The following is an 865,735-nucleotide window of genomic DNA, read 5'->3' as shown; positions in this document are numbered from 1 at the left end:
GATGGTGAACATCTTTTTGGCAGCAAGGCTGACGAGAGTCTTGAGAGGTTGCAGACCTCAAAAGCTGCAGCAAAGTCGTTGGGCGCTGCAGTCCGCCAACCGCCGCCTTTTCGTCCTAGGGGACAGCAATGGAGGGGAGGTTCCTTTCGTTATTACTCATCCTTTAGTAAATCGAGAGGAGCTGCAAGTCAAAGGGGCAACCGTAGGAGTGCCAGAGGTGGAAAACAAGGTAATCGAGGTGCCCAGGCTGCGCGTGCAGTTGCCTCTTTGCCCTGAGGCACTGCAGCAGCCGCTTCAGCTCAGTCATGAGGCCCATGCTTCTCTGGTTGGGGGAAGGCTGGCGCAGCATCTGGTAGAATGGCGTGCCATTACTTCAGATCTGTGGGTTCTGGAGATCATAGCCCACGGCTATTGTCTTCCTTTCTGTTAGAGGCCTCATGACAATCCACCAGGGAACCTCTCTTTGAAGATTCCGGATCCGCTCCTTGCGCAGGAAATTCAATCCCTGCTGGAGAAAGGCGCCATAGAACTGGTGCCTGTAGCGGAGAGGAACAAGGGATGGTATTCCCCTTATTTTTTGATTTCGAAGAAAGACAGAGGATTGAGACCCATCATGGACTTGCACGGTTTTAACAAGCTCCTCAGGAAGGACAAGTTCAAGATGGTTACTCTTTCTCAAGTCCTCCAGGCCCTTCAACTTCAGGACTGGTTGGTGTCTCTCGACCTCAAGGATGCTTATTTTCATGTGCCGATCCATCCGAAGCACAAGAAGTACCTGAGGTTCACGGTTGGCGACTCGCACTCTCAGTTTCGGGTCCTGCCGTTTGGATTGACCTCTGCCCAGAGGGTTTTCACCAAGCTCATGGTGGTTGTGGCAGCACATCTCAGGAAAGGGGGGCTTCACGTCTACCCCTACCTGGACGATTGGTTGATCAGGGCGCGCTCTCCCGAGCAAGTCCTGGATCATCTGTCCGTCACCTGCCAATCCCTTCACAAGCTGGGCTTCTCCCTCAACTTAAAGAAGTCTCACTTGACCCCAACTCAGCGGCTCCAAGTCATCGGAACAGTGCTCGACACGTTCCTGGGGCAGTGTTTTCCTCCCCAGGTGAGGGCTCTTCACATTCAGCAGATGGTACACAAGTTTCGACATGCCCAGAGTCTCCCGGCGTTCGAGTTCTTGAGGCTGCTCGGCCTCATGGCATCCTGCATTCTTCTGGTGCCAGAGGCCCGACTGCGGATGAGATCTTTGCAGTGGGCTCTCAAGATGCAGTGGTCACAGTCCTCCGGCAGGATGTCAGACCCCGTTTAGGTGCCGCCCTCGGTCGCTCAGGACCTTCTGTGGTGGGCCGACAAAGGCAATCTGATGCGGGGGGCTCTATTTTGGCTGAGGTGACGATCGTGACGGACGCATCCCTCACAGGATGGGGAGCTCATGCCAACGAGCTGACAGTCAGCGGTCGTTGGTCTCCGTCTGAGTCCAGACTCCATATCAATCTGTTGGAGCTGAGGGCCGTCAGGCTTGCCCTGAAGGCTTTTCTGCCGACTGTGCGAGGAAAGAATGTCCTGATCCTGACGGACATTACAGTGGCCATGCACTACAACAACAAAAGGGGGGGGGGGCAGGGTCACTTGCTCTGTGCAGGGAGGCGATGCAGATCTGGTTCTGGGCCATCCAGCAAGAAATTTCGATCTCAGCAGTTTATCTGGCCGGAGACAAAAACGAGACGGCGGACGCTCTGAACAGGCAGAGCGCGATCTCTCACGAGTGGGAGTTGGCTGAGGAGATTGTCCTGGAGATCTTCGCCCTTTGGGGGACCCCTCAAGTGGATCTCTTCGCCTCCAGTGTCAACCGGAAGTGCGAAAGGTTCTGCTTGTGGGAATTTACTCCAAGAGGAGCCTTAGGAGACGCGTTTGTGGTAGAGTGGTCCTTCCCACTGCTGTATGTGTTTCCTCCAGTCCCCGTCATCCCGCAGGTGCTGCGGAGGTTACAGCGGTTCGGTTCCCGGATGATCCTCACTGCTCTGGCTTGGGCCAGGAGGGCGTGGTACCCGGTCCTTCTCGACTTGTCCATCTGCCCTCCACGTCATCTTCCCTACCGAGACGATATGCTCTCACGGGAGGGGGGGTCAGGTTCTCCATCCAGAGGTCAGATCCCTCAACCTTCACGCTTGGCTTCGGAAAGGTTGAGGTATAAGGATTGGGACCTCCCTGAAGATGTGCTGGAGGTGTTGTTTTCGGCCAGACGGCCGGCAACAAAGTCCCTGTACCGTTGCCATTGGAGAAAGTACTGCGACTGGTGCAGGGTTAAGAATGTGGATCCTTTTTCATGTGACATTCCTGTAGTTCTGTCTTTTTTGCTTTCTTTAGCCCACAGGGGCTTGCAAGTGGGTACCATTAAAGGTTACCTGGCGGCGCTGTCCATATTTAAGCGCTCGTCTGAGTAGTGTTCTTATTTTAAAATTCCTTTAATTTCTCAGTTTCTGAAAGGGTTCACTAATGTTTTCCCTCCGTCACCTTTCCAGGTGCCCGGTTGGGATTTGAACCTTGTTCTCAAGTTCCTAATGGGTGCTCCGTTTGAGCCTTTGCATTCTTGTCCTTTGAGACTGTTAACCCTTAAAACTGTATTTTTAGTTGTGGTCACTTCCGCTCGCAGAGTGAGTTATAGGCACTTTCAGTTAAGCCACCCTTCACTGTGTTTCATAAAGGCAGGGTTGTCTTTCGAGTTCGTCCTTCCTTTCTTCCGAAGGTGGTGTCGGAATTTTATTTGAGCCAGAAGGTTGTTCTTCCGGCATTTTATCCTCCTCCGCATCCTGGTAAGGACGAGGAGAGTCTCCATAGGTTAGATCCTAGGAGAGCTTTAAGTTTCTACATTTCACGCATGTCCCGTGTCAGAGTGGACGATCAGCTCTTCATTGGTTACGCTGGAAGGCGTTTGGGACATGGATTGTCTAGATGGATTATCTTGGCAATTTCTGAATGTTACCGCCTGGTGGGTAAGTATCCTCCTGTAGGCTTACGGGACCATTCCACTAGGGGTATGGCTGCCTCTACTGCCCTGCAGAGGGGTGTAACTATTGGTAACATCTGTGATGCAGCCACTTGGGCTTCGGTCCATACTTTTGTACGTCACTACTCCCTTGATTCTATAAAGGCGGTCCTTTACTCTGCAATTTGATTGGGCATTCTAAATTTGTATATTCTAAATTCTTTTCCCACCTCCTTACGTTGGTACTGCTTTGCGAGTCTGTCATAGATATGGAATACGTCGGAGGACCCAATCCCCTTGAAGAACAAGTTACTCTCTAACCTGGTAACGTTCTTTCGATGGGATGGTCCGACGACGTATTCCATATCGCTCCCTCCCTGCCTTCCCCGCTACAGAATTTCTTATGCGATTGCAGCTTATGTTTCCAGAAGGCTTTCTGTGATCATATTGGCAGTAGATTGGTGCCACACGTTCTGGGAAAAAACTACAACTGAGGCTACAGGCGTTGTGCGTCCTACTTATAACATCCGGTGACGTCGGCTCGACGGAGGCCCTCGAGGACGGCGTATCGACGTCACCGACGCAGGACGCAGAAAGATTTTCCGAAGCAGCACAGCTGTCGTGACTACTGTCATAGGTATGGAATACGTCGTCGGACCATCCCATCGAAAGAACGTTCCCAGGTAAGAGAGTAACTTGTTCTTCTACACATGCAAGCCGAAGTTAAACTGTGGGGTACCAATTAATGTTGTGCAAGAAATATGTTATGCATAGATAATTCACGTTGCAAATATGGCATTAATAGTACGTCTTAGACATGAATAGTATTGCTTAGATATGGAACTGTACAATTGTTTCCCAAACATACTAGGGTAATATTGTCTTAGTAAAATAACATCTCGTTAACCAGGACCAGGTAACTAACCACATTACTATCTCGTAAACACACGTAGCTCAAATTCCAAAAACGAAAATCTAGAGTGCTTGTTAATGTACTGATTCCAGCTCTCATTACCACTAAGTGTGTGGGGATGTGAGGGTGGACGGAGAGGGAGAGCGGGACGCACGGCCAGAGGAGCCCGCTGTGCCGCGGGCGTGTGCGGCGCCGAACGCGGGCGCCGGGAAGGCGTCCCTGTTAAAGGGAGAGCCTTGTCGGCGTCCCGCGACGGTGCCGACGTTGCAGCCGCGGCGCCGCGGGTGCTCACAGCCGCAGCGCCGCGTGTGCCCACGAGGACCGGGTTCACTGGCGCTGCGGCTGGGAGACCCGCGAGCACAACGTACCTCGGCGGCCTCCGGCAGCGAGCGGCGGCGAGGCTCGGGAACTAGAGAGCCCGACTCGTGCCGACCGCTCGGCGTCGGAGGTGCGCCAGACAGCTGGGCAAGGACCCATCGGGGGCAGCCAACCAGAACCCCCTCCTTACCTCATGCAGGGCAGACCCAGAACGGTAGCATGGGGCCTCAAGCAGGACGGGCCTCCGGGAGACATGCCTCGAGGGAGACACAATGTTGGGGGGGGGGCCAATGGAGAGGGTGTGGCTGACAGCAGGGAGGGGAAGCTAGAGCCAGGCAGCCAGAATAAAGGAGGAGGTGGGGAGGAGGCAGCACTATTCATAGAGGGTGGGTGCCTAGAGTCCCCACCAATCAGACAGGGGGGGAGGGAAGTTGTCCCCGATTGGCCCTTTTTCCCTCCAAACCCCAGGTATAAAAGGGACTGGCCTAATGGCGTTTTTGTTGCTTTTTGCAGGGAGAAGGAGAGGAGAGTGAGAGCAACTGGTGGGCCTATCCGGGTCCGTGAGAGTTGGAGACACTCAAAGAGAAGAGGAACTCCTGGTGCCTTTTACTCACAGTGAATTAACTGTGGGGTCAACCTGGAGTCCAACTACCTTGGTTAAGACATTGTGTAATAAAGGTCTACAAAACTCCACTTCGCCTACTGTCCTGATTTCTACAAGTGGCGTAGTCGGCAGGATTAAGGAGAATGCGATGGAGAAAATAATACAGACACTGTCAGAAGGGCAACAACAGTTACAACAGCTCTTCCAACTTCAGGCCCAGCAGGCGGCCGCTGATCGCCAAGCCTTTCAGCAGGCCATACAATTGCAAGGTACCCTGCAGTCCACTTCTCAAGACAAACACCAAGAGACGATAAAACACCTGACGGATGCTGTCACCGGCACCCGAAACCAGCCCATGGTCCCTTCCGCAGTGTTGCAAAAATTCAAGGAAGGTGAAGACCCGGCTTTCTTTTTCACCACATTCGAGAGAATCGCCCGAAACGCTCAGTGGCCGGTGGACCGCTGGGGCCAGTATGTTGCTCCCCTTTTGTCTGGCATCATGCAAGGTGCCTACCAGGCCGTTAACCCAAACGGAACCACGCCTTACGCTGAAATCAAAAAAGCAGTATTGGACCGGTTGGGACTTGACGAAGAGGCCTACAGAATGAGGCTGCCCAACACTAAACTCAAACCGGGGGAGAACCCCCGACAACTCTTCTACCGAGTTAAGGACCTCACCGAGAAATGGTTACAAGTACCGGGAACAGGTCTCCAAGATGTCTTAGATAAAGTCACCCTCAAGCAGTTCATTGAGGCCCTACCCCCTCCGATGCAAAGATGGGTCCGACAACATCACAGGCCCACCTTATCTGAGGCGGTGGACATAGCGTCGGCCTACCAAAAGGCAGGGGGAGCAGGTAAACCCTTCGGAGTCGGATCTCCCATTCGCAATCCAATGCCACCATTGGAACCCCTCCTAACCAAGAGCCTGCGAGGAGGGCTTCCCAAATGGAGAGCAACGGAAGGACGCCCTTCTGGATCCGAGGAGAATAGGAGCGGTCCCGACCCGCGATCCACCCAGTTGTCCACGGGATACCGACAACCGCAATGTTATGACTGTGGCGAGTGGGGCCATATCGCCCGGTTTTGTCCCTGGAAGAGAGGCACCGAGCCGATGGAGATCGGATTCATGAGGACCGAGCAAGGACCAAGATGCCAAGGTCTCTACGAGATGGACGTCCGGGTAGACGGGAACCAAGCCAGGGCCCTACTCGACAGTGGAAGTCGACAGACGGCGGTACTACCAACCGTAAGTGATTCTCCTTACCTCGCCAATGTTAGTATCCCGATTCGGTGTATACATGGGGATGTAAGGACCTACCCCATGAAATCCATAACAGTAGAGGTGGGCCCTAACATTGCAGAGATGAGAGCTGCCGTCCTCCCCTCCTTACCCGCCCCAGTGGTGATTGGGACCGATCTACCCCACTTCCACCAGACTATCAAGGCCCTAGACCAGGGATGGTGGGAAGAAGCACCCTTTGCCAGGGAGCCCATCCCCCCGAACACCCAGGGACGAGAGAGACCCACCAGGAAAAGAAGGGAAGCTCGCCTTGCTCAGTGGGCATCCATGTATGCCACCCAACGGATAGCCTGGAACCCGGAGGACCATGAGGATTCCATCCGGGGAGAAACCCTGACGGACCCTACCTTAACATTGGCCCGCGAAAGGGCCATCACTAATGGGGACCCAGACCTGACCAAGGGAGCCGGTTTTATATCTAGACAGGGCCTACTCTATCGGGTTTACCAAGAAGAGGGAGGTACACGGAGGGAACAACTACTCCTACCCAAAACACACAGGGGCATTGTCCTCCAGTTGGCACATAATCACCCTTGTGGCGGCCACATGGCCTCCCTAAAGACACAGCAAAACATTCTAAAACGCTTCTATTGGCCGGGGGTCTATGGGGAGGTGGCGAAATTCTGTAAGGAATGCAAAGTCTGCCAGTTGACGAGTGGGGAAAAGCCAGCCAAAGCACCTCTGCAGCGGATGCCATTGATCACCATACCCTTTCAAAGGATAGGTATAGATCTGGTAGGCCCGCTCGAGCCAGTCAGTCGTGGATATCGATACCTGCTGGTCGTTGTGGATTATGCCACCCGGTACCCCGAGGCCTTCCCCCTAAAGGGGACGTCGGCTAACCAAATATGTGACCAGCTCATCCCCTACTTCGCACGGGTAGGCCTACCCACCGAAATCCTCACCGATCAGGGTACCAACTTCATGTCAGCTGTCATGCGACAAGTCTGTGAAAGACTACAGATCAGACGTCTACGTACCTCAGTCTACCACCCCCAAACGGATGGTTGGTGGAAAGGTACAACCAAACAATAAAGAAAATGATGAAGAGGGTAACAGGCCCAGAGGGGAAGGACTGGGATAGAGTCATACCCCTGATCCTTATGGTATTAAGGGACACCCCCCAGTCCTCGACAGGATTCTCCCCATTCGAGCTACTGTTTGGAAGACAGCCCAGAACAATCCTAGACCTGGTTAAAGAGGATTGGGAAAACATTAAGGAAACATCCCTCACCGAGTACGCTGAGGACCTTAAGAACCATCTATCTACTTTAAGGGGACTAGCGGAATCCCATCTAAGTATAGCCCAAGACCGACAGGAGAAGACATACAACAAGGGCTGTCGCCTAAGAAAGCTAGAACCAGGGGATAAGGTACTGGTGTTACTACCCACCAGTACGAACAAAATGTTGGCTCGTTGGAGAGGTCCTTATGTGGTGAAGGACGTGGTGGGACCAGTGAATTACCGTATATACCAACCTGACCGAAGCCCATCATATAAGGTTTACCATATAAACCTACTAAAGAAATGGACCGAGCCTGCACCGGTCGATATTCTGACCACCCAGGATACAGGGTTGTTACACGCAACCGGCCAATTGGATGCGGTGCAGTGGGGTGAAACACTCACTGAACACATGAAGAACGAGATCCTGGAGACGCTCAAACCACACCGCAACACCTTCTCCCATTTACCTGGAAGGACCGACCTAATGGAGCATCGTATCGAAACCCTAAACGGACAGATAGTCCGGCTGAGACCCTACAGGATCCCAGAGGCCCGAAGGTTGATCATTAAGAAAGAGATCGAAGAAATGATTAGGTTGGATATCATTGAACCCTCAACCAGTGCATGGTGTTCTCCAGTCGTGCTCGTACCCAAGCCAGACGGGGCTGTACGATTTTGTATGGACTTTAGGCAACTCAACCTGATATCCCAATACGAAGCCTATCCCATGGCCAGGATGGATGAACTGCTGGAAAGGTTGGGTGCTGCCCGTTACCTCAGTACCCTGGACCTCACCAAGGGATACTGGCAGATCCCACTACGGGAATCTGACAAAGAAAAAACCGCATTTGCTACACCACAGGGGCTCTTTCAATATAAAGTGCTACCATTCGGGTTGCATGGGGCTCCGGCCACCTTTCAGAGGCTGATGGACGTCCTCCTACAGCCCCACGACCAATACGCTGCAGCCTACCTGGACGACATTGTGATATACAGCGCATCATGGAATGACCATCTAACCCATCTACGCAAGGTGGTCGGCACCCTGACCCAGGCCGGACTCCACATCAACCCAGTGAAATCAGTACTAGGGACCCAGGAAACCAAGTACCTCGGACATATAGTCGGTGGCGGCGTGATTCGGCCACAGGTGTCCAAAATCGAGGCTATTCAGGGGATCCCAGTACCAACTAACAGAAAACAAATTAGGGCCTTCTTGGGGTTTATAGGGTACTATAGGCGCTTTATTCCCTGTTTTCTTCCCTGGCTGCGCCACTGACCGAGGCGTTGAAAATCGGGGGTTCCCCAGACCTGTCAACCAATCACGCCGCCATACTGGCCGTTGAGGGACTGAAGCACAGTATATCATCCCACCCGGTGTTGGTATGCCCGGACTTCCGGAAGCATTTTTTTCTGCAGACGGATGCCTCTGGCATGGGGTTGGGGGCGGTCCTGACGCAAGAGGTAGACTGGTTCCTGCGACCGATCTGTTTTGTCAGTCGGAAGCTCCTTCCGCATGAGTTAGCGTATTCCACTATCGAAAAGGAATGTCTCGCCATTAAATGGGCGGTGGATTCATTGCGATACTACCTACTGGGGAGGAAGTTTACGTTATATACCGACCATGCACCCCTGCAGTGGTTGGCGAGACACAAGGACACCAACCAACGTGTTCTACGGTGGTTCCTGTCCCTCCAGCCCTTCGACTTTGTTACCTTGCATAGACCTGCCAGCTTTCAGCTGGTGGCGGATTACTTGTCCAGGAGTTCGATCCGGCCCGACCGGCCTGGATCTGTGGTGGGGGTATGTGGGGATGTGAGGGTGGACAGAGAGGGAGAGCGGGACGCACGGCCAGAGGAGCCCGCTGTGCCGCGGGCGTGTGCGGCGCCGAACGCGGGCGCCGGGAAGGCGTCCTTGTTAAAGGGAGAGCCTTGTCGGCGTCCCGTGACGGTGCCGACGTTGCAGCCGCGGCGCCGCGGGTGCTCACAGCCGCAGCGCCGCGTGTGCTGTGGGATGTATTTACCCATGCATCCGAGCCCTACCTCAAAACTGTGCAGTACTGACATGGAAAACATCATGATGGCCAGAGCTTCCCAGAAAATGCACAGGGAAATGCATGAAGAATAGGCTGCCACCCATTTTTGCCGATGTTATGGGCACAGAAGGACACTGCCTAAAATCACCATTGGACTACCCGCACAGTAGTCTGAAACCATTGGGAATGGCAATGCTGATTGCCAAATGCAACCTAGAATTGTGGGGAATTCATTTGTTAAATCCCAAAAATGGGTGCAGTACCAGTACTCGCCACTATCCAAAAGCCGGCAGTTTAAAACCACCCTGTGTTTCTCTGAAGGCAGGCTCAAACTGTCTATTTTAAACATTGCAACACATCTAAAAACTCACTGGACAACAGCAGACATTTGGTAGAATGGAGTGTTGTGTGCCTACAAAATCTGGGAAATGAAGAGCCCAAAACAATGTTTATAACAAGACTGGCTGCGCTGTGGATTTCAGCAGTTTAAGTAAATTTGGACTGAAAGACACTAGAAAAAATCTAAATGTTTAAATTGACTGAGTGACCTACTTTGGAGTGTCACATAGGTTGCAATTGTTTAAATGTCATAGTTTTAAACTTAGAATCAGCCTTCTAGCTGCATATGTGAAAATGTTTAGTTTTATTTGAATGCAGAAACTGGGGAACAGAAATGACAGCTTAAAGAGATTCCAATTTGCCTGGCAACTACCCCCATCAGGAGTGAAACTTGAGTCACAGCTGTGTTCCCAGGCCAACCTTCCTTTTGCTGCCCACACTAAGGATATGCCATCTATCTGATAATTGAATTACCTGTGCTCTGCAGGAGAGTGAACAAAGCCCTCTTCACTCAGGCAAAGGTTTTTATTACCGCAGTCGTAAAATGTAGCTTCCTCTTGGCAGGAGCTGGGAGGGGCACTGCCTGTGAGAGCAAGCTGGCTTGGCAGAACTGGAAAAAAACAGAAATTCAACCTTGTGCTGAGGGTAAACCACACCCCTTTGGAGCCAGAACATAACTTTAAAAAGATGAATAACTCATAGAGCGGACATGTGAAAATGTTATAAATGATACCATAATTCTTGTGATTTTTCTGCCCACATTTTAAGAGGTTTTTCGACCCGGTGGCGTGTTCAGGGGGGTTTTAGCGGAAAAGTGGGGATAACTCTAAATGTATGCATGTTAAAAATCTGAAACTTCATCAGTGAATGTCCGTACTCCCTGCGCACATGTATGTAAAGTTGGGTCAATGTCAGAAATTGCAAAATCAGTTAAAAAGTGAAATATGTGCCATTTCTGAATGCAAGCTCCCAGGAAGAGCAGAGTTTGAACAGGGGATACCTCCTGTAATGCATGATGGGTGCATATGATTTTAAAACAATATGTACCTCTGCAAACATGTATTTGTTTCAAATCTAGATTTGTGTGTAAGTTGACAGGAGGAGTGGACTTTCTGCAGGCTGTAAAATGACATCCCTCTGACTCACAGTTCATTCCCCAATCAAATGATAAATGGAAGTTTGACCAATTAGAAGCTGAGAGAGAGGTAGGGTCAGTGATGCTAGAACACACCCACATTCTAAACACATAAAAGCAGACAGACAGGACAGATAGGGACCATCAATTCCATTTGCTGCAACGCGCTCTGCCGGACCATACAACATCCAGAGATCCAGACTTTACCTCCATCAAACCTCCAGAGAGCCAAACTAGAGACTTCAATCTATCCAGAACTAGAGACCCAGACCAGAGAACCAGAGAGAGCTGACCCAGATCACTGTGAAGTGCAGAGACCAGAGGCGAGTTTAAAACCTGACCAGATCCATGGCAAGGCCCATTTCACTCAAGAATATAGTGTGAGTACCTAGAAAACTGTGCAGAACCAATCTCTTAGTTAAAATCATATAATTCAATCCATTTTTAATCTAAGTAGAACTGCAGCTTAGCAATTGTGTTATCCTGCCATCATTTTTAAAGCTGAAAAAGTGTGCGTTTAAAATTTGCAAAAACCAAAAACGACCTCTAGTAAATCGGTCATATCTCCGCAACCGTTTGGGCTAGAGACTTGCAATAACTTTCATTTTGAAGCTGAGATCCTAGGCTTTCCTAGGACCCCAAAACGATAGAGATAGTCCTTGTGGTTCCTCTGTAATAGCGCTCGGCGCATCCGCGAATTTTGCCGCGATTTGCAAATTTCTCCACATGTAAAATCAGCTGCTGCTTGCCTTCCATTTGCCAGAAATTCGTTTAACCTGCTAACTATCCCTGCCCCATTGCTAGTGTGAGCCTGGACTAATATTAACTAGATACCACTCACCCTGAACCTCTGAAAGGGAATTAAAAAGCATTTCCAGCATATTTCTCATCCATTGCTAGCACATATCAAAGCATTTGGGCCTGTGTTTTCAAAACTCCTATCTGTGTTTTAAACTTCTGTTGTCTAAGCTTGGGGGGGATTGAACTGATTACATTGATTGCATTTCTGAGAACTGCGTGCTTTCCTCCCATTCCCTTGCATTGCATAAAGAAGGGGGGAGTGAATAGCCAGAGAAAAGTGATTACATTGTTTTGTTGAAATCATATTGAGTATTTTCTATACTGCATTTCATTCATTCAACCTTGCATTTCCTTGAACCCTATAAAGCATTTTCTACCACATTATACTTCTGTACCTATTTACCAGTGTGCTACCTTATCCATTTCATCTCAACTCCTTAGTAATTATAAAGAAGTGTGCTAGTGCCAGATTCTCCGTTGTTGATCTTTATCATATCAGATTAAGTGTGCTATTCAATTATTAACTTATTATAAAGTGTGATATATATATATTTTAAATTATCAAATAAACCTTTTAAACTTGCAAAACAGAACTACTTCTTGGCTCAGTGGGGTCAGGGGGATTCCAAGAGAGGGGTGTTATACAGGGGTAGTCATCCAGAACGCATGAACTGGACCTAAAGATATATCAATAAGGGTTTTCATTCAGTAATCTAGACTAGGCGTTAACTTAGCTGTAGTGCTGAATTGAATCCTCTTACAGTGCCCACGAGAACCGGGTTCACTGGCGCTGCGGCTGGGAGACCCGCGAGCACAACGTACCTCGGCGGCCTCCGGTGGCGAGCGGCAGCGAGGCTCGGGAACTAGAGAGCCCGACTCGTGCCGACCGCTCGGCGTCGGAGGTGCGCCAGACAGCTGGGCAAGGACCCATCGGGGGCAGCCAACCAGAACTCCCTCCTTACCTCATGCAGGGCAGACCCAGAACGGTAGCATGGGGCCTCAAGCAGGACGGGCCTCCGGGAGACATGCCTCAAGGGAGACACAATGTTGGGGGTACGGGGCCAATGGAGAGGGTGTGGCTGACAGCAGGGAGGGGAAGCTAGAGCCAGGCAGCCAGAATAAAGGAGGAGGTGGGGAGGAGGCAGCACTATTCATAGAGGGTGGGTGCCTAGGGTCCCCACCAATCAGACAGGGGGGGAGGGAAGTTGTCCCCGATTGGCCCTTTTTCCCTCCAAACCCCAGGTATAAAAGGGACTGGCCTAATGGCGTTTTTGTTGCTTTTTGCAGGGAGAAGGAGAGGAGAGTGAGAGCAACCGGTGGGCCTATCCGGGTCCGTGAAAGTAGGAGACACTCAAAGAGAAGAGGAACTCCTGGTGCCTTTTACTCACAGTGAAGTAACTGTGGGGTCAACCTGGAGTCCAACTACCTTGGTTAAGACATTGTGTAATAAAGGTCTACAAAACTCCACTTCGCCTACTGTCCTGATTTCTACAAAGTGAAATATAGGTTCACACTAAAACATAGCCGCCAGTTTTTAGTTTACTGCAGAAATCAAGGAAGGACAAATGCGTTGCCGGGGTAACATTTCAAAACAGGAACTAGCTTGCTGGTTCCAGCGTTAGAATTGACTGAGAGACAAAAAACCAGACACTTTTCAGGTAAGCCCTAATACATGCGCGAGAGCAATGTCACTAGCTAATGTCTTTATTCTTGCACTCTAGCTGAAATGTTGCCGGTGTAAGAGTATTCCGCGCAACATGAGTAGCATGCACCAATTAGACGTTGCGAGCCGTACGAGCGAGCTTAGCCAAACACCAATATGATTTCTAACATTATCGAATGCGAATGGAAAACTCTTCCACATGAAACAATAGTATTTGTTATAGTACGCGTGATAGGGACAAGTTGGATAATAAGGAAAGCACTTTTCGGTATGAACGCTGATGTGCGGCTAAGTTAAAAATTCTTTTGGTTGCATATACCAAATTTATAAGCACGGACTGTGCAGGCAATGAGATCTAGTTTATCTACGAGCAATGATGGCAAATGAAATTCACTGTCACCATTCTCACACAGGCGTGATTTAATGCTAGGACCTCCGAGTAGCACAGACGTAATGTTAACAACTCTTGGACATCAAAAGTAAGGTAAGACAATCGTTTCGCCATGGCATCGGCCAACCCATTTACTTCTACACATTTCAAAATATTTCACAGCGCAAATCCATTACTTTGTTAGTAGAAACCAACGTCAGTTATTTGATTATTTATGTACATACATGTTGAATGGACCAAACCTATGCCCTGTCATGTTTTACTTTTAACTGCAAGGGCCAATCTTACTTTCTGCTCATAATCCTAATGGCAAGGTACGTTAAACATGATGGTAAAAGTTTGGATCAAACCCATGCTTTGCCATGTCCTATACTTACCCACAAGGTATAACTTTTAGGTCCCCTCCATAACCCGATTTGCAAGGCACAAGAAATTAAATACTAAAGGTTTTTGGCCAATATTAGTCTAATAACAGATGACAGAGGACTATGATGATTGTAAACTAAACTTCTTCCTTTCATCCACATACCCCTCCCCTCTCTCTTTCTATTTTTTGTGCCTAATTCCTAATACTGCTCCCTTACTCCCCCCTCCCAAATCTCTGTGACAACTACATACTTGCATTGAAATATGTATGACTCTTGCATAATGATACATTGCTGTCATGAATAATTTAATTTGGAATGTCATTCCTTTAATGTGTTTGCATTTAATGGGATATTGTTTGAACTCGCTTTTTATTTTTTCATTTCCATGTTATGTTGCACCAATTTGTTAACTTTTTGTTATATCAACATATAGAGATTTGCCTTGATTTGAGAAAGACACAGAGGTGTCGAAACACGTGTTATCACAAAGGGCCATTTTTCAGTATTAAAAAACGTTTGTGAACCACCATGACGGATCAGTACTTTAGCACTCACGGAATCAATATGAATATGTCGGCTCTTACAATTCAATATGGCGCAGTAATAGGTGTGCGAGAAACTCAGTACATACAAGGTTTTTCAACGCAGTGGAGGAACTCAATGTCTCTGTATATTCCCACACCAATGCGACATTGAGGTTTCATTAGAGACCGCTACAAGTGAATTTGGTTGCGGGGGCCCTATGGTTGATATCCACCAAAAAGTTCCTCAGTATAAGAATATTGAACTACAGATAAAGCGAAAATGAGTGCTAAGCAAAACCTATAATTGAGTACCGAACTGAATCAAAACTTTGCAAACCAACAGAATTAAGACAATTTTGAATTCAGAAAGGGAACGGAACCTTACATCCAAGAAAACCATTATATACTGAGTTCTTAAATGACTATAACTTTAAAGAATATGCAAAACAAAAGATACTGAATCTTGACTTACAGTAGAACTTTAAAAATAAAACCAGTATTGATAACAACTTCTGTGAAAACTAAAAACTACAGAAATAAATATTTGAAAAACAAAATAATTGAACTTTGGAAATTAAAATTAAGAAGACAAAGATATTTTTCTTTTTAACTGTTGCTCAACAAAACTAAATCTTGGGGAAGGGGGAACCCTTGATATTTGAGACATTGGCTGGAGTGAGAACAGTGTCTCAAGGTTCCCTTATATTTGAACTGTGTTGCTTAGAACTTGGGGAAGGGAACCCAAAATATTGATTAGGATTATGCCACCTTCAGTCTAAGGAAGGTAATTTTGAGGCTTTTTGTGAAACTGTCTTACACTTGGGGAAGGGAGCTGAAAGGAAGCTGTGAGCTGGAAGAAGTTCCGAACTTTGTGTTGAACACTGTTATCTTTTGGTTGCTGACATCCCTACACATTGTACAGATTTAGTTGTGAGGGCAAGTATAGGTTTTGGACACAGACAGATTCCTAAGTGGAACTCTTTGACTCAGACTTTCCTTAGTTTCATTTAGGTAGGGAAAACCCACCTTAGTATAGGGCAAGTTAGGGCGTTTTCCATCCTGACTTTTAAGTTAATAAAGTGTTTTATTTGAATTCTGAATCTGTTGTCGGTGTCCTGCTTGATGATGCCGTCACAGTAGACAGTCAGAAATCTGAATGAAATTAAGAGGTGATCAGTCTTAAGATTCAAAGCAGGATAAAGACAATAAATATGACTTCATTTGAACCAATAGGTAACTTTAGAAAACACAGCGCAAAAGTAAAATGATTTTTGTTTGTTGCAATCTCCAGAAATACAGGTATTTATTTATTTGGACATTCGTAGAGCGTACCAAGCCCGCGGGCAACTAGGCGCTGGTTGCAGCAGAGAAGGGGAGGGGAGGAAATTGGGAAAAGAAAATGCAATGTACAGTGTCAGTTGAAGAGGTGGGTTTTTAATTTCTTCCTGAAGAGATTTTAGGATGGTTCATTGTGCAAGTGAGTGAGTAGCTCGTTCCAGAGAGTGGCGGCATAGACTGGGAAGCTGGAGCCACCTGCTCTTTTGCAGTTGAATCTGGGGGTGACGAGGCAGTGTTTGCAGGCGGATGTTGGAGGTCTTGTCGAGGAGTGTTTTTGAGTTTGCTGACAAGGTAGGTGGTGCATTGTTGGCTAGGCAGCGGTGAGCAATGGAGTGGATCTTGAAGTTGACCCTCTGTTTGACTGTGTTTGTCTCGGAGCCAGTGGGCAGCTTTTCTTGCCCCAGAGATGTGTTCTCGCTTGCCGATGTCTACGGCCACTCTAAGAGAGTTGTTCTGTACCATTTGAAGCTTGCTCAAGTCTTTGCTGGATGTGCCGCTGAGCAGTGAGTTGCAGTAGCAGAGTTTTGAACAGATCGGGACACGTGCTACTTGTAGCCGGTTCTTTGTGGTCAGGAAGGGTTTGCTGACTGTGTTGAGTTTGGTATTGTATCCTGATGTGGAGGCGATGTGACAGTCTAGATGTATTCCAAGGGTATTCACTGATATGGCCACTGGAATGTTATGACCGTCAATGGTGAAGGTTTTGTATGCAGGATGCAGTTTGGATAGGCGCGCCGGGAGGCCGACAAGGAGTATCTCTGTCTTCTCGTCGTTAAGACAGAGGCTGTGTGTGGCCATCCAGGATTGTACAGTTTCATGAATGGTGTTCACCTAGATGGAGTCTTGAGTGTAGCTACTAGAGAGGGGGATGAAGATTTGCGTGTTGTCAGCATAATTGGTGTATGAGATGCCTAACTAGTCCAGGTGATCAAAAAGTGATTTGGTATATATATTGCATAGAATAGGGAGATGCAAGAGCTTTGTGGGTACACCACAGGGGGTGGGAGTGTCAGCTTCACCGGCAAAGACGTGAGAGGTTCTGACTGCTAGGAAGGATGCGATCCACTTCTCAGCATCAGGTGAGAAGTGAGCTGAGGATGTGAGGTGGTGGCATAATGTTTGATGGTCAACCAGGTCGAATGCCGCAGATAGGTTTAGGAGGAGGAGGAGGGAGAGGTTGCCTCGGTCATTGACCTCATCAAGCTGTTTTCTTAGGTCCAGGAGTGCTTTTTCTGTACTGTTCTTTGGGTGAAAAGCGATTGTCGAGTGCCCAGAATGTGGTGTGCTTCTTTGAATTCCTGAATTTGTAAGTAGGCGACTCTATGGATGGTTTTCAGGAGGAATGGCACTGTTGTGATAGGTCGGTAATTGGTAGCTGTGGATGAGTCGAGGGATGGTTTTTCTTGTAGTGGGGAGACCCATGATTCTTTGAGGATGGGTGAAGCGGAGCAGGAGTCGAAGGAGGAGTTGATTAGGGCGGTGATGAGAGGGATGCCGGCATGCTGTATATTCCTGCCAAATATGTTGTTACAAATATTGTAGATTGTACAATAGTTAGAATTGCAAAGTTACTGCACCCACTTGATGTTCGGTATTGCTAGTGGCATTTCATCTTACAAGGTAAATCTAAGCTATATAGAGCAGAGGCTCATTACATGAAAGAATTAACAAAAAGTTCCTGTGGTCAGGGGTGAGTAAGGCAATACTAGGTATCTGCCTCTGACGTCACCAGCATTTTGCCTTAAAATGACCCTATACGCAACATATTTGACTCCATTGCCAGAGAGCAGGGGGGAGCAAAATGTCACTTGGGCCAGAGGGCAAAATTCTGAGCACTGGCCCTACCTGTGGAATAATTGTGATTAGTTTTACAAAAGGATGCTTAATTTACTGAATGCAAAGTGAAGGACAGATTACACCTACTTTTAACCCCCTCTGGATACAGCTTACCAACTTGGAACATTTACGACAAAAAGAAATACATACGTTAATGCTTCCATGTTCTCATGGCAGCAATATATTCTCTGCTTAATTGTTGACTCGCCTCATCCACTTTTTGTTTTTATTGAGTAATTGCCCCCAGAGGTCTGTGCTTTAAAAAAACACAAAGCCGATTCCAAGATGGCCGCTATCTCGTGAGGACTTACATCTCTAGTGCAGGACAAATGGAACGAGAAGCACGCCAGAAAGGATTGGAGTGGGGACTAAGCAGAATGCCAGCTTTGTGGCGGTGGCTGTTTCCAACCGGGGCTGCGTGAGGTGAGTGTGCAGAGGAGCACCCACACACGGGGAAACTTGCCGGGTGGCTGTCTATTGAATCGCCCCACAGGTACAAGCATCCCCCGCTAGTCGGGGGCTCTATGGTTGACTGGAGGTGAAGTGAGGGACTGGATCTTTGCCCCATAGATGCCCAGACTACCGTGTGTGCCATCGAGCCCCCTGCGGGTTTGGCGAACAACGGCGGAGCAACACCGGAGCAGCCAGGTGAGCCCTGCGAACAGTAAGGTACGTGACACAAACCAGAGCAGCCCGAGAGGCGGAGGAGGACTTGCCTATATCCCGGTTCCACCGGCGCCCCGCCGAGCATTTACCCAGCAGCAAGCTACGACGTGGAGCGTTTGCCTTGGAGGTGGTGCGACCCTATGGTGTTGGTCCATCCGACCCAGTCAATTCGAGCTGCGAGGTCTCTGGCTCACGGAACTGCACAATGGCACTGAGGGCCGTCCGGCATCAGAGGTGGGGGGGTGACTGACTGGACCCTGCGGCACCCATCGGCCCAATCAAGTTAATTTTCCAGTTCCTCATGTGACAATGCAGCTGCGTGTCTGTCGACACAGGAAGAGAAGGGAGAAAAATGGCCGAGCCCTGTAGCGCCACGCAGCCCAAAGACATTGAGTCGGATGGTCTCGGGCCTCCCCAGGCAGTTCAACAGCGCCAGGTGTACGCTGGCACAGGAGGCAGGGGCCAATCGGACTGGAGATCAGATTGCGCTCGTAGATATATTTCACACTGTGCTCTGACACATCCACAAGGAAGGTTTGTAGTCTGCTAACCCGCGATAAAGCACAGTGCGGCCCATAGAACTGGACACAGGGCCCAACATTAACTCCTGAAAGTATTACCGGAGACAAACACCTCCCTGACCAAACTGTGGTGCTGGGGGAAAACAACATTTTCACCTTGAGGGAGAGTGGTGAAACAGTGCGTTCCGCTCTGGGGCCCCAATGAGCATCGGCAAAGCTTCCCCAGACAGGGATGTAACAAAAATAACATGACATATTCGCTCCACGAAACTAGACAATAGAAGTGAGTCGGGCACTGCTTGCCCCACAGCTACCGTTACACAGGTCTAATTGCTGGTGTCACACAACTCAACAGTGAAAGTAATAAATGGAAGGAGCATAGAAAGTACGGTCTGGCCTAGGTCACACGCCACTAACTGGTACGACCAGACCCCCAGAGCGAGCAGGGAAAACCCAGAAGCTGGTCATGAGTGGGTAAGAGGGAATAGAACTTCATACACACAGCAGTTGCGCACGCTAGCCCCAGGAACCCCCCAACCCCTCCCTCTGCTATCTACTGTCGGGTGTGAGGATCAAGAGGATTTGAAGAAGACATCTGAGTGAGGAGTACACCGGGGGGTGCACTGCTGGCTAAAATAGGAACTCCTGTGGGGCCCCGCTCATCGTAAGCAGCGACTGGAGGGAGAGGTGTGACAAACTGAGTCTATAGCCATTAAGGAACCTAAAGCTTGATAGGGCCTTCTAAGATGGACATTGGTCATGCAGAGAAGGGCATACCTCTGATGTAATCTGTGGTTGAGGCAAGGAGGGGGACAGATCATAAGGAGTGGTGAGCAGCTCAACGTAAAAAGAGGAACATCTTTTAGACCGCAGCCCATTCGACATTGCAGCTCTCCATTCTGTGGGTGCATCAACAGAGAGCGTAATCAACAGGTGGCGTTCCAAGCAGCCTGATGCCAGGTGCTAAATTGAAAGGTGGCCCAGCGAAAGTAAAGGGGGCGACAAGACACCAGGAGAATCAACTTGCTAGGTGTTGGGGGCAGAGGCAGCCAGTAGAACCCTCAATACACTCGTCCCCACTGTTAGACCAGAAACGACCCTATAGTATGTAGGCCAGAAACCAATCGCATCATGTGACAAACAGCGCAATCGCAGAATCGTCAATGTAACCAGAGGGCGTGCATTTTGTGAAATGTCAGCCATTTGCTTTTTTCCTTTCTGTCAAAACGCTTTGCAAAATGTATTCTATGCTTCGAACACACACACAGTGCAAGGCCACGGCCTAAATGCTGAAAGACTAACAAAGACAGGAATGTCGAACGATACAGAAATACATTGTTTTCCTCCCTCATGAAGTCCTTCAAGGCGAGCAGAAGCCGCATCTAATCAGCAGACCAGGTGCCAGCCTGTCTTGCAAACGCTGTAGTGAAAGGCAGTTAAAGCATGAATTATATTCTTTTAGCGGTACTCCTTCGTGAACACTGGTATTTTCTGCCTCAGAACTGTCTGACCCTTAGTTCAGGAATCGAAACACATAGATGTGCTAAAGAGTGTTTCTCTCCTACGAACATGATATCCTTGCCGAAATAAGAGCTCTATGTTCCCCATAACAGAAAGATGTCTCTGCTACTATTGCTAGAATAACTATATTTAGACTGAATAGAGATTTGTCATAACGTGTCATAATTGTCATGATTGTCAATCACCGAAACCTAGCCTGAACGATACATTTATGGGTGGATTGAATTGCCTTCAAAAGATTGCATGTTATGTATATATATTGTTGCTTGAGCGTTGCCCGCTCTCTTGCATCTCACGAGGTCTGGGTACACACGTTGCGAGACGTTGAGACCCCAGTCAGCCGACTGAGAATACTTTGAAATAAACCAGGCTTGTTTGGAAATCGAACCTCGTGTCTGTCGTGTCACTAGAGTATATGGTTATTGTCCCTTTGTTTCCATATGCAGTCTTTATGGCCTAGCAAATATGGCGCCCGAATAGGGACCCTCCCCCTTTTGCTCCATCGTATGCATTGAGTATGAAGCAGGCAAAAGCGAATCGAGGACGAAGCTGTCGAGCCGGGATCGAAAGGTGTTCAGGGCGCCCCTGTAGAGGTGATGAGAGACTCCTTTGCAGAGCTGTACACATCCGATCCCTAATCGACGAGCAGCGCCAAGAGAGCATCGAGGCGAGGGTCCTGGAACGAGGCAGATGGAGCCAAACACACAGTCACAACGATTCTTGGTTGCGTCTGTATACGGACAAATTGTGTCCTGGGTGACGAATTGATTAATCAGGTGAGTCGTGCCCCGATTCTTAAACGTCCTGATATTGGTCGAGAGTTGCTCTTGCAAGATCAAACGGCCAGGGTAAGAAAAGGGTAAAGATTAACCATGCCTCGGAAATTGTCTTCCTTCTTAGTGGGATTTTTCCAATGTGGTAGACAATCTTTGGAAACTGGCCAGGTCGCGCCACCCACTGGGTCGCCGGCATATGAAATGTATGTAAAATAGAGTATGGGGCAATAGTGTTTAATGCGATTTGGCATAGGCAGACCAGACATGTGTCAGACTTACAGTGGCCTAATGATGGACGCTTTGAATTAGCACGTATAGAACACTTAGAATCAGTATTGCTACACAAGAAAGCCAGACCAGCAGCGTCCGACGTCGTGAGAGACTGGAGGAAGGAAGCTAATCTCCGTTTGAGAAGTAGAGAGAAACACACGTGCAGGCATAAAATTAATGCAGAGAAAGCGCTAGAGCATCATCAGCATGAACAGACACTTCGGAACATGGACAGGGCTTTCCAATTAGGTGTACAGAAAATATATCTGCAGCAAGATTTGCATACATCAGATGAGCTAATAAACAAAATATTGAATGAGCGAAGAAACAACCATCAAAGTACTGACCCGGTTGCACCGCCTCCTTATGTACCTCCCATTCCCATTGTTCCATCTGCACCAGTAGTAAGTTTCTCTCCCCCTGTGCTTGTGACATCATTTCCTCCACCGCCTTCAGAGCATGAGTTAGCCACTTTAGTAGGCAGTTCTACAGAGATGTGGCCTGTGCAAGGAAGCAGTAGAGAGACTCGTAGTACTGTTAGCGAAGTAAGGAAATAAGAGCTGAGAAATTGGGCAGAAACATATGTTGAAGGTGGCGATGAAGCAGCTGTGCAAAGTTCCATACCTGATCACAGAGGCCTTGGTGAACAGCAAGTATTGTTAGAATGCCTGGGGAATTATATTGTGAAAATATGGAGTTATTTGACTGACACATTGGCACCGCAAGAGTTGCGTGATTTGGTTGTTCTTTCTCATTTGCGAGATAATGCAATGAACGTACAAGAACATGTAGGCCGAATATGTGTGTTTAAGCACAAGCTTGATCGATTGCATAGAGAAGTCATGAAGAAAGATAAACCGCATATGTCATATGTGCAGCAATTATTTTTTTCCGCCGTTGAAACCTGCTAGTGAAGAGATGAGAATGTGTACGCGAGATGCGCTTAGATTGATTAAAGATGCTGCCATTTCTCCAATCGAAGTGCATGATACGTTTAGTCGGTATACACCAGAAATGCAGTGAAAGGCATTACAGGTCATGGTAGAGTATTTGCAAGATGAATGTATGAAGAACAAAACATGTTGTCCCGCTGATTTCATGACAATTTACAAAAGAGCATTTTCACCTGAAACTGGACCAACTGCTTTTTCTCTTGATTTAGCTTTATTGCTCAATAAACAGAACAAATGTACAAACACCTAGTTTGCAATTACCCATGAAGGAAGTGCCTCTGACGTTTGTCCCGAAAGTAGAAGTTGATGCCACTGCAATGACTCCAGCGCCAGCGATAGAATCCCATTATACTGCACAGTTTGTACATGTCCCTCTTTTTAGGCAAGAGGTAAATAATATCAGGCAGACAATCCTTGATATTAGGAAAAACCCGTCAGGATTCTATAAAGAAATTGAATCTGTTTTGAATTTGTTTGTTTTTACATTGAGTGACATTGATTTATTGTTTCCCGTGATTCTTCCGGTAGATAAATGGAAACAGATTAGAAATATAAATGAAGTGCTGATATTAGGTGAAACATGGGAGAATTTGACTAGAATTGATGGTGAGAGAAAGACCGGAGAAAAACAGCTGCAAGTTATGTTGGCTTTACCATCGCGAATAGTAGAGAAATTGAAAACTTTGGTACCCGAGAAGCGAATAGTTTGGGATAAATTGACTGCTTGTTTACACGGCAAAGAAGGAGCGACTGATTATTTTAATCGATTTGAAGAAGTATTTGCAGATTTTAGTGGTCAAAACTTGAGTACTGAACCCGGGAAGAGATTGTTTGTTGATAGGTTTGTGCAAGGGTTGTTCCCGAAAATTCAAAATTTAATAATGACATCTGAAAGTGCATGGCAACCAAAAACACAAAGCGAAGTATTACACATGACCCAGTATTATGAAAATAGAGTAAATGCAGAGAAGGACAAAGAAATAAGGGACAAAGGGAATTTGAAAACAAGAGTATTGTTGCAGCAAGTAGCAAACAATAATAGAGGTGGCGGGAACGCACCATCCAGAGTCCAATATTCCAACATGCAAGGTGGTCCAATAGGGATTAATCAGTGTGCCTATTGTAGACAAGAAGGCCATTGGCAAGCACAGTGCCCGCAGATACAGAATCAAAATGGGGCTTTTCCGAGAAGACAGAATAGAGGTCGTCCGGGAACACAAGCACAGAATAGAAACCAAAGAGCGCCACAATTTCAGAATAACCAGGGGAAGCAGAATCAGAACCAACAGCGAAACAGCACAAGTGATGGAAATATTTTTGACAATCAGTCCAATGCATATTTGTGATAAACCTAAGGTAATCTATCCAAAGAGGATGCCATCTAGCTTAGGCTCTGACAATACTAGGCAAAATGACCATATGAAGGGTTAACTCTGGCTGTCAGAGAGAAAAGAGTTATTGACAAAGCAGTTAACCAATCAAGGTCTCGCTTCTATTCCAGCTGCATGCTTCTGTCAACAAATCACTGTTTTGTTTATATTGTCATTGCTAGGAGACGGAGCAGGAGGAGATGAAAAACGACGGTTATGAATGGGCGTACTGAGCACCTGAAACGAAGCAGAAATTAACATTTAATTAAAAAGGAAATCCTGTTGCGCCGTTGCGCTGTAACCCAGTTTAGCCCTTCCCTGTAAAGCGATCGTCTAAATCGCTACATATTTTTATGAATTCGGAACCCTGAGACCGTTGGGCTTGTGACGCTGATTGAAGGGGGAGAAACGAAGGTCGGCATCGGATCAGTAAGACACGCTCAAGATATGTGTAAACAAGGCTTTGTCTGAGAAGGAGCGCTTCATTACGATTTTCCAAAACGCCCAAACAGCGTTTCAGTCTGACTGAAGGTGAGAGGGAGAGCAGTGCGGAGTCCAGGACTCGTCGCCCACAAAGCTGATAAAAGAGGGGCGGAGTTAGCACAGGACCGCTGCGAAGTATCGATCTGCTGGAAGAGGGCGGAGACGAGTCGCTGCGTGTCTGTGAGCAGCTGATCAGGCAATCGCAGGGAGGAGGCCATTTACGACCGTGTTTAGAGCGAGAATTAACATAAGAAAAGAAGGTGAAGGTGCGTGGAAGAGAGAGAGGGAAGTGAAGAAGGGACCCAGAGTAGAAATAAAGCGTCATGTTTACAATCCAAGTGCTATAAAGACAGAGGGTATGTGAAGAGGAAATTCTAGAAAGACAGATTGAAGGTGCAAAGGAGAAAAGAAAAACTGCATAGTGATATGGCAGGAAAGAAGTTATCTTTAAGAAAGTCATAAGGAACCAAACACACTTATACAAGAAGGAAGCTAAGAGCAAGTAATGGTAGAGTTCAAAGAATAGTTAAGAGAGAAAGACATTACAGAAAACAAATTACAAGAACAGTGATACAGAGAATAGAGACTGAATCAAACTGTTGTGTCAGGAAGAAAAGAAGAGAGTAATCCTAAGGAACAGATGTTTAAACGTGAATTGAACAGATCCAAAGAATAAACTCTAAATAGTACTTTTAAAGAGAAGAAGAAAAGATCCAGTTCAGAGACTTACCTGAGTATAACATATTTGCGTTGCTTGAAGTTTTCCGGCATCTCAAGACTTTCCAAGAGTCAAGACACGCATCCTTTTTTCTAAGAGAAAACAAAAGAATAGAAAGTTAATTTCAATAAAAGTTTTTTCGGAAACAAAGATAACACCTACTTTCAGTCTCAGTGTACTTATTTGGGAATTTACAAAGGGCAATCCTTACAATATTACACTGGCGACTTTACATCTGATGATGCCTTGTTTTACTAGGAAAGCCCGAGACAGGGGTTGGAACCAGTATCTATTCCCGTAGACCAGAAAGGGCCCTACATAGAAATGAAGGTTGGGAATAGGGAACACATTTTTCTAGTGGACACAGGTGCACAAAAATGTTCGATTGACCATCAGCAGGTTCCAGATATACCACTGTCAGGGCATAACAATGTCTCAGTAGGGTTCTCAGGTACATCAGTAATTAGTCCAGTGTCACAACCAATAGCTATAACACTAGATCCATTCACAGAGTTTTGCCCATTCCTTTTGATGAAGAATTGCGGTGAAAATTTGTTGGGATTAAATTTGTTGAAGAAATGGAATGCCGTTATTTATTGTTCTCCTGACGGAGTGTATTTGACGATATCACCACAAAAGACTCCTGTATCACAATTTTCATCTAAGCCATTACCAACTGAATTGAGTAAAGTACCGGCTTGTCTATGGGCAGTGAACAACAATGATGTTGGTTGTTTAAAAGTGGAGCCAGTGAAAATTGTTTTGAAAGAAGGAATAATATTGCTGCATATTCCGCGATATAAAATTTCGGCCGAAGGAGAGAAAGGATTGAAATGCACTGTCAGATTTGATTAAAAGAAACGTAATTGAAGAAACTTCTGGTAGCACTTGCAATAGTCTGATTCATCCGGTCTACAAGAAAGGAGGTAATGACATACTGTATCGTTTCATAATTGATTTGCGCGGACTGAATAAAGTTGTTGATCCGCAATTTCCGTTAGTCCCGGATGTGACTACAATTTTGACTATGATTCCAGCATCTGCATCGTATTTTAGTGTTGTATATTTGAAGAATGCATTTTTCAGCATTGCAGTACATCCAGATAGCAGATATTTATTTGCTTTTACTCTAGGAGGACGTTCATTTACATTCACACGAATTCCGCAGGGTTACACTGAAAGTCTGAGTATTTACAGTAGAGCATTAAAGGAACAACTGGATATGCTTGAACTACCAGCAGGTTGTGTTTTGTTACAATATATAGACAATTTATTGATGGCAGCAGACACAGAAGAAATTTGTAAAGAAAGTACATACAGTTGCACTATTGAAACATTTAGCAGCACATGGACACAATGATTCACTAAAGAAATTCCAGCATTGTCGAAAGGAAGTAACCTACTTGGGCTACCTCCTTTCAAAGGAGGGAAGAAGATTAACACCAGAAAGAATAGAAAGCATATCTGATATGTCTATTCCAAAGACTCAGAAAGAAGTCAGGGCTTTAATTGGCATGGCTTCATATTGTAGGCAGTAGATCGCAAATTTCTCTATGATTGTGAAACCGATGGTGGCACCGATGGTGGCATTGACAAGGAAATATGTTATCTTACCTTTGCCATGGAACATGGAATGTCAAGAAGCATTTGACCTGCTCAAAGCTGCATTATTTTTCAGCTCCGGATTTAGGCACGCCAAATTATGACAAGAATTTTAAGTTATTTGTGCATGAAAATAATGGTTGTGCTTTGGCTGTTTTGACTCGGGAACAAGGAGGGAGAAATCGACCTACTTCTCTTCCATGTTGGATCCTGTTGCATCTGCTTTGCCGCGCTGCTTGCGAGCTGTTGCTGCAGCCGCCGCGTCAGTAAAATAAACCGAGGGTATGGTTTTAGGTCACGCTTTAACCGTCATGGTGCCCCATTCAGTGGATGTTCTTTTAAATAGAACGCAGACACAACACCTTACACCAGCCAGATTAACAAGGTACGAAATTGTCCTGTTTGCAAGCATATCCAAATTATGAGGTGTTGAGCTTTAAATCCGGCCAAGTTAATGCCCCCTCCCAATGACAAAGGGGGTGAAAAAGAGAATTCCCCCATGATTGTTTAATGGTAACTGAACAAGAGACAAAAGGAAGAATTGATCTGATACCCCACAGAAAGAGCCAGATGGAGAACTGTTTTGTAAATTACCTGATGGTACATCAACTGCTGCATATGCCATCACTACACTGAAAAGTATTGTAGAAAGCAAAAGAATCCCATACAACTCGGCACAAGCCGCAGAGATAATAGCGTTAACCAGAGCATGTGAAATTTCTGCAAACCTGAATGTAAACATATATACTGACAGTATGTATGCATTTGGGGTGGTACACAATTTTGGTCGGTTATGGGCTGAAAGGGGTTTCCTGACATCACACAGAACTAAAATTCAACATGGCACTTTGATAGTGAGACTGTTTGTTTGTTTTTATTATTTATAATGCGTGAGTGTCCCCGGGGTATCGGGGTGCAGCCTTTACAAGAATTTTCGAAACTTGGTTACATTGCAGAGAATATACATAAAAACAAGAATAAGATACACCAATGATATATACAAATCAGTAGGAAGCCTGCAGGCGAATTATATACAGGTAAGCAGGAAGGCACACGTGGTTACAGTTTGTGCAGGTAGCGCTGGGCACTTCATAGTCTTAGTAGGTCTCGAGTTTCAACCATGAGACTACCAGTGAGCGGAAATTCTGGTAGGGCATGTCAATTCTGAGGTTTGGAGGAAAGGAATTCCACAACAAAGCAGCTTTTACTGGGAAGCTGTTGCCCCCTATGGTGGCCCGCTTGTAGTGGGGAACAGATACAGTTTTTGTATGCGGTTCTGGTGGGTCTTAGTGAGCACTGTCGGTGGAATCTGTTGATAAGGTAAGTTGGGGCGGCATTGTTCAGAGACTTATGAGTGAGTGAGGCTGTTTTTAATAGAATTTTATCTTTAGTGGATAGCCAATTGTTCTGTTGGCTAAAATTTGATATGTGTTCCCTTCTGGAGATGCCCAGGGCTGCTCTGAGAGCATTGTTCTGAAGGGTTTGCAGTTTACTGGTGGTAGTCTTGGTGGAACCCAGGTATAGGGCATTGCAGTAGTCAAGGCGAGACAAAATAAGAGCTCTGGCGAGTGTCAGGCAGCTGGAGTCCGACAGGAAGGGTTTAGCTGCGTGGATTAATTTGCATGTGTAAGCCGTGGAGGATGCAAGGGAACTTACTTGTCTTTTGAAGGAAAAATTAGAGTCTAGATAGAATCACAGTGTTTTGACCTCCTGTCCAACTTTGATGTTGTTTCCATCAATCATGAAGGAATTGTAGGCCGGGCCGAGTTTGTTTAAGTTGAGTGTGGTGCCTAGGATAATAAGTTCTGTTTTATCATCATTCAGGCATAGTCCATGAGTGGCCATCCATGTCTGGATGATGATGATGTACACCCTATTTAACAAGGCCAAATCCTTTCCATAATCTCCAGAAAGCGGAAGGAGGATCTGAGTATCATCTGCATAATTAGTGTAGGTGATACCGAGATGATCCAAATCATCGAAAAGGGGCTTGGTAAATATGTTGTATAGTGTGGGGGAGACACAGGAGCCCTGAGGAACACCGCAGGTGATCGGTATGGGTCTGCTGCAGCCGTGGGAGAGAAGACCCTCATGGTCCTACCGTTAAGGAAGGATGTGATCCACGTGATGGCTTCCGTTGAGATGTGAGCTGCAGTGTGGAGGTGTGAGCATAGGACAGAGTGATCAACCAAATCGAAAGCTGCAGATAGGTCAAGGAGAAGGAGTAAGGCAGCTTGCCAATTGTCTCTGAAAGAATCGATCTGGGCTTTCAGGTCAATGAGAGCGGTTTCGGTCCCGTGTTGGGGCCGGAACCCAGATTGTCTAGACCCTAAGAGGTTGTGTTCTTCCAGGTGCTTTTGTATTTGCACATAAGCAACCTTGTCCAGAATTTTTAGGAGAAATGGAACGGTCGTTATGGGTCGGTAATTTGTGGGTATGGCAGGGTCGAGAGTAGGTTTTTTCAATAATGGGAGTACCCAGGATTGTTTTAAGTTAGTAGGGATGGAGCCAGTGGTGAAGGAGGCATTAATCAATTTTGTGATGAAAGGGGAGAGGTCCCGGGCAGCATCTTTGATGAGCTGCACAGGGCACAAATCTCCCTGGCAATTGGACGGTTTCAGAGATAAGATGATTTTTTCCACTTCCAAAATATTGACTTTGGCAAACTGGAAACGGGCTAGGTCAGTGGGCCTGGGTTTGTCGTGAGCATGTCTGCACTTGCGCTTCCCAAACGACTAGCAATAATGAAATGTGAAGCACATAAAAAAGTAACATGTAATGTTGGAAAGAGAAACACGTTTGCAGACTGAATTGCGAAACAAACTGCCACTGATTTACACACAAAAATGTATGTTGAAAAAATGAAAGAAGTACCCTGCATCATAGAAAATGGGACTGCCACAGTTAAGGAAATGCAAACAGAAGCTACTGTAGATGAAATGAAAACCTGGTCTGAGGGTCCAGCAGAATTAGACTCTGAAGGTTGTTGGGTGGACAAAGAGAACAAAAGATGGATGTTGCCAAATGCCTATGTAATGGCAATGGTCACTATAGCCCACAGTCCAACACACGTATGTGCTAAGAAAATGATTCAACATCTGGATTCTGTATGTGTCATGACCCCTGCCCATGGCCCCAATAGGCAAGCCATGTGGGCTACGTTACAACCCTCCATCATAGCCTTAAAGGCCTTGACATCTCACCCAAGACTCTCCTGGAGTCAGTCCTGGCGCCTTTGGCTCATATGTAAAGTAAGGAAAACTTGAGAACTGGGCTTGGCAATGGACTTTTGCACAACATGGATGCCCCTGCATAGCTCAGTTCAATGAACCGAGCCATGCGATCGAGTGTTTTAGGTGTGGTCAGGCCTAGGGATACCTGGGATACCTAGGGTCTATATAAGCCATGCCCAGGCTGAGAAACATGCTTTGCGTTACTCTGCGCGCTGCAGCGTGACGCTCACCACGTTCTACTCGGATCTTCGCCAGCATTCCGGAGCCGAATACCTGTAAGAACAAGAACACCATTATAACCCTTACCTGTGAGTGAATCCTGCTCCTGTCCACCACTCTTGGGTCCAGAGAACGCAGCATCTCAGCGACGTCCCCTCGATCTTGAAAAAGCCACAACCTGAGAAGAAAAGAACGAAACAGCATTAGTAAGTGTTTATCTCCAATTCCGAAAATTACTAATCAATCGCACGCTTACCTGGGTTTGAATCGCTCTTGGTCCACGGCCACTCCGGGCTATAATAACGACCTGCAAGAGAGAAGAAACAGAGATTAGCACACAAAAAGTCAAGAAGGCGCCGCGTGCTACGCGTTACTCACCGCCCTCCATCTTCTCAGCAGCATCCATTCTTGGACATTGCAGCGGCCTGCAAGAAAGAGAGAAAGACAGGCCAGCACAAGAAAAGGCACATGGTGCTGCACATCACGCTTTCACTTACCATATTGTGCTTAGCCCCAAGCAGCACAGCACCACTAGAGCTCTTCCTGCACCTAAGGAAGAAGGAGAGACATCAACAGGGGCAATTGCAAATAAAAGGACAAACTGCAAAAACCAGCAGAATCACCTGGAAGAACTGGAGTCACAGCAGGTCTGGACTCTGAACCAGTGAAGCAACTAGGTTGCGACGCGCCCATACCAACAACGCACCCCTGCACTGAGAAGCAGGACGGAGAGCGCACCATACAATAAAGCAAGGTGACGAGAGAACTAAGGGGGAAGTTGGGTCCACAAGGGAGGTGGGCTCCAAGCAAGAAGAGGCAATAAGATTAAACCTGAATTCCTGTGTTTCAGGCCCGATCCTCGGCCGAACAAGAGTCCAAGGGAGGGGTCGAGATCAGAAGTGGTCCAACCAGACTGAGTGGCGTCCCCATGGATATCGGGTGAGCATTACAGTATGGCAGAATCCACACATTAGAAAAACTGCTGACAGATTGGTCCAAAATTGTATGACCTATTTACAACATAACATTGGAAAAGGAACAGCGACGCCAGTAGGATGTTTTGGCCCCCCACTCTATGCCGTTTGAAGTCCTCCATTTTGATTTCATAGAAATTAAAAGGTGCCAAAACTATAAGTATGTCCTCGTGGTGGTCTGCGCATTTAGCAAATGGGTAGAGGCCTATCCCCTGAAAGATTTACAGCTATGTCCGCAGCAAAGTTATGCTAAAAGAGTACTTTTTCCGTTTTGGCCTACCCCGTGTCATATGGTCAGATAACGGTCTGCACTTTATTGCAGCTGTGATATTACAAATTTGTGCAGGTCTCCAAATTGACAAACGATTCCATTCAGCCAGACACCCGATGAGTGCCGGTTTGGTGGAACGTCAGAAACGGTATCTTGAAAAATAAATTGAGTAAGATCTGTGAGGGGAGCGATTTGAAATGGCCCGATGCATTACCTCTAGCTTTGTTGTGTATGAGAACATCTGTACAGGCAAGGACTGGACTCTCCCCCTATGAAATAGTTATGGGGAGACCAGCAAATGTTTGGAATGCTCCGCAGCCGAAACGGCTGAGAGACATAGAATACCCGTTGCTTATTAAATATTGTAAACAGTTAACTCAAAACTTGCATTTAATTCATCAGCAGGTGCAAGAGGCTCTTCCTCTCAGATATACCGGGCCAGGACATTGGGCCCCATTACGGGTCAGGCGGTCCAGAAATAACAGTGGCGGTAAACCCGCCGCCACTGTTATTTCCCGACCGCCCGATCTCGAGTCCTGCAGGCGGGAGGTGGCGTTTCCGCCAGGTGTGACCTGGCGGGTTTAACACAGCCTGCCTGCAGGCGGACGTGGAAACACCAGCACCATCACGAGATGGTGCCGGTGTTTCCACTTCCCCATTCTCATTGAGTCCTATGGGACTCAATGGGGATTTACCGAATTCCGCCTCTGGAATTCCCGGGTCACCGGGGTTGTAATGCCCCGGTAATTCCGGAAATCACGGAGGCGGAATGGTAATACTATTACCGCCGGACTCGTAATTAGGCCCATTGTCTGCCACCTGGGGACTGGACACTGATTAAAGATTTTGGGAGAAAATCTTCACTCGCACTGCGATGGAAGGGACCCTACCAGGTGCTTCTGGCTACACAGACTGCAGTCCGAGTGGATGGCCGCAAGTCCTGGATCCACGCAACACACACGAAAAGAATTCCGTTTCCTTTGAAAGAGCTGCCTGATCCTGATGTCGAAAGAAATACAGCTGCACTTGATCACAAAGATACCATCGCCAGCTCTCTGCCAGAAGTTCTTCCTAAGCCCGAGAAAGGGCATGGGGAGATTGCAACAAAGATTGAAAGGCCAAAAGTGCCTCAACCTTGTCCGACTACTGCCGCACCATCACTCATTGCATCGCAAGCTGGCACTAATCCTGCATCTGGAAATTAGTGCATTGTTCATCGATCATACTGTACCTGGAGCCATAAGGTACAATCTACGTTCACAAAATCGGAAGTGATCTGCGGTTTTGTTTTGCCTTTGTTCCCAAACATTGATGAAGTGGGAACGGAGGCCTAGGGAAAAGGAGCGTATGAGCTGTATCAAGCCGCATCAAATTGAAAGCTCTGACACGCGGTTTCCCGGTGCTACCATTGAAAAGTGAAGGACCAGTGAAACCTTGTGGGGACGAGTGGGGGGCATAGGGTACCGACACAATTGATGCTTGCTCCTGCCTTTTTGGAGCTCTGTGCAAAAACACATCAGCTTGCTGTCATTTATTAAACAGGCCAGCCTGAACTGGCCTGAACGCTTTGCTGCTACTTGAATGCTTTGCTGCTACTTGAATGCTTTGCTGCTAACGTGTGTTGCTGTGGAGAACTTTTCCGCAAGGAACTTTGAAAACTTTTCCTGAGATAAACATTACAGACAATGCCTACACTCACTCCTTCTCCCTCCTGCACCAATGCTGTTGATATTGTAGAAATAAAGACTAAGCCTACTCTTAGAAAAACTTGGTTCGGAAACAATATGCTAATGATTATGATACCTCTTTGCATTTTGATTACGCTGATCCCAATATTCTGGTATCTGGAAACTGCATCATTTGAACTTTCTTTTGCCTGCTACCAATGCTCCTACTACGAGCAGCCCAGTACATGTGCTCTCTTAAACTCTCCCCTCACAAGAAGTGAAACATAGAAAAGGTTATGACAATAATACATTGCTATTGATTATGAATATGACACATGCTATCTTGAATAGGTCCAATTGTTAGGTCTGTTCCCATTTACCCCAGCATGGTGGAAAAGGAATGGGTTGGTATGTACATCCCTTGCCACTTAATACTGCATGTTATGCATCATTGAGAGCGTTATTTTATGAAAAGTGGAACGACAGTGTTACTGGTCAGTTTGATGGAACAAACATAAATGAGGTTGAAAGAGTGATATTGGAACCTGTCGGTTGTTCCATATTTACAAGCACACGCAAAATAAACATGGTCACAACGAATCCCGTAGATAGGCTCTCTAGGCCTTACAAATCCCTAATCACTTTTAACATGGCTCCAGTAGGAAACAAAGCTGCTGTGCCTCCCTCCTATACTGTTAATCACAGTCCACGTTCTGTCCCGTTTTGCTTATGGAAAAAGGGTTCCTATCCAGTGGGAACGTTTACTAGATGCATGAATACTGCGTACTTGAGCAAGAAGAGAAACCATTATATATAGGAGGTTCTGTTTATTTTGTATGTGGAGATCAGGCCTATCCATGGTTACCTAGAACTTGGGAAGGGACCTGTTATTTAGGTATACTTTTTCCTGGTGTATTTCTTTCCAAAACCTCTGAAATATCAAAACTAGCCACGACGACATGATACCACAGGACAGATTGCAGGGGATATAGCAGTCATTCATACGATTTTGGTGACAAGCAATGAATTCATGGAATATAAGAAAATTGTCCAGAGTGTTAGAAAAGACGATAAATGGAACTACAGATATACTCTATATTATGACACTAGAACAGAAAGCAATTAGATTAGTTGCACTTCAGAATAAAATGAGACTTGATATAATTTTAGCTGATTGTGGAGGGGTATGCAAAATCGTGGGGTCAGCGTGCTGTGTATTCGTAAGTGACTCCTCCCCCACGATATTTGAAGCAATGAAGCAATTAAGAAATTGCATGTCCTGAGTTCTGATATTCATGTCCCCACAGATGGTTGGAATCTGAAAATAAGTTGTGGGAACTGCTGCGATCATGGTGATGGAAACTAATTGCAATTTTGGTCATGATATTTGGAATCCTCATGTTCTGCTGTTGTTGCATACAATGCCTGCCAATCCTCTGCTCCCAAATTACAAATGAGTGTGTACACGCAATCAAATGAAACCTCCTCGCATATTAAGTGAAGGTGCCCAACACGAGAATGAAACAATCAAAGAATTCATGGCAATTAATATTTCTGATGACGATTACAGTAGAATGGGTAGTTCGGAATCAGACATGGGGTCAGATGAAGATGCAAAGTATGGATGATGCCCTTGGCTTATGGCCAAAAGGAGGGTTTGTTAGACCAGAAACAACCCTATAGTATGTATAGTATGTTGGGCAGAAACCAATCGCATCATGTGACAAATATCGCAATCGCAGAATCGTCAATGTAACCAGAGGGCGTCCATTTTGTGAAATGTCAGCCATTTGCTTTTTTCCTTTCTGTCAAACGCTTTGCAAAATGTATTCTATGCTTCAAACACATACACGGTGCAAGGCCACGGCCTAAATGCTGAAAGACTAACAGAGACAGGAATGTCGAACGATACAGAAATACATTGTTTTCCTCCCTCATGAAGTCCTTGAAGGTGAGCAGAAGCCGCATCTAATCAGCAGACCAGGTGCAGGTCTGTCTTGCAAACGCTGTAGTGAAAGGCAGTTAAAGCATGAATTATATTCTTTTAGCGGTACTCCTTCGTGGAGACTGGTATTTTCTGCCTCAGAACTGTCTGACCCTTAGTTCAGGAATCGAAACACATAGATAACGTGCTAAGGAATGTTTCTCTCCTACGAACATGATGTCCTTGCCGAACTAAGAGCTCTATGTTCCCTATAACAGAAAGCTGTCTCTGCTACTATTGCTAGAATAACTATATTTAGACTGAATAGAGATTTGTCATAATTGTCATGATTGTCAATCACCGAACCCTAGCCTCAACGATACATTTATGGGCGGATTGAATTGCCTTTAAAAGATTGCATGTTATGTATATATGTTGTTGCTTGAGCGTTGCCCGCTCTCTTGCATCTCATGAGGTCTGGGTACACACGTTGTGGGACGTTGAGACCCTAGTCGGCCGACTAAGAATACTTTGAAATAAATCAGACTTGTTTGGAAATCGAACCTCGTGTCTGTCGTGTCACTAGAGTATATAGTTATTGTGCCTTAGTTTCCATATGCGGTCTTTATGGCCTAGCACCACAGGAAACAGCGGAATCGCACCCCAGGGTCTCTCAGCCCACAATTGCCACTGACAAGGAAGAATTATTGGATGACAGTCGTATTTCAAGACCACATGGTGCAACTGAACGAGGAACTAAAAACTTCCCTACAATAAGTCCAGAAAGAGGTGAATGATCTAGGTAAAGGTAAAGAAACTCATATCCTCCCAAAAGACGAAAAAAGGATGGCCCATAAGGCTTTCCCCTAGCAGTTCTACGCCTCTAATGGGAAAAAGACGAAGGGAGTGGCCATACTGATTAACCGAGATCTGGGGTTTAAGAAACTACAGCTTCGTAGAGACACAGAGGGGAGATACTTGGGGCTTAAAGGTACAATGGGGGAGCGAATGTACACGATAATTGCGCTATACGCCCCTAACGAGAAAGAGGACACATACATCATGGGAATATTGCAAAAGTTTGGCAGCTGGTGTGAGGGTCACCTAATCATAGCTGGGGACTTAAATTGTGTTATGGACCCTACACTTGATAAAACACTTCCACCTACAACAACAGACTTGAAAAGCAGGCAAGCCTTAGGGAAATTCTTTAGAGACCTGGGGGTGATAGAAACATGGCGGTTCTTCCAGGGGGAAAATGGGGAGTATACAGACTATTCAGCAGTCCACAAGGGCTACTCCAGGATAGACATGATCCTGGTCTCGGCATCTCTGGTTCCCCAGGTGGCGAAAGTAGAAATAGGTGTGAAATACCTCTCTGTTCATGCGCTAGTGATGGTATGCTTTGAGAGGAAGTGGGTGGAAGGTAGAAAGCGGCCCAACAAGAGGTTAAATTAGCTCTTATTTAGAGACATAGCGCTCAGAGCACACATGGAGAGCCCAATGTGTAACTATTTCAAAGAGAACGATAATGGGGAAACGGATTGGATGGTAGTCTGGGACGCGGGAAGGTGGTAGTCCGTGGGGAATTTATTTCCCAAGCGGCGACATACCACTGAGAAAGAGCCCTCACTATACAGAGGCTTGAAAAGCGGCCAAGAGTCAGCATAAAACCAGAAAAACACAGAAATCTCTAAGAGAACTTGGAAAGATTAGGGCCCTGCTTGAAAACCACACCGCAGACCGGATTGCTCAAACACTACTGAACACGAAACCATCATATTACATACACGGAGGGAAAGTGAACAAATTCTTAGCTGCTAAACTGAAGAAACAGAAAACACGAAACTAAATAGCACAACTGAAAAATAAGCAGGGGGATCCATGTACTTCAGAAAAAGGGAAATTAGAGATAATGATGCAATTCCATGAGGAACTACTGCACAGCAAAAATCATGATCCTGTAAACCAAAGGTCCTACATGCGGGGCATTTCTTTACACCAGATCACGGAACATGATAAGTGTGCCCTTGGGGGTCTGATCACTTCTCAGGAGATCAGTGATGTGATCTCGGCACTACCGGCAAACAAAACTCTGGGCCCAGACGGTTTGGGAAACAGTTATTCTAAAACCTTCCGCGTCCAAATCCTGGCCCCACTCACACACCTTTTCAACGACATCAGGGAGAGGGGTTCAGTCTCGTCTGATATGGGGAAATCCACGACCATACTAAACCTGAAACCGAGGAAAAATCCCCCAGCAGAATGCCCTAGTTATCGCCCCATCGCACTTCTAAATACAAACGATAAGATCTACGCTAAAATACTTGCAACCAGACTGATGGAGGTCCTCCCTGGTATCATACTGGAAGACCAGGCAGGATTTATCATGGGCAGGCATACTCAGGAGAACGTGAGACGGGCAATAGACATCATTGATATGGGGACGCATACGCAATAGAATTTCTCTGTGGCTGCACTGGATGCTAGGCGGGCCTTTGACAGTCTAGATTGGGAATACCTAAAGTTAGTTCTGGAGGGCTTCGGTGTTGTCGGGAATTCACTACGATGGTGATAGCAAATTTTCAAACCCCATCAACAAGCTTTGCAGTAAACGGCCTGAGCTTGGAACAGATCAAAATAAGGAGAGGCACGCGACAGGCTTTTCTGTCTCCCCTTCGATCTTTCCAATGGCGATGGAGCCCTTTGCGATCCAAATCAGGTCAAATGCAGAGCATAAGAGCGTGATATGTGGGAAGGCGACACACAAAATCGCATTGTATGCGGACATTATGCTTTTAATGAAGGACACCAAAAACACACTGCCCAGGGTAATGTCAATGTTGCAAGAGTTTGAGAAGATATTGGGGTTCTCCATTAACTTCTCCAAAGCCTTAAATATAACGGAGAGGAGGGAGGAGCTCGAGAGCTTGGAGAAGACATTTCCATTAATCTGGGAACAAGAAACCCTTGAATATTTGGGTATATAACTAACAAGCGACGTGGGTAGATTGTATAGGACAAATATTATACCCCTCTGGAAACAATTACAAGATGACATGCTTAGATGGGAAACCCAAGAATTGTCATGGTTTGCACAAATTGCAGCAGTCAAAATGACCCTTCTGCCCCGATTGCTTTACGTGGTAGGCTCACTGCCCATAGCTATCCCGCCCGGTATGATCAAGGACTTGCAAAAAGAAATATTTACCTTCATTTGGCAAGGCAAGAAAACTAGAATACGAAAACGGGTTTTGATGCACCCTCCCCTTCTTGGTGGCTTAGGAGTCCTGGATATAGGGAGATATATATTGGCGGCTCATCTGGCACCAATATTGAAATGGGCGGGCCGGACCGAACTGAAAGGGTGTTGTGGGATAGAACAGGCAGCTACATCGATCCCCTTGAAAGCGTTGCTGGCTTTATTAGAAGCAACTAGGATGTCTTTACGCAGCTGGGACAAAGCCCTGGGATGGAATCCTATCCGACAAAGGATGGGCCCACTCAACCCTATAGCACATAATCCAGACTTCACACCTGGGCTGCAGTGGAAATTCTGGGAAGGTTGGCAGGGTGCGGAAGCATTGACCCTTAAAGACATGTACCAGGAGGGAACCCCTATGCTCTTTATAGACTGTCAACAGAAATTTTGCATTGGGGAAAAAAATTGATACAAATACGTACAAATCAGCCATTGGATTACACAGCCGGCTGTGAAGAGGACAGGCATGCAGGAACTTTTGGGGCTGGAGCTAACTATGCAGGAGGGTTTGGCAGCGAGAGGGATAGCGAGACTATACAGATTACTGAGCAGTGCGCAATTAGAGGATAACCTCCCATGCATTAGAGGATAACCTCCCATGCAAGGAGAGCTGGGAAAGGAATATGGGGGAAACGCTCTTGGAAGAAGAAAGAAGTCAGATATGGGTGAGGGCAAATAGCTCATCCAAATGCACCAACATCAAGGAATCGTCCTACAAGTTGTGTTTTAGGTGGGTGCCGAACTTCCTATGTCACCGAAAACAATCCTAATGGGTGTGGTAGCAGAAGGTGCCTATGCAGAATCTGGACATAGAGCCACCTTAACCACGCACCTATTAACAGCAGCGATAATGATGCTAGCACAAAAATGGAAGAATGAATCTGGCCCAACGACAGTATTGTGGTGGGTCAAGGTCTGGGGGTTATGGCAATGGAAAAAAATATGTGCCCTAAGAACAGGAAACCACCTGAAGTTTCTGGCGGTCTGGAACCCATTCCACGACTTTGTGAAAGACAGAGATGCCCACTTCCACAAACCACGATTACTCAAAAATGTGCACGTCGCCTGACAGATCAACCACGGACAGATTGTTCCATACTCAATCAAGAAAGAGCTCAGTAAAGAAAGAAATGGGTTCCAGACCGCCAGAAACTTGGTCCCTGACAAGTTGGGGTAAAGGGAGGGAAGGCAATGGGGGTAGGGCTTATTTGTGGGGGTAACATTGAAAATACTCTGGGCCACCTGGGCAAGGTCGGCATTCTGTTGGTATTGTACTACCAAGTTGATATACTGTCACAATTTTATTTGATGTATGTGCTTACGCTCTCGATCAATAAATAAAAATTGTTTAAAAATAAACACTAAGCCTTGCAATGAGAATGTTTTTTTCCTCTTAAAGGAAAAATAATGTGCTAACTAGATTTTGGTTTCATGTAAAATAAATCTGTTGGTGTGTACCTTCTCACTAGATAGTTAATATTAAGCAGTATGATTTTTGGAATCCAAATTTAGATAGAGCTGCCTTGATTGGGTTTTATCATGATTTAGTTATTTAAAAGTTATTGCAAAAAACAGAAATCCATCCTTACCTTGGAAAATTGATGTAATGTAACTGACTTAGTCAAGAAATAGTCATCAGTGAGTGCTAGCTTCGCCCCAGTGAATTTTTACATGTGTCTTACCATTTAATGCAGATCAACAGTTGGTTGGTTTTATTGTTTTCATATTTTCTTCTGAGAGAAATTGTCAGGAACCGGTCTATTCTAGGTGTGCTAAGCGTAAGAATCGACCACATTCCAAGGAACTTTTGTAAAGGTGTCCTTTTTTTGTTTAGTTGAAAGAAAATACATACAGTGATAGCACCAAGTTACTTAAAGTGCATAAACATGGCAAGTTAAGCTTTTTGTTCTGGGGTGGTTTTAGGTATTGAGAAACACAACGGTGTCCTCACATTTACTCCCCTTGGGTCCTCTTCTCAGGTGTCCAGGGAAAGGCCATAGCTTTTGGATCCTGATCCTGGGGGTGGAGAAGCAAGGGAGGATCACCTGGGTAGAGGGTCCTTGGGAATTGGGGACGAGATGTCCTAAGGTGAGACACGATATTACGCATGTCCCTATCATGAAGAATCCTCTATCCCAGAGGCATTTATGGGATATTATTGTCCCTATACCACTGACCAAGAAAATGGCAGGAAACCTTACCAATTCAGCAGCACCTGAAATAGGGTGACGAAGTGAGGGGTTAAGGGTGAGGTAGGTGAGACATGGTATCCCCTTTTACTTATCGAAGACCAACCTAACCCTCGCCCGGCCTTTATAGGCTATTGTAAAGCCTCTCCCCTCCTTTCCCCACATTTTACCTCTGAAAGTACTGGGACGAGGAAGAGGGGACTAGGAGTGATGAACACTAAAACCTCATTTCACCACTCTAGTACTGGGATGCAGAAGATACCTGTAGAAAGCTTTAAAGGTCAGGCATATCCCTTTAATTATAGTCAGGTAAGCCCAATTGAGAGTCCACACCTGCAACCTGTCAAGTGGTTGCAGGTGTATAAAGAGAGACCAAAGAGGCAGCAAGGGCAGCAACAGGGAGGCGTGTGTGGGAGAGACCAGCAGGGGACCCTTGTCGCGAGGAGGCAGTCGTGGTGGGGCCTGAAAGGAAGCCAGGAAGCCGGCTGACGTCCAAGAGGACCTGTGGAGCCCAAGGCAAGCTGGGCCGTTAAGCAGCCACAGGTGTGGGAGCCTGTGTGTTGGATAGAGAGCACCAGAGCTGCCAGCAAGGAAGATTGAAAAAAGGATGCTGCGTCTGTGCCGAGGTAGGGGAGCCACCGACGTGTGGAGGACAGCATCCGGAGTGCGAGCGGGGCTTGCAAGGCCAGCCCGCCGACCTAAGAGGCATAAAAAAAGAAGAGAAGCCACCCAGAGAGGAACATCGAGGACCGGTGAGTGTCGGGGAAAGTCATTCAACACCAGGGTGCTCCTAGAGGGCTGCAAACAGGTAATTAAGTGCCGTATGAACTATACTGAATCCTGAAATTAATGAAAATGTGAAACAAAGCTAATTGAATACCGAACTGAATGACACTTTGAAACACAGATGAATTACGTATATTGAATACCGAACTGAATGAAAACTTGAAACCAAGCTAAAGTGAGCTTATTGAATACGAAACTGAATGAAACTTTATGGGCAAAGATAATAGCGGATGAAAGCCAAAAGGGAAAGTGCCCATTTTGTAAGCAATATACGGAAAAGACTGCATGTGTGAAAGAATTCAACAGAAAGATGGGGCATGAAAAGACCACCACAAAGTGAACTTTATGAATGAATACAGTGCGGCAAGGCCAAAGCCAATAATCTAACCCGGAGAAGCCAGGTGAGTGTGAAACTGCACATAGATCCAAGAGGCGGACAAAGAGAAGTGAAGTGAATGTGAATCTTTACACAGGAAAAAGTACAGAAGAATCTGTGGCTGTTGGCGATCCTAGGGTTCCTGGTTGCCTGACCTATGATGGGTGAACTGTGTGGTCTGATAACTGTGCTTAGACCAGTGAGCCCTACATTGTGAAATACACCAGGAAGAAGCACTATGAATTAACTGGTAAGGTGAACCAGGAGGAGGGTGAAGTGGATCTAGATTTGTGTTGAACTTTGAAATACTGAAACAAATATCAGTTGACACGTTGAAATCTTGGGGAAGAGAACCCTGAGATTTGATGAACTGCAAATGTCTTGTGGATGGAGCCTCAAGAGCCTTTTTCTTTTGAACTGTTGCCTAGGACTTGGGGAAGGGAACCCTGAGGATTGTGTGGAACTGTATTGCCTTGAACCTGGTTACGGGAACCTCAAGGATTTGTGGAACTGTTTCAAACGGGAAAGGTAATCCCAAGACTTTTGTGGAACTTTTATTTTTTTTTGGTAACTTCTGTTTATTGGAGGATTCTTTGCATACACAACACATTACATCATACACAATGAGGTAAAACATTTCCCAACTCATAATGAGGGATCCCTGGGGCCTCACCCCTCCCCTCTTGCGTATTTGAGGTGGGTGGAGGCTGCCGCCAGCGGCCTTCATTGCCCGCTGCGGGATGCACCAGCATGGCTTTGTGCAGAGCCAGTATCCCTTAAGACCATTCCCGTAATCCCACACATCCCCTCCCATAACGTATACTACTACTGCAACAGCTTGGGATATGGGTTACTGTCATTATTAAAATGATTATGGCATTGCTGGTGTGTGGGGTGTGCCAGTATCACGTATATTAAGCCGGTAGTCGGGTATGGTTTGTCATGACCATGGGCCACCAGAAAAGGGGATAGGCGTCTGGTGTTGTGTGTCTGCAGGCTGTATGGAAGTTGCCTTGATGATGTCCCCCTCCCCGGTGAGGGGCGACCGCTGTGGGGGAGGGCAAAGTAAATTCCAGTATTCGTGTGCTAGTGCCGCTTTGGTCGGGTTCATCCTTTGAAGCACGCTTTTTTCTAGGGAGCATGTCCTGTCTAGTATAGCAAACAGTTGTGTTTCAGAGGGCGCCTCTGTGGATTTCCAATTCACTATCAGGAGTTTACGACCGGCCAACATTACTGCGCTCATGACTTTGCAAGCCAGAGGGTCCGTGTGCCAGTCTTTAAAGCTGGCCCCAAATAGCATGTCCTCCGGCAGTGTTAACCCTGCCTCTGGGAAGTGGGTGGTGAGCAATGTGTGGACACTTTGCCAAAATAGTTTGATCTTTGGACATGTCCATATGATGTGACCCATAGAGCCTGTTTCTCCGCATCCAGGCCAGCAGAGAGGGGAGGGTGATATCCCCATTTTATGCATTCTGGACGGGGTGTAATATAGGTGTTGAAGAATTTTGTACTGGATTTCCCTATTTTTTATTTTCAGTGAGGTTCCAGGGATGGCCGCAAAATATTGATATGTCTCCCGTCTTGATCTGAACTGCAAGGTCACTTGACCACGATTCGACTAGGGCGGAGTTCCTCCCCACATTGTTAGGGATGGCCATGGAATATAATGTGCATAGGTGTGGGTAAGTTTGGATGTGTCGCTCTAGTTTGAGCTCACAGGGGGCAAGGGGGAACCTGTCTGGAGTTCACTGTGGTATGTCGAGATATTGCGGCCCAGACTGAGCCATACTGTAGCCACTGTCCGGCATGTAAACCTAATGCTCTGCTGCCCTCTGAGAATGTCTGTATTGTTGGGCTGTCACATATTTCTATGATTCTAACCTGCGCCCATCGGATGTCTTATTGCGGGTGAATTTTAGTTATCTGGTCGAGGGATAGGAGGGTTCTGATTGACATCCATGTGGGCGCCTTTTTTGAATTTTTTTATTCCATTTTATTAAATTTTAATACACACAGGTCGCAAGAAAAAAAAGCAAGTAGTTAGATGCAGAACCGAGTTGAGGTCTTTTTCCATTTAGTTTCAAAACATAGGCCTCACAAATTGCAACAACTTCAGTCTGTGAACCTTCAAAGTGACCATTCCCTTCCCCCTCACCCCACCCTTCCCGGGTTAAGCATTAAATGTTCAAGACGTGTGTGAGTTTGTCTTAAAATGATTGTGGTTTTAAGTTTCAAGGGACTCCCCCGGTGGGGGAATTATCTTTTACAGTCCTTCGTGTCATTTCAGGTTTCATGTTAGACAGCATCATGCATTATATAGGATATTCCAGGATAACCTCATCGGGGAAGTGATCACCTGTCCGTAGTCTTACATGTTAATATGTTGTACCTGGCATATATTTGTTTGTGAAGTCCATCCACAGGATATGGCATTGCGTGGATCTCCCATGTAGGGATGATGTCATTTTTTCCATGATGCATATATTTGAGGCTACATTGACCCATTCACACTCACTCAGGATCGTTGTGGATTTCCACTTCGTAACCAACAAAGCTCGGGCAGGTTGCAATAACTGTGTGACCAGACCTCTAATCCTTCTCCATTCATCCTCATACTTCTCGAAGCCAAACAAAACGAGGTAGGGGTCTGCAGTTCTGTGGACCCCGTCTAGCTCTCTGATCCAGCCCAGGACCTCGTCCCAGTAAACCTAATTCAGGGACATCCCCACCACATATGCCAATAATCTGCAACTCCACCACATGCACGCCAACATAGTGGGCTAACTGACTGATACATTTTAGAGAGTCTGTGTGGGTCGTACTGCCACCGGTGTAGTAGTTTGATGGCATGCAATTTATAATGACTCGATGTAGATGTTTGAGGTGTCGCTCGGCACATTTCACCCCACATGTCTGGATCAATATAGTCCCCAAGGTCTCCTTCCCATTTCCTTCTCAGGGGTTCAGTAGTTCCTTTTCCTGCTTCTACCAATTCTTGGTACATGGCAGATATTAAACCCTTCATCTCAGTCCTGGAGTTCAGTAATATTTCAAAGGGGATAAGGTCTCTCTTCAATTTGTCCTTCCACTCTACTCTTGTCAGGATGCCCTCAAAGATAGATAATTTGCCTATTCCCAAGGCCTCTTCTAACTCCGGGAGCGTGATGAAGGAATCGTTTTTCAATAGTTGGCCCACTCTTTCCAGACCTGCTTCGTACCAAGTCTGAAATCTCTCTACATTAGGGATGTGTTCATTGATACCTGGGGACCACAGGTGACTCAGTGGGGATGGCCATGTGGAAATGTTCCTCATTCCTGTGCCCTCCATCCAAATTTCCCATATGGTTTCTAATATCGGATGGTTTTTTATTCTGTTTAAGACTTTCCTCTTTGGGGCCCACAGCCACTGTGAAACTGTAGAAGGAGATAGGTAGTAATTGTCCATAGCAATCCACTGAGGCTCTTTGTGAGTACGTAAATGGGGGATTAAGACCCGTAATTGGGCTGCCTCATGGTATTTCCTGAGGTCGGGGAGACCCACCCCACCCTTGTCCTTAGGTAGTGTCACTGCATTGTATGCTATTTTGGCCTTCTTTCCCCTGCCAGAGGAATTTTACAATAGCTCTCTCGACTTCTTTTAAGAAGTTTTGTGGCATCTTAATAGGGAGCATTTGAAAGGGATACGAAAACTGTGGGAGACAGATCATTTTTATTGCATTGAGCTGTCCCAACCAGGATATTGTCAATTTGTTCCACCTTGTAAGGTCCGCATTGAACATTTGGAGAAGTAATGGCTTCATATAGTTCCTCTAGCTTTCTTGTAATATGTATGCCTAGGTATTTCAATTTGCAATGTTCCATCGCAAGACCTAGCAAGGAGAATTTAATTTCATTTGTCTCTACGGACCCCTGCAGGGGGAACAAAATCGATTTAGCCTTATTCACTTTAAAACCTGATAGTTGGCCATATTCATCAAGGCGGTGCAGAGCTCTGTGGATGGATGTTGCCGGATTAGCGAGATGAAGGAGTATGTCGTCGGCATATGGTGCCACTTTATACTTGGTCTCACCTAGTCGCAGTCCCTCCACCCAGGGGTCCTCCCTCATTCTTTGTGCTAAGGGTTCTACGGAGAGAGCAAAGAGGATAGCAGAAAGAGGGCATCCCTGCCTGGTGCCGCGTTTTAATTCAAACCATCTAGAGTATTCGCCATTTACAAATACAGATGCTTTGGGTGAAGTGTAGACCACCCGGATCCCTCTTCTAAGTTTTGACCCTATCCCCACCTTTCCTAGAACTGCCATTAAGAACTCATTGATCATGTCCTGGGACGCATTGACAAGATGCAAGGTCTTTCGCATTGTATCAGCTCCTTGTCTCCCAAGTATGAAGCCCACCTGATCAGGATGGATGAGTTGGGGCATGTGTGACTCTAATCTGGAAGCTAGTACCCAAATGTAGTTTTTCGCATCTACATTGAGCAGAGATATGGGGCGATACAACCCGCACTTTTTGGGGATTACCGTGATAAGGGCTTTAACAAAGGAATCTAGAGCCCTCCCTGATTCTAGAATTTCGTTGAACAGTGCAATCAGGAATGGTACAAGGTGGAAAATAAAAGATTTGTAGAAACCGGCCGTGTAGCCGTCTTCTCCGGGGGATTTGCCTAAAGCCAACCTTTTGATTGCATTTTGAATTTCCTCTTCGGTTATGGGAGATTCTAATAGCTACGACTCAAGGCCTGTTATCTTTGCCATACTAATAGAGGCCAGGTAATTCTCTATACCAGGCAGGTCTGGGTCTGCCTCTGGGGTGTACAGTCTCTCATAGAAGGTGGCAAAGGCATCCGGGATGGTGGATATCATTGCAACTGAGGTGGGCCCTTCCTCAACTAGCTCCAGTACTTTTCGCTCCGCCCTTTGTTCTCTGAGTCTAGCAGCTAGTAGTGCATCAGCTTTGTCTCCTTTTTCATAACATTTCTGCTTCAGCAGGTGCAGTTTGCGCACCCTCTGATCAAGTTCCTCCCGTTTCATTTTCGCCTCATGGATTTTGTCGGTGTCTGTCTTATCATCTCTCCTAACCTCCTTGTCCAACTGGTTAATCTCTTTTAAGAGTCTGTTTTCAATCAATGTCCTTTCTCTTTTCTTATGGGACCTTTCCCTTATCAGAACGCCTCTCCAAGTTGCCTTCCCCGCCTCCCACACCACTTGTTTGGAAACCTCCCCGGTGTTGTTCAATTTGAAGTATTCTGTAATCTGTTTCCATTTCGGTCCTGAAGACAGGATCTTTCCAGAGAGCCTCATTACATCTCCATTTACCTCCTCTAACTATCAGAGTTTCCCACTGGGTGTCAGCAATGACCATATCATGGTCTGACCACGTGATTGGAGTAATCTCAGATCGTGTTGTAACGTTATACAGATCTCTTGAAAAGTAAATATAATCGATCCGAGTAAAGGTGTTGTGCGGGGTTGACTAAAAGGTGTAACCTCGCTCATCTGGGTGCAACCCTCTCCACACATCGCTCATCCCATACACAACCATCATGTCTGCAAACTCCTTACGTTCCCCCGTGATCGGATCTCTCATAACCGGGTTACCAGACTTCCGATCCATGGCGGGATCTGCCCATAGATTGAAGTCGCCGCCCAGAATAATGTGCCCTGTGGCCTCAAGCATTATTTTAGGAATTGTTTTAGTCAAATATCTAACTTGCCCTACATTGGGGGAATAAATTGTGGCAATTGTTACATTCACATTCCCAATAGATCCTATTACCAATAGAGCTCTGCCTTCCGCATCTGACCATGTTTGGCAACCTTAAACTCTATCCCTTTCCTAATGAGGATTCCCACCTCCCCCCCTTTTCTCAGTGGTACAGAGCCCCAGAATTCTGTTCCTATACGTTTCCCAAAAATCTGTCTTTGCCCTTTTATATATTTGGTCTCCTACAGAAGGAGGACGTCAATCTTTGCTCTACGAAATTCTCTGGATACTAAAGATCTCTTAGTCGGTGAGTTGAGGCCCTTGACGTTATGCGTTCCCACCCTGAGAGAATCCCTTCCACTTGAGTCAGCAATTATCGCTATTGTACACTATTGGGGTGAAAAGGTTTTTCAACCGCAGCCACAAACACGTTGTCTTCTCAACATACCTCACACTGTTTCTTACTTCTTCAGCCACTAAAAATGTTGCTTTAGCCCTTTCCCATTCCCCTTCCTCTGCCGCTGATTCCCTCCCCCCACCTGCTTTCCCTCCCCCCAATTGGTGGCGTCCGATCGAGCCCAGTTGGAAATATTGGCCCTGCATTGAACCACCAGAACCAGTGGAGACTGTTACCTCATAGCCCCGTTCAAAAAGAAAATCGCAATGTCCAATGAGCCTCCATTGCCTGCCCCCCACCCCAACCCACCCGTCTCGCTCGCATCGAAACAGAATTCACGAGTGTTTGGTCAAATCGCACCTTTTACAATAAGAAAATCTCAAGGATACAGAGTCTGACCAGGCTTAATTGTCCCCTCCGGAGAAACATTTCCTCTTCAGTACTTTCTCGAGCCTTTCACCCGCTTCCTCCTAGGGCCTTGGATGCGCCATTCCCTTCCATCTTGTCTCGATCCTTCTTGGTCTTCTCCTTCCCTGTGCGTTTCAGTTAGCTCGGAGGTACATGCTTTAATTTCTTTCTCCGATCTTAACCATACCTTTGTTCCTCCGTGTTTGAAGGAGAGGGAGAAGGGTTAGCCCCATCTATACCAATGTCTCTTTCTTTCAGCCATTTAATGAGGGGGCCACTTATCCTCCTGAGGGACAGCGTCAATGATGGTACATCTTGATAAATCGTTATCTGTGCGCCTCCAAAGGTGATTGCCTCACCACTTATCGCCTTTTCAAGGACCCTGGTCTTGTCCTGATGGCGGTGAAAACGGGCAAAGACTGATCTCGGACCACCAAGCGGGCCCCCAGCTCTGTGAATCCATTCGGTTTTGGGTTCATCAATCGCGTCATCAGCGACCAGGAGTTTGATGATGTCATGGAGCGTTTTCCTGAGGTCACTCTCCGTTTCCCCATCTTGTTCCGGAATCCCAAAGAAGGTTATTTGGTCTTTCCCGGTTTTCCAAGTCATCCATTTTGAGCTTGAAGTCATCTTCCCGCTGTTCCAGATCGGCTATCCTATGTTCAAATTGTGCCTCGAGGGCGTCTATTGATGCTTGATTATTCTCCACTCCGTCAAACCTTTCTTCGATGTTGTCTAGACGTTGCGTAATCTTCTCTATCTTCCCGCCTATGCTTAATTTCACTCGAGAGCCGCAATGTCACCTTTCTTGGCGGCTGAGTCAGTTCCGGAGATGCCGAGAGGTGCTGGGATGTAGGCGCAGGTGGCTAGCTTTTGCTTTGCGCTCATATAGGCTGGAGTAAAGTTGGAGATAGGGCGGGAGGTGGCCGATGGATGTATTATGGGTGGGTTGCTCTGTGGACACCTGAATTGAATGTCCAACTTTGCTATTGGGAGGAGGTCTTCTATGATACCTGCAGCAAAGTATCTGTAATTATTATCCACTCGGTTACGGATTGCAGATTAAGAGGATTCCCTCTACCTCATCCCGTGTTGAGGTGAGTTTTATAGGCGTATAACCACGGTACCAGGATCAGTCCGCGATCACTGGATCCACTCCCCTACCCACCCGTTATGACCCACCCCTTGGCCTCTTTAATGGGGGGGGTCTCACCTTTCGGGCCGTATGGACTGGTCAGTGTGCGTGGTTTTCCAGGGATCCTCAGGTTCAAAGTCTGGTTCCCCGCAGCGCCTTTCGTCAGCGTCCCAGTCTGTCCAACCTCTCCTGGGGCTCTCGTCGTGTAATTGGGGGCTTCTTTGGGCAGCGAGTGGCGCACGAGCCTTCCCAGCGTTCCGATCACGCGGGATGGTAGCAGTGTGCACCGCGCAATTAGATCAGAGTTGGTCTCATGCAAAGCGTCCGGCTCCCCGGGTGCCCTCTCCGTGATCCATTGAGGGGTCAGGGTCTCCTCCCCCAGGATCAGTCCTATGAGCGGAGCAGGGCAGAAGCTGGGGTATACGCAGTTGCCGAGAGACTATGCCCTGGTTCGTCTCACCATCATCAGTGGTTCCTGGGGTTCAGTGTGAGGTCTTCTGTGCGGTTCCGTGACACCACCTCCTTAGTGTATTTTGCTTAATCTGGGCAACTGGATGGGCCCAATTGCTTAGGATGTCGCACGTCGGGTGCTGGCCCTGTCAGTTTTCAGTCGATCCGCTCCGTGTGAGGCCCTCCATCACCAGCCAAGTGCGCTCGTCAGGAGGGGGGCCCTCATTCATGTAATTTTTCTCGGTTGATTTCCATCCGATTTTAATCGGTTTTTCGCTCAGCTGGGACGGGGGGCACCTTTATATGCCTCCTGCTCAAATTTCCAGGGGAGAGGGTGGCCGCGAGTAGGGGCTCAGGTCACTTGTGGGGCCACAGTTGACAGAGCTCACGCAGGAGAGAAGCTCATCCATGCGCCCCCTGGTGGCCGACCTTGGGGTGCCTTTTTTATATTGACTCCTTGTTGAGAGCGGAGTCTGTGCCATTGGATTATTGTCTGGCCCATCACCGAATGCGTCTTGATACGTTGTCATAATTTCGTTGGGGGGATGGCTAGGACGTGTAGAGGTGTCCAGGGGGCCATCATTGTCAGTTCTATCCCTCTCCAGCAGGAACTATCCTCTGGGTTAAGCGACCGTTTGGCCCAGCAAATTTGAGCAGCTTGATAGTAGCTGCGCCATGATGGTAGCGCAAGGCCACCATCTGATTTGGACGCTGTGAGGGCATGCTTTTTTACTCCTCCAGACGAATCTCGAAAATGCAGTCTCTATTCTTTGGGACATCTTTAACTTGTGCGCAGGGTATCATCATAGCTAGATATATAAGTTTAGGCATCAAATTAATTTTGATGGCATTGATTCTGCCAGTCAGAGACAGTGGTAGGGTGTCCCATTTCGCGAGATCTGCTTGAATCCATTCCACTATACGTGGATAATTGAGGTCCCAGAGGTCCTCAATGCGGGCGCCAATGCTGACCCCGAGATATTTGATGTGGGCAGTTTGCAGCCGGAATGGAGCCACCCCGCCTGGGTCCCAGGGGATGGTGGGCCTCAGTGTCAATATCTCAGACTTGGTCCATTTCACCCGATATCCTGCCATAGGAACATATTGCTGTAGGAGGTGGTGCACTCTGGGGAGGCAGGTGGGGGTGTCGCCTATATATAGAAGGAGGTTGTCTGTGTATAGGGAAGCCTGATGTTCTACTCCGCCTCTTCACAGCCCCCGCCAGTTCGGGTCAGACCTCAGTATCTCTGCCACTGGTTCAATGGACAGGGCATAGAGGAAGGGCGATAATGGGCACCCTTGGCGCGTGCCCGAGTGGAGAGCAAAAGCAGACAAGGTAACACTGTTGGTTGTCACAGTCGCCTCAGGGCCCGTATACAGAAGGCGGATCAGGTAAATCAGCGAAGGGTAGAGGCCAAAGTCAGGGAGGAGCAGGAACATAAAGTCCCACTGGACTTTGTCGAATGCCTTTTCGGCATTGATTGTTAGGATGGGAATCCTCTTGGCTTGCCTCACCCGCGAAGACGTGCAGCAGCCGGCGAACATTGTCCACCGAATTCCGTTTGCGGATGAAGCCCGTTTGTTCATTCTCTATCAAATTTTTTGTGCCAGGCATTTTGCCAGGATCTTGGCGTTGGAATGTATAAGTGATATGGGCCTGTATGAGCCACATTTGTCTGCCAGCCTCCCTTTTTTATGGAACACCACTATGTTGGCAATGAGCATTGACTTCGGCAGTCGGTCAATGCCGGCTGCTTCCAAGAGTACCGCATGGAGTTTCGGGGCCTTTTCGTCAGCAGCGAGTTTGTATAAATCTATCGGGATACCGTCGGGGCCCGAGGCCTTGCCCGGGTTCATAGTGTGGATCACCCGTCTAATGTCGACCGCTGTTAGCGGGTGTCCAGTGCCTCGTATAGGGCATGAGTGATTTTGGGCAGCTGGATTGGCTCAGGAATCCCTGCATGGCCTGTGGGAGGAGTGTTTCTGGCTTTGCGTATAGGTTTGCATAAAATTCTGCGAATCTGCAGTTGATGTCCGTGTCCCCTACTTTTAGATTCCCCTCCCCATCCCGTATAGAGGTGATGGCCACGGTTGCTTAGAGTTGTTTTCGGGCGAGCGCCATCAAACTCAAGGGCCTGTCGTTTTCCAAGTAGTATTTCTGGGACCAGCTCGAGAAGGATTTCTGGACTCTAATGGTATTGGTGTCTTTAATGTCAGCTTGTATCTTACGCAGTTGTATGAGTATTTGCTGGCCTGGTGCTTTCTTGTGGCGTTTTTCCAGGGTTTCCAACTCAGTAGTTAGCTGGCATTCCTTGTCGCGCCACTGCTTAAGTTTATGTGCCCATCTAGAGATGCACTGATCTCTCAAGTAGGCATTAAAGGCGTCCCAGCATGCCCGAGTGTTATAGGAGGGATTGATGTTAGAGTCCCAGAATACAGCCATGTCTCCTCTAATGAGTTCTACAAAATCGGGGTACGCCAGGGCTCTCAGGTTCAGGGGCCAGTTTGGGTGGGTGTCGGGGCATCTCGGGTAGTGTTAGTCTGATCTTAACGGGTGCATGGTCTGAGATGGTGACGGGGAGTATAGAGCAATCTTCGAGCGTGTGGTGCACTGTGTTAGGGGCCAGCCAGTAGTCTAAGCGTGAGTAGCTTTTGTGTCTGCAAGAGTAGAAGGTGAAGTCCCTTAGTGTCCCGTGCTTGCTCCTCCACACGTCTTTCAGATCTAGGTGCATGAGGAGAGAGGTGAGCGTGGCTAGCTTTTTTGGTCTGCCTGGGCCCAGGGGGCTCTCGCTCTTGTCTAGAACCGGGTCGAGCGCAATATTAAGGTCTCCACCAACCAGTGTCAGTTGTCTCATTAATGGAGTGCAGGCGGTGAAGGTGTTAATGAAAAAAGCAGGGGTGTCGGTCATAGGGGCATATATGTTGATGAGCGTGAGTGAGTGCTGGTGTAGTAGGCCCTGTACCAGGATGTACCTCCCCTCTCTATCCGCTACAGTATGCTGGATTACAATGGGTATTCGTCTGTGGAACAGTATGGACACTCCTTGTTTAGCCCTGCAGGGGGCGTGGACGGCTGCCCCAACCCATCCTCTCTCCAGCTTTTTAGATTCCACCCCGTTTAGGTGGGTTTCTTTGAGGAAAATTACATCCCCCTGGAGGTTCCTCCGATGATTCAGGATCTGCCTGCATTTTATGGGGTGCCTATCCCTTGGACGTTAAGGGTTATTAGCTTGATCTTAGCCATCAGCTTGGCATGGAGCGCCTCTCCCATTCACTTCCCCCATATGTATCTGCTCGCGTATCGATCCCCTTAGTGGCATGCGGTGATACTGCACCCCTTGTGTTCCCAGTAGCCATTATTGTGTTTCCTTCCAGAGGTAGTAGGTGAACCATAAACCTTAACCATAACTGAGGGAAGTAACATTTCCCTTGTAACATTGGGGATGGACACTCCATCCCCAATATCAGGCAATAAAGCCCATGCATGGTGTTTTGGAGTGTGGGCCGTAGTGGCTGCACTCCTTCCCATGCATAACGAGAATCTCTCTGCCAGCGGCCTGGGGTCGTGAGGGCTGACCGGTGTGCTCATGCCAGAAGGAATCAGTGGTGGTGGCTGCATGTGGGGTGGCGAGCAGCTTTCCAGTCCAGGCACGTTCCATGCCTAGTTTGCGTTGGTATGGCGGTGTAGATTCTTCGTAGCAATGTTTGTGGGGGTTCAGATGCCGGGAGGTCCGTCCGGCCGTGTGGGCCTGGTGCCATTCGAGGGCATGAGCATCCGCATCTTCCTCTTCCGGAATTGGCTGCTAGTGGAAGTGTATCTGAGCTGTAGTACAGGGTTGATGTTGTATTCCTGGTGCCGCGTTCCTTAGATGGGGTAGGTCTCGCTGTACAGTTCGCGGTAGACCATCAGTTGGGCAGTAATTAGTGTAGTGGGTCAGGTACCACCTGTGCTAGGGCTCAGGTTGTGGGCTCCTTCCACCCTCAGTCGGGCCACCTCAGGCCTCTGCCATTTCTTTGCCTCCTACCTTTGTTGCCTCTGGTCGTCCTCCCCTGGGTAGTCTGTTGTAACTAGGTTTTGGCGTTTCAGGAATGGTCAGGCGACTTCCGGGTCATCATACGAGTGCCACTGGTGGTCTATTTGGACGCACCATACCGCCGAAAATTTCAGATAATGTCTGACTTCTTGCCCCCTTAGTGCCTAAAATAGGGGGTTGAACCCCTTCCCCTGGCGTGAGACCTCTGGTGAGTAATAGTTAAACATTCTGATGGGCACCCCTCCGATGTTGACCTGCCCCACCTCTCTGTACGCCTTCAGAATCGTTAGCTTGTCCTGGAAGTTTAGCAGCCTAAGCGTGATCGGTCGCAGGTGTTCTCCCGTTGCCTGTTTCGGGATCGGAGCCCTATGGATCCTCTCAATAGTTAGTTCCCTGGGATTCTCGATGTGGAGCACGTCTTGCAGGAATTTGTACATGAAAGTCTCCAGGTCGGGCCATTCTGCATTCTCAGGGAGGCCGATCATGCAGAGGTTGTTGCGCCTAGACCTGTTTCCTGGTCCTCCATCTCGACACCAAGGGGTTGGACCTCCCTGATGACTCCGTCGAGGTTGGTCGCCGTCGAACTCTGATTGTCTTCCACAAGCTAATGCGTTGCTCGTTGTTGGTCGTCCTCTCTGCCTAGACGTTAAGTCTCGCCTGGACATCCTGGAGGTCCCGTATAATGTCCTGGACTGTCGTGTTAGTTTCTTGAGTGCGTTGCCCTATGAGTGTCATCTCTGCCAGGATGGCCTGGACCTGTGCAGGGATATCCATTGCCGTCGTGTGGACCGCCTGGGAGTGGGATCCGCAGTGTCGCAATCTCCTGCTGGTTGTGGCTTGTTATCCGTGGTCTCCTTTAACATAGGCCCACTGGCTTCTTCTATGGTTGGTTGGTCGAGAGTTCAGGGGCCACTGACCTCAGTGGTAGGGAAGTTGCGTGTGGTGGCTGGCGAATGAGGCTGGGTCACTACCCACTGTTGGTGTCTAAGCCGTGTATGGGCTGCCTGCCTTCTCCGGGCTCTAAGGACAGTGCGCTGACACTGAAGGGTGGTGGCGGTTTGCGGGCCTGAGTGGAGTGGGCCGGAGGTGGGTCTGAAGAGCCTGCTGGGGTGGACCTCCGATGTTAGTGTCACAAGCGAGGTGGCTCTGGTGTCGGCATACCTCCACAGCAGCTGGTTGACCAGGGCTTGCTCTCGTGGTAGTTGAGGACTGGTCAGTGGGTGGTTTACCTCCTGGGCACAGGATTTGGCTCTATGGCGATGCTGTGGGGAGGTTCCAGGAGCCACGGTGGTCCATTCTGCCCAATCAGAATGGAGGCTGCCCCTGTTGTCTTCTGAAGTGCAGCGGGTGATCAGGGGCGCAGTTGTTGTGATGCTTGTTTTTCCACCTGGAGCCCTTTACTATAGACAATGGGCTCCTAAGTGGTATGTACTGTGGGCCCGCTGGCCTCCGCCGCATAGGGATTACCTCTTCCATGAGCAGTAAGTCCATTAAGGCTTCTGAGGCCAGTCTTTGCTTATGTGGGGCATGAGTGTGTGAGGGGAACACCCGTGCTGTGCTCGGGCGCATACCGGAGTGGAGTTGGGGAGGCCCTCCCTGTGATCCGTTGGTTTCTTTGCACTGATGGGGGGGAAGAGGGGTGCGACCCCTGTGACTCGTGGGCTGGCCACCACTAGGGGGGGTCTCCCGGGTGGCATGAGGGCCAGGCCCGATCTGCTCTCCCCCCGGTGTGGCTACCCCACCCCCCGGATCCTCTCTTCGCCTTTAGCCCCCACCGGGCTGTGTCTGGATGCGGGCTCCGCGTCGTGATACCACTGCAGGGTCAGGGGAGCTGCTGAGCGAAACCACTCCAGCTCGGGCCTCCCGTTTTAGGGCATGCAGTGATCTGGATGACTTTGTAGGGCCCACCAGTCGAGGGCTGGGTTCTGCACTGGATCCGTGTGTACTGCCAGAGGGCGCTCCTCCTGCTGGTCGGCGAAGATGTGTGAAGGTGTGCCTCGGCCGCCCCCGGAGCTCTGCACAGCTAGACGGCTTCAGGCGCTTATGGGTTTTCCGGAGGCAGCTTTCGACAACTGGGGCCGTGCTTTGCATTGCGTGGCCACTGGGTGCCTTGCTGTTTTCTCCCTCCCTTGCCGGGCTGGGGCTGTGCGTAATACAGAGGCCTGGCGGGAACACCGACCAGCGAGGTAGCCTTGAGCTCGACTCTCCCTGCACCTGCTGCCCAGCTAGCGCAGTGTCTCAGGACCCCGAGCCGGGACCAAGGGCAGGTCCAACAGAAGTAACTTACTCCGGTCCCACCGCGCCTGACTATGCTTGCCCGGGCAGGAGCACTGCAGTGCGGCCCTCGGGCCCCGGGATATGTCAATGGTGTTGAGTGTCCTCTCAGCAGTGGTGTAAGTGGCCAAGATTGTCAGGGCTGGTGTCGCAGGGTGTCTTCAGCTCAGGGGTGCATTCTCAGCAGCTTTTCGGGGACCGTGGAGGGTGATATGCATCGCGCGATGGCGGGTTTACACTGAGCCTTAGAGCCCTGCAGCCATCTTTGTTCGGGCTCTCGAGCTTTTTGGAACTTTCTTGAACCTGGGGAAGGGGAGTTGAAAAGGAAGCGAAGAGCTGGAAGAAGGTCAGAAGTTTGTTTATCACCATTGCATTTAGTATTGACATCCCTAAATATTATTTAGAATTAGCTGCGAGGGCAAGGATAGGTTTTAGACAAAGACAGACTTTTAAGTTGAATTCTTTGATTCAGACGTTCCTTAGTTTAGGTCAGGTAGGGAAAATACCACCTTAGTGTGGGGCAAGTTAGACCTTTTACCATCCTGACATTTGATTTAATAAACCATTTTCTTAAGAACCTTGAATCTGTTGTCAGTGTCTTGCTTCATGATGCCTTTACATTATGCTTATTTCTCTGCTGTCTCTAAACTGCAGAACATTCTTGATTTACTTTACAGGTAATGCGACTTGGCAAGCATATTTTCTTTACATCCTTATCCAATTTGAGAGCCAAATGATTCACAGAAGTGCAAAATTCTCAAGCAATTTTGCCTAAAAAGTCCAGCCCGTTTCCCTCGCTGAAATCAACACCTTCATTTTTTAATTTTGTATTAAAATATTTTATTGGTGAGGATGCCCTCCTTTAGAGCTCGTCTGCATGACCCCTCCCACTCCAACTAGTACAGTAGGTACTAGGTATGCAACCACCTTGGGGTTGGAGAGAGGAGATTGCGACCCCAAGAATGATGGCAGAAGTTTTCCACTCACTATGTAGCTCCAAGCTAAATGTACTAACTATCCTATTCTAATCCTCATCCATACCCCTGCACTCTGGTGCATCATCACTCTGGGTAACCCGGAAGGCACAGCTAGCTCTGAGATCCTGTGGCTCTGAGGTGAAGGTGCTGCTAGATGAGCTGTCAGACAGAACTACCAGGGTCCCCAGCCAAAGCTGTTGCTTGTATTGCCTGTTTTATGAAGTGGTGACACCCCTAGCCCATGGCATCTGATGCTTTTGTGTACCGGACTAAGCTGCAGCAACCTCCTGCCGGTTTTTAAGCTGCAGTGACCAGCTGATCTGGGCCTGTGTTGGTGCAACCTGATCTGAAGACTGGCTGCACTCTGGAACACCCTTAACAGCCTGTGAGGGGGCTGCCAGTTAGTCTGTTTCAACTGTGGGACAAGGGAAGAATAACAGCTTCGCTACGTTCTTGGCTTAGCAAGGAAGTGCGAAGAATCTGATAGGACTCTCCCCAGAAACCTGGTCTGTGACCCTCCTCATTTGGCCAGGGAAACGTAGATGATTCCTGATCCTGGGGATGGTGTACTGCGGCAGGATCATATGTATGGTGGGAGGAAAGATCAGGAAAATTGGGATAAACCCCTTTTTAACTTTTCCCATAATCCCACCCTTTTTATGGCTTTTTGTTAATCTAAAGAAGTGAAAAAATGTAACTTTGAAACAAACTGCATGCTCCAAAATCCTAATGGGACAGACATGGAAGCTGGCAGAAGAAGCATGTAGACCTAGTAGTTAGATAATTAAGCCTAATGGTTGTTGCAGGAGTCCAGCAATTGAAACTAATGGCTCATACCTGAAGCCAATTGCCACACCTGTGAAGCAAAAAAAGGCAGGAGCAGGCAAGGAGAAGAGGAAGGAGCTGGAGCAGGAGTTGGAAGGCTGACAGTAGTAGTAGTAGAGGAGCAGCAGAAGGCTGGCAATTCACGAGGAAGTGGGAGCACAGAAGGGACACCGGAACATGGAGACAGATTTCACCTGCAAGTTCTGAGATGGTCCTGTGTCCTCAAAACCTGTATTTCAGAGGAAGACCTGCTGAAAGTGAAATTTTCTCCATGTGAGCCGATTTGTTGTGATTGTAGTTAAGGACAGGGGCAGAATGCAAGCACAGGATTTCGAGAGCGAAGGAGACTCCCAATTAAGGAGGCCGGACCGGAGACACCCATGCTGGAGGGAGAATGAAGCAAACCGCAGTGTCCCTGAGGCCGGTGAGTGAAGCACGGCACTCAAACATTTAATAAGCCTTGCCAGTAACTGTAACCAGCTCCAAAGCAACATGCATAAAGTTGAAAGCAAGTAGAAGTTGTTTGTCACTTTCAAGTACATCGTTAATAAAGAAAATGTAACACACGTGCATGTTCTGAAAGCCGGAGTGTTAGCGTGGAAAGTAAAGACCGTTCTATTCATTGTTAAACATTTTTCATATTACCGGAGTGGTCGCGTGCCTTTTAATTGTGGAAAAGAAATGCTCTCTTAACCCATTCTGAAAACCCAGAGATAATTTCTTACAAAAGTAATCAGTGAAACAAGCCCAAAGGAAGGTCGCATGTGACCAATTGTTTTTCTAGAACAAAGTCAGACGTCGCCTCTTTGGCCTTACAAGGGAATACAATTTCATTCAAGTCTTCAAGCTGAAAATCTGTTTTAAAGAGAGGTCACGTGTGCCTAATTATGGTTTCACTCTTAAGTCTAAACCTTGTAACATCCTGAATTGACAGTCTATATTTTATGAAGTGGCTGTACGAAAGAAAATGTCAACCAATACCCAAGCCAAGAGGTGAACCCTTTTTCCAGTGAAGCAACTACTGTTTAAACCCCTTAACATAAACTGTGAAGTTGTCAACAGTCCAGTGAACTTAAGTCTAAGTGTGGCATTGTTACCTGAAGCTCTATAGCATCTGGGTAATTACTGGGACAGAAGGGGTGTGAACAAGTCTGGGGAAGGGGAACTGGGTTCTTGGAAGAAACCTTGGGGAAATAACCTGTAATGCTGAAGACTGTTGAAGCTAAGAGGAAGTCGGTCTTCTGGGCAGAGGCAGGTTGCCCGTGGTGGCAGTCAAACAGATGGAAGAGGCAGAGAGGCTGTCCCCTTTCTTGGAAGTCACAGAAGGGATGCGTGCCTTACCTACCTGCAGAGCTTGAAGTGTCTTGTCATTACATGCCTAATTATTCTGAAATATAAAACTGAAGCACCTGAACTGTGGTGGTGTATAAAACTGTCAGTGGATGTCACATTGGAGTGGTTTGGAGTAGTGGCAAACTCAAGACAAAGGTGACTGTTCTCATAGTAATAACACTAGAAGGGTGGTTTTTAAGACGAAAGCAGCAAGCCAAAAAGAAGCATCAGGACAATTATACTGAATGTGCTGCAGAGGTCATAAATAATTGTAAAGTTGTAGATGAAGAAATTATATTCTTTGAACTGTGGCAACTAATATTGAAGAGAAGATATCCAGGATTACAATTGGTTGTATTTTCTTGACCTGGAATTGTAAGGGGATCTTTTCAACCAAAACTGGAGAATTGTTACAGTGGACTTTTGGTTTGATGAACTTTTGTTTTGAGTTTTAACTGACAAGAACTGGATCAAAACCTTTCTTTTCCTTTGAACATTTTGAAGTGGACTTTGAAAACCTGGGGAGGGGATTTTACCGAGGACAGGTGAAGGTCATGCAGATACTGTTCAATTTGTGTTCATTATCATATTTTCCTTTATTATTCTTTCAATATTTTATTGTTTATAGTGGAGGCCAGTTTACCTATGGTAGGAGTTGTTCTCTGAGCCTTAAGACTAGGTAGGGAATTCCATGATAGGGTAGGGCAAGGAAGGCTTTATTTGCAAACATTTTCATTAATAAAATGTCTAATCTTGAGAAAACTACAAGCAGTTGTCCACCTCGCATTGCTGATCCCTCATATATGGCGTCGGAGTGGGATCAGACTCAATTGATACAAATTGGGAAACCCTACAATTTGAAAGCTTAATAAGAGAACTTCTAATCCAACAATAGCTTGAAATTTTTTAGTAGTAGGGGAGAATTAGCACATCCAGGGGAAAGAGTTTTGATCCCCTCAGATGTAAATGCTTATCCCCCCTAAGGGTACTTGTATTCGCCTTACCTATATGTCTGGCCTGACCATATGGCCTAGACGTATTGGCAGGGTTGATTGACCCAGACTATAGAGGAGTCATTAAAGTCTTAATACAAAATAATGGGAAAAAGGCTTACCAAATTAAAGCTGGGTAAAGAAGCACACAGTATTTTAGAATGTGCTCTGTTCCCAAAGGTTAAGGAAACTAAGAACTCTAGGACAACGGAAAGAGGAATGTAACGATTTGGGGAGGCAGATCTTGAACACAAACCTCCCACAAAAATAGTTAAAGAGGAAGAAATGATGCCAGACTTAACTTTTGCTCATCATAATAATCATTTGCTCGCAAAAGCTTTTAAGCAAATAACCAATGAGGAAGGAGGACCATTTCCTCCCTTGCCCCCGCCCCCAGAAATGGGTTACTCTATAGGGGAGATGTAGATCCATGTGACAAACCCCAAACTCAAATTGTGATACTAAGAAGTCATAAAGACATTGTACTAGAGATGGACCATGCTCATTTGACAGAGGGGACATTTGGGATTCAGTAAGACCCAATCCCAAATTGTGAATAGGTTTTATTGGCTGTGTATCTATGCTGATATTAAATGGTTTATAAACACTTGTGAACTTTTTTGAATGACCAGTACAAAAATACCTCCTCCTGCCCCTTTACAACATTGGCCTATAATTGATGTTCCTATTTCCTGAATTGACATGGATATAGTTGGACTCTTGGAAACCTATAAATTAGGTAATACAAATATCCTGGTTATTTTGGATTATGCTACCAAATATCCTGAGACTTTTCCTTTAAGGAATAATACCTATCAGTAAATCTTGAAACATTTATTAGCATTTTTTTCTCTAACTGGTTTTCCAAAAGAGATTCTAACTGTCTAACTGATCAAGGTTCCACTTTCATGAGTAAAGTGATGTCCGATTAGATTCTTCAAATTAAGACACTCAGAACCTCAATTTATCACCCCCAGACTGATAGATTAGTTGAAAGGTTCAATCAAACTCATGTAGTTAATTACACACTTTTTGCCAATCACATTACAAAGCATCTTCTTTCTACCATATCCTATATTGCCGATTATTTTTTTTAAACAATTTCCAAGTATTTACCAGTGCTTACAGCCACTTGACATTTCCTCCAATATATAGGGATTCCCACAATCTCTCAGCATCCATTTCAAATTTGGGGTACATGTGGCCATGCAAGTATACACTTCTCAGGTGTTGCAGTTCCGGGCAGAAGAGAGTGAGGTGTTTCAAAGACTCTATTTCTCCATCACATAGTCTACAGTTTGTGTTGGAACTAATTCCTTATCTACATAATGTCATTCTTTTGTGTAGGATGTTCAGTCGGAATCTTAAGAACAAGTCTCAGTGTTTAGGGTTCGGAAATTTAGTCAAGTAGGGTGGAACCACATTGAAGAAGCCCGTTATAGTTTTTGAAAGTGAGTGAATCATGAAGCCTGATCTTTCCATTTCTGTGATTCTACAGTCATCTACCCACAGGATTTGTTTCACGTATGACGGGTTACGATATAGAATCTCAACCGTGACACCCAGCTCAGACAGTAGGGCGAGACAGGATTTCTTCCACAGATTCAGTGTCCAATCTGCCGAAGTATTCAGTCTTAATGATAGGCTTTTCAAATTGAATCGGGCAATCCAATGTTTGCGTTTTACTGAAGAGTAATATAGGTTTCCATTTTACTTTTGCATAGATGGAAAGGAGCCCAATCTCATGTCGGATAATGGTTATGGGCACTGCATTCGGTAGGTGTAGAGCAGTTCACCAACATTTTCCTTCAAGCCAGTCCCAAGTCTTTCATGGTAACCTAAGGTATGCTTCTGCTGCATATGTAATTGCTGGGGTTACCGTCTGGTTGTAAAATTGCACAATTGGAGCAAGATAAAATGTTCCATACTTCCAACCGATTATCATGGCTTGAGATGTCAATTGCTTTAGTTTCCGCTCCAAGTGGTCTTTCCATGTGCTTTCATTCACACTTGCGCTAATCATCGACCCCAGGTATTTGATTGATGGTGTTTCTTGGAGACAGTGCTCATTTATGGACCTTCTCAAGGCTTTTGTTTTCTGTGCACTTCTCTTTTCCAGCACTAATATTTCGGATTTGTTGGGGTTGATTCGTAAGTCGTTTTGGTCTACGTAACTCTGAAGGATATCGAGCTTCTTCTGCAGGTCCCTTTGGGGTTCTGTCTAGTAGCACCAGGTCGTCAGCGTAAAGGAGCCATCCCAACATTTGGCCGTGTATTTTTGGTGAGCAAATTCTAAAGCATATTCTGACGAAATTAGTTGAAGCAGATGGGAAGAACTGGGATGTTATGATACCTTGGGCATTGTTTGCCATCCATAAAACTCCTCGGTCATCCACAGGAATATCTGCCTTTGAATTGTTGTATGGAAGGGAATCTGGTCATGTGCTAGTTATGTTAAGGGAGACTTGGAAAAAAAAAGGGATAGAGCCACTATTCCTTTATCCCAGACTGCTCAAAAACTGAAAGAAGAGATGTCACCTGTAAGGAAAATAGTTCACTTAAATATGGTAAAAGCACAAGAACAACAAAAAGAATGTTATGACCGGAAAGCATTGATGAGATCTTTCTACATAGGGTAAAAAATATTAGTCCTTTTTCCCTCATCTGATTATAAGATGTTACACTTGAAGTACTTGAACCGATGGGTCCTTATCGTTATAAAATATCACAGCCCGGCAGGAAAATTTAAAACACTTATATATCATATTAACCTACTTAAAGAATGGAAAGAACCTATGTATAAAGATGCTTTCATCATGCTAACCAGTCTATTCTCAGAAGAAAATCTGGAAAACCAATAAATCTCCCCTGAATTACCTCAAAATCAGGATTTATTGGATTTTAATACAGCAGTTTCCTGATGTGTTTAGACCAGAACCAAGCAGAGTGAAGGAAGTATACCATTATATACATACTCCTCCAGGAAAGGTTGTGCATCAAAAACCTTACAGAATTCCTGACAGAAGAAAACAAACCATTCAAGGGGAAGTGGAATCTATGTTAAAAGCCAATGTAATTGAACTATCACAAAGTCCAAGAGCCTCCCTGATTGTCCTAGTAGCCAAACCAAATAACTTGTGTATGTTCTGTATAGATTTCCAAAATGTAAATGAGGTGTCCCAATTCCATAGCTATCCGATGGCCAAAATTGATGATCTGATTAATTACATTAGGTGATAACAAATACCTTTCCACCGTTGATCTCACAAAAGGGTATTGGCAGGTACCTGTTAATCCAGCTGATGAACCGAGGACTGCATTTTCTACTCCTCTTGGGTTATTTCAATAATTTAAAGTAGTGCCTTTTGGCTTACATGGAGCCCCTTCTACTTTCCAGAGATTGATTGGATCACATTTTAAGATCTTTATAATGTTTCTGTGGGGTTTATATTGATGGCATCATTATGTATAGCAAAACCTGGCTGTGCACATGTTCCATTTGTATCAAGTCACTATAGCTTTGTGAAAAGCAAGATTAATCGCTAACCCAAATAAATTTCACCTGGCTAAATCAGTGGTAATATACATGAGTTTCTTTGTTGGGAATGAATTAGTACAACCCCTGCAGGATAAAGTGGAAGCCACAATGAGAACTTCCCCTCCTAAAACAAAATAAGGAGTTACATGCCTTTTTGGATCTTTTTGGCTACTATCGAAGGTTTATTCCAAAGTTGTCTGCCATTGATGGTCCTCTTACTGATAAACTTAAGAATGAAGCCTCTCAGACTACAGTGGTTAACGGAGGATAAAACGTGTTTTGGTAAATTGAAACCGATATTGCGTAGCAAACCTGTTTTGAAAGTAGCTGACTGCAATCAACCCTTTATTTTGCAAACAGACACTTCCCACATTGGCTTAGGAGCAGTGTAACCCAATTACATGAAGGGATAGAACATCCAATCCTCTATATAAGTCGAAAACAGTTTGATCTGGAAAATAATGATGCCACTTTAGAGTTGGAAGCCCTTGCCATCAAATGGGCAATAACCTATTTGAAATACTATATGACGGGAAGAAAATTCAAGTTAGTCATTGATCATGCCCCATTGAAATGGTTAAGTTTGAGAAAAGATACAAACCCTGTAGTCATGCGCTAGTTTTACCAATACGCCCGTACCCTTTCCTCCATCCTTTGAGGGCATCCCCCGACATGGGGATGGTATGCAAGCTTTGGCAGTGAAAAATATTACTTCCCCTTTAAATTTAGTACAGCCCCTAATACCCCACCCCAGGGCGCCTCACCTCAGTCCCTTTTTCCGCATGGACGGTGTTGGACCTGGCAGCTAGGCGCAGAGACGTTTTCAACTTTTGCGTGCTACCAGTTCTTTGTTTTTTTTTTTAAACATTTCTTTATTGATGGTCTCAACAGTTACAGCAGCATTCAATTAACGCAATATATGGTCCTTCATATAACAATATTTCAACCAGACGTTTAAGAATCTACAGCTTACATAGTTGTTTCATTGTCCGAGAGCATATCGCATAGGTACGCCCTGAAAGGGCCCCAAATGTCTTTAGGTCGGCTCGTGCTTGGTAAAGTTAGCACGTATTGTTCCTCACATTCATTGATATAAGTTCACGTAAATAAGTGTTCATGGTGGGGGGTTTGGGCTTTTCCATACTTGTAATACACATTTCTTGGCAATAATACATGATACATTGAACAGTCTTCTAACTTTTTCAGAGCATTTCCCAATATCCCCAAACAAGTATTTTTGTGGGGTCAGACATGGGGAAATCTGCGTGATGTCTGTCAACATGGTTGCAACCTTCTCCCAAAATCTTGCCACGATCGGGCATTCCCAATACATATGATAGGATCCCGCCTGGGGGGTCCCGCATTTGGGGCAGTTGCCTGGATCATCAGGTGTACATTTAGCGATTTTGGCAGGGGTGTAGTGCAATCTATTAAGGTTTTAAACTGTATTTTTGGCGAAATCCCGCTTTGAGGGACACCCTTTTTGTAAGTGCACAATATCTTTCCCATTTGTCTTCAGGTATCTGCATTCTCATATCCACTTCCCATTTCTCTTTCACTCGATTGGACGTGGGGGTGTGGGTTTGGATTGTTTTATATAATTTAGAGATTCCCAGTCCTCCTCGGGTTGTAACTAATTGTATGCATGGGTGGGAGGGAGGTTCATCAGGGAAGGATGGCCACCGCGCTTGATATGTGGATCTCATCCAGTAGTATTGCAATTTACGGAGCGGACCTCCTCCCACACCCCTAGTGAATACTGCAAGGGTTATGAACTTCCCATCTATGAACATGTCTCCCACTCTCATCTCCATATCGGGGTCCCAGGCCTCCTGTATACTGGTATCGAATGTAGGGGGAACATTTGAGTATTTCCATAGCAGAATTTCAGGGTGTATGGAAGTTCTATTTTCAACTTTTTATATATAGCCCCCCAGGCCCTTACGGTGCAGCTCACAGGGTCAAAATCACAGGAATCCCTGTGTCTCGTGTCAAATATATTGGATCTTATGTTTGTGGGTACAGTGGTGTATTCCTCTATCCACGTGTGGGGTGAGTTGTCCTCTTCATCGTACCAGTGTTTCGCAAACTGTGCTTGAGCCACCGTGCAGTAGAGCTCAAAATCTGGTGCTGCTATTCCCCCTGTTTCGTACGGTTCTGTCAACTTTTCCCAGCATATCCTGGCCACCTTGCCGTTCCACAGAAATGACACTACCATGGATCGCAATCTGGAGAAGAATTCCTTTCCTGAATTCCTTTCCTGATCTCTCTCCGCGGCAGGGGCCTCCCCCTCTGGAACAGCCTTCCTGCCTCCCTGAAACTTGAGGAGAACCATCTCCGGTTCCGGAAGCACCTCAAAACCTTCCTCTTTGCTTCTGCTTTCTCTCTCCCTCTCCCCTGCTGAACAGCTAATACCCTTCACTGAAACTGCACTGATTCTGCAACTGGACCACTCTTAACGGCCTCGGTCCTGGGCCCAGCCACTCTCCACTTGCACTGATGCACTGGAACCCCTCTGCACTGCGGGACTGTCTCTGTATCTCTACAGCCCCCCCCCCCCTTTCCCAGCACTTGTTCTGCACTTACCTTGCACTTGCCACCAGCTGGCCCTATCTATTTATTACTTTACGCCACTTACCTTGTACTGCACTTCCCCCCTCCCCTTCCCCTTGCACTTTTCCCCCTCCCCCACCCCTGCACTTGCGCGATCTGAATGACACCTGGCCTAGTAGGATCGTTGTCTGTCTCCCCTTGTTCCTCCCCTCCCTGCCTCGTCGCGCCTTGAAACACCTGTGTATAGGCGCGTCACAAATGCCATATCATATCATATATCATATCATATAGGAATATTTACAAATAAGTATAGTAGCTTGGGGAGTACAATCATTTTGAGAATGGCGATTCTACCGTGTAATGAGATTGGGAGATGCCCCCAGACCTGTATCTTGGTACTGAGTATTTGTAGCGCCTGGTCATGGTTATCAGAGTATAGGGTCTGCCTGCTGTTTGAAACCAGTACTCCCAGGTATCTGATGTGTCGCTCCGACCACTTAAGGCTGCATGTCTGGGCAGGGCGATTTGTAGAGCGGGTGAGCGGGAACATTTCTGACTTAGTATTGTTCACCGTATATCCAGAGTATTTTGCGAATTCACTAATGTCTGCCATGATGTGGGCTATGTTTTTGTCTGGCTCGCGTACATACAATAGTGTATTGTCCGCATACAATGATATTACCTGGGTGGCTCCTTTCAGCATTATACCTTTGTTTACATGCCGCAACCGCACCGCTGCTGCCATGGGTTCTATTGTTAAGGCAAAAAGGATAGGGGGAAAAAGGGCACCCCTGTCTGGTGCCTCTGCCCAACTCAAACAGGTCGGATATAATTCTATTCGTGCACACCCTTGCACCCGGGGCAGTGTATAGCACTCTAACAAATTTAATGAAATAGGGGCCCATCCCAAACGACTCACCAGGAAGAGGTACTCCCACGAAACTGAATCAAACGCTTTCTCGGCGTCTAGGGACACCGCTACTGCTTGTTTATTCAGATTTATTTGTGACATTATGCCTAACAGCCTGTGCAGATTCAAGGCAGTGGACCTTTGGGGAATGAACCCACTTTGGTCCGGGTGAACCAGCATGGGCATTAAGGGTAATACGCGATTTGCTAGCACCTTCGCAAAGATTTTGCATCTACATTTATCAGGAAGACGTATCCTGTGGCGGGCGTCGGGGTTTAGGCAATACTGTGATTATAGCTTCTCGCATTGTCGGGGGCAATATTTGTTTTCCCAGGGCCTCTTCCCACACCTCTAACAGCACGGGGACCAGTTCCTCCCGAAATTCTTTGTAAAATTCAGCCCCCAGACCATCCGAGCCCGGTGCCTTGCCAGATCTGAGCTCTTTAATTGCCTCTGTGAGCTCCTCTGCCGTGACAGGTTGTTCCAGCAGCAATCTGCTTTCCTTTGGGAGTTTAGGGAGATTCAACATAGCTAGGTAGTTTTTAGTCTCAGCAGGGGATTTCCTATCCTTGTTCGTATACAGATTTTTGTAGAATTTAACAAATTCGTCATTTATACCCTGTTCGCTCGTTATTATCTCATTTTGTGCCGTTTGGATCATAGCGATCGGGGTAATTTGTTTCTCATGTTTTACCAGGTTGGCCAGCATTTTCCCTGCCTTGTTACCCTCCCCGTATCTGTGAGCCTGGGTAGGGGCTGCTATATATTGCACTTCCCTAGCTGCCAGCTGGTCAAAATCTCTAAGGGACTTGTGGATTTCCGCCAGAGTGTCCCCACTATGTGTGTGGCCATAGGTTTCCTCCAATGTATTCAGGTTCCTCTCTACCCTTTCCAATTCACAGCGTACTCCCTTCAGCAGACCAGCAGTCTTGGACAGCAGTGCCCCCCTGACCCAGACTTTAAAAGCCTCCCACACTGATGATATGTGATCTACAGACCCAACGTTGTCCGTGAAAAAATTGGCAATTTCAATATGCAGAGTTTCAACTACATTTGGGTCTTTCAATATGTCTCTAGGCATTCTCCATCTCCTTGTTGGTCTAGGGGCATCTTTCAAAGTGATCTCCAGCACCACCGGGGATTGATCCGATAGTGTGCGAGGAAGGATTTCGCAGTTTTGTAGGGCGTGTGCTAAATTTGAGGATACAAACCAATAATCTATGCGCGACTCACTGTTGTGTACAGAAGAATAAAATGTAAACCGCCTATCGACCGGATGGAGCACCCTCCAGGCGTCCTGTAGGGACAGTTGCGAAATTATCTGCTTCAAAGTTAGTGCCGCCCGAGGAGGTGGTCTAGTTACCTTGACGCATCTATCCAAGGCCTGGTCTAATACAACATTGAAGTCCCCACCCCAAAGAACAGTGGTTGCATCATATTTGGCGAGCAAATCGAGCATTTGTAAATAAAAATCAGGGTCGTCTAGATTGGGTCCATAGGTGTTTAACAAGGTTATATGCTTCCCCGCTAGTTCCCCCCCCACACCATTACATACCTTCCCACCGGATCCACCCGGTGTCCCTTGGTTATAAAGCCCAACGAGCTATGTATAAGGGTGCAAACCCCCCTAGACTGTGATGAATAGTCCGTGTAATAGCGCAATTTGCCCCATTTGGCCAGTATTCTCTCATTGACCAGGCCCTGTGTATGTGTTTCTTGCAACATTAAGATTTGAGGCCCATGCCTATTAACATAATTACTGACCTTCCTAACTTTCATTGGATTATTAAGGCCTCAGACGTTCCATGACATTAATCTTATCCGTAGTCCGTCTCCCATTTGGTGTGTGCATCCATCGTACTTGTACAGAAGTCACCTTGTGTAACCCAGTAACCAGCCTTTGAATAGCGGCATTGTCTGCGAGACCATATTTCAATTAACCTACAACATCCATCAATACAAACTTTCCCACCAGGCACAAACTCGTCTAGGTGGTCGCGATACCGAAAAACATCCCCACATCCCCTATCCCCCCTCCACCCACATCATCCACCCCAACTTGACGATGAACCCCAGTAACCGTTAAGAACATTCCTGAGGGTGCTTGGTTGCAGTCACGAGGCCACCCGGCCGGGCTCACGACCCGGTGTAGATTACTTGGAGCCCCCACGGGGCCGACCACCTCCGAAACCTCAAATATTACTTGCATTTGCCGGGCTATTCAGCCAAGATTCAGTCCTCCACTGCAGGCGGGCGTCTTCCATTCTGATCCGGTCCTCGGCCCCGCGGGGGCAGCGGAATAGTGGTTTCCACATAGGCTTGGGCTGCAGCAGGATTTTCAAAGAAGTGCGCCCTTCCTCCATATTGGATTCTCAATTTAGCCGGGAATATCAGTGCATACGGGACCTGCTGCGCTCTCAGAAGTTTTTTGACTGGCTCATACGATCTTCGGCTGGCCTGAACCCCAGTGGCAAAGTCCGGGTAGATGTGTATGCGACTGTCCTCATACTGCAGCGTGCCAAGTTCTCTTGCCTTCCGAAGGACCGTATCTCTGTCCCTGTAGTTGAGCATTCTTGCGATAATTGTGCGGGGCGGTTCCCCAGGCTTCGGTACCGGAGCCAGCGTTCGATGTGCACGCTCAATCAGGAAGTGTTCTGAAAAGGAGTCCACTCCAAACAGGGTTTTGAAGAGGGCTTCCACCCGTATTTCCATTTTGTCTCTACCAAATGACTCTGGGACACCAACGATGCGCACGTTATTTCTTCTCGAGCGCGATTCCAGGTCTTCGCACTTGTTTTGTAATTTGTTCAAGCTGTCTTTTAGCTGGGCAATTTCCTGGTCATGACGAGCAACCGTGTCCTCGGTAGTACCAATTCTGTTCTCCGCCTCCGTTAGTCTCTGGTCATGTTTGTCAGCTCTAGTCTTCAATGTGCCAATGGTCGTTACGATGTCATCCAGCTTCATATTCAGCAATAGGAAACCGTTTTGGACTATGTTAGTCAAGTACTCAACCTTGTCCTCTCCCTCTACACTGGGCACAGGGCTAGCCGTCAATGGTGGTTCAAGTTCACTGCTTCCCGCCTGGCAGCTAGTGTATGAGTCCATCGGTCCTTTCTTTTTGGAGCTCGCTCCCTCCGCCATCTTGTCTTGCTTCCTCGTGTTTCCCATGGCCTTGGAGTCTCTTGGCGGTCTGTTCCGGCCAAACTGAGGGGATATTGTTCTTCGCCGTAGTTTGGGGCCGTAGGAATATGAAGTTATTACCTACTACTCTGTATCGTCGGGCCACCGCACCTCAGTCACGGCCCTCCGCCATGTCCAGTACATGCGTCTATCTTGCCTCTGCAGCCATGGGTCCCTCAAGCGCGGGGGGGCTTCACCTCTCCAGCTCTCGGCCAGGCGGCGCACCGGGAACAGTCCTCCCCCAGCAACTGCAGCGCCGACCCTGTCCCTCTGTGTCCGGATCGTTTTCGGATTTTGAAGGGCCTTGTGTCTACCTTCGTAACCGCTGGCCCTCGGGTCTTCACCTCTCCAGCGCTCGGTCACGTCACCTCGGGCAGGCGGCGTATGGGGAGTGGTTCTTTTTGAGCCTCTGTAGCGCCGATCCGGCCCCACTGTGTTCGGATCGTTCTCGAATATCCAAGCAAGGGAGTATAGGCCGACCAGCTCGGGGCGGGCCGACGCAGTCTTGGTCCGTGCTCGCTACCTCCTTGTAGGCCTTCCTCTCTATGCCCCCAGCAGATGGAGCGTCAGCGGCTCAGCGCCGCAATGTCCTGGTTCCGGGGATCGGCGCGCTCCACCGCTCCTCCCCGCTGTGAACACCAGGTCTCGTAACTCCTCAGCCCAGGCACCTATCCCTTCAGGATTTCTCATATGGGTGCTTCAACACCCACGGCACGTCTCGGTGTGGTCGGTATCCCGCAGCGTGCTCCGAATCAGGTTTTTTTTCATATAACGGATGATTCTCGGGCTGGAGCGCTCGAATCAGGCAGCCATGTTTGCCGTGCGCAACAGCGCCCCCCAGTTCTTTGTTTTTTAAAAATCTTCTTCACCTCCCTTCCGTACCTTGCCTCCCCCAGCGCATATCGGCTGCAGGGGCCTTCACGAGATGCGCATCCTGTGCTCGCTCATTCCTGACCTCGGACCTCCATGCGCTCTGTTTTGAGTGCCTGTGGCCCACCACCACTGGGGTGTGCGGCTTGCAGCATTCTCGGTCACCGGACCTTGAAGAATTGTCTTTCCTGCTGGAGGGAGATCTTACATTCTGCTCTTACAGGACATCTTAAAAATGTTGTCTCCAGGACCCCACGTCAAGACAAGGTAGGCCCTTTGTTTAGCAAGGCTCCTCAGCACAGAGACTCCTTCCTGGGGGTTTCCACTGGGAAGGAGACCTTGGAGATTCTGGTTCTGGCAGACCCAAGGCCGTTAGGGCTACCGGCTCCCAAGCTGAGGGACCCAGGGGCTCTTCTGGGCAGTTCATGGAGGGATGATCCAGTTTGTCATCCTCTCCTGCCCCAGTGGGTGAAGGATTGTCTTGTTCTACCTCCAGGAGTCTGTTCGAAGCACGATCCAAGACGACTACCGGCTCCAAAGCTGAGGGCGCCCAGCCTACTGTCATGACCACTGTGAGGGAGCAAAAGTTGTGCCACAAGCAGGCTCCCACCAGAACCCTGAGGGCCTTAAAACCACTGCAAAAGGGCTCCTGGAGCCAGTCCTGGAGCCTTTGGCCCCAGGCTCATGTGTAGGAAGGAAGGGCTGTTCAAACTAGGTCCCATTTATGTACATTATGTACATGGGCCTTTAAATCCAACATGGAAGCACCCACACAGTCTAGTTCTAAGAACCAAGCCATGCGGTCTAGTGTTTTGGGTGTGGCAGGCCTGGAACTATTTTCCCTGGTACTACTTTACCTGGGCTATATAAACCACACCCTGACTGCAGAACATGCTTTGTGTTATTCTGCAACCAGCAGCGTGACGCCCGCCGTGTCCAGCTCCTGGTCTTCAGCATCTTCCTGTGATCCTGCAAGAACAAGATTATTCCGTTTTACCTGAGAAAACACCATCCAGCACTCAACATCTCAACTGGGCTGCAATCTGTGGAAACCGAGAGCAGAAAAAACATCACTCACCTGTGATTACTAGCTTAAGGACTTCCGGCGAACCGCTACCACAGCTGCTGTTCAAACATTTCGACCTGCAATAACGAGAAAGAGAAAAACAATATTAGAACGGGCGCTTCCAAAACATCGAATTCCATCAGTCTTACCTGAATTCCATCGCGCTACGCCACACTTCCATCCGGAGCACCACAGCAACATCTGCAAAGGAAAAGAGACATATTCAGGTTCGCTTTCAATATTAAACAACCGCACAGCGCTATACTACCTTAACAGATTCCGGGGGCCTGTTTTTCATCGCGCTCTCATTCACTCGCAGCACCACAGCGGCCTGTGAGGAGAAGAAGAAGAAAACACAGGTTATTTATTATTATTTATTTATTCACATTTATAGAGCGCACAACAGCCCGTAAGCAACGTGGCACTTGTTACATGCAAGATTAGCTTAGTTACATAACATGACGACCATTTAGCAATTTGTTACATGAGCTGTTGCTAAGTTACATATCCATGGTCAGGTTTCGCGCTTGTTACAGCGGCGCTAGTTACAGTGGAAGGTGGTGAGTTAATTGAATAGAGAGGTTTTCAGATTCTTCCGAAAGGTGAGTAGCGAGGTTTCTGCTCGAAGGGAAGTGGGGAGGGCGTTCCATAGCTTGGGGGCTAAATAGGGGAAGCCTATCCCTCCAGCCTTCTCTTTGTTGATGCGTGGGATGGTGAGTTGGTTAGAATAGAGGGATCTGATGGGTCTAACTGATGTGGCTTTCGTGAGAGTTTCAGCGAGATAGGCCAGGGCTGTATTGTTTATGCATTTGTGGGCTGTGGTGAGAATTTTAAATGTAATGCGGTCCTTGACTGGGAGCCAATGTGCTGCTTGTCTTGCTTGGGTGATAAGGTCCCTTCTAGGGATACCTAGGGCTGCCCTGAGTGCATTGTTTTGTGTGGTCTGTAACTTATTCAAGTTATTTCTGAACGTGCCTGCAAGGAGTGAGTTGCAATAGTCTAGCTTCGCGCCTATAGTGGCCCTGGCGATCGATAGACAGTTTGGCTTGGTTAGGAAGGGTTTGATGGCGTTTAAGAGTTTGATGCTTAAGGCAGAGGCTGAGGCTATGGGGTTGACTTGCTTATTCATAGAAAGCGTGGTGTCGAGGTGGACACCGAGAGTCTTGACAGACTGTAGGACGGGGATGATGGTATTGTCTATGTTAAAGCTGGAGTAGGTGTCCTTTAAGTTTGTCAATGTTGTTTTTTGGCCTAAGATGAGAATCTTGGTCTTGTCTCCATTGGGGCATAGACCTGGATTGTGGTGTAGGTTAAGTTCAGAGCCGTGGCATCGGTGTCTTAAGAGCCCGAAGTACTTGGGTATCGTCTGCATAGTTGGTATATGCGATCCCATGTGCATCTAGTTTGTTAAAGAGAGGTTTTGTAAAAAGATTATAGAGAGTGGGTGCTGTACACAAACCCTGTGGTACTTCACAGTGAACTCTGGTGGGTGCTGCATTAGCTATGTCCAGGAACACTTTCATCACTCTTCCTTCAAGGAAGGATGTAATCCAGGACGTTGCTTGTTTGGAAAATTGGGCTGCTTGGCTAAGGTGAGTGGTGAGAATGTTGTGGTCGACGAGGTCGAACATGGCTGATAGGTCTAATAGGCGAAGGAGGGCTGGTTTACCTTTATCTATGATTTGGGTGATTTGATTTTTTAGGTCCAGTAATGCAGTTTCTGTACCATGCCCTTTGCGAAAACCAGACTATCTTTTTCCGAGGACTGCGTTCGTCTCAAGGTAGTGTTGGATTTGCATGTGGGCTGCTTTGTCCAGAAGTTTAACAAAGAAAGGCACAGTAGTTATAGGTCTATAGTTGTTTGGATGAGAAGGATCTAGAGACTTTTTTTTAGAAGAGGGCGCACCTATCCTTCTTTGAGGCTGTTCGGGACAATGCCAGACTTGAAGGAGGCATTGATGAATGCTGCGAGGATAGGGGCAAGTTCCTTGGCGCAGTCTTTTACAATCTTAGGAGGGCAGATGTCCCCTTTACAAAGAGAGGGTTTGAGTTGTTTGAGGAGATCTATGTTAGGCAGAAACCTGTGCAGTTCCCTTGGGGACCACTGCAAAAGATTTAGGACAACAGGTGTTGGCAGTAAACCCACTTGGTAGTAGTCTGTACCACCCAGATTTACCTGGTAGCTGTGACTGAGCAGTCAGACTTCCCTCAAGAAGAGTTAGGCAGTATGCAAAGTATACACAATAGGCACTCAGACACAATAGCACAAGCAAACACTGACCAGAGCTTTGGTATCAAGGTATATCATTATTTATTTAAAACACACTGATTGAAACACTCCAGCACTATTATTGTAAATCACTCTCAACACAGTTACTATTATTATATATACATCCCTTATTCCTTATCAGACAAGTCTTAGTTAACACCACTTATTTCCAGACAGAGGTGAGCGCTTAACTATAGATGGCACTCCAATAAGTTAACGAAAAAGGGAGGGAAAAAGGCAGAATGTAGGAAAATACACCACACTAATACTTAGGAACTCTTAAGCAAGGCAGGAAAGTCAAAAGTTACTTGTGAGCCAAAGTCCATAGGCCGGGCCCACTCTTGGAGAGGGCAGGGCACAAATGCACCCAAGATCACACAATGACAACAGGCTTAAAAAGTCTTGCAGGGAGTTCAGAAAGGTTTTAGTTAGGCTCAGAAAAGTTTAGCCAGGGTGTCCCAGGCTAACCCAGGTTCGAAAGCCGGGGGTTAAATCTACCCCATACAGTCGGTTGCAAGGGAAGCCAGACGGAACACGGTACCGTATGTGGAAAGGATCCTCTAGCGGGGGCAGTTGTTCCTGGCAGCGGGTGCAAGTCGCGGCGTCATCCAGAGGAAGAGAAGATCTCGACGTGGAGGAAAGATGAAGGTCGTTGCACTGCCAGGGAAGAAACCAGCCGTGGAGTTTTCCGGTTAAAGGTACTACCCTTTGATTCGCGGTAGTGGTAAAACGTGGTATCCCGGTGGCCAGGGTGCTTGGCACAGGCAAGGCAGCCACGAGATGCTCCAGGAAGCGAAAAAGGAAGCAGACTGGTTATCCCCACCAGTCGAAGGAAGAAGACTCTCCGGGCTGGAGATCTCCTCTGTCGTTGGGAAAAGTGGTGAGACGGTTCAGCAGGGCTCCACCGGTGGTGTCGTCGTAGCAGGTCGGCCCAGCTTCTCCCTCGTCGGATTCTTAGGTCCTGTGGCGACTTCTCAAGTTCCAGTGCCCAAAGCCCTGCTTTTATGCAGAAAACCCCCATTCACTCAGCCTAGCTGTCACTCAAACATGCTAAGTGGTGAGCCGGCCGGCTCACCACTTGGGCCAATCAGGACGGAGTGCGACTTGAGTTGCCTAGGTAACTCAGTCCAGGGTGCCTAAATCAAATCCCCCTCCACCCCTCCTAAGTACCCCAGACAGAGTGGCACCACTTTGGAGGGCTTCTGTGGAGAAGCCCGCCAAAAAGTGGAACAAAGGGCTCAACTTGGGTTGGAGTCACAGAAGCGAACACAAATGCCATTTTAGAACCGATTTCTGGCAAAAAATACCAACCGGAGAATTAATATTAAATAAATAAACCGGCGGTATGTTCGAGGCTATAGGAATTAAATAATTAAAGTTGGTAGCCTCGAACAATGGGAAATCCCATAGAGATATATTCGCGGTCGAATATAAAAAGTAGTATCCACTGCCACCAGCCAAAACTCGATCAGGGGGGATAGAGACGTGCCCCCTCGACTAACATACCGCGGGGCAATCGAATTGCCCCGGCCAGTACGTCCACAATATGATGGTTTGTACTGGTGCTGTTCAGAATTTGAGACTAGTAAAGTCAATGGTACTGGTCGGTGCTGTAGCCATGGCCTGTGTAGCCGGGTTAAGGTTGCATAAGGAATTGTAGTGGGACTGGATTTTCTTTTGGAGGAGGTTTATTTTATTTAGCATGGCAGCTTGAATGCTGTTGCACCAGGCTTCGTCTTTAATGATTTCATCTGTGTTCGGTGGCTGCGTGGTGAGTTCCTTAAATATTGTAAATAACTCTTTAGATTGTGAGTTTGCATTGGAGATGCGTTTGTTGAAAGCGTTGGATTTTGCAATGAAGATGGCTTCTTTGTAAGATTTTGCCAGTGATTTGAATTTGTTTCTGGAGGAATCACAGGGATTGGATTGCCATGTTTTAAGGGCAATACGCTTGTTGGCGCGCATGATTTGCAGTTCGTCTGTGAACCATGAATTGGCATGAATTTTTTTTTTTCCTTTTTTCTTTCTAGAGGTGCTACAGTGTTGATTGCATTCGCGAGAGTGTCATTAAGTATATCTGCCAGAATGTTAGGGTCTTGTGAGTAGGGAGGTGCTAGGCAGGGAATGTTGAGGTGTGGTGCTGTGAGTTTTTTGGAGCTTCTAGCTATAGTGGGTGGTGCAGATATGGTGCTTTTGGGGCTGGATGTGGTGGGGATGGAAAATTGGAGGCAATGGTGGTCTGTCCACGGTTAAGCGCGGTTGGACATGAGTGTTCATTTTCAATTATGGTCTGCAATCCAGTCAAGGGTGCGACCTTTGGTGTGGGTGGGGCTATGTTTTTTTTGGGTGAATCCTAGGTCTGTGAAATCCTTAAGGAGTGCGCTAGCTGCCTTATCTCTGGGATCATTAAGACCTAGATTGAAATCTCCTAGGATGAGTGTTTTGGTGTTTTTTTTAGATTACTGCTAAGAAGGTGGGTGATGTGTCCCTGGAAGTTAGTCTGTGGTCCTGGTGGTCTATAGAGGAGGTGAAGATTAATGGTATTGGTGGGTGAGAGGGCGTCAACCTCTGTTGGGAGTGTTGTGGACCTTATGGGGATTTTCTCTTTGTAGATTAGTGCAACCCCCACCCCCCTACTTTAGCGGTCCTGTCCTGTCCGAGTATGGAGTATCCAGGAGGAAGGGCTAGGGTGATGGAGGGGCCAGAGGTCTTGTGAAGCCATGTTTCCGTGGTGCAGAGGATGTCTAGGTCTTCACTGAGTAGAGGATCATTGACTTCTAGTGCATGGGCAGTAAGTGAGCGGATATTGAGTAAGGCACATTTGATGGGGGCGGATTGTTTTTTTTTTTTTACTGACTCTGACGTGGAGTTGCAAAGTGTGGGTAGGTGAGGGAAGCTTAGGGTGATTGGCGAAAGTAGAAGGCTGTCTGAGTTTGGTTCTATGAACACGTGAGCAGGATGAGTGGGGGAGTTGTCTGGCTGCTGAGCGTGAGCCTAGTGTGGAGTTTCTGAGGACAGAGTGGGCTGGGAGGGTGTGAATGCGCATAGGCAGTGTCCGCCTTCTGAGTCTAAGAAGTCTGGTGGGGGGGGGTTGGGTGAGTGCGTGTACTGTTGTGGTTCCATGGTGGCATGATGATGAGAGTGCATGGTAGTAGAGAGAATCTGATGTGAAATTTGGAGGTACAGAACAACAGACAGGCAGATCAGTGTGACGTCTTATGGTAAAGGTACGCATGCGCGAGCCTCGTTTCGGGCCGCGCATGCGCATTTGTAATAAAGACGGTCCGTGCGGCAGTTGCCGCCGGGACACTGGAAAGCACGGACGTATGTCTCCTGTCTCAGTGACTGTGTGCGTGTGTGTGCGAGTACAGGGTGGCCCGAGGCACAGGCTCGCCCATCACATTGGCGACGAGGCGGGATCCAATGGAGGGAGCGGTTTGACACGCGCAAGTGTGTCAATCACTGGCATTTCCTCATTGCGCACCCCGAACCTGACGCGAGCGATGGTGGCCATGTTATTTTCAGCATGTAATGCAGTAGCGGCCCGCGAGGGCGCTCGTGCGCTGCCCACGTACTAAGGGATAACAACCCAATTTTTGGAACTTCTGCAGTTCTCCAGCCCAGGAGGACTGCAGTGAAGCCTGTGACCAGAGGGTCATCTAGGTGCTGAAGGACAGCCAGGTGCCTGGGAGGATCATCACTGCAGCAAAGCATCACCACAGCTCATGCATGCAGGTATGTTAGCATCTGTCTAAGTCAGGTTTGCAGCCTCTAACCCTGTTCTGAGGTGCCTGTGCGACCTGTGAAGATGGCGGACAGTGACGGAGAAGCACCTGCGGTGCAGGTGGTGGTGCGCAGACAACGTGGTTCGTTACTGCCAATGCAGGAATTTGACACTTCGGGCCCACCTTCAAAATTGGGCCCAAAATGATAACTGTGGATAAGAAAATTAGACATGTACATCACAGCGACCGGAGAGACCATCCTGCATCTTTTTAGTTCCTCAGGCACGTTTGAGAATGAGATCTCTCCAGTGGGCTCTCAAGACCCTGTGGTCACAGTTCTCAGGAAAGATGTCAGATCTCCTTCAAATTCTGAACAGAGTCTCACTTTGCCTTCAGTGGTGGGCTTATCGGGAAAACATCTTGAAAAGAGAACCTTTTTGGCAACCATGGCCAGAGATAACAGTAGTGACGGACACCTCACTCATAGGGTGGGGAGCTCATACCAGCGATTTGACCATCAGCGGTCATTGGTCTCCATCGGAGTCCAAACTACATATCAACATTTTAGAGCTGAGAGCAATCAGACTAGCGCTGAAGGCTTTCCTTCCGTCTGTACGGGGAAAGAATGTCCTGATAATAACGGACAACAAGTTGGCCATGTACTACCTCAACAAGTAAGGAGGTGTAGGGTCACTACCACTGTGCAGAGAGTCAACGCAGCTCTGGTTTTGTGCAATACGAGGAGTCTCTCTATCGGCAGTGCACCTAGCCAGAGAGAAGAACACGACAGTGGATGCTCTGAGCAGGCAGGGTGCCGTCTCCCACGAGTGGGAACTAGCTCAGGAAGTCCTTCAATAGATATTCACCTTGTGGGGAACCCCTCAAGTGGATCTGTTCGCCACAATTGCCAACAGGAATTGTGAGCTGTACTGCTCCAGGGAATTTCCCCTGAGAGGAGCTCTAGGGGACGCGTTTGTGGTGGACTGGGAATTTCCACTCCTCTACGCGTTTCCTCCAGTCACCTTCATTCCTCATGTAATAAGGAGGTTCCGGAAAGCCATGATCCTTATTGCCCCGGATTGGGCCAGGAGAACGTGGTACCCGGACCTTCTAGACATGTCCATCTGGCTCTCTTTCAGGACAGCTGGAAGCATTGTTTCAAGAGTCCTTGGATCCTTTCAATAGTCTACACTGGCTTCTGTCTTCCTCTTCATCTTCCTTTTCCTATACCGTCCTCTCCTCCTCTGCTTCAGATAGAGCCCCTGTCCATTTTTACGGGAGATCATCTCTCTTTTGGAGATGCAGGCGGGGAGCCGGTTCCTCAGTCAGACAGGGGCTCTGGCTTCTAATCCAGGATTTTTGCGGTACCCAAGAACAACCATGCTGGCCTGAGGGTAGTACTGGACCTGTCATTACTCAACCTATCTTTACCACTCAAATGCTTCAAGATGATTACTCCAGCGCACATAGCTGAGACTCTATGCGCACGGGATTCGGCGTGTTCCCTATACCTCAAAGATGCATACCTTCACGTCCCTATCTACCACCCAAATCAGAAATGTCTGCGCTTCACAATTATGTCGCACCACTTCCAGTACAAGGTGCTGCCTTCAGCCTCAACTCGGCCTCTCGTGTGTTCAGACGCTGATAAACACGGTGGCTGTTCTCCAACTGGAGGGCCATTCCTTGTACCGTTATTTGGACGACTGGCTGATGAGGGCCAGCTTGTCCGAGGGCGTGGTGCACTCCTACCAACAGCTGGCAGTTCTTCACCAGCTGGGGTTCTCCCTCAACCAGCAAATGTCGCAGCTGACTACCGCCCAGGACCTGGTGTTCCTTGGAGTGCGCTGGGACACGACCTTGCAGTGGGTGTTGCCCACGCCCGAGAGGCTCCTCTCCCTCCGCAAGGCGATAGGGCACTTTCTGGCCAATTTGACCACCTCTGCATGGTAGTTCCAGCACCTTCTGGGACTGATGGCGTCTTATGTGATCACGGTATGATACCCCCACCTCAAGATGAAACACTTGCATCTCCACCTCTTAGCCAATTGGGATCAAGCGACTGGGTCGCAGTCTGACAGGATTTCAATTCCCCTTTCCCTCCTCACAGATCTTCACTGGTGGCTGATGGACTGCCATGTGGCAGTGGGATTCCCCCTTTACTGTGCCGGAGCCCACTCTGGTGGTGATGACAGATTCATCGCTTTTGGGTTGGGGGGGCTACCCTGGAGGGCTACTCGATTCATGGTGCATGGACCAGGCCGGAAGTCCTCCTGCATATCAATCTGTTTGAACTCAGAGCGGTGGGCCTGGCGCTCAAGGCTTTTCTGCTGCTCATCGGGGACAAGATGGTTCTGGTCAGGACCTACAACTTCACAACAATGTTTTACTTGAACAAGCAGGGTGGCACCTGTTCCCCATTCACCCCCAAATCCCCATCCCCCTCCTGTGTATGGAGGCACTGTCATTCTGGGAATGGGTCCTGTCAGAGGGGATATGGATTTCCTTGGTCCATCTCCCAGGGGACAGCAATGCAGAGGTGGACAAGTTCGGCTGCTTGGTGTTCAACACCTACAAGTAGGAGTTACATATCAACTCTTTGTTGCCCCTGTTCCAGAGATGGGGTTTTTGGATCTGGACTTATTTGCATCTCCTCTGAATTTAAGTGCCCTCGGTTTGCTTCGCGGCCAGGACAGAGCCAGGGATCTCAGGGGGACGTGTTCCCGCTCTGCTGGCACAGCCGCAGGTGCTATGTGTTTCCCCCTCCTCCATTGCTCCAGCAGATCCTCTGTAAATTCTTTAGCTTCATCCTGATTGCCCCCACTGCCCGTCAAGGGCTTGGTTCTCTGATCTTCTGCAGTTGTGCTCCCAGCGGCCTGTCCATCTTCTGATTCCCCAGCAGGGGCTTCCTGATGCTGCGGGGCGGTGGAGCACCTTAACCCAGCTAGGCTGGCCCTAGCGGCCTGGTCCCTGACCAGCTGATACTGCATCACGCTCAGTTCTCGGAGGACAACAGGGACATCATACAGGAGGCCAGAAGGCTGTCTACGCGATCTCAGTACAAGAGTAACTGGAATAGATTTTGACACTGGGCTCACGACAAGGGGCTGGATCCCCTGACCTGCTCCCTGGATGACGTGCTGGCTTTTTCCGCACATCTCACTCGTTCTGGCGCTCAGGTCAATACCTGCCGCATTTATCTGGCGGCCTTTGAGGCCTACAATAATTCACCAGAGCATGTTTTTTCATCAGCCAACCCAGTGGTTAAGGCCCACCTCAAATGGTTGTCCAGGCTATTTCCTCCGATGCATAGGCTGCATCCGGTCTGGGACCAGAATTTGGTTCTAGCAGTGCAGTGCAAGCCCTTAGAGATGATGGCCTCAGTGGACATCCAGCTGGTGACTCTGAAGGCAGTGTTATTGGTGGCGCTCGCTTCGGCGTGCAGGGTCAACGAGCTGCAAGCGTAGTCATCATGCGAGCCCTTCACCATATTTCGACAGTCATCTTGCACACTCATCCAAACTTCTTGACCAAGGTGCTCTCTCCATTCCATTTGAACCTGGAAATCTTTCTTTCCGAACCCGCATTCGGAGGCCGAAAGGGCCTTGCATTTCTTGGATCTCAAGAGAGTCCTCAAGTTCTATCTCTCTCAAACAAAATCCTTTAGCAAGTCTGAGGCGTTGTTAATCACCTTTGGGGGCACATTTCCTGGCAACAAGGTTTCCAAAGCTTCTATCGCCCGTTGGTTGGTCCAGGCCATTGCGGAGGCGTATACGGCCATGTGCAAACTGGTTCCTGCAGGGATTCATGCCCATGCAGTCAGTTATGCCACGGCTGTCGCGTCTCAGAGACATGCTTCTTGGGATGTCATCTGCAGGGCAGTACTTGGGCCCCTTCAGCGTTCTGTAAGCACTATTACCTGGATACCTGCTCCAGGCGAGATGCAGAGTTTGGCCAGGCGGTTCTGAAGAACCTTTTTACTTCGTCTTAAATATGAGGCAGGTTGTCACAGGTTCACCCTATGGTCTTGTTCGGTGGAATCACCCACAAGAATGGAGGAAAGGGTACGGTACGGGACGATTGAGTAATAAAAGTTACTCACTGTTATGACCAGAGTACTCATAGTCTTTAGTCCCCTTTCTTCCATACGTCCCACCCATCTTCCCCCGCTTGTTTGCCACGAGCTAAAATATTCAGCATAGCCAGGTATTAAAGCGTCTGATGTGTTAAAAGGGGACTGAGGTGAGGCGCCAGAGGGCAATGCCCTTGCGCGCTGTACTAAATTTAAAGCGGAAACTCAATTTGTCGCTCCAAAGGTTCCGGTAACGTCCCCATGTGTGGGGGATGCCCCAAAGGATGGAGGAAAGTGGAGTAAGGACTATGAGTACTCTACTCACTACAGTGAGTAACTTTAATTTAGACTTACAGCCGTATTGTCTTATAGTGGAACAGCAGAAAGGTAAAGAACAAGGGAATGTTGATTTCCCTTCTCGGTTCCACTTGGAGGCTGAGAAAACCAGTGGCATTTGGGGAAGGGTATGTGAAGAATCTGATGGGATTCTCCCCAGGAACCTGGCCTGGGACCCTCCTCATATGGACAGTGTAGGGAAGGCATGGTATCACAAGTATGACACTGACACAATGGATGACATTTGGAAACCCTTTATTGAAAATGTTGGGGTTGGAGAAACTCCTGTGTTGCCCTATAACTAAGATAGGAGTAGTCTCAACCATCAAATGATAAACAAAACAGTCCTAGTGGAGGTAGTCAAATCAAAATGGTCTATGCTAACAAAACCTAATGCCTGCCCTATTTCTTGTACAAAAAGTGTAAAAAAGAGAAATGTATGGACAGGAAAAATCAGTGTTCAAAAGAATAAAAGTTGTTGAACCAGGAATTCCAAGATGGCCGCGCTGCTCTAAGGTCCGTGACTCCTGGGCTCCTGACCTGCAAACGCTAAACTCCACTCTTTCAGCGGCACCTGCCCTCCCCGGCAGCCCTCAGTGTCGCTGCAGAGAGGTCCAGCATTTCGGCCCAGTGCGCCGCGGCCTGCTTCGGACTGCCCTTGGATCGAGATGCTGGCAGAGCAGCAAGTCCGATGCAGGTTGCTGCGACTTCTGGCGCCCCTCCAGCTTCAGCGGACCCGGTGGGCCTGGCGAGGACGGGCACTTGGGGGCCTCATATTCCCCCCATATCCCACTCAGAGGAACTGTGAAGAGCCGCTATCCCACTGGGGACCGAAGGTACGGGGAGTGTGTTGGGGGGGGTTGAGTGGGGTGCTTGTGTCGGGGCCCGGCCCCCCCCCCTCGCCCTGGTGGGGAGCCCGCTCGGTGGGGGTGTGAGAGGACCCACTAGGTCTCAGGGCCTGCGCCGCAGCGAAAAGTCCACCACCACATCAGAACTGTCCGTGAGACGGTGGGAGCGTTCGGTTCCCGTCTCATGCTGCACGCCCTGGGCGCTTCCGGGGGGGGACTGGCAAAGGCACAAGAACGTTGACCACTGGGGGTGTTTCTACAGCACGCCCCCTGGTGCACCATAGAATTATCTGAACATACCCCCGGGCGTTCTCTGGGATATGCTGTAATCTCCACACTGGATGCTGGACATTGGCCCCTGGCGGATTTGGGGAGGGGCGGAGCCCAGCGGGAGTGGGGGGGCACAGGCTATCAGTCTGGCAGCTGGCTGGTCCACCTACAAGATCTTACGTAGCTGGAGGCGGTGTGGGCCTGTCACTGAGACCACATTGATTTAGCTTGAGTGTCACTACATCGGTCCCTCCCGCCTCCCTTGGCACCCCCCAGCCACAGCAAAAGCCCTCTTGCCATCCCTACGGCCTTGCCGCTCGATAGACCATACATCCAAAGGACAGCCACCAGCATATAGAATGAGGCAGCTGGGAATGTCAAGGAACAGAGGGAAAGACGTGCCGGCCCACTTGAAGGGATCTAAAAGGGAAATGGATGGCCCCCTTTCGAAGATGTGGGCGAAAGATCTCGAGACAACTGAGGCCCAAGAGAGTGGGGAATGGTCCCATGAGCATCCCGTTTCCTCCGGCCAGGGTGAGCAGTACAGGCCTGTGTCCCAGGCAATGCTCACCCAATTCATGGGTGAGTTGGTTGACAAGATCATGGCTGCGGGGTAAATGCAGATGGACAAGCTGCGAGAAGATCTGGTGGAAGGTCTAAGAGAAATTAAACGGGATATTAACAAAGTGGAGGAGAGAGTCAACACTAATGAGAAGGCTATCCAAGAGCTCACAGAAGATGCAAGGAAAGTCGACAATCTCTTGGAAACGCTGGCTGCCGCTACGCAGAATCTCGAGTTACAGGCTCAAGACTTGGAGAATAGGTCGCGGAGAGCGAATATTAGAGTCAAATTTCTGCCCGAGGACATTCTGGACCAGGAGCTAACTCTAACCCTTAGATCAATTTTTGCGGACCTCCTCGACTCTGATGCCGAACCAAAGTTGCAATTTGACAGAATTCACAGGTTGTTCCCGCGCAGATTGGAACCAGGGGCGAGGACGAGAGATGTTCTGGTGGCCTTCCATAATAACGCTATGAAAGAAAAAGTCCTGGAAAAGGCAAGAAAGGCTGCCCACATCGCCTACAACGGCCACAACATTTTCCTGTATCGAGATTTAGCACACATAACTCTAATTAAAAGGCGGCGAATGGGTCCAGTCCTGAAATATTTACGTTCTCACCAAATCCACTACAGATGGTCCCATCCGTTTGGGCTGACCTTCACCTGGCAGGGTTCCCTTCATAAGATTATAACCTGCGATCAAGGGCTGGCCCTGTTGGGCTTGGAAGAGCAGCCATCAGTTCCCCCTGATGGGCTGGAGACTCACCCGAGTGTGCGCAAACCTTGGGAATGGTCTACGGTCAGGTCTAAGAGAGCGAGGAAGAGCGAAAAGGGTTCTACGCCCAGGAAGATTGTTAACAATACGTTTGAGGGCCCCACCGAGGTGGCTAGGGGCACCTTCAATGGTACTTGATAAAGCGAGATGTCCTGGTGGTCTAAGGCTGAGTCCGGGGAGAGCACTCGCCAAAGCAATTGTGTTATAGTTTGAGTGGTTAAGTAGGGTTTGTACTAAGTGGCGGGGGGGGGGTTGGTGTCTTGGAATGGGATTGGAAAATCCTGCGTGGAGGGGTTCTGGGTTACATATAGGGTCCGGCTCCCATTTTAGTGTTACGAGGGGAGTCTTGTACCAGTCGGGTTTGCCTGGAAGGGGGGAGAGATGTGGGGAAAGGAGGGGGTATGGGGGGCGGGAGGATCCAAGAGCCCCAAATCAGGGGGTATTCAGTAGGGTGCGCGACCAGAAGCGACGACCTCCCAGGGCTGCGGATACAGGGGGGTTGCCACGCAGTGAGGCTAAAAGCATAATTTTAATCCGTCTGAATGTCTAACGCAGATTCCCTGAAGCTGCATTCTTTAAACGTAAACGGGCTTAACTCTCAAATCAAAAGGAAAAAGGTGGCGAGGTTTCTGAGGAGGGAACAGCCCCATATAGTAACGCTACAAGAGACCCATGTTCACTCCAAAGACACGCAGAGGATAACATTCTGGGGGTACTCAAGATTGGCTCAAGCTACACAAGCAAGCAAAAAGGGGGGAGTTTTGATTGCTCTGAAGGATGGGTTAGACTTGGCGATCAAGAGGACGCAGAAAGACGACCAGGGGAGGTATTTAGCGGTGATCCTGGAGGGAAGGGGGGAGACCTTTACGGTGGCCTACGCACCAAACCAGGCCCAGGACCCCTTCATTCAAAAAGTTCTCTCCCGCTTAGGGAAATTTGCCCGGGCTAACATTCTGCTATATATGGTTATCAAAAACGCTTTTGGGGAGAGTCACTGACTTGGAGATAGGTGCCATTTCTCTGGCTGATCGCGCGCCACTTATGTTATTGCTAGCTAGGGCACGGGGTACCCAGGGTCTATGGAGATGGAGGTATCCGATCTCGCTCTTCAAGGATCCCATTTTGGTCAAAGAGATTGAGGAGGAAATAGTTGAGTTTACTAACCACAACAGCTGAGATGACCCGTCCCTGCTGACATGGTGGGACCCCTTCAAGGCAACGATCAGAGGGAGAATCATAGCCATTAAGGACAGAAGAGAGTGGGAATTGAGGCTAGAAGAGCAACAATTGGAAGTCAAACTCAAAGAAATTATGGGGCAGATGGGTTCCAAACAATCTGCAGCAATAAAAAGGGAATACAGTGTAGTCAGAGGGCAGTTTGTTAGGCAGAAACCTGTGCAGTTCCCTTAGGGATCACTGCAAAAGATTCAAGACTACAGGTGTTTGGCAGTAAACCCACTTGGTAGCAGTCTGTACCACACAGATTTACTTGGTAGCTGTGGCTGAGCAGTCAGGCTTCCCTCAAGAAGAGTTAGGCAGTATACAGAGCATACACATTAGGTACAGAGATACAGTAGCACAAGCAAACACTGACCAGAGCTTTGGTGTAAAAGTATATAATTATTTATTTAAAGACACACTTGTAAATTACACTAGCAAGAAGAGGTAAGTAAATTCAGCACACAGTCCCTATTATATATATACAACCCTAATTGCTTATTAGACAAGTCTTAATGAGAAACACCACTTATTTTCAGACAGAGGTGAGCGCTTAAGATAAGATGGCACTCTAATAAGTTATTAAAAAGGGAGGGAAAAAGGCAGAGTTATGGAAGCACACACATTTCAATACTTCTCACAGAACCACAGTAAGGCAGGATAGGCAGAGTTCTACTGGAGAGCAAGGAAGTCAATTGCATGGACCACTCTTAGAGAGAGCAAGCGAAATGTGTCCAGGATCACACAGTGGGGTTATGCCCAAAGAGTCTTGTAGATAGTTTGCACACAAAGAATGAAATTAAAGTCAGGAAAAGTTAGCTAGGTTGTCCCAGGCCAACCCAGGTTAGAAAGTCGAGGCTTTACTGTCACCCCGAACAATCTGTCGCAAGGGAAGCCAGGCGGGACACAGTACCTTAAGTGGGAAGGACGCTCCAGCGGGGGCAGTTGTTCCTGGCAGCGGGTGCAAGTTGGTGTTTCGACCAGAGGAAGAGGAGGTCTTGACGTGGAGGAAAGATGAAGGTCATTGCACAGCTAGGGAAGAAACCAGCCGCAGAGTTCTTCGGTTAAAAGGTACTACCCTTCTATTCGCGGTAGTGGTAAACCGTGGTATTCCGGTTGCCGGGGTGCTTGGCACAGGCAAGGCGGCCACGAGATGCTCCAAGAAGGTGAAAAGAAGGCAAAACTGGTTTTCCCCACCAGTCAAAGGAAGAAGACTCTCCGGACTGGAGATCTCCTCTGTCGTCGGAAAAAGTGGTGAGACGGTTCAGCAGGGCTCCACCGGTGGTGTCGTCGTTGCAGGTCGTCTCAGCTTCTCCCTCCTCGGATTATTAGGTCCTGTGGCGACTTCTGCAGTTCCAGTCCCCAAAGCCCTGCTTTTATGCAGCAAACCCCCATTCATTCAGCCTAGCTGTCAATCAAACATGCTAAGTGGTGAGCCGGCCGGCTCACCACTTGGGCCAATCACACAAGAGTGCGACTTGAGTTGCCAAGGCAACTCAGTCCAGGGTGCCAAAACCCCCTCCCACACCCCCTGTGGTACCCAGACAGAGTGGCACCACTTTTGGAGGATTCTGTGGAGAAGCCCGCCAAAAAGTGGAACAAAGGGCTCGACTTGTGTTGGAGTCACAGAAGAGAACACAAACGCCATTTTAGAATCGAGCTCTGGCTAAAAATACCAACCGGTGAATTAATATTAAATAAATTAACCGGCGGTATGTTCGAGCCTATAGGAATTAAATCATTAAAGTTGGTAGCCTCGAACAATGGGAAAATCCCATAGAGATATATTCGCGGTCGAATATAAAAAGTAGTATCCAGCCAAAACTCGATCAGGGGGGACGGAGACATGCCGCCTCGAACAACAGACCCCGGGGCAATCAAATTACCCCGACCAGTACGTCCACAATATGATGGTTTGTACTGATTTCTGTTCATAATTTGGGACTAGTAAAGCCAGTGGTGACTTTACATGCCCTGGGAGACAGTAGTCTGTCCCAGGTTATGGAGTCTATGTTTGGGGGTCGCTACGACACCCCTGGGTTACGGCACGGAGGGTGCTGTGTAACCCACATCAACAAAACACATGAAACCCTATGGAGTAAAAGACCCCATAGCCCATAAAACACATGGAAAGACAAAGGAACACCTCAAATCATGTCTAAGAGTGGGAGTAAAAGAGTCTCACTCTTAGCAGGAGAAAAAAATAAACCCCATAAATCCAGCAAAGCTGCTGGGGGACTCACTAGGTTTGGGAAATTAGTCTTTACAGAGAATTCCCCCTAACACAGTTGAATCTCATACAAACAAGAGCGGCAGAGCGCAGTCTCCTTAGGTTGCGCCAAAGATATTATATTAAAGCAAATAAATCTGATAGTCTTCTGGCCAGGCTGCTACGAAAGGAGTCAGGTGGCAAATCCATTTTGAAAATCAAGGGGCTGGGAGGCCAAGTATATACTAATAATTCGGATATAGTAAGTGAATTCTGTAGATTTTACGCTGGCCTGTATACCTCTGAAGACCCGCCTCTCCCTGAGCAGGTGACATATCTAGATACAGTAGACTTACCACAGATCTCGTCAGAAGATAGAGAGCTTCTGGAAGGCGAGATTACTTCAGACGAAGTTAGAAGAGTCATCAATAACTTGCCGCCCAACAAGGCCCCTGGCCCAGATGGGTTCATGTCAGAGTTTTATAAAGTACACAAAGAGGTCCTAATTCCCCTCCTCACTAAATTGTTTAATTTTATAGGTTCCGCCGGGGCCCTCCCCAAATCAATGGACGAAGCCAAAGTGATCCTAATTCATAAGCAGGGTAAAGAGCCGACAGATTGTGGATCCTATCGCCCCATAGCTTTAATTAATGCAGATGCTAAAATTCACGCCAAAGTCCTAGCGAATCGTCTGGTCAATATCCTTCCCAAATTAATCCACACAGACCAGTCTGGGTTCATTAGCGGCAGGCAAACATCAGATGATGTAAGACGACTGGCCCATTTTATTGAAAAGACCCATAGGAGGGAAATACCGGCTCTCCTGCTAGCAATCGATGCCGAGAAGGCATTTAATCGGGTTGAGTGGGGATTCCTTTTTGCCGCTATGGCTACGATGGGCTTTCGGCCCTGGGTATGTCGACCGCATCAGCCAGTTATCAGACTAGCAATCAATGGCCAAATCTCACCCCCTATCTCGATAAGGAGGGGCACTAAACAAGGCTGCCCAATGTCACCTCTTCTTTATGCGCTTCATCTGGAACCTTTTATAGCAGCAATTAGGGCAGCCGGGGATATAGAGGGAATACCATTTGGAGGCTCAGTCCATATGGTGGCAACCTTTGCGGACAACATGATTCTTACGCTCACTCATCCCTACAGGCCGTGTCAAGGGAGCTGGTTCGGTTTGGTCAGGTGGCCGGGTTAAAAGTCAACATCCATAAATCCGAAATTCTTCCCCTCTCACTCTCGGATACCACTGTGCAAAACCTTAGTAAGAAGTATAACTATAGATGGGTCGGTAGGTCCTTAAAGTATTTGGGTATATATCTGACTAAAACGGTAGAGGACCTTTACGAGGTAAATTATCCTCCTCTCCTTCAGAATCTCAAATCGAAATTGGTGGACTGGGGCCACCTGGAGATATCCTGGCTGGGACGAGTTAACGTATTAAAGATGGTGATCTTACCCCGTTTGCTTTATTATTTTTCGGCTCTTCCTGCGCCCGTCCCAGCATCCTTCTTTAAAGCTGTCCAGAAAATAACCAAGAGGTTTGTCCGGTCCCAGAAAAGACCGAGGGTGGCAGCTTCACTAATGAGGGCTCACCCAGCAAGGGGCGGCTTGGCCGAGCCAGACTTCAGGGTTTACTAATTGGCGGCACAGGGGGCTTTGTTGGTTTTTGTATTCTGATCATAATTGCTAATAAAAACTTACTTTAAAAAAAAAAGTTGTTGAACCAGCTCTCCTCACGTTAAACCTCACGTAGTAAGGCTGTCCGTGTAGGCAGGATGACACACTCTGGCTCAGTTTCTAAAACTCTGAGCAGCTCCAAACCATGGATTGAGGCCCGCCTGGACTTCCATGATAAAGCCTCTTACTTAACTTTCAAAAATAGTATTCCAATGTAAAGTTCACAAAGGTCCCCCTCTGCCAGGCTCAGACCTTACAGCACACAAGTCACGTAGGTTCCCCTGCTGTCGGGTTCAGACCTCTCACGTCACAGTTCAACACAAATATGCTGGGGCTCCCTTGCCCAAGCTTACTGTACTTCAGGTCTCCATCAATCGGGCTCGGACCCCTTTTGGATGTCGAAGACTTTCAAATTTGTGCGTTTCTCTTTACAGACCATGTCATGATTCCTGCCCCTCATGTCCCCAGCCCTCCAAGATGTCAGGCTGGAGCCAGGCCACGATCACCTACATGGCCCTCAAGGGCCTCTCCATCCCTCCAAAGACCCACTTGGAGTCAGACTTGGCGCTTGTGGCACCAGAATCACTCACTCCCATAGGATAACATTGGGGATTGGACTTGTAGTGCATTGATGGGGAAAAGATGGATGCCCCCACATATTTCGGTTCCCAGAACTGCATTTGCACTCTACTCTTTTGGGTGTGGTTCAGCCCGGAGACACCTGGGATAACCAGAGACTATATAAGCCACGCCCAGGCTGAGAAACATGCTTTGTGTTTTCTGCACCTGCAGCGGGACACTCACCGTGTTTAGATCGGTCTCCAGTAGGCCTGCATCTTTCTTCTGCCTCACCTCCTGCAAGAACGAGAACACCGTTAGGAACAGCCTAACCTTGCGGCACTTCTGCCCATCATTCATAGCTCCTTCTGTTCTGCGGGCATCTTCGGCGGTGTCATTCCCATCCTGGCACGCCACTTCCAAAGGAAAAGGGAAAAGAACAGAAAAAAGGCATTAGTAAGCATTCAGCAAATCTTCGCTTATTTTTAAAGAATGTACGAGCTTCAAACGCTTACCTGAATCCCAGCCGCTCTGGGGGAACTCTGTCTCTGGAACTTCTCATCCATCTGCAAGAGGGAAAAGACACTCCAGGTTAGCGTGGAAACATCTAGAGGCGCCGCATACCGCGCTTACTCACCTCATTTCTTCTTCATAACCGGCATCCACGCTGAAAACGTTGCTGCACCGAAAAGACACAGAAAAAGAACTCAGTTCAATACAAATACGAAAGGGTCGCATCGCGCATCGCGCTCTCACTCACCTTCAGCGCTACTCATCTCAGCAGCACATCGCCATCCCCGGATGCCGGCTATCATCTAAGGAAGGAAATGAACAAAGTTTGAGAACTGTTCAAAAGACTCATTATACGTACCTGTCAGACTCTTGCCAGTGAAGTAACTAGGCAGCAACGAGCCCGCATCAATCAACGCGCCCCTGTGCTGAAAGCAGGACGGAGAGCACACTTTCCAAGAAAACAAGGTGAGCTGTGGATCAAAGGGAAGGGTTGGACCCCGGGGAAGAAGGGGTTCAAACACACAGAGACAATAGGGAGTTAAACTCTACCAATCCTGTGTTTCAGGCCCAGTCTCCAGTCGAGTAGACTCCAGGGAAGGGTTTGAGGTCGTAAGAGGTCAGAACAGGCTGAGTAACGTCCCCGTGGATACCAGGTGAGCGTTACAGAACACAAAGCCTCACATCAAAATCCACCTGGGCGTCATGGAAACGTCAGAAACTGACCAGTTAGCCCACATGTTGGGGCAGCTACGTTCCGAAGTACATGCAGCCAGGCAGGAGACCAACACCCTGAGGAGAGAGCTGATAGTAGCCAAAGAACGCACTGATGATTTAAGCCAGCAACTTCTCCAGTCACAAGCAGGGCATGCACCATTGCCGGGAAGCGTGCCCTCGATGCCAGCACCATCAGCCAATCCCGTTCAGATAACCCTTCCTGGGGCAGTTCCCTTGGCCCCGCCCGAACGATTTACGTGGGGATCCCAAGAGGTTTGCAACCTCCATGAACCAGTGCCGCCTGCACTTCCTTTGTAGACCAGGGGCCTTTCCGAATGACCAATCACAGGTTGCTTTTGTGCTATCCTACCTGAGTGGTAGCGCCGCAGACTGGTCTGTACCCTTTGTGGCCCAAGACGATCCTTTGCTGCATGACTTCAGGGGCTTTCAGCAGGAAATGGAAAAGCTGTTCGCCTTTCATATTCATGGGCAGGCATTAGACAACGAACTTCTGTCCCTACGCCAAGGGAATCAAGACCTATTAACATACATAGCCACGTTCAATAGACTCGTAGTTGAAGCAGAATGGCCAGTGGAGAAGAGAACCACGCTATTTCATCGGGGTTTGCGGGGGGAGCTCCAGGATGTTCTCGGACAAGTAGTGAACCCCCCGAAAGACTGCTCAGAATTCATTGACCTTGTTGTTCAACTGGATCACAGGTTGCAGGACCGAAGAGCAGATCGAACCAGACCAGACCCTCACCCTAAGTATGTGCGTTCAAAAGACAATATTGCCCGCACAACGGAAGGTTCAGGAGAAACAATGCAAATGGGGGGGTCAGATCCCCCTTGACTAAAGCGGAAAGGGATAAAAGGAGACAGCAGCAGTTATGTCTGTACAGTGGAAGGTCAGGTCATTTCCTTAAAGAGTGCCCTGTGAAGCCACCCAGGAGGACAGTAGGGGCCACGGACAAGGAAGATACCATCAAGGAATCGGAAAACTCCCCAGCCCAGCAAGTGTTAGGGGTCCACTTGTCGAGCGAAGAAAGTGAACTACAGACCTCCCATTTTGCACTATCTGTGGTCTTGATCAATCACCAACAACCATCTCGGATGCACGCAGTAAGAGTGTACATTGACAGTGGAGCCGTTAGGAATTACATCGACCAGGATCTTGCGGCAAAGTTGGGGATTCCGTTACGCCCTAAATCAACCACTGACACCGTCAACGGCACGGAAATAGCTTCTGGTCCAGTATCCCAATGCACTGCAGCTTTAACCCTTCTGTGCCAGGATGGACACCAATAATCTATCATTTTCGACCTTATTAAGGCACCACAGTTCCGGTTGATTTTGGCAATGCCATGGTTGGTAGCTCACAATCCTCAAATCGATTGGCGAGCAAAAGAATTGGCCTTTCCTGAGACTTGCGCCCACACATGTTTTCGCCAAGAGAAACAACCAATAGACACCAGAACCTCCACCCTTGCGACTTTGGCAATCGGCACCCTACCAAGTGAATACCAGGACTTTCAAGATGTCTTTCAGAAAGAACAGGCTAATACCCTGCCACCGCATAGACCATACGATTGCCAAATCGACCTGATACCCGGCGCACAAATCCCTTGTGGGCGAATTTACGCACTCACGGAACCAGAAAACCAACACCTGAAGGCCTATCTTGACCAATACCTGGCCAACGGGTTCATCCGTCCCTCGAAGTCTCCAGCAGTCAGTCCTCTATTCTTCGTACCGAAAAAGGAGGGGGACTTGAGAACGTGCATCGACTATCGCGCACTGAACCAGATTACCGTAAAAAACGCTACCCCCTGCAACTGATCATTGAATTGCTTGATTAAGTCAAAGATGCCCAAATCTACACAAAACTAGACCTGAGGGGGCCATATCACCTTGTTCGCTAAAAACAGGGGGACGAATGGAAAACCGCTTTTCGCACCAAATACGGCTTGTACGAATATCAAGTAATGCCCTTTGCCCTTTGCAACGCGCCTGCAGCATTTCAATATTTCATGAACAATGTCCTATGGGAATTGATTGATGTCTGTGCTCTAGTGTACATCAACGATAGTCTAATATATTCTGCATCAAAGCAGGACCACGTTAAACACGTCTGATCCGTATTGGAGAAACTCTGTCAACACCAGCTCTACACCAAGCTCGAAAAGTGCTCATTCCACGTCTCGGAGGTGGAATTCCTGGGCTTTATTCTCAGCACGAATGGAATCCGAATGGACGTACACAAGGTAGATGCTATCCTGAACTGGCCATCCCCAAATTCATTCAAGGGGGTTCAAAGTATGCTGGGTTTTGCAAACTTCTACCGCCGGTTCATCCCAGGATTTTCGCAAATCGTGCATCACGTCATTGCTAAGGAAAAGCAACAAAAAGTTCTTGTGGACAATAGAAGCAGAGGAAGCTTTCCAGGAACTGAAAGCAAGATTCACATCTGCCCCAATCTTACAACACCCTCGCCCTGATCTCCCATACTTGGTGGTGGAAACGGAAGCCTAAAGCATGGTTTTGGGAGCCGTCCTCTCACAAAAGGACCCCGAAACGGGCCAGTTACACCCTGTTGCCTTCTGGTAGCGTAATTTCACACCCCCTGAACTCAATTACGCTATCACAGACAAAGAACTCCTGGCCATTAAGTCAGCTTTTAAGGCATGGTGGCACTACCTCTTTGGCGCCAGACACACAATCACCGTAATAACTGACCACCGGAACCTCCAGTACCTACTAAAAACGGCAAAGTCCCAATCCTCATGACAACTACGGTGGGCTCTTTTTTTTGCTGTATAAGACTACGTGATTACATTTCGACCAGGGGTGAAAAACGGGAAGGCCGATGCCCTTTCCCGTATGGGGGTGGAAGAGCAAGGGTATCAGACCCCTGACCCAAAAGCAATCATCCCGAGTGAAAAGCTCCTAGGAATCACAGCAACCATTACTCAGAAAGAATTACATGAAGAAATCCAACACCTGATGAGTCCGGAGCAATTACAAGCGTGGAGTGCACAAGGAGAACATTACATGATAAAAGATCAGTTGCCCTACTTCAGGAATAGTTTATTCTTACCAAACCAAGAACTACGAGAACAAGTCATGTCCGGTTATCATGATTCCTTGATCGAGGGCCACCCCGGAATCGCTAAAACCCTAGCCAAGGTAAAACAAAATTATTGGTGACCCACATGGCGTAAAGTCATTATCCAATTCATCCTATCTTGTGGAGTGTGTGCTCAAAACAAGTCATCCAAGCAGAAACCGGCTGGGCTATTACAACCATTGGAAATCCCACCAGCACCCTGGCACACGTTGTCCCTCGATTTTATTACTGACTTACCACCCAGTCAAGGGTTTGACACTATTCTTGTGGTCGTGGACCTATTTTCAAAAATGGCACATATCATTCCTCTTAAGGGGCTCCCAAATGCTTCCACTCTGGCAAAGGTATTTCTTGAAGGCATCGTACGGCTCCATGGGTTTCCTTCAGTTTTAGTCTCAGACCGAGGTACTCAATTCGTATCTAACTTCTGGAGAAAATGCTGCTCTATGGCTCAGATCGACATCCGGCTATCCACCAGTCACCATCCCCAAACGGATGGTCAAACTTAGAGGACAAATCAGACGCTCGAGCAGTATCTGCGTTGCATGTTACACCAAGCTGAAGGAAGCTGGTTTGACCTATTATGGATAGCTGAATATGCTCATAATAATTCCCTACACACCAGCACTGGGCAGACACCCTTTTATACCATGTATGGTAGGCACCCACGTACTTCTGAGTTGGATGTTCCTACAACCCTGGAAATGCCAGCAGTCAAAACCTTGCACACGACCATTTCTCAAACCTTTAAAAGGGCAGCTGAACACCTACTTCAAGCTAAGAATCGCCAAAAGAAGTGTGCTGATGAACACCGAGCAAAGCCCCCCAACTACCAAGTGGGAGACAAACTTCAGACGGCGTCTAAACACGTGTCCATTAAAGGAACCCAAACTTTCTGTCCAAGATACCTGGGTCCATTCACCATCACCTGCGTGATAAATCCTGTGGCGGTCAGACTAGCTTTGCCGTCAAACATGCAGATTCATCCTGTGTTCCACGTGTCTCTCCTTAAACCTGTTCAACCTGGCACCCGGGTAGCAATGCCACCGCAGCCAGTAGTAGTCGCCGGGGAGCCAGAATTCGAAGCCAAGGACATCCTGGATTCAAAGTACGTCAGATCCAAATTATACTACTTAGTAGACTGGAAGGGGTATGGTCCACAAGACAGGACATGGGAGTCTTGTGAGTACATCCATGCACCTCGCTTGCTTAGACGATTTCATCAAAACCATCCAAACAAACCAGGACCAGACAGAAGAGCCACCTTGAGAGTGCCTAGGGGGGGAGTGCTGTCATGATTCCTGCCCCTCATGTCCCCAGCCCTCCAAGATGTCAGGCTGGAGCCAGGCCACAATCCCCTATATGGCCCTCAAGGGCCTCTCCATCCCTCCAAAGACCCACTTGGTGTCAGACTTGGCGCTTGTGGCACCAGACTCACTCACTCCCATAGGATAACATTGGGGATCTGACTTGTAGTGCATTGATGGGGACAAGATGGATGCCCCCACATATTTCGGTTCATGTGCAGTCTAGTCTTTTGGGTGTGGTTCAGCCCAGAGACACCTGGGATACCCAGAGACTATTTAAGCCACGTCCAGGCTGAGAAACATGCTTTGTGTTTTCTGCACCTGCAGTGTGACACTCACCATGTTCGGATCGGTCTCCAGTAGGCCTGCATCTTTCTTCTGCGCTCAGCTCCTGCAACAACAAGAACACCGTTAGGAACAGCCTTACCTTGCGGTGCTTCTGCCCATCATTCTTCGCTCCTTCTGTTCTGCGGGCATCTTCGGCGATGTCATTCCCATCCCGGCACGCCACTTCCTAAGGAAAAGGGAAAAGAACAGAAAAAAGGCATTAGTAAGCATTCAGCAAATCTTTGCTTATTTTTAAAGACTGTACGAGCTTCAAACGCTTACCTGAATCCCAGCCGCTCTGGGGGAACTCTGTCTCCAGAACTTCTCATCCATCTGCAAGAGGGAAAAGACACTCCAGGTTAGCGTGGAAACATCTAGTGGCGCCGCGTACCGCGCTTACTCACCACATTTCTTCTTCATAACCGGCATCCACGGTGAAAACGTTGCGGCACCTAAAAAACACAGAAAAAAAACTCAGTTCAATACAAATACGAACGGGTCACATCGCGCATCGCGCTCTCACTCACCTTCAGCGCTACTCATCTCAGCAGCACATCGCCATCCCCGGATGCCGGCCATCATCTAAGGAAGGAAATGAACGAAGTTAGAGAACTGTTCAAAAGACTCATTATACTTACCTGTCGGACTCTTGCCAGTGAAGTAACTAGGCAGCAACGAGCCCGCATCAATCAACGCGCCCCTGCGCTGTAAGCAGGACGGAGAGCACACTTTCCAAGATAACAAGGTGAGCTGTGGATCAAAGGGAAGGGTTGGACCCCGGGGAAGAAGGGGTTCAAGCACACAGAGACAATAGGGAGTTAAACTCTACCAATCCTGTGTTTCAGGCCCAGTCTCTAGTCGAGTAGACTCCAGGGATGGAGAACAGGCTGAGTGACGTCCCTGTGAATACCAGGTGAGCGTTACAATCGCAGGACCACTTCGACTCAAAGTTCACATTTACTCTAGCTTAATTCACATTTGCTGTTTGTTCACTTTATAACTTCAAACAGTGTACCTTTCACAGAGACTTTCGAATGGGCTACTTCTTTCGCCGGACCACTCCGTTACTTAGTATCGCTGATCTCACAGCCGCCTTTTACTTTAAAGTTAATTCCCAGGTCTACTTTTCTTCGTGTCTCATCCACACTCATGCAGCCTTCACTTGTGATACAATATTGCCACTTAATTTGCTTGAACATACACCAATCTCTCAGGTCAATTGCTAGCTCACCGGCTATCTGCGCTTCTTCCTTGTTTTGCTATTTCCAATTCACGAGTCAAGGTTGATACCACAGGCTTGGCCTCACCTCCTCAACTCTGCCATTCACCCGGGAGGGTCGCTGGCATCCTTGAAACACATTGCAATCTTCACTTGTGGGATCTGGACTTCTCCACGTGTCTTTCACGTCCTGTCGGAGTCAACAACCTCCAGTAGGGAACCATTGGGTTTTCGACCCGCTGCTCTCGTCCCTTGGTCTGTTGCTCTGCTCTAGTAGGTGTGCCTTCATCCCGGAAGTTCTGCTCGTACTAGTGTTCCGCCTTGCTCAGTATGTGTCTTTAGGTGTTGCCTTTTATTTGTGTGAGTAGAGCAGTGGTCTTCAAACTTGTTGGGCCTGGGCCCCCCCGAGCAAAGTTTGGGCAGGCCGGGCCCCCTCAAAAATGCCAGATGGACATTATGTAGAAATCGCTATGAACCTTTGCGTGCCGTCACTGCACCCTACTCCCAGTACAGACCCTGGACTCTCCCCACGCTACTCCCAACACTATCCCAGTGCTGCTGCCCATCCTGCTCCGACCGCAGTCCCATAACACAAGCATACACACATCCGTACACATTTAAATAAAAAATAAATCGCCATAAACGTACCTTCTGCAGGGGCCTGCGCGTGGTTGCTAAAATGCCCCACTCCAGGTTGCTCTGCCCGTATGTGCGAGGAGGCGCAGGAGCACCCCCTCGCACATACATACATGCAGAGCCCCAGCCAGCATTTCCAATGAGCTATGCAAGGCTGGTGAAGCAAAAAAAAACATTGTTGCATGGCTCAGTGATGATGTGCGGCTGGGAAAATGAACTGTCAAAGGCAAACAATGTTTCCTTTTGACATTCAGCCAGCCCAGGAGCACTCCCTCAACTGGAAAACAGCTGAGGGAGTGCTCAGTGTTTCACTGGGCTGGCTCGTCGGCTCCTCCATAATGGGTGAGGTGGCCAGTGGGTGGACGCCCCCTCACCCATTATGGATGAGCCGGCAGGATTGGACTGGCCTATAGGGCAATAGGGCGATGACCGTACCAAAAATGCAAAATGCTAGTGTAGGCCAGTCAAAATGGGCCACTTTTTTGGCCAATTTGGGCCAGTTTGAGGAGTTACTTCACTATGCAGCTAGTAGTTTTGACCATTGTTGCTGAATACATATTCTTTAAATATCACAATTTGTTTACATTTGAACAAAAAACAACCTCTTGGGTACTATTCAAACAGTCTGTCACTAAAGCACTGAATATCCATTTGCAACTGCTGGCCATTTTTTCATTGGTGCCTAAAACCGTTTTATGGTCCAGTCTGACCATGTGAGCTGCCCCTTCCCATTTCCTCCAATCTAAAAAAATATATATATATATTTTTTTCCATTTCATGCTGGGCTCTGGCACCCCCCTGGGCGCCCCACAGTTTGAAGACCTCTGGAGTAGAGCTACCTGGTATCAGGTGAATGTACTTAGGGTAAAGTGCCTGACTTTGCCTGACCTGATTAACGGGACATGTCCAGTACGATGTGAGAGAGTTAGTCTGGTTACTCTGTCACCCTCTTCCACGGCCCATTGTTTATGTAAAAAGGGGGAGGAGGGGTTGGGACTTCAAGAAATCAAAATTCTAGCCTTTTAAAGGATTTCTGTCAAACTAAAGAGGTGCAAAAACTTAACTTTGATGAAACAAACTACATGTCCCAGAATCCTAGTTGGACTGAGACAAGGAAGAGGGCAGAAGAGGCATGTAGATGTAGTCAGGCAATCGAGCCTAATGGCTGTTGCAGGAGTCAGGCAATTGAAACGGATGGCTCACACCTGAAGCCAATTGCCATACCTGTGAAGCATAAAAAGCAGGAGCAGGAAAGGAGGACAGGAAGGAGCTGGTGCAGGAGGTGGAAGGCTGGCAGTAGTAGTAGTAGTAGAGCAGCAGCACGAGACCCTGAAACATAGAAACAGAGACATCAGATTTCACCCGCAAGTTCTGAGAAGGTCCTCTGTCTCAAAACCTGTATTGCACAGGCTGCGCAGAGGAAGACACGCTGAAAGTGATGTATTCTCCATTTTATCAGAGTTGTTGTGATTGCAGAGCTGTGATCATGTGGGAACCCAAGGCCAGGGGCGGAAGGCAAGCCGATGCTTTTGGGAGTGAAGGAGACTCTCAATTAACGAGGCCGGACCGGAGACACTTGTGCTGGAGAAGGGTGTGGGTCCGAAGGGCGCCCAAAAAAGTAGCAGAGGTTGAAGTAGGAGAGCGAAGCAACCCGCTACTGTATTGTCCCTGAGGCCGGAGAGTGAAGCTCGAGGCTCAGAAGCACTTAAGCCTTGCCTATAACAGTAACCAGCTCCAAAGCAACTTGCATAGAGTTGAAAGCAAGTAGAAGTTTGTCACTTTCAAGAAGATCGTTAACATTGAAAATGTATCGCACGCGCATGTTCTGAAAGCCGTAGTGTTAGCGTGGAAATTAAAGACCATTCTATCCATTGTTAAACACTTTTCATATTACCGGAGTGGTCGCGTGCCTTTAATTGTGGATAAGGAATGCCGTCTTAACCGATTCCGAAAACCCAGAGATACTTTCTTACAAGAGTTACTAGTGAAACAAGCACAAAGGAAGGTTGCAAGTGACCAATTGTTTCCCAAATAAAGTCAGAAGTTGCTTCTTTAACCTTACGCAGAAATTCAATTTAATTCAAGTCTTTAAGTTGGAAATCTATATTAGAGTGCCCACGTTTGCCTAGTTATGGTTTCACTGTGAAATTTAAACCTTGCAACATCCTGAATTCAAAGTCTATATTTTATGAAGTAAATAACAAGCAAAACCCAAGCCAAGAGGTGACCCTGTTTCCAGTGAAGTAAGTACTGTTTAAGAGTGGCGGAAAAGAATGCACAGTAGTGAATGTAAAAATCTGACACTAGCACTGTCACTATACCTGGAAAAGCTGAATAAGAGGTTGTTAGACGACAAGTAATTAAGTAGGGTAGAAAGAAGCGATGTGTTTTCATTTTTAAATGGTGAGGTCGATGATTATAGAGATGATCGCACAGATAAATGGAAGCTGGAGAATGTGATAAGTAATGCTAAATTACCTTTTTTTTTTTTTATTAAAAGTTTGTAATAAACTAAATCAAAATAATTTTTTTAAAAAGTACTGTTTAAACCCCTTAACATACATTGTGAAGTTCTCAAACATGGGGTCTGGCATGCATTCACATGGTCGTGAATATTCCCTGTCGTCAAGTTGGGAATCCTCAGTAAAAGAAAAAACAGTTTCACTTTCACTTTAAAACTGTATTTCTCCTCTAAACCATTCACTGTCATCTGGGTCATACTGCCCCCATCCAATGACAGTCCTCTCCCTAAGCCCCGCCTCTGGCAGCCATCTTCAGATTTTTATTGAACGCTTCAGTGTTGGGAGTCCTAGGGTTTGTTCTCCAAGCTATTTAGTATTTTGTGTCCAAGAGCTCGTTTTCTCATTAGCCAGCAACGGGATCCATTGTCGGTGAAGTTTTGTGCCCCTCAAGGGTGAGGATTCATTGAAGTTTTCAGAAGGACACCTTGGAGAAAGGAGGGAAGGACCCTCTTCAGGCCCTGCACCAAATGCGGGCTACGGAATGTCTTTATGGAAGACAAAGATCTGCAGTGTCTTTACTACTTGCACCCAGATCACAACGAGGATGGGTGCAAGATATTCCTGGGCTTCTTGAAGAAGACCAAAAAGGAGAAGCATAGCAGGCTGGTGGCGTGCTCAGTCCGACAAAGGCCTCTTCCCTGTGCTTCGAGCAGGGGCATGCCTCACCCAGGACCGTCCGGTCCAAAGAGCGCTGTTCTAAGTCCTTTGAGGTCGCCCCATCCATGGGGGTCCAAGACGAGGCAAAGAGCTGCAAGTCTGAGACCACCGGGTTCGCTGCTGCCGCACATCCCAGGTTGGGTAGGCTACGGTCACCATCACTATGTGCCTCCATAGCCAGCGGTCAATCGAGCTCCTCCTCAAAGAGGAAGTCATCCACCCCGGCCAAGTTACGGGAGAGATCAGACAGGCTTGGGCCAGAGGAGAAGAAGGCAGTGCAGCCCAAACAGGCTCCACAGGCTCAGCCAAAGTCCTCATCGGCCATTTCATCGACAGTTACGTTGACGATCACTGCGGCGGTGGGAGCTGATCCTATGAGGGTGGCTCTTGCAGTGCAGAGGGTGTCCTTGCCCACACAGCGTGACACGGCCGCAGAGGCATCAGCGAAAGCTGCAAGTACCCCTGGAGGGGTAAAGACATCGGTCCAGGTACCGGTTCAAGGCCCTCAGGGTGGAAAGGGGGGGGGGCCGAAACAACCCTCCAAGGTTGTCTTTCAAACTATGGACATTTCATCCACGGACGGCGACAACCAAGAGTTCATTCATACGGTCCACGAGGACGACGATGACGCAGGGCCTTGCGCTCCATCCTCAGTCAAGGGACATTTCGGTGGACATTCTCTCGACTCTTCACACCCTGGTGATCGAGATTCAACAGAGATTGCCACCAGCACCGGCACCCGTGATGCTGTAGGCTCCTGATCAGCCTTCATGTAAAATGAGAAAGTGTCATCCGACGACTCCGCATCAGCCTCTGCCACCACCCAACTCCTCCAATGGACCCTGATACGGACACTGGTACGGAGCTGGCCACGGGAACAGACGAAGATGAGGACTCTGTCCCGGCGGACGATGAATCGCCACATTTGGATGCTCCTCATAGTTTCTCCACCAGACGAGGTGGGATCGTTCCACTCCATTATCTCCAGGGCCTCTGAGCTGTTCCAACTGACGCCCAAGGAAACCAAGAAAGAGGGTTTCTTTTATCAGCTGTGAGAATCCAAGAGGAAGACGATCATGGCGGTACCCTTTCTGGACAACATTTGGGAGGACGCCTGGCCCTCATGAAGAACCAATGCACGGCTCCAGCCAAGCGAGGCAGGTTCGAGAAGTACAGGGTGCCAGACTCTGTGCGAAAGTGCTTGAGGTCTCAACTGTCGCCGGATTCGTTAGTGTCAGCTGCCGCAAGGAAATGTTCAGTTAACCCGGCCTCATCGCCATCAATCGCCCCGGTCAGCGAGGGAAAGAGGATGGACGCCATGGGGAAGAAAGTTATTTGCACAGCGGCATCCACAATCAAGGTGGCCAGTGCCCTGGCTATCTTGATCCGGTATGACAGGGAGCTGTGGTACAAGCTGGGCCCGATCCTGAAGCTCCTCCCCAACGACAAGAAAATGGAAGCTCTCGCCCCCTTTCAGGAAGAGGAAGTGGCGTCGGACCATGCCATCATGGTGGCAGTGGACATCGCCGACACAGGTTTCCGGCAGATGGAAAACCTAGGCAGCTTTCGTCCGCAGGGATGGTTGAAGGACACTAACTTTTGTCAGGACATTCATGCGAAGGTGCTGGACATGTCTTTCGATGGTGATGATCTGTTTGGGAAGGCAGTCGTCGAGTCCCTCCAAGCCATATAAGATGGAATTTGGGACAGAACTGGCCAATCCTAGCGTTTGCTTCCATATGAGTCCTTGCAAAACATCGAGGAAGATGCTTAAGTCTGCCAAGCACATATCGAGACCATATAATAATATGGGTTCTACTTTTAATGTATAATAGTTTATTACTGGCATAACTGAGAATTTACAATATCTCCTAAAAATTATTTTAATTTGCAAGATCAATGGTTTTGATTTTTGGTTAAAACTGTCCCTCCACATAGAAATAGATGAACTGTCACATAAATTATATCCAAGATATCTCAGTGACATTGCGAGCTCTATAGTTAGTACATCAATTGTCCATTTATAGGTCCTGATCTTTTTTTTCCCGGCAAAGATCACAATTTTACATTTTCTGGGATTGGAATGTAAATTGTAGTTTTGGGCATATAAAGAAAATAGGTATAATTTGTTCTGCAAGCCAAAAGGCGTTTTGTCAAAGAGGATTATATCATCCGCAAAAGCGATCCAGTGTTGGCGCAGTTTGCCAAGTTTCACTGGAAATATGTTTTCATTATGCCAAATATCATTGATGTCTGATAGATATAAATTAAATAATGTGGAGGCCATGTTACAGGCTTGTTTAACTCCTGTAAAGGTCTATATTGGATCTGTAAGCGAACCCTGCTGATTGAGAGGTACATTGTTGCTGGTGTTGTAATGTAGCATAGAAGTGACCAAAATGAGTCGGCGGGGATACCAAATTTGGCCATTTTGTTCCACAAGTGGTTGCATATAACACAGTTGAATGCTGATGTCATGTCCAATGACGCCATGTAAATTGGAGCACTATCAGGCCTCTTTGTTGATTCGAGAATATGAGCTAGAATAGTTGCATTGAGAGACATACCCATGTTTTTACGGAATCCTATCTGAAATTTTGACAAAGTGTCATGTTCTTGAATAAATACATCCAGATCCTTCAAAAGTAAGATTGAAAAAATGTTTGAAGCAGAGTCCATGAGTGCGAGGGCCTGTAGTGGGCAGGATTAGATGGGTCGCCCTTTTTATAAATGGGCATAATGATAACGTGATGTCAAGATTGAGGAATCATTTCGGTTTTGAAAATTAAGTTGAATTTCATTTTTAAAATAGAGGCCCAAAAGCATGAGTCAGACTTTAGCACGCAGGAAGGAATTCCGTCAGGTCCTGTGGCTTTTGAATAGTTACGTTTGTTAATTGCCCATTCTACATCCTTTAAAGACCATTCACAAGTCCCCATAATGGAGATATCAAAAATAGGAGATACAATATCAGAGTGCATCACAGGTATTTGATAGGTTTTTTCAAGATATGGTTTCCATAATCCTGCTGAGATGGAAGAATTCATTGCAACAAGAGAGGATCTATTTGCATTCCTGATAGCCCATATGGATTTAGTATTATGTTTGCATAGGTACTGTATTATTTTCTGGTTGTCAGCATTGTGCAACTTAATTTGTATTACTTTGATGCTATTCTTGTCCCTCTGGATGATTTGTTTCTTGCTGGAGATGTATTGGGATGAGCTCTAGACCATCCCTTTGAGTGCCCTCAAATGCTTATTTTTTTCCGTTTTAGGACAGCCACCCCAATGTTGTAGGTGTGAGTGTCATCTACACGAATATTGATTTGACAATTAGCTAAGATGTGAAACTTTTCTTTGATGATATGGTTGGTGATTTATTTCTACTTTCATGAGGTCTTGCCCCGTCAAAACTGAATTGGACCCCCAAGGAATTTCTTATTCAACTATGCGAGTGAGCTGTCGACACAGTTTTTGATTCCAACGTAGGGAGATGTGAGGGCTGGACAGACTTGATACAATCTGGAAAATCTAATTCCCATGGAATTAGTCAGATGTGATTCTGCAGTCACCAAAAAATGGATGTGACATTGGTGGAGTCTTTATGTTGGATTAACACGGCCCTTCTCGTGGCAACTAAACAAATACTGAAGGTATGGAAAACAACAAAAAAACGTGGGTGGAAGGCTGGTTACTGGATATGCAAATAATCTCAAACTTTGAGAAAACAAGGTTTTATAGACAACATAGAGAGGAAAGTTATATGGAATTGTGGGGGCCTTTCAATTAACTTTATGGTTAATGTCAGATAGAGTGCAGGTTGTGAATTATTTATGTGATGGAGGTGGGGGGTGGGTTAGTCATGGGGTGGGTGTTTGTCTTATGTTTTGTCTGTCGGTCTGTTCTGTAGATAGTCTTTTGTCACTGTACTCTAGGTGAGAGCTGGGATGTAGATGGAATGTTGATTTATTTTGATACATCTTTGTTTATAGTTGTAAGGTGATGATAAATTTCCTCATTGAATAGAAGATGAAATAGCCCAATACCTGTATGCTTTTAATTGTGTTGGTGATTAATTGAAAATGAAATATCGAGTTTAAAAAAAAAAAAAAGGAAAACCAATGAAGACACTAAAACCATGTGCTGAAATGGCCAGAAAAAAGGTTAAAAGAAGTTAGTATACAATCAATCGTCCGGAAGCAGTACCTGTGGATTATACTAAAGTATATGAGGCTGCAGTGATAGAGTACCACTGACCAAGCAACCAAGAGCCAGCTAGCTATAAGAAAGGATAAAGAGACTGTGTCCGCTTACTGAACTGAAGTGCACAAAAAGCCAGGGAGCGAGGCACAGGCAATTTGTTTGAGGGGCCACCTTAGTTCGTCTCCCACCACCCCTTCGCTCCCGTAGGTGGGTCAGTAAGCAGCAATTCCAATCATGTGTATTAAATTGACAAGCCTGGTAAGCTACAACAATCTCTGTACACGGGCACTCTACGTGATAAAAAGCAAGTAGCTGGTGCAAAAAAGTCACATAAAATCACATAGGTTGCTAAAAAGAGTTCCAGCTTTGACTTAATTGTACTTAACAGGATATGGGATAAATAAGGCAAAAGTGTAAGGTGCATACAGGCAGTCAGAGCTGTAGGTGAAAGTTTGGTCGTATTCCCACACTGAAGCTATCTCACTGTAGGCTTTGTTGCCTTTGTACCTTTAAATATCCTAGCTGCAACTCCCTTCATGGTTTTGTCGGTGCTGTGGTGAGGTAAGGGATACTGAGGCTAGCCACCCTTCAGATGCTAACACCGGCGCCCTTCCACCAGGCAGGCTTCGCCGCTCAGGGTGATTGTCCAGACTTAAGTAGGCTGGCTGGAGTGGTTTCAGGAACGTGGCAGCATACAACACCCTTCAGATGCTAACACCCGCGCCTTTCCACCGTGAAATATGAGAGACCTCAAAGAGGTTTCTGAGGCACCGTGGAAGTCGACACTACCGCAGCCGTTGACTGTCTCGCCCCTCTTTTACCTCTACCAGGCTGTGGGAACCTGCGTTGCACCTGTGTGGCCTGGGGTACTTGCGCCCTTCTGGGGAAGGTGGAATACCTACAGTAACTCTGTCCTCTGGACCGAAAGGCACATTTCTGCTGTAGGGGCTGTTGCTGCACCGCTAGTCTCTGACATCCAGACCTGGCTCACTGCTGTGAACCTCAAGAGATTCACACACTAGCTGGCCCCCTGTGCCAAGATCCTTGGGTTCAACATCGACAGCCACCATGTTCAAACAGCACATTGCAAGGAAGACACAAACGGTCTGGTACCAACTTTTTCTCCTGTGGAAAATCAAGCCCTTTATCTGAGAAAACAACTTCAGATACGCTGTCCAAACCTTGGTCCTCTCCCTTCTGGATGGTGGCAATGCCCTTTTGGAAGGCCTTCCAGTAACTACCCTGGCATCCCTGAAATGTGTCCTGCACGCTGCACCAAAAAAGGACTGGGCAAATTCAATCACATTACCCTGACCCTCATCAAACTGCACTTGCTCCCTCTGCAAGCCCGTATTATCTTCAAATCCTATTGCATCATCTACAAGGCTGTCATTCTGAAGTCCCCAAGCGACCTCAATGAAAAACACAGTATCTCCAGAGACCTACAAACCAACAGAAATGAGGACATGTGCAGACTTGAATTAAGACAGAGCAGGGATGAAAGAACCAGAAGACGGCCTTCTCAGTCTATGCTCCAAGACTCTGGAACATCCTCCCAGTCAACATCCGACTTGCCTCATCACTTCTACAGTTTAGGAAAGAGCTCAAGACCTTCCACTTCAAGGAATGGTTCCTCCTTAACACCTAGGCCCCGCAGCGCTTTGGCGTAAGGCACTTTATAAATAAATAAATACAAATACATACCCTGGACTCCCCACCCTACCTGAGACTCTGATCTGCTCCCCACTGTCTCCCCCCATGATGCTGATTGCCCACCCTCCCCTGTTAGCTCCCTGCTACTTTTTTCTCTGCTTCCCTCACTATGTTCTCCCTCCTATGATTGTAAAGCGCTCCATTGCCTTCTGAAGCTAGGTCTGCGTTCAATAAGTACCCTAATAGTAATAATAGTAACAGTCCCAGAGACTTCAGCTTTGAGTACTTAAACATTTCTCGGTCGAGCAATTCAGCTTGGAAATTCATGTTAAGCCCATAGTCCCTCAAATACGCCGACTTGCGTAGACTTTCGAAGTGCCCATAGCAAGACCCAAACAGTCAGCAGCACCCAACTTTGCTTGGAGTGCCTGACAGGCCATTTCCTTGCCATCAACCACTATATCTAGGAAACCAGCCGTTACCGCCCCCTATGGGAGATGATCAGCTGCCTCCAAAATTGTACTAGAGAGGATGTGGTAAAATGTGGAGAAGGCACAAGAGGCATTTGTGTGGAAATGACAGTCTCCATGTATGGACCCCTGACAGCCTTCACTTGTGTTTTACATATATGTCACTTGAGCTACCCTGGGTTTTCTGTATTTTTCCTTTTACCAATGCATTGCGTGACTTTTCATTTTCCCCAAATGTATGTTTTTCCATCATGCACTGTATGTGATTGCATATTTCCTTTTCCCTGCCTATGAATCTAAATGGACACAATCCCATACTACAGTGTCTATGCTTTATTTCGCCAGTACATCCATGTTTCCCTGTATTTTAGTTCTGTTTATGACAAGCCATGATTACGTTTCCCGTTCTTATGGTTTATTTCTGCCAAGTTCTTGCTCATTCTCCTGTGTTTTGTATTTTTCCCATGACACAAGCCTAGTCCATATAACCTGAACCGCCTTGCCTTTTTGTTACTTCATGCCGGAATCTGTATTTGGTTACTGCGTTGACGCTTTACTGTACTTAGTTACAGCTTTGTCTGGTCACTGCGTTTTGTACTTTTACTTTATGATCTCTGTAGTTGTGTGGCTCCTAGCACACAAGACATTGCCAGTCTTTCTCCCTGTTTTTCTGTACTGTATGGATAGCGGACGTTGGGCCTCATTAGGAGTTTGCTGGTAAGGAAACAAGGGAGCTGGTGAGCTTAATGGCACCCTTGTTTTCTCATCGGCAAACTTAGAGTCTGCCTGCCGTGGCCGCTGTGCCCAACAGGTCTGACCCTGCTGGGTGCTGTGGCCACGGTAGGCAAACTGTTCACGGAAGCACTGGCACCAGGGCTTCCGTGTCCCCACTCCCATAGAGTCCAATAGGACTCTATGGGAATGGAGACAAACAATTTGCCAGCACCAGACTTCCCAGGCCGCCAGACTCGTAATGATCCGGTGGCACCAGGAAGTCAGGCGCCGGTAAATTATTCCGGTCCGGTGGCAACCCACCGGTAGCAACGGAGGGGTATCGCTGGATCCGTAATGAGGCACATTGTATCTTTAGCATGTGTGTGTCTATGTGTGACCCTGCCTTGCTATGTGTACCTGTGTTAAGTTCCTGCCATTATGTTTAGTCTTATGTTCTTCCACTCTGTATCCCCTGCACTGTCTATCCATGTATGCAAGTATGGGTAGGTGGGAGGAGTGGGGGTTGTGGAACTACAGGCATGCACCTGCCAAGACAAAGGCATTTCCAGAACCCGGCCAACCCTCCTGAAAAACGAAACCTGTTCCCAGGCAACAACTGCCAGCTTTACAGCCAGAGTAATCTGCAGCCTAGGACTGGCCCTTTCATCTCTTCCTGGGAACTTCCTCCCCTCCCCAGTAACGGCAATCGAACAATCTGGCCTACTCCTTTTCATCTATTGTCTTTAGCTGTGTTTGCCCACCTGTTCTATACCCTGTGATTTTCCTCCCCCTTCCTGCCACCAAGACTCCTTGGCCCTGGGAACACCCAAGAAACCAGTTTGCCCTCTTGTTCTACACCCTGTGATTTCCCTCCCCTTTCATGTCACCAAGCCTCCTTGGGCCCTGTGAACAGCCAAGATACAAGTTCCCCCTGTTGTATTCATCATAGGGGTGGGTGTGGGCGTGCTCTGGGGGCGGGGGGAGCGACAGCCTCATAAGCGTGGGGAAAGAGGGATTGAGAGCTCCTTTTTTGGTTTCTGGCAGTGGTGTGCTGAACATGTGGGTGAGGCAGAGAAGCTGCAGGGGCCCTTTAGCAGGTACCTTTATCAATGTCTGTCCTTCTCCTTCTCCCCCTTTCCCTCCCCTTGTTCCCCTTTCTACCTAACCTGCTCTATATTTCCAACAGTCTGCCTCCTGGCTGACTCTGCACCTGCTCTTCCCTCTCTTTCTCTCTCTCGCTCTCTCCTTCTCTTTCCTTCTCACCCTTTCCCTCTTTTTACCTCTGTCTATGCTCTCTTTTCCCCATTTTGCTTTCTCTCGCCTTCCTTTTTCTTTGTCTTCTCCCTCTTTCTTTTTCTCCCTCCTTTCTTTCACTCCGTCTTTCTCTTTCTTTCTCTCTTCATCGTTCCCTTTCTCTTACTTTTGTTTCTTCTTTCCTCCTTCTGTCAGCCCTCAACCTTTCTACCAACCCCTTCTGTCCCCTCTACCATCATCTCCCCATTGTCTATTTGTCTGGGTCCCCATTCTCACTCTCTCATTGCTCTGCAGCTGCCCATTCTTTCTTCTTTCTTCCCGGGCTCTCTCTCTCATCTGCTATCCTCCTTCCCAGCAGGCTCCCCACTCAGCTTTTCCCACTCCACACCTTCCCTTCTTCCCTTTGTGTCCCTTCTTCCCCTTCGCATTCAAGGGTACTGCGCAGGCCCTCGGCTCCCATGACAGTGGGTGTGCCTAGCCTGTATGCCGGCCGTTGATGCTCGTCTTGTGCCCGCAGGCAGGGGCGTTGCTAGGGGGGGGCTAAAGGGGCTATAGCCCCTGATCTTTTGGTTGTAGCGCCGGATAGAATCTCAGGAGATACAGCCAAAAGACTAGCTAGCCCCCAGTCCCGACAGTTCCAACATCAGCTTAGCCCCGGGTCTTTTCCAGACCTAGCAACTCCCCTGCCCGGAGGCCAGTGCAGACCAATAGCTGTGTCCAGTGTGCCCAACATACTCTGCCGGGAATAAGTTTCCTTCTCTGCCAGCAATATATCTGTTCCTGACGTCTGACCTGAACAAAGACACTGCTGTGTACACTCCTCGGTGTAGCCTGTCTGTTATTATATGAAAAAGACGAATGAGCAGGGTCACTGAACCCAATACATACACTTCCTTTTGGTTAGCACACAGAAAAACAGTTGTTTTTACTTTTTAGAGAAATTTAATGTACAACATAAATTGTATCCAACTTAGAACATATTTCCAGGACTCTCGTTAATTCACAGGCGGTATCTCCATATGATACATTGGTGCTCACCCAAGACAAATACCTTGGATCGTGATACAGAACAAATACACACCCTTCACTCCTTGAAGGATAACATGGGGACAAATGTATACAAGCATTACAGTGTGTTAAATTACACAATTCTTAACAGTGTATGAGTTAGACACTGGGACCTAAAGTCAACACAACTGTGTTTCGGCCATTTTGACGCTGTGTTATGTAGCTGCTGTTTTGTCGGCCTTCATCAGGACGGAACACATTGCGGTGGGAGTATCCTGTAGGCTTGTGTTCTACAAGCTGGGATCACGGCGAAGATTCTAGAGTCTGGACAATCATCTGTCGGTGTGTGCCAATTGCATCCTTATTTAATTGAGTACTACGTCAGGGACAGATCTTCGATATCTGCGCCTCCATGGTGGGTGTAAGGTGCAGTCACACGGTGTGCATCTCACCTTCCTTCAGTCTGTGCGCGTCTCGAAGTTGCAGCGCTGCATGGCCTCAGCTGGGTAGAGGAGGGCCGTAACCAGGAGCCCTTTTTGTTCTAATAGCTTGCCTGTTATTGACATAGGGGGTACCCAGTCCGACTGCATACACAACACACACCCTCACCGGGTCTGTTAATCCCCGGGCCAAAACTGTGTCTGTGCCTGGGGTCTCCCCCCATTTTGGCTTGCATCCCAAGTCCACAGTTTTCTGGTGCTGTGACTCAGATCTAGAACTTGGTTTAAGCCCCTGATCATGTGAAGAGCATCTCAACATCTGCATCTTCTCTGACTGAACTCACCCTTGTTGTGCGGCCTGCACACCTCTCCTCTGTCCATTTTCTGTCTACAGCAACAGCCATTTCTATCCACATGGATTCTAACTTGCCCATTTTCAGAATCTACGGACCAGAAGCTACCTAAGCCTACCAGTCCCAGAAAAGAGGTGAACCTGCCCTCCAACCTGCCTGCTCAAACTGTGCCTGGCTTCCTGTCTGCCGGATCAAGTAGTAAGGTAAGAGCTGAAGCACCAGCCACACACACTGACATTGCCAGCTTGCTGGGATGGTTCCTAGCCTCTGAGGGGGATGGTAACAGTGTACCCATCCAGTCAAACAAGGTCAAACTCCCACAGTTTTGAGGTGCTAACGCATTGCACTGTCAGAAGTGGACCTGCACACCCACACAACATCACACAATTGTACTGATAAATTGTAGGGTGTACCTTTCTGGATAATCTACCCAACTAGTCGTAGCCTCCAGATCTCAACCCCTAATTATATCCGGTGTTCCGTTTTGACCCTGAGTGTTCCTCAGGAGAGGGGAGTCACCTACCCCATAACAAACTCACCTTATAGGCCCATACTGGTGGCTGAACAAGTGTAGCTGAGGCTCATTACTGAACTTGTGTATTGGTCCGCCTGGAGCCTCATTTTAGAGCACTCGCTCTGTCGCTTAATTCAGTTTACTAGTGCCAGGGCCACCTAATATGTACCAAACTCATCTGCTAGACACGCACTAGAAGTTAACAAGACTAGTATAGGGCTTAACTTTACCCACTCACCAGTTTGGTTGTGTCCACCATGTCCTGGCCATGAGAGTCGTGTATTTCTATAGGACCATGAGAGTGGGTCTCTATAGATCGTCTTTTTATTTATTTATTTACTTATACCGCGCTGTTAGCCTGCAGGCATCAGGGTGCCAACACTAAGACACAGACGGGGGACTCACAAGATAACGAGACAATTAACATGAAACATGATGAAAACATTGTCTGACTAGGCTATTCTGATCCTGACCTGATATCACCTAAAAAGGTGAGTTTTAAGTTTCTTTCTCAAAACAGAGTATGTAGACTCCAGTCTTAAATGAAGCGGTAGGTTGTTCCATTTGGTTGCAACCTTGATAGGGAAGGCTTTGCCCAGTCCGTTGGTTTGTTTGTGAGGTGCAACCATGATCATGCCCTGTGTTTCTGATCTCAAGGCTCACACTGGTACTTATCTGGTGATCTTTTCCTTAAGATATACTGGAGCTTTCCCATCTAAACATCTGTGAACCAGTGTCAAGGCCTTAAACTGTATCCTGTCTTCTACAGCAAGCCAGTGCAAGTCTCTTCTGTCATTGCTGATGTGCTCTTTCCTGGTTTTGCTTTTTCACAATTCTGACTGTGCTGTTTTGGATCACGTGGCATTTTGCTATGCACCACATAATCGCCCCAATAGTAGTGCATTGCCATAGTCCAATCGAGATAGTATGGTTGTTCTGGCGATGGATGCGCAATTTTCCTCGCTCAAGTAGGGTTGGATTGCCCTGAGGAGCCGAATGTAGTACAACACCTGACTGCATTCAGACAGACCAGCGATACGGATGAGAAGAACTCAAGAATCAGAACAAAAGCGACCAGACCCGTTTGCCAATATTTGAAGTGCTCCTATACAGTGCTGAATCAACAACTCTTTCAACACCCTACCAACAAACCTACCACCTCTGCACCAATTCATTACACTTTCCTCCCGAATAACCACCGCGACCACACAGTGGGGAAACACGTGTCGAGGATTCAATTTGTCTCTCCTGTCCACCCTAGGATTTACCCCATTCAGGGTCACTATTGCATCTATGCGCTGTCCTTTAATGGACACACCGCAAACATAAAGCCAATCACCTATGGGATCCAACTTTAGAACCTTACGCTGTTCACAAAAAGATTTCGTCTTCTAGAGGATTCAATCTGCTTCTTAAAAACTATGTTCTTCACAATCAAGGATACCTAGACTTAGTGAAAACAGCTAAGGCCTCAAGGCCTCAGAGGATTCAACTTGCTTCTCAAAAAACCTGGTTCTTCACAATCAAGGACACTTAGACCATGTGAAAACAACTAAGGCCACAACTAATCTGCATCATTTGCAACTTTGATCCAAGCACTAAGACCTAGTGGAAATCAACTAAGGTAAAAACCTATCAGCACCATTTGAAACTTCGATCCAAGCATCAAAACTTAGTAAAAGCAACTAAGGCCACAACCAATTAGCATCTTTTGAAGTATCAAGACAAAACGATAGCAACTTAGACTACAACCAATCACCATTTTTGGATCCTACTTTGACAACAGACACCAAGTGCAATAAACTTGTGTTTTGATTCATATATGTCTATACCTAAAAGCTCCAAAACCTAGTAAAAACAACTAAGGTTTATACTTTCTCTGTACTCTTTACAATCTGGATCCAAGCACCAAGACCTAGTGAAAGCAACTAAGGCCATAAAGTACCAAGACCTAGTGAAAGCAACTAAGGCCACAACAAGCCAATACTCTTCGGATCTTATTTTGGCAACAGACCTTTAGTTTGTCATTCAATTGCATGAAAGTGACAAATCCATTTTTTCTGATTTGCATATGTTTATACCTACCAAAAAGAAATTACATTTTTCATTTATTTGAACTCACTTACCTTGTGTCAATCTGTAGCATCATTGAGAAGCGCGACAAGAGGGCTTTTTTCTTTTTTAGCTCGGTTCAAGCCCAGGTCAGCCACTGCGGCATCCCTCAGCTGCTGCATCTCTACTCACATCACTTTAAATTCTAAGGAACTCTTCCATCTGGGGCGCAGACATTGTTTCTTAGGCTGATTCTTTCTCCTAACGTAGTATGAACATTTCTTGCTCACATACATAACCTGTCCCTCGGCACTTATTGAGGCTTCCAAAAACATCCCCAGTGTTCACTTTGTCTACTACCTGTATGGGGGAGTGTTTGATGTGAAATGACTCATTGTCTTTGCCTAGAACTCTTTTGCTAGAGTGCCTGACCAGCCTCCCTGCCTGAATTTTAGTAGTTTTCCAGGGACACCTGGGAATTGAATCTGACGCTCTTTTTGGAAGTGGACCGGTAGCTTGGCCTTACCATGCCCCTATCCTGCAACAGTTTATCACCCAACCCCTTCCCTAGTTGAGCGACTGTGAGCGTGCATCTTTGAATGCCTGTGAGGGAATGTGAGTGTGCTAGAGTCACCCTCGTGGACAGAGTAGAATAGTAGGCACTTAGTGGTACTGACCTATGCCCTGTAGTGATGTATCATTTGTCCTGAGAAACTTGTCAAGAAATGTCAGTTTGTGTACGACACCTCTTCATCTGTCAGAATTGGAAATTCAGCAAGCCAGGGAGTGAGCCTTTCCCCTGATTCCCCTGTGGCCCTCATGGCCACAGTGCATGGCCCAGATCTTGTCAGATGGAAGCCAATATGGCAAAAACAGACCAAGCACCAGACCCTACTGGTCTAGCCCCTAAAAGGCTCCTTTGATGAGTTTCACCTAGCTGCGGTGCATGAGGTTCTTAAAGGGGAGAAAGGGAGCTCAGCAGTTACGCAGTGAGAGTCCTACACGTTGTGGTCCCAGCAAAGCGTGTCTGTGCCAAGGAAGAAGTGGCTTAAACAAGTGACCCGAGAGAAAAGGCTAGACCAGCATAAATTTGAGAAGATGAGAAATTACCCCAGTTATAGGTGTGACACCACCTGTTCCCAGTGTTACCCCCAGTCACCCCTTCTGCCCAAGGGGATGTCATAGATGTTTCTGCGCTTGCTCCTCCACCCAGCTATTCTGCTCTCTTCCCAGTCCTGACTCCTTCTGCATAGGCACCTGCTGAGTCAGCCCCTGTACTGTCTGAAACCACTGCAGCTGCGACCCCTGTAGGATCCTCTGCTTCCGAGACCCCTGCGCTGGCCAGCCAGGCAAAGGCTACCAGATCTACTGACCAGGTCCCTGCCCCCCGGCCCCTGCGTTACCCCTAATGGCAACCTCTAAACAGGCACAAGCCTTTAAGCGGCTAGAGGTGCATATGTCAGATTCCTTTCCCCCTTGCATAGAGACTAAGAGTACCAGAGCAACCGTCAGAAAGTATGGGGAAGAATACCTGGCCCAAGCCCTGTCTTACCCCCAAAGTAAGGGAGGCTGATGTCATTAATTACCTGTTTGACAAGGCCAGGGATTCTGACACTGACTTTTCAGAAGAAGAGGAGGAAGAGGAGGAGAAGAGGGTGTGGTAATGCCCATGAGGACTGTGGCTGCCCCTCAGGTGTTCACCTTAGGCACGGTCCACCAGCCCTGCTCCTCAGCAGAGATACTCGGCTTATAGGGACAGTTCACCAACACTAGGAAGAGCCCTCAGGAATTTGTGGTGTCCTGAGGGATGTGATAGCTACCTAGGTCCCTTCTCTGGGTGACATACGTCAGTTGCTGAGGACACTCCTTTCCTCAGATCAGTTGGCCACCATTATGACCAGGGCTAACTGGACCACAGAAATGGACTTTCAAAATCTGCTTGAGAAGGCAGAGGTGACAGAGTACCTCCAGCTAATCCTGCCCTGTCTAGGAAATTAGAAGACATTTTTTATATTTTTATACGGTTTATTACAAACCTTTAAAATAAAGAAGCGGAACATACATTTACATAAGATTATACAGTTACTTAAATGTAAAAGTAAAAAGAATTAGAGGATAGATGCAGAGACTGATACTAAAAGACATATCAAGGGAGAAAATATCAAAAGGTGCCCGACAAGTCAGTGGAAGGAGCATTATGGTCCTTCAAGGTGAGGCGTTTGATTCCATGATTATTTTCCCCCAATCTTACTGTCATTTTTGCCTAGGCACAGTTCTATTGTCTCTAGAAAAGAGTTTAAAGCAAAGATAAATTTGCTGTTTGATTCATAAAAACATCTTTGCCACCATTGTTCCACAGACATAGTTGTGTAATCACAGGCTATTTTTGCCATGTGTCTGGTCCTTTCTGTTTTTAATGCGGGACAGAGTAGTATCAGTTGTTTCTGCCACCGACTTGTTACTTCCTTTGTCTTGAATTGGTTCAAGCGCATTTTCAGGAGCAGATTTCTTCGATGTTTGTCTGGAAATTTATGCAAATAGCCCGGAGTTTTATTTAATGCTCTGGGCTCTGTAGGTATATTTTGCATGCTTTTTTGTTTTATTCTTGATTCAGTTGTCTATCCAGTCCTGTTCCCGTAGTTTTCTCTTAAATAGGCCATGGTTGTTTTCAAATGTGTTTTTTATCAGTGGATAGATCACTTAAGATGCCCTTACAGCGTTCCACCCATGCAGTCAGGATGTCATCCTGTGGTCCACTGTTTGGTTTCTCAAGGATCTTAAATTGAGAAGGGCCATTCCGCATGGTCATTTTGCAGTATATTGTCAAGGAGTTCCATATAACTCTTGCATTAATGGATAATAGACCCAACTCATACCGAATGCACGATGTCGCTGTGCCTTTTATCAACCATAGAACTTTGGTCCAAAAAATATTTTCCAACGAGGACCAGATGTTAGGTGGAAAGCCCAAGGCGCACTCTCCTCAGTGAATCATAGCCGGCACTGCTTTTTGATTGGAATAGTTCAGTACTGGTTTTAATGTAAATTTACCAAATTTTTTATTCAGAGCAGCAGCTTGTGCGGCCAGCTGCTTGCATTTGCTTTTTATATTTGCCACCCACGGAGCCTCATTTAGACTGGAGTTGACTATCATGCCTAAGTATCTTACATGGGGAACACAATTGACAAGTTGTTTTTCCAAAAGCCAATGGAATTTTCTCTCCTTGCTGTTTATATTTCTTCTCAGGTCTTGTATTATTAGTATTTCCGATTTCTTCGGGTTGATATTCAGCCCATTTGCTGCTACATATTTTAAGGACTTTTAGCTTCCGCTGCATCCCTATTGGAGTTACGTCAAGCAGGACGAGATCATCCGCATACAATAGCCAAGTCACATGTGAGCCATACATTTTTGGAGGAAAAGATCTCAGATTTTCAAATATTTCCCCAGTGTCTGACAGGTTAAATATTATCGATGCCAGAGGGCATCCTTGCTTGACTCCCCAGTGTGTTCTTATGGGCTTAGATAGACTTCCAGATCTGTCTAGTCTAACTTGGATTTCTGTGTTCGAGTGTAGTTCTTTTATTGCCATTATTAGTCTTGGCGGGCAGTTCCACTCGCCCATTTTCGTCCATAAAAGTTGTCGATCGACACTATTGAATGCATGTGATAGGTCTATAAACGCCAGGTCCATTTTGGCGCCTTTCCTTATTGTTTCCATTTTCATGATGTTATTTAATAATAAGTTTAGTCCGCATCCAACACCACTGACGAAGCCGGATTGCCTAAGGTCAAATTGTTGGGTAGATATTATCCACTTCATGAGTTGTTGCTGTAATTGTGAAGCACTGAACCCTGGCTGTGCTGTCGGAAGCGGCTGACTCATTTTCACTCATTCAGTGCGGCTTGACGGCTGACGGCCTGACGTCTCTAGGTCCTTTCCTCTCCAGTGGTTCAGTGGCGTTCCGTGATGTCGGCTTCTGCGGCTTCCGCGGTGGGAACGATGGTTAGAGCTGAATAGAGCTGAGCTGAGCAGAGGCCGTGCAGAGGTGTGCTGTCTGCGTCGAGAGTTTATTGCCGAGCCCCGAGTCTCGAGTCTCGAGCGCTGGCTGCTCTTGCTGGCTTCTCTTTGACAGCCCTTGACAGCCCCCCAGCGTTTCCGGTCTTGACGATCCCGCCGATCCTGCCGATCCTGCTAACCTCAGTTGGATCCCTTGGGACCTGTGGGACTCCCCCGGGTGGAGCCTGTGGAATCTGCTTTTCCCGCGGAATCCGCAGCACCCGCTGTACCCGCTGAAACCGCGTGAGTTCATTTGTTTCTACCCTTTGTGGCTACAACAAGTGACAAGGGCGACAAGGGTGTGAGTGGGTGTAAGCAGGAGTGGGGTGTGTTAGCGGACAGGGACAGAGTCTGCTTACTTGCTTACCGTCCACTGTATTGCTGCTCCTGTATATTTTTTCGCCCGCCTGGGGCTTTTGATTTATTTTAGAAGAAATACAACTTTCTCCAAAAGCCTCCCTTAGAAACCAAAAGGGGGACATGTATGATCTTCGTAGTGCGGCTCTTCCATCAGAAGCTCAGAGACCGTTACAATCTACTCCGGTGGATATGGGAAAGAAGGTACCTCGCAAGGAGAAGGAAAGAGCGAGGGCATCCTTCTTTAAACCCTATAAATCAGATAGTGGTATATTTCTTCACCCATCTAGTGTTTATCCATCAGATGATCAGACACCAGCAAGTTCGGGTCTGCTGGATTCTCTATCAGACATGGAAGACCAGCCAACGCCTCGAAATCAACCCAGTTGTGCGCTCTTTCAAGGTGATCTTGACTTTACCCTGAGGACCTCGACCATGAAGACTGTGATTTTTAATCACCTAGCTTCCTCAAGTGAGCCTCCTTTGACTAATATTATGCCTCCTTTGTTAGTCCCTAGGCTGTGCTCAGCTCAATTAGAGAATTCTTTGACTCATCGGTGTGAGGACTTTAATGAGCCTAGAGATGATATGTTGGCTTTGGAAGCGGCAGTCTTGGCTTCCGACGTGGGAACGACTTTGAGTCCGGACGAAGTAAGGTCTCAAGAGATCCATCAAGATCTGCCAACTATATTACCTAAACAAGAGAGGCCGGTTGATCTTGCTCAGAATTCCCCTGAAGTCCTGGTTCCACCGACTATAACGGCTTTAAACTTTGTTTTATCCTCCTTGGTTAAAGTCTTTGAAAATCTGAAAACTGAGGTCTACCAGCATACGGGTATACTTTTAGAGATTAATAAGGATTTGGAATTAAATGAAATTGCTATGGTAGCCTTAAAATCAGCAATCAATGACTCATTGGGAGGGTTCTTGAATGATCTCCATAAAGAAGTAAAGGACCAATCATGCAAAATGGCCCATCTGACTGAATTATGTGGGGATTTAAAAAAGGTGTCGGTGATCGTACTAGAAAAAGCTGAGCGTTGTGACAATCAGACACAGGAAGGACTGTTGGGTCCATCCTCCCCCCCTCACTCTGAGGCCATTTCGGATGATATTCCCCTCTTGATGTCCGTGATGGAGGAGTTTTTGAGATTGGCTGCATTGGCTGATACTGTCTTTCAACCCGGGGCCCCAGTGGAGGGTTCTCCAATAGATATCTCTTCCTCAGACTCGGATTTGGCAGTTCCAGGGAATAAGAAACCAAACGGGAAGTCCAAAAAAAAGAGAAAAAATAGGAAGCTAATAGCCAATGAAGTCATCACCCCAGTAATCAAAAAAGGGGAAAGGAAAGAAAAAACACATTAATTCTGGAACCAATCAGCATCCACGAAAATCAATTGATGGCCCTAAAACTCTTGAAAAAACCAAAAAGGATTTGGCAGTGACTCCTTGCTCTAAAAAGGGGAAGAAAACTCCCAAATCAAAAACCCAAAAAGGTCATCCTATGGATGAAACGATAATGCCTGGAGGCAAATCTACTGTGGGAAGTCAAACTGACTCTGTGGACCAACCAAAAAAAATTGCTCCGATCTTTCTAATGGCTAAACAAAAAAAACTCCTGTCTAACCCTCTGGTTAAAATCGCTCCTATTTTTTTTGAAAAAACCAGTGAGGGTGAGTGTAGATCCTGGAGTCAAGGGGGCGACTTCGAGTTCAGATAATCTGCAAGCGATTACTGCTGATGCAACGAGGTGTCCATCTGATGGATCGGCTCTCCCTATGTCCGATGGTGCCCCTCTAGTTGTTGGAATTGGAGCGCCCACCGGATTAGGAACTTTGTCGGGGAATGGAAACTTCCATACAGCAGTCCAGGGACCTGATGAATTGTACAAGCAGAACTTAGACCTGAGAGTTTTTCTATCAAGATCTGGTGCATCTTCACGTTTTGACTGTCCGCTAAATCGTTCTGCAATTCTTATGGTAATGAAATCAATACCAGCCTTGAAGTACCTCTCCTCAGACGACATTGAAGCAGTGAGATTCCCATGTGAGACTGATACTAATATAGCGGCATTAGAACTGAAATCAAGACTGGGTTTGAATCTAATTATGGGTGAGGCGGTGGCTTGGGAACAGAGGCGTCTGAAGATTTCTCAGACCTGTCTGGTTTTTATTCCCACCCACTCCCAGCAGATAGTTAATCAAGAGTACTGCCGGGGGGCAGTCAGTAAGGATGTCTCCCCAACTATTTCATCGAGTATGTGGGACATGTTACCTGAAGTGATCTCACAAGATGGGGATGACCCAACCGAAGCTTTAGGGTCGACTCAGATGAATGTGTTATCATGGAATACTAAAGGCTACACATCCTTTTCTGAGGAGCCCAGGAGATCGGACATTTTTAAAACTTTCGATCTAATTCTCTTCCAAGAAACTTGGCTAAATGGTCTTGTGGGTATTGATGGATACTCTACTTTTCAACAGTTGGCTTTGGCGTCCGGGGTGGGCAGACCAATGGGGGGTTTGTTGGTGGCTTCTAGTAACAAGGTGTTTAAATCCTCAGTGATTATTGCAAATAGCAGCCAAGGGATCCTCATGATGAGAGTATCTAGGAGAAACTCCATTGAATGTTCAAGTTGGATTGTGGTAAACCTGTATTGGAACCCTGGTATTTTTCCTCTTTGTGAGTTCCTGTTTGCCCTATCAGAGGGTCTAATTGATTGTTCTATCCGATACCCAGCGGATGAAATTCGTATTGCCGGGGATATCAATTCCCAATGTATCTCCACTGTGGATCCTAAATCAGGCGATTGTAAACAGAAGTCTATAAATGGCAAAATATGGTTAAAGTTTATGCAGGAATGGAATTTCTTCATGTTGAATGGAAACATCAGGGGGGATATTCCTAATTCCCCCTCCTGGCACAGAGGGTCCTCTTTCTCCACGATAGATCATTTCTTTGTTTCTAGAAATATCTTTGAAAATTGTAATAGTTTGATAGTTGGAGATAGGAACTCTGATGACCATGCTATGTTGAAGGTGACTCTGTCTTATGATTGTGCTCCAGTAATTCCTCGCTATGATCATGCACTCCTTATTAATAACTCAGGACATGCAATTAGAACATTTCGAAAAGGAGGTCAATTATTAAATAACGAGCTGCGATTTAGGATGAGCTTTTTATCTGATCAGTATCTATCTGATTTCTGTACTCCTAGTGTTTTTTTGAATTTTTTGTCTGCACAGGCATCGGTGGAGCCTTCCGAGCAGAAAACACACAAGCTGCATAAACAATTTTTGGACTTTAGTAAGTCTGAATGAGGTCTCTCAACATCAGAAGCAAGATTCTATTATTCAAGAGGGGATGTGGATTGACCATTTCTCCAAGGTTTATGATTCTGACACCGCGATATGTTTGGCTGCTGATGTAATCCATAGCTGGTATCTTGATTTTAGCGCCCTGGACATAGAATTGTTAATTAAAAAATCCTCAGCTTCCAAAGCGTCTGGCCCAAATGGTTTAAGCAATTCAATATTGAAATCGGATCCAGAATTGTGGGCGAAGGTTCTGAAAGCGCTCTTTGATAATATCTTTGTCCAGATGAGAATCCCTGACTCTTGGACTCAGTCAATAGTTATCCCTATTTACAAGAAGGGTGATAGGTTACTGGCTTCTAATTATAGCCCTATCTCTCTCCTAGACGCCGATAGCAAAATCTTTTCTGGCATTATTTTAGGGGAATTGGAATCTTGTGCAAAAACAAAGGGAATTATTCCGAAGCAGCAATCCGGTTTTAGAACGGGTCTTTCTACTTCACTGAATGGGTTGGTTGTGAGCTGCCTTTCTGTGAAGTCTTTCACCAAGGGGGGCCCTGCTCTCTTTGGAGCCTGGATCGACTTATCCCAGGCATTCGATATGGTTGATAGGAATCTACTATGGGAAAAATTGGATGCCTGGGGTATTCCTGCTGGCTTACTATCTATCTTAAGAGAGCTACACTCTAACAACTATATGCGGGTTAGACTTGGCAGGTCCGGTTTGGTCTCTGATCCAATCAGGATAACTAGAGGGGTACGCCAAGGCTGTTTATTAGCTCCCTTGCTCTTCATCCTTTTTATGGCGGATCTAGCAGTTTGGTTACAGAATAATGGGTTAATATCTCCATCCATTGGCAATGTAAAAATCAATTGGTTGGCGTACGCTGACGATATAGTAGTCTTGGACTACTCACAAGAGGGCTGCAGCGTTTGTTATCTGCTTTAGAATCCTATGCTAGGTTCAATAAATTAAGAATAAATCCCTTAAAATCCAAGATTCTTGTATTTAGGAGGCCTAACAAAATAGTGAAGAACCTGGTCTGCAAGTTAGACTATTCCCAGGTAGAGGTTGTCTCAGAATTAACCTCCTTCCCATCCAGGAATAGTCTGTTGGCCTCGATTGAATTAAAATTGATCAAATTGGGAACACAGATGAAAAAAATCCATTCTAAATTTGGCAGATTCACCATCCTCCCCCTTATAAGATTTTTTATCGGGAAGGTCGTTCCCACAATTCTATATGGCATGGACCACAACTCTGTAGCCTTTGAACTAGATTGGGATGCTATTGAATCTAAGATTTGGAAACGTACGCTGGGTCTCCCTGATTGCGTTCCAATTGTTTGCTTACATTATGAGCTTGGCTTGTCCTCACTTAGATCATGACTAGCCTGGAAGTGGCTTACTCTTTATAGGTCAATTCTAGATCCTCCTAGGAACTCTCTCTTTGAGGAAATTGATGTAGAGCAGAAACAAGGAAATAATGTTTTTCTGCGTAAGCTAGAATTAACATGTTTGGAACTATTGTTGGGCTGTGACTCTGATGTTGAGTCCCTTTTACAGAACCCTCTAAAAGTGAAAGAAAAAATGAAATTGGTTGATTGGATTCATACGATTGAGGAGATGCAGAAAACTAAAAGATCAGCCTCCCTGACATTGTTAGACAAGCCCCTTTCTTTTCTTCCGGCTTATCTAAAGAAGTCCCCTAGTTTTTGGTTTAGATCTGCTTTTCTGAGATTTCGTTTAAACTTACTCCCTACCCTTGAATTACTAGCCATAAGGAATAAAGAAGGGGGTACTGTATCAATATGTGAAAGGTGCTCAACTATGGAAGTTCAGACTACTAAGCATTTACTTTCTAAGTGTTCTGGGACCTGGAGTATCAGGGCCAGCTCTTTTGGCAGATTTGTTCATGTTGAGTCTTGCTTGAACACTGATGATTTCTGGGCAAGACTATCCTCTGGGAATGAGAAGGCTTTATCAATTGCAGTGGGTAGAGTTCTAATCCATTTGAAGTTAGTAACAATGTGATTCTTATTTTGTTAAAATTAATTTGGTTAGATTTCTTTTATCTTCTTCCTTTTTTTGTTTTTCTTTGCACCATGATACATGTTTTTATTTAAATATTGCAAATGTTTGATTCTTATTGTTATGTTATTATATGTGTACTGGAATGTGTTAAAAGTCAAATGTTGGCTACTGCACTTAAAAAAAAAAAAGTAATTGTGAAGCATATATTTTGCCTACTACATCGAGCAGAGCAATTGGACGATAGTCCATCGGATTAGCTCCATTACCTTTATTGAAAATGGACACAATTATTGCCTTCTTCCATGAAGCTGGACTAGATTGTTGTGTGATTATATTTGCAAACAGAAGATGGCAAAACTCAGCCCATTCTTCAGGATTCTGTTTCAGGTTGTAGTTAGGCATGCGGTCTGGTCCAGGGACCATTGATGAGCTAATTTTCTTGATGTTGCTTAGTATGTTCTGTATTTCACATTCAATGGTTCATCTCTCTATATTTTGCATATATGATTCTTTTGTTTCTCCTCTTTTTTCATATAATTTGCCAAAGTGAGTTGTCCACTGATCTTCTGTTACCATGTTAGATTGCATTGCTTTTTGTATGTTGCGATCATCATTTATGATTTTCCAAAACTCAGATGTATTTTTATTTGTAAGAGACTTCAACATGTGTTCACCTCATTCTGTTCAACAGCTGACCTATGAACAATCAGCCAGTTTGTGTATTTGTTTGTTTTTTATCTTCTATCCAGTGAGAGGATCCTTTTAAGCTCTTGTTGTGTCTCATTTCTTTGCGCATCTCTCGTTTTCTTATTGCATTCTGGATGTCATATAGATGCTTTGGTTTAAATGTTTGTTTACGCAATCCTTGCGTATTCACTTGGAATTGCTCTAAGAGATGGAAATACTCTACACCTTTTATGTTCCTATTGTCTCTGAATTCATTGACCACCACAATTGCGTCTTTGTGCTCTAATCAGAGACTTATTCTATCTGAGTCAACCACTACATGATGTTTCCAAACGCCATCTTGGGTTTCTTCGATGTTTGCAACTAACATCTTTACCAGATTGTGATCACTTTCATTCATCTGCATCACCTGTAGGGACTCAACTTGTTCAGCTATTTTACCTGAGGCAAAAATGTAGTCAATGATTTAGGTTTGTGTACCCCTCTTCCATGTTGGATGGAGCAGTATATCCATGGCGATGTTCCATTTAACATGGTAATTTCTCCTAGTGCCATCTCATCATTCCACTGTTTTACTAAAGACTTTTTGTTGGAAGATAGGCATTTATCATCCTTTAGACAGTTAATATTAAGATCGCCACACAAAATGATATTTGCTCTTGTGTCATCTACCATGATTTCATCGATGACTTCCAGCACCTTGTCTAAAAATATTGTTGTGTCAGCCTCTCTATGATGCCAATATAGGTTGACAATGTGCATCCGAGTTTTGTGAATGTCTTCAATTCTATTATTTTCGATCATGGTTACTTGAATGTACGGATTGATGTTCTTAGTGGCACAAATGTGGTAACCGGAGCTTTTTCAAATAAGGGTTAGAAGTCCGGCTGATGGTCCCCCTTTAGATCTTTTTATTGCCGGATTCTTGGCAATTTGAAATTCATCTGTTATTGGACATGTTTCTATCCGTGTTTCCTGTAAACACAGTATTTGCAGAGACTTGGACCATTCTGGATCAGAATTAAATAAGTGAGAGTAGCCTCTGCTGTTCCAGGATCCCAGCCAGAACTTTGCTCCCATTTTATGATCTGAGTGTTAACTCTGTTTTTGATTTCCTAGCGTTCTAGCAAGCCAATTTTAGTTGTCATTACTCTGCTCTTCTCTTTTTTTTGTCGTGGTAGCTCATTGCATCATTAGGTGGACTCAATTCACGTTGAACTGTGATTTTTAGACTTTAGACATTCACCTGCTTGAGCTTCTTGAAGTGAGCTTTCAATTATACGAATATCTGAGATTCTTCCATCTCTGCTGTTCCAGTCGTTTGAATTCGCTACTTGATGCTCTAAGAGTTTATCTTTAACGTCAAGTTTTAATTGTTGATTCACTATTTCTTTGTTCTTAATAACATGCAAATTAATTTCTCTTTCTGATAAATCGAATCCATAAGGTCGAAGAACATAAGCTGCTTCTAGTATTAAGTTGCAGATCAATCTTCTGTCACAATGTGGTTCTTCGAGAATTTCGACTGTCTTAATGTCAGCATATTCAATAGTCCTGAGTGAAGGCATGTGATGTAGCAATCGAACTACGTTGTTCCTGTTCAGGATAAGTCCATCCTTTATTGGAAGAATACGCTAGAGTATTTGTAGGTATCTTGCACTCAGCTTTTTTATTTTATCTGATTCTTTTATTATTTACTTGTCTATTACTGTTTGTACAAGTTGTTTTTTTAAACTGAATGATTTTTGGATTCGGTGCTATTGGCATCATATTTCTATTGTTTTCCTCCATCTTGTGTAGATTAAATGTTTTTACAGTGTTCAACATCAATCCATTCACATTTTTTTCAGAGGTCATAGTGATCTTGGTGTGAAATTGAGGGGCCTGTCCCAAACTGCTTTGTGTTTTTTCTTCCATTGTAAGAAAACACGGTTCCTGATTATTTGATGTATTTGTATTTTGTATTTGTATTGAGCTTATGAGGTTATTTCGGGGGTAGTAGTACACACACACATGTCTTGGTTGACTGACTAGTTCATCATTGGTCTGCTGCATCACTTGTTCTATTGTCTCAGAACTCTCTTCAGTGCCGCCTAATATACTGTTTGCTATAGGGGTGGAATCATTTTCAGGCTCATCTTCGTCTTCATTGTTACATAGATCTATCAGTTCATCCAGTTCTTCATCCTGGTTTGTGGGATTGACATCAGGCTGACAGCCTTTGGCAATATCAGGAGCAGAGCCACTGTTAGCATGGTTCATAGCAGGAGTAGAACGCACCGTATTGACTGTTAGATTCACTGTTTTTAGGTTTCTTAGGAATTTTCCTCGTTTGAATATTTGTTTTTTTTGCTGTTATTTTGTTTGTTTTGGTCGATCTTTTTCCCATTCTGCTTATTGGTAAAGATCGGGAAGATTCCTTCTTCTTGATTGTTAGGAGTAGATTCATCGACCAAGATTATATCAGGGTTTCCAATCACTCCATCGCCATTGGCCGATGTAGTGGGCACAGGTTGTTTAACATCTTCTTTGTCAGCTTGATCGCTATTTATGTCGTCAGGTGCTGTTGACCCTAGTTCTTTGGACTTGGGTGCTTCCATCTTTTTTTCTAGATTTTCACTCCAACTAGGTCCACAGAGCTCTTGAAAATGGGTTATATCTGCCCCATTTGCTTTTTGTGTTGGAGCACTTAATGCTAACATTGCCATGTCATTCTTACATAGTGATTGGCTATCATTTACATTCAAGTTATGTGCCAGTTGCAAATTCTGTTGATGTTTAAGGAACCTCCATTGTCTCTCGAGCAACTTGTGCAAATAGTCTTTTATCTTCACAATTGTTTTGTCCAAGTTCCATTGATTGTTTTAAGGACAGGTCAAAGCGTTTAGAGTCTTCTATTATCTGCAGTTTGTTCGTATTTTTTTGTATTTTCAAGTTTGTTATTTTTGAATTCATTAGGGCTGCCAAGGTTGTTAAATCCTTAATTTTGTCGTTTAGCTGTTCATACATCTTCACGTATGGTGCTACTGCAAAGGTGACACTTGACATTACTATTGGTTGCAGTTCTTGACTAATTGCTTTAATTGATTCCAGAATGTTGTCTCTTTGGTCGCACCTATACGCTCTGCCTTTATATCCAGTACGTCTTATTTTGGGGAATGGACGTTCGATAAAAGATGAATCAGCAGTTGTTCCGTCAGATTTATTTGGGGAAGATTCACTATGTTTGTGCTGTAATGGACTTTTTGCCAAATCTTCTGAATTTGTTTGAGGCGCATTTGAGCCATCATTTGTTGGAAGTTGTGCATTGTGTAACAAAGTTGTGTTTCGTAATGGCCAATGCGGACTATTTTTTCTTTGTGAGCAGAATATTGTCCCAGAAGAGGTTGAATCTAGCCGTCTTTGTTAATACACTGTTCACTGTGCATTTGAGACGGTTAGGACGCTTTTCTCTGTAGATCCAATTAGTTTGATAGTTCTCACTGTCCGGGTTTCTATTTCTGCATCTTGCTTTCCTTTTAGGGTGACATTTAGTTTTTTTATTCAGATTTGTATTCATCTGTGATAGATCTTGAAGCAGTTTGTCGGCTACTGCCAGTGATTTCCTTCTCTCATTTTGCGGCAACATGTTGGAATCCACTTGATTTTCTGCTTCCCTTCCAAGTGTGTCACCATAGCATACATCATCACGATCAAGATGTATCACCCTAAGGTCTTCAATTCCAAAGGACATCACATTTCCGGAAATAAGGTTCTACGATGCCTTCATCTGTTGTATGTTTGACCCAGGTGCAGGGTGCGCAGCTATGTGGAATACATTTGTTATGCTGTACATTTGTCTGTTGTAAAGCACAGTTTGATATCGATTCCACAGTAGAGATGCTCTTTAAATTTTGTGCTTTTTGATTCGCTTTCCAAGCGAGAACACGCAACGCCAGTACCAAGCGTTCTGGAAGTTTATTTTTTAGGACGGGTATAATGTCGTTGACTTTGTCACTGATTTTATCCAGTTCTGAACTATTACTGGCAATTGGGTCCCCTCCCACGTTCTTTAAGACGCCACTCAGGTCACTTATGCTGCTCTCAGTTAATATGCTTTTCACTGTTTTGTTTGTGCTATTATGCTGTTTTAAATGTGTGATTTCACTGCGGTTGAGGGGGGGGCCTTGGTAATTACACACACAACTACGCACACATTTCTACGGTAGTCCACGTGTGAAGGTTTTACCAACATGTAGGGTGTTGGCGTTTGATTGTGCCCTATTTTTTCCAATCTTACTGACATAACAGTCACAATAGCAAACACCACTGAAATCATTATTAACTGAGTTAGTACAGTTGACATGACGAGATGTATTAACATTCGAGCATATGGAGCTCAAAGATTTGCTTACTTGTGTAAGCGTTCTGTTCTTTGACTTGACGATAGCGGAAGAAATTGCAAAATACACCAGAACTTTACACTGAAGTCACTGATTTTGAAAGGATCAAATCATGTAAGCATCAGAAAAATGAGGATGCGGCCGAGTATCTCAAGAGGGTAAAGCAAGCAGGTCTTCCAACAACACTCTGGGATGGATGACCCTGTTAAAACAACTAGGCTCCTGATAGTCACCCAGTTTGTAGAGGGTCTATTGCCAAAGGCCAGCGCAAACATCAAGTGGATGTGTATGGAGTGGGAAAGCATGTCCTATTCCAGCATCTTGTCTCAAGCCAGACACTTCTGCAGTCAGCATAAAAAGGAGAAGGATAACACTAAAGAGAAACTCATACAGCTGAATGTTTGCCACTCTGCACATGCAGGCTGATGTGGCCGCTGCTGCTCCTACTCCTGCATCCCCAGGCCTGGATGAGACTACCCTCCATATTGTATTGTAATGGGTATTTGTATAGCGCCTTTCACCATTGGTATGGCCTCAACGGGCTGTAGGTTGAACGCCCGTGGGGGACTGAAGTCCAGGTATGGGAAATTCGTCAGAGAGCAAATGGAGTGCATGTGTGCACTTGGCCAGAACGGAGGTAGGTAGGGTTGGCCAAGTCCCTACTAGACACCCATAATGAGCAGGCATGTGGGTGTGGAGAGGTAGCCCAGAGGGAATGTGAGGGAGACATTATGTGTGCAGCTAGACTGAATATTACTGTGGGGGATATCTGCATTCTAGTGTCAGAGGTGCTGTGCAAAGTATGTTAAGCTGGAGAGGCATTATGTGAGCAGCTAGATAGAATTATGCCAGGGGGGATAGTTGCATTCTATTACCAGAGGTGTTGTCAGCAACAGATCTTACCTTAGTAGCTTTTCATGCTGCAGGCGAGAAGAGGTAAGGCCTGTCTTCCCTAGAAGCCACTCTGCTTCCTGAAGATGTGACTGAGCAGAAGTGGCTGCCTGGAAGATCGGTCCAAAAGTAAGGAGGAAAAATACCTCGCCAACAGGGTTGAAAAAACCTCCAACAAACTGCAGGAATGAGGATGGAGCAGAAGAGCCAAAGAATAAAGCCTCAAGGGAAGGCGGAGAACAACGTGGTCCCAATTTACAGGCAGGTAATGCTGAATCCAGGTAACAAGGATGAGGAATCAAGGAGGGAGGAATAATAGAGTGCAGGCAAGGGAAAACAGGAAATTCAGGCTGACAAGGAGAGGCTTACTAGCAGGGTGGAAACTAAGAAGAAAGAGGAAATACTAGAGCCAGGGTAACGGGAAAGGAGCTTGTTGTGACGCACCATCTGTTTGTGAGCGGCGTCCCTTATCCACATAGAGTGCTCCAAGCCGGTCTGATAGACATCATCGGAATTGTCCGACGCTCTGGCGTCAGTGCGACAGCCACGTGAGTCGGCCATCTCGGTCTGGGTTTCACAAGCTTCCAGCTATGCCATAGTGATAGGGGGCTAACGCGTTTCCATAGTCCCGCAGTGTGGCTGGAAATGCTGGAAGGTGTTGTGCAAAGTATTTGAGGTAGGAGAGACATTATGTGAGCAGCTAGAACAAATGTTGTCATGGGGATGTCTGCATTCTACTGCCATAGGTATTGTGCAAAGTATATGGAGTATTGGTGACATTATGTGAGCAGCTACACCAAATTTTATCATGCGGATAGCTGCATTCTAGTGCTAGAGGTATTGTGCATAGAATTTGAAAGTATGACCGACAATATGTGAGCAGCTAGACCGAATTTCATCATGGGGGGGGGTAGCTGCAGTCTAGTGCCAAAGGTGTTGAGCGAAGTATGTGAATTAGGAGAGACATTATGTTAGCAGCTAGACCTAGATTTACAGTGGGGGATAGCTGTATGCCACAGGCGTTGTGCAAAGTATTGGAGGTGGGAGAGACATTATGTGAGGAGCTGGTGCACACATCCTATGGGGCCTCTAGTGGCCTCAGGGTTTAGCAGGGGAGGGAGAGTACAGGAGGAATCATTCACCATTCAAGATGCTCCCTCAGAACCCCCAGTACTGTGGCTTTTAGACCCCTCAATACATGCCACATCCTGTCCCAGGCCAGTATCCATCCCCAGCCTAGCCAGTATCCATCCCCAGCCCAGTGTGCATCCCAGGTAGGTCTCCTAGTGCATCAGGACCAGTGCGCCTTTTGTAAGCAATGGGGGATACTGGAAGTACAACTGTCCTCAGCGGATTCAGCATGAGCAGAACTATGGCGCGGCCCTGTCTGCTCATCGCTAATCATAGCTACCTGCAACATACCCGCATGGCCCCTTTCAGCTCCCAGATCAGCCTAGAGCCCCAGATGAGAAAGCTGGTTCTGGCCCAGCACCCTAACCTGGACAACCCCCAGTAGGAATCCAGACCAAAGCCTTTCGTCCCAGAGCCAGTAGTCAGAACAGCCGGGGGTGCCTCTTCTGGCATCGCCTTGCAACCATGGCCCCAGCAGCCAGGTCAGAGTCCCTTCCAGTTCCCTCAAGCTTGATGAGAACTAGACCAGACCAAGTACCCCCTGCTTCCCGACTCATAGCCCTAACCTTCCCATCGAAAGTCCCCTACGTGACAGCCCAGGTAGGTAACTAGCATGCCAGGATGCTGGTGGACACAGGAGCCACCTCCAGCACACTGAGGGTGGGGGAGTTCCTGGATGCCTCAGTATCTGGCCTGTGTCACAGCTGTAGGAGTAGAGGGCAACCCCTCTAAGGTGCTGGTCACCTTGCCCACTAGGACTCATCTGGGCCACCTGACTAGTGCACATGCCTTCATGTTGAGTGCATCCTCCCCTCCTTGAAAATCTGCTGCGGATGGATATTCTAGGAAACGTGGGTGCAGTGATTTTTTGCATAAAGGGCTTAGGCGCTCTCTATGTCCCAGACCAACCTGATGAGTTCTTAATGGAGGTCTTCAAATCCAGAGCCCGAACTGAGGTGTTCAGACATCTCTGCCCTAGCTTCTCTGTCATGGTTCTGACCTAGGTGGATGAGCAGAAGCTGGCAGTAGTTCAGACACCCTGTGGGCCGCCAGAGCACGGAAGCAGGGCTGATCACATCTGCTCATCCACTGCATGTTCAGGTGGTCCTGCCACTGCTGCCCTACCCTCTTGCCTACATGCTATTGCAAATTCTGTGTCCCTGGTTCAAGAGACATCGATCATCCTCCAATTTGCCAGGACAAGATCCAGTAGCAAAACTGACAAAATTGCTACACATACTGCAGGCTATGCTAGGAACGCTAGAGGAACCTAGGAGGATAGAATACACCCGGGATAAATCGGGTGTCTGGCACTGCCCGGAAGGGAAACCAGTTGCTCCAACCATTGCCCAGGAATATCTGATTTGCCTGGCATACAAGACTGCACACGTTGGTAGTGATGCCATCACTAGCTACATATGGAGGACATAAGGAGAACCTGGTTCGCCCCTGTGGTGGGAGAGCAAGCGCATAGAGCTCAGGAAAAACAAAGGAAGAATGGGCAGTTCAAGAACACGGAAACATTGTGCACACAGACATGACTAAGTTGGCCAGATGCGCTGGCCCTTGCCCTCATGTACATGAGAGGTATGCCCAGCTGCTTTGCTGAACTCTCCATTCAAGACCCTGATGGTAAGACCAATGCTCTAGCCGGCTGCAGCTCCTCCCTCTGTGAACAGGTTGCCTTTGGCACTGACTGATGATTCAGTTCTGGCATATTTCAAGCATCTTACTTCTGTCATGAGACAGATCGACCGCCAGGTCAGTGAGGCACAACCTGTGCCAGGCCAGCACAAACTATATTCAGTACAGGAGGTAGACCCAGTGATGCTCAATGACTTTGCCTGTGAAAATAATTTACAGCCCAGGTTCAAAGGACCATTTAATGGCCTTATGACCACAGAACTGCTCTGAAGCTGCAAGGTGTAAAGTCCTGGGTTCACACCACTCACACCCAGAAGTTGAGGACCCCTCCTGAAGTAGAACCCCCAGTGCGGTCTTCTATAAATCTTAGACCTTGTCCTCCACCTTACCCGGCACTGAAGGGTTGGGGGCTAGAGCCAGTGGAGCCCCGTTATAACCTTAGGCCCATGAATTAGCCTGGATCCTGTCCTGCTGGCGTGGGAACATTCTTCCCGTCTTTCGCTTTATGGAAATTACCTGTGTTCAGAGACAGCACTGTTTGAACTGTGATATTTTGAACATTGATATTTTTGTAATTTCATATGCATGGAACTGTGATTTTGTTGAACTTTGATGTTTTGACTTTGAACATTTTGTATTTTGATATTTTTAATTTTAAGTTTTGAATTTTAATTGGGAATTATAGTTTGGACCGTTTAACATTTTTGAATTGTAATATCTTTGAATTTAGATTTTTGAATTTTTACATGTGTGAATTGTGATATGTGGAATATGATATGTTTGTATTTTGATCTGTTTGCGGTGTGACAGTTCTGCTTTGTATGCCTCCCAGTCTTAGTGCGACTATCATACAGCTATAGTGTACCCAAGGTCACTTTGCTTTAAGTGTATTTTATTTTTGCATTTTCTGTTCCAGCGTCCCAGCCTTGCCTTTCGTCTTGAGTTATTGCACTATGCCATCGTCCCGTCTTTATGTACCGGCTCGATTTGTTGTGAGGTCTCTGCTTTACTCTGGACCTAGTGAACTTTTTATCTGCTCGACGAAAGACTTGGGGGACAGACGGATTCTAACTCATATGCCTACACTGTGCTCCAACTGAGTGATCCTGCTCCCCTTGTGTCCCCAAAGCCAATCCATAATCTCTGATATCAGCCAGTTCATGATAACTTTTGCTCTGCTCCCTCTGCTCCTCCCTCCTGCATTAACGGATAATAAAGGGAACTCTTTCCTCAAGATATGACATTTGGTGTCCCGCATTTTCATTCAGACCAACTGCTGGGTCTGTGCCCATATGCCTCCCCATCAGGGCTTAGATTTCCTGCTCCAGGCCATACCTGCCAGTGTCTCCGACCTATTCCTCTGCCATCCCGGGAAGCCCAGTGGACACCTGAAAAAAAATCTCTAACTGTGCGGTACAAGGCCACCTTGCCTGTGGTGCTTCGAGTGGTAATGCCAGCATGGGCAGAAGATGTGGGCACCACCACCAGGCACCAGTCTACTCTGCTCCAGTTGCACGTGCGCCCCTGATTATGGAGAAACTGGCAACACCTAAGGTGGACTGCCCTGAAAACCCAGCAAACTGGACGTCCTCTCCCTGTGAGAACGCCCCAATGAACCTTTTGACAATACAGCCCGCCTCCTACCTTACATTGCCTACCAGGTATGGAAGCTACCCTTGCCTGAGTGCCAGCCATCAGACACCTGGTTGACACCTGAAGACCTCTTCTGGATCTGCGGCAGCAAGGCCTACAAGCAGCTGCCTGGAGCTGGAGCTGCAGCTGTGTCCTGGGCCACGTGATGCCCGCCATCAGGGTCACCAAAGACCACCCACCAAGATCTGAAATGCATGTGATGGTAATCAAGCCTGTGACACAGTGAACACCTACACTCCTCTGACAGGTGCACAGCTTTATGGCACCACATTAAAACCCCAGATGGGTGTCATGAGAGTAGGTTGGGCTGTGTATTGCTTACAGGCATTTCCGGAGGTGGTGGCGAATGAGACTGCCATCTCACTGGAAACATTAGCCTCCGAGCAGAGGGAGTGGAGAAAACTGGCTCTCCAAAACTGTATGGCCCTCAACATGATATTGGCTTCCCATGGCGGAATCTGTGCACCTATTGGATCATTGTTGTGTATTTGTTCCAGACTCCTCTGATGAAATCTTTGACCATGCCACTCACATCACCTCTCTTGGGACCACCTCCAAGGATAAATCAAATGACTTTCTAGATGTTCTAAAAGACTAGTTCAGCTCCTTCTGGGGTAAACTGCTTACATATGTCCTGAATGCTGTTGAGGGGTTGTTGCACTAATTGTCATCTGAAAACGACTTGGGTGCCTCATATGAAAGTGTTGCCAAATCCATGGGCCCAACTTGACCATGGCTCATATCCACGTTACATCCTGGAATCCGTAATCCCTAAACCAAAAGTTTTACAGATTGGCCTGGATTGAGGTGTGACACTTGTCCCCATTCCAGATGATGTAGCCCCTTATGGGACCAGAGGGGGGCTGTGGAAATTGCAGTCTCCACATATGGGCCCTGACAGCTGCCACTTGTGTTTTGCATATAGGTTTCATGCGTTAGTGTGTGTTTTCTGCGTTTTTCATTTTACCAATGTTATTGCGTGACTTTTTATTTTTCCCAAATGTACCTTTTTCCAACTTGCACTGTGTGTGACTTTATATTTCCTTTTCCATGCCTATGAATCTACACAGACTCACCCCTGGCTGCAATTTCTATGCTTGTGTTGATTTTTCCAGTGCAATGATGTTTCCCTGTATTTTATTTTTGTTTGACAAGCCTGGACTGTATTTCCTGTGAATGTGGTTTATTTCTGCCAAGTGTTACACGTTCATCTGTGTTTGCATTTTGTCCATCACAGAAGCCTGGTCACTATAGCCGGAACCTCCTTGCCTTTTTGTTACTTCTTGTCAGAATCACTTCATGCCAGAATCTGTATTTAGTGACTGTGTTGCTGCTTTATTGTACTTGGTTACAACATTGCCTGCTCACTGCATTTTTTACTTTTACTTTATGATCGCTGTATTAGCGTGGCTCCTGGCACACTGCACATTGCTGCCTTTTACCCAGTGTTCATGCACTGTATAGATAGCAGATATTGTGTCTTTAGTGTGTGGGTAAGTGTAACCCTGCCTTGCATTGTGTACCTGTGTTGAGCGACAGCCTCCTAAGCATGGGAAGAGGGGCATTGTGGGCTCCTTTTTATTGGTTGCTGGTAGTGGTGTGCTGAGCATGTGGGTGGGGGCGGAGAAGCTGCAGAGGCCCTTTTGCAGGTACCCTTCTTCCTGTCTGCCCTTCCCCTTCACCCCCCTTTCCTTCCCCTTTTCACTCTCTGTTTCCCTGTCTCTCCTTATTTCATTTTCCCGCTTTCTTTCATTGTCTCTCGCTCGTCTCTTTCTTTCCCACTCTCCCCTTTCGTTCTTTTATTTCTTCTCTCCCCATCTCAGCCCTAACCGTCTTTACCAGCTACTTCTCTCCCACTATCTCCCCACCAGCTACTTGTCTCACTCCCCGCTCTCACATTGCTCATCCACAGGTTTATCCAAAGGCATGGCAATCAGTGTAGATCCAAAGACAACAAAACAAGATCATCTCCCATGCCACATTAAATTACCTGTACTACAATGTCAACCCGACAATTCTTAACTTGATTTCAAAATATATTTATTCATTTTAAAAATAAAAAACAACTATAAATTAAATACAAAGACAGTAGCAAATGTGACCACCATCCATTGATTTTTTCTTAACTTTTCATCCATCAAAAACGTTAAAATATACTCACATTCATCCATTCATTCTAGCTCATAACATCACCTACATACAAAACTGACTGTAATGCAAAAAGTCATGAATACACAAGGAAATGCAAATAAAGTACAAAAGAAATTATACTGTGAGCAAACAAACACAAATACAGTACTAATGGTGTTACAATAATTTCAATCTATTGACTGCAATTGATCAGACTACAGTACAGAAATCTGAAAATACAAAAGTGCCTAATGAATTGCATACGCCAATCTCGCAGATTAAAGCTGTGTCACTCTGGCTAAAGTAAATCACAGATCTTCTTAAATTGGTTTCTTGATAGATGTATTTAATTGCTGATTTTATTTTTGTTGAAAATGAATAAATATACAAGTTAAGAATTGTCAGGTTGACATTCTAGTACAGGTAATTAAATGAGGTATGGGAGATCTTGTTTTGTTCAATTTACTCGCCTTGGCAGATGGGCTGAGGGATGCAAGTGGCTTGGACAGTTCACCCGACTTAAAATTCAACAGTCCCACCCCTATGCACATTCAAATGCCCAGTACCGCTCCACAGTGGACAGGTTGGTTGATGCCCTGGGTACCTCAGCTAAACCCCTGCCAGGATATGCACTCACTGGCATCCTTGACCAAGCGCCCCTTACAGAGAGGACCGTACCTTTCAACATAGCCATTGCTGACCCTGTTGTCGCTTTTGCAAAAAATTTGCTCAGCCCTCCTGTGGATTCTGAATGCACAAAAAAATATAAGCCATCCTATCTTTCCTCTCCACCTATCTGACCCTGCAGGGCCTGGTTGTCCAAGCTCCCCCAGTCAATACTAGAACTGCCACATCCACATCCAATTTCCCTACTGATAGGGAGGGTAAAAAGTCTGGCACCCTTGCAAAGAAAGTTTTTGTATCGGGTATGGCCCTAAAGGATAGCTGTAAATGGTTCCTGTGCAATTGCAAAATATGCTTGGTCTTTGGAAGAGGCCGAAACATGTCTGGCGGTGCTTGTGGTCTCGTGCAGAAGGGATGTGACCTAGCAGTTCGGGCTGAACTGCCCCTTTGGAGGTGTGACCCAACCTGATTTGAATATGGTCGCTCCCCTTTCTATAATAGCTTGGCAGGTGAAGAACGATGGCCTGGAGAGTTGCCCAGAGCAATTGCCAGAGGTTTAAGATGAATTCTAAACCTTCCAACCATCACCTCATAATGTTTTTGCATATTCCCGAAGGAGACATGTGGGATGGGTTCTTGCGGATTGTGGATGATAGAAAAGAGGTGGCCGACAGTCTTTACAAATGGGCCTGGACATTGCTGACTGTGTCCGGAGAGCAATGGGATCAGCTACAGATCTGAGGAGGCAGGCGTACCTGCAAAATTCAGGCTTTTCGCCAAATGTCCAGGCAAAGCTATTGGACATTGCCTTTGATGGCGAGAACCTGTTTGGCCCTGGAACAACTTAAGGACACAAAGCTAGCTGCTAAGTCACTGGGACTAGCTGTGCAACAGCCATCTTAAACTTCCTTAAGCTTCGCATACAGAAGAGGGCAGGGATACAGAAGGTATGTCCTCTTTTGAAGGAAGGCACATCTCCCGCAGCCCAGGCAGGAGCAGAGGTGTTTCCCGCACTCTGGCAGGGGGGGCCTCTAGGCGCCGTCAGACAGTGGCTGAGGCAGCTCCATCCCCAAAGCTGCTTTGAGTTCTCTCCCTCCCACCACGTTTTCCAGGTTGCAGGCAGGATTGGCGATCACTGGCCCCAGTGGCAGGAGGTTACATCTGATGCCTGGGCTTTGCAGTTCGTAAAATAGGGGTACTGGCTGCCTTTTCCAAGGAGACCGCTAGACAGGCCACTCCCTATGCATCAACAACTGGAACCAGACTTTCAGGAAGAACTGAGAGCCCTGATTTTGAAGGGTGCCGTGGAAGTGGTACCTCCAAGCAGAGGGGATCGAGTTGGTATTCCTGGTATTTACTGGTACCCAAGAAAGGGGGGGGAAGACTTTTTTGGAACTCAGGGTCTTGAACAAGTTCCTGAGGAAAGACAAATAAAAAATGGTGACGCTGAGAAAGCATCAGGACTGGCTTCAGTTTCCAGGACTGGCTGGTGTCATAAGATCTCCAAGATGCTTACTTCCATGATCAGCCTATCCATTGGAAGCACAGGACATTCTTGTGATCCCTCATTGGAGGCAAGCACTACCAGTTCAAAGTGCTACCCTTTGGGTTGACCTCTGCACCTAGGCCTTTAAGAAGCTGATGACAGTAGTCGTGGCTCACTTCAGGAGATCCGGTGTTCGTGTGTTTCCATACCTGGATAATTAGCTGATCTGAAGGAAGTCATCAGAGCAAGTTTCATCCCATCTCTAGGACACTTGGTCGCTACTCCACAGGCTGGGCTTCTCCCTGAACCTACAGAAGTCCCACACGACACCAACACCAAGGCTACAGTTCATCAGAGCGCTGCCGGACATTCAGGTGGGGAAGGCTCTCCCCGCCTTTCTCAAGGAGAGAGTCGCCAGTGTCAAACAAATGGTTCAACTTTTCCAGAGCCACACCACCTTGCCAGCGATTTCCTTCATCCGTCTCTTAGGCCTCATGGCCTGGTGCATTTTTCTTGTGCCAGAGGCCATACTGCGAATGTGGTCTCAGCAATGGCTGCTTCAGGGTCAATATTCCCAGTACTTTGGCACCTTAAAGCACATTCTAAAGGTGTCTGGTGTTTGGCCAACAATCTCTTTTGGTGGGCCGGCAGCAAGAGCATGAAGGCAGGGGAACCTTTCTGTCCTCCGTGGCCCCAGGTGGGTGGTCACAGATGCGTATCTGTAGGGTTAGGAAGCTCATTGCAAAAATGTGCAGGTGAGCAGGCTATGGTTCACAATGGAAGCCCAGTGGCACAACAACAGTCTGGAGCTGCAAGAAAGCAGGTTGGTCCTGAAAACGTTTGTGCTGTCTTCCAAAGGGAAACACGTACTGAACATGATGGACAATACAATGGCTATGCATTACCTGAACAGGGAGGTGTGCACTCCCTCCCCCTTTGCAGAGAGGCGAGGCAGCTGTGGTTCTCGGCAGTACATCTGGTGGGGACAGAGAACGGATTGGCGGACACTTTGAGCAGGCAAAGCACAGTTTCACACAAGTGGGAAGTGTGCCAAGTCATCCTAGTGGAGATCTTCGCTCAGTGGGGTAACCTGGCGGTGGATCTGTTTGGCATGGAGTACAACAGGAATTGCACACAGTTTTGGTCGAGGGGATTCCCTGTGAGAGGCGCACTGGGGATGCCTTCCTAGTGGAGTGGGACTTCTATCTTCACTAAGCCTTCCCTCCGATCCCACTCATTCCAGGGGTTCTCAGGAGGTGCTGAGCATCTGAGGAATCTGTGGAAGAATGTAATCCATTGAAAGATATATATGGTTGAGTGTGTATACATCCATACATGCAGGAACAAGCAAACACTAACTTTAAAACACACTTACCTTGTCAAGTGACGATTGTTGGGAGTCTTAAGATGGATCTGCAGCACTATTTAGTAAGCGGCGTCTGCCTAGCAGGCAGCAGATATGAAAACATAAATACAAGTGCACAAGGCCCGGGGGCTGAACTTTGTTGGCCAGGAACCTGTTAGTTGAATAGTCTGTGTGCCGAACTGTGCTCAGCTCTGCTCAACACATTCTTTTTCATTTGTGATATTGGATCGGTCACACAGGCACTGGAGAGGGGCGCACCAGGATTAAGAAATTGTCCGGGATGGGCGGTTCCACCCACTGGCTCTGCCACTGATGAAACCATTGGAGGGCGTCCTTGGCCCCAACAGGTTCTGCCCGTCAAAAGGCACGTCTAGAAGCATTGTCTGCAAAGTCTGATGTCCTCATCCAAGATTGACATCTTACCACTGTGCTTGTGGCCATGGAATGCCCGACAGTCAGCTGTGTCAATTCGTGTCTGTAGGATCTGGTGGGAAACCTCCCTGCCATCCTGAACCATGCCCACAAACCCTCCTCTCCTGTCCCCTTCAGGGATGTGGTCTGCTGTATTGGCAAACACCTTCTTTCTCCAGGCATTCAGTCAGTTACTTATTCTGTCAGGTGGGAGAGACTGTAAGGGATAGAAGTAAGAAAAGTAGACTGTAGCAATCAACATGCCACCACTAACTTTTATTAAAAAAGAATAAGGGTTGGGAAACTGCCTCCATGTCCCTAAAATTGATGGGTTTCCCTGCCTCAAAGGAATCTAATGGGTCAGCCAGGATGTCAACCAGAAATAAGTCTACTGTCATGTCAAAAACCCTACTTCTAGCCTTCACACTAATAACTCAAACTAAGGAGCAGCTCAATGGCTCCAAATGTTCAGCTTCAGTTTACAAAATAAGGTTCCCAAAATGGTGAAAACCGATGGACAACCTTAGTCGGACGGGCTGTCCGCTTCTTACAACACTGGGAGGCTTCCTCTTTGCCTGGCTTCTGCAATGTTCAAACTTGAGTACCAGGTATTTGTCTACCTTCTTCTGGGTTTCTCCACTGTATTTTCCTCAGCCAAATGTCTCTATTACACAACTTGGGGGTTATGCTTGCCTTCCCCTTGATTCATTCTAGTCTCTCTCCTAATCCCCCTGGAATCCTTTCTTCTCCAGGGTCGGTATGGGGATATTTATTATTAACACTTGGTTCTTAAGGGCATTGTCGTCTCCTTTCTTTTTGTTGGCCTTCCCAGTCTCCCTAGTGTACTATTCTGCCAGGTACTAGGACCACGAAGAAGGGTTTTCCTCTTCACATGGGTGCAAGACCCAGACTCGCTTTCTCAAGTTTCGTCTTCTCAGCTTCAGTCTCAAGGGTACTGTTTTCATTCCCCTTGCTTGTGCTTACAATAAGCACGGTGTACCATCCTGCCAGGTACTCGGTCCAGTGGGATTAATGTTCACACAATCTGCTTTCTCTCAAATCTTCGGGCTGTTGAGTTTAGCCATTTCTCTTTGGGTGCGAGTCGCAGACATGCCTGCTAGCTTTGATTCTGCTTTTCAGTAGGCTTGGTGCACTAACCAGCTAAGCACGACCGTTCATGACCAATTGTGACCACGTTTCGTTATCAGGGTCCAGACCCTGTCTTGGGGTATTCTGTGCCCCTCTCCTTCTAGCACCCCCTATTCTGTGGCCTGGAGCCTTTCTGCCCACTTGCATACCTTGCACTTGGGTCGGTGAGGGCTTCCGCTCCAGCTCCGTTCTGTACTCATGGGACTCGCAGGGCTCTGCTGTCCGTACCTGGGTCTCTGCAAGACTGTTCTTCTGCCAGGGAGCATCCTTGCTTCCCAGGACTCAGGACCGCCTTCCAAGTTCTCCCCCAGTATGCCTTCTCTCTCTCTGGCTTTCGACCAGCTCGTAACTTCTTGGCTCTTCGTTCAGGTCCGCTCTTCCTCATGCTTGCCGACAGCACGGCAACAGCTCCGCCGGTTCCTCTGAGGAGGACTTCTCATCTTCTCACATTCCATCATCTTCCATCTTTATACTTCTCTGCAGTCTTAATTGTCCCAATAGTCTAGTCCACGCTCTTCAGACTTGCGTGGTGCTCACCACTGCTCCGCGCCTCTTCTTTGTCCCAGTAACTGAGGCCTGATCTTCACTCAGGAACTTCCTTATCTCCCTCATCTCAGTGTACAATGCTGGATCAAATTTGTCTATGCTGCAATAGTACATACAGGAGGTAGGGACTGAGTATGAAAATATGGGAGTCTCTAAAGGGGTGTGTGCATACTGTTTTCTCCCTATGATTTCGTCCCTCATCACATGAGGGATTTCCCCTGCCATGTGATCATCCTATGGTGCGCTGTCCCCAGGGGGATTATTGGAGTGTGTCTGCACTGCATTGGCTGCATGGTTGGGGCTCTTCCTCCATGGGAGAAGGGATGACATCCAAGGATTTGTCACAGACGGAATGGTAGACTTCTTCAGATTTGAAGTCTAGGCCTGTATCACCAAGCTCACGGGGGAGGGATAGGTGGACAAATAAAGCTGGGCCAGAGAGAACAGAACGATGCTTCTTTGCAAGCTTCCTGTTGACTGCAGTTGCAGAGTCAGCCTTTCTCACACCTCTAGCACAGGAGATTCCACTGCTAAGTTGAACGGTAGCAGTCTCCTTCTTGGATCCTCTGTCCAGGATGTACTTTAATTCAAACTGGACCTTTGGCGGCTGGTAGGATATCCAGTTCCAGGGTGGTGTCAAGACTATAGGCTTCCTGAAAGACTGCAGTCAGGTCTTGGATGTCTTCACCTTCCCCATAACATTCTTCTGGGAAGTCCCTCTCTTCTCCGGAGCCCAATGCTTCCAAACCAAAGGGAATTGGCTTGCCTTTCTCAGAAAAGATGTCTAATTTTCTACATAACTGGCATCATTGGAAGAGGGGCATACTCCAGAGGGTCTCCCACACCCATGACACTGATCTGTGCCAATGGTGTCAAAGACTAGGGAGGAACAGGTGCTGAGACTTCGACGCATGAAGGTGGAGCCTGCCAGTGGTTATCATTGCCCTCCAGGATCAGGCCCGAGCCTGTTGGCATGAAGCAGTGTTTCCCTCCAGGTACATTGAAACAATTATACCCCCAGGCCATTGCGCTCAGTATTTGTAACCATTAAATCAAGAACTTCTCCTTGATGTCTTAAGTATTAATTATTTCTTGTGAATGAAACTAAAAGGAATTATGTACACACATCTAAATGTTTGTGCATACTAGTATTAGCCAACAAAACCAATTGGTGCACGTGCATATGTTTTACCAACACACTTAGCTTTTTCTAGGCTGAACATCAAATTACTATTCTAAAACACATTTAAAATGATTACATGCTCATTTCAAAATGTTCTTTGACACTTATTGATCGATCTGTGAGAGAGCATAAAAGAAAGGAGAAGAAAAAATATGCTGTTTAGAAAATGTCTACATTACCAAATTAATAGTATTACAAACAATCTTTAGTCAATTTCAGTTCTCAATAAAAGGTCAATGAGACCCATATTAATTAAGTTCTGTTTCTCTTATGAGCTGGTCAAGAATTCCTTGGTCAGTGACATTTCACATTATGTCTGTGATCAAAAACACCCATATCAAACATCCATTGTTATAACAGAAACTGGCCACCCTCAACGTACATCCATTAGATCTTGTGTTATTCTTGCTCATGTAAGGTGCCCCTTGCCCAAAATATAAAATTTCCCTTCTATTAGAAGACCCTAATTTTCAGTATCAGCAAATTGTAAGATGGTCTCATCTTAATTAGGTTGAATTTTACCTTATGGGATTATCCGATCTGTATGTGGAATTCGTATTGACGCCCAATTGCGCTCAATAGTAATGAATGTGCACGCCCTACTGTGGTACAATCTGAAAGAATGAATGTGCATACATTAAGATCTTTTTTTAATTTGTATTTTTTTTAAACATATTTTATTAATTTCCATAACCACCATCAACATACATTGCACCTGAACATGGTACATAAAACATTTTCCCAACATTTCCCCCTCCAATACTCCTCCCATTAGAGCCTTGCAAACCTCCAGCTTCTGATTTTTTAACTTGTGGGTGTTATTCCCCCATATCTATCCGAGAAGCTATCCACTTCTGATACTTCATGTCCTGACCCTGTCAATGAGGCAATCAAGTGTAGCCAGGCTGTGAGTGTGTACGCTTCCTCTTCACCCCCTCTGACCACCGCTTCTCTCCATATCACCGTTTCTGCATTTGCCCATTTCAGAAGGTCCCGCCACCATACTTCTGCACTTGTTTGCCTTCCAGTTCATTGCTATCCTGCGTTTAGCTAGAATAAACGTCAGGTCTTTGAGTTTGCTTACATGCTTTCATTTACTCGGACTTGGAAATCCACCCACCATACATGCCCACAGAGAGTCTACTTCTAGTTTTATGCCTTTATCTGCCAGGAGATCCCAAAATCCTGCTATTTCTGGGCATGCCCAGAACATGTGCACCATTCCTGCGTCTACCTCTCCACATCTTGGGTATTTCTGTGTATTGGCGTTCGTAAACTTAGCAATCTTCTTAGGGGTCATATATGCTTTATGGGTGACTTATAACTGGATTTGTTGTAATCTCACATTCCTTGACACCTTCTTGTGATATCTTTGCATCCTTACCCACAGCCCGTCATCTATCGTACCCCCTCCATCTTCTTCCCAGTCTCTCCTTATCTGAGTCACTTCTTTCCCAACTTTGGACATCATTATTTCATAGATTTGGGAGACCTCATGGCCCCTCTCAGATACCGCCTGAAACGTTTCTATGGCGGCTGCCGGTTGCTGGGTTAGCTCCCCCTCAGACCACGTTTTCTTTATCATTTTCACCAGCCTAGCGTAAGTGATCTATTGCCCATTATGCAAACCTGTATCTTCTCTGTGTATCAAAATGTATCCCCTTCTTGCCACACATCTCCTACGGTTGTTACACCTACTGGTTCCCAGTGCTCCCTAATAGTCCTCGTTAGTTGCTCATCCACCCCCCTCAATGCTACCAAAGGGACCTGTGGGGAGCACAGAAGGGGGCTCCCCATCACCTGGCAGGCTCTACACCAGACCTTCCCTCCCAGGTCCAGTAATGCCACCCTCCTTCCCTTTAGGGGCTCTGCCAACCACATCCCTTCATTCAGAAAATAGGGTGTACAATCCACCCTCAGTAATCTAGACTCCGGTGTGGGGTCCTCGGATAACCATCTTGCTACATATTGAAGCTGGCCAGCTAAGTAATACACCTCGAAATTGGGCAGCTTAATCCCTCCTTGATCGTACGGGTTCTGCAATTTCCACAATGCTATCCTGTTCCTGGAGTTGTGCCAGATAAACCCCCTGCATATGCTCTGCATCTTGGTGAAGAACCGCTTGGGACATTCGCGAAGTAGTGCAGTAGCCTGGGCAACACTATCATCTTCAGTAGTACTGCCCTACCCATCATGGTAAGAGGTAACCAGGCCCAGAATATTATGTTTTGTTCGATTTTCCCCACCGCCTTTTCCGTGTTATGCTTATGTTCATCCTCCACTTTGTGGTATATATCTACTCCCAGGTAACTAAAGGTGTCAGTTGTCCACCCTATCTGTAGCACTGGTAGCTCATGCTGTGATACTTCTACATATCTTCCCAAAGGGAATATGGTGGATTTTTTAGGATTGATTGTTATGCCGGAAAGTATCGCATATCGTTCCATTATCTCTAGAATATATTGCAGGTTTTCCTCTGGGTATTGCAAATATAGCAGCATGTCATCTGCATATAGTGATATCAGGTGTTGTCCCCCTTTCGTGTTTATTCCCACTTTGCTATATTGTTGTCTTAGATATATTGCCAAAGTTTCTAGTGCCAAGATGAAAAGCATCGGGGACCAGGGGTACCCTTGCCTGGTGCCTCTACTTAGAGTCCATCCTTCCAAGATGATCGGTCCTGTCCGAACTCGTGCTACTGGCTCACTATACAGTAGTTGAGCCTATTTTAGATATACTGGCCCTATCCCACATTCCTTCAGAACCGCCATCAACCACGGCCATTTGACTGAGTCGAAGGCTTTTACTGCATCTGGTGAGATTATTACTATTTCTTGGCGGCTAGCCTCTGGTCTATAACGTGATGTAGCCTCCTGAGATTGTCGGAAATACACCCATGTGGGACATATCCTGTCTGGTCATGATGTATAAGCTTATTTATCATTGGTTTCAGTCTATTCGCCATCACTGCAGTGAGTATATTGCTATCCTGGATTAGCATTGACAGTGGTCTGTAAGATCTGCAGTCCATGCTCAGTTTATCAGGCTTGAGGAGCGGGATAATAATCGCTTCTCTGAGGGTCTCTGGCAGCCTACCCTCGTCAAACGTCTCATTCAGCATGGCTAGCATCGGCGGGAGTAAGTCAGCCTTATACATTTTATAGAACCGACTTGGGAGTCCATCCGCCCCGGGGCCGTGTATGTCGGTAGTGTCTGGATCACACGCTCCAGTTCTTCCACTGTGAGTGGGGCCTCTAACTTCTCCCTATCAGTTTCTCAGAGGTTAGGTAACTTGACCTCTGCCAGTGTGTCTAATGTGTCAATTTCCTCTTCTTCCATCTTGTTTGCGTATAATTCTTGATAATATTTACGGAAGCATTGATTCACCCCTTCTTGTGTATCCTGCACCAACCCATCCTCCCTCTGTATTTCTCCGATTGCTTGTTTGGGGGCCTCCATCTTACATAGCCAGACTAACAGTCTGCCCGGTTTATCGCCTTCAGCATGCTGCCTCTCTATGTATTTCCTATAGTTTAAGAGACTTAGTCTTTCCCAGTTGGCTCTGCATTTCTCTTGTAGTTGCGGTATGGCCTCAGCCTCTCCCGGGGAATCCGCCCCTCTATGCATTTTGACTTCTATCTCCTTTTCCGCATCTTGCAGTTCCTGTACTATACCCTCCTGTAATCCTTTAGATTTTGAGATTGCTTCCACCCCTCACTACCACCTTGAATGCCTCCCACAGTGTGCTGGCTGACCTCACACTCCCCGTATTGTGTTCAAAGTATTCTTTATAACTTTCATCAAGTCCTCTCTGAATATTGTGTCCCTCAGTGCTTCGGCTCTGAGCTTCCAAGTAGGGATTCTGGGCCTGGGAGGAGAGATCCGCCATGTCACCATCAACGGCGCATGGTCTGAGAGAACCACTGCTTTGTACTCTGCACTTTATATGTCTTAAATTACAGTGTTGGCTGCAAATATGTAATCCAACCTGGTATGCAAGTTATGTGGAACTGAGTAATGTGAGTACTCCCTGCATTGTGGGTGGAGTCTCCTCCATACGTCAACCATATGGAAATCATTCACCAGCGCTCCCAGGGCCCTCGCTACCGGGCTGGGCTTGGCCACTTTCTTATCTGATCTGTTGAATTTGGGGTCCATTGTGCAATTGAAATCTCCCCCCATTATGACCGTTTCATCTATATATGAGCTGATCTTGGCATATAGATCCCTGAAGTATGCTGTAGTCTCATTATTCGGGGCAAAGATGTTTATAATATTCACCTCCTTATTCCCCACCAGGCCCTTCAGTAATACCCTCCTGCCATCCTTATCTATCTCCTACTGTACCAATTTAAACGGTACATGTGGTGCTATCCAAGTGTTGACCTCTCTAGCATACCTAGAATACGGTGCACCTGTCATGGTCCCACTCCATTTCCTCTTCATCACTTCTAGCTTGTCCTTAGTCAGGTGGGTTTCTTGTAACAATGCAATGTCTATTCTCTGTCCCCTCAAGTACATCATGACCTTATTTTGTTTGATATAACTGTGTAACCCCCTTACATTCCAGGTTACTGTCTTCAGGCCTCCCATTTCAGCGGTACCCCACTCCTTCCAACACCGCGCCTGCTCTCTTATTGTGAACTGGCTTGTGACCGTAGGCTCTACCCCTCCCATTATTCCAAACTTCCCTTCCCTCCCTCCTTTTATCCACCCCTACCCCTCCCAACTTCCCCAACAATTGCCCAGCTCCATCCCTGGATCTCAGGCTACCCCGCATCGAGTCCTTTTCTGTGGCCTCAGCCGATACTTAACTAAACTAACTACTGTGGGGTGAGGACGCGTTTCCCTCATGCTCCCGCATTAGTGCCACATTACGCTATCCACTCATATCTTGAGTATTATATCGCACTCCCTTGCCCGCATTACTTTCAATAGTATAGTCCCAAAAGTTAGGATCTCAATCATGTGCGGTATCTGCCACCCTTGCTTAGTGCAGGTCCATATTTCAGGAGCTCGTCTAGTTTACTCCATCTACCCCCCTTATTTACTCTTATGAGAGTGAGCTCTGTACACAACGTAGTTATGGTAAGCGAAACATAAGATCCCTTATCCCCATCACCTTCTGTCTGGTAATACGCACAAACTGTACTATGCAAATATTACTTGTCGCGTCTATGTTCCTACTCAGAGGCCCTCAGCACATCTGTACATGGCGTTCCACATCCACATTCTCTATGCAGATATAATAAGCCCAGAGGATTATTCTACAGTTCAATCTCAATGTCTTGCTGTGAGCCACCACCCCACTTACTCGGCCCTCAGTGCCCCTGCAGCTCAACAATCCCACACATTCACTTATCCGATCTGCTCTCTGTCTGGTCACCAGTTTCTGTTGGGCAATTCCATATGTCAAGCCACGGTTTGCATCCTCTGGGGTCTCGGAAAAGTGCATCTTGTTGTTGTGCACGACTTGCAATTTCGCCTGATATAGTAGCATGTACTTGTATCCCGCCTTGCATAGTCTCCTTTTGACAGATACGTAGGTCAGCTGTTGTCTTTGCACCATGAATGTATAATCTGGGTATGCGGTGATGGTTGCGGATCCTATGCTGATGGTCCCACCTTTGCGGAAGTACTCTAGTATCGTCTCCCCATCTTTATAGTTCCGAATTTTGGCACTAAGTGGTCAGGGAGGTGCTCCTGCTGCGGTCTTCTGGTGTGGGCCTTGTGCGCCCTTTCCACTGCGAATCCTTGAGTGAGTGTGCCTCCACCTATCTCCTGCAGCAGCCTATTCACAATATAGTTTGTTGGGTCTGATCCTTCTGTGCCTTCTGGAAGCCCAACGATGCGTATTTTGTTCTTCCGTGCCCGTCCTTTCACCTCTTCTGCTCTTTTTCCCAAATTGTGCACTCTGATGTAGCACAGTGACTTCCTTGGCATTCTTAGTGCTGGTGCTTGTGTTAGCCCCAACGTCCTTTTCCAGCTCGCTCGTGCGCTCCACCAGTTTCCTAACAACTTGTCGTAGTAGATTAACATCTACACTGACAGCGTCAATCTTATGTGCCAGCAAAATCCTTAGTTCTGCGATAGCTGAGTACATGTTGCCGGCCCAGGAGGTCTTCAGCTCTGCAGCAGCATCTAATATCTGTTGGTCATTCCGTGTTGAGGTCGCCCACTCTCCATGTCCAGCTTCTTAGGCCTTACATCTTCTGCGCTCAGGGATCCTTTGGCATAGTCTTCCATGGTTGGCTGTTTCGCCCTAGTTTTGCCCACCTTAGAGGCCATATCTTATGCTCGTGGGGTGGTCTCTCTTCATTCGGGTCTTCCGATCATCCGGTGGGAGGTCAGGGGCATCTGGTTCTCCAGTATTTAGGCGCAGTCCATGAGCAATGTATATTGTGTTTAGGGACTCACTCTGTTATATAATATATTGCAGCAACAGCTGCAAGAGAAAGCCCTATACAACGTGGCCCGCCTCCGTCACCAGTTATGTTCTCCTGCTGGAGGTTCCCTTCTTCCCTGCTGCAGTGCCTCTGGGTCCTTTCTGCTCCACTATCTCCCTTTCACAGCGTATTGGTTGCGCACAATTCCTTTGATCATAGTCGCATCCCCAGCAACCGTTTGTGTGTCAGCAGACCCGTTTTATCTGCATGCACCTAAAGCAGGCTTGCAATGACTTCTCTTATTCGTTTCGTGCACATCGCACACAGACTTTCTGATCCGGCCCGGTGTCCTATATTGCGTGTCTCATTCTTGCAGGTTGACCCCCTCTGGCGCCTTTGTGTGCTTGGGGGTCTATCTTATCCCAAAGCATCTTGTTTGCTACGATCTCCTCTGCTCTGTGGGCAAGCAGGTTGCAAGTAGCTCCTAGGCTTTATGCCCTTTGTAGGGATCTTTGATCGTGCTCTTCTGCTCCTTTAACTGTACCGACTCGTTTGCTTATGTAAGAGGGGCCCCTGCGGTTTACAGTCAGGCCAATTGGATCTGCTCTTTTTTCCGCTCCTCCGCTTACTGTTCTTCCAGTAAACATCAAGTGCACCACCGTGCCTACATTCCCATTGTCTTTGTGATTGCTGAACTTGTTGTCTCTCTGTGCAGCGCCTCCCCTTCTTACCGTCTGATACCCTGTGGGACACAGTTCGAGTCCCTCCTCTGCAGCTTCGGCTTCCCCTTATGCCGTAGCATTTATTGGTTATCTGTTGGTCGCATACCCACATGGGCTGCAATCCCTTGTGCCGGAGATGTTCTGCTTTCTGTCCCTTTGTGTTGAGTGTTAGAGTGGTTGGGGGAGCCCCTGCCACTCCTTCAGTTGCGGTTTTGCCAGTCCATGTGTCCAGCCGCAACCTCATATTCCGCGACTAATATCATTTCGTTTTTGGGCCTCAACTTGTTCTGGTGGTTCCATGCTTCAGCCTTGGTTGTTACCAGCCTCCCTCGTGCTCTTCTCCTACGGTTCCCTCACGCAGCGGCTTTGGCTGTCTCCTCGTATACAGCCACGCAGTTATCAGCTGTGAATGTATTCCTCTGTGACTGTCTGCTTGTAAACCTGCCTTTGTCGGGTGCCTTAAAGGATAGTTCCGGGACTTTTTTTTTATTGTCCCTACGGGTCGGCCATGTGTTTGTAAGCATAAATCGGTAGATCGTAGGAAACTTTCCTATGGACCTTACCCGACTTTTCGCCCATTATCGCACTCGAAATCAGCCTCCATTTTGTGATAATCCTATCATTCCGCCGCATCGACCTGGCTCACCTGCCTTTGCGGCACTAAATCAAATCCCCCGCCCCTGAGCCTGACATCAGCAGACGCGTACTGCCCATTTCAAGCACGTCTCGTGTCAACAATCGCTGCGCCTCAGCTATTGACGTGTTGCCATGGAAATGGCAGGACGCCTCTTTCCCCAATAAGTATAAACAGACCGTTTCACAACATACAGCAGCAGATTTTCGATTCCATTCCTCTCTCTGTGTTACTTTGAGTATTCTGTGACTCGTTTCAGTGCTCTGGTCAGCTACCTTCGCCGCTTGTAGCCCGTGTGAACACCTGTACCATCTCTGTAAATTATTTTACTATCTTTACCGCACAATGGCCACAATAATGCCGTATATGTACGAGCCCGAGTACACCGAGGAGGAACTACTGGAAAGGCAAGCACGCGAAAACGATGGGGATTCGGACGGCAGTTGGGAGGACCAGTCAACGGATGAAGAGCCTGGACCATGTCGCATGGACGGCGTCTCCACCTGGTGCACGTGCAATCGGTGCGAGCTAATGCCAACTGAGGAGGAGAACTGCTGCTGCCGTGAAAATTCCGGGTGCTTGGCCTACATTTCGGAAAGCGAGCAAAGTCTGCAGGAAGGCGAGCAAAGTCCGCAATGCATCACCGAGCTGCCAGAGTTCAGGGAAGCCTGCCTCTCACGGACAGTGTTGAGGATGATGATGGTGCTTATGCACGAACTTCGTGGCACTGTTCGTCCGCGTAATCCGAGTAACGAGTAAGTATACTCTGTTTGTGATGTCAGTGATGCCACCACTATTTCATGGTCGTCTCCCACATATAAAATTACATTTACATATCATTCGAACGCATGTAAATTGGTTCCATATAGTGCATTTTCTAGATATAATTTTTTTCTAAGAAAAATGACATGTGTTACCTGAATCGACATTGATAAGAAAGTTTGGTCAGTTTAATACAGTTTGCATCTTTTTTTTTCACAGGTGGTACAGGCTGGTGGCCTATCGTTGCTTCACTTGGTGGCTTCACGGGAGGCTCGGACACCGCGTTCGGAGAGTAATACCTGCCTGTGCGGTACTTGCCATTAGACAACATTTCCCCAGTGACAGTGGACAATACCGCGGATTTTCCCTCGATGTGCTGCAACCTCAACTTTACAATGTGTAATGTTTATTATTTATGTTTAACTAAAATCTAAAATAAAGCCCAACATATATTTTAGCAATGGTTGTTTTGATTTTTTAAATGAATCTAGTGTGTCTCCGTTGAATAGCCTTCCAGTGCCTTGTCTTGTCACACCACATGTCTCCGGCCAGCATCCTCCCTCACGCTGGCCGCACACCTTCAATCCACATAACCGTTGAACCCATATATGCAGCAGTCATACATATATTATTTTGTGGGTTGGCATCAAGCGTTGGCAATAAAAAGCTGTTGGATTTTATTGATACAAAACATGGTTATAGGTAAATAATAAATATGGTTGATCATAATAAATCCTCTTTTTGGGCACCGGGTACAGAGATGACCCCCATATATTCTCCTGGGAGGGTGAGGTATTTATAAACTCACCCCCCTGCCTTCCATGTAGTAGATCCTGCAGCCATCCTCTTACATTCAGTTAGATGGCCTCTCCTTGGTGAGGCCCTGCGGCAAACGGGTCTTGTCTGCACGACCACCGCCCCGATCCACCCCCCCGCCCTATCAAAGGCAGTTCGCACCGGGGTACTTGTGCTGGCAAGTGGAGCTGTCAGGGAGCGATAAAGGCCAAGAGGTGCCAAAGACCATGTACACTTCAAAGTGGTCTATAGAGCATGGGTTGTTGTTCCCATGTCTACCTCCAGACCCCGTGTCTCCTGCCAAGCATCCCCCCTCACGCTGGACGGCCCCCTGCAATCCACATAAGTGTGTCTCCATTCACGAGTCTTCCTGTGTCTTGTCTGCACGACCACCGCCCCGATCCACACCCCCGCCCTATCAAAGGCAGTTCGCACCGGGGTACTTGTGCTGGCAAGTGGAGCTGTCAGGGAGCGATAAAGGCCAAGAGGTGCCAAAGACCATGTACACTTCAAAGTGGTCTATAGAGCATGGGTTGTTGTTCCCATGTCTACCTCCAGACCCCGTGTCTCCTGCCAAGCATCCCCCCTCACGCTGGACGGCCCCCTGCAATCCACATAAGTGTGTCTCCATTCACGAGTCTTCCTGTGTCTTGTCTGCACGACCACCGCCCCGATCCACCCCCCGCCCTATCAAAGGCAGTTTGCACCGGGGTACTTGCGCTGCTGGCAAGTGGAGCTGTCAGGGAGCGATAAAGGCCAAGAGGTGCCAAAGACCATGTACACTTCAAAGTGGTCTATAGAGCATGGGTTTGTTGTTCCCATGTCTACCTCCAGACCCTGTGTCTCCTGCCAAGCATCCCCCCTCACGCTGGACGGCCCCCTGCAGACCGCATAATGCCACGACATATACACGTCATTCATTCACAAACACACCCCTGTTTCGAATTCTTTATAACCCACTTCATATTTCTAATGAGAACTTCTTTGCGCTTTGCTAGTCAACCCGTGAAGGTGCTGGTTATCTGCTCTTCGTCTCTGTGAACTTCCGTGACCACTTTGAGCAAACTCGTCAGTTTGCAACCTGTGAACTGCTCCCTGTTCTACGACAAGAAACTACTCTGATCCCTGCATCTAACTGTTTGTTCGTCAAGGTAAGTCCATGTACCATAATCATTTTGCGTCCAATTTTTTAATTTATATCTATTTGCTAGTAGTCATCAAATTGCATCCATGTTTTCTTTTCGTTCACGACAGTACATGCAAGGAACTAGTCACATGTTCTGATTTTAGTCAAATTACTTTTTCTATTTTTTGAAAGTTATTGAAATACTTATCCGCATGTGAATAACGTGTATAGTTCCAAGAACCAAAACGGACCTTGCATTGAACCTTTTATGTGTCATTTAATGTTTTAACACATTGGTATTCATAGAGAATTGTTGATCTTTACTTTTCAGAACTTTCCATAATGCCTGCCTGTTCCATTGGCGGTTGCCCTTCGAAGACCCATAACAAATCTGAAGATACTATAATGCATGTTTTCCCTAAGACAATAGATCAGATAAGAGAATGGGTCCGATATTGCGGATATCCAGCCTCTGAGCTAGAAAGTAGAGTCCTTGAAGTCTTTGCGGACAAGAGGGGTGATCGATACCGCATCTGCAGCAGGCACTTTAGCCCAGACATGTACTCCACATCATTGCTAATAAAGAAGAAAACACCGCGAGCGAGGCGAAAATTGCTCTCAACCGCTATTCCCACTCTATTCGTCCACATCCCTCCACTGGTGAGTCAAGTTTACGTATTTGTCTCTCGGCCTTGCGGTAGTGTGTAGCATTAGCTAACAATAATTTCCCCATTTATGTATCCACTCAATATGAAGGCGGAAGATTCTCCATCCGTGTCGTTATTGCAGTCATCAGCCACTTCAAGCGCCTATCGGGTAATCTTACTTAGCTATTCTGACACTGACTTGTTTTAGGCATGTAAATCAATAGTTTTAATTGATCGTGTAATCATTTTACCTAATGGTACACCACAGTACTCGTCCTCTAGTCTTTGTTTTCAGTTATAATTATTGTTATCCAAAATAATGCAAGTACTGTCTTTCAGGGAGATGCTGAGGAGTCCAACGCATTGACGACAACCGTAGATGTCACTCAGATGCTCGAGGTACGTTTCCGGACAGTTCCATCGATGGAGATCATCAGATCTTGCATTCTTGTAGCGTGATTGTTACACACAATGTTTCTTTCGTTTTTAGCCATTGGTATGTCCTTCTGTCGTCGCCCTCCTATGTGTCTTCTTTTTTCAATATTGTGTTCATTACTAATGAAAGTCCTATGTTTCAGGGAGTCGATGGAGCATTAGTCCAAGAAGAAGGGGTAGCATGCAGTTACGGGTCGGCGCAACAGCTTGCAGAAGTGTGCACCGCAGTTACAGCGTCCCTTGATGTTCTTATGCATTTCGAGGTATGGATACTGACAGATCAATCATGCGAGATCAAATGACGTGATTACATCCGCTATACTTCCTTCTTTATTAACGCAAGTACTATGTTTCAGGGAGCTGACGGAGCTTCTTCAACAAGAACATCACCCCTAGTAGTTGATGCAGATCTCTGGGTGGTGACACTTCCAACGATGGAGCAAATCGAATCATATTTAGATATCCATTATTTATTTTAGACAACTGATCATTTGTGCAGGTCTATTTAGATGAGCCGTTGACGCCTGCAGAAAGTTTATGTTCTTTTAAACAAAATAGAAAACCATACTAATGCAATTACTGTGTTTCAGGGAGTTGCTGAAGCGTCATCTTCAATAATATCATCAATGGAAGTCTATGCGGAGCCCGAGGTATGGATCTTGACAGTTCAATCTAACTAGATCAACAATGCGTGAACTATTGTCGTTTGAATGTTCTACACAATGCGTTCATTCGTGTTTTGCTATTGAGATGTACGTATGGGTATTGGTCCCCAAGTACATTTTGTGTTTTCAATATTATTATACATACTAATGAAAGTTCTATGTTTCAGGGAGTCGATGGAGCCTCAGTGAGTGATGGATGTGCTTATCATGAAAATATAGTCGTTGCAGCGCGAGAGGAAGTGGAGACATGCACACACGAGTCGGAGCAACAGCGTCCAGATGTTGAATTTCTAGGCAAGAAAGTTTCAAAGAAAAGAAAGCAAAAGAAGGTTAGTGTCCTGTTCACTATATTATGTTGTCTTTCACTGTCAATAGTTCAATACTGTAAGTTGTGTTTAAACTGAACATCCCTTTTCTAATCTGTCCTCTAGTTGCGAGTGGGTGTAAGAACTAGATCTACACAGACAGTGAAGCGAACGAGAGATGTTGCTTGTCAAACCTTTTGGCAGGGACTTGAGACTGGAGATGCATCGTGCCAATGGGAAGAATATGAAGTGATTGACAACGGAGCTATACCACCACCAGCCATTGATAGTGAATGTCCTCCTGGTAGTTTGGATGCAGTCGGAGATCAATTCACAGAATCCACACCCGCAAAAAATAAGAGCGCGCGAAAGTTGAAGACATTGTTTTTTTCTCCCATCTCCGGACAAGGAACAGATGTTGCAATGGAAGAGAATGAAGTGGACGACAATGAAACACCATCAATATCACTCAGCATAGCGGAAGACGATATCAGAGATTGTACCTTTCATGCGAGTGACATGTCCTCAACGTTACAGGCCGAACCAGCTGGGATGCAGAGTGACAGTATAAGGAAAGAGGCCAAATTCATTGTATTCGATAGCTGTTTGATGGATATTATTATGATGATGAAATGTGGGCATTGGGTTGGTGGGGAAGTATGTGGGGAGCCATTGATTAATGTGACTCGTGCAATTCGAGGCACTAACCTTAAAATACATGCCACCTGTACACAATATCATCCGTTCGCATGGTCTGCACAACCCATGCTGGGGCAACTGCCAGCAGGCAATCTACTTTGTGCAGCGGCCGCACTTTTTAGTGGTTCAAGTTTTAAAAAGTTACAGTATTTCTTTCAGTTTGTGGGAATCCATTTCATTGCGAAAAGTCAGTTCTACAAATACCAAACCGATTATCTATTTCCAGCCATCAGCGAAGCTTGGAGAATGGAAAAAATGTCAATGGAAAGTACATTCGCGGGCAAACGCTTCAGGCTAGCCGGTGATGGACAGTGCGACAGCCCAGGATTTTCAGCCAAGTACTGCACCTACCACTTTCAGGACATGGAAAGTAAGAAAATTGGGAGTTCGGTGGTCGTGCAGGTGTCACAAAGTACATCCTCAGTGGCCATGGAGAAAGTTGGCTTTGTAGCATCATTGCAAGAACTACAATCGCGGGGAATGGTGATCGACCTGATAGCCACGGACAGACACGTTTCAATTGCCAAGACAATGAGAGAAGAGTACAAAAATATAAATCACCAATTTGACGTATGGCATCTTGCAAAAACAATCAATAAAAAATTGTCGGCTGCAGGAAAAAAAAAAGATATGCAAGGTATTTCACAGTGGTCCAAGTCAATCAGCAACCATCTTTGGTGGAGCTCAAAAACATGTGAAGGGTCGTTGGAAATTCTACTGGAAAAATGGCGGTCAGTAATGTTGCACTGTAGCAACGTACATCGATGGTCGACAAATGAGCATTTCCACAAATGTGAACATGGCCATTTGTCCACAGAGGAGGCACGGAAGAAGAAGTGGTTGATTCCTTCATCACCCACTCACAAGGCCATTGAAAAGATTGTATTTGATAAAACTATAACAAGAGATTTGAGGGGACTCACGGAATTCTGCCACACAGGAGATTTGGAGGTGTTCCACAATATGTGCCTAAAGTACAGGCCCAAAAGATTGCATTTTGGCATGGAAGGCATGATAAATCGGACTCTTCTAGCGGTCTTGGCACATAACCATAATGTTGGCCGTCAACAAAGTAGGACGACCGGAACTTTAGGGACGCTTCGCTACAATAAGGCCTTCACTAAAAGAAGTAAACAATGGGTGATCAAACCAGTGTTTGAGGATATGCAATATGAGTTTATTGAGAGACTTATCGTAGATGTCCTCGATAGGCACATACATGGAGTGGTGAACGAACCTATGCAGGGGACAACTGCATTGCCACCCAACATTGCCTCTGTTCCATGTCCACCTAAAGCAGAGCTCATTGAGAAATACACATCACAGTTTAAATGATTGTAATTTGATTGTCTGTTCTCTCGAGTCTCCTCATGTTGCAGGCCCATTGCAATTAAACCAAACAGTAATATAAATCATTTTTACAAAAATTATAGAATGTTTCCGTATTACAAACACATGGCCGACCCATAGGGACAATAAAAAAAAAGGCACGCAGACAAGATGCCCTTACACTAACTGGAGCTAACTAGAAATGTGTGCTCGCTCAAAGTGAAGGTCAGCTGCTTTGATGTTTTGCTCGGGTGGCGGAACGGCCCACGACCCAGTATAAGGTTCTATTGTGATTTGACCTTGACAGGCCGGGACCATCCTGAAAGACTAAGAAAAGATAATGAATAAAATTTCAGAAACGAAACGATGAGCCACGTTCATTAGAAGAAGTAACGTCGGCAAAGAAGGAGTGGTGTTTCGGGTCTGCCCTACACAGAGACACAATGGAAAATGCAAATATAATGTAAGTAACTTTTGATGAGTTTATACCGCAATTTCATTACTATACAGTGGCTTTAAAGACGGGTTCAGTTGTACTTGTTCGTTCTATGTGGCATATTGTTTTCTACCGCGCACTATCTTGAGGAGAAACATCTGCTTTTACTGAAGCACCTCAAAACCTTCCTCTTTGCTTCTGCTTTCTCTCTCCCTCTCCCCTGCTACAACTGGTCCACTGTCTGCAACCTCGGTCCTGGGCCCTTCCACTCTCCACCTGCACTGCCTCCCTGTCAACCCCTGCACTGGGGGACTGTCTCAGTATCCTACAGCCCCCCCTTCCCAGCACTTGTTCTGCACTTACCTTGCACTTGCCACCAGCTGGCCCTATTTATTTATTATTTTATGCTACTTACCTTGTACTCCACTCCCCCTCCCCTCCCTGCCTCGCCACGCCTTTAAACACTTGTGTACACCCAGTAGCGCTGTCCTCGCTATGATTTTAATAAGGATCTGATGGTGAGACTAATTTCATTTTTTATGTTTTTAGGTACATCATTCACTACTGTCTGTGTCACGAGTACCGGACACCGGCGGACGGCTTCTACAGCCGCCAGTTGCTTCTCCGCGTGAACAACGTTACCACCCTGACCATTTTATGGGACGATCGCCAAGTACAAGTATGCCCTTACGCGGTACTAACGGTTAGATGCAACATACCTACCGTTGTGGTGGCCTAGTGCCTCGTTGTTGGAACAGCCATGCGATTATCAGTGCGACCGAAGAGCTTATTTTTATCGTAAACCAACACCCTGTGTACTGCACACGAACATCGCTTCCCTCAAGACGAACTAATTTGGATCGAGAGCAAAGAAAAATGCAAATCGCTGAATATTCTCTAAACATTTGATGTCCAATAAACGTACTTTGCCAAATGTACAATCTTGCCGTTTGCTTTTAAACCACGGTTTCACATTCCGAATTGTGGCGCTGTATTGTGAGATGCTCTAAGACCCTGTGTACAGCAAAGGACCATCGCGTTCCTCAATACGAACTTTTTGGAACATGAGCAAATAAAAATGCAAATCGCTGAATATTCTCTAAACATTTGATGTCAAATAAATGTACTTTACCACATTTACAATCTTGCGGTTTGATTTCAAAGTACAGTTTCATATTCCGAATTGTGGTGCGCTGTATTGTGAGCTGATCTGTGTTGATTTCCGGGTTCTGTGTGGAGTCGCGTAGAAGACGCCTGGGCGCGTTTGCCTACGCAGCTCAGTCACGTCACGGATAGAGGCGGGGAATATGAATGTTTTGATAAAGTCTGTTTCAGGGGCGGGGGATTTGATTTAGTGCCGCAAAGGCAGGTGAGCCAGGTCGATGCGGCGGAATGATAGGATTATCACAAAATGGAGGCTGATTTCGAGTGCGATAATGGGCGAAAAGTCGGGTAAGGTCCATAGGAAAGTTTCCTACGATCTACCGATTTATGCTTACAAACACATGGCCGACCCGTAGGGACAATAAAAAAAAAGTCCCGGAACTATCCTTTAATGTATCTCTCGATACAGCGTGTTTCTTCGATCTCCGGCCCCTGCTCAACTGTCAGTTAGAAATGTATCCTCATGGGCCCTGTTCCGTATCTGCTTCACACAGTGTGTCTGGTCAGTTTCACACAGACAGGGGCTCCAAATCCTGCCACCGGCTCTTCTGTGATGAGCCTTTGTGTAGTTCTCGGGCAGGCGCCATTTTCTTCCCTTCATCCTCGTTGCACCACAGACTTCAACAGCTTCGGATTCTACTTATCTATATCATTTTTCCTTGCGCATTGTACTGGAGCATGCCCATACTCTTCACCCAGCAGTAGCTTAAGATTATCTTCTTACAATCACCTTTGACCTCCTATTTTCCTCCGGATCAGTGTCAGATCTGCAGGAGCTTGCAAAACACATGCCCTAACTTGCGGCCATTTAGCCATGCCCCCTTTTTTTATTTGTATTTAATATCCAAAACAGACTGCTTGTAATTATTGGTTATTTTTTGCCCTTTAATATCTGTTGCATCCAATATGGGGAATGTTAACCCATTTTTAATTTACCTCTTGACGTCAATCTCGTCCCACAAATTCAATTAGCTGTCAGTTTTAACTTCTCCCGTTTTAACCTAATTTCCCCGTCAGGTGCTAGATGCAGTTTAGTCGATTTCATTATCTCACCTGTAAGGCATATACGTGTTATTTTATATTCAAGCAAGACTTATTGTAATTATTTTCCTTATAATGACTGCTGCATCTGATGTAAGGAATGTTAGCCTTTTCTCATTTTACCTCTTCTCTCGAATCTCTTCCACCAATGTGATTCTTTGTGGATTGTTTATCGGTTTAACTTTGCCCGTTTAGATCTGATTTTCCTTTGGTGTCTTGGGCACATTTTTGCCTCTTTCATTATATCACCTGTAGGACACATACAAAGTAAAGCTATAAGTAGCCTCCTATATTGCGACAATCATTATCTACAGTCAAACTCTCTATTCTTACCAGCAATGTGCTACAGTTGCTTGTTTCAAATGGTGGCGCGGCTCTGCATGTGTCGGTAGCTGCCTCCATTTTGAAACATATTATTTGTACTGTTAACGTCACGGCCGCAGTGACACAATTAGATTTAATCCGACGTGATGAAATTATGTGCCGATGACGTTAATGTTTACTTTCAATATGTACATCTCTGTCATATGCCACGATCATTTTAAAGTGTAATTGATTTAAAAATACTTCAGTTGTTATCTTAAGTATATTAATAGAGTGTTTCCTCCCCTTTCCCAATTACAATCATACTGGATGGCTGCTGTGGTGCCCAATTCTTTAACTTAAAGTGTACATGTTAATAGTGTATCCATTAGAGATCGCCTGGTTGATTGTATGAGTTGAGTGAACTGAATCATATTACAAACTATTCTCCTTGTACATTATCATAGTTTACGTCCATAGTGACATCGGGATAGCATCATTTTACGTGGGAGTACCAATTACAATTTGTGCATTTGTTGATGTCCTATTGTCTCAAAATAGAGACATTGCTCCTCATGTCTTCTTAATCATTGACACAGTCTAAATCCTCAAAGTACCAGTTTTCTCTATACTAATATATCACTCTTGAGTGAATGCTTGGGAGTACATCCCCTTACCTCGAAAAAACACAAACACAGAACTATTTGAAGTCAAACAACGTCTGAATGGCTATTTTGGTCACCTGCACTGGGTGCGAAGAGAAGACCCGTTTCATAAATCGCAACTGTAAATTGAACATTAGATGTTGCATCAAGTGACTGTTATTTAACATATCCATACATTACATGGCTTTAGGTGCATGTATACGCAATGTTTAGATGTAAACATTATCTGACTACCTTTGTTGATCACCCTCACTAAGTCCAGAAAAGATCTCTTCCTTCAATTGCAATTATTGATACATTTAAACCACTCAAATAACATCTTGCTGTCTCCTCATTGTGACATATTTGCACTATCAACTATCATATCGAAGTTTATGAAGCAGGGTCACTCAAACCAGGACCAAAATGACCACAATTCCCATGCGTTCAGACTGCTGGATTATTCCTCATAAGGACACCTGCATTTCATCATCTTTATTGAGTCCAGGTTTTGTGCTTTGGAGTTTGCAGATGAGCTTGGCCTCTCCCTCTCTGAGAGACAACTCCTGGCCCCCATGTCTTACATCTTGTGGGATATGCTGGATTAAAGTAACAAGGTGGGTCCCATTGGGGCGGGCATTGCCATCGGCCCAGCAGCATTGGTGAAGATGTCATCTTCAAACTATAGTTCGCACATTCCAACGGAGTGGAGGATTGGGTGGAAAACAGTACTTGCAGTGCTGCTTTCTGGGAGTCTCTGGAACGATGACTCTGCTTCCTCAAGGATAAAGAATGTTATGAACCACCCGGAGATAAAGATCTCTTGCAGAGTTTTCTTCTTCTTGGCTTTCCTTGCAGACCTGCATTCAGAGAGGCACTCTGTGACACGCGCCCTCCCCAGACTCCTTGTGGAGGTATATAAAGAGTTTAGCTTCCCTCTCCTAGAGGAACTTGAGATACATGAGTGGCAAAACCCACAATTGTTGATGCCATGCTTCTCCCCAAAGCAGTATAAATATATTCATGTGCTGCAGTGTATCTCGTGTCGGTGAACAGAATGGATCACTCCTGTGTAAAGTGGAGTCTGCCTTCTGTGTTTTTCAAGAGGAGGAGGTGGCTTTACATTCATTAGCCCCCTGGCCAGCTGTGTGCTGCAGTGTGTCTCCGTGGACGAGGGGAGACGTTGCTGTTTGTGCACCTGCAAACTTCAAAAGAAGGCACAGCCTGAGGTAACTGAGGTTTGGTGGTGGACAGTATTACTGTATTTCTGAAAGGTTTTCGGGTGCAGGAGTGCCTACATGCTGGCTCTTCAATATCTTGCGGCTGTGTGAAAGAAAGTAAATACTGTATACACAAAAGAGTGACTGCAGGTTTAACATTTGAGCTCTTCATGACGAGTCTATTGGAAATTGAAACAAGCTGCATAGCTGGTGATACTGATTGATAGGAAGTGAGTCTGCTGCTCCCTTATAGTGCTGTAGTGGTCTGCTAGTGTAATCTCTTCCAGCTGTGTCCTGGCGTTGCGATTAGTGAGATCGAGCATTGTAAAGTTTACCAATCACTTGAGAAATGCCGAAAGTAAAATCTAAGGGTGCAGAAATAAGGTATAACCTGCGCAACAGGACATTAAATCACCCATACCCTGTGGCGACAATGGCTACCGAAAGTGGTGACAAACACAAAACGCTCTCTGTTATACATAAGGACAGTAATATAACAGTTTTACCAAGTGGAAGGAACAACAATGGCGGTACAAACAGCCCTCACTCTGCAGGAGAAAATAGTTGAAATAAGATTGGGGGAGACTTTGATAGGCAACAACCATAACAAGCTAAAGGAATCATACTCATTAGATCTAGAGGGTATTGATAATAATTCTCTCCTGGATCTTTGTTACTTGGTACTACAAAGTATGGCTATGGCGAATCCTGCCAGTGATAACCTGCAGCCTACAACATCGACATCAATCAGGTGCATGGAGGAGGAAATTCCTATGGATTGCTTGTCAGCATCACCAAATTTAATTATCCATAGTGACTCAGTACACTCCGTTAGCTGTAATTCGGCTGTGAATAAGAGTGAGGCTATCAGTGCAGAACTGCAATCTTTTATGATAACTTACTTTGCAGTACAAGTCCTCAAGATTAGTGGAAAGATACATGATGCAATCTTTTCGAACACTGTGCCTGTGCTGGGTGATGAAAGGAAAGGAAGAACTGTCAATAAGGAGGGCACGACGGCGGGAAACAGCCGGGATGACTTGCTATTGGACTTGAGTGGGGGGAAACTCGAGAACAGATGAATTAAACCTGAGTATTGCAAACTGTGGACCAATTAGCGGGCAGATTATGGATCAAGTTGAGTATGTGCCCCCACTTCCCAGCAAAGAAAAAAGGAAGGCGACACAACTAAAGGTATTTAATGCAGCAAAGGCGTGACAATTTCTTTAAGTGCCAGTGAAAACTAAGCTCTCTAAGAGGGTGAGCAAAAAAGTTGTACAAGCTAGAAAGAGATTATGAAGTCAGGGCGGAACAATAACTAGTTTGCTAATAAATGATGAAAGCAAGGTGTTAGCTACAAGTACTAACCAAGAAGCAGAAGCGCAAATTGCGGCGAATGGTGATACAGCTGCGCTAATTAACAATCGATTCTCTACACCAGAATTTGGTATAATAGGAGGGGAGGTGAACCTAGACATCAGGAAGAAGAACTTGGAACAAAGCAATGCAGTCTTAAGTACGAGTAAATCTAATAATTTTTTTAATTCGTTTTTTTTGTCGAAACTGACCTTTACAAAGCGATATTTCAACATTAAAATACATTTTCATAGTTTCCATTCTACATACCTATTTCAATCATGCCTGGTCTTAAGGTATATAATCTATTTGCAAATAGAAAGAAGAGGAATGACTTTCAAGCTACATAAAGAAAAAGCAAATAAAAATGAGCGAAAAAAAATATTACTCAGGATAAAAAAGAAAAATACTTAAACAACCAGGCCGGAACATTCTGTCTAAAAGTCGGCCTTTTGCTGTCTTCTAATTTGTCTGGATGTTCGTATAGAGTATTTATCCAAAAAAGAATAACCTAAGCCCATAGAGGACCATCGTCATTTCCATGTTCTGTCTATTTGTGTTTCAGGATAATGTCTGTGCTCTGCCATTCAACATGTTGAGTTAATCCAACCTTTGACAGGACCTGACCCACTGCTATTGTTAGGGCTGTGTTATGCCCTGAGATCAATAGGTTCCAGAAATGTTCTGAGAGTAACCAGTCCATTTTATCCACGAACTTGGGACATAAGAACAAACTATTTCTCCAAGTCCATTCACAGTACCGAAGTAGGTAGATCAGGTTCTGTTTAGATGGATCTGGACAAATATTGCACAATTTAGTTGTGTTTTGGCTTTGTCCTCTGATATTTAATCTTTCTCTTGTATGGATTATATTTAGGCGCGCCCTGAGGAAAGTGTTTCTCGATTCCCAATTTGGATGCTTTATTAAGTACTTTGGTAACTGCCCCAGTTTTTTGTCCACTGTTAGGAAGCTGTTCCTAGGTTTAATTTGTCGCATTTTCTCCCCATTTTTGATCCAATCCCTCGTTTTGATTTCTTTCTTTGCTTTCAGGGGGTTGGTAATCAACATTTCAATAGATGAATCAGCCTCATTCAGGATTCTTTTTTGTTTCCAGATATTTTAATATCTTCGATTTGCCAGTTTGCAGATGTAATTTAATGTCCTCATCAATTTTTTTGTGGTTGGTGGGTACACAACCCATATAAATTTCTTAACATTTTCAGGGTTACAATTTTCCTTTTGTTGTTTTGTTCTTTTAAGGAAATAGTGGCAAGATTATCATTTAGTTTCTTCCCCTCTCTTTTGTACTTTACCAATGTTGCTTTACCTTTTCTCAGGATCAAATCCTGTGCATACTTTTCAGATTGGGTGATATTAAAGTTCAGGTTCTCTATTTTTAAACGGGCATGATCACTCCCTTCCCCCCAGATAGATTCCATAAATATTTTCTTTGCCAAGATATCTTCAGAGACAAAAATGTAATCCAGGGTGGAAAAGGAGTTGCCTCGTGGCCAGGTTCGTCCCGGAGGGCTATCGCCTGGCACACATTCATATTATAATCATTAAGCATTTAAATCAAAAACAAAGAAAGAGATGGGCAATTCAATCTACCATATTAAAAACCCTCAATTCGATTTTACAATTGCAGGTTTTGGTTTCCGAGGATTTTGATTGTGGAACCTTTAGGATGCACTAACTCAAATGTAACTAAGATACCCTCAGGCATGTGGTGACAGCTATACTATTACGATCCTTTAGCTCAGAGATAAACATGAAAGGAATTGAGTGTGATGTGGACCTGTATCAGGATTATCCCATGTTGCCTAGAGGCAGGTTTGAGGAAAATAAAAGTGCAAACTGTCCTTGGGCTGGCAAAGTAAGGGGGGGGGCGGTCTGAGATTACTCTACCAGGGGTGCAGCATATACTGCAATGGTTAGTCGAATCACTGATGACACTTCCTGCAATACTACATTGAAATCTATAAATGCAGTCTTGGAAGACCCAGGGTTTTTCTCATCTGCTGGGGTCTAAAGCTGTTGCTGATATTCTAACATCTAACCATATCTTCATGCTACAAGAAACATGGTTACGTGACGATTTGATGGGAGATGGGTTTGTGGTGTATCAAACAATGGCAAAAAAAAAAGGTGATAGAGGAAGGCCTTTCGTAGGGTTGGCTATTGGTGTGAAACATCAAACGAAGGCCTGGTGTATTGAAAGTAAATTAACCCCGGACTATTTGTTAGCAGTAGAGGTGTATGAGATTAACCCCTGGATTGGTGGTAGAACTTTGTTAGCACCCCCATGAGGATTATAGATGTTATGTCAGATATGGTACAAAATGCTTTATTTGAGATGCTGTGTGAATGGAATGGTATGAGGGGGATCCAAATGATAACATCATTCTGGGCGGTGATTTTAACTGCTGATGGAACTGCAGGATTGAAGTACCCTCTAATGCTTATGTCTATGAGAAAAGTACCATGTTAAAAGCACAAGCTTCTAGTGTCATAAGGGATAAGAAATGTGCAATGAGGATAGAGCTGCGTAGGCTAAAGGCTAGTGGCAAGTCCAGGCAAGCAGTAATAGATGCAGCTAAAAGAATTAAGAATAAATATGCAAATGCCATTCGCTGGTGGAAAAGGGAGAGTAAATTAAAAGAATGGCAGTGGATGATTGCAGTCTTGAGGACAAAGAGTTGCAGCGATATCTGGCATCTGTTGGGGAAAAGCCAAGGGGGATATGAAGCAGCAAATAATTAATCCCATGGGAGCTGCACAATGGGCCACATATCGCCATAACACCTCGCAGAAGGAAGGTCTACTACCTACATATAGTTTACCTAGTACTGGTTATAAAAATTATTTGATGATTAATCTGTAAAATCAGGAATTTGAAGTCCTCACGAACACCTCGCCAAACGGGCTGGCAAATATAGTTATAAAGCAAGAGCCGGAAATGTGGGCACAGATATTAGGTAAACTGTTTGAGAAAGTAGTGGAGAGTGGTCAGATTCCAAAAGCATGGCAAAGTGCAATTTTGGTACCAGTATTTAGAGGGGAGACATAAGACATCCTGGAAATTATAGGCTTCTTTCTATGCATAATATTACTGGGAAGTTGTTTGCATCTGTTCTCTTACAAAGAATGCAAGCTTGGGTAACTAGTATACCCTGCTTGATCGATTTAACTCTGGATTTAGAGCAGGCTACTCTACGGTGGCTGACATTGGATATGTTGATTGAAAGAACTCATAAATGGTAGCCCTTGTCACTAAGCCTTATATATTTATTTTAGAGCAGCATTTTGACTCTATTAATAGAATTTACCTATGGAGAGAATTAACTGGTATGGGTTGTCCGGAGTATATATTGCATTTTGTAAAATTGCTTCATGAGGAGAATGAAGTGCAGGTGAGGCTGGGTGGAAAAGGTTATCTGACCAGCCCTGTTAGGGTTATAAGTGGGGTGAAACAGGGCTGTGTCTTGGCCCCTTTGCTATTTAACCTTTACCTTGCAGATTTACCTGGTGTTATTTGGAAGGTGGGTGGTTTTCCACCTAAAATAGATGGGGTCCTTTGCCCTGTGATGGCGTATGCAGACGATCTGGTTATTTTAGATCACACATTCATGGGATTAAAAAGATCTGTGGCAGCTCTATGGGCCTATGTACAAGATAATGGCCTGACTATTAACATGAGTAAGACTCAGGTCAGTATACATGGGAAAACTGGTATCCCAAGACCAGGTCTAAGTATTAATGGTGAACCTATTGAATATAGGGACCAACATACATATCTGGGGTTACAATGGAAACCTTGAAAGGCTATCCTGGGTGCATTAAAGAATGTCAAGAAAGAAAGTCAAGAAAGAAAACCAATTGATAGCATTGTTTTCTCAATATGTGCTAAAGAGCAGTGGCTTCACCCTTTATTTATTTGCATTTGTATAGTGCACTTGCAGCCCAGGGGCATTGAGGCGCTGAGTGGGTGTGAGAATGTTATACCTCCAATGTTTTATTCCAGCAGTGACCTATTGGATAGAAGCCATAACTCTTTTAAATTGGGAATGGTTGGCTAAAATTGAAAGCGCCTATTAGAGAAGGATCTTGGGACTGCCACAATGTATCCCTATGGAAATGAGATTAGAATTGGGGCTGTTGTCCATGAAACCTATTGTGATATTAAAGCGAGCAGAGCTATAAGCAAAAGCCAAGACTGCATCAAAAGACACTCTCCTTAATTCTACTGGTAAGGAAATGGAAAATAAAGCTCAATCTATCTATGGAATGCAAATCAAACAAGACTTTGAAAATATCAGTTGGATTCCAAATTGGAACGGATCCTATAATGAAATTAAAAAATGCATCACTACCAAGAACTATGGGATTGAGGTAATAATTATGATCATTTATGCGTGTTAGAAACATATGGATTTGTCTCAAATATGAACTATACTTTTAAGAAGCTTAAGAAATTATTTGATTTTATGTCCCTCGAAAGATCTGAGAAGATTCATCATGCTTTTACAAATGAATTGCTTGCCTGTTTTAACTGTATTGGGCCCAAGATTGAAGATTCCTGAGCATGAAAGAACTTGTAGAATATGTAAAAGCAATCATCCAGAGACGGTTAAACATCTGTTGACTGAGTGCCCGGAACTAGGCCCGATATATGGGAAATTTCTGGGTCCATATGTTCATAATCTTGACACTATTAAGGAAGCAGACTTTTGGTTATGCTGTTTGAATACTCATTTTTAGTATTTGCACTTAGCACTTTACAGAATCTTGCTGGTGCTGAAACAGAAATTACGCAAGGTTGTACAGGGTGAAGCCTAGAGGTAGAAAACCAACGAGTTAGCCTGCTGATTTGTAAATTCAGTGATGATAACTTGGGTAGTTGTGGAAAGTGGTGGAAAGAAGTGGTATTGTTAGAATGTGGAATTTGAGTTTATGTATATGCTGTGTATTTTTTTGTTGCTGCATTTTATTCTATTTCCTTGCATTCTCTATATACATTTACATTTGATTTATCAGTTCTATTCTATTTAGTTTTGTTTTAGCATATCTCAGATGTATTTTAGATATATATTATATATATACTGGATTTTAGCTTAGATTAATTGAAGTGGAGTACAAATCATAGTGTATTGTATTATAATGTAATTGAATGTAATGTATTAATGTAATGAAATGTTATGTATGCAATGCTATGTTTTGTAGGAAAGTATTAATTGTGATTGTATTGTAATTAAAATTAGTATTATTTAAATGTGAAAAATTTTAATTAACTAAATCACATTAAATAAATAAATAAACATATATTCAATGGGGATCCAAAACCGACATCTGCAGGCTGCAATCCACACAAGGTTTGAAACCTGGGGCTTTAGCAGGGTTTGGGATTTTCTCGTCGAACAAATTAGTGTGTTCCCGAAGCGTATAAAGTGCACAGAAAAAAGGAGCAGAGGTGAAGGGGTGTTGCACTTCAATATATACTGGCCCTGACGTCCTGTCCGGTGCACAGCACCCATAGACATCGGACAGAGCCACACTGCGCCAGGCTGGAACGTGGCTGAAGAAAAGCTGTACTGGAAATGGGATTGTCAAAGATGAAGAATTCATTGGAATGTTAGTTCATGCTTGTTGCCCTCAATATTTAATATTGCCAAAACAATCAATCAGTAGGACTGTATTTTTGCATTTTCAAATATCCTGACTTATGTACAGGATGAGAAAGATAGAAAATGTGAACTTGTCTAATTAATTGGCTTTATATGCATTTATCAATTATTGTCTTGACTCTTTATCTGAAGAAGTTAGATTGAATTCATTACAGTTGGTGCCATTAGGGCTTCTTTGCTATATATTCCATATTGTGTTTAAATTGAAATACTGTACTCAGTTGAGGCATTGCTTTTTGCACATAATTATTGCAGCCAACAAATGAAATATACATTAATCGTACTGAAGGCTTTAGATTGGGCACAGGCACTCTTCGTTCTAGTCTTGAGTTGGAAAAACTGCTTAATTTTGTCTGCTTCTACTTCTTGATTTGGTTCTATGTGATAATTCCGGATACTGAAGGCTGCATGCAAAAAAGACAGATTTTTCTACCAATTTGGTGCAGCCTTCAATATCCGCAATTATCACGATTGCGGGAGGGCCTTCCATTGCCTGGCAAATACAGTGCTCCCCCAACCTCTTCCAGGCCTACACAAAAACACACACTCTTACTTGCTCCCCTGCCAACTCCCATCCCCGCCACAACCACTCCTCCTCACCCCCTACACAGACACAAAGACAGTGACACCTATCTTCCACTACCCGCCCCCACGCTATAAACGTCTCCCCCAGGCCCCACAGACACAGGCACTTGCTTGTGACACCAGTGACTTCAGTTTTCCGGCCGCGCATGAGAGGTTGATTAGAAAGACTGCTCAGATTCTTATTCTATTTTATTAATCATTTTTGTCTGCTCTCATGAGTGAATACCCTATTGTATTGATTGACTACTTCCTTCTGCCACACCCCATGCTTGCTTTTCACTTTTTCATGCTCTCCTCAGATGATTTAGGATTAAAAAGCAGCTCTGATTTTACATTTGATTCCAATGGCAGGCCGTTTTGCCACATCTGTGGGATGTAAAGCATCTGCATCATGTCATTAGGCAACACAAAAGTGGAAAAAGATTATCTTTCAAGTAGCATGGAAGCAAAATAAGCTTTTAAAGCAGCATTTAACTCCCTCCCCAACTTACACAGTTGCCCTAGCTTCTACAAAATGGCTGACACTAACCGCCCCCCTTGGCCTACTGCTGCAAGAGCTCAAGCAGAGAGGTAAAGCCCTCTCTTACCAACATCAATCCATTCCATCTGCGCTTTCAACTTTGAAAGCTTCTCGGACATGAACAGCAAGTTTGAGTGTTTTACCGGACACTAAGGGTTCCAACTACATACGGGACAGCCTGGCAGTGCTGAAAGTGTTATGTTATGATGATTTATACCGCGTACCGCTGCTATTTGCATGGTCTACATGCACTCACATGGCTATGTTAGAAAAATGGGTGCAGATGGTTAGTGAGTGTAAGGAAGGCATGGTATCAAACAGTGAAGACAGACAAGGGATCACATTTCAACTTCAAATGGGTTAGTTGAACGCCTATCTAAACCTAAAACTAAGGATGGGAGCAAGCTACGACCATCAAATAAGAACAACGCAGTCCTAGTCAAGTCTCTGTCAAATAAAAGGGCCTATACTAATGAACCCATTACCAATCCTTACTTCTGAATACAAAAGGGTGTGGGACAATGGTGTTCGCAAACAGAAAAGTGTTCAAGAAATAATATGTCAGGACGATTGAGTAGTTGGCTTCCCTTCCCCATGTTTTCAGCACGAGACAAGGTGGCACGTTGAGGCTTCGCACACCCTCTGGCTTCTAGGCAACGAAAATACAGTTCAAAGCACAGACATCGGGGCCTTCTGCCAAAGTCTCTTTTCCAATAAGTCTCTTACTGCAGAGGGTCTGTCGTAACAAAAATAATCTCCAAGTTCCATTCCTATCAGGAATTTTACATGCACAAATTCTCTCTTTCAATGTTCATCATGGATCACCCTCTTTAGGCTGAGACTGCCTTTTATCACGATGTTCCCACTTAGTCTCCTTTGTTTGGGCTCGGATCCTCTTGATATCTCAATATTTACATTTGGTCTCCCTCGTTCGGGCTCGGACCTTCGACTTCCCTCGTTCGGGATCTGATCCTATGTTTACCAAAATCAAAGACTTTCGAATGTGCGATAGGTTTTGCTTAAACCGTCGCAGGACCACCTGGATTCACTTCACACAATTGTTTTCATCAATCTTCTACTTCATTTCTCTTGTCGGGATACCTTATAGAGACCTTCGATTGAGCACATTCACGGTGCCAGACCACTCAGTCAACAGTATTGTATCTTTTTTTTTAAAAAAGTTTTTATTATTTATATAACACAAAGAACAAGAAAACAAATGACAACTCTCCAACCTATTATAACACATTCACTTTGTTTTGTCTTGTCCTCCCTCCCTCCCCCCTCCCCTCAACTCGAGCCTACTCTACCACTTCCACTGCCGTGGTGTCTTCCAGAAATTTGTTGTCTTCTGTATCCCTATAGGAATTCTGTTCCTCTGGCGCATCTAGGGTGGACCCTTGCAGCGTAGCTATAAGGAGTATCCATGCCATTAGATTTTCCGCTTCCTCCTCCCCCTTCTATTGGTTGCTTCATGCCATACGGCTGTTTCCGCCTCGGCCCATTTCAATAGGTCCTGCCACCACACTTCTAGTCTGGGTCTATGGCTCGCCTTCCATCCCATGGCGGTTCTACGCTTGGCCAGTATGTAGGCCAGGTCCTTAAGTTTGCTTACATGCCTCAATCTTTGGTTGATTTCGTCCCAGAATTTCCCAATCTCCGGGCATGCCCAGAACATGTGCACTATCCCAGCATTCGCTTCCCCGCATTTAGGGCAGGCTTGTGTTCCTGAGTTTTGGAATCTTGCAACTCTTTGGGGTGGTCAACTATGCTCTGTGGGTTACATATAATTGCATCTGCTGCAACCTCGCGTTCCTGGACACTTTATTGTGATATAATTGGGCTCTCTCCCACATCCCGTCCTGCATAGGAATCCCCACTTCCTCCTCAATTGTACTACCTCCTTCCCCACTCTGGACATCATGAATTCATAGATTCGGGAGAACTCATGTCCTCCCTCCGATATATCATATATTCTTTCAACAGACACATCAGGTTGGTCTTCCAGCACCAAAGCAGGCCACTTATCTCGCACCAGCCGAACCACCCCGCCATAAGTAATGTATTGACCAGGGTGTACTCCTGTTCTCTCAGTTAGTTCATCAAATTCTATGGCCCTTCCCTCTTGCCATAGGTCTCCCACTGTATCTATGCCCACGGTTTCCCAGTGCTTCCTGATCGTCTTGTGCAATTGTTCGTCTACTTCCTTCAGCGCCACTAACGGCACCTGGGGGGAGCTTGCAGACGGGTTTTCCAGTGCCCGGCAGGCCGAGCGCCACATGCTCCATCCCAGGCCCAGCAACCACACTCTCCCTTTCAATTCTATGTTGGGCACCCAAATCATTTCTTTCAGGAAGAACGGGGCACATTCGGACGGAAGCAAGTTGGACTCAGCTGTGGGGTCTTCCCTTAGCCATCTGGCCACGTGCTGTAATTGGCTGGCCAGGTAATACATCTCAAAATTGGGTAGTTTAATCCCACCCTTGTCGTATGAGTTTTGCAACTTCCATAGGGCTATTGTCATGATCTCTGCTTCCAAAAGGTCAGGACTTACCCAACTCCCTTGGAAGCAGACCCCATAACCCAGGTTCTGAGTGCCAACCAGTCCCAATTGGGACCTTTTGGACCCTGTCCTGGCACCAGTGGCACCAGGCTCATAAATATGCCCAGTCCCAGCGCTGGAAGCGCCGGGCTCATAATGCTTGGGTGGACTTACCTGCAGTAGACCATGCTGCTTACTTACCTGCCAGTTGAGCCTCTAATCCTCTTCTGTTTGGGACTACTTTTCCTGTTGGGTGGGGCAGGAGCCACTCCCTAGGTTCAGAACACTGGAACTCTTCTGGAAAGCAGGAACTCTTTTACCTAGGAGAGGCTGTGGAAGGAGACTCTAAGCACTACAGGAGGCTATTTAAACCACACCCGATGGATGAATCTTGCTTTGCGTTATTCTGCATCCTCTGCAGCAGAACGCTCATCGTGTCTTCTGCATCTGATCCTGGGCCTAAGGGAAAAAGGCTTACCATCCTGAATCCAGTCTTCAGCAACACCTATAAAGACAAGAAAGAACAGGTTAGCATTACGGTCTTCAGTGACAGCGCTTCTCACCTAGTCCATCGGCTGTCACCAACGCCTCGCGCTGCATTCCGGCATCTGAAAGACAAAGGCTTACCTACTCTTCGCGTGCTCCGGAGGTCTTCGCACTGCATTCCGGCATCTGAAAGACAAAAGAAGGTGCGTTTAAAGACATTGGGTAACTTTATTACTCACGTGCCATTACTCCTTCCCACGCCGAACCCAGTGGGTATTCCGGCACCCTCCAGCAGCTCCGAACTTGTACCTGCAAGATAAAAGGACAGTTAGTGCGCATCGTGAAGCAGGCAACAAGCGCTTACTTACGTGCTTCCAGGCGCTTCTATTTCTCACACGGGTTCCATCCTCAACTCACTTCAGCCCTTCATCCGCCATCGCCGGAACCCTGCAAAACAAGAGACATCATTACAAAAGACTTTTAAAGACATTTGAAATACTCGGAACTTACCGTTCGTGCAGTAAACGACGGACAGCAGTCCTCTGAGGTCAAGAGGCCTGCACCCTTATCCAGTGAAGAAACTGGTTACGGCACCCTGCCCCGAGGCAGATGGAGAGCTCGGCGTTCACTTACCTAAGGTGAGAGCATTAACCTTTGGGGTTCTACAGGAGAAGAGAAGGGGAAGAAGAGAGACACCCAATAACCCCAGTTCATTAATCCCATATTTTCTATCTGCAGACATCTTACTCTTCGAGTCAGACATACAGTGCACAGAGGTCCAGCCCAAAGAGCCAACCGTGTGTTACACATCACCTTTGAAGATACGGTATTCGCCCAGTCAAGACCGGCGCCTCTGCGGGAATCAGGTGAGCGTTACAGAACGCAAAGCCTACCGCAAAACTCCCGCCCAGGCGCTATGGAAACCTCGGATACCGACCAGCTAGCCCAGTTACTTGGGGAACTAAGAGCAGAAGTGCATGCAGCCCGTCAAGAAACGAACGCTCTAAGAAGGGAACTGATTATTTCCAAGGAGCGAACAGACGATCTCGCTAGACAATTGCTACAGTCACAAGCCGGACAGACCCCATTACCCGCATCAGGGGCAAATCTTCCTTCAACATCCTCTATGAATCCAGTGCAAATCAACCTACCTGGGAATGTACCTCTGGCTCCGCCCGAACGATTTTCTGGTGACCCAAAGAGGTTTGCAGTATTTATTAATCAGTGCCGGTTGCATTTCTTATGCCGGCCAGCAGCCTTTCCAACTGATCAAGCTAAAGTAGCTTTCGTGCTTTCGTACCTTAGTGGCAATGCGGCAGACTGGTCGATCCCTCTGGTTAATCAAGATGATCGGTTCTCCATGATTTTCAAGCTTTTCAGCTCAGTATGGAAAAACTGTTCGCAAGACATTCACAGGGGCAGGCCTTGGACAATGAGCTTCTTTCGTTGCGACAGGGTAATCAAGACCTTTTGGCTTATATTGCGTCTTTCAACAGACTGATAGTGGAAACTCAATGGCCTGAGGACAAAAGGATTACGCTGTTTTATAGAGGTCTACGTGGAGAGCTCAAAGATGTGTTAGCCCAAGTAGTGAATCCCCCGCAAGACTGTTCGGACTATATAGACTTAGTCGTTCAAATAGATCACAGACTGCAGAACAGGAAGGCCGATCGTTCCAAGTTTGATGCTCGAGTATTCTCCAAACCACCAACTCCTTCCAAAGGAGTAGACTCCGGGGAACCCATGCAAATAGGGGGCCTGAAAGGACCGCTAACACAAAAGGAGCGGGAAAGGAGAAAACAGTTGCAATTATGCCTCTATTGCGGAAACTCAGGGCACTTTCTTCGAGACTGTCCGGTGAAACCAGCCAAGAAGGCAGTAGGAGCTGCAGTTACCAAGGTCACAAACTCTGAGCAGGGAAACGACCTCGCCCGACAAGAATAGAGGTCCTCTTGCCGAGCGTTAAAACCAGTTCCATGACCTCGCATTTCGTGATACCTATGGTCCTCATTAGCCCTGATCATCCGGATCGATTACATGCGATTGAAGCTTGCGTCGACAGCGGTGCCATCGGCAATTACGTGGATCATGAAATGGTTTTGAGGATGAATCTAACTCTTTGTCCCAAGGCTGTAAAGGACGTCATTACTACGGTGGATGGTACGGAGATAGCCTCCGGACCAGTAACGCATACCACTCAAGAAGTGACGCTAGTAAGTCAAGATGGACACCATGAGAAGATCGTGTTCGACGTGATCAAGGCCCCTCAGTTCCAGATTATTCTAGGAATACCTTGGTTAGAGAAACACAATCCTCAGATCGATTGGCGAGCAAGAACGGTTCAGTTTCCAGAATGTGTCTCTACTTGTCACCCTCCACCTGGTGTTGCACTGGCAGCAATTTCTTCGGAGACTCCCCAGTTACCTCCCGAATACCTAGAATTCCAAGATGTTTTCCGGAAGGATCAGGCTAACTCTCTACCTCCTCATAGGTCTTATGACTGCCAGATAGACCTGATACCTGGATCTACTCCTCCTTGTAGTAGGATTTATGCCCTCACCGAGCCTGAGAACCTTCACCTCTGACAATACCTGGATCAATACCTAGCGAATGGGTTTATTCGTCCTTCCAAGTCACCTGCTTCTTCAGCTTTGTTCTTCGTTCCAAAAAAAGAAGGGGACCTTAGAACTTGTATAGATTATCGTGCCCTGAACCAGATCACGGTTAAGAATAGATATCCGTTACCTTTGATCCCTGAACTCCTGGACCAAGTCAGAAAAGCATGCATATATACAAAGCTGGATCTTAGAGGAGCCTACCACTTGGTACGAGTAAAAGAGGGCGATGAATGGAAGACGGCCTTCCGCACCAAGTATGGGCTATTTGAATATCAGGTCATGCCCTTCGGACTTTGCAATGCCCCGGCCGCCTTTCAATATTTTATGAACGACGTCCTCAGAGAGCTCAAAGATGTGTGTGTTGTTGTTTACATTGACGACATCCTCGTTTATTCTTCATCGGAATCTGAACATCGGAAACACGTGAAAATGGTCCTCGAGAGATTGCGTCAACACAAACTTTTCGCCAAGTTGGAAAAATGTGTTTTCAACGTGACTGAAGTTGAGTTCTTGGGATTCATATTATCACCTAGCGGAGTGCGTATGGATTCAAAGAAGGCTGATGCAATTCTCAAATGGCCATCACCATCCTCCGTAAAAGGTGTTCAAAGCATGTTAGGCTTCGCTAACTTTTACTGCAGGTTTATCCCCAAATTCTCTCGAATAGTCCAGCCCAGCACCGCCTTGTTAAAGAAAAACAAACGTTTTGAATGGTCTACCGAGGCGGAGCAAGCTTTCCAGAATTTGAAGACTAAATTTATCTCTGCACCAATTTTAAAACATCCTCGCCCCGAACTCCCCTACATCGTTGAAACGGATGCTTCGAGCCTTGCCATGGGGGCAGTTCTATCACAAAAGGACCCAGTAACCAATCAGTTGCATCCCGTGGCATTTTGGTCCCGCAAATTCTCGCCTCCTGAAATCAATTACACTATTACTGATAAGGAACTTCTGGCTATCAAGTCTGCCTTTAAGGCTTGGCGGCATTATCTTCTGGGGGCCCGACACACCGTTACTGTGATTACGGATCACCGAAACCTGCAATATTTGAAAACCGCAAAAGCCCAATCCTCTAGACAACTCCGCTGGGCACTATTCTTTGCCGAGTTTGACTTCATAATTACCTATCGACCTGGTACAAAAAACGGTAAAGCTGATGCCCTATCTCGGATGGGAGTGGAAGAACACTTGATCAACCCTAAACCTGTACCTATCATTCCCGAACAAAGAATTCTGGGTGTAATCGCCACACAATCCATAGAAGAAGTTAAGGATGAAGCCAGGCAACTTGTAACTCCAGCAGACATACAGAATTGGCATCTGCAGGGAAAGGACTTTGCAGTGAAGGACGACTTATTGTATTTCCAAGAACGATTATACCTGCCCAGCACAGATTTACAGAAAAAGGTAATCTCTTGTTATCACGATTCCTTAATGGAAGGACATCCCGGTATGGCCAAAACCTCAGAAAAGATCAAGCGCTACTTCTGGTGGCCGTCTTGGAAAAAAGATATCAGAGACTTTAGAATGTCCTGTGGAGTATGCGCCCAAAACAAGAGTCAAAAGGAAAAACCAGCCGGCCTCTTACGCCCTATTGACATCCCACCTCGCCCTTGGCATACGCTTTCTATGGACTTCATCACCGATCTACCTCCATGCTCCGGATACAATACGATCCTAGTAATCGTGGACTTATTCTCCAAGATGGCGCATTTCATTCCACTCAAAGGCTTGCCAACAGCAGCAACTCTGGCCCGAGAATTTCTCGAAAACATCGTCCGACTGCACGGTTTTCCTTCAGTTCTAATTTTGGATCGAGGTAGTCAATTTATTTCTCATTTTTGGTGAAGTTGCTGTCGGTCGGCTCAAATTGATGTGAGACTATCGACCAGTCACCACCCTCAAACCGACGGACAAACCGAGAGGACCAATCAAACTCTGGAACAGTATTTACGCTGCATGCTGCAACAAACTGAAAAAACTTGGAAAGATATCCTTTGGATAGACGAATATGCCTACAATAACTCTGTCCACTCGGGAACTGGGAAAACCCCGTTTTTTCTTCTATACGGCAGTCACCCTCGAACCTCGGAGTTGGATCCACTCCAAGATCTTGGAACACCAGCAGTAGACTACCTGCATTCTACCATCACCCAAGCCTTTAAGGAAGCCGTTTCTCACCTTCAAAGGGCTAAGGAACAATACAAGAAAGGAGCAGATCAACATCGGAAGGAAGCCCCCCAATATCAAGTAGGAGATCAAGTCTGGTTATCCACCAAATATCTACCTCTAAAAGGACCACGCACATTCAACCCAAGATACCTTGGTCCCTATTCCATCACTACCATAGTAAACCCAGTAGCGGTCAAGTTGGACTTGCCCCCTCACATGAAGATACATCCGGTCTTCCACGTCTCTCTATTAAAACCCGTGCAACCTCAAACCCGACTAACTAAATCTCCAAAACCTATCCTAGTTGATGGAGAACTCGAGTTTGAAGTCAAAAGCATCCTGGACTCCAAGATCTCCAAATCTAAACTATTTTACCTAATTGACTGGAAAGGCTACGGCCCCCAAGAAAGATCCTGGGAACCTGCAGAATATGTCCACGCTCCTCGTCTAATCAAAAGATTCCATCGAACATTTCCTGACAAGCCCAAACCCCCGGAGAAGCCCGATTTGGGAGGGGCCTTGAGGGGGGGTGCTGTCATGATCTCTGCTTCCAAAAGGTCAGGACTTACCCAACTCCCTTGGAAGCAGACCCATAGCCCAGGTTCTGAGTGCCAACCAGTCCCAATTGGGACCTTTTGGACCCTGTCCTGGCGCCAGTGGCACCAGGCTCATAAATATGCCCAGTCCCAGCGCTGGAAGCGCCGGGCTCATAATGCTTGGGTGGACTTACCTGCAGCAGACCATGCTGCTTACTTACCTGCCAGTTGAGCCTCTAATCCTCTTCTGCTTGGGACTACTTTTCCTGTTGGGTGGGGCAGGAGCCACTCCCTAGGTTCAGAACACTGGAACTCTTCTGGAAAGCAGGAACTCTTTTACCTAGGCGAGGCTGTGGAAGGAGATACCTAAGCACTACAGGAGGCTATTTAAATCACACCCGATGGATGAATCTTGCTTTGCGTTATTCTGCATCCTCTGCAGCAGAACGCTCATCGTGTCTTCTGCATCTGATCCTGGGCCTAAGGGAAAAAGGCTTACCATCCTGAATCCAGTCTTCAGCAACACCTATAAAGACAAGAAAGAACAGGTTAGCATTACGGTCTTCAGTGACAGCGCTTCTCACCTGGTCCATCGGCTGTCACCAACTCCTCGCGCTGCATTCCGGCATCTGAAAGACAAAGGCTTACCTACTCTTCGCGTGCTCCGGAGGTCTTCGCACTGCATTCCGGCATCTGAAAGACAAAAGATTACCAACGCTTCGCACGCTCCGGAGGCCTTCGGCGCTGCATCCCGCATCTGAAAGGTGCGTTTAAAGACATTGGGTAACTTTATTACTCACGTGCCATTACTCCTTCCCACGCCGAACCCAGTGGGTATTCCGGCACCCTCCAGCAGCTCCGAACTTGTACCTGCAAGATAAAAGGACAGTTAGTGCGCATCGTGAAGCAGGCAACGCTTACTTACGTGCTTCCAGGCGCTTCTATTTCTCACACGGGTTCCATCCTCAACTCACTTCAGCCCTTCATCCGCCATCGCCGGAACCCTGCAAAACAAGAGACATCATTACAAAAGACTTTTAAAGACATTTGAAATACTCGGAACTTACCGTTCGTGCAGTAAACGACAGACAGCAGTCCTCTGAGGTCAAGAGGCCTGCACCCTTATCCAGTGAAGAAACTGGTTACGGCACCCTGCCCCGAGGCAGATGGAGAGCTCGGCGTTCACTTACCTAAGGTGAGAGCATTAACCTTTGGGGTTCTACAGGAGAAGAGAAGGGGAAGAAGAGAGAGACACCCAATAACCCCAGTTCATTAATCCCATATTTTCTATCTGCAGACATCTTACTCTTCGAGTCAGACATACAGTGCACAGAGGTCCAGCCCAAAGAGCCAACCGTGTGTTACACATCACCTTTGAAGATACGGTATTCGCCCAGTCAAGACCGGCGCCTCTGCGGGAATCAGGTGAGCGTTACAGCTATCCTGTTTCTGGTATTGTGCCATATGAAACCCCAACATAAGCTTTGTAATTTGCCAAACGAATGGCTTAAGTATCATGTAGGGGATATTAACAAAGAAGTGTAATAGCCTGGGGAGCGCCACCATTTTCAACAGTGCTGCCCTCCCAATCATAGCCAGAGGTAGCCTTGCCCAGAATCTCATGCTCTTCTCCAAGTTTTCTACTGCCCTTACTGTGTTATGTTTATGCTCACTAAAGGTGCTGGTCTCCCAAGGTATCTGTAAAACTGGGGTCCCCATATATCTGCCTAAGGGAAACAGTCTGGATTTCAGGGGGTTTACCACTATCCCAGAGAGCGATGCAAAGCTTTCCATCACTTCCAGGACATATTGCAGGTTTTCCTCTGGGTAGCTTAAATATAGTAAGATATCATCTGCATATAACGAGATGAGGTGCAGTCGCCCCCTTGTGTAGATTCCCACAGGTTCATATTGCTGTCTCAAATATATTGCCAAGGGTTCTAGTGTGAGGATATACAGCATCAGGGACAAGGGCAGCCCTGTCTGGTGCCCCTACTGAGCTGCCATCTGTCTGAGATGATCGCCCCCGTCTTGACTCTGGCAAGTGGGGAGCTGCACAACAGTTTCGCCCATTGTAGGTACCCTGGCCCTATGCTGTATTATTTCAGGGCTGCTAGCAGCCAGGGCCATCTGACCGAGTCAAAGGCCTTCACTCCGTCCAGCGAGGCTATTGCCATTTCCTGGGTGTCCCCTTCCACTTGTTTTATAACGTGGTGGAGCCTCCTCAGGTTATCAGCTATACATCTGTGTGGCACGTAACCAGTTTGATCTGGGTGTATGAGCTTGCCTATGACTTGTTAACAATCTAGACGCCAGTACAGCCGTAAGAATATTGCTATCTTGATTCAACATGGAGAGCAGTCGATACGACCCACAATCTTCGCTAGGTTTGTCCGGTGGTCCCTCTTCCAGCGCCTCGTTCAACATCTCTAGCATCGGGGGGGGGGGGGGGAAGTACCTCTGTGCTATACATTTTATAAAATTCACTAGGCAGTCCATCAGTCCCCGGGGCCTTACTGGTGGGAAGCTGCTTAACCACTGCTTCTAGCTCCTCTAGCGTTATCGGGGCATCCAAGCTCTCTCTTTCGTCCGTGCTAATTTTGGGTAGGTCTACATCCTGCAGTATTTCTGTGATCTTGCTCTCCTCCCCTTTTCCCCTGTCTTGGTATAGTTGTTGGTAGAATTTGTGGAACCCCTCGTTCACCCCCTCTTGGGTTACTAGCGTCTGGCCGTTCTCCCCTTTTATTGCTCCGATAGCTGCTCTGGGCGTTTCCTTCTTGTACAGCCATGCCAACAACCTTCCCGGTTTATCTCCCCCAGCGTGCTGTCTCTCTATGTACTTCTTGTAATTCAGGTTACAAAGTCTCACCCAGAGTCCCTCACATTCTTGCTGTAGTTTACTTATGGTGTTCCCGTCCCCCAAGGGGCCCTCCCCCTTTTTCATAACTGTTTCAAGTTTTTCCTCAGCCTTTCGTAGGTCCCGAATGATATCCCCTTGGGGCCCCCTTAGATTTTGCTATGGCAGAGCCCCTCACCACTACCTTAAAAGCCTCCCACAGGGTGCCCGCTGATTGTACGCTTCTGGTATTTTTCTCAAAGTATTCCCTGATGTCTTCCCTTAGATCCTCCCTAAACACTATCTTTCAATGCCTCTGTTCTGAGCTGCCATGTGGGGATCCTTGGTCTGGGGTGCAGTTATTGCCATGTTATCATCATTGGTGAGTGGTTCGAGAGGACCCTTGCTTTCTATTCTGCCTGCACTATTTCCCCAGTCACGTTCGAGGAGATGAACACATAATCCAGCAGAGTGTGTAGCTTTTGTGGGGCTGCATAGTGCGAGTACTGTCTATCCTGTGGGTGGCATATCCTCCATATGTCTTCTAGTTGTAGTTCCCTAAGCAAGGTCTTCAGAGTTCTAGCAGCAGGGGTAGGCTTGCTCTGCTTCTCATCCGATCTATCCACCTCTGGGTTCAGCGTACAATTAAAATCTCCTGCCCATATCACTACCCCTCCTAGGTACGGGCTAATTTTCCCATATAGGGTCTTAAAATATGCTACAGTGTCCTGGTTGGGTGCGTATGAGCTGATGCTCACCTCCTTGCTTTCAATCAGACCCCTTATCGCTACCAGCCTCCCATCCGTGACCACTGTGGACTGTATTAATTGGAAGGTATGTGAGGTGCAATCCAGGTCTTCACCCCCCTGGCGTATGCCGAATATGTTGCCCCAATAGTGGTTCCCTTCCATTTCCCCCGTATCATTTCCTGTTTGTCCTTTGTAAGATGGGTTTCCTGCAGCAGGGCAATGTCTATCTTCTGTCTCTTGAGGTACAACATGACTATTTCTTTTTAGATAACTGTTGAGTCCCCTGACGTTGCCGGTTACTATCTTGAGGTCCCCCATTTTCAGCCGAACTCTGTACCTCCCCCTACTTCCATCTTCATCCATGACATGCGCAGTAGCACGTGGGTGTAGGCTTGTTCCCTTTCAACGGCCACAGCACACACCCCAACTCCCCTCCCTCCCCTGCCCCAACTGTTGCCCAGCTCCATCCCTGGGTCTCAGGCGATACCGCATTTGGCCCTACTCTGGCTAGTCGGTACTAGGTGCCCATCAGGGGGTTACTGCTCTACTGGTATCCCAACTAATCTATCTACTGCGGTGTGAGTTCAGGTCTTCTGTATCTCCAGAACCGTTGCTATCTCAAGTGCTACCCGCCTTCTGCTAGTATCACAGGTCTATAATCCAGTCCCAACGTCACCAGTTATACGACACCTCAGACTCTCGGGCAGTCGTCTCGTTTCTCCATCCCACCTTTCTTCTGGGCAGCTGTCTCCGCCGGGCAATTCTGTGTGTCCAGCCACTCCATCGCATCCTCAGGGATCTCAAAAAATATTGCTCGGTTCCCATGGAACACTTTCATCTTTGCCGTGTACATGAGCATGTATTTGAGGCCCGCTTCCCGGAGCCTCTTCTTCACTATCCTGAAGTTCTTCTGTCGTCTTTATACCTGGAGTGTGTAATCCGGGTAGGCGGTGATGGTCACCGAAAATCTTTGTATTGTGCCACCTTTGTGAAAGTATTTCAGGATCCTCTCCCTGTCGCGATAGTTCAGTATCTTGGCTATTATTGATCTTGGGGGGGTCTTCTTGTCAGGGCTCTGTGTGCCCTCTCCACTGCGAAGCCTTGAGAACGCGCCCCTCCTATTTCGTGCAGTAGCATTGTCTCAATATATTCGGTGGGGTTTGATCCCACCTGTCCCTCCGGGAGGCCCACAATACGTATGTTGTTCCTCCGTGCCCGTCCTTCAGCTTCTTCAGCTCTGTCTTCCAAGTTGCCCACTCGTTGCCGAAGGGCGTGAATCTCCTCAGTGTGTGACGTGCAGGCAGCCGTGTTTGCTTTTGCTTCCTTTTCCAGGGCGTCTATGCGTTCCGCTATTGACCTCAGGTATTTCCTCAGTAGATTGACGTCCAACTTCACCGCGTCAATTTTGGCCTCTAGCGAGTCCTTTAGATTGATCATTGCTGCCTCCAGTTTTGTTTCACATGTCACTTTCAGGTCTGCGGTAGCCTCCAGTATCTGCCGATCTCCCCGTGTTGGTGATGCGTCCCCCTGGGTCTTTCTTTCCTTGTTTCTGGCGCCTTCCATTGTTTGTGGAGTTTTGGTGTAGTCCTCCATTGTGGGCTGTTTCCCCTTCGTTTTGGGCTGCTTAGTTGCCATCTTTGTGTGTCTCTCCATTACAAGGCTAGGTGGTTAAGGCCAGTGTTCTTTGTGTTGATTCCACTTTACCGTCTGGTGCTGGGGGCTGTCCAAGGGCTGTTCTCTGCGTAGGCGTGGGACGCCACTTCTGGTGTGAGGTGCCGGGGTGTCGCACCTATCCCTAGATCCCACTCTTTGCTGCCGCTCCTCGTTGGCCAATTCTCAATATTCGCCCATCAGGAGTCCCTTTCCTTTATGCACTTGTTTCCGTGGCACGGTTGTCTTGCTTGCCAATGTGGGTGTTCAGCCTCGAGTGTTCTGGGGCGCTGAGTCTTATGATTTCCTTGCACGTGGCGTTGGCACTGATGTCACCCCCAGTGCCATGGTGGCCTTTACGCCCCAGCCTAGTCTTCCTTCTGTGAAGAACGACAGCTGTGTCCTGCCTGGAGACCCTTCTATGACTGCCTCTTACCAGACAGTGCTGTCCTCAGTGTATAGTCCTTTTGGCTTACATATGATATGGTGTGGTACACCGTGTTTCACAGCTCCCCGGCGCTCCTGCCCATATATTATCTGGGGCTGAGGTGCTTTGCCAGCTTGATTGTCACTACTGGCTCTGTGCTTGTGGCAGGCCTGGGGTCCAATTCCTCAGGTTCAATACAGTGCTACTGAGATGGCAACTGCAGGCCCCTCCCCCTTGTCACGCTTGTTTCTTGTGGGCTGCAGATCGGGGGCTCCTACTTCAGCAGATGCGGCCTGTCCCGCAGGTTTTCCAGTCTGCCCCTGTGCTGCCCATTGGAGGGGCCGGGCTGTACTCCGATTCCTTGCGCGGGTCCGCCCCGCCTTCTGCTCCTGCTCCCGTGCTGTGCCGTGTCTCGGGTGCTGTCCGGGCGCCCAGGGCAAGTGTGCTTGCTTGTTGGGGCCTCGGATTGTGGGCACGCGGGGTTGGCACTTGTGGATTGCCCGTGTCTTTCGTCCAACACCAGCAATCGTGCTGTTTTCCAGGCAAAGACGGCGCTCGCTTCAATCTGTAGCTCGCAGTCTCTCAAGCCCCTTGTTCTATGAGGCGGCCATTTGGTTGCCATTTCCTCAGCATCGGCACGTCTCTTGCCTGGCGGTCAGTTTCCTTTAGGCTACATTGTATCCGCAGCTGGATATTCCATTGCATTCAGAACTCTGTCCCGCACATTCCCCTGGATTTTGCTGTGTTTTTGATGGCTCAGGAGGAGGGCATTACCAGGATTGTAGACGGATCCTCGGGAGCTCCGGTGAAGGCTTGCCTCCTACATGGCTTGCTAGCCAGGCCCCCCCAGTATCGTATCTTGCCTTCTTAATTTCTTTTAATTTTTTTTTTTGTTTTCAAAATAACACAAAACAAACTTGGCACCACATATACAAATGCCACTTCAACAACCAATCAATTTAAACAGGTGCTTAACTTAACACCATCCCTCCCGCCCAGTCCTCCCTCTCCCCACCCCTACTTCCCATCCCTCCCTCCCCTTGTGTGCTTCATTTTCACATTACAGACACTTCTCATTCCGAACAGGTAAAACTCTTAAACGTTACAAGAGTCAGTCCTCCATTGTCTCTACCGCGCCTGGCCTGACAGTGTGTGTAATGAACTCTTGTACCCCTCCCGAGGCATCCGCCTAGTCTCGCTGTATCTCCCTTATCTAGGCTGCAGTTTCTGCTGCCCCCCCCCTGAGGACAGGTCCCTTCAACATTCCTCAATCTCTGGGCCACCAAGTGATTTCCAAGCCATTGCTATCCTGCGTTTAACCAGAATGCACGCCAAGTCCTTCAGTTTACTGACATGTGTCCTGACCTTACATCGCATAAAGCAACCTAGCAGGTATGCACCGGGGGGGAGCACCTCCAATTCCACCCCTGCCTTCCTCAGCCTGCTCGCTACCCTCTGCCAGAACACCCCCACCACCGGGCACGCCCATACCATATGCATCATTCCTGCATCCCTTGCATCACTCCTGGGACAATACTTTGCTACTGCCCCAGGGAATCTGGAGATCTGCAGAGGCGTCAAATAAGCCAACAACAACTGTATGGGCTGCAGTCTTGCATTACGTAACGCTTTATGGTATCTCCGTATTCTCCCCCATTTTGCCTCAGTAAAAGTCTCCCCCAAATCCTCTTCCCATTTCCCTTTTATCACTAGAGGGGAGGCGAACCCATTAGTTAGCAAGAGGTCGTATATTCTCGATATTGTATGCCCTTCCTCAGCAATATCATATAGAATCTCTGCTATTGAGTGCTTCTCCATCAGTTCACCATATGTAGGCCATCTTCTCATAATTTCCCTTCTAAGAGTGATATGTAGCATATATTATCCCCCTTGCACTCCTGTCTGTTGTGCCAATTCCATGAAGTGTATAAGCCTCTGTATCATGCAACAGGTCCCCTACAATAGCCACCCAGTTGGTCTCCCAGTACTTACGGATATTCATTCTTGCCTGAGGCGAGGATGCAACCATCAAAACCAGAGGTGTCTTTTCTGACACCAGGTCTGTCAACCTCATCACAATCATGGCACTATCCCACACTTTCAACCCTAGGGTCACCAAATGCGACCCCCGGCTTACACAAGGTTTCTTTAACCACAGTAATTCCTTCAGATAGTAGCAACTATCAATGGTTTGTAGCATCAGTGTCTGGAGTAGGGTTTTCAGCGAGCCAATCTACCACAAATTGCAGCTTTCCCACTACATAATACAATTCAAAATTCGGTGCTCGAATGCCACCCTCAGCATACAGTCTATATACAGTGTTGATATGGCAAAATGGGATGAGTGGGATTGCACTACGAAGCTCCTGCAGATGCCTTCCAAGTTTCTGAAAAAGGGTCCTGTGATCTAGAACAGGACGTTCACAAAGAAATGTAATAGTCTGGGCAGCACCACCATCACAGAGCGGGGTAATTTAGCCGAGAACCTCATGGAACCTCTGATGCCTTCTAGGCACTGCAATGTGTTATGCCTGTGTTCAGCCTCCGGGCTATGATGGACACTAACTCCAAAATATTTAAAAGTTCACACCTTCCACTGCAGAGCCAACACTGGCAGTGCTCCCCCCTACATAAACCCCCTACAGGGAAAAATGCCGATTTATCCGTGCTAATGGTGATCCCCGACAGCTTTGCAAAAAGCGCCAAGGCATCCAGCAGCAACTCCAAATTGTCCTCTGGGTTCTGAGTATATAACATTAGGATATCAAGTATCTCACCCAGTCTATTTTGATACCCGCCTCCCCATATCCCGCCCTAAGGTATTGGGCGATTGGTTCAATGGCCAGCACATACAGTAACGGTGACAATGGGCAGCCCTGCCTCGTTCCTTTTTCTAGTTCCCATGCTCCTGAGATACACCTGTCTGTTTTAACTCGAGTCATTGGTCTGGTGTACATCATTTGTACCCACTTTATATATGCCAGCCCAAAGCCGAACCTGCGCAGTGTTGCATACAGCCAGTCCCATTTCACTGAATCAAATGCGTTCACTGCGTCCAGCGTAGCTATGGCGCACAGTGTATCCCAGGAGGACATCCTATCAATCACATGATGCAGCTTCCGCAAGTTCCCGGACATGCTCCGGCCTGGGATATACCCAGTCTGATCTGACTGCACTAGCTTGCAAACCACTCTTTTCATCCTTGCAGCTAAAATGGACATCAGAATCATCTTACTATCCTGATTCAGCATTGAAAGAGCTACATTCTATCGGATTCTTCAGAAGCTTGAGTAGGGGTATGATTATGGACTCTCCCAGGCTAAGGGGGAGACTAAGTAAATGGGGGCCCAATGCCTGTGCATACTCATTATAAAATTTGCTCGGCAGCCAGTCTGAACCGGGCGTCTTCCCCGTCGGTAACCTCACTATTCTAGTAAGTATATCTTCCACCGTAATAGGAGCCTCTAAACAATCTCTATAATCCTGGGACAATCCCGGAAGTTCAATTTCATCTAACACTTCCTCTAACGCTGCGTCAGATACTGAGGGCTCCTCATTATATAATTGTTGATAAAATTCTCAAAACACCTCGTTAATCCCTTTTTGAGTGCGACATATTTCCCTTTGCCCATTGTGAATTGCATGAATGGGACTGTGTTGTGCCTCTTTCTTGTACAACCATGTTAATAGGCGTCCAGACTTGTCCCCTTCTGCGTGCTGTCTCTCCGTATATTTGGCAAAGCTATGCTTGCCTAACCTCTCCCAGCAGTCTATGCATTTTTGTTGTAGTTCCTGAATGCTCGCCTCATTATCCTGAGATTGCTCTCGCGACTGCTGCAAAGTCTGCAAGGTCAACTCCCCAGTGATATTAACCTGGGTGCCACTGGACCCTGCTATGGCGGTTCCCCTAACCACCACCTTCAGTGCTTCCCAGAATGTCCCAACGCTTGGTACGCTGCCCAAATTGTGCGACACATATTCACTAATGCTGTTCCCTATGTCGTCACAGACCGGGGGGTCCTTAAGCGCTTCACTTCGCAGTCGCCTTGTGGGTATCGGGGCCCTAACATGCACATATTGCCACTGCAGACTCAGTGGGGCATGGTCCGACAGGACCCTTCCTTCATATTGGGTGCGTGTAACATGGTGCACCAGCTCTGTTCCTACAATAAAGTAATTATCCTTGTACTGCAAAAACTCAGCTGCACCATGATTAGGGGCATAAGTTTTTACCCAAAATATGTCTACTTGCACGAGGAGGCCCTGCACAAGCACCATTCTTCCCTCATTATCTTGTTTTGAATGCGTAACCTTAAACGGAACGGCGATCCATATCAAGACCCACCCCCCCCTCGTGCATAAGCGGAGTACGTGGAGCCAAAAAGCTGCTCCACCCATTTTCCTGCTACCACCTTCTGCCTGTCTGCCGTGAGATGTTTTGTGCAGCATGGCCACACCCACTCTATCCCTTTTAAGATATGAGAATACACGGTTACATTTTACATACGCATTCAGCAGCCTCACATTCCAGGTAAGTACATTTAAAGTTCATGCCATGTTAGTTTGTCAGCTCTCTCCTGCCCAACCACCCCTACTCATTCCTCCCGCTTTCCGTGATATCTCAATCCAGAATGCAATACCATCTATCTAATACAGTAGACTTACAAGCTATCCCCAACTAGAAACAAATGCCCAGCATTGCTACCCTTCCTCAGGCTTACTTACTTCCTGCATTTGTCCCGTGCAGTTATGCAGCAGGCGGGTGCACAGCGGGTGGGCACATAAAAATGTTCCCCTAAACAACAAAACAGAGGGGTCATAGCAAGTGCGGCTATGGGCCTAATCTGCTCCTTCAACGTATTCCTGCGATGTATACAATAAGACAAATGAGGCAGCCAGTGCATTGTTTCAACAGAACAAGTGTGTGAGGCTACATGTGTGCGTGCTGGTTCCTTTACCAATACAGCTGTACATTACATGCGTCCAAGCTCCTCACCATCATGTCTTGGCCAAATTGGACTCCCCTTCTGAATCCTTTGACCATCTTCCCCTTCTTGCTCGCCCAAACCAATCCTCTCTCTGTCCATCCATACCTGCGCATCTCCCGGAAGGTCAAAGAACCAGGTCTTGTTTTTGAATATAATCTTGAGTCATGCGGGATAAATCAGCGTATACTTCCGGCCCGCGGCTCAAAGACTGGCCTTCACTGCTGCGAATTGTGCTCTGCTCTTCTGCACCTGAAACGTATAACCCCTCTTTAGCTCTCCTCCTTGTCTTGAGTATGCCAGGATCTTTTCCCTGCGTTTATAGTTCAGGACTTTGGCAATGATTGGTCTCCGGGAGCTCCCAGCGGGGGGCTGCCTTGTTAGTGCCCTGTGGGCCCTCTCAATTGAGAATCCCTGTGTGAGATTTTCCGGTCCAATTTCTTGGAGCAGCATATTCTCTACATACGTTGTCAGATCTGATCCTTCCTCTCCTTCCGGCAGGCCAACAATGCGTATATTATTCCTCGGAGCCCTTCCTTCTGCTTCTTCAACTCTATTTTCGAGTCGTGGTTCTTTCTGCCAAGTTCCTCATGTCCTGGCGCAAGAGCCCCACATCCACTTTCACAGCTTCAATTTGTGTTCTCAATGATGCCTTCAGATACGCTATTGCCAGCATCACCTGGTTGTGTAATTCCATGGCTGCATCTCCTTTCCTCTGCTCGGACGCCATATCTCTCTCAGGCACTTGCTTCTTTGGTTTGGCAAAGCTGTCCAGCGTTGGTTGAGTTGCCCTTCCTTTGGCCGACTTGGGAGGCATTCAGCCAGCTGCCCCTCACACTCGTGATCCCGAATAACAAAGTAGTCTGCCTATCACTCCTGCCAGAGCCCTAAGCTTAGCTGTAGCTATAAGTTACACTTTGATATGCCCAATCAATGTCTAGCGGGGCCCCAGCACTCCTGCCCTACAGCGTGGGCTCTGCGCAGATGATATCCTAGAGGGTGGGTCCATCCCAGTATACTTCCTGGTCGATATTCTAACTCCGTCCTCCTGGGCTATAACTCCTGCATCCCCACGTCCGCCTTAGGTGCCTGACTTCTTCGTCCCGCACAGTTCCCAGATGCAGACTTTAACCATGCTGTTGTGTGTGTCCGAGCCACTGGCCCCCAATCAGCAATTCCATTCTGCCCTGGCTCACTTCATTCAGCAGCAGCGCATCCAAGAATCATACCCAGGTTTCCAGCCCTGAATCAGATTTGTCCCGGCCATTCCGACATGGGTTCAAGGCCCCCTGCAACCTGCTAACACTTGTCCTTGGTGCCTATTAGGCCAACCTCATCAATAGCTGGGCTCTGCTAATTCTCCTCCAGCCCAGGATTGGGTGATCCATTTCCTGCTTCTCTTAATACCACAGACTGCACCCTCCTGGCACAACGCAGGTCTTGCCCCCCCCCAATCACTCTGCAGCCCATGCAATTAGTCCACATATTAGTCCCCTGCTGTTTTTGTCTAATCTGGCCTCCCCACAGCTTTCACCCCTGGGCCCGGGTTCTATCTCAGGCTTGTCACGCTCCTGCCCCCCAAGCCAGCAATCCATGGCCCAGCACTATGGGGATGCTCTCCTCTCGGCCTGTACCCGTTTGTCCGGGCTCTTCTGTCTCCCGCTGCATCGCTGTACCACACTCTGCATCCGCTCCTGGTGCTGGTTAGCTCTGCCGCTCCATAGGGCCCAGCATGGGCGCGTCCTCCGACGCAGATCTGCTTGTCCTTTGTTCCCTGCCGCCTCACCATGGCTTGGAACTCCACGGGTTCACAGTCTGCTAGGCACTGAGCTGTGCCAGCTTTTCTCCAGTTCCGGGAGATCTCAAACGTTTTGGCTGCCGCGCTAGTCTGCCGGGCCCGCCCCACTCCTTTACCAGCGATGAGCAATTGGGCTTTCTCCCAGCAATGCTCACTGTACATAAATATTTCTGGTTCCAGTGTCTACATCTGAGGTCCGACAGTCGTCCCTCCTTGACACTGCGTAGCCTGCCGCACAGGTCGCGCATCCTCGGATTTCCTCCTCTTCATGATACCTTTGTTGCCTCTTTCCACTACCCCCTCAGCCTTCCTTGGCGACATGTCGCTCAGCAGCTGTTCTCTGCGCACTGTCTGGGAGCCGATACCAGTAAACCTCCAATGCTCATTCTGCTCCATTGTTTAACTCTGTCAGCGCCGGCTATCTTGTTTTCGATTGGAGCCTGGGGGCATTCGAATTCTGACTGTGCGGCCCCTTCACCTTTGCTATTTTTCCCTCTATGCTTCACCCACACGCTCCCAAGAGGTTCGTACAGGTGCTTCACCACTTTCAGGCTTTAGAAGCTCACATGTACTTGTCTTTTCCATGGATCAAGTAGGATCAGGCAGGAGCGGTCACAGGAGCAGACCTACTCCATCAGCTGCAAGCCACGCCCACCCTTGCCTTCTTAAGTTCAAACACTCCGCAGCAGTTTAGCTTTTAACTTTCGTCTTTCGTCACAGGCTTTCAACGATATTCGTTCCAGCGCTCATTATACAATGTTGTCGCTTGCAACTTTGACTTCAACACAGACCGGTCTTGCATCGGTCTCCCCAACTCAGAGGCTGTGTTGATCTCTCTGGCGCTTCTTTGTTCCTGCAGCCAAGGACGATACCATGGCGGCTGTAGCTGCTCCTCCCACGCCATGGTCAGTTACGCGGGATGGCTGTCAATATCTTCGACACAATTCAGGATTCTCCAGTCTGGCTTCCTGGCCTACGCTTTCTGCCTCGAAAGTTTCTTTAAAGTAATGGTGTCTTGCCGAAAAGGTCAAGGGTATTTCCCTTCTTACGAACGCTTCTGGGTTTGCTGCCGCTCGTTCGGTTGCCGATTCGAAACTGCTGTTTCTTCATCTGCTTTACCTTGCTCAGAGTGTGTTCTCATGCTCCGCCTTTTATCAGTGTGGGGAAGTTTAATGGAAGTCAGGTGTGAATGATTGTCAGTAATTGCCTGACCATAGTAGCGGGATATGTCAGGTACACTGCTCAGGTGTGAATCTGTTTTCTCCCAGAGCAGGCCGTCCATGTGAAGGTCCTGGAGAAGGGAAAGAGGTGGGGTAAGGTCCCCACATATCCTACCAGGTAGGATGGGGTAAAGGTGTTACAGGGAAGAGAGGTATACCGCGTCTCGTCATCCGGTCAGTTTCTCACTCCCACTCCCCGAAGACCCCTCACCAAGGTGATCCTCCCGCACTGGTCCACGCCCAGGGTTTGGATCCAAAGGCTATGGCCGTGCCCTGGCCACCTGAAAGATCTGCAGGGACTAGCAGGTGAGACACCTTCTGGTTTGCCACATAAGGGATAGGATAGAGGTTGGGCTCTTCTGTTGATACTTGCAGACCCAGGACAAAACCGCTGTCTTTGCATGTGAGCTTTCTTGATGTGCTTTGCTGTGTGCACTGGGCTTTCTGTGTCCGGAAGGGTGTCGTCCAGTGTCTGAGTTGTTTGCTGTTTGCAACTGGTGGTGTTATATCATGATTAATGATGGGTGTGTGGTTTTTGTGTTTTTGGTATTAAGTTCTGGCCTTTCTGGGTTTGTTTAGTACGTGAGAGGCGTGAGGCTGTGGAAAAGGGGAGTGGGTGGTTAGTTTCTGTTGGGCTCTTGGTGTGGGATGGTTTTATTGTTGGTTCTTTGTTCTGTATAGTGCCTTGCTTGCTTTTGTCCAAGAGTGTGGTTTGTGGAGGTGCGTGTCTATGCTTGTCTTGGTGAATTGAATAGCCAGGCTTTCATTTGTTTCTTGAATGTTAGACGGTCTTCTGTCGTTCTTGTTTCCTTCAGTATAGAGTTCCATAGTTTAGCCATAAAATAGGAAAATGCGGTTCTTCTGAATTCTCTTTTCTCATAGATTCTCTACTTGGACGCTGTTGCTTGATCTTAGATTTCTTTTTGGTTGGTAACTGTTGATTTTAGCTCAGAGAAATCCAGCTCCTTGTCTGCGTAATGATTTGTGGGTGATGCAAACTTCTCAGGGCTGTTGTGATGTGGTATTTTCTATTTAATCTCAGGAGTCGTCTTGCTGCAGTATTTTGGATGTGTTGTAGTTTTTGTGTGAGGCGTTCTGGTATTCCAAGGTAGAGGCTGTTTGCATAGTCTAGTCTTGATAGTACCAAGGATATGTTCGTGAGGGTTCTATGTGGGAAGTTGAGATAAGGGAATATCCCTCATATTGGTCGCAGGAGGTACATACATGTTTTTGCTATTGCATGGACTTGTGGTTCTGGATAGCGTCCGTTGACCATGAGGGTACCCTGTTTAAAAAAATAGTTTTAATCACTGGCGATGTCTTCAATTGGGTTCCCAGGAATGATGGCCGGCTCAGCTATGTCTGTGTTCTATTGTCTTCCACAGGGGAGATCATTATTTCTGTTTTGGTCGGATTAATTTGAGATTGTTATCACCCAGGTGTATATGTCGGTGAGGCATTTGTTGAAAGTGTTGTCAGGGTCTAGGACGGAAGTCATCTTGAAGATAACTTGGGTGTCATTCATCTGCATAGTTGTAGGCCGTCAGTCCATGGGTTTGAATGAGTTCCATTTGGAGGACATGTAGATGTTGAACAGAAGCGGGTAGTGGCTTGATCATTGTGGTACGCGTAGGTGATGTTAGTGTTTGCTGTAAAGGTGGGTGTGTTCTGTTTGGTACGCGAGAACAGATTTCAGCGATTGCAGTACAGAGATTTCATGCTGCATTCCTCCAGTCTCTTCATTAGCGTTGTGTGTCTGTCGAAGGCGGCTGATATATCCAGTATATATTGTAGGTGTGTAGTATGAGGCCCGATTGGGTGCCGTTGTCTGTGTTTATTGTTTAGGTCCTCCCATATGGAGAGGAGTGCTGATTCGGTTACTCATGGGTCAGAAGCCGATTGGGGATTGGTCAACTATTCCATTGCTTTCTACGTGATTGAGTAGCACTTTGTAGATTTGGTTCTTAAGGATTTTCTCTGGGTGGTAGATTTGATGCAAGTCTGCAGTTGGTAGGGTCTTCTGTATTTCCTTTTTTGTCTTTTAGGAGGGGTTTGATGTATGTTGATTTTAATGATTTAGTTACTATTCCTGTGTTTAGGCGTAGATTCATTAGTAGTTGAAATTATGTGGCTGGCGTTCTGTGGGTACCCGGTGGGCAGATCCGGCGAGGATGGAGTCTTATTAGTTTCTTGAAATGTACCTGGCTTATAGGTTTGAATCGATTTTGTGTTGTGGTGGTTGATGAGTGCTGGTTTCAGGGGGTTCTGGGAGGGTGTCCGTGGTAGTGCAGCCTGCATCTATGGTCCGTTGTATTCCTTTTATTTTTGCTCTTAGATGGGTCGTGATGTTGTCACATAGGGATTGTGGTGCTGTGATGCAATGTGTATAAGAGATTGGGTCTTTGTTTTCCTTGATGATTTTGAACAATTCCGTTTTGTGCGTTTGTTGCCGATTAGATTCTTGCAGTGTAGCATGCTTTTTTGGCTTTCAGGAGTGCTGATTTGTACATTTGAATTTGTCATATTTGTTTTTGTCCAATTGGTTGTAGTGCTTTAGCCATTGTTTTTCCAGTTCGCGGTTTCCTTTTTTGAGTTCCCTCAGTTTTTCTGTGAACCATCTTAGTGCAATTTTCTTTGGTGTGGTTTTGAAGAGTTCTATAGGTCTCATTGGTCTAGGTGTCAAACTTTGATTCCACTGTGTCCAGTGTCATTCTATTTAGCTGGGAGTTGTTTGGTTGATTCCAGTATATCTGCTAGTGTTTCCTAATTATGGCTTTTCCAGTTCCTTTTGTTTGTCACCACAAATTTTATGTTTTTGGGCATCAAGCGGCTTGGGGTTTTGACAGTGAATGGGATCATATGGTGACGGCTCCATAAGATTGGTAACTGTTGGGCGGTGGTAGAGAGTCCATCTCTGCAGAAGATTGCGTCTAAAGTGTGTCCAGCACTATGGGTGTGACAGTTTATTATTTGTTTGAAGTGGAGGGCTTGCAGTAGGGTGCTGAGGGAGTTTGCTGTGGCTTCATCTTCTCTTATGAACCAAATGTTGATGTCCCCCGGAGTGACTAGGTTGTCATGTTATGTGTAGAGGTTTGGCAATGGCGTCAGATTTGTGGCATCTTTTGCATTTCAGCAACCAGACAATAGACCTTACACAGCAATGAAGGAAACAAAAAAAAAACATAAGGATGTAGGAAGTAAACATTCATCTTATTGAATTGTCAAATCGGAGTGTTTGGCCAGTGTCTCTGTGATAATTATTGCCACAGTCTTCTCGTGCCCCTTCCTGGCGTCCACCTCCAAACCATCACAGCCCACGCGGGCCTCGTTGCTCCCAGCAATGTCTTGTTGTTAGTCCTCCACTTTGTGACAAATACAACCCAACTTGCATGCTTCCCCGCCCGCAACCCTACATCCCACACTCCCCTCGTCCCTGCCATGTCTGCTGCTCAGGGCTCTCCACCCTGCCACCCTTTTTGTTATAGGGTGGCCTATCATCTGGAGTTGCAAACATCATCTGGACTAGTGTGTTCCACGCTGTCACGTCAGCTGGCCACTCCAGCATATTGATCCCTCCCCTTGTGACTCTGCCTGCTATATTTTCACAAAAGCATCTGATCACTGGGCATGACCAAAACATTTGTAGCATTCCTGCGATTCCTTTTGCGCATCTAGGGCATCTTTGTTCACCTGGTCCCGGAAACGGCGAGATGCCATATGAGGTCATATACGGATTGTGCGTGATGTGTACTTGTATCTGCTTGAATCTAGCGTTCCTAGACACTTTCCACATATTTATCAGTACTTTGGCCCATTTCCCATCTGTGAAGGATCGCATCCCATCTTCCTCCAACTTAGTTCTCACTCGAGTTCTGGCATTGTTAGTGCATCTAATATTTCGTAGAGTCTTGAAATCACATGTTCCCCTTCTGCCAAGTCATAATATGCATCCAGCGTGGTATCCCCTCCTCGCCCTTCTTCAGTCCCAGCCATCTGTCCTCAGCTGTCAGTCTATGGTACGACAAGAACCCTCTCGGAATGTCATATCTCTGTCAATTCAGGGAAACCCACCCATGCGCCGTCTTGATACAAGTCCCCCAAGGTAATTATCCCACTTGATTCCCAGTGGAGCCAGAAGCTACAACCCCCGACCCCCGATTCCTCCCGCAGATTGCCGGCGGAGTACAGGATCCCGTTTCCCTACTCTCTTTCTCAATCTGGGCCATTGTCTCTGTCCCAGCGCTATGAGAGCTGATGTCTCCCGCAGACTTGCATCTCCCACCAGGTAGTATGGTTTGACTTTGCCATGAAATAACTAAGTATCCAGCCAACCGTCATCTGCCAGCCAACTCACGACAAACTGCAGTTGGCCTGCCAGGTAGCATGCCTCAAAATGCAGTAGTCTGATGAATCTCAGTGATCTCTCACAGTGTGCCCAACATTATCCTGAACCTCTTGCCTCCCTACATGAATCCCGTTCCCAGTGAGTCTAGTTTGCAAAAGAACTACCCATGGATGTCATAGGGTATATTTACAAAATGGTATACCAGGCGCGGTAGTACCACCATCTTCAGTAGCGCCACTCAGCCCATCATAGACAACGGCAGCTACAGCCAAAACTCTATGGGTCTTTCGACCCCCTGAAGCGCCTCAGTGTGTTCATTTCATGCTCTTATCTAGGATAATGATAAATATATACTTGCAGGTACCTAAAAAGGTATCAGCCGCCCACTGCAGCCCCAAGTTCGGTAGGCACCTTTGCTCCAGCCCTGCCAGGCTTACCAGTGGGAATAGCCTCGACTTTACCTTGTTGATGATTATGCCGGACATCCTTGCAAACCCATGCAGGACCTCTAGCATATACGTCAAATTGACCTGCAGGTTCTGCACATATAGTAACAAGTTGTCTGCATACGGCGAGACCACATGCATGTTACTGCCCACCGGCTTCCTTGAAATCCATCCTAAGGAGGGCAACCAGGGGTTCCAGCGATAGGATAAACAGCATGGGGAGAGTGGACACACCTGTTTGGACCCCTGCCTCCGAGATGTGCCTCCCCGTACCCATCAGTCTCTTGCAGCCTCTAGCAGGTGCACCCAGCGTGAAAATCGCAGGCCTACCCCAAAGCGCCTCAAAACCATGTGCACCCATTCCCACCTTACCGAGTCAAACACTTATCGCGTCTAGCGAAGCCACCGCATACTCTTCCCCCACCCCACTAGTCTTATCAATTAAATAGTTCAGTCTACACAAATTCCAGGATGTGCTCCAGCCAGGAACATAGCCAGTCTGGTCGGGGTGCACCAAGACGTTGATCACAGAAGGTTGGGGTTATAGGACCACCGTCTGTATATCAGGAGGAACACTAGGTTTGATTGGTCGTTGAACTTGATGTTGATTAGGAGTAATTTGCAATCTTCAATGTCAGTTGAGGGGAGTCGTGCACCTATAGTATGGATTGCATATCATCAATCACCTTCCCAGTACCATTTAAAGAAACGCCAGTGGGAAATAAAACAAGCTTATACCAAAGTGAAATAAAACTTTTATTTGCTTATTTACAATGAAGGCATCAAAACCAAAGACTTTAAACTTGATCAATGTACTCTTTATGCCACTTTAAACAAAATATCACGTACATTCTGAGACTAAGCCATTTAGTGCATTAGGCAAACTATTTCCAGAATGCTAGTTTTGCAAAGCACTCATACAATACGTCAAATCGGAGAATGCTGTTTAATGCTCTTTTACAATGTTGTACATTCCGATTTTATACATTTTAGAGGGGTTTATTTTTGATAAATAAAACTAGTCCCTACAGAATGAGAATAGTCATGTGTATGGATGTACCATTAAAAAAAGAAAGCATTCAAAGTACCATCAGTTCCTCAATGTTTAGTGTTGGCACATTTGGTGATCTAGTTCTGAATTCAGCAAGGTGTTTAGTTAGAAACTATTCATCGAAAAGTGGCCAAAGATTCATTACATATCACACATTAATACTACAAGTAATTTAAACACATAGCAGCATGAGGGTACAATCAGAATTAAATAACAGCAGTAACACATTTTAACAAAAAACAAAACAAGTGACCTTTATTCTTGTAGTTTACAACACCCACAACACACCAGTCTAAGCCTTTTGAAAGAAATGGCATGACAAATTCATCCATCCTACTTAACATTGAGCTGACCTTCCATGTGTTGCTTACAGTAAATGCATTATTTGCAAATTTGCCTGTGCTACTGGGAAATCACCCCAGTTGAGTTTTGGCACCCGCAAATTAAATGTTTCCTGCAATTTCAGTTTGTAAACCCTATTTACTTATTTGAATGAAAAACCCAACAGTGAACAAAAACATGACCTACAACTACAGGGAACGTGTAAATGCATGGGCACATGCTATACATGAAAAACAAGATTAACCTGCATGTGTTTGAATCATGAACATTCCCCTAAAAATATTTCCCCCATCAAGCCAAATGCTCAATTAGAAACACAGCAGAATGGCTTAGTTAAACATGTATTAACTAGATCTGAAGCATACCTTTGTCAGGCAGGGCGCAGATAGATGTGGAAAGTCTGTGATATAACATATTTGTGTACCATAGTAAAGTATTTTAGCTTTCAGAATGATATACATCTTTGAAGGGCCACATCATTTCCAGGAATTATTTTTAAATACTGCTTCAAAGCTGGGTAACCAAAAAGCTGAATGTAAACTAGGACACATGCCTTCTGAAATGACCCAATTTCTGAAATGACCCAATTTCTTCAGTATGCAGCCATTTGATTGTTAATAAAGTGTGAGGTTGAAAACAGTCTTTATAATGATAGTGGGACCATCTTTAGAAAACACATGCAGATTAGAAATCTTATTGTTGCTTTCGATGGTAGAAGAACCTCAGTAAGAGACCATACATCACTACTTAAAGCAGACAACACATGCAGGCAAGAAACCTCAGTGCACTGAATGTGGAAAAAGAGTCAGTGAGCAGCGAAGTCTTTATTGACCACTAGATTACTCATGCAGGAGAATAACGTTTTTAGGTGCATGTTTAGTCAACACCATAACACACACCCGGTCTCAACAAACGTGCAAAACCAATAATCATCGAGGGTGTTCAAACATACAACGAAAAAAACTATTTGAAGCACTAATGCAAAATTATTTGATTTACAAATACCCAAACTAAAAAAATGTTAACACTATTATGCTAAGAATAAGAAAGAAAACATTTGAAATAGGTTACCAGGCAAAGCATCACCATTAAAACGTGGACTAAAACTCAGCAAAAGCACAGAATAAAAAGAAACCTGAAAGCCTAATTGCAATTCCTTTACAGTACTAGAGCTTTGGAGGCATGTAGCTGTGAAACAAGAGCACCTTTGGCAACAAAATACTCAAACATTTTCGGGCATAAGACCAACACAAAACCTTTCAGTGACTATATTTATAGCAGCTGCAAGTAACACCAACTGCAGGTTGATGTGAAATGAACATGTGATTGGTTGCAAAAAATAATTTACATTTTAAAAAGTGTGAGTTTATTTATGGCAGCTCAGTAGAAGTGACATGCACGCACAATGGTTTATTAAGGAGAACTGGTTAAATCAGCTAATATGCATAATATGCTATACACCCCCACAGACATTCTAGCATTATATAGTTGGACATCAAGGAGGATGTATAGCAAGGTCAAATAAAGTTGCGCTCATACAATAAAGACTATTAAATCAATACACGATTATACGACTATAATAGAGATACAAAAAGTATAATATTTTCATGACTTTGCTTTTTGAACAATTGGCATTGGAGTATGCAGATTAGCAGATTCTAGAAAACGACTTCAATACCTACATACTATCCGCACGCAGTGCGCCAGACTGTTTTGAGCACCATGGCCACAAGTTATTTAGCTAATGCGCCTCTGTCAACTGCTTTCAGAACCCATTGCTGGCCTGAAAAATGTGTTTATATGACCTACTTTAGAACATAGTAAAGAATGCAATAAACAAACGATTTAGGGGGGGTAGAGGGAAAGGCGTTCTCTCTTTACTACTGATTTTCAGAAAAAGCAGAATCTCTTAGAAGGGTCTGCTTATAGCCCCGTCTAGTGCAATGTTAACTGTGCCTAGTTCACAGAACATTATTGCACTGTATCTGCAGTGTCTATAAAATTAAAGTACAGAGCCAAGATATCTAGAAGATTCATGTTTTGCCTAAAAGCAGTGGTGCAAAAACCCTTACAAATTTGCATAAATAAATGAATTGGTTAATAAACAGAATTGGTTTTGAAATGTAAATAGTGTGGCAAACCAAAAGAAACAGTTGGACTAAGTTGTGCCATTTTAAACGGTTTTCATTTAAATAAGAAAATAATAATAATAATAATATAAAGAAAATAATAATAAGAAAAACATAGCCATAACCGCTATGAGGGGAATTGCCTGCCCAACAAACTAAAAGTAAGGGTGCTTATCAAAGTCCAAAAGAAATAGTTCTTAGTCCAAATCCTATTCCCTAACTGGCCCTAAAACTTGGAAAAAAGAACAAAAAAAGGCTGGAGCAATAGTATTTGACCTTGGGCTTTGCCAGGCCCAATCACTTGTATTCCAAAAGGTTTGTTTTTAAAAGTTCATCAATCTCTCATAATACAGCCCCTCAGCCTCTCTGCAGATTCAGTATACAAGTTTTAAGTCACATACACATATTCCATACGGTTCCCTTTTCCCAGGAAGACCAGATTTTCTTAACACAATTTTCTTATTTGGTGCTTGATAGTGTCCTTGTGTTGTTTTTAAGCACTGGAACCCTCCAGGCTCACTCTCTTCCCAGTTTCGTTCATCATCATTTTTTTACATTTTTTTTTTTAAACAAGCACCTGAATATCTTCAGGAAAGGTTCTCTCCGTATGTCCCAGGCAGACCCTTGTGGTCGGGAGATGCTAAATTACTGCCCACCCCAAAGATACGTAGGGCCTGCCTCGGGGGGCGAGCGTTTTCTTATGCGGCCTGCCGGCTCTGGATGATCTGTTGACCTGAGAGCCATAATAGATCATTTCAAATTCAGGAAAGCTTTGAAAACATGGTAACATGATTGTCCTAAGGTCTCCAGTTATGGCTCATACCTTTCTGCTATTTTTGCGCCAGGATGCCTTCGGGTGATGGTGCGTGTCACAAAATCTATTAACATAACATCTCTCCTGTTTCCCGGACTCACCAAAGCCCTCTAATATACTTTAGCAGGGCCTTGTTGGGGCGTTTGCCTGTTTGGGTTTTCCTGGCTCCTGTAACCCGTGTGGCTCTCTCAGCCTTGAATATGAATGTCTCTCAGCTTTTCGGGGCTCGCGAAAGCCCTCCGATAGGCTTGCTTTATTGCAGCTTCAGTAGGGCATCTGCCCGTTCGGGTTTGCCTGCTCCTGTAACCCTTGTAGCTTTCCTATCCTCTAATATTGATTGATAGTTTATTTGTATAGTGCCTACTCACAATGTGTTTCAAAGCACTTGAAGGCAAGGGAGGGAGCAAGGGAAAATAATACAGTGACATTCCTACAAGGCCTTGAGACATTAAAAATGTGAAATTGCTATCACTGTTCCCCCCCCTCTCAATGGCGATACCTCTTTGGGAGCGTTCACTTCTCTTTCGCTGCTTGGCAGTTAATGCACTTCTCATGCAGAGATTGGGGATTTGATCACTGCGGTATGATTTTGGCATCAGTTAACAAGCCCCAGGCCCTCCACGATTTCTGTGTGGTCGTGCCACCAGGCGATACGGTCGATTTACCATCTCCATCTCTCGATTGGAGTCCTTGTCCCAAAGAGGGGGAGCCACTCCAAGTGAGGTCCCACTTGCCCAGGCCCCTAAGCAGGGTCTTGCTGAGTGGGCTCACCTCCCTAGGCTCAAAGGGGGTAGTTCCTCTATCGGGAGAATGGACAAATAGTCCAGATTCATCACAATAGTTCAAGAGAGGTGACAGATTTAAGTTACACAAACATGTAAGGGGGCTGTCTGCTAGGAGCAAATGCATGATATTCTGAGCAAGCACAATGGTGAGAAATGTAATTTCCCCAGGAATCTAATGCATTGCGAAACATTGTGCTTGCGCCAACATGATTTTGGGAGACAAGCTTTTCAGTGGTCTACCAAATTCAAAAAATGACAACCAGGCTGTTTTCTCAAGGAAAACCGTTTTAGGTAAACATTTAGTCTGAAACTTTGCCCACAGGGGATGGCTGTCTCCTATTTGATTTCTATTATTCCAGTGTCTATTCTCCCAATGCCCTTAGCACTCACTTCCTAACCTACCCTTTGCACCATATTGTCCCAAATATGGAACGCTTAACTGCGAGATAAGCACATTTCGACAGCCATGGATGGAAGATTTTGCATGAATCGAAACCACTGTCACTGCTCTGGAAAACCAGCCAAAACATCATTTTACAGCTATCTGTGTAGATCCAGAAGATAATTCATCAGTTTTGGTCCCACAACAAAGAGGGACTGGCCACAGTAAACTGCTAGTTCACATCCTTGTTACACAAGAACACAAGCAACTCCAGATAGGAGTGAGTTGTAGCATGGGACTCAAGACGCAGCAAGCGTCTGTGCCACATCTGGGCATTCCTGTTCCACATGGTGATTTTGGTAAAACAGAAGATTGATTAATGGAAGGTTTTGATTTAGTTATAACCACTGGCATGTCTTTGGAAACCCCTCCAAAACATTGCTTTTTAACCTCTCATGACTTATAGAAGGGTAAAATCAATATGCATATCAGGGGTGTGGCCGAAACAGATTTAACAAAAAAGTATTGCCTCTGCTAAAAAGAGCTTTGAAAAGAGAATTTATAGAGTAAAAGGCAAAACAAGAAGTTGCAAATCAAAGTAGTGATTCAAGCAAACTGTGCATAAGATTGAAAACTGGCAATGCGGCAAGATTCTGTAGGTTCAGCTGGATGCATGGCCTACCCGTGCAATCATTTAGATTGTCAGTGCTGCTCGCTTCACTTAGCTTCATAATTTAGTTCATGTTATAGTGTACAATGCTCTTGCGAAGTTCCATTCACAAGGGCAACAAATCACTTTAAACTACTGAAAATACAACTTAGACACCTTCTGTAATTTGCTGAACACTGAACAAAAACAAGGTCAGACCACTTTGACAAAAAGTAGCTTCAGAGGAAGACAGATGAGCATGGGGCAGACCGTTCCAGCGGATCTCAATTGAAAAGCCAAAGACATTTAGAATCTAACCAGATGAAGTAAGTTGTGAATTACAACATTTATTACATCGTAAAGTGATTTTGTACCACAAGCACGGCTATCTATTTTCTAACATTTCTATACAACCAATTGGTATTGGGGAAGGTTCTATGTCCGAATTACTAATGGCTCGTTTTCAGGACTCTCCAGAAATGAGCAAATTGTCTGAATTGTTTGTTTATGAATTTCATTAATGGGCGTAGGTGGGATAAATCCACCTAATACTCTACCCTCTCCCCGCCCATTCCTTTCCTATTTTACCTACCAACCATATACATGCATGGCCAGTAAAGACATTTGTGTAATTGGGGTGAAGAAAACAAACAAAATGCTACTAGTAGCAAACAGTGGTGTGCAAACAGTTTAAATCCAGGCAAGTCATTTGCAGCCAAAGAAGCAACTTAAAAATTAGGAAGCAATTATCAGATTGAGATCATATCAGCGTAAACATATGCTCAAAAGAATAGTACGTAGAGGTCGAAGCTCCTGTTTTGATCGTAAAACTAGGCCTACTATAGGACTAAAAATCCATGTTTATGTAACTTTATTTAGTCTCCAATTTACATAGATACCTCTCTCCTGAATATTAGACCCCAAATTTCACCACACTGAAATTAAGGGAGTAAAAGCTTCTGGGATAGGGTTTGCTACTGAGTTGGAGGTTTTCGAGTAGAACGGGGCTAGCAAGATACAGTGAAATAACTGATAGAGGGTATACGAAGCATCCACACCCATGGACAAATGAATGGCAAACAAGGGTAAATTTAGGGGGTGATAATTTACCAAGAGGCTTTTTGGGAAAATATGGGATCAATGCTAATTGGGCATATTGCTACACAATCTACAAAAGCAAAACAATGTAAACACAGATGAGAAGCTTTTGAGGGAAGGGCTTGATAATCGGGCTGCCAGTCATACCCTGTGATTGAAAATCATCATCTCTTAAGCATTCATCCACACGAGTTATGATAAAATATGGAATGCCAAACCATTGTGAATGGGTTCTGTCACCTTAAGTGGAGTATGTTTTGTTGCAGTAGAAGCACCTAAAAACTGATGAACAGGTCCAAATTATTTGCTGAATTATTGATTTCTTGAATCACAGCATACCTGCCTTAACCTATGGATATAGGAAAGAAGTTTTATTCCTATTACCCATTTCTAGTTAGTGTTATTTATAAAGTGCACCAAAAGTCACTTCTTTGCCCCAAAAGCCTGAAGGTAAGGGGTTGGAAGGGAGATTAACTGTTAAAAGCTATATGAAAAAGCTATAAATTCAGTTTTTATCCAAAAACAGAGTAAGACTAGCAGGTGTGAAAGTCAAAAGGAAGAGAGCTCCAAAGAACAGGTAAAGAGCTACCAGCTTGGTGATGAAGATGAGTTTTAGGAACTGGCTGAATTCTCTGGGAACATCTGGTAGGAACGTAAGGAACGATTCTACGAGAACGACAAATGGGAGCAGCTCCAACTAGACAGAGAAAAACAACGCATTAGATATTAAATTACAAATGTTGTAATATAGGAAGCCAGTGCATTTGGACCAACAATTGAGGCTTAGAAGCAGAGCGAGTCCATAAATGAGATGTACAGCTGAGTTCTTTAGACTCTGCGGGTCTCTAATTAAGAGGTGGGAAAACAAAAGTAAAGAGTGAGAGTAATCGAATAGAGATTGGATAAGAGAATAAGCTTATTTCCTAGCAGGGACAAAACAATTAGACATTTGTAGAAGACTTGAAAATAACCAAAAGAGGAGGAAACTTGGGCAATTTGCGGAAGAAGTGAGAGTGTGTCTTTAAACTGAAAACCAAGATTCTTCTCACAGTGGTGGACAAGCCAATAGGCAAAATTGCAACCTTCAGAAGAGCAAGATGGAAATGAGATCTTGAGAGCAACCAGAGACAAAGTTTGAAAGCCAAGAGAAGAGAGTACCTCCGAAGCACTGGGTGCGTAATCAGTCAAGGAGGATGGTGTGGTCCACATTATCAAAGTTTGCAGACAGGCCAAGCATCAGAAGACCAGCGGCCTCTACTTCCATAGCCAAACTGATATCATCCAAAGCAGCAAAAGAGGCAGTCTCTATTCTGCAACAAGGGTGAAAGCCAGCATGAGTTTCAATAAAGTTTTGAATTTGAGTAACAACCACAATTTGAAGGCACTTTGCTGAAAAGGGAAGATGGGGCAGAAATGAATAGGTTTAGAAGGATTGAGGGAGGTTTTTTTCCCAAACGGCATGAAGCAATTGCAGTTTTAATTGAGGAAGGGATGAGATCATGAAAGAGTGAGAAATTAATAACTGGGGAGAACTTAACAGGAGGATGGCAATGATGCATAAACTTTCCAGGACAAGGTTCAAGAGGAGAGCTCGTTTTGATTTTGAGAAAAAGTTTGATAAGAGACCGAAATCAAGCAAAGTACATTTAGACACATCTGGAGAGGAAGGAGAAGAGGACTACAAGGATGAGGGGAATGAAGCATCAGGAAAAGAGTTTTAAATATTAGTTAGGAAAATAGCAACATCCTCTTAAAGAAAGGTTTTTCACAGCGAGAAGCAGAGGGAGCAATAAAGATAGAGGGAGCAAGAGGGCGAAAGTTCATCCAGAACAGACCAAAATTCTGATTGTGTATTGCTAGCAGATTAGAAAAGAATAGAATACATGTTGAGCATTAAAAATCTCTTCATATCTAGCAAGATGAAAAAAGATAGTTTTAGCTGAGGTGTCGTATGTATAGTGCCAAGCACGTTTAGCCTGCTCAAATGAAGTTTTAAAGTGGCCAAATCAGGAGAGAATAATTTAGGTTGAGGAGATTTAATTACCTAAAACGCCATTTAAGAAGGAATAACGGCATCAAGAGCTCAAGTGATTCATTTTTTAAAGGAAATATAGCATAACTCAGGATTAGTGCTAGGAAAAGGAACACAGCCAGATAATATAGACTGACATGGGCTGGAGGATAGACTTTTCAAAGGATGAACAGATAAAGGATGAGAAGAAGCTGAAGAATGGTGAGCAGGACAAGGACAGCATCCAATAATAGTAATGTAGAAAGTGTAGGTCCAGGCAAGCTAAATGGCTAGGTAAATAGATATTAAAGAAAGATTAAAATTAAGGTCAAGGGTTAGCTCCAGCAGATTAAGTCGATGGGAGACACGTCAAAAGGGAGGCGAGAAGATTCTGTCCACATTTTGAAATCACCCAAAACCATCAGGTGGTAACTAGAAGATGCCATAGGAGGTCCTGGATCGGGCTAAGGAGTACACATTAATAAGAACACAAGGTCAAGGAAACAGTAAAAGAAACTAAAAGGTGTAATGGCAAGATCTTCAGCACTAAGAACAGGGGAAAGAAACATGGAAGACACTTGTGCAAGACAACTGACATACTGCCACTAAAAGAGTTAAAATGAATGATTTTAAACCCAAAAGGGATTGTGGAGGCAAACGTGGGGCTAGGAGTCGGGTAGACAGTTTTTGGTAAAAATTAAAGTTCATAGTGATCCTCAAAAAGAAGGTCATAGATTTCGTACCCTGTTCTCTGTCTGTCCCAAACCTTTTGGAATAAAGTTATTAGTTTTGTCTCCATTCCTACCACCAACGTTCATTCACTGCCCATTAAGAACAGAAATGATTAATCTTATGTCTATCAAGACAAGTATCTTTTCAAGACTCTCTGCTTTGAAACTCAAACATGCTGAAACAGGATTTCCTCATCCATAGCATTACTTCGACTAATACATTGAAAATTCCAGACCTACACTCTACCTCCTCCAACCTATTAATGGAATTTATTTCCCATGGTGCAGACCCTGCTTTATTCTAGCTGCTTTCTACTGAAGGTTTTAGATTTCAATATTCTTCAGGAGGGGAGTTCTTCTGAGCTGGACACAGCAGAAACCAGATAAATGCTTGCATTTCATCAGATTGAGGAGCATGATAGTTTATTTTGGTGTGTCCTTCCCCCAGTTATGAGACCCCAATCAGTACTGAACATCTCAAAGCTCACATCACTGAGCAGGGCAAAGTTCATCACACGACCATCAAAAAGTGTAACAGAAAATGTAAACCCACTTTGAATCAATAATAGCAATAGGCATGACACGTGAACAAGCGCTATTCTGTTTTCTGGATATTTGTCATAATCCAAACTAGTCTAGGAAGTAATACAATTGTGCATACAGAAATCTCTGGAGCACATTAGCTGTGAGGCTTTTGAATCTGTAGGATATTTTTCACTAATCACCCAGAGGAGAATTATTTGTACAGCCCACACATCCATGCCATTCCTTTATTGACTAAATAGTTAAAATCAGCTGTCTTCTATAGGTAGGTTTACAACGGTCATTACTTTTTTTCCCCTAGGAAGTGCTCTATAGTGTTGCAGTGTCTAGTAATGATTTTAACAATTTACTCACAGTTGTTACTTTCAAATTGTCTTGACTCAGAGACAAAGAAATTACAAATGATTAACACAGAATATATTTAGAAAAACAAAAAACATGGTTAAGTAATGTGTCCAAGGGATCTTGCAACAGGGTAGGTACCAATGGCAGAATGCATTCCAGGGTAAGAACGGTCAACTCTTTGACAGAAACCCCATCTCTCCATAACTAAGCTTGAACACTGAGGCGGAGGAGGGCAGCAGGTAACAGTCCATACAATTTCATACATCAACCAAATACTGACACCCCCACAAACTCCAAAGCCCCAATAGCACACACAGGGTTATGAGTGCTGCCAAAGTCTAGTCTGAGATGACCAATGACAGAAGAGCACACACTACAGACTGCTGTCGTAACCTACAGCTATTAACAGCCACCAGAAGCCCTAGTGGGAGGATGAGGTAGAAAACTTGGCCACTCAAACACCCAACTGAGGGAAGCCAACAGTCCCCATGCACCAGGTACTTGTGAGTGGTGAGGGTTTGAGAGGAATGAGCTTCAGAAACATGTCATTCGTAGGACACCTGTCATGATTAGTCATACAATCTCCAGGCGCCCAGCTTTCAATCTCTTTTGCATTGCTCAAAGCGGTCTTCTATGTGACTTCAGCTGTGTCTACACTGTTCCAATTAACTTACTTGTCATTACCAAATAATGCTTGCTAGGCCTAATTGCATTAAAGGTGAGTGAATGTTTTGCAAAATTACTTTATCCTATAGGTCCGAATGGAGTACATTTCCAAAGGTATCGAAATGTAACACATTTGGATCTGCTAATTCCTTTAGTGCTTGTAATCGTGCCTGACATTCTGAAGTTTGCTTTATCCCAAGACGTACTCTTGTGTGAGAGCCATGCCTGAAAACAGAAAGATTTGGCTAAGCAAAAACGTTCAGCAATAAAACAAAAAACACTTCAGAATTACAGATTTAAGATCTTTTACAGATTAACATGTGTTTGAATATTCACTACCATACAGAGAACCATCTGTTAATAAACAGCCTATAATAATTATATTCTTCATTTCTACAAAAATCTATAATCAGACAAATCTACACTTGCAGTAGGGCTTTCCCATACAGGCCTACACCAGGTGCCATGTCCCCAACCTCAACCACCTTTCATAAATCAGTAATAGTGTAAAAAGCTCAAGCTTCTGGCAACCATGTGACAAGTTTTTTTTATTAGTTCTTTAGCAGCTTTTCTAAAATTCATTTAACTTTGTTAGTACAAGATGCGGGCTGGGTTTGAGTAATATTGGCATGACCTATAGACAGATCAGTCTCCTAGGTACAGTACAGTGTTCTCTCCAGAAGACACCCTCAAATATAAGATGGATTGCTCACATTATGCACAAAGGGTTTATGGACTTTCCATCGATGGAAATGCATCGAAATGCATCGAAATGCAAATCCATCGATAGAAATCCATTGAATGCCATTGCATCGAAATGCTATCTTTTACATGTAAAACTGCATTTCCATCGAAACCAGTCCTTCGAATATATAAATGGACAAGTTTAGATGCATATGCACTGTAAAATGTAAAAAATAGCATTTTGATGCATTTTTTTGTAACGTTAAAACGTTACATGGAGCTATCCAGTGCTAAAATTTCGGAACTGGCCAGCTCCTTGTGACGTTTTAATGTTTTAGTATATTGGGGGTTCCCCCTAAACCCCCATGCACACCCCCCTTAACCCCAACCCTAAACCTAACCCTAGCCCGAACCCTAACCCTTAATCTAACCCTTACTGTTACCCTAAATCTAAACCTAACCTCCATCTCTGGCCCCTAATCTAACCCTACCCCGAACCCTAATTATCCATCGAAATTAACCATCAAAAATTATTCAATGGATATGCTTTTCGATGGAAAGGCAATTCAATGTATAATTTTCGATGGAAACGTATGTGATGAATAATTTTTAGATGGAAAGTACAGATACCTGCCCAAAGAAATGCTACCTACACTACTATTATGCCTATTGGTTTCATACCGACCATGCAAGCTTTCCTACACATTTTCAACAACCAGAGAGCAATAGAGCTACAGGCATTTTCTGCCTGTAACCCAAGGCTCTGGAACCTCTTCCTAGTCAATGTCAAACTCTCTTCTGCAATTCAGGAAGGAGCCCCATCATCCCCTTTTTTTTACTAGGTGTTACCTTGGCAATAATACAAAAACCAATGTGTCTTTCACAAATTTGCCTCCAAACCATGGCATTAGGTGACAATTCTTCAGCTTCAATAAGGAACAAGTTACTTACCTGTAACTGTTGTTCTCCAGCATGGGTCTGGCATGGATTCACATGCTCATGAATATTCCCCGTCGTCAGGCTGGGAATCCTCGGTAAAGAAAAAATCAGTATCAGTTTTGTTTCTGATCTGTCTTTCTTAGTAGTAACCAATCACTCATCTCTGGGTCATATTGCCCCCAGCCAATGACTGCCGTCTCCCTAAGCCCTGCCTCTGGCAGCCATCCTCAGATTTGGTAGCACGCAAAGTGGCAGTATGACCAAGTGAAGAGCCGCAGAAGGGTAGGTGGGAGGGTTTGCATGTGAATCCATGCCAGACCCATGCTGGAGAACAACAGTTACAGGTAAGTAACTTGTTCCTTCTCCAGCATGGGGTCTAGCATGGATTCACATGCTCATGAATAAAAGAATACATAGCAGTATACACATGCACAACCACGGGAGGTGGCAAAGGCTCAACATTAAGCATTACATCCAAACTCAACATTAAGCAATTCTTACCTCCTCACCAGGCTCACCTTAGTCAAACAGGTTGCGCAGCACTGCTTGGCCGACCTTGGACTCCTCCCTGGAGTCCCGATCGACGCAATAGAATCTTGCGTCGACCTCCACGTAGCAGCCCTGCAGATGTCCAGCAGGGGCACACCAGACAGGAATGCCGTGGTAGCAGCGATCGCTCTGGTCGAATGGGCTCTCGGACGTCCAGGCAGCGGTCGGTTTGCCAACTGGTGACAGTGCATGATGCAGCCGGAGAGCCATCTGGAAATGGAAGTCTACGAGAGAGCCTTCCCTTGATTCACAGACCCAATGTTCACAAACCGTTGTGACGTCTTCCGAAAACTCTTCGTGCGGTCCACGTAGAACTTCAGCGCTCTAGCTACATCCAGCGAGTGCAAAGTCCTCTCGGCCGGCGTCAAAGGCGACGGGAAAACTGGTAACACCAAGGGCTCGTTGAGGTGGAAGTCCGACGGCACCTTGGGCATGAAGGAGGGGTGTGTCCTCAGCACAACCCTCGTGTCATGAAAAGTCAAGTATGGAGGATGGCAAGATAGGGCCTGGATCTCTCCGACTCGTCGTGCGGAGGTGATGGCCACGAGGAACGCTGTCTTCCATGACAGAAACTTCAAAGGCGCCGAATGCATAGGCTCGAATGGGGCCTCCATGAGCCTGGTCAGCACCACATTAAGCTTGCACGCCGGGGCAGGAGCCTTCACCAGCGGGAATGATCGGAATAGTCCCTTCATAAATTCCTTCACCAGGCAATGAGACCACAAGGACGCCCGTCCCGTAGTCCTGGTATATCGGGAGATGGCAGCCAGATGTATTTTGATGGTTCATGAGCCAGTCCAGCTTTGGCCAGCGACAGTAGGTACGGCAGTACTTGAGGGGCCGTAATCCGCAGGAGGGTTAATCTTCTGTGCACGGCACCAGACAGAGAACCTCTTCCACTTATGACCGTAACACTTGAGAGTTGAGGACGCCCTGGCTTTTGCAAGAATGTCTCTGCAGTCAGCCGGGATATCGTACCCTCCAAACTCTAGTGCTGCAGAAGCCAGGCCTGCAAGTTCAGCGACTGTGGGTCGTGATGGAGAATGGCGCCTCCTTCTCTTGAGAGAAGATCCGCGTCCGCCGGCAGCTTGACTGGTGGGGACGTTGACAAGTCCAGAAGGTCCGGGAACCAGATCTGCCTCGACCACGCCGGTGCGACGAGGATCATTCTGCACCTGGACTTCTTGAGCTGGTTGATGAGGCGGAGCAGCAACGGCGGGAACGCGTATAGAAACAGGCCGTCCCAGGGGAACGAGCAAGCATTGCCCATGCTCCTCGGCTGCGGGAACCTGCTGGCGAACCTCTGGCACTTGGAGTTTGTCGCCGTCGCGAACAGGTCGATATGGGGTTTGCCCCATCGTTGGAAGAGCTGATCCACTTGATCCTGGCATAGTTCCCACTTGCGGCACGAGCGCAGCTCCCTGCTGAGTGAGTCGGCGATGGTGTTTTTTATTCCTGCCAAGTGGAAGGGAACCAGAAACATCCCTTGGGCGACGTCCCAGTGCCACAGATCCTGGGCCTCCTTGGATAGGGCTGGGGATCTGGTGCCCCCTTGCTTCCGTATGTAGAACATTGTGGTGGTGTAGTCGGTGAAGATCCTCACCACTTTGTCCTTGAGGGACGGAAGGAACGACTTGAGCGCTCAGAACACTGCTCGGAGCTCCAGAATGTTGATGTGGAGAGGCGTTTTGCGTGGAGATCTCCGGTGTGGGCCCCCCAACCCTCCAGAGAGGCGTCCGTCGTCACAGTCTCCTGAAACGCCGGGGTTTGAAAGTCCGTGCCTGTAGTGAGGTGAGCACGGGTACCCCACCATAGGATCGCCCGACGGAACTCCTCGTCAAGAGGGATCCCGTCCTCGAAGCAGCCCCTCGCCTGAAACCAGCGGGCGTCGAGGAACTCCTGTAGCGGACGCATCGAAGTCTGCAAAGGGGTACAAGATAGATGCATGAGGACATCATCCCGAGAAGGGACTTAATGGACCTCACCCTGGCCACGTCCGTGGCTAACAGGTGCTGCACCTTGCCCAGGATGGTCTTGGTCCTCTCCTCCGACAGGGAGGCCAATTGCCCCACTGTATCGAGCTTCGCTCCCAGAAACAGTGCTACTTGCGATGGAACCAGGTGGGATTTGGGGTAGTTGATGGCGAACCCCAGTTCTTTGAGCAACCGGACAGTCCTCGCTGTGTGGTCGATGGCGAGTTCCCTTGTCCTTGCCCGGATTAGCCAGTCGTCCAGGTAGGGGTAGACGTGGATCCCCTGCAGGTGCAGCCGTGCCGCCACTGGTGCCAGGCACTTGGTGAATACCCTGGGTGCCGACTTTAATCCGAACGGTAGGGCTCTGAATTGGTAGTGGCATCCCTGAACCACGAACCTGAGAAACTTCCTGTGCCCTTTTAGAATGGGGATGTGGAAGTAAGCATCCTCCAGGTCCAACGACGATAGGAAGTCGCCTTCCTCCAGCTGTCCCAGCATATGCTGGAGAGTGACCATCCTGAACTTCTGCGCCTTGATGTATTTGTTTAATCGACGCAGATCCAGGATGGGGCGCCAACCGCCTGTCTTCTTTCTGACGAGGAAGTACCTTGAGTACACTCCGGAGCCCCGAAGCCTCCTGGGGACGAGCTCGATGGCATCTTTCTTGAGCATCGCCCTTACCTCCAACTGCAGTTGAGGGATGTGGTTCTCCTTCCTGGCCACGGGAGGAATGCAAGGGCACTTCTTTTGGAATTCCAGCGAGTGCCCGTTGGCCAGGGTGTCCAACACCCAACGGTCGGTGGAGATGGACTCCCACACGCTGATGAACTTCGTCAGCCGGCCTCCCACCAGGGTGCTTCAGTGGGGGCCCGACAACACGGCCGGGTCAGTCTTGCTTGAGGCGGCCTTGCCGCCTTGGCCTCCTTAGCGACGACGGCGGGATCCCCCTTGCTTGCCGCGACCTCTGTAGGCCTCCTGGGAAGAGGAGCGGGCCGCCTGGCGGTAAGTGGAGGAGCCACCGCTGGATCCTTTGGAGGCACCCTGTCAGCCTCCGGATCTCCGAAAGGGCCTTCGCTGTTGAAGCACCCCTAGGGCCCAGGCCGTCTCCGAGACGGTCTTGATGGCCTCTAGAGACTCGTCCGCGCCTTACCAAAAAGGTTGTTGCCGTCGAACGGCATGTCCAACACTCTGGTCTGGACGTCCTGGCGAAAGTCTGTCACCTTGAGCCATCCTCGTCGTCAGAGGCAAACTCCGTTGCCCAGTTGGCGAAATCCGGTATCGGCAATGTCCGTTGCCAACGTTATGGCGTGATCCGACGCCACCTCGCCTTCCTGCAGAATTTCTAGGGCCTCCGCCCTCTTGTCGTCAGGTAGGAAGTCTAGCAGGGGAGCTATCTTGAACCAGAGCTCCCTGTCGTAGCGGGCCACGATCGCTAAGGCATTGTGCGCCTTAATCGTCGTCGACGCCGACGAGATGACTCGTCGTCCCATGGAGTCCAACTTCTTGCCCTCGCTGTCCGGCGGGGAAGTGGAAGTTGAAGCCGCCGCATCCGCTGCTTTCTTATTAGACGCTGCCGAGACGACAGAGGCACCAGGGGGCGGCATCGGGGACTCAGTACTTCTTCTCGTACCTGTCCCTCTTGGCGGGTGCCGTGGAAGGGTTCTTGAAGACAGCAAGCCCCTCGTCCCAGATGTCATCGAGCAAAGGCACCGCGAGGACCGTCTTCCTCTTGGCCTCTCGTCGTTGGTAAAGAAACCCTTCCTTTTTCTGTTCTTCAGGGCAGAGCTGGAAGAGCTCAGATGCCCTGGTTATCATGGCGTGGAAGGAGCCAATTTCATCGGCTGGAGAAGCCCGCAGGGGGGGGGGGTGATGACGGGATGTCCACTGTGTCATCACCGCCGTCGTCGTCCGTCCCTGTCGCTGTATCAGTCGCCATATCCTCTCTAGGGTCCGGCGAGGGGGATGAGGGGTCCACAGGCCTCGCGGGCACGAAGGGCGGAGAGGAGTGGACTCTCCTCCGCTTGTTCGCAGGGTTTCCCGACGGGCCTGGTTCTGGATCCTCCGTCGGGGTCCGTGGTAATCTCGTCCTTATCTCGGTACATAAGGATTGGATCGCCAACAAAATGGCCGCCGAGCTATCCTGGGGCTCGGGCAATGGCTGCGACGGACAGGATGGCTGCTCCACTGGGCTCTCTTCGTCGTCATTGTCGCTATCTTCGATCACGTCAGCGGGGACTGCCCCCTGGGATCGAACCTTCTTGAACCTCTCGTTGAGGCCTATGAACCTCTCGTTGAGGCCCTTCTCGGTTTCCACCAGCTCCTCCTCAGAGGCTGATTCTGAGTCTGTAATGGCCACTGCCCCCCCCCCCTCTTTTTCCACCGGGGACTTCACGGGGGTCTTAACGATGGGCTGGAAAGAGGATTCCCTCCGCGGTGGCAGGGATACTCTGGGCCCAGAGACCGTTTCCACTGGCGTAGTCTCAGCCGGCTTCGCCAGGGTTGCAGCAACCACTTCGATAGAGGCCTTTGCCAGCTGGATCAAAGCACTCACCACCTTAGGTGCGTCCTGGGCCTTCACCTTGGGGGGAGGGTCAGCGCCTCGCTCCCCCTTCGAGATCGACCGGGTCCGCTCCAGCAGTTTAGCCGGGTTCTCAGACTTTCTCTTCCCCAAACCAGAGCGATGGCTCGTGGTTGAACGTGCCGGGGAAGTCACGCCCTGCCTGGAAGCAGAAGAGCCTGACCTTTCGGCGCTCCCGGTGCCCATGGACTCGCGGTGCTTGGCCTTCTGTTGGGCCGCTGGGGCGCTCTCACAGGACTTAGAAGCCCGCTCAGACTTTTTCTTCGCCTTCTCACCTGCTGTGCCCTTCTCCAGCCAGGCGGCAAGGCGGGAACGACGATCTTGTTTGGTCCGTTCCGAAAGGTTCTTGCAGAACGCACAGTCCTTCTCCACGTGCGTCTTGTCCTCATGAAGGCAGTAGAGACATCGCAAATGCTCGTCCTCCTTGAAAACGTTTTGTAATCCGCATCCAGGGCAGCACCTGAACAGCTTGAATCCGGGCGTCGAGCTTCCCTTGTCCTGGGCCAGGTCCGTTGAGGTAGGCCGCAGATCTTCCGGAATCCTCCAAGAAGCGTAAACTCGACGAAAATTTCACCCTTGAGGGGCGTAGAAGAATTCCGAAACGGGTCCCTGTTATCAGAAGTAGAAAGGGTGGAGCTTGAGGCTCGATTAAACCGAAAAAATGAGAGAATCTCCTGAAAAAAGCGTGAAAACGCAGCAAAAACTCAAGAGCTAAAGCACGAGGACTCCCAACACTTGAGTGTGCGGTAAAAATATGAGGATGGCTGCCAGAGGCGGGGCTTAGGGAGAAGGCAGTCATTGGCTGGGGGCAGTATGACCCAGAGATCAGTGATTGGTTACTACTAAGAAAGACAGATCAGAAACAAAACTGATACTGATTTTTTTCTTTACCGAGGATTCCCAGCCTGACGACGGGGAATATTCATGAGCATGTGAATCCATGCCAGACCCCATGCTGGAGAATTATTTTTTCCCCAGGTCAGCACCTCCATGAATCAAACCACAATGGCTCTGGGAGTCCCGTCCCCTCACCTTTGGCGCAAAGTCCCAGAGATGGCCTCCTATTGCAGCTCCTGGAGATATCCCCCAAACGTGATGCAGAAGGGGTCCAGGTAACCACAGAACCTACATTTGCTGCTCTTGGGCCTTCTTGTGCTTCCATGTTGAGCTGAGAGGAAGCTCGGCTCAACATGCAGAAGCATGCGAGTACACAGAGGAGCAATCAAAGCGGAAGAATGCTCTTCCTTCAAAAGTAGCCACTCTGCTATAGCAAATGGGAAGCTATATAATACACTAAGCCGGAGTAATAACAACGTAATCATTGGCACATAATGCCACTGGAATAACAGGCAGTACCCACCAAACAGATACAGCTTTGACCAGGATGGAGTGTGCACCCACAAGGTCAGGTGTGCACAACATGCAACACACAGGAGACACTAACCAGCCTTCTGCCTGCAATGCCAACCAATCCACGTACAACATTAAACAATTGCCTGCTCGCGTATGTCAAGACTTCTGCATTGATCAAATTGCCTAGCCATAAATCATCAATTCCTCTTACCCGTGGAAGTCAACTGTAATTGCAAAAAATGTGAGAAAACCCAGTTAACCTTCCTCTGAAGCACTTGTTTTTGTTCATTGCCCACGTTATGTTCTCATTTTCTTTCTTGCTGTGTTACTTCAATGCAGAGTTATCCTAATGCCCGAGCACTGCAATGTTATGCCAATTTGAATACTACTATGAACAAAGCAGTCTTGTTTTGTGTATGAAGTGTTTGAAATTCATCTTTTAATTAAATACATTGCATGAAAGCTTGGCACATGTCTTAATGCCAAGTGCATGGTTTTCTTGTAGAGCTGCAACCTTTCACAATTTCCTCTCCTGGGACAGTGCCACCCAAAGCATCAGGGCAATCATGACGCATAGCAATGTTGTCTGAATTCAGCATGAATATATGAGATTACCAACAAAATAATGATCATATTGGAGTGCATCCCCAGACTCATGCAGGTATCTGGAACGTGATTTGAGAATGCCAAATGTTCTCGCCAAGATGTTGTGTGTTTTGTCATGTCTGATGTACTTTTCCACTTTAGCGTTGGGCTGGAGAAATGGTATTAGTAGATGAGGTTATAATCCATAGGTGCTGTCACCTTTGAGAGGAAGCTAAGGAGTTGAAAAATGAGGCACAGTGGGTAACACAACGCTGTAAAGTGCAACAGTTGTATGCCTGTTCACAGCAGGTGCCTCATGCACAGCCTGTTCATGCATGTCCAGTCACCCCGTACCTCTTTCTGCATACCTTTAGTAGCACTTAGCACTTCTGAACTCCTCTTTATGGGGGACAAATTATGCACAAAGGCAATGATTAATTGGGGCGATGGCAGGTACAATCCTGACATGAAAGTAACTTCTCGCCATCATCCTCCTCCTAGTGGAGAGAAAATAGTTGTGGTAGCCATGTGCGTGTGATGACAGTCTGATAACATTCTAGCGAGTGCGGACAAGTGTGTTTACGTGTGCTCCCGTTGGGATTGAGGGAATCAAGGCTTTGGCAGTATATCTTCCCGCGGGACGGACTGGACTGCTATTGAGGAAGCAATTTGCATTCAGCGTGACTTCAATACATGCTGGTAAGATAAATGTCGCATTACATATGGTCTCTAAGACTTGAAACGCCACCTGGTCTTTGGGTCTGCCTGTAGTCTGGTTAATTTAAACATTAATTTAAACTGCAAGTTGCATTTGGCAGTCTAATATCTGCAACAAGTTGATTAGCTTGTTGGAGGAATGCACTCGGACGCGGATGTGGAAATGGATTGTAATCAATAACATACTTAGACATACTTGAAATTATACGCAAACTGGTGCCAAAAGTCGCCATAAACTATTATAGCTATTGAAAGCAGCTGAGAGCAGCGGAGTCACTTTGTGAAAACGAACTCTGGCAGGCTGCTTGATCTTTGCTAAAGTCTCTCCAAAAAGCAGGAGTAAATGTGCTATAATTTAAGGAGTGGCACAGGAGGAGGAAGTGCCATTTGGAGAGATGACTTGAAAGCACCAGATCTGGAGAGCATGCAGGGAGCCAGGAAGTGATTTGTTTTATGAACCATCCCACTATTCATCACGCATTGAATGAGGATTCTCCTGACCTGGACACTACTAACATTATGAACATTTTATCTTCCAGTCCTTGTCCCCAAGCGTCCCAAATGGCTAAAATCCTGCAGAAAAATCTAGACTATACCTCATCAACCTCATCCATTAAAAAAACTATCTCTAAGGGTGCCATCACGAAAAGAGCACCGAGTGAAAGTGCGGGCGGTGACATCTTAATCTTGGACAACTTGGAGCGCCAGGGGACCACTCCCGTGGTGATAGAAAAAAATAACTCTTCCACTCCTTTAGGTAAGGTTACAAATAAAGGTCATGATCCCTCAGTCCCCCAGTTCGACTTCCTACCCATAACGGTGAGTGAGCTAAAAAAAAAATCATTGAGCAAATGAAACCCTCACAATGTAGAGGAGATGCCTCTATGATCATAAAGACCATAAACACGTTCCCCCGTGGTTTATCGACGCTGTGTGCACATTCATAAACACTTCCTTGAAGGAAAGCAGTGTCCCAGACGGGATTAAATCCACAATGGTCACCACTATCCTTAAGAAGCCGGGTCTGACAATGGATAACTCACTTAACTTCCGCCCCATTTCCAACACTCCCTTCCTACTTAAAATTCTGGATAGGGCTGCTTATGGTCAGTTAGCGGAACATCTGGAGCTATATCCTATTCTCCACCCTAACCAGTCAGGTTTTAGAAAATAATTTGGGACAGAAACAGCTCTTTTCGAGGTAAAAACTAAATAGATAGAAGTGGCTTGTACTTGATTATTTCATTAGATCAATCAGCAGCCTTTGATTTAATTGAACATTCTATCCTTATTCCTAGATTACAGGAGGTCGCTAACCTCTCTGCCTCGGCAGCTTTGTGGGTTGCTTCATTTCTGGAACATAGAAGCAGCACAATCTGCGCGGCCTCTGTGGAAGCCACTCCGATATCGGTGCTGTATGGGGTCCTTCAAGGGGCAAGTATGTCGCCCTGCCTCTACAATTTGTTTATAGCCCCCTTCTTCTTCATGCTAGAGGAATAGAGGGTCGTATTCTTAAATTATGCAGATGACACCCAATGTGTCATCTCACTAACTGGACACCATGAGACGTTTGAGTTGGAGGTAAATAGAATCTTTGCACTGATCGAAAGGTGGATGTTGGATAACTTCCTTGCTTTGAATCGTAGCAAGACAGTTACTGATTGTAGGCAGTTCTAAGGCACTCAATAACCTCAATCAAGCCTATAGCTCCTTCAAACTAGGGGATGATGTCATCTCTCCCCTACCCGAAACAAAAATTCTAGGGGTAACTCTGGATCCGACTCTCAGTATGAAGGCTCATGTCTCTACTGTAGTGGCGGGGGAAGTATACTATGTTAAACTACATGAGGCCCATGATCTCTCAGGAAAGCGCTGAGACAATTGCCAGGGCAATAATCGGAGCAAAGCTTGACTATTGTTGCAGTCTTCTGCTAGGCATCAGTCAACTAGAACTGCGTAGGCTGCTCAGAACTGGGCGGTCAGAGTAGTTCTCAGACTTCCTAAGCACAGCCACGTAACAGAGGCTAGGCGATCTCTTCACTGCCTTCCTATTGAATCCTGCATCTTTTTTAAGAGTGTTGGTTATTGCATTTAAATGCTGGCTACAAGTCATGCCCGTTTATTTACAAAACCATATAAAAGAGAAATGTAACCAACAAACTCTCAGATCAGAAAACGGAAAACTGATTGTGCAGCCCCGATGCAAGACCACAAAGGCTGAAAACGGAGCGTTTAATGTAAAGACTGTGGAACAAACTGCCAGCCAGACTAAGGAGTCTTAACTCTCTCCAAGTCTTCAAGAAAGAACTAAAAACCCTTCTTTTTTCATGATATTGTGATAATTCAAGCATCAACTGGATTCAGGAAATACATCCTCCGTTTCCTAGCACATTAGTTTTTAAAGTAATCTCCTGATCTGGTACCTGTGGGGGAACCAGTGTATATCTCTCAGGCTACTACCCTTCTTTCTTTATAGTCTGATCATGTGTCTTTTCATTGTTTACATTGTCTTTGTCTCTGTCTGCGCCTTTATGCCGCAGGGCCAATAGTGCGCATAACAAATGTAATGTAATGATAGCGCGCGGTACAACTATCCTTTAACATTAACTAAACAGCGGTCTGTCATGGGGCAGAGGAGGAAGCTAACCTTTCAGGCTCCTTACATGATCAGGGAACTGGAATGGAGGATCCAAGGGAGACACCAGATAAAGGGTATGATAGAGGGGTTTTGCAGGAACCTTTGACCTTACGGTCCGAACAGAGAGGTAAGAGGGATCTCACAGACCTACAAAACGGTGAACAAAGCCCGATAGATTGGAATAAGGCTCCTTCAGACTCCACTTTATCGGCCTTGAATTTTGTCTTAAATTCTCTGGTTAGCGTGAACTCCTGAAGACGGAAGTACAATCCCACTCTGGAATGTTACTGGAACTCACCAAGGAGGTGGGAACCTGGGAGTCAGCAATGGTAGGCTTAAATGGCCTAATTAATGATTCAGTTGCCAAAAACATACTGCTCTTGAAGAACGAGAGTGACAAGCATCTATCAACAGGAAAAGAAATCAAAGCATATTTGGTTAAGTTTGATCACGATCTTAGTTTACTCAAAACATAAGTAAAAAATCGGGAGAATGCCCTTAATGAGCTTAAAGGTTCCAACCCAGTTGTGCCGCTAGAATTCTGTCCACTGGATGACACCCCCCTCTCTCAATCTACATTGGATACATTTATTAGATTGGCACAACTGGGAGTTGATAATACACGGGATCCCCACAAGGATCAACCTCAGACAGAGGATAACATTATGACCGGAGAAGAGGACAACGGGATATTGGTAGGAGAGGATCACTACTCGCAAAGCGAGGCACTGGAGACATCAATGGTCAAGCTCCAGATCCAGCAACACAAAAGGACTCAAAACTAAGGATCGACATCAGTAACAAAAAGCGGAAAAAGAAGGAAAAGTCAAAGGAAGTAAGCCAAAGGAATGACACCGATCAGGCCACATTGATACCTACCTACCAGTCAGCCACAGAAAACCAAAAACAAGAAACAAGGTAAACAAAAGGCGTTGGGGGGGGGGGGGGGGGGAGGAAGTTTTTGAAAGCCCTGAATAAAATGGCAGAAAAAAGCTCAGTCGAGAACTCAAAGTTGAACTTGGCGAAAGATCAAACAAACAAACCAACACAAACATCACAGGATGCCATAAAAGAATAGTCTCTAAATCAGGAAATATCTGCCGCAGACCAAAGGACTGAGTCTGTCAGTGTGGGCCTTCAAACAGAAGATCCGAAAGGGGAGGTTAAAAAACCTCTCAAATTGGCTACAATCTTCCTGAAAAATAAAGTGCCAGTGAAACCGCCCCCTATAACGGACGACAAACAGGGGGAAAAAGATAATGCAGGCCAGGTCTTAGTCCCCTCTGGTGCTGGGGCTAGTCAGATCAATGATCAGATCTTGGGACAAAATGGATCCTTAATAGAGCCAGAATCTAACCCAATGAACCTCAGTGGCGGCACACAGGACAGGGGGGACAAGTCTATTGAGGTCAAAGTAAGCCTGGAAATAATTTTGAATCCATTTGCAATACCGAGAGTGTGGCTGAAAAGGACAAACTCGAAGAATGATCAGGGGAGCCTCAATAGCGGAACCATCTTGTCTCTTACTAAGCAAATTCTAGCGCTTTATATATTATCTACTCAGGATATTAATTGGATAGGTTTTCCACATGATCACTCAACGTCTGTGGCGGAAGTGGTAATATAGACGTAATTGGGCGTAAAGGCATTGTTGAAGACGGCTCAGGAGTTGAGGAAAGTCTGTTTGGAGGTCTGTCTGAATTTGCCTATGATGGAGGGGAAAGGGGCCCCACATAGTGTTGGAATGGTGGGGAAAGATAACAGGAGGGATGGTGACCAGGGACTGTCTTCAAAAAAGATCTGGGATCTCCTAACAGGAATCATCGGTCTAGTATTCCAAAAGCGGTCTGAGGCTGATGATTTCCTTTAGTAGAGAGGTGTATTAGGCTTGTCAGTTGGAATACGGGGGGGGGGCTCCAGTTCATTTAGGAAGCATAAGATGAGGTATATCTTTGAGAATCATGACATTATCCTGTTACAGGAGACATGGCTCCTGGTATCATTACAATTGGATGGGTTTACATCCATGCACCAAGTGGTGTCAAAAGCAAATGTGGGTAGACCATCGGGAGGACTGTTTATAATGATACGCAACTCCTGTGTAACCTCTATACAACAGTTACCATCAAAAAGGCATGGAATTCTGGCCGCAAGGGTGTTTATGTCGCTTGATTCGAACTCCGAGTTTCAGACTTCATGGATATTATGGAGTCTATACTGAAGCCCCGTGCATTCAAACTGGACAGATTTCTTGGAGGACCTGTCGGACCTATTGTCAATTATCCATATAGAGCATCCGAATGATAATAGTTTGTTTGCAGGTGACCTAAATGCGGATTGCTTAAGTAAAGGTTCGGGTGATACAGTCCGACCTACCTCAGCTAAAAATGGTAGGTTGTGGTCAATTTTATTTTAAGATTGGAGTTTCCGTAAAGCCAATGGCTCCATAGAGGAAGACATTCCGGCTGATAAAACTTGGAGGGGGGGGGGGGGGGGGCGGGGTCTGTTGTCCACAATCGATTATATAATAAGGTCTGACCATTTGTTTGCATATTGCAATGAGTGTAAAGTAGTGCACAGAGGTTCATGCGACCACATCCCCATCTCTTTTGATGTACAGAGGGTAACTCGGCTAAGTGATACTTATGACAGCCCCATTCTGTTTAAACAATGTGGTAATCGGATATGTAGATTTAGTCATAATGGTACACATTTAAACAATAAATTGGATACCCAAACAAGAAGTTTGAATACTAATACGATTCAGTCCTTGATCAATCCGAGATCATTTGTAGAATCCCTCTGGAAAATAGACACTCCTATTTGTACACACGAATAATCAGCATACATATGATCAAGCAACAGCTGATCGCAGAAAGAAATTATGCCAAGATATCCGTAGGGTACAAAGAGAAGTTAGTTCTCCGGGAAAGTTGGCTAAAGAAATTAAGGTGCTCCGTAATGTATATCGCAATTGGTCTGCAAGGCGGAGAATGGAGATTAAATGTGGATGGCCAGAAATGTTTGGAGTTTGAATGTGCCTTCCCAGCAAATCTCCTCATTCCAAGCCAATTGCATTAATGAAGCGGAATGGATAAGGCATTTTACAAACAAGTTTAAAGAGCTAAATCCATGTACATGTTCGATCAGTCAAGATCAGATTTGGGACCTGAAGTTTGATGAAAATCAGATTTATGATCTCATTTGCCATTCCTCAACATCCAGAGAAGCGGGACCTAATGGCCCGACTATTGAGACCATGTGCAAATCATTGAATTTATAGTCTTCTTTATTGTTTGCTCTATTCAATAACATTCTAAGCTCTCAGGAAATTCCATCAACCTGGAGCACAGCAATTATTATCCCGATATTTAAGAAGGGGAAAAGATCAAATCCAGGGAATTATAGACCTATAGCATTAATGGATGGGGAGAGCAAAATATTTATTAGATTAGGTCTTAAAGATATTGAGGACTCGGCGGATCAGGCAAATATAATATCAAAATTCCAAACAGGCTTCCACAAGGGTCTCTCCACATCTTTAAATGGGTTGACATTAAAGATACTTGCATCAAGCAACCTAAAACATAAATGTCTACATGGTGCCTGGACTAATCTCTCCTGTGTGTTTGACACCATCAATAAGGGCAAGCTCTGGTGTAAACTGAGTTATTTGGGTATCCCACAGGGTCTTCTGCCTATAATTATTCATCTCCATGAATCAACATTTATACAAGTGCGCTTGAACTTGGAAGGGGACTTGTCCTCTAAAATTCCTACAAAGAAGGGTGCAAGACAAGGATGCATTGTGGCTCCCTGTCTTTTCAACATGTTTACTGATCTGTGGAATTACCTAATGGGTTTCTCATTTGTAGCACCATTGATGGGAGAGCAAAAAAATCTGCAGATTGGGATACGCAGATGACGTAGTTCTGGTAGGCTGCACGCCAATCAACCTGCAGAGACTGCTCAATGCTTTCGCTCAAGGAGAATTATCTACTGATCAATCCCATTAAAACTGCTATAATGACAATAAGATATCACCGAACAAAGTATCTCTAAGAAACTTTAGGTGGTGCTTCAATTATGTCAAATTACCCCAGGTGAAAGAGTTAAAATATCTGGGCTTACAAATTAGAGCTAATCCATCACTGTATGCAATCAATATCTACCAGAGTGGGAACATTTGTCAAATGTGTAGTCAAATGAAATCGATCCCATTGTAAATTTAGCCTTGTTCCACTGATCAAGTTCTACAGTGGAAAGGTTATCCCAATGTTAATGTATGGGACTGAATTAGAGACCATGTCGGTCAAAATCAACTGGACTCGGATAGAGGGTAGATTATGGAAAAGAGTTCTTAACATGCTACCCTCTCTTCCGATGTCCAGACTGCATTATGAACTGGGTATTCAATCTTTGACCGCACAAGTTGCATGGAAAAAAATGTCGCTCTATAGATTAATCTTGGTCCCTCAGCAAAAGTCCCTATACGTAGAAGTTAAAATTCTAATGGAATAAAAAAAAAATCAATCCTTTCCTAAAATAACTAAAGCAAGAGGTTTTGAGTCAACTTGAATCTTGTGGCTCGTCGGAAAAAGAATTGATTGAGAACACATTAAAGGTTAAAAAAAAAGCTGGCCCAGTCAGACTAGATCGCAACAAGGGCCTAGTTTGTAAATAAAAAATGCTTTGCATCGATGTTACCACTTGACAGATCGCTAGGCCAACTGCCAAGGTATCCTGTTAAGATTTCCAAACCGGTATTGTTGCGCACATTTTTTAAGATTCAGAATGAATTTAGTTTTTACCAGAGACCTGCTAAGAAACAAAGGGCCAGAAACTGATGAAATCTGTAATTTCTGTGATCTAAGGTCTACACAGACTGTAAAACATCTGCTAATGGCCTGTACTTCTCTAGCTGTTTTCATAAAATGAACTGGTTGGACACAGATGAGTTCTGGTTACGATTGTGGGAGGGGAAGAAGACTTTTCTCACCTTGGAGTTGGAGGTACTCAGATTTTTTAAAGGATATTGAAATGCCTAAAGCGATTTGAATGTACTTGTGTTTTTGCTTTTTTCTGGCCATCTATTACATGTTCTGATTAAGATCTGGGGCAATTGGGTTACTAGTGTCGTTCATTTTAAGGGAGTACAGTCAAGAATGAGAAAAGTATATTGGATGCGATGGGTAGTTTTCATATTTCTCCCTTTTCTTTTTTTAAATATTTGGTGTTAAATGGACTTAAATGTATTGTATTTGTATACATTATGTATTCTGTTTATTGTTTGTGAAAAGTCACATTTTGACTAAGACACAATAAAAAAATAATATTACATTCTACCTTAGACAGCCTGACCTAATGATCCTATGCTGCTGGGGTCCTATGGTATAATAAGCTACAATATGATATAACTTACCTTGCCGTCTTCTTTATTACACACACATCCCTCTCATTTTCTGTTTCTTGTTCCCTTCTTCTTCCTTTAAAATGTGTATGTTCTCCTTCGCCACTCTGACATTCACTTTCAAGCATTTGCTTGTCAATTCCATCTCCTTTGTAATAGTCAATGCCTCTTGCAACAACAGGTTTTTCGCTTGCCACAAGCGTTCCTGGATCTTAGGGTTAGATGTATGCATCATCAACTGATCTCGTATATATTCATTACGGAGGAGTTGGATACTCTAAAGGGCAACGCTCAAACTAATCGTATTGTTTGGAATCCTAAAATTATAGCGGTTGTAAATGCACAAGCTCTGAATAGTCTCACTGCATTTGTATCGGAATGTGAATGTTTGGGTTGTGACTATTGTGACATCAAGGAAATAATGTGCATTAAGAATTATGAAAATCATATACTTGAGCTAAAATCTAGTATACTGAAAAACAAAACCACTAAGGCAATGACAGTAGTTGGGCTAAGAAAAGGCCCTCACGCCCATCATTTTGATAAAACACTCAGTGATGAGAAGCAATCCCTACGAGCTGAACTACGCAAGCTAGCTACTACAAATCTTTTCACTACGAGACAGGTTGAAGTGGTCAAGTCTCTACGAGTTAACCATAGGATGTGATTAAGAGGACATAAAAATATGGTTCAGCGGACTAAATGGGAGGCTTTCGTGGCCTGTTCTCGAACTAATAATCATGTTAAATCCTTTTGGAATATCGTTAATGATTCTAATGCAAGCACTATTTGTGGGGTAACTGAGGAGGCATGGGTAGCATGTATTAAAGACTTGTTGAGCAAAAATCTGACACACAGTACCATACACTGTAATGATGCTGATAGATGGGTGTATCTTCTGAATTATACAGATCTTGTTAAAATCATTGGAACCACCAATTCATCTAGATTACCTGGCCCCGATGGGCTGTACAACAACTCGATTAAGGCCAATTCTGCCATCTGGGCCAGGGCTCTCGATTGGTTATTTCACCGGATTAGCCTCACAAAGTACTCATCTACCACTTGGCTGGAGAGCACGACTGTACCTGTATTCAAGAAAGGTTGTCGAGCAGACCCAGGTAATTATCGCCTTTTTGCGATGCTCGACCCACCTGCTAAGATCTTTGCGCATGTTCTCCTGCAATAATTGCATGCCAGGATTAGATGTCATAACATGGTCTCCTTTAATCAAACAGGTTTTAATAAAGGCTCTGCTACCATTGATAACGTGTTGATGTTAGTCACTGCTATTCAGCAATCATGGTTTACATGCAAGCAACCGGTTTATGTAGCGTTCATGGACTATAGTGCGGCATTCAATACCGTGGTGAGGCACAGGGTGCGGATCACCCTGAGGAATTGGAACATCCCAGCTGATCTATTGAACATGATCATTGCATTACATCAAAATACTATGGTGAAGGTACGAATGGATAACCACGGTTCCACGACTGAATGAATCCAAACCAATGCCAGCCTAAAACAAGGATGCATGCTTGCTCTTACTCTGTTCAATCTTTATTTAGCCGATTTGGGAGTTGGGTTGGGCAATTCCATCTTTCTCCCCCTAAATTAGTAATGTTGGGTTGCAATGGGTTACATATGCAGATACTAGATTGTACACCTAAGGGACTGCAGATTTAGTCAGATCTTTTGTATAACTGCGCAGAGCTTAATCATTTGAAGATTAACATCAGTAAGACCAAAATTATAGCATTTAAGCCAAAGTACACAAATAGTGGAGTGATTTTTATTTGGCAATTTAACACTGTATATATTGAAGAGGTGACTCAATATCGGTATCTGGGGCTTGTGGTAGATTACTCTCTCAGATGGCCGGCCCATTTGGAACAGTTACATATCAAAGTGTCCCAGCTGACTGGACTGAGTAAATCATTCTCATACCGCTGTGGGGGATACTCTGTTCGAATCATTATAAGGTTATATTTAACTAAGATTCTCCCTGTGATATTGTACGACTCCGAAATATGGGCCATAGATCGGGTCCACAAAGTTGAGAAATTGCAGTGCAGCACTCCAAGATGGCTGCTGCGGCTCTATAGGAATGTCCCTGTTGAATATATTTACTTGGAATTCGATATGAGGAGCGACAGAGCAAAGCACTTGGTGCAATGCTTTTCCTTATATTGGACTTTAGTTAATTCTACCGGTGACAGTCTCCAGGGGTTACTCTGGAAGGTTTTAGTAACCCATAGTTCTTTCCTGAATAAAAGCACTATTGTAAAAATACAAAAAAGGCTTTAAGGCCCAGGTCGTACATCTGCCGGAGAACATCTTGGGTACCACATCAAAGGTTTATAGTAAAAGTACATGCAAATTATTGCTCAAAAACTGTAAAGAACTCGTTGACTTAGCCACTAAAAGTGTCTCTGAAGAATGTATCCATTATATTGTGGGTCGAACAAATAAACCTAATTATTTAAAGACCCATCTGGGCAACTATTCAGTGTGGGAATACTTAAATTTAACACTAACATTACCGTCAAAGTCACTTGTGCCTGGCATGGGATTCCTAAGACAGAAAGACTTTGTAGTGAACAGCAGATTGAAAGTGTTAAACATCTCTTAGGGCCTCATTACGACCCAGGCGGTAAGTTACTGCCTGGGTCGTACCCTTACCACCATGGTGTAAACTATGTTTGTAAACTATGTTTACACCATGGTGGATGGTGGATTTACCGCCCCATTCCAAGGTGAGTGGGGCGGTAAATCCCCATTTCCCATTTTACCCTTCCCCATTCCCATTTTTGCCCCATTGGGCATAATGGGAGTGGGGAAGGCGCTAATTACGCCACCGTAAATTACGGTGGCGTAATTAGCACCATGGTCCCTTAGCGCCATGGATTTTAACACCTGCAAAAAGCAGGCGTTAAAATCACCATGGCGCAAAGGGACCTCGGAATCAGGCGTTAAGGGTCGGCGCCGTTTACGGCGCCGTTAACCCCTTAACGCCTGATTCGTAATGAGGCCCTTAATGTTCTTTCCTTCCATTTACCTTTTGAGATTAAAATACTTAGCAGCTGTCAGCTTCGGCCCGGATTATTTCAAAGTCACTGATAAGATCTTGAATATCTTCATGAGTGGAAATAATGAGGTTTATATCGATCATCTGATGCAGCTTTGGATGTATATTAGAGACATTTTAAGTATTTTTTTATTTATTGAATTGTGGTTTTAGTTGCTATGCATCTTTTTATGATGTATGTTATATGTTTTTTATTAATGGAATGTTAATGAGTGAATTAAAAGCTGATTGTTGTTGGCTGAATAACACAAATAAAAAATATATTTCTTAAATTATATATATTCATTTGACAAAGCCTCAGTGACTGGCTGCAAAGGGTCCTCATGGAAATACTGGTACCAATCCCTTCAGAGGTCTCAGGGTCAGCTCGGGGAGTGCAGTGGTTAACCGTACCAAAACCAGAATGGGCCCACTCAGCTGGATCAACTTCCCTGGAAGGAATTACCAGATGCTGGTGCTGATGAACAACAGAAAACCTTTCAACAATCTTAAAAGCAATGATGTTCTGGAGGAGAAATCTTGAAAAGCTCTTCTACCCTTAAATACCTGAAAAAAAGTGTGTCACAAAGCATAAAGTAATCTATGTGGTATGCGGAGCCCAGAAAGTGTAATCAGAGCAAGGGAGGATCTGTTACTGAACTCCCAGTGACAACACCCCAGCATTAATGAGTGATCAGCGCTGAAAGCAAGGGAAAAGTAGAAGAATTCAACACAAATTATCATGCAGAATTGGCTAGAAGGTTCTGCAAGTCAGGTGTCTAATGATAAAAAGGAACAGAGGGCAAGGTGCATGAGGCAGAGTGAATGGGAAGGGCATGTGTTGTACTGCCTCTGTATGCAAATTTCAAAGAGGAAGCACGTTTTGCTCTGCTAAAGGCTTTGGCCCCATGCCTGTGGCCATAAGTATGATGGAAAAGGGACAGGAAGGAGGAGTGCATTTTCATATATGAAAACCACAACTGTGAATACCAAATTGTCACAAAGGGAAACCTCTGTCAGCTAACAGTTTAACAATCCAACCCCCATAGTGCTTATGTGCTGTACATTAGTAGTTGTGTAGACTAGGAATTCTGACTTCCCCTGAAGCTTTGGCAAATGGTTGCATGGAGGAATGACTGCATCTATTCAGAAACATTGGCCAACTGACACAAACACTATGACATTCCTGAAAGTTGGCCAAACCAACAAATGAAAGTACAGACTATTGTTCACACAGGGTGCTCCATCAGGAATTAACAGTCACAAATAAAGGCTTGATTTGGACTTGTGTCCGCAAGCATCTGGTTGCAATTATATGCAGATTAAAGATGTTAAATGTGAAACAGATGAATCAAGAACAGTAGGTTTGAACTATAAGACTGCAACCAACTTGTGTCAAAGCACAAAGAATTACATAATTTCTAGTGGACGGAAGAGAGCATCATCCAGAAAGAACACCAGGTAGAAGTCATGAACGGCCCCGCACTGGAGAACATGCATGAAGGACTTGTTATAACCTAAGGCACATTGAGTACATTTGAGAATGTAATGCTTATGAACAGCAAGGAAGCGAAATTGGCCTTCTTAATACACTCTGGTGGAAAGGGTGTCAATAACCAACAGCATCAATATGATGTTTTACATCAGAAAGCGCAGTGAGAGAACTGGGTCCGCAATGTGCAGAGAAGGCTGTTCTGTGTAGTATTACCTTTGCTGACCTAGCTTTCTTTATACAGCAAGACTCCCAGTCTCCAGATGTGTAGTGAATCAGCAATTTCCTTCATTTTGGATGGTTGTACATCTTCTAGGGAGCTAGAGCAATGTTTTTAACAAATCAGTTGCTCAATATATTTTCTCACAAGGGTGAGATACCATCCTGAGGTCAGAGTTTCCAGCATGCAAAGATTACTTGAAGAGTGACCATTGCACCGGGAACAGATGGCTATATTTTACCACCTTTGGTTAAAATAACTTTGTGACCGTTGTTATAGATCTGCTGATATGGGCTCTTTGGGATGGCAAGAAGTTATATTTGTCCATTCGCAAGTAGCTCTAAAAAGCTCACAATGCATGTTAGGTCAATTAACATTTCTAAGTGAAACAGTTTAGTTATTTGTTTTTTCTTTTTAATCAGTGTGGTTTTTGAGTTCAGATTAATATACTAATTTGGATTCTCGGAGGTAGGTTTGATACCATATTCTGCTGTGCGTGTTCTCTTTGGTTTTAGCTTCCTAAAGTCGCCTGGATCGTGCAGGCTTGGTTGAGACTTTAGTGCTTCTGTCACGACTGTGTGGGTAGACCCCTCTTCAAGGGATTTCTATGGCATTGGGTGTGGTTGGAAGTCATGCCAGTAATTTGGTGCTGCATGGTTAAGGGATTTGTTGTTGGGATGTCAAACCCAGAAGGAATGTTTATGTACCTAATGTTTGGGATGTCAACAGAAATCAGATCCAAAGCTCATATGCTCATTTTAGTGGTTTGGACCTGCTCTGTGATTGGCGTGGGTTAGTCTTAGGGAGTACATGCTTATTAGAGGCTCCTGTATTACAGATTAGTTCTAAATCAAAGCATTCAAATTGTACCCCCTAATTAGTATTACAGCGTCTCCAATTGCATCAACAAAGATGGCACCTTCCTTTGGAGGTCTCTATATTAGTGGGATAGAATTGAATTAAAAGAGCAAGATGTGGGCGAGGGGTGCTCCGCTAACCTCAAACATATTTTCTGAGGTGAATATTTTCCAATCTGAATGAATTTCTGGGGACATAAACAGTCTTTACGGGTGGCCTTAATGGGTATTGAAGAAATTAAGTATTGAACCAAAGGGTTTGAGAAATATATTCTGACCTGTGACAGGTCTTGCTGCCTGAAAAGTAAATGTATGCCATCATTCCTGAGCAATTCCTATCTCATGCCGTGCAACAACGTGTAGATAAATATGTTCAATTTAGAAAATCAGATTATATTGTGCTTATCTGATAAATCAAGCTCTGGACCCAAAGTATAGCAAAGGGTATATTCTGGTTGTCTGAAATGACTATCATATCCAGGTTCTAGCCGAACATTTCGAAAAGATGGAGATTTTAAATGCTTCTACTAGCAGGTTACTCCGTCATTGGTGCACATTTCTTGAACATCAAGTTTCCAATTTGTGCGGGTAATTATTAGTGCTTAGGCTAAATCTATAATTTGTCTTCCATAACACACATACTCGCATAGTGCTATAGCTGTGGAATGACATCAATAAAGCAAGGCAAATACAATGGCAAACATCTCGATCATACCAACAAAACAGAGGCTATGTATGTGTGCTGCTTGTGTCTGAAAGTTCTTCTGGGGCAGTCTGCTGTTCCTTGTTTGAATCATCTTCAGTAGTTTGGGATCTAAACAACCCATCGGGCACTGAAATAGTTGTAGGGGTGGTAAGAGGCGTTATAGTTTGTCCAAACCCTTGGTAGAGACCTAAAGGAGAAGGAGGCACTGAAGAAGCTGCTGATATTGGATCTTGTGTGGATGAGGAAAGCAAACTTGTGTGCTCGTTTTGATCAAGATCTTCATGAAAAAACATCTTCCTTGGCTGACCCAGGACTGTCCTTCCTGAAAGTAATTGAAAGAAGCAATCAGAAAATCTTTATATTACTAAGAGAAAGGCACATGTCCAGGAACTCCCAAACAATGTAGTGACTAGTTCGGCTTCTTCAACATGAGACAATCCTTCTCAAATGAATTAAAATAAGAGTTTGGGATAAGACATGGTTATTGATCACTTCTTACTAGATCACTATGTTACCAAAACGTAGATGGCATTTAAAGTCAGATTCCTCAGCATAGAGTGAGTACATTTAAGAGAACTAAACAAGGGAGTGAATGAAATGTAAACATTGTCAACACAGTTCATCAGAAACTTACCAACATTACGCACTTGCTCAGATATATCTGCTCGGAGATCTGAGATATCCCACATTGCCAGAAATGAGTCAAAGCATGACCCTTCCTCCGCCTCTTGGACATAAGGTTTGTAACTGAAACTGTAGTGATGAGCAATAGCAGCAAGGAACATTTCAATGCAAATAACAAAGTCCTAAAAAAGGGGAGTGAAAAGATGAAACACCAAGAGCGGCTTACAAATAAAAATCACAAAATAACTTTTTATGTGGCCTTATTTTACAGCCTTATGATTCAATATCAAAACACAGCCAATTCTCAGATTTCCACATTTTAATCCAACCACAGTTCGGTTTTCACTCAAAAGGTGGATTATACGTTCTGCTAATTGTTTATTGTTTAAAATGCTAGTATGTGCTTATTTTAGGAACCATACCTGGTGTCTGCATAAGTCAGAGTGAGATATGAAGTTCAAGAGATATACAATGAAAATCAAAAGTATCTGTTAATGCATTAAATGTTGTAAAAGTGCAGCATATGTATGTTATTACATATCTCCAAAGTAGGTACACAAAACACATATTTGGTATTGAGTTCAATACAGCACTAACACTACCAAACGTATACGATAAACACTGCGGGAGCACACACAAAAACACACAGAGACAGCAGCAAGATTGTGGATGGCTTCCCACCAAAGCACCCTGAGCAACATTATTAGAAGCAAGAGGACTTGTGAAATATCTAGTGGGGCTTTCAGAGTGGGGCTCATCCAAACAAAAGGTTGGTGTCTCTTTGGGCTTACCCTAAACGGATACGTAAGGCAGCAACAGGAGTCAGTAGGGTGGGGAGATGGCTGTAACATTAAAGTATAAAAAAATGAACAAGTCAGGGCTGGGGGAAAATCAAAAATGCACAACAACAGTAACATTCTATATGTTAAAATGCATCCTAGGGACCCGAAAAGTATAAATAGATTCTAAGAGTTATGGGATGAGCTTGGGCCATGAAACCAGATTAAAGAACAGGTGATGATGAATAATGGAAACTAGATCAACTCCAGCCACATCATGCAAGTGGGTTCAAAAATCAAGGAGTTGGGGATAAATTGAACCTCATGACCGAGTGGCTTGTTGATCAAATATTCTACCTTGGGCCACCACTGGTTTAGTGACCCTTTTGAATGGCAAACTCTTTTCCTTTAATGGGCCACGTAGATAAGCGGACTCAGACGTTAATATGAGTTACAATTGAATCAGAACAGGCTAAAGCCATGTCGATTCCACCAGAAGCCAAACCAGCCTATTACAAACATATACACACAGCAACACTTGCAAGTATTTTTTTTAATTAAGTGGAATTACATCAATAGAGTACTTAAAAAGATTGCTTAAAGCCAAGAAAGGAAACACAAGTTATAAGCAGCTGGGAGCAAATACTGACTGGTGTGAAGAGGCCTCAAATATACTTGCTGCATCCGAGAAAGTTTTAAAGATTTCAATAGTAAATTAAAAACTTGTCTTTCGCAACCAGCATCACACCACAGAGGACAGTTGAACTACTCTACACCTTTGCCTGCTTTGCTTTATCCCCAGTTAGCGAGGGAAATAAAACTGTGGAAGCCAAGACTCTTTTCCCCAAGCAAGTGCCTTAGAAAGCTGCCCCACTCCAACAGCCTGCTCTGCTCCTTCACGACCCTGCTCAGTTCTTACAAGCACAGCAATTATGCTAAATTTCTCTGGCATATTCCTCAAGAGGAGGTGAAGGTTTCGCAGCCACTGGACCACCCTCCTTTGTTCCCTCCACCATTGGAAGCGTAATACAGTAGGGTCCCGTGCTGCTACAACTCCAAGCTGTTTTGAGACAATTGCTTGGAAGCAAAGACAAATGCACAGATGTAGTGAATTTACATGCCCCATTGACGCCAGGAGAGTCCTTCAAAATTTGGCTAAAGATTTCCCAAACATAAGCGTAGCATCAGAGCAGTTATCCAAACCATCATACAATGCGCTAGTAGGGTGTCTCTTCAGCAGTTCATTTTTAAAGTAAGCCCAAATGTCCTTGGGTTTGGATGTCCCCGGCATTGTGGATACATACAGTTCCTTGGTGTCGTTCGCCCATGTAACATCAGAGAACCAACTGTCGACCGATGAGAGCAGTCTACGGATCCAGTTCTTAAGTATACAGAGCTTTGCTTAGACCACGCAGGTTGATGAATCTACGCTGAAGAAGAGGTAAATCGAGGATTAAGCCAAGCACTCATAACTGAGGTGTAGGTGCCAGCTTCGCCCCACTATTGTTGAGAGTTTCACAGATTCCCTTCCAGAAGGAGTGTAGGGTAAGACCAAAGCGTGTATGTAGTGGGCCGCTTCAGCATTGCACCTAGTGTAACGACCACTATTGCTTGCATCTATGTGTTCCATTCTCTCATGTATATTGTGTAGCCTATGCAGCACCTTCAATTGTAAAATAGGGAATCGAGAATTGAGGGAGACAGTGCCTGTCAATGCACACATAGCGCACCAGCTTTCATCTGTAATGTCGACACCTAGATCGGTTCCCCATTTCACACAGAGAGAGCACAGGGTTGCTGGTATAGCTTCTTGTAATAAAGTGTACAGTGTGGATAGTACGTGTCGGCAGCCCTGCAAATGGATGATATAGGCAAGTGTAGGGTCCTCTGCCAGCCCAGTGCGTAAATTAGGCCATTTTGCCCTGAATGTGCCTGCATTCTGTAATAGTGCAATCTGAATATCGTGCGAGCAGGGGCTAACGCTTGCAGTGTTATGAATGCCCTATCAGCGTACAAATCCCCTAACACATTAGAACATTCACCCTGCCAGTTAAGTTGTGTAGCCCTGTCCATAGTAAGAGGGACACCAGGCGAGCGCGTAGTGGTAGATGCTTAATGAATGGTGCAGCGGAACCGGTCATCTGGTATATTTTCCACTTTGCTAATAGGATGGCCTGGAGCGGGTCGAATTTACAGGAGTCAGTAAGTGTGCATGAGGAGAAGTGTGCCGATATTACAATCGCCAGCTGCCGCATGTTGTATTTTCACGTGTGGAGGTCAGTATGATGCAGTGTGCTTGAGCTGAAAACCAATATAATAAAAAAATCAGGTGCCTTAAACCCCTGCGTCAGCGTATGGTTTGGTGCAATGACGCCATGTTTTTCTCACAGCGTAGGAGTGCCAAAGGAACTGAGATAAAGTGTTATGTAAAGCACAAAGATACCCTGCACCAGGCCAAATGGGGACCTTTTGGACTAAGCAGAGCAACTTGGGCAATACAGTCATCTTTACTAAAGCTATTTGCTCAGCAACGGACAGAGGCATAAGCTTCAATTACTACAATTTGTGAGTTAGCTCTTCGACTCGTAATTATCCAGGCATAATGAATGGTGGGCACTACTCACCCAGATATCCAGATATTTGACTGGAGTCATGAACCACCTTAGTACATTCAGCTCAGGCGAGGGGGTCGCTATGTTCATGAGCGGGAATATTCCAGATTTGGATTGATCTGGAGAGCCATCATTAACAATGTTGTTGAGTACATATCGTTTAAATGGATGTATATGGTGCATGTATCTGTCTTGTACTGTATTTTATTTTTTAACAACTTTATTTATTTCGTTTACAGCATCATCAGTGCATCACATGAGTCAACAGGACTCTTCTTACGTTCAATATGTCTGCAGCTCGCCCTGCGCCCGCCTCCATCAGCCCCATCCTCCTCACCCTTTTAGTTCGGGGCGTCTTGGTGGGTAGGGGACCCAGCAGGGCTCTGAGGGCCCACAAAGTTCGTTACCAGGTGGGATTGAAACGTTAAAGCCGGGAAGCGGGAGTGGTAGTCCAGTACTGGAGCCCAGCAATCGGTGAAGCGATGGAGGGCCCCTTCCTTTGCTGCTGTGACCTTCTCCGCTACCATGATCTCCCAGACCTTTATCCACCAGAGGGCCAGCGACGGGCCCTCCTGAGTCTTCCATTTCCTTGCCACTGTGATTTTGGCTGCTAGCAGTAGCTGTGTGAGCAATTTGGCCGTTCGGCCCATTCTGGGATAGCAGTCCAGGTTCGCCACCCCAAGCAGGATGACCTCTGGATCCATCGGGAGTCTGCGGTGAGTGATGTCTTCGGTGATCTGCAGGATGTCCCTCCAGAAGGACTGTACTGTTGGGCACCCCCACCACATGTGGAAAAAGGATCCTCGTGCGCCACATCGTCTCCAGCAGCTCGGGTCAAAATCAGCGTTACAGTGGTGCAGGCGGGCTGGTGAATAGTACCATCGATGCAGGAGCTTCAGGGCGCATTCCTTATTGGTGACGCATCTGGACGTTGAGCCGATCCTGGACCATATATCCACCCATGTTTGATCTTCTATGGGGTGTCCCAAGTCTGTTTCCCATCCGGACATGTATGCCGGTCTGATCATGAGCATGTCTTCCTGGAGGAGTTGGTACAGTTTAGTGATCTGACCTCGGCCTGTGCTTTCTTCCGTAGCCAGTTCAAGAGGTTGGAGGTCCCGGGTGGCTCCCTGACAGACCGCGGGCTGTGAGATCCAGTGTCGGAGTTGGATGTATGTAAACCTCTCTCCTTCCGTTAGTTGGAAGCGGGCTTTGCATTCCTCAAAGCTAAGTGGATTGTTGGCTTCGTATAGTTGAGAGAGGGTTCGAAGGCCACCTTTGGCCCATCGGCGGAAGCGGGCTGACTCCATGCCTGGTTTGAAGTCAGGGTTCCCGGTGACCGGGGAGAGTGGACTCAGGGTTTTGGGAATCTTCCTCCTCCGGCGGGCCCAGGCCCATGCCTCAAGGGTCGCTTTGGTGGTCGCTAGCATTTGCGGTCCTTGGCTTCGGTGTGGTCCCGGGGTATGTAGCAGGGAGTGTAGCTGTGGCTGGCATCTGGATTGCTCCCAGCGGGACCATTTGGGGGGGGGTCTCTGGATTCGACCAGGCCGCTGCGCTTGCCAACTGGGCCGCCAGGAAGTAATTCATCAGGTTGGGGAGGCCGAGGCCGCCCCATTTCGGGGCTCCCGTCATGACCTTCATAGGTATCCTAGCTCTGCAGCCTCTCCACACAAACTTCGCTAGTTTCTTTTGTAGCTGTTCCAAAGCCTTCTTTGGGGGGGGTAGGGGAGGGGCCGGGAGAGCGGAGCACATGTACAACAGCCTAGGAAGCAGCTTAATTTTACATGCCGTGACCCGACCCAATAGCGAGATCTCTTGCTTGTCCCATCTTCGGAGGTCTTCTTCCAATTCCTTGACTAACAGGGGGAGGTTGACGTTATATAGCCGTATCGGGTCTGCCGTGAGGCGGACACCCAGGTAAGCTGTTGAGGAGGAGCTCCATGCTAGCGGGCAGAGAGCCTGGAGATTGGCCATGAGGGGAGCGCTTAGGATGACGCTTAATGCTTCTGATTTGATGTAGTTTACCTGGAATCCGGCTACTTCCTCGAACGCCTCTAGCTCGGTCAGGGTTGCGGGCAGGGAGGATTGACAGTTAGTGATGGAGACCAGCACATCGTCGGCGTATAGGAAGATCTTGAATTGTTTGCCGTTTATTTCTAGGCCAGAGATGTTCTCGTTGGCTCGTGTGCGCTGGGCGAATGGCTCCATGACCATGGCAAAAATTAGTGGTGAGAGCGGACAGCCTTGTCTCGTCCCGCAAGAAAGCTGGATCGGAGGAGAAGTCTTTTGATTTAGGCGGATTGACGACCTCGGGGCTTTGTAATTTGCAAGCACCATTTACTGGAATATTGGGCCGATCTAAAATGCCTCCATGGTGAGGCGCATGAAGTTCCAGTCCACCCTGTTGAATGCTTTGGTGGCGTCTAAGGTCAGGACCGCCATGCCTTGGTGTTCTTGGGTCGCAATTTCGATGAGATTAAGTGCTCGGCGGATGTTGTCTGAAGTGCTTCTTCCACTAATAAACCCAGCTTGGTCCTGGTCTATGATAGACGGGAGGATTTGCGCCAATCTGTTGGCTAGGACCTTTTGAGTATGCATTAGTGTGCACGTTGAGCAGAGCTATCGGTCTATACGATGAGCATTCCTTGGTTCCTTGCCGGGCTTCAGAAGCAGGACAGTGGTGGATTCTTGCATTGAGGGTGTGATAGAGCCCGAGTCCCGGAAGCAGTTGAATAACTGTCATTGGATGTATCAGCATGGGGCGGAAGAGTTTGTAGAATTTTGGTAGGAAGCCGTCTGGACCGGGGGCTCTAGGTTTCAGATTTTTGACTACTTCCTCCACCTCTTCGGATGTGATGGGGGCTTCCAGGGCTGCTCTATTTGCTTCTGAGATGTGTGGGAGCGGGCGTCTGCTATGTATTGCTCCTGGAGGGTCTGTGGATGGGGAGCCGTGGTAAGGATGTTGGTTAGATGGGTGGCCGCGATTCATAGTTTCGCTCCGTCTCCGTATATGGTACCACCTTTCGGATCCCTCAGTGCGGTGATGTGGTTCTGTCGGCGGGTTTTGGCGAGTTTGTTCACCAGGAATTTGTTAGCTTTATTGCCATTTGCGTAATAGCTTTGTTTTTTCTGGATCAGGGTCTGGGCTGTATCCTCAGCGTAGTGGGCCTCCAGCTTTGTGTGAGCCAGTCTGACCATCCTGGCGGCTCTGGGGGACCACTTTTTTTCTAGGGCTTTATCTGCCTCCCTCTTGTCCTTCTCCAGTTGGTTCTTGAGCATAGTTTGCCTCCTCGTGTGAGCGGCCGCCTGTTCTATTAGTTCCCCTCTGATTACGGCCTTCATGGCTTCCCATCTTGTTGCTGTAGAGGTGAGATCAGGAGGATTTTCTTTAAAGTAATTGCTGATTGCCTTGGCTATGGTGTCTCGCACCGCCATGACATGCAGCATTGGTTCATATAGGGACCATTTACGACGTTCCGGGGGTTCCGAGTCGAAGACTCTTGCGGTGAGGAGGATTGGGGCGTGATCTGACAGAGCCCTTGCGCCTATTTCTATGTTGTACGTAAACTGCAGGAGCTGGGGGCTGGCCAGAATGAGGTCGATTCGAGATGAGGAGCGGTGGACGTGGGAGAAGAAAGAGTAGTCCGTGGTGTCCGGGTGGAGAACCCTCCAGGTGTCCACCACATCCAGTGTTTTGAGCAGGTGGCAGAGGCCTAAAGCTAACTTGAAGTCCCTACTGGATGGGGGGCCCGAACTGTCCGGTAGGGGGTTGGGAACCCCATTAAAGTCCCCTCCTAGGACCACCAGGCCTTCGAGAAAGGTGGTTTCCAAGGTAGTGTAGAAGGCTTCCTGGCCGTTGTTCGGTGCGTAGATGGCGATCAGCGTGTGAAGCTGCCCGTAGAGGTCCCCCTTGACCGACTCAAACCTTCTGTCTGGGCTACGCAGGATCTCCTTTTCCTTAAAGGGGATGCCTTTCGCTAACAGAATTGCTGTGCCGCCTTTTTTGTTGGGGCCAGCGGCCAGGTATTGTATGGGGAATGCTCAGGATCGTAGCCTATGGGAATCCTCTGTTATGAGGTGGGTCTCTTGGAGGAAACCTACTGAGGTCTGAAGGTCCTGCAGACGACATAGGATGGACTTGCGCTTTGTGGGGGAGTTCAGGCCTCCGACGTTCAGTGAGATAAAGCATAGTTTGGTATGCGCTGGGTGGATGCCGGCGGGGCGTCGCTAGGATTCAGGTGGGTGGTGAGTGATCCTGCGCTCAGGTGGGTCTCTCAGGGGACTGATGACAGTGTGATTCAGCTGCAACCAAGTTTTAACTGTGTCCAACTTAAGGCCAACCGGGCCTTGTTAACCGTGGGGGCTGGGGCGATCCCCGTCCAACTAAAGGGAAGGGAGGAACAAAGGATAATCAAACTGGCCCTGATGGGCCTCGGGCCGAAGTGACTGTCCATCCACTCGGCAGGGGAATTGCGTGGGACGCCCGGGAGCCAAGAGTGCAGGGTCCGGCCCAAAGAAATGGTGATTCGTTACTGGTCGTGTGGTGTGGGAGTTTTCCCTCCCCTTGGGACTTTCCTCCAGTGGCTGTGCTGGGGCTTTGGTGTTGAACTGCGGGTTATGGCTTTCGGAGAAGTAGTTGTTTCCTCCTCAGGTGTCGAGGGCTTGCATCCCATAATATTGCCTGCTTCTTCCAGGGCATGGACTATCCTCGTTTGGCCCTCCCGAGCAAACTGCAGCGAGGCAGGGTAAAGCCAGCGGTATTTGGTTTTCCGTTCTTGCAGGAAGGTTGTTAGAGGCCGGAGGGCTCTCCGCCGCTGGACTGTGGGAGCGGATAGGTCTTGGAAGAGCTGTATGGGGGCTCGCTGATACGTCAGGCCACCTTGCGAGCGGCTTGCTGTCATGATCTCCTGTTTCGTCGAGAAGAAGAGGACTGTGGTGATCACTTTAGGATTGGCCGCTGAGGGGGAGTTTCTGCGGCCTCGCAGTCTGTGAGTGCGGTTGAGCAGCAGGAGTGTTTTATCGCAGTCCGGGAGAAGCGTCTGGAAGAGGTCCCCGATGTAGGTAGGGAGCGCTTGGTCCGGGACCGATGAAGGGACCCTTTCTGATACGGATATTGTGCCTGCGGGCCCCGTTTTCCAGGTCCTCCTGTTTGCGTTGTGTGGTTTCGGTGTTATCCTCAAGGGACTGGATCTTCTGCTGCAGCTCTGCGATCTGGGCTGAGAGCTCCAGGACCTGATCTTCTGTGTCTCCGACCCTGTGTTCCACCTCCTCAAAGTGGGTGTCTAGGCCGTCTATCTTGGTTGTGACTTCAGCCATGCAGCTGCGGAATTCCGTTTTGATGTCCACAAGGAGGGCCTGAATGTCTTCCTTTGTAGCCCATTGCCCTTGGGTCCTTGTGGGTGAGGCGGGTAGGGTCGGAGAGGGGTCCGGCGGTTTAGCTTTCTCCTTCAGTTGGAGCAAGTTAGCTATGTCAGCGGATTTTGGGCCTTTCTGTTTGGACATTCTGGTGCCTGGATCGTTGTCGCCTCTGAGTTGTGGTCGCAGGTTATGTCGAGCGGGAGAGGGGTGGTGTCAGCAGCGGGTCTCCTTCACTTCGGCTGGATGTGCGGGTTCTCTCTGGTCGTTCCCGGGAGAATGAGGCTCAGGCTGGGCAGGTCCAGATGAGTTGCTAGCTCCCCGTCCTACTGGCTTCCTTGATGGTGTGGGGGTGGGTCACCCCGGTGGTCTCCCCAGCGGTGCTTGCAGGGGACCGGGACGCTAGGTCCAGGCGGGTGGCTGGGATAGGGTTGACGCTGCGTCTTTATGGCCCTCTAATGCTGCTATACGGGTGGGAGGATGGGGCCCCGAAGGCATCGAGTGAGATGGTGTGTGAGCGGGGGCGGTCAGCTGTGGGCCTCTGTGGCCTCTGAGGGCCTCTGAGGGTCATTGCAAAATGAGAGGTCAACAGCAGGGGTTCCTGCTTTCCAAATGTCCTAATGTGGTTCTAGTGCAGGATTATAAGATATTCTAGCGAAAGGGGAGTGCCAAGAGGCAAGGAAGAACTGCTGGAGCTGGAGAATAATGCAAATGTCTGGTGCATCAAGAACTACCTGGCTGGTGGATGCAGACAGTGTCCGGGAAGAAGATGGACACCTTTGAGTACAGTCTTTACTTTCAGGTGTCTTCTGTGTTGTAGCGTGTTTTTATTGGCAGAAGCAGCTACACGTTTTGCGCTCTGTCAGTTCCTAGTGCTTGTGGTGTCCAGTTCTTCTGCGTCTTGTGTTGGGTAGCTGTAGGCCTCTCAAGGCAGCTAATCAGCCCCCGGGGGGGGGGGGGGGAGTTCCCCAGTTCAGGAGGTGCTCTACTGTGGTGAATTGGATGGGCCCAGCTGGGGTTGTGATTGCCGTTGCTGCGAGCTGCCTATCTTGTCACCTCTTCCTGGGGCAGCTTGTTCCTGGTGGGTGTTACTGGGGCTGCAGGTGGGGTCGTCCCCCCCTCGTTGCATCCGTGGGTGAGTGCCGCCACGGCCGCCCGCGGCGGCACCAGCGAGAGGACCGGGACGGAGCGGGGGTTCAGGTTGTCAACCCCTCGTGTCTCAGTGGTGTTGCCACGCCGCGCGGGCCCACAGAGTGTAGTGGGTGGGTCCAGTGTCTCCCGCACAGCACCACTGGCGAGCAGAGGGGCAGGCTCCCCCCCGACTCACCGGGCGGACGCCACGGGGATCTGCGGCACTTCAGGGGTATGCTGGTAGGGGGCCTCTTCACCTCCCCCGGCTCCAACTTGTATAGGGGGGGGGAAGACTGCCGCTGGGGTCCCCTACCTTCTCATGGTCCGCGAGGCCGCCGGCTCTGGGTCTCGGGGCAGTGCTGGATCCCGGGCCGATTGCCTGTGCCTGGCGAGCGTGCTGTCAGGGGCTCTCCACGGGCGAGTTCGAGGTCCGGGATTGTGTCCTGTTGGGGTCGGGGGGATGCACGTCCGAGGACGCGTCCCAAGGTCGTTAGCTTCCACCCTCGGGCTGTCGCTGCTAGGAGGCCGCCATCTTGGATCCCTGGATGCGGTCTCGGCGGCGACTGCTAAATCAGCTATTACTCATGCAGGACTTTCCGATTTGGCCCGGCATTCGAGCGCCTGCTGCAGGGGAGGTTCCTCTTCCCGTCGTGATGTCTCCGGGCCGGAATCAGGCTATAAAGGCGGACGTAGAAGGGTTTTATCCCGAACGTCCCACGGAGCTCTTAATGAGGCGTCCGCATTGCCGGCGCCTCAAGCCACGCCCTCTAACTTGTACTGTGTTTTATGTTAATGTTTTGGATCGCCCTGATGCCTGCGGGCTTTGGCGCGATCAACATATTAATACATACTGGGTTTAGGATGACTTGTGGATCTCTAATGTACAAGAGAAAGCCTTCAACGTACAAAGAGATGATTTCCCGGTGTTCCCGCGATACGCACGCCTCTATGAGTGTTTCACCCTGATCAAGTCCGCTAGAGACTCCACAACTAAGACAAAAAGAAACTGAGACAGGGGGCAGCCATGCCTCTAGCAAAATGTATGGGTTTGAATAGCTGTCCATTAGTACATACTCTGGCACTGGGCAAGGTATATATAGGCTTTCCTGTTTGAGGGGTTTATTTTTATTACATTTTTTTAAAAAAAACTTATGTGGGTGTTTTTCCAGCATTTCCAAAATTATAGGAATCTGAGTTTGTGTTTTCCTGTTTTGACCACTTCAAAAAATCATGGATAACCGTTTCTTCAAGTGTAAATACATAAATATAATTTTATTGTTTCATTGCTTGCATAAGTAGGGTAATATCTCTCAGCGCAAAATGTTATGAACACTTTATGGAAAATAAAGATGAATGCATTAATCCAGTAATATCTAACATTTCTACAAGTCAAAATTATTGTAATAAATCATGCAATACTTTTTCAGGGACCCTTGGCCCATTGTTGCCTTTTTTTTCCTCCCATAAAGACTTTCATTTGTGGAAACAAGCAAAAAGTCCCAGTCTATCAAACAGTCTACACAGCTGACTAAAAACGTTACCCTCCTGGCAGAGCATTAAACCCCAAATATCAATTTCATTTTCAGCAATGGGCGAGGAAGGGTAGTCATGAGCACCATACAAAAGTGTCCTTTGCCATTAAACCAGTATTATCACACACATTTCAGTTTAATGGTTGTTAAGTCAATACCTTTAAATTTGATTCTGTTAGACCAAAGAAACCATGGCTCAAAGACGTTCATCAATCACAGACTGATTTTGACCTGTTTCAACACTGGTATTGTTATGTATGAAGATGGTAGGCTTTCAGAACTGTGAGAAACCAAAGGGTGTCTCACTTGCTAGTCCCCAGGGATCTCTCGCTTAGGTGGCCCGGGCATGGCCATCACCTTTGGATCCAAACCCTGGGGGTGGACCAACGCAGGAGGATCATCTGGATGAGGGGTTTTCGGGGCGTGAGAGTGAGGCAACCGATGGGGAGATGCAGTATTCCACCCCCTTTCCCGTACCCATCCTATGTTATAGGATCCTCCAACATCCCAACTCCAGCCACCCCTTTCTACAAAACACTGGAAGAGGAAGAGGGTGACAGAGTATAAAGGCTAACACATATCTCATTGGACATGTCCCGCTAATCGGGTCAGGCAAAGACAGGCACTTGGCCTTAATCACATACATCTGATATCCATTAGCTGTCCCCACACAGATAAAAGGCGGAACATAGAGACACACTCTGAGCAAGGTGGAAGACGAGAAGGAGCAGAACGCCCGGGGCGACGGTGAAACTACTGGAGCAGGACGACCGATCGAGGGAATAGAGCAAAGGGTAGGGAAACACTGAAGATCCCTGCGGTAGGTCATTGCTTCTGGGAAACCATAAAGAGATGCAGAGGGAGCCAAATGACATCCAAGAAGAAACCTGCATTGTGTTTCAAGGATGCCAGTGACCCTCCCGGGTGAACAACAGAGTTGGGGAGGTGAGGCCAAGACTGTGGTATTAACCTTGACTTGTGATTGAAAGCCGCAGAGACAAGAAAAGAACGCATGCAACCAATGAGTTAGTGAAAGACCAGACGGGCCGGTTCGTGTCAAGGAAATATTGAAGCCACAACAGTGTACTTCGCAAGTGAAGGTTGCGCACATGCTGATGAGACGTGAAAGAAAGCTAACAAGCTCTGGTTCTCTTCAGGCTTGACTACTGTAATAGCCTTCTACTGAATTTACCTTTCTCCTCCCTACGACCCCTCCAGCTAATTCAGAATAGGGCAGCAAGACTTATTCTTGGCCTCAAACCCAGAGACTGCATTTTTCCTGCCCTAAAAACTCTTCACTGGCTTCCGGTTGCTGCACGGATTAAATTCAAATCCCTCTGCATCATCCACAAGGCTGTCTGGGGCCTGTGACCACACTATCTGCAACTCGCTATTACTAAATATTCTCCCTCTAGACCTCTACATTCCTCTGGTACTAACTGTCTGTGTGTGAAGCGTTTCGCTCAACAGAGGACCGGAGGCCAATCTCTTCCTTCAGCTGGCTCCCTCTTGTGGAACAACCACCCCCTTCCTCTTCGTCTTGAGTCGGACCTCCTCAAATTCCGGGTGCTCCTCAAGACTTTCCTTTTCACTTCCTCCTTCCCTCCTATGCTAACCTCACAGTCGCTGTGATTGATGACGTTGGCCCTTATGTGTGCTTTAGTCCCTGGCCTCCGACACCCAATCGCCTCAGCTTCTGCCTACACAGAGCACTTACCTCGGCACCCACTGACCTCCACCACTCTAGGCCTGCACTTACCCACTTATTGCAGCTCAACTCTCCCTAGCACTTGCTATACTTGGCACTTACATCTGGTGTTCACCCACGAGCACAGACTCTCCAGCACTTACCCCCCCACTCACTCTTCCACTTCTCTCTCTGCACTTGCAAGTTCTGAATACTCACAAGGCCTAGTAGGTTGGTCTTTAACTTCCAGCACATATATTGTCTTTCAATCTCATGTTCCCTCCCTGTTGCCATGTGGGTGCATTGAAATACAACTTTACTTGTTGTATAAGCGCATAATAAATGCACAATAAATAAATAAATATGTTAAAAAAAATTAATCACCAGCCAACACTGGTGGCTGATATACTTTGGGACCAGGCACAGCCCCCTTCTTTCTACACTAGGTGAAACCTTTAAGCTTTGATTAAAACAAATATTTTCTTCTTTCACTTGGAGTAGTGCATGTTCCTGCAGCGGCATAATCTTCATGGACATTGCCCACACGCGGTGGTCCGGGCCAGCCCAGGGTGTGGCGTGCCCTGTGCTTTGTTAAGGAGCTTGTGCGGGGGGGCCCTCAGTGTGGCTCGCAGGGGGCCCCCCAAAATATTGTGCTATGCTAGTGATTGGGCTCTGCTCATCTTGAATGCATTCAAGTGTGATGTGAATGGTTGAGGGGGGCAGCAAATTGACCATGTCCCTGTCCTGGTTCAAAACAGTTTGAGAAAATAAGTGAGAGCTATGGAGTGACCCACCGCTCCCCACTCAAACTCCTTGGAAAGGGCTTTGTGGAAACTTCATACACGGGCTGGTCTTGGGGGGTCACTGAATAACGCACCTCGCACACAGAGCTCTGAAAATTGTACATGCATTGAGCCCCGCTTTTGAGGGAAGTGCAGTCACCCCATCCCCACAACTCGCACCATAAAAAAAAGTTGCTGAGTCATGTATTAAAGACTTGGACATGAAGGTGTTATGCTCGGCTCTGGGCCGTGGGGGACAACATGTGGTTGCTTGTCACATAACAAAGATAGATGGCCTCAGTTTACACCAGCACAATAGGTTGCTTCTATCGTAGTGGTATCTGACTCGGATACATTTATAACCAGGGAATTTTGTGGATACTAAATCCTGGTCAATGATTATGACCTATTACTACAGTACCATTTCTGCTGAAGATACTGGACCGTGCAGCTTACCTGCAGATCCAAAACTACCTTGAATCAAACAATCTGTTAGGTCTACGACAATCCGGATTTCGGCCCAGACATGGGACCGAAACGGCTCTATTAGACCTAAAAACCCAGATCGAAGTCCTGAAGGACAAGGGCAAATTAGCAATGCTATTACTCCTCGACCTTTCCGCCGCATTTGATTTGGTTAACCACCAGATCCTTTGCAGGCACCTCCACTCTGCTGCCAACTTCTCTCCCTCCGCAGCGGCCTGGATCAAATCCTTCCTGAGCAACAGATCTATGAGGGTCTTTGCACCTTCCGCTGCCGCAGATCCCTCCCCTATTCATTGCAGTGTTCCTCAGGGTTCTTGCGTGTCACCTACTCTTTACAATATCTTTACGAAACCACTCTTTGATGTGCTTAGTTATCTGGGTGTCTCCTACACCAACTATGCGGACGACACCCAGATACTCATTCCCATCTCTGGTGATTATCTTGCTGACACCAAGGCCCTCAATGACGTCTACTTGGTCATCCAAGCCTGGATGGCCCAGCACCAGCTATGTCTGAACGACAATAAGACGGAGCTACTTATCCTGGGTACATCACAACGCCTGAGCAAACTTGAGCCATCCTATCAGTCATTCATCATAGACGGCAACTCCATACAAGTCTCGAAAGACACTAAAACATTAGGCTTTTACCTGGATTCCACCTTATCCTTGTCAAGACAAACTAATGCAGTCAGGTCCACCTCTGCCTACACGTGCAAACTCATTTCAGCCTGCAGACCATTCCTCACCACCCACAATAGCGTCACACTAGCGAGAACACTTATCATGGCAAAAGTAGATTACTGCAGTGCTCTATACTTAGGCACCAGCCAAGAAAACCTGTTCAAACTCCAAACCACCCAGAACAATGCAATTCGAGCGGCCCTGAACATCCCTCGAAACCACCACATCTCAGAAGCCAGAACTAGCCTAAAATGGTTACCCGTGAAGCAGAGAATTTCCCTAAAAATGCTTGCCCTCACGCACAAATGCCTAGCCAACAAGGCTCCGATCTATCTCTGCAGTCGGCTTTCGCGCCACTCCACTGCCCGTCCACTAAGAACTGCTCAGACTCATTGCCTTACTATCCCTAGGTTTAAGCTCCAAAAAGCGGGAGGCACTAGCTTCCCTGTCCTTGCCTCCAAACTTTGGAACACCCTCCCCGCTGCCATCAGAGCTGAAGACTCCTTCAACACCTTCAAGAATAAAACCAAATCTTGGCTCTTTGACCGCAATAGTTGTGTTAGACATCTGTCCTACTTACTCAGCCCGCCTGTTCCCCAGCACGATTTCCGGTCTGCTACCTTCCCAACTACCTCAGGGATACTTCCTCTGCGGACACTGTACCATGTGTAATATATGTAATATATGTAATTATTAAGATTGTTATTATGTTGTATTGGTATACTTTTATTGTAATCTATCTGCCTGTATGTTCTTTTCTTGCAACCCTGTCCAAATTGCGCCCTGATGCCCCCGGGCCTGATGGTCTGCGCGTTATAAATAAACAAATACAAATAATGATTTAATTTTAAGGCCTTGCTCGTGCAGCATTTTGCTCCTGGGTAAACAGGCAGTGCACGCCTCCCCGGATGAGTGCCTTTTTGCTTGTTTAACACATCAATGCCACAGATAAAGAGTACATCTGTGTCCATTGATCTATAGATGTTTCATACACCAGCTGTAGCCTGAGATGGAGGTTTCGGTTACCCTGTTACAAGTACTGCAATATGTATGTTTTACATACAAACTCCACGTTGAATCTGGAAAATAACATTCCACAAATGTGTGATTGTGGACAAATCTTGCCTCACTCTGTGGCTTGGTTCTTATATCGGGCCGAAAAGGGCAACTGGAAACACGGGTGTTAGATGCATCTGAAGGTCCTGTGCCATAACTTCCTGTGATGTCACTTGGGGGTGGGGTCAAATGACATCTCTTCCTGTAATTTCATCTGAGGTCCAGGGCCGTGTGATGTCACTTCCGCTACCCCTGGCATTGAAATTACATCCCTGATTGGGAAGCTGGAGAAAGACATTATCGTCACTCTATGCCATTCCAATCTGTCAGGGGTTTATGGGTGAGTTAGTCATTCGAAGCATAAGTCATTGAAGCCGTTCAATGAGTATCCCTGCACAGACCTACAGTAGGGAGAGTGAGAGGGGCATTTAACTTTAATATTCAGGGGCCTAGAGAAGGCCTCTATTCACTTCTCTTTCCCAGGCTGCGCTAGTCCAGAAACCTAAATGGAGAACACCCTGTTTAAATTTCGTCTTGGGTGCAACTCAAAATTCCCTTGGAAAGGCATGCACAAAGTGTGCTACAATTGTCTACCAAGTTATCATGCCGAGAATCGATGCCAGGCGTGCCAAAAATTCATACAAACACCTAGGAAGCACCATCAAAAGCACTGGGCAAATTATGCCATGCAGACAGAATTGGCCCTGGGTGAAACCAGCACTGAGATGCGGCTGCCTTGACTCAGATTCCTTGCAGTGTGGTTGGACGCGACCAGTCGCGGGTCCTTTCCTGTAACTCGCTCGAGGAGATGCAGTCTCCCCTGGCTGTGAGGGACGGCTTGCAGATTTTGAAGCGGCCTAGAAGCATTGAAGGCCTGAAAGTGTAGAGCCTTAAGATCCATGGGAGGTCTTAGCGCCCATTTGCTGTGCTGCTGCGCTAAGGTGGTGGTAGGCTGGGAAGGGGGATTATCATTATCATTGGACTGCTTGCCAATTTTAATTGAGTGCAAGCTGCACCCTTGAAAAAATGAGCATTTATCTTCTCCCCTTAATTCTCCCCCAAGCAAATGTGGAGTGTGTGCAGAGTGTTCCGTGGCTTGGTGGTCCTACAGTCCTGCGCTCTGTCCTGCTACAGTTCAACATTTAAAAAAAAAATATCTCTTTATTAACTTTATTAACTGGTTCACATCTCCATCTCAAACCATGTCATGCGCACAACAATGAAATTCATGCCTAACAGCTGAGTACCTGCAATTTACACCTTGCAACCTTCAGGATTAACTAACGCTGCCCGCTTTATTCACCTCACCACCCCCCTCCAATGGCTGGGTGCGGGAGTATATCGTCCACGTCCGCATCCCTTGCCAGCAGATACGCCGTCAGCGGGCCCCAAATGTCCTTAGGTCTGTCCCGGGAGCCACACAGGGCGGCGTAATCTTGGTCAGTGTCGCTCAGCCGGAGCAAGTCCTTCATCCACCCTTTCACCTCCGGGGGAGGGGGGGAAGGAGTGTGTCCATTTCATAAGTATGCATCTCCTAGCTATAATCATGCAAGATGCCAGAAGTTTACCACATTTCGTGGGCAGGCCCGGTGACCATCCCAGCATTCCACATAGCATCGTGCATGGGACACACTGTCCCAGAATGTCCATCACAACCTTAAACACCCCCCGCCAGAAGGGACCCAGAGCAGCACAATCCCATAACATATGAATCATATCCGCCTGATCTTTTCTGCACCTCGGGCAGGCGTCAGACCTAGTTACATCGAACCTATGCACTTGCGCTGGTGAAACATATGCCCTATGAAGTGTCTTAAACTGAATCAGTTGCAGCCTCGAGCTGAACGCCCCTGTATGCGTGATTATGCATATTCTCCCCCATTGCTTATCCCAGAGAATGACCCCACTATCACGCTCCGAGTGTCCTCTATTTGGGGGGGCTCGTGATAAGTATCTGCCAGTATCATTTTGTATATTGTCGATGTCACTCCTCGACATCCCTGAGAGTTACGTATGTAATGCAACAGGGGTGTTATCTGAGGGACCTCCAGAAATGCTGGCGACCATTCTTTAAAGGCCGCCCTCATCCTGTAATATTGTAATGTGCACCGGGGATCCTTGCCCATCACGCCTCCAAATACCTCCTGGGTCATCATAAACTTCCCCTCTGGATACATATCCCCCAGAGTTTTGAACCCCTCCCCACTCCATTCACTTACTATGGACTTGTCGCACGTAGGCGCCAGGGCTTCTATCTGCCATAGCCGGATGGCCGGGTCAAACTGGTGTTCCACTCCTACCCTCTTCAGGACCCTCATCCATGCATGCACAGTGCACGCCACGGGGTCAAATCTGCATTTATCAGCCACCCTCCCCGAAATCAAGAGTCCCTGCAGAGAATAGGGGCATACCGATCCTCTCTCAATGTGCACATGTAGCAGCCCCCGCCCCTCCCACATCCAGTACTCTCGCAAAAGACAACTGGCCCGCCAGGAAATATGCCTCAACATCTGGGGCACCCAAACCCCCACGCTCCCATGGTTGCACCAGAGTCTCCCCGCCTATCCGCGGGGCTCTGGGGTGCCAGGTCAGACAAATCAACTGAGATCTTATCTCCTTAAAAAAAACTCTTCCCCGGGCAGACGGGTATGTTTGCAAACATATACAAGAGCTTGGGGACCACTACACCATTTTAACAATGGCCACGCGACTCATTCGTGTGAGGGGAAGCTTACACCAGCTATCTATCTTCGCCCTCAGTAACCTCAAGTATTCCCTATGATTCATGTCCAGCAGTCTGAGCCTTCCTACTGACCACCACCCCCAGATACGTGACCGAATCCTGTACCCACCCAAACCCCTCCATATTAGTCGGGGGAACCGTTACCTCGTTCAGGGGGAAAAGAGAAGACTTTGCCCGATTCAACCGAAGTCTGGAGAATTCGCCAAACTCAGCTTCTGCCAGTGCAAGGGGCCTAAGATTAGCCTCAGGGTTCCTTATGTAAATAATAGCGTCATCCGCATACAGAGAGATTAAATCTCTCGGGCCGCCCATACCCAAACCCCTATGCTCGTGCAGTCTACGGAGTCTACCCGCCAAGACCTCTATGGTCATTGCAAAAAGCAATGGGGAAAGCGGGCATCCCTGCCTCATCTCTCTCCCGAGCAGAAATAACTCTGACCAAACCCCTCCCACACTTATCTGAGCGCTACACCCCGAGTACAATAACCTCACAGCCTTCACATAATAAGAGGGGAGGGGGGGAGTGGAGGGGAGGTGGAGGGGTCCCACGCCAGCACCTCGAATAAATACTCCCACTCAACGGAGTCAAACGCCTTCTCCATATATAACAGTGCCGCCACTGCTTGTGTCCCCGGGTCAATATGTGCTAGAATCGGGAAAGAGTCGCCTAAGATTCAAGGATGTTGACCTCCCTGAAATAAATCCAGATTGGTCTCCATGCAATATTTGTGAGACATGTGGCAGAAGTCGGTCTGCCAATACCTTTGCAAAGATTTTCGTATCCAAATTTATCAAAGAAATTGGCCGGTACGATGAACAATCGAGCGGGTCCTTACCAGTATTCGGAATCAACGTAATTACCGCCTCCCGAAGAGTAGGGGGGGGGGAGTAGCCCCCTATCCATCCCCTCTTCCCACACCCCCAGCATATGGCTAACCACTTTTGGGCCCCATTCTTTATAACACTCTGACGTTATTCTGTCAGTGCCCGGTGCCTTTGCGGTCGGTATGGCTTATCGCACCCAGCAGTTCCTCCACCGTTATGGGTCTAGCAAGCGACTACCACCTCTGCATCAAACCTGGGGAGCGCAACACCCTCAATGTAATCCCTCAGGGCAGAACCTGGGGGTGTACCCCTCGCAGTATACAAGGATTCATAGAACCTGCGGAATTCCCCGGCAATCTCACGCGGGTTCACCAAGATCTCACCGCTGCTTGATCTTACCACTGTTATTTCCCCAAATCCCCGCTCACCCCTAACAAGGGGCTGCCAGGTACCTGCCCGGCCTCCCCTCCTCACCATACACACAAGCTCTTGCAGGTCGCGCAAATTACTTTAGCTCCCTGTCCGCTAGCTCCCGAAACCTATCTAACCCTTTCTTCAACTTGGCCAGCGACTGTGAGGAACCCAACCTCTCCACCTCCCCCTCCCATTGCTTTATCTCCCCTTCCACTGCATCGAGTTCTCGCCGTAGCGTCCTCAAAACTCCAAGTTCTACTGATAAGCACCACCCTCTCAGCACCACTTCAAATGCTTCCCAAAGCATTCCCTTACTCTGTACTGAGCCAGCGTTTTCCTGGAGGTAATGCTTAAGAACACTATGTACATCACTCTTGAAGGCAATGTCTTGCAATGCTGCTGGTGTGAGCCTCCACCTTGGCCGAGGCAACGGCTCCCCCAGGTCCACTGACCATAAGACTGGGGAATGATCGGACAGGGTCCTAGGCAACATTTCACATCCTACGTTGCGTTGAATGACATAAGGGCATCCCAACACATAATCTATCCTGGTTGAGGTATTGCATACTGTTGAATGGTGGGAAAAAAAAACAGAATTCCTGGATGCAGCACCCTCCACACATCCCCCAGCGTAAGGACATCCATGGCCCCCAGCACTGCACCCGCCGCTTTCGTACACATCTTTCTCTCCCCAGTTGAATCTAGCCCCGGGTCCAGGATGACATTCAAATCCCCTGCCCACAAGATAAATGTATCACCATATTTCAAGCATTTTTCCAGAAGACCCTCAAAGAAGCTGGGATCGTCCACATTAGGACCATAAATATTAACCAGTGTTAGCTTTGAATGACCCAGACACCCTGAGACAATCACATACCTTACAGCCGGATCTATCTCCGCCCCACTGACCCTGAATCCCAGCGATATATGGAACAGTGTGATCACGCCCGCCGAATATGTGGTAAAAAAAACGTACATTTACCCCACCCACGGGCAACCCATTCATTCCCCTGTCCCTTGAGGTGCGTTTCTTGCAACAAAACGATTTTAGCGCCATGCCGCTCACAATACTGTATGACTTTCCTTGCTTGGCGCGGGTCATTCAGTCCCCGCACATTCCAACTCATAACCTTATACACCATGGCTCAAGCCAATACAGTTACATGCAGCGCTATACCTTGCCCAGGTGGCTCCGCCCGCTCCTTCACCATGGTCCTTCTAATGCGATGTGAACCCTTTTCATGAACCCCACTCCTGCCAACCCCCAAACCCTCCTCCCGCCACCCCCCCACACTGCCCACCCCCAACTTGCAGTGAACACCCCTCCCCCCTTCAACCTTTCCGCTGAAACATCAGCATGGGCCACTGCCCGGGGGCGCCGGACACCACTTTCCAAGCAGCCATCCATATTCCAGCTTGACCCTCCAGAGTACAAGTTCTGATTAAACCCATTTCATCTTGATCTCCTTTCCTTGATGCATATACACCTACTTGCATATCTCCTCAGGTGCAGCCTGACGGGCCTTCTCCTGGTCCCTTATCCTCTCGACGTGGCAAGTTCTCAATAAATTCATGCACAGCCGGCACATCTGTAAAGAAGTACGCCCTTCCATTGTGCTGCACCCTACGTTTGGAAGGGTACTGCATAGAGTACTGCAGACCCCTCTCCCGCAACCTCCTCTTCACTGCCGTGAACGACATGCGAGCCTTCTGGACCGCGCGGGTAAAGTCAGGATAGAAGGATACTCTACTGTTCTCGTACGCGAGATCCCCCAGCTCCCTTGCCCGCCTCAGTATGGTGTCCCTTTCACGGTAATTAAGTACAATGGCAATGATTGGCCTTGGATTTTGACGCGAACTTGGCACCACCTGCGTTACCCTGTGCGCCCTCTCTACTAAAAATTGCGAGCACAGGGTGGGTCCCTGCAGAACATCCTTGATAAAAGTCTCCATAAACACCTCTAAGTTCCGCTGCGGGACCGATTCTGGGATGCCAACAACCCATACATTGTTCCTACGCGACCTCGCTTCGAGGTCCTCATTTTTAACCCCGACGGCCTTCACCTCCCTTCTTAGTTCCTGCACCACCTGGGCCATCTCATTGCTGGTATCTTCTAGCACCCCAACCCTGGTCTCCACCTCCGAGGTTCTGCTGCTTTCCTCATCAATCCTTTCTTGCATCCTACCCACCCTGTACGTCAGACCATCCAGTTTGGAATTAATGGCAGCAAACCCGGACCGCACCTCCGCCAGGATCAGTCCCAGCTCAGAGGGGGGATGACTCTATGATACACTCCGTTTGAGCCATAGTGACTGCAGTTGTCCCCTTTGCGGGTGCCACCCGGTCTCTCTGAGGCCCCTCCCTATGCGTGAATGGCAACCGAGCTTGCTTCTTGCCGCCAATCTCCAGCAATATCCTCTCGGTTGCCAGCTGCCATACACCTTTCTGCTATAAACTTGTTTCTACCCGGAGCGCAGCCAGCCGTAAAGCCCCAAGGCTTCCCGTGTCCACCCGCTGCCCACTGGGTGTCACACCGCCAGCAACCACTGGGTGCTCCAAAAACCAATCACGCACCGAGGTACACTTCTGATGCATCCAATTACAGTCCTGCCACTATGTACTTGTCCATCAGCACACCACTGCATAGTCCACAGATCCAAATTTACTGCAAGCGCTTCAAGCCACATCTCATCCGTGGGTGCCAGTGTTATTGCAGACCAACTGAAGCTCCGGGGCATTCATCCACAGCCTCCTCTCCAGCCCGGGACCACCCGGCACCACACTCCTCCACCAATAGCATAGAGTGCCACTTCACCACCCCCCCCCCCAGGCTCAGCGCTGGCCACCCTCTGATGCAGAGGATTGGGGAGGGGGCCCACGCGCAAGTCAAACCCGGGGGGGGTCCTAGCACTCTCTCCCCCACTGGCTGCTCACACCGGCCTGCCGTCCACAACCTCCTCCTCACCTCCTTGCCCGCCAGGCACACCGTCCCTCCCTCCCAGCTGGGCTGGCCACGCACAGTCTCTCAGGCCCGAGCTGAGCCGAGCCGCTCCAAGTCTTTAGCTGGCCGTCTGCTCCTCCTCAGCCGCAGCGGACACCTCGGCCCCGGGGCGCCTCCGGGCTGGTGCTCCACGCCCCGCTCCTTCCCGAAGGCCGCGGCCGAACACCCTCCGCAACCAGGGGCACTCCTCCTCCTCGCCCACGCAGCAGGGTCCTGCCCGCCCCGGGCTCTGTGCACCTTCCCACTGATTCCTGGGCTGTCTCTGCAGCAGGGTGCCGGTCGCAGCCGCCTCCACACCACTTCTCCACGCCCCGCTACCGTGTGGCCACACCGCTGTTACCAGTCCGGCGGCGCACAAGCACTCGGGCACACACACACCCACCTCCGAGCCGCGCCGCCCGACCCAGGCCTGCCACAACTCCACCGCTCTCTGACCGCCTCCTCAGTGCCACAAGCCGCCTCCGCCTCTGCCCCACCGCATCCATGCCAGCCGCCCAAGCTGCGCCTTATGCTGCCTCGGATCTCCTGCAGTTGTTTCCTTAACTCAAACGCTGGACTAGGTCCCGCAGGGTCGGATTATGTCCTCCTCTGCTGCCAGGCTATAAAGCGCTCACACAGAACCCGCAATCTTGGTCATGGGCTCTTTAGCGCCCCCCCCCCCCCAGTTCCAAATTGGATACACTCTAGCGCCCCCCCAAAATTCCAAATTGGATACACTTTACTCAGTTGAACTTGATATGGGGAAACGTGACAGTGCATAGTGTTTTGGCGTTTGCGGTCTGGGGACGGTGGGCTTTAAAGGGCTGTCTCTGGATCCATTGAACTCAATCGTACTCTGAGCCTGTTAATATCTGATAACGGCTTCCATTTCCTCTGCAGCTGTTTGTATTGGGGAAACAACAAAGCAGCGGGGGAACTGGTTCCATTGCGGCACAAGCTGCAAAGCGTGCCGCGATGGCAGACATTCAAACTATGGGGACATGCAGTTATACTGCTGCCCTAGCTGCCGAGCCCACTGGCTGTCCCGTTAGGGGTACTATTTGATGCAATTGTAATTGCTCTGCCTGATGAGGAGGATATCCTGCAGGTTTGTGATGTTTCTGTTAATGCCCCCGAAAGTGAAACAATATTTGACACAATACCTTATGCAGAGCTTGTTACGGAGTCATTTGTACCAATCTGCAGGATAATGACAGAGAAAAAGATAAGGATAGAGAGGAAGTGGAAGCTACTGCAGTATTAACCACAAAAGATGAATGTTTGCCAAGACGGACGTCCAGGTCTTGCCCATGGAAGACACTACAAATTGGGAACTTGTGGCATAAGTGACCTACTAAGATTACTGACTTTTACCCTGTTCATAATGAGACTGCTTCGGGAGTCACGGGATCCAAGCCATCTCACTTCCATTGACTTGAGCACATAATGTATGTCAGAACCTTCGGCAGCCGCACCGTGTCTGAGTTCTAAATTGATTGAGACGGTTGCATGTGCTTGGGGGGCAGAGGGGTGGAGCCGTCAATGTTCATGTTTGACCCCTTGGGGGGGGGGTAGCCCTGGGCTGGGATCAGTAGGGCGAGTACAGGAATACTCTGGTCATGGTTTGAATTCTGTCACTGTGGTATGAATAGTGGTTCTGGCTCCAGGTCCGGTTTCGCCTTTGCCGATTGCCCTGGACAACCAGGTCGTAAAATGTGGGGGGCACCTCTTGTGGTTAACAACAATACTGATTTTTCCCCTCCAACAGCTATTGCCCCTGCTATAGACAATCCGGTGGAGGCTTATCCCGCTTTAGCCAAGTCCAATGTGTTTACCAGTATTAGAGATTTCTAGGTAGCAGACAATTTAAGCATATTATTAGGGGACACATCCCCAACTCTCTTACATTTACAAAATGATAGTGTTGCAAGCTGTGACTCAGCCTCCATGTTTGGGGTGTTGGAGTCCCTATTAGCAAAATTACTTACTAGGACTGATGTCATTACAGATTGTTTAAAGAAACAGGACTCTGGGATTGCCAGAAATGCTGGTTCTTTGCTTCTTCTTAAGAGCATTTTGCAGAACCATTCTATTTGTCTCAATGGAATCAATGCCAGTACTGTGTCAACGTTGGATACGTTTTCAACTAATCAGAATGAGATGGGGGGAGTGTTGGTGTTACACCCTCCCTCCCCCCCGAAGAGACCAAATTAGCCGATTATGCTGCACGGTATACACACAGAAAGCGTAAAGTTGTGTATCATGCTGCCATGTACTCAGATAAGCAAAGACAGAAAAAAGCAACTAGGAGGGAACCAGAAAGTGGAAACGATAGCAATAGCCAACTTGTGGGGCAGTGTCTAGCTGCGACCCATATTGCGACTCTGGGCACTGGTGTTGCAGATAGTACTGCTGCCCCTTTGTTGGATGGGGAAAAAAAGACGAAATACAGTACTATAAGTACTGGAAAACAGGAAAAGGGTAGGGCAGCACTTCAGAACAAGTGTGCTCTCTGAACATCCTTTAAGGTTGAGGAAGATAAGTGCGAGCCTCCGCTTAGAACGGAAGTGATTTTTGTACCTGTACATCATAGTGTTATTGATCAACAAAATGGAATATTGTTGATCTGACAAAAGAAAGGCTTAAGAAGGGTTGGGGAGGAGGTAACACATGAAAGGCTGGAGTTTTTAGTGCCCGGGGCTTTTGTGAGGCAGGACCAGTATACAACCTTAAACATTTGTTTTCAACTCCCACTATTCACAAACCTGTGACTGTGATTTTTTTTTTTTTTTTACATTCTTTATTGGTACACTTGGTAGCACACAGTACAACTTCACAACATAACAGATCATCAATACAAATTTCACAGAGAGGTCAGGACAATGATATCTGATTTCGACATTACAGTCTGCAGTAGGGTAAAGCATGGATATACAAAGGGATGGGATAATGTGGTTCCTGTAGCAGGTGTTCCATGTCTTGGGAGTAATTCACTTCAATTTAGTGGATGGGAGTGTATCCCGTATTGTTGTTGTGCGCCAGAGGTACGATTTAAGTGGATCTTTTGGTCGGGATTCAGGTGGTTGCATGCGTGCCCACAGCTCTTCCATATCGTTAGCGCACATGACATCTTTTAACCAGTGGTCTTTGGAGCATTCACACTCGTCCAGCGTAAAAGAATACAATGCTTGGCGAATAAGAGACACAATCGCACAAAGGTACACATAGCACCCAGTGGAGGGTCAGAAATATGAAACAAGCAGAGTAATGGCCTGGGCCAGAGTAAGAACCCTGCAAGTCCTTTCCGACAGCGTCACACACACATCCCTCCAAAAGGTTGCAAGTTTCGGCAGACTCCCAGCATATGAAAGTATTTAGCATGGGCGAATTTACAACGTGGGCATGATTCAGTCCACTCATTGGAAAACATACCCAATCTGTCTGGAGTGTAGCGGTACCAGTGTAATACTTTAAGTTGTATCAATTGAAATGGGGCATTATAGGACACGTTGCGTGTGTGTGTGTGCACATGTCGGTCCACAGTAGTCAATGACATCTAGTTAGAGATCTTCGCCTATTTAGCTTGTACGTTTTAGTGCAATACGTCTGAGTCAGTTTGTATTAAATGATACAGGGACGATACTCGGCTCCGACTGTCACTTGCTGTCAGAACAAACCCTAATAGGGCATCATTTGCAGGCTTAACCGGGAAACAACTCCTTAATTTCTTGCACGCTTTGCGCAAACCCGCATACTGCAACCACTGTGAGGATGTGTTGTACCTGACCCCTGGGACATCAGTGGTTTGGATGAAGTTATCCTCCCTTTACAGTGACCCCTGTGTGTGGAACCTGTGTCGCGTCCAAGCTCCTCCGACACATGGAAGGGGTGGAACACAGTTCCAAAGAGGAAAGTCTTCATGACATGGGTACTGTACGCCTATCTCCTATTGTTTGCCCCAAGCTAACGCTGTGACACTTGCAGAGTCAAATCTGCAGTCGTCAAAGTATCTGGCGGGAAGAACCAGTGATCGCAGGTCCCCAGCAGAGTATTTTTCAAGTTGTGTGTGGGGGTGGGTGAGTTATCACCAAACCAGAGAACTGCAAATTGTGCCTGTGCAGGTCACCAGTACAATCGAAAGTTGGGGGCTGCAAACCCGCCTCTATCACAGGACTGTGTTGGTGTGTCTCATTTCAACCGCAACGCATCGGAGTGGCAGACGAATTTGCAAATTTCACCTTCTAATTCCTGAAAGAATGCTCGCCCAGGCCGCACCGGCACATTGAGGAAAAGATACAAAAGATTAGGAAGAACTGTTCTTTTGAGGAGTGCTTTTTTGCGGGATATTGTAATGGGGAGATGAGCCCAGCCTGTAAGCTTAGCTCGTAGGTGACTCATGTACACCCTGTAGTTGCAGTCATGTCGTGTAGGGCCATGTCTTGCAACCATTACCCCTATGTAGTGTATGGACTTTGGAGCCCACTTGAATCCTTGTAAATCTTCGGGTTGAGTAGTGGCATCCATAAGGGGAAAGATTTTGGATTTGCTACAATTTACCCAGAGACCGGATAGTTTTCCAAAATGTAGGGTCTCTTCCATAACAGGCCTTAGGTGTGCTCGGGGGTTTCGAATATATACCAGCGCATCATCAGCATAAAGGGAATTGATCTGCGGTTCACCCACAATTCTAATCCCACGCTGCCCATGCTTAAGCCTCATCATATCCGCCAGTGGTTCTATAATGATGGCAAATATCAGGGGTGACAATGGGCATCCCTGGCGGGTGCCTCTGTCTATCTCAAACTGTGAGGAGAGCAACCCGTTCGTATTGACCCTGGCCATTGGTGCTGTATAGGAGGTGTAAAGCCTTGAGGAACCCTTGGCCATATCCGCACTTGGATAACACAGCATACATGAATCCACATGATATGGAGCCAAATGCCTTTTGAATGTCTTGTGTGGCAGCCACCGCTTGAACCCCGGGAGCTATCTGTGCTAGTATATTGAAGAGGCGTGGTAGGTTCAGTGTTGTGGACCTGCTCGGGATGAACCCTGACTGATCTGGATGAATAATGTACGGCATGACTGGCATCAACCGAGTGGCCAGAATGTTCGCAAACACCTTTACATCCGTGTTAATCAAGGATAGGGGCCGATAGGAGCCACATTGATCCGCAGGTTTCTCCAGTTTCAGCAAGACTGTGATAACTGCCTTGCGCATGGTGTCAGGGACTCCCGGAAGACCCGAAGGAGGTGTGGGGCAAGGGTCTCTTTAAATCGTTTATAAAATTCGGCTGTAAGGCCGTCGGCCTTCGCAGATGGCAGGTGGTCTATCACCTGAATGATGTCGGATAGGGAGATCCAATAGGGCCTTGGTGTCGTGTGATATCTGAATGAGTGGGAGTGTATCGAGAAACATATCAATCTCCTCCTGTGTACACGTGTCTTTGTTAGCATATAACTGCTTGTAGAAACCCGCAAATACCTCATTGATGGCCATAGGTGTGTGAGCTAGGTCGCCCGAGGTGTTCGCCATGAGTGGAATACACCGACTGCTGTTCTCTTGGTGCGCCATGCGAGCAAGCAGTCTACCAGGTCTGTCTTCCTCCCCGTATCTCCTAGCAGACATTGGGGCATCAAAGAATTTAACTTCATGCTCAGCATGGGTCCTAAAGGTGTCATGGCCTCTTTGATCTGTGCCAATGTGGCCATACAGGGATCATTAGCTAGTTCTCGTTCTAGTTTCCGTAGTTCGTCTTGACATTTCACTATGCTATGCCGGATGGTTTTGAGGACACTGAACTCCGCCGCCATCGCAATCCCCGGATGTAGACTTTGAAGGTTTTCCCGAGCACACGGGTCAAGAGTACAGAGCCTACATTTGTTTCAGCAACTAATTGCCCATGTTTGTCAATAGCGGAATGGAACGCTGCATCTTGCAGCGCCAATGGTTTAAAGCGCCAGTTGTTACAGAGCCTGGAGAACATTGACAATGTCAGGGAGATGCCAACTGGGGAAGGATCAGAGTAGGTGCGGGGGGTGCATACTGGCATCACTGACTCCTCTAAGTAATTTATCGGAGATGAGCCAGATATCTATGCAAGAGTGAGAGTCGTGGCCCGACGAATAAAAAGAATAGGAGCGGTCATCAGTGTGTAGTGTTCTCCAAGCATCCACCAGTCCCAGGGAGTGCATTCCCTCTATAATAGTGGAGGCATCTTGTGTAAGAGTTCTCAGAGTGTGGGTGGACCGGTCTAGTTCTAGATCTAGGATAGTGTTGAAATCGCCCACCCCCCACAATATAGGGAGTAGTGGACATCAGGCAAGTTCATTCAGAATGTCTGTAAAACTGAGGATCATCCGTATTGGGGCTGTAAACATTACGCAACATTAATTCTCTCCCCGCAAGAGCCCCATAAACCAAGACATATCTGCCCAAAGGGTCTGCCTTTGCATGTTTGCACTGGAATGGGAGAGATTTGTGTAGCAGGGTCATGACTCCCCCCAGCCCCCTAGCCTGCAAGGAGTTTGTAGTATAGAATACAGAAGCTGCCACCTTGAGCCAGAAACTTAGAACTAGGAAATATCCCAAGGGGATTATTAAGAGAGCGCTTAAAAGGTTGTCCAACAACAACCGGGAATCTCTTCTCGAATAGCGGGGGTAAGGCAACAGAAAACAAAGGTATGGTATTTGTTAGTGTTAGACAGAAACATGTGCAGTTCCCTTAGGGACCACTGCAAAAGATTTAAGACTACAGGTGTTTGGCAGTAAACCCACTTGGTAGCAGTCTGTACCACACAGATTCACTAGGTATCTGTGGCTGAGCAGTCAGACTTCCCTCAAGAAGAGTTAGGCAGTGAACAGAGCACACACAATAGGGTAGGTAAACCCAGTAGAACAAGCAAACACTGACCAGAGCTTTGGTGTAAAATATATATAATTATTTATTTAAAAACACATCTATAAAAACACACTGGCACTAATATCAAGCAATTTCAAAAACACAGTTAGTAAAGTATATACACTCCCTTAAAAGAGGATTAGACAAGTCTTAAGTAAAGCACCACTTATTTTCAGACAGCGGTGAGCGCTAACACAGATGGCACTCTAATAATTCGGTTAAAAGGGAGAGAAAGGCAGAGCATAAATTGAAACAGATCCCAACACTTTCAAAAGAACACAGCAAGAGAGGAAGGCAGAATCAAACCGTGAAGTTAGAGTTCAGAAAGCCGGATCCACTTTAAGAGGATCAGAACGAAATGTGTCCAAGGTCACACGGTTGAAAAGTGCACAAAAGTCTCTAAAAGGTTCAGAAAGAAGTTGGACCAAAAGAAAGGGACCAGTTAGATGGTCAAGAGACCAGCCCAATCTAGAAGGTTAAGGATTTAGTGTCACCTTGTAGCAATATATAGAAAGGGAGGCCAGGCGGACACAGTACCTTGAAATGGTGAGAACACTCTAGCGGGGGCAGTTGTTCCTGGCAGCGGTTCCGAGTCGGTGCTTCGTCCGGCAGAAGAGAAGATCTCGTCGGGGAGGAAAGCAGGAGGTTGTTGTACTGCCAGGGAAGAAACAAGCCGCAGAGTTTCTCAATTCAAAGGAGTGGTCCTTTTATTCGCGGTTCAGTGGTAAGTGGCTATCCGGTTGCCGGGGTGCTTGGCACGGGCAATTCGACCACTAGACGTCCTGGTAGGCGAAAAGGAAAGCGATCTGGTTGTCCCCACCAGCTCAAGGGGGAGAGACTCTCCGGCAAGAAGATCTCCGCTGTCGTCGGGAAGCGGTGAGATGCAGAAGAGCTCGTTGCAGGTCAGCTCAGCTTCTCCCTCTTTGGATTTTCAGGTCCTGTGGCGACTTCTGAAGTTCCAGTCCCAAAAGCCCTGCTTTTATGCAAGAAACGAGGAGCAAACTTAAAGGACCTGCTTACTAAGAATGACATTTCCAGAGTACACCAGCCCCAAAAGAGCATTACAGAAACATGGGGGTTTCCTAAAATTACGGAACATGCGCCATGCAGCATGTGTGTTAATTGCTCCTTCACAAAAAGGTCTAAAGAGATTGATTTGGGTCTTAATAAACCATGGTTGTAGAAACAATTTACGAATTGTAACGCCAACATGGTCGTTTATGCAATATGGTGTCCTTCTAATAAGTTGAATATTGGCATGACGGAAAGAAAGGTCAAGACACACATATCTGAACACAGGAGATGCATAAAGAATAGGATTACCACAGCCCCTTTGGTAAACCATTTCATTTCTATGGGGCACACGAGTGACAATTTGTCATGGACAGTCGTACTGCAGATATCATCAGCCCATAATACCGAAATGGATAAAAAAAGACTATATGCCAAAGAGCAATGGCTTTTTTTTATATAATACAGCTGAAGTAGGTTTAAATGAAATGATCGACTGGCATAATTGTTAAATAACTGCTTAGTTGACATTTGTGTTCATGATATTCCAACAGTACCATATCATCAAGGTCTGTTGTTTTTAGCTGTCAGCTCCCCGTGCGCTATTTGACCAATTGAATTATTTCCTTTTTCATCTGCCAACGTTTGTAGATGCTTGAGAGTGTCGATATAACTAGTTATGACCTGCACGAATAGTGTTGCTCCTGACACACCAGCATACTGATTGGAAATTAGGTTGCTAAACTGTTCTAATATTACTACATGTTGTGCATTAAACATTTCTACAGTGAGCTGTTGGCTGTTGTACTTAAATGCACATTCTATGCTCTTGCTACATACCAGAAGAACTTTTTATGCTTTGTAGGTACGATATTAAATATTGTGGCACAAAAATGGTTTGTTCCATTTAAAGATGGCTGCCAGAAAGGATACATGATTCGAGTGCAATAGAAACAATGAAGGGAGTTTTTTCCCCCTTTATAAATCCTAGCGTATCGGGTGGGTAAAGTTGTTGCCGATAGGACTAGACACATGACAGTAAGAGTCGACACGAATTTTCGAACTCCAAACGGTTGGCGAGGAAAACAGCACCAGAGTGTAATAAGGCGAGTTGAGGCTGTGGGTTGCTGTACAACAGCCGAGCATTTTCAAGCTGTATGAACTGCCCATAGTTTGGGACGGATTTAGTGATACTTACACTGAATCATTTGTCTTGTACGTAGTTCCTGCATCAAAATGGCAATAGCGGTCGATGAGACGGATGAAGACATAAGCCCTACCAATCTGATTGTCCGGCCCATTTTGGGGAGGAGCTTGCGCCTTCCTACACCCCCAAGCGCTTTACAATTAGGCAAGACTTCTCTAAGCACTATAGCACTGAGCTATGCAGCTGTTCCCTGTCCATCAAAACACCCAGGCAGGCTTGTTTTTAAAGCAAATTACTGGACCAGATCAAACATAATTATGTTGAGTGAAGTGTGGAGAGTATGGCGGGAAAGTGTGTTTATATATAAATGTTTATAATATAGAAAATGATGCTAAACAGGAGCTACAATGTATTCTTGCCTAGGCTAGACAGCAGTATACTAAGTAGTTTTAAACCTGGCCATGCAAGAAGGAAGAGGGTAGCGTCCCTTGTAAGGCAAGAAGAACAGTTCTGGATGAGCTATGCCAGTATTCAGTAACCAAGTTGTACAGTATATAAGGCGCCTGCTTGGCTTCAGTATGGAAGAGCCGACCACGGACGAACAGAATGATGGTCGGGTGGCTGCAGGGGCCAGGGTCCTTTGCCACTGCATCTTCATTTTTGCACAGATTAAATTGTTATCCTTGCAGGATAAGACTCTTGGCCTTAATTCCCTAGAGGGATGAACTATTAATCTGGTGTGAGCGTGATTAGGGGTACCCCAATATATTTATGAGGTACCCCTGTAAGTATGGGCTTCCTTTCACCCACTACAACGCGTGGCTGTTATTCATTTAATTGGAACATAGACACTGTTCGGGTAAGCCCGTGCAAACACTCTTTACTTATATTGAGTGGTTAGGATAGGGCTTACAGCAGATGGTTTGTTAACCTGTAGTAGACAGAAAACTGTTAGCGGTCTCGTTGTGCCAGCATGACACTGTATTGCTCTTGCATGTACTGGAGATATTATTGAAGATATCAGTTCTAGCAGACAACACATTTTCCTCTTATAAAATAGATGCATGCTTTACCAACTATCTGTATTGAAGCCATTTACAGTACTTTGACGTGTGGTAGGTTTGAATGACAGAGTTAGCATCAATTTACTTTTTGTATTCTTGACATAACAACACAAGGTACAGCCTTCTCCTTGACTGGCCTATTGTGTTCTCTTCTCCACAGATTGCCGTCTTTTGCAGAGACACTCTAACCGCACCGTGTGCTGCATAATATAATTTTTGTGACGGTGAGTCCCCTAAAAGTTACGGATTGCTCTTATACAGGTTGACATGTAATTACCACAGCATTAATGAGAGCTGTTTTGCATTGTCTCTTGTACCCTTGAACACAAAAGCTGAAATTCAGGATCAGCCTTTGGCGTCTTGTTGTTTACTGAAGAAAAGCAGCATTAGAAGACTGTGTATACTTGTCATATGACGTTGGAACCCTTGATGAAGTTCTAGAAGATATGATACAATAGTATTAGAACGAAACATGTCGGGCTAGTATAGTCACTGTATTTACAAGCAGTGTTAAATTAAAATGTATTGAATAGATTTAAGACCGCGGAAGCAGGACCCGTTAAAGATATACTAGTGTGTTTAATAGCGAATAGCTGTATACTAGAAGGGCATTCCATTGTAAGCCAACGCAGTATAAGTACAACACTGGCTTTTATTAGCTGGTTTGATTTGAATGTTTGTTTTACTTATCTATCTAAGATTTTATATCTTTGAATTGCACAGCACTTGACACTTTTTTAAATATTATTGTGATGTGTATGATATGTGTATGTGTTTTTATGAATTTGTAATGAATAAGAATAAACATAAAAACTTTTTTAGTATTTGTGAATTGACAGACAGTTCTTTATTTGCTGGACAAATTGTGTTTGATGTTCAAGGTCAGAAGAGACAATGCAGTGGTGGTTGAGTACTTTAGTCTTTAAATTGGTAAAATGTGATTGGGGAAGGAACTCAGCAGCCCATTAGAATTGAATGCTTCCCCCTGTCTTTTCTTGGTAATATTTTTATTAGTATAGAAGGGGTTACCACTCCAGTTTCTAGCGACCCCTTCGCAGGTCACAGAGAGCATGAGTTTCCAGCAAATACAGGATTTATAGTTGTATCTTCCAACGCTTGATTGGATTACCTAGGTCTCAGACATTACAACTAAGGCAGGTTATGTCTCCCATTTAGGTACAGAGTGGGTAATGTCGTCCCCTGAAGTATATAGATCTGACCCTCCTCATATCCTTAAGTTCCTTTCCATGCTCATTGTTTTCTTAACTGTGAGTGTAGTGTGTTACAGGTGCAGTTTTAACAAACTCAACAACCCCCAGCTGCCCCTCTCCCGCTTCCCCCCCTGGAACTAGGGCAAGGATACCCCCCCCCCCCCCCCAAGAGACATCCCAAACTGTTAACGCAACACCCGGGCTAAAACAGGACTTAAATACAGAAAAAAATAATGAGTGTTCACGTACCAGGGGTGACATGCCCACCATCAACTGTGGGTCTGTGGAGACGAGTGTCCATTTCCAGCATCAAAGTGGATAAAGTAGCTTCAGCAACCAATGTATAAAACTTTCTCATGAGAGGCGAACCACATGGGATGTGAGGCTGGAGAAAAGTGGGTCACCTTTGCAAGGACAGCCACTGAGGTTCGTGCTTATGGTTCAGGTGGTCGGTAGAGTATCATCCAAAAACTTCATGACTTTGTCAGGTAGCGTGAAAAAGAATGTCTTGTTGTTCCACTTCATGCGTAGATTGGCGGGATATAACTTTGCATATTTCAAATTATTGTCTCGTAGTCGTTTCTAAAGATTTCCCCTCCTGCTGAGCGACCACTGAGAAATCGGGATAGATGTGTATTCTGTTTGATCCCAACATCAGATCTCCTAGTTCACGTGCTGCTCTGAGGATCGTGTCTCGGTCTCGGTAGTTAAGAATACGGGCAATGATGGGTCGTGGAGGTGCCCCAGGTCTGGGTCTAGCAGATAGGGATCTATGTGCAGGCTCAATTGCAAATTGTGGTGATAACGTTGGGTTCCCCAGAAGCGGCAGCAGGGTGGTCTCTATCCAATGCTCCAGGAATGATTTAGTATTGGTTTCGGGAAACTCCTATAACGCGGATGTTATTGCGACAAGATCGTGATTCCAAGTTGTTCTTTTTTTCCACCTGGAGTACATGCCTGACGAGTGCGGCAAGTACATTTCCCATGGTGGACATATAATCTTCCACTGTGCCCACTCTCGACTCAGACCTCTACTAGGCGTTGATCAGTCTTATCCATGCGAGTTTTGATTGGGTCTACGGTGCTGGTCATGTCATCACGCCTGCTGTGAACCTTGGCGAATCCCTCCTGCATACACGCCAACATTCGTTGGGTTTCGGTGAGTTCTATTGGCACTGCTTCTGGTTCCATGCTTGCGGTCGCTCCGCTGGTGGTCGGCAGCTTAGAAGCAGATATGGTGTATTGCCTCGTGGAGCATTGGGTTTTAGCGCTCCCTTTTGTCATACTGCGCAGGGACAGTGGTTACAGTTCAAAGTTGAGTGCTCTGAGGGTATCAAGTGTCCTAATCTAGTGATCTACTGTACTGCAGTGGTGGCAGGTCAATGTCTTCTCACCTGTCGTGAGAGCGCAGACAATGAGGATAGAGACACAAGCCTTTAGGGTGTAGGGTAAGGCAGAGCAATCGCCCTGGGCCTCAATCAAGGCCTCTTGTAGTGCTAGGCGATTTGAATCTAGAGTAATGCCAAAGTTGCATGCAGATCCGTCAGGCAGTTATCACTACACTAGGCGATAGATGCACACTCACTGCTGAAGTTGTCAATGGACTGGCTATGCTGGAGGATCACCTCGCTGCCGTTAAAATGATCGATGATATTTGCCCAAGAGAGTTGCAGGGCTTAATCCATAATGGTGCTCCGGATGTTGGGTGAGGTTGTGCCTGTAGTCCCTACCCTTTGGACACGGCAGGGCACATGGTGGTGGGAAGAATGCCAACCCCATACGGGTCAGTCCTCAATGGTACTAGGCTTGTCTCTATCCAGGGTGCCCTGCAGGAGGGGGGCCCATGCCGCAGGTATGTGAAAAGGCTGCTCCGCAGTGCAGGGAGGCCCCTGCTGCGGCGTTGATATTCAGGCAGCGGGAGGAGGATGATGCAAGATATCCCTCGCCGTCAGCAGGGGTGGAGCCCCGTGCGTCGCAGCGAGAGGCTGCTATGGATGTGATGAGTGGGAGTTTACCGAGCTGTACGACACAGCCTCGGGACGCTCACGGCTCCGGCTGATGTGAAGGTGTCAGCTCCTATGCTGCGGCTGGAGATGACAGTCTCGCTGCGTCTGCTATCCCTCACCGTTGCTCCAGAGTGGATCACTCGTCCCTCACTCTCTGGTCACCGATCAGGACAGGGAAGGGACCGTGTAATGCCAGAGCTGTCCAGGGGCTCACAGCTCGTCAGCACCAGCTTCCCCATGCAATGTTGCGTTAACAGTTTGGGATGTCTCTTGGGGGGGTATCATCACCCTAGGTCCAGGGGGGGATTCGGGAGAGGGGCGGGTGGGGGTTGTTGAGTTTGTTAAAACTGAACCTGTTACACACTACACATACAGTTAAGAAAACGATGAGCATGGAAAGGAATTTAAGGATATGAGGAGGGTCAGATCTATATACTTCAGGGGACGACATTTTCCACTCTATACCTAAATGGGAGACATAACCTGCCTTAGTTGTAATGTCTGAGACCTAGGTAATCCAATCAAGCGTCGGAAGATACAACTATATATTGAAATACATAAAGTTCAAATCCTGTATTTGCTGGAAACTCATGCTCTCTGTGACCTGCAAAGGGGTCGCTAGGAACTGGGGTGGTGACCGCTTCTATATTAATAAAAATATTACCAATAAAAGACAGGGGGAAGCATTAAATTCTAATGGGCTGCTGAGCTCCTTCCCCAATCACATTTTACCAATTTAAAGACTAAAGTACTCAACCACCACTGCATTGTCTCTTCTGACCTTGAACATCAAACACAATTTGTCCAGCAAATAAAGAACTGTCTGTCAATTCAAAAACATTTAAAAAGTTTTTATTTTTATTCTTATTCGTTACAAATTCATAAAAACACATACAAATATCATACACATCACAATAATGTTAAAAAAAGTGTCAAGTGCTGGGCAATTCAAAGATAAAAAATCTTACAGATACATAAGTAAAACAAACATTCAAATCAAAGCAGCTAATAAAAAGCCAGTGTTGTAATTCTATTACAAGACCGGAGGCGAGCATTATGCTTCTGGACTCGACAGTTAAGTGATCTATTATTAGCGTTTACAGATTTGTATCAGCGCTCTATATTTACTCCAGACATGGGCTGGTAGGGGAAGTTAAGGTTATTACTAAGCGTGTAGGTGCGCATACTTTCACGCGAGCGCAGCGTTTTGATTGAGGAGGTTGCGTCGCGCGGCCGTGTAACACACGCGTCAGCGCCGCAGATCGTGGTGACAGGGAAAGGGCATCCCGCGAGTGATCTTGCTTGCGCTGGGGAGCCCGTTTCCCTCAGTAGTGCAAAGGCGCGTAGGAAAGGGAGCCGGGCAGGCTCATTGAATATAGCTGCGCATGCGCAGAAGGAATCTTGGGAGAGAGTAACGTTCTTTACTCGAACGTTACAGCGTACAGTTTTCGGAGGGCAGTTAACCTCACGATCAGAACGGATTCCGCGGAACTAGCGTTTTCAGGAGGCGAATAATAAAAAAATAAAAATAAAAATGTGTAACTCATTTTGGACTACACGCTCGTAAACTGCAGCTTGGCATAAGCAGTCTGATCCATATCTTAGCAGCTTATAACAATATCTCCAGGCACAGAGATGGCCTGTGACAGAGGTGATGAGTACTGGGAGGAGTACTCTGACCAGGATCAAGAAATTCAGGAGAAGAAATTCGACCTCTCCCAAAGTTTTAAAAAAGTTCTGGGGGATTCCCTAGTTAGAGCTGTGGCTCAAAGAGTCCAGCCTATCCAGGACAGGCTTCAAGTCCTTGAAGATATATTGGGCACTAAAGCTGGCAGAGATGAAGAGACAGGTGAGGGGACCTCCACCACCAAGCCTCCACAGAAGGATCAGATGGGGTGTAAAGTAGCCCGGAAGAGAGAGAACTCTTCTACCCTCCCGGGGGTAGAGATGGGGAAGAGAAAGAAGTCCCTAGAGGCAGCTGACTCCTTTGACAGGCTCAAGAATGCATTCCTTTCCAGATCAGCAGTGCCCAGCCTAGTACCCCCTACCCCAGGGGCGAAAAACATAGGGGTTACACCATCTTTCTCAGATGAATACGACGAACAAGAGGAAGAGGCGAGGAGTCTGTCGGGGAGCATAGTAGAGAAAGAAAGAGACAGTGAAAGATGCCAGCGTGGTGGACGGTGCCCCGGAGGATATGTCCGATATGTTTGAGCCTGAAGCTATCCACGGAATGGACGCCATCCCCGAAAGTGGCGCTATACATGTCCCAGAGAATTAGGAAACCTCGGGAGAAAGAGATCAGGTTCAGGTTATGTTCAGAGTGTCCCAGGCCAGAGCTCTCGGGGAAGGTGGCGGAAACCCCAGAGCTTCACCCCAAAATGTTGACCTTCATACAAAGGCCGGTAAGGACACACAAAGAGGGATGGATCGCGCATGGCAGTCCCGTCAGGATAAGATTTTGGACCTGACAGGCCCGATAGCAAAAATCATGGACCTCGCAGAGAGGGCTAAAGACACGGGGGAGTCGATGGACCCGTACATCCTTGCCGGATGGGCTCAGAGGGCGGTATGCCTCTTAGGAAATTCAAACACCGCAATTTCAATGGAGAGGCGTAGGTCGGCGCTGTTGAAGATTGACAACAAATTTGGAGACTTAGCCTCCTACGAGGCAGGAGAAGGAGCGCAGGGCCTGCTGTTTGGCGATACGTTAGTCAAGGAAATGAACAGATTCGTAGGGACATATACCGCTCTCGAGAAAGCTCAGGCATCAATCAGGAAGGTATTCCCTACCCGAGTTTTTGCAGAGGCCGGCCGCAACAGAAGTCGCTCGTCTGGCCGCCTCAACTATAACAGGAGACCTCAGGGACCCGGGGCTCAATACTGGGAGTCACGCCAACAAGATGCGTTCTTCCCAGGCAGAGGAAGAGGTTTCAGAGGGCGCAGAGGAAGAGGTTTCAGAGGGCGCCGTGGAAGAGGCTACTTCAGGCACCAGAATAGCCCCACAGGTGAGGAAAAGCGCAGCGCTTTATCGCCCGGTAGGAGGGAGAACGTTGCGTTTTATAGACAACTGGCGCGCATTGTCAGCAGACGCTTGGTTGATTCAGACGGCGCAAGGGTTTCAGCTAGATTTCGTAGAAGAGCCGAGGCAGCTCCAACCCCCTCAGTGCATGCATTCTTCAGTAGAGGAAATAGCCCTCTTAGATGCAGAATTAGAGGCGCTAGCGCAAAAGCAGGCAATAGAGAGGACACAGTCTCAGGCGCAGGGTTTTCTGCGCAACATGTTCTTAGTACACCGCAAAGGGAAAGCGAGGCCAGTTATCAATTTGAAGGAACTGAACGGGTGGCTGGTTTACAAACACTTCAAGATGGAGGGGATGCACTTATTGGCAGACCTCCTAAGGAAAGACGATTGGCTGGTCGATTAGATTTGAAGGACGCATACCTGACGATCCCGGTAGCCCCGAGGTTCCGGCTCTTTCTGCCTTTCAGGTGGAAGGAGGAGATATGGCAGTTCAAGACATTGCTGTTCGGGCTTGCGTCAGCACCTTGGGCCTTCACAAAGCTGATAAGGCCTATAGCCACAGCAATGCGAGAGTAGGGCATAGGATGATTATTTATTTGGACAACATCCTTCTTATGGCGGAGAGCAGGGAAAGACTGCAGAGGCAGGTACAGTGGTCGACTGCCTTTATCTCCAGTCTAGGCTTCTTGATCAGCGAGAAGTCTGTGCTCGTCCCAAGCAGGAACCTAGAGTTTCTAGGCTTTGCCATAGATACAAAAAAGGCCACACTAGCCCTCCCGCCATCCAAGATAAGGGCGATCAAGAAGGACTTGAGATCAGCTCTGGGGAGACCGATTATTTCGCTTCGGAATCTAGCCAGGATAGTGGGTCTCCTGGCAGCCTCAATTCAGGCCATCTTCCCCAGGCCTCTAAATTATCGAGCTCTTCAGAGGCTCAAGATCAAATACCTGCAGAAAGGATGGAGATACCATCAGCAGGTCCCCTTGGACGAGGACAGAACTTTGTTGGTGGCTGAGCAATATGGAGGCGTGGAATGGCAGAGCCATCTTTGGAGCCATGCCAGAACTCATAATAGAATCGGACGCCAGCAGGTCAGGCTGGGGTGCCAGGTGCGGAAGCACAGAAAGAGGCGGGAATTGGTCTCCAGAAGAGCTGGAGCTGCATATAAACTGCTTGGAGTTACTGGCGGGGTCTTTCACAGTGAAAGCTTTCTCCAGAGACAAGGCGCAGTGCTGCATTCTGCTGCGCATGGACAATATCTCAGCAGTGAGATATATCAACAAGCTACTGGAGACTACACAAATCGGTGTTCGACAAGTTGCAGCACCGATGGGGGCTGCTACATACGGACCTATTTGCCTCCAGACTAAACGCACAACTGCAGAATTACTTCAGCTGGAGACTAGACCCAGAGGCCTCGGGGACAGACGCATTCCTTCAGAGTTGGGGACAGAATGTTCATTATGCATTTCCCCCCTTTGCGATGATAGCCAGATCACTAGCGAAGGTGCGCAGGGACAAGGCAGAGTTAGTGATAGTAACTCCGGAATGGAGTTCTCAGGCCTGGTTTCTGATTCTGATGGAACTTTCCACGGATTTCCCCCAGAGGATCTTACACCGAGAGGATCTCCTACTGGATCCATCAGGAGAGCCTCACCCTTTGATCAGGGATCAAACTCTGACGCTGTTGGCCTAGAGAATTTCAGGAGAAGGTGGCGCTTGCCGGGCCTTTCAGAGGAGGCTAAGGAGCTCAGAGTATCATGGGCTCCCTCGACAGTCAGGAGCTATAATTCCGCTTGGCAAGCCTGGGAATTATGGTGCAGGGAGAGGAGCATTTCTCCCATTTCAGCACCTATAGCTCAAGTCATAAACTTCCTAGCGGTTCTAAGCACCCAGGGGAAAGCATTCAGAACAATTGGTGTGTATAGGTCAGCCATTTCGGCGGGGCATGATCTAGTGGAAGGAGTGCCTGTGGAAGAGCATCCGGCAGTGATAAGACTCCTCAAGGGCATTAAGCTAAGTAAGCCTCTGCTGCCTAGATATTCAGTTATGTGGGATGTAACGAAAGTGTTACGCATGCTTGAGCAATGGCCAAGAAATGAGCTCCTGACGGAGAAGCAATTGTCCGGGAAGCTAGCTATGTTATTATGTTTGGTTTCGTGGAGATGTATCTCGGACGTTAAAGCTCTAGAGATAGACCGTAAGATTTTCTATCCGGAGGGTGTAGCTTTCAACATAGCGCAGCATACCAAAACTAATTCCAGGATAATTACATACCCGTATTTTCCTGGTAATAGAAAGCTCTGTGTAGCGCAATGCGTGAAGAGGTATGAGACTGTGACAGCAGTGGTGAGACCTGCAGGAGTGGCTCAACTGCTTATAGCGCGTAGGAAGCCATTTAGCGCAGTAGCTGTAGCAACCATAGCGAGATGGGTGAAAGAGGTCATGCAGTTGGCTGGAGTAGAGATATCTAGATTTGGGGCTCACTCAGCTAGGGGAGCCATGGCGTCAGGAGCTTTTGCAGCCAGAGTTTCGCTGCAGGAGATCATGAAAGCCGCAGACTGGGCTAGTGATTCTGTTTTCAGGACCTTTTACTTTAAGCCAGTTACTAATATTACAGCGGCTGTGATACAGAGCTTTGAACAAGCATAATGCTCGCCTCCGGTTTTGTAATAGAATACAGATTGCCCATGCGACAAGCGCAGGAAGTCTTGATTCTATTAAAGACAAGGAGGCGAGCATTATCCCACCTATCAGGAGTTGAATTATGTTCTACTACATTGTTGTTGTTTACATAGAAAGATTTCACGACCCTAATGATGATGACCATCTCTGTGTTTTAGGAGAAGAGCAGAAAAATAACAGATCGAATGAAGAAAGGAAGGAAGGAAGGAAGGAAGGAAGGAAGGAAGGAAGGAAGGAAGGAAGGAAGGAAGGAAGGAAGGAAGGAAGTCTACACTTCAGAGCATAGCAGAGGGATTTGAGTTATCTAAACTTGGATTTGTTTAATGGTTGGAAAGCTAGTCAGCGATGGAGGAAGAAAAAAGAAGAGGAAAGGACCTAGAGACATGGAGGTTTATACTAGGCAAGGGATTGCCATTGGTGGACAGAAAGGAGGCTAGGACTTCAGAGCCTCTAGGAATCTTGGGATAGATGGTTTTATAGCTTCATGTTTGTTTTATGTTTGTTCTTTAAGCCGATTGGGCTTACGCTCTCGGTTGGCCTCGGGTGTAGGAGCACTAATTAAGAGCTGCCATCTTAAATGCTGCGCAACAGCGCTCCCAATGACTCGGATTTCTGACTCTGTACCTGATCGTAAGACTTTGACTGTAGAGGTTCAGACTGATGTTAGCCTAAAGAGAGTCAAAAAGTTATCTCATCAGATTGCTCAAAGGACATCAAAGTAAAGGCTCTGAGAATCCAGATTCGATTTCGTTCTAGTCGGCATGATTATTTGAACCGTTCAAATGTTATGGAGCTGTTCCAATCTATGATCCTGCTGCGAATTATCAGAAGTAGTGACATTCGAATAGTACATCAATGTGAGAATGAGGAGTTGGTGACCTCCATGATTTATTTTCTTTTATGGAAATTATGACGACTATGTGGCAGAGCATTGTCAACAATTTTTCAGGCTTAGTTACTAGTATGCAGTGGTGGAAACAATAGAACTACAATACACGGGTAGTACTAGTCAAACACAAAAAAGCCATGAGGCGACAACGAGTATTAATTACTCAGCTAAACAGTCTTGCGCAGCTTTACACTCTGCCCTGACAATGGGTGGAGAGTCTCGAGAAAGGTCCACTCCCCTACAGGATTTGGGAGCCACTGGGCAGGGATCAGATGTAGATGAGAGCCACTGGGAATGGTTGGCCAGGATGGTGCGTGAAAGAAGGCAACAATGTTCATAGTCTACCGTTCTTATTGATTTGTTGGAATAATAGGGGGTCACAAGCATTTGTTGGAACATGATGGTCTCCTGGATTACATTGATAACTTATTATTGTCATGCTTTAGGAGACCTGGCTAACTGTGCCCGTTGTGTTGGATGGGTGGAACATCATTGATAATTTAGCAGTCAAAGGACCTGTGGGAAGGCCCAAAGGGGGTCTGATTTGGGTGTGAAGCAACCCATATCCCTGTCTGAAATTCCTTGTGACTCTCCTAATAGTCTTGTTGGCAGAATAACATGCATTGTTGGGGGGAGTGAGATCTTACTCGCCAATGTATATGATCCGCTGTATGTTGGATTGCACGCTGCTGTTCTTAAGGAGATGAAGGGGATTCTTGGGGATTTGCTTCGCACTTCGCCAACTCTAGTGTGTTAAGAAACTCCCAAATCCCTAAAAACATGAATGTTGCTGAGTTTGACAGGGATATTTTTGTTTCTACAGTGGCACATGAGTCTATGTAGATGTTGCCTATTCGGGTGGAACTAGTTGGGTTTCTTTGCTATATTCTTTTGGATTCCTAGTGATCAATGGCGCACAACCCTCTGATTGCCCACTCCAGTTTACCAGGACCTTGAAGAATAGTGCTAGCATAATCGATTATGCCTTCATTGCAAACGTGTACTCACTGATCACTGAATGTGTGTATTTCATCGATCAGAGAGCGATCATTTTCTCCATCATCATTAGTTTTGATTTGGAGGGCTTTAATCCTGGGGTTTCTGATTCCGGTTTTCTTACAATCAATCCCCCACTCAACCGGGTTATTTGGACCTCTATTAAAATAGATGCCGCTTCTGATACATTGCGTAAGGCATTTAAAGGTTTTGCCCATATTGAGAGCCTGGTTGCACTTGCTACTAACACTGTGGTGAGTGGCTCTATTTTAATGAAACATGAATGTTGTCTTGCATTAGAGACTGCATTCTGCCCCGAATAACTGGCAATAAAAGGATGGCTATTGGCTAAAATAACAAACATTGATATACTTTTGATAAAGATATCAAGGAAAAAGAAAAGGGATAAGCATAAGGAACTATGAACACAGGCATACTATGTGGTAGATAACTTAGAGTATGCCCTTGGGAGTAAGTTAATTCAGAGCAAATATGCTAAATGGTTGAAATTACATTTGTCAAAAGGTTCAATGTAGGCAATGGCAAGACCTGGTCCATTCCGCACTGACAAATGATTCCCGTAAATTCTGGGGTATCATTAATGGTAATCACCCGTCTAAATGTGACATTAATGGAGTATTGGAGCTGGTTTGGATAGTCTATATTACCAAAACTCTAGGGGGACAAGATCTGGATGGGCATACTGTTGATTTTGACTTGGGGGTTTGGACCTACAAAAAAGAAAGAGGAGATTGGAAAGCTTATCAACTCCAGTAAATCGCCCAGAGCACCAGGTCTAGATGGCCTATGTAACTTGTTAATTAAAAAAGACACTTGTTGGGGAGCGGGAGGATGTGTTACATCAGCTATTTGTGTCTATTTCCTCCTCCCAAACTATTCCTCTCTCTGCATGACAGCATTTTGGTTCCCATGTTAAAAAAAGGTGTGCCTGATGATCCTGGAAACCATTGTCTTTTACTGGTGCTAGGCGCCACAGCCAATATTTTTGCCCGGGTATGTCATTCCGCTGAACCAGACAGGTTACCTTATGCCATACAGACCCCAGTCTATTATATGTACTACCATATAAAATATAAAAGAAATGTTTTCCTTTTTTAACCACCATTCATTAAACTTGATAAAATGCATGATAACTAACATTTAAATATTTCTGCGGGTATGTTAATTGCTTTTATTTTAGCTGATCTCCTTAACCATGCTTTGAAAAGGTAATTTGCAACTGAGTGAGCCACTAGCTCATCATCCGATGCATAACAGAGCAATCGCTTGAGTGGTCCCTCTTATTGATCGTGCAGAAAACAAGGAGAACAATGGTTTCAAATACGCAGGTCTAGATACAGCATGTTAGCATAACATTAATGGTGCCATTACAGAGATTACATTTGTTAGTGTTAGCACCATTCCATTTATTATGTAGTGCTGCTACTGGTAGTATTCCTATTTTAAACCTAACATATAGCGTTCTCAAGTACTTGGGCCTTAGGTTGTCATGTTACCTTACATAGCCAGTTTTTTGGTTAATTTCCCAATAAGATCTGAGGCCATCAGAGCCTCTGGCCTTATCAATTGCCTCGTACTTGGTTTTAGTGTCAGAGGCAGACTTCACAATGGACATTGATTATTCATTTATTCAGGCTTGCTCCAACAATCCCCACATCCAATACTGCTAAGCACTTGCTTGATAAAGGCAAACCATGGTAACGACGAGCCTCGGTCTTGTGATAGCACGTCTTCTATTGCATCTCTATATTTTGCTAGTCTAGGGGACTTCCAAACGCTAATCCAATAACACAGTGGCTTCTGCTTGATCAGCGGGTCTATTCCCTGCACGGCTGTTTCCATGTGGATCGGCATGTTAGGGGGGCTCACTGGTAAGCCTAGGATGTTTTTTTAGAACACTACTACAGAGTTCAGCCCCATATAGGGCTGCCTGCCTGGCTTGTAATTTGTAAACCTCCACTCAGACCCTCACAACCCCATTCTCATGCTGTCTTGTTGTAATAAATTCTGACGCTGAGGTAAGTGACTAAGAGCTTTATTTTACTGCGAGCAGTGGCTTGTCAGTTTCCAAATATATCTCAGCGCCATTGGCGGAAGTAAATTTAGCGACGACCTTAAGGAAGCGACCCTCCTGAACTGCATAGGAACCGAGGGTCTGAGGTTATTCAGGGCGCTCCCAGAGCCAGACAGTGCAAGTGGAAACAGCAATCGAAAGTTTGACACCGCATTGACCAAGCTCACTAAGCACTTCGGCAGCAAGACAAACGTAGTGCTAGAAAGATATAAGTTCTTTTCTCGGAAGCAAACGAAAGGCGAGTCTGTCGACGCATACATAGCTTCCCTCAGAGTACTGATGTCTACGTGCAAATTCACAGGTGTCAGTGACGAGTACTTAAGAGACCAGCTTGTCCTCAGTGTGGCAGATCCCCGCATACAGCAAAAACTATGGCAAACAAAAAACCCCTCGCTGGACCAAGCCACTGAAATAGTGAGGAGCATGGAATTTGGGGACCGTTGTATGAAGGAGAGACTGGTCCTGAAAGAGGGTGCTGGTGTGGAAGTGAAGTCTGTGGAAGGCAGTTCCGACTACGACCAAGATGGGGCATTAATAGCAGCTGTAAAAAATGCTCCTCAAAGTACCAGAAGAAGTTTTAGAAGGGGGAGAACGTCAGCTTACGATAATCAAAACCCCACGCGCTGTCAGAAGTGCGGATGGTATAAACGCCACGATGCTGGGAAAATGTGCCCGGCAAATAATGTTGAATGCTACAAGTGTGGCCAGTTGGGCCATTTTGCCAAACTCTGCCGAAACACCTGAGGGAGACCACGTGGATCTGGCAACAGCAGCAGACGACCCATCAACAGATATGGGTCCGTGAAAACAGTGGCCTATGATCAAATGTCAGACAGTATGCTAGCTGTCAATCAGACATACCCACAGGTACAGATCCTCACAGTCACTTCCTTCCAAGAGACGAATGGTCCATGGGTTAACATGTACGTCAACGACATACCCTTGAGAGTGATGGTAGACACCGGGTCCCCCTATACCATGGTGGATCTTGAAACCTTTGTAAAAGTGCTTTCTGGCAAAGTCCATGATCTACGGAGCTCTTTGGTAAGAGCCACAGGGTATGGAAAAACACCCATTGACATCATGGGATACACGTGGGTCAAGCTCAAGTTTCATGACAGACAAACATACTGCAAGTTGTTTGTAGCCAAGAACGGGTCCTCTGTAGTAGGATGGGAAGAGCAGGCGGCTCTCCAAGTGAGAATCCATCCTGGGGAAGATATCCCCATACTGAGTGTGCTCAAAAACGATGCCGACATCAAAGCTAACTTGGCTGAACAATTCCCCAAAGTGTTCTGCGATAAAATCGGATTGCTCGAGGGCTTCCAGCACAGAATAATCTTGAAAAGAGGTGCTGTTCCCGTGGTCCATCGAGTGTGTGGGGTACCTTTTGGGACCAAGGCGGCACTCAAGGACGAACTCACACGTCTATGCAATGAGAACATTATACAACCTATAGAGAGTTCTTAATGGCTTGCCCCCATCGTCCTTGTAAAGAAACCCGACAATTCCATACGCATGTGCGTTGACCTAAGGGACCTAAACAAAAACATATGGGTCGATAGACACCCACTTCCCAACATAACGGATCTTCTTTTAACCATGGAACCGGCAAGTTTTTTTAGCATCTTAGACCTCTCCTCGGCATACCACCAGATTGCCTTAGATGACAGTTCAAAGGCCCTCACTTCCTTCGTCACACCTTTGGGAGCGTACATGTTCAACAGAATGCCGTTCGGGCTTGCTTCAGCCGCGGCAGTATTCCAGAGACTCATGTCACACCTTTTTGATGGCCTTGATGGGGTACGATGCTTCCAGGACGATATTCTTATATCAGCCAAAACCGAGGAAGATCACGATGCCAAACTAATGGGCGTGTTACGGATAATCCAAAGAAGTGGACTCACCCTCAAATTAGAGAAATGCAACATAAAGTGCAGTCAAGTCTCCTATCTTGGCCATTCCATCGATGCCAGAGGCATCCGTCCCAAGAAAAAACTATTAGACACAATATTAAGCTTAGCTGAACCCACCAACAAAGACCAGTTGAAAAGTTTTTTAGGGATGATGGAGTACTACTCCAAATTCGTGAGTAACTATGCCAATAGGACGGAAAACATGAGGAAACTCATGAAGAAAAGTAACAGATTTGAATGGTCCATAGATTGCAAAAACGAATTTGAGAGCCTCAAGTCCGACATCAACCGAGCTCCAGCCTTAAGCATGTTTGATTATAAAGCTAAGAAAATAGTGTCAGTAGATGCCAGTAAGATCGGCCTTGGTGCAGTACTAGAACAACAACAGAAGGGCAACATCGTGACCATCGCATTTGCATCGTGAGTGCTAAGAGGTGCTGAATTGAACTATTCCACCATTGAGAGAGAAGCCCTGGCTGTCAAGTGGGCCCTACAACATTTCAGAAATCTAATTTGGGGCCTACCCATTCTCTTAAAGACTGATCACAAACCCCTTGTCAACATCCTACAATCTAAAATGCCACACCTCATATCTCCCAGAATAAGGCGCTGGTTCCTAGACGTGATGCAATTCAACCTTCAAGTTTTCTACAATCCTGGTCCACTAAACCAAGTAGCAGATTGTCTCTCCAGACTAACCACCATTCAAGACAAAGTAGACCCTGAAAATGAAGTAGACACTGAAAATGAAGTTCAAGACGAAGACATCATAGCCACCATATATCCTGCCATCCCCTCTGATGAATGGACACGCACCACCAAAACGGACACAGAGCAACAAGAAATCAGAAGAGCTGTGATGAACGACTGGGAAGGTGTTGGACAAGAGTTGGTGAATTTCACTCCATTCAAAGATGAGATATCCATGAACGACAATCACATCTTTAGAGGAAGTAGAATAATTCCAGCTGTGGCACTCAGAAAGAAACTACTTGAACCAGCCCATGAAGGACACCTGGGAAGGAGTCTGACAAAGAACAGGATAAGGAACAACTACTGGTGGCTCAACATGTGGAAAGAGGCGGAAGAGACAGTAAAAAACTGCAGTGCCTGTGCTTCCAGTGACAAATCGAAAATTTTAAGGAGAACACCACTTCAGCCTGTGGAAACCCCCAAACACGTATGGTCAAAGCTGGCAATAGACATTATGGGCCCTTTTGAAAATCTGGAAGCAGTAAAGATATTCATCATCGTGATCGTGGACTACACATCCAAATGGACTGAATGGGGTGTGGTAGAAACCAGCGCAACCACAAAAAAGGTCATTGACTTTTTAACGAAATATTTAACAGGGAAGGTGACCCCAGAGACATAGTCTCAGACAACGGGTCCCAGTTCACTTTGTCGGAATTCCAAGAATTCCTTGTAAAGAAATCCATCAACCACATCACCACATCACTCTACCACCCAATGTCCAACGGATTAGTGGAAAGAATGAATAGACTAATAAAAATCGTCATCCAACCAGCCACAGCCAATGCTATGCCATGGAGAGAAACCCTCAAGGAGGCCTTGCACGCATATAGAACGCCGCACTCCACCACTAACTCAGAACCCTTCACCTTGATGCGAGGCAGAACAGCAACCAACCAACTGAGACCAGCATGGATTTTCTTAGATACTGGTGAGGCAAGAATAAACACGGAACGGAAGGTGGACATGGAACAAATCCACAAAACTATAAAAGAGAAACAAATGAGTACAAAACCTACTATGAACAGAAGTACAGAACAAAACAAATGACCCTGCAGGAAGGTGACTGGGTCTGCGTCAGAACCCAAGAAGATACTCAAGGGCGAATCCAAATTTAGATCTCCACAAAAAGTCACGCGTTGCCACGGAAAATCTGTCACATTAGACGATGCAAAGAGATGGTCCCACGACGATCACGTGAAAATAACCAATGACACCTGCAGACCGAGCACTTCCAAAAACAACTACAATGATACCTGGTCAAGAGAGGATGTGAAGAGAACAACCATTGACGATTACAGACCCAGTACTTCTACAGATTCACATGTTGGCACAAGCTGGCACAACGAACACCGTCCCAACGATGAGGAAACATCTGCCAGAAGTCTGTCAGAAGGAATCGCAGGATCATCCGGAATTTCAACATGATTTTGTTTACTATTGATCAGCAACTGTCCACCCTGTCTCACCCCGCACCTTCCCTCCCACCCTGCCCCCCTTCCTTTCCTCTTTTCCCATAGATAATGTTTTATTGTTACTCCGTTCCACCCTGAACGGAGAATGCTGTGTCCCCACGTTCCATCACGGAACACAACGCCATTTCCCCACCGACTGCCCCAGCCTCCGGGGGCCGTAAAATAAAGCTCTTAGTCACTTACCTCAGCGTCAGAATTTATTACACTTGTGTACCTAGCAATTGACCTGCTATATCTTGACAGCACCACACCAGCTTTCTCTACCTACAATGTCCAAGTACAATTCTTTGTGACCTCTAGCCCCAAGTAATCATATGATCTAACTTGCTCTATGTTATCCCCATTCAGTTCAAGGTGTCCTACTACGTGGTGTTTCCTCCTGTTCTTACCAAGGACTAAGATTTTAGTTTTTTGTACATGAATAGATAATAGAGAAGACATTCTCAGAGCAAAACTCTGAGAATATTTTCAATTGGGACTTTAGGCCTACTGGTGTTATAGGAACAAGAGCTGGTCCGTCCACCAGGTGGTCCAGCTACACTTCTGAAGGCTCAGGACGGCTGGATCCTCGAGAACACGTTGAGACTGGTTAGTGCAGGAGTTGTAGCAGCGCACAGGGCCTTTGCAGATCAGGAAGTTTAGCAGGGCTTCACTGGGTCAAACGCAGGAAGGGATGCTGGGACTCTTTAGGAGCCTTCTTTGGATCTTTTGTCAGCTGTTCTTCTCCGAGGGATTCTTGGCTTCAACGTTGATCCAAAGAAATGGCTGCAGGAGTCCTCCTCTTATCCAAAATACAGCCGGGAAGGATTCCAAGATGGCGGCCGGTGAAGGAGGACGCGACTGACCGTCTCTCCTCGCAGGGCTGCAACAATAAGCACATCAACACAGCGTATCGGGCACATTGGCGGTTAGCCGCAGCATAACCGGTTAATATATTGCCAGCAGTGTGGAGAAAGAAGCCCAACGCCAGCCCGGCTCCCCACCGGAGCGCGGCACCGAAAGAGTGAATCGATCGTGCAGAGCCTCTCGGAGGGAGATCATCGGCGCGGGAGGCCGACCAGCGCAGTGGGAGCGGTGGCGTGGGGGCTCCGGAGCAGAGCGGAGACAGAGACGGGACACCCGGGCTGTGCCCAGAGGCGCTCGCTTGCCAGACCCCCTCCCCCGGTGACGGTGGTGCGCCCTTGAGGACAGTCGGGTGCAGCTCTCCCAAAGAGCGGCTTACCTGGGAGACGCTCCGGGATGCCCAACGGGAGCAGCCGAGGGGTCCCGCGGCCCTTGGAGGACACTGGTGCGGCGGGGAGGTGCACGGAGACACCAGCAGCAAAGCAGCCCTGGGGGACTGCCCCCGTCCCCCACCCCCTGCGTGAATTATCTGGAGAGTACTGCAGAGAGCTTGGTGTGCGCCGCCTGGGGAACCAGCAACCCCCAGGTGGCGTAATAGCCGTGTGGGGGCGCGGTGAGCTGAGTTGCCCGGGGGGAGAGCTGCAGAGGTGGACACGATACCGGAGGTGAAGGACTCCAAGTGCGGCCAACGTAGGCAACAGCGATGCGCCCGAAGGACCGGCACCACAGAGGCCTAATCTCCACCCGCACTGGGGACAAAGCCCCCTACACGCACCAACCAGCACTGATCTGGCGACTGCAAACTGCACTGATCTAGCGACTGCCTGTGGTCGTGGCCACGGTCGGTGGCAGAGGCCATACCAAGCACCATTCCACAGCGGCTTGGGGCTGGTCCCCACCACCCACACAGAAGCTGAGAGAGCGTGCACTTGGGGGGGCATCAGACGGGGCTCGCTAGAAAGAAGGCAGCCAGTTATCAAGCCCGTTGGCTGGCAACCTCATAGCTGGGACCCCATATCAATCGTGATGCCAGGGATCCCCCCCCCCCCATTTTCTGGAGCGGTGGTACTCAGTGGCTATCAAGTACAGACTCCATCCCCCACAGAGCAAATACACAGGGCTTGGAAGACAGAGAAGAGACAATCCAGTAACTTCCAGGGATAGAGTACTCCACGGCGGCGAGTTGCACGAGCTCCCCAGAAGACTGCCAAGATTCTCCCTCAGATTCCAGGTGCACCCCTATAAAACCTTCTATGACTTAGCCCTGCCAGTACTAGAGTGGTGCATTAATGTCTAAAACACGGGCAAAATCCACATCACAGTCCTCGCCACAGAGAAAACAAGGAAAGAGCCTAAGACAGCTCTGGGGGGCACAAGACGACTCTACAACCACAACGGAAGAGCTCCCTCCACTCAGCCACAGCTCATCACAAGGAGCTATGGAGAGAAATGCGATGACTAAGGAGGACATTCAAAATTGCTTTAAAGATCTCCAGGCACAATTACTTACTTGCTCGGTGCAAGAGCAGTTTAGAATCCTGAGGGGAGAAATGGTGCAGTCATTCAGGAAATCCGGCAGGGCGTAACCAAACTAGGAGAGAGGACCGATGCTGTAGAGAAAAAAGTAGAGCAAATGGAGGAAGACTCCTTAAAATCAGAGGAATTGCTGGACAGTGTTGCGCAGACGACAATGTACCTGGAACAACAATGAGAAGACCTGGAAAACAGGTCAAGGAGATCCAATGTGAGAATCAAGAATCTGTCAGAATCCATAGGAGAGGCGGACCTAATGACGATGGTGACACAACTGTTTGCTGAAATCCTTGCTGAGGAGGTGGAACCAAGGGTGGGGGATAGACAGGCTCCACAGAGTGGGCCCTAAGAACACCTGAACTGGGCGCGAGACCCAGAGACGTGCTGGTAGCCGTCTCCTCGTACGTGCAGAAGGAGCAGATCCTTTGGAAAGCTCGGCAGGCCCCCCAATAAGAGTGAATGGTCAAGAAGTGCAGTTGTACCAGGATCTGGCTCAGTCCACTCTCCTCAAGAGAAGAAAGATGGGACCAGTAGTGCGTCACCTGTCCTCGGCACAAGTGAAATATAAATGGACATTCCCGTTTGCCCTCCTGTTCACCTGGGAGGGAGTGCAACATAGGATAACCACCTGTGAAGAAGGCGAAGAGATACTGGGCATATCGAATGGAGGAGAGGCTACCCAAACTAAATCCCAAAGGAGATACAGGGGCCCAGGCCAGCAGGATGGGTGGACGACGGTTCACAAGAAGAGTAGGGAAAAGAGGCCCAGATAAGACAACTGGCGTATCAAGCAACCATCACGCTCAAAACAAGTATGAAGCATCGACATAATGACGACTGGAATGAAAGGAAACCGAGGATCTGCCTGATCGACCAGCAGCAGGCCAGAGAGGAGAATAGGAAAGAACTAAATGGAATCTTTAGTGGGGTTTAGGATCCCCCACAATGGGTTAATGAGGGGAATCCTGAACTGGGAGCACTGGACAATTCGTCCCAGGGCATGTAGTAACCCGGCTCCGACCTCATGGGTTCAAGGAGGGGGAAAGTTGGGAGGGTATGTTAATACAGAACAGCGGGACGGCGCACTGGTAGAGCACCAGATGCAACAACAAGGAGTGAAAAGGACACAGAGCACACAACTATCAACCTCAGGATGGACACAATAAACAAGATCCCACTAACGGTGCTCTCGGAGAACGTTAGGGGCATGAACACTCCCATGAAAAGGGCCAAACTGGACAGGCAGGACTGGAAGCAGAAAGCAGACATTCTATTATACCAAGAAACGCATATAAAGAAGAGTGAAAAAACCTGCATCAGGATAAAGGGGGCGAAGCATGTCTTCCAATCTAATGCGGAAGGTAAGAGGGCTGGGGTCTTGGTGGCAGTGAAGGACACACTAAAAGTACAGATCCACGACTACAAGGCAGATGAGGAAGGGAGATATGTTTTCCTGAACATTACAATAGAGAGGAGACGAATCACCCTAGCTTCTGTTTACACCCCGAAAGTGGGCCAGGAATCCTTTCTGCTGAACATGATAAGAGCACTCGAGGGATTTGCAATCATATTAGGGGGAGATCTGAATTTGGCCAGGAACCCCACCCGCGACAGAACGGGCAGGACCGATGACAGATCAAAGTCCCCCTCGGAAGCGTTGCAAGAAGCATTTACATCCCTCTCCCTTCACGACATATGGAGAACCAAGAATGGGGAGACACAGGGTTTTACGCATTATTCCCAGGTCCATAACTTCGCTGTCGAGAATAGATTACATATGGGCATCCACAGACCTACTAGAGAAAATCAGAGAGGTGGAGACAGGCGCTACTGCCCTTTCAGATCATGCCCCGATAATAGCATCCATAGCACTCAAGACTGGGAGGGGCGGGGTGTGGACCTGGCGATTCCCCACGGAGCTACTGCAAGATCCTGTGTTGGTTGAATAAATCCAGGGGAAAATTGATGTGTACTTTTCCGAAAATGACACTGGGGGCAACTCTGCAGGAAACCGTGTGGTACGCCTTTAAGGCAGTCCTTCGAGGAGAGTTAATCGCCATGAAAGCCAGAAGAGATAAACAATTGGCACAGTGGGAACAAGACCTGGAGGGGCAACTGCGAAACGCGCAGAAAGAGGCGGCGGCTAACCCGAGCAGAGCGAAGAAACGGGCGATGCAGCACATCCGGAGTCAACTAGAGCTTTTCCAAACTCAGAGAGTTGTTCAATCATTTCTACGGGCGAAACAAAAGTATTACATTCTTGCCAATAAGGCAGATAAACTACTTGCTCGGCAGCTCTGGGAGACGACGAGGGAGAGAACTATACTAGCGCTGCAGAACTCCCTCGGCATCCGGAAAATGACCAACGATGAAATGAGCGCGATCATGAGGACCTTCTTCCAGGCGTTGTATAGCACTGGCAATCCAAACGAGAGGGATCAGGAACGATACCTTCAGAACGTAACACTGCCCCAGCTGTCGGAAGAAGCTCGAGAGGCATTAGATCAAGATATTAACCTGGAAGAAGTGATGCAGGCCATTAAGCAATTACCCAAGTACAAAGCACCGGGCCCAGACGGGTATACAGAAACATTTTACAAGAAGTTCCGTACATCGCTGGTCCCTAGACTCACGGTGCTCTTTAACACCTTCAAATCCAGGGGAACCATCACACCGTCGATGAATGATGCTAAAATAGTGCTATTTCCGAAACCGGGTAAGGATCCTACTCTCCCAGGGTCTTATAGACCAATCGCTTTGATAAATCTGGATGCAAAGCTTTTGACCAAAATCCTAGCTAATAGACTGACGGCACATCTATCTTCGCTAGTGGATGCAGACCAGACAGGCTTCATTCCATTAAGGCATACAACAGACAATGCTAGGAGAGTATGCCATATTATTGAAAAGGTGGAGCACACAAACACCAAGGCAATACTAGTAGCGTTGGACGCTGAAAAGGCGTTCGACCGAGTTGAATGGTCACAACTTTTCCGAACGATGGAACGCATGGGCTTTGGGGAATCTTATTTGAAGATGATAAAATCGAATTATAATGGTCCCACTCTACGAATCGCCGTCAACAATTCCCTGTCTCAGACTGTTTCACAAACGAGAGGAACAAAGCAGGGGTGAACGCTCTCCACACTCCTTTACGCCATATTCTTGGAACCCCTTCTGGCGAGGATACGGCAACTACACCAAATAAAAGGAATGCAGATGGGGGGCTGGAACACAAAGCTATGGCTTTCGCCGATTACATACTACTAGCTCTAACTGCACCCACCACATCCTTACCCACGCTCATGCATGAATTGGAGATCTTTGGAGCCATCTCAGGTCTCAAAATAAACAAGAGCAAGTCGGAAATACTGAACTTAACAGCCGATCCGACGTCCATCGCAAGCCTGGCTCAGATACAAGGGATGAAGCTGGCGCAAAACAGTATAACTTACCTCGGAGTAAAAATGACCTCCATAATAACACAACTGTACACAGCAAATTTCCCGAACCTACTCTCCCAATTGCAGAAACTGCTGACAAGATGGTCGCCGCTATCCACCTCGTGGTGGGGGCGGATTTCAGCGGTGAAAATGACAATTCTCCCCAAGGTTCTGTACTATTTCCAGGCACTCCCGATAAGACTCCCCAAATCATTCTTTCGCTCATTAAACAAGATAAAATCTGCATATGTCTGGCAACGCAAAACACCAAGGGTAGCAATGTCCACAATGACAGCGTCAAAGAACGAAGGGGGTCTAGCACTCCCACATTTCAAGCGGTACTATGAAGCAGCACAACTGCGGGTGATTAGGGAGTGTGTGGCAGAGTCCCACAGCCTAAATGGACAAAACAGGATATAGTGGTGGCGGGGGCCCCACTCACGAACCTGTTATGGTCTCACAAAAAGCACAGACACGTGAACACCAAAATAAGTGAAATTATGGGTGCCACCCTCAATGCATGGGACTCGGCAATGAGGAGGGGACACCTGACGACACATCCATCCCCATTCACGCTGCTCTTTAATTACCCCGACTTCCCACCGGGGATGGACCCGAAGGCTTTCCTTTCCTGGAAACAGGCAGGCTGCACCAAGATAATTGATATGTATGAGGACCACTCGCTTCGATCTTTCGAAAACTGTGTTCAGGAGCTGGGAGTTGCACAGACGGAGAGGTATTGATATGTCCAACTAATTCATTGGCTGTCCACCCCGATTAACGCAGAGGCGGGAACGAGAGAACTCATGAAATTCGAAATCTATATGACTACGGATCCAGGCACCAGCAAACTGATATCCAATCTATACGCACATTTGAATTTGCAAGGGGAAGAAATCGGGTGGAAATACATGAAGAGGTGGGAAGAGACATTATGAGAAGCAATACCGCGCCCTCAATGGGAGGAAGTGTGGTGCAATATTACCAAGGTGACACGGTCAATTCACCGAATGGAAATGTGGCAAAAAGTACTGCTGCAGTGGCACCTGACGCCAAAGAGACTAAAAATAATGTACCCTAACATGAATGGACAATGTTGGCGTGGATGTCACCAAGAAGGAGACTGGAAGCACATCTGGAACTCATGCCCACTCATTTCAGAATTTTGGTACGAGGTCAAGGCTCAGGCGGGGAAAATGATTCAAGGGTCTGAAAATTTAGGGGACAGAATATGCCTGGCAGGACTATGGGATCCCAGACAAAAAGCACATACTAAGCACCAGCGGAAAATAATTATGGTCATGGTGATAACGGCGTGGCTAGTGATAGCGCAATGTTGGAAGCAACAGATGCCCCCAACCCAACTCCAGTGGCTCAGAAAGGTGTGGCATTTTGTTGTTATGGAGTGGACGACTTGCAAGCTGCAGGGAACCCCTGAGAACTTAAAAAAGGAGTGGGACCCGGTTCTTCAATACCTGCAGAGTGACTATATGCTCCAATGGTGTCCCCATAATATTCACATCCTAAACTTGTTTTAATGTTGTAGATTTGCTCCGAGTAACGATGAACAAAACTATACTATAGCCGTCTCGAGTTCTGAGGGAACAGGGGGGAGGGTGGGCGGGGGATGGGGGATGGGGGATGGGGGACGGGGTATGGTTTTCTTGTTTTGACCTTAAAGTATGTGATTTGTTAAAACAAAAAATTGAAACAAATAAAAAAATACAGCCAGAAGCAAGTCCAAGTGGTACCCAGTCAATGTATCGAAAAAATTACAGAGTGGTACATTTCAGTGCGGACTAGAACACTGAAAAACATTCAATATAAAAAGGGTAGTGGGGTTAAAATGGGTCATTATTAAAAATAATAATTCATTGTGTTAACTGCGATGAAATGTACCACTCTGTAATGTCCGTCGGTAAAAATCAAATATAACTGTCCAAGCCTACCAATGGTAAGGAACTACACCAAACAGCCACTAGTTGTCCAATCAGGGACAAATATTGGTTTCACTCAGGCGACACACAAATACTCATTGGCACCACAGATCCGGAATCGCACACCGCCATCCGACCCACTTCCTGAGCGATGCACACACAAAGACATCACTGGCACGCAAAAGCAGCAGCTTTTGCAGGCAAGTGCGTGACCTTACACAGGATTTCCTGACACGACAACATGACAAGGCAGGATGAAGGCCAAATAACTATATGGCTAAAGAACAAGCGAAAATCGTGTGGTGTGGCCATTTTAGGGAACTAGTCACATTTAGTAGCTATTTGCGTTAAATGCGGATGTGCACACTAGAAACACATTTAAAAGAATATAATTGCTGCCACCAGCTCATCTTTAGGCACATATAACAGTAACCAAAAAGCCCCAAGTGTAAAAAGATTAAGGTGACACTAAAGTAACCCCATTGCACTGCATTCGAAGATGCTTTGTGCAATGTTAAAAAGTGTAAAGGTCAAGAGGGAAACAGTTTCCCAGTACTGATAATCTGAAGGACTGATCAATGAGCAAAAGGCCAGGGGATTGAAACCGAAGGCTTTACTTCCTTATAAACGGTCAGGAAAAGTTCAAAAACAAACGCAACAAGTTTGGGGGTTCATAGAACTATGGAGGGAAAGTTGCCAAATCTTTCCTTACACTCTACACCCCCAGATTAGGGACATGGGGATCTAATCCACCCCTGGATGTGTTTCCTGTTCCAGTCTGTTATACATCCGGTACAGCCCATCATCATTGCTATATTGTGCACCTGACCTATGCTCCATAGTGAAGTCAAAGCCTTGAAGGCTTATGGACCACCTGAGCAACTTTGAATTCTCTCCCTTCATGTAAATTAGCCACTTTGGGGGCTCATGCCGAGTCTGCACAGTTGAGTACTAAAGAGGTAGGGGGTCGATGGCCGAAAAACAATCCTTTTCCACAGTCGCCAACCTGAGCTCTCTGTCCTAAAGCTGGAGACTAACAGAATGTATAGGATGTTCTCTGCCTCTGTCATCCAACTGTGAAAGGACTGCAACTATCTCAGTGTCAGAGGCATCTGTCTGCACCATCAAAGGTCTCTGGTAATCAGGTGCCCCGAGAACAGTGGGCCTGACAAAGGGAATCCTTAATGCCTTGGAAGGCCTTCACACAATCCTCAGTCCAAGTGACTTTCTTGGATGTTTTAGGAGTTTTGATGGCAGTCAGAGGTGCAGCTATGGATCCATAGTCTGCCATGAAGTGTCTGTAATACCCAGTGAGGCATAGAAAAGTTCTCACCTGGGTTTGGGTTGTGGGGGTGGCCCAGTCTTGTGCAGTCTGTACTTTGCTAGGAAGAGGCTGAAACGTGCCCCCACCACCCTCATGCCCAGTGTAGGCCACTGGACCCTGACATCTGGCACTTGGTAGCCTTTATCGTCAGATGGGCCTACTGAAGAGCCTGCAACACAATCCCAAGGTGTCCTACATGTCCTTCCCAAGTAGGGCTGAAAACTGCTCTAACATCCACATATGCCATGCAGAATTCATCTAACCCATTCCGGACATGATTGACTAACCTTTGAAAATTGGCAGGTGCATTCTTTAAGCCAAAAGGGCATTACCCTAAACTGGTAAAGTCGCTCAGGTATTGAAAATGATAGCTTCCCATTGGTATTTTCTTTCAGAGATATTTGCCAGTACCCTACATTAAGGTCAAAGGTGCCAAATACTTGGCAGCACCTAGCTTGTCCAGTGCATTGCAGGGGATGTGCATCAGTCTTGGTAACAACATTAAGAGCTCTGCAGTCCACACAGAATCTCAGGAGGTACCTGCTTTTGGTACCAGAACTACTTAACTGGACCATGGACTAATGGAGGGCTCCATCACCCCTTGATTCAACATTTTGTTGACCTCAGACTTTGACATCCTATAGTTCCTACTCTTGGTAGGTACACTGTCTCCAGTGTCAATGTCATACTTGCACCAAGGTGTCCAAACTGGAGTGAGTGCAAACAAGGGGGAAACAGCCTAAGCAAAGTCTTCACCTCACCATGCCGCTGTAGAGTCAACTGGGGGAACAATTGAGCCACAAGAAGAGGTACCCTGGAACAGGTCAGGGTGCGGTTCAGATGCCTCCTCCTCCTTATCTGAAGCCTGAAGCAGGGCTCCCATTTCAACTCTAGGGATGAATGCCTTCAACCTAGTCAAATGGAACACTTTGGTAGCCTGACCAGGTCTTCCAAAGTCCACCAAATAGTTTACCTCACCCAGTCTTTCAGCAATACGGTAAGGACCTGAAGTTGCTCCCTCTGTCGGACACAACTTCCTTAGGAAAGCCAACCCTAGAAAATATGCCCAGCAATGCTCTTGCAACTGATTTGGCAGTTGCAGTCTTCAGTGGAATGGCTTCAGGATACCTTGTGGCATAATCAACGACCACAAGGATAAACCTACCGCCAGAGGATGTAGGAGGATAAAGGGGTGACTTCAGCAAAACAAAAAGGTGATGGCTGGAAGGTTTTGCATTAATCATAATCATGGGCATAGCTCTGGGCAACCCTCAAGACCATCGTTCTTCAGCCTGCCAAGCCATTACATAAGGGGAAAAACCATATGCAAGGCATACATTAGTTTTCAAAAATGGATCAGCAGTTTGCTAATCAAAAGGTTCTTGATTAGCAAACAAGCCCATTTGATTAGCGGTGCTGTACTGATGTGTTTGTCACCAGAAGTTATTTGTACCCAAGACATAAAAAGGAGCAACAGTACAGCATGTTTGTGTACTGCTGAAGTAAGAAATTAGCGAGATGAGGCATGGCTTGTAACTTCTTTAAAATTCCACTAGACCTGCAGTTTAAGTAACTTAGTTTACCTATTCGACCTAAGAAATACACCCGACCCATGGCAATGGTTGACAAAAAATTGAAATGCGCTTTCACTAAAATGGTGCATATCACTACAAACCCACTTTGTTTGGCATACTGCTGCCACCCAGAGGCTAGCCATGCACAGTGAAACTTGTATTTGACATTTAATCCAACAAAGTAAATGGCAACTTAAACATTCCCTGCAAATGGTACTCGGCCTTTATTAAATTTACTCGACTATGCGAGTGGGCGAGTAGACTTTGCGATCCCTGGTTGAGCATGCAAAACGTAAACGGTTCTCTGCTTGAATAGCCAGAAATAGATAATATTTTTAAAAAAGACCATGAAAATAGTGTGGCCAGCCTTCCCGAAGGTGCTAATATATATAATGCAATTATAATCATAGAGCAAAGCGAGCTGTGGAGGCTAACAGTGTGCGTTATTGCAGTAGATCTGTAGATGTACAGACTGGATCGAACTATTGATCACTACATTGCAGAAACTTCTAGTTAGCTTTGTGTATTCATTATGTAAAAGGAAAAACGTAAAAAACTAAGCAGAGTGGATCGCATAGCAGGAAGGGAACTGGACAAAATAGGTGGAAAATTATAGTTTGCAGCCATTTAACTTTCAGGGTTAGCTAGTATAAAGCGGCAGAGTCATAAGATAGAATGTCATGGAATTTAGGGGATCAGCTTATTGATGGAGCATCCATTTCAAAGATGTATGCAACCAGCAGGTCACAGAACTGGGTTTGCCATCAAAAGCATTTCACTGGATCTACATTTTCAAAAGTGTTCATGTGCCATTATGATGCATCTTCCCACATCAAAACGAAATATAGTTGACCCTATGAGATTTAGATACACTAACCTTCACTGTAAAGCCACCAAAAAACTCACATAGGAGTCAAACACTACTTTTTTTTTAATGTGTGGTGTTCATAGTTTTATAGGAAGGGTGTCCAGGACAATGGATTGTTTAGAATGTTACATCTTGTTTGTAATATTTATCTGTTGTTGCTGACTTGCTTCTATTTTAGAGGGCGGGGGTTGGGTTCACATCTATTAGTTGCTTGTTCAGATTTTCGGGGTTGGAGGAGACGCCTATATTTGGAAATTTGGGCACTGTAGGTAGGTCGGAGAAGATGGCAAATGATTTGCGTGTGGGTACATGGAATGTTAATGGACTTAATAATTCAAAGAAAAAACTGAACATCATGAATCATTTAAAAGAGTTAAAATGTGACATTTGTTTTATTAAAGAGACTCACCTGATTAAAGATGAAGTTGAAACTCTGCATAAGGGCTGGGTTGGGAGGGTCTATGGCTCCTGCTTTTCCATGCGATCGAGGGGAGTGGCAATTTTAGTTTGGCGAAATGCTCCATTGAAGATTGTACGAGAACTGTCAGATCGAGAGGGTATGATGGTGGCACTACTGCTTAATATTCAGGGATGTTTTGTGACGTTGTGTAATATTTATGCTTCATCTGTGGATGATGGATCTTTCTATAGGAAAGTGGCCCAGACTATACAAGACTTGGGTACGGATAATATCATTCTTGGTGGTGACTTTAACACTATTTTGAATAAGGACTTGGATAGAAGTGTGTCTGTGAATAATAGACATAATGATCGTCATTATCTTTCTCTGATAAACCTGCTGAAGGAACACGCGTTGCGGGATTGTTGGAGGTTGGAACATCCACTTGCCAGAGAATATAGTTTTTACTCAGGCGCACACTCGGTTTACTCTAGATTAGATATGTTGCTGACGGCCGGGCAAATGACTTGAGAATCATAAAGCTAGTGAAATAGGCACCATCCTTCTGACGGATCATGCACATCTAACAATGTGTATTAATTTGGTTGATGCTATACAAGGCAATATACGTGGAGAATGAATAGTACATTTTTGCGATTGGAAGAGGAAGTGGAGAAGTTGATGACAGAAATTAATTTTTATGTTTCGACAAATCACACAGGCGAATTGAGACCAGAGGTTGTATGGGAAGCTTTCAAATGTACTATGCGGGGTTATTTGATTAATTTGACGTGTGGATCGAATAAGAAACATGCTAGTAGACAGAGGGAACTTGAGATGAGGATTGGTGATTTATCTAAGAGGGATATGGCTGACCGACTTGACAGAGATGGTCGTTCTGAATTGATGAAACTGAAGCGAGACCTTAACAGTATAATTGAGGAAAGGAAATACAATAACCAGAAATGTCAGTACTATGAGAAAGGTGAGAAATGTGATAGGTGGCTGGCCTACAGGCTCAACATGAGGGAATCAGAACGGATGATTACATCCATTCAAGATAAGGATGGACGAGTCACCTTTCTTCCGAAAGAGATTAACAATATTTTCAGGAACTATTATGTGAATTTGATGCGCCAGTTGAGGGTGGTGACTTTCATGAGAGGGCAAAACTGGCAAAAATGTAAGATCATGAATCGCAGTTACTGGAGGATTTGACATTGGATGAGATCAAATGGGCTATCAACAGATTAAATGTTGGGAAGTCACATGGACCTGACAGCTTTCCGGTGGAATTCTATAAATTATTGCCAGATTCAGCCCTGGAATTACTCAAAGTTATGTATGTGGCCTCTTTGGCTAATGGCCTACTCCCGACTACGACTAGACACGCCATGATATCTGTCTTTCCAAAGAAGGGGAAAAATGAAACGCTCCCTGGGAGCTATAGACCGATTAGTCTTATTAACACAGACAACAAAATTTTGGCAAAGATCTTGGCCATTAGATTGGAGACTCTTCTCCCAAATTTGATCAATGAGAATCAGTCGGATTTTGTGAAAGGGAGGAAAACATCCAGCAACATCAGGAGATTATTCCATACAATTAAGAAGGCGGCGCATGATTTAGAGTGTGCAGCTGTTTTTTCATTGGATGCGGAGAAAGCTTTCGATCGTGTGGAATGGGACTTCCTCTTTTTAGTCCTTCAAAAATTGGGATTTGGAGTGAATTACAGATCATGGATTAGACTATTATATTCACAACCGACAGCTGATGTTAATACCAATAGGAGTCGTTCTGATCCTTTTATACTGGAAAGAAGGACAAGACAGGGATGTCCCCTATCGCCATTATTGTTTGTTCTCGTGATTGAACCTCTGGCAGTTGTCATTAGAAATTATCTTGATATGCACGGAGTGTCGTGTTGGGGATTGCAACAAAAATTGTGGTTGTTTGCTGATGACATTCTTTTAGTTCTACAGGACTTGGATCGTTCATTGTCGACCTTAATGTAAGTCTTAACTTCTTTTCATACTTTTTCTGGTTATAAAGTGAATTGGACCAAATCAGAAGTGATGCCGCTAGTTCCTGGTTGTAGTAAAACATATGTTACTGACTGAGGGTTTCGATGGTGCCCGGATAAGATGTTGTATCTGGGGATTTGGATCACTCCGAAGATTTGTGATTTGGTGAGAGTGAACATGAGTGTGATTACTTTGGCTTTCAAGAATGATTTGGAACGATGGGTATTATTGAATCTTTCGCTTTGGGTGAAGATTAATGCTCTAAAGATGGTGTCCATCCCTAAGATCAATTATATCTTGGGTATGATCCCGCTAAATATTGAGGCTCCTTATTGGAAGGACTTGGACAGGCTTTTACAAGGGTTTTTATGGGACAAGAAACCGCCAACGTTGAGTTTGTGGAAGCTACAATTACCATTGGAGAAAGGTGGACTAGGAGTACCAAATTTTAGGGCCTATCATCTAGCCTTTATTTGTGCTTTCATAGTTGATTTCTTGGCGCCGAATCCTAATGTTTGGACTATGGCAGAGGCAAGTTTTAATGGTCCTTTGTCACCAAGGGCGCTATTGACTATGGTATCGAGAGGTGTGAAAGATCCATTGACTACAAGTCTGAGAAATACCTGGAAGAAACTGACTGACTTGTTGGGTGTGGATGCATACAAAGATCCTGGTGCGTCATTATGGATGAATCCCTCTGTTAAATTGGATGGCAAAATGATATTCTGGCCTGAATGGCTTTTGGGTGGTGTCAGCTGGATTGATGACCTCTTTAACGAGGGGGAATGGAAGAGTGCTAGAGACTTACAAATAGAATTTCAAATAGAAAATTTCAGATTTTCAGACTACAGGGGATTGAGGATTGCTGTTGGTGAGATTGATTTCCAAGCTAGATTGAATCTAGACTCTCTCACAAGGACATTTTTGGTGAATGAAGAGGGCTTGGCTAGCCGGGTATACAGGCAAATTCTGCATGTACATAATAGCAATGATTCGCTAAGAATAGAAGTCAGAGAATTGGCTCAGACATTACAGTGGAGACTTGGACTAGGATGTGTGAGAATGTTAAACTTTGTTCCTTGGGTTTGACTGAAAGAACTAGACAAATTAAGATCCTTAACAGGGTTTATTGGTCCCTGGAGAGATTGTGGAAGAGAGGTTTGAAGGATGATCCGAAATGTTGGGCATGTGTGCATGAGAGTGGTACGATGGAGCATATGTTGTGGGATTGTGGAAAGGTACAAGGATTTTGGAGTGGTATTGGTGAAATTTGTTAAAAAGTCCTAAATAACTAAGTTTTGATTTTGAGACATTAATTTTGGGGAATGATTCAATCTTGGATGATCTCACTCAATGCCAAAAGAAATGGTTATTTAGAGGTGCTGCAGTGAGTAGGAAAATCATCCTTAGAAATAATTGGAAATCTAATGTTACATTAGAGAAGGAATTTTGGCTGACTGAAATGCATTTTTTTGCGGATATGGAAGAACGTATATACAGGAAACAAGGCAAGAATAGGTTATTTGCAAAAATATTGGGGACATTTTTGGCGATGTATTGAATCTGACTTTGTATATAATAAGATGTGAACTGTGTTTTTTTTTTAATGGGGTTTGCTTCTATGCTATGGTTGGTTTGAAGTTTGTGTGCTTTTGTAAATAGACTTTGTAAAATGTGTTGCCATTTTTTACGTTGATGTTATTCTATTGAAAATAAAGTTTCAAAACTGGTAGGTCACATCCCTTCTGCACGAGACCACAAGCATCCCCAGACATGTTTCAGCTTTGTTGGGTATCATCAGTGAGGAGTAGCTTGGGTCTCTAGGTCGGGCAGACTCGGGACCCATGTCTGGGCATACCCGTCCCACTCAAGGGGACCAACATCAATACCTACCCTCTCAAATGGTATGCCCACTACAATTAGTGGTACAAATAAATCCTGGACTTTTGCACCACTTTTGCCAAAACTCTGACAAGTAGCCCAACTCCTGAATGGCTTGCTACCTGTGCCCCCATCTTAGGGTTTCACCCTCCAACTAGGAGCAGGCTTGTCTCCTTAGGACTTGTGCTGGACACTCACATTGAACCTTACTGAACCCATCCCCTGTTGGACCCCCTTCAGCAAATACACTCTACAATTCAGGGTGATCATGATTATTGAGAATTTCAGGAAGCCCTGCCAACTTGTCAGGTTCAGAGGCTTGACCAACTACCTCCAACTCACTGGTAGGCGAGCTGGGGGAATATTTTCCTTCCCCTCTCCTTATTTTCTTATCTCTTTTAGCTTTAGGTTTTACCTTTGGCTTTGGCTGGGCTTTAGGCAGCCTTGGTATGAGATCTAGTGCGTGGACGTTCTGCAGTGTCCCCCACTAGACCCAAGTCTCTGAAGTCATTCCCTAACAGAACTTTTCTAGGGCCGGCCTTGTCTCTATATGATATGATATGGCATTTATAACCACCTATACACAAGTGTTTCAAGGCGCGACGAGGCAAGGGAGGGGAACAGAGGGAAGACAGAGACAATGATCTTACTAGGCCAGGTGACATTGAGATCGCGCAAGTGCAGGGGGGGGGGAGGAGAAAAGTGCGAGGGGAAAGGGGGAGGGGAAGTGCAGTACATAGGATAACAGTAAATAAATAAATAAAACACAATCAATAAGAACAATAAATAAGAAGTGCGCCCAGCTAGTGGCAGGTGCAAGGGTAAGCGCAGACATCAGGTGTCAAGTGCTGGTAGGGGCTGTAGGGATACAGAAACAGCCCCGCAGTGCCAGGGTTGCCAGGAGGGCAGTGCAGGTGTTTTAACTGATGCGGGGGGCCTGGGCCCAAGAACAGAAAGAAGCCAGGTGACCAGTGCACTTTCAGCCAGGAGTTCACAGCAGGGGAGAGGAGGAGAAGAAGCAGAAGCAAAGAGGAATGTCTTGAGGTTCTTCCAGAACCAGAGATGGTTCTCCTCAATTTTCAGAGAGGCAGGGAGGCTGTTCCAAACGGAGGCCCCAGCCAATGAAAGAGATCTATTACCAACGTGTTGCTTGGAGAAGCGAATGACCCTCAGAGAGTTGGAGATGGATGAACGAAGAGCTTGAGAAGGAAGATATTTAGGAAGAGAGTTGAAGGTATTGAGACTCCAGGCCCCAGAAGGCATTGTGGACAATGCAGATGGTTTTGAATGTAATCCTCGCAGCCACTGGGAGCCAGTGCAGGGATTTCAGTCCTGGGCTTGCGGCCAAGGACAAGTCTTGCAGTCCTGTTTTGGATGAGTTGCTGAGGGCGGAGAGTATTGGTATCCTGACCACCCCACCATTCACAGCAAAAGTGAAATGCATAACTGGAATCTTGGGGGGGACCATCAACCAACTTAGTGAACATCAGAGGAGCTCTGGCCAGAGCCTCTGAATTAACCAGAGTGGAATGCATTACAGTTCGACGGCTTCAGTGTCCTTAATGGCAGAGGTGTCTTCACCACCCACCAGCACACTACCCTTAAATTAATGCTTGGTATTGTTAGGTATGAAGGCATAAGCCTTAGCAACTCTAGGTCTCCACAGAAACTAAAACAACCTCAGATCCTATCCCAGAGGGTAAGAAATCGGAGGAGGATGCCCCTGCGAGTATTTCTTTCTCCCCATAAGGAAGTGCCAGATTCACAGAGTGGACTCCCCCTAAACCCCCCCTCCACCCCCTCTGCCAAGGCCTTACCCTTACAACTGGGGTCCCCCGTCTCATGGTAACTTGCTCCACAGGCTACACAAGATCCACTGGACCTTTGTATATAGGGAGTCTTAGCGTGACCACGCTCATGCTTGGGACAGTTAGTCCCACTACTCTTTCCATGCTCGTGTGGAAATATTTGTTGGCCTTATGAGACTAATATTTTTTCAGTAGACCCATCTTCTTTCTCTTTTTGCTTTTCCCGTTCCTCGTACTTACTAGAAGCATGTTTGTCCTTATGGGACATACTATGGGAAACCCAAAGATAAACAGCATTGGCCAGCTTCTTAGGCTCCAACTCCCTTGAATCTACCACATGCTGCATACGCTCAGGAGAACAGGAGGCAAACATATGTTCCAGCATAGCCAAGTTGATCATGCCTTCAAAAGTGGTTACTTTATTGCCTTTACTGTGGTGGGTCAGAAGGAGGAGATGCATATTAGACCTTCTGATGTTGTTTTATTTAGATAAGAAACAAAAGCCTCTCTTACCCTATCGCTATAGGGGGATTCCCTACCTAACTCAATTAAACTAAAGGTGCTGGTCCGTCGTTATAAAGTCCAAATTCAAAATGTTCTCAGTTCAAACCCAAATCTACCTGACCCTACCATGAACGGTAACAACTAAAAGCGGCCAAAAGAAGGCTTCTCTGCTTGCTGTGTCCCCTTGGCCATTTGACTTTGGGCTCTCAGGATTTTCTTGTTCTACACCAATCTTCAATATGCAATTGCAATTGTCTCTTTTAGAAAATCTGTTCCTTATGGAAATGACTTCCGATCCTTCCCCCCCATCCCCCCAATAGGTTTTTATTTGCATTTTTAAACACAATAACATCAATATGCAGGGCCGCAAGCCCAAAAAAGACAACTTGCCTGATCCGGTTTCACACGATTTCTGAGAAGAGAGGATAACAATACAACCCGACCACCCACACGAAATTTGGGTTTGATCGAAGCGGCGGTTCCAGAGATAAAAGCCCGGCGGTCCCACGAAGCGGCCTGGAACTTGGCGGTCGACGGGAGAGGGGAGGAGCCCCGCCCTGGGCCGGCAGGCACGACGGCAGTGGACCGCTCGCTCCGCCAGCTATCCGGCGGACGAGAATTGCGGGCACTCCGACCATCGAGGAGCGCTGCGGACCCCATCGGCCTTCATCGCGCCGGCAACATGAGCAAGTGACGGCCCGCGCCTGGGTCGGGCCGCGGCTGAAGAGGTAAGCTCACCCCGCTACCTCTGCATATCATTGCCCGTTGCGCACCCTGTGGACAATGCTGCGACCCCCCAGTGGATAAGGGGGCTCCTGCACAATCACCGCGGCGAGGGGGGGCGGTTCCGGGGCCGAATAGCTCACCTTCCCTCCGCCGAGATACCCATATCGGGAACACGGACGATAAGAGCTTGGAGGCGCAGGTCATTAATCCGGCAGCAAGACGGATCAGCCCCCAATATTGTCACGTAAAATAATACCAGGAAAGGAATCCGCAATCACAGTATAACAGGGGGATACAGGCCTAAACCACACACGTCTGAAAGAGCCCCCAGACCAGAGACGATGCCCAATAATGTTGGACCAAAGAAAAGCAGAGGGATCATCGATAAATACACGACCATGATGCAGAGAGAGACGGAAACCGACGGAGACGAGGTAACGCCTGTGCATGAGAGTCAGAACCCCCCGGCCACCATGATGGATCCACAGGCAGTTTTTCAGGCGATGCAGCAGGGATTCGCGGCCCTCACAGACAAGCTGGATGGCATCACGGCAACGGTCGCCAATATAAAAACACAACTAGACAAGACAACCACTCGCATGACCGAGGCGGAATCCAGGATATCTGGCACTGAGGACGCTCTGGAGTCCTTGAACACGGTATACACAATGGCCATCGAACTAGGCACAGTGAAAAGCAAGTGCAAAGATTTGGAGGCGAGGTCCAGGAGAAACAATATCCGCATAATCGGTGTTCCAGAGGGGGCAATAAAGGGTCCAATGGAGAAAGCGATAGAGGACCTTTTGCGCACACTATTGGGAGATCCGGGATGGTCGCCGACGTTCATAGTGGAAAGGGCGCACAGATCATTAGCTCCAAAGCCAAAATCCGGAGCATATCCCAGGCCCATTATAGCACGCATGATGAACTACAGAGACAGGGATCTTGTACTAAAAACCGCTATAGAGAAACAGGAACTAAAATGGGAAACAAATGTCATACGCATCTTTCCAGACTTCACCCTGGCGGTCCAACAGGAAAGGAAACACTTTGCAGGAGTTAAGAAAATGCTGCGTGAAAGACAGGTACAATATGCAATGCTCTACCCCGTCAAAATTCAACATCAGAATGAGCCATATTTTTTCACGTTTCCCGAAGAGGCGGCGAAATTTATTGAAACGCATATTCCCCCTAATAATGGACAGACCTAAAGTGTGGACGATGTGTACAAATCTGAAATCTGAACACAGTTACCATGATCTCGAAATGCGAAGGAACAACATTGTCAGAAGCTTCCCTCCGGGAAGTTCATGTCTGGGATGCTAGAATTGAAAGGAAACATACATGTTTCAAACAACAACGGAATTATCATCCCAAAAGCTCTGAGATGTGTGAGAGTAACAGGAGTGAACCGGACAAAATACTTATCATTAAAAGTTGGCTCGGGCACTGGAGACGCCGCAGCCCCCCCTGTAGCAGGTGCTCGAAATGTTGTGGGGAGGGGAGGGATGGAAATGGACTGACACAGTTGAAGTTAAGGGAACTGTGTGGGAGGGGGGAGGGTCTAACTTGGGAATGTTAGGGAGTGGTTCTCAGAAGTTTTGTTTTAAGAACAAGGTTGCAAAGCAAAAAAGCACACAGGTTCTAGGCACTGAATCCATTGAGCAAAAAATGCAGACATACCGAGACACACGACATAGCATATACCTCATAGACAATGGATAGGCCTAATGCTGAAACCATTAATGTACTGAGTTGGAATGTTAGGGGTTTGGGCTCCAAGATCAAGACGAGGAAGATAATGGCCTACCTCAACAGACAAAAAGCCAAGATAATTTTCTTACAGGAGACACACATAGGCCCACGACACGGGGAACTACTAATAGTAAATTGGGGCACTCATCAATACTTCACGACTTACTCCACAAGGGCAAGGGGGGCGGCGATATTGATACACAAAACACTACCGTTTGTTTGCGAGGGGACCGAATGTAACCCTGATGGAAGATATGTTCTAGTACACGGCAGGCTATATGATAGAGAAATAATTTTTTAAAATATATATGGCCCGAATACTGACCAGCCAGGGTTCTACTCCACAGTGTTTGAAAAACTAGCGAGATACCCTACAGCCCGGGTGCTATGCGGTGGAGATTTCAACACGATACTGGATGTACAGCTAGATCGTACATCGACGCAGGCCAGAACATTAACCAAAGCAGCACAGACAATACTCACACAAATGACAGATTTACAATTGAAGGATGTCTGGAGAACATTGAACCCGGGTAGCAGAGAATACACCTACTACTCCACAGTCCATGATATGCACTCTAGAATTGACTTATGGCTAATAGACAAGGATAGCATGGCCTGGGTAACGAAAGCCCACATATTTCCCAGAACCTACTCCGATCACTCCCCGATACAACTGACACTGCAAATCCCAGACAAAACTAGCCCAAGGCCACCATGGAGATTTAAACCAGCAGCCCTAAGTGACATTGTATATAAAAAATCAATGGCGCAATATGTTCAAGAATACTTCGAGATCAATGAACATTCGGTCACAACCCAGGCCACACTTTGGCAAGCATTCAAAGTCTGCATAAGAGGCCACTCGATATCCATTGAAGGGGGAATCCTTAAAGATATTAGGGCTAGACTGGAAAGACTTGAGGCGCAATTGTCATCACTACACACCCCAATATACCATTGCCCCGACCCCACAACTGGGCTCTGAAATTAAGACCAAACTAGAGGAGTACCGAGAAGCAACAGACCAAGAGATAAGATATTTCGACAGGCCCATAGCAGCACGTAGATATGGTGAAGGGGAGCGCCCTGGGAGACTACTAGCCAGAGCGGTACGGGGAGAAAGGGGCCCCACTAATATTCCCTGTATACAAAGAGACGACGGTACAGTATCAACAGACCACAATGAGGTAAAAGACACATTTTACAAGTTCTATAAAGAACTATATTCACCCCAGGGCACAGTCACAGGTAGCGAGATAGAACAATACCTATCCAAAATACCGACAACACTCATCGCAGAATCGACAAGGGAACTACTAGAGGCACCCATCACTGAGGCCGAAATAAATATGGCAATAAAAGCTCTTCCCAACGGAAAGGCACCGGGTGCAGATGGGCTGGGAGCTGAATTCTATAAAGAGTTTAGCCCAATCCTGACTCCCAGATTACATGCTGTCTGGGAGGAAGCTCTGAAAATTGGAGAGCTCCCCAAAACCACCAGGGAAGCGATAATCACACTCTTACTTAAACCCGGCAAGCCCCCGGAAGAATGTGGATCATATCGCCCATTATCACTAATAAATACAGATGCCAAGATCCTAGCCAAAGTGCTAGCGGCACGACTTACACCATACATGCCATATATGATACACGAAGACCAGGCAGGTTTTATTACAGGTAGATCTACAGCCACTAACATCAGACGGTGCCATCAGATAATTTTGTCTATACCGGCCACCACTCAGGGGGTCGCGGTATCCCTAGATATGAAGAAAGCATTCGACACAGTCTCATGGCCCTTCCTTTTGGAGTGCTGCGCAACTATGGATTTGGCCCAAACTTCATAAAGTGGATTCAGGTGCTATACACACGACCATATGCTAGGATCAGAGTGAATGGAACCCTCACAGACTTATTAGAACTGTTGGGAGGTACTAGACAAGGATGCCCGCTATCCCCCATGCTTTTTGCCCTGGTGATAGAACCACTAGCAGACATCCTTAGATCACGATACAGCTCGTTTGGGTTATACCTCGAAGGAAAACTACAAATCATAACGCTATAAGCAGACGACATACTTTTATATTTAAAAAACCCAGACAGGACGCTAGGCAAGATCCTAGCAGAGGTCAGGAGGTTCGGCGAATACTCAGGATTGCACCTCAACCCCCACAAGTCAGAAATATTTCCACTCACAGACGCCACAACACAGCCCCGGAACCTTCACGGTCTCATATGGAGCCCGATACACATAACTTATCTAGGGGCCCACATAGCCAGAACAGCCCAACTATCCCGAGCATTGAATTACACGACACTAGGCGAAACACTATGTGCAAAAATGAGACGATGGACAGTGCTCCCAATATCAATGGCAGGACGGATAGCCTTAATCAAAATGGTGATACTACCGAAACTTCTCTATCTCTTTACCACAATCCCAGCGTGGCCGGGGCGTGCTCTCCTCACCAAAATAAATAGCGCCTGCATAGCATTTGTCTGGGGCGGATACCCCAGATTAAGCTGGAGAGTCTTGACAGACACATACCCAAGGGGAGGACTGATGGCGCCAGACATGGAACTCTATTATTTAGCTGCACAGGCACAGCAGGCAGCCAAATGGGCCACATGTTTTCATAACTCTACTGGCATAATTGGGTCGCCGCAAGAGAGGGAGGCAGTAGAGGCGCTGCAGAAGATGACTAGACCCACCCCGAAGCATTACAATACGATCAACCCCTCTAGAGTCACAATCACAGCATGGTCCAGAATTGCCGACATATTTGGTGTCAACACTCTATATCACCAGAGTATGCCTATATGGGGGGGATCCACAAACACCACTCAATAATGAAAATGAGATAGCTAGACATTGGAGCCGCAAAGGTATCGCACAATACCACAAAGTCGCAACCTTCACACAGCAAATCCACCCGACATTTCCAGAAGAGCCAGAAATAAACACGCCTTTAGGCTACATATTCACAGGAGGAACCCAGAAGGTAACTGCATCTACACTATACAAAACTATGATACAAACACACCCAGCAGTAGCCCACACAGCTAAAGAGAGATGGGAAAAAGATCTGGGCCAACGGATAGACGAACAAGAATGGGCCTAGATTTGTGGACTGACTAAAGGGATATCATGCAACTCAAGGTTTAAATTGATACATTATAAAATAGTGCACAGAACACACTATACTCCATTAAAGCTTAAGCAAATATATCCTACCTCAAAAGGTGCCTGTCCAAGATGCAAATCCGAAGATGCGAATATATATCATATGCTATGGGCCTGCACCAAATTGAGACACTATTGGGAAGAGGTATGCGGAGCACTTAACAAAATGGCAGATCAACCAGTGATATGGACACCTCGTACTTGCATGTTGGGGGCAGAAGGGAAAATGAATCCGACGTGGCGGAAATTGCTGAACCTGGGTTTACTCATAGCCAAGAGGGTCATACTAATGAGGTGGAAGAGTGCACAACCCCCCACAATAGACGACTGGAACAGGGACATGGTCTGGATTAATGACACTGAAGAACTGTATATTGACTCGGTCACTCCACGAAGCAGACCCAGAAACATATGGGCACGATACAAGCAATATTTGGCTGAACTAAATGAATCAGAACAGCTAGGCACGGAAAGCAACTGAACTATATATGTAATATGTCCGTACAATCATAAATTGCTAATGTATGTGCATAACCTGTGGGCACATATAAATAAAGTTGTTAAAAAAAAACATGCAGTTTCCCCCCTCTTCCCCTACCCCCGACCCCCGATCCGGGTGCTGTCGCTGCGTTCCAACATCAGCATTAATGTCTCTTTTGCTGTCTCTTTTGGGCCTCTTGTCGTGTTGTTCAACACGTGGCCGTCTTTTATATGTCGTTTTTTTCCCGGTCAATCTGTTATTCCTAGGAGGCACATGGACCTGGGACACCATGCACGGCGTGCTCCGTCCCTTAAATATCTCAATAGGGTTGCCCAGTCAGTTCTGAAACTGTTGTGTTCTCCTTGTATTGAGTATGTGACCATTCCATGGCAACAACTGACCACATTTTTGCCACCCATTCATGGTCTTGCGGAGGGTCTCTTGACTTCCATTTACGTGCCAGCACCTGCGCAGCTGCCATGATCATTATGATCTAGAGTTTGTGGCTTGGCTTTGTTTTGATGGCTTCCAAGACCCTGTTGAGTCCCATCATTTCTAGTCCCCGGTTCCCATCGCAATGGATTCCCAGGACTTGCTCTATTGCCTCTCGTACCCCTTTCCAATAGTGGTCTATTTTTGGGCAGTCCCACCATATGTGACTCCAGGAGCCCCCCTCCCCACACTCCCTTCAGCATAGTTGTGAGGTCCTTGGTTGCATTCTGTGCAACCTGACTGGCGTCAAATGCCACTGGAGGATTAGTTTCAGCCAAGTCTCTCTAATCTGGAGCGATCTAGCCATAATTTCTTCCATTCTGTCTCCTCTATGGTGCACCTCATATCCGTTTCCCTTTTCCCCATATATGCTCTTGTTGGAATGGCCTCACCCTCCTTGATGTGTTTCTATATGGATGTGACCACCCTCCTGTCTCCTGGATCCGCATTTAGGTACCTCTCAAAGGGGCTTAGCTGACGACTCCCTGCTTGCTTCATGCTGGGATGGAGTAGCCAGTGCCTCAGCTGGATATAGCCGCACCTGTGCTTTTCCCCTAGGTAAAAATCAGCTTTGCATTGCACAAAAAGTTTAACTTCCTCTCCAGTGAACATGTCTCTAACCCTGTGGCATCCCCCTTGTTTCCAGGCCTCGAACGTTGGTCGTCTTGTGTCCTGGGGTGAATTGCGGGTTATCGAAAAGGGGTGTGTCTGGGGAGGGATAGGTGGTAATGTGTGACTTTTTTACTGCGTAATCCCACGCGTCTCCCACTGTTGAGAGGATTTGGCTGCTATACATTTGGGCCGGCCTATCCGCCCTGGGTTTCCACAGAATTCCCTGCATGTCTCCCCCCACTACTGCCTTATCCATTGGTGCCATATTTTCCCCCGATCATCGTTTTGCCAGTCTCTAACCACCCTTGCTTGGGCGGCCGTATAATACGCCCTAAAATCTGGTTCTCCCATACCACCTCGGGAAGTCAGGGTTCTCATTAGCTTTGCAGCTACTCTCAAGGGTTTCTGATCCTTTTTGGGGGTTTTATTCATGAGCTCTTATAGCTCCTCCCTACTTGCTTAAAGATCTCGTCTTCCTGACAATATAAAAATCATCATTGCTCGTTGAGTGCAAGAGACTCATAATATGTCCCCCTGACCCGCATTTGTATAGTCTGCTTTAGGTAGCAGAAAAGCAATGTGACCAGTGAGGACGAATTTGTCGTAGTCGTTGCTGTATTCTGATGTGTTTGGGTATCCATGGCTGCGGCTGGTGGCCACCGGGGTGATGCATTTATACATACCTAGAAACTCGGGTGGAGTTTTGTTCTATGGGCACCTGTTTGAACAGGTAGTGTCATCCTCTGTCTATTCTTGTGGCTTCGAGGCTAGCCTTCACAAATTCCCCACAAATCCTCCAAGAGTGAAACTTTTCCTACCACCAACAATCCATCTAAGAGTGACACATTTCCTACCCCCAACAATCCATCTGAGTGCGATATATTTCTTGCGCCAACAAGCCGTCTAAGGGAGCAGAAATCAACACAATACAGGAAGTTACGCAATACCTATCTCAGTGCGCAGCAGGGAGCATAAGGTTTAACTACACAAACAGGTTAAGTGCGAAATATGGCTAATTTACACATTTAGGCTATATGCTAGATAAGGCTAACGTATGGCAGTAGGTTTTAACGCAGGTAGGTATATGATGTAAGGTAATAAGAGTGGTGGGGTTTTACTGGAATATAGTAATGGCTGTGCTCTCCACCCACAGTAATGGAAAATGAACAATCCTAGACACCCGGAAACCTAGCAATTTCTGTTTAAGATCAGCTTTAACCAACAGGGTGGCAATCCTCTATCTAAACATAACCTTTTTTAAATGTTCTTCTTTAAGAGTAGAAAGAGTAGACATAGTAAATGTTGCAACTGTTATATCACCTACTAACTTCAAATCACAGTGTTCAGTGTAAATAGAATTATAGTATTCCACCAATGAACAACACAGGGGTACTCAAGACCATATCCCCACAGCTGAGCATCAACCTGTTAAAATGGATTTCTAGAATCAGGCCTCATGGACAGATTTTAGGAGGCTACCCTATCTATAAGTTTATTTTATTAATAGCATTACATATGACGTTTATTAAAGATCTTATATGCATATACAAATTATCCATCACATCATCATATACTATATAATAAAAGCCCAGATGTATGTTTGTTCAAAGCTGTCCTACTCACTTAACCGGTTATCACAGCTAGAGAGTGCTGTTGCCTTACGTATACAACAATAAGACTTCAAGTTAATCTTCCTGGCAAACAAAATGTGTATTTTGATATTGATATTTTATTTGTATCGCGCTCGTACACAAGTGATTCAGAGCGCAACAAGGCAAGGGAGTGGAACAACGGAGACGAAAAACAATGATCTTACTAGTCCCAGTGACATTGAGAACGCGCAAGTGCATGGGAGAGGGAAAGGGGAAAAGTGCATTGATGGGGGGAGAAGTGGAAAGTGCGGAGCAAAGCAAAAACAGACAAATAAAATAAAATAAATAATAAAAAGCAACAAACAGTGGTAGTGCAGCCAGGAAGTAGCAAGTGCTGGTTTTAAGGCAGCAGACAGAGTATACCTGATAAATGCGGGTAAGAACAAAAAAATAAAAAGGGGGTTACGGGGATCTGTATGGATACAGCTCCCCTTGCAAGGGATTGCAAGGAGGCAGTGCGGGTGGGTGGCAGGGTGAGCAGGTACCTGGGCTTGGAAGTCAGAGGGTAGGCCAGGTGCACAGTGCCGGGGGAAGATCAGCAGGGGAGAGGAGGAGCGAAGGCAGAAGCAAAGAGGAAGAGCTTGGAGGTGCTTCCTGAACCGAAGATGGTTCTCCTCAAGCTTCAGATTGGCAGGGAGGCTGTACCAGAGTGAGGCGCCAGCCGAAGACAGAGATCTACTCCCAGATCGTTTCTTTGAAAAATTACTGACCCTGAGGGGCATCAACAATGGTAACATACAATTAGCTGCAGAAAAGGCTCAAGACCTGGATACCACTTTAACAGCATACTTCAAATTGAAAACACTAAGAAAATATAGACATTAAAAAAAACATTTCAACAAATTAATTTGATTAAGCACTATTTCTCTAAGAAAATAAATCACTTTAATTTACTTATGTATTATGTAATTATTCAGTGTAATATTTCTTGGCATGTATTATTATACCAATAATTTTCTTCATATCTGTTTTTTGCACTTCAATTTTATTGAACCATTTCCGAACAAAGAAGCAAATAGAGAACATTAGAACAATAATTGCAAAACAGACACTTCCATTAGAAACCCTCCCCTCCACTCTCTCTCACCCCCCGCTCAAGGACCAACCGTATTCAACATATTAAAGGAGACTCAAAGTTCAGACAATCAAGGGACCAATACACCACACGATCTGACACATTAGGCTCAAACAAATAAGGAAATAAACTGACAGATACTGGGAGGAACCCGCCCCATGAGAATTAAACCAACCAACGAATGTTCACAGTCTCATCGATTTACAGCTCTCGTGGAGAAGAACCACCATCCAGTCTTGTAAGAAAGAGTTCATAGTATTGTGAGTCAAGGCTGAGAGCTTCTCATATGTGAATATCGTCCAAAGCTTGGCCAACCATTCTGATTTTCCCAGAGGCAAAACACTTTTCCACTTTTGAGATAAGGCCAGTCTCCCTGCTCGGATCATGGTCTGAACCACCCGGGGGAGGGGAGTTGGGAGCCTGTCCAGGGAGGAAACACCAAAGAGGAAACTAAGAGGGAGAAGGGGCAGAGAGACCCCCATTATCTCATTAATCCAGCCCTGGAGATCAGACCAATAAGACTGTACAACCGGACACTCCCACCATAGGCGTAACCATGTACCACGCTGGCCATATCCCCTTGGACAGAGTGTAACCACTCCCGGATACATTTTAGCAAGTTGCACTGGAACAAGGTGCCATGCGTGCAGAACCTTAAAATTGTGCTCCATCGCTGCCGTGTACAAACTACCTGACAAAAAGGACTTAAAGATGGCAGCCCAAGTTGCTTCCTCTACCCCCACTCCCAACCTAGTCTCCCACTGTTTCTTGAACCCCTGTCTGCTCTCCACCTCTGCTGTAATTAGAACCTTATAAAATCTAGACAAGGATCCTCTCCTTGAGGGAGATTCAACTATAATTTTCTCAAGAGGCATCAGAACATGGGCCAGCTTTTCAACCCAATGACTATCAGTTAGGATCCCCTTCATTCGTATATAGTCAAAGACGGACATCGGGGAGTCTCCCATGGCTTCTCTTAAGCTGGGATATTCGATGAACTCCCCCTGCTGGAAGAGCTGAGCTGCGCGTTAAAGGCCCACATCCGGCCAACCTTGCGTCCCACGCAGGTCCCTATTACACAGGTCGATCGGGGGATCCCACAAAGAGGACAAAGGAGAGGGCCAGGAAGAGAGCGTTGCATTTTCTCTATTGTCCTTCCACAGTTCCCACAACACAGCTAAAGTAGGGTGAGACCTTATTTTATGCGAGAGGTCCTTGACAGGGGACCACAATAGATCTCTCACCTTCCTGGGGTGAACTTGCACATTGTCACGACCCGTGATCACATGCCAGGTAGGGTTAGGACTCGGGGTTCATTTGGGGCCCCAAGGGCCTTACATTATCACCAGGGACTCTCCAGTGGCGCCAGGCTCATATTTGGATTGGGACTGGAGGGGACTACTTTTTGTGTGTAAGCCTGCAGCCAACATGGAGGCACCCACACAGTCTAGTCCCTAAGAACCAGACTGTGCGGTGCAGTGTTTTAGGGTGTTGTAGCCCGGACTACTTTACCTGGACTACTTTACAGGGGTAGGCTATATAAACCACACCCAAGCTACAGAACGTGCTTCGCGTTATTCTGCAGCCAGCAGCGTGACTCTCATCGTGTTCAGAGACCAGCAGCCGGCGTTCCTGGAATAGCGGACCTGCAGAGGAGACAAAAGAACATCATTAGCAGTCCCTGCTTACCTGCAGCTTTCCATCCTTCGATCCCAGCTGCTCGCTGTCTTCCATCCCGTTGGCAGCATCTTCAGGACATCATGCACGCACCGGAACGAAGCACCTGGAGGGAGAGAAAAAAGGACAAAGTTAAACAGGTTACTCACGGCAATCAAAGCAGTAACCATAACCTCCTCACCTGGTTGGGCATATCTTGGCCGGTTCAGCTCCGGAAATCTCTGCACGCCCATAAAGACCATCGCGACCTGAAAAGGAATAAAGAATACAGGTTAGCCCAAAAAGACATTAGCGCGCCGCACTTCGCGCTGAACCTACCATTCTTCATACGCTCCACGTCCATAATCCCAGCAGGAGCCTGATCGAAGCAGCGCACCCAGCGAACCTCCGAACACCTAAGGGGGAAACAATCAGGGAAGACATTAATAGCACGAAAGAAAAGCAAAGGCCTTCAGAGACTGCTATAATCGGACTTACCTCCTTAAAGACACTTGAATGGGTTGGCACCAGTGAAGTTAACTCGGTCGCTTCAACCCACAGAAAACTAAACGCCCCTGTGCAGAAAGCAGGACAGAGAGCACGCCAGACATCATAACAAGGTGAGAAGGGGGCCATCAGGTCGAGTCCAAGGGGCTGGTGAGAGGAAACGAAATCTGTGCCTAAGTCCAGTCCTCCTGTGTTTTTAGGCCCACCTGCCATAAAAGACATCATCCCGAATTGGACACATCCGGGGGGAATCGGGCAACCAGGGCATACGGGCGTCCCCGTGGATACCAGGTGAGCGTAACACACATCCTCTATGTAGGACCAGTAGGTCCTCAAATAGTCTCTCTAGTGCTCCAACATCACTCTTAATTGAGCGGCTTTGTGATAGAGCCTAAAGTCTGGAAGACCAAACCCTGCATATGATTTCGGGAGAGTCAAGGTTCCAAACTTGACCCTTGCTTTCTACCCCTTCCAAATAAATGCTGGACCACCAGATAGAGGGATCCAAAAAAAGACCTTGGCATGGCAATCGGGAGGGCAGAGAATAGGTACAAAAGCCTAGGCAAAATATTCATCTTGACTGAGACCATTCGCCCAAACCACGAGAGGGTCAGGGGGGCCCAGAGAAGCAAGTCAGATTTGATCTTGGCTAAGATGGGAGGATAATTCAGCTTGAAAAGTTTGGAAAAGTCTCTCGAAAGGAGAACCCCCAGGTAAGATATAGCCTCGCGCTCGACTCTCATACCTTCCCATGACTCCCTCCCCTCTATCTCTGTTTCGGCTCTGCCCATTGGCATCAGAAAAGACTTCCCTGGATTGATCTTCAGCCCCGAAAAGCAACTGAACTCCCGGATCAAGTCCAAGAGGTTCGGAAGCGAAGCCCAGAGGTTGGTCAAATATGCCAGGATATCGTCCGCAAATAGGGAAAGTTTAAACTCAAAATCTCTGCAGCGTATACCTGTAATTCCCTGGTGCTCCCTCATGGCTATCGCCAGGGGCTCCATCGCTAGTGCATAGAGGAGGGGTGAAATCGGGCATCCCTGGCGGGTCCCCCTGGACAGCGAGAGTACAGCTGAAATTGTCTCATTAACTGCCACTTTGGCCGTTGGGCCATTATAAAGTGTCGCTATCCAGCCACAAAATTTTCCCCCAACCCCAACTTCTGTAGGACCTTAAAAATCAAAAATTCGACTCGGTCGAAGGCTTTCTCTGAGTCCAAAGACAACAGATAGGCCTCCTCACCTGAAACGGCCACTTCATGCATTAAGCCCAGAGATTTCCAAATATTGTCCCCTCCCTGCCTCCCAGGAATGAAGCCCACCTGATCCCCGTGCACCACCACCACCAAGGAGCAGGGCCAACCTATTAGCCAGGAGCTTAGCCAATACTTTCACGTCTGTGTTAAGCAGTGAGATGGGTTGATAGGATTGACACTGTCTTGGGTCTTTCCCTTCCTTTTGGATGACGACAATACGGGCTGAAAGCATTGTCTGTTGGAGACTGCCAGAGTCCAAGACTGCATTGAAGAGCTTAGCCAGGAAGGGGGCAAGGGCAAAGCGAAAGGACTTTAAGAAGAAGACTGGAAACCCATCATCTCCCAGAGTCAACCCCGACCTCATGGAGTTGATTTTATTGATTACTTCTTGAGGGGTGACAGCCTCTCCAGAGGATCAGACTTCTCAGGGGAGAGATGGGGGAGAGGCAGAGAATCCAGAAACCTATCTATATCCGCCCCGCCCCCCACATATTCTGAACTATAGAAGCGTTCCTAATATAGGCGGAACTGTTCCGCGATCCCTGGGTTGTCCCTACAAGTCTCCCCACCCGGAAGGGTCAGCGCGTCCACCCTCTTCCTATTTCTACACTCCCGAAGCCTCCAGGCCAGGATTTTATCGGTCTTTTCTCCCTTTTCCATGCATCTTTGCTTAAGGAATGAGAGCTTCCTCTCCGTTTGGCCCACCAATAGAGAAGCGAGTTTTGCCTTTAATTGCTGCAGCTCAGCCCACTTGCCTGGGTACATCTGAGATTTAAGCTTACCCCCCCGGCCGCAAGGCCTCAATTTTATCCCTTAGGAGTCTCTGTTCCCTGCACCTCTCCCGCTTCCTCACCACCCCCAGCCCTATAAGAACGCCCCTAATGGTGGCCTTAAAATTTCAAAGAATTCCTTAATTGAGGCAAGGATGGACTGATATAGCTCCTTATCCTTCAACAGGAGATCATTACAGGTCCAGCTCCCTGGGCCAGAAACTTTACTTTATTCAGCATCCCCAATTGGACCTTAACTAAGTCGTGGTCTGACCACGTTGTCACTTCCACCTCCGTTTTCGTGATCTTCTCACAGAGCGTTCTGTCTACTAGAATATAATCAATTCTAGAGTATGACAAATGGGTTTTAGAAAAGAACGTAAATGAGGGGACTCGGCTCACCTGGACTGAATGGGAATCTCGAAGCCCCAGCTCGATATTGGTGTTCTGAAACGAGGCAGCTAGATGTTTTTGCAATGGAGAGTCCGTAAAAGGACGCTCAGACCTCCTATCTCGATCTGGATCTAATACCATGTTAAAATCTCCTCCTACCACTAGGACGCCCTCCGTAAAAGACACAATTTTGGACGTCATCTCCAACCAAAAGTGATCTTGGGCTTCATTGGGGGCATATATAGAGAAAAAGAGTCACCTTGGAACCCCTCAGTTCCCCCTTAATCATAATGAATCGAGCCTCAGGGTCTCTGCATTGGGCTTTCAGGGTGAACTGGGCCTTACACGCTGCCACTATTGCTACCCCTCTCTTCTTGGCTTGGCCTGGCCTGACGCATGAAACGCTCTCCGTATCGATCTAGCCTTCAGAGATGGTTCCCCGCCTCTCACCCAATGGGTTTCCTGAAGAAAAAGAAAATCCAGGTTCAATCTATTGAACTCTTTCACAACCAGGGACCTTGTACATTCAATGAGCCCAGCGTCAGTCAGAAATCGAGATCAGCCATCAGGGGAGTCAGATCGAAGCTCTACTTCACTCAGAATACAAAATCCCTCAACGCTCCTCCCATTGCCAATATGTCTTTGGGTTCCCCCCTAAATATCCCCCCCCCCCCCAAAAAAGCAGAGACTCCAAACGGCTGATAACATTTAAATTCCCCAATCAAAAGAAACCCCACCCCTCCACACCTCTACCCCCCCTTCCCGAGCGCCTGGACTATTTGTGTCATTGAACCTGACGCACTACCAGGCCACCAGGAGTCACCTCCACAAGTGGCAACATACAACAATAGAAACCTACAACATTTTGAGCCCCCCTTTACCCCATGAGTCAATCTGCATCTACATCTTCCCATCCCAGCCCCTCCCCCCCAGCAACCCACAAAGGAAAACAAAAGGGGTTTACCCCCCCTCCCCACAACCTGGGGAGAGAGAGACCCCTACATCAAACTTCACTCTCCTTTGAATCTAATCAAAGCACAATGAACATCAAGGTCGTTCAGGTAGCCGATTGCCCGGGGGAGGTGGGCGCCATCCTTCTGAACTTTCTGTGGCCTCGAATCCGATGCCTTTCCACAAATGTATTGGTTTTAGGAGGCTCCGATAAGGCCTTCCCTCCATTTGGGTTTCCATCTCTCGTTGTTTGATCACCCAGGAGCTCCTGAGACACCCATTGAATGTCGAATTCAGAAACTAGAGAGTACTTGCACCCTTCCACTTCGAATGAGAGAGAGAATGGGTGGCCCCATCTGTATCGCACACCCCTGGACTAGAGCCACTTCGTTAGGGGACTGCATAGGCGCCTACGCGACAAAGTGAGGGCTGACAGATCTTGGTAAATAGAGACTTTGGAGCTCTCCCACTCAATGGGCCCCTTCTTTCGTGCTAGTTCCAAAATCTTCGCCTTCTCAGAGTAATAGTGAAACTTCACTAGAATCGGTCGAGGCCCTCTCGCTGGGGTCCCTGCTATGTGGGCTCTGTCAATTGTTGGCTCATTAGTATTCCCCTCATCAAAAAGCTTGTTCACAATCGCCTTCCCTATTTTAACTATATCTGCCGGCGCCGGTGACGCCTAAAAATCTTAGATTACAGCGTCGTTCTCTGTTCTCCAAGTCATCCAACTTAAGGGCGATCTTCTCCTCTCCATTTCTGCCAAGTGAACATCAATTTGAGACTCAAGAATGTCAACCAAGGATTGGTTGATCATCCACCGAGTCTACCTTCTTGTCTAACGTGTCTAGTCTCTTACTGATGTCAGCCCTGAACCCTCGGATCTCTTCCAATAGGGCCGCCATCGTTTCACTCACTTTTTGGGCTTCCTTATCTTCTGGATGACCAATGTCAGACGTAGTACCGTTGACCTGGGTCATCACTGGGGAGTGGCAGAACTTCTGCAAGTCTTTCGCCCAGTCCATTGGAGGCGGGGGGCGGAAGAGCGCCACCCCGGACGCCCACGAGGCCCTCGGAAGGGCTCCACGGAAGACCACAGCAGAGATCTAATGGGACACAAGGCCTCCCGAGCAGAGTAGAAGAAACCAACAGCCACCCTAATGGGATAGCAGATGTAGGTGCATTGAGAGGCAGCCACACCAGTTAGGGAAGGCCTGGGACCACCTGGGAGTCAGTGAACGGTATGCTCAGAAAGTGGGCATGGAAGTGAGCCACCCCAAAGGACATCCAGGATATAATTAGAAATGGGAGTCCTCTGTCGTCCACCGGAGGAGCGGGTCCCACCCCGATTAGGCTCCCAACCACCTCCGGCCTACACCAATAGCAGAAGGGGCAGCACTCTCCACCAAGTCCTGGATTCTGAGGTAACTACCGCCCGTCGCCAGGAAGGTCCCAGACCACCCTCAATCAGGGTAGTTGCACGAAGCACTCACCAATAGGGCCTCAGGAGGTTAGGCCCCGTGGCGGCAGGCCCCTCAACACCGGGCCCAAAGGTCAATGTCACAGTTTAGAGAACTAGTTCAGGAGCGAGATCAAAGTGTGGCGCCGGGGGGCACAGAGACACAGATCCACTTAAAATTTCATTTCCAGATAATGCAGGTTTCAGAGACGGCATGTAGTGCTGGGTGCAGATCTCGTCTGGAATTTCGAGCCCCCCAGTGCAGTTGCCTTAAATCAGCCAAACACCACTTACACAGGCAGAGCGAGGCAGGTTCTCACCTCGATAATCATAGGCATGGAGCTCTCACTCTCACCTCCAACGCTGCTGCCAGGACGGTCATATGATGAGGGCTTTTAAGGGGCGGGGGAAGAGGAATTTGCCGCCGGCCCGCTGCTCTCTGACGGCCACCGAGAAGGGAGGGCCGATTGCTCCTCCCGCTGCATAGGCCCTCACCCCCACCAAGGCTCGTCGCCACCCCCTGCACCGCCAGGCGGACACGGAGAGCAGGGTGGAGGCAGCAGTGCCCAAGGCGCAACACCGCGCCGAGTGCTCAGGGTGAGCCGACCCAACAGATCGTCCAAGGCTGGAGTCAGCACAAGTCCCTAGGCGGACCTCGATCTTCTTGCGCCTTGTCGCTCTCCGGGACCTCAGCCGATCTCCTTGCCGAGCGCAGGTCACCTCTTATTGTGGGGCCGCCGCTTCGGGGAACCCGGCGGGGAGTCGGATAACCTCGGGCGGCGCAAGTGATGAGTCGAGGGGGGAGCCTCTCCCCCTCCTAGCGGCAGCTCACAAGCTGGTGGCGTATCGGAGGGGCCCCCACCGTCCGGCCCTCCCGCCATCCAACACTGTCAGCCGGGTCTTCTCACTGGCGGCGGACCTCAAGGTAGTGGACCCGGGGCGACGAACATCAGCTTCCCGCGCTCAGGCCGTGGGCTCCGAACAGGACTTTGGATGCACCCCAGGGATCAGGTTTTCTCTCCGCCGGCTCTCTACTGGTTCAGGTTGCTCCCAGGGGGGGCAGTCTCTCGTTTCAGAGGGTTTCTGGGGGGGGGTTCAGACCCTTAACTTAGCCCTTGTGGAGGAGATCAACTTCGAGACGCCTGCACATCTCAGCGCCCCCTGGTGGCTCCCATATTCTTCATATTTAACATCAATTTACTTTATATTATCTCATGTCTACTTCGAATCATGCTGCACATGAATTGTATTACTATGACATCCCCCAAACATTATATATTTGAGGCCAAAACCCATAAGTGGAATCCAATACAATGAGGAGCAGATGCAACAATTGGCCATATGTACTATGCTGAACTTTCAACGGATTATGTGAGATTTTTTTTGGGTTACTACTCATCCACCTAAAAGGCGCAAGATCCCATAAAAATTGTTTTTTCTATCAACATACATTAAAATACACCACATAATATATTTACACTCTGAAAAGGTCTTCCTTTACACACATTCGACAGTATACACAGGCTTTTCCACTAGTAATTACAATAAAAGAATAGAATAGTAAATATGGGATACATTACTCACCGTAATCGTATTTCTGATGCTTGTATCTGCTTAGATTCACATGCTGTGCATAGGCCGACATCTAGTGGAAGCTGCGGAGTATTACAGTTTGTTTTTCGAAACTCGAAAATGGGCGTCGACACAGGGCGTGCCAGTAATACTATCCCTAGTGGGACGTCCACTGTACCCAAGATCCCTCACGCGTCTAGGATCCTCAGATTGAATTTTTTCTGACATGAGGTAGCATGAGGAGTAGCGCGAGTACAGATAATCCAAGCAGATAGAAGAAAGGTAAGACTACAAGCAACCATGCGCCTTCTCTCAGAGGGGAGGAAGGGTGGGTCGCATGTGAATCTAAGCAGATACGAGCATCAGAAATACGATTACGGTGAGTAATGTATCCCTTCTGAGGCTTGTGGAATCTGCTTAGATCACATGCTGTGCATAGATTAGTGAGCAGTACCTGAAGAAGAAGGTGGGATGTGAGAAGGGTCATGAGCAAATAAGTGTCTTAGAACCGCTTGTCCCACTTGTGTATCTGCCTTGGAATGGGTGTCAATGCAGTAATGCTGAGTAAAAGTGTGAATAGAGCTCCAAGTAGCTGCTTTGCAAATGGTGTCAAAGGGTACATTTGCAATGAAAGCCAGAGTGGCCCCAGTGCCTCTAGTAGAGTGGGCTCTTGGCGTGAAAGGCAGAGTTCTTTCAGAGAGTGAGTAACACAGCTGGATACAGTTAATAATCCACTTCGAGATAGCACCTTTAGAGACGCAATCCCCCTCTCTGCCTGTAGCTACGGAGGCAAACAGTTGATCTGTTTTCCTTAGCGGACTGGTTTTATTTACATAGTCGAGGACCGCCCTACGCACATCTAGGGTGTGTAGTTTCACCTCAGCGGAGCTTTGAGGGTCCTGGAAGAAAGCCGGAAGCTCGATGGACTGGTTTAAGTGGAATTTAGATATAAACCTAGGTGAGAACCTAGGGTGTGTGTGTAAAACAAGTTTGTCTTTATGGACAGTAAAGAAGGGATCCTGCACTGACAGAGCCTGAATTTCACTGACCCTTCTTATAGAAGTAATAGCTACTAAGAAGGCCGTTTTTATAAGTCAGGTGTTTGAGACTGCTTTTATGCATCGGCTCGAAAGGGGGGCCCATGAGCTTAGATAGCACCACATTAAGGTCCCACCCTGGTGGTGGGTTTGAAATAGGAGGGTGAAGTCTCTTTACTCCTTCCATGAAGGCTTTAACTACTGGTACTTTCCACCACGAGACCTTGTTATGGGAAGTGGTGTATGCCGACAGGGCTGCCAGGTGTACTTTGTGAGTTCAAAACCAATCCTGCATCTAGCAGGTGGAGCATGTATGTAACAATAGTGGAAGGAGTGCAATCAACTGGGTTGATTGGTCTACTCTGGCACCAGATAACGAATCTCTTCCACTTGTCGAAGTAACAGTGCCTTGTGTTTGGTTTCCTAGATTCCTTTAGGATGTCCATACACCTCTGTGGTAAATTGAGATGTCCAAACTCTATGACCTCAGGAGCCATGCTGCCAGGTTCATTGAGTTGGGTTGCTGATGCACTGTTTGACCTTGGTGCTGGGATAGTAGGTTGTACCAGGCTGGAAGTATGATGGGCTCGCACACCGCCATCCTGTGTAGGTGTGGGAACCACGGTTGTCTTGCCCACATGGGAGCAACTAGGACAAGCGTCATCGACTCTGACCACCTTCCTGATGAGGAGTTGGTAGAAAAGCGTACGCAAACATCCCTGACCAGTTCATCCACAGGGCGTTCCCCTGGGAGCCTGGTTGGGGGAACCTGGATGCAAATCCTGGGCATTGTCTGTTTTCGCTTGTGGCGAATAAGTCTATAGTGGGGAAACCCCACTGAGAGAAGATATCTTCTACGACCTCTCTGTGTAGAACCCATTTGTGTTCCTCTGGGAGGGAGTCTCTGCTCAGAGCATCCGCTAGGGAATTGAGCTCCCCTGGAACATGTTGTGATGACAGGAAGATGTTCCGTCTGAGTGCCCATATCCAGATTTTCTGGGCAAGCTTGGACAGATTTGGCGAACGAGTCCCTCCTTGCTTGTTCAGGTAGAACATGGCTGTTGTGCTGTCCGTCCGGATTTGCACTGACAGGTTTAGTAGGTGGGGCTCGAACGCTTGAAGCGCTCTGAAAACTGCCAGAAGGTCTAGCAGGTTGATGTGGTTCTTGGCGACTGAGGGAGACCAGAGATCCTGAGCTGTGTGGTGGAGATGGTGAGCTCCCAACCCCGTCAGACATGCATCGGTAGTGACTACTGCCTGTACTTCGGGATCGTAAAAGGGTTTTCCCTGTGCAAGATTCTCTTGTCCACCAGTGAAGGCTTTGTACTAGTGTTGGCGAAACGACCACTAGATCGTCCCACTGACTACTTGCCTGAGACCACTGTTTCGCCAACCATTCCTGCATGGGACGCAGGCGCGCGTGGGGGACCAGGTAAATACATGACCCCATCATGCCTAGCAAACGCATTGCTTTGCGTACTGTTATTTGGTGACCGGACTGATATTGCGGAATTTGCAGTAGTATATTCCGAATTCTTTCCTCTGAAGGAAATGTCAACCCCTCTTGAGTATCTAGGATTGCTCCTAGGAACTGTTTGGAGGTGCTTAGCACCAGGCTTGACTTTTTCTCGTTGATTGAGAAGCCTAATTCAAGGAGGAGGTCGATAGTCCTTTGGATGTTTGTTCTGCGAATTACTGGGGTTTCCCCCGTTATGAGCCAGTCGTCCAGATAAGGGTACACCGGGATTGCCTCCCTGCGTAGGTGTGCAGCTGCCACCACCAGTACCTTGGTGAATACCCTTGGTGCCGAAGCTATCCCGAAGGGCAGTACCTTGAACTGGTAGTGCCGACTGTCCACCTTGAAGCGCAAGTACCTTCTGTGCGCTGGGAACATGGAAATATGAAAATAGGCATCTTTTATATCCAAGGTTGCCATGTAATCCCCCTTTTTTAGGAGGGGGATTACCTCTTATAGCGTAGTCATACGAAACTTTTGGGGCTTGACATACTTGTTGGCAGGCCGTAAGTCCAATACTGGGCGCATTGTCAAATCTTTTTTTGGCACAAGGAAGTAAGTTGAATAAATACCCTTGTTTACCTGATGTCCCGGGACGAGTTCTATCGCGTCCTTTGCTAGCAGATTGGCGATCTCCTCGAGGAGAATCTTCTGATGTTCTAAAGAGTGTACTCTTTGTCGTGGAGGATGGTTCCGGTGACGCTGCAGAAGTTCTATACAGTACCCTGCGGATACTGTTGACAGCACCCATCTGTCTGATGTGATCCCTTCCCAAGCCTGGGTGAAGTTGGAAATGCGTCCCCCTACTGGGGTTGCGTGAGAAGGAACCCTGAACTGAGCGTCACTGCTTTGGTGGGGGCGTGCCGCCTCCTTTACTGGGGCTGCCTCTGCCTTTACCACGTCTTCTCCTATTACCCCTGCCGTAACCCTGGGTAGACTGTTGGCTGTTGTTGTTCCACTGTGTACCCTGCCCCTGGGAATAGTTTGATCCTCTCTGGGAATTTTGGCGGCGTGGGCGACGAAAATTACTATTCCCTCTCTGGTTAGGTGGTTTATTGGTTAACTGGCCAAGGGACTTGAGTGTCTCGTATTCGTCCTTGGCATTCTTCAGCGCGTCCTCGACCGCCTTACCAAACAACAGATCGGCTTCCACCGGTTTGTCCAACAATGATGCCTGGGTTTCTGCCTTAAAACCAGACTGCCGTAACCACGCATGTCTCTTGATAACAGTACCTTCTGCTATCAATCTGCCTGCGTTGTCCGCGGCATCAAAAGTTGCTTTTAAAATGCAACCGGACACGGCTCTACCCTCTGCGGAAATTCGTGCTAACTGGCCCTTTAAGGGTTCTGGTGCAGAGGCTATGAGTGCCGCGACTTCTTCCCACTGATGGCAGTTGTAGCTGGCCAACAGGGTGGTGGAGTTAGCAATCCTTGCCTGATAGGCGGACATTGAGGCTACTTTCCTGCCGAAACCATATAGCTTTTTGCTCTCCTTGTCTGGAGGAGCTTCGGACGATGACAAGGGTGTTCCAGCCCTCTTACGAGTGTTAGTGACAACTAGGGAGTCTGGCTTCAGATGTCCTCTTATATAGAGAGGGTCAGACTGGGCTGCCCTGAAAAGTTTTTCAACTCTGGGATTGACTGCTCTGGTGAGGTTCGGGTTCACCAGGGACGGGTCTATTCATCGCTGAATGGACTTAAGGATAGGGATGGTCTGGGCAACAGGCCTCCTTTCTCCCACTAACTCCTCGGCGAAGTCCCTCTCTTCCTGGACACCGTGGGTGTCAATATGGAAATGTTCTGCTGCACGTGCGAAAACCTCGTTCAGGAGGGGTTGGTTATCGACAGGGGAGTCGGTGACCGGGGCTTCCTTCTCTCCTTGATACAGTGAGTATGGCCGTGAGTATGGTTGTGCCTCGAAGGGGTCTGTAGACCTCATCGGTGTCTCAAACCGGGGGGATAGGATCATTAGAGCCTGAGGGTGTAGCCCCTTGTGGATTATATGAAAGGAAATGGTCTGGATTTTTATCGTAAAAGTCTGCTTAAGAAGACATCCTTGGCATGACCCTATCTATGTCATCACTCGACCATTTTTTGGAACTGGGAATGACTCTCTCAGAAAGTCTAGGAGATTTATCTTGAGTAGATTTGCTGGTTTTAGAAATATCAGCAGACCTGGTCTTGTCTGTCTGTTTAGGAGGAGTGGAATGTTTCACAGGTGTGGAAGAGTGCAGAGGCTGCTTTTTCTGCTGTTTTCCCCCCTCCCCATGAGTGGAAAAGTGTTTTCCCTGTCCCTTTGTGGCTCCGGAGGTTTTCGACGCCTGGTGTCGAGGATCGGGGTAGAGTCCCTGTCCTTCGAACGTGGGGCCGCACTGATCTTGTCTGCGGGCTCCGACTCCTGGAGCATGGCCTGGGGGTGGAAGTCGTCTTCGTCCTCCGACGATCGAACGTCTGTTAGCCTAGGGAGCGAGGCACTCTTGGCAAGAGTGGATGATTGCCTGGAGTCATGCGGCGATCTCGATCGAGAACGCCCAGAGGACACCGATTCGGACCGTTCTGTTTGTGCCTTTTTCCGAGAACTCGACGTCGTCGAGTCTCGGTTGGACTTCGTGTGTTTTGTGTGAGTGGTGTGTAAAGCGCTTGTGTCGCCGGGGGTCTACCCCATAGCTGCCCTGTCGGACGACCTTCCGAGGTCAGGGACCTGCGCTCGGCTGTCTTTCGACGCCGTAATGCCCTCGCCGTCCGAAAGCACGGCGTCGCTGCCATCGCTGGAGGCGCCCTTCGTTGCCATGGCCGCCTGCCTGGCGTGGTGGGCCCAACGCTTCGTCGAACGGTCCTTAAGTGTCTTAGGTTTAAACCTACTACACGCTCTGCAGTTCACTTCGGGGTGGTCCCTCGGCAAGCAGAGATTGCACGTGGCGTGCCTGTCGACCCAAGGGTATTTGCGATTGCACTTGGGGCAGAATTGAAAAGGGGTACCCTCCATATGCACCTTGAGGCAGCGGGCTGGTAAGTGTAGGAAATGTATAAGGTGTACCTATATGCCAAGAGTGTAGAGTATGTCCAACCCCCCACTCTCCCTACTTGCAGGGCCGAAGCCAGAGGCCTTCCAAGGCCCGGGCCGAGGCCAGAGGCCTTCCGAGGCCCAAATCCGTCGTGCAACAGCCGACGGTCGATTTCTTCTCCAAGCCGGCGTCGAGTGTCGAAGTTCGACGTTGGGATGGGGAAAGGATGTAAATTAATCAATTTTTTAGCAAAAGTATGGCTAAGGCCAGGGGACTGCGCAAAATGCTTCCGACCAGTATGGCGGAAAAAAACAATCTGAGGATCCTAGACGCGTGAGGGACCTTGGGTACAGTGGACGTCACACTAGGGATAGTATTACTGGCACGCCCTGTGTCGACGCCCATTTTCGAGTTTCGATAAACAAACTGAAATACTCCGCAGCTTCCACTAAATGTCGGCCTATGCAAAGCATGTGATCTAAGCAGATTCCACAAGCCTCAGAAATATATATATATTCAGTAAAAAAACTTTGTTAAAAGGGACTTTATTGTTAAGTTGCGCTACTAAAAACCTATGAAATTCAGTGAAAAAACTGTTAAAAGGGACGTTATGGCAAGGCATAAATTAGTTTTAAAAAATTGATTAGCAGAGTTTGCTAATTAAATTATTTTTGCTTAGCAAACAGGCTGATTTGATTAGCTATTTTGTACTAATAATGGTAATGTCACCAGAAGTTATTTGTACCCAAGACATAAAATGAGCAACAATACAACAGTTTTGCGTACCGCTGAAATAAGACATTAGTGAGAGGAGTCAGGCCTTTAAACTTCAACTAGACCTGCAGGTCCGGTATCTCAGTTTACCTATTCAACCTAAGAGAAATGCACTCAACCTATAGCAACGGAGGACAACACATTTAAAATGTCATTTCTTTAAAATGGTGCAAGTGCCTATAAACCCACTTTATGTTTGGCACACTGCTGCCACCCAGAGGTCAGCCATGCACAGTGAAACTTGTATTTGACATTTTTCTGCAAAGTAAATGTTAAATAAAAGTTTCAAAGATCTCTAGCAAATGCTACTCGCCCTTTATAAAAATCTACTTGACTATGCAAGTGGGCGAAAAGACTTTGCAAGCCATAGATGAGTGTCTGTAAAATGTTAAATGTTAGCTGCATGAATGGACACAAATAAATATATATGATAAAAAAGGCTATGAAAACAGTTTGGCCAGCTGTCTCCTGCAGGTAGTAGTGTATAATACAATCATAAAGCAAAGCGTACTCTGCAGGCCAACTACAGTGTTTGGTATTGCAGTAGACCTGTAGATGTACAGACTGAACAGAACTTTTGATCACTATTTTGTGTAAGCATCTAGTTCGCTTTATGTATTCATTATGTAAGCAGTAAGATAGAGACTAAGCAGAGTGGATTGCTTATTAGGCAGAGAACTCGGCAAACTAGGTGGAATATTGTAGTTTGTGGTCATTTCACTTTCAGGGTACCTGGATTAAACCAACAGAGTGATATACACAAGGAATATGGGTTTCCCAAATGGTTTGAACACCAGTTGCAAGATGTATGCAACCTGCGTGTTACAGAACTAGGTTTGTCATCAAAAGAATTTGATCATGTACATTTTCAAAAGTGTGCACTTGTTAATATGATGCATCTTTCCCAACAAAATGAAATAAAGTGGACACTATGAAATTTAGATACACTAACCTAAACTTTACTGTAACGCATGGAGATGATGCAGTGTGTAACGGCATTAATACTATAAGTATGCATTATGTAATAACTTACATTTTAGGAATTGAATTGCATGAATTATTTTATATAAATATAAAGTTGACACATACTGGTCTTTGCCAGACAGGATATAGAAAGCTTAATAAAAGTATCATCCTGATTACTTCTGGTTTGCAATTATTTGAAAAAGAAATTCTTACCTGGCACTCCCACACATGCCTTTGGCACTTAAGAGTGGAGGAGAGGATTACTGCTGCACTTTCTCTCCATTAGCACTTGAAGTTAACAGAGAAAAGAGGGTGAAGAGAACATCATGGGCAAGAGATGAATGCAGGGCGAGCTGTGCGTTCATTGAAGAGGGCAACTTAAATAGCTAACTTTGCTACACAAGTGTCCGTTCGATTAGCAAACCTACAGAATTGCATAGCAAATTGCTATGCAACACTGCTTATTTTATGCCTTGTATGGTTCCATGTAAAACCGAAAAACCCCAGAAATTCGCCAGTTATGGTAAACTAAGCAATCATAACTCGCGCTACCACTGTGCACTGCTAAGACTAACACCCAGGACATCAAAGATGACATCACAAATGTCATTGATGACATCACTGTTTTTAGTAGCGCAACTTAACCAGAACGTTTCTATAACAAAGTTTTTTCACTGAATATAGATAATGTAAATTTGATACGTTTACTAGGATGCCCTTAGTTTATATACATATAACAGAATATACTGAACCCCCTATCTGCGCTAGTGGGTCTGATATCCGCGGACCATGCGCCTGTTCGCGGATGGACTCGGACAACATCAACACTATCCAAAAACTCAGGGGGTATCTTACATTTTTATATCATCCAAAAAAAAAACACTAAACATGTTCAAAAAGCAGCACATAAATTACATTCAGTAATAAATAAGAAGTGAAACTGTGTATGTAAGACACTAACAGTCCACTTACATAGCATATGCAACATAGTGGAATATACCAAAACACAATAAATTTGCCTCCAACAGAATTACCTCACAGAAATTGCACAGCAAAAATCAACAGGACACCTATGCAGCAGTAACACCAAAATTTAGCAAGAAACTAGTGAGTACACTACATTTATTGTATATATTTATAAACTTTCTGTATTAGGTACACTAAAAATAATATTTATTTTTTGTACACAGAAATTTCCAGTACTTTCGAATGGCTAGAAGAAAATTTTCCTCGGGATGAAATGAGTGGAGACAGTGATACTAATGGTAGGCACTACACTTCTCTATATAAATCAATTAATAACCATTACTTTGTGTACTTAACTATTTTCTTTTTAACAGACCATACAGACAGTAAAAATAATATACCAAGAGAGACGTTAGAAAATCCTCTGCAGCGAATGGAGCTAAAAATGGATATGTTAATGAAAAATTTAATTCTTATAAAAAACTTTGTGGAGGACCATATAGAAGACAAAGTTAAATATCACTGTCTCACATGTACCTGATCCCCCTCTCCATGTCCCACCCAACTATCCCCAAAACCTCACCAGCAAGAAAAACGTTTTGATGAGACTTCCATCCCTTCCTCCCCTACCATCCATCCCTACTAATTCCCCTGTATTTGTTTCAGTTTCTGCTTCCCCCTCTCTTTTGTAATTTTTATACGTTTATACAATAATAAAATAAAGTGTGGTAGTATATTCCTCTCTTATTTTTTAAAAAAAGGCAGTTAGGGTGTCCCCAATTTTGTTTTGTTCGGGGACTGGAACACTGTCCATAGAACACCCGCACGCATGCGTAGACTGACCCCGCGCATTTGGTGTCCTACGGACAGCCATCCCATTCGCCGTGTCCTCAACGTCATCATGTGACCGCACCTGCGCTAAGCTTAACAAACACTGTGCGGGCCCCCAGACACATACAAAGTGTTTTCTCAGTGATCCAATGTATTTTCCTGGGAAAGTTCCCCCTTGCACATGTCCCATACTATGTCCCTGGCGATCTGCATACTTTTTGGAATTTTTTGAGCCCTTTCTTGGTGTTCGAAATGTTCGGGGACAGTGCGGATGCCCGCGGGCACATCGAAAAAATCTGAGCGTGGGGTGATTAAAATGTAAATAGTGTGCCCCATTTCCCCCTTGAGGTTGGCTCTGAAAAGAGCCTTTTTTTTTGCAGATGCTTCAGAAACACCTTTTATTTTGTATTTGTTTTTTTTCCTTATTTAAAGCCACATTCCTAGATTTAGCATACTGCTCCAAACCATTCACAAACATATCTCCAAGCACCACCACCCTGACTTTCTCCACCTCTGCCATCTTCACTACACACAGCCTCTCTCAATACGAAGCAGACCCTCAGCACCTGATTGGCTAATCCTCAATATACACTCCCATTTCATGCTCGGAAGCCCCGGATGTGCATGTCCTGTCTACGAACAGCCGCTCTGTCCGCAGAGCGCGTAAGTAACACTGGGGCAGCCTTTCTACCCTTTCCACTTCACTCTCTGCACCATTCCCTGTTTGGCTACTGTTAAGCAGTCACACAACCATCCACCAATCATATGCAAGACCTCTACATCTAACTCCATCATCACAATTCAGCACTTTAGATGTACTATTGATCACTCAGAGTACAATTGCGATGTAACTACAAAGCACCTACAGCAACTACTAGTAAACTCTTCAACATTTCTACTTGCAGAATTATGCACATCCACATGCATGAACACAAAGTGCAGGTATGAATATTTTTTGCACAGTACATCATACATGCCAACATTCCGACCCACCTGGAAGGGACATTTCCTCAGAAAAATCGGGAGACAACTCTTGTGTCATAAGAATGCATTGGGCAAAAATGTATTTTCGGCGGGAGAACATGAAAAAAATAATATTTTTCACAGAAAAATCGTGAGTCTCTCGCCAAAATTGGGAGGATTGGCATGTATGGGACATGTATATCTCTTCTATAAATGCATGTAAACAGATTAACTGCCACCTACCCTGTGCAACCTGTAAAACAAGCTTACTGTTATTTCTCCCCTCTGCTATGATCCAGTGTCACTTGCAAAGTTGTCTGCGCTCCAAATTTTTATTTACCCATATTATTAACCGCAATAAGCAAACTATTATTTTCTTCATTCATTCTATAATTTCTGTAACCACTGCCATGTATTTAACCACATTACAACCATGATAGCATTTAATGCATTGTAGTACATAACATGTCCTTCATACATTCTAAATATTTCATATACATTCTATCATTTCAACTTCATTCACAAATGGCTATATTAGTAATCAGACACAACACACACAGCTATCTAACAAAGTGTCATTTCATGTTAAAAGATGGGGGAAATAACAGTGTAATTATGGAAAAAGGCTTTCTAGTGTGTTATAAAATTACACGCTGCCAGGATGAGTACGTGCATCTTTATTTATGCAGACAGATAGCCAATATAATTTCAAAGGTTCCCAGCTGAAACAACACCACTGCCTCTACAACTGTTCTTCCAATCTAGACAGCTCTCATTCCAGCTGATTGCCCATTCCGTTCTAGATTTCACAACAGCATTCAACTATGCACAGATGCAGTCATATCTATCACATCATCTACAACTATGTACAGTGTTGTAAAGCAAGACATACAACATCTCCACCCTTCCCTTCAGTCTGCAACACAAGCACCAAGTCCTTCCTTGCAACCCTTACTTTATTTCAGACTCTCCCATATCTAAGCACCGCAGAAATCAGAACTCACATTTTTGAAAACATATCCCCTAAGCAGCCCACATACCACAATCAAAATGTATGGTAGCTTGTAGAGTTATGCTGCGGTGGTTGTGGCCAGGGCCTAGAGTCTTGGGTGCATGGCCTACAGCCTACGGCCTTCGGCCATGCAGCCAAGACTCTAGGCCCTGGCCACAACCACCGCAGCATAACACACCCATAGAAACAAACACTTACCAAATAACCACAACCCAAAAACAGAATACATCCACCTCAAAACTATCCACTTCAATTAACATTCTAAAAAATAATTACAACTAATGTACAAACTCTTCAATACATGCCCTCCTCACCCAATGCTCTTCTAACGACCCAAAACCCACATCATACTAAAGTAAAATAGCCAGTAGTGCGCCCAGTGTTAGTATGTCTGAGTGTTAGTATGTCTGAGTGTTAGTATGTCTGCGGTGACCGCGGACATCGCGAACACATCACAGCCTTCTCCCACCTAAACAAATACAGTATTTGACCCATCTCTTACTCCCCAACCCTCTCCAAGCACTCATAGACAACAACACACTCCCCAAAATTGTATTTATGCTCATTTCCACTGCATGTCCACGCATCCAATATGGCGGGCGCATCGAAACAATTTGACGCAGCTCACGACTCATCCCAGCCAATCAGAGAACACGTCGCGGGTCCGCGGACATGGTGCAAACCGATTATCCAATTGCTGTCCTGTCTGCGGAGCGAACAGGGAAGTGTGTCCGCGGAGCGGTCATAGATAGCACTACGTTTTTTGCCTTACGTTTTGTTTGTTTAAAAATAAAAACAACTGGACGGACTTACACCAAATTAACAAAAGCACGCTTTCGGGACCAACCCGCCGCTTCTGCCGCAAATTTGGTGAAAATCCGTCCAGCGGTTTGGGCTCTAGGCAAGACAGAAATGTTTTTCCATTATGTCTATGGGGAAAAAAGAAATGTTGGGACCCCCCTTATAACTTTGCCCCCCCTTAACCAAACCTCACCAAACTTTGCAAAAAGAAATCCAGAGTGGGCCATATACAGTTTGGTGAAGATTCGTCCAGGGGGGGAGCAAAGTTATAACCCGCACAAAAAGTGCTCTTCCTATTGGTTTAGCAACTTAACCATAACTACATGGCCACTACCGTGGGCAGTGTAATATATGGGATACATTACTCACCGTAATCGTATTTCTGATGCTTGTATCTGCTTAGATTCACATGCTGTGCATAGGCCGACATCTAGTGGAAGCTGCGGAGTATTACAGTTTGTTTTTCGAAAATCGAAAAAGGGCGTCGACACAGGGCGTGCCAGTAATACTATCCCTAGTGTGACGTCCACTGTACCCATGATCCCTCACGCGTCTAGGATCCCCAGATTGTGTTTTTCCTGACATGAGGTAGCATGAGGAGTAGCGTGAGTACAGATAGTCCAAGCAGATAGACAGAAAGGTAAGACTACAAGCAACCATGCGCCTTCTCTCGGAGGGGAGGAAGGGTGGGTCGCATGTGAATCTAAGCAGATACAAGCATCAGAAATACGATTACGGTGAGTAATGTATCCCTTCTGAGGCTTGTGGAATCTGCTTAGATCACATGCTGTGCATAGATTAGCGAGCAGTACCAGAAGAAGGAGGTGGGATGTGAGAAGGGTCATGAGCAAACAGGTGTCTTAGAACCGCTTGTCCCACTTGTGTATCTGTCTTGGAATGAGTGTCAATGCAGTAATGCTGAGTAAAAGTGTGAATAGAGCTCCAAGTAGCTGCTTTGCAAATGGTGTCGAGGGGAACATTTGCAATGAAAGCCAGAGTGGCCCCAATGCCTCTAGTAGAGTGGGCCCTTGGTGTAAACGGCAGAGTCTTTTTAGAAAGAGAGTAACACAGCTGTATACAGTTGATAATCCACTTAGAGATAGCGCCCTTAGAGACGCGATCCCCCTCTCTGCCTGTAGCTACGGAGACAAACAGTTGATCTGTTTTCCTTAGCGGTCTGGTTTTATTTACATAGTATAAGACCGCCCTACGCACATCTAGGGTGTGTAGTTTCACCTCAGCCGAGCTTTGTGGGTTTTGGAAGAAAGCCGGAAGCTCGATGGACTGGTTTACATGGAACTTGGATATGAATTTTGGTGAGAACCTAGGGTGTGTGCGTAAAACCAGTTTGTCCTTGTGGATAGTAAAGAAAGGATCTTGCACTGACAGAGCCTGAATTTCACTGACCCTTCTTATGGAGGTAATGGCTACTAAGAAGGCCGTTTTATAAGTCAGGTGTTTGAGACTACTTTTATGCATGGGTTCGAAGGGGGGCCCCATGAGCTTAGCTAGCACCACGTTGAGGTCCCATCCTGGCGGTGGGTTCGAAATAGGAGGGTGAAGTCTCTTTACTCCTTCCATGAAGGCTTTAACCACTGGTACTTTCCACCACGAGACCCTGTTATGGGATGTGGTGTAAGCCGAGAGGGCTGCCAGGTGTACTTTCAGAGAGTTAAAAACCAACCCTGCATCCAGCAGGTGGAGCATGTATGTTACAACGTTGGAAGGAGTGCAATCAACCGGGTTGATTTGTTTATTCTGGCACAGATAACGAATCTTTTCCACTTGTCAAAGTAACAGTGTCTTGTATTTGGTTTCCTGGACTCTTTTAGAATGTCCATACACCTCTGTGGTAATTTGAGATGTCCAAACTCTATGACTTCAGGAGCCATGCTGCTAGGTTCATAGAGTTGGGTTCCTGATGCAGTGTTTGACCTTGTTGCTGGGACAGAAGGTTGTACCAGGCTGGGAGTCTGATGGGCTCGCACACCGCCATCCTGCGTAGGTGTGGAAACCATGGTTGTCTCGCCCACATGGGAGCAACTAGGATGAGCGTCATTGATTCCTTGTTCATCTTGTACACCACCTTCCTGATGAGAGGAGTTGGTGGAAAAGCGTACGCAAACATCCCTGACCAGTTCATCCACAGGGCATTCCCCTGGGAGTCCGTTTGGGGGAACCTGGATGCAAATGCGAATAGGTCTATAGTGGGGAAACCCCACTGAGAGAAGAGATCTTCTACTACGTCTCTGTGAAGGACCCATTCGTGTTCTTCTGGGAGGGGGTCTCTGCTTAGAGCATCCGCTAGGGAATTGAGCTCCCCTGGAACATGTTGCGATGACAGGAAGATGTTCCGTCTGAGTGCCCATATCCATATTTTCTGGGCAAGCTTGGACAGATTTGGCGAACGAGTCCCTCCTTGCTTGTTCAGATAGAACATGGCTGTCGTGCTGTCCGTCCTGATCTGCACCGACAAGTTCAGTAGATGGGGCTCGAACGCCTGCAGCGCTCGGAATACTGCCAGAAGCTCTAGCAGATTGATGTGGTTCTTGGCTACTGAGTGAGACCAGAGACCCTGAGCTGTGTGGTGGAGATGGTGAGCTCCCCACCCAGTCAGGCATGCATCTGTAGTAACCACTGCCTGTACTTCGGGATCGTAAAAGGGTTTCCCCTTTGCGATATTCTCTCTTGTCCACCAGTGTAGGCTCTGTACGAGTGTTGGCGAAACGACCACTAGATCGTCCCACTGACCACTTGCCTGAGACCACTGTTTCGCCAACCATTCCTGCATGGGACGCATGCGCAGACGCGCGTGGGGGACCAGGTAAATGCATGACGCCATCATGCCCAGTAACCGCATAGCTTTGCGTACTGTTATCTGTTGACCTGACTGATAATGCGGAATTTGCAGAAGTATATTCCGAATTCTTTCTTCCGAAGGGAAGGTCAATTCTCTCTGAGTATCTAGGATAGCTCCTAGAAACTGTTTTGAGGTGCTTGGCACCAGACTTGACTTCTTCTCGTTGATAGAGAAGCCTAATTTGTGGAGGAGGTCGATAGTCCTCTGAATGTTTGATCTGCAGATTCCTGGGGTTTCCCCCGTTATGAGCCAGTCGTCTAGATAAGGGTACACTGGGATTGCCTCCCTGCGTAGGTGTGCAGCTGCCACCGCCAGTACCTTGGTGAATACCCTTGGTGCTGAAGCTATCCCGAAGGGCAGTACCTTGAATTGGTAGTGGCGACTGTCCACCTTGAAGCGCAAGTATTTTCTGTGCGCCGGGAGCATAGAAATATGAAAATAGGCATCTTTCATATCCAAGGTTGCCATGTAATCCCCCTTTTTTAGGAGTGGGATTACCTCTTGTAGCGTGGTCATTCGGAATTTTTGGGGCTTGACATACTTGTTGGCAGGCCGTAAATCCAATACTGGGCGCATTGTTAAATCTTTCTTTGGCACAAGGAAGTAAGTTGAATAGATACCCTTGTTTACCTGGTGTCCTGGGACGAGTTCTATCGCGTCCTTTAGGAGCAGATTGTAGATTTCCTCGAGGAGGATCTTTTGATGTTCTAAAGAGTGGACTTTTTGTCTTGGAGGGTGGTTTCGGGGACGTTGCAGTAGTTCTATACAGTACCCCTTGGATACCGTCGACAGCACCCTTCTGTCGGATGTTATCCCTTCCCATGCCTGGGTGAAGCTGGATATTCGTCCCCCTACTGGGGTTGCATGGGAAGGGACCCTGAAATGAGCGTCACTGCTTTGGTGGAGGCGTGCCGCCTCCTTTAATGGGGCTGCCTCTGCCTCTACCACGTCCTTTTCTACTAGCCCTACCATACCCCTGGGTAGACTGTTGTGAGTTGGTGTTCCACTGTGTACCCTGGGTGTGGGAATAGCTATTTCCTCTATTGGAATTTTGGCCGCGGGGGCGACGAAAATTGCCGTTCCCTCTTTGGTTAGGTGGTTTTGTAGTTAACTGGCCAAGGGATTTGAGGGTGTCGAAATTCTCCTTAGCGTTTTTTAGTGCGTCCTCGACTGCCTTTCCAAACAGGAGATCACTTTCCACTGGTTTGTCTAAGAGTGCAGCTTGTGTTTCTGCTCTGAATCCCGACTGCCTCAACCAAGCATGTCTTTTGATGACAGTCCCCTCTGCTATAATTCTACCCGCATTGTCTGCGGCGTCTAAAGTTGCTTTTAAAATGCAGCCTGAGACGTTTCTTCCCTCTGCACAAATGCGAGATAGCTGGCTCTTAAGGGGTTCGGGAGCGGAATCTATTAGTGCTGCCACTTCTTCCCACTGATGGCAGTTGTAGCTGGCCAACAGTGTGGTGGAATTCGCGATTCTGGTTTGGTAGGCTGCCGTGGAAGCTACTTTTCTACCAAAACCATAGAGTTTCTTACTTTCCTTGTCGGGGGGGGAGCCTCCGAGGAAGATAATGGGGTTCCAGCTCTCTTGCGGGTGTTAGTTACGACTAGAGAGTCTGGCTTAAGTTGGCCTCTAATATATAGAGGGTCCGACTGGGCTGCTTTAAACAGCTTCTCTACTCTCGGGTTTACAGGTCTTGTCAAGTTTGGGTTGACAAGGGATGGTGCTATTCTGCGTTGAATAGATTTCAGGATGGGAATGGTCTGGGCTACTGTCTTCCTTTCCCCTATTAGTTCCTCCGCGAAGTCCCTCTCTTCTTGGACACCTTGTGTGTCTATGTGGAAGTGGTTAGCTGCCCGAGAGAGCAGTTCATTCAGGAGGGGCTGATTATCTATTGGGGAATCAGACACTGGGGCTTCCCTTTCGACTGGTGAGTCCATTCTGAAAATATCTGGGCTATTTTCTGGCTCATCCTCGTCTTCGTCCTCCCCGTAATAATCTGACACTGCGAGATCTTCTGGTGTCTCAAAATCCTGGCCCTCTATAAGGGAAGAGTCTCCTTGGCCTGTAGGGAAAAGGCAAGAATAGGGTTGGACCTCGAAGGGGTCTGAAGCCTTTACTGGTGTCTCGACCCGGGGCCTTTTATTTGAAGGGATAGGGTCCCCTGAACCTGAGGGAGAAGATTCCTGAGGGTTTAAAGCTAGTAGTTGGTCAGGGTGTCATTCGAAGAAATTTGCTAAGGAGGACATCCTTGACATTACTCTGTCAATGTCCTCGCATGACCAGAGTTTTGAGCTTGGGGTGACCTTGCTGGAACTCTCTATGGACTGTCCCTGAGAAGACTTGGACGGGGAAGTCAGTTCTATTGTTGTGGGGGATTGCAAGGGTTGTTTCCTTTGTTGCTTACCCCCTTCCCCGTGGGTGGAAGTGTGTTTACCCTTCCCCTTATCTTTCGACGCCTGGCGTCGAGGATCAGAGGTGGAATCCCTGTGTTTCGAACTAGGCTTCGAAACTGGGCCCTCCTCACTCCCAAGTGATGTACCCTTTCCCTGGGGTGCAGGCTGGGGATGGAAGCCGTGTTCGTCTCCGGACGAGTGATCTTCCGTGATGTTAATGGGCGAGGCACTATGTGCAAGTGTGGAGGCTTGCCTGACGTCGTGCGGCGACCTCGACCGGGACCGCCCAGAGGACGTCCTTTCGGACCGCTCCTTCTGTGCCTCTTTCCGAGGTTTCGACGACGTCGAATCTCGGGTGGGTTTTTTGTGTTTAGCGTGTGTATGTGTAACGCTCTTGTCGCCGGGGGACTTCCCCATAGTCGCCGGGACGGACGACCTTCCGGGGACGTGCGTTAGGCTGTCTTTCGACGCCTTGGTGCCCTCGCCGTCCGAAAGTCCGGCGTCGCTGCCGTCGCTGAAGGTACCCTCCGCCTCCATAGCTGCTAGCTTGGCGTGGTGGGCCCAACGCTTGGTGGAGCGGTCCTTAAGAGTTTTTGTCTTAAACCTGCTACAGGCCCTGCAACCCGCCTCGGGGTGGTCTCTGGGCAGGCAAAGGTTGCACGTAGCGTGCTTATCTACCCAAGGGTATTTCTTATTACACTTGGGGCAAAACTGAAAGGGCGTACCCTCCATACGCGCCTGTGGGCAGCGGGCAAGTGTGTGTAGGTAAGAAGGTGTCTATAACCGAGTGTGGAAGTGTACCACCCCCCACTCTCCCTACTTGTAGGGCCGAGGCCAGCGGCCCAGGCCCGAGCCGAGGCTGAAGCCTCAAGGCCCAATCCGTCGGGTTTCGACGTTGATCTCCTCCCCGGTTCGGCGTCGAGATGCTGGTCGACGTAAGGGTGACAAAATGGGGCAAATTAGAATTAGTTTTAAGTGTAAATATGGCAAAGCCAGGGAACTCCGATGAAGTGCTTCCGACCAGAATGGCGGAAAAAAACAATCTGGGGATCCTAGACGCGTGAGGGATCATGGGTACAGTGGACGTCACACTAGGGATAGTATTACTGGCACGCCCTGTGTCGACGCCCTTTTTCGATTTTCGAAAAACAAACTGTAATACTCCGCAGCTTCCACTAGATGTCGGCCTATGCACAGCATGTGATCTAAGCAGATTCCACAAGCCTCAGAAATATATATATATATAATACATTACTCGCCGTAATCGTATTTCTGATGCTTGTATCTGCTTAGATTCACATGCTATGCATAGGCCGACATCTAGTGGAAGCTGCAGAGTATTACAGTTGTTGTTTTCAAAATTCGAAAAGGGACATCGACAGGGCGTGGCAGTAATACTACCCCCTAGTGTGACATCCACTGTGTACCCATGATCCCCTCAAATTGTTTTGTTCTGACATGAGGTTGCATGAAGTTTCGTGTGAGTACAGTTGTATCCAAGCAGATATCTACAGAAAGCTCATATAAACATCAATGCACCTATCAGGGGAGGAAGGGTGGGAGCATGTGAATCTAAGCAGATATAAGCATCAGAAATATGATTACGGTGAGTAAAGTATCCCTTCTGAGGCTTGTGTAATCTGCTTAGATCACATGCTATGCATAGATTAGCGAGCTGTGTTGTGAGAAGGTGGTGGGTCGTGAGAAGTAGCATCGGCAAATAGATGTTTTAGAACCACTTGTCCAACCTGTGTATCTGTCTTGGAATGTGCGTCAATGCAGTAGCGCTGAGTGAAGGTATGTACTGAGCTCCATGTAGCTGCTTTACAAATGATGTCCAGGGGGACATTTGCAATAAAAGCTTAAGTAGCCCCAGTGCTCCGTGTGGAGTGGGCTCTGGGTGTAAAAGGCAGTGTCCTGTTTGACAATGAATAGCATAACTGTATACATTTGACTATCCATCCGGAGATAGCGTTCTTTGTAATGCGTTCTCCTTCTCTGCCTGTAGCTATGGAGACAAACAGTTGATCAGTCATCCTAAGTGGTTTGGTTTTATCTACATAGCAGAGAACCGCCCTCCTCGCATCTAGTGTGTGGAGTTTAACCTCAGCTGTGCTAGTTGGCTTCTGGAAGAAGGTTGGAAGCTCAATGGATTGGTTTACATGGAATTTGGAAAAGAATTTAGGTGCAAACCTAAGATGAGTTTGTAAAACCAATTTGTCTTTATGGATAATAAAGAAGGGGTCCTGCACTGACAATGCTTGGCGTTCGCTGACTCTTCTTATGGAAGTAATAGCCACTAAGAAGGCAGTCTTGTAGGTAAAGTGTTTAAAACTAGCTTGGTGCAGAGGCTCAAGGGGGGGGGGGGGGGTTACCCATGAGCTTTGCTAGTACTACGTTGTGACCCCAGCCAGGCGGGGGATTTGAAATTGCAGGGTGGAGTCTCTTTACACCCTCCATAAATGCTTTAGTGACTGGTACTTTTCACCACATTTTACTTTGAGAGGAGGTGTAAGCTGATAAAGCTGCTAGATGGACCTTTATAGAGTTAAAGACTAACCCTGAATCCAGCAAGTGGAGCATATAATTTAGAATGTGTGATGGAGTACATTCTATTGGGTTTATTTGTTTGGACTGGCACCAAATGACAAATCTTCTCCAATTGTCGAAATAGCAGTGTCTAGTGTTTGGTTTCCGTGCCTCCTTGAGGATACCAATACACCGCTGTGGAAGTTTAAGGTGCCCGAATTCTACGACCTCAGGAGCCATGCTGCCAAGTTCATGGAGTGTGGGTGTATAGTTGCTCCCCCGTGTTGGGTTAACAGGTTGACCTGGTACAGGAACTTGATGGGATCGCACATTGCCGGTTTGCGCAGATGTGGGTACCACGGTTGTCTCGCCCACATAGGAGCAACTAGGATGAGCATCATCCGCTCTCTGTGTATTTTGTTCACTATTCTGCCAATCAATGGTGTCAAGGGAAAAGCGTAAGCAAATTTCCCCGACCAGCTCATCCATAGGGCGTTCCCCTTGGAGTCTGGTTGGGGGAACCTGGACGCGAAGTCTGGGCATTGCTTGTTTTCTCTTGTAGCAAACAAGTCTAGAGTAGGGTAACCCCATTGAGAGAAGATGTGGTCTACAACGTGTGGGAATAGTTGTCACTCATGCTTTTCTGGCAGTGGATCTCTGCTGAGAGAGTCTGCTACAGTGTTGAGTACCCCTAGAACATGCTGGGAGGACAGGGACATCCCTCTTTAGAGTGCCCACCTCCATAATTTCTGAGCTAACCTGGACAGATTTGGAGAGTATGTGCCCCCCCCCCGTTTGTTGATATAAAATATGGCAGTGGTGCTGTCTGTTAGGATTTGGACTGACTGGTTCGTCAGATGTCTTTCGAAAGTTTGCAGAGCCTTGAAGACTGCTAATAGTTCCAGTAGGTTGATATGGTTCTGTGCTGTGGCTTGCGTCCACAGACCGCGTGCTGTGTGGTGAAGGTAATGGGCCCCCCACCTGGAAAGTGACGCGTCTGTTGTGATGATCGCTAGCGCTTCCGGTTCGTGGAAGGGTTTCCCCTTCATTAATGTTCTCTTGACCACCAGCGTAGGCTTTGGATTAGAGTAGGCGAAACGACCACTAGATCGTCCTACTGACCACTTGCCTGAGAACATTGTTTTGTAACCATTCCTGCATTGGTCGCATGTGCAGGCGTGCGTGTGGGACCAGATCAATGCACGATGCCATCATGCCTAGTAAACACATCGCTTTGCGTACACTTATCTGGAGATCGCCTTGATACTCGGATATTTGCCAAAGCATGTTTTGTACCCTCTCCATGCATGGGAAGGCTAAGCCTGTCCTTGTGTCTAGACAGCTCCTAGGAACTGTTTCGATCTATCTGGAACTAGACTTGACTTGACTTTTTCTTGTTTATCGAGAAGCCCAATTGGAAAAGAAGGTTTATGTTTCTTTGCGTGTTTATCTTGCAAAGCTGGTAAGTTTGACGTGATCGGCCAGTCGTCCAGGTAGGGGTACACTGGAATAGCCTCCCTGGGTAGGTGAGCTGCTACCACCGCCAGTACCTTGGTGAATACCCCTGGAGCCGAGGCTGTTCCGAAGGGTAGCACCTTGAATTGATAGTGCTGGTCTGCTACCTTGAAACACAAGAACCTTATGTGCGCTGGGAACATTGAAATATGAAAATAAGCCTCTTTCATGTCCAATGTTGCCATGTAATCCCCCCGTTTTAACAGTGGGATTACCTCTTGTAGCGTTGTCATATGGAAATTTTGTGGCTTGACATTTGTTTGCAGGGTGCAAGTCTAATACTAGGCGCATGATTAGATCTTTTTTTTGGAACAAGGAAGTACGTTGAATAGATACCCTCGTTTACCTCGGAGATCGGCACAACCTCGATTGCATTTTTGAGGAGTAGTGCTGCGATTTCTTCCATCAAGGTGAGCTGTTCTTCTCTCGATGACCTTTTCTGCTGCAGGGGAAGATTTGATGGCGTCCTCAGGAGTTGCGATGAAATAACCTCCCGCTACCTTAGATAACACCCACTGTCCGTGGTTATCCCCTCCCATGCGTGGGTGAAGTTTGTTATCCGTCCCCTGACAGGGGAGGCATGGGAGAAGACCTGTAGCAGTGAGTCATTGTATGGAGGGGGGTCCCCCCCCTGAGGGGGGGGGGGGAATTCTACCCCTACCGTGGCCTCTGCGTTGGCCTCTAGGATAACCTTGTGACACTTGTTGGTTGTTATTCCATGGGGTGCTCTGGTTTTGACTATACCCGAAGCCTTTGAGAATTCTGGCCTTCAAAATGGCAAAAATTGTTATCTCCTCTTTGTCCCGTCTGCTTATTAGTAAGATGGCCCAGGGACTTGAGCGTCTCGTAGTCTTCCTTGGCTGACTTCAGCGCATCTTCTACCGCTTTGCCAAATAAAACATTGGGCTCTATAGGCATATTGAGCAGGGTAGCCTGTGTTTCTAACTTAAAACCAGACTGATGCAGCCAGGCATGGTGCTTTAGGATGGTGCCTTCTGCGATAATGCCGTTATCTGCAGCGTCCAAGTTATTCTTAAGTAGATTGCTTACAGTAGCTCTGCCTGATTTAAGGGGTTCTGGCGCTGAATCCACCAGGGCTGTAACCTTGTCCCATTTTGTGCAATCGTAACTTGCTAATAGATTGGAATTGTTAGCGATTCTGGCTTGATAGGCTGCAGAAGAAGCAATCTTGCTCCCCATTGTGTAGAGCTTTTTGCTCTCTTTGTCCGGAGGAGCTTCGGAAGAGGCCAATGGAGTGTCCGCTCTCTTTCGGGTGGTAGTGACTACCAGTGAATCTGGCTTGAGCTGCCCCCTTATGTGTAGGTCGTCAGAGGGTGCTGGCCAGAAAAGCTTTTATATTCTCGGATTCACTGCCCTAGTTTGGTTGGGCAACTCTAGGGAAGGTTGAATCCTTCTTTGCACAGATTTTAGCATGGGTATAAACTGTGTGGCCGCCTTCTTGTCCCCCAGGATGTTCTCTACGAAATCTATGTCCTGTTGGGTTTCTTGAGTGTCAATGCCAAAATGTTCAGCAGCCTTAAGTAGGATATTGTTAAACAAGGGCTGGTTTTCCACTGGGGAGTCAGTTTGGTTAGTGTGGGTTTCAGAACTCAGCGAAGAATCTAGATGGAAGCGCAGAGTTTTGACCTTTTTGGAAACTTCAATACTACAGTCGTGAATGTCAAACGAGTGGTATCTGTGGTCAAGTCTAGATCGAATACCTGCCAAGCCATAAATCATGAGCTTGGCCTTGTTCCCATTAAGACACATCTAGTTTGCATTCATCCAAGTTTCAATGTGACTGTAAATAGTTTGCAGATTGATAGCATCAGAGACATAGTCCTCTGTGAGCTCAAGTACTAGCCGAGTGTCATCAGCATAATTCGTGAAGAACACTCCTAGCATCTAGCAGATCACATAGAGGCCTAACAAAGATTGAAGAGCAAAGGGACCATGCACTCTCCCTGTGGAGCCCCACAGTTAATAGGAACTGAGGGTGAGGTTGAATCTCCCAGCACACACTGGAGGTCTGATGGGATAACAAAGACTGTACCCAAGTGATGGCATCTGGGCTGCAAAATCCTATTTCTCTCAAAGTGAGGAGAAGTCAATCACGATCTAAAAGATTGAATGCTGTGGATAAATCCAACAGCCCAAGTGTTCCAGTTTTTCCTGTGTCTGCATGTGGGTCTGGAGGTCTAAATGGCAGTTTCAGTAATCCAACAGGGGCGGAAGCCAGATCGTCTTGGATGCAAAATATTCAATGTTTCTATAAAAGACTGGAGTTGAATGCTAGCAGTTTTATCCAGACCAGGAAATTACAGTTTGTTATAGGCCTTGGATTATTTTGATCTTTAGTGTCTAGGCCAGGTTTCTTAATCAGAGGTGTAATAGTAACCTTTTTTAATACAGTCCAGAACATGATTGTTAGAAAAAGATGAATTAACCAACCTTACAAAAAAGGTGCAAACATTTCTTTTTGCTAAAGTATAAAGTTGGGTGACATTATATTTTCTGGGTATTGCGAGGGGCGGAGTGTGGCTGAAGTATTTATCATGTCAAAGGTGGTGATGGGGGAAAAGACAAATGCAACACACTCCTCTTTAAGCGCAGTATCAGAGGTAGGGGGTAAAATACGTAGCTCCAAATTGTGTCTAATCTTGGAGTGGGCCTTATCTATCTTTGTCTCAACAGCCTGCTGTATATTAAAACAATCTTGGTTAGTTGTAGAAGGAGGCATGGATGAGCTTCCTAATTTCTCTAAGGCTTTGATGATTTCAAATAATTTATATCTACACATCAAACCTTTGATAAAAACACAATTAATTTGTGTACATGATGATTAACTCTAAAGTTATTGTAATCTTTTGGTGCTGTTTCCTTCTTCCTTACTTTAGTTTCCCTGTATGTGCCTCTAATCTGTACGCATTGTGTGTTTTTATATGTATTTTTTCTACTAACGCAAGCGTGTGGTAAATTTTCAATTATTACCTACTTCTTCCATGTTTAACATTACTCAAATCTCTCATAAGGTAGCATTTATTATTTTACTATCGGAAATTACCAGATTAAAAATATTGTACTTCTATGGTGCATGCTGCAACCATTGCCTATATGTATCTATGATTAGGTTCCTCTACTAACAACACTAGCATATAATGATTTGTTTACATAAGTACATTCTTTAATACATTAAGTAGTTAATGACTGGTCTCCCAATCACCACTAACATCTTGTTTCCAACATTATAAACAACCCCTTGTAGGGATTGTTCATTAAAAGTAACGTAATCTGTGTTGTCATCAGTGATGTCATCAATGACATTTGTAACTTCATCTTTCATGTCCTGGTAGTTAGTCTTAGCAGTGCACGGTGGCGGTGCGAGCTATGGTTGCTTAGTTTACCATAACTGGCGAATTTCTGGGGGTTTTTGGTTTTACTTGTAACCATAACGTCCCTTTAACAATGTTTTTTCAGTGAATTTCATGGCTTTTTACCAGTGAATGCTATTTTCCTACAACTCACTAATATCGTACTTAACCCAATATAGCAACATTTTGTGCAATTTACAAAGTTTCACCTTAAAACTCTGCCATTCCCCACCTTCTAGCATCATTTTTAATACTTCTATACACTTTTTTCAACTTTTTACACTGTTTTTGTGTTTGTCGACGTCCACAAACGTCTGACGTCATTGCAGACTTTCCAGACAGTGTCATGTGACCACGTGCTCGGCGTGATGATGTGTTCGCGAGCGCGTCTGCGCTTCGTGAACGGGTCCGTCCTTTGAAGCTCAAAATATACCCTTGCACAGCTCATACGCCTATTCTTACTCATTATCCATTAACAATCTAGCACACAGCACATACTTGTAAGAATATTAGCTAAACTGCTATTTATCTTTACAATGGCATCAGCTATTGCCATCCCTCCTCCCCAAGAGCTACCACCACCAGCTGGAGGACCAACACAAAAAAGCACAGTACTTCAAAAAACAATGAAGAGGACCAAGAGGATGAGGAAGTGTCTGCCTCTAGCACCCAGAGAGAATCATGGGTGTGGCAGTTCTCTACCACTGTTGGGAATGTACCAAATGCTAAAGCTACCAAGTGATATGCACTGAGTGCAAAGTTGTACTCAGTAGCGGACTACCTGCACAGTACTCCCACAGGACCACCTCCATGCAACACCATACCAAATCCAAATACTGCAATCCTCTCAGAAAGGTTGTTCCTTTCTTAGGAAGTAGTAGGCTGTCTTCCTCCACCTAATTTTCCTCAACCAATATTGTAACCACAAAGCCTACGTCGGTGGGACACAAAATCCCACCAGCTACCTTGCAAGCGATAAAGGAGGCTGTTGATCCATATCTTTCAAAGACAACAGTAATCTGTATATACTGCAACATACCACTCTGCAGGGGGGAGAAATTTCGAAGTGCTTTTGAAGAGATAATCGAGGAGCATGAGAAACACTACTCCCCTACCTTAGATGTCACACATGTGCAACATCATCCCATGTCAACCTCCCCTTCCATATTTGTGGTTGGTGCCTCTTCCCTCATTTCCCTCCTCACCTTATTTTCTGACCTCTGCTGCAAAAAATCAAAAAAAAGAAAAAACAAACCAAAAAAGGTTCCTTTAGGAACCACCTTTCACAGTTAAAAAATAGAACTAAAAAAAATAATGTAAAGTAGCTAGACTCAATAAGATTCTCCAACATTTTCATTAGCAATTTGTGTTATGCTAATGGGAATAATGGACTGTATACTAGAGAAAAATATAAAAGGACAGAAACAATGTTCTGTCCCAAATACTTTTCGCTAGCATACAATAAGGATACTAATCAATGGACCTTTATAACTATTTGCGGCCTCCACAGTCCACTTTCCAGGTCATGGATCATTAAAACAACAGGATGACACGTGCATACCTTCGCACAGGGCAGCCCTTCTACCGTTTTTAATTTTATATATGTAACACTCGCTCATTGCCTGCTTTCAAACAGTCACACACCCATCCACCAATCACTTCCAAAAACAGTACATATAACCCTATGATCATATTAAGCTTCAACACACCAACTGCCACTTAACGTTCTTCTACAAATCTTTTGCATCTGCATTTCCCTTACTTATACAAAAATATTGTACACAGTGCTCCTATAAATGCACATATGCATTGTGTCAAAGAAGTGCATAAATAGAGGGGGCAGTGGGGATGGGCAAGTGCTCATGAGAACCCTGGAGGAAAATGCCAAGGGATGCCAAATTTGGACGCCACTGGCTAACTACTGGAGCAGACTAGTCGCAAGGATGGGATGCCTGCTGGACCTAGAGACCCAAGCTACTCCTTACTGATGAGGCCCAACAAGGCCGAAACATGTTTGGGATGCTTGTGGTCTCGTGCAGAAGCGATGTGACTTAGCAGTTCGGGCTGGACTGCCCCCTTTGGGGTGGGGCCAAGCCTGATTTGCATATGGTCTTTCCCCTTCTGTAATGGCTTGGCAGGCGAAGAACGATGGTATGGAGGGTAGCCCAGAGCAATGCCAGTGGTTAAGATTCATTCTATATACAGAATGTCGGGACCTTCTAGGCCTTACGGAAAAGGACAGATTTAAATACGAACAACTACATCACTGGCTCTCGAAGTCAAGAATAATACAGGCGGCAACAAGAACCCTGACTCCTTTCATACATATATCATGACGCAAACAGGAGATAAGAAATTCATCTCAACAATGTACGGATTCATAAACACACAGACAGAAGAAACAAAGTGGCTATACATGAAGAAATGGGAAACGACATTGGGGAAAGATCACGAAAGAACAATGGACGTATCTCTGGCAAATATTACCTAAATGGACACGGGCGATACAGATAAGAGAGGTGTGGACGAAAATAATGATACAATGGCACTACACTCCGGAGAGACTTCACAGAATGTTCCACACAACCCCAAACAAATGCTGGAGAGGATGCGATGAGGTGGGCAATTGGAGACACATATGGTGGGACTGCCCGGCGATTCAAGACTTCTGGTCGGAGGTAAGATCTCAAATGCAGGAAATGTTTAAGGGAGCAGAAGACCTAGGGGAAGAGATATGGATGTGCGGCATGATGGACCCCAAAGACAGGACAATGACCAAAACACAAAAGAGAAACTTTATGGGTCTCCTAACAGCAGCATGGTTAGCAATTGCTCAAAACTGGAAACAGGCAACACCCCCATTCAACCTAGAATGGCTACAGAGGGTCTGGTCATTTGTAGCGATGGAGGAAATCACACACAATATACAAGGGGCACACCAAATATGTACAACGGACTGGGGAATAGTAATAGAATACTTGCAGAAGGACTATATGCTACAGTGGTGTCCTCATACAATATGAATATTAGATATGTTTAAGGGTTGAGGCGAAGACTCCAAGGGTGAAAAAAAAGGGAGACAAACATAGAAGCTGGTGGGAGGGTGGAGGGGAGATGGAGGGGAGGGTGAAGGACTATGTTAAAAGTCCCAATGTTAATGTTTATGAAAATGTTAATAAAAATACCTTAAAAAAAAGATTCATTCCAAACCTCCCAGCCATCACCTCTTTGTTTTTGCATGCATCTTAACTGTAACATCCCTTTAACAAGGTTTTTTTCTGTCAATTTAAAAGGTCTTTATAAGTGAACATTTTTTCATGGTGTTACATCACTGTATATACATTATTAATAATTCCTCTTTTCATATATAAGAACTATAAACCTCCTTTAAGAAACAAATCTTTTGCAACATATACTTAGGTCTGTTTTCAGCAGCACATGCTGGCGATGCAAATCCTCGTTCAGTTGCCCATGGCTCAACCATAACCCCAGCCCAACCAACAACCCCTATCATTCACTGCACCTGCCCTGCATCCTAGCTCAGTGTCCACTATTCCCTTATAATGTAACCAATGGCCAGTGCTCATGACTTGCAGCCATGGCCAGTATCCAAATCCATGGGGCATGACCCAATACCCAGACACCAAATGTATAACGCTAGTTTTTCTACTTACATTCTTACACTTTGGAATAATAAAACACAAGACATTTACAAAAACATGCTTTTAGGTCAGGGGTGCACAACTGATTTTGACAGAGGGCAGAAAGTACCTTACATGAGGGCTATAGTGGGCCGAAAAGTAAATGTGGGCGGGGCGTGGCAGGAGGCTTTTTAAACCCCCAATTTGGACTAAACACATGGAAAAAGAATGTTTTTGAGGGGTAACGATTTTTATTTGCATTTCAAACTTACATTTTGTACTACACATTTTCCATTGTTATAATTTCTATTATCTATTCAGTTATTGTATCTCGCCTGTTTAATTAACTTACATATATTTTATTGACCCCAGATTGGACATGCCGTTATTTTGGACTGCTACAGTTTGATATTAAGGTTGCCCAAGAGGAGTATGGCCTTCATTGAATCAGGTTTCCTCAAAAAAGCCAAAGATGAACATCTACTAACTGTGCCTGTTTTAGCTTTATTATTGGGTTCACTCTTGGAGTGCAACACTATGCCCCATGTCCCTCACCCCCAACCAAACACTATGCCCCATGGCCCCCTCACACCCAACCAAACATTATGCCCCATGGCACCCTCACCCCCAAGCAAACACTATGCCCCATGGCCTCCTCACCCCCAACCAAACACTATGCCCCATGTCCCTCACCCCCAACCAAACACTATGCCCCATGGCCCCCTCACCCCCAACCAAACACTATGCCCCATGGCCCCCTCACCCCCAACCAAACATTATGCCCCATGTCCCTCACCCCCAACCAAACATTATGCCCCAGGGCCCCCTAACCCCCAACCAAACACTATGCCCCATGGCCCCCTCACCCCAACCAAACACTATGCCCCATGGCCCCCTCACCCCCAACCAAACACTATGCCCCATGGCCCCCTCTCACCCCCAACCAAACATTATGCCCATGTCCCTCACCCCCAACCAAACACTATGCCCCAGGGCCCCCTCACACCCAATCAATCACTATGCCCCATGGCCCCCTCACCCCCAACCAAACACTATGCCCCATGGCACCCTCACCCCCAACCAAACACTATGCCCCATGGCCCCCTCGCCCCCAACCAAATACTATGGCAGTTGGAAAAAACACCTTTTTGGAGGTGTACCGTTTTATTTGTATTTAAAACTTACATTTTGTACTATACATTTCCCCAAATCATACAGGATGAAACAGTGCACCAGACATAGTTGATGAGTGAGAAACATTGCAGCGTTTCTCAGCTGTCAGTTTCTGGATCTCGGGCTCCAGTGAGGTTGTTCCTACTCTCAGGATAGCATGGAGATGTTGGTCAGTTAGTCTTGTCCTTAGGCTGGATTCATGTAGTTTCATTTGCGAAAACACTTGCTCACAAATGTAAGTACTGCCAAACATAGATACCATCTTTAATGCTTCCTGTGACAGATTGGGGAATTGAGCAGTGTCCAGAGACTGATAGAAGACTAATAAAGGCATCTCTCTGTACTTATTTTTGAGGGCACTACAGCACTGAAGTTCAATCAGTTCCAGTTCAGGTTGCACACTGTCAACATCAGCTGAGAAAGGGTCTGTAAAAAGTTTAAAAGAGGCTCGCTGGGATTTGAATTGTGAGAAACGATTCTCAAAAACATTTTGCAGTTCCTTCAGGATCTTCACATGCCGATACCACCCTACATACTTGTCATGGGGGAAAACCTCTTCACATGCGGGGTAGTGTGCCAGCATCCCTTTTTCCAGTTGGGCTGTCAGAAGCCTTAACTTTATTTCAAAGGCACAAACTGCCTCAAACAGATCCGATATGAGATTTTGGCTTCCTTGCAACTTTAAATTTAAATCATTGAAATGGCCTGTCAGGTCAGTCAGAAAAGCAAAGTCAGCTACCCAGTCAATATCTAGCATGACAGAAGTGTCCATTCCCATTTGTGCCGTAAAGCAAAGAATCGCTTCAGCACATTGCCACGACTAAGCCATCGAACATCGGTGTGATATAGGATATCACCATAATCCGCCTTTACCTCTTCTAGAAACGCCTGAAACAATCGGTGATTTAAAGAGCGTGCACGGACAAAATTAACCGTTTTCACAACAAAGTCCATCACTTGAGTGAATTTCAAATGTTTTGCACATAATGCCTCTTGGTGGATAATGCAGTGATAATTTTTTAAATGTACAGCCTTCTCGCCTAAGTGCCTTTTCAAGCAGCCAATAAACCCATTTTGCTCCCCAACCATGGCGCCCCATAAGTCGTCACGCCTACCAACGCATCCCATAGCAAATTTAAATCATCAATCACTTTTTGAAAGGCATTAAAAATGTCAGCACCAGTAGTCTTGCCATGCAAAGATACCAGGGAAGCCAGTTCCTGAAATACTTTGCATTGATTATCGACCCCCCGACTGAAAATTAAGAGTTGGGCTGTGTCACTTGCATCTGTGCTCTCATCAAGGGCAGCTGAAAAGAACTTGACATCCTTACACCGCATTTTCAGTTGGCTGTAACAATTGTCAGCCATATCTACAATACGCCGCTGGATACTCATAAGTGAAAGGGGAACATTTGTAAAAGCATCTTTTTTTTCTTTGCACACTGCCTCGCAAATCTCCATCAGGTAGTCTTTAACGAAATCCCCATCTGTGAAAGGACGTGCTGACCTTGCAATAAGCTGTGCAACCTTATAACTCGCAAAGGTGGCACATTCAGATTCTTTTTTTTTCTGGGCAAAAATACCCTGTTGCTTAGCCAGCTGTGTTTTTAGCTCCCCAGCTTTCTTAATTCTCGCTTCCCCCTGCAAATCCTTATATTGTGAATGTTTTGATTCACAATGGTGGCGGATATTATATTCCTTGGGGACTGCTATGCGTTCGAGACAAATGATACGAGTACACATCAGGTTTGGACTCGATGAAAAAAAACTTCTCAGTCCACTCATCCTTAAATTGACGGTGATCCTGGTCAATCTTTCTTTTTTTTACTGCACTAAACATTGGCAGGGACATCTTTGGATAAAGATACAAAATCCACTGTTATGCTCCCACTACGAAGGTCCAAGTCTAGAGTATATACAAATTATATACTTTTTTGAGAATCCTAGAAGCGACAAAAGAACAAGATCAGATAAAGAACATAGCCTTGCCATCATACCTTTTCATGCACTTATTGATGGATACTTTCAGGAATAGCGGGCTGCATAGCATATCAACCTGCTATGTTTGAGATTAAGGTGGAAATTGAGGACATACTTAAAAAAAAAAAAAAACATTTCAAAGCACAAGCTGTTGCCAAATTATGAGCTTTTGAAAGGAATTATCACAGGATGACCAGATACTTTAGTGAACATACATAGAAACTGATCTCAGTTTCTTCCTGGGCAGGGCAAAACTGACAGGAGCTCTACCATATTGCGCAGGAGAAATAGTTTCTGCTTGTGCTTCTATCCCCCTGAACAATGCTTGATGGGGTTGTAGAAAGGTAACAATTACCCACACTCAATGGGTCTCAAATGCTTGATCAAGGTTTAGTTGCATAATTACAGGAGCAGACATCATCCAGGACCATACTAGAAAAGGCTGCAGCCGATTTTGAAAGCTTTAGGAATGTACAAATAAACCACACCCACTGCTGACCCTTGACACTCTGGCCCAACATCTCTAATGATACGCTATGATAGTTTATTTCTGGTAGAGCCGGAGAATTACACAAGGTGAGGGAGAGGGGAGGGGAAAGGAGGGAGAGGAACAAAACAAGCTTTAATCGTACTAGGCCTGACGACATTTCAGATAGTGCGGGAGAGGGAGAGGGGATAGTAAGTGGGGGTGGGGGGCAAACATTTGTTACTATCATACTATGTCCAGGGACAATTCTGGACCTAGGAGTATGATCTTTAGGGGACTGCAGCGAATGCCAAAGAGCATCACTAAATGGGAACAGATCTACTTGGTGATGCCGATTTGGGATTGGCCCGGGATTTACACACTGGGTGCAGTTGCTATACATCAGGCCAGTGGCCAGGGTTCGCACTGGCAAACACATTTCACCTGCCTGGGTGATCCTACGGGGCACCAGGCAAGGCTGCCCATTGTCTCTGATGTTATTCACCCTGGCCCACCTCACCCCCCCAACTCAGCACACACACTCTCAAACAAGCACCCATACAGACCCGAACCCCCCACCTCCCCAACTCCAAACCCCCACCCCACCAAATCAGCACCCATACAGCCCCGAACCCCCCCACCCCCCAACTCAGCACACACACAAACATGCACCCATACAGACCCGAAAGCCCCACCCCCACTCCCCCAACTCCAAACCCCCACCCCCCAAATCAGCACACACACAAACCAGCACCCATACAGACCCGAACCCCCACCCCCCAACTCAGCACACACACAAACATGCACCCATACAGACCCGAACCCGAAACTCCAAACCCCCCACACCCCAAAACAGCACACACAAACAAGCACACACAAACCAGCACCCATACAGACCCAAACCCCCACCCCCCAACTCAGCACACACACAAACATGCACCCATAAAGACCCGAGCCCCCACCCCCCAACTCCAAACCCCTCACCCCCCAACTCAACACACACACACTCTCAAGCATGCACCCAGACAGACCCGAACCCCCCACTCCCCCGACTCAGCACACACACAAACATACACCCATACAGACCTGAACCCCCCTCCCCCCAAATCAGCACACTCTCAAACGAGCACCCATACAGACCCGAACACCCCACCTCCCCAACTCCAAACCCCCCACCCCCAAATCAGCACACACACAAACCAGCACCCATACAGACCCGAACCCCAACCCCCAAATCAGCACAAACCAGCACCCATACAGACCCGCACCCCCACCCCCCAACTCAGCACACACACAAACATGCACCCATAAAGACCCGAACCCCCCACCCCCCCAACTCAGCACACACAAACATGCACCCATACAGACCCGAATCCCCCACCCCCCCAACTCCAAACCCCCCAACACCCCCCAAATCAGCACACACACAAGCACCCAACCAGACCCGAACCCCCACCCCCCAACTCAGCACACTCTCAAACATGCAAACATAAAGACCCAAACCCCCACCCCCAAATCAGCACACACACAGACCCGAACCCCCCACCCCCAACTCAGCACACACACAAACATGCACCCATACAGACCCAAACCCCCACCCCCCCAAATCAGCACACACACAGACCCGAACCCCCCACCCCCCAACTCAGCACACACACAAACATGCACCCATACAGACCCGAACCCCCCACCCCCCAACTCAGCACACAAAAAACATTAAAATCCAAACATTCATACACATCCGACACCCCCCACACCCCTGCATCTCAACATACACACAAAATACATTCAAATCCAAACATTCATACACATCCGACACCCCCTCACCCCCGCATCTCAACATACACACAAAATACATTCAAATCCAAACATTCATACACATCCGAAAACCCCCCACCCCCGCATCTCAACATACACACAAAAAACATTAAAATCCAAACATTCATACACATCCGACACCCCCCCACCCCCGCATCTCAACATACACATATAATACATTCAAATCCAAACATTCATACACATCCGACACCCCCCACCCCCGCATCTCAACATACAGATATAATACATTCAAATCCAAACATTCATACACATCCGACACCCCCCACCCCCGCATCTCAACATACACACAAAAAACATTAAAATCCAAACATTCATACACATCCGACACCCCCCACCCCCGCATCTCAACATACACACAAAATACATTCAAATCCAAACATTCATACACATCCGAAACCCCCCCCACCCCCGCATCTCAACATACACACAAAAAACATTAAAATCCAAACATTCATACACATCCGACACCCCCCCACCCCCGCATCTCAACATACACACAAAAAACATTCAAAGCCAAACATTCATACACATCCGACCCCCCCCCTCATCGCAACATACACACACAAACATAAAGCAAAACAGACCCAACACACAAACACAAACAGACCACTTACCGGAGACGTGCTGGAAGGCAGGCAGGTAAGCGGCAGGTAAGCTGGAACGCTGGAATCGTACTACGGCTGGCGTGGTCCAAGGCTGAAATGCCTTCCGGCATCAAGCCTTATGGACCACGCCAGCCGTGGTGCTGGCCCTCCATTGGTGCAGCACACACGCATTACGTGGCTCGTAGGAGCGACGTGGTGCGTTGTGTGTGCTGAGCCAATGAGGGCCAGTGTTTTGTCCGGCCCGGAAGACAACAAAGACTTTCCTAATGGAGGGCGGCTGCGGGCCGCCCTCCATTAGGAAAGTCTTTGTGCCTCGCGGGCCGGACAAAAGAGCATGGCGGGCCGCAACTGGCCCGCGGGCCGTATGTTGTGCACCCATGTTTTAGGTCCTTGCTAATGTTTGTTGCGCACGTTTGTTGTAATCTAGTCCACCACTGCAGGCTGTAACCGCAAGCAGAATATTTTTTCCCATTCAAACCTACCGCTTCGCCCATGCTGCATGCCCCAATAATTACAGTACGCATATCTCCTTGTTGACGGCCAGGCCCATTGCCCAGACATCAACATTATATCACTGTTTTGTGTACTTACATTTTCACACTTTCCAAAAAATAAAATATAGGACATATTTGCAAAACCATGCTTTAAAGTTCTTGCTGACCCTCCCCGTGCATATTTTTTGCAATCCCATCCAGCATTTCAACCTGTACCCACAAGGAAAAAAAAATGTCCCCATTCAAACCCATCCCAATTTCGAAAAACGATACCACATAGACTGTCCCTGGCGGCCATGCCCACTATAATCCCATTGCTGGTCCCTCGTGGTCATGGCCAGTAGCCAGATTGTCCGGGTCATGGCCTTAGCCCATGACCCGGACAATCTGGCCACTGCCCATGGCAACAGGCTATACCTGACACCAAAAGGTACATCACTTTTTTTGTACCTTCGTTATGACATGTTTATAAAAAATAAAACACAGACACATTTGACAAACAATACTTTCAGGTCCTTGCCAAGGCTCCTTGCACGAGTTTGCTGCAAATCCACCCATGTTTTATTTTTTGAAAAGTGTCATAATGTATGTACATAAAACAGTCATATAACTTAGCCCCCAGTTGCCAAAATCCATTCAGACTTTGCACAAACATTCAAGGTTGGGTCTATAAACTTTTTGAAAACTTTACTCCACATTTGTCAAATGGCAACAGAGTAATAAGCCATCTAAAAATGTTGAGACCCCCTCTAATTGTGCTCCCTCTTGACAAAATCCCACCAAACTTTGCAAAAACGTTCATATCTAGGTCTAAAAAACATTTTGCAAACTTTTGTCCATATTCGTCAAATGGGACCACATTTCTAAGCTTCTAAAATATTTTGGGACCTCCCCTCCAATTGTGTTATAAGCCATCCACCAGCTCCTTTTTTTTTTTTTTTACCAACCCTGTAATGCTGAAATACGCATAGATGCCCCTGAAAATCCCAGGTGTTCGTGAACATCAGAGGACTGCCCCAGATATAAGGACTGTTCACAGAAGTCAGTTGAAAAGTACCTGTTTTTTTTGCTTTTGAAGGCCATATGCCATCCCATCCTCATCACCCCTCGCCTCCCCAAAGATTGTTTCAGTAGTTTGACCAGTGCAATGTTGTGTTTTTAAAAGGCTTTTACTGCGATGTTCGTGGACAACATACACTGTCCATGAATCCAAGATGGTGGGCATTTCCCAAAAATGTGATGCACCTCACGCTCTTCACCATTCAATCAGCGGGCGCATCTGATGTCCGCGAACGTCGTCCTCTGGACCAATCGGAGGCCCGTCTGCAGACCGAACCAGATATCAATAATTGTATTTACCTACATTTTGGTCGTTTTAAAAAATAAACTACTGGACGGGTTTACACCAAATTTACAAAAGCATGCTTTCGGGACCAAGCAGCGGCTCCTGCTGCAAATTTGGTGAAAATCCGTCCAGTGGTTTGGGCTGTAGGCGCGAGCACATTTTTGTTTTTCATTGCGTCTATCTAAAAAAAAAAAATCACACATTTTGGGACCCCTCCCTATAACTTTGCCCTCCCCCCCTGGGCGAAACCTCACCAAACTTCACAGAATCAATCTGATGGGGCCATATACTTTTTTTTGCAAAGTTTTGCGAGGATTCATCTGGGGACAGGAGCGGGCAAAGTTATAAGCCTTCCAAAAAGTGCTCTTCCTATGGGTTGAGCAACTTAACCATAATTACACGGCCGCTACCGCAGGCCGTTTAATATATATATTGTCAATTCACTACCACATACAAAACCTCAATTATCTTAAAAATCACATCATTCAATTTTACAATGCAATATATTAAGTTAAAATCATTTCCTTGAAGAAAATTGTACAGCAATGTTCGCATACAATAGCTTCTTGCCTACATTTTGCACTTTCTCCTGTGACCGCAGTGCCTTTTTCACAGCCGTTTTATAACTTTAGTTAGGTTTCGTTATCTCATAATCTATGCTTTTATTACTAACTTCAATACTTCTCAACCAGCTGACTGTGGGCTTGCCATAGTTGATACAATAGTGTATTGTGCGCTACTTCGCAAAGTGTTTTCCTCAACACAAGGCTCTTCTACAATAACACTGTTTTGCATCCAACAAGGTTATATTCCAGTTTTAAATATTTAAATGGTAAGGATAGGGCTGCAATAACCATTTTTCTAATCATTGCTGCCTCCAATTTCTCCAGATATTTTTCACCCCTATTTCAACTCCATGTGTCATTACTGACCTAATCATGGCCATATACACATTTAGAACTGAATGAACAGAATGCCCACCACAATTTCCCACAAATGCAGTAATTGCACCCACTGTTTGTGTAACTTGCCTATTCATCAAATCTCAGTTCTTATCCCATTTCAAGCCCTCATCTATCAACACCCAAATATGTATATTCCTTTACTGTTTCAACCTTGTCCCCATTAATCTGCCATACAGTCCTCCTCAATTTCTTCCTTCTCCCAGGTGCATTAAATACCAACGATTTTCGTTTTATTGGTGTTACTGGTAAGTTTGTTTTCCTTGCAGAAGGTTCCCAACTTATCCAATTTGATTTGCGCTACCAAATCGTCTGCATATCCTCACCAGGATAGAGACAAACTTCCATATTTATCCTATTATGAACCACTATCGTCCAATACCCTTTTCAGGTCTGACAAATACAGGTTAAACAAGCAGGGTGCCAAGACGCAACCCTGCTTGACCCCCCTCTCCCTGCTTGTTGGTATCCAAGTGGTAACTTTGCTTTTCTTGTCAAGGCGCACCCGAAAACATGTTTCTGTATGTAATGCCCTTTGCATTGTCAATAGCCCATCTGGTATTTCTAGGGCCTCCAGTTTCTTCCACAACCGGGCTCTACTCACAGTATCGAATGCTGCACTTGTATCAATGCAAGCAGCATATACTGGTAATTCCCTCGTATTCCAAGAATACTCAATTAGGCTTACCAATGTGAGTAGGTTACTAGTTATGCTTTCCCCTTTCTAAATCCTGTTTGTTTATAGGGGACCAGTTTATTTGTCTCACACCATATAGCTAGCTCGTCCAAAAGGACTCTGGCAAATATTTTAGAGAGGATGCTTAACATGGCTAGGAGCCTTTAGTTTGATAGTTCTAGTCTAGAACCCTTTTTAAAGACCAGTAATATTAGGCTTTCTTTCCAACATGATGGATGACATCCTATACTATTTATAGCTTTGAATACTTAACAAGCCCTTTTACCACAGTATTGTTTCCGCCTTTAACAAAGCATTGCTAGTACCATCTGATCCCATGGCGATGAATGCCTTCAGTTACTGTCAACCAATTGAGCAACTGTAATGTTACACTGCCATATACCGTCCACCTTTCCATCACTCTCGTAATATAACTCTAGGTCTCCCAGGGTTTTACCAATTTATGACTCCCACACAGGACAGAAAGCATTACTAATCAGAACTCCCCCCCCCCTTATTATTTGAATTCACATATTTCCAAAATGGAGTAATTTCTTTGAATAGCTGCCTTAACCACACAAATGTTTTTGATATTATCTCAACCACCGCTTAAATGTATCCTTACGTTCTTTTATATCTTGTCCACTATACATCTGTATCTCTATATTGATTGTGTAATATGAAATCAAACTGGTATTTATGTATATCCTTTCTAAGAGATCTTGTTTCCTTTTCAATGGTTTTATCATATTGTTCCCTCCTATAAATAGCCGAATTCTTGGTCTGTGGACCTGATTTTCCACCCTGTATATTAGGACATACCTTATGTCTTTCAGAGTCCAACGATTTTGATAGTTCTAATGAACAGGGCCACTCCAAGAGGTTAACCAAAACCAATTCCCATTGAATGCTCTCCATAGCAACGGATAGCATTCAAGGATATTCTCATGAGTGAGAGTGGTGTCAAGGGTCCACAATGAGTCCACACAGTGAAGCATACAATAATTCTATTTAGACAAGAATGAACAAAAATACTATTTTTAATCTAGGCCTTAAGCACACACACAAAAATTAATCGAGCATGTGATAATATCACACAACACTCAATAATAAATATATATACAGTCACTGTAGGGTTTTAAAATGCATTTAATTACTTAAATCAAGAAAAAGAGGTAAGTGATGCAGTAGGATGGAACCAAGTCACAAGAAATAGTCCCTAGCTTTGGAAGTCCAATCCCTATGAAGAGTCAGGCCTTGTGCCGAAAAGTCACAATGCTTCTCCTCAGAATGTATCTGATGCAGGTAAAGTACTTGTGGTGGTGATTGTTCAAGAGAAGAAATGCAACAAAGTTACTGGCAAAGTAAAATTGTGTTATTTTCTTTCAGGTTTCACTGCTCAGGTGCGACAACCGAAAAGCAGAGGAATTGAAGGTGTGGGGGACCACAAGAAGGAGTAACGCACCAAGGACATTTTTTAGACTTTTTAAAATTAAATAATAATGAAAAAAGGACTTACTGTCCCTATCGCTACCGGGATATTCCCTGCCTACCAGAATTACACTAAGGGTGCTCGTCCATCATCAAAGTCCAAATGTCCCCCATACAAACTCTACTTGTAACTGTCCCTACCACTATAACTAAATAACACCAACATTTTCAGCTTCTGGTAACTTCCCTTTAGCCAGACTTCTTGGGCTTCTTCTTAGGGTTATTCCATGAAAACAAAAAGTTCTTGGAGTTCCGAAAAAAAAATGGTTAAAAGTTAATAAAGAAGGTTTCTTGATGTTCTTTGATTGTCTCTTATAAGACTCTGCAACTCTTGATCTATGTTTACAGAATTGTTCGCTGTGAGGTTATGGAACCCTCCTGCATCCTTATTGCACCTCTTTTGGTGATCTTTCAATCTTCTCTGCCTCGCTTTCACTCTTTCACAATATCTCTGATTGGGTGTTCTGAATTCTTCTTAGTCGATTGACAACAACTCTGGTGGCCTCTCCAAAGGCGTGTATTTCGGGTTTCTCAGGCTCCCCTAACCTGCGTTCACACTTAATTCAATTAGTTTTTCAAAGTCCTTCATAGAGCACGGCCAGTGCTCATCCACTGTTACTTTCAACAACTCTCTTGTAGTTTCCCAAGACATATTTTCGGTTTCTCAAGTTGCCATAGCCAGCATTATAACTTGTTTCATACACTTTTTTCAGTCCCAGTTGCCTCCCCCTTTCCTGAACCACCCAGATAGCTTCTGTAGGGTTCATAGGGCTTGGCATCGGGATATGGCGGCTTCGCCTTCTCTGTTCTCTACTTTCACGAGTCTATCACCGACTCTCTCTCGGCATCTGTTCGCTTTGGTAGGCTCTGCACACGTCAGCAGATGGGAGGTTTCATTCCTCCAGATTCAACTGGTCTCTGAACTGTTTAGTGGACCGCAGGCCCATCACAGCTTCCTTGTGGTCCCGGCACCAAGCGGGATGGTCTCTATGACTCTGTACCTGCAGTGCTTGCTCCACTGCTCGCTACACCGGGCTTCTGGCGTTCTCTCGCTCTCAGGCTCCCACTAGCGCAGCAGTGCTCCACTCCTCGAGGAAGTACCTACGTCAGGTCCTCTCCTGTGTAAGGTTCTCTATTCTCCTCGATTACAACTGGGTTTTTGTATGTCAACCAAAACAAAAGGAATAGGTCTTTCCTCTTTGACTATGTTGTTCAGGTGGGATCCAGGATTACCTGAAACCAAAGAGGTTGAGGAAATGGCACTACTTGGTGGATTCATAACAGACGTTTTCAAAACACAAGTAACATGAGTTTTTCCAACTCTGATGTAGGCAGATAAGGAACTTCCGGTCCAGAGAACATTATCAGAATGGGAGTCCTTGTCCTCAAGAGTGGAGTCACTCCGAGGCAAGTCCCACTAGCCCAGACCCCTAGCCTAGAGCATATCTTGCTTAGCAGGCTCACCTCCCTAGCCTCAAAAAAAGGGTTGCTTCCTACTGGGGAGAAGGGATGAATACCCTAGTTTCGTCAGAAAGGATACAAAGACTTGTTCTCAATGTTATCCCATGGCATGCAGGATCCCTGACTGATTTCCCCAAAGAACTGGCTGGGTCGACTGAGAGGGCGGGGGAGGGAGCGAGGGGCGTGTTGGATTTCCTGCCTTTGGTTCTGGGGTGAGATGCCCAGGAGCTGCTGGTGCAAGGAGTCTTCCGTTTAGGTCCAGGAGCAGAGTGCAACCCTTGGTGATGTTGAAATGCAGATAGCAACGATCCAGACCTCCTCAGTACTCTTAACAGGACAGGAAATGTGAGTTCCAGCAACAACCACCATACAGACGATGGTAGGTGTCCTTCCAGTTGCCTTTGAGGTAGACCTTCCAGAGCAGGATCCCTTGAAGCTGGGAGGCTGAAATTCAGCAGGAAAGTGGCTTATACCACAAGCTAGCGACCACCTAATTTCCGGCTGCAACTGCGGAACAGTGACTGTTCTAGTGAGATAGACCACTGGAAAAGTGGTCAGTCCACCGGGTAGTCTAGGGACACCATTGAAGGCTCAAGACGGCTGGATCCTCGAGAGCACGCCGTGACTGGTTGGTCCCACCAGTGCAGGGGCTGAAGCATCGCACAGGGCCTTCGCAGATCAGGTAGTCCAACAGGGCTTCACTGGGCTAGACGCAGGAAGGGATGCAGGGACTCTTCAGTCGGCTGTTCTTCTACAAAAAATTCTTGGTTCCAAAGAAATGGCTGCAGGAGCCCACATCTTATCCAAAGCAAGTCCAAGCCTGCCAATAGTAAGAATCTGCACCATTGAAACAGCTACTAGATGTCCACTAGTTGTCCAGTCTGGGACAACTAATGGTTTCACTCATGCCCCTTATCTATACTCACTGGCACCAGAGATGTGGAGTGGGACCCGACAGTCCCATCCACTTCTTGAGCCATGCACACACAAAGGCATGACTGGCAAGCAAAAGCTTTGCCGGGCAAGTGTGTTAGGGAGAATTCTCAGAAATGTGATAATTCCTCTCTACCTTAGAGACCCCCAGCTCTTTTGCTGGACTTCAGGACTTTTCATTTCTAACCTGGAGACCTTTTTCCGACTCTCTTGTGTATTTTTTTCTGTGATTTATACTCTTTGGACAAACTCCATAGGCATTATCTTTACATTGTGACACACAGCACCCTCAGTGCAGTGGCACAGGGAAGTCTTAGATTTCCTAAAGGTTTGAATACCTTCTATTGGTGAAACTACCGTTTCCAAGAGCAGTGAAGTTAAATTCTTTACTTAAATTTGTAACTTTCTAAACCAAGCACACACTATCTTACAATAGGGTGCAGGAGGGGTTACTTATTATCCCCTTTATCTAGTTTCTCATGTAACATTTTTATGTTACCCTTTCTACAATTAATGGCTGGTGGCAGTGGTTTACTTTTTACTACCATTGTGTGTTTTTACCGCGGGCTGCGTTTGCAGCCGCAGTAAGACACCCATGGGTAACCATTTTGTAAAAAAGCCCGGTCTTTGTTTTTCGCCATTTCTTGTTGGAAAGGTCCTTCTGGAGATTTACTCTGCACACCAAACCAGGTTTGGTCCCTTTGTTCATTTTGTCTTTGGCGGGATTCACGAGTGAAGCCCGGCTTCGGCTCCACTATGTCTGGCAGGGGTGTGAGGGAGTGAAGGAGGTGCCTGAAACTCCCTGTGCTTAATCCCCTTGGTTACAGGAATGCACCCAAAGGTGATTGGCCGGCTGGCTGTCCTCGGAGGAAAGCCACCCTGCTGTGTGATTGACAGCTCGGCTGGAATGAACGGGAGACACTGTCATGATGCCTACCCCCGGAGCACCAGGCCAGGCCCAGCACCCCCGGGAGCAGGCATCACGCCCCCGGGTAAAAGCCCAGCGGCCCTTTATAGGGGCTCTTTCGACTCTGTCCTGGCGCCGTTGGCGCCAGGCTCATAAGGGGAAGTGTTTGGTGCACTTACCTAAAGCAGACCATGCTGCACACTCACCTGATGCAGACCATGCTGCATGAAGAACCAAGCCAAATGAGGCTTAGGAGGGACTATTTTTCTGAAGGAACTATTTTGTTACTTGGGTGGGGCTGTGGAAGAATACTCACCTGGAACTTCTTCCAAGGTTATTTAAGCCACACCCGGACAGTCACACGTGCTTCGCGTTGTTCTGCATCCCAGCAGCTGAACGCTCACCGTGTCTGCTCCTGCACCTGGACTCCAGCCACGCCCGCCTCGAACCTGGAACACCTGTAAGGGAATAAGAGAAGAGAAAGGTGAAAACCAAGAACTATTTCAACCTTCTTACCTGCATCCGGAATCTTCACGCCAGCATTCCTGAAGGAAGACTTCCATTTAAAAGCACCGCGTTGCTCGCTGCAGCGCCGCGCTTCACTCACCTGTTCCCGAGACGCTGCCCGGCTCCATCGCAGCTCTCAGTGCCGGTCGCCACATCTCTGCACCGCACCTAAGGGAGAGAAGAAGAGACAAAAGGTGAGCAAGGGAACACAAGAGGAAAGCCGGATTTTCAGCCATATTACTTACCGGCTATTCTTGGTGAGCCATTCCACATTTCGGGTCGGCACCACATCTCTGGCAGGTACCGCACCCCGGCCCCTATGGGGAAAGGACAAAAGACATTACTGGGGAATTATAAAGACATTTAGAGGGGTCGCCCTCATCACTAACTCACCTGATTTCACCCCGGCAACTTAACCCCTCAACGCATCGCCTTTGTTCTGCACTTGAAATAAAGGACAGGAAAAGACAACATAAAAGGAGGCTCACACTTGAACTTTTGCATCTTCATACTTACGGCGTATCGCTCAGTAAAGTCAAGTGGATTTGCCAGCGCCATTCTGAAAACCAGTGAAGTAACTGGACGAAAGCGCGCCCCTGCACCAGAAGCAGGATGGAGAGTTCATCCTTCCAAACCATAAGGTGAGCTTAAACCGGGGGTTTTGGAGGAAGTCAGAGGTGAACGAAGGGGGAAAGGGGGGAGCTAGCACATTATTCAGCAGACAGTTAATCCCCTTTCTCATCTGCAGAAGGATAATCCTACGGGCCAGACAAGCAAGATTTGGGGGTCCTGTTCAATCGGTGGTCCGAATTCTGCGCATCACGCTTGAAGAGGCCACAGCAACCCAGAACAGACCAGCGCCTCCGTGGGAGCCAGGTGAGCGTTACAGAACGCGAAGCCTTCCTACAAATTCCCACCCAGGCGCTATGGAAACTTCCGTACTGACCAGTTGGCCCAACTACTGGGGGAATTACGGGCCGAAGTACACGCCGCTCGTCAAGAGACTAATGCTCTCAGGAGGGAAGTGATTGTAACAAAGGAAAGAGCTGATGACCTGGCTAGACAGCTTTTGCAAGGTCAAGCTGGACAAACTCCTTTACCCGGTTCCGGAGGGAACCCCGCTCCTGTGCTTTCCAGTAACCCGGTGCAGATTAATCTACCTGGAAACATGCCGCTGGCCCCACCCGAACGCTTTGCTGGGGACCCCAAACGATTCGCCGTATTCATGAATCAGTGTCGTTTGCATTTCCTGTGCAGACCTGGGGCCTTCCCTAATGACCAGTCCAAAGTAGCCTTTGTATTGTCATATCTCAGCGGCAATGCTGCCAATTGGTCAGTTCCACTGGTAACTCAAGATGACCCGATTCTTCGTGATTTTCAAAGATTTCAAGCAAGCATGGAAAGGTTATTTGCTCGTCACTCCCAGGGGCAGGCTCTAGATGACGAACTTCTATCTCTGCGACAGGGCAATCAAGACCTCCTTTCCTACATTGCAACCTTTAATAGACTAATTGTGGAAACTGGGTGGCCAGAGGATAAAAGAATCACGTTATTTTATCGAGGTCTACACAGAGAACTTAAAGATGTCCTGGCCCAAGTTGTAAATCCGCCCCAAGAGTGCTCAGAATATATAGACTTAGTGGTCCAATTGGATCACAGACTGCAAAACAGAAAAGCAGATCGGTCCAAGTTTGAGACCCGGGTGTTAGTCAAGACCCATGCTAATCTCAAGGGGGCTGAAGCCTCAGAGCCAATGCAAATCGGAGGAGTTAAAGGACCTTTAACGCAAAAGGAACGTGAAAGAAGACGGCAGATGCACTTATGTCTTTATTGTGGATCCTCTGGACACTTTCTACGAGATTGCCCGGCAAGGCCGCCCAGGAAGGTGGTAGGAGCCGCTGAAAAAATCCATGAAACCTCTGTATCGGGAAATGACCCCGCCCGACAAGCGTAGGGGTCCGCTTGCCGAGCTTGAAAACGAACTCTCAGACCTTGCATTTCACTGTGCCAATGGTCCTCGTAGATCCGGAACAGCCTAAGCGGTTGCATGCAATAAAGGCATGCATCGATAGTCGGGCTATAGGAAACTATGTGGATCGTGAATTGGTCTCCAGGAATAACCTTCCCCTGCGTCCTAAAACCAGCAAAGATGTCATCACCACAGTCGATGGAACCGAAATTGCCTCGGGACCGGTAACACATTCCACAGCTGAGGTAACACTTGTAGGTCCGGACGGCCATCGGGAGGCAGTTGTGTTTGATGTAATCAAGGCTCCACAGTTTCAGGTTATACTCGGAATCCCTTGGTTAGAGACACATAATCCTCGAATTGATTGGCGAGCGAAGAGAATAACCTTTCCAGAGTGTGCACGAACCTGCTACCCAGAAAATCTGAAGGTCAGTCTAGCATCAGTAACCTCTGTCTCCATACAACTACCTCCGGAATACCAAGACTTTCAGGACGTCTTCCAAAAGGAACAGGCCAACACGTTACCTCCTCACAGATCGTACGATTGCCAAATCGATTTGGTGCCCGGTGCACAACCCCCTTGTAGCAGGATTTATGCCCTTATTGAGCCGGAGAATCTGCATTTGAGACAATATTTAGATCAATACCTAGCCAATGGTTTCATTCGCCCGTCAAAGTCTCCGGCATCCTCAGCTTTGTTCTTCGTGCCAAAAAAAGAAGGCGACCTTAGAACTTGTATCGATTACCGCGCATTGAACCAGATAACTGTTAAAAATCGTTACCCTCTGCCTTGGATCCCTGAACTCCTTGACCAGGTGAAGGACGCTTGCATATACTCCAAGTTAGATCTCCGGGGGGCTTATCATCTGGTACGAGTTAAAGAAGGCGACGAATGGAAAACGGCCTTCCGTACAAAATATGGACTATTCGAATACCAGGTGATGCCTTTTGGGTTGTGCAACGCGCCTACTGCCTTCCAATTCTTCATGAATGATGTCCTTCGGGAACTCATCGACGTCTGTGTTGTCGTGTATATCGATGACATTCTGGTGTACTCCTCTTCGGAATCTGATCACAGAAAACATGTCAGGGCCGTCCTTGAGAAATTGCGCCAGCACAAACTGTTTGCAAAGCTGGAAAAATGCATTTTCCATACCACCGAGGTTGAATTTCTCGGATTTATCCTGACACCTAAAGGGGTCCGAATGGACTCACGGAAAGTGGATGCCATCCTCAAATGGCCATCACCTAGTTTGGTGAAAGGTGTCCAAAGCATGCTTGGTTTTGCCAATTTTTATCGCAGGTTTATCCCAGAATTTTCACGGGTGGTGCAACCCATCACTGCACTCTTGCGGAAGAATAAATGTTTTGAATGGACCAAGGAAGCTGAACAGGCCTTTCAGGAATTAAAAGCTAAATTTACGTCCGCACCTATTTTGAAACATCCGCGTCCTGATCTCCCATATATAGTCGAAACCGATGCATCCAGCTTAGCCATGGGAGCTGTCCTGTCTCAGAGAGACCCCGAAACCAACCAACTGCACCCCGTAGCATTTTGGTCCAGAAAGTTCTCACCGCCGGAGATAAATTATGCAATCACTGATAAGGAATTATTAGCCATTAAGTCCGCCTTTAAGGCTTGGCAGCATTATCTTCTTGGCGCCAGGCATACCATCACCGTGATCACCGAAATTTACAATATTTAAAAACTGCCAAGGCTCAGTCTTCACGACAGCTCCGATGGGCTTTATTCTTTGCAGAGTTTGATTTTGTAATCACCTACCGTCCTGGCTGTAAGAATGGCAAAGCGGACGCGCTATCTCCAATTGGAATGGGAGAAATGGACACAAACTCAGAACCTGTACCGATAATTCCCGAACAAAGAATCTTGGGGATAACCACTTTACAAACCCTTGAAGACATTCAAGCATGGGTGAAACTATTCCTGGACTCTTCAGCCTTGCAGGATTGGATTAAATGGGGGTCTGCCTTTTCAATCAACGATGGCTTACCTTACTTCCAAGGACGTTTATTTTTGCCAGAAAAGGAATTGCAAGAACTGGTTATTTCCCGTCATCACGATACTCTGATGGAAGGACATCCTGGCATTGCCAAAACAGAGGAAAAAATTAAACGACAATTCTGGTGGCCGTCCTGGCGAAAGGATGTTAAATCTTTCGTGATGTCCTGTGGAGTTTGCGCCCAAAACAAAGGTCAAAAAACAAAACCCGCCGGTCTTCTTCAACCCTTAGACATTCCACCAGCACCTTGGCACACCTTGTCACTAGATTTTATCACTGACCTGCCCTCTTGTAATGGATACAATACTATTCTGGTTGTGGTGGATTTATTTTCCAAGATGGCCCATTTTATTCCGTTGAAAGGATTACCTTCAGCTTTTGTTCTTGCCAAGGAATTCCTCAAAAATGTCATCCGTCTGCATGGATTCCCGTCCATACTAATCTCCGCTCGGGGAAGCCAGTTCGTTTCTCGTTTTTGGAAAAAGTGTTGTCAACTGGCACAAATCGACGTAAGACTCTCAACCAGCCACCACCCACAGACCGATGGTCAGACGGAGAGAACGAACCAGACCCTTGAACAATATCTACGATGTATGTTGCACCAATCGTAGGGTAATTGGAAGGACATTTTATGGGTGGCTGAATATGCATACAATAACTCGATACACTCTGGAACTGGTCAGAGCCCCTTTTATACCCTATATGGACATCACCCTCGTACTTCAGACCTGGACTCACCTTTGAGCCTCGAAATGCCCGCAGTGGACCATTTGCATTCTACGATTACTCAAGCCTTCAAGGATGCTACTGCACACTTACAACATGCGAAAGGGAAATACAAAAAGAATGCGGATCTGCATCGCAAGGAGGCGCCTCCATACCAAATAGGGATCAAGTATGGTTGGCTACCAAACACTTATCGCTCAAGGGACCTCGGACTTTTAATCCAAGGTATTTAGGCCCTTACTCGATCAAAGCTATAATTAACCCAGTGGCAGTCAAGCTAGATCTACCAGCTAACATGCGGATTCATCCCGTCTTTCATGTGTCGCTTTTGAAACCAGTGCAACCAGGAACCAGATTAATAAAGCCACCAGAACCAATCCAGATAGATGGGGAGCTTGAATTCGAGGTGAAGAACATTTTGGACTCTAAGATCTCAAAATCAAAACTTTTCTATCTAATTGATTGGAAGGGGTACGGGCCTCAGGAAAGATCTTGGGAACCCAGCGACCACGTACATGCACCTCGGCTAGTAAAAAGGTTCCATCGGAATTTCCCGAACAAACCGAAACCTCCTGGGGAAAAGGCCTTGGGAGGAGCCTTGGGGGGGAGTGCTGTCATGATGCCTACCCCTGGAGCACCAGGCCAGGCCCAGCACCCCCGGGTAAAAGCTCAGCGGCCCTTTATAGGGGCTCTTTGGACTCTGTCCTGGCGCCGTTGGCGCCAGGCTCATGTTGGACATCAGTCCTGGCGCCATAGGCGCCAGGCTCATAAGGGGAAGTGTTTGGTGCACTTACCTAAAGCAGACCATGCTGCACACTCACCTGATGCAGACCATGCTGCATGAAGAACCAAGCCAAATGAGGGTTAGGAGGGACTATTTTTCTGAAGGAACTATTTTGTTACTTGGGTGGGGCTGTGGAAGAATACTCACCTGGAACTTCTTCCAAGGCTATTTAAGCCACACCCGGACAGCCACACGTGCTTCGCATTGTTCTGCATCCCAGCAGCTGAACGCTCACCGTGTCTGCTCCTGCACCTGGACTCCAGCCACGCCCGCCTCGAACCTGGAACACCTGTAAGGGAATAAGAGAAGAGAAAGGTGAAAACCAAGAGCTATTTCAACCTTCTTACCTGCATCCGGAATCTTCACGCCAGCATTCCTGAAGGAAGACTTCCATTTAAAAGCACCGCGTTTCTCGCTGCAGCGCCGCGCTTCACTCACCTGTTCCTGAGACGCCGCCCGGCTCCATCGCAGCTCTCAGTGCCGGTCGCCACATCTCTGCACCGCACCTAAGGGAGAGAAGAAGAGACAAAAGGTGAGCAAGGGAACACAAGAGGAAAGCCGGATTTTCAGCCATATTACTTACCAGCTATTCTTGGTGAGCCATTCCACATTTCGAGTAGCGCCACATCTCTGGCAGGTACCGCACCCCGGCCCCTATGGGGAAAGGACAAAAGACATTACTGGGGAATTATAAAGACATTTAGAGGGGTCGCCCTCATCACTAACTCACCTGATTTCACCCCGGCAACTTAACCCCTCAACGCATCGCCTTTGTTCTGCACCTGAAATAAAGGACAGGAAAAGACAACATAAAAGGAGGCTCACACTTGAACTTTTGCATCTTCATACTTACGGCGTATCGCTCAGTAAAGTCAAGTGGATTTGCCAGCGCCATTCTGAAAACCAGTGAAGTAACTGGACGAACGCGCGCCCCTGCACCAGAAGCAGGATAGAGAGTTCATCCTTCCAAACCATAAGGTGAGCTTAAACCGGGGGTTTTGGAGGAAGTCAGAGGAGAACGAAGGGGGAAAGGGGGGAGCTAGCACATTATTCAGCAGACAGTTAATCCCCTTTCTCATCTGCAGAAGGATAATCCTACGGGCCAGACAAGCAAGATTTGGGGGTCCTGTTCAATCGGTGGTCCGAATTCTGCGCATCACGCTTGAAGAGGCCACAGCAACCCAGACCAGACCAGCGCCTCCGTGGGAGCCAGGTGAGCGTTACAGAAACCTGCATAAAAGGCAATGCTTTTTGGCTTGGAAGGCAGAGTCGACCACTGGACGAAGGATTCCGAAGAAGAACTTGGAAGAGACGCCTGCTGCAACTCCTGGACCGTTGGTTTGCCCGGTGAAGCCCTGCTGCAGTGCTGAAGATCAGAATTCATTTCTACTAGAGAAGCCCTGCAAGGACGACTTCTCCCCTTGGGTTGGTGGGACCAATCAACCCCAAAGTGAACTCGTTTTGACATCCTCTCAGAGCTGGCTGTACTTCCACTGCTTCTGCTGTTGGAACCGAAGTGCCAGAGACGAAGAACATCAAACCGAATGGATCACTTTTAAGTCGAAACCGAGCACCAGGAAGATCCTCCGGACTTATCTGAAGAAGGTCTGACAAGCCTGAGCCACCTCAACTGAGTGCTGGACCCCAGCTGCGAGAAACTATGAAGTGGTATCCGAGAATCTCAGTGTTGCTATTTGTTTTCAGACGCGAGGAGCTGAAACCACGAAGTGCAGCTGAATTGAAATTTGCCCATTGCTGCCGCTGGCATTCCCACTACAGTGCAGGAGTCCTGAGAAGTCCCCCCCCTCTTGTCCCCACGACGGAGGCTCAGGAACAACAGGATCTGCAGAGCTGTACAGGAATAGAAGCCAGCTGGAACCATTTCTTCTAACCAAAGGTACTGTAAAGTTAAGAGGACTTACCTCTTGTTGTGTAGCCTTACTTGCTCTCAGTTCAGACTTGTCTTGGTTGCCCTTGCAGAGTCGTTTGCAGCTATGCCCCTCAGAAGCCTTATAGCTTGTGGCTCTTCAAGTGATTTTATTTCAACAAACGTTTCTAAAGCATTGTGGAAGACTTTTACTTACCTGCAAAGAAGACCTTCAGCTCCCCCTAGACTTTGCTCAACTAACATTGGCTGTCCTAGCTCCCCGAGAGACTCTTTTTACCTCTGACTCCGCGCCTTTACCTTTTCCCCAGGAAAGGGTTAAACTTACTTTGCATTGGAGGGTTTGAAAAGTACTTACCAGTTTATGAGTTATTTGTTAACCTTTGTTTTATTCCCTAATTTAACCTTTGCACCAAACTCAGTATTGGAATGTACCAGTGATAAATCAATGTCCACAGTGTCCTAGCTATTTAAGGCACCCAAGGGTATAGGAAGTGTCTGTGTGCCCAATGGGTATTATCTGATTTAGAGAAACAAGTGTGTTTTTGAAGTATATTATAATTGTTACATGTTTTGCTTGCTTCTGAAGAAGGCTTATATAACTGACTGTTAAATAAATGAATAATTGTTTAATCAAGAAACCTTGAGTGTATGTGTTTATTTGAATAACTGTCACTGTGAAACTCAGTATTACAACCCTACTGCTCACATTGATCCCTCTTGAGATAAGCCTGACTGCTCAGCCACACTACCAACCTGTGTAGTACAGACTTATACCAAAGGTTGGGTTCCTATTGCCATGAGGTCAAGGTGACTGTAGTCCTCCAAAGGATACTGCACACAATCTTGCCTAACAAAGTGTATGACCTTATATGCGATTTCCTGAGCAGCTGAAAAGGCAGGAAGAAGGCAAAACAACAAGATGGTCAAAGGGCAAGCAAACCTCTCGTGGTGTGGCCATTTTAGGGCACTAGCCACATTTAGCAGCCATACGCGGTGAACATGAATGTGGACACTTAAAAATTGTACAAATATTATTGCTTCCACCAGGCTGTCTTAAGGTACATATAAAAGTAACCAAAAATCCCAAGTGTAAAAGACTAGGATGATGCAAAAGTATTCCCATTGACTGCACTGTAAAATGCTGTATGCAATTCTAAAAAGTTATAAAAGTGTTATAGTTAAAAGGGAAACATAGTTGCCCAGTACTGATAGTCTGAATGACTGATCAGCTTTCCCATACCAAAATGATCAAAAGGCCAGGGGAGCCTAGCTGAAGGCTTCACTTCCCTGTAAAGAGTCAGGACAGGTTCAAAAACAAAAGCAACACTTTTTGGGGGTCCATATAACTATGGAGGGAAGGTTGCCAAAAGAGAAATCTTACCCAACAGGCACCTTTGCATCTTTTCAACTGTAAAGAATATGGGGATAACCGGCATACCCAGAGGACTCAAAGAATGAAGAACCCATTCCTCCAGCAATAGTTATCCCTGTTGACATGCCCATTAATCAGCGCTTCTTTTGTCTTTAGAGGCCCTCCACATCTTCAGCTCTCCTGTGGAATAAGGCCAACAACTCTACTACCAAGAGTCGGCAGGCACTTGCAATTCCACATCTGTGAAACTCACCAACACCATCAGCAAATCAGCTCTCGCTAAGTTGTCATTCACACCCACTGATTCGGTTTTGTTCAGGAATGCTCTTACGTCAACTACTGCCTTAGTTCATTAGCCATTGAAGACTACAGATCTGCTTACTTCAGCGAACACATAATTCCAAAGATTATTCTAATGTGCTTACCCTTTTGACCATTCAGACCTTGCCTGAAAACTGTGTAAATTTGTTTGATCTTGTACGGTGAGTCTGTTATGGAGGCCTTATCCATGTCCATTTGCCCTCCTCAGCCATTATTCCAAGTCAAAGATACAAAATCTGTGTTAATCTTGCTCAGAATCCATTTACACCAGAAGAGCACACCAACAGTTACTCTCAAAATTGGTCTGGATTACATCCAGCCCCTGTATTGGCCAAGTTATTACAGCACCTGCACAGGTTTCTGGCTTCACATTGGTTACAATTCACCAAGTTCTGAAAGCTCTCATTTCTGTAAGCACACACTGGTAGCCTGTGCGCACCACAGCACTGCTGTGTGGACCTTACTAATGCTGAAACTCCAAACCAGCAAGGGCTAATCAGGCCCTGCGTAGCTCCTCTGCACGACCCAAACTTAACCCTACACTTCAAAAAACCATAGTCTATGCTGCATCACAGAGCTCAGGCAGCCTGAGTCTCAACCACAGAGTCATCTCCTGACACATGTCATAGCCTATAACATGTTACGTTGCAGTTCTACCCTGCACAGTCTAATTCCAGCACACAGAGAGACCAACATTGTGCCGAGCAGCTTGTCGTCTGAGCACTAATGTACTTGCAGCACTCCTTCGGTTGTCCGATCATCACATAAGTCAGCTGCTGTCAGAGCAGGAAACCTCGGCTGGATCCAGATACCATATTGCTCTAAACACAGCTTTGGGAGCACCAGTACTTTTTATGAAATCTCCAGTTTAGGGTACACAACCATTTTGTAGCTCAGGATTAAATCATGGCAAGAAGTACATTTTCCTGCATAGACCTGCTCAATAGATTTCTCAGATGAGAGCATGTACCTGGAGTCCTGTAGCTACAGCTTCAACATTTTTCCATTCCCATGTGTTTGTGTCCGATATCACACCAACTTTGACCAGCAATGCAATGAAAACAGCTTGCCTGTAAAGGACATAAAACTAGAAATTAGCAAGATCACAAATAATCTCCACAATGATTGGCCATTTTTACAGTAAGCAATATTTTAGAATCTCTATTTTCAATTATTCAGAAGACCATTATATACCTGTGACAGTGATTTGTAAACAAGGTTATACTCAACTGCAGTTGGAGGATCACAGAAAATATGTACAGCCTTTTGCAGCTAGACCATTGATAGAGAGCCCTTTGCGATCATTAACACCCTAAACCCATATGGCCACCTTTGTGTCTATTTAGTAGCTGTTCCGGGAGGCACAGGTCCTCTATAGGAATGGCAAAAATATGTGTTCAATGCGATCAGGCACAAAGAAAATGTAATCTGTTCACGTGGCAGTGAAGGTAGAAGCTGGCAACAATTTTATGATCTGCATGGATTCTCTGTAAGGCAGAAACTTTTTGTTTGAAAACATCTTCATATTTGTAGGATCAATCACAGAGCCTAAATATAGTGGGAATCAAAACCTAAAACCATTAAAAGGAGCCACTTGAAATGGAAACCTCCCCTTTTACTACAATGACAGTAAATGAAGTACGAGAAATATCAAAAGTATCACTTTTACAAATTCCCAAAACCTACATTTCCGTTTCCTTCACAAAGAACACAGCTACCTGCAGTGCACTGTGGGTGATTACACAAATGTGGTCCCTTCTTTCGTGCCAGCAGATTAGAGGGACAGCTGTCACCTGTTACCAAAGGCTGAGTTGGGTCATGTATTAAGACGTTTCTGGGGTAAAGGAGACATTACCCATGAACACAATTTCCACTTCCATAAACCACTCTTACACTGCTTAGATTATGAGTGCTACATTTTTGGAATAGTAAAGGTCGATGCTAAAAAGATATTCTGCCGACAACTAGGATTTCCTTGACCTAGAAATTAGGACTACCAGAAGAGGTAATCTCACAGAAAAATCCTGCGGTGGCTAGCCAGCATTTGCATGGCCATTTGCTCATTACAGAGAGCTTGTGTATATGCCCAGTTGACAGAAGCTATCATGGCACACTGGAGAAGATTGTAGGCATGCAACAAGCATCTGATCTCTGCAAATGTGTACCAGATCACCTCATTTGTTCTGAAACAGCAGTTACTGACAATATACGCATGGTTCAGGCCAGGCTTCTTTAAGAGGGATAACAGTACCACACTTTAAGAATGCAAGCCTTCCTTTAAACAACCCTTTTCCTTTGCTTCAAAGAAGTTTGAACATTTCTTTGGCATATACTAGTCATATGTGTAATCTATATGGGATTACAACAGCTGCTTCGTTACCATTCTATTTAGCATGTGATGTTACATAATCAATTTGTCACGCCCCAGAGAAAATTATTAGAAATACTCATGACTTAAGGAATACGATGCGTGGCAGGCAGCTACGAGGGTAGTTTTATATTAATTTAAGAAGTCAAGTTGAAAAAACTACAGGTTAGACAGAACATAGGAGACCACTAGAAATGCAGCTATAATTTGGTGATGTGAGGGATGGGCTGAAAGTTTTAAATTTGAATGCTAGACCTTGACACAGAGCAGGACAGTTTTTGATTAGGAGCAATTAAATGGCATCAAAAGGCACACAATGGCCAGTAATGGCACTGAAAGAAAATTAGCAGTACACCACATCGATTGCGGTAACCTGGAATAGCAATGGAAGCTATTTTGTTGCCAAGCACACAAATGTGCGCGATTTCCAGAAACATGTAGGCGCTAGTGCAGGTGGCTCATCCTACTGAAGAACTTAAAGAAATTGCATTAACAAATTCCTGTGAAAGAAACACGTGCAGCGGCACGTCTATATCATGCCAAGACTATTTGTATCTTGTTATCATGCACCTTCTACGTGAATGACAAAACAAGCCAACACCTCAAACTAAAACGTACTTATTTAAAGAGACAAATATTACTGTAGCGCTTTTAAGGATTTGCTCTTGTGTTATGTTCAGTGCTTGGGTCTTATGTAAAACTGGAGGCTACTGAACCCCCAGAAGGCAGTGGATTATAAACGCCATATCATTTCTTTTTTTTTTTTTTAAGACACCCTACTTCTCAAGAGCACATGGGAATAAGTAGCACCATTCAATCACATAACAGTCTGGAAACAAATGTTCAGAGGAATCAAATAAATGACCATGGCATTTTATAGCTGCGGCCCTATCCAATATTAGGTATAAAAACACAGACATGTGAATTAGAGAGACAAAACATATCCTTTCATATGAAAAGAACACGGTACTCCTGAACACCTTTGTTTTTCAGGGTAGAAATATATATGTTATAGTAAAGAGAAAATCAATTTGCATTGACTTTCCCCAAAATGTATTTGCAAATAACATTTTAATCTGGATGGGCTTTGATCGAAAACTGGAAAGATTCGTTAAACGGTTTAAAAGTTATTAAGAAAACGAAATAAAGCTGTTTTGGGCCAACACCGAATAATTTAGAAAAAAAGGTGCTTCCATTGAAACATGCTGTGTTAAAACCACTGGACAGATTTACACCAAAAAAGAAATCATTTGGGCACAATGTGCTGTAGGTATGGCTTTTGTTGGTTTGGGGGAAAACGTGTAGTTTTTCTGAATAATTTAATGGAGTAGGGCGTGTCCCACCAGGTCCCCAAACACCTTTATATATATATCCCATTGTGTATTGCAGCAGTGAGGCTTTTCACAAATAAAAATTAGCCATTTTTGTTCGATTGATGCAGTCAATTGCGCAGTAATCTAAAAGGAAGCAGAAAAAGAAAAGTGCTCAAAATGATAGTGGACAAGGCCGAAGGTTGCTTACAAGGCAGGGGAATGTGTGCTGCAGCCAAAGTCCAAAGGCAAAGGCCAAAACCAGTGGGCATCTGTATTTCATAATAATTGGCGCCAAAAGGACAGTGGCTACTACTGGAGTATAGTTGGCTTTAGAGAAGGTATCCTGTTATAAAGTTATTCTCTTGTATAAATTGAACATAGATGTTATTATTTGCATGTCATGGATTCTGTTATAGAATCATATCCTTTGCATTCTGTTTGGAATTGTTTTGGTATGAGGAAGGGAATGAGCATGTTAGAGATAGCGATTGTGAACGGAGAAGCTGGATGGGCTGCAGCGATCTTACATCTGTATTTAATAAAGATAATGCATAAAAGATCTACCTAAAGTCTTGCTTCATTATACTTGTGACGAGGATGGGGCTGCAGTCAAGGCCAATGAACATGGGGAAAATCCTATTTAAATAATAGGGAAATGCATGCAGAGTGGACATTTTCGAGGTAAGAGTACCATGAGCAGGGTTTTTGTGAGAAACATTTGAAAGAAGTTGAAATAGAGCTCAATCGGATCGTGAGTCAAGGTGTGATTGCGCAAACAGATGCTTCGGAGTGGGTTAGCCCCATTGTTTTAGTGACCAATGGGGCGATGAGGATATAGATCCAAGGGAAGTCAATAGGAATATTATTGCTGCGAAATGTCCTCCTCTGAAAACTGACTATCTTATTTTGGATTTATCTGGGGCAAAAGTATTTTCCCTTCTCAATCTTAGATCGGCATACCACATTAGATTGCTCCCTGAACCATCTGATCTGACTACTTTCATCACGCTCATGGGTATGTTCAAATGTTTGAGGATGCCCTTCGGTTTGATATCGGCTGCAAGTGTATTCTAGAAGGTGATGCATAGTATAGTTGGGAAGGTCACTGGTATTAAATATTATCAAGATGATATATTGTGATACCATGGTTGATGTGATAACTAGAATATTGGGAGTCATTCAGAGATACAGGTAGCGGGTTGACTTACTTTGGAATCCTATAGGAGAAAGGCACCATGAATGTGTGTCAGGTTGTAAGAGTAGTGTGCAAGAAACTGCTGGCCAAACTGCATGTGAAGGGCTTGTATAGTCAGGATTTCCCGGGGGGGGGGGAATCGATGCAACTATCCAAACGGCCATGAGAGGAGTGGGACTAGCAACACTGGGTGAAAGGAATTGTAAGTTTTTGTAGGACCTGTTTAAAGATGGGAAATTAATTACCTTTGAACAGTGGAAAACAGTATATGGGATATCAAAAGGGCACTTCCTGTTATATGCGGAAAAAAATGGTTAATCGATTGGCCAATATCTGGGATACTATTCCAGAGGAACCACAGGGCAGTTCGGTGATGCAGGTTTTATTGTCATAAGGGGGAAGAGACAGGGAGAATTTCAAGAATGTATAGTGCGTAACAGGAAGCGACAATTGGGGTCAACTATTGAATGAGTTTACTTCTTCCCCGGTTCTGAAAAATGGATAAGCATAGATTAGATTGCAGGGGAAACTGAGTGGGACGGGTGTTGGAGGGTGGGGAAAGAAGTAGAATGTATGTGTGATGGATCACTGGTGTAGTTTTATTGGGTCTGGATTTGTTTTTTACAGTACACATTGATAGTTTGCTGAGTAAAGCTGGAAAGTCATGGCTTCTTTTTGCATGAAAAAATGGAATAAAACGTTTTTTAAAAAAAGATTGCGATTTTGGGATGTAATCAATTGGAACATGAGCACATGAGAATGCACAGTATTGAAGAGGTGCGGGGAGGCTGGACCCACTTTGACACTAGAGAAGTGTAAATTCTGCAAGTCAGAAGTAGATCACCTAGGGTACACATTGTCAGAGGCAGAGTCAAGTCGAAGAGGGTTATAGGTTAAAGGTGCGAATGAAAAGTTTAGAAATACAATAGGTTCGAAACAAAAGGACCGAAAACAAAAAGGTTCGAAATCTTTTGTTTTTTTTAAACTATTTTTTTTTTTTTTTGGAGGGGGTCCCCCCCCTCTCCAACCCCTGGTTTTGTGGTAAAAACCACTTTTTTACCTATACGGAAACCCAAAAATAAATATATATATATATATTTTTTTTTAAATCGAACCTTTTGTTTTCGGTCCTATGTACCCGAACCTATTGCATTCGAACCTTTTGTAATCGCACCTTTAACCGGACACCGTTGGAAGAGCAATGCTGTTAAGGCCATTAAGGAAATGAGTACTTCATAAAACAATATGAAGGTGTCATCATTCCTTGATCTTATAGAAGATTATGGCAAGTTTGTTAGCGGATTAATGAGTAAGACTAGCGAGATCAGGAAGCTCATCAGAAAGGGAGTGGCTTTTGTGGCCAGAGGAGTGCGACAGCGAGTCCAAAGGGGTCAAGGAAGATATTAAAAAGTACAAAATGGATTCAAGGATGAACTTAAGACTGTGGTGTACACGGATGCGTGTGAATTGGGTTTGGGATTTGTTACGATGCAAGAGGATGCTGGGACTGAGAATACTGTAGCATTTGAATCCAGAATGTTCAAGGATGTGGAAAAGTGATATTCAGTGATCGAGCAAGAGGCTTTGGCGGTAGTGTGGGCGATCATGAAGTTTAAGGTTTATCTCTATGGTAGAGCTTTTGTGTTAAGGACTGATCACAAGCCATAAGTTGCAATATTGAATAGGAGGGGCTTGGATGGAGTTTCCAGACAAAAATGTCAAGTGGGTGACAACACTGTAGGGTTTGGACTTTGTTGTTGAGCATGTATCAGGCAGGAGGAATGCAGTTGCAGATTGTCAAGAAATGCATTGGTGGATAATGAGATTGGAAAAGATGTAAGTTTAGGGGATGATATTAAGGACATATTTAATGTGGAAAGTTGTATCAAGGAGGAAGAATGCATCAGGGCATGCAAACAGGATGAGGTGCATCAGGTTAAGAGGCAGTCAAAGAGAAGTGGAGTGGTAATGGTGGGGAAGGAGCCAAATTTGTTCAGGATATCAAGATGTTTAAGCGTGTCAAGGATGAACTGAGTGTATAAGGAGGGCTTGTATGTAGAGGTGAACGGTTGTTACTTCCCGAGGCAATGACAGACATTGTGGTAACGCTGAGTCATAAAGGACACATGGGATATCTAGGACCACATCTGTTATAAGGACAGATTTTTGGTGGCCGGAAATGGACATGTCTATTGAACAGGTGAAGGACTGTGTAGACAGTGACAAAGTATTAAAGACTAGACCTCGTCCATGGAAGAACCTTGTATGCCAATTGATCCATAGGAAGCCATTGCTGTGGATCTGTTGGGTCCTTCGAATTTTGTAGGGGTACGTGATAACTATGTCATAGTTGTCATGGACCTGTTGTCCGGGTGGCCAAAGGTGGGGATTCTTAGGGAAGTTAGGTCTGCCAACGTAATAAAATTCTTGGAAGGTCTGTTTTGGAGGGAAGGATTTCCGTCAAAGATTGTGAGTGACAACAGTCCACAATTCACATCTAGAGATTTTCAAGACTGGCTGAACACTTTGTGCATTGAGCATAAGAGGACTGCTCTGTATCACCTTCAAAGTAATGGTTCGGTGGAAAGGTTTATCCGGACGATAATGGTTGGAATTAGAATATCGGTGAGCATGAATGAAGACTAGAAGGGTGCTTTGATGCATGCAAAGAGTGTTCAAGTACAGGGTCAATCCTCATGGAATGATTGCGGTATCTCCATTTGAGGTGTTCAGGGAATGCACGCCTAATAAGTTATTAACGCCAGGCAGGTTGAGTAAGTCGACAATGGTGGTATTGGATACGGAGCAGATTAGGGATAAGATAAACAGGTGTGGAGAATTGGGGAAGTTCTGCTATGTTTTAGCATGGGAGTGAGCTTGAAAATTGTATTCAAGAGGACAAGATAAAAGTGTTATTAGCAAGGAAAGTGAGGAAGTGTGAGTACTCATACTCAAAGAAAAAGATGGTGAAGAGGGATTATGGAAATGCATTGAGAGTACTCAGGTGAGGTGTGGAAAAAAGAGGGCTGCATGTCTGAGGTAGATCTATCCTATTCTCCATAGAGGCCTGCCAATGCGTGGAGTAGCCGTCAAGGTTTTATTTGCTATCTCTGTTAAGTTCTTCTTTCAATAAGGTTTGTAGTGGAAATAAGGTGAGTTATAATATTATTCTCTTGTATAAATTGTACATAGTTATTATTTGCATGTCAAGGATTCTGTTATATAATCATATCCTTTGTATTCTGGGGGTTGCAGCGGTCTTACACCTGTACTTAATAAAGAAAGATGATATACAAAAGACCTAATTGAATTCTTGCTTCATTATACATAACTTATCAAACGCCTTGAAATTCAGCAGGGATTAAAACAGTGAGATACATCAGCGACATCTACATGGGTGAGGTCTTAGAGTTAAGATGGTCGTCTAGTTGATATATTGTTGGTGACAAAGTAGACTAGCTCCTGCTTTAGGATATATTTTAAGTGTATATATGACATGCATTACTTATCGTAATAGCATTTCTGATGATTGGATCTGCTTAGATTCACATGCTGTGCATATAGTCCAACGTCTAGTGGTAACCGCAGAGTATTGCATCTTGTCTTTCGAGGATCAAAAGGGGACATCGACATGGGCGTGCCTGTAACACTATCCCTAACGTGACGTGTACTGTACCCAAAATACCTCATGCTTCGAGGTCCATCCGATTGTATTTTTTCAGCTGTGAGGGGAAACCTTATGACTATTGTAAGTGATTACAGAAAGAGTGAAGAAGTAGTAAGATGTCTATGTTCCTTCCTTCTGAGCGGTGAGTAAAGGTGGGCGCATGAGAATCTAAGCAGATACAGTCATCAGAAATGCTATTATGCTAAGTAATGCATGTCTTCTGATGCTTGTGAATCTGCTTAGAATCACATGCTGTGCATAGACTAGCGAGCAGTACCTGGAATTGGTGGTGAGATGTGAGAAGGAACAGTAGTGAAAAGGTGTCTTAGTACTGCTTGTCACACCTCTGAATCAGACCTAGAACGAGTGTCTAGGCAATAGTGTTTTGTAAAGGTGTATACAGAACTCCAGGTTGGCGCTTTGCAAATTAACCTGAGAGGAACATTTGCGATGAGTGCTATGGAAGCCCCAATGACCCAAGTAGAGTGTGCTTTAGGCTTGAAGGGCAGATCTCTCTTGGCAAGAGTGTAGCAGAGTGTGATGCAATTAACAATCCATCTTGAGATGGCTCATTTAGAGACAGGGTCCCATTCTCTACCAGCCGCCACTGAAACAACAAACTGGTTTGTTTTCCTTAGCGGCTTAGTTCTTTCCAGATAGTACATGACTGCCCTGCGCACATCCAGTGTGTGTAGGCTTTTTTCCGCCACGTTAGTGGGGTTCTGGAAGAAAGTGGGTAGTTCTATTGATTGGTTCACATGGAACTTAGAAATGAACTTGGGCGCAAACTGTGGGTGAGTGCACAGAACCACTTTATCTCTGTGAATCGTGAAAAAGGGGTCTAGGATTGAAAGGGCCTGTAGTTTGCCGACTCTCCTTATAGAAGTGACTGCAACTAGGAAAGCGGTCTTGTAAGTGAGTGCTTTGAGGCTTGCTTTGTGCATAGGTTCAAAGGGAGACCTCATAAGTCTGGTTAATACCACATTTAGGTCCCATCCGGGAGCCGGGTTAGAAATAGGGGGATGAATTCTCTTAACCCCTTCGATGAAAGCTTTAATTACCTGAATCTTCCACCACGACACCTTCTGCTGGGACGTGGTATAGGCTGAAAGTGCAGTTAGGTGGACCTTCAGGGGGTTAAAAACTAGACCCGAGTCTAGTAGGTGAGTCAGGTAAAGTACAATATGAGTAGGCAAGCAGTCAATTGGATTGATGCTTTCAGAATTGCACTAGATGACAAAGTGTTTCCATTTATTGGAGTAGCAATGTCTGGTGTTTGGCTTTCTTGCTCCTCTAAGTATGTCCATGCATCTCTGAGGAAGTTGGAGATGCCCAAACTCTGACCTCAGGTTCCAGGCCGCTAAGTTGAGAGTCTGCAGGCATGGATGAAGTGTTTCCCCCTTGTACTGAGATAGCATGTTGTATGGGCAAGGCAGTTTCATCGGAGGAGAGAGAGACATTTCCATCAGATGGGAGAACCAGGCTTACAGGGTCCACATCGGGGCCATCAATATCATGGTGACTGGTTCCTGGTGCATCTTGTGCACAATCTTGTTGAGTAGGGGAGTCAGGGGAAAAGTGTAAACAAATTTCTCTGACCATGTTATCCAGAGACCGTTCCCCTTGGATCGGTTCTGAGGGTACCTGGAGGCATAATCTTGGCATTGTGAGTTCTCCAGAGTTGCGAACAAGTCGATCTCTGGGAAACCCCATTCTGCAAAAATGTTGGCGACAATGTCTTTGTGCAGTTGCCATTCACACTCTAAGGGTAGTGGGAAGTCTCTGCTGAGCATGTCTGCCAGAAGATTGAGTTCCCCTGGAACATGGTGGGACAGTAGGAACATCTTGTCTTTTAGAGCCCACTTCCAAATGTTCTGAGACAGTTTGGATAGCCTGTAGAGTGAGTACCCCCCTGTTTGTTCAGGTAGTACATGGTCGTGGTGCTGTCAGTGAGGACCAGTATTGTCTTCCCCTGCAACTGTGCCTGAAAAGCCTTCAGTGCTTTGAACACTGCTAACAGCTCAAACAGGTTTATGTGATTGGATGCTACTGCTGGGGACCAAATGCTGTGCGCCATCTGTTGATGGAGGTGAGCCCCCCACCCCACCCCGTGAAAGATACATCCGTTGTGAGAGTGGCTTCTACTGTGGGGTTGGTGAAGATTTTCCCTTTCAAGAGGTTTTCCCTTGGGCAGCACTCCAGAGAGAGAACGAGGGCTGCCAAGACAACCACTAGATCATTCCATTGTCCGCTGGCCTGACATCACTGGCCATTGAGCCACTCTTGCATGGGGCACATGCGCAAAAGTGTGTGAGGGACTAAATAAATGCAGGATGCCATCATCCCTAGCAGTCGCATGGCCTTGCGTACCGTCACCTCTCAGCTGGCTATATACTGAGGGATCTGAAACAGCATGTTTTGAACCCTCTTGTTGGAGGGGAAGACAAGGTTGTCTTGTGTCCGAATTAGGGCCCCAGAAACTGTTTGACTTGGCTGGACTTCTTCTCGTTGATGGAGAATACCAGACTGAAGAATAAGTCTATAGTCTTTTGAGTGTTAGATAGACATGTTCAGTAGGACTCCCTGCTATTAGCCAGTCGTTGAGGTACGGATATACTGGAATGGATTGCCTGCGCAGGTGAGCTTCTGCAACTGCCAGCACCTTTGTAAACACTCTTGGTGCTGAGGCGATGCTGAAGGGAAGAATCTTGAAATTATAGTGTTTGTCTTCTATCATGAGCCTTAGGTATTTCCTGGGTGCTGGCAACATTGAAATATGAAAGTATGCATCTTTCATGTCCAATGTTGCCATGTAATCACCTTGCGTTAGCAGAGGGATTACTTCTTGCAGCGTTATCATTCAAAACTTTTGTGGTTTGACAAATCTGTACGCAGGGCGCAAGTCTAGCACAGGGAGCATGGTGAGATCCTTTTTGGGTACAAGGAAGAACACTGAATAAATACCCTTGTTTACCTGTAGAATTGGGACGACTTCGATTGCACCCTTTTCCTGCAGGATCTCGACCTCTTGCAGCAGGATTCTGAGGTGTTCCGGTGTTCGACGTCTTGACTTCGGTGGTCTGAATCGAGGTTGCTGGCTGAACTGCACGCAATAACCGTGGGTGACGGTCTTGAGCACCCACTGGTCTGTGGTAATCCCCTCCCATGCGTCTAAGAATTATGCTATACGTCACCCGACCGGGGAGGCATGGGAGTGGGTCCAGATCTGAGAGTCATTTCTGACTGGAGGCCGAGGAGCCTCTAGGGGTGGCATTGCGACCCCTTCCTTTCCTGCGGTGCTGTCCTCTAGGTGGATACTGATTCGAGGCAGCAGACCCTTGTCCTGAGGACCATGTGTCACACGTTCTATATTGGTTATGTGGGGAACGAGAATAGGACTGTCCGTGAAAGGAGTGGCGAGAGCTTCCACCGCTCTTTTCAAAGGGCCTTTGAGTGATCTGGTTCAAAGATTTCAAAGTCTCATGTTCCTTCTTGGCAGTTTCTAGCGCCTCATCTACAGCCTTGCCAAACAGGTTAGACTCCTCCACCGCTTTGTTGATGAGACGCTTGTGTTTCTGGTTTGAACCCAGAGTTCTTTCACCAGGCGTGTCGTTTGAAAAGGGTACCCTGGGTCAGGGTCCTCCCTGCTGTCTCTGCAGCATCTAAGGTGTTTTTAAGGATGTTATGGTTTACTTGCTTACGAGAACGTACTGGTTCGGGGACCTCCTGCAGGCCCTCCTGTACCCGGTTCCACTGAACATCACAATAGCTGGGCAACAGCGTGGTATTGTTGGCAATCCTGGTGGAATATGCTGCCACAGTAGTGACCCGCTTTCCTATGGCATACCGTTTTTTGCATTCCTTGTCCGGCGGCACCTCACCTGTAGACAAAGGCACCCCTGCCCTCTTTCTTGCTGTAGTGACCACGAGAGAATCTGGTGTGGCATGTCCCCAAATATAGAGAGGTTCATTAGGGGAGGGGCAATGTGCCGTTTAATGGAGTTAAGTAAAGGGATAGCCTGGCTGGCAGGAGGCTTCTCTCTTAAAACATCCTCCACGAAATCTGAGTCTTGCACAGCCTCTTGCGTGGCTATTTGGAAATGTTCAGCTGCTTTTTTCAGAATGGCGTTAAACGCCATCTGGTCATCTGTAAGAGATGCCTGATGTAGAGGTGGGGAGGAGGGAGGATCCATGCATATGGTTCAGGATCCAGGGTATGGGTAGGTGACAACCATGGTGGGTTGTCCACCGGTGGCTTATCCCCCCCAATCTGGGGCCTGGTCAGTGGGATCCTTAAAGGGATCATCCTCTTGTAAATAGGGGTCATGAGGAATCTCCTCTTGATCTGTCAGGTCAAAGACCTCCTCATGAAGTGGGCAAGAGGTTCTATGGAATTTGGCCAGCGTGGGGTAAAGGTCTTCTTCACTAGGCCTTTTGGGCGTGGTGAACTTTTCTGAGAAGTCCACAAACTTTGCAAGCCAATCATACACCCTTCAAACTTTTCCCTGGTCCACAAAGAGGAGCCAGAGGGTCAAGAGGGGGGAAAGGGCTCCTCCTGGGGATCTACTTGCCTAGAACGCCGAGATTTATCTGAGAGAGTTTTGGATAAATGCTTGGGACTCTCAGAGTAGTCTTTCTGCCTTTCCTGGTGTGTGGACGTGTCTTTCGACCTGTCTTTGGGCTTACTGGCCACCAAAACGATCTTTGCCAGACTCTCGCGGATGTTCAGCATCTGTGGGAGGGGTTTAGGCCGTTCAAGCGGCTTCGCCGTAGATTTCGATGTTGCTGGAACTTTATGCGTCGGCGTGCTCTTAGGAGGCGTCTCAACGGCCTTGTGACTTTTGGTGCTGGCGCCCTTGTCGGTGGAGTGCCCCAACGCATGCCGCTTACACGGTTGCGGGCATGGCTGCCGACCGCGTGGATCGGCGGGTGCCGTCGAGGAGCTTGGCATACCTGTTGGCGCCCTGTACCGTTTCGACAGATCAGTCGAGGCGGTACTGGGGGTTGTGTGCTTGCTTCTATGAGTAGCGGGTGCGTCTGTGCCGCTGGGGTGTACATTCCCAATAGCAGAACTATCGTCCTACCTGGTGGAGCCGGGGACGGACAGTTCAGAGCGCGGTTGCTCCAATGAAAGGTTGATGGCATCCGTATCAGAGCCATGGCCGTCGCTCAACTCCTCGTCACTCTCGGCGCCTATGGCGGTGGGGGAGCTACCATTGGCCTGCATCCTGGCGTAGGCCGCCCACTGTTTAACTCGACTCTCCTTGATAGTATTACGACGCAAGAGCTGAGAAGACCAACAGGACGCCTCTTGGTGATCGCGAGGGAGATACTTATTGCACCACCAGTGCAAATCCTTCCAGGGGTACTTGCCTTTACAGGAAGGGCCAAAATTAAAAATGGTGTCCTGTCCATAGCTCAGGTGTATTAAAGAGACAGCAAAAACAAAGGGCCAAGGAGAGGGGAGAAGGAAAGACATTGTTGAAAAAAAATAGAGACCCTCCCCCCCAGGCCCTAATCTCCCTACTGTATAGGCCGGCCAGAAGGTCCGGCCACGAGGTCCACAGCGTCGACCCGAGCGCCAACCGTCGAAGTCTGTTCTTCCGCTGTCTCCGGCAGTGGTTGAGAAGTAATTGTCGAAAAGGGGACGAATAATATATAAACGACCAGATGTCGTGGAAAGAATATAATTTAGCAATTTGTAAGCACTCCGCATAAGGCGACCAGCTACCTGGGCAGAAAAAAACAAATCTGAGGGACCATGATCCTCGAAAGACAAGATGCAATACTTTGCAGTTACAACTAGATGTCAGACTATATGCACAGCATGTGATTCTAAGCAGATTCACAAGCATCAGAAACATGAGAATGCATTACTTACCGTAAAAGCATTTCTGATGGTTGTATCTGCTTAGATTCACATGCTGTGCATAGGTCCGACATCCAGTGGTCACTGCGGAGTATTGCATTTTGTTTTTCGTAGTCGAAAAGGGGACGTCGACAAGGCGTGTCTGTAACACTATCCCTATAGTGACGTGCGTTGTACCCACAATCCCTCACGCGTCGAGGTCCCTCTGTTTGTATTTTTCTGCCCTGAGGGAGCCTTTTAGACGTGAGTGAGTACAGAAAAGAGAGAAATATAGAAAAGGATGTCTATGTTCCTTCCATCCGAGCGGGGAGGAAGGGTGGGCGCATGTGAATCTAAGCAGATACAACCATCAGAAATGCTTTTACGGTAAGTAATGCATTCTCTTCTGATGTTTGTTAATCTGCTTAAAATCACATGCTGTGCATAGACTAGCGAGCAGTACCCGGAGTTGGCGGTGGGTTACGAGAAGGAACAGTAGAGAAAAGATGTCTTAATACTGCTTGGCCCACCTGGGAGTCAGATCTAGAGTGTGCATCTAGACAGTAGTGTTTTGTAAAGGTGTGCACAGAACTCCAGGTAGCCGCTTTGCAGATGGACTCAAGGGGAACATTTGCAATGAACGCTATGGAAGCCCCAGTGCCTCGAGTGGAATGTGCTCTTGGCTTGAAGGGTAGTTCTCTCTTAGCAAGAGTGTAACAGAGAGTGATGCATTGAACAATCCATCTAGATATAGTGGACTTTGAAACTGCATCTCCTTCTCTTCCTGCTGCCACAGAGACAAAGAACTGATTAGTCTTTCTCAGTGGTCTGGTTCTTTCCATGTAAAACATGACAGCTCTGCGTACATCTAGTGTATGCAGACTTTTTTCTCCCAAGCTGGAAGGGTTTTGAAAGAACGTTGGTAGTTCTATTGACTGGTTTACATGAAATTTCGATATGAATTTTGGTGCAAACCTAGGGTGTGTGCGTAGAACGACCTTATCCTTGTGAACTGTTACGAAGGGGTCTAGTACAGAAAGAGCCTGTAGTTCACTTACTCTCCTAATGGAGGTGATAGCTATTAGGAAAGCAGTCTTAAGAGTGAGGTCTTTAAGAGTTGCCTTGTGCATCGGTTCGAAAGGAGGGCCCATGAGTCTAGAAAGTACCACATTTAAGTCCCATTCGGGAGCTGGGTTAGCTATCGGAGGGTGTATTCTCTTTACCCCCTCCATGAAGGCCTTGATAACTGGTATTTTCCACCACGACACTTTAAGTTGGGAAGTGGTGTATGCAGAAAGTGCCGCTAGGTGGACTTTAATGGAATTGAACACTAGACCTGAATCCAGTAAATGGTTCAAGTACAGAACAATGTTAGTGGGAGAGCAGTCAACCGGGTTAATGCTCTTACCTTTACACCAGATGACAAATCTTTTCCACTTGCTAGAATAGCAGTGGCGAGTATTAGGTTTTCTGGCTTCCCTGAGGATGTCCATACATTTCTGTGGGAGTTGTAAATGTCCAAATTCTATGATCTCAGGAGCCAGTCTGCTAAGTTCATGGTCTGAGGGCATGGATGCAGTGTCCTGCCCTTGTCCTGTGACAGCATGTTGTACGGGCAGGGAAGTTTCACTGGGGGAGATAGGGACATCTCCATCAAGTGAGCGAACCATGGCTGCCGGGCCCACATTGGGGCCACTAGTATCATGGTAACTTGCTCCTGGTGCATCTTGTGCACCACTTTGTTGAGAAGGGGAGTCGGGGGGAAAGGCGTAAACAAATTTCCCTGACCATTGAATCGACAGACCGTTCCCCTTGGACTGGTTCTGGGGGTACCCGGAGGCATAACTTTGGCATTGTGAGTTCTCCAGAGTTGCGAACAGGTCTATTTCCGGGAATCCCCATTGCGTGAAGACGTCTAAGACGATGTCTTCGTGCAATTGCCATTCGTACTCTTCGGGCAGGGGGAAGTCTCTGCTGAGTTTGTCTGCTAGCAGATTGAGTTCCCCTGGTACATGTTGTGATAGTAGGAACATGTTGTGTTTGAGAGCCCACTTCCATATATTCTGGGACAGCTTGGACAGTCCTGGAGAGTGAGTGCCCCCTTGCTTGTTGAGGTAGTACATGGCTGTGGTGCTGTCTCTGAGGACCATCACTGTCTTTCCTTGTAAGTGTTCCTGAAAGGCTTTCAGTGCTTTGAACACCGCGAGTAGTTCCAGCAGGTTTATATGCTTGGATGCTAAGCTCGGGGTCCACACTCCGTGAGCAGTTTGATGGGATAGGTGAGCCCCCCATCCTGTAAGGGATGCGTCCGTGGTAAGAGTGGCTTCCACTGCGGGTGTGGCAAAAGTTTTCCCTAATAACAGGTTTTCTTTTGTCCACCACCGTAGCGAGAGAACCAAGGCCTGCGAGACCACCACTAGATCGTCCCATTGCCCGCTGGCCTGACACCACTGGCTGTAAAGCCACTCTTGCATTGGGCGCATGCGCAAGCGCGCGTGAGGTACCAAATAAATACATGACGCCATCATCCCTAGCAAGCGCATTGCTTTGCGTACCGTCACCTCTCCACCTGCCACATAATAGGGGATCTGAAACAGCATGTTTTGGACCCTCTCGTTGGAGGGGAAGACGAGGCCGTCCTTTGTTCGAATCAGAGCCCCTAGGAATTGTTTGATTTGGCTGGGGTCTAAACTGGACTTCTTTTCGTTGATTGAGAAGCCCAGTTGGGACAAAAGGTCTACGGTCTTTTGGGTATTGGAGAAGCATGTTTCGAAAGAATCCCCTGTTATGAGCCAGTCGTCGAGGTAAGGGTATACCGGGATGGATAACCTGCGCAGGTGGGCCGCTGCCACTGCCAGTACTTTCGTAAATACCCTTGGAGCAGATGCTATCCCGAAGGGTAGTACTCTGAACTGGTAGTGTTTGTTCTCTATCTTGAACCTGAGGTATTTTCTGTGCGCTGGCAACATTAAAATATGAAAGTATGCATCTTTCATGTCTAGTGTTGTCATGTAATCCCCCTGTGATAACAGTGGGATTACTTCCTGCAAGGTCACCATATGAAACTTTTGGGGTTTGACAAACTTGTTCGCTGGGCGCAGATCTAATACAGGGCGCATGGTTAAATCCTTTTTGGGTACAAGGAAGTACACTGAATAAATACCTTCTGTTACCTGAGATAGGGGGACAGCCTCTATAGCTTCTTTTTTCAGTAGCTCTTCTACTTCTTGAAGAAGAATAGTGAGGTGTTCCGGTGTCATGCGTCGGTTCCGTGGGGGTCTGTACTTCGGGGAACCGTTGAATTCGATGCAGTATCCGTGGGCTATGGTGGATAATACCCAGCGGTCTGACGTTATTCCCTCCCATGCTGAAAGGAACGATGTTAGCCGGCCCCCGACCGGTGATGCATGGGAGGGGACCCGAATCTTCGGGTCATTTGTTGGTATTGGGCGTGGAACCTTTGGGGCTGGAGCCGCGACCTCTTCCTTTGCCACGACGTTGGCCTCTTTGACTGAACTGGGTGCTTTGGTTAGAGGGCCAGTTGGTAGCAGAGTAAAATTGCTGTTGGCTTTGCTGCTGGCGTTGGCCACGAAAGGAGCGTCTATTGCCATAGCTGCGTCTGTTAGGGGGCCTAGAAATTTGGTCAAGAGTCTTGATGGTATCAAACTCTTTCTTCGCATGTTCTAGGGCCTCATCAACTGCTTTCCCAAACAGATGTGTTTGTTCTATGGGCTTATTTATCAGGGAAGCCTGGGTTTCCGGCTTAAATCCCGAATTGCGCAGCCAGACATGGCGTTTGAGAAGTATTCCCTGAACCAGGGAACGGCCAGCCGTCTCTGCGGCATCTAAGGAGTTCTTTACGATGCCCTGGTTTACAAGAGTTCCCTCTGAGATTATAGCTAGCAGGCGTGAACGCAGGGGTTCTGGTGCGTCCTCTGCTTCGCTGCGCAGCTTGCTCCACTGTGCATCTGCGTAGCTAGCTAGTAGGGAATTGTTATTTGCAATCCTAGTTGAGAAGGCGGCGGAGGTCGTGATTCTCTTCCCAAGTGCATAGAGCTTCTTGCCCTCTTTGTCAGGTGGTGCCTCACTAGTGGATAGTGGTACCCCCGCTCTTTTTCTTGTATTAGTAACTACAAGGGAGTCCGGAATAGAATGTCCTCTGATGTACAAAGGGTTAGAGGACGAAGGGCTGAAGAGCTTTTCTATCCGAGGGTTGACCCCTCTGACTAAGGCCGGATTGGAAAGGGAAGGAGTTATTCTTCTCCTTATAGAAGCCAGGAGCGGAATAGACTGACTAACTAACCGGGGCTTTTTCTTTAATAACTTTTTCTACAAAGTCTATGGGCCTCATCACGACTTTGGCGGTAACCCTTAAATCCGGCGGTAGCGCTATTACCGCCGGATTTAAGGGTCCGCCGAAGCAGGACTTCGGCGGATTTCTCCCCAGCTCTGAGCTGGGGGGAAATCCGCCGAAAATTTGCGTTATTACCGCCGGCGGGAAATCCGCCGGCGGTATTAGCGCGGAATTTCCCCATGGAGCCCAATGGGGAATGGGGCATTCCCGAATGGGCTCAATGTGGAATGGGGATTGACATTACCGCCGAACTCGTGATCCGGCGCTATTAGCGCCGGGGGGTTCGGCGGTAGGGCTAATACCGCCCGCGCTAATAGCGTTACCGTTACCGCCCAAGTCGTGATGAGGCCCTATGTCAGGAAGAGTCTCCCCTGTGTCTATTTCAAAATGCGCTGCTGCCTTGCGCAATAGTGCATTAAGTGAAGGTTGGTCATCTATGGGGGAGGTGTTTCCAATAGGTGAATCCTTGGGAGGAGAAGGGTGAAAGACATCAGGGTCTGAGTGCACTGATGGGGATTGCCAAGGCTGCACTGATGGGGATTGCCAGGGCTGTGAGGTAGCTGTATGTTCTTCCAACGCTCCTGCACTAGTGTAAGGATCTTCTTCAAACCCCTCTTCCTCATGTTCTTCCTCTCCACCCAAACACTCCTCATCTTCCTGGAGGTAATGCTCCTCTTCAGTGAGGTCATATGCGTCTGTAGAAGGGGGAAACAGCCTAGGAATCTTGACCCTAGGGTCATCCTGGGTCCATTCTCTTGGTCTTTTGGGTGTGGGTGGGTTTTGGCTACCCAAAAACCTTTCCATTTTCTCCATACAAGAATGGAGTCTTTCAAGGGTCTCATGGGGGACCCCTGAATAGTCTAGAGGGGGGAAATCAGGGTCTTCACCTTCAAAACGCTTAGAACGCTCCCACAACGTCGACGAAAGGTTTCCGTAGCCCTCTGAAAAGCCCTCCGGTAGTTCAGAAGTGCCCTTAGATGAAGGGGGCAGTTTGTGGCTACTCTTGCGCTTTTTCGGCGTTTCCATAGGCTTTTGTGCGGTATTCAACGTTTCGTTTCGTCGTCCGCATACGTTTGTCTTCGGAAACAATTCTCGCCAGGCTCTCGACAACGAGTTTGTCAGTAGAGGGCTCTGGTGTCGACGTTGCCTGCGTTACGCGTTGTTCCTCGACGGCCGCTCTATGGAGCGTTACGTCGGATGATTTTGAGGTAGCGCCCGTGTTTGATGAAAGCCCAATCGCTGGTCGTGGCTGCGTTTGCGGGTGGGCCTTGAGACCCTTACGGTCTGAGGTAGCGTCCCCTTCGGCGCTGATGGATCCTTCGTCTTCGACGATCGACGAAGAAGAGCCGTGGGTTGTGTGTTTAGGCCTATGGGGTCTATGTGCGTCCTTGTCGCCGGGGTGTTCATCCCCATAAGCAGGGCATGAGCCGAGCCCGTCGGGGCCGGGGACGGACGTCGAGGAGCGCGAGCGCTCCTTCTGGGGGTTAATGACTTCCGTAACGGACGTCGAGTTATCACCCTCCTCGTCACTTTCTGTAACAGCGGCGGCGGGTGAGGAAACTGACTTCGACATAGTGTAGTCCGCCCACCTCTTAACCTTCCGTTCTTTAAGAGTTCTTGGTTTCAAGAGCTTACAGGCCGCGCAGCTGTCCTCCTTATGATCGAGGGGCAAGCAACGATTACAGAGCTTGTGTTTATCCTTCCAAGTGTATTTGCCCCTACGACGTGGGCAAAACTTAAAAGGTGTCCTCTCCATAGCTGAGGCAATAATAACTGGTGATAACAACCCCAAGGGAAAGATAGGGGAGAAAGAAAGACATTCTCAAAGAGAAGATAAAGTTTCGAACCCCCACTCTCCCTACTGTATGTTGGCCGGCGAGGCCAGGCCACGTGTTCGGCAGCGCCGAAGGATCTCCTCCGCCTCTTCCCCTCCGTCGAAACGTGCTCGGTGGAGAAACAGCTTCACAGCTAACGTCGAGGGGAGGGATGTTTAACAATATAATAAGTATAAATAAGGACCGAGGTCCGTAGTAAGTATTTGCAATGTCTCTCTAGGAGTTCCGCGTAAGGCGACCAGAAGCTGGGCGGAAAAAAACAATCTGAGGGACCTCGACGCGTGAGGGATTGTGGGTACAACGCACGTCACTAACGTTCTTTCAAAACCCTTCCAGCTTGGGAGAAAAAAGTCTGCATACACTTGATGTACGCAGAGCTGTCATGTTTTACATGGAAAGAACCAGACCACTGAGAAAGACTAATCAGTTCTTTGTCTCTGTGGCAGCAGGAAGAGAAGGAGATGCAGTTTCAAAGTCCACTATATCTAGATGGATTGTTCAATGCATCACTCTCTGTTACACTCTTGCTAAGAGAGAACTACCCTTCAAGCCAAGAGCACATTCCACTCGAGGCACTGGGGCTTCCATAGCGTTCATTGCAAATGTTCCCCTTGAGTCCATCTGCAAAGCGGCTACCTGGAGTTCTGTGCACACCTTTACAAAACACTACTGTCTAGATGCACACTCTAGATCTGACTCCCAGGTGGGACAGGCAGTATTAAGACATCTTTTCTCTACTGTTCCTTCTCGTAACCCACCGCCAACTCCGGGTACTGCTCGCTAGTCTATGCACAGCATGTGATTTTAAGCAGATTAACAAACATCAGAAGAGAATGCATTACTTACCGTAAAAGCATTTCTGATGGTTGTATCTGCTTAGATTCACATGCGCCCACCCTTCCTCCCCGCTCGGATGGAAGGAACATAGACATCCTTTTCTATATTTCTCTCTTTTCTGTACTCACTCACGTCTAAAAGGCTCCCTCAGGGCAGAAAAATACAAACAGAGGGACCTCGACGCGTGAGGGATTGTGGGTACAACGCACGTCACTATAGGGATAGTGTTACAGACACGCCTTGTCGACGTCCCCTTTTCGACTACGAAAAACAAAATGCAATACTCCGCAGTGACCACTGGATGTCGGACCTATGCACAGCATGTGATTCTAAGCAGATTAACAAACATCAGAAATATATTTACATCAGTGCTATCATTGTTGACATCATCATGGTCAAGTCATGTGATATTACTTCTTATGTCATCCGCTATGTGATGTCACTTCTGCTAGTCCTGGCATTTTGGTGAAAAGACACCCTTACACAGTAGCTACTCAAACCAGATGGCAGCCCCCAAAAAGCAGAAGATAGCAGTCTTCTTGTTGCCCTCAGGCTGCGATTCATAACTCCTAATCACTTGCTAAGCAATAATGGATACACTGGCCTCACATTTAGATTAGAGAGGTGAGAGCAGGAGGGAGTAGGGTGAAAGACCACAGCAACAGGGAACATGAGAACACAATTGTTCTGCTATGTCTTTCTGGCCGGGGGCCCCCACTGTGCTGTACCCCTTGTACCTTCTGTATTTTCACCTTCCCCTCCCAAGACATACTCCACATGCACTGTCTCAGGCAGGTGCTGTCCGGAGCTGGCTCTTGCCTAACCTCACACTCCTGCACAATGCTCTCACTCTGAGCAATATGGCAAGTAGCAGTGGCCCTTCAGCAGAAGCATCTCTTATTCCTGTAGCCCCACACCCATACCTGGGTCACACTCACTGCAACATGTGGCAGTGGGGCCGTCAGGAGGGCACTCAAGTTACAGAGTCATAAGTTTCCCAAAGAAGGCTACTTCTGTCTCTGACTTGGCATTGGCCTATGTAGTGAAGCCCACCCTGTTAGCTTTAACATTGAGAGTGTGAAATATTGGTTGACTTTACAGATCATATTTACATTTCTTCTTTGAGAGCAATGCACCGATATCCAGAAGTATAGGAAAGGCTGTTATTCTAAAATGGCTGTCAAATTGAAATACATTCTGAGGGGATGATAGCGAGGAACTGTTGTGTTAAGATAGTCCCATTTATCGGAAGGTTGTACTTCACATGTAGTTGCACCCTTGAAGTTAGATCTGAACCTCGGTTCTCGGATGAACTGAAAGCATTCCACCTTAAGGTAAGACAGGCGGAATGCAAATGGCGCAGCTCATATGGGACGGTTGAAAAAGCAATTATCGTCAGTGCACTAAGGAGTATCATATCGCCAATTTGGCAGCAAAACAGGCCTTTTTTTTTACAATTGAAAGTGCATTTATTCAACCCTGTGAATTGTTTTCAATAGTTAAATCACTGTCTTCTATGGATAATCCTTTTTCTGCAGTTTCTCCTGCACAACTACGTAGTGATTTACTGGTTACATTTTTGATTACTAAAATTGAAAATATTCGTGCTGTTTGCACAATGGATCAGGTTATTAACACCACAGATGCTGCTGTGACTACGTCAGTTCCTTCCCACGATTGGTCAGATTTTCCAATGTTCACCTCTGAAGTGGTGCTTAAAACTGCTACGCAGCTTAAATCTGCTGCTCCCTCTTACCCTGTACCATTGAGTGTTCTGAAGGCTATTATGCCAGGTATAATTTACCTGCATAGCCCAAGCTATTAATCCTTCTTGCCAATCTGGCTACACTTCGATTGAACTGAAGCAGGCCCCTGGATTCTTCTATTATCTCCATCGTCCTATCTCTCCGTTACCTTTTTCATAAAACTGTTGGAAGCCCTGGTGTCTCCTCTTCTCTCTTTTTTTTCTTGAAACTTCAAATTGTCTTGTCTCCTTTCAGTCTGGTTTCCAGCCGGGTCGGGGTACGGAGAGTGCTCTGGTGTCTGTTGATGACATGACCAGGCTGGTCATGACCGGCTCGGAGGAGCCTGAGAAACTCAGAAAGAAAAAACGCAGCGTTTTCAAACACAACCGCGTTGTGTTTCTGCCTGCCGTGGCTATCACTTTGGGTCTCCGGTGCTCCTCCATGGGAGCACCGGAGACCCAAAGTGAAAGCCAAGGCAGGCAGAAACACAACGCTGTTGTGTTTACATGCCGCAGTGTTTCTGCCTAAATCTGATTTCCCATTTGGGGCTCTCGGGCTCCCCATGGGGGGCCCGAAAGCCACAAATGGGAAATGCTAAATGGGAAATGCTAAATGCTGCAGTGTTTCTGCCTAAATCTGCTTTCCCATTTGGGGCTCTAGGGCTCCCTCCACAGGCTTTGCGTTATTCTGCAACCTCTGCAGCAGAACGCTCATCGTGTCTTCTGCATCCGGTCCTGGGCCTAAGGAAAAAGGCTTACCATCCTGAATCCAGTCTTCAGCAACACCTATAAAGACAAGAAAGAACAGGTTAGCATTCCGGCATCTGAAAGGCAAAGGCTTACCATCCTGAATCCAGTCTTCAGCAACACCTATAAAGACAAGAAAGAACAGGTTAGCATTCCGGCATCTGAAAGGCAAAGGCTTACCTACTCTTCGTGCGCTCCGGAGGTCTTCACACTGCATTCCGGCATCTGAAAGACAAAAGTTTACCAACTCTTCGCACGCTCCGGAGGCCTTCGGCGCTGCGTCCCGCATCTGAAAGACAAAACAAGGTGCGTTTAAAGACATTGGGGAACTTTAATACTCACGTGCCATTACTCCTTTCCACATCTAATCCAGTGGGTATTCCGGCACCCTGCAGCCGCTCCGAACTCATACCTGCAAAATAAAAAGACAGTTAGAGCGCATAGTGAAGCAGGCAACAAGCGCTTACTTACGTGCTTCCAGGCGCTTCTATTCATCACACGGGCTCCATCTTCAACTCACTTCAGCCCGTCATCCGCCATCGCCGGAACCCTGCAAAACAAGAGACATCATTACTAAAGACTTTAAAGACATTTGAATGACTCGAAACTTACCGTTCGTGCAGTAAACGACGGACAGCAGTCCCCTGAAGTCAAGAGGCCTGCGCTACCTATCCAGTGAAGAAACTGGTTACAGCACCCTGCCCCGAGGCAGATGGAGAGCTCGGCATTCACTTACCTAAGGTGAGAGCGTTAACCTTTGGGGGTCTACAGGAGAGGAGAAGAGGAAAGAGATAGGGACACCCCAATAACCCCAGTTCATTAACCCCATATTTTCTATCTGCAGACATCTTACTCTACACGTCAGGCATACAGTGCACAGAGGTCCAGCCCAAAGAGCCAACCGGGTGCTACACATCACCTTTGAAGATACGGTAGTCGCCCAGTCAAGACCGGCGCCTCTGCGAGAATCAGGTGAGCTTACAGGTGTATGCTGACAGGGCTGCCAGGTGTACCTTCAGTGAGTTAAAAACCAGCCCCGCATCCAGCAGGTGGAGCATGTAAGTAACAATAGTGGAAGGAGTGCAATCAACTGGGTTTATTTGCTTACTCTGGCACCAGATTACGAATCTCTTCCATTTGTCAAAGTAGCAGTGCCTCGTGTTGGGCTTCCTAGCCTCTTTTAGGATGTCCATACACCTCTGTGGTTATTTGAGATGTCCAAACTCTATGACCTCAGGAGCCATGCTGCCAGGTTCATTGAGTTGGGTTGAGGGTGCACTGTTTGACCTTGGTGCTGGGACAATAGGTTGTACCAGCTCGGAAGTCTGATGGGTTCGCACACCGCCAGTCTGCGTAGGTGTGGGAACCATGGTTGTCTCGCCCACATGGGAGCAACCAGGACGAGCGTCATCGATTCTCTGTTCATCTTGTTGACCACCTTCCTGATTAGAGGAGTTGGTGGAAAAGCGTACGCAAACATCCCTGACCAGTTCATCCACAGGGCGTTCCCCTGGGAGTCTGGTTGGGGGAACCTGGATGCGAATCCTGGGCATTGTCTGTTTTCGCTTGTGGCGAATAGGTCTATAGTGGGGAAACCCCACTGAGAGAAGATGTCTTCTACGACTTCTCTGTGTAGACACCACTCGTGTTCCTCTGGGAGGGGGTCTCTGCTCAGAGCATCCGCTAGGGAATTGAGATCCCCTGGAACATGTTGTGATGACAGGAAGATGTTCCGTCTGAGTGCCCATATCCAGATTTTCTGGGCAAGCTTGGACAGATTTGGCGAGCGAGTCCCTCCTTGTTTGTTCAGGTAGAACATGGCTGTAGTGCTGTCCGTCCGGATTTGCACTGACAGGTTTAAAAGGTAGGGTTCAAAAGCTTGAAGCGCTCTGAATACTGCCAGAAGCTCTAGAAGGTTGATGTGATTCTAGGCCACTGCGTGAGACCAGAGACCCTGAGATGTGTGGTGGAGATGGTGAGCTCCCCACCCAGTCAGGCATGCATTGGTTGTGACTACCGCCTGTATCTTGGGATCGTAAAAGGGTTTCCCCTTGGACAGATTCTCTCTTGTCCACCAGTGAAGGTTTTGTACCAGTGTTGGCGAAACGACCACTAGATCGTCCCACTGACCACTTGCCTGAGACCACTGTTCCACCAACCATTCCTGCATGGGACGCATGCGCAGGCGCGCATGGGGGACCAGGTAAATACACAACGCCATCATGCCCAGCAAACGCATTGCTTTGCGTACTGTTATCTGGCGACCGGACTGGTATTGCGGGATTTGCAGCAGTATATTCCGAATTCTTTCCTCTGAAGGAAAGGTCAACCCCTCTTGAGTGTCTAGGATAGCTCCTAAGAATTGTTTGGATGTGCTTGGCACTAGACTTGACTTTTTCTCGTTTATTGAGAAGCCCAATTCGAAGAGGAGGTCGATAGTCCTTTGAATGTTTGTTCTGCAAATTACTGGGGTTTCCCCCGTGATGAGCCAGTCGTCCAGGTAAGGGTACACCGGGATTGCCTCCCTGCATAGGTGTGCTGCCGCCACCGCCAGTACCTTGGTGAATACCCTTGGGGCCGAAGCTATTCCGAAGGGCAGTACCTTGAACTGGTAGTGCCGACTGTCCACCTTGAAGCGCAAGTATTTTCTGTGCGCTGGGAAAATGGAAATATGAAAATAGGCATCTTTCATGTCCAATGTTGCCATGTAATCCCCCTTTTTTAGGAGGGGGATTACCTCGGAGAGTCGTCATGCAAAACTTTTGGGGCTTGACATACTTGTTGGCAGGCCGTAAATCCAATACTGGGCGCATTGTCAAATCTTTTTTTTGGCACAAGGAAGTAAGTTGAATAAATACCCTTGTTTACCTAGTGTCCCGGGACGAGTTCTATCGCGTCCTTTGCTAGCAGATTGACAATCTCTTCTAGGAGGATCTTCTGGTGTTCCAAAGAATGTATTCTTTGTCGTGGAGGATGACTCGGGGGCGCTCTAGTAGTTCTATACAGTACCCCTCCGATACTGTTGACAGCACCCATCTGTCTGATGTGATCCCTTCCCAAGCTTGGGTGAAGTTGGAAATGCGTCCCCCTACTGGGGTTGCGTCAGAAGGGACCCTGAACGGAGCGTCACTGTTTCGGTGGAGGCGTGCCGCCTCCTTTATTGGGGCTGCCTTTACTTCTACCACGTCCTCTCTTATTCCCCCTGCCGTAACCCTGGGTAGACTGCTGGTTATTATTGTTCCACTGTGTACCCTGCCCCTGGGAATAGTTAGAACCTCTTTGGGAATTTTGGCCATGTGGGCGACGGAAATTGCCATTCCCTCTCCGATTAGGGGGTTTAGTGGTTAGCTGGCCTAGGGATTTGAGTGTTTCATACTCGTCCTTAGCATTCTTTAGTGCGTCCTCGACCGCCTTACCAAACAACAGATCCGGCTCCACCGGTTTGTCCAATAGTGACGCTTGTGTTTCAGCCTTGAAACCAGACTGGCGTAGCCAAGCGTGTCTCTTAATAACAGTTCCTTCTGCTATTAATCTGCCTGCGTTATCCGCGGCATCAAAGGTTGCCTTTAAAATGCAACCGGACACGGCTCTTCCCTCCGCTGAAACTCGTGCCAATTGGCTCTTTAAGGGTTCTGGTGCGGAGTCTATGAGTGCCGCGACCTCTTCCCACTGATGGCAGTTGTAGCTGGCCAACAGAGTGGTGGAGTTGGCAATCCTTGCCTGGTAGGCAGAAGTGGAGGCCACTTTCCTGCCTAACCCGTACAGTCTTTTGCTCTCCTTGTCGGGAGGAGCCTTGGACGATGATAAGGGTGTTCCAGCCCTCTTACGGGTGTTAGTAACAACCAGAGAGTCCGGCTTCAGATGCCCTCTTATATATAGTGGGTCTGATTGGGCTGCCTTGAAAAGTTTTTCAATCCTAGGGTTCACTGCTCTGGTGAGGTTAGGATTGAGGAGTGACGGGTCTATTCTTCTTTGAATAGATTTTAGGATAGGGATGGCCTGAGCAACAGGCCTCCTCTCCCCCACTAACTCTTCTGCGAAGTCTCTTTCCTCCTGGGCACCCTGGGTGTCGATGTGGAAATGTTTGGCTGCTCGAGACAGCACTTCATTCAGGAGTGGCTGGTTGTCGACAGGGGAGTCGGTAATGGGGTCCTCTCTTTCTACTGGGGAGTCTACCCTGTAGGGGTCTTCCTCCTCATCATCTTGATCCTCATCATCCCCATAGTAGCCTGTCCGTTTGTTCCTCCACCATGCTCAAATCTGGATCCTCAACAAAGGATGTCTCTCCCTGGTAATGAGAGTAGGGCTGGATGTAGAAGGGGTCTGAAGACCCTGTTGGTGTCTCAAAGTGGGACCTTGCGCTTGGAGGTATAGGATCCTTAGAGCCAGAGGGTGCTGACCCGTCGGGAGTATAAGCAAGAAAGTGTTCTGGGTTTTTTGCATAAAAATCTGCCAAAGGCGACATTCTTGACATTACCCTATCTATGTCAACACTGGTCCATTCTCTGGAACTGGTAATGACCCTTTCTGGAAGTTTACCAAATTTATCCTGACTAGACTTGGTAGCCTGTGCAGGGGTTTTGGTGTTATTAGAAGACGTGGACTTGTCTTTCTGTTTTTGAGGAGTGGAGTGTTCTATGGGCTTGGAAGTGGGTAGAGACTGCTTCCTTTGCTGTTTCCCTCCCTCCCCGTGACTGGAGGAGTGTTTCCCGTGTGTTTTAGGGCGCTCTGAGCTTTTCGACGCCTGTCGTCGAGGTTCGGGGGTCTTGACCCTATCCTTCGAGCGTGGGGGTAGGGTTTCGGGATCTGTAGTGATTCGGTCTGCGGGCGTCGACTCTTGGAGTGCGGCCTGAGGGTGGAAGTCGGCTTCGTCTCCCGACGATCGAGCTTCCGTGACCTTAGGAAGCGAGGCACTCTTGGCAATAGTGGATGCATGCCTGGCGTCGTGTGGCGATCTAGATTGAGAGCGCCCAGAGGACGACGATTCGGACCGTTCTCTACGTGACTCTTTCCGAGAACTCGACGTGCGCGTCGAGTCTCGGTTGGACTTTGTGTGTTTTGTGAAGGTGTCATGGGAAGCGCTCGTGTCGCCGGGGGTGTTCCCCATAGCCGGCCTGCCGGTCGACCTTCTGAGGTCGGGGACTTGCGCTCGGCTGTCTTTCGACGCCATAAAGCCCTCGCAGTCCGAAAGTACTGCGTCGCTGCCGGCGCTGAAGGTGCCCTCCTCTGCCATGGCCTCTTGACGCATGGCGTGGTGGGCCCTACGCTTGATTGAACGGTCCTTAAGTGTTTTAGGCTTAAACCTACTACAGGCTCTGCAATTTGCCTCGGGTGGTCCCTCGGCAAGCAGAGGTTGCACGTGGCGTGCCTGTCGACCCAAGGGTATTTGCGATTGCACTTGGGGCAGAATCGGAAAGGGGTACCCTCCATACGCACCTTGTGGCAGCGGGCTGGTAAGTGTAGAAATATATAAGTGTGTCTATATATTACAAGAGTGTAGAGTATGACCACCCCCCACTCTCCCTACTTGCAGGGCCTTGGCCAGCGGCCCAAAGTCGCCGTGCAGTCGACGGTCGAAATCCTCTCCGATGCGGCGTCGAGTGTAGAAATTCGGTATCTCGACGTTGGGGTGGAGAAGGGGTAAAATTATCAATATTTTGCAAAATTATGGCTTAGTGCCAGGAACTCCGCGAAATGCTTCCGACCAGTATGGCGGAAAAAAACAATCTGAGGGTCCTAGACACGTGAGGGATCATGGGTACAGGGGACGTCACACTAGGGATAGTATTACTGGCACGTCCTGTGTCGACGCCCATTTTCGAGTTTCGAAAAACAAACTGTAATACTTCGCAGCTTCCACTAGATGTCGGCCTATGCACAGCATGTGATCTAAGCAGATTCCACAAGCCTCAGAAATAATGTTACGAATAACTGAGTGACATTGTATACAGGGGTGGACAGAAAAGGACAGACGGATTCTCGCGCAATTCAAAGCATTTCAGGGAGTAGCAGGGGCTATGAGTCTGACAGGGGAGAGGAGAGCAGTTCAATATCATCTTTACTGTTCAGATAGCTGTAAAAGTCAGCCCATTTATTTTTTGGACGGGAGGTCATGGGGAGAGTGTTGATATAGTCTTCTTCACACATTTGGGTCCAGGTAAGGGCCTTCAGCCACATTTCGAAAGAGGGAGGGGAGCGGCGCTTCCAGCACTGTAGTATGCATTTTTTGGTGACCATAGTCCCAATATTCAGGAACTTGGACGCCTTATTCAACTCAGGCCTGTCCCATAACCCAAACAGAGCGGCCAGTGGGTCAGGTGCAATGTGGATCCCAGTTATTTCGGCCAGGGCCTCCGTGATGGCCCTCCAATATGGGCCCAGCGCATCACGTGAATGTGGTCTGCTTCCATGGATTTACATCTCGGGCAAGTATGGGCCTGGCTATATGCAAATCTCCCCACCCTATGCAGAGTGTAGTATAGGCGATTCAGGAGCTTGTATTGTATGAACCGAAATCTGGCATTTAGGGAGACCTTACGTGTGTGCATGCACATCCTACCCCACACGGCATCAGTGATAGCCAGGCTCAGTTCGTTATTCCATGCCTCCCGCATTGGCAGAGAAGTGTCACCCAACTTTTCAAGTAGTATCTTGTATAGGGAGGATGTTACACCTTTAACCCCGGCTGAGTTGGTTATAAAGTGAATTTCAGGAGAGTCTGGGGTTCATTGGGGAAGGAGGGCCACATGGCGCGAATCGCTGCCCTCAATCTGAAATATTGCAATAGTTCCAGCGCCGAGCCAGAGTGACCAGGACGTCATGTCTGCGGGGTGATAAACTTCCCTTTGGGAAAGAGGTCAGACAGCGCACGATAGCCGAGGCCATGCCAATGTCGCATAAGGAGTTTGACGTGAGTGGGACTGAGACCCTGGAATTGCTATATGGGCAGCCACTTGTAGTACGGGCGGGAATCAGAGTGGGATTGTAATAATCGTCTCCATGCCATGATCGTGGCGGCCACCGGGTCAGCAGGAGCATCGGCGCAGTGTGCATGGTGAAGGATAAGGGACAGAGTGTTGACCTCTTCGCTTGCTAGTTTCCCAAGTTTTCTCATGTGGGGGGGGGGGTCTGAGAATACATATCAGTGTGTAGCATGTGTGTGCCGTGAAACCCCCTTTCTCATATGGGAGGGCCATGTGCTGCCACTTTTTACGAACTGCACCGGAGTGCCACAGGAATTGGGCGCGTGAGGTATGTAGATTCTTGAAGTATTGCTTCACAGGCAAGATCGGGACATTTGTGAAGGTGTATAGAAGCTTAGGGACAATTATTATTTTGATTAGGGATAGCCTGCCCGATAGGGAAAGCGGGAGGTTGCGCCATCTCAGCATCCGGTCTTCCACCTGCCGCGCCATGGCTATGTAGTTGTCGGCTGGTAGCGAAGGGCTAGAGAGGGATATGTGAACCCCCGAGATATCTGATTCCACCTGGTGACCAGCGGAGGGGGAATTTGCATGTTGGTTGGGGGTAGCTGCGGTGAGCGTGAATATTTCAGACTTAGTATAATTTATAGCAAAGCCAGAGAATGTCCCATATTCTGGTTAATGTCGCGAATTATCGAGTCAAGTGGGTTGGTGGGTCCCTTATATAAAGGAATACGTCAGTTGGCATATAGTGAGATTATCTCCGGAGTATCTCGCAGACGTATACCTTTTTGGCTGTGCTCATGTCTAACGTGATCGGCCATAGGCTCAATAACAAGCGCAAACAATATTGGGGAGAAGGGGCAGCCCTGGCGCGTGCCCCTGTGGAGTGTGAAGAGAGGCGAGGCCTGGGAATTGACCAGGACCCTGGTCAACAGGTTCGTGTATAGTAGTTTGATGTATGAAATCATGCACGGATCAATACCCATTTTATGTAGCACCGCCCACATGTACTGCCAAGACACCATGTCGAATGACTTATGGGCATCGAGGATAAACGCTACTGCCTTGGCATCAGGATCAATTCTGGACATGCCATTAAACAGCCGGCGAATGTTGAGGGACGTCGACCGGCCAGTGACAAAGCCACTCTGGTCAGGGTGTACCAGGTGAGTCATTATGGGAATGAATCTATTTGCAATGATCTTGGTGAAGATTTTTGTGTCCGTGTTAATTAGAGATAGGGGTCTATAGGACCCGCATTCGTCCAGTGTTTAACCCGGCTTGGGAAGGACGGTTATGAGGGCTTCGCGCATGGACTGGGGCAAGGTGGCCAGCCTGAGCGACTCATTCCAGACCTCGAGGAGCCTGGGTGCTAGGATAGCAACGTGTTCCAGATAAAACTCTGAGGTAAGCCCATCTGGCCCGCCGGCTTTACCCCTCGGGAGGCCCGAGATGGCAGCTGGGATTTCATCAAGGGTGATCGGGGGGTTAAGTTGATCCCTGGTGGCAGGGGAGACGAGTGTCATGGGGATTTGATCCAAGAGGAGGCCCGTATCCTGTGTGCTGTGCTCCTGCTGGGGGGCATACAGGGTTGTGTAAAATTCAGTGAATATCTCGAGGATGCGTTGGTCAGACCAGTGCTGGGTGCCCCCAGCGTCCCTGATACAGTCTATGCGGGTTCTTCCCCTTCCGCGCGGACCATTCTGGACAGGGTTCTCCCCGGTCTCTCACCCTCACCGTATTTTTGCGCCGCCAAAGGGCAGGCATAGTATTGTACCTCCATATGGGCGTGGGCCTCGAAGGCCTCCAGTTCCGACCTTATCTGTACCAGTATGGACCGGGAGGGGGCATTGATGTAGTCCCTCAAGTTCTTTAAGCTTTATCGCAGAACGCTGCAGGCTATTTTTAATGTCTTTGAGGACCCAGGCACATCCCTCTAATGAAGACCTTGAACGCCTCCCACTGAACCCCATCAGATGTATCATGTCTTGTATTGCATTCAAAGAAGGTGTTAATGTCGGCCAGATTATCAGGTTTGAAAACAATATCCCTCAGAGCCTCAGACTTGAAGCGCCAGGCAGAGCGGGGAGGCCGGCCCTGTCCCAACAGGATCCGCAGCGTTACTGGGGAATGATCCGGAAGCGTGCGTGGTAGTAGCTGTGTGTCTGTTGTCCTACCCATCATCTCGCTCGATATGAGAAAGAGGTCAATTCTCGATTGGCTATCGTGCACCGATGAGTAGAAGGAATACTCTCTGAGGAGAGGATGAAGGGCCCTCCACACATCAATGAGGCCCAGTGTGGCAGACAGTTGGCCGCGCGTGAAGTGGCTCTGCAAGAAGTGCCTGATCTGTCCAGCTCGTTGTTCAGAATTATGTTCATGGCCCCCCTCCCCATATGATTGGGACTCCTATGTATCTCAGGAGTATGGGGATTACTTCATCGAAGAAACCTGGGGAATCGAAGTTTGGGACATATGTGTTCACGAGGAGGCAATCCATATTTTCAAGAAAGCAGTGAAGAATCACATATCTACCCTCTGGGTCTAAATTACTGGTGCGCAATGAGAATTGGACTGATTTATGGACCAGGTGAGCACACCCCTAGACTGGGTTGAATATTTTGTGTAATACCGAAGCATTTTCTTCACCCCATTGAACTGTCTGCGCTCCACCTGGACCCCCACAGAAAATTCAGGGAAAATTCTAATAATTTGCAAGTCCATCCTCAATTCGCCCTTCTCACGTGCAAGGCGCAGAATATGGTCTCTGTCTCTATAGCTAAGGATCTTCGCTATTATTGGCCTGGGGAAGTCATCCGGCTTGGGGCGGGAAGCCAGTGAGCGATGCGCCCGCTCAATTGTGAAGAATGGTGAAAGCGGACGGTCGCTGAGGAGTTCTTTGAGGATGGTCTCCACCGCCAGTTCCATAAGACCCTTGAGTGCGGACTAAGGAACCCCCACAATAAGGATGTTATTTCTGCGTGATCTCGACTCTAGATCATCACACTTGGCCTTGACACTCTACATGTCACGCACCAGCTCTGTCACAGTGTTTTGGAGGGTGAGTACACTATCCTCGTTTGCCCCGATTCTGGTTTCAGCCTCAGTAATCCTGGCGCCATTTTGATCTAACTTCGACCTAAGTGAGGCCACGTTGCCGTTTATATCATCTAGTTTCTTATGGAAGGAGGCAAAATTCTTTGCCATGGACTCCATCATTGCTGCAAGGTCGGGCTGGGGGGGGTCCAATGGCGTTTCCATGTCAATGTTGTTCGAGGAGGTGGCACCCTGCTCCGCCCTGGGTGCCGGTTTGGTAAATGTGTCTATGGCCCCAGCCTTGGCCGCCCCGCGAGATCTGTTGGACATCCCGAGGGTAGGTGATATTGCTTGCAGATGTAGGCAGGCGCTGCCTGTGCAGTCCAGGGAGCTGGTCTGGTGGGCCCCTAGGGCAGTAGTGTGAGGTGGCGTGAGATGCGGGCACAGCCTAGGCAACCAAGAACGCCGGTGCACTCTTTGGTGAAACTTGTCTTAGAGTGGCCCAGCAGGGGCCCAGTCGGGAAGCCACAAGGTCGGGGCAGGACTCTGTGCCAAGCACCCCGGCTCAGCAGGAGACCGCGGGCCCCCCCCCCCGACTCCAAGCGCAGCAGAAGGAGGGCCAAAGAGCAGGGAGGGCCAAGAGGAGGGCACAGTGGGCCTCATGTACGAGGTTCAAGCAGACAGAGGCACGCGGGGCGAGGCGACAGAGGACCGCCCAGTCAGCCCCGCAGAGCACGTGCAATACTTTTCTGTGACCAGGAGCCAGGGCGTGATGTCCGGGACAGAGCACCCCTCAGGCTGGTGATGACACAGTATGAGTGATGGTAGGTGCACACCCACTGCTCGGAGCAGCGCCGTGGGGGAACCCCCTCCTGAGGATTTGGCTGTTGCCTGCCTGGATTTCCACCCACCGCCGGCCGCCTACGATGACAAGGACAAGCAGAGGATGCGGGGAGCCGGCGCCAGGCGGGGGACCTCCCGCAACGATCAGCATCCGGAGGAGCACGAGTCCAGCCCTCCGCCACAGAGGGGATGCGGCCCGGCAGCTCGCAGGTGCCCCGAGGGCAGAGGAAGAAGGGGAGGGTCCGCCGCAGGGACCGCAGCAGGGCTTGACGTGGAGGGGCAGAGGACAGCACTCCCAGGCAGCCGCACAGCAGGCGCCAGGAGCCCAGATGAAGCTCAGTCCAGGGCGGGCCCCGCGCAGCCCAGAGGTCAGGGCGCCACAACACGGCCCCAGTTGTCCGATTTCTGCTGAGATGGGATGGGGATGTAGCTTAAGACCAGCGCTACCCTTAGCACGTATTTTCGCTGCAGTATTTTATATTTCGCCTCCGATGCAATCCAATGAGTTTGCAGGGCACGGAACGCCACGGCTAAGCAGCCATTTTGTAGGCTGCACAACAGCGCCCCCGGAAAAAGGGAAGCCTAGGCACCTACCGTAAAGGTTGGCAGGTACGCAAATGTTCTATCTATCTATCTATCTATCTATCTATCTATCTATCTATCTCTCTCTCTCTCTCTCTTGTATTGGGCCACAAGGCCTCAGGGTGCACACATGATCGACAAAAAACAGAATCAAGTGGAGCAAAAGGAAGTCAGTAAAGTAGAGCATCAGGATTATGGGATTAGATTAGTCAATCCCCCTATCAAACTGTAGTGTTTTTAGTTGTTTCTTGAACTGAGTCATTGATTCACATGCTCATAGCTCTAGAGCAAGTGAGTTCCGGATGGTGGGTACCAAGGCATTGAAGCCTGCACCGTCAAACTTTTTTAGGGTGACACGAGGTTGGAATAGCGTCATGTTGTTATTAGAGCAGAGAGTATGCCAAACAGGGGTTTTATGGACTCTTGAAAAAAGGTAAAGAGACACTTGGCCAGAAAGACATTTGAATACCAGCACAGAGCCCTTAAATTGTATCCACTGCTCGACAGGAAGCCAATGTAGCTTCCTACGAGAATCTGAAATCTTGGAATGACGACTAAACCTGCATACTGCGCGGACAGCTCCATGTTGTGACACCTGTAACTTTTTAATGTTGGATTTTGAAGTACCTACCAAAAGGCTGTTACAGTAATCCAATTTAGAATTAACAATAGCTGCGGCAACCAGGGCTCGATTATCCTCAGACAAGTATGGACGAATCTGCAATAAGAGACTAACAAAGTAAGCACAGGAAGATTTAAGAAACAAAACGTGCTTCTCAAAGGTAAGATGAGAATCAAAGTAGACTCCTTAAGTGTTAACTCTCTCAGACACTAGAATGGCAGTGCCATTTACTTCAAGACAATTGTACGGAGTATCAAGGTTTCTTAGTTTATACTAGGTGCCAATGATAAGCAACTCTGTTTTGGAGCCATTCAAGGCCAAAGAATTTAAGGCCATGCAATTCTGTATGGCCTGAAAACTTCATTCGCTCCAACTACATCTGCAGCATAGACCCCAGAAGTTTAAACACAATCTGGGTATCATCTGCATAGTTTGCAAAATAGACCCCAAGGGAGGCAAGAAGGTTGCATAGGGAGTTAGAGTAAATGTTAAACAGTAACGGTGACAGGCATGAACCCTGTGGGACTCCACAAGTTAGTAATGTTCTCGAACACTTGGCATTTCCCTTCACTACGTTAGCTGTCCTCGGCCCAAGAAAAGATCTAAATCAGCCTGCAGTCTGAATGCTGCATTTACCTATCTCGATCAGTCTTTTTTCTAGGAGAGCATGATCGACTAAATCGAAGGCCGAAGAAAGATCCAACAGAAGAAGCAAAACAGCAATGCCTTCCTCAATGATTTCCGTTAGGTTTGATTTTAAGACTAAAAGAGCAGTCTCTGTCCCATGGTTCGTGCTAAAAGCAGATTGTTCTTTCGCTAGGACATTATTCTGTTCCACAAAGTTCTGGTATTGTGTACAGACTATTTTATCAATTATTTTCACCAGAAAAGGCATATTTGTAATTCTATGGCAAGACGGAGGCAAGCATTATGCTTTAACTTCTTTAATTACTGCTCCCACAGCAATTCAACAAAATAACATTATTTTTTTTTTTAACTTGATAACACTGTTGTACACTTCCAGACTCTCTGGAAGCTTCCCATAAACATAGGGGTATCACAGTTAGAAAAAACAAACCACAACCCTTCTGAACTACCAATACCCACAATCCTGTGTGCCTAAGTAGTCCTGCAAGCCTCTCCTTTGTCCAATCAGGACTAACCCAGGGCTATAAGAGGAGACCCAGACTGTCCCCAAATCCTCTTTCTTTGTTGCTGCTCCCATGAGATAAGTACACTTCATGACGCAGCGTTCTTTGTTATTTCTATAAGTTTATAATACTTTATACCTTAAGCGCGTTTAGCCTGCTTATATCGATAGTTACATGCGCTAACAATGGTACCGAGGGCGGGAGAAATGCTGCCTGCCGTGTAAGCTTCGCGTGAGAGCGTTCGGTTCTCACATCATCACTGCCGCGGCCCGACAATTTCCTTTTTCTCGTTGTTAGATTGGAGGAGCCGGGGCCGGAGCCGCGTACGAACGCGCTCGCACAAGGCCCCCGGCCCCGCTTCCTCATAGGCGGCATATACGGGCGCTTGTCGAGCGTCCCGTCCCGCGGTCTCTAGGACCCAGCGGGAGCTTTCGAGCAGGCAGGCACGCCCCAGCAGCCCCCGCGCATTGCGCGAAGCTTCGTATTACGGGTAGAAGCTCAGGAGGAGCATGCACATTCACAGTGGACAGAGTTTCTGAAGAGTTTCTTAAGAAAACTGCAATTTAGAACGGAAAAGTTCCAGGAGAGTCGTTTGGGCATATTGGAGTGTCATTTTTGCTGGACATTGAAAAAAAAAAATAAAAAAGAAAATAAAAGAAAAAAATTTTGTTAAACGGGCTCATTCAAAAAAAGAAAAGTCTATACAGGGAGTATAGAGGCCTTGAGGTCCCATAGGCATTATTAGGGCACACTTTAAGGAGCCCAGATCCAGGTCTACATCACCAGAGTGGTCCTCAGAGGAATGGGTGGAGGAGAACATTCAAGAGGATCAGGACCTTAGTCTGAGTTTTAAAAGGGTCCTAGGGGATTCGTTATCTCAGGCGGTCTCGGAGGGGGTTCTCCCTCGCTGTCAGAGACTTGATCAATTGGAGGCTATGCTGAACAAGCAAAGAGCCGAAAAAAGACCAGTCCAGGAAGAGAAGGGCTCTGACCCCTGGCGAGGGGACCTCAAGGAGACACCCCAGTCCCGGGGTTGATCAGAAGGGCTGTAAGAAGGCTCGGCAGAGCAGAGACTCTGTGACGCCCCCGAGCAGACCAGAAGAGGTAGGCTTGATACCTCAAGAGCCAGTTGACCCAGTCAGTAGACTGAAGGAGGCTTTTCTTAAAAGGGTAACAGTGCCAGGCTCTCGACCCCCGGCCCCAGTTGTGTACAATCTAGGGGACAAGGAGGATGCCGGATACACTCCAGACGACGAGAGCGGGGATGAGGAGATCACCCCTCGTCAGCCCGGACCACAGGATCAGCTCCTAGAAGAGGAACCCTTGGGAGACATGTTCGATCCAGAAGCGATAAGGCATCCTAGGTCTACAGACTGGGTTCCATCACCCAGAGTCGCCCAGTATATGACTCTCCACATCAGAAAACCTCTTGACCGAGAGGTAAGATCAAAAATGCGGGCAGAGTATCCCAGACCAGAATTGCCAGGCAAAGTCACTGATACACCGGACCTTGACCCAAAAATGGTTACCTTTGTAACGAAAACTGCCAAGGATGTCAGAAAAGGGGTGGACAGAAAATGGCGAAGTTGCCAGGATAAGTTGCTGGACCTCTCCGGGCCCCTTGCAAAGATCATGGACTTGGCCGAAAAAGCCATGGACACAGGCACTCCGGTGGATCCCCAGATCCTAGCCAGCTGGGCTCAACGCGCGGTCTGTTTGCTAGGTAACACAAACTGTGCTCTTTCTTCAGAGAGGAGGCGCGGAGTTCTATTAAAGATCGACAGTAAGTTGAGTGACCTGGCTTCTTACGAAGCAGGAGAAGGGGCGAAGGGTATGTTGTTTGGGGACGCGTTCGCGAAAGAAATGAACCAATTTGTAGGAACATACTCAGCCCTTGAGAAGGCGCAAAGCTCCATCAAGAGGATCTTTCCCGGGCGTGTTTTTGCCAGGACCGGGCACCAGAGAGGTCGAGCATCCGGTTGTTTCCCCTCCAACAGAAGACCTCAGAACCAAAGGTCGCAGTACTGGGAATCGCGGCAGCAAGACAGTTTCTTCCCAGTGAGGAGCCGCTTCCCGAGAAGCAGGAGAGGGAGAGGAGCATACAGACAGCAGGGAGCGCCGAGTGGTGAGTTTTACATCAGTTTCCGTCAGAATAGGGAGCAGGACAGCCGAGTTTTGGCAAGCGTGGCGCGCACTATCCAGCGAGGCGTGGGATCTCCAGACAGTATTGGGCATGCACCTAGAGTTTATCGGAACTCCCTCTCAAGCGCAAGCTCCAATTCCTATGTTCAAGTCCCAGAGCGAAGAGGCTCAGCTCTTCAGCGAATTGCACATCCTAGCGGCCAAAGGGGCTATAGAAAGAGAGCTACAGGTGGGACCGGGCTTTGTCAGCAACATGTTTCTCGTGCGCAGAGGAGAAAAGATCAGGCCTGTGATAAATTTGAAAAGTCTAAACGAATGGGTTGTATACAGACATATCAAGATGGAGGGTATTCATCTCCTCCGAGATCTTCTCAGTGCGGGAGATTGGCTCATTCGGCTGGATCTCAAAGACGCATACCTGACAGTGCCGATTGCAGAGCATCATTGGTGCTATCTACGCTTTCGATGGGGAGCCGAAGTGTGGAAGTTCACCTGCCTACCATTCGGTCTTGCGTCCGCCCCGTGGGCCTTCACCAAGCTTATGCGCCCGGTTGCAGCAGCCATCCGCGAAAGGGGCATAAGAATTATTATCTACCTAGACGATATACTGATTCTGGGTCAGACCGCCGCACAGCTACAAGTCCAAGCAGAGTGGGTATGCACCCTAGTGACATCCCTCGGCTTCATCGTCAATTCCGAGAAGTCAGATCTCCGCCCCGCTCAGAGAATAGAATTCCTGGGTTTCGTGATAGATACCAAGAAAGCAGTCCTGGAATTGCCATCGCAAAAAGTGCGAGCAATCCGGAAGGAACTGAAAGGGGTTATAGCGAAGGAAATTATTTCGCTTCGCAATCTAGCTCGCATAGTGGGTCTGCTAGCAGCCTCGATCCAAGCCATATTTCCAGGTCCCTTACACTACAGGGCCCTTCAACGTCTAAAAATCAGGCACCTTCGGGGAGGGTTAGGCTATCAGCAGCTAGTGTCCCTAGACCAAGAAGCCATGACAGAACTCCAGTGGTGGTTGCAGAACATGGAAGCCTGGAACGGCAGAGCAATCTTCGGAGATACCCCAGATTTAGTAGTAGAGTCAGACGCCAGCAGAGTAGCTTGGGGAGCCTGCTGCGGAGACCGCCAGACGGGAGGGAAATGGTCTCAAGAGGAGCTGAAGCTCCACATCAACTGTCTGGAACTTTTGGCAGGTTCCTTTGCAGTGAAAGCGTTTACCAGAGACCGAGTCAACTGCTGTGTCCTTCTCAAGATGGACAACATTTCGGCGGTTCGGTATATAAACAAGCTGGGCGGAACATCTTCCAGAATGTTAGCGGAGTTAGCAAAGGATTTCTGGCATCACTGCTTACTCCAGCAGATATCGATATCAGCAGAATACTTACCAGGGGCTCAGAACATTGTAGCGGACTGGAATTCACAATATCTGGTAGACTCCAGCGATTGGAGGTTACTACCATCCATCTTCGACAGGCTTCAGCGTCTGTGGGGTCCTCTGAGCCTAGAGCTGTTTGCATCCAGGCTCAACACGCAATTACCCAAGTTCTACAGCTGGAGGATAGACCCGGAAGCAGTAGGGACGGACGCCTTCCTCCAGCAATGGACGGGAGGAGTCCTTTACGCCTTTCCCCCATTTATCATGCTGGCGAGAGTGTTAGCGAAGGTGAGGAGAGATCAGGCAGAGCTGGTTCTAGTAGTCCCAATGTGGAAATCTCAGCCGTGGTTTCCAGTAGTGATGGAACTTTCTACGGATTTTCCGAGAGTGATTCCACACAGAGCGAACCTACTGCAGAGCCCCGACGATCAGTCTCACCCGCTTGTAACGGACGGTACACTGACGCTACTGGCGTGCAGAGTTTCAGGCGACGCTGGGAGTTGCCAGGCATTTCGCAGTGCGCTGCAGATTGTATCAGGAGCTCATGGGCACCTTCCACCATTAGGAGCTATGGTTCCGCTTGGGATCGATGGTCGGCGTACTGCTCAACCATCGGTTTTGATCCCGTTTCGGCCCCTGTAGTGCACATGCTGAACTTTCTAGCTCAGAAGTTCAGCGAGTGCTCAGGTCCGCCATATCAGCGGGTCATGACAAGGTAGAAGGACACCCGATAGGGGAACACCCCGCAGTGATTAGGCTCTTGAAGGGAGTGAGGCTAAAGAAGCCACCAAAACCTAAATACTCAGTTTTATGGGATATACGTGCTGCATTTCTGTTATTTACGTCCTGGCCAGATTATAGGGATCTGTCTCGTTCTCAATTGTCAGGGAAGCTAGCCATGCTTCTATGTCTCATACCGTGTAGACAAGTTTCAGACGTGAAAGCCTTGGAGATAGATAGAAAGATCTTCTACCCGGACGGAGTGGCTTTCAGCATAGCAAATAGACCGAAGTCAGACTCTTCCGTTATTTCATATCCCTATTTTCCTAATAATGCTAAGCTTTGCGTAGCGCAGTGCATCAAAGACTATGAATCAGCTACAACGGCTCTGAGGCCTAGAGGAGTAACAATTACTGATTGCGTGTAGAAAGCCTTTCCACGCAGAAGCGACAGCCACAATTGCGAGATGGGTTAGAGAAGTTATGCAATGGGCCGGAATAGATTTGTCTCAGTTTGGCGCGCATTCAGCGAGAGGCGCTATGGTATCCAACGCATTTGCAGCGGGCGTATCCTTGCAGGACATTATGAAGTCAGCCGATTGGTCTAATGAACGCACTTTTAAAACTTTCTATTTTAAGCCCGTATCAGAAATTGCTAATAGAGTAATGAATGACTTTGAACAAGCATAATGCTCGCCTCCGTCTTGTCATAGAATGAAGATTGTCCAGGCTTAACAGCTCAGGCAGTCTTGATTCTATTAAAGACAAGGAGGCGAGCATTATATCCCACCCCGTGGGTCATGACAGGGCATGAACTGTTATATGATCTTGTGTTGAGTAAGAACCCCCCCTTTATGATCTCGTCTCCTATTGATTGCAGGGGAAGACCAGAAGCAGACATGAATACAGTTTGTGGTTCGAGAAGAATAAAGTTTGTGAGTGAAAGTTGTGCAGCATCGTCTCTGCACCAGAGGTTCACCAGTCGTTGTCTACGATAATGCGTGACTCAGCTACAGTCCCTTTACATTTTTGTAGTACTGTGAAAAGTTCTTTTGATTTAGATTTAGCTTGGTTGGTCTATTCTTTCATTCAGATTTTTCTGTTTAGCTTTGAAGGTTTCCTCCTTAAAGCTCCTAGCTGCAATTTTGTAATTAGCCATGGTGTCATGTTTTCCAGCTTGGGTTCTTCTGGCAGACACTGTATGTAGTGTGGTTTCCCCAACAGGGATACGTGCCTCGGGTCCTTGGTTCACTTCAGGCAATTAGGTCAGAGCGGCCTACAGCTTTGTGTGCAGAGGGATAGTGTGTGGCGTCGCTCCAGTTGTGTGCGCTTCCCAGGACAAGTGATTGATTCGCAGGTGGGTGGCCAGCGTCCCAATGGAAGTGTGTTTCTGACCGGGTGGTCCACCCTTCAGGCCATGCCAGACCTCCGTAGTATAGTCTGTGCTCCCCAGTCCGGCAGCACAAAGATTCAACAGCGTTAGCACTGTGAGACCGCTGGGGAGAACACGTTCCTTAATTTTATCATGATGCAGGTTCTCTCGAGCAAACCTCGGTCTGGATACCTGAGTGGGTCTAGAGAGTCTTCCCTTGTGCAATGTTTGGGCAGCCCAGCGCAGGCTACAGTCCAGGCTCCATTCCCCCCACGGTACCTTGCAGTCTTCAGCTTACTGTTACCTCTGCTTTCATATAGAAATGCTGGCAAATACTTGTGCATATCAGGGTTGTGTTTATCTCACTGGGCGGGAGAGGTGGCGCAGGTCGCTGCTCTCTCACCTTGTATGCGCTGCAACGCAGTCAATATCGCTGGTGCCTCACCCCCTTTATCTGGTGGTGCCGGGAGGCGATGTCTCTTCAGGCTCCCCAGCGAGCGCACCTGCAGTCTTAAGTGTGGCCTCACTCCACCCCACCGTCTGCTTATGCTGGTCCGTGAGACGATTCCCTGGGAGCCATCTTGGTTTTGCGCCGTCTTTCGGTCCCTGCCGTTTTGGGTCCTGAGACTGCAGCAGCGCTGGATAATGTGGTCCGCAGAGGGTACGAACTAGGTCACCAGCTATTCATGTGGCTTTGCAGCTGTTCCGGGTGACAAACACAAAGTGAAAGTGGCTTCTGCGGCAGATCAATAACAGATCAGGCAGGAGATGCAGGGGATGGTGTCTTCATTCATGGCCCTCTGTGAAACTACAAAGTTGTGCCTAGGAGTTAGTATGAGGTGACTTGTTTAATTACAACACACTGTCTTTTGTAAGATAGTTTGATGTTTTTCATATTAGTCAAAAACCACACAATCTGTACCTATACCCAAGGAGATCCAAAATAGTTCCAAGCTACTCAAGACTATTTATATAGGTTTTTTTCTGTACAGAGATACATTTGTTGTGGAGAAAGACAAAAAAGATGTTATGTCCTTTATGGAAAACAGACGACTAGTCAGCCCATGATGTCTAGTCAGGTTTTTGGTAGACACGTGTTTCGGCCCTTCTGCACTGTGATACGTTTTTTTTGTTGGGCCTTCAACAGGGCGAGAAATTGCTAGATGTATGAGTCAATCTGGTGTACCTCCAGTTTTCAAACAAAGTCAGTATAACACAGAGGCACATGAGACTACTTAAAACTCTATGCTCTGCGATTCTTGAGACACTTTATTAAATCTCTACCATATGTGCAATCTGCTGACCTGAGTCCTGGTACATGATGCGGAGGGCAGACTTTAAAGCACATTTCTTTTTTTTTTTTTTTATCAACCAGGATGTGGCACTATTCCACTCTGTTGGACAAACAGAAACAACTTATTACATTGCTAACTCAATTATCTTTCTGGCAAGTCTTGAAACTTCATCATGTGTTACTGACCTGCGAGTGGAGGATTACTTTTATCCCACTCATTAGGTCTTTGAAGGACTTGGCGCTGATTATTTACTTATTGTGGGCTTTCTTATTCTTGAAAGCTTTTTCCTTATAACACAGTGGAAAGGAAAATAAGAATATTTTCATTTTCAGAATCTTTTTTGTATGTCTTGTGCAATTGACTTTACACTCTTATTTGATTTTGGTTTTTAGCAGAAAGTCCTTTTCTATTCCGTACTTGTATATTCAAAAAATATTTTATAAAAAAAATAATAATGTATCTATTACATAGTGGGAGCTGTTAATTTCATTCGCCATTTATATTTCGAATATTGTAAAAGATACCATAATGGTTTGGGCCACCTCAGTGAACCGGCAGCCCAGTGGTGCGGCAAATCCATTGTGTTTAAAACTAGTTAGGTAACCATTAGCATTACCATACATTTTGCTAATTACACTGCCCAACTAAATTTTTAGGATTTCGTTTTTGCGGCAAAACAAAAAGTTAGGGTGAAGTCTCTTACCCGCTTCCTGCTCCCATGTCATATTATTCTGCTTACAGTGCGGCAGCATCAGCACTTGTAGAAATGCTCCATGCGAAAGCCTCTTTCCTATACAGAACGTGGTGTCTGCATGCAGTGGCCATCTTGTGGAGGGCATGTCCACACCACAAACATGCCTTTCACATACTAGGTACTTCTTACATCCCAAAGATGTTATATACTGAAAATCAATCTATTTTATGCATCTTCAAAACATATATGATGCACTCTTCATCCTCATATTCTTTGGAAAGTTTTATATGAGATCTGCTTGATACATGTAATACAAGCATCTAGGTATATTTGGCAAGCCATCAGTTAAGTATTAAAATAAATTGTAAATGGAATTTTTTGTGAAATTTGAGTGATGTACAGAAAGCATGTGTTTCAGCAAAATATTTCCCCATCACTACTGGGCAATATTAAACAATATTACAAATCTGTATATATAGTGGGGAGAGCTCGTATATTTGGCCTTTTCTAAGCTGTTAGAGCCAGTAATCCACTATGTTATCTCCTGGTTCTGTCTAATAATGAAAAATGTTGGTTATATGTGATTCAAAACACCGAAAAACACTGAATTTGTATTGAACATGGTCAGAGGACTTGTATGAACAGTCCCCATTCTATGGTGGTGTTCAGGCCATTATTTACTGAATCAAATTAAAAAAATCAATTTCTGATCGCTTTCCTAAGTAGTAAATCGCAGTCATCTCCTCTCAGTGGGGCATCAATTGTCTCAAGTACAAACCAAAACATGTCTGTTGGTTTGTGTTTAAATTAAAAAAAATGTGCCACCATCAGTCTCATCAAATTGATTCTTTAAGCAGGACAGACGCTCACATATGCGTTGTCTTATCTCGCGTTTAGTTGTGCCTATATATATTACCCTTGCACTTGCGCGATCTGAATGACACCTGGCCTAGTAAGATCGTTGTCTGTCTCCCCTTGTTCCCCCCCCTGCCTCGTCGCGTCTTGAAACCCTTGTGTATAGGCGCGTTACAAATGCCTTATCATATCATTAAGCCGCATGGGCATTCAATTCCAAATATCGTCCATTGGTTTTACAATTAGCAAATGTATTTAAATACCAGGTGAGTCCATACAAATCCACCTGTTTAATATCTTTGGACAAATTGCATACTGAGCCTGGGCCAGATCTAAAATGACCAACCACTGGGGGCAGATCCCACAGTGTGGTTTTGTGCACAGGTTTTTGTCCTGGATTTTCATACATGTGTCCTAACACGTATAAGATGTTTCTGCCTTTTAAAGCCAAATCTCGGTTTTTCAGGAGTAAAACCTGGCGTTTTCACAATGTGCCAGTTCTTCAGGATCATCCTTCTTAGGTCATTACTTATAGGGCTAAAGGTTGTGATACAGGTCATTTTGTCTAGCCTGGTCTCCTGTTCGACTAGATGCGTGTTTTTTTCAGTATGGCGCGCTCTCTTCTGTACTACTCACACTATTTTAGATGGATAGCCTCGCTGTTTGAGTTGCTTAGTTAGATCTTTACAATGCCTAACAAATTCAGACAGCAAGGTACAGTTTATCCGAACACAGTAATTTCTTAAGCTCAGAGGATGAAAGTGGTTATATTTCAACAGAGTGTTTTTGTCAGTTGGTTTTCTAAACAGGGTAGCCATGTTATTCTGATCATATGCCATTAATTTCATTATGGCATATGATCGGAATAACATGGCTTTCTTAGATCTAATGATTCAAAATCTGTCTAAGGCTCTTTAGAAACTACCCTGTTTAGAAAACCAGCAGGGAGGCCACCAGGGGGCACAGGCAAGATGGCTGCCTGAGCTACGAGCTCTGTACCCAGGCCCAGGTAATCTGCGGAGACGAGACAGAGCAAGGGTCCCATCAGGCACACGACCTCCAGTTAATGCCGTGGGAGCTTGTGCCCCCCCCCCACTGGGTCCAACTCCGGAGCCTCACCGACACTCCTGTGCCGAGTTCAGCCATCCGGATGTTTTCGCGCCCCCCCACAACTTCGAGCGACGCGCCCGAGGAAGCCGCTGAAGCCGCGCCATACTTGGGCACCAGGGAACACACCGCCGCATCAATGCGGGAACCTGCCCTAAGCGAGGAGGAGGCCGTGGCAGAGAAGCGTGGAGGGAAAGCGGACGGCTTGCGCGGGCCCCGTGAGACCGCGGCCGCGCAGGCCCCACGGGACGAGAGTCCAGTGCATCTGCCCGCCTTGCGGGCTCATCGGCTGCAACGCGGGGGCCAACACAGAGTGGTGCCCACATGATCCTTGCCATCAGGCCGAGAGGAACGCCGGGGGGGCTGATGCAGGAGTGTGCCCCCACCTCCCCTCTGCTGTGATCACTGCAAGAGGGCATCTGGAGCACCGAACGCAGACCCCCCCCCCCCCATCATCTCACCACATACCCACTCACAGGTGGGGGCCATCCCGGACCCCCCAAGGCTGCGGCGACAGCGCATTACAGGAAGCCAAGGAGGCTTCACCCCCCCCCCCCGGTCCGGGCCATCGCGGGAGCACGCCCTCGATCCAACAGACTGGGGGACACAGGAGGCTACACACAACAGGTGAGGGGCCCCCTGGGCCAATACCCCCATAATCACCCCTCAGGACTTGGACCCCGGGGGGAGCGCTACTCAGAGAGGCTTGGCTGTGAGGTGTACCATAGAGGACACGATTCATACTTGGCCCTTGGACAGCCACCCAGGGTGCGCTTCGCCCCCAAGGCCGCTGAGCCGCACCGCTGCCACCACCTCAAACCCAGAGCCCCACCTCCTTGGAACTCAGCGAGCACCACAACCGCTCCATCCGATTCACCCCCGGTGCCAATAACAAGGAATAACGCACTTCCACCCTCCCCCCGCCCTGGTGGGCCCCAACATGATCGCAGGCTAAACAGCGAGCACCAATAACTGCCCACTAGAACGGGCTCCCCATGAGCTGGAAAGAGACCCTTTCTCAATATAAATTTGTGGCCAACGAGGGCAACGTGGCAGCCGGGGGCCTATCCACCCCGCCCCCCGACCTGGGCGCCATCCAGAACAATATTCAGATGATCCTGGAAGAGATCCGTGGGATAAGGACCGATATGGGTGCCAAGCTGGCCGACCTCACAACCAAAATCACCACCTTAGAGGACCGAATGGAGGGAGTCGAAAACAACCAGCTTTCCACAGCACTCTTGGAGACTCAAATGGAAGCCAGATTCCAAGAAATGCAACAGCGTGAAGAAGAACTCAGGCTTAAGGTGGATGACATGGAAAACGGGGAGAGGAGAAACAACCTGCGTATTTTTGGACTGGCAGAAGCCGAGGGTGAAAGCACACAAGGCCTGGAGGGCAAGGTACATGATATCATAAGGATTGTTATGGGGGTGGAGGCCGACGGCGAGATCAAATTCGACAGGGTTCACCGCGCGGGTGGCGGGGGCAGAGGCCCACGCTCGGTGCTGGCTCGGCTGTACTACTACAACATTCAATATGGAGAATCCAAGGTGGCCATCTTTCAGGACCTTTCAGCCCTCACCCTGTTAATGAGAAAGAAATGTGGTAACCTTACTAGATGGCTCCAGGGAAAGGGGGTCAGATATCGCTGGGGCCACCCCTTCTACCTGGCATTTGAATGGTCAGGGGAGAGACACCAGTTGGTGACGGAGGAGGACATCCAACGGGTCACGGATGACCTAGTGGGCGATCGCGCCGGCTACTCTGGTGGCCGAGGAGAAACCCGGGACCCCCACGGGGCCCTGACAGACTGGAGAAGCACAGCGGCAAAGCTAAAGTTAAGGGGGCCCACACGTTTTTTTTAAACTGACACCCGTCAACGACCTCCGAGGGCCACCTGAAGCGACAACAACACCACACCTTCGGATGTGGAGGAAACTCTCCTATGTTCAACGACACCAGGCGGTGTCACCGGTGGAGCTGAGGGCCGTAGCCCGGAGGCATTATGGTTATGCGTCACGTTGGCGCAAGGTTTGGCCCGCAAGGTTACAGGGCTGGATGATGTTTGCTACATGTTAACAATATTGTTAAATGGATCCACACATGGGGTCCGAGTTTGAGGTCACAGGCAGAGGTGGGGGATCAAGGTTCCGAGATCCCACCTCGGACAGTGGAGCCAAGGTTGGCGTGGGTTCATCCCACATAAAATGAAGGAAATGGGATTCCCAAACATTTGAAATACCCGGGACTGGGGTTAGAGTCCTTGGTGGTTTGTTGACCAATCCTGATGTCCCGTTGGGGGAAGTGGACGAACGCCTTGAAATGCAGGGGAATGGGTAGGGGAGGGTCGGGGAGGGGGGGGGACCGACCGGGTCGGGGGGGGGGGGGCGGGGAAGGAGCAATGAGAAGGGTACGACGGAGACACTAAGAGGGGACAAAGGGGGGGGGAACTTGCCTGATCGATTCGGAGTCCTACGCTTTGCAACGGGCCCCACATCTCAATTACACCAAGGAGCAAAAAGTAGAAGACTCTAAAGACGACCATGGTTGAAGGCAAGATAGGCACACTAAATGTCAAGGGTTTGAACTCCCAAAACAAAAGATCACTGACTAGCAACATGTTCCGCAAACAACAGCTAATGGTGCTCTTCCTACAGGAAACCCATTATAAACAGGGGAAAGAATCGCCCATCAGAGGAAAGGAAATCGGGTCCAACTTCTGGGCCTCCCATAGAAGCTCAAAGAAGCAAAGGGTGGGGATTCTCCTGAATAAAAGATTCCATCTCTCAAACATAAAAACCAAGAGAGGCTTCGGGGGGGGAGGTTCCTGGGGATCAAGGGCACCTGCAAAGGCGAACGTGTCACTTTGGCCACCCTATATGCACCCAACTCAGGCCAGATACGGTTCTTGACTCAGATACTAGGGGTAATGGACGAGTGGGCAGAGGGAGCCATGATACTGGGAGGCGACTTTAATCTCATCAAGGACCCCAAACTAGACTGGTGGACAGCGAGAGGGGTGGAGCAAAAGGGGATCACTAAAGACAACCTAGCACTGCAGACCCTCCTAAAAGAACACTACTGGATAGATGTCTGGCGTTCGGCACACGCAGGCCCCGGAGGATATACCTTCTTCTCCACCCCCCACTACACTTAGACAAGAATTGACCTGCTCTTGACCTCAGAGGAGGGGGGTGGGGCGGTCACGGCCCCAAGGGTTGAAGCAATAACTTGGTCCGACCACGAGTTACTAGTGGCAAGCTGGTCCCTGCCCCTGTCCCCCAGATCGTCACGCTGGTGCTGCAACGACACACTCCTGAGGGACCCAGTGTTCAAAGATTTCTTAAGAAACGAAATGGAGGCATGCTTCGAAACAAACGATAACGGAGAAACGGATATGGTGACAGTGTGGGAGGCAGCAAAGGCCACCTTCCGTGGCCTCCTCATGACTGAGAGCGCTAGATGTAAACGGGAGAGAGGACTCATTGAAGACAAGATACGAGCAGAGTTGAAGGCCCAACCGGCTAGGCTCAACCAGGATGGGGAAATGCGAGAGAAGAGACAAGCACTGCACACGGTTCTCATAGGGGAAGTGGTTAAGAAAATGAGATCCACACGGCAGAGGTACTATGAAAGGGGAGACAGGGTGGGGACGCTACTGGCGTGCAGAGCCAGGGGATGCAGACTGGAGAGGAGGGTCGGGCCCATCAGGGGTAGGGGGGGCAACAGGCGTAACAAAAAAGTAGAAATAGTCGAATCCTTTGTTGACTTCTATAGGGAACTCTACACCAAGCAGGAGGGGGAATTACTGGAGGAGATGCGGGCATACTTGAGGGAGCACCCACTACCCCGTTTGTCCGAGGTGGAACTACAGGGGCTGGAGGGGGACATAACAGTGGAGGAGGTTGAAGCAGCCATCAAAAGATTAAAAGTGGGAAAGGCCCCGGGGAGCGATGGGTACACAGCTGACTTCTACAAACAGTTTCAGCCCACACTAACTGAGCCTCTAGCCAAGTTGTTTAACCAAATTAGAAATCAGGACACCATTCCGCCCACTTTCCCGCAGGCCCTCATCACAGTAATCCCTGAGTCGGGTAGAGACCTGGCAGAGTGCGGCTCATACAGACCCATTCCACTCCTAAACCTTGATGCCAAAATTTTCGCCAGGGTTCTGGCAACCCGCTTACAGAAATGCCTACCTTGTCTGGTCCACCCGGATAAGGCGGGATTCATACTAAACAGGCAAGCCTCTGACAGCATGCGCAAAACACTCCATGTGTTAAACTCGAGGATGACATGAGACGAGGGAGCCCTAATGCTGGCTTTGGATGCAGAAAAGGCCTTCGACAGGGTTAGCTGGGCATTCATAGGGGAGGTCCTTTCGGCGGTAGGGATGGGCCGGAGATGGATGGGATGGATGTCGGCACTGAATTCAGCCCCCACGGCCAAGGTGGTCCCCAATTGAATGGAGTCGGAGGCCTTCCCTCTGGGGAGGGGTACAAGACAGGGCTGCCCACTGTCCCCCTGATATACGCTCTGGTCATGGAGCCCTGGGTGGTTTCCGTGAGAAACGATGAAGCGATTAATTAGTGCGGATAGGCGACTCTCACTGTAAAATCAGCCTATTCGCCGATGACGCTCTCCTATACGTCACCAAACCCTCACAAACAGTCCCACACGTATTGCGGGGTCTGGCGCACTATGGGGATCTCTCGTGGTGCAAGGTCAACCTGGGCAAATCCGTGGCATTCATAGGGGGTCATCTGTTGGAAACCGAGACAAAATATGTGGCGGAGCTCCCCTTCCGGCTTCAGAGGGATAGCTTCTGACACCTGGGGATCCAGATCACAGCCGACTCGACTGACCTTTTCCCTAGTAACTTCTCCCCACTATGGAAAGATGTCAAGAGAGACAGAGAGGTGGGCGGGCTCGGGGTTTTCATGGATGGCACGCCTTAATTTGATCAAAATGGTGGTGCTCCCCAAATTCCTGTTTCTCTTCCAGATGCTCCCTATCCAGGTGCCCAAGACCTTCTTAAACTCAATAAAACACACTCTTCTCAGGTTTCCCTGGTCGGCCAAGAAACATAGGATCTCATATGATGCACTAACGAGGCCCAAGGAGGACGGTGGGGTGGGGTTCCTAGATTTTGACACATACTACAGGACGGCCCAGCTGAGAATCCTTGTAGACCATTTCAACCCCGGTACAGAAAAGCAGTGGGTGGCCCTGGACAACAGGCTACTTGCCCCGGTTATGCTTGATGAGTGGCTATGGGTCCCAAGATCACGGGTCCCCAGACGGGTTATAGACCATCCAGTATTGGGAGTCCTGTGGGCTATCTGGAAGGAGGGAGGTTACTACAGATGGCTCACAACCTGGCCCTCACCGCTGAGCTGCATTTGGGACCCTCCGTACTTAGACAAAGTGGCAGAACCAGCCGCATATCAGCAATGGTATGAGGCGGGTCTTACCAGGGCAGGCCACCTGTGGGTGGGGGCGGGGGGTCGTTTATGTCCCTACTGGACCTTGAGGATGCCTTGGGGGTTGGGAAAACTGTCACCACTCCACTACCTCCAATTTAAGGGAGTACTCACTGAGCCCTCATGGGGCGACACCCTCAGGAGGGACTTAACGGACTTTGAGAAAATGATCCACCCGGGGCTCTAAAGGGGTCATATCCCGTCTGTACAAACTCCTCCTGTTCTCGGCCCCGAGGGACCCCCCACCAGCACGGACGCAATGGGAAAAAGATCTGGAGGAGGTGATAGACGACAAAAGGTGGACAAAGATGTGCATCCGAGCTCAACAACCTCTCCTCAGTATCGGCATCAAGCCTTAAAAGTGCTACACAGGTGGCATTATCCCCCACAGAGGATCTCCAGAATGAGCCCGGGCTACGACCCCCACTGCTGGAAATGTCGTAAAACGAAAGGTGACTACTTTCACATGTGGTGGCCATGCCCCAGAATACAGTCATATTGGGGAGAAGTCCTTTCCTGGATCAGGGGTGTTGACGGAATCAGCAGACCTCTGTGCCCGTGGTTGCTTCTCTTTGGGTTCGAGGTAGGGGACGACCATGAGGACACTCAGAGCCACATGCTACAGGTCATGCTGGTGGCAGCCAGCTGTTGCCTGGCCCAAAGATGAAATAACCCACATACACCTGAGGAGAAGGAGTGGGTCTTTAAGGTTCGTGCCAAATACGACATGGAGTTCCTAACGCACGTCCTTGAGGAGTCCAGGACCAATATTGAAGAGCTTTGGCTCCCCTTCTTTGAAAAATACGAACGCCCGACTTGAAGGGAGGAATCTAAACCCAGAGACATGCTCTGTCACCAGGGTACAACGAGATTGATGCCCCATAGACATGAATCAATCCACAAGGGATCCCTCCAAGGGGGTACCAACAAACCAAACCCAGGACATGTGTGCACAAGATCATCTGACAGTCCGAGTCTCTGAACGATCTTGGTGGGCCCGATGGACAAACTAGAAATCAACAAACGAGCATCGGCTAGGGGGGTGGTTGGGGGAGGGAGGTTAAGGGTTGTTAAAATGTTTTATGGAATTCATATGGTTGAAACGGCAGACATGATGTAATAAACTAAAAATGTCAATAAAACTATTTTCAAAAAAGAAAACCAGCAGACAAGATCCAAGATGACTGCAGAAGGGACAGCTGCGTGTTGAATGCGCTCTCGCCTCCCCAACCTAACATAATAAAGAAATAACAGACGAGCCATCCCGGGCGGGGATACGAAATCGGGAGCAGTGGAGGAAGAGAGGAGCAGGCAGGACCGTGGGTGATCCGCGATGTACATGAAACGGCCCGAGTCGGGCGTTGTGGAAGAATCCCGCTGTATAGCTGACAGCTGGAGCAGCGCGGGCGTAACATCCTGCCTGCCTGGAGTGGTTCATTTTTGGGAGCACTATAGAGGCAGACCCCACGGCCGGCATACAAGGGGGTTGACAGAAATCGGTGTAACCCTGAGGTGAAGTCAATCGGCGGATTGGGCCGGGGGCGCTGTCAGCACTCCAGCGGATTCAGAGCCTCAGTGGAGGAGCCGTGAATGGAGCGTGGAACTCGAAGAGAGGAGGAGGAGGAGGGCGCTGCAGCCTCACGACGTACAGGACTGGAGGCGAGCTGTGCAGCTGTATTGCTGCATGTCTGAGGTGGCCCCAAGGCACAAAGAGCAAGGGTAGTAGAGTGCAGGGGGTGCTGGCACCCCCGTATAGAAGCAACTGTAACGCTCACCTGATTCCCGTAGAGGCGCCGGTCTTGACTGGGCGTATACCGTATCTTCAAAGGTGATGTGTAACACACGGCTGGCTCTTTGGGCTGGACCTCTGTGCACTGTATGTCTGACTCGAAGGGTAAGATGTCTTAGGTAAGTGAACGCCGTGCTCTCCATCTGCCTCGGGGCAGGGTGCTGTAACCAGTTTCTTCACTGGATAAGGGGAGCAGGCCTCTTGACTTCAGAGGACTGCTGTCCGTCGTTTACTGCACGAACGGTAAGTTTCGAGTAATTCTAATGTCTTTAAAGTCTTTAGTAATGATGTTTCTTGTTTTGCAGGGTTCCGGCGATGGCGGATGACGGGCTGAAGTGAGTTGAAGATGGAGCCCGTGTGATGAATAGAAGCGCCTGGAAGCACGTAAGTAAGCGCTTGTTGCCTGCTTCACGATGCGCTCTAACTGTCTTTTTATTTTGCAGGTACAAGTTCGGAGCGGCTGCAGGGTGCCGGAATACCCACTGGGTTAGATGTGGAAAGGAGTAATGGCACGTGAGTATTAAAGTTCCCCAATGTCTTTAAACGCACCTTGTTTTGTCTTTCAGATGCGGGATGCAGCGCCGAAGGCCTCCGGAGCGTGCGAAGAGTTGGTAAGCTTTTGTCTTTCAGATGCCGGAATGCAGTGTGAAGACCTCCGGAGCGCACGAAGAGTAGGTAAGCCTTTGTCTTTCAGATGCCGGAATGCAGCGCGAGGCGTTGGTGACAGCCGATGGACCAGGTAAGTGAAGAGCTGTCACTGAAGACCGTAATGCTAACCTGTTCTTTCTTGTCTTTATAGGTGTTGCTGAAGACTGGATTCAGGATGGTAAGCCTTTTTCCTTAGGCCCCGGATCAGATGCAGAAGACACGATGAGCGTTCTGCTGCAGAGGATGCAGAATAACGCAAAGCAAGATTCATCCATCGGGTGTGGTTTAAATAGCCTCCTGTAGTGCTTAGGTGTCTCCTTCCACAGCCACGCCTAGGTAAGAAAAGAGTTCCTGCTTTCCAGAAGAGTTCGTGTGTTCTGAATCTAGGGAGTGGCTCCTGCCCCACCCAACAGGAAAAGTAGTTCCAAACAGAAGAGGATCAAGGGCTCAACTGGCAGGCAAGTAAGCAGCATGGTCTGCTGCAGGTAAGTCCACCCAAGCATTATGAGCCCGGCGCTTCCAGCGCTGGGACTGGGCATATTTATGAGCCTGGTGCCACTGGCGCCAGGACTGGGTCCAAAAGGTCCCAATTGGGACTGGTTGGCACTCGGAACCTGGGTTATGGATCTGCTTCCAAGGGAGTTGGGAAAACCCTGACCTTTTGGAAGCAGAGATCATGACAGCAACAGCCTCCAAATAAGAGGGGCCTGGTGTCCGCCCTGAAACAGTTCCCCCCCAGAACCAGAGGAGGAGAGCAGAAAGACCATAAGAAGCATGTCGGGGCTCCCCGTCGAGGTGCGGGGTGGGGGCAAAGAGCAGGGGGTACACACCCAATCCCCCCAAGGGACGAACAGTTGGGATCATTCAGGGACAGCCCCCTCCAGAGAAGAAGCCTCGTGTGGGGGGTGGAAGAGGAGCAGATTCAGGAAGGTGCCTAGGGGGAGGTGTGAAGGGCGCCAGCCTGATGTGTCAGGTGGACACCTGGGGTGAGCGCTGCAGAGGCCCTGGAACTCCGTTTGGGAACACATGGAGGAGGCACAATTTGAGGGTGCACTTCCACCCTGCCATTACCACCAGAGAGGTCAGACAACAAGGGCAGGGGACAATGAGAAAAGGCAGCTAATCCTTCCAAGTGGAGGATAAGATAGGGGCGAGAGGAGAGCAGTCTAAGCTGTGTCACCAGCAAACAAGGGTCTAAAGGAAAGTGATTGGAAGGAGCCTCTGCGGCCTTGGGTCAGCGGGAAAGGGACCAGAAACAAGCAACAGGGGAATTGGACACCGCCACCCCCTGGTGACTCGTCAGCATGGCTCAAATGTCTAAAAACAAGGAGAAGGACCTGCTGATGGCCCCCAAGTCAGGGAAAAAGGCACAGGAGGGAAATTTGCAAAGACTATGGCGCTGGGCATTGGCCGGGGAGGGGGGTTAGGGGGGGACCAAGGGTCCTCCAGTCAGGGTGAACCCTGCGAAACCATGGGACTCATGAAAGATAAAGTGGTAACTCAAGAGGTTCTCTGCCAGTACTTTGGTAATAAGATTTCAGAAAACATTAAATCTCAGCCTTGATGCGGGGAGAGCTCTCACATGCCCTGCACGAAGTGAAAGGGGACATAACGAAGTTGGAAGAGCAGGCTGATCCAGCAGAGAATGCATTACAAGAGTTGGTGGAGGATACCTGCAAAATAGACGAGCTGGTGGAACAGCTTGCAAGAGCTACACAAAGCCTGGAGAACCAGAGTGAGGACCTAGAGAACTGATCGAGGAGGTCAAATATCAGAATTAAAGGCTTAGGCGAGGCAGTGGCAGACAAGGACCTATAAGCGATGGCACAAGAGTTTGCGGACCTTCTAGAGGAGGACGATTGGTCTACTATTGAGCTGGACCCCATACACAGAGTGCGACCTAAGAGGAGAGCCTGGGGCCAGGCCCAGGAATGTATTGGTTGCCTTACACCATTTTAGGTAGAAGGAAAAGGTCCTGGTGGCCACCAGAGAGGCTAAAGTGATCAAATACAACGGATCAGAGATTCAACAATTCCAAGATTCAGCCCAAGTCATCATGGTCAAGCAGATACTGATGGGGCCGGTGGTGCTAGTGCTTATGCGAGCGGAAGTGCGGTATAAGTGGACCTTTCGCTTTGGCCTACTATTTGAATGCGAGGGGAAACAACATTGAATCACTGCATGCGAGGAAGGCATGAGGATCCTACGGATGGAGAAAGAGGGGTCACTGAGGGGCGAGCAGAGATCGAGCGGTGACCCATTCAAAAATAAAAGCTGGAAGTGGACAACAATTTCAAGGAAGGAGCCAAAAATGGCTACGAGAGGCCCGGATAGGACACCACCCGAGGAAAGAGATGGTGGTGAGAACTCTCAGCTAGAGACTACGAATGCTACTCCACGCTGAGACAATATGGGGGAACAGGAAAGCTAATATGTACCGCCCGGGGGAGGGCGATATGGAGTGGACCGGGGGATGAGGGGGATTGTTACATCATCGCTCGGGCTTGGGTTTTAAGTGGGAAGACCTGTGGGGGTGGAGGCTGGCTGAGCATGACCAGAGTGGGCGGGAGGGGGAAGTTAAAAGGGGAGGAAGGATGGGGGTAGGGAGACGGGGGAGGGGGTTGGCAGCTGTTTGGAAAGGGGATCTTGTGCCTGGAATCTTACAGATAGAATGCCCAGCTTTAAGTTGATCACTCTCAATGTTAGGGGTCTTAATTCACCAGTAAAGAAAAAGAAAGTGGCGCAATTTTTGGGCAGCGAAAGAGCAGACTGGGTAGTGTTTCAGACCCATATTCGGAAAGCTGATAGACATAAACTTTGTTTGAGAGGATACGCCCAAATGATCGAGGCTAACAAAAAGGGTAAACGTGGTGTGGTCCTCCTGGCCCTCCACGCGCAGTCTAGTCTGCGGGTTATGGAGACAACGGGGGATCCAGAGAGCAAGTACATTATGGCAAATATCAATTGGGAAGGAGAGTGGTACACCCTGGCGACCACATATGCCCCCAACGCTGGGCAAGAGAGGTTCCTGAGGACTGTACTGGCCGACCTTGAACAGTTTGCAAAGAGTAGGATAGTACTCACAGGGGACTTTAACCTGGCATGGGATCCAGACAAAGACGGGAATGCGAGGATATACCATAGTCAGAGGGCCCCAACCAAGAAAATAAAGAAGGGGATGGGGCGGTTGGGTCTGGTGGACTCATGGAGGGAATTAAAGGGGTTTGGACAGAGGTTACATGTTCTGCTCCCATGTCCACAGGTCTTTTTTGAGGATTATGTGTGGGTGTCCCCGTACTCTCTTGAGGCAGGTGGGTGGGATAGAGCTGAGGCCAATAGTGATTTTAGACCATGCACCTATTGGCCTTTCACTGCACAGCAGGAGAGGCCCCAGGTCTATGGAAATGGATGCTCCCAGAACAACAACTTAATGACCCAGTGATTTGCGATGGGCTGAGGGAGTGGATTAAAGACTTCTTTTTGACAAATAGTTCACAGGGGACTGAAGTACATACTGTTTGGGATGCGTTTAAGGCCGCCATGAGGGGGGAGCTGATAGCTAGAAAGGCGCAGAGAAATAGACAAAGAAACCAATTGTAGAGGGATCTTGAGGACCAGCATTTTAAGGGGGTAATGTCCAGAATGGAGAATGATGCAGGTAATGCAATTGAGAAGGAATACAGGTTGATTAGGGGCCAGCTTCATGTCCTCCCAACATGGAAGGCAGAGCAATCCCCCTGTATGTCGAGCAAACATTTTACATTAAAGCCAATAAGGCAGATCGACACTACTGGCTAGACAGGTAAAGAAGGAGGAGGCATCCGGGACCATAAAAAGGATTACAGCTGTCAGAATGGTGAGCGTACCTCAAACAAAGCCATCCTGGACGTCTTCAGTGATTTATATTCGAGCCTGCATGCAACGGATTCGCCGGAGGGGACCCAAAGAGAATACCTGGTAAGATCCCCCTTACACAAGATTTCTTGGGAGGAAAGGGAAGAATTGGAGGGGGATATTACCCCTGAGGAGGTGAGGACCATGATCCTGTCGCTGGCGGCGGGGAAGTAACCGGGGCCAGACGGCTACTTGGGCAGTCCTGATCCCGGTTTTGGTGCCCTAGTTCAACTCTTTTAGAAGGACGGGACGAATCGCTCAAACTATGGAGGATGCCAAAGTGGTCCTGCTCCCGAAGCCCAATAAAGAATCAGCACTATGCGGACATACCACCCCGTAGACCTAATTAACTTGGATGCAAAGTTATACACTAAGATCTTGGCGGCCCGCCTAGAGAGGTTACCCCCAAAGCTGATTGTGGTGGATCAGTCGGGGGCCACCAAAAATAGGCATGCCTCTGATAATATGTGCAGGGTATGCCACCTCATAGAGAAAGCCACCTTACAAATACTCCTGCAGCAATCCTGGCTTTAGACGCAAAGAAGGCCTTCGACCGTGTAGAATGGACAAATCTTTTCCACACCATGGAGGCCATGGACATGCAGGAGAAGTTCATGCGCATGGTGAGGGCTAAGTATAGGGATCAGATTCTTTTCCTTGCAATTGATGGCTGGCTCTCTGAAGGTATAAGGGTGCCCCGGGTCGGCATGAAACAGGGGTGTCCGCTCTCCACGCTTCTGTATGCAATCCATTTAGAACCACTACTTTTCCACATTACGGAGGAACCGGATGTTATGGGAATTAATTTCGTAGGAGGGAACCACGGGGTGATTTTCACAGACGATACGTTACTTGCGATTACGGCCCAAGAGACTACACTGCCTGGAATCGGAAGAGAGCTGGAGGCTTTTCGCAGGGTGGCCGGCTTGAAAATTAATGGCCACAAACCATTTCTCTGCATTTCTGAGGACCAAATATAACTTTCATATGTTTTTGGGTGTTTTGTTGTAGGATTTATTTTTTAACACTCCCAATATGGTTTAAAAACTGGGCAATCCCACCAAGTCTGGACTTCTTTGCAACCCCGCCAACACACCCCAGACATAATGGAGTAAAATGTGCGTAATTTCTCAGGTGTTAAATGCCATTGCACCATTAACTTGACCCATATGTCTCGATTCTGAAGTGCTCTCGTATGTTTTGGAAACCCCTGCCACTGCTCCTCCGATATTGGGGTGTTCAAAACCCTTTCCCATAGATCCATATACCCTCAGTGCAAATGGGCTGGAAAGTCTGAAAACAATTTATATAATGCTCCGACCATATGGCAATCGCCTGATTTAGTAATCAAATACTTTTCAAATGGTGTAAAGTCCCTTATTACCGCCTGTTTGTTTCCTGGCGCCTGCAACCTATGTCTCAACTGGGAACATCTAAATTGTTCCTTTTCGGATATATATTTGCACTGTTGGAATGTTCTAATCTCCTGGCCCTCAACCATATCTGCCATCTTCTGATAGCCTGCCTCTTCCCATCGCCTAAAAGCTCCTTGCTCGGTCCCGGGTGCAAACTGGGGGTTATGAAATAGGGGCATGAACAGGGATGAGAATGTAGTTTTACTCACCCTCCGTACCACCTGATCCCATATGTCACCAATCAAAGCTGTGATTTTACTCTTATACATGTTAGCAGATTATCGACCTTCGGACACCATAATACTTCCCTTCTAGGGGCTTGCCCACTACTGCTCTATCCATCCGTAAACATATTTTCTCTCGACTCCCCCCAAACCATTCCTGTAACATCTGCAATTGGGCCGCTTGAAACGCTTGAAAGTAAAAGTTGAAATTTGGGCCCCCATCCCTCCACACGTTATGGGTGCCGTCAATTTCTTCCAAGCCACCCTGGGTTTTTTTCCCCTTTCCATATGGAAATCCCCCACCATCCTATTTAAGTCCTTAAAGAATTTATGAGGAACCACCATTGGCAGAGCTTGAAAATAATATACCACCTTTGGGAACACTATCATTTTAACAACATTGATCCTATCTATCCATGATATTAAAAGAGGATTACGCTCATCCAGCGATTTTTTTCATTGATTCGAAAATGGGGGATAATTAGCCAGATACATTGATTCCAACGAGTTCGTTATCTTAACTCCCAGGTATTTTAGCCCTTTCTCTGTCCTCAAATACTGACCCACATCTTTGGACTGTTAAGTTGAAATATTACCCCCTTGTAAGATCATTACCTCCAATTTATGAGTATTAATCTTTAATCCTACTACTTCGCCAAATTTCTCTAGTTCTATTGATATCCTCGGAGAGAATTAGCCAGCTCTGTTGCTGTGATAATCAAATCATCAGCAAACACCACCACTTTATATTCTCCTCCAAATTGAATGCCTCCGATAGTCTTCTCCTGATGGATCTTAGATAAGAACGGCTCCAAGCGTATAGCATACAACACAGGGGATAATGGACATTCCTGCTTTGTACCCAGAGATATCCGAATCCCTTGCGAAACACACCCATTGATGGCCAGCCGCAGGGATGGCGTCCAATAATTTGCCTTTATCATGCTAAAAAAATCTTGGCCCAAACCCACTTATTTCCATTGTACGAAACAGAAAGGACCACTCTACACGGTCGAGCACTTTTTCTGCATCTAACGTTAATATCCTAGCGGCCACCCCAGATTTCATAATCTTCTCAATCAGGTGACTCGTCCTCCTTATGTTATGGAAGGTTTGCCTCCCTTTAACAAAGCCAGATTGATCCGGGTGGATTAGTTTAGGTATAATTTTTTCCATTATAACTCCTAGTATTTTAGTAAATATTTTCGCATCTAGGTTGATAGAAGCTTTACGTCGGTATTACCCACATTAGGTTTAGGGAATAACACTACTTTTGCCTCTTCCATAGTCTGAGTGATACTTCCCGATGTGATAAAAGGATTGTACAATGAGGTTATTACCAGAGTCAATATGTCTATGTATGTCTTCTAAAACAGTGCCGGATAACCATCCGGTCCTGGAGCCTTATTCACTGGTAGTGATCTAATTGCTGCCTGTACCTCATCTGGATTAATATCGCCTTCCAAATCCTCTCTTTCCCCAGGGTAAATTTTGTTCAAGCAACAATACTTCAGGTATTCCTCCTGTGCTTCTGTATCTGGGGAATCAGAAGTATATAATGCAGAGTAATAATGTGAATACCCACACTATGGGCTTCATTACGAGTTTGCCGGTCCGCAAACAAGGGTTCCAGTAAGCTCACCGGCACCCTTGTTTCTGGATCGGCAAACTCCAAGTCTGCCTGCCGTGGCCAACAGGTGACCGACCGGTTTGACCCTGCTGGGCGCTGCGGCCACGGTAGGCAGACTGTTAACTGAAGCACCGGCACCGTTGCTAACAGTGCCGGTGCTTCAGTGTCCACACTTCCAATAGGACTCTATGGGAATGGGGACTTACAATTTGCCACCACCTGACTTCCCGAACAGCCAGACTCATAATGAGCCAGTGGCACCGGGAAGTCGGGCGCCAGTAAAATATTACAGGTCCGGCAACAACTCACCGGTAGCACCGGCAGGGTGACCGCTGGACCGGTAATGAGGCCCTATGTCTTCCGACTTTGAACTAAAGGTACCAGTTCCCGTTTTAATACAAAGAAAGGCCCTCGCTTCCTTCTTTTTCCTCACCTGCTGTGCTAACATACGGTCCACTTTGTTCGCATTAATATAATACTGTTTTGAAAATGGTATGGACTTCTCTGCTTGCCTAGTTTGTAATATCGATAGTTGGCCATTAATATGCCTATATTCTCTCCTCAATGTCCGCCCTCCATTAGTTTCCATTTTACTCATTACCACCTTGAATTGAAATTCCAACTGACTGTGTTGCTATGAGTTGCTTTTCTCAGAGAACCTTCCTTGCAATTAACTCACCCCTCGTAGTCGCTTTTAAGGCGTCCCACACCGTTCGTTCCTGCATTCCCAGGGTCCTATTTGTTTAACCCCTAAAGTGCCAAGGACGAGTATGCTCGTCCTTTTTGCATAGACTTCCACAATAGCCTGGAACTTAAAGGGTTAAGAAAACTACCCAATTTCACCCCTTATCTCGTTTTGTATGACCGGAACTGTCAATAAGTGGTTTGGAAATGTCCAATTCCAGAGCCCTGACCAACCTGTTCTTGCTGTATGTCTATTGATATGGGAGTGTGATCTGACAAACTAATGGGCCCTCGGTCCATGTTACTTACTTGCCCCAATAATGTAGATGACACCCATATATAATCGATACGGGAGAATGACCGATGAACAAGGGAATAGAACGTATAGACCTTCTGGGGCCTGGGACCAAAATATCTCCAGCTTTCTCTTCTCAAATATCTTCCTACTCGAGCCCTTCGCTCCTCCAGCTCCAACTCCTTTAGAGAAGGCGGTTTATCAAGCAACGAGCTGGGGGCAGATCTCTATTCTGTGGGTGCCTCCCTCTGGAACAGCCTCCCTGAAACTTGAGTAGGACCATCTCTAGTTCTGGAAGCAGCTCAAGACTTTCCTCTTTGCTTCTGCCATCTCTCTTCCTCTTCCCTGCGGATATCCTCCCTCCTACTGCACTGGTTACCCTGGCCTCCTAGCTGCACACCTACACTGCCTCCTGGCAACCCTGCACTTGGGGTTGTATCTGTAACCCTACAGTCCCTCTACATGCACTATCTATCACTTGTTGCTCTTTTGCACTTAACCTTGCACTGCCAACTGCTGGCCACACTTCTTGTTTCTTGATGTGTAGATTCTATGTCCTGCACTTGCTCCTCCTCCCCTTCCCTCTGCACTTTTCCCCTTTCCTCTCTCCTGCACTTACACAATCTCAATGTCACTGGGCCTAGTAAGATCGTTGTCTTGTCCCCCCCTTTGTTCCCCTCCCTTGCCTCATTGCGCTTTGAAACACTTGTGTATGGGCGCGCTATAAATAAAATATCATAGCCTCTAGTTCCATTTTGTGATTCCTTCCATGAATCTACCACCGCTAATCGGGTCATACATGCTTGAAGTTTTTGTGAAGGGCCCCTGTTGATGACATTTGGTGTCGTGCTTCTATCCAACAAGGGCTCCCATGCTACATTAAAATCCACTATTATAATTTGTCCTGATGCAAAGTTCTCAAGCTTATTCAACAGCTCCCGCAAAAATCCATCTTGGCCCGTATTAGGCGCATATAGAGTGGCTATTGCATACCATGTGCCCCCCATCTGAATGCGAACAAAGAAATCTGCTGTCTGCATCCACTTCTCTCGCGGTTATTTGCAGTCCCGCTAGTCCCTTAAATGCTATAAGAACCCCTCCCATCTTCCCCTTATTGTTAGATTGTAGTATATAGGGGTATCCCTTAATACTTATTTTATGACTATCTTGTTTGCATATGTGGGTCTCTTGTAGTGCCACAATATCTGGTTTTCCCCTAAGAATTTTTCTGACTTGCATCTTTTAAACCAGGGAGTTTAGGCCACTTACATTCAGCGACAGGAGTTGGAGCTTCGTTTTTATCCCCTATAAACCTTTTGACATTAATTATTTCCTTAGCAGCTGTCCCCTCACACCCTCGGCCCCCCTTTTATCCCCAACACCTAACACCCATTTCTCCCCCCAATACGCTCTGGTCTGACTCAAACCGCCCCCCCCCCCCATCCAACATACCATGGAGGCTGAGTCTCGTTACACACCCGGAGACAAAATGTGCGAATCTACCAGGACCCACACCCTCCAAAATTCCAAGTGCTGGGATCACATCACACAGCACCACCACTCCACCATTCTACCACCCTCCCTGCCCACCAGGTGATCCCTCTCCTTCTCCCCCAAACATTCCACAATATGTCCCCTCCCCTCCATGCCCCAAGTAAGTTGTACCCATTTGTCCTCCCAGAACGGTTGTGCTGCCCATTATATACCCAATCCAGATGGAACCTTTTTCTTAGAGGGTAGCTCACATACTTTACTCCATTCCCATTGTTTAGTTTTACCTTTCTCTCTTGGTGGCCTCGTATCTTGCTGTTCAACCCCATCATCCTCAATTTTCATAATCCTGAGTCCTTCACAAGAGGTGATACGATGTTGACGTCCCTCCCAAGAAAAGAATAATCCAAATGGGAATGTCCATCAGTAGCAGATTTGAGCCTGCGTCAGAGCTTTAACCACTGGCCTCATCAAACTCTGCTTCACCACCAAAGCGGACTGTGCCAAGTCCTGATATAGCTGTATTTCAACCCCATTCACACTGATGGGATTTGCCTTTCTTGACGCATTTTAAATCTCCTCCTTTTAGGCGAGAGTGGCGCCACGATCCAAACATGGCTTAAAGACTTGATGTATGTCTACAAGTGTGAAGAAAGCTATGTCTTGGGGGGGTCGGGCCCACGAGTTGGCCAAAAGATATATTGGACCCATTTGGCCGCTACTTAGCTGACAATCATGAACAGCCCTCGACAGTGACAGGCAGCGAGTCACCTGATGTAGGACAATGATAACACCCATGTTATTGTTTTCGTATGCTGTTGTAATTCACTCTGAAATATCCTGAATGAAAATTTCATTAATATGTTGTAACCGTCCGTGAACAATAAAGTAAAAAAAAAAAAAATCTCGTTTTGTCCATATCGCTGGAGTGCAGTTACTACATCTTGGGGTCTGGCACCTGCTTCTGCTCTTCTAGGACCCACACGATGAATGCGGTCTAGGGGTACCTCTTCTCCCGCCTCCAGTTCCAGTAAGCCAGCAAAAACTCTTTGCATCGTGTCTTTCAAATCTCGATCCTTTATTCCCATCCTCTATAAACCTAATGTTGACTCTCCTTGAACAATTTTCAAGGTCTTCCATCTGGTTCCTCTAGGTTTAGTGCGGCTGTTGCAAGTTGGTAGGTTAAAACATCTATTTTGTGTGTATTATCTGCCAGCTCCAGAATGGCATTTTCGGTAGTATCAAGTCGCTCCCCTATTGCAACAATATCCCCTTTCACCTTGTGCAAGGATTGAGCAAGCTCTGCTCTGATCATACTCAGCTGCGACTGTAGGGTCTGTCATCTGATCACTAAAGGCTTTGAAACATTGCTGAAACACTTCTTTAGTTGCCACTGGTCTAGTTGACCCTGCTGGTGACCCTCTTTAGAGCTATTGTCCCTACGGAATGTGTTCTTCTGCCGACCACGTCCCTCCTGCATTCCTCCAGAGCTTAGGTAATGACCGCTCTTATTGTTTGTTTGGGGTAGGGGACCCTTCCTTGGGTTCTTTGGGTCGGTTTCACATTTTTAAGGATATGTGAGGGTGACCTTCTTGTTGCCACTGCAGTTCGTTCGCCTGGGGAGGGGGGGGTGGGGGGGGTATGATCTCAGTGCTTTGTCCTGATGTTTTCCAATTGTGAAGAATATCACACAGTCCAGTCCAACTGCCCTGTCACTCTCTATCTGGACTCACCAATAGGCCTACTCATGTATTGTACCACGCCCAGTCCAGTGTTCACCAGCCCTTTTTCTGCTGCCAGGAATGTTTTCTTTTTGACCCCTTCCACCTCTATTCACATATTCCACCTCAGCCGATCCCCATTCACTGCGCACTTCAAACTGCTAGAGGTGCCACAATATGCAACGTGCCCAATTACCAAGCAACAGTCAGTTGTGCTATGCAGTCTAAACCCCTCCTCTACCAGCTGGGGAGGGGGTTAGGCCTGGCCTCTGTGGCTCCTCTTAAATAAAATTTTCAAAATGGCGCGGTTGGGCAGAGCATTGCCTATTCCTGATGATAATCCATTTCCACTCCACCAGAATCTGCTGCATTCAAGACTTCTTTGAGTTCCAAAGTGAACGTCGGGTCACTTCATAACATCATCCTCTCCCCCAGCCGGTTTCCTGATTCAAAACTTTCATAGCTATTGGTGGCACCAGGCGGGCACTCACTCCTCACGATGCAAGCGTCCTGGTGGCCATCTTGGAATTCCCAATTTCTTTTTTTTAACGACTTTCTATGGATACCGAGATGCACACTAACTTTTTCCCCATTATTATGATCCATTATATTTAAATGTGTACTGCATATGTTCTAGTTCTTCTTTATTAACATTCTAAAATACTCAAAGTTAATGTCACATATTGATGTTTATAAGGCACCAGCCTGCCTAGGACGCCAAAGTAGTTCCTAGTAGCTGTCGGTTTTAAGCTAACCAAGCTCTCCTAGGCTACAAGTATGACCTAAATAGCTCCCAGCTCCCCTCAATTTCAAACCTTGCCCAACCATGAATTGCACTGGTCAGATCATTCTATTGTGCAGGAGTTCTAGTTGTAATGGCTTGACAGGCGAAAAACAATGGTCTAGAGGGTTGCCCAGAGCAATGTCAAAGGTTAAGATTAATTCTAAACCTCCAGCCATCACTCATTAGTTTTGTAGGAGTTCTGGTTGGTCTGAGTCCCTTTGTCCAAAAATGCAGTGATGCGTTTCCCCCTTCTTCCTAATTACCTTTGTGGGTTTTGGGATCTCCACCTCCCCACACTTTGCAATTGCTTGATTTGCACTAGGGATACGACCTGAGGGAGGAAATGTCATGGTGTTACAGCAGCTTTGCATCTCCCTCCTTGCAATTAAACTAATTTAGCTGCGAGCACAAGCTCCCCACTGCTTCCACGAACTTGCAGATGTAGCAAGTGGTTGTTTTTCCACGCAAGTTGATTGTTTGGGCTACGCAATGCACTTTGCATTTTTATTGCTGCTGTCTAAGTTCACACAACCAGAGTGTTCAGAGCTCATTAACTGTTTTTTCTTTGGGGTTACAGGTTGGTTTGATAGGGAGACCGAGAGGGATCCCTTGTGCACCACCTCCAGGGGTCAAATTGCGGAACAGGCAGCACTCTCTCACCTCCCTGGCCCCATAGCCCTCGACTTCCCCTATTGGCTCTATAAATGCCACTTTGTCCCAGAAAAGAGTAAATATGTGGTATACAATCTTAAATTTGGGCCACTAGAGAAATCTGTGCTTTACCACATAAAATATTACCGTTGGCTTCCTGCTCATTAACATTCAGTAACTTAACAGCTAAACTCAAAATCTGAAACAAGAGACAAGGCAATATACTTGAAATACTGGTACATTGGGACTCCCATACATCTGGCAGCTTTTTTACCAGAGGATTTTCACTTTCTTTGTGCCCTCATTAATCAAACAAAGACAGACTTGAAAGTTATCCTTTTTTTGCGTGGACAAAATAGCATTGCCAAAAGGACAAATCAGCATTCAAAGTCTGTCGTCGCTATCAATCCCCATATGAACCAGCCCTCGGAGGCAAGGCTTTTAAGCATGCTAAACTTTGGAGAGGCAGTGTAGCACATGGCCCAAAAAGGAGCCCAGCTAGTGAGAGGTACATGTTTTTCTAAGGGACAAAACCTAGAAATAAAGACAGACACCTGCGTTAATAAGGGAGTAGTTTCTTACCTGAAACTCCATTTCTCCAGCATTGGTATCTTTCATGGATTCACATACTGTGAATATTTCCTGTTGTCAGGCTGGGAAACCTCAGTAACTTTAACCTAGCGTTTTCCTATGGAAAATTTTGACTCCTTAGTGTCCTATCAACGTCCCTTTTGGGTGCTTTAGGCTACCCAATAGGACGTTCGATATAAATACGCGGCTTCCCTTCAGATTCTAACCTCGAAAGTAGAGGAAACCCGAATCACGGTTTGCTGCAGGGGGAGGCCGGCGGGCGCATGTGAATCCATGAAAGATACCAACAATGGAGACATGGAGTTACAGGTAAGAAACTACTCCCTTCTCCAGCATTGGATCTTTCATGGATTCACATGCTGTAAATAGATTACATAGCAGTACGAATAACCCTTGGAGGTGCACAACAGGTTAACCAACCCCATGCCCCCAGGCCATAAACATGAACATAACGAATAACATCCAACAACATGCATGATAACAGAACCAGCAAGTGATAGAGTAAAACACAAACCCCGGAAGCTGCAGGGCTTACCTTATTGACAGGCGTTGAAGGACCGCCCGTTCCACCTGTACATCTTCCACATTTTGCTGACTCATACAATAGTGTTTCGTGAAGGTATGCGGCACCGCCCAAGAAGCCGCCTGGCAAATGTCAATGAGCGGGATTCCAGCCCACAGCGCCGACATCGACGCTGTGGACCTTGTAGAATGGGCCTTAGGATTGCCCCTTAAGGGCTTGCCAGCCTTTTCGTGACAAAATGAAATTGTGGACGAGACCCAACGGGAAAGTCCTTGCGTGGAAATGGATCGTCCCTTGCCGGAGGGACCAAACGCCATAAACAGCTGTTTCGACTGCCTGAAGTCCTGAGTACGGGACATGTAAAACTTCAGCACCCTCTTAACGCCCAGAGAATGCAGAGCTCTTTCCGCTGGTGTGGTTGCCTTAGCGAAGAACGAGGGTAAGGCAATTGTAGCATGTTTGTGAAACTCCAAAGGCACTTTTGGTATGAAGTGCGGATTAGTAGAGAGGAGAACCTTGTCCCTCATGAATCGCAGGTACGGTGGGTCAATGACCAGCACCTGAAGCTTCGAAATCCTCCTGGCAGATGTGATTGCCACTAGAAACGTGACTTTCTACAAGAGGAACTTCAAGGACGCCCCCGACATGGCTCAAACAGCGGTTTCATGAGAGCAGCGAGAACCACATTGAGACTCCATACCGGAGCAAACTTTTTCTCTGGGGGAAATGTCAGAAAAAGCCCTTTTAGAAAATGCTTAACCAATCTGTCACTAAACAGAGGAGCAGCATGACGCTGTCTAGTGAATCTGGAAATGGCAGCTAAATGCACCCTGACTGAAAACAACGCCAGGCCATCCTGCACCAGATGCAGCAGGTATGGGAGAACCTGGGCCGGAGTAACCTCCAATGGCCGCACTCCCGGTTGCTGTTCACACCAGGCACAGAATCTCGCCCATTTCCTACTGTAAGAGACATTAGTGGAAGGCGCCCTTGCCGCCTCCAGGATCCAACTGCACTCCTGTGAAATACCTAAATGACCAAACTCGGAGTGGTCAGGAGCCAGGTAGCCAGGCTCAGAGATGCCGGATCGTATTGCCGCACTCTCCCTTCGTCCTGTGATAGTATAATCCTCTTCCGCATCGAGACGAAGCGGCTCTTCCACCGCTAGATGAAGGAGATCCAAGAACCACGCCTGTCTGGGCCAGAATGGGGCGACTAATATTATTCTGCACTGGTATCTGCGCACCCACTGTATCGTCCGCTGAAGCAGCGGAAACGGAGGGAATGAATACCCGAAGAGGCCCGTCCATGGGAACGAGAACGTGTTCCCTTTTGACCCTGGATGAGCCACTCTGCTGGCAAACAAAGGGCACTGCTTGTCTTTGGCGTGGCAAATAAGTCGAGAGGGGGAACCCCCACTTCCCGAAGATCGTCACCTGCTCCTTCTTCAGCATCCACTCATGCACCGGTCTCTGCTGAGAGCATCTGCCTGCACATTCTGGATCCCCGGCAAATGGTAAGCCGTAATGTGAATTCCCCAAGCAATGGCCCAATGCCACACCTCCTGAGCATCTCTGGACAGGAGCCGAGAATGCGTGCCCCTCTGCTTTCTTAAATAGAACATTGTGGTGGTATTGTCCGTCAACACTCGAACCACCGTGCCTTGGATGCGAGGGAGAAAGGATTTCTGGGCCCAGTGCACCACTCGCAACTCCAGTATGTTGATGTGCAATCCTGCCTTCTCCCGGAACCACAGGCCCTGGATCTGCGACTGGTCGAGGTGTGCCCCCCCCCCAACCCACCTAGGAGGCATCCGCCACTATCGTGAACTGAAAATTCAGCTCCAGCAGGGGGCATGACCCGTACCAGATTGTGCATGCCCACCATCGCAGGACTTCCACCAGTCCCTTGGAGATGACCACCTTGTTCGACCATAACCCTTGACTCTGCGACCACCTGTCTGTGATAAATTCTTGTACTGTTCGCATGAACAAGCAACAGCTCGGGATAAGCGGGATGCAGGACGCCATGGACCCCAGCAGTGACATGTAACTGCGGACCGAGACCACCGTTCCTCGGCCCCTCTGGACTGCAGCTTCACCACTCTTTCCTCCGACGGCTTCACCAGATTGTCCTGTGTGAGAAACTGGGCACCGAGAAAAACCAACTCCCTGGATGGCGTCAAAGGATTTTGCAAAGTTTACTGCAAAGCCCAGTCCTTGTAGCAGGTTCATGGTCGCCTGGAGAGACTCCCACACCCTTTCCGGCGACAGCCCCCGTACCGACTAGTCATCCAGATATGGGTACAAATGATGCCCCTGCCTGCGGAGGAAGGCAGCCACCAGAGCCAGAAATTTTGTGAACGTTCTAGGCGCAGACTTCAGTCCAAACAGGAGGACACAGAACTGGTAATGGTCATCACCGACCAGAAAGTAGCAGGAACTTGCGATGGTTTGGCCTCATCGGGATGTGGAAGTAAGCTTCCTCCAAAGCTAACAACGCTAGGAACTCCCCCGGCTGCACTGCCCACATCACATCCTGCAGCGTCAGCATCTTGAACTTCAGGCATTGCAGGTTCTTGTTTAACGCCCAAAGATCTAGCACAGGCCTCCATTTTCCATTGGGCTTTTGGATGACAAAATGCCGGGAGTACACCCCCTGACCCGTTCCGACACCGGGACTGGTTCTATCGCCCCATGAGTTCGACCTCCTGCCGCAAGATGGGCAGGTGCGGCAGCACCACGTGCACAGGTGGAATTGGGAGTTGAGGGTGCCGAAACTCCAACGAGTGGCCAAGACATACCGTATCCAGTACCCAGCAGTCCGTAGTAATAAGATTCCACTCGTTGACGTGTCACGACACTCTGCCCCCAAGTTGACTGCCCGCATGGCAGTCATTGGTGAGACTTAGATTGCTAGATTTCTGTCCTTTAGCAGCTGAGGTGGCAGGACCCTTCTTTCGCTGCGCCTAGTAATCTTTGCTTTTCTGTGCCGCCTGGAACGAGCGCATGAAATCCTGAGAAGAGTAACCGGGGCGACTGTAACCTCGGTCGCAGGAGGAGGCAAATCTGGCATTACCAGAGGCCCCTCGAAACGCCCGAAAGGAGCAAAAAGAACGGCCCGTTTGCAGAGCCCCCAGGGACTTCGCCGTCTCAGTGTCTTCTTTCATGCCCTTGAATGCCTAATCGATTTCGCTAAAGAGCTGCTCCCCCTCACAGGGCATATCCACAACTTTATGCTGGACTTCTGGACGGAAGTCAGTGCAGCGCAACAACGCCTGCCACTGGAGAACAACACAGTTATTAATTTGTTTGAAGCCCGACTCCGCCAAGTCCACTGCAATGTTGATGCTGTGGTTGGAGGCCTCCTCCCCCTCTCGAACCAGCAGCATAGCTTCCTTGCGTTGTTGTCCCAGGAGATGTTCCAAGAGCGGGGCCAACCGGTTCCACATCTCCCGGTCATACATGGCCATAATGGCCAAGGAATTTGCTGCCTTCACAATCGTAGCGCCCACCATGGGGACTTTCTTCCCAAAAGCATCTTTCTTTCTGGCCTCACTGTCCGGTGGCGTAACACACTTGTGTGTTGGCTCCTCGCCTTCCGGCTAGCTGCCGCTGAAACCGCCGACTCCGGCGTGGGCTTAGACATGAGGCACTTGGGGAGGGTCGAATCAGGTGCCTTAAATTTCTTTTCCAGATCCAAGATGGCCGCCGGGGTGAGGAGACGCAGTTAATCAGCGCTCCGCCCGGGCCGCCAAAAGAAAGCACATTTAATGCAGTGAGGGCCCGTTTCTCGGCCCCCCCCCCCGACAGCAGAAGGTCCCCCCCCCCCGGTGTGGAAGAGGCGACGCCGCAGGAGAATCGAGCGCGGACTGTGGGGGAAAAGGACCGGCCCCTCCCCCATCGGAGCCGTTCGGGACTTCCCCGCGCACACGAGCGCAATAGAAGAAGGCGGTGCGGCGGGGGTAACCCAGCGTGGGAGCAGGATCGGGAGCTCCGCTGGACCCCCCCCCCCCCCAGCAAAGCCCCGACAGGCGGTCCCGAGGATCAGGGACCCACGATCGAGTCAGCGGCAGGGAGGAGGAGCGGCACGGAGGAGGGAACGGGGCGGACCGCGGAAGAGGGGAAGCATAACACCGGCAGCATAAAAGGTGAGCCAGCTGGGGGGGGGGGGGGCGACCGACGAGCCATCCGCCGGGGCAGCAAAAGTTGACCCAACACCCACCTCCATAATACTGAGGCCGCTGCGAAGGAGGAAGACAGAGGTCAGGAGAGATAGGGAGAATTGGGAATTGGCGCGCCAGTGGCGATTAAGGGGAGGCATCGCGGGAAGAGGGACTTCCATAGAAGAACCCCGGCAAGGAACAGCACTCAGGCATCGGATCGGCTGGGGAACCCTCCCCTCGCACGGCCCGACCAGGGAACAAGGGAGTCCACTGCTGGAATCGCTTCCCCCATAGGCTGGAGGGAACGCTGTGAAGGGGAATACAAAAAAAAGGAGAGACTTATAGCCACAGGTGTGAGGACAAGTCGAGTCGACGAGGAAAGAAGAGGAATAGGGGACACCACGTCTGGTAAAACAGGATCTCTCCCCCCCCCCCCCCCCACTCACAGGAGCACGCCGGAGGAGCCGAACGGGGGGAAACACAACTGGAAGGCTACAAGAGGGTACAGAAGCCCATAGACCCTCCAATAAAACACCCCGCCATGTCAAGAGCAAAAGGGAAGGGCAACCCCTCCCAACAGACACCCCAATCGATAAAACAAGGCGCAGATATATTACAAATGTGGACAACGGAGGGAGCATCACAATTAAAAAGGGAGAACCCAGGGAGAAACCGATGGTGAGGCAGAAACACTCTCCCAGAAACAACATCCATTGACCAGGGAAGATATGCAATCCTGGTTCATGGATTTTCAAGAGAAGTTCATGTCTACAGTTCAAGAGCAATTTGCAACCATGAAGAATGAAATGAAACAAGCGGTCCAAGACATAAGACTGGATATAAACAACCTCGAAGAGAGAACAGATATGGTGGAAAAATCAGTGCAAAGTCTTGAAGAAGATACGAGCCAAATAGGCGAAGCACAAGAACGGTTGGTGTCTCTCACTCAAAACTTGGAAATACAATGTGAGGATTTGGAGAATCGCTCCAGACGCTCGAACATTAGAATCAAGAACATGGTGGAATCAGTCCTAGATAAAGATCTGAAAGAAGCGGTAAAAGAGGTGTTTAGAGACATATTGGGGACGCAAGATGCTGAAGATATAGGAGTCGACAGAATACATAGGGTAGGACCCAAAAGGTCTGGAGCCCCAGGGGAAAGACCACGCGATGTCCTGGTGGCCCTCTCTTCTTATCCGCAGAAAGAACAGATCCTAAGAAGGGCAAGGGAAATGGAGCATATCAAAATGAATGGGCAAGACATCCAATTGTATCAAGACTTGGCTATGGTCACCCTCCAAAAAAGAAGAGCAATGGCCCCACTGGTGAAAGTATTAATAGAAAAACAGATCCGCTACAAATGGACCTTCCCATTTGGGCTACTATTTACTTGGGAAGGAAAACAGAGAAGGGTGACCACACTGGAAGAAGGTCTCAGCACTCTGGGACTCCAAGAGGAAGAGGTGGAACGAAGGGAAGCCTCATACAGGAGAGATCGTACAAGAAACCTAATGGGCTGGGAATCCAGCAAGAAGAAAAAGACAAGTACAGGGAGGGAAACCCGAAGGAAAGTATCATGAGAAAATAAGGAAGAACGTATAACTGGGGGACAACATGGAAACCTGATGCTGAGATTTGGTCGGGGGGTGGCGTGGGAGCGGAGCCCAATGGACAATTCACGGTTGGCGGTCCGGTCGAGACCCGACAGGGTGGTAATCGGAAAGAACTAATGGATCACTGGGGTTTAGGACTTCCCATAACATACCCCCCGAGGGTATGGAGGGCAGGGAGCGAAGGGCGCAACGCCTTAGCATCAATAGGAACCCTTGCCCCACTCGGGGGACAGTTTGTTAGGTTTAAAGTTACAAGTTGGGGGAGGGGGGAAGTTGGTGGGAGGGGAGAGGGTCGGAGAAATCTAAGAGGCAGGAAACGCAAAGAAGAAGACAGGATGCACCGACACACTAATACAACAGAATGGGGATGATACGCATATTGACCTACAATATTAGAGGCATGAATCACCCAACAAAAAGAGCGAAATTGGAGAAGCAATCCAAAAGAGGAAATGCTGATATACTGCTTCTCCAAGAAACCCATATAAGAACAAGGGATAAGCAGAAAACAAGGTTAAAAGGATACAAAATTTGGGTACAAGCAACAGCAGTGGAAAAAAAAGCGGTGGTACTGATAGCGGTAAAAGAAGGAAAGGACTATAAAATGCGGGACACAAAAGTAGATAAAGATGGAAGATACGCCTTCGCCAATGTAGAAGTGGAAGGCTATAGAATTACACTTGCCTCAATCTACGCCCCTAATCAAGGACAGGATGGGTTTATTAAAGATATGCTATCAAAGTTGGAAGAATTTGCAAAAGGAGAAGTGATCATGGGAGGGGACTTTAATTTGGCATGGAACCCACATTTGGATAGGAGTACGGGGAATATTCAGGGTCAAGGGGCGCCATCGAAGAACCTGAGACAAAGAATGGACCACATGGCCCTGAATGAAGTTTGGAGGGAATTGAAGGGCGAACAGAGGGGGTACACTTATTCCTCACATGTTCATAACACCATGTCTAGGATAGACTATTTATGGGTATCAGTGAGACTACTGGGAAAAATACAAGGGGTGGAAAAGGGTGCAATTGCCCTATCGGATCACGCCCCATTGTGGCTGGATGTGACATTCCCAGGGAAAAAGAACGGGCTCTGGAGGTGGAAGCTCCCGCAGGAGTTGATCCAGGATCCAGCTACAGGGGAGACAATAAGGGAAATGATAGAGGAATACTTTACACAAAATGACACCGGGGAGGTGGCAGTGAGCACAGTCTGGGATGCATTTAAAGCAGTGCTGCGGGGGAAGATGATAGCGTTGAAAATCACAAGAGATAAACAAAAGTTTCTATGGGAAAAGGAATTGGAAAAAACAATAGAAGATATTCAAGAAAAAGTACTGACACACCCCACCAGGTTTTTGAAAAAATCACTGAAACATACACAAGGGCAATTAGAGATGCTACGCACAAAGGGCGCAGAACGGAATCTACTATATCTGAAACAGAGATATTACATTAAGGCGAACAAGGCAGATAGACTTCTGGCGAGACAGCTAAGGGCTAAAAAGAAAGAAACGACGATTAAGGCCATGTGTGATGCGAAGGGGGACGTCCAAACTCGCACACACGAAATGGGGGAAGCACTGAGGCAATACTACCAAGAACTCTACTCCACTGAAAGCCCTAACAAACGCCCAAGAAGCATACCTAAAGGCCCTACAGATACCGAAAATAACAGAAGAGGATAAACAAACATTAGAAGCCCCCATTAGGGAAGAAGAAGTCAGTAAAGCAATAAATGGACTCCCAAGTAACAAAGCCCCAGGCCCAGATGGGTTTACGGCCCCATTTTATAAAAAATACTCAGATATACTGACCCCGATACTAACCAGACTCTTGAACTCATTTAAAGATAGCGGTACTGTGACCCCCACAATGAATGAAGCAAAAGTTCTGGTGTTCCACAAATCAGGTAAAGACCCAACTAACCCTGCATCATATAGACCAATATCCCTGATTAATCTAGACGCAAAAATTTATACGAAAATTCTGGCAACTAGGCTATCCCCACTACTTCCAAACCTAATTAGTAAGGATCAATCGGGATTTATCCCTGGCAGGCAAACCCACGACAACACTAGGAGGCTCGCCCATCTAGTAGAGAAAATAGGTATCTCCCACACCCCAGCGATACTATTATCGGTAGACGCCGAGAAGGCGTTCGATCGGGTGGAGTGGTCCATGTTATTTAAAGTGCTGCAGCACATGGGATTTGGGGAACAATAAATTGCGCGCATTAAAGCAAACTACAACTCCCCATCCAGCAGAATAGTCATTAATGGCGAGGTTACGGACAAGATTATAATCTCAAGAGGAACGAAACAGGGATGCCCCCTTTCACCATTGCTGTACGCCCTATTCCTGGAACCTCTTCTTATAAAAATACGAGAATCAATAAATATTAAAGGGATTGACATGGCTGGACAGGAACATAAAGTTATAGCATATGCGGATGACATGCTAATTACCTTAGAAAACCCCGAATCCACCCTTTCAGCCGCGGTGCGGGAACTAGAAACCTATGGGACCATATCCGGTCTAAAGATTAATAGGAAAAAATCAGAGATCCTAATATTGGCAGGGGACAGAGCTAATATAGAAAGGGAAGCAAAGAAACTAGACCTTACGATTGTAGAGGGGGGCATAAGGTATCTGGGAATAGTGATCCCTCAGAAAATAGAACAATTTTATGGGGAAAACTACCCGTCGCTACTCACAAACATCCGTAAGGAATTGAGCAGATGGAATCCTTTGCAGATATCATGGTGAGGTAGAATACAATCAGTAAAGATGACTATTCTCCCAAGGGTATTATACTGTTTTCAGGCTCTCCCGGTGGGTGTCCCCAATTCGTTCTTCAAAATCCTAGCAAAATTAGTATCGTCTTATGTGTGGAGAGGGAAATCGCCTAGGATAGCGAGAATGGTCCTCACGGCTCCAACCAGGGAAGGGGGGATGGCGCTCCCCCATTTCAAAAAATACTTTCAGGCGGCACAGCTTAGAGTCCTGAGGGAATGGGTTGGGGAGAATCCACAGCAGATTTGGGCCAAACAGGATAGAGCAGTGGCAAGGACCCCGCTGGTAGAACTTCTCTGGAAGCAAAAGCAGCATAGGCATAAGAATGTAGGGATCAGTGAAATAATGAGTACCACATTGAAAGCATGGGATATCCAAACACGAAAAGGAATAATGACCACTACGCTGGGACCCTTTACTCCCATATGCAGAAATCCACAGTTCCCCCCGGGGATGGAACAAGGGGCCTACGATAGCTGGGAGGAGGGGGGCATAACCAAAATAGGCGAGATGTTCATAGGAAAGGAAATTAGATCACTGGAATCCTGCATTATAGACGAAAAAATCCCCAAAAGTGATAGATATAGATATGAACAGCTAAAACACTGGCTGAACTCCCCGGAAATCACCGAAGCAGCAACCAGGGATCTCACAGGGTTCGAGACATATATCATATCCAACACGGGGGAGAAAAAGTGGGTATCTATACTATATAAATTCATAAACACACAAGGAGAAGACATTAAGTGGTCATATAGAATAAAATGGGGTAGAACGCTGGGGGTAGAAACAACGGATAAGCAGTGGGAGGACCTATGGAAGCAGATCCCCAGGATGACCCGCTCGGCACAAACAAGGGAAATGTGGGTAAAAATTATGACGCAATGGCACTATACCCCAGAGAGGCTCCATTCGATGTATCCAAACTCATCTTATCAATGCTGGAGGGGGTGTGATGAAGTGGGAACATGGAGACACATTTGGTGGGACTGCAAAGGTGTTAAACCCTTTTGGGAAGAAGTGAAAAGTGAAATGGGTAAAATATTCCCGGATGTGGGGCTGCTGGGGGAGGGAGTGTGGCTCTGTGGAATCAGAGACGATACAGCAAAGCAATACAGCAAATCACAATGGAGAAGCTGTATGGGCCTACTTATAGCGGCATGGACCACTATAGCGCAGAATTGGAAGAATACAAATACTCCACTGACCTGCACTTGGCTACGGAAAGTGTGGGCCCACATAACTATGGAGAAAATTACACACAAGATCCAAGGAACTGGCGACACATTCGGAAAGGAATGGGAAGGGATATTGCAATACCTGCAGTCAGACTTTATGGGTCAGTGGTGCCCTCATAATATTAAGGTTTCAGACATCTTCAATGCATAGGTGGAACAATGGACTTTAAGATTTCATCCGACCAGAGGGGAGGGAGGGGGGTGGGAGGAGGGAAAGGTTTAATGTTAAATGTAATTGTACCTGCTTTATTTCAGTAAAACCAATAAACACAGTTTAAAAAAAAAAAAAAATCTTTTCCAGATGTCCCTTCATGGCTGGTTCTGAAAAAGAATGGCACATTGTGCGCAGGCCCTCCTGCCACACATAGTCCAAAATGGGGACCGAGAAGACTGCCTTCCGTCGCTTCCCCATGTGATCGAAAAGAAAACAGTCTTTTCGCTCCTCCTCAGGAGCCAGGCCAAATTCTTGGCATGCTTTCGCCATCATAGCGTGAAACGCCCCAATATCGTCCGGCGGAGATGGCTGAGCTGGGCTACTTGGCGGTACTACCACCGGGTCTGTATGCCACATATCTCTCCTGGGCGACGAGGATACCATCGACAATGTGTCCCGAGGCCTGTTCTCCTGATTCGAATCGACCAGCTCTCCTTCTGGATGACTTCTTGGAAGGCCCAACCCCACCAGTGACGGCAACGTCAGCCACAACAGAGCCAAATTCCTGGGGAGACTCAGCCGAGGGGCTTCAACAGGCACACCACGCACCACTGCAGCCACCGGGCTCAGAGCCGCTGGAAGTCTTCCATCCAATTGTCCCAACAACGACTGGAGCGTACTTAACACCTGCATGGACAGCAGAGAGTGTGGGTTCACCAACGATCACAGGTGCGCCCCAGCCCCAACCCCACTAGACGTAGATAGATCTGCCTCCCGCAGACCCTACGCCGATGGATGGAAACCTGGTTCATGCTCCTCCTCCAGACCCGAGGAGAATGAATCTGAAGCCGGATCCTGTTGGAGAATGTTCACCGGGAGCAACGGCCCGAAGCTGGCCCTAGACTGCCACGGATCCCCCATTGGAAACAAACCACCATCTGCATCGTTGACAGCAATTGCGGGCCACTGACAGTCACGGCCGTAGACAGAGCCGATGACACCCCCGTCGACGAAGGAAGTGAGAATTGCCCCGCAATCATCGACAACGGAACCTCCGTCGACGACCTTGTCGTTGACACCAAGGCCTCCACAGGCCTGGCCTTCTCCAGCAATCCGTGTGGTTGAAGTGCCGGAACGGTGCTTGGACGAGTCTCGGCTGGAAGAGGAACTATGCCAGTCTTTAGAAGACGAGTGCTTCAAAGAAGACTCTCACCCTCGCCTTCTCCTCCACCGACGCGGACCTCTGCGTTGACTTCTCAGGCCCATCACTCGACCCCTTGGACTTGTCCGGTCTCGCCGACCTGGAGAGCGAAGAGCTACTCGCACCTTTGGATTGATGCGACTTGGATTCAGAGGAACCACCTTTCCCCACCTTCCACGGACATCGCCCTCCGCTGCGTAAATGCCTTCACCGCTGTAGCCGAGGACTTGCTTCCCCGGGATGGCTTTTTCTGAGAAAAACCCACGAAAAATCTCACAGGCATCCGCCGAAAGAATGGGGTAAAGGCAATACAGGCAATCTGCATTGCCGTCCCCCATGAAGACCTTCTTTAGGCCGAAGGTAGTACACGGCCTAGACAGCGATTTTTTCTGGCCAACAGATGGCATTATGGCAGATAGTACCAAAAGCAGTGTAGAACACAGAGTAGACACAAATTGATCCCAACTGTTTGGGAACAGTTGAAATCTGAAGGGGAGCCGCGAGGGCGGGGCAATTTATACCGAACGTCCTATTGGATAGCCTAAGGTGTTAAGAGGTTAAAGTTACCAAGGTTTCCCAGCCTGACGGCAGGAAATATTCACAGCATGTGAATCCATTAAAGATCCAATGCTGGAGAAGAACAAGTTACTTACCAACTGGTAACGTTCATTTGATTGGCTGTTCCTCCAACGTATTCCACATCTTGGACGTTACATGTCAAAGATGTGCAATACGTTGGAGTACACAATCCATTTGAAATATACTTTATATAATGTTTGTGTCTGTATGCGTCTGAAATCAAAATAGTCTATCCAGGCCACCATGGGGAGACACTAATCAAAAGGGGATGTTGAAGAAGAAAAAATCTTTAGAAGATAACAGTTGAGAGTTCTTACAAAGGAGAGCAAAAAGAAGAAACATGGGAAGAAAAATCAAATACTCCCCAGACAGTGTGGCGCAGGTGCAGAAGTGGCCCCACACCAACAGGGATGCCATCCGAAGCAAAGATTGGGGGCGCGGGCGGCCCGATGTAAACAGGGCTGCCCAGACAAACTTAAAGAAACTTAAAGAAAACCACACTTTAGGTGGTGACTGCGGGTGCCGGCCGCCCACTTGCTAATGGGGCAACCCTGATGACTGATAAAGGGTGAGGCCCTCTTGAAAGATGCAGGCGACATGGGAAGCTTAGTATGAGACCAGAGCGGTTGATGATGCAAAGCCAAGCGTAACTCCCAGGAGGAGAGTGGGGACTTCGAAAGCACCCGAATTAGAAAATAGACTTGGCCAGACAGAGCAAGGAGGTGTTCAAAACAAGCTATGTGTTTAGAGAAGTGTACAGAGCACCTGGGGGGAAAGTGAGCAGGAACAAGCAGACCAGAAGAAGTATGCAGAACAAAGGAGATATCAAGCTGTGCCAAGAATCAGATGAAAAGGGGCAATTAAGCCCTGCAACTAGGAAAGGAATCCAAGAGGGACGCATGTAGACAGAACGTTGCGAGGGCTACTGATGCACGTGGGATTTGCGATATACAATTTGGGAAATTGATGTTATGCAAAATTATATATATCAGCTGAAGGTTTTGCTGGAAAGTCTGTCAGACAATAAGTAAAAAAAAGCTTGAGATTGCCACTTATTTTGCTTGTCCAAAAACCTGCAAATGAAACACTGACACTCAGTCAGCCATTCCTGCATAGTTCAACAGTTTTAACAAGCAAAACGGACACTGATCCTTCCTTCCTTCTCTTGTGAAACCGACAATGCCGCCTGGAGGCAGAAGTGATTTACAACCTGCCCTTGGGGTAAAGGGATTGGAATGACCAGAAATTGTAGCCTTTGGGATGAATCTGACAATGTCATCACTCTTTCCCCAGAGGTACCTTCTACTCATGTGGCCAGGGTACGGCAGCCGGTACATGATCCTGACCCTTGGGGTGGCTATAAGAGTGAGGACCACATGGGGTAAGTGACTGTCAGGGAGAGAAGACATTGTTAGAAAAAGACACATACCGCCCCATTCCCTTTAAGGGATGTTCCTTCTCTTCCTCATGCCTTAATGGCATATTGTAACCCTGCCCTCAAACCCTTGCCAAATCTACTTCATACAGTCCCCAACATCAGACAGGGAGTGAAATGATAACTGGGAAGAGGAAGAGGCAGGGAGCAGTAGAGAACTCCCATTGAGATCCATTGTCAGCTTCCTCAAAATGTTACTAAAGACACAGTGACCGCAACTGAGACAAGAAAGAGGAACAGAACAATGATGATGACTGCGACCGATAAGCCAACTCAGTGGTCTAGTCTTTGGAAGTTGCGCCATTCTGCCAGGAACTTCAAATTCACGGAAGCTAACAGACAGCGTGAGGAACAAGTGCAGAAGCTGGGTGATGCTGCAAGCCGAGCAGAGACCGGACAACACGCTATGGCAGAGCACACCGTGGGAAGCGAGGCCGAGGCGAACCCTGACAGCATGAAAGGAAACCGAATGACACAGGACTAGCTGCCTTTGTCTGAGAGGCAGTGGGAGCCACGCAGAGCGATACTTAATGCGGCAAAGCTACAGCGGCGGACAGGATGCAAGCAGAGCCAACAAGCATGTAGAAGAAACGAAGGGGTGCTCAAAGCATTCAAAGCACCTAGTAAGCCCAGGGAAAATGGGCTGGTTACTGGGGTGCCTTAGAATGCATGGTGCTCCATGAAAGTAATGAGAAAAATGCTGAATGAAACCTGTCAAGGGTATAACTTGAAACCATACCACGAACAGGGCAATGGGACCAGACCTGAAAAGAGGAAATACAACAAATACAAGTATGAATGTTGAAAAGAACTTTGTGGAACCGGCGGCGATAAGCCAACACTGGGCAAACATCACTTTGTGGGAGAAAGGAAAGAAAACTGCATATAAGTCCTGGCAGGAGAGTATACCAGACATAGTAAAGCATTTGAGTGAGACTGCATGTCAATTGGTTCAAAGATTACATGGAAGTCCTGGCAGGAGATTATACCAGGCCAAGTAAAAAAGTTTGTGTAAAATTGCAGTGGCAGAGAATCTCAAGGAAGACCCAGGCACCTGAGATTGTGAATTGTTTTCAAGGTGGCGAGAAAACCTGGCAGGGTAGTATACCAGGTGACCTGTAAGTCTGCAACCCACACTCAAATTGCAAAAATTTGAAAGAGAAACCCAGGGAGGATTCATGCCTTTGGGATTTTGAGGGGTCTTGCATATAAGGAGGAACCTGGGGAAGGGAGCCATTCCCTGGAGCTGCAAGCACACCGAGAGGAGGGAGTTACCCTCTTGCTTTATAAGGAACTTGCTTATTCATTGCTTGAACTTTTGCATATTGGTGAAAAGGAGGCTGGGGAAGGCAGCCATTACCTGGAGCTATAAACCTTGTCCATTTGGAACTTTTTGGCTTGAATATACTTTTATGTTGGTGGAGGAAAAAGGAAATTGGATAAACGGAGACATTCCCTAGAATTGTGGATATACCTAAAGTAGAGAGTTGCGCTCTTAAATTACAAGGAACTTGGTTATTCTCGGTTTGAACTTTTAGCATATTGGTAGAAAGGAATCTGGGGAAAGGAACCATTCTCTGGAACTGTGAACAACATTATCCATTTGGAACATTTTGGTTTGAATTATACCTTTATTTTTGGATTTGAATATTTGAACACTTTTGATAATCAGAGACAATATCCTTTGCACCTCAGAGTTAGTTCACAGTGTGAGGGCCAGAATAGGATTATGGACACAGTATATATATTTTTTTGGACAACTTGACAAAGGACAGGCCCCTTCGTTAGGGATAGTGAGGCATTTTCCAACCTCTTCTTGATTTGAATACAAGTTTATAACCAAAAACCACAAATCGTCTTTGTCTGTCTCATTCCTTGCTCCTCACACCTTATACACCTTACATTAAAGTTTTTCAATGACATGGTTATTAGAAAGAAATATGGGAAGTAAAAGGTATCAATCACATTATATTCATCATTCTAAAAAAAAAAAAATGTCAAGGTTTGAAATTAAAGGGTGATGAGCAGTATTCCACTCCAGGTGAAAATGATATCCCCTGTAGGTAGGTACACAAAGTGCACAACTGTCTAAAACCAAAGAATCACTAAAGTGGCTATGAAATACACAGTTTTATATGTACAAGAAACCTTTAAAGGGTTCAAACTAAAGTTTATGGGCTGTTGTCTAAGCAAAGAAACATTGAGCGTTAATACCAGCAGTTACGAATAGCAGTTTTTTAAACTGAAGAATCATTGCAGACTATCAAGTACACAGTTGTCGAAGTCAAACAAGCGCAAAAAAAGCATCAAAGATGGTGGCACAATTAAAAACGTATCAGAGTTTGCACATCCAAGAGAATGGTACAATATCCAATTATTGTGAATACCATCCGATGATCCAAGTAGAACTAAGACTAAAAGGGGTTACATAATGGGTGAAGAGCAGAAACCGGAACAAAGACAGCACACACACACAACCTTCAACTCAAAAAGGTACCTAAAGACAGGGATTGTGAATAAGGGGTGCATGACAGAGAAACTGAGAAACACAGAGATTGAACACAAGAGGCTGGAAATTAAGTGGGGCGTGCGGAAGTAGGGAGGATTCTTGGATCAGAGAGAAATACAAATTTTCAAGCAACAAGAAAAAACAATGTTTTAATAATCCATTAATGGGGCTTCACTCTGTTTTTAAAAATGTGTTTATTTATAACACAGCGCACAGGAGAACATGTGGAGTAACATTGCTTATATCCTCACAGAGCATATACAAACCAAGAGGGTCCCCCCCATTCCCCCTGTGTTCCTGAGTGCGCCTTGTATCCGGGGCTCATTCGGCCTGACCAGGCAGCGAGTGGTCGCCCGTAAAGTGGAGGGCTCTCGCGATCAGGCGTGGCTTATAGGTCAGGGCCGGGTAGTTCTGGTCATAGTCTAGGACTGGAGTCCAAATGTCAGTGAAACGGTGGAGCAGTCCCGCTTTGGCTGCCGTGACCTTCTCGGCTATCAGGATTTCCCAAAGTTTAACCCACCACAGGGTCATCAGGGGTCCTTCCGCAGACTTCCAGGTGTGGGCCACTGTGATTTTAGCTGCCAACAGGAATTGAGATATCAGCGTTGCCCTCCTCCCTGTTCTCGGGTAAGAGTCCGGGTGCGGGATCCCCAATAGGACTTCCTCGGGTGTTAGTGGAATTTCCACTTGGGTGATGTCCTTTATGGTAGCAAGGCATTGGATCCAGAAATCCCTTATTTTGGGGCAGGTCCACCACATGTGGAAGTAGGAACCTGGGCGGCCGCAGAGACGCCAGCAGTGGGGGTCCAGAGTCTGCTGAAAGTGATGAAGGCGCAAGGGGGGGTAGTACCAGCGCAAGAGCAGTTTGTGGGCGCATTCCCGGTTGGTGATGCAACGGGAAGCTGTGCGCGTTCTGGTCCAGACGTCCACCCACGTGTGATCTTCAATAGCATGACCCAGGTCTGCCTCCCATTGGGACATATAGGAGGGCCTAGTTTGGAGGGGGGGTCTTCCTACAATAATTTATAGAGGGTCCAGATCTTTCCCCGGGGAGGCAGGTCGTTTACTGTAAGTTCCAGCAGGGCAAGGGGTTGTGTTGCCGCCGCCCGGGTCTGGGAGTGGGAGCACCAGTGTCTCAGTTGGGCATAAGTGAATCTGTCCATCTCCGCTAGCTGGAAAATCGCTTTGCAGCGTTTGAAGGTGAGGGGGGCATCCCCCTCAAATAGCTGCCCCAATGTTTTGAGGACTCCTGCCACCCAGCTCCTAAAGTTCGTTGGGTGATTTCCCAGGGAAAAGGCTGGGTTGAGGAAGACTGGGGAGGACTCAGACTCAGGCCTCCTGGGATACCTCCAAGTCTGCGGGCCCACTCCCATGCCTTTATCGACTGCTTTGTGGTGGTCAGCACTCCTGGCCAGCTCCGGCGTAGTGCAGTGGGAATAAACGGAAGAAAGCGAAGGGGAAGAGGGAGGCGAGATTGCTCGATCTCTACCCACTTTGGGCACCCAGATGCGAGACCCCACGCTTGAAAGTGGGCCAGTTGTGCTGCTGTTTGGTATTTTCCGAGGTCCGGCATTCCCCAGTCCTCCCAGTCTCGTGCTGGCCATCATCGTTCTCTGAGGGATCCTCGCTTTCTTGCCCTTGCAAATGAAGTTGATGATTTTCCTTTGGAGCCGCTGTAAGGGAGGGGAGAGGGATCGAGGTTGGGAGGGAAGCGCAGGCGTAGAGGAAGCGGGGGAGAAGGTTAATTTTGCATGCCGTTATGCGACCCAACAGAGAGATCTCCTGCGTCCGCCAACGGGCAAGGTACCTTTCCAATTCCTCGAAGAGTGGGGGGAAGTTGACCTGGTAAGCTTTCGCTGGGTGAGCGGGGATCTGAACCCCCAAGTATGGGATCGCCTGGGTGCTCCATTGAAGCGGACATTGCTTCTCTAAGGCCTCCCTCTCGCCTGGGCGCTGTTGATTTGGGAAGTTGATGGCGAATCCCGATAACCTCCCGAAGCCCTGGATTTCGGTCAGGACTGCCCTAATGGAAGCTTTGATGTTTGTGATGGTTAGCAACACATCATCCGCGTAGAGGGCAATTTTGTGCTGGGCCGAGCTGATTCTCAGGCCACTGATCAGAGGGCTCAGGCTAACTCGCTGGGCCAGCGGTTCCATGGCCAAGGCGAAGAGCAGGGGAGATAGTGGGCATCCCTGTCGCGTTCTGCAAGTGAGAGGGATTGGATCCGACAGGCGGCCATTAACTCTGAGCCGGTCTTAGGGGCTTGGTAGTTCACTAGGATCATCCTCCTGAAGGTCGAGCCAAAGCCGAAGGCCTCCAGAGTGAGGCAGCGATGGGGCCAGTCCACCTTGTCGAAGGCTTTGGTTGCATCCAGTACCAGCAGGGCCAGTTGCTGGGCATCCTGATTGGCGAACTCTATTAGATCCAGTGCCCTGCGAATGTTGTCTTTTGTCGACCTATGGAGAATAAACCCGGTCTGATCCGGGTCGATAATGCTCGGAAGAATAGGCGCGAGGCGACTGGCCAGGATCTTGGAATATATATTGGCGTCCACGTTCAGCAGAGAGATGGGTCTGTACGAACTATTCTCCTGGGGATCCTTTCCAGGTTTGAGTATGAGAACCGTGACGGACTCGTGCATTGATGGGGTAACTGTTCCATTGGCCGCGAACAAGTTGAAGAGGCGGGTCAGGGGGGCCACTAATTGGGGCCGGAAGGGTTTATAGAATCATGTGGAGAATCCGTCTGGACCTGGGGCCCAAAGTTTCAGGCTTTTAATGGCTTCCTCCACTTCCTCATTTGTAATAGGCGTTTCAAGTTATTCTCTTGCCTCTGGAGACAGGAGCGGGAGCGCCGCCTGTTGGATAAAAGAGCGCTGCTCGGCCAGGTCCCGCGGTCATTATTTCCGACTGGTGGGCAACTGCTAGACGTAGTTTCTCGTGGTCCGCATGGTGGATCTTCCCCTGTGAATCCCGGAGACCCTGGATGGTATTTCTGTTCTTTTCCTTAGCCAATTTACTGACCAGCAGCTTGTTAGCTTTGTTGTTATGAGCGTAGTACCATTGTTTGGTTCTGGTTAGCAGGTTTGCTGTGGAGTCGGCGTAGTGCGCCTCAAACCTCTTCCTTGCCATTTGTAAGATCCTGTAAGATTTCAGGGACCAGCCCTTTCGTTTATGGGTGGCCTCGGCATCGCGGACCTCGGCTTCCAGGGTAGCGCGGGCCGCTTGCTTCTGCTTGTGGAACACGGCGCCTTGGGCGATCAATTCCCCTCTAAGCACGGCTTTCATGGCGTCCCAAGTGTTAGCCGTGGAGGTGTCCTCATCGCGGTTTTCAGGGAAGAGCTTTTTTAATTGTTCTGGCGATTGTGTCTCTCACAGCAATGTCCCCCAAGATAGGGTCATACAGATTCCACCGACGGCAGGGAGGAGGATCTGGGTCATGAGACCGCAGGATGAGCGAGACCGGGGCATGGTCCGAGAGGATCCGGGGACCAATCGTAATGTCGTCCGTGAAGGTCAAGATCCGGGGACCAATCGTAACGTCGTCCGTGAAGGTCAGGATCCGGGGGAAGCCAGCAATAGATCAATTCTAGAGAAAGTGCGATGCACGTACGAGTAGAAGGAGAAATCCTTCTCTTCCGGGGATAGCACCCTCCAGGTGTCAACGATGTTCAGCGTGCAGAACAAGTGGAGCAGGGCTGTAGCCAACTTCAGGTCCCTGGATGTTGGGGGGTGAGACCTGTCTTTAAGGGTGTCCGGGACCCCGTTGAAGTCTCCGCCAATGACTACTTGCCCCTCAATGAATGAAAGGAGGGAGTCTTCAAGGTCCTGATAGAATCCTTCCTGGTGCTCGTTCGGGGCATAGGTGGAGACGAGGGTGTAAAGTTGGCCGAGGATGATGCATTTGACCGCCATAAAGCGACCCTCCTGGCATCTCAGCGAGTCCAGAATCTGGGGCTTCAAGTTCTTTGCAAAGAGGATGGCGGTACCTCCCTTCTTGGTTCCGTTGGAAGCCAGAAATTGTAGGGGGAAGAGTCTGCTTCGCAGGCAAGAAGAGTCTGCTGGGATTAGGTGCGTTTCTTGTAGGAAGGCGACTGAGGTCCCCTCGTCCTGTAACCTTTGCAGGACTGATTTCCTTTTCGGGTGGGGGCAGGGGGGATTCAAACCCCTGACATTCAGAGCAGTGAATTTTTATTTGAGATGTGGGGGCTGGCACTCCGAGTCTGTTTTCTGTGGGGGGGGAGGGATTGGGGTGAGGTGAGTTAGCCATAGCTGTGAGGGATCAGCAGCTTTGGGGTCTCCTGTGGCTGAAGGTTTTTAATAAATGGTCTCCAACGGGAGATCTGAACTTCCAATATCGGCCTCCAACGGGGGGTCCAAACTGCGACCAGGGGGACCGGTTTTGAACTATCGGCCCATCCCCCAGCTGCCCGAGCTGTCGTCCGACAGAATGACTAACATGGTTGAAAGTCTCTCCAAGGGTAAAATGATGGCATCCACCTTGGAGAAGGGTATGGAGCGCATGGGGTCCGCAGCGAGCTCAAAAGATTTAGGTGGTTCCAGTGCCAAGTATCCTGCGCTGGCGTCCTCGCCCGTCATTTGGGTTTGCGGCTTATCTGCGCTTTTGAACAGGGGGCTCGTCTCGGCTTGGGGGAATTTGTATTCGGAGCAGGGCTTGTGCGGCCCGGGACGGATGGGTCTGGGGTCCCGGGGGAGTCTGGACGGAGGATCGAAGCTGTATCGTCGAGGTGGCTGATGGTGTGGGGGGTGCCTTCGTATGAGAATTGAAGTGCTGTGGGACAGAGCCACCAATAGCGGATCTGCTGGTCTCGGAGGAAAAGCGAGAGTGGATGGAGCATTCTGCGCTTCTGGAGAGTTAGAGGGGAGAGGTCCTGGGACGCCCTGGAAAGAGAGCTCGGCCTTTGAGCGGCCTATCGCGGCAATGGCCTCCTTGGTGGTGTAAAAGTGGACTCTTGTAATTCCGTCCGGAGGCGGGTCAGTGTCCACTCCCCGGCGAGGGCGCAATCTATGGGTTCGGTCAAGTAGGAGTTGAGCCTCGTCCAGGTCCGGTAGCAGAGTCTGGAAGAAGGAGTTTACGTACCCAGGGAGCTCCTTGTCAGGAATTGAAGAAGGCATCCCTCGGATGCGCAGGTTGTTGCGGCGGGAGCAGTTTTCCATGTCTTCCTGTTTGAATTCAAGAATTTTGGTTCTCTCCATTAACGTCTGGACGGTGCGTTGTATCTCCGTTAGCGAGTTGGAATGATCCATGGCCAGGTCCTCGGCCTCTCCCACCCTCTGCTCGATGGTGCTGACCCTTTGCTCAGTTTGCTCTAATTTAGCGGTGAGTTCCGTCATACAAGTTCTGAATTCTGACTTGATATCCCACATGAAGGCCTGGAGGTCCTCTTTGGTTGCGAGCGTCCCTTTGTCGTCGGTCGCCTTCTGGGGTGTAAGTTTAGGGGGGTCTGCTTTCTTTCCTTTCTCTGAGGCCTGCAGCATGGTAGAGATGTCAGCCGATTTGGAGGACTTCATTGCTTTGGACATGGCTTCGGGGTGAGGGGGCGCCCTCCGGGGGCTTAGCCCAGAGTCCGTGTGGTGCAGAAACTGAAGATGGCGGAGGCCGGGGAGATTTGGAGATGGAATGGGCCGGAGCGCCCCAGGAGGTTGAGTAAGCGGGAAGAGTTTCCAGGCCTTCAGGGGGTGGTGTAGGTCGCCGTGGTGGAGCGGCCTCATAGTGCAAGGTGGCTATGGGCCTCTGAGTCGCCCTCTGCAGCAGGGGCCCAGGGTGCAGGTGGCAAAGACAGGCTCTCCCCGGCTGGCAATGAGAGGAGGTGGGCAGGGGCGCCCCAGGAAGCTAAAGAAGGCGTCACGCCCCGGGCTCGGGGGCAGTCAATGGAAATATCAGAGGCCCTCGCAAGGGGGCCAGCATGGTCCTGTGTGGTTTAGCGGGCTGTTGGGAGAGCGGGTGCGGCGGGCCTCAGAAGACCAGGCCACCCCCCGGCAGGGGAGACCTCCAGAGGACGACTGGTGGCGGGTGGGGCCAGAGCAGAGGGCCTGGGGCCCCAGTGCCAACGGGGGAGAAAGAGGGAGGATCCCCAAGCGCTCCAGGCAGGAGAAAGCGGGGCCTGCCACTTGTGTCGGGAGGCAGCCGGGCTCACCTGGGTGGTGCATGGTCCCCTCACGAGAGCCAGGGGCCACGCTGTAACTGGCAGATGGGGGGCCCCCTTCCAGGCGGGCGCTCAGTTATTGTGGATCCCTGCCACAGGCTCCCGTGGGTCCGGCGTGAGGGCTTCGGTGCTGGCGGGCACAACAGGGCTTTTAGTCACGGGCTGCAGGCTGGGATCCTGCGGGCTGCGAGCTGGGGGCTATCCGTGTAGCGAAGAGCCAAAGCGTCTGCTCACTGTGGCTGGCGAGGGGGCGTCGGTGGTGCGAGGCTTACTCAGTGCTTCCTGGGCTCGTGAGAGCCAGGACAGCCAGGGGCACAGGCAACCCCCATCCGAAGCGAGGTGGAGCTGGCAGGCGGGAGCAGGCGCCGTCAATGTACCTCTAGTGCGCGCCTGGGAGGATCCGGTCCCCAATGTCAGCAGCGCACCGGTGAGGAGTCGTCAGCGAGGTGCGGAGATGCGGGTTCAAGGAGGAGGCCGCCATCTTGGTTGCGGCGCAGGCCACCAGAGAAATGTTTCTTTGCCGCGTTTATAGTGATCCTGGGGGCGTTAAGCTCCCAGGTTGCGGCTGATGGTACGGGGGATGTTCCACTGCGTCATGCTAGCAAGATTCATGGCGGGCATAGCAGGAACCAGGAGAATATTACTTGTAGTTGCAGACCCATGCGGAGGCCATTAATGGAGCGGCCGCATCGCTGGCGCTCCAGGCCATGCCCCCTGGGTCCACTCTTTATGTTTGGAGAGAACTGGTATTTCACACTTCTCAAACCCCAAATTGGTCACTGAAATACGGGTGTGTGGGGGAAATGGATATAGTCATCCAATTCTAACGACCATTCGCATGCGATGTAATGCTTTTTTTATTTTCATGTTTGCACAGACTTCTGTCTTCCAAAGGGCCTTCCACCCACAGCGCTTTGAGGCCTTAACAATGGCAGTAGGTGCTACACAAATATCAAACATCAAAAGGTTTGTGAAAAGCAACGACTAAATTCAAGCATGGCTTAGGATGAGACTTGTTAACAGCGGGCAAAAAACTATTCGGCTAGAGGAAATAGAGGAAAAAAACTAAACATGGCCTCTAAAATTCAGATACCTTGAGCTGATAACTGTGCCATGCTTATATCCATCTGGACACCTTCAGCAAAAAAAGGTAGTATAAAAAAAAGATTATTATATAAAGACTTCTAAAGTGAATTAATATTATTTTCCAATAATGAGTGGTAGATGAACCTGGTCCATTTCTTTTGCACTGTGGTTCAGTAGTGTTTTGTGCCAGCACTGGTAACTTTCAAATAATTTCAATTAATATTTGAATGCATCTAAAACAACCATTCAAGAACCAAAGCACCAAGGAAAGCAACGGAAGAGAGGTTAGAGAAACTTGACCCACTTGCCAGGATAGGAGATTGGAGTCACCATGGGTCGCTTTGGGATGACTCAAAACCAAAATCTCTGCAAATTCGGAAAGATGACTAGAATTATGCTGCAATTGTGCAACTTCATTAGCCTGTGGACCAATTGTGAACTATAGAAATTGGAAGAAACTCTTAAAGGAAACTCTTGATCTGAGGAATTAACAATGTGTCTCTTTCCTATATTAATCCAGATGCATAACTGCTGCTCTTTGTCGCAAACACATCTATTTCCAGTACAAAGAACTGATGAAACTGCAAATGGTTTCCAGAGTCATGACGTTTCCATTCATAAGGCGTGTGCTAGAGTCTGCTCAGGAAAAAACTGCTTTATCAGAGAGGGGGGGTCCACCCCCAAGAAGACGTGGTGACCAATATACAATTTCCAAACCTGTATTGTTGAGGGCCAGAAAAGGTACCTCAGTGTTTAAATACAATGGCACTGTTGTCTGTAAACCCCTCTGACTGCTTTGAGCTAACACAAGAGTTTCAAAGTTATCAAATCCATAACACTAAGTCAGAATACTCCCTTCCAGAATCAGCAGGTTCTTATAGATCATTCGGATTTCTTTTATGGTGTGTTTTGGGGTCTTACATAGTACAACATCTAACATTTGCTTGCTCTCTTGGTACTTTGGGGCCTGTAAGAGAAGACTCGTTGAGGCATTGGAAGAGGAGTAACCGGAGGGGAGGAACGGAGGGTGGGTAGTGAGACTGACTGAGGCCAAGGGTACTTTTGATTAAGTGGTGATCCAAGGGAGATAGGGGAAACATGCTCTGCTGCAGGCTAGCTGCAACATTTTAAGCAATGTGTGGGGATGCATGCGTGTGTGCAGTAAGGAGACGTCCCTAGAGGGCCTGTTTGCTTTATGATAGATGGTGTATGGAGACCTCATATTGGCATCCATGGCCGTAAACAAGGGTATGCCTAGGTGTGTTGGTCAGCGAGTAATGTCGAGGAGAGGATGATGTTGCTCGATGTGCATGGGAACTTTAGAAATTACAATTGCGAGCCAGGAGGCAATTGGTGGGTGCTATCTATCTATATAGATTTTTCTATAGCGCGATTAACCCGCAGGCCTCGGGGCGCTCACAAACAGTGACATGAAGAAACAATGATATAGGCCAAGGAAAAGAAAGGAGAAAAGAAAAACGCCCCAGAAACAAGCTGAAAACTAGAAGGAGAAAGACGATTGTGAGAGAGGCTTGTTTAGGGAGTAGATGAAAGGAATAAAATCAATCAGCCGTGTCAAGCATCAAACAGAAAAGTTTTCAGGTGCTTCATAAAGAGGGCCGTGGGGTCACTGTCTGAAAGGTGTTTCGGGAGGGCGTTGCATAAGGAAGTAGCCCAAAAGTTAAAACTGGCACCACCACTTTTTTTGAGGGGAGAGCTTGGTTGTATCAGAAGAATATCATTGGAACTCAAAGTACGTCCGGTAGATTTCTTCTTAATCCTGGTAGTCGGGTAAAATGGGGTTTCATCATGAAGGCAGCACTTAAACACTGTGACTAGGTCCTTGTGCTGTAGTCTGTGTTGAATGGGCAGCCAGTGTAGGCTCCTTCTGGCTTTCGTGAGGTGTGCTTTAAGTTTAAGACCACACATGGCACGTACGGCTCCATTCTGGATTACTTGCAGTTTTTTTTTATATTAATCTGTGAGGTGCCTATTAAAAGGCCATTGCAGTAATCTAACTTGCAAATCATGATAGCAGCTGCTATCATAGGAAGATTTACATCAGACAAGAACGGACGGATGTGCCAGAGTAACTGTGTATAGTAACAGCAAGATGATTTGAGGTAACTGACCTGATGATTAAAAGATAGTTGGGGTAAAAAAAAACACCCAGAGTCTTGACAGTTTTACAGACGGAGATGACGTGTTGGGCCATGGTAAATGTGTCATAACTAGATCAAGCTTTTTTAGTTTTTGTTGCGTGCCCAGAATAAGCAGCTTGGTTTTGGCGTTTTTGAGAGCTAGTGAATGCAGATCCATTCAATTTTTGATCTCTGCAAAAATGTTTCGACGTTGCAACATGAAGGCAATAACCTACTGCGCATAGCAGGTGGGCCGGTACTCCCGCTGAGGCCCATAACCCCGCTCATTCAGCTGTGGGCCAGATCACCCTACGTAGAAACGTACCAGATGCCACCAGACATGGCCTTCTGCAGGGTGCATGTTGCAGATTAGCCAATATAGCATGGGCCACTGGCCTTTTATGCTCCATCTATTGTATAAAATGGGATAAAACGCCATTGCCGTTGGGCCACTCCTACAAACTAGGATCATATCCGCCTCACAATTATATCATCAAATCTCACTTGTTATGACGCTGTACTGTTTGTTTAAGCATATGTTTTGAAAATAGTTTTTTATACCCTCCCATAAACTGTGTAAACTACACAATAAATGTATTGAAAAATTACTGCGAAAACGGCTCTCATCGGTGGAAAAGATGGCAGGTTGCAGAGGGAATGGGAAAATGTCAGACAATTTAAAAGGTCTTCTGCATCCACATTACAACTCTCCATGTGAACCCTCCTCCTTTCTAGCCCCTCACTTGTGTAAATGTTCCCCGACCCTCTCCTATTAACCCCTTTCTCTCGCTGGTTAATGTGGCGCATTTATGTTTCGAGCGCATCCCGGGAGCCTGCAGAAATTGGGCGGGTTTCTCCAAGTATGATGAAAAACATCAGGTATAGACAGGCTTGCCCCTTACTCTTCCACTACATGTGGTCTTCTTCCACCCCCACCTTTACTCAGATATGAAACCACTCCTTTCCAGCATACAAAATATTATTTTGAGCACTTTTCATTTTCAGCTTCCCTCTGGATTACCAAGTGAATTGCTTGCATAGAGGAAAAATTAATAGTGTCTTCATTTCCGAGCAGCCTCACTGATGCAAGGCACAATGAGATCTATACTTTTTTTTGGGACCGGGCAATCCCCTTCTCTGTCTAAATATTTCAAAGCTATCACATAACTACTACTAATACAGCCTTCGCTGTGGCACACTGCAACAAACTCATCCGCGCTCACCAACCCTTAGACCCTTGCATAAGAGAGACCACGAACAATGAGACAAATAGACCAGGGAAGCCTGCAGCCCTCGCTGAGGCATACTGCAATAAACTCATCCGCGCTCACCAACCCTTAGACCCTTGCATAAGAGAGACCACGAACAATGAGACAAATAGACCAGGGAAGCCTGCAGCCCTTGCTGAGGCATACTGCAATAAACTCATCCGCGCTCACCAACCCTTAGACCCTTGCATAAGAGAGACCACGAAGAATGAGACAAATAGACCAGGGAAGCCTGCAGCCCTCGCTGAGGCATACTGCAATAAACTCAACTACACTGAGCGCAGGCTCAGACCCTTACACTAGAGACTATGAATAATGAGACCACGCCGTCCGCACTGGACAAAGATAGCTCCAGTCGAACAATTCCGAAGACTACGGTACGAATAACCTTGAAGACTACGGTACGTATACATTACACAACATTTGGGGACACAGGCCATGGGCAAGCATCCATGCACTGTAGAATGCAGCTACAGCTAGCAGCACATAAAGCCGTTCACACTGAAACACCTGACATGCCTCAACACCTCTGCCACTAGCATATGGCGACTATCTACGAAAGAGATTCAGTATAGCTGGCCACACATTGACTCTCTCAACAATCGCACTATATCGCAACCACCAATAGCGCCCACCCATGTGCCTGGGCTCTTTCTGGGCTGCTTATTCGAGCCTAGCCAGCCACCCAAGTCCTAGACCTGCAAAAAAAAATGCACCCATGCTTCTCCTAATTCCAACTGCTTAGAACGTTCCAGCACAAGAACCACGGTCACCAAGGGTGTTCCAACCGAAAAAGCCCTTTAAGGCCATGCCAATGGGGAAAGAGGGCTATATAAATAACCAAATACAATACAATACAATACATAGAGAACAGACCGCGGAGCACCGGCACAGTGAAATAACTATTGTAACTACAAAGGACACCCAGACTGAGGACCGCATTTTAAGATATCTTATAACCAACAGACTAATGAAATCTAAGACCACCACAGAAGGTTGACTATACCAAACAACCTCTCGGACCACAGGGGGAAACCCAGAGAAGGGTCCTACTGCAACAATTTGAACTTACCATAGATGTAAAGCAGAACCACCAAGCTTGTCCACTCACCAATTAACTATAATATAGGCAATTAATTGTTTCCATCATAACTGATACTCTAACATGTAATATGTGATGAAATGATTGCATCTTTGAAACTATGCTGTAGAATGAAATGTGGGCAATACCTAGGGAATGTGTAAGATGCACATTGGAATAATATTAAAGTGTAAGATACATCCAAAATGTGCCTTGAAAAAGCCCAGGTAAGGGCGAAACGCATGCACGTGCCTCCTAGTGGAGATAGTTGGCACCAATGAATACACAATACCACGGTAATGTCATTTTTAACAATAAAGTAGTATTTTGATTATAAATTTATCTGCTTTGGTTTTCATTAGGTAGACGCATTAGAAACGAGTAAGCTTATGCGCAAAGGCTTTCATGGAACCCACCCTTTCCATTTGAAACTACTACAGTTTCACCCAAAACATACAAAAACGCACAACTACAGTGCTTTGTGCCCATGTTGTTGCTTATTTGGTGCAAATCCATCCATAGATTCACCCTTTTATCTATGGGGAAAAAGAATGGGCATAGGCCGAAAACAGCTTTTTCTGGTTTTCTTAGTAACATTTGAACAGTCAAATGAATTTTCCACAATTTCATTCAAACCCATGCAGAGTCTGAATTTTGGGAAAAGTCAATGCAAATGAACTATAGGGGGGCGGTCCCTGCCCCATAATATATACACATAACATGTATTACTTAAGCAGTAATAGTCTTTCTGTGGCTTGCACCTGCACAGAATCACAAGTTTTGCATAGGCGGCCATCTAGCAGTTGGCTTTTAGTTTTACACTATGTTTTTTTATTTCAAAAATAGGTTGTCAACACAAGCATTCCCTTCACACCATCCCTATCCTATGAGTACATGGACCTATGATCCTTCACGTATCAACATCCTCAGATTGATTATTTTTCTGACATGCCGCATGTATGTATGGAGTGTTAAGATGGATTTCTGGACTCTGACCTGGAGGGGCAGAGGTTCAGAAGGCCAGCCTAGTTTCTTGGACAGGGTAACCTCTGGACAAGCCAGACCGATCAGAGTAGCTATGGCAGGCGGTCAAGACTAAATCTCAGGAGAGGTGAGGGTGACTGAAGGGCCTCAATGAGCACACAGAGCAAGGACACATACAAATTACTCCAGACCGGTGTTATATCAAAAATATAAACATATTTATTACAAGGCCTTTGTAACATAGACCATATCAAAAGAATCGCAGTAACACTAAGTAAACCAAAACAACACTATCAATACGATGGGCCTCATCATGAGTTGGGCTGTATTCCCGGCTGTAATACCGCTGACTGTAATAGCCCTAGCACGGACCGGTCCGGCGGTATTACCGCCGGATCACGAGTTGGGTGTTCACGGTAAATCCCCATTCCCAATTGGGTCCATTGGATTCAATGGGGTATTTTCAGCGCTAATTATGCGGGCTAATACAGCCGGCGGTAATACAGCCGAAAACAGGGGATTTTCACCTCCAGAGAAAGGCTGGAGGTAAAACAGTCCATTTAGCGCCCAACTCGTGATAGGGCCAGCCCTTAAATGCGGCTGTAATACCGTTACCACCGCATTTAAGGGCTACAGCCCAACTCGTGATGAGGCCCAATGTATATACAAGACCATTGGGGTCTAAAGGGTTAAATGCACAAAATATTTCGACAACCTAGATGGGAAGGAAACAGGCAGTGCAGATAGTCTTTTAGGCCCAGTTCAACATCGACAATTCACCTAAGAGGCAGTCCAAGCCCTAAGAAGAGAGGAGCCTAGTGCTCAATAGTACATGCAATGCAAACGCATGCGGTTGCTCCAATAGGCAGAACAGGATCTCTTCAGGGGTCTCTAGCAGTTCGGGAAGGTGGATGAGGCGATGCAGAACAAGTTCCCACTATTCAAGAAGGACCTCCACTTGAAGGCAGAGGCAGTTCGAGAGTTCAGGATGGAGTCGCTATTTTGCAATAGCAGTGGAAAGGAGAGGGGCCCCCAGGGGCCACTTGTACGTAAAAATGGACCCTTGTGCTAGGGGCCACCAGTTGGGGTATTGAGTACTCACCGGTCCCGGACGCGAGAGGACCCAAACTTCGGCAGGTCAGTCCACTTCGCTTGCAGGTTCAAATGCGGCAAAAAGGACGCCTTGGCAGCTTTTAGTTCCTGAGATACAGCGATGATTCCAAACAGGATAGTGGTGATTTCTCTCCTCTGGGTGGATGAATCGACCCAGTTTCACTGCAGCTCAGCGGCAAGAGGGTCACAAATGCAGTGAACTTGCAAAGGACGTTGCCGCAGCAGGGCAACACGTTAACCGCGTCTACTCCGGTCCTGGCGCACTCGTCTCACTTCAGACCTGGGAACGCCAAGTGTATGAAATTTGGTGTGAGGGTGCCGTGGACACAGAGCTAGCAGTATGCCAAGTTTCGAGGGCCTCCTCAAAATAGCGGCGGAGTCAGAGCAAAGCAACAGGTTAAAGCTGGTCAGTCCACTGGTTGGCTCAGGGACACTTCTGAGAAAGCTTACTTGCAGAGTTTGATGAAGGTGCCGAGAATAGTTGGTCCCACTATTCCAATGGGTCAAAGCGCCTTCGCAGACATTCTAGGACGACCAGATGCAGAGGGATCCCACGGGACGACAGCTGGCTCAGGGTGTCAAACCTTCCAGCAGGTCACCAGCGGGTCCTCGACTCGGCTTTGTGTTGCAGGATACTTTGATCCTATCCTTTGTTCAGTGAGAACTCAGGAGATCAACATGGTAGTGGTGTTTTCAGCCTCTTCTTATCCAAAGTTCCCTTTGCGCCAAAACAGAGAGGACCCAATGGGAGATCTGCTCACAAACACACACTCCATACGTGGACCAATCACAGACCACGGTGGTCCCAGTCATTCATGGCACTCCAGACTCTCTGGCACCCAGGATGAGTATTGGAACCAGACGTTGCAGCCCACATCCTGGAGTCACACACACAAGGCATGCAGAAGCCCGCGAAAGCTTTGGGATTCACGGGAAAGTGCATGACCAAATAAGGACTTATCCGGGTCGACTGGACCTGAGGAAGGTGAAGGGGCAAGATGGCCAAAGGACAGGACAAAGAACCTTGTGGCATGGCCATTTTGGACCTAAAAATGAGACACAGCTAGAGGTACAGGTGCTGATCACAAATAATCTGACCTGAAGGGGTCCAAACGCATCTAAATCGCAATAAATCAAGAAGGTTAAAAGACATCATTAAATTCAGCGGTCCACAATAGAAAAATTCACAGAACTTCACGGAAAAACATAGGAATACATAATAGGCAGTAAATGCTAACTAAAACAAATTCAAGAAAAAACAGTGTACACCTAGGACAACCTACCGTCTACTGAAATCCATTAGGATTAGTAAGTCCTTTTATAATGTCTCTGTTTTGAATCCAGAGAGCTGTCTCAACATGTTTCTGTTCACAAACATAGATAAGGAACATTCATCAGGAGAAAAACAGTTTCAACGAAAAACCTAGTTCTTATAGAGTCACTGACTTGATCTGGGTCAGTTTCATAGCACCTGTAGAATTAAAAGAATATAAAAACAAAGGTCAGCTAAAAAATAGCTATGTTACTTTGTAGAGTTCTATCTAAATGAACTAGAGGACCAAAAAAGGGGGGTTTACCTTAATCGGTGCTCGTGGGGGCTCGCAACTTCAATGGATCAGTTGGAGTAGGAAGGAAAATCTGTCCTACAATGTATAAAATACAAGAGAAGCATCTAAGTAAGCTTTTACCAAATAGCAAATCAGTGCTCACAACAGTGGAACTGAATAGGAGGACAAAAGCAGAGCAGGAAATCTTATTTTGATCTTTCACTGGTGCTGCACATGTGTGGCGCCGCATTGCTGACGAGTTTCGGAGAGACTTCCCATACCTGATACTCTCCACGACCTGCCATTTATTTATCCAGGTAGGTGAGTGTTTTTCTTTGGCACTCTGGGTAGTGACCAGTCTACTCTGCTGTTGTCCTCCTATTCAGTTCCAGTGTTGTGAGCACTGATTTTGCCATTTGGTAAAAGCTTACTTAGATGCTTACTTAGATGCTTTTCTTGTATTTTATACATTGTAGGACAGCTTTTCCTTCCTACTCCAACTGACCCATTGAAGTTGTGAGACCCCACGAGCACTGATTAAGGTAAACCCCCCTTTTGGGTCCTCTAGTTCATTAAGTTAGAACTCTACAAAGTAACATAGCTATTTTTTAGCTGACCTTTGTTTTTATATTCTTTTAATTCTGTAGGTGCTATGAAACTGACCCAGATCAAGTCTGTGACTCTATAAGAACTAGGTTTTTCGTTGAAACTATTTTTCTCCTGTTGAATGTTCGTTACCTATATTTGTGAACAGAAAAATGTTGAGACAGCTCTCTGGATTCAAAACAGAGACATTATAAAATGACTTACTAATCCTAATGGATTTCAGTACACAGTAGGTTGTCCGAGGTGTACACTGTTTTTTCTTGAATTTGTTTTAGCTAGCATTTACTGCCTATTACGTATTCCTATGTTTTTCCGTGAAGTTCTGTGAATTTTTCTATTGTGGACTGCTGAATTTAATTATGTCTTTTAAACTTCTTGATTTATTATTAAAATAGTTTTAAACTTTTTAGATGTGTTTGGTCCCCTTCTGGTCAGATTATTTGTGATCAGCACCTGTACCTCTAGATCTGTCTCTCATTTTTTATGTTGATATATATTCACGCGGATTTAGACAGAGTAGACCCTTCCAACTTTTAGTTGCACAGTAGTCTACCGGGTTTCCTCCCTGATACCAAGATGGCCATTTTGGAGCCAGGCCACCTATTCGTGCCAAACGCGGTTAACATGGCAGGAAATGGTTAAAAATAATGCAAAAAGATAGCTGCCACCAGTCCTGTCCATGACACATCTGCACAGTTCATAAAAAGTCCACCGAGAGTATCTAGGGCCTTTGGAAATGACTATAGACCCAAGTGTGCTGTATGGAAGATACATTGCACACTTGTTACATGTTGCACACAAGTTGCAACAGGAGGAAAGGACTAAGGGAAACAAAGTCTTCCAGTACTGACTGTCTTAAGGGCATGTCAGTTTCCCCATAAAAGGTGAGCGAAAGCCCAGTGGCATGCAGCTGAGGGCTGTGCTTCTCTGGCAAAGTCAGTCAATGATTTCTAAACAGCAGCAAAAAGTTTGGGGGTTGACACATGGAGGGAAAATTACATACAATTATGAAATCTTTCCTAACACTCGCCCCTCCCAGACTAAGGACAGGGGGAAACTAATCCACCCCTGGATGAGTTTCTTGTTCAGGTCAGTTAAACATTCTGGACAGCCCATCAGCATTGCTATGTTGGACACCTGGCCTATGCTCAATCGTGAAGTCAAAGCCTTGCAGACATATGGACCACCTAAGCAACTTTGGATTCTGTCCCTTTATGTTAATTAGCCACTTTAAGGCATTTTGGTAAGTTTGCACAGTGATGTGTGTCCCATAGAGGCAGGGCATCAGATTCCTTAGGGCCCACACAACAGAGAAACATTCTTTCTCTACAGTGGACCATCTGAGCTCTCTGTCCTTAAGCTGGCTAATAATGAAGCCAATAGGGTGTTCCTTACCCTTCTCATCTACTTGTGATAGCACAGCCCCTATCCCAGTGTCAGAGGCATCTGTCTGCACAATAAAATGTCTTTGGTAATCAGGGGCCCTGGGAACAGGGGCCTGGCACAAGGAGTCTTTTAAGCCATTGAAGGCCTTCTCACACTCTTCAGACAAAGTTACCTTCTTGGGTTTCTTTGGAGTGGTGAGAGCAGTCAGAGGGGCAGCTATGGTACCATAGTCTGCCATGAAATTTCTGCAGTACCCAGCGAGTCCCAAAAAGGCTCTCACTTGGGTCTGTGTAGTGGGGGTAGGCCAGTCTTGTACTGCTTGTACTTTACTGGGTAGAGGCTGTATCCTCCCTCCACCTACTTCATGCCCAAGGTAGACCACTGATCCTTGTCCAATTTGGCACTTATTGGCCTTTATGGTCAAGTGGGCCTTCTGAAGAGCCTGTAACACAATTCCAAGGTGTTTCACATGGTCTTCCCAGGTGGCACTGAAAACTGCTATACCATCCAGATATGCAAGACAGAATTCATCCAACCTATTCAACACATGATTCACAAGCCTCTGGACAGTAGCAGGGGCATTCTTCGAACCCAGAAGGCATTACCCTGAACTAGTAAAGACCCTCTGTTGTTGAGAAAGGAACAAGTTACTTACCTCTAACTGTTGTTCTCCAGCATGGGTCTGGCATGGATTCACATGCTCATGAATATTCCCCGTCGTCAGGCTGGGAATCCTCGGTAAAGAAAAAATCAGTATCAGTTTTGTTTCTGATCTGTCTTTCTTAGTAGTAACCAATCACTGATCTCTGGGTCATACTGCCCGCAGCCAATGACTGCCCTCTCCCTAAGCCCCGCCTCTGGTAGCCATCCTCAGATTTGGTAGCATGCCAAGTGGCAGTATGACCAAGTGAAGAGCCGCAGAGGGGTAGGTGGGAGGGTTCGCATGTGAATCCATGCCAGACCCATGCTGGAGAACAACAGTTACAGGTAAGTAACTTGTTTCTTCTCCAGCATGGGGTCTGGCATGGATTCACATGCTCATGAATAAAAGAATACATAGCAATATACACATGCACAACCACGGGAGGTGGCAACAGGCTCAACATTAAGCAATACAACAACTCAACATTAAGCATCTCTTACCTCCTCACCAGGCTCACCTTAAGCGAACAGGTAGCTCAGCACTGCTTGGCCGACCCTGGACTCCTCCCTGGAGTCCCGATTGACGCAGTAGAATCTTGTGAAGGTGTGCGTCAACCTCCATGGAGCAGCCCTACAGATGTCCAGCAGGGGCACACCAGACAGGAACGCCGTGGTAGCAGCGATCGCTCTGGTCGAATGGGCTCTCGGACGGCCGGGCAGCGGTCGGTTTGCCAACCGGTGACAATGTATGATGCAGCCGGAGAGCCATCTGGAAATGCAAGTCTTTGACAGAGCCTTCCCTTGATACACAGACCCAAAGTTCACAAACAGTTGTGACGTCTTCCGAAGACTCTTCGTGCGGTCCACGTAGAACTTCAGCGATCTAGCTACATCCAGCGAGTGCAAAGTCCTCTCGGCCGGCGTCGAAGGCGACGGGAAGAAAACTGGTAGCACCAAGGGCTCGTTGAGGTAGAAGTCCGACAGCACCTTGGGCATGAAGGAGGGGTGCGTCCTAAGCACTACCCTTGTATCATGAAAAGTCAAGTATGGAGGCTAGCAAGATAGGGCCTGAATCTCTCCCACTCGTCGTGCAGAGGTGATGGCCACAAGGAACTCTGTCTTCCACGACAGGAACTTCAAAGGCGCCGAATGCATAGGCTCGAATGGGGCTCCCATGAGCCTGGTCAGCACGACGGCGCAGGGGCCTTCACCGACGGGAATGATCGGAATAGTCCCTTCATAAATTCCTTTACCAGGCGATGAGACCACAAGGACGCCCGTCCCGCAGTCCTGGTATATCGGGAGATGGGAGCCAGATGTATTTTTATGGAGGTGTGAGCCAGTCCAGCTTTGGCCAGCGACAGTAAGTACGGCAGCACTTGAGGGGCCGTAATCTGCAGAGGGTTAATCTTCTGTGCACGGCACCAGACAGAGAACCTCTTCCATTTATGACCGTAACACTTGAGAGTTGAGGACGCCCTGGCATTTGCAAGAACCTCTCTGCAATCAGCCGGGATATCATACCCTCCAAACTCTAGTGCTGCAGGAGCCAGGCCTGCAAGTTCAGCGACTGTGGGTCGTGGTGTAGAATGGCGCCTCCTTCTCTGGAGAGAAGATCCGTGTCCGCCAGCAGCCTGACTGCCGGGGACGTTGACAAGTCCAGAAGGTCCGGGAACCAGACCTGCCTCGACCACACCGGTGCGACGAGGATCATCCTGCACCTGGACTTCTTGAGCTGGTTGATGAGGCGGAGCAGCAACGGCAATGGAGGGAACGCGTATAGAAACAGGCCGTCCCAAGGGAACGAGAAAGCATCGCCCATGCTCCTCGGCTGTAGGAACCTGCTGGCGAACCTCTGGCACTTAGAGTTTGTCGCCGTCGCGAACAGGTCGATCTGGGGTTTGCCCCATCGTTGGAAGAGTCGATCCACTTGATCCTGGCGCAGTTTCCACTCGTGGCACGAGCGCAGCTCCCTGCTGAGTGAGTCGGCGATGGTGTTTTTTTATACCTGCCAGGTGGAAGGGAACCAGAAACATCCCCTGGGCGACGGCCCAGTGCCACAGATCCTGGGCCTCCTTGGATAGGGCTGGGGATCTGGTGCCCCCCTGCTTCCGTGTGTAGAACATTGTGGTGGTGTTGTCGGTGAAGATCCTCACCACTTTGTCCTTGAGGGACGGGAGGAACGACTTGAGCGCCCAGAACACCAAGATGTTGATGTGAAGAGACCTCTCCTCCGGGAGCCAAAGGCCCCTTGCGTGGAGATCTCCGGTGTGGGCCCCCCAACCCTCCAGAGAGGCGTCCGTAGTCACTGTCTCCTGAAACGCCAGGGTTTGAAAGTCTGTGCCCGTCGTGAGGTGAGCCCGGGTGCCCCACCATAGGATCGCCCGTCGAGGGGGATCCTGTCCTCGAAGCAGCCCCCCGCCTGAAACCAGCGGGCGTCGAGGAACTCCTGTAGCGGACGCATCCGAAGTCTGCAAAGGGGTACAAGGTAGATGCATGAGGACATCATCCCGAGAAGGGCCTTGATGGACCTCACCCTGGCCACGTCTGTGGCTAACAGTCGCTGTACCTTGCCCAGGATGGTTTTGGTCCTCTCCTCTGAAGAGGAGGCCAATTGCTCCACTGTATCGAGCTTCACCCCCAAAAACAGTGCTACTTGCAACGGAACCAGGTGGGATTTGGGGTAGTTGATGGAGAACTCCAGCTCCGTGAGCAACCGGACGGTCCTCGCCGTATGATCGACGGCGAGTTCCCTTGACCTTGCCCGGATTAGCCAGTCGTCCAGGTAGGGGTAGACGTGGATCCCCTGCAGGCGCAGCCACGCCGCCACTGGTGCCAGGCACTTGGTGAAAACCCTGGGTGCCGACTTTAATCCGAACGGTAGGGCTCTGAATTGGTAGTGGCGTCCTTGAACCCCAAACCTGAGGAACTTCCTGTGCCTTTTTAGAATGGGGATGTGGAAGTAAGCATCCTCCAGGTCCAGCGACGATAGGAAGTCGCCTTCCTCCAGCTGTCCCAGTACGTGCTGGAGGGTGACCATCCTGAATTTCTGCGCCTTGATGTATTTGTTTAACCGACGCAGGTCTAGGATGGGGCGCCAACCGCCTGTCTTCTTTCTGACGAGGAAGTACCTTGAGTATACTCCAGAGCCCCGGAGCCTCCTGGGGATGAGCTCGATGGCACCTTTCTTGAGCATCGCCTTTACCTCCAACAGCAGTTGAGGGACGTGATTCTCCTTCCTGGCCACAGGAGGAATGCAAGGGCACTTCTTTAGGAATTCCAGCGAGTGCCCGTTGGCTAGGGTGTCCAACACCCAACGATCGGTGGAGATGGACTCCCACACCCTGACGAACTTCGTCAGTCGGCCTCCCACTGGGGTGCTTCGGTGGGGGCCTGACCACCCAGCCGGGTCAGTCTTGCTTGGAAGCGGCTTTGCCGCCTTGGCCTCCTTGGCAATGACGGCGGGAACCCCCTTACTTGCCGCGACCTCTGTAGGCCTCCTGGGAAGAGGAGCGGGCCGCCTGGCGGTAGGTGGAGGAGCAACCGCTGGATCCTTTGGAGGCACCCTGTCTGCCTCCAGAGCTCCGAAAGGGCCATCGCTGCTGAAGCACCCCAAGGGCCCGGGCCGTCTCCGAGTCGGTCTTGATGGCCTGTAGAGACTCATCCACCGCCTTACCAAAGAGGTTGTTGCCGTCGAACGGCATGTCCAACACTCTGGTCTGGACGTCCTGGCGAAAGTCTGTCGCCTTGAGCCATCCTCGTCGTCGGAGGCAAACTCCGTTGCCCAGTTGGCGAAATCCGGTATCGGCAATGTCCATTGCCACCGTAATGGCGTGATCCGACGCCACCTCGCCCTCATGCAGAATTTCTAGGGCCTCTGCCCTTTTGTCATCAGGCAGGAAATCTAGCAGGGGAGCTACCTTGAACCAGAGCTCCCTGTCGTAGCGGGCCACGATCGCTAAGGCAATGGCCGCCTTAATCGTCGTCGCCGCCGACAAGATGACTCGTCGTCCCATAGAGTCCAACTTCTTACCCTCGCTGTCCGGCAGGGAAGTGTAAGTTGAAGCCGCTGCGCCCGTTGCCTTCTTCTTAGCCGCTGCCGAGATGACCGAGTCCGGCGTGGGCTGGGCCCTGAGTCACAAGGGGGCGGCATCGGGGACTCGGTACTTCTTCTCGTACCTGTCCCTCTTGGCGGGTGTCGTGGTAGGGTTCTTGAGGACAGCAAGCCCCTCGTCCCAGATGTCGTCGAGTAAAGGCACCGCGAGGACAGTCTTCCTCTTAGCCTCTCGTCATTGGTACAGAAACCCCTCCTTTTTCTGTTCTTCAGGGCAGAGCTGGAAGAGCTCGGATTCCCTGGTTATCATGGCGTGGAAAGAGCCAACCTTGTCGGTTGGGGACGCCCACGGGGCGGGGGGGGTTGACGACGGGATGTCCGCTGTGTCATCGCTGCCGTCATCGTCTGTCCCCGTATCCGTCGCTGTATCCCCGGCGAGGGGGATGAGGGGTCCACCGGTCTCACAGGCACGAAGGGCGGAGCCGGGTGGACTCTCCTCCGCTTGTTCGGAGGGTTTCCCGACGGGCCTGGTTCTGGCTCCTCCGTCGGGGTGCGTGGTAATCTCGTCCTTATCTCGGTACATAAGGATTGGATTGCCAACAAAATGGCCGCCGAGCTATCCTGTGGCCCGGGCAATGGCTGCGACAGACGGGATGGCTGCTCCAGTGGGCCCTGTTGGCCGTCCTCGTCGCTATCTTCGATCACGCCAGCAGGGACCGTCCCCTGGGATCAAACCTTCTCTAACCGCAGGTTGAGGTTTATGAACATCTCGTTGAGGCCTATGGACCTTTCGTTGAGGCCTCTCTCGGTCTCCACCAGTTCCTCCTCTTCCGTGTCTGTAACGGCCACCGCCCCCCCCTCTTTTTCAGCCAGGGGCTTCACGGGGGTCTTAGCGATGGGCTGGAAAGAGGATTCCCTCCGCGGCAGCAGGGATACTCTGGGCCCAGAGGCCGTTTCCATTGGCGTAGTCTCAGCCGGCTCTGCCAGGGTCGCAGAGGCCACTTCGGTAGAGGCCTTAGCCGGGTGGATCAAGGTCCTCACCACCTTAGGTGCGTCCTGGGCCTTCGCCTTGGGGGGAGGGTCAACGCCTCGCTCCCCCTTCGAGATTGACCGGGTCCTCTCCAGCGGCCTACCCGGGTTCTCGGACTTCCTCTTCCCCGACCCAGAGCGCTGGCTCGTGGTCGAACGTGCCGGGGAAGTAGCGCCCTGCTTGGCAACAGAAGAGCCACACCTTTCGGCGCTCCCGGAGCCTGCTGACTCGCGGTGCTTGGCCTTCTGTTGGGCCCCCGTCGCCGGGGCGCCCTCAAAGGACTTAGAAGCCCGCTCATACTTCTTCTTCGCCTTCTCACTTGCTGTACCTCGATGATCTTGTTTGGTCCGTTCCGAAAGGTTCTTGCAGAACGCACAGTCCTTCTCCACGTGCGTCTTGTCCCCATGGAGGCAGTAGAGACATTGCGAATGCTAGTCCTCCTTGAAAACGTTATATAATCCGCATCCAGGGCAGTTCCTGAACAGCTTGGATCCGGGCGTCGAGCTCCCTTTGTCCTGGGCCATGTCCTTGAGGTAGGCCGCAGATCTTCCGGAATCCTCCAAGAAGTGTAAACTCGACGCAAACTTCACCCTTGAGGGGCGTAGAAGAATTCCGAAACGGGTCCCCGTTATCGGAAGTAGAAACGGTGGAGCTTGAGGCTCGATTAAACCGAAAAAATGAGAAATCTCCTGAAAAAAAAAAAAGAAAAAACGCAGTAAAAATATCGAGAGCTAAACAAGAGGACTCCCAACACTTGAGCGTGCAGTAAAAATCTGAGGATGGGTGCCAGAGGCGGGGCTTAGGGAGAGGGCAGTCATTGGCTGGGGGCAGTATGACCCAGAGATCAGTGATTGGTTACTACTAAGAAAGATAGATCAGAAACTAAACTGATACTGATTTTTTCTTTACCGAGGATTCCCAGCCTGACATGGAATATTCATGAGCATGTGAATCCATGCCAGACCCCATGCTGGAGAAGCTGTCTTCTCCTTGGCATGTTCTGCAAGGGCTATTTGCCAATAGCCTGCAGTGAGGTTAAACGTGCTCAGGTACTTGGAGGCACCCAAAGTATCCATCGGCTCATCTGTTCTAGGCATCTGCCTTGGTGACAGCATTCAGAGCCCTGTAATCCATGCATAACCTCAATTCAGAAGTACCTGCCCTTGGAAACAAAACCACTGGGCTGGACCCCAAAATCCAAAATTTTGTTGACCTTCTTAATTTAAGGCCTTACTTTGTCCGACATTCTGTATCCCCTACTTTTGGTAGGTACACTGTCTCCTTGAAAACAAGGGGGAAAATTGCCTAAGCAGACTTTTCACCTCAGCCTGTTGATCAGAAGTCAGGTGAGGGGCCACTTGGACATCCTAAATGGAGCGGTCTGAAGGACTACTTTGGAACAGGTCAGGGAGAGGTTCTGACTCCTCTTCCTCAACATCTGAAGGCAGCAGCAGTGCAGCGATTTCAACTCTTGGGGTGAAAGCCTTCAGTCTATTTACATGGAACACTTTTGGAGCCTGACCAGCCCTTCCAAGGTCCACTAAATAGTTGACCTCACCCAGTGACTCCACCACTATGTAAGGGCCTGGCCATTTGTCCTGCAAAGCTCTAGGCCTTATAGGATTAATTATCGGGACTTGCTGACCAGGTGTGAAATTGATGAGGGAAGCCTTCTGGTCATACCAATGCTTCACCAGAGCTTGCCCTGCCATCAATTTTTCACTAGCCAGACCCATCAGGAGTACCATCCTTTTTCTGAGTCCTAGCACATAGTCTACTATGTTGGTAGTAATGGGGGGAGTGGGCATCTCCCATCCCTCCTTGACTATGGCTAAGGGTCCCCTTACAGGGTGACCAAACAGAAGTTCGAAGGGGCTGAAGCCAACACCTTCTTGTGGTACTTCTTTGTAGGCAAACAGTAAGCATGGTAACAGAAGATCAAATTTTCTTCTTTGAGGTTCTTCCAGAGCCCCAATCGTGCTTTTCAAGGTCCTGCTAAACCTCTCAACCAGACCATTGGCCAATGGGTGGTAGGCGGATGAAAACTTGTAGGTGACAACACATTCCTTCCACATGGCCTGCATATACTTGGACATAAAGTTGCTGCCTCTGTCAGACACACTTCTTTAGGGAAGCCAACCCTAGTAAATATGCCAAGCAAAGCTTTTGCAACTGACAGTTTTCAATGGGATGGCCTCAGGATACCTGGTGGCATGGGCGACCAGCACCAGGATAAACCAATTGCCGGAGGATGTTTGGGGATCAAGGGGACCAACAATGTCGATCCCTACCCTCTCAAATGGTACCCCCACCACTGGGAGTGGTACCAATGGAGCTTGGATTGTTGAGCCACTGTTACTAGATAACTGGCAGGAGGCACAACTCCTGCAATGACTTTCTACTTGCACCCCCATCTTGGGCTAGTAGAAGTGCATGGATAACCTTTGCTTGGTTCTCTTGATTCCAAGGTGACCAGCAAGGGGGACTTCATGCGCCAGCTGCAGGAGGAAGGGTCTTACAGCAAGGGGAACCACCAACCTCATATGGTCTCCTTCAGTAGACTCTGTAGTCTCACTATACAGGGGCCCACCTTCTCAATAAATCATGTGCTTCCCAGGAGGTTCACCCTCAAGCTGGTAGCAGGCCTGTCTCCTTAGGCCTTCCAGAGATGGGCACTCACGTTGGCCCTTACTAAATTCTTCCCTGTCAGGACCACCTTCTACTAACAAATCATTTAGTTCAGGATGGTCATGTGGGTCAATTACTTCAGGTATCACCACCTCCTTGTCAGGTCCTGGTGATTGACCAACTACCTCCACCTCAGCGGTAGGTGAGTTAGGGGGACTGTTTTCTTTCCCTCTTGTGGATTTTCTTACTCCTTTAGCCTTGGGTTCCCCCTTTGGCTGGGGCCTTGCATTGGTCTTGGCCAGTGCTGCCCTTGTTTGAGACCTTGTGCAGGGTCTTTCAGCTGTATCTCCCACAAGTCTTAAAGCTCTGAGATCATTTCCCAGCAAGACCTTTCCTGGGACACTCCTCTGTATGCTCACTGGAATTCTGACTGCTGTACCATTGATAGTAAGAGTTACAGGTATTACGCGGAACATGAGAGGTGGGCCATCAGACAACTTGGTGGGTACCAGGGGAGCTCTGGCAACTTCCTCTGGGTCTACCAAGGTAGAATCCACTACAGTTCGACTACACCCACTATCCCTAAGAGATGGAGTATCTACTTCATTGATCGGCACACTGTCTTTAAAGTAGTGCTTGGTAGTATCTGGAATCCTAGCATAAGCCTCTGTGACTTTAGGCTCCCAGGAACCCAGGGAAACTAAAACTACCTCAGCTTCTATCCCACTGGGGAAGGAGTCAGAGGAGAATAATGCCCCTGTAATCTCTTCTTCCTCATAGGAGAAGGCCAGATTAGCAGAGTGGACCCCCAAGGTTTTGTAACGCTCACCTGACTCCCACGGAGGCACTGGTCTAGTCTGGGTTACTGTGGCCTCTTCGAGCGTGATGCGCAGAAATCGGAACACCGACTGAACAGGACCCTCAAATCTTGCTCGTCTGGCCCGTAGGAATATCCTTCTGCAGATGAGAAAGGGGATTAACAGTCTGCAGAATAGTGTGCTTGCTCCCCCCTTCCCCCCTTCGTTCTTCTCCAACTTCCTCCGAAATCCCCGGTTGAAGCTCACCTTATGGTTTGAAAGGATGAACTCTCCATCCTGCTTCTGGTGCAGGGGCGCGTGTTTGTCCAGTTACTTCATTGGTTTTCAGAATGGCGCTGGAAAAATCCACTTGACTTTTCCGAGCTGTACGCCGTAAGTATGAAGATTACAAAAGTTCAAGTGTAGAGCCTCCTTTTCTGTTGCCTTCCTAACCTGTGATCTGTCCTTTATTTCAGGTGCAGAATGAAGGCGATGCGTTGAGGGATTGAATTGACGATGGTAAACTCAGGTGAGTTAGCGATGGGGGCGATCCCTCTTAAAGTCTTTATATTCCTCCAGTAATGTCTTTTGTCCTTTCCCCATAGGGGTCGGGGTGTGGTACCTGCCAACGAAGCGGCGCTGACCCGAAATGGGGAATGGTCCACCAACAGAAGACCGGTAAGTGTTATGGGGGAAAATTAGGCTTTCCTCATATGTTCCTTCTGCTCACCTTTTGTCTCTTCTTCTCTCCCCTAGGCGCAGAGATGTGGCGACTGGTGCAGACAGTCGCGGTAGAGCCAGAAGAACTCCCGAGGACAGGTGAGTGAAGCGCGGCGCTGCAGCGAGCAACGCGGTGCTTTTAAATGAAAGTCTTTTCTCAGGAACGCTGGCGTGAAGGTTCCGGATGCAGGTAAGAAGTTTGATAAAATTCTTGGTTTTCACCTTTCTCTTCTCTTCTTTCCTTACAGGTGTTCCAGGATCGAGGCGGGCGTGGCTGGAGACCAGATGCAGGAGCAGTCACGGTGAGCGTTCAGCTGCTTGGATGCAGAACAACGCGAAGCGTGAGCTACTGTCTGGGCGTGACTTAAATAGCCCCCAAAGTAGTTCCAGGTAAGTATCCTTCCCTGGCCACGCCCGAGTGGCAAAATAGTCCCAATGAAAAAATAGTCCCTTTCAGGTCACTGGGAGGCCTGAATCTTGCAGCATGGTCTGCATCAGTTAAGTGCACAAAACACCTTCCTTTATGAGCCTGGCGCCTATGGCGCCAGGACTGATGTCCAATATAAGCCTGGCGCCAACGGCGCCAGGACAGAGTCCAAAGAGCCCCTATAAGGGGCCGCTGGGCTTTTACCCGGGGGCATGATGCCTGCTCCCGGGGGTGCTGGGCCTGGCCTGGTGCTCCGGGGGTAGGCATCATACAGGTTTTGACCTTACATCTGGGATCCACCTTCACATGGTCAGTTGCTCCACAAGCAAAACAAGATCCACTGGGTCTGTTTACATAGGGATGCTTACTATAACCAGACTTGTTTTGGAGGCTGACTTCCACTACCCTGTGAGTTCTCTTGTGTCTTACCCTTATTTTTCCTTTTGTGGCCCTTCTTGGAGGCCCCACCCTCCTTATCTTTGGGCCCTTTTCCCCCTCTTCCTGCTTACCAGGAGAGTCTTGTCCTTATGGGACACTATGTGACACCCACAAATCTGCTGCTATGGCAAGTTTCTTAGGATCTATCTCCTTTGAATCTGCCAACTGCTGCTTAAGCTCAGGGGAAGAAGATGCAAACATATGTTCAAGCATAACAAGACATATCTTACCTTCATAGGTAGAGACCTTATAACCTTCAACCCAGCCAGTCAAGTTTTTTAAGGATTCAGTTACATCAGATACCCAAGTACTACCTTATTTCTTTTTGCACTCTCTGAATCTTTTTAAGTATTGGGCAGGAGTCTTTCCAAACTTTAAAATGAGAGTTTGCTTCAGCATTGCAAAATCTGCTCTCTCAGCTTTTACATTTCCATAATGGCACTGCAGCCAGAATGGGGCAGTCTGCTAAGTAACCAGGCAATTTTATCAGCATTGCTAACTTGTTGAACTTCACATGCATACTCAAATGTATTCAGCCAGTTCATAATGTCATTTTGTTCCTCATACACACCGAGCAGATCCTTAGGAAACCTTGGACGAGAGGAGGCCCCAGACCCATGTCCAAGACCCTTGGATCCATTGGCAACCTGAAGCTTGGCCAGTTCCAAATGGTGATCCCGGTCTTTCTGTTTTTCAGCCTGCTCTATCTTCAGTTTGGCCATGTTAAATTCAAGCTCCTTCTGCCTAAACAGCAGTTCGTGTTTCTTGAATTCAAGTAGGGCCTCACCTTCAGCACTGGCAGAGGAAACATTAGACAGTACATTCTCCAAATCCTCATGGTCTCTATGAATCAGTGCAGCGGCAGAACTTCCAGTTCTGCCAGTGAGAGGAGCCCCACCTCCTTCTGCACTGTCATCAGAAGCTATGGCACAAAGCTGAGCTTCTTGCCAGTCTATGACTCTTGGGATCATTTCCATTTTTGTGCCTTGAGCAGAGATACCTCTGTCAGCACACATCTTTCGCAATGTTTCAGATTTAGAAGCATTTAAAGTTAACAACATACTTGTTTCCATATTATTAGATAGGACTATGGCCTTTTTCATTATACTACAACAATTCGCTATGTGTCCTGGTAGGAATAACTCGAAATGCTTTCACTAGTTTGCAACACTGGATACCTTTAGTCCTATCCCACCGCTGTACACCAATTTGTTAAGGTGGATTTCTGGACTCTGACCTGGAAGGGCAGAGGTTCAGAAGGCCAGCCTAGTTTCTTGGTAACCTCTGGACAAGCCAGACCAATCAGGGTAGCTATGGCAGGCGGTCAAGACAGTCTCAGGAAGGGTGGGGGTGACTGAAGGGCCTCAATGAGCACACAGAGCAAGGACACTTACAAATTACTCCAGGCAGGTGTTATATCAAAAATATAGACACATTTATTAAAAGGCCTTTGTAACATATACCATAGCAAAAGAATCACAGTAACCCGAAGCAAAACCAACAGAACACTATCAATACAATGTATATACAAGACCATTGGGGTCTATAGGGTTAAATGCACAACATTTGTCGACAACCTAGATGGGAAGGAAACAGGCAGTGCAGATAGTCTTTTAGGCCCAGTTCAATATCGACAATTCACCTAACTAAGAGGCAGTCCAAGCCTAAGAAGAGAAGAGCCTTGTGCTCAATAGTACATGCAATGCAAACGCACGCGGTTGCTCCAATGGGCACAGCAGGGTCTCTTCAGGGGTCTCTAGCAGCTTGGGAAGGTGGATGAGGCGATGCAGAACAAGTTCCCACTATTCAAGAAGGACCTCCACTTGAAGGCAGAAGCAGTTTGGGATGGAGTCGCTATTTCGCAATAGCAGTGGAAAGGAGAGGGGCCCCCAGGGGCCACTTGTGCATAAAAATGGGCCCTTGCACCAGGAGCCACAGGTTGAGGTATTGAGTACTCACCGGTCCCCGACGCAAGCGGACCCAAACTTCGGCAGCAGGTCAGTCCACTTCGATGCAGGCTCAAATGCGGCAAAAAGGACGTCTCGGCACCTTTTAGTTCCTGAGATACAGCGATGATTCCCAAACGGGACAGTGGCGATTTCTCCGCTCCGGGTGGATGAATCGACCCAGTTTCACTGCAGCAGGCTTCAGGGGCAAGAGGGTCACAAATGCAGCAGACTTGCAAAGGACGTTGCCGAAGCAGGGCAACATGGTAACCACGTCTACTCCGGTCCTGGCGCACTCGTCTCACTTCAGACCTGGGAACGCCAAGTGTACGAAATTCGGTGTGAGCTAGCAGTATACCAGTATACCAAGTTTCAAGGGCCTCTTCGGAACGGCGGCGGAGACAGAGCAAAGCAATTGGGTAAGCTGGTCAGTCCACTGGTTCGCCCAGGGACACTTCCGAGAAAGCTTACTTGCAGAGTTTGATGAAGGTGCCGAGAATAGTTGGTCCCACTATTCTAATGGGTCAAAGCGTCTTCGCAGACCTTCTAGGACGACCAGATGCAGAGGGGTTCCACGGGACAACAGCAGGCTCAGGGTGCCAAACCTTCCAGCGGGTCACCAGCGGTTCCTCGACTCGGCTTCGTGTTGCAGGATACTTGGGTCCTATCATTTGTTCAGTGAGAAATCATGACATCGACATGGTAGTGGTGTTTTCAGCCTCCTCTTATCCAAAGTTCCCTTCGCGCCAAAACGGAGAGGACCCAATGGGAGATCTGCTCACAAACATACACTCCATACATGGACCAATCACGGACCACGGTGGTCCCAGTCATTCATGGCACTCCAGATTCGGTGGCACTCAGGATGTGTATTGGAACCAGACGTTCCAGTCCACATCCTGGAGGCACATACATAAGGCATACAGAAGCCCGCAAAAGCTTTGGGATTCGTGGGAAAGTGCATGACCAAATAAGGACTGTCCCGGTTCGACTCGACCTGGGGTAGGTGAAGGGGCAAGATGGCCAAAGAACCTCGTGGCATGGCCATTTTGGAGCCAGGCCACCTATTCGTGCCAAACGCGGTTAACATGACAGGAAAGGGTTAAAAATAATGCGCGAAGATAGCTCCCACCGGTCCTGACCATGACACATCTGCACAGTTCATAAAAAGTCCAGCTCTCTACTCTAGGGCCTTTGGAAATGAATATAGACCCATGGGTGCTGTATGGTAAGATACATTGCACACTTGTTACATGTCGCACAAAAGTTGCAACAGGAGGAAGGGACTAAGGGAAACAAAGTCTCCCAGTACTGACTGTCTTAACGGCATGTCAGTTTCCCCATAAAAGATGAGCGAAAGCCCAGAGGAGTGCAGCTGAGGGCTGTGCTTCTCTGGCAATGTCAGTCAACAATGTCTAAACAGCAACAAAAAGTTTGGGGGTTGACACTGAGGGAAAATTACATACAAGTATGAAATCTTTCCTAACATTGAGTATACTGCTTTATTTTGTATTGTCCAGTTTCTTTCAAGAGGGAAGACGGGGCAGGCACACACGATTTTATGCAGATACAATCCACTCAAGGACGATTACTAGAGAAGCAATGTTTGTCTTCTGAGGCTTATGAATCTGCTTAGATTCACATGCTTTGTATAGACAAGCAAGCATTACCAGAAGGAGGCGGGTGAGCTGAGGGTCCATTAGCAAATGTTTCAAGACAGCGTGCCCAATCTGTGAATCAGCTGTTGCCTGTGCATCAACACAATAATGTTTTATGAATGTGTGGAATAAACTCTATATTGCTGCTTTACAAATGTATTACAATGGTACATTTGCGATAAACGCCTGTGTTGCACGTATGCTGCGAGTGGAACGAGACCTTGGGATGAGTGGGAGTGTCTTATGAGCCAAAGTGTGGCACATCTGTATTCAAGTAACCATTCATCTTGCAACAGTGGCTTTAGTGACTTTCTCCCTTTCTATTTGCTGCAAAGGAGACAAACAAAAGTCTTATTTCATGCATTTCTTTGGTCCTGGTGAGGTAGATCCCTTCAGGTCTTTAATAGCCAATGTCTGAAGTGCCTTTTCACTCCTACGTTGTGGGTTAGGAAAGAATGGGGGGTAATTTGATAAGGCTCATTAACATGGAATTTTGAAATGTATCTGGTGAAAAATGCGGGTGTGTACTTAAAATCACTTTATGTTTATGAATAGTATAAAAGGTTCTGTGACAGAGGGCTTGGAATTCACTTATCCTCCTAATGGATGTGACATCTATAAGGAATGAGAATTTGCAAGCGAGTTCCCTTAACTGTGCTTTTTGCATTGGTTCAAAGGGTGCCCTCATGAGAACTTTTACCACTGTATTGGACACCAGATGACCCTGCTACCACTTACTATAGTAGCAGTGTCTAGTGTTGTGTTTTCTAGCCTCTCGCAAGATAGCTATGCATCACAGAGGCAAATTGCCAAACTCTGGCCTCAGGAGCCATTCTGCCAAGTTTGTTGTGTGCGAGCTTGGGTGTGTTACCTCAGACTATTGCTGGGTCAGTAAGTTGCATTTTGTATGTAGCTTAATTGGTAGTTGGGCGCCATCTTCATGAGGTGAGAATACAACATTGGTCTTGCCCACAGTAGTGCAAATTAATATGGAATAGTTTGTGAACTATATTGAGGATTAGCGGTGGGGGATGGAGCAGGGAGTGAAGCATAAACAAATGTCCCTGACAAATGTATACATAATGCGATCCATAGTGACCCCTTCTGCAGGTACATGCATGCAAAGGTCGGGCATTTAGCATTCTGGGCAGTTTTAAATAGAACCACTAAAGGCTGACCCCAAAGTGCACAAAGGAGATTGAGTCCATTTGCGTTTATTCGCCCACTTATGATCTTGATCACGCACTCTGCTTATGTTGTTTACCAGGAGGTTGTTGTTAGGGAGAATTCTCTGTAAAGGCTGATTTCCCAAACCGAGTGAGTCCCCCAGTAGCTTTGCTGGATTTTTGGGGTTTATTTTTTCTCCTGCTAAGAGTGAGACTCCCACTCTTAGACATGATTTGAGGTGTTCCTTTGTCTTTCCATGTGTTTTATGGGCTATGGGGTCTTTTACTCCATAGGGTCTCATGTGTTTTTGATGTGGGTTACACAGCACCCTCCGTGCCGTAACCCAGGGGTGTCGTAGCGACCCCCCCCAACATAGACTTCATACCCTGGGACTGACTACTGTCTCACAGGGCATGTAAAGTCACCATTGGCTTTACTAGTCCCAAATTATGAACAGAAACCAGTACAAACCATCATATTGTGGACGTACTGGTCGGGGCAATTCGATTGCCCTGGGGTCTGTTGTTCGAGGGGGCACGTCTCCGTCCCCCCTGATCGAGTTTTGGCTGGTGGCAGTGGATACTACTTTTTATAATTCGACCGCGAATATATCTCTATGGGATTTTCCCGTTGTTCGAGGCTACCAACTTTAATTATTTAATTCTTATAGCCTCGAACATACCGCCAGTTTATTTAATATTAATTCACCGGTTGGTATTTTTTGCCAGAACTCGATTCTAAAATGGCGTTTGTGTTCTCTTCTGTAACTCCAACCCAAGTCGAGCCCTTTGTTCCACCTTTTGGCGGGCATTTCCACAGAAGCCTCCAAAAGTGGTGCCACTCTGTCTGGGTACCACAAGGGGTGTGGGAGGGGGTTTAGGCACCCTGGACTGAGTTACCTTGGTAACTCAAGTCGCACTCTTGTGTGATTGGCCCAAGTGGTGAGCCGGCCGGCTCACCACTTAGCATGTTTGATTGACAGCTAGGCTGAGTGAATGGGGGTGTGCTGCATAAAAGCAGGGCTTTGGGGACTGGAACTTCAGAAGTCGCCACAGGACCTAAGAATCCGAGGAGGGAGAAGCTGAGCCGACCTGCAACGACGACACCACCGGTGGAGCCCTGCTGAACCGCCTCACCACTTTTCCCGACGACAGAGGAGATCTCCAGTCCGGAGAGTCTTCTTCCTTTGACTGGTGGGGATAACCAGTTTTGCCTTCTTTTCACCTTCCTGGAGCACCTCGTGTCCGCCTTGCCCGTGCCAAGCACCCCGGCAACCGGAACACCACGGTTTACCACTACCGCGAAGAGAAGGGTAGCACCTTTTAACCGGAGAACTCTGCGGCAGGTTTCTTCCCTGGCAGTGCAACGACCTTCATCTTTCCTCCACGGCGAGACCTCTTCTTCCTCTGGACGAAACGCCGACTTGCACCTGCTGCCAGGAACAACTGCCCACGCTGGAGCTTCCTTCACACTTAAGGTACTGTGTTCCACCTGGCTTCCCTTGCGACAGATCGTTCGGGTTGACAGTAAAGACTCGACTTTCTAACCTGGGCTAGCCTGGGACAACCTAGCTAACTTTTCCTGACTTTGATTTCATCCTTTTTGTGCGAACTATCTACAAGACTCTTTGGGCATAACCCCACTGTGTGAACCTGGACCCCTTCTGCTTGCTCTCTCCAAGAGTGGGCCTTGCAATTGACTTCCTTGCTCTCCAGTAGAACTCTGCCTGTCCTGCCTTACTTTGGTTCTTTGTAAAAGTATTGAAACTTGTGTGCTTCCTTAACTCTGCCTTTTTCCCTCCCTTTTGTTACAACTTATTAGAGTGTCATCTTATGTTAAGCGCTCACCTCCATCTGAAAATAAGTTGTGTTTCTCACTAAGACTTGTCTAATAAGTGAATAGGGTTGTATATATATGATAGTGACTGTGTGCTGAATTTACTTACCTCGTTTTTGCTAGTGTAAATCACAAGTGTGTTTTTAAATAAATAATTATATACTTTTACATCAAAGCTCTGGTCAGTGTTTGTTTGTGCTACTTTGTCTCTGTACCTATTGTGTATACTCTGCATACTGCCTAACTCTTCTTGAGGGAAGTCTGACTGCTCAGCCACAGCTACCAAGTAAATCTGTGTGGTACAGACTGCTACCAAGTGGGTTTACTGCCAAACACCTGTAGTCTTAAATCTTTTGTAGTGCTCCCTAAGCGAACTGCACAGGTTTCTGCCTAACAGTTGTGATCTCATGGTATGGGTTGTGCTTGAACGAAGACGTGTCTCCAGGCGCACCAGTACCAAATCTATTGTACAAGGAGCGACAGGGGTCTCGAGAGCCTTCAGCCTTGTTGGTTTATGTAGTACACAGCTGTAGTTTTGTCTGTTTTCGGTAGCACACAGCTTTTTGGCAATAGTGCTTGTAAGGAGTATAGGGCCATTTTGATAGGGCCATTTTGATAGCCAGAGGTTAACAAGTACATATATTGTTCTTCCTGTTGTGTCCATGCCCCCTGTTTTAAGATCTCTTGAAAATGGGTGCCTCAACCTAGCCGAGAGGCCACTGTGGTAATTGTTATTTGAACTGTTGAACGGTCTACCCTTTAGCATGTTTGCCTCTGTCCAACAGTTGCAGTTGGTTTACCACCTTTTGTGACACTACTACCATGCGCTTGACACCTGTAACCATTGATCCGAGAGCCGCTGTTGTAGAGGGCCTATATTTAGGTGTGCGTTAGGAACAACGTAAATACATGAAGCCATCATTCTTATTAACTTCTTGACTTTTCGGAACGCTATCTGAATACTGACCTGGTAACGGAGAACCTGGGTTAAGAATGCTTGCATTCCCTCTGGTGAGGCATAAGCTAGTGTAGAGGAGGAGCCAAGTACCCCCACTCCAACTGCCACGCCTACATTACCTGAAAAGTATGAAGCAAAGTATGTGACGTATACTGAACAGTTAAACCAGCAAAGAGAAGAGCGTGGATTCTGTGCAGTACCCATAAGAATACCTATAGCTAGGAGAACTTGGGAGGTAAAGTACCCATTGAGGAAACCATACCTGCATACAAGACAATATGATGGCAATTTGAACGAGATTCCTGAAGAAGCAGAGAAACTAAATGGCAAAGATGAATGGTGACGTCATACAAAGTTGAATCGACACCCATATAGAAAGATAACCAGACCAGAGAGGCAGATGATTTATAAAACACAAAAGTACCAAGGATAAGTGACATCTTGGGATCAAGATGAAGAAACGTATGCCACAAACTTTATGAAAATACTTAGTTAGTTTAAACATGTACAAATGCAAGAAAACGCAAGCAGAAAGGCAATCATGAAACTAGCCACATGCTTTTGAATAGACAGCGGAAAGCGCCAACATATACATATATAGAAACATATGGACAAGTAAAGGATGGAGGTTTCCACTTCGCATATAAGCAGTACTGAACAAAGCAAGAAGGCCTCATTTCAGTGTTGCAGTTAAGAACAGCAATTGAATTAAACAGAATAAAAAGTTCAGCTAAGGAGTTATCGAACTGGAATTGGCTGACATTGGATACAATTAACGTGAATGAACAGAAGCTCCTGTTCAGAGAGGTCAAGCAAAAACAAAAGACGTCAGAGGACTATTGAAGAATAAAATCAAATACACGAAAAGGCATAATTGCATGGTGTCCAGTCAGGTGATAGAAGGAAGTTGGACGAACGAGATGATCACACCTGTGCACGGAGGCCGGCTGGTTCCAATACTCCTTAAAAATTCTCAGAGAACAGTACAAACTCAAGGCCAACTTCAAAGCACTAATTGACACACAAAAAGCACCCCGTAGAAGTGGATAGAATAGACAACTCCTTGCAAGGGACCCCTATTTTCAGATAGAAACCCCTCCCACATATACGAGAAGCGGATCGAAAAGTGGTTCGAAGAGGTAGTAACGAAGGCAGTGACCCCGAGGGTCCGAAGAAGAAGAAAATGCGAACAGTGAGTAAATAGACCTAAGAGTGTGGCAAAGGGATGCATGTATAGTAAATAACAGATTAACGGAGGGAGGTTGGATAAAATATAACGCAAGAGTAAAAGTGTAATATATATGTATATGGGAAACGAGGTAATGACTTGAGTGTGGCCCAGCAACATATAAAGAAGAATAGTCCTGAGTGAGGTCACGATAAGAGAATACACCCTGTTCCTAGACTTTAAAGAGTACCAGCAGAAACCCTTATCTAGAGTCCCATAAAGTGGATGATGTAGGAGACGGGATCGATTAAAGACGATCCAGAAAGAGATAGGTTTAAGTTCCAGTCGGAGCAATCTTAGAGGGCAAGACGAGTCTTAAGAAGAAGATCGTGAATAGTACATGCGGCCGGTCAAGTTTGTCTGTTTGTTCTATGTCATTGAAAGGTGTGATGACGTCAGAGTTGAAAGAAAACATTTTATGTAATAAAGAAGTGTGAAGTTGAGACATGAAAATGTGTTGTTTTAAAATTAAACTTTGATGGTTGTTTTTTAGCAAGATTAAAGTAAAAAATTGTGTTTTCACGGGATTGGAGCTTGCGACCGTTAGTGCTCGCTCATAAGTGTATTTTGATTGAGACGTAATTTGGAAACTGTAACTAAAGCATAAGCGAGTGGTAGCAAAGAGAAAAGTGAAGGTTAGAAATGGAAAAGTTACCCCATTAGTGCATCTTTGGTAAACAGCTACCGAAGCACGTGCTTAAACTTAAAACAATACAATGCAGAGTGGGTTAAAGGAACCACAGATAAAATGTTTATGCCATGGCCACAAGGCGGATCATTATCGAAGGCAGTTCTGCAGCATATGACAACATATTTGCATGCAGCATACACAGGAAAAAAGTTAGAAAAGCGCCTAGCGAGTCTAGAGCTTTGGAAAATGTATGAACAGGAAAAGGAGGAGGAGCCTCCTTTAGATTGGTTATTCAACATATGCAAAGAGGGGGCTGAAGAGCCTTCTGCTCCGCCCTCCGCATCTGAAATAAAAGACGAAACTAAGAATGACAAAGGGTTATACCCATTGAGGGAACTTAAAGCAGCGACGGGATAAAGCAATCCGTCATATGAGTTACCTACACAAAGTAGTGACGAGGGCCCAGAGAAAAATACTTAGAAAGATACACCCTCCAAAGACCCGAGAGACAAGGAGAGGCGCAATAAGGGGAGAAGTGATCGAGCAAGTACATCTCCAGACATAAGAAGAGAAATAAAGAGATGGAAAGGAGATAAGGATAAAACTGATGAGATAGCGCTCTTACAGAACGAATGGATGGGAGGCCAGATTTTACTTACTCAATGATAAATGAATGGAAGATGTAAGTCAAAGGGGAGATCAAGACGAACAAGACAGAAAAGACAAAGAAAGGGAGGACCGATTGAAAGATGAGGGAGCAAAAAGAAAAGATAGACAAAGATGAGAACAGTTATATCAAGATGAGCAAGCTTAAAAACAGGAGAGAGCAGAAGAGCAAAGAAAACGTGACAATAGCCAAAGAAAAGCCGATGAAAAGGAAAGACTAGGAAGAAAAAGAATAGCAGATGATGAACAGGAAAGGATAAGAGAAAAGAATACAGAGGCGAAGGGATGAGGAGATACGATGGGCATATGAACAAAGGGATATGAAAAAGAAAGAGGAAGAGAGCAAGAGAGGAAGCGCGAAAACGCAGAGAAGTCGATAACGACATGGAACGTAAAAGAAGACAGAGAGCACGCAATCTTGAGTATTTGGAAAGGGAAGTAAGAAATCCCAATCCACATGAAGCATGGGAAGACAGAGGAATGTTTTCCTGAATCGGAGTCATTACCAAGTACGTCTAGAAGACGAGTTTGACTCGCTGAGTATTGGGGAAACGATCGACAAAGTATACCACGAAATGCAAGCCCAGAAAAAATAACAAGGGAAGGGAAAAAATGATCGTCTCGAGAGCACTCGGTTGTATGACACAGAGGAAGCCTCCTGTAGTGCGAGACACAAGGAGCTGTCTTTAGACAGACTAACATTAAATAGAGATGATGATGAGAGAAGTCGCACAAGTTGGGCACAAGAAGTATCAAGACGAAGAAAGACAGAGATAATTTAAAGTGCAAACTCCTGAGTTTAACTTCTGGCGCTGGAAAATAGATACATGAGTTAGAAAAAATGATGAGGGAATACATTAGCTATAGGGGATATTAAAGGTCTTCTAATCGTCATACTTGGTGAGAGAGCTGATGATGTAAGGACACGGGTAGGTTACCCTGATATGACTACAGTCAACACCGCGCATGATGGAGCGCCATTTAATAACTGCAGAGCAGCCATTTGGAAAGCGCTACAAGTACTATATCCGGATACATCCGATATGGGAGCTATAATGACAAAAAAGATGAAGGGATGAGATGATCCATTAGTTTAGATTCAAAATTTCCAAGAAGCCTGGACGCTTGAGACTCGTGAGGCTTGGGGGAAATCTATACCTGTATTTTATCTTATGTTATGCCAAGGGCTGCCAGAGCAAGTACAGAAGCAGCTCAAGAAATAAGTGGGTATAGAAGCCAAACTGTGGTTGGATATCCAGTTAACCATTGCACATTACTGCAGACTCCTGCAGGAAAAGAATTGCAAAAAAGACGATACACGAAAAGGTGAGGAAGCAAAATTGGTTCAGAAAAAACTGGCCAAGTATGCCATTGAAGGGGCAATGTTAACTAGCGTAGGCGCATCAAATTCGCAGAAGGCAGTGAACATGCCACAAGTAAATAACCAAAGACAGTTTGATCAGACAAATAGTGGATATGTTCCACGAGGAAGGGGTATCGAGGAAGAGGTTGGCAAGCTAACCAAGGGAATTGGCAAAATAATCAGGGAGATTTCAGAATATGCAAAACAGTAATCAGAATATGCAATATGGGCAGATGGGGGGACCACCGCCTATATGTTGGACATGTGGAATGACAGGGCACATGGCTCGTATGTGTAGGAACCAAGGGATGGTGCAGAATGATCATTTTTTGAGACAGGGAATGCCAAATCCACCTGCATATTCACAGCAGAGCGGAAATGGATTTGTGCAAAATCAAACAGTGCAGAAGCAAGCGCCGAGAGTGCAGCAAGGCTTGCAATCACAGCAAATGGCAGGTAACCAACTGCAATGACAATCACAGCAATCTCCTATGCAACTTCAGCAGAACACAAACACAGAACCTCCAACGACTTGTAGAATAGGAGGTGTCACTGTTGATGGAGGAAATCCATTGACGAGTGATGGAGTGAGACTGTACCCGCAATAGGACAGCTCACTGGTAGACCTGATGTGTTCAGTCCCATCTATAATGCCGAATCCTCATGAGGAACCGATGATAGACGTAAATATAGGCGGCAAATCTTTTTCTTTCTTAGTGAACACGGGTGAAATGCACTCGTGTATACACAAGGGCACATTTTGAATATCTGCCACTGCGACGAATACTCAGGGCTTTACAAGAGCAACGAGTCGAGTTCCTTTTACAGAAGAATTACCAGTCTCCATAGGAGAATGCGATATGAAAGTGCCACTGATTTATTCGAGGCAAACACCTGTCAACATATTAGGACGAGATTTAATGACAAAATTGAATATGAACATTTCGTTTACAGACAAAGGCATAATATGCTCAACACCGGGAATGCATTATTTAAACGTGTACGAAATGATCATGGCATTTGCAGGGCATTTAGCTCCTAGGGTGATACTGCTTGAACCTGAGGTGTTCCAGTATGAGACACGTATTCTGTTAACATGGCTACCAGGTCTAGTAGGTAGAACCATGAGAATACCAGATGAGTTTCTATTTAGGCCTCTAATACCCATGGATGAAGAGGAAGGGGCACATTTTCCTCTTAGACATAGAAGCAGCTATAGTCCGAGGAAATATGGCTTTACTTGATGCAACTGATGTTAAGGGTAGACAATGGAGCACAATAATTGCTATCAAAGAAGGCTGCAGAGTGACAGATGTCACTGATGAGGAATTGTTTGGAGATTAACTATCTGATGATTTTGTGATATTTGAAATGTGCATTACTTATTGGGTAAAGGCGATCAAGAGAGAGGTTTCGCAGAGAATATTAGCACAGAAGCATCCTGAATATTTTGATGAAGATATGGCGAAAGTACCAGTTTCATTATGGACCACTGGCCCCTATGACGTAGGCTTACTGAAAGGGGTTGGGGAGATGAAGATTAAATTGAAACCAGGAACAATTTCACCTCAAGCACGACAATATCCTATGTCTCGAGAGGCAGATAAAGGCATTTTCAAGACTATTTCCGCCATGATGGAGTAAGGTATCTTAGTGACGTCAGACTCACCCTGTAATACGTCAGTTTATACTATCAAGAAATTTAAGGGGGGTCTTGGAGACTAATACAAGATTTGAGGCCAAGAAACCAAATTGTAGAGGCAGAGTTCCCTCTAGTCCCGACCCTGTCTACAATTGTATGTAAAATACCCATTGATGCATGATCTTTCACAGTGATTGACTTGAAAAATGCGTTTTTCTCAATCCCATTGCACAAAGACTCACATGATTTGACATTGTTTACTTTTAGACAAGTGTGATTAAAAAGCACAAGGCTGCCCCAGGGGTACTGTGAGTCTCCATCAATTTTCAACAGAATCCTCCAGATGGACTTGAGCAATATTGCTTTAGAAAGCATTGTGCTGCAATACGTTGATGACATTTTAGTTTGCAGCACAACAGAGGAAGAGTGCAGACGCGATTCTGTTGAGCTGATGATTATACTTGCTGATAAAGGATATAAGGTTGACAAAGAAAAGTTACAATATTGTCAACATGAAGTGTTGTACATAGGCCAATTAATTTCACATGAGGGAAAGAAGGTCACCCCTGAAAGAGCTGAAGCCATTTTAAAAACAGCTAAGCCACACACGATAAAAAAAGATGCAGAGTTTTCTAGGACTATGTAATTACGTCAGGGCATGGGTCTTCGACTACAGTTTGTATACACGGCCTCTCTTACAAGCCTTGAAGAAAGCACAGGCAACTCAAGAAAAAATTGTGTGGACTAAGGCAATGGAAGAGGGGTTTGATGAATTGAAAAAAGCAATCGGCACAGCCCCAGTTCTAGGGATCCCGAATCATGCAGAGGAATTCTTTTTATTCTCACCTACAGATGGTACTTTTATGACAGCAGTACTCGCACAGAGAACCACATTGGGGTACAAGCCCCTTGCATATTACAGTGGAATCTTAGACCTAGTAACAAGAGGTCACTTTCCATGCGAACAAAGCTTGGCAGCCGCTGCATTCGCCAGAGAAAAAGCTACAAGCATAGAGATAGGATGTTCTATGACGTCATTTGTTGAACATGCACTATTTGCCATTTTGGAAAAACCTAAAGGCACCTTGACTTCTCAAAGGGCTTCGGCCTATGAGGTAGTCATATCAAATTCAGCGACTAAAATAGTTTGATGTAAATTAGTGAACCCAGCTATGTTTATAGCTGAGCCAATCACAGAAGGAGAGTCCATGCACGATTGCGCAAACTATGAAGAGTTCTGTGATGAGCTCCATAGAGTAAAGGAGAATGCACTCGCAAGGAGAGAGATTGTTTTCATTGACAGGTCTTCGAGAATCGATCAAAATGATGGACAAAGGTGCCGCTGTGGTGAAACATATGGCAAATGGAGAATTTCGAGTGCTCGTTAGTACTCGATTGCTATCTCATTATTCAGCACAAGCTGCAGAATTATTGGCGTTGATACCCGCGATTGAGAATCACACAGACCAGGAAGTAACAGTGTACAGCGACTCCGCCTATGTGACGTCGACGGTTCACGCAGGATTAGCAGGCTGGAAAAGGAGGGGCTACCTCTGAGTGGACAGCATGCCAGTGCAGCATGCAGCCTTATTGGACAGGTTTATTAAGGCACTACAACTCCAAGTGGGCATAGCAGTCATTAAATGCGCAGCTCACACAAAAGGGACAGATTTTATCTCGCGCAGAAATCAAGCAGCAGACGCTGAAGTCAAGCGCATAGCAAATACAGATACAGGGATGATGAATATTGAGACCATTGATGTGAATGAAAGGATGAATGTGATGATGACTGTGGTTGAAGGATATAATCATATGCCTAAAACACAGATAATGGAGTTCCAAGGGGAGGCACCACAAGAGGAAAAGAAGTTGTGGAAGCGAAGAGGGTGTTCTTGTCATGATGCCCGCTCCCGGGGAGCCGGTTCAGGCCCTGCGTCCCCGAAAGCAGACATCCAGAGAAGGACCCAGCAACCCCATATAGGGGCCCTTTGGACATTGTCCTGGCGCCTATGGCGCCAGGCTCATAAAAGACATCAGTCCAGGCGCCATAGGCGCCAGGCTCATTATGGGAGTGCTTGGGTGCACTTACCTGATGCAGACCATTCTGCAGGATCCCGGCCTCCTTGAGGCCTGAAAGGAACTACTTTACCTGTGGGACTAATTTACCACCCGGGCGTTGTCGGGGAAGGATACATACCTGGAACTTCTTCCAAGGCTATTTAAACCCCACCCGAACAGCCACACGTGTTCTGCATCTAGCAGCTGGACGCTCACCGTGTCTGCTCCTGCATCCTGACTTCTGCCATGCCTGCCAGCATCCTGGATCACCTGCAAAGGAAGAGAAGAAGAGAACAGAAGAAGGAAAAGTCCTTAACTGCTAAATCCGCATCCCGGAGACATCTCGCCGACAATCCTGAAAAGGAAGACTTTTATTTAAAAGCACATCGCGTCGATCGCTGCAGCGCCGCATTCCACTCACCTTTACAGGGCGCCTCCATGTTCAGCAGCGATCATCCGGATTCGCAGTCACACCCCAGCGCCTAGGGAGAAAAAGACAAGAACAAAAGGTGAGAGAGAGAAGGGAATAAGGAAAGCTAAATCTCCATGTTAAGACTTACCAGTTGGTTCATTCCCTCTTCATTTCGGGTCCGCGCCGCACCCTGGCATTTCCGGACCCCGGCCCCTAAGGGGAAAAAAGAGACATCAGCGTTAATGAGCGAATGAAAGACATTACCAAAACGCTCATTAAAGCGTTAAAGACTTACCTGATTTCTACAAGGATTTCACCTCTCATCTCGGGTCGGTGCCTTTTCCCCGGCATTCCGTACCCCGGCCCCTATGGGGAAAAAGACACTAGCATTAGCGCATTCATGCATGGACACAAGGGGAATCTCTCATCAAAAAACTTACCTGGAAGCCAAGCAAGTTTGGTTCTCACCAATCCGAAAATCCAGTGAAGTAACTGGATACCAACGTGCCCCTGCATCAGAAGCAGGATGGAGAGCTCGTCCTTCCAGACCCTAAGGTGAGACGCTACGGGGAATCACAGAAGGGTTTCGAGGAGGGTGAGAGGGGAAAGTGGGAGGCCGATTGCATTACCCCACAGACAGTTAATCCCCTATTTTCGACTACAGAAGGGTACCTCTGCGAGCCAGACAGTCAAGATTTGGGTGGCCCGGTCCAGTCCGTCTTCCGAACCCTGCGCATCACCTTAGAAGAGGTCACAGCAGCGCAAACCAGGCCAGCGCCTCCGTGGGAGTCAGGTGAGCGTTACAGTTCTTTAAACCCCTCTGAAGTATTGTGGTGACAAGACAGCACTGGTAAACCAGTGATGCCTATAGCCCTATTAAGGGTGGCACTGGAACAGCTACACTACCCAGCGCATACAACTAGGGAGAATCTTGCTGTAACTATTGCTGAGGATTGGTTTGTGCCGAACCTAATGGGGCATGTTGCATTTTTTATGGTAAATTGCATTGTTTGCCAACAATTCACGGCTGAGCATACACTGCGCATAGTGAGGGGAGTCATTCCAAGACCCCATGGCCCTTTTCAGCACTTGCATATCGACTATGTTGACATGATACAAGTATGCAATGGGTAAAGATATTTGCTTGTTGTAGTGTGTCCTTTCTCTATATGGATAGAGGCCGGTCCATGCACACCCTGACTCTACCTGTGCAGCCAAATATTTTATGTTTCCTAGATTGGGAGTGTGCGAGGTAATGAGATTGGATAATGGACCTCACTTTGTTAATACAGTTTGAGCAGATCAGCTTGTTGCTTGGTATAAAGCACACGTTTTCTTCTTCTTATCATCCAGAAGGAAATGAGATCTGTGAGAAGCTCAATGGCCTGTTAAAAGAAAGAATAGCCAAGTTGAAGCTTACTCTAAAGAAAGGGTGGTTGCATTGCCAACCACTGGCATTTTGTGCATTAAGGAACCAACCAGGTTCTGACCACCATTTTACGCCTCACGAAATCGTGACAGGAAGGCAAATGAGAACACCCCTAAGGCCTCCATCCCAAGTTAGAAGTGATGCTCAGCCGATGTCAGAAGTTTTAGGATTGGAATTGCAAAACTATTTGAACTGTATGACTTCCAGTTTTTCTGTAATTTCAGGACAGTTGCCGAGACGAGGGTGTAGGGCAGTACAGAACACAGAAGGAGATGCTTCAACAAGCCAACTTCCGGAATGTCATCTTTCCAAACTTCACCCCGGAGATGCGGTCCTAGTTCATAACCACACAAGTAAAAGGTGGGACGAGCCCAGGTTCAGCGGTCCTTTTGTCGTTGAGGACGTAACGCCATCTGCTATCAAATTGCAGGGTAGGCGTGCTCGGATCTTCTTGGGAGACAAAGATCTACTCTGGAGAAACCCCTCTGCCTACACCCCTCCACGAAGAAGCTACAATTATCGGGGAAGAACCACGGCAGATGCAGACAAGATCTATGACAAAGAAGGACGGATAACTTGACAAGTGGAAAGGTTGAAGAACCCTTAAATTGGACTGTGGCTTGATTTTGCACACTCCCTTTTGAGCTATAAATAAAAGGGTAAAAAGGACACATTCGAACACTCTGTCCATCTTAGTTGCAGGGTTAAGGGAAGATCTGCATTCTTAAAGGCACAGTAGCTTATTGACTTTGGACTAAGGCATGCTTGAGCCTTGATAAAAAGAAAAGTGAGAAAGGTTTATTGACTGAGGCATACTTAAAGCCTTGATAAGAATAAGAATATTACAGATTCTGATCGTAGATACAGCAATTGGAAGAGGGTACAATACCCTGATTCTTTTCACACAGAGTCTTGTTTGGTTCTACTCACGGTGTTACCCAGTGATGACCTTTCCAGGAACATACTTACGTATTTTGAGTTGGTGTTACGTTCTCATCCGTCACTTGAGGGGAGAACTTGCCGCATTCCAGCTTTCATTCGAGATCCTGACAATGAGAAACACATAAGAAGATTGCTTATAATCATCACTGAAGAATTCTTGAAGCTGCCCGAGTACAGTGAAGAAAACACAAATGCCCTTATCAACCGACGCAGCACATAGACTGGTCAGTATGGTATTCTTTCGTCTAATTGAAATTGGAATACATACGGATGTGGCAACCTTTCTGGGAGATCCAAGAATCACTTTTGTATATGAATTAAAGTTTCATAAGCTTTATACATTTTGTGGGCAGGTTCTCCTTTTTGATGTTATTTCAGGTAATCTTGACATGGCCAGTAATCTCCCAGTTTGACACACTGTGGGGGAGGCATGGTATCACAAGTATGACACTGGCACAAAAGGTACAATTTGTAAAAATCTTTATTGAAGTTTCTGGGTTTGGAAAAAGCTCCTATATTGCCCTATAACTGGGATAGGAGTAGTCTCGACCATTAAATAATAAATAAAATAGTCCTAGTTGGGTCAGTCAATTCAAAATGGCCTATGCTAACAAAACCTAATGCCTGCCCTATCTCTTGTACAAAAAGTGTATAAAGGATATATGTATGTAAAGGAAAATCAGTGTTCAAATATGAAGAATAAATGTGGCTGAATCAGCTTTCCTCCCCACGTTAGACAGCACGGAGTAAGGCGGTCCCCGCAGGCAGGACGACACACTCTGGCTTGGGTTTTTAACACAGAAACTGTTCAAAACGTGGATCTAGGCCGGCATGGCCTTCCGCGTTAAAGTTTCTCTTTCCAGTCTTCCAAACAATGTTCCAACAAAACCTTCACGTTGGTCCCCTCTGTCGAGCTCAGACCTTTCATAACAAAAGTTTGACAATACTTGCAGGGGGCTCCGTTCCCCAAAAGTATTACACTTCGAGTAACTGCCTCTGAAAATACCTATTGAGATCCTTGTTAGAGACTAGTGTCAGCTACTAATCGTGCGACTGGAACCATGTTGGTCCGATAGCACAGCGAGTAGAGCGCTCGTTTTGACATCTGTGCAGAGTCTGCTGACACAAGGTTCAAATCCCGGCAGGGCCAAACTCAGCCTTTCATCCTTCTGATGTCGATAAATGAGCACCGCATACCGTGGGTAATAATAAGCAGTGCTCAGATACCTGAGGGTTCATAGCGCTATATAAATGCTAAATTATTAAATTATGCTTCCCCAGCCATTACGCGGAAGCTCCCATCTTGAAACTCCCAGTAAGTTCCCTCTTTCACATTCACAATAGTTTCCTAGTTTGACATTTACAGTAAGTGCTAATTTCACACAGTTCTACTATACCACATCAAGCATGTGACCATTGGAGACATCCCATTGTGTATCTCAAAATGAAAAGAAATCTCTCTATGCACCACAGAACACAATTTCAGCTCTATGACGAGGCAAGACTTTTCAATTACTCAGTACCAAAGGGTACCTGTAATCCTGTAATGTAATTTGTGTTTTGCCACTGATGACTCAATCAGTCTACATTATCACAACCTTTAGCTATGCTGTATATGGCAGTAGAAACAAAACAGGAAAGTGCATGGTAAGTCTAAACATGTAGTTTAAGAGACTGAGTGTAAAAGTCCTCATGCAGTGCTGATCACTCCAAGTAAACTCAGCGCTCAAAGGAGCAAACTTATCAAATATATATGATATCTATGTAGAGTAAGCAATTTGAAGAAAGTGACACAGCTCAGTGCCACTGAGAAGCCATCACTGAAAGTGCACCGACATTTCAGAAACAGATGGGCAATGCATGGTGGGTATGCAAATTGACTCAACTGACATGCCATTGCTCCAGAAAAATGTCTTTCTACAGGGCAGTGCTATTTTAAACATGGTATTTTCAACCCAAGACAGACAGTTCTTAAGGCTGCAAACAACTACATACCGGTTTCATCCTTATTAGGGATCATCAGTGCAATACTGTCTAACATCCTTGAAGTTGGACAATAGGAGCATGTTTAGCAAACATCAGCAAAGTTATGGTGAGTTTAAAAAAGCTTGAAACAACCCTTTCACCTGAAATGCGTAAGTAGATTAAGCCATTTGAGCAAAGTCACATACAGCACAGCGCCACCCAGTAGCCATCACTGGAAGTTCACCTCCAGTTTAGAGCAATATGGGCAGTGCATTACGGGTATGCAAATTAGCTCAAATGCCAAGCCTTTGATTCAGGAAAAGGTCTGTTTTTAAATATACAATAAACATGTTTTTCTAAAAAGCACTGTTGAGTCATGAAAAATTAATCCATACATGCATATGTAATTGCATGCAACAGAAATATAAAATCACTTTGATTACACTCCAGGAATACATCAAAATAAGTTCCAATAAAGGCCCAAAAACCAAATATTGCAAAGCAAACCTTTCAATGAAGTAATTGATTTAGCCATTTAGGTGCACATTCCTGACTAATATCACATAGAAACTGCTTTCCTTTTCATTCAATACAATTCTTCACAATTGCTAAACAATTATTGATCTGAACCACATCAAGAGTCGGTCTGCAATGATTATTGTGTACACATAACAAAACAAGCATCAGAACTATTAGTGTGTGGTAACAAAACAGCCTTCCACTTGGACTGAGAAAGTATACAGGAGAGTATATATGTTTAGATAATACTGTACAACTAATACCCAGTAGGATTAGCTTTGCATCAGGGAGTCAATTATCAATGGGCTAAGCAGGAAAGCAGTGTCTAAATGTGCAAAAATATCATGGATCATGTGATTTGGCTCATTTTCTGCTTTCTAAACACTTAAATAGAAACAAACTTACTCACCAGAAAGACACAAAGACTACCATCTTCACACAAAGAAACTTGCCAACGGGCTGGATAGGGTTCAGTTCTTCCTTTAGAACTTTATAAAACAGCACAAGGCAGTACATCGCAAACTGCAGGCCAAAATAAATACAGAAGTAACATTTTAGATCACACATTTTTGCGTATATCTATTAAATAAAGCTCTTTCAATTTACTTTTCTGGAGGCATACATTACGGAAATATGTCTATATATAAACATTTGACACTTCATTAATAAATACAGGTTAAGAAATATCCAAAGTGAAACAGTCTGTCATTATAATGAGTCAGATTTGTCGTTTTAAAGGCAACTGGGAAAATAGGAATATGCTGGTTCACTGACCTTTTCCCTAGCGAGTCCTAATACAAGGCGGTATTAGTGCTGCAACTCTGTGCTGTGCCCCTTCAGGCAGTAAGCCTCTTGTGGCTGGGTGCGCAAATGGCACACAGGGTTTAGGTTGAGTAAGTGACCTTGCTGCGCTGTATCTCATCCAAGATGGTGGTCGCAGTATTGTGTTTAACCAACACCTTGCGACATAAAAACAAACAATTAGGAAAAGTAAACCTATTCCCCAGCACAGAGCACCTAGATGGGACTTTTGTATTAGAAATGTAGGGAGTTGCACAGCTAAACCTTTACTAAAAGGAAACAGTTGTTAGCATATATGGCCTCAGCTATAGTTTGTCCAGGAAGCCTGAAGACAGGATGCCCAAAAGCAGATTTGGCCAGTGTGGGAATAAGATCAGTGGTCGAAGTAGTGGAACTATGCTCCGCGTTGTCCTGCACCAATTCCCCACAAACCCATCACCACACCGCCTCCCACACACAATACAAATCCTCAAACACATGCACCTGCTGTCTAAGGGAACGTTCAGTGTAGTGCACTGAAAGAACAAGTTTCAATTTGATCCTACATGGTTATTTTAAAACTAAACCGCTCCGGAACAGTTTCATTTTAAAATAAAAGTATAGGAGCAGGAAAACTTAATTTAAAAAAGTATAGGAGCACCGCTCCCAACCGCTCCCGCTCACTTCTGAATAAGATGCCTTTTTCCAAAGCTTAACTCGCATCCTGTGCATCTGCTAGGGAAGTAGCTGGAAACATCAAAATTGGGTGAATGCAAGACTGACTGGAAGCAGAGTGTGTAGCTGACTGCCAATATTTCTATGAGATTGAGGAAACTGCAACTGCACTTTATTAAATCACTGGGAACAGTTACGCAGATGTTAGCACTTTCAATAAATAGAGGGAACCGTGAATGGAACTCCCTGACCAGGCAGACCCAACTGGTTTACAAGATGCAAAGACAACTTCTGTTTGCAGAAAACATCCTACTGATTTCCTTGTGTGGCCAGACATGAAGAGAAGGGCCCATTGGACGACCAATGGCAGGAAACGGGTAGAACCAGAGGCCTAATGTTACTAAAATGATCTACAAAGAAGGAAACATCAACAAATCCCAGGATTACCAGACCAGCATTGCTAGGCCACCATCCAAAACTTCGGGCAAGAGGACCTGTATCAACAGCTTCTGGACAGCTGCACCATACCGCTGCATCAGATTACGCTTGTGTCTGGTGCAGCATCATCCTGTAAAAGGGCAGTTATACTGCAATTATACACTCTGGAGATCCTTATTCTCTCCAAAATAAACTTTATTTGGGAGTTTTTTAATCTAAACTAGTCAACCGTGGTGCAGAGAGGCCCCAGAGGACCCCAGAATTGCCTTAGCAGCTCAAATGGTAAGTTTACGACCTAAAGACCCTGAACGATATAAGAAGGTTTACTCATCGTGAACCTGCATTATCTTTTTTTCCTGAAAAGTGACAAAGTTTAGTTTACCAATATACTAACTTAACTACTCGATTTCACCTGGGATTTCAATTCTCAGATTTTTAAATCTCTGATCTGTAAATCTCACTTCAGTTTCTTCAGCAATTTCATTGCTTTGTTTTTTAGCAGCACACATTCTCAGATCAGTAGGTGTCGCTTGTGTTTCTTCAGCAGTTTTATTTCTTCGTTGTTCAGCAGCACTAATTCTCTTCACAGCAAGCCGTGTTTCAGTTTCTTCAGCAGTTCCGTTGCTGTGTTTTTTAGCAGCACAAATTCTCTGATTAGTAAGTCTTGCTTCAGGTTTTTCAGCACTTTCATTGTTCTGTCTGAAAGCATGTTGAATTCTATCAATTTCATGGTCTTGAGAGCTTCCTTCTTCAGAATGTTTATCATGTTTCAGCTTTGATGCGCGATGATGAGCACTTTCTACAAATAACCTGTAGATAACGATGTAACACCACAAAATGTAATGCCGAAAAACAAAGCCGAAAAACAATAAATATTAATTATCTCAGGGACGGGTTGACCTATCGAGCCAGAAATAGTTGCATTAATTTGGCAATGAAATACAGAATATTCACGCAAAACTCATGACAACTGACCTTACTGTTCATGAGGAGTTACGTCCCCAAGAACACCACATACAAACCCACAAACACAACTTTGTTTTATATAGATTGTGTGGAATTTCCAATTCTGAATTTATATTGTATTTTTAACCACGTTGCTCCCCTTTTGCATTGCTGCTCTGCCACGTTTACCACTACAAAAGTGAGATGGTCTTGCGGTTAACTCTGTTGCCTAGTTGTGGGTAGGGCTGTGTTGACGAAATCCCTCCAAAAAGCCATGGTCATTGTAATATTGTGAATATTTGATGGTTCAGAATGTTTTTTTTCTTTTTTTCATCATTTAAATTTTAAATAAAGCATAAAACAAAATGGTACCACAGTCCTCTGGGCATACAACCTCTGAACAGAAGTGTATTACAACCGTTTTTACTTGAAAACGTCACATAAATCTGAAGATTTCATAAAAATATTAAAAAAGTCAAAACAAAATCTAAATTAATCACAAAATGCAGTGTGGAGGTTGTTAGCGCACAAAGCATAAGATATAGAAGTTATAACAGTGAGAAGGACGCCATCTCATGAGGTTTATGGGGTATTCCAGGGTTATCAAGCTGACTCACAAATATAATAAGTGGTCCCCATTCTACAAGGAATTGTGCCATCTCCCCTTTAAGCGCAGCATCTATTTTACACATTGCGGCCACGAACCGTACCCTCGTCCACCACTCCTTCATGTCTGGTACAGTCGAAGACTTTGAATTTATAGCTATGACTAGCCTTGCCGCTACCAAAACGTGGGTTATCAGTTTAGAGGTTTTAGTTCCTAATTTGTATTGTCCGTATTGTCCCTGCGAGTTCTTCATCACCCAGTAACACCACCTGGAGGTCTGCTACCAAATCCACCCCACTAATCATTTACATTTGGCCCAACACCTACTTCCAAAACACTTGGATGATTGAACATGTCCACCACATGTGGAAAAAGGTACCCGGGGTGCCAGAGCATCTCCAGCAAATGCGAGAGTGCGCGGGGTTCTTCTTATTCAAACATTCCGGCTTAAGGTACCATTTAAGCATCAGTTTGAAACCCTTTTCCTTGAGCTGAACCGGCTTGAAATATTTCCCTGCCCTTGTCCAAATATTGAACCAGGCTGGGTCGTCTATGGGCTTTCCTATGCCCTCTTCCCATTTGATCATATACGTATGGGGCAGAATGATTTGAATGCGCAGACGCAACAAACCCCTCCCGAGAGCAGGAGTGCAAGAGGCAAAAGTTTGCAATCTAGTAGATAGAGTGGAGGAAGAAGCAGGGTAAGGATATTGGACTGAAGAACATGCCAAATTAAGTCAATAAGAAAGCTGAAGTTGGAAGTCGGAAGGTTTGAACAAATCAAGAGCCACTGGCATTGCTCAGGGCAACCATCTAAACCACCTTTTTTCAGCCTGCCATGCCATTGCAGGAGGTGGCAAATCATACATAAAATCAGTCTACGTCCCACAACAGTCTACGTTCAACAGAGAAGCTGCAACTAGTGAAGGTAACTCAGGGGAATGAGGATTCTGAAGTGCCAATGATTAGAAAGGGCTCAAATCCTATGAAGACGAAAGGGAATTAGCCTTTAAACCCCAACAGAGCAAACTATCAACCAAATTCAAGATGTTATTGTTGTGGTCATTTTAGACATGCCGACGGAGTGAAAGAATGCCTCGTCAGCACAGTAGAGCGTTACAAATGCGGTTTAATAGGACATTATAGGAGAGTTTGTAGGTACTCGCGTGGAAGAAGTATGGAGAAAAGCACTAAAAGAGATTGGAGGACCGAGCAGCCTTCTCACCATTGTACAAGAGAGAGAAATTCCTGCAGTTATTTTGTCAATTAACAATAGCACAAAAAGGCCCATGGGAGCACCTAGTTGTAAACGGTCATACTCCAGAAATGATGATCGTTACAGGCCCACCCTACACCATGATAGATTGCGAAATATATCCCGAAATCCTAGGTGACGATTTAAATGAACTAAGGATCAGAAATGTTAGAAATGTTGGTTATGGCAAAAGCCGCATCTATATTGTTGGTTACAAGTGGATACATCTGAAATTTTGGGATAGATGCACATATGGCAAGTTGTATGTAGCAAAAAACAGATCCTCCATTGTAGGGTGGGAGGAACAATCTGCTCTATGCATGAAGATACACCCAGGAGAGGCTCAACCAATCTTTAGTGTGAATGAGCATGCATTTCTCTTGCAAGATAGCCTATTAGGTATGTTTCCAGAAGTGTTTATTAATACAACTGAAGAGCTTAAAGGGTTTCAACATTGCATAATCCTGAAGAGAGATGCCAAACCTATTGTGCACAAGGTGTGCAATGTACCAGCTGGTACAAAAGACACTCTACAAGAGGAGCTTAGGAGATTGTGCAATGAACAAATCATTGAACCGATCGAATCCTCTGAATGGTTGGCCCCCATCGTCATTGTTCGGAAACCAGACAACAGTATCAGAATGTGTGTAGACTTGAGGGATCTTAACTCCAGCATTTGAATTGACAGACACCCACTTCCCAACATTAATGAGATGTTTCCGATGATGAAATCAGCCAAAATATTTACGACCCTCGACTTATCGTCTGCCTTTCACCATATTGTACTGGAAGAGGAGTGTAAACATCTCACCTTCTTTGTGACACCCCTAGGGCATTCAGATTTAAGCACATGCCATTCAGCTTGGCATCAGCAGCCGCCGTCTTCCAAAGACTGATGGAAGATTGTTTGGGGGCCTGGAGGCAGTTCACTACTTCCAAGATGATATATTGATTGCAGCCATGACCGAGGAAGTGCACAATGCAAAGTTGCTGGGAGTGCTGCAAACTATTTGTAACAGACGACTTACTCTCAAATTAGAAAAATGCAAAGTCAAAGTAACAGAAGTGACGTACCTAGGACATGTTATTACTCAAGATGAGATAAAACCCAATGCCAAATGAGTAAAAACAATATTGAAAATACCACCGCCAATGAATAAAGACCAACTGTGCTCGTTTTTTGGTATGGCAGAATACTATTCAAAGTTTGTACTTAATTTTGCCAATAAGGCAGAAAATTTGAGAGCACTCATGAAAAGGAATGCATTGTTTGAATGGGCTGAGCGATGCAAAGGTGAATTTGCTGATATTAAAGAAAGAGTGAAAGAAGCTCCCACACTCAAAAAATGTTCTCCATCCGGTACCAACATATTGACGGTTGATGCATGTGGCATTGGTTTGGGGTGTGTACTCAAACAGATCCAAGATGGAAACAATGTTGTCATAGCATTTGCCTCACGTGTTTTGAATTAAGCGGAAAGGAACCACTCTACAAATGAAAGAGGCTGTAGGAATTTATTGGGCACTGAGACATTTTAAGACATTATTATGGGGTTAACCAGGGACAATTGAGACTGATCACAAACCTCTCGTCCACATTATATCTTCTTCCAAGTCTCGATCTGTTTCGCCAAGAATCAACAGGTGGTTAGTAGATAATGCAATATAATATCAAAGTGACATATGTTCCAGGCCACGAGAATGTTGTAGCGGACTGTCTATCAAGATTGCCAGGGAATGATGTAGATAAAGAAAATCAAGAAAATGACACAGAGGAATGCATTATAGCGTAAATTCAACCAGCTACCTCCAAAGAGGAATGGAAAGAGGTGGTGAAAGGAGATGAAGAGATGATGTGGCTGTAACACATGGTTCAATAAGGGTGGAGAGAGAAGGAACACAAATTCCAGGGATATTCTCTAGTAAATAATGAGATGTGTTGACCGTGGATGTCTACTCAGTGGCGAATGGCTGATTTCCCCACAATGCCTCAGTGGAACATTTTTACAACTATGACATGAGGGGCATCTAGGAAAGAACCTTAGCAAGAGACGCCTTCGAGAAAAATACTGGTGGGCAAAAATGTTGAGACCAAAGAACATGTCAACCTTGTGCCAACAGTGACAAATCCAAGAAATCACACAATGCACCATTAATTCCGATAAAAAATACCAGACAACGTATGGTGCAAACTAGCAATAGTTATTACCGGCCCATTTGTGATGCTAGGAGATTACAAAACTTTCATTATTTGGTAAAATGGGGTTTGCAGAGGACTCCATTAACACTGCGAAAGTTATCAAGTTTTTGGAGGAAGTGTTTAATAGAGAAGGAGATCCAGAGGAAATAGTGACAGATAATGGTATTCAGTTTGTCTGTAACGAAATGCAACCGTTTCTGAAGAACGGGCGCATCAACCACAGACGCATGTCACTTTACCACCCTATGGAGAATGGTCAAGTTGAACTTATGAATGGCGTAATCAAAAATACTATACAATTAGCAGTGGTGATTGCTTTGCCATTGAAAGAGACATTGAAAGTGACACGAAGTGCTTACAGGATGACGCCTCATTCCTCCACCGGTGTTGAACCCTTTGTAATGAGAGGGAGACAGTGTGCAATAGATTCAATCCTTTTTGGGCAGAGAGGAACCATACCAAAAGTATAGCCATGTAATGTATACTCAAGAATGTCCAAGATAATCAATGTAAATACAAGGAATATTATGACAAAATGAAAGATACCCACAATTTGTCTTTTCAAGAAGGTGTTTGGGTGTATGTTAAGAACCCACAAAGAGTGTTGAAAGAGTTATCAATATATTGTGAACCCCAACGAGTGAAAGAGGTGGGATGGAAACGTGTTCGACTTGAGGATGGCACAAAATGTTCAAAGGGCTAACTTGTTTCTGCATCAAAGAACAGATCGGATACCGAGTCCCTGAAGAGTACTGATTCAGCTAATTAAATTTTTGCTCCAAGACCAAATGAGAACACTGCCATGGCATCCATTTGTGATGAAGCTTAATCTAGCAGAGTAAAAAGAATAGTTCTTTGTCGGAGCAAAGACTATATTTATTATTGATATGTTTTTTCCTTGGGTTACATTATCTCCATTTCTCCCTTTACTCCTTTCCTTCCCTGTTTCCCCTCATTGTTTGCATCTGTTATTTTGTGAAGGGGGTGTTATGTATGTGTGCTCCAAAGCTCCCTTGAATGGGGGTTCTGGAACCTGTGGTGAGTGAGACAGTTGGTGGTTGACGCTGCTGCGGTCCCCAAATAAATAAACCCACTGCAACTAATCCAGAGGCCTGTGATAATTCCTTAACACACAGTATTTAAAAACATGTCTTTGCAAACAGTAGTGATTGTCTGATCGTGTAATTCAGTTTGCATCATTTACTTATGCACCACCAGATGGTTACAAATGAATCACAGTTTACAATTACAAAAGTTTTCTAGAAAAGGCCTGAATTTACTTGAGGAAAGGGTATACCATTCTACTAATCGCCTCGTCATCTAGCGAATACCTAGTCTCTTCTGCACATACACTGAAATCTTGGATTCTTTTGCATTCAACTAACCCACCCAGACTATTTAAAAGGTGAGAAAATTAAGTCTACTTTCATATGTATGGCGGTCTCCATAAATGGACTCAAGACTAAAACAAAAAGAAAGAAAAAGGAAAAAAGGTTTAATCAACGCATTGTAGTTATAGGAGCATACCAAGAAAGCAGGTTTCTTTCACAAGAGTGGGTACAGTTAAGGAGAACCAGCCTTGGATTTATTGGCCTGCATTACTTTACCATCACTTTCGCCTTTGCAGGATTCACCTTTCAGCAGATGGGACCAATGCAGGGGGGAAACCATTACAACAAGGTACAAGCCACACCTTCAGAGTACATGATTAAAGATGTACATTGATAAACAAACAGATGATGGTTGGCATGATAATCCTACAGATTAGGTCATTTAATGGAAAACAATACCTTTAACATGAGAAATAGTAAAACATTAGGGAGCGAATGGCGAATATACCCTTAATTCCTGCAAGTGCTTCTAGATTATGTAGTAAGAGGTCTGATCAACAGTATCTTTTAGTTTCACGTATCTGGTGGCTGATGGACGGTGATGTCATGTGCAAGGCATCTCAGTGGAACGTTATGTTTGTACCTGTATGAGTGTTCCAAGAATGTCAGTTACATCTGAGGCTGGTAAAAGGTGTGGATAGCCGGTGGTTCATGTCTTGTTCTTCACTTACATGTACCCATGTTTTCACCCTGATGTGCACAGTGAACATTAAAGTTACTTACAGGAAACTTGATCTGGAGTCTTGTGTAACCCGTAGGAACCCACAACAAGTTTTGCAACAAGGAGGACTTGAATCCGTATAGGATACATTTTGTTAGGTGCTGCGCCAGAGGGAGCAGCCAAAAGGGACAGCTACGCCCCCCACCCCCCCAAGACCTGTCCACACTCACAAATAAGAAGAGTGGCACCAAGCAAGGTGCAAAACAAAAGAGGTGATAGCTGTAAGGTTTGGAATTAATCCTAACCTCTGGCATGGCTCTGGGCAACCCTCCAGACAATCCTTCGCCTGCCAAGGCGTTACAAAAGGGGAAAGACCATAGGCAAATCAGGTTTGGTACCGCCTCAAAAAGGGGAAGTGCAGCACGTACTGTTTGGCCACATCCCTTCTGCAGGAGAGCACAAGCATCCCCAAACATGTTTCATGTCTGCTGGGCCTAGAGACCGAAGCTACTCCTCCCTGATGAGGCCCAACGAGGCTGAAACATGTTTGGGGATGCTTGTAGTCTTGTACAGAAGGGAAGTGACCAAGCAGTTCTTGGCTGGACTGCCCCTCTTTTGGGGTAGGAACAAGCCTGATATGCATACTGTCTTTCCCCTTTTGTAATGGCTTGGCAGGCGAAGAACGATGAGAACGATGGTATGGAGGGATGCCCAGAGCAATGCCAGAGGTTCAGATTAATTTGAAACCTTCCAGCCATCCTCTCTTTTGTTTCACCAAGCAAGGTGAGCCAGCAAGGAAGGAGCTGGCATTTTTGATGTGACGGCGAAGTGGGAGCCAGCAAGCGAGTGAGCTGCTGAGGAGAAGGCCATAACAGCTGGCTGAAGAGGCACCAGCCATACTCCGGCGGAAAAACTCAGTGGTGGACGTTGGAGGCGCTGGTACCAGCGCTTGAGCGCAGCCGGAGCAGTGACTACCGGCAGGGGCCCCGAGTTGTGGAGAGCGGCTGTGGGCATGAACGGGGCCCTGATGCCGATGGTAGGAGGGCAGGACGAGATTTGGTTTTTTTGATGCTCCATTGCCAAATGGTGATGTCACAGGGGTGCAGCACACGGACGTTGACGTATGGCCAGAAACGTTGCGCAGCGCCCACATGCCACGATTTTGAGCTTAAGGGCCCGATTTGCAACGTGGTGTTAAGTACCAAAAAGGTTGCAGAAAGCGTTAGCAACCTTTCAAGTACTTGACACCTATTCTGAAGGTGGCGCATTGTTCAGAAGTCGGAATGAATACACCACTTTCGGGAATATATGTGCTGGTTGCTAGCATGAAAAACCAACCTAGCAACTGGCACTTTCAGTATCTGACATTTTCAGTATCTGACATTTTGCATGCCGATTCCTATGGCACTCCTCCACTTTAGCACATGTCAAAAAGTGGTGCACATGTAAGTCACCCCTTTGGTGTCGCTGTAATGGAGTGGTGTCACAGCATTCCTTGTTTTACAGACTTCTCTTTAGGGTTGAGAAGCCAGAGCCATGCACTGCAGGTCATCACGTTGTAGGGCGAGGCAGAAAGCGCATGGAGTGGGAAGGAATGAGGAGGACTGTCACACTCTGTTTCATTTTTACCTGAAATAAGCCTTCAATAAAAAATGAAATTTGCATCGCATTCGGGTATGAACAGATGCATGCTATGAACATTTGAACCAGGGCGGCAGCCATTACTGTAAAACTATGGGTGCCGCTGTGATGTCTGAAGCACTTTCTTAAAATTACGATTACCTCGTTATTTCACGAAAGTGCTGCCAACATTTTGCAAACGGCCCGTTCTCTACACAAACCGGCGGACTTCAGGCAGTGAACTGTCCTGCACATGCGACAACGTCCAGGCCCACTTCAGAATAGGCGTGGTGTCTGTGCGTCAGGAAAAGGCCCAGTGAAGCATGCTGTTTAGGAAGCTCACTGCGCCTCGTTACGAATCATGTCCCTAGAGTGCTCAGGACAGTCTGGAGGAGCAAGAGAGCGGGCACGCAATGACACGTGTGTGGTGGAGAAGCAGAAAGCGCTGCCATAGTGGTGGCGCTGTGGAGAGTGGCAGTGTCGAGGCCAGCAGGAAGGACAAGAGCCGTGACATGCGAGGCTCCAACTTGCATATTGATGTGGCTGCAAAAAGGCCTAGAAGGAGGACAGTGACTGGCTGTGGCGACGAGCCAACTGAGCTGGAAAGGCAAGCGGGGTCACAAGGTTGTGGGTTATATATAGATGGCAGTTTGGCAAGTGCCGTCCTCTTCTCAAGTTGCGAGAGATTTTTCAGCAATCTGCAGGAAATGGATCCCTAACTGTGGGCTCTAATTCAAGACATCAATAACCTCTGCATTCAAGAAGAGGAATCAGTCATTTTAGTTGTTTGGGGTGAGGCTGGTGTTTACCACTTTATTGTGTTTTATGTTGTGGCCTAAATAGCGGTTTAGGTTGTCTTTAGGGGGTGGTTATGGGCAAATTTGGGAGGTCTGTATTCATTGAGGTCACCGTGTGTATGTAGTGGCCTCACGTTTAGGATAACCAGGTTAATGGTCATTCCAATTAATGGGTGGTTTTTCACAGATTTGTGGGTGTGGAAGGGTTCCCATTGGGTCATTGGAGGTTAAAATGTCAATGGGGAACTTTGGAGTGCAAGGAATTGCTCAGCAATTTGGAACCTGGACTTGGAGTGCAGGGCAGTCGCGCTTGTATATTTGGTGTTTGCTGAGGCAGTCCTCAAGCATAATTTGCCAACTGCACATTTGGTTTTGTATCGGTTCTATATTCCTATTGTTTGTATTCATCATTCTGTCCTTTTTAGTGGATGAAATATGGAATGTGTGTTGCATTTGGTATGTCCCACATGAGGGTTTGAACATTTTAGGGCAGCCGTTTCCTGGTTGGGTTACGGTTTGTCCTCTTGGATGCAGGGCAGGTCTCAGAAATTGGTGGTTCGTATGTTAGGGTAGCCGTTCCACGTTTGGGTTTGCTGTTGTCCTCTGGGATGCAAGTCTAAGAAATGGTGATTTTTACGGGTCTTATAAATTTGTGGCATTGTAAATTTTGGGGCATAGTGCGTGGCGGAAGGTACAGGTGCCACATGGTTATCATTTTTATACTTGGCTGTGGTGTACGGAAGCCAAGTTGGTTTACTGTTATTAGGTCATGGTTTGGGGCTGTGTGTTTGTCAGTTATTACCCGTTTTGGCTGGTACATTAGATGCCACTTTGGTTCATGGTTGCATAGAAAATGTGTTGCATTTGAGGTGTTTTTCCTTCAGGGAAGAGTGGAAGTGCAGTTGATGAGTTGTTGGTTTGTTGATGAAGTGCATCTGGTGAGGACGTATTTTTGTCGGGAGGTTTGTTGGCGGTATAGTCAGGAAGTATGTTGGAGTGTAGGCGTTAAGTGAAGTAGTTTTACTGTTTAGCAATGTGATGCGGAGCCGTGTGTGTTATATCCGCCACAATCTTTGGATGGCACCACCAGCCCAGTGGTTAGGTCCACACCTGTGTGGTAGCATTTAGTCTGGCTTTTTGCACGGTGCAGTTTGTTGCAGTTCGGTTCCGACTGTCCGCACAGTGAGTTTACCTTTTGTTGTTCGCCTCGCATCTCCAGGTTTTCACTTATCGGTTTATGTGGTGGCCACATGTGAGCTGTTGGATAGTAATCTTGTATTTCATTCAGGGTATCACGCTGCTTGTGTTCTCCCAGTGTGTTGTGTGTAGCGTGAGGGCAGTGCTTCGTGGTGTGTAGTGGGTTCTTACCCCGTCTTTGTGCAGTTTTGTTTAAGTGTGGATGTATGTGTTGATGGTTCAACAGAGGGAGAGGTGTTGTAGTTTCATGTAGATACATGGTTGATAGGTGGCGATGTCATGTGCAAACCGTCACAGTGTTATGTGTGTACCTTCAGGAGTGTTCTAAGAAAGTCAGTTACATCTGAGGCTGGTAAGGGTGTGGATAACCAGTAGTTTTGTCTTGTTCTTCACCTACCTGTACTTACCAGGATGTGTACAACGGACATTGAAGCTACTTGCAGGAGACTGGATCTGGTGTCTTCAGTAACCTGCAACAATACACAACAGTACCAACGATTCCAAAAGCTACGTCATTGTAAAAACTGACAGTTCAGTCTGATTATGGCTCCTATCTTCTTTTCGAAAAGTACATGGTACCAAGAGCTGAGCAACGTTCAGTAACTTTGCAGAATTATTGCTGAGGCGTCATTTGTTTCCTAGTAAATTTCTATCAGATTCACATATTTTACATTAGTCTGCCATCTAGTGGCTGGATCCCGAATGGTATAGACTCTATACCATTCGGGATCCAGCCACTATAGAGCATCCTAAAATAGTCGCTCATCTAGATGGGTGCACTTGTGAGAAGTCTCCTGCGACTTCAACTGCACGCCACGAAGGCCTCAGGCATCCGGAGCCACCTTTCAATTCTTTTTACACATGGTCTGCAGTTTGAAGTTGTGACAGCACCTACCCTACAGCTTGAAATGCATGTTCTGTGCATGTGAACCAATAACTGATGAGGTCGCAAAACGAACATTTCAGGAAAGGCCCAGGTTTCTTTTGCAGTGTGGATCGGTTATCGATACGAATCCTTCGCGAAGACACCATGTATTCGTCCCCTTAACCGTTTGAGTGGTCATAGGTCATATCTGCACATATGTCCTAAAAGTGGGCCACATTTTTCCTCAAGGCGTGCACCCACACACTAATTTGGGTGAGTGGCGCGGTGTTTGGGCACATGAGAGGTTAAAAGGGATTATGCACGTAAGAGTGGAGTACTTTTAGACACATTTTTAAGCAAGACTTGACCTAACCACTCATCGTCTGACACTGAACCTAGATGGTAACTTTTAAAAACGCGGACCTAAAGGTGTGCCCAACAAATGCTTTATAGGAGAATATTCCAAAAGAAACCTATGAAAAGTGCCTAATGTGTATCGATAGCCTAGCCTTCAGCAGTTTCCTAGATAGGTAAGAGCATAGGTTCACATAAGCGACAAGTCACCAACATATGCCAGACTTCAGCATAGGCCTGGCTCTCAAATTCCATTCAAAGGATCCAAAGTGCTGATTCCATCTTTCGTTGCCCAACCCACATTACTTCGACGTTCCTTTTGTGCATCAAGCATGGAAACTTCAGAAGACGGCGGTAGAACCTTCCAAAATAATAGGGCGGAAAGATGAAATAACCAAGGAATTAAACACCGTGACTGGTTCATTTCAGGACGGATGTTGCTGCTCACTCACTGGATGCCAGAAACAGCTCGCATTCCAACGCTTTAATGTCGCATGTACACTTTGATTTAAAGGATACACAAGAGAACTCACTTGTATTAAAGTTCTCACAAATTCCTCTAAAAAAGCATGTATCCCGGAATTCTGAAAATCAATCCTCTGGGCGTTTTTCTATATGCGGGCAGGAAGCTAGGATTAGCTACATCCCGCGTCTGCCCAGGTGGTGTTGATACGACCTCTTCCACTTTCTTGTAAAACATGTTTAGTCTACCCTAGATGGGAATTAATAGTAATTTAAATGGTAAAAAATATAAGTGGCCTGCCACTGTCCGGTCAACAGCTATGGACACATGCCCAGTGGTCATCGGCCATCTCTTCATCTATCTAACCACCTGTTACAGTGTCATTCGTGGCTATGCATAACCAAATACTCACCGTGCACATCCTGTCCATGATGAAGACTGGGTCATTCATTGCCCGGAACACCCCATATCGCCTCACGGATTCCTTACCGGTAACCTTCATTGCTCCTAGTCCTACTCTTCTTTGCCCCGGTACTTACCTTTGAGCACGCTCCGTGCTCACAGGAACTATTTTTCAAGCCGACCTCTAGCCCCTTCCCTCCCAGGAGGTATAACCTCCTACTTACCCACCACACAGCAGCAAATCCAAAGTCAAGTCATGGGCTCCATCCGCTCACGCGTGGAAGGGAAGACCGCACAGGGACGAGGAAGAATATGTCTAGGAGTAATGAAGATTACCAGTAAGTAATCCGAGCATTACCTCCACGTCCCTCTTCCTCGTCACATTACTTACCTTTGAGTCATTTCAAAGCAGAAACAGGAAAGAAGCCCATGCCCACTACAAAAGACAAAGACACCAAGGGTAATGAAAAACCCACCCAACAGAAATGTATTCAATGTACAGAAAATAGGAGGCAGGCAGACCTCAGAACCCACACGCCAAAGGAAGTAGACCAGAGACCCTCCACGTTGAGTTGGATTTTAGGGGTAGCGAAAGCAGCAGCCTGGCAAATGTCCAACAAAGGCACCCCCTGCAATCTCGCCCAGGAGGTGGCCACCCCTCTTGTTGACCGTCCCTGGAGCCGCCTCGCAGGGCAGAGGCCTGAACACTCATATGCCTAGGAGTGGAAGCCCAGCGGCCACAGCTCCCCGTCCCAATGGTGACCAAGAGATGATCCGAGAGACAAAAGGAGTCGTCCAGGAAAGATACTGCAAGAACGCAGAATTGACATCCAAACAATGCCAAGCATCTTCCTCAGGAGAAGACAGAGCAGGAAAGAAAGCAGGAAGAACCACCTCCTAAGACCGATGGAACCAAGGGGGAGGCTTTAGGAACAAAGGAAGGGTCAAACTGCAGGACCAGAGCCGCCTCCCGGAACAACAGAAACGGAGGTCAATGCAAAAGGGCCCAGATTTCCCCCAAACGCTGAACTGAAGTAACAGCATTCAAAAAGGTAGTCTTCAACGTCAACCACTTCAGCTCCACTCCCTCCAGGGGCTCAAAGGGAGGCCTCTGCAACAGACAGGGAAGGTCCCAAAGGGGATCCCCAACTGGGCCCAAAGGACGAGAACCCACCACCGCTTTCAACAGCCGCGAGACCAGAGGGAACCAGAAAACACGAAACGCCCAAATCGACGTTGTAAGGAGGTCATGGTATCAAGAATAGACATACACAAGTAATGACAGTTCAAGGGTTTTATTAAACTGTATATGTAGGTTGGAAAAACGCTTAATCTAAACCTAAATCTAAGATGGGAGCAAGCTTCGACCATCAAATTGAAAATAGGTAGCAAGGGGTGAGTGACTGCTAACATAAAGCACCAATACCAGAGCTGGAGACAAGACATGCCCTCTCCTATTACACTATGTTCAATAACAGCTGAGAACGTGCCACAACATCACTCATAACAATCAGATGGACAGAAAAACAAAAAAACAAAAAATTAAAAAAGGGAAATACGCCTACCTATAGGACAACCGGATATATAGAAGATTTAGACGAGCCAGGAGAAAGATAACCCACTAACCCTATGCTCAAATCTCTGCATACCTAAACTCGCACGAAAATCCACACAACCATTTTTCACTCAGTAAACCGCACCCACTTCACCACATTGTGACAACAAACACATACACCACACCAACAACACACAAGGTCTTGAATCGGTCCGATATTCACACCCAAGCTCAGTGAAAACCTAACTGAAGCTGCACACCACTCTCCTACTCCCTCTTCACCCGAATAACCCACCCCCCCTTCTTGGTTACAGATCTGCCTGAGCGCCTGGGGACCAATTCCGTTGGCGACGGTAAGCGGTACAATTACCTTTAACTTTTAACATCAATTAATAAGGGAGTCCCAGTGGCGCTGTGTCAAATAAAAAGGCCTATACTAAGAAACACCTATTGCCAATCCTTACGCTAAATACAAAAATAAGTGTGGGATAATGTTCTTAAGAAAGAAGGAAGTGTTCATAAATGATATGTCAGGATGCGATACTCAAAGTCTCCCTTCCCCACGTTTTCCAGCACAGGACACGGTGGGACTTACACAGCACACGCTCGAGCTTCCCCATCACGAGCTAACAGTTCCACTTCCAGCAATCAGGGCACTTGGTGGTTAAGTCTGTTGCCACCGTGGGCTTGATGCATTCAAATAATAAACAGAGTTCCTTTTCACAAAAAGATCGGGTGAGGTCTTTCACCTCTGGATCGCCCTCTTCCGGGCGCAGATCCTTAGAAAGTTCTTTAGTGATACCAGAACCTCCGATAGTTATTCCCTCCTGCTTTCGAGAGTCTGTCAGCTTCACAGTATCAAAACAAAATTTCAACAAAAGCTCTTCTCTGTATTTGTAGTTCTTCACCCCCGGTTTCCGCCTCTTTTGGGCTCAGACCCCTCTCAAATATCACTTCTCTTTATCGAGTTTCCTTGTCTTTCATGCATTCAAAAGGCTTTTCCCTCTTGTATTTTGATTTGTTGTACTCACAGGTCGGTGGGTGTTGGCTTTTCACCAATGGATCTCCCTCTTCTGGACTCAGATCTGACTGGGTTTGCCTCACTCGATCGTGTTCACTGTGGCTTTCAATACAACTTATCTGGTGACTTTCATAAAATGTCTTTTTGTACAGTTCACTGTGGACATCCCTCTGCCGGGTTCACTTTTGTCAACTGACTGTATTTCGGGATTTAAAACTTTGTCCCCTCTTTGTCGGCATCCCTCGTTCGGGTTCACGTTTGCCAATCTGTCAATCGTACCGCTCTGGTAATTACAAATCTTAATGTTTTTTCAAACAATTCAATGTGGACCACTCTCTGCTGGGTTCACTCTAGTCACACACTGTTCCTTTTACTTTCTTACGATGTGGGATTCACTTCCCTTATTCACGATGATCTGCCGGTCAAAGACTTTCATCTGTACAGAGGATTTTTACTAGACCCCCATATGACCACCTTGACCCTCTTCCCAAGGCCTTTTGGAAATAGTAGTTTCAACAGTCCGGTAATCGCCCAGAGTTTCTCAAGTGAACACCCACGTGGTGCATGGCTTATCTTCAGCTGGCGTTCCACTTTTCTCATCAATCACTCTTTATGCTTTCAAAGTTCAATTAGCCGTTTACTACTTTTTGTTCCAACACAGTTAGGTTACTTATCGACTCTCTTCTCGGCTCACGGGCTGTGATGAACCGCTTGGCTTTCTTCCTCTTTGGAGTCCAAGTTGGTACCACGGAGACAAGAGTCTCTCCCCGGCCTGGTTATCAGCGGAGGAGGGTCTTGTGTACCATTGACATCTGCTGCAACACACACTGGCTATTGTTCGCATCTGTATGGGCCGTCTTTAGTTAGCTCCTTGGACGCGTGGTCTGCCTTGCCCGTAAAGCGCTCTTGTGCTCCACCTTTCATCACTGTGGGGAAGGTGTGTTTGATTCTGGTTAATTGTCTGACTCTGCCTGACTCTTGTGTCGGTACAGGAAGGGTAAACAGCTTCGTCCATTGTCCGTCACCATTTAAGTAAGGGTTTGTGGTGGAAAAAGAGAGCAGTAGAATTTCCGAGTATCCTACGGGGTAGGATGGAGAAAAGGTGTTGTATGGGATTATAGCCCTCGTCCTAGGTGGTTGGGTATATTCGGAAGAGTGAAATTGGTAGGGGTTGTGGAATGAATGAAAATGACCAGAGTTTTTATCGTGACCTGAACAGGGGGGTTGTGGGAATGGTAGTGTGTTATTAATGCAGTACACAGGGGTTTCGGGAAAGAATAATCAGAGGGACGTGAAAGGAATAACCGGGAGTATTCGGGAAGGCAACAGAAAACCAAGGATTTTGAGGGAGGTTGTTTCCTACTGTAGCATGTTTTGGGGCTCTAGGGGATTTGTCATATTGAGAGGGGTTGTTGGATTTGGGCAAGAGAGATTTAGTGGAAGTGAGACAGACGTGGTACAGCTTACAACTGTCTCTGGGATTTCGTCCTACTCTCCTTCTTACCCAGTATAGTACCGCGTCTCTCTTGGGACATTCCCTCAAACACAACCCGGGCTCCCCTACCCAGTTGATCTTCAGTCACTCGTCTACCCCCATGGTTGGGATATGCGAGCGCCAACCCTTCTCTGGATACCTGAATAAGCGATTCTCAAGGCTTGCTTGGAAGAACACCCTCAGGTTTCTTACACCGCCCACTGAGAACGGAGAGTTGAAACCGCCAACCCCTTCTCAGCCCCTTCTTGAAAAAATTGCAAAATTTCTGGGAGACCACAGACCAGCGCCTGGACATTCCGTGGGAGAAACCAAGCCATAAAATGAGCCCAATGCCGGTCATAAGACTTAAGCATAGGACAGACGCGCCCTCTGGACCGTCCCAGTCACTGCACCTGAAAGGCCTAACGCCTTCAGACCTCTCCTCTCATCCAGGCCCCCCCCCCCGAACAGATGATAAAGGAGAAGCGGGGGACTGACCCCCACCCTCCCCACAACATAGACGTCCAACTGGGCAATACCCACAGAGGAGCCAACTGCATCTCCAGAAGACTCTGCAACTCCCCCTCCTATTTGCCCACGTGCACAGATTTACATTCACTTAGCTCCTCTTTGTTGGCCTCTTGGCTTTATGTGTAGCCAGGAGATTCACACTCTCCTGGCTTCTCCGGATTAGCCTCTTGGCTTTGCCATAATGTGTCACCCATCTCATGCTAGTCTTGGGCCTTGCTGCACTGTATCCATTCATAAAGTTCACTCTGTGGTGGTCTTATTCATTTCCCACCTTTCTGTCATGCTCTTTCATGCGTGTGCTCTTATTTTGTAGGTTGCGTTCAAAAAGGGTACTCTCTCAACTTTCATCAGCTAATGGCTTTTCCCGTAGAGCTTTCATTCAGTTCAGTATTCAATATATGTAATTGAACTCTGCTTCAAGTTTGAATTCAGTTTGGTATTCAATATGCTTCATACGGCACTTTGTTACTCATGCGTAGCCCTTAGGAACGCCCCGGAATGGAGTGTCATTGCTCTGCACTCATCTGTCTTCTGCGTTTCTCTCAGATGGCCTTGCTGCTTCCCTTCTGCTTCACTGGCTGGCGGATGGTCGACACGCGCCCTGCTCGCATGCCGGGTGCTTCCCAGCACACACCGGTAGCTCTGCTCCTTCTCCACAGATGCGGACGGCATGCTTTCTTCCTTGTTCGCAGCCCTAGCTGCTCTCACCCGTCCACAGAGGCTCCCACACCTGTGGCAATCTCACAGTCAAACTTACCCTGGGCTCCACAGGTCTTCTGGGACTTCGGCCGGCGTCCTGGTTTCCTCTCAGGTCCCACCACGACTGCCTCCTCACGCCCAGGTTCCCCTGCTGGTAGCTTCCACACAGGCCTCCCTGTTGGTCGCCTCTCGGCTGCCCTCTGCCTCTCTTCTTATACACCTGCAACCACTCGACAGGTTGCGGGTGTGCCTCCTCAATTGGATTTTCCCTACAGTAGTTAGAGGGACATGTCTGACCTTCACAGTACTTTGAAAGCATCTTCCTCATCCCAGTACTAGAGTGGTCTAGTGTTCATTACTCCTATTCGCCTCTTCATTGTCCCAGTACTGTCATAAGTAAAGTGTGGGAAATTGAGGGGAGATGTTTTACAATAGCCCATAAAGGCTGGGGGAGGGTTAGATTGGCTTTCAACAGGGAAAGGGGGATACCATTTCTTGCCTGTGAATACCCCACTGATCCTCCCTCGCTTCTCCACCCCCAGGGTCAGGACCCGAAAGCAATGGCCTTTTCCATGCCACCCGAGAAGTGGATGCAGGGGGATTGGAAGTGAGGACACCCTCAGGTTTCTCACAAAGGACATCTCGCCTGAGACTAGAACCCCTCTGCTGAGCCGGTCTGCAGTCACATTGTCCACCCCCCAGATATAGACAGCCCGCAAGGAGACCAGGTGAGCTTCGGCCCTGGCCCTGAGGTACATTGCCAGATCCTTCAGGGAGGGGGAACCTGTACCCCCATGATGTTTGATATAAGCCAGCATTGCGGAATTGTCAATTCGAACCAGAACATCCTTTCCCTGGATCGAAGGCCTGAATACCACCAAAGCCCTCAGAACAACAGCCAACTCCTTCCAATTGCAGGACAACACCCTGTCCTGAAAAGACGAACTTGCCTGATGAGACAAGTCCTGCAGAGTGCCTCCCACCCCACCCCCATCCCCATCCCAGGTGCTGGCGTCGGTGATAAGAATGACCAGCAAGGGCACACCCCCTCCGGAGATGGGACCTGAACAGCCACGAGCGAAGAGACTTTCGGAGGGGAGGCATGACCACGAGCAAAGAGTCGAACTGAAGGAACGCCGGGTGCCAATGGGACAGCAGGTGACTCACCAACGGTCTCCAATGCAGCTGTGCCCAGGTTTCACAAAGATGCAGTCACGTTACCCTGAAGACACAACAGCTCCCTGGCCGTAGCTCAGTCCTTGTGCAAAAGACCCTTCAAGAGTGACTGGAGCGCGAGGCCCTGTCCAGCGGGAGCAGAACCACCCCTCCCGAGTGCATAACTGGGCACTGATGAACTGGAGATTCTGAGAGGGTGACAAGTGGGACTTCGGCAGATTGAGCAAAAAAATAAAAACACTGGTCCAGGTCCCGGCAAACAACTTGAATCATCCGATCGTCCAAGTAGGGGTACACTTGAATCCCGGCCAGGTGCAAGGACGCCACCAAGGGAGCCAACAACTTTGTGGAGCAGATTTGCTACATGGAGAGTAGTACACAGAATTGAAAATGCTCCTGCCTCACGGCGAACCGCAGGAAGCACTGATGACTCCAAAAGATTGGGACATGGTAATAAGTGCCCTGCAGGTCAAAGGAAACCAACCAATCCCCCCTGCCAGGATGATGGACTGCAGGGTGTCCATCTTGAAGTGCCATGTCCGAATGAAAGCATTCAGGCCCCGTAGATTAAGGATGAGCCGGAAGGAGAGCCCCTCTGGATTGTGGACCAAAACACCCTGGAATAGAAACCCAGCCACTGCCCCCTCTGGCCCATGGGCACCGGGACAATGAACCACTTATGAAGAACGTCCTGCAGGGCAGTGCGCAAGGCCACACAGTGACAGATGTCTCTGGGCAGAGGAGTCACCTGGTGACTGGAGTTTGGAGGCGGAGACACAAAGTGCAACTGGTAACCCAGTCTAACAGTGGAACAAGCTGAGGCGTTGGAGGCCAAGAGGTCCCAGATCCTAGAAAAGCAAGACAACATGGAGAGGATCCAGGCGTTCCAGCACGAACAAATGAACTGCAGTTTGGTGGGGAAGAAGGTTGTTATACCTCCTGGGAGGGGCCAGAGAAGGTCAACTTGAAAAAAAGTTTCCCTGTGAGCAGGGAGCATGATCTAAAAGTACTGGGATGAGGTAGAGGGACGTGAAGATAATGGTAATCAGACCCTCATCCCAAGAGCTTTAACTATGCACACCAGCTCCAGGTGTGAGTGAGATGGATCACGAGCCTTGTTTTTTTAAACTCCATGTTCCACTCCCACATGGAGTATACAGTACCACTTACTTCTCTTCTACAGAGTTTGGGATATCTTCATTAGTTGTAATACCCCTTGTGGTGCTGCATCTATAAGAATGTGTGTCATGACTGCCTGTCAATAAAAGAAGCCTCAGCCGGCATGTGCCCCAAAACTGCGGCAAACTCCATGAATGGCAATTCTACCTCGTGTCTCATTTCTTGGGTCTGTATGACCACGGTTCTGCAGCCACCACTGATCTGGGTGCCCCCAGATCAGCATGTGTAATCTGTGTGCCCCCAGGGCACTGTCATGCTGTGTGAGCACACCCCAGTTGCTAGCCCGGGAGCTCCTGTGTCAGCCGTTTGCCCATGGCAATTGTAATTATATGCTGGTGTCCTTAGCCACCCTTGGGCCCATGTCCCCTTGAGCCAGCCCGCAACAAAGGTAATTGAAGAGAATGCCGGGTGCCCCCAGCACACAGGACGGCCTGTGTGCCCACAGACAGCTCCCCACAATACGCCTTATGAACCACTAGATGGCGAACTATGTATATAGGATGTGAAGCTCAACTGATCACACAGTATGCCATGTTTTGGCGCCAAAAGCACTGGTACGGAATGTCTGGCTTCGGATTCACAAGTCCCAGAAATTACTGTTGGGATGCCGTCAGTAGTAATGGTATGCATGTTCTCACAACACCCACACCTCCCTCAGTATCTGTGAAAGTGTAGACCACACTCTTGATTTACACCCCCTTTTCACTTCTCTTTCTCTTGCTCTTGCTCCTACAGCACAAACTGTTGCAGTGATGCATTTTAAGTGGCCACAGCATTCAGAACCATGTACGGTCTCCTAGTCCAGAATTCCAACCTAGGTATATCACAACACGCACTATTGCAAGTTCGCCTACAACAATCAACAATCAAGCTCATACCAAACCCAGAAAAATAACACTTCAAGCCAATGCTGAGTTGTTACTCTACACAATTATTAGTTAGAGTGAGTCGATCCAGAACCCAGATAGTCAATCTTCCTCTACTAAGGAAAAAGGGAACGGTGTAGCCAAGAGGGGATACTTACTCATGGGTTATCCAAGACTTCATCAAACTCCCATGTAAAAAGAAAGGTATGAAAAAAAGAAAGCAAGTCAGATTATCTCATTTTAAGGAGGACGTGGACCATTTGCTCCAGGAATGGCTGCAGCATGCCTTTTTAACAGATTTTATTTCTATTGCTCTACATGCAATCAATGGATCGACAGAACTGTCAACAATCACACTAAGAGTGTCATGAAAGTAAGATGGACAACTAGCCAAATTTGACAAAGATCCGGTTTCAAGGCCTTCTGAGAAAAGGATGAGAGTAAGTTTATGACATACTTTGTTGGCATGGGAACCAATTCAGTGATGGAACAGCCAGGCTCCATCACTTCCGAAATGTTTGCCCTTCGGAAAGAGTAAGTCTGTATCTGCTGATCAAGGATCAGCTTGGCTCATAATTATTGTGAGGAGTCTGACATGGGAGACGGACACAGATGGAGTTTTCTCACATGTCGCCATTTATTGAAATAATAAAGGGAGCTAACAAACACCTATCTTTCCCTAACCTAATAAAACCACAACTAAAGGAAAATGACCTAGTGTCTAAAAAATGTCGGTCCCACTAATTGCATACAACATCATCATACTCGAACATTTTGGCAGTTTCAACTTTGTAACTCAACATATATTCAAATATAAAGAAAACAAGCTCTTATGATCAGGGTTGAATCCCCTTCCTCTGGATCAATTCAGGATAATTCAAACAAAGTTCAATTTAGGAAAGTTCTTTTCTTTTGCCTAGTTCCACTTCAGGTGGAATAAACAGTTCTTTATCTCCAATATATCAATCACTTGGCAAAGCAACTTCTGAGTTAAAAAATGTTTATCTTCCTTAGACCAATTGTTAAAGCTTCCACTTGACGGTTCAAAAAAAGTCTTTCTTCATACATCAATTAAAAAAGTTAATGACAAGATCCTTTTCTCAGGAGACCAATCACTTTTCATCACATTAGGTTTCTTCACAAATAACACCTTGATCAGAACAGATAATTCAGAAGTTCTACGTCAGTCAGGATGGTTACACAATAGTTCAAACACAGAAATGGAATTGCCAATTCATTTCCACCACAATCAGTTACAACCTTCTACCACATTTAAAGTACTTCAACTTCTCTTCTTCCTGGTCCACTCACCTGCCAGGACTAGCCCCTTTTTGTCCCTTTCCTGGTATGCTCGCCTGCCAGGATAAAATGCCTACTACTACTATTCATACTCAGTGGTAAGTTTTAGTCCTAACCTTCCACACTTGACTCCTCAAAGGAGAAAGTTAAACCAACATCAGCTTCTGGAATAAGTCTTTGCACTTGTAACACCATTGGCTTATAACTTATTTCATACACATGCTGTACAGAAGGACAGTTATTTTTACAGCCATTTGACATTCGCAATGCAGGTTACAATTCTCTCCCCCTTGATCCTTTCTACAGGGAGGGTTTTTCTCCTGCTGTCTTATTTCTTTCCACACAACCTATTGGCTGTTGACAATGTGATGTACAACTCCTGTCACTGTCACATTCAATCAGCTTTGATATCTCTTGGCTTTGGCAATGCAGGTAATAATGTCCCTTATTTGAATATCCTTCTTTGGGAAAACGGTATCCCCTTTATTGTATGTTTACCCTTCTTCGGCATAGGCAATTAAATAACATGCTCTTCTTGGGTCTCTCCTTTCAGGCAAGATGCATTCACTTTGTTTAACAATTGCAACCTTTTGGTTTGGGAAATGTGGGGTACAATAGCCGTTTGTTCACCCTCTCCCTTTTGGGTAATTACATTCAATCTGCTTTCTTTTAATTGTTCGGTATTCAAAATCTGCTTTCTTTTGAAACAGTCCATGATGAAGCGCCCCGGGGTTACCTAGTTCAGGATAACTCATTGGTTTCTTTTGGCATCTTCCCCGGACCCGCTTGTTAAACTTCGCTGCTCGTTGGGTATTCACTTTCCGTGGACAGCTATCATCAGCCTCTTGCTGCACGTGTGGTGTCTCGCCGGCGCTCACATGGCTCCACATGTGCTCCGGTGAAGTCTTCACACCAGGTTGCGCAGACGGACACAGAGAGCAAGTCTCTCTTTCAGGACAGCTGATTCCCGCTCCACCACCGCTTCCCGCTGTGCGTCCTCTGCATCTCCAGGGCACTAAGACCTCTGACAAAGTCTCTATACGGTGTCCCACCATCATCAAAGCAGCAGCTCCGACTTCCACTTCCTCCTGCTTCTTCTGAGGTTCCTGCTGCCATGGCTTTCCATTGACCTGCACCTGACAGGCCTTTAAATATTTAAAGGTCCCGCTGAGGTGCGAGTCATAAGAACAACTAGACCACACACTATAGTGACTCTGTGCCCCGCGTCCTTGTCTCAGTAGTAAGAGCATTATGAGACTGGATGCTCCTAGTTTCTTTTTTTAACCCACTTTGTTAGGGGTTGCATGTAACATATATAAAGTAAGATTTTAATGGTATTATAGGTTCTCTTTTAGGTTTAATACTTTAACATTTGGGAAGATCAGTACTATTAAAGGTAGTAACATTATCTCCATGTTTACAAAGAAGGGTTTTATACTTCGTATCTGGGGTAAATCTAGGAGGGAAGGTCATACAGTGACAATATGCCATTAAACACTCTGGATTTAATAAACCCTCATTCTTAGAAGAGGAGGAATACTGCGTCTCTCCTGATGGAGTCCTAACATTCCCTTGACAGACTTCTCTTCCCATGTGCTTCCCACCTGATACCACCCCCAGTGTTAGGATCAGGTAGCGTCTGCCTTCCACTGGCCACATGGGAGGAGGCTGTAGGATGGGATTCTGGGATGACTCCACAGGTTTCATCACATAATGAATGAGGCATTGTGAAGTAGTGGGTGCTCGGACTGTCTGATTTACACAGGATTTGTTCAACTGTAAGAAACCAGTGGAATGAAGCAATAGTCATATGTTGGTGATGCCTTGCCTGCATTAAGATTCTGGCAGAAGTCTGCCTATATAAAAAAGGTGATGTGTGAGTTGGAGGGGAAGACAGGCCCCCAAATGTTTTCATGATCCAAAGAAGAAGAGTATGGTGTATTTGGTGATATTGTAGGATCTATAATTAAGAAGAAATGGTATTATTATGGTATTTATTGAGAGCAGACCTAGCTTCAAGAAGCAAAGGAGCGCCATACAGAGGTAGACAACAATACCGATACATAACGGAGCGGTTTACGGAGGTATACAACAGTACAGATGCACAATGGCCTGCTTTTCAGGAGGTAAGAACAGATGTACAGCGGGAGGTAGGACACAGAGGGGCACAGTGGAGGAGTACAGCTGTACGGGGTGGCAGGGAGGAGAGGGGCGGGCTGCATCTAGCGAGTCATGTGGAGCGAGGGGTGAAGTGATGGCCTAGGTGTTGCCGAGGAGAGACTCCTTGAAAGGGTGGGTATCGAGTTATTTTCTGAATTGTAGGAGAGTGGGTGGGGGGGGGGGGAGGGTGAATCTGAGCCGGTAGGGAGGAGGTTCCATAGTATTGGTGCGTAGGCAGAGAAGGCGTGTTTTCTGGTCCTTTCCTTTTTTTCCTTTTTGCAAGCTGGGGATTTCAAATCTGAAAGTCTCCTGGCTTCAGGTTGTGCGCTGTCCACTGGAGATGCTGAGTTTTTCAGCGAGGTAGCTAGGTGGCTTCATGGCGACTGCCTTATAGATGATGCAGCAAGACTTGAAGGTGATTTGTGCGTGCAGTGTGAGCCAGCGAAGGTGGATGAGGGCCGGGTGATGTGGTCGCATCTGCGTACAGCCTTGATGAGGCGTGCAGCCACATTTAGGACAGTTCTTAGCGGCACAAAGGTGGACGGCTATAGGCCTTAGAGGAATACGTTGCTCACCAACCAGGTGGGATAGGACCAGTGCTTGAACGTGGATCTAAAGCTGTCCGCAGAGAGGAAGGGCTCGACTTTCTGCAGGAGGAAGAGGTGATACTCTTAGCTGTGTGTGCCTGGAAGGAGAGGCATTTGTCGATGTGGACCCGAAGGACTTGGCGCAGGAGGCACGCTCTGGTATGAATCCCGCAGAGTTCATGGTTGATAGCCAGTTCTGTATGCCTGAGTGTTCAGTGTTGTTGGTAAGGAGTAGGAATTCGGTTTGCAGGGGAAGAGGTTTAAGTATCCACTGGGCATCCAAGACTGGAACAGCGAGAGGCAGGATTTAAGCCTATGGATGTCCTTGATGGAATCGATCATGGAGGTATAGTTGTGTGTCGTCGGCGCATTGGTGGATGTTGTGTACGACTAGTAGAGGGTTCGAAATCGAGAGGAGCTGGGAGGTATTTAGCTCCTGCTTCTAGCCTAGGAGAGCTTGGTTAGCTTAAAACCAAAAACTACCAGGAGCTACTTTTGGCTCCGCAGGGAAATTGTTTCTTTACAAACATGCATATGTGACATTAACATTGAGGATTTGAGAATGATTTTAAAGAAGAATAATGGCTCATCTAGTACACATTTAAACATAATGAATGATACAAAAAGTTAAAGTGTGCATCTCATGTGGAAGTTAGATTTGAAGTGCGCTGGGTACTCGTTCTGGTTCCTCAGTGGTAGTTCCTGCCTATTGGCCGATTTCTGACACCCAGGAGCTGGGTTTAGCTCCTGCTCATTGAATCTTAATTTCGAACCCTGCTAGGGCTCCAAGTGGCTCCATGTATAGAATTGAATATCACTGGGGAGAGGATGGAACCCGTTGGGGCTCCACAAGTGATGGGTAGCATTGGCGGTCTAGAGGAGTCCATCTGAACAAAGGCAGTTGGTGAGGTAGGACTTGAAGCAGCATAGGACAAGGTTGCTGATCCCCATGCACCAATGTAGGGTGTGCCTAAGTGCCTTGTGGTCTACTGTGTCGAAAGCGGCACAGATATCGAGTAGAACCAGGAGGCAGGGGTGGCCATTGTCCAGGATGTTGAGGGTGTCATTGACCACTTGTATGGTTCCCGTTTCCCTGCTGCATCTGGGGCTGCACCCAGATTGGTAGGTTTGGGGGAGATGGTTGGTTTTGATGTGTTGTTGCAGTTGTGCGGCTACCGCTTTTAAAAAAAAAAAAAAAAAAAAAAAACTTTTTATTGATGATCTTGGCAGATACAACTCACTTTTCAGCCAAAATATCTGTCACCAAATACATAACAATTATATCGTATTACATTAACCTTTACAAGGTATCGTCGTCGTCCGAGGCCATTTCACATACATACGCTCATAGCGGAGCCCATATGTCCTTGAGGCGGTTAGTTGCAGTTACAGTCATGGTATATTGTTCCTCACACTCGTTCACATATGACAGTTCTCGTAAAAATTGTTCATTGCTTGGTGATAAAGTGTTTTTCCAACAAATCAGAATGCATCTTTTCGCAATTACACATGAAACATTAAACAGTCGTCTAATGGTCTCAGAACACTTGCCAATATCCCTGAATAAGTATTTTTGAGGAGTCCTGGAGGCCGGGATCTGTGTTATCTCTTCTATCAATTCTGCCACTTTTCCCCAGAACTCAGCCACCGCCGGACTTTCCCAATACATATGGAATGACCCCGCCTGGAGTGCTTTACATTTGGGGCAGCTTCCGGTGTCCTCAGTTGTGAATTTGGCTATTTTAGAAGGGGTATAATGAAGTCTGTTGAGGACTTTAAATTATATAAGGCGTAGGCCTGCATTCATCGATACGGTCTTTCGGTGTGGCGGAGTGTGTCTGTGTCAACGCATACAGGTTTGAGATTCTCAGTCCAGGGCCGGACATTGCCGCCTGCAAGCATGGATGTGTGGGGGGTTCGTCTGGGAAGAGTGCCCAGTGTGTGCTAAACACAGATTTCATTTTGCAATATTGGAGTGTTCTGAGCGCCCCACCTCCCACCATATCTCAGAGCTCATTTATGCTCACAAATTTCCCATTTGGGAACATGTCACACATTTTGATCTCCCTGTCCGGATCCCACATCCGTTGTATAGACTTCTCTAGTGTCGGTGGGCTGTCAGGGTAGTTCCAAAGAGGAACATCTGGGTCATATGGAGTGTCTATTTTTAATCTTTTATACAGTGCGCCCTACGCCCGGACCGTACTCTCACAGGCTCATAAAGGCCTGTGTCCTTGTAATTGGCGTTAAAAATAATAGATCGTAGGTCAATAGAGGCTGCAGCAAACCTTTCTAGCCATATGTGGGGTGAGCGGTCAGACAGGTCGTACCAGTCCTTAACAAATTGTGCCTGGGCAACATGAAAATACGCTCAAAGTCTGGTGCCGTAATTCCCCCGGAGGAGTACAATTCGACCATTTCCTCCCACTTCATACGGGCGGTTTTGCCATCCCAGAGGAACGTTACCGCCATTGAGAACAGCCGTGTAAAGAAGGCTCTTTGGGCCAGATAGGTATTTTCACAAAGAGGTAGAGTAGTTTAGGGAGGACAATCATTTTCAGAATTGCCATCTGGCCGCACATTGATATGGGAAGCTTGGCCCAGGTCTCGAGCTTGGCGCCGAGCAGCTGGAGGGTTTGTTCACGATTGTCTGTGTATAGTGTCTGTTTATCCCTGGATACTAGCACTCCTAAATATTGGATATTTTTAGTTGACCATTGGAGTCCCGAGGTTGTCGTCGGGCAATTGGTGGTGTCAGTGGAAAGATCTCGGATTTCCCTCTGTTGATCTTGTATCCCGAGTAGCTAGCGAATTTATGAATGTCGGCTATGCTAGGTGTCAGGTTGGTTTCATGGTCTCGAATATATAGGAGGGTGTCATTTGCATACAGGGAGATGGATTGTGGCGGGCCCTACATTCCTATCCCTTTGTCCGTGTTTCTGTCTTTCCCATATAGCCATTGGTTCTATAGTGAGAGCAAATAAAATGGGCGAGAACGGGAAGCCTTGTCTGGTGCCTCTGCCCAGGAGGAATAGGTCTAAGATCGTGTAATTCGTAAGGACTCTGGTGCCTGGTTCTGTGTACAGCAATTTAACATACTTTACAAAGTTGGGGCCAATTCCAAATTTCTTTAATACTGAGAGTAGGTACACCCATGACACCAAGTCTAACTCTTTTTCGGCGTCCAGGGATACAGCTACAGCGCTTGCTTGGGGGTCTATTTGCACCAAACAACCTGCGTAGATTTAGTGCAGCTGATCTTGTAGGTATGAACCCGCATTGGTCAGGATGGACCAGAGTCGGCATGCTGGGTAGTAGCCTATTTGCAAGTACTTTTGCGAAGATCTTGGCGTCTGCATTAATTAACGACATGTCCTGTGGGGGGCGACGGGGTTTCGGTAGCACCGTTATTATATTATAGTTATTATATTATTAGGTAGAATGCAACATTCCAGTGATTTCTCCCATACCTTTAACATTATGGGCGCCAATTCGGTGCGAAACTCCTTGTAAAGTTCGATCCCTAAGCCATCAGATCCCGGTGCCTTCCCAGATGCCAGTTCCTTTATTGCCCCGGTAATTTTTTCTTCCGTTATTGGTTGTTCAAGGGTCAATTTAGTCTCGGAAGGGAGCATGGGGAACTCTAGCTCATCTAGGTATTCGTGTATACCCAACTCAGATTTTAAGTCCCAGTTGGAGTATAAGTCCATATAAAATTTTGTAAATTCTTTGTTTATTTCTTGTTCTCCTGTGATCACCCCCCCTTCTGTTGAGTTGATACTCGTAATTAAGGTCCGTTGTCGGTCCGCTTTAATGAGATTAGCTAGTGATCTGCCCTCTTTGTTGTTTTGCCCATATCTCAGTGCTCGTATAGGGGCCGCAATATATTGGATTTCCCTGGTTATTAACACATCGATCTCCCTCACAAGCTTATTTATTTCTGCTAGGGTTGTTTTGTCATGGGTGGTGCTGTAGGCGATTTCCAGCTTTGGAGTCAGTTTTCGACATCCGCTAGTTCCTGTCGGACAGATTTCAACAAGCCCGTTTATGATAGAGAGTACTTATCAACTATACCTATATTGTTTGTAAAACATTCTTATATTTCCACGTGTAGGGACTCAACTACATTTGGGTCCTTTAATATGTTGGAGGGCATTCTCCAGCATCTCGTGGGTCTTGGGGTATCTTTGAATATCAGATCAAGTGTCACGGGGGAATGATCGGATAGTGTGCGGAATTGGATTTCGCAATTCCCCAATGAGTTCGTGAGAGTTTCGGATATTAGCCAATAGGCTATACGCGATTCTGAGTCGTGTACCGTGGAATAATGTGTATTCTCTCACATCGGGGTGAAGTTCCCTCCACGCATCTATTAATGACAGTTGTGGTATGATTTGGTTCAGCTTGGTTACAGTTTTAGTTGGCGCCCTGGTTATTGTGGAGGACCTATCGAGTAGTGTGTTAAGGATATGGTTAAAGCCCCCCCCACCCCAATATGATATTCGATTCGTCTAGGGAGAGAAGTATTCCCAGGACGATCGGGTAAAAGCTAGGGTCATCTATGTTAGGGCCATATGTGTTAACCAACGTAATGGGCCTACCTGCCAATTTCCCCCACACAATTATAAACCTCCCCAGGGGGTCCTCTTTATGTCCCTGGACCTGGAATCCCAGTGAAGGATGTATTATTGTTATCACACCTCTAGCCTGAGAAGAATATTCAGTCAATCTCTGCTTGCTGCATGATGTAATACATTGGTATTCCCGGGTCCCTGTGTATGGGCTTCCTGTAGCATCACTATTTGGGGAGAGACCCTGTACACATAGGCACCAATTTTCCTGGATTTTGTGGGCTTGTTGAGTCACCGGACATTCCATGTCAAAAGCCTAATTCTCAGCCCCTCGCCAATGATGACTTCATGTATGTACTGTGTTTAGTCATGTATTTACTGATGGGGAGATGCCATGTAGCTTGAGTGACTTTTCCATCTGCAGGACCGTTCAAATTAGAACTTTGAACCTTTAAACATCCATCTAGTGGAAACCGTGCTAATATGGCTTTAATGGTGCAACCTCCCTCTCCCCCTCGCCCACCCGCATCATCAACCCCAACTCGATGATGTACCCTTATTAACTTGTGGAGTTCTCCAGGGGTAGCCATGTTGCATCACACGGCCACCAGAACCGGGTTCTCCACCCTATTCAAACAATAGTGTGTGGGCCGCCCGCTGAAATCAAACAGACTTGTTAACCAGTATAAAGGATATATTCATGCATCGTGTGCAATCAGCCGGATAGCGTCTCTATTCCACAGGGTAGGGTCTGTTCAGGCCTACGTTTATTGGGAGCTAGGGGTATGGAGGACTCCACATAGGCCATGGCTTCAGCAGGGGTTTCAAAAAAGTGTGCCCTTCCTGTGTGCTGTATGCTCATTTTGGCAGGAAATATAGATGTATGTGATTTGGCATGCTCTTAGAAGTTTCTTAACTGGTTCATATGACTTTCTGCTTGCTTATACCCCTGCTGCGAAGTCTGGGTATATGTGTATGCGGCTCTCCTCGTACTGCAGTGTGCCATGTTCTCTCGCCAGCCTCAGGATTGCCTCTCTGTCCCTATAGTTGAGAATTCAGGCAATGCTCGTGGGTGGTGGCACCAGCATGCAGTGCGCTCTCTCGACCAGAAAATGTTCAGAGAAGGATTCCGATCCAAAAAGGGGCTTAAAGAGGGCCTCAACTTGTTTCTCCATTTGTCCCTTCCCGAATGTCTCGGAAACACCCACTATTCGTACATTATTTCTTCTTGATCGCGATTCGAGATCATCACACTTGTTCTGTAGTTTGGACATGTTTTCTTGCAGTTGAGTGATGTCTCGGCCATGGTGTGCTAAAGTGTCTTCATTGGAGCCGGTTCCGTTCTCCTCCTCCATAATTCTTGCACTTTCCTTGTCCACTCTTGCTTTCAATGACCCAATGGTGGCCACAATATCGTCCAGATTGACATTGACTGCGAGGAATACATTTTGTACTATTGTCGTTAGTCGGTCCTCCCGTTCATTGGTTTCATTCTCTGCCGCTGTAACGGAGTTAGTATGTCTCCTTGCAGTTGTTGTCTGCACCTGACTTTTCATGAATGTGTCCATGGGGCCTTTCTTCTTGGTGCCGGAGGATTTGGATGGTTTCCCAGATTTCTGTGGTTCTCCCATTTCAAGTGTTGGTTTGGTTTATAATGTTCGGAGCGTGACCAGTTGTATAGGTCCCCCTTTACAGTATCAGAGTCCACCAGTCTCTATAATTTCTAAGAGTTGTGTTCACTTGGGATTGCACGCAGTTTGTGTGGTAAGGGGTGTCCGTCTTCTCTGCTATGCGTAGATGATGAGAGCCACACTTGCTGCGCTGTCAGCGCTAATCGTTTGAAGGCAGTGTATATTGCCAATTCCTCAGTATAGATTTATTGGTGTGACGTTGTCTCAGTGTTTTGCCTCCCGCATGTGTTGCTGCTCTCCTGTCGCAAACCACATCCGTGGTTACCAACCATGTTAAAATTGGCCACATCTGAGTTCTGCCACTGTAGAAGTGTCACCATACGGCATCTGGGGTCCACGAGTGGACTGTGTCCTCCCACGTATTGTGGTGTTATAACAGTAGACACGTGTTTCTGCTGTCCTCCGGGCAGCGCTGGGATGTAGTGTTAGCCCCTTGTGTCCCTGTGAGTTCTCCACCAGGCCTCACTTGCCCAGCTGCGGGTCCGGGAAGCAGCGCTCCTTAGTTTTGTGGTCCGTTTGCGTTTGTATGCGCACTCCCAGGCCAGTATATTGTTTGGGAATATTGCAAGGGCACCTTACAGCCAACTGGTGCAAAACCGCAGGTGGAGTGGTTTAGTGGCCAGCAATGCGGGTGCATATTGGGTTCGGAGCTTCAGCTCTGAGCCGAGCCGCAGCAAGGTCTAGTACTCCCTACACTGGTGTTCCTCCCCGTCTATACAACGACCGCGTTGAGCGGAGGTGAGCAGCCGTTGGGCGTGCGGCGTGTGTTTGGTGTACCGGCAGCAGCTGTGTACAAACTCCTAGTGCCGGCGCGGCGCTCGTGTGCTCCCCCACCTGCCTTCAGCCTATGTGTGGGGTCTAGATCTCCACGGGACGCGCTGGTCCAACTTTCGATCTGCAATAGTCACGCACTAAATTTTTCCCCGTTGTCCCCAACTCAGGATCTTTATTGCAGCGCATTTCTGCCGTACTCACTGGGATGTGGACTTCACCGTATGTCCTTCTCTCGTCGCTTCCCTGGTCCAGCCAGCTCGCACGTAGTGCCTTCGGCTTTTGCAGGGTCTCGACACATCCAAGGCGTTATGAGGTGGCACGGCTCAGCCCCATGTGGCGGCGGGCAGTGCAGGCGATGCAGGGTCTATTAAAGTCAACTTCCCGTGTCGGGCCCAGCTGTGCGCTCTGGATTTTAACAGCCCCAACAGGGTCATCTCCTGTGACCAGTTTACCAATCGTCTTCTGGGGGTGGGCTGCAATCAACACCCTGGCACAGGATAATTCGGGGTTGCAGTCAGCTCTCCATACGAGCCAACTGTATTTCGGCGCGCTCCACCAGTCGAGGCTCCGCCCACCAGCATCTCTCCCTCTTGGAGCGCCTCGGGCTGCCCAGCGACGATTTGTGGAACTCTGACACGGCCAGGGCTGGCACCCCGCTTCGGGGAAGTTTTCACTCAGTAGTTGCCGGGTATTTCGTGGTCGTATCTGTTCGGGATTTTTGCGGTATGTGCCTGGTACTCTTAGCTTCTCTTTGGATGTAGCTCCAGCTCCGTGGGCGGCCCCTTTAAAGGATATTTTCAGTTTAGGATTTTCAGTCGGGCGGGAGCACACGTACCAGGCAGCCATTATTAACGTGTGCAACAGCGCCCCGCGCGGCTACCGCTTTTTTGATTATCTTCCTTACAAATGGAAGATTGGTGATGGGGCGATATTTACCTAGGTTGTCGGGATCCAGAGTGGGTTTCTTTAGTAGAGGGAGGATGTGTCCTGTTTTTAGGGTCGATGGGAAGGTGCCTTGAGTTAGGCAGCTGTTGATGTCGGGTGAGGGAAGGAGAGCTTCTGCAGGAAGGGTCTTGAGGGTGGATGCTGGGAGGATGTCGTCTGTAAACGATGGGACTTTGAGGCGGCCCTGGGCTCCTACCAGGTCCTTTGTCGAGAGTGTCTTGAATGTTGACCACAGTGTAGAGACTTCGCGAGGAGGGACGTGATGTAGATCTGTGGATGCAGAGCTGGTGTCTATGTGCTGTCGCATCTTGCTGATTTTTTTGTCAATTAAGGTGTTGATGGCAGTGGATTTTACGATGTGGTACGGCAGGGTTGGGTGGCGGTTTGGCGCAGTGCTTGAAAACTTTGAAGAGGGCTCTGCTTTTGTTGTCGGCTTCTGCTGTGGTATTCCGCTAGTAGGAGGCCTTGGCTGTGTTGATTAGTAGTCGACGGGTTGCTCAGAGTTCCCTGAGGAGCACCAGGTCAGATGTGGTCCTGGAATGGAGTCAGGTTTTCTATCGTTTCCTGATGACTCTTATGCTGAGGTTGAGTTCTTGCGTGTACCATGGTGCTGACTGTTTCGGTTTGCATGTGCGTTGTTTCAGTGGCCTGTGTCGGTCGATGGAGGCTGAGAGGGAGTGGGTCGAGTGCTTCCAGTAGAGAGTTGCAGATCGGTTGGGGGTGTTCAGTCCACGTAAGGTGGAGTTTGGCGAGGTCTTCCGTGAGGGCTTTCACCAGGAAGTTTTTGAAGGACCTGAAGGTTTGTCTGATGAGTTTGCGCTGGGAGTGCTTGACTGGGGTGGTATGGAGGATGTTGAAAGGCATGGCTAGGTGGTCAGACCAGTCAAGCGGGAGAGGAGAGCTGTAGTGGAGGGAAGACAGTTCAGTGATGATTAGGTCGAGGATGTTCCCTTTCTCGTGTGTTGGGTCTTTCGTGTGAGGATGAGGGTGTCAAGAAGGCTGAGGAGAGTATCCCTTCATCGGTTTGGTGGCCTTGTTGCCTGTGACGTTGAAGTCGCCTAGGGAGATGGAGTGTTAGGGAGAGCGGGAAGTGGCAAGAGAGGACTTCGAAAGAGCCAATGTTGTCGACGTCAAGTGTGGTGCAGGGCCACAAGGTCTTGTGGATGACTGCGAGGCTGCCGCCTGTTTTGTTTGGCCGGTCTCTGTGTTTGAAGCTGTAACCGTTGGGGACAATGACATCTAGGATGTGGGTGGAGGTGGGTGTCAGCCAGATCTCGTGGATGATGGCGTCAAGGTTATGTGTAGTGATGAGGTCTGTGAGGTCTGCTGCATGGGTAATAGCGGAGCGAACGTTGGCGAGCATCAACTTCCATTTTGAAGACAGTTGGGGGTGGTGGTGCTGATGGGTTTGGGGCTGTTGTGGGTGAGGTTGCTGTATTGTAGCCCATGCCTTAGAGGTGGGGTGATGTCATTGAGGTTGGTGTTGCCTGGTGATGGGGATGGCCTGTGGCGACGGAGGGAGAAAACACATGTCAGCGCGTGCTTACCTCTCGTCTGAGCAGGGGTTTGGGCCCTGGGTCCTCCTGGTCCAAACACGTTCAAACAGGAATTGCCCTTTTCTTCTTCTGCGCTAAGAGTTAAGAGCAGACAGGAAGAGGCAGGGCTATGAAGGTGGGTGGGGCTTGGGCCACGTGACCTACATTCATTTTCACCTGCTTACCAACTGCAAGGAAAAGAGGCTGCATGGCTGCTTAAGTAGGGGAAAGGGGCAGCAAAACAGGAAGGCACTAACAGTTTAAAATGATTGACAGGTGGGTGGGGCTTAGGCCACATGACTTAGATGCAGTGCATTGGTTTTGGGCATGAGAACTTGCTCATGCTACCACACACTGAAGTCGCACCAAGCCTATTCCTGATTTGCTAAGAAACTGCAGATACCCAGGTAACTTTACAGGAAAACAAGAGGCCCATCAAACATGGGTAAGTATTTGCATTCTATTGGTATGGAGAGAGAGGACAACCTTTATTTAAAAGATTAAACTCTGTATTAGTATCTCCTATTTTATCAGTTCATGGAAAGAGAGCAGTGGGTTTCAGAAAGGCAATGACCGCCATCCAGTTTAATAACAGTATGTTGGCATCATCCCCATAGGAATGGGAGTTAAATTGAACAGATCCCCACTATACCTGCCAGTGGGAAAAGATGGTGATTAGATCAGATAACTGATTTTTCATAGGTTTACTATTCTATTGGCTTCAACACTATAGGCAAGAAGTCACCTCAAGGCTGCTTAGTTACAACGTTATTTACTTTGGGAAGCAACCACGTTACTTTTCAAAATACATTTTGTGAAATGCAGCGATCTCCAGAGAGTTCTACAGACAGGCTAACAGCATAACAAGCATTGACAAAACCGCCACCAGTTTTGTTTTTTGTGTAGGCATGGAACAGACATTTGCCAGGTACTGACACAATGGTACTAGATGCCATAGGATGGTGCGAGTTCCTGGGTATATGATGATAGTGCCTGGCAAATGCCCATCTACACACACCAAAACGTTTGACGTTGCCAATGCTTGTTTTTAACAGGACTAACAGATGATAGGATACATATTGCTTAAAAATATATTATTGCCCTATACATTTATAAAAACACATTAATTATATATTGTCCTATACAACACAAAGCATGATATTACAACCACAAAGAGATTATGGGAAGGTGTGTTTTGGGCAGACAGTTGGTGGTTTATAGGTGGCTAAATGACCAAACAACGCTCACTGGCATACATCCCTCCTCACATCCCATCGCTTCTATCTGTACTCCAATACAATAGTTTCAGTTTAAAAGTGGCGCTTAGCAAAAACCAATAAAATCACTTGGCCACTACTTAGGTATTTGGCACTGGAGGATTTGTCGGAAGGGCGTCTTTCCACTTCTCCACCGGTCCACCCATGAGGAAGACATAATTTGGTGTGCTTTTAAGCTGCTTCTCTCAACATGTATGTGAGCAATATCACATTGGTATTCGTAATCAGCAAGAGCCAGAAGAATCAATGGTGGAGTGTGGTTGTGTGGAGAATTAAAGTAAACATACACCAGCCTCACTAATAATTAGCACTTAAGAACTGGTGTGCTGACATATGTTTCTAGAATAATAGCTAGGAGGTGCTTGAGTGGGGAGTGTATGCCCTTTTAGGGGTACGACGTTCATGAACCCCCAGTTTTTTTCCGCAACACTTTTTGGCAAAAATGTTTGCTGAAAAAAACATCGCAAATATATGGGTGGGGGGTGCTGGGGAGAGCATATAAGGGGTAGGGTGGGTGGTTTATAGGGATAAATAATAGGGTAGGGGGGATTGTGGGGGGACTACCCCCCCATACCTCCCAAATAAAAAAAATTAGAGGATTTATTTCGGCAAATCTTTTTCGGTAAAAAGTGTAGCAAAAAGAAAACAGGCGAAGAATGAACAGAGACCCCCTTTTAGGGTAGTTCTGGTCCTGAAAAAGGCAGTGATTTTAGGGTATATTGCTGAAACCGGTCGACCGTTTTTTGGATGATTTGTAATCTCCAGAATAATGGGAGAGATGTGCATATGCTTTTTAGGGTTGTATACCCAATACAGGGACTCGATATGTGCCGAGTTTGTTTCTATTTATGTTTTTTATGTGAACTTGGGGTCCTTTCTGGGTAGATGCATAGCATGAAAAGAATTGGTTTCTTATCGTACCAGTAAAGGATGCTTTTTAAAATGGTTTACTTGATTGTAGTAGCGAGAGAAGCATGTCTTCCACTGTTTGTCCCCTTGTAGGTAGGCAGCGCATCAGTGAGCCCTAGGGACCACAATCTAGAGGCAAGTACAATTTAGTTCTTCTGTGAGGGACGTGTAGTTTAGGGGGAAAAATAATGTGTTTAGTGATTCTCATAGTCATGTGTTTTTTTTGTCAGAAGCTCGCCTTTCCACTTATCTGATCTGTCATTTCCACAGGCTAAAGGTGTAAGGTCTAAATTAACAACTAACACCACAGGCAGGAAATGTTAAGATTTCAGAACAGATTTCCATTCTGGTAACCCTGGTTAAATGCAGATAAGGTATTTCCTTTCTAGGAGAAAAACATTCTTACTGCAAAGCCCCCAACTTTTCTAGTTATTTTATTGTCACAATGCAACATGAAGGCTCATTGGCAGAGGACAACAATCATGGGTGGCTAGCATGGTATACACCAACAAGCACTTTGCAACATTAGCATGGCATCAGGAACGTGGGATTCTTGGTGGTTTTGGTGCTTATGCAAGTTCGACCAACAGGCATGCACTCCAAATACCATTTTCAGGGCAGATTACAAAGAAATGGAGGGAAACGAAAAGCATACAAAGGAGTAAAGCGGTCCCAAGAGTTCAAGGTGTGCAGTTAAGCAGCAGGGAAACAGCATGTTTTTTCTACACCATGAAATGCTGGATATCTTGCTTTGAAGTCAACATCAAAAATATATTTATTTTTTTACAGAGAAAAGGGTTTTAATGGGATCCTGAGGAGGAAAAAGCAAATCACAATAGTGTCAAAAGAGATTGCGCTGCACTTTACAACCTAAGTTCCCGGCACAGAGGAAAAGCAGACTGATGTGTAACAGTGTCCATGCACCTGCATAAAGCAGCCAAGTCTATCTTGATTACTTAGCTGTAATCCGTGTTCCCCAAAGACAGTATTATAATTATAATTGTTCATTTATAAACACGCTTAATCCCAGGAGTGGTTTCTAAGCGCGGGATCGGCCTTCGAACCTGTGTTGGGCTGCGTGGTCTTGCTTCCAAGACAAACATGTTGCCCATGAGCTATCCTTCCTTGATTAAATAATTAACCAATGTTAATGATCTTTACTTGAACGCTTATTATAGCAGTTTAATACGCATTTGGTAGAGATGTCCTTTCCAAAAAAACATCTTAAATATTTCTGCCATTTAACAGATTATTTTTACCTATTCCGGACTGCAAAGTGGTTATATCCGTGGCCATAGTATCTTTGGTTATGTGGGTTTTGTAAAGCGCACATGTCCCATTTACACAACATCGTGAGCCTGATGACCTTATCATGCATTAGCTGAAATCCTCAAGTGTGGTGGGAATTCAGGAATGCGACCTTCCGGCTGACAAGATGTTGCCTGCACTAAGTAAGGTTCAACCACATGCCAATTCTTCCTGCAGTCCTCCCACATGATGGCTTGGTGGTTCCAGAGACTATTGGGCCTCATGGCTTCTTGCGTGTTAGCACTACCTCTTGCACGCCTGAAGATGAGACGATCTCAACTAGCCCTGCGGGGAGCTGGTCCTAGTCTACGGAATCAGATTCTAAGATGATTCCCATCCTGCATAACGGCAGATCTTCAATGGTAGTCATCTGCCAGCAACCTTTCTTTGGGGACCTCCTTCCAGGAGCACTGCCCACAAGTAACAGTTACTACAGACGCCTCCCTTCTGGGGTGGGGAGCGACACTGTGTCTCCTGGAGGTGTACGATTTGTGGGCACCTCAAGACAGGCGGCTCCGTATGAATTACCTGGAGCTTCTGCCAATTTTTCTGGTGCTCAAGGCTTTTCAACCAACTATCAACAGTGTAGTCCGTATTCGCACAGACCATTCTGTAGCGATGTTTTACATCAACAAACCGGGGGGCACCAAGCCTCCTCTGCTTGTGGATCTTGGTATACAAATTTTGATTTGGGCCATCCGGCTCAGAGTGTCTTCCTTGGGGGATGCCCTTGAGATCCTGTGCGTAAACATGAAAGCTTATGCCTTCCCTCCATTACCACTGATTCATCGGTCACTCTGCAAACTCGGGATGGCGGCTCCTTGGTGGCCAGCCAGGTTCTGGTTTTTGGAACTACTTGTCGGTTCTCTCCCCGCAGTCCCCTGATAAGTTTGCCGCAGATTTCTGACCTTCACCAGAGCAATCACCAGCTGTGGCACCCCTGACCACAATCATTCAGCTTGGCGGCCTGGTGCCCAAGTTCTGATCTTTAGAGTAGTTCAATCTGTCTGATGACAACATGCGCATAATCCAAGCAGCCAGGAAACCTTCCACAAGGGATCAATACAGGAGCAAGAGGCTCAGTTTTTGCCATTTGTGTTTGGCCAAAGAGCTCGATCCCAGGCATGCTTCTATCGACACTGTTCTGTCCTTTGTATCTGACCTGGCAGGCTCTGACATACATGTCCTGTCATGCAGGACTTATTTGTCCGCCATTGCGGCCTACCTGTCACAGCTGTTTTTCATTGGCTAATCCAGTCAACCAGAAATGTCATAACCCCTTTGAACCTATGGCTACTACTGAGCTTAAGTACCTATCCTGGAAGGTGGCTTTTTTGATTGCGGTAACATCTGCAAGACGCTTGGTGAGCTTCAGGCTCTCTGTGGAACATCCGTTCCTACTTTTCCGTAAGGATACAGTGGTGCCTCACACCCACCCTTTGTTCCTTCCGAAAGTGGTTTCGGAATTCCATTTAAACCAGTCTATATCTCTGCCGGTCTTCTTCCGGAATCCGGTCTCTGATGCTGAAAGGGCTCTGCACAACTTAGATGTCAGACAGACTCTGAAGTTCTACCTCGATAGGACTAACAAACTCAGACGTTCTTAACTTTTCGTCACATTTGGTGATCCAAATGGGAAAACCTGCCTCAAAGGCATCCATCTCCCGCTGGGTTGCTTCATGTGTTTCCGAGGCCTACAAGGTTCAAGGCCTTAAAACACCTAAAGGCATTCATGCAAATCTCATTGATGCACAAACTCGTTGACCGAACCGCCTACTCCCAACTAAATGCCTTTGTAGAAGCCAACAATCTCCTAGACCCCGCACAATCAAGTTTCAGAGCCCATCACGGAACCAAAACCACCCTAACCTCAATCTGGGATGACCTTAAAATGACGGCAGACTCCGCGGGATGCGCTGCACTAATCCTTCTTGACCTATCTGCCGCCTTTGACACAATCAATCACTCAATCAATCCTCCTAGACCGCCTCCACTCCCTAGGAATTTGTGGAACCGCTCTTAAATGGATAGCTTCATTCCTCAAAGATAGGCACCAAATAACAATACTCTCCACCTATACCTCCCAAGCCCGACCAGTCGACACGGGAGTCCCACAAGGAGCATGCCTATCTGCCCTCCTGTTCAATCTCTACCTGATCACCCTCCCTCCAATAATTTGTTCACACAACATCCTGTGTTACAACTACGCCGACGACACTCAACTAATTCTAAAAGTAACAAACTCAAATCCTAACTTCCGACCTGACCTGGCCTCCTGCCTCCTCGACATAGAACTCTGGATGACCCAAAGCCACCTCTTGTTAAACCCCTCCAAAACTGAAATCATGGTATGTGGCAACTCTGAGCTTCTTCTGCATCCACTACCCTGGGCATCCACCATGGGCAGCTCACCAACCCCCTGCAACTCAGTGAAAAATGTTGGATGCACCCATGACTATGACCTAACACTCTCGCGCCAAGTCAACAACGTCTCAAAAGCCTGCCACTACCACCTTAAAACCCTTAGGCGTATCTTTCCATATCTCTCCTTTCCTAACATACTGTCTGCGGTTCAATCAATCGTTATATCAAGACTGGACTATGCAAACCCCCTATACCTCAGAATCCATGTGTACCAACTGAATAAACTCCAAAGGGCACAAAACGCAGCAGCCAAAATGCTACTTGCGCTCGGCCCAAGAGACCACATCTCCCCAGCCCTTAAGATGCTGCACTGGCTTCCAGTAGCCCGGAGGGTGACTTTCAAAACCATATGCATCTCCCATCGAGCACTGCATAAAACAGGACCTCAATATCTTCAAGACAAACTAAAACCCTTCCACCCCCCTCGCACCATAAGATCAAGCTCAGCTGGCCTCCTAGTCATACCTAAGACAAACTCAGTCAGATTAGGCGGATCATCGTTCTCAGCCTTGGCCCCCACCCTGTGGAACTCACTCCCACCCCACATCTGCCAAACTGAGGATTTAACATCTTTCCGCAAACTGCTGAAAACCTGGCTCTTCCCCTAAAACCAACCGGTACCAAACTAACCCAAACAGACAAACAGCATCTCAACGACACCAACCCAACAAACTACCTGATGCGAGAAATTGACAGCCAATAACCCCGAATATACACTAGAAAGATAAATAGAATTAAACAAGTAAAGTAGATCAAAATATTGAAGTGGATAATAAGAATAAATCATAGGGAAACAGTAAGGAGATGTAAACTGCTGAAAGGCACATAATGCATGAGGAGGGAACGAAGTGAATGGCGTGGATGAAATAGTTAGAATGGATGAAGCGTGTTGAACAGATGAATGCACTGAGTGGAAGAATGCATGAGTGGAAGAACAGATGACTACATAGATCGAATGAGTGTGTAAATCGAATGAGTATGTAGATCGGATGAGGGTATAGAATGGATGAGCATGTTATGCGGATGAGCTTATAGAGTGGTTGAGTGTTTAGAGCGGACAAGCGTGTATGGCGGATGAGTGCATAAATACAGAGAAGTGAATAGAACGCAGGAGCGCGTAGAAATGATGAATGCACAGAAAGTATGAGCGTGTAAAGTGGATGAGCATGTAGAATGGATGAGTATGTAGAGCGGATGGGTATGTAGAGCGGATGGGTATGTAGAGCGGATGGGTAGGAAGAGCGGATGGGTAGGAAGAGCGGATGGGTAGGAAGAGCGGATGGGTAGGAAGAGCGGATGGGTAGGAAGAGCGGATGGGTATGGAAGAGCGGACGAGTGTATAGAGCGGACGAGTGTATAGAGCGGACGAGTGTATAGAGCGGACAAGTGTAGAGAGCAAATGAATTTATAGAACAGGATTACTGCATATTAGCAAATGACTCTTAAGGGCCTGATGAGTGCATATTAATGTTGAATGCGGGGAAAGCGCAAATGCATAGAGCGGATGAGTGCAGGGAGCGGATGAGTACGGGGAGCGGATGAGTGCGGGGAGCGGATGAGTGCGGGGAACTGGTGACTGCATAAGGTGGGTGAATGCGAAATACAGGGGCAGACAGGAGTGCATGCGTGGGGCAGACTGGAGCGTGCAGGGCGGACGTGAGCGCGCGGGGCGGGCTGGAGTGCATGAGTGCGTCGACCAGACTGGCGTGTGTAGCAGACGGGGACGCATGGAATAAATAAATGTCCATAGAACGGACTGGAGCGCATAGAACTGCGCGACGTAAATAGTATGGTCTGGAATGCAGGGAACGTTTGAAACTCATCATATCACACCCCACGCTTACACTCTTCATTACACCACCACTCAACTAGAACACAGAGATACTATGACACCATTCGGTATAACTGTTCTCATACCAACATCTCCTGCTCACTCCCCATCATTCTAAGTAAACACTGCTGGTTACACACCCCCAGCCAGGCGTTCTCCTCAGGCACCAACGCAGCCACAGTCGGTCTGGATAAATCCTGCCAGAACGAACACATACCCCTGATCTCAACCACCACACCTACCGCTAAGAAGCAGCTATTACACAAATACCACACCAGCTGCACACAAAACCGGTGCGCACACGCGCCGTTGAATCTCCCTACTCTCTACTGACCTGAACTTCGGTTCCCAAGGGCGTTCAACCTACCAGCGCCTTCAGACCATACCAATGGTATATAAGGCGCTATATAAGTGCAAAATAACATAACATAACAAGAAGCAGTGAAAAAGCAGTCTGCAGCGGGATACGTTGTCTGCGTCAAAGAAGTCTGTCTACTGTGTTTTGTTGGAAACAGAGGCAGAGCCCAACATTGGAGCAGTGGTGCAGAGATCCTTAATCCACAGTACGCGTGCGGCACCGTGTGTGAGAAGCTGTAAAAAAGTGGTCTGCAGCGGGATATGCTTTCTATTTGTGGCAAAGGAGTCGGTCAACTGTGTTTTGTTGGAAAGAGAGGCGGAGCCCAACACTGAAGCAGTGGTGGAGAGATCCTTAAAACTCCCCAGTACGCACATAGCACCCCGCGTGAGAAGCAGTGAAAGAGTGGTCCGCGGCCAGAGCAGGCAAGGTGAGATACAGGTAAGTCCTGAAGAGATCATAACATGTTGGGTAAAGAGCCTTGTAAAAACAAACATTTTAACGTGCATACAACAAAGCCACATGGGAAAACAAATGGTTATAGGAGGTTTTCTAGTTAAAAAGATTCAGCACAAAAATCCATCCATTGGCCATATTACTGCCCATTTTAAAGCAGGTGGAAAAATAAAAAAAGAGGGGAAGACCCAATGATCAAAAAATTGCCCGATACTGCTATATGCACAGTTAATAACAATATCAGCATTACATCAGGTGCCTCCCTTGGAAAGATTGGTGACAATTCTTTACTCGATCTGTGCTACCGACTTTGTGGCACGTCAAGAAATACTCAAGACAAAAGCGCATAGAAAGAAATTGTGACAGCATTATTCTCTGACAAAGGAAGGTGGTGAATCAAGGGTGATTCAAAGACTCTCAGCCACTCTGAATTTATTTGCACCCACTCTGAACTCTCTGCCCTGTGTCTGCCTTGCTGCTGTCATTACGTAAGGTCTTGAACAGGGCGAAACTGGTGTTGAAGAGGCTCCAAGGAGCATACCCCAGTCGAGTGAAGATAATTCATCTACAATTGGCACACAACTACCGAATGGCCTATTTCACTTCGCCATTAAGATTTGGCTAAAATGATGTGATCGCATTTATATGGAGACCCAGAAGCATAGTGAATTACGAGAGTCTCCGCAGTCAGCTAAAATGCAATTCTCACAGCGGTGAATTTCATGAAATGCAAGTCGGCGGGATACAAATGGTAAACTCATCTCCCATCGTTATTAACACTCAAGACGATGACGAACAACCTACAACAACAATCAAATTGGTTCCCCTCACATATCCTTCTCATAAGCAAAGACGTAGATATGAAAAGCTACTCAAATTACAAGGAAACAAAAAGGGAAACTAAATCATGTTGAACCAGACTTGGATGATCAACCTCAACCGTTAAACTCTACAATTGTGCCTGTCTCTGACCTTTGCTGAAAGAATAAACTAACTAGGAAGAGAACAAAAAGAAGAAACAGACAACAGAATATGGTCACACTCACTAGCTGGCTGCTACGTGAAAGTATTGCCAGCAATGCCGACCCTAAAGCATCATCCCTTAATCAAGTAAACCAGACTGAACCCACTTAAAATGGAATGGGCCGTAGCATTCAAAACTTGAAGAAAATGTGTTCGCGGACCAGCAGTATTTTAAAGATCGAACTGGAGGGTGCCTATGACAAAGAAGAGACAGCATGTGTGTTGGATGTACGTCGAGTAGTAGATTTAAGATCTAAAAAACACAAATATAACTGCACTAGTGGACCTATTTCCGAAAATACCCTCCTTTCGTATCTTGAAATCATGTGATTTTGATTTCATAGAACCTATGAAAAGAGGGTTTGGTGCAGTATCTCGGATCCATTGTGTTTTGCCTTCCACTGCTACTTTGATTAGGAGCCAACATGAATCACTGGACTTTCTGGGTTATGATCTAGACAAGGAACCAACAAATATACTTGAAACTCCCTGCTGTGAACACTGCTGTGCTACAAAGCAGAAAGAGACAATTATCCTTAAGATAACTACAGGACCGAAGACAGAAGGCCTCAACAATCAAATGGGATGGCAGTAGCTTGAGTGTTTAGTCCAACAAATGGAGGCTTCACAGAAATTAGAATTTAAAGTTATCTCAAGGCATACCCCGTATTTATGTTGCAAGAAACATGGTTGATCAATAACTTTTACTTAGTCATTTTATATACCAGGTGAACGCAAAAAAGGGCTTAAAGGGCCGCCCCTATGGCGGATTGATTATTGGAGTGTGCCATGAATTCCAATCAAAAGATACGATAACTAAAAGTGATAATGTATTAGCAATAAAAATGTTATCCAAGCATTTCTTAGATGCTCCAAACATCCTGATGATAAATATATATGATTCCCCGAACAAAAAATGCACTAGCAAGATTTTTGATTATACTGATGTAATAATTACCAAATGGGCTTGTCTACTAATAATAATATGATTTTGCTTGGAGGTGACTTTTACACGCTGGTGTATCGTGATGGAAGGACACTATCAAAATATTTCTTCTAACGTCTTGATATACCTTAAGACTAACAAGGAATGGAATGGAATGAGTTTATGACTGAATGGGACTTATGGCCATTAAAAGGTAGGACGTCTAGTGATACCCCTGGTAGACTCATATGGTCAAATGGCACAGAATATGAGAAGTTGGACTACTTATGTGGAAACCCGTCATTATTACAACATGTAATCAATTTTAAAGTCCTTCCCTCGCAATATAAGGACCATTCCATTGTCTGTATCGACCTAAATATGTCGATACGTCATGTGAAAAATAGGGGACCGATTTTTGTGACTCCCAATAATAGTGGAACCCATATTAAATGTTTTGCCAATAATATCAAAAAGATGTGCCGAGAAATACGGCGGATGGTAGAAGAACCTCATACTGTTCTGATTTCATTGAAAAGTGATGAAATAGAACAATTATTTAAGAAGCTATCCCGATATATAGTCAACACCTGGCCCATTGACCATCACAGGAAAAAAGAAAAATAGAGCTTTTGGTATAGAAATACTTCCTGCTACGAGACCGCTCCGTAAAAAACAACGAGAGGTGAAAGTTACGAGAAGTCCCCACGGAAGTGTAAAAAAGAATGTAAAAAGTAAACTAATCAGTATATAAATTGGATCAAAAGAAGACAAACTGAAATTGAATACTTAGTGGCATAATATGATGGGAGCTTTGAAAGATAATAAACACAAGTTCTATTTGGAAACTTTTGAATAAAGCTCGTGGAAATTCTTCCCATCAAATAATAAACCCAATCGCGGAGGAGACTTGGGTTAAATACATTGAATCCAAAATGTACAAAGGTGCATTGGAGCCAGAATTGAGGCCTACGCAAAAAGAATGGCCATTGAAATTTACAGTGAACAGCATAAAGAGAATCCTAATTAAATCAAAAGATTCTCGAGCTCCTGGCCCTAATGGCCTTGCAACCATTGTGATAAAAGAAGACCCAGATATCCGGCTGTTATACTCCATATATTTTTACTGAAGGTATGAAAGGAAAGTCAAATATCATCATCATGGAAGACCTCTATCCTGGTCCCGGTGTATAAATCCGGTGATAGGCTCCTCCTTGAAAACTATCGACTCCCGTACCTATAGACACAACAGGGAAAGTATTTGCTGCTATAGTAACTAGACCATCTTCAAAGTTGGGCAAAAGAAAACAATTTTCTACACACCTTTCAAACAGGATTCAGGCCAGGATCATGTACCATACATAATATTAGGATGTTGGATGCTATACTCACCGAAGCACAAACAAGAAACAACCCCTTCTGTATATGTTGTATACATAGATTTCAGCGCTGCTTTTGACAGTGTTGATCGACAAATCCTGTGAAATAAACTGAAAAAGATGGGCTGACCGCAATGGTTACTTGAGATTGTTATAGCCCTTCATATTAATAATAGTGCTCAGATCCGACTAGATAATCGGGGTCAATCAACATAAACAAAGGTATGAAACAAGGATGTTTGGTTAGTAGCAATATTATTTAATTTGTATTTAGCTGATCTTCTCACAAGATTAGAAATTAAAGCTAATTGCCCTCCCAAATTAAAGGCTACTGTCACACTCACCTGGTCTCCACGGGGGCATAGCACGTGGCTGTGCACGAATGATGTCTGCACTGGCCTGGTACTGCGCAGTTGATGATGCTTGCTGCGACTTCTCTCTTGTTATCACCCCCACGAGGCGTTTGTCTGCAAGATCGGAATAAGATATTAGCTACTGAGTGGGGTTGGATTGGACCCTCCTCAACCACCTGATGCCCTACTCCTCTTTGATCTCACCTTAGAGTTTTGTAAGGTAGGCGCTCCGTCCTGCAATCTAGCAGGGGCGCAATGAACACAGTCTTTCCCTGGATCGAGTTACTTCACTGATCCGGTGAGCGGTTGCCGAATCTTGGAGAGCTGGGTCAAACAGGTAAGTCTCTATGCCAATGGTTGCTTGGTATAGGTGTGTGAAGTCTTTATTCCCAAGTCCTCTTTTGATCTGTGTTTTGTCTTTTCTTTGAGGGGCGGTCTCGAGCGAATTTTGAATGGAGGATCAACTCTTCCATAGATGCTGTGCAGATTTTCATCAGGTGAGTAGAAGCGCAAGAGTGTGGCGCTGAATGTCTGAATAACTGTTTACCCTTCCGTGCGCGTCTAACCTGCTGTTTCTTTTCCTTCTTTGCAGAAGCGGTGCGGCTCCGGAATGAAGAATGGAAGAACCGCTCCGAGTATATTCCGGAAAAATGCTGACCCTGGGTGAGTATTAGATGCCTGAGCGGATACCTTCCATTCAGTGCGGAGGTCCGGGGAACGGCTGAGGGAGCAACCGATGGATGGAATGCTGCTTTTAAGGCCTTTGCTGTTGTACTGACTTAGTTTTCTCTTGTCTTTCTTCTTCCAGGTACCGATGGACGGATTTCTGAATGGGCGTGGGTGTAGCAGTTCGAGGACAGACACGGTGAGCGTTATGCTGCAAAAGTGCAGAATAACGCGAAGCGTGCCCTGCCTGCAGGGCGTGGCTTAAATAGCCTTGCAAGTAGTTCCAGGTAAAGTAGTCCCTTTACCACACCCTGCCTTTCAGGTAAAGTAGTCCCTCAGACACACCCTGGGTAAGCAGAAAGGCTCAGCCTCACTAGACTGAGTAAGTAGTTCCATGCTTTTTAACCCATCTTATGAGCCTGGCGCCAACGGCGCCAGGACTGAGTCCAGGAGGTTCTGGGACACTCCCTTGGGGCTTGATAAGCCCTCATGGGAGTCAGTGACTGGGGTGGTCCCATCGGATCCAGGGGGTTTTGAGCACGAACCATGACAGGTACACACGTTATATGCAGACGATTGAGTCATCGTTGATCACACATTTAGCGGGATGAAAGAGATGCTAGAGGAATTGGGTAAGTACGCAAAAGAAAATGGATTAAAGATAAACCTGAATAAGACCCAAATGATGCCAATTTCATCAAGAAAAATGTAGGAACATAGAATGGTGACAAGTTGGGGAACTGTAGACTACACAGACAATTACAAAATATTTGGAAATCGTGATGCATTGCAACACGAACTATGTAACACAAACTATAGACATATAATAGAGTCTAAGATCTGTTGCGCTAAACAGATCACGATGTTGATACGTAGATTTGTAATTGGTTACACTGAATATACACTAGGAGGCATAGTGATGCTATATAGAGAATGGTTCATCCCGGTTATATCCTATGGACTGGAGGCTCTAGCTATCAGTGATCTAAGATGGCTAGTGTTACGCTCACCTGGACCCAACAGGGGTGTCGATCGGACCCAGACAGCTGCGGTCTCCGTCAACGTGATGCGTAGTGCAGAGATGACTGTCTGAACTGGCCCACCTAGTCTTGTCTGCTGGACCCGAAGAAGTATTTTCCTGCAAGTGGAGACAGGGATTAGCCACCAGTGGGTTTTAGTGATGGCCTCCCAACTGTTCTCGCTCTCCCCCACTAATCACCTCTGATATCCCCTTAGTAACCTCACCTTACGTTTGTAAAAGATGAGCTCTCCATCCTGCGTGTCTTGCAGGGGTGCGTAGATACCAGTTACTTCACTGGTTTGAAGGCGTTGGGAGAGTTCTGGTAAGCATTGACTCTGAAGTCCCAGGCGGGATTGGTAAGTATCAAGTTCAAAGAGTTAAATGTGCCCGATGTTTCCTCTTGTCCCCTTCCTTCCTTAAGTTGCAACTGAGTTTGTGAGAAGAAGGTCTTGTAGCTGCTGCTGGCGTTCAGGTAAGAGTCTGTGTTACCCAACGCTGTCCGGTAACTATTGCATGCGTTAACGTGTTGTTTTTCTCCCTCTTTACAGATGCGGCATATGAAGATATGGAGAATAATACCGCCGGTGGTAAATCAGGTAAGTCTATGGTGGTAAGAGGTATTTGTTGATTCCCTTGGCTCACCTTGTTATTCTTGTGCCCCTAGGTGCCGGAGTATGGCGAAGAAATGATGGACAGTGCCGGATCGAAAGATGCTGTGAGAACTGGTGAGTATGGCGCCGTGCTGGAGCTGGCGAAGCGACGCATGCAGGACTGATGTACTTTCCAGGTCGGGAGATGAAATGGATCCGGAATCAGGTGACGAATTTGAAATAAGTTTGTTTTCTAACCTTGTCCTTTTCTTCCTCTTTATTCTAGGAGCTCCGGATTCAAAGCGGGCGTGGCAGAAGACTGGATGCTGGCTGAAGGCGTGGCAGAAGACTGGATGCTGGCTGCAGGCACGGTGAGAGTCACGCTGCTGGATGCAGAATAACACGAAGCATGTGTTGCTGTTCGGGCGTGGTTTAAATAGCCTCCAAAGTAGTCCCAGGAAAGAAGTTCCCCAGGACCACACCAGAGTAAAAAATAGTCCCTGTAGTAAAATAGTTCCATCCATGCCTCACGTTGGCTTGGATTTATTTGCAGCATGGTCTGCATGAGGTAAGTAATGTCAATGAGCCTGGCGCCTATGGCGCCAGGACTGATTTTTATTATGAGCCTGGTGCCTCCGGCGCCAGGACTGATCCCAGACAGCCCCTAGCTGGGGCTGCTGGGGTTTTTGTAAATGTCTGGATGCCTGCTCCCGGGGCTGATGGGCTTGATCCGGATGCCAGGGGGTAGGCATCATGACAGCACTGCCCCCCAAGACCCCTCCTAAAGTTGTTCTTCCCCTTGGCCCTGGTTTGTCTGGGAGGTTCCGATGGAATTTCTTCACCAACCGAGGTGCATGAACGTGGTCACTAGGCTCCCATGACCTTTCCTGTGGTCCGTAACCTTTCCAGTCGATTAAATAAAAAAGTCTTGATTTAACCAATTTAGAGTGCAGGATATTCTTTACCTCGAATTCAGGTTCTCCATCTATTAAGACGGGGTCAGGTGGTTTGGCAAGTCTTGTCCCGGGTTGAACTGGTTTCAGAAGTGAAACATGAAAGACAGGATGGATCCGCATATTAGAGGGTAATTCCAACTTGACGGCCACCGGGTTGATAATGGCCTTAATAGTGTAAGGTCCCAAATAGCTAGGATTAAAAGTCTGAGTTCCTTTTAGAGGTATGTGTTTTGTAGCCAGCCAAACTTGATCCCCAATCTGATATCGTGGAGGTTCGCTTCTATGTTGATCAGCATTTTTCTTATATTTCTCTTTCGCTTGTTTCAAATGTTCTGTTGCCTCCTTAAAGGCTTGTGTAATAGTAGAGTGTAAATGACTAACTGCAGGCATTTCTAAGTGCTGAGGCGAATTGAGTTCTGAGGTTCGAGGGTGATGTCCGTTTATGGTATAGAAGGGGCTTTGTCCGGTTCCAGAATGTACAGTTATTGTATGCATATTCGGAAATCCATAAAATATCCTTCCAATTGCTTTCAGTCTGGTGCAGCATGCAACGTAGGCACTGTTCAAGGGTCTGGTTGGTCCTCTCCGTCTGACCAACGGTCTGGGGATGGTGACTGGTTGATAACCTCACTTCGATTTGCGCCATTTGACAACATTTCTTCCAAAATTGTGAAATGAATTGACTGCCTCGGTCAGAGACCAATACGGAAGGAAATCCGTGTATTCGAACAATGTTTTCGAGGAACTCCTTGGCCAAAATTGAAGCGGAAGGTAATCCTTTTAAAGGAATAAAGTGGGCCATCTTGGAAAAAAGATTCACAATAACTAGGATGGTGTTAAATCCATTACATGGAGGTAGATCTGTAATAAAGTCTAAAGACAAGGTGTGCCATGGTGTAGGTGGAATATCCAAAGGTTGTAAAAGGCCAGCGGGTTTTTTCTTCTGGCTTTTGTTTTGGGCGCAAATGCCACAAGACATCACAAATGACTTTACGTCTTTTCGCCAAGTGGGCCACCAGAACTGTCTCTTAATTTTCGCTTCAGTTTTTGCGATACCTGGGTGCCCTTCCATCAGGGTGTCATGGTAATTGGAGATGACTAGTTCTTGTATTTCCTTGTGTGGTAGAAATAGTCATCCTTGATAGTAAGGTAGGTCATTGACGACTGAGTAGTCCGGGCCTTTCGTTACCCAGTCCTGCAGGGTTGCTGGATCGAAGAGTTGTTGGATTTTTGAATGAATATCTTCTAGTGTCTGTTGAGTAGTTATGCCAAGAATTCTTTGCTCGGGAATTATTGGCACCGGTTCCGGGTTTGCATATGCTTCTCCCATCCCTATTCGGGATAAGGCATCTGCTTTGCCATTTTTGCGGCATGGTCGATAAGTGATCACGAAATCGAATTCGGCAAAGAACAATGCCCATCGAAGTTGTCGCGATGATTGGGCTTTGGCTGTTTTTAAATACTGCAGGTTCCGGTGATCAGTGATTACGGTAATGGTATGCCTGGCACCAAGAAGGTAGTGCCGCTAAGCCTTAAAGGCGGATTTGATAGCTAATAGCTCTTTATCGGTAATCGCATAGTTTAACTCAGGTGCTGAGAACTTTCTGGACCAAAACGCTACTGGGTGAAGTTGACCGGTTTCAGGAACCTTCTGGGACAGGACAGCTCCCATGGCTAAACTGGATGCATCAGTTTCTACTATGTATGGAAGCTCAGGGCGTGGATACTTTAAGACAGGTGCTGATGTGAATTTCGCTTTCAGCTCTTGGAAGGCCTTTTCAGCCTCTTCGGTCCACAAGAAGCGTTTGTTTTTTCGCAAAAATACTGTGATGGGGTGTACAACATGGGAGGAGTCCCGAATGAATCTGCGGTAGAAATTAGCAAATCCGAGCATGCTTTGTACCCCTTTGACTGAACTGGGTGATGGCCACTTGAGAATTGCGTCCACCTTTTGAGAGTCCATTCGGACTCCCTTTGGAGTCAGGATAAATCCAAGAAATTCAACTTCCGTAGCATGAAAAACACATTTTTCCAATTTTGCATATAACTTGTGCTGGCGTAGTTTCTCAAGGACTGCACGCACGTGCTTAACATGGTCTGATTCTGAGGAGGAGTACACTAGAATATCATCTATGTATACCACGACACAGACGTCAATGAGTTCACGAAGGACATTGTTCATAAAATACTGGAAGGCTGCTGGTGCATTGCACAACCCGGAGGGCATCACCTGATATTCGAATAATCCGTACTTGGTGCGAAAGGCAGTCTTCCATTCGTCGCCTTTCTTGACACGTACCAGACGATATGCCCCTCGGAGATCTAACTTAGTGTAGATACAAGGATCCTTTAATTGGTCTAGTAATTTGGGGATCAGAGGCAATGGGTATCGTTTTTTTACCGTAATCTGATTTAATGCGCGGTAATCTATGCATGTTCTAAGGTCACCTTCCTTTTTTGGCACGAAGAATAAAGCTGAGGATGCAGGAGACTTGGAAGGACAAATAAAGCCATTAGCAAGGTATTGGTCCAAGTATTGCCGTAGGTGAAGATTTTCAGGTTCCGTAAGGGCGTAGATTCTACTGCATGGGGGTTGTGCACCGGGTAGGAGGTCGATTTGACAATCGTATGATCTGTGAGGAGATAATGTATTGGCCTGTTCTTTTGGAAAAACATCCTGAAATTCTTGGTATTCCTGAGGTAACTGCACGATTGGGTTAACGACTGTAGCCAGGCCTTTGTTCAAAGTTTTCTCCGGGTAACAGGTCTGTGCACAATCCGGGAAGGTTATTCTCTTCTCTCACTATTCTATACAAGGATTATGTGTTTCCGACCATGGCATCCCCAGTATTATCTGGAACTGTGGGGCTTTGATTAGATCAAACACAATAGTCTCTCGATGCCCATCTTGACTCAACAGTGTCATCTCTGTAGTGGAATGAGTTACAGGGCCCGAGGCAATCTCAGTTCCATCAACTGTGGTGATGACATCCGAAGTGGTCTTTTTGCAAAGAGGTAGATTCATCCTTGACACCAATTCGTGGTCCATATAGTTTCCTACGGCCCCGCTATCTATGTATGCCCTTACTGCGTGCATATGTGATGGCTGCCTGGGATCAAGTAGGACCATTGGGATGATCAGATGCGAGGTCCGAGTGTCCTTTAAGCTCGGCAAGCGGACCTCTACGCTTGTCGGGCATGGTCGTTTCCCGAATCAGGCTCTATGTGGCTTTTATCAGCAACTCCTACCACCTTCTTGGGTGGTTTTGTAGGGCAATCCCGTAGAAAATGTCCTGAGGTTCCACAGTACAGACACAACTGCATCTGTCATCTTCTTTCTCTTTCCTTTTGAGTTCAGGGTCCTTTAACCCCCCCGATCTGCATAGGTTCAGATGCATCTGTTCCTTTGGGGGCAACGTTGGGTTTAACCAATACCCGATTTTCGAACTTAGCTCGCTCAGTCTTTCGGTTCTGAAGTCGGTGGTCTAGCTGGACCACTAAGTCTATAAATTCTGTGCAATCCTGAGGTGGGTTCACAACTTAAGCCAAGACGTCTGAGTTCTCCCCGAAGTCCACGATGAAACAATGTAATTCGTTTTGCCCCGGCCACCCGGTTTCCACCACCAACCTATTGAAGGTTGCAATATAGGTTAGCAGATCCTGGTTACCCTGTCGTAAGGATAAAAGTTCGTTGTCCAGGGCTTGACCCTGTGAGTGTCTGGCGAATAGTTTTTCCATGCTCCTTTGAAAACCCTGGAGAAGAGGATCATCCTGGTTGACTAACGGAATGGACCAATCTGCTGCGCTGCCACTAAGATATGACAATACAAAGGCTACTTTGGCTTTGTCATTTGGAAAGGCTCCTGGTCTGCATAAAAAGTGCAAGCGGCATTGGTTCATAAACACGGCGAACCTTTTGGGGTCCCCAGCAAAGCGTTCGGGTGGAGCTAACGGAATATTTCCTGGTAAAACCACTTGCACAGAATTGCTTGATGAAACGGGGGTTGTTTTTCCCCCATATCCAGGTAGGGGCATTTGCCCAGCTTGGTTTTGCAGTAGTTGCCTAGCCAGATCATCAGTGCGCTCCTTTGAGACAATCAGTTCTCTCCTGAGGGCATTAGTCTCTTGGTGAGCGGCATGTACTTCCGCCCTAAGTTCCCCCAATAATTGGGCCAGTTGGTCGGTTTCCGAGGTTTCCATAACACCCAGGTGGGTATTTTTAGAAAGGCTTCGTGTTCTGTTACGCTCACCTGGACCCCACAGGGGTGTCGATCGGACCCGGACAGCTGCGGTCTCCGTCAACGTGATGCGTAGTGCAGAGATGCCTGTCTGGACTGGCCCGCCTAGTCTTGTCTGCTGGACCCGAAGAAGTATTTTCCTGCAAGTGGAGACAGGGATTAGCCACCTGTGGGTTTTAGTGATGGCCTCCCAACTGTTCTTGCTCTCCCCCACTAATCACCTCCGATGTCCCCTTAGTAACCTCACCTTATGTTTGTAAAAGATAAGCTCTCCATCCTCTGTGTCTTGCAGGGGCGCGTAGATACCAGTTACTTCACTGGTTTGAAGGCGTTGGGAGAGTTCCGGTAAGCATTGACTCTGAAGTCCCAGGCGGGATTGGTAAGTATCAAGTTCAAAGAGTTCAATGTGCCCCATGTTCACTCTTGTCCCCTTCCTTCCTTAAGTTGCAACTGAGTTCGTGAGAAGAAGGTCTCGTAGCTGCTGCTGGCGTTCAGGTAAGAGTCTGCCACCCAACGCTGTCCGGTAACTATTGCATGCGTTAACGTGTTGTTTTTCTCCCTCTTAACAGATGCGGCATATGAAGATATGGAGAAGAATACCGCCGGTGCTAAATCAGGTAAGTCTATGGTGGTAAGAGGTATTTGTTGATTCCCTTGGCTCACCTTGTAATTCTTGTGCCCCTAGGTGCCAGAGTACGGCGAAGAAATGATGGAGACAGTGCCGGATCGAAAGATGCTGTGAGAACTGGTGAGTATGGCGCCGTGCTGGAGCTGGCGAAGCGAAGCGTGCAGGACTGATGTACTTTCCAGGTCGGGAGATGAAATGGATCCGGAATCAGGTGAGGAATTTGAAATAAGTTCGTTTTCTAACCTTGTCCTTTTCTTCCTCTTTATTCTAGGAGCTCCGGATTTGAGGCGGGCGTGGCAGAAGACTGGATGCTGGCTGCAGGCACGCGGGCGTGGCAGAAGACTGGATGCTGGCTGCAGGCACGGTGAGAGTCACACTGCTGGATGCAGAATAACACGAAGCATGTGCTGCTGTTCGGGCGTGGTTTAAATAGCCTCCAAAGTAGTCCCAGGAAGTTCCCCAGGACCACACCCGAGTAAAAAATAGTCCCTATAGTAAAATAGTCCCATCCAGGCCTCACGTTGGCTTGGATTTATTTGCAGCATGGTCTGCATGAGGTAAGTAATGTCAATGAGCCTGGCACCTATGGCGCCAGGACTGATTTTTATTATGAGCCTGGTGCCTACGGCGCCAGGACTGAACCCAGACAGCCCCTAGCTGGGGCTGCTGGGGTTTTTGTAAATGTCTGGATGCCTGCTCCCAGGGCTGATGGGCTTGATCCGGATGCCCGGGGGTAGACATCATGACAGCTAGACAGAATTGAAGGCTTCTTTTGGCATGCTATCCTACAGTTAATTCGCACCTGCTCTATTCAATATGTGAGATTGGAACTGGGTTACCCCATCTGTCAACATAGTGGTACCTCCATAGACCAATATAAAAAACTAGTAAGGGAATTGTATTCAGAACTGACTTGGTCTGTAGGTACGGCCCGTTGTGGAAATTATAGCATCTTGAAAGGGTCATTCACAAGAAGACTTAAGGTGGGACTGGGTAAACAACTACAGTCATCTAAGTAATTAACGCAATTACATAAAAATAGAGGCAATTGTACACACTTTTTTCCACCCCCAAACCTACCCGTTAAAGTGCCCAAATCTGGCAGTTTGCAAGTTTAGATTGCTCTTGCGCATTAATCAACTTCCGGTAAGAGCACTATGGGGATCAAAATGGAAATGATCTAAAGAGCAAAGAATTTGTCGTATGTGTAAGAGCAGTACCAATTCAGAAAGAGTAAAATATGTTCCTAACAGAGTGCCCTAGTTTGGGTTCTATCCACATGGCTCTGTATGCTCGTTTTGTATATAACTATGACACAATCAAAACCACAGAACTTTGATATGATATGATAGGTTATTTATAACGCGCTTAATACCCAGAGGTTTCTAAGCGCGGACCCGGGGATCGAACCTGTGTTGCTCCGTGTCGTCTTGCTTCCAAGGCGAGCACGTTACGCCCTAAGCTATCCTCCCGAGACAAACTTTGGCAATATTGTCTGAATACTGATTCAGGAGGGATGCACATTGCACTTTTTAGGGTATGGCAAAATGATATAGTGCTTTTAGAGAATGAATTCTAAAGAGTAAAATGAAATGATGAAATTATTCTACATTTTATATTTTATACAGTTACTAAGTCAAAGACTCACATGATCAAATGTATTTGTATAAATTTAAATGTTTAAGTGAATATGTTTTAAATGAAATGTAAATATTATAATGAAAGTCGTTAAAGTTCAATTTGAACTAAATACAACTATAAATAAATAAAGGTTCGACAAGAGAACTGCTTTTGTCCAGACATGGCTAGGTTAGGTTGGTGGGGAAATGAAAAATACAGCTGGCCTTGCTCCAGAGTGCTAGAATGGAACTTTGGGATTAACATCATATAATTTAAGAGGTGTTCGTTTTATCTGGAAACATGTGCACTACAGAAAGAGGATAAGTCCGTTGTTAGTTTGAATGCCTTATATGGGATCAAATCACAAACAACATAAGCATGACATGCCAACATTCAATACCTACAACATTACTTTGGAAAGATTGGTTAAGCTGTGGCGCATTGTTTAACCAAATATGTCCAAATGTTTTATGAATTAAATGTCCCTTCTCTGTAGCCACCACTCAATGATTCTGTGGCCCGGTTAAAAACCAAATGTGAGACAGGCATGGTATCAAGAGAGACACAGGCTCAAACACAACATTTTGAAAATCTTTATTGAAAAACTTTGTTGGGTTGGTGTAATGCCTAACTGGCCCTAACTCTGAAGGGGTTGTTCCCTCAACTGGGGCTGTCGATTAGTCGAAAACCAAAGTTCGCCTGTTTCAAAACCTATGCTTTCCCTCACTCTTCGACAAAATGTGTTCTGGGGAAAGATGGTGGCTCAAAAAGAATTGTAAAGCACAACTGATTTCAGGTGGCCTTACCAGCAGGTGTAGTTCTGCCAGTTTCAGAAAAAAGATAGTTCAACACACAAAGGGTTGCCCTTCCACCTAGGGCTCCTGCAGCAAATAAAGTTCACCAATGTCTCTGGGTCACCTGGGGGTCCCTTCCCCAAGCCTTACTCCTTCCAGTTCCAAACAAAACAAACAGTTCTAGTCAGGCCTCTCAGGGTTCCATTCCCCAAGTCTAGGCCTCTCCTGCAAAAGGTTCAAAATGTCTCTGCGGGGCTCTCAGGGTTCCCTTCCCCAGGCTTAGGCCCCTCTGCTCTCAAACAAATGCTCACACAGTTCCTTCCACTTTTAAAAAACGCCAGGCTTTTCCTCCACCCCTGCGTGACCACTCCAACCCCTCTCCTCACACTTTGTATCTTTTCATCTGTCGTGTTTCACTTTCCATTTCTTTCCACTTTGCAGTGCACTCCTGCAGTTTCGTTCTCTTTGCTCTGCCTCTTGCACACTCCTCTTGTTTTGTTGTGCCCCAGGCACACTTTTCACTTTGCAGTTCACCTTTTCCTGGTCGCTTGCACCCCCTCTTCTGCTTTCGGGTCGCTCGAGCCCCTTGTTTTCCTTTTCCCATGGTGAGCAGCTTCTTTGGGTTCTGTGGGCTGAGGTCAGGGTTGCAACACCTGCCCCTCAGACACCCCTGGGACCAGCACATATCCCAGGGGAACAAGCAGTGGCCTGGATAGTTAGCAACTCGTCTCACTCCGACTCCATGGAGATACGGCTCCCTCGCCACCCTGCAACCCTCCAGCGACACAGGGTCAGTGTCTCAGCTTCCCGCTCTCCTCCTGTCTTTTCCAGGCTTCTCGTGCTGCAGCCTCCATGTTCCCACCAGCAACCCCAGCTCCCTCATCTTCTCTGGCAGAACCACGTCTTTTACACCCTAACAGAGGGTCAAGTGGAGTCAGGTGTGAATGGTTAAGGAAAAACAGACTGATCTTGCCTGACTCTTAGTGGGACAGCCTAGTGGTGTAATGTGGTAAGCTTCTATCTGCTCCTTACTGTTAGGTCTATGGGTAATCTTCACTGCTCTTGACCCCCTCTTCTTTGTCCCAGTATATGTTGGAAATGGGGAGGGGGAGATGGAATGGGAGAGGGTTTTGATGTATAATGGGAAAAGGGGGAATACCATGTCTCGCCTTTAGGCATTCTCCTCCCAATACCTCCCATGACCCTCCACTCAGGTGATCCTCCCTCGCTGGTCCACCCCCAGGGTCGGGATCCAAAAGCGATGGCCCTACCCTACCCACCTGACTGAAGGATACCAGAGGATTAGGTGGGAGAATACTGTCAGGTTTCTCACACAAACGAGTCAAGATTATTGCAATAAAATTCTAATCTAAAGGGGGTGCGGAAGGGAAGTGGAGAAAGGTCAGACAAAAATGCACACATATTGCTTAAAATCCTTGTGTAAAGGCTAGAAAAGACATTGGGCCTCATTACACGGACGGCGGTAAGGGTTAACGGTCACCGTTAATGGCAACGGTGACCGTTAACCCTTACCGCCGTACTAAGAGGTCCCTTAGCGGGTTGGTGCTCTAACGCCTGCTTTTTGCAGGCGTTAAAAACCAACCCGCTAAGGGACCTCGGAGCTAATTACGGCACCGCAAAATTGCGGTGCCGTAATTAGCGCCTTCCCCATTCCCATAGAGCCCTATGGGGCAGAAATGGGAATGGGGAAGGGCAATGGCGGAAGGGGGATTTACCGCCCCACCGACCTTGGGATGGGGCGGTAAATCCCCTTACCGCCAAGGCGGTGCCGGTAATTTACCGGCATGGTCCAGGGTGCTAATAGCACCCTGGATCACCGCCTTCCGTGTAATGAGGCCCATTGGCTGTTAAAAAAAGCTTTTCTGATTCCAAAAAAGCCAAGTAGACTCCTCTGATAATCCTACATAGACAATTGAAAATCTTACAGCAATTGGGGGGTGGGGAGGTGGAAGGCCAGCAGCGCCACCGATGTGGCAGCTCTGCTAATGGCCTCCGTGTGAAGCCTGTCGGATCCACTAAAGAATGGAGTTGTCTCCTGATGCCGGAGTTCTGAATACAGGCATCGGTTGTCGGAAGGTGTGGGGCAGGCATTCCCAGCTGTAGGGGGTTTTGAGCAGCCCGGAGCTTGAAATGCTTCCCAACAGTGCGACACCCGTGCCGTCCCTCCAAGATGGTGCCGAGATGATGTGGAGAGGTAACGAGCAGTGCCCCTGGTGTGAAGCGGACAGAGGATAACCTGATTGGCTCCTGCTCCTGCAGGTGTACCCTTCAGATGAAGGACGAACAGCCCAGATGGAGACATTACCCCCATGCACTTGGAGCTAACACACGAGCACTTGAAGAACGGGACAGGTGGCACGGAGAACGCGGGTAAGGCTGAGCACCGCTAAAGCAGTAAGTTAGCTGCGCTATCCCTCACTGCGCTGGTTGCCAGTCATTTGGTCGAAAACAATTGGTCGACTGGACAACTGGTCGAATCAATTTGGTCGAAAAACCAAATGGTCGAATTTTTTATTTTTTTTTATTTTTACCCCTTTTTTTTTTGGGCCCCCCCCCCCCCTTTTTTTCTTTCTTTTTTTTTTTACACGAAAACCCACAAAACACATATATAAATAATAAAAAAAAAATTCGACCATTTGGTTTTCGACCAAATGACGTCGACCAAATTGCAGTCGACCAGTTTGTAGTCGACCAAATGACGACACCACTGCGCTTCCATCCAGGGGCACCCAGCTCCCACTATACGTTATGCCTCATACCCTCACATCCTCTGCCCCCTGTAATGGCCGCAACGTAACTCTGCAGTCACTGCCAGAGGCCCGACAACCAACGTTGGCTGTGAGCCTTCCCACATTATCCCCGGCCCACTGGAACAGCCGCAACATGTGTCCTAGCAGTCCCCCACCCGAAGCCAGACTCCAGTAGCCGCTCCATGGGAGGGACTGACAACACTGCAACAGGACCGTAACCACCCGGGGAGCCCACAGCCATGAAACACCATTGAGCCCCCTAAGGCCTCTTTCCAGAAAGAGGGAATTATGGACACCTCTGCTCTTTACCAGGCGAGAAACGCACGAAGTGCATGGAACACTCAAAGCCTGGAAACTGACTCATAACCCATACTAGCTTGCCTACTGGAGATCCCCGGACAGCGGATCACTGCTCGGGCCCCCTGCCACCATAGCAGGCCGACATGGAACATTCCCGACCCCCCCCCCATCCCCCCCAGCAGGTGAAGGCATAATCAGTTCACGGAGTCTACTCTCTCCCCGAAAAACATACATGGGATAGGGCTCATTGAGGACTCACTGACTTGCCACGGCTCACGCTCTGACCCAGGTGCACCGGGCAATGAAATATCTGTAAGGGGTTCACAGTACGCACACTGACCCCCGACAGCACCCTTCTGGGACCACTATACACATACAGCCACCCACTCGCACAGGAGACTCGGACCAACCAAAAGTTGCCCATCGCTATGTCCAAACATCCCAAAGCCCAGAAGAGCGAGGATATTACTACCATGCTATTACCGGCAGAGAAAGGGAAGAAATCAGAAATAACAAAGTCTCTGCCTCAAGCTTCACCTGGGCTCTCGGGGCAGCTGGCCACCAAGGAGGACATCCAGTCATTTATGCTTGACATCAAGACAGAATTCTGCAGTTGCATGACTGAGCTGACTTCCAAAATTGAGCATTCGGACCAAGAGTGACAGAACTGGAACAGAGACTTGGGGATGTGGAGGAGCAAACTCGAGAGCAGGCAGCCACCCTTCTTGAAGTACACCAGAAGATTCAATCACTGGCAGACAAAAACGAGAACCTGGAGTATAAGCAGGGGGACCTGGAAAACAGGGCCTGAAGAAATAATCTCTGGATCAGGGGAGTGCCCTATCTATCTGAATACATAAGGGATCTGTTCCAATCCCTCCTGCCACATCTGGAGCAATCACAGCTGCTACTAGATCTCACCCACAGATTGCGCACCCACAGGGGTCTGGACTGAGAATATCCACCAGATGTTATCACCCGTGTCCACTTCTATACAACGAAGCAGGAGATCCTGGTAGTGGGACACACTCGAGACAAACAGTCATTCCAAGGCTGTCCCCTTCAGATATTTCAGGACCTGGCGATGGCAACGATACAGAAACAGAGGTCTCTTCGGCCCTTGACTCTCTTTCTACGGAACCAGAAGATCCGATACCGTTGGCTGTTCACTACAGCCGTGCAATTCTCCTATAAACGGGTTCCCCGGTGCAATTCTCCTATAAACGGGTTCCCCGGTCGATCTCATACCTGGAAGATGCGTAGGGAATCCTGAATAAGTCTTCACCAGACAAGGGTGGTAGCTCCCCCCAGGACAACCTTGCGGAAGCGGAAGCCCTTCCACCAAAGGCGAGGCACTCGGCATGGTCGAAAGTCCAAAGGGGTCTCAAACTGCCTTCACACACCTGAAATACAGAGGCCTAGCAGCGGTAAAGCCCCACGCGGCTGAACCCGGCACGTGAAAATCGGAGACACTGGCATCAAGGGAACATCAATACTAAAGCCAATAAGACAGTAAGATGGGCTTTACACGGCCCAAGCCTAACCTCAAGGCGGATAACACCTAAGGACCCTTGGGGTGTTTTGCCGACAGTTCTTGGCATTTGTAGTCCATGGTTGGGATTCAGTTTGACATTGCTTTTGGGTTATTTGTTTGGTTGGAGCACGAATGCAGGAATTCTTAAGCTTGCGATGGTAGATACCACCTTCTTGACTCTCCCCCTGACCCCTCCCTTCTCCAGGGAAGGAAGGAAACCTAGAGATACCTCATCAAACCTTGAATTTTGTCTCACTGAATGGCAAAGGCCTGTAAATCTATTCATAAGCGCATGGAGGATCTCGAGGGCACAGTGACTTTCCTTCAGGAAATCCATCTTCTACCAGAAGATTTCACCCGCCTCCGAAGTAGAGACTTTCGCAAACAATTCTTGGCCTCAGGAGGAACCAGAAAAGGGGGAACAGTGATCCTAATGGCAAGGGGTGTTCAGTTTGAGGCGTTGGACACTATTAGAGACCCAGGAGGCCAGTTCATTTGAGTAAAAGGGATGCTCCTGGGTCAGCTATACTCATTGGCCTCAATATATGCCCCGAATGAGGAACTCTTCTTTGGGGTTCTGGAAGCCTCTCTCCTCCCATTTCTGGAAGGCCAAATTGTCATTGAGGGGATTTTAACGGGCGTCCCAGATCCGGACAAAGACAGACGAATGCCCCTTCCCCCAAGGATTTCAGGATAGCCTTGAGCATTCTTCACTTGTTCAGATCGTTGGGCGAGGTGGATGCCGGGAGGGTCCTGCATCCAGAAGAAAGGGACATTACCTTTTTTTCACAGGTTCACTGTTCCTCATCTTGTATGGGCTTAATCTTGGCCTCACCCCAGTTTATGTCTCACAAATAAGGTGGACATCGCCCCGAAGGTTCTCTCGGACCATGCCCCAGTACTGCTACAAATTAGGGCCTGGAATCCAGCCCGGGTGATCAGACCACTATGGCGACTATACGAACCAATCCTGAATGATATGGCCCTAAGGGATGAGGTAGTGAAAGCGATCAGAGACTACTTTCGGGAGCACCCCATGGAACTTACTTCCCCAGCTATCACATGGGATGCCATGAAGGCAGTCATCAGGGGTATTATGATTGCTCATACGGCAGCATACTATAGACGGAAAAAACAAATTAGGTCCCTCCTGGAACAGGAAATCTCAGAAATCGAAGCTAAATATAAGCAGGGATGGTCCCCCAAAGCCCATTCCGCCCTCCGTATAGCTCGGAATAAACTAGAGGCCCTATACGCTGAGAAGACAGCACGTACCCTAACGTCGGTTAAACAGGGTAACTATGCAAAAACCAACAAGGCCAACCAACTCTGATCTAGAAAATTGGCACAGGCCAAAAAACAGAACTTGGGCCTCAAAGACACACATGGGGTAACCCAATAAACCCAATATGGGGAGCGGGATAAACTCCACCTAGCACAGGCACACTTACTAGAAACTATGTCTAACTCAGGGAGATCGGTCTCAGCCCAGAGAAAGTATATTGCGGAAGCAGACCTTCCTCACTTAGCCCGGGAAGAGATGGAGACACTAGAAGCCCCCATCTCACAGGAGGAAGTGGAGGCAGCAATAAAATATCTAAAACCCAGGGCCCCCCGGCCCTGATGGGTTCTCACCCAAATTTTATAAACTCTTTAGTCCATCCCATGTCCATCTATTATTATCAAAGGAGTGTGTGCAAGCCGTTGGATGCTCAGATTGTCAATGACTCTGAGGAGGGTTGCGTACTAGATGAACTTAAAATCTCTTTGGATCCCTTGATTTGTTGCATGAACCCGTTTCATGTTCCTACTATAACCCATCTCCAACACATCCTTCCTGCTTCACAATTTGGATAAGGTTGATATTCTACAGGTGCAAGCAAACAATGTTGATCATCAAAGAGATAGTGAATTTTAAATCAGACTTTAGGATCAATAGAGGTATAGAGACAGATTTAAGGGCAGACATCATCGTCTAAGTTGTTAGATGCTAATGCTGCTGGATCTATAAGCGGAAATATGCAGATGCCCCGTGGGCATGCCCGGTTTAAAGGCGGGATTGCCGAACTGGAAATAGTGGGCCCATGCTCCTGTTAATCTTTTTCCCTTTTAGCACCTCGTCCCAGGATTTAGGGTGGCCTTTGTTGACAAAACCAGGTGCGGCCATTGTTTTTGTAACGTGTGGGGGATGCAGGGCAAAAAGCGGAGGAGGAGAGAACTTGGGGATTGCTCGATCTCCATCCATTTTGGAGCTGAAGCCTCGGCTGTCCATGTAAACACGTGTGTAAGGTGGGCTGCCTCTGCATATTTCCGCTTATAGATCCAGCAGCATTAGCATCTAACAACTTAGACGATGATGTCTGCCCTTAAATCTGTCTCTATACCTCTATTGATCCTAAAGTCCGATTTAAAATTCACTATCTCTTTGATGATCAACATTGTTTGCTTGCACCTGTAGAATATCAACCTTATCCAAATTGTGAAGCAGGAAGGATGTGTTGGAGATGGGTCTATAGTAGGAACATGAAACGGGTTCATGCAACAAATCAAGGGATCCAAAGAGATTTTAAGTTCATCTAGTACGCAACCTTCCTCAGAGTCATTGACAATCTGAGCATCCAACGGCTTGCACACACTCCTATGATAATAATAGATGGACATGGGTCTTCTGGACAATTTGTAGGGTTAAGGTTATTTATAACTTTGTAGATCTCTCTAGGGAGATCAGAGGAGCTATACATGGTGACTCTCAATGGAGTTGCTGTAAAACATCTGATGTTATTGATTTTTGTCTGAAGAAAAGTACTGCACTTCTGTTGCACCAGTGCTCAGAATGCACCGGCCCTCTATTGTTGGCCAGTTTGGCAAATTGGTGTAAGATTTCTTTTTTTAAATCATATTTTTATAGTTATTATTAAATGGTTGGAGCATACAACATCATCTTCTTAACATGAGAGGGCAATCATTACATATAAGACAGTTTCTGAAATCAGCACCAGTCCCCTTACCTCCTCCTTAGCGAAAGAAACTCCCCCCCCCCCCCCCCCCCCCAGAGAACAGTTCCCAAATGCCCCCGTGGGCATGCCCGGTTTAAAGGCGGGATTGCCGAACTGGAAATAGTGGGCCCATGCTCCTGTTAATCTTTTTCCCTTTTAGCACCTCGTCCCAGGATTTAGGGTGGCCTTTGTTGACAAAAGCAGGTGCGGCCATTGTTTTTGTAACGCGTGGGGGACGCAGGGCAAAAAGCGGAGGAGGAGAGAACTTGGGGATTGCTCGATCTCCATCCATTTTGGAGCTGAAGCCTCGGCTGTCCATGTAAACACATGTGTAAGGTGGGCTGCCTCTGCATATTTCTTTAGATTAGGGACCCTCCAGCCGGGATCCCCCATGATCACTTTCTTGGGGATTCTAGATTTCTTACCCTGCCATATGAATCTAAGGTCTGCTTTCTCGCCTAACGGCACTTTAACTCTTTTGGAGAAGTGGGTAGTGTGACCCCCTCCATGCAAGGCTTTACCAAGATTTTGTTATTGAAACTGGCCAAGGATATGAAACAGGTCGATCTCTCTTCTGAATATTGATGCAAATATCTACACTAATTAATGCTGATCAGGTGGGCTTTATCCAGGGGATAAAGACGGGAGATAACATTAGGCGGGCACTAAACCGAATTGAATCCACCACTTTGAGCAAATGCGACCAAAGCGTTCAACGAAGTAGATTGTCCTTTATGCACTTAACCCTAGTGTCTTTCGATTTCGGACCCCAATTTAGGAAGATAACTTCCAACTATTTCTCCCCGAATATCCTACTCCAGGTTAACCAGGAGCGCTCATCCCCAATTCCCCAACATGTGGCACATGACAGGAATGTCCTCTTTCCCCCTTCTGTTGGCCCTCATGATGGAACCAATGGCACAACACATACATAGGAACAGTCCCACAGGGTATCTCTTCATGCCGATGACTTACTTCTCACATTCACTAACATTCGTTCTTCCTGCCAAGCGGCCTTCCAAGTACTTAAGGCCTTCGGCAGTGTGGCCGTATTTGAAATAAACTATGGGAAATTAGTAGCTCTGGTGGTGGGGCTGTCACTGCAGGACATCAGTTCTCTAAGCATTATGCTCCATGCACTGGGACACCAGATCGATTGAATACCTGGGGGTCCGGCTTACAGCTTCCCCAATGGACCTTTACATGGCCAATTTCCCCCCTCTCATTAAATCGCTTGGAAAGCACCTAGATAGATGGACAGGGCAAGATATCTCTTTAATGGGCCGAATCACTGCAGTAAAAATGAACTTGCTCCGTCGCCTACTTTACTTTTGTTCATCCCTCCCAGTGGTAATTCCGAAAACAGCTCTGGATCTCCTTCAACGTAAAGACCTTAGATTCATATGGCAGGGTAAGAAATCTAGAATCCCCAAGAAAGTGATGATGGGGGATCCCGGCTGGAGGGTCCCTAATCTACAAAAATATGCAGAGGCAGCCCACCTTACACACGTGTTTACATGGACAGCCGAGGCTTCAGCTCCAAAATGGATGGAGATCGAGCAATCCCCATGTTCTCTCCTCCTCCGCTTCTTGCCCTGCGTCCCCCACACCTTACAAAAGCAATGGCCGCACCTGCTTTTGTCAATAAAGGCCACCCTAAATCCTGGGATGAGGTGCTAAAAGGGAAAAAGATTAACAGGAGCATGGGCCCACTATTTCCAGTTTGGCAATCCCGGCCTTAAACCGGGCATGCCCACGGGGGCATTTGGGAACTGTTCTCTGGGGGGGTGGGCGGGGGGGGGGAGTTTCTTTCGCTAAGGAGGAGGTAAGGGGACTGGTGCTGATTTCAGAAACTGACTTATATGTAATGATTGCCCACTCATGTTAAGAAGATGATGTTGTATGCTCCAACCATTTAATAATAACTATAAAATATGATTTAAAAAAAGAAATCTTACACCAATTTGCCAAACTGGCCAACAATAGAGGGCCGGTGCATTCTGAGCACTGGTGCAACAGAAGTGCAGTACTTTTCTTCAGTCAAAAATCAATAACATCAGATGTTTTACAGCAACTCCATTGAGAGTCACCATGTATAGCTCCTCTGATCTCCCTAGAGAGATCTACAAAGTTATAAATAACCTTAACCCTACAAATTGTCCAGAAGACCCATGTCCATCTATTATTATCAAAGGAGTGTGTGCAAGCCGTTGGATGCTCAGATTGTCAATGACTATGAGGAGGGTTGCGTACTAGATGAACTTAAAATCTCTTTGGATCCCTTGATTTGTTGCATGAACCCGTTTCATGTTCCTACTATAGACCCATCTCCAACACATCCTTCCTGCTTCACAATTTGGATAAGGTTGATATTCTACAGGTGCAAGCAAACAATGTTGATCATCAAAGAGATAGTGAATTTTAAATCAGACTTTAGGATCAATAGAGGTATAGAGACAGATTTAAGGGCAGACATCATCGTCTAAGTTGTTAGATGCTAATGCTGCTGGATCTATAAGCGGAAATAGTTGGGTCGGAATGTCACTGCAGGGAAACGGCTCAGGCTCATCCTTAAGGGAAGGTTCACCTAATCCAAACTGGATACTTAGGGAATGCTTTTCTTCAATTGAACACAAAGCTCATCGGGGGTCCTGCCTGTTGCAAATACTTTTGAACATCTACACCAAGCACCTCCATGAAGAACTTGTCAGGGAGGGAGTGGCAGTGTCTTTCTGCAATTCTGTGGCGAAACAAAGATCGTGCTTAGGCTTAGAGGAGGCTTGGATAATCATCTGATACACATTCAAAAAACCTCTTTGAAGTCATTGAAGTGTGGATGAAATGTGTTGGGTTAGGGGAGCATACCAAAGCCAAATTCCTTTTGCATACTACACAATATCTGAAGGAAAAGACAAAATCCTTTTCCCCTCACAACACAATTTCTGACAGGTCAATTTGTAACCAGAACAAGGTAAAATCTCTTGGGGGTAATCTTTGACTCTGCCTTGTCTGTCTGTGCAGGCCAGTGCCAATGATGCTAAAGCTATGGTAGAGCAGCAGGATTCAGAGTGGAAGCGTTGAATTTGCTGCAAGAGCAAAAATGTAAATGGATATGGCTGAGCTATCGTTAGTGCAAACACAGACTATTGGAATATCCTGTTTCTCTGAACTAATACATTTTTACATCGCCTTGAGGTCTTGTAAACCCCTGCCACAAGAAAAGTTACCAACAATCAATCCACCATCAACCGGCACAAAACTCTCCAGTTAAAAAAAAAAGCTGCACTGGCTCCCTATAATCATACATATTACTTCAAAGCGCCTAACTCAGGCCTACACATCTTTGTATGGGCTTGATCCAATCCACCTACATACTGGATTAAAAAAAAATTGTACCATCGCAAAAGAGAACCTCACTATAAGAATAAGTGTTGGTTTCCAATTCCTAGTTGGAAACAAACTGAAGCACTGGTTCACACTCCTAGGTACGGATTGTAATGCTCTGGAACTCGCTTTCAGAAGAAATGTCACACTTGGCACATCATCTGACTTTCTGAAAGAGGTTAAAAATCATCCTCTTTCACTAACCTCATCTCTGCCAGTCGGTCTTCTGGGTTCCCAGGCACTGTGATACTTGATGGGTTGTATTTTGCACTACATAAATAGAAAAATAAAACTTCATTATATGGTCTCCGCAATCTAAATTATAGGCCCCAATATTAAACCTTGCTTCGTAAACACCTGGGTGCCCTTCGAATGCAATCAATTTACCATTTGCGGGGGAAGCATGACGCACCAACGAGTGCCAAAAAAGGCAGACATTTAACAGCTCAATGTGCTTCCTCAAGGCAGAAATTGGAGGTGCGCAGTAGAGTCCGGATTAGGTAAGTGTGCTGCAGGGGGGGGAGGTTACAGCAGAGGAAGGGAGGAGGAGGAAGGGAGGAGAACATGCGTGCGAAATGGTGGTGTGGAAGGCAGGCACAGTCAAGGGAAACACTGGTGGGTATAGGGGGACAACCAAAAAGAGAAGCCTTGCAGAAGGCGGCCTTCGTCAGGTGGCCTTCTGAAACTTCAGTCTTAAAAATGCAGCGAGCAAACAGAGCCCAATTTATTGATCGTCTCATCTTCTGTGTTTTCTGACTCCTGGTTCTCAACACTCTGGTCTTCACAGGTAAGCATTGCTAGTTTATGTGATTAATTCATTAATTTCTTCAGCAGCAGGTCCAGCGATGAAGACTAGCTTCAAGCGAGGACTGCGATTTATTTTGCTATGGAAAAGATAAAGGGATCTGGGGAGCAGTGCAGCAGTCAAATTTGCTGACAACACAGGTTTGTTATCCGGAGGTACCAGGGGTGCAGAAAGAATGCAGTTCAGTAAGAGATGACCCGCTGAGAGTCACAAAGTTACTTTTGAACTTCTTGGTTATTGCGGGTTTGTCTTTAGCTGTATGTCGTGCCAGAGGCCTCTGACTCAGTTAGGTAACTGTGCCTTTGGTGTCTGGTATTTCTACCTCTTCACATCATATCCAAACAGTGAGGGGACAGAAAGGCTTTACCGGGAGCACAATATCCTTACGCCTGAACTCTGAGGTTGCTACCACGTCAGATTGAAGGGATGGCTGTTTATCACATGTCCGCTGGGAGGAGATACTGGGCAGCGTTTCATTGTCATAACTGATACTGGAAGAGTACAGAGACCAGCAAAGCCTCCTCACAATCATCATCTTGTAAGTATCTTCTGTGCTTTGGCACCCCAATTTCAATAAGGAAATGATGCAAACCCTTTTCGTCAGAGGTGGATAATTATGTAACTCAGCCCCATACAACAGGGTTCCCTTCATTCAAACCTTTGGCATCCACCCAATCATTGAGGCCTGCAGCAGTCACATTTTATGGACTTCTTGTTCAGGCCTTGATACAGACTTGATACCATAAACCATTCACAAACATGCCCTACATGGTTCTGGCAATTTTAGCCCTTGCTCACCAAGGAAGGCAGTAGTCCCAATTCTATATAGCAAAACCAATAAACTTGCTCACTCATTTGTTTGGACACTGGAATCTGTACTAGATTTAAACCAGGGTTTCCAGGCGGGGCTCTCTGAGGTACCATTTGCTGGACCCAGTTAGCCTCAAACAAAGTATGCCACAAACTTGTGGAGCCCACAAAGGCAGCCGTGTGAGGAGACGCCACGAGTAATGGAAAGCCTTGGGCACTGTGACCCTGAGGGACTTTGGGTTTAGGAATTAACATTGATATTTGCAACTTTGATGACACCTTAGATAAAGACTCATTAGGAGGAGGTGCAGGGGAAGGGAGCAGTAAAGAAATGTTGGGAAAAATTGGGTCATTCTGTTGGGGAAATTCAAAAATACTCCTGGCTTTGCTCCAGAGTACTAGAATGGGATTTAGGTCTCACGTCGTGCAATGTAAAGGGTCCTCCTTTTATCTGGAAACCAGTGCTTTACAGAAGGTTCGAGCATGCAGAGTTCCTTTGTCAGTTGAGTTGCAGTGAACATGATCACTTTACAAAAATAGAAACATAGTATACCAACATTGAAACAACTACACTCATCATTATGTTGCAAATATCTGTTAGAGCGGCATGACTCACCAACTGTGACGCATTGTTTATGATAACCAAGTATGACCAAACGTTTTTGAAACTAAAGTCCCCTTCTCCGTAGACTCCGCTCAACTGACAGATCCTAAAAGAAAACAAACCATTGAAAAGGAGTTATCAGAGTACAAAACAAAACAAACCCAGCCAAATGATTAGCAACCACCATTGAATATACAAACTGAGGAGACATTTATGTGGGCCTAGTGTAAATTGTCGAACAGGAATTCACTGAATCCAGTTGCAAAACAGAGCATTCAGCAAGACTTTTTTCTAAACTATGTGTGCTAAGTCATATAAAGGATCACACTCCCATATTGACTATATATCACAAACCTCTCAATAAAATGACCAAATCAAACAAGGTGTCCACTATAAGCAGAAACAGGCATTGGCAATGCCAATAGTTTTGACATTTACTTGCATGTTACATTTATAGACACATGGGTGCAAGGAGAGTGCAAAGTTTAAGAAAAGGAGGATGCAACAAGTGGGGCAGAACGAGAAGGGGAACAGAGCAAGGGAGGAAGCCATTGCTAGTGGGTGCCACAGATGAATAAGGGGAAATATGAGCGAGAATTGGTCAGAGTGAGAGGGTAAGAAATAAAAGAGTGTGTGTGAGATAGGATGAGAGGGCATAGGGAGAGGGGGTAATGTGGATGGAGGAATAGAGGGGGTACAGTGGGGTAAGGTGTGTGGGGGAATAAAGGGTGCAGGGTGTAAGGGAGAATTCTCATTTTATGGCTAATTTCCCTTACCTATAGACCAGTACAACCCATCTTAGTATGGATGTACTGGGAAGTGTTAATAGTTTTTCCCTTTTGTTCATTTTCGAGAGGGTACCGTACAGTCCCTCTCTCAAAAGTTTCTGGCTGGTGGCAGTGGTTACTACCGTAAATATTCAACTGCAAATATTTTCCTATGGGATTTTCCCCATTGTTCGAGGCTACGACATTTTCTGACAGCCTCCAACATACCGCCGGTGTATTTTAATATTAACTTTACTCCGGTAGGTTTTATTTGCCAGAACTTTAATATAACCTTTCTCGTGTCTTTCTCTTAACTCCTAACCCAGGTCGGGTATCCTTTGTTCGTCCTTTTGGCGGGCTTCTACCGAGAAGCCCTTCTTTCGGCACCTCTGTGTCTGGGGTGGGTCCATTGTGTGGGAGGGGGAGTAGGACCCCAGGACAGGGTTGCCTCAGCAACCCATGTCGCACTCTATCCTGATAGGCTGGAGGATCTCCCACCAAGATGGCCACTCCACTGTGTGAGTGTCAGCAAGGCTGTATGAATGGGGCTTTTTGCAAAAAAGCAGGGTCCCGAGGACTGGAAGAGCAAGACGTTGCCACTGGAACTAAGAAGCCGAAGAGTAGAGAAGCCAAAGACATCTGCAACGACTGAACCACCGGTGAAGCCCTGCTGCACCGTCTCACCACTTTTCTCCACACGACGAGAGAAGATCTTAATCTGCAAGAGCCTTCATCCCTTGAGCTGGTGGGGCCAACCAGTTTGCCAATCGCCTTCCCGGACCTGCCTTAGTCGAATCGCCAGTACCCCGTACTCGGAGACCGGATAGCCAGGCACTAGTCCACCCGGACCGCGATTTAAAGGAGTGTACCTTTTATTCGTTGGGCAGCACCGTGGCGGTTTTCATCCCTGGGTAGTGCAGTAACTCGAACCTTCCTCCACGACAAGAGCCTCTCTTCCTCTGCTGAATCCCCCGAACTGCAGGAACTGCAACGACTGAACCACCGGTGAAGCCCTGCTGCACCGTCTCACCACTTTTCTCCACACGACGAGAGAAGATCTTAATCTGCAAGAGCCTTCATCCCTTGAGCTGGTGGGGCCAACCAGTTTGCCAATCGCCTTCCCGGACCTGCCTTAGTCGAATCGCCAGTACCCCGTACTCGGAGACCGGATAGCCAGGCACTAGTCCACCCGGACCGCGATTTAAAGGAGTGTACCTTTTATTCGTTGGGCAGCACAGTGGCTGTTTTCATCCCTGGGTAGTGCAGTAACTCGAACCTTCCTCCATGACAAGAGCCGCTCTTCCTCTGCTGAATCCCCCGAACTGCAGGAACTACCAGGAACAACCGCCACCACAGGAGCCACTTCTTCATTTATAAGGTACATTGTTCCGCCAGGCCGCCCTTTCTGCGTGGTAGTACTAAAGGTGTTTTAAATCCTTTACCTACCTGTTGGGTTGGCGCCCCTCTCTTTTGACATTGTCTTTCACCTTCTGCATCCAACTTTTCGAATCGTTAACCAAAGACTTGACTGCAGCTACAAGAACATTTTGCTCCTGGGCCCTTGCCCTGTACCACTGACTCTGGCACAGGCCTACTGACTCTGGTTAAATTTGTTAGAACTGATTTCTCTAGATTGCTTCTCAACTAAAAATGTGTTGGTACACCTACTTCTTATAACCACCCTTTCCTTCCCACTTTTAAACCTTGTGAAATGCCATTGTGCTCAGTTTTCATTTAAGTATTTTCTATACTGATGCACTGCCTTGCTTAAACTGGTTCACAAACTTATGGAAAGTGTTGCTAGGGTGTGTAAGAAGATAGTTCTGTATAACTTGTGCTTTCCCTCCCTTGTGAGAAATTACTAGAGTGCCATTTGTGTTTGGTTTACACTGTGCCATTTTGCACAGTTTTCACTCTTGCTCAAACCGGTCTACAATTTACCTAGGGAGTTGTGTATACTTTCTTTGACCGAATTTAACTTGCTTTAAGTACTGTGATAGATGCGTTTTACTAGAAGTGCATAAAATAAATATATATTCTTTTACAATAAAGCTTTGGTCAGTGTTTCCTTGTTCCATAGTACTGAAGGCCTATTGTGTAAACCCTAAATACTGCTCATCTCTGTCTTGAGATAAGTCTGACTGCTCAGCCACAGCTACCAACTAAATCTTTGTGGTACAAACTGATACCAAAGGGGATTTATTGCTCTCACCTGTAGTCCTAAACTTCTGTAGTGCTCCCTAAGGGAACTGCACAGGATTCTGCCTAACACAGAGTGGGTGGAGCCAGAGAGAGGGGCTATGGTGCTATATATAACAAGTTACTTACCTGTAACTGTTGTTCTCCAGCATGGGTCTGGCATGGATTCACATACTCATGAATATTCCCCGTCGTCAGGCTGGGAATCCTCGGTAAAGAAAAAATCAGTATCAGTTTAGTTTCTGATCTGTCTTTCTTAGTAGTAACCAATCACTGGTCTCTGGATCATACTACCCCCAGCCAATGACTGCCCTCTCCCTAAGCCCCACCCCTGGCAGCCATCCTCAGATTTGGTAGCACATAAAGTGGCAGTATGACCAAGTGAAGAGCTGCACAGGGGTAGGAGGGAGGGTTTGCATGTGAATCCATGCCAGACCCATGCTGGAGAACAACAGTTAAAGGTAAGTACTTGTTCCTTCTCCAGCATGGGGTCTGGCATGGATTCACATGCTCATGAATATAAGAATACATAGCAGTACACACATGCACAACCACAGGAGGTGGCAAAGGCTCAACATCAAGCAACTCTTACCTCCTCACCAGGCCCACCTTCAGGCGAACAGGTAGCGCAGTACTGCTTGGCCGACCCTGGACTCCTCCCTGGAATCCCGGTTGACGCAGTAGAATCTCGTGAAGGTGTGCGTCGACCTCCACGTAGCAGCCCTGCAGATATCCAGCAGAGGCACACCAGACAAGAATGCAGTGGTAGCAGCGATCGCTCTGGTCGAATGGGCTCTCGGACAGTCGGGCAACGGTCGGTTTGCCAACCGGTGACAGTGCATGATGCAGCCGGAGAGCCATCTGGAAATGGAAGCCTTCGAGAGGGCCTCCCCTTGGTTCACAGGTCCAAAGTTGACAAAAAGCTGTGATGTCTTCCGAAAACTCTTCGTGCGGTCCACGTAGAACTTCAGAGCTCTAGCTACATCCAGCGAGTGCAAAGTCCTCTCGGCCGGCGACAAAGGCGACGGGAAGAAAACTGGCAACACCAAGGGCTCGTTGAGGTGGAAGTCCGACGGCACCTTGGGCATGAAGGAGGGGTGCGCCCTCAGCACCACCCTAGTCTCGTGGAAAGTCAAGTATGGAGGCTTGCAGGATAGGGCCTGGATCTCTCCCACCCGTCGTGCGGAGGTGATGGCCACCAGGAAGGCTGTTTTCCACGACAGGAACTTCAACGGTGCCGAATGCAGAGGCTCAGATGGTGGCCCCATGAGCCTGGTCAGCACCACGTTGAGCTCCCACGCCGGGGCTGGGGCCTTCACCAGCGGGAACGATCGTAACAGTCCTTTCATAAATTCCTTCACCAGGCGATGAGACCAAAGAGATGACCGTCCTACAGTCCTGGTTTATCGGGAAATCGCTGCCAGATGTATCTTTATGGAAGCGTGAGCCAGTCCAGCATTGGACAGCGACAGTAAGTACGGTAGCACTTGAGGGGCCGTAATCCGTAGAGGGTTAATCTTCTGTACACGGCACCAGACAGAGAACCTCTTCCACTTGTGTCCGTAGCACTTGAGAGTTGAGGACGCCCTGGCCTTTGCAAGAACCTCTCTGTAGTCCGCCGGGATATCGCACCCTCCAAACTCTAGTGCTGCAGGAGCCAGGCCTTCAAGCTCAGCGACTCCGGGTCGTGATGAAGGATGGCACCTCCTTCTCTGGAGAGAAGATCTGAGTCCGTCGACAGTTTGACTGGTGGGGACGCTGACAAGTCCAGAAGTTCCGTGAACCAGATCAGTCTCGGCCACGCCGGTGCGACGAGGATCATTCTGCACCAGGAGCTCTTGAGTTGGTTTACGAGTCCCAGTAGAAAAGGCAACGGAGGGAACGCATACAGGAACAGGCCGTCCCAGGGGAACAAGAAAGCATCGCCCATGCTCCACGGCTGAGGAAACCTGCTGGCGAACCTCTGGCACTTGAAGTTAGTCGAAGTCGCGAACAGGTCGATCTGGGGTTTGCCCCATCGTTGGAAGAGTCGATCCACTTGGTCCTGACGTAGTTCCCACTCGTGGCACGAGGGCAGCTCCCTGCTGAGTGAGTCGGCGATGGTGTTCTTTATCCCTGCTAGATGAAAGGGTACCAGAAACATCCCAATGCCACAGATCCTGGGCTTCCTTGGATAGGGCTGGGGATCTGGTTCCTCCCTGCTTCCGGATGTAGAACATCGTGGTGGTGTTGTTGGTGAAGATCCTCACCACCTTGCCCCTGAGGGACGGGAGAAACGACCTGAGGGCCCAGAACACTGCTCAGGGTTCCAGGATGTTGATGTGGAGTGGCCTCTCCTCCGGGAGCCAAAGGCCTCTCGCATGAAGATCTCCGGTGTGTGCTCCCCACCCTTCCAGGGAGGCATCCCTCGTCACTGTCACCTGGTGTGCTGGGGTCTGAAAGTCTGTGCCTGCCGCGAGATGCGCGCGGGTGCCCCACCACCGAATTGCTTGGTGGAAAACTTCGTTGAGCGGGATCTTGTCCTCGAAACTCCCCTCCGCTTGCATCCAACGGGTGTCGAGGAACTCCTGTAGGGGACGCATCCCAAGCCTGCATAAGCGCACCAGGTAGATGCAGGAGGACATCATCCCGAGAAGGGACTTGATGGACTTCACTCTGGCCACGTCCGTGGCCAGCAGACGCTGCACCTTGCCCAGGATGGCCTTCATCCTTTCCTCCGACGGCGAGGCCAATCGCGCTATTGTATCGAACCTGACTCCCAGAAACAGTGAAACCTGCGACGGAACTAGGTGGGATTTGGGGAAGTTGATGGCGAATCCCAGGTCCGTGAGCAGCTGGACGGTCTTCGTTGTGTGCTCAACGGCGAGTTCCCTTGCTCTTGCTCGGATGAGCCAATCGTCCAGGTAGGGCTAGACGTGGATCCCCTGCAGGCGCAGCCGCGCCGCCACTGGTGCCAGGCACTTGGTGAATACCCTGGGTGCCGACTTCAATCCGAATGGCAGTGCCTTGAATTGGTAGTGCCGTCCTTGGACCACAAACCTGAGAAACTTTGTGTCCTTTTAGAATGGGGATGTGAAAGTAAGCATCCTCCAAATCCAACGACGATGGAAAGTCGCCCTCCTCCAGCTGGCCCAGCACGTGCTGGAGGGTGACCATCCGGAACTTCTGTGCCTTGATGCATTTGTTTAATCGACGCAGGTCCAGGATGGGACGCCATCCTCCTGTCTTCTTTCTGACGAGGAAGTATCTGGAGTACACTCCGGAGCCCCAGAGTGTCTTTGGGACGAGCTTGATGGCTCCTTTCCTGAGCAACACCCTTACTTCTAACAGCAGTTGAGGGACGTGGTTTTCCTTCCTGGCCACGGGAGGAATGCGGGGGCACTCTTTTAAAAATTCGAGAGTGTGCCCATAGGCCAGGCATCCAGCTCCCGATGGTCGGTGGAGATGGACTCCCACACGCTGACGAACTTCGCCAGCCGGCCTCCCAATGGGGTGCTCAGGTGGGGGCCCGATGCTACGGCCGGTTCAGTCTTGCTTGGCAGCGGCCTTGCCACTTTGGCCTCCCTGGCGACAACGGCGAGATCCACCTGCCTTGCCTCGTCCTCTGTAGGCGCCTCTTGCGATGAGGAGCGGGCCACCTGCCGGTACATCGCGGAACCACGCCAAATCCTTTGCAGGCACCTTGCTTGCCTGCGGAGTTCCGAAAGGGCGGCCGTCGTCGTTGCAAACTCTGTGTCGGTCTTGATGGCCTGAAGTGACTCATCCACTGGTTTTCCAAACAGGTTGTTCCCGTCGAAGGGCATGTCCAAAACTCTGGTTTGCACGTCCTGGTGGAAATCTGTTGCCTTGAGCCATCCCCGCCGTCGAAGGCAAATGCTGTTGCCCAACTGGTGGAAACCAACTGACCGAGATGACCGAATCCGCGGTCGGCTGTGCCCTAAGGCACAAAGGTGCGGCATCGGGGAGCCGGTACTTCTTCTCGTACCGGTCCCTCTTGGCAGGCGTCGTGGACGGGTTCTTCAGAAAAGCAAGTCCCTCGTCCCAGATGTCATCCAGCAACGGCACTGCGAGGACGATCTTCCTCTTGGCCTCGCGCCGTTGGTAGAGGAAGCCTTCCTTCTTCTGCTCTTCGGGGCAGAGCTGGAAAAGCTCGGATGCCCTGGCAATCATGGCATGGAAGGATCCAATTTTGTCAGGTGGGGAGGCCCGAGGAGGTGGTGATGGGAGGCCCATCCCGTCGTCACCACTGTCGTCATCCGTCCCCGTGGTGGCCGTATCTGTTCCTGTGTCATCCCAGGGACAGGGGAAGGAGATAAAGGCTGAGAGGGCCGTGAGGGCTGGAAGGGTGGAGGTGGATGAACTCTCCTCCTCTTGTTTGGAGGACTTCCCGATGGGCCCGGGTCTACTGGGTCATCCGTTGGGGGTAGGAGCAATCTAGTCCTCATCTCCGTGCATAAGGTTTGGATTGCCATCAAAATGGCCACCGAGTTGTCCTGTGGCTCGGGTTACGGGCGCGATGGTTGCTCCTCCTCCACGGGAACCTCATCGGCGCCACCATCGCTCTCTTCGTCCTCCTCATCGGGATTCCTCCCGTGGGACCGGACCTCCTCAAACTTCTTGTTGAGGCCCTCCATGACTTCAACCAGCTCCTCCTGGGAGGCTGTATATAACGGCCACCGCCCCCCACCCCCTCTTTTTCCACCGGGGTCTTCACAGGGGTCTTCTTGATGGGCTGAAAAGAGGATTCCCTCAGCAGTGGCAGGAAAAGTCTGGGCCCCGAGGTCGCCTCCACTGGGGGTAGCCTCCACAGGCTTTGCCAGGGTCATCGCGACTACCTCAATAGAGGCCTTAGCCAGGTGAACGAAGGCCTTCACCACCTTGTGCGTGCTTGAGGCCTTCACCTTGGGGGGAGGGTCACCGCCTCGCTCCCCCTTGGCTGGTTCCTTCGAGATCGACCGGGGCCTCTCCAGAAGCTTAGCCGGGTTCTCGGATTTTCTCTTCCCCAAGCCAGACCGTTGGCTCGTGGTTCATTTGCGCTGGTGAAGGTGCGCCCTGCCTGGCAGCTGAGGAGCCCGAACGTTCGGCGCTCCCGCTGCCCGCGGACTCGTGGTGCTTTGCCTTTTGTTGGGCCCCCGTCGACAGAGCGCCCTCACAGGACTTAGAAGACCGCTCAGACTTCTTTTTCTTCTCACCTGCTGGGCTCTTTCCTTCCAGCCAGTTGGCAAGTCGGGTCCGACGATCCCTCCTAGTCCGATCCTTCATGTTCATGCAAAACGCACAGTCCTTCTCCATGTGCGTTTTGTCTTGGTGAAGGCAGTAGAGGCATCTAGAATGCTCATTCTCCTTGAACATATTCTGTAACCCGCATCCAGGGCAGTTCCTAAACAGCTTGGATCCGGGTGTCAAGCCCTTTTCCTGGGCCATGTCCACGAGGTAGGTCTCAAACTTGTGGAATCCTCCAAGAAGCGTAACTCGACGAATACTTCACCCTTGAGGGGCGTAGAAAATTCAGAAACGGGTCCCCGTTGATCGGAAGTAGAAACGGTGGAGCTTGAGGCTCGATTGACCGAAAAAATTAGATAAAACTCTTTGAAAAAATGCAAAACGCAGTAAAAGCTCGAGAGCTATAGCACGAGGACTCCCAACACTTGAATGTGCGGTAAAAATCTGAGGATGGCTGCCAGGGGTGGGGCTTAGGGATAGGGCAGTCATTGGCTGGGGGTAGAATGACCAAGAGACCAGTGATTGGTTACTACTAAGAAAGACAGATCAGAAACGAAACAGATACTGAATATTCATGAGCATGTGAATCCATGCCAGACCCCATGCTGGAGAATAAGGGATTTCACCACAGAATTAAGGTACACACAAACTGTGGGCATGCAAAACTAACCGGGGAACACCCACTTTTCCAGAATTTTTCATAGATTCACATGCTTGAATATTCCCCATTGTCAGATTGGGAATCCTCTGTAATTGAAACATTTCTAAACTATATTAAAATATTTCCCTTAGGAAATGCTACACACCCAGCCCTATAGGGCCTGCCTCTGCAGCCTCTCACTTGTGCAGTCCCTCCACCTCCTTTGGTCATTTCAGACCTTAGCCAATGAGGTGGCAGGGCTTAAGGTCCACCCCAGTTAGCCATCTTCAGATGTTTCACTATGGCCTTACTGAACAGGGGAATCCTCTTCAGCTCTCTGGGCTGTGTTCACTTTTACCACATAAAATCTTAATTTGTTCTCTACTTTGACAACTTTTTTCCTTCATTGGGACTGGGACTTGCTGGCTTAGTGTTCCTGAGCTCAAATCTCGGAAAGACTGAAATGCAGGCTGCCAAGGAAAAGACCTCCCTCTTCAGCGACTGCAGCAAATGTGGCAAGAGGCGAATCTTAATTAGAGACCCTCACGAATTGTGCATTTATTGCTTGTACCCACACGAAATTCAGGTCTGCAAAATCTGTCAGACCTTCTCCAAGAAGACTCTGGAGGCCAGACAAACGACTCCTGCATCTAGAGAGCAGGCAGATGTCGTCTGACAAAGAATCCTCTAAAACTGCATCAACTTCCACCAGGCACCCTGAGAAGCATGCTCCAAGAAGAGAGCTTCATCAGTAGACAGGGCTGAGTCTCCACCATCTAAGGCAAAGAAGGAGTGAAAAATCCACTCTGGGATCAGAAAGGGTTGCCAAGGGTCTGCAAAAGGAAGAGTTGCTTAAAAAAGGTAAAGACTTTCAAATGTCCCGTTTATCGTGAAGCGGCTGTCCACGGGGACACCATCCACACCTTAACACGCCTCGCCATCCACGAGCGGCCTTACGCCATTCAAGACGCCGGTACCGTTGATGGACAAATCTTTGTTGACCAACCAATCGGGCACCTCGCAGACGAAAGCATCATCGTCGTCCGAGTCGTCGACGAAACATTGGTCCACCAATAATTTGTCCTCTAAGCATTTGTCGGTAAAGAAGACATCACCATCGACGGAAACCCCACCGACGAGCAACCAAAAATAGAAAAAGGCCCCATCAACTGCCAATCCATCAGCGGACATCATCGAGCCGCCTGTGCAAGCACTGCAACCAGAGGAGTCATTAGTTACAAAAACTCTGCAACTAGAGTGCTTACAAAGCACTATACAACTGTCTGCTATAACAGAGATGGAAGAATTGATTGACTTCATTTTACAGGAGGAGTTCTCAGAAGGGGAGGAGCCACAGCCGGTGCAGCCTAAAAACTCAGTCCACACTGGCAACCTGTCATGGAGCATTCTGTCACGGATGGCACTCTGTTAAGAGTGGCACAGGGCACCCAGATAGGGCATGGGTGGTTGTGCTGAAGTAAGGTGGACAGATAAGTACACACACAGCAGAAAGTAAAGAGAACAAAGAGTAGGCAAGTGTAGCAGGGGAATCCCTCTTGGGGTGTATGCAGAAATGGGAAAGAGTGTTCCACGGACCTTAGGAAAAACTCCAACCTCCTGCACAAATGTCTATAACAGAGGCCCAGGCTGTTGGCTCATGGCTGGGAACAACAGCTATGGGTGTCTGTAACGCAGAAACGAGACAAGGGAAGGGTCAGAGGTTGCCTGCCAGAAACCAACAGACAAGCTCTGTACAAAGGGGTCTACAAACAGTACAAGAGAAGACACTAACAGACAAATCCAGGAAAAAGGAAGTCAATGAGCAAACTAGCAGAAGGAAATGAAGGGAAAGCCGTATAACAGGATTGGATAGGGATAAAGAACAAAGGGTTGAAAACAAGGAAGGAAGCAAGGGAGCAGCAGTCAGGAAACAGGGGAACGGCAATAACTGAAAGTAATAAATGCAGGTAAACTGTTGTGGATTACAGAGGACTGTAGGGTAAAAGGTAGAGAGCTCAGAGGAGCAGGACAGCAAAGAGCAAGCCCAAAGGAGCAGGGCTGTAAGGAAGGGAGCCCAGAGGGAAAGGGCTTAGGGCAGCGGAGTGAAGCAGGCTGCACGGCAAGGAGCCCAGAAGGGCCGGGCAGCAAGGAGTGAGCCCAGAGGAGCAGGGCCGATGACTGTAGAAGGCTGCAGAGGACTGTAGAGGGCTGCTAGGCTGGAAGCCCAGCGGACAAAGGCTGTAGGTAGAAATCAGCGGAGCGTGATCGGCTGCAAGGCAGGAAGCCCCGAAAACAAGGACTGTTGACAGCGGAGTGAAGCAGGCTGCCCGGCAAGGAGCCAAAAGGGCCGGGCAGCAAGGAGTGAGCCCAGAGGAGCAGGGCCGATGACTGTAGAAGGCTGCAGAGGACTGAAGTAGGCTGCAAGGCTGGAAGCCCAGCGGACGAAGGCTGTAGGTAGAAGGCAGCCGAGCGTGATCGGCTGCAAGGCAGGAGCCTGGAAGACAAGGGCGGTAGGTAGCAGCGGAGCGTGATCGGCTGCAGGGCAGGAGCCCGGAAGGGCAAAGGCGGAGGGTAGAAAGCAGCAGAGCGTGATCGGCTGCAATGCAGAGAGCCCGGCAGGGCACTGGAATCAAAAGCAGGAGTAAGGAGGAACAGCATACAAAGATTCGTAGCTCGAAGCAAAAAGGTGCTGGAAGGACTCTTAATGCAAGAGACTGAGCCCTTGCAGGCAGCAGCTTTTATACCGCCCTGCCCAGCACAGAGGCAGGCTAATTGGCCGCACCTGGATCAGCTCCCCTGAATACAATCTGCCTCCTCCCTCTCTGTTCCTGAGCTGGTGGAAGCAGCGCTGATCCCTAGGGCTTCTGGGGATTGTAGTTCCGAAGATGGCAAATTGAAATGGCCAGAAATAGATAGTCTCGCAAATGGGAAATAAGGTCCAGAAAGTGAATAGGGGTTGTTCCAAGAGTTTTTTGTAGAATAATGAATAGCAATTAGTCCATAATGGTCGCCAATGTGTGCGCCCATGGTGCAGGCATGACACATACAGCAGATCCTTTCGACCCAGCTCTGATGCAATCTATGCACAGGATAATGGAGGAGTTCCAGAGGAGACGGAGCAAGGCTACTTGCTACCCAACCAGTTCAGGAGGGCAGAGCCTCACGAAGCCGGTCTACGGCACACCGCGCTAGGAGCAGGTCTCCCAGGGCCGCACTCCACACCATTCACCACCTACACAGCTGTCATCTTCTCTCAGTAGTCACCAGAGGCAGCGATCGCTCTACAGTGTGTCACTCAGACGTCAGAAGGAGACATTCTCCATCCTTACAAAGGTCCTCACCTCAAAGGCCCAGAGAACCCAGAGCACCGTCTGCCATCACGACTTCAGAATGGCCTGACGACCCCACGGAAAACCCAAGGGAACCAGATGATCCTTTCAGGGACTTTTCTGATACAGACACGCATGGCGAAGAACCAGAGAAGGGTGAATTAACACAAGATGCACATGACATAGACATAGATGATTGGGAATCGGTCATCATCGCGAAGCAGAAAAAGAGTGACTCGCCAGGGGGAGCCTCACCTCCGGACGATATGGTCTTGTTTCACTCTACCATAGATAAAGTCGGCAGATATCTTCAAGATTCAGGTAGCTACAGAAGAGAAGACAGTCATCTATGAACAAATGGGTAAGAGGTGCCGGACAATAACCACAATCCCAATATTGGAGACACTCTGGGAAGCAGGGGAAATGATTCTGGCCACCCCTCTCTCCACACCAGCACTGGTGGCAAGGCCATAGAGGAAATATAAGGCTCCTGACTCAGCGCCATCGTGCCTAAGAAGATACCATAAGCCTGGCTCCGTAGTCATGGTTGCAGCGAGAAAAAGGCTGAAAACCCCAACCTCTCCTCTCAGAGCTCTGCCCAAATAATGAGGGACGCAAGCTATAGGCAATGGGGATAAAGGTCTCAGCAGCAGCTTCATTAGCTGTACGGGCTAGTAATGTCATGGCAATGATGGCCAGGCTGGACAGAAAACTGTGGCTCTGCACGTCTCGGCTAACAAAACACCTGCCAGACGAGTTCCAGGAGGAAGCGAAGGCCATAATCATAGATGGCGAGGGAGTCTCAGACCGCATGATAGACACATCTGTAGACGCAGGCTTTAAACAAGCGGCGCAGTCTTGCAACATCAGGCCTGGATGAAGGCCACTAGCTTTAGACCAGAAGTGCAGGCTCAAATTTTAGACATGCCATTTGATGGAAAGTAACTATTTGGGAAGAAAATCGATGGCCACTTAAAAAGGCATCAAGTTAAACACAGACACTGCTAGGGCCATCAGTTACCTAAGAGACAAGGAAAAAGACAGCCGCCCCTTTCGCTCCTTTCGAGGTTCCAGTTCCAAATACAGGTCGCACTGCAGGTCCTTCCAATGACAGGCGCCATCATCAGGCCCCTACCAAGCAGGAGGCAGATACCAACAAAGTTCCACCAGGTATCAAAACCAGCGAGGAAACAGGTGTTTGGGCCAGGGCAGAAGCCAGGCTTGTTGACAAACAAGGTTTGGCACTCATCCAGAAGCATTTGCACGCTTTAGCGTAAGCGTTTGTCATTGTGGAGACTGCCCCTCCGTTGCCATGGAGGAGTGGGACGCGAGGTGTACGTGCTTTGGCTCCTGCGAGCCTTAACGCATCGCGTCTCTGTCAACATGACAACGCATAAATACTTTCCACAGCCGCGCGTTCTCGCGGCTGCTCTTCCATTACGCGTGACATGGTATTGTGAAAGTAAGACATGCAGGCAAGCGCAGCGCTTCCTGTTCGAGTGATTTCACAAACTTACTGTTGAATCAGATTTACATTTTTTAGGCACTGTTCTGATGGTAATACCATACAAGATGTAAGAAACACATGGCAATTAGACTTGCTACTTTACAGAGGTACGAATTTGGGTACTCAATGCAGCATTGTTCTTTGACTTTCTCACTGTACTTAAACACTAATTAGGGTTTCTTTTTCTTCCCTATCTTGGGCAGCGGAATCTTTTTGAATGTTTGGGCACATGGGTGCTTCATTTTTATTTATCATATTGGTCCAATCTCTTTGTAACAATACAATGTGTGATTATAGTCCTGAAGATGGTGTGCTTCATTCCGAAATGCATTGGCTTTTCTGTACATAATAGACCACTGAGTATAATAACTACCTAAAACAAAAACTACAGAGACGTGAATAAACATTTCCTGTATTTTACAGAGACATTTCTGCTTCTGATTTTTTGAAATAACGTCAAGTACAATTGAACTCATAAACACCAACAAAGGAGACACTTACCAACAATAAGATGGAAACGAAATAATGTACAATTAAATATGCATACATTTTCTACTCGCAATGAGTTAACTGAGAACGCCAGAAATAGTGAGGCGATTTTACCTCATTTTTTACTGTCTGTAGTATTTTCAGGATACATGTGTCATAGGATCCTTCTTTCTGGCAGCACCAGGCAAAAAATAAGATCACAAACTGACTAACTTAAGCCTAATTCTGAATTATTTACGGTGGTGCCCACCCCTACTTCGTCTTTTAGCTCCAGTTGCTGCCCATCTCAATGATCGTGGGTACTACAGGTTTCCCCATACCTAGACGACCGGCTCATGAAGGGAGTTTCCCTGAAAGCAGCCTCAGAGGAAGTGGAAAGGACAACAATCTTACTCCCAAACCTAAGCATTTCAATCAACGAGGACAAGTCCTCTCCCATACCAGTTCAAACAGCCATCTTTCTAGGGGCAAATGTAGATACTCAAAGTGATGACAATGCAAGGTCTCATCGCATGGTTCCAAAGGAAAACAAGCTCCACTGTAAGACAATACAAATCCCTCATGGGCATGTCGTCCTCCTGTATCTTCCTTGTGCCCGATTGCAGGCTGAAGATGAAACAGTTACAGGAGGAGCTGGACAAGCAATGGGTCCAACACAGCGGATCACGGAGGGACATTGTGTGCCTCACGTTAACTTTCCACAAAGCCCTAAAATGGAGGTCTAAGGACACCAATCTCCTACAGGGCATGCTGTTCCAACTACCCACGTCCACTCTACTCTTAAGGACGGACGTCTCACTGTCGGGTTGGGCAGCCCACCTCAGCAATCTACAGGCCAGCGGGGTGTGGTCACAAGAAGAATCCTGCCTACACATAAATGTGCTGGAGCTCAGGGCCATCCGATGGGCACAGATATTTCTAGCCAGTACTCACTGGACAGGTGGTGACAGTGCAGACAGACAACACCACATCGATGCACTACACAAACAAACAAGGGGACACAAGATCCAGAATCCTGTCACTAGAGAGTCTGTGTGAAAGTCTGTGTGAAAAGGTACATTGTTTGAAGCGATAAGCAAATGAACAGCAAAACTGAAATAAAGAAGATTAATTCCTAGAGAAGGGGAGAGTGAAAGTTAAACTGTGAACTTTGAGACAAAGTGGTCCTGCAGTGGTCTGTAATGAAAGCCATGCACATTCGAAAGTCTTCAACATCCGAAAGTGGTCCAAGCCCGACTGAGCGAGACTCGAAGTATAATAAGCTTGGGGAAGGGAGCCCCCTTGAAAGTTTGTGTTGAATTTTGACGTGAAAGGTCTGAACCCGACAGAAGGGGGCCTACGTGAACTGTATGGTAAAAGGTATGAACCCAACAGAGGGGGACCTACGCAAACTCTTTGGTTGAAACTTTAATTTTGAAGTCAGGAAAAGAGACTTTAACGTGGAAGGCCAAGCAGGCCCCGATCCACGTTTTTGGAACTATTTGTTGTGTTGAAAGCCGAGCCAGAGTGTGCCATGCTGCCTACAGGAACCGCCTCACTCCGTGAGGTCTAACGTGGGGAGGAGAGCTGGTTCAACCACATTTATTCATATGAACAATATTTCCTTTTTCATACATTTCTCCTTTTTATATTTTTTGGACAAGACATAGGGCAGGCATTAGGTTTTGTTAGCATAGGCCTTTTTGATTTGATGGACTCCACTAGGACTGTTATTTATTATTTGATGGTCAAGAATAATCAGTATCCAGTCATTTCATTGCAAACAAAGCAGTGTGGTACATAAAGCGGACACAAACACTGAAAAACACAGAAAAGATTAAATAAATATATAAAGGATAGTGGGGTAAAGGGGTAAAATGGGTCGGGATGCGGTTGGGATGGCTTTAAAAGAGGGGTGGGTACAGACAGCCAAATAGAAATCTGATGGCAGAACCACTTGTTGAAATGGACAGATTTGGAAATCTCAGATTTTAGATAGGGTGGAAGATGTTTCTGAGGCTTTGGGGACTGCAAGAGATAAAAATGGAATAGCTGCCAAGAGCAGTAGTCTGTATACTTTCTCAACCTTCAAAGGTATCCTGGAATTCTGGGTAATGTTTCTCCAAACCGGCAGAAAAAAATCCTGACCCCTGCTGCAGTCAAACGTTCCTTGGTCATGGCACTGTCCATTTTTGTGCTTAATTGCAGAAGATAGAGCAGTTGAGTAAGAACATCTTTGTGATCCACTGATGTTTTCTAGACTGGCAGCTTGATGACCAGTCACAGGGATCCAAATGTTCTTGGGTGCAAGCCTGCAAGCCAGGAACACCATAGGTCGAACCAGTTGCGATATCCAGTCTTAGAGGTAGAAGCAGGTGGTTTCTTTCCCTGCTTTGTAAAAGTAGTACGCAATTTCACCAATGTTATTTTACTTCTTTAGACAGCTCACCGTCCGATGACAAAATGAAAACGCTGTAGGCCATCAAAAAATATGTTGAACATCTTTTGCACTTCAGGGCTGAGCTTTGTGCTCTTCAGTCAGGCCTTCTGAGCGTGATGCCCAGATCTAGACGCATACCTCTGTGCCCAGAACCTCTGTGTCCAGAACCTAGTGACTCCAGTATATCAAGTTACTATTTTCCAGCAAAGAAGTTTTCTTTTCAGGAGGTAGGTCACCAGTGACGTCAGTGTGGTCCTTCTGCAGTTGGAAGTTACAAGCCGCAAGAATTGTGTCAGTGTTTTCCTGGCAGAGGTTTAAGGTGCTGCTCAAATTGACTTTTTAAAATAACCGTATCCAACACATTATTGTGAAGAAATTAGTGCTGCTCCGCAGGAATACAGGGATAAGTAGTGAATACAACTCCTACTCAGCCGCATACCACTATTAAACCAGCATTGATCCAGTCATATAGATGAAACAGGCACAGCCCAAAAGCTATACCTCCTTGGCCTGTTCTGGTAACATTGGCTGTGGGCAGGCTATACTCTTCAGGAGGGATGTGAGCCAATACAGGATCAGACCAAATAACAGTAGTACTGCCACACAAAAATCAAAGCACGTCCAATCAACCAATGTTTGATAAAAAATAAGGTGTTTTAATTAAACTAACACACATCATTGTAAGGGGAAACACAGAGAAAGCAGACTTTAAAAGTGGGGACACTCCGGGTTAAAGACAAGGTCACACAGGCACCAATTTCAGCAACAATTGTGACAGATACTAGAAATGTCTTACGGTAAAGAGTGGGGTCTTGCAAGTCACTATAGCACTTAAGGTGTGCCAGGCTGACCGGACAACTTCAAATACCATTGGATGCATGTCTTTAGGGCTCAAAAGCACTGAGCTGGGATTCTAGTCTCCATGCTGCAGTTCGAGATGGGTTGAGATGAGGGATCCGATGGGTCAAGACAAGGCTTCCACTGGAACAAGTCTGCGGTCGAGAAGTCGTGAGTCAGCAACATCCATGGGGTCGAACCGGCAGTCGAGTTGAGAGGATTGGCTTCAACGGGCAGAGTCTGAATCAATACGCTCAAAAAGCAGGTACGCGGATTAAAGCATTTTGGGGTGCCATAGGCAGCACTGCAGATCTTGCAGCAGCTTGAAATGAGTAGAGCATTGTTGAGACGGATTAAAAGGCATCACTAGGTGGCAGACATGCTTTGGGCTGATTCTGGGTTTCCAAGTTGGTGGGAGTTCCAGTCCATTGTCTCTAAGGGCAAAGCAAGTAATTTCTCCTTCCAGCACTTCCCAACCAGGAAGATCTGGAGAGAGCACTTGCAGGGTTCTGTCACTTCCAGTGAGTAGGTGCTGGGTACCAGTGGTATCAGCCTTATTTATCCTGCAGTCACCCCAGATTTTCCTTTGGGATTGTTAGTGGAAGAGCTTGCCTCTTCCTTGGAGCGCTTATATTCACACTCTATAGAAGAGGACATTGGACTAGACTGTACTCCCAACAAGGCTCCAGTGGAATCCTTCTTTCAGAGTCCCAAGATGAATAAACTAATCACTTCTATGGGCAAAAGACCATAGCAAATTAGGTCCCGTCTAGCCTTCTCTAAAGGGTCCAATTTGGCGAGGTTGTAACCATAGCGCTTAAACTGCAGTAAATAGGGAAGGGCAGGAAGTTTGGGAGCACTAGGAAACACCACGATGGATGGACCCTTCTGCAGATTGCATCTCTCCCCTGAGATACTCTGAATTAACCTCCTTCCTCGGTCTGCCTACATCAAAAGCTCTCCAGTAACAGGCACCCTGGTGTGAGATGCCCATTGTTCGGACAGGGCTGCATTTGAAGCACTGGTTCTCAGCTAACTCTGCCCATGACCCCCCCTTCCCCAATCAGGAACTGCGCCTCTTCTCTGGAGGGGCAGGGGGGGGGTCAAAGAGGGTTTCCTGGGTGGGACCCAAATGGTTTCTTTATGTGAAACCAGCCATGACAACTGAATACACCCAATGGCCTGTCATGAAGGAGTCGATGCCCACCAAGTTGACAATAAAATGACACCCATTCCTTGTGGCTTTTTAACTGTGTAATCCCAGAAGTCACCAAGTCAAAACCAGACAAGGCTTATATTTAGTTACAAACTAACTGTAATCAGACTATGGGATCCTACAATTGCACACTTTCTTCATCAGGTCTACTTAAGTTAAACGTCCGCCCTTGCCTGTGGGAAATTTAGGTTCCAACAGGCTGTGTTCAGGAATGCACATGACCTTTGAACCTGCCATGATTCCAATGTAACAAAACAAAAGTGGTGATGGTCGGAAGGTTTAGAATTAATCTTAACCTCTGGCATTGCTCTGAACAACCCTCTAGACCATTGTGTCATTAAAGAGTCAAGTCAGAGGTACATGCGTGCATTAACTTTGGCATGAGAGTTAGCTCGATTAGCAAAGCTCACTCTCAGAGTCAGAATTACCTGCGTCACTATATCACTAAAAATCAAAAAAGCTCAGGCTGTAAAACTTGCACAGAAGGGGTTCTATAAAACCTCTCTTTCCAAGATAGCACCAAAGAGGTTGTTGAAACCCAATCTTGAATTGGAGGCTAGATAGTGTCCCTTCAACATAGACAACTTCACTCTCCCTGCAACGGTAGGGTGCATGCCAAGCCTGAATCTAGATCTGGGTAGTCCTAGTGCACTCCTATTTTGTTCAGTAGTTTTCAAAATATAGGCTCATGAATGATAAGGTAATGGGGTGCCGGGGAGAAAAAACAACCCTGACACTGGGTTGTGTTTTAGACTACAATACAACAGATGTCCACAACCTTGTGGATCTCTCCCGTCCCCTGCACACCCAATAACAATTGTGAAGACAATCAAATGTAATTTGTTTTCATAAGTTCAATTCATATTTAGAAAAGTAATGTAAATCACACGTGTTATGTTTTATAAACCAATATATAGTAAAATGAATATTATACTCAAGTATACATTGTCAATCAACAATAATACATTTCCTCTTCAGTGCCAACTTCTGTACTTTTTCTTAATTTTACACAATTTGAATAGACAAATACAACTCATTAATATCAGATAGTTTTCCTCTTTCTTTCAATAATAATTCTTATGGAACATCCGATATTGGATTATGTGTCTCTACGCGTTTCGGGATGTTCTATCCCCTTCTTCAGTAGTTGTCTATTCTCTTCCTCAAGTTCAGATATCCCATCTATGATAAATAGGTAAGTAGAGTATTATCACTCTTGTCTGTAGTTTACATTACATCCATGTTATATAAATATATTTGTGTCTGTCATACTTCATCTCATAATTACCTGTGCTCCTTCCTATTATGATCTCTTCTGATGAGCTAAAAGATATTGCTTGTGAAATCAAGAAAAATAAAAGAGTAAACTACTACTTTGCTAATCTCCAGAGTTTTTCTTTATATATAACCCAATGATGGGTGTTCAAAGTCACGGCATAGTGCCAATGACAGCAGTATTACCTGCTTATTATCCTCATACAATGCACCATAGTAATGCCCAGATGTCTCTGTCTACATCATAATTCTTCAAGCAGCCCTTGGGTATTAAGACTTAAGGTGGTGGTCTCAGTCATAGATGTGACCCAATAGAATCGCCTATCGGCTTTATTAATTTCCTTGTTACCTATAGAAAAATACAAATATTTATGTATTAGTTAAAAATTCTGCTGTGTCTCCCTTTGTTAGTATTTCGAATGATATGAAAACTGGAAAGTAATCTCTTACCAGTATCTGATTGTCAATTGGTTCCCCTGGTTGGTGGTTTGCTCTTGCCACCAATGTCAGTGTCACCTTTTTGGGTAAATCTGCAAAGAGGTAAGTATTCTTAGTGGTTGTGGTGGGTGACATCACGCTCGTTTGTTGACATTTTTGTAATATCCGCGGAATGCAGAATTATTGGAATTGTCATGATGGTCTCTGTAATCTAGGGAAAAGGAGCGTCACTAGAGACTACAGTGGACTAGTTAAGGGATAAAAGATAATAACCAATACAGTATTGTGATATAGTGTTAATCCTGGGGATTATCCCAATTGTGACATTGTCAAGAAGGACCCATAGTGACAGGGTTCCAATCTGGGGACACCCGTTTTTAATTAATGTGCACCGTGGCCTAATAGCGCCCTTAATATTCTAGAGTATTTGTTCAGCCTTTCCAATGACTTATAGTAAATTAGAGTGCTGCAGATAGGTGTAATTTGGTGAAAATAGCCAATACTAATGGTCTAAAAAGTACTTTGGAGTTCATGGTGTTATATTACGAAAGAGTACAGAACACAAGATTTTCGAGGTATTCTATACTGTCGGGGGATGTTATAACCTTGGAGAAACTCCTAGGAGAAATTATTTATGGTGGAGTAGAGGTTATCCCCTGTGGTTGATGTTCACGTGTCTGGTGTATAGGTGGTTGTGGGATGAAGAGTACACTCACATTCTAGTATTCAAGTATCACATTCAAACTCATGAGGTTCAATATACATAATGTAGTTCATCTTTCTTTCCATTTTAGCAGTTTTATTACAAGATCTTTCAAAGAAATCTTTCAAAAGGAGTTTAACTTCAAGTGTTCTACAAAAAGACTCCCAAGTTCTAATCTTCATTCATCTTCCTGGGGAACTAGCTACTCAATTTATCTACCCAGTATATTTCTCTCTGGGTTTGCCTTTTAGTATGGTTTCCTCCTGTTGATACTCTTTTGACCACTTCTAGAACTATTACTTTGAGTTGTGCTACGGTGTGTTTCTTCTCATCAAAAGGACGTGCCACCTGTGATCTAATGTTCTTAGTTCTGATGTTACTTTTGTGTTCATGCCAGCTTTCTTTTACTTTTCTGTTGGTCTGTCCCACTTAAAAAATGCCACAGGGGCAACTTAGTCCATATATAACAGTTTTTGTGTCGCATGTAGCGTAATCTCTTAATTTGATTTTAGTTCCATTGTATGGGTGTCTTACATGGGAACCTTTCATTATGTTGTTGCAGTGACCACAGTTAAGGCATGCAAATGTCCCTGATTTTTTTGTCCTCAAGGTTGTTGGTTTCTCCTTTGGGGGTCTTTCCGCGTTGACCAATTTTTTCAAATGTGGGTCCATTCTAATTATTCTCCAATTTTTTCTTAAAAATTCTTTAGATGTGCTGACTTTGTCCTGAGTATCGTAGGGCGTAAACGAAAGGTGATCCTTCTGGTTTCTCTTTAGTAGTTAGTAATTCATCTCGTTAGTCTTTCCATCTTCTTTCTGGCTACTTCAATGATGTTTGTCGGATAACCTCTCCTTCTATATTTCTCCGTCATGGTCAGATTAGCTTCTTCCAATGTGGTTGGTGATGATATAATCCGCTTCAGGCGTAAAAATTGGCTGTACGGTAAGTTGTTTCATAGATGTTCCGGGTGATGACTCAAGTAATGCAGAGCGTTATTGACATCTGTCTTTTTATGGTATATGTTTGTTACTATGCCTACTGGTCCGATCTCCAATTCCACATCTAGGAAATGCAGTCTGGATGTGCCTACTTCCATAGTAAATTTATGTATTGAATTTAGATATTCGAAAAACTCCTCCTTGTCCAATTTTGACATAGGTACCCTCATCCTCTAATAGTTTCTTCATCTTGGTGTAATAGTATGTGGAATCCAATATCACGATTGCTCCTCCTTTATCTGCTGGTTTCAAAGTTAGACTCTGGTCTTCTGCTAATTCTTTAATCAACTGGCTTTGGTGTCTTCCGATGTTGTAATGTTTCGTTTTAGTGAAGTTAACCCTGCTCAGATCTTTCTGCATTTGTTCTTCGAACATTCTAATGCTGATGTTATTCACTTGTGGGTCAAACTGACTCTTCGGTTTTAGCTCCAAATATTCACGTTCTTCCGGTGGTTCATCCATTTGTGTTTGTGTGTCGAAAAACACTTTGAGTCGCATCTACCTGGTTAATCTATGCAGGTTCACTTTTTCTTCTAATAAGTTCGAGTTTTGGGTCGGTATGAATAACAATCCTAAGTTTAGAGTGTCCAGTTGCTCTTTGGTTAATGGTTTACTCGAAATGTTCACTACTAGTTGTTCGGTTTCTTTTTCGACCTGAGGTTTCTTTTTTCCTCTTCTCATTGTCTTTTTTCTAAAAAAGAAGTCGGTTCAGCATTTGAAGTTGTTGCCTCTTGTAATGTGTGTACATTTGGGACAAGTGTCCGAATGCTCTCTGTGTTGGTATTATCTTCCCCGCTATTAGGTGCTTCACTGCTTGGGTCACTTACGTGTTCTTCACAAGTTCTCGGATTTGTTGGTTGTTTCCTGTTAGATGGTGGTTTTCTCTGTGCGTAGTGTTCCTGCCAGGTATACACTGTCTTGTAGATAGTCTAGGGTGTCTCTACTGAATTTTCGTACTTTGCGTTGTTCTATTTCCTTCTCATAATTCTCTAATGACTCGTTGACTTCTTCTAAGATTTTGTTCAAGTCTTCTTTGTTTTTAAATTTGCTTAGCTGTTCTGTTAGATCCCCAATTTCCTTGTCCAAAGTGTTCACAGATTTTGCTAGTTCTTCTATGGTGAGTAGGATTAAATCTAGTAAGCACTTATCTAGGATTTTCTCCCATTTCTTTATGCATTCTGAATTTTCTCTGCATAGGGTAGGTCTTAGATAGACACTGAGGCCTCTCGGAACGTGCTGTGCCCGGTAGTATTGAGCCAACATGGTGGCATGCAATTTTTGGGATATTTCTCTCCTAATGACCCTTTAAACTGGGTTAATTTTTCTGGTTTAGTAGTCGTTGGTATATTTGTTTCTATGACTTTTAAAAGACCTAGATTTCGATCAGCTTCCTTTTCATCGAATGCTAATGTTGTAGCATGTTTCTCTGTTAGCGTATTGATTTTTGAAAATTACATTTCAAAATGTCACCAACTTTGTGGGTGCTACTAAGATCTTTGTGTCACACCCTGGAGTCAGGGAATAATACAAAATCCAGATCTGGGTAGTCCTAGTGTACTCTTATTACGTTCAGTAGTTTTCAAAATATAGGCTCATTAATAAGGTAATGGGGTGCCAGGGAGAAAAAACAACCCTGACACTGGGTTGTGTTACTAGACTACAATACAACAGATGTCCACAACCTTGTGGATCTCTCCCGTCCCCTGCACAAGTTTCCCCTGCCTTGAACCTTTCCCGCTGAGATTTCCTCCAGCAATATATCATTAGGGGTGGGGGAAGCAGGATTACTCTATAGAACCCTCCTCCATACTGGATTGCAATGCAAAACGTCCTAAGGAGGACTCTTGACTCAAATTATATGGGTTTGGTGGCTAGTCTACTGCCACTGAGGGTTTGTCTGTGGATTACCTTCCTTAAACTTGGTCCTGGTTTCACCTTGACACGCTCTGTAAAGGCATATCTGGGAATGATGCACAGACTGATCTGCCTGTTTGGGGCCCCCTGCCCATCTCTACAGGAAGTGGAGAGGGTGCTTAGCACAACGTGCCTCTGTTTTAAAGCTAATACTGCTAGATTTAGAGGGGCTAGACCCTACAGCGACCTGCTTAGGTTTATGCCCAACAAGCTGGGTAGGTCAACCTGGCAACCAGATATTTAGAGTCCTGGCTAGTGCGCCAGTGTATTATTTTAGATTATCTCTTGTATTAGACTTGGATGGATCCTGTGCATGAGGGCAAGTTTGAGGCTTGTGCAGAATCTCAGAAATATCTCAGGTGAAGCATGCAGTTAGAGAGACATACTTTTATTCAGTTTTCACCATTTACAAAAGACAAAATAAAATACTCTACAATACAGAATGCAAAGAGGCCTTAATTAGCACCAACTAAAAAACAATACAATTCATAATTCAGGACAAAAACATGATAAAATATACACATTTGTTAAAAATGTTCTAGCCATACGTTTAAAGGCTTCAGTGATGTACTCTGATAAGTCATTGATAAAATAGGCATCAACACAGGACAGAACAGAATTCGTAGCATCAGTAACAGGTCTGATATTATTGATTTGAAAATGACTCCTCAGCCAAAGGCGTCTCAAGTCTAAAAAGTTTAGACAAATAAAAAAATGAATTAGATCCTCTTCCACCCCACTTCCACAGATACAAAGTTTTGTGTTAAAATGCCAGGCCATCCAGGCACATAATTGCAATGATACGTCTTTGGGCCGGAGGTCGGATAACACCAAGCAAGAAATTCTTGCAATAGATACGACAAGTCCTCAACAAATGACAAAGTAAGCATAGATTTTCCCTGCCTTTTGTCACCAAGTCGAGTTCTCTCCTTCTGACTTTCATAGACAGATAGTATTTTGTAATACGGCCATCCCTTAGATCATCAAAAACAATACCCCATTTCCTGCACAAAGCAGAACAGTTCTTATGCCTGGGGTAGATAACATATGGTTCTGCTTTTGCAAATTCTTCCCTCACATTGACAATATTGGGGTTCAACACCAGGGCAGAATGCAGTTTACGAAAGTACTCTAAAAACCTGCGATCTGCCTGGATTCCAATGTTTGGAACCCCGGACTCCAAAGCTAAGGCAAATCCCAGCGTGCTGGGCGACCCACCCAACAGCTTTTTCAGACAAATATGTAAGATGCGATGCAAGGAGGTGCAACTCACGCTCCCCCAGATTTAGCTACTATACAATATTGCTGTGTAGGTCTTGGCCTCCAACACCTGAATGTGTTTATCAAATCGGAACCCACCGAACGTTTCATAGAACCTCCTAATCCCTTCCACGATTGTCCTAAGGTGATTTTCAACTGATGGTTGATGTGGAGACCACAAACAGTTGCTTGAGAACGTAACTCCCAAGTAGCAGTATGAATCAGCCACAGTTCGGTTCACATTATCAATTCGCCAATTATAGTTTCTCTTTTTTAGAACCAAAAACAACATTCTTAGTTTTCTTCAGATTTAGTTTTAGACCGTTGTCTTTAGAATAATCTGAGGCATAATTCAGACTGCTAGCAAGTCCCTTTAGGGTCAGATCTAATAATATAGCATCATCTGCATATAGAATAGTGGAATAACTTAGCCCATTGAAAGAGGGAGGAAATACAGTTCAATGAGCCAGTTTGGGCAGACTTTCATTTTTGGGAGTTCTGCTGTCCCATTTTCTACTTTTTGCTTTTCTCCCCTTTGATTTCTATTACCTAGTCAGGAATTTCTAAAGTCCCCTCCCACTGTAAGCCTTTTTAAAAAAATTGTTTATTGTATGGCCACTATGGTAACCATTCTACCCATTCTATAGCTCCATATGTGCTCTTTAGGCACCCATTTTCGGCCTTGTGTGATTGTATCCCCGTACATTGGTTTTAGAATCTAATTTTGTGACTGGATAACTTTCTTTTGCTCCTTGCGCCTTGCCTGCTTCCAGAACGCCATTTCTCCCGTTCCTCCCATGGGCCCCGATTGGCCCAACCAAAGCAACCCACAAAGACAAAGTCTACAACCACGGTTTCCCGCTCCCTCGGCCACTTTAACCTGCGTGCGAGCTAAGTGGGTGATTTCTGTGTGGCCCATGGGCTTTACAATCTAATTTTGTGGCTGGATTACTTACTTGCACTCTGTGCGCCTTGCCTGCTTCCCCTACCCCCATTTCCTCCCTCGCTTCACTCCTCCCAACTCCCATCCCTCTGCTGGGGCCAGACTGGCCCAAAAGAGTCCCTAAAGACCTCTAACCAAGGCAGCCCACGGCCTTTGGCAGCCGCTTCGGCGAAGGACCCCAAGGCAAAGGCCAGCTCCCGAAGAAGCAGCTCAAGACCACGTTGGCGTGTGTTAGCCTGTGGGGCCTCCAGCCGTCAACCAGCAGCTACTGAAAAGGCATGTGAGGTCTCGGCAAGGGGACGCAGCCATCATTGCTCCCTACTAAACTGAACAACCCAGACTTATACTTTCTTATTCTCTATTAGCTGGTTGCCTTATGCGTCCACCCCAAAGCTTATATAGTGAGCTTATCTCGCATATAACCTGATTGTTTTTTTTGTTGTCATATCTCACATTTAGCCCATTTGTGTCTACTTAGCCATATCTCGCATTAAAGAAAATGAGCCGTATGGGCTCTCCTGTCCCCTGCACACCCTTAAGCAGGAAAAACAGATACATGTTTTAATTAATTGTACAGCAAATGTATACAGACAACCAGTACAATCATATACTGCTGGGTTCGATTTTATTCTAAGGATCCAACTTCTTTATCTTTTTTTATTTCTTTTTTTTAATTTGATTTGCATTTGGTTTATACAATACCTTTACAAAAAATGTTTTTAAAATTTGGGTTAGATTAAAACAATTTCAAAAAAGGTAGCAGGCGCTCCTCTCCAGAAAGAACATGGCATGATAACCTGTTCTGAGATGAGAGTTTGCAGCACACGCTTTTTGCTCACTGTACCTTTCACAGATGGGAAATATCCATTGGCATATCAGTCTTTGTCCCGCCCACATGGGCAGTCCAGCACCGAAATGCTATGGCAATTCCTCTCTGAACAAGAGTACCAAAAGCAACCCCATACACGTGTTTCAGCCTTGTTGGGCCTCATCAGTGAGGTGAAGCTTTGTCTCTCTGAGCACAGTGAGCAGGGAGTCCACGTCTGGTTGTCCCCAGGTAACTGAGGGTGACCAACCCCAAGTTCCTAGATTAAAACAGGTATCAAACATCAACATACATTTCCCAAGAAAACACAGCAGCATAAAATACATATCTTGAAGCAAATGCATCCAACACAGTTGTCCATAATACAATGTGCAAAACATCACATATCCAAAAAGTTGAGCACATATAGTGCTGATCACAACACAAGAATTAGCATCCTACAATACAGGATTAGTCTCGACACTAGACCACATAGTTAGACATAATCGGTCTTACTAAATTACATTTGGCATCAGTTCCTAATTAATAACAGTCAGAAAACGGGTGAGGGCAATAACTAACGAGTTATTTTCCCCCCACATCCATCTCATTCAAAGAAAATGTCTCGAGTAACTGGTATCCCCAAAGTTCTCTCCATCAAATATTTTAATGCTATCTGGTTCAAAGTAGGGACAGGTTGTGATAAGATGTTTAAGAGTTTCAATTTGATTTGTATCAGAACAAGAGAGCTCCATCTCCCCAGTGTGTCCCAATGTTTCATACGCTCTCTAGTACTAAAGTGATTAAATTGAACCTCATGAATAACTCACATGCTTTATTGCAAGGAAAGCACTGCCAATATACGCACCGTAGTGATATTTTCCGTGTAAAGCAGGCATATTCCTGATGCAAGCTATATTTGCCTAGTGCATCTATTGTACAAGGCCAGTCATAAGTGTAGATCTTTTTTTTCCACAGACTCTGGACGTATAGTTAATTCCTGTTTCTCTGCCCCAATTTTTCCCAATAATGTCTGCTTTCTTTCAAGAAATAAAGTTAAAGTTAATTTCTCAAAGGATTAATAATTTTCGAGTAGTTAAGTAATTATCTCCATAGGTATTCAGAAGATAATGAGCAGATACCCAATTTGTGTCTAACAACTTGATTCAGCAAAGAATTAGCAAACCCCAAAGTCTTTTTTCCAAATGCGTCCCTGAATCTGATTAAGAAATTCACTCATGTCTAATAGACACATGTACAGACCATATAACAAAGATGTTTCAACTTTTAAGTTGTAAAATTCACTAGCTGCGACGAGAGAGAATTTGCAAATTGAGAAAGAAGTAGCCTGAGTTTACACTTTAATGAATTTCTCCACATCTTTACCCCGCAGCTGCATCGCACAGATTATACACAAGGTAGCGGCGTTGAAATACACGTTCAATCACATTGCCTCCCAACACCCACTTCAGTGTTTTTTTTTTTCCTTCCCGCAAAGACAACAATTTTTGATTTCTCTGCATTACGATGCAAGTCGAATTTGTGAGCATAGACCATGAAACAAGTTTATTCTGTAGCCCATATGGAGTTTTGTCCAAGAATATTAATCATCGGCAAACACCATCCAGTTAATGCGTAGTTTAACTAATCTAACAGGGAAAGTACTATGGTCTTGCCATATCTCATCCAGGTGGCTTAAGTAAAGATTAAACAAGGTTGATGCCAAGGTACAACCTTGTTTAACTCCAATAAACGTGGGAATGGCACCTGTTAAAGCACCTTCCCGATTAATATGCACACAATAACTAGTGTTTTGAAGTAACAGAGATGAGCAAAATTAAGGTGGCAGAGATACCATAAATTGTATTTTTTGCCATAAAAGGGCATGGATGACACAATCAAATGCCGAGGTCATGTCAAGCAATGCCATATAAAATTGGCCCACTTTCAGATTCTATTTTACTGTTTCAAGAAGATGAGGCAAGATGGTTGCATTTAATGCAGTGCCTATTCTTTTAGGAAGTTGTTCTGAAAAAGGGACAAAGTAGCGTCGTTGTGAATGATGTTTTCAAGATTGTTAACAATTAAGACTGAGAGACTTTAGAAGAAGGATCAGTTAAAGCAATGGGTCTATAACTGGATGACTTAAGAGGGTCACCTTTCTTATGTATTGGAACAATAAGTGATTGAAGCCACAATTCTGGGACACGGTTTGTTTTGAAAATGAGATATTACATTTTTAAGATAGAAGCCCATAACATAGGATCAGATTTAAGACACACAATGGAATACCATCAGGACCTGCTGCTTTTGAATAATTCAATTTTGAGATGGCCCATTGAATATATTTGATGTTCCATAGGCAGAGCCCCAACGTTAAATTTCAATAATCCGGGCCATTTATGTGAGCATATTTTTGCGTATAATGACAAACCCACACCTGAGCAGTGATATAGGAGTCCATGGACATAACAGTGCCTTTCGTGGCATCCCTCATAAAAGCCCAACAAGATTTTTTGTCATGTTTGCATAAGTGTTTAATCATATTCTGATTATCATCAATATGCATCTGAATTTTCAATAATTTTATTCTGTTGTTATGGGTCTGAATAATCTGCTTTTTAAACCGATTATATTGTTAATCTGGGAAACTAAAAGCTAAAAGTTCCCTTAATTTTTTATTTTTTACCCGTTTAGAATCTGCGACATCTGAATTGTACATGTGTTTATTACGAATGGAGTTGACCTGCGTATACTCAAGTGTTTTTTTTTTTAAATTTGTTTTTATTATTTTATGACAACATGCCAAACATTACAACTTTGAGGACGTTCATAATCAATGACAAACCAACACGTTATACTTTTCCCGTCCTCCCCCCTTCCCCCGGACTCGAGCCGCAACATCAGTGTCATCTTCATGAGCATTTTCGGGAATCCCAGTGCTTATTGACTCATCCGCGTCTTCTGTTTCATGACTGAACTGGTGAGGTGTAGCCATCAAGGTCACCAGTTGCCTCCAGGTCATCAGGGGGCCCACTTCCTCTTCTCCCCCTCTGGTGGCAGCTTCAAACCAAACCACAGTTTCAGCTTCTGCCCATCTCAAGAGGTCCGCCCACCATGTCTCCACTCTAGGCCTATGGGCTGCCTTCCAGCTCATTGCAATCCTGCGCTTGGCCAGGACATATGCCAGGTCCTTCATTTTGTTAATATGCTTCGAATTACGTGGCCTGGGGAAATTCCCAAGCATACATGCCCCAGCAGACCCCACGTCCAGCACCACACCCCCACTGGCCATTTTCGTCTTTATTTCTTCCCAGAATCTATGCACCTCTGGGCAAGCCCAGAACATGTGCAACAACCCTGCTTCCTCCTCTCCACACCTAGGGCATTTCTGTATAGCTGAGCCTCCAAACCTGGCTATTCTTCCAGGGGTCAAATAGGCTCTGTGGGTGACATATAGCTGGATCTGCTGGAGTCTCGCATTCCGAGCCACCTTTTTGTGGTACCTCTGTACTCTGTCCCATTGTCCATCGGTCATGGGTTCTCCAATAACCTCCTCCCAATCATGCCTCAGCTGGAATAGCTCCCTCTCTACCTTTGCTCTTAAGAGCTCATATATCCTAGATATTTCGTGTCCTCCCTCTGAGACATCGTACATCATTTCCAGGGTGGCATCAGGTTCTTCCGCCAGCACCGTCTCAGGCCACCTCCCCCTTACCCGTTTCAAGAGTCTGATGAATGTAATATATTGGCCGCTATGCACCCCTGTCTCCTCATGCAACCTCTGAAATTCCAGTACCTCCCCCTCCTGCAATATATCTCCGAGGGTGGCTAGACCCACCGGTTCCCAGTATCTGCGGACTGCTTCGAACAATTGGGGGTCATCACTGCTTCGAACAATTGGGGGTCATCACCACATAGGGCCACCAGCGGGACCTGCAGAGAGAGCAGGTCTGGGTCGCCCACTGTTTTCCATGCTCTGCGCCAAACTTCCCAGCCCAACTCCAATAGTCTCCCACTCTCCACCATCTTAGTTTTATGCATCCACACTGTCTCTCTAAGGAAATATGGGACTGAGTCGCCCCACAAAAGTCTGGCTTCCGCCGAATCCTCCGCAGACAGCCACCTGGCCACATACAACAACTGTCCCGCCAAATAATACAATTCAAAGTTTGGAAGGTTTATGCCCCCCTTATCGCAAGTGTTCTGCAGCTTCCACAGGGCCACCCTATTCCTGGAGTTGCCCCATATGGAGCCCCTGCACATGCCATGGAGTCTCACAAATAAGCGTCTGGGGATCAGGTATGGGACATTCACAAAAAAGTGCAAGAGTCTGGGCAGAACAACTATTTTGAACAGAGCTGCCCTCCCCATCATGGCCAGGGGTAACCTAGACCAGAACACCATGCTATTCTTAATACTCTCAATCGCTTTCACTGTATTATGTCTGTGTTCCATCTCTATCTCATGATAAACATTCACACCCAGATACTTGAATGTCATGGTCTGCCAGGGTATCTGCAGGACAGGTAGCCCCGCCGATGGGATGCCCCTGTACCTTCCCAAGGGGAACATGCTAGACTTCCCGGGGTTCACTGATATGTCCAAGAGAGTGGCATAACGATCCATCACCTCCAGCACATATTGCAAGTTTTCCTCAGGGTAGCGCAGGTAGAGAAGCATATCGTCTGCATACAATGATATCAGGTGCGTGCCCCCGTTGTGAGAATCCCAATCTCCCTGTATTGTTGCCGCAGGCATATTGCTAGCAGTTCTAATGCCAAGATGTATAACATAGGTGACCAGGGGCAACCTTGTCTAGTCCCCCTGCTGAGTTGCCATGTGTCTGAAATTGTGGGATCGGTTTTAACTCTTGCCATCGGGGAGCTGTATAGCAGCTGGACCCATCTGGTATGTACAGGTCCCATTCCGTACCCTTTCAGGGTCGCCTTTAACCACAGCCACCTCACTGAATCAAAGGATTTCACTGCGTCCAGCGACACGATGGCCATCTCTCCCGAGTCTTCCTTAGCCTGATCGATAATGTGGTGCAGCCTCCTGTGGTTATCTGTGATGTTTCTACCTGGGACATAACCCGTTTGGTCTGAGTGTATCAGCTTGCCGATAACCCTCTTTAGTCTATTAGCTAGCACTGCCGTGAGTATTTTGCTGTCCTGATTAAGCATGGACAAGGGCCTATACAACCCACATTCCGTGTCCGGCTTACCTGGTTTCAGGAGCGGGATGATCACCGCTTCGTGGAGGGATGCCGGCAGTTCCCCCTGCTCATAGGCTTCGTTAAACAGCCAGCAGCGGCTGGAGTAGCTCCTGCTTGTATGCTTTATAAAATTCACTGGGTAACCCATCCGACCCGGGCGCCTTACACGTGGGGAGGTGTTGGATCACCGCCTCTAGTTCGTCTGCGGTGATGAGGGCGTCCAGATCTGCACGTTGTAGGTCATCCAAGGTGGGCAGCCCCACATCCTCTATTGTTTCCAGTATTTCCTGGCTCATATCCTCTCATGTGTCCTCATATAAGCGTCTGTAGTACTTGAGGAACTCCCCATTAACCCCTTCTTGAGTGTTATAAGTTCGACGTTCCGCGTCCCTAACCTGATCACTGAACGGGGAGTCTCATTTTTGTATAGCCAGGCCAGCCGTCTACCTGGCTTATCCCCCCCAGCATGCAACCTCTCTGTATATTTCCTATAATTTAATTTACATAATCTATCCCCGAGTTCCATACACGCTAATTGTAAGTCTTTTATCTTAGCGCTGTTCCAACGGGAGGTCCGAACACTGCGAGTAAGGCCCTCCAGCTCTCTTTCTGTTTCCAGCAATTCCCGCTCAATACCCCCTTGGAGCCCTTTAGATTTTGGATATGGCTACCCCACGCACTACCACCTTAAATGCCTCCCATACTGTTCCCACAGAACGTACACTACCCGTATCAATTTCAAAGTATTCCTCGATAGCCACCCTCAGGTCCTCTCGAAATTCCACATCCTGTAGGGCCTCAGTTCTGAGCCTCCATGTCGGGATACGCGCTCTGGGGGGTTGATGCTGCCACTCCACAACTAAAGGCGAGTGGTTGGATAGTACCCTGGCCTTGTATTCGGCCCCCACCTTTTCTCCTGCTATCTCCGCTGCAGCAAACATGTAATCCAACCTTGTGTGCAGGTCGTGCGGCGCTGCATAGTGCGAATACTGCCTGTCCATTGGATGTAACCTTCTCCACACGTCCTCCAGACCAAGGCCTATCAATAGGGTCCTCATTGCTTTAGCTGCTTGTGCTGGCTTCCCTGATTTGTCATCTGACCTATCAGTCCTGGGGTTCAGGGTGCAATTGAAATCCCCTCCCCACACCATCGCGCCACCCGCCAGGGGGCTAATTTTCCTTTATAGGGACCTAAAATACGCAGCTGTATCGTGGTGAGGGGCATACAAATTTACAATGTTCACCTCCCTATTTTCCAGAATCCCTTCCACCACCACCATCCTGCCCTCTGGGTCTATTGTCAAGCTAAGCAAACGAAACAGCACATGCGGTGCCACCCAGGTGATCACCCCCCTTGCAAATGCAGAGTATGTGGCACCAATAACATTCCCTTTCCATTTCCTTCTAACCACCTCCAGCTTCTCCTTGGTGAGGTGGGTCTCCTGCAGCAAGGCTATGTCAATGCGCATACTCTTTAAATACATCATCACTTTGTTGCGTTTCAAATAGCTATTGAGGCCCCGTACATTCCAGGTCACCACTCAGATTACCCGAGGCCATCTACTCGATGTACTCCCCCTCCATCTTCCCCTCGTCTCCAGAATCTTCCCTGATGACCTGTTGTCTGACTCTTAGCCATCCCTCCCTCAACAATCCCTCCTCCCCCTTTCCCAAAACCTCCCTCTCTACCCTTTCCCAAACTCCTCCCCACCGCACACAACCCGTTCCCTCCCCCCACCCTACCCAGCCCCAACAAATGCCCAGCTCCATCCCTGGATCTCAGGCCCACCCACGTCTGGTCCTGTCTCGTAACCGGAGACTAGGACCCCGCGGGGCGTCACCGATCTAACAGTGACCTAACTAAGTGTACTACTAAGGGGTTTAAGGATTGTCTCCCGGAGCGCCCATTCAACTAATTAGGATGGTTGCATCCAATGGTACCTGCTAGCACATGTTTGCTGCAACCCATTCCCAACACTCTTTATTTAACACTATATTCAAGTCCCAATGTCTTCATCCGATTAGGATTATAGCTTCCAACGGATCTTGCCAGCTTATATTGCTGCAACACATTCCCCATCAGTTTTATATAATGCCAAATTCTAGTCCCAATGTCTTATATTATGTCGCCAGGGGTGACCCAGCTACGTGCTACTTATCTTCTGCTGCTCCCGACTGGATATCCGGTTCCTGAGGGCAACTCTGCATGTCCACCCAGTCCATGGCGTCCTCCGGCGTCTCGAAGAACAGAGTTTTATTCTTATAGAACACTTTCAGTTTGGCCGGGTAAAGCAACATATATCGGTAGCCAGCTTCTCTCAACCTCCTTTTCACCGCCCCGAAGTTCATCCTGCTGCGCTGCACGTGCAAAGTATAGTCCGGGTACGCCGTGATTTTCGTCGGCCCCCTTTCTATCGTTCCTCCCTTCCGGAAGAATTTGAGTATCCTCTCCCGATCCCGATAGTTCAAGATCTTTGCGAACATCGGCCGCGGGGTGGGCCCCGGTGGAGGCCTTCTTGTCAAGGCCCTGTGTGCCCTCTCAACTGCAAACCCCTGGATCAGTGCTCCGCCAGTTATTTCTTGCAAGAGCATGGATTCCACATATTCTGTTGGATTAGGCCCCTCCATTCCTTCTGGCAGTCCGACAATGCGAATATTATTGCGTATAGCGCGCCCTTCCGCCTCCTCCGCCCTGTTCTCCAGGTTACCCACACGCTGCACGAGGACATGGAGCTCCGATCCATGGGCGGCGCAGGCCGCCGTGTTCAGGGCCATCTCCTTTTCCAGGTTTCCAGTGCGCTCCGCCAGCGTCCGCACATCCTTTCTCAACAAACTGACTTCCTCCTGGACCGCTCCAATCTTGAGGTCCAGACCCACTTTCAGTTCATCCATTGCCAAGCCCAGTTTAGTCTCCCAGGCGACTTTCAGGTCTGCAATCGCTGCCAGCACTTCCTGGATCGTGCCCGGTGTCTCCGCTACTGCAGCAGTAGTGTCTTTGCTCTTGCCCCCTTCTGCACTCGGGGGCGATTTGGCATAAGCCTCCAACGTGGGCTGTTTGTGCTTGGGTCTGACGATGTTGTTAGACATCCTTCTATGCTGTTCGGGTGTGTGCCAGCGGCGCCTCCCCTTGTGCGAAAATCCACGTGGCGCCAGGCCACTCTTGGCATATCGGGGGCCGTTTCACCGGTGTGTCCTTAGTGCTCTCCCCACACCTGGAGTGGGCTGTGTCCTCCCATGTATTTGTGCTCCCGCAGTATCGCTCCGCCGGCCCCCACTGTATTTCTTCCAGTGGCTAGTCAGCCAGCTAGTGGCCCGCACATCTACTGTCCCGGCACTCTCCGGCTCTGGTGCTCCATCAGCCTCGGGGCCTTCTAGCCCCTGGTCTTGCCTCAGGTGTTCTCCTCGCGCCCCTCGGCTGAGGGGGCTGCCCGATGCCGTGTCTGGGGATCCGCAAGTGCCCCCAAGGGTCTCTGTCTTCACTGTCTCACTTCTATAACCCGCGGCGGGATTCCACCAGGCTCAGGCCTTGCACGCTCTACCCAGCGCGTTCTCACGCTCGGTCTGGGCTGCTTTATGTTAGCGAGGGTGTAGCCCCTCTCCTACAAGTCCGGGTGGCTATCTGAGCCCGTTGCCGGCTCCTCCGTTTATAGGCACCAACACAAGTGCGGCGAGAGTCGCCCGGCCCTTCTCAGCCTCCCCCAGGGCCTCATGTGTGCCGTCTCAGGATCCGAGCACCCTGCTCAGGGAGGCAACCAAGCACCCTCCTTGGGGCGCGTGCTATTCCTCTGCAGTTCCAAGTTTTATATTAGGAACTTCCCTTTGACTCCCAGGCCCTTGTGAATGTGTTCAAATGGCCGGGCAACCCTCTTCCATCTTCTGGCCACCTTGTCTGGACCCACACTCATGAGCGCACGTGCGTGCATCAGCTGTTATGCTCCGTTGGGGCACGAACTCGCCAGCCTCCTGTGCCAGTTCCCAGGCTATTAGTGCTCCCTGTGGCTTGGGGGCACTGCTCTGCTCTCTGTGGTCCACACAATGTATCCGTTCGCTCCCGGGCAGGGTCTGCAAACAAAGTTGGGAGCCCCCCGCGTTCTGCCGCCCGTGTTTGAGCAGGTTGCCCCTCTCCGCTCCGCGGATACCGCTGCATGCGGCTGAGGCCAGCTATTCGCCGCCTCTCGAGATCCTGCAGGGACCCCTCCGCCCGCTCCCGATCGAAACTGATCCCAGCCCTCCGGTGTTCCGGCCCACTGTGGGGGTTGGCGCGTTGTGTCACGCCCATTCCTGGGCTCTGGTTTTGCAGGGTTACCGTCCCATCAGGGGCCCTCCCCGCCGCAGTCACCAAGTTCCTACGCTGCCAGCTTCCATCAGTGCCGGCAGCGCTGCAGCTTCTCGTTACTCCAGCGCTCCTCGGTGCCTCAGTGGCCGTGTCTGAGTCCAGCCGGGTCCGTCACACAGGCCCGTTGTCTGTGCTGCAGCTGGGCTCAGTCGTCCCCTCAGTGTGTTCCCCTCCAGCCAGCCTCGTCCTGTCCTCCTCTGGTGCGCTCTACAGCAGTGCGGCGTCGTAGTAGATGTGGTCCGGCCGCCGCCGCAGTTTTTGTTAACGGCGCCCTGGTCAATTTATGACCCTTTGTTCGATATCGGCCATTTTGTCTGCACTCGCAACGCGGACCCCGAATTTCGCTTATTCCACCCCTTCTTATATTTTCTTCAGGCCCAGTGTGTGCTCCATCCATTCAGCAGTCTGTGGGTGTGCTGCCTGCAAGATAGTGATCCTGCGAACCTCCTTTCACTTCCCGGATCAATGTAGGATCACGGGAGCTCCTCCAGAGCCCGTCCTGCTACGCGGCCATCATGTCACGCCCCAGCATAGACTCAAGTGTTATAAGGATACCCCTAACAATATCATTGATACGATTTTCAGCTTGCTGAAAACCTGTCTCACAATTGTAGACTCCATCCGTAATTTGCAATTGTTTCCTAAATAGAACAAGAAAATGGTGGCAAAATTTGTTATTCATCGGAGAAACAACCCAGACCACTCAAACTCTACAAGTGAAAGAGTAGGCATTGTTTCATAAATCAGGGATCTATAGTTGAGATTAAATTTGATAATCATACAATCAGCTAGACAAGGATTAAATGTCGTAACCTTGTCACATCTATTTATTGTATGTGAAGAAACAAAAATTATCTTTGTTATTTGTGACTACCTCTTTGCCAGGTAAATGTTATGCCCTCTGAATCAAATTCCACCAAGTACAAGTCCCATTCCGAAAGAAATGTATCCCAACTTTAACCTTTAACATTGGAATACGAGTATCGTTCTGTGGTGTTTACGAATTGGTTACAGATGGTACCCCTTGCACAATTACAAATGAAGTCACCACCAATGATAACCAAATAATTGGGGTTACATTGAATGGCATCTTCAAGTATTTTAGCAAGTTTTCTGAGTATATCAGATAAATCTATCCTCATGCGATTCCAATAAAGACTAATGATAAGAAAGGCAGTGTTCTCAGGATCCTGCAGAATAAGTTCCACAACCAACAGCTCCTATAATGCGGATATCAACTTACTTTTATCTTTAAGATTGTTATCAATAGCAATAGCTAACCCCCACAAATGGTCTTCCAAAAGGACCCATCTTAGCTAAGGAGGTGTATGTTGTATAACCTGTTAAGTAGAACTGTTGAAGCTTCATAGTTTCTTGTAGTAAAATAACCGTAGGTTTACTGAGTACAACCAAATGGTTAAACCACGAGTACATGTTCTTAAAACCGCAGGAGTTCCATGAAATGAACCTCAATATTTCAATGCTATGATATAGCAACTTGTTTTGATGATAGAACTGTTTTCATCAAAGGTTCAACCCATGAGCAGTCCTGAACAGAATTAGCCAAGGATGATAATTGGTTGAGCCGATTTCATTTGGTGGTGTTAAAATAATATTGTTTGGCTGGTTCCTGTTCACATTCACAATTTCTTTATTGTGAGTTTCAGTAAACGAATGAGCTTCATCCTTGGAGTGCAACATAGTAAGTTGAAAGCCCAATAACAAAAGATCAGTGCGTTGTTCCCCAATGAGTTTAGTGATAATAAGTGAGTGAATTTGACATATCATACGATTATTATTATTTAGATATAAAGTCACGCAATCAATATCATCAGAATTCAATAGCATCAATGATGGAAAATAGATTTAAAATAAAAGATTGAATGGTTCCATTTGTTCCCACCCAAGAATGTTTGCGACAGGAGTGTTAGAAGAATTGATTTCTGGCACGTCCGTGGGGTCAATTTCTGGACGACAAGTTGTCTCTCTTTTAAATGCTACTCTTTTTTCAATACCATTACTGTCGATATTTGATAGGGGAATCGACCCATCAGCATTGTTTGATTTCATATTGTTAGAATCAGCTATTATCATAGATACAGGATCACCACGTACGATTTTCTTTCCCGTACAAGGGAAGAAGTTAGACATCTTGGTTTGTTTTATGCAACTGCCCCCACTAAGGAGACGGGCTGGTAAGGACATCAAGTCTACTCACTGCATGCAGGATTGTGCCTGAACATCAGCCACTACTACATAATTTAAAGTTCCAGGTGCAACTTTCTTTTTTGTGCGTTTAATGGTAAGGTCAGAATTAGTGCCTGTGATAGTCATATATGGAATTTCTTGTGTGCAACTTTTCATTTGTTAATTTTTCTGATTGACAAATTACATAGATTGAAACAGAGATAGTATATTAGCGCTAACAAAGCGGACAAACTCCTGGCAAGACAACTCCAGGACAAGGGCCGCACGACAACCATAATGCAACCTAGGGACAAGCGAGGCCATCTAAAAACGACCAATGAAGAAATGGGGGAAATAATGAGAGCCTACTACCAGGCCTTATATAAATCGGAACAACCAAGGGAAGACAGCCACAAGGTTTACCTAGACAATATCACTCTGCCCCAGATATCGAAATCAGACAAGCAGCTATTAGATAGAGACCTCCAAGTCGAGGAGGTCATCCAGGCAATTAGGAAACTTCAGAGAAATAAACCATCAGGCCCGGATGGATACTCAGATACCTTCTACAAAAAATGTCAAGAGATATTGGCCGGAAGACTGACAGACCTGGAAACATAACTAATTCAATTAATGAAGTGAAATCGGAAAAGGACTTAACTCTGCCAGGCTCATACCGCCCTATTGCTCTAATAAACTTGGATGCAAAGCTCTACACGAAGATCCTGGCGGAGAGACTCTCCCGGCTGCTACTGACAATTGTAGGACCAGATCAATCAGGATTCATCCCGAGGAGGCAAACTGCAGACGATACACGTAGGGTGAGCCATCTAATTGAGAAAGTGGTACATACCAATACCCCTACGATCCTGGTGTCGCTGGACGAGAAAAAAGCATTCGACAGAGCAGAATGGACACCGCTATTTCACATAATGGAGCACAAGGGATATGGGCAGTTCTACCTTTAGGTGATCAAAGCCAACTACAAAACACCCTCGATGAGGGTTTCACTGATGGCACCCTATCGAATCACATACCCCTAACCAGAGTGACTAAACAGGGGTGCCTACTTTCACCCCTGCTGTATGCGATCTTCCTGGAGCCATTACTGATCAGAATTCGGGAGGCACACCAAATGCAAAGGATAAAAATGGGAGGAGAGGAACATAAAACCATGTCCTTTGTGGATGAAATGGGAGGAGAGGAACATAAAACCATGTCCTTTGCGGATGACCTGCCTTGTCGGAACCGGAGCACTCCCTCCAGGTGCTTCTGAAGGAACTGGACCATTTCACGACAATCTCTGGCCTGAAAATCACAAACACAAATCAGTGATCCTGAACCTAACGGCCATCTCAGTTTTGGTGGACAACTTGGCCCGAACAACCTAACTGACCAAGGCCCAAAACAATGTCACATACCAAGGGATATTAACAAGGGGGGTCCTGGGAGTCCCTCTGCCAGACATTAGTCCTGGTTACGAGAGACTTACCCAGAGTCTTTAGCTCACTATCTTTCACAGAAAAGAAATATCCCAAACATATCAGTCTTTGTCCTGCCCTGGGGCAGTCCAGCACCGAAATGCTAGGCAATTCTCCTCTGAACAAGAGTACCAACAGCATCCCCAGACACGTGTTTCAGTCTGGTTGGACCTCATCAGTAGGGAGGAGCTGTGCCTCTCTAAGAGTAGTGAGCAAGGGGTCCACGTCTGGATTCCCCTAGTAACTTAGGGTGAGACCCAAAGTTACTTGAATATGCAAATTAACAAGGGGGGTCCTGGGCGCCCCTCTGCCAGACATTAGTCCTGGTTACAAGAGACTTACCCAGAGTCTTTAGCTCACTATCTTTCACAGAAAAGAAATATCCCAAACATATCAGTCTTTGTCCTGCCCTGGGGCAGTCCAGCACCGAAATGCTAAGCAATTCTCCTCTGAACAAGAGTACCAACAGCATCCCCTGACACGTGTTTCAGTCTGGTTGGACCTCATCAGTAGGGAGGAGCTGTGCCTCTCTAAGAGTAGTGAGCAAGGGGTCCACGTCTGGATTCCCCTAGTAACTTAGGGTGAGACCCAAAGTTACTTAAATATGCAAATTAACAAGGGGATCCTGGGAGCCCCTCTGCCAGACATTAGTCCTGGTTACAAGAGACTTACCCAGAGTCTTTAGCTCACTATCTTTCACAGAAAAGAAATATCCCAAACATATCAGTCTTTGTCCTGCCCTGGGGATATTTCTCTTCCACTTCTTACCAATTTTACAAATAACTCTGCCATGGACCCCATATGTCTATGTTTAACACAGCAGTAACCTCCCCATTCCTCCCCTTCCTCAATCTCCGCCATCCAACAATTGGCCTCACCCTTCAGAGTGAGACCTCCAAATATTGATGAATGTTTCATGTTTTTCCTCCCTTGTCCACCTCTTTTGACAGACCCCTGTTGCCTTTGCATAAACCCCACCCTCTCCCCTCAATAGATGATATTGTGTTGAAGGTTCCTCCTAGTGTCATCTTTTCCTAGGAGAGGAGGTATTCATCTTTCTGAATTTACGAGATCCTGGCACTTTTGACTCCCCCACAACCCTCTCCTCTTGACGGCCATTTCAGCTGAGAGTTTTATTCTTGTGGATGGGATCCCGCCTCACCCATAAGTTCTCCAGAAACTCACTTTCTGTCGTCTTCCGTGACTAAATTATATTTCAGACTTTTGTATTCAAAGGAGATCGAGAAGGGAAAACCCTCTTCTATATCTCACCCCTTTCTCTCTCCGCCAGTGGGTGAGGTGAATGCATGAACGTCGTCTGTACTAGATTTTCACAGTATTGGAGCGCTGACAGATGGTTCCTAGGGCGGAGGTTGCGGTTAGCACAAATAGCAGGGTAAACTGGCTTTGTTGTTGAAAGTTCATAATAACTATATTTTAGCTTTCATAGCAAACAAAGATGAGAAAGGACGAGCAAAATCAAGAGAAAAAAACAGAGGAAAAGAGCATTATTTATGCAAAAGATTTATGAACTGTGGTGGAGGTAAAAACCACACCATAAAGAGAGAATTGTAAGACTAACACATTCTAGTTATAAATTCCTCAGTTAAAAACATGCAAGAAATAGTTGCAGTCGAGTGGTTTGTGCAGAGGAGGTGGGGCAATACTTCTCTAATTGTTGTACAAGTAATACAAAAAAAAAAAGTTTTATCAAATTACTGTGGTCCTCCTAACCACCAGGTAGACTGAAAGGTTGGGTCTCTATACGCTCAGGAAACTAACCAGACTTTCTCCTTTCCACACTAAACAGTTCAACTATAAATTTGCTTACAAAAATGTAGACCAGTAATAGGCTTCCACCGGTCATAGACTCATTTGCTGTATTAACATAGAATATAGCACTTCTCCAAAATGTTCTTGGTCGTTTTTAAATGTTCTGCCAAGGGCCCTTTCCAGAGTTACTTGCTCCTAGTTGCGCTTATCCATTCCTAATGTAATGGATCAGGTTTACGAATAACATTTAAAAAAATTATATATTAGATTCCATCATCATACTTACAAAGCTATTATGGTGGTGACTGGTCTGACGACTGTATACTGCAAGACACCCAACTTGCACCGATGCAATAAGACACTGCAAAAGATGGATAAGAGGCTTATCAATACATCACTATGTTCATGGTTACATAGTTTAAAGGTAGAGCAAAGCAGAATCAACTCATTTGTGGGTTATGAATTGCAATAACTAAACCATTCAGTACATATTCAAGTGGGTAAGTAAAGGAATTCTGTTGAGGGAGACAGTCGTAGCCACATTTTAGAACAGTTGGATCTGCAAAGACCTCAATAAACACTACATGTATAGGAGAGTTCATTAGAGCTGTAAAGAAAGGCACAAACCGCTGAACAAGACTAGTTTGATTACAATTACTGATGTAAATAAAACAAATTTATGATACTGCTCAGCGAATGTGATTATCAGTGAGAACAAATGGAGCATATGCCAGAGCAGACTGCAAATACCATAGGAACTGTGGAAAAGTGAGTGGAATCGGATTCCTGTTGCTTTGTAAAAATGGACCAGACAGAGTATTTAGGGTTTGTGGCGGCTTGGAATGAGGAAACTGATTAAACCGGTGCCTAGTCATTTCTATAAACCTTTATTAACAACCAACAAACCTATCTATCCTCACCTAGAGGTGGTTTCTGTTGTATAGTGATTGGGGATGGATGCAGGAACCTGGTGATGGCTGACAGAATGCTGGGTGTGACAAACAGAATGTTATGGTATGAGTGAGAGAATGCTTGTTAAGGTTCTAGTGTCAGGCAGTTGGAGAGTCCCTGACTGGGTGATGGGAGCCAGTTGTTCGCACTAGTCATCGTAATGTAACCTAATAACTGCAATAAAGTAACTTGCTGGAAGCTACCTGTTAAGTAAACAGGCGTTGATTAGATAATTAAGAGGTTTATTTAAGAATACACGACAGGCAGCAGACGCAACCCTGCAGTACAGCTGCTACCTTCAAACTGCCTACATCAAACCAAAACATTCTAAGTGGAACATTGCTCTGACATCATACAGAATTGTGAGACATCATACAGAACCGTGAGTGAGTATGGCCCCATATTATAATAGAACATGCATAAACTTAACACACCTTCCCCCCCCTTACATGTTACACAAAATCAAGAACTAAGCATTTTATTCCATATAAAAATCCTTATAGCGATCCGGAAATTTTTTTGTTCTCTTAGCTTGTCCGTCAATACTGAAATTTAGATTTTCCGAGTGTCTTTCATTTGATTTAGTTACATCTCTCAAGTTGTTGTCATCTAAGTGCAATGTCACTTGCGGATTTCCTTCACCTTGCTCATCAGTCGACTCACCACCCTTGTCGACGCCCTCCTTGTTGCCTTCATCGACCACAGAACCTAAAGAGCTCTTGACCAGCCTGGAAACAGACCAACATTCTCCACCATCAAGTATAGCCACATTGCTTTGAATGGTTACTATTTTTCTTGGACCTAAAAACTTGCTTTCAGAGCATTTAACGCCAAAACGAGGATTTTTTATGATAACTATGTCCCCTTCCACCAATCCCACTTCTTTAACATGGAATGTGGAGTCAAACCTTTGTTTATATCCATTTTGGGCCTCAGATATCAAGGTCATTATCTTCTCCCTATCCACTTTCACACACCCAGCCAATCCTAACCATCCTGGGCATTATCTGGAGGCAGGTTGTCTCCCTTTTAGAGAAACAAATGGTGAAACCTTGGTGGTGGAATGTGGTGTGATACAATAACTCCACACCATTTCCCTCAACAAATTTGACCAATCAATAGCAGAATTTAGGGCTAACTGAATGCCGCCTTTAATGAACCCGTTGGCCCTTTCAACCATGCCGTTTGCCCTAGGATGATATAGAGCAGTCCTGGAATGCTTTATCCCATAGCACTGTAAAAACTCCATCTTTTGCGAACAGAACTGCACTCCGTTATCCGTAATAATTTCTGTGGGAAACCCTTCTTTGTAAAATACCTCCTCAAAAAACATGATCAACTCGTTGGTGGTAGCCTCCCTGAATGCCTTACACTCTAACCACTTGGTGTGGTAGTCCACCAACACCACCATGAATCTGAAACCATTCCCCAGACCTTAGATAGGGCCAATGATATCCACTGCAAGTTTTTTCCAGGGTTCACTGGGAACTTGAATCAATGGAACTTCTCGGACAACTTTACCCTTATCAGCATTGTCACACTCCCTACAGTCTCTTACTTTCTTCTCAACCATGCTGTCCATCCCTGGCCACCAATATGACTGTCTCCTTTTGGTACCGTTTATGCCCAAATGGCCCTGATGAGCTAGATCAACCAAGCGAGCTCTAATACTTACAGGGGGAATAACTTTGCTTCCTCTCCTCAATGTCTCACCATTCTCAGCCAAATTTAATTCCAATCTAATCTCATAGAAACAATCAAAATTCCTATCTAGAGACTCTTTTCTGGGCCATCCCCTCCTCGACCATTCCTTCACTCTGGCAAGACAAGAATCCTCCAGATCGGCTTCACTCCACTCTTCTTTCCCCACAGCATTCTCTGTCAAGTTCGAGATACACAGATTCTCCTCATCCTCCTTGCTGGGGACAAATTCCACCTGATCCAGAGGAAGTCTGGACAGACAGTCAGCAACAACATTATCTTTGCCTGGAATGTAACCGAGTGTAAAGTTGTAACCTTGCAGCCCAACCATCCATCTTGCAATCCTAGGCGAACCCTTTGCCCAATCACAACTGCCTAACAATTGCACCAGGGGCTTATGATCAGATTTAATTAGGAATTCCTGTCCCCATAGAAAATACTTAAAGTTCAAAACGGCCCAATAAACAGCCAAAGCCTCCCTTTCAATTACTGAATAATTGCACTCAGCTCCCCTTAAAGGTCTGGAGGCGAATGCAATGGTACGAACCTCCTTACCTGAGTCTATTTGACACAATGTGGCACCTAACCCAGCCAGACTCGCATCGACCAAAAGGACAGTCTTCCTACCACTCATGAAACAGACTAGAGAGGGTGCTCTCACTATACTCTCCTTTATGGTAGAAAACGCTTCCTGACATTCTATTGACCAATTAAATGCCACCCCTTTTTTCAGAGGATTCCTCAGTGGTGAAGAAATGGTTGCAAACTTCTCCACAAACTTGTGGTAGTACTCCGCCATGCCCATAAAAGATCTAAGCTGATCCTTGTCTGCCGGAGCAGGAACACCACAAATATTCTCCACCAATTTGACTTTTGGGGATATACCTTGGCTTGAAATTCTATGACCTAAATATTCAACTTCTCTAAGAGAAATACGACACTTTTCTCTCTGTACTATGAGACCAGCCAACTTCAACCTTTGCAGCACGCTTCTCAATGCACAATCATGCTCACTCTCAGACTCAGCATACACTAAAATATCATCCTGGAAGACTGCCACATTCTTGAGCCCTTTCAATACTTCTTCCATCACCCTTTGGAAAACTGATGCGGCGGATGCCAAGCCAAAAGGCATCCATAGGTACTTAAATGTGCCATGGGGCGTAACAAATGCCGTAACATGTTGGCAGCGTTCTGACAGCGGAACTTGGTGATATGCAACAGATAAGTCAATTACTGAGAACCAACTGGGTTCTCCCAATGTGGCAAGAGTCTCTGAGATAATGGGCAGTGGATGCCTCTCAATGAAGATGTTCTTATTTAAGTCCCTGAGATCGACACAAAACCTTAAGATTCCATTGCTTTTCGCCACTAGAACGACAGGGGAAAGCCATTCTGTCCCCTTGATGCGTTCTATCACACCTTTCTGCATCAGATCTTCAAGTTCTTCACTCAGCTGTTGTCGTAGCTTGAGTGGAACGGGTCTCATCTTGTGAACCACCGGTCTGGAATTTGGTTTTAATTTTATGTTATGTTCAAAATTGGATAACCTTCCTAGATTGGACATGAAGACCTCCGGGAACTCCTTTTGCCACTTGTCTTCAAGCTTAGCAATTGTCACTGGTTCACTGGCACTGGCTTGAATGCGGACACCGAGTTCCCTTTGTTCATCCCATCCCAATAGCGATGCACCTTTCTTCGCTACCAAGATCCTGGCCAGACATTCCCTTCCTTTGTAAGCCACTTTTGCTTGGAATTCGCCAACCAGGGCAATTGATGACTCCCCGTATCCACATGGCTGTACCCCTGCTTGGGACAAAATGTTGCACTCCTTCCCTAAAACGTTCTTCAACGTGTCTAGGGATATTATAGTCCAAGGGGAAGCTGAATCTACTTTCATCTCAATGTTGCACCCATCTATCACAAATTGATCAACAGGTCCTCTACCATCACCGGACACTGGATGAATGTGGAAAATGTGGCGAGCACTGTTCTCCTGAACGGGAACTTCATCCAGCGCTCTGCCCAATGATTGACCAGAATCACGATATTCGGGATCCCTTTGCTCAATAGCGTTGATAGAGGACTCCCTGCACAAGTTTGCGAAGTGACCCTTCTTCTTGCATTTGTAGCACTCCGCGAATCTCGCTGGGCATGTGGGATAATTGGCCGTGTGTCTTGAATTTTACATTTTTGAATCCACCATTCTTTCTTATTGGGTGTTTTTTTCCTCTGCAGCACAGCGCACACTCCTTGTGCAGAACTTTGAGACTGTTGCTTGTCGAGTTTCATAGCTCTCATGTATTGGGATGTTTGTTCAATGCTGCGTGTTATTTCCACAGCCTGCTCCAGCGGGACATCCTTGGCTAGCAGCTTCTCCTGCACCCTGGGGCTATTTGTGCAGCGCACTAGTTGATCCCTAATGAGGGAATCAGTAAGGTCCCCAAACTCACATGTGTGACTCAGTGTCCTGAGCGAAGCCACGTAGGATTCCACTGACTCCGCAATATCCTGGGTGCGCTGGAAAAACTTGTGCCTTTTGAAAGTAACTTTTTTTTGGCTCGAAGTGTTCTTCAATTTTTTTTATGGCCATAAGGTACTCATCATCATCACCTGCACCTTCTTCACGGGTTCGTGTAAGACCCTCAAAGACTATGCGCCCCTCTGTCCCAAGGTTGTGGAAAAGAAGTGCTTTTTTCCTTCCCGAGCTGTACCTATCACCACCTATAGCCACCAGATAGTTCTCAAAAGTTTTAATCCATCTATCCCATCTCAGAGGAGGGCGGCCAGGTTCGGAGAGAAATGGGGTAGGTGGCGGTATTGCAGCTGCCATATTGTCTGTGCCAGGTGAAGGGTGCTGGCAGAATAGTCTGCAGGTGGGTAGAGGACTGGGAGGGTCCAATATGAGACTTCACCAGCTGCCCAGAGCTTATGGAGAGTGAATTTGTGGGTAGGAATGTCCTCTATTGTTCAAAGACTTAGTGAGCAGGATATGTCACAATGGCGAGTCCTGTGACATCACAATGAACCTCTCCAGTAGTCCGAGCCTCCACCCTAGACTGAGGATAGAGTGTTCAGTAAAGCATTCATTGTTGATGGAATGGCACTTGAAGATTCTCTGGCCTACAGTGTTAATAGCTGTGCGGCGTTGAGGCCCAGTTTAAAAGTAAACAACAGTTCAGCGGCATACCATAGGGACCCTTGAATGCTAAAAAACAATGTATCAGCCAAACTGAAAATATGCATACACAGCGTATGCAGATAAGATCTCCCCTCCTTGTCCCAATCTGACCTGGAAGAGCTTATGGCCCTGCGCCTGCTGCCTGCGGTGAGGTCGTCAGCTGTGCTGAGAACAAAGTGCTGCTCAAACTCCCGTCGCGGGGAGGAGCGGCAAGGCGAAGAATAGCTTCCACTGTGACAGCTGTGTGCCACTCTTCAAGTGCGGCGCAGAGGGGCCAAAGGTGCCGAGGCGTTCAAGAGGGGCGATGCGTCCTCAAGCAAAGAACAGGCGAGGCACGAGGGGAACCGTGGGTCCATCCTCGTCGCCAATGTTAAGTAAACAGTCGTTGATTAGATGATTAAGAGGTTTATTTAAGAATACACGACAGGCAGCAGACGCGACCCTGCAGTACAGCTGCTACCTTCAAACTGCCTACATCAAACCAAAACATTCTAAGTGGAACATTGCTCTGACATCATACAGAATTGTGAGACATCATACAGAACCGTCAGTGAGTATGGCCCCATATTATAATAGAACATGCATAAACTTAACACTACCCTATGTTACTGAGGATCCTGCTTTACTTCACTGGCGACGAAGATGAGAAGTTTAAGGTGACTAGTCTGCTGCGGGGGGTGAAGAAGATAAAGAGTAGGAACCACTGTCACCACAATTAAGTCCCATCACCCAGGGCGAAGAAGAGGGGCAGGGCTAGCCCATCTGAGGTCCCTGAGCGAAGATGAGGTGGAGCTGCAGCCCATCTGATAACTTGAGCAAAGAAAAGGGGGAGCTGTTGCCTCACTAGATGATCTAGGGCGAAGAAAGGGATCAGGGAAGAATAGGGGCACAATCAGAAGACCTCCCAGGTGTCTTCTGTTTTCCCATTAGTTGTCAGAGGGCAAAGGAAGGAGTCCCAAAGCAAGGAAACGGAAGGCGAGACCCAGACCCAGGGCGAATAAAGAGTGAAAACGGTGCTGCGCCTCAGTAGAAGGGGAATGTAAAAAAAAAGTGATGATGTTAGTCCTCAGGGCACAAGCAGTACCGGATACATTAATATGGTAGCACTAGGGGTGGAAAAGCGCTGCCAAGGCCAATCAGGAAGAAGAATTGTGTGCCAGTGCTGGGTGCTTGTGTCCCAGGACTTGCGTCTCCTATACATGTGGAAAATGGCCCTGCCTGGAGTTAAATGGTGCTTAGCTGGTGCGCTCCAGACTGTAAGAAGCAGAAGTGGCCATTGGAGTCATGGAGCTCCGCTGGAATTGGTGTCCAACAATGCAGTGATGACGTCAGAGAGACAGTGCAGGGGATGGCTGTAAAGACTGGTAGGGGGTGTCTGTACTTCCGCTCTCTATATGGTAGTGGAGAGGCACAGAAGACCCCAGCCAAGATTCTCTATAAGGTAGCAATGGACGAGCAATCAAGGCCTAGCTTCTCAGGAGGTGATGCAGGCTGGTTCTTAAGTACAGTGTAGTCCCCGAACCCCCACAAAGGAATGTCCACACACTATTACTGAAAACACAGTCTTTATATAATTAATATTCAAAAGTATGTACACGATCACAACAACGCACTTTGTACTCGGAAGTCAAGAATGATAAATATATACAATTCTAAAGTGGTACCACTAATGTTATCAAATCTCATTAAAGTGCATCAACTGTACGGTTAAAATGTCACACAGATCAATAACGAGGAAACCAGCAATAGAGATAGGAAGGAACGCAAGATGGTTGAAACAGTAGGCAGAATACTGAACCCTACCACGAGGCACAGTCCTGAGTGGAGATCCCCCCCCCACCTGGGCAACCTGTAAATAAGATATCACACAAGCCCAGTCCATATGTTCAATACCCTCACTTCTTCCTATTAAGGTTTTACCCCTCCCCCCCAATGTACCTGGTGGAGTAGAGTTCTCCGACGATGCGTCGACCGATCCTTCTTGAGTGCCTCCCTTTCAGGCGGGAGCCACGGATCGTCGAGAGGTGTCGGGGAACTTGGCGTTCGGTGTCGGGGAATCGACGGCCCTTCTTGAGTGCCCTCCCTTTAAGGCAGGAGTCACGGGTCGTCGAACGTCCGACGGTGAACAGGGTGAACTACGGCCGGGAAGTGGCAACTTCGTTCCTAGCGGTGCTCGTCGACGACAGAGCTTTGGCGTCCTGCCAGGAAGAGGCGTGTGTCATGACCGCAGCCTCCAAGGAGTCAGGTTTAGCCCAACTGCCTCGGAAGCTGGGTCACAACTTCATTTTCAGGCACCCATCGGCTCCCATAGGGGCCTTATGGACCTTGTCCTGGCGCCAGTGGCGCCAGGCTCATAAGGGGACCCAGTCCCGGCACAGGACGTGCCGGGCTCATGATGTAAGGAATGGTGCTTGGGTGGACCTACCTGCTGCAGACCATGCTGCTCACTCACCTGCAGGATGAAATCCTCATCCATCCATGGCTGGAACTACTTTACCTTCTGGGTGTGGCCAGCACCACTCCCTGGGACTGGATACTGGAACTATTCTGGAAGCTGGGACTTCTTACCTGGGCGAGGCTGCTGTGGAAGGAGACACCTAAGCACTCCAGTAAGCTATTTAAACCACGCCCGATCAGAGCAACGTGCTTCGCGTTATTCTGCAATAGCAGCAGGACGCTCACCGTGTCAGCTCCAGAGAATCTTCAACTTCTGCATCTGGGGAAGAGAAATCCGCAATCTTACCTTCCGAAATACCATCTTCGTCTTCAGCAGCATCTGAAAAGGGAAAAGAACACCAGGTTAGCACGAGATAAAAACCAGCGCAGCACTTACCCAATCCATCGGTGCATCTCAAGCCACGGGCTGCAGCTTTCCATTTTTTCGGCACCCTGTGGAAGTAAAGACATTGGTTAGTAAACCTCCGTGAAACTTTCCTTACCTGCGCTGCATTCTTCTCGCCTCCGCCGACGCTGCTACTCGCATCTGCAAAACAAAGGACATCATTAAGAAATACAAAACTCCATCTATACGCACGTGTTTTGGGCAGCGCTCATCTTTCTCACTCCTCGGTGCATTCCTCAACATCCATTTTTCTACCCAGCTGCTTCTGCGACCTGAAAAAGGAAAAGAGACATTAAGAAGTGCTTTTAACTCGAATTGACATTTTCTACTTACTTGCCTGCAATACCTTCGCCATTCCATCGCTCTCCGGACCTCCATATTCAAGCAACCGCCGTTCGTGCTGCTAACAACGGCCTAGCTCCAAATCTTCATCCTCTGCAACCCAGAGGCTGGACAATTAACCAGTGAAGTAACTGGCTTCGGCGCCCCTGCACAGACGCAGGATGGAGAGCTCCGCTTTCACCTACATAAGGTGAGCACATTTAGCCTACGAACTACTTGGGAGTACCAGGAAGGGGAGGCAGCTTACCCAGTCAGGCATATATATCCATATTAACCCCTTGCTCTCATAATTGCAGACACCTTACCCTTCAGATCAAGATCTCAGTGAGGAAAGGCCCTTTCCAGGGTGGCATTCGAGGCCTGCGCGTGACCCTAGAAGACTCCGAGAACCCCCAGCCCAGACCTGCGCCTCCGAGGGATTCAGGTGAGCGTTACAGAACGCGAAGACTACCGCAATTTTCCCACCCAGGCGCAATGGAAACCTCGGACACAGATCAACTGGCTCAATTGTTTGGGGAACTAAGGGCAGAAGTACACGCATCTCGCCAAGAAACAAACGCTTTACGAAGGGAGTTGATCATTGCCAAGGAACGGACGGATGATCTGGCCAGACAGTTGCTACAGGCTCAAGCGGGACAGACGCCACTGCCTCCCTATGGAAGGGGCGGCACTCCTACAAGCTCAAGTAATCCGGTGCAAATTAATCTGCCAGGGAATGTGCCTTTGGCCCCGCCCGAACGTTTTTCCGGTGATCCAAAGCGATATGCAGTATTCATCAATCAATGCCGCTTGCACTTTCTGTGTAGACCCGCCGCATTCCCAACGGACCAAGCCAAGGTAGCGTTTGTACTTTCCTATCTTAGCGGTAGTGCTGCAGATTGGTCCATTCCTCTCGTGACACAGGATGACCCGCTCCTCTATAACTTTCAAGACTTTCAGACCAGTATGGAAAAGATGTTCGCAAGACATTCACAGGGGCAGGCCTTGGACAATGAACTCCTGTCACTCAGACAAGGTAATCAGGATCTCCTGGCTTACATAGCGTCCTTTAATAGACTGGTGGTTGACACCAGGTGGCCTGAAGATAAGAGAATCACGCTCTTCTACAGAGGTCTACGTGGGGAACTTAAAGACGTTTTAGCACAGGTGGTTAATCCGTCGCAAGACTGTTCAGATTATATCGACCTAGTAGTCCAATTAGATCATCGGCTACAGAACAGGAAGACCGATCGATCCAGATTTGAAACCTGGGTACTTTCAAGACCTCAGAGCTCCGCTAAAGGGAATGACTCCGTGGAACCAATGCAAATAGGAGTAGTAAAAGGACCATTAACTCAGAAAGAACGGGAAAGAAGAATGCAATTACAGCTGTGCCTATACTGTGGGAATTCTGGACATTTCCTTCGTGATTGCTCAGTGAAACCGGTCAAGAAGACCGTAGGAGTTTCTGATAAAAATGCTGAGAAACTGGAATCGGGAAACGACCTCGCCCGACAAGCGTAGAGGTCCGCTTGCCGAGCGTTAAAACCAGTTCCTTGACCTCGCATTTGGTAATGCCTATGGTCCTCATAAGTCCCAATAGACCAGATCGCATGCATGCTATCAAAGTATACATTGATAGCGGAGCAATCGGTAATTATGTGGACCAAGACTTGGCTATCAGGATGGATCTTCCCCTACGTCCCAAGATGGTAAAGGACGTAATCACTACAGTGGATGGTACTGAAATAGCTTCCGGAACAGTTTCTCATACCACCATGGAGGTAACGTTGTTATGTCAGGACGGACATCGGGAGAAGATCGTGTTTGATGTAATCAAGGCCCCGCAGTTTCAGGTGATTCTGGGAATGCCTTGGTTGGAAAAGCACAATCCTCAGATAGACTGGCGAGCCAAGGTAATTCGGTTTCCAGAATGCGCTTCAACCTGTTATCCTCAGCCCGAAATCAAGCTAGCAGCCATCACTTCCGAGGACCCCCGATTACCTCTGGAATACAAAGAGTTCAGCGACGTCTTTCAGAAAGATCAAGCCAACACCCTGCCTCTGCATCGGTCATACGACTGCCGGATAGACCTAATACCTGGGTCCACCCCTCCGTGCAGTAGAATATATGCCCTCAATGAACCAGAAAACCTCCATCTCAGGCAATACTTGGACCAGTACTTGGCTAACGGATTCATCCGCCCCTCGAAATCCCCGGCTTCCTCAGCTTTGTTCTTCGTCCCGAAAAAGGAAGGTGACCTAAGAACTTGTATCGATTATCGCGCCCTGAACCAGATTACAGTCAAAAACCGATACCCGTTGCCCTTGATTCCTGAATTATTGGACCAGGTAAAAGGCGCCTGCATATACACAAAGTTAGACCTCAGAGGAGCTTACCATTTGGTACGCATTAAGGAGGGCGACGAATGGAAGACGGCCTTTCGCACTAAATATGGATTGAGTATCAAGTAATGCCCTTCGGACTATGTAACGCACCGGCCGCTTTCCAGTTTTTCATGAATGATGTCCTCAGAGAACTTATTGATGTGTGCGTAGTCGTTTATATTGACGACATCCTGGTATACTCAGCCTCAGAAACTGATCATCGTAGACACGTCACAGCGGTTTTACAGAGACTTCGCCAACACCGCTTGTTTGCTAAACTGGAGAAGTGTACCTTTCGCGCAAAGGAAGTGGAATTTTTAGGGTTCATCTTGTCACCCAACGGAGTTCACATGGACTCAAGAAAAGTGTATGCTATCACCAAATGGCCTTCCCCAACTTCCGTGAAAGGTGTACAGAGCATGCTGGGCTTCGCTAATTTTTACCGAAGGTTCATTCCTGAATTCTCTCGGGTAGTCCAACCTATCACGACTCTTTTGAAAAAGAATAAAAAATTCGAGTGGACTTCAGAAGCCGAACAAGCCTTCCAAGAATTAAAAGCCAAATTTATCTCTGCTCCAGTCTTAAGGCATCCCCGTCCAGAACTTCCCTACATCGTCGAGACAGACGCTTCCAGTCTAGCAATGGGGGGTGCTGTCACAAAGAGACCCCGAAACGCACCAGTTACACCCTGTAGCCTTTTGGTCTCGCAAATTTTCGGCTCCTGAGATCAACTACACAATTACGGACAAAGAACTCTTGGCAATTAAGTCCGCCTTTAAGGCCTGGCGGCATTATCTTTTGGGAGCCCGGCACACCGTAACTGTAATCACGGATCACCGTAACCTCCAGTACCTGAAGTCAGCTAAAGCTCAATCTTCGAGGCAACTACGCTGGGCTTTATTCTTCGCAGAATTCGATTTTGTAATCACATATCGACCAGGCGTTAGGAATGGAAAAGCAGACGCCCTTTCCCGGATAGGGGTAGACGAACTTACAGCTAATCCGGAGCCGGTGCCAATAATTCCTGAACAAAAGATACTAGGAGCAATCAACACACTATCCCTCGAAGAGATTAAAGCAAGGATCAATCAACTCATAACTCCCGAAGATTCATCGAATTGGCAATTGAAAGGAAAGGATTTTACAATAGATCAGAACCTATTGTATTTCCAAGGAAGACTATTCTTACCCTGCGTTGACTTACAAAAACAGGTCATCACCTGCTACCATGATTCTCTAATGGAAGGACATCCTGGAGTTGCCAAAACCTCAGAGAAAATTAAAAGGCATTTTTGGTGGCCATCTTGGAGGAAAGATGTTAAAAGGTTTGTGGCTTCTTGTGGTATCTGCGCACAAAACAAGAGTCAGAAGGAAAAACCAGCAGGATTACTACGTCCAATAGACATTCCACCAGGCCCTTGGCACACGCTCTCGATGGATTTTATCACGGATTTACCCCCTTGCTCCGGATACAACACAATTCTAGTGATCGTGGACCTTTTTTCAAAAATGGCTCATTTTATGCCACTGAAGGGCTTACCTACAGCTTCCATTCTAGCCCGAGAATTTCTGGAAAACATTGTCCGGTTGCACGGTTTCCCTTCAGTACTAATCTCTGACCGAGGGAGCCAATTTATTTCCCATTTTTGGCGGAGTTGTTGTCGTTTAGCAGAAATTGATGTACGACTTTCCACCAGCCATCACCCTCAAACCGACGGGCAGACAGAGAACTAACCAAACTTTAGAACAATATCTGCGCTGCATGTTGCATCAATCCGAGGGTACTTGGAAGGATGTCCTTTGGATTGCTGAATACGCTTACAATAATTCAATCCATTCTGGGACGGGAAAAACCCCTTTTTTCCTGCTGTATGGAAGTCATCCTCGAACCTCAAATCTGGACCCACCTCAAGCTCTCGGAACACCTGCTGTTGACCATCTGCATTCGACGATAACTCAAGCATTTAAAGAAGCCAAAGCTCATCTTCAACGAGCTAAAGAATCATAAAAAAAGGAGCAGACCAACATCGAAAAGAGGCTCCTCAATATCAAAAAGGAGATCAAGTCTGGCTGTCCACTAAACATTTATCTTTAAAAAGGGCCACGCACCTTCAACCCAAGATATTTAGGACCCTACTCGATCACGGCCGTGATTAACCCAGTGGCTGTCAAACTAGAATTACCTACTCGAATGAAGATACATCCTGTCTTCCATGTTTCTCTCCTGAAACCTGTGCAACCCGGAACCCGTTTGACTAAACCTCCTGAGCCAATCCAAGTTGACGGAGAATCCGAATTTGAAATTCGAGACATCTTGGACTCCAAAATTTCCAAATCAAAACTATACTACTTGATTGATTGGAAAGGATATGGACCCCAGGAGAGATCTTGGGAACCCTCAGAATATGTACATGCACCTCGTCTAGTCCGAAAATTTCATCGGGCTTTTCCCAACAAGCCAAAACCTCCGGAAAAGACAAGCTTGGGAGGGGCCTTGAGGGGGGGTGCTGTCATGACCGCAGCCTCCAAGGAGTCAGGTTTAGCCCAACTGCCTCGGAAGCTGGGTCACAACTTCATTTCCAGGCACCCATCGGCTCCCATAGGGGCCTTATGGACCTTGTCCTGGCGCCAGTGGCGCCAGGCTCATAAGGGGACCCAGTCCCGGCACAGGACGTGCCGGGCTCATGATGTAAGGAATGGTGCTTGGGTGGACCTACCTGCTGCAGACCATGCTGCTCACTCACCTGCAGGATGAAATCCTCATCCATCCATGGCTGGAACTACTTTACCTTCTGGGTGTGGCCAGCACCACTCCCTGGGACTGGATACTGGAACTATTCTGGAAGCTGGGACTTCTTACCTGGGCGAGGCTGCTGTGGAAGGAGACACCTAAGCACTCCAGTAAGCTATTTAAACCACGCCCGATCAGAGCAACGTGCTTCGCGTTATTCTGCAATAGCAGCAGGACGCTCACCGTGTCAGCTCCAGAGAATCTTCAACTTCTGCATCTGGGGAAGAGAAATCCGCAATCTTACCTTCCGAAATACCATCTTCGTCTTCAGCAGCATCTGAAAAGGGAAAAGAACACCAGGTTAGCACGAGATAAAAACCAGCACAGCACTTACCCAATCCATCGGTGCATCTCAAGCCACGGGCTGCAGCTTTCCATTTTTTCGGCACCCTGTGGAAGTTAAGACATTGGTTAGTAAACCTCCGTGAAACTTTCCTTACCTGCGCTGCATTCTTCTCGCCTCCGCCGACGCTGCTACTCGCATCTGCAAAACAAAGGACATCATTAAGAAATACAAAACTATACGCACGTGTTTTGGGCAGCGCTCATCTTTCTCACTCCTCGGTGCATTCCTCGACATCCATTTTTCTACCCAGCTGCTTCTGCGACCTCCGTTCGTGCTGCTAACAACGGCCTAGCTCCAAATCTTCATCCTCTGCAACCAAGAGGCTGGACAATTAACCAGTGAAGTAACTGGCTTCGGCGCCCCTGCACAGACGCAGGATGGAGAGCTCCGCTTTCACCTACATAAGGTGAGCACATTTAGCCTACGAACTACTTGGGAGTACCAAGAAGGGGAGGCAGCTTACCCAGTCAGGCATATATATCCATATTAACCCCTTGCTCTCATAATTGCAGACACCTTACCCTTCAGATCAAGATCTCAGTGAGGAAAGGCCCTTTCCAGGGTGGCATTCGAGGCCTGCGCCTGACCCTAGAAGACTCCGAGAACCCCCAGCCCAGACCTGCGCTTCCGAGGGATTCAGGTGAACGTTACAGCGTGCGGGGCACCTCGGAGACGATAGTTCTGGACCGCAAAGATATGATGAAGAACTGTGGCCCAGCAAGGGCGTTTAGTCGTCGGCGTCTCTGTGGTCTTTAGGTTGCGGGAAACCCACCGGTGGATGCTCCTCGGCGTGTCGATGGTCAAGCCTTCTCCAGCGGGAGACAAGCGGATGACGATGCAGACGAGAGCGTCCGATGATCAATTAAAGTTTTTAGGCAAACGGGAGCACGGCGGTTCCGGTCGGCGACAATGGTCGACAGTGGCGGACAACAGTCCGAGGGCTTCTCTTTGAGATTCCGCAGCAGTCCCCGTATCGGGTTGGCAGCCTGTCGAAGGTCTGTCTACCAGGGAGCGTTGGCAAAGATCAGCTGTGCACGATGGTCCCTCATAGCTCGGGAAGAGGGCGCCTTACCAGGTCCTCCCTGGGTCAGTCCTTGGAAACACAGCAGCCTTCAGATTGCGAGGGAGAGCCACTGCACTCCTTCTCGTCCAGCAGGGGTTTCAAGGTCAAGCGTCAGTTACTCGTCGTAGTGGACTTCAGCTTCTGAACACGATTCCTAGCAGTAAGAGGTCCCCAGATATACTGTTGATCTCCCATTCATTCCACTGGGTCACACTCAAGCATCCAATCACGACTACGGGCATTCATGCAGGCAGGCAGCCAATCAGTCACACGAGGTATTCAGGCCATTCACTTCTCTCCAGACACTCACAACAAGTTATGTGTATTGGGACAAGTACCGAGCCATTCAACACTCCAAGCTGCATTCATACCGGTTTCGGGCAGGGTTGTCTCAGTCATTGTGTCAACCACCCGATACTAGACATCCACAACACAATGCATATTCGTTACACACTCTATTCACCCAGGTCCCACCCACAGGAGGTACCCACAACATACATCACCGGGAAGGCTCCAGCTGGTCTGGCCGGGTCTTCACAACACCACCATATATGGCACTTCCATCCAACAGACAGTCAGGGGGAAGAGACAGAGTCAGGGCTTCCCAGGACTTTGGGAAAATAAGGTAATGGGTAATAGAAAGCAAGAGGCCACAGGGGCCATCTTGTTTTCCGTCAGGAATCAACTGATCCCAATGGCAGGGCCGGGGTATCCCAAAATGGAGGATACTTCACGCACCTGTCGATTTCAGCATGGAGCTGCCACCAGCCCATACCCTGCTCTGTGGGCCACCCACAGGTGCTCAAAAACATGCACTAGGGGCACAGGGTTGTACACCCACACATGGGTGCCATAAAGGTATCCCACGGGTCTGTTCACCAAACCAAAAGAGAGCTGCACCGCCAGGAGTCCCACATGAACTCCTGTGCGGAAAACACGACAGAACACACGATAAAAAGCAGTAAAGGACAAGGATACGGAGGACCTGTCCCTCCGATGCATTTCCAGCATCACAATGGCAAACGGCTGGAACGCCGATCGTGATGTGTTTCTCCAATTGTGATTATGTGTGTCCCCCTCGGCCGCATTGTGAAGAGTTTCGTAGGAAGCAGGAAGATCTGAGTAAAAGACCTTGCTGCGCTGCTAGTTTGTGATGTCGTCAAACTGGGGAGAGGGGGAGAGAAAGGTTATGTCCGTCGTCGTGATGGGGAAGTAATGAAGGCATTTCCCCTCAGCCAAGCTCCGGACAAGTGTGTCTAGCGATTTCTTCCAGATTTGTAGGTTTCCAAATCTGGAAGAAATATGATCCTGGTGGAGCAGGGCATGTGAAAGGTCCTATAGAAAAAACAAGAGAAAAAACACATCCGAAGATGTTTAGAGGAGGACGCTCAAGTTGAGGTACTGTCTTCATAGTGCTGCAAGTAATGAGAAAGCAGAAATAGCAGGGGCTAAGAATTTAATTGAAGAGCCCAATCCCGACATGCGTGAGCGTTCCAGGAGGAATTTGTTCTTTTCTGTGAGGTGATGTGGCTATTGTTGTAGGCTGAAAGTGATGAAAAAAAAGAAACACTGATGAGAAAAAAAGGAAACAGCTGAGCTTTGTCTGTGAAATTCGCTCGGCAAAAGGTGTTTCATTTGGAGTTACCTCGCAGTTGACCGTGTTCTTAAAAAGTAATACGTTGTTCTTCTCATTGTTGAATTGGCATGGTGCTGCAAGTTAATGTTAAAAGGTATTTAAACCGCGCACCGCCACCAACGAAATTGGTCCCCAGGCGCTCAGACGGATCTGTAAACAAGAAGGCGGGGTGGGTAAGTCGGGTGAAGAGGGAGTAGGAAAGTGAGGAGTGGTGTGCTGTTGGCGGCTTCAGTACGGTTTTCACCATGCGCTTAGCTTTGGTGTAAATAGGGGACCGATGCGAGACCTCGCCTCGTGTACTGTTGGTGCGGTTTATGTATTGTTTTTGTTGCTGTTTGGTGAAGTATGGGTGGTTTGCTGAGTGAGATGTTTGGGTGGATTTTCGGGTGAGTTAGGTATGCAGAGATTTGAGCATAGGGTTAGTGGGCTATCTATCCTAGTCCTTACAGATCTTGTTCTATGTAGACAGTTGTCCTGTAGGTAGGCAAAATGTCCATTTTTCTTTCTTGTCCACCTTATTGCTACGATTGATGGCGCGGCCAGTTTCCGGCTGTGTTATATTTGAACTTAGTGTAATGGAACGGGTCGTGTCTAGTTCCACCTCTGGTACTGGTGCTGTAAATTAGCAGTCACCTACTCCCTTGCTATCTATTTCCGTTGGTGGTCTATTGGTGCTCGTGTGTAGTTCTGTAGGCCAAGGTGCTATTGATATATCACCCTTGTCCTTCCATCCCAATCTAGCAGTGTTTAATCCATATTATCGTCCTATCCGATCTATCTCTCAGTTGCTAAATTGGTATGCCGTAGATTGTCTTCCTTAGATTCTTTTAATGGGCAATAGCTTAGGGGGATCTGGGGATTGGTTTCTTCATTCATCATTGTTTCAGCTGTGTCTATGCCCCCCCGTAGGCGTTCTTCTAGTTATGAGGTGAAGAGTCAGGATTTGAGTTTTCTGAATAGTAGGTGATTTCTTGTGTTACGTATGTTCTTTGGTAATTTGTTCCAAGTTTTAGGTGTGAGGTGAGAGAAAGAAGATCCTACGAATTGTCTTTTGTTGTAGGGTTTTGGTTCCAAACGGATGTCGCTGCTTGATCTGAGCGTCCTTGTTGGGTGATGTAGGCTTAATTTGTCTCTCAGGAACTCTGCGCCTTGGTTGTGGATTGCTCCGAGCGTGATGCACATTGATTTGAATTTGATTCACTTTGTTATTGGTAGCCAGTGTAGTGTTTTCAGCGCTGGTGTGATGTGTTCTCTATGGGGTAATTTGAGGAGCAGTCTGGCTGCCGCATTTTGTATGCGTTGTTTTTTTAGAAGTCGTTCAGGCATACCTAGATATAGGCTATTGGCGTAGTCTACTCTGGACACGACGAGAGCTATGATGGTAAGGGTTTTGTTGGTGAATGACAGGAATGGTAGGATCCTTTTTATCACTTGCAGGAGAAAGAAGCATTTCTTTCTTAGAGCGTTTACTTGTGGCTCTAGAGTAAGTTAGTTGCCATCAGGACTCCCAGTTTTTTTTTTTACAATTGACGATGGGGTTGGGGTTCTACCGAGTTCCTTTGGCCAAGGGATGTAGTGGTTGTTTCTTTTGTTTTTTTGTGATAATTATTTCTGTTTTGCCTGGGTTGAGTTTGAGGTAGTTAGAGTTCATCCAGTTGTATATTTCATGAAGGCAATTCTCTAGTGTTGCATTTTCTTCTTGAATGTCTTGTATTTTGTAGACTATTTGTGTATCATCAGCGTAGTTGTAGCAGGTGAGGCCGTGTCTTTTGATGAGCTTGATTAGTTGAGATAGGTAGATGTTGAATAATAACGGGGAGAAGGATGATCCTTGTGGTACTCTGCATGAGGATTCTCTTGGGTTGGATTTGAAAGGTTTCATCCATATGGTCTCTGTTCTGTTTGTTAGGAAGGATTTGATCCACAGTAGGGTGCAGTCAGTTATTCCAAGTTCGTCCAATCTCGTGATGAGGATTTTGTGATTAACTGTGTCGAATTCCGCAGAGAGGTCTAGAAGTATCAAAGCAGTGCGGTTGTCTGAGACTGTGTTTGCTTTTAGGTCATCCCATATTGAGAGGAGTGCTGATTCAGTTCCTCTCATTGGTCTGAAGCCTACTTGTGACTGGTCTAGTAAGTGGTGCTCTTATGTGAATTCTCGGGTTTTTCTGTATATATACGTTTCGAGCAGTTTCGCTGGATACGGGATGTTGGAGATGGGTCTGTAATTGAGAGGTCTTTTACATCAAGTATCTTTAAGTAGCGGCCTGATGTATGCCGATTTGAAGGATTGTGGCACTTTCCATGTTGAGATTCAAAGGTTGAAGACATTCCTATGGTATTCCATCGGTGTTCCTTGTGAGAGGATTGATTTGTATATGTCCGGGAAGAGGGGGTTGGGGGGGCAGGGATCTGCAGGGGAATCGGTTTTGTTGCTTTGATTTACCAGTTTGACTAAAGTCTCCACTGATATTTCGGGAAAGCTTTGGAGTTTGTTTGGGCGTTCTTTGTAGGGTTAGCTGGGTCCTGTAGTCTGTTTGCATGATCTGTTTTGTATGGTCTGTTAGATGGTAATGATTTTCTTTTTGAAGTGGTCTGCTAGGTCACTGCATAGTTTCTTCAATGGTATTGGCATGTTGTTGCAGAGTTCTTTTTGGGTGTTTGGTGCTTTGAAGATTCGGTTGTCGTAGTATTTCCTTCTTGCTTTTTGTATTTCACTTTTTGTATCAGCGGATATGTTGTTGAAACATTTTTTTAATCGGTTGTTTTAGAGCTATTTATTGTCCAGGTCATGCTGCTGCAATCATTACGTGCTGTTTAACTTTGCAACAGTAATCTATTTAAGTTACGCATGATTCAAAATACAAACCAGCATTAATATCTAAAGGCAGAGAAACCATGTTAAAAGGAACGGTCTAGAGCGCCAGATGACATTAGTAAACGTTCCTACAATCGACAAGTACTGTTTAATCTGCTAGATCTCCCAATGAGATTTAAACATGCACAACTTTCCTAGTGCAATTAGAAGCATGAAGGGGTGAATAATGTGAAGCGAGGCATCTTTGCATACAGCAAGGAGTAAAAATAGAATGTGTGCTATGCTTACTGTTAAAGTAGCATACTAGTTTATGCTAAGGAAGATACTTTTTGCGATACAAATGCCATGATCTTTAAATTGCTTTCAGGTACAGGGAGAAATCCCAACTACATATTTCAGTGTAAGAACACCATACGTTAAAGCTAAGGCACTTATCTCTCAATTGGGGAAGTTATTTTTCTAATTCTCAGTCTAAATAACATGTACCTAATTAATGAAGGGCACACAGCTGGGTAGATTTTTTACATTAATGTCTAAAGGAGTTAGTGAATATATGATTTATTAATTTGAAAATGAATACCTAAGAAATGCCAGCATTTGAGATACAATATTAACTGCAATTGTTTGTCAATCGTATGATAATATCTCCAACATAGAGGTAATCATTCAATGAGAAATATATACACAGCAGAATCATTGCCAAACTGTATCCATTAGAATTGCAGCAGAAGCACAGGTGTTATTGAATGATTGTTTGCGATTTTGTTCATTATTTTGTTCATTAATATTTCTGACCTCTGATTTTTCTGTGCATTCTCTTATTTTCTTACCTAACATTTCCTTACCCAACCCTCTTAATGTCTATCTCTATCTTTCACGAATTCAATGATTTTTTGTAAAACCAAAAATATGAACTGAATAATTCCATGCAATGAAATTTTGGATTCTATGGTTTTTTATTTCTTAATTTCAATATTATTTGACATAATATTTGTCCAATTTTGAAGACATTTACGGACACACTTCCTGAATAAAAACTTCACAACTAGCGCAGGCTGTGTGTTCGCAATACTTAATGCATTATTACCAAGAGGGCAGTTGTAGCACTCTACGCCCGCACACAATGCTACAGAGTAACTGATCACCAGCATTCACATTCCCATTTCTTGGATCCTTGTCGCAGCAGGAACCCCTCCCCACACAAATCCACAAACACAGTATTTTTATTTCATTTACGATTTCAAAGAGTTCTTTTGGGGTGTTTACTGCTTTGAAGATTTGGTTGTCGTAGTATTTCCTTTTTGCTTTTTGTATTTCCTTTTTTCCTTTTTATATGATCGGATATGTTGTTGATACTTCATTTTTTTTTTTAAATCAATCAGTCGTTTTTGATCCTCAATTCTAGTTCCAGTTTTCATTTTTTTTCTTTTCATGGCGCCGAGTAGTGGGGTGAGCCATTTTACGCCGCTGCTCTTTTGCGTGAAGGGGTGAAAGGTTTTTCTTTGGCGATTTCGTCGATCGTTGTTGCGATCCAGTTGTGGAGTAGAGCTATTTTTTTGTCCAGGTCAGCTTCATCCATAGTTGTTGCTTGTCGTTTGCCGAGTTCCAGAAGTTGCGTTAGGTTGGCGTTTTTGATGTTTCTCCAATTTCTTTTCATGGTGATCGGTGGCTTGTCTTGTTACTTGTTTATCAGAGTGGTCAGTGTGATTATGAAGGGAATTATGAGGTTGTTGCTCCAGAGTATTTGAATTGGTGGTGCCGTGGTAATGAGTTTTTTGTTGGCGAAGATTGTGTCAAGTGTATGCCCTGCAGTTTGGTTACTCCAACTAGTTGGTGTAGATTCATTGCTGCTAGTTGGCTGGCTAGAGAGCTTTGTGTGGCCGTGGTTTTTTCATCGAACCAGATGTTGAAGTCTCGGAGGACGATTAGATGATTATGCTCGAGGGCTAGGTTGGCGATTGCTTTCGTGAAGGCGTCCACGAAGGATGAATCGTATGTTGGCAGTCTGTATATCAATATGTATTTCAGGTGTGTTCCGAGGTTTGCCGACAGGCGTAGGATTAGGGATTTGCATTTATCAATGATTAATGGCTCTTCCAGTTTGATTTTCAGGTGTTCCTTGTGGATGATTGCCAGTCCACAACCTGTTTTGGTTTTCCTGTGTATTTGGACGCATTTGAAGTATCAGGCAGGCAGTCGTTGAGGGGGATCTTGTATTTGTCATCTAGCCATGTTCCAGTTACAAATAGGATGGCGATACCTCAGTCACATAGGAGGTCGTAGATTTCGGTGGCATGTTTGGACATTGACCTTGCATTGATTAGATTGCAATGGATCATTTTGGTGTGGTTTTATTTGTTATTCCTTGTTTTGGTTTGTGGATGTTCAATCAGGGTGCTTCTGTATTGACGCCGATTGGTTGAAGATCAGCGAAGGCTGCTTCTTCATTGAATTGCTCTGTTATATTAGTGGTTGGGTTGTTGACTGCTAGTGCTGCAATTGAGAAGTGCTGGTGAGATCAAGGATGTTACCTTAGTTATCATGGTTACTAGTGTCTCACAACAATAGGGGAATGGCTCAAGGGATGACAGCGTATTCCGACTGGTGTGTAGTGAAATTACTTTTGAGGTTTACAGGTTAGAGCTGCAAGGACTTTTAGGGTATGATAGGACTTTGTATCTCTAAAGACTACCACAGACTCTTAAGCTAAACATGCAGAGCGTTAAGAGTTTAGGCCTGGAAATGTTGAGTAATGATAGTACTTCATTGCAGTGAAGGCTGTGTTAGTGTGGGCTAGCGTGTAGAGGTTTAAGTGTGTTATGGTGTGAATGGAGAGTGAGCGTTGCTAGTATTAACCGATTAGAGGAATTTCAGGTTAGGAGCTGTGCTCAGTGAAAGGAATAGTGCACTAAAAATATTATTGTCCTGAGGGTTCGGCATGTGTTTTTAAGCATACGTTGATCGATCGTACAAACATTTCCTATCCACCTTTATTTATTTATTTTTATTTATTTATTTTTACGCATGTGAAATCAGGCAGCAGGGCGCAGCCATCTTGTGATCATTTTATCTGTTGCCGCATCGCCCAAGGTGGACTGCCCTGGCGGCACTAAATTATATCCCCCGCCCCTGAGGCTGAGATCACTAGACGCGTACCACCCATTTCACAACACCAATGCAAGTCTCGTGTCAATATTCTCTGCGCTTCAGCTAATGATGTGTCTCAATGGAAATGGCAGGATGCCGCTTTCCTCAAGTATAAATAGACCGCTTCTCATCAGACATCAGATTTGTTTTTTCCAAATCGTTTCACCGTTTTTTTTTTGTATTCTGTGCCTCGTTTCTGTGCTCTGGTCAGCTACCTTTGTTGCTCGTAGCCTGTGCAAACAGATACTAGTACCATTACTATCCATTTTTATTTTGCCCCAGAATAGCAACAATACAGCCCTACCAGTACCAGCTGGAGTATTCCGAGGCGGAATTACTGGAAAGAGAAAGATGCGCAAACGTTGGTGCTTCGGAAGACAGTTGGGAGGACGATCCAACAGATCAAGAGCCTGAGCATAGACGCATGGACAACGTTTCCACCTGGTGTACCTGCAATCGGTGAGCGCTAATGACAACCGAAGAGGAGAACTGCTTCTGCCGAGAAAACTCTGGATGCTTGTCCTACATATCGGAAGAGGAGACACGGCCGCAATGCGTTACCGAGCTGCATGACTTCAGGGAAGCCTGCCTCACACGGTCCATGTTGGGGATTATGATGGTGCTTATGCACGAACTTTGCGCAACAGTTCGCCATCGCAATCCAAGTAACAAGTAAGTGTACTCTAGTTGTGATGTCACTTGGGCCATAACATTTCATGGTTGTCTCCTATATTGTCGTAACTTTGATCTATCAATGCCAAACGAATGTAGTCTTGCAATTCTATACATCACTAGTAATTTGGGGAAACCATAGTGGTCTCCTTATGTTTATTTCATGTACAACCATGAAGCAATATTTCTTTGTGTCCCAAATGTAATGGAATGCATAGTTCAATATTGTACAGTGTCTAAGTAACATTTGTACTGGCAACAATGCCATTGGATACAAGATTGCATTCTCAACTAAGGTTTAATACACTTATCTTGTTCATTTAAAAACAGTTTGCTCTTCCACAGGTGGTACAGGCTGGTGGCCTATCGTTCGTTTACATGGTGGCTTCATGGGAGGCGTGGAGACAGTGTTTGACGAGTAATACCCTCCTGTGTCGTTAGTGCCATTGGAGAAACCTTCCCCAGTGACAGTGGTCAGTACAGATTTTCCCACACTGTGCTGCAACCCAAAGTTTATAATGTGTAGTACATTTGTGCCATCAAAATCAGCAACAAAATAAAACACAACTGAATTTTTATCAATGGTTGTTTCAATTTTTCAGTGAATCAAGTGCGTCTCCATTCAGCAGTGTTCCGGGCCTTGTCTGCACGCCTCATGCCCATCCATCCCCCCCTCCATTCTCAAAGGCAGTTTGCACCAGTGGATGTACCCTCCCAATGGGGACTCGCAGGGGTGGGAACGGCTAAGGTGCCAAACACCATGTAGGCTTCAAAAGGTATCTTACGTGCAGGGGTCACTGTTCACATGCCCTCCTTAGACCCCGTGTCTCCAGGCAGGCTCCCCTGAAGCAGGCCAGTCAGCTTGTCATCGTGCTACCTGTGAACATCTCCCTGTTCTCCTGCTACTAACTACCCTGCTTGCTGAATCTAACTGTTTGTTGGTAAGGGTAGGTCACCTAATCAGATCTCCTTGATCTTTAAATTTCGATCTATTTCGAACAAACGTACCCAGTAGTGTATGTCATGAACCATCGGATGCGTCCTTTTTGGACTTCCTGGTCCCTGACCCATAGGGGCTTACACTCAGCAGTACTCCCAACATGGCCGCTGAATGCGGAATACTGTTTACCAGTTTCCACGCCGTACGCATTACGTTCTATAAAGCGGACATGCCACCGCGGCTCTGCGCGTCTCAACGCTACCGCTTGCCATGGCTAGACGTGTGCTGCCGTAGTTCGCTTGTGTTTTTCCTTTGATTCCTGGTTCCCGGTTCCCCTAAATTCCTCCTCCTTCATTCCCCCTGCTTTTTGTCCTCCTTGCATCCTGGATCTCCGTGCACTCGTCTTCCGTGTGCACTCTTTGCTGTTTTCCTGGATTTCCTCAGATTTCCCAGACATCTGAACGTTCCCAGGACTCGGAACGCTGAATGCATGCTGGAACCCGAGGACCTGCACACTGGGTTATACAAGACCCGAACTCTACGAAAGAAAACTCCATCGAAGAACACCTACAAACAACAAAGACAGGTGAGAAGGGGGGAAACCTGTGACAGTGTAATGTTCATTCATCTCAATGCCATTGACTTGAGTTTAATTTGTTATGTTATCGATATGTAGCAATTGTTATCAGTGTCAATTGGGATCGAATTGCATCTCTCGCGGACTGTGTCTATAAGCATGCTTCCTTTTGATGCACAATAGTACATTCAAGGGATGAGTAACATGTTACGATTTGTGTCAAATAAATGAATTGTGTGTGCAAGTTATCCTATAATACAGCCGGCTACGCTACAAAGGTTTTGCTTCGGTGACCAAAACATAGATTGCATAGAAAAATGTATGATAAAATTCCATCTTTCTCATGATGTTGACTTTTTTTTTACAGAATTTATAACAATGCCTGCATGTACGGTTTACGGTTGCTGCTCTGAGACCCATAACAAACCTAAAAGGCACTACAATGCATGTATTCCCGAGGAATATAGATCTAATAAGAGAAGGGGTCAGATATTGCGGATTTGCGCCAGAAGAGCTTGAAAGTAGAGCCCATGAAGTGTTGGGGGACTCAAGGGGTGCTCGATTCCGCATCTGCAGCCTGCACTTTGCCACAAATATGTATGACCAATCGCAGTACACAAAGAAGCATTGACTCAGAACATCTCGTAAATTGCTTCCAAATGCAATTCCGACTCTATTCATGCACACGCTGCCTCGGGTGAGTCACGGTTCCCGATTTAGCTGTAGGCCTTGCGGTACTGAACAGGTAACTACATGGACGGATTGGTGTTTTAGGTGTAAATGTCCCTTATAATACTTTTCATATTTACAAGATTGTATTGCTTTATAACTAAACCCCATTTTGCTAAACATCTGTCCTTAGTTTTAGGAGCATCATAGAAAACGATTTATGGTCACAGATAACTATGCTATAGTGCCCTTGGAAATAAGCATAACCTTTTCATAATCGGTTGCTTTACATGTCAATTTTTTAGGTTAGCATTTCTAAATCAAATCTAATTTTCCCGTTACAACTCCATGACAATGCACTGAATATGAAGGAGCAGGATTCTGCATCCATGTCTTTCCTGGAGTCAACAACAACTTCGAACGCACATCAGGTGGTTTTATTTAGCTATTAAGTTCCGGAAACGTTTTAGGCATGGAATTTGAGATAATATGATCAAATTTACATATCCTGTCATTTGTTTACATAATGTTTAATTTGTGGGTTTTTATTGATATGTACCATTGTCTGCATCACATTGTGTGTGTTCAATTTCACTTTTTTCATCCATACTAAAACAAGTACTGTGTTACAGGGTGATGTTGGTACTTAGACTACAATTACATCATCCTTCGGAGTTGATCCAGAGCCAGAGGTATGCGTACTGACAGTTCGCTCGAATGAAAGAAAGTAGGTCCTAGATCGGATACCATTAAACAGTGACATTATTATAAACGAGCATCTTTTGCAAATTGCTTCAGTGCAACATTTCAATCAGTGGGTTGCGCACAGTCATCTTTGATCGAGTAAACTTGCCATCAATCAGGTGAAATTCTAAATGTATATTTTGATTAAGTGACGTACACGGTGTACAAGGGTATCTGTGCAAGCCATGTGTGCGATGGAATAATTTGATTTCAAATACGAATTACTCTTTTCTAGGGATGTGTACAAGATCGGGATATAGAAGAGGAGGCACGTGGATCCGAGTTGGCCGGCCAGCTTGCTGGTGCAGTCGTTACAGTGAAGAAGGTTTCACAGAAAACCAAGAAAGCAAGGGTAACTAACAAACGATTTCATTTTCAAACAGTGTTTTCTGCTGGTGCCTTCATAACATGCTTTTTAAAAAATCTAAAGTGCCAAATACTGTATGTTGGATTTACATTGAACATGTTTTTCCAACCCGTTTTCTAGAAGACCGAAGGTGTACGAACTATGCAAACACAGACAGCTACAGAAATCAGAGATGCTGCTTGCCAAAATGATTTCACCATGGAGCAACTATTATTTGAGGCGCAGCGTGTTCAAATCGATAAGCAGACCTGACATGCTTTTGGCCAGAAAATGAATTGAATGTGACCAGCAAAGCCAGCAAAGTGTTTTTGGACCATTGCTACAATATGAGAGCTCCACCAGATGAAGATGAAACGGAAAGTAATGAATATGCTTTTGAATTAGTCGCAGACCACTTAAATCGACACCCGCCAAAAAAGAGCCACCCAAAAAACAATCGACATTGAAGTTTTCTCCGATTCGTGTTCAAGTAACAGAAGCTGAAATAACAGACTGAAGCATCAACACAATTGACCTGAGGAACTAGCCAAAGAGCTTGACTAGAATTTGTCCAGTTGGGCTGTACGTCAACCACAGTTGAGTCAGAAACAACATTCATGCAGGATGATAGTCTAATAAAGGAGACCAAAAACACTGAATTCGACAGCTGCTTGATGGAGATTATAATGATGCTGAAATGTGGGCATCCAGTGAGAAGGGAAGTATGCAGGAAGCCATTGGTGAATGCGACTCGTGTATCACAAGGCAGTAACCTCAAAATACAAGCCACCTGTGAAATGCTCCATGCAAAATGTTCATGGTCCGCTCAACCGAGGCTGGGGAAACTGCCAGCTGGAAATCTACTGGGTGCAGCTGCTTTACTTTTCAGTGGCTCTAGTTTCAATAAGTTGTCCAGTTTCTGTCAATTTGTGGGACTCCAGTTCCTTTCTAAAACGCAGCATTACAAATATCAACGTCAATATCTATTCCCTACTATTAGTGAAGCTTGGAAAATTTTACAAATGTCTATTCAAAGTACATTCTCCGAAACACGGTTCAGGCTAGCTGGCGATGGACAGTGTGACAGCCCCGTATTTTCAGCAAAGTACTGCACATACCACTTTCAGGACATGGAAACTAAAAAAAATGGCGAGTTCGGTGGTCGTGCAGGTGTCCGACTGTAAACCCCAGTGGCCATGGAGAAACTTGGTTTTATAAAATCCATGGAAGATCTCCAATCGAGGGGAATGCAAATCGACCTCATAGCCACGGACAGACACGTATCAATAGCCAAGACAATGAGAGAGCAGTTTCCAAATATTCCCCGTCAGTTTGATGTGTGGCACGTTGCCAAATCAATCAATAAAAAAATCTCAGCTGCAGAAAAAAAACATGTTCTGAAAATATTTTACAGTGGTCCTAGTCTTTCAGCAATCATCTTTGGTGGAGACCCAGAACTTGTGATGGGTCTGTGGAAATTCTACTAGAAAAATGGCGGTCACTAATGCACCACTGTTCCAATGTTCACTCTTGGACAGAAAACCAACATTTCCACCCATGTGCACATGGCCCTTTGTTGCCAGAGCAGGAACGGAAAAATAAGTGGTTCATTCCATCTTCACCTCCACACAAACTTCCTGAGAAGATTGTGTTTGATAAAACTCTTATCAAGGGATCTGAAGGGACTCACAGAATTCTGTCACACAGGAGATTTGCAGGTGTTCCACAATATGTGCCTAAAGTACAGGCCCAAGAGATTGCATTTTGGCATAGACGGGATGCAATATAGGACTTTACTAGCGGTATTAGCGCATAACGAGAATTTAGGGCGTGAACAATCGAGGACTGTGGGAAACTTTGGGATGCTTCGCTACACAAAATGAAGCAAAAAATGGGTGGTCATGCCAATATAAGGAAATGTAATTCGATTTTGTGAAAGATCGTATTATGACTGTCTTGGACATACATACTCACGGAATCGTGCGTGATTTTTTTCCGAGGACACATACATTGCCACAGAACATTGCAAACGTGCCCTGTCCACCTAAAGCAGAGCTCGTGGAACAGTTCACTTCCAGGTACAAATGATGACCATCTGTTTTTTTTTTATCAACAATGTTTATATAAAGTGCCCAAATAAAGCATCCAATTTGTCTTTTGAAATCTATCCTCCTTGTCAAATTTTATTTCAACAAGTACCATTTTTAAAAATGCCATACAATGTAACGATGTGCTTTCACACTTCCTAGTTTTGTCGAGCTACTGTGGGACCATCACTGATCGTGGGAGAGCCAGATCGATAACAGCATGAAAGCAACTTTGGGGTTCTGCAGTTGCCTTACCAAACAGTTGCCCAAATAGCTGAAAAACTACTCGTCCCACAAAAGACAGGAGACCTAGGCTAGATAAGATACTCGGCATGCAAGGACTACTGACTGTGAGCAAAACAGTTCATCAAAGTGGGTTGTTGGTGAGAAATAGCTGCACTCTGACCAATATATTCATGGGGGCATGTGTTGGGGATCGTTGCTAATGTAAGGAAAGAGTGGGTCAGATGAGCCCCCTGGCCCCATACATTATATGCGAAAGTGACACCCTGCTCTTGCACTCGTGGGGGACGCTTCCTTTGCCCTTCTGCAGCCATGGGGAAGAAGGGGAAGAAGACCCTGACATAAGCAGAGGTGGGGCTATTGCTAGACACACTTGGACTCCATTCTGTGTACCCTCTACTCCAACTTTGGACTAGGCCGCATTCTGGCATTGCAAAGTTTCCCCTCCCCCTCAGCAGCGCCGCTCACAGCGAGCAATGACAGCCCCCACCTTCTCCCTCCTGCGCCTGGGCCTCACAAATGCCTTTCTCATGGATGATCCGAGACAAGATGTTGCGAACAAAGAATGTATTCATTTAATTCTTCCTCTGAGATCACTGTTCTGTGTGTGTCAGGGCCAAACCATGACTTGTAGTTGTTCATCCATCTACCACAAATGTTCTCCTGCACCGCTCACCCCGCTGCTGGAAAATTACTGCTTGTTCAACCTTGTGCCCCTCCAAAGCTATTCTTTTCATGTACCAGAAGTGTGGCCCTTCCTTGCTGACCAACCAAGTGTGCTTCCCAATAAAACAAGACCCCAGTCACAGTATATTCTATCCTAAACTAACATGTGTCACTCCACCCCCTTTCTAGCTCTGATGTGCCAGACCTGTCAGCTACCAATCCTGACCCACGCTGGTTGCCTCAGGGGCAAGACCCCCACACCCTTCACCTCGCTATAGACCCAAAGTGGGATAGTACAAACACACGCGTGCTATTTATAGGCCTCCAATATATACTTAAACGTACAGTGATGATCATTATTTAATGCATGTCTAGGATAAGTGTGTAGATGAGTGTGGGGAGTGAGCGCCTTCACTATAGGATGTCTTATCACAGCGGATGATCTTTGATTTGAAGCCCTCGGAGTCTTACGATTTCAAAACGCAGTGGGGGTAGGAGTCAGTGTTACCAGAATATATGACCAATACAGAATAGGTATATATGGGGGATGAGGTTGAGGTGGTGTGGGGTTAGGGTCTGGAAACAAGATGCGTTCAAGGAGAACTGCGGTCATTGTTTCAGGGGACCGCGGCCTGGCAGGAGGGGGTTGCAGCAGGGCTTGCTCTGACATTCTCATAGGAGCACAATTTGCAAAGGCTCGAGACTTGCTCCTTGCGAAAAAACTTTACGCGATTTGCCGTGTGAACAGGAGATGGGCTGAGCGACAGGTGGTGAGGGCGCGACTTTGGTGGATGGCAGCCGACACCTCATATGTTTTTTAAAAATATTTCTAATGCCACTATGGTCTGAAGGACTTTTGGCTTCCATTCTGAGTGAAGCTCAGCGGCTTTGAATTTTTGCTTGCGAGCTGAGCAAACCCACGCATCGTACACAGTATAAGTTTCAATAGTTTTTTGACCTTGTAAGAAAGGGAGGATTCCGAAAGGAATGAATGAAGAGAGGGGTGTAATACCGTGAAAGTCAACGTATCATTAGCCGACCGTTATTGCTGGCTTACATTGTACTGGGTTGTTCTTTGTGGCATATTGCAATGACACGCAAATACAACCTGTGTGTGTACTTGTCTTTGTCCCGGGCACATGGGCAGTCCAGCATCGAGATGCATGTAGTCCACCACTGGGTTCCCTCAGGTTCCACAAACGCCAAATTCCACACTAGTATTTAATTAAAATGCCATCTATGTGTTCTTCAAATTGTAGTGTCGGCTTCCGCATCTCATTTCGAGCTGAACATACCCCATAGCACTAAACTCTGAAGCAAATTGTAGACTACTTTCCACGTTGTTTTCTCTGTGTTCCCATTGTTTCACGTCTGTGTTCATCATTAGTTTTAACACGGGCTGAATTAAAGGGTAAAATGATAAATTGTAATAAAGATCGGCTAATGAGACACATTTCTGTTATGTTTTTCAAACAGCTACATCATGCCTTTCTGCGATTGTCATCGATTCCAGATACCAACTGATGGGTTTTTTAACAGGCATCTGCAGATACACTTGAATGGCTGGATCACCATGACCCTTTTTTTGGGGGGACGATCGCCACGGACTGATATGCCCTTACACAGTACCAGCGATAAGGAGCAACCTGACATCCTTTACGGTGGCCTTGCGCCAAGCTAATGCCCAAGACTTGCGATTCACGGTGCGTCAAAAGCGCTTCTTATACCCAAAAGGAAAACCACGTGATTCACGATAAACATTTGTGGATCGAGAACAAAGAACAAAATTACCCATTTGCTTGAATATGGCAATCGGCAGATGTTCTCTGAGCGTTTATTGTGAAATAAAAGTACTTTACAAATTGTACAGTTTTGCTATTTCCTTTAAAAGTGTAGTTTTATATTCAAAATTGGGATGGGCTTTGTGAGATGATGTGTGTTGATATTCTGGGTTCTGCGTCAACTAACGTTAACACGTAGGTGATGACTGGGTGCGTTTGGCTACGCTGCCCAGTAACGTCATGGAGATAGGCGGAGAATATCACTGGGTTTGGTGATGTCAGCCTCAGGGGCGGGGGATATGATTTAGTGCCGCCAGGGCAGTCCACCTTGGGCGATGCGGCAACGGATAAGATTATCACAAGATGGCCGCGCCCTGCTGTTTGATTTTGCATGTGTAAAAAACAGGAAAACTACGGTAAGGTGCATAGGAAATGTTTGTACGATTGATCAACATATGCTTAAAAACACATGCCCGAACCCTTGGGACAATAATATTTTTGAGCGCACTATTCCTTTAAGGACTTTTAGCGAATATTTTTTGAAATGTTAATTGTCTTACCTGTGTGAGAATGTTCATCCTGTGGAGAGTGTTGAACACCGATATTGTTAGAAGTTGTGTCAGATGTGTTCTAGTACTGGCATGTCTAGAGGAGTGTGTGTCTGCATCAGGGATCTGAGTGTAGTTTGGTCGTAGCACCCAGATTGTGATGTGGATCCGCAATGAGAGTGTGGGTGCAGCATCTGCTGAGCGAAACCGCTCATTAAAAAGGTGTGTTTGTGTACGTGGCTAATCAGAAGTACTTGAGCTAGTCATTGAAGAGTGGGTGATGGGAAGATCAACCCGAGTAGAGAGGGGGGAGGTGCTCCCTCCGTCTTATCTAGAGTCCCAACCCTCGTTAAAAGTGAGAGGTGTTGATGTTTAGCCACACGTGATGTCCATTAAGGAGGAATGTTAGTTTGTGGAAGGTGTTTTCTCTCAGAACAGAACCAGAACAAAGTTGTTCTTTACTGTTTAGTTTAAATAGCGAGGATGGCCCTGCGTAATGCCAGTTCGATTGACAACAGCTGATCAAGCACTTTTTCTACTTGATAGCCGTGTGCTCGCAATCTTCGTCAATATCCTCATCACATCGACATTGTCTGACAGTTTACAATAACAAATGGTTTCAGACTGCACCATAGGTAGAGAAGATTTGGGTGTTACTACCCCGTGGGATCTGGAGTTAAAGGGGCCATGTCCCAGATTCATGTCCTTTTCCACAGGAAGGGAGTTCCTTCCTATGAGATCCTCCCACGTTACCACCCCTAGAAGGACTATTGGTGAGCGGCTGCAACTCCATAGCTTCATGGGAAGGCGCTCCCCTCTGGGAAGAAGCGACCCCATCTGAAGGATCATCACAGGTCCCAACATCATACCCGCCACAATTGCGTCAGCACTTTCAGAATATTTATTCTACCAGATCTCGTACCAACAGTGTGACTTTTTGAAATCTAAATCCTGACAGGATCCCTTTGTATTGTATTGTATTGTATTGTATTGTATTTAAGTAAGGAGACAGAAATGGGAGGTGGTCGCATGAAAAAAAAGTTTAGTTTTATAAGTGGCTTCTTTTTTTTTTCCCTTGTAGGTAGTAAACACTGAAACAATACTATGTAGGGTAATATTGCTTGAATTAAAAAAAAAAAGTAAAGAGGCACAAAATTAATATAGGCTATTTATGCAATATTCAAAAAAGGTTAATAAGGAACAAGTTACTTACCTGTAACTGTTGTTCTCCAGCATGAGTCTGGCATGGATTCACATGCTCATGAATATTCCCCGTCGTCAGGCTGGGAATCCTCGGTAAAGAAAAATCAGTATCAGTTTCGTTTCTGATCTGTCTTTCGTAGTAGTAACCAATCACTGATCTCTGCGTCATACTGACCACAGCCAATGACTGCCATCTCCCTAAGCCCCGCCTCTGGCAGCCATCTTCAGATTTGGTAGCACGTGAAGAGGCAGTATGACCAAGTGAAGAGCCGCAGAGGGGTAGGCGGGGGAGGGTTCGCATGTGAATCCATGCCAGACCCATGCTGGAGAACAACAGTTACAGGTAAGTAACTTGTTCCTTCTCCAGCATGGGGTCTGGCATGGATTCACATGCTCATGAATAAAAGAATACATAGCAGTACACACATGCACAACGACGGGAGGTGGCAAAGGCTCAACATTAAGCATTACATCAAAACTCAACATTAAGCAATTCTTACCTCCTCACCAGGCTCACCTTAGGCGAACAGGTTGCGCAGCACTGCTTGGCCGACCCTGGACTCCTCCCTGGAATCCCGATCGACGCAGTAGAATTTCATGAAGGTGTGCGTCGACCTCCACGTAGCAGCCCTGCAGATGTCCAGCAAGGGCACACCAGATAGGAACGCCGTGGTAGCTGCGATCGCTCTGGTGGAATGGGCTCTCGGACGGCCAGGCAGCGGTCGGTTTGCCAACCGATGGCAGTACATGATACCGCCAGAGAGCCATCTGGAAATGGAAGCCTCCGAGAGAGCCTTCCCCTGATTGACAGGTCCAAAGTTCACAAAAAGTTGTGACGTCTTCTGAAAACACTTTGTGCGTTCCACGTAGAACTTCAGCGCTCTAGCCACATCCAGCGAGTGCAAAGTCCTTTCAGCCGGCGACGAAGGCGACGGGAAGAAAACAGGCAACACCAAGGGTTCGTTGAGGTGGATGTCCGACGGCACCTTGGGCATGAAGGAGGGGTGCGTCCTGAGCACTACCCTCGTGTCGTGAAAAGTCAAGTACAGGGGCTTGCAGGAAAGGGCCTGATCTCTCCCACCCGTCGTGCGGAGGTGATGGCCACAAGAAACGCTGTTTTCCACGACAAGAACTTCAACGGAGCCGAGTGCAGAGGCTCGAACGGAGGTCCCATGAGCTTGGTCAGCACCATGTTGAGCTCCCACGCTGGGGCCGGGGCCTTCACCGGCGGGAACGATCTGAACAGTCCCTTCATGAATTCTTTCACCAGACGATGAGACCACAAAGATGACCGTCCCGTGGTTCTGGTGTATCGGGAGATCGCAGCAAGATGAATCTTGATGGAAGCGTGCGCCAGTCCAGCCTTGGCCAGCGTCAGCAGGTACGGCAGTATTTGGGGAGCCGTAATCCGTAGAGGATTAATCTTCTGTGCGTGGCACCAGAAAGAGAACCTCTTCCATTTGTGTCTGTTGCATTTAAGAGTTGAGGACGCCCTGGCCTTTGCAAGAACCTCTCTGCAGTCGGCCGGTATGTCGTAACCTCCAAACTCTAGTGCTGCAGGACCCAGGCTTGCAAGTTCAGCGACTTCGGGTCGTGATGGAGGATGGCGCCTCCTTCCCTAGAGAGAAGATCCGCGTCCACTGGCAGTTAGATTGACGGGGACGCTGACAAGTCCAGAAGGTCCGGGAACCATATCTGCCTCGGCCACGCAGGTGCGACGAGGATCATCCTGCACCCTGACCTCTTGAGCTGGTTGATGAGCCGGATCAGCAGCGGCAATGGAGGGAACGCATATAGGAACAGGCCCTCCCAGGGGAACGAGAAAGCATCGCCCATGCTCCTCGGCTGGGGAAACCTGCTGGCGAACCTCTGGCACTTGGAGTTTGTCGCCGTCGCGAACAGGTCGATCTGTGGTGTGCCCCACCGTCGGAAGAGGCGGTCCACTAGATCCTGTCGTAGTTCCCACTCGTGGCACGAGCGCAGCTCTCTGCTGAGCGAGTCGGCGATGGCGTTTTTTATTCCTGCCAGATGAAACGCCACCAGAAACATCCCTTGGGCGACAGCCCAAAGCCACAGATCCTGTGCCTCCTTGGACAAGGCTGGGGATCTGGTACCGCCCTGCTTCCTGATGTAGAGCATGGTGGTGGTGTTGTCGGTGAAGATCCTCACCACCTTGCCCTTGAGGGACGGAAGAAAGGACCTGAGGGCCCAAAACACTGCACAGAGTTTCAGGATGTTGATATGGAGGGACCTCTCCGCCGGCAGCCAAAGACCCCTCGCGTGCAGGTTTTCGGTGTGCGCTCCCCACCCCTCCAGGGAGGCATCCGTGGTCACTGTCTTCTGGTGGCCCGGGGTCTGGAAGTCCATGCCCGCCGTCAGATGCGCGCGGGTGCCCCACCACCGGATCGCTCGTCGGAAACTCTCGTCGAGTGTGATCCTCTCCCCGAAGCTGCCCGTCGTCTGGATCCAGCGCGCCTCCAGGAACTCCTGCAACAGGCGCATCCGGAGCCTGCACAGGTGGATGAGATAAATGCAAGAAGACATCATTCTGAGGAGGGACATGATGGACCTCACCCTGGCAGCGTCCGCAACCAGCATCCGCTGCACCTTGCCCAAGATGGCCCTCGTCCTGTCCTCCGACGGAGAGGCCAGAAGCGACACTGTGTCGAGCTTCGCTCCCAGAAACAGTGCGTCTTGGGCGGGCACCAGGTCGGACTTGGTGTAGTTTATGGAGAATCCCAGGTCCGTGAGTAGTTGGACGGTCCTTGCCGTGTGCTCCACGGCGAGCTCCTTTGTCTTTGCTCAGATGAGCCAGTCATCCAGGTAGGGGTAGACGTGGATCCCCTCTAGGCGCAGCCGCGCCGCCACCGGTGCGAGGCACTTGGTGAACACCCTGGGTGCCGACTTCAACCCGAAGGGAAGGGCTCTGAACTGGTAGTGACGCCCTTGGACCACGAATCTGAGAAACTTTCGGTGTCCCTTTAGGATGGGGATATGGAAGTAGGCATCCTCCAAATCCAACGACGACAGGAAATCGCCCTCCTCCAGTTGACCCAGGACGTGTTGGAGGGTGACCATCCGGAACTTCCGTGCCTTCATGAATTTGTTCAGTCGTTGTAGGTCCAGGATGGGACGCCATCCTCCCGTCTTCTTCTTCACGAGGAAGTATCTTGAGTAAACTCCGGAGCCCCGAAGCCTCTTTGGGACGAGCTCGATGGCGCCCTTCCTGAGCATCGCCCTTACCTCCAAGAGAAGTTGTGGGACGTGATGTTCCTTCCTGGCCACAGGGGGGACGTGCGGGCACCTCTTTAGAAACTCGAGCGCGTGACCCTGAGCCAGGGCGTCCAGCACCCAACAGTCGGTGGAGATGGACTCCCACACGCTGACGAAGCTCGCCAGCCGGCCTCCCACCGGGGTGCTTCGGTGGGGGCCCGACCCCACGGCCGGTTCAGTCCTGCTTCGACGAGGCTTTGCAGCCTTGTCCTCCTTGGCGACGACGGCGGGGTCCGCCCGACTTGCCTCGTCCCCTGTAGGCTTCCTGTGACGACGAACGGGCCGCTTGACGATAGGTGGAAAATCCGCCGCTGGAACCTTTGGAGGCACCCTGTTTGCCTCCGCCGCTCCGAAAGGGCGGCCGTCGTTGCTGGAGAACACCAAGAGCCCGGGCCGTCTCCGTGTCCGCCTTGATGGCTTGTAGGGAATCGTCCACTGTTTTCCCAAACAGGTTGCTCCCGTCGAACGGCATGTCCAAAACTCTGGTCTGCACGTCCTGACGGAAGTGAGTAGCCTTGAGCCATCCACGCCGCCTCAGGCACACGCCGTTGCCCAACTGGCGAAATCCAGTGTCAGCGATGTCCATCGCTATCGTAATGGCGTGGTCCGACGCCACTTCTCCTTCCTGCAAGATCTCTAGGGCCTCAGCCCTCTTGTCGTCTGGTAGGAAGTCCAGCAGGGGGGGCGAGTTTGTACCACAACTCCCTGTCGTAGCGGGCTACAATAGCCAAGGCGTTGGCAGCCTTGATCGTCGTCGCTGCCGATGAGATGATTCTGCGTCCCATCGTGTCCAATTTCTTTCCCTCGCCGTCCGGCGGGGAGGTTGACGTAGAGGCCGCACCCCCCCCCCGCTTTCTTCCTGGCCGCCGCGGAGACGACTGAGTCCGGGGTCGGCTGTGCCCGAAGGCACAAGGGGGCCGCGTCCGGTACCCGGTACTTCTTCTCGTACCGATCCCTTCTAGCCGGCGTTGTGGATGGGTTCTTGAGGAGGGAGAGACCCTCATCCCAGATATCGTCCAGTAGAGGCACAGCGAGGACCGTCTTCCTCTTGGTCTCACGCCGTTGATAAAGGAAACCTTCCTTCTTCTTCTCTTCCGGGCAGAGCTGGAAAAGCTCGGATGCCCTGGCGATCATGGCGTGAAACGATCCAATCTCGTCGGGCGGGGAAGCCCAGGTGGGAGGTGACGACGGGAGATCCTCGTCGTAAACCTCGTCGTCTGTACCCGTCGCGGCCGTGTCAGTCCCCGTATCATCCCCACGTGTCGTGGACGGGGAGGAGGGCTGAGCAGGGCGCGATGGTTGAAAAGGAGGTGGAGGATGAATCCTTCTTCTCTTAAGAGGAGGGCTCCCAGAAGGGCCTGGCTCTGGGTCCCCCGTCGGGAGCGGTTCCTCCGTCGGTGGTAACGGCAGTCTCGTCCTTATCTCCGAGCATAAGGACTGTATAGCCAACAATATGGCCGCCGAATTGTCTTGCGGCACTGGTTGAGGGGGTTCCGACGGGCGATCAGGAGCCCCGTCGGCACCCTTGACGTTCTCGTCGTCTCTCACGTCGGGGTCCCTTCCGACAGGATGGTCTTCTTCCACGCCAGCGCCGTGGCCTAAGACTTCGATCAGCTCCTCCTCAGAGGTTGAGGCCGAATCCACGATGACCTCCTGCCCCCCCCCTTTTTCTTCTCCGTTGGAGGTTTCACGGGGGTCCTGTAGATGGGCATGAAAGAGGACTTCCTCCGCGGTGGCAGGGAGATTCTGGGCCCCGAGGTCGCCACCACTGGTGTAGCCTCCACAGGCTGAGCCAGGGCCGCCGCGACTGTCTCGATAGAGGCCTTGGCCGGATGGATCAAGGCTTTCACCAACTTAGGTGCGCTCACCGCCTTCTCCTTGGGGGAGGGTCACCACCTCGCTCCCCCTCCGATGGGGCCTTCGAGCACGACCGGGGTCTCTCCAGGAGCTTCGCGGGTGCTCGGCCTTCCTCTTACCCGAGCCGGAGCGTTGGCTCGTGGTTGACGGCGCTGGGGAGGATGCGCCCTGCCTGGCGCCCATAGAGCCCGACCGTTCAGCGCTCCCGGTGCCAGCGGACTCGCGGTGCTTGGCCTTCTGTTGGACCCCCGTCGCCGGGGCGCCCTCAAAGGTCTTAGAAGACCGCTCGGACCTCTTCTTCTTCTTCTCGCCTGACCGGCTCTTCCCTTCCAGCCAGTTGGCGAGACGCTGATGGCGGTCCTTCATGGTCCGCTCCGACATATTGCCGCAAAACGCACAGTCATTCTCCACGTGCGTCTTGTCTTCATGCAGGCAGTAAAGACAAAGGGAGTGTTCGTCCTCGTTAAAGACATTCTGAAGCTGGCATCCAGGGCAGACCCTGAACAGCTTTCCGGGCGTCGAGTTTCCCTTCTCCTGGGCCATGCTCGAGAAGGGCCTGAGAAACTTCTGGAGTCCTCCAAAAGCGTGGCTCGATGAAATCTTCACCCTTGAGGGGCGTAGAAGAATCCAACACGGGTCCCCGTTGATCGGATAAAGAAACGGTGGAGCTTGAGGCTCTTTTGACAGAAAAAGAGAAAAAAGCACTAACGCTCGAGAGCAATAGCACGAGGATCCCAACACTTGAACGTGCGGTAAAAATCTGAAGATGGCTGCCAGAGGCGGGGCTTAGGGAGATGGCAGTCATTGGCTGTGGTCAGTATGACGCAGAGATCAGTGATTGGTTACTATTTCGAAAGACAGATCAGAAACGAAACGATACTGATTTTTCTTTACCGAGGATTCCCAGCCTGACGACGGGGAATATTCATGAGCATGTGAAGCCAGACCCCATGCTGGAGAAATGGAATTAAACAAGAAAAAAATCAGCAACAGGATTGCTCTTGGAGGGCTTTTTTCCTTTGTGCTGAGCATTTTATCAAAGATCACAAATGTTTATTTTGGTTCTGCCATCATAACCATGGTAACGATCAGGTCCAATTCAAGATGTATCAGCTCACTTCGATGGCTTTACTTGCCCTGTAAAAGCCCAAGGAAGTGAGAAATTTGCCAGCGGGGGGCTGGGAGCCTTTAGGCCAGGGCACACACTTGTAAAATCAGTTGCTGTGTATAAGAACAAGATGTCCTTCACGGTGAAGTGTCTTTGGTGAATACTTCCAAAATTGCCTTGACAAAATAGTGCTCTTCTACCTTAATATAATTAAAGTGAGGATAACCTCTGGGGTTATTCACGTTTAGAGTAGCACATTTTGACTTTCCTTGAGACATTTAATAATACTTTTTACAAACATAAAAACAAGTAGCGCTGGTAAAACAGAAAACCATAATTGAGGTGTTGTGACAGTTAAATGAAATAAATTATGTTCAGGAAAAAAACTAAAGAAAAAACGATATGGCCAGAGCAAAAATACAAAAAAGGCTTCATTCTTTACAATTTAGTGAAACTGAGAGCAAGATAATAAAAGTAGTGCAGTTCATCTATATGAAAGAATGAACCCAATAGCCCTTCTATTTCCCTTGGTGTAGAATGAACATCTGAGATTTGACTTTAAAGTAAAAGTCAGAGAGGTTATGAAGTGTGATAAACAAGAACTGAGGGTTGTTGCGTAGACCAAGGCAACAAGAGACCAATTTTTCTATTAGCAATGATCGTGTGCAGCAGCCAATCGAGTGGCTCAGAACGTGGACTGAATCATGGTCAAAGGCTGCGTTCTGATCAACCTCAATACCAGTCACAACCGCCTACCATATTCCTTGCCGCTCTCCATCGCTTCTCATCTGCTCCCTTCCTGGCTTCACTTACCCAAGTGTTATCCAAGCCGCGCAGGCCCTCCTCGCATGCCTCGGATCACCATGGAAATGGAAAAGTGTCTCTGCACAGAGCCCCAACTTCCATTTCCGTCGTGGCCAAGTTGGGTGAGTGTTACAAACAAAAGGCTGTGCGATAACCACAACCAGTTTCAAGGAAATACATTGCAAGGGGTGCCAATGGCAAGAATGGTTTAAGTTACTTACCTGTAACTATTGTTCTCCAGCATGGGTCTGGCATGGATTCACATGCTCATGAATATTCCCAGTCGTCAGGCTGGGAATCCTCGGTAAAAGAAAAAACAACCAGCGAGAACAAGGGCGCGGGAGTTAAGCTCCAAGGTGAATGTGCTGCTGCCCCCACCTCCCGCCTTCATAAACTCCCGCTCAAACCTTCAGGGCCGGAGCCCACAGGAACAAAAGAGCGGGGGTTTCGCTCCCACAGGGAGTTACGCTAGGGCACTAGAGGCGTTTGTTGGAGTCCAGAGGGAGCAACGCTTCACTGGGACTCAAGGGACGGAGTGTGTGGGTGACAAAGGCTGACTGGGTATGGTTGTCATATCAACCCGAATGGAGAGCAGTTCTTAAAGCTGCTGTACATATTGTACGGTCCTTGCCGCCGTAGCTGCTGTGACTTGCTTCCCAATTATCTACTTATCACCAGCATTAACAACACTCCATTTTGTTATTTTAACATCAATACGTCTGTATTCCAGGGAAGTCTTCCTCCTGATTTCAGACAACAAGACATTTGCTTTCGCTTTTAATTTATTGTCTCTGCCTTCAACTTACTGACTCTGCTTTTAGTACTTTGCTCCAGGGAGAATACTCAGGTTGTCCTGTTTGCAGTTATGTCTGCAAGGGCGGAGGATAAGTCAAACTCGGGCAGCCCTCTTAAGCTGTTGGGCATCTCTCACTCTGCACTGTCTGTTTCCTGCACAGTTTAGGAATATCCTATGCAGTGTCCTGAGACTGAACATATTATTGGCTGGCAGGCTGACTGGTCGGCTCTCTGGGACCGTGAGTGCAAAGAGGTGAAGTGGGGCCTCCCATATTGCACTTTAGTTGTAATCAAGGAAGAGGTCCTAGGAGGCTTGCCGTGAATAAGCTCGGTTAGCATTCTTTTTATTCCCTGGTATCCTACTGTTTTATTGTTTTTATTATGTTTTATTGTGTATTACTGTTATATTGACACTTGAAGCTAACCTTTTATTGAACGTATAATACAGTTACACTACTAATAAATGGCAATCGATAATTAGTTGGCCCTTAGTGGAGGAGCGCGTGACGCGTTATTGCGCACGGACTCCCACTGATCTACCATAGTCCTGTCCAAAAGGAAAGCCCCAAGCCCCTTAGCCAATGGCTCAGCCAGAAAACGCATGTTCAAGTTTGTGGGAAGGATCGATGAAGCGAACGCCATGATCGAGGAAATAGCAGGGTTCCTGAGTGAAATCGATCCCACAATAAAGGGTCAGGTGGCAGCAAAGAGAAAAACATGCAAAGTGGAAAGGGGGGGGTCACTGAGCCAACACCCTCCCTGCTCCCCTGATGAGGTTTCTAGACACGTCCAATCGATGAAAACCTCGTCAAAACAGGTTCTTCCCGGTTCGCGAAAACCATCAAGGACCACATTGACACCATCGCCCCAGCCTTGGCTGACTTCTATAACCACTCCTTTGTCTCCGGAACCTTCCCCACCGCCCTAAAGCACTCTCTTGTGCATCTTCTTCTCAAGAAATCCTCAGCCGATTCCTCCCATCCAGCTAACTATAGGCCGATGTCTATCACTCCTTTCCTGGGCAAACTCTGTCATAACCTGGGGAGTCTCTCTCTCACACTCTCACACCCCCTTCCTCTCCCCTTACCCCTCTCCCTCCCCTTCTCCCTCTCCCTCTCCCTCTCTCCCTGTGATCTTCGATTCCTCACTCTCCTTCACTCCTCATATTTCCAACATCTCTAAGAAATCAAACTATCAACTGCACCTCCTCAGGAGGTATTCTTCATTTCCTCTCTTGCCCCCAGAAACTCACTGTATCCAGAGCTCTGGTTCTCTATAGGCTAGACTACTATAATAGCCTCTTTTTAAATCTACCTGCCTCTACTCTCTGTCCTCTGCAACACATCCAGAACAGGATTGCGAGACTTGCTCTTGGCCTCAAGCCCAGGTATCGTATCTTTCCAGCAGTGAAATCTCTTCATTGGCTCCCAGTGGCTGCAGGGATCAAGTTCAAGACCCTTTGCATTGTCCACAAGGCCTTCTGGGGCCTTGGACCAAAATACCTTCAGCTTTCTCTCCTGAAGCATCTTCCTACTCTAGCACTTTGCTCCTTCACCTCCAACTCCTTGAGGGTCAGCCGCTTTTCCAATCAACAAGTTGGGGGCAGATCTCTCTCTTCAGCTGGCCCGTCCCTCTGGAACAGCCTCCCTGCCTCTCTGAAACTTGAGCCGAACCATTTCCGGAAGCAGCTCAAGACTCTTCTCTTTGGTAATGCCTTCTCTCTTCCGCTACCTTGCTGATCTCCTGTCTGACACTGCACTGATTACTTCGCTACCCTCTGAATCACGAGCCCAGGTCCCTGTCCTCCCAGTTGCACACCTGTTCTGCCTCCTGGCAACCCTGCACTTGGGGCTGTATCTGCAACCCTATAACCCCCCCACCTACTTGCACTTAGAAATCACATGTTTTCTGAATTTAACCCTACACTGCCACCTGCTGGCCGCACTTCCTGTTTTTGATGTATAGGCGCGCTATTAATAAAATATATCATATCATACCCCTGGAACAGACTCACCTCAAGTGAACAGGTTGCATAGCACTGACTAGCCGATTCTGGACTCCTCCCTGGAATCCCTGTCTATGGCAGTAGAACTTTGTGAAGGTATGCGTGGACCTCCACTTTGCAGCACTGCAGATGTCAAGCAGGGGCACACCAGAAAGGAACACCTTTGTTGCAGCGATCACTCTGGTGGAATGTGCTCATGGACGGCCCGGCAGAGGCCGGTTCGCCAGCCGATGACAGTGCATGATGCAGCCGGGGAGCCATCTTGAAAGGGAAGCCTTGAACAAGGCCTTCCTATGGTTCACAGGACCAAAGTTGACAAATAATTGAGAAGTCTTCCAAAAACTGTTGCGTAGAACTTCAAGGCACGAGCAACGTCCAACTAATGCAAGGCCCACTCTGCCGGGGACAAGGTTTTTGGGAAGAAAACGGGCAACACCAAGGGCTCGTTGAGGTGGAATCCGGATGGCACCTACGACATAAAAGAGGGGTGGGTAAGCAGTATCAATTTCAATACGTGGAAAAAGTTACATACAGTTGCTTGCAGGATAGGACCTGGATCCCACCAACAGGTCTGGCAGAGGTGATGCCTGCTGGGCCTAGAGACCCAGGCTACTCCTCACTGATGAGGCCCAACAAGGCCGCAACATGTTTGGGGATGCTTGTGGTCTCGTGCAGAAGGGATGTGACCTAGCAGTTCGGGCTGGACTGCCCCATTGGGGTGGGACAAGTCTGATTTGCATATGGTCTTTCCCCTTCTGTAAAGGCTTGGCAGGCGAAGAACGATGGTCTGGAGGGTTGCCCAGAGCAATGCCAGTGGTTAGGATTCATTCTAAACCTTCCAGCCATCACCTCTTTGTTTTTGCTCTGGCAGAGGTGATGGCCACAAGGAAAGCAGTTTTCCATGAGAGAAACCTCAGTGGGGCTTGATGCATAGGTTCGAAAGGTCCTCCCATGAGCCTCATTAGGACCATGTTGAGTTCCCATACCGGGGCAGGAGCCTTCACTGGCAGGAAAGATCAGAAAAGCCCCCTAAGGAACTCCTTGACAAATCTGTGGGACCACAGCATGGATCTTCCCAGGGATCTGGTGTAGCGCGAGATGGTCGCCAGGTGTACCTTGATGGATGTGTGAGGCAGTACAGCCTTTGCCAAGGAAAGCAAGTATGAAAGAATCTATGAAGCTGTGACCCTCGGAGGGGTAATCTTCTGTGACCAGTACCACGTACCAAAACGCTTCCGCTTATGACCGTAGCACTTTCGAGTAGACAACGCCCTGTCTTTGGCGAGGACTTCTCTGCAGTCCACTGGCAACTCATAACCTCCAAACTCGAAGGCTGCAGGAGCCATGCCCTAAGGTTCATCGATCCTGGGCTGTGATGAAGTACCGCACCTCCCTCTCTGGTGAGCAGATCCGGAAGTACCAGCAACTTGACTGGAGGCGATGCCGACAGGCTGAGTAGGTCCCGATACCAAATCTGCTTCGGCCACGCCGGGGCGATGAGTAACATCTTACATCAACACTGTCTGAGTGTGTTGACACATATCAGGAGAGGAAAGGGGGGGAAAAGCGTACAGAAACAGACCTTTCCATGAGAAGGAGTATGCATCCCCCAAACTCCTCAGTTTGTGGAATCTGCTGGCTAACTTCTGTCACAGAAGAGAACACAAACGCCATTTTAGAATCAAGTTTTGGCAAAAAATACCAACCGGAGAATTAATATTAATTAAATAAACCTGCGGTATGTTTGAGGCTACCGTAAATAATTAAATAAAGGTAGTAGCCTAAAACAATGGGAAATCCCATAGGAAAATATTCACGGTCGAATATAAAAAGTAGTATCCACTGCCACCAGCCAAAACTCGATCAGGGGGGACGGAGACGTGCCCCCTCGACTAACAGACCCTGGGGCAATCGAATTTCCCCAGCCAGTACGTCCACAATATGATGGTTTGTACTGGTTCTGTTCAGAATTTAAGACTAGTAAAGTCAATGATGACTTTACATGCCCTGGGAGACAGTAGTCAGTCCCAGGGTATGGAGTCTATACTGGGGGGTCACTATGACACCCCTGTGTTACTGCACTGAGGGTGCTGTGTAACACACCTCACAAAAACACATGAAACCCTATGGAGTAAAAGACCCCATAGCCCATTAAACACGTCTAGATTCAAAGAAACACACTCAAATCATGTTCAAGAGTGAGGGTAAAAGAGTCTCACTCTTGGCAGGAGAAAGAAATAAACCCCAAAAATCCAGCAAAGCTGCTGGGGGACTCACTAGGTTAGGAAATTCAGCCTAAACAGAGAATTCTCCCTAACACTCACCTCCCCCCTTTTTCCTCCTTGAGGGTTTTTAATAGGGATCTGGAATGGTGTCACCCCCGAACCCATAGGGGTGCTTGCAGCCTTCGCTGCGGCTGTGTCGCACCTTGGAGGCAGGGATACCCTTTGCGCTGCAGGGGCCACCCTCGATGGATCTGCACCTACCGTCGCCGTGGTCGTCACAGCAGATGTCGAGGTGGCCGACGAGGACTTTGGCTGCAAAAGTTGAGCCTGCTTGAGCTGCGCAGCCTTCTCTTTCTCCGGCCTAGGCTTTCCCCGATTTCTTCCCTAACTTGGCCAGGGTGGACGACTTCCTCTTTAAGCAGGAGCTCGATGGCAGGTTGGCTATGGAGACGGACAGCGATGGTGATGCGGCCTATCCAAACTGGGACCCGCACAGCGCGAACCCAGTGGAATCAGACTTGCGGTTCTTGCCCTTATCTTGGACCACCATGGATGGGGCGACCTCGAAGGACTTTAACCTCTTCCCAGAGGGAGACCGCATTTCGGACCGGCCGTTGCTGGGCAAGGCATGACCCTGCTCGGAGCACAGGAATGGTTGAATTGAGCCATGACACCAGCCTGCTATGCCTGTCTTTTTTTGTATTCTTCGAGAAGCCCAGGCATATCTTGCACCCATCCTCGTTGTGGTCCGAGTGCAGGCAGTAAAGACATTGTAGATGTTTGTCCTCCACGAAGACGTTCCGTAGCCCGCATTTATTGCAGGGCCTGAAGAGGGTCCTTCCCTCCTTTTTCTCCTCCGTCATGGTCGGAGGGCGCAAAGTAGGCCCAAGATGGCCTTCCAGAAACTTTGACGAATCTTCGAACGTGAGGGGCGCAAAACTTCACAGTGGGTCCCCATTGACAGCCAATGAGTAAAGAGCACACAGATTCTGGTGGAAACAAAAAACTAACTTTTCCGCAAAACAACTTGGAAAAACGTACAAAATAGCTCAGAGAGGAACTTGAGGACTCCCAACACTGAAGCGTGCAAAGTACCAATCTGAAGATGGCTGTAGAGGCGGGCCTTAGAGAGAGGACCGTCATTGGATCGGGGCAGTATGACCCAGAGGAAAGTGATTGGTTTAGAGGAAAAATACAGTTTTAAAGTGAAAGTGAAACATTTTTCTTTTACTGAGGATTCCAAGCATGACAATAGGGAATATTCATGAGCATGTGAATCCATGCCAGACCGAATGCAGGAGAACAACAGCTCCCCTCATTAACTCGGGCCCCGGACCATTACCATCTGGTTTAATCTAGAGAGGCCATGATTATTGCTGACGTAAAATAATTGAATCTTATGATAGAAAGATTACATGACACTGAAGCAAGAGAATGCATTTACAAATTCGCATGGGAAAAGAGGCCAGGCTACCTTCCTCAACCAGACGCCTGTTAAAACCTCAAATGGTGCTGCAAGATATACATTTTGTTCAAATCGTAAAAGGTTTGATATTGGTGTAGAAGAAGTAGCCCACGCACTGATAGATCAATGGTGAGGTCTTCAAGAGGAAACCAAAGGATTTCCTTGTTTGACAGCTGTCCAGGAACCACTGCAGGAAGCACATAATTCCAGAATCAGAAGATTTAGTTCTGACAGTTTATTCACAATCGTACCAAGGAATATTACTGGCTCAAACAGTATAGAAAGAAGAAAACGAGGGCCATCACACTAAGAGTGACCGCTCCACAACCACCAGTGGCACTGTCAGGTTTTTCAGTTTCTTTTCTTCTGTAGGCTATCTAGATGCTGGATCCCATACCCAAGAGACAGTCGCTAGTAAGTGAGCCAATTGCGAAAGGTACTTCACTAATTTGCAGTACAATAACAACCTTCCCCGAAGAGTGAGGGGAAGCCACAAATGGTCTTCCTCCTCAGCCTGCCAGACCTCTCCTGTTCCCCATTTACTTTGGCTTTCTACATTTGTGTCCCTTGACTGATCCTCCTCTCGCCTTCTTGTCTGGATCTTGAACCTACACCGGTTTCTTCTGCCTACCTTGGGCCAACCAGGCCTCCTTGTTTCGTCCTACTCCGTCTAACTTGGGGGTTATTCCCTCCAACTCCTGATGACCTCCTCCTCAACTAATTTCACAACGACTAACCCCACGATGGGGGAATCACAGCCTTCCTACCTTGTCGGTATCCAACATTAATTATACAAAAGGAAGGTTATAAAGTATGTGTCATGACTTCTTGTTACAGAAAGACCTATACAACAATGGATTATTACCCAGAACACATTATTAAAAAATATTGTTCCATTTTATTATACTTTTAAAATACTCAAAGGAATGCCTAAAACCACAATTGAATACAAAAATGGATACACAATGGATGCTGTGTGAAGCAAAACGAAATCTACACTTGATTATAACCACTTGAGTGCCTCGATCATGCTTATTCTCATTTCTTTCAAAGCCCAACTTGTACAATTTTCTGTCCTAACACAGCAAATAAATGCTGGGCATTTATCAGGAGGGTCATTTCCACTTGTGTGTACTGTATGTGGGACCCAACGATACAATTCGACCTCTTTGAGCCCTGGTCTTCCTGTCAATCGATAGTGGGATAAACACACAATTTTAATGCACTAGAAAGGTCTCCTAATTCGACCTGCAACAGCCCTACCCCCTAGAGTATTAGATATAACATTTGATGGAATACCTACTTGGTCGCTTGGATGTTACTTCCCAAGACTCTAAACAACCATTCTTTGTTGCTTTCACTGGCTTCCTTTTTCTGGGAATGTCAGTCCTTATTCCTCATGCTATCCTAGGAGATAAAACAACCTAAATTGTGGACACTACAGTGACCTGTCACACCCATTTTACTCATTCTTCTAACTCTTAAAGATGAGGCACCAACTTTTCTCTGGGTGCAATTCCCCTGTATGGCGGTGAGAGGTATAATATACTTTTCCTGATCTCGTGCACAACCAATTTATATCAGATAGATACACAAATCCTCCTCCTCCACGACTATCACCACCTGCTATCTCCTCTTCCTTCTCAAGGTAAAACCACCTCCTGCCCCAGTTAACTCTTCCCGATGACCGCCTTTCTTTAGTGCTTCTCCTTTTTCACCTCCTTCTCCTCTAAATCCGCTCTTATTGCTCTCCGCTACTCTCCAACCACCTTCTCCAACAACATACACAAAGCAGCTGGGGTCCCTGGATTGTATACTGTTCCCTCCCTTTCCGCTCGGTGAGACTCTTGGCAAGTATCTGCACCAGAGATTAAATTGGGGAAGGGCTGGGATTAGTTGCTGCTCCTAAATGTACCCGGGGCTGCCTTAGGCTTTGGGGCCGAACTACATCTAACTCCTGTCTGCAACTCTTTCCATCCCAACTGTTCCTGTTGCTGCTTGTACTAAGCTTAGGTCTCTGGTTCTTTCAGCATGTGGATTTAATGTGAAAAACTACTTGGTAAGGCGTTTAGATTTGTGGTTTCTTTTGATAATGCGTACCCACAGAAAAATGGCAACACTGGATCTGTGGTAAATAAACACTCTACTGGGAGGAGATGCGTTTGTAACTACATTTCCCGCATTATACAATCTGTGGCCGAAATGTTGTGAAAATGCAACACTATCTGCAGGACTCGCTGGTCCACCGTACATCCTCATTAATGCTTTACAATTACTTCTCTGTTGTGATACGACTTGAAACAGTTTGGTATTTAACATGTTAATAATGAACATCAATAAATACATACATTTAGCTTGATAAGGTAAGGCATGGACCCTACTTGCTTAGTACTTCTGCAAAAGCAATGTCATGCATCAGCTAAATACCCTCAACAGCCATCCAACCATCCAGCCCTGCCACCATGACTTTACCAAAGATTTTCACTCAGGTGAATGAGTGGAGAGATAAAAAGGTTAACTATTCAGGTTCCATACATGCTTTATACAAATTGATGTGATTTTCAAGTTCCTTTACCAAGAGACACTCCGCTGTACAGAAGAGTAGTTGTCTGGTATAAGGAAAGAGCCATAGCAGACTAATGCGCCAAACCTATGAACCTGTGAGGGCCCTGATAACATACAAACTCAGAATCCGGCTCCAAGGATTTGGGATAGTTTCTGCACAAACCGCTGGTTGGGCAACCCCGCCCTTATGTTCCTCCTCTATTCCCAGCTGCCAAGCCAATTGCAACACCGCTATAATATTTACCATGCTCTTCTTCTGCAGTGTATTGGTTTATTTAACCATTTACAGGTTACCTTCTCTTCAGTCCAAAGAGTATATAAACATGAATTTCTTTATGTGGTAAGAATTGACTGAAGAGTATATGCTAATGCTGACGGCTTGTGCTTCACCACTCAAGAGTAATTACACTTGTGTGTTGACCAATAAAAAGTCTATAGTTCAGAAGCTATTTAATGGTGCTTTCGATCACAGCCGACATGTGTTTCGACCCTCGGTCGTTCAAGGCTGTTTGTATAGGTCACAATGTACAAAAGTGATTCACATTCATAAGGTATAACATTATTGGAAAACAAAAGGGTTACAATGCAGATTGTATGACACATTGTGTACAGAGAAATAATTATTACATACCCAAATTTTGCAGGTGGATGGAGCAAAGATGAAGCAGACAAGATAACATTCCATTAGATCGATCTCACAAAATTGAGTGTGTATCACATTGTTAGACATGCTAAGAAAAATGCACACCTTAGTCCTAGTCAATTAATCTCAGGGAATTTCCTTAAAACCAAGTAATTATCATAACATTTGAATATCCATTGTACCTCAAATCAGATCCGCCAGTTCATATTAATGTGTATGTTTAATGTATGTGTGAAGTGATTGCATGCCTATAGTTAGGTTGACATTATCTATGGTGGTGTCATAATGGTATGGTGACACCACTACCTATAATGCCAACCAACGGGTAGTACCCAAAGTGAAACGTGCCATAGGGGGTGGTGTAAACTTCCCCTTCATTGCCGCTAGGCAATGGAACTCCCTGCCGCTCTCTCTTAGAACAGAACCCTCACACCTCACTTTTCATAAAGCCATCAAAACACAGCTATTTACTTAAACCTGTTCTCGACGCCAGACGCCAGGCTTTTACAGGAGATACCATTTCTATTCCATCAACAGTGTTTGAGGAGCAGAATTATCTGGGTGTGAGTGCTTTGGGTCTTCACTGCCACCTTGGCATTCCTTCCTTATATCAGTCACTCCTTTCATTTAGAGACTCTAACTAGACTGTGTATATTCTCTCCATTTTGTTGAAGTTTCACCTCTTTATCTTGTGGGTTTGAAAGCCCTTGTTCAATGTTGAGATCTTGTGATCAGCTCTTTTGTCTTTGCATATTACTCACCATATCTATCAAGGCAGATGTCATGTGGGCTTTGTCAGCTCTATAATTTCTTGCAACATCAAACAGAAGGGCCTGCCATTGCAGCGTGGCCTCAGCCTCGGTGTCCAGTCTTAGTTGGATTTTATTTACAAATGTCTCCATAACTATTTGCTTGGTATGGACAGGCACCAATAGTGTTGCCTGATCCTTCATTGAGTCACTGATGGCTTCATATAACTTCATAAATGGGTTAAAGCGTGTGGCGATGCTGCCATAAGTGTATTTTGTAGTTCTAGCATAGTAGTGGTAATTGCCAGATGTTGTTCATGTCACTGTAGATTGCATTGGCATCGGTTAGGTGTCATATCACTGATCCGTTCTTGCTCTCGCCTGTGGGTTCAGGCTAGCTGAGTTAATTATTTCACTTTTGGGTATTTGATTAGAGTGGGTCTCGGCTTATCTATTGCCAAAATCTTCCTTCGGTACCCTGAGTGTCGGTCTTGTTAGCGTGTCTATTGCGTCATGCATCGGTATTGATGTCATGTCTGTTTCTCTCAGTTTTATATTAGGTGGCGATAGATGGCTAAATACTGCATGTCTTTTTTCATGTCATCAAGGATTCGATTTCAGTTATATCAAGTGATAGACGTGCTAATCGCCGACTCTCTACCATTGGTGTTATCATTATGTTGCTTGTGATTTTGTTCTCTTGGTCAAACTTTTGTTGCCATAATTGCTTTGCTTGTGCCGCCCTTTTCCTTTGAGCCTTAACGGTTTCATCTAACTCTGTCAGCACTTTTTATTTCCTTCTCGTCCATCTTATGTTCTTCATTATCCCTTGTTGAAATGTTGCTGCAATTCATTTCCTTAATGAATGTTCCATTAGTCGAGCTTACATCTACATTTCGTCATTTGTCCGGGAACCCGATGTTTTCCGCCTGACTTTTTTCATTAGTAAAGGACATCTCATTGCTTATATCCTGTCGATCCACACCATTGTTGGGATTTCTAACCCTCATTTTGCTGTCAGACTTGTTGATGCAAGTTAGGATAGGGTCCCACAGATTTCTTTTGATGTGGTTCATTGAAGGAACCCTTGTAGTCTGTGTGTAATGGTAGCGTGAGAACAGATACACGCTGTATATCTTTTTGCATCTTTATGCCTTTGTTTACATCCTACACAACCAATTCTGTCGTTATTGGTTGTCGATGTACTTCTACTGGGAACGTAGTCATTTTTGTAAAGAATATCCCCGACCACAGGATAGCTCTTATCTAGCGGTTCCTCCCCTTGTGTTGTTTCATCATCCGTGAGCTCTTGACTTGTACTAATACGCTGCGCCTGTTCACTCACCTTCAGTGCAGCATGGTGCTCCATTTTCAATTTGATCGCCAATCTGGTCCAATTGCATGGCGATCGGGTCAGGGCCAGGATGGAGGGAGAATAAGGGAGGGTTGGAGCTTCAGTGGGCGGGACTTTCTTTGTGCAATGTCTCGTTTGCCGCCCCGTCGATGACACCATTGTCCCCAAGCCTCGTTGCTACACGAGAGTTACTCACAGGATGTTTTTTTTTTAAAACTCCCTTCCTCCCTCATTTTCTTCTTACCAGTTGCTAAATCCAAAGGGGATGCGGGCTTCGTCACTCGTTCACTTTGACTTCTTTCCGGGGGCGTGGTTCCATTGTTCCGTCAGTGCAGTTGAGTGTACTGGCGGGGATTGGTCGGGCGTTGTTGTAGCCTCTGCAAAGCCTCACAAAGACTCCTCAAGACTCTGCTGACTCTGATAGTCTTTTCAGTTCTACCGCTATGATGCCTCAAGTAATAATTATTTCTCTGTACACAATGTGTCCAACAATCTGCATTGTAACCCTTTTGTTTTCCAATAATGTCATACCTTATGAATGTGAATTCATAAGGTTTATGTTGTAACCTATACAAACAGCCTTGAGGATGACCAAGGGTCGAAACACGTGTTGGCTGTGATCGAAGGCACTATTAAATAGCTTCAGAACCACAGACCTTTGTTATCTTTATCACTCAACACACAAGTTTATTACTCTCGAGTGGTGAAGCGCAAGCCGTCAGCATTAGCATATTCTCTGTACTAATTTGACTAGGGAGGTATTGGGGATTACTTCCCAGTGTTGACGCTGCTGCAGACCACAGAACAAAAAGACTAAGGTCATAGCGCACCCATCTAAGGTAATACCCACACACTTTCTCCAAGAATTGAGTGAATATGTCCAAAAAGAACTACATTATAAAAAAAAAAAAAAAACAATTGCCATTTTATTTATAACATTTTGCATTTGATGTCTCTCTGTAGCTTCTTGGTTGTCCAACAAAGCGTGGAAGCAGAATAATATATGAGCAGCCATTTAATACATTATAAGGGTAGCCATGTTTATTGGCACTTAGTCAACAAGTATTTGCTACTAGAAGTGACAGGCCTCATAAGGGACTGAGGGGAGAGCTATTATAAAGTAATTTATAGCATATGACCAAATGAAGGATGTGTAAGGAGAGGTTTCTCTCCCAGATAGTAGAAAATGGCCAAGGTCGCAAATACAGCAACATGCCTTCTGTGATAAACCATTCCGTGTTAGTCCAGGTTAAATGAACCAGCAAGTATAAAAAAGGGACTGCCTTAATTTCGCAGGAGGGAATGCCATTTTAGACACTTGGGGATACTCTGCCAGATTATCTCGTTGCATTGTAATGAAAATAAATGGACTCTGTTCCTGTTGCAAAGAGGGTCGTTGCATTTTAATACACAGGTGAACAACACTGAATAATTATACTAAGCCAAATGGAAAATTTGGATTTTAGAAGTGCAGCAGTCCAACCATAATACCAGGGTCTATCATTATGCGGTATAAACAGTTCAGAATTAATTATATTTAAAAAGCATCCTTTATGAGAGCTGTTAGAAGTGCAGTGGTGTATTTAAAGAATACTCACTCTCCCATAGCCCATGGTGGGAAGCAACACAGTGGAGGCAGGTGTCTCTGCTGCTCCTTCGCTTCTAGGATTAACACCAGGTTCGGGCAGCGATTGGTTAGGTAGTTTGAAAGGAACACCATAAAGTTGTAGATGACGTAGGCTTCATAGCATTCTCTACAGGTGTCCACATATATAGCAATGTTGGGGTATTTCAGGGCTATCCACTAACAGACATGATAAAATAAGGAATAGAAACAAGAAATAGATTGATTGATAAAAATGATTTTTGCAAAGTTATATACAAATCAAAATGTTCTTGTGCATGAAAAACAGACAAAGAAACGAAAATTCTAAAATCGTAGTTACACAAAACCTGAAGAAAAAAACGGATATGAAAAAATGCAGGGATTAGCGTAGACAACTATCGCACAATTTAAATAGCAGGTAATGGTTACTATATACGTACATCTCAAATAAAACGTCCTGACTGTATCATACATTTACCATTATAATTTAACATATCACAAAGGCTATAAAATATTTAACAAATCCTCAACTTATAGCAAACATTCCATATTTTAGACATAAAAGGTTTCGAAAACAGATTAAACTCTGAAGAAAAGAAAAGATATATGGGATCCAGTATAGACAAACTGCTCCTAAGTAAGGGCAGAACCACAGAGCACCCTGTTTTCAGGGGTAAGCCACTAAGGTCTGCTCGTAACTCACCTGAAAATGGGGATCACAAAGGTGGCGAGTGAATCTAGGTAGAATTTATGTCAGGCAGGGAAAAACCTATGTTGCTCACAAATAAGAAAAACTATAATTTGGGTCATTTAGGAGCCATATATGTGTGTATGTTTCTTGTATGCCTCTTAAAAGTCAGGCAATACATCATCTCCCACCACATACATTGTCGTCCTGCCCCTCTAGTTAAAAGTACCAGGCTCAGTAACCCTCTCCAGTTGGGATCTTGCCATTTTTGCACAGCAGGGAATTTGGTGGTTAGGGAGTGTGGGGGTGGCAGCCGACAGGCACAGATTTAAACCGTACATGCATCATCCAATTTCCTCAGGCACACCCTCCTCCCAATGGAGCCCCTATGAGGGAGTAACCTAAGAACGGCAGGGCCAATCCTCACCGTCTGGAAACTAAGCCTGATCACCATAGGAGAGTATCACAGGGGCGCTGGCTGCCTTGAAGCCCGGATGTCACTGCTCCCCGGCCCCTGCATCATTCTAGTGTAGTCACGGAGGGTGGACCTTGTAGACGACATTCAAACTCCAAATCACTCTAAAGTATATCTCTGGGATCAGCGAGAAAGACTGATAACAAGGATGTTCAGAGGAGGGGTTGAAAACCGGGAGAAATAACAATACCTGGGACCTCTGCCGTAGTCCCTTCTCCCTGTGGTCCCTTAGTAAGAGCTAATTCTCAGATCCTGTTTCTTTTAACCATATCCTAAGTGATTTCTCTTCCAACCTCTCCACATCCACAATCCCTCATCTTCCCTCAAATCAACGTGAATTGGGCTGAAGGAAACGCTCAAATCTAGACAAGAACACTAGATAGATACCGTTTGTTGCATTATCTTGAATCTCCCCAAACTGGACTTTTGAAATAACTTGTTGGCAGGGCTAGTAAGAAGCACATCACTACCACTGTATTATACACATTTCCTGTTTTCACCTGCCCCAGACACAAGGTGGCTGATTCCATGTTCACAAAACTGCTCACCCGTTGTAAGGCACCAAGACATTGGGGATGCCTGGCTGCTGTGTATGCCCTGTGGCACGGAATTCGTTACAAGTGCTATTCTCTCCTTAAATAAATACAACCATAAACACATTTCATTGATCAGAGGACCGAGCTAATTTTCTTGCCTCAAACATTTCTGATCAGCCTGCCAGGCAGGGGCCAAATACCACCAGGGACAACTCTGTGCTTCTTCATTGTGCGGTTAAAGTGGAAGTTCACTCAAAAATTGTATTGTCTCAAAAGATGGGCAATAATTCAAAATATTTTATATTTTTAAAGAAAGTTCCTATGTAAAATTATGAACAAATGAGGCTCAAAGTCAAAAATTTCAAGCACTAGGAGGCATCCATTTTGTGAAATTAATGAGCCTCCTGTGCTTGTTTTAAGCTCTGCCCTCGCAGCAATAATGAAGCAAAAAGCCCCTACTGGGAGCTTTTGCTTTTTACAGCAGGAGAGCAGAGACTGCAGTCATGATCTTTCCTGCCGTGTGCTGCTGTGCTGGTAAGTGCTTATTTTTTTATTTGGGTTACGTAAAGTGAAAGTCCAGGCAATTATAAATACAATGTTATGTTATGAATGCAGTGGTTTTCGTTTCAAGTCTCCCGGGCTCACCCGAGCCGCGGGAGCCCGGGAGACTTAAAAAGAAAACCACAGCAATTATAAATACAATGTTGTTGTATTTATGATTGCAGATGCTTTCGTTTTAAGAAAGTCCAGGCAATTATAAATAATTTGCTGGCATCCGGCAGAGTATTCATAATTGCTGCCACTTTAGTTTTCAGTTTCCCGTGCTCGGGAAACTAGAAAAGAAAGTTGCAGCAATTATGAAAACTCCTCCGGCAGCCGGCAAAGTATTTATAATTGCTCTGCCTTTCATTTTACGTTTTCTGAATTAAAGTGAAGGCAATTACTAAGGCAGTCTCCTCTCTTCCTGTTAAGCCCTGCTCTCTGGCAGCAGTAAGCAAAAGCTCATAGTAGGGGGCTTTTGCTTGATTATTGCCGCCAGAGCAGAGCGTATGGACAGAGGAGGCTGCTTCAAATCCCAAAATGGAAGCCCCGTGTAAAAACTTTGGGCCTCATTTGCTCAAAATTTTACATAGGAACTTTCTTTAAAAATATGTTTTAGATATAGGTTTGATTATGGCCCATCTTTTGGGCCAATACATTTTTTTTAACCATACATTAGTTTTACAACAAGTAGACAGAAACAACGTTCTCATGTTAATCATACAAATACAAAAGTTGTTAGCCCACAGCTGATAGATGACCACACCCCCGACACTGTTCACATAGCTTTTCCATTAATAGCCACCAAAACCGGGCACAGTGCATACCATGAGACATCGGTTTATAGGGCGGTCATCCCCAGCTTATCTCCAGACAGGCGGTGTTTAATATGAACGATAACATGCATTTCCCCCTCCTCCCTCCCTTCCATCCTCCCTCCCTCCACGCATCAGAGAAATATACTGAGCATCACTATTCATTATTATTACATTACACCTAACAATTGTTTTCTTGCATTCAAAACATTTTATGCGTCCAAAGCAAACTGTTGATTCTTTTTCCCCACCCCCCGGTGGGAATTGCAGTCAAAAGGTATCACGGCCCACTTAAAGATTGTGGCACGGGGCCCTAATTCTCCCTAGACCCCCCCTTCATTGCTTCCTTATGTGCTGTGTAGTATTCCAGAAAAGGAAGCCATTTCATATATATATATATATATATATGTGAGAGTGGGATTCCAGGAGGGCCGCTGTAATGCTTTCCATCTGGTATATAGAGTCTGCTTTCGTCAGCCATTCCCCTTTCGTTGGCAAAGCGCTATTTTTCCATTTAACTGTCAGACACACTCTAGCTGCGAGCAACAAGTTTCTTGGCATGTGAGATAAGACCATAGTTGTGTCATCCTGGTCCAATTCAATCCCAAACAGAATGAGCAGTGGCGAGAGCCCCCTGGAAATCCAATCTATCTTATGAATCCATCCCAGAACTTCCTTCCAAAAAGCCTGTCCCTTCACACATCCCCACCACTGATGCCAGTAACCGCATATTTCTCCACACCCCCTCCAACAGAATGGGGTAGTCCCTGGAAACATTTTTAACAGTTGCTGCGGCCTGAAGTGCCATCTCACCAGTAGCCTCCCATTGTGCATTTTATATTGCATAGACATGTACCACGCAGCTCTATATATCACTGCCCATACCTCTGGTCGATCTTGCAACTCCAATTCCTCCTCCCATTTAGTCTGAGAAGAGGGTTGTGCAAGATGGCCTACAGTAAGCAGGGTGCTATATAGTTGGGCTATCAATCCCATCGTGCCCCGCACTCGCCCAGGATGCGTTCGAATGCCGTAAGGGATCTGCGCAGGGAGTCTCCCCAGCGCGGGTCCTGCAGAACACTCCTCAGCTGTAGATAGGGCAGTGGCGCTATTGTGGTACTATGTTGCGCCACTTCCAACTCCGCCTTAGAGATGTAGGTACCCGCCTTCCACATCGGCCCTGCTCTTACTAGACCATTATCATATTGGGGCTGAAAGCGCTGGACATCAATCAAGTGATCTCGAATGGGGAGCCCAGATACAGCTATGGGGAGAAGGCCAGGACGTGATTCATGTTTTGGGTGGGACGCCATAGAGACCACAACACTACCAAGATTGTGTGTTCCTAATTTACGTAGCAAGGATCGATGTGGAGCCCACAGCCATTCGTGCCAGGTTGACTGGTATAAATAGGTTGTTCTCCAGGACCACCCATTGTTTCTCTGAATTTTCCCCACAGGTGGTCAGAAAGGATGCAGAGCTGGGAGGCCCTAAAGTATTCATAAAGGTCTGGGTAGCCCATACCACCCCCCGTCTTTTGGCAGAATCAAGGTTGCACAAGAGAATCTAGGTTTCAGGTCTGCCCACAGGTAGGCAAAGAGAGACTGCTCGACTTCCTTGTGAAAGGCTGCAGGGAGAATTACAGGGAAGGAGTGAAAGAGAAACAAAAATCGGGGGAAAATGTTCATTTTGATTAATGTGAACCTTGCGGCTCAGGAAAAGCGTTAACTTAGACCACCTCTCCAGATCTGTTTTGACAGCTTTCCAGAGAGGGCCATACTTTGCGTCAAATAGGTTGGCCACATTTTTTGTGATTTCTACAGCCAAGTACCTTAGTCCAGTGGTGTGTACTTGGAAACCCCATTCCGCCACGAGGTGAGCTGGGAGGGTTGCATTAGGTTGAAACGTTAGCGCTAACGTTTTGTTTAGATTTGGGTGGAAGCCTGACAGAGCCTCATTCTCCCACAAGGGCGCAAACAGGGCAGGTACTGATTCTAGAAGCTGGGAAATGTAGGCCAAGATGTTGTCAGCGAATAGCACCAACTTATATTCCTTTACTCCTCTCTCCATCCCGTGGATGCGAGAGTTGGATCTAATTGCCAGTGCAAAGAGCTCCATTACAAGGACATACAAGAGGGGGGACAAAGGGCAACCCTGCCGCGTACCCTGCGTCAAACCAAAAAGCTCAGAAGAGACTCCATTAACAAGAACCTTTGCAGAGGCATTACGGTAGAGTGCTGATGCCAAACCCGCCCACTTCATGACCGCACGCAAGAAATGCCATTCGACTCTGTCGAACGCCTTCTCTGCGTCGAATGACATCAAGGTGGGGCAGTCCTCACTTTCTTGGATGGTCGCCATCAGATTAAGGGCTTTACGGACATTGCCCGCACCCCGTCTACCTCTCACGTAATCAACCCGATCCATGTGAACCAACTGGAGAAGGACTTGGGCTAGTCAGTTGGCTAAAACGCTTGCGTAGATCTTAGCGTCCACATTTATAAGTGAAATTGGGCGATATGATGCGCATTCTTTGGGATCTTTACCTTCCTTGGGCAGGACTACTATTCTGGATTCAGTGAATGATGGGCGGCTTGTATCGTTTCTAGAATTGAGTTGAAAAGTTTCACTAAAAAGGGGGTCAGGGAATTTGAGTTCGCTTTATAGAAGGCTAGCGTGTACCCATTCTGCCCAGGCGCCGAGCCGGCTTTCATCTTGGAGATAGCCGCTTGTTTTTCGTCAATCGTGATTGGGGCATTGAGTGTGACCTGGAGCTAATGCGACAACAGTACACGCGGGAATCTTGACAAATACCGTTTGGGTCTCCGTCCCTGCTCCTCCCCTTCAGCAGTGCACAGGGAAGCGTAGAATCATAAGAAGCACCCTGTAATTTCCACAGGATCTGACAGATCTAACCCCAATTCGTTCTTAATTTTAAGGATAGTCTTGTCTGCTCTTTGCTTCCGTAAGCGATTGGCTAGCATGGTGTGGGCCTTATCACTTTTTTCATAAAATGTCTGTTTTAAGTATCGCAATTGTGTCAGCGCTTTGCCTTGCCAAATATTCTTCAATTCCTCTCCAAGCTTGCTAATCTGTGATAGAATCTCCCCTCTCCCACCAGGGTATGCTCCGAGATCTCGCTCTTTGCGTGATCTCAGATTTCAGATATTTTTCCGTGTTCAGCCTGAGCCCAATTATTGTGCGCCCCCTCCACAGTTAGGACCCCCCGAATCGTGGCCTTTGTCACCTCACACACCATGTTCAAGGGCATCACTCCTGTGTCATTCTCAATGAAATTGTTTTTTAATCGCGTCAGTGAGGGATTCTTTAAATAGGGGATCCTTAAAGAGGGTGTCATTGCAGATCCATCTACGCTCCTTGCACAGGGGTTATCCCAGGTCTAGTTCAATGGAACAAAGGTCATGATCCGTCGAGGCCACAATCTCAACGGATGTTTTAAGATGGAGGTCTTACTCTTAGCCTCAACCAGCAAGTAGTCGATGCACAAGTAAGTTTGATCGGGCAGTGGGGGGAAGGATAAAGAGTAAAAAGTGAAAACCCTCTCGTTCGGATGTGTTGTACGCCAGGTGTCAATTAGGTGGCTAGCTCAGATTTGCCTAAGAAATAGTTCCCCCAAGGAGCTGTTAAATTGGTGTGCGCCCTGTCTCATGGAATCCCAGTCTACTCTCGGGTTTGCTATAATGTTAAAATCTCTTCCACATACCAGACTGCCATCCCTCCAACTGCCCAGGAAGTCGAGAAGTGATTCACTAAAGTAGGTTTGATTCTGATTGGGGGCATAAACTGAGTACAGTTTGATTCTGCATGATCGTATCTTCCCTTTTACGGCTAGGAACCTTCACTCCCCGTCCCAATGTATTTGTTCTATGTGAAGGCCTACAGACTTCCTATATAGGATTCTTCCCCACCCCCCTCTTGTATCGCCTGGACTCCCACAGTGTGCCCCTTATTTCCTTGCTGGCGACTTTGAATTCTTTCCCCTGTGCGAATTTAGTTTCCTGCACAAACAATACGTCCAACTTGGAGAGTTTAAATTCCCTTGGAAACATAAGAGTGCTTTTGCAGGGAGTCAAGCCCTGTGACATTGAGGGACCCAAATGTTATGCCCTCAGCTGATGCCCTGGTGGTAGGTTATGGTGCGCGGTGACCCTGCCGAGGTGGTTAGTCGTGAGATAAGCATTGGACACCTGCGTGCACTGTTGCAAAATGCAAGGTGCGTCTGACTGAACTTGTGTGCAATTAGTGACATTCAGATGAGATCCCCTTCCCTTCTGAGGTGTGTCCCTCCCTCCATCCCTCCACCCCCCCATTTGCCCTGAAAAACGCCATCTTGGGCGCTTCTCAAGTGCTGAGAAGCCCTTAAGGAGAAAGGGCCACACTACAGGAGGACACTCTCCACCCTTTTATGTAAAACTCAAATGAAAAGAAAAAAAACAATGGCGGGACCATCCTGCAACATAACTAGCTTTAACAACTTCTAAACTACTGTTTCCGTCCTCTATTACGGTCCACGTGTGGGCTGCTGTATGTCTGGTAACTTGATAAGCAGCAACTTTCAGCTCAGGGTGTCTTCCAACACCACCCCAGAAGATACCCACCAACCTGGAATTTCCCCCTAAGGATAGTGACACTCGGGGAGTATTGTAGCGTTTACACTTTCTGGATCCCGGAGTCCGGCCCCTTCTCGGTGATGAAGGTGAAGGTCTATTCAGCGGGCCCACAGGCTTCCAATATTTGTCTTTGCCAGAACCTAACGTGCCTGCCTGTAGGCCCTCCAAAAATCATCTTCCTCTGAAGTAACATGATAGCCCTCTCCTTCATGTTCCAAACTGAGTGAAAAAGGGAACCCCCCCAGCAATACCGAATTCCGTGGTCTTGTAGCCGAGTGGTCAGTGGACGGCAGCCTCTTTGTCGATTCAGCGAGGCAGCAGAGAGGTCTTGAAAATTGTTTACACTTGGTCCTTCAAACTCAAAGGGTTCCTTCTCTCTTGCCTTCTGGAGTATGTCCTGCCTTTGCCGATAATAAGGACACTTAACAAGAATGGACCTATGGCTGTTCGGGGGGCCCCCGGCCCTGTGTATTCTGTCAGATTCCATGGCTGAGGCTTCAGCGGAGTTGAGAAGGGTTGCCACTAGAGCATTTACTCTACTTTCCAAACTGCCCAGGGTCTCACCTTGCTTCTCAATGAGGCCTATTATACGTACATTTTTCCTTCGCTCCCCGTTTTCCAGGTCATCAAGCTTTAGTTCTATGTCTCTCTCCTTTTGCTCTAGGTCTTTCATATCTATTCGCAGTTCATCACTGCCAGGTCCCCTGTTAGCAGATTGCTTTTCATCGCTTCAAGCCTGCCCTCGACTTTTACCATCCTGGCCTGCAAGTCAGACAGTTTCCGTAAGGCTGGACTTTATTGAGCGGATTTCCTCGAGCAAGAGGCAGATATTTTATTTATAGATTTATAGAGCACTGCAGCCCGCAGGCATCAGGGCTCTGACAAAAAGACGCAGGACAACATAGGAGAAACAGGACACGCGGAATGGTTCAGTCAGTTAGTGGGACGGAGCCAAGTAGAGGGAGTGTTTACTTAAACAGTGAGGTTTTCAGGTTTTTTCTGAATTTCAGGTAGTTGGGTTCAAGTCGGAGATCTAGTGGGAGTCTGTTCCATTTGATGGTGGCTAGACTGGGGAAAGCTCGGCACAAGCCATTTCTTTTATTTATTTGTCTAGTTTTAACCAGCCCTTTATTTCCCGATCTTAAACGTCCGGCTGGGTGCGTAGGGGCCGATTTGTTTTTTGAGGTAGTCCAGGACAGAACCATAGAGACAATGATGGACAAGAGACATGGACTTGAAAATAATTCTGTCTTCGATAGAGAGCCAGTGGAGGGCTTTTCTTTTTTCAGTGATATGGTCTCTTTTACATTTGCCGGTGATTGCTCTTATGGCATTATTTTGAATGACTTGGCATTGCTTAAGGCACTTTTTGTTGGCACCTAGCATTAGGGAGTTTCCGTAATCTAGTCTGGATAATATGATAGCTCTAGCGATATTGGAGCCATTTTGTTGGCTCAAGTGGGGATTGATTTGTTTTAACAGTCTTTGGTGGTATTGACATGACCGTTTGAGGTATGCCACCTATGCTTCTGCTCCCAGGGAGGCGGGCAGGTATACACCAAGAGTCTTCACTTTTTCTGAGACCCTCACTGGTATGTTTTTAATGTTAAAGGTTGCATAAGATGTTTCTATTTTTGCTCTTGCTTGAGGGGAACCGAATACCATGAGTTCAGTTTTCCCTCTATCGAGGCACATTCAGTTGGATTTCATCCATGCCTCAATGAAGCTGTAGACCGAGTTGAGCCTACTATTGTCCGTGGTGTAGTAGACAGTTAGTTCTAATACCAATTGCGTATCAACTGCGAAGTTCGTGAAGAATATGCCCAAGTTGGTCAGAATATCAGCTTTGGTAGCATATTCCCGGTTGTTTCCTGGTATGTCCGTAGAGCTTTGGACTACATCCGGTTCCACTTCTCTTGGGAGGTGGCTAAATGCCGTCAGCCTTTCGAGAGTGTTCGAGTCCAGCGCTCCGGGAGCACAGAATGCAGCATTGAATAGTACCGTGGGTGTCCCTTGACCAGGCTCTATGCCAACTTCTCTTCTCTGTGTTGGGGTTGCCTATACTGTGACTAGGCTGGACTCTGGTCCTTGTATCCTCTCCTTTCTATGTGCTCTTTGATCTTCCTTCCCCCGCTAACGAGTTTATCCACGCTGTTTTCACTTCCAGTGCAAACCACTGCACACGCAGACCCCATACCCTTCTCATGGTGGTTGGAGTGCGATGATATTTGCCGGGGGAGTTTTGCACCTAAGGGATCTGTCTTCCCTGCCCAGGTGCCTTTTATCTGATATTAGCAGTCATGGCAGATTTTTTGGGAGCGGCCCGTGGTCTAAAATGGTGTGGTGAAAAAAGCGCCCTAACGTTGAAGCCCCTCCGGCTGTGTTTTGTTCAGTGAGGCCTGATGCCGGCTTATTGCACATTTCCTGTTTTGCAAGGGGCTTATAGTGCCGACATGGACCCACTTCCCTTTTTGGTGCCCCTCTTGTGGGGCGCGGTGACGTGCGCCTCCTGTTGTGCTCCTCGGCGGTCCCAGAGGAGCAGGGTTCAGCTGTGTGTTACTGGTTGCAGCGGCAGAGAGGTAACCTTGATTCTTTCCTCTTTGCTGCCTGGTGGCTCGGGCCAAGCGGCATACAGCCACGTGTGATGATGGCTGCAGGGGCTGGTCGGCGGTATTGGAACTCAGCGTTTCCCTGAGGGCAGAGAGACAGATGTACAGCAAGGGCGAATGCAGAGGGCGGCTCGGCCCAGTGGATTCCTTACAGTCGCCAGCTATCCTCAAGAACTGCTGCATTACTGTGCAAGCACTGGGTTGCTGTGGTGCGTTGGCGTTCTGGCATCAGTGTCCACTTTAGTGACCGTGGGGGGTGGAACACTCTCCTGGGCAGCCCACTTTGTCTGTATTCATTGGGGGAGGGACGCAGCAGAAAGATCGGCCCACGGCCAGGCTCTTCAGAATACTACGCGCGCTGCCTGCTTACCGGTCTGTGCTCACAATCTGCTCTTTCCCTCTGACTCACGAAGTGCGCTCCCTTCGCCTTGCAGGGGTGCCGGGGCGTCCTCACGTCTCCTTGCTCGGTGGGTGTTGTGGCCTCAAAGGATGTCAGGACGCTTGGAGAGGTTCTAACTGGCTTTATTGCCCGATACAACAATTAACTGCAACTGACCATGCAAAGGGGCAGGGCATGTACTCACAGTCTCAGGCTGGGCTTCCCCAGTTACTTCACTGGAGGCAAGGTGTGCATGGACTGCACGCTGTAACTGCCAGGGACCCCATGAGGCCTCCTGTGGCATTGGACTTATGCCCTGGAAGTTGTACTCAACAGGTTAACTGACTTCCTGTTATCAGGCTCCTCATAAGGAGCAGCGCTCGCCAGTGTGACTGGTCTGGTCACTGCCAGCCTCTCTACTGGCGCCAAATGCTTCTCGCGGAGCGTGGGCTCGCGAGATGCCGTTTGGCCGAGATCTCGCGTGACCGCGATCACGTGATGTCCCCACACACCTCCTTTGCTGGGAAAAGGGTGGACGGTCACTCCATGACAAAGTCTGCAAACTTGCTGGGTTTCCTTTTCTCTCTTTGTGGTCTGCCTTGATCTGGATGCGGGGCAGGGTGCGAGAGTACTCTTGGGGAGGTGTGGGTGATTCAAGTTCTCCTTGCTTTGTCCTGCTCTGTAACTCCCTGAGTGGGGCTGGGGAGTTGCTCCTGGAGACTTCGCTGCCGCAGGTTGACTCCGAGGGACCTCTTTCCGACTGGCGATGGCTTTCGGATTGTTCTTGTTGGTTTTGATCTTCTCCGGTCTCCCAGTGTGGCTGTTCCATGGATTCCTTCCTGCGGTACATTGCCACTCTTTCTAGATTCCATTTTCTTCCGTCACTGGTGCAGATGCGGATTGACCCTTTGGCAACGACCTCTATGGGACTGCTGTACCTGGAACCAGTCACCATGTCTTTGTGGGGAAGACGAATCTTGACCAAGTCGCCTCTGTTGACTGCTGTGTGTCGAGCAGCCCGCCGCGTGTCTCCTTGAGCCTTCATGGCTTCCTTGTTCCGCTGCATGTGAAAGACTACGTCTCCCATGTCCACGTCAGCCCTCACTTGATGGAGCCATGGGGGTACCAGTGTGGATGCTGCCCTTCTCCCCCCTCAGCAGATGGAATGGTGACACACCAGTGACTGTGTTAGGGGTGATGCGGTGGGCCGCGACGGCCTCCTTGACAGTCTTGTGGGGTTGAGGCCCGAGGCATGCGCTAGTTGCAGCGCTCCTTTGATGAAGCGGTTCGCCCGCTCGACCAGGCCTTTGGCCTGTGGGTGGTAGAGACTTGCTCTTCGCTGTTGAATATGGTGGAGTCTGAGGAATTTCTCCATTTCTCGAGAGACCAACTGGACACCATTGTCCATCACAATTTCCTCCGGGAGGCCTTCACGCTGGAATACGGCGGTGAGTGCTTCAATGACTGTGTTTGTGGTGATGTCTGAAGTGAAATCGACTTCGACCCATTTTGAGAAATAGTCGACTGTGACTATCCCGTATTTATGTTCTGGAGGCATGCTGTCCAGCGGGCCGATGAAGTCCAAGCCTAGTTTGCGCCAAACTCCCTTGGGGATCTCGGTGGGCAACATGGGGGCTTGTCTCACAGACAGGCGCTTGTCGCTGTTTGTGCATTCATGGCATCTTTCAACCATTTGTCGTATGTCCTGATCCATGCCTGGCCACGAGTAGGCGTCGCGAATCCTGCGCCTGGTCATGTTGCACCCCAGGTGGCCGGAATGCGCTCTGCACAGTATTACTTTGCGAATTCCACTGGGCGGGATCACTTGGTCGCCTCTCAGAATGAGACCGTTCATGGCAGTGATTTCGTCATTCACCTTCCAGTAGGGACGTAGGCCTTCGGGAATCGCTTTTTCATCAGGCCAACCTTTGCGGGCCCAGGCTGCCACGTGCCATAGGGCATCATCCTGCTCGAATTCCTCCTGCCAATGGCGCTCACTCAGGTCCATGTACTCGCCATTCCTCAAGTCGCCTATGGAGGCTACGACACATTCGTCTTCTAGGAATGTGGTCCCAGGGGTGTTTTGGTTCAGGAGCCTGGACATGCAGTCCGCTTGTGCATTTTTCCAGCCGGCAATGTGGGCTATCTCGTATGTATACTCTTGAAGTTTTGCGGCGATCCTGGCCAGTCTCGAGGTAGCAGTCTTGGTTCCGCCTGGGCTTAACATGTGGATGAGGGGTTTGTGGTCGGAGACAAATTTAAATTTTGTGCCCCAAACGTAAGATCTGAAGTAGTCGACGGCTCAGGCACAGGCCAGCATTTCTTTCTCTACGGTGGAGTAATTCTTCTCCGCTGATGATAGTGCTTTAGATGCAAATGCCACAATGTTTTCAGTGTCGCCCCTCTTCTGGGTTAGGGTAGCCCCCAGTCCATACGCGCTGGCGTCCGTGGTGATGCAGGTGTCCCATTCAGGGTTGAAGGGTTTCAGGCATGGTGCGTGCATAATCCTACTTTTGATTTTTGAAAAGGCTCCGTCTTGCTCTGGGCCCCAGGAGTATGTTGCACCTTTCTTCAGAAGTTCCCTCATGGGAGACGTGGTTTCGGAGAACCTTGGGACAAATTTTGCGTAGTACTCCGCCAGGCCCAGGAATGAGCAACCATGAAATAAAATTTCTGGACCCATCGATCCGCTTCGAAAATGGAAAGCTAGTATGTGATCTGTATCGAAAAGCCCGCAACACTCTCCTTCACTACACCAGTAACCACCCGGCACATACCAGAAATAATTTACCATATGGACAGTAACTAAGAATACGTCGAAATTGCTCTTCACTAGATGACTACAAGAACCATGCCCAGAGTTTGACCACACGCCTCAAAGCGAGGGGCTATCCTAAGAAACAGCTAGATCTAGCTAATAAGAGAGCCCGGAATTGTAACCGTGAAACTCTTCTCCAATTACAACGAGATAACAGATCCTCCGGATAAACAGCTAACATGTGTAGTTACCTTTGGAGCCCACACTTCAAAAATCAAACAGATCATCAACAAACATTGGCACATCGCCCGCCTGAACATGCCTGAAGACCCTGCTCCCAGATTTGCATATAAAACGAGGAAAAAACCTAAAGGAGCACCTCGTACATTCATTGTTTCAACCTGTTTCAAACACCACCCGCACCCTTCGACCTCTGCAAGGACACCACCCGTGTGGTAACTGTGTTGCCTGTAAATTTACCAAAAAGATGAGTTCCTTCCAAATTGGTACACGTAACTGGATACTCAGCGATTTGACTAACTGCAAGAGCCAAAATGTAATTGTATAGAGTGCCCATGTGGCCTTCGATACATTGGCCAAACAACATGAGCCATTTCCACCAGGATATCGGAACACAGATCTAAAATTAGATGCAAAAACATAACTGCACCCCTGGTTGGACATTTTCTGGACTTTAACCATACCCCCAACAACATTCTGTGGTGGGTGATTGAAAAAGTCAAGGGAGGACCTGATATCCACCAGAGCCTCATGAAAAAGGAAGCACGATGGATTCACAAGCTGGACACTTATCACGGCCTAAATGAAGTCTTCCAACCCATTACCTAACGACTCATAATGCTGGCACAATACTCTCTCAACCCTATACAACATGCATAATCGCAATATGCCTTAGGCAATGTGTCCACGGCCCTACGGGTCGGACATTAGTGATTTAATTCCCTAATTAATTCCCTAACCTGGGCATGCGCACCGTGGAAACACCTGCTTTGTCAATAATGACAAAGTTCGCAGTGTGCATGCGCTAGCGTCCCTAACAACGATCAGTTCGCTTTCCCTGCAGACGGACCTCTACTTCCGCATTCCTGGCACCACACGTCTCGCAGACACACCCCGCGGCAGAGACCTCGCAGACTGAAGCAGCGACGCAGCATGACTCAGCGCTGGAACAACAAGGTGAGCCTGGGGCCGCTGACTCGTACGCGTTCGCGTGCCTGTCCGACCCTCGAGCTAACGACACGTGTGCGCGCTGACCTGAGAGCGATTCCCGATACACCGCACTAACTCTTTAGCCCAACATCCAACCATGAACACACCAGCACCAAACTAACATACGGACAATAGCTGATGTATAGGACGCTTTGTTCTTTACTAATCCTTTCACAACATAATCAGATTCTCTCCATAGGGTCACACAGCCTCCAACTGCTCACAGTCTGCTAGCTGCACCTAAATATACGGGCACGCAACGTGGCACCTGCCTTGCAAATAAATAATCCAATATCCTAACATAAAAGTAAAAAAGATATGTTTTCAACTGTACCATATCCCATCTGCCGCCTAATTCTAAAGCGTGATAGCGGCTTCTTTGCATGACTCAACCAATAACCCCTGGAACAGTAACTAAACTGCGGATTCCTTGGATCTACAACGGTTTAACCGTATCTGTTCATTTCATACAGCCTCGAGACCACTTCTGAACATTCTGTCATTTTTTGGAAGCTTACAAATCTGGACCGGGCACCTGCATTCATGGTCCCGGCATAAGACGGTCTCCTCCTTTCCACGAACTGTGGCCGCACCAATGCGCTTGAGCAAGCACACACCGGCAAGTAAGTTCATAAACCGGTCACCATGAGAACAAACTTAGTTGTAACCTTAGCCCCATTGACTGGGACTTTTATGGTATTATAGCCACTCTCAACAACACTTATGTCACCCCCTACAGGGTCCCTGATTTTCAGCCCTGATGAAGGCGGACTCTACCTCAACCTACTACCGCCGAAACGTGACAATTACAGGGAACAGTGATATACCTGTACAATAGCCAAGTTGAAATCTCTGCTACAAACCAACTTCTGATCACGTTGGCTAATGATCGGATATCTTGTGTCAAAAGACCCTGCATCATTCATTGATTTTTCAATAAGGAAATAATTCTTAACTAAATAACTTTTGAACACTAAATATGGGAACTTATGATGCATTCAAATCACTAGTAAAAGTATATATGCATCTATGACTAAAGTTCCCTACTTGCGGACAAACTTTGAAGCACTACTCCTCTAGAGATATTGGACTTAATTATCTCGCATTATGTTGTTTGCACATTCTAACTGTTCTTAATTTGTTTTCACATGTTAATTGTTCTCAATTTGCCCTCACAATGTGTTGAATGTCCCTTTCTCGAATGTAAACAGTCATTCAGAACAGATTTATGTTATTGTATTTTTTGTACCTACATATTCTAGCCACTCACTTCACAAAGCAGTAAAATATATTTTATGTATTGCTTGTACATCTTATTTCTTTACAAATTGTATAAAAGGTTTGTTTTGCGATTATGGTAATATATACCTAATGGTTAATTCATTCTGTGATTGCTAAAATTAGGCAACACATGTCTCGGCTTCTTTAAACAATTCAAGAGAACAGGCCAAACACCCTGGTTGGCCTGTTTCTTTTGAAACTTTGTGGTTACTACAAAAGAGTAAAGGTACACACCCTGTTTCATAGTCGGAGTTCTTCTCTGGACATCGGGGCCGGGGCGTCTGCTATGGCTTCCATAAGGTTCTTCTTGGGGCTCACCCCTTCGCTTGAGATACAGTACCCAAGGTATTCTACCTTGCTCGCCCGGAAGACACATTTCTCGTGGCAAAGATGAACGCCTGCCTCTTGAAGCTTGCTCAGGACAGCCCTGAGTGCTCTGTCATGGGTCTCATTGTCCTTGGCATACACAAGGATGTCGCCCTGAAAGAATGACACGTTTGTGAGTCCTTTAAGTAGGGAATTCATTATTCTCTGAAATGCAGACGCTGCCGAGGACAGCCCATACGGCATGCGGGTGTATTGAAGTGCTGAAAGGAGTGATGAATGCCGTAAGGGGGCGTGAAGACTTGTGTAATGGAATTTGGTGATCGGCGTCTCGCATGTCTAATTTCGAGAAGATTGCCGCTTCTTTGATCATTAGGACTATTTCGCCGATACTGGGGAGCGGGAAGCTGTCGGTGACGACCTCTAGATTCAGACTTCTCAGGTTGATGCACATTCTGAGGTCGTTGCTGGATTTCTTCTTGACTAAAACCACCGGGCTCAGCCACTCTGAGGATTCCACTGTCTCAATGGTCCCTTCTTCGACCATCTTCCGGAGATGGGCATCCAACGCAGGTCTCGCCATGGCAGGCACCGGTCTAACTTTGTTTCACAGGTACCGCATTGGGTTTCAAACGAATCTTGTGAACAAAGTTTCTCACTTTCCCCGGTCTCTCGGAAAGCAGATCTGGGAACATCTCCTTGTAATCTTGCGCTGCTCCTGAGGAGACCATAAGTACCTGTTCCGGAGTGCTGGGATCTAGTTTGATGCTAAGTCTGTGTTGATGGTCCCATCCGAGCACAGCTGGACCTTTGGGTGAGAAGTACACCTTGGTGGTGGTGGTTCTCCCTTTGAATTCAATTTGGGCTCTGATGTACCCAGTAGGTCGACGGTTGCTCCGCCGAAAACAGCCGGTTTCTGCCTGGTCGACATGATTTCCACTTTTGCTTGTCCCATCATCTCCTTGTACATGTCGATGGGGAGGATTGTGAGGTCCGATCCTGAGTCTGCCATGACATGTGCTTCCATGCCGTCCACTTTGATGGTGCAGTGGGGCTTTTCTCTCCTGGCGTGAAGGGCATTTACCATGACAACCATGGGTCTGTCCTGTAGCTCGTTATCGTCGCTTGAGGCGTGGTCGCCATCGACGCGGGAGATAGTTCTTTCCCGCCATGTGCATGCTGGGGCCACGTGGCCGATGCGGCCGCACTTGGAGCACTCCTTATTCCTGGCGGGGCAGTCACGATCATTCGCCATGTGCTTGGTGCTGGCACATCTTTAGCATTTCGGCACCTCCCTTTGCCTGAGACCTTTTTCCCTGGGAGTGTCGCAGGGCTGCTTCTCTCTGCACCCTCTCCATTGTAGCGCTACAAGCTCGGGTACGGGTGGATGACTTCCCGCCTCTTTGCGCCTGCTGGAGGTTTCTTCTTCCGCCCTGGCAATTTGGATGGCTTTGTCGAGGGTCACTTCCTTTTCTTGTATGAACTTGTCCTGCACCTTCCTAGAGTTGGTGTGCACGACCAGCATGTTGCAGATGACCTGTTCCGCGTTGACGCCGAAAGCGCATAAGGATGCCAGCTCCCTCATCCTGGTGATGTAGTCGTCCACGGGTTCACTCCCTTCTTGTTTGCGAGTGTAGAAGCTTAGCCTGTGTAGCACCACGTTCTCCTTATTGGTGAACCGCTTTTCAATGCGACGGATTGCCTCTTTGTAGACGTTGTCGTTGTCATCCTCCACTGGTATGGCTGTCAAACTGGCAAAAATGCGCTGTCCCTCAACCCCCAATGCGTTCAGTAGCATCACCTTCTTCCTTGCAGGGGCATATCCTGTGCCGCCTACGGCCTCCAGATACGTGGAGAAAAGGGGCTCCCATAGCATCCACGAAATTGCCAGGGTCCCGGGTGAGGGGAGGAACGCAGGGGGCGGTGTGGCGCCTTGCATGGTGGGTCCGTGGGTCTTGAGATATCCTTGTCGCCAGTTATGTTGTGGCCTCAAAGGATGACAAGACGCTTGGAGAGGTTCTAACTGGCTTTATTGCCTGATACAACAATTAACTGCAACTGACCATGCAAAGGGGCAGGGCATGTACTCACAGTCTGAGGCTGGGCTTCCCCAGTTACTTCACTGGAGGCAAGGTGTAAATGGACTGCACGCTGTAACTTCCAGGGCCCCCACGAGGCCTCCTGTGGCATTTGACTTATGCCCTGGAAGTAGTACTCAACAGGTTAACTGACTTCCTGTTATCAGGCTCCTCATAAGGAGCAACGCTCGCCAGTGCGACTGGTCTTGTCACTGCCAGCCTCTCTACTGGCACCAAACGCTTCTCGCGGAGCGCGGGTTCGCGAGATCCCGTTTGGCCGAGATCTTGCGAGACCGCGCTCCCGCGATCACGTGATGTCCCCACAGTGGGCTTCAGTGGTGTGTGCCTGCAGCCACTTCAGAGCGTTTGCTGCTGCCCATCAGAGCCTGCCATCTTGGAGGTTCCTCTCCGCTTCAGCTCGCGTAGCTCACTTTTCCTTGCAGTCGACAAGATCGGATCCGGTTCCCTTTTAGCTTTCGCCGGTCAATGCCCCAACTGTTGAGGCTCGGAAACGTGCTATTATAAATGTTATGGAAGCGTTTTCAGAGGGGATATAAAGCTATATTTCATAGCCTGAAGAGGGAGAATACGGCTCAAGCACCATAACGTCTGTGCCACCTTGTGGTCCCTCGGACAATGCCATTTTTGGGTGAACTTCCCCTTTAATACAATGAACACCATTAAATTAGTTAAGAACACCTTTTATAGTGCTTAGAAGTCAGAGGAATCCAGTATACAGTGCTATACAGAAATGTGTTATTATATGGTGTTAGCATGCAGAAACAAGTCATTTACTCGGAACACACCATAAAAAACAAAACATAGGATAAGATAGAAATTCCCATTACTTGATAATATAAGAGTTATTATTCTACTAAAATGATACAGATGCGCACTGGGCATGAATCTATTTACTGTAAGCAGAAAACAGAATGTAACTAAACTACATATCCCAGCATTCCTGGTCTTTCCAGTAGTTTAATAAAATATATTGGAAAAAAATCCATTCCAGGTTAGTGTCCAATCCTAGGCCATCTCCACTATGAGCTCACTTTCTGCATAGTCCAGCTCCTTGCTTTGCTGCTTTATTAAGGTAAATAAGTACCTTCTTGTTGTGGGCCTTCTAATTGGACTCTAACAATGGTTATTTAGCCTGGACAGTGACACATTAGTATTTAAACTATTTGGTATGTTGCACAGCAGCGTAATGTACTTGACACCTTTCACTGTATGAAAAGTGAAGTCACACATCACTTCTCCTACGGTGTTTATATAGCGCGCTCAGCATTTCCACTCTGTTTGCCTAGGGCCCCGCTGCACTGATGTTGTGGACCACCAGACTGGCGATGAGGGAAGAGATCTTATACCCATAAAGACAGACATCGCAGTTGCAAACCATGCAGGGAGCACAACCCCCACCAGCGTTTCTACCCAGTTAAGGCACTCTCTCCATACCCTGTGGTAGACAGCTTAAATTATTTGACATATGTCTGTCTTTTGGTCAATATATTAATGTTTTATGCAATGTATTAAGCTCTGTACAAATGTAACTGATGCCCAAGGGTTTACGAGCTTTACAAATGGAATAAATAAATAAATGTGGAAGCCTTGGCTGGGTCAGAATATACAAATGCAAGGAAGAAAGCAATGCTACTGAATAACTAAGACGTCGAAGGACATCGAATATTCGCGAGTCTGCTTGTGCACCCACCACTGACAACCGATGCTAACCTGGATGTTTAGACAGAAGCCAGACTATTCATGAACAAAGGATTTGTGGATGCACCCAACATACATCTGCAAAGGGCCAGACTCTACACCAGGAAACAAGGTATGGCAGAATCCATTAACGACTTTGTTGTTTGTTGAGGGAACTAGAAACTCCATGCAATTTCAGCAACATAGAAGAAGACACAACTAGAGACAAATTACAAAGGCCTAAAGTTACAAAAAAAGAAAAAATCTAACATTAGAAGAAACGAATATGATGGGTCAAGCGGCAGAGAAGACAGCGGTCAGGCGCACGTATGTTGGGAAACTAGAACAAGCAGAAGTCAAACTAGTACCACAATCACACAAACAAGGGCGGTACGTTCACCAGAAAAGCGCCAAGAAATACTTCTACAAAACCACTAAGCAACGAAGTGCTACAGGTGCGGTGACAATGAACATCTAGCCAATTACACCAAATACCCAACAAGACAGGAACTATGCATGAGCTGCAAAAAAAGTAGGGCATTTCATGAAATGCTGCACCTTCACAAAAGGTGGTAAGTCAACGTGATAGCGGTGCCATTGACTAACAGAGGGAGATGAATCAGACGGTCTAACTACATTAACTATGAACAACAGAGGAGAAAACGCAACTCCAAATCATATTGCAAAGTAATGGTAGAAAGTGAAGGTTTCCATGTTGTCAGATGCAGACGCTGATCTCATCAAACGCCCTATTGACCTACTGAAAACGTGAGTTGGTACCAATGATCTGCGGCTCAAGCCATCTGATGTAGAGCAGGGAGTATATGGCAGGAATAAAATGATATTAACAGGATACACCTGCCGCTTACTGATATTCAGAGGGCGGTGCACCAGGAAGAGTGGATGCAACTGATGTTGGTTATCCCATTCTGGGATGTCATGAACAAAGATGCCACAAGATAAAACTTGACCTGTCCAGGAAAGAACAGGTGTACTTGACGAATGTGAAACCGATGCACGAGATTCTCAGTGTCCACAAAGACATCTTTGCGCAAGGTAAGGTACGGAACATGTGAGAAGATATCTGTGATGTAAAGATGCAGCCTCCAGCCCTTTTAGGATTACTTGTAAGTTTATTACCAGCTCTTCAAGGTACGTACAGACAGTTATTTATGTCACAAGCAAGTTACATATAGCACAACAACACTGCCAGCCCATCACCCAGGCAGAGAGCTCACCAACTGACCAGGTTAGAACCTTCACCCATACATTCCAACATTCAGGCATCAACGCTCCACATGACATCACAACATTCCTTCTTGCCTGGGCAAGCCATACACAACACATCTCCCCCCTTTACATTTGCACAACACACACCTCTCCTCACACCCACACAACCCATTCACACCGACTCAGATCACCAGGGCGTGCAGCACAACCCATGCACATGCACTCTTCAACCACAAGACACCCGAGGCGCTGGCCAGGCACACCGGAGCCAACAACCAATAACACTGGAACCATTCTGAACCCTGGTGAAGATGGGAAGAGTCGTAAATGCACACATAGTACAGCCAAGAACAGCTGTCTATGTGCAAATAGACGTGGTGCGAAAACCACTAAGAACAAAGTACAAGTCTGACCCTGTATGACTACTACTACTACAGCCACACCCACACCATAACCGGGGCGCTACCATCCGGCTCACTACCTTGTTTTACCACGCAAGACTTCAACCTCTGTCACGCCCGACTATGAGTGGCCCGCTACCTCCCAGAAACACACTTGACCCTGCATGACTTCTAACACAGTCACATCCACACTCCATACTTAGTCTGACCCTGCCTGAATTCAAGCACCATCACGCCCATACTCTTGACAGGGGACACTACGTCCCCGCTACCACAACACTACCTACACTGACATAGTAAATAACACACCATCAGTGGAACCAAACCACTGATTATGGCACACACCAACACATGCCATACATGCTGACCTGCCAACATACCATCAGCGCAACCAGACTCTTAGCAATGGTATACACCCACAGATGCCATGCATGCTGACCTGGCAATCACATACCAATCAGCTCAACCAAACTATTACACTTGGTGCACGTTTCAAACGAGAAACCAAGCACAATGGAGACACTACCTCCACATTGGTGGCGCTTCCTACCAGGATATCCTTATGGCATATACATCCACACCAATACTATAATAGAGAACTAAAGGTGCTACCCCCAGTCTGAACCATGTCCCACGTTAAAACAGAGATCCATACTTTATAACATAGATCACTGACCCTATACCATACAGCCCATGTTGGCATGTACTGTACCTTTACCATTAATTATACCTACTTCAAGACAATAAATGTCATATAACCCACTCCAAGTGTGTAGTCTATGAACCAAAATGTCCATGTTGCATGTTTGTAACATCCCCTGCAAAGCCTCAAGAGATTAGATCTCATGTATATCCTACATCACTCCAAATTCAGACTTTGCCACATACCCGACATTTGTTTTCCACTAAAAGTCCATGTCGCTTTGGCACGACCTAAAAACCGCATATCCTCAAATTAGTTATATCTAGGATTCACACTGACCCACATCATCCTAAAACAACCATCCAACTTAATCCATACAACATGACCTCTTACAATTACCTGCAGTACTAATGTGACATCTACTTAAAGTTCCCCAGTCCTCCAAGAAATTTAACGTCAACTGTTCCTGCAAATTCTTAAAATTGTTAATCCCTACAACCATATGCCAGACAAACTTGTACCCATGCCCACAAGGAATAAAGGATACAATATTGAATGTTTCATATTCCGTCAACACAATGAAGATTTCATTGTCCAACCCGCAACTCGTAACATCTCCACGGGCGACATCGGATTTGTCCTACGTCGCACTCTGAACTCACAACCCAAAATAAGCAGTTCTCCGACCCAAAATAAGCAGTTCCCCGACCCAAAATAAGCAGTTCTCCATTAATAGCTTCACGAACTCCATCTGCAGTCTAGAACGTACCTTGCCCCTAGCACACTGGATGCCCGCTCCACCACGTTAAATGGCTCCCATCCACACTGTATTCTGCTCGCCCACAAGGAATTAACGCAGGCAGGAATCGCTCTTTGCGCTTCCTCAGCTGACCAAACTAATCGCCCTTTATGGTGCTTACCAGCAATTCAGATTCACTGTGAGGCGCGTCGGATCTGCTACTTCCTGATCATGTTACTGACGCTTCCAGGTGCTTTACTCGCACGTCACCAGCTACTTCCTGATCAGGATAACCAACCGCTTTTTCCTCTCCATACGAGAACGCAGTGGGACTGCCAGTGCGTATTTTGACCGAGTGACAAAACATTGACATTCTTCAGAACGCCGCTCAGGTTCCACCGGATCACCAACTCCCTCCGTACTCTGTACTGTGTCATCATTTCTTTACAGCAAGCAGTTTTGATATGAGCTCTCCCAGATCAACGGTCAAGATGCCTGGCACAACGAACATGGAGGTATAGGGTACCATTTACCTTCTAAGTTCACCACTGCATCCCGCCTTCCACAATTACTTCTCTGCTAGTACTTTTTCAGCATGAACCTCAATGTCACTGCTCGACTTATCCACAAAATACTCTTTCCACAGCCGAGTACATTATAAGCCCATAGCTACTGCTTTACTAGCGTCTAGGACAGCTTCCCGTTCTTGATTTCTGGGCACAGCTTCCCTTTTTCATAATCTTCCCTCCTCCAGCTTATGGGACGCTTCCCCACTCTCAGCCCCTGGGCTCAGCTCTCCATCACAAGGACAGCCCATCCTTCCAATAGGAGACTCTGTTCCTCCCCCTTTGGCAGGCCAGGGTGATGGGTCTTGCTTGTTTTGGGGGCAGTGTTGTCCTTTTCCTCCTTCCTGCACCCCCCGCTGCAGGTTCACCAGCTTTCCTTCAGTTTCACGCTTTGGATCTTCTTGATAAAAGATCAACTCGTCGCCAATGTAAAGATGCAGCCTCCAGCCTTTTTAGGATTAGTTGTAAGTTTATTACCAGCTCTTCAAGGTACTTACAGGCAGTTACTTATATTACAAGCAAGTTACATATAGGACAATTACACTGGCAGCCCATTACCCAGGCAGAGGGCTCACCAACTGACCAGGTCAGAACCATCACCCATACATTCCAAAATTCAGTCATCAACACTCCACATGACATCACAACATTCCTTCTTGCCTGGCCAAGCCATACACAACAATCTGCATGAAATAATACTGAAGAAAGATGCAACCCCAGTGAAGCACAAGGCACAGCCAGACCCAGTCACAGCCAGAAAGGAGTTCCAGAACTTGCTAGATGACATGGAAGCAGAAGGCACCCTTGAAGCAGTATAGGAGACCATTTGCCTCAGCCATGTTGTCTTGACAAAAAAGAAAGACTGGGAAGCTTTGTCTATGCGTTGACCTCAGGGGTTTAAATAAAAACAGCTATGGGTAGCTATCCCTTACTGACCAATTTGGAACTCATGCATGTTGTAGATAAGTCAAAAGTATTGTTGAAGCTCAACTTGAGAAATGAGTTCCATCAGGAGCCATTACACGAAAATTCAAAAGAGATTACAGCATTCATTACACAGTTAACAGTATACCATTTCACGCATATGCCATTTGGTCTTCCATACACAGCATCAGTTTTCCAGCTCCTCATGGACCGTATACTTAAGCAAGTAAAAAATGTTAAATACTTCCAAGATGATAATCTGCAGTTAGGTGACAATATGGAAGATCACAATCGCACACTACATGAATTACTGACAAGCTTCAGCAGAGTGGAGTGAGGCTACGCAAGGAGAAATGCTGCTTTGGTGTTTCGATGGTGGAATACTTTGGGTACACAAACTTAGGAGAAGTAATTAAAACACATCTAAAGGTGATCAAAGATGCTCCTGTCCCAGAGGATAATGACCAACTCCAGTCGTTCTTGTGGCTATTGGAATAAAACGCAAAATTCATCAAAAACCTCTCTAGCAAGACATAACTGAAGAGAAACCCCCTGAAGAAAGGGGTACTCGTCCCATGGATAGGTGAATGACAACGATCGTTTGACTACATAAAAAACAATATTGTGTGTGCCACATACATAAAGCCGTTTGGCAATCTCTTGGAAATAAGTGCCACATAGACGCCAGCGCAATTGGCATAGGAGCAAATTTCACTCATTGGAAAGGTCAAGAAGAACACTCAATGGCATATGCATCGAAATCGCTGACCACATCGGAGTCCAACTACTCTATTATTGAAAGAGAGGTTAGCGTGTGCGGCAAAACACGTTATCACCTGCAGAGTAGAACATGTCACCTAACAGATCACAAGCCTTTAGTGAACATACTACAACCAGAGGGCCAAAAACTATCAAATTCTATATTGGCGCGACTCTCAGAGAAGATGCAAGAACACTTGTTCAAAGTTGAACACATCCATGAGTGAAGGAACAAACAAGTCGACTGCTTGTCTCGTCTCCCTGCATCATCAAAGGAAACCAAGACAGAATTTCTAGATGATGAGTGCATAGTGGCCTCTCTTCAGGACCTCAGAGAAAGTGGCGACTCCACCATTGACAATTAATGTGTATGTCCCAAAATGCAGAGGACCCCCGATATGGACAAAATCAGAACATTCTCAACCACATGCCGGTCAGACGAAAGAAGTCTACCCCATTCATTGCAACGCTACTGGAAAGTAGCAGACCAAATCTCAACACAAAAAAAACTAAACATGCACAAGGAACAAGTTACTTACCTGTAACTGTTGTTCTCCAGCATGGGTCTGGCATGGATTCACATGCTCATGAATATTCCCCGTCGTCAGGCTGGGAATCCTCGGTAAAGAAAAAACCAGTATCAGTTTCGTTTCTGATCTGTCTTTCGTAGTAATAACCAATCACTGGTCTCTGCGTCATACTGACCACAGCCAATGACTGCCCTCTACCTAAGCACCGCCTCTGGCAGCCATCTTCAGATTTGGAAGCACGTGAAGTGGCAGTATGACCAAGTGAAGAGCCGCAGAGGGGTAGGCGGGAGGGTTCGCATGTGAATCCATGCCAGACCCATGCTGGAGAACAACAGTTACAGGTAAGTAACTTGTTCCTTCTCCAGCATGGGGTCTGGCATGGATTCACATGCTCATGAATAAAGAATACATAGCAGTACACACATGCACAACCACGGGAGGTGGCAAAGGCTCAACATTAAGCATCACATCAACTCAACATTAAGCATCTTACCTCCTCACCAGGCTCACCTCAGGCGAACAGGTTGCGCAGCACTGCTTGGCCGACCCTGGACTCCTCCCTGGAATCCCGGTCGACGCAGTAGAATTTCGTGAAGGTGTGCGTCGACCTCCACGTAGCAGCCCTGCATATGTCCAGCAGGGGCACACCAGATAGGAACGCCGTGGTAGCTGCGATCGCTCTGGTGGAATGGGCTCTCGGACGGCCAGGCAGCGGTCGGTTTGCCAACCGGTGACAGTACATGATACAGCCGGAGAGCCATCTGGAGATGGAAGCCTTTGAGAGAGCCTTCCCCTGATTGACAGGTCCAAAGTTCACAAAGAGTTGTGACGTCTTCCGAAAACCTTTCGTGCGGTCCACGTAGAACTTCAGCGCTCTAGCTACATCCAGCGAGTGCAAAGTCCTCTCAGCCGGCGACGAAGGCGACGGGAAGAACACAGGTAACACCAAGGGTTCGTTGAGATGAAAGTCCGACGGTACCTTGGGCATGAAGGATGGGTGCGTCCTGAGCACTACCCTCGTGTCGTGGAAAGTCAAGTACGGGGCCTTGCAGGAAAGGGCCTGGATCTCTCCCACTCGTCGTGCGGAGGTGATGGCCACGAGAAAAGCTGTTTTCCACGATAGAAACTTCAACGGGGCCGAGTGCAGAGGCTCGAACGGAGGTCCCATGAGTTTGGTCAGCACCACGTTGAGCTCCCACGCCGGGGCCGGAGCCTTCACCGGCGGGAACGATCTGAACAGTCCCTTCATGAACTCTTTCACCAGACGATGAGACCACAAGGACGTCCGGCCCGTGGTTCTGGTGTATCGGGAGATCGCAGCAAGATGAATCTTGATGGACGCGTGTGCCAGACCAGCTTTGGCCAGCGTCAGCAGGTACGGCAGCACTTGGGGAGCCGTAATCCGTAGAGGGTTAATCTTCTGTGCGTGGCACCAGACAGAGAACCTCTTCCATTTGTGTCCGTAGCATTTAAGAGTCGAGGACGCCCTGGCCTTTGCAAGAACCTCTCTGCAATCGGCCGGTATGTCGTATCCTCCAAACTCTAGCGCTGCAGGAGCCAGGCCTGCAAGTTCAGCGACTTCGGGTCGTGGTGGAGGATGGCGCCTCCTTCCCTGGAGAGTAGATCCGCGTCCGCCGGCAGCTTGATTGGCGGGGACGCCGACAAGTCCAGAAGGTCCGGGAACCATATCTGCCTCGGCCACGCAGGTGCGACGAGGATCATCCTGCACCGTGACCTCTTGAGCTGGTTGACGAGCCGGATCAGCAGAGGCAAGGGAGGGAACGCGTAGAGGAACAGGCCCTCCCAGGGGAACGAGAAAGCATCGCCCATGCTCCTCGTCTGGGGAAACCTGCTGGCGAACCTCCGGCACTTGGTGTTCGTCGCCGTCGTGAACAGGTCGATCTGGGGTGTGCCCCACCGTCGGAAGAGGCGATCCACCAGATCCTGCCGTAGTTCCCACTCGTGGCACGAGCGCAGCTCCCTGCTGAGTGAGTCGGCGATGGTGTTTTTTATCCCTGCCAGATGAAACGGCACCAGAAGAATCCCTTGGGCGACGGCCCAATGCCACAGGTCCTGCGCCTCCTTGGACAGCGCTGGGGACCTGGTTCCGCCCTGTTTCCTGATGTAAAACATGGTGGTGGTGTTGTCGGTGAAGATCCTCACCACCTTGCCCTTGAGGGACGGAAGGAAGGACCTGAGGGCCCAAAACACTGCACGGAGCTCCAGGACGTTGATATGCAGGGACTTCTCCGTCGGGAGCCAGAGTCCCCTTGCGTGCAGATTTTCGGTGTGCGCTCCCCACCCTTCTAGGGAGGCATCCGTGGTCACAGTCACCTGGTGGGCTGGGGTCTGGAAGTCCATGCCCGCCGTCAGATGCGCGCGGGTGCCCCACCACCGTATCGCTCGTCGGAAACTCTCGTCGAGCTTGATCCTTTCCTCGAAGCTGCCCGTCGTCTGGATCGAGCGCGCATCCAGGAACTCTTGCAACGGGCGCATCCGGAGCCTGCACATGGGAATGAGGTAGATGCAGGAAGACATCATCCCGAGGAGGGACTTGATGGACCTCACCTTGGCCGCGTCGGCCACCAACATCCGTTGCACCTTGCCCAAGATGGTCCTGGTCCTCTCCTCCGACGGGGAGGCCAGAAGGGACACTGTGTCGAGCCTCGCTCCCAGAAACAGTGCGACTTGCGCGGGCACCAGGTGGGATTTGGCGTAGTTCACGGAGAATCCCAGGTCCGTGAGGAGTTGGACGGTCCTTGCCGTGTGGACCACGGCGAGCTCCCTCGTCTTGGCGCGGATGAGCCAGTCGTCCAGGTAGGGGTAGACGTGAATCCCCTCGCGGCGCAGCTGCGCCGCCACCGGTGCGAGGCACTTGGTGAAAACCCTGGGTGCCGACCGTAGTCCGAAGGGAAGGGCTTTGAACTGGTAATGACGCCCTTGGACCACGAATCTGAGGAATTTTCGGTGCCCCTTCAGGATGGGAATGTGGAAGTAGGCATCCTCCAAATCCAACGACGATAGGAAGTCTCCTTCCTCCAGCTGACCCAGGACGTGCTGGAGGGTGACCATCCGGAACTTCTGCGCCTTGATGAACTTGTTCAGGCGTCGCAGGTCCAGGATGGGGCGCCATCCTCCCGTCTTCTTCTTCACGAGGAAGTAACGCGAGTAGACTCCGGAGCCCCGAAGCCTCTTTGGGACGAGTTCGATGGCGCCCTTTCTGAGCATCGCCTTTACCTCCAGGAGAAGTTGAGGGACGTGAAGTTCTTTCCTGGCCACGGGGGGGACGCGCGGGCACCTTCTTTGAAACTCGAGCGCGTGGCCCCGGGCCAGGGCGTCCAGCACCCAACGGTCGGTGGAGATGGACTCCCACACGCTGACGAAGCCCGCCAGCCGGCCTCCCACCGGGGTGCTTCGGTGGGGGCCCGACCCCACGGCCGGTTCAATCCTGCTTGGACGCGGCCTTGCCGCCTTGGCCCCCTTGGCGACGACGGCGGGGTCCGCCAGACTTGCCTCGTCCTCTGTAGGCCTCTTGCGACGACGAGCGGGCCGCTTGACGGTAGGAAGCGAAACCGCCGCCGGAACCTTTGGAGGCGCCCTTGCCTCCGCCGCTCCGAAAGGGCGTCCGCCGTTGCTGCAGTACTCCAAGGGCCCGGGCCGTCTCAGTATCCGCCTTGATGGCCTGAAGGGAATCGTCCACTGTCTTCCCAAACAGGTTGTTCCCGTCGAAGGGCATGTCCAGGACCCTGGTCTGGACGTCCTGCCGAAAGTCCGTCGCCTTGAGCCATCCGCGACGTCGAAGGCAAACGCCGTTGCCCATCTGGCGGAACCCAGTGTCGGCGATGTCCGTCGCCACGGTGATGGCGTGGTCCGAGGCCACCTCACCTTCCTGCAGGATCTCAAGGGCCTCCGCCCTCTTGTCGTCCGGCAGAAAATCCAGCAGGGGAGCTATCTTGTACCAGAGTTCCCTGTCGTAGCGGGCCACGATAGCCAAGGCGTTGGCCGCTTTAATCGTCGTCGCCGCCGACGAGATGACTCTGCGTCCCATGGCATCCAATTTCTTTCCCTCGCCGTCCGGCGGGGAAGTCGACGTGGAGGCCGCACCCCCCCCCCGCTTTCTTCCTGGCTGCCGCGGAGACGACGGAGTCCGGGGTAGGCTGGGCCCGGAGGCATAGGGGGGCCGAGTCCGGGACCCGGTACTTTTTCTCGTACCGGTCTCTTTTCGCTGGCGTCGTGGAAGGGTTCTTGAGGAGGGAAAGGCCCTCATCCCAAATGTCGTCTAACAGAGGCACTGCGAGGACCGTCTTCCTCTTGGCCTCGCGCCGTTGGTAAAGGAAGCCTTCCTTTTTCTTCTCCTCAGGGCAGAGTTGGAAAAGCTCGGATGCCCTGGCGATCATTGAGTGGAACGATCCAATCTCGTCGGGCGGAGAAGCCCTGGTGGGAGGCGACGACGGAAAATCCTCGTCGTATGCCTCGTCGTCCGTACCCGTCGCTGCCGTGTCAGTCCCCGTATCATCCCCTCGGGTGGACGGGGAGGAGGGCTGGACGGGGCGCGACGGTTGAAAAGGAGGCGGTGGATGGATCCTTCTTTTCTTGGTAGGGGGAACACCAGAAGGTCCCGGTTCTGGATCCCCCGACGGGAGAGGTTCCTCCGTCGGTAACGGCAGTCTCGTCCTTATCTCGGAGCATAAGGACTGTATAGCCAACAAAATGGCCGCTGAGTTGTCTTGCGGCGCTGGCAGAGGGGAATCCGACGGGCGAGCAGGGGCCCCGTCGGTATCCTCGACGATGTCGTCGTCGTCACCTGCGTCGGGGCCCATTCCGACGGGCTGGTCTTGTTCCACGCCTAGGCCGTGGCTTAAGACCTCGATCAGTTCCTCTTCTGAGGTTGAGGCCGAATCGACGACGACGCCCTGCCCCCCCTTCTTCCCCACGGAGGGTTTCACGGGGGTCCTATCGATGGGCACGAAAGAAGACTCCCTCCGAGGAGGCAGGGAGATTCTGGGCCCCGAGGCCGCCACCACTGGTGCAGCCTCCACAGGCTGGGCCAGGGCCGCCGCGACCGTTTCGATAGAGGGCTTGGTCGAATGGATCAAGGCCTTCACCACCTTAGGTGCGCTCACCGCCTTATCCTTGAGGGAGGGGGCACTGCCACGCTCCTCCTCTGCCTTAGAGCTCGACTGGGGTCTCTCCAGGAGCTTCGCCGGGTGCTCGGCCTTCCTCTTACCCGACCCAGAGCGTTGGCTCGTGGTTGATGGTGCCGGGGAGGGTGCGCCCTGCCTGGCACCCGTAGAGCCCGACCGTTCGGCGCTCCCGGTGCCAGCGGACTCGCGGTGCTTGGCCTTATGTTGGGCCCCCGTCGCCGGGGCGCCCTCAAAGGTCTTAGAAGACCGCTCAGATTTCTTCTTCTTCTCGCCAGACGGGCTCTTACCCTCCAGCCAGCTGGCGAGACGTTGATGGCGGTCCTTCATGGTCCGTTCCGACATGTTGCCGCAAAACGCACAGTCCTTCTCCACGTGCGTCTTGTCCCCATGAAGGCAGTAAAGGCAGAAAGAGTGTTCGTCCTCCTTGAAGACGTTCTGCAGCTGGCATCCAGGGCAGGCCCTGAACAGCTTTCCGGGCGTCGAGCTTCCCTTCTCCTGGGCCATCTCCGAGACCGGGCCTGAGAAGCTTCTGGAGTCCTCCGAAGTGTAGCTCGACGAAATCTTCACCCTTGAGGGGCACAGATGAATCCGACACGGGTCCCCGTTGATCGGATGTAGGATCGGTGGAGCTTGAGGCTCTTTTGACCGAAAGAATCGAAGTTTTTGTGAAAAAGCGCGAAAAAATAGCACTAACGCTCGAGAGCAATAGCACGAGGATCCCAACACATGAACGTGCGGTAAAAATCTGAAGATGGCTGCCAGAGGCGGTGCTTAGGTAGAGGGCAGTCATTGGCTGTGGTCAGTATGACGCAGAGACCAGTGATTGGTTATTACTACGAAAGACAGATCAGAAACGAAACTGATACTGGTTTTTTCTTTACCGAGGATTCCCAGCCTGACGACGGGGAATATTCATGAGCATGTGAATCCATGCCAGACCCCATGCTGGAGAAAGTCACGGTCATTCCTCCCAGAGAAATGAGAAAACTTAATGATAAGGCTCATGAAGGCCGTTTATGGGTTGTTGCTTACAGAAAAAAAGAATCAGAGGGAATTACTGGTGGTCAGCCATGGACTGCGATATCGATCAAGCGCTCCTACATTACACATGTGCCAATAGAGACAAGGTTCTATACACGAGGCAGGCACTAATGATGAATGAGGACCTTCCAGACCAAGCATGGAAAAAGATAGGGCTCTACTTCATAGGTCCCCTATAGAGGATGGGCAAAGAAAGCAAATATGACACTGTAGCAGTAGACTACATGTCCAAGTGGATTGAACTAAACTTTGTTCACGATATCAACACAAAGTCCAGCATTGAATTCCTGCTGAACTGTTCAGGAAAGAGGAGGTCCTTCAGAGCTCGTCACCGACAATGGAGTACAACTTACTTCACAAGAAATGCAAAGATTCTTAAAACACAACAATGTCAGACAGCGCAAGGCAGCGTACTATCACCCTCAGGCCAATGGGAAAGTGGAAATGCAAACAGATTTATAAAAGAAAGTCTGCAACTGGCAGCTGCCTCAGGGATGAACAGAAAATAAACAGCACCCACCCCCAATTGCATCATAGGCATATCTCCATCCAAGATCATGAGAGGGAGGAAGGCTAATAAGAGACTGAGGCTTAAGTGGCTCTCAAACATCAGAGACCGGGCACATGCCTTAGTGTGAGAAATTAAATACAGAGCAACCAAGAAACAGTTCAAAAGCAAGGAAAGATACAACAGTTGCGATGCAACGGCTGCACCAATCGTACAGCCGGGAGACATGGTCATGGTCAAACTGAACCCCAAAAACAAAGAAACGCCATCTAAATACAGCTGCCCAGTAAAGGAGCAAAAGACCGGTATGGACTATGTGGTCACTGAAGTTGCTAACAGACGGAATGTGGGTATAGTAGCCTTATTTCAGCAAAAAGAATATCAAAGGCTCGACAGCAGGAAAGACTGGCAAAAGCCGGACAATAGAAGGCAAGAACCACAAGTCTGGGTAAATGATGAGGATAATGATAATGACACCTCTTCCGATCAAACAACATATGCAGCTCGAACAAACAATCAAGAGACATGAAGGAGATTGAAAATGTAATGGGAAATGAGAAATCAAGCGAAGTTGCAGAGCAGGACGAAGAACACAGACAACATAAAAGAAGCAGAAAAGCTGCAGCAAAACTATGTCACTATGAACTGCGAGGAACCAGGAATGAGGCACGGACACAGAGTTTACATTTGTGGCTATAGAATTTAATTGAAACAAAAAGGAGTTGGAAAATGCATCAGTATCCCTATTCTAGGAGGTATTTCCCTGCATAAAGAAAAACTAAGGGTCTGTCCAATGTCAAGATGTCCAAAGCAAAAATGTACTGTGCCTGAAATACTATTCTGGCCCCGACACTCTAAAAATTAACCCTAAGGTGAAAACTGAAATGTCTTTGGCCTTGAAAAGTGTATAAATGTTCAAAAACGAAAAGGCATAACTCCAACACAAAAGTTCCATATGGATAAAGTTCAAAGTTGCAGAGGATAACTCCCTTCCCCTGGATTTCTCTTCACTGCACTTTAAACTTTTAAGGATATGAGTGTTCCTTGGGTCTCTTTTGGTCGGCAAAACAAACTGTATGCAAAACAACTTGACTGTTAGTCTTGATTTTGGTAGGATGCCTGGTACACTCCCACCTTCATCCCCCCCTAACAGGTTTCTTCTCCTCCTTAGTATAATTTCAACAGTCTTTGGCTCTACCCGAGGTATCCTTATCAGGACTCCCTGTGATTTACTTTACACACAAACTCGGAGCCGTGAGCAGGGTCGAGAGCAGTTACTGGCAGTTAGCGACAGTCAGCTGCATCAGCCGCATTCAGCCGGTAAGCTTCCATTCCTCTGCCGAGCACCTGGCTTTAATTCCTGCTCCAGTTATTAATCCACTTCGTGCCTCATACTAAGCTGCTCTACTCCTGGTCGGGGAGCTGGTCTACAACTACTTTTTGTGTGCCTGGGGACTGCGGGCGTGGCCGTCTGGCCTCTCCCTTTGACCCAGGACCTAACCCAAGACCTAGGACCAGAGAGGTTATACCCCTTTAGCATCTCTGCCCAAAGCTATTTACTTTACTTTGTCGGGCTAACGGAGCTAGCCCCATTAATTAATATGCAGTCTGGGCTACGCAGCATGGCCGGACTGGACTCAGTAACACAAGAACAGGCGGCAGATAATGAGTCCACTAAGGCAAATGAGGAAGTGTCAGGGGGCACTGATCTGTGGAATCATTAATGGAGGCCCCTCTCAAACGTTGACTACCACGTGTAACTCCTCAGCGGGCACCGAACCCGTAGTGATGCTGCCACAGGGCGAGGGGGGGGGACCAATCCAGCGGTTGAATCTGGCCGGATTCCATGCACAGTTAATCATTCCAAGCATGTCCCCCTCACACAGATTTTGTCTAATTTTGCTGATGGGCATCACGCCGATACACGGATGCGGGCTAGCTCGGCTCTGCACATCCCTATGTCTCGCATAAGACACCAAAGTCCATTCCGGGATCTGGACCAATTTCCGGGCAACGTATTATGGACCATTATTTTATTGCCACGACCAGTACGAAACTTAAAACCTTTCCAGCTATGAAAGGTAAAGCAATGTTAGACCATTCGGTCATGACTTCACAGCCTAATTTTTTAGTGGACTTAAGGATCTCACGGACATTAGCATCACTGAAATTGCTGACCAGGCGGAAGAAAAACTGGAGGCAAATCTGTATAAGTGTGACACAACAAACATGCGATGCATCCAACCTGGACTCACCTACTCCGCTTGTCGATTTACTGGATAGGGTTTCCCCCGGACACAATCAGGCATGCCATTTGCAATCTCCACCCTTGGCGGGCACTGGGGGCCAGAGTGATTCATAGGCTATGTACCATACGCTGAGGGAGATTGGTGACCCCACCCTACAGTAGCTGCATTAAACATGGTTCTGAGCTCACTTGTCTCCCTCTACGACAACATCTGGGCAGAGCTAAAATCCACAAACGCAGTGCTGGCAGATGTCACGATCAAACTAGAGGAGATTGGTGCTGAGACTCGGTTTGGTCATTATGACCAAGGGACAAGGGAGGTAGAGGCTGCATTGGGGGGCGGCCTGTCCCGTCAGTGACACTGTGGACATAATTGAAATTTCTGATCATACTACTGTGAATGATCCTTTTACTAACCCGACCTCGTCTATGGAGCCCAGTGTGAGCACTATTCCAACAAGCCCCCCCTCTCTCGGCCCTGGGGGGCCTTGTCCCCCCCAGTTAATGATCTCACTAATGAGTTACCTATGGGAGGGGGAGGGATTGGGGAAATGAGATGTGATGTGGAGTTGTTAAATGCACCTGGGGGTCCCTTAACAGCCCCCAGAGCAGCTAATGCTGCTAAAGAGAAACTGTTGAGATGCAAACCGGGGGCTAGAAAGAATCACATTCTCTCCTTCAGAACTGCCCACAGAACCCTATTTCACTCTAGACTAACCCCAGTGATTGAACATGGAATTTCTTATCCAGAGCCTCTCCCTAAAACTAAGATGGCCGACTCTATGGTACAAACGGACCCCAATCTCTGGTCGGATAGGGGGACTAGATCCTGGGAGAGCCCATGAAGCCCCTGTTTCCCAGGCCAAAGCTCCCTGTAACCTGGGGAACAGAGGAGCATACCCTGAGGGCATTGGCCAAAAAGATGGAAGGCAAGCCCTGGAGTTAAGGGAACAGCTTGTATTGCCCCTGCCTTTGAGACCAATGGGAGGGGGAACCGATGGAGTGCACCCACCTGGAGTAATCCTCAATTGCATGGAGTCCATATGGGCCCATGTGAGGGGGTGTCCACCTCGGCACTGCTGCCACAAAATCATGGGGTAGGAAAGAGCCTGCCCCCGAGTGACAAGGAGGTGCTGAATTATCCTCCATTGATCCCCATTCAGGAAAGAGCAGCTGGTCTAACAGGCCGGCAAGATTTACCTAAGGATCTGGGGGGGTGGTACTACTGATCGCTTATTCCAAACTCTGGTGTTGGCTTTGCTAATGTGGGGTTGTGTGTGGAAGTGGCAAATCAAGGCACCTTGAGGACAAGGTGGATATACCACCCGAGTCCAACTACCCTCGAGTCTCTGCAGGGATGAAGGATTTGCTCCAGCGACTATACTATCCCACTAGACATGTCCCAAGGGATTGTCCCAAAGTACTGCCAGCTAATGGTGCCGGGCCTCGGAGGACCATAGTTAATACACAAGCTAGTGGGCAAAACATTGGCAAATCTAGAGGATTGTTGGGCCTTGGGCCAATGAACAGAGGCGATGGTCATGGGCTCTATCGAATTAAAATCAGTAGCATCTTGGAGCCGAACTATCGGATCTGTCTTAATCGACCCAACATCCTATCTATTTTCTCTGCGATTCCCTCCCTGGCCTTGGTGGCTTCAGCTGACATTGGGAGAGTTTCCTTCTCTGAGAAGGACTATGTTGGTATGAGTAGTATTCACCTGATCTCCCCCCTGGTAAAGGAGCTTATCCTCACACAAAGTGAAGCCCTACTCAATCTGGGATTCGACGTACAACTGATGGATGGGGAGAAGGGGTGTATTATTCCCAATGGAGATCAGCTAAATACTGTCCCACAATTAATTGGCTCAGTGAAACTGGACCAGGGCAATGCTAAAGGTGGTGGAAAGGACATGGACTGTGCCACTATTACCTCCTCCCTGTGGCAAAAACTGGTCCAGTGAAAAAGGAACGGGTGTCGGTACCGCCCGGGAGGGGGTGCCGTTAGGACTAAAATCCTGGAACACTCATGGCAACTCATCCATTCTCTAATCCGTCCTGTATGAATAACTTGAGATTTGAAAATTGTATTTGCCTACAAGAAACATGGCTGACTTCTCTACCTATTTTGGATGGCTATAGTGTCTTTGTCCAACCAGCCAAAGATCGTGTTGGGGGTAGGCCTTCAGGGGGTCTTCTGATTGCAATCAAAAACTCCCTGGGTCTAAGTGGGTTAAAAATTGAGAATCTGCCATTTGGGGCTCTGGGAGTGAATTTTTGTACTACAGGTGGCATGACCAATATTCTGATTATTAATATCTATTGGCACAGGGGCAGCGCACGGGTGGCCTTTGTGGAGAAGGTGCGTCATGTCATCGAAGAGTGGTCCGGGAGATTTCTGAATGGTAAAATCTTTGTGGTGGGAGATCCGAATGCAGATTGTGACTTACAGCATTCCCCATGCAATTTAGATGAGATCTCTACTGGTCATTCAGGGAAGCGATATCTGGCCCAAAAATGGTATGTAGGTGTGGGGGGGGGGGGTGCGGGGACGGTGGTTACAACCCCAAGTGGGAAGGAAGCTAATGGCCTCTCTGATCAGGATTGGCACACGTGGCACAGAGGCAATAGTTCCTCCCTACTTGATTACATCTATGTTGACCTGTTGCTAATGAATCTCTGTCAGTCATTTGATGTACTAAAAATTATTGGAGTGATCACTCCATCCTAACGGGTTCATTTGATTGGACATTGTGTTTCAGAGAATTTCAACTGCAGCCCTGAGTCACTGTTAATGTGGCAGGCAATGCAGTTAGATGGACGGACATTAATATACGTCATCTGAACTTGAACTTAAAAAATGCACTCAATCTATCCACCTTTGAGTGAAAATTTAATAATCTTAATATGAACGAGTTTCAGACACTCATCGGCTCACTAATCTCTGGGTTTGACGCAGGGACTGGTAACAGGGAGAAAGGACCTGCTAGACACACTCATTTCTATAATGCAGTGTTAGTGGGTGCAAAAAACACTGAGGAGGGAAGTGAGACTGATCCAACGTTCTTAGATCAGGTTATTTGCAATGAGTTGATCAGAAGATCAAGCAATCCTATAAGAACTACAGTAAATCGCTGAAACAACGTCTGCAACAACGTGACGCAGAAATGATGCTTGGGGTTCTGATGGACTCTAGTGAATGGGCAAGATCTCAATCATGTAATCTCCCAATTTAATTCAATTCTCTGAACAGAATTGGGTACTATTCTATGAGGACAGGTTTGGGTCATCTAAGATTGCTACCCTGATGGCTCCTGATTTATCTGGAGCCGACACTTGGGATCCCCAACAAGATGTCAATACCATCCATTATTTGATTTCCAAACGCAAGAGATCTCGAGCCCCAGGGTCTAATGGACTTACGAATAACACCTTTAAAGATGACCTTAACATCTGGGCAAATCTTCTGTATCGGAATTCAAGGACATCATATCCACATGTGTAACACCCACTTCCTCGAATACGGCCCATGTGGTCCACATCTGCAAGTGTGGGAGCAGGACGGATCCAGCTATCGACCCATCTCGCTTATTGATGCCGACTGTAAGATCTTCTCAGCGTTCCTGCTCTCGCATCTTGAAGAATGGGCAAGTAGCACTCATCCATTGGACCAATTTCAGACTGGCTTTAGGAGGGGCCACTCTACCAACATTAATGGCCTCATTCTCAAGTGTACAGGAGGAGGCACGTTTGCCAACTAGGGGATGCACATATATGGTCTTTATCGACTTAACTGCCGCATTTGTGTGGACCGGGGTAGATTATGAGCTAAACTGGCAAAGTGGGGTATGCCTGCAGGTCTCCTAAGACTCATCAGTGGGGTTTATGAAAACTGCGGGAGCCAGGTCCGCTTTAGCCACAAAGGGGACATTACAAGGAGAATTTGAACCTATAGGGGGGGGTCAGGCAGGGCTGTGTTCTGGCCTCCTGGCTCTTTAATCAATATCGGTCTGATGTCACGGTCTTGCTTGGGAAGGAAGGGCTAGTTGCCCCAAAGGTAGGCAATGAAATAATTATATGGCTCACCTATGCAGACAACCTTTTGATTTTTGCCCTACTAAGGTCGGGCTGCAAAGGTCATTAAACAACTCTGAGAACTATGCCAACGATAACAGGTTGGTTATCAATCCTAATAAAACTAAGACCCTTTACTTCAGAAAAGCGAGGGTAAAGACAACCAGGCCTGTTGGCTTTGTTGGAGGTATGCCCTTGAAGCTCTCAGAAACTGTTAGATATCTAGGCTTCAATTTCTCTGCCTGTAAAGGCTCCAAAATAGCTGCTGAGGCTCTGGTACATAAGGCGAACCTTCTGGAAGCCCAGATTGTTAAGATTGACCGCAAGTTCGGAAGATTCTCCCTTAGATCTGCAATGATGTTATTTGAAGGTAAAATTGCCCCGAAATTGATCTATGGGTTGGAATTAAAATCTGATAAGGGCTGTAACACCCTTAATAGAATTGAGGGCAGAATTTGGAGGGGAATTCTTGGGGTCCCCAATGCGGTACCATTACCAGCTATTTGTTTTGAATTGGGGACGGTTTGCTTTTGGGTGACGGTACAATGGGCTTGCCTGTCTCTATACTCGATGATCAAGGCTCCTATTCCTGCCACCTTGTATCACCTAATAGGAAGAAATCTGAATTACTCTCGGGTATTCATCTCCCTTAATGTGAGATCGGAGCATGTCCTTAATGAGATTGGTGTGACTTTGGAAACCCTGATTTCGAACCCCATGAAGGCTAAAGGTGCCTTGATTGATTTTGACTGGATTCAAACCACTGATGATTTCCATTCTTACTCTTCCCCAAGTCACCTTACGCATGAGCATAGATGCAGAGGCTCCCCAACAAGGATCCTGCTTCAATTCCCAAATCGATTCCACAGAGGCATTCTACTCAGGGCACGCTGGAATCTGTTATCTACCAGTGAAATTCAACTAAGGAGGTCACAGATTCTGGCAGAAGCAGCCTGTTGTAGGTTCTGTATGGGGAAATTGGAGACCTTAAGGCATTTGGTCCTCGAGTGTGTATCATCACAGGGCTTAAGAGAAAAGTACCTGGCGCCCCTGGCTGTAAACTCAACAACGTATAATGAAGATCTGGTATGGAAGCGTTGCCTTGATATGCAGAATACACATGAGGGATGGGCCCCATCAGGCTTTATTAAAAGCCTGAATTTGTAGACCCGGACATATCCAACTGCCTGGCTATTGACTAAACCTTATTTGATGTCTATGGATTATGTGATACAAATGTATTTTATTAATAAGATTATGTCAATAATTCTGGTTCCTTTATTTTAGGTTCTAGTATTTCAGTATTTTAATGTTCAAATTGCTCTACTATTAGATGATGATTATTTATTGCATTTTATTGGTTTTATTTATGTATGTTTTGATTCATATATTTGTAAATGTTTAATTTAACCAATTGCAATAAAAGAAAATACATTAAAAAAAATACACACCAACTTGACTTTGCATTGTATACTCTCCTGCCAAAGCTTTCTCATATGTTTCACTGGGCACACTTGCAATCTTGACAATATTTTGTATCCGTTCCATTATGCCTCTTTACGAAATATTGAGTCTTCCATTCTTTCTCATATGTTTACTTTATTCTTATTTGCCTCCGGTAGGGTTGCCAACATGCCCCGGTGTCCCAGCTTCCTCTGGATGAAATCACCACTCTGTGGCATGCATCAGTTCTTTCACAGTAAGCATGCAGCGGTTCTTCAGCCTCCTGTTCCTTCTTCCTGGGTGCGCCGCCTCTGCTTTGTGGTTTCCACGTCCCTCGCAGCTGCCATTTACCTGCTCCGTTTCTCTCTGTGCTCGAGCGGCGTGGAGGCTGATTTTTGGTGCCTGCGTATGCCAGGAAGTCTTCTCTTGCTCTCATGGCGTCCTCACGGCGGACCGGCTCCTGAAGTCTGCTCTACTCTGCCTCCTCTGTGAGCCAGTTGGCTCCACAGAGTTCTCCTCAGCACAGCGGTCCATTGGTCAGTACAGAGAGGACGAGATTCCCCCAGCCAGTGTCTCCCTCCAGTCAGCTTGTTGGGGGTTTAAATGTCCCTGCATCAAGTATGCGCTTGCAACCACTGGAGTGCAGCTTGTGCTTCTGGCCTCTATCAATCTTCATTACTCGGCTCAGCTTCCTCGTCACAGTACTTTTACATTCAGGGAACGGGAAGTCGATTCCGAAAGAGTTATCCACAGAGTATGGGAAGGTATTCTTAGTAGCTTTCATGGGTGGGTAAAGGGAGCTATGACATACCATGAAGGCATGGGGAATGGAGGAGGTATACCTAAATGGGATAGGGGGATACCAGGTCATGTCCGATGATTTACGTGTCACTCCCTTGAGGATTGCCTCCCACCATGTGATCCTCCCTCATATAGTCGCCCCCAGAGTCAGATCAAGTAGCAGCTCCTGTCCCCTGGCCACATAGGGAGAGGTCACCGATGGGAAAGGAGAGATGATGTCATCAGATTCATCACAGAACATTATTAATTTTCTTTTTGTACAGGACGGAGGTGTGTGGTGTGCAGCTTCTTTGTTGCTTTTCACTTCCAGGGATGCTGGAACCACATTAGCATGGGGAGCGTGAGCGTCAGAGAAAGGTGAAGAGGCATGAGTGGTGGCAGACAAAAACAGCAAACAAGAGTGAGGGGTGCTCCCGGTTTGTGTTCCGCTGCCAAGGAGTAACACCCATCTCTTTCGTGAACAGAGCTTGAAAATAATAAGGTTAGGCGAGAAAATACAATCAGCCTCAGAAATCATCATTTAAGGTGGGAGAATTTGGTTGTGGAGAACCACAACAGAATATCTGCATTTCTCACAAGGCCCTATGCATCACACTATTTCCTTCGTTCATGCAGTTATTATTTGTGTGCCAAGGTGCAGTGCTTCGCGGCAATGACAGCAGAGCAATCTTGAAGCTTACTTTCCTGCCAGCACACACTCCAACTGAGCAAAAGAGGAAGCAAGGCTGCCTAAGCAAACACCATTTACCCTATACATTAACACAGGAAGGGCTCTAGGGCTTCCACAATCTGCTGTGTCTAATGCAAATTTGAACAGCTCACATGCAGCTCTAAGCTCTCAGCCTAAGCAGCTCGAAAAGGCTTCTCTACACTAGCAGCATCCCTATTGGGTGATTGGGGGCTGATGGACATAGAGGAAGACTCAAGCCCAGAAAAGAGATGCTACTCACCTCCCTCCCCTATTTAAACTCCTCAAAATGTTTCAAGCAGCATCAATCGTAAAGTATATGTAAAAATATTGAAGTATAATGCTTGCTTGCAGGTCTGGATCTAGAATCATGCAGCAAACATAAGCCTCACTGCAGCAGCCCTGGCTTTATGAACTTTAGTTAAGCACTTCTTATTTTCACATTCTTGCTGTTCGAAGTGCACATAAAGGAACTCAGGTGGAGGGTGGTCATGTGACTGCTCCGGATTAGACAATTTGGACAACATGAGTTCACATGGGCTCTCTTTAAGAGTCCAGGTCCCCTGAAAAGTCCCAACAGCAATACAAGGTAGTAGCGCTTCATGATCAGAGATTGTTGAATGATCTTAAACCGGCTTTACAGTTGGAAGTGTGATGGGTTTGTTTTGTCATTCTATACAGTACCAACATGCTACCGTCTGGCTGCATAATAGCACTTTGAGACACTGCAATGCCAGGAAAAAAGGCAAGTTCAGAGAAGTACACAGAGCAAGCATCTATGCAAAACAGGATCTGTTATGTAGTCTCTGGACACCAAGAAGGACCCAGAGAAGGCCCAAAGCTCCCCAAAAAGGCAAGAGAGCTTGCTGGCCCTGGTGGCACTTAATTGAACATATACATAAATATGCACTAATCCTTTCGGGAGTTGGTAGTGCAGTCCAGACTTTTAATTTGCATTCTTAAACGTTTATTCCTGGATTTCCCCATTACAATATTGCATTTTGGGTTCGTACATAGCACTTCATCCATGATTCTTTACGCTTCTAAGCACCGTGGTACCAGTATCCTATTTAATAGTACTCAAGTCATCAACTTTGGAAGTATGCTCGGTTCCCAGATTCATTCTGTCAAAGGGCAAGTCAGCTGCATATCAGGTCAAGTACTTCACTCGTGAGCTATCCACCTGGACACTATTATACATCCAGGACTACAACATTCCAAAGTGCACACAAAAAAAAACCAAGCATTGGCAGCGCCAAGCCAACAGTTTCCAGAACAGGTATTTTCCAGGCACTGTCATACAGGTACTATTTGGCCGTGAGATTGTAACAATAAATTGGTGCGAGTACGTGGGCATATTATGACAGTCCCTGCCAAATGCCTATATAAAAGCAAAAACTGTTGGCTTCGTCAATGCGTGTTATTAGCAGGACTTTAGCGCAAAGAACAGATACATGCAAGGACAGATCGCTCATCAATCAAGTGGCTGAAACAACTTTGGTTAAGAAATGTTTACTACGGGAAAACAAGTGATCTGGTGGTATCGGAAGTCCCCCCGCCCCCAATAATGTGGAAGAAATCCCGGAAGAAATCGGCCTGGGAAACCTAATAAACTCATCCAAAGACTGCAACGACACCCGAAGCTACGTAGAAACGAAAGTGAAACTCTTACTGACCCCGGCTTCAAACTACGAAGCACCCGCAACTATACAGCAAGCTGCACCGCGACCCCACTACCAGCTCACCGACACTCCTAGACGAAGTGAAGCAACCTTCCCACTCGTGGCGAGAAATTAGTGTGCAACCGCTGGGTCCCAGGTGCTGTGCCTCGGCACGAATAAGGAAGCACTCGCAACCAGAACGGACCAGGCTCTGCTGCGATCGAAGGGCAACAGACTCCGTCCAACTGTTCTTGACACCATCAGGAAGGAGCCCCCCCCCTCTATAACACATCATCCCTCCCCCCTATAACCCAGCAGCCCAGGAGAACCGAAGCTACATGCTGACCGGACCAAAGCAGGACTCACCGGATGGCAGACTGATCCCAGTGCATATGAGAAGGGACATGGTCAAAGCTGTCAACGCATACGGTGAGTCCACCCCCGCACCCTCCCCGGCACTCGCACTGATAGAGAACCGCGTCACGTGACCCAGAGGTACCGCCAAGGGGAAGGGAGAACACAAACCCTGTGACACATGGACCCCTAGAATAAGCCCCAACACAATAAGGAACACTACGTGCTGACAGCCCCACGTGGACCCCTGCAACGTTAAGGTGCGCGACATCACGATTACTGTGGTGTCACGTGACCCTACGTGTGAGGTCACGTGACACAGGACGAATAAAGGAATCACAGGAACTGACGTATCCAAGTCAGTCCGGGTTTATGCACTCCAGCAACGAGTCGTGTGTTTATTGCGCGGCGGCTGTTCCCGCGCTGCGCCCCTGAACCATCCCGCCCCGCGTATCCGCGGAGGCCTGAACATTGCGCCAGAGTCCCGGCTGGCGCTAACATCACACTGGCGACGAAGGTGGGATGAGAAAGTGGTAATGTACCTCGATTCTTTGGATAGGCGCAGCTGGTGATAGCCTGATCTGAGGTCGAGTTTACTGAAGACGGTTGCTCCGGTGAGGTCTACGATGAGTTCGTCGATCGTGGGGGTTACGTGGCGTTCTCTCCCGATCGCAACATTGGGAAGCCTCATATCTATGCATATTCTTACTGCGTTCGGCTGTTTGGGTTTTTCTGCTACCACCATGGGCGAGACCCACGGGGTTGGTCCGGATGTTTTCTCAATGATCCCTTCTTCCTCAAGCTTGGCTAGCTCTTTTTCTACTGCGCCTCTCAGGTGGAATGGGATCCGTCTGTGTCAAACTGCTTTCGGTTCAATGGTGGGGTCTATGTGGAGTTTGATGGTTCTCCCCTTGAGGCACCCGATGCCCTGGAATAGTTTCTTGTGTCGTTTTAGTAGGTTGCTGAGTTCGTCTTGTTGGAGGCTGAATGCGAAGTGTATTAGCTTCAGCTTCTCTGCTGTCCTGCAGCTCAGTAGCGCCTCGCAGCCGGCGTCCACTACATATATGTGCGCACGGCAGTTGGTGTCTTCGTGGGCAAAGTTTGATTTGAACGACCCTCGTATGGGAAGGGGTTTCTTGCAGCCGTAGGCATATAGCCTGACTTTTTCTGTTGGAGGTTGGGCTTCGGGTGAAGTCTGTTGAATGCTGCCACTGGCATGACGTTCACTGTTGCCCCAGTGTCGATAACCACCCTCAGTGGCTCACCATTGGAGAGAACGGTGCACGACGGTCTTTTCCTCTGCCGTGACCGATGTGGTTCCACTGCAGATATGAGATGTATGCAGTGTATTCGTCTGCTTCCCTTTTTCCGTCTCCCTGTATCTCCCCTTTCGGGGGAAGTGCTGCTGTCGCTGTCCTCGCTGTCGCTCGAGTCTGGGGACCTTTAGGATTCGTCGACGGCTCTGGCTTTGCCTTTGCGTGCTTGGTGGTGTGAGGATTCTTTGGGCGCAAACTTTTTCCGGCGTTCTTGTGTCTGGCGCGGGGCAGGATCTTTGTCTGGCGGGTTCAAACAGACCGCGGCGAAATGGTTGAGGCGATTGCATTTTCTGCACGTGGACCCCCATGCGGGGCAGGAATCGCCTTTGTGCCACGGGCCTCCGCACCATTTGCAGCTTTTGTCCCGCCCTTGTGGTGGGTGGGGCTTTCAATCTTGCCTCGTGCGGGTGTTCTGGCGTCTGGAAATGGCTGCTACGTCCTCCGCAGGTCCAGGGCTGTCCAGTGGTAGTGTCTGGATCGCTGCTTCCATGACTGCTACCTGGTCTTCCGTTTGCTCCCGGAGACGCGCCATTTCAAGGATGCGCAAGAGGCGTATGTTGCGTTCTGATAGTATGGCCCTTCTCAGTTTTTCAGAGGATATCCAGTTGATGATTTGGAGACGGATGGCGAATTCTTCGTCCGGGAACTCACAGCCCACAGCCATTTCGCGAAGGCGAGCGTGGAATTTGTCTACCGTCTCTTTCTCCCGCTGCCTCACCATGCAAAAGTGGAAGCGTTCGTAGTCCGGGTTGAGGTCGGGTTTGAACATATTTGTGAGCGCAGATCTCGCTGCGTCATAATTGTCCGCGTTGCCGCGGTTGGGTGTTGCATTGAAGAGGCGCAGGGCCGCTGCTCCGATGTTGAGTAGAAGAAAAGTGCGCATTTTCTTTGGCACGGTGATGTCTCTGGCTTCGAGGTGCATCTCGAATTGTTGGAGCCAAATTTCCCATCTGATGGCGGCGCCTGTGGTGAATGGGTCAAACGGCGGCATAAATGATGTCTGTGTCGGGTCGGGATGTTCATGGGAGAGGCTCCTCCTGGATGATGGACTCCTGCTGGCCCTCCCAGGGCTGGTGCTTGGGCTCGACATGCTGGTTCCCTGCGCGTACTCCCTAGCGTTGGAGCGTGGGCCTAGGGTGGCGGTGTAGAGTGTGGCACCACAACGTCATGGGGTTTGTCGCGGCTAGCCTGTATGCCGCTGCGCAGTACCTGCTTGAGACTGCTAGACTTCTCCAGGAGCGTTGGATGGTCTTGTTGCACCTGCGTGTGGGAGCCCCTGTCTTGGTCAAATGGTGGGGCTTCAACCACCTTGTGTGCAGCGTTATGCGCAGCTGCTGGTTTCTGTAGCTCGTGTCTGCGTTTGGGGTGTTGCGTCGGTGCGCGGCTCCGGGCGATGAGGAGGCGCGGGGTGCCGGTCCGCGTCGGGTTCGTGGATACCTTCGCCGTGGATACTTTCTCATCTCACCTCGGCCTGATGGGGTACAAACGGCTCAATTTTGGAATATCCTCTGCCGTGGAAGTGTTCCAACATGAAATCCGCAAAGTCATCACGGGTTTAGAAGGGACCACCAACATCAGCGATGACATCCTTGTATACGCTCCAAACAAAGATGAGCACCATCAACGCCTAGCGGCGGTCCTGAAAAGGCTCGAAGATGCAGGTTCGACACAACGCAGAGAAGTGCAAATTCAACAGGAGTGAACTGTGCTTCTTTGGCTACATATTCAGCGCGGAAGGGGTATCCCCCGACCCGTCGAAAGTGCGAGACATCAAAGATTCCAAAGCACCACAATCAGCCTCCGAGGTGAGGAGCTTCATGGGGATGGCCACCTATTGCGCACGGTTTATCCCCGACCTCGCAAGCGTCGCAAGTCCGCTTAGAGAGCTAACAAAGAAAGACCAGAAGTGGGAGTGGACCGCAGCTCACCAACAAGCGTTTCAACAAATCAAGGACACTCTATCTACCTCCACCACCATGGCATTCTTCGACATAGGAAAACAGACCGAACTTCTCGTGGATGCCAGCCCAAGTGGCCTAGGAGCAGTATTGACCCAAACAGACAATGAAGGCAAAGTATTCCCCATCGCATTTGCCAGCAGAGCCCTCACAAAACCCGAACAAAATATGCGCACATAGAAAAGGAAGCTCTAACCATCTTGTGGGGATGCCGACACTTCAAAGTGTACCTGCTAGGCAAGCAAGCAAAAGTATTCACGGATCACAAACCATTGATCCCGATCTTCCGAGGCTCCGCCCCCCACCCACCTGCACGCATAGAAAAATGGATGCTGCAGCTACAACCGTACAACATTGAGGTGGAGTATCGCCCAGGATCGGACAACCCAGCGGACTACCTGTCCCGTCACCCGAGGCCAGCTACCGACAGTGAACAACACCACGCGAAGGAGACCGATGAACATGTCTGTCAAGTAGTTGCCTGCGCAAGACCGAGGGCCCTGACTCTACAAGAAGTAGTGCGTGAAACAGAAGAAGATACCGTCCTACAGCACACAACGGCAGCCATCCAGTCCGGCAACTGGAAAAACTATCTCATGTCAATCGCTCAACGCACAACATCGGCACAGACCAAGCTCAGAGCGCTGTTTGGGATCAGACATGAACTCTCAATAGCCCCAGAAGGAGTGCTGTTAAAAGGACACTATCATATTGCCAGAGTCCCTGGAGGAAAGGGCTCTCAGATTAGCCCACAGCGGACACCAAGGGATCATAAAGTCAACAGCCTACCTCAAGTCTGGGATGTGGATGCCAAACATGCAGCAAAGGGTAGTGGAACTAGTTGAATCCTGCGCGGCCTGCCAAGCATCCAGGAGGCCTGAACACCCTGAACCAATCAGCAGTATCCCAAGGAGCTGCACACGTTGGGACGCAGTCAGCATGGACCATTGCATCATTGCTGGAGAAGGATACCTGCTCGTGGTAATCGACGAGTTTAGCAGATACCCGGAAGTCGAGCACGTAACCTCGACTAACGCCGAAACCACCATCCTCACGCTGGAGAAGATATTCGCCACCCATGGAATTCCGAGGAAAGTAAAAAGCGACAACGGACCCTTCTTCACCAGTCAGGAACTACGCGACTACTTTAAAGAAGTGAACGTCAAACACCAGCGGATCACCCCGAGATGGCCCCAAGCAAATGGAGACGCTGAAAGATTCATGGGGTCACTTAAAGTCATCAGAATTGCCAAAGAACAAAGGCACCCGTGGCTGAAGGCCGTATACCGGTTCCTGAGGACACACAGACAGACCCCGCACTCGGCCACCGGAATCAGCCCCGCCGCCCTCATGTTCGGGGTACCCATACAGGCGGAACTCCCTGTGCACCCCCACTGGACAGCCCCAGAACCAGACATCCCAGCGATAGACGCCAGACGGCTAAGGAGAAACGAACAAGAGAGCATCGCCAGGCGAGCCTGCCACCGAGAACTGACCCCAGGAGACACTGTCATCGTCAAGAACCGCGCACCGCCCAAGAAAATGTCCCTAAACTTTGAAGTACGACCATGGACAGTCAGTGCGACCAACCACAGCATGGTCACCGCCACCCGAGGGGGAGAAACCGTGACACGCAATGTGTCACACTTCAGGAAGGTGCCTCCGGAAATGTGGGAGGAACCATCGACACCCCCCAAGAGAAGACGAAAGAGGAACGTTGCAGACTCCGCGAGGACCGGCACCAACGGATAGTCTAGCCACACCAGGAGATGCAAACAGACTGCACTCGCCCAATGAGAGAACCGATGCAGAAATCACCAAAAAAGACATGCCCAAGGAAAGACGCACCCGCTACCGTCTGAGAGAAAAGCCCAAACCGTCATGCCGTCTCCAGGGGTATATAGTAGACGGAATCTATAGGCGAACACCCACGCCAAGATGAACTCCAAGAAGGACACGACTGAAAGCAGGAGCATTACGATGTGCGTTACTTCGTAAGTCGTGATAGTTTACAAGATCCTGTGTTAATTGCCGTGTTGTTAATTGTGATGCATAAATATCTCCAAGTTGGGGAGGAATGTGGTGTCACGTGACCCTACGCGTGAGGTCACGTGACACAGGACGAATAAAGGAATCACGGGAACTGACGTATCCAAGTCAGTCCGGGTTTATGCACTCCAGCAACGAGTCGTGTGTTTATTGCGCAGCGGCTGTTCCCGCGCTGCGCCCCTGAACCAGCCCGCCCCCACGTATCCGCGGAGGCCTGAACATTGCGCCAGAGTCCCGGCTGGCGCTAACATCACAATTACAACCACTAGAACCATACGGATTAAGAGTGCATAGGCTCCCAGCTGCGCACACACACATACACACATTTGGACACTGGAATCGGTGGCATTGTACCAACCCAACATAAACAAAGATACAGATGTGACACACCGTGGACTTGTATCCTGATCTCCGGCCAAGGAAGAATAAAGGTGAATTCTCGCTGAACTCACCCCACCCATTCGATCAGGTACCCCACGTGGAATCCGCATACGCTACCACAATTTTCCAAACTCTGAAACCAGTTACTGCTTGTGGTTGGCACATGCCCTTGGCCCCCCATGTTCCTGGAATCAGTCTTGAGACATCGAAGCCGCTAATCCGGAATCGAGGTGGCACAGATATAGAATGCCCTCCTGAACGGGACAGCATATCTGATAGACAATACAGGGGAACACAGGCAGCTCGCTTGGCTGTCCAAAGTCATCTCCACGGTGCCATGCACGCTCCTAAAGCCTTCACAAAATATTGTGCAGAGGACTAGTGAGAGCGCTCAGAGGGGGCGAACACCTCTCCCACGACTGAACCTGCCTCACAGGTTTTGCGACCCGGTTGGCCTGGTGACGGTGGTACTCTGGATCCACGATAGTCCTTCACCACGCAACACTTTTTGGATCATGGCGCTTGCACTCCAAGGCCGCCTCGGACCCTCAACCCCAATGCTAGGAGCTACCCAAGATCCATAACAGAACTGTGTGCACTAAGGGGTAGAGCCTTCTCAGAAAACAGAGAGGCGTGTGCCTCCCTTGGACTATCACACTATCAATATAAAACAAAAGAGGGAAAGTGAACACCCTGGAACTGACGCCGTTGCGAAGGAGCCGCCTGGATACCCTTGCACAAACCAAACCCGGCGAGAGATACCATCTCTGCCCCACAGCTGCAGTGAACGGAACAAAAAGCGCACGGACACAAGCCAGAAACTCACCAAATATCGGTTCTCCCACTCCACCCCATAGCGGATCCCAAATCAACACCTATCATGGCTACATCAGGAACAGAAGCTGCCGCAACAAAGGCCAACGTGGCGGCTCTTCTTACCGAGATGAAGAGCATGAGAGCAGACATTTGGGGCAAGATCAACAGGATCACTAACAGAATTGATAAGCTGGAGGAAAGGCCCGATGGAGTCGAGACCAATCAATCACTAGACACACTAGAATCCCAAATGAACCAGAGGCTAGCAGACATGGAGACGAGGGAAGAAGAATACTGTCTAAAAATTGATGATTTGGAAAAACGCGAAAGGTGTAACAACCTAAGAATCTTTGGGCTACCAGCACGAGAAGGAGAAACAGAACAAGACCTGAAAAGATCCCTCCATGGATTCTCAAGGTATTATACGCAGACGACACGGTAGACGAGCCCAAGATCGACCATATACACAGAGCGGGTGGATCTCCGGGTGGCCCAAAGACGGTGCTCGTGAGATTCCACAATTACTCGGGCAGAGCAAGAATCCTGGAAAAGGCCAGAAACACCCCCCAAATAGTTCACGACACGGCAAATGTGAAGATCTACCAGGACCTATCCTCGCTCACCCTGGCTATGCGGAGGAAATACATACCCCTGACCAAATGGCTTAAAGAAAAAAGAAACGGATATCGGTGGGGGTACCCCTTTCCCCTCATGTTTGAGCACAAAGGGAGCGCTGTTAGAATACAAACAGAAAAGGACATACGGCACTGCATAGCAGACTTACTAGGCAACCTAACCAATGAACAAAATCCAGAAGAGGGTCCCTGCGAGGATAGACAATGCAAGCTACAGGGACCCAGACGTAGGAAAATTCCGGGATCTAGGAAGTATAGGAGGACGAACGCCTCACAGGAATGGAACACTGATGGTGGTGACTGTTAACAGGGGAGGCCCTGAAGGACACTACCCCAGAGGACACTGACGGTTTGGCAACAAAGAACCCCCGAGGAAGCTGGAGGCCGGAAAGTGAATCCAACGGCAGGACGCCTCAGATGAATAATGTAGGTGATGGCAGCAGTGACCCACAGGATAAACACTGGGGTAAGGACCGTCATGGTGAGTTAGGCCATTTAAACCCAGTCACAACACTAATAGTCAAGAGGTTCACTGAAAGGGTTGACCACAAAAGAACAGTTAGCAATGTGCTGAAAGAACTGCAGTAACGGACACAAAGGGGGGGGGGGGGCTCATGGTTATTAGTGAAGTTTAAAGTTTGGACCGTGGGTTGCACGCTCTTCAAAGGTGGTCCGATTCTGGCTTGGTGAGATGCTCCAGCTGGATCGGATGCCAAAGGTGGAAGGGGGTGTGGAGTATGGAGAGGGAAAGGGAGTGAGCAGAGTCAGGGAGCCCGACAAATGGGAACGAGGGCACAGAGCAGTCAAAGGACAACAGGTGCACGAGATGTCCGCATAGCGATAAAAATAAATGGGAGCACAATGATGGTACAACCCCCAGTTAGTGCAAATGGGCTTCTCAGGATTGGCACGCTGAAGTGAAGGGCTTAAACTCACCAAATAAAAGATCCCTAGTGTGTAGGGAATTCAGGAGAGCACACTTAGATGTGCTCTTCCTCCAAGAAACAAAATACATGAGGGGTGAAGAACGGAAAGTGTTGCCAGCTAAAATGGGCTCGGAATACTGGAGCTCCAGTCCTTTGAGAAAGGCAGGCATAAGAATACTGGTCAGGAAGGGGCTAAACCCTGAGGTCTCCAAGAAATGGCCAATCGGGAGGAGAGAGCCATCTTGCTAGTGGGCAGACTTCATAACATTACCCTCACCTTAATAACACTACACTCCCCTCATACGGGTCAGACCCGCTTTCTGAAACGCACTGTTCCAACAAAAAAAAATGCTAGAAGCAGCCGGACATACAATCCTAGGGGGGGGATGTCAATCTATTCGCAGATCCCAACATGGACAGACAGGCAGGCAGGCAACCCGGACGCCGGGCCCCTGCCAGATGGAGGCCGAGCAGAAGTGGTAGAGATGATGCGAATCTACGGGCTGAATGCTTGGAGGAAGTTGCACCCCAATGACAAAGGATTCACCTTTTACTCAGCCCCGCACCCAACATACACGACAATAGCCTACATGTACTTATCAAAGGATATTTTCGAAGTCACCAACACGGCCGACATAATCCCAATCTCATGGTCAGACCATGACTTAGTTATGGTCGGTATTAAATTAGACGCCCTACCATCCAAAAACACGAAATGGCGATGTAATGAATCGCTTTGGAAGACCTAATTTTCCACGCTGAAATGGCCCACGAAATTGAAGAATATTTCAAAACAAACAATACAGACGATATCTCAAAGAGAACGGTATGGGGGGCGGGCAAGGCAATGTGGAAGGGTGTCCTGATTAGAGAGGGGGGCGGCAAAAAAGAGGGAAAGGGCCATAATAGAGGGAAAACTGAGGAACGAAATCACACAGCTAGATGCAAAAGCATAGAATAATGAGACAGACAGGGCTGCAAATATTGCAGAGGCAATGCAGAAAAGAGAAGAATAAAAAGGACTAGAGGAAGGCCTAGTGGTGCGCAAACTCCAATTCCTCAAACAGAAACATCATGAAAAGGGAGACAAAGCTGACACCCTATTGGCAGCCAGACTACGGGGACAGCGGGCAGAAAGGTGGGTTAAGGCCATTGAGGAGGGGGACGGGACACAGATATCAGAACCGGGGGGTATCTCGGAGGCTTTCGCTAAATTCTATGAATGCCTCTATACATCAGAAATAGGACAAGCCAGGGAGGAGACTGATCAATACTTGCAGGGAATAGACATGGTCAGACTCCCCCGGAACACGGCAGAAGAGATGGAGTCACTGATTAAGGCAGAGGCAGTTGAAAGCACAATCCAGAGGTTGCCATTGGCGAAGGCACCGGGAAATGAGGGCTATACAGCGGGATTTGATGAAACCTTCATAACCCCCCCCTCCTCCTCTTCATGGTTGAACTATTTAATGACGTCTTTCAAACTGGCCCCTGAATTCTTCTCCCAGGCTTTGATCTCTGTAATTTCAAAAGAAGGAAAGGATCCCAAACACTGCGGTTCCTATCGTCCTATTTCCCTCCTTAACATAGACGCTAAGATATACACTAGAGTGCTGACGCCAGGTTGGAAACCCATATGCCGTCTGTGATCCACTCAGACCAAGTAGGATTTATACTAGGACGACAGGGAGCAGACACGATGCGGAAAACACTCCACCTCACTCATGAGTCGCAGAAAATCGCGGGCAGCCCGGCACTCTTGTCCGTTGATGCTGAAAAAGCATTTGACAGGGTAGAATGGAGCTTTCTGGAAGCAGTTCTAGCCAAGATAGGAATAGGCCCAGCCCTTCGTAGAGGAATCAAGGCAGTATATACATCCCCAAGGCCTGTGTAATGGTAAACTCGGAATACTTGAGGTGGTTTGATTTGAGCAGAGGAACAAGGCAGGGCTGCCCACTCTCTGCAATCCTGTTTGCCCTCTCAGTAGAACCCCTCATCCAAGTCCTAAGGGCAGATCCCCAAGTCGAAGGTCTCCAGACAGCCGGAAGAGAATGCAAACTAGCCCTCTATGCAGACGATATTTTACTTCAAATCCAGAACCCTCTTATGACCATACCAAGGGCCATACTATTGATTGTGGAATACGGTGCCCTTTCGGGCTTCAGAATTAACAAGTCAAAATCAATAGTATTGTCACTGAAGGAGCTCGCCACTGCAGACATCTCTGCCCTCACCACACTCGGGCTGATAATGGAGAGTAATGTCCTGCGGTTCTTTGGTATAAACTGAACCAAAAAATTGGAGAACATATACGAGGCAAACTACCCCCAACTCTTGGCAGGCTTCCATAACGACCCTAGCGAAATGGCAAAAACTCACGATCTCCTGGATTGCAGACTTAATTTTTTTTATTTTATTTTATTATTTAGCACTTTGGTTTACACAGAAAGGAAAACCTTTGGCTATCATTTCAAGAGGAGAAAAGAAAGGCACAAGAGTGTTCTTTTTAACAAAAACCACAAAAAAAAAATTTATATAAAAAAATATTATTTAGCATGTAAATCTCAACCAGTGTCCCTTATTGGCTACCAATCTTAAGGTTCATTAAAATGTTTGTTCCACAATTTAAACCAGGGTCCATATAGTTTCTTTTCTCTTCTTGTTTTATTTTGTTTGTTTTAATATTGTACATAGTGTTGAACTGGAGAGTTCTTCGAGTCTTTGTCATTGTCCTGGATTTGTCTCAACTCCCTCCAGTTTTCTGAAGATGAATAAGATTGCAGTAACAAAACTTCTGTTGGTCGAGATCTTTTCTCCTTCCAACAAACGTGACCACCAGAAATCAATTTCCTTAAATTTGGAGTTCTGCCATATGTGGCCTAGGTAAGTCTGTCATTCTTGTCTCAAATGAGGGCATTCCAACAGTAGATGTTTCAAGGTTTCTGCCTTCGTGGCATTCTTGCATAGTCTACATTCCTTTGAATCCTTTTTCGTTCTTTTCCTGTAGTTATTTGTTCGACTTGGCTAAAGGTTAAGGCGTAATTTTAAGAAGCCCTTTCTCAGGAACCAATTAGGAAATAGTGTTAAATATTTCGGTAGCTTATTCAATTTGCGCGGGACAGCCCAAATGTCTTCATATCCTTGGTATTTGTAGAGATCTTCCAATGTTGCAATCCAATCTCTGGTGTACATTTATTTTTTCACTTGATCCGGGTTGTTTAGTAAAGACTCTTGTTTCATTCAAGTTATACAGGATTGCCTGGCATGCCTTGGACCATTCATTTAAGATCGCTTCCGATTTCTCATACATTGCTTTTTTGATAGCTGCAAAGCCCCCCCTTAGTATTTGGTTCGAAGCATTTTCTGAAGAATGATATTATCTTCCATTCAACGATGACTTTTAGAGAAGATAGTGCCAGTTCTCTTCGAATGATTTCAATTGGAAAGGATTTTGGCAAACCCAAGGTTGTTCTCCAGAATTTGCCTTCTAAACCAGGCCATATATTGAAGTCCAAAAGTAGCGATGTTTGGGAACCATAGGTGAGAATTGCCACCACTTTTGCTAGATAAAAGTGTATCAGGGGTTTCATGGAGAAATCGACAGAATCGTGCCAAGAGGATCTTTGCTTGTCCCGTCAGGTTTTTGAGTTTGTTTTTCAACTTGTGACGTCTTGGTGCTTCGTTTCTGTCTGAATTAACACAAACGCCCAGGTACGTAATTTTAGACACTTCTTTTATCTTTATGCTGTTTAAGTACCATTGCGCAGTTTTTGTGTTTTTTCCTTTCTTATTTTTAGTGAATGTCAAAATCATTGATTTTTCTGGGTTTATAGTCATTTTATTTTTTGCTTCATATGCCTCCAAAGCAGATAATTGATGTTGAAGGCCTATTGGGGTCTGATCAATTAAGACTATGTCGTCCGCATATATCAGTCTTCCAATCGGAATGTTAGCAAGTTTAGCCGGAAAGATTATTGAGCCTACAAAGGCGTCCTCCATGTCTGAGGAATTAAAGTTATATAATTCAGGTGCCAAGGGGCAACCTTGCTTGAGCCGATTGCTGTGGGGATTGTTTCAGACAGGAGCCCCGCTTTGTTTAGCTTCACTTTACTTGATGTATTTGTATGTAATTCTTTTATATTGTACAATATTTCTTCCGGGCATTTCCAGTTTTCCAATTTTCTCCACATCCCCTCTCTATCTACGGTGTCGAAAGCCTTAGATAGATCTATAAAGGCCATATAGATTTTCACCTCTTTATTTGTAAGGGTTCATGCTTTCAGTAGATTTAGAATAAAGATGTTTAGCGGAGTACCTAGCCCTTTTTCAAAGCCTGATTGCCACTCCTCTTTGTGGCCAGCTTGCGTTGCCCACTTGGACAGGGATTTTAGTAATATAGTGGAAAAAAAGTTTCCTGCCACGTCTAGTACAGCGATGGCCCTGTAGTATTCTGGGTCAGTTCTTAACCCCTTTTTGAAGATTGGCACCACAACACTTGTTTTCCAGGAGTTCGGTATTTTTCCTGATTGCAGAATATATTTAAAAAGTTGATTTAGTATTTTTGCCCATTCCACTGGGTCCTTTTTCAATCCTTCATTCGTCAGACCATCTGGGCCTGGAGCTCTAGAGTTCTTTAATTTTTTTATAAGTTCTTCTAGCGTCCCTCTGTCAATGTCCAGTGAGCTTTCATCTATTCTTCCTGGGTTCCATTTGTTTGTTGTTGGTCCTTGTATCATTTGTCTTTGTTCAAAGTGTGCTTGCCATTGCTTCCCTGAGATTGGATTAGATGTTAGGGCCTCTTGTAAGGTCTCCTTGCTGTTTATCAAAGCCCACGTTTCTGCAGAGTTTCTCTTACATATTGTCTTATCATGGCCTGCAAATCATGGTTTAACATTGACTTCTTATGCATTTTTATCCAGTTATGAAACGTTTGTTTTAATTTCCTTTTTTCCTCCGTTATGTTCGTTTTGGGCGAGTCTTTTAGCTGTTTTAATTCTTTCCTCAAGTTTCTTTTTTTTGCTACCACCGCTAGGTCGTATACATGCCTATGTGTCATTGTAGGATTAGCGCTGCTGGGCTTACTATTGATGTGAACATTTTTTAGTAGCGGCGCATAATCGATAGTCTGCATCACCGGCTTTGACTGGATATCACTGATCATTGTTGATAGATTCTCATTCAATTTTGGCAGTGTCGCTGGATTCACTCATTTGGTTTCTCCCTGAATTAATTTCTAGTTGGAATGGGTATTTTTCCTGTTCCCTTTTCGGTGAAGGCCTTAAACATGTGAGCTTCACCGGGTTATGGTCACTTGACTGTGTGGTTTTACCTCAAGTTTTTGAATAACTGTTGGTAAATTGGTTGAAGTAGTGACGTAATCTAGGATCGCTTCAGTTTTCAGGCCTCTCCACGTTGATTTCCCCGGGATGTCACCTACCGTGATTCCATTTAGGATTATACAATCTCTTGATTGCATGGTAGCCCTCCAGGTTGCTCCTCTTTTTTGTTTCATTGTCGCCCCTTTGGGTAGGTTTTCTAATGGATTGTTTTCATCCAGACAGGTACAATTCAAATCGCCCACCAGTATTATCCAAAGATCCTGCCATTTTACCGACAGATCGTCAATTACTTTCGCCACTTGTTTCAGTACGAAATTACTTTCCTTTGATCCTGGCAACCAGTACATGTTTATCAGCAGTACGTGCTGCAGATGGTAATCTAGGCTCACAGGTGTTTCTATGACTAGGGCTTGAATGTATGGTGTCAAGTTCATTGAATAAATCACGTTCCAATTTAGATCCTTTTTTATTGCTATCAGCAGTCCAGCCATGGGTCTGGCTCTTTCCCCTTCCTTTGCTGGATTTAGGTTTACTGTGTAGCCTTCTATCAGGGGAGTTTCTCTCAGCCACGTTTCTTGCAAACATAATATGTCTGTCATGTTTTTTCCAAATTCATTTTTTGTTAGAAGGTGGTTGAAACCCCTTGTATTCCACGTGACGAGAGTCCAAGTTTCCTTTTGCCCATTTTTTCGGACCTATAGGGTCTTCATTTTTCCTGCTGCCAAGTTAGCCAACCAAACCCATCTCTCCTGTTCTTCAACATGTTGTTGAATTACTTGAGATTGTTTCATAGTTTTTTTTATGCATTTCATATGCCTCTTGAAATCGAACTTTAGCGTTTATTTCTTGTTCGGCAGCATCCAAGTCCCCTTCCTTGGTGTTATTTTCTGTTAGCTTAAATCCCATATTCCATAATGTCCTCTTTTCTGATATTATTAGTTGGTCAATAACTTGTGAGCAGGTTAAAACTCGTGTTCTGTCTGTATACATTTCATCGGGAAATTCAATCAAGGATATATCAATGGAGCTAATTATTCTCAAAGTCGGTATGTGATGAAGTAGTCTCAGTACATTTGCCCGATTTAATATAAGACCATCATTTAAATGTTCTAATCTTTCCAAGAGTAAGCCGCTACCCTTTTTTTTCAGGGATTAGCTTTCGTTTTGGTAGTCTCAAAGGACTAATCAAGAATGCTTCTTTCCTCAAGTTGTCGTCGCTTTCATCTAGGGTGCATTCCTTGATCATTAATACTGGGGCGGTAATGTTCTTGGACTGGTTTCCCAGCTGTAATATTGGATTTTTTGGCGTAATACTTGGTCCTCCTAACGCCGTTGCTTTAAATTTTTTCTTTTGGCCGTCCTCCCCGTTAAAACCTAATAGTTTATTTGCGGGTCCCAACTCATTTGTGGTGTTCAACTCGTTTGCAACTTCAGGATTTTTTAAATTCGGCTTTTGAGTTTCATTTTCTACAAGTTGTTTTTTTCATTTTGATTGTTCCAACTGTTGAATCTCTAGTAATTCTTCTTTTGGTTGTTCACATTCTTCTTCTTCTGAGTCGCTAGAAGTAGAGTCACTTTCATCCGAGATGGAATATGTGGACATGTTCATTAACTCCGTCTCTGAGTCATCGGTTGTTACTGCTTCCTCCTCATCTTTTTTCGTTAAGTGCCGGGTGTTATCTTTTTTTTTGATTATAGGTAATTTGATTTCCTACCACTGTCACTATTTCCTTCGGAACCGTCAAACATTTGAAAAAAGTTTTACTTTGGTTTGATTTTCATTCCCTTGGAAGCTCTTGGTTTTTTGTTTTTTTATCTACTTGTGCTGTTTGCATGAGCCTAGTTTTCTGTTCCTTAGTGGAGGATTTCACCTTTGATTGCGCTAAGGCGTTCTTCGCCGTCTGATTCAAGTTCTTTTTTTGAAAATTTCACACAGTTTTGGATTCTGATTATCAACCGGAAATTAATCTATTTCACTTCCTGGTTGTAAAACATCTAAGATTGAAGTTTGTATTTGTTGACCAATCTTGATGTTCTGTGTTACTTTTTCTTGTTGGACGTTTTTCCAATTCCTCCCTTTCAGGTGTCACTGTACCAGTAAGTGAGGTAGTTTTGGAGATGTTCTGCATCACGTCATTTGTTCCATTCTTTCGTTCTCCTCTGGCCTGCACTGGAGAAGAAGTTTCGTTCGTCCTACCTTCCATTGGTGATGTAATGTGCACAGTCGAATTTCTCAGGTCCTTTAAGTTCTGCTCTTCGATGACTTTTTTGGAATAATCTTCAGATTTTTCTTTGTTTAGATTTTTTTCAATTTGTGGTTGTGTTTTTGGTAATTCCTTCAAGTGTATTGTGGAACAATCAAAGCCTCCAAGTGATTCTCTTGTTGGATTTTTCCACCGATTTTCTTTCTCTTTCATTATCGGCTCTAGGATAGTATGCAGCATATCTGAGATTCTTTGCTCCACGTTTTGCATGTTTTTTTGTAATGCCGTAATGAATCCTTCCATAAATATTGTTTTTGTATGTACCATTGCTAACAAAGTCGTATGATCTTTTAACGTATCCGTTGCATCTTTATGTAACTTCATAAATAAATAAATATTGCTGCCATTGTTGTTATCATGAAGTGGTCTTTTTCTCGTTTTTATTCCGATTGCCCAGTTTTTGGGTCTGGGTCGGCTCTCTTATTACAGGGTTCGTCTATCGGTGGTGGGGCTATCAAATCAGGCTCCTGACCCTTATCTGTTTGATTTGCCTGATTTTTCGTTCCCCCATCCATTGTTTGTGTTGCCATCTCTGCTGTCTGATGTTCGTTCTCAGTTACACCTGAGTTTTCCAACAATAGGGCATCGGGAATTTCATTTGACGTACAATTTTTCGTAGATTTTTTTTTGAGGGTATAACTTGGAGTAATTTTGTCCCAGTTTAATAGCGATTGTTTCCCAAAGAAGTGTTTGTTTCTATCTTGGGCGTCTCCCGAGGATAACGTTCAAGGTTTCCATATTTTTTTTCTCCAGATATGTGTATCTAATGAAGTCCATTCTAATTGACTTCGGAGTATTTGTTTTATCTTTTGTTGCACTCTGGTTGTTTATCATGGTATTAGGTTCTGTTGGTGGGTTTCCTTCTAGTAATTGATTTACTTAATTTTACTTAAATACAATTCCTACTGGTTCATTTAGGCTTACTTCAATTGCGCCTAATGGGTTTACAAGGGCATCGTCCTTTAAGTATTCATCCTTTCTTTTTAGTTCTGGATAGTGAATATTTGTGTCAAGGGCTTTGTTTAAATTGTCTAGGCAGAGTCCTCTCCCAGCCCTAGCGTCAGCCGTACTTCCCTGGAGCTTTTGGAGCAGTTCCGGCTCGCTCCTGTCTTCTAGCGCATTGATCGTATGCTTGCCAATTTCATGGTTAGTACTCTCAGCCCTGGGTTTTTTGAAATTATCGTCCGGGTAGAGGCTCAGCCCTGTTCTCTTACCGATCTTCACCTCTATCAGGAACGGTACGGGCATTTCCCCCTTGTTCAGATCTTCAATTTATGATGTGGAAGGTCCTGGGTGAGATACCTGAACAGCCTCATTGTCATTGGATGATCGAATGTTTTCCATATTCTCCTTTATTAATGATTGGGCCTCTTGTGTATCAGCCTGTAAAAGATCACCAGTTAGCTGTTGTGGAGTAGCAATGATGTTGATATGGCCCGTTGGAGTCAGACAATCCGGTCGGATTATCATTACTCGGATAAAATTTTGCTCTTTTCCTAGAATAGTTTGGAGGCTCTAAAAGTTGTTGACTGTTATGTCTTATTTATGATTGATTTATTTTGGTCTAACTACTTTTGTATGTTTATGTCCTTAGTGTAGTACGTTCTCTTCCGGGAGAAGGATCAAAGGGGTCACGCCCCAACAGTCTCCCTCCCCAAAAGGACTACGCCAGTAGTGACAATAGATAATGGAGGTCTCTCCGTAGCGCTCTTGAACAAAAACACGTTAATTATTTAGGCTACGCCTGCAGGGGTCAAGTACTCAAATTTTGTCCCACATAGATCTCTTAAAGTACTCACGGTTGATACCAGTTGCAGGCTTTTAGCGGTTGTAGCACCTGCGTTTTTTTGTCTTATTGGAGATCGCCGTCCAACCATCCACCCAGCCAAACGGCTCCAAAAAGCAGCGCCCTTGTCCTCGCAGCGGGCTTAACGCCGCAAGGGTGCCGCCGAGTGTTTGTATGAAGAGCCGCACTTCCGGAGTGGGAGTGGCCAGGCGGCAGGGTCCGCACACGGGAAGCACAAGCACAATTTTAACGAATAAATGCAGCGTTTAGGATCTGCGCCGCATACAGGTCCGGGAGTCCGAGGTTCTTATACCCATTCCAAATGCTCCCCATAAAACTCCCAGACACATTCTTCAAGGAAGTGAAGAGAGCCATCATTAAATTCTTGTGCCTAGGGAAAAAACCAAGGATATCATACTGCCCAAAGAGAATGGTGGCGTTGGTCTCCCTGATCTCCAGCGGTATTATAACGCAGTTCAACTGAGAATATTGATCCCCCACCTAAGAGGAAGAAATGAACTCCAATGGGTACACTTAGATAACCACAACCCGACACCAGTTACGTTGGCAGAATGGCTGTGGGTCCCTAGACACAAATTCACGCGCAGACTACGGACCCGCCCGATATTGGGCACAATATGGGAAATTTGGAGAGGGTGCAGGCAGGAAGGGAGTCACTACATGGCCCTCCCCAATGAGCCACATATGGTCATCGGGTATACGAGAAGAAATCCACGATCAACCTAGATTCTAATCTTAGTATGAGGAGGGATTGGAGAGGGTCGGGCAATTGTGGAGAAGTGAGACATACATCACGATTACTGAACTTGAGGGGGTGCTAGGGATCCACCCACTACCCGTCTTCCTCTTCCTACAATTAAAGGGCACTCTCATGAGGAAAGAATGGGCTGAAAAAATCCAAAGAGAACTCACCCTCTTTGAAAACTTCTAGATACAATATCTGGAACCAAATGCACTATATCTGGCATGTACAAAGCGCTACTGGAGGTGGGCAAGGGTTCAACCGATAATCTTAAAAATAGATGGGAAAGGGACCTTGGCGTAGAATTAGATCCAAGCGATTGGAATACCATCAGTGGGGGCGTGTCCTGGGTATCAATAGCAGCGCAATACAAGCTCCACACCATCAAGCTCCTCCACAGGTGGCAATATGACCCCCATAAAATGTATCAGACAAGGAGCCCACTCTGCTGGCGCCAGTGCAGGGAGAGAGCAGATTACTGGCATATGTGGTGGGGGTGTCCTCTTGCCGAGACATACTGGGATGAAGTCCTTAGTTGGATCAAAAAGGTGGATAGGATTTCCAGGGAGAACACCCCGCTCCTGGTCCTATTCGGCCTCGAACAATCTGAGGAAGGAGAGGACTAAACTAAAAGGGCATAGCAGCCATGTTCCTACTAGCTGCAAGGGTATGCTTAGTCATTAAGTGGAAAGCAGACATTCTCCCCAGCCTGAGTGGGTTACAGTGGTGACCAATATATACACAATGGAGCGGATTACTGCCACCCTCCATGGAAGAGCAGCACGGAGCGAGATGATGTGATGTGATTTTGTAAGGGAACACTTGACCGAATCTTTCTCGACCACTGAAACACAGGAACACCAGTAGGCTCTTCAAAGTATGCTCTGAATTCACCTTGATGTGAGATATGCCCCTGGGCGGCCAAAGCCCCTGAATTTGCTGACCTCATTGTTACCAAAAGTGAATGTAAACTATAGACAATGCTGACTATCTGTTCTAATCAATAACCAGTGCACCTTTGAAATGCAAAATGTATATCTCTCTATTGAAAACCTGCTCGGGGGGGGGGGGTGGAGGGAGGGTAAAAGAAGGGGAAACACGAAACAGTTGGAAAGTTAAGTTAAATCTTTGAAGTTCATTGTTGCAAGGAACCATTATGAGAATTCGAAATGTAAACACGAATGCAAATGCCTTGATTCTAAGTGTAATCCAACTACTTTGCTTTCTTGAAAAATTAATAAAATTTATATTTGAAAAAAAAGAAAAGTTTACTGCAAAGGGATTGGGTTTACAGCTACAAATAAGTAATTTCCTTCAGAAGACTGCTTAGAAATAACAATATCATCCACTTAAAAGAACAGAGCTAGCTCAAAGAGATCCTTGGGAGGAAGGGGCAATGTTTTGGAGGGGTGAGCAGCAGGTAGTGAGTGGGAATGTCCATATGGACTAGCAAGACCTTGGGTGGCTAATGGGTGGGTAAAAATCCAAACACCTACAGGCTGTATTCCTCTACCCATCACATCTCTCTTCACTTCCCAGCAATAGTTTTGGCTTATTGGGAGTGCTTAAAACACCAACCAACAGCCGAACTAAAAACAGGACTGGATTAGAATCTCCTGAATAGGAAATGGGGAATGTTGGCATATGAAAGTGGGTGGGCTTCAATTTCTAAGTCCCTGAATGAGTTCAATGCCTTGTGCTTGCTATGCTGGTAGCCCTCCTGTAATCCCAGCATCCTTTTGGGGATCCATTGTTGTTGCAAATGGTCTTTTTTGAGCCAGGGACAGTGTTACATATACTACCACTTAGGAAATGACCTCCTTGTATAGCAGTTTCTTCTATATAGGCGTTGTTCAGAACCTGTTTTTTTTTTTTTTTTACACGAAAATATGCAAGGCAAGGAGGGTCAAAGACCGCACAGAAAATGTGCGAGTTAGTCTACGCAAAATGGGGCATTTTTTTAAAATGGAAAGTATGGCTGTGTGTAGATCAGTTGTCCTGTTTGTCTGATAGGTTACTTCACCCCACACAAAATAGTTACGGACAGGTCTTTGGACAAAGTGTTTGTTTAGACAATATCCTCCACAAGACAACATGGAACCAGATCAACAGAATCCACGCTAAACTCTTTATGGAAAATTCTAAAAATCAAAGTGGATAACAACCAGTCTAGTCCATTCATCCTGGTGGACATCTCCATCTGCTTTGGAACTATAAGCCATAAGGTCTTACTAAACATAACAGAGGTCATTGGATTAAAAACTACTGCCTTACACTGTATCACTTAATTTCTCACTGACAAGACTAACACAACCTCATGTGTGGATTACTCCCAGGATCTGCTTCTTTTGCCTCTCCTTTTCAATATGTATGTGACCCTGCTCCTGGAACTTAACAATTCAGGCAACAAAGGTTTCAACTATGCAAATGATAATCCAAATCATCTACAAACTCTACGTGAAATGCACTGGATCTCAGCACATGCCTTGCACATACGAACTCCTGTAGGTCGTCAAAGACCTACTGAACCCTACCAAAATCAAGATTATGATTTGTGGCACAACATTCCCGATTCATCTCTCGTCACCTTACACAGGCAAACCTTGCAAACGACAGCAAGCAGTCTACAAACACACCATGTTAACACAACAAAAACTTTGCTCACTTCTCCGTACCACTCTCCCTCCCACCAGAGGCTAACCAAGTCCTTGCAGAACTGATCCCAGCTGTTCAAGCAGGGCTGTCCCTTCTTGATGGAACATAGACCCAAGGTTAATCAGCCACTACCCACCTGGAATCGCATCGACTCTCAGGACTCAGAAACCTCTGGTCTGCAACCATCAGCACCACAAGATTCACACCTGTCTTTCTCTATATATACCCATTACCACCCGTTCCTCTTTACTTGCAGGGCTACATGCAGACAGACCACAAAAATGGCAGTGAACTAAACAAGATCACTTTACAGTTCATTGCATGTACTGTTGGTATTCAACATGTTCTTTAACAATTATGTAGCAAAGATCAAGGTTGGGCAGAAAAAAAAAACAAGGTTGGGTTTGGAGGGGTAGCAAGACTGTTGGGTTCCAGACATTCGTCAGAACAAATCACTGAAAAAGCCCATGGATGAAAAAGAAAAGTAAAACTTCATACATTAACCAGAAACGCATTCAATAGATGTTGATTGTTAGATAGTAAATCAAACTACTAATGCCCAAGTTACAAGAAGAACAATATCACTGCATTACCACAAGATTTGGGGAAAAGACAATATTTTCTGAAAGAATTTAAAAACAGTTAAAAAATACACTTACACTGTCAACGCTGTAAATAGGGACCATCCACAGAATCCTGCTCAAACAAAGCACACATTTGTTATTTAGCTACGTAAAAAATAATATGACTTAGAGTTTAAAAAGCACAGATAGGAGGAAGCGCATTACCGTATGATGGGTTTCTGCAGTTCAGGCTGAGTGTAGTGTACCAAGTGCTGCAGTATTCCCCATAGGGAGATTGGAATGGTCATCAGCACAAAGATTCCTGCAATGAACCAAGCCCTCGTATGCACTGCAACCTAACGAAGAGAGAGCAGATATTGCTATTTACAGTTCTAAGCTACACATCATTATGCAGATGCACCAATAAAAAGGCATTGTCAAAACCAAGAGCTAATTTTTTGTATAGTTAAATTCTCATCTATGGTGAGAACATGTTAATTCAGGAGCATGTGATCTAGAGAAGAGGCTTCTCAACGGCATTATTTGTAGTAACATTTTCTTTGCAGATACCAGCGTGTACATCAGCTGTGTGTGGGTATTTGCACAGATTACTTATGGAAGAGAGAAATCTCATTCACAGACGGGGATATGGCTGGAGGAAAAGGATAACATTGCTACCAAAGGTTGGAATGTTGGTAGTCAACTGCGAGTTTACCTACCGTATCCCCGAACCCATAAACAGAGTAATAGGGCTCACTGATACGCTGTATCTTCCTTGTACGGAATAAAAGGTACCCACATAAATTAAATCTCGCCCCCCTACATGCATTGCTTTTTCTCCCTTTAGTGAAGAGAAGGAGATATGGCAGGGTTCTCCGTAGGAGAAACGCCCAAGAGGCCTACTATTTGGAAGGGCTATTGATGGTCTGTTCCACTTGCAGCAGTCAAGGATTAGAATGTTTTGGCTATTGACTTACTTCTGCTTGCCCACACGTCTCGATGTAGGGTCTCCTGCTGGGGCTAACTCCTCTTTGCTCAGGCTCTTCCAACAGGCTTTGTGGTACCAACAGCCCGTGCCATTTGGTAGGTACCAAATAGATGAACTTCAAGGATTCATTTCAGATGCTGGCAGTGAAGCTGGACGTTCCAGAGCAGCGTTTTTTTAATGCGGTATGCAAGGCGTAGGTCCCTTTTAGGCGAGACCTGTTGGCCACGGCTAGCAGCACACAGGTACCTACCAGAACAGATATTGAGGTTTGTATTTTATTATATTGTCATTCGAAGCACCAAAAAAAAAAAAATGCAGTGCTTGGATGACAGTATATTTAAGCAAACACTAGTCGCTCAGTACATGGAACATGTAATGTCTGCTGGACACAGCAACCTATTTGGTCATGGAGAGTTCACTCAAAGTACAACTCCATGTACTGAGCGTTTAGTTTCTTTAAATATACTGTCATCCAAAGCACTGCATTTTTCGGTGCTTCACATGACAATATATTTAAGCAAACATCAATATCCAGGCATGTATGTCCCTGTGCCCTGCTGGCTGCAGCCAACAAGGTACACCTAATAGAGCCCTGCAGCCTTGGTGCTGTGCTGAAATAGCTGGCGCCAAAAGGGCTGTGCCCACACACTGTAAACCGTGCTGGCAGACCTAGCTTTGCATCTCAGCAGTAGAGCATGGGTGAACAACTACTCTCTGTGATACCTTGGATATCGTTCTTAGTATTTTGGTCGTTTCGCCTGGGTTTTAATCGCAGAGCTCTAAACCTCTGTCTGTAGGTCCCCTGGTCCTGCTTAATGGTGTCGTTTCTGGTGTTCTCTCCACTTTTGGCTTGACGACATATTTTTTGTTTATCCATTTTTGTAATGCCCTCCAGTTCATGTGGTAAATAGAATTATCCCTCAGCCTCCCAACAATGAGGCTAAGGTATTTCGAATCACGATGTCATTCCGAAAACGGCTTTCAGGATGCATGTGTGATTGACATAACCATTTGGGATAGTAAAGTGTGTGTAGATTCTTAGAAGAACTAGATCTACACACCTGAAATCTTTGTGCACTCTAGTACTCAATACTATATTTTAACAGCATACATGAAAAAGTACCGACAAGAATATACAAAATAGCAGGAGGTAAAAGCCAGGATGCATCCAACATTTTCAGAAACTGAAGAATAAACGTAGAAGCAATGTTAGCTGAAAATAAGTTGGGCAATAGTTTGTCAGCTGTGAAACCTTCAGTGTTCTTACTCAACGGGATGAATACAAATCCTTTACCGCTACATGTAGATATTCAGATATGTGTTGCAACCTTGATGCACATGTTTGAATTCAGGAAGGGCCAACATAGCCCTTCATTCTTCCGATTGATTAAAGGACTTGGGCAACAGTAACAACTGTTCCTTGCACTGCAACCGACAGTGTAAATCTATCCTAGTAAGCCTGATCCTTTATCTCCGGACACTGCAACACTTTTTCACGTGCAGTCAGTAGCCCAGATAGCTTCTAGGGCAGGGGAAGCTTTTGAAGTATAAAAAAGGGAGTGTGGGGGGCACAACTTAGTAATAGTAATCCTTAAAATGGTACAAATAACAGCAACTGTGCTACTTGAGAATTATGTAGGTGTATAGTGTGCCAAAGTATTTCAGGTGCACAAGTTCTCAAGGCCACCCGAGACTGAAGGAAATATATGAACCAAACCTGTTGTTGCCAACCGGTAACTTCTGTGTGCACTCCCAAGAGATAGATCATCCCAGGTCACTTTGGTTCGTAAGAGTAAGTCTCCTACCTGGGGACCAGTTCTTCCACATACCTAAAGTGACCTGGGATGATATATCTCTTGGGAGTGCATGCAGGGGTTACCGTTTGGCAAAAACAGGTTTTGTTCGTAAGCTTTTCAAGCATCCCATTTTGGTCCCAGGGCGATTGCATGCGTGTTGGGGAATTGGCAGCTTTAATTTCGTTTTGGCGAGAGTTTGCAGTCGTTTTCTATCACATTAGTAACTCCATGTGCCCAGTAGTGTAGCCATTGGGACACAAACACATTTGTTTAAGCCCTAATCCTGGCCATTTTGTTTTGGGATGTTCCTTTATCTGTATGGACAATGAGTCAGGCTTAAGTGGAAGTTGTGTTGACGTAGGCTCACTCAGAGCCCTGGGCGCTCTACAGTGGTTTAAAGCAGATTAGCCATGTTATTTGCCCCAGACAGGCCACTCTTTTTAGGGTCAACCTAATTGTCGGGCTGCCAAAACTATTGCGTCTGCCTTTTGGGTCGTCAAGGCAGGGATTCTAGCTGAAGAGTTGTGGGCCGCCACTACTCGTATTCAGCTCGGTCTAAGGCTGTCCATGGCTGCTTCCATCCAATGATCACGGCATGGGACTGTTCTTGGTTGGCTGGCTGACTGCCTGCCCAGTCTTGCCCTTTGAGTTGCTAGGATTTGGGGGAAGGGAGTGGAATGCAGTCATTCTCTTGAGGACACAGATTTTACTTGTGTCCACCTTGGTTGTCAATGGTCACGGTTAAAGTCCCTGGGTATTGGTTGCCGGTCAGATAGCACAGTGAGCGAAACACTCGCTTTCCGATATCTGTGTGCAGCCTGCTGTGGCAGGTTTGAATCCCGACAGAGTCAACACAGCCTTTCATCCTTTCCAAAGTCGATAAATGGAGTACCACACTGTGGTATAGTAATGTCTTCTGTTATTTCAGCGCTCCGAGACCTATGAATGTATAGCGCTATATAAGAAATACATTATTATTATTGTCCATACCCTGTACCAACCGGTTTCTCACACCATTTCTGAGCCAGATCCTCAGTGACTGGCACCCCAAGTACTTATCTCTGGGTCACAAAGTAGTCTTTGAAATGGTCTTCAGGGGTTAGCTGGGTGAGGGATTGGTGGTGTTTTGCAGTCCCACTCTACCACAACTCGCCATGGACTTCCATTGGCCCGAATCCTACAGTGCATGATGCTTCTCAGGCTGGCTGGCTCTCGAACCTTGAACTGATGCTCTTCCAGGGCGGTCTCTTCTGGTGCTCCCAAGAATTGGTTGCTTCTTTGGCTAAACCTATTGGGTAGATATGGGCCTTGCCTAGGTTTAACTTAAAACCATGGTTTGGCTATGGATTTTGTCCAACTGATTATTATGGGGAACCTTTTACAAGCTCACTAATGCCTCTTGAGGAGACTTAAAAGAATACTTACCTGAGCACTGACATTTTTTGTGTGTCCCTAGAGTATTACACAAACAGATTTGAATACCTATCTGTGATGGATTAGGGAATTAAATGTATTAAACCGCTGCCTTCTCATAGGGTACAATAATGTGGGACTACAGAGTTTCTATTTAATTGTAGGAGTGAACTGGGTCCAGTATAGACACAATAATGTGGGACTCATTTATTCTAACTTTTGGTCGCCCTCTGGGTATGATTTACATTGTTTAACCCCTTTGTTTACTCAAGGTATTACACTTATGCATCTGGGTCATCTGTTCTCCTGTCTATTAGAGGCTCTGTATAAATACCACATCTGCTCATACATTTGCATTGTGGATTCTGTGTAGTGTGCATTGCTTATTGCTAGATATTCCTTTTTCTTCCCAGCCATTATTATAATGTACTGAGTTTACCAAGAGATGCAGGTTATGCATTTAGCTTTAGGAGCGGGGAAGAGAAAGTCTAAGCCTTTTAGTATTTTCATAGAATCGTGTGTGATTTATGTGTAACCCTATAATCAGAGTATATATTTTTCAGTACATTTGTGCAGTGTTATCTTTTGTTGCTAACTGTACCCACCGTTAACCCCTTACCGCCGCACTCGTAATGAGGCCCATAGTCTCTGACTTTACCGTAAGTAAGGAAAGGATGGGTGTTGCTTTTACCCTGCGGGGTTGGGGGTTACAGGGGCCGTGTCCCAGATGTACGTCCTTGTCCCCAGGAAGGAAGTCCCTCCCCATGAAATCCTCCCACATGTTACCACCCCTAAGGGGGCCATCGGTTAGCGGCCTCACTTCCCTAGCCTCATGGGAAGAGATTCCCATCTGGGGAGAAGTGACGCCACCTGAAGGATCGTCACAGCAGTCTCTCCGAGGTTGGCTGATATAATCAGCATCCACCCCAACCTCATAGTTGTTGGGAGCTTAATGATGCCTGCATCCAGCATCACGCGTGTTAGCAGACCCAGAGAGACTGAAAAAAAAGCAAAGACAGACAGTGCTTTTTGCTGCCCAGTAATGGTTTTCCCGCTTGAATATGGGAGGTGGTAGTTTTATTGAATTACTATAAGTCCCTGCTCATGTAGGCGTGCTTGGGAGTCTGTGCCTCCAGCACTCATAAAAAGCTTTGCAAGGCCAAGTACTGTTCCGATAAACAGTTATTTTGCAGGAACCCAATCCACAGAAATTATATATTAAATAAACTCAATCGTGAAATCAGAGTGTGTGGTGGGAGCATTAAGTAACAGCTTTTTACAGTTCTCGTTATATATAGAGAAGCATGAAGGTAAGAAGGACAGGAGGCACCTGATCCAAGGGAGGTGACTTTATTCATGTGCTCGATAAGACCGGCAGTCTAGTACAGGTAGATGGTAGGCCGAAGCAGGACAGAGATACCTCATCATTCACCCCAAGATGTTACTGTCACTTTTGGAACTCATGGGTGGAACACAGAGCAAGACTCACACACTGACTCATTACAGTCATGAGGGGCTCCATCCATGAGGCATGTATTGCCCGTTGCGTGGCACTTGGTAAGAACAAAATCCCCCATGGTGTAGACACACCAATAGAGCATGACGCTGATGGACAGGTGATAACAGTCTGATTTACAAATGTCTGTATGAATGACAAATGAGCCAATTTGGGTGGATGCATGAGGAAGTGAATGTGACACGTGCCTGAATGATGTATGTGGAAACGAGAGTATGTGATGTGCAACGCATGAATTGATCAGATCATGTAGAAATGCAGACATTGGATGCTATACATGTGCAAATAATTTGTCTCATAATGGCACAGCTTTATGAAAATGTGTTGATAAACGATATGCCGTATCACTATGTGTGGCAGCTATGGCACGCAATTTGCACAGTAACAAATGCTTTAGCACACTTGAAAGGCTTAATCAACATTTATAAGATCTTGACTGGTAACCTGCAAAGAAAGGTTAATTGGCTGAAGTGCAAACAGGAGTGAATTCACTTCCAGGACAATTCAGAGTCCCTCACCACAGAGACCTTCCGAAGTCAAGTGCAGGAAAATGCCCTTTATGTTCAAAGTAAAGCAGTTTGTTTGTTTGTTTATTACTTATATTGTGCGCCAGACCCGAGGGTATAAGGGCGCATGGCATAGGATCATACAAAGCTTAGTTACACGAGAAGTATACAGACAAAGTAGTTACATGGAGTCAGATACAGAGTTTCAAATATACAGGGTATTTACAATTTCAAGTATACAGGGTATTTAAAAATAATGTATTTACAGGTCAGACATACAAACTTAGGGCTGATGTAAGTGTGTGAGGTGGATGGCAAAGCAGGTAGAAAAGGGTGTATGCAGTGTATGAGTGACTAGTGGATAACGAGGACAGTTTGACAAGGTGTCATAGGTTCGCTTGGAGGTCGGAGTCCTTAAGCCACTTAATTGTGCATTGTCGGAATTTATGATAGGAATGCTCTGTTCTGAGGTGGGGGAGCTAGTTCCAGAGCTGTGCTGCCCTAACCTGGAAGCTGTTGCCCAGGATAATGATCTCAGTCTTGTCATCATTCAGGTATAGTACATGGATGGCCATCCATGCCTGGATGATGAGATAGACATTGTTCACCAAGGCCAAATCCTTTTCTTTTCATAATCGCCAGTAAGGGGTAGGAGGATCTGGGTATCATCAGCATAATTAGTGTAGGTGATACCCTGATCACCCACATCATCGAAAAGGGACTTGGTGAAAATGTTATATAGTGTGGGTGAGACAAAAGATCCCTGGGGCACGCCGCACCTGATAGGAATGGGGTCGGCTGCTGCCATGGGGGAGAAGACTCCTGGTGCGATCGCTAAGAAAACATTGTATCCATGCTATGGCATCAGCGGAGAAGTATGCTGCCGTGTCCAGGTGGCTGCATAGGACCTGATGATCAACCAAATCAAAGGCGGCCGATAAATCCAAGAGTAAAAGAAGGGCCGAGTTTCCTTTATCTCTAAATTCATCGATTTGGGCCTTTAAATCCAATAGTGCGGTTTCTGTCCCGTGCTGAGGTCTGAAGCCCGATTGTCTAGATCCTAGCAGGGAGTTCGATTCTAGGTGGTTTTGGATTTGTGAATAAGCCATTTTATCTAGAATTTTTAAGAGAAATGGCACTGTAATGATGGGACGGTAATTGGTGGAAATCAGTGGGTCTAGAGTGTTTTTTTTTAGTAGGGGAGCACCCATGATTCCTTGAGGTTGGTTGGGATGGTGTTGGTCATAAATGACGCGTTGATAAGCTTAGTGATAAAAAGGAGATAGATCTCTGGCAGCATCTTTTATAAGTTGAGCGGGGCAAGGGTCGCCCTGACAACTGGATGGCTTAAGTGATAGTATGGTTTTTTCTGTTTCAATTATAGTGACTTTGGCAAACTTAAATCTAGGTGACTTGTTGTTAGGGAGGTCTGCTGAAGTTCTGCTAGGCGTATTGCAAGTTAATGAGGCTTTTTTGTTAGCAATTTTTTCTTGTAGAGTTGAAACCTTATTAGCTAGTGCTTGCTGTATATTTGAGCACCAGAGTTTATCTTTTGTGCAGTTATCTGGCACAGGGATAGGGGCTTCAAGCTCTTTAAGGATAGCAAAGAGTTCTTTCGTGCCAGATTTAGCTTGGGTTATTCTCACATTGTTCACGTTTTGCTAGGAGTATTTCATTTTTGTATAGGGAGGTGATGGCAATAAGCTTGGACTTATTTTCTTCAGACGGTTGTGTTTTCCAGGTTGTTGCACAAAGCCGTTTTTTTAGTGTGAAGTTTTTTCAGGTAAGGAGTGTACCATGAATTGAGGTGGGCCTTGGGTTTGCTTTGTCGCAATTTGAGTGGTGCTATATTGTCTAAGGATGAAGTCATGATATGGTAATATTCCCTGACCAATGCATCAGGACTCATATTATCCAGGATAGCATTAAGTGTGGGTAAAATGAGAGGGAGTAGGTTATCACAAGTAATGTTCTTTTTATTCCGCGTGGGAATAGGTGGAGCAGGGAGTGGCGATATGGTGGTAGGTTTATTGGTAGCTAGAGTAAAGGTTATGAGGTGGTGGTCTGACCAAATCTGTGGTCATATGGTGGAGATGGTAGTATTGCAATTGTTGTCTGCTATGCAGTCTAGGATTCTTCCTTTAGTATGAGTAGGGTGATGCACTTTCTGGGTGAAGCCTTGTTCTATTAGGATGTTAGCCACGTTGAAGGCAGGTGTATCCTTTGGGGCATTGTAGCCTAGGTTGAGGTCTCCTAGTAGTAGAACTTGGGAGGAGTGTTTTAGGTTATTGGAGGCAATATTAGAAAGGTCCTCTTCGAAAGATCCAATGGGACCTAGAGGCCTGTAAATCAAATGGATAGTAAGGGTCTGGGAATTGTTTATGTTTAGTTTGGCAGTCAGGTTTTCACAAGAATTGTTGTCCAAGGATGGCGCTAATCTGATAGGTAAATTGTCTTGTGCGATAAGTGCAATACCTCCGCCTCGGGACACTGCTCTATCTGGCCTTAAGATAGTATAACCATTGGGGATTGCAAGGGCTAGCGCTGGTCCTGCGACGGCATGTAGCCAGGATTCGGTGATCGCTAGTAAGTCGAGGTGTTCTTTCTGTATAATATCAGCTATCTCAGTAGCGTAAGCGACAAGAGATCTTGCATTTATTATGGCACCCTTGAGAGTATTACAGGCTGAGGTTGTGGGTACAGAGCCTGTGGGTGATAGGGTCCTAGTGGAGGTAAGGTGAGAGATGGTGGGTCTGGGAGGGTTTTCACATTTAGCGTTAATTAAGGTGGGCATACAGGTAGATCTTTTATTACATGGTGTAAGAGTTCTATCTAGTGGTTCGTAGATTTTAGGGAGTCTTGCGTGGAGTCTATCATTTCTGTCGGGCATAGTACATGGGTATGTCTGTGGTGGGATATCTAGTGTACTGAGTTTAGAGGGCCTTTGTCTGATTGTGGTAAGTAGTTGTGTCATAGTTGAGCTAGGAATGTTGTACTGAGGTTAACCAGTATGGTCACTAGGGATGCTACATACCCTAGTACTAGTCTTGTTTGAAGGATGCACTAGCAACATTGCCGAAACACTACTTGGCGAGACGGGAAAATCAACATTTTACTGTTCAATGCCAGAAGTGGTAGAAGTAGAATGAGGTTAACTGAATACCACAATAATTCGCTAATGAAAGTTGTCAGCGTTCCATCTACTGTTAACCGCTTTAGTGCCAAGGACGAGCTATCTCGTCCTTGGGATTACCTCCCTGTTGCCAAGGACGAGATAGCTCGTCCTTTCAGGCACTCTGTTTTGTGCGAACCCTGCAAAGCAGGGATCGCACAAAACTATAATCCAACCCCCAGGCTATGTGAGGGGGAGGTTCCTCTTCATGGCCCGGGGGTTGGATTTACTTCAATTTCACGTCGGCGTGCGTGACGCACGCAACATGAAATTGAAAGTAAATTCACCGCTGCAGCCATTTTCGGCTGCCGCGTTGAAGAGAGAAGGTAAGAGCCCACCTCCCGCTGCCTCGATCTACGGCTGTATTTCAGAGCTCGATCCGCGGCCAGCAATGCCCACTAGACCACCAGGGATCTGTTTTGGGAGCGGGGCTGCTTACTAGGTAAGCGGCCCCCTCTCCCCCAATCCCCAAAGCATGGCGCCACGGCTGTAGCGACCCCTGGGGGCAGAGATCATCTGCCCCCAGGGATAAAAATGAAAAAAATAAAAAAAAATAAAAAATGTACTTTCGAAGGGAGGTGGGAGGAGTTTGGGGCCCTGGGGCTCACTAAACCACCAGGGATTCTGCAGCAAATGGTGTCTTTGGAAAGGGGAGATTCTCCCCTTTCCAAAGACACCATTTTTCAAGCATTGCTGGTCACGGATCAGCACAGATCGCTCGATCCGTGACCAGCAATGACCACTAGACACCAGGGATTCATTTGTGACGTGGGGAGGGGGGCTGCTTACAGTAAGCAGCCCTCTCCCCCCCCAACCCCGAAAGCATGGGGGCACATATCTAATCAACCCTGGGGGCAGATGGCTGATCATCTGCCCCCAGGGAAGGGGAAATAAAAAAATAAAAAATCGTAGGGAGGTGGGAGGGGGTTAAAGGCCCTGGGGCCCACTAGACCACCACGGATTTTAGAAAAAATGGTGTCGTTGGAAAGGGGAGATTCTCCCCTTTCCAAAGACACCATTTTTGAAGCATTTCTGGTCACGGATCAGCGCAGAGTGCTCGATCCGTGACCAGAAATGCCCACTGGACCACCAGGGATATGTTTGTGAGGTGGGGGGTGGGGAGGCTGCTTACAGTAAGCAGCCCCCCCCCAGCCCCCAAAGCATGGGGGCACATATCTAATAAACCCTGGGGGCAGATGGCTGATCATTTGCCCCCAGGGAAGGGGAAAGAAAAAAATAATAATAAAAATAAAAAAAAGTGATGGGAAGGGGGCAGGAGGTTTGGGGGCCCTAGCCACCAGGGGTTTTTTCGGAAATGGTGTCCTTGGAAAGTGGAGATTCTCCCCTTTCCAAGGACACCCTGTGTGACAGCATGGCTGCCTGCGGATCGGGCGCAGGGCGCGCGGCAGCAATGCATACTAGACACAGGGATGTCTTTGAATGGACGGGGAGGTGGGGGCTGCTTACAGTAAGCAGCCCTCGCCCCCCCGTGCTCCCAAAACATGAGAGCACTTATGAGTATAACCCTGGGGACAGATTGTTGATCATCTACCCCAAGGGAAGGGGGCAAAATAAAAAACGAAAAGCACAAAAACAAAAAGGGAATTTTGGGTGGGAGTGGGGGGGCCACTAGCCACCAGGGATATATTTTACAGAAAAGGGGGTGGGCCTCTCCCACTCACCCCAAGGGGAAATGGGGGCACCCCTTGTAGCCCTCTCTGGGGGCAGATATCTGGTTTTAGGAAGGGGCATCTGCCCCCAGGGAGGGCTAAATGAGATGCCCTCCCCTGCATTTGGTGTGGGGGGTAGAGGGTCACCCCCATTACATTAGAAAATTACCTGGCGGTTTAGGGTGCCCCTCAGCCCGCCCTAAAGTGTAGTGTACCCATTTTCCATTTTTTTTCTTGATTTACAAAACTTGCCTTGGCACAGAGGGGCACATTGGTGTGCCAATCTGGCGCCAGGGTGCCCAAACCTTACTGCCCCGCCCACTGGGGGGCCTGTCCCACCATTTTTGGGGGCCCTCTCCCCCCTCACACCAAATGGGTGGCGTGGGCACCTCATACAGGCCTCGCTGGGCGTCCTACAAACGGCTGCATGAGGTACACTGCCCCTCCATTGGGGGGGGGCCCAAAAATGGTGGGACAGGCCCCCCGAGTGGGTGGGGCAGTAAGGTTAGGGCACCCCAGTGCCAGTTTGGCACACCAATGTGCCCCTCTGCGCCAAGGTAGGTATAGTAAACAAAGAACACAATTCAAAATGGCAGGCTGCCCTTTAGGGGGGGGGGGGGGAGGGGCCCCCTACACAGCTGTGGAATTTTGTAATGTGAAGGGGGTGCACCTCACCACCCCCACCCCAATTGGAGGGGCGACCCATCTCATGTACACCTCCCCAGGGGCAGATAAGGGGGGGGGGGCTGTCCTGCACTCCTCTCTGGGCTCAGGCGTCCGTTCCTAGGAGCAGATATCTGGTCCCAGGGAGGGCTGCATGACATGGCGGGACAGGCCCCCCAGTGAGTGGGGCAGTAAGGTTTGGGCACCCCGAGGCCAGATTGGCACATCAATGTGCCTCTCTGCACCAAGGGGAGTTGGGTTACCAGAGGAAAAAAGTGAAAATGGTGGAACACTTTTTAGGGGGGGCGGTGGGGCACCCCAAAGGGTCGGGGAATTTTCTAATGGGATGGGGCGTTGACCCCCCCCACCCGCAATGGAGTGGGTGCCATGTCAGGCAGCCCTACCTGGGACTTGATATCTGCTCCTAGGAAGGGACGCCTGAGCCCAGGGAGGAGTGCACGACAGACCCCTCCCCTTATCTGCCCTCTGGGAGGGCTATATGAGATGCGCCGCCCTGCCAATTGGGGTGGGGGTGGAGAGGGGCACCCCCCCTTTACATTACAAAATTACCTGGAGGTGTAGGGTGCCCCTCAGACCACCCAAAGTGCAGGCTAGCATTTTCAATTGTTTTCTTTGTTTACTAAACTTCGCTTGACGCAGATGGGCACATTAGTGGGCCATTTGAATGATACCTGGCCTAGTAGGATTGTTGTCTGTTCTCCCTTTGTTCCTCCTCCCTTGGCTCGGTACGCCTTTAAACACTTGTATAGGCGCATTATAAATGCCATATATCAATCTGGCCCCAGGGTGCCTACAACCTATTGCCCAATTCAATGGAGGGCCTGTTTGGGTGGTTTGGTGTTTGGCTGGGCTAACACAGATAATTTAGGTTTTTTTTTCTTCTTTTTTTTCTTCCTTTTACAGGTTTTGTGCACGTCAAGCTTCTCCCTTGTTACGTACGTATGGACTTTTGGTTATTGCAACATTGTATAGTATGCGGAGGGCAGATTGGTACTGGCTGGGTGGGAACTGGGCCTGTAGTGTTGGTGGAGTGAATGGGAGTGGGTGCTCTGGGGAGGTATTGGGGTGGCCAGGGACTCACTTGCGGCGGTAGTGCACAAATTGCCCCCCAGACCAGCTGAACAATGCTGTTCCCCTTGGAGGGCTGTTTGCCACTAAGCCATCCGTACTAGCTTTTGTTTGTGCTGGGGATTGCCATACGCTCATTGGTCTTATTCCCATTTCCTATCAGTGTGTAGTCTAGCCTTCCGTGGTGGTAGATGACTCGGATATGCTATGTATATGGTGGAAGGAATCAAAAAGTTTACAGATAGCGGGCAGACAGTGTGAATGTGTTATTGGTAGGCTAAGTACTGAATGTAATTCTTTTTTGTTTCCTTTGCAGTTGTGGCTACTGGAAAGCTTTAGCAGGCTTATGCAAGTACTGCATATGTTACATTTGTGGATAGCTATGGTAATGTGGGGGTGGATGGTTACTGTGGTGGGAGCATCTGTGGCTGTAGTGTGAGTGGTGTGGGTGGGAATGGGTAGTGGGGAGGTCCTGGGGGCAGTGATGGGTGTGCCTTGCATTGAGGAAGGTGGCTGCTTTGCAGAAAAAAAAGAGTTTGCTATACATAATTAGCTACAATTTTGCAAAAACTGTGTCTGGTAGTAATGTAGACGGTCATTTCTTCTGAACATGTAATGCACACTTGATACAGAGCTCATTCCTTTTTTAGCAACGGTCCAATTCCAACAGTGGTCCCAGTGAGCCCGCCAGGGTCCCCATTCTCTTGGAGAGGGCAAAGCAGTAACGCAGGGTAGCTAGAGGGGCAGGACAGTCAGGGGGGTGATGTCACTGGCCTTGGCCGCCCTTCTCCCATGTGGGTGTTTTTTCCCCCAAGTTTAGCAGTAGGTGCAGGGTCCCCATCCCTTCCTGGAGGGGAAAACTGTAGCGCTGGCCAGGCAGAGAGATAGGAGGACTGTGGTTGATATGTGTGCCCTTGGTTGTCTCTCTGCCTTTTTAGTTGAGTGCCCCCAAGGTCACCAGTGGTCCTGGAGCTGTGGCCGAAGGTCTCACAATGAAAGGGCCATTTGTTGACGCAAAAGTTGTGCTATTAGGTAAACTGTATGTCTGGCCATATTCATGGGGGTTTACTTGTTTCCTTTTCCTAGTGAGGATGAGGGCTGTGTAGATAACTGGATACTCTTTCATCCAACGGGCTGCACGATTTGCCGAGGGCCAAACACATCTGGGTCTCAAAGGGATGACCTCCCGGTGCATTAGTTTGGGGGTCAGGGAGAAGCGCTTTCACCAGCTCGGAGGAGTCATCTCTGATGTCCAGCTAAAAGGAGATGCACCCCCCCCCCGACCTTACAGTGGTGCACCTGGGAGGAAATGATTTGGCGTCTGTGGGAGGGTAAGGGATACAGGAGCTGCTCATGGAGGAACTGGAATGGTTTGCACAGAGGTTTCCAAACACTGGTGGCTTGGTCCCAGATGATTTCCAGGAGTTTTTTTTTTTGTGCTGGGGGATGCCATACACCCACTGGTCTTATTTCCAATTCCAATCAGTGTGCAGTCCAGCCTTCCGTGGTGTTACATGACTGAGAAGTGTCATGTATCTGGTGGAAGGAACTGAAAAATGTACAGATAGCTGCCAGAAAGTTTGGATATGTTATTGGTAGGCAAAACACTGAATGTAATTTGTATATGTTTCCTTTGCAGTTGCGGCTACTGAAAAGCTATCGCTGACTTATGCAAGTACTACATATATTACTTGGTAATGTGGGGGTGGAGGGCTACTGTGGTGGGAGGAACTGTGGCTGCAGTGTCAGTGGTATGGGTGGGAAAGGGTAGTGGGGAGGTTCGGGGGCCAGTGATGGGTGTGCCTTGCACTGAGGAAGGTGGCTGATTTGCAGAAGGAAAGGTTTGGCTGACATAAGTAGCAGCAAACTTTCGAAAATGTTTCCGGTAGTTACGCAGATGGTAATTATTTTCTTAGCATGCTATGCACACTTGGTACAGAGCGCATTCCTTTTACTGCAACGGTCACCATTTCTGTGGTCCAATTCGAGCAGTGGTCCCAGTGAGCCCCACCATGGTCCCCATCCTTTTGCCGGGGGAAAAGATGTAACGCAGGGTAGCTAGAGGGGCAGGACGTTGGGGGGGGGGGGGGTTATGTCATTGGCCTTGGGCGTCCCGTCTCCCAGGTGGATATTTTGTCCCCCAAATTCAGCAGTGGGTGAAGGGTGTCCCGGCAGGTACCCCATCCCTTCCTGGAGGGGCAAGCTGTAGTGCTGGCCAGGCAGAGATGTAGGGTGGTGGTGGTGGTTGATTTGTGTGACCTTGGCCGCCTCTCTGCCTTGGTAGTCGAGTGCCCCCAAGTTCACCAGTGTTCCTGGAGCTGTGGCCGAAGCACTCCCAATCAAAGTGTCTAAAGTTACATCCATTTGTGGTAAATGGGGCACATTCTGTCTGGGTACCTATATTCAGAGAGCGTACAAAGCACACTTGCTGTGGACTTCCTCTGGCAGAGTAGTCACCCTGCCAAAGTATAGTGGTGTAGCATGTGCAAGTCACCTTACCACCGTTCAGTGCAGTTGGTGGCCCACAGCAGTAGAAACCTTCACTGATTACAATTGCGCCAGCACAACTGTGTTATTGGCACAAGGTGACATATTGTCTTCTTCACCTCTTTCCCCTGAAAATAATGTGCCAATTACTTATCGACCTACTGTTATCTCACATGAGAGGTGCATGTCCGATTGGGTGAAGTGTGTGTCAGGGATTGTTACAAGAGCCATGTATTGACGCAATTGTTGTGCTATTTGGTTAACTGTATGTCTGGCCATATTCATGGGGGTTTTCCTGTTTCCATTTCCTAGTGAGGATGAGCGTTTGGATTTTCGGCCACTCTTTCATCAAAAGGGCCGCACGACTTGTCCAAGGGCCAACCACATCTGAGTCTGGAAGGGATGCCCTCGTGGTGCATTGGTTTGGGGTCAGGGGGATGCGCCTTCATCAGCTCCGAGGAGCCATCATGGATGTCGAGGCCAAAGGAGATGTCCCCCCCCCTGACCTTATAGTTGTGCACCTGGGAGGAAATGAACTGGCATCTGTGGGACGAATGGGGGTACGAGAGCAGCTCATGGTGGAACTGGAATGGATCGCACAGAGGTTTGCAAACACTGTGGTGGCCTGGTCCCAGATGATTCCCAGGAGGGATCGGAGAACTCCAGGGAATGCAAGGGCTATCAACTCCTCGGTGAGGAAACTCAATGGGGAGCTTGTCAGACTGACTAAGGGGAATGACAGAATTCAAACTATACACCATGGCTTCATAAAAGGGGAAGTGATGTTTCACAAAGATGGGGTCCACCTTTCAAAAAGAGGCATGGACCTTTTCATTGAAGACATTTTGACCTTTGTGCGTGGGGGAAGCCAGTAACTGATGGACTAAAAATGTCAGTAAGTATGGTGACTGCGATACTCCGACTTCCTTGCAATTGATTTCTGTGCATGGCATGTCAATGTATTTTGTATATGTCGATGCTGCTTATTTCTTTGCTACCCATGATCACTTTCATCAACCTTATTCCACTTGCTTGCCCTTGCATTAATTTCGTCCTTGTGACCTTCCCTTTTCCAACACAGAACCCTATGTGAATGTGCAGGTGTTTTTGTCAAAAGTGTGCTAGCAATTGTCTGGAAGGGCCTGCCATGTAATTTTCTTATCTTCCCTGTCTGTGTCTCGATTGCCTCTGGCTTTTGAAGTCACCCAATCACTTATATGTTGCATGGTTGCTTCTCACCTCCATTTCCCATCCACCAGCATCCCATGGAGTAGGGCATGGTGCAACGCACGTTGGCTGTTTGTGCATTGGTACTGTGGGTGCAATCTTCGTCCCTACACTTGTATTTGTGTAATGTATAGAGCAAGAGTACATTGTCCGTAGCTTTTTTGTTGCCTTTCTTTTAGGTGCAGGTGTGTTGTAGCTGTCTAACCACTTGTAGGAAAGCAGTAAGCTGGTTCTTAGCATTTCACGTGAGTGTTTGCAAAATAGTACTCCATTTCTTGTAGCGTGTTGAGAGTACCTCATATTGCAGAGGGCTGCTACAGTTTCTGAGCAAAGGCTGGACCTTTTGGCGTACTTGTGTGGTGTAGGTTTGTGGCACTGAATACCACTAACTGTACTACGTTCCATACTTTGAGAAGCACACTTACTTATTTTTTCAGTCTTTATCTGGTCTTTGGGCACTGGGCACTGAAGGGTTCCATAGCGACAGCACTCATGGCTTCTCGTCGATCAATGTCTGGTGAAGAGGCTTTAGCTGCAGTGATGGAGTCTGCCTCGGGCACAGAGGTGGATATGCAATCTGAAATAGATAGTGCTTCTGAGGGTGAGCAGGAAAGTGAATGGGGAAGTGAGTTTTCAATGGATGAAGGTTCCGGCGCCGTCTCCTCCTCCTCATCACCATCTGATGACGAAGAGGATGACAGAGTTCATGTACCTTCTCGCACACTTCCCACACGCAGGGGATCTGGAAGGGGCAGGGGACGTGCAGGATGTCCACGCAATGTGCCAGTTCCTGACATGGCTGAAGAGTCACAGTGGGTGCCTCCAGCAATGGCGCAGCCTGTTGTGCCCCCTTTTACTGGTATTTCTGGGTACACAGTGAATACAGATGGGTTTCAGCCTATTGATTTTTTCAACCTTTTTGTTGATGATGGGTTTATTGCAGATGTGGTTGAGCAAACCAATTTATACGCTGCACAGTTCTTGAGGTCAAGGGGTCCCACTCTAAAACCCCAATCCAGAGCACATGCATGGGTTCCCACAACCGATGTTGAGTTGAGAAAATTTTGGGCTCTCATTCTGCTCATGGGAATATCGCAGAAGCCGACTGTCTCAATGTACTGGTCTACTATAGCGGCACATTCTAGCCCCTTCTTTCCAGCTATAATGAGTAGAAATCGGTTTCAAGCACTGCACCGTATGTTGCATTTCAATGACAACTCGGCAGCATTACCCAGAACTGACCCAAACTTTGATAGGCTCTTCAAACTCCAGCCATTTCTGAAGCACTTCAGTCAGCGATTTGCGGAGGTGTATGTTCCTAGCCAGAACATATCCATTGATGAATCGTTGGTGTTGTTCAAAGGTCGCCTAGTGTTCAGGCAATACATTCCTAGCAAAAGAGCACGATGCGGGATCAAAATGTACATGTGTGAAAGTACCACTGGGTATGTCAGCAGCATGAGAGTCTACACTGGCAAAGACTCCACCCTAAACCCTCCGGGCTGCCCAGCCCATTTAGGGACATGTGAGAAGATAGTTTGGGATCTTCTCACACCATTGCTCAACAAGGGTCACCATTTGTATATAGACAATTTCCACACTGGAATTCCACTGTTCAAGGAATTGTTGAATGTGGGCACACTAGCATGCGGTACAATCCGCAGTAACCGGAAAGGCTTCCCCAGACAACTTGTGTGTAAGAAGTTGGCCAAGGGAGAATGTATGGAATTGCGGCGGGATGAACTGTTAGCAGTGAAATTCTGTGACAAAAGGGATGTGTACATGCTAAGTACTATTCATGATGAAAGTACTTCAGCAGTCACTCCGCACAGGCAGACCCGGCAAGTGTGGAAGCCCAACTGCATTCTGGACTACAACAAGTACATGGGTGGAGTAGATAAAAACGACCAAGTGCTCGAGTCGTACCGTGCCCAGCGCAAGTCGCGCTTCTGGTACAAAAAGTTGGCCACACGCATTGTGCATATTGCAACGTACAATGCGTATGTGGTGTACCGGGCAGCTACTCCACAAAACAAACTTTCTTTTCTGAACTTTGTAACAGAAGTTGTTAATTCTCTGACTATGGGCCATGTACAAATTCCCTCCTTTCAAGAGGTAGAAGATGTGGCCAGATTGCAAGAGCGACACTTTGGTGATTATGTTCCTCCCACAGCCACAAAGTCACAACCTTACAGAAAATGTAAGGTGTGTACAAAACAAGGAAAGAGGAAGGATACTCGGGTGTACTGTCCCCAATTCCCTTCCCACCCAGCCCTCTACTTTCAGCCTTGTTTCATTTTGTATCATTCAAAGGAAAAACATTGGGAGATCGACTGATTTCCGAAAATGCCCATCATTCCTTGAAGGGGACCCTTAGGCTCTGAAATCGAGCATGTCTTATAAAGGAATGGCACTCCTGCTCCCTGGACTGGAGGTGTACCTTCAATAAAAATGCAACAGGATTTCAACTCACTTCACTAGATTTAGCGTGCTTTCACGAGCATTGCTAGTCCAGCTCCCTCTACTTTAGGCCTGCCTTGGAAAGGCACACCACTGCCGTAGCTTTCCCTTGAGCCGTGCCTACGAAATAAACATCGGTCCAGCTCCCTCAGCTCAAGCTGTGACTTGCAAAGGAACGCAAATCAGGCTCCGTCCATTACAGGCCTGCCTCTAAAAGAACATTCATTACGGATCCCTACACGTGAGGCGTGCCATGAACAAGAAAGGAACTCCATTGTGGTTCATTCCCCTTTGGTATGCTTTGGCAAGCAATGCTAGTCCTGCTCCCTCCACTTGAGGCCTGCCTTGGAAAGGCATTCCATCCCGGTGCCTTTCACTCCAGGTCTGCCTCAGAAGGAAACGTCAGTCTAGCTCCCTCTGCGCGAGGTGTGACTTGCAAAGTACCGCCAATCAGGCTCCTTCCACTTCAGGCGCTTCTTGGAAAAGAATGGCATTCCAGCTCCCTCCACTTGAGGCGGGCCTTGGAGAAGGCAGCAACAGAAATCTGGGTCACTTCCCTTTGGGGTGTCTTGGCAAGGCACGCTAGTGCAGCTTGCTGCACTTCGGTATTACCGTAGAAATAAAAATGTCAGGGAAGCCCCCTTTGCTTCCGGCGTACATTTGAAAGGAACTTGATTCCGGCTCCTTCCACCTAAGGTTTGGTAGGCAAAGAAACGCCAGTCCCGCTCCCTCCACTCGAGGGGTGCGTTGGGGAAGACCGGAACACCATTCAGGTTCCCTCCACTCAAGGGGTGCGTTTTGAAAATAGTAATTGCCACTTGCTCCCTCCCTTGAGGTCTAAGTGTCATGAAAGTGGTACTTGGACACAAACTGTATGGCAGCGGTGTCTTGCATACCTTGTAACATCCTGCCTTGTTTATTATTTTACTATAAGTAATGTTATGTGTGGTGTAAGTGACATGTCTTCTGTAGGAATGAATTGGATACGATTGGTGTGTGAATGAGGTAAAGCTAGGTAGAACATGCAGATGTAATTTCTGTCAATGCACTTTCCCAGCAGTGCAGAAATGATTGCCATGTTTCAGAGTGTGTGTTTTGTGTGGGTACGGTTGAACATATGAATGTTTGAACAGAGTGGCTAAGGGCATACTTGAAGTTGGTGTGGGAGACAGCGCCTGTAGGGCAGGTAGCCAAGTGAGCCAATATGCACCACATACCATTGCAGGCACATAGAGATTGAATGCAGACACAGTTGCTATGCAATTGCTGACAAATGATGTACAAGGTATTGCTAGAGACACAGTTGCATTGTGAGTAGATGTGCACGTGCTATAAGTGTGTAGATATGCTCAAGTGTAGATATGCTTGCTCTGGCGCAAGTGATTTTGTAGAAGTGCAACTGCTGAAATGGATGCCTATTGACTGCAAACATGAAAGGGGTACGAATGGCCAGTGACCCGGTGGGTGCCTTGTCGTGGCATCACTGCTCACGACGACGATCCGCCTTGTGCTACACAAGGAGGTTCGTCCTTGTGCTAAATCCCACCTTGCATGTGCAATAGCATTGTGACTGGTATGGATGAGAAGCGTGAGGAAAGGTGCATGTGAAATGGCTTACTGACAGTACTTTACTGTTTCCTGAACGCACTAAAGAGAACTTACTGTACAAATGATGTTCCCATTGTCACTGAGGAACGACACCCGCGCATGAGAGGTCTGCCTCTCATTGGGACACCTGTGACAATGCAGGAAGGTAGGACATGTGTTGTTGCCAGCCTATTTTGATGGGTGACCAGAATGAAATGTCTAATAATTGTCTACATTTCCAGCCAATTTCAGAAACATTTCCCTGTGTCCACTCACTGAAACACGTCGCTAACAGATGTCATACCTTCTTGCATTCCCACAGGTGTCCTGACGAAAACGGTACCTCACATGTGTGGGTGCACCTACCGGGGGCGCAAAAGGAAAAGGGTAACCCACTGGTAACCCCAAGCCTTTCGCCACTGCCCATTTTGTTCATGTGGGCAACTTACAGATTTGGGCCTAGGGTGTCGAAGCCAGCAAGGAAGACAGGGAACCCCACGCATTTCCCAAAAGAGGACACCCGTGGGAATGCACAGAGGTCTGACTTGCGCGAAGCGGCCTAGAATTTATTACCCAGAACCCCAGACCAAGTGAACATTGTGTTTTTTCCCCACCAAATATCACACTTTGTCGGGGACTGTGGCTAAAAAAAAACTGGGGCAATTTGCGCAAGGCAGACCTCTGCGGATTCCCACGGGTGTCCTCTTTTCGGAAATGCATGGGGTTCCCTGTTTTCCTTGGTGGCTTGGACACCCGAGGCCCATATCTGTATGTTGTGCCGGTGGGCAGAGCGTCTCAAAATTCAGGTGTGAAAACAGACTTGGGGTTACTTGTGTTTTAGGCTTTCCCCTTGGCGGCCAGGTAGGTGCACCCACACATGTGAGGTACCCTTTTCATCGGAACACCTGTGGGAATGCGGGACGGTAGGCCATGTGTTGTTGGGGGCGTGTTTCGATGGGTGAACCGAGCAAAATGTGCGGAAATGCGTTTTTTTCCCCATATTTCGGACTTTGCGGGGGTGTCTGGGTAATAAATTCTGGGGCGATATGGGCATATCATACCTCTGTGGATTCCCACGGGTGTCCTCTTTTGGGAAATGCATGGGGTTCCCTGTTTTCCTTGGTGGCTTGGACACCCGAGGCCCATATATGTATGATGTGAGAGTGTGACATTTCAGGTGTGAAAACAGACTTGGTGTTACTTGTGTTTTAGGCTTTCCCCTTGGCGGGCAGGTAGGTGCACCCACACATGTGAGGTACCGTTTTCATCGGGACACCTGTGAGAACGCGGGACGGTAGGCCATGTGTTGTGTTTGTGTGATTTTCATAACGTTTTGACCCATTTGCTGGTGCCCTTTGTCACACAACCCTTTTATTTCCCAAATGTGACCTACATTTAGTCACTGCTTTAGGCACCATACTCTTTTGAAACCTGCACAAGTCACCTACCCTTGAAAAGGTCGGCCTCTGATCTTTCAAAAAATGTATGCTTGCCATTCCTCACCACATTGGTTTTCCCGATTTACACATGCTAAGTGCGTCTGTTCAGGCCGTGAGCGTAAAACTCCTGTGTACCATGGCTCAGTGTTTGGCTTGTGGTATTGCTTGTTTTGTAAAACACCACAAAAAATGTGTGCTCTCCTAACTGCAAGAGTCGGGGGAATGTAGCGGAGCATTGCTTTTCTCAAAATTCATAGAAGCCATTGCCGTACCAAGCCAACCATGTCCAACACATCCCTTTTTTTTCTGTCATTTTCCCGCTTTTCCCCCAATCTATGGCAGTTTCCCCTACCTAGTTGTTGCCTGACCTATGCAAATCACCCCTTCCTAAACTTGGAATTTTGTCTACTTTTCAGAAAAATATGCCTTTCTGTCCTCCAATTCGGCTTTCCTACCCTGTTCTTCCATTCCGTCCATGCATGTCCAATTGGCAAAAATGGCCAAAATCGCCTACCCCTCACAAAACGGTTGATAACCACATCAAAATAATTTTCTTTCGTTTCCACTCAACCTGTTCTTGAAAGCCAGGAAATTGGGGAACTCAGCACAGCAAACCACTTGTTCCTAGATCTTACAAGGAAAAAAACACAGGCTTCTTTGTACATCATTTTATTGGCATTTCTTGAAGAAAAAAAAACATTTTCGCCCTTTTAGCTTATTTTCTCTCACCCCCCTACAGCAACCTAGGATTCCTAGGTGGCGTTACGACCGCCTACATGTGGGAAAAAAAGGAGCCAAATTTGGCCGAGATACCTCATGTAACAAAAAAGTTACAAGCCATTGAATGGCCACATACCGAAATCACCAAAAAAGGCCCTGGCACTGGGGGGAAATACACATGGCAGTTAAAGGGTTAAACAGTCTTGGAAATTATACTTGAAGCAAGACTCTGCAGCCCGTATGAGCACTGAATTTTGATCCATGTCACTCCAGTTTGGTTTATGAAGAACAGCACACATTCCTGAAGTGAAGAATTTGTATAGCATTTCATTGCCATGACAAGTGTGCTGCAAGGAGATGGGCTGCTATGGCACAAATGTGGCTTTAATTCAAGTAAGGGACCTGTAAATGTAGGAAACGTGACCTGTACAGAGGACTACATGCAGCCTACATCTTGATTTATTTATTAGAGGAAGAAACCCTCTGTATTCTAACAAGACAGGCGGGTATGAGGATGAAGGCTTACCGCTTGCACCGAGGGAAGAGCCAGGCGAGTGGAGGAAAGTGCCTGGAGCCCCATTCAAGCGCTCTGAGTGTAGGAAGGATAAGCAAGAAGTGGCCACTGTTATAGTGCCTCGATCTAGAAGAGCACGAGCGGACTCAATTGGAGTAAAAACGTGCTTCCTGTGTCCTTATGGAGTCTGTGTCTTCCATCCTCCAAGCCCCAAGAGAAGGGTAAAACATTGGTGATGAGACGGCGTCTGGTCCGGGATCAATGACTGCAGTATCAGATTTCCTCACCTGCGGTAGAGGACAGGGCTTTTGCACGAGATTGCGCCATCCGAGGGCGGAGGAAGAGACATGAGCTCACCATCGAACAAGGTTGCGTTCCATGGAGAGTGCTTGTGCACCTCGGGTGACATCAGTCACACCCACGTGGCATGACAAGCACTGCACAATGTGGGTTGAGGATGACTCCACCACCAGCGTGAGTAGGGAGCCAGTAAACTAGAGCCATATTTTGCATTCTGTAATGGTGGGGAAGAAGGAGACTGGCACAACAGTGGCATGGGGGTTTGTAAAGAATTGTATTCTTTGTGAAATGAAAGAGAAAGGCCTATTTGTCCCTATTTCTATGTGGGGGGTTTCCCTGCATCAACTAAAAACTAAAAAGGATGTGCCAGAACATGCATTTAACTTCACTGTCCACTGTTCTGTGTCAAAATCCCTAGTTTTGTCCCTCACACTTATAACTTAAGTAGATAAGGCTAAAATGTTTGTTGCCCAGGAGAATGGCTCCCTTCTACTGGGTTTGTAATTACAGTTCACTTCAGGAATTTCACTCACCAGGGGAAAAGGACTTCCTTCCCCGGGTTGAAAAAGTGTCCTCAAACAAAAAGAAAAAAAAAACAAATCCCACCAACCCATATATTCTTGGGTTGTTGATGTATCAGGGGTAATGCCTCCCTTCCCCCCGACTGAAATGTTCTTTTAACACTTCAGTCAAAGGACAGAGGGAATGATTCCCTTCCCCTGGCTGGAAGCTTGTTCTTACTTCCGCCACTTTATATCAGGAGGATGACTCCCTCCTCCTGTTGCTTCTCATTACAATGTGCCAATCACACCAGACCCAGGGGGAATGGCTCCCTGTACAGACTGGAGGGGGTATCTGTACTCCTGCCCTCTATATGGCAGAGTAGAAGCACAAAGTACCCCAGCCAAGGTTATCTATTTGGTAGCTATGGACGAGCAACAAAGGCTTAAGCTCTCAGGAGGCGATGCAGGCTGTTTTTTAAGTACAGTGTAGTCCCCAAGCACCCACAAAGGAATGTCCACACACTATGTTAGTGAAAACACAGTTCTTTATATAAATAGGCTCAAGGTATGTACACAATAACACACTTTGTGCTCAGGTCAATCTAAAATGGCAAATATATACAGTTTCTATGTGGTACCACAATTACTCTCTGATCCCATTAAAATGCATCAACTGTGCTCAGTTCAAATGACATACAAATCAGTAAATAATGTGAACCAACAATAGACATAGGAGGAAAAGCAGTTGGTTGAACAAATAGGCAAAATACTGGCCCCATTTACCTAGACAGTTCTGTGTGAGGATCCCCTCCACCTGGGCAACCTGTAAATAAAGATATAATACAAGCCCAGTCCATATATCGTTCAATAAGTCTTATTTGCTTCTAAAATAGTTCTACCACCCCAATGTACCTGGAATAGCAGAGTTCGACGTATGGTCGTCGACAGATCCTTCTTGAGCGGCTACATTTAAGGCAGGAGCCACGGATCGTCGAGATCCCACGAGCAACTGGTGAACAAAAGCGTTGAGGCGGCAGCTTCAGTCCTGGCGGTGTTCATCGACGATCGGTCGTGGACGTCCTGCGAAGGTGAGGCGTGCGGTGCACCTCAACGATGGTACTTTGTTGCCGCAAAGAGTCTATGAAGAACTTTGGCCCAGCAAGGTCGTTGAGTCGTCAGCGTCTCTGCGGTCTTCGGGTGGCAGGAAACCCACCGGCGGATGCTCCTCGGCGGCCTCGACTTTCTCCAGCAGGTGAAAGTGATCGGTGGTGCTGGCGAGAGCATCCTTCAATTCAAAGTGTCTTAATCAACGGAGCGTTGCTGCTCCGGCTGTCGGCGGCAGTGTCAAGCTGTCCCTGCTTCTGAGCAACATGGCTTCGACGAGCCTCCAGTCTGAACTCGACCCCCAAGTCCTGAAGACAGTTCGGTATCCTCAGTGCAGCGCTGCTCCATTTACATCAGCCACTACCTCATGTCATCTATTCACCGAACCAGAAACACAAACTCAAGTGTCGACATCGTTAATGTGTTGTGATAGTTAACAACACATAAAATAGACTGTCACTACTGTATACTAATCCACTATAATGCAGATTTATTGTATGCATATATGCCACACAATGGCACAAAAAAACTCAAAAACGTCTTCCTGTTAAATAAATTTATTTTTTTTTGTTCCTCCACTGTGATTTTTTGTTCTAAGCTAGCAGCAATCTAGCTCTTTTGCAAGGCCTTAGCGACCTCCTGTCAAGCTATTGGCTTGGGAAGCCTTCGACTCAACCCCCTCGTATCTCTGCACTTCTTAACCCTCTCGAGTCAGTCCCCCTAAAAAAAGAGGGTTCGCCCATCCTTTTTTCTTACATTATAGCACCCTCAAGGGGGACTATCGGGTAGCGGCCTCGCCTCCCTGGGCTCATGGGAAGTGACATCTAGTAAATCATCACAATTCCCAGCAACGTGTCAAAATTAGTCAAACAGTAGTACTAAGCCTGCAACCTCACCCGTGTTGTTCAGTTATGGCTGTCATAGTGGAAGGAGGTCAGGAGGCTGGAAGACTCACAAGACAGCAGGAATACTGGGAGTCATTGGTTCAATTTGACATATCTGGCACACCATCCAGTTTGGACCCATGGTGGACGTTGTGGGTTGAACACCTTTAAATGTACTTCGATGCAACAAGGGAGCTGAACGACCACTCGAAAAAGTTGGCAGTGCCATCTTCAGCTGGCCCTGCAGTGCATAAGATCTTCAAACACTGCCTCCAGCTGATGCTTCGCATGCTGCTGCAACAGGGAATTGAATAAGTACATCAGCCCCATGGTCAATGTGGACTATGAATACTTGATTCTCCGAGACACCAACCAAAGGGAAGGTGAAACACTTGATGCATTTAACGGAAGGCTCTGTCAACTGGCCTTTACGTGCTTGCTGGATAATGAGGTGCAATCCCACATAATACAGGATTGTTTTACTGTCAAGCTACAGAAACAAAACCTGCGTGAACCTGGCATCACTTTAGCACGGATTTAAGAGCTGGGGAGATCTCATGAACTGGCGGCTGTAAGGGCATCAAGGATGGACGCCATATTAAAAGGCAGTTGGAGGAGGTCCCAAATAAAGCCTGCACTCCAGTCGCCCATTTTGAAGTAGCAGGAACGTTCACACCAAAATATGTGACGTATTATGAGCAAATAAACCAGCAGAGAGCCGCAGTAGGGCTCTGCCCAGTACCTATCAGAAGAACAACACCTAGTGAAGTACCAATACCCAGAAAACCATGGACAGTAAGGTATCCATTAAGAAAACCCTACAAGGATATTAGACAAAATGAAGATTGCCCAAGTACCGTCCCGGAAGAAACCAAAAAGATCTTAATGGAAGACGAATGGTGACATCACGAGGACTCGGACGGACTCACAGATAGAACAAATGACAAACCAAGAATGACACAAAGAGACGAAATGCCCTGAGAAAAGAGATTGTGAGCTTAAAGTGATAGAAAGCTATCAAAACGTAAGAGAGTTAAGCTGTAAGCAAAATGAATACAGTCGATCAGTTTACACCTGTACAAATGCTTGGAACCGCAAGAAGGCTAAGAAAACAGTGCGGCTCGCTATGCTAAGTAGAAGAATAGCGCGGCAAGAGCCATTATACATAATCTACCTCAAACGAAGCACAGTATTATAAGTGCGATTCCACTTTGCATGAAAAGCAGAAGCAACTCCGGTTACTAGAGGCCAAACAAGACAAGAGTCATATTCTAGCAAAACGAGAAGAGACGGCTGAATCGAAACTCGGCAGATGCAACTCGTGCCAGGAGAGCCAAGGTCATACCAATAGAAGGAACAAAAAGTAGCTACATCTAATTGAAGCGTAAGGACAGAATATCCCGTCTCTGAAAGGTCGAGATAAGGAAGCGTAGGCAGGCGGCTGAGCTAAATAAGAATCAAATACACAAATTGAGAGAAACAAGACAAATTCACGGTGTGGGTATCACGTGACAAGCTGAGCAAGGAGCAGCACTGGTTCACACCTACGCTTGGCATCAGCCCAGGCAGAGATATCAGAACTTTTCCAGACAGAAGATGCAGTTTCGAGACCAACCACAGTAAAATAATTGACACATAGTTCCTGAAGTGATGATTGATTGTAACCTTAATTGGAGGAAGGCCGAGTAGCTGAGGGGCACCCTGCACCTGGCTGACCGTTCTGCGTGCTGCTAAGCAAAGTGGACATTTATGCATGGGGTTGGTGCCAACCCAATCCCAATCGACCAAATAATCTAGGGTCCTATAGTTATTAGAACCAATGGGACGTCGTACTTTTAGTGACGTCTACAGTAGTCATATTTGAAGGAAGGGCTTAGACGCCCACCTGACAGTGTTTACCCAATCCCCTCACTCCGTTACCATATACAGATATAGTACCTATATTAAAGTTACCTTTTCCTAACCAATAGAATTGCATGTTAACTTTTGAGTGTTACACGTCGATAATGACGTGTTTGGAGTATAAATGTTACTACTTGTATGAAGTTCGTTGGAGTTGAAGCGAGAAGGATGATCGCATCACTGCTAATTTCTATGACTCCCCATTTTTTGTACTGGTCATTAAACTGACTCCCTTTGTCAAACCATTGAGTTGTCCTTATTGATTGGTGTTGGAGTAATAAATCTGCACCCCCATCCATCTCAAGGGTGCAGCTATCTCGTCTTAAAGTACTTCAGAGCAAGCCTCGGCTCTATGGGCTGGTCGGCGGTCTCCAGAGTACAGCAGTAAAACTAGAAGAAGCGTTTGCTGTTGGGGAAACAACCAGCCAGGACCTTCCAGAACGGTGGTGCAACAAAAGGCAAAGGAATCGTAAAAATGCAATAGTTTGCCAACACTGTGGGTAGAATCTGCCACATGCAGGAGAGTGCATGGCGAAAGGACACATGTGTGGCATGTGTGGGCAGATGAATCACTTCAAGGGGTGTCGAGCACAGCAACCAGTGTTACAACAACAAGGTCAACAGAAACCTCGACAGCAGTTCCAAAAAGTGGCACAGGTTAAATTCCGCTGAGCAAGATGAGGACCAGAAAGGTGATGTGGACGAGGATGGTGAGGTGGTCTTCATCTCAAGTGTGAGAAATATAGGGAGAAAGCAGAAACGTCAACCAAGGTGCACTGTTCGCATGAACAGGATGGACACTCTGGTACTCAATGACACAAGAGCCTCTGTGAATGTCATGACGGCATCCCATTACGAGGCACTATGCCGACCTCCCTTGTTGATGACGCACAGCACCCCAGTGGAGAAATACATTTCCAAGTTGGTGCTGCTGTTATAATCTAAGATGAGGAAACCGTGGGAGGAACATCCATCAGAAAGAACATTACCAGGGGTAAATAATGTATTCTTCTTTGTACTGGTTATTCATGCACATTAAAAGATATACTTAACCTCTTCAAATTATGCAGCAATAATAGTGTCTTCCTGTTGCTCAACATTTAATATTGGTCTAAACATATCCATGGAGTTGTGTGGGTGAAAGCAGGGTACAGGCTCCTTATGTCTTTCGGTTGTTTTACTGGGAGCATTTTTACTCCCCATTCTTTTTTTGGGAATACATTATTATTTTTAGGAAGTAAATGTAGCTGATACACTCACCCCTAATCTGTAGGGCTGCCTGCACCTCTTGTGGTCAGGGAATACATAATATAATTGACTATTACCAAAAGCGGACTGAAATGATGAATAAAGCTGTAACATGATGACTGAGATGGGGTGGGGGGTGGAGTACAGCTTCACAAGCCCATAGGTAAGGGTGTGGATATTAGGTTGCAGAATCGCAAAGATCATCGGCAAAGACTGAATGTGCAACTGCCCAAACACCCTTGTGAGAACATTAATCTGACTCTTTAAGGCTAACCTAAGCAAGCTAAGAAATACTAAATATCAGCTCAATGGCTTTTTACCTAATAAAGCCAAGTATGCCAGTTTGCTATTGGCGGCACAACTAAAACCGGTACAGCGTTACGATATACAATGATCCAGTATCACACATACATGGTGAATCAGTTCTGCTCATGAATCCTGGATTTGGTGGCTCTATTTTTTACAATGCTTGGAGAAGATTTGGGTTACCATCCTGAAGAAGGGAGATTTTGACTCACATCTCGTAGAGGGTTGGTCTTAGGATCTCAAATTTGAGCCAACCATTGAATAGTTAATATTAAATTATATGGACATTCTTCTAAAGGAAAAAAAAAGTATTAAACATTTTTCTTTGCTTCAATTCTTTTGGAATTGATACAGATTATTCATTTTCTCAAGTTTTCATCTGTGTATTTTACACTGCATTTGATATTTTGTTTTAACATTTTGACATAATTAATGTGAATTCAATGTGTGTGTAGTCCATTTATTTGGACACATTGTTGTACTCCAGATTGTGCAGGGGGAGTGACCATTACATGTTATATGTCCAACCGAGTCTCAGGGGTGGTCTCCTCCAGCAACCCCACAGGAGGGGTACATGGAGTACATGTAGTGCTTTTACTCTGAATACATCGATGTGCTCACAACAGTATTATCTTAGCTTGTTCAAAGTGCGCTACTAGCCAGGCATAAAAGTCAATCTCCCCTGTCATGAATGCCCACGCCCTGCATGCACATAGCACACCATTTAGTACTCGCCAAAAGTAAATTATCTTTCGCTAGTGGCATGTGCACATTTTAGGGCCCGCTTTAGCAGGTTGCCTCTGGAATAGGGTGCTTCGAAACGAGAAGGTCTCAGTCAGAGTTTGAAAATGGCAAACACCTCTGTAGACTTGATTGTGGGCTTGCTTAAATTACCCAACCTAGAATTATTATCTGGTGCAACATTTTTCGTGGCGTCCCTCATATTTCCCACATTAATCTATGCAAATCAAAGGGAATATGATATATAAAATTTAGTTGTGATCTTAATTCCATAATTGCAAACAAAAGTATGGGTTTGGTAGAGAGTGCATAAACTGGTCAAGACATACAGCAAAACAAAATGGATACTGCTTTTGTATGTTCGCATAATGGGAGGGGCGGCCTGTGTGTTGAACGAGGGATGGGGGTGTGGGATTGCGATGCAGCGGGCTCCGTTTGGAACTTGACAGTTGCTACACTGTCCTACTTGCCTCCTCCTTGATATCGGTGTACGAATTCATTCTAAAATAGGTCGGTTGCTGGCTGTGTGATTGGCTAAGTGCCCCGTTTTACATATCGGGTGAATTACCCCGTCGAATACGCATTTAGAGATGGCAACCATGATATAATATGATATGGCATTTAGAACGCGGCTATACACAAGTGTTTCAACCATGCAGTGGATTAATTTGAATTGGTCACTCCAAAGGCAATTAATGTAAATATCTGGATTGGCAGCAAAGATTGGCGAGGTACACACGAGACATGCTTGGTGACAGTCCATATTGGTGTTAGCCTGGTGAAGCTAACCCTGGAAACACAAATGTGGAAACATTAATTCAGGTGACATGTAACATCAAAATGGAAAAGAGGGGCGGCCCTCACTATACGAGTGAGAGGACATGTATTGGATTGTGACTCAAGTTTTGATCCATGCCAAAGTTATGGTCCATGCCATTAGGTGTAATTAAGTGAAAACTGATGGTGTGCGGGTGGGAGTGAATGTTGCCCTGTACACATGTAAGTACAAGGTGCACAACTGCTTTGGCTGTGAGAGCATATCTTGACAGACCCACATTTTGTTAGTTGGAGAATCACATTAAAAAGGAGAAGAGCAACTGCTATGGGATCTCCATGGGTCACTGTGGTGGGGATTATTTTTATTACGGTTTGTGTGGGCTGGTGAGGGTCTTGCGGAGGTAATACAACACAGACCAATGTGGGTTGAACGTTTGTACATATAGATACTAGAATGTTTTGAACTCGATACAATATGGTTCCCCTTATTTACTGTGACTTTGTTTTTCCTTCCTGTCTGATCCAATATAGGTACAGGGCGTTTGCGGCTGACACGCCAGCCAATCTTTTGCCATGTTCTGTCAAACACGGCCACTCCGGCAACGACCCTGAAGCTACGAGGGACACTCCAACATTAGGTAACTTCCCTTCAGATTCCTAACCCCACAGCCTTTCTCCCCGCCATTTTAAAACATTGCATAATCCATCCAGGGATTTCACAGTAAAGTAATTCTACCCCTTGTCTTTTTTTCTTTGTTTCCGGCTTTACATGGATTCATGCGAACACAAGACAAGCCATTCGGCGGGCCCAGCACCATTTTGGGATAGCCATTACCAAGGCATTCCACCTCCACAGGTACGGCAACTACATTTACATTGAATATGTGGCGCCTTCCGCCTAGAAGTCAGGCCACCCCCTTGCCCCATGTTTTCCTTCCTCACCCCTCCCTTCTCCATCAAGCCTCTATACCTATAGCAGGCACAGGCATAAAACGACCCCTGTAAATCAGGGCTCACTGAGCATTTATTTTGCATTTGGCTTTAATTCCAACTCTCACTTCACCACAATTGTACCTCTCCCCCATAAGGGACGGGAAGACAACCATCAGAAGCCTCACTTCCTTTCCTTTCCGTCGCCTCCGAGACCGACGAGTTTCCAATCACTGAATGTCCACGCAGTGAACTGGACAGTGACCCCCCCAAATTTGGAGTTATGAACATAGGCCAAGTAATCCCTGGGTTCTCACTAGAGGCATCAGCTTTTTCACTGTACCATCGTAGACCCAAAACACGTAAACAGTTCTTCAGAGTCTTCAACTGACGCCCTGAAGAAGGCAGTCCTTGAACCAGAAAGCCGCCAAAACGTGATCTGCTCTTGGGAAATATCGTACACCCACCACAGTCCATTTTTATAAACAAGTACTTTTCACGTTGGCAGACCCTTTTGACACCACTCACACCTCTCGTCTGACTAAGAGATAATCAGTCTGGTGTAGAGTGACTAGATTAAATGTTGTTCAGTGCTGCCCATTAAATACGTCCAAAAAGATGTCAAAATGAAATGTAATTTCTACGCTGTGTAAATAATGACAATGAATTGGAGCAACTATTGAGGGAAAATAATGATACCCGTGTTCCCCCAACAAAACTCTTATTTAATTTTTGCAGATGTCGCAAACAATGTCCTTTATTGTTAGTATTGTCCTTTTTGATTCATTGTCAAGATGGAGATCAATATGGAACAACACTTAGCACTTAGCGATGCGGCAATAACCATTGATTTATTGATATCAAATCCTGATCGGGCCAAGGTAAAAATATTTCGGCATGATTGGTCTGAAAACATCATCAAATGTTCAACCTATAAGGATTTTAATATTGCCCTTTTCGGGTTGAAGAAGCATGGCATTATCGCATCCTATCTTATAAAACATCCAAGCCCTCACTTTAGGAGAAAGTATATGAGGTTTAGGTTGAACCTATATAGCACTCGTGATATACTGCACAGAAGAAAGATCATTACAAGTGAGCAAAATTATTGCAGACATTGTAAGAACAGAGAACAGATTGAAACTATACAGCATCTGTTAGTAGATTGTGAAGCAGTAACAGAGGCAAGAAATAGGTGTTTTAAGAATAAACTGACATTTCAGAGTCATGTAACACAATGCTTTTCTCTAGTCCAAGAATTTCAATTCAAATAGCAATCACGCAATTCTTGGATTTAATTCTACTAGATGATCGTTCAAATGAGCTTGAAAATTCTGATACTCATAAAGTGTGATCTATCTATGCTGTATTTGATCCAATGGAAAAGTATTACGTGTTGTAGACATAGAAGATGTGTCGAGGAGAGTTGTGTTAAGAGTTTAAATTAATTCTTTCCTACTTTTCTTTATGTTTTTAATGACAAAATTGATGAAATAATGTTGATTCGTATCATGTAATTGATTTGAAAAGTTGTTTTACGACTAAACAAATTAATAAAAAAAAAATAAAAAAAAATATGGAACAACACTATCACCCACAGAATTTGATCTTTTTCCTTTTACTTCTATCTCGGGTCTTACCCTTTCACTCTACCATTCACTGTTTCTTTTCTCTGCTCTACTTTCTCAGAAAACCTAGAGACTTGCTTACAAATTGATCTGCATGTCACTTGAAATATTGGTCTATGGATGAATGTATTTTGTGTTCACTTTATGTAAAATATGGTTTATCTTCCTCACATGGTGCAAATATAAACCATGACATACTATTGAACTTACTGAAGAAACAATAACCATAAATATAAAATAAAAAATGTTACATTTTTCCTATGTATAAAGAGAGTGTTTTTACGTTTGATAATGGTAAGTGGGACAATGAATGTAAAATCCCCAATCTAAGTAAATCAGATACAAAACTATGATCAATGTTTGTTTCTACTTTTCCAGTGGTAGGCTACCTATTTTTTTTGTTTGCTACAGCATATCTTGACAGACCCACATTTTGTTAGTAGGAGAATCAGATTAAAAGGAGAAGAGGGGGAGACCACCAGGGGGCGCAGGCAGTATGGAACGTTCGTCTCCTCGAGCACCTTAAAAAAATGGTGAAAAAGTGAAGAAATGCTCAGCCCGCAAGCTATTCTAAGACGCCACTGAGAAGGGGAAAGAATCAGAAGCCACCCTGCCAAAGCCCGAGCAAAATCGGAGAAGGGCTCATTGAAAACGAGCCTTCGACAGCTGAGCCGTCGGCTCCCAAGGCCAGATGGCAAAAACTGGCCCTGCGTATAGACAGTGCCAGAAGCAGAACGCCGCGTGGCGCAGCCTAGGAATTCCACGAGGCCGTGAGAAAATGGCAGCCTTCCTAGAGGGTCAGGTACCAGAAAGCCAGCAGCATCAGGCGGAGCGGCTCTACTGCGTGAGGCTGAAGGGGAGAAGCGCCTGAAAGGCAGCGGAAACAGCAGAGTAACTTGTTACATTCAGGGGGCCCGCGGCGAGTCTGTGACCGCGGAGTCCCTCCCAAGACCATACGAGTGCAGGGAAGTCAGGCCACAGTCACGGAACGACGACATTGAGCGCAGTGGCCTAACACGCCGGAAGGGTTGAGAGTGGACACGACCCTGTTACGGATCCACCCAGGCAGCAGGAGTTGCAGCACACTGGCCACGCGTAAAAGAGCAAACATCAGGAAATTAGCAGACCCAGCCCCATAACAAAGGAAGAGGTTTGAGCACCCTGGTTGTTGACTGCCCCAGTGGAGCCTCTTCATCCAGGAGCTGCAAAAGGCCACAGAGAGCACAGAGCACGAAACATCCGCGGAATACCATCCTGTGCAGCAATAAAGGCGGTAAGGAGAGGGGAGAGTGCATAGGAGATTAAGCCACCCGCTTCTAACACTGCATTAGTCAGGATTGCTGCCTGCTGCACCCTGTAAAGACACACACGTTAATAAAACTGCGCTAAACCCAAAAGAGGGTGGAGACCACTCAGCCACATTAGCTTGGCCCCCCAGGCCCCGATAAAGAAGAATCTGCCTCACCAGACCCAGCACAAGTAGAAAAGAGGGGGCCCTGGAGTAACCGGAAAGTGGACCAAACCCATTAGCCCCCCAACACAGTTAGCTGTATTTGGTGCCGGGTGTTTAAAACAATTGATGCAGCGGTCCCCTCCCCCTTCTTCTGGTGGTAGTGGAGGCCGGTAATAAGGAGCCCCCGCCCGCATCGCCCCCTCCAGGGAATTGAACAGGCAGCAGCAGAGAACTCAGGCTTGGCAATATCAAATCTTGTGTGCAACGGCGAGATAAGGACTGGAATTACATTATATGCCCCCACCGGTGTGTACAGGGGTATCTGGTATAGTGAGCAGCACACTAAGGCATACTAACAGCTAGAGCTAGGAAAGCCTGAACTGTGACCCTGTATGCAGCCCACTACAGCTGCCCTCTCATTGGAAAAATTACAAAAATACAGGCGAGACCACACACACAAATGGCCACCTCCGCCCCCCAAGAGGCCCCGCCAATTTCGGGAGGAGATCAAGATATGTCCAACAAAGCAGATATCCGCCTCCTCTTTGAAGAAATACGAGCCTTCAGAACAAGCATGACTTCGACGGTCAGCGTCCTACAGGATAAAGTCCATAAGATTGAGGACAAAGTGGAGGCCCTGGAGAACTATCAGCAGTCAGCGATACCTCCAGTTGCACGGTTTGGGAAGCTGCAAAAGCCACTGTGCGTGGACTCATAATAGCGCAGGTGCCTCGGTGGTCAAAAGACTGAAAACTCGGGTCATGCAACTAATATGTACAAAAGAACGGTCCCGATAGATAAGGGAGACTTATTAGAGGTCAGAGCAGAAATTAAAGCCCTCAGACAAGAATTAAAGGACATCTGGATGGGCAAGGCCCTGTCCAGCCTTAGGTTTACCAAACAGAAGTATTTTGAAAGGGGGAACAAAGCCCATACATTGCTAGCAGTGAGACTTCGAAAAGAAAGAGCGGATAGAGCAGTTTTTAAGGTGAAGTTATCCTCTAATCTGACCCTGACAAATCCAACGGACATTACGACACGGTTTGCTCAATTTTATGAACAACTCTATGTCTCGGATATACCGCCATCCCCTGAAAGCAGTTGAATTCATGTCTGGAGTAGACTTTCCTCCGCTTACAGATGCTGATAGGGAGCTACTAAATGGCTCTGTCACCACACAGGAGGTTGATTGTGCCATTAGCTCTCTGAAAGCAGGCTTAGCGCCGGGCGTAGATGGCTTCACCCCAGCTTTCTATAAGAGGTTCAAAGGTGCTCCAACCCCATTCCTCACGCTGCTCTTCAATAGCATTATGGAATCTGGTATAGCCTCCCTCCCACCCCCCGTCTTTCACAGAAGCTAGAATAACAGTCCTCCCAAAGGAAGGAAAAGACATGTCACAATGCGGCTCCTATCGGCCGATTTCACTTTTAAACCTCGATGCCAAGGTGTATGCCAGCATCCTGGCAAAACGTCTAAGCAGGGTTTTACCCCCAACTGATCCACAGCGACCAGACGGGATATGTCATAAACCGCCAAAGGGCAGATTACATCCGCAAAACACTGGATCTCATGGCCCTCATTCTCACTCCTGAGGTAGAACCCATGTTGGTCTCGATTGACGCCGAAAAGGCATTCGACCGCGTGGAGTGGAGATTCATGACGGACAGTCTTAAAAAAGCGGGCTTGGGCCCAGAATGGACCCGAGGAGCCAAAGCCCTATACCAAAAGACCCGAGCGAAAGTAGTGGTGAACGGAATTGCATATCATGAATTAGAGTTGACTATCGGGATTATATGTAACTGGGGGTGTGGTAGACGGCGGTTTAGAATTGTAACATATCTAAAGTCTAGTATGTAATATAATTGTAATATAACTAGGGTCAGTGTTAGTAACAATCACCAAGAGCCCAACATTCAAGTGATTCGAATAGTGCTTCTCATGCAAGGAGATACTGGGGCTAGTTTGGAATAAATCACAAATCTATTTGCAGTCCCATAGGTCTCAGAAACAAGAGGTTCATTTGTTTATTTACATGTGAACTGAGTACGAATAAAAGTCAAGTAGATTGACATAAGAACAACTGAGGTAACATATTTGAATATGCAAACAAAAAAAAGAGAAGGTTGAAAACAGTATGCATTTACATTTCCACATTCAAACTAAATAATAGTCTCAGAGTCATGTGGACTAGAGGGACAAGACAAGGGTGCCCCCTCTCCCCATTGTTGTACCATACCACGCAAGGCGAGGGAGCATCCTGTCTTGTCAGCTATCTGGACCCTATGGAATAAAAGAAATACTGGTATGAAGGGAGTAACAACCTGGCCATCGCCGCTCAGCTGCATTTGGGCTCCTCCAATCAGAGACGCTATAATAGACCCCCTTCGCTTTCAACCTCAATACAAGCAGGGCTTGGTAAGAGTGGGGCAAATGTGAAGGGAGGGCTCCTTCCTGACCAAGGAAGAACTAGAGGAAACGCAGGTCTTGACCATTAGGCCCCTCCCATACCTCCAGCTAAAGGGAGTCCTCGCAGATCGCAAACGGAAGGATCAGTTACAGCGCCCCTTGACCGCATTTGAAAATATACGGTATAAACACACAGGCTCCAAGGGGGTCATATCGAGCATGTATAAAGCACTTCTAGAAAGAGGTCACCTCCCTGTACCTAATACCAAAGCTAAGTGGGACAAGGAACTGGGGTGGGAGGTTAACCAGGTGGGATGGGATGTCATATACAAAGCGGTGTGGAAATCCTCAATATAAGATGCACAACTGCAGGATATTAGTACAATGGCACTTAACCCCCCCAACGTTTAGCTAAAATGTATCATAGAATTACCCCCTACTGTTGGCGTGGATGTACACAAGTCGCACATATTGGCATCAATGGTGGGCATGCTCCCGTATCCAGCTGTTTTGGAAAGAAATTCTGGGGTGGATACATGAGATTGAGGGTATTCAAATGGTCCTTACTCCCCTCCTGGTTATTTTCGGAGTGGAACATATCGAAGACAGATACACGCTTCTCCCGCATATGCCAAGGAACCTCTGATTAGCAGCCGTGTCACAATAAAGTGGAAGGCACCCTTTCTCACTACTAAGGCTGACTGGCTGAACAAAGCAAAAGAAATGTATGAAATGGAAAGCCTTACACCCATTGTGAAGAAAACCAACATTTACAGAGACCAACAGTGGCTCCCGTTCCTCCAATTCCATATGGAAAGACACGTGGCCCAATAAATATAGCAGCTTTAGAAAAGAATTAACCTTTCTGCTCATGCTATGTTCTTAACTGAGAGGATTACAAAAAAAACAAGTGTCAGAAGACTGGCCTTAGCTTTCCTTGGCATAACACCTCACCAAATGCCAACATAGGAATTTGAACCCCTATTACACACCCTCACACGGAATGCCAACACTCTCCACCGACGAGGCAGCCATATATTTTTGATGTGCTTCCAATTCTACCATACTCAGCAACTTGATCATTGACTCTCTTAAACAGGCCTGGGAAGGGAGGGGGTAGGTTGGGCATAGGCAACAGGCTTTCTGTCCTCAATACTTTGTCTTTTGTTACCTGCTCGTTTTAGACTATTCTTTCTCAATCCCCCCCTCACCTCTCTTTCAAAGCTCTATGGAGGAAGGGGGCTCTTTTTCTACTACTTTCTTTCAGAAAGCAGAAAATGTTCTTTATGTGATCGCATTGGTCAATATGCAAAATGTTTTTGGTTGATTCTTCTTTAAGGTCGGTTGGCTGATGTAACTCTTGATCACAATAAAAAGATATTTAAAAAAAATAAAAGGAGAAGAGCAACTGCCATGGGATCTCCATGGGTCACTGTGGTGGGGATTTTTTGTATTATGGTTTATGTGGACTGGTGAGCGTCTTACTGACGTAATACAACACAGATTGATGTGGGTGTAATGACTGTACATATAGATATCAGAATGTTTTGAACTAGATAACAGCGTCCAATATTTAGGGGAGCTGTAAGCTATTTAGCCCTTTCTTCTAGCAGAGATGAGCCTGGTTAGCTTGAAACCAACATCTACGTTTGACTCCTAGAGCCAACTGGTGCCTTTCAAACAAGTAAATGTGAAAATAACAGAGTATTTGAGAATGTTAATAGAGAAGAATTAGAACACATCTAATACACATTTAAACAAAATGGTTCATACAAAATAGACAAAGAGTTAAAGGAACATCTCTGGTAGCTACAGGTTCTACTGCAGTAGCTCCTACCTATAGGGTGATGCCGACGCCCAGGAGCTGGTTTTAGCTCCTGGTCATTTAATCTCAATTTCGAACCCTGCGATACAGTACGGTTATCCTTAATTACCCTTTTACTGGGACTTTGTTTTCCCTCCCAGTCTGATCCAATATATGTATAGGGAGTTTGCGGCTGGCACGCCAGCCAATCTTTTGGCATGTTCTGATTTTGGGTTGAGTTTGCTTCTTTACCCTTTTCTGTATTTTTGTTTTTCATGTTTGTCCCTGTAGGTCTTCTTTTTCTCCTTTTGTTGTGTTGGGGATAGGCCCTTCATTGATTAACCAAGTCAACTAGTATATATGGTTTGGTGCAGGTAGTTTCTGTGATAAATGTCTGTATGTCACTGGGGACCATGTGTTGGTCGGTTTATACTTATCCAGACATAAAATGGTGACTGTCTGTTTTCCATGATGTGCAACTGCTTACATTTTTTGAGCTGGAATGTGAAAGGAGAGAATAACCCACTTAAAAGACGGAAGGTGCTTAACTTTCTGGAAAGAAAGAAGCCCGACACAGTTTTATTCCAAGAGACGCATCTGCAGGTGGAAAAGGCGGACAACATTTGAAACAATATGTATGTTGTTGGGGAGCGTGGACAATCGTCCTAACCCCCCAAAAGGTTGTGCATGAGGAAAGGCATAAGAGTCTGATGTAGGGACTTGGGGAGCCCATAGAGGGGAGGGAGGTGGTGTCCATAGAAGCAGCCCTATGGTCATCATAGTATACACTTTTATGTAGTTTGTGCTGGGAGTGAAACATCATCTAAGACAACAAGCAGCCATTTTGAAATTGATGCCTAGCACCACATTGCAGGCAGGGCAGCAGGCTCGAGCCCAGAGCAGGGAAATACGGGTGAGCATGCAGGGTTGGGGTGCAACATAGGCAGCAGTGAGAAAGACCAAACCCGAAGAGGTTCATAACCAGCTCATTGTTTCATATTGCTAGTATTTGTATCACAGAAGGAATGTGCCCTGCAAGGCCATGAGGGGACCAAGAGCGCCCTGTGAAACGCTATCCCATGAGAAGGAGGGCACGAGCCTCCGACCTTCACCAGTCCAAACCCTAACTTAGAGTGCTCAGATGCCCCCATCCCAAGACCCCAGCATTCTAGTGTATCGATCAATCCCCGACCATCAACCAAACAACTGTTCATGTACTAATCCATCAGAAAGATCATAGCAGAAAGGAGAGTTCACTCCTGTGATATGTGCTGCCAGGTGGCAGGAAGGGAAAGTAACTAATTTAAGCCTGGGGTGGGAAGAAATCTAACAGCGCAGATGCATCTGGCATCGAGCATGGGCATATAGTTATTGTGACTTCAAAAGTAGCCTCTGCGCCCTGGTCTGCACTACCAGGTGCATATTAGACCACAGATAGGAGAAGAACTCAATTGTTTTAATAATTGGCAATTAGGAGCCCTGCACTCAATGTATGAAGAAGGACCCCACGTGGAAGAAGGACAGATGACGCTGGGCATCCCCTTTGAAGCACGCAGCCTATGTATAGGGTCACACCAACGAGCTACTTGGATTTGTAACTCATGTGATGTGAGTCAGTTGTGACGCTTTTTACCTTTAAAAACAGCGTTCATGCTAATTCTGCTAGAGCGCTCCTTGGCAGCAGAGTTCCTTGCCATCACGTACTTGTTTTTGTGAGAATAAACCTTGTTCTCCTTGCAAGTGGTGTGCTGGGCCTTTTTCCCCTAGTAGGTTGCATTTTTTCTGGTGTGAGCTTTAAGGGGCTTCTCTACATTTTTGGTGACCCTGACGTGATCACAGATTTTCCACAAAGATGGAGGCTTCCAGGCAGCACATCTGGAGGGGCCGCACCCACCTGCAGTGAACAGTCCCAAGCGCGCAACGCACAGTCGTGTACAGGAGATGTTTTCATGGAATTCTTGTCTGCTGTTTGGAGTGGATCGTGTCTCTGAGGAAGGTGCAGGCCGTGTTTGGGACCCTGTGATGGAGGAGCTCGGGTGAACACGCAGATTGAAGTACAACTCTTGCGGGCAGCAACGGGGGTGGACGCTAAGGGAGCAGTGGGGTAACAGGAACAGCAGTGTGTGGGTTTGTGAGCATGGAGAAAAGGGAGTGAATGTGTGCGACATATTGGTGTATATTGCAGTTGGATAGTGTGTAAAGGCCACGTGGCCGTTTTTTTAATTATTGTTGTACATATATGAGAAGAGACAGGAAGAAGTGGGAACCGTTCCGAGCTAGGGAAGAAGATGGCGCCATATTCTGAATTGTGATAGAAGTAGGGGCTCTGTATAATTTGAGAGCTTGGATTCCTGTGCCCAATATAATTTGGGTGGGGGAATAAGAAGTAGTGGTTGTTATTTTAGCTTGTTGTTTTAGTGTTTTAAGATTATATTGTGTAGCAAACGGGGGCCTAGCGACAGCCTATGGAAGAAGTGGTGTGAGAGTGTGAGAGAGTGTGTTGCATTTTCCGTATAAGGGTTTGACAGTTGTTGAATTTAAAGGTTGGCAACAGGAGAGGGTGTGGGGGGAGTGACTGCGTTGGCGTTGGAGTACAGGTGTAGTGCATTGCCGTTGTACAAGGATAAGATTGAGAAATATCACAAGCAATGAGTGGCAGAAACACAAAGGGGGCGGGGGGATGTTACGCCCATGGCCAAAGCAAGGTACGAATAATAGAGGGATACTGGAACACATGTGCATGTTTTTGGCTGCTAAATACAACGGTAAGACACTGCAAAGGAGAAAAGAGATTTTAGAATTGTGAAAGATGGTGGAGGGCAGGGGATAATGAGTCTAAGTCCCGGTGTGATAGCAGCCCAGCCCCGAGTACAGCTAAATCAGCAGTACCTGAGGGAACGTGGTCACCCCCCCCCCCCACCCCAAATTGGGCTTTACCCAACCTGTCCCGCTACAGGATACACAAACCCAACATATGTGCCCTTGCCCACCACAGCCCTGCCCCCATCACTACTACTACACCCATATCAAACTAATACTACAGTGCCGACAGTTGGAAACTCCCAGAATGAATTAGAAGAAGCTTTACATGCCATGTAGGTGTAATTGACGCGATTGAGGGCCCTCTGGGAAGAAGGGAGTAAATGTGGGCGTCGGTTGGTTGAATAGAGGGCCAGAGATATTTTGTATCGACTAGGCAGCACAGCAATCAAGAATGTAAATATAGAGAGAGAGAGAAGAGTGACAAGCGAGGGAAGGGGAGCGTAGGTTATGGGACAGTGAGTTCGGACGGAGAAACAAACAGTTGCAGGTGGAGGTGTGGAACAAAATGGATGAATTGGAGGATGAAGAAGCTTGTGGGGTCCACAGTTGAGGAACAAGTTTGGGTGGCCAGATGTTGCTAGGAAAAAAGGCAGCGACAGACAAAAGGGAAACGGGGAATGAGCATGCAGTTGCCACTACTGCATAAATCCCTACCTTTCCTCTCTCCTTCTACACCCCTTCTCGCCCCCTCCTCTCTGCCGAAATGTTCCTACTCACTCCTCTTCCATCATCCTGTGCCACATCCCGCTTTCGTTCCTTCCAACTTCTTGCTCCTTTCCATTGGAACCGTCTCCATCTCTCTATCCACTCTATCTCTTTCTACCCCTCATGCCGCACTTCTCTAAACTCCCATTTCCTCCAATCCCTACCTTGACATCTTCCACTACCTCTCTTTATCCTTCCACCCATCCTAACTCCTTGTTCCCTCTCTCACTACAGTCCTACACCACTAATGTTACACCTCAGCATTCAAATATGTTGTAAATTGCTGCATGTACGGCTTTCTGTTACTTGATCCATATGTTGTTATAATGCTTATTGTATTCTTTTGGTCCTCTTGTAAAGCGCTTTGGCGTACAGCGCTATATAAAAATGTAATAAATACAAAGAATTACAAATAAAGGCCCAAGGAGAGCGCAATGTGTGCCCTGTTCTCAGATAGATAAGAACAACCGTATTAGAGCACTCCTGCCCCTTACTGCAGGTGCTGTGAAGTGCATACATGTTTTTGAAAAACAGAGCAGGAATACCATTTGCGGTGGGGGACATACAAAGTCTGCTTGTAGCAATTGTAGGAGACCAGGCAGGAGATGTTTGGGTCTAGGCTGGATATCTGGGTGTGAAAATAGATGACACTCATGATGGGGCACCTTCTAACAACATCAGAGCACAGGTGTGGGACACACTGTGGCGAGCGTATCCCGACACACCAGACTTGTGGTCCATAATGGAATACACGATGGGGGGGGGGGGAGGATGAAGAACCCGCTCAGTACATTTTAAAAGGTACAGGAGATGTGGAGGGTCAAGAATAGAGACCAGTGGGACCGATCAGTTCAGCTTTTTCATTTGGTTATTAAAAGGGGATTACCAAAGGAAGTGCTGATAGGATAGTAGGTGTAGAAGCGAAAGAGAGCCTCGAGATACAGACTAGAATAATAACCATTGTAAACTAATAAAGGAGAGAGAAAAGGAAACAGCACAAAGGCTGCAGGCTGAGGGAGCAAAACTGGTACAGACAAAATTAGCAAAGATAGCAGTTGAAGGGGTCTTAGCAGCAGTGACACAAACAGATCCTGCAGAGCAGGCAGCAGCGCAAACCGGGAAAACAAGTATAGCAGCGGCCAGTCCAGGCGGAGGTCAAGGACAATAGTGCAGTGGACCTCCTTTCCAATCTGGTATCAAGGAGGTCAGCAATGCAGAAGAGGGGAATTTCAAGGAGGTAGAGGGGCAGATGTGGGTTGGCAGCGATGGGGCCGAGAGGGGGAGCAGGACCAGTTAGAGCTGGGGAGGCAGGAAGTGGGGTCATTTCATAAGGGAATGTAGAAACAGAATGGGAGCCGGGTACAGTCCATATGCCCCTGCAGGCCCAGTACAACAGCAGCACTTCCCCACACCCTGAATGCCCACGTCTATCCCATACAAAACACACACCAAGCATACATACCGCTACCACCATGGCCCCCGGAGGCGCAATTGCCAGCGTCCCAGTACAAGCTGCACCGCCGAACCAGGAATACAGTGGTCCAATGCCATCCCGAATGGGACAGTAGCACCTCATAAAGGGAGTGGGGGTGGTGAGGGGGGGAAAGAGTGTCCTCTGAGGAACCCCGTTCACTTTCCCAGGTACCAACACTTACCCTGATTAGGACAGCCCACAGAAAGCTCTTGCATGCCCAGTTTGGTCAGTGACTACCCACCCCGACGAGGAACCCTTTGCGGGTGCGGAGATAGGAAACAAGCAATTCATCTTTATGGTTGACACAGGAGCCACTAAATCATGCATCAGTGAGGGAGACTTCCCGCTATCAAGTGACACTCAACACGCACGGCTTCTCTGGGGCTGTCGCCACCATTCCGTACACAAAAGAGGCAGCTATTAAAATAGGAGGATGGGTGGTTCGCGCACCTTTGTTGTATTCATGAGTCCTCCCCAGTAAATTTGTTAGGGGTATGACCTCTTGAGCAAATTGAACATGACTATCTCCTTCACAGACCAAGAAATATGTGCCACCCGATGAATGTGACATATGCAGGATTGTTTGAGGGTTGGGTCAACGATGGGGAAATAGTATGAGACAACATTACCGCACTCCTAAATCAGGGGATTATTGTGGCCTCCAATTCCACATGCAACACGGCTATATACCCAATAAAAAAGGCAAAGGGGGGGGGGGGGGGGGAGTTGAAGAATGATCCAGTATCTGCGTCCTCTGAATGACATTTTACAGGCAGAATTTCTTGTAGTTCCCAACCACCTAGCCATTTTGTGCAGCAAGCAACACATTTCACTGTGGTGGATTTGAAGAAGGCCTTCTTTTCCATACCCCTGCATCCAGCCTCAAAATACCTCACTGTGTTTATGCATGCCCGATGCGGTTCGAGCACAAGGGTACTGCGAATCCCCTAGTATTTTTTACAGAATACTACATGCTGATTTAGAGAACATCCAAGTGCCCAGTACCATCATCCAATATTTGGACGACCTGTTAGCGTGCAGTGCAGTTGTTGGCGTTGAAAGGGTATAAGGTAGACAAAGTAAAAAGTTACAATATTGTCTGCAGGAAGTACTTTATCTGGGCCAATTGATATCGGTCCATGGAAAGAAAATGATCCCAGAACGTGCTGCATCTGTCCCCAGTGTTCCCCAGCCCAAGACTGTCAAGGAAATTCAGCAGTTCCGCTGGTTGTGAAATTACAGTAGGGAGTGGATTCTAGATTATGCAGCGTACACCAGGCCTTTGATACAAGCCGTTAAGGAAACACAAATAACTGATAACAAGATTGTCAGGACGGAAGACACAAGCACTAGTTTAATGAATTGAAAGAGGTAATCTCGACTGCCACAGAGTTAGCAACCCCTGGCTACACACAAGAGTTCTACTTGTTCTCTCATGGCCAGATGATGACAGCAGTACTCAACCAAAAAAACACAATGGGTAAAAAGCTACTTGCCTATTACGGTGGGATGTTAGATTCAGTGACGCAGGGACTGCTCCCTTGCGAGCAGGCGCTTGCTGCTGCTCCATTCACAATTGAGAAAAGCTCCACTATTACCATGGGGTGCTCAGTGACACTGTATGTGGAACATGTGGTGTTCGCCATTTTAGAGCGGTCTAAATCAAAGCTGACCATTGTAAGGAACTCATGGTGACAACAGTAAAGACAGAAACAAGGGATCACAATTCAAGGGTGTTTATTAAACTAAGTGCAGGGTACAAAAATGCCCAACCTAAACCTAAATCTAAGATGGGAGCAAGAGGCGACAATCAAATGAAAAATAAGGCAGTCAGTGTGTCGTCTTGGCAAAGTAAAAGGCCTATACTAAAAATATCCGATTGCCAATTCCTTACAACTAATTACAAAAAGAGTGTAAGATAGGTTGTTCAAATAAAGGAAAAAAAGTGTTCACAAATAATAAGTCATGATGTGATTGCCTTGAGGTCTCCCTTCCCCATGTTTTTAGCACGGGACAAGGTGGAACTTGGAGCACAGCAATCACTAGAGCCTTCCCAGCACAAGCTAACAGTCTGTATCAGTGCATTTGGCAGTAATTCCAGAGGAGTGACCATCCTGTTTTTTGCGATTCATAGTGGATAAAGTGGAGCTTGATTCAGAGGGCAGACAAATAGCGGTCAAGCTACAGGTTGAAAATAGATGTTGGATTCTTTTGAATAATTATGCCCCTAATGTGGCGCAAGCTGATTTCTTTAAAAAGTTGGAGGACGTTCTGGAGAATACGAGTGATGAAGAGATATTGACAGGCAGTGATTTTAAAACAATTTTGGATGATGTTATGGATAAATCAGAATTATCCAGTTCTTATGCAGAGGCCAGGGCCAGGAAAGGTCGTTTGTGTTTTATGCAGGAGTGGGATCTACAGGTTGTCTGGCAAGATTTTAATCAGAAGAAGCGACAATATTGTTTTCATTTAATTCCTCACAGAACTTCCTTTCGTACTGATTTCTTCTTGACGAGTAGGGGACATTGTGGAGATGCAAGTGCTGCAGGTATTGGCAATGTTGCGATTTCAGATCACGCCTGTGCGGAGCCGACTGTGGATAGATCATTTATTGTATTCATGGTTTGCTTGATAGGCACTTATACAATAGTAATATATTGTTTCAAAGCGCCCACAGGGCAGGGAGGGAGTGAGGGTGGGAAATACATTACAACACAATATTTAAGAGCAGAACGTGCAAGTGCAGAAAGGAAGAGGGAAGAGGGGGGTAAGTGCTGAGGAGTCCGAGCTTGTGGGTGAGTCATAGACGAAGTGCTAGGAATGTTGGTGGGCAGTGAAGATTCAACACCTGTTTGTTGTCAGATTCCAACTTTGTGAAACATATTGATAGTGAGATCTTGTTGTTTCTCGCCGATAATGTGGATTCTGTTGGCAGACCGTCTATTGTCTTGGATGCTCTGAAAGCTTTCTGGCGAGGTAAGATTATTAGTTTTGCATCCTATAAAAGAAAAAAGCTGAGGCTGAGATTGTGTAAGTGGAATCCGATTGTGCACATTCTGAGGAAAGGTATAGTTGTTGCCCATCGGTTTGTAATATGCCTGCGTTGTTAAGTGCTAAGCACTCACTCGACAATGTACTACACTCCACAGCAGAGATGGATCTATTCTACACCCGGCAGGCATTCTGGGAACGGGGTGAAAGGTCTGGTGCATTATTGGCCAACAGGTTAAAGGGGAGGGAGAAGGGGAGACAGGTACTTTTCATTGCGGATGAAGATGGATCAAACTTGAGGAGGAACAGAGACATATATGGTGCTTTGCAATGGTTTTATGAAACGTTGTACAGTGGTGATGGGCATATAACGGAAAGAGGAGTGTCTGCGTTTTTTGGACTGGGTTAATATTACTCATTTAGATGATTGCAATAGCCCCCACCTGGATAGGGATATTACTGTTGAAGAGATTGTAGATTTAATGGGTTTGATGTCTTCAGGGAAATGCCCTGGACCGGATGGGTTCCCGATTGAATTCTATGCTGCTTTTAGTCACTCCCTTGCCCCCTTCCTGGTGAAATTATTTTTGGAGATGGTTGGAAGGGAATTAGTGGCCGACTCCATGAGGACTGCATGGAGCATGGTCATCCCCAAACCTGGTAAACATCATTCTGCCTGTGGAAATGACCATCCTATATCATTATTGAATGCAGATGTCAAGCTCTTGACTAAGATCTATGCTGTGCAACTTAATCAACTGCTATCCAAACAGGTTCACCAAAATCAAACAGGATTTGTTTTTGGCAGGGACAGTTATGACAATTTAAGAGAACTTTTGGATGTTATTCATCTCAAGGGGACTTTGCCTGAGGACTATGCTGCGGTTAACATTGATGCAGAGAAGGCATTTGATTAGAATTAATTGGACATTCCTCCATCAGGTTCTGGCCAGGATAAATTGTGGACCACGGTTTTTAGCTATTCAGTGCCTTGTATAATGATGTTGAGGCTACGATTACGGTTAATGGTTGCACGTCAGAGCCGTTTCCTATCTGTAGAGATACAAGTCAGGGTTGTCCCCCGTCGCCCTTGTTATTTGATCTCTTCATAGAACCCTTGGCCATTGTAATCAGAGCGAATGAGGGTATTAAGGGAATTTCCATTAGGGATTGTGTTTCAAAAGGTATTCTATAAGCAGATGATATCCTAGTTTTGCTTTCAGATTCCGAGTCCTCGTTTAGGGAATTACTCTCGACTTTGCAATTGCTTGGCCAAGTTTCTGACTACATAATCAATGTTTTTAAAACGCTGGTCTTTCCTATCTCGACCTCGTGCCACAGAGGGCTACTTTTTTTCTGTTTCCCTTTCAACCTTTATTTTTTTAACCTTAACAATAACAAATTACAACAATGCGCAACGTGATGTCCCAACCCCTTCAGCCCACATTGTGACCTAGGTAAAGATATTGATCGTCAGACACGCAATTACACTCCAATCTGTGGTTAGCACTCGAAGAAACGAAGAGGAGAAAACTGGAATGTCTCATCAGGATTTAGTCCGATCATGTTAGCAAGTAATTATATGTAGAGTCCCCAAATGTCTGGAGGTTGCGCATGCAGGGGTAGAGTCTTGATGAAAGAGGTCTCCATATCGTGTCGTGTCATAGTTGTGATGTGGGTGGGCAACCTTTCCCCCAGGTTATAGCAATGCGTCTGCGTGCGAGTACTAGCAGTAGCCCAGCCAGTCTTCTCACTGGGTGTTTTAGGTCCTTGGTGTACCCAGGCATCACCACTCTTGGGCTTTGCTCCAGTTGTTCACCCACCATTAATGAGACCTTGTCCAGTATTTCTGTCTAGAATTGACTGATTGTCGAGCTCTCCCAAGGTAAATGAAGAAAGCCTGTTCGGGATTCGCTGCATCTCTCACATGCCGCTGATATGGACCAGTGCTGTCCATGAAATCTGGCTGGTGTGTGGTACACTTGATGAACAAAACTAAAATGAATTAGTTTGTACCTGGAGTTTAGGGAAACTCTGTGTGTGCCACAGTATGTATGCCCAATCGTCCACCGTAAACGTACTCGCTAGTGTCCCTTCCCACCTCCCTTTTGGAGTTCTCATCCTGTTTGCGGTGTTGTTTAGTAGGTCTTTGTAGATACTGGATACTAGCCTGCCTTCACCTTGTGTCTGAATCCCCCCGTTTAGGTGTTGCGATGTGGGTGGTTGTGCCGGGAATGATGGGAATAGTGATTTGAATGTATGCCGGAGTCTGAAATAAATAAGTCAAGGGCTGAGTCTGCACACCGTTGCCGTGCCTGTTGGATCGTCAAGAAGCTTCCCTCTGTGAAAAGATTGTTTAGCGTTTCTATCTTTAATTTATCTGTCCACTGGAGGTACACTTTCTCAGCTGTGAGCGGCATTCCTGGGATGAATTCTGCGTGGTCAGCTAGTACCAGTGCTGGCATCAATGGAAGCAGTCGTTTAGTTAGGATCTTGTTGAGAATTTTATTATCTATATTTATTAGTGAAACCGGTCTATACGAGGCTCACTTCTCAGGGGGTTTCCCAGGTTTCTGTAGTAAAATGTTAGCTTCGTGTAATGTAGGGAGTAGGCATTCTTTCTCTAGTGCCTCCTCATACACCAATAACAGTATCAGTGCCACAGTCGGTCCGAATGCTTTATAGAATTCCCTTGTGAGTACGTCAGGGACTGGCGATTTGGACCCAGGTAGTTCTTTTATTGCCACCAGTATTTCTTCGAGAGTTATCGGTTTATTCAGGGACTCCCTCATTTCTCCCTCCACCCAGTATAGTTCTGTCTCCTCCAAGTAATCTCGTAGGGCTACGGGTCTTTCAGGGACTTGGAGCTGTTGAGGTCTTGGTGCGAAACGCTTTTACAATCTCTCCCGCGATGTGAACAAATTTTCCCAGGTGGTTGTGGACACATTCTACATGTGGGGGCCGTCTGTCAGCAGCTAACAGCCTTGCCAGGAGAGCTCCTGGTTTCTGGCCTTCGCTATACTACCGTACTTGGTGGCCTCGTGGTAGGAACCGGACTTTGCGGTCAGCATTGGCTCTGAATTTGTCTAACTCTCTGAGTAGGGCCATGGTTTGAGGACTCTTGTGCTCGGTGTATGCTCCCTCTAGTTCTTTAAGCTGGGTCAAGCTCCTCAAGCTCTTTTCTAATAATTTTCAGGATCCCATTTTCTTTGGCCATGCATATCCCACAGGGATAGCATTTAAAGTTTTCCCAAAGGGTCCCACTCGATGACACGGACTCTTGGTTAGTTGCAAGAAAGGACCTAATCTCGGCCAATAGTTCTTGGGCGAACACAATCTTGGAGTGCTCCCGTTTTAAACCTCCAGCTGTAGCCCCATCTCTTGCCATCTGTGGGTATGCACTCCAAAGTGACTGGTGAGTGATCGGAGAGCGTTCTGGGGAGGATCTGACTTCACCCCAGTGGAGTCTCCCTTCTCGGGACACCAGTATATAGTCGAGCCTGGAGCTGGTACCATGAACCCAGGAGTGATAGGTGAATTCTCGAGTGTCTATGTAGCCGAGTCTCCATGCATCAGTTAGGTTATAGGCTCTGCAGATTTCCTGTATTTGGAGGCTCGCTTTGGCAAGTGTGTTGGTGGTCATGTGGGATTTGTCCCATTTGGGGTCTAGGGTGGTGTTCAGGTCTCCGCCCCTTATGATTGTGGCCATGCTAAACTCTGCTAAGAGTGTCATCACCCAGTCGAATGCGTTGGAGTTATCAACATTTGGGCTGTATGTATTTAGTAGGACGACTAGGTTCCCTTCAAGCACCCCATGTACCAGTAGCGATCTGCCTGCTTCATCCCTAGCCACTGAAAGCAATCAAAACATAATTCTCCTGTTTATCAGTATGGCCACCCCCCTAGCGTAGGATGAAAAGGAACAAAAGTATCTGTGGCAACTCCAGATGGTGGCCCAACTCCCTTCGGATGTGGGGGGGGGGGGGAAGGGGAGGGGGGAGGTGGGTCTCTTGTATCAAGGTGATGTCTACATTACGTCTTTTGAAGTATTGAGATATTCTCCAAGTTTTAATTGGGTTGTTCCCCCCTCTAATGTTCCATGTTGCTACTTTGAATGTTCTAGGTTCTTGTTATGTTTACACTGTGTGTGTTCATCTTCCTTAGTTGCTGTTATACTAGTGTATGTGTGCATGTCTTTGCTTTGAGTCTGATAATGGAGTCCGTCGGTGGGGACTAGACCCATGTCTGGCGCATTCACTTGTAAGGTTCCCTTCCCCAATTTGATGTGTTCTGCTTGAAAAAAAAACTTGCCATAGAGTTCCCCACCCTGCCCCTCCCACACGGGCAACCCCCAACTCGCCTGTCAGTTGTACCCTCCCCCTAAACCGATAACTTTAAAACAGTGCTGCGCTCTGGGCGCTAGTGCTCAGCCAAGTCCGCTGGCTCCCTTTGAACGTTATGCGTGGTTGCGTCTAGGTGTACTACTTGAACATATCGTAATGCCGTTAATATACTGGAGGTGAACTGACATGCCTCCCTTTATGCAAGTGTCACTTTGTTGGCTTTGTGGTGTGAGGTGTACAGTGTATCCCTTAGTTTGTCACGTAACAGGAGTTGTCAGGTCGGCTCTCTTCTGCCTCGGTCATCCCTCGCAGGTTTCAGGTTGTTGTTGGGAGGTCAACAGCCGATCTTGTCTAGGAAGTTGCTCACACTGTCAGGTGAATTGAAGAACTGCGTCCTCCTGGTGTGTTGAACTCAGAGTTCTGCTGGGAGGAGCATGGAGTATTGAATTTGGTTATCCCTCGGGTGCCTTTTCACTCCCCTGAAGGACCTGCGCGATGCTTGGACTACCGATGAAGTCCAGGAATATTTGAATTTTGTCTCCGTCAATAAAATACAAAATACAAATATTGCAGCTCTCCCTTCTCCCTGGCAAGTCGCAGGATTGTGTCGCAGCCTTTGTAGTTAAGTAGTCGCTCTATAATAGGGTGTGAGGCTGTTCCTGGAACTGGACGTCTGGTGGGTACCTGATGGGCCCTTTCAACTACAAAGAGGTGGGACAGTGAGGATTCTCCAAACAGCTCTTTACACATGGCTTCAACGAATTCTTCCATCTTCTGTGGAATTTGTCTCTCTCTCTCACCTCAACCAGGCGAATATTATTGCAGCGGGTTCTCCCCTCCAAGTCCTCATTTTTATTGGCTACTGCCTTTACTTGGACTTCTAGTGTAGATTCTCTGGCTGTCAGTGCAGTGCTACCATCTTCCAGGACTGACACCCTTTGTACCAATCTGTCCCTGTGCTCATCCAGTCGGTGCTGCAACAGGTCGACCTTCGAGGATAGAGTGTCTAGTTTAGAATCCAGGTTCCTGATACCAGCCTTGAGTTCTAACAACATTTCTCGGATGTCAATGCTCGGGATCTGAGCTGTGTTTCCGTCCTGCTCCATCATTTTTTCCGGGGGTTCTGACAGTGGTTGCGGCCCGGGTGTTTTGGGGACCTTTGTGATTTGTCTGATTTTCCCATGCTCCTGGGCTGTTGTGGACAAAGCTGGAACAAGCTTATTAGGGGGTGTTGCAACAGGATTGGGAGTATGACCGTGGTGTTGTGGTTCTGAGCTGGATGACGATTTCGTCAGTTGATCCTGTCAATTGACTGGTCGGAGTCTGGGTTAGTCGGTGATTTGCCGGGCTATACCGAGTCTCTTTACTCGAGTGGCTGTTCCAGTCGTGGGGTTCTCACTACCACTAGTAGCGTTCTCCTGGGGCGGGTGTTTACCAACTGGTGTCACTCATACCCTGTACATTTGTATTACTGCATAAGGTGGCTCTTCCTGCCTGAGTATTACTGTTGTGGCTACGTTCCTTTACCCTTCTAGTTTCACGTAGCTGGGCCAGGTGTTGAGTGCTGGTCTCTTGTAGAGCTTTCTGTGCGAGGGGCGATCCTTGCTGCTGCCGCAGGCTAATTATTTGTAGAGCTCCTCTGCAAGGTCTGGGTCTCTCTTTCCAGTTCGTATCGCTCTGGTCATAGGAGCCGACAATTGAGTAATTTCATATTAATCCGGCGGAGGATTTACACTCACGGCCAGGCGGCGGATCAGCAGTGTGTAAGCCTTAGGTTAATCGCTGTGGTGGTGGCGTTTCAGTTCCTTTGCCACTTGCGCAGTCGGGTATGTTGCTGTAATATGTCGCCACCCGGTATGCTTCCTTGTCACTGTATCCATGACTGCCACTACTCTCCTGTTTTTTTTTTTTGTTATTGATTTTCCAACATGTAAATGCATAATGAACAGCAATACATAACAATTCATTCCCCCCCCCCCCTTCCATACCCCTGACCCACTCTACAGTTCATTCCCCCTTCAATACCAATTAACTTTAAAAAATGTCATAAATTGAACCAAACTTCAACTCATTTTTCATCGCCAACTGATTAAAAGGGAGGTTAACTTCAAAGATCAAAATGCGGGGAGGGAGAAGAAGAAACTAAAGAAAAGAAATAAAAAATAAGGAGCTAGATCTGGTTAACAGATGGTCCATTCATCACTGCACAAGGACAGCATCAAGTGTCAAGGATTCATAAAGTGCTTCATAAGTTGCGGTTGAAAAAACATATGTTCCCTGCCTGAGACATAGTCCAAGAATGGGCTCCACATTTTCCCAAATTTTGAGCGTTTCCCTTCCAGCATGGCTGTGAGTTTCTCCAGGCCCAGCAGCTCCCATACTTTTATCCACCAGTAAGCTATTTGCGTGCCATCTATTGTTTTCCAGAACCGGGCTCTTGTGATGCGAGCGGCAATAAGCAGCTGTGAGATCAAAGCCGCTTTGTGTCCGGTCATTGGGAAAGCCCCGTTTTCTGGTGCATCCCCCAGCAGCAGCACTCCTGGGTCCATGGGGAGCAGAGAGCCCGTAATCTCCTTAATTTTTGACCTCACCTCCAGCCAGAACGTTTGGATAATTGCACAATGCCACCACATGTGGGCCACATCCCCCCCGATCCCCACACCCATGCCAACATGTATCTGGATTATCTGCATTCATCGAATGGAGTCTACTTGGGGGGAAAATACCACCTGAAACAAACTTTGATGGCATTTTCTTTCACTATCGCACAGCGTGAACTTTTCTGATCCTTATGCCAGATCCGCTGCCAGGACTCTTCTGAAATTTCCAGCACCAATTCCCTCTACCAAGCTTGCACGTAAGGAAGTTTCTCCTCTGTTGGAGCTTTCTCTAATAGTTGATAACATGAGGCTATTCTATGCGATTGCTGCCCCTCGAGGATTTTAAGTTCTATGCCTACTGGGGCTCTCGTTGCAGCTTGACAGGTGCCCCTATTGGTCTGCCAGTGCCGAAAATGAATATATTTAAAGCGTTCTGTCTCTGGGATCCCAAACTTATCTATACACTCTTGGAAAGTCAGGGGTTTTTGGTTGGAGTACAAGTCCCTCAGCCTTAGGGGTTTATCCCGACTCCAATTCTGATATGACTTGGCATCCAATCCTGGGGTGAAAGCCGGATTCTGGGTAATGGGGGATAACGAACCCAGCCCCAACGGAATACCCCTCTGTGAGCAAGCCCTATCCCAACTCCAAAGCGTGGCTAGAGTAGTGGGAAGCATCTCACCCCTGTAGTTCCGAGCCTCCCTGGGAATAAACGGGAAATAGGCCAAGGGAAATGGAGCAACCGCTTGCTCAATCTCCTGCCATTTAGGAGGATCCAGTACATTTCTCCAGGAAAGCATCATCGCCACCTGAGCTGCCCTGAAGTACCTGGACACTGAGGGGAGGCTCAGGCCACCCAGCATCCTCCCTCTTGTCAAGAGCCTTCAAGGCACCCTCAGTCTCTTCTCCTTCCAGATAAACCGGCCCATCTCTTTCTGCACATTTATAAGCTCGAACTCAGGAATAGTGATTGGCAGGGAGTGGAACACATATAGTAGTCTCGGGAGAAGTGACATCTTAATCGTGTTAACGCAGCCTAGGCATGAGATCTCTTGAGACTCCCACGGTTGCAGCCACTCTTTTGCCTCCTTAAACAAAGCGGGGATATTCGCCTTTTAGAGGTCGGCGCAAGTCATTTTATCCCCAGGTACGGATCGCCTTTGAGGACCATGGAATGTGTGATGTTGCCTGTATACCTTCTAACCTACTGGGATCTTCAGTTATGGCCACCCCTACCGATTTGGTTGGGTTCACCTTGAAACCAGAAATCGAGGCAAACCGCAGTAAGAGGTCCAAGAGGGGCGGAATCGAATTAGGGGCATCGTTCAGGAAACAAAGTAAATCATCCGCATATAAGGCCACTTTATGGCATTGCCCCGCCACCTCAAAGCCTAGGATATCTGGGAGTAATCTAATGTGTTGGGCCAGGGGTTCCATCGCCAGGGCAAAAACTAAAGGTGACACGGGACAACCCTGCCTGGTGCCTTTGCCCAGCCCAATCATGGGGGTTCAATTTCTATTTACTTTGACTTTGGTGGAGGGGATTTGAAAATTTGAAAGCACTAATTTGGTAAACCCTGGGCCGAAACCGAACCCCTCTAAAACCGCTTCCAAATACCCCCAGGACATACCATCAAACGCCCTATGGGCGTCTAAGGATAACAATGACAACCGCCCTGGGATCTTCGGGGCAAGAGCAATCAGATATATAGCTCAGCGAACATGGTAATCTATTGATCGGTTGCGTATGAACCCCGTTTGATCATTCATTATCAAGGAAGGGAGAATCCTACCCAGAGGCCCGCAATTATTTTCCCCAGCAGCTTAGCATCTGTGTTTAACAGCGCGATTGGCCTATAGGAGGCACAATCCGTAGAGTCCTTTCCGGGTTTCAAAAGCAACGTCGTGGCCGTCTCAGCCATTGACTTAGTTACTACCCCTGCTTTCCAGACAGTATTAAAAAGCTTCGCTAGATAAGGGGTCAGCACCGCCCTGAAGGTTTTATAAAATCAATTTGTGAAACTGTCCGGCCCTGGCGCCTTACTTAACAGAAGGGAACGGATCGCTATATCCGTCTCTTCCGCTGTGATCGGAACTCCTAAATCCTCACACAGTTCCGCCGAAATCTGCGGGAGGTGCACCTTTTGTATAAAATCTCCGGCCAGCTGTGAGTCCGTTACATGTGGGGCTGATTGGTCTCTGAAGAAGTGTTCTACTATCTGCAGTTTCTCTGCGTTTTTTGAGTTTGGCTGCAAGCAGCTGATTGGCCTTATTCCCTTTTGAATAATAATATTGTTTAGTGCGCATTAACCCATATGCCGCCCGGCTCATGTGGTGAGCCTCGAGTGCCTTCTGAGCCACATGGACGTCTCTGAGGGCCTGCCGAGAGGCCCTATTCTTATGTATCTCTTCTCTCCTTTGGAGCTCCGATTCCAACTGAGTTTGAACTTGCCTTTTCACTTTCCCCCTTTCTATTGTCTGAGCTATGATTCGACCCTTGATCACTGCCTTTGCCGCGATCCATACCACCGCATAATCCGTCCCCTCCGTGTCATTATCCGTAAAGTACTGAGTTATATTGTCCGAGATGCAGGAGCAGAACTGAGGATCCCCCAAAATGAGTTTGTTCAGATGCCAGGTGCGCGGGGGGTCCAAAACGTCAGTAAACAGATCCATAGTTACTAACACAGGGGCGTGATCTGATAGAGCCTTCGAAAGGATCTCTATGCCCATTGTGTGAGGAATAAAATTACCTGAAAGGAAAAACATATCCAGCCTAGAAAACCCTTTATGTACTGCAGAATAGAAAGGGTAGTCCCGCTCCCCTTGATAAAATAAACGCCAAGCTTCTATCCGCGAATGCTCCCGAAGGAGTGTAGTAAATACTACAAAAAAAAAAAATAATAATTTCGACCGTAGTTGGGGGGGAATGGATTTATCTTCTAGCGGATTTATCACTGCTTTATAATCCCCACCCATTATGAGGTCTCCCTCAGTCTGCTCGTGCAACATCTTTGACACAGAGGCAAAAAACAAGTCTTGGCAGGCATTCGGTGCATATAACGATAGCAGGGTCACTCTTTTCCCTTGTAATGTGGCTACCACTAGAATATATCTCCCCCCCTTTATCTTGCAGGGATTTATGAACCTTTAGCGATACCCCCTTGCGTATCAGGATGGCTACGCCACATCTCTTCAGCCCAGGGGAAGCACAAAATTTGACAGGATACAGTTTATCATTAAGTCGAAATTCAACAGTGGATAATAGACAAGTTTCTTGCAGGAATAATATAGTGGGGTTGAGTGTGGCTAATCGATGAAATAGAGCTTTCCGCTTTAACGGGGAGTTTAAACCCTGTACATTCAGGGTGAGGCATGTTACATTCGGGGTAGCCATTCCGGTGATGAGCTGATCCCATTACATATCCGACCCAATTGATTTCTTGTGCAGGATTCTACCCAAGCAGTTCCACTGTTCACTCTCCTTTGCACAGAGATCATATCTCCGATTTTAATGAAGCATCCAGTATGCAACCCGTTTCCAGATTACCCAAGCCGACAAGTAAAACAGCTCCTTTTACGTAATGACAACAATGCGAAACAAACAGTATTTCCAATCACATCGACCATTCTTTAGACCAAACCCAGCAGTAAGAAGCCATATAAGAAGAAACTTGACAAAAACAAAAAGGAATAAAAAAACAAGAACCAGCATTACTGACCAAGAAATGAACAATAGCTTGTTCTAAAGCACTATAGTGGGCACAATCCGTGTGGTAGGCGCCCGCCCGCACCCACTTTTGTATATGCCTGTACCTCAGTTGCAAAGCAAAATACAAACTGAAATGGTGTTATTCAAAGTTCCAACTTAAACTGTTCGTTCAAGCCTTGGTGGACGGCTCCTGAGCTTATATATAAGCCCCCTAGAAACCACACGAAAAAAATTATTATTCTTCGTGAACTCCTCTCTAAACCTGTAAGGACACCTCACCTGGTGCCTCTATTTAAGAAGGGCCTCTATAGCCAATCAAACTTTGGGCTTCTCATATTTGCTAATTCAAGGTGGACCCCTATAACAAAGTATAGTCATACTTGAGGATCCTTCATTGTAGGTGGAGCAAGGATCAGTCAGAGGCGGATCATGTGGGATCCGTCACGCCTTTCGACGTGCCCGTGGCCCCTTTCACCGTCTGCCAGCCTCTGGGTTTCCTCTTTACATCTTTCGGTGTAGGGCTTCATGACCGATCATCCGAAGAGGTGTTCTTCATTCCGGAGTCAGTGTCTCCCCGCTCTTCTCCACGCATTAGCTTCTTGGCCTCCTCTTCAGAGGGGACTGCATAGGCGCGATTATGATATTCAAAAAGCAGCTTGCATGGAAACCGATAGCCAATCTTCCTCTCTTGAAGCCATGTTGTGACCTTCTGAAGCAGTCTACGATCTGCCAGAGTAGAAGGGGAGAGATCTTGGAAGAGGATCAATGTGGAGTTCCGGAATTTCACTGGTTCTGCCTTCCGTGCTGCCGCCATGATTCTCTCTTTTTGATGGAAGACATGAACTCTAGTGAGAACATCTGGCAAGGGGTCTTTCTTTTGTTGAATAGTAGAGTAGATTCGGGGAGTCCTATCCAGGATCAGATCATCTGTTTCCTCCAATCCTAGAAGGGATCTAAAAGGAGACCCAACATACTCCGGGAGATCATGATCAGATACCTGCCTGGGAATTCCGCGCAGCCGAATATGGTTTCTTCTAGATCGATTTTCTTGATCCACTTGCTTCGCCCATAACTCCTCAAGGCGGATTTCCATGTTTTGCGTTCTTCTGGAGAGTTCCTCATAGCCATGCCCTTGTTCGCAAGTTATATTCTCCAATTCATTAACTCTTCTAGGCCTTTCAAATGGGAGTCCATTACTGCGATGGATTGCGCCAAGGAGTCTCTGGAAGACTTTATTTCTGATTTTATTTCTTGCGTGATGACCATTTTTAGGGCTCTTATAACCTCCTCGAAGTATTGCTTGGAGAGTGTAGGCTCCATGGAGGATTCCACTTCTGGTGGGGAGTGTATATCTGCATTTGTCGTTTGCATTGTCTGCTCCCCGGGCCCACCAGATGTGAAGTATGCTGTGATTCCGCCCCTCTTGTGCGGATTTGGGCATCACCAAACCAGAAAATCATGCCAATTCACACCGAGTTCCCAAGCAAGTGCTGTCTCGAAGAAAAGCGCCAGAATGCGCGGGGCGCCAGCTATGAGTTTCCTAGTTTGGTCCCAAGTCCCCGTCGCTCTCGCCTCACTAGATCCCCCGGTGAGCGGTGCCGCCCGCCATTTTGTTCACGGCGGCTCCGAGGAATCACACAAAAAATGTCGGCGTAGCGCAAACAAATCCACCGCTAACCCCACGCAATGCGGTTGCTGCACCTTCCGACCACCATTTCTGCCAAATTTCCATCATTCAAAGCGCCATAACGGGTAGGAACAGGCGCCCCAACACAGAGCCTACAGCAGCTACTGCCACATTGTGTGCTGCCTAACCACGCTCCGTTCCCCTGACTCTTAACTGATGTTGGCTGCCTGCGTAGCCAGATACCAAGGATCCTGATTGTAGGTTCCCACGAGTGAGTTTCTCAAGGCGTTCCTCGTGTGCCTAGTTAACACGTCCGGTGACCGCCCAGGTTTATGATGCAATCTGAGGATGGGTTCGAGCAGGGCCGGCCGGTGGTGGCTGATGATGACCCCGGTTTTAGGTGCTTGGTGGGACACCTTGCCCCGTCTGGCAGAGTCACACCCCCTCCTCTGGGGATGAGTTACGTGTGAGCGGGTCGCGCAAATCCAGGGTGGCTGAGGGTGGCGCGGGGCAAGCCCAACTGTCCGATGAAAAAGAAAATAAAGAAAAGTGGGTCCAGGGGGGCCCGTCCACGCTGTATCTTTCTCTTTACTCACACAGGCGGGCCAACACCCCTACTGTAACGGAAGGGAGGGGGAGGTGAGCAGGACAGTCGCTTGTTATCCGTTGTTCCAAGGGGGGGGGGGGCACTGGCTTTGGGCACCCTGCTCCTCCCTGAAGAGCTAGGAACCTGAAGGCGATGGGTTGGGGCTGCTGCCACAGCATGCGATTCTTTCCTTTTGGAGCTCTAGGGCAGACTCCACACCCCTCTGGGCCGGCCCCAGTGTCCGGTAGCGTGCCGCTTGGGCCAGGGATGCGTGGGAGAGCTGCCTGCAGATTCTGTACCCACTCTCCTAAAATGCCTCTCCGCGGCTACTGGCGTCCACTGGGAACTCGGGACTTGGGACGTCCCATTGTGCTGAGGTGCGGCAGAGGGAGCCCTTCAGAGCCCGTAATGCGATTCCTCGCTGGATCCAGACAGGGCGAGGGGCGGCCGCAAGTTGCCAGGTGAAACAGCTGCAGTGGCTCTGGTAAGACTTGGCCCCGCCTGTGCTCCCGAGGCGCGATTCCAGGCGCTGCCACCTCCACCATCTTGGGAGAGCTGGTCTGGTTGCTGCTTCACCCCCATCCAATTCGGGGCATTCGCCCAACTTCAGATCACCACCGACAGGAGGGGGCAGGTAACCAGTTTGCACCACGCGACTCTGCTCAGGCTGGGCGCTGCCGCTATCCAATCCGGGCTGAACGGGGGAGGCAGGAGATCCTTTGCCCCAGGCCGACACTGCAGAGCCCGACCTAATGGCTACAGCTCTGCAGTCCGTGACCACGAGGCAGGTCGCGTCGGTGCCTCGCAGGGGGAGGGGGGTGTCACCTCACTGATTACTTTACTGGCAATTCCATTACCGGTTTTCTTCAGAAGTGAGGCTGCTGATTCTCTGGCCCCTATCACTTCTAAGGGTCTACCTTCCTTTCTTGTGTCTCTAGAGTCCAGAATGAAGGTAATTGGAGGTCACGTCCTACCTTATGTATTGGGCTCTATCTCGCTTCTCCCGCTGGTTCACTGCGCTGTCTGGGCGTGGGGTGCTGCCGGGCGGTTGCCCCCATCACATGGAGGTGTTGAATTCTCTCTGCCGTGCCCAGAAGCTCTGTCCTCAGGGGGTACTGGGGATGGGAAGAGAAGCTCTTACTTCATCTCCGATCAGTGCTACGTTCGTGACAGCCAACTCCCCCGCAGCGGTGACTCCCCAGCCCCGGTGCAGGCTTTGTCCCCTCCTACCCACTAGGTCTCGGTGGGCGCCGGCTGGGTTGTTAGATGTCGGAGGGGGCAGTGGTCTGTCTCTGCACCACTTGCCAGGGCACACTCTGCGTCGCTTGCTTCCTTTTTACATGGTACTTGTGGGAGTCCTCAATTATGGATGAGGGACCTGCTTGTATGGTTTTCAGCGCCCGCCTTACTTCGGAGGTATAAATGTTCTTTTTCCGTCTTTCTGGTATGGGGACCTGCGGTGACTTACGTTGAGTCCCCCTATGGAGAGTCGCTCACTGTGTGACAGAGAAGCTTGTGGGCTGGCCGCATGAAGTTTCAATGGGGTCCGGGGAGCGTTTATCCGGCACCCTGGCTGCGAACTCCGGTATTCCTCTCACGATTGTTCACTTGGGGACAAACACTGTTTTGCAGGACCCCACGTCGGCTCGTCTTCTTGGGGCAGTCAGTGACTTTTACGAGCTTGGTTAAATGTGGTGGGGGTGCTGCTGGGGGAGAGCCGCTCATCTGCAGGCCCTCCAGAAGCTTCTTCCTTGCTGTAATACACACTGCGGCTCGCAGCCCACCACGGCCCGCTCAATTCCTGCGGGCGATCAAATTTAGTTGCAGCTGCTGCTGCTGCTGTGTCGTCTCTGGGAGTCGATAGTCCCCCGCTGGGATCTGCTTCTCATGGGCTTGTGCCTTATGTGGATCAACGGAGCTGCGGTTCACCTTCCTCTCTTTTTTTTTGGCGCTGAATGCTAGTGATCCGCAGCGTACGGAGCCCTGTGGGGGGTGAGCATGTCCCTCGTTTTAGTGGATTTCTTCTCCCCCTAGGTGTGCATTTGGGGAGCCGCTGAGTTCTTCTGTTTGCTCACACTACCCTTTCATGCTTTTCGGTTCAGGTTTGGGCCGGGATTTTCTCTGCATCTTCTCTTTCTTCCCTGATGGGACGGGAGCAGAGGTTCAGGCGACCATTCCTTTACGCCCCCCCTTGCGGTCTCCTCTCTTCTGGTTTTAAGGCAGTTCTGTAGAACCTGGATCCCGGCTGCGTTGTATGTGCTTTTGTTGTTGTGGTGAGGTCTGCGATGTGGTTGTATGAAAGGGCCGAGCAGCAGCATGTGGTTGAACCATCTCACCCTCAATTTAAGGATGGATTCCTCCGAGGGGTACGGGGCGGATTCCAGCCCGTCTGCCTCCTCAGGTTTTGTATCAAAGTGGCGCCACTGCCTGCACGGCGGGTACGAAGTGTTCCTCTGTTAAAGGGGTGCAGCCTGGGCCCCGGAGATACTCCGGGGTCTGGCAAGTCTCGGGTCAAACACCCGCTGGGGTTCCCACTATTTGCAGATTTTGCAGAGCTGGTGTCCCCTCGTGGGTAGTAGGGTGCCCAGTCCTGTGGTCTGTAGAGGGGGAGAGGGGAGCTCACCTCTCCTACAGTGTTCCAACCACACTAGGTGGGCCACTGATCCCCAGGCTTCCTTAATCATTGGTTGGGCTCGGTGGGTGTCCCACGACGTTAAGTTTATGAATACCATCAAGCCCGGGCCAGCTGCACTCCCTTTCCAATGGACTTGCCGGGTGCATCGTTTTCATGGGCCTGGAGCGGGCTCCTCGCCGCCTCTGCTCCGGCTGGGTTTGCGCTGAAGACTCAGGTAGGCCGGCCCACCAGGGGGCACTGTTATGTAAGGGTGTCGTGCTCCTTTCGTTATTTAAGTGGGTGACATGTGTAACCTCAGGAGGCAGTCAGGTCTCTGTTACGCACCAGCTTCGTCCAGGTCTTCTGTTCCTTAACTTCAGTCAGTCCGGGTGTCTTGGGGGTGATTCAGCTCGCTCCGGCGCTGCTCTGGCCTTGCTCGTATCTCCTCCGCACCGATACTCGATGCTGCAGTGCAGCAGGGTCGGCAGTGGAGATGGGTCTCTCAGGTAGTGTTGTAGTCGTCGTGGTCCGTCGGGCAAGTCACCATTCCCCTCACTTCGGTCGCCTGCCAAGTTCAGGGTGCTCTTTGGGTTACCCCGACGGATACTTAGTGCTGCTGCCTCCCTCAGGTCAGCCGCTCGTACTACAATGTTGAGGTTGTGTTCCCGCTCAGACGGCGCTGCTGTGTTCTTGCAGCTGGGAGGTCACTTACGGCTACACGCTCACAGCTTGGGGTCCGGGGGGAGGAGGGGTGGGTGCTCTTGGGAGGCTTCCACCGTTGCCGTCATGTCCCCCTGGACACCTCAGACGCAATAATGAGCAGGATATTCGGGAGCTCTGTGAGGAGCTCACAATGGAGCTGCTATCTTGGTTGGGCTCTAGCGCCCACCCACAGAGGGCTTCTTAGTTTCGAGTGGGAGGCCTGGGCAGATAGTGGTTTCAAGCATTTGGGAATACACGTCACTAGGCAAGTTGGCTCATTGCTTGCTTTGAATATTCAGCTTAAAACTGCTGAGATTAACATATTATGTTTTAAATGAAAAGGTTAAATCTAATGTTAGGGGGGAAAAATTAATGCGATTAAGATGTCCTTGCTTCCTAAATTGCTGCACATATTCAGTATGCTTCCCCTCCCGAACAATCTGCGTCATCATATACAGTTCTCTGCGCATTCTTATGGAGGATATCCTTATGAGGCCTGTACATCTGGGTGGTTTTGGATTCCCCGAAGATTAGGCTATACCACACTGCCTTTTCATTGCGTTCCTTATATTTCTGGCTCAGAGAAGATCAAGCTGACTGCCCTAATTGAGTTACTATAGAGAGGGAATCTGTTCACCATGTTCCTCTATGCTGCCTGCTTTGTATGGATAAAAAACTGGCTGTTAGCCAAACTCTGCCGTTTATAAAACGTCTTGAAAGATTGGAAGGAAAGTTGTAGGAACTGTGATGGAAAAACCTGTTGAGTTTGGACTCCTCTCTGTGGAAGAACCCAGCATTGCAGATTGCCATGTAGACCAGGAGAGAGTGTGATTATCAATCAGCGGGTATTTGGAAACTGGGGCAAGTTCATGATGGAGTTTCCATGCTTACTTTTGAATTTATGCGGTTTAAATACAAGCGGGGTCTTCGGAAGCTCCTAGTTATCATATGCTGTGTGTCATTTTTGGGACTTTGTTTTGACCCTTCAATGCTTCCCAGCATAGTGTCCCCACAATTTGGCACTTGGCCAAGAGCATACCGCTTACGGTTTAATTTGTGTACAAATTTCTTACACCAGTGAATGTAATGTTGCATCCGAATTCGGAAGAACCATATGGTGCTCATGATTTAGTTTGTTTACTCTCTGATGGGGACTGGGGCCGTATATGTGCAAGCCCATCTAGATTCGAGCATGACTTGTAACTAAGGTACACCCAACAGCGGATTTCTCATTGTTTCATCGTTCGAGGGGACCAATAAAGACAATGTGGGCTTAGCCAGGATTATTACTGTTGGAATTGTTCCTGGATATGCTTTGGTCGTGTCGAAGAATAGAATGTTTCTGGGATGCTGTCCTCCAACGTGTGGATCTTGTATTAGGCCTTCACTTCCTTGCTGTCCCCTAATATGTGTTGGGTTTGCTCCTGGTTGGTTGGGCTCAGTCTGTCCGTTAGCTTATTGTTTTGGACGAGCCGTTTTGATGGCCAAGAAACAAATTCTGAAATTTTGGAAGAGCAACCATAGAACCTCTGTGCATGGATGCTTACATGATCCCTCGATTCTTTCAGGCAGAGAGCGCGAGTATCCTTTGAGGCCAAGAAAAAAAGCGGACAAATACTTTTAACATTTGGCACGTCTTCAATGATCTATATATTTAATGCTGGTTTTCCCCCTGTTCTCCCCCACTTTTATATTTCTTTCCTTTCCCCTCTCCCCTCCCTCTTTTTATGCAAAGATTCTTTACTGTTGATTAAATGTTCTCACAATTTTTTCACTTGCCTGATATTCTTCTATTGTTGACTGTACTTTTTGAAAAACTAAAACAAAGTTTACAAAACAAAACAATACCATAATAATAATACCAATCCCGACCCAAGCGCGGCAGAACATTAACATCCTTGTACTTGCAGTACTATGTTTTACCACAGGCAGCAAGGCACATGACTGGAATAACCAGTCTGGTGCCCGGCACCCGTCAAGTTATTTCCCATGGCAGACATATGTGCAGTTAAGATATGCCCCCCTCTACCCAAACTACTAGGATCATAAGTAACCCATGTTGGTGGCAGGATAAACGCTGAATAAAGCTTTGCCTAAATTTAGGCATAGCGCTACTTATCATCATGGCAGCAACATCCAAATAGTCAACATGCAACTGTCAGTCCCTGTGAGTCAGCTCTGCTGTGGAAGGTGATGTCTATTCTGCCCAGACAGGTTGACATTGCCAAATGGCAGGACAGGAACCTGAATGGCCATGCCTCTTCTTTGATCTCTTACGAGGGCCGTTAACACCCTCTACAAGAGCAAGCTGCACAGCAAGCTGCTGTCCTGGAACCAGCATCAAAGGAGTACCCACATTCAAAAGGAGAAGCCTCACAACAGGGAGCTGCATCTCTAAAGCCCTCTGTTCTTACTGGGAAGGGATTCGGGCAGAATCGGAGTAGGAGCAAGGGCTCTGCTCATTGGAAGGAGACTTCCATTTGGTTTCTCTCTGCCTCCCTCTCCATTTTCTGGTGCCTCCACTTCCTCTGGAGCAAAGCATCTTGGACGTGAAGTCAGAAGGGCAAACTCCACTTCATTGATGAGCAGGGATTGTTCCACTAAGGCAGGCTAGCTTTAGTCCAATCACCTGGGGACATTTGCCTTTAAAAGGAAGGGTCTCCCACCCCTTCTAGGGATTCTGGAACACCTGAGAAGAATTCACTGGACCACCTTTGGGAAAGTTGCACTTTCCAAAGCCCTCAGCTCGAGGTGAAGAAGGAGCTGTCCAAGGAAGAAGAGAGCTCTACCCACTTCCAGGGCACATTGGGAGTGACCTTTGCTGTGGAACAGGACCTGTTAGTGTGCACCGGAATCTCCTGAAGCTGGTATAGCAGACCCTGAATGGAACAACCCTGTCCTTGAGTCCCTCTGTGTGGACCTCAAGGCAGCTGGAGATCAGACCAGATGAAGCTTCCTGTTCTACCGCAACAAACCGGTTGCACTGTGTTCCCCACCTGTAGAACAAGAGGGAATACGCTTGCACTCATCCACTAATCTGAACTATTGCTTGCACTTCGAACCAGCTCAATGCTGCATGGAGCTCTAGCCGAGCCCATCATCTGCTAGGCCCGAAATTAACTGCTAAACGCTGGGACCAAATCCAAAATGCTGGAGAGCCACACACTAACACTGGGCAGGGGTTACAACCATGTCTTGACCTGACTAGCCCTCAAACAGCCGATTCACTCACCTGCAAATCAGAGCACCCAGATCACCAGTTTGACGACCGTCATATGCTGATTCAAATATGATGGGGCATCACGCATCAACCCCTCCCAGCAGCTAATGCCAGATTTGGCCTGGCGACGAAATTCTGGAGAACAACCCTGCCTGCATCACTGAAAGCCCCCCTTCGCATGCACAGAGCGACTGCATTCGCACCTGCTCGACACCAGTTTGTGGTTTGGGCCAACACGATCCACTGTACCCAAACTGAGGTCAATCCGCTTGCATCAACTTTCGACACCGGGTTCAACATCGTCAACCCACCAAAGAACCGAAACTGGGTACTGTTGACCACGGACCATTGGGGCCCTAGAGACTGATTAGGTCACCTCAGCACCTTCTTTCACCCAAAACATATCCTTTTGCGGGTGGCATTTGCCAATCACCCGTGTATTCACACTCAGAGGGCTACTTTCTTCAGTCTGTTGCTTCCTCCACGTACAGGATTTTCTATTTCATTCTATTGCAGATGGTGTATAATTAAAGTAGGACATCCCCTTAGGACGTCCCCTTGGTTTTGGACTACGTTACTGTGTTTGCTGTTTCGTTATGTTAAGTTTGTGGATTCCAAGAATTCAACTTTGCTGGCCAAAAGAGCACACTGTACTGGAACCTAATAGGTTTTTAACTGATCGTCTGTTGTTTAAGTTATGTTTTCATTTTTACTCTTTCACATATTTTGTGATTCAATGTTACAAACGGATGTGGCTATGTGAAAATGTTACTTGCCTGCACTGTTTATATTAGTGACCAGCTATACACACAAACATTTTTGATGAAGTAACAGGAAGATCCCTCTTGATCTTGAGAATTGACTTGCCTTTGTGGGATATTTTTGTCATGATGCCCGCTCCCGGGGAGCCGGCTCAGGCCCCGCGTCCCCAAAGCGGACATCAAGTCCCCGGGGAAGGTCCCAGCAACCCCTTATAGGAGCCCTTTGGACAGCGTCCTGGCGCCATAGGCGCCAGGCTCATTATGAAAGTGTTTGGGTGCACTTACCTGATGCAGACCATTCTGCAGAACCCCGGCCTCCTTGAGGCCTGAAAGGAACTACTTTACCTGTGGGACTCATTTACCACCCGGGCGTGGTCGGGGAAGGATACATACCCGATTGGAGGAAGGACACATTCTTGGAACTTCTACCAAGGCTATTTAAACCACACCCGATCAGCCACACGTGCTTCGTGTTGTTCTGCATCTAGCAGCTGGACGCTCACCGTGTCTGCTCCTGCATCTCGACTTCTGCCACACCTGCCAGCATCCTGAATCACCTGCAAAGGAAGGGAACAAGAGAACAGAAGAAGGAAAAGGCCTCACCTGCTCAATCTGCATCCCAGAGACATTTCGCCGACAATCCTGAAAAGGAAGACATTTATTTTTAAAAGCACATCGCATCGATCGCTGCAGCGCCGCATTCTACTCACCTTTACAGGGCGCCTCCATGTTCAGCAGGGACTATCCGGATTCGCAGTCGCGCCCCCGCGCCTAGGGAGAAAAAGACAAGAACAAAGGTGAGAGAAAGAAGGGAAAAGGGAAGCTAAAACTCCATGTCAAGACTTACCTGTTGGGTCATTCCCTTTTCATTTCGGGTCCGCGCCGCATCCAGGCATTTTCGGACCCCGGCCCCTAAGGGGAAAAAGACATCAGCGTTAATGAGTGAATGAAAAGACATTACCAAAACACTCATTAAAGACTTACCTGATTTCCACAAGGATTTCACCGCTCACCTCGGGTCGGTGCCTGTTCCCCGGCATTCCGTACCCCGGCCCCTATGGGGAAAAAGACACTAGCATTAGAACATTAATGCATGGACACAAGGGGAACCACTTATAGAAAAACTTACCTGGAGGCCAAGCAAGTTTGGTTCTCACCCATCCGAAAATCCAGTGACGTAACTGGATACCAACGCGCCCCTGCATCAGAAGCAGGATGGAGAGCTCATCCTTCCAGACCCTAAGGTGAGACGCTACGGGGAAGCACAGAAGGGTTTTGAGGAGGGTGAGAGGGGTTAGTGGGAGGCCGATTGCATTACCCCGCAGACAGTTAATCCCCTATTCTCACCTATAGAAGGATACTTCTGCGAGTCAGACAAGCCAGATCTGGGGCCCGGTCCAGTCCGTCTTCCGAACCCTGCGCATCACCTTAGACGAGGTCACAGCAGCGTGAACCAGGCCAGCGCCCCCGTGGGAGTCAGGTGAGCATTACATTTTAGGAGAAAGTGAAACTTGAAAAAGCAACGTGTTTATCTAAATAAATTTGGATCCTCTCCTCCTAAATATGAAGGGTTGGTTTAGGGGTTTCGCGCATTTGGTGGCACTAGCGCCACCTAATGCCCAAAGAATTGGCACTGTAAAAGAGAAAGGGGAGTTTGGGAGCAGTCTATGGCTATGGCATGGCAACTTACCGAGGCTTGGTGAGAAAAGGGCCGAAACATCATCTGGGCTTTGTGTTTTCAAGGAGGGAGTGCTTCCACCATTTTCGCATGTGTTTCAATGAGTTCCTCCATTCTTCATATCTTCTCCCCTCTCCGCGTGTACTTCCTGCGGTGGTACGATCCCTTGATGGGGGCTCTAGGCATGCACCTTTTGTGTCTGCGAGTAACCAGGCTGTGCCTGCTGCCTTCAGATTCACTGACTATTTCTTTCATGATAATACTGAGTGTAACCGGTGTTCCCAAGAGGTTGGTGGCTGACACCCATCAACCACCCCCCCCCCCCCCCCATGTACCACACGAAACATTGGTTGAGTGTTGGTAATAAAAAGGCTGTGGGTTTTTATTGCACATCATTATGTCATAATACACCAAACAATCATAATCATAGTAACAATACATAATGTGTACTTTTGGGCACGCGGTCCAGAGGTTACCCATCAGGCGTGTGCTGTACGTTGCCCTGTTATCTCCTTTCCTTCTTTTCTCCCTTTTTCTTGGGTGGGAGGGTTTTTGGGAAAGAAAAAGTAAACTGCGTATGCAGGATACTTGTTTGGGGCTCCGTTCAGACACCCAAACTGATTGTGGTTTCTAGATGCTCCTGCAGCTCCTTTGATTGGCCAGGGACTAGCCCTGGGCTTTGTCTGCCTGTGTGGGGGCTGTGATCAGCCCACGGCCGCCTGGAGCAGATTGCAATTCGCACCTTGGGGTGCCTCATTGTCCCTACCTGTGAGTTTCCTGCTTCCCCTGCCCTGGGGTGCTTAGCACCTACTTCTTGTCTTGCCAGAAGTGTTACTTGGCCCCTCATCCTGCCTGGCTCCCAGGAGTCTGAGGGGGTGGGAGAGGAGAGGACGGTGTGCCTGTCTTGCCCCCTCTACTAACTGTCCCTCTCCTTTTCCCTGCCCTTCTTGGGGCACAGGTTACTTGCCCCCGCTTTCCAGTTGCAGGGTTCCCCCTACGTAGCACTGGCTACTTTCATGTTAGAGCGCCTTTACTTTTGCCCGCACCGTCCATTGGCATCTGGCAGCCGCTCACAAGCAGGGTGTGATGTGGCCTGCGCATGTGACACGAAACCTGATCCCCCAGCCTCCTCTCCAAACGTTCTTGACTGCTTCGCTCTACCAGCCTCCCTGAATACAGGGCCCATCAGGCCTGCCTCAGCCCCCCACTAAACCCAGGAAGGCAGTGAGCTGCAGGTGAGGACACATGCAATGAAGGTGACGACGGAAATACAGAAAGAAAATGGAGGAGGCACCCCAATAACCGGGGCAGGGGCCTTCCTCCTTCCGCTCTCTCGTCCTCCCTCCCCCCTCGGGGGCAGGGGAGAGGGCGGCAAGAGTCCAAAAGAGCACCAAACGCAACAGTAAGCCCGCGAAGGGCAACAATGGAAAGGGGAGGAGCAAGGGCTTCATATGCAGCGGGCGCCCGGCACAGGAGCACTTGCAGCTCTTCCAGCAGCCGGGCGCCCGTCAACCAGGAGAGGATTTCGTTTTGTGCAGTTCCGGACATGGAGGAAGGAGGGTTCCAGTGTTGGTTGTCCGGGATGTTGTGCAGTGTTCCCGATCGAGTGGAAGAAGGTTTTCCAGCTTGTGCCGGGTTTCCAGCAACCGCGCGGCAGCCAGGAATAGGGGTCCGGTAAGGAGCTGGGCTAAGGGAGAGGGGAAGGCGGTAGAACGGGCCCAGTATGGGTGCGCTGGCGCCTTCGGGGTTGTAAGAATAGACCCCTGTCCTGTGGCGGCCGCGGCGCTTTGAGCAAAGGGCGGGTCCGCGAAGTAATGGATTTAGGTCTCGTGGCGGGTATCACAGGGCTGGGGGTCAGCAGCAGGGGACGGCTGATCAGTCCCGGCGTCCTGCGCGACGAGGGTAGGGCCGCCACAACGAGTGGGCTTAACGGCAGAAGGCAACATAGGAGGAGCAAGTGGGGCAGGCGGGTCCAGTCCTTCGCATGCCTACATCGTGGTTTAGCCGTGCAGTTTTGGGAAATAATAATAATAATAATAAGAAAGAGAATGGTTTGCCATTTGTATAGCGCGGAGCGCTGCTTATTGTTACCCACGGTGTCGGGATGGAGGGCTGGGTTGGGCCCTCCCGGGAGGCGAGCCTGCGTTGGCGGGCTCTGCGCGGATGTCGGAGCGAGCGCTCTGCTCGCTGTGTCACTTGACCGGCTGTACAAGGTAGGGGTAATGATTAGGAAGAAATGAATGTAATGGAGTGGTCCCAGTGTCCTAATGGATAAGGCACTGGCCTCCTAGGCCAGAAAATGTGGGTTTGCGTCCCATCTGCGGTGGTTCGTGGCATTTACGGTCACGTTCGGGGAGAATGACGGCGAGTAGACAAAGGAAACGCATGAAAGGAACTCTCGTTCTCAGTTGCCAGGGAATGAAATGCAGCAATTGCAGTACGTTTAATGGTTGTTGTTAAATAGTTTTGCCCGGCATATTGTACATGAGGGAGGTGGTGTGCATTTGCCAACTGTGAGGTCACTAAGGCAATGGTTACAGCGCGGGCGCCACCTTGTTCCACTTTTTGGGCCACCGGGTGCAGGCGCAGGAATACCAACGCGTGGTAGGTGTCCGGGGCGGTGGTGGATTGTGTGCTTCTAGAAATAGCCCGCGTTATCGAAAGCACAGATAATAGAAGGGGTGTGCTGCCACACGGAGCAGCTGTATTTATGAATGCTTACGGTATGATTATCGTGTTTTTTGAATGAGCCCCAAGCACAAAACTAGTGCTCAGGATGAGGGAGGCCCTGGGAACAACAGCTCTTACCGGAACTTGTTTGTTATAAATGCAGCTCCTTAAGGGAGAGACTGGTTGTTGTTCTCATCACGGCAAAGCGCTGGCTAACATAACAGGAAGGTACTTGAGGTGAGGGAGCATTGTTGTTTAAGGAGGACTTAGTATGGTAAAATGCCGCGCAGCATTTTGTTTTCTGGGTCCAATGGTATATAATACACGGCTAAGGTTATAATGATATATACTTAATAGCAAGTGTGATAATCTCTTACCGCGGCAACCGAACAACGTGTTTGCTGGGTTTGATGCTGCTGATGTCGGGCGGAGATAGTATTCGACAATGCAATGTCGCTGGTCGGCTGCTAGCATGATGTTAGGAGCTAGGTGATGAACGCCGTGTTTTTATTTCTTATACTAGCGGTTTGCGGGGCGGCTAAGGGCAGACGGCATGCTATTGATGAAGGGGATGCTATGTGTGAAAGGGCACAGTAGCTCAGCGGCAACGTGTTCGCCTTGGAAGCACGACGACACAAAGCAATACAGGTTCGATCCCCGGGTCCGCGCACGTTATAAATACCCAACTAGGAAAAGAAAGGGAAGAGAAGAAGAAGAAGAAGAAAAACATTTTTCTAAATTGCCCAGGGGTGGTTTAATTGTTGGTATATGCTGCCCTAGTTTCGCCCTTTGCGTTGTTAGGGTAATGTATTGTATTTAATTCGAATTCTACGCCCAACGGTTCATGGCCCTGGGGCGCAGTAATTGAGGTAATACTGTGGGATTAAGTGATTTAAGGAATGATGAACCAAGGGGCGCATTATGCTTGCGCCATGAATTGAACTCCATAAGGGCCGCAGTTTTTTAACCAGCGGATATGGGCAAGGAGAAGCCCATGTCCCTTAGGGCAACAGGGCAGCATATGGTGTTTGTGAAATAAACAGGGAGGCCGTGTTTGCAGAAGGAATGGACAACCCCTAAGGTTGGTGTGGCAATGTGGTGCCGTTACAGGGAGGTCTAGGTACGGACACAGCTTTAAAGAACTGCTGCAATACTGGCGGGCCGAATTGAAAGGGGGGTCAGTGGCCGTGTTTAGGAGTTTGCGTTTAAGGTTTCAAGCCCATTTTGGTGCATTATGGGAATGGTAGTTGGGCACAGGATTGATACCAGATTGGCTTTTTTATTCTGTAGATTCAATTTATGCCAGACGCAGTCATGCTCCTGGCCGGGGTTTAGTTCCCCGTATACCTGCAAGACTATAAGTCCCAGAATGCGTTTAGGCATTTGCCACGTGCATTTCTGAATAATGCAGCTTTCATGTAGCTGCTACGCATAGTTTAAGGTGCTCAAGGGTTTGGAAATGGAAAAATGGCGGCTTTCAGTGAAGGCATTTTCTTTCATTATACATGCAGGGGATTGGTTTTCCAAAAAACGAATGTAAGCAGAGTTGGTTTCCAGTAACATCCACACGAATAATAGGGAAGACTTTCAACGAATAGGGATTTTCTGACCATTGATGTTAGTAGGTGCAAACATGGTGTAAGTGCATGGCCATGGGATATGGTTTCCTGTGGTATTACTGGATACTGATGGTAACAGGGTAAGTGCATGGCCATGTAATATTGTTGTCGGGGGTATTCACTAGCCATCGTTGGTAGCAGGGCAAGAGGGGTGCATGGCCATGGAATGGTGCCAGGCGTATCCCTTAGGCTTATACACAGCCCAAAACTGCTGGGTTTAAGAGATGGGTGCGTGCATATCTCCTGGGTTGAGCGCCTTGCCTTGGGGCAGGGGGGCATGTGTCCAAGGCATTTGGGGGGACAGCCCCGGGTAGTGTTGCATAGGGGGGGCACTGCTGTGCGTAGTGAGTCACTGGTCCCTCCCGCGGGAGGTGAATAGTTAAGTACATTTGCCATAACACAGCAACGTGCGGAACTCGTGTGCTTGGACTTTTATGCAACATCCAAGAGAAATGTTAGGATGCATCTGGACCGTGTAATGGTTTCTTAAAGTGGGTTTCTACGTCTTTAGGACAGGATAGCGTGCCACAGGACTTAACATGCTTTTAAGAGGCACAATTACTGAAAGATTAGCGGAAACATTGCTGGTGGATAATATAATGATGGCTAATAGTATAGGTTGTATAGATACAAATAAGCCCCACTTCTGGATAACGAGACTACAAATACCAGAATGCAATTCGGAAGAAGGCGGTAGCATGGCCTGAAGTTGTTTAGATATGGGAGTACCTAGTAGTTATGAGGAATGTCGATGGATAATATGCTGGTTGGTTTTCAGGAGCCATTAGAAAGGGTTTTCCAGGAGGCATTACTTGGGGGAGATGATCCATACGGACAGGTAGCGAGGGCACCGACCGAGATTTCCCGGAAAAGGCAGGGTGGTTAATTATTCACTCAGCGGACAAATGAATTTATGTATGGGGGAAGGTACCTATCCACAAAGCAATGCCTCTGGGACACAGCCTACAAGTCCAAAAAAGGTGTCCACAGTATGCTTCAGGTCTGCATTGGGGGGATAACAAATTGTTTTCTGTTCAAATACAGGCAGGGGTGTCTGGTGTGGCAACGTTGGCTCCGCTTCCTCGAACAAATGGCGTTATCTCAGCCCAAAAAACACCTGCAACGGCAGGGGGTATCAGGCACGGAGGGTTGAGAGAGTCGTGTCTACGAAGGAGATGGTTGGACAAGGCAAGGAACAGAGTCGGACCAGCACCCCTTGGGAGCCTGAAACAGCAGGGGCGTCTGGTGGTGGCAACGAGGGCTCCGCTTCCTCGAACAAATGGCCCTAGGTGGTATCAGGCACAAAGGGTTCAGAGAGTTGTGTCTACGAAAGAGACGGTTGGGCAAGGAACGGAGTCGGACCGGCGCCTCTTGGGAGCCTAAAAACGACAGGGGCGTCTGGTGGGGGCAGCGAGGGCGCAGCTTCCTCGAGCAAATTGCGCTCTCTCAGTCCAAAACACCTGCAGGGGCAGGTGGGCATCAGGTATGGAAGGTTGAGAGAGCGGTGTCTACGAAGGAGATGGTTGGACTATGCAAGAAACGGAGTCGGGCCAGCGCCCCTTGGGAGCCTAAAACGGCAGAGGCGTCTGGTGGTGGCAACGAGGGCTCCGCTTCTTCGAGCAAATGGCGCTCTCTCAGCCCAGAAACACCTGCAGGGCGGAGGGTTGAGAGAGTTGGGGCTACCAAGGGATGGTTGGAAGAAAGGGGAGGCAGTTGGCCTCAAAACGGTGGTCGAACAGGGAGCCGGTGTGCAAGAGCAGGTCAAGGTATGACGGAAAGATGGAGGGGACTGAAGGGACTGAAGTATCCCTAGAACAGGCACAACCGGCAAAGGTGAGATCCCTGGTCAAAGGAGGATAGACGGAGTTGCACTGGGCAGCAAGGTGTACTCAGAACTGCTAGAACTACAAAATAAGAAAAGGGGGGAGCCACAGTGGGCGGTAACCCACCTTTGGCGTGGCGGTGTTGTGGCGACCAATGAGAAGAGAAAGACTCCGAATGAGCCATTGCGAAACCGGAAGGGGCTTCGCCCAGTCTGGACAGCGCCTCCTGGGAGCCTAAACGGCGGGGGTGTCTGGCGGTAGCAATTGGGGCTCAGCTTCCCTCCAACAAACGGCGCTCCCCCAGTCCGCAAATACCTGCAGGGGCAGGCGGTTCTCAGACTCGAAGGTCTTGGGGGAGTTGGGCCTGCAATGGACATGGATAAAAAGGGGGAAGCAGGACAAGGAGCAGTCGCTACATCTTTGGAACTATTTTCAAGATCTGTTTGCTGTGGTTGCATATATGTGAAAATAAATCTGCGGCCTTGTTACGCCAAACCAAAAGAAAATGTCTCATTCAGCACCTTACTATAGGGGAAAGGAAAGGGGCTGGCAAGAATGAGAAATGGGTGATACACTGGCCTAACTAATGGACAAATGCCCAGGTTATGAAGGTGACGACGGAAATACAGAAAGAAAATGGAGGAGGCACCCCGATAACCGGGGCAGGGGCCTCCCTCCTTCCGCTCTCTCGTCCTCCCTCCCCCCTCGGGGGCAGGGGAGAGGGCGGCAAGAGTCCAAAAGAGCGCCAAACGCAACAGTAAGCCCGCGAAGGGCAACAATGGAAAGGGGAGGAGCAAGGGCTTCATATGCAGCGGGCGCCCGGCACAGGAGCACTTGCAGCTGTTCCAGCAGCCGGGCGCCCGTCAACCAGGAGAGGATTTCGTTTTCCCACCCACCCACCCTACAGCTACGGCAGAGCCTGAACGTCGTTGTCGCAGGACGACAGTGCGGTGTTGTGGCGACCAATGAGAAGAGAAAGACTCCGAATGAGCCATTGCGAAACCGGAAGGGGCTTCGCCCAGTCTGGACAGCGCCTCCTGGGAGCCTAAACGGCGGGGGTGTCTGGCAGTAGCAATTGGGGCTCAGCTTCCCTCCAACAAACGGCGCTCCCCCAGTCTGCAAATACCTGCAGGGGCAGGCGGTTCTCAGACTCGAAGGTCTTGGGGGAGTTGGGCCTGCAATGGACATGGATAAAAAGGGGGAAGCAGGACAAGGAGCAGTCGCTACATCTTTGGAACTATTTTCAAGATCTGTTTGCTGTGGTTGTATATATGTGAAAATAAATCTGCGGCCTTGTTACGCCAAACCAAAAGAAAATGTCTCATTCAGCACCTTACTATAGGGGAAAGGAAAGGGGCTGGCAAGAATGAGAAATGGGTGATACACTGGCCTAACTAATGGACAAATGCCCAGGTTATGGCTGTGTGCATGATTTTCATGGCGTTTGCCGTTCATATATGTGGTTGTGGTCGTGATGTGCATGTACCACTTTGGGGATTTTGTGGCAGCACTAGAACTGTGTGTCTTCTGTGGAAAGCCTGTCTTTTATGGCGTGTATGCTGAAGGAGCTAGGTGTTTTTTTAGTTTTTGTTTTAAATGTGGATGAAAACTGAATTTGTAATATTCGATATACAATATAAATACTGTCTCCTGTGTTAAACTTCTATTTTGAATAGGGTGACATATGTCATTTTTAATTGATAATATTAAGCATAACCACTGCGTGAGGTTATAATGCGAGGAGGGGCGGCTCGAAGTTGTTGAAGTTTGAAATTGGTTTCTGCATTAAGTTTCGGTCCCTTTCTGGCTCCGACTACACCATAAGACAGTCCCGGATCTGCGATAGGGAGGGCGGGGCTACAGGACCCAGAGCTAGTCCACATGAAAATCTTCCGACCATCAGGTGTGTGGCAGCGCCCCCTACAGCCACAGAGGGGCAGGAAACGGTTTCTCTCCCACATGCGCCGTTTCCATTTCACAGCCACTCCTCCGTCGCATCTGCGCAAATTAGTGCATTCAAAATCTATACGGAAAACTGAAGTCAATGTGCATGGTAGCCTAGAAGGTCAATCAATGTTCCTGCTACAGAGATATGTGCATGTGCAAAAGAGAAACAAGGGGGCACAAGCTTGTGAATATTACACTATCGGTAATCTCAAAGAGATTTTGTTTAAAGATTTACTGCACAGTCAGGAAACATTTGTTGAGAATTTCAGGTGCAGGAGGGTAGATGTCTCAAGGACACTTGGGACAAAGAAGAACTATGCAAAACAAACCCGTATGTTGCCACACGGTAGCCCTGTGATGCACTCCTTGGGGGACAGATAGTCCCAGTGATTTTGTCTGTGGTCTCTAGTCTAGGTCACCCGACGTGTATGTTGATGCAGCTGCTGTAGTTATCTGTGTGCAAGGACGGCGTCAGGGCTTTTCAGCACTTTCAGATGAAAGGGGCCTCAGGTGAGCCCGGGCAGCTGCCCCCATTTGTCAGTCAAAAGTCAATACTGGCAATATATTCCTTACAATCTGGGGCTTAAAATATATTTGCTCTTTGCAGCACTCTCCTTACAAGTTGCATTGGCTGGAGCCCTCCGGGCTGCGACTTAACTACCCTTGGGGTACACAGACGTGTTACCACCTAGTTACCTTTTAACCCTGACAAAGAAGGAATTATAGCCTTGCAGTGGACATTTAGTGTTTCTGCTCCCTGTGGGCCGCCTCGCAATAACTTGCGGCTATCAACTTCCAGCTATCCCCCATCACTGGAGGGCCCGAGCCGCTTCATACCCGTGCCAAGAATTGCCCAGATCTACAGCCATTCTTCACTCAGGCCGCCCAGGCCCCGCGCCTACATGCGCCCCGTCATCGATTTCAAAACAAAATGTCGGGCGCGATGCAGCGCCATAACGAGGCTCAACGTTTCGTTGGTTGCTAAGCAACAGTCTTTAAGTTGCCCACAAATCCGCCGGCAGGCGGAAGAGCCGGCCTTATCAAAGGCTATCTAAGGCCTTGTTTGCCCCTGTTCGCTGATGAGAGCTGACACCAGCCATCCAGCTTCCCCTTCAAACACCGGCCACGATCGCCTGCAGTAACGACTAACTAAGTACATTGAACACACCCCGATTCCTTCGAAGCCGCGGCACCACCAGCACACAGGTGCTCTTTACTTAGCACACCTGCATACTAATGCCAAACTAAGCCTGCAGGACTATAACCCTACATACTCCAGGGGTAACCCAGTATTACTGTCGTGCTACTCCGCAGTCTTTCGAATACTGCTGGATGCGCATTACTTTGATTCTACGATCAGCCTGCGACTGATATGTCAAGACTCTAACATGCCTGATTCACAAAGTCAGACCACACATCACCATTATATTCTTGTGTTAACTCACAGTTTTGCTATTTTTACATTTGCACACTACCAGCTCTCCTCACCTTACCTACGCTAATGTCAATCTATCTAGCGCACCCCGTTGCAGCAATGATATTTAGAGCCAGCCTATTCTAGTATACAGCTACTGTGCTACCCAGCCCTTTGATAAATGAACTAGCCTGTCCCTCTATACCACTCACGCCTATGATAAGCAAAACCAGCCTACTCTACTGTGTTTTGCAAATATGTGCTACGTGATAAATGGTTTCTACCTATCCTACTAAGCTTCTAGCCTTGTGTTAAATGAACCAGATGTTTATAGGCTATAGTTTCTGTGCTAGCTAGCCCTGTGATATTTGAACTAGCCTATCCCACTGTATTACCTAACCCTGTGTTATTTTTAACTAACCTATTCCACTGTGATGCCTTGTACTGGCCTATTCCGCTGTATTACCTGGCCCTGTGATATTTTGAACCAGCCTATTCCACTGTATTACCTAGCCCAGTGATATTTTGAACTAGCCTATCCCACTGTATTACCTAGCCCTGTGATGCCTAGGACTAGCCTATTCAACTACGCTACCTAGTCCTGTGTTATTCTGATATCCACTGTGTTTCCCAGCCCTATGATAATTTTAACTAGCCTATCCCACAGCACTATCTAGCCCACGACAAATTGAATCAACCTATTCTGGTCCGCACTTCCTCTGCTACCCAGAACATTATCCTCTTATGACTTCCTTAGTCTATCTTACCGCTCTAGGTACACAGGCCATTATCATTACCTCACTGTGCCTCACCAGTCCACAGACTTTCGCCCCTCTGAACCTGACCTGCTACACAATCACTGCATCTGTCACCATACAGAAGTCCAGCCTCTCTATACAGAGCCAAGCCACCTCCTATTCCTGCAACACAATTATCAGAAATTCCAGACTTAAATCAAGACTGGATAAACTATTTGAACCCCCTCTAGACTCATCCAGTCCCAACGATCCAAAATACTTCCAATTCCAAACCTCACAATAACCCCCCAGTTAGTAAGGCCACCATTGAGCAATACGCGGCTCTTCATCCCAAGTCTCCTAACTCCACACACCAGACTGCAAGCAAAGACACCCATATACCACCACTCAATGGGGCCCTTCTAAAAACCAGGTCATTGGTAGCGCATGCCACAGAAATTGCAGATCTTAGCCGTTAACCTCGACTTTCTCGCCTTAACTGAGACATGGCTTCATGCTGCAGCAGGGCCCATACTCATGGTAGCTGTGCCTGATGGTTACAATATTCTCAGACACGATAGACAGGAGTCCCGAGGAGGAGGTATCGCCATCATCTTCAAATCTAGTCTCGCCATGAGACTTGCCCCTTCTCAAAATGTCCAATCCTGCGAAACGCTCACAGCCAAATTACCACTGGCCAACTCACAAACCTTAACCCTAACCCTGATCTATCGTCCACCTGGACTCATTGGTTAATTCGAGGAGGCTACCTCTTCCATACTCTCCAATAACCTCAAAAACTCATCACAAGTTCTACTCCTTGGCGACTTCAACCTGGGTCTCAATGATCCCCTTGATAAACTGGCCCTCAACACCGCTACCACCCTGACCGAACCCGGCCTACGCCAAAAAAGTCTCCACACCCACTCACAATAAAGGAAGAATACTAGATTGGGTAGCTGACTACAATTGTCATGCTAACATCACCTCCATCTCCCCTTTGACCTGGTCAGACTACTCCATCGTGTCCTTTTCTCTCCCCGCCACCAGACCTCTCCCCATCACAATCCCCACCGAACCCTCCACCCCCAAACCATAACAAGAAGCAAAAAGAACATCACACCCGAGAGGCTCATTCCAGCCACCCTTCCCACTCTCAACTCCCTTCCAGACAGCACCGATCCAGGTACACTGGTCGACGAGTACAACAAAATCATGGCAACATCGCTAGATATAATTGCCTCGCTCAAACTTAGACCCAGCAAACCCAAAACTCACTTGAACAAATGGTTCACCCCACACCTCAAAGACCTAAGACAAAAAAAAAAAAAAAAAAGAACCTGCGAGGCCGCCTGGTGACTACTCCCATTGGAAGTCAAGAAAACTAAACTCATCAAAATCTCCACCCTCTACAAAAACAAAAAAGAAATCTGCCTGGCCAAAAAGGAATTATAACACCCGGATCTCCCAAGCTAACTCCAGCAGGAAGGAGCTATTCACCATCCTCAAAGGGATAGAAACCCCTATCTCCACACCAGATATATGCACCAAAGACAAAAAGACAAAAACTGGTGCTCCGGCATCCAACATGCGCTTTCCAATAACAAAACTACTCTCCAAAGTAAAATAGCCCCAAAAAAAGCCTCCTTGAACGCGCCCATCAACCCACCGCCACCCCACATTCCTGCTACCACTGCCACAGTCTAACTCTAAGACACCTACCTCTCCCAGCTCACCACCCACTCGCTTCAAATTTTCTAAAATAGCTATCCTTGAAGTCGAAAGAATCATACTTTCACTCAAACCCTCCAACTGCCAGGGTGACCCCAGCCCAGCCCAGCTTGACGCAGCAGGGGACCTAGCCCCCTTTGTTTCCAACCTCATTAATGCTTCATTTGCATCTGGCATCATCCCTGCTAACAAACATAACACAAGGATGAGGGAATAGAATGCCCACTTCCAACCGACCCTCATTTAGGTATGTCACCTTTAGAAACAAACACAAAAAGGTTGGAGGGGCAACATGCTCAATTTGTTGCAAAATGAATGCCAAAGACCAGACCATTGAAGCACGACAAACAATGCTTCTAGTACATTAAATTATGAAGCACAATCAAATATATAAAAAAATAAACAATTTTATTCATATGTGGAATATCGTCACAAAAAATGCACAAATGTTAAAAAGATTAAGGTGGATTTTGACATAAAAGCATACATCTGATGAAAGCACAAAATGTGATCATCTAACTGGGATATCTACTCAGAACCAATGGAACAGTGCAAAAAAGTTATGTCAGACAGTAATATAGTCAGATTAAGGGCAAATAGGTCAACAGCCCTATACTATCTGTGGTGTCAACAAAGTGTTGTGTGCTGTGCAAATCCACAATTTTAAACTACATACAACACTCCATACATTCTCACCATCACTCACAATAAGATACATCCAACATGTTTCTTTCCATAAAAAAGTGCAAAAAGTGCATCCCCGCTAACCTTAAAGAATCATGGGTGCTTCCCCTACTAAAAAAAAAACAAACACTTGACCCGTCAATACCCACTTATTACCGGCCTATCACGACCGTACCCTTTCTATTAAAAATCCTCGACAAGGTTGCCTACACACAAATCCAGAAATACCTGGAACTACACCATATCCTGGGAGCACGCCAATCTGGTTTTCGCCCACAACACGGCACAGAGACAGCCCTCATAGACTTAAAGACACAAGTCGATGAATTAAGAGATAAAGGGAAATCTGCCCTCCTCCTCCTCCTTGACCTCTCGGCTGCATTCGACCTGGTTGACCACAAGGTCTTATGCGGCCACCTAGACTCAGCTGCTCACTTCTCCAGGGAGGCCATAGCCTGGATTGAGCCTTTCCCATGTGAAAGGACCATGCAGGTATTCTCACCCTCAGCAGCCACTGACCCTATCCCTATCACATGCGACGTCCCCCAGGGATCCTCCAACTCTCGTACGCTATACAACATTTTCACTAAGCCCCTTTTCGATGATCTGGACAATCCAAGTATCACCTAGACTAATTATGCGGATGATACAAAGATTCTCCTCCCACTTTCAGGAGATTATGTAAAGGATTTGGCCTTGGTGAATAGGGTGCATCTCATCCAGGCATGGATGGCTAATCATGGTCTTTGCCTGAATGACGACAAAAACAAAGCTCATCATTCTAAGCACCTCCACAAACCTCAAAAAACTTGGGACGGAATACGCCTCCTTCATAATTGACGGCAACCTTATTAAAGTGGCCAATGCGGTGAAAACCCTTGGCTTCTATCTCGACTCAACCCTCTCCTTCAACAAACAAGTTAACATGCTGGCCTCCACTACCGGTTACACATGCAAACTCATCAGAACCGGTAAACCCTTCCTCTCAAACACCAGCTGCATCATCCTGGCCAGAGCCCTCATTCTGTCCAGACTTGACTATTGCAACACCCTCTACATAGGCTCAAACAAAGCAACCATCAGGAAACTCCAAACACTCCAAAACAACACCCTCAGAGCGGCTAGGAGAGACCATATCTCTGAGATTAGGCAGCAAAACAACTGGCTCTCCACAAACGACAAAATCAAACTGAAAATTGTGTCACTCACTCACAAATCACTGAACAATGCTGCCCCCAGCTATCTTGCCGAGAGATTCCAAAAAAGGACTTCCACCAGACCCTCCAGACTAGCCCACAGCAACTCCCTCCTTGTCCCCAGATTCAAACTCTCTAAGTTAGGTGGCAATAGCTTCCCCACTAAAGCAGGCAGCTCTGAAACTCCATTCCTCCTGCAATCCGAGAAGATCAGCCATATCAGAATTTAAGATCTAAATGCACCATCGGCTCAAATCTTCCCTACCGGGTGCCCACTGGCTGTAAATACCTTCAAGTGGACAGTAACTTAATGTATAACTTCAATGTTTACTGTTATCTTGTGACCATTCTGTGCATGTATGTACCTGTATTGCTAATGTATTTATCTGTGTAACCAAGCCGAGAACATTCCTGTAACTTTCGTGCCCTGATTCCCTTGGGTCTGGAGTGCGTTATATATAAATAAACAAACAAGCTGTGTTTCTTTGTCTCCATTATAATGTATGCCTTAGACTTCCTCTCTAGACAAGAATGCCCCGCCCCCAACCAGAAATGGGCCCTCACACATCTTAAGATAAGCCTGTCTGTGCAACCTGGACTCATATCTCAGCAGGACAATGTTAGCCCTGGTGTAGCGGTCCATACACTGTCGCTCTCTCACTCCCCACGTGCGCTATCGCTCTCTCACCCTGCACACGCCATCGCTCGCTCTTCCCTGCACAAACTTTCACTCTCTCTCCGTCTGTCCCTGCACACGCCGTTACACTCTTTCGCTCCCTGCACGTGCTGTCACACTCTTTCATCCGGCGCACGCTGCTGCTCTCTCTTGCATTCTTGAAGATATTCCCTTATCCCCACTTTTCCAACTCTCACCTTTGTTCTCATACCTCACCTTTTCTCTCATCCTTAATCTCACTTTTTCTCTTACTCTCTCACCCTTTCTTGCTCATATTTCCTCTTGCTCATCGCCACCCTCTATCAAAGGCCTCTGTGGCTCTTCTATCAAAGGCCTCTGTGGCTCTGTCCCACTTCTCATGCCATTGATTGCACACCTACACCCATCATTGCATTCTCCTTTAAAACTGTGTACTCTCCTCCTTGCACCATGGTGCCTATGAATGCAAGAAAAGAACAGTAACGCCAAAACTATTGGCAGTGTCAATGCTTGTTTCTATGAAATTATTTTTTTAAAATCATTTAAAAAAAATGTTTTGCAATATAAAAGCACATTAACTTAAGGTAGCTCCACTTAATGCGACAGCCTCAGCACGCATACACGATACAAGTGCTCCCCTGTACGCTGCTCACAGGCTAAACAAATGGCCTGTGCCTTTAACAGTGTAGCGCAGAAATACTGGATCGGCGGGGAGCGCGGCTCTTACCTGCATCTTGTGCATTTCCCAGACACATAAAGGGATAGCGACCAGTAGCCCCAACACATACAGCAGCACAACAAGCGGCCGGATCCAGCGCCGCCAGTTCCTCCACGTGCACGCCATGACCGTGGGGGCACTGCAATGGGGGTGCAAGGGAACGCTGACCGCCCCGAGATGGGCCACTGACCGACAGCTTCGTGGAAGGGATCAAGCCAAAAACAGCATACGGAGAACACACCATCCGATTCACTGCAACAAGTGGGACACCCGCAAAAACGATGCCTGCTAGATCAACACCCCACTCCCTACGTTCCGGCACCCGGCGCAGGCTAGACAGTAAACAAGAGTCCACTGCTTCCGCCTTCAGTGTCCGCCTGTAATGATTGGTTGGGCTGCGAACCATCATTCTGCACGAAACTATTTACTCCAATAAGATTAACCACAATCCTTTTACCCCGCCTCCATGTTTACCAACTACGCAGTGATTGGCTTTCTGGGGATACTGTCATCTGACGTTTCTCGGAAATCTGTCACTGGACGTGCTTGATGTTTATTTCTTTAACTATTTTATGCACGGTTTGAGAAGATTCACTCTGGTAATAAAAAAGAAAGTGGGTATGCTCTGATAGAACTGTGCATTGAGGCCATGCCCACTCGTGATATTTAATCGGCCACGGGTTCAACTGAAGTGTGGGGAGTTGGATTAAGTTTAAAGTGTCTCTGGAAACACTTTACTGTTACCCTGGCTAAATATTCTACACGAAATAAAAAAAAATCAAAGAAATAAACATCTTACATATGCAAATATCCAAATAATGGGAAAATATATTATCCCTCACTGGCAAAAATTACACTTCATGGTGTGAGGCAGCCCTATCATGGCTGTTGTGTAGTGAACCCTCCTGTGTGGGTTGCCCCTTTAAGGGGATGTGTCCCTTCCCCTTTGTATTGCCCTTTTAAGATGGGCGTCAAGGCCCAAGCTAATAAAAGGGAGCCAGCCCTGCAGGCACGAAGCAGAACGGCTGCAGACTCCCATCTCTCATTTCATGTAGGCTTCAGGCCTACACGCGGGGGTACCGGCTTGCGTGCCCTGATGCCGTGGGACCCTTGGGGCAGCATGGTCGCAGAGGTCTGCATGGTCAGGGGCAAGGCAGGCGCAGCTCCCACCCCCGATGGTGCTGGTATCACCTAGCACCGGGGGCCTGCTGGATGACCAGGGCAGGCCCCAACACTCACATCTTGTGATCATGGGTGCATCACTATGGGGGGGCCTGCCGGATGTCCATGGCTGAGAAACCAGAGATGAGGTCGATTTTGGACACCAACGTGACCCATCCCAACCCATGACCACCTGGGCAATTTGTTGTGGTCTCCTATATATTGATTATATATTTCTTTTCTTTTTAATGAAGACAATAAGTAATCGATTGTTATGACTTTTTTAGGATAAAGTTTTAGCTTATATTTGTCATTGTTGTGTATGTATGAATGGCTAATGGACGCATGTGTATGAATGATATGAATTGTATGTAAAATTATGTGTTCTTAAATTCTTTCCTGCGATGTAAAATTGTTATGAGTGCTATGATTAAATCATGATTAAAATTCTGATATTTAAATAATGGATCAGGTCTAATAAAATTCCTTGTTTCCTTTTTTCAAAATTGTATCCTCTGGATCCTTTTTTCCGAGATTAGTAGGATGTCCATGGCAGGCCACCCCCAACATTGGCGACGAGGACAAGTCCACGTGGCACGGCCCCTGCTGCCCGTGAGCATTGGGGAAAGTAAGAAGGTGAGCGGCATCCGTCGCAAACCGAGGAGTGAGCAGCCCTGGCCCCGCAGAGGGAAAAAGAGGAAACGAGCACCCGACCCCACCGCAAGCCTAGGTTGGCCTGCGACTCGCCACTTGCGCTGCGGTGTGGGCCCGGGCCACCCTGCAGTGAGGTGCGCCCACGGCAGTCTGCCGCGGTGGAGGGGGTGCGGCGCTTCTCTCCAGCCCGCCGGGGAAACGCTGATGGAGGAGCCCTACAGAGTGGGACCTGCAGATGGGTCCTCCTTGGCCGCGGCCATCTGGGAGGAGGGTGCTCGTGCGGCCAGGGAGGGAGCCATTCTACCCCCTGTTGCGAGCCCAGCCCCTGCGACACCCGCCGGCGGGAAAAGATAAATGCCAGCTTGCTTCCCCGGCCTTTGCAGTGAGGAGGAGGAGGGAAACAGCTCAACCGCTGTGACACCCGCCGTGAAGAAAAGGAAGACAGCTCGGGGCCATCCGGAGGAGCAGAAAGAAGACCCGCTGCCCCGAGGAACGGCAGGGCTGGCGGACTGACAGGATTCCACAAATAATTCTCCCACCCTGGGAGAGAAGATGCTGCGGGCAAGCTGAAGGAGGCGGGTGCCTCTCCCACCCAGTAGGCAGAAGCGCCACATGGCTGCGTTGTCTCGGGCCGGATGCTCAGGCCCTGTAGACGGTGCGGTCTCTGTGCTCCGTGCCGGAGGAAAGAAGGAAAAAAAAATTATGGTGCGCTCCATATCTGCACTACCGGATGATTAAAGGGAGCAAGAGACATGCGAACGGCTCACCCACCGAAAGAACATCCTTAAGTGTAGTGGCATTACACACACTTTGCTGATCCCAGTCAGGCAAATTAGAGACTAGATCTCATTTCTTTGGTCACAGAGGTGGGGATGCAGTGAAAGTTCACGGGTTGACAGTAACACCTCAGGACACAGTGGGACTGGCCTGAAACAAGGAAGGGTACTCAGGAGCGAACAAGTGGGAGTGGGTCCTCCTGCAGACAGGCGGCAACATTATCTCCTGTCATGATGCCGCTGGAGCCTCTGCACAAGCCCGGGATCTGTGGCGGTGCTCAGGTCGGAGCACACGGACAAGGAAGGAAGAAGCCGGTATCCCAGCCAGCATCTGGCTGCGAGACCCGCAAGAGCGGGCGTATGCTGATCGGGTGCAAAGAATGAAGAGGAAGCACCCATAAAATCCCCTGCTGTTGGCGGTGAAGGCTACTGTGCTGTGAGAGGAGCTGTGGGGCAAAACAAACACATGCTCCCTGCCGGAGCTGAGGAAAACAATGCAGAGAGCCCTCAAAAAAGCCTGGGCCAGGAGACAACATGTAAATTGTTTATGCTCCACGCTGGAGCTAAGGAGCAGTGCAGAATGGGCAGCTCCAACATCACAGCTAAAGTGTCCTGCTGGGGAGAGCAGCTCTGGTTGTCTGGGGCCGTGTTGGGACACTGGAATAGGCAGCTGCCCCTGTACTCCACGGAGGGTGTGCAAAAGTGTGGGGGGCAAATGCTATCACTCTAGCCGGAGCGCATCCGGGGCTACCCAGGAAGTGCTCCAGGTCTCCAGTCAGGAGGAGCTCAATGACAAGTGCTCTGCCCACCAACCGACAGCCATGCATCAATAGAGCAAGGCTCTGCAGCAGCACCAACAGTGGGCCAGGCGGCCTCCACTGTATGACGACCACCCTTATGCTCCACTGGGTTCCAAGTCATGTGCATCCCGGCATTCTGCGCTCTGCGCACTATACACCTCAATAACTGCGCCATGCGTGAGAGGCTGCACGCAAAAGACTAGTCCCGCATGGCCAGTCGGACGAGAACCAGTGCACTGAACTAGCAATAGTAAGGCAAGGCCAACAAGACTGTATACATTCACCTCCCGGCATGGGGCCATCATGGAAAACAAAAATGCATGCTCTGAAGGAACGGAGGCGAGGCGAAACAGGTGGCCCTCTGAAAAGACCGTTGCAGGTGGCAGTGATCAGTTGAAGTACTCCGGGGAAAATGGAATACAGGAGGCGGCCCCAACAGGGTTCCTTGGCCCAGCAGTGAAGGGGATAGGAATTCATGTCAGCACAGGCATATGATGTGCCAAAATCATTGAGCACAGGCATGTCAGGTGCTCACAGCAATGGAGGGATGCCGTCAGACCCCGGACCCCAATGGCAGCAACAGGGACGGAGGGGCGCCATGTCCTCGTGCCACGGAAGGAAAAGAAGGAGGACTGCACAAAATTCAGCCCAGTGCTAACGGAGTATAGCATGGACCCAACACCAACTGTGGCCACCCCATGGCCGACGTGGGACTTTCATCCTCATACTCCTCAGGATTCACAGCTACGAGCACGGGGGGCGTCCTGCGCTCTGTACACCGCACACCCACTATCAAGCAGGGCATGCTGCCTGCGCAGGGCGTGACAAAGTGATGTCCCTCCAGCACCGGGGAAGAGGTGCTACGCGCGGTCAGGTGATCCGAGAGATCGACTCCCACCACTCACCTGGGATGCCAGTCCAGTCCCGCACTGCCAGCCGGGCTAACACCCGTACACCGCACCAACAGTCGAAGGGCATGGCACAACAAGGAGGAAGGTAATCACCACGGAGCAGTGCCATCTGGAAACAGGACACCCTGACGTGGAGGACACCTTGCCTGCCCTACACGTGGCCTCAACACCATGCCGTTAGTGTCCCCTAGGCACCGTCTGAGGAGCAGGGAGCTAATAGCCCTGACTACCTGCCACTGATCACACCATGGCTGCCTGCCACTGACATCCCTGGCATGTCATCCCGTCGAAGGACAAGGCCAACGTGGGCTTGGGGTAGGTACCTACCGGCCCTCCTGAGTTCAACATACAGCTGTGATCTGAACAACGAACATGGGTGGCCCTGAAACCCGCCGCAAGGGTAAAGTAAGGGGTGCAGCTCCTCAGGAGTGCTTGTGCGCCCTCAGGTGCCACTGGAGAGCAGCACGTCGTGGACTGGAGCAACATTGCAGAGGAAGGGGGTGAGTAATGTCCAATCGCACATACGCTGTAAGCAGGATGTCGAGCAGCCTGAATGCCCGGCGAGCTACGTCTCGCTGCACCGCCCTAAAGTCAAGGGTCTATGCCGATGTGGCCCTTGGCATCACCTCCCAGGTGCGGCTTTGCCGGTTTTGAACTGTACCATCAACGGACCTGGTTCTGGGGAAGTGACTCCGAAATGGACACGGATAAAAGTTCAACTGGTCTCCTGCAGTCCTTCCTTTGCTTTAAGTGGACTCAGTAAACATGCGTTTTGGTGCTGTGAACCTGCATAGCACCTACATGCTTAAAGTGATCTCCGTAAAGGACATTGATGTGAAGCTGTGCTCCTGCAGGTGGTAGGGGTGCTCTATATGGTACCAGTGGCTATCCGTGAGCGTCAGGCAATGGTGGCAAGTCCGTACCCCAGCTTAATAAAGGGTTTGTAGCTTGCAGTCCAACTGCCAATCAGATGACCGTCACCTGAGGGTGATGGGTCGGTAGGTGATATGTATATTTTAAGAATGTGAGACCATACGTGGGTTAATAGCAAATCCTGTTTGAAGTTGGTTCCCCGACCCTGAAGTAATGTCGTTCTGTAACGGGTGTGGGGGTGAGATCACAGTTACGTTGTATTATTGGTTGTTTGTTCTTTATGAAAAAGGAGGTTTGTTGTGTAGTGAACCCTCCTGTGTGGGTTGCCCCTTTAAGTGGATGTGTCCCTTCCCTTTTGTATTGCCCTTTCAAGATGGGCCATGGCCTAAGCTAATAAAAGGGAGCCCTGCAGGCATGTGAAGCGGAACGGCTGCAGACTCCAGAAGAGGAACTCCTGAGTCTGTCTCTCATTTCATGTCGACTTCAGGCCTACACGTGGGGGCACCGGCCTGCATGCCCTGATGCTGTGGGACCCTCGTGCCAGCACGGTGGCAGAGGTCTGTATGGTCAGGGGCACAGCAGGCGCGGCTCCCACCCCCGATGGTGCTGGTATCACCTAGCACCAGGGGGCCTGCCGGATGACATGGGTGGGCCCCAACCCTTACAGGTGCTGTGCCTATCAATAGTATACTTAGCGAAGAGACAGCAGAGGGACTGCAACATTCTCAGGCACAGAACATAATGACAATGTTTTGTGTTGGTGTCATGAGTCTTACATCTCACTATAAGTCCACAGTAGTGCCTGGCACAAAAAGCTATACAAAATAGCATACCATAGACGTACCAAGTAGAAGCTATGGTGTGTAAAGTGGGCCCAGTCTGTCCTGATTTTTCTTTGCATTTTGGGACTTATAGTCCTGCACCTATGATGGGCAAGCACATCTGCAACTGCTACACTGCAACAAATAAAAACAGGATTGTAAGGGCTGCACCTGTATGAAATCGGTGTTGATGAACGCTCAGTGTCAGATTCCATTATGCCAGTTAGTGCAACAGTGTCAGATTCCTGTTGTGATGTGTGTGGAACAACATACTGATGTCATCACATGGTGTGAATAAATATGGCGGGCTGCATCGTGCTCGTTAGAGCATGAGTGGGTATGTAACAAAGTAGAAGCTGTCCCCTGTGTCTGTGTATACAGTGATGGGCGGTTAATAATATGGGCCATCATGCTGTTCGATAGGCGCCCAGCCTCTAACATTGGTGACAAGGTGGTTATGTGATTTGCCCCGGAGAGTGCTCTCACAGATCCTGTGCCCTGACACGGTGGGTCACTGTTAGCGGGCGATCCCGCCGCCCCCGTGAGCCCCCCACACCCCTGTGCACACAGAGACACACGGAGACCGATGCTGTTCGTGTGGGCTCCCCGGTGGCTCTGCTGCCGCCGGGCGACGCCCCTTTATTTATATGGCACGCGACGGAGTGAACGTCACTCCGTCGCGTGCTTGCCGTTAAAGGGGCCACGCCACACTCCTCCTTTTCCATAACAACAAACACAAAGGAGGATACAATTGTTCTACGTTCTACAGCACACAAAACTGACTAATCACTACTTTACAGCACACACATTAGGAATCCCCCATTTATTGGCAACCACCCTGGATCCCCAGTGGTGCCTTCACACAGTCCGGCGACCCATCACCAACATGACCCCAGATCAGTCCGTCACATAGTCACCCAGGTGGGCAGGTTTCCCACGCCCTGTTCTCAGGGGGTACCTCCTGCCACTGTCCCTTACCGGAGTACTTGAGTCGGTTCTTCCGCGAACAGGCGAGTCCATGGTGGGGACATCTCCTCCACTATCGTCGGGTAGTTCTTCGCCAGCCTCTACTCGACTCGCTCCCGGGTCACCCAGTCTCCTAAAGAAACTGGCATTTCTGGTCACCGACGATGTCCCATCTGATGCAGTCACCATAGACCCCTTCACCGCTACAACATCCAGGGGGGCGGGCTCGTATGTGAGGGAGAGCTTGCCCTGCGGATGACGGTTCCTCACTAATACCTCATCCCCTGGGGCAATGTTGGGTGGCTTCAGACCTCTTCTCATGTTCTCCGCCCGAGTTCTTGCCAGCCGATCTTCCTCCACCTGCTCATTGTCAATGATGGCGGGCTCTCGGGCCCCTACCTCAGGTACGACATCCCGAGGGCACCTCTGGAAGAGGGCCTCCGCCGGTGCTACTCCCGTCGATGAATGGGGAGTGGTTCTGTATCCCCGTAGGAATACATACAGGGCCCTCTGCAGACATTCACCCTTGCCTTGGGCGATCCGGAACACCTTGTTAAGGGTGCGCATCATGCGCTCGGCCTCCCCGTTTGCCCTGGGCCAGAGGGGTGTGACCTTCCTGTGCTGAATGCCATAGTTCTTTAAGAGTTCAGCAAAGCTCTCACCCTGATACGGTGCGCCATTGTCAGTGCACACAACCGATGGAAGGCCATGGGTGGCGAAGATCTTTTCCACGGCGATCACCACGTCACCAAACGCCAGCGACTCCACAAATTCCACCTCCGGGTATCGCGACCACTCGTCGACATCACTAGGAAGTGCGTCCCTCTAGATGTAGAGCCGAAGTCAGCATGCACTACTTCCCATGGCTTGGTTCCCCTAGGCATTGTCTCAATGGATGGGTCCCGCTGGGCTGGGGATGCGGCCTGACACCACCGACACGAGGCCACAAACTCTTCTACCCTCCGCTCTAGCTCCGGGAACCACACCTTCTGGCGAAGCCAAGCCTTTGTTTTGGGCGCCCCTTGATGGCCCTGGTGGGCGAGAGCGATTATCTGTGGGATCTTCGTCTGTGGCACCACTATTCTGTCGCCTCTCAGCAGGAGTCCCGATTCCGAGAATGCAAGTTCTTCCCGCACCTTCCAGAGCTGTTCCAGTGCCACCCTGGCTTCGCATGTTTGACGGTCAAGCGCTTCAAGCACCGTCTTCCACGCACCTTGTTGCATGGCCAGTCTTAGAATGGCGAAGCACTCGTCATCATTCGACGCCAGCTCCAGCTCCTCCACCTGCATGGAGTTGGGGGTGGCAGACTCAACGACGAGATGAACGTGTTCATCAGCCTCCTCCGCGGACACAGACGCCCAGGCATCCCCACATGGGTGACGTGACAGATAGTCTGCAGCGTTGCTTACACCAGGCCGATACACCAGCGACACGCCGTATTCAAGCAGGGCAAACATCCAGCGCTCTATCCTTACTGGTGGTCTGGAGGAGGAGCCTGCCATGATGGGTAGCAGTGGTTTGTGGTCAGTGATGACAGTCACAGGACGCCCTAGAATGTATAGGCGAAAATGCCTGCAACCCCACAACACCGCCAGGGCCTCCCTCTCGATTTGCGAGTAGCGTTGTTCAGTGTCCGAGAGTGCCTTGCTCGCATAGGCTATTGGCCGAACTTCCTGCTTGCGCCCCACTTGAGTGAGGACCGCCCCCAGACCATAGGGACTGGCGTCCACGACTATTTCCGTCTGCAGGCTAGGGTCAAAGAACGCCATGGTGTCTTCTGCCGCTAGGGCACCCCGGATGTCATCAAATGCCGCCTGCTCGAGGGGCCCCCACTGCCACACGGAGTCTTTCTTGGTTAAAGATCTTAGAGGCTCAGAGCGGGACGCTAGATTCCTGATGAAGCGGCCACAATAAGTGACCATGCCCAAAAATCTCCTCACCTCAGCGACGTTTTCAGGTGGGCGGGCCTCTCTAATGTCCTTCACCTTACGGGGGTCGGGTGACACCCCATCCGCTTTAAACACGAACCCAAAGAACTCGATTGTTGTCCTGAGGAATTCGCATTTCTCTTTGTGTAAGGTGAGTCCCAAGAGACGGAGGCGCTCAAATGTCTATGCAAGGCGGGCCATGTGTTCTGCCTCTGACTTGGAGTGTACTAAGATGTCGTCACTGATGTTGATGACCCCATCCAGATCTGCTAATGCCCCTCTTATGATGTTTTGAAAAACTTCCGCTGCAGAGGACACTCCAAAACTCAGCCTCTTATACCGATACAGGCCCCGATGGGTGGTGAAGGTGGTGATGTATCGGGACTCAGGGTGCAGAACCACCTGATGATATCCTGCCCTCAAGTCCAGCTTGGAGAAGAATCTCGCCCCCTGTAATTCTGCAATGATGTCGTCCATGGTGGGGGTTAGGTGTCTCTCTCTTTTGATCGCCTTGTTGGGCAGGCGCATGTCGACACAAATCCTTACTGCATCTGGTTGTTTGGGCTCCCGTGCGATGACAATGGGTGAGACCCAAGGAGTGGGGCCTTCCACCTTCTCAATTATGTCCAGCTGGACAAGGTTGTCCAATTCCTGGTCTACCAGATCCCTGAGGTGAAACGGTATGCGCCGGTGCTTCAGAGCCACCGGTTGTATGGACTCATCAATGTGCAAGCGGACTGGTTCCCCCACTAACTGTCCAATGCCTTCAAAGAGGGATGTGTGCTTCTCCAGGAGCTCCTGGATGTCGTCAAGATATACGTTGTATGCGAATGTCACAATCCCCAAAGCTTCAGCAGCTGCGCAGCAGAGGAGCGTGTTGGTGCTCACCGGCGTGACGTAAAACCTTGCCCGAATGCCTGAGTTGCCATATTGAGTGTCAGCCACAAACACACCATCCAGTGGGATTGGATGGTTGCCTCCAAATGTGAAAATGCGCGCTCTCGGTGCCGTCAGCGGTGGTGGTGCCTGCATTGCATCATAGTGTTGCCTGGCCATCACGTTCACGGACGCCCCCGTGTCCACCAACATGGGTACTGAATCCCCATTGACCAGTACGTCGCATCTCGGCTGTCTCTTGGAGTGCGATTTCAGCATTCTTACGCATGACACGAAGAAAACATTCTCTTCATCTTCTTCTTCCTCCTCACCTTCTTGAGGGGGGCCATCGTCGGCCTGGTCCACCTGGGCAACGTTGGATGTTCTCTGGGGGCGGAAAGAGCCAGCCCGGACAGGTCCCCTGGGACCATTTTCGGGACCGTCGATCTGCACACTCTTGCAAAATGGTCTGTGCCCCCACATCGTCCACACTTCACTCCCGCTGCTGGACAGTCTGCTGGGTGCGGGAGGTCATATCCACATTTTAGGCACGAGGACTGCGCCACTTGGGGCCGTGGACTTTGAGTATTCATGGGGCGTCTTGATCCGCGACCTCGTGGCACCTCCCCAGTTCTAGGATGCGGGGTAGTGTTATACCAGGCTCGCGCAGGATTTGACGCCTCAGCTTACCAGAGGAACAGCCCTGAATGAGGTGGTTGCGAATCATATCATCAGGGTCATTCCAAGCACAAGGTGCCGCCAGCCTGCGCAGCCGCCCATAAAACACATCCAAAGTCTCGTCATCTTTCTGTCTGGTGTTGCCCATTAGGAACCGTTCGTAATCCACATTGGCCATGGGCAGGAAGTGATTGTGGAGCGCAGTTTTGGCGGCATCAAAAGACCCATCCGCTGGTTGCAAGGACAAGAAGATCTCGTGCACAGCAGGGCCTGCAGAATACAGGAGAGTGGCCAACTTACTGTCGTCACTCGTCTCCATCGTGGCCCTGAAGTACATTTCCAGCCTATCCATCCACATCTTCCACCTCTGTCCCAGGCTTGATGGCGTGCCCGAGACATCAAACTCTGGCATTGGCTGTAGGGTACCGGGAGGTCTCTGCAATGGTCTTGGTGGAAGGGCAGGCGGGGGTTGGGCTGGAGCAGCAGCCTGCTGTTGGGCCACGGCGGCCGCTGCACCTTGATCCATGGTGTAAAGCACACAGGCACCCCGTGATAGGGCCGCAACTTGGACACCAAACACAACCAGTACCTTGATGAGGATCCCAGCCCCTCAGGTGATTCAGATGATGTCCGGGTTCGAGGGTTTTCCAGGCAAATGTAGGACCACCAGGTTCCAGACTTCAGCCGGTGTAGGATTGAAGAATCCAAGAATCGAGCAGGGTAGGCCCCAGTGTGCATCCAGTAGGCCTCCAGGTAGCTCCACCCTTAAACTCGATGAAAAACAGTGAAAATGCAAATGACTTGCATTTCCACCAGCACGTGTTGCAAGCAGTGACTGTCCGCCACTGGAATCTCCCAAAAGTTGGTCCGGATCTCTCACAGATGCTTCGTTATGAAGCCGTGAGTTTCCAAGGCCTTGTAGTCAAAATGGCCGCCGGCCACGCGTGTCTCTCCCCTCTCCGCGGCCAACATTCACGGATGCGCTCACACGCGATCATCTGCGCATCTCGAAAACGTTGCCACCTGTCCCAGGGATCGATCCGACTTCGTCGCCATTGTTAGCGGGCGATCCCGCCGCCCCCGTGAGCCCCCCACACCCCTGTGCACACAGAGACACACGGAGACCGATGCTGTTCGTGTGGGCTCCCCGGTGGCTCTGCTGCCGCCGGGCGACGCCCCTTTATTTATATGGCACGCGACGGAGTGAACGTCACTCCGTCGCGTGCTTGCCCTTAAAGGGGCCACGCCACAGGCTCCGTGGTGGTGCGACCCATTAGAGGCCTTGCAGCATCGTGCACTTGTACAGACTGTGCTTGACGAGGCGCTTGTCCCAATGCGCCCTCCAAGTACTCTGCGGATCAACAGCGGTGGTGAGGTTTCATGGCGAGGTCTCAGACCCAACGCACTCTTCAATTACGATGCGGATCGACTGCAGCAGGGAGGTGAGTGCTTCCTCTGAGGTTACGGCTCCACTAGAGTGCCTGTGTCCCTCCCAGACATTAATTGATATGAAATAGTGGCATGCACATGTGATACATTGCTGTATTATCAATTTACATCACGTGCTCCCAGGAGTGAATGCAGTTGAAACCCACATATTGGTGACCTTGGGTGGTGCCATACCTCCCTGAGTTTTACCTTCAGGTCATCCAGACTGGCGAATCCCAGATCAGAGAGGTCTGCGACCATCATTGTAGAAGCCCATTTTCATGATGGGGATGATGCAGAGGGAGCACAGGCGCTGGTCATGAGCCTTCGACAACAAGGCACACTCACTCCATTCACAGTCTTTTCAATCATGACTACATCAACTGGCATTTACGTGTGTGTCACAAGATGAAGAAGATGAAGTTTGTGTGCAGGTCATTCAAGGCTGCTTATCTTTGAAGCTCCGCAAACAAACTATGAGGGAACTGGGCATCAGCATATCGAGGATGCTAGAGCTGGGAAGATCACACAATCTGGCTCTGGTGAGGGCATCTTGTATGGATTCGACATTCAAGACAATTCAATTGGAAGACCCCTATGCAAATGGGAGGGCTGCACTAAAACACCTCCAAAAAGGGGGTTCTACCAAAATAGACAAAATGGCAGAATCATACAGGACATGCCCCTACTGCAGCTACACTCTGCCTCATGTGGGGGATTGCCCCACTAAGGGTCACATGTGTGGCAGATGTGGCTGCAGGAATCATTTTGCGAAAGTCTGTAGGGCTCAATTGCAGCCATTGCAACCCCAGAACAGGCCCAAGCGGAAACAACAATGCCAGCCTAGAAAACAAACGGTTGCTCATGTGGACCCATCAGTACCGGACGAAAACGTGAAGTTACCTGATGATGAAGAGGGAGAGACATTCTTCATTTCAAATGTGCTGGGGGCTGGTCACAAATAGAAACAACTGAAATGCATAGTGCGCAATCATGATAGAAACACCCCAGTCATCAATGACACTGGAGGGTCAGTGAACGTCACGGCGCGGTCCCACTATAAGAAGCTGAAACAGGCATTGCCACTAGTGAAGACCACAGTGCACAAATTCACGTTTGGCAGAGTGAAGCCGAATCCCATTAGCTAGGGCTTTTATTGCCACAGTGAAACATGGCTCGAAACACATAAGGGCAAGGTTCTACATGACTGCAATTAACGAGAACACCCTATTCGGTTGCGCAGTGGCTGAAGCGCTAAGCATAGTGAACTTTGCCTTTGGAGTGTACAACGCAGATATCAACTCATTGGTAAACAAATTTGCCCTGATTTTCAATGGCATTGGATGCTTGAAAAGACACCCAGTTAGGCTCTAAATCGATACAACTATTCAACCTGTCACTTTGAAACACCTTTACATCTGAGACAGAAGCTAGAAGAGAAGATTGAGAAGTTGGTGGCTATGCGTTACGCTCACCTGGTCTCTGCAGAGGCGTTGGGGCACGGTTGCACTCCTCCCTGAACTTGAATCACCCCCTTCAGGCCTCTCCCTCAGTAGAAAAGCTGTGAGCGGTGATTCGTGGTGATACTGCTCCTGCGTGGAGATAAGAGTGTTTGAGAACACCAATCTATGATTGTTGTACCCCTCGAACCCTTGACCCCAAAGTATGGTTTCTGTGAGCATACGCCGGTCCATAAAGCTCACATGTGAATTATGGAAGATAAGCTCTCCGTCCTGCTACTGGCAGGGGCGCGTCAAATGGGATCTAGTTCCTTCACTGATCCCTGATAAGGATTAGTCCAGTCCAGCTGCGACTATGCTTCTCCTTATGATTGGTAAGTGTTTCTTGAGCTCTTGTGATGCTGTTCGTTCTGTTTAATGACTTTATATGTTGCTCCTATTTATGCCCGTAATAATGTCTCTCTTCTGTTTTCTTCCCTTGGATGGGAATGCGGCATCAATGCAGCTGTGAGACGCGAGACGCGGCCGGATGGAAGATGGATGCTACCGCAATGTTCAACTGCAGGTAAGTGATGGTTTAAGGAAAAGCGCAAAGTATGGCGAAGCGCAACCTTGGACTGTTTTTTCGATGTCTAACCTCGTCTTCTGTTTTTCCTTGCAGGCGCTGCTGTCGACGATGGAGCGTGTTGTGCTGCGATGCCAAGATGAAGATTTCGGCATTCTGGAAAGTGTAAAGATGAATACTTGGTTCGCCGAAGAGATGTACAGGTAAGAACAGCTTCCCCCAGTTGGTAAGTATGCTGGCAGGAAGCAGGATGTCCAGGAAGCAGGATCTTCAAAGGTAAGTCTGACCTCAGGCGACAGTGAGTGCTACGCTGCTTACAAGTGCAGAATAATGCGAAGCGTCTGTCTTGAGGATCGGGGCAGTTTATATAGCTGAGATCGTGGGCACACCCATTAGGGCCGGCTTACCAGCCACACCCTGCCACTCCTAGATAGTGAACACGTGCAAAGGCAATCCATTAGCAGCCACACCCAAGAATACACTGTGCCCCTGACTTCATGACCATGACACTATGGCCCTCATTGACAAGGTTAAGGGCCCCACCCGTGGGTGTCACCGATAGTGGTGGCTCGAAATCTGAAGCATCCAGAATTGGTTTTCAACTGTGTCGACACGTAGCTCTCAAATATAGCCATACAAAGGGAATGGCACATTACCCCAACGATCGAGGAAATAGTAGCAGATCTACAAGGAACGTTTATTTCTAAATTAGATCTCTGAGTGGGGTATTATCAGTTGTGTCTGCACAATGTGTCTAGATATATCATGATGTTCTGCACCCACAAAGGCTTATATCGGTATAAACAATTGAGTTTTAGTGAATTGTCGGTGGCTGAGGTGTTTCAACATTGCATACAGAGTATCTTGACGGGTCTGCCTGGAACTATCAATATCAGTGACGATATTCTTCTGTTCGCCAAACACCTCAAAAGGCTAGAAAAAGTATTTGAAAGAATACAGGCAGCAGGACTCTTGTATTACACTACACAGAGAAAAGTGGTTTTATTTACAGAGAAGGATGGAATTCTTAGGATGTGTCTTTCAGGAAGGTGGCATATCAGATAGACCCAAAAAAGGTGTGAGATATCAAGGAAGCACAATCTCCTACCAACGTGTCTGTGGTACACAGTTTCCTGGCCATGGTCACATACTGTGGCTGATATATTCAGAACCACGCCACCATATCTGAACTGCTCAGAAAATTGACAAAGGAAGATTGTCTGTGGCAATGGACTCTGCTCGAAGAAAGTGCATTTCTAGATATTAAAGCTGCCCTCACGTCTGAACTGACAATGGCATGCTTTTATCCAAACAGACACTCAGACCTGGTGGTGGATGCCAGGCCATATCGCCTAGGAGACGTAATGTTGCAGGCAGACCAAAAGGAGGAAATGCGACCAATGGCATATGCAAGCAGAGCCCTGTCCCCCACGGTACAGCAGTATTCTTTAATTGAGAAGGAGGAGCTGGCAGTGTTATGGGACTCCCAACATTACCATAGGTTAATTTATGGGACGCCCATATCAGTTATAACTAATCACTACTGGCCACTACTTCCTATAATGACGGGATCGTCAATGAGCCCCTAGCGCAAATTAAGAAGTGTTAATTGGCGCTTCAAGATTATGATGTCAAGATGCCGTATCGGCCAGGAAGTAACAATCCGGCCAATTACCTAACGAGACACTCACCCACAAGGTGGAGCTGTCTGAACAGGAACTAGGTACTGAAGATCATGTATATCTAGTTTCCGAGAGGGTGGTGTCCAAATCCATGTCGCTAGAAAAATCTGTGGCTGCGTCCAAAAAGCATGAGTGTTAAAATATTATAGGAAGCACTCTTCTCAGCTGAGATTGAACCGAGGCCCTGCATCAACTAAATAAGAAGACTGTCAAAGAAAGGAATGGCCTGGAAAAGCTCCGGAAGGTGAAGCATGAGTTGACACTGACACAGGAAGGCCTCCTCCTCGGGGACTCCCGAATAGTCATTCAAGCAAAGTGAGCACTAAAGGTCGAGGGTCTTGCTGATCATGGGCACCAAGGGGAAACCAAGACCAAGGCTCGACTATGACTGAAAGTCTGGTTCCCAGGTTTAGAAGAGCAGGTGGACAAGTATGTGAATAATTGTCTATGGATTCAAGCAGCACCACCAGAAGTGAAGACGCCCCTGACCCAATCGATGCCTACAGGCTGCAATCCATAGGCGAGGATAAGTATGGATTTCGGATCAATTAATGCTCTCAAGCACTTCATGGGGGTCCTAGACCAATGGTCCAGGTATCCAGAGGTATACTTTATCACTATGGATGCCCCAATGATGTGTGTTCAGGCAATGCCCCCCTTCCAAGGAGAGATTGTTCACCGGATCCTGAGGGAGAGAGGGATCCACCACAGGAAGATTACTCTGTTACGTCCAAGAGCCAGTGGTGATGCTGAATGCTTTATGCTTACCCTCAATAAAGTTTTCCAGATTGCTCACAGCCAAGGCACAAGTAAAGAGCGTTGTAGCAATTTCTTTCAGAATACACCAAGTGACACTGCATTCAGCGAGTAATGTTGCACCAGCAGAAGCATTCTTCGGACAATGGCTTCAGACCTCACCATTTGTATATTGTCCCACATTATATTGATGATGGAACGGGTACGTCGAGAAAGACGGCAGGCTAATGAAAAGAGAGTGCTTGACGTGGTCTCTGCACTCATGATCTGCAGATTGGCATCTCTGTGTTGGTAAGAACACCGAGACCAGAGGGGAAGAAGAGTCTTCCCTATGACCTCAACCTTTCTCCATCGTGAACAAAAAGGGATGCACAATGGCTGCAAAATATCACCAAGACCATTGCTACAGATACGAGAGAGAGTAAAGGGATGCCAGAAAGCTCACTTTATGGTTGGCGTGACATCTGGAAATGCTGTGACATAATCAGCACACCCACTAAATGTTATATCTTGTTCCATTACACCGATGTGATCCAATAGTGGCTTGTTTAACTCATTTTCTCTCAATCATTAGCACTATTTCACATGTCTGTCACTTTCAAAGCTGGGGCCACACAGTGATCGTTCTTTTCGCAGACAGAGGGAGTTGGGCTATATTTGGGCGATTTCCCTGGCTCCTTTGGGCTACATTTAGATTTCCCTTTCTGGATGCTGTTACCACACAAGCGATTATTTTTCAGAGAGGTGCAGAACCATGACATCATACAGGTGTTCTCAAAAGACATCTCCTCATGAGGACATTTGCTCCACAGCCTCTTCCTAAATGCAAGTTGCCACGACTTCACTGTTTTTCTTCCTGGCCACCCTCTTGCCTGGCTGTCCTCTTGCCTGGTTCTTTTAATTGTGTGCACTCCTGCCCTACGCCTGTTGTCTTTAGGTTATTTTACTATTCTGTTCTTTCTCTCTGGCTAAACTTCCATGTTCCTTCCTGCACTACCGATCCTCCTGCACCCCTATCTCTGCCCCGCTCCCTGGAAGCAAAGCTCTCCAGCACACACCTTCTGTCTGTATCATCTGACTGTGTGCACCATTTCCTGCTTGCAGTTATCTAGTCTCCATGCCTGCTTCCACTGACAGTATGATCCCTTGATCCCTGGCTGCGCCCTGTATGTCCTGAGTCCTCTGGGCATTCATAATTCTTATATCTATCCCATCCCTTGGTTCAGCCTATAGCACACATCACATCATCTGCCACATTGCCACCCATACATCTCCACAACAAGCAAAAAAAAACACGTAACCTCGCCCAACAGCACATGGCGGCACCAACTGAAAAACACACCCATGCTCAGCAAACGGTGTCAACATAACTGAGGCTGCCAACAGCACATCACAGCTCTCTTGCTCTTTTCTCTTGCTCACTCGTACTATCTAACCCACCCCCTCTCATTTGCTTTACAGATCCGCCAGAGCACCAAGAAACCATGTAGGTGGCGACAGTGTGCGGTATGAGAACCTTTAACATAACATCTTTACGTGTGCTACCAGTATGGTGGTGCCCTTTTAAGAGTGACGCAACAGAGTGACGTAACTCTGCTGCGTCAATAAATGGGGCATCACCACGTGCGCACGGCAGTGCACGCAAAGCAGCCCGGAGAAGCTACCAGTGTATCTGTGTCTTGTATGGGGGGCCTGGGGCTACCGCACGTAGAGGCCACAGGGGGCCTACAACAATGGTGGCAGGAGGTCGCTAACAAGGACCTATGTGCTTGGGCTGGCAGCTGTGATTCCGGAGGCTTGCAGGCATCCATAGCAACATCAGGAGACACGCATCGGCCGCAGTGTCGTTGCATATATGGAGGTGAGGTATACGTATACCATGGACCACCTGCCATCTAGAGGTTGTGGCTCCCCCTGGGGAGTGCACGTGCCCCTCTAGGGATCATTTTTTGAGCACCTCTGTGACTCAAATTGACATTTCCCCCCCAAAAAAGGATTTATTTTTCTTTCTTCTCGTCCTCTTATTGCAGTATTTATTTCTCTCTCATCTGAGAGGAATCAGAGTTTTGTCGTCCATCTGTCGTGCACAGCTTAGGGAAGATTTATCTGGCCATGCTGAAGTCTGTCAAAGGGTAGTGGAGTGATTGTTCTGTCCTGGCTGTGAATCTACCGCAGTGTGACTGCTCAAAAGTGGCACATGCTGCTGAGTTCCGGTCCTCAGTTTTTGGGGGGTGCTCATGCGCTCAACAGGCAGTTGGCCTGCTGGTTACGGCAGAGTCGTGGATGGAGGCCAAGGAAATGAGTCTGAGGCGGCGGCAGCAGCCCCTGATGTGTCCGACGCACCATCCAATCTAGGCCAAAGGTGGAATCTATGCATAGTGCACCTGGAGATGTACTTTAAAGCCATGAGCGAGGTGAATGATGAGGCGAAGGTGTCGACTCTGGTCTATGCTGCAGGTCCTGCTGTGCACAAAATATTTAAAACATTACAGACAGTTGATGACTCTTATGTGGCAGCGAAAATCACTTTGAGAGAATATTTCATGCCGTTAGTTAATTTGGACTATGAAAGGTTTGGGATGTGCTCAGCTAAACAGAAGAACAATGAAACTCTTGATACTTTTTATGGCAGTTGATTCAAGGCTGTGTGTCAGGCAAAATGTGAAGGCAGGTGCTAAGGGAGCCTGGTTTGACCCTGTATTCTTGAGATGGGACGCTCCCATAAGTTGGCAGACACAAGGGCATCTAAGATGGATGCAGCCATACAGACTCTGAAGATTTACGAAGTGTGTGCAGTAGGGTGCCAACAAGGGGCCATGATGGCGAGGAGGAGTGTCGATCCTCGCAAGGAAAAGTGACCGGACATGGCGGAACCATACCTGCTGTGTGGGAATGACCCTCTTTTTTATTTTTAACACAAAAGATCGGTTTCTGGAGCAAGTCTTTTAACACAGAGCAGCATTCTCATTCGTACAAAGAACATACAAGCTGTCCCTGAAAGAAGCACACCTGGCCCTGCCAGGGGATGCTCTCCCTAGATGGCCGATGATGCACCGCCTATCTAATAGGGATAGCGAGTTTCAGGCAAAATGCGACCAATGGCATTAAAAACAGCTGTTGATAATGGCAGGAAAGCAAATAAGGCTCCCCGAGCTCTGAATTACCTCCCCTGGTGTTTTTGTATTATGGGTATGACCCTCCACATGCAGCCGAGTGCCCAGCGAAGGGACGGACTTGTGGAAGGTGTGGCGTTCTCAACCATCTTGTGTGCATGTGCATAGGTCTATTTGTCCAAAGGCGTCCCTGGAATGTGGCCCAGACGGATCAAGAGGAGGACCAAAGGGGTCAAGGAATCGATGAGGATGAGGATTTCTTCTTCATTGTATGCGAGCTGACGGCCAATAAGAGGAGGCAGCCAAGATGCGTGGTCAGTGTCAATGGGTCTGAGGTGCCTGTGCTGGTCGACACTGGCGCCTCTGTTAATGCGATGACATTGAAACACTGCCTGCTCTTCCAGAACTGAGCCGGCGGAGGGTTTGAATTTTCACGTTTGGTGGGGACAGACTCATTGCGCTAAAAGGAGCGTTCAACTCGAAAGTGGATCATGGAATTAATACAATCACAGTCATCAGCGAACACATGTTGCTGCGCTGCTGCGGAGGCGCTGAAGATTGTGAGTTTTGCCTATGGGGTGTACGTTAAGGACATTCATGCTGTTCTGGAAAAGATTGCGGATGTATTCATTGGAATTGGAAAGCTGGTGGGTGAACCTGTAAAGCTTCACATTGACGACTCGATCCTTCCAGTGGCCTTAAAACATAGAAGGATCCTGTTTCATCTGAGAGAACAGGTCGACAAAGAGCTCGACGACCTGGTTCAACTGGATATTATTGAGAAAGGCGAAGGTCTGACCCTGTGGGTTTCTCCTATTGTGGCGGCAAGGATCCCAAGTAGCCAGAATCAGTTTGCATTTGCGTGGACATGTGCCTACCAAAGAAGGCCATTAAAAGAGAACAAAACCTGATGCGCACCACTGACATGGTAGCAGACTTAAAGGGGGTGAAATTCTTCTCTAAACTGGATCTGAGCACTGAGTATCATCAAGTGGTCATCAAGTGGTCTTGTTCCCTGAGTCAAGGTACATTACAACATTTGCGACATTCAAGACTCAACATTGTCAACTCATAGGGGCCTCTACCGATACAAGCCACTCCGTTTTGGGGTCTCGTCAGCAGCAGAGGTGTTTCAGAACATCATTAGAGGGGTGTTGACTGACCTGAACGGAGTTTTGAACATCAGTGACAACATTCTGTTTTTTGTGAAATCAGAGATGGAACACATGGAGAGGCTAAACAAGACCCTGGAGGGAATCAAATGCCTGGTTCTCACACTAAACAAGGACAAATGTGATTTCCCCCAGAGGAGAATTTACTTTTTTTGATTTGTATTCCAAGAAGGGAGTGTGTTGCCAGACCCAGGAAAGGGGAAGGACATCAAAGAGGCGAAACCTCCCGAGACAGTGTCAGAAGTCCATAGCTTCTTCGGAATGGTGACATACTGTGGGCAATTCATTAAGAATCTGGCCACACTGTCAGAGCCACTGAGGAACCTGACCAAGAAGGACACAGTGTAGCAATGGAGCCCGCTGGAACAGGCAGCATTTGATGAGATTAAGGAAGCGCTCGCAACTCATGGCACCATGGCATTTTTTTATCCAAACCTGGCGTCAGAGATTGTGGTGGATGCTAGCCCATTTAGTTTGGGTGCAGTGTTGATGCAACATAATTCAAGTGGCAATTTAAGACCGGTGGTGTTTGCAAGCAGAGCCCTGTCTGAGACAGAACAATGTTACTCTCAAATTGAGAGGGTGGCTCTGGCGGGGCCGTGGGTGTGCCATCATTTCAGGTTGTACATTTTGGGGAGACAGGTAACTGTGGTCACCGACCACAAGCCCCTCATACCGATCATGTCTGGATCATCGTTGAGACCACCTGCCCGGACTGAGCTTTGGATGCTTGCCCTGTTGGAATATGGAGTGTGCCTGGTATATCGGCCTGAGTCAAATAATGCTGCAGACTATCTCTTGAGGCATCCAGTGGGAATGACAGTCGGCCAGATATACGGAAATCTGAGGCAGAGGAGTTTGTACATTTAGTAGTTGAGTCAGCGACTTCAAACTCCATGTCATTGCAGGAGTTGGCTGATGCATCAGGCAAGGACAAGTGTTTCTGCCTCCTCCGTGAAGTGTTGCACAAGGAAGAGTGGAAGGGGATCCTTATGGGGCTGTATAAACGGACCCAGGAGGTCTGTGCAATACTCGAACAGCTGTGGAGGGTCAGGGACAAACTATCCTTCACCAAGTCGGGCTAACTACTGAGAGAGCAGAAAATGGTGGTTCCATCAGTCAAGATTCCAAGGATAATTGAACTGGTGCATCAGGGCCACCAGGGTGCTGCCAAAACCAAAGCATGTCTGAGACGCAAGGTTTGGTTCCCGAACCTGGAAAGCTTTGTTGACAAATTTATGAAGAGCTGTGTGTGGTGCCAAGCGGCGACCCCTGTGCAACGAGAACCACATATCGAGTCCATGCCAAGAAGTTGTTTCCCCTGGGAGACGGTACATATGGATTTCGGATGATCGGACAAGCATTTTCTGGTGTTTATTGATCAGTGGACATGATATCCGGAAGTGGAATTTGTGGAGTCCACATCGTTTGCACACATAGTGCCAATAACGGAGAAGGTATTTGCCTCACATGGTTTCCTGAAGGAACTTTGTTCGGATAATGGACCACCAATCCAGGGGGACGTTTTTGCGCGATTCATGTTGGAGTGCGCAATACATCAGAGGAAGGTTTCCCTGGTGTGGCCAAGGGCAAATAGAGAGGCAGAATTGTTTATGAGGACTCTAAACAAGGTATTTTGCATTTTGCATTGCCCAGGGCCAATGCCAGAAAAGGGCGCTATACCATTTCTTGAGGGAATACAGAGAGAGACTCCCCACTGCTCAACCGGAGTTGCCACTGCGGAGGCACTGTTCAGGACATGCCCTCACGGGTTGTTACCGGACCTAGAGATGAGACATCCCACTGAGATTGATGATGAGAGAGTGGCGGAAGAGAGGGGATACATTAATGAAAGTGAGAACATCCCTCAGGGTTTGCACTCTCATCTGTCACCTGGAGATTAGGTGTTTGTGAGGAATCGACACCCTGAAGGAAAGCTTTCATTGACCTATGAGCCCTGGCCCTTGGACGTGGTGGGGGTGAAGGGGTCGATGGCCACTGTGTCCGATGGCAAAGCAACAATAACCTGGAACTCAAATTTCTTTTTAAAAAGGAGGAGAGAGTGGTCAGGCAGGACCCATCCTGATGACTGGAAACGAAGAAGAGGCTGGGGGAGCTGAGAACGAATGGATCCCTCAAGAGCCTGTCGATCCCGAGCCAACAGAGGATGAAAGGTCAAGATCGGGGGGAACCAGCCAGTAGGTACCCTCTGCAAGAGCTAAGAAGCAGGCACTTCCTTTTGACGGATTGTGTGCTGGACGCATAAAGAAGGTGCTGTGTCTAACAGTTCACTTGTTATAATGTGTGTGTTGAAGTATTCAAATGGATTCGGTGAATTGTTTGGGTGTACTCTTTTCTGTTCATTATTGTTATGAAAAAGGAGGAGTACAGTGGTGCCCCTTTAAGAGTGACACAATGGAATGACGTACCTCTGCTGCCTCAATAAATGGGGTGTCACTGCGTGTGCCCGGCAGTGCACACGTGCAGTCCGGACCAGCTACCAGTGTCTCTGTGTCTTCTGTTGGGGGCCAGGTCTACCACACTCGGAGGTCATGGGGGACCTACAACAAACAGGACGTCTGTGGAACATCTCTGCAGGTTCCATTTCACAGCCCATCCTCAACTACCTTGCCACCTCAAACTGTTCCTTCTTTCTGTTCGCTGTTTACTTTATTACCTTGGTTATCCCTTCTCCAATTATCTTCTTCACTCACACCACCCGGCCTCATCTCACCACCCTGCCTCCTTGCACAATGATGTCAAATCACAATGGCTCACTTCTTTAATATGGTGAAAGATCAACATGTTTATATGAGGAATACTTACAGCAGTTGATTGTTTAAAATATACCTCTGAACAATCCAATGCAAGGAACACTCACACTATGGTGGTTGTTTTTGGTTGTAATTTGTACGACTGTCTCTAAGGCGAAGAACATGTAGATCTATGAACATCTGACAAATCACCACCTTATCTGTGCTCATCTAGTGAATGGCCTGTAGACCTATGCACATTTGGGAAATTACACTACACCAGTGCACATCTGTCAAATGACCTCCACACCTGGCAATACACCACTGGACGAATGACCTGCAAGCCTGTGCACATATGACAAATCACCAGTAGACCATTGCATATCTAGGAAATCACCCTACATCTGGTCTCAATAGGAAAGCAGGGAATTTCAAATGAAGAAAACAGTATACCACGACTCACATGCTTATAACACCCAGACGTGAAAATAGCTTTATTTGGTGTCTGTCAGTTTTGTGAATAACTGGTACACTACTTGTGGGTAAACACTATCTTTTATTCTCAGCACACAGCAACTTTATACACTGAACAGTGGTTACACTGCTGCTTCCAATTAAGGTGTCTCTTGATAAGGAGCACACGGTCTATTGTGCCGGCAGGCAAAAGTTCTGTTTTTCATGAGGTTCACCGGGAGAAGACTGCTCTCCTCGGCGCGTGCTTTCATCTTGCTCGTTGGCGCGATCCTCTGATCATGTCAGCACTGTGCTCTCGTGAGAGCTCGGCACTCACGGGTATCGCGAGCTTTGGCTCTTCATACCTCGCTTTGATGAACAAATACACATTAACCCATCACAGCGTCATTATACTTCACTAGTCTTCTCCGATCTCTCTAAGGCCGGGTCACCTTATCTCCTTCGTATGCTCCTGTGCTTTCATCTTCGCATCCTTGGTTGATCTTCTCTGCCTCAATACTGGTTACTGGGAGTGGTTCAGGAGCCAGTTCTCCTGTAGTGGCCAGTTCAAACTCTTCCATTGTGGTGTTGTTGGGTCTTGCATGGTAATACAGTTCCTGTCCTGCATACCGTGTGTCTCTGCTGGTTCTTCTCTCAAACATGGACACTCTTCCCATGTTCCAATTGTGACCATCTTTTGCGCACACATGGTTGGTACCTCTTTGGACTACCTTGATGGGTTGACTGAACTTGAACCCTGTTATTTTGTCTTAGTGTGGCAACCGAATTTTGACCCAATCACCTTGTTTGACTTCTTGGCCCTGGGTTGCTCTTCGTCGGTCTTTCCATACCTTCATCTGATTCTTGCTATTTTTTATTCTCCACACATATTGGGATGACTTTTGTGGGTACAAATGGTGCTTGCCTCGTTTTCAATCTTTTGTCACTGTACAAGCATTTGTGACATCTTTCAATCATCAATCAGATATCCTGGTCCATTGCAGGCCACCAGTATGCTTCTCTCGCACAACGCTTTGTCATGGTGCCTCCTAGATGCCCCGAATGGGCCCTACACAATATACATTTTCTCATACCTAGCGGTGGAATTACCTGATTGCCCTTGATTAATAGGCCTCCTATCTCAAAAATATCCTCTGCCGGTCTCCCCCCCCCGGCGCATACTACCTATCTCCTGCTCCTCTGGGCAGATCAAGTGAGTGATTACATTGTGGAGGGGGAAAATTAGGGGGTTGGCAGGAGCGAGGATGTCGAGGAGTGGGAAGATGTCCAAGCAGACAGACATTGCAGCATTGATGACTAGCGCCTCGAATGCCACGAATGATCGCTCCAAAAAAGGGGAAAGGTCCAAGGGTCCCGCAGAGGAGGAGGCCCCTAACAGCCTACAATCAGCTGTCAACGCAGCACAAATGGTGACCAAGGCGGACCTGCAGGAACTGCTCACCGCACTGACAACTGAAATTCACAAGAGTAAAGAGGAAGTAATGGGAAAAATAAGCTCCCTGGACAAACGAGTGGGGGAGGTGGAGAGACGGACGGCGGAGCTTGAATCAGAAGTTTGTGATCAGCGGTTCGAGGACGAGCATGACAGAGACAGAATCAAAGCGCTGGAGGAGAGGTGTGACCTTATCGAAGCCAAACAAGAAGATGCAGAGAACCGGTCGCGGAGAAACAATATCCGCATCCGGGGAATTCCATCGTCCGTACCAGAGCTAAGAAACTATGTCTTGGGGTTGCTCAGATACATCATAACCCTGCCAGATGAGGCACCTCTAGAACTTGATCGGGTTCACAGGTCTGTCCCGAGATCCGCATCCAGCTTCCCTCCAGATGTCTTGGTAAGGGTTCATTTCTACCAAATAAAGGATGAAATCATGAATGAAGCAAGACAAATGGGCCAAATAACATACCAGGGGTCGAAAATAGCACTATACCAAGACCTGGCGAATGCAACGCTACAGAAAGACAGAGCCATGAGGTCATTCACTGAATGGTTGCGGGGGAAAAAGTTGCCTACCAATGGGGATTTCCCACTTCGGTCAAATTCACATTGGAGAAGTTTAGGAAACAAATTCGATCTCCGAAAGAGGCTGACAAATTCATGGGTATCGGAGTTGCGGGAGACGGTTCAAACTCTGATGCCCATCCCATTCTCAGCACAGCAATCCTCCCGATGGGGCATGGTCGAAACCTGCCCGACGGCGGAGACCCCATGGCCCACCCAGGAAAAACCCCAACACTGGATGATCTCGATTCGAATTACAGCAACGATGGGGGGTATCAGAGGCTGTCTTCCAGATCGAGTCAATTAACAATAGAGGCTTTGGAAGGATACACAATTCCGAAAGGAGGTGGAGCCTCACGTTGAGTCTAACTCCTCACTTAGGCACTGAGGGCAATGTCCTGGCAGTGCAGATACAATGCATCAGTTCCAGTTCGCAGTTGGTTCGGCGGCCCAGTTGGCAATTATGAGCGCATCGAGGCCACCAGTTTCCCAGTGGCTGTAGGATGGGGCTCTTCCTACTTGTTTGTAATATAGGGGGGGGGGAGTTCACTGAAAGGCAATCAAATACCCAGGGTCTGGCAGCTCTATTGGTTCGACCCTGTGCGTAAGCTCACATCATGACATCCCGGCGACATCAAGGAAGCAAGACCGAAGCATCAAAGTGGGCCCAGGCAGGGTTGATGAGATCAGCAAACGAAAAGTGTCGAATATTAAACAAAAGGAATAAGACTATGGCTGACACAAGTGAAATAACAATCCTATCATGGAATGTGCAGGGACTTAACTCGCCACGGAAGCGGAAATCAGTTGAACAAAGACCTGGGCAATTAGGCAGGGATACTGTCTTGCTACAAGAAACTCATCTACTGCAAGAAGATGAACCCAGAGTAAGATTTCTCAAGTACAAAAAGGCATTTTATGCCACCTCTGGCCAGAAGAAAAGAGGAGTGGCCATACTCCTGAGTGATTGGATTCCCCTAACAAAAAATCACAGTCAAAAGAGATCCATGCGGCTGGTTCCTCTTACTCAAGGGGCTATTTCAAGAATCCCCGATCACCAATGCTGCAATTTATGGTCCCAACTCAGATAAAACTAAATTCATCACAAGTTTAATCCCATTAATTTTGGCATTTCAAGAAGGGCACTTAATCATGGGCGGAGACTCCAATTCGATGATGCCAGATCCCCAAGTGGACAAAACCCTGCCGCCCACTAAATCCGACTTCATACAAGCATTAGCATTAGCCAAGCTACTAAGGGAAACGGAAACCGTAGATGCCTGGAGGCTTTTCAACGGGACCGCAAGAGAATACACCCATTATTCCCAGGTGCATAAAGGCTTCTCGAGAATCGACTTAATACTAATCTCAGGGGTTCGTCACCCATGCTTGGATGCATTGTCAATACAAACATGCATGATTTCGGATCATGCACCGGTGACTGCAAAATTAGCTATTTAGGGGCAAAAGCGCCCTGTCCCAAAACACTGGAGAATGAACGACGCTCTGTTACTGGACGAATGCATCAGCCTGGAGATAGAGAACACAATTGTTAACTACTTTAAAGAAAACACAATCTCTTGTTAACGTCATCTGGGATGCTATGAAGGCAGTTGTCAGGAGGGCTCTGATTAGCGCGGGAGCTGATCAGCGAAGGGTCTCGAACATTGTTGCATCCGAGCTGGAGGAGAGTGTGAACCAACTGGAAACAGAGTTGAAAAAGCAATACTCCACAAAAGTCGAGAGAGAGCTTAGAAAAGCTAAAACTGCCTTGGAAATGCACTGCGCCGACCGTACAGCTAAATCCTTAGCATTCACAAGACAATTTTACTATGCAAAAGGGAATAAAGCAAAAAAATACTATTGCAAAAATTGCAGAAAATCAGAAGCAGGAGCAATATCCTCACACTAACTGGGGCTGATGGGAATACTCTCTACACCGACATGGATAAAATCAATGAACTATCAAGATATCATGCAGACATCATGCAGGGAGAACCGACCGTATTAGACAACTTACCGAACTACCTACAGTCCCTACCTAAACAGCACTCGACCCAGCTGGAGCAACTCGAGCTGCCCATCTCAGCTGAGGAAATAACGGAAGCCATTAAATCATTGAAATCCACGGCTCCTGGTCCCGATGGCTTATCCGCATCCTTTTACAAGAAATATTCTAGGCTGCTGGTTCCTCAGCTGATGATATTATTCAACTCCTTTCTATCATCTGGTTCAGTCACTGGAACTATGGCCGAATCAATAACTGTCCTGCTGCACAAGCCTGGGAAGCCTCCAGAACTGGCCGTGTCTTACCGACCGATCGCGCTTATGAACAATGACGGTAAGATCTTTGCAAAAATATTAGCAGGCAGGTTGGGAGTGGTCTTACCAGACCTGATCGACAGTGACCAGACGGGGTTCATACCAGGGAGAGGGACTCACGACAATATTCAAAGAACTATAGACATTATTGAACATGTCCACAGATCCGGGGACAGGGCTGCCGTGATATCACTAGATGCTCATAAAGCATTTGATCTGATGGACTGGGGGTATCTACGTGCAATCCTGGAACATTTCGGATTTGGTCCAAACTTCATCACATGGGTAATGGCCAATTACCAAATCCCCACGACACAGCTACGAGTTAATGGCAGGAGATCCAAAGCTATAAAAATCTCAAGAGGTACCAGACAGTGGTGCCCACTTTCTCCTCTGGTTTTCGCTCTGTTAATGGAACCCTTTGCAGCCAAAATCAGGCAAAATGCTAGGATAAGGGGGATTAAAATAGGAAGTAGGGATTATAAAATGGCACTCTATTCTGATGACGTATTAATAACAGCATCAGATCTGGCCTCCTCCCTACACTCCTTGTGGAAGGAAATTAATGAATTTGGGACATTGTCAGGGTTCAAAATTAACATAGACAAGTCATCAGCCCTGGCGATCAATATCACTAAACAAGAAAGAACTGCCCTCAGCCAATTAATGCCGATCCCATGGGTGAAAGACGCGATCGATTACTTGGGGGTATGGATAGCTAGAGACCCTGCCCATCTATATGCTGCAAACTTTCCGCACCTTATTACAACTCTTAAGAAAGACCTAAAGACGTGGTACTCTCAGGAGATCTCCTGGTTTGGGCGAATTGCAGCCATAAAAATGAATATAATTCCTAGGTGGCTATACTTTTGCACAGCAGTGCCGACACGTATTCCAGGCCTGGTACTGGTGGATATGCAGAAGAAATTACAGGGCTTTGTCTGCGGGTGGGGGGGAAACCTTGTATCGGTAAGCAAAGAATGCTGCGAGACAAAAAGCTGGGAGGGTTGGGAGTGCCAGACATAGCCAGATATACATTAGCAGCCCAGCTATAACATGCGTTTTCCTGGGTCCAGGAAGAGGACAAGCCAAAGTGGACGCAGATCGAAGGGGAGCTGGTGTCTGGGTAACCCCGCGGACCTATCACATTTGCCAGTGATGAAAGGGCAAGCAAATAAAAGCCCCCTATCTGCCACGTTAACAGTTGTCCGGAGCTGGAAGACAGCAGCGCGGAAATGGGGTATAAGGAGCACACTGGGCCCGCTAACCCCTATCTGGAATAACTCAGAGTTTTCTCCAGGCTGTAATACCAACAGCTTTCAGTCGTGGAAGGAGGGCGGTCTACTTAGGACGGGTGACTTTCTGGAGGAGGGTTCCCCCATCACATTCGAAAGATGCAGAGATATCGCTACACCCAAATACGACACTGGCTGTCTCATAGGGCGGTTCGGGAGAAATGCTCCAGAGAGCTGTCAGTTCTGGAGATCTCCCTCACAACCCCAACAAAAACAGGCAAAATCTCGGCTCTGTACCGCCTCCTAGATAGAGTTGAAACCACAGGAAAAGAAAGATACATGATTGAGTGGGAGAAGGACCTGGTCCGGGAGATAGAAAGTGAGGAATGGGCTAAAATCTGGACCAGATTGCACAAAAGCTTGCAATGTATTACAAACAGGAAGGGAGGTTACAAGCTCTGTTATAGATATTATGTTACTCCAGTTCAGATCAACAGAGCAAATCCAAAACTCTCTGATCGCTGTTGGTGGGGTTGCCCCAACCCGGGCTCCCTCTTTCACATGGTCTGGACTTGCCCAAGGGCTGAGACATACTGGAGGGAAGTGATTCAACACATCAAGGACATCACGGGAATCACCATACCCTGGGATCCGGGAATTATTCTCTTGGGGGAATTCCGGGAGGGGGCGCTGCCACTTTCCGGACACATTCCGCGTTTATGTACGCATTTACTCCTAGCAGCAAAAATTGCCATGGCCCGGTTGTGGAAACATGAAGATGGTCCCTCAGTAGCATTATGGTGGGCCAAGTGTTGGGACATCGCGGTGGCAGAAAAGGTGACTGCAATCCGAACCAATACTTTCAATAAAACTATGAACATTTGGGATCCCTTCATGGACTATGCAACCAGACTCCCGGCACTGTCTAGAAGGCCACCATTAACCAGATGGCTGCAAAGTAGCCCCCTATACTGACCAACACATGGACCTCATGCAGAAATGCTTTGCCCATAACCACCTAGCTGGCACCTGCTATCTCATCCTTATTTTTGGCTATGATACCACTGAGATAACGTAATGAAATGTCGCTGTATTGTCATTGATCTCATGTTGATTTGTATACATTAATAAAATGTTGTTATGAAAAAAAATATCCTCTGCCACCTTCCAGTACGGCGTCATGCCCTCGGGATGGACCTTTCCTCCGGCCACCCTCTCCTGACCCACTCAGTGAGCTCACCAATATGGGATCCTTGCTTGATTCTTCGTTCCAGTGCCCCTCACTCATTTCTAAGAAGTACTTCCTCTTTAGATCCTGTAATGACGCCACCACACAATAGTCCTTGAGGAAAGTGATAGCCTTCTCTTTGTCCTGACATCCAGTCCGCTTGGGCATTTTTCATCCAGTTATGTGCAAAATAATCTTGTACGCATACTCTTGTAATTTAGCTGCGATGCGTGCTAGCAGGGCCGTTGAAGTTTTCGTCCCTCCAGGGCTCAACATGTGGATCAATGGTTTGTGATCCATAACCAACCAAAACTTGGTACCCCATACGTACGTTCTAAAGAATTCCACTGCCCATGCACAAGCGAACATCTCTTTTTCCACTGTAGGGTCATTCTTCTGCGCATCGGACAATGCTTTGGATGCAAATGTCACTATGTGTTTGGTATCCCCTTTCTTTTGTGTCAACACAGCGCCTAAGATGTAGACACTGGCGCCCATGGTGATGACAGTGTTCCATAGCGGGTTGAATGGTTGCAGGCATGTGGCTCTCACAATTCTTTCCTTTATGGACTCAAATGCTAGTTTCTGATCCTGCAACCATACAAACTTGACTCCTTTCTTGATCAACTCTCTCAGCACCGCGGTGGTTTCCGAGAAGTTGGGCACAAATTCGGCATAGTATTCAGCGAGCCCCAGGAATGATCACAGTTCATCCCAGTTGGAGGGTGCCGGCGCCTTTACAATGGCTTGCAACAGGTACATTTTGTGACTAATTCCCTCGCTGGATATCTTGTACCCTAGATATTCTACTTCCTTGGCTCTCAGCACACATTTGTCATACCTTAGTACCACCCATGCATCTTGTAGCATGATGAGGATCCTTTTTAGGACCTTATCATGAGACAGATTATCTTCAGCATATGTTAGGAAATCATCCTGAAAGTATGAGACATTGCTCACATTGCGTAACAGCAAGTCCATCATATGCTGGAATGCAGAAGCAGCGGACAACAGTCCAAAAGGCATCCTTGTAAACTGATACATGCCGAAGGAAGTGATGAACGCCGTCAGCGACCTTGAATCCTTATGCAAGTAAATTTGATGATATTCACCCCTCATATTCACGTTTGAGAACACCTTGGCCTCCTTCATCATCAATATTAACTTGTTTATGCTGGGGAGGGGATAGCTGTCTGTGACGACTTCCAAGTTTAGGCTGCGGATATCGATGCATAATCTGAGATCATTCGAGTTCTGTTTTTTGATCAACACTACTGGGCTCAACCACTTAGAAGACTCCATCTCCTCGATGGTGCCCTCCCTCACCATCTTCTCCATCTTTCGTTTCAACATGTTCCTGGCTGTCTCTGGCACTGGGCATACTTTGTGCTTTACTGGAACTGCCTTGGGTTTGATCATGATCTTGTGTACATATTTTTTGAATCCCACCCATCTGAGAATAACTTGCGGAATTCCTCTTTTGACACCGGCGCCCCTCCTGCGTTCACAGACATCACATTGTCTTCGGTGCTGGGGTCCAGCCTGATTTTGAGATTTGCTTGGTCGTCCCATCCCAGAACCTCTGGGACTTCTTCGGCGAAATGTACGCTGGTCCTGCTTTTCCTGCCTTTAAATTCGACCACGCTATTGATGTACCCCAATAAGTTCACTGAGGCCCCTCTGAATACTGTGGGTTTGTGTTTGGTACTAAGCGCCTCCACTTTGTCTCACCCACCATTTCTTTATACTTGTGAATGGGTAATATTGTCAGATCATGGAAGTGCGAGGCAAGTGCTGTTGAGCTGAACCAGGTCCTGCTGGTGGCATCGCTACACACACAGTCACTGCCGTTGTTGCTACTGTGATTCTACAGCGTTTCCCTCTGGACTTTCATGCAGACGACTTTCAATCAGACCAATGAGGAACACTAGCCACGCCCCCATAACCCAGAAATCCAACACATTCCTTGTGCCCGCGCATCGTGTGAGTGCAAGGCGAGTGCTGCTGAGATGAACCTGGTCCTGCTGGTGGCATCGCTACACAGTCACTGCCGTGTTTTCTACTGTGATTCTACAGCGTTTCCCTCTGGACTTTCATGCAGACTTTCGATCAGACCTGTGGTATGATTTCATTGCTGCCTGCAATTTAATATAACCCTTCACAGTGCCATCATTGTTAAAACATTGTAATTTCTATTTCACAGAGCAACACTAGCCACGCCCCCTAACCCGGAAATCCGACAAAATTCCTTGCGCCCGTGCAGGAGTGCGAGGCGAGTTCTGTTGAGCTGTTTAGCTGTGCAGCTAGCACCTGCCTCCTCCCCTTTACTCCAAGTACATCCATCTGGGTAAGACAAATGTCGGTTTATAATCTAAAACCTACTATGCCGACCCATGCGAATAAACAAACTGCTGTGATGTTCACAGATACGGTTGTAGATTCAAACTCTATCCAAGAGCAAGAACAGAAAAACAAGTCTAACAAATGGGAAACAAATAAAAAACAAATTGACACGTACCCAATGATTCTCTGTCACTTCCGGCAAATGAACCGGACGATGTGGAGGTACAAATTCTGCAAGAAACAGTGTACTGTTTTCCATCCTGAAAAAAGAAGGAAAGAAATGACACCGTCTGGGAATTGAAATTAAAAAAACAAGAATTTACAAAATACCACAAAAATGACAAGTAAATCTAAAAAATGCATAGAGAATTTGACTACTCCAATTAAGTATAAAAAGTCCATCAATCAGCTTAGAAGGCCCAAACTTTCTACCAATGTTTCGACACTGGATTTAACAAATCCGCAAGAAATGATTCCATCCATCAATCTGTGTGAGCCCTCACTAAATTATATGAAAAAGTGTACCTCAATAGACGATGAAGAATTAATGACTTTATCTACCTACTCAATATCAACCTTACCTCCACTGAGAACATCCCAGGACCCTGTTTGCCCCGCAAATTTTCTGATTTCAATCAGGACCCCTTATAGGAATTGTAATAGTCAAAACCTTGAAGACCCTGAGAACTGAGAGTTCCTGACATTAGAACAGAAAATAAATCGTACACATAAAATAGGTTAATCATCAAATGAGTCTCCCCTTAAGGGATGAATCAAGCTCACATACTACTCAAGGGCAGGAATCTCAGGCACCTCCAAGAAGACAAGTCCTCATAAGAGATCGCCTCCCATCCTCTGTGGGTCCGAATACCGAATAGAAAAGTGATTGCAAAAACTGGCCCATCAAACACTCAGATGAGCTGATGTTAATAATGATAAAGAAGCATAGAGAAGACCCCTTTCACAATAGAACAGCAATCATTACAGTTTTCAGGTTCATATCTAGTTTAAAATCAATTTGTTCTCACGATATCCAAGACATCAAATTCATTAATAACAAAAAGATGGCTACAGTTGCTTTAACTGTCTCATTGCAAATCATTAAAGAACTGATTTGGAACACAAAAGACAAACTAAGACAATGTGGGTTCAAATTAGACATAAATAAGAGCAGATCAAATAATAAAGTGAGCAGACCAATGAACGATAGGACCTGGACAGATAATTCTTCACAGTCAAATAAATTTGAATCCTTGGGTAATCAAGGTCATCTGTATCGTGAAGTTTCTTTAGAACACCACACAAGCATACCAGAGAATCTTCTTGGTATTGGTTTGCAAAAGCTATTAATGACACCACTGTACAACAAAAGTATTTATGCCAAGAAACATCAGTGCCTTGTAATATTAGGATGGCCTTGCGGAACAAAAGAGGCTTTAAACACTTGATGAGTCATAACATCAAAAATCCACTTTCCACATATGATAAATCTTTGCAAGAAACGTGGACATCACTTGAACCCACTTGGCCAGGATATGAGATGTGATGGATTCCTGCCATTACCCATCTATAGGGAAGACTCTCTATAGGTCTACTAACAGCAGTAAATTTGACCCTGTGAAGTAGTCTACGCTATGGGCATCTCCCCACCCGTGTGTACAACTGAAAAAACTGTCATCGACAAGTGTGTTGAGCCCACTTGGTAGGGATGCAGCCATTCTTAACTTATATTGGAATCCATATATAATAGTATAATAGATGACAATTACTGTTTACAACTTGTGAACAATATGTTGTATCTGATTGCAACTAATCCAAAAATTTAATCTACTTTAATTTTTGGTGATTTGAACATATGATGCATTGGTCTTACAACTAACAACCTAGCTAGTCGATTGGCAGGTTGGATGAGACTCATGAGAGAAAGGGGATTTACAAAGTTAAATGGCACAATTGAAGGGGACATTCCTCCAAATCCAACATGGAGCAGAGAATCATCTATTGCTATTCTGGATTATGTATTTATGCCTATCCAGTCAATTAATAACATAACAAATGTTACTGTCATCCCTACACTGAATAGTGACCATAATATTCTGGCAATCACTTGGATGCAAATGCACCATAACACCCATGAGTATTACACACCTTCTATTGAACTTGGAGAAGGGAGGAATAGAATCAGATGTAATACTCATAAATTCAATAACTTATCAGACCTACTGCAGAATGAACTTGAGGCCCCATAGTGCTAAGACTGTACCGTATACTGGAACTTTACACTTTTTTGCTCAACCACCACAAAAAGCTGCAAGAAAGCACGTTTTGCATAAACATGTTCATGACCCATTCATACAAACCATGAAAGCCACTATGAGAAGAGCTATAACCTGGACTAGATAACACAGCCCATCAAATACACTGGAAAAAATTGCCAAAATTCACACAAATTATAAAAACCATCTTAAACAACATAGGGCACTGAAAGTCCAGATAGCAGGAGAACGTATGTTATCCGTCATTGCCTCTAAATCAGGCACTGAAGTATGGAAACTATTAAAAGACGCATTAAACAATGCATCATCCTCATGCCTACTGAACGCAATCATTGCCCAAACATGGATAACCCATTTTACAGTGATATTTAGCAAGCCCAACAGAATCTACTGAGAAGCAAATGATTAGTACTAATAACTAGGGGTGTACTGAACTTCGGCTTCGAGTAAGTATTAGGCCGAATTCCGGCTGAAAAAAAGCTATTCGGCTCCGGCCAAATAGTTTCTTGCTATTCGGCTCTTGACGAATACTTTGACATTCTCATTTGAATACAATGCAACAGGAACTCAGAAAGGCAAATATAGACTTCAGTTTAAAAAACTGAATAGAATTAGACCAGACAAATTTCTATCACACAGCTGAAAAATATCTTATATTGTAATCTGCTCTTTAGAACATGTTTTGTTACAGATTCTTAGACATATAAGGTGCCCATCTTTTATACTTAGCCTGCAACAAACACAGGAAAATCTTTTCTTTTGGCGAATGTTTATATGCAATGTGCACTTTTTTCAGTTGGAAAAGACAAACTGAAAGAACTGCGCATAGATACTTTCAGTTCCTGTCATGTCACTTCCCATTGCGTACGTCATAGTGTCCCTTTTCTTTCTTTAAGGACTTGAGTCTTGATTTTAACATCATCTGATATTTTATTAGGAATGATAAGTTGCATATGTTTGTGTATTGGCGAGAAGGAGTGGCTAGGATAAGTGAAAAGTGAGCAGCATTTGTTTGGGTGGGGTGAATAGTTGTGAGATGGAGTTCACACATTTCAGATTACCTCTTGACTTGTGTCCTGCCTGAGCCAACATAAGCCATTTAATACATTCCTATGTGAGCTGCTAAAATGTTTGGAAACTAGACCGCATCGACTTTGCAACTGGATAGAGAATGCAATGCATCTGATTCACAAAGGCAGTCCTTTTGCATTTGTGAATCCTCCTACTTTAACTGGCACTGAATATGCAACAATCTTCTGTACATTTGAACCCTTCATTTTGGTTAAATCTGCTTTTTTTCTGGCTTTTATACTTTAAATGAAGATGCTGCATTTATTACAATGAAGAGAAATAAAAGTATAGAATGCATTTAAAGTGTTGTTTTTTTGTTTTTTTAATAAGTGTGTTTTTTGAAGTTTGGAACATGATTTATTAAATAAAGCAACTATTCGTCTTCATATTCGGCTTCGGCCGGATAGTTGACAAACTATTCAGTATTCGGCCGAATACTAAATATGCTATTCGGTACAGCCCTACTAATAACCTCTGATCCTTAGTATTTCACTACCAAGGTGTACTCATACAAATTAACAGACTGAGTTCATCCCGTGCCCCAGGCCCAGATGGGCTATCAAACTCAACATTAAAAGCAAACCCGCACCTATGGGCACATATCTTAAATTTAAAATTTCAAAAAATTATAAACACTGGTCAAATTCAGACCTCCTGGAAAATGTCAATCATCATCCCAATATTCAAGAAGGCAATCGCAAAGATCCCTTGAACTATCAGCCGATTGCCCTTCTTGGTATTCCAGGAAAAAATGCTACTCGCCTGATATTAAAAGAACTTGGCAAGTGGTTAAAGGAAACATCTAAAATAGATATTCATCAATCAGGTTTTGCGGCAGGTTTGTGCAGAGCTGTCAACTTACTAATCTTATCTGTTATTAAACAACGGGCCTCATTCCGAGTATGGCGGTAAGGGATAGCAGCCACCGCTAACGAGAGCGGTGGCGGTAATCCCTTACCGCCATACTCCGAGTTCCCTTTGCGCCATGGAGGTTTTAACACCTGCTTTTAGCAGGTGTTAAAAACCATGGCGCTAAGGGACCTTGATGTTAATTACGCCACCGTAATTTACGGTGGCGTAATTAACGCCTTCCCCACTCCCATTATGCCCTATGGGGCCCCGCCGGTCCGGGTACGGCGTCAACCAAGGCGTTAATAGCGCCATTGGTTAGCGCCGTACTCGGAATGAGGCCCAACACGTTTTAACATCAAAGCAGAAGATCTATTTAGCGTTCATAGGGGGTCATTCCGAGGTTGGAGGTAAGGAATTACCGGCACCGGTAAGGGTGCCGATGCCGGTAATCCCTTACCTCCGTATTCCGAGGTCCCTTTGCGGGTCCTTCCTTACCTCCTGCTTTTAGCAGGAGTAAAGTACGGGACCCGCAAAGGTACTTCAGAGGTAATTACAGTACCGTAATTTACGGTGCCGTAATTACCTCCTTCCCCATTCCCATTGAGGGGCAGAAATGGGAATGGGGAAGAGCAAAAGGTGAATGGGGAATTACCGGTCCCTCCAACCCTGGAATGGACCGGTAATTACTCCATTCACCATGCCGGATTTGGGACGGTTTCGGAGGCAACCATGGAGCTAATTACTCCATGGTTAGCTCCAAACACGGAATGAGGCCCATAGACTTTAAACAGGCTTTCGACTCTATATAGAGCTACTATGCAAAAAGCTAAAGACAGCAGGATGCCCGATCTTTATTTTGGATCTAATATATGAATTATAAAATAACACTTCCATTCAGGTAAAACTAAATCAGGAAGATCTATTAACTGAGCATTTCCCTACCTACCGAGGCCTGAATCAGGGCTGCATTCTAGCTTCAACCTTATTTAATGTCTATATTAATGTCTTAAACATCGCCCTTGATGCAACAAGATCCTTTCCGGCCAAAATCGGCAAAGTCTTTATCTCATGGCTCCTTTATGCGGATGATCTGGTCATTATAGAACAGAGACCGATTGGACTCCAGAGGAAACTTGTCATGATGCCCGCTCCCGGGGAGCCGGTTCAAGCCCTGCGTCCCCGAAAGCGGACATCCAGTCCCCAAGGAAGGACCCAGCAACCCCATGCTTCGTGTTGTTCTGCATCTAGCAGCTGGACGCTCACCGTGTCTGCTCCTGCATCCTGACTTCTGCCAAGCCTGCCAGCATCCTGAATCACCTGCAAAGGAAGAGAAGAAGAGAACAGAAGAAGGAAAAGTCCTTACCTGCTAAAACCGCATCCCGGAGACATCTCGCCGACAATCCTGAAAAGGAAGACTTTTATTTAAAAGCTCATCGCGTTGATCGCTGCAGCGCCGCATTCCACTCACCTTTACAGGGCGCCTCCATGTTCAGCAGCGATCATCCGGATTCGCAGTCACGCCCCAGCGCCTAGGGAGAAAAAGACCAGAACAAAAGCTGAGAGAGAGAAGGGAATAAGGAAAGCTAAATCTCCATGTTAAGACTTACCTGCTGATTCATTCCCTCTCCATTTCGGGTCCGTGCCGCATCCTGGCATTTCCGGACCCCGGCCCCTAAGGGGAAAAAGAGACATCAGCGTTAATGAGCGAATGAAAAGACATTACCAAAAAAACGCTCATTAAAGACTTACCTGATTTCAACAAGGATTTCACCTCTCATCTCGGGTCGGTGCCTGTTCCCCGGCATTCCGTACACCGGCCCCTACGGGGAAAAAGACACTAGCATTAGTACATTAATGCATGGACACAAGGGGAACCTCTTATCAAAAACTTACCTGGAAGCCAAGCAAGTTTGGTTCTCACCAATCCGAAAATCCAGTGAAGTAACTGGATACCAACGCGCCCCTGCATCAGAAGCAGGATGGAGAGCTCGTCCTTCCAGACCCTACGGTGAGACGCTACGAGGAATCACAGAAGGGTTTTGAGGAGGGTGAGAGAAGAGAGGGGAAAGTGGGAGGCCGATTGCATTACCCCGCAGACAGTTAATCCCCTATTTTCGCCTACAGAAGGATACTTCTGCGAGCCAGACAAGCCAGATTTGGGGGCCCGGTCCAATCCGTCTTCCGAACCCTGCACATCACCTTAGAAGAGGTCACAGCAGCGCGAACCAGGCCAGCGCCTCCGTGGGAGTCAGGTGAGCGTTACAGAACGCGAAGCCTTCCTACAAATTCCCACCCAGGCGCTATGGAAAGTTCTGAGACTGATCAGTTGGCCCAATTACTGGGGGAATTACGGGCCGAAGTACATTCCGCTCGTCAAGAGACTAATGCCCTCAGGAGGGAATTAATAATATCAAAGGAAAGAACTGATGACCTGGCCAGACAGCTTTTGCAAGGTCAAGCTGGGCAAACTCCTCTACCCGGTTCTGGAGGGAACCCCGCTCCTGTGGTTTCCAGTAACCCTGTGCAGATTAATTAACCTGGAAACATGCCGCTGGCCCCACCCGAACGCTTTGCTGGGGACCCCAAACGATTCGCCGTATTCATGAATCAGTGTCGTTTGCACTTCCTATGCAGACCTGGGGCCTTCCCTAATGATCAGACCAAGGTAGCCTTTGTATTGTCATATCTCAGCAGCTGCGCTGCCGATTGGTCAGTTCCACTGGTTACTCAAGATGACCAGATTCTCCGTGATTTTCAAAGGTTTCAAGCAAGCATGGAAAGGTTATTTGCTCGACACTCTCAGGGGCAGGCTCTGGTTGACGAACTTCTATCCCTGCGACAGGGCAATCAGGACCTCCTATCCTATATTGCAACCTTTAATAGACTAATTGTGGAAACAGGATGGCCAGAGGATAAAAGAGTCACGTTGTTTTATCGAGGCCTACGCGGAGAATTTAAAGATGTCTTGGCCCAAGTTGTAAATCCGCCCCAAGAATGCACAGAGTATATAGACTTAGTGGTCCAATTGGATCACAGACTTCAAAACAGAAAAGCAGATCGGTCCAGGTTTGAGACCCGGGTGTTGGTCAAGAAACATGCTAATCCCAAGGGAGTTGATGTCTATGAGCCTATGCAAATTGGAGGGGTTAAAGGACCCTTAACTCAAAAGGAACGTGAAAGGAGGCGGCAGTTAAAATTATGTCTTTATTGTGGGAATTCTGGACACTTTCTACGAGATTGCCAGGCAAAACCGCCCCGAAAGGCGGTAGGAGCCGCTGATAAAAACCATGAAGACTCTGTTTCGGGAAACGACTCCGCCCGACAAGTGTAGGGGTCCGCTTGCCGAGCTTGAAAACTAACTCTCAGACCTCGCATTTCATTGTGCCAATGGTTCTCGTAGATCCAGAACAGCCTAAGCGGTTGCATGCAATAAAGGCATACATCGATAGTGGGGCTATTGGAAACTATGTGGATCGTGAATTGGTCTCTAGGATTAACCTCCCTCTCCGTCCTAAAACCAGCCAAGATGTCATCACCACAGTCGATGGAACTGAAATTGCCTCTGGACCGGTAACACATTCCACTACTGAGGTGACTCTTATTGGTCCCGACGGCCATCGGGAGGGTGTTGTGTTTGATGTAATCAAGGCTCCACAGTTTCAGGTTATTCTTGGAATCCCTTGGTTAGAGACACATAATCCTCGAATTGATTGGCGAGCTAAGAGAATAACCTTCCCGGATTGTACACAAACCTGCTACCCAGAAAACCTGAAGATTAATCTAGCATCTGTAACCTCAGCCTCCATGCAACTACCTCCGGAATACCAAGACTTTCAGGACGTCTTCCAAAAGGAACAGGCCAACACGTTACCTCCTCACAGATCGTACGATTGCCAAATCGATCTGGTGCCCGGTGCACAACCCCCTTGTAGCAGGATTTATGCCCTTACCGAACCCGAGAATCTGCATTTGAGACAATATTTGGATCAATACCTAGCTAATGGTTTTATTCGCCCGTCAAAGTCCCCGGCATCCTCGGCTTTGTTCTTCGTGCCCAAAAAAGAAGGCGACCTTAGAACTTGTATTGATTACCGCGCATTGAACCAGATAACGGTTAAAAACCGTTATCCTCTGCCTCTGATCCCTGAACTCCTTGACCAGGTGAAGGACGCTTGCATATACACCAAGTCAGATCTCTGGGGGCTTATCATCTGGTACGAGTAAAAGAAGGCGACGAATGGAAAACTGCCTTCCGTACTAGATACGGATTATTCGAGTACCAGGTGATGCCTTTCGGATTGTGTAACGCGCCGGCTGCCTTCCAATACTTCATGAATGATGTCCTTCGGGAACTCATCGATGTTTGTGTTGTCGTATATATCGATGACATTCTGGTGTACTCCTCTTCGGAATCTGATCACAGAAAACACGTCAGGGCAGTGCTTGAAAAACTGCGCCAACACAAACTATTTGCTAAATTGGAGAAATGTGTTTTCTATACCACAGAAGTCAAGTTTCTAGGTTTCATCCTAACACCCAAAGGAGTCCGAATGGACTCAAGAAAAGTGGATGCCATCCTCAAATGGCCATCACCTAGCTCTGTAAAAGGGGTTCAAAGCATGCTCGGCTTTGCCAATTTCTATCGCAGGTTTATCCCGGAATTTTCACGCGTGGTACAACCCATTACTGCACTCTTGAGGAAAAATAAACGTTTTGAATGGTCTGAAGAAGCCGAGCAGGCCTTTCAGGATTTAAAAGCTAAGTTGACCTCCGCACCTATATTGAAACACCCGCGTCCAGATCTCCCTTATGTCGTCGAGACTGACGCATCCAGCCTAGCCATGGGAGCTGTCCTGTCCCAAAGAGATCCCGAAACCAACCAAGTGCATCCCGTAGCATTTTGGTCCAGAAAATTCTCG

General features: G+C 47.2%; 1 protein-coding gene across 1 annotated transcript; it reads right to left on the bottom strand.

Moving 5' to 3' along the window:
• Window positions 1-232,783: 232,783 nt before the first annotated feature.
• TMEM184C (transmembrane protein 184C) lies at window positions 232,784-823,996 on the bottom strand. The gene is made up of 10 exons (XM_069631247.1): window positions 823,650-823,996; window positions 739,599-739,729; window positions 739,470-739,506; window positions 674,120-674,325; window positions 620,308-620,382; window positions 578,076-578,169; window positions 505,803-505,915; window positions 373,678-373,777; window positions 233,691-233,862; window positions 232,784-233,378 (listed from the first exon to the last, which is right to left on the bottom strand). Exons 1-10 carry the CDS (start codon window positions 823,764-823,766, stop codon window positions 233,080-233,082), a joined length of 1,344 nt encoding a protein of 447 aa, XP_069487348.1. The 5' UTR covers window positions 823,767-823,996; the 3' UTR covers window positions 232,784-233,079.
• Window positions 823,997-865,735: the final 41,739 nt, after the last annotated feature.

This window comes from Ambystoma mexicanum, chromosome 6q, assembly GCF_040938575.1.
Source record: "Ambystoma mexicanum isolate Mex_15411 chromosome 6q, UKY_AmexF1_1, whole genome shotgun sequence".
Classification (NCBI taxonomy): Eukaryota; Metazoa; Chordata; class Amphibia; order Caudata; family Ambystomatidae; genus Ambystoma; species Ambystoma mexicanum.
Note: the sequence above shows the minus strand (reverse complement) of the source record. Positions and strands in the feature narration are given on the sequence as shown.

Coding starts and splice junctions, on each gene's coding strand:
- TMEM184C (XM_069631247.1), bottom strand. CDS start 823,766: ATGGCGTGCACGTGGAGGAACTGGCGGCGCTGGATCCGGCCGCTTGTT. Junction 739,730..823,649: donor GGGAAATGCACAAGATGCAG/GTAAGAGCCGCG, acceptor TCTCTTCGTTAG/GTTGCAGTGCATACGAGGGC. Junction 674,326..739,469: donor CTATTTACAGCGTTGACAGT/GTAAGTGTATTT, acceptor CATGTCTGTTAG/TGGATAGCCCTGAAATACCC.